This window comes from Ambystoma mexicanum, chromosome 2p (genome assembly GCF_040938575.1).
Source record: "Ambystoma mexicanum isolate Mex_15411 chromosome 2p, UKY_AmexF1_1, whole genome shotgun sequence".
In the NCBI taxonomy this organism is placed as follows: domain Eukaryota; kingdom Metazoa; phylum Chordata; class Amphibia; order Caudata; family Ambystomatidae; genus Ambystoma; species Ambystoma mexicanum.
In genome coordinates, this window is record NC_090923.1 from 543,390,580 (window position 1) to 544,544,012 (window position 1,153,433).

The 1,153,433-nt window shown below is 46.6% G+C and overlaps 2 protein-coding genes across 6 annotated transcripts; one reads left to right on the top strand and one right to left on the bottom strand.

The window, feature by feature from the left end:
* Positions 1-22,783: 22,783 nt before the first annotated feature.
* On the top strand, positions 22,784-868,345 carry LOC138566537 (calpain-1 catalytic subunit-like). Of its 5 annotated transcripts, XM_069643985.1 has the most exons (21): positions 22,784-23,171; positions 60,801-60,985; positions 116,839-116,908; positions 155,278-155,396; positions 277,170-277,342; positions 332,630-332,801; positions 337,447-337,518; positions 440,685-440,770; positions 440,856-440,933; positions 442,136-442,302; positions 534,455-534,615; positions 536,700-536,908; positions 537,251-537,287; positions 538,588-538,665; positions 608,563-608,623; positions 687,286-687,350; positions 689,954-690,022; positions 788,854-788,932; positions 802,750-802,866; positions 836,493-836,551; positions 865,837-868,345. In XM_069643985.1, exons 2-21 carry the CDS (start codon positions 60,809-60,811, stop codon positions 865,861-865,863), a joined length of 2,076 nt encoding a protein of 691 aa, XP_069500086.1. In that variant the 5' UTR covers positions 22,784-23,171; positions 60,801-60,808; the 3' UTR covers positions 865,864-868,345. The 5 variants fall into 5 exon arrangements, 4 of the variants coding, with proteins under 4 accessions (XP_069500086.1, XP_069500087.1, XP_069500089.1 ...); XM_069643986.1 differs by lacking the exon at positions 337,447-337,518; XM_069643988.1 differs by lacking the exon at positions 116,839-116,908.
* Positions 868,346-947,077: 78,732 nt separating this feature from the next.
* Positions 947,078-966,714, bottom strand: ZBTB11 (zinc finger and BTB domain containing 11). The gene is made up of 3 exons (XM_069643989.1): positions 965,484-966,714; positions 962,769-965,213; positions 947,078-947,212 (listed from the first exon to the last, which is right to left on the bottom strand). The coding sequence occupies exons 1-2, from the start codon at positions 966,496-966,498 to the stop codon at positions 962,800-962,802; spliced, it is 3,429 nt and encodes a 1,142-aa protein (XP_069500090.1). The 5' UTR covers positions 966,499-966,714; the 3' UTR covers positions 947,078-947,212; positions 962,769-962,799.
* Positions 966,715-1,153,433: the final 186,719 nt, after the last annotated feature.

Here is a 1,153,433-nt window from a genome sequence, read left to right on the forward strand (position 1 = left end):
TCATCGAATTTTACGACAAGAAATGCCTGGACTCAGTGTTTCTCCATCTTTCATCCTCAGTGGTTAAAAACATGTTGCTGGACTCAACAGAAAGCGTGTTGTTACTGGGATTCGACCTGTCATGTTGTACTAGCATTGATCAAACTCTGATTCCACGACAACAAAGTGCTATCGTTGCAAGGGGCAATTCTTAGAAGGGTAATGGAACACCAGACCCTAAACCTTTCCCTCTATTCCAGGATCCTTTGAATATCATCAGGGTCCCGTTAGGTCCTGAATTGAAGCTGAATGTGACATTCAAGCGAGACTCCCCTTCTCATCAAGTGGGTAGTATGCACCCTCAAAAACCTATTCAAATACCTAATCTGCCCACTTCTGATTGGTCTTGGTTGGCCAACACTTTGGTGTCTCAACCCTCTTCTTAGCAACCCAGCTTTACAATTAGACATCAAAGAAGAGATCTTCTGGCGGTTTCCTCTTCAGCCAATACCGCAGGGCTGAAACTTATATCCTGGAACACTAGGGGGTTTTCCTATCTTTCACGTCCCAGCAATTTAAACTTGGCTGAGTTTGACTTAATCAACCTCCAGGAGACGTGGTTGAGGAAGTCGCCAACATTGGATGGCTTCAAGTTGTCTATTGTCCCAGCTGTAAAGGGTGACTTTGGGCGTCCATCGGCAGGTTTACTTACAGCAGTGAAATTGGGCAGTACTTTGAAACTCTTGAAATCAGTATCATCAAATTTCCTTATACAAGAAAATGTGATCGCATGGGAACCTGACCCACCATTGTCAGGATGTGGCACTTGTTCTAATATCTCTATCATAAACGTCTATTGGAATCCTGCGCTGATCTTGGATGACTCATTCATTGCCTTAATTTCTTCCAGATTGGATGATTTTTATACAAACCAGGAGTCTACATATCTCATCATTTGCGGTGATCTCAACATCCCCGATCTTGTCCAAATGAAACAAGTCCATCTTTGGAATCATGACAACCCAAAATATGCCAGACGCTATAAGTGGAACATACTCATGAGTTCAAGAGCCATGCACCTCCTTAATGGCAACACTAGGGGGGGGGGTGTCCCCGCTCAGCCGACATGGAAAGGTAGGGGCTCTACTTCTAGCTTAGACTACATCTATGTGTCCACCAACTTCCTCTCTCTGGTGCATAGTTTTCAGGTAATTAGCACCCCTCAGAGCGATCACAACCTTCTTCTAGAATGGCGATCTCCTGGCCCTTCAGTTCGAGACTAAACACCCATCGTGGTCGACTCTTGCAACAAGGGACTTCGCTTAAGGATGTCGTCCGCAAAAGTTAGAGTGTTTTCCTCCACGTGTGCTAAAACTACATCCACGGTTGAATATTCCCTGCTGTTGGAAGAATTCAGCTTTAACCCTACACCTAAAGGGTTTGCCACAAAGTTAGGTCACCACACGTTCGACCCAGTCTTGGTGTCGAAAGAAGACTGGTTCGTAAATTGCTGCGGATCACAAAGAAAACTAAATCAATCAAGGCCCTTAGTGATGCAAGGTCGGCGGCACAGCTCAACCATAAAAACTGGCTCTGTTCATCTAAACATCTAAGGTACCAGAATAATGCTGAGGTAATGTTGAGAACTCTGGCGGGAAGAGATCCCTGAGCTTTTTGGTCGCTCATTAAATTGGACGAAACCTCCTCAAAAGCGGTCCAATCCAATCCTTTAGATGAGGAATCATGGACAAGCCATTATGTCAGGCTCTACACTTCGATCACGGCCAGAGGGGCTGCGGAGCCACTCCCTAAGAACTTGGGTCCATGGGTGACAAACCTTAACATCAACGAAATTATAGATCGTATTAAGAAATTAAACACCTCTCGTGCCCCGGGCCCTGACGGCCTACCGAACGTCATGCTTTGGGAGCACCCGGAAGACTGGGCTGCCTTTATAGTGTCCATATTTGGCTAGATCGCCACGAGTCATCAAGTACCCAGTTCATGGAGGAAGGCGATAGTGGTTCTGATCCACAAAAAAGGGGATCGGAAGGATCCAAAGAACTACTGCCCTATCGCTCTCCTCGATGTCATTGGCAAACTGATTGGTACGATTCTCCTGGACCATTTTCACGACTGGTGCAGGTCCACCGACAGCTACGATTGTTTCCAGTGTGGATTTGTGAAAGGCTTGGGCACAGCTGTCAACATCTTCCTGCTGCAGCTACTTAAAGAAACTGCCCGGTGACGAAAAACAAAAATCTACATGGTATTTGTGGACCTTGTTCAGGCATTCAACCAGGTAGACAGAGGTCTGCTCTGGTCTAAAATGGAGAAGAAGAACTGCCGTTAGCCATCTTGGAACCTATTCAGGCCATGCACTCTGACACCACCCTGAGAGTCAGATTAAATCAAGCAGGGCTCCTGTCTAAAGAAATGAAGACTTCGAGAGGGGTGAAACAGGGGTGCCCGATGGCGCCGGCCTCTTCAATTTTTATCTGGAGGATATGCCTGACGCTTTTCACACCATAAGATCATTGCCCCCAAAGGTGAGTGGTGTCCATCTCTCGCGATTGCTATATGCCGATGACGTAGTGCTCATCGATCAGACTCGGGTGGGCCTACAGAGGCAACTCAATGCCCTCCACAACTACATCACTTGGAACGCGCACAAGATCAACAAAGGCAAGACTAAAACCATGAGCTTTGGCACATCCATCAAAGCCAAAAACCGATCTTCTGGGCAGATTGGTGGTGAGAAGATCGAACACGTGGCTTCCTTCAAATATCTGGGGGTCTGGTTGAGCAATCTAAAATTGGAAACGCCGATGCTATCCCATCTGGTGGGGAAAATGAAAACACTAACCTGTCAGGCATGCGCAAACAATAGGAAATGGGGGCGCTTTTCCATTCTTCCTGTCATCCAATTTTACAAAGCCAAGGTTATTCCTACAGTAACTTATTGTGCTGACGCTATACTGTCCATTTCTGACCCTTTCTGGATTCGCCTTGAGGGGCTCTTTTGGAAGCAAGTTCTCCGGGTTCCAAAATCTACACCGATCGCCATCATCCGTCGAGAACTGGGTCTTTTTTCTTTGAGATGTTCAGTTACCTGGAACAGATTGGCTTTGTTTTATATGATATGATATGATATGATAGTTTATTTATATAGCCACTATACACAATGTGTTTCAAAGCGCTTCAAGGCAAGGGAGGGAACAAGGGAAAATACAATGGGCCTCATTACGAGTCCGGCGGTAACCGCAGCGGTAAAACCTCCTGGTTACCGCCGGACTCGTATTACCATTCCGCCTCCGTGATTCACGGAATTACCCGGGCATTACAACCCCGGTTTCCCGGGAATCACGGAGGCGGAATCGTGTTAATCCCCATTCCCATTGAGTCCTGTTGGACTCAATGGGAATGGGGATCATGGAAACACCGGCAGCATCTCGTAATGCTGCCGGTGTTTCCTCGTCCGCCTGCAGGCGGGCGGTGTTAAACCCGCCAGGTCAGACCTGGCGGGAACATCACCTCCCGCCTGCAGGAGTTGTGATCGCCCGGCATGGAAACAACGGTGGCGGCGGGTTTACCCCCACCGTTGTTTCCATACCGGCCGATTTGTAATTAGGCCGAATGACATTCTTACAGGCTATGAACAGTAAGGATGTGAAATTAACTATCATACTCGGCCTGATGACATTTCAGATAGTGCAAGAGCTAAAACATAGATAAGGAAGGGAGGGAGGGGGAGAGTGGGAAGGAAATGGAAACAGACAGGCGACTACCGTACTAGGCCTGACAACATTTCTGGTAGAGCTGGAGAAAAACAAAAGGTGAGGGAGAGGGGTGCAGAAAGGGAGGGGAGGAACAAAACAAGGGACTATCATACTAGGCCTGACGACATTTCAGATAGTGCTAGAGTGGTTTGGGGGGTGGTGAGGAAAAAAACAGTAATGGGAGGGTGGAGGAAACAGACCTGGTTGCTATCATATTAGGTCCAGGGACAATAGTGATAGAGTAGTGCATAGAAGAAAGTAAGGGGAGGAGATAGGAAAAGGGAGAAGGGAAAGGAGGAGAGAACAGAGAGTAAGAAGTCAAAAAGAGTGGAGAAGCAAGAGTGGAGAGTGAATACAGTTGCAGAAGTCAGTAGTAACACATAATGTTGCAAGCCAGGATACAAGATGAAGATGGGAACAGCATGATTCAGGGCCACCATGAGTACAAGATGAAAAGGAAGTCCAGCATGAGAGTTGAGAAAGAGTGATGCACATGAATGAATGAAGTCCATAAAAGTCAAATCCAGCATTGGCCACAAGACGGTGATGGTGAAACCAGAATGTATCAGGACAGACTCCTGCAGAAGTAGGCTGGAGGAGGTTGAGGGGGAGCAGGGTATAAGATGTTTTGCCACCTCAATCTGATCTATAATGAAAAAAAGCAACACAACAACCCATCTCTACAAGACTGGTCACAAGACATGACTAGCTGTTTGAATGTCATAGGCAGTCAACTTGAACAACTTGTGACAAACCCGAAGAGGGTGAAAGCAAAATTGAAAATTTTCGATTGAATCCAAACCCTGCAAGTGGCTGCTAAGTACCAACTGGTGATGCACCTGCCCTTGGATGGTTGGAAATTGAACAGTGTTTGCCCTTACTTGAAACAATTTCCAGATAATAAAGTATGGGACAAATTCCTCCAAGCCCAGCTGAACTTATATTCTGCAAACGAGATTCAGGCAATATGAGGTCTGTCGAAAGACAACAATTGTCGGTTTTGCAGAAGAAACACTGATGAGGCCGAAACATTGATTCACATTGTCACAGGATGCCCCGGGGCTGAGAGATCTTCGTACAACCTACTTTAGACATTCTTTCTCCGATTGTACAGCTTCTGATCCTTTGGTTTGGTGGACTTTGTTGATCGATGACTCGAAACCTAAATATGTAATAGCACTTGTTCAATTTCTTGAGAGAATATCCTTCGAGACTGATACAGTGAGCTGATTCGACTCAAATCTTTTTTTTCTTTTAGTCCTTTTTCCATATTTCTCCTTATTTTGGTTTTAGTAGAAATTTGGTTTACTGTTTTATTTGTCAATTGAGACGCATAGCTAAAACAATGTTTACAATTTAAATGCAATTAATAAATACAAAAATAAAAAAATATGTAGGTTGTAACCTGGCCATTCAAGAAGGGTGACTGCAGAATCCATTGTATGGCAAGAAGAATAGTTTTGGATGAGCTATGCCGGTATCCAGTGACCAAGTCAAACAGTATATAAAAGTGGCTGCTTAGCATTAGTCTGCAGGAGCCAGTCACCGAAGACAGAATGCCCGGTTCAGGGGGGGGCAGAGTCTTCAGCCACCCATCCTCATCTTTGTATAGATTAAAGTTTGTATCCTTGCAAGAAAGACACTTGGCCTTAATTCCCTAGAGGTGTGCATTCATTCTGGTGTGAGCATGATAGGGTTACCGCAATATATTTAAGGGGGTAGCACTGCAAGTTGGGCTACCTTTCACTGGAGTCCCCTGGCTGGTTTGTACTCAATGCATTCACTTTTTGGGCTCTGGTGTAGATTCTCAGCACTGCATCCTCTTACTTCCAAGAATAAGAATGAGGATCTATTACAAGATTCAGTCTATGTTTCTTCTCCCTCAAGCAAGTAGTCAGGGATTTGGGGATGCTATCAGCATTTACTCAAGCGATTTTCCCTGGTACAATTCATTAGTAGGTGATTCAACATCTAAAGACCAGTCATTGCAGAAAGAACTTTTCATATGCTCAATTGATTTAGCTGTCCTCAACTGTCAGGAGCCTTTGGCAGGTTTGCTTGCCTTGAAGAGCCTGGCAACAGGCAGAACCAATTGCTGTCTCCTCCTGACGATGGACAATGTTTCAGCAGTTAGATACATCAACAAGTTAAGGGGACAATATCAAAGGGTTTGGTATTTTTGTCTATCCAGAAATATTACTATACACACACAGGTAAACACAGTAGGAGCCTAGAATTCCAGCTATCTACAGGAAAGGAGCAATTAGATCCTGGACCTAGAAATATTTGCCTGGCTGCCAGTCTCTTTGGGGTCTTTTGGTGCCTGTCGCATGATCTGTTCCTGTAGGGGCACTTATCACTCAAGGCTTACAAGATTTCCACACTGTCTGATCCTACCGAGCCCTTCCATGAGACATGTACAAGGTCATCAGGGAATCCTGGGCAAAGTCCACCCATTCGTTATATTGTTCAGCTGGGCAAGGGGGTGAGCTGGTCTATGGATTGGCACGTTGATCTCATATAATCTGCTCCTCCAGTAGCGATAGTACATTTCCTGGTTTACCTTTTTAATGATGGAAAAGCTTATAGAATAATTAATGGTGGTAAAAAAAAAGATCTGTTTCATTAGATCAACCATTTTCAACCTTAGATCTGCTACAGAACAGGAGTTATAAGCAAATATTTAGAGGGTGGGCTAACCCGTTCCCAGCCTCCCTCAATTGAAAAATTGACAAAAATGTATGTCATTTGTTAGATATTGGTTAGATCTAGTATGATCAACCATTTTCAATGTTAGATCCTCTACAGAATAGAAGTTTTAACCAATAATTTAGCGGGAGGTTAACCTGTAGTGAGCTAGTCACCCACCCCCCCACAATACAAAAAGTACAAAAACTTATATTATTTGTTAGATATTCGTGAGATCCAGTTTGATCAACGCTTTTCAACATTAGATCCGCCAAAGAACAGGAGTTATAAAAAATTATGTAGAGGGGGGTCTAACCAGTAGTCAGCTAATTAGCCCCCCTCAATAACAAAAATGGACAAGAATGTATGTCACTTGTTAGATATTCGTTATAACCAGTATGATCAGGCATTTTTTTTGTTAGATCACTCTGAGGTGCTGAAATATATGGCTTCAAAGGAAGTGGGGCTGGCCACCTTCAGCAACACTTTTGGAAAAACATCATTAATTTCAATATATATTTGTTAGATCTGATTTGATCAACCATTTTTAACATTACATCCGCTGCCAAAAAGAAGGAGGGGCTAACCTGTAGCCATCCCCCAATCCCAACAATTTAGGAAAATCTATGTTGTGTCAGATTTGCCTGTTGTCGCCGCTAGAGGGAGCTGTAGGTTCAGGATAGTGTTCCTACTGTGTTAATGAAAACCTGCACTTTGGCCAATGTAGACAGGCCTGTACACTAGTGAGTTGTAAGCAATTATTTAGGGGGGAGGGTTTGAGGAATTTGATCATCCACATGGTGGGTGTGCACTCCCCTGGGCTTTTTTGACATTTTCAATTAAATTGAATGATGGTACATCAACCTCCTCAAAATGTGTGGCGTTAATCCGCACAAATTTTCCTATGATCACTACACAACATACACATAGACCTGTGAACTCTGGGTGGACACAGCCTACAGGCGCCATGCCCCATGTCATATTTAGTGAGAATGTGACATCCAAGAGTACATCAAAGCATCTCAAAAGGGGGAGGGTAAAACCTTCCTCCTGCCACAGCCAGCCTAATTAACTAACAAAGGCTCCGTGGATATGCCCTGTCCTTTTGTGTCAGCAATAAAGGTGGTGGCAGCAATTAACATAATTAACATACTAATAGAGTATTCTTCAAACAGACCCACATGGGGCCTGGCTGCAGAGTTTAACAAAAGACAGGAAAACCCCAACAACCTTTGATATGCACTGTGTCAACCTGAAGCCAGCTCCCGCCTCTCATTATCAAGGGCAGTGACCTGTCATGTCTGGGGCTATGTGTTTGCAGTAAGCAAACCCCTGCAGGGGGACACCATTCAGAAGGTACAGGTATGTGGATTGACGGAACAGAAAGTCTGTTCTCTCCACAGCTTCAAGGGAGACCTGTTGCTTTAATCAGGAACCACAGAGAGCTCAATTAACCAGAGAGACCCTTTGATCCACAACAGACAGGAAGATGGGTGGGTCTTAGTATTACATGTTTTCACCCCTTTACCTTTTCTGTTGCAAAGCACGCTGGTTATGACACCAGGCATACAGGAGATTATTGGTGAGCACCCCAGATTGGTTAATTAAGGAAGGCTTAGCTTACACCAATCACTATAAAACAATAATTCAAAGATTACAAAATAATGCCCTGAGAGCAGCACAAGGTATAAATAAAAGAACCCATATCTCCTCCGCTAGACGCCATCACAAATGGCTGACCACTGACAATAAAATACAACTCAAGATGCTATCTCTGACCCACAAAGCCCTTAACAACTCTGCCCCTAGATACTTGATTGACAAATTCCATAGGTGAACATCTATCAGACCGACCAGAGCTGTCAACGCCAACTGCTTGACAATACCTAACTTCAGACTCACCACGATCGGAGGAAATAGCTTCCCTGTAAAGGCTGCAAAAACCTGGAATTCACTGCCACAAGACTTAAGAGTGTATTTGCCCTACCTCTGTTTCAGAAAAAATGTTATTCAGCTCCTAACCTCTACTGACCTCAGCTGAACTGTCATCTACATCCCACTGTAATAATTTGCATCTATCTCCACTGTATATTTTATGCAATTCCAATTTTACCATTCCTTGTACATTGTATATTATGTAATTATTTGTGATTTCAGGCCATTATTGTAACCATGTAACCATGTAACCATGTAAGCTTCGCATTTTCTTATCGCTGCGCCCTGCTACCCCAGGGTCTGGCGCGCATAAAAGTGAATAAAACAAACAAACAAACAAACTGTGGCTCCTCTTTTGGGCAGATCATCTGAAGACTTCACTAGGAGTAACAAGAAGAACTCAGCATTGGACCCTGGCGGAAGGTACAGTCTGCCTTGAAGGAATGTCAGGATTTCCAAAGAGGGAAACAAGATCCCTCCCCTAAACATCTACCAGGGAACAGAAGGAGATACTGAATCCAGAGGACCCTCCAGCAGCTCCAGAAGTGGTGCCCAGCCAGCACACAGCATGCAGAGAGTCTCTGAACCAAACCAAGGACAAGGCAGTTGCCTGCAACACTCTCCTCAGCTTTGAGCCGTCTGCCTTAAAGGACGACACAAGCCCAGTGAAGAAGGTGGGAGGAGTGCATCGACAAGCATCAACCAGCGTCTGCCTTAAAGGATATTTTTGAGCGATTTGACTCCCTCGAGCTGCAACCAACTGCACCACTGACAGGTGTCATGCTGCAGTCGCTAATGTCATCTGAGAAGCCTCGACCAGTGATTCAGACCAGCCAACCAGCACTGAGACAACGATTCATGACCCTGAGTCGCTGTGTAGGCCAGCCTGCAGCCGTCCACCAGCCTCGCTCACCGAACTGCCTCCTGCCTGATACCCTCAACTGTCTCCCATCTTGAACTCTATCACAGGATTTGCAAAGCACCCTGAAACCGACTTGACCCTGTTGAGCACCAAGAACTTCTACAAATACAACATTTATTGTGGTTCTGTCCCCCTGGTCCTTCTCCGAAAGTCCCTAGTGACATTGTACGACCCATTGCTCCCTTTGTGCTGAAACCAAGTATCCTTGAATTATAGCAATGAATTACTTTACTGATTACCCGCCTGTCAGTATCCAAAGTGCATCCCTTTTTCTTCTTGAAACTGTCTGTCCTCTGCATTCCTTTACAGGGTGGGTTGTATTTTGTAGTGTGCTAGAACTGCCTGTTGAATAATAATAAAGTAGATATTTTATACAACCTTGACTGGACAGTCCCTTTTATCATTGGGTAATAATTGTATTTTTGCTGTGTTGCAACTAACCAACAATCCACAACAATTGCAGAGATAAGCCTGCTGTTCTGTCCACGTTACCAAAATTGGACAAGGAGGTTTATCATTTGTTTGTTTTTCCAATCTGTTTGCGTTCCCTCTGGTGTACTAGAGGGGTGGGGCTGATTGATGGTTTAGAAACCGATATTCATCCCTGGACCACTAGTGCCCCGGAAGTTGATTTGTCACAGAGGGGCAATCCCGTAGTCAGCTCATCACCACCCTCTATCAAAGTACAAAAATGTATGTCATTTGTTAACCATCTACAATGTTAGATCTGCTACAGAACAGGAGTTATAAGCAATTATTTAGAGTGGGGCTAGCCAGTAGTTAGCTATTCAGCCCCCTCAATTACAAAATGGACACAAATATATTGCATTTGTTAGATATTTATTAGATACAGTATGATCAGGCATTTTCTTTGCTAGATCGCACACAGGTGCTGAAATATTGGATGGCAAAGGAGGGGGGATGTCCACTGAAGAGGGATGGGGAATCCTGCCACCCCCCCCCCCTACTAAATTCCCGACAAGGAAGAAGGCCAGAAAACACTGCAATCACCCATTCTATTTCGGACGAATTTCTAATGGACCTATGATTGACAAGTACATCGAGAGGTATCCCGTCAGCCAGCCATACTGACCAAGGGACATACAGATCTATCATGCGTCGATGAAGAACCGCAGGCCATAATCAGAGACACCTGTATGGACAGCTTGGACTAAAACACCAAGAAGTCATGTTGCTGACTTCGTTAGAGACACCACGACATGGCAGTGTTAGACATGAAGCACACATATCATCTGCACTTCGGGACACAAACACGCACTAGAATACATGAAGAATGCAAGCGTATAGTTCTATAGTTCAAGGACAGATAACCATCAGTCAAATGCAGCAACGCAGAAACCACAAGGTGCAAGAGATCCTGATCAAAGCTTGCAGAGGCTTACACGCGAATAACTCTATAGAACTAGAGGAGCACCTGTGGGACCTGACAGAGGCAAGTGTGACTAACCTATGGAAATGTAGTATAGCATGGACATTGTAGAAACCGCATTATAAGGTTTAGGAAAATTACAGCAGGCCTCTGGCCTTTGAGTAAGAGACGATCTGAGCCGATTCAGGGTGGACAGAGAGCAAGACGTGTGAAACAGGACTGGCAGACAAGGTCAAGAGATACGAATGACATTCCAATCCCCAGACGACAAGGGGACCAGCTGCAGAAAATACAAATAAATCCTCATAATTCAGAGCTGCACAGCTCAAATTTGTGGTCTCTGAACACATGACACGGCCGAAGCAGACAATGGACAGCGATCGGCGGTGGGAAAGGAGAGCTGGTCCCAGGCTGACAGACACAGACCGCAACAAGTATGCAACAGTATGCAACAAGTGTTGCGCCAGACAAGGGAGTACTCTCATAAGGCAAAGGTGGTACACACATGTTACAATACAGACACCTAATCGTTCTCATCACCTTGAAGAGGTACACAGTGAGCTGAGAACCTTTGCAGATCCCAGGCTTTGGGATGTCAGCTCTAACTAATCACAGTTTAGTACCCCAGGGGTGGGTAACAACGGGCAAGAACCAATGGTAAATCCACTACACTGCAACAATGTTATAGTTAGTGATTTGGGGATGGAACAGGCCAGCCACCTGACTTATAGTTAGTGACTTGGGGATGGAACAGTCCAGCCCCCTGACATGCGAGGGCCACTAGAATAACATCTGTAATGTCCTACACAGGTAATAGAATACTCAATACCCAATCACTTGGCCTGATAGGTTTACTGGAGAGGAGCCCAAGTTGGGGAGTAAAACTCGCCTGTGAGCCGAGGAAGAGCGAGATGTGCATGAAAATGTTCTGTTCCTGTGCTGATTCCTGTTGGTTTTGTCTGTAATAAACTGCAGTTTGATTTGCCATTGACTGAGTCCTCGTGTATCCTGGGGGAGGGTGTTGGGCCCTACAAGTCCACGAACTTCCAGTGTCCCTCTGGCATAACTGGGGGTTCATCCCCCCACCCCCTCAACAAAATGTTTGAAACAGTGTCATTCATTTCAATAGATATTCATTAGATACAGTTTAATCTACAATTTTTAACTTTAGATCCGCTACAGACCAGGAGTTATAAGCAATTATTAAGAGGGGGCTAACCCGTAGCCCGCCTCCACACCCTCAATCAAAAAATTGACAAAATGTAGGTACTTTGTTAGATATTCATTAGATCCGGTATGATCAGCCATTTTCAATGTTAGATCTGCCATAGAACAGGAGTTATAACCAATTATTTAGAGGGGAGCTAACCAGTAGTCAGCTAGTTAGTCCCCCTCAATCAACAAATTGACAAGAATGTATGTATTTATTTTGTTAGATCACTCACATGTGATGGCACATATGGCTGCAAAGGAGGTAGGGCTGGCCACCCTCAACAAGATTTTGGAAAAAAAGGCATTCATGTTAATAGATATTCATTAGATCTCATTTGATAAATCATTTGTAACATAGATCCGCTACCGAACAGGAGTTATAAGCCACTATTTAGAGGCCGGCTACCCGTAGCCAGCCCCCCAATCCAAAAATGTACAATAATGTATGTCAATTGTTAGGTATTCATTAGATCCGAACATGAGTTATAAGCAATTATTTAGATGGGAGGGGCTAACCCGTTCGCAGCTAGACACACCCATCTAGCAAATAAAGTACAAAAATGTATGTCATTTGTTAGATATTCATTAGATTTGGTTTGATCAACCATTTTCAATGTTAGATCCGCTACAGAACATGAGTTATGCACAATTATTTAGAGGGAGTGGGCTAACCTGTAGTCAGCTAATCAGCCCTGCTTCTATCAACAAATGTACAAGAATCTATGTCATTTTTTAGATTTCATTAGATCCGGTATGATCAGGAATTTCTTTTGTTAGATCACAAACAGGTGCTGAAATTTATGGCTGCAAAGGAGGGCCATCCTAAACAACATTTTGGGGAAAAGTCATTAATTTCAATAGATATTCGATTGACCCTGTTTGATCAACCATTTTTAACATTAGATCCACAGCCGAAAATAAGTTATAAGCAATTAATTAAAGGGTGGGGGGCAAGCCTCTTACACAGCTTCCACTCAATAAAAAAAGGACCAACATGCATGTAATTTGTTAGATATTCATTATATCCAGTATGATCAGGGTTTGAGTGCTTCACAAATGTGAAAATAAATAAATTAATAAACCATTTTCAAAGTTACATACACTACAGAACAGGAGTTTTAAGCAATTATTTAGAAGGGAGGTGATAACCCGTCAGCTAGTCACCCCCCTACCAAAAACAGTACAAACATATATGTAATTTGTTAGATATATATTAGATCCAGTCTGATCAACCTTTTTCAATGTTAGAACAGGAATTATTAGCAATTGTTTAGAGGGGAGGAGCTAACCCGTAGTCAGCTAGTCACCCCCCTCTATCAAGAAAAGTATGAAAATGTATGTCATTTGGTAGATATTCATTAGATCCGGTTTGATCAACCATTTTAAAAATTAGATCCACTAGAGAACAGGAATTACAAGCAAATGTTCAGAAGGGAGGCTAACCCATAATCAGGTAAGTGGCCCCCCTCAATTGAAAAATGGAAAGAAAATTATGTAATTTGTTAGATCCGTATGATCAACCATTTTCAACATTTATATCTGCTACAGAACATGAGTTATAAGCAGTTTCTTAGAGGCGAGGAGCTAACCCATAGTCAGGTTCTTAGACCCCCCTTCAATCAAAAAATGGACACAAATCTATGTAATTAGTAAGATATTCTTGATGTCCGACGATCAGGCATTTATCTTTGTTGGATCACACAAAGGTGCTGAAATATATGGCTGCAAAGGGGTGCACTGGCCCTGATCAACAAAATTTGGGGAACAAGTAATTAATTTAAATAAATATTCATTAGATCGAGTTTGATCAAACATGTTCAATGTTAGACCAGCTACAGACTAGGAGTTATACGCAATTATTTAGAGAAGGGGCTAAGCCATAGCCAGCCCTCCTCAATCAAAAGATTGACACAAATGTATGTCATTTGTTAGACATTCGTTAGATCCAGTATGGTGAGGCATTTTTATTTTTGCTAGCTCGCACACAGGTGCAGAAATATTTGGCAGCAAAGGAGGGTGGACAGTCCCCCCTCCCCTCTTCCCAACAAAATGTTTGAAAAAAAAAGTCCTTAATTTCAATAGATATTTGTTAGATGCCATTTGATCAACCATTTTCAACATTTGCTTCATCATTCTGGTCACTTGGTTGTCACTGTGTGAATCAGAGGTAAGGGAATTCGAAAAGTGAATGCCTAAATAATAGAAATGTTTCATACACATTATGGGGTTGCCATTTATCCACATTGTTGGAATTATTTTTCTTGCCATGCAAGCAAGCCATTAGTGCAGATTTGACTGAATTCAGATGTAGATCTAGGCTGTTCATGTGGTGTACTTGAAGGGCTCTTGGTGTGCGTGTGATTAAGACGGTGTTGTCAGCATATGCTAATACTGGTAAAGGTCTTTCACCTATTTTGGGACATTGGTTTTACATTCTAGTAATACTTTTCGGAGATTATTAAAGTATATTGAAAATAGCAATGAGGCCAAAATGCATCCTTGTCTAACACCAGAGCATATCGGGAACCTGGGGATGCAATGGCTTTATATGCTACTTCTCACGCAAGCCTTGTTAGTTGTGTCAATTACCTTTAGTATGTCTATCAATGATTTAGGGCAATAATAGGACCTAAGCACATGCCAGAGTTTGTCTTTGTTAACTTTATCAATGGCTGTGCTTAGGTCCATGAACGCCAGATATACTGGATCCTTTTTGATAAATAAAGAATGGGTGGCCACTAAGCATAGAATTAGATTTTGTTCCATCGTCCCTAATGAGGGGCGGAAACCACATTTTAATGGTGATAATATTGAATTATCTGTGTCCCAGTCCCTGCCCCTTGGCACCCCTGGATGCTGTTGACTGAGTGTACTGGGGGTCCAAAGCGTTTACATAGAAAAAATTAAAGTGTTCAAAACACGGCCGATCGCCTGAATACTTCAGCTAGGAATAATGGAATAGGACTCCAGTTCTATTTTTTTGGTTATCGGAACTGGGGTCATGATTAAAAGGGACAGCCGGGGGCTTTTGTATTGTGCCGCTAGAGGTGAAATTCTTGGACCGGCGCAAGTTGAACCAAAGCGAAAGCATTTGACATGAATGTTTCCATTAATCAAGAACAAAAGTCGGAGGTTCGACGACGATCAGATACCATCGTATTTCCTACCGTAAACAATGCCGACTAGCGATATTGTGGCGTTATTTCTGTGACCCGCCAAGCAGCATCTGGGAAACCAAAGTCTTTGGGTTCGGGTGGGGCGGGGAGTGTGGTTGCAAAGCTGAATCTTTAAGGAATTGATGGAAGGGCACCACCAGGAGTGGAGCCTGCGACTTAATTTGACTCAACACAGGAAACGCCACCCGACCCGGACAGGGAGAGGTTTGACAGATTGATAGCTCTTTCTTGATTCTGTGAGTGATGGTGCATGGCCATTCTTAGATGGTGCAGTGATTTGTCTGGTTAATTCCGATAACGAATGAGACTCCTCCATGTTAAATAGTTGTGTAACCCTGAGCGGTCGACAAGTGGCATTCAGCCACACGAGATTGAGAAATAACATGTCTGTGATGCCCTTAGATGTCCAGGGCTGCACACGTGCTACACTGAACGTATCAAAGTATGACTATCCTTCACTGACAAGGGCGGGTAACCTGCTGAACCCCGTTTGGGATGGGTCATTGCAATAATTTCCCATGAACGAGGAATTTACAGTAAGTGCGGGTCATAAGCTTGCGTTGATTAAGCCCCTGCCCTTTGTAGACACCGACCGTTACTACTACTGATTGGATGGTTTAGTGAGTGAGGTCTTTGGATTGGCCACGCTGGGGTCAGCAAAAGCCCTAGTGGAGTGCCGAGAAGACGAACAACCTTGACTATTTAGAGGATGTAAAAGTTGTGACAAGGTTTTCAGCAGGCAAATCTGCAGAAGGATCATTAACGGTGGAGTAGCCTGAGGGAGAGTTGCGGGCCCGATCTTGGTTGCATCCCAGACGTGCACATCCACAGGCCACGGCTCCCTTCATGCTACTATCTGGCCCGCAGAGTTGTCCACGGCCCGGACACATGGGGACCAGGTGCCAGGGAGCAGGATCCCTTCCACAGGAGGGGTGTGTGACCCAGCAGACGCACAGGGATGTCCAGCAGGGTTGGGTTAACCTGCCTGAACATCCTAAACCACACACTGGAGAGGGAGCCCTGAGTGCCCCACCCTCTCAGAGCCGGCCCCTGAGTCGCCATGCCAGCAAGTGCACTCCTCTCTCTGAACCTCCAGCAGGCGGGTGTTGACAGGGACACCCCAGTCGGAAAGGATGTCCTGAGTGGGGGCAGCCGTGAGCCAAGGTAAACCTGGCTGTTCTTGAAGGATGCCTTCTCAGGTGGACGGGGTCCCAGCATGACGGGCAAGCTCTGAGCTATGGCGCAGTCAGGCCTTCTGCACGGGTAGGCATCAAGGTTCCGGCCAGCCATCGGCACAGCGGCTTAGGGGCCAGCTCGGAGAGAAGGGGGACAGCCGCTCAGGGCTCCATTTACGGTGTGAATTGGGGATGCCCCGGCAGGTTAACCCAACTGTGCCAGATCTCTCCATCTGTCTGCTGGGTCGTGGACCCCTCCAGTGGAAGGGTTCCCACTCCCCGGTGTCTGGTCCCCTGCAAACTCTGTCCCCTGAACACCCTGGCGCACCACTGGATGGACCATCGTCCGAGGGGTGGCCTGGGCTGTGGGTGTGCATGCCTGGGATACAATCAAGGTCAGGCCTGCGGCTCTCCCTTTGGCTGCTCTGGCATTAATGATCCTTCCACATGTTCACCTAGAGAAACCTTGTCACGGCTGAATAGTCAAGTTTGATCGTCTTCTCAGCACTCCACCGAGGCCGTTGCAGACCCCGGCAGGGCCGGTCTGAGGACCTCACTAAACCATCCGATAGTAGTGATGAGTGGTGTGTACAATGGGCAGGGACTTAATCAATGAGAGCTTCTGATCGGCACTTAATGGGAATTCCTCGTTCATAGAAAATAATTGCACTCCCCACTCCCTATCACAAACTGGGTTCAGCAGGTTACCCACACCTATCGGCAAAGGGTAGACATACGCTGATCCATTCAGTGTAGCGTGCATGCATAACTGACCTGTATTTATAGGCATAACAGAGCTGTTATTGCTCGATCTCATGTAGCTGAATGTCACTTAGCCCTCTAAGAATTTGGGGGTCGCGTAACTAGTTAGCATCAAGGAGTCTCATTTGTCATCAGAATTAACCAGACAAATCGCTCCACCAACTAAGAACAGCCATGCACCCCCACCGCAAATGCAAGAAAGAGATATCAATCTATCAATCCTTTTCCGCGTCTGGGCCAGGTGAGGTTTCCCATGTCGAGTCAAATTAAGCCGCAGCCTCCACTCCTGCTGGTGCCCTTCCATCAATTCCTTTAAGTTTCAGATTTGTAACCATACTGCCCCTGGAACCGAAAGATGTTGGTTTCCCGGAAGCTTCTCCACGGGTCATGGGAATAACACAGCCGGATTGCTACTTGGCATCGCTTATGGTCAGAACTACGAAAATATCTGATCGTCTTCGAACCTCTGACTTTTGTTCTTGAGTAATGAAAACATTCTTGGCAAATGCTTTCGCTTTGGTTCATCTTACGCCGGTCCATGAATTTCACCTCTAGTGGCACAATACAAATGTCCCCGGCCATCCCTCTTAATCATGACCCCAGTTCCAGAAAACAAAAAAATGTAGCCAGAGTCCTATTCTAATATTCCTAGCTGAAGTATTCAGGAGACCGGCCTGCTTTGAATACTCTAATTATTTCAAAGTAAACGCTTCAGACACCCAGGACACTCAGTTAAGAGCATTAAGAGGCTACAGAGAGGCAGGGACTGGGACACAGATAATTCAATATTATCACCAATACAAATGGGTGCCTGCCCCTTATTAGGGATGATTGAACAAGGTCTAAATCTCTGCTTAGTGGTCACCCATTCTTTATTTGTCAAAAAGGAAACAGTATATCTGGTGTCCATGGATCTAAGCACAGCCTTTGATAAAGTTAACATAGACAAACTCTGGCATGTGCTTAGGTTCGATAATTGTTCTTAATCACTGGTAGACATACTAAAGGTAATTGACACAACTAACGAGACTTGCGTGAGAAGTAGCATAGAAGGCCATTGCACCCCATGGTTCCTGATATGCTCGGGGGTTAGACAAGGGTGCATTTTGGGCCATCGTTATTTTCAATATACATTAACAATCTCCAAGAAGTATTACTACAATGCAAAGCTGATGTCCCAAAATAGGTGAAAGACCAGTACAAGTATTACCGTATGTTGAAGACACCATCTTAATCACCTGCACACCAAAAACCCTTCAAATCTTAATTAACAAATGCACCCAATATATGAACAGCCTAAATCTACATCTGATTTCAGTCAAATCTGCAATAATGGCTATGATATGATAGGGCATTTGTAACGTGCCTATACACAAGAGTTTCAAGGCGCAACGAGGCAAGGAAGGGGTAACAGAGAGAGGACAGAGACAACGATCATACTAGGCCAAGTGACATTGAGATAGCGCAAGTGCAGGGTAGGCGGGAGGGGAAACGTGCCAGGGGCAAGGAGAGGGGGCAGTGCTGTACATGGGATCAAAACAATAACAAGAGGTGTGGCCAGCAGGTGGCAGGTGCAAGGGTAAGTGCAGACAGCAGGTGTCAAAAGTGAAGGTACGGGGGAGGGTAGGGTTACAGATACGGACCCAAGTGCAAGGGTTGCCAGGAGGCAGTGCGGGTGTGCAACTCGTATGGCAAGAAGAAAATAAAAAATCCAACAATGTGGAGCAATGGCAACTCCATGCGGTGTATGAAACATTTGGATTATTTAGGCATTCACTTTTTGAATTCCCTTACCGCCGATTCACATGGTGAAAAACAAGTGACGAGAATGAGGCAAGCTTTGAAAATGGTTGATAAAACCGGATCTAAAGAATATCTATCGAAATAAATGACTTTTTTCCTAAATGTTTTTGATGGGGGCTTGGCGCCCTCCCCTTTCCAGCCAAATATTTAAGCACCTGTGTCTGACAAATGCCTGATCATATTGGGTCTAACGAATATCTTACAAATGACATCCATTTTTGTCAATTGTTTGATGAGCGGGGGCTGGCTATGGGTTAGCCCCCGTCTAAATAATTGCTAATAATTCCTGATCTGTAGCAGATCTAACATTAAAAATGGTTTATCAAACTGGATCTAACAATATCTATTGCAATTAATAACTTTTTTCAAAAATGTTGTTGATGGGGGCAGCCCCCCTCCTTTGCAGCCAAATATTTCAGTGCCTGTGTGTAATCTAACAAGAAAATGCTTGATCATACCAGATCTTGTGAATATTTAACAAATGGCATACAGTAGTGTACATGTTTTCATTGAGGGGGGCTAACTAGCTGACTATGGGTTTGCCCCCTCTATATAAGTGCTTATAACGTTTGCTTTGTAGCAAATCTAATGTTGAAAATGGTTGATCAAACCAGAACTAACGAATATCTAACAAATGACATACATTTTTAACTTTTTTTGATAGAGGTGTGGATGACAGGCTGTCTACGGGTTAGCCCCCCTCTCTAAATAATTGCTTATAACTCATGTTCTGTAGCGGGTCTAATGTTGAAAATGGTTGATCATACCGGATCTAATGACTATAAAGCAAATAACATAGATTTTTGTCAATTGTTTGATCGAAGGGGTGCTGGCTACGGGTTATCCCCATCTAAGTAATTGATTATAACGCATGTTCTGTAGCGGATCTAATGTTGAAAATGGTTCATCATACCAGATCTAACAAATATCTAACAAATGACATATGTTTTTGTAAATGTTTTCCTTGAGGGGGCGCTAACTAGCTGACTAGGGGTTACTCCTCCCTCTAAATAATTGCTTATAACTTCTGCTCTGTAGCAGATCTAACATTGAAAATGGTGGATCATACTGGATATAACGAATATCTAACAAATTACATACTTTTTTGGTTGAGGAGGGCTAACTAGCTGACTACGGGTTAGTCCCGCTCTAAATAATTGGTTATAACTTTTGTTCTGTAGGGAATCTACTGTTGAAAATGGTTGATCAAACCAGATCTAACGAATATCTAACAAAGGACATACATTTTTGTTCATTGTTTGATTGTGTGGGGGCTGGCTACGGGTTAGCCCCTCCTCTAAATAATTGCTTATGACTCCTGTTTTGTAGCAGATCTAACGTTAAAAATGGTTGATCAAACTTAATCTAACTAATATCTTTTGAAATTAATAACTTTTCTCCCAAAATGTTGTTCAGGGCAGCCCTGCGCTCCTTTGCAGACAAATATTTCAGCACCATTGTGTGATCTAACAATAAAAATGCCTGATCAACCCGTATCTGATGCATATATAACAAATGACATACATATTTTGGTTGAGGGGGTCTAACTAGCTGACGGTGTCCGGACATTTCATCGACAACAATTGGTCGACAGGACATTTGGTTGACGTAATTTTGTCGAAAACCAAATGGTCGATTTTTTTTTCATTTATATATTTATTTTTAAGGTTGTAGTTTAGGGAAAAAAAGGGTTTTTTAGAAAAAAAGGGGGTTAGGGGGGACCCCCCCCCAAAAAAAAGGTAAAAATACTAAAAATAAAAAATTCGACCATTTGGTTTTCGACGAAATTGGTTCGACCATTTGTCCAGTCGACCAATTTTTTTCGATGAAATGTCTGGTAACCCTAGCTGACTACGGGTTAGCCCCCTCTAAATAATGGTTATAACTCCTGTTCTGTATTGAATCTAATGTTGAAAATGGTTGATCAAACTGGATCTAATTAATATCTTTTGAAATTAATGACTTTTTCCCCAACATTTGGTTGAGGGCAGGTCCCCCTCCGTTGCTGCCAAATATTTCACTCCTGTGTCAGATCTAACACAAAAAATGCCTGATCAGATAAATTTCTAACAAATGATATACTTTTCTTGCTGGAGGGGGTCTAACTAGCTGACTATGGGTTAGCCCTCGCACAATAATTGCTTATAACTCCTATTATGTGGCAGATCTAACTTTGAAAATGGTTGTTCAAACTAGATCTAACAGAGATCTAACGACATAGATCATTTTTCATAAGAGATCATGAAAAGGGTGGGCTGGTGAAGAGGGAACCAGTGGAAAAAAAATCTGGATAAGAAAGATATGCGGTCAATCCGCATTAAGATTTCTCAGAAATCCACTTTCAACTGTTTCAATATTGGCCTGAGAATGAGTCTTTGTCCCTTCAAGTTGTGTTCTAAACTCACTACGTTTTTATGTTTTGTTACTGGTAAAATATTGTTGGATGCAAAGGCTTTGGCTGTAGATAATAAGGTTTATTCTTGTGACGGTGTCAGCCTTTTTTTTACATGAAAAATAACATGTAGGACTACTTCGGTTTGTCATACTTCCTTTCAAAAGGATGAGAATCTTTGTGCAGTTCTATATTATGAACGTATGATATGCATCATTTGAACCCCAGCTAACCCTGAATTCCTCATCTAATTTAGGAAGCTTCACATGGCAGTCTCATCTGAAACCTTGGCTCATTGGGTGCCCTGAGTGATGAAGAAGGTAGGCATTGACTTGCCCGTTGTTAAGGGCCATTCCACCCGGTGGGCTATGGAATCAAAATCAGTTTTCCTGGGGGGTAGATGAGAAGAAATTCTGCAAGCGGCCAATTGGTCCAGGAAATCCACATTCAAATAATGTTAGTGTAAGTGAATTATGCACGTACGTGGCTCATAATGTTTTGCAGGGACTTTGAACATGCATAATAAGAAGCCTCTGGTTGTGAAATAGAATGGTTAATCCCCCTCACTAAAGTGAGTGGGGGTTTACATTCTATTGAGAGACACAGTGATGAATATTATTGCTCCCCCCTTTGTGTTTCTCCCATAGCTCTCAACCATTTGTGTGGCAAAGGCGGGTGAAAACACCCGATTTTGTTTTTGGCGGGTGAGATGCCCATTGGAATGAATGGGCGTGCAGGAGGCTTGGCGGGTGAGTCAGCTGTTTACAAGGCGGGTGACACCCGCCAAAAGCGTGTGAGTTGAGAGCTATGGTTTCTCCTATTCTTTGCAGTGGTGGTCTAGAAAGAGTGAGGAAGAACATCTTGACTCCGTTGCAGTAGTGGAGGAGCTCAGGAGAGTTTGCCCTTCTCCTTGATGAGGGGAATCGCCATTTTGGTATGCGGTGGCTTTCTGGAGAATTGTTGCAGATATAGAAGAGAAGGAATCATTTAGCACTGGATGGTTGGAGGCTGTGGGTCTGCTGTTGATTGGACATTCTGAAGCCATGCCACTGGCCCCCATTTTGGGTTGAAAAGTGTGGCCTGCTCTCTGTTGACAAAAAGGTTCAATGTTAACAAAAGTTGCTGATTGTTCATCATAACACATAATACTCGTCTATGTGTCCCTTGATGGAATCCAAACCCCCACCCTCGTTAAAGAGGGGGATGAGAAGACATCCGTAGCAACAGTGCCAATTTGGGAGATGAGGCCAAACGAACATGTTTTTTTCAAATTAGCAGTATTATATAATTAACATTGATGAGATGGGCGAGTTAAAACAAATGGCAACGTTTGGTGAAAACCAGTTACTGTAGTTAAACAATCTTGACAATTGGCGCCAGTGAACGGCTGCTCTTAAATTCCATCTGCCTTAAAGACTCGCTTTAATGAGATTCTGTTGCTCGCTTTGTACCATTCATTGGACTCCTGACCAGGAAGTAATCCTTATGCTGTGCTGCCGGCCCAAAGGCAGTGGGTGTGTGCAGCCCAGTGCATGTAAAGGGGTTGGGCATTCTAAATAAAGACGTGTAGGGATCTATCAGCCCTTGAAAAAGCAGGGTGGTGCGCATAGCTCTTTCTCACGCGGAAGCCTGCCAAAACATGCCTCCTGTACGTAGGTGCTGCCTCGCGCGCCTGCTTTCTTCGTAACCACAAACAAGTGCAAAGGGCTGTACAATCTGCTTAGTCTAAGCCTTAGAGGGAAGGCATTCATCACATCCGGGATCACGCAGCTACACAAGAAAACTCAGTGCACGCTGTTTAAACCTCTAATCGGATGTATATTTAAATGTTTTGGGTAAATTACTTAAATATGGATGAATGGCTGGCCGGACGTGAACATTAATATCTGCAATTTTGAAATCGCCATGCTTCTGCTACAGATCTCAGGAAAGTGGAAAGGCTGAGCGACAACTCGCAGGTAATCAGTGCAACATGCGACTGTAATCCTGGGGAGAATAGTGCTATTTCAAAATTGTCCTTAATGCCATTATTACTTACCAGTAATTTTCATTACTCCTGGTACTTCTCTTCCTCGTCTCAGTAGTACCCTCTGTTTTTCCTTTCTCAGAGGTGTAATCCCTCCTGCTTGCCCACAATCCCCCCCCCCAATCCCACAATCACCAATTTCTTAATCTGGATCATAGGACCGGCTACACCCAGGGTTGGAGGTGAGGGTCGTCAGTACTGTGATGAAGAAGAGTAGGACTTGGAGTAATGAAGAATACCAAGTAATTAATGCATTACCTCTTCATCCATCTTTCTTGTCCCAGTACTTACCTTTGAGATGTACCCAAGCAGTAGTCTGTTTAAAGTCCCCAGTGAGACACATCATGACAATAAATGCTGCTGCCACCCAACGCCAACTTTATTACCACACAAAATCAATCAAACCTTGCCAACAGAAAGCACACTAACCCCAAATCTACGTCCAATCTATAATGCAAATGTTCGTGTCCTAATCAGTCCAAGTGACTGCCCCACAAATCTCTTGTAGAGAAACCCCTTAATCATCTGCTCGGGAGTCAGTGGTTCCTCTAGTGGAGCAACCCTGCAGAAGTTCAGAAATGGGCAATTCCGGCGGCCACATAGGCCATAGAAATCACAGTCTGGATCCAGCGACTGATGAACACCATTAAGGCCTTCCTGCGTGTCACTGCTGTTTTCCTAAAACCTTCATTTTTAGAAAGGTACTCCAGGGCAAAGTAATTTCTTGATCTTTCAAACGTCCTGAGGTTGAAAATCCAGAAGAGAAGGGCACTGCCCCCTCCGAGGCCAATAGGGAACAATTAGAATTACTGTTAACATGCTTTGTCTGATCTTCTGTATTACCCTGGGAATCAGAGGTTTGGGAGGAAAAGCATGAAGCAGCTCCATAGGCCAATCCAGATTGAGGGCATCCACCCCCAGGCACTCACTGTCTGGAATCTAGAGCAGACACTGTGGACTGTTGCTGATGAAGAGGAGCCAACGGATCTAATATTGGGGACCCACACATGCAACAGATCTCAGAGAAGGCTCTGTCTGACAGGACTAATTCTGAGAGCTGGGAAATCTCCTGCGTAGCCGGTCCGTCTCGAGATTTCCCACCCCTCTGATGTGTACATCCTCCTGAGAGTGCATGTGACTATGCTCATGACCCTATCTTCCATTCCATGGCATTCAGAGATCTGGACCCTGATCATCTTGGGGGTTCACATGTGCCGGTGTTGTCTGTCCTCACCAGCACAGCCCGGCCTTTGATCTACCAAGACAATCTTCTCAGAGCCATGTATATGGACGACCGCACTCACCAATTTGGGGATATGCAAAATCCCCCCACCATGCCCCCCTGATTCCATATCTCCTATGTTGCCCCCTCCGCACCCCCCCAGACCACTGGCATCGGTGGTAAGGATGGTTTTCATGGGGTGTTCCAAGCCAATTACACTTCTCAGTTTTATGTTGCACAACCACCATTGGAGATCCTTCCATAAAGCCTGTGACACCTGGATTCGTACGAATGGGAAGCAGGGATCCAGTGACCCAGGAGATGTATAACCAGGGGTCTGAGAGGGAGATGAGCCCAAGGGACCAGGAAGGCGCACACACCCATATGACTCTGAACCATCAGGAGCTCGCATACAGAAACCCATTCTTTACTGGGGGTGTGGTCCGCATGATCTGTATACGAAGCACTCTTTCCTGAGAGAGAAAACCGTGCCTGGTACAAAATTGAGCCCTTATGAAGAACGGGTCCTTAAAGAGACAAGCTGCCATTGTTTGCCAAATCATTTGAAACCCTCAGTCCTGATGGGCCTAATAGACCAGTAGAAGATGGGCCCGAACTGTCTCCCAGATATCTGCCCTGAGTTGCCAATTGTTGAGATATGGAAAAATATTAATCACTTTCCGTTGAAGGTATGCCACTGAAGGAGCTACCAACTTCATAAAGAACCATGGCCATCTTTAACCGAAATGGAAGAACCATGAATTGAATATGATTGCCCCCACTCCAAATCTGAGACATTTTCACCGAGCAGGGTGTATGGCCACATGGCAGTATGGTCTTGCCTATAAAATAACACCAACCAATCCCCCTTCATGATTAGGGGAAATATTATTTGAAGGATTTCAATTCTTAATCATTCTCCCTTCGAATATGTCTTCAATGCTTTGAAATCTAAGATCAGTCTGAATTTTCCTGAGGGTTTGAGGACCAGGAACACTCGAGAATAGAACCCCTCATCCAATTGGACCTGAGGAACCCTTGATACTGCCCTCGTTACCAGTAACTCCCAGATGGCTCTAGATATGGCTTTCCTCTTGATCTGCTTTTTTGGAATAGGGGTTATGGTCCTGAGCAACTGAACAGGTGGAGCTAAAATCTCCATGAGATAGCTTCATTGGACTGTCTGGAGAGCCCAGTCATCTAATGACCACTTGTCCCAAACTGGAAAAAGGGGCCCGAGTCTTCCACCCACTGGCTTGCTGTGGTCACCTATAAACCTTGGATCTGTTCCCAGAAGAATCTACCTGGGATTTTAAATTGGATGAAAAGTGGCTGGATGTTGAGCAGGAGGCCTTAATTCTAAGTTTGTCAGCAGGTTTATCCACTCGAAAACCCTTACAGACTCTGTCCTATAAGGAGTCTTAAAAAAAGGCGTTTTCCCTTCAAAAGAAATCCTTATGGCTGTAGATTTTTGCGACCCTTCGGTTTTCCACTCTTATATGAATATGGCATCTAGCTGAGATATGGCCATTCCCAGACACAAGCATAAGATCATTCCAAAAGAAGGTCCCTCTGCTTCTGCATTTCTGTCAGTATCAGTGCACAGTCGGATTCTTCTACCAAGACGTTGTGTAACTTCTGAAAACCTCCCAGAACAGTTTCAGCTCTGCAGGTCCCATAGATATTGGCCATAAGGCCCAGATGTGCCCCTACGTAGCCCTTTTTAAGAGCTTTATCTTCCTTCCAGTTCACTGGGGACCGGACCACTGCAACTTCGACTGCCATAGATCTCACCATAAGACTGGCCAGGATGTCTTCAATCTCTATTGTCTCTGGGAGAAAGTATTGCATGCCTTTCTGTGGTTTCAACGTTGTCATGAAATGAGGCATCAAGAGGTGCTCCGATCCTTAAACTCCTTCAGAATCTTGTGTTTTATGTTGGAAATCAAAGGCCCCATTCATTGCTGTCATTTCTATTCACCCACAGACAAATCTCAATGTTTTCCCCCAGCCAAACAATCATAGGTCTGCACTTTCTATTCTTGCGTTCTGTCCTAAGCTCACCAGGCATAGATTAATAAGTTATTTGCTTCAAAAAATTAATGCCACATAATATTAGGTTCCAACTTAAAAATATAGTATACCTCTGAAAATTAAAATGTAATGTAGCTCAGCATCTGGGCATTTTATGAATTGATTCTGTTGCCTCCAAAATCTGCCCCTGGAGCATACTATTTCTCCCCACCGACCACCTACCCGAGGTGCAGTGCTCGCTTGAGCACAAAACGGACACGGCCTCAGTGGCTGTGCCCAAGATGTGATGTGACGCAGACTGAGCTCATAAGATTAGAGTATTTCTCCATAAAGCTTGCAGTTTGGGTGCTGGTAGGGCTTTGCCTGACGGGTATACCTCCTTTGTCTTTCTTAGTAACGTAGCCCAGAGCAGGCTCTACTCTCAGGAGTTGTGCTAATTGATCACAGTAACAACCCAAACAGCGATAGTGCAAACCTCCAAAATAAAAAACACCCAAGGTTCTATGAAAAAATATATTCTTTAATTAAACACTCAAAAATGCAAATAACCTGGAAAACAAAAACCCACCTTTTGTAAGAGAAAACAGAAAATTCAGAACCTGTATAGAATAGCATTCCGTGTACACGATCAGGGGTGATTATGGAAGCAATTGTAGCAATGCCCTTTAAAGGAAATGTCTCTGTAAGGAAATATGAAAAAGGGGTTTACCAGTCTCTAGGGTTCCAGAAAGTGGACCCGGGGCACATGGCCTCTTTACATTGCCTTCTTCTTGATTGTGGATGCTTCGGCAGCATTGAACTAGGCTTCTACGTTCTGTCCTTGCTGTGGAATTGGGCTCCGGGTGCGGTACGTAGTGTTAATCCAAGAGGTGTCGAGTAGACTTCGGGACTGTTCTCTGTGGTTCAATGTGGCGTTTGAAGCAATGCGGTTGGAAGGGTCTGACAGGCTCAGGTTGGCAGTCGAGTCAGTTTGAGACAATGTTGTCAATGCATGGCGCAATGGCTTCCAGTGGTTCGAGGCGAGATCCTGTTGGTTCATTGTGGTTCTTGAGGAACTGGTGAGTTGAAGACTTCAGCAGCAGTGAGCTGGTGTTCGAACAGAGTAAGCGTTGATCTTTGCTGCTGCAATGTAGTATTAAGCTAGTTCAAAGAAGCAGTTGAGCAGTTCGAAGTTGTTGAGTGCCAAAAGCAGCACTGCAAGTCCTGTTGGCCCGAAGGGTATCGAACACGTTTCGAAGTTATTCAAACGGGATTCCAACTGCTGTTTGGCTTCTGGTTTCTGGGAGGTCCAATTCAGGGGTTCAGGACAAAGCAAATCCATCTTTCTCTACATTTATCTTTCCACAGATATAAGCTGGCACCTGCAGGGGTTCCTTTACCTCCACTGTGGAGCCTGCTTCCAGTGCTACTGGCAGAGTGGCATGCCTTGGTCCACAGCAGTTCACCCCCAATGTATCCTGTGGATCGTTAAGAAGCAAAGCTTTCCCCTGACTCAGATAGCACCTGTCTTCACCTCTGTGGCAGAGGACTTTAGAATAGACTGCACACCCAACAGGAATCTAAAGATGTATTCCTCTTGGTGCCCAGGAAATATTCAAGGAACAGGCAAATTGCTACAGGGGATAAAACAAATGCAAGCCTGCAGTAAGGTTCCAATCCCCATCACTGTAAATAGTGACCCTTGCCTTCTTCCTCATCTCTTCAACTCTTCCTAACCAAATACTCCCCTTCTAGACACCTGTGTTCCTCTGGTACAAACCCCTTGCGTGTGAAGTGATTTGCTAAACAGAAAGCTGGTGGTTAATCGTTTTCCTCGGCGGAATAGCATCCCTACCCCGTGGCATCTTGAACAGGACCTCCTTAAGTTCCCGAAAAAGCCTCCACACCTTTCTCTTTACATCTTCCTTCTCTCCTCCCCTTTTCCCTGCTAATCCTACAGTAGCATGACTGATGTGCAGGGCCCTTATGTATACTCAGGTCCCAGACCCCCCAACATCTCTTATGCCAGCCGCTGTCTATTTACTGCACTTGCTTTGGCTCACCCTCCTCACTGGAGGTTGCACTTACATTTTTCTATTCTTGGCAATTCACCCCTGAGCACTTCTCCATGAACACCACAGCACCTATCCCTTACCCCCCTCCGCTCTGCACTTGCATGTTCTGAACACCCACAAGGCATTGTAGGTTTGTCTCCCCTCCCTATTATTCTTCTGATTTGTTGTACTGTCAATTCAATTATTTATTTTTGTTGTAATTCATTGTCTCCCTTCCTTGTCCCCACCCTGTTCCCCTGTGGGTGCTTTGAAACAGTATTGCTAATTGTATAAGTGCCTAACGAGTGACCAATGAATAAATCCCATTGTGCCTTGTTCCGCTGTAAATGGAGGGGACAGGAAGGAAAGGGAGCCCCACAGAAAATAACGATGGTGAATCAATTTCTCAAGTTCTCTTTTCCCTCTCTGGCTACTCCAACTCCACCCCTTTTACATGCCTGCAACACCCAAGGCATGTAGGTGTGCAGCAACCTGCTGTGAGGCTGGCCTTTGTTACATGAGTTCCACTTTGAAGCAGGGTTCCCATGGGATCACCTGGTGGGAGCTCCAGTGGCACAGGCAGAGGCGTTACCGTTCCTCCCAGGGAATCAAAGGTAGACAGCATCCTGGCTATTATTTCACTGGGAGCAGTGCAGATAGCCAGATTGCCATGAACGTATTTCACCCTCATATAACTGGTCTGGGCTTACATGACTGGCACTTGTATGATATCAGATTGGTGCAGATTTAATAATTGTGTGCTCTTATCAGTCATCATACCAAAACCATGTATGGCTTATTTATATAGATTAACCTGCCACCAAACAAATAAGGCCACAATTAATACATTTTGAATCATAGATTCAGAAGTTAAAATGTTTTGGCTCCCAGCAGCTGTTAGGAATGCTCATGTGACATTTGAACCTGCCCTGTGCCACTAACTGTACCAACCTAAGCAAACGTTATATACTTGGGCCGCTTATTGTAACCCTCAAGCAAGCCTTCTTAAGTAGCCTTGATAGCGCCTCTATGCCCGTGGGCTGCAGTGCGCTTTACAAATGCAAAATAAATAAATAAATAAAGAGCCTGTGCTGCAGTTGTCAAACTGGAGTAGCAAGGGCACATGTACGCATTATTTTGGAACATTATGAAAGGGGGGGGGTCATTATTTAATACAACATTTAAAAAGCCAGTGCGTTCAACACCCTTGCCAGAGGGAATTGTGTCACAACACCATGCAAGAAAGTTACTTCTCTTTTATTCTTTCTAGCCACACCAGGAGTGCTTCCATTTCTGTGGCCCCTCACCTTTTGAAAACTAAATAGACACATTGTATAGATCGAACTACACTGCCTCCCAAAAGAAGGGTCCTTTCCTCACTGCCAGAGGAGCAGGTGGACAGAGGCTTTTCATGTTCCCTTTAGAATAAACAATCTCTTGTAAGAAATGTAAACCCCAGTTGGTCAGAAAACGGAATATATTAGTCCATTGAAGATTTTGTGATTAATATGAGAGAATTAGGCATGAACCCAATGTGCCCTCTGAGCTGTGGGCATGTGTGCTTGCCTACCTTCCTTTTAGATGCCACTCAGAAGAGTTTTAGCAGCGCACACAGACAATTCCCACCTTCTCAGGAATTAATAGGGTACAAGCCATAGCAGTTACCTGACATTTGGTTTCTCTTGTAATAAAGCTAAATCATACTAACTAGTCTTGATAATCTGGTTTAGCCTATTGACATCACCCTACTTTGCATGCATGACGTTCAAAACCCCAAATCCCTAAAAACAGAATACAACCTTAAAAACGAATAGGAAAAAGTGGCTCCATGAACAGAAGATCTAAGATATGCCAGAACACATTAACTAAATGATCTTCTCTCCCACCCATTACTCCTACACTTGACTCAATCACACTTCTACCTTATGACTAACCTCATTTGGAGATTACTGGACAAACTTGACTCTGCCTACTATGGCTTTGTGAAAGGTTTCCAGACTTTACCTGCATCCACTTGTTTTATGTTTGCTGTAAATATGAATAACGTTCAAGCTCCAGAAAGTATGTTGCTCATGGTGCCTAGCAATAGTGTAACCCACACTATGTAAACCAACTGTCATCTCAAATATCAGACACTGACTGTAGGTAAGCAGGCTACTTTGGTGAGTTACCTCATCCCATGCTTCCTATTATTTGTACATATGTCACACAAGTTCTTTGAAGTGGTACCCTGGAACGTTCACACATTATACCTATAAGTGGAGAGCAACATTGAAATAGTCTGCAAGGGATAATGGGTATGGACTATGTCTGGCATTACTTGTACATCGTATTAGGGCAATGTACAGTCAGACCGCTACAATGCTTTTTATACAATCTGCATCCTTTCCAAGTTTTCAGAGTTTCATTGGACATAGACTTTAGGAAATTATTTGGTAACTATCTAATATACAAACTAGGGGTGTCACGGTATTAGTTTTATGACGGTACAATAACCTTCTTGCCAAATGACGGTATATCATTGTTATCGCGGTATAGCAGGTGGAGTTAACTAATCTTAACAAATATTTTCTAAAAGGTCATAAATTGTCAGATTTATCATCACAAACAAAACCAGGCACCCAGGGCCAGAATTGGGCTTTTCAACATACTTTCCACTGAAATGCCACCCCTTGCTTCCACCAAACACAAACACACGTGTGGAGAGGAGGAGGGGCGGGGGGAGCCCTGCTGCGCCTGGCAAAGCAAACTGAATAGCTTTTCTTAAATGGTCATTTCAGCTTTTAGCCCCCCCACTGGCTACTGGTGAAGATGAACATGTTGCCATCTTGATAACCTGCATGCCACAGATCAATACACACACACGCACACACGCACTCTCTCTTTACGTTACAGCCTTTAGTTTACTTGAGGGCCAAAAGGTGTTCAGTAATCACGGACATGTTACACTTTGGTATGGCAGCAGGGAATACCCACAGAGATGAGTAAATTTCGCACTGACTTATTATATGTAAATTCAATGATGGAACCAGGGAAATCCCCCATTGTCATATGTTTAGAAAATATTATCCATTATAAATATATAAACCCCAAACCGCCAACCCAAAGTAAACCCTTTTCCTTCTTGGCACTGTATTTATTCTTCCTATTGCTAACATATTGATTTTGTGTCAGGCATGTGTGGTTTATGGAATGGCATTAAAAACTGCTCCAACTGAAACTACTTGGCAGACGGCATATCCAACAGTGCAAGACCAAGACTGCGCAGCACTTGCTTACTACAGCCTTTCCAAATCAGATTGAAAAGCACACTTACCGGTATGAACGGTATACCGGTATAAACAATGTGACGGTTATTATTGTTCAATTAAGTGGTTCACGGTATCTTTAACGGTATACCGTAATACCGTTACATCCCTAATACAAACACGGTTTCAATCAGCACTTGTATAATACAACTCAACAATATTATGCGGGCATATGTTGCAAACAATCTTGTATGTAGGGGTGGGTGAAATTACAGCTGGTGAAACGGAATGAGTGAAATTCGCCAAAAAGTCTGGTCCGCCAACTTCCCGGTTTTCTACCTTTTCAGCCAAATCCTGTGGCAGTCATGTTTTCATGTTGACATTTCTTTTTCCCCTAAATTTCAGGGGGGTTTTTCAGGAAAAAATGAAGTGGACAAAACACCCGACATTTTGCTTTTCAAATACAACATTTTCAAAAACGAAACCTTCGGGTGGGGAAAGGCTAACTGCCAACTCCGTCAATTTTGGCTGTGGTGCGGATCAGGCACATTTTGCCTGGAATTTTGCCTTGTCCTACCGAACAATGTTGCAGCATTTCGGCCACCCCTACTTGTATGCGCTGCAAAATAATTGTAAACATGCAGATTTTCTTAAACTGGCCATAATATCATGGTGAGGCTTTAAATATGTTTTGATTGCAAATGATTGTTGGTATGAATATACCAGTGAGTGTTTTACTGCTGCAGTCAATCACCTTTACAGAGCCCTGTTGACTAGTTTACAAGACTAACACAGGCATGGTACTGTCGTCATTTGGGTCCCAAGTGAACTAAGGGTCCTTCTTCTTTATAGATCAGCCAGAGAAGACTAAAACTAGGACTCCATGGCAAGCCAGTAGAGCAAAAGTATGTAATGGGCTGGAATGCCGCCAGGTACTCAGTAGCTGTAAACAAAAGAGGAAAGCGTTAGTGCTAAAACCCACTCGAATACAAGGATTACCTCCCCCACCCCCAGCCCCAAACGCTGGTTACCTGTGGAGCACTTGCAGGGAAGGCAGGCCAAAAGATCGAAGATGAAGGAGGGTAAATCTAATAGGAGAAGGGGACTAAGCCTGGTCTGAATGAGAACGCAACTAGAGGGAAGGTACTCCTGAGTGGCACGAGGGTGCAACTAAAGGAAGAGGAGGCAAGATAATCATGGTTCAAGATCAGGGATTCCAAAACCATGTAGTATATCTGTACACAGTTCCAGAGGTCCAAAGCCAAAGTCTGAATCCAAGTTAACAGAATATCCAAGTCCAAAGTCACCATATCCAACCGGGGGAATCTAATAGCAATCCAGTAATAAAAAAGGGTGTCAGGAGATATTCAGAAGAGACAGGAAAACAAAATCAAGATTTTCCTCTCACAAAAATCAGCAGAGAATTAGGGAGTCGTAGTGCTGAAACCCTTAAATAGGCTGGTGTAGAGTGCTTCAATTGCTTGTCACCACACATCAGGTGACCCGTTGGCGTGTCACTTGATCACGGGCACGCATGCAGCGCCGACGTCGCAGTAGTTGTGCTTACTGTGGTTTGTCAGTAAGACACTAAGGAAGCTACCATAGATGCTGCGGTGCCTGGGAATTTCACGGCACTGATAGATACTGGGACACGCCTCAGCCCTTGTAGGTGAACGGAGGGTGCCCAGGTGCCCCGGCAGGGTGCGTGACCGATACAGATGGAAGGGAACAGGAGAACACTCCCTGGGGGTGAAGAACAAATCAGCAACTTTCAAAAACAAAGTCAGATGTTTCGGCAGTACAGTGAAGGAAACGTTTTGTTTGCAAATGGATAGAAAACTGTACTAAAAGCCTAGGAACCTGTACCTTCTGTTCTTTCTATGCTCAGCTGCTGAGGGCTTTTCAATATAATCATGTGTTCTGTGTTAAGTGCCTTTAGCATTCCCATGCATCTTGTGGAACTTATAGCAGTGCATTGTTGCAGGATAAGGTTCTTGATCTGTTGTACCTCTAGGCATTGCTGCTATTAACTTAAAAGGCAAATATATGTGATGTTTTTCAAAGGGGCTACCCACGAAACATCAGTAAGAATCTTGTGGAATTTTGTCTAGGGTGTGGTGAGGAATTTGGGCAAATCTATAGGCTACATTATGTGCCCTATCATTTCACTTTCTATGTCAGGGATACAAGCAGAGCTCTGATAAGATTGCATACTCTACTTGGAATCAAATGATTTACCAGGGAGTCAAAACGTAATTACCTTTGCCAATAGGAATATTTCATGCTTATTAAAAGACGTTATTTCCCCTTCATATTACTGCCCATTCTCAAGAGGAATGTTATTAGATCTCCTTTCTATACCACTGACTCGAAAATATCATTGGAGTTTTGTGGTTAAAAGGGTGGGCAATTGACAGCAAGGGATCTACAAGTAACCAAGGGAGGTGACAGTGGCGAGCAGATCACCAAGTCCCAGGTGGGGTGGGGAGTGCAGGGTGTGTGTGGACCTAGTTGTTGGGGAAGGGTCATTCCTTGAGGAGGAAGGTCTTGAGCCTTTTTCTGAACTGTAGAAGCAATGGGGCAGATGTTGATGGGGAGGAGGATCCAGAGTCTTGGAGCATAGACAAAGAAGGCCTGACTTCTGGTTCTTTCCTTCCTGCACTGTCTGAGTTCAAGTCTGCATGTTTCCTACTGGTGGATTGCAGGCCTCCAGAGATGCTGACTTTCTCAGTGAGGCAGCTTGCGAGTTTCAGGGTGAAAGCCTTGCAGATGATGCAACAGGATTTGAAAATTATACAGGCTTGCAACGGGTGCCAGTGCGGTTAGATGAGGGTCGTGGTGATGTCGAATTTGAAGAGTCCGTTAGTGAGTCTTGCTGCAGCATGCAGGACACATCTCAGGGGTGCCAGGGTAGTTGCCAGAATGCCTTTCAGAAGGGTATTGCCACCATCCAGGTGGGAGAGGACCAAGGCTTGGACAACATATCTGAAGTTGTTTTCTGGGATGTAGACCTTGGTTTTCCACAGGGGAAAAAGTTGATACCAAGCTATTTGTCTGTTCATTGCTATGTGCTGTCTGGACGTAAGGTGTCTGTAGATGTTGAACCGAAGGGACTTGGCACAGGTGGCCAGCTGGGGTGTGTAGTCCTTGAGGTTAATTGCAAAGTGCCAGGTCTAGATGTCGGGGGTGTTTTGTGTTATTGGTCAGCAGTAGGAATTCAGTCTTAGAGGGTTTGAGCTTCAGTTAAGCACTGGACATTCAGGACTGGGTCAATGTGAGGCAGGTCTTGAGCCTGGGCTTTTCTTTGGTGGAGGATATCTTGAGATAGATCTGCATGTCATCTGTGTATTGGTGGATGTGGAGACCACCACATTCCGTGACTGCTTGCCGGAGCTGCTGTGCCCAACAGGTCTGACCCTGCCGGGCACAGCGTCCATGGTAGGCAGACCGGTCACGGAAGCACCGGCACCATTGTTAATTAACAACGGTGCCCGTGCTTCAGTGTCCCCACTCCCATAGAGTCCATAGAACTCTATGGGAATGGAGACTTACCGGGCTGCCGGGGTTGTAATCTCCACTGGCAGGGTTTCCGCCGGATCCGTAACGAGGGCCATAGTGTTTTTTCCAATGGCCTAAAACGCTTGCTGCATTGCCTCTGAGGAGTGTCGACAAATGAACAGCCACAACTAAACCTTTTTGTTTCTTCTGACAATACAATGTTTTTTGTGCATGTATGCATTTTTTCTCTGCAGAGGAGTACCTTTGCTAGTTACTGTGGCAAATGTGAAGTCTTGGACTGGTTGATGAGCTCTCTTTTTAATCACATATAAAATATTTGTTTTGTTTTAGCCTACAGCTTTGGAAAAATTGCTTTAAGATGCAACTTTTGCACTGATTTGTAAATGATTACATTGTTTGGGAAGGGGACATTCCCTTTCCCTTTCAAACTCTCTTCAGAGATGATAGCTCACTAACTGCGCATGCTCCAGGGATCAAAATTCGGATTTATTGACCAGGAGCAAAAAACAGCTCCTGGTTATCAGTCATAACCCATTTGGCAGGAGCCACCCCTGGGGAACCAGGAGTTAGAACATAGCACACAGCAAATTTAATTTATCCGCAGCAGCAATTTATCTCTAAATTTTGTCTATTCTAGATTATTCAGTATGCTATAAATGTCCCATAGGTTTGTCCATCTCTTTTCTACACATTCCCAAACCTACACAGTTAATATTACATTGCCATGTTTGTGTGACACCACTTGCCTAGGGAGTCACACGTAGCTCGTGGTAGCTGCTGGTTCCAAGGTAACCAGGCTTCTCTTGGCTATAACCAGGAGCGAAATAGCTCCCTGCTCTTGCCAATTTTGAACCCCAATACAAACAAAGTGGCTTACCTCGTTAGTCAGTTGTACTCATGTAAAATAATGTGAGCACGAAAGACAAACATTTCCGTACTTAAAGAAAAATAATTAGAGGGAACATTGGCCAGCACATGCTTTTTCATAGACCTTAGTGACCAACTCGAGACCAACTAACTCTCCGCTAGAGATCCCAGTCGCTGAGAATGACCTCAGTTGAAACCAATGAAATTGCAAAAGGGGTAAAACAGATCTACATGAAAGAGATATAGAAGTCTGAGTCTTAAAAAGATATGTGCACAGTAATCAAAAGAACTGACTATTGCAAGAAGAGGAGGGTAAGCCTGAGAGGTAGAAGGTAGAAGCCCAAAGGTGATGCACGAAAAAGGGAAGGGCAAATACACTTTCTTTACTGGCGGGGTAGCCAGACGCTTTTAGCCAAAACAGATAAAAGACTGCATAATGAGAGAGGGGGACTGCACCCCCAGAACAAAAAACAAAGAAGGACACTTAAAAAAGTATGCCATGATAAAACAGCCTGGTTAACTCCATATCCCTTTTCCTCGTACAGAACTCTTTCCAAAATGTTGTTTTCTTTTAGTCCATCCCCCTCATAGCCCACGGTATAACAAACTTGACACCCTCCCATAATCCTGTTGTTTTGCCTTCTGTTTCTCTTGTTTTCCAAAAGTTTGTCCTCCGCTGCTGGGCTTTGTGTGACTAAGAATTATTTTTGATTGTTTCTCTCTCAGTCCCTGCTGGACTTGGACAACTTCAGGAGGGCAGGGGAGGGCAGCCGCAGGCCTGTTCAGTATGGGGCACACCTTGAGCCTCTGCTGGGATTAGGTGCCAGGCTTGTGGTGGTTGTCTTGAACCTGCTGTTGGGATTTGTGGGTCTAAGCATGCTGTTTTATTATTTCACCCCCAGGCCTGGTGAGTATGGGGCACCCTGGGAATCTCAGCTGGGCTAAGCTCCAGGTGTGCCCATGCTTATGGGTGGCTGTTGATGGCTATCCCTGGGCCTGCATAGCCTAAGACACTGCAATTGAGCAACAGGATTCCACAGAATTGGGTGTCTTGGAGGCCCACGCTTTGGCCATGATTTGAGGGAGCACTGCATGAGGATGTGTGAATCACAGATGCCCATAATCAGAAGACTTGAGTTCATGCCGATTAGATGATAATTTGATTGTATTCACAGTATTCTTTTCCCTTATATCATGTGTGTTGCCATTATTATTTGTATGGGGTCTGGTGGCTCACAACCAACAGTGCCTCTTTAAGGGAATCCTCACAGTGCAGTAGACAGGCTCCCGGTACTGCCGCGAAATTCTTGGCTCCTGCCCGCCTCCAAAATTAAAGGATTGAGGGAGCATTGCATGGGGATGTGTGGATTGCAAATACCCCTCTTAGAAACCCTGGGGTCACAGTGAGTAGGGGAGAATAGGACTGTGGTCTCTGTTATTCGCTATATCTCGTGTATGATGCTGCTATTCTGTGCATGGGGTATGGCTGTCTCTCCCCGACCCCCATCTCAGGTTTGCAAACGACATGTTGGTTCTGCTGGGTTTACCAGTCTCTTGTAAAGGGCTCTGTGCTGTGCCTTGTTTGTGCAAACTACAGCATGAGCTGACATAGTGGGAGCGTGACATGTCTGATGTAAGTCCTTGGATAGACTGCTGCTGCTAGCCTACCTCCTGCTGCACCCCCTTCATTATTTGAGTGTGGATTTTCAATCCTGCCTCAAAGAAAGGACTTTGAGGAATACTGACCTGAATTATTTTCCTGTGCCCTACCTTGCGTCTCCTGTTGCTGTGTCTGTATTTCTTTACAACTGGTCACAGCTGCATCGAGTGTAGGCTCTCTTCGATGCCCAATGCATGTCCCTAGCATGCATTGGGCATCGCAAATAAAACTTTTATTTTATTTAGCAAATAAAACTCAGAACAAAGTGTAGGGGGACCAAGCCTATTTTTGTGTTTCCGTTTTCTTCTTGCAGAAATCTATTTCAACACTGATACTGTGGGTACCACACTAGGAAGGTTTTTGAAGGTAAACGTTTATGTGGATATAAGCATGAATGTGGAATACAGGTCTTTTTCTTGTGAAAACATTTGCACAGGTACATTGTATTCGAATTAAATGTGTGCGTCAATAACAATGCCACGCATTGGTGTTTTATTTTTTTAACTCGGTCGAAAGCCCAAGAAATATTCAAAAATGAACATATAGTACCGTACCCTCTTCTCCTGAATGGCCTGATTCTGCAAAAGGTTAATTACAAAGCAATTATGGGCAGTATACAGGCCTAGCCAAAAGCCAGACTGGAATTTATCGGCTATACCCGTCCTTTCTGCGCATACACGTAGGTTGTCCAAAATTATAGCCCCAAAGATTTTACTACAGGCCTCACAGAGATAGGTTGGACGATAATTTGATGGGTTGTATCTGTCTCCCTTCTTATAAATCACTACGATATTTGCTTTTTTCCAAGAGGCTGGTAAATTATTCGCCTGCACAATTTTGCAAAATACCACATACAGAATGGAAGCCCAGAGGTTTGGATTCAACTTTAATGTAGCATTTGCCAAACTATCTGGACCCAGAGAGTTTGAGGCTTTACTTTTTTTGATAATCTCTTTTTTTAACTGAAGGTCAATTTCAACCTGGTCAGACCAACATCCATTATAAGTGAGAGGCCCATCCACCCCCTCATTTTCTCGATAGAGGGAGGAGAAATGAGTCTCCCACACACCCGAGGCAACAGGTTGGCATTTGAGAGAGCATTGCTGTAAATGATCTTCAATCAATCTTCCAAAAGATGAAGAGTTTTTACCTACAATAGAGTGAAGCATTGATTTCACATCTTTAATGAACTGCAGGAACCGATGGCCCTTGATCCAGTTTTTATAATGGAGTGTCAAGATTTTTGCCTTTGCTTCATAATCAGTTGGAGATTTTCTCAGTTGCCTCAAAGCTTTATAAAACTCCCTCTTTTTTTCTGCAAGAAGGATATCCTATTTATGCCTATAGCTCTGGTTCTTGTCCGACTTCTTCCCAATCCCTACTTTAGGGAAGTATAAACTACCCAGAGCCCTTTGTATAGCCTTGTCGTGGGTATCTGGATTTAGAAGTTCACCTTCTTCATTTGACCCCCATATACAAAATACATTTGTTGAAGCAAAAAGATAGTGCTGGCTTCCAGGTCACTGTTAGATTTTGCAGATTTACTTTCACAACCACCAAGCAGCCAGCACTTTGTTGATAAACCCGTTTACACTTCAAGGTTGGTACTAGCATATGGTGGTCACTGGAATAAGAATTTAGATAGAAATACGTAGATCTCAGCAGACCATTTGCCCAGGTAATGTCAGGAGGAATATCATGCATGAGCTTACCATTGGCCAGGATCAAATCCCAGCTTTTAGTTCTGATTTATTCTCTTTTTCTTTCATAGTACCATTTAGGGTCCAAACATTCGCTGTTAAAATCCCCCAAAAATGATAATTTCAACATCCTCATTTTCTAAAACATATGAGATGAGCAGAAAGGGCTTTCAAAAATGTTTCGATCTCCCCATATTTGGGATTAAAATACACATTGCAAACATAGCAATAGACGTAGACTGAGTTCTCACAGCCACCAACCACTAAACATTAAACATTGGAAGGCCAATACCATTTTTGAGGGCACATAGTAGACCCCCCCACCAACAGTCTGACCTCCCCCCATGCAACCTGCATCGCTTCCACTGTTAAGACAACGTAACCATCTATTATATGACTAGAAGTCAGCCACAATTCCTGAAAGCATAGTGATGAATATTGCGGCGAAGAGGTAAGATCTGATTCTAAAAACGTATGGACTCTACAATTCCACAAAGCCAAACAAAGTTGATCTAGGTGTGGGTGTATGGTGTGGACTACCAGTGGTGTCTTCAGTGATTTCCGGCCATTGTTGGATGCTGGCACTGTATTCGGTGAGAATGATGTGTTGAGTTCTCCTAAGCCCCTTCTCTCTCCAGAAGGGGCTCAGGAGAACTCAAGAAGAAGAAGGAAGATTTTCACCCTCGTTTTCCTGCCGTCTGCCTCCTGAAGGCATGTGGCATGTTCTTTGCAATGTTGAAGTGTGTCATGTTTAGAACATTGCTAGATAGTTGAGAGGGATCTCCATGTCAGTCTTCCAACACTATTCTGTTGGTTGTGATGGAGAGGCTGATCTCACTGTTGGTATGCTGTAGGATTGTATCCTGCCTGGGTTCGGTAGCTTAGGGTTGTCACTTCACCAAAGTCGTTTCTCTACAAAACTTGAGTCTGTTTGGACGTGCTGGCCTCCTGGTTAGGACATTCTCAGAGAAGCCTCCTCAGACCATTGTTCCCTTGGTAGGGGTCAGGGTTTTAGGAATCCCAGCCTCATGTTCTAGCTTCTTTGAAGGGGTGTCTGACCTGGTGCTTAGTCTGCACCCCAGTACCCTGGCAGCATTTGTAAACACCTTTTGGTTCCCCCGTTCAAAACGTTGAAATAACTGTGAGGGATCATACATGTGAGACGGACACATAGGTGGATTTTTCTCACAAGTCGCAATTTTATTTTTTATTTTATTTATTTATTTATTTATTTATATAGCGCTAAAGCCCACCGGCATCAGAGTGCTTCCAATAAGACATATTCAGACATGAGACGGGACAACAAAAATCACAATTATAAATCGGTTCAGAGTAGAACCGGAGAGAGTGGTCTGATAAGATACTTATTTGAATAACAGGGTCTTTAGTTTCTTTCTAAATTGTGTGTAATTTGTTTCCAATTTTAGGGCCGTAGATAGTTCATTCCATTTAAGAATGCTTCTGCCTGAAAAGGCCTTACCGAGACCGTTCCGCTTTTTGGCTGGTAAGGTTTGGAGGAGGCCCTTGTCAGATGATCATAGGTTTCTGGTTGGTTCATGCCAAATGAATTGTTTTTTACATTTATTAAATAATAAAGGGTGAGAAAAATGCCTATCTTTCCCTAACCTTCCACAGAGTTCCCTCCCTAACAAACTAAGGCTAAAGGTAAGTGACCTAATGCCCCCCGCATCCCTCACACTAATACATACAACAAAATCATAAAGGAATTATTTGGCTGGTTTAACTTCAAAAAATAAAATGTGAATTCAATAATTATAAACAGAAATCCTTGTGATCAGGGTTGGATCCCCTTCCCCTGGATCAATTCAGGATATTTCAAACCAAAGTTCAATTTCCGGAAAGTTCCTTTCACTAGCCAATTTCCAGTCCCGGTAGAATACACAGTCCATTTCATCCAATATGTCCTTCACTTGGGAAAGTGACTATCTCAGTTTTAAAAGGTTTCTCACTCTTAAGACAATTGTAACGTTTTCACAACCTTCTGCTTGGCAAACCAAAAATATTCTCTCTTCATGCATCGAGTCAATAAGTCACTGTAAAAGTTATTTTCTCAGAAGACTGATCACTTTTTATCACATCGCATTCTTTTTCGTAAGTAACACTTTAGTGATGATGGTTCAGTCAGAAAGTTATATTTTAGTCAGGATGGTTACGCAACAGTTCATCAAAGCACAGTAGTGGAATTGGCACTTCTTTTCTATCAGAACCCTCCACCACATTCACAGTACTACAAATCCTTTTTCCTGGTCCACTCGCCTGCCAGATCTAACCACTACTTGTCCCTTTCATGATGTACTTGCATGCCAGGTTAAAACTCCTATTACTACAATTTATACTCTGTGGTGTGGTGAGGCCTGTTCCAAACTTTACACATTTACATCCTCAATGGGGAAAATTGAATCAACAACTCTTCCACAACCATGTGTTAGGAAAGATTCTCTTTACTGCACCTTTCCATCCATCTTTATGGAACACCCAAACTTTTTGCTTTTATTTTTGATCCTAACCTGTACTTTTTGCAGTACAGTGAAGCCTTAAATTCACTCCACTGGCCTTTGCTCATATGTCATGGGGAAACTGATATGTCCTTCTGGCCATCAGTACTGGGAAACAGTGTTTCCCTTAGTCGTGTTCCTATGTTGCAACTTGTGGTTACTTTTGTATCATTTGGTGGTAACTTTTTATCATTGCACAAAGCAGCTTACACTGCAGTGCAATGGGGTGCATTTTTTTTTTGTTTTTTTTAATTTAAAATGTTTGCACAATCTTTTTACAAATATTCTTACATCACGTCATTTTAAACGTCCCTGAAAGAGAGAGCAAAGATGTACTTATTAACATCAACATCGATTGACGATAAGCCATTTGGTTTTTCAAAGCAACTCCGATTGGTTCTAGGCTTTCGTAAGGTCAATGTTCTGCAGAAATTGGGTCACTGCGATGGTTTCAGTAATTCTTTCTCCTTCCATTAGGCGGTTCGACCACGTCTCTTCATCATAATAAGATAGATCTTTAAACGGGTGCATCATATGATCGTTCTCTCTTTGTCGAGACCTTTACAATTCAATAGCAGGTGTCTGATAGTTTCCTTTTGGTCCGTCATCTCACAAAAACGGCATAGGTTTGTGGTTGATGTCCCTCTAATGGCTCTCATTTCGTTTGTTATAATGGTGTTCAAACAAGCTCTCATAAAGGTTTGTTGGGACTGTCTGTTTGGAAATTTCCTCAAATAAGATCTCGTATCGTTCCGTTTTCTGCTTACTGGCAAAATATGAGCTGCTGATTTATACGTGGCTGCAGTATCGCGTTTTTATCCAATCCCACATTTCTAATTTTGTTATCACTTTTGTTGGATTATTTACAAGTTCAGTTTCCGTTGATCCTATGTCAGTTAAGGTGTACGTGATTTTCTGTACCCATGGTTTTAAGAGTCTTTTTTTTTTTTAATTTATTTTATTGATTTTATGCAAACAAAACGACAAAAACCAAACAAGCATCATAATCATAATAGTTCCATTACACATCAAATTATCTTAATCACTGCTCCCACTACTCCACCCTCCCCCCATGAGCCTATTTGTCAATCTCGTTCAATGTTTGGCACATGCTGCTGGGTTTCGTTCTCTTCGGAGTCAGTTGGATCTGATATTACTCTAAACAATTCTGCTATTAGCGTTTTCCAAGCCAACAGGGTGCCCGCCTCCCCCTCATCAGCCCGGCTACTCGCTTCTTGCCATGCCACCGTTTCAGCCTCCGCCCATTTCTGCAAGTCCTTCCACCATACATCCACCCTGGGTTTGTGGCATTTCTTCCACCCCATGGCGATCCTACATTTCGCAAGCACGTACGCCAGATTTCTCAGTTTCTCAATATGCTTAAGTTTCTGTGGCCTAGGAACCCCACCCAGTAAGCAGGCCCAGGCCGTATCTGTGACAAGAGTAACCCCTTTATCAGCCAGTTTCTGCGCCACTTCTTCCCAGAAACACCTAATGATCGGGCACGACCAAAACATATGTGTCATGTCAGCGTTCTCCAGGTTACATTTAGGACACACTTGTCTTCCAGCGTTTCGGAACTTAGATACCCTCAAGGGGGTCATGTATGCCCTATGCGTAACATACAGCTGTATTTGTTTTAATCTGGCATTTCTAGGCACTTTTTTGTGGTAGCCCAGATCAAGCTCCCACACCCCATCCTCTATCGGGGCCCCCACTTCCGCCTCCCAGTCCAGTCTCAGATGTGTCAAATCTTTCCCCGCCTTAGCCATCACCATCTCATACAGTCTCGAGATCTCATGCCCTCCTTCGGATATATCATATATTGCTCCCAAAACTGGTTCTTCTATCAAAACTGTCTCTGGCCAGGTGTTCTTAATCATCCGCACCAACCTAATGTACGTGACATATTGGCCCGTGTGTAGCCCCGCCTCTTCGTTGAGTTCTATGAACTCCTTAATGTGTCCTCTTGCCAAACATCGCCTAGCGTTGCTAGCCCCGCCGATTCCCAGTATGTTCTAACAATCACCCTCAGTTGATTATCCCCTCCTATCAAAGCAACCAGCGGTATCTGCGGGAGGCACGGGCATGGGACTTCCATCAAGCGACAAGCCCTACGCCAAATTTTCCATCGAAGCCTCAACATCACAGGACGCGTCCTCATTTCGGTTTCAGACAGCCAAATCATCTCTTTCAAATAAAACGTGGCACAGTCCTGTCCAAGCACCCTGTGCTCAGGGGTCACTTCATCAGAAAGCCACTTAGCCACATATTGTAACTGTCCCGTTAAATACTAAACCTCAAAATGAGGCAGTCCAATACCTCCTTTTTCATAAAAGTTCTACAGTTTCCAAAACGCCACTCTATTTCGGGTACCGTGCCACAGGAACTCCCTACACATGCTGTTCAATTTACTGAAAAACTTCTTGGGTATCATGTATGGAATATTACTAAAGTAATGCAGGAGCCTGGGCAGAACTACCATCTTAAGCATAGCCCCCCGCCCCATCATCGCCAAGGGAAATCTTGCCCAGAACTGCATGCTGTTCCTAATTTTCTCGACGGCTACTTCCGTGTTATGTCTATGTTCTTCCTCCACCGTGTGATATACCTCTACGCCCAAGTAACGAAAAGAGCTTGTTGCCCATGGTACCTGTAGCACCGGTAGTCTATTTACGGGGGTCCCCTTATAGCTACATAGCGGGAATATGACAGACTTTTGGGGATTCATCGATATGCCCGACAACTCTGCATACCTTTCCATCACTTCAAGTATGTATAAGAGATTTTCTTCTGGGTATTGCAAGTACAGTAACAAATCATCTGCGTACAAGGATATCAAGTGTCGTTCCCCTCCTACCTCTATGCCTATCGCATCATACTGTGCCCTAAGCCATATTGCCAGAGGCTCCAGGGCTAAGATGTAAAGCATCGGGGACCAGGGGCACCCTTGTCTGGTGCCTCTACCAAGCTGCCATCTCTCGGATATCACCGTTCCAGTTCGGACCCTGGCAAGTGGCTCACTATATAACATCCTAGCCCACCTGATATAGCCCAGCCCCATTCCATACCCTTCCAAAGCAGCCAATAGCCATGACCACTTGACCGAATCAAAAGCTTTAACTGCATCTAGAGACACTATCGCCATCTCACCCTCGTTCTTACTACCCCATTCGACCACTCGGTGAAGTCGCCTATGGTTGTGTGTTATATTCCTGTTCGGGACATAACCCGTTTGATCAGGATGTATGAGTCTACCAATCACTTTCTGCAATCGATTTGCTAGGACAGCCGTGAGAATCTTGCTGTCCTGATTTAGCATCAACAAAGGCCTGTAGGAACCACATCTATGCTTCGGCTTATTGGGCTTGGGCAGCGGTATTATGATCGCCTCTCTGAGTGACTCAGGCAACCGTCCTATCTCGAACGCTTCATTAAGCATGTCTAGCATTGGGGGAAGGATTTCCTCTCTGTATACTTTATAGAATTCGCTGGGGAACCCATCTGCTCCCGGGGTCTTACAGGTAGGCAACTGCTTCACAACCTCCTCTAACTCCTCCAACGTGATTGGCTCATCTAACTCCTCCCTCTCTTCTTCACTTATCTTGGGCAGCCCTATGTCTTCTAACGTTTCAATTATCTTGCGTTGGTCACCCATCTCATCATCTCCGTACAGCACTCTGTAATATTCCACTAATTCTTTGTTAACCCCCTCTTGCATGGCCACCTCATCCCCGTCCTCCCTAATGATGGTCCTAATCGGAGGCCTAGGGGTCTCGCTTTTGTATAGCCAGGCCAAAAGGCGGCCTGTCTTATCTCCCCCCGTGTGCTGCCTCTCAACATATTTCCTATAATTGAGATTGCAGAGTCTTTCCCAATGCCCTGCACATTGTTGCTGTAGTTGGAGTACCAGCTCCGTGTCTACGTCACCGCTCTTCAATGCTGTTTCTAGCTCGGTTTCCGTCCTCTGCAGGTCAGCCAAGACCCCACCCTGTAACCCTCTTGACTTAGCAATGGCCGCCCCCCGCATCACCACTTCAAAAGCTTCCCATAACGTGCCAGCGAAATCAACACTCCCAGTATTCGCCTCAAAGAAATTAGTAATCTCTTCCCTTATATCTTCTCTAAAGACCGGATCTTTAAGCGCCTCCGCTCGGAGGCGCCATGTAGGGATCTTCGCTCTCGGGGGGCAATATTGCCTTCCGAAGATCAGGGGCGAGTGATCCGAGAGGACTCTAGCCTTATATTCGATTTGGGTAATCTCAGACATCACATCTGCTGTAGCAAAGACGTAATCGAGCCTAGTGTGCAATTGATGCGGGGCTGAATAGTGCGAATATTGCCTCTCAGTGGGATGTTTCATCCTCCACGCATCTGTAAAGCCAAAATCAGTTAGCAGTGTCTGCAACGCTCTCGCCGCTGGGCTAGGCTTACCCACCCCGCCATCTGTCCACCACAGGATCCAACACACAATTAAAGTCCACACCCCAGATCACTGCGCTCCCTATACACATACTGAGATTGTACACAGGGCTCTGAAGTATGCTGCTGTGTTTTGGTTGGGGGCATACGTATTTACTATGCATACCTCCCTGCTATCCACCAGCCCTCGCAATATAGCCATCCTTCCATCAGTTTCAACTACCTCTTGTGTCGATTTGAACGGGACATGCGGTGCCACCCAGATTAACACACCCCGGGCGTATGCAGAGTATGGCGAGCCCACTACAGTCCCTCTCCACTTTCTCTTAACCAGATCCAACTTCTCTCGCGTCATGTACGTCTCCTGTAGTAGTGCGATATCAATTTTCTGCCTTTTCAGATACATCATGATTTTGTTTCTTTTCAGATAACTGTTAAGGCCCCTGACGTTCCACGTTATTATCCTGAGGTCCCCCATAGGCCGTTAGTAAGCACTCTCCCGATCCTCCGCCACAAGTACAACATGCTGATTCCTTCAAATAGGCACGAAACAAAACTCAAACTCCCCAAAACCACACACACACTCAACTTCCCGTCTCCCCACCTTCTTCCCACCCACCCCTCCCCCAACAATGCCCTCCCCAACCATTGCCCAGCTCCATTCCTGGATCTCAGGCACCCCCACATCTAGCCCTGCCTAGCACAAGCTTCTACTCAGGGCTCAGTAGGGTTAAGCCGCCCTAATGGCCGCTGAAACTAATAATCTATTGGGGTAGGTCGTCCACGTTTTGTTGCTCCTTTCAAAAAACATTACGCATACAGATGCCAAACAGTTACCAATTACAGTTACACTCACTATATTCCAGTCCAAGTCGAGCACCAGGCTCAGATTATGTTCAAAGTTCAGCCAGTTACAGTTTCTCTGTACAATCAGGGTCCACCTCCTGCTCACCCTCACAATGTCCGTATTACAAAATCTTCATTTGGTATGATCCTGCCGATCACGATCCGCTTCTTGTTCCGGGCAGCCCTGCAGGTCCAGCCATGTGACAACATCTTCCGGGGTATCAAAAAATAGCGCTTTGTTCTTGTGTAGCACCTTCAATCATGCCGGCTACAGCAGCATATATTTGACTCCCGCCGCCCTCAGCCTTCTTTTGACGGCGACGTAACTATACCTCTGCCTTTGCACCAGTATCGTATAGTCCGGGTATGCTGTGATGTTGGTGGATGCTCTCTCTATCGTACCGCCCTTTACGAAAATATTCGAGGATCTTCTCTCTGTCCCTGTAATTCAGGATCCTTGCGATGATCGGTCTTGGCGGGGCCCCCGGCCGGGGTTTCCTCATTAGAGCGCGGTGCGCCCTCTCCACTGTAAATCCTTGCGAAAGATTCCCCGCTCCGATCCCTTGCAGGATCATGTTTTCCACATAGTTTGTGGGGTCTTGGCCTTCTTCCCCCTCCGTAAGACCAACCACGCGAATGTTGTTCCTCCTCGCCCTTCCTTCCGCCTCTTCCACACGATTTTCCAGGTTGGCAACCTGTTGTTTTAAGACATGAATCTCTTTCGCATTGCTCGTGCTAACATCGGTGTTTATCTTCAGCCCACTTTCCAGACCACTGGTCCTTTCTGCAAGCGCCCTGACATCTTGACGTAGCAGGGTGAGTTCCGTACCCACAGCAACAATCTTATTCTCTAGAGCTGTGCGTAGGTCCGCCATTGCCAAGTCCCATTTAGCACTCAGGCCCGTTATAGCCTCCAGGATCTGGTGCTTGTCTCCTTCGGGGCCGTCTTCCGCAGGGGTCACGACCATGCTTTGCGCCGATGTTGAGGGGGTCCGCTGCATTTTCGTGAAAGCCTCCATCGTGGGTTGCTTAGTCTTGACTCTCAACCCTTTCGCCGACATGGCGCTGCCCTCCACTCCTGTGCGACTCCACCTTAGTGCAGCTGTTGCACTGTCCTTGGCCTGACAATGGTCTGTCTCCCAGGTCTCCTGACTCACATTCAAGATGGCACTTCGAATTGTCTTACGGGTGGGCTATAGCCTCACACTCCTCGTTCAACTACCGTAGGCCTTGTCGCCCAAGCATCCAATGTTATCTCCTCCTGTGGTCAGATTGCTGAGGTTCCATTAGCGTTTGCCAGGCCAGGCGCTCTCTTGGTGCTAGTTTCGAACACCCTGCCATATTTCCCTATCGTACTATTCCTCCAGGCAATTTTCGCAGCCATGTCCCGCAGTTCCGGGGAATCAGTTTCGTTTCTCCTCGGAGGCCTCTCCTTTGTTAGCCGCCATCTTGGTGCCGAAGCGGCCACATAGCCGTACCAACAAAAACATGTATATCTCGCGATTCCCCGGGACTATGAACTTCTCCAACGAACTTCACCTGGTGTGCGGCTTCCGACGTCTGATCCCCAAAGTTCTAGGCGCTCGTTGCAGTTTCAACGGGTAGCTTTGGCAAAATTAAAGTCGGATCATCAGGAGCTCCTCACGCAGCACGTCCTATTCCATGGCCAGATAGCCACGCCCCCCGGTTTTAAGAGTCTTGAGTTCGACTCATACAGTTCGTCATGGATAATATTGAAGATAGTTGGTCGTTTGGTAATGATCACCTTTCTAAAGAGCATTAATCAATTTCTTTCTAGAATGGCGGTTAATGAGGAGATACACAATTCCCTTCTTATTAGGGCCATAGGTGTTGATGGTGGTAAATTCATCAGGTGCCTGCAGAAGAAGTTTTTGAGTTTCTTCCATAGGTCATCTGGAAGGTTTAGGAAGGCTTCTGCTCCATAAACAATTGTTGGTACAACCTGCATTCGATAGAACTGAATAATCGGTTGCAGTGAGAATTTGCTAAATTTTCTTTTGATTTTCTTTGCTTGAGCAGTCAGTCTTTTCGTCTTATCCCACAAATTTTGTTGCATGTTCTTTTCTGTGGGATTGTTACTGTCATGATCTCTGCTTCCAAAAGGTCAGGGTTTTCCCAACTCCCTTGGAAGCAGATCCATAACCCAGGTTCCGAGTGCCAGCCAGTCCCAATTGGGACCTTTTGCACCCAGTCCTGGCGCCAGTGGCACCAGGCTCATAAATATGCCCAGTCCCAGCGCTGGAAGCGCCGGGCTCATAATGCTTGGGTGGACTTACCTTCAGCAGACCATGCTGCTTACTTGCCTGCCAGTTGAGCCTCTGATCCTCTTCTGTTTGGAACTACTTTTCCTGTTGGGTGGGGCTGGAGCCACTCCCTAGATTCAGAACACTGGAACTCTTCTGGAAGGCAGGAACTCTTTTCTTACCAGGAACTCTTTTCTTACTTAGGCGTGGCTGTGGAAGGAGACACCTAAGCACTACAGGAGGCTATTTAAACCACACCCGGTGGATGAATCTTGCTTTGCGTTATTCTGCAACCTCTGCAGCAGAACGCTCATCGTGTCTTCTGCATCCGGTCCTGGGCCTAAGGAAAAAGGCTTACCATCCTGAATCCAGTCTTCAGCAACACCTATAAAGACAAGAAAGAACAGGTTAGCATTCCGGCATCTGAAAGGCAAAGGCTTACCATCCTGAATCCAGTCTTCAGCAACACCTATAAAGACAAGAAAGAACAGGTTAGCATTCCGGCATCTGAAAGGCAAAGGCTTACCTACTCTTCATGCGCTCCGGAGGTCTTCACACTGCATTCCGGCATCTGAAAGACAAAAGTTTACCAACTCTTCGCACGCTCCGGAGGCCTTCGGCGCTGCATCCCGCATCTGAAAGACAAAACAAGGTGCGTTTAAAGACATTGGGGAACTTTAATACTCACGTGCCATTACTCCTTTCCACATCTAATCCAGTGGGTATTCCGGCACCCTGCAGCCGCTCCGAACTCGTACCTGCAAAATAAAAAGACAGTTAGAGCGCATAGTGAAGCAGGCAACAAGCGCTTACTTACGTGCTTCCAGGCGCTTCTATTCATCACACGGGCTCCATCTTCAACTCACTTCAGCCCGTCATCCGCCATCGCCGGAACCCTGCAAAACAAGAGACATCATTACTAAAGACTTTAAAGACATTTGAATGACTCGAAACTTACCTTTCGTGCAGTAAACGACGGACAGCAGTCCTCTGAAGTCAAGAGGCCTGCGCTACCTATCCAGTGAAGAAACTGGTTACAGCACCCTGCCCCGAGGCAGATGGAGAGCTCGGCATTCACTTACCTAAGACATCTTACTCTACACGTCAGGCATACAGTGCACAGAGGTCCAGCCCAAAGAGCCAACCGGGTGCTGCACATCACCTTTGAAGATACGGTAGTCGCCCAGTCAAGACCGGCGCCTCTGCGAGAATCAGGTGAGCGTTACAGTTACTTATCATGACACCCAAGTATTTGGATTCTGCAACCGTCTGAATTTTTTCTCCCTCCAGAAGCCATGTAAAATCGCCATTTGATTTCAATGGTTTTTGAAATGTCATTATCTGTGTTTTGGTCGTATTGATTTCCAAGTTATTTTTTCTTATATACGCACTCAAGTTATCTAGCTGCTTTTGCAGGCCTATAGGTGTTTGATCTAAGATGATTAGATCATCAGCGGATAATAGACGATCCCACCCAGTTTCGGCGGGGAAGATCTTACCAGCGATTTGTGTCTCTAAAGTCCCATAGATAGGCGTTGAACGGGGTAGGCGCCAATGGGCATCCCTGCTTAACTCTTCTCGACATTTGAATGGGTTTAGAGATGGTTCCCAGTTGGTTTAATCGCACAGATATTGAGGTTTCAGTATGAAGAGCTTGAATTTGTTCCAGTATGTTGTCTGGACACTCATTATTTTTCAGCTTCTTCCACAGAAGCTCCCTGTTGACCTGGTCAAAAGCCTGGACCAGGTCAACGAAGGCCATGTAGATCGGAGGTCCACCTTCCTTGGTTTTCCCTTTTAAGATGTTGATTAGGAAAATGTTCGCCAAGGTTCCGCCGTTTTTAACATACCCTGATTGAAATGGGTCTATAACCTTTGTGTCGTCAGCCCAGTTTTGAAAAAGGTTTAATAAGGTTGAACCTTAAAGCTTACCAATAATGTCAAGCAGCAGTATTGGTCTATAGTTCTTAGGATTGTCTCTCAGGCCGGTCTTATATATTGGAACTATAGTCGCTTTCTTCCAAGATAAGGGTATTGTTTTTGTTCTTGTGATTGTATCGAAGACAGCTCTAGTAAACGAGGGCCATTCCCCCTGAGCTTGTTTCAAGTGGGCGTTTGTTAAATCGTCCGGCCCCGGTGCCCTGTAATTCTTCAGTTTTCGAATTTTCCCTTCAATAGATACTACGTCAATGGGGAGTGTCCATTACACTTCCTTCTTGCTCTGAGTTTGAAAATTCCCTGTATTTGGATTTTTGAAAATTTCTGTGGAGTGGTTTATCCACTTCTGTTCACCCACATGATTGTGAAGTCGATTAGCTATGCCATTTGTCGATGTTTTTATGGCTAGCCAGAATTCCCTCGAGTTGCGTCTGTTTGTCAATCGTAAAAATGTTTCTGCATCTGCTTGGTACATTGATGCTTTATGCGTTCTTAGCCAGTTGTTGTAAGACCTCTTCGCTAAAACTATTGATTGTGTATCCTTTATATACTTGGTTTTCTTTGACAAGCGGATTGCTTTCCTCAGTTTTTTTCCTCTCTTCGACCAAATCTTTATCGTAGGTATGAGTGTTACCATTCAGGTTTGTTTTTGAATTCTTAACCGTATGTCGGTACGTATTTAGATGTTGTTCAAAGTGAAAGGTAATTTGGGTCTTGTTTATGTCTACCTTAGTGTAAGTTTCAATCAGGTTTCCCACGTCTCCTGCGTTAACTTTAAGTTTTATTCTTCCACCAAATTCTTCAATTGGCAGTTGCATCTGTCTTCTTATCTCCTGAAATGATGTCCACGTGAATTCTAGCATGTTGTGATCACTGTTTTCAGTAGGTATGATTTGAAATTTAGTAATGTGGGAAAGAAGTTCGCATGTGACAAAATATGATCTAATATAGCTGTAGCATCACCCTTTTCCCAGGTTGGGACATACATTTCGTTCTTTCCTCTTAAAAAGTGGAGGTTGTGCAGGTCATATACTTTCATTATTTTTGCCCATTTTACTCCTCTTTTAATTGCCAATGTTTTAGGGGTACAGATGATGTTTCCTCGTATAACGTCCGGATAGATTAGATTTAAGTCTACACATATTATCAGGTAAGACAGATCTTATTCAGATGAAATTTTCTGAAAAATGAGGTTTGCTTTGTTTAGAAACTGTTCATCACTTTGAGCCAAAGGGTTCCAATAGGAGTTAATTATTATTATCTCCTCGTCACTAGGACGGTTGGAATGATGATTCTATCACCTTTATTACTCGCAATTCGTTATACGACCTGACCAAGGTCAGAAGACCTGAAAAAGGGCGGCCAAAAAGCCCCTTTGCCCCTGGTGCAAGGTATGTTTCAAATCAATCCATATACGGTTGGTCTCTTAACCAGGTCTCTTGGAGACATAGTATGTCATAGTCTCCCAGTCGAACATCCGAGGGTCTCAATAAGTGTACAAAACCTCTTGTGTTCCATGATCCGAACTTTAGATGAGTCCCCTTCATTCGAGCGGTCCTCGTTTGATCCTCTATAGGTGATCTTTCCTGGGGTTGCTAACTTCGTTTTCCCGACTTTAGAGCTCTTGAAATCCAAGTCCATTGTTTCACTTCTGTGATTTGACCTTGTTCTGTCTCTCTGTTTTGTTTAGCGTTTGCTCCAGTTCTTACTACTTCTGGTGCGAATGTTATCCTCAGTTTCGGGAGCTGGCCTTTAGGTATTCGACCCACGTTCAAGGGGTCCAGATACGATATGATATTTTCTGTTTCCGATGATGTTTGAGGTCCATTTAATGTTTTATCATGTAAAGGTTGATCTCCTTCCTGATTTGTTCCAGGGTTTTCTTCATCTTTTTTCCCTGCATGCACGAGATCCCGAATAGAATTCTCTTTGCATTTTGTTTTCTTAGAACAAGCACATGTCATTGTTTGTGGTTTAAAGACTGGTTTGCGTAGTTTATCTGTATACGTTTTGGAAGTATGGTTCATATCCGATATCTGAGCGTTTGTGCCGCATTCTGTTAGGCCATAACCTAATATTATGAAGCTTTCAACCGCTTGTAATATTAATAAACGTACCACCAAAGAGGGAACGTGTAGATAAATGGTATCCAGTTTACCTTTTACTCCAAACTCCACCATTTTATGTCCTCTGTTCTAATTACTCTTAGGGAAGGGATGCAGTGGAACAAGGTCATAATATTTCTCCTATTTAAAATTGCTGCATCTGATTTTTCAATTGCTTTAAGGAGCAAGTTTCTTTCACTTTTTATTTTTTCCCTATAAGTGAGCGTTTCCCCTTTTTTTTGTTCTCTCTCTTGACTTTGATCTTCTGCGATCTTGCAAACCTCTCCTTTTTTCGTTTTCGTTGTAATTTTTGGAGTCATAATTCGATCTCCCGTCTCTTTCTTTCCCTAGAGGCTGATAGACTATGTTTCTTTTCCCCCCGGAAATCTGAGTGATGGTTGAAGGTTGGCATATTTGATGATATATTAGGATCTTCAAAGTTTCTTGACTCCGTAAGACCCGGTTTCTTCTCACGGATCGCAATAGTTGGCCTCCCTTGATGAATCATTTCCACCTTTTCCCTCCTTTCGGCCAATGACATAAATGGAGGAGAGAAATGTATTTTTTTTAATCTCGTTGTTTGTCTTTTGAGATTGTCGATTTTTCCTCCCCCAGACAGTAAAAGTTGGGCTCTGATTCCTCTTTTGAGTGCACTGATAAGCCCATAAGGTCAACAAAGGTGTTCCCTAACTGATCGATCACTATGCGATTTGATGTAGAAACAGTATAAGAGTCGGTGGACAATGGTTTTAGGGTTGGTTCCACTATCGTTTTTTTGTATTTCCTGTTTGTGCTAGGAATGAAAGAGCCCTCTTGTCTTCGCTTTCGTCGATCAAGTCAGTGTTCTGTGTGTGTTGCACCGGCTTCTCTTCAAAGGTGACACTCCTTGTTCCTGTCCCTTTGGCATTCATTGATGGCAAGAATACCGGGTATATATCTTCTTTAACCATTTTTGTGTTTTGTATTTGATTAGGCAATACTTCTTCTATTACTCGGTTGTTTTTAGTCCCTTTCAGCACCAGTACTGCACACCCATTTGGGGTTGGTTTTTTTAGGCTGACTTCGAAGGTCTTATGTCTTTTTCTTCCGGATTTGGTTTCCAAAGCCTGGGAAAGTTCATTGCCGTTGAATGGCGCCTTTATTAACGCTCTTCTCTTTAGATTTGTGCAGTAAAGACACTTCTTCTGTTTGGTTGTCATGAGGTATTTTCAGTTGTTTCAATTCTACCTCTTTCATCAGTGGAGTTTGGGTACTTGATGATAATAGAGTCATGTTCTCTGTTTCTGTCCTTTGATCCTTCGTTTGGGGTTTAACAATGTATTAATATATAGGGTTGTCTTAACTACAGGTTCTTTCAATTTTTCACACGCCATAATATAGCTTTCCAAATAAGTCATTTTCGTATGTGTCATAGCGATTAGTGTAGAATGATCCTTAAGTGCATCGTTGATTCCCTCATACAGTTTTGAAAATGGCGCCAAGGCAATTGTGAATGTACACATCAAATCCGTTTTTTTAGATGGTGTATCCTTTTCTATAAGTTCCGAAAGCTAGATGATGGTCTCCTTCTTGATGACAGGTGTGTAGATATGTTTGCTGATTCTAAATTTCTACTGACTCTTGGAGTGGAGTCCTTAAATTGGTTGACAGGAAGTATATGTATGTCCTTGGGCACTTGAGGTTGCAAAGGGGCGGACTCTGGAATAGAGGTTGCGGTTCTTAGATCAATCGATAGCTCTTTCAATGATGGTTTATCCGTAGATATCAATGATGTCGTTAAATCACCCACGTCGATTTGATCAGCCGTAGGTTCCTTTTTAGTATCTTGTTTTGTGGGAGGGTTGGTGGTTTCAACGCACAAAAGTTTGCGACTAGAAACTCTCTCATACACTTTTTGGATTCCCACAGAGGCTTCCTGTGTATTAATTCCCGAGTCCGTCTCTGGGCCTCTATCCCCCTTATTCTGAGAATTATAGGGGGTTTGTTTACATCTGTTAACCTATGGGCAAGGCTCCTGTTCGTTAGTCCGTCCCGGTGTTTGTGGAGGGTACGATTGCCCATTCATGGGTTCTTGCTGAGTGTTCTTTTCTGTTTCTATCCCTGCCAACGTGATGATTTGTGGGTCGGTGGGTGCCAAGTTGGAGTTAGGTCCGCTCCTTGTAATATTTCAACGTCAGATAATTCACCCAATGCATGCTGTTCTTCATGTTTTTTTTAAATAAAAAACTGCAAAAGTGCAGATTCTTCTGGCGCAATGTTCTTTTTCTTTGAATTATTATTTTTTGTATGTTCTTTTTGATTTGTCATCGTTGTCTTTGGGTCTTTGTAATAGCTCCTTTTTCTTTAAAATTGCTGGGAGTGTTGCACGCATCGTTCCGTTCTTATTCGTTGGTTTTCTAGTCTTCTTTTCTTTTGGATTATGTTTCTTTAAAGCCAATGTTTTTTGTATTTTTCTTGTTATTATTGTTTCATTTTGATTATTTTGCTGATTATCTATGTCCGTTGAATTTAAGCGTTTTTCTGGATCTATTATTGCTTCCAGAAGTTCGCTGTGTTCAAACACCGTGCTTAAAGTATCTGATGTCTCTTTGATAAGTTTGGAATGATTGAGAAAATCTGCATTTTGTATTTCGTCTTTAGATGATCGTGGAGAGATGCTCCAAATGTCTTTTGTATTAGGTATGGGGTGAATATCAATTATGACTTGAGTTTTGTTTATTCCTTGTGGTACATTTTCGGAATCTGAATCCAAGTCCAAAGTCAATTGAGGCCCCCCACGAAATTCAGCAGGTATAGTTTTGGTTGTGTTAATGGGGAGCGCCTCCACACGCAGCATGTCTCCTAATGCCACCGAGTTTCCGATGGACTTTACAAGGTCTCCTGCTAACAATTCAATGTCACTTGTTTCCGTGGGCCGGACGGCCATTTTCAGGTCGGGACGGGGAGTCCTCACCAGTAACTCCATGTCTATAGTTGTTGCAGGTGCAGACGTCCGGGGCACTAGGAGTTGAGCTGGGGATCCACCGGCGGCCTGACTCCTACCTCCTGCCCCGCCACCTCTCTCCTAGGTATGGACGCTTTCACAAGCCATGGACAAATGGATTTGAGGGTTGCACTGTTGGGGGACCCGTTCGGTTCCCAAGTGCTCCCTTGGATTTGCTCCTTGCGGGGAGCTTGTAGGAGACAGTAAGGGGGGGGAGAAGAGGCGAGGGGATGACAGACTGTTATGTGGCAGGAAGGGTCTGGGTTTTCCATAGATGAATGCATCAATATGCTTTGCAACAGAATGTTCGTATATGAAGTGTTTTCCTCGGATTTGTCAATTGTGGTCTCACCTCCGATAGGAACGGGGTGATCAGGTTTCGAAGGGCTTCTATGCTCCAAACCGTTGTTGACTTCCCCTCTGTGGCGTGACTTCTAAGACTCCTCCCCTCATCTTCTGTAATCCGTCCCATTGCCGTTGCGTGCCAGAGACTGCCATGTACTGCCAAACTCCGCGGCTGCTCTGCGGCGGCAGACAGTTTAAGTAGGTTGGCTCCTCCTCACACATGCATGGGCAGTGAAAAAAGATTTCAGCAGGGAAAGTAAAGCAGGGTTTGCTGCCGTGGACTGCCAACTCTGTTTTGCCCTAGACTAACACTCAAAGGATTTTTGGTTACTCTAGAGGTGCTTAAAATATGGGCTGGTGGCAGCAGTGACTTTTCCCCACTTTTTGGAGAATTTCGTTTTAGCTTTACCGCGTTTTGCTACTAATTGTGGCTACTGGTCAAAGATGGCTGTGCCACGAGATTTACGCCTATTCTTTTTGCCATCTTGTTGTTTAGCCTTCTTCCTGGCCTCAGAGTCCAGGAAGATCCTTATAAGTTCTTCCAGTGCCCGGGAAAGCAGCAGCGTTTTGCGGGCTACTGGAGGGCTATGTGTGTTTGCAGGCAGGATGTGGGTTGGGTCAATCTGACCCTAATCCACATCCTGGTTTCTGTGTGTCTGAGTGGTATGCATAAGTGTTCCCGCCAGTGGTCCCGATTGGACCACTGTGGGGTGTGTGTGTGGGCTAGTTCTGCTATTGGCTAGTTGGAATTTCAGCTCCTATCTGGCTTTTAGGGTATGAAGAGGACCCCTGCATGCATTCTTCAGAGATCCTCGAGAAACCTGAAGGAGCCAAGTATCCTGTCCAGCTCAGAGACCAGCGAAGAAACCCAAAACCTGACTGAAGGAGGCCTGGCAACCAACTTCTGCTGCAGCTCTGGTGGAGCCCTGTCTGACTCGAGATCTTTAGTAGCCCTGCAAAGGTGCTACGACCCTTGGAGTGGAGGGACCATCCATTCCTGACGTCTGCTCAGAGCCCAGCACAAAAACCACCTTCGGAAGTGCCCGGGAATCGTCCTGTGGCTGACCAGCTTTGTTTTTGGGCTACCATGCTAACTTCGTTGCCGTTCTGAGTTTCCGTCTGAAACTTGGCAAGCCCTCCGCTGCCACTGTAACGACACCCTCTGCGAAATTGGGGCATCCTAGCACCAAAGCGACCCGAGAAAGGCTGGAAAGTCTAACGGGGGCTACGGAGTCCTGTTGCATCGCTGTGCGTAGCGTGCACTTTCCGAAACCTGCTTTTCTGACATGAGTCCAGTCCCGGGAAGGGTGCTGCATTGTTTGTTTTTGCATTACTTCACCGAGAGTCTTTGCACCAGCAAAAGATCCCAACCGGAGAGAAGCTCGAACCTGCAACCCCTGAAAATCGAGGACCGCAGATTTCAGTGGGAAAAGCAAACCAGGACAACCTTCCTTTGTTCTAGAAAGACTGGGGAAGATTTGGAGTAAGGGGGGTAAATTACAGAGCTTTTAACCTACCCCTACACTCTCATTATAGGTCAATGGGTTTATAATAATCCTATTTCTAACATTATTGGCTTTGCCATTACTTGCCTTGGCAAGACTTCTTACTGTTGGGGATAATTTTGGGCACTTGTCTACATTGAACCTTAACTCTAAGAATCCATCACTGGACCCCAGAGGCCCTACCTGCATTTGTTCTTGCATGTTAAATTCTGTGGAACTGTATACTGAACAATAGGGAACAAGGCCTCAGACATCTTAGGACTGGACAATTTTAGCTAGGGACCCTCTTTGTGGACCTTTTGGTGTACAACACTTACCCATATATTCCTTTGCAGGAGTATTTGATTTGTATTGTGCATTATAACCTGGTGAATGTATATATGTATTTAGTTTGATAGTATTGTGTGATAAGTCTACCTGCTGGTAGTCATTTTCTTATATTGTGTTTTGGCCATAAATAAATAACTGTATTTTTATACATCCTGTCTAAGTGCAATTTCTGACTCCCATTGTGTAACCTCATTGTGGACCCTTTACAAGCTCACCCCTCTGAAGAACTTAGCCTAGACCTCCTGGAACTGCTACCTAAACTGGTTTGACTACAGCTTCCCAGAGTTGTCCCCGTCACAATGTAGGTTGGCCTTCTGTACATCTGTCCTCCAGGCCAGAGTATAGAAAATCAGTCCTAACACCATGCTGTGCAAAAGGACAAGTGTCTACATCTTTTTCACAACTGCCCAAATGCTTAATGTCATTCAGGAGGTGCTCATCTATACTTTCTGGCTTTGTCTTAACATTCTGAGGCTTGTAGTTGAGCATTTATTTTCTGTGCAGGTCTACAAGTCCCACAAAACCAAGAATGAACCTGGTATGGATAAGCCTCTCCAAGATAACATTGGGCCTGTTGGCATGTATGCTCTTGCAATCCACCAGCAGTAGTACATGTGCTTAAGAAACCATACAAAGCAAGGTAGGCCGCTTTTACAATGTGCTTGTTGGTTTTCGTTGTAATAGTTCCTTTACAAAGTTCCTCTGAATGCTAAGGCCATGCTAGGAGGTTAACATTTGCCATGTTTGACAATTGGTTTAAGCAGGAACAAACATGATGGCTTTATGTACAATTTGTGAGTCTTTTCTTTTTTTAGCCCGGAGTAAAAAACTGTAAATGAAGCATTAATCCTTTTTATTTTTATTTTATTACATGTTTTACTCGCCTAGACCCTGCGGTATCACGGTGAGGTGATCCTTGTCACTGCTTTGACCAACTGCTAAGCAGTTAACCTGTTTTCTTTGCATAGGCTGCTACCCACTTGTTTACAACATATCAGCTATCAAATCAGCTGAAATGTTTTAGTTCGCCCACCCCAAAATGTTTAGAAGGTCGACTTGTGGAAATCTCAGAAATTCAAGAGAGACAAATTCGACTTCAATCAGTTTGCCCATGACTACTCATATCCCTACTTTTAGACTGTTCGGAGCTGGCAATATGGGATTTTCACAGCAATGAGGGAGGGATAACATGGAGAAAAGGGCAATCAGTTGGTGACCGGGGCTACACCCGAAGCTTAGGCGGGGAGCATCTTGGACAGCAAATCTGCCCCCATGATAGATGAACACCAGACAAGGGATGGATGGCATCATTAGCGTAAAAACCTAATTAATTACAAGGAACACTGCTACCTCAAATTCCTTCTGTAAAATATACCATTCTGCCTAAATCCATCCGCCTGCCTCTCACTGCACAGTGCATTAATGCCTGCCTTGCAGAGTCAAGGAACCATTCCTCTTTTAAGTAGGCGGTGATCCACATATATGTTCCTTTTATGGAACATATATCCGCATTCGTTTTCAGGCAAGCATCTAATCACTCTTCATTCCCTTGTTTTTCTATGTCTGTGGATTGGCTGCACTGTGTTTATACAGTAGCATGAGCTGTCAATGGCCTTTCCCCTTTTGGCTTCCATCTACATTCATTCCAAATGGTATCCAGCTGCTCTGTAGTTGGGCTCTGCCTGATCGCAGATTTACAGAAGTAAGATGATCCTGTGCTATTTAAGAACAGTTGCTGTTCGGCTATATAGCTGTGATTATTATCTATGCTAAGCTGCTGGTTACACTGGTTGAGCAGACGCGTTGGCATAGTTCTGTAATACTAGCATCGTTGGTTATATAATAATTGGGTCCCTTTGGCATCCCATGCGTTTTCATATCCATTCAGTTTGATATTCTGGTTTATTTGTTTTTTTTAAATTTATGATCATGTTGCCGAATGATGAATAATTTCTCTTGCTTATTTGCACATTTTTTAAATATCCTTGGCTCATCCAATTCTCCCAAATGTCATCATATGCCAGGGCCTGGAATGGAATCTCCCGCACGCAAGAGAGCCCGCAGCATGGATGGGCTGTGCCCCATGGCAGAACAAGCCCCTCTAAATGCAGACGATCAGAAGAGCCAGGCGCTATTTGTGGACGCCACCTTTCCAGTTGATTCGGTGCTTCAGGGGGATGGAGGAAACGTTGTTTGGAAACGACCACCGGTATGTATGTTAGTTCTATCATGTGTCTTTTGGGATAATCATGAACTGATATAAACCCACTGAAATACGTTTGGCATATGCCAGTATGACCCGAAAAGCACAGTTATGTTTACATTTGTTGCCTCGCTGAGAAGTGAGAAACTGTTGTATTATTTGCCAGGCTCTAGGGAAGCCTGGATACTGGTGGAGTGTGACACAGGGGACTTTGTACAACTCCTTTTGTTAGCAGCAATGAGCAGATACTTGGCAGTTATTACATGGCCACGGTAGTGGCCATGTAGTTATGGTTAAGTTGCTGTTTCCATAGGAAGAGCACTTTTTGGGTGGCTTATAACTTCCCTCTCCCTGGACGGATCCTCACCAAACTTTGCAAAAAAAGTAGTTGGGTCACTCTGAATTTTTTTGCAAAGTTTGGTGAGGATTCGTTCAGGGGGGGGCAAAGTTATAGGGGGGGTCCCAAAACTTTTTTTTCCCATAGACATAATGGGAAAAAACTTTGCTCACGCCTACAGCCCAAACTGCTGGACGGATTTACACCAAATTAGCGGCAGGAGCGGCGGCTTGGTCCCGAAAGCGTGCTTTGCTTTATTTGGTGTAAATCCGTCCAGTAGTTTTTAAAAAAATGACAAAAATGTAAGTGAAAAAAATTAGTGATATCTGTGTTCACTTTGCGGACACACTTCCCTGTTCGCTCCGCGGACAGGACGGTGATTGGGCCAGCAGCTTGCGTGATGTCCGCGGACATCTGACGTGCTCTCTCATTGGATGCGTGGAAGCGTGCAGTGCGTCTGGCTTCAGAGACGGCCGCCATCTTTGTTCCTCGCATGAGAGGCTTTGTATCCCGCCTGCACAGTAAGTCCCCCACCCCCGCTCTTGCCCGTGTCTGTCTCCTGTTCCTCCCACCTCTTGCCCCGTGTGTCTTTCTCCCTTACGCCCACCCCCCGCTCATGTCCGTGTTGTCTCTCCCCACCCGCCGCCCGCTCATGTCCGTGTTGTCTCTCCCCACCCGCCGCCCGCTCATGTCCTTGTTGTCTCTCCCCACCCGCCGCCCGCTCATGTCCGTGTTGTCTCTCGCCGCCCGCTCATGTCCGTGTTGTCTCTCCCCACCCGCCGCCCGCTCATGTCCGTGTTGTCTCTCCCCACCCGCCGCCCGCTCATGTCCGTGTTGTCTCTCCCCACCCGCCGCCCATCCCCGCTCATGTCCGTATGTCTCTCCCCACCCGCCGCCCGCTCATGTCCGTGTGTCTCTCCCCCTCCCGCCCACCCCCCGCTCATGCCCCGTGTGTCTCTCCCCCTCCCGCCCACCCCCCGCTCATGCCTCGTGTGTCTCTCCCCCTCCCGCCCACCCCCCGCTCATGCCTCGTGTGTCTCTCCCCCTCCCGCCCACCCCCGCTCATGCCTCATGTGTCGGTCTCCCTCCCCCCACCCCCGCTCTTGCCCGTGTGTCTGTCTCCCTCCCCTTCACCCCCGCTCTTGCCCCGTGTGTCTTTCCCCCTCCCGCCCACCCCCGCTCTTGCCCCGTGTGTCTTTCCCCCTCCCGCCCACCCCCGCTCTTGCCCCGTGTGTCTTTCCCCCTCCCGCCCACCCCTGCTCTTGCACCGTGTGTCTTTTACCCTCCCGCCCACCCCCGCTCTTGCCCCGTGTGTCTTTCCCCCTCCTGCCCACCCCCGCTCTTGCCCCGTGTGTCTTTCCCCCTCCTGCCCACCCCCGCTCTTGCCCCGTGTGTCTTTACCGCTCTTGCCCCGTGTGTCTTTCCCGCTCTTGCCCCATGTGTCTTTCCCGCTCTTGCCCCGTGTGTCTTTCCCCCTCCCGCCCACCCCCGCTCTTGCCTCCTCCCGCTCTTGCCCCCTGTGTCTTTCCCCCTCCTGCCCATCCCCCGCTCTTGCCCCGTGTGTCTTTCCCCCTCCCGCCCACCCCCCGCTCTTGCCCCGTGTGTCTTTCCCCCTCCCGCCCAGCCCCCGCTCTTGCCCCGTGTGTCTTTCCCCCTCCCGCCCACCCCCGCTCATGCCCCGTGTCTGTCTCCTGTTGCCCCCCACCTCCCGCTCATGCCCCGTGTCTCTCTGTTGTTCCCCCCACCCCCTGCTCATGCGCCGTGTCTCTCTCCTGTTGCCCCCCACGGCCCGCTCATGCCCCGTGACTGTCTCCTGTTACCCCCCACCCCCCGCTCATGCCCCGTGTCTGTCTCCTGTTGCCCTCCATCCCCGCGTCTCTCTGTTGTTCCCCCCACCCCCCGCTCCTGCCCCGTGTCTGTCTCCTGTTGCCCCCCACCCCCCGCTCCTGCCCCGTGTCTCTCTGTTGTTCCCCCCACCCCCCGCTCATGCCCTGTGTCTGTCCCCTGTTCCCCACACCCCCCGCTCATGCCCCGTGTCTGTCTCCTGTTGCCCTCCACCCCCCCGCTCCTGCCCCGTGTCTGTCTCCTGTTGCCCCCCACCCCCCTCTCATGCCCCGTGTCTGTCTCCTGTTCTCCCCACCCCCCCGCTCATGCCCCGTGTCTGTCTCCTGTTCTCCCCACCCCCCGCTCATGCCCCGTGTCTGTCTCCTGTTGCCCTCACCCCCGCTCATGCCCCGTGTCTGTCTCCTGTTGCCCCCCACCCCCCGCTCCTGCCCCGTGTCTCTCTCCTGTTGCCCCCCACCCCCCGCTCATGCCCCGTGTCTCTCTCCTGTTGCCCCCCACCCCCCGCTCATGCCCTGTGTCTGTCTCTTTTGTTCCCCCCCACCCCCCGCTCATGCCCCGTGTCTGTCTCCTGTACCCCCCCGCTCATGCTCGTGTCTGTCTCCTGTAGCCCCCACCCCCCCGCACATGCCCCGTGTCTGTCTCCTGTTGCCCCCCCTGCTCATGCCCCGTGTCTGTCTCCTGTTGCCCCCCCTGCTCATGCCCCGTGTCTGTCTCCTGTTCCCCCCACCCGCTCATGTCCCGTGTCTCTCTCCTGTTGCCCCCACCCCCTGCTCATGCCCCGTGTCTGTCTCCTGTACCCCCCCACCCCCCTGCTCATGCCCCGTGTCTCTCTTCTGTTGCCCCCCACCCCCTGCTCATGCCCCGTGTCTGTCTCCTGTACCCCCTCCCACCCCCCGCTCATGCCCCATGTCTCTCTCCTGTTGCCCCCCACTACCCCGCTCATGCCCCGTGTCTGTCTTCTGTACCCCCCACCCCCTGCTCATGACCCGTGTCTGTCTCCTGTTCCCCCCAGCCCCCGCTCATGCCCCATGTCTGTCTCCTCTTGCTCCCACCCATGCCCCGTGTCTGTCTCCTGTACCCCCACTCCCCAATCATGCCCGTGTCTGTCTCCTGTTGCCCCCCACACCCCCGCTCATGCCCCGTGTCTGTCTCCTGCTGCCCCCCACCCCCTCGCTCATGCCCCGTGTCTGTCTCCTGTTCTCCCCACCCCCCACTCATGCCCCGTGTCTGTCTCCTGTTCCTCCCACCCCCGCTCATGCCCTGTGTCTGTCTCTTGTTGCCCCCCACCCCCCGCTCATGCCCCGTGTCTCTCCTGTTCTCCCCACCCCCTGCTCATGCCCCGGGTCTGTCTCCTGTTGCCTCCCACCCCCTGCTCATGCCCCGTGTCTGTCTCCTGTTGCCCCCCACCCCCCGCTCATGCCCCGTGTCTGTCTCCTGTTGCCCCCCACCCCCCGCTCATGCCCCGTGTCTGTCTCCTGTTGCCCCCCACCCCCTGCTCATGCCCCGTGTCTGTCTCTGTTGTTCCCCCCACCCCCCGCTCATGCCCCGTGTCTGTCTCCTGTTGCCCCCACCCCCCGCTCATGCCCCGTGTCTCTCTCCTGTTGCCCCCCACCCCCCGCTCATGCCCCGTGTCTGTCTCCTGTACCCCCCCACCCCCGCTCTTGGCCCGTGTGTCTGTCTCCCTCCCGCCCACCCCCGCTCTTGGCCCGTGTGTCTGTCTCCCTCCCGCCCACCCCCGCTCTTGGCCCCTTGTGTCTTCCACCCTCCCGCCCACCTCTCATGCCCCATGTCTCTCTCCCTACCACCCACCCCCCTCATGCCCCGTGTCTGTCTCCTGTTTCCCTCCACACCCCGCTCATGCCCCGTGTCTGTGTCCTGTTCCCCCCACCCCCCGCTCATGCCCCGTGTCTATCTCCTGTTGCCCCCCACCCTCCCGCTCATGCCCCGTGTCTGTCTCCTGTTCCCCCCACACGCTCATGCCCCGTGTCTCTCTCTTGTTGCCCCCCACCCCTCCTGCTCATGCCCTGTGTCTTTTTCCTGTTCCTCCCACCCCCGCTCATGCCCCGTGTCTGTTCTCCCCACCCCCCGCTCATGCCCCATGTCTGTCTCCTGTTCCCACACCCCTCGCTCATGCCCCGTGTCTGTCTCCTTTTCCCCCCACCCCCCGCTCATGCCCTCTGTCTGTCTCCTGTTCCCCCCACCCCCCGCTCATGCCCTGTGTCTGTCTCCTGTTGCCCCTCACCCCCGCTCATGCCCCGTGTCTGTCTCCTGTTGCCCCCACCCCCTGCTCATGCCCCGTGTCTGTCTCCTGTTGCCCCCCACCCCCCGCTCATGCCCCATGTCTGTCTCCTGTTGCCCCCCACCCCCCGCTCATGCCCCATGTCTCTCCTGTTGCCCCCACCCCCCGCTCATGCCCCGTGTCTGTCTCCTGCTGCCCCCCACCCCCGCTCATGCATGCCCCGTGTCTGTCTCCTGTTGCCCCCCACCCCCCGCTCATGCCCCGTGTCTGTCTCCTGTTGCCCCCACCCCCCGCTCATGCCCCGTGTCTGTCTCCTGTTGCCCCCCACCCCCTGCTCATGCACAGTGTCTGTCTCCTGTTGCCCCCCACCCCCCGCTCATGCCCCATGTCTGTCTCCTGTTGCCCCCCACCCCCCGCTCATGCCCCGTGTCTGTCTCCGGTTCCCCCACCCCGCTCATGTCCCGTGTCTCTCTCCTGTTGCCCCCCACCCCCCGCTCATGCCCCGTGTCTGTCTCCTGTTGCCCCCCACCCCCCTCTCATGCCCCGTGTCTGTCTCCTGTTCTCCCCACCCCCCGCTCATGCTCCGTGTCTGTCTCCTGTCCCCCCCATCCCCTGCTCATGCCCCGTGTCTGTCTCCTGTTGCCCTCACCCCCCTCTCATGCCCCATGTCTGTCTCCTGTTGCCCCCCACCCCCCGCTCCTGCCCTGTGTCTCTCTCCTGTTGCCCCCCACCCCCCGCTCATGCCCTGTGTCTGTCTCCTGTTCCCCCCACCCCCCCGCTCATGCCCCGTTCTCTCTCCTGTTCCCCCCCACCTCCCGCTCATGCCCCGTGTCTCTCTCCTGTTCCCCCCCACCCCCCGCTCATGCCCCGTGTCTCTCTCCTGTTGCCCCCCACCCTCTGCTCATGCCCTGTGTCTCTCTCCTGTTCCCCCCCACCCCCCGCTCATGCCCCGTGTCTCTCTCCTGTTGCCCCCCACCCCCTGCTCATGCCCTGTGTCTGTCTCCTGTACCCCCCCACCCCCCGCTCATGCTCGTGTCTGTCTCCTGTACCCCCCACCCCCCGCTCATGCCCCATGTCCCTCTCCTGTTGCCCCCCACTACCCCACTCATGCCCCGTGTCTGTCTTTTGTACCCCCCACCCCCCCGCTCATGCCCCGTGTCTGTCTCCTGTTGCCCCCCACCCCCCGCTCATGCCCCGTGTCTGTCTCCTGTACCCCCCACCCCCCCGCTCATGCCCCATGTCCCTCTCCGTTGCCCCCCACTACCCCGCTCATGCCCCGTGTCTGTCTTCTGTACCCCCCACCCCCCCGCTCATGCCCCGTGTCTGTCTCCTGTTCCCCCCACCCCCCGCTCATGCCCTGTGTCTGTCTCCTGTTGCTCCCACCCATGCCCCGTGTCTGTCTCCTGTTGCCCCCCACCCCCTGCTCATGCCCTGTGTCTGTCTCCTGTTGCCCCCCACCCCCGCTAATGCCCCGTGTTTCCCTCCTGTTACCCCCCACCCCCCGCTCATGCTCCGTGTCTCCCTCGTGTTCCCCCCCACCCCCTGCTCATGCCCCTTGTCTCTCTCCTTTCCTCCCCACCCCGCTCATGTCCCGTATGTGCCCTGTACCCCCCCGCTCATGCCCTGTGTCTCCCTCGTGTTCCTCCCCACCCCCTGCTCATACCCCGTGTCTCCCTCATGTTCCTCCCCACCCGCTGCTCATGCCCCGTGTCTCTCTCGTGTTCCCCCCACCACCGCTCATGCCCTGTGTTTCCTTCCTTTTCCGCCCTGCTCATGCCCCGTTTGTACCCTGTTCCCTCTCACCCCCCGCTCATGCCCATGTGTCTCCCCTGTGCCCCCCCCAACCCCGCTCATGCGCCGTTGTGTTCTTTATACACCCCGCCTTCCCTTTCCATGGTGGCCATCTTGGTAAAAGATTTTCCTTCCTACACCGAGACGCCGCAGGCGTCCCGGCGTAGGAAAGAAAATCTTTTTGTTTTTTTTACCACCCGGCATTCCCACTTTGAGGACATAAGATGTTAGTGGTCTTCATCTATTGAAAAGGATGTTATGGTCACGTTGTACTAATAAAAACCTTTAAAATTTAGTAAAAAAAAAATGTTACAGGGACGTTGTGGTTAAGTTGCGCTACTAAAAACCTATGAAATTCAGGGAAAAAACTTTGTTAAAGTGACGTTATGGTAAAGTTGCGCTACTAAAAACCTATAAAATTCAGTGAAAAAACTTTGTCAAAGGAACTTTATGGTTCCAAGTAAAACCGAAAAACCCTTGAAATTCACCAGTTATGGTAAGCTAAGCAACCATAACTCGCGCCACACCGTGCACTGCTAAGACTAACACCCAGGACATCAAAGATGACATCACATATGTCATTGATGACATCACTGATGACATCACATGTCTGGCCCACTCTTTTTTCTTTTGCTGACATATCTAGGCCACATGGTTTTCTTCAGTAACAGTCAGAAACTAAACATTTTATTTTATTTGTAGATGTGTCCTTCAAGTAGGTTCTTACAGTAATTCCCTTAACGTCCAGTCACATCATATGAAACATACATACGGGAAGACACAAGCTTGAAAGACAGCAATCCTTTTTGTGCATAAAGATAATCAATAGACTTATGAGCACTTTCTGATAGTTCTGTTGTTTTTTTTTATGGCTGTACTTTCCCTGTGGGTCCAATCACATCAAGTGATACATATACACAGGGTGAATAGCAGCTTTGATACAGAGCAATCATTTATTTGCATGAAAATAATCAGTTAAGTTATGAATTGTTTCTGCTACTACTTGTGCTTTTTTGCTAACTTCACTTTCCCTGTATATACCCATATTGGTATGTGTTCTTGTGTCTTTGTGTTTTGTCTATAGTAATGTTTTATTAGCTACGTATTACATATTTCACAATACACAAAAATCTATTAAGAAAACAATTATCATTTCATTATTCAACATATTAACATTACGAATATTATACCTTCATCTTGTACACTGCACACCATGTTATGTTTCTGTATCAGTAGCTTAGTATACTAGATAGAACTCCATAATAGAATGCTATTTATATCAATGCATCGTTCAATGCACTAATTAGGGTATGATATTTATTGCAATGATCCTTGACACTTGTTTCGCAACATTATAATAAGAATCCCTTGTACACAAAGGAGCACAGCTTCTGACATTATTAAAGGATAGTTCCGGGACTTTTTTTTATTGTCCCTACGGTTCGGCCATGTGTTTTTAAGCATAAATCGGTAGATCGTAGAAAACTTTCCTATGGACCATACCCGACTTTTCGTCCATTAACGCACTCGAAATCAGCCGCCATTTTCTGATAATCCTCTCACTTGCCGCATCGCACTGGCTCACCTGCTTTTGCGGCACTAAATCAAATCCCCCGCCCCTGAGCCTGACATCAGCAGACGCGTACCGTCCATTTCCCAACGCCAAAGCACGTTTCGTGTCAACAATCGCTGCGCCTCAGCTAATGACGTGTCGCCATGGAAATGGCAGGACGCCTCTTTCCTCAATAAGTATAAACACACCGTTTCACAACACACAGCAGCAGATTTTCGATTCCATTACTCTCTCTGTGTTACTTTGAGTATTCTGTGACTCGTTTCTGTGCTCTGGTCAGCTACCTTCGCCACTTCTAGGCCTTGTGAACACCTGTACCATCTCTGTAAATTATTTTACTTTCTTTACCACACAATGGCTACAATAATGCCGTATATGTACGAGCCCGAGTACACCGAGCAAGAACTACTGGAAAGGCAAGCACGCGGAAACGATGGGGATTCGGACGGCAGTTGGGAGGACCAGTCAACGGATGAAGAGCCTGGACCATGTCGCATGGACGGCGTCTCCACCTGGTGCACGTGCAATCGGTGCGAGCTAATGCCAACTGAGGAGGAGAACTGCTGCTGCCGTGAAAATTCCGGGTGCTTGGCCTACATTTCGGAAGGCGAGCCAAGTCCGCAATGCATCACCGAGCTGCCAGAGTTCAGGGAAGCCTGCCTCTCACGGACCGTGTTGAGGATGATGATGGTGCTTATGCACGAACTTCGCGGCACTGTTCGTCCGCGTAATCCGAGTAACGAGTAAGTATACTCTGGTTTTGATGTCAGTGATGCCACTACTATGTCATGGTCGTCTCCCACATATAAAATTACATCTACATATCATTCGAATGCATGTAAATTGGGTCCATATTGTGCATTTTCTAGATAGAATTTTTTTCAAAGCAGAATGATAAGAAAGTTTTGTCATTTTAATACAGTTTGCATCTTTCATTTTCACAGGTGGTACAGGCTGGTGGCCTATCGTTGCTTCACTTGGTGGCTTCACGGGAGGCTCGGACACCGCGTTCGGAGAGTAATACCTGCCTGTGCGGTACTTGCCATTAGACAACATTTCCCAAGCGACAGTGGACAATACCGCGGATTTTCCTTGGATGTGCTGCAACCGGAACTTTACAATGTGTAATGTTTATTATTTATGTTCAATTGAAATTAAGATCTAAAATAAAACCCAACATATATTTTAACAATGGTTGTTTTCATTTTTTAAATGAATCTAGTGTGTCTCCATTGAAAGGTGCCAAAGACCATGTACACTTCAAAGTGGTCTATAGAGCATGGGTTGTTGTTCCCATGTCTACCTCCAGACCTGTGTCTCCTGCCAAGCATCCCCCCTCACGCTGGACGGCCCCCTGCAATCCACATAAGTGTGTCTCCATTCACGAGTCTTCGTGTGTCTTGTCTGCACGACCAGCGCCCCAATCCACCCCCCCACCCTATCAAAGGCAGTTCGCACCGGGGTACTTGTGCTGGCAAGTGGAGCTGTCAGGGAGCGATAAAGGCCAAGAGGTGCCAAAGACCATGTACACTTCAAAGTGGTCTATAGAGCATGGGTTGTTGTTCCCATGTCTACCTCCAGACCCCGTGTCTCCTGCCAAGCATCCCCCCTCACGCTGGACGGCCCCCTGCAATCCACATAAGTGTGTCTCCATTCACGAGTCTTCGTGTGTCTTGTCTGCACGACCAGCGCCCCAATCCACCCCCCCGCCCTATCAAAGGCAGTTCGCACCGGGGTACTTGTGCTGGCAAGTGGAGCTGTCAGGGAGCGATAAAGGCCAAGAGGTGCCAAAGACCATGTACACTTCAAAGTGGTCTGTAGAGCATGGGTTGTTGCTCCCATGTCTACCTCCAGACCCCGTGTCTCCTGCCAAGCATCCCCCCTCACGCTGGACGGCCCCCTGCAATCCACATAAGTGTGTCTCCATTCACGAGTCTTCGTGTGTCTTGTCTGCACGACCAGCGCCCCAATCCACCCCCCGCCCTATCAAAGGCAGTTCGCACCGGGGTACTTGTGCTGGCAAGTGGAGCTGTCAGGGAGCGATAAAGGCCAAGAGGTGCCAAAGACCATGTACACTTCAAAGTGGTCTATAGAGCATGGGTTGTTGTTCCCATGTCTACCTCCAGACCCCGTGTCTCCTGCCAAGCATCCCCCCTCACGCTGGACGGCCCCCTGCAATCCGCATAATGCCACGACATATAGACGTCATTCATTCACAAACACACCCCTGTTTCGAATTCTTTATAACCCACTTCATATTTCTAGTGAGCACTTCTTTGCGCTTTGCTAGTCAACCCGTGAAGGTGCTGGTTATCTGCTCTTCGTCTCTGTGAACTTCCGTGACCACTCCGAGGAAACTCCTCAGTTTGCAACCGGTGAACTGCTCCCTGTTGTACGACAAGAAAGTACTCTGATCCCTGCATCTAACTGTTTGTTCGTCAAGGTAAGGCCATGTACCATAATCATTTTGCGTCCAATTTCTTTTTGTTCAAGACAGTACATGCAAGGAACTAGTCACATGTTCTGAGTTTACATTGGTATTCATAGAGAATTGTTGATCTTTACTTTTCAGAACTTTCCACAATGCCTGCCTGTTCCATTGGCGGTTGCCCTTCGAAGACCCATAATAAATCTGAAGGTACTATAATGCATGTTTTCCCTAAGACAATAGATCAGATAAGAGAATGGGTCCGATATTGCGGATATCCACCGTCTGAGCTTGAAAGTAGAGTCCTAGAAGTCTTTGTGGACAAGAGGGGTGATCGATACTGCATCTGCAGCAGGCACTTTAGCTCAGACATGTACTCCACATCATTGCTAATAAAGAAGAACACACCGCGAGCGAGGCGAAAATTGCTCTCAAACGCTATTCCCACTCTATTCGTCCACATCCCTCCACTGGTGAGTCAAGTTTACGTATTTATCTCTCGGCCTTGCGGTAGTGTGTAGCATTAGCTAACAATAATTTCCCCATTTATGTATCCACTCAATATGAAGGCGGAAGATTCTCTATCCGTGTCGTTATTGCAGTCATCAGCCACTTCAAGCGCCTATCGGGTAATCTTACTTGGCTATTCTGCCACTGACTTGTTTTAGGCATGTAAATCAATAGTTTTAATTTATCGTGTAATTATTTTACCTAATGGTACACCCTCGTACTCGTCCTCTAGTCTTTGTTTTCAGTTATAATTATTGTTATCCAAAATAATGCAAGTACTGTCTTTCAGGGAGATGCTGAGGAGTCCAACGTATTGACGACTACCGTTGATGTCACTCAGATGCTCGAGGTACGTTTCAGGACAGTTCCATCGATGGAGATCATCAGATCTTGCATTCTTGTAGCGTGATTGTTACACACAATGTTTCTTTCGTTTTTAGCCATTGATATGTCCTTCTGTCGTCGCCCTCCTATGTGGCTTCTTTTTTCAATATTGTGTTCATTACTAATGAAAGTCCTATGTTTCAGGTAGTCGATGGAGCATTAGTCCAAGAAGAAGGGGGAGCATGCAGTTACGGGTCGGCGCAACAGCTTGCAGAAGTGTGCACCACAGTTACATCGTCCCTTGATGTTCTTATGCATTTCGAGGTATGGATACTGACAGTTCGATCAAGCGAAATCATATGACGTGATTACATCTGCTATACTTCCTTCTTTATTAACGCAAGTACTATGTTTCAGGGAGATGACGGAGCTTCTTCTACAAGAACATCACCCCTAGTAGTTGATGCAGATCTCTGGGTGGTGACACTTCCAACGATCGAGCAAATCGAATCATATTTACATATCCATTATTTATTTTAGACAACTGATCATTTGTGCAGGTCTATTTAGATGAGCCGTTCACGCCTGCACAAAGTTTCTGTTCTTTTTATCAAAATAGAAAACCATACTAATGCAATTACTGTGTTTCAGGGAGTCACTGAAGCATCATCTTCAATAATATCATCAATGGAAGTCTATGAGGAGCCCGAGGTATGGATCTTGACAGTTCCATCTAACTAGATCAACAATGCGTGAATAATTGTCGTTTGAATGTTCTACACAAAGCGTTCATTCGTGTTTTGCTATTGAGATGTACGTGGGTATTGGTCCCCAAGTACATTTTGTGTTTTCGATATGATTATACATACTAATGAAAGTTCTATGTTTTAGGGAGTCGATGGAGCGTCAGTGCGTGATGGATGTGCTTATCATGAAAATATAGTCGTTGCAGCGCAAGAGGAAGTGGAGACATGCACACACGAGTCGGAGCAACAGCGTCCTGATGTTGAAGTTCGAGGCAAGAAAGTTTCAAAGAAAAGAAAGCAAAAGAAGGTTAGTGTCCTGGTCACTATATTATGTTGTTTTTCACTGTTAATAGTTCAATACTGTAAGTTGTGTTTAAACTGAACATCCCTTTTCCAATCTGTCCTCTAGTTGCGAGTGGGTGTACGAACTAGATCTACACAGACAGTGAAGCGAACGAGAGATGTTGCTTGTCAAACCTTTTGGCAGGGACTTGAGACTGGAGATGCATCGTGCCAATGGGAAGAATATGAAGTGATTGACAACGGAGCTATACCACATCCAGCCATTGATAGTGAATGTCCTCCTGGTAGTTCGGATGCAGTCGGAGATAAATTCACAGAATCCACACCCGCAAAAACTATGACCGCGAGAAAGTTGAAGAAATTGTCCTATTCACCCATTGCCGGAGAAGGAACAGATGTTGCAATGGAAGAGAATGAAGTGGACTACAATGAAACACCTTCAATATCACTGAACATTGCGGAAGACGATATCAGAGATTCTACCTTTCATGTGAGTGACATGTCCTCAACGTTACAGGCCGAACCAGCTGGGATGCAGACTGACAGTGTAAGGAAAGAGGCCAAATTCTTTGTATTCGATAGTTGTTTGATTGATATTATTATTCGGTTGAAATGTGGGCATTCGGTAGGTGGGGAAGTATGTGGGGAGCCATTGATTAATGTGACTCGTGCAATTCGAGGCACTAACCTTAAAATACATGCCACCTGTACAAAATATCATCCTTTCTCATGGTCTGCACAACCCATGCTGGGACAACTGCTAGCAGGCAATCTACTTTGTGCAGCGGCTGCACTTTTTAGTGGTTCAAGTTTTAAAAAATTAGAGTCTTTCTTTCAGTTTGTGGGAATCCATTTCATTGCGAAAACTCAGTTCTACAAATACCAAACCGATTATCTATTTCCAGCCATTAGCGAAGCTTGGAGAATGGAAAAAATGTCTATTGATAGTACATTCGCGGGCAAACGGTTCAGGCTAGCCGGTGATGGACAGTGCGACAGCCCAGGATTTTCAGCCAAGTACTGCACCTACCACTTTCAGGACATGGAAAGTAAGAAAATTGTGAGTTCGGTGGTCGTGCAGGTGTCACAAAGTACATCCTCAGTGGCCATGGAGAAAGTTGGCTTTGTAGCATCATTGCAAGAACTACAATCGCGGGGAATGGTGATCGACCTGATAGCCACGGACAGACACGTTTCAATTGCCAAGACAATGAGAGAAGAGTACAAAAATATAAATCACCAATTTGACGTTTGGCATCTTGCAAAAACAATCAATAAAAAATTGTCGGCTGTAGGTAAAAAAAAAGATATGCAAGGTATTTCACAGTGGTCCAAGTCAATCAGCAACCATCTTTGGTGGAGCTCAAAAACATGTGGAGGGTCGTTGGAAATTCTACTGGAAAAATGGCGGTCAGTAATGCTACACTGTACAAACGTTCACCGCTGGAACACGAACCAACATTTCCACAATTGTGAACATGGCCATTTGTCCACAGAGGAGGCACGGAAGAAGAAGTGGTTGATTCCTTCATCACCCACTCACAAAGCCATTGAAAAGATTGTATTTGATAAAACTATAACAAAAGCTTTGAGGGGACTCACGGAATTCTGCCACACAGGAGATTCGGAGGTGTTCCACAATATGTGCCTAAAGTACAGGCCAAAACGATTGCATTTTGGCATGGAGGGCATGATAAATCGGACTCTTTTAGCGGTCTTGGCACATAACCATAATGTTGGCCGTCAACAAAGTAGGACGACCGGAACTTTAGGGACGCTTCGCTACAATAAGGCCTTCACTAAAAGAAGTAAACAATGGGTGATCAAACCAGTGTTTGAGGATATGCAATATGAGTTTATTGAGAGACTTATTGTTGACGTCCTAGATAGGCACATAAATGGAGTTGTGAACGAACCTGTGCAGGGGACAACTGCATTGCCACCCAACATTGCCTCTGTTCCATGTCCACCTAAAGAAGAGCTCATTGAGAAATACACATCACGGTTTAAATGATTGTAATTTGATTGTCTGTTCTCTCGAGTCTCCTCATGTCGCAGGCCCATTGAATATGTTTATCTATCCAACCTTGTTCATTTGCGCATTAAATTAAACCAAACAGTAATATAAATCATTTTCCAAAAAATATAGAATGTCTCCGTATTTATGGTTCTGTGGGGCTGCAAAGCACACAGACAAAATGCAAAGATGGAGTGTAAATTTCAAGTCCTGTGAGATGGCCTTACACTGAATGTAGCTAACTAGGAATGTGTGTTCGTTCAAAGTGAAGGTCAGCTGCTTTGATTTTTTCTCGGGTGCCAGAATGGCCCACGACTCAGTATAAGGTTCTATTGTTATTTGACCTTGACAGGCCGGGACCACGTAAGAAACGATAATGAATATAATTTCAGAAACGAAAGCCATTTCATGTTCGTTCATTAGAAGAAATAACGTCGGCATAGAAGGAGTGGTATTTCGGGGCTGCCCTACGCACAGACACAATGGAAAATGCAAATATAATGTAAGTAACTCTTTAGATGAGTTTATACCGCAATTTAATTGCTATACAGTAGCTTTAAAGACGGGTTAAGTTGTACTTGTTTGTTCTATGTGGCATATTGTTTTGTACCGCGCACTATCTTGTGGAGAACCGTCTCCTTTTACGGAAGCACCTCAAAACCTTCCTCTTTGCTTCTGCTTTCTCTCTCCCTCTCCCCTGCTACAACTGGTCCACTGTCTGCGACCTCGGTCCTGGGCCCTTCCACTCTCCACCTGCACTCCCTGTCAACCCCTGCACTGGGGGACTGTCTCAGTATCCTACAGCCCCCCCTTGACGTATAAAACCCAGTTGCAATGTCCTAGCTATGAAATAATTTCCAGACCTAATATATAAAATGAACAATTTTAATAAAGATCTGATGGTGAGACTAATTTCATTTTTTATGTTTTTCAAATAGGTACATCATCCATTATTGTCTGTGTCACGAGTACCAGACACCGGCGGATGGCTTCTATAATCGCCAATTGCTTCTCCGCGTGAACAACGTTAGCACCCTGACCATTTTGTGGGACGATCGCCAAGTACAAGTATGCCCTTACGCGGTACTAACGGCTAGATGCAACATACAGACTGTTGTGGTGGCCTAGTGCCTCGTTGTTGGAACAGCCATGCGATTATCAGTGCGACCGAAGAGCTTATTTTATCGTAAACCAACACCCTGTGTACTGCACACGAACATCGCTTGCCTCAAGACGAAATATTTTGGATCGAGAGCAAATAAAAATTCATTGATCTAAGACCCTGTGTACAACAAAGGAACATCGTGTGCCTCGAAACGAACTTTTTGGAACGTGAGCAAATAAAAATGCAAATCGCTGAATATTCTCAAAACATTTGATGTCCAATAAATGTACTTTGCCAAATGTACAATCTTGCCGTTTGCTTTTAAACCACAGTTTCATATTCCGAATTGTGGCGCTGTATTGTGAGATGATCTAAGACCCTGTGTACAGCAAAGGAACATCGTGTGCCTCGAAACGAACTTTTTGGAACGTGAGCAAATAAAAATGCAAATCGCTGAATATTCTCAAAACATTTGATGTCAAATAAATGTACTTTACCAAATTTACAATCTTGCGGTTTAATTTAAAAGTACAGTTTCATATTCCCAATTGTGGCGCGCTGTGTTGTGTGAGCTCTTCTGTGTTGATTTCCTGGTTCTGTGTGGAGTCGCGTAGAAGACGCCTGGGCGCGTTTGCCTACGCAGCACAGTCACGTCACGGATAGAGGCGGGGAATATGAATGTTTTGATCAAGTCTGTTTCAGGGGCGGGGGATTTGATTTAGTGCCGCAAAAGCAGGTGAGCCAGGGCGATGGGGGGAAATGATAGGATTATCATAAAATGGCGGATGTTTTCGAGTGCGTTAATGGATGAAAAGTCGGGTAAGGTCCATAGGAAAGTTTTCTACGATCTACCGATTTATGCTTAAAAACACATGGCCGAACCATAGGAACAATAAAAAAAAAGTCCCGGAACTATCCTTTAACTTGAACATTGACAATATAGCCTTTTAGAGCGAGAGTTTATTATTGTTGGGTAATAGTTGGGAAAGAGTCATTCATTCCAGAGATTATGACCCTCCACAGGGGCTATAAGTACCTATTTCTAGAAATAATGGTTTTGAAGTTGTGGGGTGAAGTCAAATATGGAAGTTTAATAATGAGGAAGGGACAGAAAATGTCTTAGTAAATTCAATCTGTTAACATTTTAATAATTAACTAGGTTTTCTTTATACGGTTAGCATTTTAATTGTGAACTGCAACAATTTTAGCATGAGCTTGCTTTAGATACAATGTTAAAGTGAAGCCCTACAAAATTGAAAGCATTGTCCCCTGTTTTCTCTTTCACTTTGTTATGTTAAACTAGGGTGGAGTGTCTTTCTCCAAAAAACCTCGCTGGGGATATTTAATTGCTGCTTCTTGAAAGCAGAGAAATGCTTTGTTTCCTTGGCTGATTCAGAATGTCTGAAAAGCAGTCAATAACAGTGATCATTGACTGAATTCTGCACATTCTGATTGGCTACAGGGAGGTCAATAATCACTTCCATGTGTTACTAAGTGTTATTGTTAACCATCATAACTGGTTTATCGTAATATTTCCATTTAAAAGTCACAACCCCTGCAGAACCTTCAGTTAAACACCAGGTGCATATTTTGTCGACAGGGCTATCATGGTGACTTGTCAGTTACTTTTGTTGTCTGACATCATACATTGAAAGTAAGTTGGTAAAACAGAAAAGATGTTAGACATTTCATGTTGGCCTGTGTCAGATGTAAAATTGTTATTCACTGAGTACTGGCATTTTTGTCTCCTCCCTTTTCATTCTGGAATGTGTAGTCTTGCATGTCTGATGGGAAATAAAACTGCCAGTTCCTTACAGGAATACAAAATGACATGAGGTAGAAATGCGGGGCTTGCAAAACATCTTTTAATAGCTATATGTGTGCATATTTCTGAGAAATTAGTGTGGATTAGGAAGTGGTTGTCGTTGATGTAAGTGGTTTTTGATGTAAGAGCATTTAGAATACTTACCAACCTCAACTTACTTTATATGCCAGTAACTGCTGAACCCATATGCATGCATTAGTAATGGCCGAACCCCGAACCCTCATCCGTAATGATAGGCGGGATCCGTAATGTCCCGGGAGGATAGCTCAGCGGCAGCGTGCGCGTCTTGGAAGCAGGACGACACGAAGCAACAACAGGTTCGATCCCCGGGTCCGCGCTTAAAAACCTCTGGGTGTTTAAGCGTGTTATAAATACGCAACTAAGAGAAAAAAAAAAAAAACAATTACGCAACTAAGAAAAAACAAACAATCCCTGTAACAGCGCCTCGATGCCTGCGGGCTGTGTGAGCGCTTTATAAATGTTAAATAAATAAATAAATAAATAAAGGCTCACAACTTGTTACAAGTGTTGGCAATAAAAAGGCCGTAGGATTTTATTCTACAGATATGAGTTATGACAACAACAATATCACATATCATGATGGTATCATACTTTTGGGCACCGGGTCCTGAGGTTACCCCCTCAGACCCGTGCCGCCTTCTTGTGTCCCACGACTTGTTGTGGGCACCGTACAGTGCCTTGTACTTCTTTTTGTTCTTCTCCCCTTTTGTAGGGTGGTTGGGTTCTGTGGTAAAGAAGCAAGAAGATTTGGAAGACACTGAGTAAACAGTAAACCTCCTGTTTGCTTGGGTCCCCGTTCAAGGTCCACAAACGGATTGTGTTTACTCTGAGCATGCTGCTCTCATTTATAGGACCCCGGGAGGCCCTGGGTCTTTGTTGTGTATGTGGTGGGGGCCGCTGTTATCACAGCCCCGGCCGGATAGCCGACTTTCTGACCCCCCGGTGGGGGCAGATCTTTGAACCAGGGCCCTGCCTGATGGTTGTTTCCTTATGGCGCTTAGCACCTTGCTGTTTGGAGGAAGGGTGCGATGACTGTTTGCACCTTACCCTTCCGTGGCTTTTGTGCCGCCAAGACTGCGTGTCTCCGTAGTTGGGGGGGGGAGAGAGGCAGGCGCGGGGGATTGAGGCTGCCCCTCTCCCAGCTGCCGATGGTAACAGCAGTTACCCTGCATCGCTTGTGGGATGCCCATGCAGCATTGCCCATAACTGCTGAACCCATATGCATGCATTAGTAATGGCCGAACCCCGAACCCTCACCCGTAATGATAGTCTCACAACTTGTTACCGGTTGGTAAGGCCGTAGGATTGTATTGTACAGATATGGGTTATGACAATAATAATATCACATATCATGATGGTATCATACTTTTGGGCACCGGGTCCTGAGGTTACCCCCTCGGACCTGTGCCGCCACACACGGGCAGGTTCCCGGCTGGCCGTGTTCCCCCAAGAGTATGCTCTATTGACAGTCCCTGTGAGCAAGAGTTGTATTGATTTCCCAAAGAAATGCTCCATGCCCTGGCTAGACAGATGGGTGCCGTCGTCGAGAAAAAGGTCTGGGTTGCCTAGTGTAATTGCTGGGTGTTTTATGAAACCCAGTCCTCTAGTCATACAGAATCTCTCTATAGTCCTGTTCAGTTTTCTTCTGGATATGTCTATAGATTTGTAGCAGTTGGCCCCTAGCCATTTCTTTCTTGGTAAGATGGCTGAGAAATATATTTCGGTACCCCTCCAGTTGTGCGAAATGCCTGCTAGGGAGGAGCACATTTCTTTGCATAGGGTGCGTCTAGCTGTGTTGACTAGGTCGTTGCCCCCGAGATGTATGATCAGGAATTCTGGTGGGTCCCTGTATGCCACCAGTTCCGCTAATGTTTCGTGGATGTCCGCCCAACGTAGGCCTCTGTATCCCCACCATGACGTAATGGTGTTTCTGAAAGGTGGCCCATCTTTAGTCTCTTCTGCCCATCTGCCTGTCCTGAAAACGAATGAGTGGCCAACTATCCATGCTGATCGGAGAGTGGTCCTCCCTTTGCCTGTTGTTTCTGTGGTGGTGGGAGGGAGGGAAAAGCAAGACCATATTATTAGGGCGGATGGCTATATCGGTTGCGGTCTGATATATCTTTTATAACAGTCTGACTTCCATCCCCCTATGTTTTTTAGTAGTTGCGGTGCTAAACCTCCTTGCCATTCAGCAGTGGCGGCACCTATCCTGAAGGAATGAGTGCTGAAATGTTTGGGATCCAACTCTGCTCTGCTGATTGCTTTCATCAGCACTCCTTTAAATTGGTAGCGGCTTAGGGCCGAGGCATCCTTGTGGATTAAAAAACTCCCCCCCCCCACTTTAGGTCGTTGTGCGTAATAGAGGTTGGTGATGCACGCCGGGCAGTTTGTTGCCTTCGCGATGCAACAAATATTGATGGTTCTTTATGCACCCGTTTTCGACTGCTGCATTTCTACATTAACACTCTCCTGTCTCACCCTGATTTCCATGACGCCCAGGCCGTTTGTGGGCTTGGTGCTGGAAGCGATGAGTTCTCCTACCCGGAAAGCCCCGAAGTAGGCTAGGAAAAAGGCTGTTTTAAATAACATTATCTCGCAAGGGTGCCAACATATGGCTTCCAAATGGCTTGCTATCTGTACCAGTTTGGTGAAATCAAGGGGTCGGTGGGTGTCCACTTGCGGCCTCTCCAATCTGCCCCATCCCTTCATTGCATAAGAAATGAGTGTGTTCTGGGTGGGGTCTGAATCGCCCCGAATTTTCGTAAAGTATGAGATTGACACCAGGTGTCTTTTGGCCCAATCCCTTTTGAAACCTTGTTCCCGGGCCCATTTTAAGAATACTTCTATATCTTTAATCGTTATTAGTTCTATGTGGTTTAAACCTGTGGCTTTGAATACTGTTTGCAAACACTTACTGTACTGTGTTGCTGTGGTGCTTGCCACCGCCCTCTCTGCCATCTCTGTTAGGAAGCCCGTGAGGTTGTTGGCACCCGTTGTTGTTGTGCCTGATTCTTGTTGGGCATCCCGGCCTGGGCTCTCTGGCGCTGGCGTTGATGTCAATGTGTTTGCTGGCACCCCTTTTAGAGGTGCCTGCTTTGTATTGGTCATCCTGGCCTGCACTCTCTGGTGCTGGCGTTGATGCCAATGTGTTGTTGGCACCCATTTTAGAGGTGCCTGGTTTTCGTTGGGCATCCCGGCCTGTGCTCTCTGGCGTTGATGCTGCTATTCTTGTCTACCCATTATTGCCCAGCATTCTGCTGGTATTGGCGTCATCTGTTCTTGGGCGTGCGGCGCTAGCTCTCGGAATATTGTCCACTGGAAGCGAGATAAGGCATCAGCAATGTTATTATCTGCCCCTGAAATGTGCTTCGCTTTGAGCACAACGTTTACTTGTAGTGTTACTGTTGTAATGGCTCGTAATACTTTTAGTACTAAAGGGCATTTCGTAGACCTTCTGTTTATGGAGCCCACTACAGCCATGTTGTCGCACGAAATCAAAAATTCTGTATTCGCAAGCTGCCTGCCCCAGATGTGTAATGTTAGCCAGATGGGGAATATTTCTAGTAAGGTGATGTTTCTTGTCCACCCTGCTGTTTGCCATGAATTGGGCCAGTGTCCTGCCACCCATGCGGAGTCTAGTATGGCTCCAAACCCCTTGCTCCCAGCTGCGTCGGTGTATAGGACCCTGTTAGATCGGGTGTTTAAAGGCGTTCGCCAAAGTAAAGACCCGTTGAAATCTCTGAGGAATTTTTCCCAAGTTTCCAGGTCCTGTTTCACCTCTCTGCCTAGCCAGATATGCCAGTGTGGCTTGGTGAGTGATTTGATTTTGAACTCCAGGCTTCTGGAAAATATCCTCCCTTGAGGTATTATTTTGGATGCGAAATTGAGGCTGCCTGCTAAGGATTGTATTTCCTTTACAGTCCCCTTATCTCTCATTATCAGGTTTTGTATTTTAGCCCGGAGTGCTGTTATTTTTGTTTTTGGGATTCTGCAGAGCCCCTTTGCTGAGTCTATTTCGATGCCCAGGAAGATTGTTTGTGTCTGGTTTGCTGGTTTTTTCCCTCGCTAGGGGAATTCCCCACTGTGCGGCCGTGTGCTGCAGGTTTGCTAAAGCCTGGCCGCATTCCTCAGAGTTTGGTGGCCCCATGACCATGAAATCGTCTAGGTAATGTACTATTTTTGTCCCTGGTCTCTGCTTTAGGAAAGCCCATTGAAAAAAAGGAACTGAATTACTCAAATAGTGCACAGGATAATGCGCACCCCATGGGAAGGTATCTATCTACGTAGAATGTGTTGTTAAGAGTGAAACCTAGCCACTGCTGTGACTCTGGGTGGACTGGCAAAAGTCTGAAAGCAGATTCGATGTCCAGCTTCGCCATCAAGGCGTTTCTGCCGCACTCTTGTATGAGCCTTACCGCCTCTTGGAAATGCGTGTACGTTACAGCGGATTCTGTGTGTGGGATGCCATCATTTAAAGACTGGCCTTTGGGGTAGGATAGGTGATGGATTAGTCTCATTTTTCCGGGTTCTTTTTTGGGAACCAGACCTAGTGGAGATATTAAATAGTCCTTTAGAGGCATGGCATCCCAAGGACCTGCTACCCTGCCCAGACTTTAGATTCATCGGGATGTATTGTGACCCAGAGCCCTTAAATGGGATAAAAAACCCTTTGGTGAAACCCTGCGATATTATCCTGCTGGTTTCTGTGTCTGGGTAGCTGTTTAGGGTGTCCCTAAAATTGCCCGGGTTGATGGGCGTTCGTCCTGGTTCTAAAATTGGGCTATCATTCTGTCTTGGCTGGGAGTCTGGTGCAGTTGCTTGTTGCATGGTCGCCGTTGCAGTTTGTGCAGGCGTGTTTGTACCAGCATTCTTTGCCCCATGTACACTGGTTTTTCCCAACATTTCTGCATGGGATGTTGGATTTGCCAGCCTGCTGTTTGTTCTGTCTGTGGGCATTATTTTTCGCCGCCCAAGGCTGGTTCCTCCGAAAGGGCTGCTCCCCTTTTTTGGATTCATCATTGTCATGGGATTTGCTTACTTGCGAATCTTTGCTATTTTTGGAAGAAGAATGCATGGTATCTTCTTCCTGGGAAGGTTCGGCATTGAGGGTGTATAAATCGTTCTGGACTTCATCCCACTCAATGGCCGGTCTTTCTGACATGCTCCTCCTAAATCTGATGCCGTATGCAAGCCATGTCTTCCCCTTCTGTGTTAATTTTACTTCCCTTATTTTATCAACATATGCCCAGATCTTCCTACCAGCCATGGGAAATTCTTCTTCATATATTGTTGCTAGTATGGCAAAGGCCTGTAACCAGTTGTCCCAGTTTTGCTCGACCTGGGTGTTCCTGGCAATGGCTTTCTCTTCTATTTTTTTGGGATCTCTAAAAGCGTTTTCCCTTTGCGCTGTGCTTCTATTAGGGAAAAGATTTCTATAAACTCTTTGGCCCAAATGGCTTCTTTGATTGTGGTATCAATGTTCCATGCCAGGCATCTTTTGTATCTATTTAATATCTCTGTTTGGAAAGATTTCATTTTTTGTTCTACTTGCGCATTACAGATTGATATAATGTCAGTTGTATTGCTGCCGGGTGTCCCTGTCGCGCCTGGGCTGTCTGCGCTTGGCGTTGTCCATGCTTTTAGGGCACCTGTTGGATCAGTTGCTGGAGTTGTGGAGGCTGTTGCATTTAGAGCTGTGGCCGCTATTGGCAACTGCTGTACTTGTTGTGGCGGAGTTGCTATAGGTGGTGTTACTGGTGGATTGACAACCGTTATAGTAGGTTCTATTGTGATGGGGGGGTTTGAGGCCCCAGGTTCCCTTGCGGGCGGCGTCTGTTTCTCCCTTATTTCTACCATTAGTTGCTGCAATTCCGCCATATTCTCGCATAATTTTGACAATTTTTTGGTACCTTTTCTGGCGTCTTTGGATATTTTTCTCTTTTTCAATGGTGCAGGAACCTCCTCCTGGCTGGGTGGGCTGGTAATTCCTTCCCTGGGTAGGCCGTACATGTTTTCTCTAACCCCTGCCCATCCGTAGTGCTCTGCCACTTCAATGGCTGCTAGCAATTGTGGTGATTTGGGCTTCTGCGCCGGTGTTGGGGGTGCCCGTGTTTTCCGTTTGGGGCCCATGTTTTTCTATGCCTGCTATAGGAAAAAGAAAAAGGGTTTTATCACAGAGTTAAAACCGTTGTTATCGGCGAGTTCTTTGCGCTTGTTCTATTTGTTGCCCGTGCTGGGTAACTGTTGACTGTGCCTTCTTGCCCGGGTTTCCGAAAATTGGCCAGCCCCCAGGCTTGATTTACTGGATTTAAATAATTGGTTTCGCTGTGAGATCGCCCTGCAATATTACAGAAATTATTTTAAATCTGCAGTCTTTGGGCCCGCCGAGCTTGGCAATGCGTTTGCCAGCTCTGTGTGGCTGTCAAGCAAAGATGAGCTCCCAAGCTGGTTTGTGACTCTGCCAAGTTTAAAATTGGCTTGCGTTATCCTGCCCCGTCTGCCTTAAAACGCGGGGGTTCCGGTCCACTGTAAATACAATGTATCTCTTCTGGACATAAATGTCTATTTTTCCTCCCTCGTAGCCCCAGCGCGGTGGCTCACCTGTAAAATGTTGAATCGGAAAACCGTCCGCGCCGTGCTGTTCGAGTGCCGCTTCTCCTTCGTTCGCACTGGTTTTGTGGATGATTCCGCAGCACGCGTCTTTGTTTGCTGTGGATTGGACACGCTTGTCGCTCGCTTTTCGATCTATGCCGAAAATGTTGAAGCTGACAGCGTCCGCGCTGGCAGTTCGGTTGCCGTTTCTTCTTTCGTTAAAACTGCATTGCAATTGGTTTGAACAGTACAATGTTCAGGAAGGAAAAAGACACTGCGATGTACAGCGAACTTCAAGAATTGCTAAAGAAGCAAGAAGATTTGGAAGACACTGAGTAAACAGTGAACCTCCTGTTTGCTTGGGTCCCCGTTCAGGGTCCACAAGTAGATTGTGTTTACTCTGAGCATGCTGCTCTCATTTATAGGACCCCGGGAGGCCCTGGGTCTTTGTTGTGTATGTGGTGGGGGCTGCTGTTGTCGCAGCCCCCCGCCGGATAGCCGACTGTCTGACCCCCCGGTGGGGGCAGATCTTTGAACCTGGGCCCTGCTTGATGGTTGTTTCTTATGGCGCTTAGCACATTGCTGTTTGGAGGAAGGGTGCGATGACTGTTCGCACCTTACCCTTACGTGGCTTTTGTGCCGCTGAGACTGCGTGTCTCTGTAGCTGGGGGGGAAGCAGAGGGGCAGGCGCGGGGGGTTGAGGCTGCCCCTCTCCCAGCTGCCGATGGTAAAAGCAGTTACCCTGCCTCGCTTGTGGGATGCCAATGCAGCATTGCCCATAACTGAGAAAAGAGAAGCATGCTCTTTTGATGGATATATGCGGATCTCAGGCACACTGTGGCGGTCTGGATCTGGAGAAAGCTGTACATACGTGTTTTCACTCCACTAGGGCTGACTGAGTTTGTTATCCGCCTGAGGTCAATAAATAATTTTAACAACTGTTCTTTCTAGTGTAATTGGGGCTTGTTGCAGTCAGTTGTGTTTCGTTGTTTAACTTAAACCATGCTGGGCATTTCATGGTTCCTGTGGGTACTGGGCTCCATACATTATTTCCGGTTGGTCCCCCATGGACAGTCTTTTTGATGAGAAGTTGATTGGCTGGGGTACCAGGCACGGTCAGTGGGAGCTATAAATGGTTGGCTTTTGAAGACATGCAGTTCAATTTAGACAGAAAACATTTTCTAAAACCCTTACTTTCACTAATATGCAACACTAAAAGGACATCAACATATATCTAGCAGTGGGAATTGGGAAAATGCATTTAATTGTATTGCCAATGGAATCTCTTGTTGTCCTTGAACAGATTTCTTTGCATTCTAGTACTTTTTGGTGTGCATGTATAATATAGAGAACAAAATACACGCACCAGAATGAAAAGAAAGGAAAAGGGTGATGGCATAAACTAGTCCAACCTAACCTGGATCAAGGTCCGATATCTGACTGTTGGGCAGAGAGACTATTGATTGAGTGAGTGCAAATGGTCCCAGAAAAAATACTCTTGAGGAGAGTACAATAGCAAATATATAACAGACATTATACATCTTTTTTTTTTTTAAAGCTACCTATAAAATATTGCATAGATGAGCGCATTCCTCCTCACACGGCAGTAGGCGGAAGTTCCACAGGTAAAACGCTGGCCTGAGATATGTGAGCGTCCTGCCCGTAACCCGAATAGCATTAAATCCGGTACTAATGGCACCCAATATTACAGCACTTAGAAGTACGACGCCATACAGCACTATTTAAAAGGCTGCATTATGTTTGGTAAGATGCAAAGCCTTTGACATGTTAATTTTGTGGCACCTACGTTGGCTGAGCAACCCGTCATGCACAAGCAGCCTCAAGCGCTTGACATTGCGTTGCAGCCTCTCGCGCTAAAATGGCTTTAATGTGCTGGTCAAGGTGCGCCTGTGCAGAAGAAGCACATTGATCCTTCCATTAGGCTGTACAAGGCAGGGCTTCACTTCTGGATATAGCCATGGGCACTTTATGGCACATCAAGGCAGTATTCTAGTTAATACTTGGCTCTTAACAGAAATATTCTTTTTACTACTAGAAACATTCGATATTTTATTAAATTATAGACACGTTGGGCGTTTTACAGCAGTGATGTCATCAAGGTCAAACGTTACGTTGCAGCACTTCCTGTGATTAATTGCGATCAGCAGTGATGCAGTGTCCCTTCTTGTGATATTGTTGTATGAAGATGCTGCTTCCACTACCTCTTGGTGAAATGACTACCCTAACTCGAGTGATTGTAAAAGAAACAAGCATCGGCAAAGCCAATAGTTCTGGCGTTTGTAGTTTATGAAATTTTACATTGAGCACGGTGGGAAGGAAAGAGGAATGATGGAACATAGAGGAAGAAATGACAGTATAGGAGGGAATGAAGGGCAGCGCTGTTGGGTGAGAGAAACACTTTGGGGGAGGAATAAGAAAAAAATGGAAACACGAGGAAGAATAAAACCATCCAATAGATGTAAGGTAGCCCAGCAACAGTACACAGGGGAATTGTACAACATTTGAAGAAAGGAGTCACAGGGCAAATGGTGGGAACGAGTGACGGGAACAGGGGGAGGCAAAACAACAGCATAAAGGGGGGCAGACCAGCAGCATAAAGGTTGGTGGAGTGACCGCGCTTGAGGGGGAAGGGATGACAGCGCAATGGTGTATCAGGGAAAGTGCAAGTGGTAGGGGGGGCGGCGACAGCACAAGGAGGAAGGCAGGACCATGTAAGGGGGATGGAAGGACAGCTCAAGGGGGGATGGAAGGACAGCTCAAGGGGGGGGTGGAAGGACAGCTCGAGGGGGGAAAGGGACAGCTCAAGGGGGGAGGAGGGACAGCTCAAGGGGGGAGGAGGGACAGCGCAAGGGGGTGCGCCGAGATAGCTCAAGGGAGTGAGGAGGGACAGTACAAGGGAGGAGGGAGGGGGCAACAGAGCAAAACAGCATGGAGGAACAGTGCAAAGGGGAAAGGAAGGACCGCACAAGGAGCGGGAGGACAGCACAGGCGGGAAAGGAGCAACAGCACAAGTGGGGAGGGGCATCTGTTGGTTGCATGCATAATTGCAGCCTTTGATCATAGTTGTCCTATATTGAAGTTTTGATCTCAATGGGATTTCTTGCAGGGATGTTTGTATGTTATCTGGCCTTGAAAAGAGAATCACTAGCCATCCCAGCTGTGAAAGTGACACATGGTGCAGAGCTACTGATTGGGAGAAAATGTGTTAAACCACTATTTGGTTAGATCGGTGTAATGGAATAAGAAATAACATTTAGGGCCTAATTCACAGACTCGTTTTATAATGTCAAAATCCCATTGGAAAGCATTCTGTGAATTAGGCCCCTAGTCTGTCAACTGATTTGTGCCACAGCATGTTCATTTGTTGTACCAACCACAAAGCTAGTTTCCCAGCTCCCCTTGACTCTCTCTTCTCTGTAGTAATGGTGTTGGTGGCTCTGCCACCGAAATGCACAAAAACCAAAAAGCAAGACTGGAAATGGCTTGCCCATGTGACATTAACCATTTTGCTCGTCCATCCTTTATTCCTAACTTTCATTCTCGCTCTCCGTTTCTCTTTCCATGTCTCCCTTTGATGTTCCTGCTCTCCCTTTCTCTCTTGCTCGCTCCCAACCTCCCTCTCTCTCCCTCATCTATCTGTCCCATCTTCCCTCTTTCTTGCCTACACCCTGTCCTCTCTCTCGCCTTCCAGGTCCCCCACTAAACATCCTGTAATGTATGTTTTAGCAAACCGGACTTCCATGCATCCCGTGATAATTTGCCTTCAATCGAAATATGCTTCTTAAACACCTGAGCAAAGCATCTTATCCACATTTGTTTTATGAAGGAAAATGGATATACTCTAATAAACACATATTTTAATTCACAAACTATAAAATCTTAAAACAGGGAACACCATAGAATGTGTGAGGTGCTGATGAGGCAAGGGTGTGTTACAGGATTAAATTGTTACCTGATAGACTAAATAGTCTACTATGGAAAAGGATGCCGGTGGCAGTAGTTCTCTTTCCACAGTTCTGTCATTTTTGACACACCAATGGCAGAGAAGCCTGTAAAGCTGTATGTAGAGGCACCAGCTGGAGCACTTGGCCATATTCCACAAAGCATGTGAGTTCCAGAGTAAAAGTTTACCTTCGATAATGCATAGTAGCATGAACCTTAGAGCAAAATAAATCCGTACGAATGGACGTTTTACTGTCATCGGGAAAGTAGATAGAGGGACTCTCTCCTGTAATGACCTTCTTGCGCCTCCCCTTTCTTCTCGGTGTTAAAGTCTGGGGGGCACGTCCTGCTATGAGCATCAACGCACTGCTTGAAAGGGGGAAACATAACTCTGGGGCGGGAAAGGGGCGGACAGCTGACAAACTTGTAAAATGTGTAAAAACACAGCACTAAAATAGAGTTAACTAGAAATGTGCAGAAATCACATTATTAAACCAACCTGACAGTACAGTTGAGGAAAAAGAGAAGGATTCTCGCTTTATTTTCATCTTCCTGAATGGAAGACTACAACTACCAGCATGCAGATTAAGGTAAGCCTAAAGAAAGTCTTTACGTGGAAACTCACAGAGTGAGAAAAAGGAACTATGTTTAGGGTTCCATGTAATTAATTCGTGGTCATTTACTTTGTGGTATTATTCAAATTTTTTCATCTAAATATTTTTTGGGGCCCCGCCCCGTAGCACCATTTCCCCATTCATTACCACCCCTACCTCTTTTACCGCTTAACCCACAAATACATATACACATTCTTCGTAAAACAAAGGGGTGCAGTTTGTAGTCATTGGGTCACACAGCTTGCTACTTTATGCAACCCGCACCATGTTGCATCACCCATCATTTGAACACCAATCAAGACACAGTAATCTGTCCAGCCGGTCCTGGTCGTTCATTGTTTCTGCGTCTGCAGCCATCTGACCTTTACTCCACTTGTATGTGCTTAAGTCCAAATCCAATCAAACGAAAACAAAAGACCAGCCAGATCGCATCTCTTTTCAGCTCGTAATATCTCGGACCACAGAGAAGAAGTGATTGCTGCGGGTGCTGTGTTTTAAGGTGCCTCGGTAAAGGGCATGGGGCCATGGGCTGTTTGTTTGCTAAGATTTAAGATATATGTAGGCATCGTTTTCTGAATTCTGGGAAAATCCGGTGCAGTACTAGCACTGCATCAGAGTAGTCATGAGTGGGGAAAAAGGGATGAACTCCACGCCGGAGCTTAAACTGGCCTATGCTGCATCCCATTCCATTGATGAGGCAGGGATGGTGGGAGAGGGATGGAGTAGAACATGCACAGCAATGGTTACTGTGTATGCTTATTTGTGACCCTAATGGGGGGGAGACGCCTCCTTTTAGCAGAGTGCAGAGTTCCTGAGTAATCATTTGAAAACCTTTCACTCACTTGCCCCCTCCCCCTCAAATACATTTGAAGTGACCATATCGCCTCGCCATGTGTTTATAGATACGTTAATACTTTTCACTAAACATTGAACACACGATTCTGATTTTCTTTAAAAAAAAGAGTTTTGATTTTTAATCAAGGGAAACAAATGTATATAATACATAATTATTCAACAAGAACATAAACCGCAAGAAGTAACAGCAAAGCAACATCACCTTAAAGAGAGAGAGAGCGAAAGGGAAGAGAGAGGAAAATAAAATAAGAGGAGAGGGGGAGGAACACATGATCAAACATACAATCGGACGATTCTGATTTTCATACTTGTTTTAGAATCAGAAAAGCCTTTCCCTGGTCCCATCTTATCTCTCTTCCACACCCCTCCCACCCTCTCTCATGATATGTTAATGTTAAAGGACATTTGTACCAGGCACTATCACCACCCAAGTGGTCCCCTGGTGCTGTGGCGGCTCTGAAAAGGGTGACACTCTTGCTTTGGTGCATCCCTCGGCACACACAAAAAAGTGTGAGCCAGACATATCGCGGCAAATATGAGTTATTCTAAATGACATCAATAAAAGGCAATATCTGTCATCATTTTGCCACCACTTTAAGAAGTATATTCACATTATTTAAAATGTATGATTGTGCGCCCCTCTAAGCACTGTGATATTAGTTGTCCGCTAGCAATCATTGTAGCATGGTGCAACTCCTGCAAATAAAGCACTCAACAGTTTAACTATGCTTGCAGGTGCCAAAATATTAGGCGGGTGTCTTGTACATTCGGAGGAAGCAGCTCTGCAAATATTCTTTGTCATCATCCCAAGAATCCCCTATCACACAACTTAAACCATTTTGAGGGGACCCTGCCCCAACCTAAATGTAATTGATTCAGAAATATCTAGGGGATTGTTGATATGAAAAATTGCTTATATAAGTGAGATACCTATTACCTAAATGCCCATTGCTGAACTCAGGGAATGGGGCACTGTAGGCCAAAGAAAGTCACTCGCTCTGTGATGCTGACCACAGAGGAGTTACATGGAAGATCTCCCAGGACCTCAGCTCATGACGTCTATCATCATGTTACGCCTGTCGTCCCAGAAACCTTTAATTCCGAAAACTGAAGGTTCACCTGAAATCGTGGGCTTAGTCCCACTCCTGAGCACCAAATAAAATATGTGTGTGTCTGCGAGCCACAATGTGGATACAATCGCAACCTTACCAGTACCTCATAGTCTCAGATCAGATGGTCGAAATCCTGATCACCCACTCAAATCCTGAATTGGCCCATAGAGCTGCGCACCAAGCCCAAGTCATTCAGACACAAGGATCTACACATGGATGAGAGGAGGGGCCTAGAGCAAGTGGCCAACAAAAAACCTTGTAGATGTCTCGACTGACACCCCTATGATCCTAATCAACAAAAGACCGAGAGCATGAATGCGGGCGTGGGGGAGACAGATAGCGGAATTCTGAAGTTGAGTATGAAGTGTGGAAGATTGAGAAGAGTGAGTCAGAGAGAGAGAGAGAGAGAAGATGAAGGTGATGGGAAAGGGGTCCTGAAAGTGAGGTTGGAGGAAAACATTAGGAAGTAAAGTCATCTGGGGCAGAAGGTTATGCAAGTTCAAGGACACTTGTTGCAGTGGACAGTGATATCCAGAGCAGGAAACCTGCATTGGCCAATGCAAGAGGTCCAAAAACATAAGGGAAGCAGAGAGGTTAAACATAACCATAATGAGAGGTTAAAAGTGAGGCCAAGAAGCCAGAGCAGGGCAGCAGTTGGGATAGCCAGGTGAGTAGGGTTGAAACCTTTAGGACCTGGGCACTGAAACTGGCTGAGCCAAAAACGAAGGACCTGTTCTGGTAGCGGGTGTTACCACCAAGGACGTCATTTGGGGGTAGCCAGGGTTCCAGCCGCGACCCCTGTGGTATCTCTTGCTACTCCTGTATTTAAAAAAATATATATAGTTATTTTTTTAATCTGAAGCGCCTAGGCACTAGAGTAGCAGGGGCCTCTGCAGCCTCTGCAGTGTGGGAGGCCCTGCTAAACCAGGTTTGGGGGGCCAGCCCAGTCCTCACCTATCAGGGTGAAGGCTGTGCCAGGGCTTGAAGCGCTCAGTAGGGGTTGGAGCTGACCATGAAAAGTGTTGCATGCCACTTTCAGCTCCAACCCCTTCTCCTCTGGCTTCCTCACGGCTTAAATAAAGGAACCAGGAAGCTTTCCCCAGCTTCCTGGTTCCCGTTTGTGGGCAGCACAGAAGAGCCAAGAGTGGCCTGGAGTGACGGAACAGGTAATAAGGCTTTTTTAACGTGGTGTGTATTTTGCATGTGTGAAGTCCGTGTCAGATGTATGTATTTGCTATGGGTCAGTGAGTGGTGGGTGAATGAGAAGAAATGTGATGGTGTGTGTGTTTGCATTTTCTGGGTGGGTGTGTGCCTGTGTGGAGAATGCAGTGAAAGTGGATGTAAGAGAAGGTGTACGAGTGAGTGACTGGTGGGTTAATGAGTATGCATGTGATAGTGTTTCAATGTTCTGGATGGGTACGTGTCTTGTGTGGAGAATGCAATGTGAGTGGACGCGAGAGAAGGTGTATGGGTCAGTGAGTGGTGGGTGAATGAGTAGGAATGTGATAGTGTGTGTTTGAATGTTCTGGGTGGATGTGTGCGTTCCTGTGTGGAGAATGCAGTGCAGATCGACTTGAGAGGTTTAAGGGTGAGTGAATGATGTGTGTGTGTGTGTCTGTCTCTGTCTGTCCTTGGGAGACTTGGGATCACTAGAGCTTTATTGACTTTGCATGTTTTACTGGTATTTTCGGGCAAAGCCAAGTTCATGTGTGTCATTACCTGGCTAGACTGGCATTTTGGTGCAGCCGGTCTTGCCATTGCTTACTGTGGCATGACATTTATTACTTGGCATCTTTGATAAAGCAAGCATTAAAAGTAGTATTACCTCGCTAGACTGATGTTTTGGTGTAGAGGCCTGTATATTTCTTACTGTAGCATGACTTGTTATTAATTTAGCATCTATGAGGAAGCAAGGATGAGAAGTGTTATTATGGGTCTATACTGGCTACCCGTTTGGACATGTTTTCTTATTGTGACATGTCCCTTTTAATGGGAAAACCAACAGGAGTATTTTCTTACATAAGAGTACTGGCATATATTGGCAGAGCCCGCTATGTGCCTAGTGTCAATAATGATACTATAAATAACATCTCAAAGTGAACATGCGTATGTTGTTATATGGGAATACTAGCATATGTTGGTGGAGCCAGCATGGAAATGTATGGGCACAGCCAGCATGAAAATGTTTTTTATACTGGCATAAATTGCAGGGACCGACAAGATAATGACTTGAATCTATTGTGCTTTTTTGCATGAGTTCCCCTACACCCTATGAAACCGATTGTTAACCGTCTGGCCTTTTACCCACATTTTCACAGAACAAACATTTTCTCATGGGAGGAGGGAAAAATCCCCCCCACCCCCAAACCCGTTTTTTGTTAGTTCAGACCCCCTCGCTATGCTTGGTCGCTATCGCATACCTGTGGCAAATATTTACACCCTCCAATAAAACAAATCACCAGCCACCACTGGTATATTTGGCGACCAGGCATCGCCCCGCTCTTTCTACCGAGGTGAAACATTTAAGTTTTGATTAAAAAACATATTTACTTCTTTCACTGGAGTAGTGCATGCCCTTGCAATGGCATACTCTTCATGGACATTTCTCACACGTGGTGGTCCGGACTGGCTCGGGGTGTGGCCTGCCCTGTGCTTCAAGGAACTTGGGGGAGGAGGGGACCTCAGCATGGCTTGCAGGAAGGCCCCAAATGTTGTGCTATGCCACTGATTGGGCTCTGCTCACGTTGAACGCATTCATGTGTGATGTGAATGGTTGAGGGGGGACGCAAACTCGACCAGGACCCTGCTCTGGTGTAACGCTGTGTGAGAAAATAAGCGCTGGAGACAGTCTCAGAAGTGAGAGAGCCATTGAGTGACCCAACCCTCCCCTCCCCACTCAAACTTCCTTTTGGAAAGGGCTTTGTGGAAGCTTTATTCACAGGCTGGTCCTGGTGGGTAATTGAATAACGCACATAGAGCTCTGAAAATCTTAGATGCGTTGAGCCCCACTCGTGAGTTAAGTGCAGCCTCCCTGTCCCCACACCTGACCCTGTTAAAAAAGATTGAAGAAGAATCATGTATGAAAGCCTAGGACATTAAAGTGTTCTGGTCGGCTCTGGGTTGTGGGGGACAACATGTGGCTGCTTATCTCACAACTTAAAGATAAATGCACACTGAGACAGATGGCCTCAGTTTACACCCGCAAAATAGGTTTCTTCTATCGTAGTGGTAGCTGACTCATAGATACATTTATAGCCAGGGAATTTTGTTGATACTAAATCCTGGTCAATTATTTAATTTTCAGGCCTTGCTCGCGCAGCATTAGGCTCCTGGGTAAACTGACCGTGCACTACTCCCCAGGTCAGTGCTTTTTTTTTGTCTTGTTTAACACATCAATGCCACAGATAACGAGTACTTCTGTGTCCTTTGATCTATAGCTGTTTCATACACTAGCTGCATTAGAGATTTCGGTTACCCTGTTACAAGTAGGCCCCACGTTGAATCTGGAAAATGACATTCTCCAAATGTGTGACCGTGGACAAATCGCGCCCCCCCGCCCCCCTCTGTGCCTCAGTTCTTCTATCTGGCTGGAGTGAGCGCGCCTGGAAACACAGCTGTTAGACGCATCTCAAGGCCGTGTACCAACACTTCCCATGATGTCACTTGGGGGTGGGGTCAAATGACATCCCTTCCTGTGATGTCATCAGAAGTCAAGGGGCATGTGATGTTAGTTCCACTATCCCTCGCATTTCAGTGTAATGATGTCACTGGTTACCACAACCACCACCAATATTGCCTTGATTGGGGGCGGGGAGTCTACCTTGATTGCTGCATGACAATCGTCCAGAGAGAGACTGGGAAGAAATCAACTGCCATCTGATAGCCACTGCCCAGGAAGGGAAACATGTGACAGTGGTAGATACAGGGAGCTTCAGGAACCACATACCTCAGCAAATGTGAGGGTGGGCGCCCTGAAACTAAATGTTGTACATGGGTACTTTTAACTGAAGACAAAGTTCTTTAATAGAGAAGGGCTGAGACAACCTTGCCACCAGTTCTAGATTGCACTCCACCTTCTTCCACCACTGTAAAGGAATAATACAAAAATGTTGCCTCCAAAAATTGCCAGATGTTGATTACTGCGCCTTTGTGCAGAAATAACATGCCGACCCCAACTACACCAACTAATGGGAGCAGGGGTTACAGGGGTGTCCCACCGCTCCCCTTTGTTGGTGTAGTGGGGGACAGGTGTTGCGGGGGATGAGATGGTAGCAGGGGACAATAAAGAAGAAAAAAAAGTTTTAAAAAAGGACCCTGCAACAGCAGTTCAGATGCACGTTAGTGGCCGAGAACTGACGCTGCGTGGTTGGAGGAGAGACGGGTAGGGGAGGGGCAGTTATGGGGATCAGGGAACAGTGATCTATGTGATCACTGTGCCGCGCCATAATAGGAGTCAGCAATTTGATTGTCGACATTATGGGTGGCGCATTGATCACATATATTCAACATAAACCCTCACTTCTTTGTAACCGCTTTGCTGTTGCCATCTGTTTATTCCTTCTTTTTAAATTTACCAGTGTTCTAATTTCATATCATATCCCCCAAAACAGCACCTAATCATATCTTACCAAAAGTTGAGCAGTCTCTATCCATAACCCGGATCATTTATTCCTGTCATTGTTAGGATGCTGTCATGCCCTGGGCTGAGCAAAAGCAGTTATCATTTTACGCTAGTTTACAGGAGCTTCAATGGTTTTGGAAGTCACTATTTCCTGTGATTAGCACCTTGTTTGGGTGTCTCCTTCGATCAACTCAGGCTTTATCCTTTGATATAAGCCCGCGTTCCAAGTGGGCCAACAGGACAGAGGTTGTAAGCACCTTAAGCACAAAGAATGGGGGAGCAGAGTTCCAGTGTCTGGTGCTTTAGTAGTACAGAGCAAAGAGTGGCCTGCCAGTCTGGCTTACAAAGTTCAAGAGTTTGTCTGGTTCGGAGGTGCGCTTCATAGGTGGTCTGTTCTTTGTGGCGCAGGCCATATGTGTCGCGAGTGATTGAGAAGCAGAGCATATAGGTAGAGGCTCTATAGGTTTAGAAGGACAGAAAGTCTATCTGGAGGTGTTTGTGCTTCATGAAATAGGAAGTAAGACCTTCACTCGTACAAGGTTTGGCAAAATGAGCCCATATTGAGTAATGAGAACTTTCAGTGCAGTTTGGAATAGAGAATAGGGATTCTTGTAGAGAAAAAAACATGTGGAATTAAAGCACCACATTCAGGGCATTTTGAAAGGATATTGATCAGTGTGAACAGGGGAACTAAAAATGTATGCAACCATGCTCTTCTGTCTACCTCGGAGTTCTATATTGTCACCTACGTTTTTATTTTATTTGTGAAACCACTGGGGTTCCAGCTTTTAGAGCCGTGTATCTTTGTACATCAGTCTGGAGGTTACCAACAACTGTGTGTGTGTGTGTGTGAGTCCCATCCATTCAATATCGAGCAACCGAGGCACTGCCTTGAAACCATCTAATATTGGATGTCCTACATGACCTGAAGTTGCATCTTGCAGAAAGCAGCTTTTTATTATTTTCCTGCAAGTCTTGCCCTCTCGATTGAGGAACATGTGAGGGATAGGGAGGGAAGTTGGGATGTTCAGGCCAAGTCTTTAGATTTCGTTTAAAATGCTGCTCTGAAATTAGATTGGCAAATTTAAGGCATAATACATTCTGCCAACTTCCATCTTTTTTTTTTTTTTTTAGAACCTATGTTCAAGCCATGGTGTAATGAAGGTGAGACCAGGTAATCCTTTTTTTAAGGGTTCCTCAAGTTCCCATTATCTCCCCTTAGCGCAGTGCTCCTTACAACAGCTCATCTCGTCACTGGAGCAAGTTGGTTGGATCAGGTCCCCCTAATCCTTGAGACCCTGCACTCTCCCCCTTTGCAACGGCAAATTAGATGTAAAATTGTGTGTCTGTGTGTTGCTGGAAATGCTTTGGATGGACAGGGCCTCCTCGTCCTTGTCCCACTACTTCCCTGTTGGTGTTTTCTGTGTGTTTTTCTGCCACAGGAGTCCAACCTGGACTTCTGGCAGTGCAGCTCTTCTTTTTTGTTATCTGTAAGCAAGACCCATGGGATACCCATATGGCACCCAACGGTAGGGGTACACCTTGGTACCCATAGTGTATTTTTGTTTTGGGCACCAGTGTTTTACCCACAGAGTAGTGTAGGGTATGGGCTGGTGTTAGCTACATGCTGACTCTGCAGTGTCTCTGGGGCTCCTCCATTCTTGGATACACATGCCCTGCCATAGGAATCAATGTATTCCTGAACATAGGCAAGATGACCACTAAAGGTATCATGGCTTCCTGCCTTTCCCTCCTGCGAAGCCCTGACTCTGTCTCACTTCCCCTGATTGGATGTTGGGTGGAAGTGACACATATTGCTCTGGGGTTGCCCCTGCTAGACTTGTAGGAGCCTTCCTAGGGACTGCTTGATTTGGGTACACCCTAGGGGTGTACCCAAAATGAATGAATGTAAAAGGGAGTCAAATTGCATTGTGTATTGTGGGTGTTTGGTTCTGGTTCTGTTGCAATGCGCCTGTGATCCCCCTGAGCTAGCACTGCATTGTGTGCTCTGAAAGGCTGGGAGTTGCCCCTAATACACATCCACTGTTTTGAGTGTCTGGTCTTGGGTGAATGGCCTAAATGCCTGTGAGCCTGATTGGGTGCTGCATGCTGAATGCACTAGTGTGTTATTGGCTGACTGAGCCTAGTTTAGCCTGAGTGAATGGGGGGATTTGTGTATAACAGAAGACCCCTCACTTACCTTTGTGTCAGAAGCCTGAAGCCGGAAGCTTTATCCTGAATCCAGCTGGAGGAAGAAGTCTGTACCTGAAACACTTCAAGAAATCCAAAGGATGCTGTGTTGATTGAAGGACGGCTCTTGAGAGGACCTGGACAGGCATCCTCTTCCCGTAGCTACGAGGGGACATCGTGCAACTACTGCTCTTCAACCAAAGTGTCCTGGAAGCCAGTCCTGATTGCCTGCTGTCCTGCAGAGGTATCTTCGTGGGTCCAGAAACAGAGTGGCTGGACATCTTGAGCCCAGGACGTCCACCAGCATCGTCCTGTTTCCAGAGGCTGTCCGTGACCAGAAGAAAGCCAGACTGCTGTGTATTGCTCGGTTTAGCGGGTACCTTGAGATAGTGTTGCTCGACGCCCGGAGCTTGCCAATATCCAACCGACTGAAAAAATCTTCAAATGGCACTGCAGCCACAACACCTGTCCACTTTTCCACGGCTGAGGAAGTCAAGTGTTACTGCCTGCAGAGAAGTGCCTGCCATTCCGAACCGAAGAACGAGTCCCGATGGTCCACACTTGGTGGCGGCCCACAGAAAAGTCCAGTTCTTGAGTCCAAGTCATCTGTGCTGCAGGTGTAGCATCAAAGAACCGAACAGCGGCCAACCGTGAAATACCGAAACTGACACCTACTTATGTCACTGCACCTGTCGCCACTGAAGGCTTGTCAACAAAAAACAAATGCCTCGTCTTCGCTTCCCAAGTCTTGTTGAGGTCCACAGTGAATTTCAGCTTCATGGAACATCCACAGCTGGCGTAGCATCCCGACCTCTGGAGACCACTGCAACAGAACTTCATTGCTGCCTTTTCGACATTGCTTGGTTCCCTTCTCCTGCTCTACAACAACAACCCAGGGATGACTTCTACCAGAGGTGCCATCCTCGAGGGGTATCGTCGAGTAAAGCTGAGATACTCCACCACTTTGCCTTTCAAGGCACCCAGATACAGTGACGAGGAAGAGGGGCCTCCTCCATCAGGGTCCATCCAGGGGTCTCAGATTCATCTTGGGCCCGGCTATCCTGTTGCTTCGCAGTTACTTTGCATTGGTGGGGTCTGTAGAAAAGAAATCAGACCATTAATGAACACACAAGGATTGGACATTAACACAAACGCAAAGTATAATTAGCTTTGATTGCTGGTTGCCCAAGTTGGAGATCTCCACACAGAATTGAAATTTTTCTCTGAAATGTATTCTGCCAGGGTTTTAATGTATTACCTGCATTTCTACATTTATGTCTGTGGGGTTAAACAGTGTTTAGTAATTGTAATGCTTTTTAATAACTTGTACCAGTTGGTGCATTATTGCTGCACTAAGAATATATGTGGTACCTGTAAGGGTGAAGAGGTAGGGGACAGACACAGAGGTAGCATGTATTGGCTACAGACTTTTATTGGTGAGAAAATAAACAAGAAAACCTTGCCATACTATAATTCAAAGAGGGGTTTCCCTGCCTCAAATAAATACTGAGTAATCTGTCAGTCTGAAGCCAAGAGTCCACCGTCCTGTGTCCACCATCCTGTGTCCGAAAACCTATTTCTAACCCTTACAATATAAACTCAACTAAGGAAAAGGGGTGATCTTCTTGGCCCAGAAGAATGGCTTCCTTCTCCTGGATGATAGCCAAAAGTTCACAGCTGGGTGATGCAAATGTAATTTTCTTCTCAAAGGATACAAATCAAAACGTTTCTTTGAATTGAGGTTAAAGTAAGTCACATAGAACAAAAAGTCTTATATCTTAACAATGTTAGGGGGATGCGTCCCTGCACCCCCAACCTTTCTTAGGTTTCTCAGTTGTTTTCCCAATGCCAGGACAAGTCAGACTCTTATCAGACTCTTAACAATGCCAAGAGAGTGACTTTGTCTTCTTGGCTCCTTTCACAATGTTCCCATACACCAGGGGGTATGTCTCCCTTCACCTGGCTTTTCTTACAATGCTTGCCCTATTCACAGCTCACCTGGTTCACTATCCTGCCAGGTACTGTGACTATGATGATGCTTTTGGAGACAGTTTGTTATTGGTTGTGGATCCCAATCCCTTCTTAGCTTTTCTTGATTCTTAATATTTGTACCCAGTTCCCTCCTGCCAGGTATGCTTTTTTGTTGGGTCCGAGACCCCTTTGGTATTAGTTTCTTTGTCTCGGATCCCAGACCCCTTTGGTTTCCTCCTTTCAGTTCTCAGACCCCTTTGTTTTTTTTCTCTTGGTTTCTCTTGGTTTCTTTCTCTCGCTCGTGGTCTAGGCAGCCCTGGTATCCCAGTCTGCCTGGGACTGCCACAACGAAGATGACTTTGGCCGCCACTCCTTATTGTATGTGGGTCCCAGACCCATGTCCCACTGTCGTATGGTCTCTCTGGGTTCCCAGCAAGCCTCCCAGTCTCCCAATCCTCCTCTGGTTGCTCATTGGTCTCGCTCTGCTGCTTCTGGGTCTCTCACCCCCATTCGGATACCACCTCCTCTGTCCTCTGTCTGATGTGAGAAACTTGAGGGCATTCTCACAAATAATCCCTCAGGAACCTTTTTTCAGGTGGCCAAGGGAGGGCCATCGCTCTTGGATCCCAACTCTGGGGGCGGACAAGCGAGGGAGGATCACCTGGGCACTGGGTCCTTGGGGACTCAGGGAAGAGCGCCTGAAGGCGAGACATGACATTTCCCCATTCCATGCCCCAATCCATCCTACCCTCCCTCTACTTTCATGGGATGTTGTCATCCAGACCCCATTTTACCCCATGACTTTCCCTCAAGAGGAAGGAATTTCAGGAAACCCAGATCTAAAGGTAAACTAAACCTTTTTCCAAAACATGGCATTAAACTTTTCTCTCTTCCCTCAAACCTGGAGGGTATTCTGTAACCCACCTTTCTCCTTCCTGGTTATCTTCCTCTAATAAGACTCTAATACTAGGGACACTGGAACAAACACAAATTCATTACAACTACCCCAATACGCCCAATTAGAAAAATTAGAAACGGCACTCCTTCAATATCACACACATCACTATAATCGTGAGATAAGAAAGGGTAGATTAGAGGTGTCACACGTTTATTGTCAGAAACACAACTCTCCCTCCCGATTCCCAACAAGTACTGGTTTGAGGAAGAGGCGACCGAGAATAATGACCATCCATAGCAACAACACAGGGATACAAAGGGAGGCCTACCATCTAACACATTTGAATTGTTCCACTAATAGAGTCAGGCAAGGCCAGGCACTTTTCTCCAACTGTACACACTCAAATTGACTCTCACCTGCATTATATAAAGGGTAATTCTGCCAGGGTCATTGAGAGAGCTGGATTTGCTGGATAGAACCATGAGGCCAAAGAGCAGAAGGCTTCAAGGAGAGGAGCCCAGAAAGACTGGTGGAGTGTGGAATGCCGAGATGGGGGGGGGGGTGGTGTGTGTGTGTTTAGGCCAGTGCTCGTTCCCTGGGAGGTGAAAGTAGGGCGAAGCTCCGTAGCACTGTGAACAGAAGAGCCCGATGAGCGAAAGCGGGAAGAAAGCAACGCAGAGCAAAAAAAAGGCAATGCAGGAAAGCGGAAATGTCCGAAAAGGTGCGCTAGAAGCGCAGAAGTAAAGAAAGACAGAGCAAGTGAGCTGGCGGTGCGAAAACAGCTAAGAGGTGAGTGACCTAAAAATAAGGCGAGGGGCACATGTGACCCGAAACTAAGAGGGACAACAAAGAGACAGTGAGCAGAAAAATGGACAATGAAGAGAGGGTGAAAGTAACCCGAATATGAGAAAAAGGTGTAAGCAACCCACAGGAAACACAGAGGGTGCAAGAGAGCACTGTGAAAAGTAAAGAGAAGTGAGCAGGAAGCACTGGAAGGTGGAAAGAAGGTGCAAGTGTGTACCACAGGAAAAGAAGGTGTGCAGGGCGCACAATAAAGTAAAGGAAGGACAGAGTGAAAAAGGTGCCAGAGAATAAGGTGAGTGGTTAGAGTTCAGAGTGGTCGCCCCTTGGAGGAGCAACAAACCCAGCGTTCTCAAAAGTCTCTGATACTACCCCCATGAAATAACTGTACAGTGAAAAGAGCATAAGAGTAACATTTTGTTTGTTTGAGACCAGAGGGGCCTAGGCTTGGCTAAGGGAACCCTAAGAGGCTCATCGTAAACATTGGTGAACTTCGTAAGAAATGGGCTACGCTTGGCGAAGGGAACCCTGGGAGGCCTGAATGGAACTGTGAATCAACAGTTGAGTTGTAAAGTAAGAAACTGTTCATCTTTTGACCCAGAGGGGCCTAACTAAACACATTGTTGAACTCTGAGACGAGAAGCCTAGCCTTGGGGAAGGGAACCCTGAGAGGCCTAACAGGAACAATGTCTTTTGTTTGTTTGGAACTGTAAGGATCGAAGTTTGGGAAAGGGAACCCTAAGAGACCCTAAGACGTGAACTTTATTGATTTGCTGCAAGAGCCCTACGTGGAAGGTTCCAAGGACAACCCTTTTTGAGTTCAGCTATTTTGAACTGGTAGAACTACACCTATTGGTAAGACTACCCTAAACCAACTGTGGTTTACATTTTCTTTTGAATCAGTATTTTTCCTGTAAGAAGACCCCCTATCACATTTGATTTAAGAGTGAGGGCAAGCATAGGTTGGGACACAGACAAACTTTGGTTTTGGATTTACGGACATCGACGGTCCTTAGAAAAATCAGTTGAGGGAACAACCGTCTTAGAGTTAGGGCCAGATAGGCATTACAGCAACCCCATAAAGTTTGATAATAAAGGTTTTCAAACTATTACTTTCGAGTCTGTGTCTCTCTTGATACCATGCCTGTCCCGTACAGAGCTCTATGGTGGCTCTGCAGTGGATTCCTGCTTTCAGGCACCACGTTGCAGGCAGACCACTCTCTCCAGCTCTTTTGACCAGCTGGTGATTCATCCTCCTGATTCCAGACACAGCCTCTCCACGGCAGAGCTCTCTGCTACGTCTCTGCCGACGGGTAAGTGTTCCACCCTTGACTGCTTTGTTCGGCTCATGACCGCGGGCTCTGCAGCTCCCGGTTCCTCCAGCGAGAATCTCTCTTTGTGTTTTAAATTTGCCTCTTCTATTTCAGCTGTGCCTTGGCCAATAGGAATTCTATAAAGACTAGACAGCTCAAAATGGTTTATAGAGGTGCTCTTTATGCTTCCGCACTTCTTCCTTGTCCGATTATTGATCTTGAGGACTCCCAGTGAGCCAGTTGGTCTCTTCCTCGTTTCAGTACATAGGTCCCTTGAGGAGCCGACACTCTTCCTCGTCCCAGTACTTCCTACCTTACAGGTTTTAAGGAAACCAATAAGAACCTAGTTGCTTGGTGCACCTCCAGTGCCAAACAGGTCCCAGGCTCCCCCTCCAGCCCTACACTTTCCTCTGGGCCTCTGCACTCTGCCTTGCACCTCTGCACTCGGAATACGTTCCGTGTGAGAGGCAACATCTTCTGCACTTCACCCAGGTCCCTGATGGACTGGGCGCACTTTCTCCCCCCTCCCCTCCCTTGCACTTCCTGTCTGCGCACTTGCACGACCTTGAATGCACTAGGCCTTGCAAGATTGTTGGTCCCGTCCTGCCCTATCTTCCCACCCTAGCTTGGTTGTGACTGAAACACTTGTGCATAGGCGCATTATTGATGATGACCTATCATCATACAATATGAATGTCACCAGGCCTAGCATGGTAGTTTATTGTTCTGTATGTCACCCCCCACCCCCATCCTCCCTCCTCCACTCCACACTCCTGGTCATGCACTTGTACTATCTGGCAATTCGTAAGCCTAGCACGGCAGCTTATTGTTTTTTTGCTCTTCCCTTCTCTCCTTCCCTCTTGTCAGGCACTTGCACTAGTAGAAATGCCACTGACCTAGGAAACTAGATAATTTTGTTTGAAACCTCAAGGCCTAGAAATGACTACTGTTTTCGCTTGTTCCCTTCCCACCTTGAAGCGCTTTGAAGCACTTCACTTGTGTATAAGCGCTTTACAAATTTACAATTACAACACTAGGGAAGGTGTTACAGGGAGTTAGCTGAGGAAGGTGGTTTGAGAAACCTGATGGTACTCTCCCACCTACTCCTTCGGGACCCTCCATTCAGGTGGCCATCGCTTTAGGATCCTGACCCTGGGGGTGGACAAGCAAGGGAGGATCACCTGAGTGGAGGGTCACAGGTGTTTGGGAGGATGAATCCCAAGTGTGAAACATGGTATTCCCAATAATACCCCACCTACACTCCTTCAGCCTTCATGTGGTATTTCCAAACTCACCCCATCTCCCCCTCCCCATTTCCAGCAAATACTGAGACGAGGAGGGTGCAACTAGGATCAGTGAAGATTACCCTTAGAAACAACATGGGGAAAGTAAGGGAAATCTACTATAGAAAGAACACTAGTTGTCCCACTAATAGTGTCAGGCATTTGATAATGGCTCCACTTGACTGATTGTTCAACTATAAGAGGTGTGGTTTTTCACAGAGGTACGAGCGAGCTGGGGATATTGTCCAGCCTGCGTGGCCAATGAGCAAAGAACAGCAGGACTTGTAGCATGGAGGAGAACGGCATGCCGAGAGGCTGGCCCAGTGTTGGTGAGGGGCTGCAGCATAGCTAGGGTGTCGTGCCTCCAAGGAACTGGAGCGAGGCAGCCTGCATCTTGCTGTCGGTGTCTGGCGAAATGCTCATTCCCTTGGGACTGGTGCCTGTCTCAAGGGTTTCTGAGGGGCAGGTGGTGAGACCCTGACCTCAACACTGTGTATCCAGAGAAACCGCTCATTGATGCCACGCTGCCCGGTGAGTTTCATGTGAGTGAAAGAGAAACTTGGGAACGTGTGGTTGATTGGAGCGGAGCGAGAAAAAGACACAGTTTGTAGAGCGGCACGGAGGAAGCCTAGAAAAAAGCTGTTTAAGGAAAGCAGAAAGAAGGAAAAGGCGCTAGCGGCGCAGAGGGAAAGTAAAGACATTTAAAGAATGTACAAATGTGCAGAGGCACGGAAGAGAACAAACAGATGCAAGTGTGCACGTTAAAGAAAGGAAAGTGTCGACAGCGTGCTAGAGGCACCATACGGATAGAACAAAGCATAGGAAGGTGCAAGAGTGCACGAGAAAGTAAAATAATCAAAGGAAAGCAAGAAAGGGGTGTACGAAGTACCAGAAGGTGAGAGGTTAAAAAGAAAGCGCAAGGAATAAAGAGAGGGGATACCGATCAGAGTTGTGACGCCTAGGAGAAGCAAAGAACCTGGCTATTTTGAAAGTCTCTGATTGTACCACACACGTGAAATGTGTATGAAAGAACTGAAAGGAAAGATGCATCCTGACAACTGAACTTGTGTTTGAATCGAAGAGATGCCTGAGCTTGGGGAAGGGCAACCCTGAGAGGCCTAACAAAGTGGAATACTTCTTATTTTGTGACAGCTGAACTTGTGTTTGAGTCCAAGATAAGTGGAGTACTTATTGGTTTTGATGCTAAAGGAGTTAAAGCTTGGGGAAGGGAAGCCTGAGAATCGTGGAGAGGAACTGTGTATATTTCTTTTGATTGTGTTCTGGAACTTGGAAGAGCCAAAGCTTGGGGAAGGGAATCCCAAGTAACCTAAGACATTTTAAAGTGTAAGACTGCTTGAACAACAGTTCGCAGGGGCTCCCCTCTCTCACCTCCCCTTTCTACCACGGGAAGTTAGGAGCTCCCAGAGGCCCCTTCTCCCAACTACGAGCGCTACGCTCCGGTGCTGGGATAGACAGACAGCTCTAAGAAGACTCGCCCTGGGGTGTGGGCCCAATAACCCCGATTACACAGAACCCACTATTCACTCCAGGGCTTCAACCTAATGCATACCTCAACTGGCCAGGCACGGAGACCCTAAGATTACAGGAACTATATGCTGATAATGATCCATTAACTTTCATTCAGTGCAAAGAAAAATTCAACCTCCCGGAAACTGAGAGATTTCGATACATTCAACTCAGACATTGGGTCACTAACCCGACTGTGAAAAAGGTGGCCACCAGACATCCCACAGGGCCTAGAACTAACTATTGCAGAGGGACAACGCTTGCATAAAGTAGCGACCTGCTACCTCCTGCTAGAAAACGCCCCAGAGGAGGAAAAACTGTCATACATGTCAGCATGGGAGAAAGAACTGGGGAGGGAGGTAGCTCTGGAATCATGGTGGAGAATTTGGGACAGAGCACACAGGTCCTCTAGATGTACAACCATCAAGGAGTGCGCACTTAAATATGTTATCAATGGTACTTCACGCCGCAGAGGTTGCATGTGATGAATGCAGACTACTCGGATGAGTGCTGGCATGGTTGTGGAGCTAAGGGGGATCTGGGGCACATGTGGTGGTATTGTCCGATTATTCAATCCTTTTGGTTAGAGATCAGATCTAGAATCAAGGACATATGTGGTACTCTCCTCCCCCTGTACCCACTCATAATGGTGTTGGGTGACACCCCGGACGATGGATCCTACCCACAATCAGGCCCCAGAGCGTGGCTAATCACACATCTACTAATGGCAGCCCGCCTCACACGTGCTCGCTTCTGGAAAGAGCAGGAGGGCCCTCACATTGCTCACTGGTGGATCAAAGTCTGGGAAATGTTGGGAATGGAGAAATTAACGGCTGCTTTAGAAAACCGAACGGACAAATTTCAGAACATCTGGGGTCCATTTCTAGATCATGTGGAGGAAAAGGAACACATGTTTTTCCAACCCAGACTGACTAAATTCCTCCTTCAACCCTGAACTACTAGAGAATAAGTATATGGATTGAAAGCAAAGAAAGGGGATTCAGAGAGAGTCTGAGGATAATACTTGGAACTAAAGATGAAATTGACGAAAAGTGTAATCTTAATCGAATCCAATTGAACCCAACAATGACCTTGGTGAAGAAAACAACTAAAATGAATGTATTTTTCTTTTTTTCTTTCTTTCTCTTCCTCCCTCCCCCCTCCTTTCTTTTCCCGTCTTTCCTCTAGACAAGCACGCTATGGATCACAAAACGGTGAGATTAAATCCCAAGGGTACTTAAGAAACACAATTGTTAACAAGAACCATAAAGTTGATAAAATAGAATGTTAATGCATTGACATGGATGAAATGGAATTGAATGTACAGTGACAAATGTCGATCTTTATGAACACTATGAGTTGCAACAAGTGATTTTAGGGACAGGCGCCAGAGGGCGACTGACCGAGGCATTCTTTTAACTGACTAGCATTGTTACTGTCTTGTTTTATTATTGAATTCAGTGTTTTTGACCTATCAATAAAAAATATTTTGACAAAAATAAATAAAGTGCAAGACTGCAGCACGCACTGTGGAGAAGGTCTGAGAAACAGACCTTTGTTGATTGAACTCATTTTTGTGAAGCTGACCACCCCACACCTGGTGGGAAAATCCCCTGAAACCAACCTTGGTTTCCAATTTTCTGTTGAACCACTATTGTTTCCTTTTTGAAGACTTCCTAACAAACGTTTGAACAGAGTGAGGGCAAGCATAGATTTAGACACAGACGGACTACTGTTTTGGACTCTTAGACATAGACGCCCTTAAAAACATCAGTGAAGGGAACCATCCCTTTAGAGTTAGGGCCAGCCAGGCATTACACCAACTCAAGAACCTTAGTAAAAAAAGGTTTTGAAACTAACATCTTTGAGTCTGTGTCTCTCTTGATACCATGCCTTTCTCACAGTGGGTTAAGGTAAGGTGGGTCAAGGCGGTTGTCTCTAATCTCTTAAGGGGCTTCCCTCCCCATGAGATCCACCTGCTGAGTACCACCCCCAAGGGGACTATCAGGTAGCAGCCTCACTTCTCTGGCCTCATCGAAAGGGGCTCCCTCTAGGGGAGAAGTGACGACATCCAGGGATTCGTCACATACTACACAGTACTGGATATATTGTGTTAACTATTTGAGTAGAATTTCGTAGTACAAAGTGAGTCTTATTCATTTGTATACATCCACCTAACATTTATATCCTTTAATAAAAGAACTGTGTTAGCACATAACATAGTGTGTATACATTCCTTTGTGGGGGCCTGGGGTGTCACTGTACCTAAGAACTGGCCTGCTTCACCTCGCTTTAGTCTCCGTCTTTGTTGCTCGTCCAGTGCTACCAATTGAGAGCTTGGCTCTGGTACCTCTGTGCCTCTACCCCATCCATATAGAGGAAAGTATCACAGACACCATCTTCAGTCTTTACACTGGTGCCATAGGAGTGGGATCACTGGTTTTAGGACTCAGTGTTTATCCTTGCTACCTATAAAATATCTACACCTTTTTATAGTGCTTTATGGTTTAGTGGTATATACTGAAAATACATCACTACAAACAATGGAACCTATTGCTAATGGTAGACTGACCAGGATGAGCTTGGAAGCTCTACAAGATGCTTATGAAGTGAGAGATCAACAGTTTGAAGATAAGTCTATGGCATAACTGATAGTTGCCCTTGTGGATTACCAGGCAGATCTGATACACCTGTGGGGAGGGTTCTAGGGGGGATCCTGCCCCTGAGGATACTACAGATTCTACCATTCGGATGCCATCTCTCCTGCCACTTCTATTAAAAACCCCAGCACTGCTCTTCAGGGGGATGCCCTGAGACTTGAATTACTGAAGTTTGAATTGCAAAGGGAAATATTAGCATTTCAGTATAAGATGTTAGAAACGGAAGCTGAGTTGAAGAAGGAGGAATTGGCACAAGTGATGCTTAAACACAAAGACACTGAGAGTCAACGTTTCCAACTGGAGAAAGCTAAAGTAGAAGCTACAGCTAGTCCAGTTGAAAGTGTCAGGTCTTTTGATGGCAAATTAATGAAAAATTTGGTGTGTGTGTGTGGAGGGTTCTGATATTCTCCAATGGATTAAGGCATTTGAGATGGCTTGTGATATCTATGATGTTGACCAAAAGTGTTTGCTGAGTAAAGTACCTCAGGCTGATTATGACTGTATTCTGAAACTGAGTGCGGAGGAAAGAGGCCAGTTTGAGTGTATGAAAGCTGCTCTGATTGCTAAATTTGGTAAGACACCCTACCCAGTACCTTAACAGGTTCAGGGAACTTAAGAAGAGAGAATGTCTTGGGTTGATTGGGTGAGTGCTGCACATACGACCATGATGGGGTAGATTGATGGGGACAGTGTGAAAACTTGTGTTGATTTGTCTCTCCTTGTTTTTTGAAAATTATTCTGAGACTTCATTGCCAGAGCTGCGCCAGTACATTCCGAACAGAACATTTTAGACCATTTTAAATTAGCTAGGTTGGATGATAAATGGGTCTCCCACTCGGTGTCCCCGAAGCATCCCAGTGGGAAGGATATGGACAAGGAGAAAATTACTTCTCAGAAACCTGAAGAATCCAAAAAGCAGCCACATTCAAATACACCGAAACATCCCTCCTCTAAGGTCCATATGTCTAGTGGGGATAGTTCTCATGGGGTGGGAATATGAGTAGTGCCCTCCTGCTGTAAAGCAGACTCCCAGTAGTCCTAGTCCAGTTCCTCCCATCCCTGGTACTTGTTGGGAGTGTGAGGGCCCCAGGATCACAGGAAGGGTGACCCCAAGTGTAAAGGTAAGGCACTTGGTATCCAGGATGTCAGCCTGGCCTACCCTTGCTCTATGCCTGAGGTGTAGGCCACTGTCCTCCCCTTGTCTCCAGGAATCACTTGTTGTGCTCCTGTAGAGATCTCCTTAGTTTCTCTTGGAGTCTGGGACCAGTACTGAAAAGTACTGGATACTATCTCACTGAACACCCAAAATTATTTGTGAAGTGTTCTCATTAATGGCCAACCTTCCACTGGCTTCAGAGACACTGGGGCTAGCACGATAGTGATGGATAGGACACTGCTCAAGCTGGAGGACTATGCAGGGGCTCCTCTGAGAACCACTAGATTAGCTGGCGGGCCTCCCAAACATGCCCTTGTAACCCTAGTCACCATCCAAGTGGATAACAAGACAGCAAAGATTCCTGTTATCATAAAAGATCATGTGCCTGCCCAGGTGCTGTTGGATAATGACTTAGCTGAGTTGGGGTTGGTTTGTGATGGGCCAACCCTGACTGCTGCTGAAATCACTAGTTTGAAGGCCAAAAAGGGTCTGAGTTATAGTCAGTTACCCAAGCCAAAGGGGAAACCCAAAAAGCAAAAAGGAAGAGCAGGAGGACCACCTATGTGAAGGGGGCCCTTATCTACCTGCCCTACCCACTGTGAGCCAAGCTCCTGAGGGACTTTGCCCAGTGGTGATGCTAGACTGAACTGCTGCGAGAGAAGAGCCAGAGGACCCTCCTCAGGGAGAGGTACTTACCCCAGAGAATCACCATGACATTCAATGCCTGTTGGCTGAAGATGGGCCCTCTCAGGTGGATTTTTGTAAGGGTCAGAGAGAGTGCCACTCTCTTGAGGGTCTGAGGAGACAGGAGCAGGTGAAGGCACAAGATCTATTGGGAGAGTGGGCTCCTTTATAGTGAGCCCACTGAGCCAGAACCCTGTACAGTTAAAAGGTTGGTTGTTCCCAATGTCTACAGGCCCTTCCTTCTGCAGTTGGCACATGAGGTGCCCCTAGATGGTCATCTTGGCACTAAGAAGACAGCACAAAGTCTTTCCGCCCACATTTACTGGCCCAGGATGGGGGTAGAAGTGGAAGCCTACTGCACGACCTGCCCCACTTGACTGGAGGCAGTGGTGTTGCCCCACTACAGCCGTTGCCAGTGGTTGGCACACCATTTGAGAGGGTTGGCTTTGAAATTGTTGGTCCCTTCGATGCTCCCACATTAGGTGGACACAGGTTCATCCTGGTTCTGGTTGATCATGCCCCTAGGTACCCTGAGGCTATAATTCTTCTGGCTCACTGCCAAGGTGGTTGACCAGGTCACTCCTGGGCATCTTCACCAAAGTGGGTTTCCCTAAAGAGGTAGTCACTGACCGGGGAAACCAATTTTTGTCTAGAAATATCCAGGCAATGTGGAAGGAATGTGGAGTGTCCTACAGGTTCTCTATATCCTACCAACCCCAGACCAATGGTCCGGTTGAGAGATTTTATAAAACTCCCAAAGGCATGCTAGGCACTTTGGAAGAGCCCCTGAGGAATATGTGGGACTTCCTACTACCATGCCTGATGTTTGCAGGCATATAGCGGTGCCTCAGGAGGGTGTTGGATTCAACTATTTTGAGCTCCTCTTTGGACATCCAGTGAGGGGGCCCTTTGCCTTAGTCAGAGAAGGCTTGCAAGCCACCCCTCCAGGTGCTATGTTTTAGGCCTCAGGAGGAGGATGGAACAGATGGGCCAGGTATCAGCAAATCATAAGGCCAGCCAGGAGCTGAACAAGTACTGGAAAAGCCTCACAGATGGACTGGACTCCTCCTGGCCAGGGGATCCTTGTTATGGAGTCAAGAAAGCCCAAAGCTTTGCCAGACAAGTGGACTGGTTCCTTCAGGATAATATCCAAGATGAATGAAGCCAACTACCTGGTTGAAAGGGGTGCCCCTGGGGTAGCACCTCTGGTCTTCCATATCAACAGGCTCAAGCCTTACCACAGAAGAGAGGAAGTCTTGTGTCTTCTGCTAGCTTCAGGATAAGAGGAGGATGAAAGTGAGCCCCTTCCATGCTACATAGCAACCCCCAGGATGGCTCATTGGAGGGATTGTATCTCTCTCCAGATCTGACATCAGAGCAGCAGAGGGCCTGCAGGAATTTGCTCCAGCAGTGTGCCCCTCTGTTTTCACTGACACCAGCACTCACCCCATGGTGCAGGCATGACAAAGACACTGGTGACAGTGTACCTGCTAAGAGCAGATGCTACACGATATCAGGATATCAGACACTGTAAAGAACCACGTCTAGGCAGAGGTCTCCAAGATGTTGGACTTGGGTGTCATTGAACCCTCAACCAGTCCACGGTCCAGCCCAGTGGTCCTTGTTCGCAAGACCAGTTTCCAGGCAGGTACCAAAGATTGAAGGTTCTGTGTGGACTACAGAGGAGGCAATGCAGTCACCAAGACTGAGGCACACCTATTGCCCAGGGCTGATTAGCTTGTGGACAAGATAGGTGCTGCCAAGTTTGTGAGCACCTTCGACTTCACATCAGGCTATTGGCAAATAGCCCTGACTCACCAGGCCAAGGAGAAAACAACTTTCTCAACCCACGATGGGCACTTCCAATTTAGCGTCATGCCTTTTGGGTTGAAGAATGCCCCTGCCACCTTCCAAAGGTTGGTCAATCATGCTCTCTGTGGACTGGAGGCCTTCTGTGTGACCTACCCGAATGACATTGCTGTCTACAGTTCCACTTGTGAAGATCATTTGACTCACTTGGATCAGCTGTTGCAAGCCATGAAAAGGGCTGACTTCACTATCAAGGCCTCCAAGTCGCAGATAGCCTAGGGCAAGGTCACTTACCGTGATCATGAGGTAGGAGGGGGTCAAATCCAACCTCTTCCTAGCAAGGTACAAGCTGTACAGGACTAGGAGACCCCCACTAATCAAACCCATGTGCAAGCTTTTTTGGGCCTCACTGGGTACTACAGAAACTTCATGGAAGACTATGGCACCATAGCTGCCCCTCAGACAGATCTGACGTCCCCCAAGCAGCCCAGGAAGAGTCATTGGACTGAAGACTATCATAGGGCTTTTGATGGCCTGAAGGAAAGTCTTTGTAGGGCACCTGATGTTGTGTGTCCCTGATTACAGTAGACCCTTTATTGTACAAACCGATGCCACTGACCCAGGAATTGGTGCTGTCCTGTTCCATTTGGATGTCAAAGGGAGAGTGCATCCCATAATCTTCATCAGTAGGCAACTGAAAGGTAGAGAACCTAGGTGGACCACTGTTGAAAAGGAGTGCTTTAGCATAGTTTGTAGTGTTAAGCGGTTTAGACCTTAACTTTCTGGGTCAGCCTTTAAGATCCAAACTGTCCATAATCCCTTAAAGTGGCTTATGCAGATGAAGGGTGAAAACCACCAACTGCTCGGGTGGTCCGTTAACCTGCAAGGGCTAGAGTTCACCATTGAGCATAGACCAGGGAAGAGTCATGATAATTACAGATGGCCCTTTCAGAAGGTATATTGACCATCTGGATGAGGGTGACACCCATGTGGGAGATTAGTCCACCCTAACTTGAGTCTGGGGGGTGAATGTGATCCTGGAAATGCTTGGAGAGACAGGGCCTCCTCGTCCTTGTCCTACTACTTCCCTGTGGGTTTTTTCTTTTGTGTGTCTTTCTTCCACAGGAGTCCAGTTTGGACCTCTGGCAGTGCAGCTCTTCATTTGTATTATTGGTGAGCAAGACCCATGGGACACCCATGGGTAGGGGTACAACTTGGTACCCTAGTACATGTTTTTGGGCACTGGTGTGTTGCCCACAGAGCAAGGGTTGGGCCGCCATAGGAATCGATGGATTCCTGAGCAAAGGCAAGATGGCCACTAAAGGCCTCATGGCTTCCTGCCTGTCATTCCTGTTTCTCAAAGTCCTGAGAATCCCTGACTATGTCTTCCTTCCCCTGATTGGATGTTTGGTGGAAGGACCATATATGGCTCTGGGGTTGCCCCTGCTAGACTATTAGGAGCCTTCCCATGGGCTGCATCTTTTGGGTACACCCTAGGCGTGGGACATGAATGAACGGAATGGGGAGTCAAATCACATTCTGTGTTGTGGGTGTCTGGTTTTGGTTGTGTGTCACAATGCCTGTGGTCTTCCTGACTCAGCCCTGTCTGAAACTGGAGTGAATGTAGTGTGTGCTCTGAAAGGCTGGGAGTATCCCCTAATAGACATCCACTGTTTTGAGTGTCTGGTTTGGGGTGAATGGCCTGAATGCCTGTGAGCCTGATTGGGTGCTGCATGATGAATGCACTAGTGTGAGATTGGGTGACTGAGCCTAACTTAGCCTCAGTGAATGGGGGATTTGTGTATAACAGACAACCACTCACTTCTGTGTCAGAAGCCAGAAGTCGGAAGCTTGTATCCTGAATCCAGCTGGAGGAAGAAGTCTGCGGCTGCAACTCTTCTAGAAATCCAAAGGCTTTTTTCGCAGAGTCAAGGATTGATCAAGTGAGGACCTGGACAGGCAACCTCTTCCCGTAGCTACGAGGGGACACCGTGCAACTGCTGCTCTTCATCCAAAGTGTCCTGGGAGCCAGTCCTGAGTGCTTGCTGTCCTGCAGAGGTATCTTTGTGGGTCCAGAACTAAAGTGACAGAACACCTTGGGCCCAAGAAGTCCACCAGTGTTGTCCTGTATCCAGAGGCTGTCCGTGACCAGATGAAAGCCATACTTCTGTGTATCGACAGGAAGAGGGGGGTACCCTGGCATAGTGCTGCCCGACTCCCAGAGCTTGCCAAGTTCCAACTGACTGGAGAAATCTTCAAGTGGCACGGCAGCCATGACATCTTCCACTTTTCCACGGATGTGGAAGTGCAGAGTTTCCACCTGCAGAGAAGTGTCAGCTGGTGGGTTTCTTGTCCCCCTGAACCGAAGAACAAGTCCTGAGGATCCAAACTTGGTGGTGGCCTGGCCTGCAGAGAGGTCCACTGCTCAAGTCCAAGTCACCAGAAGCCATCCTGTCATCCATGCTGGAGCACCAAAGAACCGACCGGCGGCCAACTGTGAAATACCGAAACCCAACACCTACTTCTGTCACTAGACACGTCTCAACCGAAGGCCATCGACAAAAACCATAGGACTTATCTTCATCACCCAAGCCTTGTTGAGGTCCACAGTGAGTTTCAGGTTCATGGGACAGCCACAGCCGGCGTAGAAACCCAACAAATGATACCACCGCAACAGTCAACACTGCTTGGTTCCCTTCTGCTGACCACGACCAGCCAGGGATGACTTCTTCCACAGGGGGTCCATCCTCGAAGGGCATCCTCGAGTAAATCAGAGGGACTCCACCACTTCACCTTCTAAGGCACCCAAAGTACTTTGAGAAGGAAGAGGGGCCTTCTCTCTCGTGGTACATGCATGGGTCTCAGATTAGTCTTAGGCCTGTTAATTCCCAGGTACTTTGGGGTTGTGGGATCTGTAGAAACAAAAGCAGACAATTAATGAGCACGCAATGACTGGGCATTAACACAAAAGCAAAGTATAACTTGCCTTTTATTGCAAGTTGCCCAGGTGGGGGAGGGAGGGCGATCAGAATTGCATTTTTATCCAGAAAAGTATTCTGCGGGTGTTCTAAAGTATTACCTGCATTCCTACAATTATGTCTGTTGGGCAAAACAGTGTTTAGGAAATGTAATGCTTTTTAATAACTGTTACCAGTTGGTGCATTATTGTTGAACTAAGAATAACTGTGGAACCACATAGTACTGTATATATTGTGTTGCACTCAATTTGTTCTTTGTGCAGCATTTACATTCTGCTGCCAGAGCACAAGGTAAGAGACATTAGTCTTCCGAGCTTCTACTTGTTTTTGCTGCTTCTGGTCTAATGTTAACATCTTGCTGCTTTGCAGCGCGAAGTTGGAAGGCTTCCCTTTGAGCCATCTTCCTGTTGTTCTCCCTGCTCCCTCCCCCAGCTCGGCCCTGACCCCTGATTGGGCACAAGGCTATAGTTAACTGAAGCACTCGGGGCAGCCCCACTGCCTGTTGCGGCCCCTGCAGTGAAGGGCCCCAAGGCAAAGGGCAGCTCCTGCATTGCAGCTCCAGGTTGTGTTTGCCAGTGTTTGCCGGTGGAGCCTGCAGCGCAGCGACTGACATAGTAAGCAAGGTGTGGGCAAGGAAATAGCCATTACTGCTCCCTATTAATCTGTCCCACCTCTCTCCTTACTCCTATTGAAAAAAGGCTTTTAGTCTGCTGCACGTCGCCCACAGTTGTTATGTTGTTCATATCTGGCGTTTAGGCCATTGTCTTAGTTAATCATTTCTGGCATTTAGGCCTCTATCTAGGAATCCCAAATGTAGGTGTCTTTGGATTTGCTCTTGTGTTTTGAAATGTAGTATTTTTTCCCCTATAGCTAGGAAACTCGAATCTAGGTGCTTTGCATTTGATGTGTGTTTGTTGTTCAGGCATTCTTCCCCCTTTCCAAAATTTTCGACACCCTCCATTCCATCCAGCACCGTGCTCTCAGCTCTAGGTGCTCCACCACGAGGGCTGACAAGGGGTCAAGTCTCTTGAACTCTTTGTCTAGCTCGCCCTCTGCCTGCTGCAGGACTCTCTTCACTGGTCTGGACTTCCTTTCTCGTGTAACCGATCCATCAGTGCCTGGCAGGCTGCTAGGCTCCCTGATGTGTTCATCGTGCATTGTGCAGTTTCTCCCTTCCTCCCTTTCTCCCCCTTCCATCTCTCTAGTCTCTCTACTCTCTCCCTCCATGGTGCTCTCCATCTCCCCTCTCTTCTCTAACTGCTAGTGTATCACCTATCCTATCTCTTTCGAAGTCTGGAAGGAAAAGGTTCCAGAAAGATCTCCTCATAACTCAATTCTATGAGCCAAAACCACCAACATTTCAACATAAGCCATCACTATTTACTTCCTAGAAAAAACTGAAATCATCTTATTCACATCCTAAATGACATTTTAATGTTACTGCTTGGGTTGTTTCAAAATGTAATGGTTGTAACATTCGTACGTGGTTTCTGTTCTTTTCTTGTAAAAAAAGAAAATTTAAAAAAAAGCTTAGCCTAAGTTATCATATCTAGTTTGGCTTAGAAACAGATTTGTGAATGTTACATTTAGATAACAAATGATGAAATTCTGCAAATAACATTCATATTGCCTAAGTCACTCCCTCTATAATACATGCTCCATTGAAATGGGATGATGGTCCCCAATTCTGATCATCCCTCAGGAGGTAGGCCACTACTTTTTTTGTGATCGTTTACACTCCTAATTATGGATTTCTAATTTCTTTGCAGGAAATGTGTGATGATCCACAATTCATTATTGATGGGGTCACAAGAATGGACATTTGCCAAGGAAGCCTGAGTAAGTGCTCCATGGGAGGCCAGCAAAGTTATGTGTGTGGAATGAGGCAGAATGTGATGAAGTGATCTCTGCCTGGGACACCTGCTCTTTAGAGCCCATGTAAAGTAGTCTGTCTCTTTTAGGGATTTCAAGTGAAAACAGGAATGCTCCATGGGACCTTTTGCATTGGGGAATTAACTCAAGATCTCCAAAGGGAATTCTTCGTTTATCTATTCACTCAGGTTCTGTATGAGACAGTTCTGCCAGCTAGTTCATTACACAGTTCCATGAAGATTATTCATTGTTCTCTTTGGGTTGACACATGCATATAGACTAAGTAGGTGTAGCATCATTGTGTCTCTCTGTTGATGTGCAGCTTAGAAAACTCGTCACTCCCTTTTAAATTTTGATATTTTTGTTGCGATTGTCTTTGTTAGCATTATTTCTGTGTATCATATATATATATATATATATATATATTTCTGAGGCTTGTGGAATCAGCTTAGATCACATGCTGTGGGCGTCGACACAGAGCGTGCCAGTAATACTATCCCTAGTGTGACGTCCACTGTACCCATGATCCCTCACGTGTGTAGGACCCTCAGATTGTTTTTTTCCGCCATACTTGTCGGAAGCATTGTGCGGAGTTGCCTGGCTTTAAGCCATTTTGCTAAAAATCAATATTCATTTCCCCGTTCTTTCACTCCCACGTCGAAGACATCGAACATCGATGCCGGTCCAAAGAACAAACAACCGTCGAGAGCTGCACGATGGACTTTGGGCCTCGGAAGGCCTCTGGCCTCGGCCCGGGCCTCGGAAGGTCTCTGGCCTCGGCCTGGGCCTCGGAAGGCCTCTGGCATCGAACTGCATCGAACTGCTAGAGCGCCCCCGCAACCACCCTCCTCGACAAAAGATACATTCACTGGACCACCAGAAGATTCTCCTCGAGGAAATTGTCAATCTTCTCGCAAAGGACGCGATAGAACTCGTCCCGGGCAACCAGGTAAACAAGGGTATCTATTCAACTTACTTCCTTGTTCCAAAAAAGATTTGACTATGTGCCCAGTATTAGACTTACGCCATGCAAACAAGTATGTCAAGCCCCAAAAAAAGTAATCCCCCTTCTAAAAAGGGGGGATTACATGGCAACATTGGACATGAAAGATGCCTATTTTCATATTTCCATGTTCCAAGCACACTGAAGATTCTTGCGCTTCAAGGTGGACAGTCAGCACTACCAGTTCAAGGTGCTGCCCTTCGGTATAGCCTCGGCTCCAAGGGTATTCACCAAGGTACTGGCGGTGGCAGCGGCACACCTACGCAGGGAGGCAATCCCAGTGTACCCTTACCTGGACGACTGGCTCATTACGGGGGAAACCCCAGTAATTTGCAGATCAAACATCCAAAGAACGATCAACCTCCTCTTCGAATTGGGTTTCTCCATCAACGAGAAAAAATCAAGCCTGGTGCCAAGCACCTCCAAGCAGTTCCTAGCAGCTGTACTAAACACTCTAGAGGGGTTGGCCTTTCCATCAGAGGAAAGAATTCGGAATCTACTACTGCAAATTCCTCTCTATCAGCCCGGTCGCCAGATAAGGGTGCGCAAAGCAATGCGTTTGCTAGGCATGATGGCGTCATGTATTTACCTGGTCCCCCACGCGCGCCTGCGCATGCGACCCATGCAAGAATGGTTGGCGAAACAGTGGTCTCGGGCAAGTGGTCAGTGGGACGATCTAGTGGTCGTTTCGCCAACACTTGTACAAAGTCTTCACTGCTGGACAAGAGAGAACCTGTCAAAGGGGAAACCCTTTTACGATCCGGTGATACGAGCTGTAGTCACTACAGACGCGTCCCTGTCAGGGTGGGGAGCACACCTCCTCCACCACACAGCTCAGGGTCTCTGGCCTCACACAGTGGCCAAGAATCATATCAATCTGCTAGAACTCCTGGCAGTCTTCAGAGTGCTTCGAGCGTTCGAACCCCACCTGTTGAACCTGTCAGTACAGATCCTAACAGACAGTATGACAGCAATGTTTTACATAAACAAACAGGGAGGGACTCGTTCGCAAAATCTGTCCAGGCTTGCCCAGAAAATTTGGACATGGGTACTCGGATAGAACAATTACCTGTCATCTCAACATGTTCCAGGGGATCTCAATTCTCTAGCAGACGCTTTAAGCAGACATCCCCTCCCAGAAGAACACGAATGGTGTCTACACAGAGAAGTCATAGAAAACATCTTCTCACAGTGGGGTTTCCCCACTATAGACCTATTCGCCACAAGCGAAAACAGGCAATGCCCAGGATTCGCATCCAGGTTCCCTCATCCAGACTCCAAGGGGAAAGCCCTGTGGATGAACTGGTCAGGGATGGTTGCCTACGCTTTTCCACCAACCCCTCTCATGAGGAAGGTGGTCAACAAGATGCACAGGGAATCGATAACTCTCATCCTAGTTGCTCCCATGTGGGCGAGGCAATCGTGGTTCCCACACCTACGCAGACTAGCAGTGTGCAAACCCATCAGACTCCCGTGCTGGCACAACCTACTATCCCAGCACCAAGGTCAAACAGTGCATCCTCAACCCAGCTCAATGAACTTGGCAGCATGGCTCCTGAAGTCATAGAGTTTGGGCATCTCAACTTACCACAGAGGTGCATGGACATCCTAAAAGAATCTAGGAAACCAAACACGAGGCACTGTTATTTTGATAAATGGAAGAGATTCGTTATCTGGTGCCAGAATAAGCAGATCAACCCGGTTGATTGCACTCCTTCCAATATTGTCACCTACATGCTCCACCTACTGGATGCAGGATTGGTATTTAACTCACTCAAGGTACACCTGGTGGAGCTGTCGGCCTATAACACCTCCCATAACAAGGTTTTGTGGTGGAAAGTACCAGTGGTTAAAGCCTTCATGGAAGGGGTAAAGAGGTTCCACCTTCCAATTTCTGACCCACCACAGGATGGGACCTTAATGTGGTGCTTGCTAAACTCATGGGCCCACCCTCTGAACCCATGCATAAAGCCAGTCTCAAACACCTGACCTATAAAACTGCCTTCTTAGTAGCCATTACATCCATAAGAAGGGCCAGTGAAATTCAGGCTCTGTCAGTGCAGGATCCTTTCTTTACTGTTCATAAGGATAAACTGGTTCTACAAACACACCCTAGGTTCTCACCTAAGTTCATTTCTAAATTCCACGTTAACCAGTTCATTGAGCTTCCGGCGTTCTTCCAAGAACCCAAAAGCTCTGCTGAGGTGAAACTACACACTCTAGATGTGCGAAGAGCCGTCCTCTACTATGTAGACAAGTACAGGCCGCTAAGGAAAACAGACCAACTATTTGTCTCCGTAGCTACAGGCAGAGAGGGAGATCGCGTCTCTAAAGGTGCCATCTCCAAGTGGATAGTCAATTGTACCCAGCTATGTTACTCCCTTTCTGAAAGAACTCTGCCTTTTACGCCAAGAGCCCACTCTACAAGAGGCACCGGGGCCACTCTGGCTTTCATTGCAAATGTACCCCTTGACACCATTTGCAAAGCAGCTACTTGGAGCTCTATTCACACTTTTACTCAGCACCACTGCAATGACACTCATTTCAAGACAGATACTCAAGTGGGAAAAGCAGTTCTAAGACACCTGTTTGCTCATGACTCTTCTCAAATCCCACCTCCTTCTTCTAACACTGCTCGTTAATCTATGCACAGCATGTGATCTAAGCAGATTCCACAAGCCTCAGAAGGGATACATTACTCACCGTAATCGTATTTCTGATGCTTGTATCTACTTAGATTCACATGCGCCCGCCCTTCCTCCCCTCTGAGAGAAGGCGCATGGAGGCTTGTAGTCTTATCTATCTATGTATCTGCTTGGATAATCTGTACTCGCGCTACTCCTCATGCTACCTCATGTCAGAAATAATACAATCTGAGGGTCCTACACGCGTGAGGGTTCATGGGTACAGTGGACGTCACACTAGGGATAGAATTACTGCCACGTCCTGTGTCGACGCCCATTTTCAAGTTTCGAAAAACAAACTGTAATACTCTGCAGCTTCCACTAGATGTCGGCCTATGCACAGCATTTGAATCTAAGCAGATACAAGCATCAGAAATACGATTACGGTGAGTAATGTATCATATATATATTTCTGAGGCTTGTGGAATCTGCTTAGATCACATGCTGTGCATAGGCCGACATCTAGTGGAAGCTGCGGAGTATTACAGTTTGTTTTTCGAAACTCGAAAATGGGCGTCGACACAGGCGTGCCAGTAATACTATCCCTAGTGTGACGTCCACTGTACCCAAGATCCCTCACGCGTCTAGGATCCTCAGATCGTTTTTTTCCGCCATATTGGTCGGAAGCATCTTGCGGAGTCCCCTGGCTTAGCCATACTTTTGCTAATAATTAAAAATTATAATTCTTTATTGACATCCTTCCCCACCCCAACGTCGACCCTCGACACTCGACGACGGCTGGAGAAGACATCGACCGTCGGCTGCCGCACGACGGATCTGGGCCTCGGAAGGCCGCTGGCCTCGGCCCGGGCCTGGTAGGCCGCTGGCCTCGGCCCTGCAAGTAGGGAGAGTGGGGGGTGGTACATACTCTTCACTCTTGGTATATAAGTACACCTTATCTTATATATTTCATACACTTACCAGCCCGCTGCCTTTAGGTGCGTATGGAGGGTACCCCTTTCCAATTCTGCCCCAAGTGCAACCGCAAATACCCTTGGGTCGACAGGCACGCCACGTGCAATCTCTGCTTGCCGAGGGACCACCCCGAAGCGAACTGCAGAGCGTGTAGTAGGTTTAAACCTAAGACACTTAAGGACGGTCCGACTAAGCGTTGGGCCCACCACGCCAGGCAGGCGGCCATGGCAGCGGAGGGCGCCTTCAGCGATGGCAGCAACGCCGTACTTTCGGACGGCGAGGGCATTACGGCGTCGAAAGACAGCCGAGCGCAGGTCCCCGACCTCGGAAGGTCGTCCGGCAGGGCGGCTATGGGGAAGACCCCCGGCGACGCAAGCGCTACACACCCTACACACACTAAGCACACTAAGTCCAACCGAACCTCGACGACGTCGACTTCTCGGAAAGAGGCACAGATAGAACGGTCCGACTCGGTGTCCTCTGGGCGCTCTCGATCGAGATCGCCTCATGACGCAAGGCAATCATCCACTCTTGCCAAGAGTGCCTCGCTCCCTAGACTAACGGAAGTTCGATCGTCGGAGGACGAAGACGACTTCCACCCCCAGGCCGCGCTCCAAGAGACGGAGCCCGTAGTTAACACCAGCGAGGCCCCACGCTCGAAAAACACAGATACCTCTCCCAATCCTCGACGCCAGGCGTCGAAAGTCTCCGGGGCCTCCAAGGGACAGGGAAAACATTTTTCCACGCACTGGGAGGGGGGGAAACAGCGGAAAGCACATTCTTCCACTCCTGTACGACCTTCCTTCCCCCTAAGCAAACAGTTAAATACAAGTCTACTGAGAGATCAACATCCAGCAAGGGTACCCTTGATAAGTCCCCTAAATTGCCTACTAAAGTCATACCCTGTTCCGAAGAATGGTCCAGTGAAGACATAGACAGGGTCATGTCAAGGATGTCTTCCTTGGCTGATTTCTACGACAAGAATCCAGAGCATTTCCTCTCGTATGACCCTCACGGGGCCACACCCTCAGGTTCCACTGATCCTATCCCCCTAAGTAAAAAGGCCCGGTTCGAAAGACCTGAACCCTTCGAGGTGCAGCCTTACTCTACTCCATTCCCTGAGGGGGACCAGGAGTTTGAAATTATGGAGGAACAAGCCGAGACGGAATACTATGCGGATGATGAGGATCAGGAGGAGGGAGAAGATGAGCAGGAAATTTACAGAGTAGATTCCCCGGTAGAGAACGAAGCCCCAGTTACCGACTCGCCAGTCGATAACCAGCCCCTCCTTAATGAGGTTCTCGCTCGCGCGGCAGAACATTTTCACATCGACACCCACGGTGTACAGGAGGAAAGGGACTTCGCAGAAGAGTTGGTGGGAGAGAGGAGGCCGGTCGCTCAGACCATCCCTATCCTTAAATCCATCCAACGAAGAATAGATCCGTCCCTGGTGAACCCAAACCTCACCAGAGCAGTCAACCCCAGGGTCGAAAAGCTTTTCCGGGCAGCCCAGTCTGACCCTCTCTATATAAGAGGACATCTTAAACCAGACTCCCTAGTTGTTACCAACACTCGGAAGAGGGCTGGAACACCCTTATCTTCATCAGAAGCTCCTCCCGACAAGGAGAGCAAGAAACTTTACGGGTTTGGCAGGAAGGTAGCCTCAACGTCCGCCTTCCAAGCAAGGATTGCTAACTCCACCACCCTGTTGGCCAGCTACAACTGCCATCAATGGGAAGAGGTCGCGGCGCTCATAGCCTCTGCTCCTGAACTGTTAAAGGGCCAATTGGCTCGGATCTCGGCAGAAGGGAGAGCCGTGTCTGGTTGCATATTAAAAGCAACTTTCGACGCCGCGGACAACGCAGGAAGATTGATAGCAGAAGGTACTGTTATCAAAAGACATGCGTGGTTACGGCAGTCGGGGTTCAAAACAGAAACTCAGGCTTCATTAATAGACAAGCCGGTGGAACCCGATCTATTGTTTGGGAAAGCGGTCGAAGACGCACTTAAAAACGCCAAGGACGAATACGAGACACTGAGATCCCTTGGCCAACTAACCAAAAAACCCCCTAACCAGAGGGGGAATAGTAATTTTCGTCGCCCACGCGGCCAAAATTCACAAAGAGGCAACTATGCCCAGGTACAGGGTACACAGTGGAACAACAGCCAGCAGTCTACCCAAAGTTACGGCAGGGGTAACAAGAGAGGGCATGGAAGAGGCAGAGGCAGCCCCAACAAGGGAGGTGGCACGCCCCCACCAAAGCAGTGACGCTCAGTTCAGGGTCCCTTCTCACGCAACCCCAGTAGGGGGACGCATTTCCAACTTCACCCAGGCTTGGGAAGGGATCACCTCAGACAGATGGGTGCTGTCAACAGTGTCCACAGGATATTGTATAGAATTACTGCAGCGTCCCCGGAACCATCCTCCACGACAAAGAGTACACTCCTTAGAACATCAGAAGATCCTTCTCGAGGAGATTGCCATTCTGCTAGAAAAGGACGCGATAGAACTCGTCCCAGGACACCAGGTAAACAAGGGTATCTATTCAACTTACTTCCTTGTGCCAAAGAAAGATTTGACAATGCGCCCAGTACTGGACTTACGGCCTGCCAACAAGTATGTCGAGCCCCAAAAATTCCGTATGACCACGCTACAAGAGGTAATCCCCCTCCTAAAAAAGGGGGATTACATGGCAACCTTGGATATGAAAGATGCTTATTTTCATATTTCCATGCTCCCGGCGCACAGAAAGTACTTGCGCTTCAAGGTGGACAGTCGCCACTACCAATTCAAGGTACTGCCCTTCGGGATAGCTTCAGCACCCAGGGTATTCACCAAGGTACTGGCGGTGGCAGCTGCACACCTACGCAGGGAGGCAATCCCAGTGTACCCTTATCTGGACGACTGGCTCATAACGGGGGAAACCCCAGGAATTTGCAGGACAAACATTCAAAGGACTATCGACCTCCTCCACGAATTAGGCTTCTCAATCAACGAGAAGAAGTCAAGCCTAGTGCCAAGCACCTCAAAACAGTTCCTGGGAGCAATCCTAGATACTCAGAAAGGGTTGACCTTCCCTTCGGAAGAGAGAATTCGGAATATACTACTGCAAATTCCACATTATCAGTCCGGTCAACAAATAACGGTACGCAAAGCAATGCGGTTACTGGGCATGATGGCGTCATGCATTTACCTGGTCCCCCACGCGCGACTGCGCATGCGTCCTATGCAGGAATGGTTGGCGAAACAGTGGTCTCAGGCAAGTGGTCAGTGGGACGATCTAGTGGTCGTTTCGCCAACACTTGTACAGAACCTACACTGGTGGACAAGAGAGAATCTCGCAAGGGGAAAACCCTTTTACGATCCCGAAGTGCAGGCAGTGGTGACTACAGATGCATGCCTGACTGGGTGGGGAGCTCACCATCTCCACCACACAGCTCAGGGTCTCTGGTCTCACTCAGTAGCCAAGAACCACATCAACCTGCTAGAGCTTCTGGCAGTATTCAGAGCGCTTCGGGGGTTCGAGCCCCATCTAATAAACTTGTCGGTGCAGATCCGGACAGACAGCACGACAGCCATGTTCTATCTGAACAAGCAAGGAGGGACTCGTTCGCCAAATCTGTCCAAGCTTGCCCAGAAAATCTGGATATGGGCACTCAGACGGAACATCTTCCTGTCATCGCAACATGTTCCAGGGGAGCTCAATTCCCTAGCGGATGCTCTAAGCAGAGACTCCCTCCCAGAAGAACACGAATGGGTCCTTCACAGAGAGATCGTAGAAGATCTCTTCTCTCAGTGGGGTTTCCCCACTATAGACTTATTCGCCACAAGCGAAAACAAACAATGCCCAGGATTTGCATCCAGGTTCCCCCAGCCAGACTCCCAAGGGAACGCCCTGTGGATGAACTGGTCAGGGATGTTTGCGTACGCTTTTCCACCAACTCCTCTCATCAGGAAGGTAGTGTACAAGATGAACAAGGAATCGATGACGCTCATCCTAGTTGCTCCCATGTGGGCGAGACAACCATGGTTTCCACACCTACGCAGGATGGCGGTGTGCGAGCCCATCAAACTCCCAGCCTGGTACAACCTACTGTCCCAGCAACAAGGTCAAACAGTGCACCAGCAACCCAATTCAATGAACCTGGCAGCATGGCTCCTGAGGTCATAGAGTTTGGACACCTCAATTTACCACAGAGGTGTATGGCCATCCTAAAAGAATCCAGGAAACCAAACACTAGGCACTGTTACTTTGACAAGTGGAAGAGATTTGTTATTTGGTGCCAGAATAAACAAATCAACCCGGTTGATTGCACTCCTTCCAACATTGTGACATACATGCTCCACCTGCTGGATGCAGGATTGGTTTTTAACTCTCTGAAAGTACACCTGGCTGCCCTCTCGGCTTACACCACATCCCATAACAAGGTGTCGTGGTGGAAAGTACCAGTAGTTAAAGCCTTCATGGAAGGAGTAAAGAGACTTCACCCTCCTATTTCTAACCCACCGCCAGGATGGGACCTTAATGTGGTGCTAGCTAAGCTCATGGGCCCCCCTTTCGAACCCATGCATAAAAGTAGTCTCAAACACCTGACTTATAAAACTGCCTTCTTAGTAGCCATTACCTCTATAAGAAGGGTCAGTGAAATTCAGGCTCTGTCAGTGCAGGATCCTTTCTTTACTATCCACAAAGACAAACTGGTTTTACGCACACACCCTAGGTTCTCACCTAAATTTATATCTAAATTCCATGTAAACCAGTCCATCGAGCTTCCGGCTTTCTTCCAGAACCCGCAAAGCTCGGCTGAGGTGAAACTACACACCCTAGATGTGCGTAGGGCGGTCCTCTACTATGTAAACAAAACCAGACCGCTAAGGAAAACAGATCAACTGTTTGTCTCCGTAGCTACAGGCAGAGAGGGAGATCGCGTCTCTAAAGGCGCTATCTCGAAGTGGATTATCAACTGTATACAGCTGTGTTACTCTCTTTCTGAAAAAACTCTGCCTTTTACGCCAGGAGCCCACTCTACTAGAGGCATTGGGGCCACTCTGGCATTCATTGCAAATGTTCCCCTCGACACCATTTGCAAAGCAGCTACTTGGAGCTCTATTCACACTTTTACTCAGCATTACTGCATTGACACTCATTCCAAGACAGATACACAAGTGGGACAAGCGGTTCTGAGACACCTGTTTGCTCATGACTCTTCTCACATCCCACCTCCTTCTTCTGGTACTGCTCGCTAATCTATGCACAGCATGTGATCTAAGCAGATTCCACAAGCCTCAGAAGGGATACATTACTCACCGTAATCGTATTTCTGATGCTTGTATCTGCTTAGATTCACATGCGACCCACCCTTCCTCCCCTCCGAGAGAAGGCGCATGATTGCTGGTAGTCTTACCTTTCTGTCTATCTGCTTGGATTATCTGTACTCACGCTACTCCTCATGCTTCCTCATGTCAGAAAAAATACAATCTGAGGATCCTAGACGCGTGAGGGATATTGGGTACAGTGGACGTCACACTAAGGATAGTATTACTGGCACGCCTGTGTCGACGCCCATTTTCGAGCTTCGAAAAACAAACTGTAATACTCCGCAGCTTCCACTAGATGTCGGCCTATGCACAGCATGTGAATCTAAGCAGATACAAGCATCAGAAATACGATTACGGTGAGTAATGTATCCCATATATAAATATATATATATTTCAGGCTGCAAATTCCACATTACCCACTCGGCTTTGGCGAGGAAGTATTTCATTGGGGTGAGTAGGCAATTATGAGCAGGTGTACAGCTGACCTCCACATTCACCCTACAGTTTATCAGTGCCTTTGTGTTTGCTTATCTTTACATTCAATCTTTCCCCTTTACCTTTCTGTCAAAGTGAAAAGAACATTTGTATAGAAAATAAAGCAGGAGATACAGCCCCTCAATGCTGTGCTTGTAGCACTAATCATCCCGTGTTTCTACGGATTAATAGAGGCTCCCTGCAGTTTGTGTTGTGCCTCTAATTATGGACGGAGGACATTACATTAGTAAATGCACAAGGGCTGTACAATTTCAGCACGAAAATGGCAATCGTATGCAAAGTAAATATCTTCCTGATCACATTTGAAATTAATCCTCATTAATGCAACAAACCTAGCCAATAATGGTGCAATTCGAGCACAACTGAAATAATGTCCAGAATATTACTTTTTGATTGTGTATCTACAGCATGTACAATGTAGTGAAAACCCCTTATTAAAGATGAACATGTTAACAGTTATATCTCACTATTGTGCATCTTTCAATCAAAGTTGCTTCTATTGGTATACAATGACAATACACAATTATTGATTAAGTGTCTGAGTAGTGGGATGGAAAAGATAACTAAGTAACTACACCTAGCTGAAAACGGAAAGCTACTACAAAAATAAGGCAAATCGACATTGTGATTTGCCCAGGATCACATAGTTTTGTCAGGTGGGAAAGCTGAGATTTGACTGAAAGATTCCCATGTTCATCTGTGTGCAATAAAAGCAGCTCGCACTGGGCATAATACACTGGAAAAGATGTTTAGCAATTGTATATATTACTTAGTGGTGACTGTTTTATGCTCTCCCTATTTTGGTACATAAGGAGACCGAGGTACCAAAGAGTGAAGGCGACTTGACCAGGATCAAAAGACATTAGTGAGGCGACAAAGCTAGAATTGTTATACATGTCTCTTCCTTGTTCCAAATTCTAATGTTATGGTATGTTAAATCCATGTGTATAGCGCACCTACACCATCAAGAGCATCATGGTGCTGAAAAAGGTTAGAACTAAACAAGAGCCCTGCGGTACAAAACATGAACAAGGGTCAGACTGTAAACAGATAAGTCTTCAGAGCCCGACTGAAGGATAGATGATCCACCATCTCACAAAGAGACTGTGGCGTGGAGTTCCATAACTGGGATGCCGCTACAGAAAACGCTTTGCCACCCACACTAGACTATTTGAAGTGGGGCACAACAATCCACAGAGAGGTGGAGCAACGCAAGTGTTGAGAGGGGACGTAATGACTAAATTTGGCTTGCAGGTATTTCGACCCTTTCCCATAGAAGGCCTGGTGGACCGTGGATAAGCCCTTAAACTTAACTCTCTAGGCCACAAGCAACCAATGCAAGGTCTTCAAAATCAGAGAGGCGAAGCAATAACAAGAGGCCCCAACGGCCTACCTGGCAGCCGAATTTTGTAATACTTGCAACCGATGGAGAAAAAAAGCTGGTTGAGCAAGAAACTTGCAGTAGTCCAACAATCCAGAAGTTAAGGAGGAAACCACCAAGGGGCGAAAGAGGAGGGGGGAGATAGGGTAAAACCTTACTAAAAATGTGCAGTTTAAAATGAACTGACTGACAAACTGCGCTAACCTGGTCCTGTGTTGACAATGAGGCAGAGAGTTTTACGTCCAGGTTTTGTAGCGACTGGGGAAGGCGAAGCTAATGGGCCAAACTCAGAAGGCCAGAAGGCTACGAATCACCCAGAAGATTCAGGCGTAGAGCCATCTATAAGCACCTCAGTTTTTTTCTCCGTTCACTCGGAGCCCATTTTTAACCCAACCAATGATGGACGGCCGAGAGACCGGAGCGGCACCGCTCCGCAGACGCTAGCAAGGAAAGGTCGAACTGCACCAGAATCTGTGTGTCATCGGCATAAGAAAAACACCTAAAACCAAAAGAGTGAATCAGTTTAACCAGTGGTTGAATATGCAGATTGAACAAAAGAATGGAGAGAGTGGAATCTTTGGGAACACCACAAGTGAAAGACTGAGCAGCCACAATAAAAAGGGAAAGAGAGAGAGACTGAGAACCACTGGACAGGAAAGGCCCAAACCAATCTAGAACCCAGCCCGAGATACCAGCAGCTGACAACCTCTTCTTAAGGATACTGTGGCCAACAGTGTCAAAGGCAGTGGAGAGGTCCAGCAGGATCAGGGCCCCAGTACCACCCGGATTCACAATCTGGGCTAAATCGTCTGCTACAGACACCAGGACTGATTTGGTTCCCCGGTCGGGCTGGAACCCGGACTTAAAAGGGTTGAGCAGCCCGAGTGCTCCAGAAAGAAGCAAAGAAGGGGGGTGACTAAGGCTTGTCAGTATGGCTTCTTTGGAGAAGAGAAATGGGTCATAAATGCGAAGGAATGCAAGAGTGCAAGGTAGGGTTTTTTAAGAGAGGAATAATCGGGGCATACTTGAGTGTTGCCGGAATGTGCGCCTTGGAGAAAGATAGGTTGAGTAAATAAGGGTGAAATACTGGGAACAATGGCTTTAAGAATGCTGAGCGGAAAGAGAACGGCTGGAGAGGCCAATTTCAAACTAGCAGTAGCTTAAATAACATGGAGAGGCTGGCTCAGGCATGAGATGTCCGAGAGCGGTGTCAATGGGGCAGCAGTAGCAGTGAATTTCTGTCAAATTATAACAATTTTGTCATCAAAGTAAGTAGACGGGGAATCGCAAAGCCTTTGCGATGGAACTGCCAAATTTGTAGAAAGGGGAGGACAGGGAATGAACAAATTCAAATATTTCCTTGTGGGAGTTGACAGCAACTTTCACATGGGCAGCAAAATACGAGCACTTGGCTGGCACAGTGGCCTGTTGATTTGTAGCAGTGGGTTTGGGTTTGCGGAGGGCTAGGCCAGCCATAGGACGGTAAGCAATGCACCACTTGCACTCAGATTGCCTACGGCAAGACACAGCTTACCGAAGTCGGCAGAGAACCAAGGCTCAGAGGCGTGTCAGCCAGGCCTAGCGGCTTTAGGTAGCTCTACAGAATTGACACTCAGGGCGGACGAGAGAGCCCGAAAATCACAGGGGGCACCCATGGGCTGAAAATGGGTGATGGCCAAGGAGATGACTGAATGCTTCATCTTAACCCAGTGCCACATAAGGGGATGATGGGGCAATGCCGGAAACTGGGGAGTAGGGGAAATATTTACAGGAAAAGGGATGACTGCATGGTCAGACCAAATAACAGGTAAGCAAGCAAAAAACGTAACTAGAGGGGGTGGGGCAAAGATAAAATCAACAGTATTGACCAACCATTGAGTAGGGCCTGCAACTAACTGAGGCAAACCAATCTCTAAGAAAGTGGAGATAAGATGGCCTGTCTGCACATTAGTAGGGTCATTATGGTGGAAGTTAAGTCTGCAAGGACTATTAGAGTCTCATAGCAAAGTCTAAGGTCTGCCACCATCTCTGATATGGCAATGCAGAAACCTGGGTCAGAGCCGGGTGGCAGATAGACCATTCGAAAATGGAGAGTAAAAGAGGAGGAAATCACAGCATGGAGCAAAAAGGCCTCCATGCTAATCACATGTAGGGGAGTCACTGAAGAACACTCAGAATGGTATAACGGTGCAATCCTCCCCACCCCAAGTGTGGGGGGGAGATCCCCTATCCAGACTGAGTATACAATACTCTGGGGTTAGGGTGTAGAGCAGTAGAGCAGAAGTGGAGACGTGGTGGCTTTGAGCCAAGTCTCAGTAACTAACACTAGTTCTGGGGAATGACCATGCAGGAGAGCATAACAGTCAGTGGATTGGGCCGGCAGTGAGCGTGCATTGAATAACAAACATTTCACCTGACCATGTGGCGAGGCAGAGATAGGCACCTCGACTTTAGTGCTAAGCAAACAGCCAGGGCGAAACTCCGTGTCCAAAGAAGCCATACTGACCAGGCTGCTACGTGTGAGAGAAGGCAGCGTTTTACATGAAGTACTGGTCCACAGCGTGTCTGCAGCGTGGATGAGCGAACATGGGCCTGACTTTGGCCAGACTTCTGCTGGGATGAGGCGCTTCTGCTGCGCCCCGACAGGGGGGCAGGCTATTATTACACATTCTGTTGGCAGGAGCCCATCAGCCTGCCGGACCGAGTGGCAATGAAGAAAGCCTCAGCACAATGCTTGTGTGTCGGATAGAAAAAAGACAGACTTGCATCAGCAATGTGCCTCATGGAAGCCAGGGAGTGGTGGCCCGCTTCGGGGTCATCAGAAGGGGCCACACTGATGTCAGGATCACCCGACCAGTACCCTTGGGGCTGCCTTCATGCAGCTAATGGATCACAGGGATCACCAGAGACAAACACGTGTGCTGGGGCACCCAGCTCACTGAAGCCCCAGCTCTGGGGGCACCCAGGCCGGGGTTTCACAGCCAGCCATGGTCACATGGCCAGGACACTCAAGGGGAACGGTTTATTTGTTTGTTTGTTTATTTATTTGTATAGCGCTCCTGACCCAGAGGTATATGGGCGCTTAAACATCAGGTTACAGGCATAGGTAAGAACATTTGTACATATGTGCAGTATAAGTATAGTTACAAAAGCAGTTATGAAAGCAGTTATAGTGGGATTAGTAACATCGTAGCGGATACATACATACAGTGTTAGTTATTTGTTGAGTAACCAGGTGATGATCTTAGTTCTGAAAGGTTGAAATATAGGGGTAGATTTGATGTCCAATGGAATAGTGTTCCATAATTGTGAGGCTAGAACTGGGAAGCTGGAACCACCGGCTCTTTTTAGGGAGTATTTGGGCACTGTCAGTTGTAGTGTATTAGAGGATCTGGTGGCTCTAACGGTGTTGCCCAGCAGGGGCACCGTCCCCGTGCAGGGCCTGTCCTTGGGCCTCCTGCACCAGTGTGACACCAGCATGGTGCCTGGAAGAAGGACACTGGAGTCAGCTTCTGATCGACTGAAGAGCCCGAAACGGCTCGTCCTTTTTATTGACTAGATCACATGGTGCAGATCCTGTGAGCTACCATGTCCCCCAGGAGGGGTGACATGCAACAAAGGGGGCCAGGCAACATTGTGCTGACTGTCACGTCAGTACAAAGAAACAAAATAAAATCAAATTAAAATAACAAGGAATTGAAGTAAAGTAAATTAAAAGGGAAATGCAGATTGCAAAAAACAAATGGAGATTAAAGCGCCCAGTCAGGCGCCAGCGGCCCGATTTTGATGTCTGAGCCAATTTAAAGGAACGTAATAAAATAGAAGTAATTTAAAATAACATAAAAACTGAAGCCAAGTAGCAGTGCCACTCATGCAATTGAAAACCAAAACTAATTTTTCACCTACATCAGTTTTGTACATACTTATGTTGCTACAACCAAGCAAGCAGACTTAATACGAGCACTCACAAAAAAAGTATTTCGTGTACATTAGATAAAAATGGATTGACAATATTTTCTTTGCTTAACCATAGAGAAATTGTTCCGTTTATTAGTAGATTGTGATTTAAAATGCATACAAATAATGGATTGTGTTAGACTGCATAAGCAAGTACACTTTTGTTGAAGCACGGTGCACGTTCGGTCGCATAATGCACTGCCTTCATTCACAGATGGGGGCAAGTGACCTTTGTGTGTGGCTAGTAACTTTCAACATGAACTTTTGCATCTTGTATATATAATTATCTTAGGATGTCTGTGCATAGGGATGTAGCATTTGCACAGTCTTCCTTACCTTTGAGACCTAAAACTCACTGCCATTCTTATTTATTTATTTATTGGGTATTTATAATACGCCTATACAGCAAAAAGTGTTTCAAGGCACATCAAGAGAAGGGAGGGGGAGGAAGGGGATAGAAAACCAAAAAAAAAACGTTCTTACTAGGTCTTGAGACATTTGGATCATGCAAGTGCAGTAACAGAAATATGGGTAGTAGGGAGGAGGGGAAGTGAAAGTTGGGATGAAAAGGGAAGACAAAACATGTCGTTCCTTCTAGATCGTGATACGATTCAGAGCATGCAAGTGCAGTAACAGAAATGAAGGGAGAGGGGAGAGGAGGGAAGGTGAAGGTTGGGGGGCACAGGGAAGAAGACAAACAATAACGTTCCTACTAGGTTGTGAGACGATTCAGAGCTTGCAAGTGCAGTAACAGAAAGAGGGGGAAGGGGGAGGAGGGAAGGTGAATGTTGGGTGGGCACAGGGAAGAAGACCAACAATAACGTTCCTACTAGGTCATCATATGATTTGGAGCGTGCAAGTGCAGTAACAGAAAGAGGGGGAGGAGGGAATGTGAAGGTTGTGGGGGGGCACAGAGGAGAAGACAAACAATAACATTCCAACTAGGTTGTGAGACAATCCGGAGCTTGCAAGTGCAGTAACAGAAATGATGGGAGAGGGGGAGGAGGAGGAGTAGGAGTGCAGGATGGGGAGGAAGAGGAATGGTGGGAGGGAGGAGAAGGGAGCAATAAGTGCTGGAGAACAGGTTTGCTTGCACTTTGAGGAGAGGGTGCACAAGGGAGTGCTAGAGGATCAGCAGGAGTGAGACTGTGACAAGGAACGACTGCAGAATCACCCAGATATGACTTTCCTAGAGAGTGGGAGAAAAGCCTAAATTTCAAACACCACAAATGCAAAACACCCAGAATTGACTTTCCTAGAGAGAGGGAGAAAACCTCAAATTGTAAACGTACCACAATTCCAAAACTGCCATATTCGACTTTCCTAGAGATTGGGAGAAAAGCCAATGTGACTAAGACAAACGCCTACTCGAACCAGAAATTGATAACCTACAACTGTAAGTGATGCGCAGCAGACTGCAAGACTTGCTAATAGGAGTAATAAGAGAGGAGGGGCAGTTAAATAGGGAACAGTAATGGTTGTTCCCTCTACCCGCACCTTCCTTACCGTGTCAGTCGCTGCTGGTTGACGCTGTTGGAGCATGCAGCAGAGCTGAACATAGGCAAACACAGTCTGGAGCTGCAACTGTAGGAACTGCTCTTTGCCTCTGGGCCCTTCACCACAGGGGCTGCAATGGGCAGTGAGGCTGCCCATGGGGGGTGTACTAATGAGAAAATTCGATGGGGGCAGGAGGATGGGCCATGGGGATGGAGAACACGCACAAGGAAAGCGGGCAGAAAGGTGGGAGAAACGAGCACAGGAGCGTAGGAAGGAATATACAAAAAACATCAGCAGAGGCTGAAAGGGGGACCGAAGGAGAAAAGGGTCTCCACCCACCTGCACTCCAGGATGGAAATGGAGTGCAGGTGGGCCTGCATAAGCCAAACACTTGCAGTAGTGAGGTCGGTGGACAATGCGGGTGGGGGCAGGGCTATATGGAGTGGAGAAAGCACACAAAGAAAGCAGGTAGAAAAGGGAGAGAAATGAGCGCAGGAGCGCAAGAAGGCAAAAAGAGAAATCAGACGAGGCTGAAAGAGGGGGAAGGGAGACACGAGGAGAAAGGCGTCTCCGCTCACCTGCCACTTACTAAGGCACCCAAAGACAGTATATATGGCTTAATTTAAAAAAATGTACATGTTAAGGTGAGTTTTGTCAAAAATAAAATGAGCTCCTGTCTCAATGTGCATTATATTCTTAGGAGCTCATGTTGGATTTGGGTTTAATGTAAATGGAAGGCATAGTTTTCCATTCACGCCATGCCCCATTTTTGTCAATTTGTATGGTGGAGAGGAGGGGTGGAACGCAACTTGCGTTTCCACGGCTCCCTTCCTTTCCGCCACACAAATGCTCCAACATTTGCACCAGCATGTATTTTTATGTCGGCTCAAATGCTGGAGATCCTTATGGAGTCTGCCGTCTTTATGTACCAGCATAAATCAGGCAGACCGGACAGAGATCCATTGTATACGCTGCCTGCAATGTTCGCATGTCGGGTAGCATTTCATTGTAATTGTACACGCTCCCTGCTATGCTTGCATGCCAGTTAGCGTTTACTCGCTTTGCAAAGATACACGTGTATGCCGCCTTTTGCCTTGCCCATACGCGCGTTGCTGTGCAAATGATGAAAACCTGGTGGCAGTGACCTGAGTGCAAATATATCAGATCCCTGCCATCAAACTATTGCTTTTCCAAAAAACACAACCCCCATTCACAGAAGGTATTTTATTTTTTCTCTATCTTCACAGCTGTCAGCAACGCCTGGGTTGCTCTAGCAAATGTGTACCTAACAGTGTGACTCTCTCCCACAAAGACTGAGTAAGAGACAAAGATAATGCCGAGTGAGAGAGCGAGAGCTACATCGGCACATGTTCATCCATGTACAGCTGTTTATTTATATATATCTGGCGACGTCCCTTTTTCGAGTTTTGAAAACAACAACTGTAATACTCTGCAGCTTCCACTAGATGTCGGCTTATGCACAGCATGTGAATCTAAGCATATACAAGCATACTAAACCAGACTTTAATCCTTCCTACTTTATTCTTATTCCTCATATATTTTGATTTTTTTCTCCATTGGTAGCCTGCTCATGTGGGATGTATTTTTCAGGCACCCCTTTTATTGTACATACATGATTTAGAAAGTTCACACAAAGACTCCAACTGGCTCTTCTCAATGTTCATCTGACCCGGGTAAAGATGTGAGGTGTGTGACAGGGTTCCTGGACGTGGTGTCCTAATCATTTTATGGTTTGAAATAGAGATGTGGTGGGTGTGTGAAGGTCCAAATATTGGCTTTCTAGAAAAGGTACCCTGGCTCCTTAAGGTCTTACAAGTGCGCCATGATAGATTACCTCTGGAGGGATGCAGCGCCCGTTGCACTGTAAATAATGGGATTTTATATCATGTAGGGTTCTGAGTAGAAGATGCACATTTTGAATTTATCTTCATAGAGATTGTTAATTAGTGGAGGGACTGGTGAGAATTGGTGACATTGGGCCTCATTACAAGTTTGGTGGTATTTTGGTGCAGTAGTACGGCGGCAACGGAGTTACCGCTCCATTGCCGCCATTCTTTACAGCACCACAGTACTTGTAATGAGGTCCATTATCACAGTTTTGATTGGAAAGAGTAGGCGTATCACTGGAGGCCTTTGCCTTTTGCAGAAGAGGTGTGGGAGGCCTGGAGAAGTCAAGTTGACATAATGAAGACTTAATTTGAGCATTAAATGGATCACAATATGGCAGAGTATATGGATTGAAAGGAATAATGGCCTTAAATAACTGAAGATGAAAACTATGGCTTTGGTTAAAGCTTTTATATGGGTATTACGCTAAGTTTCGAGTAGAAAATAAAGTTTGGGCTGAGCATGAGGACACAATTCGGCATGGACTTGGGGGTGGTAAAATGGCACGGATTGCATGTGAATAGATCACGGATAAAGAAAGCTGTCTTGATCCAATTGAGCTGGATGAACCTAGCCACCCACTGGCCATTAATGGCAGCTAAACATCACTCTACATGTTAGTATGAGTCTGGAACCCCAATATGTTGTGTATACAGTTTGTTGGTGTTGAAATGATACTTAGCCATGAACGGTGTAATGAGGGTGAACTTCAGGGATAAATGCTGAACGGAAGAGCTGAAGGGGAAATGTACAGATGCACATGCTTTGATCGGGTTGACAGAGCAGAAAGTACCAGTATCACAGACACTATGACATAGAAGGGAAAATCACAGTATCCTGTAATTGACTGTGTTCATGTTTATTGAAAGAATTAGCAGACCAAAAGAAAGGAGGCCACTGTGATGAGGGTCCAACTCTAGAGCTCAAGAAGGAGGCCACAATCACATGGTACCCAGTGAAACTCTGCAACTAGGTTCTGATTTTTGGCATCAGTCTCGTGGGTAATGTTTGATTAGCTGAAGGTCACTAACTGCATAGCCCCAAAAGGTAAGGTGTTATTTTTTTGAAGATTAAAAATAACCTGAGTTAAGGAAGCCAGAACCTGGAGGGCTGATGTATAATTCGAATGCTCTTGGCTGGCACAGTGGTAGACAATTTTATGATTAAGGTACAATTGTGATTTTGGGAGGACATAAGTGGTTTGGCGATGGGCTTTTTAATGTTCTGAAATGGCATGGAATTGGAATCATGTATTGAGCACATCAGCAAGGTGTCAATGCAAGGTGATTATCAAGGTTTTCTACTGCTTGAACATTTCCTACAGCAGCTACCTATTAAATGTTTGGATTGTGCCCACTATAAGAGTCGCAGGTACAGGCTGACGTGGGCATTGGGCTGAGGCAAACCGTTTCTCATATGTGCTGATATGAAAGTTTAACTTACTAGTGAAGCAATGTTGTTTTGCATTTTAAGCTTTTACTCTGGGGACTATTTTTGGTTTTATCAAATATACAGTTCTGAAGGCTTTAATATGTATTTATGTATTGTCCAACAGGGAGGAGCAATGCTATTTTGATTATAATAGACAAGAAATCAGATTTGGTGGCAAGCAGTGAGATGTTATCCTAGGTTTGAGGTACCAGAGAGTACCAAAAGTGACATGCAGAACCATTTTACAAAAAAACTGATTCAAGAGCTATGCAAAATGCTGACTATACAACAGAAGCTCTAATGTCCATACCACTTACAATCAGCATGGTTAGTGGAACTCTGGAATGGGGTTATCAAAGGAAAACTAGCTAGGATATGTGTAGAATAACAAGACTCAGGGCCTCATTACAAGTTTGCCGGTCCGGGAACTACGGTACCGGTAAGCTTGCTGGTACCGTAGTTCCCGGACCGGCAAACTAGGAGTTGTGCTTGCGGGTGCCTTTCTGCCTGCCAGGTCTGACCTGAAAAACAAATACCAGCGGCAGCCGTGCCTGTATCACAGGCATGCATAGGCCAGCCTCGTAATGAGGCTCTAAATCCTTACAAGATACTGGGGTATCGATTGTACTGTCGCCCAGAGAACCCCATTCATATTAAATGTGTGGAGAAGGTAAAGACTGGCCATATAATGGCTATTGAAGCAATAATGTGCTGAGAAGGACATCAAAGAGGTTTGATTCTAAATAGTATCTGTATGCCCCTTTTGAATGGCAGTTGCATGCACCCCAAAGATAATATCAAACATGATCTAAGAGTCTCCCTCTGCAGTGCTGCTTGCTGGTGGACTATTCCGCGTTTGGTGAGGCTGCAAGATTACACTTACTACATCTCTCCTCACTGCTTTCTAATAGGATATTGCCTGACTTTTCAGAAGACCCTGTCTTGTTTTGCTGTTTCCTTATTGGGTGTGCTGAACCCCGCCTACTTTCCCCAAGAAGTCCTATAAAATCTCAGACCCGCGCGTACTCACGGAGTGCACACTGAGTGCTGTTTGCGGTGAGGTGGGGAAGGAGGGTGAGTTCACCAGTCTTTGGTTCTCGGTTTTTAATATTTTTGGGTGTTTTAATGTTTTACAGTTACACCTTGAAATCTAGAATGCCTAAGGGAGTGGGTCTGCCTAAACCTTTGACGCCCCAAGCTGGGAAATCTAATAAACTGTCATCTCTGACTTTGCCACTGGTCACTAATCTGCCCTCTCAGGCCATGGACATACAAGCTTGCTTGTCAATTCCAAAAGTAACTTATGGGTTGGTTGAGCCTTTGCATGTAGATGGGCTCTTGCCTTTGGTGGTGGCAAGTCCCCCAATACTAGATAGGGTGGAGCCGTTGATTCTATTTGATGACATTATGAATTCGGCTTTGCTGGAGGAAGCTTCTACAAAGGAACGTGGAATGTTAACTCTACAAGTGGCGGGTAGAGCGGGGACCTGGAGCAGTTATCAGAAACCCTGCAGAAATCAGGCAAGTCCATGTCAATTCTATTGGAAATAGAGAACGGGTTTGCTCCCTCAATGGAATCATTAGTAATTCGATCACAGGCTCTTTTACTGAATGGGGAACTGGTATCCTCAGGTATCCAAGATAACCATCTCTCTTTTGGAAGCCCCATTCAGGGTCATTACCACAGAATGAAGGAACCAAGGGGCTAGCACCATCTTGAGTGATATTATTCTGGATTACATTCAGGTGCCTGCAGAATCTCCATTGAGGCCCATAGAGGCAGACATATTTAAAGAGTCTTTTATCAATGGTTTGTCTATGGTTCAGGATTTGAATCGTTCCAGATCCCCTGTTTTATATGTAGATTCTCCAGACTCTTCATCGATTTCTTTGTAATCTTATGAGCATCCGACCCTGCGTAGATCAATTGGTCTACCGACTGTATCCTCACCTACGATGGAGATGATGCTTGCGGCTGTGAACACCACGTTGTTCATTTTAGTAAAACCTTATGATTCTTTGAATAGTTTGTGGATCAAGTCTCCCTGCTGACTTCTCTTACTACAAAAGCTGCATATATTGAAGGGTATCTGACGTCAGTGGAACACTGCAGGGCAAGGCGATTTGAGCCCTCGGTCTCAGTCACTGTGGCCATGTCAGCAGGGTCTCTCTCGGCAGTAGAGCCCCCTTTAGTTGCAAATCACTCAGTGAAGCCACAGGATGAAGAATCCCCTGTTTTGACTCTTGAACTTATTGAGTGTGTCCCCCCCCTCGATAGAGCTGTCGGAAGTCATAGTGGATGAGGTGGTGTCTCGGGAATTAATCTTGGTGGATGAGCCCTCCCAACAAGTCTTTACGATTTTTGTAATAATAGGGGGAGGACCAAAAGGGCTCCAAAAAGGAAAAAAATCATAAGGCAGTTAAAGGTGTTACATCTTCTATCTCAAGGGAATTTATTTGTACCCTTTCCAGGATGTTAAGATGAAGGGAAAAAAGTAAAAGACTGTTCAAAAGAAATATGTTGTAAAAGTAGTAACTGCTGGCATGAATGACTGTTGATAGGAGGTTGTTGTTGTGCCCGTTGACTTAATTCATGACTCAATTGATAACAAAGAACTGTTAAATGTCTCTAAATATACAGAGGGTTTCCAGTATGACCATTCGATTGAAACAGGGGGGCTGTTGGAGGAAATTACCACCCCGACTGTAGGGGGGCCATTGAAGACAGCCCAACTAGTTTCAAGAGATTATGGTTTAAAGAGAACAATCATTCTGGATAAAGTCAAAGATCAACAGGGTTCTGAATTTAAGACCCTTGAGCAGAGGAGATTACTATGCAGTAAACCCCAGTTTCTGATGAATATTCATCGATCAGTTCTTGCAATACATGGCCCTGAAAAAGATTCAGTTCTCAAGGGGTGGAGATCACATGGCAAGGGGTCACAAAAAACGAACCTCTATGGTCTCCCAGGGTTTGCAAGGAGAAGGGGTAGATCGCATTTTACATCTAAATTGGCTAACCCGCCTGTGGGGACTATTAGAAATTATTCGGGGTCAGCACGTGCCATGTCACATTTAAGTTGAATTGATCAAACGTATTGAGGCTTTTTGATTCGATTCAAACTTTAAGGGCTATACCCTAGGGGCATTGCCCAAGTTGAGTTCCCAACTCTAAGGCCACTGGATAGAGTGGAACTATATATTCCATCTAATTTAGTTACTCAAGTATTGTTAACAGCAAGGGACCAATTAGGGTCACTGGGTTATTCGTTGAGAGATGTCTGTATAATCCATAATATTTTGCTGGGCAGATCATTTGTACCCCTTTTCCCTTTAAAGGACAGGTGGGTCACCTCTCGGCATTTAAGAGTGACTTGTTCACAGTTGACTGCTGAAAAGGCTCGTAACATTGAAGTAATGACAACAACATTCCAGTTGGATTCATGGGGCGATTGGGCCTGGTTGCCTGGGCGCTACTGTCTAGATCTATTTATCAATAGCCGTTTGTCACCCATGCAATCGCACATTTCACAATAAGCTCTTGGAATACTGGGTTTAAGCACCTTATGGTTAGGAATAATAATCCTTTATGGGCTCTTGATATAGTGCTTCTCCAGGAGACCTGGTTGAGCGAAACTCCCTGTTGGGATGGCTATTCACTAATTCTTAATCCTGCATTAAAGGGGATTTCTGGCTGGCCATTTAGGGTCTGCTGACAGCATGCTGGACCGGTAGAGGTTTTAGCCTGTGTTTTTTGGTGGCATTGAACCCTTTCCTTCAACTATCAAAACTGTCTCGCTTGAACAAACGGGGTATGCCCTTAGAGTCCTATGCACTGCTAAATGTTTACTGGAATCCTTTGGGTATTCAGGATGATCGCTTTTATGATGCAGTTATATAACTGTTGAATCTATGCACTGCGGATACAGAAATTGTGCCAGTGATTATAGCAGGGGACCTTAATGTAAGATGTATTTTGGATGAGCCTTGCAAGTTACATCCAAGAGCTTAGAGGCGGTTGGTCTTAATGGATGACAGGGGCTTCTGTAGGTTGAATGGAAACATCAAGGGAGATATCCCAGTGCACCTTGAATGGCAGGCTGCAGGCTCTTCCGTAATTGATTATTTTTTTGTCTCACAGGGGTTTTTCACAAGGCTTGAAGAATTTCCTATAAGCCCGCAGATATGCAGTGACCATAATCTGGTAATGGTAAAATAGGCAGATTTGGCCCCTATCCACACAAGGGATTTTTATCGGCAGGACCTGCTAGTCTCGTGGGGGAAGAATCGTTTTAAGTGGAATTCAGAGGTCATTGTCTGCCTTGCACTCTTTGATGATTAATTAGTATGAAAGTGTGCAAGGGGGTTAATTGATGATGTGATAGATTATGCTACCTGTCTTAACCTGTTTTCTGAACCTGTTTGATGTGAAGAATGTTCCCTTCTCTCAAAAGGTATGTTCTTGTAAGCCTGATTTTGATGTGGAATTTCAGTCTAAGAAGATTGAGAGCTGATATGAGCGGTTTGCTGGCTGGAAACAGCCATTCGATTTCATCAGAACTTAGAGCATTAATGCAGAAATACAAGAATTGGTTTAGAGGACATCAAACCAATCTGTTACTTTGGGATGCACAGCAAATGCTGCAGGCTATAAGCTCTAAAGAGAATGCAGAAATTTGGGCTATCTTGAACGCAAATAAGATTGGTCAGCAATTGCCCCTGCAAATGAACCCGATTGATGAAGAAGGCTGGGTCTCTTACATTTCCAATAACTTTGGCACTGTGACATCTGTGGAGGTAGCCAGCTCATGGCCAGTTCTAACTGGTTGGAGTTAGCTGTTGATCGGGATGATCTGCTGCTTATTATTAAGAAGTCCAGTAATTCCAGAGCTCCTGGCCAGATGGGCTATCTAACATAATGTTTAAGTCCCATCCTGAGGCCTGGGTGGAAATACTGATGACTGTTTTCTAAGATACTTGAAACTAACTCAGTAACTCTTTCTTGGAAAAGATCGATAATTGTTAAAATGTTCAAGAAGGGGTCGCAGAGAGGATCTGCAGAGTTATCGGCCTATAGCCCTCCTTGACGCCCTGGGTGAGATCTTTGCTAGATTAGTTGAGACCTGCTCAGGTGGGTCAAGGAGGCTACATGTTTCAATTCTCATCATTCAGGTTTTGTGGCAGGCATAGGGACATCTAGTAATCCGATGGCTCTTTCTTTGATAAAGAAAAGAGTTTTGAATTCAGCTCAACCGGTCTATTTAGCACGTATAGACTTTAAATTGGCCTTTGACTCAGTAGACGAGCACTGTTGTTTAGTGCTGTACTTAAAACCTTTTAGCCGTAATATGATCACTGTATATGGAAACCTCAATTCAGATGAGGCTGAGCCAGCAAGGTCTTTCAACAAGATCCATTCCTAGATATAGAGGATTAAAGTAGGGGTGCACTTTGTCCCCTGCTTTATTTAACCACTTCATTGCTGACTTCGGTGATTACCTGAATTCTGTGCGGTCTTTCCCTCCTAGATTGGGTGGTCTTCCACTGTGTGGCTTTTATATGCTGATGATTTAATTTTATTGGATCAGATCCCAGTGGGACTTCAACTCCAACATACAAGGTTAGAATTCTACACAGTTAAAAATGGGCTTAAAATAAATGTAAATAAAATCGAATATCATGATTTTATCCACAAAAAAAGTCAGGGGAAAAAGCATTCATTTACTTGGTTTTTGAATAAGGCTTCTTTGCAACTGATACAAGAGTATATATATTTGGGGGTCTGTACCAATGACAATGTTAGGGAAGTGCCTTATTGGGAGGACTTCAAAGAGAAGGCAAGGACAGCAGTTGCGCAGGTTCAAATCATACATGGGAGATACGAAACCTGGTTATTATTTATTACAAACAAAAAGTAGTTCCGATGCTGATATACAGTGCAGAAACTAAATGAATGCTGTCAATTGGAACTGACTAGAAGGTATATATTGGAAGAAGGTGCTTGCCCTAACTCAAGGCGTCCCAGTTCAGATCATTCGATACAAGCTGGGTCTCCTCTCATTAGCAACGTTTGTAAGATGGCGAGCCTTGACTCTTCTGAGCAAATGTTTACTGGGACATACCAACGGGATTTTGTCAACTTTGAGGGTCCTTTTTAGGGCGGAGACAGATTGATTGGCACATAAATAGAGGGATGACTGTTATAAGGTGATGGAGGCCGTGGGTATCTCTAGGGATACTCTTGTATCAGCACCAGACAGAGCAAAAGGTAAATTATGGCAATATGATTGGATTCAGACATTATATGTAAAGAATATAAGATTTAAAAAATGTTTTTATTGGAAGAGTAAGACACTTTACTCTGTTCCCAACTACTTAATGAAATTCCCCTGCCACAGATGTCGGAATTGGTTCCTGAGACTTAGTTTTAATCTATGGCAAACACAGGAGTTGTTGGGTTCGGGAGCTAATTGACCTATCTCTCAAAGGAATTATCATTTTCGTAACAGTCTGAGTGAGGTGCGGCCGACTATTTTTAGCGGTCAACAATTAACTCTAATCTAAGATGTTAATAGATTTTTACTCAATGTTCACATTTTACTGAAATGGGTGTTTTCTGCTGACGTACAGTTAAAAAATGGAGAGCTAGTTTTAAGGGTCTGATGAGGCCCAGGAAGAGTTTTGAAGAGGGACACAAAGTGCAGAATAAAAGCTACATTTTGAAAATGTGTGGGAATAAGCATATATTGAAATATAAATTGACATGTGTGCTTCAAGGCACAGAATGTGTGTATGTGGAAGCGGGTGGCATTTGACTTTAGGTCTGTGGATTAACATGAGCCTCAGACAGTGTAACATGGCAGCCCTCATTTTGGCAAGGACATAGAGACAAGGACAAGCCTCAGCCATACTAGGGGAACTGATAGTGATTGGTTGGTAAAATGCACAAGTGCCCACACACACAAGTGCTATGTAAATATGTGTAAAAATGTATAGTGTATCTATTTGCTGTAACGTTTAACCGCCTCTTTAAACATGCACCCAGATGCCCCGGGGCAAGGTGCGCACTATAAATAAACAAAATACAAATACAAAATACAAATGATGAGGATGAAATAAGCCACCATCTGAGGCATAGGAACCCCTACCTGCAAGTCCCACATTATATCAAGAAGGTGAGTCTAGCTACCTGAGAACAGGAATGGCTGTCCCACAAATGCTGGATCCACAGTTTTAGTACTATTAGATGTGATATTAAGCTCCAGAATAGCAGGTAGTCATTGTCACATGGACGGGCTGAAAAATATTGCATCAAGCACAGATAGTCCCATAAAGCCTGAACCCAGGATATCCTGTTATGAAGTCCATTGTTAATTTAACAAACTAAATTTATCTTACTCACTTTTCTGAATGATGTTCATTGTGTAAAACTGTATAACACCATGAGGTGTCTGTGCTCAGGGCCAATGTGCTTGGGGTGGGGATACTGTGCTGGTTTGTAAACAAATGAACGCACAACTGTATGGAAATAAATCTTGTTTAACGTTGCTTACTGTCTCCCAGTTGGAATACGTGATGTGCAGTGGGTTTCTGCACTGTCATCCATCCTGGACTTCACCCGTACTAGTCGCACACCCGCCTCTGTCTCTTATTCATCCTAGTCCCCAGTCTTAGGGCCTCCTCATGAGTTGGGCGGTATTCCCAGCGTAATATCCACTGAGCGCTATTTGCGTTAATGCCGCGATGTGTGGCGTAAACAACGCCAGATCAGGAGTTGGCATGCACGCGCGCACGGCCTTGACATTAACGCAAATAGCGTCCAGTGGAAAAGGTGGCTGCGAACTCGAAAATACAGCATTTATTGAGCTACCATTGAGCTACCGCGCTAATAGCGCCACGGGAAAGGCGTCACCACCGGAACGGAAAATAAAGCAGCGGCCATTTTGGAAATCACAATCCACCGAAAATCACAGCCCCTGTAAGCCATCCACGCTTCAAAATCCTGAAACATGTCCCAGGAATGTACCCAAGTTTTCTGATCAAGAACTTGCTATACTTGTGGAGGAGGTCATGGGCCATCAAGAAGAGCTGTATGGCCCACAACAGCGTAAGATGAGTGCACAGCAGCGAAAACAGATCTGGAGACAAGTGAGCTAGAAGGTGTCAGCTGTGGGCCGTGTGCCCAGTGACGGGGAGGACTGCCGGAAGCGGGTGAACGACTTGCGGGTCTGTGTCCATGGGCACCTGGCCCAGCACAGGAGCGAGAGCATGGGGACTGGAGGAGGGCCCCCACCACCGGAGCTCACACATTGGGAGGAGCAGATGACCATCCTAATAGACATGGGCACAATTGAGGGAGTCGGAGGAGCAGAGGCTGGCACCAGTACCCAGGAGACTGCAGCTGAGAAACGTCCCCCACCCCCTTTGATCTACAATGTATCAATGTTGGCCCCAAGGGAAACAGATCCATGGCCAGGCCACAACTACGTGATGTGTGCGTGCGTATCAAATTCCCCCCCCCCCCCACCTCACGTACAGCGCCATGGGAGCTGTGCATGCACAACAGGCATCTGAAGATGATACACCAACATGTCAGAGCAGTGTCCCTCCCTGTAGCACGTTCCAGCAATCACAACATAGCGAATAACAAATATGTAATGGCCAAGCATGATAAAAAATGTTCCCTAACCCACTGTAAAGCATGAAATGCATGGTACAAATGTAAGCTGCCCTAAACTCATACCACACCCAATGTACCCTGCAGGCATGCAGCGATCAGGGAAATGTTGATGCGGGAGAAGCCGGCACATCCAGCCGCATGCCCAGATACGCATCAACCAGCACCGCCACCCTGCAAAGGGACCGGCCTGAGAAGGCTAGGCGCAGGACACATCCCAGGTCACCCCACCGCAGCTCAGTCAGACCGACTCAATGTTCAAAAAGCTGCAGGGTGTCACTGCCTCAAAAGCTGGAAGCCTCCAGGGGTTTGTAGGATGTGGAGGTAGCCACCAGTGGAACAAACACGGATGAGGACCACACATCCACTGAGGAACAACACGCTGCACTGGTGTTCTCACCCAGCCCGAGTGGCACTCAGGAGATGGGCATACCCCAAGGGCCCCCAGAGCAGGTTTCAGTGGAAACACACACTTCCCATGTCCCTGCACGTGTATGCCGTGCCCGCACACCATTGCACGATGTGGACACCCCTTCTTATGGCTCCCCTGAAGACAGCCTCTCCAACCGCGGCAGCCCCACCAGACCGGCCGCCATGTCCACCGTCTGCTCCCCTACCACTCCTCGCAGACCTTTCAGGCCTATCAACACCACACCTGACAGACCCAGAATCATGGGAGCTGCTGTAATGGGACGGCTGGATGTAATAGAGGAACGCCAGCGGGAAATTGAGGCCATGGTGGCTGACCACAACCACCACATTAAGGCAATAAACTGTGCCATTCGTAATGCAGCCAAGACCGTGGCGCTTAACAATGCCTGTACCCGTAGAGTGATTGAGGGCTGTACAGCGGCACTGACTAGATTTGACAGAGAGTCTGTGAGCTGTGTGAGGGCCAGTCTGCTCATGCAGAGAAGATGCGGGAGGCGAACCGTCTGCTCCGCCAGCAGCTGCAGTTTGTAGGAGCAATCCCATCAACCTCCACGACACCCACAGAGGGATCCCTGAAGGGTTTGCCCATGCGACGTTCCTTGTGCATTCTCCCACGTCACTCACCAGAGGGATCAGGACGTGGCAAGCGTCCACAAGCATCATAGATGGACATATCACAGTTGGGTCTAGGACTGGGCACATGAACCCACCTGCACTTTTTTGGGGTGTTTCGGGGGGGATGGGAGGGGTTGTGTGCTGGCATTTTTCATGGGGGGAGGTGGAGATTGTGTGCTGGGGTGTTTCAGGAGGAGGGGGGATTGTGTCCTGTAGTGAATCAGGGGGGAGGGGAGTTTGTTCCACAAAAAATAAATCCGGGTCGCAATGCATAGAAAGCACAGACATTCCTGATTGCGTTAAAGTGCTCTTTATTTTACAAGTGATATTTGTGACCTGTACCCATCCACCAGCTCAAAAATAATTGCCACTCAACGCCTGTCTGGCCAACCTCCCCTCACTCAGACCATCCCTGTGTGCATTTGTCCTGGCTACGGGCACATGCTCATCGTCCCTCCCATCCCCAGGTGGTTGGCCATCAGCATCCAGGGCAGTGGCACATGCCTGCGGTAACAGATGTGCATCATGGCACAGGTGAAGATGATTTTGTCCACTTTCACTGGTAGATACATACTGCCCCTCCCATACAGTCTAAGCACTGGAAACGTGCCTTCAGCAATCCAGATGCCATTTCCACACAGATGCTTGTAAGTCTATGGGCAATGTTATATGAAAGCTCTGCTGGAGTTTGTGAATTACTCAGAGGGGTCATAGGCCATGTGTACTGCAGATATCCAGATTCACCTACAGGGGACACAACGTGTACATTAGGCCTAGGTTGGTTATGTGGATGTGCAAGGGTTACACTTCAATTCAATGAGCACTATGTCCATGTATGTGTGCAACGGGTACATGCTATCTAATTGAAATATTGGTATGCATCCATTATCTTTAGGGACATGCATGTGGTAACCTATACTTGCAGTCTGTGTAAATGAGTAAGGTGTTATGTGGCAGGTTGGATTTACATGCACTAGGTGTCAATGTACATGCAGCAGTGTATCAAAGACTATGTTAATGAATATGTGTGTGACACTCCTGCAGAACAAGTACGGTCATGTGTACATTTTGCATTTCAATATGGTGTCTTCATGTGCACTGTGTGTGGTCTGCAATGTGCGCCATGTGCCTTATATGTAACTCACTGCATGCACCACCCCCTGAGTCTCACTGCCACAATGGTGCATCCCTTACTTCGGGGTGCGGGTCCCGTCTTATCTGCCTCTTCACGTACAATATTGTTGGGTGATGGGTTGTGGCTGTCCCTATTGCTGGTGTCGCGTTTGCTACTTTGCACATTAATCAACATTTGGCCAGGCATGTAAATGGCCATTCAGGGGTCACTATCTCAGGGATGTTCATGCTTGTGACTTCACCTGCCCATCTACAGTGGTTCTGTGGCTGTGTTTTCCATTGGACTCACTTGGCACTCCTCTGTGGTGCGCATGGTGAGATTGTTCTTGGATGTCAGGGTGAGTAGCAGCACTGCAACACAGACAAGATGCATTGTGGTTGTTGTGTTTACATATGTGAATTCACAAGTGTGTGACTTTCACCTTCTGTGTGTTCTGCTGTGTGGAACGTGTGAAGGGGTCCTTGTGTGACACACATACATGGAAGTGGTGCTGTGCTAGTGCTGGCTGTGTCTCCTAGTGGCATGCAAGGATTACTGTGTGTTTGCCCCCCACCCCAATCCGGTGAACGTTGGCATGCATTTTATGCATGAATTATACTCACCCAACATCCATGTGCATTGGCCTCTCCATGTAGGCTGGCAGGGTATTGCAGCGCAGCACCATGGAGTCGTGGGTAGGACCTGGGTAGCAGGCGCCGCAGTGGATGAGTCAGGTCAGGGCTACAGGTCATCTGCACGTTGAGGGAATGGAAACTCTTCCGGTTCCTGTAGGCTGCCTCATGGTCCGGGGTGCTACAAGGGCAACATGTATGCAGTCTAGGGATGCAATGATGTTCGGTACTTGGGCAATGGCATGGAACTGTGCCTTGACTTGGTTGGCCTGTGTGGCTGGCAATGCAATGTGCTCATTGACATGGAGCAGGAGAGCATCCAGCACCTGTCCCAGCAAGGCACTGAAGGTGGACTGGGCCATACCATGCATCATGGCAACTGTGTGTTGAAAGCTGCCAGTCCTGAGGCACTGTGGGATGGACACAAACTTCACAAGTGGGGGCACAGTGGTACTGATGGATATCCGGCTAGCTAGCTCACCCTGGATTGTGTCCAGTAACTGGGTGATGGTTGCCCTGTCCAAGCTGTTCTCAAGACACCAACTGCCCATCAGTCAGGGCCCAGGGTGTTGGCCTGACCATGGGAGTGGCTGGTTGCCTTTCTGGTGCTGGTCTCCTATTCCCCACCGCCCCCTGTGCCCCCAGGGCACTGGGCTGGTTTTCAGGCCTCTTTTGTACATTTCCACAGCAAGGCTCCCGACTCCAAATGAACATGTGGTGTTGGGGATGGTGTGTGGGCCATGGGTGGCTCTTGTGTAGGCCTCTTGTGTGCATTGTTTCCACCTGGGCCCTTACTGCTATCTCCTCCCTGTTCCTAATGGCTAAATGGTGTTGGTAAATGGTGTTGGGGAGGGTATGTGGGCCATGGGTGGCTCTTGTGTAAGCCTCTTGTGTGCATTGTTTCCACCTGGGCCCTTATTGCTGTCTCATGTGTTTTTTTACTTCCAGAAATTGGCTGGGGGTATTTTCAGTGGTATTTGGGCTGGTTTTTCGGCGGTAAGTGCGCCAACGCTGTACTTGTGATAGGTCGCTAATAGCGCGTTTGGTTGCTGGCACTATTACAGTCGGCGCTATCACAGCTTCCTGTTTTTTCAACCGGCTGTAATATCACGGACAGGTTTTTGCATTTGTGATCCAGCGGAGCAGTTTTGCCGGCACTAATACAGTTTCCGCTGGATTTAATGGCTACCGCCCAACTCGTGATGAGGCCCTTAGTGTCTCGGCATCTGAGTTCCTTGCCCTAGTCCTTCGTATCAATCTCTAATCCTGGTCTCTCATCCAGTCCTTCATCTGTGTAACTAGTCATCATCTCTCATCCTAGCCCAAGTGTTCTGCCCTAGTGCCTCATACCAGTCTGTAGTCATAGTCCTAGTTTCTTATCATATTCTCTTGTCCTTGTCTCTGATCCTAGTCCCTACTCTGAACCTTTGTCCTAGTCCCTTGCCCTAGTTTGTAATATCTAGCATGTCTGAAAGCAAGAACGAGTAATCAATTGAAAATTGCAGCACACACTCCAGGTAAAGTCCTAATTCTGTTCCTTGTCACAGTCCTCGTCACAGTGCTAGTTACAGTTAATCAGTCCTAACCCATTTACACTCTAGTCCTTATCACAGTTTGTGTTCTCATCCCTAAACTAGCCCTGGCCCAGTCCTAGTCCTAGTTCTCATCATAGTCCTAGTTCTCGTCACAGCCCTTGTTCTTGTCAGTCATTTTCTAGTCCTTGTCAAAGTGTTGATCCTTGTCACAGTCCTCTTCAGTCATCACCCTAGTCCTCATCACATTCCTAGTTCTTGACTTCCTTGAGTGCTTGTCACAGTCTAAATCCTTGTCCTAGACCCCATTCTAGTCCTCATCACAGTCGTAGCCTGCATCTTCATCACTGACCTCTGTGCAGCTCCAGTCTTCAATGCATTGTTAGTTATTTGTCTCAGTCCTAGTCAGTGTTGCAGTCAAAGTCCTTATCCTTTTCACATCCCTAGTCCTTGTCACAGCATTGGCACTTGTTACTGTCATAGATTCTGTCCTAGTCCTCATCACAGTCCTAGTCCACATCCCTGTGAGTGTTCATCTTCATCAGTGTCTTACTCCATGTCACAGCCCTTGTCTTCGTCATCATCCTAACCGTTGTCCGAGACCTAATCAACATCCCAGCTCCAGACCTCCTCATAGTCCGAGTCAGTCCTAGTCATTGTCACAGTCCATGGTCTCATCACATTTCTATCAATCAACAATTATAGTGCTCAGCCCTAGTCCCCGTCAATGCCCTATTTCTCGTGATTGGCATAGTTGTGGACAATTCCCTGTTTTCATCAGTCCTCATCCTTGTCACAGTGCTAGTCCTCAACAACTTATAGTATTCGCCCCTAGTCCTTGTAACAATTCTTGTGCTAGTCCCCATTATTCTACTCTTCATCACAGTTCTAGTCCTCATCAGAATGCTAGTCTTCATTGCAGTCCTGCTCTATTAATCCTTTTTGTGTCATTAGTCCTCATCGCAGTCCTAAACCTCATCAGTCATAGGCTCATCACAGTCCTATTCCTCCGCAAAGTGTGAGTTTCCATCCTCATCAACATCTTAGTCCTTGTAATGGTCCTAGTCCCATTGCCAGTGCGTATCAGGCATAGTGCTCCTCACAGCGTTTCCCCAGTCCTTTTCCTAGTCCTTGTCCTAGTCTGAGTGTTGGACTCAGTTTCTGACTTATCATTCTGTCTTTCTGCCGCCATCTTTCTCTATCTCTCTCTCCATCTACATCGCTGTCTTTTCCTTTTCCCCCTTCATTCTTTTTCTCTTGCCTTCTCTCGCTTTTTCTTTTCCTTCCTCTCACTGGGGAGTGTGGTGCTGGCTAGAGTGGAAATATCACAAGAGAAGGCAACAAAATAAATAAAGGATGCATGAAGAGTTCATAAGGGGGTTTTATGATGAATGCAGAAAATGTGGTGCAATCGTCAAGATTTGTGGTCTTTTATGCATCTCATCCCCAAAGTTTGCTTGTGGATCTATGTGTGGTATTTCTACATTTCACAACTGAAGAACTTTGAGGTATGCATATAACGTAAGCTCTGTTATTAAGCATGAAACCTGCAGGACACACTGAGTAGAGCAGCTACTCCACTTGCTTTAGTGGGCAATGGTAAAGAGTGAATGCTTATTAAATGTTTCTCAGCCAGAAACTATGCTATGACCTTGATGTTATCAGTCCCTGTAATGTCTGCTTTAATTAGTATGTTTACATGAATGTTGAATGCCCTCTATGCATTGGCAGGGCTACTAAACTGATACTGGGTCTTGGTATAGAACAACGTCTTCATCTGATTGAAAATAGTAATTCTAAAGCAGCACATGCACTCTTATGCATTTTATTTTATGCCTAGTGTGCATCACATTGTATAGTCACATCACATGTTGTATGCCCAGTAAGCATCACACCTAGACATAATTGCAAGGCCAGCAATGCCAATTAACCAATCCACTAACAATTTCAACCTTCTGCATACACCTCTCAAACTCTAACCAATCGCAACCACAAGCCTACAACACAACAATCCACACAAACTTCACTACACTGCAACAATAAAACAAACCACACAAAGACTCGCACAACAGCACACGACTACCAAGCGTAAAACACCCTAATCGCAGCCAACGGACCCACCTGCCTGAGGCTACCAACAGCACATCACTGCTCTCTTGCACTTTTCCAGCTTATTCCCAGTTTATTCCCAGTAAATCTCCCACCCCATCCCTTTTTCAGAGCTGCCAGAGCACCAGGGGACCACTCCAGTGGTGATAGTGCATGGTATAAATATCTTTTAACATTAACATGTCTATAATCTATTTCAAAGTGGTATGTTATTTTTTTTTGCCCTGTAGCAAATAGATTGTCACTCAGTCTCTAAGCCTATATTGCTGAGGGCAAATGACCAACATGTTTAGGGGCTACTTACTGCAAGATGACATTGGAAGCGTAGACTGGGTTTGGTGTCATAGAGGGAAATTGAGAAGGGAGAAGGCTGGCATTGCAGTCTGCCCTGTCAGAGTGCCATTTGTCTAGTTAAGTTGCAAGGCGAGGAGTATTTTGTATTATGGCCTTTGTGTGTGGGGTGATGTTGTAAAAATACCATTACACTGACCTTTTAAATGGCACAACAGGCAGAGCTATTCTTAAGAAGAATGGAGTTGAGACTGTGGCCAGGGGGTCTAAATACACAGGTCATATTAATATATGTACAATGGCATATGAACAAACAAAAATAGGCAATACCATCTTTAAAAAAATATAATTATAAAGTGGCAAAGCTCGCAAGCATCAGGGGGCTACAAATACACAAGGGGCTTGCAAGATAGGACAGAACATATACCTCCAGAAAAGATTAATAACCAATCAACTAGTGATCAAAAGATTGGTCAATCGAATAAGTGTGTTTTTAAGTGCTTTCGGAACACTAATTAGCGCGTTTCCAAATGTAGTGCTAAGGGTACAATGTTCCAAGCCTGGGTGGTAAGGACAGAACAAGATCGACCAAGGCCTCAGAATTCTTTGGTCCTGGGAACAGTCAACAGACCACTCAAGCTCGAAGGAAGTCACCTAGAGAGAACATAAAGTTTAGTTTGTTCCTTTTAAGTAAGCAGGGGCATTGCTGTGAATGCATCTGTGGGTCAAAGAAAAGGCCTTGAAATGTATTCTTGCCGACACAGTCAGCCAATGAAGTTTCTTCCTGGCATATGAAACATACCCTCTCTTAGGGATATTGTAAATGTTGCGCACAACTTAGTTTTGTAGTACCTGCAGTCTCCTTACACTGCTGTTACTTTCACCAACCAAGAGGGCATTGCAGGAATATAGGCAGGGCATAATGATTGCCCTAACCAACATTATCTGTTTTTTGAGAGACAGAGCAGTTTTGCATGCCTCAACACCTCCAGGTGATACTGTGTACTTCCAACTACACCACCAGCATGCGTATCGGAGCTCACAGAGGCATTCATATGCACACCCAGCATTTTTACTTTATCCTTAATATGGGAACAATTGTTTTCAATGCTCATATGAGAGTATTCAGAGCATAATTTGGCCCTGGAGTTGAGCATTGTCCACGTAATTGGTGAAGTGGATGTCCAAGGTGGTGAGAAGGTCACAAAGGGGCTTAATGTACAGATTGAACAATGTTGGAGATAGGCATGCTACCTGTGGAATGCCACCACGTATTTGCTCAGTATCTGAAGAAGTGTCATCCCAACACACCCGTGATTTCCTATTGCTTAGTAAAGAGCTAATCCAATTTGTCGCTTCTCTGGAACATTCACAAAAGGTAGATAGAAAGTCCAGTAGGCACTTGTGATCTAACAAATCAAACGCAGCAGCCCAATCTAAAAGTATTAAGAGCCCTGATTTGCTATCATCCATGATGCTTAGCATGTGTGTCTGCAGATCTAGTAGCGCACTTTCTGTGCCATGGAGTGTACAGAAGCTAGATTGATTTCGATGGAAGATATTTGTGTTTTCCAGATGTTGTTGGAGCAGTAACTTTTTCCGATTTTATCAATGATTTTCAGAAGGAAGAACATGTTGGTAATAGGGCACAAATTGGCCGGATCATTTGGTCTGCGCCCGTGTGTTTTTAGCAGGTGGGTAACCACTACATGTTTGATAATGTCTGGGGCATTTTCATGACTAAAGGAAGAATTTACAAAGCATACTAGAAACGGGACAAATATGTTGGGATTTCGTAAGATGAATTTAAGTGGAAGGACCTCCTCTAAAAAAGATGTAGGGCACATTGATTTAAGAATCTTTTGCAACACTTCTTCCAATACGTGTGAGAAAGAGAAATCCGGGTTCTGAGGGAATTTGCTTTGGGAAGTCAGAGGCAAATCATTTCTATCTTGCTTCAAGGAGTCAGAAATCTTGGAGCGACCCAATGTGATTTTATTAGCAAAGGCTTACTGCTGGTTTCTCAAGACTTCTATAGATTTCAAATAATGTCCTCGAGTTGTTCTCTGCTGACTCAATTTCATTACAGTAAAAGTTACTGTAAAAAACCACACATCTTGTTCAGCATTTTGGCCCTTTTCACGTAGTTTCCTTTTCTGCTTATCCTGAGCGCTTCCTCCTGCAGGTTGCCTTGCTTCTTAGTCTTTTTTATTTAATATGATTACTATTTTGCGTATGGAGCTGAGCCAGCCCTTGATTTAGCCTTTGGTGTTCTCTGTTTATGTGAGTACTGTTGCCCTCAGACGTGTAATGGTCTCTGTAACGTTTACCTTCCTATTGTAGGTAATTGCTGGTTTGTGTCTGCGGTCGCTTCTCTAGCATTGCATCCGGAATTCATGGAGCAAGTGGTGCCTCCAAACCAGAGTTTTCGAGAAGGTTACAATGGCTGCTTTCACTTTAAGGTAAGAGCTTTGGTACATTCATTAACAATGGAAAATAATGGACAAACATATTTTGCTCAGAAATACTCTCCAGAACCGAGAATTAAATATAGATCCTCATTTAACATTTCTTTTCATAAACCAAAGAAAACCCATGTGTTTCATGCAACGTCTTAACTGGAGAAAGAAGCTTTTAATTTGAGGCAGTTGTCTGGATAGAAAGCTTAATGACTCCCCCAGTAGACCATTGTTATTGTTGACTATTTTGTCGAGACCTGCGAAAGTCACTCCCTGCTGAACGATTCAATATCCCCAGTGGACATGAAGCTTCTCTCTGCACCTCTATGGGAGCAGGCTCATAAATATTTAGTCTGCTCTGAGTGGATCTCTCAGCGAGTTAAGTGGTCGCCTCATACATGGAGCCAGCCAGCTCTTCGGAAGTTCAAATACTGGCAGGGAGGACCTTCCCTCTAAGGTCCATAATTTGAGAACCATCAAATTGGGACATAGTCACACCTATTATTACAGCTCTTCAAAACATGGTAAATCCACCATGAAGCACTACATAGCGTGTGATTATTATTATTCAACTATCCGGATCGATCCTGGCCTGCAATATTGGCCCCAGCGTGTGCCAATCCTCCATATAGCACCATCCGGTGCATGAATACGGCGGGCATACTCATGTGAAGAAAGAACGTTGCAGGAGTGCTGCTTGCAGAGATACAAGCAAGCAAAAAAGACATCCGGACCAGCAAGGTGACAAAAAAATGTCGGTGGCCGGACACAACTAAGGCTCTGCAGAACAAAGTAGAAACAGAAGAGGCATACAATAGCCAATTCCCAGAGAACGGCTGTGTGGGAGCAGTTCTGCAGAGAGGTTCGATTACCATATAACAATTATGAGTGGCGGACAATATCAGCGGAGTATAAGGACGCTCAGCGTGGTGCCGAGGGAGGCGAACCAGGAGCGAGGAGAGACGCTGTCTGTATCATTTAAAGTCCTGAAGACTTTTGGAGACGACGAGGGCAGCATGATGATTATCCAAGGGCGTATGGAGCAAACAGAGTTCTGCATTATTAATACATATGCACCGAACAATGATACTGTAGCCAATTTCCTCTCGTTCTACCTCCAGATCGGTAAATTCAGGGACAGTACATCAATATGATCTGATATGATAGTAAAGACACCGAGAAATTATCCCCAATGTGGGTAGGTGCGCAGACCCTCGTACTGGTTAAATATTGGTACTATGGTGTAGAGAGGTTTGCAGCAGTGGCAAGGCGTAGAAGGGTAAATTCTCGGTACCCCTTCTGAATAAAGGAATAGACAAAGTGAGTAGGGCCTGCCAGTCTACGCTCCTTCAGATAAAGTCATTCAATTCAAGGTTTAACTTGGTTAAGTAATTAGTCCATTACAATGTAAGTAGAGATGTAAATACAAGTATTTATTCACAAAAGTGGACACTGCACGCCAACACGTGTTTCAGCCCTCTCCGGGCCGTCCTCAGGGCGTATTCGCATTGAGATGGTAAGTAACTGTTAAGAAACATTTATCATCCATGCCCATTTACATTTAAACAATGGGTAGCCACATTGTTATGTTTTGCAAAGTAATAAAATAAAATAAATCCGTCAAAATTTGAATATAAACATAAGCCAGGTAAAATATACAATGCAAAGGAGAAGTGGAGAAAGAAGCAAACAAGGGAGAAGGGTCGGGGGAGAGAGGAGATAAAATAATATTTTCAAATTAGATGTGAGTTGGTATTATACAATTGCTAGTTACTAGATTTCAAATTACTGATTGTTAAAACAGTCTGTAAAGCTAGTTATTAACAAAGCCAGGTTTTTACACCTTATAGAGAGAGTGGCCAGTCCATTAATATGGCGTACCTGATAATTGTAAATTGAGAGAGTAATAGCATCAGTCAATCTCCAATGAGTATATTTTCTGGTACCTGTAAAAATACATAAGTGCATGTTGTAGCCTTATGGGTACTCTAAGTTCTGAGATTTAATTGCAACTGCGAGATTCTCAAGTGACAGTCTATGCAATACAATGGTGTTTGCTCTCTTACCTAAGGTTCGGTTACTTGATTATAACTCTGTGAGAAGTAGTTTGCTGGATAGTCCTAGCGTCTTGAGTGTGCGAGCGAAATCTGTTTTAACAGAAGAGATACATGGAGGAATGTTATGAGATGTGCTGGGTAGCACTTAATAATATTAGGAAAGTAACTGTTCACAGGAGCGCTCGTAGCGCTTACCTTTAAACGCCTGAATGCGTGTGCAGCACAGTGATTTCTGCTGGCTGCCTGCAACTCCCTGGAAGGAATGTGGGTGCGGCTGGGCTAGCCTGTAGCTGCTCAGCCAGGCTGTTTAGTAGTCCCGGTCATGTGTCCGTCCAGTTGCAGTTGCCTAGCAACTTAGTAGGTGTCAGAGGAGTGCTCGGGTTTGCAAGTACATATAGCGAAATTGCTTTAAACGTGATTAATGCAGGTACTCCTTTACTTGTGAAAGCTGGGAGACAGGAGTACATGTTGGCAAGGTTCAGCAGAACTAATTACATTCTTACACTTGCACCGCTTTGTTAGCGTTGTATGGGATTAAAGAATACGTTCCCATTTGAATAGTAAAGAACCCCGACAATCTGGTGTTTGGGGGGCCATTGGATAAGATTAGCTGGTACAACATTGTACTGAAAGTGATTTTCAAAAAAGGGGGACCGGATCTTAGTGGTTGGTGTTGTAGGCACATCGGATATGTGTAGCCTGATAATATTAATTATATTGTAATCAGATTATTCCATATTCAAAGCAATATTGGTCAGATGACCAGATTTGCGCCTTAGTAGCGTATATAGGTGAAAACTAGTGAAGTAGAGCTAGTGCTGCATGTAAATTATTTAGCAAAAAGAATATATGAAAATTCAAATTAAAAGAATATATGCAAATTAATATGCGGACTGGGACCCAAAGATTAGTTTTAAGACATACTGAATGGGTTCTAAAGGGTGATATTATTGTTGTCTGGTCATATTATTCAAAATTATGCAAACTATCTGCATTGGTGTAAAAGCAGGGTGAGTTACGGAAACCAGTGTTAAATATTGAGAGAGTTATCGGTCAGGTGGCCAAATTCGCAAGTTGGTTGGCTATGAAAGCGATAGTAATGAGATATAGTTAATATTTCATGTTCAAATAAACCTGGATGATACAAGTTGTTACCAAGGTAATTGCTCAAGTAGCATAAGGTTTAGTGTTTGATAGGGTATAATGAATCTAATTTCTATGCTGGTAGCATGTGTAAAGTATATGTTGGAGAGGGATTTTAGCATTAACCCCCTAATCTACGAGGTTGACATGAGAAGAGCAAGATGCGGTTAATGAAAATGATGACCCGATTGGTAATGTGTCATGATTCCAGTCCAAAAGGATTGTCCACCCCTCTGTGGATGTAACACCTGCCTCACAGAGTATCCTTAAATATGAACATTGTGTCGAGATTAGACATATTATATCAAAGAAAAACATTCAGTTCATGCTCTTGATTGAGTCCAAGTTGAACACATCTTAGTTTGCATATCCTCCGGGCTTCCGCTTGTCGTAGATACAGTTGTCGATCACCTCCTCTAGCATGTGGTTTGATGTGTTGCAGACCTACAAATCTGATTTCCTTTCTGTGTGCCATCTGGTGTTCTTTTTGCCAGTGCACTGCAAATGGTAATTTGATGTCTTGACTGTTGAGGTTTGCTAGGTGTTCTCTGATTCTTACCCTCAGTTCCCTGATGGTACTGCCAACGTAAACCTTCTTACAGATACAAATGATTCCATAGATAATATATTTGGAGCGACAATTAATGAAATCCGTAATTTTGGTAGTCAAATTACCATGACAGGTAAATACTTTGGTAGGTGATAAGGCAAATTGACAAAAATTACAGGTCCCACACTTGTGGAATCCGCTGGGTTTAATGCTCTGTGTAAGCCAATTAGTCTGTCTGTCGGAACCAGGTTTCATAAACGAGGGACACAGTAAGTTTCTAAGTGTAGGAGCTCTAGAAAAGATTATTATTGGTTTTTCTGTAATGTAGGTCTCCAAGTCTGGATCCAAATGTAAGATATTCCAATGTTTGTGGAGAATGTGATAGATAAATTTAGAATCACTTCAGTACTTCGTTAAGAAGTTCACATGGTGTGGAAATTCAGCAAGTTGTTTGTTCTTGGACTGGGTAAGTAGAGAAGATCGTGTGCTGTTTTCACGTTCCTTAGAGCATGATTTATGTTGGTTTTCGTGCATCCTCTTTCTTGGAATCTGGTTCCTATAGACTTACATTCTGAAAGAAAAGTCATGTCTTCACTGCAATTTCTCCTAGCTCTAAAGAATTCTCATCGAGGGATATTGTTAATCACATTTCTTCTGTGGCTGCTTTTTGCATGCAAAATGGAGTTGACTGCAGTTGTTTTTTGAAAGGTACAAGTTTGCAAGGTTTGGTTGACTACATAAATTCTAAGAGCTAAAAACTCAATTTCAGTAGCATCAATATGGCCTGTGAATTGTATCCCAAATTGGTTGTGGTTAAGAAACTGCATAAAGTCCTTGAACTGATCAGGTGTGCCTGCCCATATTGAGAAAACATCATCAATATATCTTCTCCAGACTGGAATAAACTTGATGTATGGATTGTTGTGAAACACATGTGAGTCCTCAAAGAAAGCCATGAAGAGGTTTGCCAAGGCGGGAGCATACTTAGCTCCCATGGCAATCCCCTTGGTTTTGGGTGTAGTACTCATCATTAAAGATAAACTGATTGTGGTTTAGAGTAAAATCAACAAGGTTCTTGAGCATTTGTACATGTGCTGCATGTGATGCTGAGTGTAGTCTGAAGGCGTAGTCCAATGTTTTAATAGCTAATGTGTGGTCAATTGAGGTGTACAGGGCAGTAACATCAAGGGTGACCAAATGGTAATGAGATTTCCATACGGTATTATTCAGAATCTGTAAGACATGAGTTGTGTCTTTCAGGAAAGCTGGTATTTTTGGAACTAAATCCTTAATGCATGAGTCAATGTAGGTTGCTAAGTTCTCTGTGACCCCCCCTTGCCCGCTCATTATAGGTCTCACTAGTGGGAGGTTGTCAAACGGTTTGTGTATCTTGGGTAATAGATACAAAGTAGGCATAAATGGTGTGATAATGGTGAGAAAGAGTTTCTCCTCGTCCGTTAGCATCCCTTTTTGGTGCCATTTAAGAATCAAACTTTTTAGTTCTTGCACTGTCTGAGTCGTCGCGTTATTGGTAAGTTTTCAGTAACATCCAGGGGTGTCTAGGTGTTCTTGTGTCATTCTAATATTATCTGTTTTGTTGAGGATGACAATGTTCCCCCCTTTGTCCGCCTCCTTAATCACTATAGTGTTGTCACCCGAAAGTTCATGAAGTGCCACTTGTTCAGTTTTAGAGAGATTAAGTTTTTTACTGAAGAAGTCCTTGCATTGGCCATCAATATATTGGTGAATTTCCCTGGTGATAGACCTATAGAAGACATCTATAATGTTATCACCCGAAATTGGTGGCATAAATTTAGATCTGTTCTTATGTTCAGCAATATCCATATTGCATTGATGTATCCCCAAGTCTCTTTGGATATCACTGATTGATTGAGCATTGTCAGTTGTAAGGTTCACCAGAAGGTGTACATTTTCAATCTCTTGTATACTTTTACTGCTAATCGGTGGTAGTGTTGCCTGTTGTTCAAAGAATACCGGTTTGTTATGAAAATACTTTTTCAATTTCAATTTTCTAGTGAATTTATAGAGGTCTATTTGAACCTGAGTCATATCGGCTTTGGAGCTGGGTGCAAAGGAGAGACCATAATTGAGAACATTGATCTGTTGTGGTGATAGTTGTTTGGTAGCGAGATTGATGACTAGATTTTGAGAATTGGCCTTAGTTTGGATGTTTTGAGACTTGATCTGGTAAATCTTTTCCTTATGTCTCCGGTTCCCTCTCCTCTTGGCTCCTCTTCCTCTTCCTCCTCTGAGGTTGTTGGGTTGGTTGGTATATTTGGGCCTAAAGGGAGTATTTTCTGAAAATGTACATTCTTGTAATTGGTATTGGGATTCTGAGCGTTGCCCTTTTTGTATCTTTTAATTTCTGCCAAAAAAACTCTTCTTTTGTGACGTTTTTCCTCAAACGTTTGTTCCTCATCTATGTTTTGAATCCCTACTGCACTCGTTGTTGCTGGTTCCTGATCTGAATCAAGATCTGATGTGACTGGTGAAACATTTGGAGTCTTGATATGTGTTTGGTCTCCATCATATTTAGCCTGGAATGTGTAAACTCTGTCATTGGTGTAGTCTCGTTCGTCTCGATAGAATTTCCTAAATTTCCTTATTTTTATGTCATCTTGGTAATCTAGATAGTGTGCATTTTCTCATAGATTTTGTCTTTAGAAGCTGCAGGGTTGGGCATTTCTGTAATTTCTGTTTGGACCTGGGCAATTTCAGTAGTTACTCTAGCGTGTTCCCTCTCAGCGTGTTGTACAAGGATTTTCATCATATTCTCAGAACTGACAGTGAGGTTGGCTTCCCAGTCTGAGGCAACGATCTTGGTCATCATGATGATTGAAATCTGGGAATATGAGTATTCGTAAGCCCCTGGGAATGATTTCTTGCTTGAGGTAGTTTTTCAGTGATACTTGTTCCCAGTATTTATTCATTTCTTTTTTACTTAAACATTCTAATTTAATGAATTTTTGAACCAGTGTTTCGGTTTTTTGCAAGCGATTTTTGAAGGGGTTACTATCTGTGCCACGTGGGGCAAAAAGGGCAGCGCTATCCTCATCACGATTTTGTAGGTATTTAGCCATATTGGGAGTTTTGGTTATAACAACTATGTGGGTATTGTGCTGCACTCCCAGGGGAAAGGTAACAATAGTAGAGACACCGAGAAATTATCCCCAATGTGGGTAGGTGCGCACACCCTCGTACTGGTTAAATATTGGTACTATGGTGTAGAGAGGTTTGCAGCAGTGGCAAGGCGTAGGGTAAATTCACGGTACACCTTCTGTATAAAGGTTTAGACAAAGTGAGTAGGGCCTGCCAGTCTACGCTCCCTCAGATAAAGTAATTCAATTCAAGGTTTAACTTGGTTAAGTAATTAGTCCATTACAATGTAAGTAGAGATGTAAATACAAGTATTTATTCACAAAAGTGGACACTGCACGCCAACGCGTGTTTCAGCCCTCTCCGGGCCGTCCTCAGGGCGTATTCGCATTGAGATGGTAAGTAACTGTTAAGAAACATTTATCATCCATGCCCATTTACATTTAAACAATGGGTAGCCACATTGTTATGTTTTGCAAAGTAATACAATAAAATAAAATAAATCCGTCAAAATTTGAATATAAACATAAGTCAGGTAAAATATACAATGCAAAGGAGGAGTGGAGAAAGAAGCAAACAAGGGAGAAGGGTCGGGGGAGAGAGGAGAGAAAATAATATTTTCAAATTAGATGTGAGTTGGCATTATACAATTGCTAGTTACTAGATTCCAAATTACTGATTGTTAAAACAGTCTGTAAAGCTTGTTATTAACAAAGCCAGGTTGTTACACCTTATAGAGAGAGTGGACAGTCCATTAATATGGCGTACCTGATAATTGTAAATTGAGAGAGTAATAGCATCAGTCAATCTCCAATGAGTATATTTCCTGGTACCTGTAAATCTCCAATGAGTATATTTTCTGGTACCTGTAAAAATATATAAGTGCATGTTGTAGCCTTATGGGTACTCTAAGTTCTGAGATATAATTGCAACTGCGAGATTCTCAAGTGACAGTCTATGCAATAGAATGGTGTTTGCTTGCTTACCTAAGGTTAGGTTACTTGATTATAACTCTGTGAGAAGTAGTTTGCTGGATAGTCCTAGCGACTTGAGTGTGCGAGCGAAATCTGTTTTAACAGAAGAGATACATGGAGGAATGTTGTGCGATGTGCTGGGTAGCACTTAATAATATTAGGAAAGTAACTGTTCACAGGAGCGCTCGTAGCGCTTACCTTTAAACGCTTGAATGCGTGTGCAGCACAGTGATTTCTGATATGATATGGCATTTATAACGTTCCTTTACACAAGTGTTTCACGGCTCGACGAGGCAAGGGAGGGGAGCAAAGGGCTGGACACGGGTGTACTGCCGGCATCGCTGAAAGAGTCTATTATAGTTCCGCTATTAAAGCCCAATAAGCCCGAAACCGACTGTGGGTCATATAGACCCCTCTCGTTGCTCAATCGGGATGGCAAAATCCTTGCAGCCTTAATGGCCAACAGGCTTAAGCCAGTAATATCTAAAGTTATAAACGCAGACCAGACGTGATATGTGCCAGGCAGGGAAATTACATGTAACCCGAGGAGACAGCACCATGTCATAGATAATACCCACAGAAGCACACATCAATATGCAATAGCCTTGCTGGATGCGGTCGAAGCGTTTAATTCAGTTAGATGGCCATGGTTAACAGCAGTACTGCGCAGGTTCGGCATGGGGCCAATTTACATAAAATGGGTAGGGCTGCTCTATAGCAACCCACTGGCGAGTGTCAGGACAGGATCCCACATTTCAGATCAGTGGCAGTTGGAGAAAGGCACCAGACAGGGATGCTTGTGGTTTTCTATGCTGTTCATACTGGCCTTGGAACCGCTAGCAGTGTGCCTTCTAAAGGAATATCATGAAGCAGGCATAGTTATACAGGTCAATGTTAATTTAATTTCTCCATATGCAGATGACATGCTTTTGTACTTACAACACCCAGAAACCAACTTACAGTATACTTTGGACATGTTTGAACGCTACGCAGACCTATCCGGCATTACGATTAATGCACAGAAATCATGCTTGTTCCCACTGGCAACATACAAGGGAACTCCACCCAGTTCACCTGGGAGTAGATATCTTTCGCGGCCCTAAGACAGAATATTTGCAGAACACACTAAAGGCAGTGGAGAAAGTGGAAAAGTCCATGGCTTTCTGGGTCAGATTGCCGCTCTCATTGATGGGGAGAGCACCATTACTAAAAATGGTAGTGCTCCCCAGGCTCCTCCATTTCTTTACTTATATTCTGTACAACATCCCTAAAGGGTTGATTTAATAAGCTTGACGGTGTATGCAGAGGCTTCCTATGCCACAACACAAGGTGCATAGTAGCACTAGCTAAATTACAGAAACCGTACGAGCAAGGTGGCATTAAGGTGCCCAATTTCGAGGTATATTTTGTGGCGTGCCAGCTGCACTTCATTATGAACTGGCTATCGGATGAGCAGTCCCAATACACCTGATGCTGCAGCCGTTATGTGCCCCATTTTACTTGAAGGAGGTGATATGTATGGTGGCACCGTGCACCCAGAGGTTCCCTCTGCTGCTGAAGCTGGGTAGGACGATTTTGCTTAGGGCTTGTTGTTTTTTAGAGAAACAGTCACCTTATTCCCCCATGTCCCATAAGTGACTCTGAAGGCTGAGGACCCACAACTTAAACTAAATGTGAGGAAGTACTGGTAACCCATGGGAGTGGTGACGGTAGGAGGCTTAGGAGGAAGACCGATGGACATTAGCGTACTCTCCTCAGAAACATGCATACATGAAGGACAACACATGACGCACGCTGCACTCCTCTCTAGATTAAAGCTGAAATGTATGGGTACGGAAGGGGTGGTGCATGACGATGACACTATAGAAACACTGTATGATATTTCGGAGGTGCATATGCAGTGTCTAGGATATGAGTTACTAATTCCACGGAGTGGGGACATTGTGAGGCAGACCAGGTGCAGCTGGGAGGCAGATTTGCAAGAGCAACTAACAGACGCAGTCTGGCGTAGAGCACTTGCCTATCATAAAAAGGTGGCTAGAAATGTGAAGCTCCAATTAATACAGTTGTATATAACTCATAGGCCTTGCCTAGCCCCAAAGAGGATTGCCAATTTCAGCAAGACAACTGAACAAACCTTACCGAAATGTGAGTTGATTAATGCGGACCTGGTGCACATGTTTTGGGCTTGTTTGGAGATCCGACAAACTGTGAAGAAATAGTGCAGGCCTTGGCCAAGGCAGGTATAACATTGGACACGAGTATGCTGGTGGCCTGCATGCTTGACATTTTTGCGTGATCAAAACAGGCGAGACATGTCAGTAAGCTGAAAGACTTAGCATACATCCTGGCAAAATGGAGAATAGCAATGGGGTGGAAAGCGCACAGGAGACCAGAAGTGCACCTATGGTGGAGCGACCTCCAGAAATTGATGCTTGCAGAAGTATGGCAGGAAGCAGCCTGCTGAGGCCAAGAAGAACAAAGTATTGACCACGACTCCTGGTAACATATGGTGCAGGAATTGATGGCCCTAACATTTAGCGATACTTGAAGAGTAACGTCTATCCCACACATTCAGTAGCAATTGCGAATGCATATATCTAAAGTTGATGCAAGATGTTAACACAATGTTAGTGGAATAGGCTGGGATGAGGGTGGCGGGGACATGGGGTGTAAAACATACAGACACAATTGACTGGACAATGTATGCAATGTACAAGAGAGTCTGTAAGTTATGTTTGGTTAAAAATCAATAAAAAACCTTTACAAAAAAATACTCCTATTCGAAACCTTACCCTTTCCCACTATTGTTTATATGGCATATTCATTAATATGAACCTGGTAGTCCATGAATATCTAAATCATGTATGCTGTATTTCTTATTGTCTGATGCAGTGTCAAGAGCTATAACTCAAAATGCGCTGTTTCACTTAATAGGAAATCATTTGCTTTAATAAGAAGTTTCGAACCACAGGCTTATTCTATTTTTAAAAATAAGCTATGGTATACTACCATTCGTTGTTTGGAAAAATCAATTTTAATGCTTTCCATTTATTGAAAATCCTGCCTTGATGGTCTCCCGCTTTAGACTATGACCATAATCTGGTAGGGGGTGCATAACCTCTTGTGCCATAAATTCGGAATATTGCCTTTTGAGCAAGTATGGGTTAAAATTACTGAATGCCAGTGGTGTTTTGTCTGGGTAGCAAAATATGCTGGGTGAATATGGCAAGTGAAGAACAAAAATGCTCAGTGATTCCCTTTCTATACTGTACTGTACATACATCTGATTTTTTTTCTTCATTTCTTTATGATTGTATATGTTTAGATTATGACATACTGTTGGGTATGCATAGAATATGTATGTCTAGTAATGAGTGAATTTATACATTGTTGTACTTGATGTATCATTGTTCGTTAGGCTTGTGCTAATTCTGAGGGAGCAATTTAGGGATATTTGCATTAACTGCTAGAACACTTAGTTCAATGCAGTTCCGTTAATGATAGTTTAGTATAGTTAAGTAAACCGACTGTAAAATAAATGTGGATTGTATTATGATGAATTTTTTAGACTGCTTTTCGCTACGCAAAGCATTGAAATTAAAGTATTCTAGCTTTCCAATAACCTTCTAGTGGACCAGTGGCAAGCAGATGTCTAGGAGGGGTCGAACTGAAGTGTGGTTAGCAGCATAGCTCGAGCTATGTGGATCATGGCGGTACCCTGTTTGGTTCATCAGTCGAGGATCGCCAGTGGTCGAACTGGAGATGAGATGCACAGGTTAGTCGGTTCGATGCAAGAGCTTGAAGGATGCAGTTCAGAGAGAACACCACGGTCGGTTTGATAGTTGAAGGGAGTGGCGATGAAGAAGACGGGTGGTTCGAACAGCAGTATGAGCAATGCAAGTGCAGCAATGCTTCTTTGTTCGAGCCGGCCACAACAATGCGCTTCAGCTTGCACGGTGCCGCAGCAAATTGGTTTGAATGGGCAGAACTGCAGTTTGAATGTCGTAGAGTGCCAAAGACAGCTTTGGAGGGTCTGACTGTTTCAAACTGGGTCAAACACTCTTGAATCATGACTTGAAGCGGTTTGATGGCGAAATTGCAGGAATTCTGCCCATCTTAGCTCTCAGAGTTGTTGGTCCCACCCCAGGATCTCAAGAACAATATGGGTCCTTTTCTCCGTCTCCCAAACATGGGGAGCTTGGCACACACCGGCAGAGGCCATTAAGCACAATGAGGTCCTGGGCAAAAGTGTGGCTGGCAGTGATGCAGGTATTGATCCAGCAGGAGATTCACCTCCAGTGATCTTTGTGGATGGTTAGGGGACAGAGCTTGCCTCTGCCTTGGAACACCTGCCTTCACCTCACAATTGGAGGACTTTTGAAAGGACTTGTCTCCCAACAGGGTCCAGTGGAATTATCTTCCAGAGATGGCTCAAAGAAGTGGTGGGAAGCCTTCGGACTTTGGCGCCTTACAAATAAAATAACATTAAAAAAAAAGGCAAAAGTCTACATGTGATTGGTCACAAGCTACCCCGCTTTAAGGGTCCTAACCCTGCCCTTGGAACAAGTGTTCTTTACCTTCTGATATGACACACAAAGTGTTTTGCGCTACAGGAACTAGAGGTGACAGGAATGAAAGATAGAAGCTAAGAGTAACAAGATGGTGGAACCTTTCTCCAGCTTTAATATGCGTCTTCTTTCTTCTGTTGTGACGCTACCCCTTTTGTGAATGGGTGTTCCTTTTAGTTCCTGTTACCAAGACAGCTTCATGTGGAGTGGCTGTCTTTCTGGGGAAATGTTTACCTGCCCTCTCAAAGGAACAAAGAGAGGCAACCCCCAACACTACAGTCTTGCTGGCGGCAGCAAGGGCATCCTGGCTGGGGGGAATACACATAACCCTTCTCCTGAACTGAGCTCACAGGGCTTATGCTTGTGTCATATAAAATTATGAGAGTTGCTGTCCACCATGCCCTAAACTCCGGTATGGATTATATTTACAGTTTTATCTGCCACCAGGACCGTCTTCTCAGTTATGTTATGTTAAAGGTACTTATATAGCACACCGTCACCAACAGAATTGGTCCCCAGGTGCTCTGGCGGATCTGTAAACAGGAAGGAGGGAGGGTAGGGTTAGTCGGGAGGAGGGGAGTAGGAGAGTTGGAGAGGTGGTGTGCTGTTGGCAGCTTCAGCTCGGTATACACTGGGTGCTGGGCTTTGGTGCAAGTATCGGATCGGACGAGGCCTTGTGTGCTGTAGGTGCTGTCTATGTGTTGGTGTGGTGTGGTAAAGTGCGTGCGGATTGCTGGGAGAGAAATGGTTGTGTGAGTTTCGTGTGGGTTGAGTATGCAGAGAATTGAGGGTTGGGTTAGTGGGGTCTGTATCCTTGTTGAGGTACTTCTAGTTCCGTTTGAGCTGTATCCCTGTGGGGGGTGTTGTTGCTGGTTCCTTATGGGCTGTCTCGCTGTGGTGGTGCTGCGCGTATCCAGCTGTGTCATAGTGAGTCTTGTATGGGGTGGTGGGTGTGTCTGAACCATTTCTTCAGGTGTGGAACTGGGTTGGTAAATTATCTTGTTATCTAATGTGACACTGGTCAGTTGAAGCTTTGACTGTTAAGTGTCAGAATGCTGTTGATGAGGCATCCTAGTGCGTCCGTCTTGATCAGCCTGTGTATTCCGTCATTAGGTTCCTCCTCTCATGACTATCTTTCAGTTAGTTCTTTGGTTTTCGTGGGCTGACTTCCTTAGGGCTATTGTTTAGTTCAAGTTTGTGTGTGATGGCGCATTGTGCTTCCCGCTGTATCTTGATGAGCACTGTGTAAAGTTGGTGCTTATTCTGTATCTCACCCTCTGGATTGGACTAATGGTAAGGGGATTCTTGTTCCCTAGCTGTCTGTTGTGATTAGGTCTGTTGGGTATGGCTATAATTTAGGTTAAGGGTCCTATTGAGGAGTTGTCCTGATGTTTCTATTTTCGTCTTGCTATGTATTCCGTCTTTGGTCCTAATACTGCTGTCTCTCGATTAGTCGTTTGGTATGTCGTGGGATTTTCCGTAGGGTTTTTCTGTAGATTGCTTGGTGTGGATCAGGGTCTGTCTCTTTGTTCATCGATGTTTTAGTTGTGGGTGTGCCCCTGTAGCCGGTCTTTCTAGTTATGATGTGAAGAGCCAAGTTTTGAGTAATTTTGGTTTCTTGTATTACATATGTGCTTTGGAAGGTCGTTCCAGGTTTTTAGCGCTTGGTGAGAGAAGGAAGATCCTCCAAGTTTTCTTTTGTTGTAGGGTTTCAGTTCCAGGCGGATGTCAATGCTTGATCTGAGCGTTCTTGTTGGTTGATGTAGATGCTGTTTGTCTCTCAAGAACTCAGCGCCTTGGTTTTGTACTGCTCTATGTGTGATGCACATGGTTTTGAATGTTATTTGTTGTTTTATTTGTAGCCAATGTAGTGTTTTCAGTGCTGAGGTAGTGTGTTCTCTTCGGGGTATTTTCAGAAGCAGTTTGGCTGCCTCATTTTGTATGCGTTGTAGTTGTAGTTTTTTTTTAAGTCGTTCAGGCATACCTAAATATAGGTTGTTGGCGTAGTCTACTCTGGACATGACAAAGGCGATGATGATGGTTGGTTTATTGGTGAATGATAGGAACGGTAGGATCCTCTTTGCTCCTCGCAGGCGGAGAAGCATTTCTTGAGAAGAGCGGTTACTTGTGGCTCTAGCGTCAGATTGTTGTCCATCAGGACCCCCAGGTTTTTTACAATTGGTGAGGGTGCTGGGGTTGTCCCAAGTTCCCTTGGCCAAAGGATGAAGTGGTTTTCTCCTCCATTTTTTGACAGTCATTATTTCTGTTTTGCCTGGGTTGATTTTGAGGCAGTTGGAGTTCAGCCAGATGAATACATCGCGGAGGCAGTTTTCTAGCATTGAGTTTATTTCCAGGTTGTCTTGTATTTTGAAGATTTACTTGTGTATCATTGACGTAGTTGTAGCAGGTGAGGCTGTGACTTTTGATGATTCTGATAAGTAGTAGATGTTGAATAGAATCGGGGAGAAGGATGATCCTTTTATTTGTTTTTTATTTTTTTCTCATTCAGTTTATTACAAACATTTGAAAACAGAAACTCCATACTATTACAAATCAATATTATTTACAAGTCTACTGAATAGCTGGAATCGCTGCTCCATTTCCTATTACTGTGACGAGTCCTGGTATTTCAATTCAGTCATTTTTGTTTTCCAGTATTGTCCACTCTGCTTCTTTCATCTCCTTTTGCATCTGTTCAAGAAACAAGGTGAGTGCCAGTGTCCATCTTTTTCGATTGCTGCTATGCATCCTCCTCCACCAGTTTTCTGCACTGTTGGACGTGCCGTAGCTCAGCTCCTTTCCTCAATAGTTTGTTCGTAGAGGTCTTAGGTACGGACAGAAGAGGACCAGATGTTTTAAGGTTTCCTCTTCCTCATGGCAAAATCGGCATTTCAAATCTTCGACACCTATTTTCTGTCTTTGCTTTTGAATTTTCTTTAGTTTCGAACAAGTTCAGTATGAATTTCAAAAATATCTTTTTAGACGTTCATACAGGAATATTTCCATGTAGTTTTGTATGCAATTAAGGCTCTTAGCTTCTATAGGGGAGTTTTTCATGCATTTATGCATAGCTCTCTTCACTATTGTTTCGATCCAATCTAGTTGGAACAGTTTTTTTTTTTACAGCATTCGGATTATTTCTCAAGATTTTTTCATCCATGTCAAGTTGTTTCAAGGTGTCTTTGCATTTTTGTCTCCAATTTTGGAGTAGTGTCTCGTTCTCCTGCTTTCTGTGCTCAATCATTACTTCGAATTGGGGCAGGTCGGCATCCTCCATAGTCTTACTATATAGAGTCAGCATATTCCACGTTATTTTGCCGCTCAGCGTGTTCAGACCCATTTTATACTGTACACATGCAGTAGGAAAACTTTGCGGTAATTGTAGAATTCTTTTCCAAAAGGTGCTTTTGCACCTGGACCAAATCTGGCTTGAACATCCGAACATATTCTCTGCTCCGAAGACTAAAGATGGCACCACATTGCTCTTATAAAAGTTTATGATGGGTTTTTATGAAAATTTCCCATACTTTCTTTGAATGATGGTCCCTTGAGCTGTCAGTTGTTTGTACTTACTTGCAATTCTTTTTGCCATCGGATCATCATTTATACTTGAGTTTATCAGGGTTCCGAGGTGTTGACTGCATGGGACCTCTTTCAGTTGGACCCCTCCCAGTGACCATTTGTAGTTCAGATTTTTGGCTCGCTGTCCTTTTCGATTTTCTAGTACCAATATTTCAAACTTGGTCGCGTTTATCTCCAATCCAATGTCCTCGATGTAAGTGTTCAGAGTGTTCAACTTTCGTTGTAGTCCAATAGGTGTTAAGTCTAAAAGGACCATATCGTCGGCGTATAGGATCCAACTGATGGGGTTCCCATTCATTTTTGGGGGAAATGATGATCCTTTTGATAATCCACAGGTGGAGTTTCTCGGGCTGGATTTGAAGGGTTTCTTCCATACTGTTTTCTTTGTGTTAGGAAAGATTTGATCCATAGTAGGGCAGTGTCTGTTATTCCAAGTCCTTCTAATCTCGTTATGATGGTGTCGTGAGTAACTGTGTCAAATGCGGCTGATAGGTCTAGGAGTATCAAGGCTGTGCTGTTGTCCGAGTCTGCGTTAATTTTTAGGTCGTCCCATATTGAGAGTTGGGCTGATTCCATTCCTCTCATTGGTCTGAAGCCAACTTGTGCCTGGTCTAGTAGGCCATGTGCGTCTATGAAATCTTGGGTCGTTTTGTACATGTACGTTTCGAGCAGTTGGAAAGGTGCTCTATGGTTCCCACTGTGTCTTTGAGTAGTGGCCTGATGTATGCAGATTTGAGGGCTTGTGGCACTTTCCCCGTTGCGATTGAAGGGTTGAGGGCGTTCCTGTGATATTCTGTGGGCGTTCCTTGTTTAAGAATCGATTTGTATATGTCTGACGGGCAGGGTCTTCAGAGACCCTGAGTTATTGCTTTCATTCACCAGTTTGACAAATGTCTCCACTGATATTTCTGGGAAGCTTTGCAGTTTGTTCGGGTGTTCCTCTTGAGTGTAGGTGGGGGTCGTAGTCAGATCGGGTGGTCTGCTTTGTATGGTTTGTTGGATGGTGGTGATTTTTTCGAAGTGGTCTGCAAGGTCATTGCATGGTTTTGTTAATGGCGTTGGTGTGTTATTGCATCCCGGAGGTTTTTTTATTTCATTTATGATTTTGAAGAGTTCTTTTTGGGTGTTTGGTGCTTCAAAGATTCGGTTGTCGTACTGTCTCCTCTTCGCTTTTTGTATTTCCTTTTTGTATGCGTGGTTGTGTTGTAGGAATTTCAGCTTATTCGCAGTGTTGTGTTTTCTCCAATCAAGTTCTAGTCTTCGGTTTTTCCTTTTCATGGTGCTGAGTAGAGGGGTGAACCATTTTTCCATTGCCCGTTTATGAGAAGGAGTGAAAGGTTTTTCTTTGGCGACGTTGTCTATAGTTGTTAAAATCCAGGAGTGCAGCAGGGCTACTTTTTTGTCTAGGTCCTCTTCTTCCATAAATGCTGGGTGTGCTTTGCTGAGCTCCAGGAGTTCAATAAGGTTGGAGTTTTTGATGGTTCTCCAGTTTCTTTTCATGGTAATCGGTGGATTGTCCGGTTGATTGTCTACTGGAGTGGTCATTTTGATTACAAAGGGGATGATGAGGTGGTCGCTCCAGAGTATTTGAATTGGGAGTGCCGTGGTAAGGAGTTGTTTGTTCTCGAAGATTGCGTCAAGTGAATGCCTTACCAAGTGGGTTGATCCTTTGACTAGTTGTTGTAGAATCATTGTCGTTATGCAGTTTTGGGAACAGAAGTGCATATCTTAAATGCAGCCCCTGTGGTTTAGTGACATTGGCTGTGACCCCTGAAGCTGCTCTGTACCACTGGAGAGCAGCATGACGAATCTGAGGTTGTCGTCCCTGCTTCCCTATGGGGAGACCTTTCCCATGCAACCAGGGAGGTGCATCTACAGTACAATAGTGCACCTGGGGTGGTGTACTGAGGGAGGATCACATGGGGAAGGAGTCCCCCTATGGGATTGGGGCCGATCATCACCAGAGAACATGGTATCAACCCACTTTTCCACCTCTAGCCCCATTTCCAAGTCCTCCTACCCCCTCCTGGGATGCAGCTAATATATGTTGCTGTCAAGTTAGCCAAACTAACCTACCTGACAACACTGAAAAACCAGATAATGTAAAGTATTTGCGTCTAGCTGAAAGGATGATACTGGGACGAAGAAGATGGCCAGGAGTACACGGATCACTCATGAGCAACCGAGGGAGCGGTCTAGTTTCCAAAAGCTAGTGAATGGCTCTAAGGAGTACATCAGTCTGCCGCAGGAATTCCAATAAAGTTCAAGGGAAGGCTAGCACCAGAGAACTGTGAGAGAGGGAGAGCCGTCCCCCTAAGAGGAATAGTGTGATCCATACACGCAACCTGAGAGAAGACTCAGCCTGCAGGGATGCTGCAGACCCCGCTGGATGCTCGAATGTTGCCAGAGGCTCCAGGAACGATACAGCTGCCTGGGAACCACTGATCCCACCAGGAAGGAAACAAACTGGTATGCAGGTTGCCCGAGAGCTATTAGATGTCCGAGGAAGCGTCTGGTGGAGCTAATGAGTTGGAGAAAGAGGGTTTTGGACCCAAAATCAAACAAGAGACAGTTGTACGCTTGCCAGGAGAGTGAACCAAGCGGATACAACACAACAGAGCAAGTCTTTTCCCCACACCCAAGAGAAAGAGGGTCTGTAAGCCTGAAGTGAATAAGAGACAGTTGTATATTTGGCAGGAGAAGGAACCAAATGGATACTGTGCAAATTTGGGACCCACACACAAAAACAAAAGGGTCTGCGACCCTGATGAAAAAGAGGGCCTGAGACCCAGAAGCAAATGAGAGAGAGTTGCATACTTGGCATCAGAGTGAACCAAGTGGATACAACACAACAATGCGAATCTGGGACTCGCGCACACACATGTGGAGCCAAAGTTTAAGGCCAAGAGGGTCTGGGACTCTGAAAGCAGAGAAAACACTTTTTTGACAAGGGAACAAATCAAGCCATATAGTATTGCGAGGCAAGAAGAAGTCTAGGGGAAAGGTGCACAGTCCTAGCATTTTGGAACCTTGTATTTTGGAACATTATTCTGCATCACTTTGTACAACTACTGTTGGTTGAAAGCAGAACAGGCACGTTTTACTTTGAGAAGAGACCATCCTAGCACAGTTAACTTAGATTATTTTTCCATTTTTTATTATTATTTTTTTATTGAAATAGCTGAAAAATATCAACTTTACAACATTAAAACATAAGAAAAAGAAAGCATCTAAAAATTACAAAGACAAAAGAAATCACAGATGGAAAACTCGATGGATTTCAAATAGGAGTCAATGGTTCACTTAAACCCCTTAGTGCTTGGCCCTCCAGGGGTAATGGAGCGAGTGACAAGTGAACTGTTTTGCTCGAATTATCAAATAAGCTTGGAAACTGATATAAGATGTTATCATGGGCACCTATCAAGGAAGATGAAGCAATTATTGAGATGTCACCGATACATACGCTGCGATGGTCTAGACATTTTGCTGGAATGAGGGTAGATGCAGATGTAGAGACATTTGCACTAGCGTTGTGCACTGAAATATCCAAACCACTGCCAAGCTTTGACACAGAGATGATGGCAGGGATACTAGCACCGTCTACCTCATTTGCAGATCGCAGCTCCTTGGGTGACGCTGATTCTGAGTGACTTGGCAAAAACGGAACCGGCAGTGCTTCTACCTCCAGTAATTGCGTATCAGTAATCGACATACTTTTGGAGACTGTTGCGGGGGACCCCTCAAGGGGTATTATACAGTTCACATCTGCTTCTTTCACATCAAAGAAAGTCAGACACATGGGTTGGCAGAAGTCGCGTATATTCTCAGCACAAGGTTTCTTTTCCCAAAGTCAGGAGTAGAATCCACCATCTTGCATTTAAGGGCACTCACCGACGAGCGACGTACTGGGGTGGACTCTAAGGTAAGTGACGTGCTTGTTGTTCTCAATGTCGGAGTCATGTTAGATTTTAATGTGTAAATATTGTAAACCATTTACACTTTGTGTGCCCCTTGAAGTAGACAATAGTTGAACGAGTATAGCCCCACATACGCAACCGTTTTGTCGCAGTCAAGCACCAGGAAAAGCAGTGAACAAAAGCAGCAGCACGCTTATCTCAGAATGCAGAGCCTTGCCCTTCAATGCATATAGCGGCTCACCTTTTGTTACGGTCACCTGGTATCTACGGGGGCGTCACATGATACCGGATAGAGGTCTAAGCGCTATCCCGGACCCCTCTCTCCTTGATTATGTGCCAGACGTTGGGTAGCGCCTTAGGTTTTTGTGCGTTGAACTCTCCGTCCTGCATCTCTGTGCAGTGGCGCGTGGTGGGTGCGGGTGTTCCGTGGACCTAGTTGCTTCACTGTGCTTGCTGTCGTCCAGGTGAGTTGTAATGTCTTTTCCGTCTTCATTCTGTCTCTTTCTTTCCCTCTGTTTTCTCTGTCTTCTCAGTGTCTTACTCCACTATGCTGTTCCCTAACAATGTCCCTTTTTTGTTTTCACAGGGATGGTTGCGATCTCGGAGTTGCTGCGCCGATGGCGAAGACCACGGTGAGTTATTGATGCAGAGCGCTGCAGTGTTTATTAATGTTAATTGCTAACCTGTGTTCTCTTCTCTTCTTTGTACACGTTGCGGTGATGTTCCGGAGTGATGAGCGATCGAAGCGCTGCTGGCCAAGGTAAGTGCTTTGTTAATGCTGACCTTGTTCCTTCTCCCTTGCAGGTTGTGGTGAAACCCAGAGATGGGCGAGGTAAGAGAAGCGCAGGGTGCTGCCAGGACTCGCTGCTTGCCCAGGTAAGAATTGTTATTAATGGTGTTCTTGTTTCTTTACCTTTGCAGGTTGCAGCGAACTCCGGAGATGGGCGAGTTAAGCGAAGTGCAGGATGGATTCAAGGCTGGTTACTTCACAGGTAAGTGTTCTTGCTTGCTAATGCTGTTCTTGTTCTTCCAGGTTATTATGGAATCCAGATACTAGGGCTTCAGGATCGGGCCACCGGAGAAGCAGATGAGCAGGAGCTGGGCACAGTGAATGTTACGCTGCACGAGTGCAGAATAACTAGAAGTGTGGTCTGCTGTTTGGGTGTGGTTTAAATAGTCCAGGTAAAGTAGTTCCAGGCCAAGTAGTTCCAAGCCCAGCCACACCCAAAACACTTCACCACATGGCTTGGTTCTTAAGAACTGAGCTGTGTAATAGGCCTCCATGTTGGATTAAGGTCCAAAAGTGGTATTGCTTTATTCCTGATAATGAGCCTGGCGCCAAAGGCACCAGGACTAACTCCATGTATGTTTCTGATGGAGTTTTAAGGCCCTTGTGGCCAGTGTGAAGGGCTTTAGCCCCATTGCTGCCTGGGGGCCGTTAGTAGGATCATCAGTGGATTAGGAGCTATGGCCTTGCCTCGCCTCTCGCCCCGAGCCACCGGACCCCAGACACACGCTGCTAGCACACCGCGCGAAGGGGATTCCCTCCCACAGTCTCAATCTAATTCCACAGGCTATAGATACAGTAGATAGTTTGGCTTTCCTTACCTATGTGTAGAAGCCAACCCCTGCAGGATTCCGTTTGTCAAAGATTTACAGCCGTGGAGCCCTTGCACGCAGCACAAACAGCAAAAACAGTGTTGTAGATTCAGCGCCCTTGACTCCGCTATCGGGCTTCACGCCGCAAGGGCGAGCAGCTCTGAATTTATTCTGATTACTTCCTGGTGGGCGTGTCCAGCACTATGGACAACCTTAAAGTCACTGTGCTGTACGGGCCAGAACTCAGGCAGGCAGGGAAAGCGTGTTGTAGTCCAGGCACCAATTCCTCATTCAGCAGCAAAAACAGTGTTGTAGATTCCGCACCCTTGTCTCCGCTATCGGGCTAGCTTAGATTATTATTTTTGTTAGGGACAGAAGAAGGTAGGTTTTGGGACACAACAGTGGCAGTCTTTTTAGTTTTGGACTATTTGATCATTTCATTAGTTTCCTTTGAATTAGGGAACCACCTCTTAGCTTTAGGGATAGCGGGACATTTTTCCAACCCTCTTTTATTAAGTCTACATCCAAAAACATGCCACCATTGTGTCTGAGCTTTAATTCAGCACCCTTATATATGGTGTCAGAGTGAGATCTGACCTGGTTGATACAAACTGTGGGACCCTCGCCATTACCAAACATTGTGAGTGGGCTAGTTCTCCGACATTAGCCACTAAGGAGTTTATTGGATTTGATTTTTCTAGTAGTAGGTAAGAAATCCTAGAACCTGGTGAAAGACAATTAATACCAACAGATTTAGTACTCACTCCCCCCTCCTGGGACTTACGTGAAGTCCGGCCTGGCACAGAAGTTTGGCCTAGATGTAATGACGGGTGTAATTGACTCAGACTTTAGAGGGCACGTCAAAATACTACTACAAAACAATGGCAAACAAACCTATCTTGTTAAACCTAGGGGCAAGATAGTTCAAGCTATCTTAGAAAAGGCCCTGTTCCCCCTGAATAGTATAGACAGCTGAAATAGGTGATTCTGAGAGAAGTAGTAGAGGTTTTGTAGAGGCAGAAAAGGAAGCCAGAGTTGATCCTGAGGTGAAAAGTGTCCCCCCCCCCTGCTGAAGATGACACCAAAATCCTTCCTGATTTAGCCTTCCCCCAGTAGAAGGATCCAGTGTTAGCAGATGCCCTCCTCAAGGTTATTCCTGATTACCTAATTATCCTATACCTACTGGAATCCAGCATAATTGTATAACTGGTATTTCTCCAGCATGGGGTCTGGCATGGATTCACATGCTCATGAATATTCCCCGTCGTCAGGCTGGGAATCCTTGGTAAAGAAAAAATCAGTTTCAGTTTTGTTTCTGAACTGTCTTTCTACTAATAACCAATCACTGGTCTCTGGGTCATACTGCCCCCAGCCAATGACCGCCCTCTACCTAAGACCCTCCTCTAGCAACCATCTTTAGATGTTTACCACACGTTGGGAGTCCTCGTGCTTTAGCTTGCGAGCTTTTACTGCGTTTTGCGTTTTTTCGAAGAGTTTACTCTTATATTTTCGGTCAATCGAGCCTCGACTCTACTTCTGATCAACGGGGACTCGTTTTTGGAATTTTCTATGCCCCTCAAGGGCACTTTTTCATCGTGTTTTCCACTTCTCGGAGGATTCCAGAAGATCTTTGAGGCCTACCCCGCGTGCACATGGCCCAGGATAAGAGAAGCATGACGCCTGTTGGATCCAAGCTGTTCAGGAGCTGCCAGGATGCGGACTTCAGAACGTCTTTAAGGAGGATGAGCACTCTTGGTGCCTCTACTGCCTTCACAACGACAAATCGGACGTGGAGAAGGACTGTGCGTTTTGTAAGAACATGTCAGAACGGACCGTGAGGGATCGTCCTACTCGACTCGCCAACTGGCTGGAGGGGAAGAGCCCAGAGAAGAGGAAGAAGTCTGAGCGGTCTTCTAAGACCTTTGAGGGTGCTCCGGCGACAGGGGCCCAACAAAGGGCAAAGCACTTTGAGTCTGGGGCACCGGGAGCGCCGATCGGTCGGGCTCCTCGGGTGCCAGGCAGGGCGCTTTATCACCGATGCCATCAACCACGAGCCAACGCTCTGGCTCAGGGAAGAGGAGACCGGAGAACCTGGGTAAGCTTCGGGAGAAGTCCTGGTCAATCCCAATGGAGACAGCCGAGGGGGAGCGAGGCGGTGACCCTCCCCCCAATGTGAAGGCCTGAGGCGCGCCCAAAGTCGCAAACGCCCTGACTCACCTGGCTAAGGCCTCTATAGAGGGAGTCATGGCGGCCCTGGCAAAGACTGCGGAGGCTATCCCAGTGGAGACGACCTCTGGGCCTAGAGTTTCCCTGCCACCGCGGAGGGAATCCTCTTTTCAGCCTATCGATAAGACCCCAGTGCCCTTACCCCCTGCGGATGATCCAGTGGAGCCTGGACCGTCGGGAAGCCCACCTAACAAGCGGAGGAGAACTCATCCCCCTCCTCCTTTCCAGCCTGTACAGCCTTCACCTCCTTCCCCTCCTCCAAGGGATGAGACAGGAACGGAGACGGCGACGACAGGGACGGATGACGACAGTGGCGATGACGGAATGGACCTTCCATCACCACCCACTCGGACTTCCCCTCCCGACGAAATTGGCTCCTTCCACGCCATGATCGCCAGGGTATCTAAGCTCTTCCAGCTCTGCCCCGAAGAACAGAAGAAGGAAGGTTTCCTCTACCAACAGCGGGAGGCCAAGAGGAAGACTGTCCTGTCGGTCCCGTTACTGGACGACATCTGGGATGAGGGACTGGTGCTCCTGAAGAACCCGTCCACGGCTCTGGCTAAGAGAGAACGGTATGTGAAGAAATACCGGGTCCCGGATTCCGCCCCCATGTGCCTCATGGCGCAGCTGTCCCTGGATTCAGTGGTCTCCACGGCGGCCAAGAAGAAAGCAGCGGGGGCGACGGCTCCAACTTCCCCTCCGGACGCCGAGGGAAAGAAACTGGACACCATGGGACGACGGGTAATTTCATCGGCGGCGACGACTATTAAAGCAGCCAACGCACTCGCGATTGTGGCTCGCTACGACAGGGAGCTTTGGTTTAAGATCGCTCCCTTGCTGGACTTCCTCCCGGACGACAAGAGGGCTGAGGCTCTGGAAATCCTACAGGAAGGAGAAGTGGCGTCAGACCATGCCATTATGGTGGCCACGGACATCGCCGACACTGGCTTTCGTCAGATGGGCAACAGCGTTTGCCTTCACTGACGCGGTTGGCTCAAGGCCACCGACTTCCGCCAGGACTTGCTGACCAGAGTTCTGGACATGCCATTCGACGGGAACAACCTGCTCTGCAAGACAGTGGACGAGTCACTGCAGTCCATCAAGGCGGACACCGATATGGCTCGGGCCTTGGGGGTTCTTCAACAACGACGGCCGTCCTCCAAAGGATTCGGTGGCGGTTCCTCGTCGTACCACCAAGCGGCCCGCTCCTCGCCTCAGGATGCCGACAGAGGATGTGGCAAGGCAGTAGGATCCTGTCGTTGTCGCCAAGGAGTCCAAGGCGGCAAGGCTGTGACGAAGCAGGATTAAACCGGCTGTAGCGTCGGGCCCCCACCTGAGCACCCCAGTGGGAGGCCGGCTGGCGAAATTCGTCAACGTGTGGGCGTCCATCTCCACCGACTGTTGGGTGCTGGATGCCCTGGCCTGCGGGCACACTCTGGAATTTCTAAAGAGGTGTCCCCGTATTCCACCCATGGCCTGGAAGGAAAACCACATCCCAAAGAGGCTCCGGGGCTCCGGAGTGTACTCCCGCTACTTCCTCGTCCGGAAGAAGACCGGCGGTTGGCAACCCATCCTGGACCTTCATCGTCTAAACAAATACATCAAGTCCCAGAAGTTCCGGATGGTCACCCTCCAGCACGTGCTGGGACAGCTGGAGGAGGTCAACTTCCTATTGTCACTGGACCTGGAGGATGCCTACTTTCACATCCCCATTCTAAAAGGACATCGAAAATTCCTGCGATTTGTGGTCCAAGGGCAACACTATCAGTTCAAGGCCCTTCCCTTCGGATGGAAGTCGGCTCCCAGGGTGTTCACAAAGTGCCTCGCACCAGTGGCGGCGCGGCTGCGCCTGCACAGGATCCACGTCCAACCCTACCTGGACGATTGGCTCATCCGAGCAAAGTCAAGAAAACTCGCCGTCAATCACGCAGCGAAGACCGTCCAACTGCTCACGGATCTGGGATTGTCGATTAACTTTGTGAAATCCCACTTGGTACCGTCGCAAGTAGCCCTGTTCCTGGGAGCCAGGCTCAACACAGTGGCGCGATTGGCTTCTCCGTCGGAGGAAAGGACGAAGGCCATCCTGGGCAAGGTACAACAGCTGTTGACCATGGACGAGGCCAGGGTGAGGTCCATCAAGTCCCTGCTCGGCATGATGTCCTTGTGCATCTACCCCGTGTGCCTGTGCAGACTGCGAATGCGACCGCTACAGGAGTTCCTCGACGCCCGTTGGATGCAAGTGGCGGGCAGCTTCAAAGACAGAATCTCACTCAACAAGACTTTCCGCCAAGCGATCTGGTGGTGGGGCACCCGCGTGCTTCTGGCGGCGGGCCTGGACTTCCAGACCCCGGCACATCAGGAAACAGTGACGACCCACACCTCCCTGGATGGATGGTGAGCGCACACCGGGGATCTCCACGCAAGAGGCCTTTGGCTCCAGGAGGAGAGGTCACTACACATCAATGTCTTGGAGCTCCGAGCCGTGTTCTGGGCCCTCAGGTCATTCCTTCCGTCCCTCAAGGGCAAGGTGGTAAGGGTCTTCACCGACAACACCACCACGATGTTCTACATCCGGAAGCAGGGAGGCACCAGATCCCCAGCCCTATCCAAGGAAGCCCAGGATCTGTGGCACTGGGCCAGCACCCAAGGGATGTTTCTGGTACCCTTCCATCTGGCAGGAATAAAGAACACCATCGCCGACTCACTCAGCAGGTAGCTGCGCTCGTGCCGCGAGTGGGAGCTGCAGCAGGATCAAGTGGTTCTCCTATTCCGACAATGGGGCAATCCCCAGATCGACCTGTTCGTGACGGCGTCCAACACCAAGTGCCAGAGGTTCGCCAGCAGGTTTCCCCAGCCGGGGAGCATGGGCGATGCCTTCTCATTCCCCTGGGAGTGCCTGTTCCTGTATGCGTTCCCACTGTTGCCCGTTGCTGCTGCGACTCATCAGTCAACTCAGACGGTCCTGGTGCAGGATGATCCTCGTCGCACCGGTGTGGCCGAGGCAGATCTGGTACCTGGACCTTCTGGACATGTCAGCGACCCCCCCAGTCAAACTGCCGACAGACGCAGACCTTCTCGCCAGGGAAGGAGGCGCCATCCTCCATCATGACCCGGGGTCGCTGAACTTGCAGGCCTGGCTCCTGCAGCACTAGAGTTCCGAGGGTACGATATCCCGGCAGACTGCAAGGAGGTGCTTGCAAAGGCCAGGGCGTCCTCGACTCTCAAGTGCTATGGACACAAATGGAAGAGGTTCTCTGTCTGGTGCCGTGCACAGAAGATTAACCCTCTGCGGATTACGGCCCCTCAAGTGCTGCCGTACTTGCTATCGCTGGCCAAGGCGGGGCTGGCGCATGCCTCCATCAAGATCCATCTGGCAGCTATCTCCCGCTACACCAGAACTCCGGGGCGCTCGTCGCTATGGTCCCATCGCCTGATGAAGGAGTTCATGAAAGGACTGTTCCGATCGTTCCCGCCCGTGAAGTCTCCGACCCCAGCGTGGGAGCTCAATGTGGTGCTGACCAGGCTCATGGGGCCGCCATTCGAGCCTCTGCATTCAGCACCGTTCAAGTTCCTGTTGTGGAAGACACCGTTTCTTGTGGGCATCACCTGCGCACGACAAGTGGGAGAGATCCAGGCCCTTTCCTGTAAACCTCCATACCTGACTTTTCACGAGATGAGGGGGGTACTGAGGACGCACCCCTCCTTCACGCCCAAGGTGCCGTCGGACTTCCATCTTAATGAGCCCTTGGTGTTACCTGTTTTTTTCCCGTCGCCTTCGTCGCCGGCTGAGAGGACTTTGCACTCGCTGGATGTAGCGAGAGCGCTGAAGTTCTACGCGGACCACACAAAGCACCTTTGGAAGACATCACAACTGTTTGTGAACTTTGGACCTGTGAACCAAGGGAAAGCTCCCTCGAAGGCTTCCATTTCCAGATGGCTCTCTGGCTGCACCATGCACTGTCACCGGTTGGCAAACCAACCGTTGCCTGGCCGTCCGAGAGCCCATTCGACCAGAGCAATCGCTGCTACCACGGCGTTCTTGTCTGGTGTGTCCCTGCTGGACATCTGCAGGGCTGCTACATGCAGGTCGGTGCACACCTTCACGAGATTCTACTGCGTCGACCGGGATTCCAGGGAGGAGTCCAGGGTCGGCCAGGCAGTGCTGTGCAACCTGTTCGCTTGAAGGTGGGCCTGGTGAGGAGGTAAGAGATGCTTAATGTTGAGTTGATGAAATGCCTAATGTTGAGCCTTGCCACCTCCCGTGGTTGTGCATGTGTGTACTGCTGTGTATTCTTATATTCATGAGCATGTGAATCCATGCCAGACCCCTTGCTGGAGAAGGAACAAGTTACTTACCTGTAACTGTTGTTCTCCAGCATGTGTCTGGCATGGAGTCACATGCGAACCCTCTCTCCTACCCCTCTGCGGCTCTTCTCTTGGTACTACTGCCACTTTACGTGCTACCAAATCTGAAGATGGCTGCCAGAGGAAGGGTTTACGTAGAGGGCAGTCATTGGCTGGGGGCAGTATGTCTCAGAGACCAGTGATTGATTACTAGTAGAAAGACAGTTCAGAAACAAAACTGAAACAGATTTTTTCTTTACCGAGGATTCCCAGCGTGACGACGGGGAATATTCATGAGCATGTGAATCCATGCCAGACCCATGCAGTAGAACAACAGTTGCAGGTAAGTAACTTGTTCCTTCATTACTCCTTCAAAGCAGAATATTTTTCATTACATTGTTGAATCTAAGTTAGTTTAAATCTAGGTGCATTATCCTACTACTATGAATTTTAAATCTAGGTGCCTCTTCCCACTGCTGTGTATTTAAATCTAGGTACATGTTTCCCACTACTGTGAGCCCTAAACATAGGTGCATTTCCCCACTGCTGTATGTTTTGAATCTAGGTAAATATTTCCCACTGCTGTGTGTCTTGAACCTGGGTGCATTCACCCACTGCTGGGTGTACTGAATCTGAGTACAGTTTTCACAACTGCTGTGTGATCGGAATCCAGATACATATTTCCCACTACTGTGAGTTTTAAATCTAGGTGCATCTTCCCACTACTGTGTGTTTGAAATCTAGGTGCATTTTCCCACTACCGTGAGTTTTTAATCTGGGTGCATCTTTCCCAACTCTACACAACATGCCTCACACCGCCCAGATCAGATCGGCACGCTGGCACTCCTTACCCATCCAACCTCTCCCCTCTTTCACGACTAACCCGCCCCTCTTCCCCCAACCATACTTGCACCCCCTTCTACCTTCTTCACCACACCCAGTTAAATGCTCCTCTACCCCTCAAAGATCAACCACCCCAATACCCAGATGCAGATCTCGATCCTTCTCCCATCAGGGCTGCACGCTGGCGAGCTAGAAATGAAAACATCGACCCCTCCAGCCCCCCTCCCATCTCTCCTCTGCAGCCCCTCCCTCCCAAGCACTCCCCACACACACCCCCCAACCATTTTCCAACATCTACCTCTTCCCACATTTCCCTCACCCTATCAACTCACACTTCCCATCGCTAAGTGCCGCCCTGGCCAGCACACCAATCTCACCAGCCACCCCCACTCTAACCGACACCCCTCTGACTGGGAAAACTCCATAAAAGGGCTATAGTCTCAGCCACCATCGGGACCCCCTGTCTTCTTCCCTGCTCCATCCTAGATCCCAATCCTAGCCCTCTCTACTCTACCCAATTCTCCCCGCCCAACCCTATCCTGGCTCTATACCAAAAACCCACAAATCCAACATGCCCACCTACTGCTCCCATGCACTCATCTGACCACCCCATCCATTCCTCTGCCAACCCCCTACTCTTCGCACCCCCCTGTCCTGCAATAACACACCCTGCATGCAAAGCTCGGTCAGGCCCTCCCACTCACCATTCTTCTACAGCAACACACACATCAACCCCTACTTTGACCCATAATACACTCCCTCCCCCAGCCCCGGAATACAAACCTGGTCTCTTCCATACTTATCAACCCCAGGTCCTTCACCAAAAACAAATGTAAAATCTTTGACTTTATCTCAGACGAAAAAACCAGACATCCTCCTCTTCACAGAGACCTGGTTTGCAGACAATTACAAACCTATTGCACACAAGGCCTTCCCCCCCTGGGTAAACCCTGAGTGTTCAGACCAGACCCAGAAGAGGAGGCGGGCTGACCATCCTACACAAACACCAAATCCCAGTCCTTCTTAAGGCACTGATTGTGAATCATTGCTTTTAAAATTCCAACTCTCCCCTGCTATGTCCAACAGCGTTCTACTCGTATACAGACCCCCCGGCTACAACAGGAATTTCACCGACTCACTGAGTGATGCACTATTGACCACCGTAAATCAGCATCCTTCTCTCGCCATACTTGGAGACTTCAACATCTGGTTTGACACTCTCTCAAACCCCATGGGCTGCGCTCTCATGATATCCTAGAAGCCCTCAACTTGACACAACTCATATCCCTCCCCACCCACCCTTGATACAGTATTCAGCGCCACAAACTTTATATCCACGCCCCCCAAATCTGGACAGATCACTTTGCAGTCTTCTTCTCTGTCCTGCCCTCTCCTCCCTCCTCTCTCAGCTCACCAGCCTGCCCTCTCCAACCACTCCCTCACACACCCCTCTGGAATAAAGTCGCCATTAACCCAGATCTAGCCAATTCCCTCCTCCACTCACTCACAGCACTCTCACTCCAGAAAGGTCCTACCCTTGGTGAACTCTTGTGGGGTGCTCTAACCCAGTAATCTATGCCCTGCAACCTCACTGCGCGATGCTTGCATCAAAACAACAGAATGGCTGCCAAAAAGCCTTATGTGCGCTAGAAATCGCTGAGAAGGGTGCAGGAAACTTGAAAAATAGGCTGCCAATTCATTTTGCCTATGTCAGTGGTAAAACAGGAGACCACTGCCAAAACCTGGCATTGGGCTGCCCACAGAGTAAAATGAAACTACTTGAAAGAGCAGTGCTGCATTGCAAGGGAAACCCAGAACTGCTTTAAAAATCTGTTTTCCTTGGCGGTTAAATTTGCAAAATAATGATTCTCAAACAGCACAAAAGATCCAACATCCTTGTTGGGTGTTAAACATCACTCTATTTAAAGAATCCACTTAAGCACAAATGTCAGCAGAAGCACATTTTATCAGAAGAAAATCCACATTCAAAGGTGCTTGCTTGGAAAAATGTCAGAAATGGGCGCAGTACCGCTGCTCGCCTGTGTCGGAAGCTGGCATTTACTTAACCTGTCATTTAAACTTGTACATTAAAATCAAAGTATGGAAAAGAAGAGACTTCCTATCAAAATCAATATAGGTTGTACAACTCAATCTCTATTTTTTGGAAAGGCTGGAATTAAGAGATTTGTGGCTATATTTGTAAAAATGTAATTTGTATTTTAGAAAAAGACTATTTTAAACATTGTTTCAAAAATGAGCTAAAGCCAGCCACACTGGACTTCAAAGACATTCCACAACTTCTCCCAAACAAAGGAATCTTTCCCCCTGCTCTCTGCTGAGGAACTGGCAGGGAGGTGTTAATGGAGGTGTGAGGGGGACTTTGGCCTGTTGCTCTGACAAGAGACAAAAGACTCCCTTGACTGAAAGGAAATGCAAATTTGGGCATCAACAGAAACCAGCTGTTAGCAGGAAGAGGCCCAGGTTGCTCCGGCCCAGCCAAAACCTTGGGGGCGGGGCTAGACTGAAATGTGTATCTGGAGCAGTAGAACATATATTTTTGATAAAAAGACTTATAGAAAACTGTGCCAACCTGGTAAAAATCTGAAATGTATAGGTTGTTAAAATGAAAATGTTGCTCAAAAGTAGAAACTACTCTGGAATTTGTGCGATGTTCAGAGACTGAACCACGAAAATGTTGATATTGTAGCAATTGTGATAAAGTTAGGAATATGAAAATTTACAGGAGTATGCCCAGATGTTAGGCGCATATATGTGGAAAGAATTGTACAGATCTGACACTGGGTAACCAACCAAAAGTGCGAAAAACTGTCAATTGTGCACCAAAACTCTTAAGAAGATGGGACTTGGACAGATACATGCGTTATATAATTTGGGATGTAAATATGTATTATTAGCAAGTTGATGATATTGTAAATATGCTTTAGATGAAAAATAGATTTTCTGTGTAAAAACAAAGGGGATATGTTTTCCTTGGATCATAAACACAGCATCATCATGACACATCATGACACTCTGTTTCCTTCTCAAATCAGGAGAGAGGGAATATTTTGAGCAATCAGTTTCCTAGAGGGTGGGCATAGTATAATCAGCCTATCCACCCCCTTGGGAAATATATACATAGGGACTGTTGAGGACCTAGAGAGACACACATTCACCCATCAACTGATTTACTGGTGAAGCGCTTTGCAGAAAGAACCCAGATCAAGACTCCAGAACTCTGAAAGCAGAAGGCCCAAATCCAAAGCTGAACCTTTCTCAGCTGGCCTTTAAAATCTTGGAACCTGATTTTAACCCCAAACTTCCAAGGGGCACAACAAATTCAACAGACGGGCTGTGCTATTTCTGGTTCTTGCCAAGAACTCTTTCCAGAACCCAGAGATCCAAACCAGTAGAGCAGAGCTGTAACCCAGAACCAACCCGTCAGATCAGTCCAAGAGGCCGTGTAGAGACCAGAGTGCCTTGCTGAGTGCAGAACCAAGCGCCTGAATCCTGTCCAGTGGCTAGCAGATTCCAGTCCAAAACCCTTTGACCAGATCCTGACGGGCCTATTCCAAAACCGTAGTTGTGAGTATTTAGCATAGAACTGCCCATAGACAATCTCTTATCCTTGAGTAATCCCATCCAAACCATTCAACATATCCAGAACTACATTTTAGAACCTCTTGTCTGTCCTGAATCTTTCTCTCATCCATATAGTCCTGTGATAATTGTAGTGATAATCATCTTTGCGCTAATATATATTTGCTGAAGAAAGGCAAGTGTTGCAGCGGGCGAAGATCAGACAGTGGCACCTCTGGACTGGTGGCTGTTCCGTTGGTATCTCGCAGCTTCATAGCCCCTTAGTGTAAAGCCAATCTTGTTTGTAATCTTCAAAAGCGCATCTTTCATTTGAAATCTTGACTCTTTTTGAGAAAAATCGGCCTTTACTAAGACCTTCATAACTTTTGAACCCTACATGCTAGAAATGAAATTCAAGTGTCAGATTGAAGCTAACATCCTCAGCTGTCAAACGAATCAAAAACCGCACTCCTTATAGTTTTTCTGTAATCGCGTTTAACGTGCGCAGAAAAGTTTGCCGCGATTCTGCATTTGGCTCAATTTCATCACATATGAAATAACTATTTCTTTGCATTCAACCTCTGAATTCAGTTTCCTATCTGCTAGCCATTCAATCATCATTGCTAGTGTTCACCTAAACCTATCCAAAGCGGCTTCCACTAGTTTTGAATCCAATTTAGCGAATTAAAGTAATTTCAGTGTTTTTCCCATTCATTACAAGCCACATTCAAAAGTATCTGACCTGTTTTAAAATCATTCCCGTTTCTCTCTAAGCTTGCTGGGGGAATTGGGCTGGAAACTGCATTTGTTGAGTGTGTATATTCCTGAAACCTGTTTTCTCTCCTTCCATCTCTATATTGCATATTAGGCGGGATTGAGTAGTATCAGGGGGAAAGAGTGATTACATTGCATTTGATTGAATTCATATCAAGTATTATTTCTGTGCTGCATTAGTCTCATATCATTGCATTTCATTGAACCCACACAAAGTTTTATTCTATGCTACATTATTCTTCTCATTCATACTCCTATTAATTAAAGAGATTGTTGACTGTAATATAACCCCATGCTGATCATTGCATAAATATTAATAGTGCGATATCTGGATACTGTTCAAATTCATAAAAGTGTGATATATATGTTGTTCAAATCCATAAAATAAATCTTTTAACTTTGCAAAACAACCTACTTCTTGGTTCATTGAGGCCGGGGGGATTCAAAGAGAGGGGCATGATATAAGGGTACATCATTCAGAAATAAAAGAACTTTAGACATAAAAATATATAATTAAGGGTTCCAGCTGGGCATCTCACGCTAGGCATTGACTTAGGTGGAGTGCTGGGTTGAAACCACTCTCACTCTTCGATCACTGGCTCTCCAACGCCCTCATCCCCTTCACTCCAACAAAATATACCTCTCAGAGACCCGGCCCCACCCACAAATGGTTCACAACAGACCTCAAATCTATCAAAACTCTCAAGCACTGTTTGGAGCGAACTTGGAGAACTAATCTCACTCCTCACAACTAATCCTCTCTTACAAGACTGACAAGGGCCTACCGGTCAGAAATTCGGAAAGCCAAAAAAAAGGCGAGAGCTTTCTCAGCATTAGACAACAGTTCCAGCTCCAGCTATCGGGACCTTTGGTGGTTAAGTGTCCTTTCTGAAAAAGTCAAGGACCTGATATGCTCCAAAAAAAAACCAAACAAAGTTCCTTTCAGGTTACACTTGAGGTGATATTTATTCTTCACACTTGGGTCCCCCTCTTCTGGGCTTAGACCCTTCTCGATTGCTTGCCTCCCTCCGTTGGGTTCACTACGGCATTTCACAAAACAATTTCTCTTTCGGCACTCACAAATCTTAAGGTCTTTTTAAACAGTTCACAATGAAAATCCCTCTACCGGGTTCACTTTTGTGTCCCTTTTTCAATTGCTCTATTTTCGCCTGAAACCGGCTAATTTGCACTTTTAGATCATTCGTTTTAATTTTTTCAACATTGTGCTTTGAAATCCTTTCAACCTGGAACTTTATGCAATTTTTGAATTTTGTAGCTTTATCGCTGCGTTATTGTTTTAAAGTACATATTTTACTGCATGTTCTCTGTTTCAAGCAATTGCTGCCTCCTACGTTACTCTAGCACTTTCTGAACTACAACACCCAAGAGTATTGTAGTCGGTGTGCCTTAAATTTGCTGGACGGCAAGTGACAACTAGCCGGTCTGTGGTGACCCGTGTCGCGTCCAGAAGGGCAGAGCCTTGCCTTACCAACTTGTAAGTTCTGTTTGCCCTTCTTGTGTAACTTATTGCGTATTAGTCTAGTATGCATCCTCTAGATGACTTCACTAATGCCAGAAATAAACTTACAATGTAGCCTAATCTGCATTCATCACTGAAAGCCCATGACCGTAACATTAAGCTCCTGAATCCTCCCAATGCCACGATAGAGCCGGGCATATCACATTATACTAATGTGCAAACGTCTATTCCTCCCACTAATTTTGTATTTGTATTTATTTGGGTTTTATATAGCGCCTTAAGCCAAGGCATGTACAGAGAATCAAAGCAGTACAATAGAAATGAATCTCAATAACAATAAAAGCAATCTGTCATATCAGCCAGGGTGAAGAAAATGGGACTTCAATGACTTGCGAAATAAAGAAAAAAACAGAAATAGAGCGAAGATAATAAGGAGGAGTATTCCAGTGTAGGGAAGCCAAGAGGGTTAAGGACTGAAAGCGCGATTGAGCACAAGGAGTGGAGCTACAAGAAGATATTGAGAAGAGCAACTGAGAGATTGTGGGGAGTGTAGAATGAGACTAAAGATGAGGTCGTCTGGTGCAAAACCATAAAGAGACTTGAAAACAAGACATAAGCCCTCATTCCGAGGTTGGTGCTAGTCATGGCACTATTAGCGCCATGACTAGCACCAATACCGGTACTGCCCCCGACTAGGTGGTATGAGGATTTACCGGTCCAGTCCGACCTTGGCGGGACCGGTAAGTCCCCATTTGAAAAGCCATTCCCCATTCCCATTTGAGCCCCCATAGGGATCAATGGGAAGGGGGAAGGCGTCAATAATGGTACCGTAAATTGCGGTACCGTTATTGACCCTGGTATCCCTTTGCGGATCCCGTCCTTAACGCCTGGTAAAACCAGGCATTAAGGGAGGGACCTGCAAAGGGACCTCGGAATAGGGCGCAAAGGGATTACCGGCACCGGTGTCATTACCGGTGCCCGGTATCACTTTGCGCCCAGGTCATAATGACCCCCATAGTAACATTTAAGTTGAGATTGGAAAGATAGCCAGCCAAGAGTTGAAAGGGAAGAAGAAATAGAGTCACGAGAAGAGAGAAGACAAAGAAGACGGATAGAAGCATTAGAAACAGATTTCTTGGGAGCAAGTTAGGTAAGCGGAAGTCCAAAGAGAGCAGTAGAACAATAGAAAAGTCATCAAAAAATTAAAGAAGATATCAACATTTTAGTGACTTCAAAAGTCAGAAAGGGACAAGCTTTCTGAATATTGTAAAAATAAAAGCGACAGGCATCCGGTGACGGAGAAATAGGGTGGTTAAAGCATAATCAAAATAGAACCCCAAGTTCCGAGCAGTGGAAGAAATAGAAAGCTGAGATGGGGGAAACAAAAGGGGGAGGTATAGGAGAAGAACAATGTCAGCAGGAAAGAAAAGAACCTCAGTTTTGGCAACATTAACTGTAAGATAATGAGTCGACATCCAAGATTTAATAGCTAATAGACGAGCGTAAAATCTGTGGTGAACATCAGAAGAGGAAGAATACAAAGACAGGAAAAGCTGAGCATCGTCAGTATTAAAATGGAGTGATAGACCAAATGAAGAAATAACCGCGGTCAGTATAAAAGGAAAACAAGAAAGGACTCAGAACAGACCGTTGAGGAACACCATGGGCAAGCGAGAAAGTGTCAGATGATATTCCGGCCTGAGAAACAGAAAAGGTTCTTTGGGACGGGTATGACCGGAACCAGGAGAGAACAGGACCAGTAAAGCCAAAGGTTGAGAGAGAGGCCAGTAGAAGAGTGATCAACAGTATCAAATGCAGCCGAAAGATCTAACAAAATAAGAAGAGATGAATATTTAGAATAACTTTCAGTGAGTAAAGAATTCAGAACTGAAAGAAGAGCAGTTTCAGTAGAATGACAGGGATGAATAGAGGAATTAGATACAAAAGTAGAGACTTGCGAATACACCAGCCGTTCAAGTAGTCTAGAGAGATAAGGCAATAAAGAAATAGGTCGAACATTAGAGACAAACAAAGGGTCAGCAGTAGGTTTCTTTAGAGTTGAATAATCGAAGCAGTTTTTGAATTTTGTAGCTTTATCGCTGCGTTATTGTTTTAAAATGTATCTTCAATATACACTCCCTCACCGCTAACATCCTGGATTACTGTGAATACTGGTCTATAAAGCTCCAGATTGACTGTAATACTTCCATTCATATTTTTACTATCGCCCACCATCTGCCACACCTACTTTTGAAGAACAGCTCCTCACTTTGATTGTAGACCTTGATTGAGTATTTATACCATGCCTATACACAATCAATCTTGGTAAGCCCTCCTCACCTGTTATTGTCTTGGGTGACTTCAACCTTTGGGACAACAACCGTAGGGACCATATTGCAGCCTCTATGCACTCCTTTCTCCAGCCCATTGGTTTTAATCAAATTATTACTGAGCCCACTCACGATGCAGGCCATATACTTCACTGGATACTGATTCACCATTTGGAAACTTCCACTCCCAAAATCTCGTTATGTCCTTGGTCTAATCACCATCCCATAACTTTTGAATTACTACCACCTGTTCCCTACCAAAAGGTTAACAGTAATCAAAGACAAAAAATGAGATCTAGAAATGTACGTAGAGTTACTCCTGAGGCTTTTGAAGTTGTTACCCCAATGTTAACCAATCTTATCCAAACCAATGACACATGCACTCTTACTCGCAATTGTATGCATATTCATGCTATGACTATTGATAAACTTGCCCCAGTGGTAGTTAAAATTAGGGGTGTACCGAATTGTTAATTTACTGTTCGGCTGAATACCGAATAGTAGGTCTAGCTATTCGGTCGGAGACGAATATAGAGCCAACTAGTTGTTTTTCTAGCTAAACAGGTTCTTGGGCATAATGAACAACATTTCAATTAATAAACTAAGGAGGCATTCTTTTGCATGGGTAGTCGTGCCTATTAATTGGACACATATCTCTGTAAGTTTATTAAAAAGACATAATATAGTAGTCTTTATCAGGCATACGTGCCAAGTGGTGACCTACCACCTCAAGCTTCCCCTGAATAGTACCACCCCTTAGTACTCACCAGATTTGTAGGCACTAGGCAGTGATTTGCATCAAGGTGGAATGGTAAGCCGGTCTCGGAGATGAGCTTCCTTGGTTGGTGCTGCGTCTTTTCAGGGCAGTTGTATGACTACAAGTAAAGGATTATGTATGTGTGAGCGGCTCAGAGCAGGGTACACCAATGCTTACCAACAAATACTTCACACAGAGGGTTCATCAGCACCTGCCCATATACTACTATTCCAGACCCAATCCCCCAGCACAGCAAGCCCCCAGCACTGACCAGAGGCCAATGCTGTCCTATGTCACAGCCCCAGCCCACCTTGCAAATCACTTCCTTTTGGCACGAAAGGCCTAACGCCCTCTGGCTGCTGCAATATTATAATAATAATTTTATTGTGAATTAGTCCAAAATCTGGATTTTACACAATCAAATCAATTCAATACACGATTACATAAATTAATGAATTAATAGAATAGAATTAAGTACAATAGCTAAATGAGAAAGTAAACATCATACTTAATAAAAATACAATACATGTCGGCACAATAACTAACAGAACACTTATTCCATCTAAAATCCTTTACATGTATCCTGTGTAGGATTCACAGTGAGTAACACATATGCTAAAAAATACCCCAAGCAATCCACCATGTTGCAGGCACCAACATGTAATTTAGACTTGGAGAGAAAAGGTCACATATGTCATTCCTTTCATAGCGTAGTACATATTTATGGGGACACGTCATAACCTGCCCCTCCCCCCCAGGCTATATATTTATGGTGCAGAGAAGAACATCCTGGGCATTAATGCCAAGCTCAAAATGCTGAGTAGACCACCCCCAAACGGGATGCAAACTGGATCTCAAGTGGGTGTCTAATCCGGCAATAGATTCCTGCCATGGGATCATACCCTAAATAGTGCCAGCTGGGTTGCAATAGTGTCTGAGATAAGACAGTAATCCCAGAAGGTCTCCCCGCTGATGGATGCATAACTGTGCACCAACCTACCCAGCATGCACATATACAGCGGTCCCAATCTGGGGCACTGTTTTAGGACATGTCTGGTTGTCTCCATGTGGCCCATTGTCTTACAGATGCAGCAGATCCTATCTTCTGACACAACCCCCAAACGTGGGTCCACAACAGCAAGGGCCTGTAATTGGTTAGTACGCAGCCTTAGCATAAATTGTCGAACCTCGGGGTCCGGGCAGTGTACCAAATAGGGTTGTATCTTCCTATATCTGTTGATTATATGAGTTACTGCCTCATACCTTTTCAGAGTAGCCAATTGGGTGTAATTCTCACACCAATCCCATCTATTTATTTTGTTTACAAACGATTTTTTCAGATTGGCATATGGCATGTTTCTCTTCTTGGAATAGGACCAATCACTTCCCAAGAATAGAGATTCATTTAGTTGTTTATAGTTATGACCACGGGATACCTTTTCAGAGTCAAAATTACTGCCCACTAGGGTAAGTAATTTGCAGACCGGTGATGCACATGCTTTCAAATAAAATTCTTATCAGGCGCGCAATGCCATTCCCCTCAAGGAGGTTAGACCAAGTTCTAACCGTAGGTATTGCATAGGGCAAGAAGGTCTCATGCCCAGTACTGCACGCCAATACTGGCCCTCTAAGATATTTAGCCAATTCAGGTCCTGCATTGCCAATGCCTCAAGGCCATAAGGGATGGCCGGGACAAAACATTTCTGGTAAAGTTTTACAATCCCACCCATACTATAGCCCATGGTTCTCTTGGCAAATTTACAGGCCTGGAGCGTGAGGAGTTTAGCTCGCCTCTTTTTTTGGGTGATTATCAAGCTGTAATTAGGCTGGGCATCGAATTCCAGGCCTAAATGGGGATAAGACTGAGTAAGATTGATCATGCCCAGACTCGTGTCAATCCCAGTGTGACGGGGTCCCTTTCTGGCAATCGCCTCTATCTTTGTCTTCCTCAAATAAATTTGTTAAGCCCAACTGCAATGCGTAGAGAGACAACTCCTCTAACACGTTCTTTATACCCAATATTGTTCGATCGAACAGTATTAAGTCGTCTGTTTTAGGCAGAAACCTGTGCATTTCCCTAGGGACCACTGTAAAAGATTTAAGACTACAGGTGTTGGCAGTAAACCCACTTGGTAGCAGTCTGTACCACCCAGATTTACCTAGTAGCTGTGGCTGAGCAGTCAGACTTCCCTCAAGAAGAGTTAGGCAATATGCAAAGTATACACAATAGGCACTCAGACATAAGAATACAAGCAAACACTGACCAGAGCGTTGGTATCAAAGTATATAATTATTTATTTAAAAACACACAGTTTGAAACACTCCAGCACTCTTATTGTAAAATTTTCTAAACACAGTTACTATTGTAATAGATACACCCCTTTTTCCTTATCAGATAAGTCACAGTAAAACACCACTTATTTTCATACAGAGGTGAGCACTTAACTAGATTGCACTCCAATAGGTTTGTGAGAAAGGGAGGGAAAAAAAGACAGAATATGAAAAGGTATACCACTCTAAGATTCAGGAACACTATTAGCAAGGCAGAAGAGCAAAAAGTCACTGGTGAGCCAAAGTCCAAAGGCTGGGCCCCCTCTTAGAGAGAGCAGAGCACAAATGCGCCCAAGATCACACAGTTACACTAGGCTTAGAAAGTCTTGCAGAGGGTTCAAAAAAGAGTTTATAGAGGCTTAGGAAAGTTTAGCCAGGGTGTCCCAGGCTAACCCAGGTTCGAAAGGCGGGGGCTAAATCTACCCCATACAGTCGGTAGCAAAGGAAGCCAGGCGGGACACGGTACCTTAAGTGGGAAAGATCCTCCAGCGGTGGCAGTTGTTCCTGGTAGTGGGTGCAAGTTGCGTCGTCATCCAGGGGAAGAGAAGATCTCGACTTGGAGGAAAGATGAAGGTCGTTGCACTACCAGGGAAGAAACCAGCCGTGGAGTATTCCGGTTAAAGGTGGTACCTTTGTTTCGCGGTCGTGGTAAAATGTGGTATCCCGGTTGCCGGGGTGCTTGGCACAGGCAAGGCGGCCACGAGGTACGTCGGGAAGGCGAAAAGACCGTGAAACTGGTTATCCCCACCAGTCAAAGGAAGAAGACTCTCCGGCGGGAGATCTTCTCTGTCGTTGGGAAAAGTGGTGAGGCAGTCCAGCAGGGCTCCACCGGTGGTGGTGTCGTGGCAGGTCGGCTCAGCTTCTCCCTCGTCGGATTCTTAGGTCCTGTGGTGACTTCTGAAGTTCCAGTCCCCAAAGCCCTGCTTTTATGCAGCAAACCCCCATTCACTCAGCCTAGCTGTCACTCAAACATGCTAAGTGGTGAGCCGGCCGGCTCACCACTTGGGCCAATCAGGATGGAGTGTGACTTGAGTTGCCTAGGCAACTCAGTCCAGGGTGCCTAAATTCCCCTCCACCCCTCCTAAGTACCCCAGACAGAGTGGCACCACTTTGGAGGGCTTCTGTGGAGAAGCCCGCCAAAAAGTGGAACAAAGGGCTCAACTTGGGTTGGAGTCACAGAAGAGAACACAAACGCCATTTTAGAATCAAGTTTTGGCAAAAAATACCAACCGGAGAATTAATATTAATTAAATAAACCGGCGGTATGTTCGAGGCTACAGTAAATAATTAAATAAAGATGGTAGCCTAAAACAATGGGAAATCCCATAGGAAAATATTTGCGGTTGAATATAAAAAGTAGTATCCACTGCCACCAGCCAAAACTCGATCAGGGGGGACGGAGACGTGCCCCCTCAACTAACAGACCATGGGGCAATCGAATTGCCCCAGCCAGTACGTCCACAATATGATGGCTTGTACTGGTTCTGTTCAGAATTTAAGACTAGTAAAGCCAATGGTGACTTTACATGCCCTGGGAGACAGTAGTCAGTCCCAGGGTATGGAGTCTATACTGGGGGGTCACTATGACACCCCTGTGTCACTGCACTGAGGGTGCTGTGTAACACACATCACAAAAACACATGAAGCCCTATGGAGTAAAAGACCCCATAGCCCATTAAACACATCTAGATTCAAAGAAACACACTCAAATCATGCCCAAGAGTGAGGGTAAAAGAGTCTCACTCTTGGCAGGAGAAAAAAATAAACCCCAAAAAATCCAGCAAAGCTGCTGGGGGACTCACTAGGTTAGGAAATTCAGCCTAAACAGACAATTCTCCCTAACACTCTGCATACCGCATACATACTATAGGTCAATCTCCTAGCTTGGGTGGACAGTTAGATTTGGTGGCCATACGAGGGAGAAGGTCAGCAATAAAGAGATTATATAACAAAACTACATACAAATTGGCCTCCTGATTACTCAGCGTAGTATTGACTAACTTGTCCAGGACTCTGATATTATGTGATGTCCCGGAACGTGGTCTGAAACAAGTTTGCGCATAGCTGAAGACTTTGTTTGACACCACCCAAGTCTCTAGTTCTCCGAGGGCAAGTTCCATGAAACAGCGTTGAGAGAAGATGGTATTTGGCCACATTATTCCAGTCTCCCTTCTTATGTACCGGAATAAGCACTGACTTCCTCCACGTTGGAGGGACAAAATAAGATCAACAAAATCGTGCAAAAAGAGTCAGGAGCACCTGAGCCCAATTGTTCAGGTCCTTTTTTAGAATGGAATTTGCTAAGCCATACGGCCCCGGGGCATTTGACATTTGAGATCTAAAATAGCCTGTAACTTAGAGGAAATGGCCAACCTTCAGTTCGTGTCAGTTCAGTGGGGGCATGTACAGGGACCTTATAGAACTTGTTCTTAATGTGAAAGAGGGAGGGTTTTTCCTACACACTAGTTGCGCCACAGAAAAAGCTTTCATTACGGACTTATTTGAATCAAATGACCATGGGTCAAACCTAAATGTTGTTAAATTCTTTATTTTGTTGGCCCTTTCGGGACACCCCAGTGGCCACACTGTGTGTTGAAGCAGGGGGTGGAGGACTTTAGGAATTTCGAGGCACCAGGTGGGACAAAGTGCCCCGGTGGCCTTGTGAGTCTGGGGGGCTGCACCCAGAGAGTGGTGCGGTTCCCTAATTCTAAAATGAAGATCGGGCCACAGGCTTTGCACCGGTGGCCCGATGCAAATATTGCTGCCCATTTCATTGAGGTCACGGGGTCAGGACACCCCAGCGGCCTCACCGTGTGTTGAACGGGGGGACTTACCTTGGCAGAGTACTTTCTGGCAGTGCTGCGTTCTGCTGGTCTATTGGCATAGAAAGCAAGGGAAGGAAAGAACTGTTCCCTTCTCTCACTTCCTATTTAAACGTGCAGAGGCTGCTTCCTTTGTAGTCAGGCTGTGGTAGCCAATAAGCAAACAGCTAATTTTGCTCCTGCAGCCTAGACACTGCCATACTTTCTATGATTGGCTGTCATCTCCCAAACAGGGAGAAGGCAGCTAATCATAGAAAGTGCACTTCGGCTTTGAGTCACTATGGCAGAAACGACTGCCGAAACTGAATAGCTGTTTTTCAACCGAAGTTTGGCCAAATAGTGACCCGAAGCCGAATTTCTACACCCCTAGTTAAAACACTCAAAACTGAAGCCTGGTACAAGTCCTGGTTCTCATTAAGTATCATAAATTGTAGAAAAAACAAGAGGATGCAGGAGGAAAAGTCCCTGCCCCTCCACCCATGCCAAATATTTATCTGATGCCTTGGATTATAAACGGCCCATCTTGTCTGCTAAAAAGGATAGTTTTAATTCCAGAATATTTGAGGCAAAATCTGACGAGAAATAACTTTTTCTAATTCTTAAAGAATTGGAGGGAAAACAACTCAGTATGCTGCAATGCAATTTAGTGATACTTGATGTAAGAGAATCCAAGATGGCTTCTCTACCGAGATCAAATCCCACCAGGATATTATTAATATTCAGTGTCAAGATCTTGCCAACCACAAAGCATCTACCTCTGCTGTTCATGACGTGCCTACCCTTGACTCCCTCAAGGTGCCTGTCTCTGTTCCTATCTTTTCACTCCACCCGTTACTAATGATGTTCACCTTGACGTCCTATCTGGGTTGAAACATACCGTCTGTACAAACGAGAACTGCCAGGACATCAAATTCAAGGACTGTATTCAGTGCCTCGCTGCTTTAGTCTTGAACATTATTAATTCTTCCTGTTTACACGCTTTGATTCCTCAATGCCACAAGGCGGTCGGGATCACTCCTGTTAAGAAGATAACACTTGACCCTGAGGTTATAGGGAATTACCGTCCTATTACGACCGTTCCCTTTTTTTAAAAGTCCTTGACAGGTCTATGTATCTAGTGTTAGGTATCTTAAAATACAAAAGCACATTAATTAACGATAACAATTTATTGGGAACACATCAGTCTGGCTTTTGTGCCATGCATGGTACGGAGCCTGCAACGTTAAATCTTAGAGACAACCTGGTTGAAACCTCTGAAAAGGGCAAAAACGCCCTATCTATGTTACTTGATCTTTCAGTGACTTTCGATCTGGTGGATCACTCCTTGCTCTTGGAGAGGTTGGGCAGTCTCACTAATTGCTCCAAGCAGACCATAGCATGTATGTCATCTTTTCTCAGTCAATGATCAGCTAGAGTTGCCAGTTGGGGGTTTCAATCGCAGCCGGAGACATGAGCATGAGCATGTGGCATTCCACAAGGCCATGTCTCTCGCCTACTCTTTTTAACATCTATCCACGTCCTGTGTTTGACATGCATGGCGCTATAGATGTGAAATACACAGACTAACTATGCTGATGATACTCAGCTTGTTTGAGCTCTCTGTCAACTATGATCTTAACACTTCCAAGGTGAACAGAGTCTATGACCTCATCCAAAATTGAATAGCCATCAACTCCCTTGCTTTAAATAATGAAAAAAACAAGCTTATGCTTGTTGGCTCAGCCATTAGGTTAAAAAGGATGGACACAAGATATAGCCACCTAAGAATCACCAACTGCACCATACAAATTTGCTCTCAAGTTAAGACAGTTGGGGTTCTTTTGTATTCTGGGATCAACATGCAGAAACACATATACTTCAGGTGAAAACCTCATGCGCCCACGTAAGTAAACTGTTGAGTCAAATCAAACCATATCTCACTACTCCTAACCTTGCATCAGTTGCTTCTGTTCTAGTGAATATCTGCATGGACTATTTCAATAGCTTGCTGATCGGTGCATCCAAAGGCAACATCAGGTCCCTCCAGGTTGCTCAGAATGAGGCCGTTAGAGCCATTCTTGGAAAAAACAGTAGAGATCATATAACCGAAGCCGGAAGATCCTTGCACTGGCTACCGGTCTGTCACCCCATTAAACACAAAGTCCTCCCTCTGACTCACTAGTGTATTTCAGCTAAGGCTCCCTTATACCTTAAACACATACACAAGGCACCTGAACTAAGAAATGTAATTCAATTGGTACTAACAAGCTTGCCATTTCTAGACCTAATTAAAACATTTTAGAGGCACAAGCTTCAACGTGTGTGCCCCTTTGCTTTGGAACTCTATTCCTCAAAGCATTAGCAAAATATCCTGTCTCTCTAATTGTAAAATGGTAGTTAAAATGCATCGCTTCAATTTCAAAAGATTAATAGGAGTCTCTTCGCCTGCATTTCTCCCTCTTTTTCACCTGGCCTGTCTTGTTTGTTTGTTTTGTTATTTAAATGTTCTTCATGCGCACTGAGACCTCCGGGCATGTTGCGCTCTACAAGAAACATAATAATGAGAAGATGCATAGGAGTGAACATTGTTGGCCCTCTGGAACCTTCCAAACTAGGGAACCAATATATTTTAGTGACAGTAGATTAGGCCATCAGATACCCAGAAGACTTCCCAATGAGATACTATACAACAAATGTTAAAACAGCGGTTTTCCTTCTCGGTCTGAGTTTTCCTAAAGAAATCCTAACTGACCAGGGAACCACTTTTATAAGCCAGCTTGTGACAGAGGTAAAAGAAGTTCTGCAGATCAAGACCCTTAGAACGTCGGTTTATTATCCACAAACCGATGAGCTGGTAGAACAATTTAATAAAACCTTGAAAACTGGGCTTAAAAGCTGGTTGAAGCAGATGGAAAAAATTGGTATTATATGTTAACCTGGGCCCTATATGCTATTTGAAAGACCCCACAAGCCTCTCAGGGATTCTCCCCATTCGAGCTTCTTTATGAGCAAAACCCCAGGATGTTCTCGATATGCTTAGAGAAATAAGTGAAGAACGGGAAGAGGCCACGTTACCCTTATCCTAGACCACCCAACGTCTAAAAGAACATAAGGCCATAGTTAGATCTGTGTTCCACTCCCAACTCAATTAATCCCAAGAACATTAAAAGGCCAATTATGACAGAACCCCATTGCTTGTTCCTTTTGTAAAGGTCAAAAAGTATTGGTACTCCTTCCACCTAAGAACAAAAAATGGGTTTGCGTTGGCATGGTCACTAGGAAGTTTTGGAACAAACAGGACCCTGTAATTATAAAGTATTACAACCTGATAGATGAGCCAAAACACAGAGTTCTCTTATCAGTCTGTTGTCATGAACCGCCGTCTGCGTCCCTTCTGGACTTGGTGGTCCCTGACACATAGGGGATTGAACTCAGTAATCCTTCCAACATGGCCGCTTGATGCGGAACGCTGCTTACCAGTCTTTGCGTTACACGTTCTACAAAACAAACGCCCCGCGGCTCTGCGCGTCTCAACGCTATGCTCGCCGTAGCTGGACGTGTGCTGCTGGAGTTCGCTCGGGGCTGTTTTCCTGATCTCTATTCCCGGTTCCTTGTTTTCCTCCTCCTTTTCCTTTCATTCCACAACTTACCCAAAACGTTTCTGGATTTTCGCCCGCGCTCGAGCCACGAGTTCCGTGCCTCCTTGCGCGGACATTGTTCCTTCCTGGACAATCTGAACGAAGCACGCTGGAACCCGAAGACCCGCGCGCAGGCTTATACAAATCCTGGACCAAAAAATCGATACGGATACAGGGATGGAAGCTGCGGTTCAAGACCTCATGAGAGGCATGCAGGAACTCACCACAGAAGTTCAAAACCTTAAGGCTGAGAACGCTGCCTTAAAGCATCTGGTATTGTCTTGTGATTCTGCTACCAAAGAAAGTGTTTTATTGGGAGGAGTGAAGGACAAATATGATGGTTCTCCAAAGACCCTTCGTGCCTTCCTTGACTCTTGCTTGGTGCATTTCACCTTCAAGCCCTACTACTTTTCTATCTCTAGAGCAAAAGTGGGGTTTATGATATCACACCTCACTGGCAACGCATTAACCTGGGCAACTCCCCTAGTTAATTCGGGCGACGCCCTCCTGGATGATTACAATGGATTTATGGAAGCCCTAAAGGCCATGTTTGATCGTCCTGAGCAGGTTTATAGCGCTCAGGAACGTCTACTTGATTTTCGACAAGGGTCCCAGAGTATGCTTACCTATGTCACCCGTTTCAAACAACTTATGAAGGAAGCTGATTGGTCCCCAGAATCTAGCTTCACTCTCTTTCGCAGAGGCTTGAACGAAGAAATAAAGGACGAGCTAGCCAGGGTACCTCACCCTAATTCCTTCCAGGCCCTCTTGGACCTTTCCTTGCAAATAGATTTTCAAATCCAGGAAAGAAAGGCAGAGAAAAAGAAGTCGAAATGATCATTCCAAAAAGCTGTCACAAACCATCCTTCTAGCCCAGAACCTGCAGTTTCTCTGACCTCGGATCCAGGACCCATGCAACTGGGGGCATTCCGTGGACCCATTACCCCACAAGAAAGGATGTGCCGTATTCACACTGGACTCTGCATGTATTGCGCATCCGATAAACATCTTGTTAGAGAGTGCCCTATTTCTCCTCCACAGCGTTCGGGAAATGCCAGCTCCAAATCCTAGATGGGGCACAGTTTCGGGAGAATGATGTCTGCTCCACATCAATTCCTTCCTTGAACTCTCCTGAACCAAACAAGCTTGTGATTCTTCAGGCCTTTCTATCGCCTTCCAAGAAAGAATCTTACCCCATTCTGGCATTAGTGGGTTGCGCAGCCATGGGTATATTCATAGATCATGATTGGGTCACTACTCACAAAATTCCACATGAAACTCGAGAGACGATGCAACCAGTAGAGGCAATTAACAGAAGACCCCTATCTTCAGGACCCATAACCCTTCAAACCAAAGAGATCCTACTCTCTGTAAATCACCATCGAGAGAGGATCAAATTTGACATCATAAAATCTGCCCACTATCCGATGGTTCTAGGCATGCCCTGGTTACAGAAGCATAACCCTTACATCAATTGGGCAGCAGGCTCCTTGTTTCTTGGTTCTGAACACTGTATGTCCCACTGCTTATTCCTAGATCCCGTACCAAAGTCCTCTGAAAACTTGCAAGAAATCCAACAGAGTCCAGTCACTGTCTCTAACATCATCCAAATTCCCAGGCCTATCAGGCTTACACAGATGTTTTTTCGACTGCCATAGTTCAAGCTCTTCCTCCTCACAGACCTGAGGATTGTGCCATCAATACTGAGCCTTCAGCAGTGATCCCTTTCGGAAGAATGTTTATTTTATCAGAACCTGAAAAAAGGGCCTTCCGGGAATACCTGGATACTAACTTGGAAAATGGCACCATAGGACCATCCAAGTCCCCGGCGGGCGCTTCGTTATTTTTTGTTCCCAAGAAAGATACCAAGGAGCTGATTCCATGTCTAGATTACCATGGCCTTAACCAGTGTACTCTCAAGGACCGCTACCCATTGCCTCTCATTTCGGATATCCTGGAAGCAGTAAGAGGTGCAGTAGTATTCACAAAATTAGATCTCAGGGGTGCCTACCATCTAATTCGTATGAAGGAAGGTGACGAATGGAAAACAGCCTTTAGAACACCTTTTGGCCATTTTGAATACCTGGTTATGCCCTTCGGACTTGCTAATGCCCCAGCGGTCTTCCAACATTTTATGGACCGAGTGTTTTCTGACATGCTGTTCCTCTTCGTCATCGTATATCTGGACGACTTACTGATTTACTCCAAGGACCATCTGAAACATGAAGAACACGTAAAGGCAGTTTTACAACGTCTACGTGAACATAAGCTCCTGGCTAAACCCGAGAAGTGTCTTTTCCATGTATCAACTGTTCACTATCTCGGATTTGTTCTTAGCCCTAAGGGGATTGGAATGGAACCCTCAAAGGTAGATTCCATTCTATCCTGGCCCGTTCCAACTACTGTAAAACAAATGCAATCCTTCCTGGGGCTTGAACTTCTATCAGAAATTTATACCAACCTTTTCGGAGATTGTACATCCTATTGTTACATTGCTAAAGAAGGATACCCCCTTTCAGTGGACCTCAGCCCAAGATACGGCTTTCCAACGCTTGAAGTCAGAGTTTACACAAGCTCCCATCTTAGCTCAACCTGACATTGATCGTCCTTTTCTTGTGGAAACTGATGGCTTCCAACTACGCCATCGGGGCAGTCCTAAAACATGAACTTGATGATAAATTAGAACACCCCATCGCCTATCTTTCTCGCACCTTGAATCCCAGTGAAACTCATTATTCCGTCCTGGAAAAGGAACTGCTAGCCATCCGCCAGGCTTTCACTGATTGGCGTCATTTTCTCCTGGGAGCCAAACACCCGGGTACAGGTCCGCACAGACCATTGGAATCTTCAAGTCCTGTAATCCCTAGAATGCAGAAACAGTCGTCAAGCCCGTTGGGCCTTCTTTTTTGCCCAATATCAGTTTTAAATCCATCATGTCCCTGGAACACACAACATAATAGCCGATGCCTTATCCAGACGTCCTGATTACGAAACCCTTGAAGATTTGACTTTTCCTAAAATGTTTCCCCACACAATATTTGTTGCCCAAGCAATCACACTCCTGGAGGATATTTGAATTCAAACTCAGTCCTCTGAAACCTGGAAGGAGTTTAAGAGAAACAATCGATGGAAACTCAAGACAAGGGACGGATATCTGTTCAAGGACAATCGCTTGGTCATCCCCACTCCTGGACTGTGGTAAAAGATCACAAGCCTATGTCATGATACTTTTCATTCAGGACACCGTGGCATCACCAACACCCTCCGTTCAATACAAAGACAATTTTGGTGGCCGAGGATAAAAGAGGATGTCCGGATTTATATCCAGGCATGTGCAGTCTGCAATATGAACAAACATGATAATAAGAAACAGGCAGGTCTACTGCTTCAACTAGAACTACCATCTTCCAGGGGATACACAACTATCATGGTTACCATTGATTTGTTCACTCATATGGCTCATTTTACACCTTTATACAAACTGCCATCCTCATCTGAACTCGCCGGAATCTTCCTGGAACACATATTCTGGCTTCATGGGCTACCCTCCAAGATCATTTCTGACCGAGGACCCCAATACATATCCCAGTTCTGGAAACAATTATTTCGTATACTGGGAATCCAACGTGCCTTGTCCTCAGGTTATCACCCACAGACCAATGGACCCACTGAACGAGTAAACCAAACTCTGCAACAATATCTTCGTTGCTTCGCCACAAAGGTCCAGGATGACCGGTTACTCTTAATACCTATGGCCGAATTCATCTACAACAATTCGGATCATTCAGCTATCAACACCAGTCCCTTATTCTGTAGTCAAGGATTTCATCCGTCAGTTCTACCTTCCATTCTCCCACACCCTACCCCAGTTCCTACGGTTGATTCCTGGATTCAAACCCTTATCAATGTACACAAAGAAGCAAAGGAACACTTAGAAAATGCCCGAAAAGATGTTAAACATCATGCCGACTCCAAAAGAAGACCTGGGCCTTCTTACTCAGTAGGCGATAAAGTCTGGTTATCCTCGAAACTCCTTCCTCGACATCTGCGACCAAATAAACTGGCTCCCAGGTATTACGGCTCCTTTTCTATAAAAGAAATCATCAACCCAGTGGCCTTTCGACTTTGGCTACCAGAATCATGGAAAAGGATCCATCCTGTCTTCCACACGTCTCTATTGAAACCATATGTTCAACTCTCTCGAACTGCTCCAAGATCAACCCCAGTGATTATCAATGACCAACTTGAATATGAAGTTTCCAGAATCTGTGACTCTAGATACCGACGTGGTCAACTACAATATTTGGTCGAATGGAAAGCGTACCCTCCCAGTGAGCGCACCTGGGAACCCGTGTCTAACATGAATGCTCCCAGGCTGATTCAAAGATACCATCTTATACATCCGGGCAAACCCGGAGGAGCTGGACTTCAGAGGAGGCATACTGTCGTGAACCGCCGTCTGCGTCCCTTCTGGACTTCGTGGTCCCTGACACATAGGGGATTGAACTCATTAATCCTTCCAACATGGCCGCTTAATGCGGTACGCTGCTTACCAGTTTTTGCGTTACACGCTCTACGTTCTACAAAACAGACGCCCCCGCGGCTCTGCACGTCTCAACGCTACTGCTCGCCGTAGCTGGACGTGTGCTGCCGGAGTTCGCTCAGGGCTGTTTTCCCGATTCCTTGTTTTCCTCCTCCTTTTCCTTTCATCGCACAATTTACCCAAAACTTTCCTGGATTTTCGCCCGCGCTCGAGCCACGGGTTCCGTGCCTCCGCGCGCGGACATTGTTCCTTCCTGGATAATCTGAACGAAGCATGCTGGAACCCGAAGACCCGCGCGCAGGCTTATACAAATCCCGGACCGTGCGGAAGAAGTCACAAAAGAAGATCGCAAGCAAACAGGAAAGACAGGTGAGAAGGGGAGAGACTTGACATCTGTTGAAGGAGTGGAGGGAGGATCCAGTTGAAACAAATTCTGTAATGATAGCTAGCCTCCTGGGCGACAAAGTAGATGGAATTAATTTAGTCCCTACTGATCTACAACCTAGTAGTAAACAAGACGTACACACACTGATAGACTAGTTCCGAGATGTCTTTGTCAGTGAACCAGGAAGAGTTCAACGTTTTTTTCATTATATCCGTACTCCTCCTGATAAAGTTGTCAATCCAAAACCCTATCGATACCGCAGGCCCGTAGAGAAAAACTCCAACAGGAATTCGAGAAAATGCTGGTTTCCGATTTAACGAAACCATCTTAAAGTCCCTTGTGCTCGCCAATAGTCTCAGTGGGAAAACCGGATCAGTCGTGGTGATTCTGTATTAACTTTAGAAAGTTAAATGCACTATCCCAGTTAGACAACTATCCTATTCTTGGGATAGATTACCTCATTGACCGACTGGGATCTGCAAATTTCCTCTCCATGATTGATCTAACTAAGGACTATTGCAAGTACCAGACAGGGAAAAGACAGCCTTCTCCACTCTTGTGGGACTCTTCCAGTTTCAGGTTCTGCCATATGGTCTCCACGGGACACCCACAACCTTTCAGAGATTAATGGATCAGATCCTATGACTATTCTTTGGGTTTTGCGGGGCCTACATGAATGACATAGTTATTCACAGTAGCACTTGGGAAGAATACTTAAGGCATCTCTATTTTTACCAGATTTCTGGGAAAAGGTGGTTTTACTGCCAACCCAAAAAAATGCCATTTGGCACAATCCACTGTTAAGTATTGTTTTTTTTTTGTGTCTGCAATGGACTCCTCCAACCCCAAACCTTACTCCGCTTAGTGGGGGATTATCGATGGTTCATACAGACTATTCTTCCATCACTGCTTGCCTTACGAACAAATTAAGGAATGCAGAACTCCCAAACCTTAAATGTGATAAAACCGTCCAGGCCTGTTTCAACATGTTAAAATCTATCGTTTGTAGTGCTACGGGTATTGAAAGTACCCAACTTTACCAAAGAATTTATTCTTCAAACCGACACCTCAAAGATTGGCCTAGGAGCAGTTTTATCCCAGGAATATGAGGGAATAGAACATCCATTATTGTACATAAGCAAGAAGCTCTTGTCTAGGGAGAAGAATTATGCAACAATCGCACAGGAGACTCTAGCCATAAAGTGGGCTGTGGGGTATTTGAAGTATTATCTCACTGGTAGGAAATTCTGGCTAATAACTGACAACTCACCCCTCATTTGGATGAGTCGTCACAAAGATATGAACCCCAGAGTTATGTTTTCTTGATCTCCAACCTTATTGCTTTCATGTGGAACACAGGAAAGGTAAGGAACAGGGCAATGTAGACTTTGTTTGTCCCATTTTCCGGTTAGAGATGTGAAAAACCAGTGGCATAAGGGAAAAGGTATGTGACGAATCTGAGGATGTCATCCCTTCTTCCCTAGGGGAGACCTTTACCATGAGGCCAGGGCAGTGCGGCCACAGTAGAATAGTCCCACTGGGGGTGGTGCAACGAGAAGGGAAGGAATCCCCCATGGGATTGGGAACGATCATCACTTGAGAACGTGGTATCACCCAGATTTACCACCTCCAGCCCCATTTCCAAGTCAGTTCCTCCTGGTCCCTCCCTGGATACAGCTAATATATATTGCTGTCAAGTTAGCCGAACTAACCTCCCTGGCAACACTGAAAAACCAGATAATGTAAAGTATTCTACAAGTAGCTTTAAGGATGGTCTGGGACGAAGAAGGTGGCCAGGAGTAAAAGGATCACTTGCGAGCAAACCAGCGTCCGGTCTAGTTTCCAAAGGCCAGAGATTGACTCTAAGGAATGCATCAGTCCGACACAGGTGTACCAACAGAGCTCAAGCTCAGGGTCAAATGAAAGTGCTGCAGACACGTGAGAGAGCCATCACCCGAAGAGGAATAGCGGGAGTTATCCAGGGATGCGAGGTGAAGCGCGAAGACAGAACGCAGAACCGGAGAGAAGGCTCCGCCTGCAGGGACGCTGCAGACCCCACTGGATGCCCAAACACTGCCAGAGCCGCTGGAAGGATACAGCTGCCCTGGAACCACTGATACCGTCAAGAAGTAAGCAAAGAGGTACGCAGGTTACCCAGGAGCTGTGAGAGCTCTGAAGAAGCATCGGGGTGAGCTAAGGAGTTGGAGAAAGAGGGTCTGGGACCCAAAATCAAACAAGAGACAGTTGTATACTTGGCAGGAGAGTGACCCAAGAGGATACAACGTAACGGTGTGAAGCTGAGCCCTGCACCCAAGAAAAGGATTATCTGGAACCCTAATAAAAGAGGGGGTCTGGGACTCTGAAGTGAATAATGAAAGACAGTTGTATATTTGGCAGAAATGTGAACCAAACGGATACAACGCAAGCGTGCGAGTCTGGGACCTGCACCCAAATGTGATGCCAGAATTTAAGGCCAAGAGATTCTACGGCCCTGAGAGAGGAGACGAAATAAGACAAGAGAAAACACTTGTTTGACAAGGGATCAAATCAATCCGTATAAAGTATTTTGAGTCTGGGACCCTCACCCACATAAGAGGTTAAAGATGAGAAGGTCTAGAACCCTAGGACCAAGAAAAAGGAATCCTAAGCTTGGTAGCGGAGCATACCAAGCTGGTAGGATACAAGAACTGTGAAAACAAACAACAGTTCCTCGTAAGTTGTTCAGAGACTTAAGACGAGGAGACATCTAAGGGAAAGGAGGACAATCCTAGCATTTTGGAATCTTGCATGTTGGAACATTATTTTGTTTCGCTTTTTTCTACCAGAGAAACTGGGAACTTTTCTGTTGGTCGAAAGCACAGTGGAGGCTTTTTACTTTGAGAAGAGACCATCCTTGCACAGTTATCTTACATTATTAATGTTAGGAATCTCAGAACGGACACTGGCTTCTTTCCTAACGGCCTGCTCCTCCCATGTCATCCTAGGCTCCTCCCATGACATCCTGGGCACCTTCTCCTCTCCCACTTCCTTATCCACCTGTGGTGTCCTCCAGGGATCTATCTTCTCCCTGGCTCTTTAGTATCTACCTTGCTCAACTGGCACGCCTCATCTGCTCCATTTTCCTCAACTTCCAGTATTATGCAGACGACACTCGACTCTTTTTCAGACTTCCTTCTGACTCTCACGCACCTTCCTTCATCCCTGACTGCCAGTCTCCCATCCAGGCTTTGTGCTTTTCCAATAATCTCTGCCTTAATGCCAGTAAAACTGAGATCCTTCCAATTGGGACCCCTGCTCCCTCCTTCTTCCGTTCTCTCTTGCCACCCTTCCTGGGCTCTCCCCCTCCTCCTTCATCTGAATCGAGAAACCATGGAGTCATCTTTGACTCCTCTTCATCCTTCCTCCCTCACATGCAGAACATTGCAAGGAAGTCCGACTTCAAACTCTTCCTTCTCAGAGGAATTTGCCAATGTCCCACTTTCCCCCAGAAGCTCAATGTTTTCTCAGCCCTGGTTCTTTCTAGGCTTGACTATTGCAACAGCCTCCTCCTCAATCTACAATCTTCCACTCTGTGTCCTCTCCAGCTTATCCGGAATAGAGCAGCAAGACCTATCCTTGGCTTTAAGCCCAGGGACCGCATCTCTCCTGCCCAAAAAACCCTCCACTGGCTCCCGGTTGGTGCACGGATCAAATTCAAATCCCTCTGCATCATCCACAAGGCTGTGTGGGGCCAGGGACCACTCTATATGCAACTGTCTCTTTCCAAATACTCTCCTTCTAGACTTCTACGCTCCTCTGGCACCAACTCTCGGTGTAAATCGTTTTGCTAAACAGAGAGCAGGAGGCTGCTCGCTTTCCCCTTCTGGCTCCCTCCTCTGGAATAGCCTCCCACTCCTTCTCCATCTTGAGCAGGACTTTCCGAAGTTCTGAAAACACCTCAAGACTCTCATCTTCTCCTCCTCCATCCCCTGCTAATCACACAGCTGCTGTGATTGGTGTCTTGGACCCTTATGCATCCACTGGGCATCTGACCATCTCCAGCATCTGTCTTCCTTCAGCACTTGTCTTGGCTCACCTTCTGCACTGGAGATTGGCACTTTACACCCACCGCGGCTCCTGGCACATAGCACTTATTATACCTTGCACTTTATCTGTTGCTCACGCTCAAGCACGGACACCTCAGCACCTACCCCACTGCCCTCTTCCTTCCTGCACTTGAACATTCTGAATGCACAGGCATAGTAGATTCAGCCATCCTTCCCCCCTCTGTATTTATTGTATTCTAATTTTTCAATTTCATTGTACTGCTACCCCATGTCCCCTCCCTGCTGCCCTATGGGCGCTTTGAAACAGAAATGTATTTCCCGTATAAGTGCCTAACAAGCAAACAATAAATACAATAAATTGGGAACAGAATTATGTTTTTGGGACATGGCAGTGACAGACCTTTTAGTTTCGGACTTCCTGACAATTTCATTAGTTCCCTTTGAGGTAGGGAAACCCCTCTTAACTGTAGGGATAGCGAGGCATTTTTCCACCCATCTTTTTATTAATAAATGTCTATATCCAAAAACATGCCACCATTGTGTCCGAGCCTTACTTCTGCACCCTTACTTCAGATGAGGTTACTGACTCAGCATGGCACAGGCATACACTATCCTTTTGACATCTTATGAAAGGGAAATCTGATCAGCAGAATTCCCTGCCTGAAATGCAATTACCCACATCATTTTATTAACTGATGAAAATTAAAATAAAAAACAGGGCCAGCTAGCAATTCTTCACAACGTCTCCCTCGGTTATCCTGATGGGTGTGAGTGGAAGTGCATTACTAAATCTGTTATCATTTATACTTGATAAATATTGGGCCTGGCAGCACTCACTGCTCCCGGGTTCTCCTCTGGTTGCCTGCTTGTGGCCTCCTGTGTGCCTCCTTCTGTGTAAACCCTCCCCTCTGTTACCTCATGTGATGCTCGGCTTTGGCTGTGCTTCTTTCCTCCCTCACGCGTCCTTCGTGCCTCCTTGCGCCCTCTATGGTGCTCTCAATCGCTCCCATCTTCTCAAACTACCACTCTATCTCCTATCCTATCCCTCTCACTATGTCTGGTAGTAAAATGTTCAAGAGGGATATCCTGGTCTCCAACCCTGGCCTCCTTAACACTGATACCCATGTAAGTGCTTCCACCAGACAGAACCTAACAAACATCCTCTTTGTCGTTGCCTCTCCAGAACTATAGACCCCTCATATGGTCTCGGGTCTCCTATCTCTTCTTTGCCCATTAATGGTGGCACTCAGGTGGAGGTCCTCTTGGCCTCCTTCCACTCCTCCAAGACCATCAGTAATGTCTATCTGAATGGCACCTTCTTGCTCCAGGGCCTCAGCCCAATCTCCTCATGTTTGATAGGTGTCTCCCGCGTTTTATCAACTTCCTTCCTTCTCTTGGTACTCCTAATAGCCCCTCTCTGGCTCCTGCCACCTCCTTCTTCCGCTGCCTCTCTTGCACTTTCCTCCTCCTCTCTGGCTACTATGCCACCTCCTGCTACCACCTCCTGCTACCACCTCTACCCACTCTCGGGCCCCTATACCACCTCTGCTGGGTGTACCTTAAGCCTGTACCCTACCTGGAAGACTTTCAAATGTGGCAACATGCTCCACATTGCTACTCTAAACTCTTACTCTACTGTCACACTCCTCTGACATTTGCCACATCCTCAGAGAACTTGACCTGGATGTCCTCGCCCTCACTGATACATGGTTACACAGCCAGCTCTGCCACGAGCTGTGAAACTCTCCGCCTTGATGGCTACAAGATCCTCTCCGAGCCCAGAACCAACCGACCCAGAGGTGGAGTAGCTCTGATCTTTCCGGAGTGGGACCCTGCTTTTGTCATTCATACACAGGCTTACTCCTCCTTTTGAATGCCTGGTCTGCAGCCTCTCTGTCTTTCCTGCCCTCTCTCTGACTGTGGCCATCATCTACAGGCCACTTGGCCAGATTGTCCTCTTCTTCTCAGAATGGGCCGACCTCTCCACTTCTTTCCTTGATTCTACGTCTCAACTTCTCCTCAGAGAACATCCACCTGGATGCTTCTAATCCCTCCTCTGGGCTCTTCCACAACCTCTGCGACACACGGGGCCTCATTACGACCCTGGCGTTAAGGGTTTAACGGCGCCGTAAAAGGTGTCGGCGCCGTTAAACCTTTAATGCCTCATTACGAGTTCCCCTTGCGGGACCCGACCTTAACGCCTGCTTTTATCAGGCGTTAAAGTAGAGTGCCGCAAAGGGACCTTGGTGCTAAGTACGGTGTCGCAATTTGCGGCACCGTACTTAGCGCCTTCCCCATTCCCATTGAGCCCTATGGGGCAAAAATGGGAATGGGGAAGGGCCCATGGTGAATGGGGAATTACCGCCCCGCCAACCTTGGAATGGGGTGGTAATTCCGCCATTCACCATGGCGGACCCCGGCATGGACCATGGTGCTAATAGCACCATGGTTTAGCGCCGGGGTCGTAATGAGGCCCACTCTCTCTCGCTCTGTTTTCTACCCTCTGGACCGACACATTCTGCCGGACACTCATTAGATTTTCTCATCTCCTCAGACATGACCCTCTCTAATACTTTTACCACTCCTCTCTCTTGGACTGACCACTTTCTGCTTTCTTTTCACCTAAAACTATCTATCCCTCGGGCAAAGCCCACCCCAGCACTACCACCTTCCTTCTCGGTCATACGGCCCATGAAGCGCGTGTCAGTGGGTGCCTTTGCCTCTACTTTCTCTGCTCCTCCTACTCGTGTGACATCCCTCTCTAACCTGCATCTTTCTATCTCCAAACGTCTGGACATCCTTGCCCCTGTCATGAGAATCCGCCTGAAGCCTACCTCCAAGTGAAACTCTTGGTATGACTCCGACCTCGCCACCCTGAAGCTCAAGTGCAGGGTGGCCGAGAGGAAGTGGAGGGCTTCAGGCGCATCCTTGAACAAACTGGCCTGCCGCCTGCTCCAAAGGCAATACAGACTCTCCGTCATGTCCAAGAAGAGAGTCCACATCCAAGCCTGTATCTCTGCAGCCTCTAACAACACGGCCAAACTCTTTTACATCTTCAAAGAGCTGGCCAATCCTTCTGCAGTCTTCACCTCTCTGCTTCCCTCCCTGGCCTTCTGTACGGCTCTGGCTTCTCAATTCACCACTAAAACTCAGGACATCCAGTCTTCGCTCTCCTCTTCCTCTCCCTCTACCTTTATCTGCCCTCCCCCCCCCGCCTCTCTGGCAGCCTCTCCCTCTCCTCCTCCTTTCTCCTCTTTCTCTCTGACAACACCTGATTATTTTTCTAGACCAGTCCGATCTATGAATGTTTCGTCCCAACAGGTGCTCCCCTGCTTCTACAGAGGTGCTCCCCTGCTCCTTCAGAACCATCAAGGACCACATTGACACCCTTGCTCCAGGCATGGCCAATTTCTGCAATCACTCTTTCGCCACTGGATCCTTTCTCTCTCCCCTCAAGCACTCCCTTGTGCACCCTCTCCTTAAAAAGCCTTTGACCGATCCTACCTTTCCTTTCCTGGGCAATATCATGGAAAATCTGTCCATCTCCCAGCTTGCTCTCCACACTGAATCTGTTGGTTGTCTCCATGATCATCAGTCTGGCTTCAGAGCAGCCAGAGGCATGGAAACTGCTCTCCTGAACACCTGTGAAGATCTGCTCTCTAATCTTGACTCCAGCCATCCTTCTGTCCTCATCCTCCTTGACCGTTCCTCTGCTTTTGACATGGTCAATCACGGCATCTTGATCAATCGACTCAGTGAGAACCTGGGCATCACTGATCAGGCCCGGGAGTGGTTGACCTTCCTCCTGGACCACTCCTCTCAGGTCCAACTTGGGTCCATTCTCTCCACCACCTCTCTCTCCACATGTGGTGTTCCCCAGTGCTCTATCCTCTTACCCTGGCTCTTCAATGTCTACTTGGCCCCTTTGGCCCACCTTATCTCTACCTTCTCTAATTCTCAGTGTTATGCGGATGACACTCGCTCTCTTTCGGGCTCCCCTCAGCCTCCTCTCCACTCTAGCTCATTCCTGACTGTCTATCCGCGATTCAGGATTGGTGTACCTCCAGCGATCCCTGCCTTAATGCCAGTAAGACGGAGATCCTTCTCATTGGGACCCCTGCTCCAGCGTTCCATCTCTCACTCTGGCCGCCCTCCTTGGGCTCTCTTCCTTTGCCTTCCTGTGAGGCAAAAAACCTTGGTGTCATCTTTGACTCCACTCTCTCCTACTCTCCTCACATCACAGGCCTTGCCAAGAAGGCCCACTACCAGCTGCACCTCCTCAGAGGTATTCTCCCTTTTCTCATTTTCCCCCAGAGGCTCACAGTCTCCAGAGCACTGGTTCTCTCTAGGCAGAACTACTGCAACAGCCTCTTTCTCAATCTGCCTTCCTCTACTCTCCGCCCTCTGCAACTAATCCCGAATAGGACTGCAAGCCTTATCCATGGCCTCAAGCCCAGGGGCTGTATCTCTCCAGCCCTGAAATCTCGCCTCCTTCTCCGGGTGGCTGCAAGGATCAAGTACAAGACCCTCTGCATCACCCACAAGGCTTTCTGGGGCCGGAGCCACACTACTTCCAAAATACCTTCAGTCTCAAGCCCGTCACTCAGCTACCTCCAACTCTGAGGGTCAGATGCTTCTCCAAGCAGAGAGTGAGGGGTAGATCTCTCTCATCTGCAAGTGCCTCTCTCTGGAATGGCCTCCCTGCCCCTCTCAAACTTGAGCCGGACCACCTGAAGTTCCAGAAGCAGCTTAAGACCTTCCTTTTCTCCTGTACTTTCCCTCTATGCCTCCCTGTTGACCTTCCTGACTGCTGCTGCAACTGGTTACTTGGTACCCTCAGAGCCTCACTGGGTACCAGGCTCCTCCATGATCAGTCTCCCCTGCACTGCCTCCGGGACTACCGCGCACTTAGGGGCTGTAACTGTAACCTCTACAGTCCCCTGCCTCCTTGCCCTTACCCAAAGCTGTGACGCCCCGGCTGCACTTACTCAGAGCAATCCTACCCTGTTTGCACTTCCCCCTCCCTCTCCCTGGTACTCCCCCCCCCTCTCCATTCCCCCTGCACTTTACGTTGTCGCACTTGCACAATCTTAATGACATATGGCCTAGTAAGATCATTTGTCTTGTCCTCCATCTGTCTTCCCTCCCTTATCTTGTCGCGCCTACAAACACTTGTGTGCAGGTGCGTTATAAATGGTATATCATAGCAAAAAGTGAGGATAATGTGGTTATTCAGCAAGGGTTTTGTCTCTGGCATGACTTAACACAAATGCCAGGAAATTATAGTGAATTCAAGCCCCCCTTGTCTAGGATGACAGTTCTGAATTGTAACATAGTATACAATGTATTTTAATATGATCATGATTTTCTCAATGCATGTGCGTGTATCATACAAGCAGCTATAAGAACCATTAGGGCAAAACAAGCAGTCAGTCCGAACAGCAGGAAGATTAGATAAAATGTGGTCATTGTGGGTAATGGAACTAAAAGGATTTCTAGGTTAAATGCGTACAATTTTAAATGCACATATTTTTCCACTCTCAGCCCTATGCATCGCATCCAGGCTAAATACAGCGAAGCAAGAGTCATTTTTGCTCACAGTAAAACAACAAAGCCCAAGGAAAACCATTTCCTCTCTATTGGCTTAGATCTTTCCTGATCCTTATTACCTCTGCCCAGTCCCCAGCTCTCAACACACGCCCTGCGAATAAAAACTGCTGAGCGTGGTCTCTCTAGGTCTGGCTTATATGTTTAATCTCACTGGCAAAATGGCGTCTAATGAGATTGACTTCTTAACAAAGATTGGAATTTTTTCAAACAGGCACATTTTGATCTCTGGAAATTTGAAGATTGGATTTTCAAGCCTTCATTTTTTCAACTCTTAGCTTATGCGGGTTGGGAAAGTCTGTTATGCAGGAAATGCAGAATTCTGTTTCCCTCTCAGCTACAGGAAGCCGTTTTTCTGTCACATCCTCCATGTGTAGCCATACATTGAATTTTCTTTACTTTATAGAACTTTGACTGAACATGGAACAAGTTCATTGTAGGCATTGTGCTCATAGCAGTTCTCCATACAAGATACAACATACATTCCTAGTTTGTCACAGCAGTCTCAACCCATAGATTTGAGTTGACTTCTGACTTACGTGTGTGTGGATCATAAGGGCAGGCATCATGTCAGCGCTCCAGAGGTCTCAGCAGTAATAATATTTATCTTGGTCAAGCAAATATGATCCTGATACATGCCTACTACATGGCATACATCTTAGATTGTACCCCTCTTTCAGAAAGGAAATACATTTGATCCCGTAACTAACTATGGTACACTTCTAGACCTGAGTAGCAAGATCTTTGCACCTTTTGTTTTGCAAAAACTAGAGACCTAACTAGGCAATTAACAGTGGAAGGTTACAAAAATTCCGAACAGGCTTTCTTAAGAAAACGGGGTCTTCCGGAAATTGGCTACTTTTATCCTTTTTGCAAAGGCAGACATGTCAGAAAGGCTCCTTACCAGTCTGTCACAAGCATTACCCTTTCAGCTGCATTAGACTATGTGAATCGATTGCGTTTGTGGAAGCTGGCCACATGGAGGTTAGAGGAGTTTTGATTAATCTGCAATTCAAATTAGATTTGACGGTCAGGGAGCATGCCCTCCAGGATCGAGACTCATCGAGGACTCCTAGAGAGATGCATTTTCTCTCCCTGTTTGTTCAATCTGTATGACTCGGACCTAGGCAAAGTGTTGGCTAAAGCTCGAACCTTAGTACCTAGGCCATCTGAGTCTGCAATGGCTTGCCTATGCAGACAACCTCATGCTTTTTTGACTCTACCCCTGTTGCAGCACAGTATCGATACATTTCAGTATTGTATAAGGGATAAATGACCTCGATAGTAACATGTCTTTTATATACTGGTCGCCCAACATCTATTGTATTTTGGTTTTCCGGTCTTCAAGAAATCAAGTAATGAGGGAGTATTGTTCAGGCTATGACCAAATATCATCTTAGTCTCACCCCAAATGAAAAGACTTAATAACAGGTATGGTAGATTCTCCCTTTTGCCTTCAATTAATTATTGTTAGTCATGCCTGGTATAATGCATGAGCTGGACATTTTTTAGCTAACCAAGCTTGAACGTCTATTATGAAAACATATTTTGTCACAGCCCATTTGTGTGCCGACGTCTATTATTCGATATGAACGAGGGCTACTATGATTGCAAGCATTCTCTAAATGGGGAATGCTTTTACTCTTTTCCAATTCTCTCGATCCATCTAGCTAATTATTATATATAGATCTTCGGCGCCCAACAAATAGGAAATTAAAAATAATCAATGATTGAGCAAATACATGTGAGACCATGTTGAAACACTTGGGTTTCCCTAGTACTAGCCACTGTAAGATTTGTTTATTGCAAATTTCCATATGGAAAAAGACCAGTATTAACAGATGCTGCACGTTTGATTGATGTGGGACATGTTGTGGTCTCGAAGCGTATTTTTACTTTTTATCATCCACATTTATTTGATAGCTAAATGTGATGTTTTGTATGTTATATTGTGCATTTGTTAAGGTATATGTCAGAGTAAAGGTTTATTTTAAACCATCACACAATAAAACAAACTATGTAGTAGACTATACTTCCATGCCAGTCACCGTTTACATCCTTAATGTGAAGTGATGGGCAGCCTTCAGGTTATACCTTGGCACCTTGACTAAAGTCCTGCAGATCTGCTGCATCTCAGACGACACTTCTTCTGGAGGATGCCTTGTCTACTGTGCCCTCCCTTGATAGGAATCCCTTGGGAGGAGTGACTTTACCCCTAAAGGATTAGGTTAATGAAAAATATAGATGTTTAGGGGTACAGTTTTTGGTTGGTGGGATTTGAGCCGCATGTATCCTCTCCCTAAAGCTCCCTAAACATTGTACCGGGGCATGAAGGTGTTTGAGTACGAGCAGGGCAACATGATATAGTTGGTTTTCCAAACTGCACTTATCCGCCATTTTAGCCTTTACATGATTCATCCCAATCTCTGTAAAGACCTGTGGTGCTGCCCTACATCGAACGCTGCTGCTTCCTTCACAACCTGATCCAGATCAAGGGAACTCAGTTGCAATACCAAGACACTTAGAGCCACATACCACACACCTCGAAATGAAAATCAACTTCACACACTGCCAAACGATTGTGTTATGGCGTACAAGGTGAATCACTCTGAGGTTGGATATGTATCGAATGATATGGCTGTTGAAAGTGTAGGGGTACCAGGCAACTGACGTTAGCCAGCCTTATTTGGAGTTGTATGTTCTACATGTTGTATATTGTATGATTTTCCATCATTTATGACCTAAAACTCACTGTTTGAGAAGTGCTGTGAAGAGGGCTGGTAGTTAGCCAGTTATTGTCCCAATTTTCAGTGTGTTAGAAATAAGAAAAGACCATAAATTGACAGCTGCATCAATCACTATGACATATATTATCATTAACCAACAGTTAAATATGTGGGACCTGGTTCTCAAAGGTTGTGCATTTCCTTTGCATGCACTTGTCAGAGTTTTCCAAATCTGTAGCTTGCAGCAGTTGGTTTTTTTTGCAATTATGTATTGAACAATGGTGCGACAAAATATGTTCTGTGCATAATTTTCTCCTCCCCGTTCTCTACCAAATGCTCGTCCAGTCTACTTCTTTGATCACTATCTTCTTTCCTTCTCTATCATTTCTGCTCTCGCAGTCTTCCTTTTCTTCTGCTTCCTCTTCTGCTCATACCCTTTATCGTCATAACCTCTGTGCCTCTGATGCCCCTTCTTTTTTTTCAAAACTGTATTTCTTCTCTCCCTTCAAGATTGGCTTATGTGTTTCAGTTCACGATGCTGCCTCTTCCCCTCTCTTCTTCATTAACTGAGACTCCGGACTTCCTGTACCCTGTCTCTCCTTTCTCACCTACTCTAATACCTCCCCAACCATGGTTGACTCTGGAGCCTCACTCCCTGCGACATACTCTCTGTTGCGCTGAATGCTGCTGGCATAAGTCCCACACCCTTGCTGACTCCTCTGTATTCTCCTCTCATCACATCACCTTTGATCCTGCCCTCCTCATGGCTGAACAGTCTTACTATTATGATCTTCCTCATTCTTACTCCTCTCATCCTCGTCATGTTTGCCAAATCTTATCTCGTATTTTATTCCCCTAATCTCCAGACCCTGCTCTTCATTTTTTTGCGCAGTTGGCTTGGCTTCATAGTTCTCTTACACAGTCACTCTTCTCTGATCTGCTTTCACACCCTCTATGTCTCCTCTGCCTTCTCTTCACTATCTTCTCCTCCAGCCTGCTTGTCCTCCTTCCTTCTTTCTGAGTCTGATAGCGCTGCATTATTGGCTAAGGGGCATCCCACCTCTGCCCCCTTTGGTCCTCTTCCCTCATTCTTAGTCTATACCCTTCTTCTTCTCTTACCTTACTTCATTTTTCAATATTTCTCTATTCTGTCTGTCCTTCCCCTTTCAAACATACTAATGTTCTTCCTATTCTTAAACAACCCTCTCGGGATTTCTCTCTTCCCTGTAATTTTAGGCCTATATCTCTTCTTCCTTACCTCTCCAAGCCTTTGGATGCATAATGTATTCTCAAATGTCCTCATTCGTTGACTCTAACTCTATCCTTCCTCGTTAACAATCTGGCTGCTTTCTCTCTTATCACTCTACTGAGACTGCTTTACTTTTGGTGTGAGATTTTCTCCTCTGTGCTCGCTGCGCTAAGCACTCCTCCCTCTAATCCTTCTTGACTTGTCGGCAGCTTTCGATACTGTCGGCTATTCTCTTCTTGTTTCTGCTCGCTCCTCTCTTGGATTCTCTGGATCTTTTCTCATATGGTTTAAATCTTACTTCTCTAATCGTACTTACTTTGTTTCCTGGGTGGGGAACGCCTCTCCCACCTTTCCTCTCCATCACAGTATCTCCCAAGGCTCGGTCCTGGGTTCCCGTCTTTTCTCTTTCTATACACGTCCTCTTGCATCTATCATCGCCTCGGGATGGGCCATCATTTCTATGCTGATGATACTCGGCTACTTCCTTCTCCTCTATGATTCATGCTACCCTAACCTCCTGCCTCTCGGTCCTTCAATCATGAATGGCTGACCATCATTTCGTCTTAAACTAAAAACGAATGTTCTTTTCTTTCCTGCTTCCACCGTCCTTCTCCTCCTTCAACCTGCCTTTATCTCCTTGCCCCGCTTTTTCTCTACGCATCTCACCAACTGCCCAAAAGCTTGGAGTCTACCTGGATTCTTCTATTTCTTTTTCACCCCTCACATTTCCTCTTGTTATCGTTCATGCAGCGCCCATCTTTTCGTTATTTGCAAAGCTATGCCTTTTCTCTCATTTCATGCATTCAAGCTTTTGGAAATCCCTCTAATTTTCTTGTTTCTTTTTTACTGTTCTTGTCTCTTCTTTGGACTTCCTGTCTCATGTCGAAGTCCTCTTCGGTCTGTTTATAACTCATCTATTCAGCTTCTATTCTCCCTCTCTCACCCCGCAACTCCATCTCTACTGCTCTTTCATCCCTCTGCTGGCTCTACTTTCACTCCCGTTTAAGATTCATTTTCCTTTGCTTAGTCTTTGTCTCTTCACAACCTTTCCCCTTTTCATCTGTCCTCTTTTGTGTCTTTCTATTCTCCTGCTCGTTCTCTCCACTCTCAATCTCTGTTTCTCTTGGCTGTGCCTCGTCCCCTTTGTGCCCAGTCCCGCTTTCGCTCTTTTTCCCCCTTGGCGCTATTACATTGGAATTCGCTACTGCTTATTCTTCGTCCTATTTCCTCTTACCCTCTATTTCGTACTAGTCTTCAAGACTATCTTCTCCTCTCTGGCACTGGATTATTTTGTTGTTCTCAAATGATGTAGCATTTTTATTGTGTCCAGCGCTTTGGCATGAAGTGCTATATGAATTCAAATAAAATACAAATATGCACTGTTGCGCCCATGCTACTTGACTGGTGGGAACAAGACATTAAGGAAGGGGAAATATTGGAGGGATTCAATTGTGAATCGGAGTGCATATATTCCTCAGAAAAATAGGCCCTTCTAATGTGCCCAATAGAATTCTCTCACTAATGAGACCTGCCCAGAGCTGCCATCATTGCAATATTACAGGCTGACCCTTGAGGCAAGAACACATGCTGGGGACTACATGTTGGCTTTTGGTAGACATTTATCAGGCGCTACACGTGCCAAAATGTGGACCTAAAAATGCAGCATCCTGTCAGAGTATCGTTATAGAGGTGATCCCTCCCTATCCCAGATAAATGTGTTATGAAGATCTGTAATGTATACCACTTGTTGGAGGGGAATACATAGTGGCAGATTCGAAATTCACTACCATGACCTCTTTGTCCTGGAAGGTTCAGGTGGGCAGCAAAGGTGTTGTGCAACTCTGGCCTTCGTATCCCAAGTATTAGCATTGACTTCCAGCCGCACTTTGGGTGGAAGGTCCAGTTCTGGTGTGGTGTTAGCAAGCCACTTTTACCCCAGGCTCATTGGTGTTGGAACATTATCGCAGGGAACAGGCAATAAAGGGCCCATTTTAGAGAAGGCATGTTTTACATTGATACACTTAATTAAGTCGTAGGTGTATTACAATATTTATGCTGTGACTGTCCCAGCAAAGATGGAAGAGGGTCCTAAATAATGTATCTGCAGTACATTGCCCCTGCACGTGACAAGCACATAGCCAGACGAGGGGGGGGGGGAGATTTCATCAGGGGGTATGGAAATGTGAGGGCTTCAAATAAAAACAGCACGAAAAGGGCATGGGGGTATGGGGAGACAGCTCTGGCACAGATCTACCCATAATTCTGAGGCACTTGACTTGACTGGCTTGTCTAGGGCAAAACACAAGCCGAGCTGGCAAGGCTCCAAAACCGGCGTTCTGCCTCGGTGCACCTCACAAAAGTAGACCAATACCTGACGCTCTGCCTGTTTATCCCGGACATGGGCCCTTCCCCAACAAAAAACATATCTCGTATCCCAATTTTGGCAGACATGGCACAGTGATGTGAAATGAGTTGCCAGGGTTCACATACTCTAGTTAGGATTTGAAGTTGGGTGGCTGTAGTGTCGGCGCAACACCCCATATCATCGCAACTCGAGCTGATACACATATGTGTTAATAGATGGCAATTACTTAAACAGGGCCCAAAACACACCACAAACCAACTGAACAAGTATATATAAAACCTATTGTGAAGGTCAGATTATCGCTTTGTTTTCCGCTTCTTTAATTGAAGTCAAAAAGCATCTTAAACCCTGTCTGCTTATTTGCCGGGCCCTTTTTGTTTGTACATTAATGATGCAGCAAATGCCATTTTTTGCCACAATACATGGTGTTCCTTACCTTACAGGCAATCCAGTGCCCATGCTTTTTATACACAGATTATTCAGTTTATTGGTCAGGACCACCAAAATACTTAAGGCACAATTTGAGACGTTGTACATTTGTAAAATTAAAGTTCTGGTAATAACAAAGCCAAAACTGAAATCCTAGTCCTGACCTGAAGTTGAAGTTGAAGCAAGAAGGCCAACTGTAAATTTAGGCTGCAAGGAAAATGTATCAATCAGGGATATTCATTTTCCCTTTGACAATGTCTGTTCCCCCACACACATGTCCAATTGGCTATACAAAACCCGGGGGCTGTTTGCTTCCCCTGCCTTACATGGCCCATTGGGGATGCAGACACATCGGAGCGCTGTCAATGCAGGAACCAGGAAGTGCACAACCAACATGGACATGTTTTCTTTTAATATCATTACTGACATTAAGCGCAAAGCAAACATTATTAGGTTCTTATATGGTAATACCTGTATGTATAGGTGCAGCCAGCATGGAAATGTATGGGCACAGCCAGCGTGGAAACCTTTTTATACTGGCATATATTGTGCACAAAGACATCATGAAAATGTGTTGGGAAATGCTCCTGTGCACTGCTAATGACTTGCATCTATTGGTTTGTTCATGATTTACTCCACCAAACCAACTGCAAACTTTCTGTTCTCATGGGGGAGGACTTCCCTCCTCCCCCCAGAACGGTGCTTGGTTGGTTCGGCCTTCCTCACTACGCTTCTTTGCTATGGCATATTTGTGGGAAAAGTTCACGTTGCTCCAATTAAATAATTCACCAACTGCCACTGAACCTGAGCTATCGGGGCTTTCAGATACAAATGCACCCATTCAGTTCTTATTACCCAACAGTTATATTTGGGAACTGTGCTGTAAACGGCGATTTATTCCGACTGTGACATGGAGAGGTGTTACTTGTTGTGATACCCTGCTCTGTGCGACTTCTCATGGGGCAAGTGAGGGCAGCTAAGATTGCGAGGCTAGCAGCAGAGAGGCTTTTCACTTGGCGTTGGGACATGCACGTATTTATTTGTGTGTCACGGCTCCGGTTTTTTAGGGACCATGGCTCAAAAATCACATCCGTCCAACCAATTGGCCCTAGCCACCGCAAGCCCCTCCTGGCTCACCCGCCACTCGCTAGTATGTAGAGCCCAATTTCTTTTTCGATTGCTGAAGCTACGAGCTCAAAGTATCCTGAGAAGTTTTACTCAAAGGGCTCATTCTGAGTCTGGCGGTAAACCTGCTGGTGCTACCGGCGGTTTGCAGCCAGATTCAGAATAATTTCCCGGTGCCTGACCTCCCGGTGCCATCAGCTCATTCATTACAAGTCCGGCGGGCTGGACGTCAGGCGCCAGTATATTTGTTAATCCCCATTCCCATAGAGTCCTAGGAGTGGGGGCACGAGAGCAACAGTGCTGGTGCTTCCGTGAAGAGTCAGCCTACCGTGGCCGCTGCGCCCAGCAGGGTCACACCTATCGGGCACAGCGGCCACGGCCGGCAGACTCGCAGTTTGCTGTTCCGTAAACCAAGGTACAGGTGAGCTTACCGGTCCCCTTGTTTCCAGACCGGCAAACTTATAATGAGGCCCAAAGTCTTTCAGGGGGTGTAGCTGGGACTTCTGCAGTGTGCCTAATTAGGTCCTGGAGTCAGACCTGTTTCTTGGCCCGGGTCAAAGAGGGCGGCTTCCTTGGGGGTTTGATTGCCCTGTGGGGCATGGGGGAGGGTCACGATTGCCCTGGGGTGGATAACGGCCGCAGGTGCTGTCTCTACCTCTTCTGACCAGCGTAACGTTAGTGAGTCCGAGACTATCTGAACCGGCCCATCATTTTTGGAAGTTACGCGCATAACATTTTGGAACGTTTGATTAGTGCTTTGTGTGATGAAACAGCTGTTCATGTGAATCTGCTGGAAGCATCCTGCGATTTAATTACACTGATTTAGGGAATGTTATTATGCTATGCAGAGAACCCAGTCACAGAATAAACGTGCAATTCTGGGTTACTCGGATGGGGAATTAGCACATATTGGAAAATAATCCCAGTTAAGGGTCCTGAGCACATTCTTAACAACAAGAGTGTGGCAGTGTGGCACATTTTAGCACAAGAAAAGTGCATAACCTGCAGTGCTTTAAGTGGGCCAGGGCCAGCTGGGCCCAGGCCCGGCAGTCTCCAAAAAGTGGGGCTAAGCCGGGGCCCTGCTGGGGCCCCCAGTCCTGCCACAACATTGGCGGGGCACATCCTGCTGCGGCCGCAGCTGCGACGGGCGATATGCCCCACCATTTTCGAGTCAGGCAGTGTGACTGACAGAAATGCCATCCAGCCGCAGCTATGGCTGGCTGGCACTTCTCTTAGCCAGTGTAACTTCCTCCTGTGACCCCTCGCGCAAGGTCACAGAAGTTACTGTCCTTTTATTTCCTCCTCCCCTGGTCACTGAGGCGTTTTTGACCCTCGGCGAACCTGGGGACTCTGTGCCATATTTCTGTGTTTATAAAGGATGGCTTGAAAAGTACACAGTTCAAGCCATCTTTTATAAAGCTTTGCCGACGGACAGAGGCGCCTCAGACTTTGTCCGTCGTCAAAGCTTTATAAAAGATTAATTGCATTGTGTATTTTTCAAGCCCTCTTTTATAAACATAGAATTAAAAAAGATGGCTTGAAAAGTACGCAAACCATAAGGTATGCACACAAATATACATAAATTATATGGTTTGTGTACTTTTCAAGCCATCTTTAAGTACACAAACCATAGTAAGGCACTCAAGCACATGTATACATCTAAGCACTTAGATATTTATGTGCGTACCTTACTATGGTTTGTGTACTTTTCAAGCACTCTTTTATAAGCATAGGAATATGCATGTAAACATATTTCTTTTCTTTTTTTTTCTTTATTTGGTTGGTTGATAAAATTAACCTTTCAAATAACGTATAATCAAAATAAATTTAAGATTGACAACTGTTCGCATATAATATTATGTGTCTTAAAACAATTCATAGGATTTACAATTTCTTAAAATCAGTCACCAAATCAATAAAATACTCATTATCTAACGATGCAACATTATGAAAAAATATTTTGAACAGTGTCTCAATTAGTATTCCAGTATACACTTCATTAGTTTGTCAGACATTCACCACAATCAATTGCGGCAATACAACTAGTTGTCCTTGTTTGCTTACATTCTAATATTGCAAAGACTGACACCAAATAATGGACTATTGCCACTCTGACCGCTAGTTTTGCACTGGTAAAAATACGTTGCCAAACTTGATTGGAATCCAGCGGGCAATATAAATCCATTACATTTTTGAAAAATCTTTGGCGTATCTGATTCACTTCTGGGCGTTCCACAACGATGTGCTGGAGAGTTTCTTTCGAGAGTATTTACACAGAATCGACAGTGGTTTTGATCTGGAGGATTTTGTTTTCTCCTCGCCAGCACATTGTTAGTGAGCCCCATATTGAGTCTAAAACGTAGGTAGTGTTTACGGATATAGGGTAAGGGATTTGATCAAGTAGTCAGCCATCATCCGATATTTTATGAACCCAAATAAATGTACATCAAAATCTTTATAAGTCCTACAGCTAGTCTGATTACAGATCCAGTCATACTGGTACATTTTGGTTTTGGATCTTGCTGGAATATGCAGGAGTAGTTTTTAGGGATCAAGTGATTGGAGACCAGTAAATAGTTGTCTACAACACCCAGAATACTGGGCATAGAGAGGCCCATTAGACACTTTCTTAACAAAGTGCACATTTTCCACAGAACTTGGGAGTATAGAGACAGCGTTCCAAGTTCAAATCGTATGATGGGTAAAGGTGTGCGATTCGGGATTGTAATACTTGTTTCCAAAAGCGAGATTCGAGCCTAACCCAACATTTACGATCTCTGGGAAGCTTTGTCGCAGAACCATAGAGGAGTATTGGTATGACCTTTTGTTGATAAAATATGGCAATATGTTTGTATGAGTATTTGCCATATTTGTATATCAAGATTTTTGCTTGTGATGTGAGTGTATGTAACTTACTTTTTAATTCTTGTTCATACACGTCATTAGTCATAGTATTGGTTATTGTTACTCCTAAATATTTGTATTGCGGAACCAAGACAAGTTCTGTTTTTTGTCATTTCCACTTATATGGGATCTTTTTCAGCCTGGCACTCTTTCTGCAGACTACGATTTGTGCTTTGTCAGTGTTTATCATGAGATTATTATTTTCCGCATAAAGGGTCAATAAGGTTTGGTCAACAAGTTTTGTAGGCCAACAGAAGTCTGTGATAGCAGGACAAGATCGTCTGCATATAAGAGGTATCTGATTTTCTGATTACCCAGTTTTGGCAGATCTCCTATTGTGTCTTCAAACGTCTAACCCATATCCAATATAAACATGTTAAAAAGAGTGGAGGCCAGAATGCACCCCTGTTTAAGGCCTCTTTCTGTATTGAATGTGGCTAACAGTCATCCATCTAGTGTCAGCCTAACCTGCATAGTTGTATTTGAGTGGAGATGCATAATTAAAACAAGAAGGGAGGTTGGACATTTGTAATGCATTAGTTTTCTGCAAAGCAAAATGTGATCAATAGAATCAAAAGCCACCAGGAAATCAACGAATGCTAAATATAGCGGTTGGTTCCGGGCAGCATAACTAGATTTGATCATGTTGAGGCTGATAATATTGGCTGCAGTACCAAGTCCTGCCAAGAAACCTGATTGAAATGGATCTCTCAATTGTGCTTTCAATGTCCACTCGTTTAGTTCTCTCAACAGAATCCCGGAGAATATCTTGCCTGGAGCATCAAGAAGTGCGATTGGTCTGTAGTTTGCTGGAAGCTCTCGATCTCCCTTTTTATACAAGATAGTTGCCCAAAGTTCTGGATATTGCTTTAGTGTGTAATCTGATAGACCATCAGGTCCATGGGCTCTGGAGCGACTTGCTTTCTTTATGTAATATAGTATGTCCGCTAGATCGAATTTAAGAGAAAACATTCTGGGGACATCTAATGACTCAAGACTTACACACCCTGTTGGAACAGAATAGAGTTATGCAAAGTGGGTTATCCAGTTTTGTTCGGTGACACTATTGGACTGTATGGCTGTTGGAGAGCCATGTGACACTTGATTTAGGGTAGCCCAGATCTTTGCTATATTCTTGGTCTATAGAATGCTCAACATATGCGCCCCATCTCTCTGACACAATTCTGATTTGCGAGATCGCAGCCAATTCTTGTATTTTGTTTTAATTCGAGATAAATGAATGTTTCTAGTGGGGTTGGAAAATGTTAGTGCCTCACGCCTTTGTGATCTGAATAATGCTTTTCTCATTTTGACATCATAGTTATAGACATGTTACTTATGTGTTTTTTTAACATGCCCAGAAGAGTCTTTTTGAAAAAAGCTACATCATATCACTATATATAATGTCATACGAAGGCTTACCTAAACTTTCTTTATGTATCTCTGGGGCTAGATGTTTTTTGAATGGTCGCAACAACTCTTCGAACCATCATAGTCTGTTTTGCCTGGAATTTAAGGTCAAAAAAGTTTGCTGGTATGTTTTTTTTGTCATTCAAACACAAGTTATTTACTGACCATTTGGCGACCAACCTAGGATGATCACTTGTATTCGATTCTATCACACAGAATTGTGACACAAAAGAGCATCGTTCACATAGATGTAATCAATTGTAGCAACACTTGAACCCCTGCGCCAAGTTGGATGCAGGGGAGTATCAGATTTGAAAGTTCCATTAAGCATATGCATATTATGAGTTTATGAAATAAGACCAACGAGTTAGTCTGTCCTTGCATACGGGCATGTCTTTTCGTATGCAATTAAGATTAAGGTCACCCGCTATAAGTATCTAGGAGACCAATGGATCAAGAACAATCGGGTCCATCATATCATTTAAATCTTTGAAGAAGCTTATATATGATATTCCCACCGGATTCCAGTATAGATTGATCAAAGCACAAGTGGTTGTTTATGTATGCACTTTACTAATTGCATATATGCATTTGGGGCAGCCCACATTTCAGATTTAAGTCCTGCTTCTGTTTTAATGGCATTTAGCTGGCCAGACGTTGGCCTCTCTCGTGATGCTTTGTTAGCAGGGTTCAGATAAATATCATGATTGTCTCACACAGGTGAAGTGAGCCATGTCTCTTGCAGCAACAGTATATCAAAGTCGCCAACACAATTTTCATTGTTGTTGAGGAGATGCTTAAAACCCCTCGTGTTCTATGTTTTCTATGTTTAGAAAAGGTAGCTTGCATAGTACACAAACCATAGTAAGGTACGCATGCAAATATATAAATGCTTACATGCATTTAAATATGTGTTTGCGTTCCTTACTATGGTTTGTGTGCTTTTTAGGCACACACTTCCTGCAAGCCATCTCCCCAAATTGCCCCTGCCCCCCTCGATTTCTTACCTCCCTTTAAGCCATGATCTTGAGCATTGGTAGCAGCCAGGACCAGCCTTAGAGACAGCAGCCCCCTGGCCGAATTGGCACCCCCCACCCTCCCTGCGTGCCTCTGGTCGACAGGGGGAGAGAGGTGGGGCAGAGGGAAGGAGCGCCACATTTGTTTTGTCCCTCCCTGCTCCGGTGTCTCGCAGGGGGTTAATCACTGGACTAGGACGCTCATGCAAGCTAATGCATGAGCACCCTATTCCAATGAAAACCTCCTGGCTCCAGCGTCAGAGCTCTGTATCAGCACCCTACTGTTATTAAATGCGCCACACCTGCCGCAGCTTTTTTCACTAAGCCAACTCGGGGGGGAGCCCTTAAAAGACTCTCCTGACCTGGCGTGGGTGATGACTAGACACTCGGAAAAAAAAGGAGAGACTGGGCCATCCAGCCCTCCTACTGTTTCAAGTGCATAGACACTAGCAGCAGGCAGACCTTTCATTCAAGGAGCCCGTGGTTAAAGTGGGCTCCTTGAATGAAAGGACTGCCTGCCAGCTGGAGCACACTGGTATCACACCTTTTGGTGCGCCCAGCCCCTTATTTTGTTTAAAAGGAGGGGCTGGGTGCATCAAAGGTAATGATGCCAGTGTGCCCCAACTCCACCTCTTTTACCAGGCGCCCCCTTGTCCTTAATCGAGGGGGGGGTCTCTGTAGGGGGCGTGTCCTTAGGCCACACCCCCAACTAGTGCCCCCCCCTATTTCCAATCCCACTTAAAGCACTGCTCGGGAGGATAGCTCAGGGGCAACGTGCTCCCCTTGGAAGCAAGACAACACAGAGAAACACAAGTTCGATCCCCGGGTCCGCGCTTAGAAACCTCTGGTTATTAAGCGTGTTATAAATAACCTATCATATCGTACTGGTGTTTCGCCCTGGGCACCAAGTTGGTTAGAAAATGCCCTGTGTGGAGTAGTACAAAATGGATGGAATCCATGCCATGTTATTGCGAATATCGGCTCTTTTCATGCTAGCTCGAATGTGTACCTCTGTGGTGTGTCGGACCTCGATGTTATATCCGCCCTACGTCCCGCAGCGCGGTGACGTAGGGCAGCTTAATAAAAGCCCCGCCCCCTGGAGAGGGAGGCAGTTCCGGGCGAATGCATGCCAGCGTGTGTGTGTCATTTCTTAGCACTCCTGCCTAGGCCGCGTTCCAGGCCACGCGGCCTCCTGGACCGGAGCCAGCTCCTCGTGCTGGGCCTCCGGAAAGCCTGCATCTAACAATGGCGACGAGGAAGTGAGCGAGCATCCACGCGCTCCACCACCATTTTCGCACGCGGATGCCACACGGACGCTCCGTGTTAATTTTTGGACACCCGGTGGGGGCCCCCACGATCACGTGACCCCCACTCCCAAAAAAAAAAAAAAAAAAAAAAAAAATTTCTTTCTTTTCCATTCCCCTCCCACACATCATCTTCAAGGGGGTGAAAAAAGTTTTTTTTCTCTCGTCTCGTGTCATCACGGTCATCACCTGCACGACGCCCCTCGCATGGCACAAGGGTCACGAAGCGCCAATCCATCGGAGCACAAGTGCCGGTAGGACACTGCCTCACCACAGGGCGCGCACGAACCCAGAGGGCGGAGTATCATTGACCAAGCGCACGCTACACCATGGCGACTGGGTCATCTACCCCTGGACCCTCAACACCGTCCAGGATGGCGGCAAACCTGTCTATGGCGTCACCGCCGCCTCGCACGCAGGGGAGTTCGTCGACGTTGATCCAACCATTCGACCCATTCACAGACCCATCGTCCAGTGGGCCCAGATGGCAGCTATGGCTACAGAAGTTTGAGATGGCCATGGAATGTAAGGACGTCACGTCTTCCAGAAAGATGAAAGCTCATCTACTCCTCAGTGTGGGCGACGAGGTGCTGCGCATCTTCAACTCCCTGGATGTCGATGACGGCCAAGACGCATACCGGAGTGCGAAGGACGCGCTAACAGCACATTTTCTCCCGCAACTAAATCCAGACTATGAAACCTTTATCTTTTGCACGACCATCCAGGCCACCGATGAGACTCTCGACGCCTACCACACGAGGCTGAGGAAGCTGGCCATGTTGTGTGAGTTTACGAACACTGAAAGGGAGATAAGGAGGCAAATCATAAATGGAATTCACTCGGAGAAGCTGAGGCATCTCGTGCTCAGTGAAAAGGGCATCCCCCTACAACGCATCCTGGAACTGGGTCGACAGAGGGAGCTCGCCCACTCCAGGGCCGCCAACATGGAAGTGACCCTACAAAAACTTCAGCCGTCACTTTCTACAGCGATGGTTGCTCAAATCTCAGACAGACAATCTACGAGAAGTGAAAGTGGCAGCGGTTATACCCAGAACAGGTGGCAGCCTCGAGCACCAGGACCAGCTGAATGTGGATGGTGTGGTGGTCAAAGGCACGGAAGGCGAAACTGCCCGGCGCAAGGCACCACATGCAGAGCATGTGGCAGGAAGGATCACTACGCGAAAGTGTGCAGATCAGTGAACACGCCACTACAGCCTCCACAAGGATCCCAGGAAAAAGGGTCATCGAAAAAAAAGAAACAAGCCAGCGCGAGGAGGGTAGCGGTAGTCAACTCCTCGACGGAAGAAGAGGGAGATGACCTCTCAGCCCTACGACAAACAGCAGGAACGGAGAACGAAGGAAAGGGCCGAAAGGTGTACTTAGTATCGACACTAAACCAAGGGCCAGCCCCGTCGAAAAGAACCGCCAGGCGACGAAAATGCATGGTCAACATACAAGGCCAGGACATACAGATGACCATTGACACGGGGGCCTCGGTAAACGTCATGCCAACCACCGTTTTCCAAACTCTCGCACCACGACCTGAGCTAAAATCCACAGACACTCGGCTATTTGCCTACGGCAGTCGGAAACCTCTACCAGTCATCGGGAGGTTCCGCACCACTCTTGAGCATGGCGAACAGAAGTTGTGGTCGAAGATCTATGTTGTCAAGGCGGGAATTGAAAGGCTGCTGAGCGGAGACGCGGCTGAAGACCTGGGCGTGGTCAAATTCATATGCCACGTTGACGACACATCCGAGGTCGAGAACTTCCTCAGGCAACACCCCAAGCTACAGAGGGGGATAGGCTGTCTCAAAGGAAAGACCATCAAACTGCATATTGATCAATCAGTGCAACCACGTGCGGTAAGACACCGAAGGACACCCTTCCACATGAGGGAACAAGTTGAGAAGGAGTTAAGGTCACTCGAAGCCGCTGGTATTATTGAAGAAGTCACTGGACCAACACCGTGGGTTTCCCCGATGGTGGTCACCCGGAAGCCCAAACAACCAGGAAAAGTTCGGATCTGCATTGACATGCGCCTGCCCAATGCAGCCATAAAAAGAGAGCGACACATAACACCCACGATTGATGAAATCATCACTGACCTCACTGGATCGTGTGTGTTCTCAAAGGTAGACCTAAAGGCGGGGTACCACCAGCTGAAGCTAGACAGAGAGTCGCGCTATATCACCACGTTCTCAACCCACCTAGGTCTGAGGAGGTACAAGCGCCTGAGTTTCGGCATATCATCGGCCGCGGAGGTTTTTCAACAGACCATCCAGGAGGTCATCAGAGGCATACCAGGGGTATTGAACGTGAGCGATGACATCCTAATACATGCACCGGACACCAAGGAACACATCGTGAGACTCAAGGCACTACTGGGCAGGCTGGAAAGCGCCGGACTCACAATCCATCGAGAAAAGTGCGAATTCCTAAAACCAGAAATAACTTTTTTTGGATACAGGTCCGACCGCACCGGCATATCACCTGATCCCCAGAAAGTGGCGGACATACAAGCTGCCAGCCCCCCCACGACTCCCACCGAGGTGCGCAGTTTCCTGGGAATGGCCACCTACTGTGGCAGATTCATTCGGAACTTAGCTCCCGCAGCGGTTCGGATAGGGTTGCTAACAAAGGCCAGCACCAAATGGGACTGGAGGCCCGAATGCCAGGAAGCATTTGAGAGCATAAAAGACTCCCTGTCAACTGATACCAAGATGGCCTACTATGACACGGACCTCCCGACAGAACTATTTGTGGATGCCAGCCCAGTCGGACTTGGAGCAATCCTGATGCAGGTCACGAAAGAGGGCACAAAAAGGTTGATTGCATATGCATCCAGGGCGCTCACAGCAACGGAACAAAGGTACTCCCATATAGAAAAGGAGGCAATCGCCGTTCTATGGGGGTGTCGACACTTCCACATGTACCTATATGGGCGCAAGTTCACGGCGATCACCGACCACAAGCCCCTACTACCAATCTTCATTGGGTCATCGGCACACCCACCAGCCAGAATCACCAAGTGGCTGCTACACCTCCAGCAATATGATTTCGAACTTGTCTACCAACCGGGCAGCGGCAACCCCGCGGACTTCCTGTCGAGACACCCACGACCAGCCACCCAGCAGGAAGTGTTAGTCGCCGAAGAAACGGAGGAGCACATTTGTCAAGTGGTCCACACCATGAGGCCCAAAGCGATAAACATTGAGGACATTGCAACAGAAACCCAGAATGACCCCTGTTGCGATCTGGTAAAAGACGCCATTATGTCAGGCAACTGGAAAGACTTCATGTCGCACACACGCAACAGAACCGAGGGGGCCAAGGAGTTCCTAGCGGGCATGTTCACGGTTCGACAAGACCTCTCAATCACTGAGGGAGGGCTCCTGCTAAGGGGTGACCGCATCATCATACCCCCAAGGCTGCAAGACAGGATAGTTGACTTAGCACATGAAGGACACCAAGGGCTTGCAAGAACAAAGGCACGGGTCAGACACCGGGTATGGTTCCCTCACATCGACGATCGTGTTGAGGACCTAGTGAACACATGTCTACCCTGCCAAATAACGAGTGGACCACCAGACCCAGAACCAATCCTATCGGCCGAGCGTGGCCGGGCACGATGGGAAGCGATCAGCATTGACTTTTGCAAAATCAGAGAGGGTCTACATCTACTGGTGGCAATCGATGATCACTCACGCTATCCAGAGGTCGAGATACTGGAGTCCACCGCTGCGGAAGTGGTCATCCCGGTGATAGAAAAGATGTTTGCCACCCATGGTCTGCCCACGACCATTAAGAGCGACAATGGACCCCCATTCACAGGGGAGGAATTTAGGTCATACATACAAGAACTGGGCATCAAATACCACCACATCATGCCAAGGTGGCCACAGGCTAATGGGGACGTCGAGCGATTCATGAGGACCATCAACAAGGTACTCCGAGTATCAAAAGCAAACGGCAGCCCGTGGAGGATCGACCTATTCCGGTTCCTAAGGAACTATCGGGTCACCCCCCACAGCACCACAGGCATACCACCTGCGGACCTCATGTTCGGTACTATCATCAACTCGTCGATTCCCCATCATCCAAGCAGAACCCCTGACGACGTCGACCATGCACGCGTGGAAGCGAGGAGAACACGGGCCAATGCTCACATGAGCGCCAAGAGAAGAGCAAGGCCCTCAAACCACAGAGTGGGCGACCAAGTCATCATGTTGCGAAATCCCACGAAATCCAAGTTAGACACCAGGTATGAGGAACTGCCATGGACTATCAGCAACCGGCGTGGGACCATGATAACCGTCACACGGGGAGGTCGGGAAGTAACAAGGAACGCCTCCTGGTTCAAGCCCGTGCCCCAGCACCTCTGGACGGATTGCGAGGGGCCTCACGACGACAACGAGCAACAAAGCAGCGACGTGCCGGCGCAAGACCCAGAGGAGGAATCCGCGGGGGATCGCAGCTGGCAATCACCGAGACTGCCCAGCAGTGAGGACACATGCAGCGAAGGTGAGCAGACTTACGAACCGAGCGGGGACAGCCCCCAAGCGAAGCGGTACAGTCTGAGAGAGACCACGAGACCGCCTGCGAGGCTGAATGACTATGTATGCTAAGCCAACAGCAGTGGCAGGAGTTTATAGTTGAGCATGATTGTTTATGTTTGTTTTGTTAGGCTATTTTGAAATAAAGGAGGGATGTTATATCCGCCCTACGTCCCGCAGCGCGGTGACGTAGGACAGCTTAATAAAAGCCCCGCCCCCTGGAGAGGGAGGCAGTTCCGGGCGAATGCATGCCAGCGTGTGTGTGTCATTTCTTAGCGCTCCTGCCTAGGCCGCGTTCCAGGCCACGCGGCCTCCTGGACCGGAGCCAGCTCCTCGTGCTGGGCCTCCGGAAAGCCTGCATCTAACACTCATGATCTAGTGTGAGATGCACTGGATCGCCTGCTGCCATGACCTTGCGTGGGCACTCTGACTATAACTACGGTGCCATCTAAGGACAAATCATGCCCCGTCGCGTTGCAATATGCTCATAGGGCAGTTACTTCTGCATGACCCTCCTTATGGTGCTGCTGAACACAGCGATAATACAGGCGCAGAGCATGGTATCCAGTCATATTAACCTTGTTTAAAGCACTGAATTGAAAAGTACAGAGGAAAACATTATAAATGTATTGGATTTCGTCTGGGTAAATAAATTGTGGTAAAGGTTCGAGATACAACTGTTATTTATAAACAGAAGGGGCTGAGTCTGAGTGGGGCTTCAAGGCAGGGGGACGGGCTCAGGAGAGGGTTCTGTGTCTCCTCTCCCGTAAAAAGGCCCTCCTCCCCTGTAAAACGGTATTTGCTAGTAAGTACATGATTGATCTTCTGTTAGGGAAACTAATTATTTAGAAAGCAGAACACGTGTTTTTTACTGTATGCAAACTCTGCAAAGATCCAGTAGATGGCACTCCGAGACAAGAGAGCAAAGAAACAGATACCAGAGCTAGTATGTTGGCGATGAATGTGTCTAGATGAGTTAGGTGAAAAAGCTTAATCAAGAGTAAACCTTCTTTTTGGGTGCGAAATGTGTTTTCCGGACTTTAATTGAAAGGAAACTGTATTTTTGCAGCGGTATAAAGGCGTATAACTGCTTGACAGTGTCAATGTTCTGCTAACACATTGTCGAGGTCAAGAAGGCAGACGTTCTGGCGAGGTGGATTTGGCACGGGCCTTTTCGGCGCAGCTCAAGAACTGCGCCGATATATTACTGTTTACAGTGCAATGCCAGCCCTGGCAGCTCTGTTGGCCGCGGCAAACAGGACGCGCCTGAATGGGAGCTGTGCCAAAGGGGCAGCGCGGAAACGGCCGGCGCCTAATCGGCTGCATCAAAACGCGGCGTACTGTTTAACGCAACGTGTTCTGCCTACAGTGGCCACATAACACACGGTTGGCATTTGATGCCCCGAGGGCCAGTCAACTATGCGGGCTACAGGCCCTTTTTTGTCACCCTAAAATTGAAGGTGCATGGCAAAAAATACATAGTGTTGCCCCCTTGTGCATGCAGTAACCAGACTTGTAGATTTACAGGCCGATTCATGGAATCAACGTGCGCTGAAAAAACGGCGCACGCGTGCGAAAACGTGCGATACGCAGTGAAATAGCGAAAATCGCAGTGCAAGTGCGATTATCGCAGTGCAAGTGCGATTATCGCACAGAAAACATCGCACATCTATTCATGGAAGTCCGTGCACGCGCGAAATGTGGGATGTGCGCTGAAAAAGTGCGCGGCGCACGCTGGCGCACAGCTCATCGAACGCCATGCGATAAGGCCACAGCGAATTCGCACATAGCGCGGCGCACATAACAAAAGTAGGCGTAACACGGGGCGTCACACGCAGAATGGGGAACAACTCATGAAAATGTGGGCGTCACGGGGGAAGTACAGCAGGCAAGTGCGCAGAACGCCCACACGCTCGCCTACAACACGTATTCATGGAATCGAATAGGGAAAAACAGCGCACGGCCAAAGACGCGCACAGGCCCATACATGTCCGCCACACGAAAGCAGGCGGTAGCGTCCCTGCGCAGGAAAAAAATGTGCGCCAAAGTCCTACACGCGCGAGAAGGCCCACATGCGATCGGGCCTGGGGGAGCGTGTGCGTGTATTTCAGGGGTGCGTGTGAAGTTCCACATGCGATTGGCCTGGGCGCGTGTATTTCAGGGGCTCGCGGGTGTTTTCACACGCGATCGGGCCTGGGGGAGCGGGGTATGCATATTCCAGGGGCTCGCAGATGTTTACACACGCGATCGGGCCTGGGGGAGCGTGTGCGTGTATTTCAGGGGTGCGTGTGAAGTTCCACATGCGATTGGCCTGGGCGCGTGTATTTCAGGGGTGCGCGAGAAGTTTCTCACACGCGATTGGCATGGGCGCGTGTATTTCAGGGGCTTGCGGGTGTTTTCACACGCGATTGGGCCTGGGGGAGCGGGGTACGTGTATTCCAGGGGCTCGCGGGTGTTTTTACACGCGATCGGGCCTGGGGGAGCGGGGTACGTGTATTTCAGGGGCTCGCGGGTGTTTACACACGCGATCGGGCCTGGGGGAGCGTGTGCGTGTATTTCAGGGGTGCGCGCAAAGTTTTACACGCGATCTGGCCTGGGGGAGCGTGTGCGTGTATTTCAGGGGTGCGCGTGAAGTTCCACACGCGATTGGCCTGGGTGCGTGTATTTCAGGGGTGCGCGAGAAGCTTCTCACACGCGATTGGCCTGGGCGCGTGTATTTCAGGGGCTCGCGGGTGTTTTCACACGCGATCGGGCCTGGGGGAGCGGGGTACGTGTATTCCAGGGGCTCGCGGGTGTTTTTACACGCGATCGGGCCTGGGGGAGCGGGGTACGTGTATTCCAGGGGCTCGCGGGTGTTTTCACACGCGATCGGGCCTGGGGGAGCGTGTGCGTGTATTCCAGGGGTTCGCGTGAAGTTTTTCACGCGATCGGGCCTGGGGGGGAGCGGGGTACCACTCACCGTCTGCCTTGCGTGTAGAAGAACGCGTAGCCAACACCCGCTGTGAAGTAATAGCGTGTGAACCCCAACGCCTGCAAGACACACGCACCGCACCCCACGAAAAGCAACGCCCGTGCGCGATACGTCACAGACACGCATACGCGCTAAGGGCCTTTGGTCCAATGGAATCGCGTATGCGTGTTGACGCGCTTATGCGCTAAGGGCCTTTCCTCGATTCACATGCTGACGTGCAGAATTTTCACGTGCCAAATCACTCCGTATCAAGCTGGCCACGCGTAAGCACATGGAAGACCACGCTCCTGCCCAGAAGGCCGAACTACTGCCCCCCCAGAGCCCCGAGCACGCTCCCACCTGCCATCTGCTGCTGCCTGACTGCCTGCTGCCCACGTGCCCTGCCATTTGCTGCCTGCACATCAGCCAGGGGTGCTGTTGCTGTGACCACCCCTGCTGGAACCGAAGACTCCCGACTGGGATTCCATCGCTCCACAGCCCAGCCCCAGGACCCAGTTGCCCACCCACTCCTGCCTCTGGGGTTGTCATGTCGGGGCAAACACCATCTGAGACCACTGACAACCCCCGGCCAGAGAGGCAGAGGGGCACCAGCTTCAGTGCCACCGAAGTTGGTGTCCTGTTGGAGCAAGTCCTGGGGCAGTATGATGCCCTCTTCGGAAGTTCCCGCGCCGACAAGGAAGGACGGACTCGGATCTGGACTGACATCGTGACTGCCATCAACGCGGAGGGGCTGGCAGTCCGCGACTTACAACATGTCAAGAAGCGCTGGGAGGACTTCAGGTCCAGGACCCTGAACAAGGCCCGGCGCCTCCTGAAGGCAGCGGATGCCAAGGGGCGCCGGGGCCACTTGTCGGAAGAACAGATGAGGGTCCTGGAACGCATATCCCCAGCGCTCCACGTCCAGGTCCTTGAGAGGCAGACCCGTCTGGAGTCGAGCGGTGAGTGTACATGCATCCTGATTGTGAGCAGTGCGTGTGGTGATTATTCAGTAGTGGGCAGGTTGCACATCTGTTTGTATGGGGTCGAGTATGGGTGGGGGTGTACAGGGCCGTGGGGCTGACACATGCGAGGGCTGGAATGTGTGAGACATGGATGGTGCTTGTGTGTGTAGGCTTGCATGCCAAATGCAGTTGTGTGGGCACACATGTTTGGATGAATGTGTATGTAAGTAGACATGTCCGTGATGCCACGCATGTATGTTGTTTTTGGCTGCATGTATCGGCACTGTGTATATGTGAATGTGTGTGTATTTGACAAGGGTGCAACAGTGATGCAACATGGATGCATGTGACAGCGGTATGTGGAAGCCTGGTTGGCAGATGTGACATGGATGCCCGTCTGTACACTGCGACACTTGGCAGAGGTGTACACATGCATGCAAGTGTGGTGGTGTGTGTACATGTGTGGTGCACTTCCTGTGTTGCATGTGATGTCTGGCTCACCTTTGGCTGATCATGCTGTTGTATGTGTATGGATGGTGGTGGCAGTTGCGATATGGCTGTGGTATGGCTCATGTGTGCGAGTTATAATGACATGTGTTTGGGGATTATGATGACATGTCTGAGGTTTGCCAATGCCACTCATGTACAACTGTCATGTGTGTATGTGTCCATTGTACAGTGCCCTGATACCTGTGTTATGTTTCTCCCTGTCTGCAGCGTCAACTGATGAAGAGGGCGGAGAAGGTGCTGTGGAGCACAGCGGCAGGGATCCCACTGCCAGCCGGAGACGCAAGGCCCGGCTGCCCTCCCATGTTGTGATCTCGTCGGGGAGTGAGGAGTCCGGTGCCGCGTCCCAGGCCGCAGCTGCCGGGGGGAGGTCCAAGAGGCGGAGGTTGGAGTTGGACTCCTCGGCAGCAGAAGGGGCAGCTGGGACCCCACAGGGCCCAACAGGGGAAGATGGCACGGAGTCATCCAGGTTGGTGGGGGGTTTGGTGGAGGAGGTGGCCGTGCAAGCACCAGAGACGGGGTCTGGAGGTGGGGATCCCACTGGTGCTAGTGGTGCAGTGCAGGACCAGGGACAGGAGGCAGCACAGGCCGCCGCGGAGGTGCCTGTGTGCAATCCTGTCCCTGATCCTGTCCCTGCATCATCTTGCACCAGCAGGGATGCCTACGTCTAGACCCGTTTTCAGGCAGGGGATGAGCTCACGTCAACTGGCCTTCCTCTGCCTGCGGATGTGGCTATCCGGGTCCAGGTTGAGCCTGTCCTGGCTGGTGTGGCGTTGCGTCAACGGGCCAAGCGAGGTGACCTGCAGCCTTTTCATGAAGAGACTGCACGTCATCTCGAATGGCTCGTTGACCAAGTCAGCCTGCTGGGACAGGTCACCCAGGCCGGATTCCTCCGTCTGATGGGGCTTGCTACGACCCCCTCCTCAACTGGACCCCCTACGCGCCAGTCGTCCTCTGTGCCATCTTCCCACCCATCAGTCACCTGGGTGCCCTGTGGAGCTGCCTCTGACGGTGCGGCCAGGCTGGTGGAGGAGGCATCCCTGCCACAGTGAGTCGGACGTCCAGCAGGGGTGGCCACATCTACGACTGCACCCCAGCCGGCGGAGGATGTGCAGGCAGCAGGAGGCAGTGCACGGGCAGAGGCACAGCAGCAGCAGCAACGTGGTGGGAGCCATGAAGGCTCGGGGCCTTCAACATCGGAGGGGCAGGCATCGGCCGGAGGGCAGGAGGACCCAGGACAGAGAGTGTCTTCCGTGTGGCAGCGGTTGGGCCACGCAATAGATGCGGAGCGGCAGCGGGCGGAAGAGGCACGGCTCACAATGGTCAGGGCGGAGAACTACATGCGGAGTGCCGTGAGGCGGGCCGAGTGCCTCGAAGCAATCCGCAGGGGTTTGGAGGTGGAGACGTCGACGGCCCTGCGGACCCTCGGGGACATGGAGGAGGACCGCCTCCGGGACATTGAGGAGGAGTTCGATGATGCCCTGGCCCGGGACATCCACAAGTGAGCCGTGAAACTAGCCCGCTGCCCTTGTACATAGTTATGTAGGTAGTGTTAGGTTTCATTTTTGTTTTGATTTTATTTGGACCTTTCGGACATTGGCCACATTTTTGTATATAGTTTATTTTATTAGTTAGTGTAGTTAGATAGGTTTCCTTTCTTTTGTTGGGATAATGGACCCTGGCTTGTTCCCATGTACATAGTTCACTGTTGGATTGTATTTTTTTTTCACTTTTTAACCATGGAGCAATGGATTTCTTTTTTATTTCCCATTGGATTTTGTTTTGTGGACATTGACATTGGACAACATTACTTTGGAATTTTATTTTTGGTTTTGCTTTTTTTCACGGACATGCTTCTTTTAATTTGTGTACATTCACATTTCTGTTTCTTCATTTTTTATTCTATTTATGTTTCCTTTAATACATATTTTTTTTGGTGAACTTCAATGTGTGGTATCTCATTGGTTTCATGCATTTCATGATATGTGTTTTGAGATTCACTGACACCCATTGGGTGTATGTGAGGGAGATGTGTTTGTTTCGGAACTTGCAATTGGTGTTCTGTGATGTAATTATGAGTGGGTGGATGCAATACTCGGGTGGGTGTTTTGCATTTGGAGGCTGACCATAGGGACCAGGGATCTAGATTGTGATGACATGTTGGCTGGGGAACATGAGTTGCACATGGGTGAGGGCCTGCTGGCAGGTGCCCCACAGTGCTGGGGGTGGGGGTGGTGGGGAACATGAGTTGGACATGGGTGGGGGCCTGCTGGCAGGTGCCCCACAGTGCTGGGGGGTGGGGGTGGTGGGAGACATGGGTGGGGGCCTGGTGGAGGGTGCCCCTGCACTGCTGGGGGGTGGGGGTGGTGGGGAACATGAGTTGGACATGGGTGGGGGCCTGCTGGCAGGTGCCCCACAGTGCTGGGGGGTGGGGGTGCTGGGGAACATGAGTTGGACATGGGTGGGGGCCTGGTGGTGGGTGCCCCACAGTGCTGGGGGGTGGGGGTGCTGGGGAACATGAGTTGGACATGGGTGGGGGCCTGCTGGTGGGTGCCCCACAGTGCTGGGGGGTGGGGGTGGTGGGAGACATGGGTGGGGGCCTGGTGGAGGGTGCCCCTGCACTGCTGGGGGGTGGGGGGGTGGGGAACATGAGTTGGACATGGGTGGGGGCCTGCTGGCAGGTGCCCCGCAATTCTGGGGGTGGGGGTGCAAGGGGACATGAGTTGGTGATCATTAGTGCAAGGAGACATGTGCCTTTGCTGGGGGGCATGCCCATGTTGGGTGGGCTGCCTGCGGGACATGACCAGGGATGCAGGGTAGTCCCCTGTGGTGTGGGCTGCCTGCAGGGGCCGTGGAGGGTGTACAGGGAACACCTGGGAGGACCCACACTGGCAAATCACATGTAGGACTCCCCGGCACCCCTGAAATACACGTACCCTGCTGAAATCGCATGTAAAACTTTCCGCGCACCCCTGGTATACACGCACACGCTCCCCCAGGCCAGATCGCGTGTAAAACTACCTGCGAGCCCCTGTAATACACGCGCCCAGGCCAATCGCGTGTGGAACTTCTCGCGCACCCCTGAAATACACGCACGCAGCCCAATCGCGTGTGAAACTTCCCGCGCACCCCTGAAATACACGCACGCAGCCCAATCGCGTGTGGAACTTCCCGCGCACCCCTGAAATACACGCACGCAGCCCAATCGCGTGTGGAACTTCCCGCGCACCCCTGAAATACACGCGCCCAGGCCAATCACGTGTGGAACTTCCCGCGCACCCCTGAAATACACACGCCCAGGCCAATCGCGTGTGGAACTTCCCGCGCACCCCTGAAATACACGCGCCCAGGGCAATCGCGTGTGGAACTTCCCTCGCACCCCTGAAATACACGCACCCAGGCCATTCGCGTGTAGAACTTCCCGCGCACCCCTGAAATACACGCACGCAGTCCAATCGCGTGTGGAACTTCCCGCGCACCCCTGAAATACACGCGCCCAGGGCAATCGCGTGTGGAACTTCCCGCGCACCCCTGAAATACACGCGCCCAGGCCAATCGCGTGTGGAACTTCCCGCGCACCCCTGAAATACACGCGCCCAGGGCAATCGCGTGTGGAACTTCCCGCGCACCCCTGAAATACATGCACCCAGGCCATTCGCGTGTAGAACTTCTCGCGCACCCCTGGAATACACGCACCCAGGCCATTCGCGTGTAGGACTTCTCGCGCACCCCTGGAATACACGCACCCAGGACATTCGCGTGTAGGACTTCTCGCGCACCCATGGAATACACGCACCCAGGCCATTCGCGTGTAGGACTTCTCGCGCACCCCTGAAATACACGCACACGCTCCCCCTGGCCCGATCGCGTGTGAATCTTCTCGCGCACGCGTGTTCCCGACACCCGTAATACGCGTTCCCCGCTTTTGCCAGTCCGGTAAACTGGTACAGTGTTGGCGCAGCCCTTTGCGATGGTTTTGCGATCTTGATGGCTTTTCCTTGCGCGAGGGCGTTCTTGGGGGCGTAACTGGCGCTGCTGCAGGGTCGCTGCGCCACTCTGCGCCACGTCTGCTTTTGGAGGCGAGAATCCATGAATACGCTGTGCGCGGGAATCGGTTTTATCGCACGCGGCTGGCGCAGACATTCGCACGGGCACGCTGTGCGCCAGCCGCGTGCGACACTTTTGAGGGGAATTACATGAATTGGCCTGTAAGTTTTTTAAACGTGCTTATAACCCCTTTGACAGCCTATCCCTTCCCCAGTGGCTAAGGCACGCACCCCCGGCATTGCACTATGGTTCTGTCACTTTAGCCTAACCCTACTCTGGGTCCACAGAAGCAAAATGGCCAACAAATCCACAATTTTGAACGTGGCAGTGACCAGATCCCTAGATCTTCATTTGAATTTGGCTTCGTAGGATAAGGACCTAACAGAGATAATAGCGGTAAATTCTTTTTGAATGTTTTTGCGATTTTTAAAGAAACTGCTGGATGGATTCTCACCGAACCAAAATTTTTTTTTACCTGGACCATTGCCATGGGTGGATTGTCTGGACTATGATATGATATTTTATTTATTGCGCGCCTATGTGTTTCAAGGCGCGACGAGGCATGGGAATGGAACAGAGGGTGTGGGGGGACAAGAGAGCAATCTTATTAGGCCCAGTGATAATTGAGATCGCCCAAGTGCAGGGAGAGGAAAGAAGTGCCATGGGAAGGGGAGGGGGAGAAGTACTGGACATAGGCTCAATGAAACACAAAAAAACAATAAAAGGAAGTGCGGCCAGCAGGTGGCGGTGCAAGGGTTAAGTGCAGGCAGCAGGTGAATGGGAGTGCAGGTAAGGTGACTGTAGGATTACAGATTTTGTATTTGTATTTTGTTTATTTGTGTAGCGCACAAGGCCCGAGGGCAACCAGGCGCATTATTTAGTTACAGGCAGGTTACATGCATACACAATATTTAACTTAAAATATACAAAATATACATGGTTACAGACACAGTATTTACCTTGAGAATATACAGAATATACATGATACATAACGGGGGTGTACAGGATGCACAGTCTGAGCAAAATATAAGGTCAAAATATAATGCAAAAGCGGCCTAAGATGCTGAGATGAAGGTTCCTGTCAAGGTCAAGCCTAGTTAAGGGTGGACAGCCAAGCTTTAGCCTTACGCTTGAAGGCAGGGAACGAAGGTTCAGTCCTAACAATAGTCCTAATTGCAGGGTTGCCAGGCGGCGGTGCAGATGTGTAGCTGGGGGTCAGGGACCTGGGCCCGTGGTTCAGAGGGTAGCCAGGTAACCAGTTCAGTGACAGACAGGAGATCAGCAGGGAAGAGGAAGAGAGCAGGCAGAAGCCAAGAAGAAAGTCTTGAGCATCTTCTGGAACCAGAGATGGTTCTGCTCAAGTTTCAGAGAGGCAGGGAGGTTAGGCTGTTCCAGAGGGAGGCCCCAGCAGAAGAAAGAGATCTACCACCAACTTGATGTTTGGAAAAGCGACTGATCTTGGTGGAGTTGGAGGTGGAGGAGCAAAGAGCTCAAGTAGGAAGGTATTTGGAGGTATTGAGGACACAGGCCCCATAAGGCCTTGTCGACAACGCAGAGGGTCTTGAACTCAATCCTTGCAGCTACTGGGAGCCAATGCAGAGATTTAAGTGCTGGAGAGATACCATCCCTGGGCCTGAGGCCAAGGACAAGTCTCACAGTCCTGTTCTGGATGAGTTGCAGAGGGCAGAGAGTAGAAGCAGGCAGATTTAGAAAGAGGCTGTTGCAGTAGTCCAGCCTAGAGAGAACCAGAGCTCTGGAGACAGTGAGCTTCTGGGGGAAGGAGAGGAAGGCAGAATACCTCTGAGGAGGTGCAGTTGGTAGTTTGACTTCTTAGAGACGTCAGAGATGTGAGGAGAAAAGGAGAGTGTGGAGTCAAAGATGACCCAGAGGTTATTAGCCTCACAGGTGGGAGAAGGAAGAAGGCCCAGGGAGGCAGGCCAGAGAGTGACATGAAATAAGCAGGCAGGTGTGCCAATGAGGAGAATCTCTGTCTTACTGGCATTAAGGCAGAGATCATTGGCAGCACACCACTCCTGAATAGCAGAAAGACGAAGATGAGAGAGGAGGTGGCAGAGGGAAGCCTGAAAACGAGCTGAGTGTCATCCGCATAGCGCTGAAAGCTGGAACAGCGAGCAGCAATGCGTTGGATGAGAGTTGCCAGGTATTGGTTGAACAGCCAGGGAGAGAGGCTAGGCACCTGGGGAACACCACAGGTAGAGAGTGAAATAGAGGAAAGGAAGGGCCCAAGTTGGGAGGGTTGAACAGAAAGGAAAGAGGTCAGGCAGGCCAGGGCCTGATCGGTGATACCCAGGTTATCACAGAGACGATTGAGCAGGATGGCATGGTTGACCGTGTGAAAGGCAGAAGATGAGAACAGAGGGGAGATTAGAATTGAGGTTAGAGAGCAGGTCTTAATGGATGTTCAGGAGAGCAGTGTCCGTGCTTCTGGCTGCTCTGAAGCCAGACTGATGGCCATGGAGACAACCAACAGATGCAGTGTGAAGATTAAGCTGGGAGATGGCCACCTTTTCCAGGAGTTTTCCCAGGAAAGGTGTGATGGGGACCGGGCGATAGTTAGCCGGGCGCGAGGGCTCAGCAGAGAGTTTCTTGAGAAGAGGGTGCTCAAGGGAGTGCTTCAGGGGGGAAGGGAAGGCTCCAGTGGTGAAGGAGTGGTTGCAGAAGTCAGCCAGGGCAGGAGCAAGGGTGTCAATGTGGTCCTTGATGATTTTGGAAGAGCAGGGAAGAACCTGTTTTGACGAGACTTTCATAGATCAGACTTGTCTTGAAACCTCATGAGGGGAGAACAGAGGAAAGGCAGAGAAGTGAAGGGGGGAGGCCGCAAGGGGGCCAGAAGAAGGGGAGAGGCAGGAGAAGCTGAGAGGGTGGACAGGATGTCCTGGGCTTTAGAGATGAGTTCGGCCGAGTTGTTAGATGCCATAGAGAAGTGGGCTTGTATGTGAGCTCTCTTCTTAGTGAGGACAGTGAGTCGGTATTGCCTTTGGATCAGGCGGCAGGCCAGTTTGTCAGAGGATGTACAAGATGCCAACCATTTCCTCTCGGTCACCCTACACTTGCGTTTGATGAGATCTGAGTTGTACCAGGAGTAGCACTTGGCTTTAAGCTTCATGTGGATCCTCATGACAGGGGCAATTGCATCGAGAGTATCAGAGATAGCAAAGTGCAACATGGAGAGGGCTGTGTCAGGGTGTGAGTCAGCTAGAGGCGCAGAGGGGGGAGAGAAAGAGGCAGCGAAAGCCTCAACTGACACACGTTTCATGGGTCAAATGACTGAGAAGGTGGGTGGTAGTGTGGGGGTAGGCTTGACCTGAGGGGAGGAGAGAGAGAGAGAGAGAGAAAGAGAGATGAGAGATGAGAGGAGGAAGTGGTCACTCCAGGAGAAAGGAGTGGTGAGAGGGCTAGAGAAGGGGAGGTCTGAGGAGATCAGAACATCAAGAGTGTGCCCTGCAGAGTGAGTTGGGCCAGGGGGAGGAATAGAGAGGGAGAGAGAGTCCCGAAAGATTTCCGTGGAGGGATCGGAAGCATTCAAGTAGTCTCCAAGAAGGAGGAGTTGAGTGTTTGAGGCCAAGAGGGAGGAAGCGAGGTCCGCCCACTCGAAGAGGAAGGGGGATACCTGACCAGGTGGCTGGTAGATAGTAGCCACTCTGAGAGTGGCCAGGAGAAAGAAAAAGTCTACAGACCAGGCATTAAAAGGAGAAGTAGGATGGCATAGGAATGATAGAGGCAGGAATCTACTCTGGGAAGATCAGGGCTACACCATCACTGGAACAGTTAGATCTGGGAGCAGAGAGGATCTCGTAGCCATCAGGAAGGAGAGTGTCAAAGCTTGTGACAGAGCTGGCCGTGAACCATATCTCGGTCAGACCAAGGACATCAAGGTCGATTTCTTCCAGGAGATGGTAGATGTCGGGGGAGTGTTTGACGGCTGAGCAAGAGTTTAAAGTGGCGAGGTGGAGAAGGTTGCCATCCTTGAAAGACTACCGGGGAGGGGTACAAATCAGAGGTACTCCCTGTGAAGGTGTAGAAGGGGCCCGAGGTTGGAGGAGAGGGCAAGGAAGCAGAGGAGGAGGAAGAGTGTGCCAGAATAGTGGCAGAGGAAGGAGTCAAGGAAGCAGTCGAAGGGAGAAAAGAGATAGCGGTAGAGTAAAGGAAATTGCTAAGGCATGGGATACGTCTGTCAAAATGGAGGACGTTAGCCTGAGGGCCTTGGACCAAGACGGTGCAGTTGAGGTAAATATTGATGATGACCTTAGAGGAGTGGAAGGAAGCCAAGAGGGCCTCCCACCGGGTGCCACTATTAATGGGAGAGGAAGAGTAAAGAGAGAGCACAGAGACCATATGAAGAGTCCATAGGTCTGGAAAAGGAATGACAAAGAGGATGTCATTGAGGGTCTGTCTGGAGGAAGCGCTAGTGTAGGTATCAGCGATAGGGAGGCCTGGGTTAGAGACCAGAATATCCTTTTTGAAATTCTTCCTGCCAGACTTAGTGAGAAGAGTAGGATAGTCAATAGAGAAACAGTTGGCTGATACAGGAGAAATGGAGAGCACCATAGGTGATGTGGGAGAGGGGAAAGAGAAGAGAAAGGGGGGTGGGTGTGGAATGCAGGAAGAGTGGAAGGGGGCGTGGGGACACTAGGGGAGAACACAGGGGGGGTGAAAGCAGAAAAGACGGAACAACACAGGAGCAGCAGGACAGATGAAAACACAATGCAGGCACTAGGCACAAACAAATTCGAAATAAGCAGGGCAGCTGGAATAACACACTGAGCCACTAGGCACAAGCAAATTCGAAATAAGCAGGGCAGCTGGAAAACACAGGAAGTCACAAGGCATAAGCACATTCGAACTTAGCAAGGCACCTGGAAAACACAGTGAACCACAAGGCACAAGCAAGTTCGAAATAAGCAGGGCAGCTGATACTATAGTGAAAACAAATTTGTAATAGGAACACCCTTCCCATTTGGGTTTTAAAATCAACAATTTGACACCCTTTTGTAAAGAAATATTGCAGAACAACTATGCTCAAGCCCCTCTTGGAAAGGAAATTGCATACTGGCTGTTCTTCTGTCTGCACATGCGCTGGTGTGTGCTTTCATAAGGAAATAATCGACCGCATTACAAGTTTGGCAGTATTTCGGTGGCAAATCTGCTAAAATACCACCAAATGGAAATACCGTTACCACCATTTGGTCACACAGATTTACTGCAGGATTACAAGTGGTGGTAGGCGCTGTTAGACTTTAGTTTTTGGAGTCCAGAGGACCACATGGCTATTGGCAGAATTGCTGCAGGCAGTAATTCCGCCGATTTTGCTTGTTTTTTGGCAGTAAGGTGGTGTATTTTCCTGCAGCATTTTGCTGGAGGTAAATTCTCCACTCGCCCGCCAAAGTTGTAGTCCTGCAGTGTGGTAATGCAGTCACGGTTTTCCCCACACCGCCGTACTCGTAATGAGGCCCATTGTCTCTACCCCAAAGTGCTCATTTGAATGACATTAACCCAACAAGAAACTGAGAAAGATTTTGTCCTTGTCCCAAACATTGATTTCAGGTACTAATCGTCTTTAGGAATATTAGGTACATTTTTATTTTACTGTCCATGTCTGGTTGCTTTTTATAATTGAGCACGTGACTTTTATGGCTTTATCATGATGGTGGGGGGTGGCCTTAGTGCAATATGCTCAAAGATGGATGTGAGCGTCGAGGGTGCGCTCTGGCAAGAGTTTGACAGTCACGGTATTATAAGGGTTTGAAGGCAGTTAGATCTGCTGCTGCTCCAGCACAGGAATTAAGCAAATAAATGCCTCATTTTCGGTGCATCAATCTGGATAGCGGAATAAAGCAATTGGAGCTGGGGGGGTCCTCTTTTTTAGGGGGCTGTGGGGCTAAGGACCAGGTATAAACATGTATATAGAAACATGCCACTGAAAACAGCTACCCGCCTACACACGCACTAGGTGTGTCTAGTTGCAATAAGTGCTATCAGTCATGTAAGTCAATAGATCCAAACATGAAAAATAGAGATAAACATATTTTAATTTATAAGTATAAAAACACTCAAAATATTTCTAAAAAAGAGACAAAAATGCATTTTGTTAACACAGAACATCACATAAAATGACAAATTGTGAAAGTCAATATCTTCAACAAGCTAAACCAAACAAAATCACTGGATTAGAACAATGTTGTGAGGTTAGTAAACAAGTGAGGTAGACATGTTGCTATTTCATATGTCCTCAATTAATCATTCATTTGTCCTTGAAATGAATGATTAATTGAGGACATATGTCTACCTCACTTTTTTACTACTTTTATACATTCAAAAGGACAATTAATATTATCTCTCTGTAGAGAGAGAATGCGAATTCTAGATATTTTTTGTCTGGAGTGAACCACTATCTTTAAAATACTGGAAGTGCATCCGCATTCTCTCTCTACAGAGATTGTATTTGTAAAAACGCAAACCGAATGCTTTTTGATATTATTAATTGTCCTTTTGAATGTATAACTTTTATCTAAATAATGGAACTGTTGTTGCACTTGTCTTACATTTCCATAAAAAAATCTAAATGTATTATTTTTAGAGTTGCATTAGTTGAATGAATGTATGAATGTTTGCGATATAGGATGTTTTTTATAAAAATGAATTAATTAAAAGATGTTCAAGATGATATTTTATCACAATTTATAATAAAAGAAATTGATGATTTGATGTAATACCTCTTGCCTTGTCCTTCAGTTGCTCTCTCGTTTTCTGGCACCATTACCTGTTTCATATGTATTGCTTTACCTCAAGGTGTCGTATTTTGGAGGGTCCCACCATTGTTTGTTGATAATATTAATCTGCCATTATATTTTGGTTTTAGGTGAGGTACAGTCCTGTTCTTCACTCTGGCGGATAGGAAAAAGGAAGCTAGTAACCCGCAGCAGCATTTGAAGATACTCCATTTTGACTGCTTGCTCCATCTTTAGTTCATTTTGCTCATCCCTAGTGGCAAAGAGTGCACAGCTATTGACTTTATCCAAGTCTTGTTTGTGGATTAGCCTTGGTTGAAGCACTTGAGGATTTAGGGCCTGATCTGGACTAATTACTATCGTTTCCCAGCCTTGCATAACATGATGTGTGCATGGAGATCTGTGGGCATGTTACAGCATGTGAAAGATAAGGCTACACAATGAAGTGCTAATGCTATGGGTTAGCCTGGCCAAGTGTTAAAGACATGGGAGATGAAAAAGAATCCGGAAATAAAAAAAAAATAACACGGCGCACAATATTTTATTGAATGCTTAAACCTGTTTAAAGATTAGATCATATGGGGGTATTTACTATCTGGGTGATAGTAAAAAGTGCTGTTTTTCATGGATTAGATTTAAAGTACAGCATAGATTGTGGGGACTAATGTCCCTCTATCCTTGGAATGCCTCTGCGACGGTGAACTCTCCTGAGTGTTTCGTTATTGTAGTAATAAAGGGAAGTTCGTTTTTTTCTGCTAGAAAGGGGGATTTGTGCTAAACAGACATACTTTCTACAAGCACTTTCTACGTGCACTCATTGCTTAAAAAGCGATGTCCGTGGCTGCACCTGAGCTGCCTTCTGGGTTAGGGAGTGAGTAACATAATCCCTGGCATCCATCTAGTTCAGGGGTCTGCAACCTTTGGCACTCCAGGTGTTTTGGACTACAGCTACCATCAGCCCTGCCCAGCATAGTGAATGTTGGAGCATCATAGGAGCCATCGTACAAAATATCTGGACAGCTGCTGGTTACAGACCCACATGATCTGGTGCATACATTTGCACAAAGGTGCACAGTCTAAATGCACACCAGTAGCTGAATGTTGAATAGGCAACATTGCAGATATGAAAGTAACTTGCAGCTTCAAATGTCCATAAGAATCTTTTAGCTGTTTTTCATCGCCTATTTCTTTAAAAGCCCAAAGGACACTTGGGAGGTGTATTAATATTATACAGCTGTCGATTGGCAGCTCTCACTTTATCAGTACTAATAGACAGAAAGTATAACATTATTCCTGGCAAGAATGGACATTAATTCCAATTTATAAGACCTCAAAGCCTGATATTTCTAGCTTTCAATCAACCCTGCTAGCAGTACTAGTGCCCTATATCTAGAATGCCAGGCAACATTCTGTGAAAGTGCAATGCTGTGTTATTATTAGAAAGAATGTTATAGTCAAACCAGTTTTTAAGAGGGATAACGTTACTATGGGTATCTTGTACTCATTGGTTCTCAAGGTGAAAAGGCCAGTTGCTGGGAAAGCATTCCCTTTGCAGAGCGGATACTCTGGTTTTCAGCCTAGCCCAGAACTCCCTTTAAAAATACCCAGGACACAGTTATGGGAGCCCTGGATTCAGCTCAGCACACGGGATGGACCCAGTCCATGTGCCCGTGGTTGCCCCGCACACTTCTTGGTCCTGTAAACTAGGGTAGCCAGATTTCCAAGATGAAAAACCTGGACGGCCAACAACATACAAGAAGGACTACCTTCGCAACCCACCCATTGTCTCTCCTCACCCCAACATGCCCACACAACCCTATTTCCAGCATTGCTCCTCTATATAAATCTCTAAAATAGAATGTAAATTGTGCAGTTTTGTCAGTGAATCTTAGTATGTTGATTAAAAACGAGCTTTTGCTCTGATTGATATTACAGGGTTTGCTGTTCATTCACTTCTAAGCCAGTCTCTGTGGCACAATCAGTTAGTGGTGTGGCTCTTACCAGAAAAGTTGGGGTTTGAGCCCATCCAACATTCTGAAAGTGTTGTGCTATTAATTAATTTTATAATTGTTGTCACCTGTCTTTTGGCCAAAACCGGGACATGCTTTTTAAATTAAAAAAATTCTCGAGACGGGGCCAGAGGGCCCAATTCCGGGACCGTCCTGGCAAAACCGGGACGTCTGGGCACCCAACCATAAACCCATGTGGCAACTGTACATCACTATCGAGGGACATGTATGGGTGGCACCTGTCGAATTAGGGGGCAGTGTGTCCGTGAAACAATAGTCAATAGCCGCCCCTCTGCGAGAACGAGCATGGCTAAATGACCTGTTCTTTGGGAAGGTACCCACCCAAGAGGCCGCAGCCACACTTTAGCTCACTGTTCCTTTCACAGAAGGGAAATATCCATTTGCATATCAGTCTTTGTCCCGCCCACATAGGCAGTCCAGCACCGAAATGCTATGGCAGTTCTCCCCTGAACAAGAGTACCAACAGCAACCCCATACAAGTATTTCAGCCGTGTTTGTTCTTGCAGAGGGGCACCTATTGACTATAGTTTCATTGTTTAAGGGACTTAGGCTTAGTCACCTTAAGTTACCAGGGTAATCCAGACGTGGACCCCTTGCTCACTGTGCTTAGAGAGGCACAGCTCCACCTCACTGATGAGGCCTGACTAGGCCGAAACACGTATCTGGGTTTGCTGTTGGTACTCTTTGTTATTCCACTGTATATATCAGTAATTAAAGCTGTTGTAGTACAAATTTAGGTAAGAATCCACAAACAGCTCACCTTGGCAATCGATGACTCCAACTGGGAGAACCAAAGCAGATGGGAAGATTTCCCAGTGACAGCCCTGGCCACTCAGCCCAGGGTAAAGTGACCCAGGTGAGAGGGCAGGACTCCCAGGGAAACCCTCAATGGGAAGAAAACCCAGGACGAAATCCCGCTCGTGAAGATCAGGCTGATGGTAGAAAGTTGGATGTCTCCGACAGGAACCCCCGGGAATCACATAAGACACCTTGTCTGCAGTTATGAGAAGGGAAGAAATAGGGAGCAGGTTAGAGGAGAGCCCAAGGACAGAAAAGGAAAGCGAGATCAATGGAAATCCTCTTACCCGAAAAGGACTGAGGGAAGAGGACGAGAGTTCTAAACTGGAACCTGGCTGAGTAGGAAAGCTTCGGGAGAATCTGGAAGGATAACAGGAGATGAGAACCAGGTAGAAATACACAAGGGAACCCTAGAGGATGGGAACTTACTCAGATGGGAGACTGGCCAGAACGGGAAACGAATGAGATTGATCCGCGAAGCTGACTGAGAACGAAGCTAGCGAAAGCTGAGGGAAGGATCTGAAGAGGGAAAGTAACCACAGGGTAAGTCGGAACCGCAAGCACAGAGGGAAATGCAAGCATGGAGAGAGAGGAGGATTCAGAAGCGAACTCACAGAGCGTCAAAGGCAGAAGCGACGCGAAGCACGGGCCGCTTCGTTTCCAGATAAAGGATCACGTGATCGATCGGCCGCACGTCAAAGGAGCTTGCAACAACTAGACCACTACCAGCCGGTCGGGGCGAATCACAAGCTTCCAACTTGGAGGTGTTAGGAATCAAAGCGCTGCACAAGCGGGTCCGTGCCCATAGAGACCACTTGCGGCGATGTGTAACAGTATGCCCCCTCCTCCGGGAGGGCGCCCCGGGTTTACCCGGATGAAGCAGGAAAAAACGCTGCACAAGACGAGGTGCGTGAACCCCAGAAGCTGGCTTCAAAGTTCTTTCAGCAGCAGAATAACCCTTCCAATCAATCAGAAACTGCAATCGACCACGACGGAATCGTGAGTCACAGATAGCGGCCACCTCAAATTCAGGACCATTGTTGTGAGAACCGGAGGCGGTAGAGAATCCCCATCGTGATGAAAACGATCCCGCACCACAGGCTTAATCTGGGACAGGTGGAAAACCGGGTGAATCCGAGACCAGGAAGCAGGTAAGGCAATTCGGACAGCGGCAGTCCCAATCTTGGAGAGAGCTAGAAAGGGACCAAAGTACCTGGGAGATAGCTTAGATGGGACCAAATGACGAGGAAGAAATCTGGAAGCCAACCAGACTGAATCCCCGATGGTCAGTTCCTTAAAGTCTCGACGACGAAGATCAGCGTACTTCTTCGCTCGATCCTGAGCTTTCTGTAACGAGTGCTTAGCAAGTGTCTGTCCCTCATGGATATCTGCAATCAGAGAATCCACACCCGGACAACCAGAATCGGAGGGAGACACATTCGGAGCAAAGGAAGGGTGATAACGATAGGTACAAAAGAAGGGGGTGGACTGGAGAGCAGAATGCAAAGAGTTATTGTACGCAAATTCTGCAAATGGAAGCAGTTCCACCCAATTGTCTTGAGCTGCAGAAATAAAGCACCGTAAGTATCCCTCGAGGGTTTGGTTCAATCGCTCTGTTTGACCGTTCGTCTGGGGATGGTATCCAGAAGAGAGGGCACATCTAATACCCAGAATGCGACATACCTGTTGCCAAAAGAGAGAGGTGTACTGGGGACCTCTATCCGACACAATAGTGTCTGGTAGACCATGGCGAGAAAAAACTTCAGAGAGACAAATTTTGGCCATGAAAGGAGCACTGGGTAGTCTTCGCAAAGGAGTAAAGTGTGCTAACTTGGTGAAATAATCGATTGTTACCATGATAGTAGTCATATTCGCTGATGGCGGTAGATCAGATACGAAATCAGTGGAAATGATCTGCCAAGGACGGTCTGGGATGAGCATTCTTGCTAATAACCCTAACGGTGGTGAACGAGGAGACTTGGCACGAGCGCAAATCTTACAGGCGGCAACATAGTCCCGGACGTCCGATTTCATGGAAGGCCACCAGAAATGTCATTGGATGAGTTCCAATGTGGGAAGTACGCCCCTATGTCCTGCAGCTCGTGAGTAATGACAAATCTTTAATACCTCCAGTTGTAATGAAGGAACGGGAATCAAAACTTGAGTACCATGAAAGTAGTATTCAGTTTTCTAGGAGAGGTGATAAGTAGATGCCAGGTCTTCACAGAAAGTTTTATTAAGAGTGGTGGCTCTTCGTACCTCTTGAAGGAAATCGGTAAGTACTGCAATGAACCGAGCATTGGGAAACATCTTTTCCGGGCAAAAGTTGGAGAATCTTTGCGGGATAAAGCATCTGCTCTTAGATTATGTCTGCCAGGCCAGTAAATAAATTCTATCTGAAAGGGTAAGAAGAAGTAAGCCCAACGTGCTTGTCTACTATTGGTGGTGTAAGCGTTTTGAAGAACCTTGAGATTTTGGTGATCCATACGCACCAAGACAGGAAAGGGGGAACCCAAAAGCAAATGCCTCCATTCCTCGAAGGCGTGCTTGATAGCCATCAGTTCCTTCTCGAGTACAAAATAATTTACCTCGGCAGAATTAAATGTCTTGGATAAGTATGCCACCGGTCTTTCTTCACCTTGCTCAGATGACTGTAACAACACAGCTCCTAAAGCATTCTGGGAAGCATCCGTCTCAACAATGAATTGCTTGGATTGGTCAGGGTTGATCAAAATGGTTGCGGAAGTAAACATTTCCTTCAAAATGTCTAATGCCTTCTGAGCTGATTCATTCCAAACAAATGAGACACCTTTCTTGAGAAGTCTAGTCAAGGGAAGTATGATATCTGAGAAGGAAGGAATACATTTACAGTAAAAATGTGCGAACCCCAAAAACCTCTGTATGTCTTTTATCCCTGTTGGAATAGGCCAATCCACCACTGCAGACATCTTTTTGGGGTCCATGGAAATACCCTGGGAAGATAGGACAAAGCCTAGATAGGTAACCTGTTTCTGATGGAATTCACACTTAGATGCTTTACAGTAGAGATGGTTGGATTGAAGGCGTTCTAGCACGGTATTAACATGATGAATGTGCTCTTCTTGGTTGTTGGAATAAACAAGGATTTTGTCGAGATAGATGATAACGAACCGGAACAATATGTCAGCAAATAGGTGGTCCATGAATCTGAAATATCGCAGGAGCATTCACTAAACCAAATGGCATTACATGATATTCATAATGTCCAAAGGGAGTGCGGAATGCGGTCTTCCATTCGTCTCCGGGTGCAATACAAATGAGATGGTATGCACCACGAAGATCCAACTTGGGATACCAAGAAGCCCCTCGAACAGCTTCAACAACGTCAGTGATGAGAGGCATAGGATACTTGTCAGCGGTAGTTATCTTGTTGAGACCACGATAATCAATACAGGGACGGAGCTCATCTGAGTCCTTTTTGGGAATAAAGAATAATGAAGCCCCTGCAGGAGACACCGACTCAGAAAGGAGACCATTCTGTAAATGGGTTTGAAGGTATTCTTTTAATACCGACTTTTCTCTTTGAGAAAGAACGTACATGCGGCCAAAGGGAATGGGTTGATCGGGAAGCAGATCTATGTGAGAGTCATCTCTTCGATGAGGAAGCAGAGTAGGAAATTCAGGATTTTCAAACACTAATCGGTAAGGCACATGACAGTCAGGAATCTCAAGTTGGCTGATGGAAGATACAGCTGGTTTGAGAGTCTCATCTGAAGGTATTCGGATCCCCACTGATTCTTGAGAAAGACAATGATGGACGCAATACTCTGACCCTAGAAAAAGGGTTCCAGCAGCCCAGTTTATGAACGGGTTATGCAGTCTCAGCCAAGGGAGCCCTAGAATGATTGGGTAATGGGCAGTCCTGATAACATCAAAAACCAGGGTTTCCTTATGACTCGATATCATACAAGTGAGCGGAATGGTTTGTTCTTTAATGGGACGCGAACTCAGTGGGGTACCATCTACTCCCTTAATAGGAGTAACCAAAGTCTTTGGTACCTGAGAGATACCGTGTCATTTCGCCCACTCCACATCCACAAAATTACCAGCCGCACCACAGTCTATTAAAGCTGGACTACTTGGGATGACCCTTTCTGGTAACCGGATGGAAAGAGAAACTACCACCATGGACTGGTTGAGAGAGATATCAAGTGACATACTGGTCTGATACGGGGAAGAATGTTGCTGGGCACTTACCGTTCTTCCCCTAACGGTAAGGCTTTGGAGTTTCCCGACTTAGGAATAGGAGAGCGACGAGGAGGAACCAAGTGACAGTCTTTCAAAACATGAGCAGAGGACCCACAGTACATACATAGTTTCAAAGTCCTTCTCCTCTCCCTTTCAGTAGCCGAAATCGATCCTCGAACGGTCCCAATTTGCATGGGTTCTTCAGTAGAAGATAGAGTTTTCTGAATGGTAGGGGAATACTCCAACTGTGGTCGTGTTCCTTTCCCCTTTTTCTTTTCATATGTCCTTTCATGCATACGGTAATCAATTTGCATGGTTAAGGTGATCATATCCGCTAGATTAGCGGGACGAGGGACTTTAGAGACCTCATCTTTGAGTTCATCTGTGAGACCTCTCTGAAAAATAGTGAGGAGACCTTCATCTGGCCAGCCTAGTTCAGAGGATAGTTGCTTGAACTGAGTTATATATCAAAGTAAGTCTTTGTTTCCTTGTTTTAGATCGAGAAGCCGCTCTTGTGTGGCAACCGAAATCTCCTTTCTTCCAAACATGGTTTTGAGGCTGTTAGAGAAGGCGGTGTAAGAATCGAGAATCACATTGTTGGAGGTAACTAAAGGGGTCGCTCAAGCTAAAGCTGACCCAGAAAGATGTGAAATAACATAGCCTACCTTATCTTTATCGGTAGGAAAAAAGCGAGATTTGAAAGTGAATTGGATGGTACAACTGTCAAGGAATTCCTTTAATCTGTAGGGGTCACCGTCGTACATAATGGAATGTAAGGACGACGGGGGAGTGTCGGAAAAGGCTCTAGCTACTTGATGTCATAGCTGAGCATTATCCTGTTTCAAGGATTGTACCTCTAATGACATGGCCTGCATGGCCGCCATTAGCTGCTGCATTTGTTGTTCCATTTGGAATTACGATTGCCAATATTCTTTCGGGCGTCGCTTACTGTTACTCCACTGTATATATCAGTAATTAAAGCTGTTGTAGTACAAATTTAGGTTAGAATCCACAAACAGCTCACCTTGGCAATCGATGACTCCAACTGGGAGAACCAAAGCAGATGGGAAGATTTCCCAGTGACAGCCCTGGCCACTCAGCCCAGGGTAAAGTCACCCAGGTGAGAGGGCAGGACTCCCAGGGAAACCCACAATGGGAAGAAAACCCTGGACGAAATCCTACTCGTGCCGATCAGGCTGATGGTAGAAAGTTGGATGTCTCTGACAGGAACCCCCGGGAATCACATAAAACACCTTGTATGCAGTTATGAGAAGGGAAGAAATAGGGAGCAGGTTAGAGGAGAGCCCAAGGACAGAAAAGGAAAGAGAGATCAATGGAAATCCTCTTACCCGAAAAGGACTGAGGGAAGAGGACGAGAGTTCGAAACTGGAACCTGGCTGAGTAGGAAAGCTTCGGCAGAATCTGGAAGGATAACCGGAGATGAGAACCAGGTAGAAATACACAAGGGAACCCTAGAGGATGGGAACTTACTCAGATGGGAGACTGGCCAGAACGGGAAACGAATGAGATTGATCCGCGAAGCTGACTGAGAACGAAGCTAGCGAAAGCTGAGGGAAGGATCTGAAGAGGGAAAGTAACCACAGGGTAAGTCGGAACCGCAAGCACAGAGGGAAATGCAAGCATGGAGAGAGAGGAGGATTCAGAAGCGAACTCACAGAGCGTCAAAGGCAGAAGCGACGCGAAGCACGGGCCGCTTCGTTTCCAGATAAAGGATCACGTGATCGATCGGCCGCACGTCAAAGGAGCGTGCAACAACTAGACCGCTACCAGCCGGTCGGGGCGAATCACAAGCTTCCAACTTGGAGGTGTTAGGAATCAAAGCGCTGCACAAGCGGGTCCGTGCCCATAGAGACCACTTGCGGCGATGTGTAACACTCTTGTTCAGAGGAGAATTGACTACCATTTTGGTGCTTGACGTGGGACAAAGACTGATATGTGTATGGAAATTTCTCCTCTGTGAAAAGCATAGTGAGCCAAAGCGTGGTTGTGATCCTACCGGGGGCCATTCATGCAAGAACAGGTCAATGGGCCGTGTTCGTACCGGAAGAGGGTTTCCCAGACCTCTTTATGGCAATGTGTCAGGTTAGTGTAGCTTTGGAAATCCACTACCGGTTTGCACTACAAAACCCACAATGAATCATTTGCCTACACGGTTTGTTAACTCGTGGCCCTCTTGCACAAATAAAAGGCCACAACACACTGAGGACCTGTCCTGAGTTTTATTGATCGGAATGCTTACGGCATTGTTAAAGCCCAGAAGAAGTACTTAACCCGGCAGTGCAAAATCCAGCCCCTGCCACACCGTCACAAAAGCTGCCATTTCCTCTGCAGAAAAACATGGGAAGTAATACAAGAAGACATCATCAGAAAGGTACAAGCAGTGCAGCACGCATGGAGAGCATAAACATTAGTAGAATGGCGCTATTGTTACCATTTTGGCTACTAAAAGCATGAATATGTGTGACTACATTTGGCACAGTAGAGACTATGGGTTTCATCACGAGTTGGGCGGTAGCCCTTGAATGTGGCGATAACGCTATTACCGCCGCATTTAAGGGTGGGCACAATCACGAGTTTGGCCCTGCCAAGTTGTATTGACCTCCAGTTCTGAGCTGGAGGTGAATATGCCGGCAGAGAGAGCATTTTCGGCGCTAATAGCACAGGCGCAATTTGCGCCGCAGCTAATGGCGCCCACAGCCCCATTGGGTTTCGTGGACCCAATGGAGTATGGGGATTTACCACCTTACTGCTATTCGTGATCCGGCACTAATAGCGCCGGACCGAGTAGCAGTAATGCTATTTGCGTTGGCAGTATGCCAGCGCAATTACCGGCCCAAAGAATTTTAATGCTTGGAACCCAAAATCATTATTTTCAGTATTTTAGAGACTAACCTGGAAGATCACTTGGAATATATATGCAATTCTGAAGCCTATGTAGATGGACTTCATAAACAAACAGTGGAGTGAACTGTGGTTTGGCTTCTTCCGACGGCCAGACACAAGCTCTCTAATGCTCACTAGCAGGTACCCATCTGTCTTACAGAGGTCCTTGGGACCCAAATCACAAGTATTATTTTTTCTCAGTACAGATACCAGCCTCTATGCAAGGACAATCCAAGCACAACCCCCCGCACAGAGCCTCCAACCTATCTCTACACACTGTTGAGTCAATTCTCACTCTGTGCACACCCTAGAGGGGACTGAAACACAAGAAGATAACTAACGGCTTCACCACACACAAGAGAAGCCAGCAGGAATAAGGTAAGCATGTGAGGTCGAAGGCTTCTGAAGACTTCTATGGTAGGGGCGCTGTTGCACAGAAAATGGCATAGACTTACTTCGAGGTTACTTTGCCCCAATACCAGGTTGAAACACAAATAAAGTGCACTCTTTGCACTGATCGACTCTACCAAGGGAGTGGAGAAGCCTGAGAGTCCGTAGACGCAATTTCAGGACAAGGCCGCCCCAGGAAATGGTTGAAGCGGCGAAGAACTTGCAGCCCGTATCGAAGTGCTGGCAAGATGGCACTCCCAGCCAAACAACACTGAGGCAGGCCAAAGCTTTGGAGACCACCAAGAGGAACGGACACCAGATGATCCAGCGTTGAGGGAAGGAACGACCCGAAGACGGGGGTGAATTGCAGATAGGGGGCCATGTGGATTGCTGCAGGCCTCGGTGCCCATGTCACGGTTCCCTCTCCCCCTCTCCAGTGAAGGAGCTGGTTCCACTGGGCCAGAGCGTGCCTCAGAGAACAGAGGTTGCGCTGGGCACAGGAGCAGGAAGTAGATGTTGCAAGTCCCTCAGCAACCAAGGGGGCCTGGAGAGGTGCCAGGGGCTAACAGCAGCATACCTAGGAAGGTGAGCAGTAGGGGCTGTGTGAAAAATCCTACAGATCCCTCACTGAAACCCTGCCTGAAGTCTCCTCCCAGGTTGCCAAGGGAAAGCAGGCACTTCCTAACCACAACTCTGGGGGTGGTGTACTGCGGGAGGATCACCTGAAGGAGACTGGGCCCAGGGTGGTGAAGAGATTCAGTGGGATGAGACACAGTATTTTTACTCTATCGGGAAGCTCGTTACCACTGTAGCTAAAGAGGCTATGCTTCTTGTCATTTTAATGTCTCTCAAACTCAGATTAGATCTAAGGTTGTGAACCGGAAGGTTATAAAATTAGAACAAACTAGTTTGGGATACCACAAAGGGTCTTTCTTTCGGTATAAATAATTTCCTCAATCCCAAAGGTACAATGTAAAGGATTATGGAAAGGGCTTCACTAAACCATCTTCGGGTATGATAGCTAATTTGTATAGCCCTCTGTTAAAAGCCTTAAGGCAATTAAATCTACCCTTATACATAATGGAGAAGTTGAAAAACCTAACTTTGTTAAAAGAAACTACAAGTCCCAGAATCCTAGAGGTACTGGGATGAGGAAGAGGGCTCGAGAGGCATGTAGATGTAGTAGTCAGGCAATTAAGCCAAGTAGCCATTGCAGTAGTTTGGCAATTAAGGCTAATAGCCCACATCTGAAGACAATTGTTGAACCTATGAGGCATGAAGGCCCTTTCAGGAAAGGAGGAGTAAAAGGAGCTTGATGATCCATGTCCTAGTAGATTGGATATCCCAATCAAAGATGTAGCATGGTGTTCATCAATTCACAAAGCCCTGTTAGGGAGGTTAGACAAGATCAAGCATAACATTGAGGACAAGAAAAAAACACTAGGACGATTGGAGCTGACGTCAAACAGTTCAAGAGGCAGCCAGAGCTCCAGTTCAATTTACAACCTGTTACAGAAGCTGAAATGCTGGCCATTATCAGCACTCTCAAACCAACAAATTGCAAAGGGGATACCTACCCTCCAAGAACTATTAAAGCATGCACTCCCACCCTGATAGGGATTCTATCCAAATGTGTTAAATGCTTCCTTCGCAGAAAGCCATGTACCTGATGAGATTAAGAGTGCCTGGAACACTCCTTTGCTAAAAAAGAAAAAATGACAGTCCCTTGAAACCAACTAATTACAGGCCTATCACCAATACTCCCATTTTATGAAAAATGTTAGAACGTGTGGCTTATATGCAGATTTTAGAACATCTTTCTAATCGTAATATTTTAAATAAAAAGCAGCCTGGTTTTAGGCAGAGGCAGGGCACTGAAACTGCACTATTGAATTTGAAGTCTAGACTTCTACATGTAATGGGCACTGGACAAACAGCTCTTCTTATGTTGCTGGATTTTTCTGCGGCTTTCGACCTGGTGGACCATTCTTTAGAAGTTGCTGCCTTCTCAGATAAAGCGGCTGAGTGGATATGGTCCTTCCTCAGCAACAGACTTTGTAGGGTGTGTGGTGAGGTAGCTGATGCAGTACTGGTACTGTTGCATTTTGGGATTCCCCAAGGGGCATGCCTCTCTCCCTCCCTTTATAAAATGTTTACAGTCCCCCTTTTTAACTTGTTGGAGGAGAAAGGCATTGGGTTCACAAACTATGCTGATGACCAGCTATGAGGAGGATGTCAAACAGGCTAAGGATGTCTACGATCTAGTCCATGTTTGGATGGTCGGAAATGTCCTCTCATTGAATAAAGAAAAAACTGAACTTATGGTCATAGGAACCTCAAATAAAATCATAAAGTTAGGAGCATATTACAGGATATTTCAAGTGGCCAGCTGTGAGATGGAGACAAAAAAGAAAGTAAAAAGATTGGGGATTCATTTAGACCAAAACTTGAATATGAATGCCCAAGTGAACCGCTTGGTCTCCACATCTGCGTATTATATTAAATTGCTTTTTCAAATACGTCCTTGCATTTCCAAGGCTAATTGTGATACAGTGGCGAGAGTGATTGTCTAAAATTGACTATTGCAGTAGCCTGTTAGTAGGAATGAATAAATCAGAGTACGCCAGACAACAGGTGATACAGAATAGTGCTGTTGGGGTCATTGCCGGCCTGAGATGGAGAGACATTGTAACTGAGGCAAGACGTGAACCCCACTGGTTACCAATTGAGGCCAGGATTGATTTTCGTCTGCTAGTAATTACTCATAAATACGTAGTCAGAGGGAGCCCAGCGTTCCTGACTGAGGCACTACTGAATAAATCTAACATAAGAACTCTCAGATCTAACACAAATCAGTTGAAGGAGCCTAGATGTGCTCTCACACAGGCCAATAAGTGCACCTTATTTGCTGCAGCTCCCAAAGCCTGGAATGCTATTGCACGAGACTAAGAGAAAAGAAAACCACAGCATTGGTCAGGAAGAAGCTGAAGACACTGCTTTTCAGATAGGACTTCTCCATACCTCCAATCATTGTACCACGGATCAGATGATTTTTTTGGACTCCTCCTTTAGGACCTCTCCTGATCTTTGTTGTTTGTTTTGCGCCCGTGAGCCTCCGGGTCACTTGGTGCACGGTATAAATTAATAAAGTAAAGTAAAGCTGGAACGAGAGATGAAAGGCTGGCTGTAGTAGCAGTATCAGAGCAGAAGCACGGGGCTGGAAAATCACAAGAACGTGGAAGAGCAGAAGGGACGACGGAACGTGGAGAGAGCAGATTTCACCTGGAAGTTCTGAGAGTCCTGTTCTCCCAAACTCTTAAGTGCAGAGGCTTCACAACAGAAGATGTGCAGGAGGCTACGTTTTCCACCTGTGAGCCCGATTGCCCTGATTGCAGAGCTGTGGAAGTGCAGGAGACTAAGGCCAGAAGCAGAAGGCAAGCCGAGGGTCTGGGGAGAAAAAAGAACTCCTAAATTAAGTGGCCGGACCGAAGACGCCCGTCCTGGAATAGGGTGTAGGTCCCCAGCGAGCCATAAGTAGTAGAAGAGACAGAGGAAGTCGGGAAAGCAGTGTGACCCGCAAAATCAGTGTCTATGAAGCCGGTGAGTGAGGCACAGCATTCAAATACACTGCACGAGCCTTACCGGTAACTGTAGCCAGCTCCTAAGTGACTTGCATATTGCTTAATGCGAGTGAAAGCTGTTCTGTATACCCGAAGTCTGGTTAACAATGGAATTGTAATACTCGGGCATATCATAAGAGATCCATACTCACGTGAGAAGCTAAAGTGCTTGAAAACCATTTTTTGAGGTATCTAAAGACTGTTCTTGTGTAACAGAGTGGTCGTGTGTCCCCAATTAACAAAAGGGAACGCTCCCTAAACCATTACGGAATACCTAACATTATCTATATACGAGTTACAAATTACAAAGTGTGAAAACTACATCAAAAGGAGGTCAGATGTCCCTAATTGTAATTCCCAAAAGAAGTTAGAACCTTCTCCTTTGTTACATAGGAATACAATCCTCTATTCAAATTTAAAATTTAAATCCTACTTGAAAGAGAGGTTGCGTGTGCCCAATATACATTTTCACTTAAAAGACTGAATCCTATTCTATCAAGGCATAGTGTCGCGTAGCAATTTGCTATGCAAATCTGTAGGTTTGCTAATGACATTGACACTTGTGTAGCAAAGATAGCTATTTAAGTTACCTGTTCAATGAAAGCACAGCTCACCCTGCATTTTTCTCTTTCTCTTAGTATTCGCTCCACCCTCCTTTCTCTGTTCACTGCAAGTTCAAAGTGGCTAATGGAGAGACAGTGCAGCAGTAATAATCTCCTTCACTCTCAAGAGCCAAAGGCCTCTGCAGAAGTGCTAGGCAAGAATTTCTTTTTTCTTTTTTAAATAAATGAAAACCAGAAGTAAATCAGGATGATACTTTTAATAAGCTAACTGTATCCTGTCTGGAAAAGTATGTGTTAACTTTATTTAGTTTTAAAATAGTCATTCCTAAAAGTTGTTACATAATTACAGTATTGCTACTGTAAAACAGTGCATTGTTTTGCTTAAAAGTAAAGTTTAGGTTAGTGTATCTAAATCTCATAGTGTAAACTATATTTCATTTTGTTGGGGAAGATCCATCACATTCACGAGTGAACACCTTTGAAAATGTACATGATCAGACAACCAAATGTTTTTCATGGCAATTTAATACCGTGACCTGCTGGTTGCATATATATGTGCCATTGGTGCTCATCCGATGAGCTGATCCCATACTCCTTTGTTTTATATTATCACCCTGTTGCTTTATAACAGCTACCCTGAAAGTGAGATGATGGCAAACTTCAATATTCCATATCTAGTTCTCTGCTTGCTACACCATACACTCTGCTTAGTCTCTTAGTTCCTCTTGCATAATGAATAGACAAAGCTAACTAGATGTTGACGTGAAGCAGTAATCAATAGTTCCATCCAGTCTGTACATCTACAGATCCTGCTGCTGTACCATACCCTTCAGAGCTCACTTTGCTCTATGATTATGGCTGCATTATATATTGGCACCTGCGGGTGAGAGCAGGCCCACATTTTTTTGTCACAGCCTTTTTTAATCATATCTATCTGTGTCCATTAGTGTGTGGGAGTAGAGTAGGGAATGGACATGCTCACCTAGGGTGTAGGTGTCTCTTGAGTAGAGAATATGGAGAAGGCCTGTAGCCTCCGGCTGAGGTTCACTTCCTGGTTAGGTACATCTGTGAGGAGGAAATGATATTGGTTGGATAGACGTGGTGCATAAGTAGTGCCTTTAGAGTGGTGGTGTTAGAGTAGGAGGGTTGTGTAATGCCCTGGCTGCTGGAGTTGTCTGCCAGGAGCTATAGTGTCAGCCTGCGTAGGACCTGGGGCCGTGGAAATAGAGAAAGGGTGGTTGCATGGGAAGTTTAACAGCGTGCTTACGCCAAAGGGATGAGCGTTAAAAGTAGTATGTCCAAGTGCCTGGTATCACTAAATTGTCAAGTGCTGGTCCTGGTTAAGTGACCAGTCACGCGTGTGATTTGGAATCCGTCACAGTAAAGATAATCATGGTGAGAGGAAAAATGGGTGCTACTACTCACACTTCATAAATATTGCAGGTGTTCACAAAGGTGACTAACCAGTACCGGTTGGCGAGTCGCAAGTGTGGTCATCCCGCTGGTGCTGTCATACTAGGGAGTTGGAAGTGGGATTGGTGCTGGTGCACAAGCATGGTATAAGGACAGGTGTGCAAGGATGGTAATCCCGCGTGGGAGAGTGAAAGCGTCTAATAAAATAAAGGGCGCAGATGCCGGGGACCCCACACCCCCGCTAATGCTTCTGTGCATACGAGTTGCGGAAGGGCCAATGGAATTGGGAGCCTAGTGTCTCCCGTGGTTGTGGCAGAGACGGGGGGGGGTCCAGGGTTAGGATGGCATCCTGCTTAACTATTTCCTGCGGTGCTTGTTACCACGGTGGTATGGTCTGCCGTTCATTCAGTTGGACCAGACTTCCTGGTTGGAATAATATAAAGAGCTCACTCATAGGCTACATCAGGTGGTCATGGATAGGCCAAGGTGTCCTGACCAGTGGTTGGTCAGATCTGCCACGTGGTCTGTCTGCGTCTGGAAGTGAAGGTGACGCTGAAACGCTAGTTTTAAAGCTGGGGTGATAACTGTCATCTAGAGACGGCCGAGGTGATATAACCAGTTGATCAGTGTTTATTAAAAATAATAAACATAAGGTCTGGTTTTTCAGCTGCTCACGTTCAGCTTGGTGGGGATACGTTTTTAGACATATGATCGTAAAGTGGTGTGCGAGCTTTGTGGGTTCTGCAGGTTGGCACCATAGACCACTTAGCATCGGTGAATTAGCTTGCTGTGGAGCGTGAAAACTATAGTCTGTAAACTGTCAGTCTGGTACCGGCTGTCTGTTGGATGTGTCTGCAAAGGGCTCACTGACAAGTTATCCATGGGGGCAGGTGCCCATTGTTAAGATTGAAGTCAACACGGCTTGACCAAAGTTATATTGAGTGGTGCGGATGTGGAGGAATGGTGTGGCCAAGGGCTGTGCAGCAATACGTCCTCACATGATAGTAGCGCAAGAGGGGTTGGCCCTGAGTGGGTAATTGTTGGGCTGTGAAATGAAAATGAAAATGTTCAGTCGGGGTGCTCTATTTCATAGTCCCCCAAATTCTCGGTTACTGCTAGATACAGTCCCATTGGGAGGGAACAATTACAGTCGGCCAGGATCAAACAAAACGTGTGCCTAAACAGAGTAATTTCATCTTAAAAATACATTTAACTCATGTTCTTTGTTGAGGCCATGTTCAGTTTTTCTTGTCCTGCAGATTAGTCTTGCTTCATTCTGGCGAAGTCTCAGGGCCCGGTTTTCTCCTCTTGTGTCGCTTTTGATCATTTCCAATCCGATGATTTGGATCCCTTTCCGGTTATCCATTTGATGTCGTTCTTGCCATGTATGGATAATGGATACCTTGCTTCTGCTGTTTTTAACGAGTTGAGGTGTTCCCTGATCCTTGGTCGCAATTCCTGTATAGTGCTCCCTATGTATTTCAGACCACATATGATTACGTAGATTACATATTTTGACCAGCAGTTAATGAACTGCTCAATACTCTTTCATGGATCATGCCAAATTGTACAGTCTTGGTGGTCAGTGCATGTGGACACATTGAGCATGTGCCATATTTATGGAATCCAGGGTTGATTTGCCCTTTTAGCCAATTTGTTTTTTCGGTTGCATGTGGTTCCATAAATGACAGACTCAGCATGCTTTTCAAGGTGGGTGCTCTGCAATAGAATATTTTGGGTTCGTCAGAAACCTAGTCCTGTATGTCTTTGTCCACTCCAAGAATGTGCCAGTGTTTTTAAGAATTCTTGGAAACTTATAACTGTCTGCGTTGTATTCCGTCAGAAATCTAATGTTGCTTTCTAAATGGGATCTGTCATTCTTGGACTTGGGTTTAAGAGGCTTGTCCCTGGGGATCGTGCTGGCCTTGCTGATTGCAGTTTTGATATTGGATCGCTTGTATCCTCTCTCCAAAAATCTGTCCTGTAGTCTGTTGCATTCTTCTTGGTATGTTTCAATCGTGCTACAGTTCCTACGTGCCCTGATGAATTCTATGGCAGCTTGTGGAAAAGAGGACCGAGTTAACCTCTCTGGGCTTCCTGTAGGTCCTGGTTTCTATGCCATCTGGAGTGACCAAGAGTCTAATATACAAAAAGTAAATTGTGTTCTCATTCTCTGTTCCAGTCAGCTCTATCCCAAAGCTGTTGGTGTTTAGGTATGCTTTATACCTAAGCAGTTCATCTTTGCCACCGGTCCAAATCAGTAGACTATCGTCAATGAATCGATACCATTTGTGTGTATGTCTGTTGTAGTTATCGCTGAAAGCATGGATCTGTTCGTATCTGTTCATAAACATATTAGCAATTGCTGGAGCATATGTTGCTCCCATTGCAATTCCTTTCTATTGTTTATAAAATGTACCATCAAAAAGAAATATACTGCTGGAGAGTGAGAATTCCAGGACCTCTTTGGTCATGGTCAGGTGCGAATAGTTTGATGCTGATGCTTGTGAAAATGCATAGTCTATTTCATCTAGTACCTGTGTGTGCTCAATCACTGTGTAAAGAGCCTTAAAATCTAATGTCACCAGTAGGTAACCAGGTTCCCATTTCACATCTTGCAGGACTGCCAGTGTGCGCCTGGTATCCTGCAAGTATGTTGGGATTTTAGGGACTTCCTTTTCTATGACACCATTGACATATTTCACCATTGGTTCATTGATCCATCCAATTGCACTAACAATCGGTCTTCCTTCCGGTATTTTGATGTATGGTTTATGTACCTTGTGTAGGAAGTAAATAGTCGGAATCTTGGGATGGTCTGTCTTGAGGTATTTCGCCTCATCCGTCAATTGTCCTCTGTTATGCCATTTGTTGATGAGGGTGTCTGCTTGTTCTTTGATAATGGTGGCAGGGTTAGTTGTTATGATTTCATAGCATCCTGGTGTTTGGAGGTGCGTCAGGGCCATTTGGATGTAGTGTTACCTGTTCATGATAACCATGTTTCCCCCCCCTTGTCTGCTTCTTTGATGATCAGGTCTGGATTACTTCTCAAGCATTTTAGTGCCCGAGTTCTTGGTTGTTCAGGTTAGTATGCCCTCTCTTGGTCCTGTTCCGGTTGCAGTCTTCCATTTTCTCCAGGTCTCTGGCAAAAGTTTTAGAAAAAATGTTGATGGCATTGTCCCGCTGTAAATTAGGGGTAAATGTTGATTTCCTCTTGAGCTCTTTGGTCTTCAGAGTGCCTTCTTCAATGCATTAAGAATCTCTTTGTTTGTTCTTCCTCTGAAGTCATGCATGGTAGATTAACCAGTAAATGTGTTTGTTCAAGAATGTCCATCGGCACATCACTGATTGTCGGTTTGGTTGCTCGTTTAGGTCTCCAGACCACCTTTTTAGAAAATAATGTTTTCAGTTTAAGTTTTCTAGCAAGCTTGAAAAGATCAATGTGGTATAGTTCAAGCTGTTGGTGCAAATGATAAACCTCTGTTGAGCATAGTGGTCTTGGCATTCGTTAGTGTATGACGGGATAGGTTCATTACCAGATTCATCGTCCCTGGTCCCTTTGTTGTAGTTGTGTCCTCGATCTGGTGAGTCTCAGTATACCTTGGTTTTCGGCTGTGCGGCTTCTTGATTCCGCCTCTTTTGCCTCTGTGTTTGGTCTTGCCGTTGTCGTATTTGCTTCTATTGGGTCCAGAAACTGTACATGCTTGGTGTTCGTGGGTTTGTTCCCTTTTTTGTATTTTTTTATCATATCATATCCTATTTGTTTGTTGGCTGACATTGTGGCTGATTCATCGGTTGTCACGCTGTTAATCTTCCCATGCAACCACCCTTTCTCTATTTTCACATCCCCAGGTCCTACGCAGGCTGACACTCTATAGCTCCTGGCACACAAGCTCAGCAGCCAGGGAGTTACACAACCCTCCTACTCTAACACCACCACTCTAAAGGCACTACTTATGCGCCACTTCTATCCAACCAATATAATTTCCTCCTCACAGGTGTACCTAACCAGGAAGTGAACTTCAGCCCGAGGCTACACGCCTTCTCCATATTCTCTACTCAAGAGACACCTAAACCCTAGGTGAGCATGTCCACTTCTTACTCTACTCCCACACACTAATGTACCTACAGCATGTAGTTCATAACCCAGCTAACCTACTCTCCTCTACCTCTTTCTTTCCTTGTGCCTCATTCTCTCCTCACATGAACACAATTGTAATGTACATACCAAATTCCTTCTGGCACTAATACAATTACTATGTATGTTGTTACCATTTCGTACCTACTCTACTTTCAATGACAAAAATCCTGTTACATCATGTGGATATATGTGTCCTAATATTCAAATTGGGCTAACCCTCTGCTCTGATCAAATATTTCCATCAAGTCTTTTAAAAAATGTTATTTCTTCACGCAGTGCACTGAATCACTAATGACACTGCACATGTCACCTTGTTTTGAAAAATGAAACCCTATAAACCTGTCAACAACTGTAGCCTTGATAAAGACCCGATAATGGTCGAAACACGTGTCGGCACTTTTGGTGAATAACACATGTTCAATAAATCACAATGGGGTCCAAAGCAGAACGTGTGGACTATACCTACTACGCATTTCAGTGAATGTAGCAAATACATATAACTAAATGCACCAGCACCATACGAGTAGAAACACTAACTAAATTGTTAACGAAATATATATGTTAATTTATGACTTGTAGAAGTATGTTGTCAGGCTGCTGGCTACATAAAGGAACTTTTGTATATGATTTTGTTAACTTAATTGTCAAAGTTGACAATATTGGTTTGAATAACCTGTTGTTTTAAATATATATATATATATATATATATATATATATATATATATATATATATATATATATGTATATATATATATATATATATTTACATGTATGATTTGCAGCCAGCAATAATATGGTTGCTGGCTGTCAAAATGTATTCATGTTTATGAAATGTATAATCATTTTGTGAAAAAAGTTAACTGAAAGATTGTAGCTTAATTGTTTGTATTTCAATACAACTATAATTTGTAAACAAGACTTCTGTCTTACATTCTTAATCAAGGCCAACATATGGATAGTGCAGAGCACTAGTCAAACTCTAATACCTGTTTATACGTATTATGTCAATGGTAGGACCTATATTAACTAGCCCTGTAATTTACCGACACCGTCAATTAATCCAAACAAGGTACAAAAATTAGAGCCCAACCACACTCAATATCGGATTACCATAACTATAGTATTTTGAGTGAAGTAAGTACACAAAAAACACATATTAAGATCTCCTCTGCATTTGATGTAATATTTAACATGGGTTATTTCAGGATATCCTTATATAACACATGCCAATTTGAGACCAGCGGCATAGAGAGCTGGCCATTGGATTGCACCATTTCAGATTTCCCTTGTAAGCAAACCAAACGCAAAACCTCCAGCTTACCTCATGCAACCAAATATCATAAGAGCAATGTCAAAGCTAATCGTTTTGGCTTCTACAAAGACATTTAGCCGACATTGCCTTCATATGCACAAGTATTCACCCGTTTGCTAGCAATATCCCCATATGGCCGACACTACAATCTTGATACAGGAATTGCCATCAAATGCAGATTGCACAACACGTATTGCTGTCATACACTGGACATTACCATCAAAAACCCAGTTGCCTACACCGTTGTTACCAGCGCACCAGGAGTAGCAGGTCGCTTCTGGGAATGGGGCTACAATGCTATCAGAGATCTGAGTCACCTGCTCTGACCATGCAAAGGTGGGACCTAAATTAATTTTGTATTTGTTTATTGTGAGAGTTTAAATAAAACCATACACAAACCTCTTCAAAAATCATCATAAACATTCATAAAAACAAGTTCCATTTTTAGCACATAATTATTCAGGATTTAAAAGTTGCACAATTCTGTCACAATAATAGTAGTAATCTGATTCCCTAACTCCAATTCATTATGAAACAGGGCCTGACTTAAGCACTTTGCAGCAGGTGGGGCTGGTATAACTAGTCTATCCCCCCATGTGATTGCATCTGCGCTGTGAATGGTCGAGTTGTCTGTAAGTAGCTCATACGTGTCTGTCGTAACTTCACTGATATAGGCACACGAGACAGATATCACCGGAGGTGTGATTAGCATGGCCTGCACATATTTTCTTGTGAATGGAATGAACATGATATTGTCATGGCAAATGGTATTGGGGGTATGTACCTCACTCTTCAGTGCATTGTAGTATGGCACATATGAGTAGTTTGTGTGCGCGGTTCTGATCCACGACATGAATGCTCATTGCATGGACAGAACAAGAAGACATTGGTTTGTCTTGCTACTGTGCCTCGCCCTTGAACACCATACTAATGAGTAGTTGATATAGTGTCGCCCCCTAATAGGCTAGAGTTCGGATCTAGGTTATCCCTTTTGAGTGCCAGAGACCTCTAAGCTCTTACCTTAGTCCAACAGGTACCCACCCAGCAATGATCAAAAGATGAACCGCTTGCATTTGCGGTAGTACACTGGGTAGTCGTATGTGCCTCTTATAGCTGAGGAGCTCATGCAGTGTTCTGGGTTGGGGAATGGGTATTTAGTAATTCAGACTATATAGCAGGGAAGCAAAGAGTTGTAACATGTAGTTTGCAATGTTCAGTCATTGTAATGTTAATCTGTTTTTATACAGGGCCAAATCACCACCATAGTATTATCAACGCACCTAGGCTTGTCCAAGCAGTGGCGTACTGGGCTCCCGCCAGGAGTACACAGACCCTGGTCTGTTGCAGGAGAGAAAATGAGCGTGGATAAGAGGCTGGGAAATCGGGAAAATTATAGTACAAACGGAGGGAGAGATTCAGCAGATGAATAATGTTTTGTCATAGGCTGGGTGCATGTCAGTCCATAACATAGTTCTGCAAAAAGGAGGAGGCGGATACCTCCTAAAGCGTTATAATAATTGTGTTGTGTTTACAAGGCAGATTTGTAACTTACTACGCAATGGGCCTCATTATGAGTATGCCGGTCCAGTAACAACGGTGTCGGTAAGTTACTGGCATACTCCGAGTTCTGCGAGTGAGTGCCTTTCCGCCCACCAGGTCTGACCTGGCTGGCGGAATGGCACCCGCTCGCAGACCTTGACGGTAGCACTGCACCATCATAAAATGTGCCGGTGCTGCCGTCCTCCCCATTCCCATTCCCATTGAGTCCTATGGGAATGGGGAGTAATTCTTCCCGGCACCCGGCAATGGGAAATTATCGGGACCGCCCGGGCTGTAATGCCCTGGTAAGTCCCCATTGCCGGGCGCCGGAAAAAAAATTACAATGGCGGCAGCCGCACCGTTTTTACCGGCACAGCTACCACTGGAGTCATAATGAGGACCAATGTAATGATGGCTGCATGAGGGCTAGATTGTGTGCTTGGGCAATCCTGGAAACTTGGTGGCTTATTTGTCCGGGCATATCCATACATTGTACCTCGGGTCCAACTCCAGAATGCTAATTCTGTGACTGCCAATCCTGAGAGAAGTGTGGCATAGTTCAGAATATATTGTGTATAAAAGCGAATGCTGTTGGTAACAGAAGGTGCAGGAATGGAGTTATCAAACTAGTATGAAAAATGGAAAAGCCTGTCACCTTGATGTCAAAAATGTTATTATTAAGAGTGTTTGTGCAATTTCCTGCTAGACTTTCATTTAGTTCAGTGTGAGAGGTGGTGGTGCCTAACTTGGGAGTAGGCTATCCGACTATAGTAATTAATAGACATCTATACAGGGACGTCATTTATCATAGACATCTATACAGGGACGTCATTTAGGGGTCGCCAGGCGTCACAACTGCGACCGCTGAGGTCTCCCTTGCTACCCCAGTGGTCTGCCTTGCTACACCTAAAAATAAAAAATAAATGACACATTTATTTTTTAAATTCAACCTCCTGGGCTGTGGCCAGCACCATGTGGCTCTTTGCTTCTTGAGTGGCTGGCTTCCTTGATCAGACCTCTTACATTTTTTTTTTTTTAAAACGGGTTCCACAAGTATAACACTTTCTGCAGTGACCCTAAATAAGAAAGAATAGGAATAACAAATAATTTGTCTTTCTGGAATTCTATACAATAATTGCTAAACTCATTAAAGGTTTACTTCAGGCACACTTCAGGGGGTAAGTTACTGATTTAGTCTGTTTTTAAACACCTCAACTCAGCCTTTAATTCTTCTGAAGTTGATAATGAGTACCAACACAGGTTGGGTGATATTGTATGTATATTTTTTCTATATCAAGCGCTTAAGCATAAGTGCTGTATAATAACACATCATTATCATTGGGCCATGGACGTCTGCTTGCATTCACAGTAATTTGGTAATATGGGCCTATACACACTGATCTTAACGATACATATGGTGATCCATTCTTGTATGAAATGTATATTCCATTATAGTGATATCGTAACCATATTTTTCGTATAATACTATGTGATGCAACTTCCTGTTTTGTCAAGGGGTGAACGGTCGTGTTCCATCGCTTCCCGTGATATCACTTTGGGGTGGGTTCAAATGATATCCCTTCCTGTGATGTCAGAGGCCAAGGGTCGTTTGATGTCACTTCCGCTACCCCTGGCATTTTGGTGAAATGACGTCCCTGCATCTATAGTAAGCAAATATATCCTAAGCACCCTATGCAGGCTGCATTGATTATTCTGTGTGAAAGTCGCCGGTGGATAGGTGACAAACAGGGAAGGTATGAAGAGAGGAGCAGATGTCTGTCCTTCTGTTTGCAAAGACAGTCTGGTACCTGTCGCAAAGCAGATCCTTGGTCTTGTGTGCTCGGTTGTATATGCAACATTATACCAACTCCAGATGATAAGATTGTATGTTGCCCATATAGCTGTCCTAGACTGCTGATTGCGGCAAAACTGCCTTAGTCTCCTCGAAAGAAGTCATACTTACGTGCTGGACCGGAGTGATGCTTTTGCCAGGTCGCATGTGGTTTGCCACGTGACCATAGTTACCTCGTTCTCCAAATAAGCTCGTGTATGGGTATAGACTGGAGAGAGGGACAAAATGTAATTTTTGTGGCTTAAGAACTGAAAGAAGATGCCGCCATGGCAATATTCTTTTAGGATAAGATTTTTCATTAACAATAAAGGGCATCCTGTTCTGTACACCTCCCCCACTCCACCTGTCATCTGCCACATCTATAATCCCAACTAACAGTCTGTTTTCCCTACAATGTTTCAGCAGTCACCCGCTAACACTATCCCTCAGCAGTCTCTTTACAGCGTGATCCCTAGGGCATCTGTATAAAGTCTGGTGCTAGTCTCTTTGCTTTGTCAGAAAAGCACCATGCTTGTATATAGTGGCCTTATACATACATCTGGCATTTAGTAGGTGGTATGTGTTACCAGCATTCTAGGATCAAGCGGTTATTGGTGCCCAGTATTCAGTGGTCAAGTACATTGCACCCCACCTTTATGATAACTAGCTAGCATTTAATGTTAAGTGCAAGTGGTTCTCGTGATTTTGCTTACAAGAGCAATTGTGGAAAAAATATTAGTTTACGGCATCTCCCTCTCTGTGAGTGGTTCTAAGAAAACAGTCCACCGTCATCGGGTATTACAAAATAGTGTGACCTGGATCGTGAGACATGCTCCCTTTGCTCATGTGTCACCTATTTGGGTTTTAATTAAACTGGTCACCTGTTCGATCAATGATCATCTTTAAAGTGCTCAATCTGGCACCAAATAGCCTATTTTACAAGCTCCCAACTACCTAGTCTTGTTCTACTTCAAAAAAGCCTGAAAGGGCACCGCGCTCTACATCCAGCCCTCTGCTGGGGACTACTACATCCAATGTTGATTCTTGGGTGGCAAGGTGTTTCTGTTCAGGGTGTTTGGATGTGGAATGAGCTATCAATTCAGCTGAGGATACAGTCAAATGCAGTGAAATAGAAAATTAAGGTTTAACGAGGTCCCAGCAAGGATGGTGGCCTCCAGTGGCTATGAGCGATCGTGCAACGCTTCTAATGCCTTCAGATCTTCAGCACTGTACAATTATATTAGGATTGATAAACACTTATCCATATCTGCAGTACCATATGTTTGTATCCCTCCTTGGTTTTATGGGCTCCCTCCTTTCTCTCCCATGTAATGCAAGGCTGTATTCTGTCAATTGTAAACTTTTGCATCTACTTTGGTAGAAGTCGCAACCAAGTCTCCGCCTGAGAGGGGCTTTAGGGGAATATGTAAAATGTATTGTAACGGGAAGATTACTTCTTGTGAAAAAGTTGCCAATAATGTTCTTGTTCTTGTCTTGCCTTCCCCCCCTTCCCAGTTTTGGCAGTACGGGACATGGATTGAGGTGGCAGTGGATGATCTTCTGCCAACTGTGCGTATCGAAGCGATGGACCAGTGTGGAAATATCACTGTCACTTATGAATTGCTTTTCCTCCGTTCCAATGACAATAAAGAGTTCTGGAGCTCCTTGCTGGAGAAAGCATATGCAAAGTAAGAGAGCACGTATTTTATGTGAGGCTGTGTGGCATTTGTAAAGCACTGATCGTTGTGGGATGTCTCAGTGAGCAGCACTGCACAGTTCTTGGTTTCCAGTAGACCATAGATTTCTGAAAATTACAAATGGAATTCAGATAGCAGTATATAGAATTATTGATTAACATTGTATCCTCTTGTAGATCTATGGATTAACCAGAAGCCAAGAGCATATAATGCTGTGGATTTCAGGAATCGAAATAAAGACTTGATGAGCAGGAGGCAAAGTGTATCAGGCATCACTCAGTACACAGGAGCTTTTTAGACAATGACGAGTTTGTTTATATGAGATGCAAAGTTTACCTTTTTATTGATAATATATTATCTATGGTAATTTAAATGTTTTCAGATGCTCCTCTATATGCATTCCGAAGCACACATAGTTAATGTCACACAGATATATTTGTTTGGCACCAGATGGCCTGGCAGTTAAGTCGCTCCTTGGAGCTATTAGTGTGAAGTTAACAGGCCCTTCTATGCTACAAGCAGGAGTTGCATATCTCCAAGCAATCATGAACCATGGGGTTACCATGTGCAGGGTTGCACAGTGGTGTGAGTTGCAGTATATTGGCTGCTAATATTACCCGCCTAACTGGACACACTGTTTCGTGTCCACTAAACTTGAGGTTGTGAGATTGCAGGACATTTCCGGATATGGGGCTAGGTTTAGAATTCTAAGTAAATAACGGGAGTGTTGATGGAAAGACTGGGTTCTTCTGGAGAGCATGGGGGGGGATGCGAGTTGAAGAACACATTGTTAGGTCATCCCCATACAGGGGAGAGGAAGGGTTCATGAGAATGTTTCATATTAGCTGGCCAGCTTCTGTTGGGTCCATTTTCCTCGTGAATAATAGAGCACATCCCCCAGTGATTTCAACAGTGAACAAGGTCCATATACACAAAAGAGAACAAAGATAGTTGTGGGCGACGTTGTCTGTGTTTCACCGCTGCCAGGACTCTGGTCGGTGTCCCAGGACCCAGAATCTAGGCTCCGCCTACAAAAAATGATTGGGGAAGAGGAGAGGATAAAACCTCACGTGCATCCTTGCGGCATGAGCCCGCCGATTTTGAGGGCAATGCAGTCTATGCTGCCCCGCTGCCAGGACTCTTGCCGGTCTCCCAGGACCCAGAATCTAGGCTTCGCCTACAAACAACGTTTGGGGAAGAGGAAGGGTTAAATCCCCCCCCAGCTCCCTATGCGCCCTTGCGGCATGAGCCCACCGGCGTTGAGAGCGATGCTGTCTGTGCTGTCCCACTGCCAGGACTCTTGCCAGTGTTCCAGGACCCAGAATCTAGGCTCTGCCTCCAAGCAACGGTTGGAGAAGAAGGGGGGTTAAAACCACCCCCTGTGCAGCTTTGCAGCGTGAGTCAACCGACATTGAGTGCGATGCTGTCTGTGCTGTCCCTGCCTGGTTGTGACGTGACCGCAAGGTAAGCGCATCAACGCTGCAATACTGTGAGAGCACAAGAGTACATAAGTATCATACTACATCAACCACACTGTGCCTCTCACTCAAAGGGATTTAATCTCATGGTCTGGCCACGATTGTCCTGAAATCGGATTTTTTGCGCGTGTGTGCCGCGGCAATGCACTGCTCACCCTGTGCTTCATAATTGGAAAAGCATTCACTCATGTATGTCAGGGTAGGGCAGGGGGGAGAGACAGACTATAGCAGCTCCCCAAGCTGTCGGGTGTTCCCTGTCTCCCGGCTGCTATTGATGGTTTAAACTGATCTATGTTTTGAGTTAAAGCCGACCCAAGTGATAGTGCAAGGGAAGCTGCGAAGCGGAGTATTCTATTTGGTGGTTCCTTTCGTGCCATTTCGCTGACCCAGATTGCCAAACTACCTTTTGGTTTATCCCGCTACCGGGGGTGTCGCTGACCCAGATTGCCAAACTACCTTTTGGTTTATCCCGCTACCGGGGGCCCCTGAGGGCTGCGAGCGTGCTTTCCCTCACGGTGGCCTGTGTTCGGGTGGCGGCCAGAAGGCCATTGTGACACTGGGGCGGACTGTGGCAATTTTTCGTGGACTTGGATTCTTTGGTGTCCTTCTGCCTGTATTTACACAGAGGAATTGTACTCTGCTGCCGTGAAGGGTCCACCCAGTTTACATGAACCCAAGGTGGTTAACTGATATGAATGTCCTGTGAGCCAATCACAGGACGCTTCCTTGTTTTAACTTTTACATCTATTTTCTCTGATTTTATTCGAACATCATCATCTTTTAACTTTTTCTTACATACCAACTAGTTTAATCCGGATTTAAAGCATATTTGTATCTTATTATTAACATTACTTATTACCCTTTGGCAAACTAAGGCCATTCCGGGTGGGACAGCGGAGAGTAACTATGTGTGTATGGTCTAAGGGGGCGTTAATCATGGTGAAACGTGAAGCAACCACAAGCCTCCTGGCTACCCAGGGCCCGAAAAAAGTTAGAAAGGTCAAGGATAAGGAAAAATCCCCTCTGCTGGAGAATATGTTGGCTCTAGCAGAGGGTGTACCTGGGGTGTTGCAGGGTTCTAAAGGGAAGGGGGGTCTTGGATTCCCATCTGCAAAATGTTATACGATGAGCAGATCTGGGTGGCTGAGCTGGCAATCACCTCCGCCGAGAGACGGGCCACCTTGTGCAAATGTTCCCCAGCAGGCATCCAAGAGTCAACCAGTCCAGTACCTGGGGCGAGGGATGGTCCATGTTCTATGGTGGTCCCTTGCCCGACATCTGGGCTGGACGCTGTACCTTTAGTCTCACCATTGTCCCCTGCAACGGGTATCCAGGACCAGGCTGACCCGCACAGTGTTCTTCACGAGGGCTTGAAGGTTTCTTCCTCTGCAGTAACTGAACCAGATTGCATGCCAGGAGGTCCAAACAATGATTTATTTATTTTTTATTACATTTATAATGCGCAACCATAAACGCATGGGTGTGAGGGTGCAGACAAGACAAAAAAAAGACTTGAAGAAACCGGGGGATCCGTAGGAATGGTACCAAAAGGTTCGAAGGCTACTATTTGAAAAGGAAAGTTTTAAGGCCCTTCTTGACGTTACTCAGTGCTGCCGAGTTTCTCAATTGATCTGACAGGGTGTTCCAGAGAGCCGGCGCCGCGAAAGCAAAGGCGTCCCATTGTGCTTTCTTACTTTTCACTTTAGGCTGGTGAAGCAGGTTCTGATTATTGTAGCAAAGATTTCTAAGACAGGGTTTTATTCCTATGTACCTTTGTAGGTAGGTGGGCATATTGCCCTTGAGACATTTAAAGGTAATGACCATGAGTCTGAAGGATATTCGTGAATCCACAGGCAGCCAATGCAATGCTCGCTGTGCCTCAGATACATGTGCCCTGAATGCAAGTCCAGAAGCCACTCTAACCGCTCCATTTTGAACCACCTGGAGACAGTTAATGTTTTTTATACTAGAACCTGCAGCAGTAATCCAGTTTTGATACTATTATAGCACGAGCGATGAACTCTGCATTAGGCTGAGAAATAAATGGTCGCAGGTGGGACAGCAGTTTAATGTAGTAGGTGGCAGAAGACACAGTACTGGCCACATAAGACTTCATGTTGAGCGATTGGTCCAGAACCACACCCAGAATCTTTACCGTGGGGAGAGTGGGGATTAAAGTGTCTCTCAGCTGAGACCGTTTGTAGGCTGGATCTAATTTGGCTATAATGCTGTCAGATCCCACAACCATAAGTTCTGTCTTTCCACGGTTAAGTGCGAGATTATTCAGCATCATCCATTGTTCAATAATGGTGAATATACGGTTGAGTTCTCTTTGGTCCTGATCATGCTGGCCCATAAGAGGGATGACACATTGAGTGTCATCTGCATAATTAGAAAAAAGTATGCCCTCCTGGGCAAGGTGGGCAAAGAAAGGAGTCATGAAGATATTATAAATGCATGACGACAAGCTGGCTCCTTGTGGCACTCCAAAAGTATCTGGATTGCTGGTGCTTTAGCATTGTTAGCGCATACCCTACTGGATCTATTAGATAGAAAAGAGAGCAACCAATTGGTAGCGGCCTGCGAACAATTGGCTACAGACATGAGCCTATCTGCGAGTATGGCATGGTCGACCAGGTCGAACGCTGCTGATTGGTCCAGAGAGATAAGGAGAGAGACCTTCTGGGTATCCATTCTTTGGAGCAGTTGTGACTTGAGATCCAATAATGAGGTCTCGGTGCCAAAGCCTTGTCTGAACCCTGACTGGAAAGGATTAAGGATGGGGTGGGAGTTAAGATGTTGAGCTATTTGAGTATAGGCGACCCGGTCCAATTAATGCTACCGATAATGAACTTCTTGATGAGTTTCAAAACGGGTATCTGGAACACCTTGCCGATCTCAGACGACCAGGTAAGGTCTTTAAAAAAGAGGTTGAGGTGCTGGGCATACAGATCAGGCAAAGTTTTGCCTGTTTCCCATCAAGGAGGGGGGCTGATCAGGGAGTAGTAAATTCACCCGTTGGCCAGTCTGTTGCACGAGAAAGCAGTTTAGTGGAAAGTGGGGAACAGGTCATGAGCCAAGAAATAGTGGTTCCCGTGGACATACCTGCCACATCAGGCATCCTCCTGGAATGTGGCTGTAATTAGAACAAGGCTCGCCTGTATAGAGACACAGAGGACATTTGGCTCTGACAACTCTGATGACATATGTATTGGCGGTTAAAATTCTTAGACCGGGCCAGTTGGGCATCCTAGTAGTGAATTTATTTTTATAATAGTCCCCACAAACAATATGAAAAAAACTGTCTGGGTGTTTTGGCTCTCGCACGGAGGAACTCTCTGTAAGGTTCCCTATGGGCAATGTGTGTTTGATACTGGTGGTGATTTCAATTTGAAATTGGGGGGTGGGCCAGAAGATAACCTATACGACAACACAGAAGATGCCATGGCAGAGATATCTTATCCCATTAAGATGGACAGCAGACTCTGTGTGAAAGGGTCACGTCTCTGGCACTACCTTTATGAGTGGTGATTGTGATCAACAAATGGACGATTGGGTGGGGACATTCCCGGCAGAGTTACATTCTCTCTAGGTCAATGATAGACTATTTTTGTGTGCCGGTTGTGCACTGGGACCTCATAAAAGCGTTTGAGGTATTGGATAATATTTGCAGTGACCACTTTCCCTTTAAACTCAAGATTAAGACAGCCGCAAGGGAAGATAGGCTGAGCCGAGTATACCCCCCTGAAGTATTCCTAGATACCTCCCGTCGTAGGCTTAAATGGAAGGAGGATAAGAAGGACGAATTACTAAAAAAGGCAGTATTATCAAGCTCGCAAGAACTTTAGAATCTGTTGTGGGGGAACCTGGAGAGTGAAAGCATACTGCAGGAGTTTGGAAGTATGCTGACTCAGCTCTTCCAGATGTTTCCCTGTGCCCCAGGCGAACGAGAAGGAAAGAGAAGGGGGGGCTGGTTTGATTCTGATTGTACCAGAGCTAGGAAGAACTTATTACTTGCTCTGGGCAGTATTTGTACCCCCAAAACAGCCATTATAAGGGCTAGATCCACTATAAGAAAACCCTGGCCATTAGAAAAAGAGCAATAGAGGAAGGAGCATGGGAAGTCTGGGTGGTAGCCACTAGGTTTTAATGACTCAAAATTATTTTGGGAGATTGCCCATAAGGGCCCATATTACAAATTTGACATGGACAACCCGATTAACAATGTTTCAGATAAGGCCTGGTTGGACCATTTCTCATCCCTGTACAGTGCGGGGGGTAGGGCCGACAAAGATGCACAAGTAAACAGGGACAGTCTGGAACGTAGTAACGGGTTGGGCACTGAAGCATGTATTGTGTTCTCAGTGGATGAAATAAAAAAAGGCTATTGGTTGCCAGCGATGTAACTGCGCCCCGGGCCCGGATAATGTTCCGGCAGATCTATTATTCATGGCACCACATCTCTGGGCACCAGTACTCACACAAGGGTTCAACGCAATATGTGCGGGTGGGGCTATCCCACCCTCCATGGTCCATGGCAGTCATCCATATATAATAAGGGATCCCTGGCGTCCCCTGCTTCGTACAGACCCATATCACTCCTGGATTCTCTGTTCATGATACTGGATTGTGCCATCTTGGCCCGACTGGAGGACTGGGTAGTGAGTAGTGGAGTTCTTTGCCAGGTCAAGCTAGGATTCAGGGCTGGGCACAGCCAAGCAGGTACTTAATCTTTATCTGGTAATGGCACATTCACTTTACCTGAAGGAGGAGCCCATCTATTTGGCATTCATGGACCTGAGCACAGCATTTGACAAGGTCAAATGTGCCAAGTTGTGGGATATGCTCAGGTCCATGAATTTCCCGGGGACCCTGGTGAACCTTTTGGCCAGGCTGCATAGCACCACGCAAGCATGTTTGGAGTGGGACCAATGGGCATAGATTGAGTTCTTTCCAAGTCCAATTGGGGGTACGCCAGGGATGTGTGTTGGCGCCCCTACCTTTCTGCTTATATATTAATGGTCTTCACCAGCACCTCCTAAAATTTTCTCCTGATGTCCCAAAATTGGGTGGCCGGGCCCTACCGGTCCTAGTGTATGCGGATGATTCCGTCCTGATGGCTCGTAGACTAAGGGCTCTGCAGGCCCTTATTTCAGAATATGCTGCTTTTATGGAGGGGATGGACCTGGTGGTAAATGCAGCAAAGTTGGCGGTGATGGACTGTTGGAAAGGGAGACAGGATTAATCTCAGGGCCATGCACTGCAGGAATAGTGTTATCCTCAGGGTTGACTTTTTTCGACTATATGGGGGTCAGATTTTCAACCAATGTTGGTGCCATGGCACATGTAACCAAACAGGCACGGCAGTTCAAGCAGGCTTTGGGTGGTGTTTCCAAGGCCATGTCCATGTTTAAAGCCAAGCTAATTGCCCCTTTAGTACAGTTGTGTAAGGGAAAAGCGGCCTTGGTTGCCAAATTTGGGATGTAGCGCTGGGGCCATTCCAATGTTAAGGCGATCCAGACCCTGGAGAACCAGCTTTGGCTCCTAATTTCGGAGAACATATGGAACTGGGATAAACACCAATTAGCTATACGATCTCACTGCAACCAGTATTGCACTGGTTCAGGCTATGGTGTAACCGTAGGACACCACTGGCCCATGAATTGAGCACATTCCTAATAGTTAAGGATCCAGGAGACAAGATCCAATGGCCGCTCACATTAGGAAACAGCTGAGGGTGATCAATAGTACACATTTGTACCCACCCAGTAGCATGCTTTCTCGGGGGAAAAATAAATCGATGGACTGCATGTCTATATGAGTCTGTGCACATGGACAGAGAAAGTAGAGAAATCGTGCAGCCAAAGAAGCGTGGGTTGATGACAATCATGTCCCCGGGTGTCCAACGTTATTTACTATGGGTGGGGTGACACACGGATCATGTCCTCGCATCCAGGGCAAGGTTTAACTGTATCCACCTACGGGCTGTGGTAGCATCGTGGTCAGGGGGGGGGGTGCTGATCGATCTTGCCCGGTATGCGAACCTCCATACGAGGACCTAGCGCATTTGATTTTCTTTTGCCCTGCGTATGCACAGGCGAGAAAACGTCTTGTACGACCCTTACTGATGGAATTGTGCTTTGCACAATATAGGCCTGCCTTAACATATTTGCTGTGGGCGCATTCACCGTGTGTGTGCTGGTTGTATTTTCATATTTGAAAATTACACTTTAGCTTAGGAAACAACTGTTAAGTATACTGCCCTGACAGTGAGTTGTTGTTACACACTATTCAACGACTCGCAATCCTTTTTTAGTTGCTATCTTTTTGTGAGGTTTTATTATTGTGTGATTTTATTGTGTTATAATTGCTATATATTTTTGCATTTTGTAATGTTTTTATGGATTGTTCTTTATGCAAATCTGAAATAAACTTGATGATGATGTATACAAATATTTGTACTGGATGGAAAGAAGGGAAAGTACGTTTGTAATTGTGTTTGTCTGTTTGGTAAGCGTCATGAACAGATATGCTAAACAGATTGTACTTCAAAAGAGGGAGCTTGGACCTTTTTCCACTGCTTGGTATGACATTGTGGAAGGCAGAGGTTTTGAGGATACATTAGAGTTGGAGCGATTTTTGAAGGGGCCTCTTGATAGGTGCTGAGGGGGAATCGGATCTCAGATGAGTAGTCTGGTTGTCGTATATGGTGTGAAGGTCTGAGCAAGGTCATAAAACACATTGTTCTCATTATTGTGGCCCTCAGAATCAATGGTAGCCTGGAAGCAGTATAACTTGGGTTCACGGCCACATACACTTCCGACCTATAGGGGCGGCTAGGACTGAGGACCCAAACTTTTGTGGTGGACACTTCCTTTCTGTTAGTGGCTGTCAGCTCCAAGGAGCATGCGTCATAACGTGCTCTTCATCTTCATATGTGGTGGCCACTGAGGTTTTTTTCTCAAGGAAGGGTATTTCAGTAAGACGGGGCATGTCTGGGAGCTCTTGGCAGGATAGGCATATGCAGACAGCTGAAAATGAAGAGCATGTTAGCTAATGGGTACTACGCCAAGTCTGTAACCTGCCATTATGACTGGTTATGAAGATGAGGCTGGAATATATATAGACTCTTCAGCAATGCAAAACATCACTTGTGCGAACAGGAAGATTCAATCCGTTTTTTTGCATCAGGATAGACCCGCCACATTAGGTACTGATGATGATGAAAGTGCAGCACCTTTTGAGCTGGACAGTGCACCAAAATATGAATTTCGACAAATTGTATTTCTTGACCATTGTACCAGTGAATAAATTCATTGGGTGGTAGTAAGAATCAGATGACGACTGTTAGTTGTATTATCTAATTCGGACATTTCTAAAGTTGAGTTGACGAATGGAAGCATGAGTGAAATTAAGCTTGGATTGAAATATATATCACATAAGAATATATATTTTCTTTTATGAGTACACGTTGGCATTTTTGTATACATGGTGCTACTGCATAACTAGCACATTGTTTGTTTTATTGTACATATGAAAATACATTATATTCAGGTAATATGCACATTTCTTTGTGACGATCTTTCTTTGCATGGTTCAATATACCATATTAGGATTTAATAATTATGAATTTTGGTACCAGGGTAACTGGGGCATAAAATTGGCTCGGGCACCAATGAAAAACTACCCCACACTTTTGAATGGCAATTAATTCCTTTCTTTTTGACAGACTGCAGCTGGTGTATTTTGGTAAAATACGTTGCAAATGATGCATTTTGAAGACTATTTATTCACTAACACTGGTGGCAATTAACAGCTGCAAAGTGATTTAACTCACCAAACCAGCCCACTTTATGCCAAAAACGGGCCCACTTTGACCAAAAGAACTGGCCTGCACATTAGCATATTGGGCCTACACTTTGGACATTGCCCTACAGGCCAGTCCAAGCCTCGTTGAAACATTTCCTGGCAGGATCCTTGCAGTCAAATGTATACTGCCCTCACTTCCTTTTAAGGTCTAGCGTGTGCCTTATTTTGATACCATATTTCTCAAATATTGCATGTGAAGAAGGGTGTTATCACCATAAGGGCAGTGAAATCCTATTCTATGCAGGCACACCACATATCATATTCTGTAACAGTCATTACCACATGCTCTGTTCCTGTGCTGAATAGTGCTCATCCCCCAACAACTCTGAGTCTAAAGATGACAGTGTTCCTGATGTGGACCCCCAAAAACTTCCTGACGCCGAATGCTTTTCAATGGGAAGTTTAACTTGACCCAGCGTTTTAATGTTAAATGGCCCTCAATGCAAATTTGAAAGTAAAAAATGTATGTTATGTGAGAAACCTGAGGGTGTCCTCACATCTACTACCCTTGGATCCTCTTTTCAGGTGGCCTGGGAAAGGCCATCGCTTTTGGATCCTGACCCTGAGGGTGTTGAAGCGAGAGAGGATCACCTGGGTAGAGGGTCCTTGACGATTGGGTCCCAGATGTCCTCAGGTGAGACGCAGTATTCCGCATTTCCCTTTCATGAAGAGTCCTTTATTCCAGAGGCAGTCATAGGGTATTGTTATACCTGTCCCATTGACCAAGAAAATGACAGGATATATTACCAGTCCAGAAGCATCAGAAGGATGGTGAAGAGGAGAGGGGTTAAGGGTGAGGTAGACAAGACATGGTATCCCCCTTTCCCTAGTGAAGACCAACCTAAGCCTCCACCAGTCTTTATAGACTACTGCAAGACAGCTCCCCTCATTTCCCCACATTTGACCTCTGACAGCACTCAGATGGGGAAGAAGCGACTAAGATTAATGAACACTAAACCTCATTTCACCATGTGGTACTGGGGTGAGGAAGATGCCTGTGGAGTGTTTTGAAAGTCAGGCATGTCCCTTTAACTATGGTCAGGAAAGCTCAATTGAAAATCCACACCTGCAAATTGTCAAGTGGTTTCAGGTGCATACAGGGAGACCAGTGGAGCAGCAAGGAGAGCTACAGGGAGGCCTGTGTGGGAGAGACCAGCATGGGACACGTATCATGAGAAGTCAACCATGGTGGGACATTGAGAGGAAGCCAATATGCCAGCCGAGGTCCCAGAGGACCTGTGGAGCCCAAGGCGAATCGGGCTGTTAGGCTGCCACAGTTGTGGGAGCCTCCGTTGTCGAGAGAAAGCAGCTGGAGCTGCGAGCAAGGCAGAAGGAAGAAAGGATGCTGTCTGCATCTGTGGAGGATAGCAGAGTTACCAGTGTGTGCCTGGAAACAACCAGAATGCGAGTGGGGCTCACAGAGACCAGCAAGCTCGCCTGTGAAGCCGAATCAAAGCGGCGTAGCCACCTGAGGAGGAATGCTGAGAAGCAGAGAGTGGAAGGAGATGTCACTCAAAGCCGGAGGCGCTCCTAGGCGATATGCACTGATACAAAAATGCTATATGACCTATATTCAATCCCGAACTGAATGAAAATTCGAAGCAAAGTTAAAGCATACACATTGAATACGGAACTGAATGAAAATTCGAAGCAAAGTTAAAGCATACACATTGATTACTGAACTTAATGAAAACTTGAAACAAAGCGAAACTACATATATTGAATATCGAATTGAATGAAACTTTAGGGGCAAAGCAAAAGGGGAAAATACCCATCTGAAAGCAACCTATGGAAAAGAGCGAAAGGGTGAAAGAGTGCGACAGAAAGGTGGGAAATATATAAGACCACCGCAAAGTGAGCTTTATGAATGGATGCAGTGTGGCAAGGCCAAAGACTGACAAGAGATGTGTGACACATTATGGCAAAGCCAAGAGGCTAAGCAACAGAAGCCAGGAGAGTGTGGAGTTACACATAAAGCCAAGAGGCTGACAGGGAGAAGCAAAGTGAATGTGAATCTATACACAGGAGCAGATACAGTAAAGACTTTGTGGGCTGAAGAGCCTAGGGTCCCTAGTTGCACGACCTGTGATGGGTGGACCGTGTGGTCTGACAATTGTGCCTAGACCAAAGAGCAATGTGCCCTCTAATTATTTTTCTCTGTGCGGAACTGGTTGGCTGTTGTGCACACATTTGTTTCCATGTGCGCAACTGACTGAGTTTAATCCACTTTTGTGAGCATGTGTATTTAGTGAACTACCGTCGCGAAGAGAGTTTGAAAAGGAATTTCCTCTTCCCAGCAACTGCAATTCTTGACAAATCTTGCAACACATTTTCCAAACACACAAGCTAAAATAAAATATGGCATATGTGATTATACAGACAACTCATCAACCAGTCCAAGACTTCAACATCTGCCACAGTACCTTGCAAACATTTTATGCCACTACAAAACACACATATCTCTTGTCATAACTGATGTGGCTCTCAAGAAATTCCGACAGAACACAACATTTGCAGATCGATTAATGGCAATTGAAAGAAATGTGTCAAACTTGCTGATAGGAGTTAAAGTGCCACTTTAATGAAGCACTTCAATGGCCAGGAGAACATGCTTCTAATAATTTGTGTACGGATGAAAATTACATCAGAATAACTGCACCTCAGAATATGATAAAACATTCCTGTGCCTCTGCTTACTATCCACAGTACGTTCTTCTGCGGGTAGTTATAACACCAGCCTACAGCTAAGAGACAAATGCACCATCAAGTTTTACCCCCTAAAAAAATGAAAACGTGCTTAACAAAAACGAGAAACAATGAACATATCGTTGATTCAACCCACAAAGCTCCACTGATATTTTTTCGAATTAGTGACAAGTAAAGCACTGGCATAGGAAGGAACTCTAATATTAATGCCTGATTTCAAGAGGAATTTTAAGGCGAAGAACATCTTTTGCTAAACAGAAAGTATCCCTAATGGTAAAGCTAATTACTTTTTTACTCCCTGAAAAATCATTTGACGTCAAGCAGGGAGCAAAATCTGATTAGACCCCTGACATAGGAACTGAAATGACAGAGCACATAATAAAGTCTATAGTTTTGCCGACCCTTCCGCACCACAGCCTAGACAAAATTAAACAAGAGCTTTACTGATGTTTATTATGGAGCCCTGCTGAAGAAAATAACATACATAGGCCTTTGAAGTTCATAGCATCAATTCATCCGAGGTCCAACTGATTGAGTGTCTTCTTCATTAACTATGGATCCCTTTTCTGTAATTCTTTGTTATCAGTTAAATAAGATGGAAGGGGATACTAGAGACGATACACACAGAACACATGGTTATATTGAAAAGCCCTCAGCAGCTGAGCATAGAAAGAAAAAGGTGCTGTTGTCTAGACAGGTACTAGAATTTCCTATCCTTTAATAAACAAGCAACACATTTTCTTCAGTGTACTGCCAAAACGTATGACTTGGTTTTAAAATGTGCTGCTTTGTTCATCACCCACAAGGAGTGATGGCCTGTGCTCTTCCAACCATACCCTTCACCGGCCCCTGTGCTAGCCTCCAATACTAGTTGCTAGAGCTCTGTAAACGATGAGGGATTGTAGCAGTAAACACTCGCTTGGATATTTGCAGACCCACAATACTTAGTATGCAAGGCATCTTTAATGCCTCAACATATTATGTACATTTCTAAGAATGTCATGACTCTGCATGTACACAATTATTATGCAGTGCATACAAGATTGTTTGCAGCATACCCCACCCATATATCATTGCGTAGGATTATGCAGTGCTCAGTGAAACCATATTTGTATGGCAGCGAGTTACCATATAATGTGTGAAGGTCTATTCCCAAAGGAACTCTGAACACTTGGAAACGATGCAGATTGTGTTAAAAGCATTCTCATGTCTGAATATCATGTGCCTTCATACTATGGACGAGTAATCCCAGGCATAGTCCATACCCCTTTTCCATTGTAGGCAAAGTAAATTATATTGCTATGTTGCTCTCCACTTATGTTAGTGATGCTAAAGTAGGAGACGCTGAGCATGACATTTGTCTTCTCAAAATCCCTAGAGGGCACATATGTACAAAGAAGAGGAGGTATGGGATAACATTACACATCCAAGTAGCCTTCTTACTTACAGTCATTATTCGATATTTGAGCTAGTAGTTCGGTTGTATAGTGTGGGTGCCGCTTTTGGTAAGACACAATGAGTAACGGAAATTCTGGCGCGTCAACATTATTCATATTACAACATAAACCAGGTGGATGTAGGTACACGTCTGCTAACCTTTCGCAGAGCCAGGAGAGCAAGAGTCAAGGTTGTCTGGTAATATCTTAATGTGTTCTGGGGCAGATGTTAGAGTCATAAGGTAAAAGTGTGGTAGAGTCAAGTTTAGGAATCATGGGTGGCGAGGGAACATTATTTGGTTAATGTGTGCAGGCATATCTTGGTTAGATTCTTCTGTTCATGGAGCCAGTTTTTCATATCGTTTTTTACTTCTTGTTTGTGTATTTTGCTGTTCGGGATTTTAGGTGTTTACGGTCACCCTTGCATAGTACTGTAATGCAAATGAGCAGAATATCAAGACTTGTTGCTTATTTTAAGAGAAAGAACATTTCAGGTAATTACTGTGGCTTGTGCCTTATTAAATGTTTTTGAATAGGTGAGAATTGTCTGTGTGCGCTGCTAAAAATCTTCTGAGCGACACCCAGAAGGAAGCTGGGCAAGCGCACATGTGCACAGCTTAGAGGGAACATTGCCAGAGAGTCCTAAATTGCGAAAGCCAAACACTTTGTGAAATAAACCAACAAGGAGCACTGTAAGTGAGCTGGTGATGCATAACAGAAGGAGGGTCAAGTTGGCCTGGAACTGTATTAAACATTGAACGACTGAGAACAAATATCAGTTGTTACGTCAAAGTCTTGGGGAAGGGAACCCTGAGACTTGATGAACTGCAAATACTGTCTTGAGGATGGAGCCCCAAGACTCCTTTTCTTTTGTAACTGTGTTACTTTGAACCTGGTAAAGGGAGCCCCAAGGATTTGCGGAACTGTTTTAAACTTGAGAAAGGTAATCTTGAGGCTTTTGCAGAACTTTCTTGAACTTGGGGAAGGGGTGGTGAAGACGAAGCTTGCAGCTGGACAAAGCTCAGAACTTTGTGTTGATGACCATTTCTTTTATTATTGACATCCCTACACATTGTTTAGCTTTAGTTGTGAGGGCAAGAATAGGTTTTGGACACAGACAGACCTTTCAGTTGAACTCTTTGACTCCGACTTTCTTTAGTTTCATTCAGGTCGAGAAATCCCAGCTTGGCATATGGCAAGTTAGGCCTTCTACCATCCTGACCTTTGAATTAATAAAACTTTCTATGTTGAACGTTGAATCGGTTGTCTGTGTCTTGCTTCATGATTTCTTGACAGTACTTAAATGCAGATTTTGTGAATATTGTGAATTGATTAACTGCAAAACCTAGATTTTGCATGTTCTGGATTTTGAGCCGTTGGGGGCCATCATCGCAACAAGTAGCAGCATTAGCAATTATATAGGGACAGGGAAATTCACCTCCCACCGATCCCTGCTTCACTCGATCAGGGCCCATAGTGCATGCTTCGGCATGCAGATGTCAATGGGTGGGGTCCGAACACAGTAGGGGACTAAGAAAGGCTCCTCTCAGGAGTCTTGTTACTTGAATATTTGAATAGCATTCATTAGCATATGAAATGAACAGAATATGATACAATGTGAGATCCCTGGGCAGTAAGCACATTGGGCCTCATTACACGGTAGGCGGTAAACCATGGTGCTATTACCACCATGGTTGCCGCCGGTACCATACCGGTACCACCATGGAGGAAATGGGAATTACCACCCCATTCCAAGGTTGGCGGGGTGGTAATTCCCCCTTCCTCCATGGCCCTTCCCCATTCCCATTATGCCCCATAGGGCCCCATAGGGCATAATGGGAATGGGGAAGGAGCTAATTACGGTACCGCAAATTGCGGTACCGTAATTAGCACCAAGGTCCCTTTGCGGGTCCCAACTTTAACGGCTGGTCTACACCAGCCGTTAAGGTCGGGTCCCGCAAAGGGACCTCGTAGTAAGGTGGTAAGGGTTTACCGGTACCGGTGCCCTTACTGGTACCGGTAAACCCTTACCACCTACCGTGCAATGAGGCCCATTGTGTTGACTACATCTTCAAGTAGTTCTGCTGCATGCAGCCCTTAGTCACAAAGCAGTAAGGCTGAACTAAGCAGTGACAAAGCAGTAAGGCTGAACTAAGGGGGAAGTGGGCAGTGTTGTGTAGTACAGGTAACATTTAGAAGAACAGGTAAGTGAAAGACCCACACAAGTAAGTTATAAAAATAACAATCGTTTATTACATTACACAATGGCATACTTTAGATATTTAAGGTAAGTAAAAAATACTTTAAAACATAGTAGTAGTAATTAGGGAGCAAGTGGTGATCTCACAGGTAAACTCAGCACCATATATTAACTTTGAAAGTCTGTCCTATTCTACCTCAGGTCTCTAAGACTTTTAGGTGTCTCAAATGGTTCCTAATGATGGAGGTAAGTAGCAAGGAGGGCACGCTCAGTTAGTGCAAGTAAAGTGCCAAAGTTCATTTAGTGTAGAGCAATTACAGCAATGCAAAGTGGAGGACCTAAGGGATTTATGTCCAGTTCCAGTGCGAAAAGGAGCAACTATCACCCTGGTGTTCTTCAGGAGGATCCCCAGATGTACTCACCCAGACACAACCGCCCTGGATCAGCACCGGAGAGGGCTAAGGTAAGCAGGACTTTGCATTCAATGCAAACGCTATGGGGAGGAGGGCAAGTAAACAGATATAAGGGATCTCAGCTCCTGAGTCTCGTAGAAGGTTAGGAATGGCCCCAAACGACAATGAATTGCTGGGGGAAGCAAGGCTTACAATTGTTGCCTCCGTACTGAGTCGTCTGGTTGCGAGTTTTGGAGACCTCAGATTGTAGGGAAAATGCACAGTCTCTACAGTGAAGAAGGGATCCTCACAGAGATCTTCACAGATTAAATTTTTGCATTGATTCCGAACAGGGTCAGAAGGCACTGGGCAATCTGGCGGTTGAGGCTGAACCTCAGCCATCCTGCATGCACCTCTCCTGGCAGAGGGCAGCACAGCAGATTTCCTGAGTCCCAGGAGAGCCTTGAAGGGGCCCATGATTAGTTTCAGCCGTTAGGCCATCCTGCAGTCCTTGCAATGGCAGATGTCTGGTATTGGGCCTTGAAGAGCAAATGTAGCGGTGCATGCTCCAGTGACGAAAAACGGGCAACAAAGCTTAAGCGAAACAGGTGACTGGTTGGTCCCACCAATCTTAGGGAAGAAGACTCTGGGAGGTCTTGCATGTTGAATAAAAGGTCGAGGTGAGTGACACAGTGGTTCTTACTGGGCCAGTGATGGTCACTGCAGCAGTCCTCCGGCATCCATCGGCCATCTTCTTCTTGGGATCTCTTTGATTCCAGTGGTCGACTTGGTTCCTGGGTCCAGCTCTTATCCTTATATCTAGAAAAGGGGCTGGGGCAACCCTATCCCACCAATAAGGACCCTCTGCAACATTCAAACCTGCAGGTGGTTGTCCACTTGGTGACAGCTAGCCTACCAGAATCCTCCAGCAACTTTGAAGTCCCAGGAGGAATGTGGATTTGGGCAGACAGACCCCTCCCTAGCCAGCCAACATGCACAAAGGGGAGCCTGTTCTAGCTTTCTGCGAGAAACCCACGAGGTGTATGAAGGAAGAGAGCCCTTGCCCCCCTGGAAAGGAAGAAGGATGGCTAACAAAGGACAGGACTTCTTGAACAGGGATTAAATGAGTAAGGGGCGCCATATTGAATATATGGTCCCGTTAAGTGCATCATTGCAGCTGTAGCCTTGGGTGACCCACTCAAAAATTATAGTAGAAAGTATTGACTGCCAACATAGGGTACTTGAAAGGTAGCACAACTGCCACTTAGAAAGAAGTTAATAGGATACAAAGTGTCCCCGTGGCATTTCATTCAAGGTGGCGTGTGCTGCAATTGGCAAAATGCAACAGTCACAAACATGAGGTGTATACTCCTGTACTGGGGATTCCAGCGACTCACCAGTGAACCTAAAACGACATTGCACAAGGGAGCCTGGGTGTCCCTGGTAGCATACCAAATGGTGCTGGGTGCTACAATAGGACAGCACGAGGTACAAACTAAGAGGAGAGGTCTCCCCTCCACTGGAACACTGTAAGAAACTAAAACTAAAGAGCATGCAGGAGGTGGGTGAGATGAAAAGGTCTGACTCACCTGAGATAAAATCCCAGACAATCCAGCGGTAGTGCTGAGAGGCTAGGACAGAGAGGGTAAGATTTTCAAAAAGGAAAATCTCCCTAACTGTATCCATCAAAGATACACTTGTGCACCCCCTTTCTGAGGCACTCACTTGGCATTATTCTCTCAAATTACATTAAAAAAGGAGTAATGTTTTTTCTTTCCCTAGTGTTGGCTCATTTTATTCTGTGAAACTGCATGGGTGCCCCAGCGGTGACCACAATTTGTAGATATATGTGGATGCAGTACAATGGTACCAGATTTCCTGAACCAGCTTAAATCCCTTAATTTCAGACATTGGAGCCAAGATTCTGCGCATGTCGATGTGCATATATATGCTTAGCCTTATTTTACCTAGTGATCTCTCGTTGCTGGAGATTCATATCTTGCCACAATTTGGGTCAAAACACTATATTATCTGTAAATATTCACTGTAAAATAATTTTCAAAGACCTTAGCCCTGACATCATCAATGGCTGTTGGATTAGCCTCTCGGCTAGCTAGCACTCACTGTGTGCAGTGCCTTGCCTGCTTGCACAAAATGGTCAACTCTGCAGTCAATTCAGCTTCCCCACTAAGAAAAAGTAGGCCAGCCAACACACCAATCACCTTACTTTTATTGTGACCTTTCTTAGTTACATGTCATTGTAGATAGGCAGTGAGATGGGAGAGGGACCATATCTACTCTTTAAAAAAAACGGTATATATCCTTTTAGAACATTTATTAACAAGCCATTTGGGGCAGTAAGCAGAGGCCGTGACACAAGGTTATCCTAAAGAGCAGGGACCCTCCTTGTAAGTTATTGCAATCATGCACATAGTTCAATCTGATTCATTTAATTTCTGCCAGAAGCTTGCTTATTCCTTCCAAAAGAAAATGATCCTCATACTAGATGGCAGCAAAGTCACTGATAAGCATACTTCTTCCACCAATTTCTTGTCCCTCATGACTGGTTTAAATCTATTGCTACCTTTCTGTTCTCCAATTTACAGTTTCCTTCATTTGAATCACAATTTAGCACATTAAAACCCACAGAATCCTTTGTAAACATTTTTAACAGTGCACCTCATTAGGCGTTTAAGCAAATGGAATCTTGCTTTTATGCCTCTCCATGGCACAGTGATTGAAATCCAAAAGGTATAGGGCAATCTCCTGGCTATCACAATGAAGAAAGCTGTCTGTGATGATGCCATAGTATCTGTTAGCAATGTCCTACTAGCCCTATCATCCCTGGGATCTCTCGGCTTTCATAGCATGCTCTCTCTGCTACCTGTTACACTGGCCTCATTACCCTTATCCATGAGATACATTGCGTACTCCAAGTTTCCACCATGGCTCTCAAATGGTCAAACTCCTTCCTGCCTGACAGTAAACGGAGCATTAGGCTATGAGATGTGACCTCACAGCTGGCTATTGTGGAATTTGGAGACCCCACCCCTAGTAACGCCCCAGTTGCTGCTTCTTTCTAGCATCTACTTTTAACCCCAAATCTACAATTCCATTCATATGCATACAGCACACAAATATGCCCGTGTATCACCTAGATCCATGAAGACCAGTTTAACAAGGTAACACATCTCAAACTAAATGGATCTAAAATGGAAATCCTAATCCTCTGGTCCACATACACCATCTCAAAAAATGCCCCACTCTTCCCCCACCTTGTTTAGAGAAATTCGACCTTACAAATGTAAGTTATGAAACCTGGGATTTATCTGGGATGCAGACCTCAGCATGAACTCACAAGTCAGTGCAGTAGGTAAAGCAGCATTTTCCTCAATCCGGCTGCTAAAAACACCTTTCCACTAATTACTCGGTCGAATTCTCAATGTTAGTGCCCTACAACCCCAGGCTGGACTAGTACAAATCTCTATATGGGCGCCTCCCCACTTAAAAGATATAATGACTGCAAAATGTCCACAATATTGCAGATATGCATTTTAGGAGTCTGATAATGTTACTTGATCACTTGCCACCTCAGAAACATCCCCATACTCACAGAGAATGCCAGGAATTGCCTCTGCATACTGATTCTTGCATAAAGCTCCTGGGCAAAACGTCCCCTTCTTATCACTAAGAAATAGTCAAACCCCACTTCCAAAAAGGAAGCCTACAATCTAAGACAGCCAACTAACTGTCCCCAAATCTAGATGTGAATGAAGGTGAGATAGACGTTTCATTGCCAGAGCTCGCAGCCTGTGGAACAACCTCGCAGGTAGACCTGGACACACAAACCACCTCATGAAACCTTGCAACACAATTAGGTTTTTCAGAGTGTGTGATTGTAACATTCTTCAAATGTGGAATGCACATGTAGAACTTAGAATGAGAATCTGTGGGGAAGCTCTGTTATCTCCAGAGCTCCAGGTCAGTTGAAAGGAGCCTTTGATAAGACCAGCGGGTTGTACATATGATCTTCTTCTATTACAAATAAAGAAGTATTAAACCTGTTGCAGTGTGGAGGATCATTTCACTGGCGACAAGGATACTCCACAGCGACCCCACCAAGAAGCTGTGGTGCTGGACCCAAGTGCTGCTGAAGTGCCAACACTAAAAGGTCAGAGTGCTCTCCCCCGCGTTGCTCAAAATATTAGTAACCCGCGATGAAATCAATGGGAGCAAGTGGGAACCTGCGTTGGCCACTCTGTAATTAGTGAAGCCCTCCGGCAACAGTGCCCAAACCCAGTGCGAAAGCTCTGCGCAACTAATCCTGAGAACAGCCAGCTCGCAACGAAGCTCGTGAGCAGCCGCTGCCAGCCAGACCCCAGTGCGAACGTTGCCAAGTTTCCTCGACAACCTCCTCACAAAGGGAAACAACTAGCGACGCCGGACTACGCAGCGCATTGTGTTAGAGACGAGCACCGGACAATGTCGTTCTATGCCGCTCAATGATTGGTTACCAGGGCAACCAACACAACAAACAGAAACAGCGATTCCGTGTCTATTACATAAAACAGTAAAAAGCGCTCCTGCTATGAAGGTGTTTCGCACGCCTATCGACATTGATCGATTATACAATGTAAAAGACACAATCCATTGCATGCGATGCGATATCGCATAACAATTAAAGCTTTTCCAAGGCTCGTAATCCAATCATTCTCATGCACGCATAAGTGTAACTACGATGATGAAAGTATAACAAAGTGTTTCCAGAGGTCGTAAGCTTGATACTCAGATGCACGTATAGCAGCATTGCTATGACGATTAAAGCATTCTCTGGACACAGTGAAATACTACATCAATCATATCACACTAAGTTTGAAAGAAATTACTGTGCAATACCATTGCAGTAATAAAGAGAAACCGTCACAACGAACTTACCAGACTTAAATCAGCAGTCATTATTTTCCTGCGGGTAATTGTAATCCAACCATCTCAACTGATCTCACCTCATTGCAAACAAACAAAATAAATAAATATCTCTTCCACCATTACAAAATGGCCATGCAAAGAGTACTGCCACCAAATTACTTTTTGGAAGTGCAAGGAGAACCAGCATACCCTGGAAGAAGTGGAAAAAGAGATTCAACCACTGTGTTAGCCATATATGGTGTAAATTCTTCAGGAGATAAAAAAATAAATACTTACTTATGCACGGTCTTGGTAATTATGGGCAGGAACAATTTGAGAATCTATCGCCACTAACCGAAGAAGAGCCTACCTGACTGTCCGAATATGAGAAATGCAGTAAGATGCTGTATATTCATTATGGGAAGTGCATAAGCATAATTCTAGAGGGATATCATTTGGGAAAAAGGAAACAATCAAAAGATGAATATGTGGAACAGTGTATCACGGCGTTGAGAGGACTAGCAGCATCATGCGAATTTGGAGGTACGTTAAATAATAGACTAAGAGATCAATTTATACTTAAGTGCAGCAATAAAAAAGTGAGAGCGGCATTATGGGCCAGAAGTAATCCCACCATTAATGAAGTCATAAGAGTAGCAAAGGAAGTGGAACGCACTCACAAATGTGTCAAGGGGGGGGGTGTGCTGATCGATCTTGCCCGGTATGCGAACCTCCATACGAGGACCTAGCGCATTTGATTTTCTTTTGCCCTGCGTATGCACAGGCGAGAAAACGTCTTGTACGACCCTTACTGATGGAATTGTGCTTTGCACAATATAGGCCTGCCTTAACATATTTGCTGTGGGCGCATTCACTGTGTGTGTGCTGGTTGTATTTTCATATTTGCAAATTGCACTTTATCTTAGGAAACAACTGTTAAGTATACTGCCCTGACAGTGAGTTGTTGTTACACACTATTCAACGACTCGCAATCCTTTTTTAGTTGCTATCTTATTGTGAGGTTTTATGATTGTGTGATTTTATTGTGTTATAATTGCTATATATTTTTGCATTTTGTAATGTTTTTATGGATTGTTCTTTATGCAAATCTGAAATAAACTTGATGATGATGTATACAAATATTTGTACTGGATGGAAAGAAGGGAAAGTACGTTTGTAATTGTGTTTGTCTGTTTGGTAAGCGTCATGAACAGATATGCTAAACAGATTGTACTTCAAAAGAGGGAGCTTGGACCTTTTTCTACTGCTTGGTATGACATTGTGGAAGGCAGAGGTTTTGAGGATACATTAGAGTTGGAGCGATTTTTGAAGGGGCCTCTTGATAGGTGCTGAGGGGGAATCTGATCTCAGATGAGTAGTCTGGTTGTCGTATATGGTGTGAAGGTCTGAGCAAGGTCATAAAACACATTGTTCTCATTATTGTAGCCCTCAGAATCAATGGTAGCCTGGAAGCAGTATAACTTGGGTTCATGGCCACATACACTTCCGGCCTATAGGGGCGGCTAGGACTGAGGACCCAAACCTTTGTGGTGGGCACTTCCTTTCTGTCAGTGGCTGTCGGCTCCAAGGAGCATGCGTCATAACGTGCTCTTCATCTTCATATTTGGTGGCCACTGAGGTTTGTTCTCAAGGAAGGGTATTTCAGTAAGACGGGGCATGTCTGGGAGCTCTTGGCAGGATAGGCATATGCAGACAGCTGAAAATGAAGAGCATGTTAGCTAATGGGTACTACGCCAAGTCTGTAACCTGCCATTATGACTGGTTATGAAGATGAGGCTGGAATATATATAGACTCTTCAGCAATGCAAAACATCACTTGTGCGAACAGGAAGATTTAATCCGTTTTTTTGCATCAGGATAGACCCGCCACATTAGGTACTGGTGATGATGAAAGTGCAGCACCTTTTGAGCTGAACAGTGCACCAAAATATGAATTTCGACAAATTGTATTTCTTGACCATTGTACCAGTGAATAAATTCATTGGGTGGTAGTAAGAATCAGATGACGACTATTAGTTGCATTATCTAATTCGGACATTTCTAAAGTTGAGTTGACGAATGGAAGCATGAGTGAAATTAAGCTTGGATTGAAATATATATCACATAAGAATATATATTTTTTTATGAGTACACGTTGGCATTTTTGTATACATGGTGCTACTACATAACTAGCACATTGTTTGTTTTATTGTACATATGAAAAAACATTATTTTCAGGTAATATGCACATTTCTTTGTGACGATCTTTCTTTGCATGGTTCAATATACCATATTAGGATTTAATAATTATGAATTTTGGTACCAGGGTACCTGGGGCATAAAATTGGCTCGGGCACCAATGAAAAACTACCCCACACTTTTGAATGGCAATTAATTCCTTTCTTTTTGACAGACTGTAGCTGGTGTATTTTGGTAAAATATGTTGCAAATGATGCATTTTGAAGACTATTTATTCACTAACACTGGTTGCAATTAACAGCTGCACAGTGATTTAACTCACCAAACCAGCCCACTTTATGCCAAAAACGGGCCCACTTTGACCAAAAGAACTGGCCTGCACATTGGCATATTGAGCCTACACTTTGGACATTGCCCTACAGGCCAGTCCAAGCCTCGTTGAAACATTTCCTGGCAGGATCCTTGCAGTCAAATGTATACTGCCCTCACTTCCTTTTAAGGTCTAGGGTGTGCCTTATTTTGATACCATATTTCTGAAATATTGCATGTGAAGAATGGTGTTATCACCATAAGGGCAGTGAAATCCTATTCTATGCAGGCACACAACATATCATATTCTGTAACAGTCATTACCACATGCTCTGTTCCTGTGCTGAATAGTGCTCATCCCCCAACAACTCTGAGTCTAAAGATGACAGTGTTCCTCATGTGGACCCCCAAAAACTTCCTGACACCGAATGCTTTTCAATGGGAAGTTTAACTTGACCCAGCGTTTTAATGTTAAATGGCCCTCAATGCAAATTTGAAAGTAAACAATGTATGTTATGTGCGAAACCTGAGGGTGTCCTCACATCTACTACCCTTGGATCCTCTTTTCAGGTGGCCTGGGAAAGGCCATCGCTTTTGGATCCTGACCTTGAGGGTGTTGAAGCGAGAGAGGATCACCTGGGTAGAGGGTCCTTGACGATTGGGTCCCAGATGTCCTCAGGTAAGACGCAGTATTCCGCATTTCCCTTTCATGAAGAGTCCTTTATTCCAGAGGCAGTCATGGGGTATTGTTATACCTGTCCCATTGACCAAGAAAATGACAGGATATATTACCAGTCCAAAAGCATCAGAAGGATGGTGAAGAGGAGAGGGGTTAAGGGTGAGGTAGACAAGACATGGTATCCCCCTTTCCCTAGTGAAGACCAACCTAAGCCTCCACCAGTCTTTATAGACTACTGCAAGACAGCTCCCCTCATTTCCCCACATTTGACCTCTGACAGCACTCAGATGGGGAAGAAGCGACTAAGAGTAATGAACACTAAACCTCATTTCACCACTGTGGTACTGGGGTGAGGAAGATGCCTGTAGAGTGTTTTGAAAGTCAGGCATGACCCTTTAACTATGGTCAGGAAAGCTCAATTGAAAATCCACACCTGCAAATTGTCAAGTGGTTTCAGGTGCATACAGGGAGACCAGTGGAGCAGCAAGGAGAGCTACAGGGAGGCCTGTGTGGGAGAGACCAGCAGGGGACATGTATCATGAGAAGTCAACCATGGTGGGACCTGAGAGGAAGCCAAGATGCCAGCCGAGGTCCCAGAGGACCTGTGGAGCCCAAGGCGAATCGGGCTGTTAGGCTGCCACAGTTGTCGAAGCCTCTGTTGTCGAGAGAAAGCAGCTGGAGCTGCGAGCAAGGCAGAGGAAGAAAGGATGCTGTCTGCATCTGTGGAGGAGAGCAGAGTTACCAGTGTGTGCCTGGAAACAACCGGAATGCGAGTGGGGCTCACAGAGACCAGCAAGCTCGCCTGTGAAGCTGAATCAAAGCAGCGTAGCCACCGGAGGAGGAATGCTGAGAAGCAGAGAGTGGAAGGAGATGTCACTCAAAGGCGGAGGCGCTCCGAGGCGATACGCACTGATACAAAAATGCTATATGACCTATATTGAATCCCGAACTGAATGAAAATTCGAAGCAAAGTTAAAGCATACACATTGAATACGGAACTGAATGAAAATTCGAAGCAAAGTTAAAGCATACCCATTGATTACTGAACTTAATGAAAACTTGAAACAAAGCGAAACTACATATATTGAATATCGAATTGAATGAAACTTTAGGGGCAAAGCAAAAGGGGAAAATACCCATCTGAAAGCAACCTACGGAAAAGAGCGAAAGGGTGAAAGAGTGCGACAGAAAGGTGGGAAATATATAAGACCACCGCAAAGTGAGCTTTATGAATGGATACAGTGTGGCAAGGCCAAAGACTGACAAGAGATGTGTGACACATTATGGCAAAGCCAAGAGGCTAAGCAACAGAAGCCAGGAGAGTGTGGAGTTACACATAAAGCCAAGAGGCTGACAAGGAGAAGCAAAGTGAATGTGAATCTATACACAGGGGCAGTTACAGTAAAGACTTTGTGGGATGAAGAGCCTAGGGTCCCTAGTTGCACGACCTGTGATGGGTGGACCGTGTGGCCTGACAATTGTGCCTAGACCAGAGAGCAATGTGCCCTCTAATTATTTTTCTCTGTGCGGAACTGGTTGGCTGTTGTGCGCACATTTTTTTCCATGTGCGCAACTGACTGAGTTTAATCCACTTTTGTGAGCATGTGTATTTAGTGAACTACCGTCGCGAAGAGAGTTTGAAAAGGAATTTCCTCTTCCCAGCAACTGCAATTCTTGACAAATCTTGCAACACATTTTCCAAACACAGGCTAAAATAAAATATGGTATATGTGATTATACAGACAACTCATCAACCAGTCCAAGACTTCAACATCTGCCACAGTACCTTGCAAACATTTTATGCCACTACAAAACGCACATATCTCTTGTCATAACTGATGAGGCTGTCAAGAAATTCCGACAGAACACAACATTTGCAGATCGATTAATGGCAATTGAAAGAAATGTGTCAAACTTGCTGATAGGAGATAAAGTGCCACTTTAATGAAGCACTTCAAGGGCCAGGAGAACATGCTTCTAATAATTTGTGTACGGATGAAAATTACATCAGAATAACTGCACCTCAGAATATGACAAAACATTCCTGTGCCTCTGCTTACTATCCACATTACGTTCTTCTGCGGGTAGTTATAACACCAGCCTACAGCTAAGAGACAAATGCACCATCAAGTTTTACCCCCTAAAAAAATGAAAATGTGCTTAACAAAAACGAGAAACAATGAACATATCGTTGATTCAACCCACAAAGCTCCACTGATATTTTTTCGAATTAGTGACAAGTAAAGCACTGGCCTAGGAAGGAACTCTAATATTAATGCCTGATTTCAAGAGGAATTTTAAGGCGAAGAACATCTTTTGATAAACAGCAAGTATCCCTAATGGTAAAGCTAATTACTTTTTTACTCCCTGAAAAACCATTTGACTCCAAGTAGGGAGCAAAATCTGATTAGACCCCTGACATAGGAACTGAAATGACAGAGCACATAATAAAGTCTATAGTTTTGCCGACACTTCCGCACCACAGCCTAGACAAAATTAAACAAGAGCTTTACTGAGGTTTATTATGGAGCCCTGCTGAAGAAAATAACATACATAGGCCTTTGAAGTTCATAGCATCAATTCATCCGAGGTCCAACTGATTGAGTGTCTTCTTCAGTAACTATGGATCCCTTTTCTGTAATTCTTTGTTATCAGTTAAATAAGATGGAAGGGGATACTAGAGACGATACACACAGAACACATGGTTATATTGAAAAGCCCTCAGCAGCTGAGCATAGAAAGAAAAAGGTGCTGTTGTCTAGACGGCTACTAGAATTTCCTATCCTTTAGCAAACAAGCAACACATTTTCTTCAGTGTACTGCCGAAACGTATGACTTGGTTTTAAAATGTGCTGCTTTGTTCATCACCCACAAGGAGTGATGGCCTGTGCTCTTCCAACCATACCCTTCACCGGCCCCTGTGCTAGCCTCCAATACTAGTTGCTAGAGCTCTGTAAACGGTGACGGATTGTAGCAGTAAACACTCGCTTGGATATTTGCAGACCCACAATACTTAGTATGCAAGGCATCTTTAATGCCTCAACATATTATGTACATTTCTAAGAATGTCATGACTCTGCATGTACACAATTATTATGCAGTGCATACAAGATTGTTTGCAGCATACCCCACCCATATATCATTGCGTAGGATTATGCAGTGCTCAGTGAAACCATATTTGTATGGCAGCGAGTTACCATATAATGTGTGAAGGTCTATTCCCAAAGGAACTCTGAACACTTGGAAACGATGCAGATTGTGTGAAACGCATTCTCATGTCTGAATATTCTGTGCCGTGATACTATGGACGAGTAATCCCAGGCATAGTCCATACCCCTTATCCATTGTAGGCAAAGTAAATGATATTGCTATGTTGCTCTCCACTTATGTTAGTGATGCTAAAGTAGGAGACGCTGAGCATCACATTTGTCTTCTCAAAATCCTTAGAGGGCACATATGTACAAAGAAGAGGAGGTATGTGATAACATTACACATCCAAGTAGCCTTCTTACTTACAGTCATTATTCGATATTTGAGCTAGTAGTTCGGTTGTATAGTGTGGGTGCCGCTTTTGGTAAGACACAATGAGTAACAGAAATTCTGGCACGTGAACATTATTCATATTACAACATAAACCAGGTGGATGTAGGTACACGTCTGCTAACCTTTCGCAGAGCCAGGAGAGCAAGAGTAAAGGTTGTCTGGTAGTATCTTAATGTGTTCTGGGGCAGATGTTAGAGTCATACGGTAAAAGTGTGGTAGAGTCAAGTTTAGGAATCCTGGGTGGCGAGGGAACATTATTTGGTTAATGTGTGCAGGCATATCTTGGTTAGATTCTTCTGTTCATGGAGCCAGTTTTTCATATCGTTTTTTACTTCTTGTTTGTGTATTTTGCTGTTCGGGATTTTAGGTGTTTACGGTCACCCTTGCATAGTAGTGTAATGCAAATGAGCAGAATATCAAGACTTGTTGCTTATTTTAAGAGAAAGAACATTTCGGGTAATTACTGTGGCTTGTGCCTTATTAAATCTTTTTGAATAGGTGAGAATTGTCTGTGTGCGCTGCTAAAAATCTTCTGAGCGACACCCAGAAGGAAGCTGGGCAAGCGCACATGTGCACAGCTTAGAGGGAACATTGCCAGAGATTCCTAAATTGTGAAAGCCAAACACTTTGTGAAATAAACCAACAAGGAGCACTGTAAGTGAGCTGGTGATGCATACCAGAAGGAGGGTCAAGTTGGCCTGGAACTGTATTAAACTTTGAACGACTGTGAACAAATATCAGTTGTTACGTCAAAGTCTTGGGGAAGGGAACCCTGAGACTTGATGAACTGCAAATGCTGTCTTGAGGATGGAGCCCCAAGACTCCTTTTCTTTTGTAACTGTGTTACTTTGAGCCTGGTAAAGGGAGCCCCAAGGATTTGTGGAACTGTTTTAAACTTGAGAAAGGTAATCTTGAGGCTTTTGCAGAATTTTCTTGAACTTGGGGAAGGGGAGTTGAAGACGAAGCTTGCAGCTGGACAAAGCGCAGAACTTTGTGTTGATGACCATTTCTTTTATTATTGACATCCCTACACAATACTTTAGCTTTAGTTGTGAGGGCAAGAATAGGTTTTGGACACAGACAGACCTTTCAGTTGAACTCTTTGACTCCGACTTTCTTTAGTTTCATTCAGGTCGAGAAATCCCAGCTTGGCATATGGCAAGTTAGGCCTTCTACCATCCTGACCTTTGAATTAATAAACATTTCTATGTTGAACGTTGAATCGGTTGTCTGTGTCTTGCTTCATGATTTCTTGACAGTACTTAAATGCAGATTTTGTGAATATTGTGAATTGATTAACTGCAAAACCTAGATTTTGCATGTTCTGGATTTTGAGCCGTTGGGGGCCCATCATCGCAACAAGTAGCAGCCTTAGCAATTATATAGGGACAGGGAAATTCACCTCCCACCGATCCCTGCTTCACTCGATCAGGGCCCATAGTGCATGCTTCGGCATGCAGATGTCAATGGGTGGGGTCCGAACACAGTAGGGGACTAAGAAAGGCTCCTCTCAGGAGTCTTGTTACTTGAATATTTGAATAGCATTCATTAGCATATGAAATTAACAGAATATGATACAATGTGAGATCCCTGGGCAGTATGCACATTGGGCCTCATTACACGGTAGGCGGTAAACCATGGTGCTATTACCACCATGGTTGCCGCCGGTACCATACCGGTACCACCATGGAGGAAAGGGGAATTACCACCCCATTCCAAGGTTGGCGGGGTGGTAATTCCCCCTTCCTCCATGGCCCTTCCCCATTCCCATTATGCCCGATAATGTTAACCCTTAACGCCTGAGTTGTAATGAGGCCCACAGTCTCTGCTCTACAGTGAAGAAGGGATCCTCACAGAGATCTTCAAAGATTACATTTTTGCATTGATTCCGAACAGGGTCAGGAGTCACTGGGCAATCTGGCGGTTGAGGCTGAACCTCCGCCATCCTGCATGCACCTCTCCTGGCAGAGGGCAGCACAGCAGATTTCCTGAGTCCCAGGAGAGCCTTGAAGGTGCCCATGATTAGTTTCAGCCGTTAGGCCATCCTGCAGTCCTTGCAATGGCAGATGTCTGGTATTGGGCCTTGAAGAACAAATGTAGCGGTGCATGCTCCAGTGACGAAAAACGGGCAACAAAGCTTAAGCGAAACAGGTGACTGGTTGGTCCCACCAATCTTAGGGAAGAAGACTCTGGGAGGTCTTGCATGTTGAATAAAAGGTCGAGGTGAGTGACACAGTGGTTCTTACTGGGCCAGTGATGGTCACTGCAGCAGTCCTCCGGCATCCATCGGCCATCTTCTTCTTGGTATCTCTTTGATTCCAGTGGTCGACTTGGTTCCTGGGTCCAGCTCTTATCCTTATATCTAGAAAAGGGGCTGGGGCAACCCTATCCCACCAATAAGGACCTTCTGCAACATTCAAACCTGCAGGTGGTTGTCCACTTGGTGACAGCTAGCCTCCCAGAATCCTCCAGCAACTTTGAAGTCCCAGGAGGAATGTGGATTTGGGCAGACAGACCCCTCCCTAGCCAGCTAACATGCACAAAGGGGAGCCTGTTCTAGCTTTCTGCAAGAAACCCACGAGGTGTATGAAGGAAGAGAGCCCTTGCCCGCCTGGAAAGGAAGAAGGATGGCTAACAAAGGACAGGACTTCTTGAATAGGGATTAAATGAGTAAGGGGTGCCATATTGAATATATAGTCCCGTTAAGTGCATCATTGCAGCTGTTGCCCTGGGTGACCCACTCAAAAATTATAGTAGAAAGTATTGACTGCTAACAGAGGATACTTGAAAGGTAGCACAACTGCCACTTAGAAAGAAGTTAATAGGATACAAAGTGTCCCTGTGGCATTTCATTCAAGGTGGCTTGTGCTGCAATTGGCAAAATGCAACAGTCACAAACATGAGGTGTATACTCCTGTCGCTGGAATCCCCAGTACTCACCAGTGAACCTAAAACGACATTGCACAAGGGAGCCTGGGTGTCCCTGGTAGCATACCAAATGGTGCTGGGTGCTACCATAGGACAGCACGAGGTACAAACTAAGAGGAGAGGTCTCCCCTCCACTGGAACACTGTAAGAATGGGTCCAGTGGCCCCAGAACTAAAGAGCATGCAGGAGGTGGGTGAGATGAAAAGGTCTGACTCACCTCAGAAAAAATCCCAGACAATCCAGCGGTAGTGCTGGGAGGCTAGGACAGAGAGGGTAAGATTTTCAAAAAGGAAAATCTCCCTAACTGTATCCATCAAAGATACGCTTGCGCACCCCCTTTCTGAGGCACTCACTTGGCATTATTCTCTCAAATTACATTAAAAAAGGAGTAATGTTTTTTCTTTCCATAGCGTTGGCTCATTTTATTCTGTGAAACTGTATGGGTGCCCCAGTGGTGACCACAATTTGTGCATATATGTGGATGCAGTACAATGGTACCAGATTTCCTGAACCAGCTTAAATCCCATAATTTCAGACATTGGAGCCAAGATCCTGCGCATGTCGATGTGCATATATATGCTCAGCCTTATTTTACCTGGTGATCTCTCATTGCTGGAGATTCATATCTTGCCACAATTTGGGTCAAAACACTATATTATCTTGTTTCACATAGCAGCTTCCCAGATTACTCGTTGTACACTACCTTTCCCCAAGGTTCACTGTAAAATAAATTTCAAAGACCTTAGCCCTGACATCATCAATGGCTATTGGACTAGCCTCTCGGCTAGCTAACACTCACTACGTGCAGGGCCTTACCTGCTTGCACAAAATGGTCAACTCGGCAGTCAATTCAGTTTACACACTAAGAAAAAGTAGGCCAGCCAACACACCAATCACCTTACTTTTATTATGACCTTTCTTAGTTACATGTCATTGTAGATAGGCAGTGCGATGGGAGAGGGAACATATCTACTCTTTAAAAAAACGGTATCTATCCTTTTAGAACATTTATTAACAAGCCATTTGGGGCAGTAAGCAGAGGCCTTGGCACAAGGTCATCCTAAAGAGCAGGGACCCTCCTTGTAAGTTATTGCAATCATGCACATAGTTCAATCTGATTCATTTAATTTCTGCCAGAAGCTTGCTTATTCCTTCCAAAAGAAAATGATCCTCATACTAGATGGCAGCAAAGTCATTGATAAGCATACTTCTTCCACCAATTTTTTGTCCCTCATGACTAGGTTTAAATTTATTGCTACCTTTCTGTTCTCCAATTTACAGATTCCTTCATTTGAATCACAATTTAGCACATTAAAACCCACAGAATACTTTGTAAACATTTTTAACAGTGCGCCTCATTAGGCATTTAAGCAAATGGAATCTTGCTTTTATGCCTCTCCATGGCACAGTGTTTGACCTCCAAAAGGTATAGGGAAATCTCCTGGCTATCACAATGAAGAAAGCTGTCTGTGATGATGCCATAGTATCTGTTAGCAATGTCCTACTAGGCCTATCATCCCTGGGATTGCTCGGCTTTCATAGCATGCTCTCTCTGCTACCTGTGACACTGTAGGCCTCATCTTTACCCTTATCCATGAGATACACTGCGTACTCCAAGTTTCCACCATGGCTCTCAAATGGTCAAACTCCTTCCTGCCTGACAGTAAACAGAGCATTAGGCTATGAGATGTGACCTCACAGCTGGCTATTGTGGAATTTGGAGACCCCACCCCTAGTAACGCCCCAGTTGCTGCTTTTTTTAGCATCTACTTTTAACCCCAGATCTACAATTCCATTCATATGCAGACAGCACACACATATGCCCGTGTATCACCTAGATCCACTAAGACCAGTTTAACAAGGTAACATATCAAACTAAATGGATCTAAAATGGAAATCTTAATCCTCTGGTCCACATACGCCATCTCAAAAAATGCCCCACTCTTCCCCCACCTTGTTTAGAGAAATTCGACCTTACAAATGTAAGTTATGAAACCTGGGAGTTATCTTGGATGCAGACCTCAGCATGAACTCACAAGTCAGTGCAGTAGGTAAAGCAGCATTTTCCTCAATCCGGCTGCTAAAAACACCTTTCCACTAATTACTCGGTCGAATTCTCAATGTTAGTGCCCTACAACCCCAGGCTGGACTAGTACAAATCTGTATATGGGCGCCTCCCCACTTAAAAGATATAATGACTGCAAAATGTCCACAATATTGCAGATATGCATTTTAGGAGTCTGATAATGTTACTTGATCACTTGCCACCTCAGAAACATCCACATAATCACAGAGAATGTCAGGAATTGCCTCTGCATACTGATTCTTGCATAAAGCTCCTGGGCAAAACATCCTCTTCTTATCACTAAGAAATAGTCAAACCCCACTTCCAAAAAGGAAGCCTACAATCTAAGACAGCCAACTAACTGTCCCCAAACCTAGATGTGAAGGAAGGTGAGATAGACGTTTCATTGGCAGAGCTCACAGCCTGTGGAACAACCTCGCAGGTACACCTGGATACACAAACCACCTCATGAAACCTTGCAGCAGACAAGTTCTAAACACAATTAGGTTTTTCAGAGTGTGTGATTGTAACATTCTTCAAATGTGGAATGCACATGTAGAACTTAGAATGAGAATCTGTGGGAAAGCTCTGTTATCTCCAGAGCTCCAGGTCAGTTGAAAGGAGCCTTTGATAAGACCAGCGGGTTGTACATATGATCTTCTTCTATTACAAATAAAGAAGTATTAAACCTGTTGCAGTGTGGAGGATCATTTCACTGGCGACAAGGATACTCCACAGCGACCCCACCAAGTAGCTGTGGTGCTGGACCCAAGTGCTGCTGAAGTGCCAACACTAAAAGGTCATAGTGCTCTCCTCCGCGTTGCTCAAAATATTAGTAACCCGCGCTGAAATCAATGGGAGCAAGTGGGAACCTGCGTTGGCACTCTGTAATTAGTGAGGCCCTCCAGCAACAGTGCCCAAACCCAGTGCGAAAGCTCTTCGCAACTAATCCTGTGAACAGCCAGGTCGCAACGAAGCTCGTGAGCAGCCGCTGCCAGCCAGGCCCCAGCGCGAATGCTGCCAAGTTTCCTCGACAACCTCCTCACAAAGGGAAACAACTAGCGACGCCGGACTACGCAGCGCTAATATAAGCATTGTGTTAGAGAAGAGCACCGGACAATATCGGTCTATGCCGCCCAGGGCAACCAACACAACAAACAGAAACAGCGATTCCGTGTCTATTACATAAAACAGTAGAAAGCGCTCCTGCTACGAAGGTGTTTCGCACGCCTATCGACATTGATCCATTATACAATATAAAAGACACACTCGATTGCATGCGATGCAATATCGCTTAACAATTAAAGCTTTTCCAAGGCTCGTAATCCAATCATTCTAATGCACGCATAAGTGTAACTACGATGATGAAAGCATAACAATTAAAGTGTTTCCAGAGCTTGTAAACCAGATACTCAAATGCACGTATAGCAGCATTGCTATGACGATTAAAGCATTCTCTGGACACAGTGAAATACTACATCAATCATATCACACTACGTTGGAAAGAGATTACTGTGCAATACCTTTGCAGTAATAAGGAGAAACCGTCACAACGAAATTACCAGACTTAAATCAGCAGTCATTATTTTCCTGCGGGTAATTGTGCCATCTCCAACCATCTCAACTGATCTCGCCTCATTGCAAACAAACAAAAGAAATAAATATCTCTTCCACAATTACAAAATGGCCATGCAAGGAGTACTGCCACCAAATTACTTTTTGGAAGTGCAAGGAGAACCAGCATACCCTGGAAGAAGTGGAAAAAGAGATTTGACCACTATGTGTTAGCCATATATGGCGTAAATTCTTCGGGAGATAAAAATAAATGCTTACTTATGCACTGTCTTGGTAATTATGGGCAGGAACAATTTGAGAATCTACCGCCACTAACCGAAGAAGAGCCTACCTGACTGTCCGAATATGAGAAATGCATTAAGATGCTGGATAATCATTATGGGAAGTGCATAAGCATAATTCTAGAGGGATATCATTTGGGAAAAAGGAAACAATCAAAAGATGAATATGTGGAACAGTGTATCACAGCGTTGAGAGGACTAGCAGCATCATGCGAATTTGGAGGTACGTTAAATAAGATACTAAGAGATCAATTTATACTTAAGTGCAGCAATGAAAAAGTGAGAGCGGCATTATGGGCCAGAAGTAATCCCACCATTGATGAAGTCATAAGAGTAGCAAAGGAAGTGGAACACACTCACAAATGTGTCAAAGAATTGGAGAAAAAAATCCAATAAGAAAGAAAGTGGGAAGAAGTATGTAAGGTACAAAGATAAGAAAAGAAAAACCTGAGAAGAAAAGGTGTTTGCGTTGCGACAGCCCCAACCATTTTGCAAGCAGTGACAAGTGCTCAGCAGTCAAAGCCTTGTGCAAAAGATGCAATATACGTGGGCATCTCACTTCATGTTGTAGAACCAAGATTGAAAACATAGCTTCTGTTGACAAATTATGTGAATACATGGAAGACTGCACTTGTCTCACTGACTTTACCTCTGACGATGTCACCACTGTTCAGGATGAAGATGCAGACACTGAGAAACCCATGTCCATTATCGAGATTGAAGGGATGAAACTTTGCATGGTGATAGACTCAGGGACGAAGTACACATTATTGCCTAAACATTTTCGGGAGCAAACTACAAAAGACTGTTTCTCTTAATGTGGTCGACATAAGACTAGTTGCATATAGGGGAAAGAGAATTGGTTTAGAGGGATTGTTCTGGGTTTGGTGCTGGAAATGCATTGGAGGGACAGGTCCTCTATGTCCTTGTCCTGTACTCCTTTTTCATGTATGTTCCGCATTGTTTTCTTCACAGGTGTCCATGTGGGACTCTTGGCAGTGCAGCTCTTCCTCTTTTTGGTTTGGTGAACAGACCCTTGGGATACCCTTATGGCACCCATGGGTGGGGGTACAACCCTGTGCCGCTAGTGTATGTTTTTGGGCACCTGTGTGTGGCCCACAGAGCAGGTTATGGGCTGGTGGCAGCTCCATGCTGAATTTGACAGGTGCTCTGAGTATCCTCCATTTTGGGATTCCCAGGCCCTGCAATATGAATCAGTGGATTCCTGATGGGAGTCAAGATGGCTCCTGTGGCCTCTTGATTTCCATCACCTGTTTTCCCGAAGCCCCGGGAAGCCCTGACTCTGTCCCGTCCCCTGACTGGCTGTTGGGTGGAAGTTCCATATATGGTGTTGTGGGGAAATCCAGGCCAGACTGGCTGGATCCTTCCCAATGACTGTATGTTGTGGGTATGCCCATGGGGTGGGACCTGGGTGAATGGAGTGTGTGACGAATACTCATTTCATGATTTGGGTGTCGGGTATCTGTGTGAGTGACACAAAGAATGAGACAGCCCTCTCCGAAATTGGTATGAATGCAGTGTGGAGTGGTGAATGGCTGGGTGCTTGTTCCAATCCACATTCCATGTTGTGAGTGTCTGGATGGAGAAGAATGGCCTGAATGCACTGTGAGCCGGATTGGCTGCCTGCCTGCCTGCCCTTCTGAGTGATTGGTTGCCTGAGTCTGACCCAGCAGAGTGAATGAGAGACCAACAGTATATCTGGGGACCGCTCACTGATGGAAATTGTCCAGAAGCTGAAGTCGAAACGTGATGCTTAACCTTGAAGCCCGCTGGAAGAAGAATTGCTGCTGCTGTCCTTTGCTAATCTGAAAGCTGTGTGTCTGTCAAGGAACTGATCCAAGAGAGGACCTGGCTAGGAGACCTCTTCCCGAGCTACGAAGGACCATCGTGCACCAGATAATCTTCACCAAGGCTCCCTGGAAGTCAGACCCTCAAAAGGCTGCTGACCGGAGAAGGAGACCGCTGAGGACTCTGAAGTGAAGCGCCCGGACATTGAAGTCCATCGCCGTCGACCGAGGTTCAGAGGTAAAGCTGTAATCTCGTCGACCGGAGCCGCAACGCTCCATTGCCTAAGACGCTTTGAATCAAGGACTCCCTTGCTCATCACCGTCGACTGCTTTGTCGCGCCGGAGAAAGTCAAGGTCGCCGACGACCGAGGAGAATCCGCCGGTGGGTTTCCCACCACCCAAACACCTCAAAGACGCCAACGAAGATCTGGAAGGCAGTGTGGTCAACTCCTGATCGCCAATGCAAGACACTGATGACCCAATGCCCTTGCTGGGCCTACAGTTTTTCGCTGTTTTCTCTTTGCGGCAATGAACACTCGTCATCGAGGTGCATTGCACGCCTAATCTTTACAAGACTTTTTCGACGATCATCATTGAGCACCACAAGGACCGAAGCTGCTGCCTTAACGACACTGTTCACCTTTTCCTCGTGGAATCTCGATGATCTGTGGCTCCTGCCTTAAAGGGAGTCCACTCAACATGGATCTGTTGATGACTCATCGAAGAACTCTGCTCAACCAGGTACATTGGAGGTAGTAGAACAATTGTAGAAGGAAATAAGACTCTGCTATACAATATGGGGACTGGACTTGTTAGTATATCTTATTTACAGGTTGCCCAGGTGTGGGGGATCCTCACACAGAACTGTGTCCTGCGGTAGGGACCCAGTATTCTGCTTACTGTTTAACTACTTGTTTCCCTCCTCTGTCTGGCGTGGGTTCACCTTGCTATTAGACTTCTATGTTATCGCAACTGTTGCCAGTTCGTAAATTGTAACGGGGGCGGTAATTCCCCATTCATCATGGCCCTTCCCCATTCCCGTTTGAACCCCCATAGGGCTCAATGGGAATGGGGAAGGAGCATATAACGGTACCGCTACTAGCGGTACCGTTATTTGCTCTGAAGTCCCTCAGTGGGTCCCTTCCTTAATGTGTGGTCTGGCCACACGTTAAGGACAGGACCCGCTGAGGGACCTCGTAGTATGGCGCTAAGGGATTACCGGCACCGGTGCCCTTACCGGTGCCGGTAATCCCTTAGCGCCATCCGTGTAATGAGGCCCATTGTGTATATATTTATCATTATAGAATTGCCTGAGTACAAGGTGTGTTATTGTGTGTGTATTTAACTTGAACCTTATTTATATAAAGAGCTGTGTTATCACTAACATAGAGTGTGGACATTCCTTTGTGGGTCCTCGGGGACTACACTGTACTTAAGAACCAGCCCGCATCACCTCCTGAGAGCTTAAGCCTTGATTGCTTGCCCGCGTTTACCTTATAGAGAATCTCGGCTGGGGTGCTCTGTGCTTCTACTCTGCCATATAGAGGGCAGGAGTACAGAAACCCCCCTCCAGTCTTTACACTGGGCCATTATGAAATTCAGATATCGGGCTCCTAAAGGTAAAGTGTATGTCCCGAAGAAAGGGAGCAACCCACTGTTAAGTTGGTCACACCAAAAAAGGCTCAAGAAAAAGCTGGATCCTAATGCTGAAGAAAGTGTATATGCCATAGAAAGTATGACCAATTTGACACATCATGCTGTATTTCGGGATGAACTAGGTAGTCTCAAGAAATTCATGCACAAAATAATAATAAAACCAGATTCAACTCCGGTTGTGCAAAAACTAAGGAGTGTACCATTAGCCATTACGGCTGCAGTAAAGGAAGAATTGTTAACAATGGAAAAACAGGAAGTAAGTCAAAGAATAGAAGCAGCTGAGTGGGTTTCTCTTTTAGTTGTGCTGCATAAGACAAATGGTAAACTAAGGTTGTGTATTGACTTAAGATCTGTCAATCGGTGCATAATACCAGACAGACATCCCTTGTCCAATATTACCGAGATGTTAGGAACCATTAAAGAAGCCAAAGTCATGAGCACCTTGGATTTAAAATCTGCTTATCACCAGATTGTACTTCATCCGTCTTCGAGAAATATAACTGCATTCATTACACCAAAGGATTATTTCAATGAAAACGCATGCCTTTTGGTCTAATATCAGCTGCTGCGGTTTTCCAACGCATCAATTATAAGCTATTTCATGACATGGAGGGTGTTTTGTGCTTCCAAGACGATGTGTTAGTGTATGGCAGAGATCATGAAGAGCATGATAAAAGATTCAGAGAATTATTGGATATTTTTATGAAAGCAGGTTTAACACCAAGTAAAGACAAATGGCAATTTAGTAAAACCTCTATTCAATATTTGGGCCATACCATATGCGAACAAGGTATTGAACCAAAAGATGATTTAGTAAACAATATTGTGAGTTTCCCCGTCCCTCAGACAAAGAGAAAATCGTGTCCTTCCTTGGTATAGCTGAATACCTTTCTAAATTCGTGCCAGGTCTAGCAAGCAAATCCATTCATATGAGAAACCTGGTCAAAAAGGGAGTGAGATTCCATTAGAGTGAACAGTGTGAGGAGGAATTCCAAAAGATTAAATCAGCTTTGACAAAAGCTCCCACTTTAACCAATTGTGACTCTAGAAGAAACACCATAATAACCACTGATGCCAGCAACCATGGCTTAGGTGCTGTTTCATCACAAAAGGGTGAGAGAGAAGAATATACAGTTGCGTTCCTGTCTAGGGTTTTAGGAACTGCAGCGAAGAATTACTCTGCAATAGAGAAAGAGTTACAAGCTATCAAATGGGCGATAGAGAAGATTCAACCTTTTCTGTAGGGTGTTAAGTTTACTATTAGATCTGATCATAAACCTTTGAGAGAGATTCTCACAACAAAAGGATTAGATAAAGTGTCATCTAGGATCCGGAAGTGGGTAGCCAGTCTACAAGACTACGACTGGGGAATTGAATATCTGCCAGGGATTAAGAATAAGGCAGCAGATTGCCTTTCCAGGTTGACTATTGTGATAGAGGATGATGTTGATGGTAAGGACAATGATGAACACATTCTTAATATAAACCAGGAGGTAGTAACAGAGAATGAGTGGCATGAAGCTATGCTTGAAGATTCTGTTCTCATTGATGTCAAAGAAAGTAGAGTGTGGGATGAAAGGTACTGAAATTAGGAGAGACATCATGCCTGATCCCATTAAGAATGTCTTTGACGAACTCCTGATAAAAGATGGCATGATTTCGATGGGTGACAAAGTATTTCCTCCAACAGGAGTAAGGAAAAGGATTCTTGAAGGTCACATGAAGGTCACCAAGGAATGACCAAAATGAAGCAATTGGTTAGGCAAGATTATTGGTGGCTGGGAATGGATTTAGAGATAGAAAGAATCATCGGAGAGTGTGCCATAAGCGAAAATGCCGCCAAAGGGTGTGTCACAAGAGTAGAGCCAATGAACCTTATGTCTATTCCATTCCTTCCCTGGGAAAGAGTAGGACTTGACATAGTAGGGATCTGTAGATGTGGGATCTGATATGATATGGCATGCCATTTATAACGCGCCTATACACATGTGGGATAGTTTTGGTAGACATGCTTTCGCATTGGATGTAATTGTCATGGGTTAAAAATGTGTGTGCCAAAGACGTAATTCGATTTCTTGATGAAATTTGTGAGAGGGAAGGATATCCCTCCTTCATCATAACAGACAATGGCGTACAATTTGTTGCTGATGAAATGAAAGACTATTTAAGAGTTAGTGCAATTGAACATAAGACCAGTGCCATCTATCACCCAGAAACCAATGTGATAGTTGAAAGATTTAATAGAGTGATAAAAGACAGTGGGCCTCATTACAAATCGCCCGGTATGGAAACAACGGTGGCGGTAAACCCGCCGCCACCGTTGTTTCTGTGCCGGGCGATCACAACTCCTGCAGGCGGAGGCGTCAAACCTGCCAGGTCTGACCTGGCGGGTTTAACACCACCCGCCTGTAGACGGACGTGGAAACACCAGCACCATCACGAGATGGTGCCGGTGTTTCCATGATCCCCGTTCCCATTGAGTCCTATGGGACTCAATGGGAATGGGGATTAACACCATTCCGCCTCCGGAATTCCCGGGACACCAGGGTTTTAATGCCCTGGGAGTCCGGGAGTCACGGAGGTGGAATGGTAATACGAGTCCTTTGGTAACCAGGCGGTTTTACCGCCTCGGTTACCACCGGACTCGTAATGAGGCCCAGTGTAAGGGTTGTCATTTCATAAGGAGGTGATTGGAAGAAGGATGCAGAAGATACATTAGTAGCCTACAGATTCACTCATCGTGTGACTACAGGTATATCTCCATTTGAAATGTTAAGAGAAGAGGAAAGAAGACCAATACTAGAGTTTGCCCAGGGTGGTTGGGTAGAGCATGTCAGAAAAACATTGATATAGATACTGTCAAGGAGAAGATTAACAATAGACAGACGGGCAGCCAAACCAATTTTGACATAAGGAAAGCGACCAAACATTGCATGGCCAAGGAAGGAGATTGTGTCACGATCCATGCCCCTGACCCCCTCAGGTATAACAGCCCCCTGGCAGCAGTGGGGCTAAAGCATTTCACACTGGCCGCAAGGGCCTTAAATCTCCATCAGAAACACACATGGAGTCAGTCCTGGCGCCTTTGGCGCCAGGCTCATTATCAGGAATTAAGCAATACCAGTTTTGGACCTTAATCCAATATGGAGGCCTATTACACAGCTCAGTTATTTAGAACCAAGCCATGCGGTCTAGTGTTTTGGGTGTGGCTGGGCCTGGAACTACTTTACCTGGGCTATTTAAAGCACACCCAAACAACAGAACACGCTTCGCGTTATTCTGCACTCCTGCAGCGTAACACTCACCGTGTCCAGCTCCTGCTCATCTGCTTCCCCGGCGGCCCGATCCTGAAGCCCTAGTTCTGGATTCCATTAATAACCTGGAAGAACAAGAACAGCATTAGCGAGCAAGAACACTTACCTGTGAAGTAACCAGTCTTAAATCAATCCTGCGCTTCGCTTACCTCGCCCATCTCCGGAGTTCGCCGCAACCTGCAAAGGTAAAGAAACAAGGACAGCATTAATAACAATTCTTACCTGGGCAAGCAGCGAGTCCTGGCAGCACCCTGCGCTTCTCTTACCTCGCCCATCTGTGGATTTCACTGCAACCTGCAAGGGAGAAGGAACAAGGTCTTAACCAGGCAAGCAGCGCTTCGATCGCTCATCACCCCGGAACATCACCGCAACCTGTACAAAGAAGGGAAGAGAACACAGGTTAACAATTAACACCAATAAACAGTGCAGGGCTCCGCGCATCAATAACTCACTGTGGTCATCGCCATCGGCGCGGCAACTCTGAGATCGCAACCATCCGAGTGAAAACAAAAAGAGACATTGTTAGGGAACAGCGTAGTGGAGCAAGACGCCGAGAAGACAGAGAAAACAGAGGGAAAGAAAGAGACATGATAAAGACGGAAAAGACATTATAACTCACCTGGAAGACAGCAAGCGGAGTCGGAGTCACAGCCTGTCTGGACCCGACATAAGGGCACACGGACCAGTGAAGCAACTAGGTCCACGGAAGGCCCACACCAACCACGCACCCCTGCACAGAGACGCATGACGGAGAGTTCAACGCACAAAAAAGGTGAGCAATAACCCCAAGGGAGGGCATTTGACCAGAGGGAGGTGGGAGGTCACCCATCACAGAACCAGTATCTTAACCCTCCATTCTCTTGTTATAGGCGCTACCCAACGTCTGGCACATAACCAAGCAGAGAGGGGTCCGGGATAGCGCTTAGACCTCCATCCAGTATCGTGTGGCACCCCGTGGATACCAGGGGAGCGTAACAGATTTGGTGCATATAATGTTTCCCAGCAACAGGGTGGAAGGAGGCTTAAAGTGGTCACAACCCATGAAGGTCATTAAAAGGTTACATGTCATCCGTGATGCAGTGATTTTACATCTAGTTCTTAGAGTATGTTTTACATCTATTACTCAAATGTTACTTCAATTTAATGTTTTTGTATTGTAATGTCTTACCAACTTACCCAGATCTTTGCTCCAATAAATGAGCGTCTCGCCTTGTGGAGAAAAGGGAGATGTGTAGCATTCTTCATATGTGGAATGCACATGTAGAACTTAGAATGAGAATGTGTGGGAAAGCTCTGTTATCTCCAGGTCAGTTGGAAGGAGCCTTTGATAAGACTGGTGGGGTGTACATATGATCTTCTTCTATTACAAATAAAGAAGTATTAAACCTGTTCCAGTGTGGTGGATCATTTCAGTGATACAAATTAAACCAATATAAATATGCTCTTTGACTTATCTGCTGTAGTTTATAATAAAGATTCAGCTATTCTCATCACTTGGTTGACTACTGTCATGAAGACAGGCCCAGGAGCATTAAATTGGTTTCAATCTTTTTTTTTACAAGGCAGGACCTTGGCTGTCTGCCTGGTGGGGCAAATGTCTTCCTGGAGGTTTAGTACCTGTGTGATTCTACGGCCGCCACCCATGTCCCATGTGTGAATGAACATTTATATGCCCTTGCTCCTTCACCTGAGTTCATCATCAGGTCTAGCCTGTCATTCAACCCAGGCAAAATCCCGATTTATCGGACTTTGGATAGAAGGCTGGAATAATTTACACCCAGATACTCATTCCCATTTCTGGTGATTATCTTGCTGACACCAAGGCCCTCAATGACGTCTACTTGGTCATCCAAGCCTGGATGGCCCAGCACCAGCTATGTCTGAACGACGATAAGACGGAGCTACTTATCCTGGGTACTTCACAACGCCTTAGCAAACTTGAGCCATCCTATCAGTCATTCATCATAGACGGCAACTCCATACAAGTCTCGAAAGACACAAAAACACTAGGCTTTTACCTAGATTCCACCTTATCCTTGTCAAGACAAACTAATGCAGTCAGGTCCACCTCCGCCTACACGTGCAAACTCATTTCAGCCTGTAGACCTTTCCTCACCACCCACAATAGCGTCACACTAGCGAGAACACTTATCATGGCAAAAATAGATTACTGCAGTGCTCTATATTTAGGCACTAGCCAAGAAAACCTATCCAAACTCCAAACCACCCAGAACAATGCAATTCGAGCAGCCCTGAACATCCCTCGTAACCACCACATCTCAGAAGCCAGAACTAGCCTTAAGTGGTTACCCGTGAAGCAGAGAATTTCCCTAAAAACGCTTGCCCTCACGCACAAATGCCTAGCCAACAAGGCTCCGATCTATCTCTGCAGTCGGCTTTCGCGCCACTCCACTGCCCGTCCACCAAGAACTGCCCAGACTAACTGCCTTACTATCCCCAGGTTTAAGCTCCAAAAAGCCGGAGGCACCAGCTTCCCTGTCCTAGCCTCCAAACTTTGGAATACCCTCCCCGCTGCCATCAGAGCTGAAGACTCCTTCAACACCTTCAAGAATAAAACCAAATCCTGGCTCTTTGACCAGCAATAGTTGTGTCAGACATTTGTCCTACTTACCCAGCCCGCCTGTTCCCTTACATGATTTCCGGGCTGCTACCCTCCCAACTACCTCAGGGATACTTCCTCTGCTGAGCCTAGGGATACTGTACCCTGTGTAATATTTGTAATTATTAAGTTTGTTTTTTGCTGTCTTGACACACTTTTATTGTAATTTATATCCCTGTATGTTCTTTTCTTGCAACCTTGTACAAATTGCGCCCTGATGCCCCTGGGCCTGTGGGTTTGCGCGTTATAAATAAACAAATACAAATACAAATACAAATACCTAGATCCTAAGATGTTATAACGCAATGAATAAAGGGTAATTGTTTGAAGCTTAATTCCAGGAAAACAGACCATATTTTTATTGAGGACCCATGGTCTTACAGAGACTCGAGGTCATGGCTTCCTGAATTCTTCCTCTTGAATTTCCAAGTGAAAGATAAGACCAATAACCCAAGCCTTCTGTTTGATACCAAGATGAGGATAATCTCCAATGTTCAAGCAACCTTTGAGGCATATGTTTTTCAGCTGCATCACCTGAAAAATATCTTGTACGTCATTCCCTGTGCTGAGAGGGCCCAAGTAGTTTGTGTGTTAAGTAATTCCAACGTGGAATAATGTTGCACTCTCTGCACAGGGATTCCATCCAGTCTATTACATCATTTGGAGATCCTGCAAAATATTGTGTTCAGACTGCTGTGAGGTATATGCTGTGGCAACCAGGTGTCTGTGTTGATCCCTACATCAGGCAGTTGTGAAAGCAAGCAATGACTTCAAGCAGGAGTTCCTGGTGAACAATGCCTTTATGGAAATACCCTCAATCTGCCATAAGGTAACAGTAAATCATTACATTCCTATGTGCTTGCATAACTATAGGGCCCAAGGTGTAGTCAATGTGGCAGCCTTTCAGAAAGTCAGGCTGGGACTAAGAAGCTACCTCTTTCAGTGCCTATGACCATGAAACAATCTTACTTGATCTCTGCAGCTTGAATCTAATATGATATCGTTTAGGAAGAGCTGGAAACACGATTTATTCTATTCATGCCTGGCAGTCTGTTGGCAAGGCAGTTGCTTGCTCTTTCACTGAGACCAGTTCAATCGTACACAGAGGCACAGTGTTTGTGAGTGTAGGGTGTTTTGCCCTGTGTTTTTTGAAAGAAAGGTGAGCAGCAACCTCTAGGAGACCTGAGTATGGGATAGTAAAACCTTACTGCACACAGGTGCAAATGAGAACCCCAGAGGGAGGATTTAGTGCACCTCATGCAATGGCCTAATGGCAGGTCAGCCCTGAAGACTGACCGAATACTGGTGCACCTGGTCAGACACAGCCTTACTTAAGTGTGATAAGCCTGGACAGCTTTTGTTTATATATTTGAATTTGTAAAAACCATTCCTCGGTATACACAAATACTACACCACTACAGGTAACTGACAGACATAAACACGTAAAGGCCATCCTGCCATTACATTTGGCATGAAATGATTACACTTTTGAGAATTAAATAGTTAAGGTCATCAATTGCATCACCTGGGCGTAGATGCATTTACCTTTGTTAAATAAATAATAAATTAGCATCAGGGCTCCCACGGAGCGTAAATACATTCACCTTTGGTAAACAATATAAGTAATTGGCATCAAGTGTGTCACACAGGGCGTAAATACATTTACCTTTGGTAAATAAATATGTAACTGACATCAGGGCTCCCATGGAGCATAAATACGATCGCCTTTGGTAAATAAAACAATTAATTGGCATCAGGCTCACACCCGAATTCCTTTGCTCCTGTTATCTGCAGACTACCCCCTGCACGCACGACTCCTATAGCATAGAATCGCCCCTCAGTCTGACACACCCTTGGACATATTCATCCACTGTCTGACACCAGGCAAGCCCAGGACACGTCATACGCGGAATCCCCACTTTCCAAGCGAGCCTCCTATGTGCTAGGATCCGAAATGGGTAGAATACTGTCCCCCGGCTGATCAATGCAGCTAGCTAACTACCTCTAGCATAACCAACACGGCCAAGCCGTGCCTCTGCAAAATGACGGAACTTCTCAACGGGTTAAGTAGCCCCTGATGTATACCAACGTTACCACACACTGGATCCCCTGACTGGCACCCACCACTTGTCAGCGATACAGTCACTCAACCCCTCAAGAGGTGGAGCTAGCTTGAAAAATAAGGCCTCTCCAGTTCACTCTGACAGAATACGGGTGGATCCGAACTTCAGGCCTGGCTGTCAAATCCATGTGTTTGCCCTGTAAGCGGCACACTCGGTATGCAGTGCCCTTTTTTCTCCCTCTTTCCCACTTCTACCTGGTCGCTAACACGCAGCGTGCTGTAATCGGCTCTGCTCTGTACCTCACACATGGTGCCGGGGCTTAGCACAGCAACCGTAAACTTGCTCCTTTAGTTTCCGCATCCAGCACACTCTCTCAACCCTGGGCAGGGGAGAGATAACTGCCGGTGGGGAAGGGGACGGCGTCAGGGGACGTCCCAGACACAATAGAGGGCCTGACTGCCCTCCGGGAAGACTCTGGAGCGTTCTCACGCTCGGCTCTCCCTCGTCTCTCTCGTCTCTCATCTCGGATCCCCTCAGGGCTGTATGCTCCCCGGGGACCTTACACCTAGGTCTCCCGGCAAGGGAGCTCTCACCTACTGTGAGGTGGAATCACCTCACACCTACGCTTGCCCCCCCCCTGCGTGTTAGAGCATACCATGTGTCCCTCAGGCGAATCTCGCACCGGTGGTGCGAAGAAAGGAAACCTGCTGCCCGTCAAAACGAACTGGAGCCCACTAGCAAAACCCACATGCTCATGCAGGTTTTCACACACAAATGGGCACCCCCAGAACACAATGCTCAGAACTAAATGCCCTGGCCTCTAATATACTTTAGCACTGTACTAATGCTGGCAGCCCAACGTGAAAATGACAAACCTTGTGTAAACATGGGTTTACATATACTCCCGCACTGTACTAATGCTGGCAGCCCAATGTGTATCTGACAAACCTTAAGTTTCAACACGGGTTTACATGTACATGCAAGAGATGCCATTTAACCTTTTGCTTCCTCTCAATGGAATGGTATCCCCAAAAAGAAGAGTAAACCCAGTCCATAAAGGAAAAACGCCCCTTCCACCTTTGCTCACAGCCAATTTCAAATAATTTAAGAGCACATTTTCTGGTTCTATCTGTTACTATGCAGGCACTGTATTGTGGCATTCTATCCAGTTGCCTACAGTGTGATGTTATGAGACTTCACCTAATTTCCTTTTTACAATGCTGTCTTTTTATATCAAAGATCTTCCTTATCCATGGAGGTTTAAGTGCCTAATTCTGTGTTGCATAGTTGGTGATAGTGTAAATATACTGGTGGCTAATGATTTAGGTGCTTGTTACTTCAAATTTTTTTCCAAATCCCCAAATTATCAAATTCTAATCTGTAAATCTGATTGTTAAGCATCATAGGCATTCGGATAGATCAAACATGGTGGAGTTTTTAAAGCACTAAGAGAAACTCAGTGGCCAAATGACGGGCAACCCATGTGTGTTGCTATATGGCGAACTGAACTATCAAATAGGGGAAGGCCCTTCTGAATCACTGGTGAATGATTCAGAAGATAGAAATGTTGGGTTTCCCAGGCCTTCAATTGTGGTTTAACACATGTACTACTAAGGGTGCACACAGCTTATGATCGATTTGGGTCTGAGGTCATTGAATGGTCGTCTCACATCTGATATACCAGGCAAATCGACGTTTAGTGGCGTATGAGGCATATAGACTTTATTTGTTTGTGTGAGCCCAGGGAATCTCATCAAAGATGTTGAAGTACTGAATAGAAGTGGTAGTGTCTAATAGTAAGAATATCAAATGGGAAATGGCCAACCATGAAAAGACAAACGACAAAGTATTTTTAGTGCACCTGGAAAATATGAGTGTTTGTCTAAACCAGAAAGCTGATGTGGCTAATATTTTTGAACATTTTAAAAAAATGGTCAAATTTAACCCGAGAATTGTATCCTAGTAAAGCATCCCACATTTCGACATGGTTCAATGAACTCTGCAAACTAGCAAATGTAGCTCTACTTACAGCTCTCAAATTTGGTAAGAGGGACCCAGTATGATAGCACAAGCAAAGGTACTCTACTTTGAGAGGCTAAAACAGTGAAAAGAGGAAGTGGCTTGGAGAAGTTTATAATTGCAGGAGAAGCAATTCATTTCTGCAAATGTTGGATATTAATAATGGATGGCCATGGGCATACCCTAGAAAAGGAATGGAGACAAATATGCCAGCAGAAGAATTTGTGTTACACCTTCTCCTATATTATGCTCATTTAGTAACTGGGTATGACCCAGTTGAACAATTAGGAGGACCACCCTTTTTTAGCAAGTAGAGCCCTCTATTTTAGAAGTTAAAATAGCAACTACAACATTAAAGGCAGATACCAAGAATAGGGTGTGTTCCAGTAGAGCTTTTTAAAGGTCCCTTAGAGTTATGGTCCCCATTGTTGTGTAATGTTTTTCAGGGTATGATACCTCTGAATAGCCTTACTGAATGTTGGAACATGGCTGTTTAATAACATGTTTTTTTTTTAAAGTGACATTGAATCTTTCCTGTTATAGGCCTTCTGAGAAACTTGAAGGTGTCTCACTTGCTAGTCCCTGGGGATCTGTCATCCAGGTGAACAGGACAAGGCCATCGCTTTTGGACCCAGTTTCTGGGGGTGGACCAGTGCGGGAGGATCACCTGAATTAGGGGTCTTCAGGGAGTGGAAGTGGGACATTGGGTGGTGAGGCGCGGTATCCCCTTCCCTGTAACACCTTTTCCCCATCCTACCAGGTAGGATACCTAGGAACTCAACCCCACATCCCCTTTCCTGACACAAACGCTTTCTCACAGACAACTCACCATGAGCGACAACAGACTAACACCAGAGCCGTATACCTGACATGTCCCAATATAGGTGGTCAGGCAATTACTGATCATTACACATACACTTGACTTCCCTCACACTACCCCATGCAGATAAAAGGCGGAGCACGAAAACACACTCTTGAGCAAGGCAAAGCACACAAGCACACAGCAGTTCCAAGATGGCAGTTTAATATGAGGAGAAAGACGGCAAGACCAGAGAGGGTTGCAGGGAGGGACGTGCCTTGACCTTTTCAGACAATTACTTCCGTGAACCTTGGAAAGTAAGAAACCTAGGAACGGAAACTAAAGCTCCACAAACATACACTGTGCATCGAAGGTACCTGGGGCTCTCCTGCATCGATAACGAAGGAAGGGAGGCGCAATTACCGATGTGTTACTGTCCTTGGTTCCTACAACAAAGCAGCATCAGTAAAGACAGCACCACCTGTGAGTCGGAGAGACTGATACCAAACCAGCTTGTGTTTGAACCAAGGTTGCAAGCAGCACCATCGTATGAAGAAATCCAAAGAGGACAGTATGTGAGACATATGGGATGAGTGACGCGAATATAATAGGAAACCATGAGAGTGACTGAACTTTGGGAGGCCAAGGAAGATACCGTAGACAGAGTGGTCCGGCGCCACGTGGGTGCTCATTCGAAAGTCTCTGTTTGGTATCCAACTGATGCTAAGTATTCAAAAGCGAATCTCGAAATTGAAGTAATCCCACAGTGGGTCAAGCTAAACCCTGTGCACATTCGAAAGTCTTCGATAGTTTAACGTGAGCTGCAATTGGTCTGAGCCCGGCTCAGGGATACAAATGTGATAAGAGGAAGGATCGGATCCCACAGGGGGATCCGTGGGTGTACCGTGAGTCATCTTAGAAAAAATATTCTCTAAACATTGTAAAAAGGGTATCTGAGCCTGGAAGAGGGGGATCCACTGTAATGATCGTGGTAGAAAAGGGATCTGAGCCCGGCTGAGGGGGATCCAGGGTGAATCACCCGAAGTAAAAGTAAAATAAAACCCTATGATAAACTACTGAGGTTCGTGCTATTGAATACACGTTCCCTAGTTAAGCACTGCCATGAGGTGGCAGACTTTATCGTGCAAACACAAGTGGATATATGTGCCCTGACTGAAACCTGGATTCACAAGGCTGCTTGTCACTCCCTTCAAATGGCCACCCCGCCTGGATATTTGTTTTTTTACTCAAATAAGCAGGAAAAACAGGGCGGAGTTGCTCTAATATATAGATCCACCCTTAAACTACATGAGTCACACAAACCTGTACTCGATCAATGTAGGTGTTTTTTCTTAAACTCAGCCTTGATACAGTATCATCCCTAAACTTGCTGCTTCTCTACAGACCCCCCATTCAAACACCTCTTTTTGAAGAACAACTACTGACGTTGGTAGGTAACTCTTGTAAGCCACATTCTCCCATTGTTATTTTAGGGGATCTCAATCATTGGGCTAATGATCTATCTGATGGAACCTCTATCTCTCTTACTGAGTCTCTCTCATCACTCTTCTTTGTTCAGCACATTAAGGTCCCCACTCACATAGTTGGTAATACCCTCGATTGGGTTCTCTCAAAAATATTTTCTATCATAAACATTAAGGTAGATAAATGTATCTGGTCAGATCACCATCTAGTATGTTTTGAGATGAATCTCTACCATATTACCCCTATTGATAAGCAATGGACCATACCCTGCATGACTAGGAATATGCAGAGAACTACGGAGGATGCTTTTCACGCGGTGGTTCTCCCACTGCTACCATCACTTGAAGAATCTATGCCCCTTGGAGCTTTTGTAGCTAACATAAGGTCTGCAGTTGATGAAGCATTCGAGGTACTTGCTCCCCTTAAATCTTCTATAAAAAAAGGAACTAATTCATCTTATAACCCTTTTACACCTGAGATAATTGAAGCCTGCGCTAAAAAACACCAACTGGAATGACTATGGCGTAAACAGCCCTCTGGGGCGAATCTTACCTCTTATAGGGTAGCTGTCAGATGCTACAAAGCCTGTATCTACCATAATAAAGAATCACATCTTAACTCTAGGATTTATAAAGCAAAATCTAGCTCAAAGGAGCTTTTTACTATCCTTCAGGAACTGAAGGGATGCACCGCAGCTTCAGTATCTCCCGCTGACAGTTCATGGTGTTAGAATATTCACAATAGTTTTATTAATGGAACTTTTACTCACACTACTGTCTTACTCACCAAAATGATATCAATGCCCAGGTCAAATTAATTTCTAATCACACAACCTCTACAATAGGTTGCACAGAGTGCACCAGGGATTCCCTTGTTTTTGCTTTTAGTGCAGTCTCCATAGAGGAGGTCACTGATATACTCTCTAAGCTTAACACCACCACTTGTAAAGGGGATGTAGTTCCTGCAACATTATTCAAAGAGTATATTTCAACTCTTGCTCCATGGGTGACTACTTTCATCAATCAATCCTTTAATGAGTCATATGTCCCTGAAAGTATAAAGGAAGCCTGGGTTACACCTTTGTTGAAGAAGGAAAACCTAGACCCTGCAGAGGCTGGGAACTATCGTCCAATCACAAATGTTCCTTTTATTGTCAAAATCTTGGACAAAATTGCCTACTGTCAATATCAAACCTTTGTTGAAGAACCGGATAAGCTGCCCAGCAGTCTGGTTTTCGGCCAAATCACGAGACTGAGACCGCACTGCTAGATTTGAAATCTTACATTGCCGGTATCATTGATGAGGGTAACACAGCTCTGTTGTTGCTTTTGGCAAATGTACTAAAGAAGCAGCTGCCTGGTTCAAATCCTTCCCAGGTCCTCAAAACATGAGAGTAACTAAGGACAATGTTTTTCTGTTGTCTCTACATTACTCTGTGGTGTCCCCCAGGGGTCATGTCTTTCGCCCCTTCTCTTTAACATCTATTCACGCCACCTTTGTGGTCTTCTGTCGGCTATGGGCATATATTTTGCCAATTAAGCCGACGTTCCTCAGATTGTCATCAAACTCACTGTTGAGTATCATAAGGATCTAGAGCGTATTAACCATATCTTTGCAGAAATTCAAAACTGGATTGCCCTAAACTCTTTGGCTACCAAAACCGAGTTGCTTGTTTTGGGCACTCAGAAGCGGCTGAAGAAGCTGGATGCGAATTATGAGAATTTTTTTATTTTGTTTTTGTACATCAGGCCCTCTGAATCAAGAGACTTTTAAGAAGAAAAGCGACTTGTGCACATCTATTATTGCAGTAGGCCAAGGTGCAAAACAATATTCATATTTTATTTTTAAAACCAAGGAAAAAGTAATCTTGAGAGTCAAATCCTATGATTATTTCAGAGTGACTTTCTGACAGGGATACATTGCCTGGGATAAATTGCCATTAGGAATGTCTCAAGCCTGAGGAAGTATATTGGTTTTTGTGAAAACCATAAAGCACAAGCAGGCAAATTAATGTAGAGTATATATGAAGCTAAGGCAGTGACAGTCACACCATACAGATCTGAAGCTCTGTGCTTTGCAAACATTACAAAACTACACTAGCTATTAGACTATACATTGTGTTGCAGGGTTCTAGGGCTTTCATCTTCTGTCCAGGCATATGCCACACATACTTTGCTGGGAGTGGATTATCTGGAAAGACATCTAAAAATGCAACCAATATTGATGCGTAAAATAATGATAAGCCAGAAGGCAACCATGTCCCATTTAATAATGAAAGCCAAATGGCACCATCCAACTTCTAGAAACATCCCCTGGATCAGATCTGTTGCAAGGGATTTTCTGAAGGTCTCAGCTCTGCACATATTCAACGATATGAAATCACAGTTTAAAGACTTAGTCAAAGAGCGTATGTATAGCTTATGAAAGCAATATCACAGTTCCAGTTAACTGAGGAAAATAAGGCTACAGTTCACCCCAAAATAGGGCAATATCCTCAATTTCAACCACAAATAACTGGCACTAGTGTTTAGATTAGTTTCCCCGTCTTAAACATTTCATGTTAATTACTAGGGCATGCTTTAAGTTTTAATTCTTAGAATCACCACAGTGGCAGACCATTGGGAAGGGCAACCTACTGCTACAATAACTTGCTGATTTTCGCCTTGGGAGTGTGGATTCTACTATGCCTATCCTTTTCTTTTGTCTGCCATAAAAAGTCATCCATGAAAATAGATTATATCCGTTTTGAAACCCTTGCAATTTATGTACTGTAGACCGGCATTTTTGTTTTTGCTTAATGCTAATGAGTTATGTAGCACATGGGCACTTACACACTACACTTTCTTGGTGTAGCACTCTATCAGTGGGAATGTCTTTTGTTAAATGGAATATAAATTGAGTAGTACATAATTTGTTGTTTACTGGGGGAATGTTTTTTTAAAAATTGGCTCATGAGACTGCTGTATCTGTCATGTATATATTTGTATTCATTTTACTTTAATGGGATTTTAATTCCAAATAAAATTAAACAATAAAATCAATAAGTAGCTAATCATTGTTCAGGAGTAAGTGCGACCCCTATTCATGTAATTAAAGGACTAATTTCCTATCAGCCAGTAGAAAGCCCAACATTAGACTTGCAAGCACCAGGGTGAGGGTGTGAAATGTCTTTTTCCAGACATAAAATACAATGGTAGGATCCATTCTTCAGTCATTTGGTAGTCCAGAACAACAGATTATTTTAATCATAAAGCAAATGCGGCTGGCTAGTCACTATGTCCAGACCTGGTTCCTCTTCCTGGTCTGGTGATATTGTTGGTGTTCAAACCAAGACCTAATTAAACGATGGCCAATTGCTCATTGATCCTCTGCTGAGCCAGTCATCGTGGTGGCCTATCAGGATCGTGGCATCCTGCGTGTTAGTGGTTCCACTTTTGAGGCTTCGGTTGTTTTACGATTAAGATCAGGGGAGCCAACTATGGATGTATGCCATGGTATGACTACTATAGGAACCCCTCTGTTGGTCCTGGACAATACATTTAAAGTTCTTCCTTTGGTTTTCCCTCTGTCACCTTGGCTCCTCAAAGCTTTAAATATGCTTGCAGTTGTAAAACTACACAAATAATGATACTCATATAATGCTTCTGTCATTAGCATCAAAGTGGCTACCGTTTGCACCCCAGCTCATACATGCACGAACATTTTCCATAGCATATTTTTCATGTTAAAAAATATCAGTAGCTTTCTCTGTGTGGACTCTAGTTTGTGGAAAAATCTGGCGGTGCAACACAATAATTGTGCTTTGTCATTGGTTTCTTGGCAAAAAGCGGGCATTTGGAGGATTGGGCAGGTTGATGTTGGTCAGAACAAGCTTGATTTTGAATTCCTATGTTTGAAATATAAGCTAATGGCAGAAGAGATTCATCGTTATAATGCTAACATTCTATCGCCATTAAATGCTACAATGCACGCCTCACCTGTGATCCTGCACTTATCTAAAACCATGCCACTATCAGCTTACGCATTATACAAACTTAGAACGCCTCAAGAGTTTACACTAGCATCAGAGTTTACACTAGCATCACAATGTGGTAGAACTAATTGAAATGTAGATTTGTGCTGTTTGTTGTCAGACTTTGGAACCGCATTTGTGCAGGACCAGCTAAATATAAGGTTAATTTAGAACTACGATATACGCAGCAGAGGATTAACCACTACTTGTACTGGTCTCCGTGGAAGATGTGGTCATGCAAATTATGCTGTGTAGATGTTTGCCGGAACTGCAGAAGTGATGTTGGCACCACCCTCCATATGTTGTGGTTATGTAGGAAAAATCTATTGTTTTGGGATGGTGTTTTCCAGAGAATTGATTTGGACTTAGGCCTATATCTTCCAAGTAACCCGCTTGTTGGCGTATTGGGCTTACTTCCTTCTGATATTGTATTTTCCAGCGGTAAACCTTTCTGGGCATTATTGGTTGCCAAAAAACACATCCTGAAATTCTGTAAAAGTGATACTGCCCCTTGTGTTGATGATTGGCTGCTGAGTTTATCGCTTCTCTCCAAAAGGGAGAACGTGACTTTTCATGGTAAAGATCAACATCATAAATATTAAAACATCTGGGGAGTGTTTAATGACCTTTATGCTCAACTGTCTCCAAATGTGCCGTAAGGTTTACTTAATTTGACCCCACATTAACATTTGTGTGTTGTAGATGGATTTAGTTTCCCCCCTTTTTTTGCCCTCTTTTACGTTATGACTATGACGGCTGAGTTAAGTTTGTAACTGTTCTATACTGTGTACAAAGAAACTACTGTTCTATATTATTTGTTCATGTATCTTTAAAACAATAAAGAATATTTTGAAAAAAAGAAAATATATATTACAATAGATGTATGCGGCATCAGCCCATGGTTTTCACTCTCCTCCGAACGTGTTGTCTCTTGTAGGTTAAAAGGCGGCTATGGTGCTCTTCAGTTGGGTTATCCTAGTGAAGCCATGGAAGATATGACTGGTGGAGTGGCGGACGGCTGTCAGTTGAATGTCCTCCCTTCTGAGCTGTGGAGTTCTCTGTCCAGGCTTCTGGAGAAAGGAGCTCTAGTTTGCTGCAGTAACATAGTGGTGAGCTATTTCCTATTTGTTTACACATTGGCCTGCTCAATCGTAATAGTAGTACATCTTTCTCCCTTTTAGGTTTTCTGAAATATTAGTACAGCTGACAGTGCTGTGATACTGGCAAAAATGAACAATAAAACGTTTGAACACAAGCCTTTCGAGCACTTTAGAATAGTGCGGAAGGAGAGACATAGAGCGAAACTAGATGGAGCAGTCAAAGAGGTTGCACTCAAAACCATATAAAAGCGAAGGAGCCACCTTTTGCATACACGCTTTAATGGTGGGGATTACATAATCATATTGGGCCTCATTACGACCTTGGCGGAGGACCATGGCGCTATTAGCACCATGGTCCATGCCGCTAAGTTCCCAACTCCGCCATGGTGGATGGCGGACTTACCGCCCCATTCCGACCTTGGCGGGGCGGTAAGTCCCCAATCCCCATTTACCCTTCCCCATTCCCATTTTTGCCCCATAGGGCATAATGGGAGTGGGGAAGGCGTTAATTACGCCACCGTAAATTACGGTGGCGTAATTAACTCCATGGTCCCTTAGCGCCATGGATTTTAACACCTGCTAAAAGCAGGTGTTAAAAGCTCCATGGCGCTAAGGGACCTCGTACTCAGGCGGTAAGGGTCGGCGCTGTTTACGCTGCCGTAAACCCCTTACCGCCTGGGTCGTAATGAGGCCCATTATATTTAAGTTACCCAGCACCCAATGTGTAGGGTGTCATTACTCTGCAAAAGCATTGGAAATGCCAGTAATTTTTAACATGGGTCAGTAGAAATGAAAATAAGACCCCATTGTTTTCAAGACAATAGTAGCAATAGGTAGAGAAGTGCCAAGAACACCTCCATACTATGAATCTCCAATCCTAGGGCTCAAGATTTAACAGGAAATATGGCTACAATTTTTCAATGTAGACATTTGAAGCTGCATTTAACCTTTTTGCAGGAAAGTGGGCTTATTTGCTTTTCAGCGCATGGTGGGTCTTTGAACTGTGCATAGCAGAAGTTTACATGTATCGACCACATGAATGGCATACGTTATGTTACACACTTGCTTTGTACGCATAGCACACGCCGAAAAAGTGGGTCTTTTCAGCAGAACACTCTCATGAAGTGAATCCTCTTCAATTTCTCCACACAAATGAAAAACGGGCAGGGTAATACACCCTCACAGATGTTAAGTGTCGCAGCCAGATTTGGGCACTAAACCTGCTGTGCAAGTGCCAAGCTGCACTGCACTGATGATAAATGATTAAGATGAAACATGTCTGGCGTTTCCTATGGTCTTGTGGTTTTGGCTGGACTGTTCCTTTTGAGATGGGACCAAGCATGCTTTCCCATTCTGTAATAGTACAGCAGACTGGAAAACAATGTCATGTAAGACTCCCCAGAACAACTGACAAATGTTTGATTAATTCAAAGCTTATCTAGCTATTGCTCTTTAGACTATAGCACCATTGCCACGAGGAAGACTGAGTTCACCGTACTACGAGGAGGTAAAACTGTGCATTATATAATATAGTATTTCTTAATGGAATGCAGGACAATGGGGCTCTGTGCAGGCAAACATCTGGGTTACTCACTCAGGCAGCTCTCTCCCCTCTATCTGGAAATCAACATGGTGACCAGCTATCCCCATTAAATAAATCCACCTGTAAGGCATTGTGGTTTTGCTTCAAAGTGCTGAATTTCTTAGTTTTTTGTGACATCTGATGGGGCCTCTCTCATGTGGCTTCTGTTTCCCTATTTCATATCTGCCCCTTTCACTCTCCTGACTACCCTTAACCACACCCCTTATTAAATGTTGTGATGCAGGGCATTTTCAGTGGTTCAGTAATAGTATTGGGTTCTCTTAAATCTTGAGCGAGCCACCCCTACCACCTAATTTGCTAAGATTGCAGGAACCTGTTGATGTGGGGTATTCCGTTTCCTAGAACACCCCTCTGCCTGCTTTCCTTGAGAGTGACATCACTGGAATGATAGTTTTAAAAAAATGTAATGCTTAAACCATGCTTTTTAATCACTTCAAAAACTGAAACATAGTAAGTAACATTTGATGTATGTGAATGAGTTTTCCAGTCATCTGAATTACATTCTTGTAGAATGAACACAACCAGCACTAAGAATGTGTTTGTAATATGTCAAAACTTGCTGGAATCACTAAAAAATGTATATGTTCTGAAAGTGTGAATTGTGCGGATTTGATACATATTAGCAATATCGTTATAGCATGTATCTCCCAAAATGCATGTATGTTTGACATTGCTAATTGCAAACATATAAAGTGTTGCGTTTTCATTTTTCTTCAGATGCCAGTTAACATTCACTGTGCACAGGATCAGGTCTGTTTTTGGATATCACACAATTAGGTTCCATCTTAGAATAATGCAAGACATCCAAGCACTTTTGCACTCCTCCGTGCAAATGACCAAAATTCGGCAGCCGGGACCCACTTATACGTATGTCTACATGTAACGGCAGCCCTCTGCCAAATTACGGGCTCATACAAAATTAGCCCCTCTGTGATTTAGTCCAGCAATTCCTAATGATTAATGTAGCACATACAATTTGTTTTTAAATTAAATATTTTAGGTGCATATTGTTTGTGTACAAAAGTTATTCTGACCTCTAACTATGTAGAGGAATCAAAACATTATTTTGGGTCATACCTTACGCTGTACACTAAAGAAGAAGTAAGGCATACATTACTAAATTGAAAATCTTATCATAAACAGGCCCTTAAAACAAATGACTTCTCTCTCAATGGCTCAGGATACATGATAGCACCAAGATGTTTTGAAGACTTGGTTTAGGAGGCAAGAGCAATGAATGATAAACTAACCCAGAGCTACTACTTGGTGAAGTCCTTAAAGAATCTGAAGAATGCACCCAATTCAAACCAAAACCTGAGCCTCAATCAGCAGGGCAACTTTTGTCTTAGCACACAGTTTTAACTGCGTTAATCACAGAACTATCATTTAAAAATAAAGGACAATTATAATATGTAACAACATTATTAAGTCTGATATAATTTTGCACCGATACACTTTTTAAAAGTTACTGCACCTGTACATCTGATTATGTAATATATTAAATACATTGCTCTTTTGGTAAATTGTATGTAGAAGGAAAGTGAAGAACGGTTAAATAAACAATTATGGAATACAAATCAATAATTTGTCTAAACAACACAGGCTAAACATCGCAAAGAAGCTAGCGACTCAATAAAATGAACTGAAATTCATGTCAATTGATAAGGTATGCAAACGCCAAAGAGGGTGGGACAGAAAAATCACTAAAAAGAAAAGTACAATGGATCTACAGACTATTTTGTTTATGTTCCCATGGGATAAATGAAACACTTTGCTTTCCTTTTCTTTAATTGAATAGTGTGATCATATCTGGAGTGCCCCAATGTATTGTGGATGTTAATACGCTTTATTCTTGTTATAATTAGTACGACTTTGAGCTACACATTGTACTATCAATAATACTCTCCAAGATGCAAATCTGCAAGATGAAAAGAGCAAATAAAACAGCAGTGATTTGCAACCATTTTTCAGCAGCATGCACAGAAGTAATTACATTTTAAAGATATGTGAAATAGTACACGCAATAAAATTACATACTTCAGAACATCTTCAAGGCTCAAACATGAGCAATACAAGGGGCCTTATTACGAGGTCGGAAGTAGCCATGGAGCTATTAGCTCCATGGCTGCCTCCAAAACCCTAACGACTCCGCCCTGGTGAATGGAACAATTACCGCGCCATTCCGAGGTCGGAGGGACCGGTAATTCCCCATTCACCAGGGCCATTCCCCATTCCCATTTGAGCCCCCATAGGGCTCAATGGGAATGGGGAAGGCGCTAATAACGGCACCGCAAATTGGTACCGTTATTAGCTCTAGAGTCCCTTTGCGGGTCCCGTCCTTAACGCCTGCAAAAACCAGGCGTTAAGGATGGACCCGCAAAGGGAACTCGTAGTAGGGAGGTAAGGGATTACCGGCACCGGTACCCTTACCGGTGCCGGTAATCCCTTACCTCCCACCTCGTAATGAGACCCTTCGACACATTCTGTATTATATAGTAGAATTTACAAGATGTAAAGAGCAAACAGTGCAATCATGATTTACAAACATTGTTCAGCAGCAGGTGTGTAAGCCAACACATACTGAAATGAAAAGGAGCACAAGAAAGCACATAAGAGACTCCACATGCTTTGGGAATATACACAAGGAATGAAACAACCATGATGTTGGTACTTCTCCCATAAATTAATGCAATGGGGTTTACTGTTGTGCTTTCTGAGAGTAGGTTTTTTGGCCGATATGGCAATTATCTAAGGTTTTTGCCATGCATTTTATAAATGTTTTAACACCAAGCACAAGCCAGTAACAAAATCTGCGTAGCCTAACAGGTTTGTCACATTCTCCTAGCTTACCCACACTACTTGTATTCCAGGAACTGATGAGTCATTCATGCCATAAGCATGACCAGTGTACCCCAAATAATGGGTTTCCATGCACTGGCAACACCATAAAACAAAGCCAGGTTTTCTCGCTTCTGTGTTCAGAGCCAGGATTAAATTACTTTAAGTTTAGTATCGATGCCTTCTAAATTAAAAATATGATTCTATTTCCAGGGTGAATTGGATGAGAAAAATGAGCAAGGCATCCTAAGTAAGCATGCATATTCTGTGACTGGCATGAGTCAGGTGAGACAATCTTCAGAGACACATTTGTATAAGTGAATTACCTTTGGTGTACTTGCTGGGGCTGCAAGTGGTGATGTATCACACGTTTTATGAACATACCCGGTTTATCTTAACTAGTGGGATTGCAGGCCGTGGTGTACTTGAGTGTGAACTCCAAATCCATGGTATTCCAGCCAGGTCCCTTAACCTGTTCTGCCTACTAGTCTCCTCAAATATTTTTGGAGAGAACCTTAAATACTCTGAAATGGTAAAGAATCTGGGTGGTTCAGTGGAAACATCATGATGTTTTGGAAATGTATTTAGTTTTGCTCCTGATGATGATTGAAAAATGCATTTAGTATTGCTCTATGCGTATTGGGCTCTATAAGCTGAACGTGTATTCGCAATATGAATTGGATGTTGATTTATTGAATTGTTCATATGTTTTATCTATATGATTTGTTCAAACTGAAAATATTAGTAAAACAAGGGAGCATTGGCTCCCTTGTTTTATGTGTGTGGGCCCCATTCATGATGGTGCCAGCTCAAGGAACACGTGACTATTAGTAGGTGAGTCGTTTGATGGCTGATTAAATACTAACATTTACAATTAGCAGCTGAGATATAAAGGTTGCATCTCGCATAGTCTGCTCAAAGACCCATAAAATGCTTTTGAAATCTGCACCATCCAGCATGGCATGATCAATGTTAAATGACACCTTTTGAGTCCCAATTGGCCAGGGTGTAAAGGATTCATAACAGGATATTTAACGGAACAGTGTACCCCCCTAGCAATCTGTGTACTACACGGCCAAAAAGTTGAAGTGTAACATTATAAAACAGAATACAGGTAATCATTGTGAGATCATTTATAGGAAGGCATGTAGTCTACATCAAGATGAGAATATATAGCTGTACCGAAAGCCAGCACTAGATTACCAGTTGTACCAATGCAAACAGGCCATCAAATTCATGTAACCATGCTAATTATAACTGATGAAAAGAAGAGCTGATAGTATGAAGGCAATATGCCAATTTCCGGCAGATTAATCATTGTAGCTGCATTCATAATTACCATTTGCCTCTGGATCAACAGAAGCAGCTGCTATACTCAGTCCTTTTCTGCGTGTGAAAAAAACACTCATATGTATTACAAATAGCACTTGTCTTAACTGATGTGGCTGTCAGAAAATGCATACAGTATACAATATTTGCAAAAAGAATAACGCAACTAAAAGGAATATGTCAGAAAACATGCCAATAGGAGTTCATGTGCCAATAAGTAATTCAAAGGTCAGGAGAACATGCCTCTCATGATAAGGAGGATAACTAAGTCCGAAAACCTGCACAAGAGAGTATTAGAATCAGAATTCCTTGTTCCTCCGCTACCCATCAACATTATATTGTCCTGTGAACAGAGCTGTGACAACACTTACTCAAAACGAGCCTTGCAGCTAAGATGCATGTACATCATCCCTTTCTGCTCCATAAAAACAAAACAGGAAAATGTGCCCAACAAAAATGCAAAACAATGAACATAAAGGAGTCTACCACCTGCTTCTACCCACAGAGCTTGCCGTATATTTTCTAATCAGTGAGCAGCATAGCTGTTGCATAGAAAGGAACTGTAATAATATTACTGCCCAATCACAAGAGGTATTTTAAAGGCAAAGAACATCTTTCAAGAAGCATAATGTATCCATATTGGCAAAGCTAATAACTTTTTTACTCCCTTAAAAATTATTTGATTCCAAGTAGGGAGTAAAATGTTCTCTGAGCTCTGTTTGTAACCCTGACATAGGAAGTGAAAGGACAGGGCACATAATACAGCCCACTCTTCCTTACCACATCCTCGACAACATTTAACAAGAACCTTACTTAGGGTTCTCATGGGGCCCTGTTGAAGAAAATCACTTATATTTTCAGTGTATGTTAATAGCAGCAATGCTTGGAGGTACAACAGATTGAGTATCTTCATCTGCAATTGACTGTTCCCGGTTAAACAAGATGTATGCGAATGCTATAGGCATTAAATACAGAACACATGATTATATTGGAAAGTCCTCAACATCTGGGCACAGAAAGAAACAGAAGGTGCAGTTTCCTCAACGGTTACTAGAGTTGCCTTTCCTTTAACAGACAAACACATTTCCTTCACTGTACTATACTGCTGCAACGCCCAATTTACAGGGTAATTCATAGAATTTCGCAGAAAAGTGTCGCAAGCGGCTGGCGCAGAGTGTCCGCGTGCGATTGTCTGCGCCAGGCACGTGCGCTAAAACCGATTTCCGCGCACAGCGTATTCATGGATTTTAGGCTCCCAAACCAGCCGTGGCGCAGAGTATCGCAGCGACCCTGCAGCAGCGCCAGTAACGCCCCCAAGAACGCCCTCGCGCAAGGAAAAGCCATCAAAATCGCTAAATCATCGCAAAGGGCTGCGCTAACCCTGGACCAGTTTACAGGGCTGCCAAACAAGGAACGCAAAGCGGGTAACGTGCATATCAGGGGTAGGCGTGAAGTAATACACGCGATTAGGCAGGGTACGTGTATTACAGGGGTACGCGGGAAGTTTAACACGCGATTGGCCAGGGTACGTGTATTACAGGGGTAGGCGTGAAGTTTTACACGCGATTAGCCAGGGCACGTGTATCACAGGGGTACGCGGGAATGATCACACGGGATTTGGCTGGGTACGGGTATTACAGGGGTACACGGGAAGTTTTACACGCGATTTGGCTGTGTACGTGTATTACAGGGGTGCGTGGGAATCATCACACGCGATTTGGCTGGGTACGTGTATTACAGGGGTGCGTGGGAATCATCACACGCGATTTGGCTGGGTACGTGTATTACAGGGGTGCGTGGGAATAATCACACGCGATTTGGCTGGGTACGTGTATTACAGGGGTGCGTGGGAAGTCACACACGCGATTAGGCTGGGTGGGTCCTCACAGGTGTTCCCTGTACACCCTCCACGGCCCCTGCAGGCAGCCTACAAAACAGGGGACTACCCTGCACACCTGCTCATGTCCCCCTGCACCCCCACCCCCCAGCAGTGCAGGGGCAGCCTCCACCAGGCCCCCACTCATGTCCCCAATCACCCCCACCCCCCAGCAGTGCAGGGGCACCCACTACCAGGCCCCCACCCATGTCTCCCACCACCCCCACCCCCCAGCAGTGCAGGGGCAGCCTCCACCAGGCCCCCACTCATATCTCCCACCACCCCCACCCCCCTCGCCACCAGGGGCAGCCTCCACAAGGCCCCCACCCATGTCTCTCACCACCCCCACCCCCCCGCCACCAGGGGCAGCCTCCACCAGGCCCCCACCCATGTCTCCCACCACCCCCACCCCCCAGCAGTGCAGGGGCACCCACTACCAGGCCCCCACCCATGTCTCCCACCACCCCCACCCCCCCGCCACCAGGGGCAGCCTCCACCAGGCCCCCACTCATGTCCCCTATCACACCCACCCCCCAGCAGTGCAGGGGCACCCTCCACCAGGCCCCCACCCATGTCTCCCACCACCCCACCCCCCCGCCACCAGGGGCAGCCTCCACCAGGCCCCCACCCATGTCTCTCACCGCCCCCACCCTCCCGCCACCAGGGGCAGCCTCCACCAGGCCCCCACTCATGTCCCCAATCACCCCCAGCCCCCAGCAGTGCAGGGGCAGCCTCCACCAGGCCCCCACTCATGTCCCCAATCACCCCCAGCAGTGCAGGGGCACCCTCCACCAGGCCCCCACCCATGTCTCCCACCACCCCCACCCTCCCGCCACCAGGGGTACCCTCCACCAGGCCCCCACCCATGTCTCCCACCACCCCCACCCCCCAGCAGTGCAGGGGCACCCACTACCAGGCCCCCACCCATGTCTCCCACCACCCCCACCCCCCGGCAGTGCAGGGGCAGCCTCCACCAGGCCCCCACTCATGTCCCCAATCACCCCCACCCCCCAGCAGTGCAGGGGCAGCCTCCACCAGGCCCCCACTCATGTCCCCAATCACCCCCACCCCCCAGCAGTGCAGGGGCACCCTCCACCAGGCCCCCACCCATGTCTCCCACCACCCCCACCCCCCAGCAGTGCAGGGGCACCCACTACCAGGCCCCCACCCATGTCTCCCACCACCCCCACCCCCCAGCAGTGCAGGGGCAGCCTCCACCAGGCCCCCACTCATGTCTCCCACCACCCCCACCCCCCCGCCACCAGGGGCAGCCTCCACCAGGCCCCCACCCATGTCTCCCACCACCCCCACCCTCCCGCCACCAGGGGCAGCCTCCACCAGGCCCCCACCAATGTCTCCCACCACTCCCACCCTCCCGCCACCAGGGGCAGCCTCCACCAGGCCCCCACTCATGTCCCCAATCACCCTCACCCCCCAGCAGTGCAGGGGCAGCCTCCACCAGGCCCCCACCCATGTCTCCCACCACCCCCACCCCCCAGCAGTGCAGGGGCAGCCTCCACCAGGCCCCCACCCATGTCTCCCACCACCCCCACCCCCCCACCACCAGGGGCAGCCTCCACCAGGCCCCCACCCATGTCTCCCACGGCCCCCACCCGCCAGTCAATAGGGGCTGCCTCGACTACAAGGCCCCCACTCATGTCCCCAATCACCCCCACCCCCCAGCAGTGCAGGGGCAGCCTCCACCAGGCCCCCACCCATGTCTCCCCCCACCCCCAACCCCCAGCACTGTGGGGAATCTGCCAGCAGGCCCCCACCCATGTCCAACCCATGTCTCCCACCACCCCCACCCCCCAGCAGTGCAGGGGCAGCCTCCACCAGGCCCCCACTCATGTCCCCAATCACCCCCACCCCCCAGCAGTGCAGGGGCAGCCTCCACCAGGCCCCCACTCATGTCCCCAATCACCCCCACCCCCCAGCAGTGCAGGGGCACCCTCCACCAGGCCCCCACCCATGTCTCCAACCACCCCCACCCTCCCGCCACCAGGGGTACCCTCCACCAGGCCCCACCCATGTCTCCCACCACCCCCAACCCCCAGCAGTGCAGGGGCACCCACTACCAGGCCCCCACCCATGTCTCCCACCACCCCCACCCCCCAGCAGTGCAGGGGCAGCCTCCACCAGGCCCCCACTCATGTCTCCCACCACCCCCACGCCCCCCCGCCACCAGGGGCAGCCTCCACCAGGCCCCCACCCATGTCTCCCACCACCCCCACCCCCCAGCAGTGCAGGGGCACCCACTACCAGGCCCCCACCCATGTCTCTCACCACCCCCACCCTCCCGCCACCAGAGGCAGCCTCCACCAGGCCCCCACCCATGTCTCCCACCACCCCCACCCCCCCACCACCAGGGGCAGCCTCCACCAGGCCCCCACCCATGTCTCCCACCACCCCCACCCTCCCGCCACCAGGGGCAGCCTCCACCAGGCCCCCACTCATGTCCCCAATCACCCCCACCCCCCAGCAGTGCAGGGGCAGCCTCCACCAGGCCCCCACCCATGTCTCCCACCACCCCCAACCCCCAGCACTGTGGGGAACCTGCCAGCAGGCCCCCACCCATGTCCAACCCATGTCTCCCACCACCCCCACCCCCCAGCAGTGCAGGGGCAGCCTCCACCAGGCGCCCACTCATGTCCCCAATCACCCCCACCCCCCAGCAGTGCAGGGGCAGCCTCCACCAGGCCCCCACTCATGTCCCCAATCACCCCCACCCCCCAGCAGTGCAGGGGCACCCTCCACCAGGCCCCCACCCATGTCTCCCACCACCCCCACCCTCCCGCCACCAGGGGTACCCTCCACCAGGCCCCCACCCATGTCTCCCACCACCCCCACCCCCAGCAGTGCAGGGGCACCCACTACCAGGCCCCCACCCATGTCTCCCACCACCCCCACCCCCCAGCAGTGCAGGGGCAGCCTCCACCAGGCCCCCACTCATGTCCCCAATCACCCCCACCCCCCAGCAGTGCAGGGGCAGCCTCCACCAGGCCCCCACTCATGTCCCCAATCACCCCCACCCCCCAGCAGTGCAGGGGCACCCTCCACCAGGCCCCCACCCATGTCTCCCACCACCCCCACCCCCCAGCAGTGCAGGGGCACCCACTACCAGGCCCCCACCCATGTCTCCCACCACCCCCACCCCCCAGCAGTGCAGGGGCAGCCTCCACCAGGCCCCCACTCATGTCTCCCACCACCCCCACCCCCCCGCCACCAGGGGCAGCCTCCACCAGGCCCCCACCCATGTCTCCCACCACCCCCACCCTCCCGCCACCAGGGGCAGCCTCCACCAGGCCCCCACCCATGTCTCCCACCACCCCCACCCTCCCGCCACCAGGGGCAGCCTCCACCAGGCCCCCACTCATGTCCCCAATCACCCCCACCCCCCAGCAGTGCAGGGGCAGCCTCCACCAGGCCCCCACCCATATCTCCCACCACCCCCACCCCCCAGCAGTGCAGGGGCAGCCTCCACCAGGCCCCCACCCATGTCTCCCACCACCCCCACCCCCCCACCACCAGGGGCAGCCTCCACCAGGCCCCCACCCATGTCTCCCACCACCCCCACCCTCCCGCCACCAGGGGCAGCCTCCACCAGGCCCCCACTCATGTCCCCAATCACCCCCACCCCCCAGCAGTGCAGGGGCAGCCTCCACCAGGCCCCCACCCATGTCTCCCACCACCCCCAACCCCCAGCACTGTGGGGAACCTGCCAGCAGCCCCCACCCATGTCCAACCCATGTCTCCCACCACCCCCACCCCCCAGCAGTGCAGGGGCAGCCTCCACCAGGCCCCCACTCATGTCCCCAATCACCCCCACCCCCCAGCAGTGCAGGGGCAGCCTCCACCAGGCCCCCACTCATGTCCCCAATCACCCCCACCCCCCAGCAGTGCAGGGGCACCCTCCACCAGGCCCCCACCCATGTCTCCCACCACCCCCACCCTCCCGCCACCAGGGGTACCCTCCACCAGGCCCCCACCCATGTCTCCCACCACCCCCACCCCCAGCAGTGCAGGGGCACCCACTACCAGGCCCCCACCCATGTCTCCCACCACCCCCACCCCACAGCAGTGCAGGGGCAGCCTCCACCAGGCCCCCACTCATGTCTCCCACCACCCCCACCCCCCGCCACCAGGGGCAGCCTCCACCAGGCCCCCACCCATGTCTCCCACCACCCCCACCCCCCCGCCACCAGGGGCAGCCTCCACCAGGCCCCCACCCATGTCTCCCACCACCCCCACCCCCCAGCAGTGCAGGGGCACCCACTACCAGGCCCCCACCCATGTCTCCCACCACCCCCACCCTCCCGCCACCAGGGGCAGCCTCCACCAGGCCCCCACTCATGTCCCCTATCACCCCCACCCCCCAGCAGTGCAGGGGCACCCTCCACCAGGCCCCCACCCATGTCTCCCACCACCCCCACCCCCCCGCCACCAGGGGCAGCCTCCACCAGGCCCCCACCCATGTCTCCCACCACCCCCATCCTCCCGCCACCAGGGGCAGCCTCCACCAGGCCCCCACTCATGTCCCCAATCACCCCCACCCCCCAGCAGTGCAGGGGCAGCCTCCACCAGGCCCCCACCCATGTCTCCCACCACCCCCACCCCCCAGCAGTGCAGGGGCAGCCTCCACCAGGCCCTCACCCATGTCTCCCACCATCCCCACCCCCCCACCACCAGGGGCAGCCTCCACCAGGCCCCCACCCATGTCTCCCACCACCCCCACCCTCCCGCCACCAGGGGCAGCCTCCACCAGGCCCCCACTCATGTCCCCAATCACCCCCACCCCCCAGCAGTGCAGGGGCAGCCTCCCCCAGGCCCCCACCCATGTCTCCCACCACCCCCAACCCCCAGCACTGTGGGGAACCTGCCAGCAGGCCCCCACCCATGTCCAACCCATGTCTCCCACCACCCCCACTCTCCAGCAGTGAAGGGGCAGCCTCCACCAAGCCCCCACTCATGTCCCCAATCACCCCCACCCCCCAGCAGTGCAGGGGCAGCCTCCACCAGGCCCCCACTCATGTCCCCAATCACCCCCACCCCCCAGCAGTGCAGGGGCACCCTCCACCAGGCCCCCACCCATGTCTCCCACCACCCCCACCCTCCCGCCACCAGGGGTACCCTCCACCAGGCCCCCACCCATGTCTCCCACCACCCCCACCCCCCAGCAGTGCAGGGGCACCCACTACCAGGCCCCCACCCATGTCTCCCACCACCCCCACCCCCCAGCAGTGCAGGGGCAGCCTCCACCAGGCCCCCACTCATGTCCCCAATCACCCCCACCCCCCAGCAGTGCAGGGGCAGTCTCCACCAGGCCCCCACTCATGTCCCCAATCACCCCAACCCCCCAGCAGTGCAGGGGCACCCTCCACCAGGCCCCCACCCATGTCTCCCACCACCCCCACCCCCCAGCAGTGCAGGGGCACCCACTACCAGGCCCCCACCCATGTCTCCCACCACCCCCACCCCCCAGCAGTGCAGGGGCAGCCTCCACCAGGCCCCCACTCATGTCTCCCACCACCCCCACCCCCCCCCGCCACCAGGGGCAGCCTCCACCAGGCCCCCACCCATGTCTCCCACCACCCCCACCCTCCCGCCACCAGGGGCAGCCTCCACCAGGCCCCCACCCATGTCTCCCACCACCCCCACCCTCCCGCCACCAGGGGCAGCCTCCACCAGGCCCCCACTCATGTCCCCAATCACCCCCACCCCCCAGCAGTGCAGGGGCAGCCTCCACCAGGCCCCCACCCATGTCTCCCACCACCCCCACCCCCCAGCAGTGCAGGGGCAGCCTCCACCAGGCCCCCACCCATGTCTCCCACCACCCCCACCCCCCCACCACCAGGGGCAGCCTCCACCAGGCCCCCACCCATGTCTCCCACCACCCCCACCCTCCCGCCACCAGGGGCAGCCTCCACCAGGCCCCCACTCATGTCCCCAATCACCCCCACCCCCCAGCAGTGCAGGGGCAGCCTCCACCAGGCCCCCACCCATGTCTCCCACCACCCCCAACCCCCAGCACTGTGGGGAACCTGCCAGCAGGCCCCCACCCATGTCCAACCCATGTCTCCCACCACCCCCACCCCCCAGCAGTGCAGGGGCAGCCTCCACCAGGCCCCCACTCATGTCCCCAATCACCCCCACCCCCCAGCAGTGCAGGGGCAGCCTCCACCAGGCCCCCACTCATGTCCCCAATCACCCCCACCCCCCAGCAGTGCAGGGGCACCCTCCACCAGGCCCCCACCCATGTCTCCCACCACCCCCACCCTCCCGCCACCAGGGGTACCCTCCACCAGGCCCCCACCCATGTCTCCCACCACCCCCACCCCCCAGCAGTGCAGGGGCACCCACTACCAGGCCCCCACCCATGTCTCCCACCACCCCCACCCCCCAGCAGTGCAGGGGCAGCCTCCACCAGGCCCCCACTCATGTCTCCCACCACCCCCACCCCCCCCGCCACCAGGGGCAGCCTCCACCAGGCCCCCACCCATGTCTCCCACCACCCCCACCCCCCCGCCACCAGGGGCAGCCTCCACCAGGCCCCCACCCATGTCTCCCACCACCCCCACCCCCCAGCAGTGCAGGGGCACCCACTACCAGGCCCCCACCCATGTCTCCCACCACCCCCACCCTCCCGCCACCAGGGGCAGCCTCCACCAGGCCCCCACTCATGTCCCCTATCACCCCCACCCCCCAGCAGTGCAGGGGCACCCTCCACCAGGCCCCCACCCATGTCTCCCACCACCCCCACCCCCCCGCCACCAGGGGCAGCCTCCACCAGGCCCCCACCCATGTCTCCCACCACCCCCACCCTCCCGCCACCAGGGGCAGCCTCCACCAGGCCCCCACTCATGTCCCCAATCACCCCCACCCCCCAGCAGTGCAGGGGCAGCCTCCACCAGGCCCCCACCCATGTCTCCCACCACCCCCAACCCCCAGCAGTGCAGGGGCAGCCTCCACCAGGCCCCCACCCATGTCTCCCACCACCCCCACCACCAGGGGCAGCCTCCACCAGGCCCCCACCCATGTCTCCCACCACCCCCACCCTCCCGCCACCAGGGGCAGCCTCCACCAGGCCCCCACTCATGTCCCCAATCACCCCCACCCCCCAGCAGTGCAGGGGCAGCCTCCACCAGGCCCCCACCCATGTCTCCCACCACCCCCAACCCCCAGTACTGTGGGGAACCTGCCAGCAGGCCCCCACCCATGTCCAACCCATGTCTCCCACCACCCCCACCCCCCAGCAGTGCAGGGGCAGCCTCCACCAGGCCCCCACTCATGTCCCCAATCACCCCCACCCCCCAGCAGTGCAGGGGCAGCCTCCACCAGGCCCCCACTCATGTCCCCAATCACCCCCACCCCCCAGCAGTGCAGGGGCACCCTCCACCAGGCCCCCACCCATGTCTCCCACCACCCCCACCCCCCCGCCACCAGGGGCAGCCTCCACCAGGCCCCCACCCATGTCTCCCACCACCCCCACCCTCCCGCCACCAGGGGCAGCCTCCACCAGGCCCCCACTCATGTCCCCAATCACCCCCACCCCCCAGCAGTGCAGGGGCAGCCTCCACCAGGCCCCCACTCATGTCCCCAATCACCCCCACCCCCCAGCAGTGCAGGGGCAGCCTCCACCAGGCCCCCACCCATGTCTCCCACCACCCCCAACCCCCAGCAGTGCAGGGGCAGCCTCCACCAGGCCCCCACCCATGTCTCCCACCACCCCCACACCCCACCACCAGGGGCAGCCTCCACCAGGCCCCCACCCATGTCTCCCACCACCCCCACCCTCCCGCCACCAGGGGCAGCCTCCACCAGGCCCCCACCCATGTCTCCCACCACCCCCACCCTCCCGCCACCAGGGGCAGCCTCCACCAGGCCCCCACTCATGTCCCCAATCACCCCCACCCCCCAGCAGTGCAGGGGCACCCTCCACCAGGCCCCCACCCATGTCTCCCACCACCCCCACCCATCAGCACTGTGGGGCACGTGGCCAGCAGGCAGTCAGGCAGCCGCAGATGGCAGGTGGGAGCGTGCTCAGGGCTCTGGGGGGCAGTAATTTGGCCTCCTGTCCAGGAGCGTGGTCTTTCGTGTGTGAACGCGTGGACAGCCTGATAGGGAGTGATTCTGCACGTGAAAATCCCACACGTCAGCGTGTGAATCGAGGAAAGGCCCTTAGCGCGTAAACCCGTCACCAGCATATGCGCGCCTATAGTCACCTGCACGTGCAGGAAAATGTTGCGTGACACGTCCCAGTGTCAAAGCGTGTGATTGGTGAAAATGGATCTACACGCAGAAGTGACAAAGCGTGTGATTGGCGAAAATGGATCTACACGCAGAAGTGACAAAGCATGTGATTGGAGAAAATGGATCTACACGCAGAAGTGACAAAGCGTGTGATTGGTGAAAATGGATCTACACGCAGGAGTGACAAAGCGTGTGATTGGTGAACGTACACGCCGCGTAAGTGACGCTGTACGTGTGGGCCTGTATATAAGGTACGTGTAGAACACCATTTCCTTGTACGTGCTTTTCGTGGAGAGCGAGTGGGTGAATTCTGTACTTCTTGTCGTTTCACACGCGATTTACTTCACGGCGTTTCCAGTTCGTACTCCCTGTTACCTCTGACAGCTTTTTCTCTTTTTTCTCTTGTACTGGTTTACCTGGGCCTGTTCCCTCAAACAGTGTCCCCTTCTACTGTTGTCCTGTCTTCTCAGACAGCGTACACATCTTCTTTTGGCGGGGGTATTGCCAACCAAACGCGCTCATTTTTCACGCTCTTTTACCTGGCAGACGGTGAGTCACGCACGTATCTAACTTCTGTGCTTGCCCCGTGTGTAGCCTACCCCTTCAGAGGTCATTCTAGGCTGCGTGTGACACGCATACGTTCATTCTTGTGTTACTGGGTGCCACAGCGTAGTGCAGGTTTTTATTTCTGCACACGTGGTCTAGGAGGGGTTGCATGCACGTCATCTCCCTTTTTTGGGCCTCCTGTGCGTTGCGTGACCCGTCATCTTTCCCCAGGGGTTACAATCAGCCGTGCTAGAGCACTAGGGTACAATTACCATCTGGTACCCAACCCCTTTGACCCCCAATTGCCCAGGACAATTGTCTACAGCCACTCCCATACGCACATTAATATCAGTGCCATGGCTGGGAGGCGAGGATTCCGTAAGGGTGGCAAAGGTGGAAGAGCCACAAGTGGTGGCCGTGGTGGATCCGGTAGGGGACGTGGTCGTAACTTGCAGGGTGAGCCTGTCCCCACATGTGTGGAGGACCAGTCAAGGGCACCCATCATCCCCCCCCTCCCCCCCTCCCCCCCTCCCGTTGAGGCTGAAGTGGCTGACACCATCCATGCTCAGCCCTTGTTGGACCAGCCCATTGTGGCACCAGACCTGGCTGACTCCATGGCTGACTTCCAGGTCAGCAGGGCTACGACACGTGCGCTGGTGCACGTTGATGCTATCATGCCACGTGGATCTGGGGCAGCAAGGTCATCTGCTGCCCCAAGTAGGCAGGGCGGAGAGGCTGCAGGGGCAGCTGCGGCTCCATCCACCCCAGCTCTCACACACCCAGCCAGGACAGTGTCCGTCCTAGTCCATTCTGCTGACATTCCCCATGACACCATTACACTTGAGCCAATGCCTGCACCAACTCCCATGCTGAGTGTGCAATCCCACACACCTGATACAGAGCCCACCAGGCGCAGGACACTCAGGATCACCACCACCTTCCAAGCGGAAGAGGAAGAGTGCTCGTCCGGCACAGGCTGATGCCCCAGACACGGCTACACAGTCCGGTCCGTCGAGGAAGCCCAGCTTCACGGATGACGAACTGAATGCACTTGTCCAGTATGTGTCCGGACATGATAACGAGATGATAACGAGATGGTCATTGTTGCAGGATCCAAGACCACACCTGCACAACGCCAGGCACACTGGCAGACCGTTGCGGACATCGTAAGTGCCCTTGGAATCGTGAGGCGCACAGCCAATGATTGCTACAAGCGCTGGAATGACCTAAAGCGCAGGGCAAAGAAGAAGCTGGCCTCAAGTCATGCCGCAACTCTAGTGACTGGAGGTGGGTCTCCAGTAGAAGACATGGAACTCACTCCACATGAGTCAGTCGCTGGGACCTACGTCACGGAGGAACAGATCCAAGGCGTGGGAGATCTGCCTGATTACGAGGCATTGTCCGGTGAGTGCACATGCATGTGTGTGTCATCCATGTGCATGGTGTGTGTGTGAGGGCATCTGTTTGTGTGCCAGGTGAGAGTGTGTGCGCCTGAGTCGAATGGGTCAGCCATGTGCTTCATGCAATACATCCTGCGCAGCTGCATTTTGCCATTGCAGTATCCCTTCTGCCAACAGTAGACATCTAGGCCAACAGCACCCAAGTTGGCCTTGAAGTGTCACCTTGCCACAACATTGTTGCTTATTTTCCTATGTTCAATCAGACAGATTGTATGCATTCCACCACTTATACTAGGCATTCCTCAGTCCTCTAGTCACATGTATGGCATGGCCATGGTAAAGTGGAGTTACTTTGTTACCTGGATATCATATGTTCACACATGTCCCTGTGCAATTGGACCATATTGGACTGCCAGCTCCAGGTGATAAAGCAGACCTGTTTGAATTAGAAAAGCTATTGCATGTGGGAACTGGACAGAATGAATAAGTGCTGCCCTCCTCTCCATCTACACTCAATAGCAATGGCACATGCCATCTGTGTGATGGCATGTGTGTGTCACCTGGCAATCACAGGGCAATGTGTGATGCCACTGCCAGGCAGCATGCATGAAATGTGTTCAACTTCCATCTTTGTGTAATGAGTGTGTGCCATTTGCCTGCCCTTCATACGCAGTGAGGGTGCATGCATGGGAGGGTCTTAGTCATGTGGGACATGTGTCAATCAAGTACTGGTTCTCTTGCTTCTCAGCCCTCATTGTGTGCCATGGTGCTAATGCGGGTTTCCATTTCTTTGTCATTATGTCATTGCAGGGGAAGACGCACCTGATACTGCTGGGGATGTGGAGATGGTGCAGACCCAGGAGGGTTCCGAGGGCCGACCAACCACCAGTGAGGGACGTGGTGTGCTGGTGGGTGAAAACCCACAAGTGCTGCAGGTCGTGCTCTCAAGGGGTGTCTCTGGCTGCACCTCCCCCGAGCTGTACTCAGCTGTTGACTCGGATGATGAGACCTACGTGCCGTCGCAGGTGAGTGTTCCAGGGAGGGAATCTGTTCTGTCCCACCCACCTGCACCAGGGTCAGAACCCTCAATGGGGATGTCAGTGTTGGCAGCTAGGCCTTTGGTGGTTACGGATGCAGGGTCACACTCCGCGACATCTGATCCTGTTCCTGGGCCAGCAGATCAGAGGGGGAATGCAGTCCTGCAGCCTCAGGCAGTGCCGGCACAGCAAGGCGCAGTCCGCCTTGCCCCAGACAGGTGTGGTGCCCGCCGACGTGGTGGCCGTACGCCACCTGGCAATACCGCATGGGAGCAATCCATTTACGGTATGGCTACCCAACAGGCAGCATCATCCGAGATGATGGCTCAGGCCATGGATAGGGTGGCCACTTCCATTGTCCCCCCTGAAAGGCTGATGGAGCGACTAGAGCAGGCAACCGACTCCATCTGCCAGTCACACAGGGAGGACATGTTGGCGTCCAACAGGGACAGGCGGGCGGCACTGGCGACTCTGCAGGAGGCCATCTCCATAGAGTCCCAGGGCCACAGGGAAGCCCTGAGGCAGGAGCTACATCAACTCAGGACGACTCTTGTTGAGCTAGAGGCTTCAACACACCAAAGGACAAACAGCAGCTGGAGCGTCTCACCCGTACGCTCTCAGCTGAGATGCAAGCAACGAGGGCGGAGGTCCGGGCATCCCGTGAGTTGTTGCATGGGGACCTCCGCACACTCATCCTCCAGAACGAGACCTACCACACCCGCATGCTTGCAGCCATGGAGGAACAGAGTAGGGCCTTGCGTGGGCTGCCTCCCATAGTGCAACCACCTCCGGATGCAGCTGCACAGGGTGACAATAGCGACAGCAGTGATACTCCCACAATAGGGTAGCCGTGTGGGCCATGAGCCCATGGAGGTGTTTTTTTTTCCCAGGATCCACACAGGTGGTTTCTGGTGTGCACCCTGACCTCGGACCTCCTGGGTGGCCTCCCCAACCCCCCCGGGCCCTTTAATGGCCATTTTTTTTTTTTAAATTTTTTTTTTTAATTTTTATTTTTATATTTTTCCCAAATTTTTTTGGGACAATTTGTTGGCTTCCGTGGTTCCTGTGGGCATACGCTGCATTGTGGCTGGGCACATGCAGGCTTGTCATGTATTAGGTTCAGATGCCTGGGTTTGAGTCACACACACCCCTCCTGCTTCCCGTTTCCATGGGCTTGCAAAGGGTGTGCCCAAGTGACATTGAAGTACATGGTGACATTGGACTCCCACTACATGTGTGGGTAGTCTAGTCAATACTGTGTATACATTCCTAGTGCATATTGCTGTTGTGTTGTACACTGCATGTTGCATTGATGTGTAACTCATCATCTGTGTCTGCCTCCCAATTTGCAGGTCCCTTCCTCATGTCTACACAAGGCCCTCTAGTCTGGAGATGGGGTCCTTGTTGGCAGCAGTGCACCTACAACTCTACATGGCACCAACACTGTTCAGTTGGAAGTGGTGGGAGTGCAGGCATATCCAGGTGGTGAGACAACTGATCTATTACATTACTGAAGTCATCTTAATGGTAGTACGTGCTCAAGTTTGTTGTTTGTCCTGCATTACAGTGAGCATTTCAGGTGTAGGAAGTTTCAATTGGGGACACTGTACATCGCAACACTTGTCATGTTGTGGGGATTACTTTGTTTACCTGCACATAGCATGACATGGCACGGTGTGTTGTGTGGCGGTGCTGGGGATGGGTTGGGTGACATGGCACTGTCCTCTTGTTGCATTTAGCCAGTGGGTATTCATTTTGGCTGCTTGAATGTGTTTCTTCACAAAACTGCATTGGTGTTGTGTGTGGGTAGGGATGCACACATTGTAACACTTCCAGGTGAACAATCTCAGGCTGATATGCTTTTCACGGTTGAATCTCCAGACATCCAGGATCAGTGTCAGGTTGAGTCATCATTGATTGTCATATGGAATGTGCCAGGCCAGTGTGCACTCCACAGGGGAGTGTATACTATGTGAAGTAATTAGCCACTAGCTGTGTACGGGTTGCCTCCCCTCGTGCCCTTTCCCCTCCCATGCGCAGCGGCTGTGCATGTGGTTGGGGATGTGGGGCCACCACCATGTCCACGGGCAGGCCCCGGCGTGTTGCAACGTTGTGCAGGACACATGCTGCCACTATGATCCTGCACACTACTGGGGGAGCGTATAACAGCTGCCCGCCAGAACGGTCAAGGGAGCGAAAGCGTGACTTTAGCACTCCGAATGTGCGCTCCACTATGCCCCGGGTTGTAATGTGGGCTGTGTTATATCTTACCTCGGGTGGCGTGGTGGGGTTCCGAATTGGCGTCATCATGTGGGGGCTGAGAGGGTAGGCACTGTCCCCTGTGGAGGTGGTGATTGGTATCATTGGTGGGGTTGTGACCTTGCTCAGTATCCAACATGCATGCATGTGCAGTGGCATACATACTCACCAAGAAGCCATGTATCGCCATGCCGCCCAGCATCTATGTCCCGGCATAGGGTGGACATTCGGTAAATGAAGCTGTCGTGGGTGGACCCAGGATAGTTGGCATATACTGAGGTGATGATTCCCTTGGCATTACATACTACCTGCACGTTGATGGAATGCCAGTGCTTGCGGTTCCTATAGATGTGCTCAGATGCCCTGGGGGGACGTAGAGCCACATGGGTGCAGTCGATGGCACCTAGCACTTTGGGGAATCGTGCCACACCGTAAAAATCCAGGGCGGCAGCATGCCTTTCAGCAGGTGTTCTGGGCAGGTATATGTGCCTGCGGACTGATGGGCGTGCAGTGATGATGTCCAAGACCTGGTGTAGGCAGCGTGACTGGGTGGCCTGTGACACCCCACCCACTATGGCACTTGTCCGCTGAAATGATCCAGTGGCTAAGAAGTGCAGTACATTGAGGACCTTCTCCAGGGGGCTGAGTGCTTGGGAGCACAGGGTGGGTGATGTGAGGTCATCCTCCCACTCACTCACCAGGTCCAGTATTATGTGTGGTGGAAACCTGTACCTTCCATACACCTGGTCATCAGGCATCCCGAAAAGGCTGGTTCTGGGTGTGAATATTCTGGCCCTGACTCTCCTCCTCCTCCTCCTTTGGTAGCCCACTGCCACTGCTGCTAGGAACGGTATGTTCATCCTGGCATCTGGCTTGTTATTTGAAAAGTGCGCAAATTAATGCTTTGCGCGTGTTCTAGGCGAGCGTGTGACCCGCGCACCCCTGGAATCTAGTTCCCAGTCCAATAGCGTGTGGAAATTCCCACGCAGCACGGGATCAAGTGCGCTGACGTACTTGCGTGTGTAAGTGCCTGCGCACCCCTGAAATACACGTACATAGGCCAATCGCGTGTACGCGCACTTTTGTCCAATTACACGCGATGACGCACCCCTGAAATACACGTACATAGGCCAATCGCGTGTACGCGCACTTTTGTCCAATTACACGCGATGACGCACCCCTGAAATACACGTACATAGGCCAATCGCGTGTACGCGCACTTTTGTCCAATTACACGCGATGACACTCTGACGTGCAGTATTTCCACGTGTGCTCCGTCATCACGTGCTGAGTGGGGAACACCCGTGCGGGTCACGTCAGACGCGCTTACGCGCTGAGGGACTCTGGTCCAATAGAATCGCGTATGCGTGCTGACGCGCTTACGCGCTAAGGGCCTTTCCTCGGATTTCACGCTGACGTGCAGGAATTTCACGTGCCAAATCACTCCGTATCAAGCTGGCCACCCGAAAACACACGGAAGACCACGCTCCTGCCCAGAAGGCCGAGTTACTGCCCCCCAGTGCCCCGAGCAGCCTCCCACGTGCCATCTGCTGCTGCCTGCCTGCCTGCTGCCACCGTGCCCTGCCATTTGGTGCCTGCACATCAGCCATCTGCAGGGATCCAGTTGCTGTGTCCACCCCTGCTGGAACTGAAGACTCCCGACTGGGATTACATCGCTCCACAGCCCAGCCCCAGGACCCAGTTGCCCACCCACACCTGCCTCTGGGGTTGCCATGTCGGGCACTTCCACATCTGGCACCAGTGGCAACCCCAGGCCAGAGGGGCAGAGGGGCACCAGCTTCACTGCCACCGAAGTTGGTGTCCTGGTGGAGCATGTCCTGGGGCAGTATGATGCCCTCTTTGGATCGTCCCGCGCCAGCAAGGAAGGACGGGAGAGGATCTGGGCCGACTGTGTGGTTGCCATCAACGCGGAGGGGGTGGCAACCCGCAACGTCCAGAAGATCAAGAAGCGCTGGGAGGACTTGAGGTCCAGGACCCTTGTGAAGGCCCGGCGCCTCGTCTGGAGTTGTGCGGTAAGTGTCCAAGCATTCCTGTGTGAGACAGGGCATGTTGCGGTGTGCTGGTTCTATGATACTTGCCTGTATGTGTGCCATGGGCCATGTATGCATGTATGTGTGCAGGGACATCATGGTAATGCATGTGCGACCAGTGATGTGTGACCCACATGGTTGTTGCATGTGTTGAAATGCGGCATGGGGAGCCCTATGCAGATTTTGGACATGAGAGCATGCCAGTCTCTGTACCTGGACATGGATGGGGGTGAAGGATGGGTGCTGATGCCAGGTACATATATGGTAGCCATGTCTGTGTGCCTGACCTGTGTGTCTGTGACTTGTGCATGCCATTGATGCATGACACATGTGTGTGACAATGCACAGATTCAGTGACGCACCCAACTTACCCTTGTTTCCCCTGTGTTTGGTGTGTTTGGGGCCAGATGGATGTGACTGAGGTGAAGTGTGTGCATGTGATATGCATGAGCCATGATGCATGTGAGTTACATATCATTGAATGTTTCAATAGTCCATTGGACATGCATGGAAATGTCCATGTCATGCACCATGCCTGTTACTGTGTGTGTTTTGCCTGGACTGACCCATGTGTTGTGGAGGGACATGATGGAAGTGTACTTTGACAGTGGTGCTCATCTGCTATTGCTTCCTGTCTAGGGGACCATTGTACAGTAGCCTGATGCTTGTGTCCTTTGTCTCCCTCTACGCAGCGGCTAGTGAAGAAGAGGGCGGAGACGGCGCTGTGGAGCAAGGCGGCGGGGATGCCCCCACGGCTGCAGCGGAAGGGGTGGGTGAGCCCCCACAGGGGCCTGCTACGGCGGGAGACGGTGAGGAGCCATCCAGGTTGGTGGTTTGCACAGAGGAGGAGGAGGCCGACACTGGTGCACACATGGGGCCTGGTGGGAGCATCCCTGCTGGTGCAAGTGTTGCAGTCCAGGGCCAGGGCCAGGAGGCAGCACAGGTCACCGTGGAGGGGCCTGTGCATGTCGCTGTCCCTGACCCTGTGAGTGCACCACCATGCACCAGCAGGGATGCCCCGTCCCAGGCCCGTCCGCAGGTAGAGGGGATGTCCATGTCACCTGACTCCCCTCCACCTGCGGACGTGGGAACCCCTGGCCGCGTGGAGAAGGTCCTGATTGGGGTCGCGATGCGCACGGCTGTGATTCGTGATGCCGTGCGTGCTTCCCGGGAGGAGCACGCACGTCATCACGAAGTGCACCGTGCCGACGTGGCCCAATTGGGATCGGCCATGTTCGGGGGTTTCCTGCATGTGTTGGCCAATCTGACGGCCCTCTCCTCCTCTGTGCAGGCTATCCACCGGTCGTTCTCCTTGCCGTCTTCCGGCCCAGATCCCACCAGGGCCCCCTGTGGACCTGCCCCAACCAATGCAGCCAGCTCGGTGGGGATCCCATCCCTGCCACAGTTGGGAGTCGGAGGTCCAGCAGGGGTGGACAACACAGCAAGTGGACCCCAGCAGATGGAAGATGTGACGGCATCATCGGGCAGGGCACGTGCACAACGGCGTCGGTGGTTTCCATCAGCCTGGATGCCGTCGTGCTGGCAGAGGCAGTGGCGTCGGAGGCAGCAGCGGGCTCGACGTGGGAGGCATCATGGCTCGGGGCCATCAAGAGCAGAGGGGCAGGCATCGGCCGGAGGGCAGGGCAACCCTGGGATGGTGGTGTCTTCCGTGTGGGAGGAGTTTGGCCAGCGGATAGGTGCGGAGCGGCAGCGGGCAGAAGAGGAGCGGCTCGCCATGGTCAGGGCGGAGTTCTCCATGCGTCGGGCATTGAGGCGGGCTGAGTGCCTCGAGGAAGCTCGCAGGGAGTTTGAGGTGGACATGGGGTTGTCCCTGCGAGACCTCGGGGCCAGGACAGAGTCCCGCCTCCAGGACATCGACATGGAGTTCGATGATGCCCTGGCCAGCAACATCACCAAGTGAGCCGCAGGACTTGCCCGCTGCCTTTGTATATAGTTATTTAGTTAGTTAGTGCTAGGTTTCCTTTATTTTTTTTTATTATTTTGGACCGCTCGGACAATGGCCACTTTTTTGTACATATATTTTTCATTAGTTAGTAGTAGGTTTCATTTATGTTGTTGGGCTCATGGACCCTGGTACATTCCTGTATATAGTTTGTTTTTTTGGGAGATACATTTTTTAAATTTCTTATTGTTTTCACCATGACGTAATGGTTTTTCTTTAATTTCCTACTACATGATATTGCTTTGGACAATTATTTTTTTTTTTTCATTCCTTTGTTTTCTTGTTTATCACTTTTGTTCTCGGACATGGACCATTTCTTTACTTAGCCACATAGTTGTATGTTTGAAAAGTTAACTTATTTTTGTTATTTAATACATTTTTTATATTTTCTTACACTTGTGTTATTTTCTCATTGGTTTCTTACATGTCATGATATGGATTTTGACATTCACTTGCACCCTTTGTGTATGTGTGTGTGACGGACATGTGTTCTTTTGCATACTTGCCATTGGGGTTGTGTCATGTGATTGCATTCACTATGTGGGTGGATGCAATCCTTGCCTGGGTGTTTGTGCTGGGTATGCTGGCCATTACTGCCATGATTGTGTATCGTCAGGACCTGGGGCCAGGGGGACATGTGTGGGGGCCTGCTGGCAGGTTCCCCACAGTGCTGGGGGTTGGGGGTGGTGGGAGACATGGGTGGGGGCCTGGTGGAGGCTGCCCCTGGTGGCGGGAGGGTGGGGGTGGTGGGAGACATGGGTGGGGGCCTGGTAGTGGGTGCCCCTGCACTGCTGGGGGGTGGGGGTGGTGGGAGACATGGGTGGGGGCCTGGTGGAGGCTGCCCCTGGTGGCGGGGGGGTGGGGGTGGTGGGAGACATGGGTGGGGGCCTGGTGGAGGCTGCCCCTGGTGGCGGGGGGGTGGGGGTGGTGGGAGACATGAGTGGGGGCCTGGTGGAGGCTGCCCCTGCACTGCTGGGGGGTGGGGGTGATAGGGGGCATGAGTGGGGGCCTGGTGGAGGCTGCCCCTGCACTGCTGGGGGGTGGGGGTGGTGGGAGACATGGGTTGGACATGGGTGGGGGCCTGCTGGCAGGTTCCCCACAGTGCTGGGGGTTGGGGGTGGTGGGAGACATGGGTGGGGGCCGGGTGGAGGCTGCCCCTGGTGGCGGGGGGGTGGGGGTGGTGGGAGACATGGGTGGGGGCCTGGTGGAGGCTGCCCCTGGTGGCGGGGGGGTGGGGGTGGTGGGAGACATGGGTGGGGGCCTGGTGGAGGGTACCCCTGGTGGCGGGAGGGTGGGGGTGGTGGGAGACATGGGTGGGGGCCTGGTAGTGGGTGCCCCTGCACTGCTGGGGGGTGGGGGTGGTGGGAGACATGGGTGGGGGCCTGGTGGAGGCTGCCCCTGGTGGCGGGGGGGTGGGGGTGGTGGGAGACATGGGTGGGGGCCTGGTGGAGGCTGCCCCTGGTGGCGGGGGGTGGGGGTGGTGGGAGACATGGGTGGGGGCCTGGTGGAGGGTACCCCTGGTGGCGGGAGGGTGGGGGTGGTGGGAGACAAGGGTGGGGGCCTGGTAGTGGGTGCCCCTGCACTGCTGGGGGGTGGGGGTGGTGGGAGACATGGGTGGGGGCCTGGTGGAGGCTGCCCCTGGTGGCGGGGGGGTGGGGGTGGTGGGAGACATGAGTGGGGGCCTGGTGGAGGGTGCCCCTGCACTGCTGGGGGGTGGGGGTGGTGGGAGACATGGGTGGGGGCCTGGTGGAGGGTACCCCTGGTGGCGGGAGGGTGGGGGTGGTGGGAGACATGGGTGGGGGCCTGGTAGTGGGTGCCCCTGCACTGCTGGGTGGTGGGGGTGGTGGGAGACATGGGTGGGGGCCTGGTGGAGGCTGCCCCTGGTGGCGGGGGGGTGGGGGTGGTGGGAGACATGAGTGGGGGCCTGGTGGAGGGTGCCCCTGCACTGCTGGGGGGTGGGGGTGGTGGGAGACATGGGTGGGGGCCTGGTGGAGGGTACCCCTGGTGGCGGGAGGGTGGGGGTGGTGGGAGACATGGGTGGGGGCCTGGTGGAGGGTGCCCCTGCACTGCTGGGGGTTGGGGGTGGTGGGAGACATGGGTGGGGGCCGGGTGGAGGGTACCCCTGGTGGCGGGAGGGTGGGGGTGGTGGGAGACATGGGTGGGGGCCTGGTAGTGGGTGCCCCTGCACTGCTGGGGGGTGGGGGTGGTGGGAGACATGGGTGGGGGCCTGGTGGAGGCTGCCCCTGGTGGCGGGGGGGTGGGGGTGGTGGGAGACATGAGTGGGGGCCTGGTGGAGGGTGCCTCTGCACTGCTGGGGGGTGGGGGTGGTGGGAGACATGGGTGGGGGCCTGGTGGAGGGTACCCCTGGTGGCGGGAGGGTGGGGGTGGTGGGAGACATGGGTGGGGGCCTGGTGGAGGGTGCCCCTGCACTGCTGGGGGGTGGGGGTGGTGGGAGACATGAGCAGGTGTGCAGGGTAGTCCCCTGTGGTGTGTGCTGCCTGCAGGGGCCGTGGAGGGTGTACAGGTAATGCCTGGGAGCACACAGCCAAATCGCGTGTGGAACTTCCCGCGCACCCCTGCAATCCACGTACCCTGACTAATCGCGTGTGGAACTTCCCGCGCACCCCTGATATCCACGTACCCGGCCATATCGCGTGTGGAACTTCCCGCGCACCCCTGAAATCCACGTACCCGGCCATATCGCGTGTGGAACTTCCCGCGCACCACTGCAATCCACGTACCCTGACTAATCGCGTGTGGAACTTCCCGCGCACCCCTGATATCCACGTACCCGGCCATATCGCGTGTGGAACTTCCCGCGCAACCCTGAAATCCACGTACCCGGCCATACCGCGTGTGGAACTTCCCGCGCAACCCTGAAATCCACGTACACGGCCATATCACGTGTGGAACTTCCCGCGCAACCCTGAAATCCACGTACCCGGCCATATCGCGTGTGGAACTTCCCGCGCAACCCTGAAATCCACGTACACGGCCATATCGCGTGTGGAACTTCCCGCGCACCCCTGAAATCCACGTACCCTGCCTAATCGCGTGTGGAACTTCCCGCGCACCCCTGAAATCCACGTACCCTGCCTAATCGCGTGTGGAACTTCCCGCGCACCCCTGAAATCCACGTACCCTGCCTAATCGCGTGTGGAACTTCCCGCGCACCCCTGAAATCCACGTACCCTGCCTAAACGCGTGTGGAACTTCCCGCGCACCCCTGAAATCCACGTACACTGCCTAATCGCGTGTGGAACTTCCCGCGCACCCCTGAAATCCACGTACACGGCCATGTCGCGTGTGGAACTTCCCGCGCAGCCCAGAAATCCACGTACACGGCCATATCGCGTGTGTAACTTCCCGCGCAACCCTGCAATCCACGTACCCTGCCTAATCGCGTGTGGGACTTCCCGCGCACCCCTGAAATCCACGTACCCTGACTAATCGCGTGTGGTACTTCCCGCGCACCCCTGAAATCCACGTACCCGGCCATATCGCGTGTGGAACTTCCCGCGCAACCCTGCAATCCACGTACCCTGCCTAATCGCGTGTGGGACTTCCCGCACACCCCTGAAATCCACGTACCCTGACTAATCGCGTGTGGTACTTCCCGCGCACCCCTGAAATCCACGTACCCGGCCATATCGCGTGTGGAACTTCCTGCGCACCCCTGAAATCCACGTACCCGGCCATATCGCGTGTGCAACTTCCCGCGCACCCCGGTATACACGCACACGTTTATTTTTTCTCTCAGCGCGTGTCTGTGTTTGTGGGTACCCCTTTGTACGTCATTTATCCTGGAGGGCCACAGTATTGGACATTCATCATGGCTGTATATAGGTGCTATTTGTTGGCGCACCTTTTAGCGCACATTTCTTCCAGGCGCAGAGACGCTACCGCCTGCTTTCTTGTGGCGGTCGTGTTTGTGCCTGTGCGCTGGTTTGAGCGTGCGCTTTTTTGCCCTATTCTATTCCATGAATACGTGTTGTAGGCGAGCGTGTGGGCGTTCCGCGCACTTTTACCCTGTGCTTCCCCCGTGACGCCCACATTTTTGCAAGTTGTTCCCCATTCCGAGTGTTACGCCCCGTGTTCCGCCTACTTTTGTTGCGTGCGCCGCGCTATGTGCGATTTTCGCTGTGGACTGTGCGATTTTCGCTGTGGCCTGGCGCACGCCGTTAGATGGCCTGTGCGCCAACGTGCGCCGCGCACTTTCTTATCGCACGTCCGATGGTTTTCTCGCGCACGGCCTTCCATGAATCGATGTGCGCTGCTTTTCGTGCGATTTTCGCTATTCCACTGCGATTTTCGCTATTCCACTGCGATTCGCACGTTTTTGGCCACTTGCGCCGCGCTAATTATTCCATGAATCGGCTTGTTAGTTTTTGCAAATTGCTGATTTCTTCTTCAGCCTCCTGTGCCCTCCCTCTCAATCCCTCCCCCACCACCGCCCGTACATCACCCTGGCTCCTGGTTGACAAGGCTCTGTAAACAATGAGGAATTGTAGCAGTAGAACACTCACATACCCACAATACTTTGCAAGCAAAACATGTTTAAAACCTCACCATGGTATTAGGTGCAGGTTAACAAAATGTTACAATGCTGCATGTACACAATTATGTTGCAGTGCAAGATTCATTACAACATAACCTACCCTAACATTGTTCGGTAGGATTATTTATTGGATATTATAAAGTGCTTTTGTATAGCAGTGAGTTACCATATCATTTGTTATGGTCTTCTTCCCAATGCAATTCTGAAAACATGGAAAGGATACAGATTGTGGAAAAAGCATTCTAGCTGTCTGACTGCTCTAATACCATGTACGAGTAATGCCAGGCCTAGTCGATACCGATTATCCCTTGCAGGCCAAGTAAATGATAATGCAATCTTGCTCTCCACCTATAGGGCAATATTCTCTGCCATAAATCAACACTAAAAATTGCCAAAGTCTTGGACTGAAGCAATTACAGTTCCTATTTATAAAAAGGGCAATCGCCAAATACCTATGAGCTATCGTCCAATCTCACTATTGGACGCTCCTGGTAAAGTATTTTGTAGAATTATACTTAAAGAGCTCAATAAGTGGGTGGATGAAAGACGACTAAAGGACCCACAGTCTGGATTTGTAAAAGGCATGGGCACTATTCCAAACATCATGGCCCTGTCAATGATTCAATCTGAACAAGTCGATGGTGGATTCCCGTTATACCTAGGTTTTATTGACTTCAAATCCGTCTTCTATTCAATAGATAGATCAATGCTCGTAGTCAAACTTAGGCGACATCAATGTCCCCCATCACTAACAAATTTGGTGATGTTATTGCACTCGAATACATCTATGCGAGTGAAATTGAATTTGGAAGGCAAATTGTCACCGCCAATTCTCACACATAGAGGGGTGAAGCAGGGCTGTGCCCTTGCGTCTTTTCTGTTTAATTTTTTCATTCTCGATCTGGGCCCTGCTCTAATGAACTGCATTGCTGATGCACCTCGCATTGGCCGCCAAAAGATTGCATATCTATTATATGCGGAGGATTTGGTCCTGCTGTCTTAAACACCTATTGGCCTGCAAAATATGTTGAAACAATTAGGAACCTATGGTAATATATATTGGTAAATAATTTGATTATCAATACCACCAAATCGCAAATTTTAATTTGCAATAATAACATCTCTAAAAAACATCATCCAAGATGGTTTCTTCAACAGTGTGAACTTTCCGTGGTTTTGAAATATAAGTACCTTGGAGTCTATATCGAACATAAGAAAACATTAAGCATGCTGACTTGTGAAATTAAATCTAAGTTGAGTGCTTTCATATCACAATCGAAGATACTCCTGAGAAAATTCGGGAAGTTTTCACTGAAACACATTGTATCTTTTTATAAGTCAAAGGTAATACCGATTCTTCTGAATGGAGTAGAGGCCTTCGTTTCACAGGGCCGTAGTTTTTGGGACAGTTTAGAAGCAAAATATTGGAAAGCAGTCCTATCACTATCGCCTGGAACTCCTTTGGCGATCTTGCGGTTTGAATTGGGCTTAGTATCCCTGTACTCTCAAGTGTTATGGAAGTAGTGTGCCCTCTTGTGAAAATTGTTGGAAGGATTGGAGAAACCCACCTTCCTGAAAGTTTTAGCCCAAAATCTGTTTTCATCTAAAAACGTCATGTCGAGAAAGTGGCGAAATCATACCTTAAATGCGGCACTTGACACTTGAAACTGAAAAGTGTGAACAGTGTCTCGGTAGGAAAGATATCTTATTACTTATCTATGATAATTGTCGAATTGTCAAATATTTTGTTATGTTTTATGCTCTGTTTCTTTGGAATTTGTAGTTTGTATTAATGTATTATATGCAAGTATACCATTGAATATTTGAAAAGTTGGTTTACCAACTGTAACTAATAAAAAAAAAAGGGCAATGATAGCAATGCTAAACTAGGAGACACTGAGCATGACACTTGCCTACTCAAAATCCTTAAAAGGCAAATTAGTATCTGAGTTTTATATTGTGCAAAGGTACCGCTTCAAAACGCTTTTGTAACAAATGTACAAAAGGGTAGGAAGCATGGGATGAGGTTGCACATCCGTGGAGCCTGCTTGCATTTAGTAAGTATTCGATATTTGAGCTGGCATTTTATTTACATGCTATGGATGATGGTTTTGCTAAGGACAATGAGTAATTGAAATTCTGATGCTTGAATGTTATTCATATTACAACAAACCTAAGACAGGTGGATGTAGGTACAATTCTGGTAACCTTTCGTAGATCCAAGGTAGGCAGATTCAAGATTGTCCAGTAATATTTATATGTGGACATGGGTGGAAGTTAGCCATAACATACAAGTGTGGTAGAGTGAAGTATAGTAGTCATGGGTGGGGAGGGAAGATTATTTCATTAATCTGTGCAGGGATATTTTAGTAAAATGTTATTTTTAAGGAGCCACTTTTTCATACTTGTTTGAGGGTGTATTTTCTTTTTTAGGTTTTTAAGCTCACGCTTGCATAGTAGAGTAATGTAAATAGGCTACCCCAGAATATCAACACTAGTTAGTACAATCTAGCTTGTTTTGCGGGAAAGCAAATGTCAGGTAACTGCTATGGCTTGTACCGTGTTAATAATTGAGAAGGTTGGAATTGTCCGTGTGCGCTGCTAAAATTCTTCTGAGTGGCACCCAGAAGGAAGCTGGGCAAGCGCACATGCATACAGCTTAGATGGAACATTGCATAGCACTATTAAAATGGGTAAACATATAGTGGGCGGGAGACACCTTTGGGAGATCTTCTGCCTGTTTCTATTGTTCTCTGACCGTTTCTGTCACTCAATTTAAAGCTCTGCCAGTTTCCAATTGCCCGTTGCCCTGTCTGTATCATTCACTCCACTCCTTTGCGGTCGTGAGAAGGGAGGTTGATTGATAACTGGAGACTCGGTGGAGGGGTCTTGATAGGGTTATGGGGCACTCAACCTGCAGACATTAGTCTGTCCCTATTTAATCATGCTTCAGTATTTCAAATACAAGTTACCTTTTTTATGGTTCATTCATCTAAACCAGGCGACACAAATACAGATAATATGGAGAGGTTTCCTACAGATACTTTTTCTTTCCAGAACGTGAATGCATTCCAGACGAAACATCAGACATATATCAAAAACAGCGTAACTAGTTCATCAGTCCCAGTATTTTACCACATCTATTCCAGGGCAGAAATAATAACCAATCACTAGAACCATCACTATGAAAGGGGTAGAAACAATAAGCAACACAACTTGCCCAACCTAGAATCTCCATCCCATTTCTGCATATCCCCTTTTGCCCAGCCATCTCTTTAATAAAAAAAAGAAACCCGGTTCTCCTGTGTGCCTCTGCATGCATGTGCATCAACCTTACGTCGTCTCCTTGAAAACCCCTGTGGAATTTTCATCAGGGACCTTATTGTCAAGGCATGTGATGGAACTTCAGCAGGAGGCGCCTCAACGTCCGATGCTATACTGCATTGCGCAACTGGTCCAAGTCCTATCTATGGACATAATGAAAAAGCAGCTATATTAACACTCAGAGGGGGCAAAGTTTATTAGCATCACATTCTTACAAGAAAAACGATTAGCATCCCATCCTAACCCCAGCAGACCCAACTAACCTGATCACCCCCCAGTCCAGCTGCCCTTATGCCTCAAAAAAGATGCTCAACCCCATATTTTTGAAGTGTCATATGTAGGCCTTCCGGCATGCACCTCTTGCCTCCGACATAGCAGTGGAAGCCTTTGCACTGCCACATGAATCCATCCCCCATTTCCGTGATCCCAGGATATCATTTGGTAATTTATTTCTGGGGCATGATGACCGATGTTTACAATGTCTGGTTTCATCCTCCTCCGGTGAGGGACGTAGGTCCTCCACCCCCTGAGGCAATTCCTGGCCCCTATGTGAAGCTCATTGTTTTTACCAGCTGAAACTGGTTTGATCCACAAAATGGCAGGCAGTTGCCCTGCACTAGAAAATCCTTACTCAGCATTTTCCCAGGGGCGCATACCCAGTTCATAAAGTAACTCACAAGTATAACCCTCAACAAAGTCCATTATGATTGAAAGAACCATTATAAACCCTGGGGCGGAATATATATGGGTGTGGGTAGTGAATCAGAAAAGGGGACCTCCATACATGAAAAAACTCATAAACACTTCACACTTCCCATCTTCTTCATCCGCCTCTCCCACACCCAGCCATCTATCCACAATGACATAATTCTACTTCCTTAAAGTTTCTAAGGTGGGAGACTGCCCATTCGCAGAGACCGGGGCTATCCTGAGCGTAGTGTCTTGTGAGGCCTACATCATGGAGAGGCTGGTAGTACCTGGACACCATGGTTACCCCACTCCTGAAAAACAGCCCCTACATGTGACGTGGTCACAACGGATTCATAAATGCATCTTTTTGGTATAATAGTTTTGGATTCACACAATTTCCATAATTTAATTCTGATAATTCATCTCTATGTTGCGTCTATATGTCTATAGACCATTTTGTATGGATTTTATATGGTGCAAAATTACCACTGTAGGCGTTGGAGTGCCTGGTTTGTCTGGAAAATGGTGTGCATTTCTCCTCTCTTACGGTATCCCGACCATAGTCTGTGGAAGGAAAAGGAAGAATAGGGCACAATAAAAGGGTGGGAAAGAAGCTGAACAATGACTGATTGTTGGTGATGAACTGGCATCAAGGGTAGGAGAATAATTGTAATCATATGGATGCATGTGAATCCATGTGGTTGGATGCTGTGTGAGTTCTGAATCAGATATTATGTATGATTTAATTCAGACTAAATTACCTTTGTGAGGCAGATTCAAGGGATAATGGTTATTTAATGATCTTACAGTATTTGGTTGCGCGATAGGCTCAAGAAGTTCTTGAACCCCATAGATAGACTGACAGAAGCTTTCAACCAGGTTTCTTGTCAATATATGATCGTTTTTAAGAAGGTCTGCACTAGTACTTGCAGGACAACTGCCAGGCCTGGACCTTAACTTGGTCAAGACGAGACTATGTGGATTTTTGAATGCGGTTGGAGAGTTGGAGGGGAGGAAGGAGCTTTGCTGGTATGTCAATAGCCTGGTGATATGATGAGAGGGACAGGTTGATTGTGAAATGAAAAGGTCATGTTTGATGGCTGTGGTTCATTATCAGGGCATCAATTATGGGTGGAGGTATGTAATAGGAATAAGTGAGATAAAAGGGGAGTACATTGTATTACTGTCTCGTTAAGTGGGAATAATGTGGCAATAAGACCCGAGGTGGCGGCCCAATACCGCCCCAGGTAATGCCCGGGGCCGTAGTTATAGGCCCGAGCGTAACAAAGCCCCCGGGCATTACCTGCGGCGGTATTGGCCCGCCGCCGAGGGTCTTATTGCCATTACCACCCCAGCCCGTTGGATCGGGGTGCTAATGGCATGTTATTTTCTGTTTCGCCGTGTTTCGAAAGAGAAAAAATAAAAAAATAATAAAAAATGAAAAAAAAATGGTCACCGGGAAAGGGAAAACGGAGTCCGTGGCGGCCATCGGGAGCGCACGCGCTGGGAACACAAGTGTTCCCAGCGCGTCCCGATACCCGAAAAAAAAAAAAGAAGCAGAAGGTAAGTGGGGTTGGGAAGGTGAAAGGGAGGGAGGGGAAGGAAAAAAAAACGTACCTGCATCCCCGCTGGGGGACGATGGAAGCCTCCAGCCGTGTGGAGGCACGGAGCGGGGATGGCCCGCTCCGAGTCTCCACACTGCTGGAGCCTGCTATCGTTGCCCAGCGGGGATGCAGAAGCAAAAAGGTAAGTGGGGTAGGGAGGAGGGAGGGAGGGAAGGAAAAAGAAAAAGCTTACCCGAGTTCCCGGTGGGGGGCGAAGGCAGCTTCTCAGTCGTGGGGAGGCTCGGAGCAGGGATGGCCCCGCTTCGAGCCTCCTCATTGGCTGAGGGGCTGCCACGCCCCTGCCGAGGACAAGGCGGCTGGAATCCCGGCCGAGAATCGAAGTATTCTCGGCCGGGTAATGACCCGGCGAGAGACAATCAGAATGCTTGTTGCATTCTGATTGTCTCTTGCCGGGTACTAATGTAAGATTATCCCCTATGCTATCATTCAGGTTGATCCTTAATGGTACTAACCAACTGAATAATAACGTCCTATTTATACAATGCGAAATTGAAGAATCTCATAAGATGGCAAATGCAGGAAAACAGAACTTTTAGATCTCATAGTTTTATTTTGGTCTGGACCGACCAAGCCTACATCTGTGTTCTTACAATGAGTCTTGCATACCTGTCTGTGTCTGAGGTCCTACTTAGTTATTCTGGTGAGCAGTCCAATGTTCCACCTGTAATTTGTATGTATATGAACACATGGCTGGTTCATCTCAGCCTATAAACCATTAAAGTAGACATTTACTGGTTATCACAAGTTCAGCTTTGTGCAAAATGTTTAAGCACATGAGCACTGTATTTGGCTCAGCAGTGGTCAGCCATTTATGCCTTCCTCAGTGCCAGTGTGTCATTGTGAGCATAGGCATGTTGAAACCATGACTAAAAACACCGGGACAAAGGCCTTCTTCTTAGTTCCATAGGCCCGAGACGACCATGGAAGGCCAGGTTTTATAGACTAGAAAGCTGGACCGAACTATGGCCATTTTTAAGTGAGGGTGGGTTGTGAACTCTGCCTTCTCTGGACTTGGTGTATTGGGGGTTCTTGCAGCCTGTTAGGTACGTTATAAGGCTGGGTCTAGTGGTGTGTGTGGCAGGGCTGCTCATAGGCTGAGGCTGGGGCCATCTGGGAGTTAATCTGCAGAAGCCAGTCTTGCCCAGGCTTCTCGACATGGGATGCAGTTACCTTGATCTGTTAATAGAGGGCAGCATGCACGCCTAGATACCAACTTACGGTCTACTTCAGGCATCCAGTCCCTTTTCATTAACTGAGTCCTGCTAAAACAAGAGTGCTGCAAATGGAATAAAAGCAAAAGGACTATGTAAATCGAACGCATACATTGAAGGTAACATTTATTTAGATTTGGTAATGCAACAAAGATCCTAATAGACAAATATTGCGAAGCAGAACACTGTGCAGCATACCAAAGCCTAAGAGAGCATAGCATGGGAAAGCAGAGCAGAGCTATGACTTGACTTAACAAATAATAATACTGTAACCCCACACTAAAAGCACTGCAAAGGTAAGACATTGGAGTGGACAGTCCCCTCTTTCCTGTCTCCACACACAGACCTATACAATAACAACATTCAGGAGGAGTTGTATGTCTCAAATGCATATTTATCCTTTTTGGAAATCCCTGTAAATTAGGAAAAGGTTCTTTTTTTATTTTGGTTGCCCTGTTATGTTACAAGGAAGGTGCACATCAAAAACATACTTTCAAGTTACCATGCATTTAAATTTGCAATCAAAACACAGAAATCCTAACAGACAAACATTGCATAACAGAACACAGTGTAGCAGACCAAAAACCTAAGAGAGCATAGCATTTGAAAGATAGAATAATGCAACCCAGCAAAACAGTACCACAAAGGTAGCATGTCAAACACACATCTGCTCAAAACTCACAGCTTTTAGATTTGAAACCTACTGCTACCCTGGGGATTCAATGATAATTTATGGTTTGTCAAAACGTGTTTCAACGAGACCCTCAGGTTAGTGGGTTTTATTCTGTAAAATGATCCCTCTTCCTCGTCTCCTACATGACATTTCTTTTCTTCTGTTTATAGTTCTTTTATGGTTTTCGTGTTTGGTTAAAAAAAAAAGTCCAGGTCTTTGGTGTCCAATATAAATTCTATTTGTGTCAATTTCCTTAGGTTTTAGTAATCATTTTTGACTATTATGATTATTAACATACAGATTGCACACTGCTGTCTGAAAGTACCTCATGCACTTTTGATGCATTATTGTGTAATGTTGATTTAATGCTGATATCAGTATGAGATCCCCTCAATCTCCCTCATCAATTAATTACATTGTAAATGAATGTCATAGATGTATGTTGTATTTTGCAGGTTTCTTGTTCCCATACTGCAACATTGTTGTGTATTCTTTCCGGTTATTATTTCTTCTTATATTTATTCTTCCCGTCCATCTGCTTCCCACTCTATATTATTCATAAATACCTGCTACAAATGATTAGGACCAATTGTCTCCATAAAGTTGTCCCCCTTACTTTTAGTGACTTGCTGAAGAAGATTTTGGAATTTTCAGAACTCTGCCAAGTTGTTTTATATCTATCTATAAAATTGTGGTTCCCGTTTGTTCGCCTGTTTTTAGTTCTGCTCTTTAGTCCAGCTCTGAATGTTTATACTAAATATGCATTCATATTGAGGGTTATTCTCAGATATACTCAACATGTTTGTAAGGAACAGCAGGCTTGCCATCCCACATGTCCCTATCCATTTCTTATTTAGTTTGTGTAATTACTTCCTGTAAGAAATGTGGTTCTGCTGCGGTGTCTGTTTACTCACCATCTGTAAATTGGAGAGGGTGTTTCCTTGCACTTACTAATTTATAACATCTTCCATTTATAATAGGCCTCCCATTTGCAAAGCATCCACTTTGTTTGTGGGTCCTATGGATATATTAATCAGATTGACACTTAGCCTACACACAACTTCTTGTGATCTCCCAATTCATATTATATAATATGATAATTATGGTCTTGGGGTTTCTACTCACCTTGCTGGTTTTTCCACATAGCTGCAATTTTATTTATCCCACGATGTTAAAGTGTTTTAACAAGGCAAGAACTTGGTGACTTTCTTCAGCACCAAGAGTTATGGCAGCATAGACGTCCATCTTTTGTTTGGGGAGTTTATCCTTACCCTTGTTCTCTACAATGTTTGCTTGCTTATACCCCTTTTATACTGTCTAACCTTCCTACATAAATGTTTTCCAAACATTTTACGTTCAATATCATTTTCAGTATGCCATCGTTCTGAGTCTTTAAAAGTTATCCAATAGCTCCTTTGTAATTTAGACTGCTCTAGGTCGCCCCTTCTTCTGGATGCCTGACATTTCTCCATAATTCTCCATCTGAAGCTCATGTTCCATATTACCAACATGTTGCATTAATAAAATGGGGTTATTCTCAGACGTTTTTCTTGATTGGCTGCCTTTGAATATTGCATGTCCAATCATTGTGCAGAGTACAAGGGCTCTATTTGGCAGTGTAATCATGCGTTCCCTTGAATTCCGTTCCCCCTCTCGCTGTTTCTGTCTGCACCCGCTCCTAGCCCCTTTACATGCTTTCCACATGTACTTTCTCATGTCCGCTTGTATGGCCCCGTCCATCAGTCTCCTAGTCTGACACGTGTCTCTCTGTACAGCATCTTGTGCACTCATCCTTGTGTCCTCACTCACAGGCCTCTTCAATGATCCCTCTGTAACCCATTGTTGTCTCCACTACTGTGCACGCTTGCTTTATCTGGATTTTCGTATCTTCTGTATGGCATGACAGACGATACGTCAGGTGTGGGTCATTACCGTGGTTGGCTGGACTTTAACAACCCTAGTTGATCTTCTACAAAGAATCTGAATTTGTCTTTATTCTAGACCATGAAGCTATCGTAGTCCAAACTGTTGCCCTGATCAGCTATTATATGGCTGTGATGAAGTTTAATAAACAGTATGAACATCAAGCAGGTAATTCATAGAATTCAGTGTGCTCATGCGGCAGTCTGCGCCAGCCGTGTGCGCCAAAATCCATTTCCGCGCACAGCGTTTTCATGGATTTTAACATCCATAACCAGCCGTGGCGCAGAGTGGCAGTTACGCCCCAACCCCTCCCCGTGCGCCATGAACAGTGCACAAATCCCATACATGGCGCACAGGCCAGTGGACCAGCATACAGCCCCCCAACCACAAAAACGTCTGTAAAACTCCCTGCGCACCCCTCCGAATACACGTATTTCGGGGGTGCGCAGGAAGTTTCACACGCAATTGGCCTTGTGCGAGTGGGGTACGTGTCTTCCGGGGGTGGCGGGAAGTTTCACACGCGATTGGCCTTGTGCGAGCGAGGTACGTGTATTCCGGGGGTGCGCGGGAAGATTCACACGCGATTGGCCCTGTGCGAGCGGTGTATGTGTATTTCGGGGGTGCCCCAACGAATTGCCAGTGTGTGTCCTCCCAGGTGTGCCCTCTCCCCCCTCCTCAGGGCCTGCAGGCAGCCCACAACACAGGGGAACACACTGCACCCCTGGCCATGCCCCACAGGCAGCCCATCCACCCTGTCGAAGCCCCCCCAGCCAGCCCACATGTCACCACGCACAAGTGAGCACTGACGCATGTCCCCCTGCACCCACACCCACCCAGAATTGCAGGGCACCGGCCAGCAGGCCCCGACGCATGTCCCCCAGCACCCCTACCCACCCAGCATTGCCGGGCACCTGCCAGCAGGCCCCGACTCATGTCCCCCAGAACCCTCACCCACCCAGCATTGCCGGGCACCTGCCAGCAGGCCCCGACTCATGTCCCCCAGCACCCCCGCCCACCCAGCATTGCCGGGCACCTGCCAGCAGGCCCCGACTCATGTCCCCCAGCACCCCCACCCACCCAGCATTGAGGCTCAGGCCCAACTCATGTCCCCCAGCACCCCCACCCACCCAGCATTGAGGGTCAGCCCCGACTCGTGTCCCCCAGCACCCCCACCCACCCACCATTGAGGGTCAGGCCCCGACTCATGTCCCCCAGCACCGCCATCCACCCAGCATTGACGGGCACCTCCCAGCAGGTCCCGACTCATGTCCCGGAGCACCCCCACCCACCCAGCATTCACGGGCACCTGCCAGCAGGCTCCGACTCAGGTCCCCACCCAACATGTCATAAAGATGCACATTCATCGGCCTCCTGTCCAACAAAATCCCACTGCACGCCACCCCAGTCTTCAGACACAACCAAGTTTCCCATCCACCCCACACTGAAAGGCCTATTACTTGTCACTAACCAAAAGTCAAATATGCACATCAACACATGTCCGTCACACACTGGGTGCGAGTGATTGTCTAAACCCACATTGTGACATGCAGTAAACCAAAGAGCAAATACCACACATGGAAGTAAGAAATCAAAATGTATTGTGCACAAAAATATCAAAACACTTTCAAAGCATGTAAATAATCAGAAACAAGAAAAAAAGGCATGTCCCAAAAAAAAATAATAATGATGACACAATCCAAATGAATCTAAAATAAAGTTTGTCAAAAATCCTTGTCCAACAAAGTAAATCCAAAGGAAATCAAAATTCAAAAATCCATTGATCCATGGTGAGGGTAAATGATGTTTGTAAAAAAATCCACTGTCCAACTATGTACAAATATTGCAACAAGGGTCCATGAGCCCAACAAATGAAATGAAACCTATATAAAAAACCCTACCTAATTTACAACTATATACAAAAACGTAGGGCATTGTCCAAGCGTCCCAAAAGGAAAAAATAAAGAAAGGAAACCTATCACTAACTAACTATATACAATGGCGGCGGGCAAGTCTTGCGGCTCACTCTGTGAGCCAGGGCATCATCGAACTCCATGTCTATCTCCTGGAGGCGGGCCTCTGCCCTGGCCCCGAGGTCTAGTAGGGATGCATCCATGGCCTGTTCCAACTACCTGCGAGCTGCCTCAAGGCACTCAGCCCACCTCAATGCCCGATGCATGGAGAACTCCGCCCTGACCATGGTGAGCCGCGCCTCTTCCGACCGCCGTGCTCCGCATCTATCCGCTGGCCCAACCGCAGCCACACGGAAGACACTCACATTCCAGGGTCCTCCTGCCCTCTGGCCGATGCCTGCCCCTCTGATGTTGATGGCCCCGAGCCATCATTGCTCCCACCTAGAGCCTGCTGCTGCTGCTGTCCATGTGCCCTGTCCGATGATGCCTGCACATCCTCCATCTGCTGGTCTCCAGTTGTTGGGGTGTCCACCCCTGCTGGACCGCCGACTCCCGACTGTGGCAGGGATGGGATCTCCACCAAGCTGGCTGTGTTGGTCAGGCCAGGTCCACAGGGGGTCCTGGTGGAATCTGGGCCGGAAGACGGCATGGAGAACGACTGGTGCATAGTCTCCACAGAGGAGGAGAGGTCAGCCAGAGTGCGCAACACATGTAGGAACCCACCGAACATGGCCCCTCTCAACTGTGCCACATTGCCACGCAGCTCTTCGTGATGGCGTGCGTACTCCCCCCCCCAGGAAGCACGCACGTCATCACGAATAACACGCGTGCGCAACGCGACACCAATCAGGACAGAGCTCATACGGGCATGGGACTCCTCGTCCGCAGGTAGTGGAGAGGCAGATGACGTGAGCCTCCCCCCTACCTGCGGACGGGCCTGGGCATCTCTGCTGGTGCATGGTGGTGCAGTCACAAGGTCAGCGACATGCACAGGCCCCTCCGCGGCGACCTTTACTGCCTCCTGACCCTGGCCCTAGACTGCACCACTCGCACCAGTGGTACTATCCCCACCAGGCCCCATGTGCGGCTCAGTAGCGGGCTCCTCCTCTGTGGAGACCACCAACCTGGATGTCTCTGCACAGTCTTCCGCCATTGCAAGCCCCTTTGGGGGCTCACCCGGCCCTTCCGCTACAGCTGTAGTGGCAGACGCGGCACCAGTCCCCTCTCTCCCGGATGATGGCAATTCCTGGGAGGGTGGCTGGGCCTTACGTTGCCGCTCGGTGGAGGCATCCCCGCCACTTAGCTCCACAGCGCCCTCTCCGCCCTCTTCTTCACTCGACGCTGCATAGAAGGAGACCTAGAACATAAGCATCATGGTACTGAACAATAGTCCCCTAGACAGGAAGCAATAACACATGAATAGCACTGTCAAACGTCACTTCCATCCTGTCCCTCCACAACGCATGGGTGAATGCACGCAACACACATGCAGAAACAGGCACGACGCATGCAATCAACATCAGCATCCATGTACAAGGGCCTCAGTTAACAAAAATGTTGCCTTAAAACTCACATGCATCATGGCTCATACTGATCCCATGCACACACATCACTGGAGGGTCATACATCATGGCTTGTACACCACAGGCACAGTGGATACAATGGTGACCGCACTGCATGAGTGAATCTACACATCGTCACCGACATGTGTCATGCATCCATGGCGTTTCAAAGTCACACACACACTTCTCAGACACACAGACATGCACACCATACATGTACATGAGAGCAGCACTCATCCCTCACCTCCCATCCATGTCCAAGAACAGGGACTGGCATGCATTCATGTGTGCATTCCGCATGCATCTCCCCATGTCTCATTGGAACACATGCACCATCCATGTGGTTCACGCATTACTGTTCTCACATGCATTACCATGATGTCCCGGCGCACACACATCCATACATGGCCTATGTTACACATACAGGCAAGTAGCTGACTACCAGGACACTGCAACATGCCCTGTTTCACACAGCAATGCATGGCCACTTACTGCTCGACTCCGGACGGGTCTTCCTCCGAAGGATCTGGCCGTGGACGCTGGGTTTATGCGTTCCAGGACCCTCATCTGGATGTTGCTCAGGTGGACCCGGCACCCCTCTGCATCCTCTGCCTTCACGAGGCGCTGGGCCTTGTTGAGGGTCCTGGACCTTAAGTCCTCCCAGCGCTTCCTGTCGTGCTTGATGTCGCGGGTTGCCACCACTCTGCGTTGATGGCAACCACAATGTCCTCCCAGATCCTCTCCCGTCCTTCCTTGTCGGCGCGCGATGGTGTGAAGAGGGCATCATAATGCCCCAGGACATGCTCTACCAGGACACCAACTTCCTTCTCACTGAAGCTGGTGGCCCTCTGCCTCGCTGGCTGGGGGTCACCAGTGGTCTTGGATGGTGTTTGCCCCGACATGGCGACCCCCGAGGCAGGTGTGGGTGGGCAACTGGGTCCTGGGGCTGGGCTGTGGAGTGATGGTATCCCAGTCAGGAGTCTTCTGTTCCAGCAGGGGTAGACACAGCAACTGGACCCCTGCAGATCACTGACGTGCAGGCACCAAATAGCAGGGCACGTGGGCAGCAGGCAGGCAGCAGCAGATGGCAGGCGGGAGCGTGCTTGGGGCTCTTGGGGGCAGGAAAATGGCCTTTTGGGCAGGAGCGTGGTCTTCTGTGTGTTTTCGCGTGGCCAGCTTGATACGGAGTGATTTGGCACGTGAAAAAAGTGCATGTCAGCGTGTAATTCGAGGAAAGGCCCTTAGCGCGTAAGTGGCATTACACGCGCGGGCGTTCCCCTCAACACGGGTGCATAGTGAATCAGCACGTGAGAAAACTGCATGTCACTGTGCTATTGGAGGAAAGGGCCTAAGCGCGTAAGTGACGTTGCACGTGTGGGCTGGCTTAAAAGGTACGTTCTTTTTCAAGGCAGACGGTGAGTTGTGCACGTATTTTCCAACTGTGGTTGCCCCCGTGTGTCGCGTACCCCTTCAGTGGTCATTGTAGGCTGCGGGTAACATGCGTATGCTTATTTATGTGTTTCTGGGTGCCACAGCGTAGTGCGGGTTCATTTTGCCATGTACGTGGTCTACCAGGGGTTGCGTGCAAGTGTACCTTTGTTTTTGGGGTGACTGTGCGTTGCGTGACCCGTCATCTTCCCCCAGGGGTCACAGACAGCCTTGCTAGAGCACTAGGGTACGAATTCCATCTAGTACCCTACCCCTTTCACCCCAATTGCCCAGGACAATTGTTTACTGCAACTCCCATATGCACAACAACATCAGTGCCATGGTTGGGAGGCGGGCAAGCAGTAAGGGAGGCAAAGGTGGCCGAACACACAGAGGTTGGCGTGGTGGACGCGGTAGGGGACATGGCCAGGATTTGCAGGGTGGCCCTAGAGCCCAGTGTGTGGAGGACCAATCGGGGCCACCTATGCCCCCCCAATGGTTGTGGGAAATGTAGCTGACACCATCCCAGCTCAGCCCTTGTTGAACCAGCCCATTTTGTCAACTGAACCGGCACAGGATGACTCCAAGGCTGACTTCCAGGTCACCAAGTCTAAGCCACATGTGGCAGTGAAAGTTCCTGTCACCAGGCCACGTGGATCTGGGGCAGCAATGTCATCTGTTGCCCCAAGTAGCCAGGGTGAGGAGGCTGCAGGGGCAGCTGCAGCTCAATCCACCCCAGCTCCGAGTCTCCCAGCCGGGACAGTATCGGTCCAGGTCCATCACACCGATGTTGGCACTGCCAACATCACCCTGCAGCCAATGCCTGCACCAAGACCTTTGGTCATTGTGCCTTTACGGGCTTCAAGTACCCAGTCCACCTGTGCTTCTGCCCCTACTGACCAGAGCGGCGTAAGCCACTCAGGATCCGCACCACCTTCCAAGAAGAAGAAGAAGGGTGCTCTTGCACTACAGGCTGAGACCCCAGACAGGGCTACACACTCTGGCACGTCAAGGAAGCCTAGCTTCAATGACGCCGAACTTCATGCACTTGTGGCCTATGTGTTGGCACATAGCCGCGAAATGATGGTGACTGCAGGCTGCAAGACTACGCCTGCTCAACGTAGGGCCCACTGGCAGACCATCGCGGACCACATTTGTGCCCTTGGATTTGTGAGGCGCACAGCTGATGATTGCTACAAGCGGTGGAATGACCTGAAACGCAGAGCAACGAACAAGCTGGCTTCCAATCATGCCTCTACTCTGGTGACTGGTGACTGGCGGTGGGTCTCCACCAGAGGACGACCAACTCACTGAACATGAGTCTGTTGCTGGAAACTTCGTCACAAAGGAACAGATCCAAGGCCTGGGAGACCTACCCGATTATGAAGCATTGTCCGGTTAGTATCCATGTGTATGTTGCTTGGGTGATGTGTTCTGATTGAGTGCCAGGTGAGGGTGTGTACTCCTGAGTGGTATGGGTCACCCATGTGCTTGCTCCAAATCATTCACTGACCTTGGATTTGGGTATGACAGTAGGCCTTCTGACCAAATTAGCCAATTAGCACCACATTACTGCAGTTGCCCTTGAACTGTCATCTTGCAACAACATTGTTCAAATTGTTCAGTGTTCATTCAGCCTGATTGTTTCAATCCTCCCATTTTTGCAACACATTTTTCTGCCCTAATGCCACATATGTGACATGCTTCTGTCATAGATTACACCCACAATGGCCCACATTTATTACCTTGTTATGGGAATGATTTGACCATTCAGGCTGATTGAGTAAGGGCCTGCTCACAATAATTATTGGGGCCTGTTGGAATGTGGAACATGACTGTTGTTTCCTGTCATGTTGAAGTGACCAACCATTGATGTATCCATCTGCCTGCATTCACTGTATAATTGTACACTGGATGTGTTGCAGTGTGTGGCACATGCGTATTTTGTCACACTATTTTGCATTTTTCATCTCATCATGACCATCTCACATGGATGGGTGAGAGAACTAATTCACTAACATATGGCTGTACTTGTCAAACGTACCATGGCTATGCTATGTGCCATCTGTGTGCTGGCATGTGTCATGTATGTGTATTGGACATGCCACTCACAGGCTAATGTGTGATGCCAGTGCTATCCAGCATGCAGCAAATGTGTTGCTTTTCCATCTTGGAGTCCTCAGTGTCTGCTTTTTGCCTCCCCTTCCAACTCATTGACAGTGCATGCATGCCAGCGTTATAGTCATGTGGGACATGTGTAATTCATGTACTGGATCTCTGGCTTGTCAGGCCTATGTGTGTGCTATGGTTCTCATGCCTGTTTCCATTTGTTGTCTTTCATGTTTTTGCAGGTGATGACACACTTGATGCTGTTGAGGTAGAGGAGATGGTGCAGACCCAGGAGGAATCTCAGCCACAACTGGGCACCAGTGGAGGACGTGGGGTGGTGGTGGGTGAAAACCCAATCCTCCTGCAGACCATACTGTCCACGGGTGTCTCTTGGTGCACCTCCCAGACCTCTGATTCAGGTGCTGAATCGGACAGTGAGGCATATGTGCCGTTGCAGGTGAGTGTTTCTGGCAGGGATGCTGTTCTGTCCAACCCACTTGCACTGCGGGTAGGCCCCTCTATGGGGATGTCAATGTTGGTAACTCCGCCTTTGGCGGTTACGGTTGCAGGATCACACTCAACAACATTTGATCCTGTTCCTGGGCCAGCAGATCAAAGGGGGAATGCAGTCCTGCAGCCTCAGGCAGTGCCAGCACAGCAAGGTGCAGATCGCCTTGCCCCAAACAGGTGTGGTGCCCGCCGACGAGGTGGCCGTGCACCACCAGGCAATACTGTATAGGAAAACTCCATGTACAGTATAGCAGCACAACAGGGAGCATCGTGTGAAATGATGGCTCAGGCAATGGATAGGGTGGCCACTTCCATTCTCCCCCCTGAAAGGCAGATGGAGCTCCAACATCAGGCAACAGACTCCATTTGCCAATCACACAGGGAGGACATGTTGGTGTCCAACAGGGACCAATGGGCGGCACTGGAGACTCTGCGCGAAGCCATATCTGTAGAGTCACAGGGCCACAGGGAAGCCCTGAGGTTAGAACACCATTTCCTCAGGGAGACTCTGGGTGAACTTGAGGCTTCCCGAAATTTTAGGTCAGAACAGCAGCTGGAGCAGCTCACACGTTCACTCTCAGCAGAGCTCCAGGCAATCCGTGCGGAGATCCAGGCATCACGCGAGGCCATGCAAGTAGAAATGCGGGCTACCCGTGAGGTGCTGCATGGGGATCTCCGCACCTTCATCCTCCAGAACGAAACCTTCCACGCCCGCATGCTTGCTGCCATGGAGGACCACACCAGGGCTTTGCGTGGGCTGCCCTCCATAGCACGGCCACCTCCTGATGTAGCAGCAGAGGTTGAAGAGAGAAGACAGCAGTTCTCCCACAGTAGCGTAGCCGTGCAGGCCATGAGCCCATGGAGGTATTTTTTTTCTCAACATCCACGCAGGTGGGTGTTGGGGTGCACCCTGTCCTTGAACCTCCTGGGTGGCCACCCCCCCCCCCATTCCACACATGGCCATTTTTGATTTTAGTATTTTTTCTTTTTTTTACAGTGTGTTGCCTTGTGTGGCTCCTGTGGGCATCCACTGTGTATTTCAGCTGGGCACATGCAGGCTTGTCCTGTCTTTGGGTTAGATGTTTGGGTTCCTGACACACACACACACCCCTCCTGCTTCCCCTTTCCATGGGCTTGCAAAGGGTGTGACCAAGTGACAGTAACTTACACAGTGACATTGGGCTCCCATGAGCTGTGTGGGCAGTCTGTAGTCAAAACTGTGTGTACATCCCTAGTGGGGATTGTCGTTGGATTGAACACTGCATGGTGTATTGATATGTGCTTGTGCATCCATGTTTTCTCCTTATTCAATGTACCTTCTTCATGTCTTCACAAGGCCGTCTCCTTTGCAGATGCAGTTCATGTTGTATGCAGTATACTGACACATTTGCCTGACAGCAACACTCTGCAGTTGGAAGGGGTCGATGTGCTGCCTTAGTCAGGTTGTGAGACTTGCATTACTTTGATTTTGTACTGTCATATTTTGACACTGTTTCATGCTGTGTTGCTGTTCTGTGTTGCTGGTAAGTATTGGTTCATGTGTGCTGTTTCTTATTGATTACTGGGAGCATATTGTCTGTGGCCTGTCTACATTTGGGACAGTGCACTTTGTGACACTTATGTCATGTGTTGTGCATTCATTTTGTTGCTTTCACATTGCATGGCATGCCATGGTGTGTTGGGTAGCTGAGATGGGGAGGGGTTGGGTGACATGGCACTATTTTCATGTTGTATTTTTCAAGGGGGTAGTCATTCATGCAGCATGAATGTGTGTCGTTTTGTCACACAGCATTGGTTGTCTTTAAGTAGGTAGGGATGCACAAAATGTAACACTTCCAGGTGACCAATCTCAGGCTGGTATGTTTGTGACAGTTGACTGTCCCTTATGTCATCATCATTGATTGTCAGCTGGTATGTGCCAGGGCTGTGTGCACTCCACAGAGGTAGGATTTTAGGTGAAGTAATTAGCCACCAGCTGTGTACGGGCTGCCTCACCACGTGCCCTTTCACCTCCCATGCGCAGCAGCCGTGCATGTGGTTGGGGATGTGGGGGCACCACCATGTCCACCCGCAGGCCCTGGCGGGTTGCAACGTTGTGCAGGACACATGCTGCCACTATGATCCTGCACACTACTGGGGGCGCGTAGAGCAGCTGCCCACCAGAGCGATCAAGGGAGCAAAAGCGAGACTTGAGCACTCCGAATGTGCATGCCACTATGCACCGGGATGCAATATGGGCTGTGTTGTATCTTACCTCAGGTGGTGTGTTGAGGTTCCGAATTGGCGTCATCATGTGGGTGCTCAGAGGGTAGGCACTGTCCCCTGTGGAGGTGATGATGGGTATCATTAGTGGAGTTGTCACATTATTCAGTATCTGACATGCATGCATGTGCAGAGGCATTTATAATCACCAAGCAGCCTTGTATCGCCATGCCGCCCAGCTTCTAGGTCCCGGCTTAGGGGTGACATTCTGAAAATGAAACTATCATGGGTGGACCCTGGATAGTTGGCATATACTGAGGTGATGATTCCCTTGGCATCACATACTACCTGCACGTTGATGGAATGCCAGTGCTTGCGGTTTCTATAGATGTGCTCAGTTGCCCTGGGAGGACGTAGAGCCACATGGGTGCAATCAATGGCACCTAGCACTTTGGGGAAGTGTGCCTCCCCGTAAAAGTCCTGGACGGCAGCCTGCCTTTCTGCAGGTGTTCTGGGCATGCATATGTGCCTGCGGACTGAGGTGCGTGCAGTCATGATGGCCAACACCTGGTGTAGGTAGCGTGACTGCGTGGCCTCTGACCCCCCCCCCCCACTATGGCACTTGTCCGCTGAAATGAACCAGTGGCCAATAAGTGCAGTACATTGAGCACCTTTTCCAAGGGGCTCAGTGCTTGGGAGCACAGGGTGGGTGATGTGAGGTCATCCTCCCACTCACTCACAAGGTCGAGTATTATGTGTGGTGGAAACCTGTACCTCCCATACACCTGGTCATCAGGCATCCCAAAAAGGCTGGTCCTGGGTGTAAAAATTCAGGGCCTGGCTATCCTCCTCCTCCTGCGGTGTCCCACCACCATTGCTGCGAGGTACGGTATATTCATCATAGCATCTGAGCTTGTTTGTTGTTTGCGCACACTTTTATGCTGCGCGGGGCCACCTACGCCTGCTTCCTGCTGGCGTACGTGTTTCCGGATTAGCGCATCTTTTTTGGCACACGCGTTTCCCCTGTTCGATTCCATGAATACGTGTTGTAGGCGCCCATGTGGGCGTTGCAAGCATTTACCTCCTGTACTTCCCCCGTAACGCCCACATTTTCACGCTTTGTTCCCCATTCCGCGTGTTACGCCCTGTGTTCCGCCCACTTTTGCTGTGTGCGCTGCTCTATGTGCGCTTTCGTTGTGCGCGTAGAGCACGCCGTTTGACGTGTGCGCCCGCATGCGCCACCCAAGATTTTAGCGCACATCCCAGGATTTACACGCGCACTGACTTCCATGAATCGATGTGCGCGGCTTTGGCACGCTTGCGGTGCGATTTTCACACTTGCGGTGCGATTTTCACGCTTGCGCTGCCATTTTCGGCGCACATTAATTCCATGAATCGGCCTGTATATCGATATATATATATCATGACTAAGGTTGCCGGTTTTATGGTATTTCTTTTTCCAACATTTCAGTCTGTACTTATCCATTTTAATTTTTTTGTCATTTTATCTGTATTTATCCACATTTATATTTGCTATGTAAAAGAATAATTTGCAGCTAGCGCTTTTCTGCATCAGTTCAAATTAAAAATGCAGTGCGTTGATGTCTGTAATCGGAACCTCATAGAGTTGGCTTCTTGCACATCAAGTCAAGATCCCTTTTCACCTTAAAATAAACAGTTGCTACTTCTGCTGATGTGGTAAACTTCTTTGTAGCCCTTTAAAAAATATCAACGAGAAATAAATAATTTTGTAAGAATCTCTCTTGAGTTACTTTGCACAGCCATTGGCCTGCAACGCATTATTGACAACCTGAAGAGCTAATCAAGACACATACATTTCCACATTTCTGTTTTTTTAAAAAGAAACACAGAAAATCAGTTAAATAAAATGTGAGCCCTAAACATGACCAATAGATTTTGTATATTCTTAAAGAGGTTAGACCTGGTAAGTTTTTGTTGGTCAGTTTATATTTCCGCTGGAGTCTTTGAAAAATTGTTCTGTTTGTATTCCAGTAAAACTTGTGCAAATAACGTTTGTCTCTGTGTTAGTCCACTTGAAATGAAAATTACAAAGATTTTGGTTTTGAAACCTTTTCATGGACTAATTGAAAATATTATGCTGTGATAACTTTTGAAGTCGCAATGATTTTCTTTATTGATGGTAAAAAGATAAAATGAGGGGAGAGAAACAGCTCTGGGAGTTTTAAATCCATGGCTAACAACAGATAATGAATGCAGTGCTGTGCTCGTCTTATCTGACAGTTGTTACACTAAAGAATGGTTATCTTGGAGTCAGAGTTGTTATAAATGTTACAATGTGGGATTAAGCACCCGTTCCAGGTGCTGGAATCAGTGTTAACGGCGCAGCCCAAGTTTAACGAGGGACCTGGGACTGTAACACCCGTTCCAGCCCCTGGAACGGGTGCTTAACGCCATTAGCATCCCCGGTTGCCAAAGCAGTAACACGAGGGTGACAAAAAGAAAAGTATTTCATTCATTGAACGGGACGCGCAACATTAAATAAATTAAATCCTTTTCCAAGATGGCCAACATGGAGAGGAAGGCGGGGCTCTTCGGAGCTCCTGTTCCCTTTCTATGGTGGCTGGAGAAGTGGGGAAGCAGCTGCGGCAGCAGCCTGCGCCGCCACAACAAACAGGTAAGTGGGGGTGGGAAAAGGGCAAATATTTTTTTTAATAACGGAGGGCGGGTGGGGGGAAGATGGCGGCAGGGGCAACCGACCTTCAGGCTGCATGGCACGCAGGCTTTCACCGGCGGTCGTAGCCACCTGATTGGCTGGCTCCCCCGCTAGCGTGCTAATGTTTAAAAAAGAGTGCTTGCATTTACATTGTTAAGACAGTCCAGTATATTCTACAAAAGGGTGTCTAGTGAATTTGATTTAAAAAAAATATTTCTGTGATGAACATTTCTCAGAAATCAGGATTCAAGGAAGCATGTGTTATAGTTTATTCATTTCTGAAAACATCTGCACCAAAAATGAACATTTGTAAACCCTGGCTGCTCTTTCTGAAGGCACAATGCGGATTGACCACACTGGTATTAACCCTTAATAATCGTTTATAAAACACACTTTGCACTGTCAGTTTGAAGACATGAAGCTTCCTGTGTTAGTGTATTCTTTCTGCAGGACACAACCCGTTCCATCAGGAAGAATCGAGCACTAGGGTGTGTACCACCTAATGCACTCCTGGCAGTGTTCAATGTCAGCTCACTTTATTCAAGCCTTCAACATGGTGGTGGACTAGGTGCTTGTCAGAAATTCCTGAAAAGGGACCAATAAGATAGATTCCAGAATCAGAGTGATCGTAGGCCTCATAAGATTCGTACCTGCATGGGACCAGTTTCCATTTGGGCCACATAAATAGCTTGGTCATCTACAGCCGGTTGCCAATTTGCTCCTCACTGCCCTCCACACATCCTTTCTGCAAAAGGCATACCCAGCCAGACTAATTGACAGGGAGTTTGAGCGTGCATTTAAAATTACAATAGAGATCTTGCAGCAATACATAGAAAGCAGACCCATGTCGGGTTGGTCAGGGAGGGTCCCCATTATTACGAGGGATTCATGTTGCGCACACCATATTGATGACGGGGGGGATGGCAGCGAACTGGGGCAAAGTTGCAAATCTATATGTATCGAGTGGAGTCAATTAGAGATAGTATATGTTACATTTAGTGTCACAATTGTTTAGAATGTATTTACTTATTTTTCATTTATAGAGCGCACAAAACCCAAGGGCATCGGGGCACTGTTACAGATACCAGTTACATGTGTATGGATGGCAAATGGCAATTGACAGTTACATGCTAGAAACAATTCACAGATTAAGACAAGCAAGAAGCAATTCACAGATTATGAGAAGAGCCAGGTTTTGAGTGAACGCTTCCTCCTCCTGCTTTCATACGTTTGATTTTAGGCTGGGCCATTCAGTGGGAGTAAGGTGTCCTTGTGGGCCTTGATGAGTGCAACATAGGGATTTTCTGGGACAAGTATGGCGGGGCAGCCCTAGAAATGCATCTGTGTGTGATGGAGACTGTTTTGAACATGAATCGTTCACGGTCAGTGTGCCAGTGCACAGCTTTTCTAGCAGCTGAGATGTGATCCATTTTAGGAATGTTCAGGGCCGCCCAAAGAGAATTATTTTGGATGGTCTGTAATTTCTTTATGTTCAGGGCTGAGGTGCCTGCAAATAGTACATTGCAGTAGTTTAGTTTGGCGTCAACCACTGCGCCTGCGATAGTTAGGCAGCCGTCTGTGGAGAGCAAGGGTCTGGTTGCATTTATCAGTCTAGTTGTGTATGATGCCACTGAGGAGATAGCATTGACTTGGCGAGTGTTTTCACTGCAGGGGAAACTAGGATCTGGGTGCCAACAACGTTAATGGCTGCGTAGTTGGGATCACGTTTTTTAGCACCATTGCAGGTCCTACAAGGAGGATCTCAGTCTTTTCGTTGTTAAGACACAGACCATGTGTTGCCATCCAGGCTTGAACAGCTGCATCTGTAGTACACAGTGTGTCCGCATCGTTGGAGTGGTCTCCAGCGAGGGGCAGGAGAATTTTTCTATCATCGGCATAGTTTGTGTTGGCTATGCTGTGGGAATCCAGGCGGTCGAAGAGGGGCTTGGTAAATATATTATAGAGGGTAGGTGAGACGCAGAAACCTTGAGCTACTCCACATTTAATTGGCATCGGCAGAGTGCTGGCGTTTTCAGCGAACACTCTCATTGCTCTATCTTCAAGGAAGGAGGCAATCCAAGTCATTGCTTCTGGTGATAAATAAGCTAAAGGCGTAAGGTGATGGCAGAGAATGTGATCATCTGCGGACTGATCTAGAAGGAGAAGCAGGGCAGGTTTCCCTTCATCTCTGATCTTGTCAGTTTGGTTTTTAAAGTCTGGGAGATCTGACTCTGTGCCATGGCTTGGATGGAAGCCCGACTGTCGAACTCCTAGTATGTGGTTTACTTCCAGATGTTGCTGAATTTGGACATGGGTTGCTCTCTCCAGAATTTTTAGCAGGAAGGGAACGGTGGTGATTGGCTAGTAGTTATTGGGCAGGGTCGGGTTGAGGCACGGTTGTTTTAGTAACGGGAGAACCCATGCTTCGTTGAGGCTGCATGGTACTGTGCCTGCCGCGAAGGAGGCATTTATGAAGGTTGTGATGAAGGGTGTCAGTGCTTTGGAACATTCTTTGAAAAGAGAGGCAGGGGAGACATTGCCTCTGCATCTCAAGGGTTTTAGGCTCTTCAGGATGTTTAAGGTTTCAAGTTCTGTGATTTCATGGAAGTGGAACAGTGGGAGGTCCCTGCTGTTTGGCCTGGGAGGGGAGATGTCAGTGGATAGTGGACTGGTGGATTTCAAGGTTACTCATTTGGAGAGTATTTATTTGTGTAGAGTATCAATTTTCAGAAACATGGCATTCTGTATATTAGTACAACATGCTTTATCTTTAAGGAGGGTGGAAGGAGGTGTGGTAGGGGATTCCAATTCCCGGAGGATGTTGAATAGTTCTCTAGTGTTGGATTTGGCGTGAGTTATTCTGCCATTGAAGGAGGAGGCTTTGGCACGAGTGATAGCTTGTTTGTAGTATTTAGAGAACCTCATGAAGGCCGATCTTAGGGTGTCAGAGGGTGTTTTCTTCCAGTGTGTTTCTGCAAGATGTTTTTTAGCTTTCAGTTCCAAATGGTCAGGGGGGAACCAGGAGTTCATGTGCCATGTAGGTTTTGCTTTTTAGGGCACTTGAGGGGCTACAGAGTATACTGCAGCATTTAAGGTTGTGGCGAAAAGGTCAGCTAATGTATTTGGATCTTTTGATCTGAGTTGTTCATGTTTCAGGGCTACGAGGTGGGGAAGGATACAGTCCTTGGTTAATTTGTGAGAACTCTGTGCCAGGGATGGTAGTAACGGCATAGTTGTGAGTTTTACCTAGTGGCCAGGTGAGATGGAGAAGGCAATAATGTTGTGGTCAGTCCCTGGGCAGGGGGAATCGGATCTGATAGTGATGCAGCAGTTCAAGTCTGCAATCCAATCCAGAATGCAACCTTTGGAATGGGTCGGGGAGCTGATGGCTAAGGCCCAAGGCTCTCAGGAAGTTAGCCTGGGAGCTGAATGAAGGTTAGTAGGGTCGTGAAGGTCCAAGTACAGGACACCAAGAATGATCACTTTAGAGGTAGGTTTAATATTATGTCTAATTGTTCGGAGAAGGTCGTCTTCGAAGGTGAGGATGGGACCTGGGTGGCGGTAGATAGCATGGGCTGTGATTGTGCTGGTAGGGGAAGTAGATTGCTTCACTGATAGAATGTTGCATTTGTTGATAGAGGTTTCAAATGGCCTTGTACAGAGTGCTTCTTTGGCTATGTGGGCTACTCCTCCGCCTCTGGCATCAAGTCTATCCTTCCTGAGAATGGTGTATCCTGTTGGGATCGCTAATGATGGGGCTGGGCCAGAGGCTGCATGCAGCCAAATTTCAGTGATGACAAGGGTGTCAAAATTATCGGTAGTGAGGAGGTCATGAATGTCAAGTGCGTGGGCTGGTAGGGAGTGAGAATTAATAAGGGCGAAGTTGAGTGCGAGCCCTGTAGACTTTGTCATTTACGTTGTGGCTGTGGGGGGCATTTAGACTGTAATGTAGATTCACAGCCGTGTTTTGGGTTGACAGGCAGTGAGCTATTCTTTCATGGCCATGGGCAGCACATGAAGGGGCTGACGCATTGGTATTAGTGATCACAGGGTAGGCACTAACATTTGCAGCAGTGTTCATGGGAACAGGGCAGGCACTTCTATATGTGACAGCATTGCTCATGGAGACACAAGTAGAGTATATCACAGTGTTCGTATTGTGTGGGCCTGTAGCGTAGTGCTCATGTGGCATGTACAAAGAGTGTTCCTGAGATGCACTGGCTTAGTATGTTTGGGATTTGTACATACACTGCAAGGGCTGACTGACGTCGTACATTGTAGCAGATTTGTGAGGACAAAGACGGTGCGAGGTGCATGAAGGGGAAGGCAAGCCAGCGGCTTGTCTGCATAGTTTTTTGTGGCCATGTCAATGCAGGGCTCTGGACTTGTAGTGCACGAGAATAGAAACAGACGTCTGTCTTTGAGAGGGTGTTGCCGTGTATCGATCAGATGGGAGCACGTTTGGCTCTGGAGAGGGGCATTTCTATTGGCAACGGGGCAGGACGTTAGCAGAGTTTGAAGGAGCGTTGCTCCTAAGTGACGAGCTTTGTTGTGGTTTCACTTCGGGGGAGTAAAGACTTTGATAGAGCTTGCATCCGACGTGCAGCATTTGTGGGCATCAATGAGCAGTTGTACATATTAGATCTTCACGCAGGTAGAAAAATACAATGTTAATACTGCAAATGCAACACAAACACAACCCACATAATGGGGTACTTCGCTCTGTGGTTAGCTGCTGCACAAGAATTTTAAGTAGCATTCTTGATGGAAAGAAGAATGAGCTTTCTATTAAGAAGGTAAGAATACGAACAGGACAAGGTTTACAGTCCCCAAGGGAAAAGATCTTATGTAACTCTTTGTATTGAAAGAGGTTAGTCATTTGTTTGGTGATAATAAACATGAGGCCCGAGGCCAGGCTATCCAGTGGTTTAATGTTTTTACAGGTCATCAAAGGCTGTATGTGGTCGCATAAATTAGTATGTATTTTAGAGGCACCAGGAGTCTGGGGAATTGAGATCGCAATCAGTAGTTCAAAGAAGATCCTGTTGTTTGTCAGACCTTCCTCTATTTGCTAAAATATGTGAGTGGGCCATGTGCTTTAGGCCAGTTATTGCTAGCAATGAATTATATTTTCAATACCAAGGTTTAACCATGTACTGACATCATTGCCTACTATGGACGAATCCCAACAAGAGTTGTGTTTTGAATATATTATCTGAAGATAATAATCAAGATAAGACTGGCCAATGAAAATGGAAGAATTGGTAAAAGATTGGTTTACTTTGAAGAGTGTTTGTCCATTCATATTTGGGGGATGGATTGTAGCATAAAGTATATAAGATGCCAACTGATGTTGTATTGTTGAAACGTGGGTTAGTTTGGTCCTTCACCATCTAACCGCTCCCCAGAGCTTAGTACAATAAACTTGCTTTATGTACAACCGTGTTCTTGCTTCTGAAGTGGTTGGGCTGTTTTGGGTTAAGGTGATTAAAGGCCCATCCCCACATTTGGTGAGCCAAGTAGGAGCCCAGGCATTCCGAGACTTTGGGGGCCTTCTGTCCACACCTCTCAGCTATGGCACTTCACGATGGGGACCAGTCTTCCGTGTACAATGAAAAAGAGGTCTGCGGATGCCATGTCGGGGTGGTTATCCCGGGGTCAGCTGAGCCGTCCGCGGACCTCCGGGCTGGGAGGCCCCAACTCCTCCCGTGTTCCCCAAAAATGAGTATGAGACACACACAAGAAGCAAGGCGGTTCTGCTGTTTATTAAAACAATGGCTGGGATGGGTCTAGGATCGTACGTGTCCGTCCAGACTCTCAAAATTCGTGGGGCTCGCAGGCACTTTTTGCCGCAGTATGACGCGCTACTTGCGTCACCTGGGAAAGTCAGCGAAAAACCTATTGCCACTCCGGATTGGTTGCCCGAGTGGTCGTATAGTATTCATATAGAGAGCAATATTAGTGGTTGAGGATGAGTCAGGTGGTATACTTGGGTTGTCCCTTCTATTAGATAGTTGAAATTTGTTACACGAAGACCCCTAATGATTGGCTAATGTTATTGGCGTCAATGATGAGTGCCCCCATGTTCTGATTGGTCCTCCCGCGAGCCCCCCAGTCTGGGACCATCGTTGTTCCCAGCTCGCGGTGTACCTGTCACTAGCAACAATGTGTAACTATGTGTTTGTGCAGACAATGTGCGGGTTTGCTCATAGGCCTGAGAGCAGGCCATTCCCTTTGCTGTAGGTGTCCATCTAGTCATTTCACTGTTGCAACCTGTGTCCCAGACGTGGGATCCAGGTGACTTCTTCCTTGTGGGTCTGGCACTTTGTCAGGTCGGCTTGGTCACGTGTGGAGACACCGTAGCTGGGGCGGAATTTTGCACATTTAAAGTTGTATTTTGCTTCTGTGTGCTTGGCTTTGCTTATAGGTGTGACCTTGGCGCCGGCTGGTAGCATACAAGTTGCAACATCGCCCCCTTTGGCTGTGAGCTCTCGCTGGGCTCGTTCTGCGTGATCAGCACTTGTACTCTCGCTCATACAGTGTTCATGGCGGTTCTTGCTTGCGGCCTACTTGGGCCTGGTTCACGGGTGGGGATGTGTAATGCACGGCACCTGTGTGCGGTTTGACATGGCTTCATAAGCAGTATTACGTCTTCTTTATATTCTCATCACGATGCGAGGGGTGGGAGAAGCGTCAGCAAGCGTATACGCGAGTGCTTTATGCGTCTTGCGGTTCTGCATTACTAAAAAACCTATGTGAAAAATAATAACGATGCGCGTCAGTGAGTGTATCCGTCACCTACGTCATAGCACTGAATATATTCTTCGTGTAGGTTGGTGCGTGAGTGACCAGTGTGCATGGTGGCACATGTGTTCTTGGCAGTTGGCTAGGTCGTTATGGCATCTCTAACGATGTGGGCGCTTGTTGTTAAGGTCTTAGTCGAGTTCATCCATGCCGCAGGTGTCGGCTTGAGTCGGACAGGCTGGTGGGCATATCCTTATGTTCTTCAACCAGGGTATTTGGTCGTCTGGTAGATAGACAAATTCATCTCGTGGTGGGTGTCTGGGCCACGATCCTCTAGGCCATGGTCGCGAGGAGATTGGGGGGAGCTTTTTCTCCCATTCTCCCACTTCAGTCCCCCCTCTGGTCGACTTGTCGACCACAAACATATCCTTTTCTTTATCTCCTCTTACTCTCCATATTTTAGTTACTCCTCCCAGGTGTCCATAGTGGTTGACATGGTCTTCAAATGACCAGTACATATAGACACAGCTCCCTCCCGGTTTTGCAGTATACCCATCTTCCAATATAGCTCCTCGGGTTTCTTGGGTTCTCAAGCTTTACAGATGGTGGGTCTAAGTGATTGGTGATCATCTGTTTGCGCAGTCTCTCTCTTTCCTTTATTATCACGTCGGTGTGCTGGTCATCATCAGTTGGCATCAGGGGGTGCATGCCAACCATTTCGTTCATTTCGTCTGTAGTGAGTGCCTTCCTGGCCTTCCAGAACCTTATTACAATCAATACAGCTGCAGCCAGTATTATGCATCCAACTATTACCTTCAGCCCGTCTGACAGCCATGATGGCATCCATGACCATAATAATGAAAACCAGCTATTATCCTTCTTTACTCCTTTACTTTCTTCCATCATCTTGGAGTGCATCTGGGCCAGTTGTGATACTGCTTCAGTAAGTGTACCATTATCTGCATCGTTACCAGGAATAAATGTGCAGCATGATTGTCCTATTTTTGCACAAACTCCTCCTTCCATTGCTGTGAGAAGATCCAATACATATCTGTTCTGTAGTGCTACCACTCTTACCGCTCGCAGTTCCTCTTTTATGGCATTGAATCCGTTTACTGTTGAATTAATTGTCATCATTAGTTCCCATCGGGTGATCTAGAGCCATTTAGCGTTTGCATAAGCTTGTAGTCCTGGGTGTATTATGGACGAGAAGAACATTGCAGCCCTGCTGAATAATATATGTTCTGGTGGAATAGAAGTGAGTGCTGTTTCTGACCTTCCCCACAGGTAGTTAGTTTCCTGTCAGGGGTTCTCCTTGTCTCTTTATCCTTGTTAGGACGTTATTGTTGTTGTTGTTCTCTCCCTCCTGTGATTGTACGGATCTCCTCTTCCTCTTGTTTCCTTCATTCATTTTGGGGAAATTGGCCATGTTCACATGTTTTTGGGGCACCACTAGTGATGGTACGTTGATGTGTACCATTGTGCATATACCATTCCACAACGGAGGCAAGGTGTGAAATGCCTTATCTCCGCAGGCCCAATAGTGATCCATTATCACTGCTGTTCCAGCAACCCCCTCTGGTAGTTCTAACTGTTAGGAAAGATTTCGTAATTGTAGGTAATTTTCCTTCCATGTGGCAACCCCTAAACTTTTTGCTGTTGTTTTTCACCTTGTTCTCGACTTTACCAGAGAAGTGCAGCCTTCTGCCGCACTCCTCTGGGCTTTCGCTCCTTTCTTACGGGGAAACTGACATGCCCTTAAGACAGTCAGTACCGGGGAACGCTGTTTCCCGTAGTTTCTTTTATCATGTTGCGGCTTTCGTGCAACATGACACAAGAGGGCACTGTAAGCTAAGTTACAGCTCTCTTGGGTCTCTAGCCTTCTACAGGCCCTAGATACTCGTTTAGGATTGTATCTGATCGGTGCAAGTGATTCAGGAACAGGAATGGTGGCAGCGATCTTTTCTTGTGTTTTGAGCTCCTTTTGGCGTTCTAAGCGCGTTTCTCGCGCTTAACCCAAAATGGTGGCCTGGCTCCCAAAATGGCCAGACCACGAGGCTCCTTTGTCCTGTCCGCTGACCGTCTTGCTCCCTTCACCTTCCCCAGGTCGAGCGGACCCGGGGCCTTCCTTATTTGGGCATGTACTTTCCCGCGAAACACGGATGCTTTCACAGGCTTCTACATACCTTGTGTGTGCCTCCAGGATGTGGGCTGGGATGTCTGGTCCCAATACACATCCTGGGTGCCAGAGAGTCTAGGGTGGTGTGAATGCCTGGGACCACCGTGGTCCGTGATTGGTCCACGAATGGTGTGAGTGTTGATGAGCGGATCTCCCATTGGGTCCCTTCCGTTTTGGCGCGAAGGGAACCGTGGATAAGAGGGGGCTGGAAACACCACTACCATGTCGATCTCCTGAGTTCTCACGAACAAAGGAATACAGGAGCCAAGTATCCTGCAACCAAGAGGCTGGACCGAGGAATCGCTGGTGACCCGCTGAAGGACTTCTCCTCTGCACTGCTGTCGCCTTGTGAAACCCTTTTCACCTTTGATCGAACCAGAAGGCCTGTACTGGTACTTCGACCCTTGGAATAGCGGGAACAGCTATTCTCGGCATCTTCACAATCTCCTGCCAGTAAGCCTTCGGAAGTGTCTCTGGGCCATCCAGTTGACTGACCAGCTTACACAGGAGTCTTGCTCTGTAACCGCCGCCAGGTTGTGTAGTATTTCGAGTCCTTGTCACTCTCACACGCTTCGTACACTTGGCGTTCCCAGGTCTGAAGTGAGTAGTGTACATTTGGCTCAGATACACACGGCCGCTCCGTTGCCCTGCTGTGGTAACAAACTGTGCGGGTTTCTTCGATTGGGATGTCTTTTTACTCAACACGACGATGAGGCGTTCCCTGCTCTTCTGAACCTGCCAGCTGCTGAAACTGACGCGGAGAAGCCTGGGTCTGCTTGCATCGGGGACCGGTGAGTAGCATAGCTAGGAACTGGTCGCCCTCCTGCAGGAGCCTATTGCTTTTCCCCGCTGTGTCAAACAGCACCCTTTTCCGTACTCGCGCTCTGCTTCTGCCCACTGTGGAGGCTGTGCTTGAGTCGCAGAACTTGTACTTCTTCTTTTGTGCACTAAACTGAACTGCCTGAATCCCCTCGAAGAGCTTCTCCTTTTGCCCGTTGGCACCAGCGCATGCAGGTACTTTTGAGCACAAGGCTCCACTCTTCGCAGGGCTCGGACTTCCATCTAGTTTGGTGCCTCTGAAGGCGAACTGGGTCTAAGCATTATTTCGCACTGCCTGTCTTCCTCCCTTTTAGGTGGACTACCCATTTCGTGCATCTAACGCTTGAGACTGTCGTATTTGTATATATATTGTGTTGATATGGTATGTGTTGGTTTACTATCGTTATATTGTGATTTTCTCGCTACGGTCATTGTTTTAAAGGCCTTGAAATAAATGTGTATATATTTTTAATATAACAACTGTTTGGAGTAGTTTGTAAGTGATCTTGCTTTGTGTGCTCATTGCGGGCTTTCAGTCACCCTCACCCCTCTTGAGACCTAGTCTTGACCGCCGCGATCGCTACCTTGATTTGCCTGGCTCGTCCAGAGGTTACCCTGTTCCAAGTAATTAGGTTGGCCTTCTGAACTTCTGCGCCACCAGGACAGAGTTCAGAAATCCGTCTTAACAAATTGGTGTACAGCGGTGGGATACGACTGAAGGTATCCAGTGTTGCGCACGAACTAGGGCATTTCAGGTTATTCCAACCAGGACACGTAGTGAATTGTTATAGTATAACTTTAAAAAGGCCATAGTCCTATCTAACAGTATGGAAACAAATACCTTGTTAACTTTAAATGCTTCCAAATCAGAAACATTGAAAAAGATGTGTGCGGAGAGAGGTGTTTCCTCTCAAGGCACGAAATTGGAAATGATCCAAAGAATCGTGGCGTGGCAAGAAGCGCAGCTTGACGCTATAACTTCTGAGGACAGTGCGGAAGGAGGTGGGGCTGCTCTCACTGGTAGAACCGACGGTTCTGCCGCTGCACTGATCCATCGCGACCACGAGGACAGGGAGGACGAGATGTCTAATGTTTCCTCTGCCAGTGCTGATGGGGAGGCTATGCTTCAATTCAAGAAGCAAGAGCTGCGGTTTAGGCAGCAGGAGCTTGAATTCAGCATAGCCAAACTAAAAATCGAACAGGCAGAAAAACAAAAAGACAGGGATCACCAGTTGGAACTGGCCAAGCTTCAGTTTGCAAATGGGTCCAAGGGTCCTGGACATGGGTCTGGGGCCTCCTCTCATCCACGGTTTCCGAAAGATCTGCTCAGTGTATATGAGGAAAGGAATGACATTATGGACTGGCTGAATGCGTTTGAGTATGCATGCGAAGTTCAACAAGTTGACAATGCTGATAAGATTGCCTGGTTACTCAGCAGACTGCCCCATTCTGGCTGTAGTGCCATTATGGAAATGTCGAAGGCTGAGCGAGCTGATTTCGCAATGTTAAAGCAAACTCTCATTTTAAAGTTTGGGAAGAATCCGGCCCAATATTTGAAACGTTTCAGAGAGTATAAGAAAAAGGAAGGTGGTACTTGGGTATCTTATGTCACTGAATCCTTGAAAAACTTAACTGGCTGGGTCGAAGGTTATAAGGTTTCTACTTTCGAAGGCATGATAAATCTTGTCATGCTGGAACACATTTTTGCATCTTCTTCCCCGGAGCTTAAGCAGCATTTGGCCGATTCTAAGGAGATAGATCCTAAGAAGCTGGCCATTGCAGCCGACTTATGGGTGTCACATCGAGTGTCCCATAAGGACAAAACTCATCCTGGTAAGCAGGAGGAAGGGAAAAAGTCCAAAGATATGGAGGGTGGAGAATCTGATAAATCTTCTTCTCATAAGGGCCACAAAAAGAAAAATAAGGGTAAGACACAAGAGAACTCACAGGGTAGTGGAGGTCAGCCTCCGAGACAAAACTCTGGTTACAATAAGCCTCCCTATGTAAACAGACCCAATGGATCTTGTTTTGCTTGTGGAGCAACTGACCACGTGAAGGGGGATCCCCGGTGTAAGGTTAGACCTTTGGGGGTCCACTCCGCTAATCTGGCCTTCTCCTCCTACGAGGAAGAAGAGATTACAGGAGCATCCTTCTCCTCAGACTCATTTCCCAGCGGGATAGAGGCTGAGGTAGTTTTAGTGTCCCTGGGTTCCTGGGAGCCTAAAGTCGCAGAGGCTTATGCTAGGATTCCGGATAATACCAAGCACTACTTTAAAGACAGTGTGCTGATCAATGGGGTAGATACTCCAGCTCTTAGGGATAGTGGGTGCAGTCGCACTGTAGTGGATTCTACCTTGGTAGACTCAGAGGAAGTTGCCAGAGCTACTCTGATGCCCACTAAGTTGGCTGACGGCCCACTCCGTATGTTCCCAGTAATACCTGTAAATCTTACTTTAAATGGTACAGCAGTCAGGATTCCAGTGAGCATTCAGAGAAACGTCCCGGGAAAGGTCTTGTTAGGTAATGATCTCAGAGCTTTAGGGCTCGTAGGAGACACCGCCGAAAGACCCTACACACGGTCTCAAGCACGGGCAGCATTGGCCAAGACCAATACGCTGCCCCAGCCGAAGGGGAAACCCAAGGCGAAAGGAGTCGACAAGTCAAGACGAGGGAAAGAGAATATTCCCCCGAGCTCGCCTACCACTGCGATGGAGGAAGTTGGTCAATCGCCCGGGCCTGACGAGGAGGTGGCGATGCCTGAAGTATTTGACCCCAACGATCATCCTGAACTAAAAGACTTGTTAGTTGAAGGAGGTCCTGATAGGGACGAATTCAGTAAAGGCCAACGTGAGTGCCCATCTCTGGAAGGCCTAAGGAGACAGGCCTGCTCCCAGCTTGAGGGTGAACCTCCTGGGACGCATAGGATTTATTGGGAAGGTGGACTCCTGTATAGTGAGCCCACAGAGTCTACAGAAGGAGACCATAGGAGGTTGGTGGTTCCCCTTGCTGTTAGGCCCTTCCTCCTGCAGTTGGCGCATGAAGTTCCCCTTGCTGGTCACCTTGGTATGAAGAGGACCAAGCAAAGGTTATCCATGCACTTCTACTGGCCCAAGATGGGGGTGCAAGTAGAAAGTCACTGCAGGAGTTGTGCCTCCTGCCAGTTGTCTGGTAAGGTTGGCGCGACAATCCAAGCTCCGTTGGTACCGCTCCCAGTTGTGGGGGTACCATTTGAAAGGGTAGGGATCGACATTGTTGGTCCCCTTGACCTGCAAACATCCTCGGGCAATAGGTTTATCCTGGTGCTGGTCGACCATGCAACCAGGTATCCTGAGGCCATCCCATTGAAAACTGTAACTGCCAAGTCAGTTGCAAAAGCTTTACTTGGCATATTTACTAGGGTTGGCTTCCCTAAAGAAGTTGTGTCGGATCGTGGCAGCAACTTTATGTCAAAGTATATGCAGGCTATGTGGAAAGAATGTGGGGTCACCTACAAGTTCTCTTCTGCATACCACCCCCAGACCAATGGTCTGGTGGAACATTTCAACAGAACGTTAAAGAGCATGATTGGGGCTCTGGAGGAACCTCAGAGAATAAAATGGGATCTTCTTTTACCAAGCTTACTGTTTGCCTACCGAGAGGTACCACAGGAGGGTGTTGGCTTCAGCCCCTTCGAACTTCTGTTCGGTCATCCCGTACGGGGACCCTTAGCCATCGTCAAAGAGGGATGGGAGATGCCCACTCCCCCTGTTACTACCAACGTAGTTGATTATGTGCTAGGGCTCAGGAAACGGATGGTACTTCTGATGGGCTTGGCTAGTGATAAATTGAAGGCAGGACAAGCGCTGGTGAAACATTGGTACGACCAGAAGGCTTCCCTCATCAACTTTACACCTGGTCAGCAAGTCCTGATCATGAATCCCATAAGGCCTCGAGCTTTACAGGACAAATGGTCAGGCCCTTACACAGTGGTGGAGCCCCTGGGTGAGGTTAACTATTTAGTGGACCTTGGAAGGCCTGGACAGGCTCCAAAAGTGTTTCACGTGAATAGGCTGAAGGCTTTCGCCCCAAGAGTCGAAATCGCAGCACTGCTACTGGCTTCAGATGTTGAGGAAGAGGAGTCTGAACCTCTCCCCGACCTGTTCCAAAGAGGTCCTTCAGATAGCTCCTTTGAGGGTGTCCGAGTGGCCCCTCACCTGACTTCTGATCAGCAGGCTGAGGTGAAAAGTTTGCTTAGGCAGTTTTCCCCCCTGTTTTCACAGTCGCCTGGTTTGACACCTTGGTGCAAACATAACATTGACACAGGAGACAGTACCTACCAAAAGTAGGGGATACATGATGTCAGACAAAGTACGGTCTTATATTAAGACCGAGGTCAACAAGATGTTAGACCTTGGGGTGATTGAACCCTCTAGTAGTCCTTGGTCCAGCCCTGTGGTTTTGGTTCCAAAGGCAGGCACTTCTGAATTGAGGTTCTGCGTGGATTACAGGGCTCTGAATGCTGTCACCAAGACAGATGCACACCCCTTGCCTCGAACAGATGAGCTGGTGGATACTTTGGGTGCCTCCAAGTACCTCAGCACGTTTGACCTCACTGCTGGCTATTGGCAAATAGCTTTAGCAGAACATGCCAAGGAGAAGACAGCATTTTCTACTCCAGACGGCCTTTACCAATTCCGGGTAATGCCGTTCGGGTTGAAGAATGCACCTGCCACTTTCCAGAGGCTTGTGAATCATGTGTTGAATGGGTTGGACGAATTCTGTCTTGCATATCTGGACGATATAGCAGTTTTCAGTGCCACCTTGGAAGACCATGTGAAACACCTCGGGATTGTGCTCCAGGCTCTTCAGAAAGCACACCTGACCATAAAGGCTAGTAAATGCCAGATTGGACAAGGCTCAGTGGTTTACCTTGGACATGAAGTAGGTGGAGGGAGGATACAGCCTCTTCCCAGTAAAGTACAAGCAGTACAAGACTGGCCTACCCCCACTACGCAAACCCAAGTGAGAGCCTTCTTAGGACTCACGGGGTATTACCGCAATTTTGTGGCAGACTATGGCACCATAGCTGCCCCTCTGACTGCCCTCACAACTCCGAAGAAACCCAAGAAGGTAACTTGGACCGACGAGTGTGAGAAGGCCTTCGATGGCTTAAAAGACTCATTGTGCCAGGCCCCTGTCCTCAGGGCCCCTGATTATCAAAGACCTTTTATCGTGCAGACGGACGCCTCTGACACTGGGAAAGGAGCTGTACTATCACGAGTAGATGAGAAGGGTAAGGAACACCCTATTGGTTTTATTAGCCGCCAGCTTAAGGACAGAGAGCTCAGATGGTCCACGGTAGAGAAAGAATGTTTCTCTGTTGTGTGGGCCCTAAGGAAGCTGAGGCCCTACCTCTATGGGACCCACTTCACTGTGCAAACTGACCATAAGCCCTTAAAGTGGCTAATGAACATGAAGGGGGAGAATCCAAAGTTGCTTAGGTGGTCCATAAGTCTACAAGGCTTCGACTTCACTATTGAGCATAGGCCAGGTGTCCAACATAGCAATGCTGATGGGTTGTCCAGAATGTTTAACCGACCTGAACAAGAGACTCATCCAGGGGTGGATTAGTTCCCCCTGTCCATAGTCTGGGAGGGGCGCGTGTTAGGAAAGATTTCGTAATTGTAGGTAATTTTCCTTCCCTGTGGTAACCCCTAAACTTTTTGCTGTTGTTTTTCACCTTGTTCTCGACTTTACCAGAGAAGTGCAGCCTTCTGCCGCACTCCTCTGGGCTTTCGCTCCTTTCTTACGGGGAAACTGACATGCCCTTAAGACAGTCAGTACCGGGGAACGCTGTTTCCTGTAGTTTCTTTTATCATGTTGCGGCTTTCGTGCAACATGACACAAGAGGGCACTGTAAGCTAAGTTACAGCTCTCTTGGGTCTCTAGCCTTCTACAGGCCCTAGATACTCGTTTAGGATTGTATCTGATCGGTGCAAGTGATTCAGGGACAGGAATGGTGGCAGCGATCGTTTCTTGTGTTTTGAGCTCCTTTTGGCGTTCTAAGCGCGTTTCTCGCGCTTAACCCAAAATGGTGGCCTGGCTCCCAAAATGGCCAGACCACCAGGCTCCTTTGTCCTGTCCGCTGACCGTCTTGCTCCCTTCACCTTCCCCAGGTCGAGCCGACCCGGGGCCTTCCTTATTTGGGCATGTACTTTCCCGCGAAACACGGATGCTTTCGCTGGCTTCTACATACCTTGTGTGTGCCTCCAGGATGTGGGCTGGGATGTCTGGTCCCAATACACATCCTGGGTGCCAGAGAGTCTAGGGTGGTGTGAATGCCTGGGACCACCGTGGTCCGTGATTGGTCCACGAATGGTGTGAGTGTTGATGAGCGGATCTCCCATTGGGTCCCCTCCGTTTTGGCGCGAAGGGAACCGTGGATAAGAGGGGGCTGGAAACACCACTACCATGTCGATCTCCTGAGTTCTCACGAACGAAGGAATACAGGAGCCAAGTATCCTGCAATCAAGAGGCTGGACCGGGGAATCGCTGGTGACCCGCTGAAGGACTTCTCCTCTGCACTGCTGTCGCCTTGTGAAACCCTTTTCACCTTTGATCGAACCAGAAGGCCTGTACTGGTACTTCGACCCTTGGAATAGCGGGAACAGCTATTCTCGGCATCTTCACCATCTCCTGCCAGTAAGCCTTCGGAAGCGTCTCTGGGCCATCCAGTTGACTGACCAGCTTACACGGGAGTCTTGCTCTGTAACCGCCGCCAGGTTGTGTAGTATTTCGAGTCCTTGTCACTCTCACACGCTTCGTACACTTGGCGTTCCCAGGTCTGAAGTGAGTAGTGTACATTTGGCTCAGATACACACGGCCGCTCCGTTGCCCTGCTGTGGTAACAAACTGTGCGGGTTTCTTCGATTGGGACGTCTTTTTACTCAACACGACGACGAGGCGTTCCCTGCTCTTCTGAACCTGCCAGCTGCTGAAACTGACGCGGAGAAGCCTGGGTCTGCTTGCATCGGGGACCGGTGAGTAGCATAGCTAGGAACTAGTTGCCCTCCTGCAGGAGCCCATTGCTTTTCCCCGCTGTGTCAAACAGCACCCTTTTCCGTACTCGCGCTCTGCTTCTGCCCACTGTGGAGGCTGTGCTTGAGTCGCGGAACTTGTACTTCTTCTTTTGTGCACTAAACTGAACTGCCTGAATCCCCTCGAAGAGCTTCTCCTTTTGCCCGTTGGCACCAGCGCGTGCAGGTACTTTTGAGCACAAGGCTCCACTCTTCGCAGGGCTCGGACTTCCATCTAGTTAGGTGCCTCTGAAGGCGAACTGGGTCTAAGCATTATTTCGCACTGCCTGTCTTCCTTCCCTTTTAGGTGGACTACCCATTTCGTGCATCTAACGCTTGAGACTGTCGTATTTGTATATATATTGTGTTGATATGGTATGTGTTGGTTTACTATCGTTATATTGTGATTTTCTCGCTACGGTCATTGTTTTAAAGGCCTTGAAATAAATGTGTATATATTTTTAATATAACAACTGTTTGGAGTAGTTTGTAAGTGATCTTGCTTTGTGTGCTCATTGCGGGCTTTCAGTCACCCTCACCCCTCTTGAGACCTAGTCTTGACCGCCGCGATCGCTACCTTGATTGGTCTGGCTCGTCCAGAGGTTACCCTGTTCCAAGTAATTAGGTTGGCCTTCTGAACTTCTGCGCCACCAGGACAGAGTTCAGAAATCCATCTTAACTCTAACACGCTTCCACAGTTGGTGTTATATCCCACCTCCACATCTCCTCTGTGTTAGTAGCATAACTTGGGCGCGGTCAGCGGTAGTATGCTTATTGGGTCTTCATCCTTCTCCATCCATGTCAGCATGGGTACGTATTTGCCCCATGTCGTCCAACATCTGTCGTTGTGTTCCTTTATGGTGGTAATATTTTCTCTTGTTATCATGTTGCTACCGACCACACCTATTTCCCATTCATTGTTCATGTATACCTTCCCTGTTATTGTTATCAGTGGCCTTTCCCAACATCCTTGTGTACCAGGAACTTCAGTGGCGTACCAATCACATGGTAGGTATTGTAATGTTATCTTTTTCGTTTCTCCCTTTTCAGGGCCACTCGTCATGTATCTGAATGCTTCAGCGTGTAAGCTGCTCTTATGGTAACTCAAATATGACTTGAGGAAATTGTTTTCGTATGGGTATGTGTCTCTTGTTTCCCACTGCATTCTCACCACCGTTCCTTGAAATCAAATCGTGCTCTCGTTTGAAATAGTGCCAGATATACTATACATCGCGCCGTCTTTTCCTGTATTTCTGTGGCGACGAATGTTCGTGAAGCGCTCATGGCGTATGGGATCAATGAGCACACATAACAGATATCTTCTGTTGTCTGCTTACCAATTTGGGTCATGTGCTGATACCACATGTTGTTTGAGACGTGTGCTGAATCTGTTATGTAATTATCAATACCTTTGTTATCAGTATATGTGCTGCGTTTAACTCTACTTCTCTTATCCGTAGGGTTGCTAGTACCACCTGACGTCATACCTGTTGCAGCCGTGGGAGGGGGCATGTTAGTTTTGGGTGCAGCCATAATATTGATAGCATAACTTTTCTGCCATGCAGAGGCAGCCAGCAGACCAGTGATGACCAATATTCCTATCATTTTTATTACAAGAGCTAGTCTCACCGGCATTTTGCTCTTACCTTGCTGCAGTCCGGCAGCTTATTCTTGCGATGTTAAAGGTGCCCGCCTGAAAATCCTCAATAAGCTTGTTATTATTGTTAGTCGTTGTTATTAAGCTCTCCCTATCAAGTAATCGTTCAGTGCGCAGGCGAAGAGCTGTTCCCACGCTAATCTTAGTGATCTATCTCTTAGAGCAGGTAAGTGCTCGTGAAGATGGGGAAATGATTGTTCTATGGCCAAAACAAATGCGGTGTAATATACGCGTACCCTTCGTCTTTTTAGGTACTTTGGTCTTCTTATATGATATACAAATTGGTGTGATAGGGCTTCAGGGGTGTTATCATCCGTGGGCAGCATCTACCCCTGGGCAGAGCACACTGTTAGTTACTTATTTTCTTAACAATACAATTATACATGGTACCTGCATGTGCGAGAGAAAAAATAGAGAAAACATACAAGTGTTTTATATGTGTGTGCAATACCCAAGTTTGTTATACAACGTCCTTCAATCGGGGGTGACCTTAGAGGGGAGGGGGCTGGGGCTCAATTGGGCAGAAGTTGTTTACTTTGTGATCTCGTGACCATGGGATGGGCTGTGGGCAAGCGTCCAATGTCTATAGCAGTAGTTGCCTCTGGGGAATCTGGGGGGTGATCATGTGTAGTGAAACTATTGTCATCAGCTGTGGTCGATGTCTCCTTCTCTGTAGCCGATGCTGTTGATGTCGTTATTCTTCCAATGGCCCTGTCGTTAACGCTAGGGCGGGTCTGGAGTTTGTAGATCTTTACATCGTGTAGGTGATTCCAGGCACGCTTATCCTGCAATTTCACCGCTCTGGTAACCTCTTCTACCAAATGAGGACCAGTAAAGCGTGGGCCGTTCCACTTTCTATTAAAGTTGCGGAGTAGCACATGGTCACCTTTAGCAATAGTGCATAGTCCTTCCTTTCCCAGTTCCTTGTTGGTGTCTTCTTGTTGGGAACTCTTCGACCCGCCCCACGTGCGCTCGAGCTGTTGAGATACAAACGCCACACTAGTAATCAAAGAAGACACATATTGATACATTTCGTCACCAAGAACAGTTGCAGTGTTTTCATGGTCCGTGAATGCTCTTGATGTAGGCGTTAAAGGAAGGCGCATTTGACGTCCTGTCACCAGCTCGTGGGGAGTGAGGTGGTGGTCAGACCCTGGCCTATTCCTTAGCTCAAATAGAGCCAGCGGAAGACAGTACAACCAGCTCTTCTTGGTTGTCTGCTGAATTTTTGCGATTTCTTCTTTCAATAGGCCATTCAGGCGTTCACATAGACCGTTGGCCTGCGGGTGGTATGCACATGCAAATTTATGTTTAATACCCAGCAAGGACGTGATGTGCTGAAACATTTCATTAGCCAAGTGTGGGCCGTTATCTGACTGCAGCACTTCGCACACACCCCACCTGGGGAAGACCTCTCTCACTAAAAATGTAGCTGCTCTGAACGCATCTGCGTGTGAGCAGGGTCCGGCCTCAAAATGGTATGAATGGACATACCACTACAATCATATACCTATGTCCTTGACATACATTGATCATATCAACGTAGTCAATATGAATGTGTAGGAAGGGTCCCTCTGGCTGGGGTATAGTACCTTTTATCACTTGCAGCATGTGACCGGCCGTAAACTGTTGGCATGTGAGGCAATTGCTGATGAAATTTGTTACATGAGAATTTAACTCGGGGCAGAACCAATCTTCCCTAATTCGTGCTGCAGTTACTTCCTTTCCTGTATGTGCTGGATGATGGAGCTGGGCCACGGTGGTGTTCAACAGTGCCAATGGCATGACCACCTTTCCGGTGTTATTTTGACGCCACAGTGCGTCAGTTGGGGACATCGTACATCCTCTTTTTACCCATAGTTCTTTTTCTGTCATTGGCGCGGCTGCCTGTAATTCCATTATCTGTGTTGCTGGAGATGGGTGTACCCTTCTTTCATCATCATCTGTTTTGCCATTCCCCCCCTCCCTCTCTCTGACTCTGGGGGGTTCCATATTTCACCAAAGTATGCCGCATGCTTGGCATGTGCGTCTGCTGTTTCATTCCCTTTCGAGATATGGTCGTCTCCATAAGTGTGTGCCGGGCATTTAACCAAAGCTATCTCTTGGGGATCATTAATTACTTCAATTAATTCTGCTAACAAAAGAGCATGTTGCACTGGGGTGCCATCAGCTCTCCTAAACCCTCTTCTCTGCCATTTTATCAGCCCCGAGTGGACGGTTGACGTGACATATGCGCTATCAGAATATATAGTAACTCTTTTGTCAACGCTTTCCTTCAACGCCAAGATCAGTGCAACCAATTCCGCTGCTTGAGCCGAATAATGCTGTGGTAACTGCACGCATTTCACCGGGACATATATCAAATCTTCTGTCATTTTTACAACTGCTGCCCCAGTTCTCCTTATCCCATCACTTTGGTCTGTTGTTGATGACCCATCAATGTACAAAATCTCTCCACCCTTAAGTGCATCCTCTTCAACTTTTCTAGTGCATGAGTACGTTTCGATAGTCTGTGTACAATCGTGAGCATAATCACCTTCCTCAATAACTTCCGCTATAAATCTGGCTGGGTTAACTGTACTGCATCTGACAATTGACAATTTGGGTCTAGACAAGATGATCTCATAACCTGACGCCCTCTGTGTGGTTAGTGTGGACTTAGGCTTATTCAATATTGCAAATAGCGCATGCTCCACAAATAGTGTGGTGGGGCACCCCATTGTAATCGATGATGATTTCTCCACCGCAAATGCAGCTGCGGCGAGACTCTGTTCGCAAGGGAAATGTCCTCACATGACAGGGTCCAAGTGACCGCTGTAGAACGCTATTGGCTTGTGTCCCATGCTGGTTTTCTGAGTCAACACTGCTTTCATTACTGCTGAGTCGCAATGCGAAAAGATAAAGAACTGTCGTTCATAATCTGGGGTGGCTAGTACCAGAGCAGTGGATATGGCGTGTTTCAACTCGTCAAATGCCTCCTTCATTTCCCTTGTCCATCCCAATGTTTTGTCCCCTTTGTGTGCTTCTCTCAATGCCTCAAGTAGGGGTCCTATGTATGAGCTGTAGTCAAAAACCCATGCTCTACAGTAGTTGCATAATCCCAGGAACTGCTGCAGTTCCTTCACCGTTTGTGGTTGTGGCGTGTTGGATATAGCTTGTGCTCTTTGTGGTGCAATCTTTCTTCCGTGCTGGGATATTAGTTGGCCAATGTATAGTACTTGTTCCTGACAGTACTGTAACTTTTCTTTGTCTACCTTGTAACCCTTTTCAGCCAACACGGTCAGCATTTTCATTGAGTCCTCCCTGCACCTTTTCTCGGTTGTACTGCAAATTATTATATCATCAACATATTGCAGCATCGTACTTTCTAATTCAATGTTTCCCAAGTCCATCTGTATTACTCTGTTGAAAATTGAGGGTGACTCGCAGTACCCTTGTGGTAACCTGGTGTGTTTCCATTTTGTGTTCCTGTATGTGAAGCTTGTCAAGTCTTGTGAATCTGGGTGCAAGGGTATTGAGAAAAAGGCATTTTTTAGGTCAATCACGGTGAACCGTGAGGCCTCTGCCGGAATTCCACATAATATTGTGGCTGGGTTTGCTGCTATGGGGTATTCTGCCTCTACAATGTTATTCAAGGGTCTGAGGTCCTGGATAAAACGCCAAGACCCTCCTTTAGCTTTGCGCACTGGGTACACGGCCGTGTTACATGGTGATTCTGATGGTACCAATATGCCATTATTTATCAGGGCCGTTATGGTGTTGTATATGCCCTCATCTGCCTCTTTTGATAGTGGGTATTGTTTCACTCTAGGTAGTATTGCACCCTTTTTCAGCTTTATTCTTACTCCTCCGATACTTTTTATGCAGCCCACGTCATAGGGACTGGTGGTCCACAGTGATGCTGGAACCTTACCCATATCTTCCTCATAGAATGGAACTGGGGTAGATGCGGGTGCCTCGAGTGCCATGGCCATTTTCTGTGCCACTTGCTTATACGTCACTCTTAGCCATATATCTACACTCATCATAAATACCATCTCACCTTCTTCCCTTCTTCTGAAAAGAGCTCTTCATCGGACACCTGCGTGAGCCTGCATCCCTCAGCCAGGGCTATCACTGCCCTCCATGCTCTCCCTTCCCGGTCTTGGGCATGTACTGCGATATAATCAGCAATTGCTATAATACTCTCGATGCTCACCGAAATCACTTTCCCTTCTGGTTCATTGGCTGGTGTCTCAGGCCTGAACAAAAATATGCTGCTGGCCTCCTTCAGATCTTTCCTTCTATTCCTGGCATCCAGGCAAATGCCATGTCTGTTCCGTACTGGAACAGTTCGCCATCCACCGGCTCAGCTCGAGCTACTGTCTGGCCACAGTACGCTTGCAGTATTTATCGTGCAGTAAGCATGTTTATTCCTGGTGTGGAGCAAATTATGCCATTCTCCGTGAAGGAGATGGTCATATTTAATCTGCTCATTATGTCCCTCCCAAGTATGTTCACTGGCGACTCCCTTGAATACAGGAGCGGGACAGACATGTCATAATCTCCAATAGATAAGGAGATGTTATCAGTAAAGGGAACCAACCCCCTAGCCCCAGAAAATCCTTGGGTGTTCATGTCCTCACCTGACATTTTAAACCTACCCTCCCTTATGCAAGACCTGGTTGCCCCAGTGTCAACAAGGAATGATAATTTTTTGTCACCTATCGTTACCTCAATGCGTGGTTCCTCCGCACTATTAGGTGTTATCGACAGGATGGGACACACCAAGGACGTCTGTGGGCTGTCCTACTGTGGGTATAATGACTGACCGCTTCCTGTGTAAGGGTTGTGTCCCAGGATAGTCACCCTTCCCAACTGTGTTTGTTGTAGCTGTGTATCGGTGGGGGTTAACTTATGGTCCTGTATTTGAGTGAGCTGTTGCACTGGCTGCACTTGGTGTTGTTGTGTTATTGCCACCTGTTGTTGCGGTAGTGAATATGTCTGCAGCTGTTGTTGTGTTGCTAATTGCTGCTGTGTGCTGCTCTGTTGTAGTCCCTGTGGTTGTTGGTAACCCTGCTGCTCCCTCATAGGTCCTTGTTGTCCTTGTTCCCCCCATGCTGGTGGGGAGGGTCTCATTCTACACGTACGCGACATGTGTCCTAACATCCCACAAACCCAACATACAGGTGGTTCCCTGGTCTGCCATGGGAAACTTCCTGCATTATCTTGGTACCCTGGTTGCCCATTGGGGTAGAAACTTCGAAATCCTCCCCCTTGCTGTTGTGCAGGTTGGCCATACCCCCTCCCCCTCATCATTCCTCCCCTTCCCCTGATGTTGTTATAATATCAATTTCCTGGTAGCATATACCCTCCTCCTATGTTAGCCGTGTATTTATATTTTCCTTATCGGCATGCTTCCAAGGGACGTATTGTGGTCTAACCCCCCACCCCCTCCAATAGCGGCATTAGATTGTGCCCCATCTGTCCCCCCAGTTGTCACGGTGTGGAGTCTGTATACCCCTCCTCTTCTTCTGTGTCAACTAGATCATCTGTCATGTCCATATTACCGCTGCTTGTTATAGCTTCCCCTTCATTTCTCCCCCTTCTCTTATCATTTTCTTTATTTAATGCAGGTGTGTGTGTCCGTTCTTCCTGCCTACGTCTGGGGAGATCTCTAAGCCTGCTGGCGTAGGGGGTGTGTTCAGGAGCGGGTGTGTTTGTATGTGTTTGCCCTCCTGCCACTTCTCGTTCTTTCTCCTCACTTCCCTCCACTTCTTCCTTCTTTCTGCATGCCCATGGTGATTCCCGGTTGGTGCGGGTGATGTACAATTTGTCTAAGCTTTTCCTACCGCCGCTTCTTCCTTCTCCCCCCATTCCTTCTTCTTCTTCGTTGCAGAATTCATCCAGGAGCGACAACCCCCAATCTGTCCTTTTCCCCCTAATCGTCACCGTTTTTAAGCCTATTAAATCCGTTCCTTCCTCTTTTCCTTTCCCAATTGCTCTCCTTTGCGCTGATGTGGTGGCTACTTCTGCATCCCGATGTACATATGTCCTTACCCCACTCCCCCCCTTTCCTCTCTCTTCTTTCCTCTTCCCTCTTCTCCACTATTTCACCACCTATTTCCTCTCTCTTCTTTTTCAATTCCTCCATCACCTCATTACTTACCTTCTCTAATATCCTTTCTTCCTTTCTCCTCCTTTCCCATCTCTCTCTCTCCCTTTCTAATATGCTTTCTATTACTTTACCCAACTCGTATTTCCTGGTGCTCTCAGAGTATTTTCTACCTTCCATATTTCCATTTCCTTTTCTTTCTCTTCTTCCTCTCTATTCCTGTCACGCTGTGCTGCTCGAGATACCCTTTCTGCTATTGCCTTAATTCTCTCAGCTTCCCTCTTCCGTTCTTCAGTTCGTTCCCTCATTCTCTCTAACTCATCCTTACTTTCCTTCCTTTCCCGCCTTCTTCCTCGTTCCTCTTTCTCGAGCTGTTTGATCAGTGCATTTTGCTCATTCCTTAATTCTGCCAATCGTTCCTCCAACATCTCCTCCTCTTCTCGTGACAGCTCCCCTTCTCTCCTTTTAGCTTCCTCCCCTCTTATTTCACTGCTACCCTCATCGTCCTTGTTCATTCTCCATACTACCTCCTTTTCTTCTCCCGTTAGTGTCCCTCGCAATTTTAACAGCACCTGCGCTGCTACCCACTCGTCGTGTCCTATGTTTGGGATGGGTTCTTCACTGTTCTTCCCTTCCTTTGCGTGCACCTTCGTAGAAGTCGGGCCTACCGTACTTATCACCTCCTCCCCCCCTGTGTAGCTACCTGTAGCTGTATATGGTGGTGGGCTGTACGCGGGGTTCGAATATTCCTCAGCTGCCGTTAGTTGTTGCCTTACTGCTTCTTGTAGTTCCGTCACATGATATAACCCCCCTTCTTCCTTCTTCACTACTTTCGCTAGGGGCATGTCGTCGGTCCTTTCCTTCTTTACTTCCATTTCATTTATGATGCTAAGCTTTTCGTCCCCCTCTCGGTCTCCTCCCGCGCACTGTGCGCTGTCAACCTCCTTTTTCCCCGTTTCCCTCTTCCTCCTTAATCTTCTTCCCCTCCTTCGTTTCCTTCACAGTGAACATCCCGGTTGGTCCTGGTCGGGACCCCTGGAACATCCTCCATAAGTTAAACACCTCCACGTGATGCGCCAACTTCTTCCCCTTGTATGTGTTATGTATGTGTGTCAGTAGTGGGTGTTGGACGTACGGGTCGAAACTGCCGTTAGGCGGCCATGGTGTCGTCATTTTGTTGTCTGTCCCTTGTGTCCATTCTATGCTGTATTTGATCAGTTTTTCCCTATGGGGCGATAGTGTTTTACACATATGCTGGAGTGGGGTAGTGAGGGTATTCCCCCACCCTCCCGATTCTAACCCGTATGACATGGTTACACTGTGTTTTTAGCTCCCTTCATTATAGTTGTCGTTACCTGGCCCCGTAGTTTGGGGACTTGCGACCGCCCGCTAAAAGAAAACAGTCAAATATAACAATTGCAAATATGCTGTCTTTTCCTGTGTTTGTTTTTCTTCCTTACTACCGTTACGGCCCCCTGCGCCCACGGCACACGAAGCCCCCTGCGGCTGCGTGCCCTGTGTGACGTGCTTATACAGCCGTCGCACTTTTCTCCTCCTCCCCTCCTCCTTCTACCTCACTCGGCGTGGCCGGCGTTCTCCGTGCGCGGGCCCTTCCTCCTCTCCACCTGTCCCGTATTTGGGGTGGCCGACAACCTCCGTGCGCACCCCTTGCCCTCTATTCACTTCCCTACGACCCTTCAACAATGCTGTGTGGTCAAGGTATCCTATGAAAGCCCTACGGGTGACGTCACCGACCTCTTCCAACAACTACCGGTAAGATCTTTTACACTTCAAGAGAGCTTGCAATACGTTTTAACTGTTTGTCCCCGTTATCCCCACAGCTGTCCTCTTGTTACGCCTGGAACAAGGTAACCAACAATACACTCGTATAATCGGACTGCACACGCTGCGTTGCCTCGCGTGTGATACGCCCCTCAACGGGAGGGCTTAACCAGCCAATTATCTTCCGTACTAGGCAACAAGTTAGCTACCACCTACAGGAAAACTTCATCTATTTATCAAGCTTCATTGCTCGATCAATAGGGATCCTCATCTACTCATTGATCAACAACCGCCAATTCGTAGGAAAGCCACACACACGCACCCCCCTTACAGGTGGCCACGACCTAGGCCAATCAGTGTCTACGAACAACCGCACGTGGTGCTTTCTTGCTCCACCCACCCTTTTCCGTGACGTTGTAGCGGACGGCTCTCGCGCCTGTCCTGCTACCACTCACTTCACCGTCAACACTAATTTATCAAATCTTCGCCGCACACCTTAGTAACACCTCCCGCCGCCCTTATTACAACTCCTCCCCCCTCCCTCACAATCTCACATTGCTTGTTGGGTGCGACATACTCACCAAGTTCTCTTGATGCGGGGCCGCTCGACTGCGTGCTCCCCACCTCCCCTCGTCTGGACCACGTCTGGACACTCGCCAACCGCGGGCGGGATACTTCTCAACCGGCTCCCGAGGGCCAATATCCGGATTGCGCTGTCTGGTCTTCTCGCAGTTCCGCGATGGTCCTGTACTCCTCAAAAGGGGGCAGCGGCAGAGGGGGCCCGCGCCGCCGGGCCTCCTCGCAACGAGAGGCCTTGGAAAAATAAAAAGAATCAAAGGGTAGATCGTAAACAGATCTCAGCAGTGCCTCCAACTTGTCGGGGTGGTTATCCCGGGGTCAGCTGAGCCGTCCGCGGACCTCCGAGCTGGGAGGCCCCAACTCCTCCCGTGTTCCCCAAAAATGAGTATGAGACACACAGAAGAAGCAAGGCGGTTCTGCTGTTTATTAAAACAATGGCAGGGATGGGTCTAGGATCGTACGCGTCCGTCCAGACTCTCAAAATTCGTGGGGCTCGCAGGCCCTTTTTGCCACAGTATGACGCGCTACTTGCATCACCTGGGAAAGTTAGCGAAAAACCTATTGCCACTCTGGATTGGTTCCTAGAATGGTAGGGTTAGTATAGTATACATATAGAGAGCAATATTAGTGGTTGAGGATGAGTCAGGTGGTATACTTGGGTTGTCCCTTCTATTAGATAGTTGAAAATTGTTACACGAAGACCCCTAATGATTGGCTAATGTTAGTGGCGTCAGTGATGAGTGCCCCCATGTTCTGATTGGTCCTCCCGTGAACCCCCCAGTCTGGGACCATCGTTGTTCCCAGCTCGCGGTGTACCTGTCACTAGCAACAATGTGTAACTATGTGTTTGTGCAGACAATGTGCGGGTTTGCTCATAGGCCCGAGAGCAGGCCATTCCCATCGCTGTAGGTGTCCATCTAGTCATTTCACTGTTGCAACCTGTGTCCCAGACGTGGGATCCAGGTGACTTCTTCCTCGTGGGTCTGGCACTTTGTCAGGTCGGCTTGGTCACGTGTGGAGAGACCGTAGCCGGGGCGGAATTCTGCACATTTAAAGTTGTATTGTGCTTCTGTGTGCTTGGCTTTGCTTACAGGTGTGACCTTGGCGCCGGCTGGTAGCATACAAGTTGCAACATCGCCCCCTTTGGCTGTGAGCTCTCGCTGGGCTCGTTCTGTGTGATCAACACTTGTACTCTCGCTCATACAGTGTTCATGGCGGTTCTTGCTTGCGGCCTTCTTGGGCCTAGTTCATGGGTGGGGATGTGTAATGCACGGCACCTGTGTTGCGGTTTGACATGGCTTCATAAGCAGTATTACGTCTTCTTTATATTCTCATCACGATGCGAGGGGTGGGAGAAGCGTCAGCAAGCGTATACGCGAGTGCTTTATGCGTCTTGCGGTTCTGCATTACTAAAAAACCTATGTGAAAAATAATAAAGATGCGCATCAGTGAGTGTATCCGTCACCTACGTCATAGCACTGAATATATTCTTCGTGTAGGTTGGTGCGCGAGTGACCAGTGTGCATGGTGGCACGTGTGTTCTTGGCAGTTGGCTAGGTCGTTATGGTATCTCTAATGATGTGGGTGCTTGTTGTTAAGGTCTTAGTCGAGTTCATCCATGCCGCAGGTGTCGGCTTGAGTAGGACAGGCTGGTGGGCATATCCTTATGTTCTTGAACCAGGGTATTTGGTCGTCTGGTAGATAGACAAATTCATCTTGTGGTGGGTGTCTGGGCTGCGATCCTCTAGGCCATGGTCGCGAGGAGATTGGGGGGAGCTTTTTCTCCGATTCTCCCACTTCAGCCATATGGGTTAAAGGTCCGTCTGCTTTCCAGAGACGTGGTGCTGCGGCACATCAGAGCACCTTGGGTTCACATGAGTACACCTTTGGGGGTAATAGGGGTAAAAAAAGGGGCTGTTTCTTTGTTTCAACGTTCCTTTTTATTTTTACTTTCTTTGAGGTAAGAGTAGATTTAAATTAGTTGAGGTTGCAGGTTTTTGAAAAGTGAATGTTTTTTGATAGTGGTTGAACTGTTGCTGTAAGTCCTTTGTATATATTTGTTACCTAGTTTGTTATTTTAGAGGTGTAAGGGGGTACTTTACCCAGCACGCCTAATGTGAATCTTGTCCTGATACCCTTTAGTTTGCCTGTCTGGTTGGCTGGAGCCCTCACCTGAAGGTGGAGTGGTATGTTAGGTTAAGTCCAACCGTAGATACCTTTCTGAAGTAGGCCTTGACATGTTTTTCTGTGCGGGCGCAGCCCCTCACTTCGATTTTCTTGGTTAGTTGAAGTAGTATTGTATTGTTTTGTTTATTTATTTATAGAGCGCGCCTGGCCGTTAAGCAACTGGGCGCTTGCAGAGAAATAAATCTTGGGTTACAGGTACATGAATACGTTACATTTCTTAGGTTACAGGATCATATATTACAGTTACAATACATTTCTTAGGTTACAGGATCATATATTACAGGCTCATATATCGAGCATTGCTTACAAGGCATTTTTACTTACAAGAGAGATATGTTACATTTATCAGAATCTTTTGTGTAGCAATGTCGGATGACTTACCGTATAGATGAGTTACAGTTACAGTGTTTGCAATGAATATACAGAATATTTGGTATAGTTGGGGCATTTAGCGGTCGTTATTTTTAAGCCAGAGTTTAGCGTTGGCTTTGAACACATGGAAGGAGGGGGTGGCTCTAAGTGCATCTGGGATGGAGTTCCAGAGCTGCGCTGCTCGAACCGGTAAACTAGACCCACCAGTTCTTTTCAGTTTAAAGTTAGGGACTTTGATGCTATTTGAGAGGGCCTTTCTGATGGGGCGTTCAGAAATGTGCTTTGTGAATTTTTCTGACAGGTAAGCAGGACTTTGTTGTTCAGACAGTTATGTGTAATGTTCAGAGTTTTGAGTTTGATACCGTCATTGATGGCCAGCCAGTTGACGGCTCTTCTGTGGGTAGGTATGTGTTGTCCTTTGGGTATGCCTAGGGCTGTTCTGAGGGCATTGTTCTGCAGGGTTTGGAGTTTGTTAGTGTTATGTTTACTGGTACCTAGGTACAGTGCATTGCAGTAGTCTAATTTGGAGAGGATGAGGGCTCGCGCAATTGTGGTGCAACTATCTATGGAAAGGTATGGTTTGCAGGCATGGATGCGTTTGCAGGTGTAGCTGGTTGCTGCGGCTGTGGCATTTACTTGCTTGTCGAGGGTGAGAGCTGAGTCTAGGTAGAAGCCTAAGGTTTTAACTTCCTTAGCTACCTTTATTTTGATGTCGTCGATCGTGGTGGAATTGTAAAGCTGCGGTAGTTTGTTCAGTTTATTGGTAGAACCAATGATTAAGAGCTTGGTCTTATCGTCGTTAAGAGATAGGCCATGAGTGGCCATCCAAGTTTGGATGATTTGGTAAATTTTGTTTGAGTCTGGTGTCTTTTTCATAGTCACCTTGGATTGGGATAAGGATCTGGGTATCATCGGCGTAATTGGTAAATGAGACCCCTAGCTTGTCCAATATATCAAAGAGAGGCTTTGTAAAAATATTGTATAGCGTGGGGGAAACACATGACCCTTGAGGGACTCCGCAGTTGATGGGGACTGGATCCGCTGCTGATGGAGAGAAGACTCTTATGGTTCTCTGGTCCAGGAATGAATTTATCCATGCCGTGGCTTTTGTGGAGAAGTTGGCTGCCGATTTGAGGTGATTGCACAGTACCTTGTCATCTACCAGGTCGAAAGCAGCTGATAGGTCTAGGAGTAGGAGAATAGACACATCTCCTCTGTCTTAACGCTCGTCTAGCTTGTTTTTAAGATCAAGGAGAGCCGTTTCGGTTCCATGTCTAGGCCTAAATCCAGATTGCCTTGACCCTAGTAGAGTGTTGCTCTCCAGATAATCTTGGATCTGAAGGTATGCGGCTTTATCTAAGATTTTAAGGAGGAACGGGACAGTTGTTGTTGGCCTATAGTTTGTTGGGACGTTGGGGTCCAGGTTAACTTTTTTTAGTAGAGGTAGTATCCATGCTTCTTTAAGGTATGTAGGCACAGCGCATGATTTAAATGCGGAGTTAATGAATGATGTGACGAAGGGGGCTAGTTCATGTGCAGCCTCTTTAATAATTGGGGCTGGACAGGTGTCCCCGAGGCATCGGGTCGGTTTCAAGGACAAGATGATGTTCTTAGTTTCTGCAGTAGAGATGGCTCTAAAGCTAAATTGGTTAGGGGGTTTAGTTAGGTTAGTGGCAAGTTCCTGGAGGATGGTTTCTTGCGTAGAGAGGGCGATGTTGTGGAGGGCGGATTTTTTAGCTCGTATTTTGTCTTGTAGCATTGTGATTTTGTTGCATAGGGCTTTTTGAATGTTAGTGCACCAGACTTTGTCTTTGGTGCAAGAGTCTATGGGTGAAATTGGGGATTCTAATTCTCTCAGAATGGAGAAGATTTCCCTGGTGTTCGAATTAGCTTTTTTGATTCTGTCATTGAAGGTCTCTTTTTTAGCCTGAATGATTTGTTTTTTGTAGTTGTTAGTGAGGGCAGTGAGAAGGTCTTTGTTGTGGGAGGAGGGTTTTTTTCTCCAGCAGGCTTCTGCATGTCGTTTCTCTTTGCGTAAGGCTTTTAGCGCAGGGGTGAACCAAGTGTTCAGATGGGCCATAGGTTTTGAGTTAGTGGGTTTCAGCGGCGCAATGGCGTCGATCGCCGAGTTGATGGTGTTATTGTACAGGTCGACTAGATCGTTAGGGTTAGAGAACTGGCTGGAGTGATTAGTGATAGGTTGGAGCAGGGGGAGAAGATTAGCGAGTGTTATATTTGTTTTGCAACGGGTGAGGGCAGGTGGAGCATGAAGTTTGGTAGATTTAGGTTGTGGGAGGTCCGAGATAGTCAATGAGATCAGATGGTGATCTGTCCAAATACAGGGTTCAATTGCCGTTATGAGGGAAATGCAATTGATGTCTGCGACCCAGTCCAATGTGCGGCCTTTAGAATGAGTTGGGCCGTTATTTCGAATAGTGAGGCCTGCTTCCTCAATAGTGTTAGCTATAGTGGAGGCATTAGAGTCTTTTGGGTCTTTGTAGCCTAAGTTGAAATCGCCTAATAGGATGATTTGTGTTCCCGGTTTGGCATTAGTATTTAGTAGGGTGGTTAAGTCCTCTTCAAAGGTGCCTAGTGGACCAGGGGGTCTGTAGATCAGGTGTATTGTGATAGTACGTGTGGCAGAGATTTCTAGTTTAAGGGAGAGTAGTTCAGCTGACGGCATAGTGAGGCTGTCTATTTCTTTGATAGTGAGATTGGCTCTGCAAATAAAAGCTATGCCTCCTCCTTTGGAAGTTTCCCTGTCTTTTCTGAAGATGGTGAAGTTAGAGGGTATGGCTATCATGAGGGCAGGGCCAGCGGCTTTGTGAAGCCATGTTTCGGTAACTGCTAGGAAGTCAAGTTGGTTACAGGTGGTGATGTCAGCAATTTCCGAGGCGTGAGCTATTAGGGATCTAGCGTTGATGAGACCACCCTTGAGGTTTTGAGTTATTTGCGTGTTATTGCTAGTGTGGACCTTGTTGGGCAGAGTTTCAGAGGAATTGGTGCAAAGGGTTAGATTGCAGCTGGGTTTCCTTGTGGGCCTGTTTTGGCTGGTGTGTTTGAGCTCCTTCTTAGCGTGGCTGAGGGGTATGTGAATGCTAGGTGGTTTGGGAAGTCTGTAGCCTAGTCTGAGGTTCCGTAGTTCGGTAGGGTAGGCTTGACTCTGTAGGGTCTGGGTGAAGGGCACAGACTGTTTAGGTAGTCTGGTGCCTAGTCTAGAGTTCCTTAGTGCGACACGATCCGCCTAACTCAGTTGGGTCTGGGATAGGGGGGCAGGCTGTTTGGGTAGTCTAGTACCTAGTCTAGAGTTCCTTAGTCCGGTGGGACAAACCTGATTCAGCTGGGTCCAGGTCAGGGGGGCAGTCTGTTTAGGTGGTGGCTGTGTGTACATCTTTCTGATAGGTTGCCTTTCTGTAGTCAGAATGTGGCGAGGGGCTATTGTAAAAGCTAAGGCAGAAAGTGTAGAGAGTATGGCTAGGTAGCCAATGGATGTGTTGGGCATGAAGGATTTCATAACAGTGTTTGTTTGCCGGTTATCTTGTGATAGTCCGGTGTTTTAGTATTCTAAAAGTCTAAGTGTGTAGAGTACAGATAGGTTCGCCTAGATTCAAAATTCACTATAATGATTAAAATACATGACTTGCAAGTTGTTAACAACTGGCATGCGACCAGGAGGTCTAGAATGGGTAACAGGGTGACCTATTAGCGACCATAAGGCACAACATAGATCAAATGTGGTCCATTAGCGACCATAAGGCACAACATAAATCAAATGTGGTCTATTAGCGACCATAAGGCACAACATAGATCAAATGTGGTCCATTAGCGACCATAAGTCACAACATAGATCAAATGTGGTCCATTAGCGACCATAAGGCACAACATAAATCAAATGTGGTCCATTAGCGACCATAAGGCACAACATAGATCAAATGTGGTCTATTAGCGACCATAAGGTGCAACATAAATCAGATGCAGTCTATTAGCGACCATGAGGCACAACATAGATCAAATGTGGTCCATTAGCGACCATAAGGCACAACATAAATCAAATGTGGTCCATTAGCGACCTTAAGGCACAACATAAATCAAATGCGGTCCATTAGCGACCATAAGGCACAACATAGATCAAATGTGGTCTATTAGCGACCATAAGGTGCAACATAAATCAGATGCAGTCTATTAGCGACCATGAGGCACAACATAGATCAAATGTGGTCCATTAGCGACCATAAAGGCACAACATAGATCAAAAGTGGTCCATTAGCGACCATAGGCCAGCATATAATGCAGCGGGGTAGCATCTAAGTTCAGAGTGATACATCAGCTGAGATGCAGTTATGCGACACATGGATTCAGGTAGGACACATTAGGATAATGATATAATGCAGTGGGGCCACAACTGGGTACAGAGTCGTACCTAAAACTACAATACTACAGGGTCTTGTAGCGGGCCGGCTACCTTAAGGCGGTGGGGGGAGGGAGGTGGCTGCTCCAGTAGTGAGAGGCTGGTGCAAAGTTAGTACAGTACCTTATGGACAAAGTCTTCATAGATCACGATCAGGATTCCGAGCAGGGGGCACGTTGGCCGGCTGGTGATAGGCTGCTTACTAGGTCAGAGCGGCCAATGAAGGTGCTGCTGGTAGCCTGTGAGCACCCAGATCAATGGAAGTAGGATTGGCCATGGCGGGCGGCCATCTTGGAGAGGCAGCCCAGTAGCCAACAAAGGGGGGGCGCGCTGGTTTCTGGCGGGATGCTGCCGTGAAATGGCACTTTCATGCAGATTGCAGCAGAAATCGGGGGTCAGGGTTAAAAAAAATGCAGAGTTGGCGCGTAATTTCTGCGGGAATGCACAAACTTTAAATATGTACTAGCAAGCCCAGGGGGCCTACCTTGATATGTGCGGGAAGCTCCTGCTTCACTCCGCGACGACACACTGCTCCTGCAGTGGAGGCGAGGCTCCTGTTCTTCCGGTGTCTTGGAGCGTGGTGGCGACCAGGCGCCCAACGGCGAACAAGGGCAAACAAGGCCTTTTTCAATGGCTTTATTCGGGTGGCCGGCTTCCTTCCGCCTGCCGGCGGATGTGGACAAGGGAAAAAGAGGCCAGTTGCCTAGCAACTGAAAACAGCCTCGTTATGGGGCAGTGTTACGCCGGCCATTTTGGAGCCAGGCACGGCTTCTGCAAACAGCTGATCTCAGGGCGCGAAGCGGATGAAGAGGTGCTTTTCAGGCAGACAAATGCAATTTGAAATAAAAGCTGGTTACAGCTTGCTCACCAGAGCATTTTACTGCAAGTAGGGATAAGTGGGCTCAATCAGGACGCTGTAGATCGATCAGCTCTCTCTGAAGGCATGTGGTTGTGCATCGATCTGCAGGCTGGCAATGCTGAGGTAGAAGGGGAGAAGGGCTCCTGCCCGCTCCATCTCTGAGGGGTGCTGCAAGTGGAATGCACAAGGGCAAACAAGGCCTTTTTCAATGGCCTTCTTCGGGTGGCCGGCTTCCTTCCGCCTGCCGGCGCATGTGGACAAGGGAAAAAGAGGCCAGTTGCCTAGCAACTGAAAACAGCCTCGTTATGGGGCTGTGTTGCGCCGGCCATTTTGGAGCCAGGCACGGCTTCTGCAAACAGCTCATCTCAGGGCGCGAAGCGGATGCAGAGGTGCTTTTCAGGCAGACAAATGCAATTTGAAATAAAAGCTGGTTACAGCTTGCTCACCAGAGCATTTTACTGCAAGTAGGGATAAGTGGGCTCAATCAGGACGCTGTAGATCGATCAGCTCTCTCTGAAGGCACGTGGTTGTGCATCGATCTGCAGGCTAGCAATGCTGAGGTAGAAGGGGAGAAGGGCTCCTGCCCGCTCCATCTCCGAGGGGTGCTGCAAGTGGAATGCACAAGGGCAAACAAGGCCTTTTTCAATGGCCTACTTCGGGTGGCAGGCTTCCTTCCGCCTGCCGGCGGATGTGGACAAGGGAAAAAGAGGCCAGTTGCCTAGCAACTGAAAACAGCCTCGTTATGGGGCCGTGTTGCGCCGGTCATTTTGGAGCCAGGCACGGCTTCTGCAAACAGCTGATCTCGGTGCGCGAAGCGGATGCAGAGGTGCTTTTAGGGCAGACAAATGCAATTTGAAATAAAAGCTGGTTACAGCTTGCTCACCAGAGCATTTTACTGCAAGTAGGGATAAGTGGGCTCAATCAGGACGCTGTAGATCGATCAGCTCTCTCTGAAGGCACGTGGTTGTGCATCGATCTGCAGGCTGGCAATGCTGAGGTAGAAGGGGAGAAGGGCTCCTGCCCGCTCCATCTCCGAGGGGTGCTGCAAGTGAAGGGAAACTTCCTGTATTCAGGAAAAGACATTTTTGTAGTAGAGAAAGTCATACTAGCGACGAAGAGAGCGAGAGCAGCAGTGCTTTAGTGGAAAGCATTGCGCCCCTCCTATGCTCGAGTGGTGGGAATGTCTCGGAAATATTGTCCGGAAAGTGTGTTTCATAAGATGCTGTCTTCTGTGTATGAGTGAGTAGTATAATTGGAGTAAATGGTGAAGTGAGGTAATTGTGCTATAGGTATATGAGTGTATAAGTGCGACTAAGGAATTGGCTAAGGGTAAAAAGGGAACTCTTGGGTGAACATTTGTTCATGCCACAGGTTTGGCTCGGTCTCAGATTTCTGTGAAACTTTTTTATTCATAACTTGAGTTGGAGTATGGCGACTCTGTTGAATCATTTGTCATGTGTTGCCCAGCTATAAGACGAACATTTAAATATATCATAGGAGAATAAGAGGAAAATTATAAATTCTTGGCCTATTGAGGGATCCTATGATACAGGGATATTGGACAACCTGCATATGTTTTTAACTACAAAGCATAAGGGCTCAAAGTTCGAAAAGCAGTTAAACATCTTGGAATTATGGAGGATGTATGAAAAAAGCATTGCTGTATGCAATGCTGGGGTGAGTCCTGTATTATTTAGTTTTCCTGCTGTGGAAAATAATAGCATCAAGCCTATAGAGATTACACCTGTAGTAGGGAAATTGGTAGTGGATACTAAGAGTATGCTCCCTACCCAATGCCCTTTGAATATTGTTCTGCTTAATAACTGCCCCCTTGTTAAAAATGGCACAGAAACAGCTGGTATTATTGTGAACCAGGATCTTGACATTATCTTCCTTACAGAAACTGCTTCCGTCACTACCAATCATGCTGCTTTTCTGGCCTTACCTTCAGGCTTTAGAATGTTTAGGACCGACCGCCAACATGTAAAAGGGGGGGCACTGCCATTATTCTTAAAGATACCTTTGATGCATTTACTCGAACTACATCAACCTTGGATGAATGTCAGTATAGGTTCATCAAAATAAAGGTTAACTGTAACAATACGATTGAAATACTTCCCTTATACAAACCTCCTATGTCCAAGCCTCTATTTGAAAAACAGCTTTTTTCGCTTATTGGAGGTTTCTTGAAGTTCTCCTCTCACCATCCAATACTTGGTGATTTTAACCATTGGGCTTACCCAATGGATTAAAGCTCCTCCTCATAAGGAAGGACGCATCTTAGACTGGGTTTTTACTTTCTAACCTGAATATTACTTCACTGCATGTTTCGTTATGTATTTGGTCTAACCATTCTGTGATCACCTTTTCACTTGTACCTCCTGATAAGCTAGCTAAAACTAATACCATTCGGAGGATTTCTACTAAACTTAGAAATATCTATAAGATCTCCTCTGAAACCTTCACTAATACCGCCCACCCCTTGATTAATAATCTTATTTACTTGCATGAGGTTTGCTCGCTCACCAACCAATTCTTGGACATCACAACTCGAGCTATTGACACCTTGGCTCCAGTTGTGGCAAAATGCAGTAAACCTGAAACTTTAGGTAAAACCTGGTCCACTGATAATATCCCTGAATTGAGATAAACCAAAAGGTGAGCTGTAAGAGCTTGCCAGCCGACTCTCTCAGCATACCGTACGGCGGCCATTAATTATAAGAACTCTTTTGTATCTGCTGAAAAGGATGACTTTGAAGAAAGAATTAGCTCTGCCAAATCTCGTCAGAAAGAACTCTTCTCCATTCTTACGGGGTTTGAGGGTAAAATCAGTACATATCCTGCTGTTAAAAAAGTGACACCTGGTGTCTGGAAATCCAACAAGGTTTAGCTTTCAAACTTAATTCACACCGAGCTACGATCATGGCTCATGGTTCTGATCCGACTGTAACGGTTCTGGATAATAGAAATCTTGAGAGTTATTCCTTAGCTATGTCCTTTAAGTCTGATGAGGTCTACTACAGTGAAATCTCTGAAAAAGACCTTATAAAGGTGGTTTGTGATCTCAAACAGTCTTGTAGCCCTGGTGATGTCTGTCCGGCCAGCATCATAAAAGATGCCATCTATTGTCTGGCTCCTTTCATCACCAAGATTGTTAATCTTTAATTCTCTTCATCAGTGGTACCAGCCGCTCTAAAAAAATTATGGATCACCCCAATTTAAAAAAAAGAAACATTAAATCTGAGTATTGTGAATAATTTTCACCCCAATACAAAAGTCCCTTTCCTACAAAAAATCTTAGATAGGGTGGCATATCTGCTGTTCCATAACTATGTGGAGGAATCTAACCTCTTGGGTCCCCTATAGTCAGGAATTTGTGCCAAACATGGTAAGGAGCGACTGCCATGCTGGACCTCAGAGCAAATCTAACCCATATTGTGGATTCAAGATGGGTAGCTCTACTTATGCTGCTTGATCTCTCATCGGCTTTTGATCATGTTGATCGCGGCCTGCTTCTTGAGAGATTAGAGTAAATAGCAAATTGCTCAAAACCTGCTCTTTCTTGACTGGCTTACTTTTTAGGACCTAGATCAGCAAGAGTGGCTATGGGAGGATTCAAGTTTCCACCAGAGATACTTTCTTGTGGTGTTCCTCGGGGAGCCTGTCTCTCGCCTACCCTTCTTAACTTATGCACCCGCCATCTCTTCGACCTCCTGGATGATTGTGGCATTAAATAAACACATTTAATGCGGAAGATACCCAAGTGGTCCTAGAATTGACTGGTAATTATGAAAGGGACTCTCGTGTTGTTGATCAAACTTATGATATCATAAAACGGTGGATGAATGTAAACTGCCTTGCCTTAAACTGGAACAAAATAGAGCTCATGTTAGTGGGCTCTAGTATATGCTTAGATAAACTTGATGCTAAATACGATCAATTAATTATCTCGGATTGTGTCATTAAAACAAGTTTGTGGGTGAAAAAACTGGGCGTCGTTCTTGATGCCAACCTCAATATGAAAAAGCAGGTTTCTCATAATAAGGCCACTTGCGCATATACCACTAAGCTCATAAAACAGATCAAACCATACTTGTCTAATACTAATGTTGCCACACTGGCTACAGCTCTTTTCAATTCTAAAATTGACTATTCCAACAGCCTGTTGGTTGGTACTTCCAAAAACAATGTTAAGACATTGCAGGTTGTTCAAACAAACGCAGCTAGAGCTGTCTGTGGCATTGTGAGAGCAGAACATATATCTCAAGCTCACAGATCTTTGCGCTGGCCCTCGGTTAAATGCTGAATTACCCACAAAACTTTATCTCTGACTTGAAAAAAAGGCTGTCTAATCAAGCTCTTGGGTACTTGGTAAGTAGAATCTAGAAGGCTCCGGCTACTCAGGCCCTTTGTTCTAATGTCCTGGAAAAGCTCTCTCAACCACATTATAAATTACAGAACTTTGACTGTACTAGCATTGATGTTTGTTCCCCGCTTATTTGGAAGTCCATTCCACTTGACCTTAGAAATATTTCTGACCTTTGTCACTTTAAGAAAGCCATCAAAATGTTCTTTGAAATTCTAAGGACTAAACCGTTGTAGGTCTCTGCTTTTTGCTTTCCCGGTTTGACCTTTTTCTTTCTATGATTACTTTTTCTGTGCGCACTGAGGCCTTTTGGCATGTTGCGCCTTATAAAAAATGCATTCATTCAAGGGCCGTAATGAAAAAATTGTTGGTGGATAACCGAAAAAAAGGAGGGTGCAGGAATTTCTTCTGCACCACCCCCATATGGGTGCTATCGTTTATTGCCTGTACAGAGGGGTACATAGAGCCTGAGTTCCTACCACCATTTCCCAGCAGCTACTCCAGTGGTTATAAGACAGACACAGGTAACGCCTCCATCATTTACGATTTCTAAGAACTGGGATTTTGAGGTAAGGGGAAGGGTAACTCCTTCAGTGGTTAGGGCTACAGAGAGGTTAAAAACGTAGAGCGGGGAGGGGATAACTCCCATGTCTACTAGGTTAGCAGATAGAGGAAGAGTGGAGGAGCAAGAAAGAGCAAGGTCGATGATTAGAAGAGCGGAGGAAGGATTGAAAATGAGAGAGAAAGAAGAAGTTAGGCCTCTTCCTGCGAGGATAGTAAATAGGCTGCAAAGAGTGGTAGATGCGCAAGAACAGGAAAAAAATGAAGGAAGCACTATGGCTAGCGGAGGAAGAGGTAGTGCTATTACAGCAGCAGAGAGATGAAGAGTGGGAGGAAGTGAGAAGACAGGAAGGTGGAGACATGGGCAGGTTCTTGTTAGATTGGACAACTCGGTTATCAAAACAGTTGAGGTGGACATGGGGAACAGGGATGCTGCCATGGGATCAGAGGTTGATTAAGGAGGATGGGAGATGACACCCTATGGTAGTGCTGATTATGCTTCTGGACCTGTAGTATGGATAGGGGATGTAGAAGCCGGAGTAGACGATGGAGAGGAATGGGATGTTGAGTAAGGAGAGCAGGGTGTAGGCAACCTACCTCCCGTTCCAGTAGCAGTGATAGAAAGCAGACCATGGAGCCATAGGACACACCATAGTGGTAGGGGAGAGATGGGTAAGCCTCAGTTAAAAACAGGTATAACTCTGTTTCCGTTGCTCCATAACGGTCTGGGAAGGGCGTATATTATGTCCTGTGGTCACACATGGACTGGAATAATTTGATGAAAACACTCCCTTCGCTCACTAGAGGGGCAGGGAAGTGGATTTATTCATTGGAGAAGCATACTGCCGGTGTCATGTTGTCCATAGGGGACATGGAGAGCTTATTCACGGGCCCAAAGCTAAGATAATTAAATTGGATGAAGATCCAGCCGCACACATCCAGTAAATTCTTGAGATGTGGGGGCAGAAATGGGAGAAGCATGGGACAAGAATGTGGTGATTTTTTTTACCACATGCTGAAGAAGGGGCTTCCGAAATAAGTCCAGCATGATAGTAGGGATGGATGCCAAGAGTTGGCCAGAAATTCAGACACACATTGTGCATTTTTGCAAGAGAGGACTGGAAGAAGAGAGGGAGAATGTTGAGCAGGTACAAAGAGCAGAGGTTAAGCTCGTTCAGAAGAAATAGGCAAAGATAGAAAGGGCGGTCATTACAAATTCTATGGAGGGGGCAGCAGGGTCAACTTGAACAACAGGGACCCAATGAATCGGGTGTGACGCAGAGTTGGGTGGACAGGTATGTTCCAAGTTGAAGGCCAATGAGAGGGTTTCTAAGGGGCAGAGGAGAAATGGGTCCCTGGTTTAATGGGCCAGCAGGAAATATTTATGGAGGATTTTATGGAATCCAGTATTGGTCGTGTGGAAGGTTGGGACACATGTAATGGCATTGTTGTGAACAGCCACATTACTTTAACATGGGAGCTCAACAGATGCAGTTCCGACCCTGCCATATGCCCCAGGATCTGTGCAATTGCAGCAGGCACGGGTTGAACAGAACCCATTGACTGGGGCTGCACAGACCTTTGGTATCCCACCGACCATGCCAGCACAAGCATTAGTGGGACATAGGATAAGAATCCTTTATCCCAAGGAACAATTGCGCACTACACTGGAGCAAGTGTTCAGGGGGAATCCTTTTTCTCTCCCAGGTGCTAATATGTACCAATAGTAGGAAAGCCCACAGGGATCTCTGATGTGTCCAGTCCTGTTTTACCACCAATCCGGAAGAGGAACCCTGGGTAGGTGTGCAGGTAGGTGACCAAATGTTTTCATTCATGGCTGACACAGGAGCTACCAAGCCTTGTATTAAGGAAGGTGAGTTCCCCTTGTCAGGCAAAACGATTGACACACAGGGATTCTCTAGGGCTGTCCTGTCGGTTCCTTATACTAAAGATCTTTGTATCAAGGTGGGTATTCATAATTTATCAGCCCCTTTGTTGTATTGTATGGATACCCCAGCAAATCCTTTGTGGAGGGACATGCTGAGCAAGTTGCAAAATGTCGATTGCCTTCATGGAGGAAGGTATTGTATGCTCGACCCCAGGGTTATATCTGGTAAGGAATCAGTGTGTTGTCAGACCTATTGTAGCAACAGTGGGAGTAGGGGGGTTTCCATGCATTCAGAATTGTTTCTCTATAGGGTCATGGTTTTGTTGTGTTTGGTCCAGAGGATTTGAAATTGGGCCTGGCTAATACCATTTCAGTATTTATTGTGGCCTGATGTGCCACAGGAAGTAACTGCAGGCATCATTGAATGGGTAGTATAGCTCAGTGGCACCGCGCTCATCTTGTAAGTAAGACAACTCAGAGCAACACATGTTCGAATACCGTGTCCGCCCTTAGAAACCTCTTCGGTATTAGGCGCGTTATAAAAAAACAATTATAAAACCAATTATAATTCTCTTAGAGGCCGTAGTGATTAAGAAGAACTGGGTGGTTCCCTTGGACACAGATGAGGAAGGCAGAGTGACGCACAGTTCTGTGCATCGATCCAACCGTATCGCTAAGGGAATTGTCTGACAAGCAATTGTTCAAAGACACTGAAGAAACCGGAGAAGAGGGCCTTTGAAATTGGGGTGCCTTGCCAGATAACGATAGAGCAAAGGCAAGTATCACAGACCATGCTCATTGTTAAGAATACATCACCGTTTTGGAAGGAGGATTTGGAAAAGTGCTGGAATATTTGTTGTGGACCAGCAATCCTCATGATGTTGGGCTGCTAAAGAGTGTTGGAGCAGTGAGGATAAAATTCAAACCTGGTGCGATATTACCACGGGTTAAGTAGTACCCATGTCCAAGGATGTGGTCAAAGGCATTTATGAGACCATTATTGCACTGTTAAAACAAGACATAATACAACCCTCTGTGTCCCCATGCAATACGGCTATCTATCCTGTGAAGAAGGCAAAGGGGTCCAGTTGGAGGATGGTCCAGGATTTGCACCCCCTCAATAATATTGTTGAGGCGGAATTTCCAGTGGTACCAAATCCTGCCATCATTCTCTGGAAAATCCCTACTGGGTCGACCCACTTCAAGGTAATTGATTTGAAAAATGCATTTGTTTCTGTTCTCTTACAACATGATTCTCAGTTCCTCACAGCGTTTACGTATCGTGATCAGAGATTCGAACACACAAGGGGTACTGCGAATCTCTGAATATTTTTAAGAGGGTGGATTTGGGGAATTTATATGTGTCCAGTACCAGTATTCATTATGTGTATGATTTATTAGTCTGCAGCACTTCAGAGGAGCAGTGCTAATGAGACTCAATAACAGAGATGGGTCTAGTGAAGTGTGCTGCCCATACTAATCGCGCTAATTCAATAGCTCTCGGAAATGATGCCACAGACAAGGCAGCAAAAGAAGCAACATATTTTCTTTTCACAGATTCCCGGAAAAGAGAAACCGTGTCCCAACAGATACAGTTCCCAGCCTCGTACACCGCAGTCCTGGTGCTCGAGATAATAGAAATACAAGGGAAAGCTCCTAGAGAAGAACAGGAGATCTGGAAAAAGAGAAGATGTGTTCTCACACCCACAGATTTGTTTTGTAGACAGGAAGTGTGACGGGGAAGGTAGTATTGCCTGTAGAGCTGTTTCTTTTGACCCTAGAGCAACTACATTACCGGTCACATACTTCTCGATGACAAATCGCAGCAGAGCTCCAGCAGGATTGATTTATCCCTATCTTACAAGAACAGGTAAGTAGATTTGTATGGAATTGTGTAGGGTGCAAGGTATTCAATCCTTGAAATGCCATGAGGTTGGCGAGGGGATCTTGCCCAGGCCCTCTGGTCCATTCAAGGAGCTCCACATCGATTTTGTGAAAATGATAACGAGGTGAGGTAATTTAGATATCTTGATGTGGTGGCTTGTCCATTTTCCCGGTGGCTTGAGGTTGGTCCCTGCATACATCCTGGAGCTAAATCGGTAGCGAGATTTCTGGTGAGAGCTATTTCCAAGGTGGGTAATTTGTGAAATTCTAAAATCCGACAACAGGGTCTACTTCTTTAATGCCTTGTTCGCAGAAATCACATTGCTGCTAGGAATAAAACATTGGTTGTGCTCAGTGTACCACCCACAGGCCAGCGGGATTGTGTAGAGGCTTAATGGGGGTGGGGAGTCCTTAAGGCCTGGTTAGCCAAATTGTGTGCAGAGTTAAATAAATCCTGTTTCGTTTGCCTCCCACTGGCTTTATTTTACATACAAAACCAACCAGGGAAAGACCACCATTTGAGCCCTCACAAAACCATGACTGGGCGTACGCTGCATGCAGCTCTCTCACCTACATGTATGATATCAGATGCACACAAGAACGGAGCGGTCTTGGGAGAGGAGTTTAAGGAATATCTTTACAGCATTAATGAAAAGTGTTAACATTATATCATCACAGGGTGTGTCGTCTCACCAACAGACAACAGGAGAATGAGACGATACTACCGACTATCAGCACAAAACACAGCTTCTCCCCAGGAACAGTCTATATCTGCACCTTTGTGCATCGCTTGAACAAGCAGCTTTTCCATGGGCTGTATACAGTGGCCTACGCGACTCTGACTGCCGTGAATGTGGAGGGCAATAAGAGTTGGATCCACCTGAAAGACACTCAGAGGGATACTGGCAGTCCTCCACCTGCACAGGAGCATGAGCATAAGCAGGCATAGAAGTAACTTGCACCCTAAGGATTCACAGTTCCTTACAGTGCAAAGGGGGGGGGGTGTGAATGTAGATCTGGCGTTTTAAATAATTTTTGTATAAGAAAAGGAATGTTTAAGATTGTAAATTGTGTAACAATGAACGTTTTTGTGGGGGTTTTTTTGGTCCTTGGTTCATCATGTCTGAAGATGACAAATTGGCTAATTTTATGAATTCTGAGGAGAAAATGTTAAGAGGAAGTAGAAATGTTGATAACAACATTTTTGATAATGATAATAAGTTACATTTCATAATGAATGCACATGGTTTTGCAGCTGACAACGTATGGTATAGCCATATGAGGAAGGTGGGGAGGGAGAGAGATCCATAGGATATTGCTGCATCTGCTCTCTCATCCTCCAGTGGTTCCTAGCGTGTTTATACTGACTGAGGTAGAGGTGGCAGATGCGCTATATCTAGTGCACTTAGCCCTGTGCAGGGTTCGAGGGTCGTTTAAAGGGCAGTCAATTACAGAATCAATCATACCGAGTGACGATAATTGTTCAATGGTCGAGCGGGCACAACACACAAATATTAGGTGTACTCAAAGAGTTCAATTGATCTTGGAAGGAGCTATTTTTTCTAAAATGTGATGGGAGCAAGGGGTGAAGAGTTGCAGAGCTGGAGGAATGAGGGGATTCTCAGAAGAAGGGGGGCAAAAATAAACAAAGATTGTGGGACATTATAGAGAAATGATTTGCACATCTGACATGGCTGAAAGAGCCTGACAAACCTGTTAAGATACAGACACGTACCCATTTTTCTCTGTTTTCAGGGTGATGGCACAGTGCCAGTTGGCAGAAATGGAAACTGCAGTAAAATGCTAGGCATTGCAGATTTGGCTGGAGGTACGGCTGCCCTTCCAGACAACTTTTGGATCTGTGGACAGAATGCATACAGGCAGTTGCCTCCAGCCTGCCGAGGTGTGCGCAGTCTCTCTACCCTTCATGTGCCCGTCCTTGTGATCCCTGAAGAGAACTTAATTATGGCCCGTCTAAAGCCCAAATTTACATCTGTGCCCCTTGCGTCCCCTTCACCAACGTACATGGAGAAATCAGAGACAATGTTTGATTGCGAAAATCCTGGACAATTACAATGAAGGAAAATGTCCAACTACCTCTCAGCAGCATCATCACATGCCTTAGCAGACATTCCTGATTGATGTCAGCTGTTTAGCCACACCAAGACTTTTTCACCTCCCTCCTGGCACCTGGCGTCCAACCAGCAGACAATGCCAAATGGCTCCAGGTGACCAGGTATGAACTCTAGCTCTTCGTGAACACTTCGGAGTCCGCGTTTAGTGCCATTAATGGAGAACTACGGGCACTGAGGCTCATAACTTTGCAAAATCGGTACATACTCTGCCTCTTGACAGCAGTATGCTGGAAAATCGGGAGCACCTGCTGCACATTTGTGCCTCCCAATGACACAGAAAATGGCATGCTCACAGAACTATTGCTGCCCTGCATAAACAGAAAGTGATCATGGAAACTGAGGCTGAGATCACCAACGACTCATGGATTACTACTTTATTCTCATGGGAACCTCCATGGTTGAGGCTTGGTGTGAAGATTCTGATGCCTATTTTTGTCTTTTTACTTCTCTTTTTGTTCCTGCTAACTAATCCTACGTTGTTGTTCTGCCCAGGTATGAACAGTTGCTGCCATGGTGACCACAACCATGTCCAAGGATGGGGCTACCACTACTTCATCCCATACGGGTACTCAAACTGAAGCTGTTTTGTTTCCTCCACCAAATTGGCATGCTTGTGTGGAGCAGCGGGTAGATTGCAGAAATGGTGGAGGTACGAGTTGGGTTGATTCAGCAGAGGAGTATGCCCATATTGAGACTGGGGTGAGAGATGGTTGTAGGGATGTTCCCCAAGAAGATGATTAGGATTTGTTAGCTAAAGTATTAACTAAAGGGGAGAATGCTGGGGTGGTAAAGGATGGTCCCCATTATTACGAGGGATTCATGTTGCGCACACCATATTGATGACAGGGGGATGGAAGCGTATTGCAAATCCATATGTATTGAGTGGAGTCTATTATGGATGGAATATGTTTTAGTGTTACAATTGTTTAGAAATTATACATATTAGATCTTCACGCACGTAGAAAGGTACAATAGTAAATCTGCAAATGCAACACAAACACAATCCACACAATAGGGTGCTGCTGCACATTAATTTTAGGTAGCAGAGACACTCATGACGGAAAGAAGAATGATTTACTTAGCAAGAAGGTCAGAGTACGAACAGGACAAGGTTTACAGTCCCACAAGGGAACATATGTAATCTCGCTCATTAGAGGGGGATAGTCATTTCTTTGGTGGTAATAAACATGAGGCCGGGGGCAATGGTATCCAGCAGTCACGTGTTTTTACAGGTCATCAGAGGCTGTATGTGGCTGCATAAATTAGTCAGTCTTTTAGAAGCGCCAGGAGTCTGGGGAATTGAGATTGCAATCAGTAGTTCAGAGATGATCCTGTTTATTCAGACCTTCCATTATTTGCTAAAATACGTAAGTGGACCATGTGCAATCACACTGAAAGTTAAAGGCCTTACCATGTACTGATGTTATGGCCTATTACGGAAGAATCCCAAGAAGAGGTGTGTTTTGAATATGGTCTGAAGATAATAATTGAGATAAGACTGTCCAATGAAAATGGAAGAATTGGGAAAAAGATGGGATTTCTTTGAAGAGGTTTTGTCCAATCGTATTTGGGGGATAGATTGTAATAAAGTATCTGGGAGTTTTTTAATTATTGCAAAAAGTGTATAAGAGGCCAAATGATGTTGTATTCTTGAGACTTGGGTTAGTTTGGTCCTCCAACACCATCTTAACCGCTCCCTAGAGCTTTGTACAATAAACTTGCTTTATGTATAACTGTGTACTCACTTCCTAAGTGGTGGGCCTGTTTTGGGTTAAGGTGATTAAAGGCCCATCCCCACATCCACAGAATGAGTAGCCCGAGTTATCTTTTATCAACCAGCATAAACAAAACACAATGTTACCCACGCTCCCCTTGTGTAAGCAGTGCAAATTGCCATATAATTGTCTCTATTTTGCTACTGTTCTGAACTCTGGTTCCTAGTTGATGCTAACTAGAACCCATCTAGCACAATGCTTAGCCACATTTCCAATGGACCAGGAACGAGTTAGACCTGGAACATGCCCATTCAATATGAGGAGAAGCTAACATAGCAACACATCTGCTTAGACGACACTGCATACCTCATCCTATGCAAGATATGCCCACACATAAAGTACAGAGTAAACCTGCCAGGAACTGTACAAAAGAATGAACCTAAGCAGAAATACCCTTTCGAACCATAAAACGGGAACACCAGTAGGGGACACCACTTCACGCAGGGTGGTTACACAGTAAAGGATGTGACGGTTTTGATGATGATTTATGAAACAAGACACAAAAGAATATTGGAACTCAAGGTTTTGAGAATACTTTACTCAAAGTACATGGTTTGAACAGAGTTTAATGTCTTGCTATGATAGGTGAACTTTGAAGGCTTGCCCATCAGGCAACATACCATATATAAGGGAAAAACAGAATCTGAATCTGAATGTATATTGCAAGTTATTGTAAATGAGAAAGGTATTAGAGCAGAGCACTAAGCCCAAAATTAGACAACATGGAAACCATGTTTGCTAGTGAACGTTTAACATGAGAAACAACTCAGAAAGAAAATTAACATATTACTTTCTTTGTTTATATTTTTGCTATGCCAGCAAATTAGTTTAAGAAAATGCTTACACCTCCAGAATAATCTTGAGCTCATAATTATTATTTCTTGCCTTTCTATCCAACTTTGAGATATTTACCTGGCAGTCTCTCAAACTGTCTAGTATCCACAACACATTCTATTAAACGATCCATGGGCTGGTTACTTCCTAAATATGTCATAGTAAAATTCCACTCTTTGTAGTTATGTCTACGCAAGCACAAGGATATAAAACGTGATGTGTATCCAGGGTGCACGGGGAACAGCTGCTATGCAGTACAGGTGGTCTCTGTGTTGGTGTTGTCTCGTGTGCTTCTCATTCTGCGGCACTATGTACTAAAAATAAATGTTAATCACTGTAGTGACTAGAGTACTCAAAGCTCCCTTTCATCCATTCTTGTGGCCGCCCCCCGTCACGGGGACGGTAGCAGAACCTTTTGGCAGCGGAAAATTGAGCTTCCCCTTTAAATTTTGTATAGTATGTGGGGGCGTGGCTCTGGATGTAGGAAGGCCCACTAGCACCGCCCTCTGGCGCCTCACCTCAGTCCCCTTTTGGCACATCGGACGCTCGTAAACCTGGCTATACTGTTATTACAGCTCCTGGCATACCAGTGGAGGATGGTGGGTGGGATATATGCAGTAAAGAGGACTTAGGACTTTGGGTACTCTAGTCACTACACTGAGTAACTTTTATTACTCATACGTCATATGTCCCATACCCTTTTCTACATCCTTGCAGATTTTTCCACCAGAAACACTGAACTGGGTGGGGAGTGAAAGCCTAACTGGAGGCAAATAGGTTCCTGAGAACTGCCTGTCCAAAATCTGCATCCCTCCTAGAACTGGTGTCCAAGGAGTACTGCCTGCAGAAAGCCGAAGTTGTGGCTCAAGTTGCTGCCTTGCTGATAAACTCCCAGGAGGTGTGTCTCTGAAATGCTACAGCCGAAGCCTTGTCCCGCTCTGCATGCGCGTAAATACCCGCCGGCACCCTCTTGCACATGGCTGTGTAAGCTTGCAATATGGCCATAACCATCCACCGAGCGATAGAGCCGTTGGGCGCCTGACTACCTGAGGTGGAGCCACCATGAAAAACAGCACCTCTGATTTCCTGAAATGTTTTGACCGGGAGAGGTAAAACCTGAGCACCCTTCGCTGATCCAAGGAATGCAGGTGTCTTCCTGCTTCTGATTAAGGATTAGGGAAGAAAACTGGCAAACATAACTTCTGATTCAGATGAAAGGGGGAAACCACCTTGGGTAAGAACTTGGGGTGAGTCAAAAGGATCACCTTGTCATTCTGGAAAACATTGAAAGGCTTGCACGCCAATAGGGCCTGAAGCTCACTAATCCTATGCGCCGAGGTTAGAGCCAACAGCAGAACAATCTTTTGAGTTACCCATCTGATATCAACTGATGCCAATAGAACCACATTCAAGCATAACATTGGCAGTTGTCCGAACATAGCTGGAACATAACCGCCAAAGAGCCTGCCCCACCTATGATGCAAATAGGCGGCATTTGTAATTCTCCTGTGATGCAAAGAGGTTGATCTCCTTGCTGCCCCACGTCTGGAAGAGCAGAGACAGGGAGCTGCTGTGCAAATGTGCAAGTGTTGGAGCCCAACCTACTCAGCCTGTCTGCTTCTGTATTGCTGTCTCCGGTAGATGAACAGCTTTGATCCAGCTCTCCTGTGACGGAGCCCATTCCCAGATTGTGACCGCCTCCATGCAGAGCACCGTCAAACTGGTCCCACCTTGTTTGTTCAGGTAGAACATTGTAGTTGAATTGTCGGTTCTGACCGAGACAGTCTTGTCCCTGGTTACTAGGATAACGGCCCTGAGTGCTAAGCCCACAGCCCTGAGTTCCAAAAGAGTTATGTGGGAACTGGCCTCCACCTTGGGCCACGAACCGTGAATCGTATTTGCGTTCAGGGCCACCCCCAACCCTGGAGGGACGAATCTGTTTTCACCACCAGCGAGGGCTCTGGAAAGGTGAACAGAGCACCCACTGACACATTGCTGTTGACGAGCCACCACTGTAAATCTGGATGAAGTGGAAGTGGAATGGAAAGGCTGTCTAATCTCGACCCCCATCTACTGGTCCTACTATGACACTAGAACAAGCTGAATAGCTGATTGCCTCTCATTTTGAGACTGGCATGCTGGACAGTCAGTACGCAAGAGGATATGTGCCCCAGCAAGTGCTGAAACCACCACGCTTAAGTAGAGTTGGTCAGGAAATCTCGAATCGCCGTCCAGATAGACTTCAAACTTGCGACCGTAGGGAAGACTCTCTATGCCACTCTGTCCCACCTGACCCCCAGAAATAGGAGATCTTGGTAGGGCCGAAGCTGTGAATTCTGGTTGAGGGCAAAGCATAGCTGGTGAAGGATGTCTGCCAACCTTTGGCAAGAGTGAAGGACCTCCTCCGATGAGCTGAATCTCACAAGCCAATCGTCTAGATATGGATACAGATGGTGGCCCTCCAATCTGAGAAGGCCAGCCACTGCATTCATAAGTTTGGTGAACACACAGGGGGAAAAGTTAAGGCCAAACACCAGAACCTTGTATTGGAAATGGTGCATCATAATGTGAACCACAGCCATTTCCTGTGTGGCTGAGGATGGGGCAATGCGGATATGCATCTTTTAGTTCTAAGGAACACATACAGTCTCATGCGCACAGTGACTCCGCTATCTGGGCTGGCATAATCATCTTGAAGCGTTCGTGAGGGAGTGAGAGATTGAGGAAAGAAAGATCCAGAACTACTCTAAGGCCCGCCTGGTTGTTCTTAAGTACTGAAAAAATTCTGGAATAATTACCAGATCCACTGTCCAGAGGAGGCACAGGCTCCACCGTCTACATGTTCCAGTTGTAAGGCTGCACCCCATCGACACCACCAAAAGGTTACAGGGATTCAAGGAAAACAAATTCCACAGCCAACTGACCCACAACAGGAGGGATGTGATCCCAATCCTGACCCTCATTGTTTTTTTGTTGTCAGAGGGCAGTGTGTTGGAGGGGGAGCAGAAAAAACCCTTGTGGTGTGTTGCTAGACTGGCCTTCCTATCCTGGAAGCCCGTGAACCCGCCAAATGTTCTTGGTTTATTTTTCGGATCTGCCACGGCTTTGAGAGAAGGGCTTGGGCACAGGTTTGGTAAGAACAGCCAGCGACTTGGCCTTTTGGGTGGATGTCTTCTTCTTTGTTAGCTCATCATCCGTTGATGAATGAAACAACTCCGAACTGCACGTTGGAAGAGAACCTGGCTGCATGCATCCAAGCGGTCCTTCGCATTTCTGCTCCTCTCCCCGTAAATGCCCCTGCTCGCAGTATCTATGTGGGAGACTGTGGACTCAATGTGGTCCTGCACAACCGTTCTAGCCTCAGCCAAGCTTGCTTTAAGTGCTGCCTGCTTCTCGAGAGGCAAGTCTGGGAGGAAATCACAGCTTTTGATTAGCCAAGGCGAGCTGAGCAGCAGCGTTGGCTTGTTTTAGATGAAGCTCTGCATTGAGGTAAACCTTCTTCCTGAAGGATTCCAGCAGCTTGTCTTCTTTTGCCAAACAGCTGGTTGCGGACGTAACCACTGAGAAGCCAGAAGGCTTGGAATATAAATAAGCAGCCACCACCACTGAGAGTGTGGGTGAGAATGAGCTGCAAGCAGAACCTGATAGCTCTCCAGCTGCCTAAAATGGTCATCCAGCCTTTTATTAAGTTGGGAATTGGCACCTGGTTTTTCCCAGACCTTCTTTGCAAGTTTAAGAATGTCCTTGTGGAGAGGGATGCTCGATCTGCTTGCTGATCTGAGAGCTAACCCCTCCGCCAGTACTTCTGGTTCCTGCTATCCCTGCTCTGATTGTGGCACTCCAAGAAACTCGGGCCTTGAAGACGGTCATGAAAAGCCTTGACCGAGGAAGATGGCTCGTCCTCATCATTGCTATCGTCAGCGTCATCCTGCGACTGGCGTGGAGTAACCGGGGTGCCAGGTAGCATACCCGGAATTTCTCCCTGCTGATCAGCGCCCTGGGAGGCTGGCACCAGGGTTGGTTGCACCAGCATTGGCAGAGGAAATGAAGGCGGTATACGGAGGTGTGGCAGAGGCAATGGGACCTGCATGGGGAGTGGAGGTGGGGCCGCTGAGAGCGGAGGAACCAGAACCCTTGGTGGTTGCAGTAGTGGCCCAAGAGGAGGTGGCCAGGGAGGTAGCATTTGCGGGAGAACATCCTTCATGAGATCCTTTATGTACCCCGCCATTTGCTGCAACCTCATGAGGGCCAGTAAAAGATTGAAGAACCTTTCTTTGCAAGCTGATTGGTTGGGTTGAAGTGGAGGGGGGTCCCCAACCTTCCGAGGCACTGGGCCCTCTGGCTAGCTCATTGTACTTAGGGACCTGTGTTGGGTATCCCAAACCACTCAGAAGGAGAGGGTGCAGCATGCTACCTCAACTCTGGGCCTGCTTCCTGCCACGTCAGCACTGCCATGTACTTGGCTGCCATTTTGAGGCCTGACACTATATCTTGAGGAGGAATGCGCAGGGTCCAACCACCAGTGCCACTGTAGACTTTTTATGACTGGGTACTGAAGATTTTGCACCGACCTTGAAAGAGACTCTGGGAGACGTCAGGCTCTCAGTCGAGTGACTGGTAGTCTACTTCTCGCGCCTGGAACTGAACTCGGAGAGAGCTCCGGAAGGCCCCCTGCCCTCAGATATACTGGTAGTCAGAGCGTTCCCCGGCGGCACCTCAGGCTAATGCCCAGACACAGAGCCCGAAGGCCCCTAGCACCCTGGGCGGTACAGAGCTAGTTAGCCCCTTGGAAGTAGGCCCAGAGGGGTCCATGGGTCCCTCAGCATGCACACCGGTAGCTTTGACCGCCTACTCCAAGTGTTAGAGCCTGAGTTACCCCTCCCAGCCGGCAACCCCGGGAAGAAATCGCCATGCAGGGGTGCGTTAGTAAACAATGGGCTTACCTTATCGTGTCAAGAAGATTTGGACACGTCTTTAAGATGAGCCAGAGGCGATGTATTAAAGATCTCCCACCAGCGGACTAAGCGATTCTTCAATGACTGCGGAGCAAGCGTGCTGCACTCTGCACACACATCTCAATGATGATCGGGCCCCTGGCACTCTAAGCAAAGTGCATGGGGATCTGATGCAGGGAAGGAACGGTCGCATGAGATGCACCTGGTAAAGCCTCCCGTGACTGACATGCACCGGGGGAGCCTAGGTACCGAAGGGTGGTGAATAAGATCGAAAAAGAAAAACACGGAAGCACGAACAATGATGCCCACGCAAGTTGCCAGGTACGTTAACATCCGAGCGGAAAATGGGATTGAGGTGAGGCACCGGATGGCGGGGCTTGTAGGCGTTCCTACGCCCAGGGCCGCGCTCCCGCACGCTATACAAAATTTAAAGGGGAAGCTCAATTTTTCACTACCAAAAGGTTCCAGTACCATCCCCCTGTCGGGGGACACCCACAAGGATGGATGAAAGGGGACAGGATGTATGAGTAGATTTTTGAAGATCTGCCTTACCCTGGACTGATGCCAGTGTTCCATTTACCGGACACATAAATACCAGTAATGTTCCCATCAGTTTAAAAAAGGTGCTAGTGATTATATTGCTTTTCTGAGGCATAAAAGTCACACAGCGTTTGCACATACCTATGAAAACATACAGATCACTATGCATAGATAACAGTGTAAAGCAGTGAAAATTGCAGTAAAGCAGTCAGTATTGGGCCTTCAGATTAAGCAGCCAGGATTTGAAAATATAATTTTTTGATGCAGGAGTTTTCAGAAGTGCATTTATACCTAAGAAATAAACATGCTTTACTACTTTCTCGCTATGCCTTTTAACTGCAAATATTTTAAAGTTGTCTCTCTGTATCTTCAGGGTTCTATATGTAAATGTACAACTGTTAGATAAGCTGATCACAGTACTGCATTTCTTGCATGCCAGCCTTGGATGTAGAACTCGCAGAACAATTTTTCTTCCCTCACTTTTCCTATTTACCATTTGATGATCTTTGTGGCTTTGATAGCTAATACATAAATCCCTCAAAACATAATATCTTCGGTTAGTTGAGTAAAAGGTATCAGAAGTTGAGATGTTGTGACTGTATGTACTGTTGTGAGTCAGAAGGACGCAGACTCTGATAATCCATTTCACTGAAGTATTTATTTGAAGAAAAAGGAAAATGCCTATCTTTCTCTATGAAATGAGACATCCCTACCTAACAGAACTAAGGTGCGTGTCAGTTGTCAGTGAATATCTTAACAGAATTGGTCCACTGTCCGTAATAACCTTTTCTATCCCTACCACTAACTTAATAACTAAAGACAAACTTCAGTTCAATACTTTATTTTCACGTAGTCTCCGGTGACTGTTTTTTATCAATTTGTATAATTCTTTCAGTACTTCATGGGACTTTGATTCCTGCTTCCTTTGATAATGGATGTCTGTTACTTTCTTGTCTTCCTTTTGGTTTTCTTTATCATTAATCGCTCTTCTCTTTCCCCATGGTAAAATTATCCAATACTTATGATTCTCTACTTCGTCACTCTTTTCCTTTTTATAGAGTTCACAATCTCTGGTCTCTCTCTGAGACTTGTCCTTGAACCTATTGTCTGTTCCAACTTTGTCTTCAGACTTTTTTTTTATATCTGGACTCTCTTCTTTAACTAGCCACCCTTTGCTTTGACTGATATCAATATTATCATTCCAAGAATTATTCTCAGTCACGCTTCTGTGTATTGCTCTGATAAGCTTTTCTCTTTGACTGGGACGAGTATGATTGTTCTCACAATGATTCTCGTTGGTTTCCCTGGACTTTAATAATTTAGCCTCTTTATTTTGGCCTGGATGAGAATGAGCATGCAAATAATGATTCTCTGTCCCCGGCCCGGTCTCCCATTTTCCCTTGTATCTGTTGCTGTCCCAAAAGCCCGAATTTTTGTTTTTCTTTTTTCCCATTTGTCTGCATATATATATATATGCAGGGGTAGACGCATGCAGTCTCCCCCAACCCCGACCTCGCCCACCTTACCCCTATATTTTTTTATTAACTTTACTCCCCCCATATATATATATATATATATGCAGACAAATGGGGACGGGCTTTTGGGCTTCAGTCTTTTTGCCCTCAGTCATTTTGGGTGTTTCCGGTATTGTTGGAAGATTCTGTAGGGAGTTTCTCACAGGAACACGAGTGACTGTCCCCAAATGGGAGTCTCTCCCAGTGAAGTCACACTTGCCCCGACTGCTATGGAGGTTGTTGCGGGGCAGGCTAGTCTCACAAGGGGGGGCTCCCCTGTGGGTAGAAGGGAAGAATTCCAGCGATTCGTCACAGCACCTAAAGGTAATCTAAAATATTTAATCTAGCTGAGGCTACCAAACTAAAACCTTGAAATCCATCTGGACAAATCTCTGCTGTTAGAGCAGAGTAAACGCTGTTAATGTCCTGTGGCCCAAATTCCTTATTGCGCATAGGGCTCCATCAACAAGTTGTCCTCTCCCCCGACTAGGGGATTTATAGCTATTAGCACCCCATCAGATTGTACAGGTGCTAATAGCTTTGTTTTTTAAATTTGTGAAATGGTGTGGTAGGTGTTTCACAGGTTTAAGAAAACTGCAAAACCAAATGGCCACCATGTAATAAATAGAGAAGGGAACTACAAGTTCCTTCTCCCTTTCCATGGTTGCCATTGGGGAAGGGATGGGGCGGAATGGTAGGGGAGGTGGCTATGTGGGAAAAAGTAAGTCCGGGGAGTAGCGGTGGCCGGGATGCAAGAGCACTGGGCAGTGGCAGCCAGAGGAAGAGCAAAGGGGGTTATTTTATTATAAAGCGAGGGGACACACGAGTTTAGGGCGCTGAGGGAGGAGGGGGCTTGTGAGAGAAATTGGCAGTGGCTGTGGCATCCGGCAGATCTAAGTCTTGAAAAGCGGTCAGTTACAAGGCCCCTGAATGGCGGGGACGCCATGTGACATTAGGAGCCAGGCACTAGTGGGAATTAGTCTGGGGCGGCTCTAGGCTACTAAGTCATGTTGTTCTTTCCATTTAGATAACGCATGCTTTTGTGTTGGATCTAGCTAAGGAGTAATTCAGGACTAACTAATTGATTGTAAATAGCAAATACACTTTTTTTTTAACCTGGTGTTTTTTTACAGGTTACTACTGAGGATGGTCCTGTTCAGCTACTCCGAATCCGCAATCCATGGGGACATACTGAGTGGACTGGCCCGTGGAGTGATGGGTAAGTGGAGCAACACTGGAAAATGACCTACATAGGTCTTTTTGAAAAAGACGCTTTTTAATTGAGGCGTGATTTTCTTTTTCAGGGCCACTGAATGGCATAAACTGGATGTAAATGAAAAAAGGACGATGAATGTTGTATCTATGGAAGATGGAGAGTTTTGGTAAATTTACATTTCCTATCAAAACTGGGGAAACTAATATATTGTTGGCATGCTTCTGGACACACATCAACATCAAGCTGTAGCATATTTAAAAGAGAACACCATACATGAAGGACCAGACTAAGCGTCCATCATAGATCCATTTTCATGTTATTTTATTTTGCAAATCTTAATACGGTACACTTAATCCTCTCTTTGTTTGACTGACTAGTAAGTTAATATCTGTATTTTGGAGTAGAATTCCATAAAAGGCTCTGCATAAAATTCCTATTACATTACCGAATGAAGACATACTTATTAATATAATCATAACTCCATACATACTACACAATTAAATACAAAAACTGTAACAATCACTAAAATTCATCAAGAATAAATGTGCACACCAAGTACATCATATTACGTTAAAACTCACCTGAATTTAGGTGAAATATAGTCCATAATGAATTCGACCAAGGACTGTCTGAACTACCTCATCCTTATTGAAGCCAGGATACAATTCTCTAGTAACCAACAGACTCTTAGGCCTGGATTCACAGAACGTTTTCCTATGGTATTGCACCATTAAAAAACACTTCCATGAATGAGGCCCTTATTGTCCTCAACCCGCTCTTGGCGCCTATCCACCAAGACCTTCCCCAGTTTTTTTAGTGACACATCACAGTTACCTTTTTTAAACCATTGGACAATATTCGACATTGACCAAGTTGTGGGTAGTCGTCTAGTAGTATAAATAGCCTGAAATAAATGAAAGAGTAGAGGAGCCCAGGTAAACCAATCAGATGTTCATCCTTGGATTTGCTAATAAACAAATTGAATTTAACTCAAGACTCTGATTAAAAATTCTTGCCTCAGCAAGATTAGTCTCATAAAATTAGATTCCTTGAATGTGGCATTGTGTACATTGACCAGGTTCCATTCCCCATGGGTAAACATCATAGTTAATAGCAAAGGAGAATGATAGCTTTCCACCCTTAACATAACCTCAAAATCCTTGATACGCCACCAATTTTTGTGCCAGATCAGAAAATAATTATTTGGATCATTCAACGATCTTACAAAAGTATTTTTTGCTGCAGGGTCTGAGATGGTGCGCCCATTCACTATTCAAAGGAAATAGTCCACTAGTAAATGTACTATTCTACATTTCTGACTTCAAACAATATCGCTCATGGTTTCTCTTTTTCATGTTCCTCTATTAGGATGTCGGTGGAAGACTTCCAAAAGAATTTTCAGATGATGGACGTCTGCCACTTGAACCCACAGAGTCTTCCAGGTGCAGGGGCTATCCTGAAGCCGTGGCAGTGTGCAATGTATGAAGGTCGCTGGGTGAGAGGCATGTCATCTGGTGGAAGCATTGAGCAAAAAGGTAATAGTTCACTCACCTTAGCGCTTCAAGACATTGGCTGAAATAAAGCCTCATGGTTAAATACATTTGCCACACCGAGTCTCTGGAATGCTTCTTCCTGCTACTAACAGTCTAGTTTTTAGTGAATTACAGAACCGCATCTGCTAACATTAATGTGTGCAGTTTTCTTGTAATTTGCTTTACTTTTCTGGTCCCATGTGTTTTGTGCAGTTGTCTTTGCTCCACTTCTTCTGGATCGGTGGGGCTCTATGCCCAATGAATGCCGAGCTTTGAAGCCAGTCTAACCCTTCGCCACTCCCTTCTTTTCCCCTCCCTCACTGATGCCACGATCCGTTTTGTGCTCTTCTACCTCACCAGCAAGAGACAGGGGGGGGTCACCTCTTCACCCCATCAAGCCTGGTGCTCATCCCCCAATCCCAACTCCCAATTCCAGCTCTGTTACGTGCTGGTCCCTGATTGTTACGTGTGTGGCCCTACAGAATTGGGATTAAGACACTAATCACTTTCTGTTGAGTGGGTGATTGACAGTTTGTGTTTATTCCTTTTGTTAAGTGTTGTGATGAACTGCTCTGAGTGATGCCATCGCTCACCTTGTGATGTGGCTGAATAATGAAGTCTTTGCGATGCTATGTTTCACCATTGCATGGTGAATACATTATGGATGGTTTGCAAAATCGTCACTCGAATTTTGTTTTGACCATGTGTATTTTTGATGCCATTTTATGCCACTTGCGTTCAACGATTTAACGTTTGTGATCGGCATTGCTTGCTTGGTGTTAGGATTAGACATTGGGTGGTTGGTGTGGTCGTCATTTGATTTCTGCTCAAAATTGGAGGTCCATTTCCTGGGTTGTAAGGTTAACAGTTGCCAAATCCGAGTCTACAGCTCATATACATTCGCCCTTGCATCAAAAATGAAAATCTCTGAATTTTCAAATGTGATGGAAAATTCCATAAATATCACTAAAAACGTAAACACTGTGTATTATATTCAACAGCTCTTTAACTTCATTTAGAAAGACCGTCAAATGGAGGTTAGTTTTGACAAACCCATAAGTTAGATGAAACACTATTGCTTTCATTCAGAAGATTACAACACGGATATTGGTGTTGGAATGCTGTAAAACATGTTTTGCTACGTGCACTTTGTTAATGTAAACAAATTGCAACATTTCTCATTCCTGCAGCACATCCTGGTGGGGTTATAATCCATGCATACATCGGAAGATGTGTAAATTGTAGTTTTAAAAAATACTTTGATATTCTAAAGGTTGAATTGGCACAAATGTATGATTTGTGGACTGCAATGCAAACGACAAGGATTCAACCGGAGTTGTAGAGAAGATGGTCTGGCAGATTTTACAGAAATTTGAAAGGGAGTCCGTGTATTTTTTTTAAAAAAGCAACAAAAGCCATCTCTGTACTTTTCTAAGGCACTTACCGTCCTGCTGGTTCTGGGTCACTGATAGACTGGCAGTAAAGCAGAACAGCCTTGTGGGGGGCGGAGGGGTTTAAATGGAATGGAATGTATTTACAAAAAGCCTTATCACCCTTTAGTTGTGATCTTTTCGTTTTGCAGCCCAACATATAAAATTCTGCAGTCTCACATGTTGCCACCACATGCTATTTAAATCGATAGATCGGTGTTCTAGTTAAGATTTTAAATCTAAGAGTTGCCATTTCAAGAGTTCCTAGCCTAAGACAGTGACGGCTCATCGCCTTTGGTCTGTGCTTGGTTAATTCCTGGTGCCCATGCGGCAGAATACATTTTTGCCTACCAGTTTATCCTTCAAAGCTGAAATGCATTTGCTTGACGTTATACAAGATATTATAAAAGTTGAATTGGAACAAATGTATGTGTGGTCTAAAACACCAGTGACAAGGCTTGAACCCTTGCAGAGAAAATGGTGGGTTGTGGGTTTGAAGGCAAATTATGCAGAATACAGAATTAGTTACTTTGAAAAGCAGTCCATAATAATTATGCAAACATGTATTTTATGTGTACACAGTAAACTATTGCAAGGGAATTGCGCACAGGCACAGCTGAAATTCTAGCACGGAAAGCAAACAAAGCAGAACACAATCGGGGACTACTATGTCTGTCTGCAGTCTGTCTAAAACAAAATATATTTACAGGTATTAAGAGAAACAGAACTGAGGGATAGAGCTAGCCAGCAGGTGAGCTGATTGAACCTGCCACCGACTCCTGTTCTGAGATCCACTAGCATGCTGCAGTGCTCAGCAGTGAATTCATGCAGGTTCAGCTTAAGTAGAATGATGGCAGGTGTCATGGATGTGATAGGGATCAAGAAACCAGGTGGCAGACAGAAGTGTCTTAAACAAGGGGAATTTTATTCCGGGGAGCAATGAAGGGAAAGAATGTTGGGTAATTTAGGATTCAGGGGAGTCTTCACCGCTATTGCAAAAATGAATAAACCACAAAGTTCAGTCTTAAATGGAAATTCCCACGTCCTCAGTAGCCTTTCTACACACAGGGGGCCTCATTACACGGATGGCGGTGAACCATGGCGCTATAAATACCGGCACCGCCTTGGTGGAAAGGGGAATTACCGCCCCATTCCAAGGTTGGTGGGGCGGTAATTCCCCCTTCCACCATTGCCCTTCCCCATTCCCATTTTTGCTCCATAGAGCTCTATGGGAATGGGGAAGGCGCTAATTACGGTACCGCAAATTGCGGTACCGTAATTAGCTCCACTGGTCCCTTTGCGGGTTGGTTTTTAACGCCTGCAAAAAGCAGGCGTTAAATTCCCCAACCCGCAAAGGGACCTCATAGTAAAGCGGTAAGGGTTTACCGGTACCGGTGCCCTTACCGGTACGGTTAACCTTTACCGCACTACGTGTAATGAGGCCCAGTGTCTTTTAAGGTCTCAACTCAGGCTCATGGGTTTCCCATGCCCTTTCATAGTCTCTCTCTGGTCTTTTCTGGACTTAATGGCTATTTACTTACTGCTTCTTATGGATGTTTCTCCAACTTCCACCTCTTACCATTATTAGACCTCCTCCAGATGTTTTCACCTCCTCCACTTCATAGTTTCCTCCGACCTCCATCTAATCCTTATCCAACCCTCTCCAGATCTGATCTTCCCCCACCAACATCCTTGCTGTACATTTCTTTCTCCTCCTACCACCTCCAAATTGTCTTACTCCAATCACGTCAAAACTTGTCTTTCTCCAAGCACCTTCTCCAAACTGTCTCTTCCTCAAGCCCCCTCTGAACTCCAGCTCTCTTCAATCTTCCTGCAAACCCTGCTCTTCGTAGCTCCTGCACCAAACACCCATCCTGAGATAATGTAGCCTTGTAACCCCCGCCTCTGTGCTGTACTCCCTGTGAGCGTCTGCAACTGGCATCTAGTTGAGGGACAGGGATTAGTGGGGCTGAACAAGCTCAACTGGAATCACTGGATGGTTTTATGAATGGACAAAACTCGTGTTTGGGTGATTCTCGATTTTGTTTTTTAAATCCTCTCTGAAGGTACTGTTGACTTTGTTCTGCCTTTCTCCTGGATCTCATTGTGCATTGTGAGCCCATGTTACTTTTAAGTGGGGAAAGAGTACTTCTGCAGCTGCAGGGCTCTGTACCTGCAAACTCTCAAAGTTAATAATGCGTCTGTGTAAAAAGACTGAGTGTGCTTTTTAAAGCTACATGGCCTCCTTGAGCAGGTTGCGTAGAGAGGTTCACTTTGCGTGTTGGTCTAGGTGAGATTTTCATGGGGCTTACGGGGAAATTCTGATCGTACCTCTGAGTCCGCTAGCATCATCAGAGAAAGATGGCTTGCACGCTGCCTGGTGAGGTCACTGGAAATTGTTCTAGAAGATTGGCATGCTATTGCCAATTATCTTCTTACTGAGCTTGGACAGTGCAACACGAATGGTTACAGTAGATATCCTTGAAGGGTTCACCAACAGCACAGCAATTAGATACAACTCTTTTGGTGGAGATTTTCATTACCCAGATATTTGAGCAGTACTTGCAATATTTTGTGAATGGCATAACGTTTTGCTGTCTATAGTTTGTTTTTTATGTAATGATTTTGGGAATGATGCTACTCGGTAGTTCATTTCTTTGACTTGTGTGAGTTGAACCCATGCTTTTTTCAAGATTTGATTCCACTTCAAATTTGGTTCCTGTGTCTAATATTTGTCGTATGAATTTGAGTAGATCTGGGGTATGGTTTTTCAGAATTTCAAAAGAATTCCAAAAAGTATTGCTGGTACTTCTTAGAGAGTAACTCCATCTTATGTTATGGGAGATAATGTTTTGATTGTCTTTTTTGGTAGACAGGTAAAAGTAATACTGTGGTACTGCATATGCATTTAAATACAACATGAAAAATATTATCATTTTGTATTTCTATCAGGGTAATCCTGGGAACAAGGGGAAGTGCAGCGTTTAGTTCACTGGAAAGATTATCCTGTTAACAATAGTTGTTGAAAACAGGTTCTCATGTAAAAGCAAAGAGTTAGAACTACTTCACGGTTTTCAGTCCAACATTTTATTCTGTCCTTAAAGAGACAAATAGTGCCTGTTAAACTCGAAAGAATATGCTGCTCTCTACAAAGAAATCAAACAACAAATCTATTTTTAGTTGGAAACCTTGGCACTGATGGGTCCCAATTCATGTTGAATTATTTTCCTATGAATAAGTGGTCTGAAAACGATGTAAATTCTTCAATTAAGTCATCATATGATTCAAAGATATGTAAGCTTTACCACCCCTCTGGCCCCTCTGCCACCACCGACGGATGTACCACATTCATGGACAGCTCCTCAGAAGACCTTCAAAAGTAGCAAACCAACTCCACTTGGCTAACCTCATCTCTCGCTCTGCCGTCCAACACTACTCTGACATCTGCCACTCCTTGACGATCTCGACCTCTATGTACTCACTGTCACTGAGATGTGGTTCATGGCCAACTCTGCCACGAGTTTTGACACTCTCCTCCCAGAGGGCGACAAGATCCTCTCTAAGCCCAGCCCTAACTGGTGTGGGGGCAGAGAGGCCCTGATCTTCCCTGAATGGGTCCCTGCTAATATGTTATCCACTCAGTCCTACTCCTCCTTCAAATGCCTCGTCTGCCGGCTTGCTGTCTCGCCAATCCGATCGCGCACTCTGGCCACCATCTGCAGGCCCCTGGTCCGGTCTCCCTCTTCCTCTCAGAGTGGTCTGACCTCACCTCTTCTCTCCTGGCTTCCACCTCCAAGCTTCTCCTCAGAGACTTCAATATTCACCTTGACTCCCCTGATACGGCCACTGGATTCTTCCGCAACCTCCGTGATTCTCTTTCCCTCTCCCTTCTGCCCTCCGTTCCGACGCACTCCCCTTGAATGCTCTCATCTCAGCAGACATCCCCATCTCCAACCCTCTCACTACACCTCTCTCCTGGTCTGATCATGCTCTCCTTTCCTCTCACCTGGACCTACTTGGTCCCCCGTCTAAGTCCCCGCCTGCACTGACAGTCTCCTTCTCTGTCATTTGACCAATGAAGCAAGTGCCAGATGCTGGTTTTACTGCCACCTGTATTTCCCCTCCCGCCACTGACTCTCACACTGACACAGCCATTGCCATCTCCAACACTCTTGACATCCTTGCCCCTGCCATGAGGATCCGCATGAAGCCTGCCTCCAAGTGCAACACCTGGTATGACTCTGACCTGGCCTCTCTGAAACGCAAGTGGAGAGCTGCTGAGCGGAAGTGGCAAGCTTCAGCACATCCTCTGACAGACTAGCCTGCTGTCTGCTCCAAAGGTCATGTTATGTTAAAAATACTTATAGAGCGCATGTACACCCGAAGGTTTCATGGCTCTAAGACACTAAGGCAGCAGCAACAGCCACGCTTTGAAAAGGAGCATGTTTAGATGCCAGCAAAATTGCAGGTGGTTTTCTGTGCTCCGAAGAGTGACTGGGAGGTCATTCCATAGAGCTCCTGCCACCACCGAGAAAGCACGGCCCCCAACATGGGTTTGTCGATATTTAGGGATGACCACCAGATTGGCCGCCCTTGATCGCAGCAAACGACCTGGATTGTAGGGCAGGAATTTATCCTGCAGATACTCAGCACCTTGGTGATATAATGCCAAGTGCACCAAGCATAGGGCCTTAAACTTGATCTGTTTGTCCACTGGTAATCAGTCCACTGGTTTGCCCTATCAGTCCAGTCACTCACCCATACATCTTCTCTCACATTCATTCACACTGCATTCTCCACAAAGGAAACCACCCACCATGAACATTCATAAACACAGTCACATTCCTACTCAATCACCCATCATTCACTCACCCATAAACCTTCTCTCACATCTACTCACACTGCATTCTCCACACAGGCACGCACCCACCCAGAACATTCAAACACACATTGTCACATTCACGCCCATTCATTCACCAGTCACTCACTCTTCTCTCACATCCACTCACACTGCATTCTCCACACAGGAACGCACCCACCCACCCAGCACATTCAAACACACACACGGTCACATTCCTACTCATTCACCTACCATTCACTCACCTGTAAACCTTCCCTCACACCCACTCTCACTGCATTCTCCACACAGGAAGACACCCACCATTTTTTTAAAAAGCCTTCTTACCTGTTTTTCCTGCTTGAGCTTCTGTCTGTCATTCCAGGCTCCTGACTCATCCATGCTGCTCACAGATAGGAACCAGGAAGCTGGTAGAGCTTCCCATTTCCTGTATGTGATGGCGCAAGGAAGCCGGAGGAGAAGGGGTAGGAGCTGAATGTGGCATGTGACACGTGCCACATGTCACACCCTTAAGCTCTGACCCCTACTGAGCACCTCCTACCCCTTACTCCCTAGACCTGGTGTGGTGGGGTCCCCACACGGCCAAAGCTGCAGGGGCACCTGCTACACAGTGTTGGCAGTGTGAAACCACATGTCAGTCTCTCAGCGCCATCTCAGACAGCATTTTTGCTTAGGCTGAAATGTACCTACTGGAGCTCAAGCCAACATAACTTCCAGGCAAGATGACCCAGAGGGCGAACCAACTGAGCAGGGGTGGATGGCTGCTTTGGTCAAAGGTTTTCCAACTCGTCGTGGAGCAATGGGGTCTGCCAGCAATTGATCTTTTTGCTTTAGAAGAAAACCTGCTGCTGCTCTTGTGTGCAGCTTTCCAGCAAGGACCCCAAATTTGAATGTTAGAGTCACTATCACCTCAGAGATCTTCTTTATGCCTTCCCACCAATCCCGCTTCTCCATCGAGTGCTCAGGAATCTGATTGCTTGATTCTGATTGCTCCCAGTTGAATCATGTTGTCTTGGCTTCTACTTCTTCAATCATTGAGTTCAGTGCGACCCATTAACCTCACAATACAACCACCCATCGCTCTTACTCGCGGCTCCCTCTATCATTATTGCAACAGCTCCAGTTGATGGCTTGTAAAGTTAACTGAAAGAACTTCCAGGATGGACATATAGAGGGAAATAGTGCTATAGATAAAGAAGTTGTGAAAACCTTCCCTGATAGAGGCATACTGACATCATTGGTCATCCTTCAGTAATTGATGTTTCAAATGGCTGGTCTGAAGGGTCCTCAACTTCATCACAGAACGATTCAAAATGGGATTGTGTGACAAAATTCCATCTGAGGAGGGTAGGGTAGCCTGAGTGTTTTTGATCTTTATTATTCTTAACCGATGAGGGCAATTCTGTCTTCCAATCAGACCCCTTTTCGACCGAGTGCCAGCTCAGCACTGTGGAAGCATCCGACTTGCCGCACTTCAAGCATCCCGTTGATCGAACAGAACTTTGATTCGACTTGACTCAACTGCTGACTTAAACTGTTCGAAGCCACTGTGTCACTCGCTGTCTGGCCAACCACTGATTAAAACCTGTAGGAACCCATATGACCACACCGTCTTGAGCACTGACTCGATCCATGCAGAGCCCGTCTCGACATCAGCTTGACACTGACTCACCGCTGGATCAACATGATTCAACCTATCTCACCACTGGCTCAAATGTAGAAATGCACCTAGAAGCCTGGCTCGACTCTGTCAAACACTCAAGACCAAGACATAAGGCACTATGAAGAGACCCAGTTCCCCTCGTCCACTTTTGGGGCCAAAGTGACTTTTAAGACCCCCTCTCTCATAACACATTTCTGACATTGTAGGGGGCGTGGCTTGATGCGTTCAGAGCGGATGTAGCCCCGGGTGCTCCGTCTGTATGTCCTGCTAACATCCCAATATATCCTGCGGTGGATCGCACAGAAGTCAATTGATTTATGTGAGGCATTGGGGAATCGCAGTTCAGTGAGCACATGCTTCGTTTCACTGGGAAAATGGTGGAGCAGCCAATAAGGCAGGGCAGACACTATCTTGAACATGCCTTGCTGGAGCGCCTTCCACAGTGCCTGAGGATGAAAGAGTTTCCAGAACGAGCGTGACGGATCGGGGGACTGGCCCACTCTGGTGTGACAATCCTAAAGGTGAGGGGAACAAAAATGTGGACCAGCTCCTGCGTAGAGGGCCCTGTGTGCACAGCACACTCACTCCTACCAGAGACCGGGCGAGGGAGCGTGTCGGGTACCACGGATACTGTTTTGCGCCCCTCGGGAGGGGACACCTAAAGGAAGACCGTGCCATTGTGGCACTGATCTGATGGTGCAGGCTGTTGTTGCTGGTGGATGTAATTCCTGACCCTAGCGGGGAGTGTTTCTATTTGCTTGCACCCTCAGATTCGACTTTTGGGAAAGTCGAATCTGTGTGTGTTGTATTGTGCTGTGCTCAAATAATTATCCAACAACTTGGCCGTGTGCACTCCCTCGCATCGTAGGTCCCCACATCCTGTTCCGTTCCCTCTCCTGTGTTCCTCTTCCTTCCTCTCGCATCTTAGCCCTTCCCTCTTCGATCTGTTGTGTACTATTCTGACACTATCTCGTGCTCCACTGTTTTTCTGAAATTACCTTGCATTGCCTGCATTCTTCTTCTAGGTTCCTGTTGTGTTCTGTGCCTTGTTGACTGTATTGTTGATTGTATTGACTTGGTGTTTGCTCTCTACGGTTCTTGATATTGGACCTCATTACGACCCAGGCGGAGGACCATGGTGCTAATAGCACCATGGTCCATGCCGGTGTCCGCCATGGTGGAATGGGGAATTACCACCCCATTCCGAGGTTGGCGGGGCAGTAATTCCCCATAACGCCATGGCCCTTCCCCGTTCCCATTTTTGCCCCATAGGGCTCAATGGGAATGGGGGAGGCGCTAATTACGGTACCGCTATTAGCGGTACCGTAATTATCGCCAAGGTCCCTTTGCGGCACCCTACTTTAACGGCTGGTCAAACCAGCCGTTAAGGTCAGGTCCCGCAAAGGGACCTCGTAATTAGGCGCTAACAGGTTAACGGCGCCGCAGCCTTTTATGGCACCGTTAACCCATTAGCGCCTGGGTCGTAATGAGGCCCATTGTGTTGCTATCCACGGTTTGTGGCATCAGATTGCAATTGCCTGCATTCTTCACTTCTAGGTTCCCTGCTGACCTCTGCGTTTTTCTTTTGGTCCTGTATTGCATCTGATTGCTTTACTTCCAGGTTCCGTGTTCTGATTTGTGCTTTACCTTGATCTGTACTACATCTGCATTCTCGACTTCTAGGTTCCCAATTGTGCTCTTTTCTTTCTGATGGTTCTGTACTGCATCTGATTTGTAGGTCCGTTGTTCTTGTTCTTTGTTGTGCCCCCTCACTTCTGTGTCGCCCCGGTACCTCCCTCCTGTCTGGGCCCCCTGTGTGAACTCCCATTTCCCCTCCCCTGCCTGGGCTCCCCTCTCCCTACTCCCATACCCCTGTTTCCTCCCAGCACTCCCTATGGTGCTCTCTGTCTCACCTATCTTTCCAAACTGCTTTTCTATCGACTATCCTATCCCTCTCACTAAGTCTGGCAGGAAGTTCAAAAGGGACATCCTGTTCTCCAACCCAGGCCTCCCTATCACTGATACTATACCAGTGCTTCCTCCAGACACACCCTTACCGACATACTTTTTGTCGTTCCCTCTCCAGGCCTATGGAACCCCCATATGGTCTCTGCTCTCTCTCCTTTTTCCTCTTCTCCCATTAATGGTGGCACCCGGTGGGAGGCCCTCCTTGCCCCCTTCTATTCCTCTAAGACTATTAATGTCTACTTAAATGGCACAGTCTTGGTCCAGGGCCCTCAGGCCAATTTCTTCCTCTTTGATCGACGCTTCCCACGCCTTATCAACTTCCTTTCCTCTCCTGCTATCCCTTCTTACCCCTTTCTGTCTCCTCTGCCGCCTCCTTCCCCTGACACCTCTTCGGTACCCCCTGATGCTTCTCTGGCCACCCTGCTGCCACCCTCCTCTGCCAACCCTCTGGCACTCTCTTCTGCCTCTCTGGCTGCCCTGCCTTCTCTTCCTTCCTCCTCTGCTCATCCTCGGGCACCTCCAACACTCACGCAGGGTGTACCTCCTGCCTGTACCCCTCCCCGGAAGTCCTTCAAATGTGGAAACCTGCTCCACATTGTTGGGCAGAATCATATGCAGTACCCTTTGGGAACACCACACACAATTAAGACTACAAGTGCAAGTACAAAATCACCTTTGGTACAAGTCCGTACTACACAGTATTTGGTAGCGGTGGCTGAGCAGCTGAGAGTAAAGTTGAGCAGTACAAGAGATTACACAAAGGACAACAATTACTATGGTTCAAACAAACACTGATTCAAGGTTTCTGAGTACAAGAATATACATTTATTTACACCATCATTTCTAAAACAGTTCACTATCATAAAGCAGCAGAAAATCAGTCTTAATATACTACAACACCACCCAATCAATTCTGGACAAGTAAAGTTCAAAATGAAGTGTGAGCAAAATGGCACTCCAGCAATTTAAAAGGGAGGAAAGACAAGGTTATCCAAAATCAATAGCACTAACAAGTTATAGGCAGGGCAATCTAGAAAAGGCTACTACAACTAGGATTCAAGTCAATAGGTCTGGGCCAATGTTAATGGTTCAGAGTCTTTGCAGAGGATCACACAGTTCAAAGTAGTTCGCGGTTAAGTCTTTGCCAAGAGTTCAAAACGAAGTTGGTCGGAGGAAAAGTTACTTAAAGGAGAAGAGAAGGACAAGCCTTCGGAGAGGTAAAAGATTTCCTGCGGTTTCACCGCGGTTGGGCGTAATGAACGGCCGAATTTGCACAGTACCTTTAAAGAAGAAGAATGCTGTAGCTGAAGCAGTTGTTCCTGGCAGTTCCTGCAGGTTCGCAGTTCCTGAAGCTTCCGTTGTGGTGTTAAGGAGGACGGCTGGAGGGCCCTGCACTGCCCACGGAAGAAGCCAGCAGCAGAGCAAAACAACTAATAAATGGTGCGCTCCTTAAAACCCAAACTGGTTCTCTTCCCACTGGCTATCCGATCTACTGCAGCAATGCACAGTAAATTCGACCAAGATGAGGACCTGGTGTTTGGCGAGCTAGTTGTTCCCACCAAGCTCAAGGGAAGAAGATTCCTTGCAGATTTCCTCTGTCGTTGAAGTTTCAGGCGATTCGGACCTGCAGCAGGGCTCCACCGGGTGTCCAGTAGTTGCAGCAGTCGTCTTCCTTCAGCTTCTCTTTGGTTCTCTCGTTCCAGTGTTGACTCTGCCTTCCAGTCCCAGAGACAGGCTTTTTATGCACCAAATCCCCCATTCACGCACCCAGCAAGGTTGCTGTCATGGCAGGGCAGCCACCTAGCCAATCAAACAAGAGTGTGACTTGGGTCTCCAAGGAGACCCTGTGCAGGGGGCCTCAAACCCCTCCCGCACATCCTGTCCACCCAGACACTCAGGCAACTAAGGAGGGCTTCTGTGCAGAAGCCCACCAAAGGACGGCGAACAATGAAACCAAACCTGGTAAACACTATAAAGACATTTACAAAAAGATATGGCAAAAAAACTCAACCGGAACCAAGTTAAAAATAAAATTGGATTACCGGGTTTGAGTTCGAGGCTACCACCATAGCCTCAAATGGTACCAAAGGCTATTTTTAATAAAAATGGTAGATACCACTGCCACCAGCTAAATCTTAGAGAAAGGGGAACATACTAATGTTCCATGAGAATCAGACAAAAGGGGATAACTATTAACCCCTCCAGTACTCTATTGGAAGATGGGGTGTACTGAGCCTGTAAATTTAAAAAGACTAGTAAAGTCAATGGTAACTTTACAGGTTCTTGGAGACAGTAGTCAGTACCATAAAATTGAGTTTTAAGTGGGAAGTCTGAAAAGACAACCCTGTGTCACTGCACTAAAGGTGCTGGGGGCCACACAGTAAAAAGATGATGCCTATGGGGTGGGTGAGACGCCATAGTCCATGAGCAGAAAAAATGTACAACACACAGCAAAACACATGTAAGAGTGGGAAAAAAGGCTCACACTCTTACCAGGTAAACAAATTAAACCATAGAAATCCAGCAAAGCTGCTGAGGGACTCGAAGGGTAAGGGAAATTAGCCATTCTGCAGAATTCTCCCTAACACACATTGCTACTCTCAACTCGCATTCAGCTGTCAAACACTCTTCTGGCATCTGCCATCTCCTGGAAGAGATGATTTGGATGTACTTGGTCTCACTGAGACATGGTTCACGGCCACCTCTGTCACGAGTTTCAACACTCTCCTTCCCAACAGCTACAAGATCCTCTCCGAACTCGGAACCAACCGTCCTGGTAGGGGTGTAGCCTTGATATTCCCAGAGCGGATCCCTGCTTCTATCATTCCTATGCAGCACTACTCCTCCTTTGAATGCCTGGTCTGCAGGCTCTCCATCTCTCCTGGCCTCTCTCTCACTGTGGGCACGATCTACAGGCTGCTTAGCCAGGTTGCCCTCTTACTCTCTAAGGGGGCTGACCTCTCCTCCTCGCTCCTTGCTTCTACCTCCCAACTTCTCCTCGGAGACTTGAACATCCACCTGGATGCTACCAGCCCTTCTTCTGTACTCTTTGCGCAACTTCTGCAATTCTCTCTCTCTCTATTCTTCCCTCAGACCTGACTCTTCTAAGACCTCCCCTTTTCTAACTCTCTCACCACTCCTCTCTCGTGGAGTGATCACTTTCTCCTTTCTTCCTACCTCTCTCTCTCTTTCCCGCAGGTCAAGCCGACTCCAGCACTGACACCTACCTTCTCGGTCATCTGACCCATGAAGCGTGTGTCAGTTGAGGCTTTTGCTGCTACTTTCTCTCCTCCTCCTGCACCTTTGGCTGACTCACACCCTTACCCAGCCCTCTCTAACCTTCATCTCTCTATCTCAAACACTCTGGATGTCTTTGCCCCTGTCATGATGATCCGCTTGAAGCCCAAATCCAAATCCAAGTCCAACTCTTGGTGCGATTCCGACCTCACCACCCTCAAACGCAAGTGTAGGGTGGCGGAGAGGAAGTGGAGGGCCTCGGGCGCACCCCCTGACAAACTGGCCTGCCTCCTGCTCCAAAGGCAGTACAGACTCTCTAAGAAGAGAGTCTACATCCAAGGCTGCATCTCTGCGGCATCTAACAACCTGGCCGTTTCAAAATCTGCAAGGAGCTGGCCAATCCTGCTGCAGCCTCTACCTCTCCTGTTCCCTCCCAGGCCCTTCTGCACAGCATTGGCCTCTCATTTCACTACTAAAACTCAGGACATCCTGTCCACCCTCTCTTCCTCTACCACCTTGTCCTCCTCCTCTACCACTCCTGGCCCGTCTGAGGCTGTCTCTCCTCCTCCTTTCTTTTCTTTTCCCCTGTTCACCCCTGACGATGTTTCTAGACAAGTTTGATCTATGAAAGTCTCATCGAATCAGGTTCTACCCTGCTCATCCAGAACTATCAAGGACCACATCGACACCCTTGCTCCAGCCTCCTTTGCCACTGGAACTTTCCCCTCCCTCCTTAAGCACTCTCTTGTGCACACCCTTCTAAAGAAGCCCTCGGCCGATCCTTCCTCTCTGGCTAACTATCGCCCGATCTCCATCACTTCTTTCCTGGCCAAACTCTTGGAAAAGCTGGCCATCTCCCAGCTTAAACTACACACTGAATCTGTTGGTTGCCTCCATGACCACCAGTCTGGCTTCAGAGCTGCCAGAAGCATGGAAACTGCTCTCCTGAATACCTGCGAAGACTTGCTCTCCAATCTTGACTCGAATCCCCCTTCTGTCTTCATTCTCCTTGATCTATCCTCTGCTTTTCATACTGTCAACCATGCCATCATGCTCAATTGTCTGAGACAACCTTGGTATTACTGATCAGGCCCTGGCCTGGTTGACCTCCTTTCTCACTGACCGACTCTCTCAGGTCCAACTGGGATCTTTCCTCTCTTCTATCTCTCTCTCTACTTGTGGTATTCCCCAGGGGTCTAACCTCTATCCCTGGCTTCTCAACCACTACCTGGCACCTCTGCCCACCGCATCGCTACCTTCTGCTCCAATTTTCAATGTTATGTGGATGACACTCAGCTCTCTTTCAGGCTCCCCTCAGCCACCTCTGCTTCTTCTCTCATACCAGATTGTCTGGCCGCAATTCAGGAATGGTGTGCAGCCAGTGATCTTTGCCTTAATTCCAGTAAGACTGAGATCCTCCTCATTGGGACACCCGCTCCCTCCTTTCCTCTCTCTCTCTGGCCGCCCACTCTGGGCCCTTTACCTGCTCCTTCCTGTGAGGCTAAGAACCTTGGTGTCATCTTTGACTCCACCCTCTCCTTCTCTCCTCACATCTCTGACATCTCTAAGAAGTTAAACTATCAGCTGCACCTCCTCAGAGGTATTCTTCCTTTTTTCACTTTCCCCAAGAAGAACACTGTCTCCAGAGCTCCGGTCCTCTCTAGGCTGGCCTATTGCAACAGCCTCTTTCTAAATCGTCCTGCCTCTACTCTTTGATCTTTACAACTTATCCAGAACAGGACAGCTGGACTAGTCCTTGGCTTCAAGCCCAGCAATCGTATCTCTCCAGCTCTGAAATCTCTTCACTGGCTCCCGTGGCTGCAAAGATCAACTTTAAGACCCTCTGCATTGTCCACAAGACTTTCTGGGGGTGGCACTCCTCGACCTCCAACTTTCTCTTCCAAAACATCTTCCTTCTCGAGCTCTCCGCTCATCCACCTCCAACTCTCTGAAGGTCAGACGCTTCTCCAAGCAGAGAGTTGGGGGCAGATCTATCTCCTCGGCTAGGGCCTCCCTCTGGAAGAGCCTCCCTGCCTCCCGGCCTCTCTCAAACTGGAGCACAGCCACCTCTGTTTCCATAAGCAACTCAAGTCTTCCTTTTCTTTTGCGCATTCTCTCTACCTCTCCCCTGCTGATGCTCCTGACTTCTCCGTGCACTGGTCACCTCGTCACCCTCTGAATTCGGGCCCGGGCTCCTGCATGTCCATTTGCCCTGGCACTGCCTCCGGGCTCCCCAGCACTTAAGGGTCTGTACCTGCAACCCTACAGTCCCTTCTTTCTGCACTTATGAGCCACCCACTGGCTGCACTTGTGAGTTAACTGCACTTCCCTTTCCCCTCCTACCTGGAACTTCTCCCCTTCCCTGCACTTGCACGATCTGAATAACACAAGGCCTAGTAAGATCGTTATTTTGTCCTCCCTTTTTTCCCCTTCCCTGCCTTGTCGTGCCTAGAAACACTTGTGTACAGGCGTGTTATAAATGCCACATCAAATCATATCATAAGTGACGATGATTGCGCTGTGTTGAACATTTCTCTTGCAATGGGGAAGGTTGCAGCGATTGTCCCTCAGTAACTAGGGCCGGACCTGCTACGCTCCACTTGCTGATAGCGTGTTCATCACTGGGAGCACCCCTCCCTGTGAGATTGGGATCTGCTGACTGCTACACCTACACTTCGGGTGAGTAACATTGCCAGGGATACCTGGATTGTCAAGTGGTGTGTGTTGTGGAACTGTGTCAGGCATCTAAGATGGTGAAGGGTCACCACCAGCAGCAGAAGCTGGATCACTTCATGAGCAGCAGGGGGGAGCAAGCTAAACTACCTCTGCAACCTTTCCCAGTCACTGCAAGAGCAACCACAGAGCCGGCTGCTGATGCATTGGATCAGCTCATGGAGGCTGTTAAAAACTCTCGATCTTCCCTGGAAAACAAGGTAAAGTCTGTGGGCGTGGTGGTTGCGCTGATCAGAGCGGATTTAAAGAAGGTGAATGAGGGGGTTACTGATGTTAAGCAGAGGGCCAGGGGATCGCAGCCCTACGAACCAGAATGAATGCACTTGCAGCGGCAACACACTCCCTGGAGGAGAGAGCGGAGGACGTGTATTGCTGCTCCAGAAGATGCAATGTAAGGATCCTGTGTATTGGCTTAAGGAGAGGAGGGGCACAGCATGGAATTGCACCTTGTGAAACTCATTGTTGCTACATTATGTATTAGGGCTGTCCTTCAAGCTCGAATTGCCAAATTCCTTAACTTTCGGGACAGGGATGCTGTACTACAAGATGCTAGACAGCGCTCTGTCTATTCTGTTGGTAGCTACAGAATACTCATATTCCCAGATTTCACTCAAGAAGTACAGAGGCAACGGAAGTCGTATGACCAGGGGCGTTGCTAGGGGGGGCTAAGGGGGCTATAGCCCCTGATCTTTTGGTTGTAACCCCAGGTAGAATCTCAGGAGCTACAGCCAAAAGACTAGCTAGCCCCCAGTCCCCTGCGTATGACCCTGTGAAAAGGAAACAGAGAGCTGGATAGTAAGTACATGATGTTCTATCCAGCCAAGTTGAAGATACTAGTGCAGGATAAATCCTTCTTTTTCTACAGACCGGAGGAGATTTGGGATTAGATTGAGGAACTGGGTCCTTCTGAAACTGATCATGGATGAGGAGGCGAAAATCGACAAATCACTGGGGGAGCAAACTCACTGAGCACCCACCAATGCAACCAGAATGGTGCAGACTGTTAGAGTGCTTGTGAACCTGGATGGTACTTTGGCACTGGAGGAGACGTCTTCTGGCCCGCTTTGCAGGACACGTCTCTGGTTGATGTGGCAGAATGATCCTCAGAAGTGCTTGTGATCCCGATACTCTGGGGTGGGGGTGATGTTGGTCTGGTGGATATTCATACATAGGCGGGAGTGTTGTATTATCTTTGCGCTGTCCTTGATGAACATCTTGATCTGTGGGGATGTAAGAGGATGACAGATGTGATCTGTTTATGGGGCGTGCGGGTGCGAGTTGACCTTGTGCACTGGGACTTCACCTTTAAACTTCATTTCTCGGTCTTGAGCTTACCCCTTTTCGGTGGGTTTTGATTCCCTGCTCTTTGGCGGTTCACTTTGAAGGACTGCCCGTGTTATGCAGAGGAACCTATTTGAATTGGAACATATTGGGCCTATTGCCTGCCTTTTTGGGATTGGAGATTTGCATCTGTGGATTGAGGCAACAGATTTAGGGTTGGAAAACCTAATTTAGTTCTTCGGGAGGTACAGAGTTTTTTTGCTGTGCTCAGTTAGGGGAACTACCCTGAAGCTTGGGGAGCCTTGGTTGATTCACTTGAGATCAGTTAATGACAATGTTGAACATCCTTAGCTGGAACGTACGTTGAATTGAAAATGTGGTTTAATGAAGCAAGATATATCCTTGCATGATTAGGAATAATGTGGATACAGCTGTACTGCACGAGACTCACCTTGAGGGTGCTGAAGTGGATAAACTAAGGTCTAGATGGAAAGGTCAGGTAGTTGGCACATCTTTATCTTCTGATGCCCGGGCTGTACTCTTATTTGGGTTCAGCAATCTGTCTCCTTGTCTTTTCGGCATCCGCTGATTGAGCAGGACGGTAGATATGTTGGTATTGGATGCAGACCACAGTTACATCATACTCTATTGATGGGTACATGCACACCAGATTTGGAGCAGATTGATTTGTTTATTACAGTGAGTGACTTAGTGGCACAGCACAAGGGTGACTGGATATTGTGGCTATGGGATTTTAATTCAGTATTTGTTAGGGTCCTGGACCTCGTAGCTGTAGTACCAGGCCGTTGAGCCGGGCATTTAAAACTCAGGCTAGGGTAATTGCAGACATGCTCCTATATGATGTGTGAAGCATTGCTGCTCCAGGGTACATGGTTCATTCTTGCGGATTGACTATGCATTTTTGGAGGAAGAGGTGGCTGTGTTGGTCAGATAGGTTGAATTCATTGACAGGACATTGTCGGACCACGCTCCACGGCTGGTTGAAGTTTTGAGGCATTCCCGGGTTTCTCCAATCCCTATTTGGAAGTTTGACATGTTAGAAGATGGGGCCTTTAAGTCATCTATGCAGACTATATCTGTTTCTTGAGCACAACTGAGGTTTTACTGCACATATGCACGCTAAATGGGAAGCACTAAAGGTGCTTCTCAGAGGATTTTGTATATCAGCTAAAGCTGGGTTACAGAGAGTATTGATTGACACAGTTCTATGCCTTGAAGAGGAGAAGGTTGTGTTGGAACGATGGGAGAGTAGGGGTGAGGATGTACAGGCCTTAGAGAAGGTTACGGACAAGGGGCCTCATTACACGGTATGCGGTAACCATGGGGCTATTAGCGCCATGGTTGCCGCCGGTATTTTACCGTGTCCGCCTTGGTGGATGGCGGAATTACCGGCCTACTCCAAGGTGAGCGGGGCTGGTAATTCCCCATTCACCAAGGCACTTCCCCATTCCCATTTTTGCCCCCATAGGGCTCAATGGGAATGGGGAAGGAGGTAATTACGGTACCGCAAATTGCGGTACCGTAATTAGCACCAAGGTCCCTTTGCGGGTCCGTTCCTTAACGGCTGGTAAAACCAGCCGTTGAGGTCGGATCCGGCAAAGGGACCTCGTAGTAAGGCAGTAAGGGTTTACTGGTACCGGTGCCCCTACCGGTACCGGTAAACTCTTAACGCATACCGTGTAATGAGGCCCAAGGACTTGGAGGAGGCTTTTAACTATTTGTCTGTGTTTGTTTCATTACACTGGATATATGACTGCAGCATTCGGAGTGGGACAAGACGGGTAAACTTCTTGCCTGATTGGTGAGAAAGGAGGGGAGTAAGCAGTAATGTGAAGGTGTACGTGATGCTAAGGGTAGTCTGGTAACAGATCAAGATGGAACTTGTGAGGTGTTTTGGAAATTCTACAGTGAGTTATAAGGCAGCTTTTGAGCACCAATAGCACCAATAACAGCGCCTCCAGCCACCCTCTGTCCCTGACACCAGCTCATAGCCTGTACCGGCTGAAAAGAGAGACCATTGCAGAGGTGCTGACCATGATCCACGACAACATCCAGAGCAGGATCAATTACAGGACAACCCTTCCGCTGCTGCTAACATTTTCTGGCCAGTGGCACCTTCAGCTCACTGTGGTCATGCTGCATGGCATGTCCCATCCCACTTTTCCACTAGTGCTGGAGCAGGTGCTGGAGGCATTCCTGTGCCATGCCCCCCGGCACATCTCCTTGCCCACCACCCTGGCACAGATAAATACCACAAAGGCACTTTTCGACGCAGCAGCCCACATGTCAAAACGTAATTGCTGTGCTTGACTGCACCCATGTAGTGTAGTTTGCCTGCAGGCATCTGAGGAGGCATACCACAAAAGGAAGCTGCTTCCCTGGACCCACCCACAATGCCTTGGTCCTCCATAACAACACCCTGTCTGCGTACATTGATAGCCACAGAGGGCAACAAACATGGATGCTGGGTGTGTACACGTGCCATGTGAAGGGGTGGGGGGTGGCAGATTGCTACTACTGATCAATGCATGCCCTATCAAGGCCCTGTAGTGGCAGGACCTGCCCTCTCACACTGCATATGACAACCCAACCACTAACCCAAATGACTATGCAGTAGTATGATAGCAATGAATAATGCCCCAACAAGTAACTCTTGCATAAACAGATGACTACAGGAACCACAATGCATTGGGCACACATACCTATACAGCCAATGCAACAGTTCAACACTGCACAATGACAATGCAACACTGCCAGACACTTTTGGCATGTACACTGCCAACTATATATGTGAATCCATTGTGGCAGGAATGCACGTACAACCAACATGCACAAGAACAACACATTACCCAGCACACCACAGGCCCAACACAGACAACATGCACATGTAAAATCCTATCACAGGCCATTTCTGGCACAACTTTCTTGTGAGCTGCATGCACAGTGTAACTATGCACATGTACCCCATAGTATATCACACATTATTTAATAACTGGGAATGAAGCCATGTAGTACAAATGTAACATAACTGCATAAAGTGTCGATCAACAAGATATGTAACATGATAAGCATCCTCAGTACACTGAGATCTATGTACAGTGCTCTTGCAGGTGACTGGTTACCCCCAGCTTCCATGGCTGGTAACACCTGTGCAAAATCCACGAATGCCACAGGAGGTGGCCTACAATGAGGCACACGTCAGAACCAGACTCTGCATTGAGCAAACGTTTTGCATGCTGAAGGCACGTTTCCCGTGCCTAGACCATACCGGAGGAGCCCTGATCTACAGCCCAGATGCGGTTCACTAGATATTTGTTGCTTGTGCCATGCTGTACATCCGTCTCAGGCAAAATGTCCCCTGTATCCTGATCTCGACATGCCTCCCCCAGCAGAGAAGGATGCACTGTAAGCAGATGCAGTGCTGCCACAGATGGAGCGTGTGAACGCCAGGGACGGACGTCTGGTGTGGCAAGAACTAATACAAAAAACTAATACAAAATATTTTTAGGACACATTACTTTTCACATGCATCACACTTTTGTATATAACCACATTTTGAATATATCACTTTCACTCAAAAAGTATTGTCCTTGCATTTCTTTTAGTGAACAATTTTATTTTATTAACAGCTGTGGTGAGCACCAATCCCCAACATCCCTTCACTAACCCACCTCCCCAATCCCCAACAGCCCATCCCACCCACCTCGCTTGTGCCCAGTTAAATGGTGTATTATCTCATCATGTCACTTTCGTGGCATCTTGCCCTTGCCAGCCTGCCCGGCACTGTATGGGCCATATTGCACAATGAGCACTGCTGTGGTGTCCCAGGCAATGACCCCCTCTGTGGGGGTGGTGGAGGTGGAAGGCTCCGATTCCTGGCCCCTTATGTATTGCATAGTGATGCGCATGCTTGTATGCATAGATTCGGCAAAGGTCGACATGCCCTTGATGTGCTCCCTCATTCTCTGCCCTACAGATGTGATGGCAGCAGTCACCAGTATGGTGGAAAATGACCACTTAAGATTCAGGTGGATTGACAAACACTTTATTAGTAAAGCAATAGCAGACATACAACCAACGGCAACACAGGACTTTAGCACAGGTGAACTCCCTCCGTCCCGTGGCCCTGTCTATTATACCCACATCAATACATGAGTTTCACCGGCAGGGGGGTGGACCCAACCTGGCAAGGTCACACCTTGCAACTTTATTGCTGACAGAGAGCAAAACCCTCATAATACGGCCTTTGATGCAGGCTGCACTCTGCCTTGCTTGTTAGTGTTATCAGTGAGGACAGCATAATATAATACATGTCTCCAAGTTGAATATATTCCCTAAAGCTTCGCACCTGCTCTGAGGCAGATGAAAGTCCTTGTAATTTGATGAATTCCACCAGCTAGACCCGCCTTTCAGCAGTAAAGCGAGAGCATAGAACAAGCTTAGCTACGCCAAAAGGGATATATACTTCAGAAGCGTGAACAGTGAAGGTGCGCATTCTTTCGGGATGGGCAAAGTGCATTCCTAACTATGTCATGCGCTGTACAGTCTACAAGCCTGCTTTCTGCAGGCTAGAGACCTTGGTTTAAAACATGGTGATTGGCAAACAGAATATAATGGTGCACAGTTGCATTATGACAGTGGGTGCATAAATGAGTACGCCTTGTGTGAGACATGCAAGGTATCAAGAGAGAGACAGATTAATAAAAAATAAGTTTAAAACCTTTATTGTCAAACCAGGTGGGGTTAGTGTAATACCTATCTGGCCTGTCAGGGGGTTATTCCCTCAACTGACCCTTCTAATGGTTGTCGATGTACATAAATCCAAAACCAAATTTAGTCTGTCAAAACCTATGCTTGCCCTCACTGTCAAACCAAATGTGATAGAGGTTCTTCTTACAGGAAAAAGGGTGGCTCAAAAAAAGAAGAAATGTAAACCTTAGCTGGTTTCAGGTAGTCTTACCAAAAGGTGTAGTTCTGGCAGTTTCAAAAATAGTTCAACTCAAAAGGGTTCCACGTAGAGCTCTTGTAGTAAGTCAATAAAGTTCACAATGTCTCTAAGTCTCTTGGGGTTCCCTTCCCCAAGCTTCGATCCTTTCAGTTTCAAACAAAAAGACACAGTTCCTGTTAGGTCTCTCGGGGTTCCCTTCCGCAAGTCTAGGCCTCTCCTGTAAAGTTCACAATGTCCTTGTGGGCCTCTCAGGGTTCCCTTCCCCAAGCTTAGGCATCTGTGGTCTTTAAACAAAAAGTTCTCCATGTCAGGATGTACCTTTCAATGTACAGTTCTTTCAATGGGGTAGTATCAGAGACTTTTGAAAACACTGGGCTCTTTGCTCCTCCCAGGCACGACCACTCTGACTTCTTGTCCACTCCTTATTCTCTGCACCTTTCTTCTGACAACGTTTCCCTCTGTGCCTCTTTCACTCTGTCCTTTTCCACCTGACCTACTTTTCTGTCGTGCGCACTTGCACCCTCTTTATACCTTGTTGTGCCTCTTACACACTTCTTACTGTTTCATGCACTCTTGCACCTTCCTTTTTCATTACCGTGCCTTTGCACATTCCTTTCTTGTTTTCAGGTTGCTCGCACCCTTCTCCCCATTTTCAGGTTGCTCGCACCCTCTTTGGTTTCCGTTCTGTTCCTTTATTTTTCCTCTGTTTAGGGTCGCTCGCACCTGCTTTTCACTTTCTTCCTGCTTTCTTTTATTTCTTCTGTCTCCATGCCGCTAGTGCACTTTATCTTGCTCTTCCTGTCTTTTCGGGTTTCCACGCTGCTAGCGCCCCGTTATCTTGCTTCGCTTTGCTTTGATTTTCTTCTCTTGCTTCGCTTTGCTTTGCCTTACTTTTCTGCTTTTAAATCGTCGAGCCGATTGCCCGCTACCACTGCTTCTGCTCGCGCTCCAGCCAGGCCCATGCTGCTGCATTTCTCTCTCTAATCCATGAAACTCACCTAAGTAGCGCAGCGCTGGCGAGTAGTTCCTCTGGGTCTTGGATTGAGGTCAGGGTCCCACCACCTGCCCCTAAGACACGCCTGGGAACGGTACACATCCCAGGAGAATGAGCACGGGCCTGTACACGGCCAATAGCCTGCTGTTCGTCCCACTCCATGCCCCTGGCGACATGGCTCGCTCGCCACGTTGCAACCCTTTTGACACACAGGATCAGTGTCTCGGGATCCTGTTCTCCGTCGTAACATCTGGGCTCCTCTTGCTGAAGCTTTCGGCCCTCTGGCCTCCACGTTCCACCCAGCAACCCCAGCATGCTCACTGCTACTGGCAAAACCACACCTTGTATAATGCAGGTGAGAGTCAAGTGGAGTCATGTGTGCACATTTGGAGTAAAGTGCCTGACCTTGCCTGACTGTTAGTGGGACAGCTCAATGGTGCTATGTAGTAGGCCTCCCCTTGCACCCCCATGCTATTCTTATGGGTAATCCTCATTGCTCCCGATTGCCTCTTCCTCATCCCAGTACTTATTGGAAGTGGAGAGGGAGAGATGAAGTGTGATTGGAAATACCCCATAAAAGCTGAGGGGGGGAGTGGGTTAGTGCACAATTGGGAAAGGGGGTATACCATGTCTTGCCCTTTGGGCATTCTCCTCCCAAATCCCTGCGACCCCCCACTTAGGTGATCCTCCCTCGCTTGCCAACCCCAGTGTCTGGATCCAAAAGCGTTGGCCCTTACCTGGCCACCAGAATGGATGATCATGGGGGAGTAGGTGGGAGAGTACAGTCAGGTTTCTCGCGCGCGTTACTTATTTTCTTCCAAAGTCCCCTCCTATGAGATATTCACTCCATCCTCATTACACACACTTTTAATAGAGCACACCTCACATCAAGGGATATCATAGCAAATTGTGTCCTCAGTAACCTGGCAATACATTACATGGGCAGTTTGGGAAACATCCGAACGCGAGCTGATTGCATGTTGACAGGCATTTACAGACCATTGACAGACAGGAGAAACCTAGCATTACAACCACAGCTATGAGCTGTATCTGACCAATGGTCCTAGTAACCCTACAATCGAGGACCCAAACGACCAGGACGTCTTGGTGCCACTGTGTAGAAGCGATATGGTATGTCAAATTTGGGTAACGATGCTGGTGATATTGCTGGTGTAATTCGGTACAGTGCAGCACTCCCTTTTTACGACTGCACAGATGCCCCCTTGTGAAGCTAGAATGATATCCAGAGCCATACGGTTCTGGAGTACCATAGTTCAGGTTGCCAACTGTTTGCGGGACAGCAAGGGCAAAAAGGCAGCGGTAGCATTGGCAATGTCCTCAACTAGCCGAGACAATTGAATACAATCGGTCTCTGTTTATTTTGACTCCAAGGGCTGGTATCGGGTATCTTACTTCTACAACCAAGTTTTCCAAATCGGTGCTCTGCCTGGGGCGCGGTTGAGTGGGAAAATTGGGGTTGTGTTGCACTACTGGCAGAATATATCCCATGTAACAACTCCCACTTCCAGAATAAGTGGCGTACCTGGATTAGGAGAATGAAAATCTGCGGTCAAAAGTGACATTATTAATCACTACACTAGAGTTTGTGTGCATGTAATATAGGCATTTACAAGTTCCCATGTATAGGGACCCTTGGTTGGCATATCATAGGAGGCCATTCATCATGGAAGACGGGTGAAGAGTGGCTGGTTTGACCTGCACCTGGTCTGGAGAAATTTGGGGGCCCAGTGAAACCCATATGCGAATGAGCATCCCGACAGGGTCCAGGGCCAACAGACTGGGTCACCAACCCAAGATCCAGACAGATTCCTCCCCACTGGAACGGAATGGGTGCGATGGTAAACCGGGAAAACAGATTATGGGTCAGGTGAGCACACACCCAGCAATCAGTTATGTTGAAAATGCAGGCATACTGCCACGAGAGGTGCAAATAGATGTTTGCACTGTGAACCCATGGGTGTGCAGCAGAGCCCTCATTCCTATGGCATGTCGTGCGGAAAGTGTCAGAAACAAGTAAATAGGAGAAAATCATATGTTTCGTTATGACTACATTAACATAAATCTAACAAGACATGGTGCTTTCTGTGAGGCTCTCCTTGAACTTCGCTGGTTCTGAAGTTCTTTGTGACTTTCTCAGGGTAATAGTTTGTGTTATACGGACAATGTTCACCTCAGTTGGTCAGAACCGGTGGGATGCAGGATGCAGTTGGCAAAGCATGACTACGGGCAGTCCTTTCATCCATGGTATCAGAGATTATAGAAAGGCCACTGAATACAGAGCAAAGTTCCAGTGTTTCAAAGTTCAACCGTTCCAAAGTTCCAGACTCCTACTACCGATATATGCACTACAACAACTGCAAGTACCAGAACCAGATGAATACGAGGGTCATGGTTACAAAAAGGAAAACCAACAAGTGATGGCAGCAGGTGCACCAACTCATAGATGCTGGGGACAAAGCAGCAGTGGTACCTACTCTTGGTTCGAGAACTGCCCGATCGGTGGATTCATCATTGCTGATAAGTTAGATTCAATGGAGAGTAACTTGACAAGTCTCCACTCTGTTTCAAACTCTTGCACCTCTGGTATTCTTCCTCAGGATCGCAGAGCGTACCTCTGGCTGGTTGCGTTGTGAGATTCATGGTTGATAGACTCTGCAGGTGGCGTGTGTGACGATTCACCAGGTCTCCTCACTTTTCCCTGCAGGGAAGCCCTTTATTACGAGGCTACGGAGGTGAGGCTGCTACCCAATAGTCCCCATAGAGGAGGTAATATGTGGGAGGACCCAATAGTGAGGGACTCGCCTCCTGGGGAAAAGTCTGCCTAAAATCCTGTCACATAACCCCTTACCCTCATTGTCACCCTTTTCTCCCACCATTGATAGTGGAACCATGTGTTATTGTAAATCCATGACGGTGGCAAATGTAAAACATACTGAGACAAAGAAGAATGTTAGCAGCATATGGAGGAACCATATGCAAAGTCAGTCAAGTACTGTAATGAGGTGGCTCACTGCAGGCATGAAGAGTGCCAAAGTGCATCAGGAGTCATCTCCCTCATCACAGTGGTCAACCCAATACCACTGCCCAGGCTGTGTGCATCACAAGTCATCTCCCTCGTCTCAGTGGTCAGTCAAATACCACTGCCAAAGCAGAGTGCATTCAGAGTCCTCACTCTTGCCACAGTGGTTCACCCAATACCACTGATCAAGCAGACTGTGTCAGGAGTCACCTCCCTCGTTGCAGTGGTCCACCCAATGCCACTGCCCAAGCAGAGTGAAACTGGAGCTCTCTCTCATGCCAGTGACTCGCCAAATCCCCCTGTAAACACCATTGGAAAACCAGAGAGTTTGGGAAACAATTCCCTCATTACGCTATATGAACCAACAGAGATATTTACAAGAGGCATATGGAGAACCCTGGAAAAGATATCCATCATCAGAGTGTTAAATGGGAGCCAAGTAGGGCTGAGTTTTCTACTTCCTGGAAGGTGTTAAAGAGACTTGGGTTTTCTGCAAGAGTGCTTAAGGACCCTTGAGGACAACGTTTATAGAAGGACCAGGAGAAGGGAGTCATTCCTCTGGTACCTTGTGATGTGACACTGTTGGAGTTACTTCTACTTGAAGACTGAAGCTTCCAGGAGAAGGGAGTCCTTCTCCTGGTGAAAGAGAAACAGACTTCACTTTAGTTAAAGACTTACGTTTATAGTGTTAGGGTGAGATTAGTTGTTTTCTGACAGAGGACAGCAAACATTTAATTTTGACTGACATTCTGATGGTCACTAAAGCTTTCCTAGGTTGAGGCTCAGCAAGTCCCTTAAAAGTAGGTGGAGAGAGGTTTTCTTAAGTTACACAATACAAGTCTACATCCACAACATAACCCCTCCTTGTCAGTTTCCGTCTTCTACACTCTAGCATGAGTCAACGGGAAGTTGAATCGGGGTAGTTCCCTCTGGTGCTGTGACCTCCTGCTGAAGGAGCTTTAGCAATAGCTCTTGCAGGGCCTCACAGTGGTGAAAAGACTCAAACATTGCGGGTTCCGTCTCAGCACGTGAACGTATTGGCTGATCAAGGGACAGGCCCTTGCTCTTTGATACAAGTTGTTCTGCTCCAGAAGCAGGGTGACTCTGACACTGGCACAGGGCCAGAGGCGTCCCGTAGGGAGGTGTTAGTGGTTTTGGAAGATTTGGTGCTAGTCCAAGGAAGATCAGTGGAGATGTCATCTGTTGGAGTGGGGACGTTGCGTCAGTGCAATGTTTGGATCCACGCTGGGAACCTTTCACATTTAACAGCCGTGCTCTTAGTGAGCAGTACCTGGAACGGCCTACGCCATCTTGGCTGAATCACAGACTTCTGCTGATGGATCTTCACCAGGACCCAGTGTCCTGGCTGCAGAGGGTGGCACAGTCCCATGGCTGGTTCAGGCAGGGCCTCGCAGACCTGTGCAGGGAGAGATCGGACAGTTTTAATCAACGTGTGACAGTACTGAATCAATGTGTCATCTTCTAGCGCTAAACCCTGGGAGCAGTTCCCATTTTCATTGGGCGTCATGTGAGGATTTTGTGAGCAGATGTTTTGCTTTTCACACAGTGCACAGCTATATCTCTATCTTTCTCCCCAGTACACTGAATGAAAAACTTTGTATGTTGAAGGGAAAATATATATATATATATATGCATATATATATATATATATATATATATATATATATGTATATTCAGTGAAAAAACTTTGTCAAAGGGATGTTATGGTTCCAAGTAAACCAAGTAAAACCGAAAAACCCTTGAAATTCGCCAGTTATGGTAAGCTAAGCAATCATAACTCGCGCCACCACCCTGCACTGCTAAGACTAACACCCAGGACATCAAAGAAGACATCACAAATGTCATTGATGACATCACTGATGACATCACATGTGTATGTACTTTTCATGAAATATGTGTACAAGGGATTCTTATAATGTTGTGAAACAAGTGTCAAGGATCATTGCAATAAATATCATACCCTAATTAGTGCATTGAACAATGCATTGATATAAATAGCATTCTATTATGGGGATCTATCTAGTATACTAAGCTACTCATACAGAAACATAACATTGTGTGCAGCGTACAAGATGAAGGTATAATATTTGTAATGTTAATATGTTGAATAATGAAATGATAATTGTTTTCTTAATATATTTTTGTGTACTGTGAAATATGTAATAAGTAGCTAATAAAACACATGTATTACATAATTGCATTACTATAGACAAAACACAAAGATACAAGAACACATACCAATATGGGTATATACAGGGAAAGTGAAGTTAGCAAAAAAGCACAAGTAGTAGCAGAAACAATTCATAATTTAACTGATTATTTTCATGCAAATAAATGATTGCTCTGTTTCAAAGCTGCTATTTACCCTATGTATATGTATCACTTGATGTGATTGGACCCTAAGGAAAGTAGTGTGAGTACAATGTATACAAATATGACCATATACAGGGAAAGTACAGCCATAAAAAAAAAACAGAACTATCAGAAAGTGCTCATAAGTCTATTGATTATCTTTATGCACAAAAAGGATTGCTGTCTTTCAAGCTTGTGTCTTCCCATATGTATATGTTTCATATGATGTGACTGGACTCTAAGGGAATTACTGTAAGAACCTACTTGAAGGATACGTCTACAAATAAAATAAAATGTTTAGTTTCTGACTGTTACTGAAGAAAACCATGTGGCTTAGATATGTCAGCAAAAGAAAAAAGAGTGAGGCAGACATGTGATGTCATCAGTGATGTCATCAATGACATTTGTGATGTCATCTTTGATGTCCTGGGTGTTAGTCTTAGCAGTGCACGGTGGTGGCGCGAGTTATGGTTGCTTAGCTTACCATAACTGGCGATTTTCAAGGGTTTTTCGGTTTTACTTGGAACCATAACGTCCCTTTGACAAAGTTTTTTCACTGAATTTCATAGGTTTTTAGTAGCGCAACTTAACCATAACGTCCCTGTAACACATTTTATTTTTACTGAATTTTATAGGTTTTTATTAGTGCAATGTCACCATAACATCCTTTTCAATAGATGAAGACCACTAGCATCTTAGGTCCTCAAAGTGGGAACCCCGGGTGGTAAAAAAAAAAAAGATTTTCCTTCCTCGGCGTCCCGGCGGAGGAAGGAAAATCTTTTACCAAGATGGCCACCATGGAAAGGGAAGGCGGGGTGTATAAAGAGAACCCAACAGGGCATGGGCGGGGGGGAACAGGGGAGACACATGGGCATGAGCGGGGGGTGAGAGGGAACAGGGCACAAACGGGGCATGAGCAGGGGGTGGGGGGGAGGAAGGAAACACGGGGCATGAGCGGGGGTGGGGAGAAAACGAGAGAGACACGGGGCATGAGCAGCGGGTGGGGGGGACAGGGGAGACACGGGTCATGAGCGGGGGATGGGGGAACATGAGGGAGACACGGGGCATGAGCGGGGGGTGGGGAGGAACATGAGGGAGACACGGGGCATGAGCGGGGGGTGGGGGGAACAGGGGAGACACGGGGCATGAGCGGGGGTGGGGGAAACAGGGCACACACGGGGCATGAGCAGGGGTGGGGGAACAGGGCACACACGGGGCAGCATGAGCAGGGGGTGGGGCAACAGTAGACACGCGGGGGTGAGGGGGTACACAAGGGAGACACAGGGCATGGGTGGGGGGAACACGAGGGAGACACAGGGCATGAGCGGGGTGGAGGGAACAGGGCACACATGGGGCATGAGCGGGGGTGGGGTGGAACAGGGCGCACACGGGGCATGAGCAGGGGGTGGGGGCAACAGGAGAGACACAGGGGGTGAGGGGGTACACGATGGAGACACAGGGCATGAGCAGGTGGTGGGGGGAACACGAGGGAGACACGGGGCATGAGAGGGGGTGGGGGGAACAGGGCGCACACGGGGCATGAGCGGGGGTGGGGGAAACAGGGCGAACATGGGGCATGAGCGGGGGTGGGGGAACAGGGCACACATGGGGCATGAGTGGGGGTGGGGGAACAGGGCACACACGGGGCATGAGCGGGGTGGGAGAAAGGAGAGAGACACGGGGCATGAGCGGGTGGTGGGGGTAACACGAGGGGGACACGGGGCATGAGCGGAAGGGGGTGGGGGGTAAAACGAGGGAAACACGAGGCATGAGCTGGGGTGGAGGGAACACGAGGGAGACACGGGGCATGAGCGGGGGGTGGGGGCAACAGGATACACGGGGCATGAGCGGGGTGTGGGGGAACACGAGGGAGACATGGGGCATGAGCGGGGGTGGGGGGTAACACGGGGCATGAGCAGGGGGTGTGGGGAACACGAGGGAAACACGGGGCATGAGCGGGGGGTGGGGGTACAGGAGGGAGACACGGACATGAGCGGGGGGTGGGGTGGTAACACAAGGGAGATACGGGGCATGAGCTGGGGGTGGGGGGAACAGGGGAGACACACGGGGCATGAGCGGGGGGTGGGGGGGAAGGGGAGAGACACATGGGGCATGAGCGGGGGTGGGGGAAAGGAGGGAGACACACGGGGCATGAGCGGGGGGTGGGGGGAAGGGGAGAGACACACGGGACATGAGCGGGGGGTGGGGGAAGGGGAGAGACACACGGGGCATGAGCGGGGGGTGGGGGGAAGGGTAGAGAGACACGGGGCATGAGCGGGGGGTGGGGGGGAAGGGGAGAGAGACACGGGGCATGAGCGGGGGGTGGGGTGGAAGGGGAGAGACACATGGGGCATGAGCGTGGGGTGGGGGGGAACAGTAGGGAGACACGGGGTATGAGCGGGGGGTGAGGGGGAAGGGGAGAGACACACAGGGCATGAGCAGGGGGGTGGGGGGAAGGGGTGAGACACACGGGGCATGAGCGGGGGGTGGGGGGAACAGTAGAGAGACACGGGGCATGAGCGGGGGGTGGGGGGAAGGGGAGAGACACACGGGGCATGAGCGGGGGGAGGGGGGGAAGGGGAGAGACACATGGGGCATGAGCGTGGGGTGGGGGGAACACTAGGGAGACACGGGGTATGAGCGGGGGGTGGGGGGGAGGGGTGAGACACACGGGGCATGAGCGGGGGAGGAGGGGTAGGGGAGAGACACACGGGGCATGAGTGGGGGGGAAGGGGAGAGACACTCAGGGCATGAGCTGCGGGTGGGGGGAAGGGGAGAGACACTTGGGGCATGAGCTGCGGGTGGGGGGAAGGGGAGAGACACACGGGGTATGAGCGGGGGTGGGGGGAAGGGTAGAGCACACGAGGCATGAGCGGGGGGTGGGGGAACAGTAGGGAGACACGGGGTATGAGTGAGGGGTGGGGGGAAGGGAAGAGCAAACGGGGCATGAGCGGGGGGAACAGTAGGGAGACACGGGGTATGAGCGAGGGGTGGGGAGGAAGGGGAGAGACACACGGGGCATGAGCGGGGGTGGGAGGAAGGGGAGAGGCACACGGGTCATGAGCGGGTGGTGGGAGGAAGGGGGAAGGGGAGAGAGCCACGGGGCATGAGCGGGGGGTGGGGAGGAAGGGGAGAGACACACGGGGCATGAGCGGGGGGTGGGGGGAACAGTAGGGAAACACGGGGCATGAGTGGGGGGTGGGGGGGAAGGAGGGAAACACGGGACAAGAGCGGGGGAACGGGAAAGAGAAACGGAGCATGAGTGGGGGGTGGGAGGAACACACAGAGAATCAGCGAGGGGGGGACATGGGAGACACCGGCCATGAGCGGGGGGTGGGGGGAACAAGAGAGAGACACGAGGGCCTGTGCCTCACCGCCTTTTCGTGGCTGATGCAGAGCCGACCCAGCCCACATCTACACTGTGCAGGCAGCCGCAGCAGCAGATCCCGCTCCGATAAACAAAGATGGCGGGCGTCTCTGAAAATAGACGCACTGCACGCTTCACGGCAGCCAATAGAAAAGCACGTCAGATGTCCACAGACATCACGCAAGCTGCTTGCCCAATCACCGTCCTATCCGCAGAGCGAACAGGGAAGTGTGTCCGCGAAGCGAACACAGATATCACTAATTTTTTCTGACCTACTTTTTGGACATTTAAAAAAAAACTACTGGACGGATTTTCACCAAATTTGCAAAAGCACGCTTTCGGGACCAAGCCGCTGCTCCTGGTCCAAATTTGGTGAAAATCCGTCTAGCGGTTTGGGCTGTAGGCGCGAGCAAAGCCGCCCAAAAAGTGCTCTTCCTATGGAAACGCCAACTTAACCATAACTACGTGGCCATGTAATATATATATATATATATATATATATATATATATATATATATATATATATATATATATATATATATATATATATATATATTCAGTGAAAAAACTTTTTTTCCAGAGAGAACCCCGTAATAGAATGCTATTTATATCAATGCATCGTTCAATGCACTAATTAGGGTATGATATTTATTGCAATGATCCTTGACACTTGTTTCGCAACATTATAATAAGAATCCCTTGTACACATATTTCATGAAAAGTACATACACATGTGATGTCATCAGTGATGTCATCAATGACATTTGTGATGTCATCTTTGATGTCCTGGGTGTTAGTCTTAGCAGTGCACGGTGGTGGCGCGAGTTATGGTTGCTTAGCTTACCATAACTGGCGAATTTCAAAGGTTTTTCGGTTTTACTTGGAACCATAACGTCCCTTTGACAAAGTTTTTTCACTGAATTTCATAGGTTTTTAGTAGCGCAACTTAATCATAACGTCCCTTTAACAAAGTTTTTTCACTGAATTTCATAGGTTTTTAGTAGCGCAACTTAACCATAACGTCCCTTTAACAAAGTTTTTTCATTGAATTTCGTAGGTTTTTAGTAGTGCAACTTAACAATAATGACTTTCACTTTATATACATATCATATGGAACTGACTGAATCTCTTCTACTGTACTTGATGTCTGCGAACTCATTTAATGTTCACGGACATGTTCGAAGAACAGTACCACTACCTAAAAAACTCTGGGGGGGTATGTTTGATTGTTATATCATAACATAGGAACATTTAACAAATTCAAAAAAAAGCACACAAACACATTATATGTACTAAAACATAAGAAATGTAACCCATATATACAACACACTAACCATTCATTTAAATGCACTATGTTCTAAAATGGAATATACCACAAGAAAATAAATTGGCTTCCAACATAATTACCTCACAAACACAACAGAACTGAGAACAAGAGCAGACCCACTGAGTACATAGGACATATCTTACCTGAAATAGTAAGTGTACTTAATTGTATTCATATTTTTATAAACTTTCTGTAATAGATAAAAAAATATATTATCTTTTTTTAATTTTTTTAAAGAAATGTCTAGTACTCTGGAATGGCTAGAGGAACATTTCCCACATGAAGAAATGTCACAAGATAGTGAAACTAATGGTAAACACTTTATAATATAAACCATTTAATTATTATTATTTTGTATACATTTAACATATATATATATATTTTTTGTACAGAGCATAACAAAATAGAAACTACCTCTGAAGAAGCTGTTATGGAAAACACGCTTGACAGCATAAAAGAAAAAATTGATTTATTGTTGACCAATTTTAATAATTTAAAAACTTTTGTTGAAGATCATTTTAAAACAAAAACGTCATACCATTGCCCCACATGTACTTGTCCCCCCTCACCATATCCCAGTCAATTATCCCCAAACCCTCTCCATAACCCAAAACATTTTGATGAGACTTCCATCCCTTCTTCACCTAATAACAATCATGATGAAACCCCTAATTCTCCTGTTTTTGTTTCTGTTTCTGCCTCACCTTCTCTGTCATAAGTTATTAATATATGTTAAATAAAGTTTAATTTTTATATTGTGTTGTAAATAGTTTTAAAAAAAAAAAACAATGTAGGTGTCTGCGGACAGTGCAGGTGTTCTAAAATGTTCGTAAACAAACGAAAATGGAGGTGTCCTGAAGAACACTAAACCTGTGCGTACTGTTCGCTCACAAGATGAAACTATTCTAAGAACACACGCGGTGTCCTGAAATGTACGTAAAAAAAAATAATTAAAGTGTCCTAAAGAACACTATATCTGTCCGTAGTGTTCGCTAGCAAGTTCAAACTGTTCTAAGAACACACGCGGTGTCCTGAATTGTTCGTAATTAAACGAAAATGGAGGTGTCTTAAAGAACACTATACCTGTCCGTACTGTTTCCTAGCAACTTGAAAATGTTCTAAGAACACAATTGGTGTCCTGAAATGTTCGTACATAAACAAAATGAACGTGTCCTGAAGAACAGTATATCTGTCCTTACTGTTCGCTAGCAAATTTAAACTGTTCTAAGAACACACGCAGTGTCCTGAAATGTTCGTTTCACGTGTGACGTAATTTTAATTAGTTCAGGACCCGAACAGTGTCAGTAGAACATCAACGCGCATGCGCTAGCCAATCTCCGTGCATTTGGTGTCCTGCGGACATGCGCTTCCTTCGCGGACTTGTTTGCAAACGGATCATATGACCGCGCCCACGCTGATCGCGTGTTCTGAATGAGGACACTGTTCGGGTCCCCGAACAAATTAAAAGTACATTTTCAATTAATCCATAATATTTTTCAATAAAATCTCACCATGGCACAAGTCCCACATAGTAATCCTGGGTTTCTACATACCTTTTTGAAACTTTTCAAACTTTTTTTTGTGTTCGATCTGTCCGCGGACAGCGCGCATATCCGAGAACTGCGCACAAGCACCCCAATAAAAGACCACGCCCTAGAGCTTATTCTCATTGTGTTTCTGGCTATTCTTCAGAGCACAGCTATTTCTCCAGCAACTTGCTGATTACACCATCGAGATGGCATCCCTGGCTGCAGAACTGCCACCTGGTGCTGCACCTGCTTCAGCACCACCCCCGCCCCCTCCACCACCACCACCTCCCCAAGGGCCTGAAGAGGGGAACAGGAGTGAGGATGCGGAGGAGGAAGAAGAGGTTGATGAGAATGAGGTAGAGGAAAACCCTACTACCCGCACTAGGCGTGAGTCTTGGGTGTGGCGGTTATTTACCATTCATGGTAATGTTCCTAAGGCTCGTGCGAACCATGTTACCTGCAATGAGTGCAAAATGATACTCAGTCGTGGGAAGCACGGTAAGTACAGCTTAGGGGCCACTACTATGAAGTGACACCTGAGGTCATTTCACTCTGGGGCTATTCGCAGGGTTGTACCTTGCGAAGAACGTAGCAGGTTGATTTCCTCTACTTCATCCTCTGTTTCTGATCCTGTCACCACAAGGACCACCTCTGTGGGACAGCGTCTTCCTCAAGCTGCCTCACAGGCCATACAGAATGCTGATGACCTTTACCTTTCGAGGGTCACAGTTGTATGTATGTACTCTGCAGGGGGGAGCGACTTCGTAGTGCTTTTGAGACTATCGTCTCAGAGCACGAGAAGATCTGCTCACTACCCAAATAAAACCCACTCTACATCTTCCTCTCTCAGCTCGCCCTTTCTTATCCCTGTGGTTGGTGTCCCCCCCTTTACCTTCCTTTCCCCTCCTCTCCTAGTGTGTCGTGTATAAAAAACCAACAAAAAATACAAAATATCAAAAATTCAGAGCCGCCTTTCACAGTTAAAAAATAGAAGTGAAAATAAATGAAGCAGGGCCCTTTGTATTTTTTAGAAGTCCGCGGACAGTTCGCGAACATTTAAAAAATTGGGTTGCTACCCCATCACAAACATTGCAATTTTCTCTGGGAAGAAGTGGTGGCTCTGAAAAGAGCCTTTGGGTGGTATTTGTAAGTCAAAAATTATAAATGCTTAACACCTACTTCAAAATGGTTGCTGTAATTCCAAAAAAGGTTGCAATGCATTTTGTACATTTCTCAGAAAAATCTGATTGCCAGCATAAGTAAGATGGACTCCATCTCTGCGAAAAATGTATGTACTACGAAACATAATATTTTCATTGTGAAAAGAGGACATGCCAAAATCTCTTAGAAAGGCACAAACAGCCTTATTAACATTGCGCCTTGCTTTTTCCATTTGTGGACCAAATGAAGAAGAACGAAGCCACATTTGTCTCTGCGCAATCCGTGAAAATATCACTTGAGAATTAGGAAACATGTCCATAACCTTCCCAAGTCCTTCTTTCATAGCAAATTGCAAAAAAAAATTCCAGTCACATGTCCTAAACTGTTCCCTCCACAATGAATTACAATTATGTCTGGATGTTGCTCTGTATCCAAAGTAGCACAGAGAGGTAGCAAGTCCAACCACTTCATTCCACGTACTCCATGCCAGTGTAGTTCCACATGTGGGAATCCCAGATCTACAGCTACTCCACAGCTTTCTGCATGCACCTTCAACCAATGTATCCACGAATCTCCCAAAATCCAAACAATCTGTTTTCTGAAACACACAGCCATAGCTATATTTTGTTCTCTCAGCAAAACGAGTATCTGAGAAACTCTCTCCTGGCACAACACACCCACTAAACTTTCCTGACCAATCCCTTTCAGTGCTTATTCTCATTTGCATGACTTCTGAACCCAAAAATCCCCGGATGTAACTCCCGATGTCCGCGAACTACCGCCATGTCCGCGGACATATCGTAACATGAACATCCCTTCTACCATTTCCTCTCTCTGCCACTCCCTCATTGGATGCAGCTAAAAAATCACATGGCCATGCACCATTCACATTCAAGACCTCTAGATCTAACTGCATCATCATAGATCAGCACTGCAAATGTACCGTGAATCTCTCTGAGTACAAGTGTCATATCATTGGCAAGCACCATCTACCAGAAATACTGTACAAGTCTCCAAGATTTCTACTTGCAGCTCCATGCATATTCATATGCATGAACACAAACTTCAGGTATGCATATTTTCTGTACAGTAGATGAACACATTTTCAAACAGACTTTTAGCTTGTGTAACCTGTAAAATGAATTTACTGTATTTTTTTCAATATCCTAAAATCAACTATCACTTATAAACCTTTATACTATTTACTTTCTTTATACACACACTCAAATCATGTTAAACTAACACTTTTTAAATGAAATATATAGACTACATATATTCAAACAAAATTGCATGCAAGCACAATCTATGTTTAAATCTTTAAAAAAATACTTATACAATTTCATATTTTTTTGTTTTTATTTATTTATTTACTTAATTACTTTAATTTAGACATGACATTGAGGCGCTATTACCTAGAACAGCTTACTTACAGAAATAGTAGTATTCACTGGTATATTATAAATTTCACAAGACATAGTAAAGATATTTGTTTTTGCTACAGTTAGTCATTCAATACAATTTGTTCATTAAGAACATATCATATGTACTGAACTGATGCAATGTATCTTATGTAAATAAATTAGTTTAATGGTTTTAAAGAAGGCACTGAGGATTTCAATTAAAAAAATCAATATCTAAATTAAAAACAGCGCTATATACAAACAAAGTTACTAATTTGAAGCTTTTACAATTGCAGTGAAGACCAGTCTACTGAAAAGAAGCAGCCGAATTCGAAGAACAAAGAAGAACTAAGAAGTTACCTGTTAATTTAAGAAAAAAAGTAAGTAGAATATCACCATAATATTTGTATTATTAATCAAACATACTATAACATTAATACAAGCTATTTTGGTGCCTAAAAATAGAGATTGTGTACCATTTTGTCCAAAAACCTCCATGTCTTGAACAGCGATTTACAGCCAGAATGGCCCACAAATTCCTATTTTTGGACACACAAATTACCCAACTGAACCGCTACAATTTTCATATTATAGAACAAACAACTGTTTTAATTGTATATATTAGATTTACATCTGAACCCCAGTATAGTAACACGTAAATTCAAGAATACCTATACCTACTAGTTGTAGTTCCCAATGCACAATCACACACCATTACACACATCTTTATCATCTTACTCAAACACTCATGCACACAGTACACATACATTCTAGAACACCCCAACCCATATCTTCTTTATTTTTTTCAACAGACCCTAAAGAATGCCTACCAAAAGTCAAGTCCGTAGAAAGCAACGCAAAAGTACAGCAAATGAAAATAAAAGTGTCCAACATAAGCATCCATCTCTATCAGAATTTTTTTAAAAAAGTTGAAACAAAACAGCTAATACAGTCATTTAGTGAAACACAAGAAGTTTCAAGTACAAAAACGTTGCCTCCTCTATCAAAATGTAAAACAAACCAAAAAACAATTAACAGAAAATCAGCTATCACTACAGATAAAACTACTTCTTCAAATTTTAATATAGTGCAAAGTAAGCATACCAAGAAAAGTATTTTAGCCAAAATGTACAGTCACAAAGTCCTTCAAAATCTTATAGAACCAGGAGAGAAATCAGGTTCAATGCTTAAAACCTATGGTAGGAAATTAATCTTAGAAGCGTTGATGGACAGTGCAATTCTTCTGAAAAGAAATGTATTTATTTTACTGTTAAACAAAATGAAACCACTACCAAAACTAATAAATAAATTACAAAAAAGACTTCTCAATAAGCGAAATGTCAACAGAAAGAACTTCTTAAGTATCTGCCGAGGTGAATGGAATCACACTACAAGCACAGAACCATATTTTAATGAAGAAGCGTACAAACAAAAGCAAACAAATACAATTGCCATACATAGCAGTGGTCGAGGTTATGAAAAAGTGAATAATACCATAATGGAACAAGAAGTACTCCTTACAAAAATATGCCCTGAAAACTTAGAGTAACCCCTCCATTCAACTGAATCAGAACGTCTAGTGTACAAATGGCCATGCACGTCAATGTGTAACATTCCCAAACAATGTTTCAAATCTTTACGCCAATTCCTCAATAAATATGTAAAAAGCAAAGACGGGGGGCGTGGCCTGGAGCGCCACTGATGAGGCTGCTCCGTTAATGGCCTCCGTAGGGACCCGCGGCCTCATCTAAGATTTAGCCGGCTCCAGCAACGCCGCTACTGTCCCTCTGGCGGGAGAAGCTGGCGGAACCACTCTCGCTTCCACCACTCCAATTTTGAAACCAAACGCTGCAGGAACTCCGAAAACGCGGCTGAAGAACTTGGCGCGGGTGCCTCACTACAGCGAGCCAAGATGGCGGCCGTGACCCAGGCCCCTCATCTCCTCCGACACCCAGCGGCGAGACACCTATAGTACCTCCTGCTCTCTTCCTCCGCTCCGATCCTGAGCCTCGCTGTCGGGGACCGCTGGGGAGACAGCCGCTCCGGTCCCCGGGGCCCTCCTGCCTGGGGCCTGGGCGCGGGTCTGGGTGTACCTCCAACCAGCCCCTCCCCCGCCGGAGTCCGCTGGAGCAGAGTCCGGGGTCGGTGTCAGCCCCCTCCTTCCTTCGGAGGGCCCCGCCAGCATCTTGACCCCCTGCGGAGCCACCCAGGCCGGCCGACTCTCCGGCCCACCGGACCCGACGAGCGGACTTCAGAGAGAGGCCCTCCTGGAGGAGAGCCTCCGGAGCTCCCCGACCCTCTCCTGTTCGGCGGCCCGGCTCTCTGGAGAGACGACCGAGCCCCCGGAGCCCTCCGGCTTCTGGACCAGGTGCGGGGGAGAGGGCCCTTCATCCGCCTCCCCCACCTCCTTCACCGGCAACTATCAGCTCAGAGAGTTGGCGAGACGGCAGCCTCCTTCTGCCTCCCAGGACTTCACATCGGCCCGCAGCCCAGCGCCCCGGAGGTGATGTTGGGGGCCTGACCGGGTAGGTGTCCACCCCCCCCTTTCTACGCTCTCCACGATACCAGACCCGGCCCGGCTTCCCGCCTGCCCTGGCATGCGGCCTCCCCGGCCCTCGGCGGCCCAGCCCTCCTTGGGTGGACCCCTAACGCTCTGCTGACTAAATTCCTGAGAGCCCCCCCCCACAGTCTCCCCGGCACCGGATCCAGAGCCTCCTTCCAGCTTCCTGGGGCGCCCCTGCCCACCAGATACCTCGCCGGCTGAGGAAAGTGGCCACGTATCGCTCCTCCCCCCCCCCTATCCTCACAACATCTTTCCTCGACCTCCTTCTGAAGGCACCCCCACGTCTCCTGCCGCCATAATATCCTGGGGCGCTCCTGCCCACTTCACCCGCCAAACCTATCATCCTGGATAGCTGCAGCCCCCTGGCAGGGTGGGCATCTACCTCAAGCTGAACCGACCCGCCCACTACATCCAAGAGTGGCAATACCTAGATATAACCACTACAACTCTGACAACAAATACGGCTGGCGGATCACTCACCCTCCCAGAGGGCCCCGTCGACAGCAGATTCCGCCGAAACCAACCATCCCCCCCAAAGTGCCCCCCCAGGTGCTCCCAGCCAGATGAGGATCCCCAGAGTCCCAGCCCCAGCAAAATGTCGAGACTCACCAAACCAGCCAAAACGGCGGACATTTCCACCATGCTCCTAGCAACAGACAAGACAAGAAAACCGGACCCCCTGCCTAAACTCACCCCGCAAAAGCCCCCAGAAGAACAAGGTAACCTCGCCACCAGAGATGACTTGATGGCCTTCATGCGGGACATTAAAGCCGAGATCCGGTCCTGCATGACCGAGCTCACCACACGACTAGAACAGACGGATCAACGACTCACGGAAGCGGAACAGAGAATAGGAGAGGTCGAAGACTTGACCCAGAACCACGATGCAGCAATAATAGAAATGCGACGTGAGATCCGAGCGCTTCAGTCCAGTAATGAGATCCTCGCATACAAGCAAGAGGACTTAGAAAACAGGGCCCGACGAAATAATCTGCGCATCCGTGGGGTCCCAGCAACGATCCAAGATAAAGAGCTCCCGGAATATATAGGCAACTTCTTCCAGGCTCTCCTCCCGCTTATGGACAAAGCCCCAACTCGTCCTGGACTGAACCCACAGACTACGCCCAAGACGAGGAGCAGATTCAGATGGCCCTCCGGATGTGATCACTAGAGTACACTTCTACGCTACCAAAGAGGCCATCTCGGCGATAAGCCGCACCAAAGATGAACTGTCATTCATGAGCACCTCCCTGCAGATATACCAAGATCTCTCCCCGATCACCATACAGAAAAGGAGAGCTCTCAAGCCCTTGACCCTGTTCCTCCAGAGCCAGCAGATTCGCTACCGTTGGCTCTTCCCCGCTACGTTACAATTCTCGTACCAGGGAACACTGCGTAAAATTAGCCACCTGGAGGACGCGAAATCGATTTTACACCCGAGCTCTCCAGAGACCTCAACCACCCCCAGTCCACTCCTCCCTCCGGAGGAACCAGATCAATCACCCCAAAGACAGCAACAACCCTGGTCTAAAGCACAAAGACGCCGAAAGATGAAATGATTCAGAGGTCTGCGCCCATGGTGCTAAGACCGACCCTGGAGCCAAAACGAAGCATGGCAACGTCGCGGGCCCCGAACGGCCCAGTCCCCTCTCCAAGGAGTATGTCACCTACCCACCCTTGGAGCCGAGCCGATCTCAATGGTTCGACCCTCTCCCCGTTGGCGAGGAAAACTGTTTGGGCCCCGTTGGCCGTGGTGGTGGCCGCGCAGAAAACCCCGGTCCCCCACACAGTCGGGAGTTCTCCCACCCGTTTAAGTTCGCCCACCCGTTGGTTGGCCCACTCAGATAAAAAGCTACCCTCCCATTGGAGGATACAGAAAACCCGGCTGCAGGAGGACCTAGCTAACTCGGAATCACGAAATGAAGACTGAATACCCCCAGCCCACCCACGAGGAACAGTATCCCACCCCAGAAGGCACCCAAATGGCCCCCCCGCCGATCCAGAAACTAAGGTTCCTAACGTTGAACGTTAGAGGCCTCAACGCCCCACAGAAGCGGAAAGCGATTCTAAAACGCATCCAGAATGACAAAGCCTCTGTTGTCTTCCTACAGGAGACACACCTGATCCCAGCGGACTTCACAAGGCTCAGAGATCGGCAATTCCCAACGCAGTTCCTAGCTTCGAATGGAGCAAAGAAGGGTGGCACAGCTATCTTAATCGCCAAAGATTTGAAGCCGCAAATCCTGGACTCGAAGCGGGACCCCGATGGCCGCTTCGTGACGGTGAAATGCCGAATTCTTGGCCAACTATATACGTTGATCTCAGTATATGCCCCGAATCAAGAACAAGAAGCATTCTACTCGGCCCTGGAAAACACCCTTCTACCGTTTGTTGAGGGTCAGACCATCATTGGGGGAGATTTCAACGGAGTCCCCAGCCCATTAGTAGATAGATCACACCCCCCCGCCCGCGGAGACTTTGGCTTGGCGATTGCTCTGCTTAAATTGTTCCGAACCTTCGAAGTGGTGGATACCTGGAGGATCCTCCACCCAGAGGAGCGAGACTACTCATGCTACTCTTATGTGCATAGAACTTATTCACGCATCGACCTCCTGCTGGCATCTCCGCAGATCCTGTCATACACAGACGATGTCCTCATAGGCCCCATGATCCATTCAGACCATGCACCCATAATGCTAACGCTAAGAGCCTATAACCCGGACCCGCCCCCAAGACGCAGATGGTCTCTTTATGACCCCATCCTAAGTGACATGGCCACGAGAGACGTAGTAGCTAAAACTATCAAACAGTACTTCGAAGACAATAAAAACCAAGATACCTCCCCAGCGACTACATGGGACGCAATGAAGGCCATAGTGCGAGGGGTGCTGATCTCCCGGGGAGCGGCCTACCATAAACAAAAGCAACAGATCCGCCCCGTCCTAGAAGACAAGGTCCTTGAGGCAGAGACGGCATGTAAAGCTAGAAACTGGTCCCCGAGAACCTACCGAGCCTTGCAGGCGGCCCGGAAGAAACTAGAGGCCCATTACGCGGAGGACACAGCCCAGCTGCTAACCAAAACGAAGCAGAGCTACTACACCAGGGGAAACAAAGCAAATACATTCCTGGTGGAAAAACTGGCAAGAATCAAGAGAAGGAACACTATACTAAGCCTCCGAGACCCTCAGGGTGCAGTACAATTCGCAGATCGGGATAAGCTGAGAATTGCATTAGCTCACGTAACCGAAACTATGTCAGCTACCCAAAAACCCCATTAAGAGCAGCAGTGCTACCTGCGGGAAGCCGCCTTGCCCAAGCTCTCAACTACGAGTAGGGAAGAGTTGGAGGCCCCGATCACCAGCGAGGAGATCGACGAGGCCGTTAAAAGCTTAAGAACTAGAGCCCCGGGCCCGGATGGTTTCTCGTCCCGATTCTACAAACTCTTTCGGCCCCAGCTACTAACCCCAATGACGACCCTCTTCAACTCCTTCGCCATTTCTGGATCAACAACACACTCAATGAAAGAGTCAATAACAGTATTAGCGCTGAAACCAGGAAAAGACCCCAGCGATATAGCAGCTTATCGACCCATCTCCTTATTAAACCTGGATGCGAATATCTACTCGAAGGTCTTGGCAAACCGATTAGCGAAGCTTCTTCCGGACATCATAGACCCAGACCAGACGGGATTTATTTTAAACAGAGCCACCACAGATAATACACGCAGAGTCCTCAACTTGATCGAGATAGCCAGACAAGGCTCGAAGAAACTCGCCCTGCTAGCCTTAGACGCGACCAAGGCTTTCGACAAAGTGGACTGGTCGTTCCTCCGCCTCACTCTGGAATCGTTCGGCTTTGGGCCCACCTTCTTAAAGCTCACCTTAGCGAACTACCAATCCCCAACCACCCTGCTCCGAGTGAACGGCCTCCTAACTAACCCGATCTCCCTAACATGCGGCACCAGACAGGGCTGCCCCCTCTCCCCTCTACTGTTCGCTATGGTTATGGAATCGTTGGCCCAGCGGATCCGCCTCAACTCCAGAATCAAAGGCCTCCAAGTGGGCTCTACCCAGCACAAGATAGCGCTCTATGCTGATGACGTGATGCTAACCATCACAGACACCTCGCAATCCTTAAGAGCCGCCGTAGCGGAAATCCACAGATTCGGGAAGGTGTCCGGATTTGCCATTAATTTGATGAAATCGACAGCGCTGGGGATAGGATTAGATCAGAGAGACAAGACATCCTTCAGCGCCCAGTGCGCGGTCCCGCTAAATGACACATCCATCCCCTACCTCGGGGTGCAGATCCCCGCTAACCCGGGAGACACCTATCGGATAAACTTCCCGCCCCTGATGAAAACTTTGGAAAAAGACCTAGACTCCTGGCTCAAGCAGGAAATATCCCTAATAGGTCGTATCACGGCCTGTAAGATGAATCTGTTGCCACGATTCCTATACACCTGCCCAGCTCTTCCCATCATAGTCCCTCGCCCCCAACTACAGAGACTTCAAAGGAAGATATTTGGATTCATATGGAGGAGGAAGAAGGCCCGCATTCCACAGAAGACCATGCTATGTGCTCCGGACCAGGGAGGCCTAGGGGTCCCTGACCTCCAAAAATACCAAATGGCGGCGCAGATAGCGCACACCCGGGCTTGGACTATAGCGTCAGGGCGCCCCAAATGGATGGACATAGAGCAATCCCGATTACCCCTCCCACTGCGCTTTCTTTTACACCTGCCAACCGCGCTGCGCCGGACGTGGCCAGCTATTCTATCCTCAACCAAGCAAACTTTGAAGGCATGGGATTGGGCCCGCAAATCCAGAGGTATCCCGAGAGCCCTGGGCCCCTCAGCCCCAGTCTTCCACAATCCAGCGTTCTCTCCGGGAGCTCACCCCTCGAACTTTAAGTACTGGATCGCCAGAGGCCTCAGCTCCCTAGGCCAACTATTTGAGGGAACACAGCCGCTGACATTCGCCCAATGCAGAAGTGCGTTTAACCTAGCAGAGTCAGACAGGTTTTCATACTGCCAAATCAGACACTGGTGCACACACCCCCAGACGCGAGAGGCGGCCACCCGGACCCTGGATGCCTTGGAATTAACGGTAGCAGACCCTCCATTCCGAGGGCGGATTTCGACGCTGCATCGATTATTCCAGGGGAACCTCCTGTCAAATAGAGCGACATATATAGCGCAGTGGGAAAAGGACCTAGGGCATCCAATCCAGGATCAAGACTAGACCGATATCTGGTCCCGCACACACTCATCGTCTTTTTGCATCACCAACCGAGAATGTGCACATAAACTGCTCATGAGATGGTATTTCCCACCGCTGCAACTACACCACTTCAATCAGTCGCTAGACCCACAGTGCTGGCGTCGGTGCGGCTCGCCAGGCTCCTATATACACATGTGGTGGTCATGCCCGGTGGTGAAGGTCTTCTGGTCCCAATGTATAGCTACCATCACAGACATAACCCAGATCTCGCTGCCACTGGAACCGGAGCCGCTACTGCTGGGGACCCCGATCCCAGACACCTACCCGAAATCGGGCGCATCCGCGGCCCTCATTACACAATTACTCCTGGCCGCCAAAATCACAATAGCCCGGACATGGAAGGCTCCGGAAGGTCCTCTAACGGTGTTGTGGTGGTGGAAAATCTGGGACATCTTCATCGCTGAGAAAATTATGGCAGCAAACAGAGGCCGCCTCCATCGTTTCACAAACATTTGGTCGCAGGTGATAGACTATGACCTACGCTTCCCGGCCCTGACATACAAACCCGCCTAGTGCAACAGGCCCAGTGGGCGGCGGACAGGGAACAGACTCAGTCGATGGAGGAGCAGGCCCCGGAGGATAGCCAGATCCAGGATTTGAGGACGTAAGCCGGGAGAAGAGGGAGGAAGGCGAATCGAGGTTGGAGGAGACAGGAGCGAATGAGTCAGGAATCGGACCTTATAGGAAAAGAGACAGTCCACTGTAGACTGCCGAGACTAAGAAGTGGGTTTGGGTGTCGGGGCATAAATAAGTGTATATTAATGCTGAGATAAAGTGTTGAACTGACATGCTAATGCGTTCTCCTGTATGCCAATCGAAAATAAACAAGTTTAAAAAAAAAAAGCAAAGACAAAATCAAAATTAAATTACTGCAAAATGTGGATACCTGTCCAGTGCGCAAGTACACAGGACTTCAAGGACATTCATTGGCCTGCATTACAGGACCTACTTGTAAAACCACTTTCCATGATATCAAAAGGATATCAACACATCATTCAACTATAAGAAATCTAGTCTATAAACTGTACTATGCTAAAAGTCCTGCTTTAGCACTAGCAAAGTTAAATAACATCCTTCTTTATGGTACAGCAAAAGACCTACTTGAAGAAATTCACTATATCCAGAAAAAATATTTTGGAAGTGAAAGCCATTTACAGAATGAAATAGCTTTAAACCAATTAAGCAACAATTCTACACATGGCAACTTTTTGCTAAACACATACAAAAAAGAAATACTAAAATTTAAAAGTACATCAGCTGAAGTACCAAACCATGTATGTGTATGTTGCCGTAGAACTTTTTATAAAAGTAACACAAAAACTGTAGACCTATCATACAAAATAGAAGACAATGAAGATTCTAAATGGTTTGAATTAGCTCTCTACCTTGTAGCAGAAAACAAATACGAAATAACTGACCCCTTAATACTTTGCAGTTACTGCACTACAAAACTTGACAACAACCAAACTCCTTCACGTGCTATCACAAATAATTTGGAATTATACCCAGTACCAAAACCCCTACAACAACTGAATTTATATGAGAGCTTCATAATTCAAACAGTACACCCATTTCAAGCAATAATACGCCTTCAACCAAAAACAGCAAAATTACCTCCTTCTGAATTGGTAAAAGGCATTCGTGGAAAAGTAGTTTATTTACCATTAGATCTAAAAGAAAATGTGCATACTCTAGGAGTGCAACGTCCAATGCAGCAATCTTTAATTATCTTAGTAAATGGAGTACCTACAAAAGACAAAAAATATGGCAACAGCTGGTAGATTTATATAAAGTTAGACAAGCCTTCCAATATCTTAGAGAGAATAATGAATATTACAAAGAAATTAATATTGAAGAAAACTTGAAAGATACAACTGAAATAATTCAAGAAACACAAGAAGCTGGTCAATTTGAGCTACTAGATCCTGCTACAATATAAAATACTTTAGACCATTATACAATTCATCCTTTGCACTGTAATGACACCGTAGAAGATGCACTGGAAACTTACCAAATGCGTCAAAAAAAGGATCGCCAATCAGAATATGGGAAAAAGGTATAGAAGCACGTGCTTTTCCTCTACTCTTTCCTACTGGCAAAGGAGGAAGGTATGATGATAGACCTATTCAAATATCAGCTTCAGAATACCGCTCATTACGGATGTATTGTGAAGATCCCAGATTTAGACAAAATGTGGAATACATATTGTAATGATGAATGCAGATCACACCATCGATGTATTATGTCGGCTTTATTATCTTAGTAATAAGCAAACGTGAGAGACCCCCAGCACAGGCAGTGTCCAGGGTCCAACTGCTCACAGTTGAAGCACAACATTCTGATGCACAGCTAATGACATAGATGAGGTTCCAACCTCGAATGATACCAGCCTAGCGCAAGCCGATGTACTGACATAATACATCTAGTTTCTGCATATAAACACTTCAATAACACAACCTATATACAACACACCTCCCTCCCCTAAAAAAAAAAAAACTTCTTTTATTACACATTAATGTTTTCAATCTTAACATTTCCAGATCAAACTTATTGGGGAAATTACAACATTTATGTTATGAGCCAAAAAAAAAAATTTTCTCTTTAAGATTACATACTCATCTTTTTACCTTCGCAATTCTGGATAAGCTCCAGACTTGTCCACCTTCCACACATACCGCATTCTTGTAAATCTTTGTCACTCTAACAGGTTCTGAATATAAAGGTTCCCCTTTCTTAGAAACCACAGCCCTTCTTACCCGCACAGAATCTCCAGCAACAACCACAGTCTTCCTCTTTGGATATTTCTTATTAACCCTCTTCACCCACCTTTCCTTGTCGGCATCCATCTTTTTCCTCACCTCATTAACCACTGTATTCGTTTCTCTCGCCTTACCCAACCAGGCGGGAGATACACAGGTATTAGCTTTCCGTCCTCTCATCAATTCAAATGCGCTGACTCCTGTCTCAATCCTCGGAGCCATCCTTAACGCATACAATCTATCTCTCACAGCTACCTTCCTGTCAAGTCCACTTACATTCGCTCCCCGAATAGCATCCATAATGGATCTGTTAACCCTCTCAACCATTCCATTCGCTTGTGGGCAATACAAGGGTGTCTTTTTGTGTTCGATACCACATTTACTAAGGTACTCTAAAAACATTTTTCCCACAAATTGTGGGCCATTATCTGTAAGTACACTACTGGGTAAACCCTCTCTTTCAAAAACATCTTCCAGAAATTCTATTATCCGCATACAGGTAACTTCCCTCACAATCCTAAATTCAGTCCATCTAGAAAATGTATCAACAAGTACTATGGCGAACCTTCCTTTACCTGCTCCCATATCTAATGGACCTAAAATATCCATAGCTAAATCCTGCCACACACCCACTGGGGTCCTAGTTTTTTCCATTGGTTGCGACTTAGCAAGTAAACTTTTCCCCGACTTGATGCAATCAGCGCAAGCACCTACAACTTTCTCAATTTCATGATCCATCCCTGGCCACCAGTAATCATCTTTAATTACTTCTTTGGTTTTACACATCCCTATGTGACCTTGGTGTGCCCGACTTATTAGTTTACTTCTCAAACATCCCGGAACAACCAATTTGTCCCACCTATATAATAACTCTCCCTTCAATGATAATTCATTTCTCACCTCCCACATTGACCTTTCTTCACTCGATAATAATCTTTTCTCTGGCCATTCACTTTCTACAAAAGCCATAATCCGTCTCCATATCTCACTGGATCTCAACGCTTGAATCCATTCATGTTTCTGTATTATGCCCTCCAATGTAGCAAACACCATCTCATTTTCACCATAAAGATTTTTATCACTGTCAGTCCCAGCATTTTCAACTTTCACTCTTGAGGCATGATCGGCCTTGACATTTTCTTTACCCGCAACCACCTCAATTATGAACTTATGGCACTGTAGTCTTGTCACCCATCCAGCCACTCTCCTTGATACCTTATCCAGTCCCTTATTTTCAAAAATTGATTTGAGAGGTCTATGATCTGTTCTTAGAACAAATTCCTGTCCCCATACAAAATTCTTCATTTTCTCAATTCCCCAGTGACATGCCAGGGCTTCTTTTTCCAACACTGAGTAATTTAATTCTGCACCCTTCAGCATGCGGGATGCATGCATCACCACCATCTCTTTTTCGTCGAAACCTGGTTGTAACATAACTACTCCTATGCCAGTGTCACTGGCATCTACCGATAAAATTGTTTTCTTCCTGGTGTCAAACATCGATAGGGGTTTTGCCATATCTATTTTCTTCTTTACCTCCTCAAATTCCTTCTCACATTCCTTGTGCCATACAAATTCTACGCCTTTCCTTAGCAATGACCTCAAATTTCTTATGCAATCCGTGTAATTCTCTACGAAACGATGATAGAATTCAAGGGTACCTAAAAATGACCTTAATTCACTTTTGTTCTTTGGTGGCAGAGTCCTCATAATCGACTCTACTAAACTCTTTTTCGGCCTGAGACCCTGTTCAGATATTTCATGGCCTAAATACTCGACCACCTGAGTCATGAAAACACATTTCTTGCTCCTCAAAGTTATTCCCCTCGACTTGAATATTCTTAGAACCATATCGAGTCTAAATCTCAGTTCTTCTTCATCTTTACCACAGATCAGGACATCATCTTGAAAACACCATACCCCATTTACTTCCTTTAGTAACTTATCCATCACCTTCTGGAATACTGAGGAAGCCGATACCAATCCAAATGGCATGCGTTTGAATTGATATATGCCCTCATATGTAATAAAAGCAGTTAACTTGCGGGATTCATTATCCAAACCAATTTGATGATAAGCACTCGCCATGTCAAGTTTTGCAAAGCACTTCGCATCCCCAATCCTACTTAAAAGCTCACCCATATTGGGTAATGGGTGGCGGTCTGCCACAACACATCTATTAAGTTCCCTCAAATCAATGCACACCCTCAAATCTCCACTTCCCTTCTTTACGACCACCACCGGGGATATCCACTCTACAGCCTTGGCTGGCTCAATAATTCCTTCCCTCTCAAGCTTTACTAATTCATTCCGTACTGCTTCCCGCATCGACAACGGTAACGGCCTAAGTTTTGATGCAATGGGTTTACTTCCTTCCCTTATGACAATCTTATGAACCATACCCCTAAGACATCCTACCTTTTCCTGAAATACTTCGGGATATTTCATTATCATTTCGCATTTGGCAATTTTATCATTGGACTCAGAAGGGTAGCCCACATTGAAAACTTGTTCCTCACCATTGGGATCTAACTTGATTTTTAACGCTCTTTGTTCCCTCCAACCTAACAATGTTTCTCCTCTCTTTGTGACATATATCCTTCCTTGCGCTACTCTCCCTTTGAATTTTAATTCAGCTTCACAACATCCTAATATCTCTATTTTATCACCATTATATCCCCCTGGGGTTTTATCAGACGGGCACAGCTGTTCAATGGCACCTCCAACCACATTCTCAAAAACCATCTTGGACATCAACGTGATTTTAGAACAAGAGTCAGCAAGCATTTTCACATAATGACCATTAACTTCTATCCATGCTGAAGGATGCTCACTTTCGTCAGTTTCTAAACATTTTACCATATGGACCGTGACAATCTCATTTTCAGAAATATCCGCTTCCTCTGAGGAAAGACCATCATATTCTTCGACAATGAGTGTTCCTTTACCATCTGTTCCTATTCGATAATTTTTACAACAATTTTCGAAATGACCCCATCTTTTACATATATTGCATTTGGCACGCCTCCCTGGACATATAGGAGATGTTGATAGGTGGCGTGCACTCCCACAACGGAAACATAACCTATCTTCCCTCTTTACATTGGACTGTGAGCTATCCCTCTGGGCATATTTATTTGTCTGTTCAGCTCCCCCACCCTTCATTTGGTTACCATCATAACGCCTATTTGGTCTGATTTTCTGTTTCTTCTTTTCTTTTGGGCAAGTTCCCCTTTTATCATTCACTCTTAACACTTCAGTTCCTACTGTTGACTTATTTTCTTTGGCAGCCAACTTTGCCACACATTGTAGGGTGTGTTCAATTTTCTTCGCAATGCTAATAACTTCATCTAAATTTGGATCATCTTTTAACCAGATTTCTTCACGAATCTTATCATTTGCACAATGTAACATAAACTGATCCCTTATGTGTTCGTCTAAGCCACTCCCAAATTTACAATGCAGAGACAGATGTCTTAAAGCAGTTACGTAATCTTCAACAGATTCTCCCTCATGTTGGCATCTCGTACCAAAATGATATCTTTCCAATACTGTACTAGTCTTAGTTTCAAAATGTTTATCAAGTTTAATCAGAGCAAGATCAAAGTCATTTACACCTTCTTCCACATCCAATTCCGAAACTTCAGGCAAGGTGTCATATATCCTCTGCCCTTCATAGCCCAGAAAATGCAACAACATTGCTACTTTGCGCTCAACAGACATGCCATTTCCGCATGTAGCCTTAACATAGTGAAGAAAACCCTTTTTCCAAGGCACCCATTTAATTCTTGGGGGACCTGGTGAGGGCATGAATACCTGTGGACCCGGAACTCCAGACAATGCCATAATTTCCGTCAATGGCAGAGAACTGTAGGCACACAGATAATGTGTCGATTCTCACCTGTGATCCAAGCCTGATTTGCCTTCCCGCAAGGGCCCAGGGCAAATTTTAAAAACAAACTCTGCTTTTCCCAAAGTGTGGCAACCACGTTAAACTCAAGGGTTGCACTGGGAGATCGCACTTCCTTGTTCCCTGCGTTGAAAACCCCGTGACTCTGAGACGTAGTGAGCTTCGATACTGGGCCAATCAGCAACCTTCTCTCTGAGGGACTTGCATTCACGTTGCGTTACGCCGCTTCCGTGTGATGAACGAAACGTACCTTTTTGGGGTCGACAAATAACTCGCCTCTGTCGTTGCCGGCAAGTTTCGCTGGGCACGCACCTTCGCACCAAAAGCTCGCCTCTGCCGCCGCCGGCGGATTTCGCTGCACACGTACCTTTGCGGAATAGCGATTCGGAAGATCTCCTGTGAGGCGGTTTGGTCCGCGTAGTGCAGGGTTGCTTCCTGGTTCCTTCAGGACTTCCTTCTGCGGAACGGTCAGCGCCGTCGCCCGCCTGTGCTGGTGAGCTGACGCATTTCACTCTTTAGAGACACACCAAAGCCAAATACTCGACAGCCCCTGAACTGCAGCCTCTTAAACAGGCGTTCTCCCTTCCCTTGGTTCCTCTGGTGCTACGGCCAAACTTATGGTCCTGCAGGCTGGGGGTCTCTGTTGCGATAGGTGTCGTTACGTTAGGGAATGTCATCCCATCCTCGTCGCCATTGTAATGATGAATGCAGATCACACCATCGATGTATTATGTCGGCTTTATTATCTTAGTAATAAGCAAACGTGAGAGACCCCCAGCACAGGCAGTGTCCAGGGTCCAACTGCTCACAGTTGAAGCACAACATTCTGATGCACAGCTAATGACATAGATGAGGTTCCAACCTCGAATGATACCAGCCTAGCGCAAGCCGATGTACTGACATAATACATCTAGTTTCTGCATATAAACACTTCAATAACACAACCTATATACAACACATATTCCACCTACTCTTTGAAAGTGAACTAGCAACTTTATGTTACGGAGTTGCACACATATTAAAATCAGGATCACACTTTCAAAATATGACAGCTACACAATTATTAGAAAAAGTGCAACAAAAGGATGAGGTTTTACAATCAAATATTACAAATCTATTAGCAAATATGCGTGGTACTAAAGAGTACTGGTTTCGACGTCATGGAGATGTACGTTGTATGATCAGAAACCTTGGTCCACCCACTTGGTTTGTTACATTAAGTTGTGCAGAATATGCATGGGAAGATTTACATGATTTCCTACGCATATCAAATAAAAACAAAACAAACATAGATATACTAACACCTGGAGAACTTTGTTCTTTGGATCCTGTTAATGTTTCAAGATATTTTCACCATCGCTTCATTGCTATGCTACATTTTATTTGTAATAAAACTGTTCCTCCCCGTGGAGAAGTGCAACACTTCTTTTGGAGAAAAGAATACCAAGCCAGAGGAGCACCACATATCCACATGCTTTTATGGATTAAATATGCTCCTAAATTTGGTCAAGACAGTGATGCCACTGTTTTACAGTTTATTGAAAAATATGTCACTTGTGAAATTCCATCAGAAGCCACAAATAGTGATCTTCATGCACAAATTTTACAATTTCAAAGACACAAATGTGGAAAATATTGTCGTCGCAAATACAAAAACAAAGGGAAATACTACACCAAATGCCGATTTGGTTTCCCTAGACCAGTTACAAATGCAGGTCAAGTGAACAACCTCATGTCTTCAGTTAGACATATTGTTAAAGGTAAGTCACCTAGAAATACATATCACATAAAAAGAAAAGAAGAAGAAAAATATATCAATGATTATAATGCAATCATTGCCCACTTATGGATTGCAAACATAGATGTGCAGTACATTGCAGACAATTCTACTGCAGTTGCACGATATGTCACAGCATACTTAACTAAAGCAGAAAAGACAGAGCTCCAAGACCTCTGGAATGACCTGTCATCAGATAAAACAGTATCTCAGAAATTATACAGCTTGGGCATAAAAATGCTCACCCATAGAGAATGTGGATCATATGAAGCAGCTGATCGTTTAACTGGTACTGCACTGTATGGTAAATCTGAAAATATAGTATGGCTAAGTCTTGGTCCAGCTAAATCTAGAAAAAGAGTTCTAAAATCATATGAAGATATAGAAACAATAGCCAAACATGATCCCAACAGCCAAGACATTTTAAAAAACAATTTATTGGACACATACTACCCAAACAGAAGTAATACTTTGGAAAACATGTGTCTATACCACATAGCCCAAAACTACACATACAAAAATAATATGAAACCTGATGAAAAAAAAGGTAAATATAGAGTAACAAACTGAAGGCAGCTTAGTTAAACTCACTAAACCAAATTTAATTAATCATATCAAATTGTCATTAAAGACTCCTCAACACAAAGAAGTATATTACATGTCCCTGCTACAACTCTTCAAACTATGGAGAAAAGAAGAACAATTACTAGATAACTATGACTCATATGAGGATGCTTTCAAAGCAAATGAAAGCACTATAACTGATGTAAACTTTACACAGTACAAAACAATGTTGCACAATGAACAGCAACACGAAGAAGAACTCCAAGCCCAACTAGATAAGGACACTCCTGACAGTAGTCAACCTTCTGTAACAGGAAGCCAAGAACCACTGGGAGAACCACTAATAATAAATGAGTTAGAATTAGCTATGATAGTAGAAATCACCATGTCTCAGTATGAAGATAAGGAAGACTTAACTATACTACAATCAAAACTAAAGAATGAGCAAAGTAGCATTTTTCAAGAAGTAACAAAACAATTTGCACATGGTGTAAAACATGAAAATAAAGAATGTTCCTGCCATAATTATAAACCTATACTATTGTACGTCAGTGGTGAAGCTGGTTCGGGCAAAACATTCCTAATCAAAATCATTAGTAAGTTCCTTCAACAATTGACAAACAACAAACTGTCAGCTGTTGTCACTGCCCCCACAGATTTAGCTGCCTACAACATAGGTGGTGTTACATTACACCGATTACTACTATTACCAGTAGAACACCAGAACAAATTAGACTATTACAAACTTTCTGCAGAAGCTGCAATGGAACTACGCAGAGTATTGAAACAAATGAAAATGCTACTAATAGATGAAGTGAGCATGGTCTCCAACCTGATGTTAGCTTTGATTCACCTCAGATTACTAGAAGTAGTCAAAACAGTCTATGAAGAGCTCTTTGCAGGAAAACACATTATTGTTTTTGGAGATCTGCTTCAATTAACACCAGTAAAAGGTGAGCCTATTTTTAAAACATTAGGACACAAACTCTGCCGTAAAACTGTTGGCAGCATTGGAAATGTCAACCTTTGGCAACATTTCCAATACAGAGAATTAACAGAAAACATGTGGCAATCTGCAGATCTCACTTATGCCAACATTTTAAAAAGTATCAGAGTTGGTATACTTTCTAAAGAAGCAGAAGGAATATTGAAAACCCGGCACATTAATGCACTTTATGGCGATAATGCATGTGCTACAGATGTTATGGAACAATTAGCCCACAAAAATGTCAATTGTATGGCCTTAATGCCAACTCTTGCAAGCTGTTTCAAATTCAATGAAATCATGCTAAGTAAAGAAATGCAACCAATCATGGAAATTAGCGCCACAGACAAACTAGATGCACATGGTATGACACTACCCATGTGTGACCAAGCCACAACAAGACTAAATAGTTTAGAAAAATCAATCTCAAACACAGCAGGCTTAGAAAAGATATTAAAATTATCCTTAAATTGCAGAGTAATGCTTAAATGTAACCTTGACGTGGACCAAGGACTAGTTAATGGAGCACTGGGTACAGTTGTTGGCTTTCAAACATACCCACGCGACAACAAAATTCAGTTTGTCCATATACTCTTTGACAAACTTTCAGAAGTAAAAAGGATAGGACGCTCAACAGCTAGATTCCTTCTCTTCAAAGATATGTATGAAAGTTTGAAAGTTTGTCAAAGAGTATATGGACAAACTGAATTTTGTTGTCGCGTGGGTATGTATGTACGCAGAGAACAATTTTCTATATAAGCTGCCCCGATCCTCAAGACAGACGCTTTGCGTTATTCTGCACTTAAAAGCAGTGTAACGCTCACCGTCGCCTGAAGTCAGACTTACCTTTGAATATCCTGCTTCCTGCACATCCTGCTTCCTGCCAGCATAATTACCAACTGGGGGAAGCTGTTCTTACCTGTACATCTCTTTGGCGAACCAAGTATTTATCTTTACACTTACCGGAATGCCGAAATCTTCATCCTGGCACCGCAGCACGACACGCTCCATTGTCGACAGCAGTGTCTGCAAGGAAAAACAGAAGACAAGGTTAGACATCAAAAAACAGTCGGTTTAAGGTTGCGCTTCGCCATACTTCGTGCTTTTCCTTAAACCATCACTTACCTACTGTCGCACATTGCGGTAGCATCCATCTTCCATCCGGCAGCGTCTCGCGTCTCACAGCTGCATTGAGGCCGCATTTCCATCTAAGGGAAGACAACGGAAGAGAGACATTATTGCGGGCATAAATAGGAGCAACATATAAAGACATTAAACAGAACGAACAGCATCACAAGAGCTCAAGAAAGACTTACCAATCATAAGGAGAAGCATAGTCGCAGCTGTACTGGACTAATCCTTATCAGGGATCCGTCAAGGAACTAGATCCCATTCGACGCGCCCCTTCCAGAAGTAGCAGGACGGAGAGCTTATCTTCCATAATTCACAGGAGCAGTATCACCACGTACCACCGATCACAGCTTTTCTACTGAGGGAGAGGCCGGAAGGGTGATTCAAGTTCAGGGAGGGCTGCAACCGTGCCCCAACACCTCCGCAGAGACCAGGTGAGCGTAACACAACTAGGTATAGCCTAACCCCTATCCTACGCCAACATCACCAGCCCTCTCCTACCTCAGTAACCCTTTCATTAACACTTATCCAAAATAATTAACCTATTAGCCCTGGCCTTGCCTTACCATAACCACTACCTTAACCCTAAAGCAGGCAATCACAAACCCACTAAACTCTACTAGCACTGCATTGTTGTCTATTTTTGCAGCTACATTTTTTTACCTACTTTTTGCTTGGCAACTTTTTCCCTCCAGAGGAATTATCACCACAATTGTTTCACTGACTACATTTTTGTTGCCAACATTTTTACTGGATACCCTTTCCCTCCTGTTACCCCAGTCAGTTTCCATGCTTCAGATCCAGTTTGACAATACAATACATGACATCAGAAAACATTGATGGAGGTACCTGTGTTCACCAATCCACGATTTTTGCAATTGGCACTTGCTTCGGTGTCTGCTCCGTCCACCCTCCCCTGGTCTCTGGGCACTCCAACCATCTTCTCCCTCCCCCCACCCTCTGATGAAATAATCTTTTTGGGCCCAAGAGAATTACCGGGAAGTGCACCCGGCGGCCCCACGTCCGGCTGCAGAACAGCGGGAATCCGAGTCATGGCACCAAATTGTGGTGGAAAAATTACCACCCATTATTCCGGTGGATTGATTAACACTTTATTAGTAAAGCAATAGCAGACACACGCAAACGGCAACACAAGACTTTCGCGCAAGTGAAGCCCGTGACCCAGTCTCTTATACACACATGCATACACGAGTTTCAAAGGCAGGGGGGTTGGTCCCAACCTGGCAAGGTCACACCTTGCAACATTATTGCTGACAAAGAACAAAACCCTCATTATACGGCCTTTGATGCAAGCTGCACTCTGCCATGCTTGTTAGTGTTATCAGTGAGGACAGCATAGCATAATACATTTCTTCAAGGTGAATATACTGTCTTAAGCTTCACACCCACTCTGCGGCAGGCGAGAGTCCTTGCATTATGATGACTTCTGCCCGCTAAAGCCGCCTTTCAGCAGGAAAGTGAGAGCATAGCACACACTTAGCTATGCCAAAGGGATATACATCAGAAGCATGAACAGTGAATGCAAGCATTCTTTTGGGATGCGCAAAGTGCGTTCCTAACTATGCAATGCACAGTGCAGTCTACCATCCCACTTTCTGCAGGCTAGAGGCAATGGTTTAAACACAGCGAGTGGCAAACGGGTTAGTTATTATGATGCACAGTGACATTATGACAGGGCGGTACGTAAATGAGTATGGCCTGTTACTTATTTTCCTCCAGACCATCGACAACTGTTGGCACTGGTGGTCTAATGACCTAGCAATCCTCCTTGAGAATCCCTGTGCACTGTCCTGAATCGCCTGCAGATGCTGAACCTGCATCTCTGACAGGTTTTGTATAGTAACCTGACACTGTTCCATGATGTCCAACCTACCCCAGATTGCAGCCAGTGGAAGCTGGGGCACTGGCTGACTGGCTATAGGGCCAGCGCTGTAGCAGGGGGACCTGAAGCCAGTATCGTCCTACTCATCTATATGAACTTTGCTTATTACCTCCTGCTCCCTGATGCAGTTCATTCTGCCAGGATGAGTGGTATAAATAGTTCAACAATTCAAATTCATCTTTATGACTGCCATTTGTGCCTGTGTCCAGCTCAGCCTGGTGATGGAAATGGCTGCCTGAGGTGACGAGGGGATATCAGGGATCAGATGGGAAGCACAAGGTATTGTGTCTTGTATCACACTGGCACCATGTTGCTTCCCGGGGATCAACAAAGTGGCCGGCTGTGGTGTGGCAGTCACAGCTGCTGGGGGCGCTGCACATGCAGATGCATGTGCAGTTTCATCTGTGCCATTTGAAGTTCTGGTGGAGGGGCCACTGGGCACACTTGGCATTGCTGACATGGGTCTGCTGTAATGTGGCCTTGGTGCCTCCCTCTTGCTCTTCCGCCCACTACTTCAATGGCTGGTCTGTGCAGGGGTGGAGGTAGGTGCGCTTCCAGCGGTGGAGGTCTCCTGGCCAGTGGAGGGCCCTGCATCCTCAGCCTGAGTCGACTGTGACCTGTTGGTTGGATAATGATATGCTGTCAGTCATCATGCATAATAGTTAGTGGGCTAACGAGACAGTCATGCAACATGAAGAATGGTCATCCTACACACATTTTGTCCGATGGGCATGGTCGGTTGCAGGCCAATGAGTACGGCTAATGCAAGGTAGGAGTGGTGTCTGCTGAGTGTGTACAGAACACATGCATGGGCACATTGCCTGTTGGCCTGCCAATATGACTTGTTATTGTGGTGACACAAAGGATTCACTTTGCTACATGGACTTTCACAGCACACATGGGTGCTTCTCATGGTTTCATGGCTTTATATGCACATTTCCCCTATGGTGCATGTGTATTACAACAGTATCCCACCTTCCTTTGCACATGCATGTAGTCTGTGTATTGTGGGGATTGCCATGTGGTTGCCCAATCCCGACTGACCATTGGGTTCATCTATACTGGGGGAACACATGCTTTTGGCCAGTTCATTCACACAGGAGTGGGAAGGTAAAAACTCACTGGCATCTCCTTGGCTGCTTGCTCCCACTTCGGCTCTGCCAATCCCTTCTATCCCTTTCATGTGGAGGATTGAGCTGGCATTTTCCTCCTATGGAGTCGGGGTGAGTGGTTCTACAGTGCACCTACTGTGGCGGATGTCTCACTCCTGTGCTTGGCGATGAGGCTGCGTACCCTGGCCTTCAGGTCGTTCCACCTTTTGCGTCAGTCTTCCTTGTCCCGTGGGACAATGCACACTGCCACAAACTTGGCCGTATGCTCATCCAGATGCAGCCTTCATTTGGCCAGAGGTCCTCCGCTATCTGGTTACAAACAACTCATCTGCATGAGTGACAACCTCATCGACCAGCACCCCCTCACTAAATGTATGCTTTCACAGCCTCATGTCGGGCACCTTGCCTTTCCCCTTTTCCTAGGACATGTTCCTCACGACTGTTGTCTTTGAATGGAACCAGGAATTGGGAGATTCAGGGCGGATTGGATTTTTAAAGATGGGCACCGGCTGGCTTCCCGTTATAGCGATGACGCTATTTCCGCCAGCGGTAATTCTGATGGAAGAATTAGCACCAAGTTGTGGGGCGGTAACAGTAATTACGCCAATCCCGGACAGAATGACCATCTGAAACTCATTTACAGCAGTATGGTAACTAGGCCAGACACCACAACGGTAACAGCAATTCAGCCCAGCAGAATTACTGCTGTATTACCACCCAACTCGTAATGAGTCCCTTTGTAAGATACTGGCGAGGCAGCCGTAGTGAAGGACTTAGTGCATCCAGATGAAACTGGTTTTATCCCGTTGCGGAGCACCATGCATAATCTAAGAAGGCTTTTCCTACTCCTTGACAATTTCAGGAATGGAAAAACTGTTATTGCTGTGGTCAGCATCGATTCTTGTAAAGCTTTTGACTCTGAGGATTGGGGCTTGAGAAGATGGTAATGTGGGCCAGGTTCATTACATAGGTACGTCTCTTGTATGTGGGTTGTACTTCCAGTGTAAATGTTAATAAGATTGTGTCTAACTCCTTTCAGGTGAGTAAAGGCACGGAGCAGGGTTCTCTGCTCTCGCCATTGCTCTTTGCCCTTGTGGTGGAGACGTTAGCAGGGGTGGTGCGCAGGATGCATAAAATGGTTTGGCTGCACATGAGAGGACAGATATAGTGCATATCATTATATGCAGATGACTTTTTATGTTATGTCAATGAGCTTTTACAGAACTTGAAGCAAGCCCATGACTAAATTAGAGAATTTGGGGTCTTGTCTGGTTTGGTCGTTAACCGTTAGAAATCTATTCTGTATACATTGTCTGAGGTGGTGGCTAGAGACTTGAGGTACCTGGGTATGAACACTCCTGATGGCGGATTTAGATACCTCGGCAGTGAAGTAAGTGCAAATTGGGAAGGGGTATACCAACAAAATGTGCAACACAGTCTGGTTGTGTTTGACAAATCTGCTGAACTCTGGGTGAAATTTCCTCAGTCCGCATTGGGTCGAGTGGCGCTTGTGAAAATGATAGCACTACCACGGCAGTTATACTTCTTTCAGGTGATGCCGATGCTTATATCTAATGAGTATTTCCACAAATTACACATGATATTGGTTAGACTGATTTGGACAGGAGAAAGCTGTGATGAATCCTGCAGAGTCCTCACAAAAAAACCCTACCTAAAGTCTCATTGCAGGTGGTACAAAGCGGTTGAAGAGGACTAATAAGAACATGGGGAACAAACAAGAATGGTATCATTATACGGGTAAAGGCCAGATGGATTGCCTAAGTCGAAAGAGGGCAATATCGAGGCAAGTTTTTAAAGGCCAACATTGCCAAAGCCAAGAGAGGGCAAGTAAGAAACCAAAACAAAGTTGTAGGTTACTGTGGGGGATTCCTACTGCTACAAGGGTCAGTGAGTTAGATCTGAGCTGATGATGCTGGTAATAGATTGTTCTGTTACATTGCGTGAAGCCAAAGAGTGCTCCCACTGCCCTCTTATTCACAAAACATTATTCAATGCCACCACACAGGTTGAGCCTGTTTGGAATATTTTATTCATAATTAGCCGTTGCTGCGACACGTGTTTCGGCCTTTGGCCTTCTTCAAAGCCGGACATGTACCAATTAGTAGGTAATATGAAGTATCTTCAAAGTTTCTCATACTGCCAGTAATTAGGTATAATCCCTGTGCCTATATCCATGGAGTAAAGAACTTAACTCCAAGGATAAAATAATAAATTATTCCTAACTTGCTCAACCTGTGTGGTAGCAATGAATAACAATTAAGAAACCAGCTGGTTGTAAACCATATGGTCAAAGCGAGCAAGAAGCAAGTTTTGTGAAAAACCTAAACAAGCATTGTCCAAGCCAAGGAGGAGAGTGTTGGAGAAAAAGTCACTGTCAGCAGTTTGTTGAAATAAGAGTGGGGAAAACAAGAGTGGCAGGAGAGCTACATTCTTTATAGAAATTATTCAGGAAGAGAGGAACAAAACCTGCATTGCATGTGGCAATCACAAGTGTGGAACAAACGGCACTGATGTGATTCATGTCTTCCCAGAAGAAGTAGTCATAACTGATGTTGTGGAAAGTCAAGAGACTATGTTAAGTTGTTTTAAGTAAACCTTTACCACAGAAGCACTTGTAGTAGTGTTAGAAGTTTTCATTGGTCCTGACAGGCGAACATACCAGGGCAGGGACTTTGTAGTGGTAGACCTGGCAGGTGAGTGGACCAGGTCGAAGTCATTGAAGTGCTGTGTTGTGGTTAAAGACTGCGTAGAAGAAGTGGAAAGTCCATTAAAAGATATTGTGAACTGTTGCGGAATCATCCTGACAAAATGCTTTTTTTTTATACAGATGAACTGTGGAAATGTTCTTGTTGGTTAAGAAGAGGTTATGTTGACCTCTCTGCTACAAGTGGAGAGATAAAGACTTGCTTAATATTTAACTGTTGGTCAAGGTCCAAAGGAGAGATTTGTTGAACCAAGAAGAACCTTTATCATTAGAACTTTGTTAGGAACGTTCCTATTTTGAACTTTTATTGAAAATCCTGTTTGAATCTGGGGAAGGGGGATTCACCCAGGTTACAAGGAGGAGCAGTTATCAGAGTTTTGAACCTAACTGTTATTTCTGTTGTATTTGAATTGCCATGCATTACCTTGTTAAGTTTATTTTATGTACAAGTGTGAAGGACAGATTCCTATTGCTAGAGTATTTCCTTTAGTTATTTTGATAGGTAGGGAAACGGTTGTTAGGGTAAGGATGGTGAGGCGTTTGTTAAACCTTTTTGAGTCAATAAAATGGCATCTTATGAAAAACCTTCATTCAGTTGTCCGCCCACATTTCTGATCCCTCACAGAGCCCAAGAATTTGCTTATCAACGCTGCAACTACCTGCTAGGCAGAGGGTATAGGCACCCCAAATTTAAAATCCTATGACTGGGCTGCCACGTTTCAGCATCTAGCGGATTGGCTTGCACATCCACATGTAGATACCATCATTGAGTTGATTGTGAATGTGTGCAAGCCACTTTGGTTGCTTGAGTTGCTGGGTGCTTTATCTCGAGAACACTTTGGGTTAATTCACTATTCGGTAGCCATGCAGATACATGTATGGCAGCGGGTGACAAGACTCCTGGGCCAGAGGTTACCCTTCCTCCCTAAAATGAGTTTGTTTAGCAGTAACCAAAGGTTACGGCCATCCGTGGGAAAGAGAATGCAACTGTCTTTCAGATGGGTCAGGGTGGTCAGGTGGGCGATGTATATACTGATGTTCTTCTCTCATATCGATAGTTTCAAGCTCGACATACCAGCATTCATACAAGACAGAATCTCTGTATCCTTTGGAGATGCAACCATTAGGGTAACACACCTACTACTGTCACACAAAGCCAAGGGATCAGATCTGCAATCATTACCTCATATGAGGAAGTAGCAAGAACACTGTCTAAAATTATCCAAGGTTTCTCAATTAGAGGCATGGCTACCACCTTTCCAGAGGTACAAGGGTTATCTATTAGAGGCATTTGCAACATGGCCACTGCCCAACATTTTCGTTCAACACTACAAGCTGGTGATTCGAGATTCACTGTCTCTGGGAACCAGTTCTGTTGGATCTATGTGATCACTGGACCGCCCATAATGTTGACTTTCAAAATGCAGACTTCCATTATGGCACTGCTCAGTGATCACATAGATCACGGCGCCCCCATCCTCCTACCAGCATCCACCCCACCCACTTACCTTTTCAGCAGCACACCGAGAAGTGTGCCGCCGTCTCTCCTCTATCCCTGCAGCGTCAGTTCTCTCCCACTAATGTGGGTCTGAACTGGCGCTGCAGGGTCCTTTTTTCTTTATTTAAACTTTTTTTTTCTTTATTGTCCCCCACAACCATCTAATTCCCATGCCCTCTGGTGGGAGTATGTGAAAATCTTTTGCATACCCTTCATGGACCACCTCTTGTTACCAGGAGTTCCGGGCATTGTCAAATGTATGAAGACATCCCCTGATTGACAATTGTGTCTTCAACTGATAGTCATGTCTTGGAGTGGCTAGACTAAAGGGAGGCGGAGCCGTTGAAAGACATTTTCTTTTTTTAAATTTAAACTTTATTGGTTTTCAACATGTTACAAAAAACGAATTACAGCCAGCACATATGCATATCTCTCAAATAGTGTCCCAACTAGAGGCAAATACACTTCGTGCTTCAGCATTTCCTCCCCCTCCCTCTCGCTCCCTCCTGCGTTCCCCCGCAACAACAGGAAATGTGCCAGATACGGGAGACCAACACAATCTCCATGAATGCATTCCAATCCGAACAGCACTAAGAGTGGTGTCGGCGTTCGGGATATTCCGTCAAGATCTTTAATCCACCCAAGCACTTCATCCCAGAACATCCGGACCTTCACACTTCCCCACCACATATGCCAATAGACCGGCCTGGCTCCGCACTCATGCCAACAAAGAGAGCTCACGTCCGGGAACATTTTGGAAAGGCGGACCGGGTCATACTGCCACCGGTGGAGCAGTTTAATGGCATACATTTATATTGGGCCGAAATGGAGATCTTATATGCTTTTCGACACATTTTACCCCAAAGTGACTCATCCACCTCTGTACCCAGGTCCCTTTGCCATTTCTTCCGTAGCCCCTGTGTGCTCCCCCTTCTCGCATCCACGAGTCTGCCATAGAGAGAGAGGAGATCAGCCCCTTCATTTCCACTTGTGAGTCTCCAGAATCTTCTCCACTGGTGTGAGGCCCTTCTGTATTCTATCCTTCCAAACCTCCTGTGTAAATACTCACTTTAATTGTAGGTAAGAGAACACGGAGAGACCCCGCACCCAGAAGGCTTCCTCCAACTCCACAATTGTAATAAAGTCACCCTGCCTCCAGAGTTGCCAGATGCATGTTAGGCCTGCCTCAAACCAGCTTGGGAACCTATCAAGGTTCGGAATGTGGTCCCTCACCCCTGGGGCCCATAGATGACTCAACAGAGCTGGCCATGACGTTACCCCCACCATTTCCGGGCACGCTCGCCAAATCTCCCAGATGACCCCCGAAATGGGATGCTCTCTAATCCTCGTCTGGATCCGGTTCCTCTGGGCTCAGAACCATTCCCCACTGTGGCCGGTTGAAGATGGAAATTATCAAGTGTTACCCATTGGCGGTCCCCCTGTTCTCTGAGGTGCGGGATTCAATTTCTGTGCTGAGCAGCTCTATAATAAAGTTGCAGGTCAGGAAAACCTTACCCCGGCTTTCCTTAGGCAGGACCACATATGCCACTCTGGCCTTCTTTCCCTGCCACAGAAACTTAAGAAGACACCCCTTCATCTCCCAAAATGTTGACTCTGGGACTGTAGTAGGGAGCATCTGGAACAAATATAAAATTCTCGGGAGAAAGTTCACTTTGATAGCGTTAAGCCGCACAATCATGAGATAGTCAGCTTTCCCCATTTTTCCATATCTGAATACAGTTTTCGGATCAGGGGCAGGAAGCTTGCCTCGTATAGCCCCGGAGGTCCCGGGCGAACAATATTCCCAGATATTGTAGTTGATCATCCTCGATCACCATCCCCAAAGATGCCAACTGTTGTCGTCCCCGCTCCTCCATCAGCTTCAAAGGGAACAGTATGGACTTAACCTTATTAATCTTATGGGGGCGTGGCTACGAGAGCCATGTAGGAGGACGCGTTCCAGCGGAGCTCCCGAGATCCTGAACAGATCCGGGCAAATCAGTGCAGTACAACTGCTTATTGAACACCGACGATATGCATGCCAGCGTGTGAAGGTGCTACCGAAGTACTGTGAACTTTTGGAGGTCATAGTAGCTACGACGGCTGAGATCGGAGAAGAAAAGTCGAGAGACGCTGAGAACAAAGGGCGACTCAAAATGGCCGACATAGACCTGAGACGGGATTGAAAAGAGTTGCTGGAAGACCTAACCAGGTCAGCGTGCAGTGCGCCCACTCATCATTCGGTAGACCTGCACATCCTCAGAACCATGTCCAGTAAGGCAGTGCGACCTAAGGCGAAACAGCCCACGCTGGATGACTTCACCAAAACGTCCCCGGGCTCGGACGCCACCAAGAATAAGGATGCACCGGCCGTGGGTAGCGCGACGACTTCGAGCTCTAACCAAGAAATCCTAGCAGCGATTGCGGACCTGAGAGCAGCCTGGGAGTCGAAATTAGAACTGGCTGTCTCTGAATTAAAAACGGCATTGGACCTCAAAGTTGGGGAGGTCCAGGAAGACGTCAATCTACTGAGACAAGACGTTAGGGTTCTGGCGGAGCGCACAGAGTCCCTAGAAAAAGAAGTTGGCCCGAATACGGCGGACTGTGCCATCCACAAGGCAAAACTGCACGCCCTAATCCAAAGGGTAGGCAACCTGGAAAGTAGAGCGGAGGAGGCGGAAGGACGGGCCCGTCGCAACAATATCCGCATTGTGGGCCTACCGGAGGGGACGGAGGGCCGTGACCCTACTGACTTCGTTGAGACCATGTTGCTACAAGAGATATCCGGAGGGACCTTATCCCAAGGCTTCGCAGTGGAGAGAGCACATAGAGCCCTAACGAGGAGGCCGCCTCCTGGAAACCCGCCCAGACCCATCATTGCCAAAATTCTTAACTATCGTGATCGGGAAAGAATATTAGAACATTTTCGAAAAGGAGGCACGATCAAGAGAGGAGCAGCAAACATCACGGCGTATCCGGATTACACCCTAGCTGTGCAGCGGAGCCGCATGAACTTTGGGACGGTGAAACGGAGGCTGAGGGAGGCAGGTTACAAATATATGTTGCTTTACCCTGCAAAACTGAAGGTCATACAGGCGCATAAAACTTTATTTTTCGAGACCCCAGAGGACGCCATGGAGTGGCTCGACGCACAAGGGTGCCCTCAAGAATCGGCGGACCGGCCCCAGAAGGACTTGGAGGAGCTGCGGAAGACGTAAAATGGCGTCGCAAGATGGCGCGACTCATGGACCCTAAGACTTGATTATAGTCGGTTCGGAACCTTCGGTATGGAAGGTCAGTTGGTTGTACTGTTTGTCACAAACATTGCGATTATCATTGAACGGGAGCCCCATGGAGCGATACTCTCTCCCCACAATAGCTTAGGTTAGGTGGCCATTAGGGCGACCTCACCCTACTGGGCTCCGTGCACGGACCGGTGTTTGCGGAACCAGATGTGGGGGTGCCTGAGCTCTTTTGTTGAAGCTGGGCAACAGTTGGGGTGTGTGGTGTTGGGGGGAGGGTGGGAGAGGGAGGGGAAAGGGGGTTGGAGTTTGGTTGTGTGTGTGGTTAGTTTGGGAATGAGCTTATTCGCGGAGTGGCTGCAGTGGGACGCCTTCTGTGTCATGAGAACTGCTGGAGGTTCCCGCAAGTGGGGTGGGAAGACACATAGCTGCCATGGGTGACCTCAAGATTGCCACCTGGAACGTCCGAGGCCTCAATAATTACCTGAAAAGAAATAAAGTCATGTTGTATCTTAAACGACAGAAGATCGACATTGCCCTGCTACAAGAAACGCACCTGGCCCAACATAAACTAGACCTTGTTAAGAAAAAATGGGGAGGTACAGTGGTGGGCTCCCCGTACTCGGCCTATGCCAGAGGTGTGCTGACCTGGGTGGCCCCGCATGTCCCACTCAGAATTGTACGAGAGGAGGTAGACACGGAGGGTAGGCTGGTAATACTGAGGGTACTGATTGAGAACAGAGGACTGAGTATTATTAATTCATATGCCCCCAATCAGAATACTGCTGTATACTTCAGAACTCTATGTACACGCCTGGGCCCGTGCGCAGGGGAACCGATCATCTGGGGGGGGGACTTTAACTGTGTTCTTGACCCCAAGATAGATAGGTCCGACAGGAAAGTAGACAGGCCCACCCCAGCGGCCAGGGCTCTACGGGTACTATTAGACGACTATGGACTAGAAGATGTCTGGAGATTGAAACACCCCACGGCCTTGCAATACTCTCATTATTCGGCCCCTCAACAGTTGCACACGAGACTAGATTACTTCTTTGCTACGCCAGAAGTGACGATAACAACTACACAGGTTGAATACAGAGCGAGGGTCCTGTCGGACCATTCGCCCTTGGTGATGGCCTGGCAATATGGCCGCCCCAGAGGGCGGATTCCAACATGGCGCCTTCGGGCGGAGGCGCTCAGAGACCCGGTCTTCAGAGAAGATATTAGAGAGACGATTACAAGGTATTTTGAGGAGAACACGGGCAGTGTGGATTCGGCTGGTACACTTTGGGAGGCCTTCAAGGTGGTAGTGAGGGGCGACGCTATCTCTAAATCAAAGGGCCTTCAGGGGGGGGTTTTAGCTGAGCTGGAGAAAGTGGAGAAAGAACTGGAGCGTGAATGTACCAGAGGGGGAGGGGACACAGACCTAGTACTCGAATTACAACAACGATGCTCAGAGCTTTGGGAGCGGCTTTGTGACCTCAATTACAGGAAATATGTGGAGAGGCAACATGCAGGAGGTGACAAAACTGGTCGCCTACTGGCATGGCTTTATAAGAGGGAAACCCCCAGGGCCCCGGTCATGATGATAGAAAGGGAAGACGGAGAGGAGGCTCACACTCAGGAAGAGGTTAACGCTGCTTTCTTAGAATATTATAAAGCGCTGTATGAGGACAAAGGGGAAGACAATCTGGATAAAATCAGGGACACACTGGAAGATATAGAACTGCCCAGGATTAGTGCAGAGGAAAGGGAGGAGTTAGATGGCCCCATTACGCTAGATGAACTGGAAGAGGTGGTGAAACGGCTGCCTACTTGTAAGACCCCGGGCACTGATGGACTCCCGAGTGAGTTCTACAAAACGTATAGCGCAGAGATACTCCCCCCTATGCTGGAGATGTACAACGAATCATTCGAGGGAGGCCGATTGCCAGACACGCTCAGAGAAGCGCTGATCGTACCACTGCCCAAGCCTAACAAACAGAGACAATACTGTGGATCGTACAGACCGCTGTCGATGTTAAACCAAGACAGTAAGATCCTGACAGCGGTCTTGGCGGACAGGCTGCGCAAGGTCATCGGCAGGCTGATACACTCGGATCAGACAGGTTATGTCCCTGGCAGGAATATAACTCATAATCACAGGCGGCTCCACCGAGTGATAGAAGAAGGGAACAGAAGAGATGAGGAAATGGCAGTGATCTCCCTAGACGCAGTTAAGGCGTTTGATTCGGTGAGGTGGCCATGGCTGTTTGCGGTCCTGAGGGAATATGGGTTTGGGCCAGGCTATATCAGATGGGCGAGACTACTGTATAGCCAGCCTACGGCTAGGGTGCGTACGGGATCAGTGATATCCGATAAGTGGCACCTAAGTAGGGGTACTAGGCAGGGATGTCCTTGGTCCCCGATGTTATACATATTGGCCTTGGAACCCTTAGCGGTATATCTCAGACAGCAATATGACCTGGTGAGCATCGAGGTGGGAGGAAAGAGCCATTTGATATCCTTATATGCCGATGACTTGCTGCTGTACCTAAAGTATCCGGAAGAGAACCTCCAGTATGTTTTGGAGGTCATGCAGAAGTATGCCGAATTGTCCGGCATAGCGGTTAATCCTGACAAGTCGAGCATGTTCCCCCTAGGGTACTATTCGAGGGTCCCCACGGAACGCTTACCGGTATTGCCCGTGCCTTGGGCAGCCGAGTCCTTCCGATACCTCGGAATAGACATATATCACACTGTGGGAAACGAACATCTGCATAACACTGAGGTTGCTGTGGATAAAATCCGTGCGTCTATGCGATTTTGGGAAAAGCTGCCGCTAGCGATGATAGGGCGAGGGGCGTTGCTTAAAATGGTTGTCTTGCCTAGACTGCTGCATTTCTTCAACAACATACCATACTTAATAGCTAGGAAGTTCTTTACCAAACTCGATAGTATGTGCAGGGACTTCCTATGGCACGGCACTCGCAACCGAGTGGCGCTGTGGAAGCTACAAAACTTTTACGATAAAGGAGGGATTAAATTACCACATTTTGAGGCCTATTATGTAGCGAGCCAATTGCAATATGTTACACAGTGGCTCTCTGATGAGGAATCTCCCGAGTCCAGGTTGGTTGGGACAGATTGCACCCCGTTTTATTTGAAGGAGATCATCTGGGTCCCTAGACAAGACTTAAATCTTTGCCCTGGTATGCTGTTACTTGGGTGGAAAATGTGGCGTAGAGCATGCCGGCTACTGGAAAGCCCGGATCCGTGTTCGCCGCAGGTGCCACTGGTTGCCTTGACTGCGGGGGATGGTCAACTTAGAAAATTGATCAGAATGTACTGGGAACCGGTTGGGTTGGCCACGTTAGGAGATATATGGCAAGATGGGGCCATCAAGGATTTTGCAGACTTAGAAGAAGAAGCTGGGTTACATGGGGGCCAATATGTTACATACCTCAGGTTGGTACAGATTATCCGAAAATCTTGGCCTGAGACGGTGTTAGCGGAGGATCCGGACGCCCTGATTGATACAATATATGACATATCGGAGGGCGGACACGAGATCTCCAGATTGTATGAGGTGGTGATGTCCCGAGTGGGAAAGGACTTGACAGACTTGAGACTAGAATGGGAAATGGAGGTGGGGGTTCAGATGACTGATGGGATGTGGGAACGGGCTCTGGGATATCATAAAAAAGTGTCCAGAAATGCTAGATTACAGCAAATCCAACTATATATCACACACAGAGCGTATTTGACCCCCAAGAGAATAGCTAAGTTTGCGAACTCGGGCAGGCAAGCATGCCCGAAGTGTAACGAGGAGAACGCAGACATGACGCATATGTTCTGGTCCTGCCCAGTAATTGAAGTCTTCTGGGGAGAAGTGTCACAGAAGTTGGCTGACAAAGGGGTCCCGATAAGCATTGACACGACCTGGGCTTGCCTTCTAGGGGGGTTCTCCAGACCAAAGAACACCAGACATCTGGGGAAACTGAGAGACCTAGCGTATATACTCGCTAAGAGGAGGATAGCTATGAACTGGAAGCAATGCTACAAACCTAGGATAGAGATGTGGTGGAGGGATCTCCAAAAATGGGCGGAAGCCGAAACCATGGTCTGGCAAGAGGCATGCAGTAAATGCGGGGAGGAGGATGTGGGCAACCTAGTAGCCTGGAGGTCATTGGTCACTGGTCTGTTTGGGGCACGAGGAGAACCTACTGCCTCGGAGGAGGAAGTCACCCGGCCACACCAGGTCGATACGGAACTACCCTGTGGATGAGCTCTTGGGGGGGAGGGGGGGGGGTGTAGTGTTGTGTTTTGTTAAGTGTTTATTGGCTTATTGTGTATAATGTCACAAGTTTGTTTATACTGTTTTCACTTAAAATAAAATAAAAATATTTAAAAAAAAAACCTTATTAATCTTATAACCCAAGAATGACCCATAACCTTTAACAAACTCCACTGCCACCGGGATAGATACAGCAGGATTTTGCAGGTGAAGCAGTATATCATCTGCGTATAATCCAACCTTATATTCCACTGTACCCACTGTGATTCCCATCACCCGCGGGTTGTCCCGCAACCTCTGGGCCAGTGATTCCATGGATAGGGCAAACAAAAGTAGTGATAGAGGGCAGCCCTGTCGTGCCCCCGTCCCAGCATGAACCACCTAGACAGCCATCCATTCGCCATCACCCGCGCTTCTGGACCCAAGTATAGTGCCAAACTTGCACAAGAGCGCTCTAAGAAATGTACAGTCAACCCTGTGGAACACCTTCTCCGGGGCAACCGCCAACAGTGTGGGATTCCCATCTTTCCCTCGGGCCTGATCAATGAGGTGCAGGTTTTTCCTCATCATATCTACTCCCTGCCGTTCTCGTATAAACCCCAGCTGGTCCGGGTGAACCAGTTGTGCCATAAATCCATCCAGTCTTGAAGCCTGCACCCTTGTGAAGATTTTCACATCCACATTGAGGAGCGAGATCGGTCGATAGGTTCCACATCACTGATATAAGGGCCGTTCCAAATGAGTTTGGTGCCCGGCTGGTCTCTAGGATGTGGTTAAAAAGCTTCACCATGTGTGGGACCAGTAGATTCGCAAATGTTTTGTAAAAGCCTGGGGTGTACCCATCTTCCCCCAGGTCCTTACCCTTCCAAAGACCTCCCGATTACATCCAAAATCTCCTCCCTGGTAATGGGGCCGTCCATCCCTGTGGCCTCCTGAGTCATTAACATCGTAAGGGAAACCCTCCCCCCAAGGTGTCCCCTTAAGCAGGCCGTCAGCAGTGCGTCTGCCTTATCCCCTTTCTGATAATATTTCTGCTTCACGAACTGGAGCTTGCAGACTATCTTCCCCTCCTCCAACAGTCGCAACTCCTCCAAGTTGTATATTCGCCTTTCGAGAGCCCCTAGCTCTGCACCTACTCCCATGAAGTCCCCCTCCTTTCCTCACTTCAGCAGCTACCAGTAGGATCCATCTGTGGCGTCTGCATCTCAACTCGGGACTCTCTCTGGAGGTTATCCGCCTACCCTCCCACTCTGCAACCACCACTGTGGTGTTACTCTGCCTAAATCTCCTCAATGCCACCTGTCTGGCCTGCTTCCTCACTCCCCCCTGCTACAATCTCCTGCCAGCACCTTTCCTGCCTATCCTGTCTGGTCCCACTAGGCCCAGATTCCCAACTCATCCACACTCTCCCTACTCCCCCCTCTGCGCACTAACCCCTAAAGTCTCTCTTACGCACTCCAGTGTCCATGCTGCAAGTGCCACCTCACTTCTCTGTCTAGCCCAAGCTTCCACCCTGCCAACACAGCATCCAAACCCCTGCTCTTCTACTACGCCTCCACCTGCTCTTATTGCTCCTTCATGCATGCGCGACCCCAACTCCCACCTCCCTCCACTTTCTCATCCCACTCCCCACTCCACTTCCTGGCCTTTCCTCAAAACCCTCTGCCTCATCATTATGACCATCTCCACACTCAGCCTCCCCTCCCGACCCCTGATCGACCCAACACCCATCTACCCTAACTCGCCGCCCCAACCTCATCTATCCCCCAATCGTTGAACCCTCCAGCATCATCGAAATCGCCCTATGGAATGCAAGATCTCTCTGTAACAAGACTGCTGCTGTTCTGGACCTGTTTCTACTGCTAAATCTTCATTTCCTATGCATCACTGGAACCTGGATCCCCCCCTTCAACTCAACAGTACCTGCTTCTCTCACTTCCTCCTCCTCCTTTACTCATGTCTCCCGCTCTTCTGGCCATGGAGGCCGCATCAGTCTTCTCTTTCACCCCAAAAGCCTGTCTACCTCCTGTCCAACTCCTCTCCCTGTCTTTCCCTCTTTTGAATACTTGTACAAAACCTTCACCTCCCCCCACGCTATATCCTTTCTCATCATTTACCTCCCACCTGGCCACCTCGCCTCCTTCAATGATGACATTGACCACCTCCTCTCACTTATCTCCCCCACCCCCAAACCCCTAACTGTACTTGGCGACTTTAACTTCCATCTCTCCACCTCCTACCCAACCTCTCCCCTCTTATCTATACTCGACTCCTATCTTCTTACCCCCCTCCATACTTCACCTACACACTCTTCTGGTTCCACTCTCGATCTTATTTTTATCTCTTCCTTCTACTCTCCTTCTCCCTCACCGCCCCCTGTTGCCCTTCTCCCTCACCCCTCTTCCTCTTTCTCTTGACGGGACCTCTGTAACTTTAACCCCTCTTCTATGATACCTGCGCCTCCTCCCTCCCCCGCTCACTCACTTTTCTTCTCTCTCCGCAAATGACGCTTTATCCACTCTATCCTCCTCCCTCTCCTCCAGTCTTGACCAACTATACCTTCTCTCCCCCTTCTGTCCCTCCCACAAACCCACCCAACCCTGGCTTTCCCCTCACCTTCTGTCAATACGCCGCCTTCTCCAACGCCTTGAAAGTCCCTGGCTTAAACACTGCTCACCAGCCAACCAAGCCTCCTACTTCTCTTACCACTCCCTTTATGACACCAGCATCAGCTCAGCCAAACGATCCTACTTATCTAACCTTCTCCACTCCCAATCTTCCCACCCCCGACAAATCTTTCAAACCCTAACTCGTCTTCTTTGCCCTCCTACCCCTGACGACTCTACCGCCTCTCCTCTTTCACCCTCTGACTTCGCGGACTTCCTCTCCTCTAAGATACTTACCTTATGCCAAAACATTCCACGCTCCCCCTCTTACTCTCCGCCTTCCCCTTCTCCCACCACCCCATCCTCCTGCCTGTCTAATTTCACCCCTGTCTCTCACTCTGATGTTTCCCTCCTCTTGTCTGAAACCCACCCCAGTGTAACCCCCTCTTATCCTCTACCTACCCCTCAGATTCCTAAAATCTACCCTCGTCTCATACCTTACCTCAACTCTTTCTTCAACATCTGTCTCAATACCTCTATCTTTCCATCAGCCTTCAAACATGCTACTATCATCCCCATCCTGAAAAAACCTTGGCTAAACCCCCACGCCCCCCCGGCTTCCAACTTTCGTCCCATCTCTCTTTTACCATTCCTCTCTAAGCTCCTTGAACACCTAGTCTACTACCAACTCTCAGCATTTGTCTCCAACCTCTCTCTCCTCCACCATTCTCAATCTGGATTTCAATCTGAAACTGCTCTCACCTCCATTCTTAACTCCCTCCTCACTGCTCGCTACTCCAAACACTCTTCCGTTCTCATACTCCTCAACCTCTCTGCCGCCTTTGACACCGTCGATCACCCCTTACTCCTCGACACTCTTTCCTCCTTCGGTCTCAAAGGCTCAGTCCTCAACTGGTTTTCCTCCTTCCTTTCCAATCGCTTCTTTCCCGTCTCTTGGGGCGGCCGCTCCTCCCCAAACCACTCCCTCGACTTTGGTGTTCCCTAAGGTTCCGTGCTTGGCACTTTCCTCTTCTCACTTTACACCTCCTTTCTAGCCCCAATCATCTCTTCCTTTGGTATCTCTCCCCACTTCTACACCGATGAAACCCAGCTCTTACTTTCCTTCTCTTCCTTCACTCCTGACATCCCCCTCAAACTCTCTTCCTGTCTCACTGCTATCAAAGCCTGGATGTCCTCCCACTTTCTCACCCAAAACACTGACAAAACTGAAGTATTATTCGTTCCTGCCAACACACTTCCTCCCCGATACCCCCTCCTTCATCCTCTTTCCCCCTGCTCAACTCCCCATCTCTGCCCGCAATCTCGGCCTCCATTCCAACTCTAACCTCTCCTTTACTCACCATATCTCTCTTGCCTCCCGTGCTTGTCGCTACCATCTCTTCAATGTTCGCAAAATCCGATCCTCCCTCACCTTCCACGCCACCAAACTCTAATTTCTTCACTTATTTTTTCTGGTCCCTTCTACTGTTCAGCTCTCCTCTTTGGCCTCCCCACCTCTCATCTTGCCCCCTCAAATCCCTCTACCATTCTGCAATCTGCACTCTCTGCTCTCGCTCTCCTCATGACTCCATCTCCTCTCCGCTTTCCTCACTTGGTTGGCTTTCCTTTCACTCTCAACTCAAATTCAACTTCCTCTATCTTGTCTTTAAATCTCTTCATGATCTTGCCCCTCCCTACCTTTCCGCCCTCCTCTTTCTACTCTCCCTGTCGCCCCCTCCGTTCTGCTGACCACTTCCTACTCACTGTCCCACCTGCACCTTGTGCCCCTTCCCGCTTCTGATCCTTCCAGCTCCTTGCCCCACTACACTGGAACTCTTTACCTCTCTGTATCCACTCCTTCTCCTCATACTCTTCTTTCCGCTCCTCCTTAAAATCCCACCTTCTTCAATCTCCCTCCTGACAGCTCTCTACTACTTCCTCCCCTGACTCTCCCCTACTCAGGTTTTTAATCTAATGATCTCTGGAAATTGTTCTGCATACTGTTCTTGGTTTTTTGACTCATGACTTGTATCATATTGCTTCTAATGTATTCATGTTTTATGTAAAGTGCTTTGGCTTAAATCGCTATATAAAATTTTATAAATACAAACAATGCAAATACAACCCTGCCAGAAAACACACACATCTCTCCAGTAGCCCGCCAAAAGCCTCTGCTTTCCCGAGCACTGGAAGTCCATATAAGGATTTTCCTGGCCTTACAGGCCCAGAAGAAGGCTAAAGAAGATGTCCAAAGGACAAGCGAAAAACCATGTGGCACGGCTATGTTTGGACACTAGCCACAGTTAGTAGCCAAATGCGGTAAACGCAGTAAGGCTAAAACGAAAAGCACCAAAGAATTGTGAGAAGTCACTGCTGCCACCAGTTTGTCCATTTAGCACGCAGAGTAACCAGAAGTCCTTTGAGTGTTAATCTAGGGTAAAACAAAAACTGTACCCCATTGTACTGCATTGTAAGATGATAAAAAGTTACCACAAGTGATAGAAAGTTACTAAAAGTAGTGACAAAGTTGCAAGACTAATGGAAACACTGTTTCCCAGTGCTGACAGCCTGAAGGACATGTCAGTTTCCCCATAACAGATGAGCAAAAGAGCAAAAATAAAAGCAAAAAGTTTGGGGGTCGATAAAAATGGAAGGAAAGGTGCGGTAAAGAGAAATCTTTCCTAACAACCAGCCAATCGCGTTAGACCTAGTAAAACGACATTGAAGAATAACTCAATCCGAGTTTAAGGTATGCATGATATGATTGGTATGATATTATTGGTTATTTATAACGCGCTTAATGCCCAGAGTTTTCTAAGCGCGGACCCGGGGATCGAACCTGTGTTGCTCCATGTTGTCTTGCTTCCAAGGCGAGTACGTTGCCCCTGAGCTATCCTCCCGAGACAAACCACATCTCGGGAGGATACCTTGCATCACCCACAGCCACGGCCACCCATCCATGCACTATAGAATGCAGTAATGGCTATGCACACCCGGTCTAGCAGCTCGCATAGCCATCCAGACTGAAACCCCTGATGTACCTGAACACCTCTGCCATTCGTATACAGTGGCAACCTACACAATATTTTGGTCTAGCTGAGCACATATCGAGTATCTGGCAGTAGCACACTAGCCTAAACCACCAACAGCCCATGTGCCTGACCTCGGGCTGCTTACTGGTGTCTAGCCAGCCCACCTAAGTTCTAACCTAGCAAAATGCACACACGCATCTTAAAAATTAATTCGTAGACTCTCCCACACATGGACTTCGGGCCCTGAGGGAGTTCCAACCACAAAGCGCATTGAGGCCATACAAATGGGGAGAAGGCACTATATAAATGACGAATACAATAAAGCAATTTAAGAGCTATACTTGAGTGTCTGAGAAGGCTTCCATCCTCCTCCTTTCCTTTTTAATGGCCAAATACTATTTGCCATTCTTGCAAACCTTGTATGGCTGTTTATAGAGGTGGAAAGTTGAAGTCTTTCCACTTTCAGTGTGAAATATGAAAGTAGATTAAGCCATTTGATAAAAGTCACACACAGCACAGCACCACCCACTAGCCCTCACTGGAAGAGTTAATGGCGTCCAACTAATTTTCAAAGATAAACAATAGTTAAGAATTATAAATCAAAATCTTATCAGTTACAGGACCTACGTATTCCAACCGGTGAGGCATAAACTGGACACACCACCATACCAAAAAAACTCCTTTTTAAAGTACTAGGTTGTGAAGCTTTGTTGGTTCATTTGATCTAGGAGTGTAGTTTGGTAGCTAGCTTTTGAGCAGATGTGACACACCTGTTGAAAAAGGTGACAGGGTAGTCAAATTTAGGCTTGGCTCTCACCTGTACCACCTACCAGGCCTCCAAAATACACCACTCAATAGCATCACCTCACCCTCCTGTCGCCACACTATGTCTGACATAGGCATACTGAATCCTGCTGCGAATAAACCCACTCTGTCTCTCCTGACGAGATTGACATCTCCTAACCTACTGAGTCAACCATGTGCCACATCAGTCAGAAACCAAACATTAGCATCCAGATGTCACCACTGGTCTTATCATATGAACAACCTCAGTATGGAAAAAATACCCAACCCCAACAAGAAAAACGCCATTGCCCATGTGGCTCCGATAATTGACGAGGCCCCCACAGCCAATAATTCCAACATCGCAACCAAACTCAAAGGTGCACTTATTAACGCACGGTCTGTCCTTGCACACGCTTTAGACATTGCTGATTTCATTGTGGCAGAAAACCTTGACTTTCTTGCAATCACAGAAACTTGGCTGCATGCGGCCTCTGGTCCTGCCCTGACCCTAGCCATCCCCGATAACTACTCCATCATCAGGTGCGACAGGGACACTAATCAAACTAAGGGGGTGGGGATTAGCATTCATATTTAAGAGTTCGCTTAATCTTAGAGTTGCCAACACCCTACAGCTGCCATCAGCTGAATTACTTTCAATTAAACTACCGATCTCACCCAATCACACCGCCTCAGTGCATCTCATCTATAGGCCACCTGGCCCTACCTCCACATTTGTGAAGGATATCTCATCCATCCTAGCCTCTAGCACCAAGCCCAAATCTCAAATCATCGTACTTGCCGATCTCAACCTGGGATACCAGGACACGAATGATGCCAAAGCACGTAGCCAGTGTTCTGGCTGACTTCGGCCTCACCCAACATGTAAGTGAACCTACCCATATCAAGGGTCGTACCCTTGGCTGGGTCTCAGACATGAACTGTGCACTAAATGTAACCTCTGTGTCACCATGTGCGTGGTCTGATCATCATAAAATAATAATCTTCCATTAACTCTAGTCCACCTACAGTCAAACCCAACCTTGTCCCGGCCACCTATACATGCAACAAGAAGGATATTACGGCTGAGAAACTACTCCCACTTATCCTCCCTTTACTGAACACGGCCTCATCCACTTGCTCGGACCCTACTGTCCTAGTTGATACCTACAACCGCGCCATGTTAAAAGCTCTCAACACAATTGCCCCACTCAAACTGCGCAAACAAAAACCCTGCAACCACCTCAATTCGTGGTTCACCCCACACTTATGTGAACTTCGTAAAGAAAAAAGAAAAGCTGAGTCACACTGGAAATGTTCACCTACTCTAGTCAATAGAAATAACCTTACAACCGCCTCCCTCACTTACAAAGAAGCTATCCTAGCGGCCAAAAAAGAAGTGTACAACAATAGGATCACACAAGCACAATCTAACACCAAAGAACTCTTTAAGATCCTTAAGGAACTAGAGTCTCCAGTCGCCCCTCTTGATACGTGCACACCTGACGCTAAATGGCGTTCCAATATACAAAAAGCACTATTAAAAAAAAATTGCCTTGCTCCAAGCCAAAATTAACATTAAAAAAAGTCATCTCTCGGACTCAGCGGGTAACCACCAGTCCTACAATACCCCCTCTCCTAAGCACTCCTTCAAACCTTTCAGCTTCTCACCCTTACCATTAAGGAAGTTGAAAACATCATCATGAAGCTTAAGCCTTCCAACTGCCAAGGTGATGCATGCCCTGCACCGGTCGTAAAGGAAGCGGCGCATGATCTCGCACCATCCATTACCTCCTTTATCAATTCCTCATTCAAATCAGGCACAGTACCCGATAACCTCAAGGATGAGTGGGTCATCCCTCTAATTAAAAAACCTAATCTCGACCCTAGCAATCCCACCAACTACAGATCCATCACCACAGTGCCTTACCTACTCAAAATTCTGGATCGTGCAGCTTATCTCCAAATCCGGGATTACCTTGATACCAACAACCTATTAGGGCTCAGACAATCTGGCTTCTGTCCAAGACACGGCACGGAGACAGCCCTGATCGATTTGAAAAACCAAATCGTGGACATGAAAGATAAGGGCAAACAAGCGCTCCTGCTCCTCCTCAACCTCTCGCTGCATTCGATTTGGTCGATCACCAAATCCTCTGCCATCACCTTAAGATTGCCGCTCACTTCTCTGACGCAGCTACTTCCTGGATCAGCTCTTTCCTTGCAAATAGATCCATGAGGGTCTTCTCTCCCTTAGCCGCCGCTGACCCAGCACATGTCCCCTGCGGAGTCCCACAAGGCTCTTGTGTATCGCCCACACTTTACAACGTGTTTACTAAACCGCTCTTTCATATTCTTGAGTATCTGGGTGTCTCCTACACTAATTATGCAGATGACACCCAGATACTCATCCCTATCACTAGCTCTCAATGCAGTCTACACTGTCATCCAGGCCTGGATGGCACACCATGGGCTCTGCCTTAATGATGAGAAAACAGAGCTACTCATCTTAGGCTCTCAGTCCAAACTCACGAAACTTGATCCCAAATACAATTCCTTCATTATTGATGGAAACGTTATCAAAGTCACCAACGTCACAAAAACATTCGGAATTTACCTAGACTCCACTCTCTCTCTCAATAGACAAACAAATTCAGTAGTCTCAGCATCATCGTATACGTGTAAACTCATCACAGCTTTTCGCCCCTTCTTGAAACTGACAACTGCTTGATCCTCGCCAGAACCCTCATCATGTCCAAAATTGACTATTGCAACGCCCTTTACTTGGGGACTAGTCAAAGAAACCTTGATAAACTTCAGGTCACCCAGAACAATGCCATTAGGGCAGCTCTCAACGTTCCCCGGCACTCCCACATTTCCTCTACCAGGCGCAACTTACATTGGCTACCCATTACACTTCGCGTCTCCCTCAAAACACTTGTTCTAACCCACAAGGCACAGAATAATGCTGCACCTGCCTACTTGTCCACGCGCTTTACACAACATACAGCATCCAGACCCTTGAGATCTGCTCAGGTGCACAAACTAACCATTCCCAGCTTCAAGCTTCAGACAGCCAGAGGCTCGTGCTTCCCAGTCCTTGCAGCTAAGCTCTGGAACTCCCTACCCAATGCTCTTAGGAATGTTCCATCCATCCAATCCTTCAAAAATAAAACTAAACGGTGGCTTCATGAACAGTATGCCCTGGCCACCTCACTGTAATTCATGCAGCTAATACCCACAAACAGGCTACTCACTGTATATACTGTATATGTAGGTCAATTGGCCATTCTGTGTAATGTTTCTTATTCATTCTCTTATTCTTGCTGTAAATATGTTTATATAATGTAACTTGTACCTATCTATGTAACACATATCTGTAACTATCTTTTTCAAACATGCGCCCTGATTCCCTCGAGCAGGGTGCGCAATACAAATAAACAAAATACAAATACAAATGTATGTTTAGATTAAATATATAAATAATGAATACTTGGATATACATTTGTATTGCCCTGGGTTGCCTCTTGGTTAAGTGCGTCATACCTTTGCAGTAGTTATGACCAAATACTCCAGTGGCCTGGGCCAGGCACATGCCTGGCTCGGCAACCATTGAATACCTTTTCTTATTGATGCAGACGCAGGGAAGGGAAGCAGAAGAATTCAAATGGCAAACTATATTGAGTGGATTGTGGTCCCCCTTGTAGATGGGAAATTCTGGCCAGTAGTGATTGGGTGCATTCATGGGGACCAGATGTGTAGTTCCAGGTCAATAGCGGCATCCTGAATTATTGTGTGCATGGTAAAGCGTGGCGCTTTTTACTGACCATGACATTTTTGCAGTTTACGAAAATATGCTGCATAGTAATGCCATGCAAACTATACTGAAACCGTAAGAATGAAATTTAAAATAAAAACAATTCGGGGGGCTCTGTTGTGCGCCGAACAAGATGGCCGCCTAAGCTGTGAGCTCTGTGGCTGACAACGTCCTCGCTACTGTCGAGTGCCCAATAATCACGTTCTTGCTGCTGAAGACTCCGGGACCACTCGGTCCAAATCGGGGGCGAAATCGGAGCCTGGAGCCCAGAGAATGAAAGCCTACACTGCCGCAAACCTTCCCCAACGGCTGAGACGCTGCCCGCCAAATCCAATCCTAGACTGGCACCATTGCGCTGGGCAGAGGAGGGAGTGTGCCAGACCGGACCGCGATTGGAGGACCAGCCTGTAAACACCTTGGAAGATCCCCACACCGGCACATCCTGGGGTCCGGACCCTGGTGGCGGGCACACGAGCGCCGGGGACCCGGACTGTGGGTGAACTGCAGTGTGGCCCGCGGGGACGCAGAGACCATGGCGGGTCCCCCCTCGTGGCCCGGGCCAGCATCCGCACGGGTGGGCGAGACAGCCCCCCACCGCGGCGGACCGACCCCCCATAAGCATCCACAGAGAGACACTGCCTGCACGAGAGGGCTGGATCGTGGTGCGCCCCCTGCCCCACCACCAGCGAGACTGCAATGCATGGGGTAGAGATGCGGCGCAGTAAAGAGATCGTGGCGCCGCGCTCTCCCGACAGCGAAGGGCACAGCAAGCCAGACCCAGCATCAACAAGGTACGTGCAGGGGAGGTTGGCCCCCCATAAAGCCACGTACAACCATACAACCAACAGGGCGACCTGCAAAGCAAACACTGCCCACCCCCCTGAAAAAGACTGAGGGACAGAGGGACAGCGCCAGACAACACCAACCTTGGGGGGACGCTTGCCGTGCTGCCGGGATGGGTGGTCTGCTGAGCGGGATTCCCGGTGCTCCATATACCACCAAGTACGCCTCTGAGCACCAGACCCCCAGAACCCCACTAAGAGGGCCTGGGAAAACACCCTAACCTACCGAGCGGGACAGCCTGCAAAAGACTTCCAAAAAAGAAAAAAAAAAAAAAATACATATAAGCAAGCCATTTCCAAAGATCCCCTACACTGCGCTCCATATCATCCCCCATCGCGGTGGTACAGGAAAGAACCAGAGGTTTAACATACAGGATTGATGGCAGGAGCAAAGAACAAAAAGCGAGGCCCCATGGATGCATTTGGCAGCTTTATTCAAAACATGATCAAATGCTGATCATGAGTACATACAAAGGATAGGTACCTTTGTCCACAAGAAAGTTTGATTCAGTATTTCAAACATTGATTTTAATTGTGCATTTTGTTTGCTTTAATATGAAAGTATTTTTTTCCTTTGTTTCTTTACCCTTTACTGCATTTATATCTTGAATTATCCTGTTTGTAAACATTTTCAAGTGGTCACTCTTTTGTTTTCCCTTTGTTTAAGTTTTTGTCTGAATATTTTATGTGTACATTTTCATGGCACTGTTCAGAACCATTACTCTTTACTTAAATTCAATGTATAATGAAAACATTTTAAACTTCCCTTTTTTTGTTTACATTAATAAACAATATGTATGACTAAATATATACATGTAGTTTGCCCTAATTGTTTATTCTGGAAGTTTCGTATTTTTTTCTGACTTCTCAAGAAGCAGAACATTCATTGTTTGGGAAAATTAATATATTAACCTAGACCATAAATTGTTTGGTCTTATGATAGTGAGAGTTACAACCCCGTGTTTATTTTTTTTGTGTTGCCCCGAACTCTCACTGAACACGCAGGGGGCTTCCCCTTTTTTGTAAAATGCATTTGCGAATACCACCACGCCAGTCTTGGAACCTGACCCGACACCCATCCAAAGAGGCTCCACATTGGACCCCTCAGAGCAAAACATGACCCCCTATATGGCATCAATGGAGAAAGGTTTCTTGGCGATCAACTCCAAACTGGATATATGTGAGAACATCACGTCCATTCGAGCAGATACTAGGAAAGTAAACACCAGAGTCGCAGAAGCCGAAGAAAGAGTGTCAACCCTCGAAGACACATCCGCCATACAAAACAAAACCATAGAACAGATTCAAAAAGACATCAAAACTATCCAAAACAAATGTGAAGACTTAGAATCCCGCTCACGCCGAAATAACATAATGGTGGTTGGGGTGGCAGAGCACAAACTCAACACTCCCATGGAGCACTTTCTCAAGGACATGCTTCACTCTCTGTTCCCAGAGGCACAGTTCTCGAAACAATTCTTTGTCGAAAGGGCACACAGAACCCTCGCCCCTCCACCTAAACCAGGCGCACCACCCCGAACAATTATAGCAAGAATACTTAACTACCGGGACCGAGATCTCATCCTCAGAATGGCACGTGAACAAGCACCCCTATCCTACGACTCCAACTAAATTTACCCAGACTTCTCATCAGGGGTCCAGGCGTCGAGGTGCTCCTTTGACTCAGTAAAAAAGGCACTCAAAGAAAGGAAAATAGTATATGCAATGCTATTCCCGGCCAAGCTATGCATACAACACAATGGCAAGACACAATTCTTTGAGACACCTGAGGAGGCCAGGACATACATGGAACAACACATCCCGGCAGTACAGAATGGAACCTGAGGTCACAAACCCGTACGACCATATGCAGAAACAAATATTGAACGACAAAGCACCAACACAAAAGCTAAATCCAGCCACGACTCCAGAGAAGAAAGTGGGCAATACAGCCCCCCGCACTTTGCAATGTTGCATTCGGTTCAAAGGGATATACCGCCCGATTGGGGGGATGGTGAGGGAGGGGGGTGGGAGACCCTACAGGCATGTTGCCTAGTTGAGACTGGTTCTCTGTTGCTACACATACTCGCACCAAGGAATGCAAATAAAAGTTCCAGTCCAGGAGTTGGGTTCGCAGTTAAAAAATGTTGTTACAGAGCAGAAAAATCAAGTTTATTTCACGTAAATTGTAAAAACCTGACAAGGCAAAATCTGAAAGACGATGAACACATTTCAAAGAGCAGAATGAATGGCAATTCAAGATAAGACGAAGAGCACTAGGCTTATGTCCTGGAACATACGAGGCCTGTCCAACCCAATTAAAACTAGGAAAATCATGGTTTATGCCACTAGACACCATATTGACATCCTCTTTCTGCAAGAAACTCACGCAACGGAAAAGGTAGTAACATCCCTTAGCCGTGTCTGGGGTCAGCAGGTGACTACTACTGACTATTCTTCACAATCCAGAGGATAATTATCCACCGAAGGATAGGCTTCGTGATAACCAAAACCAAATCCCGAAGGCAGATATGTGATTATATGATTATATGTGATTATATGGGGAACACTTCACGGACAAGATATGATACCCCTCAACACCTATGGCCCCAACGTGGACAATCTGGAATTCTACCACCAGATACTGGCGTTGATATTGCCTGTGGGAGAGGAGAAAGTGATCTGGGGTGGGGACTTCAACACCATCCTAGACCCCGAGAATGACAGAACTACCACTAGTAATAGGAAAGAGACGAAGGCAGCGGCAACCATCAAGCACGCCATGCGCCTACTGCCACTATCTGATACTTGGAGGGAACTCCACCCACACAAACGGGAGTTCACATTCCACTCATACGTGCATGGGTCGAGCTCCCGGAATAGACTACTGGGTCTGCTCCACGGACTGTCTCCAAGAGACTAAGGAATGCACTATACTGCCCCGCACCCTCTCAGACCATTCCCCGGTCATCCTAGATATTTTACTTGGCTCCACACCTCGAACCCCTCGAATGTGGAGGATGCCACCACAAATCCTACGAGACGAAGAACTGGTGGAAACACTCCGCATAGAAATAACAGATGTTTTTGAGCGCAATGAGGGGCCGTATCATCATACACCACAATATGGGAAACATTCAAGGCATGGCTGAGGGGGCTACTGATCGCCACAGTGCATGGTAAACTGCAAGAGATCTGCTCAAACTTAACTCAAACCGAAACCCGCATAAAGGAGGCAGAAGAAGCATACACCAGAGCTCTGGGGCAAAACACACTGGCCCCCCCTACAAGAAGCCACCGAAACGTTCAATACACTAGCAGACCAAGAGGTACATTACATGATACGCCCAGTTAGAGCCAAGATATATGGAGTGAGAAACAAATCAGGAAAACTCCTGGCCAACCTTGTCAGGTCGGAAATAGACCAAGGGCAAATAACCAGCATCACAGACGAGCATGGAAAAACCCTCACGCATCAGAAAGAGATGAATGAAGTATTTCTCCGGTACTATACTGAACTATACCGAAACAGAGACCAGAAGACACCAGAGGAACTGCAGCAACACCTGGACTCTTACTCACTCCCGCGACTTACGGAAGAAGACAAGATAATCCTAGACACACCGCTCACCGAAGAGGACATAACACAAGCTATCAAAGACCTAGAGATGGGCAAAGCACCAGGAGCAGACGGCATCATGACAGACCTATACAAAGCATTCATCACTGAACTAGCACCACGACTCATGAAAGTATGGGAAGAGTCGCTGGAGAAGGGAACACTGCCACCGACGCTACGTGAGGCCATAATCTCTGTTCTGTTGAAACCACACAAGCCACCTCACGACCCCTCCTCCTACAGCCCCCTATCTCTCATTGACGTGGATGCGAAGATCATAGCCAAAGCCATTGCCAACAAACTAAACCCGTATATGAACAAATTGATTCACCCGGACCAGTCTGGCTTCATTCCATCCCGCTCCACAGCCCTGAATCTTTCTGTGCATTCTTTGCAATTTCATCACAAATGGATCAGAAAAAGAAAACTATTGTAGTCATATTAGATGCCGAAAAGGCGTTTGATTCCATCTCCTGGAGATTTATGTATGCCATCCTCCAAAAAATGGGATTCGGCCCGGGATTCATCAGATGCATACAGACACTATATTGTAATCCCACAGCCAGAGTCAGAACTAACGCGACCATCTCCGACAGCTTCAGACTGCAGAGAGGAACAAGGCAGGGATGCCCCCTGTCCCTGGTAATATTTGCACTCACAATAGAGGGAATGGCAGCATTCCTACGGACCAAGCACGCCTGGAGAGGGATACTCATCATGGGGAGACCTCAATTCATCTCACTGTACGCAGATGACACCATGCTATACATCAGAGACCCAGAAACACATCTTCCCCCGATCATGCAAGACATTGCGGAATTTACGAAGTACTCCGGATATAAGATTAACCAACTCAAATCCGAAATAATACCTTTAACCAAAGCCGCCTCACAATCAGAATCTACTGCCCAGTTACACTAGTCACCTACCACAGCCAGATATCTGGGAATTATTATGGCAACGGATAAAAACACACTATATTCCAATAACTATGGACTGCTATTGACACAAATAGAAACCAAGCTCAACCTCTGGGCGAAACTTCCGATATCCATGTACGGCCGGATATCACTACTAAAGATGGTGATCGTCCCCAAATTGTTATCTCTTCAGTGGAATACCCATATGACCAGGTTGTAAATTCTTCGAGAACTTACAGAGGAGTAGCACACACTTTGTATGGGGAGGAAACACACCCAGGGCCAGTTGGACCAAAATGTGAGAACATTATGATACAGGGGGCCTGGCAGCGCCGGATTACCTGCTCTACTATTATGCGGCACAAGCCCAGTTTGCCAGATACTGGTTCCAAGACACTGAACAATATGCTCATATACAAGCTGAAGAGTTTGCAGCGGCCTCGAATGACCTACGAGGTATGCTATTCACCAGAGTCCAGGTAGAGAGGGCAGGGGCGGACCCAGTGTCGACCACAGTGCGAGCATGGATGCAGATCCTAAAAAGAGTCCAATGCGACACACCCTACTGGTCGCACACCCCGTTATGGGCATACTCAGACCTTGAATCAACCGAAGACCGCACCTTGCAGAACCGCTGGGATCCAGAACGTGGAGCCAGACTGGGGGACCTTTTCCCCAAAGGACGCTTCATCACTATGGTCGAACTACAGGAGAGAACAGGCAAAGGCCTGATCCCGACATTACAGTACCATCATCTAAAGGCGTCATGCAAAGCAATCTGGCCATCATTCCCTGCAGAACCCCTGGTACACAAGTTCCTCGCAGATATTCTCACACCGGAAGGGTGCAAAAGCGGTATCTCCGAAATATACAAGAAAGTACAAACGCACACCCCCTCAGCCAACGCAATGCGAACTAAGTGGGAAGAAGACCTTAACATTCAAATCAGCAAACAACAATGGACAAATTACTTCAGATATACTAAAACCATCTCTATCAACACCAATTTCCGCCTAATTCAATACAAAATCCTAAACCAACAGCACATCACCCCAAAGAAAGTTGCCAAATTCAACCCCACCAAACAACCAGGGTGCCCTAAATGCGAAGCAATTGAACCGGACGCGATACACATGTATTGGAACTGCCCACCGGTTCACCAGTTCTGGAAAGATGTAGCAGAAAAGATAAGCGACATACTGAATATCCATATACAGGCAGCCCCGCAGAAATACCTATTCGGAGACATTGGAAAGGCTTCAACTAAGAACCACAGACTGTTCGCGTTGGCGGGACCGGTAGCCAAGAGGCAAATATTCCTGAAATGGAAGTCTAGCTCATCCCCCAAGGTCCAAACATGGCTTAGACATCTGGCTCTCACGCAGGAAAGCGAGATGTATGTGCAAGGGATACAACCCCACTCCAAACCCAAAGACATATGGGCCCCATTGAGAACATTGTGAGTACAAGGAAGCGAAGTGTGACACACCCTGCTAGACGGTTGCTCACTCTTTAGTCCCTCTGCTAGAGGTTACTGTATTTGGTTAGGAAGAAAATATATATCTCTCCATTTGTAACAATATTTGCTGCTTGTCAAAAAATGATTATGTATCCATTATTAGGTAGTCTATCTCTATCTATTAATTGGTAACTCTTGTATGGAAGATAATAGACCACCACATCGGGCTCATGTTGAACAGAGGGGAAGCATTTTTATTATAGCCAATGCCTTTCGGAGAATATCGCTCTCCTTCATCAGGGCGATGCCCCCTATACACAAATCATAGTATTTACATATTACACAGCAAGGAATACATGTGCATGTATATAATTTAGATTTTAAAACCAATGTTCCAATTGTATTAATCAGGATGTTTCAAAAACAAAAAATAGAACAAACAAAAATTAGAGATCAACCAAATGTGCTTCAAGCACCAGGAAGACACATCCATGTATGTCCTTATATTATTATTTCAATTCATAACATGCTTGTTATACATATGAGCTCAAAAATAATTACCTCAATTTTCTATCTCTTGTCGAATCAAATGAACCATGTGCAGTTCAGAAACCAAATCCTCCCTAAAATGGGAGATACACGTAATCAGTAGTGTTGCCAACCTGACTAAGGGCCTCATTACACGGTAGGCGGTAAGGGTTTACCGGTACCGGTATTTTACCGGTACCGGTAAACCCTTACCACCTTACTACGAGGTCCCTTTGCGGGTTGGGGAATTTAACGCCTGCTTTTTGCAGGTGTTAAAAACCAACCTGCAAAGGGACCAGGGAGCTAATTACGGTACCGCAATTTGCGGTGCCGTAATTAGCACCTTCCCCATTCCCATTATGCCCTATGGGGCAAAAATGGGAATGGGGAAGGGCAATGGGGGAAGGGGGAATTACCGCCCCACCAACCTTGGAATAGGGCGGTAATTCCCCTTTCCACCAAGGCGGTGCCGGTATTTTACAGGCATGGACCAAGGTGCTAATAGCACCTTGGTCCACCACCGTCCGTGTAATGAGGCCCTAAGTCTTTACTGCCAGTAATATTGACTTGAAAAACTGAGTAGAAAATAAAACCTAGCTTACTTGCACAACGGTGCATCCCGTTAATTCGTGATATCGTGACAGTAGTGTAGTCTATCCGTGCCTTTAAACAGAGGTACAAATGTGCAGATTTAAGTACAGAGGCCCCAATATAAGTTAAATGCCCTCTACACGATCAACAGAATCACTGGGGAGCAAGATTTCAGTTTACCTTCACGTTCGTGCTGAGGAGAACGTGCACGTGTCCTCCCAACACTTGTTTTTATACGTTGCCATGGTTGCAGACCAAGATGACCGAGCCTGACACACCAGTGGGTGTGTCATGACTCAGCCGTCTCGTGCTTCAATCAAGCAGCATCTGCAGGGGCTGGGACATGCTGCAAACCGGCTGGATCCGCTGTGGATCGCTACTTCTCATCTTATTGAACCGGTTTTACAAGTTAATAGGTGGATAGTACAAAGAATCATACAGCGTATGCATGAGTGTATCAAACTCCTAAGATGTTGCGTCCTCGTAACCTTCGTGCTTACATGTAACCAAGGTAGTAGCATAAGACGCCTGAATCGGACGCTCCCGTGGGTGTGTCATGATTCAGACGTCTTGCACCCCAGCCCAGCAGAATCAGCAGGGGCCGGGACGAGCTGCAAAACGTTGTGATCCTAAAATCATTACCAAACCTATATGTAAGTTACGCGCACTGCGCTGACCCAAGTTCAGCATATTTCTCATCACATACCGTGAATCGCTACTTCTGAGTTTGCCAAGCTGCGCTATAAACTTGATACATCTAAATCTGTTACAGGGGGAGGTAATCCAAGGGTCATGAAATAGTGCTTACTATTTTAAACGTTTGTAGCGAAAAGGCTATCGGAGTAGCACCAATCAACTGTTGACATTACGTAACCTAAATGTTTTTACTGGTCCCGTATTATCAATGAAAGAAGCTTAAATGGGGCTCAAGGGCCAAGTTATATTGCATAGTTATGTGGCCAGTAGCATCTCTCACTGCAGGTGGATATTCTCAGTAGCTTAAACAATACTTTTCATCTTTAGACACAATTAGGAAAAATGAGAATAAAAGAACAGATAGAAAAAATAAATAAAAATAAAGGCCGGAAAAATAAGTCATCACATCAAGTCAAAAATTAGGAATTCTCTCTATAGATAACATTGGTAATTAATCTCATCATTCATCCGACGGGTTTAGGCATCCCAGTTTGTCGATCCAAAAAGTCTCTCCCTGGTCTAATTTGGTGTTCATGTTTTCATGTGGGTTTCTTGTTCTCACTACTTCCAAGATCTGGAATCTGATCTGTGACACATGATATTTGTTATCTAGCCAGTGTCTTGCTAACCCATGTTGGCATTCCTTATGCATGAGCGATGCTCATTCCAACGTGTTTTAGCTATTCTTTTTGTTTTGCCCACGTAGTGCAAGCCACATGGGCATTTGATTAAATAGATAATGTTCGTACTATTGCATGTAGCATAGTCCTTCAGTTTGATCGTTTGTCCTGTTCATGAGTAGCTGACCGTGTCACCTTTTGTAACAAAGTTACAGTTTGTGCAGTGTAAAGATGCAAAGGTGCCTTTCCTATCAGTACAGGGCTTCTTCACAGGGGGTCTGGTGGATATAAGTTCATCTCTTAAATTTCTGCTTCTTTGGTGTGCAAATATTGGGGGTTCTTTAAACAAATGTTGCACTCTGGTGTCACAAGTTAATATTGGCCAATTTTTCTTAATAATGTTCTTGATCTTTTTACTTTGGATTGAACATTTCCATACATATACAAGATTAGGAGGATCTTTAATCGTATCTCGAGTCTCCAGCAGGAAATCTCTATTCATAGATTCTGCTCTCTCTGAGGCTCGACAAATATCTGTCTCTGTATATACTCGTGCTTGAAATTTTTTACACATGTCAGCATGTTCTTGTTCATATTCAGACGGGTCACTGATTATTCTTTTGATGCGTAACATCTGGCTGAATGGTAGGTTCTGAAGTAGGCTCAGTTGATGTAAGCTTAAACTATGAAGTAAATTGTTCCTATCTGTTGCTTTTCAGTACAGAGATGTTTTGAATCCTGTGTCTCTTTTGCTGACCAATATGTTGAGAAAGTGAATCTGTGTGTTGGAACATTCGTGGGTAAACTGTATCCGTTGGTCTATAGTATTTAGATATCCAAAGAATTGAGTTCATCTCTTGTTCCTGACCAGATTCCAAAGACATCATCTTTGAATCTGGTCCATTTATGTATCTGTTCTTTCCATCTCGGATGCATGAGTACATGGTCAGTTTCGAATTTGAATATAAAACAATTTGCATATGAAGGAGCCATTGTGGCTCCCATTGCTGTGCCAGAAACTTGAGAACATACCGACAAATGCAGGCATCAAGCTCAGATGAAGATGACAACTAGAAAGACTTAATTAGTGATAAACTGTGTAATTTCCAATTAACAAAGCCGCTCAAGTTATTCACCCAAATGTTTGACTACATTATGTCTGTTTATTGCCAAAATTCCATGTCAGAATTAAATAAAGGTTTTTTAAAAATAAAAACAATTCAAAAATTTAACCATAGGAGCCATGAGCATATTTTAATAGATGTAATAGATTCTAATTACAAGACTTCCACGAATGGTAAATAAAAATAAAAGCCCAAAGAACAGTGAGGTACACATTTTAACCTCCTGGGAGACACCAGGTGTTTTCAGGATTGCCTGCAGGGTGCGGACACTGACCCTCCAGCACTAGATAACTCATAACCTACGCAGTTATAATGTTGACCTCTTGTAAAGCACCCTGTAAAGGTGTCCTCATGTACAGCGTATCTAATGAAAGTGCATGCCCTCGCTTTCTGTAAATGCAAGAAAACAAATGCAAGTGCATCTGTAATTGTCTTTTTGTTCTGCTTCCTGCTTGCTGCAGACCAGTACTGGCTGAACCCGCAGTTTACACTCGATCTCCTGGAGCAGGACGATGATCCTGAAGAGCCCAGCCTGGCGTGCAGCTTCATCATTGCGCTCACTCAGAAACACCAGCGCCTGCGCAAGGCCGCCAATATGCGGATAGGCCTGCACGTTTTCACGGTAAGCTTCTGTACATGAACACGCATGCCTGCAGCTCACTTGATTGTTCAAGGACACAGTAGACGGTTATCTAGGAGATCAATGGCGCTTGCTAGCAGGAACCAAAACCTGGTGGTGAAGGGTGGCAGTATATTACAATCAGTCATATTATGAAGAGTGTTCTTTGAGTTGATTGGAATGCCTCTGATCAGCGAATCAGTGGGACGGGTCTCCAGAGAGCAACTGTGATGGCGGTTATGCTGAGATGGTTTGATATGATGCCAGAGGGAGGCCTTGAACTAGAGACAGTGGGCCTCATTACACGGAAGGCGGTAATGGTTAACGGCCACCATTAATGGTAACGGTGGCCGTTAACCATTACCGCCTTACTACGAGGTCCCTTAGCGGGTTGGTGCTTTAACGCCTGCTTTTTGCAGGCGTTAAAAACCAACCCGCTAAGGGACCTTGGAGCTAATTACGGCACTGCAAAATTGCGGTGCCGTAATTAGCGCCTTCCCCATTCCCATAGAGCCCTATGGGGCAGAAATGGGAATGGGGAAGGGCAATGGCGGAAGGGGGATTTACCGCCCCTCCAACCTTGGAATGGGGCGGTAAATCCCCTTTCCGCCAAGGCGGTGCCGGTATTTTACCGGCATGAGCCATGGCGCTAATAGCGCCATGGCTCACCGCCTTCCGTGTAATGAGGCCCAGTGTTTTTAGAGCTGATTTAAAGGACTTGACATTTTAGCCGAAATGGTGCTAGAGAACAGAGGAAGGATGGAATCTGGAAGGGCAATAGGGGACTGTTAGTAGTGAGGCAATGCTGCGATTGTGTGGAGCAGCTGCATGGGGATATTGGTGGAGGTGGTCTGAGTGAGAGGGGGAGGAGGGGCAAAGTCTTGCATTGGCTTGAATACCAGGGTGAGGAATTTGAAGAGTGACATATTGTGCAGCATGAGCCATTCGGTTTGGTACCAACATGGGGGGAAAGGGGTGGTTCGAGGGAGAGATTTAGGTTTTGGATTGTGAATTTTGGTTGTAAGTTCAGGAATATTTTGGCGGCCTAGGAAATATTTTGGCAGCCTAGGAGGGAACTATTACACTAATTGTGCCGTCTGAGTACAGGTGTGCTGGTGGCTGATTGTAATATTGAACAATAGCATGCCTTGATCTTGTCGAGCAGGGCATATCTGCCAGGAAAAGTGAGCGGTAGTGTGATAAGTGAGTGGTCAGGTAAGGGTCTTTATGGTGATTTTCCATTTAGAAAGTGCAAGTGATTAAGGCAAGTAGGTCGAAGGGGTTATTCAATGAAAGTCTTGTGATAAGTAAGTAGTTAAAGCTGAAGGGCATGCCTTTGGGATTAGAACACGGTTTGGATTTCAAACACTTTCCCAGGATCTATTGCACCTTAAATCGGCCCATTTTCCCCTAACAGCATTCTGCCTTTACTCTGCCCTGTGAGTAGAGACTTTGCTTTGATCATGAACTGTTTCTCAACTCCAGCGACACCATCACTTCCGTCCTGGCAGACGTCCCCTGCTGGACAAGAGCAAGAAGGCATGCTCCTGTTCACTATTACAATCAGCCAAACCTTCATCACCACACCTGTACCCAGCCGACGTAATTATTGTAATAGTTCCCTCCTAGGCCGCCCCAATATTCCTGCACAAATAACCCAAATTCACAATCTGAAACCTAAATCTCTCTCTCGAACCACCCCTTCCCCCCATGTTGGTACCAAACTGAATGGGTCATGCTGCACAATATGTCACTCACCCTGGTATTCAAGTGAGTTTGGAACACCTGGTAATAGAACTGCCTTGTTGGAGATTGTCCTGGGGTGCTGGGGGCAGTATGAGGGGGTGGCATAGCCCTCAATGCCCCTCCTGCCAAGTGGTCTAATGAAAACATGCTTTGTGCAGAGAAATTGGTTAATTAGATGGATGTTGAAGAGATGAGTAGAAGTGACATTCTGCGCTTTATCTTTAGTTTGAGATTGAAATTATCATCTGTACATTGTCCTGGGCTTTCCATACGAGGAGGCATCAGCACGCTGTGAATCTCTAACACGTTTGAGATCTAGTACCTCTTTCCCCCTTTTCTAGAGTGATAAAGAGAAAGCGTTCCTTGATGCAATTGATTTACATGCGGCAGCGCCTTTGCTCTGCACAGATGGTTACAGAAACCGGCAAGAGGTGGTGATCTATTCCCGCCTCCCTCCAGGCCATTACATCATCATTGCATCCTCTGACCAAAGTTACAATGAAGGTGAATTCCTGCTACGAGTGTTCACAGAGAAAGGAAACTCTGCCAGGTAAGACTTCTGTACTCATGACCTGTCTTTCTTTGGGCCTTCATCAGTTCCATTGCACTAGTCTCGGCTGTCCTGTTCTGATAGCTCAGGGGCCACGCGCTCGCCTTGGAAGCAAGAGGATGCAGAGCAACACAGGTTCAATCACCGGGTCCGCACTAGAAACCTCTAGGTATTAAGGCGTTATAAATAACCAATTAAAAATAAAATAATGCTCCATCTCTTCAATCTGTGCTTGCCAGTACCCCTATCGCTTCAGCCTGTGTTATTCTTGTCTTCTCTTATGCTGTTAATGCCCATCCTGGAAGTGGCTACTGGAAGGAACATTTATCTTTCTTTTTGCAGCCCTGTGGACAGATCGTCTATGCATGCGAAGATACCTGTAAGTAAAAATGCTTTGGAGAGATTCTCGTTCACAGTGACCTGTCATGCTCGTGCAAAACAAATTGAGAGTCCATTATGCATGGGCTTCTACTCTTATGCAATATCATCTAGACCCATTGTAGCAATACTTATCATTATTGTTGCTTCTACCAGTAAAATGGTGTCAAAGGAGTTAGTTGCACATAAGCTGATGGCTCTGGAGTCTTTTTGAGAAAAAAATAACAATTTTGAGAATGGTGGCGACTTAGGAAAGAGATAATAAGCTATACCCAGAAGCAGTCTTTCTACTTCCTCTCCACCTGACCATGGTCACATTCATTAATATGGATATAGAGCACACTTGTGTGAATGGGTTTAGATTACAGAATAGCTCGTATAAACTAAAATGTTGAACCCTCAGAAATGGTACCCATCCTAAGTCAGCACAAATAATCAAGTACTTTGCAGCGTTCATTCGCTAGCTTTCTGTTTCATTTGGGTGGGTTGCTACCCGGTCATTATCGTGCAGTTTTCTGGAACCTCACAGTATTTACCCCTTTGATCAAATTTGGTGCAGGTGGGTGAAACGCTGTGGAATTGTATAAGGAACAAAGCTTCGCCAAGCCACAAACAAATGTTGCTTTTGCTGAAATCTGGGGCAAAGGGCGGGGTGTCCAAATGTCATGTAGCCAGTAATGTCCGGAGGGTCCTAACGGGTGACTGTGCACAATTTGGTTAAGATTAGTGAAATGGTGTGGAATTGTATAGGAACATACACAAAGCCACAAACCCAAACCTAAATGTTCACTTCTGCTGACATATAGGGAAAGGTGTGGGGTGTCCAGATGTCATGCAGCAAGTAATGTCCGGAGGGTCCTAACAGGTGACTGTGCAAAATATGGTGCAGATTGGTGAAACGGTGTGAAATTGTATAGGGAACATATGCTTTGCCACACATCCACACATCCACACATTTTCACTTATATATACGTGCATAGTGGTATCCAGTCAAAATATCTGAAACATAACAGAGTGTTACATTTCAGAGTGGACCTAAATAAATAAAGGGTAGTGGGATAAAGGGGTTAAAATGAATCGGGGTGGAGGGTTGGGGTGGCATTTTAAGGTTTAAAAAAACAGGGATGTGGGTGGGACCCTCCAAATTTAAAAAACAAAGAAAAATCAGTGTTTTTCTGTATTGTTTCCATGGTAAAATATACCACTCTGTAATTCTGATCGGTAAGATCACATATAACCATATATAGTGTGCATTTACCAAGAGGGCATTTATATTTCCTTTAATCTGTTTTCTTTTTCAGGCTGATCCTTCATTTGTGCCTACTTCTCTTCCATCGATGGACTGTGGTAGAAATGTCTTTCTTCAGTTTGCCGATGCAGTGAGTGTTTAATTAATAAGGGTTCTGAAAAGTGGGTGATTATCCTGAGGCAGCACGGGGTGGGGGTGGGAGGTGGTATAGCCCTCCATGCCCCCCCCCCCTGCTAAGTGGTGTAATGAAAGCATGCTTAGTTCAGAGACATGGGTTAATTAGATGGATTTTTAAGAGACAAGTAGAAGTGACATCCCACTAACATCTTGACAGGGTAACGTGCTGAAGTATGCGCCTATACTCTTGTGTACAGGCGCGTTATAGGCGCGTTATCAATGCCATATCATATCAAGTAATTTACAAGAAGGGTTAGACTCATAGCATAGAAGGTGGCTCAAAAATTACCTAGAGATTCTAGGCCTGTGGCTATGTTTTAGTGGTGTGTTAGAAGTTGAAAACCTTCTAAGTAAGAACCTGTTCTGTTCAACTTTGTTTCTCAAGTTGGGGTTTCCTTCTAGTGTCGTCAATGCTGATATTCAGCAAGCGGTACCTTGTGAAGCCCTGTTCTCAAAAAGAGTGTCTGCCAAGTTCAAGGGCATTCATCTTCTGTGGAACGTCCTAGAATGCCATGAAAAGTATACATGCTGTAGGAAATACAGAATAGAAGTCCTTGCGAATGCCTGTTGGGATAACACACAGGGCATGGACCATAGGCATTTCAGAGGAGAGTCCAACGGGAAGAGCAAAGAGAATGCTACTGCTGTAGATAGATAGGCTGCAAGCGTGTAGTTTTGGAGGGTTTCATCCTGGCAGTGAGGGGAGGCAATAAGGCATGAATGATTGAAGGGTCGAAGAGTAGCTGGGGTATTTTGGATGAGTACAGTCAAGTTTTGACATGGAAGGATAAAACGTATTGCAAGAAATGCCCTTGAAAGCAGAACGTAATGCTTTTTGTGACGGGTAAACAATCGCAAGAATGCACTTCCTTTAGCCAGCACCTATGTGTGTAATGCTTCTGACAAAACACACCATGTGTATTATTCAAATACTTGAATTTCCCTGCATCAGTGAAAAGAAGGTGAACCCCTTACCATGTTTATGAAGAAGTCTTTGGGGATGAAAGGTCATGGATTACCAAACTGTGTCGGTGAGTATATCTTTGCCAGACTCTTAACCACGCATCCCCCGAGTATTTCTCCTAGTGCCAATCTAATATTGGGCCTGTGATTAGAGATTGGTATAAACAGCCACCCGCAGTAGCGTGACAAATAACACTTGGGACTATGCAGGTTAGCGTAGAACTGAAAAATGGATTGGTGTCTACGCTGACTTATGGCAGCGGCAGACAAACCAGACCTGAGATCAGGCATTTGATTAGGGGAGCCCAATGCCTACGATGAAAAATGTTGAGGCATGGCCATGACAGCCATCATCACAGGAAGCTAGCAGAGTCTAGCAAACAACACACGCAGGAAGAAAGTGGCTGGGCTTATGCATGGCACCCATCAATGCTTTTGAGTAACATGGGGAGATCCTATGTGATGCCTTATCCTGCTAAGAGATCCAAGAGTTTTGCAATGCCAGGGCAACAGAGGAAAGCAAACAAATGCAATACACTAATGTCTGGCCCATGAGAGGTGGTTATGAGACCGCTCTACCAAATTCCAAAATTCTTTGGGTACTTTGGTACAAATATGCAGAAAAACCTGACCACTATAATTTACGTGTTTGCCTTCAAGCAAAAAGAAAAACAGAGACAGAAATGATTTAAGAAAATAACCTAGCTAGTAGTAATGAGTTGGCCCTCGGCCAAGGAAGAGAAAATCAACTTGAAAAGAGAAGTTTAACAAGTGCCTGCATGATTAGCTTCCGACCACCCTGGTTAATCCTTGCTACGCTATGTCCCAAAGACTAAGTACAGTGACAGAAATGTACTATTCATTGTTGCAAGTAGTAGATGGATAGGCAAGAACTTATTAAATACATGGGGTATTTATTCATTTACTGTACTTTATATTGCACCAAACATGTTAGATTGATAGATATATAGACTGACTTAATTATGAAACATATGGGCATGGGTAATTGGTGGTTTCATTGACGTCTGTTTTTTTGTGGTATGTTAGCTCGACCTACGTTTGTTAGTTCGGAATTAAAAACATGTGGGAGCATTGAGAGTTGGGGCAGGGCATGGGGAAAGGGAGCATTGGGGGACCCCCTGATTAAAGAAAAAAAGTTTAAACTAACAAATGTAGGTATAACTAAATAACCACGAAAAGACAGAGGTTGGCGAAACCACATGTAACCTTGGGCATGGTAGAGGTTTACTAGGTAGAGCTTGTGCCATGTTTGAAACTAAGGCAGCAGGGAGGGAAACTGCTTCTTGAGAAGGACAGACTTGTGTCCCTGTAAATTTCCCTATTTCGAAATGGGCAGCTGGTAGGAGAAAGATGTTGAGGAAGGTTGAACACGATTCTGGATGTTCTTCCTGAACAGGTAATGTTTCAAGAGTGGTTAGAAAAGCTGTGGCACAGCTGTACTCACTTTGATTACCTTGCAAATAGAACATCCTTCCCCATACATTTGCATTTTGGTTAGTGAGTTATTGGATGAGAGTTGCTCGATGGTACCTTTATGTCTGAGGCATTTTGAAGGACCGAGCTCTACTGCGATCTTTTGGCCCTTGTTCCAGAAAGCCTTGACCTCCATGGGAAGCCAATTAGGGGTTTTTGGATTTGTTTGTTTGTGCTTTTGTGTTTTTAATCTTAAGGGTCAGACTTGCTCTTCGGTTATATCCTAGTTGAAGCCAGTCAATGAGATTTTTTTAAATAATCCAGTCATGCCATGACACGGACTCAAAGGAAATGTACTTGTTGATTAGTTTGCGGTAATGGTATGATTCCAGGGGCAAGCATAGGTGGAAATTGATCCTTCTGGTTGCTTTGTTTATCACACTATTCATTGATTAGTTGAGCAATATGCACTTATTGCAAGCTCTGGGCTGTTACTCGCCAGTAAAGCCCATCTTCCAAGGTATATATAGCTATTAGAAAACTGGTTATGTGATCTGTGTGCTAATGGCCTTGTCTTTAAGGGGCTTTGGCTTTGCGTGGCTCATTCTTGCTTAATACCCTTAGAAAACCCTACAAACAAAGATGGTCCCCATGGATATAGCAACGCAGTCTTTTCTATGTCCATGGAGACTGCAGTGATGAAGGATGGTCAGCTAGGGACAAGAAAGTGAGGTCAGGTACATTTGAGCTGGGTTGTAGAGGGTGCTGAGGAGATGGGCACTATAGTGGTGCGGGTTGAGGGGAGTGTGTGTGGGGCAGATGTGGTGGTCAGGAAACAGTGAAGGAGCCGGAGCAGGCTACAAGAAGTGGCAGCCTGGGAGAGAGGTGCAAACGGCCTGGATGGAACACAGGCTATAACATATAGTAAAACCTCTATTCTTAATTTGTAGTAATAATAAGATTTCAGGGGTAGATTATTTTCTCTTACATTGTGCTTAAGTTGTGAAGGAAGTAGAGATGAGGTTAAGGTCAAAGATTTTGCCAATATCTTTTATTTATGGGTCAGGGCTGAGCACAGGGTTTTGCACAGCTGCATGGCATAGCCTTACCTTGATTTTAGTCAGTGCCAGAACCCTTGATCTGGTGCAAATAAAGATAACTGTTTCCCTTCCCATTAGCAATAATTGACATAGTGCAGACCTGCATATTTTCTGGTTGTTTTTTGTTTATGAATTTGTATGAATTATGTTGACACATAAATAGATTCAAACCAAGATCTTGGCTTTTTGCCATATACATGTCCAGTTGCATCTGCCTGTGGATCGTATGGATGTTTGACATCACAGCTAAAAAGATTAACCCTGGAGTATGTCATATGTCATACGCTATCTGCTGCCAACAATTCTGGAGGAATGATTTGATCCACCATCAAGCAGTTCTTCAGAGCCCATGATATAGATAGAATTTGCACACCAGGGTGGTATACAATTAACAGTAACCCTGTATAATTAAGCTCACTGAATGCAGGTCAGGATTATTGGTATGCCCTTTGTAGATAGTCTGGCAGGTGTATTTCGCTCCTGATTTGTTGAGGTGATTGGAACTGATGGTATTGAATTCTGGATCATAGCTGAGAACTCATGTGGCTATGCCCTGTTCAACACTCCTTGCAGTATTTCTTTTGAACAGTTCTATGTTCATGGTGTGAGGATCCAGGAATGAGACATGGAAACAGAAGGCTTAGGATTGGAGTCTTACAATTTTATTTAAAATAATAAAGGGGCTAGAAAATGCCTCACTATCCCTAATCTAGGAGGTATTTTCCTACCTCAACCAAAACTAATGGGTCCGTCATTCGTCAAGATGTCCAAAGCAAAAATACATCCAAAATCCTATTCTGGCCCTTGCACTCTAAAATTATCTCTAAGGTGCAAATGATATTGTTTCTGGATTTCAAGGTGCACAAATATTCAAAATTCAAAACAAAGATGTAAATCCAACCAGAAAGTTCCAAGTGGACAAAAGTTCACAGTTCCAGGGAATGGCTCCCTTCCCCAGATTCCACAACAACCAAGGTTCCAACAAAGAATAATGTAGTTCCTTCTCCATTCTTGGGAATTGCTCACTTCCCCATGTTTTCTGTTCAGGTTTCAGCTAGTGTAAAATCCTAAGGGCATGTCACTAAATAAGGATTCTTTTTTTTACTGTATTAGAATTTGGGTGTGGGTCTGACTCGCAGGTTGCCCGATAACTCTCCTGTCAGGCTCTTCTTCATTCTTACAGTACTTCGTAATCTCAAAGGCATGTGTCTTTGAGATTCACTTTCCTTCTGTACACACTTCACACTTTAGCCTTTACACACACTTGATTCTGCCTGGTATACTGCCAGGACTTTCACAAAGTTACTTGTTAACACGTATCTTCACCTGGTATTGTAAGAAAATGTTTATTGCCACCTCTTTGTTGCTACACTTTTATTCTCGGTTCCTTGTTAAATATCAACAAAGCTGGGTACCATACCACACAACAAATCTGCAAAGCTTGGTATCAAACCAATGGTAAACAAACACTCTCGTACCTTTTTCAGAAAGCAAAATAAATTTAGAGACAATGACAACCACGGCACTCTTTCGCAGTTTTTTTTGTTATATTATGTTTCATCAAAAGCTGACAACACGTAAGAACTACTTATCACACATGGGCACATATGCAGAAGAACATTTAAAAAAGGGAAAAAACATATGAACACAGCTTTGTAGAAACACAGCTTTCAAAATTCATCATTACATTTATATTAATTCATCGGCATGCTTTTCAACTCCTTTGACAGCCCCCACCCAAGAACATATAAGGGGCTTTTGCCCCTTTACCAAGTCCATTTCCATTTATTTGACTTTCTTTCTCATGTCTGTCTCTTTTGGGATATGGGCTCAGCAACCCGTTCCTGGCACGGCTTACAGGTCTGTTAACCTCTTCACATTGTTTCTGTATTGCTTCTATGAAGTACTGCACACTTTTAGGCAACCCAGTAACCCTTCAGAGTTCCCTGGGCTTACTGGGTACTTGTCCTTCGCGCTTCTCTGCTTTGGTTCCCTCTGTGTTGCTGGCTCAGCGTGCATCCCGTTAACCACTTTGCTGTGTCCTTCTCTGCTATTGTCATGGCCACAGGCCCCAGAACACACAAACCACACCATCTAGTGATGGGGGCAATGGGTCACTTGACTCACATATGTCTCTTTGGGACCCATAAACACAGGGTCCCTGGCTGGACTCAGTCCTGGCACCTTTCGCGCCAGGCTCATGTAGAGATGTAAGCAGGAACACTTTATTTCAGTGCAGGAGTGCTTTTATTTTACAAGAACTTTCCAGGAGCTGAAAGACGTTATTCCAGAGAACATCCTCATGTGCTGACTCATCGGGTGTGGCTCCCTAGGACTGGTCTTCATGAGCTGACTAATCGGGTGTGGCAGGGTGTGGCAGGCAGGCTGAACCTGGTGGGCGTGGCTTCCGAAGCTCAGCTATATAAACTGCTCCAATCTTAAGGCCGGTGCTTTGCGTTACTGTGCACTCGCGTGCAACGTGACGCTCACTGCTGCTTGGGCCAGTTTACTTACCTTTGAAACCAGGCGTTATCCTGCATACTCACCTCCAGGAAACCAGTGCTTCATTGCTTCATCTGCAGACTCATCTCCTGACATCCAGTGATCTTGATCCCGACGCCGCAGCACCGCACTCCGCATCCACGAACTCGGACCCTGTGAAGAAGAAGAAAGACAAGGTTAGAACATCTGTCCTAGGGCCGTGCTGCATTTGAACCCTGAGCGCGCCCTAGTTAACAATTTACCAGCTACTGTACCCCTGCAGCTTCGTTCCTCATTCCCTCCGGCTGCTGCCTCGAGCTCCACAGCTTCTGCCGTGCCGACAACATCACCTGCAAGGGAAGAAAGCAAAAGAGCAAACATCAAAAGTGGAATAGACAGCAATACAAGACAACGAACTTTACAATACAACAAAAACAGACGAGGTAAGACAAAGGCAAACAGGAACACTTACCTGAAGTATAGTGGCTTAGTCGCAACAGGACTGGACTACCACGTGCAAGGGACCAGTGAAGGAACTCTTCCAGATCATACAAGCACCCCTTCCAGAAGCAGCAGGACGGAGTGCTCGCCAAAACTAATCAACAGGAGCAGTCCCGAGCAGCATCACCTATAACCAGTCACTACATAAGCTTAGAGGGCGAAGTCGGACCCGAGCGACCTCACCGTCGGGAGGGCTGCAATCATGCCCCAACGCCTCCGCATAGACCAGGTGAGAGTAACAGAACGCAAAGCCTCTTCGAATCTCTGCCTGGGCGTTATGGAAACTTCTGAAACTGACCAGTTGGCCCGATTACTGGGAGAGTTACGGGCTGAAGTTCATGCCTCAAGACAGGAAACCAATGCCCTAAGGAGGGATCTAATTGTGAACCGGGAGCGGACAGATGAACTAGCAAGGCAAATGCTCCAGGCCAGGTCCCACTGTCGGGGTATGCCCCTCCTGCCGCGCCTCCACAGCCCACGCCAGTACAGGTGGTTCTTCCAGGGGAGGTTCCCCTGGCCCCACCAGAACGCTTCACAGGTGATCCGAATAAGTACGCCATCTTTATGAATCAATGTCACCTACATTTCTTGTGCAGACCTGGGGCATTCCCCAACGATCAAGCAAGAGTGGCATTTGTACTCTCATATTTGGAAGGTAGTGCAGCGGACTGGTCAGTAACCTTGGTAAACCAGGATGATCCTTTGCTTCGAGACTTTGTGGTTTCCAGCGTGAAATGGAGAAACGATTTACACTGCATACTTAAGGGCAGGCTCTGGACAATGAACTGCTATCACTACGACAGGGTATTGTAGCCTTAATAACATATCACTTCCTTCAATCGTCTGATAGCACATACTAACTGGCCAGAGGAGAAAAGAACTACGCTCTTTTACTGAGGCTTGCGAGGGGAACTTTAGGACGTATTAGCCCAAGTAGTAAATCCCCTGGAAAGATGGGCTGAATACATTGACCTGACAGTGCAGCTCGATCACAGATTGCAGGATGAGAAGATGGATCGGGCCAAGGCTGAGGGACGGTCATTCTACATGCGACCCCGTGAGAATCAAACCAAATCACACGATCAGTCCAAGCCAATGCAAATCGGAGGCTTGCAGAGCCCACTCACCAAGGCAGAAAGGGAGAAATGGAGACAGCAGCAACTTTGTTTGTACTGTGGTAAGGCAGGTCACTATCTCCGAGAATGCCCGGTTAAACCACCTAGGAAAGCAGTTGGAGCAACTGACAAGGGTGAAGAAGAAGAACAGGACTCTGGAAACTCCAACGCCCGGCAAGCGTAGGGGTCCACTTGTCGAGCAGTGAAAAGGAACCTATACAGAACTTACATCTAGTCATCCCTGTGCTTCTGGTAAACCACAAGCAACCGTCGAAAATACATGCCTTGGAGGCATACATTGACAGTGGGGCTGTGGGAAATTACATGGACCAGGATCTGGCTACCCGGCTAGGCCTTCACCTCCGACCGAAGCAGGTTTCAGAAAACGTCACAGCAGTTGATGGATCTCAGCTATCATCCGGCCCAGTGACGCATTACACTGAGAAGGTCACGCTTCTGTGTCAGGACAGTCACCAAGAGGACATCACCTTCGATCTCATCAGCGCTCCTCAGTTCCAGATGATATTGGGAATGCCCTGGCTGGAGACCCACAATCCCAGGATTGACTGGCATAAACAAGTTGTGACCTTTCCCCAAGACTGTGCTGACACGTGTTATAGCAAGGGATTCTCATTAAAAGGTCTTACCAACCCATGGTTCCTCGAAGAAAGAAACCATACTGGACCTCACCAGTTCACTACCACCTGAATACCTGGATTACCAAGATGTCTTTCAAAAAGAGCAAGCAAACACCCTACCTCCTCACAGACCTATGACTGCCAAATTGATCTGGTACCTGGAGCTCAAGTTCCCTGCAGCCTGATTTACGCCCTAACAGAACAAGAAAACCAGCATCTAAAAACCTACCCCGATCAGTATCTGCAAATTGCTTCATTCGTCCGTCCAAGTCCCCTGCATCCTCGCCCCTCTTTTTTGTGCCTAAAAAGGAGGGAGACCTGAGACTACAAGGCACTTAACCAGATCACGGTAAAAAAACAGCACCCGTTACCGCTCGTCCTGAGCTCTTGGATCAAGTCAAAAACGCTCAGATATATACAAAACTAGATTTACGAGGGGCCTACCATCTAGTAAGAGTCAAAAAAGGAGACGAGCGGAAGACGGCATTTCCCACAAAATATGGCCTTTATGAATATCAGGTTATGCCCTTTAGACTATGTAATGCCCCTGGCGGCGTTCCAATTTTTCATTAATGACGTGCTCTGCGAACTGTTGGACGTCTGCGCTATTGTCTATATTGATGACATTCTTATCTATTCGACCACCAAGGAGGACCACGTCAACCATGTCCGGCCAGTTTTGGAGAAACTGCTGCAACACCGGCTATATGCCAAATTGGAGAAATGCTTCGTTCATGAGGTAGAATTCCTCAGCTTTATTCTCACACCACGGGGCGTAAGCATGGACACGCGCAAGGTAGACGCTATCCTTAACTGGCCCTCACCAACATCCATAAAGGGAGTACAGAGTGTACTCGAGTTCGCCAACTTTTATTGCCGGTTCATTCCCGGGTTCTCCCAGATCGTACACCCAATCACCTCTTTAATACGAAAAAATAAACAATGTAATTGGTCCGCCGAGGCAGAGAAAGCCTTCCAGGTGCTAAAACGAGCATTTACCACAGCACCAATTCTATGGCATCCTCGACCAGAACTACCATACGTAGTCGAAACTGATGCTTCCAACATAGCAATGGGAGCAGTCCTGTCACAACGATACCCCGAAACAGGTCAGTTGCATCCCGTGGCATTCTGGTCTCGCACGTTTTCAGCCCCTGAATTGAATTATTCAATCACTGATAAAGAACTGCTAGCAATTAAGGCAGCGTTGAAAGCCTGGAGACATTGGGCCTCATTACATGGACGGCGGTAAGGGTTAACGGTCACCGTTAATGGCAACGGTGACCGTTAACCCTTTACCGCCGTACTACGAGGTCCCTTTGCGGGTTGGAGGATTTAACGCCTGCTTCTTGCAGGCGTTAAAATCCAACCCGCTAAGGGACCTCGGAGCTAATTACGGCACCGCAAAATTGCGGTGGCGTAATTAGCGCCTTCCCCATTTCCATAGAGCCCTATGGGGCAGAAATGGGAATGGGGAAGGGCAATGGCGGAAAGGGGATTTACCGCCCCTCCAACCTTGGAATGGGGCGGTAAATCCCCTTTCCGCCAAGGCGGTGCCGGTATTTTACCGGCATGAGCCATGGCGCTAATAGCGCCATGGCTCACCGCCTACCGTGTAATGAGGCCCATTATCTTCTTGGAGCTAGACATACAGTCACCGTTGTAACGGATCATCGCAATCTACAATATCTGAAGACCGCTAAATAGCAATCATCACGCCAACTCCGCTGGGCTCTCTTCTTTGCAGAATACGACTTCGTCATCACCTATAGACCTGGGGTACGCAATGGAAAAGCGGACGCCGTGTCTCGCATGAGTGAAGGAGAAGAGGCATTCACTACACCAGATCCAGTGGCCATCATCCCTGAAGGACGAAATCAAGGCATGATTGCCGCTAACCAGCACTCTAGACAACTTAAAATCTGACCTGCAACACTTGATGAGTCCACCAGCGCAACAGGAATGGCTAGGGATCATGGACAACTTACCATACTACCAAGGACGATTGTACATCCCGGATAAGAAATTACAGAATCAAATCATCGCAAACGATCACGATTCATTAGTAGAAGGGCATCCGGGAATTGCCAAAACCCAAGCTAAAATAAAAAAAAAATACTGGTGGCCAATTTGGCAAAGAGACATTGTCCAGTCCATCACAACTTGTGGGACCTGTGCATAACACAAGTCCCAAAAACAAAGTCCCGCAGGTCTGCTACGTCCTTTAGAAGTACCCCCAGCACCTTGGCATACGCCATCAATGGATTTTATTACAGACCTTCCCTCCTGTAACAGATACAATACCATCTTAGTCGTCATAGATCTGTTTTCCAAAATGGCCCACTTTATTCCCCTTAAAGGTCTCCCAGCTGCTTCTACTCTGGCTACCGTGTTTTTGGATCAGATCGTCCGGCTACACGGGTTGCCATCAATATTGATATCAGACCAAGGAACTCCGTTTGTCTCTGCATTCTGAAAAAGGTGTTGTAAAATTGCCAAAATCGACCTCTGCTTATCTACATGCCATCACCCCCAAACCGAAGGGACTAACCAGGCCCTCAAGCAATACAGAGGTGTATACTGCAACAAACTGAGGATACCTGGAAGGACATACTTTGGTTAGCAGAATACGCATATAACAACTCCATTCACACCAGTAGGGGACAAAGCCCATTCTACATAGTGTACAGTCGACATCCACGGACATCCGTTTTCGACCCACTCGAATCATTAGAAATGCCTGCTGTAATGACCTTACACAAAAACATCACCCAGGTTTTTAAGGAAGCAGCAGAGCATCTTGCCAGAGCCTGGGAAGGGCATTGATTAATTCAGGAAAACTATATATATGTAATGCATAGGGTGTGGTTTAACCATTGGATAACCATATATGGTGGCTCTTCCTAGAACCACCTCCAAATGTAGCAAATACAAAGTTACAGGTTATCAGGAAGGTTATTGGCAACTGCAACATAATATTCTTAACGTGGAAGGTAGCTAAGGATTGGACAGAACAGGTCTTCCCAGCCTTGGGACCGTGGACAGCTACCAGGCTGATTGAAACTCTTCAGGGCAATGGGAAAGATCCCGAAGGTGCTGTGGGTTCCCAGCAAGTTGCCATCTCTGATCGCTTAAGCCCTGAGACAGAACATTCAGCATTGAACCTGTATAGTAATTGTATCTTTCCACCTCTGGTTCAATGGGACCAGCTTTTCTCCCATCTACTTTGAATGAATAGGCTCTGTCCTGTTCCTTCAGATCACGTGTGTCGGGACCACAAAATGGAGCTCTTCTGTCTGTAATTATGAGGATTTTAGCTTGTATTCTCCCAGGTGCTTTTTTGTCTTGGTAAACTGGAAACTTTCCGTCTCTGCTTGTCTTTGGCAAGGCTGTGCACAGTCTCTGCACTGGAAGCTCTGTTGTCTGCCCCTTTCTACATTCTAAAGTTCGCCTTGCTTTCCCCATTCACTTCAATGCACCTATGGCTTCCATCTTGGTTCTTATGGCCGTTCACGTTAGTCTCAATTTAAGCATGAACAAGGTGTTGTACGTATTGTTGGCGTCTTGCTGTTCTCCACATAGCTAAAGATTTAGTGGTGTAAGTGTGTCGGTCCTCTAACTGTTATGGGTCACAAGCATTTGTTTTGTGTCTATCAGCAATAAACTAAAGTGTTTGTGTAGCTTTGTGCATGAATGCCTATATGCTTCATCAATGTCATGATTTCAGTGATGACCGTGATGATGCCATCAGATCTGTTGAGTCTGTAGTCAGTCAACTTGCTCGATCGATGACAATTGCACCTGTTCCATGTCATGGATTGGGTACGGTTTGAATGGCTGTCTGAGAGAGTAACGTTTCTCACATCTGCGATATGACGATGATGATGATGAAGGGCCCAGGAGTGATGTGCATCTCTCATTTCTCTGTCTTCAGGCGGCAAGTCGGGTGGGGCTCCTGAGGGCCACACTTGGGTTTCCCTCTTCAATCCCCCCTCTGCTCGACAAGTCGACCACACTCCCTAGACGACCCTCCCGATTTGTGTATGTTTTCGGGACCTAGAACTTTGTTACTCCTCCCAGGTGTAATGTGTACAAATTCCCACAACACAGCTTCCTTCCTTTCCGTCCTATGTTAGTGCTGGAGCACCCCCTGACATTCTTATCTCCACCACTTTAACATAATTTTAGGCAGAGCACCATGGATTCTCAAAAATATACATATTTTAATATTTATAAAAAAAACACATTTAAAAGTACTGTACATTTGCTTAAAAAGCAACAACATGTTCACAATTCATTCTTTCAGACATTAATGTTATACACATCTGCATTAATCAATGGAACTAAAATTTGACAAAGGAGAAACGAACCTGTGTTGGTTTTTCCTTGGTCTGAAAAGCAAGCTGCTAAATGGCTCTACTTGTTCCCTACCCAGTGACACCTCCTTGGTTCAGGAGGACAAAACAATGTGCCAACACTTAACATGTGTTTCTAGTACCAATTTTCTTCACTTTTATCAATGCAATTGAACTAATACAAATCACATTCCTTATTGGTGCTGTCTTCAGGGCACTTATTCTTGTGTCACGTGTTCTTCTTTAACGTGTGGTCTTACAGAGAATGGTAAAATTCCAAACAATCTACAATACAAACAAACAAATAGGACCTTATTAAAACCATATTAACTCTATTTTGTCATGTCAGGTATATATAGGCGCCCCTTTCACCTTAACATTTTTAATTTTAAAAGGAAGGATTGATATTATGACATTAACCACCCAACTAAGCCCATGGACACAGTTCCATTTAGGTTTTGCCGGTGTAGCCTATTTGATGATTTCATGGGTCTACTTAATGCTGACCACTTAACACAGTGTACTCATTATATTTAGTACCTATGTAATCTTTAATTACCCTTCATTGCTGTCATTGCGAATGTAGGGGTATTCCCATACGTTGTGTGCTTCGGAATGACCTGGTCTACACAAGGCTGTTTTTCATTGTAGACCCAATATTTTCTGCTGAAAAATAATCGGACAAGATCTCAGGAATCCCTGTGTTAGAACTTGCCTACTTATCACTAAAGTAAATCTCTCTTTGTTACTTAAATGTCGTGCAGCATAAATAGTTTACCAGCTATGGCTGATCTTGTTAGAGCAGTGAAATCAAGCACTTTTTTCCAATTCCCGTGCAGTCACTTTATGTGCGTATTCCCGTACTTGTGAGACGCCAAATACTCCACAGACATAACTCGCACTCTGTCAACAAAAGATGCCCCGCGTTAGTTCTCTTCTCTTTCAGATATCGTTCGCCCTTGCGATAACGCCATCTCACCTCTGTTTGTTATGTTTCCTTCCAACGGATAGGATCCTTCCACCACGTCCTGCCTGACTTCCGGAACAAGACAGTGGGCCTCATTACGACCCAGGCGTTAAGGGTTAACGCCGTCGTTAACCCTTAACGCCTGATTCTGATTTTAACAGCTGCTTTTAGCAGCCGTTAAATTTCATGGCGCTAACCTGCCATGATGCTAATTACGCCACCGTAATTTACGGTGGCGTAATTAGCGCCTTCCCCACTCCCATTATGCCCTATGGGGCAAAAATGGGAATGGGGAACGGAAAATGGGAAATGGGGATTTACCGCCCCACTCACCTTGGAATGGGGCAGTAAATCCGCCATCCACCATGGTGTAAACATAGTTTACACCATGGTGGTAAAGTTGGCGCAATTAGCGCCTGGGTCGTAATGACCCCCAGTGACTGGCGGTCGTACGCTATGTTGAATAGCTACGGCCGTAATGACATGTGTGCCACGTTTTTGGAAACGTATCCCGTTCCACCAATGTAAACACTCCCTGACGTGCCCTCCAGCATGGAGGCGGAGTGCCCGTGTGTGTGGAGACAGATTACTGCAAAATGTACGATCCTAGCATGAAAAGCTTGTCCCGCCTACATCTTTTACCGTGTGTGATCACAAAATGTATTTGTGGTGAATGAACAGCCCCCACTCAATGGAAATATTAAGACCTCTTTGACCGTATTTAAAGAATAGATCCATTTTTGTTTAGTTTTTCTTAGTGTGAGATCTCTATTACCCCCTCTGGGGTGGGGTTCAATTGTTTCAATGATGAACCAATAAATGTCATCTTGGTTATGTTTGGCTAGTTTAAAATGTGCCACCAATGGTTTATCCACAACACTATTTTTTACACACAACCTGTGTTCGCAGATCCTTTGACGGATCGGTCTCTTGGTCTTTCCGATGTATAATAACCCACATGGGCATTTGATGGCATATATTGCCCATTTCGTGTTGCAATTGGTGAAACCTTTTAGTGTCCATGTTTTAACCTTCAAATCAACATCTTTTATATTGGCCATTAGAGCACACACTGAACGTTTACCGCATTTGAAGTGGCCCACCACTGGAGGTAAATTCCAAAGAGTGGATTGAGTATGGATGATTTTATCCCTTGGTACTCCTATACGTGTGGACCAATTTGTCCCTTAAATTGAGCATACGTCTAAAAGCAAATTGATTCAGTCTTTTCAGAATGAATTGTGAACATGTTGTTGCTCTTAAAGCAAATGCCCCGTACTTTTAAATGTGTTTTTTATAATTATTAAAATATGTATATTTTTGAGAATCCATGGTGCTCTGCCTAAAGTTATGTTAAAGTGGTGGAGATAAGAATGTCAGGGGGTGCTCCAGCGCTAACATAGGACGGAAAGGAAGGAAGCTGTCTTGTGGGAATTTGTACACATTATATTTACTTGTCCTCACCCACACAGCCCCTACAAAGAGGACACCAGAGCTCTAGTTAGCTGATGACTTCTCAGATGTCCATGATATTTCACGTGGTCATCCAAACTCCAGGTCATATAGCTGCAATCTCTTCCAGGGTTGCACCACACCCATTTTCCCGAATAGTCACATGAGTTGGCAGGAAACGCGAACACTGTGCCTGGCAGAAACAGAGTACACTGCTTCCGCTGGGATTTTAGCACATTAAGGGCCTCATTACGACCAGGGGCGGTAAGGGATTACTGGTACCGGTAAGGGTACTGGTGCCAATAATCCCTTACCGCCCAATTACGAGGTCGCTTTGCGGGTCCCTACCATAACGGCTGGTTTTACCAGCCATTAAGGAAGGGACCCTCAAAGGGACCTTGGAAGTAATTACGGTACCGCAATTTGCGGTGCCGTAATTACCGCCTTCCCCATTCCCATTGAGCCCTATGGGAGCAAGAATGGGAATGGGGAAGGGCCAATGGTGAATAGGGAATTACCGCCCTGCCAACCTTGGAATGGGGCGGTAATTCCGCCATTCACCATGGCGGAATCCGGCGTCAACCATGGCGCTAATAGCACCATGGTTAATGCCTGGGTCGTAATGAGGCCCTAAGTGTCTTTGTTTCTTCATATTCTTCCTTCTCTAAGTCTAGTTACACCTTCATCCCTATAGTCTTTTCAGTAGTTTTCCTGCATTGCGGTATTGCTACTCTGATGACACAAAAGGGGAACAACACTAGTATCAATGCTGCTATCAGTGCTTTCAGTCCGTTGGCCATCCATAAGGGTATCCAGGAAAAGGTGCATGATAACCAATTGTCGTCTGGCCCTGTAGCATTAGTACCTGCCTCCATTTTAGCATGCAGTTCTGATAGTCGAGTGTTAGCTGTTAGGGTCCCATTTTCTTCATCATGGGCGGGTATACATATGTAAAGCAAGAAGGCTCGATCTTGGCGCAAACACCTCCTTCCATAGCAGTGAGAAGGTCTAGAACGTATCGGTTCTGCAGGGCCATTAACCTCACAGCTCTTAATTCTTCTTTGATGGCGTTGAACCCCTTAACAGTTGAGTTTAATGTCTGCATCAGCTCCCACCATGTGATCTGTAGCCACTTGGCATTCACATTAGCTTGAATCGCTGGAACGATGGACGCAAAGAACATCTTGGTCCTGCTGAACGGTCTTATCTTCTGGTGGTATTGTGTCTAGTGCATCTTCCATCTTTGATGAAGCATAGTTCCGTCTCTTTACTCTTGTCAGTTCTACAGATCTCTTCTTTCTCTGATGAGCATCCATTTTAAGGAACCCATATACTTGTATGTCCTTCCGAGGTACTACTAATGCTGGTGTATTCAGCTGTACAAGAGAACATATTCCTCCCCAATTTTGCAGCAATTGCATGTATTCCTTGGACCCGCATGCCCAGAAGTGGTCCATCAATACCCCAGTAGCAACCTTTATGCATGGTATCTTTGATATTCGCTTGCATCCTTTATTCTCTCCAACCTTCACAGGACCATCATTCTGGTTTCGTAATGAAGCACTCTCAAGCGGTAGAAATGGCTTAGGACCTGCTTCATTCTCCACCCAGGTGAGCAGCTGTGTACTTGCTTCCCATTCCTTGAGGAACATATCATTTTCCTGCTGTACCTCTTCTACTGGAACTGTTAAGAGCGCATTTGCTTTGCTCCCAACCATCCCTTCTTTCCATCCTTCAGTTGTATAAACTTGTCCATATAAAAGAAACTGAGGTCTTTCCCAGCATCCTGGCATTCCTCCAATCTCAGTTTGTCCTGTCTTGGGGCATTGTAATTCCTTTTGCATCACTACTCTAGCTTCTCCTTTGTGTGGACCATCTGGAATGCACTCTATTGTTTTGTCAGTGCTCCAATAATCATCTATCATTTCTTGAGTCTTGATATAATGGTCTTAATACGGGAATGTCGGACATCCATCTGAAGGTGGCCCACTTCCCTTGAAATCGTCCCCTGGTTGTGCAGAGTGACAAGTGCATGAGGCATTGTGCTCTGGCAGTTGCAATTTCAGTTGCTACGAATGTTCTGGATGTACTCATGGAGCAGCTCTGCTTCGTAGTTTCATTCCCCACCTTGGTCATGTGCTTGTACCACATGTTGTTGGATACATGGGCCGAATCAGTTAAATACAAATGTACCTGTTCGAAGTCTACATCTGCACTACGTTTAGAACTTTTGACCTCTTTGGCATGTTAGTCATCTGCCCAGATATGGCTTCTGTAAGAGCATGGATAGGGGTTGCATTAGTGGGAACCAAAGCATGTGCATGCGAAAATAAAATCTCGTGTAATGCAAAGAGGTAGAGACAGCAAAAGGCACAAAACATTAACACAACAGTTTGAATAACAGTTCTCATGTTTTGTAGTGCTGAATTTCCTTTATTGTCCAGGAAGTCCATAAAATCGCCTGAAAAGCCTCAAAACCGTGTTATTGTTTTTTTTAGTGTGTTAGTTATGCTCTCCTTCTATAATATTGGGCAAGTGCCGCAGAAAACAATTGTTCCCACACTATGTGGATTTTAGCGCTGTTTAACAAGGTTCTGATGGATGGATTTCCGTGGGTCAAGAGTGGTTATGTTTGTGCTACATAAAGAAGAAAGGTGTAAAAGAACAGTCTAGGTGGTATCATCCGTTCGGTCTTGATTATAAATCTAAGAAAGTGCCTCTCAAAAGGTGTGTGCAGGTATGAAACCATGGGCCTCATTACGAGTCTGGCGGTAACCCGCTGATGCTACCGGCGGGTTGCCGCCGGAGTCCTAAACACTGTTTCTGCCACCTGAGGCCCCGGTGCCACCATGACATTACAAGACCCGGCAACCCCGGGTTATCAGGCGGCGGAAAGTGTAAGTCCGCATTCCCATGGAGTCCCACAGGACTCCATGGGAATGGGGACACATAAGGAACAACACCATTGCTAACAGTGCATGTGCTTCCATGACAACTTTGCCTACCGGGGCTGTTGCGCCCAGCAGGTCAGACCGGCCGGGCGCAACTGGCCAGGAAGGCAGAGTTGTAGTGTGGCGGTCCCAAAAGGGTACCGGTAGGGTGCAATAGGCACACTTATTTCCGGACCGCCACACTTGTAATGAAGCCCAATGTATTTAAAGCAGTCCTTTACTTTCACGATAAATAGATAGTGTGAGGAAAAGATAGTGTACCTACTCTAGCTATGCATTTTGTTCTTCCCTAACTCAGGTCATATATCTAGTCAGTCTTCACTGTGGTGCTTCTCCTGCTTCTTGTCCTTCTAGCTTCAAATCGGCTTTGTGCTGGCGAGAGGAGGTCTCACCTCGGCAGGGTTTGACGTCTCTGATGTAATTCCAGAGTTTTCTTTCCGTCGAGTTTTACAGCCCTATCAGTAGCCTACTCTACAGGAAAAGGTTTCTAAAATCTAGGCTTGAACCAAGGCCTAAAAATGTCTGCAAAAACACAGCGCCTCCTGGATAAAGTGGTGGTTGCTTTAATAGCTCAGAGTTTGTTTCCGGTGTGTTATCTTCCTCAACCTTCCTCGACCTCTTCCGCCGGTACTGCAGCTGTCGAGAGATAAGAGGCACTAGCCATCATCAAAGCAAGGTAATCCTGCATTTCGTCTCCTAGGATAACAGCCAAGCTATGGACATCTATCAGCGCTCTAGTGGTAGGAGCAAGTGTTGGATCCGGGCTGATTACGCAGTGCGGATAAGGCTAAGGGCAGGCCGTTTAGGTGCTCACATAGTCCATTCGCATGTGTGAGATAAGTGCAGGAAAACTTATGGTTAATCGCTAATAGAGTTGTAATGCGCTCACAAGTCTAATTTACAAAGTGAGATCCATTGTCAGACCGCAAGACTTCGCACACCCCACCCCTCCCCCATTGTGGGAACACCTCTCTAACAAGGAATTTGGCTTGTGAGCAGCTTCGATCCAGCGGGAAAAAGGGCACACAACTTCTATCATGTATCGGTAGCGTTGGCAGACCTGAATCACGTCCACATAATAAGCGTGGATGTGTTGCAAAGGACCAATTAGGTGGGGTATTGCTCCTCGCACTTCTTGCAACGTATGAACTGCGTTATATTTTCGGTACACAGTACAATTTTCCATGAATGCGGCTATGTTCTCTGCCATATTTGATTAGAACCACTCTTCCCCAATGTGTGTAGCAAGTACATCCCTACTTAATTGAGTGAGATGTTGCAACTGCATGAGTGCAACTTGCAACAATGCTACTGGAATCACTAGCTTGCCTGTGTTCTCCTGTCACCACAATGCATATGTAGGAGATATTGAACAACCTCTCCTGACCTATAGTTCTTTTTCCTCTAAGTGTGCCTTCCCCTGAAATTCCATTATGTGTGTGGCAGGTAGTGAACTATACTCTTCTTTCAAGATCATATTGCTCACGCGTATACTTGTGTTAGATGGAGTGTTGAATTCATTCATTTCTGTAACATATGCTGCGCTCTTCGCTTCTGCGTCTGCGTTGCCATGGGAGACTTAAGTACTCCCCCTTCGTGTGTGCTTACCACTTTACGAATGCTATGGCTGATGGGAGTTGTAGTGGGTCTATGAGTCTGCCCAATAGGGGTGTGTGCTGCACCAGTGCGCCGTCGGCACGTTGGAAGCCCCTTCTCTGCCACCGTGACAGTCCAGCATGTACTGCAGACGCCCCATAGGCTGAATCGAAATATACTGTAATCTCCTTGTCTTTACGTGCTTCTAATGCCATTATGAGAGCCACTAATTCAGATGCCTCTGCTGAATAATGTGAGGGCAATCTCACGCTTGCTACTACTTCAACTGTCCCGTTCAATTTTGTCTTTACTACTGCTGCCCCAGTATGTCTTTCTCCTGTTGCCTGGTCTATCGTTGACAAGCCATCAATGAAATGTATTGCCCCTCCTTCGAGGGCATTCTCCCCCAGTTTAGGAATGTCATCATAGTGCTCCATATGTGTAGTACAGTCATGCACATAATCCCCCTCCTCCACTGGTTCAGCTATGAATGTCGCTGGGTTTACAACTCTGCATCTCACTACTTTTATCGCTGGATTTTGAAATGATCACTCTGTATCCTGATGCTCTCTGGGTAGTCAGTGTGCTTTTTGGCTTCTCGAGTATCGCAAAGAGTGCATGCTCCATGTAAAGTGTGGCACTGCACCCCATTGTGATACTCGCCGTATCGAAGTAAGACAGACACAAGTGACCACAGTTCAGGGGTGTTTATTGAGATTTCACAAGGAGTTGAAAACACCTATCTAAACCTAAATCTACAGATGGGAACAAGCTACAACCATCAAATAATAATAATGCAGTCCTAGTGGAGTCTTGTCAAAATAAAAGGGCCTATACTAAAAAAAAGCTATTGCAAATCCTTACAGTTAATTTACAAATAGTGTGGGGTAATGTTCATGAAAAAGAAAGAGATGTTCACAAAATGATAAACCGGGATGCTCGGGCCATTGGCCTCTCTTCCCCACGTTTTCAGCATGGGGCTAGGTGGTTCACTCAAGCCAAGCACACGCTCTGCCTTCTCCGACACAAGGATACAGTTCTATTTCCAGCATCAGGGCCGTCTGTGCCCAAGACTCTCTTCCCATCAAAGTCTCTTGATTCACAGAGCCTGATGTACAAAAGAAAAATAGAAAGTATTTTTTTTTATTGAAAAAAAACTTCAGTTTAAAACACAAGAATTAAACTTTTGTTTCATACATTCAATTCAATGTTCTTCTTTCTCACAGATTTCATCACTTTAGTTTGAAAACCGTCTCCCGCTAAAAAAAAAACTAAAAAAAAGTAGAGACAATAGAAATTTCGCTTCACCATCAAATTAATTATGTGCATCGCAAAAAAGACACTTTGAGTTAATAGCCTCGCAGCTCAGAAATGTTTCATGTTGGTTCAATTGCTAAAATAGCATCCATATAATTGACCAATGCACAGGTAAGTTTTATGTTGTATCCCGAGAGTACATGAAACCATCAGTCATCGTCCAAAGGGCCAAAGGTCCCAAGATGTGTGGTTCGTTGATCACAAGTGCCTGTACAACGAATTAATAGATGTTCAGAAGATTCAATTTCTAGTCTGCAAAAATGACAAAGATTATCCACCACATCTTTGTCTTGTCGTCTCCATTTTGTTTCTTTTGTTTTCAAGGCATTTCATTTGAATCTTAGAAATTGATTGCAATGATATTGCGACGGACAGAGTGATAGATACCTTGATGGACTATTCAGTTTATTGCTGACTGTATCTAAATAAAGTGCAGACTGAAGATTGTTACGCTGTTCTAGATTGACTATCCAGGACCATGTTTCTAGTTTTTTCTTTGCAATTTGTGGGCGCTTCAACAAGTCTGAAAACCTAATGTCTGCAGCGGACATGATGTTAGATAGCCGGCTGTTCCATTAATGTAGAAGACCAAACTGCAGCTGGTCGCCTCCACCAGTAAAGATCTTGAAGGCTCGGTTTGGAGGACACAATAGCTTTTTGCGCAAGGCTGCAAGCGATTTCCACAAGACCTTGGAGTACAAGGAATTAAATGCTAATTCATGCCTTATCATGATCATTGAGGTGGAGCGTGGAAGATTTAATACTCGGCGCCAGAAGCGCCCTTCAAGTTGTTGCCAGATACAAGGTTCGATGTTCCAGTCTGCTTCAGCACCAAAAATGATCGAAGGAAAAACTGTTTGCAAGTAAATGTCAAAACCGGAGCAATGGTAAATTTTGCATGATCTTTTAAAATCTTTGCCCCCTGTAAAGCAAACTGTGTCATCCGTTGCTGGAGGTCGAAAATCAACAGTTTTTCACAAATCGAGTTGTTAAATTGGTTACCCAAATACCTTTTCGGTGTAACCACACTCAGAGATTGACTAGCAATCGACCATCTAAATGCTTTGTCTTTTTTATTACCTGGGCCTCCAATAGTCAAGATTTTTGTTTTTGTTGTATTAATTTCAAGATCACTGGCAGAAAGATATTTATACAGTTTTGTAAGTAAACGCTGCAGACCAATCTGAGAACAGTCCATCAAGACTAAATCGTCAGCATAGGTTATACACCTAATAGGGACTTAGTTGATATTAGGAGGAAAACAGTGAACTTGTTCGAGATGAAGCGGCAAGTCCGCCAGAAATAATTTAAACAACTCGGCTGCGAGAGGGCAACCTTGTTTGACCCCTTTCTCTGTGTTTATTTGATTAGAAAGTTTGCCGCTGTTGTTTAGACGGACTCGGATAGAGGTATTCAAGTGAAGCGCAATAACTGGTTCGAGGATGTTACCTGGGCACTTCCAAGCAAGTAGCTTTGTCCATAGTTTGCCTCTATTAAGGCTATCAAAAGCCTGTTTCATATCAATGAATGCAAGAAACAGTTTTCTTTGGGGTTTCATTGCTTCCAATTTTAGTATTGTCAGAATCAACAAGTTTGCCTCCACACCTACTCCTTTGGGGAAACCAGTTTGTCATGGATCAAGGATCTGCACGGACTCTGCCCAGCGAGCCAATTCGCATCTGAGAAACGAGCCATAGATCTTACCAATAGTATCAAGAAGGGCAATCGGACGATAATTCATAGGATCAAACCGATTGCCCCTCTTGTAGATGGGTATGATTACCGCTCGTAACCAGGAGTCGGGGATCCTTTTGGTCTCTAATATTCGAATGAATAGCTTTTTAATGAAGATAGCCCAAGGAGCAATGTGTTTTTTCAGCATTACATTTGTTATTGCATCAGGACCAGCTGCACGTGACAAAGTTCTTTTCTTCTTACAGTTTTCTGGTTCGGGTGTCTCAACCTGGATCCCCTCAGCAGGGCTGAGTTCACTTTCAAAAACAAAAAGTTCAACTTTGCATCCCCTCCTTTGCTCTGGTGATTCACGGTTCACCCCGGATGCCCCTCTGTCTCCCTCAGCTGGGCTCAGACCAATTGCAGTTCACTTTACACTTATCAAAGACTTTCGAATGTGCACAGGGTTTAACTTGACCCCGTCGCAGGACCACTTCGATATAAAGTTCCCTTTTCACCATATAGTTGCCATTCATTTGGATGCTTAACAGAGACCTTCGAATGGGCGCCCACGTGGCGCCAGACCACTCTGTACATGGTATCATTTTTATGGCTTTCAAAGTACATTCACTCATTTGGTTTCCACTTATTCGTGCCATTCATCACATGCACTTCAAACACTGTTCTTTGTGGATTTCTTCACACAATGTTGCTGCTTGCAACCTTGGTTCAAACATAAGCTGCTTTTGTATCAGCCTTTCTGATTCACCGGCTGTGCTGCTTTTACTGGTGTGGCTTTGTTGTAGGAGCCAAGGACAGTACCACAGTGGCAATAGCTCCTCCCTACCTGGGTTATCAACATGAGAGTGCCCTGGATACCTTCGATGCGCAGTGTAGGTTTGTTCAGCTTCAGTTCCCGGTCTTAGGCTTCTCACTATCCAAGGTTTGTGAAAGTAATGGTTTGTAGAGGTCAAGAGCTCTTCCCTCCTTGCAACCCTCTCCGGTCTTGCTGCCTTTCTTGTTGTGTTAAACTGCCATCTTGGAACTGATGCTGCCTTGTGTGCTTTTCCTCGCTCAGAGTGTGCTTTCGTGCCCTTGCCTTTTATCTGTGTGGGGAAATGTGATGGGAGTCAGGTGTGTGTAATGATCAGTGATTGACTGACATTGCCTGGCCATGTTCTTGGGATGTGTCAGGTATTGTCATGATTCCTGCTCCTCATGTCCCCAACCCTCCAAGATGTCAGGCTGGAGCCAGGCCACGATCACCTACATGGCCCTCAAAGGCCTCTCCATCCCTCCAAAGACCCACTTGGATTCAGACATGGCGCTTGTGGCACCAGACTCACTCACTCCCATAGGATAACATTGGGGATTGGACTTGTAGTACTTTGATGGGGACAAGATGGATGCCCCCACATATTTCGGTTCCCAGAACTGCATGTGCAGTCTAGTTTTTTGGGTGTGGTTCAGCCCAGAGACACCTGGGATATTCAGAGACTATTTAAGCCACGCCCAGGCTGAGAAACATGCTTTGTGTTTTCTGCACCTGCAGCGTGACACTCACTGTGTTCGGATCGGTCTCCAGTAGGCCTGCATCTTTCTTTTGCGCTCAGCTCCTGCAAGAACAAGAACACCGTTAGGAACAGCATTACCTTGCAGCACTTCTGCCCATCATTCATCGCTTCTTCTGTTCTGCGGGCATCTTCGGCGGTGTCATTCCCATCCCGGCACACCGCTTCCTAAGGAAAAGGGAAAAGAAAAGAAAAAAGGCATTAGTAAGCATTCAGCAAATCTTTGCTTATTTATAAAGACTGTACGAGCTTCAAACGCTTACCTGAATCCCAGCTGCTCTGGGGGAACTCTGTCTCTGGAACTTCTCATCCATCTGCAAGAGGGAAAGACACTCGAGGTTAGCGTGGAAACATCTAGAGGCGCCGCATACCGCGCTTACTCAGCGCATTTCTTCTTCATAACCGGCATCCACGCTGAAAATGTCGCAGCACCTAAAAGACACAGAAAAAGAACTCAGTTCAATACAAATACGAAAGGGTCGCATTGCGCATCGCGCTCACACTCACCTTCAGCGCTACTCATCTCAGCACGTCGGCATCCCCGGACGCCGGCCATCATCTAAGGAAGGAAAGGAACAAAGTTAGAGAACTGTTCAAAAGACTCATTATACTTACTGTCGGACTCTTGCCAATGAAGTAACTAGGCAGCAACGAGTCTGCATCAATCAACGCGCCCCTGCGCTTAAAGCAGGACGGAGAGCACACTTTCCAAGAAAACAAGGTGAGCTGTGGATCAAAGGGAAGGGTTGGACCCCGGGGAAGAAGGGGTTCAAGCACACAGAGACAATAGGGAGTTAAACTCTACCAATCCTGTGTTTCAGGCCCAGTCTCCAGTCAAGTAGACTCCAGGGAAGGGTTTGAGGTCGTAAGAGGTCAGAACAGGCTGAGTGACGTCCCCGTGGATACCAGGTGAGCGTTACACAACACAAAGCCTCACATTAAAATCCACCTGGGCGTCATGGAAATGTCAGAAACCGACCAGTTAGGGGGCGCTGTTGCGCACAGCTAAGATGGCCGCCTAGGTGAAGAGCTCCGGCTCGACTGAAATCCTTTTAAATATAAATCCTTCCAGAGTTGGGTTGACTGGCGTAAAATTGCAGAATTCTCTGTGGGTAGGTTCGAGGAAGGCACCCTGTGAAGGCGGAGCGCATGGACCCCGGGACGGCGGAGATATCCGAAGCTACAGCTGCAGCGTCTGAAGAGCTGCGGCGCGGCCGCCTGCGGGCTCCGGGCGATTTCCACTTGAGTCTGTGGCGTGCAGTGGCAGGTCGGCCAGGTGGGTTGGCAGCTCGCCAACACATCAACGCTGCCCCGGGCAGCGACGCTCTGTTTATTCTTCCCCCCGCCTGTGCGAAGACAAGCGTCCAGACCTTCCCACACCAGGCACCGAGCCGGAAGAAATTCCTTTGAGGATACGCCGCGACGGCAACGTGCGCTCCTTTGGATCCTGTTCCCCCCCGCGGCTAAGTCCAGCTGGGACATGGCTGGTGCAGTAAGTGAGCCGGTCGGGGGGGGGGCGCCGGGGGCCGGTGCCGCTATACGCGATGCACCTGTGATGGGCGTGTGTGGGCGAACGCTGCAGAACTCTGAGTGAAGCCCAGATACAGAGGGGCTCGCACCCACGGCGCCGGCGAAGGAGTGGGGGGCGCTGCGAGAGGGAGAGCGGCCTGGCACCAGGATCGCTTCTGGGTGGCGGCGAGAGTGTGCGCCTTGAGTGAACAGTAATTACCCCCGCGCCTGCACTGCGGTGCACCCCGGGCCTGGTTGCAGGACGTGGACTGTGCTGCCAACATACAGCGCAACGGCTGCAATCCGACATCGGATACCAATAGGCATACATAACATATGTGGGAGAGCACGGTCCATCTCAAAACAACGACGCCGCCTAATGGGCCGCACAGAGAAGAAAGCGGCAGGGGGAAGAAAGACTGGTCCAATGGATTCTTTTACCAACTCCCAGCCACAGATGGCATCTGAAGGGGCATCACAAACACTTGAAAACCGAGACACAGATACCCTGGATCGCCTGGCAACAATCATACAAAATGGGTTCCTGGCTGTCAACGTGAAACTAGATGATATTGTGGCAACGATTGGCTCTCTGAAAGCGCGAGTGGAAAAGGAAAGCGCACGTATCTCGGAAGCAGAAAACAGGATAGGGGTAAATGAATATGTGCTTGCACAACATGGACGTGATATAGCCCAGCTTCAGACGGAGCTCCGTAACACTCAGAAGAAGTGCGAGGATCTCGAATCCAGATCCCGCAGGAATAATATCCGTATTGTTGGGGTGGCGGAGTCGTCTGGCAAAGGCACCATGGAGAAGAGGGTGGAAGAACTACTGAAATCTGTATTGGGGGAAGACTCCCTGTCAAACCACTTCCTCGTTGAAAGAGCCCACCGCACCCTTGCACCAACTGCCAAACCGGGCGCTCCACCCCAAACCATTATTGCACGACTCCTGAATTACAGGGATAGAGATACGATCCTCTGGCTGGCAAGAGAAAAGGGGACACTGCACTATGAAGATAGCAGGATACATATATACCCGGATTTTTCTGCGAACATACAAGCACAACGTAGATCCTACGAGATGGTCAAGAAGCAGTTACGACTCCGTAACACACCATATGCCTTAATATTCCCTGCGAAAATGAGAATTCAACACGGGGGCAGGGCCCATTTCTTTGAGAACCCAGCAGAGGCAATGGCATACGTCGAGGCCTCTATACCACTGCCCCCCAGAGATCGCATAAGAGACCCAAATGCAAGACCCGGCCCGGGTGAAGGCAGAGGAGATCCGGTAGAAGGCTGAATCGTACCTCCCCTACAGTGGGGACATGCTCTTTTTCTGTACAGTCGGTGCAACTAGCCTGGACCAAGATCCGATGTCAACGGGCCGTAGAGTCTCCCACATGGGCGGCCAGACGGCTGGTCATAGGCTTGCGACGAAGCACCCTCAGGAACGTTCCAATCAGTTATTTGGGTCCATCGTCAAGTTAGGGCAGATGATGTGGGAGGGGGGTGGGAAAGAGCGAATGGTGAAGTTTCCTTGTTGGGATAACTACCCGGACGAGGTTAGGTCTGGGAGGAAACTTTGTACAGTTGAAGGTTGTTGGTTTTTTGGAAAAAGGTCTCACAGATGCTGGTACCGCCTCAGTTCTGGCTACACACGCAGCTATGGTTGTCACAATGCAATGCAATGTATACACGTAGAAAATGGGTGATGGGCTGAAGGTTAAGCTAATGACATGGAATGTTCGAGGCCTAAACAATCCAATGAAGGCCAGGAAGGTTGGTAATTATGTGACCAGACACGGGCCCCACATTTTGATGCTGCAGGAAACGCATGCGCAGGGATTGGTGAATGAGAAGTTACTGGCGAGATGGGGTAGGCAGCGTTACTACACGAATTACTCCTCCCAGTCCAGAGGGGTAAGCATCCTTATACACAAATCTTTAGGATTCATTGACAAAGATCATCTTGTGGACCCAATGGGCAGATATGTGCTGGTTTGGGGGGAAATTGCGGGGAAACACATGACCCTGGTGAACACCTATGGCCCCAACATAGAAGACCCAGACTTCTATCTACATATACTTGAGATTCTTCTTAAACATGAAGTAGCAACCATACTATGGGGAGGAGACTTCAATGTGGTGCTTGACCAGACTCTGGATAGTTCCGCCATGGCACTCAGGTCGCCGTCCAGGACGGCGCTGGCGTTGAGGCGGATCATCCAGCAGCTGTCCATGTTAGATGCCTGGAGGGTGCTTCACCCAACTACCAGGCGTTACACGTTCTATTCCTCTGTACATGATAGCGAGTCACGAATAGACTACTGGTTCGTCCCCGCTAGAACAACACACGCCCTACAGAGTTGTGAAATACTCCCCCGCACAATGTCTGATCATTCCCCGGTGGTATTGGAAATTACTCTTAGAGACGCCCCAAGGCCGGCTAGGAGATGGAGGATGCCCAGTGATATACTAAAAGACCCAAACGTGGCGGAAAGCTTACATACGGAAATTGCCAATTTCTTTGCAGACAACATCGGGTCTGTTGACTGCATCTCGTCAGTATGGGAAACGTTCAAGGTGTGGGCGATGGGGGCCCTGATATCTAAGACCATGGGGCTGCTAGGGGAAGTACGCCGGGACCTGGAGAGGGTGGAGAGGGAACTGAACGTACTAGAGAAGGTATACGGCCGGACACACGGTGGAGACACCCTGGCTGAAATAAATAAATCTCTCAGGGAATTTGACAGACTGGCGGTGCGGGAAGTACATTATATGGCAGCCCCTACCAGGGCTCGCAGATACGGGGAGGGTAATAAAGCAGGAAAAATGCTTGCCAACCTGGTTAGGCAGGAAAAACATGTGGCCCCGATTGCATCAATCCACACGGCACAAAACGTGACAAGAAGGAGCGAACAGGGAATAAACGATGAATTCACAGAGTTTTACAAAACACTGTACGCGAATAAAGATAGGAAATCCCGTGACGAGATCAAAATTTATCTTGATACACTGGACCTCCCTAAACTCACAGAAGAAAATAGGCTAATGTTGGAGCAACCTGTCACGGCAGAGGAGCTCACCGAGGCAATTAAGAGGCTCGCGTCAGGCAAGGCGCCGGGTTCAGACGGCCTGGGAGTGGAATTTTATAAGGAATTCCGGGAAGAACTGGTTCCCGTATTGTTGGAGGTGTGGGGGTAGGCTCTGGGTGAACAAACCCTGCCACAGTCTATGCGCGAGGCCATAATCACAGTGCTGCCTAAACCCCGACGCCCGCCACAAGATATGTCCTCCTATAGACCCTTGTCCCTGATAAATGTGGACGCAAAGATTTTTGCGAAAGTGCTGGCGAACCGTATGCTACCCGTAACGCCAATATTAGTACATACAGATCAAAGCAGGTTTATTCCCCAAAGGTCTACTGCCTTAAACTTGCGCAGGCTATTCGGCATAATGTCACAGATCAACCCGAACAAACAAGCAGTGGCGATATCCCTGGACGCCGAGAAAGCGTTTGACTCGGTCTCCTGGGAGTATCTTTTTCTGGTATTGGAGGCATTCGGGGTGGGCCCATATTTCATTCAATATGTCCAACTGCTTTATACAGCTCCAAGCGCGAAAGTACACACGAATAGAACTATGTCTAAATTGTTTAAGCTGGGCAGGGGCACCAGGCAGGGATGCCCCTTCTCCCCTATCCTTTTTGCCCTGACAATTGAACCCATGGCGGCGGCGATACGGCTGAGGCACGGCAACAGGGGCATAACTCTGAAAGGAGCCACCCAAATAATATCATTGTACGCGGATGAGACGCTACTATATGCCCGCGAACCCGATATAAACATTGTTCCCATTATGACAGATATCAACGAATTTGCAGAATACTCGGGGTATACGGTAAATAGCGCCAAATCAGAAGTGTTCCCGCTCACCCTCTCCACAAAATGCCCAGCTCAAATGTGTGGTCTCAAATGGTCCGCACACCACATCAGATACCTTGGGGTTCTAGTCTCTAGTACTAAACAAACCTTATACACTGAGAATCACGACCAGGCTCTACAAACGCTTAATACTAAACTACAGATTTGGCGGCGACTCCCGATCTCATTACACGGCAGAATCGCCATACTTAAAATGACAGTACTTCCCAAGCTACTATACCTATTTGTAAATATCCCCATATGGCCAGGGAGGGAGTTCTTCTCTAGGATACGATCCATGGTGGTGTCTTTTCTTTGGAACGGGAAGACGGCAAGAATCAGCTGGGAGAGAATGACAGAACCATACGAAAAGGGGGGGATAGCTGCACCAGACTTTGAGCTCTATTATACGGTGGCACAGGCACAATTCGCAAAGTACTGGTACGATGAATTTGACAACTCCCCGCATACGCGAATAGAAGAATACACCACTGTGCCCACCAACATCAGGTCGGTGATCTTCAACACTAAACATAAGGACTCTTGCGAATTCGGCCCTGTGAGCTGCTCGGCAAAAGCCTAGGGAGCTATATATAGAAACCTGAAAATAGAGATCCCATACAACCCCGATATCCCCCTCTGGAAGTGCCCCGACCTCCCCCCCACATTTGATACTGGCATACAAGAAAACTGGGGCCCCGACACAGAGATGAAAGTAGGAGACATGTACATAGAGGGGAAGTTTGTGATCTTCGAGGTGTTTACGAGGAGTATGGGAGGTGGGCAGCTCAAGACACTGCAATATTACTGAATGAGGTCTGCATACCAAACACGCTGGCCTTCATTTCCCGAAGAACCCCCTACCCACCCATGCGTACAGCTGGTCACAACACAGGAGCGGGCTGGGAATCTCCAGACTTTACAAGATAATACAGACACACTCCGATATGGTAAGCCAGGTGAAGGAGAAATGGGAAGCAGACATGAAAATGCCAATACCAGAAGACAAGTGGGCAAGATACTGCGCGCTCACGAAAAGGGTGTCCCTTAATGCAGGGCTGCGTCAAATACAGTTCAAAATCCTGAATAGACTGCACTACACCCCTTCCAGGATAGCTACATTTGTGCGTAATGACCCAGGCAAGTGCCCAAATGCGGGACCCCGGGGCCCTATCATATGTACTGGGAGTGCCCGGCCGTTGCACGATTCTGGGAGGGGGTTGCAGGTATGCTGACGGAAATCACACAGATCCCCCCACATTTGACCCCACAAAAATATCTGTTTGGTGATATTGGCAAATGCTCTGAAAAACTCAGAAGGTTGTTCAATCTGTCATGTGTTATTGCTAAGAGATGTATATTGAAAGCATGGAAGAGCCCGACTGCCCCCACCATGGACACTTTCCTGCGTGAGTTAACCTACATAAACGAATGTGAGGAGCAGTATGTAATGACCCAACCGAGCATGAGTAGGCCAAAGGACATTTGGGGCCCATTCAGGGCATACCTTTGTGATATGCTTTCAGACACTGATACACCCACTTGAATGACAACTGTTAATTATTTAACAAAGGTATAACTGTATATGCAATTGTAAGCCGAGTTCACTGTGTGCCAATGTAACTGTTGAGACCATCAATAAAAATATGTTTTAAAAAAAAAAGAAACCGACCAGTTAGCCCACATGTTGGGGCAGCTATGTTCCAAAGTACATGCAGCCAGGCAGGAGACCAACACCCTGAGGAGAGAGCTGATAGTAGCCAAAGAACGCATTGATGATTTAAGCCTGCAACTTCTCCAGTCACAAGCAGGGCATGCACCATTGCCGGGAAGCGTGCCCTCGATGCCAGCACCATCAGCCAATCCCGTTCAGATAACCCTTCCGGGCTTCCGGGGGCAGTTCCCTTGGCCCCGCCCAAACGATTTACGGGGGATCCCAAGAGGTTTGCAACGTTCATGAACCAGTGCCGCCTGCACTTCCTTTGTAGACCAGGGGCCTTTCCGAATGACCAATCACGGGTCGCTTTTGTGCTATCCTACCTGAGTGGTAGCACTGTGGACTGGTATGTACCCTTTGTGGCCCAAGACGATCCTTTGCTGCATGATTTCAGGGGCTTTCAGCAGGAGATGGAAAAGCTGTTCGCCCGTCGTACTCATGGGCAGGCATTAGACAACGAACTTCTGTCCCTACGCCAAGGGAATCAAGACCTATTAACATACATAGCCACATTCAATAGACTCGTAGTTGAAGCAGAATGGCCAGTGGGGAAGAGAACCACGTTATTTCATCAGGGGTTGCGGGGGGAGGTCAAGGATGTTCTCGCACAAGTAGCGAACCCCCCAAAAGATTGCTCAGAATTCATTGACCTTGTTGTTCAACTGGATCATAGGTTGCAGGACCGAAGAGCAGATCGAACCAGACCGGACCCTCGCCCTATGTATGTGCGTTCAAAGGACAATATTGCCCGCATAACGGAAGGTTCAGGAGAACCAATGCAAATCGGGGGGGTCAGATCCCCCTTGACTAAAGCAGAAAGGGATATAAGGAGACAGCAGCAGTTATGTCTGTACTGTGGAAGGTCAGGTCATTTCCTTAAAGAGTGCCCTGTGAAGCCACTGAGGAGGACGGTAGGGGCCACGGACAAGGAAGATACCATCAAGGAATCGGAAAACTCCCCAGCCCGGCAAGTGTAGGGGCCCACTTGTCGAGCGAAGAAAGTGAACTACAGACCTCCCATTTTGAACTATCTGTGGTCTTGGATCAATCACCAACAACCATCTCGGATGCACGCAGTAAGAGCGTACATTGACAGTGGAGCCGATGGGAATTACATCGACCAGGATCTTGCAGCAAAGATGGGGCTTCCGTTACGCCCTAAATCAACCACCGACACTGTTACCACTGTCGACGGCACAGAAATAGCCTCTGGTCCAGTATCACAATGCACTGCAGCTTTAACCCTTCAGTGCCAGGATGGACACCAAGAATCTATCGTTTTCGACCTCATTAAGGCCCCACAGTTCCGGTTGATTTTGATAATGCCATGGTTGGTAGCTCACAATCCTCGAATCGATTGGCGAGCAAAGGAATTGGCCTTTCCCGAGAGTTGCGCCCACACATGTTATCGCCAAGAGAAACAACCAATAGACACCAGAACCTCCACGCTTGCGACTGTGGCAATCGGCACCCTACCAAGTGAATACCAAGACTTTCAAGATGTCTTTCAAAAAGAACAGGCTAATACCCTGCCACTGCACTGCACTGCCACTGCATAGACCATATGATTGCCAAATCAACCTGATACCCGGCGCACAAATCCCTTGTGGGCGAATTTACGCACTCACGGAACCAGAAAACCAGCACATGAAGGCCTATCTTGACCAATACCTGGCCAACGGGTTCATCCGTCCCTCGAAGTCTCCAGCAGCCAGTCGCCTATTCTTCGTACCGAAAAAGGAGGGGGACTTGAGAACCTGCACGACTATCGTGCACTGAACCAGATTACTGTAAAAAACCGCTACCCCCTGCCACTGATCCCTGAATTGCTCTATGCCAAGTGTGAAATGTGCTCATTCCATGTCTCCGAGGTGGAATTCTTGGGCTTTATTATCAGCCCGAATGGAATCCGAATGGAGGTACACAAGGTAGATGCTATTCTGAACTGGCCATCCCCAAATTGAAATTCAAGGGGGTTCAAAGTATGCTGGGTTTTGCAAACTTCTACCGCCGGTTCATCCCAGGATTTTCGCAAATCGTGCATCCCATCACGTCATTGCTAAGGAAAAGCAACAAAAAGTTCCAGTGGACAACAGAAGCCGAGGAAGCTTTCCAGGAACTCAAAGCAAGATTCACATCTGCCCCAATCTTACGCCACCCTCGCCCTGATCTCCCATACCTGGTGGAAACGTACCCCTCAAGTATGGCTATGGGAGCCGTCCTCTCACAAAAGGACCCCGAAACGGGCCAGTTACACCCTGTTGCCTTCTGGTCGTGTAAATTCACACCCCCTGAACTCAATTACACTATCACAGACAAAGAACTCCTGGCCATTAAGTCAGCCTTTAAGGCATGGCGGCACTACCTCTTGGGCGCCAGACACACAATCACTGTAATAACTGAGCACCAGAACCTCCAGTACCTAAAAACGGCAAAGGCCCAATCCTCACGACAACTACGTTGGGCTCTTTTTTTTGCTTAATATGACTACGTGATTACATTTCGACCAGGGGTGAAAAACGGGAAGGCCGATGCCCTTTCCCATATGGGGTGGAAGAGCAAGGGTATCGGACCCCTGACCCAATAGCAATCATCCCAAGTGACAAGCTCCTAGGAATCAGAGCAACCATAACTCAGAAAGAATTACATGAAGAATTCCAAAACCTGATGAGTCCGGAGCAATTACAAGCGTGGAGTGCACAAGGAGAACATTACATGATAAAAGATCAGTTGCCCTCCTTCAGGAATCGTTTATTCTTACCAAACCAAGACTACGAGAACAAGTCATGTCCGGTTATCATGATTCCCTGATCGAGGGCCACCCTAGAATTGCTAAAACCCTAGCCAAGATAAAACGAAATTATTGGTGGCCCACGTGGCGTAAAGACATTAACCAATTCATCCTATCTTGTGGAGTGTTTGCTCAAAACAAGTCATCCAAGCAGAAACCGGCTGGGCTATTACAACCATTGGAAATCCCACCAGCACCCTGGCACACGTTGTCCCTCGATTGTATTACTGACTTACCACTCAGTCAAGGGTTTAACACTATTCTTGTGGTCGTGGACCTATTTTCAAAAATGGCACATTTCATTCCTTTTAAGGGGCTCCCAAATGCTTCCACTCTGGCAAAGGTATTTCTTGAAGGTATCGTACGGCTCCATGGGTTTCCTTCAGTTTTAATCTCAGACCGAGGTACTCAATTCGTATCTAACTTCTAGAGAAAATTCTGCTCTATGGCCCAGATCGACATCCGGCTATCCACCAGTCACCATCCCCAAACGGATGGTCAAAATGAGAGGACAAATCAGACGCTCGAGCAGTATCTGCGTTGCATGTTACACCAAGCTGAAGGAAGCTGGTTCGACCTATTATGGATAGCTGAATATGCTTATAATAATTCCCTACACACCAGCACTGGGCAGACACCCTTTTATACCATGCATGGCAGGCACCCACGTACTTCTGAGTTGGACGTTCCTACAACCCTGGAAATGCCAACAGTCAAAACCTTGCACACGACCATTTCTCAAACCTTTAAAAGGGCAGCTGAACACCTACTTCAAGCTAAGAATCGCCAAAAGAAGTTTGCTGATCCACACCGAGCAAAGGCCCCCAACTACCAAGTGGGAGACAAAGTCTGGCTGGCTTCTATACACGTGTCCATTAAAGGAACCCGAACTTTCGGTCCAACATACCTGGGTCCATTCACCGTCACCTCCGTGATAAATCCTGTGGCGGTCAGACTAGCTTTGCCGTCAAACATGCAGATTCATCCTGTGTTCCACGTGTCTCTCCTTAAACCTGTTCAACCTGGGACCCGGGTAGCAACGCCACCGCAGCCAGTAGTAGTCCCCGGGGAGCCAGAATTCGAAGTCAAGGACGAGTATGTCAGATCCAAATTATACTACTTAGTAGACTGGAAGGGGTATGGTCCACAAGCCAGGAAATGGGAGCCTTGTGAGTACATCCATGCACCTCGCTTGCTTAGACGATTTCATCAAAACCATCCAACCAAACCAGGACCAGACAGAAGAGCCACCTTGAGAGGGGCCTTGGGGGGGAGTGCTGTCATGATTCCTGCCCCTCATGTCCCCAGCCCTCCAAGATGTCAGTCTGGAGCCAGGCCTTGATCACCTACATGGCCCTCAAGGGCCTCTCCATCCCTCCAAAGACCCACTTGGAGTCAGACTTGGTGCTTGTGGCACCAGACTCACTCACTCCCATAGGATATCATTGGGGATTGGACTTGTAGTGCATTGATGGGGACAAGATGGATGCCCCCACATATTTCGGTTCCCAGAACTGCATGTGCAGTCTAGTCTTTTGGGTGTGGTTCAGCCCAGAGACACCTGGTATATTCAGAGACTATTTAAGCCACGCCCAGGCTGAGAAACATGGTTTGTGTTTTCTGCACCTGCAGCGTGACACTCACCGTGTTCGGATCGGTCTCCAGTAGGCCTGCATCTTTCTTCTGCACTCAGCTCCTGCAAGAACAAGAACACCGTTAGGAACAGCCTTACCTTGCGGCGCTTCTGCACATCATTCATCGCTTCTTCTGTTCTGTGGGTATCTTCGGTGGTGTCATTCCCATTCCGGCACGCCGCTTCCTAAGGAAAAGGGAAAAGAATAGAAAAAAGGCATTAGTAAGCATTCAGCAAATCTTTGCTTATTTTTAAACACTGTACGAGCTTCAAACGCTTACCTGAATTCCAGCCGCTCTGGGGGAACTCTGTCTCCGGAACTTCTCATCCATCTGCAAGAGGGAAAAGACACTCCAGGTTAGCGTGGAAACATCTAGAGGCACCGCATATCGCGCTTAATCACCTCATTTCTTCTTCATAACCGGCATCCACGCTGAAAATGTTGCAGCACCTAAAAGACACAGAAAAAGAACTCAGTTCAATACAAATACGAAAGGGTCGCATCACGCATCGCGCTCTCACTCACCTTCAGCGCTACTCATCTCAGCAGCACGTCGCCATCCCCGGACGCCGCCCATCATCTAAGGAAGTAAACGAACGAAGTTAGAGAACTGTTCAAAAGACTCATTATACTTACCTGTCGGACTCTTGCCAGTGAAGTAACTAGGCAGCCACGAGCCTGCATCAATCAACGTGCCCCTGCGCTGAAAGCAGGACGGAGAGCACACTTTCCAAGAAAACAAGGTGAGCTGTGGATCAAAGGAAAGGGTTGGACCCCGGGAAAGAAGGGGTTCAAGCACACAGAGACAATAGGGAGTTAAATTCTACCAATCCTGTGTTTCAAGCCCAGTCTCCAGTCGAGTAGACTCCAGGGCAGGGTTTGAGGTCGTAAGAGATCAGAACAGGCTGAGTGACGTCCCCGTGGATACCAGGTGAGCGTTACAGGTATACAGCTCTGGTGTAAGTCTGATGTCGCTCACAGAGAACTGTACGCGAGAAGGTGTTCGAGTCGGGAAAAGAGGGGGGTTGAGCTTCTAGGTATCCTACCTGGTAGGATGCGGAAAAGGTGTTACAAGGAAGGGGATACCATGTCTCACCCTCCGGTGTCCCATTTTCACTCCCCGAAGACCCCTCATCCAGGTGATCCTCCCACACTGGTCCACAACCAGGCACTGGATTCAAAAGCGATGGCTGTATCCTGGCCACCTGGATAACATATCCCCTGGGACTTGCAGGTGAGTCACCTTTAGGTTTCTCACAGAATGCAGCAGCAGCAGCCAAATCCTGTTTGCAAGGGTAGTGTCCTCTCATCACTGGGTCTAAGCGTCTGCCATAGTACGCCGTTGATTTGTGCCCTAAGGTTGTCTTCTCTGTGAGTACCACGATCATCACCACGCCGCTGGAGTGTGAGAACAAGTAAAATGTGTCACTCTAATTGGGAATCCTTAGCACTGGGTCTGTGTATGCATATTGCCTTTTTCAATTCCTCAAATGCCTCAGTCATTTTGTCTTTCCATAACAGATCACCGTCCCCACTCTGGCCTCACAAGAGTCTGCTTGATAGGGGTCTCGTGTATGTGCTGTAATTTGATACCCAGGCACTGCAGTAATTGCAGAGGTCCAAGAATTGCTGCATCTCTCTCACTGTCCGTGGTGGCAGCGTTCTAAAGATCGCGTCTGCACTTTCCGAGGTTACCCTTCTGCCTTCTTGTGATACTGTCCAATGTACAACACTTCTTCCTGGCAATATTGTAATTTTGCCTTATCTACCTTATAATCCTTTTTTGCTAGTACTGTCAACAAGTGCACTGATATGATATGTTATTATATTTGTATCGCGCTCATCGAGACAAGGGAGGGGAAAAAGGGAGGACAAAAAAACGATCTTACTAGGCCCAGTGACATTGAGAACGTGCAAGTGCAGGGGAGAAGGAAGGGGGGAAGTGCAAGGGAGAGGGGAGAGGTGGAAAGTGCTGATCAAGGGATAAAAACAACAACAACTGGTAGTGCAGCCAGCAGCGTGGCAAATGCAAGGTTTAAAGCGCAGACAAGGGGTGTCTGATAAGTGCTGGTAAGAGGAATGTAGGGTTAAAGATACAAGTGCAAGGGTTGCCAGCAGGCAGTGCGAGTGTGTGGCTGGTTGGGAAGGGACCTGGGACTACTGCAACAGCCTGTTTCTCAATCTGCCTTCCTCTACTCTCCACCCTCTGCAACTAATCCAGAACAGGACTGCAAGACTTATCCTTGGCCTCAAGCCCAGGGACCTTCTCTTCAGCCCTGAAATCTCTCCACTGACTCCAAGTTGCTGCAAGGATCAAGTTCAACACCCTTTACATTGGCCGCAAGGCTTTCTGGGCCTGGGGCCCACACTACATCCAACACTCTCTTCCAAAATATTTTCCTTCTCAAACCCTTCGCTCAGCTACCTACAACTCTCTAAGGGTTAGACATTTCTCCAGGCAGAGAGTGGGGGTAGATATCTTTCCTCTGCAGGTGCCTCCCTCTGGAATAGCCTCCCTGCCCCTCTCAAACTTGAGCTGTACCACCTGAAGTTCTGGAAGCAGCTCAAAACTTTCCTCTTCTCCTCTGCTTTCTCTCTCTCCCTCCCCTGTTGGCCTACCTGACCTACCTGTCTGCTGTACTGACTGGTTGCTTGGCTACCCTCAGAGTCTCACTGAGTCCAGACTCTTTCTTGATCAGTCACCCTTGCACTGCCTCCGGGCAAACGACGCACTTAGGTGCTGTAACTGAAACCCTACAGTCCCTTGTTCTCCTTGCACTACCAAGAGCCGTGCTGCCCTGGCTGCACTTAATCAGAGCATTGCTGTCCTGTTTTTCCCTCTCTCTCCCTTGCACTTCCTCCCTCCCTTTCCCCTTACACTTCACGTCCTCGCACTTGCACGATCTGAATGACACAAGGCTTAGTAAGGTCGTTTGTCTTGTCCTCCCTCTATCTTCCCTCCCTTGTCTTTTCACTCCTAGAAACACTTGTGTACCGGCGCTTTATAAATGACTTATATATCATTTGATCGCAGATGCCCAGAAAAATATACAATGCCGCAGTAAGAAACAGCTAGACTGGCAGCACCCAAATGGCAGTCTAGCCAGGTAATGCACTTAGCAGGACTGCTTTATCAGAAATGCCCAGTTAAAAAAAAGTCATACCAAACTGAGGAATGACTAGACTGGCTGCACCAACATGCCTCTCTAGCCACTAATACCACATATCATGCCTGCTTAACCTGGACATGGGCAACATTATGATTTGTTGCACAATCCTGCCACCCTGCACATCCGCTCGCCCTACCACCCCTACCCCAACCTCCAAAATCAGCTCCTTGGCCCAAAAATTTCCTCCATGTCACTCTTCCTTGTCCCAGAGCTTACGTATGAGGCTCTTTGCCTCATAGGTAAGTACTGGGATGAGGAAGAATGGGACTAGGAGTAATGAAGAGTACAGGTAGCTAAGTCAGGCATTACCTCCATGTACCTCTACCTCATCCCAGTACTTTTGTCTGAGGCAGAGTGTCTTATAGACAAGTACTTTCTCATACACACTGGGACGAGGAAGAATAGGGCTAGGAGTAATGAGTAATCAAGGCATTAAACACAAGTATTTGTGCAACACCATTGAGTTGACTGGGATTCAGCACTCCCCCGCCTCCTGAAACTTTGGGCTATGTTTGTTGACTCGACCTGGGTGATCTTTAGCGCAGTTGCCAGACAGAACAGGGCACAGATGTTAAATGGCACCTGGGTTTCGCTGTTAACAAGAGCCCAGCAAATACTAACATAAAGCATTTCACTGTTAGTACCTGCTTTCAAATGCCAAATGTTTTATGCAATTAAAATTGTGATGTAGGTTTAATACATGCATGCCAGGGGAGTGATTGGAAGGGTAGAGAGGGAACAGGAGACCACTCATTCTCACAGCAGTCCATAAGTGGGTGCTTTCAGGAGAGAGTTAACTGCTTGTACCATTGAAGCTGCACTAGAATAGTCTCATTAAAATGAGTAAAGAAATGAGATGCCCCCCAAACAAATAGGTTTGCCCCTCCCCCACCGCCCATTAAGTTAGCACCATCCCAACATTTGAAGGGTTAGACCCCGAAATGTGGGTTTTGTTGCGCCCCTGAACGCAAGCACACACACCAATCACCATATACACACACGCACACCCAGCCATCCCTACATTTAAGTGTGCATTATTTCACCAATACAGGCACACCCAGGCAGCCATCCATACATTTAAGTGTGCACCCTTTCACCATACATTCACACCCAAGCAGCCACCCGTACATTTAAGTGTGCACCCTTTCACCATACACTCACACAGGCTTCCACCTATACTTTTAAGTGTGCACCCTTTCACCATACAGGAACACCTAGGCAGCCACCTATACATTTAAGTATGCACCTGTTCACCAGACACTCACACACGCACACATCATGGGGTAAAGGGGAGCCCTAATTCTTGTGAAATTGGGCCTCCTACAAATATGCTGGTCCGGAAACAACAGTGCCGGTAAGTTTACCGGCACTGTTGTTTCTGGAGCGGCATATTACAGCTCTGCGGGCGGTTGCCATCCCATCCGGCAGGTGAGACCTGCTGGGCAGAATGGCACCCACCCGCAGAGTTTTCATGGAAGCACCGGCACCGTTATTAACGCCGGTGCTTCCGTGGTCCCCTTTCCCATAGAGTCCAATAGGACTCTATGGAAATTGGGACTTCCCGGACCGCCGGGGTTGTAATCCCCTGGTGTTACCGGGTAGTTGGGCACCAGTAAATCATTACGGGTCTGGCGGCAACCTGCCGGTAGCACCGGCACGGTTACCGCCAAACCCGTAATGAGGCCCATTGTTTCTTCTTGAAGTCCCTCTGACTTCATAAAGAAATTATTTTCGTTAAAGACCAAACCATAACTGAAATAATTTCTTTGTGAAGGCAGAGTGACTTAAAAAATAAACTATTTCTTTTTGAAGTCATAGGGCTCCCCCGCCCATTACATGGAGGCCTCAAGCCTAGCGTCTTCCATGCCATGGGGAGGGCGGAGCCCTCGGGCTTCAAAAAGAAATTTTCTTTTTGTAGTCACTCTGCCTTCATAAAGAAATTATTTCTGTTACAGAAATAATTTCTTTATGAATGAAAACTGAATTAAAAAAGAAAACAAATATTTCCAAAAAATGTTTTTTCTCCAGAGTGGCCCCCAGGACATGTGCTGGTGGGGCTCCCCGCACTGTGGGGGCTGTGAGGGCCCCTGTTACGCCAGTGATTGGCAGGGGCAACAATTCAGATTTTCAACAGTTACATTCCAGAAAATCTTCATTCTTATACACGGAGGTGAAGGATTATGCCTTTCTCACAGCTTTATTTCTCGAGCAGCCATCAAAACACCAATAATATAACAGCAACAAAGCAAAAAACTTGAAGTCCTGTTGTGACTAAAGCACAGTGAGTGCTGTCAGGTGCTGGTGCTTTAGTGACCACAACACGTCACTAGAAAGGACGGCTATGGTCACTTGTAGTAGGATAAAAACGATGCGTGCGGTATCCCACTCGCCAGTTGCTTCCACTCCAATGCTGGCTCCAGTGTATTATTGTATGTGTGTGCTAGAGCAGGGCCCGGCCTCCCCGGAGCCCTTAACAACTGGCAGCGAGGGGTCTTGAAGAGCTTGCTTGTGTGTTGGCCTCCCCGACACACACCATTGCCTAGGTCCCTCTAGTGGAGCTCCCGGCAGTAGGAGTATCTTGCGGCGCAGCCCGTCCTCTCGGCGCATCAGATGTGCCTCCTTGTAGAGGTTATTTTTATCCCTGTGTGAGGGTTTGTAAAAAAACAAAAGAAAGAACAAGGCGCGTGTGGTGTGCGAGTAGACCACCATCTGGCCAGGTAGCCCGTGAGCTGGCAACCGATGCCTGTGTCGTACCTGTCCGCGCTCCCGCCTGAAGGTTCCCCTCTGCGGTGGAGCACAGGCAGAGGGTGGGAAGAAAGTAGAATTCCGGCGGGTGTAACGAAAGGAGCTGTTCCCTGCGCTCCTGCCTCTGCAGTCACCTCGGCGGTGGAGTGCAGGGCCCAGAAAAAAAAGGAAAAGGAAGCCTCCGAGACCACAGATGCAATGGCAGTGCAGCGCAGCCTGTCCTCAGGCCCATGCCAACTGTTATGTCCGTAATGCAGGTGCGCATGCGCGAGCCTCGTTATGGCCGTGCATGCGCGTAAAGAATAGAAAAGTGGGGCAGATGCCGCCGGGACCCTGGAAAGATCAGACGTGCGTGTGCGAGTATGCATATGCTAGTACAGGGCGGCCTGAGGCACGGGAAGCCCCACAACACTGGCGACGAGGTGGGATACGGGGAGAGAAACGCTCGGCACGTACAAACGTGTCGTTATGGGCATTTCATCTCACGTATGTTACGATCCTCACACGAGTGACGGCAGCCATTTTGTCTATGGTGTTTAAGGCGGTTGCGGCCCGCGAGGGTGCTCGTGCGCTATCTAAACACCGAGGTAGACAATCCCTCAATTCTCCAGCATGGGGTCTGGCATGGATTCACATGCTCATGAATATTCCCCGTCGTCAGGCCGGGAATCCTCGGTATAGAAAAAATCAGTATCAGTTTCGTTTCTGATCTGTCTTTCTCAGTAGTAACCAATCACTGGTCTCTGGGTCATACTGCCCCCAGCCAATGACTGCCCTCTCCCTAAGCCCCGCCCCTGGCAGCCATCCTCAGATTTTTACCGCACGTTCAAGTGTTGGGAGTCCTCGTGCTTAGCTCTCGAGCTTTTACTGCGTTTTTCGCGCTTTTTTCAGGAGATATTCTCATTTTTTCGGTTAAATAGAGCCTCAAGCTCCACCGTTTCTACTTCCGATCAACGGGGATCCGTTTCGGAGTTTCTACGCCCCTCAAGGGTGAAGATTTCGTCGAGTTACGCTTTCGGAGGATTCCAGAAGTTCCGAGGCCTACCCCGGACATGGCCTAGGATAAAGGGAGCTCGACGCCCGTGAAGCTTTTCAGGACTTGCCCTGGATGCCAGCTTCAGAACGTTTTCAAGGAGGACGAGCATTCGTTATGCCTCTACTGTCTCCATGAGGACAAGACGCACAAGGAAAAGGACTGCGCGTTTTGTGGGAACATGTCGGAGCGGACCATGAAGGATCGCCACCTCCGTTTCGCCAACTGGCAGGAAGGTAAGAGCCCGCCAGGCGAGAAGAAGAAAAAGAAGTCCGAGCGGTCTTCTAAGTCCTGTGAGGGTGCTCCGGCGACGGGGGCCCAACAAAAGGCTAAGCACCGCGAGTCCGCGGGCACCGGGAGAGCCGAACGGTCGGGCTCCTTGGCTGCCAGGCAGGGTGCATCCTCCCCGGCGCCATCGACCACGAGCCAACGCTCTGGCTCGGGTAAGAGGAAGTCCGAGAACCCGGCGAAGCTTCTGGAGAGGCCCCGGTCGATCTCGAAGATTCCGGCAGAGGGGGAGCGAGGCTCGGACCCTCCCCCCAAGGTGAAGGCCCCAGGCGTACAGAAGGTGACGTTGGCCTTAATTCACCCTGCTAAGACCTCGATTGAGGATGTCGCCGCAGCCCTGGCTCAGCCTGTGGAGGCTACACCAGTGGAGGCGCCCTCAGGTACCAGAGTCTCCCTGCCACCGCGGAGGGAGTCGTCTTTCAAGCCCATCGAGAAGACCTCCACGAAGTCCTCATTGGAAAGGGTGGGGGAGGGGTTGGTGGCCGTCGTGGATACGGACACGACCTCTGAAGAGGAGCTTATCCAAGTCGTGGAGGAGGCCCAGCCCATCGGGAGGGATCCGGACGAGGGTGACAAAGAGGGCGACAGTGACGCAGACGAGGCTCCTCAAGAGCCCTCGCTCCCGTTATTTCCGGTGCCGCAGGACACCTTGGCGGCCATTTTGTCAGCCATCCAGTCCTTATGCTCGGAGATAAGGACTAGGTTGCCCCTTCCCCCGACGGAGGAACCGGAGCCAGGACCTTCGGAGAGCCCACCACTTAAGAGGAGGAGGACGCATCCTAGGCCTCCTCTCCCGCCTCTCCGGCCTTCTCTGCCTTCCCCCCGGTCCACTATCCACGGGGATGATACAGGCATGGACACGACTATGACGGGTACGGATGACGACGGAGGCGACGACGGGACATGTCCCCCGTCGCCCCCTGCCCGGGCGTCCCCGCCCGACGAGATTGGATCCTTCCATGCTATGATTTCCAGGGCATCCAAGCTCTTCCAGCTCTGCCCCGAAGAAAAGAAGAAGGAGGGGTCTTTACCAACGGCGCAAGGCTAAAAGGAAGACGGTCCTCGCCGTACCACTTCTTGATGACATCTGGGATGAGGGGCTCGCCCTCCTCAAGAACCCTGCCACGGCTCCTGCGAAGAGGGACCGGTACGAGAAGAAGTACCGGGTCCCCGACGCTGCCCCCTTGTGCCTTAGGGCGCAACCTACCCCGAACTCAGTCGTTTCGGCTGCGGCCAAGAAGAAAGCGGGGGGGGGGGCATCGGCCTCGACTTCAATCTCCCCTTCGGACGGCGAGGGTAGGAAGCTGGATGAGATGGGACGACAGGTCATCTCATCTGCAGCGACGACCATCAAGGCGGCCAATGCCCTGACCATCGTAGCCCGCTACGATAGGGAGTTGTGGTTCAAGATCGCCCCTCTGTTGGACCTCCTTCCGGATGCCAAGAGGGCAGAGGCCCTGGAAATCTTACAGGAAGGTGAGATTGCCTAGGACCACACCATTACAGTGGCTACGGACATCGCCGACACCGGTTTCCGTCAGTTGGGCAACTGCGTTTGCCTGAGACGACGAGGATGGCTCAAGGCGACAGATTTCCGCCTGGACGTTCAGACCAAGGTTTTGGACATGCCTTTCAATGGGAACAACCTTTTTGGCAATGCAGTTGATGAATCCCTTCAGGCGATCAAGATGGACACGGAGACGGCCCGTGCACTGGGTGTGCTCCAACAGCGACGGCTGTCCTTTCGGAGCTCCGGAGGCAGACAGGGTGCCTCCAAGGGAGCCGGCAGCAGCTCCTCTACGTACCGTCAAGCGGCAAGGTCTTCGTCGCAGGAGGCCTACAGGGGACGCGGCAAGTCAGGTGGATCCCGCCGTCGTCGCCAAGGCGGTCAAGGAGGCAAAGCGGCCTCCAAGCAAGATTGAACCGACCGTCGGGTCGGGCCCCCGCCGAAGCACCCCGGTGGGAGGCCGGCTGGCGAGGTTTATCAGCGTGTGGGAGTCCATCTCCACCGACCGTTGGGTGCTGGACGCCCTGGCCCGGGGGCACGCCCTCGAGTTCCAGAAGAGGTGTCCCCGCATTCCTCCAGTGGCCAGGAAGGAAAATCACATCCCTCAACTGCTGTTGGAAGTAAGGGCGATGCTCAGGAAAGGTGCCATCGAGCTCGTCCCGAAGAGGCTTTGGGGCTCCGGAGTTTACTCAAGATACTTCCTTGTGAAGAAGAAGACAGGAGGATGGCGTCCCATCCTGGACCTGCGACGACTAAACAAATACATCAAGGCACAGAAGTTCCGGATGGTCACCCTCCAGCACGTGCTGGGACAGCTGGAGGAGGGCGATTTCCTGTCGTCGTTGGACTTGGAGGATGCTTACTTCCACATCCCTATTCTAAAGAGACACTGAAAGTTCCTCAGGTTCGTGGTCAAAGGGTGGCACTACCAGTTCAAGGCCCTCCTTTTCGGATTAAAATCGGCGCCCAGGGTGTTCACCAAGTGCCTAGCACCGGTGGCGGCGCGGCTGCGCCTGCAGGGGATCCACATCTACCCCTACCTGGACGACTCGCTCATACGGGCAAGGACAAGGGAGCTCGCCGTGGAACACACTGCGAAGACCGTCCAGCTGCTCACGGGCCTAGGGTTCTCCATCAACTTTCCAAAATCCCACCTGGTCCCGTCGCAAGTCGCCCTGTTTCTGGGAGCACAGCTCGACACAGTGGCGCGGCGGGCCTCACCGTCAGAGGAAAGGATAAGGACCATCCTATGAAAGGTGCAACGTCTGCTGGCCATGGACGTGGCCAGAGTGAGGTCTATCAAGTCCCTCCTCGGAATGATGTCCTCCTGCATTTATCTGGTGCGCCACTGCAGACTTCAGATGCGGCCCTTGCAAGAATTCCTCGACGCCCACTGGATCCAGACAACGGGCAGCTTTGAGGACAGGATCCTGCTCGACGAAGCGTTCCGTCAGGCGATACAATGGTGGGGTGTCGGCGCTCATCTGACAGCGGGAACAGGTTTCCTAGCCACGGCCCACCAGGTGACGATGACGACGGATGCCTCCCTGGAAGGTTGGGGAGCACACACCGGGGGTTTCCACACGAGAGGCCTTTGGCTCCCGGAGGAGAAGACTCTCCACATCAACATCTTTGAGCTCCGTGCAGTGTTCTGGGTCTTCAGGTCCTTCCTTCCGTCCCTCAAGGGCAAGGTGGTGAGGATCTTCACCGACAACACCACCACGATGTTTTACATTCGGAAGCAGGGCGGAACCAGATCCCCTGCCCTATCCAAGGAAGCCCAGGATCTGTGGCATTGGGCCGTCGCCCAAGGGATGTTTCTGGTACCTTTTCATCTGGCAGGGATAAAAAACACCATCGGCGACTCACTCAGCAGAGAGCTGCGCTCGTGCCACGAGTGGGAACTGCGCCAGGATCAAGTGGACCGACTCTTCCGACGATGGGGCAAACCCCAGATCGATCTCTTCGCGACAGTGGCGAACTCCAAGTGCCGGAGGTTCGCCAGCAGGTTTCCCCAACCGAGGAGCATGGGCGATGCTTTCTCGTTCCCCTGGGACAGCCTGTTCCTTTATGCATTCCCGCCGTTGCCATTGCTACTCCGGCTCGTCAACCAGCTCAAGAGGTCCCGGTGCAGGATGATCCTCGTCGCACCGGCGTGGCCGAGGCAGATCTGGTTCCCGGACCTTCTGGACTTGTCAGCGTCCACACCAGTCAAGCTGCCAACGGACGCGGATCTTCTCTCCAGAGAAGGAGGCGCCATTCTTCATTACAAACCAGAGTCGCTGAACTTGCAGGCCTGGCTCCTGCAGCACTAGAGTTTGGAGGATACGACATCCCGGCCGACTGCAAAGAGGTTCTTGCAAAGGCCAGGGCATCCTCAACTCTCAAGTGCTACGGACATAAATGGAAGAGGTTCTCTGTCTGGTGCCGTGCACAGAAGATTAACCCTCTGCGAATTACGGCCCCTCAAGTATTGCCGTACCTACTGTCTTTGGCCAAGGCTGGCCTATCTCACGCTTCCATCAAGGTACATCTGGCTGCCGTCTCACGTTACACCAGAACTACAGGACGGGCGTTCTTGTGGTCTCATCGTCTGGTGAAGGAATTTATGAAAGGACTGTTGCGATCATTCCCGCCGGTGAAGGCCCCTGCCCAGGCGTGGGAGCTCAACGTGATGCTAACTAGGCTCATGGGGGCCCCATTCGAGCCTATGCATTCAGTGCCGTTGAAGTTTCTGTCGTGGAAGACAGCATTCCTCGTGGCCATCACCTCTGCACAACGAGTGGGAGAGATCCAGGCCCTGTCTTGCAAGCCTCCATACTTGACTTTTCACGACACGAGGGTGGTGCTGAGGACGCACCCCTCCTTCATGCCCAAGGTGCCGTCGGACTTCCACCTCAACGAGCCCTTGGTGTTGCCAGTTTTCTTCCCGTCGCCTTCGTCGCCGGCTGAGAGGACTCTGCACTCGCTGGATGTAGCTAGAGCACTGAAGTTCTAGGTGGACCGCACAAAGAGTTTTCAGAAGACATCACAGCTGTTTGTGAACTTTGGACCTGAGAATAAAGGGAAGGCTCTCTCGAAGACTTCCATTTCCAGATGGTTCTCCGGCTGCATCATGCACTGTCACCGGTTGGCAAACCGACCGTTGCCAGGCCGTCCGAGGGCCCATTCGACCAGAGCGATCGCTGCTACTACGGCGTTCCTGTCTGGTGTGCCCCTGCTCGACATCTGCAGGGCTGCTACGTGGAGGTTGACGCACACCTTCATGAGATTCTACTGCGTCGACCGGGATTCCAGGGAGGAGTCCAGAGTCGGCCAGGCAGTGCTGCACAACCTGTTCGCCTAAGGTGAGCCTGGTGAGGAGGTAAGAAGTGCTTAATGTTGAGTTGTTGTATTGCTTGATATTGAGCCTTTTCCCGTGGTTGTGCATGTGTATACTGCTATGTATTCTTATATTCATGAGCATGTGAATCCATGCCAGACCCCATGCTGGAGAAGGAACAAGTTACTTACCTGTAACTGTTGTTCTCCAGCATGGGTCTGGCATGGATTCACATGCGAACCCTCCCCCCTACCCCTCTGCGGCTCTTCACTTGGTCATACTGCCACTTCACGTGCTACCAAATCTGAGGATGGCTGCCAGGGGTGGGGCTTAGGGAGAGGGCAGTCATTGGCTGGGGGCAGTATGACCCAGAGACCAGTGATTGGTTACTACTGAGAAAGACAGATCAGAAACGAAACTGATACTGATTTTTTCTATACCGAGGATTCCCGGCCTGACGCGGGGAATATTCATGAGCATGTGAATCCATGCCAGACCCATGCTGGAGAACAACAGTTACAGGTAAGTAACTTGTTCCTTTTTGGACATTCTGCAGTCTTCCTAGGAAGGAAGACTGCCCTTTTAGCCTGAGCGAACAGGCGATGTGGGGAAAAGAGACACCTCACGTCATCCCAGTATCTCTGCCCAAGAAGTCAGGTACGTCGGACACGTATGTAGCCAGGTTTGCGGCCTCTAACACGGTTTGAGGTGCCTGTGCGACCTGTGAACATGACGGACAGCGACGGAGAGACCTCTGAGGCGGTGAGGGTGGCCAGAAGGCAGCATGGCTCATTACAACCAATGCAAGAATTTGACACCTCGGGTCCCCCCTCAAAACTGGGCCCGAGATGGCTTCTCTGGATAAAAAAACTTGACATGTTTTTCGCCGCCACCGGAGAAACAGATGATGATGATGCCAAAGTGGCGACGCTGTTGTACTCGGCGGGTACAGAGGTACTGCGCATTTATTAATCTCTCACCTTACCTGTGGTAAACTACGATACGGTCAAAACCGCACTAAAGGATCATTTTATCCCCTTATCCAACGTGGACTTTGACAGGTATGTCATGTGTGGAGAAAAGCAGCACGAAGACGAGTCATTAGATCAATTCTGTGCACGTTTGAGACAGCTAGCCACCACGTGCAGATGGACGGATGCTGAGTTAATGGTCTGCCACCAACTGATCCAAGGGTGCAGCTCAGGGAAGCTGCAGAGGCATGTCTTGAGAGAGCCAGGTATGTCGCTGGCACAGATTTTGGACAGCGGAAGGGTATACAAACTTGCCGAGAGTAGAGGAGCTAAGATGGACGCTGCTGCACACCCAGGCAAGCTTGAGGAAGCTTTTGCTGTTGGGAGACAGTCCCAGACAAGGTCGAGGTGGAGCCAGAAGAGGCAGGAACCTACATCACCACAAGGCAATGTGGTCATTTGTCAGTATTGTGGGTACGATTTGCTGCATTCGGAGGACTGTCCAGCCAAATCGAGGACCTGCGGAAGATGCAACACGCCAGAGCACTATGCTAGAATGTGCAGAACTGCTGCCCCAGTTGCCACACAGCGGGGACCCGCGAGGTTAAGCGGCGGATATAGAAAACAACGCAGTGTCGCTACAGTGGAACAGGATGTCCAAAGACTCAACATAGCAGAGGAGGGGGAAGAGGATGAAGAGGTCTTTTTCATCTCAAACTTTGCTACCGGGGCGAGGAAACGCAGACAACCGATGTGTGTTGTTAACATTCAAGGGGTCCCTACGCAGGTACTAATAGACACTGGCGCCTCAGTTTGTGTGTTAGCCACCGAACATTACGAAGCCATCCCAGGCCCCCCTCCATTGGACCAATCGAGGGCGAAGATCTTCACGTTTGGGGGTGACACTCCCCTACCAATCAAAGGGGTGTTTGGAGCTCCTGTAGCCCGAGAAGGAAAGATGATTCAGGCAAGGTTTTTCGTCACGGATGTGAGCCCGCGGTCCCTGTTGAGTTGTGCGGCCTCGGAAGCATTGGTCCACTTTGCGTTTGCAGTTTACCATGGACTCACTTTTGGAGAGATTTGAGAGTACGTTTCATGGGATTGGCCGACTGAAAGCAGAACCAGTGCGGCTGCACATAGATGAGACGATCCGCCCAACGGCGTTGAAACACCGACGGATTCCGTTCCATCTTCGGTCTCAGGTTGAGGAGGAACTCAAAGCACTGATCAGTATGGATATCATCGAAAGGGTGGAAGGGCCGACTCCATGGGTCTCGCCAATCGTGGTGGCACCTAAGCCCAAACAACCGGGCAAGGTTTGCATCTGCGTGGACATGCGGTTGCCCAATGCTGCTATTAAGAGAGAACACCACTTAACTCCCACTATAGATGATATCATCAATGAACTGCAGGGTGCCAAGATAATCTTGAAATTAGATTTAAGCGCGGGATATCACCAGCTGGAGTTGCATGCGGACTCAAGGTACATTACCACTTTTATAACGCACAAGGGTCTGTACCAGTTTAAGCGCCTCAGCTTCGGGATATCCTCAGCTGCGGAGGTTTTTCAGAATGCCATCAGGGGTGCTTTGGCAGGTCTAAGGGGAGTAATAAATATGAGTGACGATATTTTGGTCTTTGCCACTACACTGCCGAGCACATGAAGCATCTAGAAGCAACCCTACAGAGACTGAAAGATCTTGGACTCACCTTACATCGTGAGAAATGTGAATTCTTCAGGGATCGCATTGGGTTTTTTGGCTTTGTGTTTCATGGCAACGGTGTATCCCTGGATCCGGAAAAGGTCAGAGACATCCGCGAGGCTGTACCCCCCCCCAATCGCCGATCGAAGTGCACAGTTTTCTGGGGATGGTGAATTACTGCAGATGCTTCATCAAGGGGCTGGCGTTCCTCTCTGAACCCCTCCGGGCTCTCACGAAAAATGACGCTGTTTGGGTCTGGGGTACCAAAGAACAAGATGCGTTCGATGAGATCAAGAAGGCTTTGTCAGATCAGGACGTGGTGGCATATTTTGATCCCGCAGCCGAATCTGAGGTGGTTGTGGATGCAAGTCCGGTGGGTCTAGGACCTGTGTTGATGCAGAGGGATGCGAGAGGTGAAATGTGACCTATCGCATATGCGAGCAAAGCCCTCACGGAGACTGAACGTCGGTACTCTCAGATAGAGAGAGAGGCCCTGGCAATCTTATGGGGCTGCAGTCATTTCAGGTTATACATTCTTGGGAAACCGGTAACTGTCATCACGGATCACAAACCGCTTCTTCCAATCCTAGCGGGTGTATCCTCGAAACCTCCTCCCAGGATAGAGCGGTGGATGCTCGCCCTCATTGAATACGGGGTCAAATTGGTGTACCGGCCAGGGACGAACAATCCGGCGGACTACTTGTCCCGTCATCCCAATATGGAAAGGGAAGGTGATCAGGGAGATGTGGCAGAGTGCAAAGAGTTCATACACAATGTTGTGGCAGGTGCCATGCCGGTGGCGTTGGACAGAAGTCGGATGGCACAAGAGTCGGCAGACGACGAGGTGTTTAAAATCATCAGAGCTGCAATTCAGAATGGCGATTGGAGAAGTATTCTGCAGAAAAACACAAGGAGGCAGGACAGAGCCCCGAGAGATCTTCAGGCACTATGGAAAATCCGCGATGAACTCTCCACTTCGGAGGATGCTACTAAGAGGTCGGCAGATAGTTGTACCTCGGTCGCTAAGAGCCCGAGTCATGGAACTGGCTCACACCGGACACCAGGGAGTGGTGAAGACGAAGGCGAGGATGCGCACAAAAGTTTGATTCCCAGATCTGGAGTCCCTCGTTGAGTTGCATGTGAAAGGATGTTTGTCGTGCCAGGCTGCCAGCACCATAGAAAGAGCACCCCCGAACAATTCTATGGAATGGAGCGAGAAGCCGTGGGGCACAGTCCACACAGACTTTGGGTCAACTGGAAGGGGCATGTACTTTTTAGTAGGAGTAGACCAATGGTCGAGGTATACGGAGGTGGAACTAGTTGGCTCACATGCCACAGATCATACGATCCTTGCGTTGGAAAAGATGTTTGCCAGGCATGGACTCCCTGAAATCCTCTGCTCGGACAATGGGCCGCCATTCACTGGGAACCAATTCGCACAATATCTGAGAGAAAGGGGCATACAACATCGGAAGGTGTCGCCACTGTGGCACAGGGCGAATGGAGAGGCCGAAAGGCTCATGAGGACACTTAACAAGGTATTCCGCATAGCGGCCAACAGTGGGGTGGAACTAAAGAGGACCCTATTTCAGTTTCTTCGAGAATATAGGTTGACACTGCATCAATCCACCGGTGTGGCTCCGGCCGAAGCTCTGTTTGGGAGATGCCTGAGGGGACTCCTCCCAGAGGTGGAAGGTCATGAGCCGGGGATCATAGACAATGACCGGGTGAGAAGGGAACGAGAAGCCCACAATGCCAAGGAGAACAAAAGGAGAGGACTGCGAGGCAAGGAGATAGCGGTTGGAGACTCGATACTGGTACGCAACCGCAGGCCAGAGGGAAAACTGTCACTGCCATATGAACCCCAACCGTGGGTCGTCACCCATGTCAAAGGATCTATGATTACAGCAGCGAATGCAAGGGGAACCATTACCCGCAATCAATCCTTTTTCAAAAAATGTGACAGCCGGCCACCAGACGCTGATCCGACGAGGCCTACGCAGCAGGAGGAAGATGCAGAGGTTCCAGAAGATGACCCATCGTGGATCCACCACTGACAGTCGGGACCCCACCGCTCAGCACGCAGGCGGAACGGCGGTACCCGCCGCGACAAGGCCGCGCCATACCTGTTCGGGTCAAGGACTACACTCTAGACTCAGGAGACTGAACAGGTGACTGTCCCTGGTCAATGATTCACTGTTCCGAAATGTAATGCTGGTAACGTTCATGTTTGACATATGAGTATGTTTCAGTTGTAATTTGTTGTTTCTTTTGTTTAAAGAAAAAAAGGGATGTTATGTCCGTAATGCATGTGCGCATGCGCAAGCCTCGTTATGGCCGCGCATGCCCGTAAAGAATAAAGACGGTCCGTGGGGCCCTGGAACGATCAGACATGCTTGTGCGAGTCTTATTGTGTGCGTATGCTTTGATGCTAGTACAGGGCAGCCCGAGGCACGGGAAGCCCCACAACACCAGCCAACAGTCCCCGCTCTGCTCCCGCTCCGAGTGCTCGTGCGGTGGGGGAGGGGAGAGAGAAGTCTGCAGCAGTCCCCCTGCACTCCCGCCTCGGTGTGCATTTCAGCAGTGGAGCTAGGAACATAAAGAAAAAGAAAGAAAAAACCAAAGGAGCGACGGCCCGGTTTCCTGTGCTCCCACCAGCCATCCAGCCTGTAACCAGCGGAGGGGCCCAGTACCTGTGCCCCCACCAGCCATCAAATCTGACATTAGCAGAGGGGCTCAGCACCACTGCCCACCAGCCATCCAGCCTGGCACCAGCAGACGGGCCCAGCAGCAGTGCCTGCAAGCCATCCAGCCGGCAGCAGCAAGGTGAGAGGGGACTGGCACCAGTGCCCACCAGCTATCTGCGTCGAGAGGCGCAGCACCATTGTCCCTCGGGTTGGGGTGGCACCCAAGCACAGTGACCTTTTCTGTCGCAGCACATACGAGGGTTATCGCGCGGCAAAGACAAGGGGTCTGAAGGAGTGCACCTGCACAGCAGTAAGATCAGCAGGGGCCCATCATGATACAGGGCTAATGTTTGGCAGCAGGGGTGCAGATGCACAGGGGGTGGGGCTGTCATGATGCCTACCCCCGGGGACCCAGACCAAGTCCAGCAACCCCGGAAGCAGGCATCAAGTTACCCCAAGCAAGCCCAACAACCCCTGCTAGGGGCTATTTGGGTGCAGTCCTGGTGCCTACGGCGCCAGGCTCATATGGAGAGTCAGTCCTGGCGCCGTAGGTGCCAGGCTCATAGATTAAAACTCACCTGATGCAGACCATGCTGCAAGAGCTCCAAGCCAAACGAGGCTTGGAAGGGACTATTTTACCTAGGGACTATTTTTTTACTCGGGTGAGGCTGGGGAGGAATACTTACCTGGGACTACTTTGGAGGCTATTTAAACCACGCCCGAAGAGCAACACACGCTTTGCGTTATTCTGCATCCAGCAGCGTAACGCTCACCGTGCCTGCAAGTCTGCATCCAGTCTTCTGCCACGCCCGCCTCGAGTTTGGAGCTCCTAGAAAAAGGGAGAAAGGAGGAGAAAAGGTTAGAACAAGAGCAATACCTTTGATCCTTACCTGAATTCCCGATCCATCGCGCCTTCGAGCTGGAAGAAAGAAGGTATTTTATGCGCGTCGCCTCGCCTGCTGCAGCGCTGCACTGAACTCACCGCCTTCGCAGCATCTTCACATTTCACTGCATCCTCCTGCATGTTCCCGCCGCACTCCGGCACCTAAGGAGAAGACAAGAACAGCAAGGTGAGCCAAGGGAATACACAGAGGAATATCCCCCTAGACTTACCTGATTTTACCACCGGGGTACTATTCTTCACGGGTCGGCGCAGCTTCCACTGCATCCTAGCCGAACCCCGGCCCCTAAGGGGAAACAAAAGGACAGCAAGGTGAAACAAGGAACTAACAAGGGGAACCCTCCTCACCACAAAAGACTTACCTGATTTTACCACCAGAGGTATTATTCCCCGAGACTTCATACTTTCTCTCAGCGCCTGAATAAGGGAAAAAGCAACAGGTTACATATGGACATTATTTTATCGAACTGTGTTGGATAATACAAATCCTTACCAGAACATTACCGGTTGCCACGAGGAACTCTTCAGTAGGGTCAAGCTGCAACCTGCAAGGAATCGGACAAGAGTGAAAGTCAGGCATTTTAACTCCTACGAACTACATACTTACGGCGTCTTGCCGGGAATATCGGAGTCAATATTGTCCTGGAAATCACCAATTCCTTGGAGCCAGTGAAGCAACTGGTTATCTACGCGCCCCTGCGCTCAATGCAGGATGGAGAGCTCATCTTTTCAAATCATCAGGTGAGACGAGGGGACATCCAAGGTGATCAGTGGGGAGAACAGCGGGGTGAGGGATTTACGCTCAACTCCACGGGTGGTTAATTCCCTTTCTCCATTTGCAGAAGAATATTCCTACGGGCAAAGCAAATGAAGCTAAGTGGGCCAGTCTAGTCCGTCATCTCAACCCTACGCATCACATTGGTTGAGACCGCAGCAGTCCAGTCCAGAGTGACATCTCTGTGGGAGCCAGGTGAGCGTAACAGTGGCTCACCACACCAGGACACCCCAACATCCTACACCATGCCCAAGGGGCACTGCACTGCCAGCAGTCACGTCTTTCCACAGCCACCTGCTGCCAGAGTTCGTCATGAAGGCCAACCCTGCGACCCTAGGCCCAAGCTGGATGCATTGGCTGGAGCGGCTAGACAGGTTTTTTGAAGTGGCCGAAATAGACGATGTCAAAAGGAACACACTCTACTGTTCTACGCAGGGAGCAAGGTCTATAAACTGTATAGGGTGCTGCCCCCAGGTGATGGGTTGTAAAGGGGCGGGGAGGGTGCTGCCCAACTATTTTGCCCCAGTGGTCAACATTGACTATGAACGATTCTTGCTCCGACAGGCTGCTCAGGGGCACATTGATGTGTTCTAGACCCAGCTACGCCAGCTGGCAGCGACATGCGCATTTGTGGACGAAGGAGAGCTGCAGGACCAGAAAATCCCAAAATGCTGGTCCAACAATTAGCGCACCCAGGTCCTGAAGGAGCCAGGTATCTGGTGTGAATCCTAGAACTAGCAGGAGCCCAATAGCTGGCTAAGGTGCGGTCGACCAAGATGGAGGTGGCAACGAAAGGGGTGCAAGTGAAAGAGGTGCACGCCATCAGGACACAGATCAAGAAGACTGCTCTGGTGGCAGGGGCCAGAATGAAGTTGGGCCACGCCTAGGAAGAGCAAGGAAGAGGCGCCCCAGAGACTGAGTTCTGTGGAGGAGGATTGCTGCATGCAGGGCCATGTCCAGAAGTGGGGCGACAGTGTGGGCAGTGCCACAAGGCTGGAAACTGCAACTCCTACAAGGCTTTGTGGGCATCAATTACCGGGACCAGCGAGCCCGAGCCGTGGAGAAACAGGCGGGCCAAAATAGCAGCCACCATGGCGTTCATTGTGAAAGAGGCCAACCGGCAGGAGGAGGAGGCCGGAGAATGCACCAACAAGAATGAAGTGGTCGCCCTGGTTGACTACGTCTAAGATGTGGAGGATATATTCTTCCTGTCAGAGCAAGAGCCAATGCCACTTGCAAGTGACCTGTGGGCAGCGAGTGGAAGAGGCAGAAGAAGAGGGCAAAGGAGGCCTGAGACCGCCAGGGCAGAAGTGCGAGGGGCCAGGGCTAGGTGTGCAGATGAACTCTGGATCTGAATAATGCTGTTGTTAATAAAGTTGACGTTAATGTTCATGGTCCCACCGTTGCCATGGGATGTTGTGACTAAACCACGGTGTGCTGTCACATGTTGGTGTTTCAGTGACCACAGCATGTCCCTAGAAAGGATGGCTGTGGTCATGTGTTGTAGGCTAATAAAAGAGGTGTGCGGTCTCCCACGCCAGTTACTCCAACGCTGGCTCCAGTGTATTATTGTATGTGTGTGCTGGAGCAGGGCACGGCCTTCCCGGTTCCCTTAATGTGTTTATATGGACCAAAATATTATTGGTCCATATAAACACATGATCAAACTAAACCAATCAGCAGCCATACAGTTCCATAAACATTGGAACCATCTTGAACATTCCTCTTTCTTTTGCTGGTCCAACTCCAGTGTCCCAACCGGTAAACGCGAACTTCCATGTAACTCTTCTGATTCTCAGTTCTCAGGCATTTGTTGTCCGCATTGTTTTCAATACAGTAGCATATTGGATCATTATGATATCACAAAACATTATGCAATGGTGGGATAATACTTTGCCTCTGTGTCTTTAATAGAATTTTGACTTTTTGGAACGTAAGTGTTGAAAATCTGAATTCTATGTCAAGATACAGAGGCTTGGATTATGCTTGTTCAAAGCTTACTTGCCTCCAACGTTGCCATTGTCTCGATTGGTTGAAAATGAAAAGTCTTAAAAGTTGACTCGCTTGACCAATCTGCCGCTTTCATGATGTCTTCTAGCCAAGCTCTTACATTATAAGCCTAGGAGGCCATCGCGCTCCTCAACGAGTGAGCGCCACAACTCTCTACATTGAAACCAGCTTGCTGCATCACCCATCCTAACCACCTTGCTAACGTCGCAGAGGGTTACATCCCTGTAGGGTCTACGCATGAGTAACTGCGTCGCACCCGCAGGTCTTAAATCTCTTGTGACATTCTTGTATTCTGTTAAACACATAACTGGCCAGAGCTTGTGGTGGTCTGAGAATGCGTCATAGGACACAGACCTCAAATCTGTTTTCGTCCTTGTAGCGACCTGGAACATCACTCCAGTAGTGGAAAATGTTTTTTGGTCACCTTCAATGCTCTCACATAGGAGCATTGTCAATTTAGCAGACAGAGCCTTCCTAGTTATATCTGGGTTATCAGGCCAAAGTGCAAATAACTTCAAAACTCTGTCCACATCCCACATGTGAGAGTATTTTTCTTTGGGTGGACTAGTCAACATTATACTCCTAAGCAGCCTGTATATTAATGGAATCCGTAGAAATGTTCTATTAAAAAAAAACTAATGAGAGATTTGTTTGAACAAACCTCCCATTCATTGTCATTATAGTGAACAAAGTGCGGTTCACTATAATGGCTTCGGGGGTTGTAGGGGTGTCCTCCGCCCCCGAGAGGATAAAGATTTAGAAAAAAAAGGACACTGCAGCGCCGGTTCCCATGCACATAATTGAAGGGAACCGGCGACGCAGAGGGATGGAGGTGTCTGCGGCTCAGAGCGAGGTGTGTCGCCAACAGGTAAGTAAGGAGGTGGGGGGGAGCGTGTTGCCAAAAAATGTGAACTGGCGGGGAAAAAAAAGAAGTAATTTTTGTTGAAATAACTTCATTTTTTTATTCCGCAGACATTTCTCATTCAACCATTTCATGGACAACCCATATTAATGGGTGTTCCCCTACCGCTATACCCTCGATCTGAGGGTGGCCAGCCGAGATTGCTGAGCGAGCCGTCTTAATGGTCCTACATGTCTTGCCTTTAGTTGCCATGTGGGCTAAGAAATTAGCTACATGCATTACATCCGCTCTATCGGGCAGCAATTTCCTTTCCATACCGTACCATTTCGCCCACGCCGATATGTATGCTCTTTGTGTCCCTGGGGCTCAGGATTCTTCAATAATGCACTCAGCTTAGCCCGATGACCCTGGTCTAGCCCAAGATCCCCTGAAATTGCCCAAGAAATCGGCACAAGTGGGTGGCTGTTTCCTCTCGGATCCCGACCCATGAACTCCGCCAAGGCTATCGGGTTGTCATGAGCCAGCTCCAGAAGACTGGGGATTCAAGCCTGACCATTCTAATCTGGAGTGATAAAAATCAGAGAGGCCTTCTGCCTCCTCACCTTGGCCAACATCCTCGCAATCATTAAGAACGGTGGGAACGCGTAAACCATGTCCGGACCCCATGATTGGAGGAAAGCGTCTGTCACTTCCGCTTCCAGATCCGTTCTCCAACTGAAAAACCAAGTTAACTGATAATTCAGCCTCAATGCAAACAGGTGATCTGGCACGGTACCCATTGTGCCAATAGCGCCAGACACACTTCCTGTCCAGCTTCCAATCGCTGGCATCCCTGAGGAATCTGGAGTTCCACGAGGCTACTTTGTTCTATTGACGTGGAAGATATTCTGCTGTCTCCAATACCTTTGGTGACATGCTCCCCAGTTTGTTGATATATCTGACTTCAGACACATTGTCCATCTTGAGAAGCATGCAGCATTGTGCTCTCTCCTGGGTCCAGCATCTCACCGCAAATGAGCCTGCTAGTAATTCCAGACAGTTTATGTACAGACTCGCCTCCTGTTCCAACCTCCAGCCTCCCCGTTGATAGATCCCTGCAGCATGCTCCCTAACCCATCTGCTGATGTCTGATTCTATTACCTGGTCGGGGATGGGACAAATATAGCTCTCAACGTTCAAAGCGTCCATGTGTTGAAGCCACCACTCCAGCTCTGCCTTTGCTTCCTGAGAAATTGGGACGCTTTTGTCGTAGGATATGCCCCGGCCGAGGTGCTGAATCTTTAGCCTCTGCAAGGCCCTGTAGTATAATGAACCTGGCAAGATGCCCTGCATTGATGAAGCTAGACACCCCACCAGTCTGGTAATCTCCCTCAACGACATCCTTTCTTTCCCCAGGGTCCTCCTGATCTGGATCTGTATCTGTATCTCGTTCACTTTGGACAGTGGTAGACTGTGATCCCTGGGTCGAGTTAATTATAAAACCTAGTTGTTGTAGTAATTCTATTGTGGTGTTCACTTGAACCTTGAGTACATTTTTGCTCTGATACATTATGACACATTATGCATTATGCATATGTCGTCCAAATATATTATTTGTCGTATGCCCTGTTCTCTCAAGTGTGTCACTACGGGTTTCATCAGCTTGGTGAAGCACCATGGTTCTGTCGCCAAGCCGAATGGTAGCAAGAGAATGGCCATGTCTTGTCCCCCAGAGGAACCTCAGATATCTCTGATGTTCTGCTGCAATGGGGACCGTCCAGTATGCGTCTTTGAGGTCAGTGCTTATAAAGCTTGCCGAGGTGGCTGTCACCTGTACAGTGGCTGCCTTTTGCTCTAAACTTCTTAATTCTGTTTCTAGTAACTGTTAATCTTCTACACTTGCTAGTTGATTTGGAAGTGCTCCCTGTCTTGGTATCGTGTAAAAATCTATGTGAAACCCTTGGACTATGTCCAAAACCCAGGCATCTTTGGATATTGTCTGCCAGGATATATTATTTATTTTTTTTGTACCCCTCCCACCCACTGCGGGATTCCCTGCGTATATTGCGTGGGTTGACTTGCTCGCTCTCACCTGCTTTAACTTGTTAGCGCTCCCCCTGTTGCCTGCCTCTACCCCTTCCTCTACTTCGGGAGGGGAAAAGGTGTTCGGTTTCCTGGCGTATGAATATCGGCTGCCAGAGCGGCTCCTGCCTCTGCCAGCCAGCCAGAAAACCTGCCTGCCAAAAACCCTTTTCAGGGAGGCTTTAGCCTTGTACAGGGCAGCATAAGAGTTGTCAATTCCTTTTATGAATGGGTCCTCAAATAGCTTTCCTTTTGCGGCCGTTTCTGAGGTTGCCAGCTCGCTAAGCTTCGGGTCTATTTTTACTAAAAGCAACCTCCTCCTTTCAGCTTTGATTGCCCTGTTGGCATTCCCCAACATGCAGATGGCTCTCTGCGCCCATCTGGTTAAGACCACTGGATCTACAGCCTCTTTCTTCTCACATGCTTCCTCTACCATCTGTAGGATCTTTGTGAGTGGCCCCACAATGTTGAACATCTTTTCCTGGCAAGAACGCTAGGACCTATCAAGACCTTTCCTTACTTACTTGCCCATAAATGTGACCATTTTATCCTTGATCTCTGGGGTGTCTGCGATCCCTTCAGGGAAGTGAGGTCTAGTGAGGTCTAGGGCACTCTGCCCTTTGTCTATTTCTGACTTCCTTTGCTAGTGCTGCCATAAGGCATTTTTTGAGGTATGCCGCATTTTTCTTCAGCCACTTCCGTTCTGATGAACGAGGGCCTCTGGGTCAAAATCGTCACCCTCTACCTCGTCCCCCTAAGCGACCTTTATTTTCTTTGAAGCTTTCTTGTGCGATTTGCTTGAGGATGATATTGATACCACCTCATCCTCTGTGTAATCATCTTGCCAATCATCATCCCCTTGCTCACCCGAGCTGCTGGATGATCTCTCTTGCCACCTGCTTGCTCTTACTTTGGGTCTCACTGTCTTTTTCTTGCCACTCTTCTTTTTCTGTGGCATGCCCGGGAGGGTGGTCTAGGCTCTGTGTGCCCTGCGGGCTAACTTTCTACCCCCTTTCTCTCTCCCATGTTCTCTTATTCGCCTGAGCTCTTCCTTACCTTGGGAGAATTTCAGTCAATCCTCCATCAGCGATATCTGTTGGGATCTATGCCCCAAAGTGGCTCCTAAAGCCTTCTGCAACACCTGCCCCATTTTGGGTTGGATTCTCTTTTGGTTTATCTGTGCCTTCCCCTAATCACTGGAGCTACTCATGGTCATTGGCTTTATGGGAGGGTCTGTAATAAAGAATAGTTGCAGGGGTCATGGTCCTGTTCCCGTCAGCTTATTAATATCTGTGTCTCCACAGACTATTTAAAGATGCAGTGAGATTAGCAGCTGGTATTCCAGCCAAAAGGTTTTACTGGGGACTGTGCCCATCACTTGCAGTGAGCTGCCGAAGCTCTAATGGGCAGCAGGGGTGCTGTGCGTTCACTGTGTTCACAGTGCACGTCTCAATTCGCTCCGATTTCGTATGATATATAATTTGCTTGTTTTCTCGAGCACCACCGATAATAATTCTGATGATCCGATCGCTGTCACCAGCTGCCGGCGTTCCGCGACAGTCACAGAAGTGTGATCTGGAGTGCTGTAACTGAAAACATGTGTTGCGCCTCAATCACACTCTATGATCATTGTGCCCACTGGCAGCCGGTCTCTGATATTGCGGTCGCCAGCACGGAGCCAGGAGACCAAAAATATCCCCTGATTATGCGGATATGCTCCGTCACGCAATCCCTGCACAGCACTTGCGCAAATCTATCTAAATCAATGCGGGCGCGGCTAAGTAAACAAATACCATGCGCCCATTCTGAAGCAGAAATAAACATATACTTATCTCGCTGCTCGAGTAGCAAAGAAAGAGGAAGGATGAAGATGGTTCCAGCGTTTATGGGACTGTATGGCTGGTGATTGGTCTAGTTAGATCACGTGTTTATATGGACCAATATTATTATGGACTACCAAAGATTTAAGTGGGACTCGTATTTTTTTGCTTTTTTATTTACTGCTATATTATTGGTGTTTTGATGGTTGCTCGGGAAGTAAAGTTGTGAGAAAAGCATAATCCGAGCCTCTGTGTCTTGACATAGAATGTACAGTCATCAAACCTTAGCTCAACCTCATATTTTGGAACCGTGTTTCTTTCTTGCTGAGCTGACACACGCAAGTGTAGGTTCATCTCAGGAAGACATTAACAGAAAGTAAAGGTTTAATATGCTGGAAGAAAGGGCAAAATCGGCCCATACAATAGGCTGTAATAATCGGCCCTAGTAGGTCTAAATTGATTTCGGCAAATGGCCGAATTCCCAATGGAAAATCCGATGCTGAATGTGCCCTGCGTGCCTGCCTGCCCGCCCATGTCGGCTCCATTTTCACCACCCCGATGCTAAACCAAACGCTGCTGCAGACCTGTAGCGCCTGGCCTGGGATGATTATACCCTTGCCAAACAGACAGGATCACCCCAGGCAGGCAGCAAGGGAGGAAGGGCTCTGTCGGCACACTTGCTGCTCGCACAGTACACAAGCACACATTGTTCTTAGCGCCGACACCCTCAGTGGGGGCACGACTCCATCCGCTGCTCACACACTCACCCCAGTTGCTTGCCCCCTTCATTAACCGCTACCCTCCACTCTTGGAGCCCAACCCCCCCCCCCACAGCCGCCCCAATGAGAGGCAAGACCAGTTGTCTGAGTGGGACAAAAATTGCCACAGCAAACTTTATTACATACATAAAGTCAGGAGTTAGCTTACAGGTGTTCCGTTTTATACTCAGGATTCTGCGCTGAGAGCAATGCAACTTGTCCCCCCCGCCCCTACGGGCGCCCCGTCCCTCCCTAGCAGTCCCTCTCTGCCCTTTGGCCATTTCTTTCTTTTGCAATTTTTTCTTTTTCATTTTCTTTCCCCATCTCTATTTAAGTGCAATTTTCTTTTCATGTATTACTTTCGTTTCATTCTCCATTGCCTGCTTTGGGCTCCTTTCTTTGAGGATGCAATTAGGTCTCCTTTTCCCCCCCTCTTGTTTCCCTTTACCCCTGGATTCCCTCATCCCCTTTCCCCTAGTAGGCTCTCTATCCCTAGCCAAATTATTTCTCTCCCCCAAAAGATCTTCCCCCATCCCCCCCATTCCACCGGGGGTTGTCCCATCCCTTCCGGCCCCTCCCTCCCCTTCGCACCCTCCTGTCCTCAAGAGCCCCCACCAGAGCTCCCTTCACCCCCGAGCAGCCCAACAGCTTTAATATCCCCATCCTATTCCCCTGTCTTGCGCTCAAGTGGGGTCCTCCCCAACTATCCCCCCTGCTCCTCTTGGCCCCTACCCACTGCATTCCAGGGACTCCCCCTCCCAAGTGTTTCCTGGACTCTCCTAGAGCTGACAATTACAAATGCCCCACTTCTCTTACCACCCCCCTCACCAACCCCTAATCCCACATGAACCCCCTCCCCCCCAGTTTCCAACCTACTTGCCAGAGCCCCGTTTACTGTACAATCTTTCATTCCACCCCCCCCATGCTGACTTCATTGTTGCTCTCCAATTTTTTGTTTCCAACGTTGCACTTCCCATTTCCCCCACCCACTTTTGGAGTTGGAAGGTCTTCCAAGCCCCCTAACCCTCCCCTTTAACATGGGCCTCCCCTGAGTCTAATACTCCTGGGCGCCGTTCATACTAAATTTATGGCTGTGCAGTTCCCCTTGTGGTATCCGCCAGTACTTTCTAACGGGAACACCATGTAACATCCGCTGGGCTTGTCTGCAAGAAAAAACAGGACAATAAGTAACACACAATAAAAGGGCAGGTGGGTGGTCAACAACAGCAGGAGTCGGCGGAGAATGAGGCTGCATTCATGTGCAGGCCCCTTTTTTATAGGGTCTCCGGCTGGGGCGCGTTTCCTTGCGTCGCTCGCCAATGAGGTCACCCACCCCCCTTCTGGGCGGTGACCTGCGTGGCCCCCTCCCCCCTTGATTCTAACATACCGCCGTGCCCAATGAGAGCGTCGGCACTAAGGGGGGCCCCCGCCAAGAAGCCATTCTTTGAATGGCGCGGAAGCCCGTCGTAGCGCCGACACTCTCAGTGGGGGCACGACTCCATCCGCTGCTCACACACTCACCCCAGTTGCTTGCCCCCTTCATTAACCGCTACCCTCCACTCTTGGAGCCCAACCCCCCCCCCCCCCACAGCCGCCCCAATGAGAGGCAAGACCAGTTGTCTGAGTGGGACAAAAATTGCCACAGCAAACTTTATTACATACATAAAGTCAGGAGTTAGCTTACAGGTGTTCCGTTTTATACTCCGGATTCTGCGCTGAGAGCAATGCAACTTGTCCCCCCCCCACCCCTACGGGTCCCTGGGGGACCCATCGCAGGTGCCCCGTCCCTCCCTACCCTTTGGCCATTTCTTTCTTTTGCAATTTTTTCTTTTTCATTTTCTTTCCCCATCTCTATTTAAGTGCAATTTTCTTTTCATGTCTTACTTTCGTTTCATTCTCCATTGCCCGCTTTGGGCTCCTTTCTTTAAGGATGCAATTAGGTCTCCTTTCGCCCCCCTCTTGTTTCCCTTTACCCCTGGATTCCCTCGTCCCCTTTCCCCTAGTAGGCTCTCTATCCCTAGCCAAATTATTTCTCTCCCCCAAAAGATCTTCCCCTTAGCCCATCATGACCGGGATCCCCCCCATTCCACCGAGGGTTGTCCCATCCCTTTCCGGCCCCTCCCTCCCCTTCGCACCCTCCTGTCCTCCAGAGCTCCCTTCACCCCCGAGCAGCCCAACAGCTTTAATATCCCCATCCTCTTCCCCTGTCTTGCGCTCAAGTGGGGTCCTCCCCAACTATCCCCCCTGCTCCTCTTGGCCCCTACCCACTGCATTCCAGGGACCCCCCCTCCCAAGTGTTTCTTGGACTCTCCTAGAGCTGACAATTGCAAATGCCCCACTTCTCTTACCACCCCCTCACCAACCCCTAATCCCACATGAACCCCCTTCCCCCCAGTTTCCAACCTACTTGCCAGAGCCCCGTTTACTGTACAATCTTTCATTCCACCCCCCCTTGCTGACTTCATTGTTGCTCTCCAATTTTTTGTTTCCAACGTTGCACTTCTCATTTCCGCCACCCACTTTTGGAGTTGGAAGGTATTCCAAGCCCCCTAACCCTCCCCTTTAACATGGGCCTCCCCTGAGTCTAATACTCCTGGGTGCCGTTCATACTAAATTTATGGCTGTGCAGTTCCCCTTGTGGTATCCGCCAGTACTTTCTAACGGGAACACCATGTAACATCCGCTGGGCTTGTCTGTCCGAAACCCATCACTGCGACCAGTGCCACCGCCGCGACTCACTACCGGCAACCGGCGGCAGTGAGTTCCCCGAGTCGGCGGAGAATGAGGCTGCATTCATGTGCAGGCCCCTTTTTTATAGGGTCTCCGGCTGGGTCGCGTTTCCTTGCGTCGCTCGCCGGTGTGGTCACCCACCCCCCTTCTGGGCGGTGACCTGCGTGGCCCCCTCCCCCCTTGATTCTAACATACCGCCGTGCCCAATGAGAGCGTCGGCACTAAGGGGGGCCCCCGCCAAGAAGCCATTCTTTGAATGGCGCGGGAGCCCGTCGTTCTTTTTTTTTTTTGCATTTGTTTTTTTTTTTTTTACATTGCTTACTTCATGGGGGACACTCTGAGTCTGAGTGGAGCACCGCCAGCCCAGCGGAAGCCTGGAGGGGCATTCCAGGTTGGAACCATGGGGGTCGCAAGCGGCCCCTCTGATCCCCTTTGGCTCTCCCACTGTCCCTAGGAAGCTCCAGTCATCCCTCAGGTTCTCCCTCGTCTCTTCCCATGTTTTCCCCTTCTCCTCACAATATATCTCTGTCAGGGCTTATTTCACTGGAGTATCAGCGAGGCCGCATCTTGTCATCGTCACTTTCCTGTCGCTCTTAGTCTGACCCCAAGGTCCCAATACTGTCGTCACTGTCCTCCTCAAACCTAAGCCTTCTCGACATCACCTTACCTCGCCGTTTTCCATTTGCTTTGTCCACAAAATCGCGTTCCCCCATCAATGGAGACCCTGCTGTACTCCTTCTTGTCTTCGGGGCAGCTGCACTACTTCTCCTGCTCCTATAAAGTTCCCCTATCCTTCTCCGTGTCCCCTCTCCCTCATCATCATTCAAATGTGTCAATTCTGTCATAATGTCCGCTGCTTTCTTGGAATAGGTCTCTTTACTTTAATCTCCCTCCCGCTCACGTCTCCTATCCTCCTCTGCATCGGCACTCCTTAAGGAGTCGCTCGACCTCCAACCTTCTCTTTGTCCTCTTCAGTTGCAACTGTCTCTCCTTCTCTTCCTCAGCCTTTATCATCGCCATTTCCTCTAACTGCCTTTGCCTTTTCTTCTCTTTTCCCTTTCCCTCTCTTCTGTACATTCTCATTCCCTTCTCAACCTGTTATATTCCTCCTTCTCTTCTCTTTCTAATCCCTGCACTTCCGCCATTACCTCTGCCCACTCTTTATCTTCTTTCCTATATCTTTACGAGTCGTAGCTTCCTATGTCCTCTCTTGTTTGTTGTCTTCCCGTCCAGTTTAAGCAATATCTGTCTGCCTACCCATTTATTTGTCTGAACTGTCGTCTCATGATCCCCACCAGGACCTGTTTGTCCCTTCTCAGTTTCGCTTGCAAGTCGCTGCTTTCCTTATGTTCGCCATTAATAACTTCTGCTTTTTTATTTGCCTGCTTCGCACCACTAAATGTGTCCTTGCTGTTATACGCGGTGGTGAAAAAATGGGGTTGGTGTATCCTGCCGCAGCTTTCAATTCCCTTAAGGGGTAAAATCCCTGGCTTTAAGGTGTTGGGTCTGTGTCTGCAGTTTGAGAAGGAGGAGGAGGCGGCGTCTGTTCTTCTGCTCTCGTATTGCGTTTGCTCGGCATCCATTGCTTCTGGGACGGGTCCCCTACCTCGTCCTGAAACATTTTCCATAGCTCTAATACAGCCAACAGTTACTTAATTTCGTCCCCTTATAGGCGGCATGTAGATACGTGGTCATGTGTTGCTGCACATATTTGGAAAAGCTGTCATCTTTGTGCCATGACTTTGTCATTTTGCCTTCTCTGTCACAAGTCCATTCCTCACTATACTTGAATGGGTGTATCCCTCATTGTGACATGTTACTTTTCAATCGTCAATACTTACATTTCACATAATCAACATCACTTTTTGATAAAACTCTCAAAAACCATACAAATTCTAACAGCCTCTCTGGCTCACCACCATCAACAAGAGCGTGCGCCTCACACTGCCCACACTGCGTTTTCCGACCTTAAGGCCAAACCGTAACTTCCCTCATATGCTCTTCGAGCTCAGCCCAAACACTTTTCACCAATTTAGCAACAGTTCAACAAATGAAATCCATGACCTTCTAAACACCTCAAGTCCTATTGAACAACCTCACATGTGGCGTCACAAACCCTCTAGAGAGAACCCAAATTCTTCAAAATATACTCCCACTTTTCAAATCACAAAACACAAGAACAAACAAAACATAACACACGGCTCTCTTCCTGACTCACCGAGATACAGGGTATCCAAAAATCACGTGTTCCTTGTTCTACACCGCCAGATATAGGAATACATCTCAAATAGATAAATTAAGAAATAACCTTCCGTAACCTAAGTTAGCACTTCTTGCCAATACCTAAACACAGGGAACCATGCATAATATCTTCCATGATCTAGGTTATCCTGCCTAGAGCATAGGTATCCTTTTCATCAGTTTTTTAATATTTTCGATCCATAAAACAAGCCAACGCCCAGATCACAGGTAACCTTTTTATAGTATTTTTTATATTTTTCATCCATAGACTAAGCTGACCACCTAAGCTGACAGCCTAACAACATGTAACCATCACAAGCAAAACACAAAAAACAACACTAAACAAAACTTTCCTCTCCCAATATTTGCCGTATAGTTAAGTCTATACTCTCACTCCATGATCCGCTGAAACCCCTTGGACACCGACTCTCCCAGAATCTGCCACTCTGCCGTCCGCTCTGCTTGACCTCCCATGGGGAGCGTACAGGAATTTCTCCAAGGTGGCCCCTGATTACCTCTTCAATGATTCCCACATGTGGCTTTGTGGTCCATTCCTCGCTGGTCGCTGCACAGCCCTTCAAGCATGCAGCGGGACAAGGCGGTTTAAGTGCCGAAATGTCTTAGCAACCATCCCTCTGCTACCACTGTGGCAGGGGCACTCTTGGCAGTTACTCCAATTACCCGCAAGAGGCTACTTGGTCCCCAACAAACCTTGCTGCAACACGGAGACTCAAACCATAGGGCAAAGTTTACTGTCTTAATATCAATCAAAATGACAGGGATCTCAACGGAGCAGCATAGCATTTTACAAAGGTTCTCGTCCTCCAAACGTGTGTTACACCGTTTTAACTCTTAATGATGCCACAAAAACAGGTTGCATTAAAAAAAATATATCGGGGAAGGGAATTGGTTAGTTCGGGAAAACCATACATGTAAAGCTTAGGGGTTAGTATAACCATTGGATAGCCATATATAAGGTGGCTCCTCCTAGAACCACCTCTAAATGTAACAAATACAAAGTTACAGGTTAGCAGGAAAGTTATTGGCCACTGCAACATAATATGCTTAATGTGGACGGTAGCTAAGGATTGGACAGAACAGGTCTCCCCAGTCTTGGGACCCTGCACAGCTACCAGGCTGAGCTAAACTGTTCAAGACAATGGGAACGATCATGAAGGGGCTGTGTGTTCCCAGCAAGTTGCCATCTCTGATTGCCTAAGCCCTGAGACAGAACATTCAGCTTTGAACCTGTATAGTATTTGTATCTTTCTGCTTCTGGTTTGATGGGAACAGCTCTTCTCCCATATACCTCAAATTAATAGGCTCTGTCCTACTCCTTCACATCACATGTGTAGGGACCACGAAATGGAACTGTCCTGTCTGTAATTATGAGGGTTCTACCTTATATTCTCCCCGGTGCTTTATTGTCTTGGTAAACTGGAAACTTTCCATCTCTGCCTGTCCTTGGTGAGGCTGTGCACAGTGTCTGCACTGGAAGCTCTGTCTGTCTGTCTGCCCTTTCTGCATTCTGAAGTTCACTTGCTTTGCCCATTCACTTCATTGCACCTATGGCTTCCATCTTGGTTCTTATGGGCGTTTATTTTAGTCGCAATTTAAGCATGAGCAAGCTAGTTGTACGTATTCTTGGCATCTTGCTTTTCTTTGCATAGCTAAAGATTTACTTGTGTAAGTGTGTCGGTCCGCGAACTATTATGGGTCATAAGCATTTGTTTTGTGTCTATCAGCAATAAAGTGTTCATGTAGCTTCATGCATAGATGCCTATATGCTTCATGTCTAATGCATCTATGTCATGTCAGTGATGACTGTGATGACGTCATCAGCTCTGTCGAGTCTGTAGTCAGTCAACTTGCACGATTGATGACCACTGCATCTCTTCCATGTCGGGTACGGTTTGAATGGCTGTCTGAGAGTGTAACGTTTCTCACATCTGCGATAGATCAATGATGGCGATGAAGGGCCCTGGAGTGATACTCATCTCTCATTTCTCTGTCTTCGGGCTGCAAGTCGGGTGGGGGTCACGAGGGCCACACTTGAGTCTCCCTCTTCAGAACTGAGCAGGCAGGTGCTGCTGGCTCTGCAATACTGCCACTCCTAGATTCCCTTAAAGGAGCAGGAGCAGCTACGGTAACTACAGAATTGGCAGCTTAGGTGGACGCAAAACCTCTGTGTTGGGGTTTGGGGACAGCCTGGCATTTCTGATCCCATGTGGTTTCTGCTTCACATGTGTAGGGAGGTGCCCCTGAAAAAGTCCCTCCCTAGTGGGTGCCATGAGACTGCCCCCATCCCTGAGATGAGGACTAAGTGTGGCTGACCAAGGGATCATCCCCATACCGTCTGTGGGCCCATTATCTGCTGGCTTGTTGAGGCACCTGCCACTTTGCATATCTCACTGGAGGTCCCCAGAGGGAGGCAGGTGTTTTTCATTGAGAACAGTCACACTTATGCTCAAGCTTGCAATCGCATTGGGACACATGGTATACTCATTTTGAAACCCATGGTAAAACTGTACTTTGTTTTTTCACCTTACTGACATTTTCTTATTTTTAAAGGATGAAATGATGAATGCTTTTGAATTAAATCAGCTATTAAAGGAGCTCACAAAAGAGTTAGGTGAGTACAGTCACGACTTGTATGAAGTTATCAGGCACTTGAGTGCTGTAACGTAATTTCATTTTTTGTTTGGAGAAATGCTGCAGGTAGCAGGTACTCATGCAGGGCTCTCAGCACTTCAGCCTTCTGAAGTTGATAAATTGAGTACCTTTTCATTTGAATAGTAACACCTATTTTGTGAGGGTTTACAGTATTAAAAAGTGATAATGTATTATTATTATGAATGTTATGGCTAGTGCTCATGAGAACATGCAGCAGCAGTTAAGTTTACCTGGGAGAGGTACAGTATGGAGGTGGCGCTCCCTGGTTGGAGTAATACTGTTAGGCATGATTTTTCCATACCAAAAGTGGCTGCCGGTGAAGCTGTGACAAAGGAGCACTATTTCATTATGAAGAAACAATGTGAGCTTTTGTGCGTTGTTGGCGAACAGCTTTGCCGTTCAGTGGTAATTATCATCTTGCTTTATTTCTTGTGGTCATTCGTGCCACTATGCTCTGTGATATTGTTTTGTACATTTGGGGGTGGGGAGGCTGGAATATTAGTCTAGGTTATTCTTGAGGAATTACATTACTTGTAAAAAAGAGCCTGCCACAAGCATAAAGTTGGTTTATTAGCATTAAGTCTACTATATTTTTTGTTCCCCATCGTGGAAATGTCATCCTCCTTCATAACCTCTTGTAGATGGAACCTTTTTCACCAGAAAAAATCATCTTCCCCTTTAAATTTAGATGCCCATGGGGGCGTGGCTCTGGGAGCATGCGCTCCCCTGACTCCACCCACCGAAGCCACTCCCCAGTCCTCGTTTCCAAGTCGCCGGGAACGGACCGCTTTCATCAGTGCTCCTGAGTTAGGCCTCGGCCTCCACGCGCTCTTCCCCAGAGAAGTACTTTTGTCTTCCTTTTCTTATTTTTCAATCAGGGAGTCGCCCCCAGAGGACCCAAAGCATTCGTTAAGCAGAAAACCAGGCCTAAGGTAGGTGCACTGTTCTCCTCTGTGTTAGGTAGAAACCTGTGCAGTTCCCTTAAGGACCACTGCAAAAGGCTTAAGACTACAGGTGTTGGCAGTAAACCCAATTGGTAGCAGTCTGTACCACCCAGATTTACCTGGTAGCTGTGGCTGAGCAGCCAGACTTCTCTCAAGAAGAGGTAGACAGTATATAGAGTATACAAGATAGGTACTAAAATACAGTAGCACAAGCAAACACTGACCAGAGCTTGGGTATAAAAGTATATAATTATTTATTTAAAAACACACTTTGTAAAATACACTAACACTAATATGGCAAGCAAGTTCAAACAGTCACTTATAATATAGATACATCCCTGATTACTTATTGAACAAGTCTTAGTTAAAACACCACTCATTTACAGACAGAGGTGAGCGCTTAACCTAAGATGGCACTCCAATAAGTTAGTTAAAAAGGGAAGGAAAAAGGCAGAATTAGGAAAATACACAATACCAACACTTTGAGAACCAGAGCAAGTCAGAAAAGGCAGAGTCTACTGAGGAGCAAGAAAGTCATAGGCCAGGCCCACTCTTGGAGAGAGCAAGGCGGAATGTGTCCAAGATCGCACAGTTGAATAGTACTTTAAAGAGTCGTTGCAGGTAGTTCGAAAAGGGTTGGATCAGTTCAGAAAAAGTTAGTTAGTAGGTCCCAAGTCACCCCAGGATAGAATGTCAAGGATTTACGGGACACCTTGAACAGTCTGTTGCAAGGGAGACCAGGCGGGACACAGTACCTGAAATGGTGAGAAAGCTCCAGCGGGGGCAGTTGTTCCTGGCAGCGGGTGCAAGTCGGTGCTTCGTCCAGGGGAAGAGAAGATCACGGCGTGGAGGAAAGCTGGAGGTCGTTGCACTGCCAGGGAAGAAACCAGCCGCGTAGTTTCCTGGTTAAAAGGTACTACCCTTTTATTCGCGGTAGTGGTGAAGCGTGGCTATCCGGCCGCCGGGGTGCTTGGCACCGGCGATTCGACCACGAGGCGATCCAGGAAGGAGAAAGAGGGCAAACTGGTTATCCCCACCAGTTCAGAGGAAGAAGACTCTCCGGGATGAAGATCTTCTCTGTCGTTGGAAAGTGGTGAGACGGTTCAGCAGTCAGAAAAGGCAGTGTCTACTGAGGAGCAAGAAAGTCATAGGCGATTCGACCACGAGGTGATCCAGGAAGGAGAAAGAGGGCAAACTGGTTATCCCCACCAGTTCAGAGGAACAAGACTCTCCGGGATGAAGATCTTCTCTGTCGTTGGGAAGTGGTGAGACGGTTCAGCAGGGCTCCACCGGTGGTGTCGTTGTTGCAGGTCAGCTCAGCTTCTCCCTCTCCCTCTTCGGATTCTTTGGTCCTGTGGCGACTTCTGAAGTTCCAGTCCCCAAAGTCTTGCTTTTATGCAGAAAACCCCCATTCATCAGTCCTAGCTGTCACTCAAACATGCTAAGTGGTGAGCCGGGTGGCTCACCACTGGGCCAATCACACAAGAGTGCGACTTGAGTTGCCGAGGCAACTCAGTCCAGGGTGCCTAAACGCCCCTCCCACTCATCCTGTAGACCCAGACAGAGTGGCACCACTTTTGGTGGCTTCTTTGCAGAAGCCCACCAAAAAGTGGAACAAAGGGCTCGACTTGGGTTGGAGTTACAGAGGCGAACACAAATGCCATTTTAAAACTGAGTCCTGGCAAAAAGACCCAACCGGGGAATAAATATTAAATAAATAACCTGGCGGTATCTTTAACATTCGCGCCCAAGGTAAGACCCCCTTTGTCCCGCGATCCATTTTAAGCCACCTTGTCCAAATGTATCCCCCCCAGGCCCCGTGTGCAGCGCTTCTCTTCCCCGCTCCTCTTCCTGGTACACGTTCCCGCCCCCTGCCCTGATTGGCTATCCCTCCCTCGCAAGGATACTGGCGACCCGCTCCCCCTGCCGCCTCCTCATTTCCCATCTCTGCCCAAGGTAAGACCCCCATTGTCCCGCGACCCATTTTGGGCCACCCTTGTCCAAATGTATCCCCCCCAGGCCCCGTGTGCAGCGCTTCTCTTCCCCGCTCCTCTTCCTGGTACACGTTCCCGCCCCCCGCCCTGATTGGCTATCCCTCCCTCGCAAGGATACTGGCGACCCGCTTTCCCTGCCGCCTCCTCATTTCCCATCTCTGCCCAAGGTAAGACCCCCATTGTCCCGCGACCCATTTTGGGCCACCCTTGTCCAAATGTATCCCCCCAGGCCCCGTGTGCAGCGTTTCTCTTCCCCGCTCCTCTTCCTGGTACACGTTCCCGCCCCCTGCCCTGATTGGCTATCCCTCCCTCGCAAGGATACTGGCGACCCGCTTCCCCTGCCGCCTCCGCATTTCCCATTCGCGCCCAAGGTAAGACCCCCATTGTCCCGCGACCCATTTTGGGCCACCCTTGTCCAAATGTATCCCCCCAGGCCCCGTGTGCAGCGTTTCTCTTCCCCGCTCCTCTTCCTGGTACACGTTCCCGCCCCCTGCCCTGATTGGCTATCCCTCCCTCGCAAGGATACTGGCGACCCGCTTCCCCTGCCGCCTCCGAATTTCCCATTCGCGCCCAAGGTAAGACCCCCATTGTCCCGCGACCCATTTTAGGCCACCTTGTCCAAATGTATCCCCCCCAGGCCCCGTGTGCAGTGCTTCTCTTCCCCGCTCCTCTTCCTGGTACACGTTCCCGCCCCCTGCCCCCTGCCCTGATTTCACCCAAGGAGCAGGTGAGTGTGCCTACCCATCCGCGCTCCTTTCCCTTGTAATTACTAAAATATCGTGTGCCCAGGCCCCGCGTTGCCCCGTGTCTCCCGGCCTCCCCTTCCTGGTTCTCCCTCACCCGCCCACCCGCCTCCCACCCCTTCCTGGTCCCACCCCTCCTGCCTCCCAACCCGCCCATCCCACCCTTCATCACTGCTCCTCCCAGGGCAGCCCTCTGCCCGGCAGCCCCCAGCGGCGAAGGGCCCCAAGGCCAAGGGCGGCTCCATTATTGGCGGCTCCAAGATGTGTCTGCAGGTGTCCGCAGGGGACGCCAAGGAAGCCAGCAGCTAACAGACACCACCAAAACCGTGAGTGTGGGATGGGTAGGGAGTAGAGCAATCACTCCACTCCAGAAAGCCCATGCCACTCTATCTTACCCCCAAATAACATAGACTGCCATAATATTAGCATGTCCGCACCTAGTTGGAATTGTGAATGTTAGCATGTCCACTCTTAGATGGAATTGTGAAATATTAGCATGTCCGCACCTAGTTGGAATTGTGAATGTTAGCATGTCCACTCTTAGATGGAATTGTGAAATATTAGCATGTCCACTCTTAGATGGAATTGTGAATGTTAGCATGTCCACTCTTAGATGGAATTGTGAAATATTAGCATGTCCACTCTTAGATGGAAGTGTGAAAGTTAGCATGTCCGCACCTAGATGGAATTGTGAAATATTAGCATGTCCACTCTTAGATGGAAGTGTGAAAGTTAGCATGTCCGCACCTAGATGGAATTGTGAAAGTTAGCATGTCCACTCTTAGATGGAATTGTGAATGTTAGCATGTCCGCACCTAGATGGAATTGAGAAATGTTAGCATGTCCACTCTTAGATGGAATTGTGAAAGTTAGCATGTCCACTCTTAGATGGAATTGTGAAAGTTAGCATGTCCGCACCTAGATGGAATTGTGAAAGTTAGCATGTCCACTCCTAGATGGAATTGTGAATATTGGCTTGCGCCGCATCTAGATGGAATTGTGAATGTTAGCATGTGAAAGTTGCATTTAGAAAGTGTGCCCTATAGCCTCTCCTTGAATTTTAGAAATGTGCCCAATAGCCTCTCTGGTAAATGGAATTTAGAAGTATGCCCAAGATCCTCTGTGAAAGTTGCATTTAGAAGTGTGCCCAATAGCCACTCTGTGAAAGTTGCATTTAGAAGTGTGCCCAATACTCACTCTGTGAAACTGCATTAAGAAGTGTGCCCAATAGACACTCTGGAAAGTTGCATTTAGAAATGTGCCCAATAGACACTCTGGAAAGTTGCATTTTGAAGTATGCCCAATAAGCTCGCTGTGAATTTAATAGTGTCCCCAATAACCACTCTGTGAAAGTTGCACTTAGAAGGGTGCCCAATACCCCCTCTGTGAAATTTAGAAGTGTACCCAATTACCCAATAACCTCTGTGAGAGTTACATTTAGAAGTGTGCCCAATAGCCCCTCTGGTAAATTGAATTTAGAAATGTTCCCAATAGCCTCGCTGGAAAATTGATTTTAATAGTGCGCCCAATAGCCTCTCTGTGGAAAATTGAATTTAGATATGGGCCCAATAACCTCTGTGAAAGCTGCATTTAGAAGTATGCCCAATAGCCACACTTTGAAAGTTGTATTTAGAAGTACTACCAATAGCATCTGTGAAAGTTGATTATAGAAGTGTATCCAATAGACACTCTGGAAAGTTGCATTTAGAAGTTTGCCCAATAGCCTCTCTGGAAACTTAAATTTAGAAGTGTGCCCAGTAGATGCTCTGCGAAAATTGCATTTAGAAGTGTACCCAATAGCCTCTGTGAGAGTTACATTTAGAAGTGTGCCAAATAGCCTCTCTGATAAATTGAATTTAGAAGTGTACCCAATAGCCTCTGTGTGGAAAATTGTACTTAGAAGTTTCGCCCAGTAGCCTCTCTGGGAAAGTTGCATTTAGAAGTTTGCACATTGAAAAAGCATATAACCCATCATATCACACCACCACGCTTACTCTCTCCTTTACATTACCACTCAACTAGAACGCAGTGATACTATGACACCATTCGGTATAACTGTTCTCATACGAACATCCGCCGCTTACTCCACATCATTCTATGTAAACACTGCTGGTCTCACACCCCCAGCCAGGCGTTTTCCTCAGGCCTAACGCAGCCACATCCGTTCCGGATAAATCCTGCCAGAACTAACACATTCTCCTGATCTCTCAACCACCACACCTACCGATAAGAAGCAGCTATTACACAAGTGCCGCACGAGCTGCACACATATCCGGTGCTCACACGCACCTTTTTGACTCTCCCTACTCTCTCTACTGATCTGAACTGCGGTTCCCAAGGGCGTTCAACCTACCAGCGCCTTCAGACCATACCAATGGTATATAAGGCGCTATATAAGTGCAAAATAACATAACATAACATAACATGTGTAGCTTGTTCAGTGATTAGTAAGGATTCCAGCTACAATGGTGGTGCTTCTGGATCTCCTGTCAGACATTGACTGTGCACCATGTAATAATATGTACATGGGATTCCTGTGGTAACAGTTACTTGTATTACCCTTTTTAATGGTACTCATTTTATCAACCTCATGCGTATTAGGTGCTTAGTTGGTCCTGCTTAGTACATCTGTAGTGAGAATGCCTTTTCTTGTCTTTAGTCTGCTTCTTTGTGTATTATATCTCTGCCTTTGTGATGGAAGCAACATTCTTTGTGGTTTTTTGTGTGCTCTGGGAGACTCCTACTGAGGTTCACTGTCCTGTGATCTGAATTGTAAATAGACAGTCCCTCAGTTCCCTTGAGTCTTTGTACTCATTTTAATTTTGTGTAGGTTTGAACTAAAACATACATGTATAGTATAGCAACGTCGATTGACGGGTCTGCTGTATGTTTAATCATCAAGAAAACTTTGCAATGAGGCCCACGGTATTCAGTCCATTGCCCGTTCTGCATCTACAGTGGTTTCCCGAAGAATGACACAAACACACTAGAGTGGAGGGCAGAAACAAGTTTATCAGGTTGTGTTCCTGGGAGCAGGGTAAATCGTTCGAGCCAGAATGCTCTCCCAAACCTTATGACCAACACCCTTACATTCACAAGAGGCAGGCTGCCCTAATCCTTTCCGACAATCAATTAGGTGTCTACCTTGTCGCAAGTCCCTAGGTGCAGTGTGTTGGACCTGGTGCTTGTTGTGCATTTGAGTTGGTGGGTTAGATGATGAGACCCACTAGGCCACTTGCCTGATAAACGTTTGCTAGCATGTGGGGTTGGTTTGAACTTCCGACAGGCAAGAAGAAATCTATGATTATGAGGCTGACATCATTTCTGGGTGGACTTGAGCTAAAGGCATAGTGGGAAAGGTTTACCTTTACATCTATGCAACATTTTAGGATGTCTCCTTTTTATCTTTGGTGTTGTGCGAGGGTGATCAGAGGGTTGTATCTGGGACATGTAGAATTTGGCCTCTGAAATGTTTATATAACCTGAAAAGGTGGCTTATTCTGTTGAGCGCTTGCCCCAGACATCTTCGTTCAGCCTGCAGGGCATAGGGAAGAATCCCAGCAGGGCTGACTCATTAATTCATCTTTCTGTGTCCCATGGCCCATTACATGGAACCCATTAATGTGGGTAATTACATCTTTTGTGACAGCACTTAGACGCAGTAGAAATCCAGCCTGTGACACTATTTAAGCAAAAACCTGTGAAATCATTATTATATTTTGTTGAGCCAATGGCAAGAAGATTTGTGGATGATGCTCACAGGTGATAGACTGGCTAGTATGAGTGAAAGAATTTGGAAATGTAGGAGGAAGTGTGGCATTAAAGGCCCAATATACAAGACACAGGGCCTCATTATGACCCAGGCGGTAAGGGGTTTACGGCAGCGTAAACAGCGCCGACCCTTACCGCCTGATTCCGAGGTCCCTTAGCGCCATGGAGGATTTAACACCTGCTTTTAGCAGGTGTTAAAATCCATGGCGCTAAGGGACCTTGTTGTTAATTACGCCACCGTAATTTACGGTGGCGTAATTAACGCCTTCTCCACTCCCATTATGCCCTATGGGGCAAAAATGGGAATGGGGAAGGGTAAATGGGGATTGGGGACTTACCGCCCCGCCAACCTCGGAATGGGGCGGTAAGTCCGCCAACCACCATGGCGTAAACATAGTTTACGCCATGGTGGTAAAGGTACGACCCAGGCGGTAACTTACCGCCTGGGTCGAGTGTCTGGAATTGCTTTAGCTCCTTGATCCATAGTCTGCAAAGTGCCTTCAGTGCCAATCAGATGTGATCAGTGCATTGAAGCTCTGAAGTTAGTGGAGTGGTATGGTTCCAGGCTTTTTATAGCTAAGTAAGAGCATTAAATGCAAACTGGGGATTGGATAGTGTTACGATACCTTTAGCGGGATATGACTACTGCAATGATCAGTGTGTTTTATGGGATAGGTACTGTACCAATGGACCCAACATGGAAGGCTGAGAAGCACTGTACATCATTAATGCTTTATGTAGACCATTGCAAACATTTATTTTTCTCAACGATACCGTCTACGGTCAAGGTGGATGGATCTCAGCCCAAAAGATCTATTGTTTGCTGTGTCCTAATTGGCCTTAATGACGCTTGTCTACACATGGAATCACTACACAGTTCTGGACACAGCTGCTTCACATTTTCCTCATTGGATGGGTACATTTTCACCCACTCGCTGTAGGTGTCTATCAATCTATAGACTCTTTGAAGGTCTTCCACTTTTGTTTCCTGATCTATGATAGCCTTGAGAACTGGTCCTCACTATCACAGGTTTAAGATCTAACAGTATGTATCTCTGATCTCTCTTTATCAGCTTAGTGCAAGGGAAATATCCTAAATACTGATTTGCAGGTTATTAGCGGTGTACAAACATTCTTAACTCATCTATACAAAAATATTATTTATTAGGAATGAATGCAAAAATAATGTTTGTTAAGACCATAAAGATACGTAAGATTTAAATGAGACAAATACTGCTACTGCTACTGCCACCAAATATAACGTACAACAAAGTGTAGGGAATGCTCATAAATGATACAGCAAATTTCTACATATAATTTACAAATATAGAGGCAAGCCCTACGATAGATTACTAAGTGTAAGGTATCACATGTATGAGAACACTCCTAAATGTTTCTTTTCTTTCATATAAACACAGATATCCATCAGGGAAAAGAGAAGCGGCTGCGTTAGGCAGTGCGGCTTGATCGTTTTAGGTGCCTGAGGCAACAGGAGAGGGGTGGGGTATATTTAACAACCACAGGAACAACTCCAATTTAAACTCTAGATACAAGGGTTGCGATGGTTCTATGTCATTCCTCAAGAAAAATTCTTTCAACCACTTTTTATTAGTATTATACATTAAAAGTCAAAACACAAATACATGGCTACAATTCAATTAAAAAATATATAATAAATGTTAATCCATTATAAATGTAAATAGGGTGGTTCAAAACACAAAGCCAAATCACACAGAGTTTTAAAAAGCTGTGTATCTCACACTAAATTCACACCACTTAACACACATACTAATCAATTAATCTATACCAATTCTGCTCAATCACCCAACATGTTTCTTTCCATTTGTTCAATTTGAAAACAATTTTCTGGAAATTCTTCAGGGGGGGAGCAATGTGTAAAAACCACACACTCCTATTTGACAATTCTACTTATACATTATTTTCATCATATTCTACAAATAGCTAATCATCAAATGAACACCACTTCCTGGTTCTTCTTAATGCCACCAGTGTCAATTCATCTGTAAGAGTGACCTGTGGAATGAAATATAGAGAGGGTCTTAATTCCTCAAAGTTAAATCTAGTTTTTACTTCTTCTGTGATTATTGAAGTATAATCACACATTAGACACCTTAAATGTGCCTAGCCTAGGCAACCCAATTACCCAGAATACTAAACACAAGACTGTTGTACATTGCATACTCGCCCATCACAATACTGTTCCCTGTGGCTTCAGGTCCCCAAAGCTGAGTTGCTAACTGGTCTCCTCTCTTTTGAATTAGTTTATATACCTCAATAAATGGGAACTGCTGTGCGGAACGTGCTTCCAAATCGTCTAAATTCCTATTTTCCTATGCAAACAATGATAACACATTGCATAACAATCACGATCCTCATCCTTCTAGGATAGCACAATCGCAAGGCTTGATACTCAAATCTGGCGTCTGTTTGTCCGCCCTATACAAATCTGGTTCAAGCTCTCTGCTCTGTTCACGGCTTCATTCACTACTGTGATTTAATAGGGGATCAGAATTTTAAAAAAAAACTATATTTAGAAGAATGTCAGAGGCACACCTCTACATCATGTGTGCTTTTTCTAAAAAAGGGCCCTGCCACTTAGCGGCACACCATTTTCCATTATTACCTCAGAACGCTAACTTACGCCATCGCACCGTGACTGCTACACTTCCTGTCTGCTGGTTGTTGGTTGGGGGGTGACTGTTAGATGGAGACTGGTCTGGAGACTAATGATCGGAGAGCTCGGTGTGTGAGCCTTGGTAGTGATTTCTGTGACTCCAGTTAGTGATTGTGGAGCACTAGGGTACATGAGTACTAGTGGAGAGCAGAGGGTGAGGTGAATTGTAGATTGAGGGTCATATCATATCGGGCCCTTTTGTAGGTTTGGCTGCAGTTTCACAACTGTAGTTGCACTGTGGCTAGTTACTGGTTAATGTTGTATACTACTTCATTGTTTTAGGCCACCTGCTCCTGGTTTGACTTGGTCTAGCCTTTCCTCCTCCCACGTTTGTCAAGCTCTACTTCACCTTGACCTTTACACATGATTGGGTGCTAAATTACACATGAAAGGTGGGCGGCAAGGGCAGTCTAAAGCACCAGCAGAGATGCCTGAGGACCAGGAGGAACCCAACGTTTGGCAGCAGCACTGTGAACCCTACCAAATAGCACCCGCAGCACAAAGCACCAGAGCGAAAGGGTGGATGGCAACTGCAGTTTGAGGCTTTCACCGGCATAGGCCCCGGGAAGGACTGGGTAATTTGCTAGCTTGCCTGTCTGCCTGTTTGTCACTCGAGACCTGTTACTGCACACAGACAAGAGCCTCTGCGGAACAACACACTTAACCGTGCACTAGAGGACAAGGGAATTCTCTGGCTGGTCTGTGTGCCACCCTATACTTTCTATTGCGCAAGTACAGTGGCAAGGTCAAGGGTGTCTGCGGACAGACCACACTTAACCGTAAGCCCAGTTGAGGACTATACTGCTATCTGGACCTGGATCCGGAAAGCCCTACTAAGAGAGGTCCAAGATGTGTAAGGGCAGCGGCAAGAGTAGTTTCCAGGCACCACCAGTGAGTTCCCAGTGTAACTTTTATGAACCCCATTTATATTTGGACCTTTATTTCACATGATTCATATAACTCAGTCTTGTTCTTAACCAAGTTTTAACTTTATTGGACCACCATATTTTTAAATTAGATTTCAGCTGCTTGATTCTGGCCTTTTATTTTGGATTTGATAAAGCACCATTGAGAGTGACCTACAGTTGAACTGTTATATTGTGTACATTAATTCATTTCTGAATAATATATAATCAATGGGGAAGAGACAGGCAAACACCAAATTCATGCCCAAACTAGCTCCAAAAAGATATAATAATGGCACCCATTCAAGCGGTAACTACTTGAATTATGGAAATTGAAAACCTGCTTGAAAGCTTGAACAAAGATGAGGGCTCATTAAATAAGAGGACTATTTTGGAAGGTGACATTCCAATTGACCTCATTGCTTCTTTAGATAAGGTATGTAAAAGTAATAATGATGATAAGAAAGGTGAAAGTAAAAAACTGAAGATGACAAAGACGATAATAAGCATTTAAAAACAATCATAATTACTGTTTTTACCAGTTGGAGCACCTACTTTTTTCAATTTTAAATACTAATCAGTCAGTTAGTGCATCAAGAGAAGACCAAGATATAATAATAGCTGAGAACTCATCGCTATTATGTTATGTTATTTGAGATTTGTATAGTGCATTTTACCATTGTTATGATTCCAAAGCGCTGTGGTTTGAACGCCCTCGGGGACCACAGTCCAGATCAGTGGAGAGAGTAGTATAGTGGCTGTGTAAGGCAGTAGAATGTGTGCAGTTAGACCAATGGGAATGGCATCTGCATTCTGGCAGCGCTGGTGCTTGAGGGTGACCTTATGTGTGCAGCTAGGCTGAATTCGAGGGCTATGGCTGCGTTCTAAAGGCTGTTGGGGTGAATGTGGTGGTTGTTAGGCAGAATCCAGTGCAGTTCCCTTAGGGAGCACTACACCAGATTAGGACGACAGGTGAGAGCAATAAATCCCCTTTGGTATCAGTCTGTACCACAAAGATTTAGTTGGTAGCTGTGGCTGAGCATTCAGACCTATCCAAAGAGGGAGATGAGCAGTGTTCAGGGTTTACACAATAGGTATTACAGCACTATGGCACAAGGAAACACTGACCAAAGCTTTGTATCAAAAAGAGAATATATTTATTCTATACACATCTAGTTCAACACATAGATCACAGTTGATAAAGTAACTTAAGTTTAGTCAAGGAAAAGTATATGCAACTCCCTATTCAATTGTAGACAAGTTTGCGGTAGAGTGAAAAGTGAGCAAAATGGCACAGTGAAAACCAACTACAAATGTCCCTCTATCAATTTAACAAAAGGGAGGGAAAGCACAAGTTAAACCGAAATATCTTCAGACACCCCCTAGCAACCCTTGCCTGAAGTTTTGTGAACAAGTAATGCACAGTGACACTTTAGCAGAAAGAAGTGAATGAAAACTGAGCAAAATGGCACTCCACGAGTTAAAACGGTAGGAAGGAAGAGGGGTTTAGAAGATTCAGGTGCATCAACACATTTCTTATTGAAACAATCTAGATCTAGTGAGAGCAGATCTAACAAATCAGCCAGAGTCAATAGGCCTGAGCTAGAGTCAGTGGTACAGGACCAAGAGCTTAGGAGCAAAAATGTTCTTGTAGCTGCAGTCAAGTCTTTGGTAAACGAATATTGAAAAGGTAGATGCGAGGCGAAAGACAACGTTAAGAGAGAGGGCGGCCAACCCAACAAGTAGATAAAGGATTTAAAACACCTTTAGGGCTACCACAGACAAAGGGAGGCCTGGCGGAACAATGTACCTTAAAAGTGAAGAAGTGGCTCCTGCGGTGGCGGTTGTTCCTGGTAGTTCCTGCAGTTCGAGGGGTCCAGCAGAGCAAGAGAGGCTCTCGTCGTGGAGGAAGGTTCGAGTCACTGCACTACCCAGGGATGAAACCAGCCGCGGTGCTGCCAAACAAAGTTTAAAAGGTACGCTCCTTTTAATCGCGGTCCGGGTCGATAGCTGCCTGGCTATCCGGTCTCCAAGTGCTGAGCACTGTCGATTCGACCAAGGCAGGTCCGGACAAGCGATTGGTGAACTGGTTGTTCCACCCAGCTCAAGGGAAGAAGGCTCTTTTGATGAAGATCTCCTCTCGTCGTGTGGAAGAAAAGTGGTGAGATGATCCAGCAGGGCTTCACCGGTGGTGTAGATGCTGAAGATGTCTTTGGCTTCTCTTCCCTTCGGTTCTGGAATTCCAGTGGCGACGTCTTGCTCTTCCAGTCCTCAGGACCCTGCTTTTATGCAGAAAGAGACCCATTCATACAGCCTAGATGTCACTCACACAGTGGAGTGGTCTTCTTGGCGGGAGACCCTCCAGCCTATCAGGTTAGAGTGCGACCTGAGTTGCTGCGGCAACTCTGTCCAGGGGTTCTACTCCCCCTCCCAAACAACAGCCCCACCCCAGACTCAGAGGCGCCGAAAGGAGGGCTTCTTGGCAGAAGCCCGCCAAAAGAGCGAACAAAGGATCCCCGACCTGGGTTAGGAGTTTAGAGTAAGACACGAGAAAGAAGTTATATTAAAGTTCTGGCAAATAAACCCTACCGTAGTAAAGTTAATAATAAAATAAACCGGCGGTATGTTAGAGGCTGTCAGTAAAAGTGTTAGCCTCGAACAATGGGAAAATCCCATAGGAAAATATTTGCGGTTGAATATTTTTGGTAGTAACCACTGCCACCAGCCAGAAACTTTAGAGAGCAGGACTTTAAGGTACTTCCTCGAAAATGAACCCATGGGAAAAACTATTAACCCTTTCCAGTACCTCCATAGTAAGATGGGTTGGACTGGTTAAGTTCAGAAGATTTGACTAGTAAAGTCAATGAGGACTTTACATACTCTGGGAGACAGTAGTCCGGCCCAGGGTATGGAGTCTATATTTGGGGGTCGCTACGACGCCCCTGTGTCACTGCACTGAGGGTGCTGTGTAACACATGTGCATAAAGATGGTTCCTATGGGTGAGAGAAATCCCATAGGCATTAAACACAAAAATAGCCTAGAACACGCATAGCAAAAATGCCTAAGAATGGGAAAAGGAGTCTTACTCTAAGCAGGTAAAAAGAAACAAATCCTTCAAATCCCGCAAAGCTGCAGGGGGACTCTGTAGGTAAGGGAAATTAGCCATAGAATGAGAATTCTCCCTAACAGTGGTGTGTAGGTATGTGTGCAGCTAGGCCGTATTATTCGAGGGGTGTAGCTGCGTTCTAATTGTTTGTTGGTGCAGAGGCAAGAGTTGGCATATTGGTGTGTTTGAGTGTCTGTGTATTTTCCAGGGGAACCTTGTTTCTGTTCATCTTCCAGTCCATGTGAAGGGCGTGGAATTGTCCTGTAACTTGGTTGATCACATTGTTTGGTGAAGAATGGTGGGTGGAGACAGGGAGGTCAGTCCCATATACTCATTTCTTATTGCATATCTGCTAGTGCTATCCTTGGTCAGCAATTTGTTAAATTGGATCCATGGCAGGTGTTGCTACTTGGATATACCCGGAGAGTTGGGATTAGCAACAAATAAGTGCAGTTGCTGGTCAGCGATTAAGTTCATAAGTGCTGATTAGCGCATGGGTTTCTAGTTCTGCTAGATAGAATTACTGGTCAGTAGTTCTCCCACTGAATGTATATAACAGGAGTGATTAGCAGCTTAACCTTTGGACGGCCCCTCCCGAGATCTAGTTCTGGTCTGGGATTCCAGTGGTGTAGTGTTAGCAGGCGGGTGCCTTCTAGGGTTGATTGCGTGGTGCATAATTGCATGGCCTTGATCAAGCTCAAGAGTGTTGGTGCCTGGGTTACGAGTCTTGAACAATTGCCCATGATTGCTGGTGATAGCTGGCTTTAGGCCTTAGCGTGTGCCGTGTTCCTGCGGATGAGGTGATGAATACATTCTGTCAGGTGCAGAGTTCTGTCAAGGTGCCTCTACGATTTGGAATTCACGTCTGGACAGATGCCCTAGGTGGTGGGGTTGGAGATAGTCAGGCCTGACGGTCTATGGTAGGGTCCGTATTCAGCGGTGTACCACGCTAGGTGTTGGTCTAGGTGATAGGTCAGGCGGTTAGGTGAAGAGCCATGTTTTGAGTGCCTTCCGGAACGCTTTGTAGGGTGTCCAGTCAATTGGTCGAAAAAAAACTGGTCGACTGCAATTTGGTCGACGCAATTTGGTCGAAAACCAAATGGTCGAATTTTTTTTTTTATTTATATATTTATTTTTCGGGTTTTCGTTTAGTAAAAAAAGGGGTTTTTAGAGAAAAAATGGGGTTTGTGGGGGGGACCCCCCCAAAAAAATTAAAAAAAAGGGTTAAAATAATTAAAAAAAAAATTCGACCATTTGGTTTTCGACCAAATTGGTTCGACCATTTGTCTGGTCGACCAATTTTTTTCGACCAAATGTCTGGCAACCGCTTTGTAGTCTTTGCTGTTTCTAATGCGAGGATGCAGTGAATTTCACAAGGTTGGTGCCAGTGTTGAGTAGGCTGAGCCTTTGATCCTGGTCTAATTGGAGGTGTGGACCACTAGGAGGAGGGCAGTGCTTAACCTGAGGGTGAGATAGGATGTGATCTTTCTTGTAGGAATTTGGGGCATGCTTTGTGCACTGCTCGGTGGGTAATATAGAGGAATTTGAAGGTGGCCCTGCATCCATTTGGGAGCCAGTTTAGGGTGAGGAGGGCCGCTGAGATGTGGTCCCTTTTCCCCAATGCGAGAAGCAGTCTGGCGGCCAAGTTCTGTACTCTTTGGATTTTGCTTAACTGATAGGCCGGTGCAGCCAGGTAGAGGGAGTTCACATAGTCAAGTCTGGACATGATAATGGACATAATTGCACCCAGTCTGTTTGGGTAGATAAGGTAGGCAAAGATACACTTCAGGAGCCTGAGGTGCAAATGGCAGGCTTGGATGTATAGTTGATGTGGTGAGATAGTTTGGACCAAATTCATTGTGCCGCCAATATTTTTTACTGTGTTGGTGGTCATGGAGGGGAAGGCCGAGTGAGGGTGGCCAGGGAGTCGGAAGGGGGGAAAAGGGCAGATTTTCCACATACCATGATCTCTGTTTTACCTGGGTTCAGACGAAGGTGATTAGTCATCCTCCCGCGGTCAATGTCTGAGAGACATGCTGCTAGATCAGGGCTGGGGTCTAAGGTTGATTTGGGAATTCTCATGATGATTTGTGTGTCATCCACATAGTTGTAGCAAGTGAGGTTGTGTGAGCGGGTGATCTTGGGTGGGGAGGTCAGGTAGAGGTTGAAGAGGAGGGAGGGGGGGCAGGCACCTTGGGGTACTCGGTGTATACTGGCCGTGCAGCGGGGAGGAAAGGGGGGGGAGGGTGATTTGCTGTCTGTTAGAGAGGAATGAGGCGATCCAGGAGAGAGCTGAATCACGTATTCCTAAGGAATGGAGTCTGTCAAGCAGGATTATATGGTTGATGGTGTCAAATGCTGCAGAGAAGTTGAGAAGAATAAGAGCTGCACATCCTTCTGAGTCTGCTGTCCCTTTGAGATCATCCCAGATAAAGATCAGCGTGGTTTCTGTTCCATGGCGTGGACAGAATCCTAATTGCGCAGGGTCTTCGAGGTTGCTGGATTCCACAAAAGCATTTAGCTGTGAGAAAGCAGTGCGATCGATGAGCTTTGCCTGAATCTGGTGTTGGAGATGGCCTGTAAGTTGAATGGTAGTAGAGGGATGCTTTTTTAAGCAGAGGTTTTACAAATGCAGTTTTGAATGCCTGGGAAGTTGCCAAAGGTGAGGGAGTCTTTGAGGATGGATCTCGCCAGTTCTCCTGCACAGGCGGAGGTGAAGATTTCTTTGAGGAGAGAGGCGGGACAAGATTCAAGCGGTGAGCCGAAGGGTTGGCTGGCTGATGGTAGTTTTGTGAACTCCATGCTCGAGGTGGGGTTGAAGGAGCAGAAAGAAGGGTTCTCCGGGGTGAGGGTGGGTGGGTGGTCCAGGTATAGCAGATGGTAGAGCTGGTGGACAAGAGTGTGAGTTTGGCTTTGATGGTGGCTGTCCTGTCTAGGTCTGTTTTGTGTAAGTGTTCAGACAAGGAATTCCACAGTGTTTGTGTGGAGGCAATTGGGGGGGTGCAGGGCGGGTTCAGGAATCTGGTGATGACCCTGCGGAGCTCTCTGCTGCCACTCTGACAGTTCAGGATCCTTTTTTGGCCTTTTGGATCTCTGGTTTGTAGTTTCTGTGGTGGTGGGTGAGTACTAATTTGCTTTGCGGTGTTCTGGAACCTTGCCATTTGTGCTCAAGAGAGCGGTTATGTGTTTTCAGAGTCTTCAGGAAGGGGGTGAACCATTGGGTGTGGGTTTTTTGCAGGAGGGAGCAGACTTGGAAGGGGTTATGGGAATGAGGGAGTCGTTTAGCCAGGAGTCGAAAAGTTCTATGGGTAGCAGTCTAGTTGTGGTCGGGATTGATGGGGGGGCGATTAGTAGTGCCTCGCCCAGGTCCATAGCAACCCTGTGCTTGTTCCAGCACTTGACCTGCGATATAGGGGTGGAGGATGGTTTGGTGGGTGGCGGTGCTCTGAGGATGGAGAAAGAAATGGCGGAGTGGTCTATCCAGATGAGGGGTCGGGGGTAGACGTGGAGACGAGGCCAGAGGAGCTGAAAATGGCATTGATGGCAGTATGTGTTGGTCCTCTGATATGCTGGGTGAGGTTGAGTGCCCCCAGGCTGTCGACCAGTGGGAGAGTCATGGAGTTGTTGGGGAGGTTGACTAGAAGGGCTGCCAGAGAGTCGCATAGGCTGTTGGCGAAAGTGTCTGTCATAGCCCGGGGTCTGTAGACCAGTAGGAAGCTGTGTGAGGGAGTAGGCAGGAGAGAGGGTTTGACTAGGAGGGAATCGCATTTAGCTGTGCTGGGTTGTGTTTCAGTAGAGGTGATAGAGATGTGAGGTTTGCACAGGATGGCTATACCGCCTCCTTTGGAATGTCTGTTGTCGCTGATGAGTGAGTAGACAGGTGGGAATGCTTCATGAGTGATAAGCTTGTCCGAGAAGCAGGTTTCGGTGATGAAGATAAGATAGGGGTTCTCGGAAGTTAGGATGATGGGGTTGGGACCCTCACGTATGGAAACAAGGCACAATCACCACACACGAACTGATACGCCAGACACAAGGTTCAATTCCCAAAATCTAGGGTTTATTGCAAAGCAAATAGTCTCAGTCAGCCGACGGGGTCTCACGTCCCGCAACGTGTGTCACCCAGGCCTCGTGGGACGCAAGAGAGCGAGCATTCTACATCAGTTACATATATACAAAATGATCATCTTATTATCAGTATTGACATATTCAAAACCGCCCATAATGTATCTTTCTTTGCAATGGTTTCGATGATTGACAATTATGACGAATACGACACCCTTCAGACATTTATTCAGCAACAGTTTGCAATTTGCGAAGTCGCAGACATGGTTCTTTGTTTTAGGGAACATAATGCTCTTGTTCTTGCAAGCAAGCTGCGTGCAGAGGAGAGACACATTCCAGGCCTCACTATCTTCTAGTTTCTATTTGTGTGCTAGAGGTCAGCTCGATCTACAGGGGCTCAGTGAAGGGGGCAGCAAAAGAGAGCATAATTCAAGCCATTAACTGTTCCTTTCTACCGTTTCTGCCGCACCAGCGAGACTAGCTGGCACCTGCGTAGTGATTAAATGCCTTGTTGCTTACTTACAAGGTCTTGTGAGGGAAGAGACTGGGCATTGCTGTCTGGGTTGCCTGGGCTGCGTTTCAACAAGTAACTTGTGGCCTTGCTCTATGGATAAGCAATAATGGAATAGAATTCACTTACAACAAAGCAGTTTGAACAGAAAGCAAAAAGTGAAAATTAGTCAAAATGGCGAATTCTATCCCTACAAAATGGACACTCTCTGGTCATGCTCATGAGTCTGTACTAAAAAGCTGAACATATGATGCGGTTGGTTTTCAGCCAACGAAATAGATCGCCTATGTCATGGGAGGGTAATAGGTGATCAAAATGTTCTTTCGATGTAGGGCTGAACACTGCAATGTCATCCGAGTATGCCATGCAGAAGTCCTCCATCCCATTCAAAACTTGATTGACCATCCTCTGAAATGTAGCAGGTGCATTCTTTAGTTCAAAAGGCATTACCTTAAACTGGTAGAGGCCAGCTGGGGTGGAGAATGCAGTTTTCTCTTTGGCATGGTCTGTCAGGGCTATTTGCCAATAGCCTGACATTAGGTCAAATGTGCTGAGGTACTTGGCTGCACCAATTTTATCCACTAGCTCATCTGTCCTAGATAAAGGATGGGCATCAGTCTTTGTGACTGCATTTAGAGCTCTATAGTCCACGCAGAATCTCAACTCTTTGGATCCTGCCTTTGGTAAAAGCACAACTGGGCTAGACCATGGGCTAGTAGAGGGTTCTATAACCCAGAGATCAAGCATCTTGTTGACCTCATTTCTTATGTGGGTTCTGACATTGTCTGACATTCTGTACCCCCTGCTTTTTACAGGCAAACAGTGTCACCAGTGAGGATATCATGCTGGCCCCAAGGGGCCAGGCCAGGTGAAAATGAGAACAGGGAGGCAAACTGATTTAACAGTAATTTGCACTCATCCTGCTGGTCAGATGTGAGACTGGAAGAGAGATTGACTCCTTCCACTTTGTCATCTAAAGGTAGGCCTCTGATGAGGTCAGGTAGAGGTTCACTCTCCTCCTCCTCTTGAGCTGAAGCTAGAAGCAAAGCTCCTATCTCAGGTCTAGAGACATAGGCCTTTAAACGGCTGGTGTGAAAGACTCCGGGAGCCTCCTAAGGATTGCCTAAGTCCACCAGATAGTTCACCTCTCCAAGTTTACCCACCACTTTTTAGGGTCCTATCCATTTGTCCTGTAAGGCCCTCTGCCTTGTAGGTACCATAACAAGAAAAAGCTGGTCTTGAGTAAACTGAACCATTTTAGCCTTCTGGTCATGCCAATGTTTGACCAGAGCTTGACCAGCCCTCAGGTTGTCACTTGCTTCTGCCATCATGTGTGACATTCTCCTCTGGAGACCTATCACATAGTCAGTCACTCTGACCGGCTTGGGGGAAGTAGCACTCTCCAACCCCTCCTTAATCAGGGCCAATCGACCTCTGACTGGATGGCAATAGAGAAGTTCAAAGGGACTGTAACCTACTCCCTCCTTAGGGACTTCTCTATATGCAAAGAGAAGGCATGGCAGTAGAAGGTCCCACTTTCTTTTAAGGGATTCTTCTAAAGCACATATCATGCTCTTCATAGTTCTGTTAAACCTCTCTACCAACCCATTGGTTTGTGGGTGGTAGGCAGTAGAGAACTTGTAAGTGACTCCACAGGTTTTCCACATGGCTTGCATGTAATGGGACATAAAATGTGATCCCCTGTCAGATATCACTTCCTTAGTAAAACCTACTCTGGTAAAAGTACCAAGTAGGGCCTTAGCCACAGCCTGAACCGTAACAGTTCTCATAGGTATTGCTTCAGGATACCTAGTAGCATGGTCTACTACAACCAGGGTAAACCTGTTACCTGAAGATGTGGGAGGGTCAAGAGGACCAACAATGTCAATCCCGACCCTCTCAAAAGGGACTCCCACCACTGCGCGAGGCACCAACGGTGCCACTTTCTTGGCTCCACTCTTGCCAGAGGTTTGGCAAGTGTGTCAGCTCCTACAAAACTTGTCTACTTCTGAACCCATTTTAGGCCAGTAGAAGTAAAGAGAGAGCCTTTCCTTGGTCTTTTTAAAACTTAAGTGACCAGCCAAAGGTATCTCGTGGGCTAACTGTAGGAACTGGAGTCGGTTCACTAGGGGTACTACAAGTCTTTTGCCGTCCCCAGGGGTTGACTCAGTCGGTTCACTGTGGAAGGGGCCATCTTCCCAGTACAACCTATACTTCCCAGGCTCTTCCCCATTGAGCTGAGAAGCTGCATGTAGGCAAAGACCTTCAAGAGTAGGACACTCTCTTTGTCCTCTGCTGAAGTCTGCCCTGTTGGGTCCACCTTCTGCCAGTAAAGCCTCTAGCTCAGGATGTTCAACAGGGTCAAGATCTCCAACCAGATCGGAGTCCTCAGTATCTGGTGTAACCATACAGGGTTGAACCTCACACTCAGCCTCAGCTGGTGGAGGAGTCACAGGTGTGAATTTGGACAGTCTAGGTGATGTCCTTGTAGGCACAGGGGTGCTTGCTGTTTTCTTGCTGGTAGACTTGGGTTTCCCCTTTGTCTCTTTTTGTCTTGCAATAGCAGTAAGTAAGTCCTGTGTACTTGGGGTGATAGTTTCTTCTATCAAGTCCCCAGGAGAGCCTCTCAAGGTTCTCTCCCTAGCAGACCTTGTGAGCTCCTGCTTCCTTTTACTGGGAGGCCTGGGGGTACAAGACACAACTCCAACAATTTTAAGGTCATTACCCAACAGGACTCTCCTAGGCACGTCACATTGCACACTTACAGGTATTCTGACAGTCATGTCATTGCACTGGATGAGAGCTGGTAACTGGGGAACCATTTGCACAAGGCCTCCAGCTAACTTGGTTAGGTGTTTGGGTGCCTTAGCAACATCCTCTACCTTGAAAAAACATTAATCAACCACAGTTATGCTGGCTCAAGTGTCTCTGATGGCAGGGGTCTCCTGACCATTCACAAGAACACTATCTTCATAATACTCTTTAGTATTATCTGGGATTGAGTTATAGATATCTAAGTTCTGTTGTTCCCAAAGACCAAAGGACACTAAAGAAACACTAGCTGAGACTCTCATGGGTTCATCAACCAGTAATTGAAAGTTACCACTTGTCATAGGTACTTCTTCCAACTGGGAGAAGGCCAAGGAGACAGTGTGGAACCCTTAGCACCAGATGGTACACTAGCCTGATTCGGTTTCCCTTGTGGCTTACCCTGGTTCTGTTTGGGGCCCTCTTTTGGATTGGAAATATTGGAATTCTCCTTGTTATCCTTCTTTGGCTGCTTTCCCTCATCCTTCTTCTGAGTTGCCCCAGAATCCTTGTGAGTAGCCCTGTTGGCAACCCACAAGTCAGCAGCCTTAGCTAATTTCTTAGGATCTATCTTCTGTGAATCAAAGTGCTGTCTAAGCTCAGGAGAGCAGGCATCATAAATTGACTCCAACATAACAAGATTCCTCAAACCTTCATAAGTGTTCACTTTGTAACCCTTAACCCAACCATCTAAGTTTTTCAAACAGTCACACACCCAGGTAGCCCAAGGGGTACCATCATGCTTTTTGAGGGTGCTAAACCTCTCAAGGTACTGGGAAGGGGTCTTCACAAATCTAGCTATTAAAGCTAGCTTCACACACTCATAATCCTGCTTATCCACCTCCCCCAATTCCATGACAGCATCACTTGCAACAGGGGGAGCCTTCAGAAAAGCCAAGGAATCAACTGATTCTCTGAGATACCCTGAATCCCATGATTGTACTCAAACATTGCTAACCAATACAAAATATCAAGTTTAGTCTCATACATACCAATCATTTCCTTTGGCAGACCTAGACTGGAAGACCTAGAAGGTCCTGGGAGAGAAGCATTTTCTACAGACAATGGGCCTCATCACGGGTTGGGCGGTAACGCTGGCGCTAAAAGCACTGGCGTTATCTGTCCTACCGCCAAACCCACCGGCGCTATTAGCGCCGGATCACGGGTTTGGCGAATTTGGAAATCCCCATTCCCCATTGAGCCCATTAGGGAATGCCCCATTCCCCATTGGGCTCAATGGGGAAATTTCGCGCTCATACCGCCGGCGGGAAATCCGCCGGCGGTATGAGCGCGAATTTTCGGCGGATTTCCCCCCAGCTCAGAGCTGGGGGGAAATCCGCCGAAGCCCTGATTTGGCGGACCCTTAAATCCAGCGGTAACAGCGCATCTGCCGGATTTAAGGGTTACCGCCAAACTCGTGATGAGGCCCAATGTCTTCATCTCTAAAGCATGAGCCATCTCCTTTTCTCTGAGCCTTAATTCTTGATGTTTCATGGGAGTTTGTGCATCAATACGTTTCACTTGCAATTCAAGTCTCACTTTCTCAAGTGCAATAAATTCTGGAGTGAGTGTAGGCCCTGTTAGGGTCCATGTGTACAGAGGTTGTGCTTTCTGAGCAGGCAATGGAGTTGTAGGGTTTCCTAACAAGGACTCATCTACTTCTTCTAATCCAACACTCTCAGAATCAGAAACATCAGTATCCATATTTGCTGGCGGGGTAGGCCCTTCTGACTCACTCCCCAGACTTTGTTTTCCCAATAACTTAGCAACTAGTTCAGATTTTTTTCCTTTACCAGAGAGGCTCCTCTCTCTATACATGGTTCTCAGAACCTCAGCAGTATAGTTTAAGAGACTCTCTTCACTGTAGTTTTCAATTTTTTTTAATCAACTTTATTTAATAATTATACAAAACATAATACAACTGAGTAACAACAGAATGGGAACAAGCAAAAGATTACTCCATATACATCAGTGCAACAAAATGCAAATTACTACTAAAGTAACAGTTATTCAAAACGAAATCTGAAAACATCCCCACCCTCCTATCTCATGGCAAGACGTGATAACACAAAACACAAAAAAAAAAGGACAAAACATACACCCCTACCAATCCCCAACCTCAATATCCACAAAATAAACCAAAGCCTACACCTCATCCAAATAAATCCCTTAATGGCCCCCATCTCTCCTCGTACTCAGTTTCCCGATGTTGTCGAACTGCCTGAGTCTTCTCATACCAAGAGAGCGTCCGCATATCCGATTCCCAGTTCTCGCAATGTGGCTTCTTCCTGGATTTCCACACCTTCATTATTTGTTTTATGGCCATCAACAATGCTCTATCAATCCATTCCGAACAATCCCACATCTCCACACTTCGACTATCAGTTGAAAGGAAAATCACTGACAGAAAAGTACGAGGCAGTGTCATACTAGTTACCATATCAATGCAATCCAAAACTTCTCTCCAAAAGTCCAGCACTCTACTACACTCCCAGAGCATATGTAGATAGGTCCCTCTCGAGCCCCCACTCCCCCAGCACAGATCTACATCAGCCAAGCCTCTCTCCTTCATTTTCACTGGTGTCCAATAAATACGGCCTAGTTTTCCATATTTGACATGATTTTTTATAGTCAACAGAATTAGTGGTGTTTAGCCTTCTGGTTAGTTGACCCAAGGTAATAGCAGAACTCTAAGTGTAAACACTATACTTAAAAATCTCATTGCTGTACACCAGTGTTAGGCAGAATCCGGCGCAGTGCCCTTAGGGACCACTACACAAGATTAAGACTACAGGTGGTAGCACAATTTCACCTTTGGTACAAGCCTGTACTACACAGTTAGAGTGGTAGCAGTAGCGGAGCAGCCAGACTTATCTCAAGAGCAAATGAGCAGTAGTAGAGATTACACAAAGGACTACAATTACTGTGACTCAAGCAAACACTGACTCAAGGTTTTTGGTTAAAAAGTAAAAGTACATTTATTTTTAGACCATCTGTTCACAAAACACTTCACTTCTATTAAATTAAAACCACATTTCAAATACACTACATACAACCAATTCCCCTTGTGCAGAACAATTCAAGGTAAGTACCTTTGGATTTGACAGACCGGTGTTGTGAAACAAAGATGTTACCAGGGGTTGCTACGCGATCACTTTTTGACAGTAATTACAGTTCGGTTTTACGAAAGAGAAGCGTACCCGCGATAAGAAAAGTTACCATAGTCAAACACCCTTAGCACATGAATTAACACAAGAGAGTTGGGGACAAAAATCATAGGCAATACTTTTGTCAAGGCAGATAGAATCAAGAGACACTTTCTAAAACGTAGATAAAAGTCAATAGGCCTGCGCCAGTGTCAATGGGACAGGGGTCCTGTTGTCGAGGATCACAAGGTTAGAACAGTTCACGATTCGAGATTGCCAGGAGTGCTTAGATATTGTCAAAAGGGAAGCAAAAGTCAAAAGGGAAGCAAAAGTTATAAGAGGGAAGGAAGATGAGGACAAGCCTTTGGTGAGGAGAAAAGGGTTCACCCTAGTTCCTCGAAGTCGGACACAGTACCTTATTCGTATGAAGAAGAGCTGGTGAGACAGCATTTCTTCCTGGTAGTTCCTGCAGACTCACAGTTCCTGAAGCTTCAGTCGTGGGGACAAGGAGGACGTCTGGAGCGATCTGCACTACCCAGGGATGAAGCCAGCAGCAGCAAAGCAATGGTGAATAAAAGGTGTGCTCCTTTAAAACAGGAGAGGCTCTTCAGATCCGGACCACTACAGCTGTGTGCAGCGATTTCGACCAAGAAGATGATCCTCTGCCTGTGGAAGGTGAGCTGGTTGATCCCACCAGGCTCAAGGGAAGAAGACTCCGGACTGGATCTTCTCTTGTCGTTGAAGGGTAGATAGCTCAGGACTGCAGCTGGCCTCACCGGGACTCTGGAGTTGCAGTAGCCGTCTTCTTCTCCGCTTTTCTTCAGTTCTTTGCGGTTCCAGTAGCAACTCTGACTTCCAGCTCAAGAGTCCTGCCTTTTATGCCAAAATCCCCCATTCACACAGCCTGGCTGTCAATCACTCAGCAGGGGGGTTGTCCGGCCCGGACAACCACCTCAGCCAATCAATACAAAGTGTGACTTGGGTCTCCAAGGAGACCCTGTGCAGGGGGTGACTTAACCCCTCCCTCACATTCAGCCCACCTAGACACCCAGACGCCAAAGGAGGGCTTCTGTACAGAAGCCCGCCAAAGGTCGGCGAACAAAGTAAAACACAAGAAGGACTTTAACAAAAAGAAATGGCGATAAAACCCAACCGGAGCCGAAATGAAAAGTATTTGGTCAAGCGGGTTTAAGTTCAAGGCTAATATAGTTGTCACGACTTGGGGAAGTTGGCGACTCTGGAACCGATGGAAACGTCGTCCACCATTGATGTTTCCATCAGGTTCCTTACAGCGCCATGTGCAGGTCTAGTTGTTCTGTTGCTGCACGTCCGAGGCCGGTTGTTTTTTTCCCCCCACTTCCGGCATTCGGGCGAGTTGCAACGTCCTGTGTTCTGGCCATCTGTTGTTGCCTTCGCTCTCTCTCTCTCTCTCTCTCTCTCTCTCTCTCTCTGTCTCTCTCTGTCTCTCTCTCTCTCTCTCTGTTCCTCCCATCCTCCTCTCTACCCTTGCTCCCGTTCCTTCCGTTCCTCCCGTTGTTATTCCTCTGTTTCCTCCTTTGCTCGCCTCCCTTCCCGTTACCCTTACCTTCCTCCCGCTGCTGTTGAATTTGATTTCCTGTGTACCGACTCCTGGCCTGCCATTGGATTGCTCTGACCTCTCCCTTTGTCTTCACCGTCTCTCTTGTTTACCAGAGCCTGTCCCCGGACTGCTTCCTCTTTCCTCCAGCTCTGTATTCTGTTCAAGTTGCCACTCTATTCAGCTGTCCACAGCCACTGCGTAACACTCACGTGGAATCCATCATCCTCCAGTTTCTTGCCCGCTGACAGTCTTGACCATGAGTCTTCCCACGTGGGATATTCTACAAAGTCCTACCGGATCCCTGCTGCTTCATATTTCTCTGTGGAGACTGCTTTGGGGTTTTTGTGCCTCTGGCTTTTTCCCCGGCATTTGGCTACCGCGGAGGATTGTCACAGTTTACCTATAAGGTGACACTGTGGCGTCCTTCCACGGCTGCCCCTATCTACATAAAAAAAAGGAGAGACCCAGACCGAAAGGAAAAAAGAAGCCGGCACTCAGGTGGAAGAGTAGAGGTGAGTAGGAAGGGGAGGTGGGAGAGGCAGAGTCCTCAGTGGAAGAAGAAGATATTACTGACCAGCCTGACAGTTTGCAACGCCCACAACCCGACATGGGTACACCACAGCAAGTCCAAGAGCTGGTGGCAGCTGTCCAGAACCTGAACTTGGAGGTCCAGAATCTCAAGAGTGCCAATGCCACCCTACAACAACGGATGACTGAAAGGGAACAGCCTTCGACAGATTTACCTCCACTTCCCTTGGTCTCTGGGAAATTTGATGGCGCGCCTAAGAAGGTGAAGGAGTTCTTAGACGCCTGTAACTTACATTTCTCATTCCGTACACATGCATATTCTTCTGACCATGCCAAAGTTGGCTTTATGATTACACACATGACCGGGAACGCCCTGGCCTGGGCCACCCCATTGGTCAACCAAACCGATCCTATACTACAGGACTATAGTGCCTTCAAGACTCTTATCCAACAGACCTTCTTGCGAACTGAAAGTACCTACTTAGCATCTGAAGACCTCTTGGACATTAAACAAGGGAATACCGACTTACTGTCATACATTACTTCATTCAAACAAATAGCGGCGGAGGCTGGATGGCAAGAACAAGCCTAGTATGCCATTTTACAGAGAGATTTAAGAGAAGACCTAAAAGACAAGTTGGCACGCATTGCTCGACCTCTCACATTTGCTGAATTGGTTACTGCTACACTCCGCATCGACTTTCGCTTGTCAGAACGTCAAGCTGAACGTAAGAAGGCCAAAGGTTATGGATTTTCTCCCTTGGAAACCCTTCCTCTGCAACAACCTCCTACCTCACACTCATCCCGTGAGGAGCCTATGCAGATCGGAACCACCCGTGCCCCTCTTACGCCCGAAGAACGCAAAAGGCGTCGAGAAGGAAGTTTGTGCATGTACTGTGGCTCATCTACTCATTTACTCCGGGATTGTCCTGATGTGCACCCAGACGTCCGGGAAATGAGCGCCCTAGGTGAATTTTTTGGGACTCACTACTGAGGGGCTGTTTCTAGTCCTTATGCCACCCTCTCAGTCACTTCCTCTGACAGGACGGAAGATGCTCGTCTTATGGTAGTGGCGGTGACTTTGCTTGTTGGGAAGTCCACGATACAGTCCCAGGCCCCGCTCGATTGTGGAGCTGCTGGGAACTTCATTGATACCCAATGGGTAGAACAAGAGGGTTTAAACCGCATTGCCAAGACAGAAGACCAGAAGGTAGAGGGGGTCGATGGTGAACCCCTGAGCTCGGGCCTTATCACCCACACCACTGAGGAGCTCACGATGTCTATCCAACAGCATTCTGAACGCATCACCTTTGACATAATTCGAGCTGCACACTTCCCTCTCATCCTTGGTATTCGTTGGCTACGCAAGCATAACCCCACCATAAACTGGTCCAAGAATCTACTAAGTTTTCATTCATCGTTTTGCAAGACGGATTGTCTACCTGAACCAACATTTGAAAGTGTTCACACTGTATGTGGTACTGAGTCCAAGATGGTCCATTGTCTGCCCAATCATCTTAAGGATTACGCAGGGGTGGTAGCAGAAAAGGTACCCTTAGAACTACCACCACATAGACCAGAAGATTGTTGTATCGATCTCCATCCAGGAGCCCTGGTACCTTTTTGCCGCATATTTCCCTTATTGGTACAAGAAAGACTGTATCTCTGGGAATACTTAGACAAAAACCTTGCTAATGAATTAATCCGACCTTCCAAGTCTCCGGCAGGAGCCTCATTATTTTTCATCCCTAAGAGAGGGACTAAGGAACTACGTCCATGCATCGACTACAGGGGCTTAAACAAGGTGACCATAAAGGACCGATATCCTATGCCACTGATCACAGAGATTATTCACGCGGTACAAGGAGCCACCATCTTCACCAAACTAGACTTACGCAATGCTTACCATCTGCTCTGCATACAGTCCGGTGATGAATGGAAGTCCGCCTTTAGGACCCCTTTCGGTCTTTATGTGTATCAAGTGATGCCTTTTGGATTAGTCAGTGCTCCTTCCATTTTTCAGCGCTTTATGGATCGTCTTTTTTTCTGATCTTCTGGGTCACACTACCATCGTATACCTTGACGATATCTTGATATTTTCACACACCCAAGAAGAACATGACCGGCATGTCAAAGATGTTTACCAAAGATTACAGGGTAATCATCTTTCCGTAAAGCTCAATAAATGTGTCTTTTCGGCTTACACCATTTCCTACTTGGGATTCATCCTTTCCCCAGAAGGTATCGCCATGGATCCCCAGAAGGTCAGCTCCATCCTAGACTGGCCATCACCCAAGTCCGTAAAGGATGTCCAGAGATTCCTCGGTTTGGCAAACTTTTACCGAAAGTTTATACCTAACTTTTCACAACAGGTATTGCCGATCACTACACTCCTTAAGAAATCGTCTACGCCGTTTATTTGGTCCCAGGATGCTGAAGAAAGCTTTCTACAGCTTAAAGGAATGGTTCGGTCAAAATGTTTTATTGCCCCTAAGGGTCGACCATGTGTTTTTAAGCCTAAGTCGCTCGATTTTGGAAAAGTTTCCTATGGACCTTACCCGAGTTTTCGTCCATTAAACGCACGCGAAAACAGGCATCAGGGAGCAGCCATTTTGTGATAATCCTATCATTTCCCCCATCGCCCTGGCTGACTTGCTTTTGCGGCACTAAATCATATCCCCCGCCCCTGAGCCTATCATCAGCAGACGCGTACCGCCCATTTCACAACGCCAAAGCACGTCTCGTGTCAACATTCGCTGCGCTTCAGCTAATGACGTGTCGCCATGGAAATGGCAGGACTCCTCTTTCCTCAATAAGTATAAACAGACCGTTTCACAACTCACAGCAGCAGATTTTCGATTCCATTCCTCTCTCTGTGTTACTTTGAGTATTCTGTGACTCGTTTCTGTGCTCTGGTCAGCTACCTCCGTTGCTTGTAGCCCGTGTGAACAGATACCAGTACCACCGCTATAAATTATTTTAGTTTGTTTAACACACAATGGCTACAATAATGCCCTACATGTACGAGCCCGAGTATACCGAGGAGGAACTACTGGAAAGGGAAACACACGAAAACGATGGGTCTTCAGACGGCAGTTGGGAGGACGATTCAACAGCTGAAGAGCCTGGACCTAGTCGCATGGATGGTGTTTCCACCTGGTGCACATGCAATCGGTGCGAGCTAATGCCAACCGAGGACGAGAACTGCTGCTGCTGTGAAAACTCGGGGTGTGTGGCCTACATTTCGGAAGGCGAGCCACGACAGCAATGCATCACCAAGCTGCCAGACTTCAGGGCAGCCTGCCTCACACGGTTCGTGTTTAGGATAATGATGGTGCTTATGCATGAATTTCGCGCAACTGTTCGTCCTCGAAATCCGAGTAACGAGTAAGTATACTCTGCTTGTCATGCCACTCCTATTTCATGGTCTTCTACTATATCCGAAATTACATATACATATCATTGTAACGCATGAAAGTCGTTCAATAGTGTGCAGTGTCTAGATAGCATTTGTCCGAGCAGAATGCCATTAGTTACAAGAATTGTCATTGACAACAAACGTTTATTAAACTTATCTTGGTCATTTATAAACAGTTTGTTTCATTCCGTTTCACAGGTGGTACAGGCTGGTGGCCTATCGTTCCTTTGCATGGTGGCTTCACGGGAGGCTTGGACACCGCGTTTGAAGAGTGATACCCGCCTGTGCCGTTCGTGCCATAAGAGAAACGTTCCCGAGTGACAGCGGTCAGTACAGGGGATTTTCTCTCGCTGTGCTGCAACCTGACCTGTACAATGTTTAAAGTCTTGTATTTTTGTGTCATCAAATAAGATACAAAATAAAACACCACATATATTTTAACAACGGTTGTTTCGATTTTTTAAATGAATCAAGTGTGTCTCCATTCAAGGATGGACGTCAGACATCTGCTCCGAATGGGTGAAGGTCAGGTCGCTGTGAAGCAGGGTGGTCACTATCTAAGCTAACATAATATATTCTTAATAATGCATGTACTAAATAACACTTGTTCAAAGTCTTTCAGTCGGTTATGTCTCTATAAAAGTCACACATATATCTATACTATCAATTAACATTGGATTATACAGGCCTTAGGTTAAGGGTCTTGACCACTATAATACACTGTTTGAAGTGTGGGTCTGTGCTCACAAGAATCTCCGGTATGTGGCATTTATTATTGATAGGCAACGATATACTGCAGTAGGGGTCTAATGTTAGTTGGGGATCTGCTAGGAGGGCATCATGGCGTGGTCAGTGGTCTGGCACATGAAGAGAATACCTTGCAGGGACACAGGGTCAGAATGGCAGTAAGTTTCCACTGGCGAGGGTGCGTGGGCAAGGAAACGTTTGTGGAGATGAACGAGCTATGTGCTTAGTTCAGGCTGGTTCACATGCAGGACCGTGATCTCAGAGAAAGAGTGATGTGTTACATTTATTAGCTGTTGCAAATACCTCTGGAGTTTTCCAGTCAGAGTGGGAACGAGGGTGGGGGCCATGTGCTCTGCGTAGTGAGGCCTGGTCACCAAGATGGAGTGGAAAGGGGGTACAAAAATGGATGCCCCGTGTCCTGCTCAGTGGTCCCATCTACGCGAATGTCATCCAAAGTTAACATCACATAAGGGCAAGGGGCGAACCCACTACTGGAGGCACTTGGTACGGGTTTCTACTGAGAAGTAAAGGATGAGAGGGGCCTGATGGCCCCTCGCTCCCACACACTTGCCTGCACGCCCCCAGGCCCATCCATCCCACCCCCTCTATCAAAGGCGGTTCGCACCCGGGGATGAGCACTGGCATGGGGGGCTGTCACGGGCGCAAACGGCCAAGGTGCCAAACAGCATGTACACTTCAAAAGGTATCCCACGCCCAGGGGCCATCGCTCACATGGCCTCCTCAGACCCCGTGTCTCCAGGCAGGCCTCCCCTGAGGCAGGCCGCCCCCCTGCAATCCACATACGTGTGTCTCCATTCAGCAGTCTTCCTGTGCCTTATCTGCACGCCCCAGGCCCATCCATCCCACCCCCTCTATCAAAGGCGGTTCGCACCCGGGGATGAGCGCTGGCATGGGGGGCTGTCACGGGCGCAAACGGTCAAGGTGCCAAACAGCATGTACACTTCAAAAGGTATCCCACGCCCGGGGGCCATCGCTCACATGGCTTCCTCAGACCCCGTGTCTCCAGGCAGGCCTCCCCTGAGGCAGGCCGCCCCCCTGCAATCCACATAAGTGTGTCTCCATTCAGCAGTCTTCCTGTGCCTTATCTGCATGCCCCAGGCCCATCCATCCCACCCCCTCTATCAAAGGCAGTTTGCACCCGGGGATGAGCGGTGGCATGGGGGGCTGTCACGGGCGCAAACGGCCAAGGTGCCAAAAAGCATGTACACTTCAAAAGGTATCCCACGCCCAGGGGCCATCGCTCACATGGCCTCCTCAGACCCCGTGTCTCCAGGCAGGCCTCCCCTGAGGCAGGCCGCCCCCCTGCAAACCACATAATACCACGACATACACACGTCATTCATTCACAAACACACCCCTGTTTCTAATACTTTATAAACCATTTGATATGTCTCATGAGAACATCTTTGTGCTTTGCAAGTCAACTCCTGATCCTTCTACCTGAGAAGCACTAAGATCTATGCTAATCTGCTCGTCGTCGTGCTATCTGTGACTGCTTCGAGCAAACTCGTCAGTGTGCTACCTGTGGCCATCTACCTGTTCTCCTGCAACATACTGCTCGGCCTGCTGAATCCAACTGTTTGTTGGTCAAGGTAAGGCCATGTATCCTAGTCATATTTCGGTCATTTTTACATTTCTATCTATTTGCGATTACAGTACCCAATAGAGCTATGGTCATTGTTCTCATTGCTATTGACTTGAGTTTCAATTGTTATGCATAAATAGATCTATTTATTTTCATGTGTCAATTGTCATCGAATTGCATCCTTCGGGGGTCCAGTCTATAATGTAAGCATGTTTCCTTTTCATGCAAGACAGAACATCCAAGGGACGAGTCACATGTTCAGAGTTTAGTCACATAATTTAAAGAATTTCTGTAACTTATGCAAATACTAAGCCGCACATGATGAACTGGTATAGTTCCGGCGACCAAAACAAACCTTGCATTGAGCATGGTATGGTTCATTTACTTTTTTATGACATTTTTATTAATCAAGGTTTTATAATAATCTTGATATTTACTTTTCAGAATTTTCAACAATGCCTGCCTGTTCGATTAGCGGTTGCCATTCGAAGACCCATGCTAAATATGAAGGCACTACAATGCATGTATTCCCGAAAACTGTTGATCGAATAAGAGAATGGGTCAGACATTGCGGATATCCACTGGATGAGCTGGAAAGTAGAGTCCAACAAGTCTTGAAAAGAGGGGTGATCGATACCGCATCTGCAGCCGGCACTTTCCCTCGAACATGTACACCACATCTTGGGTAACAAAGAAGAATAAACAGCGATCGACACGAAAATTGCTCGCAAATGCTATTCCCACTCTAGTCGTCCACATTCCGCCACTGGTGAGTCAAGTGTCCGTTTTTAGCTTTAGGCCTTGCAGTAGTGTGTAGGTAGCCGAATGGATTCATTGATATTTTATGTGGTGTTTCCAATTTGTAATACTTTCGACATTGATATGAGTGTATAGCTTTTTGAATAATGACATTTATCAATATATTATTTTTAGATTTCATAACCCACAAACGAAATCTATATATGGGCACAGGGAATTGTGCTATATTGCGCATTACTCAAGTATTCTGTCTCCTTACATGGCAATTTTAAATATTGGCATTTCATTATCAAACAATAATTTACCTTTACAACTTCTTGACTATCCCTTGAATCTGAAGCAAGAACATTCTACTTCAGTGACGTGCTCGCAGTTATCAACCACTTCTAGCGCGTATCAGGTAATCATACTTGGCTATTCCTCTACAGACTTGTTTTATGCATGTCAAGTAATAGTTTTTATGTATCGTGTGATTATTTTACCAATTGTTTGGTTAGTGCTTTCCAATTGATATACACCTTAGTTGTCATTCCCTGGTGTTTGTTTTCAGTTATAATTAGTGTTATCCATACTAATGCAAGTACTGTCTTTCAGGGAGATGCTGAAGCATCCACCACATTGACAACAGCCCTAGATGTTCTTCAGCAGCATGAGGTATGGATACTGACAGCTCCATCGACCGTGATCATCAGGACTGGAACACTTGTCGTTTGATTGTTCTACACCATGTTTAATTCGTGGTTAGCCATTGGTATGTACCTGTGCGGTCGACCCCAAGTGTGTGTTATGTTTTCAATATTGTAATCCTTACTAATGCAAATACTATGTTTCAGACAGTTGTTGAAGCATCAACCCCCGCACTTGATGCAGTGCCTGACATTGAAGTAATTCCAGGCGAAGTGGAAGCGGGACCATGCGGATACGAATCGGCGCAACAGCTTTTGGAAGTGCCTACTACAGTTACAACATCCCTAGATATTCTTCAGCAGCACGAGGTATGGATACTGACAGCTCCATCGAGCGTGATCATATAACGTGATTCCATTTGCTATACTTTCTTCCCTATTAACGCAAGTACTGTGTTTCAGGGAGACGATGGAGCTTCTGCTACAATCACAAGATCCCATTTAGATGATGCAGATGTAAAGAAATCGGAGAAATAAGTCGATTAAATCTGATCATATTTAAATATTCCTTGATTCTTTTAGACAATGCAACATTTGTGGTTATCTCTTTATATGTACCTGTGCCATCGACCCCAACTGTGTGTTATGTTTACAATATTGAAAACCATACTAACGCAAGTACTGTGTTTCAGGGAGTTGCTGATGCCTCCTCTTCAATACAATCATTCATGGCAGTCCATGCAGAGCCAGAGGTAAGGATACTGACAGCTCCATCGAACTAGATCATCAGAGCTCGAATACTTGTCGTTTGATTGTTCCACACAATGTTTAAATCGTGTTTGGCTATTGAGATGTACATGTGTGTTCGTCCTCACGTGTGTTTTATGCTAACAATATTTCGATACACAGTAATAAAAATACTATGTTTCAGGCAGTCGATGGAGCCTCATTCCATGCTGTCTATCCGGATACATAAAATATAGTCGTTGCAGCGCAAGAGGAAGGGGAGACATGCGGATACGAATCGGAGCAACAGCGTGCATATGTTGAAGGTCGAGTCAAAAAAGTTGCAAAGAAAAGAAACAAAAATAAGGTTAGTTACAAACAGTTCATAACTTTAGAATTTGTTTTGTGCTGGGGACTATTTTATGTTTTTTTCCAGTCAATTGTACTATACTTTATCTTGTGTTTAAACTGAGCATCCCTTTTCCAATCTGTCCTCTAGTTACCCATGAGTCTACGAACTATACATACACAGACAGTGAAGCGAATGAGAGATGTTGCTTGCCAGACCATTTGCACTATGGAGGAACTATTAATTCAGACGCGGCGTGTTGAGACTCGGGATGCTCATGTACAATGGCCAGAACATGAAATTAATGTGTCCGGAGAATCCGGCAAAGTTTTATTGGACCATTGCTACAGTACGACCGCACCACCGCACCAACATGATACTGGATGTATTGAAGATAGCTCTGAAGTAGTCGCAGATCAATTCACACAATCTACACCCGCCAAATAATTGCCTCCAAAAAAGCTGTCAACATTGTTGTGTTCTCCCATCAATGTTGAGGTAGCAGATGTTGAAATGACAGAGAATGAACCAGCAGCAGCATTCACCGACGCATCAGAACTTGATAGCAGCAATATTTCTTTCAAATGTGGTGATATGTCCTCAACGTCACAGGCCGAAACAACTTTGACGCAGGATGACAGTCTAATGAAAGAAGGCAAATACATAGTATTCGACAGTTGTTTGATGGATATTATAAGTATGCTGAAATGTGGGCATTCCATCAGAGGGAAAGTATGTGGGAAGCCATTGATTCATTTGACTCGTCAAAAACAAGGCAGTAGCATCACAATACATGCCGCCTGTAGATTACATCATGCGTTCTCATGAAACTGCCAGCAGGCAATCTACTGTGTGCAGCTGCATCACTTCTTAGTGGCTCCAGTTTTAGAAAGTTAAAGTCTTTCATTCAGTTTGTGGGACTCCATTTCATTTAAAAAACGCAGTACTACAAATACCAACATGATTATCTGTTTCTGGCCATTAGTGATGCTTGGAAAATTGAACAATTGTCTCTAGCAAGTACATTCGAAGGCAAGTGATTCAGGCTAGCCGGCGATGGACAGTGCGACAGCCCTGGATTTTCTGCCAAGTACTGCACCTACCACTTTCAGGACATGGATAGTAAGAAAATTGTGAGTTTGGTGGTCGTGCAGGTAACACAATGTACATCCTCAGTAGCCATGGAGAAACTAGGATTTATAAAATCAGTGGAATATCTACAATCGAGGGGAATGCACATCGACCTCATAGCCACGGACAGACACGTTTCAATTGCCAAGACAATGAGAGAGCAGTTCCCACATATTAAACACCAATTTGACGTATGGCATCTTGCTAAATCAATCAATAATAAAATCTCGGCTGCAGGGAAAAAAAAAGGTTTGGAAAGTATTTCAGAGTGGTCCCAGTCTATCAGCAACCATCTTTGGTGGAGCTCCAAAACTTGTGAAGGGTCAGTGGAAATACTACTTGAAAAATGGCGGTCACTGATGCACCACTGTACAAACCTGTGCCGCTGGTCAGAAAACCTACATTTCCACCAATGTGAACATGGCCCTTTGTCCCCATTGGAGGCACGGAAGAAGAAGTGGTTGAATCCATCTTCACCGAAACACAAAGCCATTGAGAAGATTGTTTTGATAAAAATCTATCAAGAGATTTGAGGGGACTGACAGAATTCTGTCACACAGGAGGTTTGGAGGTGTTCCACAATATGTGCCTAAAGTACAGGCCAAAGCGCTTGCATTTCAGCATACAGGGCATGAGGCATAGGACTCTACTTGCCGTCTTGGCCCATAACGAGAATCTCGGCCGTGGACAATCTAGGACTACGGGTAATGTAAGGATGCCTCGCTACACTAAGGCCTTTTCAAAAAGAAGTAAGCAATTAGTGATCAAACCAGTCTATGAGGAAATGGAGTTAGACTTTGGCAAAAGCCTTATTGTTGCTGTATTAGAGAAGCACAGATATGGAATTTTTAACGTTTCTGTGCAGAGCACTGATCCATTGCCACCCAACATTGCCACTGTGCCATGTCCACCCAAAGGAGAGCTGGTTGTGAAGTACAAATCCCGGTTTAAATAATTGTAATACGATTGTCTTTTTGTAAATAAATGTTATTGTACAGTGTGCATACAAAGTACGCTAACCCTAACCCCTACCTTCACCATCCTGGGTGCCGAACAACCTGGGTGTCATCTTTGAATTCTCTCTCTATTCACCTCATATTGCTGACCTTGGCTATATGTGTATGTATATATTTTTGTTGTTTTAACTAATTTTCTCAATTTTTTGTAAATGCTGCGCACTGTTAACCGAGGGCAGGCTTGCGTATTGCAAATAATAAAACAAACAAACAATAAATCTCACTTTCAACTCAACTCCTCGGGTACTTTATACTTTCCCTGATCTTCCCCAAAAAATTTAAAGTCTCAATAGTTATGGTTCTTTGGGGCTTCAAAGCTCGCAGACAACGAGGCCAAAATTGGGGGCCTTAGAACGCGCCAAGCGAGCCGTTGCAGATGGGAGAGAAGCCAGTTTGCATTTGCATATTGAGGCGCAGTACATAGATGGATTCGAAACTTCAAGTTCTCACAGATGGCTTTACTACGGGATGTTGCAAAGAAAGAATGTATGCTCATTTCTAGTGAAGGTCAGCGGCTTTGATTTTCAGCTCGCTCCCTGAAGAGGCCCACAACTCGCACTGGCAGTATAAGGTTCTATTGTTATTGACCTTGAGAGACAGGGACCATGCCGAAAGAACTTCATTTGAAGGGGGGGGTGCAATAACCTAAGAGACGATAAGGCAGAAAATTCTGAAACTAGACCGAGTTTCATGTTAGTTCAGTATACGAAAAATCGTTGTCAAGAGCACAGTGGGATTTACGGACTGCATTACGCAGAGACACAATGGAAATTGCAAATATAATGTAAGTTACTCTTTAGACCCTTTTATACCGGAATGAAGAATTAATGAATGGATGCACGAATAAATGAATGAATGAAGAGCTTAGAAAACGTTTGTGGGATCGTCCTTGTAGCGGGCACATGGGCATGCAGGTCCACATTCCACACGCATGTAGACAAAAAGTCATTTCTCATTGTGTACTAACCTCGATTTATTTTGTTACTTTTCGCATTGATTTTAGAGCCGAACATACTCCATTGCACTATCCTTGAAAGCAAATAGTTTCAGCTCGGCCATAATAAATAAAATGAATAATATTAATAAAGATCGGCTGGCAAGACTAATTATACATTTTATGTTTTCAAAACAGGTATATCCTTCCCTTTTGCTACTGCCACCAGTTTCAGACACCGGCAGATGGTTTTTTCAACCGCCAGCTGCAGCTTAATGTAAACAACTGCACAATTTTGATGATTTTATAGGACGATTGCCAAGGGCCCATATGCCCTTACGCAGTACTAGCGGCTAGACGCAACATATCAACCTTTACGCTGGCCTAGTGCCTACTTGATGGAACAGCCTTGCGGTTCAACGTGCGACCAAAGTGCTTCTTTTTTTTTTTTTTTAACTTTGTTTTATTGGCATTTTCATAATATAACAAAAGGCGCAAAACATTTTCACAAATTGTGCAAGTAACAGGCCCAAAAGTCCCATCCCCCACTCACCCACCCCTAACGCACCCACCCCCCCCCCAAAAAAACAAAAAAAAACCAAAAACTTAGTCCCCATAGAAACACTTTGCTGGGGAGCCGCTATGAAAGCTCCGAAAGTCTGGAGCTCCAGGAAGAGCGAGAGCTTTGACTACTTGAATGGCTGATGAACTACCATCGTCCCCCGGGCCGTGGGCCCTGTCCACTCCTTGTCCCCCCTGAGGATCAATGCACATCCCAGCGCCATGTCTGCTGTACCCCGTACCAGTTTGCTTGGAAAGAGCCCAAGTCATTGTTCATCATTGCCGTCAGTTTGTCCATCAGGAACATGTTTTTTACCTTTTTTAGCCAGTCCTCCTTCGAAGGGGTCTCCAGGCTCTTCCATTTCTGGGCCAGTGCAACCCTTCCCGCCCTCAACATTGTCTCCCACATTCTATGGTATCGGGGTATGTCCGTGTCCTCCGGGGGGAGGCCCAGCAGCATTGTCAGGGGGTTCTGGGGGAGAAGCTCTTCAAAGACTTCGGCGATCCAGCCCCTCACCTTCTCCCAGTATGCCTCAGCTTGCGGGCAGTGCCACCACATGTGCCCTCTCGTACCGACCTGGTCACATCCCCTTGGGCATGCGGGGGACACTCCCGTGTACATTTTAGCCAACTTCACTGGTTCTCTGTGCCATCCCTGTAGGATCTTGAAGTTGTGTTTCATGTCCGCCGTGAATAAGTTCCCATGGAAGGCTATTTTAAATATTCTCAACCAGGCGTCCTCCGAGATCTCATCCCCCGCTAAGTCATTCCAGAACGTGCGGAACCCCCTTCTCTCCCCTAGGTTAACCATGTTCAGTAGCTTGTACATCCCTGATACCGCACCCTTCCTGGAGGTTGCCGAGTCCAGGAGTTTCTCGAAGGGGGTCAGCTGTCTTTTCAGGTTCTGGCCCCAGGCCTGGTCACATAGGATTCCCTTCAGGCGGATGTATTCAAATATGGAGAGGGACCCCTGACCGAGGGCGTCCCTCAGTTCCTCATATGGCCGGAATTCTCCTTCCCTAAACATCTGCCCCGCCCACTCCATTCCCAGGTCGGACCACGACTGGGCATTGCGGAACCCCCTGCTTCCCAGTTTGGGGGGTGACCCCAGAGGGAGGACATCGGTGACGGCCACGATGTTAGGTGTGCCGTCTGGGGGCTTTCCCTCCAGATCGTCCAGAGGACTCCCAGGGTTGGGTGGGATTTGAGTCTATTCGGAATAAACTTGCTAGGGGCCCACAGGAGGTCTCGAATCTTTAGTGGGTGAGCGTCCATGTCCTCCAGATATGACCAGTAAGTGCCCATCCCCTCTTTCATGTGTTCTAGGAGGACGCGCAGCTGGGCGGCCCGGAAATAGAGTTGAAAGTCTGGCAACCCAAACCCTCCCTCCTCCCTCTGTAAGGTCAAGACCCTATTGGCAGTTCTCGGGGTCTTGCCCTGCCATATGAACTCCCGCACCGCATTCTGAAGGACTCTGAAGGTCCGGTCAGGGACTACAGATGGGAGGGCGGTGAAAAGATATAGTAGTCGCGGGAGAATGTTAATTTTCACAGCCGTCATGCGGTCGTACCAAGACAGGATCATTGACCTCCACCTCCTTAAATCTGCAGTGATTCCTGACACAACGGGCAAAGTGCTTCTTTTAACGAAAACCAACACCCTGTGTACCATAAAGGAAAAGCATGTGACTCACGATAAACTTTTACGGATTTGCGGATAGAGATAAAAGAAAATAAATGGCATTCGGAGTTCATATGGCAATTGCTGAATATTCTATAAACATTTAATGTCAAATAAATGTACTTTACCAAATGTACCATGTTGCTGTTTGATTTTAAAGTACAGTTTCATATTCCGAATTGTGGCGCGCTGTGTTGTGAGTTGATCTGTGTTGGTTTCCGGGTTCTGTGTGAAGTCGCGTAGAAGACGACTGGGTGCGTTTGCCTACGCAGCACAGAAACGTCACAGAGAGAGGCGGGGAATATGAATGTTTTGATAATGTCAGGCTCAGGGGCGGTGGATATGATTTAGTGCCGCAAAAGCAGGTCAGCCATGGCGATGGGGGAAATGATAGGATTATCACAAAATGGCTGCTCCCTCATGCCTGTTTTCGCGTGCGTTTAATGGATGAAAACTCGGGTAAGGTCCATAGGAAATTTTTCTAAAATCGAGCGACTTAGGCTTAAAAACACATGGCCGACCCGTAGGGGCAATAACATTTTTTGACCGAACCATTCCTTTAAGGAGTCCTTCTGCTCTGCACCCATTCTCCGACAGCCAGATCAACATCTTCCTTTCATTGTAGAATCAGATGCTTCGGCAGTGGCTGTAGGGGCAGTACTGCTGCAAAGGCATAAGGATAAAGAACACCCAGTATCCTACTTCTCGAAGACACTCAACAGCAGTCAAAAGAACTATTCTGTGATAGAACGTGAACTGCTAGCCATGAAACTGGCCTGTCTAGAATGGCACCATCTACTACAGGCTGGTGAACACCCCTTCACTATCCAGACCGACCACAAAAACCTACAAGTCTTACGTCAGTCTGAATGTTATAACACCTGACAGGCAAGATGGGTTCACTTCTTTGCCCAGTTCAACTTTGACATCACATACATCCCAGGCGAACAGAATTTGGTTGCCGATGCCCTTTCCAGATGCAGTGACTACTCCGCGGAAACGGAACAAGCTAAGGAGTTAATGTTCCCGAAGACCAAGAAAATCAGAGTCCTATCCACCTTCCTGCAACAAGTAAAGGAGGGGTCCGGTGGACAATTTGAGGTTGAAGGGCATCACAAGAATATTGAATATGTCATCCAGGATGGCCTGTACTTTGTGAAAGATAAATTATACCTACCTTCACAGTCTTTGAGGAAGACCGCCTTATTCTGGTGTCATGACTCGAAGATCGCTGGACATTGTGATCGTGGTAGTAAGCTCACTCTCGCCTTGCTGCAAAGACACTTCTACTGGCCAGATATGAGAGAAGAAACCAACCAATATGTACAGTGTTGCCCTACCTGTCTCCGCAACAAAGCATCTACGCAGAGGCCTTTGGGATTGTTGGAGCCATGTGCCATACCTACTAGCCCCTGGAGCACCAAATCGACAGATTTCATTGTCGAGTTACCAAAATCCCAAGGATGTACCTGCATAATGGTTGTAGTAGATTCTTTCGCCAAGTTGGCTAATTTCCCGCCCCTGCCCAGAGTTCCTTCAGCTACTGAGATGGCGGAAGTCTTCCTAAAGGATGTTTTCAAGCTGCATGGCATACCAACCAAGATTATCTTACATCGGGGGAGCCAGTACACCTCCCATTTTTGGAAGGCCTTCCGCGAGAGATTGGGGATTGAAAGAGCATTGACTTCTGGGTTCCATCCCCAATCTAATGGACAGACTGAACGTCTCAACGGCACTCTTGAACAGTACCTCCGATGCTTTGTTAATCAGCAACCAGACAATTGGGTCCAACTCCTTCCTACCGCAGAATTCTCTTACAACAACTCCTTCCATTCCATGCTAGGTATGAGTCCCTGTTTCTGTACTTACGGGTACCACCCACGCTCTGTTCTACCCCTAGCGGGCCTCGTCTCCAATGTCCCCACCATTGACACCTCTTTATCGCTCATTCAGGAAGCCCACGAGAAGGCCAAACTAAGTCTCCAGGAGGCTCAAGCTCGTAACAAGACCCAGGCTAATAGACACCGGAGACCTGTTCCGAGTTGGGAGGTCGGATCTAGGGTATTACTTTCTACCAAATTTCTGCCACGATGGGTACGCCCTTCCAAGTTGTCCCCTAAATTCATTGGTCCTTATAAGATCACCCACAAAATAAACCCTGTGGGATTCCGCCTTCAACTCCCCACGAGTCTACGTCAGGTCCACCCGGTTTTTCACACCTCCCAGTTAAAACCATTTCTTGTGGACAAGTGGGCTCATGGTTCCAGAAACGCCCCTTTGCCCCCAGATTCTTCCAATGAAGAATACGAGGTGGCACAAATATGTGACTCCAGGGATCATAAGGGTCATTTAGAATATCTTGTACATTGGAAGGGATACCCTTGGTCAGAGAATTTGTGGGAACCTAGGTCTCATATAAATGCCCCTATACTGTTGCGGAAGTTCCACCAACATCACCCGGGTAAACCGGGGGGGTATGCCTTGGGAGGGGGCATACTGTCACGACTTGGGGAAGTTGGCGATTCTGGAACCGATGGAAACGTCGTCCACCCTTGATGTTTCCATTACGTTCCTTACAGCGCCGTGCGCAGGTCTAGTTATTCTGTTGCTGCACGTCCGACGCCGGTTGCTTTCTTTCCCCCACTTCCGGCATTCAGGCGCGTTGCAACGTCCTGTGTTTTGGCCGTCTGCTGTTGCCTGCGCTCTCTGCTTTTGCTACTTGTCTTCCCCGTATTCGTCCCTCATCCTTTTCTGGTCCTCTCTCTCTCTCTCTCTCGCTCTTTCTCTCTCTCACTCTGTTCCTCGCATCCTCCTCTCTACCCTCGCTCACGCTCCCGTTCCTTCCGTTCCTCCCGTCTCCCGTAGTTATTCTGCTCGCCTCCCTTCCCGTTACCCTTACCATCCTCCAGCTGCTGTTGAATTTGATTTCCTTTGTACCGACTCCTGGCCTGCCATTGGATTGCTCAGCCCTCTCCCTTTGTCTTCGCCGTTCTCTCTTGTTTACCAGAACAGCGCCTGTCCCCGGACTGCTTCCTCTTTCCTCCGGCTCTGTATTCTGTTCAAGTTTACACACTATTCAGCTGTCTACAGCAACTGCGGAACACTCACGTGGAATCCACCATCCTCCAGTTTCTTGCCCGCTGACAGTCTTGACCACAAGTCTTCCCACGTGGGATATTCTACAAAGTCCTACCAGATCCCTGCTGCTTCATATTTCTCTGTGGCGACTCCTTAGGGTTTTTTTGTGCCTCTGGCTTTTTCCCCGGAATTTGGCTACCGCAGAGGATTGTCACAGTTTACCTAAAAGGTGACACTGTGGCATCCTTCCACGGCCACCCCTATCTACATAAAAAAAGGAGAGACCCGGACCGAAAGGAAAAAATAAGCCGACACTCAGGTGGAAGAGTAGAGGTGAGGAGGAAGGGGAGGTGGGAGAGGCGGAGTCCTCAGTGTAAGAAGAGGATATTACTGACCACCCTGACAATAGTAGCCTAAAACAGTACCACTTTCATATAGTATAATCGCGGTAGAAAAGATAGGGTAGATACCACTCCACCAGCCAAGTCTTAGTGTTAAGGGAGCAGAATAAAGCTAAGAGAGGCACAGACAAAAAGGGGTAGGAATTAACCCTTTCCAGTACTTCATGTAAGATGGGGTGTACTGGGTCTGCAGTTTAAAGTGACTACATCAAGTGAATGGCAACTTTACATGTTTCTGGGGACGGTAGCCAGCCCCAGAAAAATGGAGTGGGGGAAGTCTCAAAGACGACCCTGTGTTACTGCACTGAAGGTGCTGTGTAACACACACAAAAAGTGGGACTCATGGAGTGGTGTAGCTCCAGAGCCCAAGATCACAAAAAAAGTAGAAATACACATGGCAAAACACAGATAAGAGTGGGATTAAGAAAAGGTCACACTCTTACCAGGTGGAACAAATAAACCCCAGAAATCCAGCAAAGCTGCTGAGGGACTCACTAGGTGAGGGAAATTAGCCATAAATGAGAATTCTCCCTAACATATAATAGCTAGTAACCGCTACTAATAGTGGATTATCAGGAGGTGGCTGGCTATCATAGTATGGCAAGAGTTTAGAAATGGCCTACTAACAATCTATCTAGTTGTGAGGAATGGCTAGCACAATCTATCTAGGTGTAAGATATGGCTGACTAACCCAAAATGGCAAGCGTATGGATACGGCGGACTAACACAATCTAACTAGATGTGAGATATGGCTGACTAACACAATATGGCAAGAATACTTGTACGAAAATGGCTGACTTACACAGTCAGGCTATCTGGCACAATCAGTCTATCTGGTACAATCAGGCTATCTGGTACAATCAGGCTAAATGCGAAATATGGCTATCTGGCACAATCAGGCAAAGTGTGAGATTAGGTTATTTTAAAGACTCTTGGCTTTACACATTGGACCCAATGCTATTTGTGAATAGAAAAGGAAGGATTGGCTTGGTCATTTTAGTGGGGAGCAGTAAAGGCTGCACCCTCTGCCCGCTGTCGCACTTACTCTGTCAGTTGCAGCTTGTTGATGGCTGCGGGCCCACAGGCTAACACGGGCCAATATGGTCTGGAGCTGCTTCTGCTGGAGCTGCCTTTTGCCTCGGGATCCGCAGGGGGCTGAAACGGCCAGTGGGGCTGCCCTGGGAGGGCGTATGAAGAGGATGACTCTGGCCAATCAGGGGGCTGGAGGGAGCGGGAGCTGCTTGGGTCAGGAAGTGGCTGAGCCTCGGGTAGAGGTGAGCGCTGAAGTGCAAGAAAATGCTTTTTTTTAAATAAAAAATGCTCCGGATGGGCCATGAACCAGGGGCTTAAACTCACCTGCCGAGATGGTGCTGGGAAAGTCTTGGTCAGCAGTGCGGGGCCTATTCCCTCGCTGTGATACAATGAGAGTTTGGATGGTGACTCAAACGGGCAGGTAGACGGAGGGCTAGGGGACGGGACCTGCTTCGGTCAGGAAGGGTTTGAGCCTCGGGCAGATGATGTTTTTATTGTTGACCATTTATAATTGATTTAAAGCCAATTCTTTTATTTTAAGTAATGCTTCTCAGTTGTGTGCTGAAAACCAATGCTTCTCCACTGCAACACATAAACCATAAATGTGTGTAACTATGGTTAGGAAGGCACAGAAAACAGAAGAATGGTCAATATTCTAAAAAGTAAATTAATCCCTTGATCATTTATCATAGTAATGGGCCAGGAAATAAATGCAAATAAAATCACTCACCACGCATCAATCTGCAGGTGAAAAGACACTGTAAAGCCTAGAATGGAAAAATGATTGCAAATTAACCCATGGTCTTTGCTATTGTAATAAAAAAAGGGATTAGATTGTGAGGTTAATTATTTGCCTCACTTGTAAGGACAAATCATGTTCAAGTGAGGACTGTGTGATCAGCTCCAATTCCACAAAACTCACAGAAGGATTTAATTAATTCTCCAACAGAGAGTATTTTGGAAGTCTTCAATTAAAACCAAAGAAGGGCTGTGTACATATTTACTTTTTAGAGACATTATTATAAAATAAGAGAATAGAATTATTTGCTTCCATTGCTTACCTATTTACAGACTGTGTTGCGGAACGGGTGCACTGAAAGGTAAACAACAACGTGCAATGTCCGCTGCATTTTGTGAGGCTGTTTTAATAGTACGTAACGATTCATGTAATGTCAACGTGTAAATAATTGTGGCTCGATGATGCCAACTTATTACATTGCAGCCGTCTTTGGTACATCTACTATGTAAATGGGAATGTATCTGTGCCACACTAAGCAACTACCTAACCATTATCCATTGTATGGCATGGCACGAGATGCACAGTAATTGGCAAAGAATAGTAAGTAAACTAGCGCCAATAGTTCACAATAAAGGGAATATCTCCTGACACCAAAGGAAATATGTTGTGTTGCTCAATCATGTTTGTCCACTGCTGGGTCACTTTGTGTCACTCAGCATTCTCATTGAACCCCTAAATATGGCTTTGTGTGAGAAAAACTAATGTTTATTCCTGACTCCTCAAATTTTTTTCCATAATAGATTCATTTGGACCTTTCACTGTGAAAATCACTGCCCAATAGAAGTCATCAAATCTGTGTTATACTTCCAACATTTATTTCACCAAAGTGGCTTTAAAAATGTTCTATACAGCTTACATGTTCAATCATGCAGGTTTTCACTTTGCGCCCAGTTTTTTCAAAATATTGTAAGCTGCACAGACATTGTATCATATAAAGGATATTATTTGTCACACAATTTAGAGATTCCTGTTGAAGCAACTGATTAACAAGGCCTATTTCTACTTCAATTCGTTTTTTGGTGCGTGCACAGACTGAGCATTTACTAGAAGGATAATTACTCTTCTCTGGGTCTAAATCCAACATTTCTGTTAGTATTAGTTTGAATCATCTTATCTCTGATATATTGTTTTTCATAACTATGTTACCAATAATCTTGCTTTTTTGGAAAGGAGAAATTGGAATTCGTGGTCTGTTTTCTTTTTTTATAGCAGCTCTTACAATTTTTCCAGATAATCTCTTTGATTTTGTATGGCAAATTGGTAAACGTAGTTACGCATACAATTTGATCATCATACTTTTTGGTGCCTCCCTGTCATAATAGTATGCCCTTATTGCAGAATTCTTCACCAATCTTTAGGAGTACCCTCTTATTTACCAACTTGTGGGTAAGGATATCCGTGTAGCTCAAGATGCCTGTACTGTTATGAATAACTCTCAGAAATTGCCCAAATTGTAGATTTTATTTGCTATACCATGTGTGATGGTTATAATAATGCAACAAAGTGTTTTGGTTAATCGGTTTATAATCAGCCTTCACTTCAAGACATGGACTTATGAAAAGCAGGTGTCCCTACTCTCCAGACTCATGGAACAAAGTAGTATCAACTGAAAAAGAAGAGTCTAGAGAAATGTAATCAAACAAATTGAATAATTTGAATAACTACACAAAATTATGCAATTATTTGTGAATGAATCACCACTATAGTGTTTAACAATACAAAAGGAACAATGTAGAAAGGCAAAGGAAACCGTTCACATTCATAGAATCAATCAAATATACCACATCACATAACTCCACACATACACTCCTCACACACATATAACAACACTAGCATCTAACAATGACGCACAACTGTGACAAATATTCAATTACAAATGTGCAATAAATTCATAATTCAAAACATGTGGGCCAAAAATTGAAATGGTGAATCAATGCATGTTTCCATCTTTGGGCCGCTGTGAAAACCACTGACCGGTTTCAACGTTATAAATCATTTATCAAAGTCTTCATCAGGGAAACAAAGGTACCTAAGAAAACAGGTACACATCAAATTAAAATAAAATAAAACCACCACCAACACAATTTTCATACAAATAAAGTGAAATAACTGAAGACATATTCACAAGCAAAGAACGGCCAGAAGCAAATTGATGGCCTGTAAAAAAAAAAAAAAATTAAGAAAACCATAAAAATTGAGGAATTCTGGCATAATCTACTATGAAGGAAGGCATACTAAGTCCGTATTAAGTATTGATTGCTGACAGCATACAAGTTTGGACATATGAAATCAGAAGGCAGTTTCAGCTCCTGATTCCATTTAAACATGTGCAGAGGATCGTGTGTCTGTTGGTCCCTGAGGAAGGTCTCGGAACTTGGTTGAGTTGTTTTTGTTTGAACGAAACATTTTGGGTTTAATAACACTGGACTGAAGAGTATTGTTTCTAAACACATATTGAGTTGTCTTAAAACCTTTTCTTTTCAAAAGGATTCACCAATTTATGTTTAAATAGGAAAGTATTAGGAGTCCATTACTAAGAGTGGCCCCCCTAGTTGTTTTTCAACCAACCTACACATTTATTTAAATTGTGCACTTTAGACCTCTGTCAATAGGTTGCCAGCCCTCAGAGCTGCAGATGTAATTTTGTATTTTTTTTTATTGTTGTAATGTCTACTAATTGTATTAAGTGTTTTTATTGTATAATGTAACTGTGATGAAATGTGATAATGATCTTTTATCTTTTATGTGGTTATTATTAAGATGTATTTTACTGTTGTTTCGTTTGAATAATAAAATTGAATTTATTTCTATATGAACAGGTTGATTCAGTTTCTATTTGTTAAAAGAACTGTTAAGGTACAGTCCTAGATTAGAGGCAGGAAACAGAGACACAATGGTTCTGGAGTCTTAGAGTGTCCTTCACTTTGTTGGGGTTGGACCCTTGTGCAGTTAAACTACCCCGTCGCTATATTTTGTGTCTGGTTATAACATGTGTGAACCAAATGACTCATCGTTTTGATTATTCACTATCTAATGTTATCACAATTGAATCTGCTTAGACTCAGCCCTAATTTGAAACAGGCTTCTTTGAGCCAAAACACTTGTCATCAGCAGGGGCATTACGTGATATGACAACAATAATAAATTGTGTAACCTAAAAAGTACTGGCGCAGAACTCCAGGAGTGTTTTAATCCTCAATACTTCTCCTTAATAGAATACCTCAACAATCCCCAAACAGGACAGGATTTCACTGTGTGACACAATGGGAACACCACACTATGGGCCTCATTACGGGGTTACCGGTAAAACCCGCCGGTATGTGCCAGGTTACCAGCAACCCCGTAACACCGTTTCCGCCACCTGACTTCCCAGTGGCACGGGATATTACAGTAGTCGGCGGAAACGGTAAATCCCAATTTCCGTGGAGTCCTATCCCGTGGAGTCCCATAGAACTCCACGGGAATGGGGTCACTGAAGCACCAGCACTGCTGCTAACGGTGCTGGTGCCTCAGTGAAAACACTGCTGGTAGGGGCCTGAACTCCCGGCAGGTCAGGCATGCCGGAAGTTCCGTTCCCCTTCTGGCAGACTCTTAGTTTGGTGGCCTGGAAAGGATGCCAGTACGTTGCTATTGGCACCCTTATTTTCGGACCACCAAACTCGTAATGAGGCCTTATGTGAGCACTATAAGAAGTGTGAAGAATTACCTGCCTACCCAACAGATTGAAAATCTGGAAAAAGTTGGTTACAGTCAACAGTGGAACCATAGCCTAAGTGAAGATATCAAATGATCAAAACTGAATCAAGGCCCGACTAATGAAGCTCAAGCCAACCATATTAAAGAAACAATAAAAACATAGAAGTCACTTACAAGTTGGTAAAGTAGTGTAGCCTAATATGCGCTGCTAGTCCACGACAGCCTGAATGCTGTTCCAGCAAATCGGCACATTAATGTGTACGCAATATTCGGCTGGCACATAGTACCCGACTTAACACTAGTGCCTGCTGGCATCTGGGGAGCAAACAATCGTGGAAGCGTCTCTGTAGCACGGAAGAAATACTCAATGTAGCCGAATGCTTGGAAAGCAAATGCTAATCAAAATAATTGAAGGCATCAGATTGGTAGTTAAATCAACCCATAAGGCCTAGCTAGCAATGAAGATGGCAAAGGGACAATCCCCTGGCTGGCTGCCTAGAATAGTAAATGCAGCGGACATCCTGGAACTAGCAAAATGTGATATGTCAGTGGACAATATAAGAACAGTAGAAAGCCTGGAAAGTTATCCTGGTGGACACAGTAGTCTAACCATGCATCAGTATTTGAGGTCTGCGTAGACTATGAATACCTCTGTCCCCAAGTACCAGTCAGGAAGAATAGAAATATACTTGCTGATCGGTTATTGGGGCCACAGGTGACTGGAACAAGGGCACCGGGTTCCCAGATGGCTGCAGAGGAAAACAGGCAATGTATGGGTTAAACAAGTGTGCTATAGTGAAGCAGACATGCAGTGGTGGGTTCAGTAATAAAGCACCTACCCGTGTCTTGTGTGGGAGACGTATACCTGGGAGGGTAGATGAGTGGGTCTCCCCCTCCTGTGGTGCAAGGCTTGTCCCCAGAATGTAGGGTTTGTCACCATAAGGGATCCGATGGCGATGTGTCCCTTAGGGCATCAAGTGTTTGGATCCCCCTATGTGTGCTTTCAGCTGGATGGCCCAGAGATTGTAGGAAGGCTCCTTGTGATACCACAGGGAGTGTGGTGATGGGCTAAAAGCACAAAGGTTCCCAAAGATTAATGCAGACCGTGTAACGATGCAGGGAGTAAAAAGAAGTTCGAGGAATTAGGTAGAACAAATCCCGTGGCCAGGGGTGTAACAGGGGTGTCCATATAACGTAGCAGAGGTCGAAGCAGTGTGGGTTATCCAGTAGAAAGAACGCCGTGGCCAGGGGTTAAGCAAGAAGGCAGTCCGTATAGCGTGGCCGAGGTCAAAAACAGTTCAAGTTGTTCATGGTAAAGGGAAGCGCCGTAGCCAAGGTTATCACAAGGAGGAAGTCTGTAACGAAGATACCAAAAGTCAAAGTCCAGAAGTACAGAGATCAAGAAGTGCCGCTCGTCTGGAGGAAATCACAGCTGATAAGCATGGTGTTCAGTTGCTGGTGTCCTTTTACCTTGTTGTCATGGCAGCACGTCAACGTGGGCGGGCCCGCACTGAAGTCGGTGGACCACGTGAGCGGAGTCGCGTTGCGTGAGAGCCGCTTCATAGCTGGAGCTTGACGTGCCGTTTCCAAGGCAACAGCTATCGCGACCAGAGTGGCCAGGGTAAGCGGGGCTGTTTCTTGGGAGTAAAGGGTAAATAAAGGGGTAGACCTGCACTCAAGTCCCTGATCCTTTAGGTATACTATACAAATATCCAAAATTGGATCAGTAGAATGGGATGACACTAACTAAATTTCAATACATATCAAATTTCATTCAGTAAATTCATCACGGGAAAAATTCATCTTAATATCAAAAAAACGATAAAAGAACAATCAATTCGTACCATCAATCATAACCACATACAGGACTCATTCAGACATTCAAATCTAAAAACACCCAAGTGTTTAATACATCAATAAGCATTAGAAATATTGTTACACCAAATTTTTTCAATTATCACATCAGACAGTGACCCAGTCCATAATATCAGGTGTCGTTGTGTATCTGGTGCCAAATTTGACCAGATATCTCTCACAGAAAAACGTTGACACGTGTTTCAGTCGGAGACCTTCTTCAGGACGTAGGGCTTGGAGTAAATGCTCCGCCCTGTTCTCAACGTATATGGGCCCGTAGTAAATCTAAAAAAGTAATGATAAAAACCATAGTGTCATCTTTATTTCTTAGAGTCGGTGACTAATAATGTCACAATGTGTTCAAATTTAATAAACACATAGCCCCCTACACACCACCAAATTCCAATTTAAGAGAAAGTGAACGGGACAGCGGAAATTAATCCTCCACTGGCATCAGTGTGTATGCTGTACCTGTGGAACCAACAAACACCACTCAGCATTCTTTGAAAACTGAGTACTCAGTGTGCATATCTATGGCCATCCATAATATACATTAAAAATAGGGCTTAGACCACTTACAAGCTCCAATAGTGCAGCTTGGAGATCTTTCAAAGGATGCGACCACCAAAGGATCCTCCCAGGACCCGCGTATTGTTAGCGGATCTTCCCAATATCAATTGGTCATTAGGCCATTCACGAGGCTACAAAAGAAACACACAATGACAACTGTGTGAGGATTTATCACCTCGTGTAACAATTACAGCATATATATGGCGATTGAAAAACACACGCGACCACTAAAGCCGTGTGTGCAAATGCATTCGCATTAGAAAATGTACACCTGTAAAACTAATCAGGTAATGCAAAATCTCGCCATAGCCAACTCCTCACCAAGTAAACACCCATAATGTGTATGACAAATATAAAACCAGTGATACCGAAGGCACCACTCACATGATACCCCCTACACCATATACGCAGGTAACGTAGATATGCGCGTATGATAAACGGCCTCTTTATCCATGTATCGTGCCGCATTAGAGAAAATAGTAATAAGTGTAACAAAATAAATTAAAAACAAAAATAAATTAAAAACAAACAGAACGCCGCTAAATAATATGCGGCGCTTCTCAGAGCAATCCTAATGCCACAAAAACCTCTAGCGTGTCTGAGTCACGCTCTCACAGGGGGGAACGCTTACCTTGAATGGAAAACATGCAGCCTCTTTCGTGGAAAAGTTGCACAGCCGGTACCGTGTTCACTCGCTCATCACCAGCACAAACATAGCAAAAAGTCAATGCGGGCTAAACATAGTCAAAGGACTATCTTTTAAAAGTTGCTGGAAACACCAAAAAAGGACTAACAACTAGAGCATAGGAATCATCAAACACCACAGTGTCTTAAAGGCACACGGCGAAACAAACACCCGTGCGTCGCTCATATAGAATAAAATAACATGAGCCGGAGCTTGGGACATGAATTAAATCGTAAAACATACTGAGGGAGCCAGAGAGATGAATAGATGGAAGAAGGACCAAAAACACAATCGCTTGTCAAAAAGCTGCATAAACGGCGATTCCACAGATGAAATGCCTGCACGTGTTAGGCCACTAACACGTGCAGGCATTATTAGACATTATTAGTCACCGACTCTAAGAAATAAAGATGACACTATGGTTTTTATCATTACTTTTTTAGATTTACTGCGGGCCCATATACGTTGAGAACAGGGCGGAGCATTTACTCCAAGCCCTACGTCCTGAAGAAGGTCTCCGACCGAAACACGTGTCAACGTTTTTCTGTGAGAGATATCTGGTCAAATTTGGCACCAGATACACAACGGCACCTGATATTATGGACTGGGTCACTTTCTGATGTGATAATTGAAAAGATTTGGTGTAACAATATTTCCAATGCTTATTGATGTATTAAACACTTGGGTGTTTTTAGATTTGAATGTCTGAATGAGTCCTGTATGTGGTTATGATTGATGGTACGAATTGATTGTTCTTTTATCGTTTTTTATGATATTAAGATGAATTTTTCCCGTGATGAATTTACTGAATAAAATTTGATATGTATTGAAATTTAGTTAGTGTCATCCCATTCTACTGATCCAATTTTGGATATTTGTTTCATGGGAGTGCAATGAGCTTTCCAAACACCAGTAGGGCACACCTCAGCCTTATGAGTGGAATCGGATGGCATGTGCAGCTGTGGTGCATGTGATGGTGTGTGCCTGTTAGTCGTGTGCGTGACACCATGTAACTGAATTGATCAGACAGCCAGCCAGCCGGTGTCCCAGACTATGGGCCTCATCACGACTTTGGCTAAATGTGGCAGATTATCCGCCGGACCTAATTAGCGCTAACGCCAAGGCCCCCGGCGGATAATACGCCAGATCACGATTTATCGTGCACGCGCCCCGGTCCATGGCGTTAGCGCGAATAGCGCAAACCTTTAAATCCGGCTCACCGTGCGCTACCGTCATGTCACGCTCATAGCGCGCGGGAAACGCGTCACCGCAGGAACGGGAAATAAAGAGGCGGCCATCTTGGAAATCACAATCCGTCGGATATCACAGCTTCTGGAAGCCATCCACACGATCCAAGGCCAAAACATGTCTCAGCAGCGCACTAGGGGCAAGTCTGCCCTGGACAGGGTGAGGAAGCCCAAATTCAGTGACCAGGAGCTAGCAGTACTGGTCGAGGAGGCACAGATACACCACGAGGAGCTGCAGCAGCGAAAAACTAGTGGCCAGCGCAGAGCCCAAATATGGAGAACCATCAGCCAAAGGGTCAGTGCTGTGGGGCGCGTGCCCCGGGATGGGGAGGAATGCCGCAAGCGCCTGAATGACCTGCGCGTGCGAGTCCGTGGCATCCTGTCACAGCACAGGAGTGCAGGCAGGGCCACTGGAGGAGGCCCACCCCCACCCAAACTCACACCTTGGGAGGAGAAAATGACAGCCCTGATAGACGTTGGAACCATCGAGGGCATTGGTGGAGCAGAGGCAGGGACTGTCATCGACCCAACGGCAGGTGAGTCCCATCCCCAAATACATGCAGCTGAAAGTACCACACATGCAGACCCTTAGTGAATGAAAGCGAAGACATGTGTCTGAGGTACTGCATACACCCATAAGTGAGGCCTACATCCCTAGAACGGTAGTGCTGCCTAGACGACCCCGTACGTGCAGTGCATGAATGACAGGGGCAGGGGATAGACTTCCATAGCCATAGGACAGCTACGTAGAGTTGGAATGTGCATGAACACACCCCCAAAACCCAGAGCGCAGTGCACCCCAACCACGCATTCCCATGCAGTGTACCTCCATACACATTCACAACAAGCACCACATGGCGACTGAACAGAATGCAAGTTGAATGCTTCATTGTTACTGTCTTCAATCACACTTGTTGGCATGACCTGCATCGCACAAATATATGTAGCATTGAACTCAAACCACACCTTATGTACCCCACAGGCACACGTCGATCCGAATGGGACGAAGATGATGGGGAGGAGGCCACACCAACACAGCGCCCACAGCACCGCGCCTCCACCAGCACCAGCCCCCCACAAAGAGGCCGCACCGAAGGGAGACGACCCAGGCCAACACCCACCTCACCCCAACGCAGCCCCGCCAGACAGCAGCGGCAGCCACATGGCTGCAGGGAGGCGACCGCCAGCTCACCCCAAGCCACCATTCACAGCCCCGATGCTGAGGGAGAGAGGTCTGCATCGGAGCCCGACGGGGGAGCAACACCTCCACGTGGCCATCATGCCTTAGGACAACACTCTCCCGGAAGTAGTGAGGCTGAAGGGATTATCACACCCCAGGGAAGCCCAAGCCCAGGCACACAGCATGCAGGGAGTCGACATGTGCCTGTGCGTCGTGTCCGCACACCACAGCCCGACGTGGACACGCCATTTTATGGGAGCCCAGAAGACTGGCACTCTGAGCCAGGCAGCCCAGTCCAGGCTGGCGCCATGTCGCCATATAGTCCCCCCGCCGACAGCACACAAGTCGTAGGCCACCACGTGACGCACCAGGGGAGCCCTTCGTCACTGGGGCAGCAGTGATGGGCCGACTCGACATCATTGAGGCCAAACAGGCCAGGGTGGAATCGATGGTGAAGGTGCAGAGCAGGCACATCAAGGCAGACAATCAATAAGGCATGGGTGCAAGTACATAGCGCGGGACAATGCGCGTACACGCCGAGTTGTTGAACAATGTACCGCTGCCCTGACAGGCTTTGGCCAACGAGTGAGGGAGTTGACAGAGGCAGTCTCAGCACTTGCTGAAAAGACACGCGAGGCAAACAACCTCATGCAACAGCACGTGATGGCCACCGCTTCAGTCCCCTCGACATCGACCACACCCATGGAGGGATCCCTAGAGCCATCTCCTAGGCGCCGGTCCATGCGCCTCCTAAGGGCACGCACACCGGAGGGGCGCAGAAAAGGGAAGCGCCCGCGACCATCCTAGTGGTGCATGGCATCGTTGTTGTTGCCCTGATGAGACACATGTGCCTATCTACACAATTGGGGGTAGTCTACTGGGGGTAGGGGGGATAGTGTGCTGGGTGTTTACTGGGGGAGGGGGGATAGTGTGCTGGGTGTTTACTGGCGGGAGGAGGGATAGTGTGCTGGGTGTTCACTGGGGTGAGGGGCGATTGTTGGATGTTAAATAAATCACGTTAGAAAATTCACAAAGCATGGACAGTAGTGATTGTCACTGATGCAATTCAATGTTGAAGTGACATATTTCCGATCTACCCATTACCCATTTCTAAAATAATCCATCCATCAATCCCTGTCTGGCCAACCTCCCCTCCCTCAGCCCAATCCTTTGTGCATGTGCAACACATTCTGGCACTTCATCACCCTCACTACCATCCTCAGGTGGATGCACATGAGCATCAGGGGGCAGTGGCACATTTCTGCGACAGCAGATGTTGTGCAGCATGCCACATGTCAGTACAATTTAGCCTACTTATTCTGGTGCATACATCATTGTCCCTCCCGTGCGGTCGAGGCACCGGAAGCGTGCCTTCGCCAGTCCAAATGCCCTCTCCACGCAGATCCGTGTACGGGCATGGGCAAGGTTGTATGCCCGCTCCACCGCCGTGTGTGGGTGACGCACAGGGGTCATGTGCCACGTGTCTTGGGGATATGCAGATTCACCTGCAGGGGAGAGGAAGATGGTATGGGGACAAGGTAAGTCCAGTGGGTGTACAGGGCTCTGTCATCAGTGTCATTTTGCCTTTTATATCATTTGGCCTATAACATTGTGGAGTGTGCTGTCCTACGGGCACGATTGAATCAATGGGGTACTCTCCACTTGGTACGCCTATGTATCTGTATGTAACAGTACTCATTCAGTTGTCGCAGGATAAGGAGGCACTTCCATCTACTTCTGCATGACAGAAGTGGCTGCCTCATGTGTCATTGCAAATCCATTTGGCTACAGTTTCATTTGCTGGTTGTCACTGCTCTGTACTGTTCTCCATGCATTTCCCTGGCCATTTTGGGGACATTGTTCGTGGGATGAACATTGTCATTTCTCACCCTACTTATGTGGGGTGCGTCTGTGGTTGTGCCAGTTTATGGTTTGAAAATGAATTATTGTCGGGTGGGCAGCGTGGGAATTCTGTACTGTGTCAGTGTTGGGAGCCATGGTGCTACGCACACAGGAGGCTTTATTGTGGTGGGGTTTCCATATGTCATTGTGCCGCCACATGGCGTACATCCTGCATGGGTGTGTTCTGCTGTGGTGCACATGTCTGAGGTTTATCGTGCAAGGTGCTTGAATGTGTATGCTGCAGTAATGCTGCTGCCTATTGTGAATGATGGATTCTGTGACAGGCACCATCTGTTGTGGATTGACATGCTTTATGGTATACATGTGTACTCACCCAGTAGCCATGTGTTTTGCCCTCAATGCCTTTTCATGTACGCCGGCAGGGTACTGTTGCGCAGGACCATGGAGTCGTGGGTGGATCCTGGGTAGCGGGCAGAGAAGTGGATGAAGGTGTGGTCGGGACCACATTTCATCTGCACGTTGAGGGAATGGTACTGTTTCCGGTTTCTGTAGGCAGCCTCATGTGCCTGGGGTGGTACAAGTGCCACATGTGTGCAGTCCAGGGCTGCTATTACATTTGTGACTTGGGCAATGGCATAGTATTGACACTTCAGCTGGTGCAGCTGTCCCTGTGTGGCTGGCAATGCAATGTGTTCGCTCACATGATTGAACAGTGCATCAACACCTGTCCCAGCATGGCACTGAATGTGGACTGGCACATTCCATGCATCATGGCAACGGTATGTTGGTAGCTGCCAGTCCCAAGAAATTGAAGCACAGACACAAGCTTCACTAGGGGAGGTACTGCCGTGCTGGTGGCTATGCAGCTGCCAATGTCACTCTGGATTGTGTCCAGCTATTGGCTGATGGTCGCCCTGTCCAGCCGATAATCTGTCACCAACTGACCATCAGTCAGTGCCCAGGGTGTTGGCCTGACCCTGGGGATGGCTGGCTGCCTTGCTGGTGCTACTCTCCAACTCCTTTTCCTCCTCCCCACTGAACCCTGCACTCCCAGGGCCCTGGCCTGGTTGGCTGGCCTCTGTAGCTCCAGACGCAGCAGCTAGAAGTCAACATCAAGGCTCCCAGCTCCAAATGGCAGCGTGGTGTTGGGGAGGGTGTGTGGTGCATGGGTGGGTCCTTTGTAGGCCTCTGATTTGCAGTGGTTCCACCTGAGTCCTTATTGCTGTCTCCTCCCTGCTCCTGCTGGTGGAATGGTGTTTGGGAGGGTGTGTTGTGCATGGGTGGGTCCTTTGTAGGCCTCTGATTTGCAGTGGTTCCACCTGGGTCCTTATTGCTGTGGCCAGTGTTCTGTTACCTCTAGCTTTTTGCTGGAGGTATTTTCAGCGGATTGTCCACCGCTTTTATGGCGCTAATAGCGCCAACGCCGGACTCGTGATTGCTGATGTTTTAGCGCGAATGGTTCCTGTTTTCGCTGTTATGGCCGGCGCTTGTACAGCCGGCTGTACTTGTGCCGGCTGTAATGGTGCCGGCGGTATTTGGACTCGTGATCCGACAGACCCTTAAAATCGGTGCTAATAGCGTTACCGCCGATTTTAAGGGTTACCGCCAAAGTCGTGATGAGGCCCTATGAATGGGCAATCCGACTTGGACACATTTTTTTTATTACGAATTGAAAAACAAATCGCAATACAGAGGGGCAGATGGAAAAAACAGTAGTTTAAACGCAAAATTCCCATTCTTCCTTTGAATTTAAACAGTGTTCAATGATTTTGAGGTTAAAAATCCCTAGTTGTTCCTTATACGTTAGTTTTCTGACTTCCTGGTCGGTATTGATTCACAAATTCTTTCCACACAAAACCAAACAAAGTCTTCCACTTTAAGTCTAAATTCCACATAGTGAGCTACTAACGGGACATAAAAGGGTGTCCGAATGCGGATATTTGAACGGTGTTCATTAATCCGAAAATTCACTGTTCAGGAGGTTTTGCCAATATACATTTTTTGGCATGGGCAACAGATGGCATATCCCACATTCTTAGTTAGACAGGTGGTAAAGGAACACAAATGCAAAGATTTCATGTCGCTTTGAAAAGATTGCACCTTTTTGGAAAATTGGCATAACACAAAAGTGGTACAAGGATAGTGGCCTACTACCAGATTCTTAAAACTGTCAAAAGTACTGGATGGAACCACAGAATTCCTGCTAGCCTTTGTTTTTGTTTAAGGCTTTGCCTTTTTTAAATGCAAATATCGGTTTCTCCAGTCTCACCGCCATGACATTAAATACCCCCCATTTTTTCACAGTGGCACTACGGATAGCTTCACTATATTGGCAGTACCTGGTGGCACACACTACCCTATTCCTTGGCCACATAAATGCTGAGATCGAAATGATTTTATTTTTCTACTCATTTTTGTGAACTTGAGGTAACGATTCTGCTGTTTATCCATTAAATAAATTGATTGGCTGTAGAAACATTATCTAACCAAATAATGATAGTCATCAATAAAACATTGCTATTTATGTATGCAGTTCAAAAAAGGATTATTGTTGGCATATATCTCCTTTGCTGCAAACATTTCCACACACAAATTGGATAAGGTATGGGCCACAAGTGCCCCCATAGCTGTTCCTTCAATTTGTTTATAATATCTACCCAAGTATTGCAACCAGTTATTTGTCAGGGCTGTGGAGATACACCACGTTTAAAGAAGTTAGGAACTGGCAGAGAATCCTTTCTTTCATGTAATTGATCTTCTGCTACCTCAAATGTAGCTTGCTACTGTATTCAAAATGATACAATATCCAGGCATATCAAAATGTTGTTTGTACTATGAAATTGAAAACTCTCTAACTTCTGGATAACACTCTTAGGGGCTCATCATCGGTATGGCAGTGCAGGAAAGAATTGGCGTAACAGAATAACCGCCACTTTTCCCGCTCCACCATACTACAAGTATGGCCCTGAAGTGAAGGATTTACCTCCAGCACCAGACTTTTAGCTGAAAATTGGCAGAATTGCTGTGGCAGTAATCCCTCCAGAAAAGCCCCATAGAGTCCAATTTACTCTTAGTAAATGGGGATTAACTTCACCACCACTTGTTATACGGCGGTAATTCCGCCGGATCAAGAGGCAGTAACAGTAATTCTGTTGTACGGTATTCGGGTGGATTTACCACCCAACTCATAATGAGGCCCTTAGAGTATTTCAAATGGGATTTCATTTTTTGAACAGGAGTGTTCCAGAAGTAGTCTAAATATTTAGGTAGAGGTTCTAAAACAGATGAGATGTCTGATACAATTGTGTTTCCAAGAGGGTCAATCCCAAGGTCTTATGAATTCTAGGTAACACATAGAAAGTGGGAACAGGTTTCTCATTCACCAGAAATGATGCTTCCTGTTTAGTGACCCAGCCTTCATCAACTGCTTTTGATACTTTCAGAAGTCAAGGGAGATATTTCTGCAATGGGACCATGGTTTAGTTTCAGGTAGCTAAATTAATCTGCCAAAATACAGAAACATTCTCTAATGTAATCTAATTTATTAAGAATGACGATTGCTCTTCCTTATATCAGCTTTAGATATGATTATGTTGCACGAGAGGGTGGCGGTGCTCCTCACAAAACGGCACCGCTTCCACAGTGCCCAGGTGAGCCCAGTTCACGAGTACAAGTCGTTGCTGGGGGTGCATTCCTCTAATCGCTCACTGCAAGCTGCACATGCTGCCGGTGCAGGAATTCCTGAACACACGATGGATTCAGAAATCAGGGTCCTGGGAGGATCACATAATTCTGACACAGGACTTCAGGCAGAGCCTTCGCTGTGGTCAGTAAGGGCCCGTTTAGTGGAGGGTACCCCATTCAGGCTAGCAGACCACCTGGCCACCGCCACGACGGATGCCTCATTAGAAGGATGGGGAGCCCACTGTCAGGAGCAACACACGAGAAGCCTCTGGTCCACAGAAGAGAAGGGTCTGCACATCAATCAAGTTGCTGGTGATTTTCTGGGCCCTAGAGTCTTTCCTACCCCTCCTGGCAGGGAAGGTGGTGTGAGTCTACACTGACAACACAACATCCGTTCTATGTCCGCAAACAAGGGGGGGTCCAGGTCCCTGCAGCTGTCCCCGATTCCCCTCCATCTACTAGGGATTCAGAATACCATAGCAAACTCCCTCAGCAGGGAGTTGTGCTCTTGCCACGAGTGGAAGCTGCACGAGGACCAACTTCACCTGTTGTTCCAGACTTGGGGGACACCAGAGATCGACCTTTTCACCACCTACGGCAACAGTTGGTGCAAGTGTTTTGCCAGCCGATTCCCCCACCCGGAGAGCTTGGGGGATGCCTTTGCGTTTCCATGGGAGTCAGGGGGGGTTCCTTTATGCATTCCCTCAGATGCCGATGGTGGTGCGGGTCATCAACACATTCAGACTATATCTGTGCAAACTTATATTAATGCCCCTGCATGGTCGAGAAACCTCTGGTACTTTGACCTTCTCATCAGCTGCCCCTCTCAAGTTGAATCCACACCAGGCTCTCCTGTCCAAGAACCAAGGGGCGGGCTGCACCACAATCCGACCTCACTCAATCTGACGGCCTGGCTCCTGTGTTCTTAGAGTTCGGGTCCTTGTCTCTTCCTCAAGACTGCCAATGGGTTCTGGCCCGGGCTAGACCACCATCCACTTTGGTTTGTTACAAGAGCAAATGGAGATGCTTCCACGTGTGGTGCAGAAGTCACCAGTTGCAGCTTTATGCCATCCGGCCACAAGGCATTTTGCCTTATATGTTATCCTCGGCTCGGGCGGGGTTGGCACACTTTTCAATCAAGGTGCACTTAGCTGCCATTTCCAGTTACAACCGTTCGGCAGGTGGCCATCCCTGTGCTCCCACCGGCTGGTGAAGGAGTTCTTGCAGGGACTGATCAGGTCCTTCCTGCCCGTTCAACGTCCAGCTCCTGCATGGGAATTGAATGTTCTGCTGTCCAGGCTCATGAAGAATCCCTTTGAACCCCTGCACAGGGCATACATCAAGCATCTGAAATACTGTTTTCTTGGTGGCCATAACAGCGGCCAGGCGAGAATGTGAAATTCAGGAAATTTTTTGCAAACCGCCTTATTTGACATTTCACAAGGAGAATATAATACTACGCATTAACATGACATTTATGCCTAAAGTGCCATCCTCCTTCCATCTGATCAACCAGTGGTGTTGCCAGTGTTTTTTGGCACAGAGACATCTCTGGCTTAGCGAGCATTGCATTCCCTGGATGTGGTGTGTGCCCCAAAGTACTATGTTGTACGTACTAATTCATTCTGTCTCATGGACCAATTATTTGTGTCTTGTGGCCCGACGGGACCAGTAAAAAGCTTCATCGAAGTCTTGCATATCGAGGTGGATTGCGGCCTGCATTTCCTTCTGCCATCAACGGGCTGGCAGGCCCCTTCCGGGCAGGCCCTGGCTCACTCCACCAGAACGGTGGCTGCTACCACTGCCTTCCTCTTCGGTATCCCGCTGCCCGACATCTGCCATACAGCTACTTGGAGATAGGTGCACACAGTTACCAAGTTCTACTATTTCGACAGGGATTCGGCAGAAGATTCTAGAGTTGGCCAGTCAGTTCTGGGGAACCTTTTTGCGTGAGGTTAGTAAGTCTCCAGTGGTAAGTTGTGCTGGGAGCTTGCCTCCGCCCATATGTATTGTTTATTAATACTGCTTTGTAATCTATTCACAGCATGTCAATCTATGAACGATCCAATGCTGGAGAAGGAATACGTTACTTACCTGTAGCTCAGGTTCTTCAGCATTGGTATCTTTCATAGATTCATATGTGACACTCCCACCTACCCCTCATGGCTCATCTTTTGGCTGTTACTGCCACTCACAGGCGCTTGAAAAATCTAAAGATGGCCAACAGGGGAGGAGCTAAGGGGATGCTCCTATTGGCTGTGGGTAGTATGACCCTAAAATGACTGTACTACTGCACAAAAGCGACTGAAAGTTTCAGTTTAAGTTTAAACTGCTCTATGTTACAGAGGATTCCCAGCGTGACGACCGGGAATATTCACAGCATGTGAATCTATGAAAGATACCAATGCTGGAGAACCGGAGTTATGGGTAAGTAATGTATGCCTTATCAGAGATTGGTGTATTGATGTCGAAGAACTGGTTGAGATTGAATGGGAAGAAAACAGATTTTGGTGGTTGGTTCTTCAAATTCTTACTCTTCTTGCCACTCAAACCTTAGGCCAGATTCTTTGGGACCCTGCCCAGCTTCTAGTACATCTCTCAAAAGTCTAGGGATTAAGAGTCTTCCTTCTGGATTTAGAGAAGCACAGACTGCATCAGTTTGCAACTCTGGCTTCTTTAAACTCAAACTTTTAAAGAAGATTCTCACTTTTATTCCACTACAACTTTGTTTCACAGTAGTTACTGCCTCTATCATAGGCTATTTGTACTATTGTAATGGCATTTATGTTGGACAACCAGATTTCTTAGTCCAAAGGCTTCAGATTTTGCAGCACGTTAGGCTCTCAATGTACCTAGGTTTTCTCACGCTTAGGGACTGTTGGATGAGCTTGATTGGCTCACTGTGAGAAGCCACATTAAATGTACGGTCCTTTGTATTGTACACCAAGCTATTCATCTAGCTCGGCATTCCTTTCTGCAATCTAAATTCATTTGCTATGCTCCTTTGTGAATTTTGCGATCGGCTTCTCAAAATCTTCTGAGAGTACCAAGATTCCGTAAGGCACGGGCTAGAGGGCGATCTTTTTCAGTCCTGGACCCGGCATTGTGGAACTCTCTCCCGGTCATCTACGAGAGATTTCTGATCATTTTCGTTTCCAAAAAACTCTCCCAACTTTTCTGTTCTGATATGTGATGCTACTAAGGTGATTTAATTTGTTGCTGTCAGTGCCTAGATGCCTTTGGATCTTGGTTTTACGCTTAATAAAACAGTTACATATACCCCACACCCCTTCCACACGGCCCGAATGAAATTATACATACCCTCCAACTGGGAGTAGGCCTGTCTCCTAAGGTCTTCCAGAGATGGACAATCTCTCTGGCCCTGACTAAATTCTTCTTGAGAGGGTCCCCCTTCTGCAAGTAAACTTTGCAGTTCTGGGTGATCATGGGGATTGAAGCCTTCATACAACCCTTCTTCCTCATCAGGTTCAAGGGTTTGGTTAAGGGGAGGAACTCTAGGAACCTTTGACTCCTTAGCCTAGGATTTCGCCCTTGGGCTAAGACTTCCCATTAGGATTGGCTTAGCTAGCGTTCCTTGTTTGAGACCTTGTATGTGGTCGTTTGCTGTATCACATAGTCCTAAGACCTTTGGGTCATTTCCCAGCAGAACTACCTGGAAATGTCCTCTGAGCATGTACAGGATTCCTTACCACTCCTCCAGTTACTGATAGTGGCATGTATTACAGGGAAGCCTAGAGAAGGGCCAATTAGCCAACTCGGTGGGCCTCAGAGGAGCTCAGGCCAGGGCCTCTGAGTGTATCAGTGTGAAATCCACCACAGTCATGCTGGCCCCAGCGTCCCTGATAGTAAGAGGTGTCTTCACGATCTACCAGCACACTATCCTTAAAATAAGACTTGCTTTTGTCAGGAATGGAAGCATAGGCTTCAGCAACTCTAGGTTCCCAGTATCCCAGAGGCACTCAAACTACTTCTGATCCAATGCTACAGGGCAAGGAGCCAGAAGAAAAGGATGCTCCTCTGAGTAGCTCTCTCTCTTCATAAGGGAATGCCCCATTCACAGAATGGACCCCCAGGGTCTTACCCTTACATCAGGGGTCCCCTTTTATTTTTATTTATTGAGCATTTGTTAGGTGCCCTTACAACAAAATGGTGTTTCCAGGCGCCACAAGGCAACGTGGGGCGGAAGCAGGGTTAAATAACAATGGCACAAACAGTAAATATACAATAGTGGTCCTATTAGGCCACATGACATTCGGACGTGCAAGTGTAGTGCAGAGAAGTGCTGGAGATAGGGAAGGGAAGGGAAGGAAAAGGCGGGGAGGGAGAGGGAGCAAGGTATGGGCAAGTGTTAGTGGGAGCCCAGGAGGGAAGTGCCACGGGGTGCCATGGGCGGACGAATCCCATGGGTGGGGACGCACAGCTGCCATGCAGGGGCCCAAAAGGGCAGTGCTGGGGTGTTTAGGGGTTGGGCTGGATTCGACTGGGTAGAGGGCCTGGTAGCCTGCGACATTTATGAAGGACCAGGCCACCAGTTTCAGGGGCAGTGGGGTGATTACCAGGGAAGGGAAAGAGGTAGAGAAAAGCAGAGTGTTGAGGGGTTTCCAGAACTTAAAGAGGTCCGGCTGAAGTCTGAGAGGGGCAGGGAGGCTGTTCCAAAGAGAGGCACCAGCCGAAGAGAGACCTGGCCCCCACTATCTGTTTGGAGAAGCGTTTGACATGCAGAGAGTTCGAGTTAGAGGAGCGGAGGGCTCTAGCAGGACAGTATTTAGGGAGAGAAAGTTGGAGATAGCGTGGTCCCTGACATTAAGAAAGAGATAGTTAGCCGCACACGAAGCCTGGATGGCGGTAAGACAGTCGAAGATGAGAGAGGAGGAAGAGGAGGTAGTGGAGGGAAGTTTGAAGGAAAGCTGTGTCTCATCAGAGTAACACTTGAAATAGAGAGAAGGAGATCATGTGAGCCAGAGGGGCAAGATAGATATTGAATAGCTACGGCGAGAGGATAGATCCCTGGGGGATGCTGCAGGTAGAGAGTGAGGTGGCGGAGAAGAAAGTGCCCAGCTGCAACTGGGAAGGGTGGTTTGCATTGTCACTTGCTCCTACAAAGGTTACACAAGATCCTGAGGTCCTTTGTATGTAGGGAGGCTTACTTTGGCCAATGTCTGTATGTAGGGAGGGCTACTTTGGCTAATGTCTTCCTTGCGATGGTATGTCCCACTACCCCTTACATGCTCTCCATGTGGCTTATTTCCCTTATGAAACATTTTGTGGGCCTTATGGGATGCACATTTTTTCAATAGACCCACCCTCTTTCTCTTTCTGCATTTTCCCCTCCTCATGCTTACCAGAAGCTCTCTTGTCCTTATGGGACACTCTCTGGGGCACCCATAGATCAGCAGCAAGCTGACAATGCAGGAGCAGATGCCTTGTTACACAAGTTGAAGATCCTCCAAGTTCCAGGGATGCATTCAAAACAGCAATGGCTGCAGTGAGGTAGTCCAGGAGAGAGCTGGTCAGTACTCCGGTTGATCCAGGGACACCTCCAAAGGCTCTGAAGGTGCGGTTCTTTGAGCAGGGGTCACGACTGATTGAAACACAATGGTACCGGGGTTGCAAAGCACCAGCATGGGTCTTCTTGAGATGAGGCAGAGGAGCAGGGCTTCACTGGGACTTCACTGGAATTGGTGCTGATCAGCTTTGGGGGACATCAACAGTCTGCTATTCTTTGTGGAGGACTTGGCTCAACAATGATCTGTCGAATGGCTGCAGGAGCCCTCCTTTTATCCAAGATTTGTTCTAGGAGCTTACCCAGTGCCTCCAATGTTAAGGATCTGCACCATTCAAACAGGCAGTGACTATCCAATAATGGATAGCCACTGGCCACAACATCTGCTCAGCAACAGACATTCAGTCACCACGGTGTGTACTGAGACCAGACAGTCCCAGCCCCCACATCCGGGCTCACACACAAAATGCCACTTTGCCCTCAAAAAGAGCAGCTTTCCCTAGGAAACGGGATTCCATGTATGGCATTTCCTAACCTGAGAAGGCAGGAATAAGGCCAAAGAAGAATATGGCCAAAGCCCAAACCTTGTGACACTGTCGTCTTACGGTGCTTGCCACCCTTAGTAGCAATTTGCAGTAAATGCAAAAGTGCACAAGTAAAATGTTACAAAAATGGTCGAAGAAATACCTCTGCCACCAGCTCGTCCTGGGTACATTGTAAAAGTAATCAAAAAGTAATTACAGAGAAAGTTATAAGGATACCAAGTATCCTAACCACACCTCACTTTGATGTGATGTGTGCAATTGTAACAATACAAGAAATTCACAAAGAGAGACATAGGGGCTCATTACAAGTTGGACGGTAATATGACAGTAATTCCACCTCAGCAGAATTACTGTTACGCTGTGGTGTCAGGCGGAATCACCACTGTATTACGACTTTGCGGGAGCGCAGACTCACAAATTGACGGTAATGGTAATTCCGTCCGGTGGAATTAGCGTTGAAACTGGCTTCACAACGATAATTCCCCCCATATTCAGTGGAATTACCGTTACCGCCATACATTCGATGGTGATTCCGCCAATGGAATTACTGTTGGTGGAAATAGCATCGTCGCCTGAACGGGAAGCATGGCTGTAGACATTTTGAAAAACTCAATCCGGTCTGAATCCAACACTCCCTGTAGCCATCCAGACCCACAGGAGAGTGAAAATATGTCTCAGGACAAGTCAAAGGGAAAGGTGCCTGACCACAGGCTCAGGAAACAAAAGTTCGGCAAGGATTAGCTGCAGGTCCTCGTTGATGAGGTGGTGGGCCATTCTCTGTATGGCTTCCGCCACTGCAAAACATTGGTGCAGCAGAAGGCTGCCATCTGGGCAGCTATCAGTGACAAGGTCACAGCTGTGGGCAGAGTCCCACAGGATGGTGAAGACTGCAAAGGTTGGAATGAGCTGAAGGCCACGGTGCACCTCCTGTCCAGACATCGGCAGGAGTTATTGGCCACAGGAGGCGCACCGTGGACCCTCTAGTGGTGACCCCATGGGAGAAGAAGACCAGCTCCATCATCCAAATGGAGGGGATCGAGGATGTTTGGAGGGCAGAGGCCAAAGGCAGCCGGCAAGTTGGATATGGTGAGTTTGAATGCCCCCTGCCCCTGATAATGCACTGGCCAAATGACCATCAGAGGGTGACCATGATTGAAAGTCATGTGGCTCACCCTACTTCAGCCCCAGCCCTCCCATAGCCCTCAACCCATAATCCATGCATCACAGGGTGCTGTTTGGAGAAAGCTGGATGACATGGAGCAGCTCCAGGTGCACTTGTAGATACCTGTGGACGCGCAGGTCCAACACCTTGAAGACATCCATGACTGTCTACAGGACGTCTCATGGAGGATAGTGAGGGCCATGGAGCGGGATTCATGGCACTTAGCTACATCTGCCATCCTGACTGTTGATGGACAGAGGGTGAGGCAGATGACCGAGAGCATCTCAGCCTTTGCTGAGGCCGCAGGAGGTGGCCTACAGCGAGGCAAACGTCGGACCAGGCTCTGCATTGAGAGGACCTTTGGGCTGTTAAAGGCTTGTTTCCTGTGCCTACACCCTACTGGGGGGGCATTGATGTACAGGCCAGAAACGGTTGGTCAAATTGTGCTTGCCTGTGCCATGCTGCACAACATATGCCTCAGGTGTAATGTCCCCGCAACCCCTGATGTGGACATGCCACCCCCACAAGAGGATGACTCAATGTCTGTGGGTGATGTACTGGCAGAAAGATGGCAGGGATGGACGGATGGTTCAGCAAGAATCAATGGGCCTCATTACGAGGTGGGTGATAAGGGATTACTGGCACCAGTAAGGGCACCAGTGCCGGTAATCACTACTGCCCTACTACGAGGTCCCTTAGGGGGTCCCTTCCTTAACGCCTGGTTTTCAGAGCTAATAACGGTACCGCAAATTGCGGTACCGTTATTAGCACCTTCCCCCTTCCCATTTAGCCCTATGGGGGCTGAAATGGGAATAGGGAATGGCTTTTGCAATGGGGACTTACCGGTCCCGCAAAGATCGGAATAGACCGGTAAGTCCCCATTGAACGGGACCGGACACGGTACCGGTATTTACCTCCAACCTCGTAATGAGACCCAATGTCTCCAGAGCTCTGGTCCTCTCTATGCTGGACTACTGCAATAGACTCTTCCTCAATCTGCCTAAATCCTCCCTTCTCCCCCTTCTACTAATCCAGAAAAGGACTGCAAGACTTATCCTTGGCCTCAAGCACAGGGACCACATCTCTCCAGCCCTAAAATCTCTCCACTGGCTCCCGGTTGTTGCGAGGATCAAGTTCAAGACCCTCTGCGTCATCCACAAGGCTTTCTGGGGTCTGGGACCCCACTACATCCAACTCTCTCCCCCTAAGTACCTCCCTGCTAGAGCACTTTGGTCTACTAGCTCCAACTCTCAGCAGATCAAATGCTTTTTCAAACAGGGAGTGGGGGGTAGATCTGCTCTCTTCCTCAGGAGCCTCCCTCTGGAATGGCCTCCCTGCCCCTCTCAGAGTTGAGCTGGGCCTCCCTAAGCTCCAGAAGCTTCTCAAGACCCTCCTTTTCTCTTCTTTCTTCCCTCTTCCCCTCCCCTGCTAATGTCCCCCTCTGCCGTGTTTTGACTGGCTGCCTGGTTCCTTCTGACTCTTACATGGCACCAGTCCCTACTCGCCCTGTCTACCCCGGCACCTCGGTCTCCCCTGCTCCCCCCTCCCAACCTACACTAGCCTGGCTGGGCCTGCACCCTTATTGAGCCCATCCAGCCCTAGCACTTGTCCACCTGGCCTCCCCTTAGCACTCCCCTAGCCAGGGAGCCCTCTTGCCCCCCTCCTACTCCCCCTTGCACTTGTGCGCTCTCCACTCTGACCTGCACTTCCTTTCCCTCCTTAGCGCATTCCTCTCTGACTGACACTTCTTGTTACTGCACTTGCACGATCCGAATGTCACATGACCTACTAAGACTGTTTGTTATTCTTCACCCCCCCCCCCGCCCTCTTCTGTCTTGTTGCGCCTTGATACACCATTTTTCTGTATAGGTGCATTATAAATACCCAATCAAAAAAAAAAATATATATATATATATATTTATATATATATACCTGAGTACATGGAATTACTACCACCACTGTTCAGTTCCTTTGGTGCAGTGTTGTACGTTGTGGTTCAATGAATAGGGATGGGTAATGATGCATTGTGGTACCTGTAGTCCTGTGTGTTGGTAGCCTGTTGGGGCAATGTGCATTGGTGACTTCATGCAGCATTGTCCATCATGTCCAAGTTCTGTGGACAGAGGCGTTGCTAGCGGGCGGGGGGTAGGGCGCTATAGCCCCTGGTCTTTTGGTTGTAGCCACGGATAGAATCTCAGGGACTACAACCAAAAGGCTATAGCTAGCCCCAAATCCCGCCAGTCCCGACATTAGCTTAGCCCATGTTCTTTTCCAGACCTAGCAACACCCCAGCCTGTGGATTGTAGGCTGTAATGTGTGCACTGAGAGGGCAGATCCTGCATGTACAGGGCTTTGACAGGGCATGCATTGTTTAATTGTGGCTATGCACCCTCTCCCCTACCCCTTCAGAATGCATTTCTGTAGTGCTGCGAGATAAATTTGTGTAATGGCACTTGTACTCCCCCAATATCCATGTCTGTTGCCCTCTGTGCCTCTCCATATAACCAGGCTTTGTGCCGTTGGCAGGACCATGGCATTGTGGGTGGAACCAGGGAAGCGGACACAGCAATTTGTGATCAAGAGGTTAGGATCGCAGGTGACATGAACATTACAGAAGTGAGGCTGTTTGCTCTTGCGGTATACCTCTTTTCCAATGCCTGGGGGTCCACCAACACCACATGGGGTGCAGTCCAGGGCAGCAATGATATTGGGAATGTGGGCTACTGCATAAAAACGTGCCTTTATGGCATGCTCCTTTTGCCCGGCAGGGAGATGTGCTGGGACACATGGCACAAGAGGGATTCCCGCACCTGTACAAATACATTGGAAAAGGTGGTCTGGGACATTCTGAGCAGCATGGCCACGGAGTGCTAGAAGGTGCCAGTTGCCAGGAATTGCAAGACAGACACCAGCTTCAGCAGCTTCAGCAGCAACAGCTATTCTCATGTAAATCCTACTCTCTGTCATCCTGGATTAGGGTGTGCATATCAGCTATGGTCTCTCTGTTCAGCGTGTACAGGGTGACCAGCTGGTTGTCAGTCAAGGTCCAGCGTGAGGGCCTGACCCGTGGTATGAGCGATTGACTTCACATGGCATGTCTTCCTCAGGGTCAGACTGGGACAAGAAATAGGCCCAGTCACCCAAAAAAAAGTGGCCCATCCCTCGCCTCAAAAAGGTGGCTCAGCCCTCGCTTCACGGCCCTTGATCTTTGATGACATCACAGGAAGTGATGTCATTTGACCCCACCCCAAAGATTCCCTTTGAGGTCTCGCGCACGCACCGGCCGTGGAAGGAGAATATTACGAGGAAATGAGATCTGATGTACCATCGTGTTAAATAAATTTGGACGCGATAATCACGTGGTGTTTGGCGGAAGTGATAAGCGCTTGGCCGATAACGCGGATCTACTAGCCTCGCCACAATATACTAAATCCGTGGATATGAGACCAGCTTGTTTACAGCTCTTTTAAGCCGTGAATTGGTCAGGCTCAGTGATGTTAGTGTCAACACCGGAAATAACAATCTGTCTTCACTAAGAGGGACTCGTGTAAAAAAGCTCTAGTGCTACCAAGACATTGTACTTGTTTGACAACGGGGATTTGGGAAAGAAGTTTGATCTTCTAAAAAGAAATTTGTCTGTCCTGAAGAAGGCCTTGATTTGATTGTTTATAGGGACACTAGGGATAGTGTCCCATATATGTAGATGGCTGAAACATGTCGACACATGACGATAGACTAACCTAAATAGATAGTCTAATATCTGAAAAACCACCTTAAATAATAGAGTGGTCACGACTAACCTGTTGAACCCCATATTAAATGAATTGTACTTGTTCTATTTTATACAAGTGAGAAGAATCTCAAAAATGTGCAATATAGATTGTAATATATGCGTATCACACTATGTTTATCTGTTTTTATCGTTGGTGATTGTTTTTGATTGTGAATAAATTAATATTATACATGATAGTTTGTGAATATACTTTAGCTCTTACATAAGATGGTTCCTTGTTCTGATACTCTGGTCTATGGTGCAATTCTTATTATGTGTATGAACTGGAAAGTGACTTACTTGGCTTATTAGTATGCTGTAAGTTTGTTCAGCCTGTTTTGGTAGCACCGAGAGAGGGGTAGCCAGTTCTTATTTTTTCTATAGTACCCACCCCAAAAGTGACATCACGGGAAGCGATGAAACACGACCTTTCACCCCTTGACAAAACAGGAAGTGGCATCAAATAGCATTGTTCCTAAGTACACTACGAATAATATGGTTATTGTTTCACTAATGTGATATTCATTTCATACAAGAATGGATCACCATATGTATCATTAATATCTGTGTATAGATCCATATTGTCAAATTTACTGTGAATCCAAGCAGACGTCCAAGGCCAAATGATAATATGTTATTGTATAGCACTTATGCTTAAGCTCTTTTTTCTAGAACAAATATGCATACAATATCACCCAACCTGTGTTGGTACTCATTTATCGCCCCAAGAAGGATGAAAGGCTTTTTTTCTCCAAACCAGACCAGGCCTGGCCAGAAACTGGCACCCACTCCCCAAGGACGATTTCGGCCCGGCCATGGGCCGAAAGGCCAATCCGACCCTGGTCCTCCTCTTCTTCTCTACACTCAGTGCTGTTCTTCCTGGCTCTGTAGGTCTATGTAGAGCAGGAGCAGCTGCATGTCACAGGCCGTAATGGCAGCATGGTGTTCGAAAGTGTGTTTGGGGCTTAAGTACTCCTCTTTAGTGGATTGGGTGTGCCTGTGGCTTAATTTCCAGCATCTGTATGTAACTGTGCTGTGTTTTTGATGGAATTACTGCCCATTTTTGGCTGTATTTCTACTTGTAATATGCCGGAAATACCATTTCGGATCTGAGCGGTAATTCTGCCTTTGGAATTAGCACCGGGGTCGACTCCACCATGTGTGTGCAGTAATTCCACCGGGGCTAATACCCGGGCGCGGAATGAATTTGACGGTATGGTAATAGTGGTGGTAATTCTGTTACCGCCACTTTTACCATATACCGCCCGACTCGTAATGAACCCCATAGTCTCTCAGCACTGATAGTCTTATGGACTAATCAGTTTCTCCATAAGAATGAGCAAAAGAGCAGTGGAAGTACAGGATAAGGCTTTACTTGCCTCCAAAAAGTCAGGGCAGGGGACCAAACAAAGCAAAAAGAAAAGTTGTCCCATAGAAGTCTATGGGAGGAAAGCAGCAAAAATAACCTTTCCTTGGACCGCCTGGATTCCCGTGTCTGTGAACAGTCCATGCAGACCAAGAAAGTAATCCTCTAATGGGAATGCATGCATTTGTTCTAAATAATTCGTGGCAAATCCATATATCCCGTGATTAAATTTTTTTTTACTTTTTTAAGAACTTTTCCACCTTGTTTTACCCTTGTTTTAACAGAGGGAGCCCACGAACCCCAAAATCCCACCATGCATTGTAATTGTATATTTGTAAAGCGCTTATACACAAGAGAAGTGCTTCAAAGCACGTTTGAAAGTAATTATTGCCACTCCTTTCATTCTACTGCCACTTTTCTTTTTAAACTAAAATTAATTTTCTGTTTCAAGGTGTTTTGCCCAATTTCGTGGTCTTTCTGAGCTTTACACATAAATCCACCTGGAACCTGTGGCAGGAAATTGTTGTAATTTTCACATTAATTGGCTAATGTTTTATCAGTGGAGGTACATCAACTGATCATAGAAACCCGCTGCAGACAAACATTGAAAAGGCTTAAGAAGTACACATTATTATATATAACAAAGAAAATGGATTCATCTTTTCATTAGGAATACCGAAAGCATACACGGCGAGCTTATATATAGCATTGTAAAACCGTGTTAGTCACCACCATTAAATTATTAATATGTGTTCTGTACTATCCTTCACGGTAGTCCTCTCTGACTCTGCCTATCGATTGCTTTGTGTGAGCTGACGTGTTCTGCATGTGCTGAGTTTGTTGCATTATTCACTTGCACGCGGGGGAGTTATACGTGTTCTGGTAACCTGGCCCCTGCACATTTAATGAGCAGTTTCAGGTTATATTGAGTCAACATTAGCAGACAATAGTCTTCATTTACCAAGTTCAGCTTGAGCACACAGGTGATGTCAATTCCAATATTTGTACAGTGGGAAATGGGACTGTATTAAATATCGTGGTCTGCCTTTTAAAGTTCTAAATGAACCAGTACCTGTTCAGTTGAAGACAGCTATTATTTACCTTTGTTTAAAAAAGCCTTATTTAAATGCTATTGATTTGAGTAATTACAGACCGGTGGCAGGACTTGCGTCGCTTGTCTAAATACTAGAACAGGTGGTGTCTTCCCAGTTGCAGGATTTTGTGATAACTCATTTTATTCTAAACCCTCTGCAATCAGCCTTCCGCCTTAGATATGGAACAGCATCAGATGGATCATCTATTTGGGACGACGGACCTAGACAGGCAGTTGATGGTGGTTTTCCCCTTATTGGTTATGTTGGATGCACTGGCCGCTTTCGACATAGTGGACCATGACATCCTGATCCACCATTTAGAGAGACATGTTATGATCTCAGCAGCCAGATGGTTTAAATGCTTCTTAGCTGCTAGGACACAACAGGTTCAACTTGGCCCTTATCTGTCCACTAAACAATGTACATCATGCAGAGTCCCTTAGGGCTCTCCACTGTTTCCGTTGCTGGTTACCATTTATGTGAGACCACTTTATTATAGTTTTGAAAAATACAAATAGGTTTTCACGCATACACAGTAGATGCTCATATTCATCTGAAACTTTCTGGCTGTAATTTGGTGGAACGCCTGGATGCTAGACAATGCTCTACAACTCAACCCCAATAAAACCAATTATTCTTCTATGGCCCAAGTCTAAATTTCACACTCCTGATAATTTGCCATCAGCTCCTGCGTCTATGCAGAACAGCACCATTCATTCACTCCGAGCATCGGCCTAGTGTAGTAGGGGTTCTGATTAACTCTAAAATCAACTATTGTAATGCTTTGTATATGTGAAGTTCTGCTCGGCTCATCAGATCAATCGATTACAAATAATTCAAAACACAGCAATCAGTTTGATTTTTAACTTGTCACGCCATGATACTACTGCTGCCTTGTGTCTACCTCTTCGTTAGCTTCCACTGGATAGACTGATTTTAAATGTCTACATAATTTGGCCTCCATGTATCTGTAGACCAAATTTAACAGATATATTTCATAACAAGCTTTACGTTCAACAGATAGGAGGATTTTCTTGGTCAACCCTACCTCTAATTTTGTGCATAGAGGAGACTGTCAATTTGTGGTTATTTTCCCTAGATTATGGAATACTCTACCGTTAAGGATCCGTAAATAGGACAGTTCTCTGCAATTCCAGAAGACCATTAAGGCCTGGCTGCCCTGCTAGTACGATACATTGGTGCATGGGGTCTATATATGAAGCTGGCATTGGAATGTAGTGTATTTTGTTTGCACTTTGATGCAATGTAGTTTGTTTGTGCCACATTATAAATCCCCATCACAAATTACCACCCTAATTTCTGTGAAGAAGGTTGTCTGTTGTTGCGTACTGTAGTTAAAAGAGCATATTTTAGCAAACTGATGGAGCAGTCTTTCAACAGAAAGTCAAAGAAAATCTCAATTTTTATACAATTTATTGGTCAAATGCCCAATATGTAAGATGTGAAAGATGTAAGTATGTGTTTTGAGAAGCCATTAAAACCTTCTCTTAGCATAGAAACACAAAGGCTGTGCCTGGCTCTTGAATCCTGACACACAAATGTACCAGCTAACTCTGTGCGTGGCCAGTAATATTATGTACAGCAATGATACTGCAAGAAAACATGTTCATGTTCATGCTGGTTCTGCCAGTATATGCCAGTATCCCCAGGTAGAACATTCTCTTGATGGCTTTGCCCCTAATGCCAGTAAAAATCTACTGCTGCAGAAAGAAAACATGTTATTGATGCTGCACAAATGGTTACCCAACACCCGCACCACCATGTAAGAATACGCCAGTAAAACATGCTATTCTACAGTAAGGAACGCTTTCCTTGTTTCGCTGCAGAAATGTCTCCACCCATGACCCACCATGCAAGAACACTCATCATGTTGATTTTGCCACCAACCTCAGTAAAACATGCAATACAACAGTAAGAAAACATGTACTTGCTGACTGCACAAGTGCTCCCACCAGCCACCTCATGTAAGAACACACATCATATTGGCTTTGCCCCTTATGTGAGTATAAAAATGCCATTCTGGCCACGTAATAACACTTATCACAGTTACTTGATCATAGATACCCAGAAACAAATGGCATGCCACTGTAAGAAATAACTAGACTGGCTGTGTTAAAATGCCAGTCTAGCTACACAATAACACATATCATGCTTGCTGTATCATAGATGCACAGTAAAAAATGCCATGTCACAGGAAGAAAGTGGTAGACTGGCTTCACCCAAATACCATTCTAGCCAGTTAATAACACCTATCATGCTTGCCTTTTAATAGATGCCCATTACAAAATATCATGCCACAGTAAGAAATGGCTAGATTGGCTGCATCAAAATGCCATTCTAGCCACGTAATAACACTTATCATGTTGCTTTATTATAAATGCCCAGTAAAAAATGTCTTGCCGCAAAAAGAAATGGTTAAGCTGGCTGCCCCAAAATGCAAGTGTAGCCACGTAATAACATATTTCATGCTTACTTTATCATGGAGATAAAATGCTATAGTAGCCAGAGAGAACCCTCCCCCAGCTCCTCTCTCTCCCTCTGCCCCCACCAGCCTTTCATACCACCCCCTGCCCCTTGGCGGCTGGCCCAGCACAAACACACAGGCACTCACATCTAGACACATTTACTCACACCACTCACTCGCTCATTCACACGTGCACCCATACAGCATACAATCGCTCATTCACACGTGCACCCATGCAGCATACACTCGCTCACACGTGCACCCATACAGCATACACTCGCTCATTCACACGTGCACCCATGCAGCATACACTCGCTCATTCACACGTGCACCCATGCAGCATACACTCGCTCATTCACATGCACCCAGCCATCCATCCATTCATCATACTCACTCATTCACAAGCACACATTACATAATGCACCCTTGCATGCATGCATGAACACCACATACATACAAACATACATCATGAACATCCAACACCCACACTTACAAAAAATATTTTATTGGTTTTATCTGCTGTCCAAATCTGTCTTCCCCGAGAAACTCCAGGCCTCTGACTCTCGTGCTCCACCAGGCAAGACAGAAACCATGAAGCAGGGAGAGCTTCCTGATCCATGACTTGCACAGCACCAGAGCTGGAACATTCCTTTCTGAAGTTGGAGTGCACTCTGACTTTAGAAAGAAATAAGATTTATTTTAGGTAATATCTTTTTATTTATTTTATTACAAGAAAAACAGTGGTGAGCAGAGGTATAGCGAATTTCCAACTGGTCATGCATGTACAACAGCCTATTACTAAATGTGAATGTCACAAAGCTGTTCTGCTAGTAGCAGTCAGACATTCCTGTCATTGTTTAAACCCACGCTCGCTTATAAACACCACTGAAATCTTGTCAGTATACGTGTTGTGGCTAGGATTATAACAGCCTCCCCCATTACTCTTATATGCTGTGTACCCTCCCTTTGTACTCCCTTCTGCCATCTGGCCAGGCTATCCAATCCCTAATTCCAGCCTAGACCAATAAGGTGGGTTCAGATCTGGGGTTTCATTTAATAGGTCGTATGATTCATGCCACACGCTATAATTGCCTGTGTCGTCGTCATCTGTTCACGGAGCATTATCTCGGGAGTAAATCTCTGCTCTGATCCACTTTTTGATATCGATCAGCGACATCACATATTTCAGCCCTCAGTCGATGTCATGCTATGTGCCTCTTAGTTCACACCAATCACAGAGCACATAGCTTGCTTGCTGCACCCTCTCTTTTCCTGGTGGGCAGCAATCCTAATAAACAATGTTTAATTGTCAGATGTATAGCCTTTCCTGAGAGTCTACCAAGCGTTTTCACCACGGGTTCCAAATAAGGCGCTGCCGTACCACATTCCAACCACATATGTAAATATGTACCCCCCGAAGCCCACATCAGAACCGATTTTTTTAAGTAAGCGCACACACTCCATCTTCAGAAAGAATTGCTTAAGAACGTATTTCTTTCTGAAGGCGGAGTGCATGCAATCCAACACACAAAATCAATATTTTCTTTCTGAAGCTGGATGGGCAGGGGCCACGCATCCGGAAATGGTGTGGCAGATCCCCCCCACCTCCCACACCACAGGGGCAGCTGCGGTGGCCCCCTCTACACCCGTGGACCATAGTCCCAGGAAGATACTAATATTTTATTTGTAAACAACATATACTTGTTTTCAAACTGTGTATCTTTGAATCTTACTGTTTGGATTTTTTCTACAATACCACCAATGTCTTTTTCATACTGGGTCACAGCTTTTAAGTGTTTAGACACATTACATGCAAGACCTTGAGTAAATAACATGGCCCTGCTTAAAATGTAATTTCTCCATACTGGGTTTGAGAACTGTTTTCCAATGGGTGCAAGTATTTGTCTGCTTTCTATCCCAAATGCATTGCTCTGTTGATAAAGGGACCATCTGAGGAATACATTATTTGCATATTGTTTCCTGAAGCCAATGCAGTTTATCCTGTGACCACCACCTGGTTAAGAAGTCTGTGGAGCTTCCAAAGCACATGCATTTTACCATCTCAGCATATTTTCAGTTAATCCAGTAAAAAGGTATCAAAAACGCACATTATAATAGTAACAAAAACTAGGAAATGCTTGTTTTCAAGCTCGTCTGTCTGTCCAATGTGCCTTAGTGGGAGGAATGTGGCATCTCTGGTGACATCCTTGGTTGACTGGCTGTTTTCTTTTTCAGGTCCACTTCAGAGCTCAGAGGGGTTTGACTTAGAGAGCTGCAGGAGCCTCGTGTCTTTAATGGATGTATCCTTCCTTCTCTAGCCAAATCGGCTCCGTGATACAAATGCCGTCACAGGACTGCCTCTGTACTGGCTGACCTCATGCCTCTCTGAACGACCTTCTCAGGTTCAACTGGGCCCTTTTCTCTCCTCCATCTCACTCTCCACCTGTGGTGTCCCACAGGGGTCTATTCTCTCACATTGGATTTTCAACATCTACCATGCCACCCTAGCCCATCTGATCACAGCCTTCTCTCCTAACTTACAGTGTTATGCGGACAGCACTCAATTCTCCTTCAAGCTTCCATCCTATGCCTCCTCCTCTTCCTCTCTCATACCAGACTGTCTGTCTGCTATTCAGGCATGGTGCACTGCTAACAATCTCTGCCTTAATGCCAGTAAGATCGAGATCCTTCTTATTGGGACTCCTGCTCCCTGCTTTGTTCCTACACTCTGGCAGCCCTTCATGGGTGCCCTCCCTCCATCCTCCTTTGAGGCAGAAAGCCTAGGTGTCCTCTTCAACTCCTCTCTCTCCTTCTCTCCTCACATCACGGACCTTGCCAAGAAAGCTCACTTTCAGCTTCACCTCATCAGAGGCATTCTTCCTTTCCTCCCCTTCCCCCAGAAACTCTCCAGAGGTCGGGTTCTCTCCAGGCTGGACTACTGTAACAGCCTCTTCCTCAACCTACCTAATTCCTCCATTCGCCCCTTCAACTAATCCAGAATAGGACTGCAAAACGTATCCTTGGCCTCAAACCCAGACACTGCATCTGTCCAGCCCTAAAATATCTACACTGGCGCTCGATTGCTGCTAGGATCAAGTTTAAAACCCTCCGCATCATCCACAAGACTTTCTGTGGCCTGGGACCCCGCTACATCCAATTCTGTCTCCCTAAATATCTCCATGCTAGAGCCCTTCTGTCTAGCGCCAACTCTCTGCAGATCAGACACTTCTCCAAGCAGAAAATGGAGTGTAGATCTCTCTCTCCGTGGTGCCTCCTTCTGGAAGGGCCTCCCTGCTCCTTTCAGATTTGAACAGGATCTCCTTAAGTTCTGGAGGCTTCTCAAGACCTTCCTTTTCCGTTCCTGATTCCCTCTTCCCCTCCCCTGCTAATCCATCCCCCTCTGCACTTGACTGACTGCCTGGTTCCTTCAGATTCTCACAGGACACCAGGCCCTCCCCTGCTAGTCTATCCCTGCACTTGGTCTCCCCTGACCCTCCGCCCCCAAACCTGCACTTGTCCTTCTGGGCTCACTCACCCTGCATTTGCCTGGCTGGCCCTGCACCCCATTAGCCCTTCGAGCCCATTCCTCACACCTAGCACGTGGATCTTCTGGCCCTGTACTTTCTTCTTCCTGGGCTCGTTCCACCTGGCCACTGGCTTTACCTTTCCGGCACTTCGCCCTGTTCCCTCCCCCTGCACTTCTGTTACTGCACTTGCACAAGCCAAATGTCAAAAGGCCTAGTAGGAGCGTTCTTTTTTGTCATCCCTGTCCCCCCTCTTGTCTTGTTGCGCCTTGAAACACATTGTGTAATATAAAAACCCAATAAATAAAATAAATATCCCAACTACTCTTGGGCTTTTCAGAACCGCACTCATTGTATTAGGGAATCAGCGCATGGAGCTCTTCCGATTGGCTTTCCTTTTTCTTTCCTTTGTTCCCTGTCCACCATTCCATATCATTTAGTTGCTGTAAATCCTGTTAGCTTCAGTCTCTCTTCAATTTTGCTTCATGCCCTGGCGTCTAAATTATCATGCTCTCATACATTCTTTAACATGTCCCCCCCAACTCTCTATGGTTCCAACATTTTCACCCATTTTCTTTCCCCTTCAAAATGTCTGTTGTGTTTGCTCAAACATGGAAATAAGAGCAAATAGAAGACTTTCAATGGCACATTTTCAGCAGAGTAACACAACCATAGTTCTGTTCTCTTATACAAGTGTGTTCATTTTGAATACAAGGAAGGATCTCCCTAATTCCATACCGTCATTCAAAAGTGTATAGCGTAGCACAGTTTTAACTTTTAATTGCACTTTTACATTGAGATTATTAAAGGGTTTGAATGCATTTTGGAACGTCCAGCCCAGAGTTCTTTGGAACAACCTGTTTTGAAAGTGGCGTTAATTCGTTCTTTTTAATGTTAATTTGTTAAAAACAATTCAATGCATCAAATAGGAATATAAAAAGTAGCACAGTTTTAACTTTTAATTGCACTTTTACATTGAGATTATTAAAGGGTTTGAATGCATTTTGGAACGTCCAGCCCAGAGTTCTTTGGAACAACCTGTTTTGAAAGTGGCGTTAATTCGTTCTTTTTAATGTTAATTTGTTAAAAACAATTCAATGCATCAAATAGGAATATAAAAAGTAGGATTCAAACTGTTAGATTAGTGATGTCAATGTTATAAAAAAAAGAATTAACGTAATTTACATATATTCAATACCATAGTAATAAATAGAAAATGCAAACATTTTCCTAGCTAAATGCATAAATGTACCAACATAAACACGGGGAAAGGCAAAACAGTGTGTATGGGAATACATCTAGACGTAGGGGAATAAAACCGTTGAGCTGTTCGTTCTCAACGTGATAATGCGTTGGCAAACCTTAACCTCACATCACAGAGCTGTGGCTTTGGTAAGCTGGGCTGGGAAGATTTTCAGACGCTCTGGAGTAAATTCTGCAGTGGAACGGTGAGTAGCAGGAGTGCAGACTACATTTTTCAACAGTGTACTAGAGACACTTCTCCCCTCCCTCTTGAACGCCGGTCTTCTCTCCCACCCTTACCCCCCCCCCCCTCTGACTTTCATGTGTTTTTTACTGGTAACTTACTACCCCATCTATGCCCAGCCTCTGCCTGCTTCATGTCTCATTAACAGGTAGCATGGCAGCCGAATCCCACATGTCCATTCCAACAACACGTGGGGCAAGATCTTAAAACAGCTGAATAACACCTACCTGTTTCTTTCCCATCATTAAACTCTTTCACATTAGTCAAAAAATGTTTGACTGAAAGGACTGTAAAGTACTTGGCGGAATGTTAATAATCATTCATAATGAAGAACATATGTTTAAAAAAACTTTAATTCCATCTTGCTCAATAGTGTAAAGTACCTCGACAACAGTGGCAGTGCAATTCTTTCCTTGCTTCGTACAAGCAAGGTTACTTATTTGTAGTTAGCTATTGTAAAGTTGGGTCCCTTTGTAGTGTATTAGCAGGATGGTGCCCTTGTGCCTCCATGTATAACAGTGATAGTAAAGAAGACGAGTACATCCTCATGTGTTGTTGTATCTACCTATATTGTTTCCATTGGGGATTGGGGTGGCCATCCAAGCAATGAGAGACGGAGACCAGCACAAACCAGTACGGAACCTTCAATCCCCTGCAGCTAAGGGACACACACACACACGCACGCATTTATTTACCCTAGACACCTTGCAGTGATGTCGTCCTTGATTCCACAATAAGCTAATTGGGATGTTCGCTCGTCACTGCTGTGCTCTACCAGCCTGGCGATTTCCCTGATCCCACACCCATGACATCCCTGCTGAATATTACACAACCCCTAACTGCGCTTGTTTGCTGACACCACTGAATCTGGTGCCTTTCTCGGTCACTTCCTTGCCCTTCCACTGAACCTTCACCATACATGGTGATTGAAACAGGTATAATTGTCTCATCTTTGGGTTGTCCTCAATGGTCAAGATGGTCCAGAACACCATGTGAAAAATACAGGCAATTTTGCACGTATTGCAAAAAGCCATCTGTAAAGTGTTACTCAAAAGCAGCAAAACACTAAACAAAGAAAATGAAAAAACAAGGTATGTGTCCGCTCCTTGCAATTGTTTTTCTGATAAATGTTACCTATGCGAGTGTCCCTAGACCCAGCAGAATTGGTGAACGTGAACGCCTCACTACCCTCTCCTAATTTACACATTGTGCATTCTCTGGTGAACACTGTACACACTCCAAAATATGGCCCCCTTGTACATGACTAGTTGTTTTTCTCTAGTGTATTTGGGTTTTGCATCTCAATGAATAAAACCTCTGTGACCCAAGGGTTCCCTGAAGCTTACGCCATACTTATTGAATTGCTCTAATCCCAGTAGATTGTACAAGAGTATCAAACATTTTCTTTTTATACACTTTGTTTACTCTGCCCCAACCCAAACTATAGTAATGGCGAACAGACAACCCCGGTGCAATGGCGAACAGACACCCCCGGTGCTTCTAGGCATCATTTTAGCTCAGTAGTGAATTTTGTATCCCTTTTTAGAATTTCAAATAGAGGTGTGTGCTTTTTAACATCCATGCACCCTTTTTGCATTGCATTTTGTGTCCCTTTTTGGGATTCAAATCTAGGTGTGAGCTTTAACATCCTTGCACCCTTTTTGAAATTATGATATGCGTGACAAGAGAAGGAAGGGGTGACAGGAGGAGGACAAAACAACGATCTTACTTGGTCGTCTGTCATTCAGATCCTGCAAGTGCATGGGGGGGGGAGTGCCAGAGGGCTCGGGGGAGGGAGAGTGGAGGTAACTGGTAAGTGCTCCGGTTGGTGGCTCATAAGTACAGAGATTCAGGGGACTGTAGGGTTGCAGATAGAGTCCCTTAAGTGGTTGGGAGGCCCGGAGGCAGTGCAAGGGAAACTGGTCGTGCATGACCCTGGTCCCGTACATTCAGTGGGTGGCCAGGTTACCAGAGTGCGCAGCAGACAGGGACATCAGCAAGGGAGAGTGAGAGAGAAAGCGGAAGCGAAACGTAAGCTCTTGAGTTGCTTCCGGAACCTTAGCTAGTCCCTCAGAGAGTTGGAGGTGGATGAGTGGAGGGCTCGAGAAGAAAGATGTTTAGGAAGAGAAAGTTGGATGTAGTGTGCTCCCACCCCAGTAAGCCTTGTGGACCATGCAGAGGGTCTTGAACGTGATCCTTGCAGCCACATGGAGCCATCAGAGAGATTTCAGGGCTGGAGAGGTACGATCCCTGGACTTGAGGCCAAGGAGAAGTCTTGCAGTCCTGTTCTAAATAAGCTGTAAAGGGTTAGGAGTAAAGGCACGCAGATTTAAAAAAAGGCTGTTGCAGATGTCCAGCCTAGAGAGGGCCAGGGCTCTAGAGACAGTGAGCATCTGGGGGAAAGTGAGAAAAGGAAGAATACCTCTGAGGAGGTGCACCTTATAGTGTGACTTCTAAGATACATGCGAGATGTGAGGTGAGAAGGAGAAGGTGGAATCGAAGATGACCGCAAGGTTCGTAGCCTCACAGTAAGGAGCAGGTAGCGGGCCTAGGGTGGGTGGCCAGAGTGAGAGAGGGAAGGCAGGAGCACGTGTCCCAATGAGGAGGATCTCAGTCTTATTGGCATTAAGGCAGAGACCATTGGAGGCACGCCATTCCTGAAATGCAGACAAACAGTCTGGTATGAGAGAAGAAGCAGACGAGGCTGAGGGGAGCCTGAAGGAGAGCTGGGTATCATCTGCATAACACTGAAGGTTAGAGCAGAAGGTAGAGATGCAGTAGGCCAGAGGTGCTAGATAGTGGTTAAAGAATCAGGGTGAGAGGTTAGACCCATGCTGAATACCACAAGTAGAGAGAGAGATAGAAGAGAGGAAAGACCCAAGTTGGACCTGGGAGGGTCGATCAGTGAGAAAGGAGGTCAACTAGGCGAGGGCCTGAAAAGGAGATGCCTAGGTTGCCACAGAGACGATAAAGCAGGAGGACACAAGGAAGGTTAGAGTCAAGATTGGAGAGCAAGTCTTCACGGGTGTTCAGGAGAGCAGACTTCCATGCTTCGGGCTGCTCTGAAGTCAGACTGGTGGTCATGGAGAGAACCAACAGATTCAGTATGCAGTTTGCTAATGGCACACCACAATTTGCGCCAGTGTAAGACTGAATTTATTGTTAGTATAAGTAGTGTCCGTTGGCGACACATGTTTCGGCCGTTGGCCTTTTTCACAGCCGGACATGTATTACGAGTTAGAGATTACTGTTTGTTTCTTTCCATATTTCTTAAGTTAGCCAATCAATTGGTGCATTCCCTGAACCACGTCCTTAGAGTTCCGTTCTCACTAATGTATTCAATCCCCTCAGTATGTAAGTTAAGCTTGGAGATGGCCGGCTTTTCCAGGAGTTTGCCCAAGAAAGGAGTAATGGAGATCGGGCGATAGTTTTCTGGGAAGGAAGGGTCTGCAGAGGGCTTCTTAAGAAGGGGGTGTACAAGGGAGTGCTTAAGGCAGGAGGGGAAGTTTCCAGTGGCAAGCATGATTGCAGAAATAAGGCTGGATCAAGGGTGCCGATGTGGACTTTTATAGATCCGACTTGTCTAGAAACATCGTCAAGGCTGAAAAGGTGGAAAGAGGAGAAAGTCAGAGGAGCGGCCGGAGAGGGGCCTGGAATTGTAGAGGGAGAGGAAGCGGAGGAGGAGGAAGAGGAGGTAGAGGAAGCAAGGGTGGACAGGATGTCCTGAGTTCTAGTGGTGAAATGAGATGCCAAGGTCATGCAGAGGGCCTGAGAGGGAACAGGAGAGGTAGACTGCAGCAGGATAGTCAGCTCCTTGCATATTTTAAAAAGTTTGCCGAATTGTTAGATGCCGCAGAGACGCAGGCTTGAATGTAGGCTCTCTTCTTGGAGAGGAAAGAGAGTTTGTATTGCCTTTGGAGCAGGTGGCAGGCCAGTTTGTCAGGTGGATGCTCTTGATACCCTCCACTTCCTCTCGGCCACCCTACACTTGTGCTTAAGGGTGGCAAGGTCAGAATCGTACCAAGAGTTGCACTTGGATGCAGGCTTCAAACAGATCCTCATGACAGGGACATAAGAGTGTTAGATATAGAGAGATGAAGGATGGAGAGGGCTGTGTCAGAGTGTGAGTCAGCTAAAGGTGTAGGAGGAGAAGAGAAAGTAGCGGCGAAAGCCTCCACTGACACATGCTACATGGGCCGGATGACCGAGAAGGTGGGTAGCAGTGCTGGGTCGGCTTAACCTGAGGGTCAGAGAGCGACATGTGAGAGGAGAGAAGAAAGTGGGCAGTCCAAGAGAGAGGAGTGGTGAGAGGGCTGGTGAGGGGGAGGTCTGATGAGATCCAAACATCCAGGGTGGGCCCTGCAGAGTGAGTCGGCCACAGGGTAGAATAGAGAGAGAGTCACACAGGTTGCGAAAGAGCCCAGAGGAGGGGCTAGTAGCATCCACTTGGATATTCAGGTCTCCGAGGAGGAGAAGTTGAGAGGTAACGGCAAGGAGAGAGGAGGAGAGACAAGTCCACTGTGAGAAACCAGAAGGTGTGTCACCCACTAGTCCCAGGGGATCTGTCATCCAGGTGGCCAGTTCCTCGGGGTTGACCAGTGCAGGAGGGTCACCTTGGTGAGAAGTCTTAGGGGAGTAGGTTTGGGACATCCTACCAGGATATTTAGGAACTCTACCCTCCCCCCCTTACAACACAAACACTTTCTCACGGACAGCCCGTTATGAGAGAATACAGACTAACACCCAAGCAGTATACCTGACGTGTCCCACTACAATGGTCAGGCGAGGCCAGGCAATTACGGACCATCACACACACCTTACTTCTATTACACTTCCCCACATGGATAAAAGGCGGAGCACGAGAGCACACTCTGAGCGAGGCAAAGCACACGAGGAAACAGCAGTTTCAAGGCAGCAGCTGACTGGCAGAGGAAAGACAGCAAAACCGAAGGGAATCGCAAGGAGGGAAATTCCCTTGACATTTTCGACAAGGAAACGTTCCTTTCCAGAGACCTCGAGAATAGAAAGCGTAAGACCAGGAAACCTGATGAAAGAATCCACCATTGGTTGTCTGAGAAACCCGGGCCCTCCCGCGTCAATAATCAAGGCAGGGAGAATCGGCAGCGTGGTGGTACCGTCCTTGGCTCCAAGAACAAAGCCGCTTCAGTGAAAACAACACAGCCAGAGAGTTGGGGAGACTGATACAAGACCGGTCTGTGTTGAAGCCACGGTTGCAAGCAGCAACATTGTTAAAAGGCGTGTGGTAAGAGATGGAAGGGAAGTTGAACTGCCGATGACTGATTGAATTTTAAAGCAAGCTACAATACCCATTCGATTGAGCACCCACGTGGTCCGGCACCATGTGGGTGCTCAATCGAAGGTCTCTGTAAGGTATCTTGCTGAGAAGTGACAAAAGTAGATGCATTTGGTCTGATCCTAGCAGAGGGAGACCAATTGAAAGAGAATAAATAAATGTGAATAAAAGTGGTCCTGCGACGGGTTAAGCAAAATCCTCTGAACAATCAAGTCTTCGAATCTGATGAAATAGAAAAAGTTTGGAAAATTACATGAATTTGGTCCGAGCCCGGCAGAGGGAGACCAATTGAAGGTTTTGTGTTAAATTGGGTCTGGCCCGGCGCAGTGGGACCCAGGGTGAACAGTATATCACCTGAGAAGTTGCATACGTGAATATCCTGAGAGGAAAGGAACTTGTATGTTTTGTCATGTTGCATCAGGGCCTCTGAAATAAGAGACTTTGAATGGCAAAGAGACTTTTGCACAGTAGGCCATGATGTTGAAGTCTTGAACTGCTTCCTTGTGATACAGAAGCCAGAGAGTATGCTAAGGTCGAGTGTGCCGACTTGTCCCGTGCTGAAAACGTGGGGGAAGGGAAGTCAACGGCTTCAATATCCTGACGTATCATTTCGTGAACACTTTTCTTTTGCACAACATTGTTTCCCACACTATTTGTATTGAGAGGTAAGGATTGGCAATATGTTCTTTGTTGGTCCTAGCTTGCTCCGATCTTTAGATTTAGGATTAGATAGGCGTTTTTCAAACCCAATTGAAGTTCAATAATCACCCTTGAACTGTGATCACTTTGTCTGTCTTACTATTTGATGCCATGCCTTCCTTACACCACTCAGAGAGGAAGAGGGCGACCTGGCCAGGCAGCCTGTAAATGGTGGCCACAGTGAGAGAGGCCAGAAGAGAAAGCGAGCCTACAGACCAGGAATTCAAAGGAGTAGTAGGCCTGCGTAGGAATGACAGAAGCAGGCATCTACTCTAGGAAGATCAGGGTTACTCCCCCACAAGGCCGGTTGGTTCTGGGTTCGGAGGGGATCTTGTAGCCATCAGCGAGGAGGGTGTCAAAACTTGTGACAAAGCTGGCCATGAACCAAATCTCGGTGAGACCGAGTACATCCAAATCAAGCTCTTCCAGGAGACGGCAGATTTCTGAGTAGTGTTTGACAGCAGAGCAAGAGTAAATAGTAGCAACGTGGAACAGATTGCCACCATTGCGAGACTTGGAGGGGTACAAGCATTAGATAAGCCCTGCGGAAGTGTTGAGGTGCCTGAGAATGGGCAGAGGAGGAAGGAGGGGATTGTAGGGTAGTCGGAGAGGAAGAAGAGAGTGCCGGAGAGGTGGCAGAGGGAGGAGACGGCAGAGTGGCAAGAGAAGCAGCAGAGGGTGCCAGAGAGGTGGCAGAGGAATAAGGCGACAGAGCAGCCAAAGAAGCAGCGGGGGAAGCCAGAGGTGTGGTGGACAAAGGAGGTGCCAGAGAGGGGAAGATAGGAGTAGCAGGGGAGGAAAGGAAGTTGATAGGATGCGGGAAGCATCTATTGAAAAGGAGGAGCCCTGGACCAAGACGGCACCATTTAAGTAGACATTAATGATGGTCTTGGAAGAGTGGAAGGGGGCAAGGAGGGCCTCCCATCGGGAGCCACCATTAATGGGAGAGGAGGAAAAAGGAGAGATATCAGAGACCATATTTGGGGGGGGGGAGTCCATTGGCCTAGAGAGGGAACGACAAAGAGGATGTCGGTGAGGGTCTGTCTGGAGGAAGCACTGATGTAGGTGTCAGCGATAGGGAGGCCTGGGTTGGAGATTTCAAATCTAGGTGTGTGCTTTTTAACATCCTTGTCCCCTTTTTGCATTGCATGTTGTTTCCCTTTTGGAATTCAAATCTAGGTGTGTGCTTTTTAACATCCTTGCACCTTTTTGCATTGCATTTTGTACCCCTTTTTAAAATTTCAGATCTAGGTGTGTGTTTTGTGACATCCTTGCACCCTTTTTGCATTGCATTTTGTGTCCCTCTTTGTAACTACTAGGCTGCCCGGTGAGTGCGGGCTAGGATTGTGCTGTGCAGCCACTCCTCCTTCGTCAACTACCTCTGCCGCCCCTATGGCACTCATCATCTCCCCGATCATGAGGATCCACCTGAAACCTGCCTTTAAGCATAACACTTGGTACAAACCTGAACTTGCAGACTTGAAATGCAAGTGCATAGCTGCGGAACGGAAATGGCAGTCTTCTTGTGCACCCTCTGACGAACTGGCCTGTTGCCTGCTCCAAAGACAATACAGACTTTCCATCCGTGCTAAGAAAAAAGCCCACATCCAGGCGCGTGTCTCTGGTGCATCCAACAACACGGCTGAACTCTTTAAAATCTGCAGGGAACTAGCCAACCCGTCCGCAGTCTCCTCACCTCTCTCCTCCCAAGCCCTCTGCAACGCATTCGCCACAGAATTTACTACCAAACCTCATGATATCCTGAGCACCCTTGAGTCTCTCTCCCTCCACCCCTATTTGCCTCCTATGGCCTCCCACCCTCTTTCTCCCCCATCACAACTGAATAGGTCACCAGAGTTTTCCACTCCATGACGGTCTACTCCAATCATGTTTCCCCCTGCTCCTCCAGAACCAATAAGGACAATATTGTCTGTCCTGCCCCTGCACTTGCTGATTTCTGCAACCACATTTTTGCCACTGGATGCCCTCCTCCCTCAAGCACTCCATTGTTCGCCCCTCCTGAAAAAACCTTCAGCGGACCCCACCTGTCTAGCCAACTCCCACCCCATATTCATCACCCCCTTCCTTGGGAAACTCCTGGCGAAGCTGGCCCTCCCCCAACTTACCTCACACACTGAACCTGTGGGCTGCCTCCATAATCATCAATCTGGATTCTGGGCATCCAGAGGCACGGAAACTGCTCTTCTAAACACCCATGAGGAATTGCTTGCATCTCTCGATTCCAACTCTCCAGGTGTCCTCATTCTACTTGAGATCTCCTCTGCTTTTGACAGGGTCAACCACTTCATCCTCATATAATGGCTCCATGATACTCTGGATATCTCAGAGTGGGCACTGGACTGGCTGACTTCCTTCCTCAGAGATCGTCCATCCCAGGTCATTCTGGGCACTTTCTCCTCCCCTGCCTCCTCTCCCAGAGGTCCAACCTCTCCCCCTGGCTCTTTAATACCTACCTTGCTCCACTGGCATATCTCATCTCCTCCTTCATCCCTACACTTCCAGTGCCACGCAAACGACACACAACTCTTCAAATTTCCCTCTGACCTGGTGTACTTCCGAGGATCTCTGCCTCAATTCCAGCAAGACTGAGATACTTCCTATTGAGACTCCTGCTCCCTCTTTCTTCCTTTATGGGCTCTCACCCATCAACTTCATCCTCTCTCCTTCCTCCCTCACATTCAGGACCTTTCCACTTTCAACTCTACCTTCTCAAAGGAATTATCCCTTTTCTCATTTTTCCCCAGAAGCTCAATGTCTGCAGAGCTCTGGTTCTCTCTAGCCTACACTACTGCAATAGCCTCTTCCTGAATCTACCCTCCTCTTCTCTATGACCTCTCCAGCTAATCCAGAAATAGGGCAGCAAGACTTAACATTGGCCTCAAGCCCAGGGTTCGCATCTCTTCAGCCCTAAAAACTCTTCACTGGCATCCGCATGGTGCAAGGATCAAATTGAAATCCCTTTGCATCATCCATAAGGCTGTCTGGGGCTGGCGACCACACTATCTACAACTTGCTCTTACTAAATACCCTCCCTCAAGATCTCTCTCCTCCTATGGAACAGCCTCCCCCTTCCTCTTGAGCCGGATCACCTCAAATTCTAGAAACTCCTAAAGACTTCCTTCTGCACCTCCTCCTTCTCCTCCTCCCTTCTCTGTTAATCCACAGTTGCTGAGATTGGTAACCTGGCCTCCCACACCCAGATTACCTTCAGCCTTCGCCCTCTCCAGCACTTACCTGGCACCCACTGGCCTATGCCAGTGTGTGCCTGCACTTACTACATATTGTCCTGCACTTAGCTATTTTCTGGCAGAAGACTCCAGCACTTCCGCCACTGGGCACTTACATGTGCTGGTCACTCTAAAGCACGGGCACTCCAGCATGGGGTCTGGCATGGACCCACATGCTCATGAATATTCCCCATCGTCGACCTGGGAATCCTCTGTAAAAGAAAAAACAGTTTCACTTTCACTCTAAAACTGTATTTCTCCTCTAAACCAATCACTGTCCTCTGGGTCATACTGCCCCCATCCAATGACTGTCCTCTCCCTAAGCCCTGCCTCTGGCAGCCTTCTTCAGATTTTTGCTTCATGCTTCAGTGTTGGGAGTCCTCGAGTTACTCTCCAAGCTATTTTGTACTTTTTCCCATGTTTTTCGCGGCAAAGTTCCATTTTTGTTCCATCGGAGCCTGTGTGCTCCCATCTTCATCGGCCTGTAATGGGAATCTGTTGTCGGTGAAGTTGCGCGCCCCTCAAGGACGATTGTTTGTCAAAGTTTCTGGAAGGCCGTCTTGGGCCTACTTCGCACCCTCCAACCATGGCGGAGGAGAAAAAGGAGGGAAGGACACTTTTTAGGCCCTGCACCCAATGCGGGCTAAGGAACGTCTTTGTGGAGGACAAACATCTAAAGTGTCTATACTGCCTGCACCCGTACCAAAACGAGGATGGGTGCAAGATATATCTGGGCTTCTCAAAGAAGAAGATGACGAAAGACAGGTATAGCAGGCTGGCGGCATGGCTCAAGTCGAACAAGTCCTCTGAACCGTGCTCTGAGCAGGGTCAAGCCTCACCCAGGACCAGTCGGTCCGAGCAGTGGTCTCCCTCCGGTAGGCGGTCGAAGTCCTTTGAGGATGCCCCATCCGTGGGGGTCCAAGACAAGGTCAAGAACTGCAAGACCGATTCCGCCGGGTTCGCTGCTGAAGCAGGTCACAGGTCGGATAGACCACGATTGCTGTCGCCGTCTGCCTCCTTAGCCAGCCTGCAATCGGGTTCCTCCTCAAAGAGGAAGTCCTCCACCCCGGGCATATTACGGGAGAAATCAGAGAAACAAAGGCCGGAGGAAGAGAAGAAGGCCTCACAGGCTCATCAGGTGCAGCCGAAGACGCTGGCGACCGCTTCGTCGACATCCTCTGGGGCGACTGCTGCAGCGAGTGGTAACGACTCGGCGAGGGTGGTCCCTACAGCGCAGAGAGTGACTCTGCCTCCCAGGTGTGAAAAGACCCTGAGAAGCAGGGAACGCTTCGGGCACTCCTGTGGGGTGGTGCTACCGGTCCCGGTACATGCCCCTAAGGAGGGAAAAGGGGGGGTGAGAAGACCCCAGAACAGACCTCCAAAGTTACCATTCAGCCAATGGACAACTCCTCCACAGACAGCAGCGACCAAACGTCCCTCCATACAGTCCACGCGGAGGAGGGCGGTGCAGGGCCTAGCACTCTATCATTCCCTCTTCAGCCGAGGGACAGATCCATGGACATCCTGTCAACTCTCCACACTCTAGTGATGGAGATACAGCAGAGGTTGCCTCCAGCACTGGCACCTGTTGTTCCGCAGGCCCCTGACCAGCCACCATGCAAGAAGAGGAAGCGTCACTTGACACCGCCACATCAGCCTCCTCCACAACGTCAGAACCCGACTCCACCAGACCCAGAAACACACACGGACACTGGCACAGAGACAGCCATGGAAACCGACGAGGATGTGGACTTCGTCCCGGAAGACGGCTGTGAGAAATCTGAAAGTGTCTCACCTGCAAGTACCTGGAGATTTGTCATCGAAGTGGCCAGGATTCAGTTCCTGGGGGTGGACCAGTGGGGGAGGATCACCTGGATGAGGGGTCTTCGGGGAGTGGAAGTGGGATACTGAAGGTTGAGAAGCAGTACCCCTTCCGTGTAACACCTTTCCCCATCTTACCCTGTAGGATATTTAGAAGCCCCCCCCCCCTTTTCCGACATGAACACTCTCACACGGTGACAGACAACGGACTAATACAAGAGCCATTTACCTGACCTGTCCCAACACAAGGGTCAGGCAGTGTCAGACCGTTGACAATCACACACACCTGACAGGCCTTTACCTTCCCCACAGGGATAAAAGACAGAGCACGAGAGCACACTACGAGCAAGGCCAACCGCAGGAGGAAGCAGCTATTCCAGGACGGCAGTTCAAACAGAGAAGAAAGGCTGCGAAAGGTAAAAGAATGATGAGGGAAGTGCCCTTGCCCTTTTCAACCCAGACCCGCAAAGCCTCAGAAAAAGGAAACATAAGACCGGGATTTACAGCTGACTTGCGGATTAATAGATGTCAATGGTGCACGGGGTCCTCCTACATTGATAGCAAAGGCAGGGAGGCACGCTGGCTACCGTGGTACCATCCTTGACTTCAGGAGCAAGACAAGCCAATGAGTTCAGCACAGCCGGTGAGTCGGAGAAAGCTGATAGCAAACCGAACTGTGTGGAGCCCAATGTTGCAATCAGCAACATTATATGAACGCAAGAAACTTGTGAACAAATAACTTGTGTATGTTTGAACTTTTGGGAAAGCCCAGAGAAGGGCCAGCTGCAGAGTGGTCAGGCGCCAGAACTGTGCTCATTCGAAGGACTCTCGCTGGCCCCTTTTTTGGGTTGAAACTGCAAGTCCTAGAAGGCCCTAGGAAAGGCCGCCATGAGGTGTCAGAGTGGTCCTACAAGGGTCACGTCAAATCCCTTGTAAAATCGAAGGTCTCTGACCCATTGCCAAGAGAAAGCTAGGAGAAGGGAAACCACGCTTTCTGATGAAATGAAGCAAAACATAGACTGTATTAAGGATGGCTATGTAAACCCGACAGAGGGATGCCAAGAAAAAATCTAAGAGAAGTAAATCCTGCATCATGATAGTATTGATATTCAGAGTGAAAGGCCACAGTGAACCCAACAGAGGGAGGCCCACGTTTTAAGAAGCACTGTGTTTGTTTGTTAATCAGAATCCGAGCACGGCAGAGAGAGATCCAAGGGGCGAAAAAGCAATCGCCCAATGTGCAAGATCCCTGAAGGAAATTTTGTTTTGTTTGTTGTTGTTTTTTATCCAGCAGGCCTTCTAAGGCAAGAGACTTTGTAGAAAAGAGACTTGGCCCCTGAAGATTCTGGTATCCTTGAATGGAATTGTGAACCTCCTGCTGGAGAGGCCCAGGAGTGTGCTGTGCTCAGGAGGCCCGTGCTTAAGACATGGGGAAGGGAGGCCTAGCCATACCATCCTGACTTATTGTTTTGTCAACACTTCTTTCTTTTTTGGTGAACAGTATCGCACACTATTTTGTAACTTAGCGGTAAGGATTGGCAATAGTTTTATTTTAATATAGGCCCTTTTTATTTGACAAGACGTTGCTAGGACTGCATTATTATTATTGGATGGTCGTAGCTTGCTCCCATCTTAGATTTAGGTTTAGAATAGGCATTTTCCTCACCCATTATACATTTTAATAAACACCCTTTTGAACTGTGATCACTTGTATCTGTCTTTACTGTTTCCACCATGAGTTCCTTACACAGCCAATTGCCGCACCTGGACGCCCCTCATAGAGGCTCTCCACCAGACGAGGTGGGATCATTCCACTCGATCTCCAAAGCCTCTGAGCTGTTCCAGTTTGTGCCTGTGGAAACCAAAAATGAGGGCTTCCTAGATCAGCGACGGGAGTCCAAGAGGAAGACTATCATGGCTGTACCCTTTTTGGACGACATTTGGGAGGAAGACCTGGCCCTTATGAAGAACATATGCACGGCTGCAACCAAACTGGACCGGTTGGAGAAGAAATACAGGGTACCAGACTCCGCAACAAGTGTTTGAGGTCACAACCATCGGCAGAGAAAATGTTCAGCCAACCCTGCATCCGCATCATCAGCTCCTCCGGACGAGGGGAAGAAGATAGACGTCATGGGGAAGAGAGTCCTTTACACTGCTGCTTCCACGGTCAAAGTGGCTAATTCTCTGGCTATCTCGTCCTGATAAAACCGGGAGCTTTGGTACAAGCTGGGCCCTATCCTGGAATTCCCGACGACAAGAAAACCGAGGCTCTCCTCTTCTAGGAAGGGGAGGTGGCGTTGGACCATGTCCTTATAGTGGCACTAGACATCGCTGACTCGGGCTTCTGGCAGATGGGAAACAGTGTTTCCTTCGTCGGCAGGGATGGTTGAAGGCCACTAATTTTTGCCAAGACATTCATGCAAAGGTGCTGGACATGCCGTTCAACAGTGAAAATCTGTTTGGGAAGGCAGTAGATGAATCCCTTCAAGCCATAAAGACTGACACGGAGACGGCGTGTTCCCTTGGCACTTTGCAGCAGCATTGCTAATCTTTTCGCTCCTCCAGGGGGAAATCGAGCAGGTCATCCAAGGGATACTCCACGTTGTACAGACAAACTCCCTGGTCCTCCATACAGGAAGCCTACAGGGGGTGCTTGGAGGCCTACGGTAATGGAGGTGAGCGTCGCCCAAGCAAGCCAGAACTAGCCAAGAGATCGGGCCCTCACTCGTGCACCCCGATTGGAGGCCGGCTGCCGGGGTTCGTCAGTGAGTGGAAGAAGATCACCATGGACAGATGGGTGCTGGATGCTCTCGCCCAGGGACACACCTTGGAGTTCCAACACAGGTTCTCTCATATTCCACTGGTTCCCCATCAGGAGCAATACATCCCTCAGCTCTTGGAAGAAGTGCGAGCCATGTTACGAAAAGGGGCGATAGAGCTCGTTCCCCAGCGGCTCTGGGCCCTATTCCAGATACTTTCTGGTCAGAAAGAAGACGGGGGGGGGTTGCCATCCTAGATCTACACTGTCTGAACAAGTTCCTGAAATCCCAAAAATTCAGGATGGTCACGTTTCAGCATTTGCTCGGCAAACTGGAGGAAGGGGATTTCTTGACGTTGTTGGATCTCGAGCAGGCTTGTCCAACCTTTTCGAATGTGGGGCCGAAGCATTAACGTTTTGTCACCCGGTGGGCCGGCGACCCAAAACTCAACACCCTCACCCAAAGCAGTATATTCAAAAGCGATGGTGTGTGACCTTTGACACAATAGCATCACAGGCATAGCCATGCAGTCCCAAAGATAGCTTTTGGTGTCAGGGGCAGTGATCAAAGGTTAGCTTCTTGTGATTTGTTCCAGTGTGTATGTGTTGATATTTCTCTGTAATAGTGGGGGCGACTGAGCGTAGCGAGGGAGCTATAACGATCTAGGGAGGGTTTGGGGGGGTCCTCTCCTGCCCCAAGATTGATTTTCCAAATATTGGGCTGAAATTGTGCATTGTACAACAGGAAAAGTGACCAAAAAGCCATAAGTTTACAATCAGTTTTAAAAGGGAACATGTACATTCCACTTCACCCACAGCAGACAAGAACATTGTAGAACACAACACATTTTAATGATCAATGTGTCCACAGTGTAAGACAGCACTGTCACTGATGTAACACATTGGCATGCTGGTTGTGCCCAAAATATGCCTCTGTAGCAACATGTCTATGCTGGCTTTCCCAATTTAGGCCAGCATTGTCCTCTACAAAGCATGATTGATGCTGCCTGAGCATGTGCAGTGTGCCCAATACATATGCCAGTTTATCTCTGTAATACACATTCATTACTTCTGTGATAATGAAAGACGCATAATCCAATTCCAGGGGGCACCCGAGGCAGTAAAAGTCCTCCGCCACGGCCTGGTTTATTGGTCGGACCAAACATTGCAAAAATAAATAAATTAATCGTGTCCACGGACCCGACAAACATTGAACAAATAAATAAACTGGGCAGGGGAGCCGACTTATGAATTTCCCGGGGGGTGCCCAAATATAGGAAGTGACATCACCAGCAGTTATATGACCACATTTGCACGTAGTCGCCAACTTGGTGCGAGGGGTTTGGGGGGCGCAGAACAGTGGAAACATTGGCTAGTATGTACTGCATATACTAGTCAAGTAAGAAGGAGGTTTAAGCCTTCCAGTTGCATTCCAGTAGGCCAAAACTGCTGCTACCCCACCCCTCTATAATCATCCAGGTTGTAGTAGCCCTCAAAAGGCAGAGCAACACAACTAGGATGGGAGAACGAAATGCCATCCCATCCTGTGAGTGTGTCAAACCTCAGAGCAAAGACTGTGCGTGTGCCTCCTACCTTGGAGCACAATCTCACTAATTTGGTGCAAATCTCACAAGTGGGTGCATGGGAATCCCATGCATGTGTGTGGGCTGCAGACCCGGATCACTTGCTCACTTCTTCAGTGTGAAACTCTGGCCAAGGCAGTACTGTCCCAGCGGTGAGAAGTGTAACTATGCTTAAGCACTTTGGGTTATTGAATAGTGCTGCTACATTCTGTGTAATTCCATCCCTTTAAATATATTATCTCTTGTATAACCACAACAGTGTTGAGCTATTCTGATGATGATGAAGATGTTAGGCTTGCTCAATAGTTCTGGTTCTGTATCCTTAAATGTACTTCAGATCTTCAGAGTCTCGGGAGGATAGCTCAGGGGCAACATGCTCGCCTTGGAAGCAAGACGACATGGAGCAACACAGGTTCGATCCCTCTGGGTATATTATGTGCATTATAAATAACCAATTAAAATAAATAAATCTACTGAGAAGTGCTAGGGCCTTGTCAATAAGAGTGTAGCAGCTCAACTGAGAAGTGCTGATGTTGTCCCATCAAAAGTATAGCAGCCCCACTAAGATGAACTAACATTGCCTCAACAAAAGCATAGTATTACAATGATAGAAGCCCTGTTTAGCGAGCTAACTGAGGAGTACCAGGATTGCCCCATTTCAAATATGGCAGCTGTAGTAGAAAATAGATTACACAGCCCTGCTGAGAAGTGCTGTTTCTGTCTCTTTAAAAATATAGAAGCACATTCGCTCTGCACCATTAGGCCCTGAAAGTACTATCCCATTGAATGCTATTACACTGAACAAGGTCAACAGTATGGCAAGGTCCATACTGGGTTCTATGTGATAATTCTGCATTTTGAAGAACACATACAAAAAAGACCAATTTATTTTGGCCGATTTGTGTGGTCTAAGGCCTAAGGCCGAATTATCACATTCCGCTGCTCACCCGCCCCTGCTAAACCCCCCAAGAAGGTGATCCCACCTCACGCCACACTCCCACCCTCTCCCACGCTGTTACCTTCCTTAGAATTCAGGGGAGTTACCTCCCTCAACGCCTCTGTTCCCCTGCCATAGCATAGCATTTACCCTCACCACGTACACACTCAAAGACATGCAAACAGTCTCATTTGCTCTCTCCCTGCCACCTCCCTCCGCAGATGCAATGCAAGAGGGGTGCACACATGTACAAATACATCCAGCCCAAAAAGATTTTTAGAAATTGAGGGACAGACTTGCTTTGCATTGAAGAACACATACAAAAAAGACCAATTTATTTTGGCCGATTTGTGTGGTCTAAGGCCTAAGGCCGAATTATCACATTCCGCTGCTCACCCGCCCCTGCTAAACCCCCCAAGAAGGTGATCCCACCTCACGCCACACTCCCACCCTCTCCCACGCTGTTACCTTCCTTAGAATTCAGGGGAGTTACCTCCCTCAACGCCTCTGTTCCCCGCCCATAGCATAGCATTTACCCTCACCACGTACACACTCAAAGACATGCAAACAGTCTCATTTGCTCTCTCCCTGCCACCTCCCTCCGCAGATGCAATGCAAGAGGGGTGCACACATATACAAATACATCCAGCCCAAAAAGATTTTTAGAAATTGAGGGACAGACTTGCTTTGCATCTGTGCCTCGATTTCTAAAAATCGTTTTGGGTTGGGTGTACTTCTACATCCGTGCACCCGGATGCAGAAGTATACCCAAACCAAACGATTTTTAGAAATTGAGGGACAGATGCAAAACAAGAGCATCTTGCTTTGCAGCCATCCCTCAATTCTTAAACATTGTTTTTTACCCGGCTTTCACCCGGGCCACCAGAGAGAGACACAGTATGGATGGCACAAAGGGCCATCCATATTGCGTCTCTTATCTGCGGCCCGAGGGGGGTGGGGCCTCAGCACCGACTCCATTCTGCCGGCGGGTGCCCGGGCCCCAGAGCACCTGCGTACTCGGCACCCCGTGGCCTGTAACTGCCTCTGGTGCCGGGGTCGGACCCAACATTGCAGAAATAAATACATTAATCGGGTCCACGGACCGAACAAACATTGAACAAATAAATAAATAAACCGGGCTGTTACTTCCAGGGGGCACCAGTGGCAGTCACAGTCCTCCGCCACGGCTCGGTTTATTTATTTATTTGTTCAATGTTTGTCGGGTCCGAGGACCCGATTAATTAATTTATTTCTGCAATGTTGGTTCGACCACCATTGCAGAAATAAATAAATTAGACAAACATTGGGCAAATAAATAAATAAACAGGGCCGTGGCATGTTACTGCCTCTGGTGCCTGCTTTCAGCTGCCTCTGGTGCCTGCTTTCAGGGGGCACCAGAGGCAGTAACAGTCCTCCGCCACGGCCCGGTTTATTTATTTATTTTTGTTCAATGTTTTCTGTTCAGCCTCGCTGGCCACATGAAATGGCTTGGAGGGCTACATTGTGGTCCGCGGCCATATGTTGGACAACGTTGATCTAGAGGATGCGTACTCCCATGTCCCCATCCACAGGAAACATCCTAAGTTCCTACGGTTCGTGGTCCAAGTCCAACGCTACCAGTTCAAGGCCCTACCATTTGGCTTTAAAGTCAGCCCCAATAGTGTTCACAGAATGCTTGGCCCCGGTGGCGTCCCACCTGTGTCTGCATGGCATACACGTATACGCGTACTTGGACGATTGGCTGATATGTGCCAGGGAGCTGGCCGACAAGCACACCAAGGAAACCGTCCAGCTACTGACGGATCTGGGGTTCTCCGTAAACTATCCAAAGTGCTGCTTAATGCCATTGCAAAACGCGGTGTTCCTCTGTGCCAGACTCAACACAGTGGCCTGCCTGGCGTCGCCCTCGGAGGAGAGGCTAACAGCCATTCTAGGGAAGATGCAGCGACTGTCATCGGCAAAGACGGCCACGGTTCGAGCCATCAAGTCGTTGCTGCGCATGATGTCATCCTGCATCTACCTCATCGATCTCTGCAAGTTGCAGGTGCGACCCCTACAAGAATTCTTGGATGCACGTTGGATACAAGTGTTCGCTAGTTTTGCGGACAAAATCCCCTCAACAAGGAGTTCTGGCGGGCGATAGAGTGGTGGGGTGAGTACTCCCACATCGGCCAGGGGACGGGATTTCAAACCCTGCCATACCAGGAGACAGTCACCACAGACGCCTCTTTGGAAGGTTGGGGGGCTCAAACCAGACCTCTCCACGCCAGAGGTCTGTGGCTTCTGGAAGAGAAGGATCTGCACATCAACATCCGGGAGCTACGGGCAGTGTTCTGGGCCCTCAAGTCTTTCCTACCATCTCTGAAGGTCAAGGTGGCAAGGATCTTCAAGAACACCATCACCATGTTCTACATCGGGAAGCAAGAGGGCACTCAATCCCCAGCGCTCTACAATGACTGGGCCATTGGACAGGGGATGTTCCTCGTCCCTCTCCACTTGGCAGGCATCAAGAACACCATCGCAGACTCACTCAGCAGGGAACAGCACTCCCCCCACGAGTAGGAACTTTGTCAGGATCAGGTGGACAGTCTGTCAAATGTGGCAGACCCCTGATCGATCTATTTGCCACGGCGACGAACTCCAAATTCCAGAAGTATGCCAGCAGGTACCACCAACCGAGGAGCTTGGGGGACGCGTTCTCCTTCCCATGGGAGGGTCTGTTTCTGTACGCCTTTCCCACGTTTCCTCTACTGCTACATGTGATCAACACACTCGGACAGTGTCAGTGCAGGATGATAACTCATCGCCCCAGCATGCCTGAGGCAGATTTGGTATCCGGACCTACTCAGCCTGTCAGAGTTGCCTCCAGTCAAGTTGCCTGTACTTCCAGATCTGCTAAACAGAGAGGGAGGCGTAATCCTTCATCACAACCCAGGATCCCTGAACCTGAAGGCATGGCTCCTGCAGCCTTAGAGTATGAGGGTTATGAGCTGACAGCGGACTGCAGGAAGGTCCTCACCAAAGCCGGGGCGTCGTCGACACTAAAGTGCTGTTGCCATAATTGGAAGCTTTTTTCTACATGGTGCCTATCGCAGAAGATTTACCCCTCTGAGGGTCACGGCCCCACAGATTCTTCTGTATTGCTTTCCTTTGCAAAAGATGGTCTGGCTCACACGTCCCTCGAGGTACACCTGGCGGCCATCTCACGCTACACCAGATCCCCAGGAAGTTCCTTGTTGTGGTCCCACAGACTCATAAAGGAGTTTCTCAAGGGGCTTTTTCGATCTTTCCCGCCAGAGAAGGCACCCGCCCCGGCTTGGGAACTCAACATAGTCCTGACAAGACTGTTAGGGAGAATTCTCTTCAACGGATACTTTCCCTTACCTATAGAGTCCCCCAGCAGCTTTGCTGGACTTGAAGGGTTTATTTTTTTCTCCTGCTAAGAGTGAGACCCTTTTTTCCAACTCTTAAACAGATTGCTAGTGTGTGTTTTAGGCTATCTTGTGTGTTTCTGGTCCATGGGGTTTCTCACCCTCATAGGAATCATCTTTTTAACATGTGTGGTACACAGCACCCTCCGTGCCGTACCACAGGGGTGTCGTAGCGACCCCCAAACATAGACTTCATACCCTGGGATTGACTACTGTCTCCCAGGGCATGTAAAGTCCCCATTGACTTTACTAGTCAATTCTTATGAACTAAACCAGTACAACCCATTTTACCATGGAAGTACTGTGAAGGGTTAATAGTTTTTCCCTAATGTTCATTTTTCGAGGGGGTACCGTGCAGTCCCTCTCTCAAAGGTTTCTGGCTGGTGGCAGTGGTTACTACCATAAATATTCGACCGCGAATATGCCCCTATGGGATTTTCCCATTGTTCGAGGCTACCACTTTTACTGACAGCCTCTAACATACCGCTGGTTTATTTTTATATTAACTTTACTCCGGTAGGTTTTTATTGCCAGTACTTTAATCATATTTCTTTCTCGTGTCTTTCTCTTTAATCCTAACCCAGGTCGGGGATCCTTTGTTTGTCCTTTTGGTGGGCTTCTGCACAGAAGCCCTCCTCTCTGCGCCACTGAGTCTGGGGTAGACGGGATGTGTGGGAGGGGGAATAGGCACCCTGGACAGGGTTGCCTACGCAATCCAAGTCGCACTCTGCCCTGATAGGCTGGGGGGTTCTCCAGCCAGGAGTGCCACCCCACTGTGTGAGTGACAGCTAGGCTGTATGAATGGGGGTCTTGCTGCATAAAAGCAGGGTCCTGAGTACTGGAGGACAAGACGTTGCCACTGGAACTAAGAAACCGAAGAGGAGAGAAGCTGAAGGCATCTGCAACGACTGAACCACCGGTGAAGCACTGCTGCAGATCCTCACCACTTTTCTCCAACGACTTGAGAAGTTCTTCCCCGGAAAGAGTCTTCTTCCCTTGAGCTGGTGGGGCCAACCAGTTCGCCAATCGCCTTCCTGGACCTGCTTTGGTCAAATCGCCACTAGGAGACCGGATAGCCAGGCACGCGTCCACACGGACCCCGATTTAAAGGAGCATACCTTTTATTTGTTGGGCAGCACTGCCGCTGGTTTCATCCCTGGGCAGTGCAGTGACTCAAACCTTCCTCCACGACAAGAGCCTCTCTTCCTCTGCTGGATCTCCCGAAATGCAGGAACTGCCAGTAACTACTGCCACCGCAGGAGCCTCTTCTACTTTAAAGGTACATTGTACGCTAGGCCTCCCGTTTCGTTGGGTATCGTTAAAGGTGTTTTAAATCCTTTACTTACCTACTGGGCTGGCCGCCCCTATCATCTAACATTGTCTTTCACCCTCTGCAACCACCTTTTTGAATCGTTAAACAAAGACTTGACTGCAGCTACTAGAACATTTTGATCCTGGGCACATTGCCTTGTACCATTGACACTGGCACAGGCCTATTGACTCTGGCTAAATCTGTTACAACTGCCTTCTCTAGATTGATTTTCACCTAGAAATGTGTTGGTGCACCCAACATTTATAACCACCTTTTCCTTCCCTCTTTTTAAAGATGTGAAGAGCCATTTTACTCGGTTTTCACCTCAGTATTGCATATGCTAAAGTACTGTCTTGCCTAACTTGTTCACATTCTATTTGGGAAGTGTTGCTGGTGTGTTAAAGAGTCTAAACCTGTATAACTTGTCTTTTCCCTCCCTTTTGAGAAATTGTTAGAGTGCCATTTCTGCTTGGTTTTCACTGTGCCGTTTTGCTCAGTTTTCACTCATGCTCAAACTTGTGTACAATTTAAATAGGGAGTTGTGCATACTTTTCTTGACTGATTTAACTTGCTTTAATAATAGTGACTTGTGTGTGAACATCAGAGTGTATAAAATAAATATATATATTCTTTTTGGTACCAGCTTTGGTCAGTGTTTCCTTGTTCCATAGTACTGTAGTCCTAATGTGTAAACCCTGAATACTGCTCATCTCCCTCTTGAGATAAGTCTGACTGCTTAGCCACAGCCACCAACTAAATCTTTGTGGTACAGACTGATACCAAAGGGGATTTTCTTGCATATACCTGTAGTCTTAATCTTCTGTAGTGTTCCCTAAGGGAACTGAACAGGATTCTGCCTAACAAAGACTTATGGGGGAACCCTTCGAAACTATGCAACAAGCCCCACTCATGTTTCTCTCTTGGAAGACGGCATTCCTTGTGGTAATCACCTCAGCCAGATGAGTGGGTGAGATCCAGGCCCTAGCCTGCAAACAGCCGTATCTGACTTTCCAAAAATCAATGGTGGTGCTACAAACGCATCCCTCTTTCATGCCAAAGGTTCCATCGGAATTCCACCTCAACGATCCTTTGGTGTTGCCTGTTTTCTTCCCAAAACCTACATAGCCGGCAGAGAGAACCTTGCATTCGATTGATGGTTCTCATGCCTTGAAGTTCTACGTGGCACATTGGAAGACCTATCAGCTGTTTGTGAAGTTTGGACCTGTGAATAATGGGAAGGCCTTGTCCAAGGCTTCCATCTCAAGATGGCTCTCTGGCTGCATCATGCACTGTCATCGGCTGACTAACCAGCCTCTGCCAGGCCACCCGATAGCCCACTCCACCAGAGCGATCTCTGCGACGACGGCATTCCTTTCTGGTGTACCCCTGTCCAACATCTGAATGGTTGCGACGTGGAGGTCCATGCATACCTTCACGAAGTTCTACTGCGTCGACAGGGATTTCAGGGAGGAGTCCAGAGTCGGCAAGACAGTGCTACGGAACCTGTTAGCTTGAGGTGAGTCTGTTCCAGGGGTAAGTGTTGATTACTTCTGTTGAGCCTTGCCACCTCCCGTGGTTGTGTAATGTGTACTGCTGTGTATTCGTTATTCATGAGCAAACAAATCCATGCCAGACCCCATGCTGGAGAAGGTTTAAGTTACTTACCTGTAACTATTGTTCTCCAGCATGGGTCTGGCATGGATTGACATGCAAACCCTCCCTACGGCCCCTATGCGGCTCTTCTTGGTCATACTGCCACTGTAGGTGCTTACCAAATCTGAAGATGGCTGCCAGAGGCGGGGCTTAGGGAGAGGTCTCTCATTGGATTGGGGCAGTATGACCCAGAGGAGAGTGATTGGTTTAGAGGAGAAATACAGTTTTAGAGTGAAAGTGAAACTGTTTTTTCTTTTACCAAGGATTCCCAGCCTGACGACGGGGATGTGAATCCATGCCAGACCCATGTTGGAGAACAATAGTTACAGGTTAGTAACTTAAACCTTACTTGCTGTATAAGCACCTTACAAATGCACAATAAAATAAATAAGATTTCATTTGTATAATTATGATCGACTGATTTTGCTCCATCACAGTAAGCCTAGGTTGAATGTGTTGAACCCTCTGTTATGATCTTGATGGTTGTGCAGATTAATAATGCCTCCGTCCCCAAGTACCACACAGACAATTGGTATAGAATGCCTGTGCAGTCTTTGAGGCCACAGGTTTTTGTTTGTGAGCCATCAGGTCTGGAACCGGGAACTGCCAGAAGGACCCCTTGAGCGCTGTAAGGCAATGAGTGGTTATCAGATAATGTGCGATTGTTACAAGGTATACCCAGCAGTGAGATAAAGTACCTCTTACCTAGAAATACGGAAGGTGACACCCTGATGGAAGAGGCAGTGAAACCCGGGACAGTGGGCTTGGTGGGCTTCTCGGTGTGGAATGTGGGTGGTATCCAAACCCTGGATGGCGGCACACACGTGGCTTGTGGTACTGTAGTCAGGCAAACGCCTAGCAGAAGGCCAATGGCCAAAATCACTGAATCCAAAAACGAAATCCGAAGACAGTCCAATTCCAAAAAACCTAGGTCGGTAAACAAATGCCAGGAGTTGACAGAACAATCCAGTAAACAGAGTCCGAGGTCTGGTAACGTGTAAGAAGCAAGAAGTAGACAAAGCAATCCGGTAGACAAAGCAATCCAGTAGACAGTATCGGAGGTCGTAGTAAACGAGATTCAAGCATGCGAACAAACGCCGTAAAGTCCTGAAGGTAAACAGCTGTGAAGCAACGCTATCGATTTCAGGAGGCCTTTTAAGCCAATAGGGAAGGTCACCTGATGCTGGAATGATCATAGACGTGCGTCAGGTGATGCAGTCACGTGAGATGTTGTCATCACGTGACGTTTGGCCCGATCACGTGACGTGTAGAACTTCGTTGACAACGTGTAACGTTGTGGGCCAGCAGATGTTTCCATTGTAGACGCCAGCGATGCGAAGGCCGGTAAACACCTGATCCAAATGACCATGTCCTGGCATAACGGGTGAGAGGCCGCAACTGTCAGACTTCCTTCTTCTGGACGCAGAGGCAGCACAAACGCAGCTAGAACGCCTCCCTCCCCGTCGGGTCTTGGTACATGGGAGCAAGTAACACAGGCCGCCTTAACCCTTGGGGGAAAGAGGGTTAGGGTCCGATGGTTAGATGGGTAGAGGTTGTTCGGGAACACCGGTAAGAGGGAAAGGGAGAGGTTATGGATGGGGATGGGGAAGAACAGGGTAACATGCTCCTCAGCTCCGGCTCCTGTATCTGGAGTTCTCCGCCCTGGCACTTTTGCATTCACTAGCAATCCTGCTAATGCCAGATGAAATGGGCCTTTGTACTGGAGCCCCAGACCAGTTACTATGTTCTATTCACATTCAATAATGCACTCGTATGCCAGATGAAGTTAGGCCTTTGTACTGGAGCCCTCAACCAGTTACTTAATGTTCTACCACTCCACCCATTACTTCATGGAGTAAAACTGTGTCTGCATTACACCATACAGAATGAACACCGTCTGTATTTACATCATACAGAGAAACATTCACGTGCCCCACACTAACAATGGAAAATACACTTAGCTTCGGCACTGCAGTGTAGTCTTCTGGTCTCTTCGTGCTGTTAGACCCCTATGACGTCCTGTACCTCACATGCACTGCAAGAGGCAAGAAATAAGTCAGAATGCAAGCGCATGTATATATGCGGAGTCGCTGTTTAGGGATTAGTAGTTCTGAATTAGCAAGCCTGCTCTGCAGTCTTTCCGATCTAAACACAAATAGGAAGCATGCTTCCTCTAGGAACACAATCGCGTGTTAATGGTGTCTCATGCTGGTTATTGGACGGAGCGCCATGCATCCCTAAACCGCTTCGGGCGCGGTCCCAGTTCGGACATCCAAGCGCGACTTCCTCTCTAAATGAACTGTCTCAGGAATGCTGCCGGAAACGTGTGCGCTTTGCTCTGCACTTATCTTTTCAGTCACGCGGGGCCTGGGGTGGCTAACAGGCGGCGGGGTGCCCCGCGTAGGCTTGCCGTCAGGAGCTCTGGCTCTACACGTCCTTCCTCTCTGCTGGCCGGAATCGCAAGCGTGGGGCTTCGGGCGCGGCTCGCGCATGCGCATTCGCGCGGGCGTGGCTGACTCCATCCCAGCAGGCCTGTGCCACGCTCGGCCTGCTGGGAAACGTAGTTCCTGGGCTGTCCTTCGTCCCGGAAGCCGCTTCCTGAAACAGGGATGAAGGACACGCCTGGGAAACGATGTAGGATGAATCCTACGCCTCATTAGGGCTCCTACCACACTGCTAGAGCCCCCACCAGCCTCAATCCTGACAGTACTCCCCCTCCCTCCAGCAGGCCCAGGCTTAGATGGATTTGACAAATGAAAAAGGCGAAGGAGCCGAGGAGCATGGATGTTTTCAGCGGGCTCCCAGGACCTATCCTCTGGGCCATACCCTTTCCAATCCACTAAGTAAAAGAGTTTATGCCGGGTATAACGGGAATTAAGGATTTTGCGGACCTCAAACTCGGGTTGATCATTGAATAGGATAGGAGGAGGTTTCTTGGTTTTGGAAGTGGCCGGGGCTGGTTTGAGTAAAGCTATATGGAACACTGAATGTATTTTCATGTGTGCTGGTAAAACCAACCGTACAGCCACTGGTCCCACCAAAGATTGTACAGGGAACCGGCCGATAAACTGGGGCATGAACTTTCGTGATCCCTGTAGCCGGAGATGACGAGTGGATAGCCACACCCTATCCCCTACCTGGTATTGTGGACCTGGTCGCCTTCCTTTATCTGCTTGGTGTTTATAAGCCTTTTTCGCTGCTTTCAAGTTATCCTGCACCGAACGCCATATTTCTTCAAGATGTTTTTTCTTCTCGGCTGCCGCTGGTACTTCTGGTATGTGTCCTAAAAGGGCTGGTTGAAAACGGGGATGATACCCATAGTTACTGTAGAAAGGAGTCGTCTTGGTTGAAGTATGTATTACATTATTGTAGGCTATTTCAGCTAACCAAATAACGTCCGCCCAATTATCTTCTTTACCAAGAGTAAGACACCGGAGGAATTGTTCGAGAGTCTGGTTCAGCCTCTCCGTCTGCCCGTCGGTTTCTGGGTGATAAGCGGTGGAGAGTCGTATGTCCATACCCACAGATCTACAGAAGGCCTGCCAAAACCTTGACGTGAATTGTGGTCCACGATCAGAGATAACAATGTGCGGTAAGCCATGCTGGCGGACGACATGCTGCAAAAACAAGTCTGCCAGAGTATTAGCTGACGGGGTACCAGTGCATGGTATAAAGTGAGCCATTTTGGTGAGATAATCCACAATTACATAAATCGTGTTAAATCCTCGGCTTAGCGGTAGATCCACAATTAGGTCCATGGACACGGAGTGCCAAGGAGCGGGAGGCGTTGGTAAGGGTTGTAGAGTTCCTGCTGGTCGTTGATGATCCGATTTGTTTCTGAGACAGGTTTCGCACTGGGTCACATGTATTCGAACATCCTTAGGTATGGATGGCCACCAAAAGTGGCGTTTTATTAATTCAATTGTTTTAGCTTTTCCGGAGTGACCTACGAATTTTGAGTCATGACACCATTTAATGGCTTGTTGTTGCAGGGGTGTCGTGGGTAAATACAAGGCTGATTTAAAAAAAGGTAATCCTTCCTTAATAGTTTGGTTTTTGTTCTGGCTAGCCCATTGGACTAATTGCTGTGCTGACATCGCCTTTCTCACAGTATCGAAGACTGCTTCCGCAGCTACACTCCCGATTACACGACTGGGATCGACCATTGGCTTGGGCTCTTCTAGTCTTGTGGTGGATTGATCAGGATCTGGTTCCGGATTCCTCGATAGAATGTCTGCTTTTCGATTATCAACTCCTGGGCGATAAGTGATGACAAAGTCGTATTCGGAGAACTGCATGGCCCATCTGAGCTGTCTGGGACTGAGAGCCTTTGCAGATTTCAAGAACTGCAAGTTTCGGTGGTCAGTAAAAATGGTTACAGTATGTCGAGCCCCCATTAGATAATGTCGCCATTCGTCGAATGCTGTCTTTATCGCCAACATTTCCTTTTCAGCTATGGCGTAGTTTTGTTCTGCGGGTAATAACATCTGGGAGTAGTAGGCAACTGGGTGTAATTGTCCGTTTTCAGTTCGTTGCGAAAGAATGGCCCCCACAGCATAACTGGAGGCGTCCGTCTCGACAATGTATGGTTTGGTTGGATCAGGATGCATTAGCACCGGGGCAGTAACGAAAGCCTTTTTTAGGGCCTGGAAGCCTGCCTCAGCCGCTTCGTCCCAGGAAAAGGTTACCCCCTTCCGTAACAGTCTAGTCATGGGCTGTACCTTCTTGGCGAATCCTTCTATGAAGCGACGATAGAAATTGGCGAAGCCAAGGACTGTTTGAATGTCTTTTACTGATTTCGGTGAGGGCCAATCCAGAATGGATTGTACTTTTTTCTTGTCCATGGTGACTCCTTGAGGTGACAGAATGAACCCTAGAAACTCCACAGTGGATTGATGGAACTCACACTTCTCGAGTTTTGCATATAGTTGATGTTCCCGAAGCCTCTGTAGAACTGCCCGGACGTGTTTTTGGTGATCCTCCAAGTTCTGGGAATAAATCAAGATGTCATCGATGTAGACCACCGCGAACACGTCCAGGTACCCGCGGAGCACTTCATCCAGAAAATGCTGGAAAGCTGCTGGGGCATTGCATAGGCCGAACGGCATAACCTGATGCTCATACAGGCCGAATTTCGTCCGGAATGCCGTTTTCCACTCATCACCGTTGCGTACCCTTACCAGGTGATAGGCCCCACGAAGGTCCAGTTTGGTGTAAATTGTCGACCCACGCACCTGATCCAACAACACCGGTATCAAAGGCAAAGGATAGCGGTTCTTGATGGTAATTTTGTTGATCGCCCTGTAGTCTATACATGTTCTGAGGTCTCCAGTCTTTTTGGGCACGAAGAATAAGGGGGAGGAGACGGGAGACGTGGAGTGTCGGATAAACCCGTTGGCCAGATTTGTTTCAATATAATCTTTCAGATACTGGTTTTCTGCTTCTGTGAGAGCATATATCCTACTGCAAGGAAGTACTGCTCCTGCTTCCAAATCAATCCGGCAGTCAAACGGCCGATGTGGTGGTAGGGTTTCGGCGGCGGCCTTGCTGAAAACATCCTGAAAATCTTGATATGCCTGAGGTAGGTCTGGGAGTGCACTTCCTGCGACGAACTGTGGGACGGATACCGAACAATGTTCTTGACAGAAGACGGAATTAAAAGTAACTGAACCGGCCTTCCAGCCCACCTGTGGGTTGTGATGTCGCAGCCAAGTCAATCCCAGGATAAACCCGAATTAAGGGGCCGCTATGACATCGAAGACAATTATTTCCTGGTGTGTGGCACCTATTTTCAAATGCAACGGTTCTGTTTGCTGTGTCACTGGCCCTGAGACTAATGGGGACCCGTCTACGGACTTCACTTCTTCGGGTGGAGACTTAGCACGTAACGGAAGGCCCATTTTCCGAGCTAATTGGACATCCACGAAATTTCCTGTGGCGCCCAAATCCACCATCAAAGTAACGGGTACCCATTCCTCTTGCCAGTGCAAATGCCCGATCACTGTGATATGGGCTTCCTGGGTAGTATGCACATTAGCCAAAATCGGTGGGGTGTTTTCTGCTCCGCTCACTCCTACCACCCTCATGGGCGAGCTTTCTCGTTTCCCGAAGGCCCTCCTTTAACGGGCTTGGTAGGACATTCCCGCACAAAGTGCCCTGCTTTCCCACAGTATAGACATAACTTGTCTCTGCGCCTCTTTTCTTTCTCCTCCTTGCTCAGTGGACCCCGCACCGAGCCGATTTGCATGGGTTCCTCAGTTCCCTTCTCCACTGCTCTGGTTAGTTTTTGCTGGTCCAACCTCCCTATTGGCTTATTGTCCCATCTTCGCCTGTCCTGCCGCCGCTCACTCTGTCTTTGATCCAGCCTGAGTGCTAGGTCGATCATAGTGGAGCATTCATCTGGCTGGGGATCTACCTGAGCCACGAGATCCTTTAAGTCCTCACGTAGCCCCTGGTAGAACAGAGCCATTCTTTTTTCCTGTGGCCAGTCGGTTTCCATAGCCAACCGGTTAAACGCAGTTACATACGAAACCAAATCTCTGCTCCCTTGTCTTAGAGTCAATAGTTCCCTATCCTTGATTAAGGTTGCAGCCCGTCTATTAAAGATTTTGCCGAACTCCTCTAGGAAGGTATCCCAACTATAAAGCAGAGCGTCATCTTTTCGAACCAAGGGTGTAGCCCAAGAAGCTGCATCTCCACTCAAATATGAAATCACGAAGGCTGTACGGGACTGTGCTGTACGGAACACTGCTGGCTTGGACAGGAAATGCAATTGACATTGCATAATGAACTGGTTAAAGGCTTGAGGGTCTCCATGGTACTTTTCGGGCGCTGCTAGAGGCAGTTGGGGTTCCGTAGCGACCTGCACCTGAACCGGGATTGGCGGAGGGGCCCTTGGCAGAGGCGTGGCTTGGGCTTGTTGTTGGATAGTAAGGGTGTGCACCTGACCCGCCAAATTCTGATAATCCTGCCTAGTTGCTATCAACTCAGTCTTGAGTTCTTGGAGTAATGCTACTACGTCTGCCATGGTTGTGCTGCCCAGGCGTCTGATGAACACTTGGGCTTGCGATTCTGTCAGACTTCCTTCTTCTGGACGCAGAGGCAGCACAAACGTGGCTAGAACGCCTCCCTCCCCGTCGGGTCTTGGTACCTGGGAGCAAGTAACACAGGCCGCCTTAACCCTTGGGGGAAAGAGGGTTAGGGTCCGATGGTTGGATGGGTAGAGGTTGTTCGGGAACACCGGTAAGAGGGAAAGGGAGAGGTTATGGATGGGGATGGGGAAGAACAGGGTAACATGCTCCTCAGCTCCGGCTCCTGTATCTGGAGTTCTCCGCCCTGGCACTTTTGCATTCACTAGCAATCCTGCTAATGCCAGATGAAATGGGCCTTTGTACTGGAGCCCCAGACCAGTTACTATGTTCTAGTCACATTCAATAATGCACTCGTATGCCAGATGAAGTTAGGCCTTTGTACTGGAGCCCTCAACCAGTTACTTAATGTTCTACCACTCCACCCATTACTTCATGGAGGAAAACTGTGTCTGCATTACACCATACAGAATGAACACCGTCTGTATTTACATCATACAGAGAAACATTCACGTGCCCCACACTAACAATGGAAAATACACTTAGCTTGGGCACTGCAGTGTAGTCTTCTGGTCTCTTCGTGCTGTTAGACCCCTATGACGTCCTGTACCTCACATGCACTGCAAGAGGCAAGAAATAAGTCAGAATGCAAGCGCATGTATATATGCGGAGTCGCTGTTTAGGGATTAGTAGTTCTGAATTAGCAAGCCTGCTCTGCAGTCTTTCCGATCTAAACACAAATAGGAAGCATGCTTCGTCTAGGAACACAATCGCGTGTTAATGGTGTCTCATGCTGGTTATTGGACGGAGCGCCATGCATCCCTAAACCGCTTCGGGCACGGTCCCAGTTCGGACATCCAAGCGCGACTTCCTCTCTAAATGAACTGTCTCAGGAATGCTGCCGGAAACGTGCGCGCTTTGCTCTGCACTTATCTTTTCAGTCACGCGGGGCCTGGGGTGGCTAACAGGCGGCGGGGTGCCCCGCGTAGGCTTGCCGTCAGGAGCTCTGGCTCTACACGTCCTTCCTCTCTGCTGGCCGGAATCGCAAGCGTGGGGCTTCGGGCGCGGCTCGCACATGCGCATTCGCGCGGGCGTGGCTGACTCCATCCCAGCAGGCCTGTGCCACGCTCGGCCTGCTGGGAAACGTAGTTCCTGGGCTGTCCTTCGTCCCGGAAGCCGCTTCCTGAAACAGGGATGAAGGACACGCCTGGGAAACAATGTAGGATGAATCCTACGCCTCATTAGGGCTCCTGCCACACTGCTAGAGCCCCCACCAGCCTCAATCCTGACAGCAGCCTCCGTAAGCCAGAATGTGTGTGTGGGATACCCTTGTTTTGAAGTGTAGTAGAGGGGTTAGTACGTATGGGGTTAGCACGTGTGCCTGTGGGTTGTCTGGCAGGAACAGGGCATGTCGTGGGAAACGTAACAGTGTCCCCCCTCAAAGGCCTACGACCCCGTGGGCTGGAAGGGTTATCCCTATGAAAACGGGCAACAAGAACCAGAGCGTGTACATCACGGGAAAGGATCCAAGAGCGGTCCTCAGGGCCATAACCCACCCAGTCCACAAGATACTGAAGATGACCCCTGAAGAGATGAGAACCCAAAATGGCCCTGACCTCATACCCATCGGGAGAGGAGACAGAAACAGAGGCAGGAGGGGCATTGAGTCGGGTAGGGGCAGGACAGGGTTTGAGGAGCGAGGCATGGAACACAGGGTGGATCCGCCAAGCGGGTGGAATGGAAAGGCGAAAAGCCACAGGATTCAGGATCTTAGAAATTCTGTAGGGGCCGACAAAACGCGGCAGCAGTTTGCGACATCCAGGAATGTGCAAATGGCGAGTCGAGAGCCACACCCGGTCCCCCACACGGTACTCAGGGGCTGCTACCCGCTTCCTGTCCGCTTTGGCTTTCATTACCACCTGAGCCTCGCGTAAATGGATAAGAGTTTGGGCATGGACTGTGGCCAAATTGCGGGCGCAGGCATCAGCAGCAGGAGTGGTGGAGGGCAAATCAGGAAGGGGAAGGGTACGAGGATGTTGGCCATACAAAGAGTAAAAGGGGGAAAAGCCAGTAGACGAGTGCCATGAGTTGTTATATGCGAATTCAGCTAAATGGAGTAGGTCAAGCCAAGAATCCTGGTACTGGAGAGTAACACAGTGTAAATACTGTTCCAGGGCCTGATTCACCCTCTCAGTTTGCCCGTCAGTTTCAGGATGGTAGGCAGAGGAGAATCGAGAATCAATACCCAGTAGTCCAGTAAGGGCCCGCCAGAAACAAGACGTGAACTGGGAACCCCGATCTGAAACAACCTGTGGGAGACCAAAGAGACAGAAAACGGACTGGAAAAACAGACGGGCCAATGTGGGGGCAGAAGGTATTCCTGTGCAAGGTATAAAGCGGGCCATCTTTGTATAGGAATCAACGATCACCCAGATTGTGTTGTAACCCCGTCTGCGGGGAAGATCAGTGATAAGGTCCATAGAGATTGTGTGCCAAGGCTTGGGTGGGACCGGTAGCGGCTGAAGCAATCCCAGAGGTCGGCCTCTAGATGGTTTGCATTGGGCGCAGATCGAACAAGTGTTAACGTAATTCTTAACATCTCTTCTCATTGAAGGCCACCAGCACCACCGCTGTAGCAACTCTATGGTACGCTTTTGCCCCGGGTGACCGTTGATTGCAGCGTCATGAGACCAGGCGAGTGCCTGATTGCGAACCTCACTAGTGGGGAGGAAAAGTTTACCTTGAATAAATGGCAACCCCTCCTGAAGTAGAACGTCCCATTCTGTCAAGGCATGAGGGTGTTGGGAGACCCCGTGTTTGATAGTGGTAAGAATGGGAGGGGATGGCGTGCATACACAGATGATGTGACCTTTTTCTAACACTGCATCAGGAAATAGAGGCAAAGAATCCCCCACAGGGGAACGAGAAAGTGCATCCGCCTTACCATGGGAGAGGCCAGGCCTATGTTTCTCGATGAAATCGAAAGCGGAAAAAAATAAATGCCAACGCACATGCCTACTGTTTGTGCACTTTAACGTGGCTAGGTCTTGCAGGTTCTTATGGTCAGTATATATCACAGTCTGATGTTTTGCCCTCGAGGAGATGATGACGCCATGTCTGGAGGGCATCTTTTATGGCTAGCAACTCCTTTTCGGTCACTGCATAATGGGATTCGGCTGATGTGAACTTCCGGGAATGATAAGAGACTGGATGTAAATGGCCGGTGGATGGACAAGGTTGTGAAAGAACTGCCCCTAATGCGAAAGAGGAGGCGTCGGCTTCTAGGATAAACGGGAGTTCTGGGTCTGGGTGTTGTAACACCGGAGCCGTGGTAAACCTAGACTTGAGGGTATCAAACGCCTTCTGATGGTCGGGTGTCCAAGAAAACGGAACAAGAGGGCTGGTTAAGATCGTGAGTGGGGTAACAATGGCAGAAAAACCGGCGATAAAACGCCGGTAAAAATTAGCAAAACCAAGGAAGGATTGGAGTTGTTTTATGGTGGTCGGGGCAGGCCATTCTACAACGGCTCTGACTTTTGATGAATTCATGGAAAGACCGCCGGGCGTAATATGAAATCCCAAGAAGTCCACCTCCTTTGAGTGAAACAAACACTTCTCCGGTTTGGCAAATAAGGCGTTGTCTTGGAGGCGATATAGGACCTCTCTGACATGCATGACGTGTTCTTCCAGGGAGAATGAATATATCAGTATGTCATCAAGATACACCACGACATATATGTCAAGGATGTCAGAAAAGACTTTGTTAATGAAGCGCTGAAAAGTGGCCGGAGCGTTGCATAACCCGAAGGGCATTACCGTATATTCATACAACCCTTGTCGGGAGCAAAACGCTGTCTTCCATTCGTCTCCTTGGCGCATACGGATTAGATTATACACCCCCCTTAGATCTAATTTAGTGAAAATAGAAGCACGCGTCAGCCTATCTAGCAGGGTGGATATAAGCGGAATAGAGTACCTATTCTTTATAGTGATGGCATTCAAGCGCCTATAGTCTATGCATGGACGTAGGTCGCCTTCCTTTTTGGGCACAAAAAAGATAGGGCTGGCAGCGGGAGAACAAGAAGGACGGATATGGCCTAACTGTAAGGCTTGTTGGATATAATCTTTCAAAGCCGTTTCTTCAGAAGGAGATAAAGAATATATCCTGCCCTTTGGTATAGGTGCGCCAGGAATCAAATCAATGGGGCAATCGTAAGGCCTATGTGGGGGTAGACCCTCCGCCTTAGCTTTGTCAAAAACTAGTATGTAGTCGTGATATTCAACAGGAATGCTAGTCAACACAGCTCCCACGGTATGTGCTGGGGTGCACGGCTCTACGTCTTCCAGTCGGGAAGAGGCCATGGCCCCAAGAATAGCGGAGGGAGAGGTTAGTGAGTCGGGTTCTGTTAAGCAGAAGTGTTGACATATGTCTGATTCAAACGTTACCTGCCCAGTTCCCCAATTGATCAAAGGATTATGTTGTCTTAACCAGGGAATACCGAGTATAATGCCGAATTGGGGTGTGGTGATAAGGTCGAAAGACATGATTTCTTTGTGGGTATTCTGAATCACCACTTCCAAAGGAGCAGTCTGGTATCTGATCGGGCCAGAAGACAAGGAGGTGCCGTCAACTGCTTGTACATGCTCAGGATGTTCTTTCTGAACCAGGGGCAGATTGAGATGACGAGCTAGTGTGATGTCTATAAAACAGCCAGTGGCCCCTGAGTCAATCACGATGCGTACATCATGCTCAATGTCCCTAGTGGGTTTCAACAATGCATGGACCACTATGGGCCTGATGGAACCGAACATGGGTTCAGTGGGGGTCAATGATGGGCTCGCCGGTACCCCCGCTCTCAAGGGCGAGCCTTTGGAAAATCCGGAGTCTTGTTTTTAGGTCGACGGGGACATTCTTTTACATAATGCCCACTTATACCACAGTAAAAACAGGCGTTACTGGTTCTCCTGCGTTCTCGCTCAGCTGGAGTTATGGGACTTCGAATGCCACCGATTTGCATGGGTTCAGCGCCAGTGGCAGACGAACCTGGAGGAGGCAGGTTAGAAAAGGACGTCTCTGTTTTACGCTCGGTTCTACGAGCGTCTAGCTGTAGGGTGAGATCGACCAGGTCAGAAAAAACGGAAGGAAGGGATGGAACCACGGCGAGTGCATCTTTCATGGTATTGAATAACCCTCTGTAAAAAACAATGGCCGTTTTCTGTTCTGGCCAGGATGTCTCCGCAGCGAGTTGGTTAAACCGAGTGATGTACTCAATTAGGGAATGTTTACCCTGTGACAATTCTAAGAGTTCCAGGTCTCGTGATTGTGCCCTATAACGAGTATCGAACACCTTCGCCATTTCAGTCACTAGAAGTTGAAAATCGTATAAAACAGGATGATCGTTCTCCAAGAATGGATTTGCCCATGTGGCTGCCACGCCAGATAGATGGGATAAAAGGAAGGCGGCCTTGGTAACAGAGTCAGGAAAGGGCTGGGGTCTACATAAGAAGTGAAGTTTACATTGATTGATGAAGGTACGGTATTTACGTGGGTCGCCTTGATAGCGTTCTGGGGCAGCCAGCGGAAAAGAGGTCGGGAGTAACACAGGAGTGGGAGCAGGAGATGGAGTAGGGGCAGGCTGGACAGGAGGGTTGGAATCCCCAAACTCAGCGTCAGCGGGCAATGGTTGGTGTGTGCTTTGTAAGGCGTCAAGACGATGGTGGATAGCAGAGGTGGCGGCGGCCATGTCTGTCCTAAGGGCCGCGACAGCCTGCATTAAAGCGGTCACAGGGTCCCCGGCGGAGGCTTCCATAATCAGCACGACCAGAAGGCTTCACCGACTGTTATGATCTTGATGGTCGTGCAGATTAATAATGCCTCCGTCCCCAAGTACCACACAGACAATTGGTATAGAATGCCTGTGCAGTCTTTGAGGCCACAGGTTTTTGTTTGTGAGCCGTCAGGTCTGGAACCGGGAACTGCCAGAAGGACCCCTTGAGCGCTGTAAGGCAATGAGTGGTTATCAGATAATGTGCGATTGTTACAAGGTATACCCAGCAGTGAGATAAAGTACCTCTTACCTAGAAATACGGAAGGTGACACCCTGATGGAAGAGGCAGTGAAACCCGGGACAGTGGGCTTGGTGGGCTTCTCGGTGTGGAATGTGGGTGGTATCCAAACCCTGGATGGCGGCACACACGTGGCTTGTGGTACTGTAGTCAGGCAAACGCCTAGCAGAAGGCCAATGGCCAAAGTCACTGAATCCAAAAACGAAATCCGAAGACAGTCCAATTCCAAAAAACCTAGGTCGGTTAACAAATGCCAGGAGTTGACAGAACACTCCAGTAAACAGAGTCCGAGGTCTGGCAACGTGTAAGAAGCAAGAAGTAGACAAAGCAATCCGGTAGACAAGGCAATCCAGTAGACAGTATCCGAGGTCGTAGTAAACGAGATTCAAGCATGCAAACAAACGCCGTAAAGTCCTGAAGGTAAACAGCTGTGAAGCAACGCTATCGATTTCAGGAGGCCTTTTAAGCCAATAGGGAAGGTCACCTGATGCAGGAATGATCATAGACGTGCGTCAGGTGATGCAGTCACGTGAGATGTTGTCGTCACGTGACGTTTGGCCCGATCACGTGACGTGTAGATCTTCGTTGACAACGTGTAACGTTGCGGGCCAGCAGATGTTTCCATTGTAGACGCCAGCGATGCGAAGGCCAGTAAACACCTGAACCAAATGACCATGTCCTGGCATAACGGGTGAGAGGCTGCAACCTCTGTAAGCCAGAATGTGTGCGTGGGATACCCTTGTTTTGAAGTGTAGTAGAGGGGTTAGTACGTATGGGGTTAGCACGTGTGCCTGTGGGATGTCTGGCAGGAACAGGGCATGTCGTGGGAAACGTAACACCCTCATTTACTCTTCATCCCCAGCTTGATGTAGTAGAAATCCATTAGATTAACTTACTCATACAACCTCAGTTATGGGGTTGGGAATGGCTTCCTCAGAGTGTGATGATTTACTTTTTCTCAAGACTCCATGATTTCCTTGTCCTTATTTACCATTAACAGCAGCATATGACCATTCTCGTGTTCTTAATAGTTTTTTTTATAGTGGCCTTACAAGTTCTTATAAGACTGTTTTAAGATGTGTTTTCTATTTAAATATGCATTTAACAATATATTGATATATAACTTGTAAAAGATGGCATGTTACCTGTCTTGAGTATCCTCCTCTAATTAGCTATTAGAGTGCCATAAACTTTACTGTGGATTATATTCTGGACTGGAATATGCTTGTCTGTTTTCGTTTAATGTCCTCTTTATCATCTGTTTAATGCTCATCATAAACTTAATTGGATCGGCAAACTCTTAAAATTCCAAATTTCTATCTAAAAAAAATCTCTACTTTCTCATTTATGCTAGCAATGTTTTTACTGGACCACTTAAATCTATTATGACCTGTACTGATGTTAACCTTACCTTACCTTAACTTTGTACATTCGTTTTTTTATGTTATTGTTTTTTAGGTATACATCATACCATTCACAATACAATAATAAAACACTGATTAAAATGAGTTTATACACATCCATATTCCAATTCAAAATACAAAACCCCACTAAAAAAGGCCATTTCATATTTATCACAAAACCCCAATCGAGAGGAAAAATCCCCAGTAAAAAGACATTGGGCCTCATTAAAAGTGTGCCGGTCTGGTAACAACAGTGCCGGTAAGCCTACCAGCACAGTTGTTGCCGGACCACCACACTACGAGTCTGCCTGCCGGAGTTGCTGTACCCGGCAGGTCTGACCCTGCCGGGCACAGCGGCCATGGTAGGCAGACTTTCACAGAAGCACTTGCACCATTGTTAACGGTGCCAGTGCTTCTGTGTTCCCCACTCCCATACAGTCCTATGGGACTCTATTGTAATGGAGAACAACATTTTACCGGCGCCTGACTTCCCGGACCGCCGGGGTTGTAATGCCCCGGTGTTTCCGGTAAGCCAGGCGCATGTAAAATGTACAAGTCCGGTGGCAACCTGCCGGTTTTACCAGCACAGTTACCGCTGGACTTGTTATGGGGCCCTTTGTTTCATATTTATCACAAAACCCCAATAGAAAAAAGAGGACATCCTTTAGAGGACATCATTTAATACTTGTCACACTAATTACCACAAATATTATTTAAAATCTTATTGTCTTGTTCTACAATCAGCTTTATTTCATTAAAATTACCATTAAAAACCTTACCAGGGCCAGAATTAAAAAGACTTGTGTATCGTTCATTAGTCTTTCCCATACGCACTGGGATATGACAGCAGAAGTAGAAAACACAAGGAATTTTATCCTGTGTGATACCAACACAGGGAAGTCCATGACCACATGAGACAGTCTCAGTACACACCCTATTGCACATTCTACAGGTTCTTAAATCCCTGCGAATATTAAATCTCACACCAATCACCTCCAGAGTTGGTAGGCACTCGAAACAAAATCTCATATACCTCGTTCTGTAGAACTGTGATGGAAGCTTCTTTAGGTATGTGTTGATTTCTACTTAGGCTACATACCAAGACGACCCTCCACTATACAATTTTAGTCTCAATAGGTCGTCACTATCTGTAATTTTTTTCCAGTTTCTGATCTTCCGTTTATGGCCCAGTGTGTGTTGTTGTCAGTATGATCAACCATTTGCAAATATCCAGTACACCTTTTCCTGAAATTTCGTAAATACACATTGGATTCACGTTGCATAATCTCGCCGAAGATGTACCCTAAACTGGGATCCTCCATGTTTATAATTTTCTTATACAATGTATTGCATTTATGGATGTGCTGGGACCACCAGGATTGAAGACCTAACTACAACCATATTTACTAATTGGGACCGGTTTGGACATACTGAGAACTTGAGGAGAGGTCCAGACTTGCCACATACAAAACTCTCCAGCCTGAGCTATACAAAGAGGTAAGTGCCAATCCGCTCATCACTGTCCCAATCCCTTTCCTATATCCTGTTTGTGAAGGACTGTATCTCTGGGTTCCTTCAGCCCACTGATTAAGATAGTTCAAGAATGTGTTGGCTACAATTTTAGTGGAACAGTCGATAAGGGAAATGGGACAATAGCTTGTCGGCAACTCCCTAATTCCTTTTTTAAAAATAGGTACTACATTTGCATGATTCCAGGAGACAGGGAATCGTATTTGGGTGAATAGGTTATATGGGATGTCAGTCCATAGCTCTAAGTTATTTTTAAAGAGGTTAATTGATGTTCCATCTGGGCCACACAATCTTGAATTCGTCGACCTTTCGATGACTAACCTAATGTCGTCACTGTCGAACGTATATTTCCATCTTTCACCCACTATTTTAGAAGGGTTTTCCAAAGCCAAATCATTTCCATTATTCGTGAAAAAGGTGGAGAGGTGGTTTTCCCATTCCTCCTCCACCACACATGATGATTGCAATTTCGATTGGATATTGTCCCTGTTGTTTATTTTCCACCAGTTTGCCCTAGCATCTCGCTGGGCTAAATCTTTCAAAAACTCTTGGTTATGTTTTATATAATTCTGGATTTTGAAGGTCTTAAGACAGTTTTTGTGTTTCTGTTTAATCGAAAGCATCTTTCTTTTCTCCTCATTCCAATGAGTATTAACACATTTCTTACCCCTTTTTATCTCAGCACTCCACTTTCGATTGTGTGCATTTATAGTGGTATTAAAGGGCTTTCCTTTTCCATCAGCAAATATGTTTTGCTTCCACTTGACTACAGTCTTGAGTCTCCCTTTAAAAACACCAAGAGTATTGGTAAATTCTTCATGGGAACCGTGAAAGTTCTTATTTCATCAGTTAAATTATGCCACCATTTACCCAGGTCTCTATTGACTCTTGCAGTATTCCTGCTAAACTGAAGTGACCCGATTTCCTGCAGGGTTTATTATATTAGTGCATGCTCGGCTAACGTTAGCTGCCTCAATTGATCTTAGGAAACTCGCGGTCAGCGTAGCATGATCACTAAACCTAATTTTTTATTATTTCAAATGTTCGTTCATTTTTTGATTCAACATTTTGACAAGAATATGTAATATATTACTGATGAGGAGGATATGCCAAACCATGTTGGTTTCGGACCAGATTTCAAAAAAAGGTGTGTATTTCCTTTTTAATTGCAAACTAAGGGTTGCATGGTCACTACTGGGGTTGTTTATTTATTACCAAAGAATTGTTACATTTAAAACCATTGAAAATAATAGTCAATAATAATAGTCAATCAACATCTTAGAGACGTGGGGAGATGCCTCATTCCAGTCAGATCTCCTTTTACTCTACCATTAACCAAAACACATCTAGTTTGAGAGCAAAGCCTACCTAATCAATCACGCTCATCTTGTTTTAAATTGACCTCTGGGATGTTATAGTTAAAGAACTGATCTGTATCTTTCATTAAAGGTATCAAATGAAATTTGGTATTAGTATCCCCTGCTAATAAAAGCAGGTCAGGGGAGTTTATTCATAGCCCAGTCTTCGAGTAATTTCACTACAAACATTAATAATTTGATTGCATTTTGATGTGCCTGGGGTCATAGACCTATATCGGCAAGATCTCATCTTTTATTCCCCCCCCTTAATAATTAACTCGACTGTCAAACAGTTTTCAAAATAGTTAGTACTAGACATTTGCATTAATGTTCACTCATGGCAAAGATCAATAACCCATCTTTAGGTCTTCCACTAGGTGCTTTTTTGCTGGTTCCAGAAGTACAGAAGAATATCGCCAGTCAGCAACGGATCTTTAAAGGCACTCTCTGTTAGCAAATGTTTATGGCCCCTGATATTCACAATTTGCATACAGCATCCTGAGTGTTAGGAAGACTCTTTATCTAACTAAACCTTGCAATATACTAGGAAGCCACAAGCAATCATATTCTTTAACATGGCAACCCGACTGAAGTTGATGATTTAGAACAGTTGCCTTTCTGTCTGTTGTTCCCTTTGGGTTATGCTTGATCCATAAAGTATCTCTACACCATTGTGCCACCGACTCAGGATCTTTGCGACCAAATACGCTTGGTTTCACAAGTCTGCCCACTGCATTCCTCATGTAGTTCTCATGAGCAGGAATACAGTTCTGATACACATCAAAAATCATCATGTGAAATTTCTCCGAATGTTTCAAGATCTACTCTGTTGTTGATAAATTCTTACAGTGGATTTTCATAATGCGGAGGTTGTTCATATCAGCAAACTCCACCTGCAACAAGCCTAGAGAAGATATCACCGTGAGTTGTGGGATTTCTTATAGTAAGTCCAGTAACCTTCCTGGATTTAAATGAGGTGTTCTCTGATCAACAAATAACTCCTCTGATATATAAACTAGGGGTTTAATCCAAGGATTTAAAGCCGATATCTCCCTTTTGTTCCTTGAATTACTTGTTCCTTTAACAGAGAGGTCCATATTTTTTATACTCTTTATTCAAGACTTTTGTAGCATCCTCTGTTAGTGGACAGCTTTATTGGTGATTGACACTGTTAACGTGTTCAGTTTCCAACTATTTATTTGTGTTGGGATCTCTGTATATTCAAATACACTCACAGTGAGATCCATGTTAAAAAATGCGTTTCTCTCGCAGCCACTGCCACTTTTATGCCATCATTTGCCCACAACACATGAAGATATTTAGATCTTATTGGTTTGATTCTTTTCCCTCATTTGCCGGATTCACTCATAGCTTCCCTTGCAACTTGTGTCTCTTTTCTCTATTAATGTCTCAATTTCATCTTGTTCTGGTGTTAAATCTTTCATCTGCAGTTTCAACCAATGTCACACTATTATTACTGCAGCTCATTCTTTTTTAGGAAGATTCTAGCAATGGTTTTAACTTTCTGTATTTCCCTTTCTTATTTTCCAGTAGCCTTTTGTAGTTGGTATCATGACCTTAGCAGAGACCTTTTTTTTTTTTTACACATCCCTTCCTACTGACAAGTGCCCTGTTACCAGATGTTTCATCATAAACCATATGTTCAGACCCAGGGAGGGCAGGCGGTACATCAACCGCCACATGGATACTGACTTACGACATACCCCCAGACTTAACACATGCATCCAGACTTCTGCCCATATTCGTGTGTTCCTTTGGTACATTTGAGACGTTGGGCCTCATTATGAGTCTGCCAGTAAAATGGCAGAAATACCGGTGTGCTGGTATTTCCGTTACTGGTGGGGTGATCGCCGGAAATACTGGTGAATCACGAGTTGCCGGGCACACGCCCCCCTGCCAGAAATTGTAATAACGGCATGCTGATATTGCCAGTGTCAGCAGCCATCCACTGGTATTACCAGCGGATTTGCAGTGGTACTACCGATACCGGCCCAAAACTGCCAAAATTACCAGTGACGGGATTACCGGCACTGGAATTAGCATCACCAACAGAATGGGAAATTCGCCGGTCGCCATCTTTAAAACCCAATTCTCCCATTTCCTGCTGCTCTACATGGCAAAACAAGGTACCATCACCATGAGTAACAGCAAAAAGACATGGGTGACTGACGTCTGGCTACGGAAACCAAAATTCAATGAGGCAGAGTTAACTGCACTAGCGGAGGCAGTGGCGCAGCACTCTGAGGCACTCTTTGGGGCCAGACACATTAAGACCAGCCTGCAGAGGAAATCTGCCATTTGGCAGGAGGTCATGACGAGGGTCACGGCCATGGGGACTGTTCCCCACACAATCGGGGGAATGCTGGAAGCGGTGGTACGATCTGAGGCTGAGGATTCTGAGCCTCATCTTGGAACACAGAAGGAAGAGCGCTGCCACAGGAGGATGGACGGTGGCACCCCTCCGCCTCATGCACTGGGAGGAGACATGTAGCACCATCCTACACATGAACGACATTGAGGGAGTCATGACAGCAGAGGCTGGAGCAGGGACCCAAGGAGATGGTGGTAAGTACAACAAACCCCATGTAAATGCAAATGTTGTGTCCAAATTCATGCATCACCCAATGTGCAAGGGAAGTGGTCCAACACATGTCAGTCACAGCAAATGGCCAGATCACACACACATGCCAGGGGATGCAGGTAGATGTAGCCATGCACAAGCACTGTAGCCAAAATGTACAGTCCCACACATGGACACATTATAAGCGCCTTTTTGTGCCAAGGGAGTCCATGACATGAATTGTTGGCCCACCACACACAACACCAGGGCATCTTGGCAGGCCATCAGGCAATGTGCACTCCCACCACCGACATGTAGGTGCACAAATCGAGACAACACACCAAAGAAGCCACATGAAAAGAGCAGGACACACAGTATGTTGCATGAGTGTAAAGCAAACCTGCAGGCGTGACCCCAAGATGACTACCAGCATGCTCATCTAGTCCACGGAGAGCAACAGGGCTCGCCCCCCAACAGCTGGGACAGCAGCCAGACTTGCAAAGGCCACACCCCTTGCCAGCAAGCCCAGACAGCAGGGCAGGGCTACCAGTCCTACACAGCCACAATCAACCCCTCTACCATCAGCCACAGCAGTACCTCCACCTTAGGCTGCCGCTGCCCTTCCGCCATCATCCACAGCAGCCCCTCCACCATCAAATGCAGCCCCTTCACCATCATCCATTGCAGCCCCTGCACCATCATCCACAGTAGCCCCTCCACCATCAGCCTCAACAGTCCCTCCACCATCAGCCTCAACAGTCCCTCCACCATCAGCTGCAGCAGTCCCTCCACCATCACTGCCCACCGCTGCAAGTGGTGCTGGTGGGGACCAGAACGTTGCCATCTTAAGTTCTGATAAAGCTAACTCTCCTTTGATTCCAAAACAATCCTTGAGTCCTTTTAAAATTCCTCCTGAAAACGTAGTCAGTAATGGAAGTGAAGTAAGAACATGTAAAAGCAATTTCATCAAGAAAAAGGTAATTTGAACATTGGGCATTGTGGGACTTGAAGTCCACAAAGTACTGGGATGAGGAAGAGAGACATCTATCCGGTCATAGAGTTGTATAAGGCTCTCTGAGACATAGTTGCAGGAGTAGGTGTAAAACAGAAGTGGTCATCACTTTTGACTGTGTGCTGCTTGTTTAAATTAACAGTTTTTGCCGTGTTCAAGATAGGCGAAAGAGCCTTATCTTTGTTCACTTCCTTTTGGTTCTTCTTGTTACCTGTTCAACTTGATATTCAGGCTCTCAAATAAGTCTGGCCTTGACAGTTTCTATTTCAGCTTCCAAGCTAGCACATGTTCTCACAAGATATCCATCCACTCCTGGGATAATATCCCTTCTCACTGGAGAAATCAACTTTTCCTCAGTTAATCCCAAGTTACCATTTTCATGATTGATAGTTCACACAATCTACTTTGGCCGCCCAGCTGCCTTATGTGTTAGAGATATATGGTTGAATTACGGACATGTATAATGAGGCTGACTGCAGTGTGGTGGGCTACTTATAAGGTGGCAGGTGTGTGGCTGGAAGGCCAGTGAGGAGGGCGTTTCCCCCTTCGATGTGTCAGATCGCAAGGCTAGAACCACTATGCGTAAGTCTTGTGAGGGGATGAGGGGTTTGTGACCTTATTTTCAGGCTACTGCAGAAAAGGATATTTTCAGGGACTTTCTTAGCCTAGTTTAGCTGGTCATTTGCAGCAGTGCTTGGTATTTTAGGGCAGCATGTACAAAGGTATACCTTACATGTAGCGCCTTATCAGGCATGTATGGTTAGTGGTAGTTTTTTTTTTTACCAACTTTATTTTCTTCTCATGGACTCAAGTTACAAACATATATGTGAGAAACAGTATACAAAATTATTATCATTGTTCTTCTTTTCAGTTCTCATTTCAATCCTGCAAGAAGCCCATGAGTTTTAACATTTAAAACTCCCCCCGCATCATTTGTCTACAGTAGAGTGAGTAACATTTATCCCCTTTCATCCCTCCCTCCCCTCAACTGGGCTGGTTCCGTTTTCTACACCATTAGCCAGTGCAAATGCAGTTCGGGTGTTGTCTGCCTGTTTTAGCGATTGCTGTGGGCCCATTCGAGCTTCCGTCTTTACAGGGAGTTTTAGTTCAGAATCGTTCTCATCAAGTTTGGTCTGTGGAAGTAGGCTTCCCTATCTGCAACAAATCCTATGAATGGGTCCCACACTTCCCTGAATTTCAAAAATCTGTTGTCTTTTATGGCCCCTACCTTTTCCATTGCCAGTATGTGCCATATTTTAACCCACCAGCACGCGACCACTGGGCTCTCAGGGTTTTTCCATCCTTGGGCCAGTGTTATTTTTGCTGTGTTTAGTAGCTGCATGATCAGGATTGCCTTATTGTCTGTCTCTGCGTACACCTCTTCAACTGCAGTTCCCAACAATATTACCTTTCGGTCGTGTGGGAGTTGTCGCCCTGTGATTTCTCTTATATGTCCCAATATTTCCTTCCAGTATATTTCAGCTTTAGGGTGAAAGCAAGCGTCCCCAAACAGCACGATCCTCCCCGCAATGAGAGACAATGAAGGACTCTCCCAAAATGGGAATAAGGCCAAGACAGAGTGCGGGTGAGCGTAAATGGGAGTTTATCAATCAGAATAGGGCATGCAAAGAACTCTGCAAACTCCGAGAGCGCTCTGTCTGACAATAGCAAAGACAGGCGTATATATTTACAAAAAACGTCATAAGAACCTACATACTATAGGGGGCACAAGTTCATGGGGATTGGGTGGCGACGACTAACTATAGGTGCTGCTGTGATGTGGTTGGCTTTGGCTGGAAGACGTCACTGGGCAGCCTCGTGGGTTGGGCTGGGCCTGGCAGGGTGGCGGAGTTCATCCAGGCGGTGTTGTGGGGCCATCGCGATCAGTGGCAGAGATGAATGTCTTCTCCTGACTTATTAGCCCTAGGCCATGCACACCGCAGTCATTCAAACATTTTTTTTGGTATTATCTTCTTTAGTAAATCTTACAATAGGTTATACAACAGGTTGATGCAACACAGGAGGAATGCACCTTGTGAGGGGTCTGGAGGTAATACGTCAGGGCATGGTTACCAGTGTCCTGTTGACCGGGGCCATAGGTCGAGGGGCTAAGCTTCAGGGCCTGGGACGGGCGGTACATGTCTTTCTGCCTTGTTAGAAGTTGTTATGGATGTTCCGGAGTGTGTTGTCAAAGTGTTGGGTGTCTTGATTGCACAGGGCCATAAGTCTAAGATGGTCCGGTGGGTTGTGAGGTTTACGAGGGGGCGCGTGTGGTCAGGCAGAGGTTTACTGCTGTGCTGTAAATAATGCATGTGGCAGGTGGTGGCCTTGAGTGCTACAGAGGGGGTTACAAATCTTTGAAGTGACTCCAGTCTGGCTGGGGGAGGTAGCGCAGCGCGGCGCGGTCTCTGCTCTCATGCCTTGGCAGCCTTCGCAGGGTGGGAGTAGGAATGGCCTTGCACGTATTTCACAAAGGTATCTCCCTCGTGTGTTGCCGATTTAGGTAGAGACATCACAAACATTTGAACACTTTATAATACCTATTCAAAACATTACAAAACATGCATTTAAACTTTGCTGGATGTGTCTTGATTATACCCAGTCTGAGTACCTTGTTCACACATTATGTTTTAACAAGTGCAGTATTTAGTTATATGCATATATATATTTGCAGTAAGTGAGGTAGGGTTAGGGTTGGTGGAGAACATAGAAAGTAACCCGCCATTTGTTTGTGACGGTGGTGGCGCATGTGGGGCCTGGACATGCACACATGCCATGCGCCTTCCCATGCATTCTTCACATGGGCCCTTTGTATGGTTACATTCGTTTTCTTGTGTCCTCTAGCAGCATTAGTTCAGTTATGGCACGAGCCCATGGGGTGTAAGTTTTCCAGTCACACACGTAACAAACAGATTCCTGGTGCGTGCCGTTATTATTAGTACTCAACTGCAATGGTATATGCTCACCATCGCTTATATCATGGGGGCATGATCTCTTGTAATTATACATCTTACAGGCTTTTGTAATATAAGGGATTTTATGAGAGAAAAGCATCCTTTGCAAGTAGTCTCAACATTAATATACAAAGATTGTCTGGCATGTAACGATCATTTTACTGTTCTTTTCATTTGCCTAGGCCTGTTGGCCGGGTCATGCTGGGAGCGATGATTCATTGCGGTAGGTGAACTGTTACAATGTTAGTGTATTACACTAGCTCATGTCCGTCTTGTTCGTGGGAACGTGCTCGCAGCGGATCTGCCAGGGTGCTGCGGCAACAAGGGTGACTGAAGCCCTCCAAGGGTGGGGGCCGCGCTACAGTGCGCGGAGCTCACACCATCTTTATCAGACAAAATGGTTTCTAGGCCTGGCTAAATTTTAATACATGTGGGCAATTAATACGTGCGGGCAATGTCTCCAGTGGGTGAACCCTCCACCACCTGGGCCCGGGTGGCATGAGTGACGCCCAACAGAGCCATAGTCTCACCTGGGGAGAAAGTGTAGGCGAGGGGGGGTCTTCTTGGACCAGTCCTCCCCTACATTTCCCCCCTTTCGTTACTTAAAGTAACTAATTCTTCAAATCTTCTATCCTCCTACACTCTGCCTCGTTCATCACCGCCTCATCCCATGCAGGAGTTCCTTTTATGGGCATCCATGCTCTGCACACCCCCCTTAAGCTTTCACCTCTCCGGGCGTATTCATCTGGGGTACACATTAGATATATGCACCCACCATCTCCTTCCAAATCTACCCAAACTTCCTCATACCATTCTAGTATACGGGGCTCTTTGATGGTGGTGTGCCACAACTTATCTACAATATCTTTATCGTGGTATATAGGCACCAGTTGGTACTTGGGCGCGTTATCTATCCCTGTTTGCACTTGTGCTTCTTGCATCGTTTTTATTGTACCGTGTGAGTTGCCCATTGTCACCATCATCATTGCACCATTTGGTACTGCGTTAGCACAAACTCGAAGACCCACCTGGCACAGGCAAAAAAGTAGAAGGAGGAACACAACAGCTGGTATTAAAAATTTCACAGTTGTTCCAAGCCATGAGGGAACCCAGGAGAAGATGTTGTCGAACCATGTACTCGCTTCTGCTCCGCCTTCCATTTTCATTTTTTCTCCTAGGTTGTGGACTGCTTCAATCACATGGGACAGGGAGCCATTTTCTGCGTCTTCAGAAGGTACGAAAGTGCAGCAGGCACTTCCTATTTTTCGGCAAACACCACCGTCCATCGCCGTCAACAGGTCCAGAACATACCTGTTTTGCATGGTCATTAGTCGTAAAGCTCTTAGTTCCACTTTGATAATATTGAATCCTTCTTCAGTGTCGTTCGCCAGCTGAATCAATTCCCAGCGTGTTATCTGGAGCCATTTTGCGTTTGCCCTTGCTTGGACACTTGAGACGAGTGAGGCAAAAAATGTTTCTGCTGAGCTGAATAATCGATATTTGTCTGGGATCTGAGCCAATAGTTCTGATGATGCCTTTGATATGTAATTTGATGCTCGCCTGTTACGGGTCAGCACTTCTTCCTTGTTTCCAGAAGACAGTTGGTTGAGCCACACTCTGCATGCGTTCCTGTGTCCCATCGATGTGGCTTTCTGGTATCACCATTAGGGCTGAGTGCAGAGTGGCCATTGAGCAGCTGCCACTCCATGACTGGGGGAGGTGTAGGTATGCCTGTTTGCCGCACACTCAGTACGTGTCCATCAGGGCCGCTGTCCCTTTCCTTAGGTCTGGGATGGTGAGGGTCTTGTTGCAGTTCTTGTTTGTTCCCATGGGGGTTCTCCCTTCTCCTTTAAAGCACAGTTTATAGTCCATTTCGCTCTGCAGTTTGAACAACGGCTTTTCAATGGCAGTTACCCAAGTTAGCTTTGAAATGTGTTCTCTCCATACTGGTGTGCATGTTTTCCTCTATCCACTGCAATTTATCCGGCGCCACACCTCTTAGTGCTTCCGCTTTGCACAGTACTTCTTCATCCTTCCGCTTGTTGTCAGAAAAAAGTGTCCCTTTTATCACAAAAAATGGTTCTTTCAAAAATACTACTCCTGCCGTTTTTGGGTAACACGTTTTCTCGTTCTGCAGCATTTGAAAAGTCACTTCGTGTGCCTGGAAGGTGTTCTTAATCCTGCACAGCGTGAGATGAAGGAGACATTGGGCATCCACAATAGGCAACTCTTTAGGTAACAACACTTTTGGTGTACCTGATGCATGGGGGATGAGGGAACAGACATAACAGCTCTCGTTTGTTGTCTGTTTAGCTGTGGCACTCATGTCTGCATACCACTTATTTGTTTGATGGGGGTGTCGTGGGTCTTCCATCTCATCTAGACCTAGCCCATAGTACTCATCGTACTTTCTCCTCCCTGCTTCTCTCTTTCGTCTGTTGTTCTTGTTACTCATGTACTTCCCACCCCCCTGGGCAGTGGACAAACTAGACCCCCCTTTCTCATTCCCGCCCCCCTTGACCCATTCATCATATAATATTTCGTGCACTTCTAGTAGTTTTTCGTTTTCTTTCCTGACATTAACTGGTAGATTATTTTCTGGGATGGGGGCAAGCTGGCTGGTGGGGGTGTTATACAACCAAGATATGGCAGACGGGTTTCGGTCATTGAGACTGTGGGCATTGTAAGTGGATACCCCTGGTGGAGATACTGTGTTGCTCTGTCTTCCACCTTGTGGCTTTTCTCTTTGTGAGGCCACAACACTGGATGGTGTGGTATGATACCCCCACACAAGTTTAGTTCCGTCCCATATCAAAAAATCACCTTCCCTGGTGTTGACACTTGCAGTTGTATTGGGCCCGGTGGTACTGTTAATTGGTCCAGTAGTGTTGTTACTCCCTCCCCCCTCGTACATCTCGATAGAGATGAACGCTATAAACCAATATGTAACCAAGCCAAACATTATCATAAAAAACAATGTGATGCATACTGATAATCCACACTCATACGAATATCTACATCTCTCATATACTAATTCTCTCATTCTACTAATTCTATCCGTTGCAGGCTGCCCGTTAGATGCCATGGAAGCTCCTGTTTGAGATATAAAAGTGCATTAAGTACATGCATGTATACGTTTTGTTGGCACCATCTGTGCCAATACATTTGACGGGGAATGGAAGCGGGTGGGGATGCGGGGGAGGGGTATTCACAGACAAGGGTATATACAAGCTATAATATTATTATTTCATTAATTATATACCACTCAATAAGATAAAAAAGAAGAAATCCCACACACACTTTTTTTTTTTTTTTTTCGTAGTATCCTTGTCAGTCATTATTTCATTCAATTCCAGTGTTGACATTATTCCATTCAGGTCCAGTGCTGACACACACACTCACGCAAGTCGATATTTAGACATCCTACTCATTTGCATCGTTTGCTGTTGTCTGTGCCTCCTCATCTATCTCCTCGTGTACATTGCTGTATGCTTTTCGTACGTCGGTCAAGTGCACCCAGTACCGCAAGCCCTTTACCTTCACTGCTGTGGGCGTGCAAAATATTGCCTCGTATGGACCATGGAATCGTGGTGCATTCCACCGACGTACAAAGCTTCTGACATAAATTGAGTCCCCTGGCATCAGCTGTAGCTGTTGCTCTGGTTCTGTGACAGGTCCTGTTATGTTTCCCTCTTCTCTAGTGAAGGGTGGGGAGAGTTGCTTTGATATTGCGCGCGCTGCCCTTGTTAATTTTCTTAGATAGTCTGTGAACTCCTCTCCCAATATTGCGGCGCTTCTGTGAGCATCTGAGTGTTCGCGCAGTGGAGAGTGTGCTGTGTTCATTCGTCTCCCAGTCACGATCTCGTGCGGGGACAAATGGTGGTCTTTGCTTGGCTGATTTCTTAGTTCAAATAGCGCCAGGGGTAGACAGTAAATCCAATTTTTCTTCAATGAGAAGCATAGTTTTGATAACCTGCCCTTTAACAGGCCGTTCATCTTTTCCACTACGCCATTACTTTGGGGATGATAAATCAAACATAATTTATGTTTTATACCCAGTAATGTGGTCACTTCCTTGAAGAGTTCATTCACAAAGTGAGAGCCGTTGTCTGAGCGAATCACGTCACAAATTCCCCAGCGCGGGAACACCTCCCTTACTAGGAACTTGGCGGCGCTTTTGGCATCAGGTCGCGCACATGGTCCCGCTTCCACCCACCTTGAAAATGGGCACACCACCACGATCATGTACCGCGAGCCATTACACCTTTCTCCCATGTCTGCATAATCTATATGCAGTTCTCTGAAGGGGCCAATGGGTTTTGGAATTGTTCCCCGGAGTGTGCGTAATGTCATTCCTGAGTTGTATATTTGGCATGTTGTACATTCCATTGCCAATCGAGACACATGCTCCTGGAGACAGGGCACAAACCATTCTTCCTGTATTTCTGCTGCGATGTGCTGTTTAGTGTTATGTGCTGGGAAGTGCAGCTGTTGAAATGCAACTTCTAGTAACTGCAGTGGCATTACTACTTTCCCTGAGTTATTTTGCCACCATAGTAGGTCTGTTCCTGATTGGCTGCATCCCCGTTTTGTCCACGTCAATTTCTCTTCTGCACTCGCTCCTTGCTGTAATTCTAGTATTTGTGATAAGGACATCATGTTGTACCCTTCTGACAGTTCTTCGGTTGTTGTGGTCTTGATCATAAACTCACCTGTGTCGTATTTCTGAAAATAGGAAGCCTCCTTGGCGGCAGCGTCCGCTGCCGCGTTCCCTAAAGACACAACGTCTGTGTTGGCTGTATGGGCCTGGCACTTCACTATTGCTACAGCAGTAGGGTTTTGTAGGGCCTCAATTAATTCTTTTAACAATTCTGCATGCTGCACTGCTGTTCCGTCTGCCCGTCTGAATCCCCTACGGCCCCATCTTGCTAGACCTCCATGTACTGTCGTCGTCATGTAAGCTGAGTCTGTGTATATTGTTACTGCACAGCCTTTTGCTGCATGTAGTGCTTCTATGAGTGCAATCAGTTCTGCTGCCTGTGCAGAGTAATGCGACGGGAGGCGGTACTGTACTAATGTTTCAAACTCACCTTCCTCTAATCTCACTACCGCCATGCCAACGTGTTTTTCTCCCGTGTTCATATCAATTGATGCGGACCCATCCACAAAGTACACTTCCCCCTCGCTGAGAGCGTTTTCACACGCCACTGTGTCCTCCCCTCCTTCTCCTGTGTGGGTTGCGCAGTCGTGATTTTGCTGAATCCCCTAATGTGCACGCTTCTGTAATGAATGTGGCGGGGTTCACTGTTTTACATCTCACTATGTGGATGTTGGCGCTGGACAATATGATCTCGTATGCTGTTGCCCGCTGTGTGGTCAGTGTGCTTTTCGATCTTTCAAGTATTGCAAATAATGAATGTTCCACAAACAATGTCACAGGGCAACCCATTACTATTGTGGCACTTTTCTCAATCGCGAATGCGGCTGCTGCGAGCGATTGTTCGCACGCGAAATGACCCTGCATCACGGCATCCAAAGTACCACTATAGTACGCCAGGGGCTTGTGTCCTAAGGATGTTTTTTGTGTTAGTACTGCTGTCATAAGTGTTCCTTTGCAATGGGAGAATAGGTAAAATTCGTGTCCATAATCAGGGTTTGCTAGTACTGGAGCGCTTGAAATTAGCTCTTTCAGTGATTGAAACGATATGCTCATTTCTTCTGACCATTTTATTTTTCCATTCTCCTGTTGTGCTTCTTTGAGTGCTTGTAGGAGGGGCCTGGTGTATGCTGCATAGTCTAGTATCCATGCTCGGCAATAATTGCACATCCCCAAGAATTTCTGCATGTCTTTCACCGTCGTGGGCTCTCCTACTGACCTTATTGCCTCCACCCTGTCAGGAATTATTCTCTTTCCATCTTTTGATATGAGCTGGCCCAGGTATAGGACCTCAGTCAAGCAATACTGTAGCTTCTCCTTGTCTACCTTGTATCCTTTGTTGGCTAGTAAAGTCAGGAGCGTTGTTGAATCTTTTCTACATGTTGCTTCGTCTTGTGCACACACTAATAAATCATCTACGTACTGAATAATCGTACTCTCTACTGATAGGTTTCCCAAGTCTTCATGCAATATGCGGTTGAATATGCTCGGGCTCTCACAGTATCCCTGTGGTAGTCTGCAGTGTTCATATCTCTTACCCCCCAGTGTGAAGGCTGTAAGGTACCTACTCTCCTCAGCCAGGGGTATTGAGAAAAATGCATTTTTCAAGTCCACTACTGTGAAATGTGATGCCGCTTTTGGGATGCTGCATAGTATTGATGCAGGGTTCGGGACTAGAGGGAACTCTTTCTGTATTACATCATTGAGGGGGCGTAAGTCCTGTATCATCCTCCAAGACCCCCCTTTCGCTTTTTTGATTGGATAAATACATGTGTTACATGGTGAGTTTGAAGGCACTATTATCCCTTGTACTAGTAGTGCATTTATCGTTTCTTTTATCCCTTCTTCAGCCTCACGGGACAATGGATACTGTTTGACTCGGGGCAAGATAGCTCCTTGTTTTAATTTTATTATCACAGGTTGTACTCCATGCAACAGCCCTACATCATGGGGGCCTGTTGTCCATAAATTGTTTGGTACTAACCTCATGTCGTCATCAAAAAATGACAGTGGTGTTCCTACCACTGCCATCAATTGGACGGGGATCTCTCTGGCTTGGATCGAAATGTCACAGGGCATCGCTATTTCCATTACTATCTCACCATCTGCTTCTGTGTCTGAAAAGAGATCCTCATCTGTTACCTCGCGTAGGGCGAGGTTGGTGTTTGTACACAGCACTGTGCGCCACTCACATCCTTCTCTGTCCATTCCAATCACAGCGATCCGTTTCGTTGATACCTGCACAGCGTGCAAATCCAACGACACCACTGATCCTGGTGCTGCGTTTGGACACACTATGGGGCGGAAGAGGAACTCTGCTGGAATCCTCCAATTCATGCTTTTTAGTTCGGGAACTATAAGGGCCAAAGTCTTTAGCCCTTCAACAAACATCTCTTCATTCTATGGCAGCCCTCGTATTTCCTGTGTGGTTGTGTAGGCTTGCACTACCAACATTGCACGCAAGGGGCATATCCCGGGTGTAGAACACACTATTCCTCCTTCGGTAAATGATATGGTCATGTTAAGTTTACTCATAAGGTCCCTTCCCAGCAAATTTATAGGGGACTGTTCATAATACAGTAAGGGTGCCTTTACAGTCTTGCCTCCTACGGTTACATCTAAAACTTCTGTGTAAGGAACTTCAATTACAGCCCCAGAGAACCCCTGCGTCTCTAACTTCCTGTTAGATAACGGGAACCGGCCCTCCCTGACACATGATTTCTCCGCTCCCGAATCAACCATGAATACAAATTGCCTGTCTCCTATCTGCGCCCCTACCAATGGTTCCTCTGCTGCACTGTGGGTGGTAGATAGAACTGGACACGCAAGTGTTCTCTGTGGGCTGTCCTATGCGGGGTGTCTCATCGCCCCCCCTTCATTGAATACGTTACCTGAGACCACTGACATGCCGTTGTAAGGTGCTGGTGCGGGGGCCCCGTTTGCTGCTGTCGCGAAAGGGTTGCCTGGTGTATATTGCATACTGTCGTTGTTTTGCATGTTTTGTGGGTGGTTCCGTGTTCTATATTGGGGTCCCTGTTGTTGGCCGGCATTACCTTGGCTTGGGTTTCTTAGTTGTTGTTGTCCCATTGGGAGGCCATATGGGCTTCCCGGGTGGGGATGGCCATATTGTTCTACCTCTTGGAACCCGTTATTGGGTCTGCTTCTGCACTCTCTAGAATAGTGCCCCCATCGCCCGCAGTTCCAGCAACTTCCTTGTGCACCTCTAGGGCCCTGCCATCCATTTCCTCCCATTCCCCCATACCCCGTTCCGCCTCCTCTTCGGCCCCTGTACCCACCTCGTCCCCCTCGAGGGGTCCACTCTTGCCACTGCGGACCTCCACCTTGCTCTTGCTCATTCCACTGCCGCTGTCCTGCTCCCGCCCAATTAGCTGCCATCCTTCCTTGTATTGCTATCAGCCCCTCCTCCTCATCGTCTCCCTCCCTGCTGTGTGGGAGTGCAGCTACTGCTGCTGCGACCTTCACCAATTTTGTCTGTACTAACTTTGCTTCGTCCGCCAACCTTTTCTGTGCCACCTCCTTCTCCCTCTCCTTTATTCTTTTACAATGGTGTATTATTATGCTTTGGATTTCTGGCCATCCCTTCGCTTCAACGCCTGCAATCTTGTCGAGCGCTTTCTGCACTTCCTTGGGGAGCCCTCTTTTTATAATGAAGTAAAATAAAGATGTCGATTGATACCAGGGCGTGCCCGTCTCCGCTCTCCACATCTCTTGAACCCGAAAAATGTAATCCATAGCCTCCTCCCCCTCATTCATGGTACATTGCATCACCGACTGCAAGTCCGGTGTATCTGGGAATGTTTCGCGCAAGGCGTCCCACACCCTAGCCCGCACTGTGTTGAAGGAGGCCCCATCATGGCGGTCACAATCTAACGTAACTCCTGGGAAACCGGCCTTAACCCATACTCTTTCAGCCTGATCGCCCACCGCTGATACGAGCAGACTTTTTACATCTCCTATAGCTAGGGGTACCCCAGCAGTATGTTTTTCAAAGGCGTATATCCACTTACTTGCCCCTCCTGATAACGGGGGCAATAGCTTTAATAAGTTGGCTTTGTCCATTTGTGCCCATGGGATATAGTTAGGTCTCCCTCCTCCTCTGTGTATCAACGGGAGCTGTAGCTTCCCTTTCTTTATGGCAACCGGACCCGATGTGGGTGCTGATGCTTCTAGTGATGCCATTTTCCCCACTCTGTTCCTTAGCCGTCCCGACCACTCATCGTCCAGTGTTCTCACTGAACATGTGCCATCCCCCCCTTCGCTTCCCTCTCCCATAGCCATGCTCAATCTGTCACTTTCTTCTAATTCGTCCCTTATATCGCATAGTAATTCCTCTCTATCCCCCATAGGCCTTTCATCATTGTCAGGATCTCTCTCACGTGTCTCTATTTCAATTATTCGGGTTGGTTCTTCCTCAATTCTGAACAGTATCTCACCTTTCTTCCACCCTTCTTCAGCTCTTCTTGTCTCGCCTGGCGCTCTAGACGTGCGCCCGGATCTAGTCGCATTAAGTGCTGTTTTTCCGCACATGTCTTTTATTCTTGAGAGCTCATCTTTTGCTATTGAGAGTCTTGACTGTAAATCATCTGTGAGTTTCTCTATATCCACCCTTTGTGTATTCGCCTGGCCTCGCTCCCTTGTGCTTTCATATGGTGGGGGTGCAGTGGGCCGGTGGGGTGTAGTAGTTGTCGGGGGAGGTACATACGTTGGATCACTGTATCCTTCTGCGGGTACAGGTTTCTTTAATATCGGATATAAACTTATTACCTCTACTGGTGGCGCTACACCTGGCACTTCTTTGATATCTTTATGTATCATCAGTGGATTGTCTGTAGTGGATGGGAGATCAGGATTTGGTGCTGGCGCTTTAGGCGGTGGCACCTCTTCAAATAACCGCCAAAGATCTAATATTTCCCTCCTATTCTGCAGCTGCTTCCCTCGGTACTTCAAGAAAATGCATGTCATCACCATATCCAGAACGCTTTTGTCAAATGACCCTCCCTCTGGCCATATCTGGGGTAGCCCCTCTCCCTTCAACTCAGTTACCCATTGGTCGTGATATTTCTTAATCCGCTCCGCGTACCCTGGAAGACTTTTACAAATATGTGATAAGGGTGTTTCAGCCCCCATTTCTGTGTGCCCTCCTAGTGCTTATGTGTCTCTGTGTGTCTGCAACTCCAAAGTGAATGTAGTATCAATATTATTTTTCGTGTTCTACTTCACATTCAATATTATGCTCGGTTGGGCTTTCCCTCCCTTGGCTGCACAATACAAAACTGACTGTACACAATTTCTACTTTGTTTTCTTTGGGGGACACATACAAGAGCAACCCATCATTTATTTTGACAATAGCAACCCGGAAATCAAAAGGTACCCACTCACGTCACTGTATCACCGTTGCCTTCAAAAAAAGTTTCATCCGGTCACACTTACCATGACCATTTGACAACTATACATTTATAGCCGTTTTACACATTCGCAACCTCAAATCGTCCCCTGACACATACGAGGTGCACACACCTCTTGGTAACACTCAGTACACCATTCACGCTGCCCTCCCTTTCCTCCCTGCCGGCTGTCCCTGTCTACCTTACTTAGATAGATGAATGCGCATATGCATATATTTATACGTTTTAACCTGCTCTCCCCCTTCTAGTAGGCCCCCTTTTCTCTTATTTCTTCCCAAGTTCGTGCTAATCTTGGTTTTTATTCTCCCCCTACCCTTAAAGAAAAAGAAAAGAAAGAAGTAATAGCGATCACTAATATATTCTCAGTGCCCCCTTTTGCTGAACACTTTTGTCTCATATTTCACTTCGTCATATATTCCCAGCACTAGTCAATATAGCACTATGCGGCGCCGCCTTCCACCCCCTTTCGGAGCTAGGTTCCCGTCACTTCTATCTCTTATTTACCTCGTAATCCTAATGGCCATATGCAAAGAAAAAGAAAGGAAATTTTATAATAATCTTTAGTGTCTCTTCGTATCCCCTTTTCGTTCCCTGTCCTACACTTCTCTCCCCGATCCCTTTACAATCGCTCACACTCAGTACTCACGTGCCCGTCTTGAACCGATAGTCTCTGAAACTGGGTCCGTCCAGGCAGTGTCGCCGTCAGCTCAACAGTCAGCCCCGGCTCCGGCGAGCGGTACTCAAAGGGGATTTTTCAACCGGGATCCCGTACCCTCTCTCTCTTGAGTGCGCACTTCTTAGTGTACCGGTCGCCGTTGGCGGGCAGCCTCCCGGAGCCGGCTCACCGTGCGTATCCCTTTTCGACCGGAGATTCTCGTGCCAAAAGGGACGGTTATAATGAGTTAGGAAGAATTAAAATGACGCTATATGGGTCACCACTGAAAGCAAGCGTCCCCAAACAGCACGATCCTCCCCGCAATGAGAGACAATGAAGGACTCTCCCAAAATGGGAATAAGGCCAAGACAGAGTGCGGGTGAGCGTAAATGGGAGTTTATCAATCAGAATAGGGCATGCAAAGAACTCTGCAAACTCCGAGAGCGCTCTGTCTGACAATAGCAAAGACAGGCGTATATATTTACAAAAAACGTCATAAGAACCTACATACTATAGGGGGCACAAGTTCATGGGGATTGGGTGGCGACGACTAACTATAGGTGCTGCTGTGATGTGGTTGGCTTTGGCTGGAAGACGTCACTGGGCAGCCTCGTGGGTTGGGCTGGGCCTGGCAGGGTGGCGGAGTTCATCCAGGCGGTGTTGTGGGGCCATCGCGGCCAGTGGCAGAGATGAATGTCTTCTCCTGACTTATTAGCCCTAGGCCATGCACACCGCAGTCATTCAAACATTTTTTTGGGTATTATCTTCTTTAGTAAATCTTACAATAGGTTATACAACAGGTTAATGCAACACAGGAGGAATGCACCTTGTGAGGGGTCTGGAGGTAATACGTCAGGGCATGGTTACCAGTGTCCTGTTGACCGGGGCCATAGGTCGAGGGGCTAAGCTTCAGGGCCTGGGACGGGCGGTACATGTCTTTCTGCCTTGTTAGAAGTTGTTATGGATGTTCCGCTGTGTGTTGTCAAAGTGTTGGGTGTCTTGATTGCACAGGGCCATAAGTCTAAGATGGTCCGGTGGGTTGTGAGGTTTACGAGGGGGCGCGTGTGGTCAGGCAGAGGTTTACTGCTGTGCTGTAAATAATGCATGTGGCAGGTGGTGGCCTTGAGTGCTACAGAGGGGGTTACAAATCTTTGAAGTGACTCCAGTCTGGCTGGGGGAGGTAACGCAGCGCGGCGCGGTCTCTGCTCTCATGCCTTGGCAGCCTTCGCAGGGTGGGAGTAGGAATGGCCTTGCACGTATTTCACAAAGGTATCTCCCTCGTGTGTTGCCGATTTAGGTAGAGACATCACAAACATTTGAACACTTTATAATACCTATTCAAAACATTACAAAACATGCATTTAAACTTTGCTGGATGTGTCTTGATTATACCCAGTCTGAGTACCTTGTTCACACATTATGTTTTAACAAGTGCAGTATTTAGTTATATGCATATATATATTTGCAGTAAGTGAGGTAGAGTTAGGGTTGGTGGAGAACATAGAAAGTAACCCGCCATTTGTTCGTGACGGTGGTGGCGCATGTGGGGCCTGGACATGCACACATGCCATGCGCCTTCCCATGCATTCTTCACATGGGCCCTTTGTATGGTTACATTCGTTTTCTTGTGTCCTCTAGCAGCATTAGTTCAGTTATGGCACGAGCCCATGGGGTGTAAGTTTTCCAGTCACACACGTAACAAACAGATTCCTGGTGCGTGCCGTTATTATTAGTACTCAACTGCAATGGTATATGCTCACCATCGCTTATATCATGGGGGCATGATCTCTTGTAATTATACATTTTACAGGCTTTTGTAATATAAGAGATTTTATGAGAGAAAAGCATCCTTTGCACGTAGTCTCAACATTAATATACAAAGATTGTCTGGCATGTAACGACCATTTTACTGTTCTTTTCATTTGCCTAGGCCTGTTGGCCGGGTCATGCTGGGAGCGATGATACATTGCGGTAGGTGAACTGTTACAATGTTAGTGTATTACACTAGCTCATGTCCGTCTTGTTCGTGGGAACGTGCTCGCAGCGGATCTGCCAGGGTGCTGCGGCAACAAGGGTGACTGAAGCCCTCCAAGGGTGGGGGCCGCGCTACAGTGCGCGGAGCTCACACCATCTTTATCAGACAAAATGGTTTCTAGGCCTGGCTAAATTTTAATACATGTGGGCAATTAATACGTGCGGGCAATGTCTCCAGTGGGTGAACCCTCCACCACCTGGGCCCGGGTGGCATGAGGGGACGCCCAAGAGAGCCATAGTCCTCACCTGGGGAGAAAGTGTAGGCGAGGGGGGGTCTTCTTGGACCAGTCCTCCCCTACAAGGGCAGGTCCACCACATGTGGTATAGGTCCCCTCTGATACCACATTGTCTCCAGCAGTTGGGGGGGGGGGTATGCGGGGTTCATTTTGTTTAATCTGTGTGGGGTTAGGTACCATCTTGTGTATAGCTTATATGAGGTCTCTCTAATTGTAGTGCATTTGGATGCCTTCTGAGCCCTCCTCCAGATGTGTCCCCATTCCTCCTCCGTGATAGAGGCTCCCAGGTCCTTCTCCAAATTGCTTCTATATGACATTTGATCCTCAATTTGTGAGTTGTCTAGCAGCTTATATATTCTTGTTATTGCTTTGTGGGTCTGGCCTTCCTGTAGGATGAGTTCCAATCCTATGGAAGTCCTGGTGGCTGCCTTTTTCTCCAGCATGGGGTCTGGCATGGATTCACATGCTCATGAATATTCCCTGTCGTCATGCCGGGAATCCTCGGTAAAGAAAAAATCAGTATCAGTTTCGTTTCTGAACTGTCTTTCTCAGTAGTAACCAGTCACTGGTCTCTGGGTCATACTGTCCCCAGCCAATGACTGCCCTCTCCCTAAGCCCCGCCTCTGCAAGCCATCCTCAGATTTTTACCGCACGCTCAAGTGTCGGGAGTCGTGTTTAGCTCTTGAGCTTTTGCTGCGTTTTCGCGCTTTTTTCAAAGAGAATTTCTCATTTTTCGGTCAAATAGAGCCTCAAGCTCCACCGTCTATACATCCGATTAACAGGGATCCGTGTCGGATTTTTCTACGCCCCTCAAGGGTGAAGATTTCGTCGAGTTAAGCTTCTTTCAGGAGTCCAGGAGTTTCTGCGGCCTACCCGAACATGGCCCAGGAGAAAGGAAGCTCGACGCCCGGAAAGCTGTTCAGGGTTTGCCCTGGATGCCAGCTGCAGAATGTGTTCAAGGAGGACGAGCACTCGAAATGTCTCTACTGCCTTCATGAGGACAAAACACACGTGGAGAAGGACTGTACGTTTTGCAGGAACATGTCGGAACAGACCATCAGGGACCGACACCTTCGTCTCTCCAACTGGCTGGAAGGGAAGAGCCCGTCAGGTGAGAAGAAGAAGAAGAGGTCCGAGCGGTCTTCTAAGTCCTGTGAGGGCGCCCCGGCGACGGGGGCCCAACAGAAGGCAAAGCACTGCGAGTCCACAGGCACCGGGAGCGCCGAACGGTCGGGCTCCTCGGCTGCCAGGCAGGGCGCATCCTCTCCAGCGCCATCAACCACGAGCCAACGCTCTGGCTCAGGGAAGAGGAAGGCCGAGAACCCGGCGAAGCTTCTGGAGAGGCCCCGGTTGAGCTCGAAGGATCCGGCCGAGGTGGAGCGAGGCGGTGACCCTCCCCCCAAGGTGAAGGCCACAGGCCCACATAAGGTGGTAAAGGCCTTGATTCACCCGGCAAAGGCCTCTATCGAGGAAGTAACGGCGGCCCTGGCGCAGCCTGTGGAGGCTACACCTGTGGAGGCGACCTCAGGGCCCAGAGTCTCCCTGCCTCCGCGGAGGGAAGCCTCTTTCAGACCCATCGAAAAGACCCCCGTGAAGACCCAGGCGGAAAAAGAGGGGGGGGGGCGGTGGCCATTGTGGACACAGACACAGCATCCGAGGAGGAGCTGATAGAAGTCCTAGAGGGCCTCGACGAGGGTGTTGAAGAGGCTCATTCCCACGGGAGGGATCCCGACAAAGGTGACGACGAGAGCGACAGCGGCACCGGCAAGGGTCCTAGTCACCCGTCGCTTCCGGAGCCGCAGGACAACTCGGCGGCCATTTTGTTGGCAATACAATCCTTATGTTCGGAGATAAGGACGAGATTGCCCTTACCACCGATGCAGGAACCGGAACGAGGCTCGACGGAGGAGCCAGAGCCAGGCCCGGCGGGAAGCCCCCCAAACAAGAGAAGATGGATCCATCCAGCCCCGCCTTTTCAGCCCTCGCGGCCTACTCAAACTTTGCCCACGTCCCCGTCCTTGGGGATGACACGGGAACGGACATGGCCATGACGGGTACCGATGACGACGGCGGTGACGATGGGACAGAGCTCCAGTCGCCCCCAGCCCAGGCCTCCCCACCCGACGAGATCGGATCTTTCCATGCGATGATCGCTAGGGCATCCAAGCTTTTTCAGCTCTGCCCCGAAGAGAAGAAGAAGGAAGGTTTCCTTTACGAACGGCGCGAGGCCAAGAGGAAAACAGTCCTCACCGTGCCTCTGCTGGATAACATCTGGGACGAGGGTCTCCCCCTCCTCAAGAACCCGTCTACGACGCCTGCCAAGAGGGATCGGTACGAAGGGAAGTACCGGGTCCCCGACGTGGCCCCTTTGTGCCTTAGGGCACAACCGACCCCTGACTCGGTCGTCTCAGCGGCGGCCAAGAAGAAAGCAGGAGGGGCATCGGCCTCAACGTCAAATTCCCCGTCGGACGGCGAAGGAAAGAAGCTGGATACAATGGGACAACGAGTTATCTCGTCGGCGGCAACAACGAGTAAGGCGGCAACGCCCTCGCGATCGTGGCCCGCTACGACAGGGAGTTATGGTACAAGATCGCCCCCCTGTTGGACTTCCTATCGGACGACAAGAGGGCCGAGGCCCTGGAGATCTTGCAAGAAGGCGAAGTGACTTTGGACCACGCCATTACGGTGGCAACGGACATTGCCGACACCGGTTTCCACCAACTAGGCAACGGCGTTTGCCTTAGACGACGAGGGTGGCTCAAGGCGACGGATTTCCGCCAGGACGTACAAGCCAAGGTTTTGGACATGCCGTTCGACGGGAACAATCTGTTTGGGAAAACAGTGGATGAGTCCCTCCAAGCCATCAAGGTGGACACGAAGACAGCTAAGGTCCTAGGCGTTCTCCGGCAACAAAGGCTGTCCTTTCGGAACACAGGAGGCAAGCAGGGTGCCTCCAAGGGATTCAGCGGTGGCTCCTCTACATACCGCCAAGCGGCCCGCTCCTCGTCGCAGGAAGCCTATAGAGGACGAGGCAAGTCGGGTGGACCCGCCGTCGTCGCCAGGGAGGCCAAGGCGGCAAGGCAGCCTCCAAGCAAGATTGAACCGACCGTGGTGCTGGGCCCCCACCGAAGCACCCCGGTGGGAGGCCGGCTGGCTAAGTTCATCAGCGTGTGGGAGTCCATCTCCACTGACCGTTGGGTGCTGGACGCCCTGGCCCAGGGGCACGCCCTCGAATTTCTAAAAAAGTGCCCCCGCTTTCCACCCATGGCCAGGAAGGAAAATAACGTCCCTCAACTGCTATTGGAGGTAAGGGCGATGCTCAAAAAAGGTGCCATCGAGCTCGTCCCGAAGAGGCTCCGGGGCTCCGGAGTATACTCAAGGTACTTCCTCGTGAAAAAGAAGACAGGAGGATGGCGACCCATCCTGGACCTGCGACGACTCAACAAGTACATCAAGGCACAGATGTTCCGGATGGTCACCCTCCAGCACGTGCTGGGACAGCTGGAGGAGGGCGATTTCCTGTCGTTGTTGGATTTGGAGGATGCATACTTTCACATCCCCATTTTAAAAGGACACCGAAAGTTCCTCAGGTTCGTGGTCCAAGGGCGGCACTACCAGTTCAAGGCCCTCCCGTTCGGACTGAAATCGGTACCCAGGGTTTTCACCAAGTGCCTCGCCCCAGTGGCGGCACGGCTGTGCCTACCGGGGATCCACGTCTACCCGTAACTGGACGATTGGCTCATCTGCGCAAGGACAAGGGAGCTGGCCGTGGAACACACAGCGAAGACCGTCCAGCTACTCACGGACCTGGGGTTCTCCATCAACTTCCCCAAGTCCCAACTGGTCCCCTCACAAGTCGCACTGTTTCTGGGTGCCAAGCTCGACACAGTGGCGCGTCTGACCTCTCTGTTGGAGGAAAGAATAAAGGCCATCCTGGGCAAGGTGCAGCGTCTGCTGGCCACGGACGTGGCCAAGGTGAGGTCCATGAAGTCCCTCTTCGAGATGATGTCCTCTTGCATATATCTCGTGCGCCTCTGCAGGCTTCATATGCGCCCTCTACAGGAGTTCCTCGACGCCCGCTGGATACAAGCGACGGGCAGCTTCGAAGACAGGATCCCTCTCAACGAGACCTTCCGTCGAGAGATCCGGCATTGGGACACCTGCACTCATCTGGCGGCAGGAACAGATTTTCAGACCCCCGCCCACCAGGTGACGGTGACGACGGATGCCTCACTGGAGGGGTGGGGAGCGCACACCGGAGATCTTCACGCGAGAGGCCTTTGGCTCCCGCAGGAGAAGCCGCTCCACATCAACATCCTGGAGCTCTGGCCAGTGTTCTGGGCCCTCGGGTCCTTTCTCCCGTCCCTCAAGGGCAAGGTTGTGAGGATCCTCACCGACAACACCACCAATATGTTTTACATCCGGAAGCAGGGCAGAACCAGGTCCCCAGCCCTATCCAAGGAAGCCCAGAATCTGTGGCATTGGGCCGCTGGTCAAGGGATATTTCTCGTACCGTTTCATCTGGCAGGGATAAAAAAACACCATCGCCGACTCACTCAGCAGAGAGCTGCGCTCGTGCCACGAGTGGGAACTACGCCAGGACCAAGTGGACCGACTCTTCCAGGGATGGGGCAAACCCCAGATCGAACTGTTCGCGACGGCGACGAACTCCAAGTGCCAGAGGTTCGCCAGCAGGTTTCCCCAACCGAGGAGCATGGGCGATGCTTTCTCTTTCCCCTGGGACGGCCTGTTCCTATATGCGTTCCCACTGTTGCCGTTGCTGCTCCGACTCCTCAACCAGCTCAAGAAGTCCCGGTGCAGGATGATCCTCGTCGTACCGGCGTGGCCGAGACACATCTGGTTCCTGGACCTTCTGGACTTGTCAGCGTCCCCACCAGTCAAGCTGTCGGTGGACGCAGATATTCTCTCCAGAGAAGGAGGCGCCATTCTTCATCACCACCCAGAGTCGATGAACTTGCAGGCCTGGCTCCTGCAGCACTAGAGTTTGGAGGGTACGATATCCCGGCCGACTGCAGAGAGGTTCTTGCGAAGGCCAGGGCGTCCTCAACCCTCAAGTGCTACGGACACATAAGTGGAAGAAGTTCTCTATCTGGTGCCGGGCACAGAAGATTAACCCTCTGCGGATTACGGCCCCTCAAGTATTGACGTACCTACTGTCGCTAGCCAAAGCTGGACTATCTCACGCTTCAATCAAGATACACCTGGCAGCGATTTCCCGATACACCAGGACTACAGGTCGGTCATCCCTGTGGTCTTATCGCCTGGTTAAGGAATTTATGAAAGGACTGTTTGGATCATTCCCGCCGGTGAAGGCACCAGCCCCAGCGTGGGAGCTCAACGTGGTGCTGACCAGGCTCAAATGGTCCGCCATTCAAGCTGTTGCATTCAACCCCGTTGACGTTTCTGGTGGCCATCACCTCTGCACGACACGTGGGAGAGATCCAGGCGCTATCCTGCAAGCCTCCATACCTGACCTTTCACGATACGAGGGTAGTGCTGAGGACGAACCCCTCCTTCATGCCCAAGGTGCCGTCGGACTTCCATCTCAACGAGCCCTTGGTGTTACCAGTTTTTTTCCCCGTCGCCTTCGTCACCAGCCGAGAGGACTTTGCACTCGCTGGATGTAGCTAGAGCGCTGAAATTCTACATGGACCGAACGAGCTGTTTGTGAACTTTGGACCTGTGAACCAAAGGAAGGCTCTCTCGAAGTCTTCCATTTCCAGCTGGCTCTCCGGCTGCATCATGCACTGTCATCAGTTGGCAAACCGACCGTTGCCCGGCCGTCCGAGAGCCCATTCGACCAGAGCAATCGCTGCTACCACGGCGTTCTTGTCTGGTGTGCCCCTGCTGGACATCTGCAGGGCTGCTACGTGGAGGTCGATGCCCACCTTCATGAGATTCTACTGCGTCGACTGGGATTCCAGGGAGGAGTCCAGGGTCGGCCAAGCAGTGCTGCGCAACCTGTTCGCCTAAGGTGAGCCTGGTGAGGAGGTAAGAAATGCTTAATGTTGAGTTTTGATGTAATGCTTAGTGTTGAGCCTTTGCCACCTCCCATGGTTGTGCATGTGTGTACTGCTATGTATTATTATATTCATGAGCATGTGAATCCATGCCAGACCCCATGCTGGAGAAGGAACAAGTTACTTACCTGTAACTGTTGTTCTCCAGCATGGGTCTGGCATGGATTCACATGCAAACCCTCCCTCCTACCCCTCTGCGGCTCTTCACTTGGTCATACTGCCACTTCACATGCTACCAAATCTGAGGATGGCTGCCAGAGGCGGGGCTTAGGGAGAGGGCAGTCATTGGCTGGGGGCAGTATGAACCAGAGACCAGTGATTGGTTACTACTGAGAAAGACAGATCAGAAACGAAACTGATGCAGATTTATTCTTTACCGAGGATTCCCGGCATGACGACAGGGAATATTCATGAGCATGTGAATCCATTCCAGACCCATGCTGGAGAACAACAGTTACAGGTAAGTAACTTGTTCCTTAACCCCTTCCTGGGAAATACAGTGCCTGATTTGTATATACGTGTACGTATCCCTTTCCCCTATATCGAATTTCTGCTTGCATTCCTCGAATTGTAGTGGGGTTCCTTCTTGGTAGAATTCTTTCAGGTGAATCGGGTGTGGTCGTCCACAGTTTGCCCAAAATCTGTCCCGTTTACCCGGGGTTAAATCCTGATTGTGTGCCATTGGTGTAAAGGGGCCCAGTCCAGGAGCTATGTGATGTTTTCTGAGTGCTGTGTCCCATGCTTTTAGTGAGGTGCGGGTGGATTCCAGTAGATGTCCCTCCACCCCTCTGGCCCCTGCCCGTAGGGAATGCAAAGTCCCTAGTGGAATTCTGGTTTCTCCCTGTCCTATTCCCATCCATACCTTGTGTACATTTCCTCCCATCCATTTCAGCATAGGAGATATCTGGGCTGCCAGTGCGTATCTTTCCACGTCGTGGAGTCCCAGTCCCCCCAATAAGACTGGCCTGGTTAAGATTCCTTTTTGAATTCTGGGTTTCTTCCCATCCCATTCGAAGGTTACCAAATCCTTTTGTAGTTTTCTGCCTCATTTTAGGGGGGATCTCTATCGGGAGGGAGCTAATTACATATATGAGGCGGGGTAAAAGGGTCATTTTGAGTGCGGTTATACGTGCGAACCATGAAAGTTCCTGGGCATCCCATCTCAAGAGGTCCTCCTTTAATTTTTTCCACAGGGGCACTATGTTCTCCCCATATAGGTGTCTATATTCCCGTGTCAGTTGGACGCCTAGGTAGTCTATGGCCTTGGGTTCCCAGGTTAGTGGGTGTTGTGCCGCCATTTCTTTGGGTAGCTCCTCCTCTTCAGTTATGTTTAGGGCTTTTGATTTTGCACAGTTAATCGTGAACCCCGATACCTTAGCAAATTCCCGTAATCTTTCTAGGGTTTTGGGTAGTGACATGGCGGTGTCTCTCAAGAATAATAGGATATCGTCCGAGTATAATGCTTTTCTATGCTCTATCCCTCCTGCTAACACCCCCTTTATTTCTAGGTCCTGTTTTATGGTTTGTGCCACTGGTTCCATTGCCATTGCAAATATAAGGGGAGATAGCGGGTAGCCCTGCCGCGTGCCTCTCCGAATTTGTATTGTTGTAGTGGGTCTGCCATTGATTATGAATGTTGTTGAGTGGAGTTTGTAGTTTGCCAAGACCATCCTTATGAAGGTGGGGTCGCAGCCGTATTTCTTCAGGGTTAGCTTCAGGTAGGCCCAGTCTAAGCTGTCGGAAGCTCTACGTGCGTCCAAGGCCGCTATGGAGAATTTTTGTTTTGTTTTGTTCCCTATTTCTATAATGTCTACCGCCCGCCTGATGTTGTCCTGTGTGTGCCTCCCTACAATAAATCCCGCTTGATCTTCATGGATTATTTGGCGTAAGACCTTCGCCAACCTGTTTGCCAGGATCTTTGCATATAACTTGGCGTCGCTGTGAAGTAATGATATTGGCCTGTAACTTGCGCAATCTGTGGGGTCTTTCCCTGGTTGAAGGATTAGGACTGTGGTCGATTTCCCCATGTCTGGCGTGACTGCCCCAGTTTCTCTGATGTGATTGAAAAGCTTTGTTAGTGGGCCCAGTAGCTGGTTCCTGAAGGTTTTGTAGTACCCGTTCCCAAACCCGTTCAGCCCAGGTGTCTTATTGTGCGGGAGGTGTGTTATGGCATTGCTTATTTCTTGGGCCGTTATGGGGGCTTGAAGGTTCAGGTCATCTTCTTCCGTTATCTGGGGGAGAGCTATTTTGGCCATGTAATCTAGTTGGAGTTGTGGGGATAGTTCCTCTCTTTCGAGGAGGTCTGGGTGGAACTTTTCCATAATGTCTAATTCTTCATCCTCAGATGTCCTTATCCCCCCTTTTGGGTTCTTAAGACTCACTATCTAGTTACAGGTTTTTTGTTTGTTGAGTTTAGCTGCTAGGAACTTGTTAGCTTTACCTCTGTGTGCATAATAGTCCTGTTTAGTGCATAGTAAGGATTGTGCAGTGTGATCTGCCATGTGGGTTTCTAGTTGGGCTCTCACTTTTCGAAGGTTTCTTACTGTTTTGGGTGTTTGTTTAGTCTTATGTTGTGTCTCTGCTTCCTTCAGTTCCAGCTCAAGTTTCTGTTTGAGTAGCTTTCTCTCCCGTGTGTATGCTGTGGTTTGTGATATAAATTCGCCCCGTATTACTGCTTTCCCTGCGTCCCATATTACCCCCCAGTTTGTTTCTCCGTTGGCGTTATCATGAAAATAATTGTTCAGCGCTGTTTCCATGTGGGCTCTAAGGGCGACATCTCTGAGTATGATCTCGTTCAGTTTCCAGGTTCTATTAGTGCAGGGTGTCTCTTTTATGGGGATCATTTTTAGTATGACTGGGGCATGGTCGGTGAGGTATTGTACTCCTATTTGTAAGTCTATGATTTGTGGGATGAGGGTGGATGAGGTCAGGATCATATTTATCCTCGAATAACCCCTGTGTACAGACGAGTAATGGGTCAATTCCTTTTCTGTACCATGAAAGAATCTCCACGTCTCAATTACTCCTAGGTCCCTTAAAAGTTTGCCTAGTGCTTGTCTGACCCTGCCGTCTGCCATGGTAGGGGGGAGGGTCTTATCTAGAGTAGGGTCCATTACACAGTTAAAGTCTGCCCCTATTATAATTTGTCCATCGCACCGACTACCCAGGTTCCGCAAGATTTCTCCCAGGAAGATGTCTGGTCTGTCATTCGGGGCATATAGTGCTATTAGAGTATATGTTTGTTCGTGCAGGATCCCCTTAAGTAGCAGGAACCTACCCTCTGTGTCTCTATATACGGCCTTTTTTCTTGAATGGTAAATTAGCATTTAGTAGGATTGCGACTCCTCTAGTTTCCCCCCCTACTCTCTGGAGGCAAAGTATTAGGGCAGGCCTTATGGGTCATCCGTTTCTCGTCTATCGTGAGCAGGTGTGTTTCTTGTAGGAACACTATTGCGGCTTGAAGTTCTGTCAAGCGTGTTAGTATACTGCATCGTTTCACTGGCGAGTTTAGGCCCTGTACATTCAGGGTCATGACAGTTAACTCGGGCATAAGTCTTGTGTGGAGGATTCCTCATCTGTGTGCCCTCTTTCAGCAAGAAATGGTGTACAGTGTGTAGTTGCAGACAATGCCTCGAACAAATCCCAACATAACATAACCAAACCAAAATAATTATAAACTTCCAAACTGGCTTCACCCTCATAGTGGTGGGCCCAAGGAGTCTTTGCGCCTCCTCCGGGTTCCGCCCGGAGCATTGGGTCCCTTGATTCCCCCAGCGTCCCATTTGACAGGGCATATCTGGGCTTGGTCGTGGGTTCCAAGATTTCCCCTCCCTCTCCGCCCAGGCTTATTTCAATCTTCTCTCTGATTTCCCTTTTCGTTATGTCCTTTATGCGGTCGTCGGTTTCTCTTCCTTTCCGTTTCCAGGTCCTTTGGTGTTTTGCTCATTGTTATTTTGCAAAGTCTGTTCCCTTAGGATTTATCACAGTTTGGAAACCTTTGGTGCGGGTTCTCTTTCTTGGCGTCGCCTAGTGTCGGGGGACCATTCCCATTGTGTGGATCCCCCCACCTTTCTCAATTGGCGTGTTTCCATATTTTTCTGGGGTTCCTCTTCTAGCTGCAGCAAACTTATCCCTTCTTCGCATGTGGAGATCCGCTGTGGTTTGCCCTCCCACGTAAATTGTAATCCAAGGGATATGCCCATCTGTATATAATGTTTTTAACTTTCAGTGCTCTTGTGACTGGTTGCATCAGTCTTCTTTTATGCAGCGTGGATAGGGCTAAATCCTGAAAGAGTTGGATCTGGCTGCCATTGATGGTGACTGTCTGTTGCGTGCGGGCTGCTCGTGATATTTCCTCCTTCGTGAAATATGAGGTCATTGCCATGAGCACGTCTCTTGGCCTGGCTCCCGGGTCATTTCGCTTGGTCCCCACTCTATGTATTCTGTCAATGGATATGTTGTCTGGTGGAGTATCATTGAGCATGCTGCTGAAGCACAGCTGGATTGTGTCTTTAAGGTCTTTGTCCCCAATCATCTCGTCCAGGCCTTTGACTCGTATGTTGAACCTTTGTGAGCGGTTCTCGAGGTCCTCCGCTTGCAATTCTAAGTTGTGTGCGGCTCTGGAGATCTGTTCTAGGAGGATGCTATTCTGTTTGACGTCTTCTGTTGTCTCTGAGAGGCCCTTCTCCGTGATATCCACTCTGTCCCCCAGCTCCACGATGTCTTTCCTCACCTCCTACAGGGAGGATTTTAGTTCTTCTCAGATTGTGCCCAGTTGGCTCTGGAGGCATTTCTGTAGGTCCTCCTTATTTAGCGCCATGGGGTCGGTATGCGCTATGTCCGTTTCAGTGCTTGAGTCTTTTCTGTATTACTCCTGTGTTGTTTCCCCTCCTTGGGTTGCTTCCAGTATAGCTCCAGCTGTCCGTTTCGCCCCTTTAGTGTGGATCTGGTTCTTGCCGGGGTGTTCTTTGATTTGGTGCCTGACATCTGTGTCGTGCGTCTGTTGTGTGGGTGGCAGTGTGGCTCCTTATAGTCACCAGATGTTTGTGGCCAGTGTGTGTGATCTTGGCTTTATGGCATCCCGGAGTGTCACTCCTCACAGGTTATCCCTTCCGTTGGACGTTATTAGCTTGGAATCAGGTAGGTTCTGACCCTGCTTTCAGGTCTTTCCAGGGCTCTTGTTCTTGTTCACTTCGCCCACACCCGCAGTGGTCGCGGTCGTGTTGGTGGGGCCTCTCCCCCTCCCGGGCCCGAGTCTCAGCGATGGCGGGGGGGGGGCGAGAAAGGTTCCTCTGGTCCAGCTCGGCACGGTTTCCACCCACCTCCCCTGGGGGTGGGCCTCTACTTGGACGGAGGCCAGGATCGATCTCCTCTCCCCGAGTGTAGCGGTCAGTGCGGAGGTTCAGCTAGCTAGTTCAGTCTCTGCCTCGGAGCGTTCTGGGTGCAGTGTGTGTCCATTGACTTCTGTGTGACACGGGCTTTAGGTGTGCCGTCAGTGTTGACAGCGTCCAAATCCTTTGCAGAGTGCTGGAGTTCCCCCGGGTCTGCCCGGGCAAATCTCTCTGCTTTTCTCTTCACTCTTGTGCGGGGACATCACGAGTCAGGGACCCCCGTCAGGTGTTTATAGGCCTACCGTTCGGCGCTTTCATGGGGTTGCGGGCCGGGCTCCAGTATGGCGTAACAGAGGGGGACCACGCTGCTTTCCCCTGACTTATTTGCCTTATTTGCTCCCCTGCGCGCCGGTTCACGTACCTTCCGGGGGTGAGCTGTGCTCAGTGTGTCCGCTTTTCTCCGGTTCGGTGTTCCCAGTTGCTGGATTGCTTCCGAGCCTCGGTCGGGTTCTTCTCCTCTTCTGCGCTCCTCCGCACTCAAGGAGAGGGTCTCCAGGGGGGGGCTTTCACCCTCCATTGGGGGTTGCGGACCTGCTAAGTTTTCCCCCCGCTGTTCGTAGCAGTTGTGCCGCCCTGGCATAAGCGCCAGATCCTTCAACGCTGTCGGTTGACGTGGACTCCTGGCACCGCTTGGGGTTTTACCGCGTTGATAGTCTGGTGAATTGTGGAGGACGGGATGCGTCCGGATTTGTGCTTTCGGCGTGTTTTGGCGATTGAGGTATCTGGATATCGCTGTTGTCACGGAGTATGTGGCTGTATTCTGCGAGTTTTCACCTTTATTGTTCCCCGTTCGGGCAATGGAGCAGAGATGTGCGTCCTCACAGGGTGGCGGCCACCTTAGAATGTTAGTGGTAGTTTGTAAAGTGCCAACGACCCACCAGGAATCTAGGCCCTTGGACACAGAAGGAGAAAGGCTGAAAAGGAGGGTATACTGAAATAGGAAAATTTTGTTTTATGCAGAAGGCAAGAGCTTGTTGATCTTTCGGATCGCAAAGGTTCCACATTATAGCGACCTGAATCTAAAGTGTTTTATAATGGTGCAATCCCATAGGAAAACGTTGCATGAATCAGGCCCAATGTTTTTTCGCGGACTGAAGGATTCATTTGATTTTTTCTTTAAGATAGGCCGGAAAGAGGCCATATAGGGCTGTATGGACTAATGTTAGTCCCGTAAACTTTTGTTTCGTTATAATCCCTGCATGGCTTAAAATTGACCTTGGCCTGCACAAGCAGCCCTTGAAGCCTTCTAAGAAAAGTCAAAATGTAAGGGCACTGTATGGTATTGCCCACAATTTTTGCCACAGTATAAAAGAGAGCACATTACTTTTTTCTTCCTTAAAGATGTGGATGCTAATATAAACAAGGATTGTTACGATTAGCAAAATATAAAGAACACTAACTACATCACGATATACACTTTAGCTATATACTAAACCCATTTATTCTTAACATTCCCAGATGTAGAAGAACATGAGCACATTAAAAGACGGCCACGTTAAAGTATGGTTATTTATTTATTTATTTAATTAATGTGATTTAGTCAGAGAAAACTCAAACTTTACACATATTATAAAAAAATATAAATTATATATAGAATAACTCACACAATTATACAATGTATATATAGCAGTAATTCCATAATTACAATTTCAATAAGTCAATAAATCACTTTAAGAAAACATACAGCTTAAAATGAGGAGTAATAGAGCCAACAAACAAAACAAGAAGTCCGAACTCTACTAGCTTATCACTTACTTACTCATCCTACCTCCGATCATAATTCCCATCACCTCTCAAACTTTATAACTCAATCGACTCTCATCTTCGATTCTATTCAGGTTCAGCTCCTGCTCGCCAATATCTCTTTTAACCAATTCAATCTTGGTTTCAGCCTTAAGCCATACATTATAAAGGGCAATTAGTAGACTCATATTCCCTGAGTTAATACAATAGCACCAGAAGGATAGCTCTTTCAGAGAATCCAGATTATGCACATATTTACCCAGCAACAAATGGATCATATTGTTCATTTCATGACAATCCGTTAATAGATGTCTGGCTGTTTCTAGTTTGTCCATTTGTTTGCAAAGCCGGCAAATACGATCTTGGATAGGCATCTTAGATCTACTCCCAAGTTTCATCATGGTTGGTAATTGTTCCATTCTCAGTAGGATGATAAAGTTTTTTAGCTGGGCAGAGGTTCAAATAGTTCTGTGGCTGCATAAAAGTATACATTCTGTTTTGGACAAAATTATAATTTTTCAATGTACTTAAGTGAGCAAAATTCTCGAGCCAGTCCCACAAATCAACTTTCTTATTCAATGCATTAATAGCAGATTTTGTAATGCTAGTTCCTGTATGATTCCAACCTATGTCCGCTAGATATTTCATCATGGGTACATATAATCTATCCCTAATGTATTTTTTATTTAATTCCTGGTGCACAGCAGATAAAAGGGTATTGGAGGTAGTATTCATCATTTTTAAAAAGAACACCGCTCTCTTTTTTAACACCACAGCTTTTAGGGAGGTGAGTCCTAGTTCCAGTCTTATAATGACCATAGGCACTCCAGGGGGCAGCCCCAAGATCCTTCTCCAAAATTTGCCTTCAATGATTTGTAGCCAGTTTAAATCAGAAGTTAACAACGCCTCCAGGCCATAGGTAATCGTAGGGATAAATACTTGGATGTACAGTTGACGTGTTGCCCATACCGTAAATCCACCCTGTTTACGAGTGAAATTGGCCATTAAAGCTGTAATTAGGGCTGCTCTGATGGTACGTATTTGTCTACAAGATTTGTAATCCCCGTGGGGTTCGAATTCTACCCCTAAATAGCGATAAGACGGTGCATAGAGAATGGTAGTGTTACCCACCACCAGGTTAACCCGGGATACTTTTTTATGAGTGTATCTTAACACTTTCGTTTTCTCTAAATTAATGGTCAAGCCATTATTACTGACATACTCCCATAAGGCTATGGCCGACCTTCGTAATCCACTTATGGTATTATCTAATATTACCAGGACGTCTGCATAAGCAAGGACCACACAAGGGGATTCTCCTACTTTAGGGGGACAATTATCCACAGCAGCTAATGGTTATTTAACAATGATGATGGCAACAGTGTAACCCTGCGTAGCGTAAAAACGTCATGATGTTACAAACGTCATTTAGGTAATGCAGATACGAGTTTCAAAACAAGCACAAAAATTCGATAGAGCTGAATGCGTGGAAGGGGACATTGCAAAAGTCGATTTTTGCAGAATTAAGGCATGTGCAATAGCTGCACAATTGGCTTTGGAACGAAATGGACAGATGAAGCATAAAATAATAATTGGATGAGCTTGTAGTTGTATGAGCTTGTAGTTGGAACAGGATAAAGGAACTGTTTAGGAGTGGTGTGACCAAGTTCTTTCTTTTAAAATGTCGGGAATGCATCCTTCCTCAAAAACAAGGCTAAAAGTGTTTGCAATTTGCGAAGCCAAGACATCTGAGTAGATCTTGATCACAACACAAGGACCTGGGTCTCCCGAGGCAGGTTATCACTCAGCAAATGTAACTCACTGGTGGGTGAATGGTGATACGCCCTCTTGGGGCCAGATGAGGGATGTAACATGTTAGTGGACCTAGATGTTATGGAGCTACATATCGGGCCTCATTACGAGTTTGGAGGTAGCCATGGTGCTATTAGCGCCATGGCTGCCTCCAAACTCGGGTCCGGGTAGTTGGAATGGGGACTTACCGGGTCATTCCATCCTTGGAGGACCTGGTAAGTCCCCATTCTGAAAACCATTCCCCATTCCCATTCGAGCCCCTATAGGGCCCCTATAGGGCTCGAATGGGAATGGGGAAGGAGATAATAACGGGCCCGCAAATAGCGGGCCCGTTATTAGCTCCCTAGTCCCTTAACAGCTCCCGCTAATGGCGGCTGGTAAAACCAGCCGGCCTAGTGGGACCCGCTAAGGGACCTCGGAATGCGGCGGTAGGGGGTTAACGGCACCACCATCCTTACCGGTGCCATTAACCCCCTACCGTACTCGTAATGAGGCCCATTTTCTCAATCATATTCACAAAGAACAATTGTAGATCATCATACAAGAGAATGGATGGCAAAGGACCTCCTGGTGTATAGGCTGGTTTACTGACGTGAATGAGAATTTTGAATAATGCCATTATCAAAATATCTACAGCAACTCTTTAGGCATCATAATATGTATATTTGCCTCAAAGAAGGAATCTTGTGATCTTTGTGAAGAGATTTCAACAACCACTTTTATGATAGTCAGGTTTTTTTTCTCCACTTCCTCTCTGTGTCCCTAACATTAGCTCTGGGCATGCGCAGATCTGTAGAGTGCCAGTTCGTACTCTTCTTAGTTCTCGTAATACGTTTTGTTTTAACAGGGTCTACTGTGTCGACGGCTGAGGCTAGGAATACATTGTAAAGATTAACTAGTTCGGAGAGCTGAAAATTGTCACTGGTCTTAAATGTAGTACAAAATGTAGATAGTGCCCTGTCCCCTGTCAGAATACAGGTCCCATTTGTTTCGATGGCTAATGAACTTGGATGCAAAAATGCCCTTGAGACTAAATAAAATGTCATAATGATCCAATTAATCCAGTTGTTGATGGTGAATATATCTAAGAATGACTGTGCACATTAAAATCCAGTCTACAATATGTCCCTTTGTGTCAGGAAGGATATGGCGTACTCAAAGTCTCTTTCTTTAAGAGAAGTCCAAAAAACTAAAGTATGTGTGTTCTGCGGATTGTTAAAACCCAAGTTAAAGTCCCCAAGGAGAGCAATTCTGTCATTTGTCTTTTACAGTGATATTATACCATTATAGGGGCATTTGAAGCTACATTTGGCCTGTAGGAACCACCAGCAAGCGTTTACCTTGCATATGTCATGCAACTTAAGGTTTTTATACTACTCAAATTACCACTGTAGTGCTTATACAGCACTGGTATCTTGTCTGAAAAAATAGCGTATTTTGCAGTTATCAGACCGTAGTCTGTGGAGTAAGAAGAAACGAAAACAAGTCAAAAGGTGAGGGCAGAAAAATCAGGAATAGGATAGGAACACACAGAACTAACTTGCAAAGATATAATGGGATATGTTAGAGGGAATTTGAGTAGGGGTGCATGTGTAATGGTAGGTAGTGGATCTGTCGGAATGCTGATTCAGAACTAGGGAAAATATGAAGACATTTCCAGTGCTTCTGTTTTTTTGGTATGGACGAAGTACTGGAAGTAGCAGAAGCATGGTGGTGCGATGTCCATGGGATTACTCGGGAAGCCCTGGAAGTGTGTAGCTCAGAATTGTCAAGTAGAATTTTCAGAGCTTGCAAGTCTACTGACAGAAGTGACCTGTGTAAAAAAAAAAAACTTTAAAAAAAGCGTGCCTGCAGAGAGTGGGAGAGAGGGGAACCACCCTATAAGAGCCATATATGCATGGCTTCTCCATCAGGGTGATTCACTAATGCGAGCTGTGGAGCAGATGAGCTGGTATAATTTAACCACTGTCCAAATTCAATATCACTACCATAGGCACAATGCTTGATGCAAGCGAGTATGCCACATATAAATGATGCTATACTAACAGACGTCCAAGGGCAGAGCCATGCAATAGTCACCAAAGTACAAATAAGTCATGAAACAAATAAAAAGAATATGAACAAGGTTATGCAATGTAAAGATATCTGTCGGCATTGCATGAACATATGAGCTGCCATGAGAATCGTTGACGCCCGAATTTGGCAGATATGTTAATTCAAAGGTGCTCCAATAAAATAATAAGCATTAAGACTTATAAGAGGGTGCAATTGTAAATACAAAAAGTTGACAGTGCATTTTGAGAACTTGGTAAGGGATATGTAAATCTATGTGATTGTATGTATTAACATCATTTAGATCACATGAGCTGATATGAAAATGGTTTATATTTTCAGACTTACCATCACATTCTCTATAAGAAATCACTTTTCTGAACCCTTTAGAAGAAGTTGAGTATGCTTTTTTATGCTTCCCCAGGGGTTGTAATGCCCCGGTGTTTCCGTCAAGCCAGGCGTTGGTAAAATGTACAAGTCCGGTGGCAACCTGCCAATTTTACCAGCACAGTTACTGCCGGACTTGTTATGGGGCCCATTGTTTCATATTTATCACAAAACCCCAATAGAAAGAAGAGGACATCCTTTGATACTTGTCACACTAATTACTGAGAATATTATTTAAAATCGTATTGTCTTGTTCTACAATCAGCTTTATTGCATTAAAATTGCCATTAGAAACCTTACCAGGGCCTGAATTAGAGACTTGTGTACCATTCATTAGTCTTTCCCATAGGCACTGGGATATGACAGCAGAAGTAGAAAACACAAGGAATTTTATCCTGTGTGATACCAACGCGGGTCAGTCCATGACCACATGAGACAAAGTCTCAGTACACACCCTATTGCACATTCTATAGGTTATTAAATCCCTGCGAATATTAAATCTCGCACCAATCACCTCCAGAGTTGGTAGGCAATTGAAACAAAATCTCATATACTACGTTCTGTAGAACTGTGATGGAAGCTTCTGTAGGTATGTGTTGATTTCTACTTTGGCTACATACCAAGAAGACCGTCCACTATACAAGTTTAGTCTCAATAAGTTGTCGCTGTCCGTAATTTTATTCCAGTTTCAGATCTTCTGTTTTATGGCCCAGTGTGTGTTGTTGTCAGTATGATCAACCATTTGCAAATATCCAGTACACCTTTTTCTGAAATTGCGTAAATACACATTGGATTCACGTTGCATTGTCTCGCCGAAGATGTACCCTAAAATGGGTTCCTCCATGTATATAATTTTCTTTTACAATGCATTGCATTTATGGATGTGCTGGGACCACCAGGATTGAAGCCCTAACTTCAACCATATTTACTAATTGGGACCGGTTTGGGCATACTAAGAACTGCTTTCCAAATCCGACCTTCTAAGATGTCGAAATATTTCCTATTTGGAAAGAATTGTATTTTGGTTCGATATAGCTCCATTGTAGTGATCTTCATGCGAGAAAATTCAATTAGTGGATGCAACAAATAGGCACATAGCCTGTTTTGTATGGATTTCATCAGAGAGAGGCATGCTCTCATTTTACTGACCATCTTTCCTTTTTGTGTTTTAAAACATTTTTCATTGAAAAAGTGTAACCTAAATTACAAAATGATTCTACTTCTTTTATGGGTACATCATTTATGAACCAGCGATACTGCTTTCTCCACCTCTTACCACTAATAGTCATAATTACTGATTTTACAGGGCTTATCATTTATTTCCATGCAAGTAGGAGGCATCCCCATTAACTGAATGTTTCAGACCTGCCGATGTAAAATTCAATAACCGTAAGTCCTCCGCATATGCAATACAATTGATTCTGTGTCCATTAAATTTCAGAGGGTACGATTCCCATTTTAGACTATCTTCCCATAGATCGCTTATATATAAATTGTAAAGTGGCCGTGCAATTACACATCCCTGACGGACTACTTTGTTTATATAGTACAGGAGAGATCACCCTCAACGTTAAATCTTACATTGACCTCATTTTTAATACAAAACAATTTTGGAATGTGCAGCAAGCCTGGATCTACTCCCCACCTACCCAATTCTCCCCCAGTATTGATCTATCTACATTATCATAGGTTGAGGAGAGGTCCAGGCTTGCCACATACAAAACTCTCCAGCCTGAGCTATACAAATAGGTAAGTGCCAAACCACTCATCACCATCCCAATCCCTTTCCTATATCTTGTTTGTGAAGGACTGTATCTCAGAACTCAGTGGGGGACTCTCAGAACTTACTGGAGGAACTCCCGGTTTTATGCCCGGACAAACCTCCTCCTCACCTATATTAAGGACCTCCGAAGAATCCTCTGAAGATATGGTCCTCCTTTCTCTCCAAGCAGTTTCTGGCTTTTTTATGATGGTCTTATGACAAACTCGACTGGAGGCCACCTTGCCAGAAAGCTGCCAGCTTACCAGTGGGACCCCCAGGGAGCAAGCCCCAATACCAGGGAAAAGCCACGCTAAAAAACCTTGGTGATGCGCTGAATTACTGTACCCACTGGTTGGATGACTTCAGTAGCGAACGGGAGCTTCAGGTATCTGGAAGCTGACGTGATACTTGAGCGCAACGTAAAGAAACTGCTCTGTGGATGCAGGGACTGCCAGATAGTGTAGCAGAAGCAGCCGGAGGAATGAGGCTGACAATGACTTGAGTAGCGAACGGGAGCTTCAGATATCCGGAAGCTGCCGTGATGCTTGAGCGCAATGTAAACAAACTGCTCCGTGGAGGCTGGAACTGCCAGAAAGTATAGCAGCAGGGGGAAGCACAAGGAGAGCAAGAAGGAAAGCAGCCAAGGCAGAGTCACTGGCTAAACAGCGGAAGGCACACAGGACAGGACGTAGCAAAAGGAAAGAAAGCACGGATGGACGGGATGCAGGATCGAGGGAAAGTCGCAGAAAGCACCGGTAGACAAGAGCGTGGACACAGCGTGTAAACCCAAAGCGGACAAGGGTTGCAACGCATTGTCGCGCCGCGGTGGGCGTGTACTTGTACTGCCGGGCGCGACGAGGAACAACAAAAAAGAAAACTAGACCACTGCTTCAGCTTCCCGCGGCAGCTGTTTAGCCCCTTTTCCATGTCGTCCACAGCCTCCATGGTACACGCGTCATGACAGTATGGCCCCTTCTCAAAGCGGCTTCCCGGGTGGTTACGGTGAAACTGTCGTAAAAGCCTGGGTGCGTTGAGATTCTTTATTGGCTCCCAATACCTTTCCGTCCAAGGGAACCCTTTCCAGAGGATGAGTAATTGAAGCACTCCATGCTTGTATCGGGAGTCTAAAATTCGGGAGACTTCATACTCCTGAGAATTGTCCATTAGGGGTGTCTCCATTTTTTTCCGTCTGTTGTATGGATCTGGTTGATATTTCTTAAAAAGGGAGACATGAAATACTGGATGTATCTTTCGAAGAGAATCCGGCAAGACCAACCGGAAAGCCACCTGATTTATCTGTTGACTGATAGTAAAAGGGCTGATGTACCTAAGTGCAAATTTCCCCATATGTACCCGCTTGGGTAGGTACTTGGTCGACAGCCATACTCTGTCCCCTACTTGCCAATTTGGACAGTTCCTTCTCTTGTTATCTGCCCACTTCTTATATTCTTGACGGCTTTTGGATAGGGTATCTTGGGCTTGCTTATGTACCTGCTTCAGGGTCTCCAACAGGAGATCAATGGTGGGTATATAGGTAGACTGCCTTGTAGATAGAGGTATGTGTCTTGGGTCGTACCCATAAGTACATCGAAAAGGACTCATCCCAATAGCTGTATGAATGGTGTTGTTATATGAGAATTCGGCCACCGGTATGAGTGGATGCCAATCGTCTTGTGCCCGATTACAGAAACATCTGATGTATTGTTCAAGCGTATCATTTAACCTTTCTGTTTGGCCATTGCTCTCAGGATGGAAACCAGAGGATAAGGCCCTATGGATCTGTAGCTGCTTGCATAAAACGGACCAAAACTTGGAGGTAAATTGCGTGCCTCGGTCAGAAACTATGGTGTGTGGAAGTCCGTGGAGTCGGACGACATCTCTGAGGAACACCTCTGCTGTCAAAGAGGCTGATGGAATGCCCTTCAAAGGGGAAAAGTGTGCCAGTTTGCTGAAAGTATCGACACCCACCATTATTGTGGCAATAAGACCCGAGGTGGCGGGCCAATACCGCCCCAGGTAATGCCCGGGGCCGTAGTTATAGTTTAACGAAGCCCCGGGGCATTACCTGCTGCGGTATTGGCCCGCCGCCGAGGGTCTTATTGCCATTAGCACCCCGGGCCATTGGATCGGGGTGCTAATGGCATTTTTTGTTCTGTTTCGCCACGTTTCGAAACAGAAAAAAAATAAATGGCCGCCGGGAAAGGGTTTTCCCTTTCCATGGCGGCCATTGGGAGCGGACATGCTGGGAACACAAGTGTTCCCAGCGCGTCCGCTCCCTGAAAAAAAAAGAAGCAGAAGGTAAGTGGGGTTGGAAGGGTGGAAGGGAGGGAGGAGAAGAAAAAAAAACGTACCTGCGTCCCAACTGGGGGACGATGGAAGCCTCCAGCCGTGTGGAGGCACGGAGCGGGGATGGCCCGCTCCGAGTCTCCACACTGCTGGAGCCTGCTATCGTTGCCCAGCGGGGACGCAGGAGCAAAAAGGTAAGTGGGGTAGGGAGGAGGGAGGGGGGGAAGGAAAAAAAAAAGCTTACCCGAGTCCGCGGCGGGGGGGCGAAGGCAGCTTCTCATTCGTGGGGAGGCTCAGAGCGGGGATGGCCCCGCTTCGAGCCTCCTCATTGGCTGAGGGGCTGCCACGCCCCCGCCAAGGACAAGGCGGCTGGAATCCCGGCCGAGAATCGAAAGATTCTCGGCCGGGTAATGACCCGGCGAGAGCCAATCAGAATGCTTGTTGCATTCTGATTGTCTCTCGCCGGGTACTAATGTTGTATACCCTTCTGATGCAGGTAGTTCCACTATGAAATCCATCGAGATATGTTGCCAAGTTTCTGCGGGAATGTCTTCTTGTTGAAGAAATCCCAGAGGCTTGGAGGTGCTGTATTTGTTTTGAGCACACACAGGACATGAAGAAACATATTCATGAGTGTCTCTTGCCATGGTTGGCCACCAGAAATGTCTTCTCATTAACTCCAGCGTGGCGGCCCTTCCTTTATGTCCAGCCGTGGATATGTCATGGCCCCATTGTAGTGCTTGCGACTGAAGTGTTCGGGTTGGTAAGTATAATGAGTTTCCTTGAAACCAGTATTTCCCTTTCTGGACTAGCGATGGTATAGGTATGTCAGAAGCCTCCTTCTGTGCCTCTAATACTTGTTGAAGTTAAGTATTAATGGTGTTAACAAAGCGTTTCCCTTTTAGTAGGAACTCATGTCCTGTATATTTCCCAGTTTCCTCTCCCGAGCTTCGTGAGAGAGCATCCGCTAAACAATTGTCCTTCCCGGGTAGGTAGATGAGCTCGAAATCAAACTGGGAGAAGAAATATGCCCATCTGGCATGACGAGAATTTCTACATTCCATCTGTTGTAATGCGCTAAGGTTCCAGTGGTCTGTTCGAACCTGGAAGGGGTGTATGGGTCCCTGCAGCAGATGTCTCCATTCTTCACAGGCTTGACGGATGGCCAATAGCTCTTTTTCGATAACAGAATAGTTTTTCTTGCTGGTGGTAAGGGTTCTTGAATAATAAGCGATGGGGTGTTCCAGTTGGTCTTCCTTCCTTTGTAATAGTGCTGCTCCAATAGCACCATAAGAGGCATCTGTGACTATTATAAAGGGCAAAGACTGGTCTGGCTGCCTGAGGATAGGAGCGCTGGTAAAGGCCTCCTTCAGTTGTTTGAATGCGAGATCTGCTTCATGATTCCATTCAAACTTCCTCTCTTTCTTCAACAGAGCGGTGATGGGTTGTACTAAATTGGGAAAATTGGAAATGAATTTTCGGTAAAAGTTGGCTAAACCTAAAAACCTTTGTATATCTTTCACTGAGTTAGGGGTAGGCCAGTTTGTGATGGCGCTGGTCTTGGTAGAGTCCATTTCCACCTTGTCCTCTGATAGTATAAAACCCAAATAGGGAACTGAAGAGACCTCAAACATGCATTCTTCGGGCTTGGCCAGAAGGTTATGGTATTTGAGTCGTCGGAGTACTTCCTTTAACTGTTGTCGATGTTGCTCTAGAGATGAGGAAAAGACCAAGATGTCATCTAGGTAAACTACTACTGATGAAAAGAGTAGGTCACTAAAGATCTTATCCATGAATCTCTGAAATTGGGCTGGTACGTTTACCAACCCAAAGAGCATCACCTTGTATTTATAATGTCCCGAAGGTGTACGAAAGGCCATTTTCCACTCGTCTCCTTTCCTTTTTCGTAGAAGGTGATAGGCTCCTCTAAGGTCCAACTAGGTAAACCACCTTGCCCCTTGGACTGCCTCCAGGATGTCCCTTATTAAAGGCATGGGATACCTATCCCTGATGGTTTGTCTATTAAGCCCACGATAGTCGATACAGGGCCTAAGTTCCTTTGTGCCCTTCTTTGGGATGAAGAACAGAGATGCCCCGGCTGAAGAAGTGGATTCTTGAATCAGGCCATTCTGAAGGTTCATTGCTAAGTATTCCCTTAAGGTGTCTTTTTCAGGGAGGGATAATGGGAACATCCTCCCAAACGGCACTCCTGCCTCAGGTACAAGGTCTATCTTGCAGTCTTCCGATCGGTGTGGTGGTAAGGGACGGGGCTGTGTGTCAGCAAAAATGTCTGCAAATTCCTGATATACCAGCGGTATGGTGTTTATACTCCTTGCTGGTATTGACATTCCTTGATTGATTTGATCCCTGTTCTGAATCAGGCAGGATCGAAAACATAATTCGGAGTGGAATTCCACCCTGTTGGTACTCCAGTCTATGTGGGGATTATGTTTTCTCAGCCAGGGAATTCCCAGGATTATGGGAAAATGAGCGGCCTTGATCAGGTCAAAGACTATCTTCTCCTGATGTGTCTGCATCGCCACAGGAACCTCCTGTGTTTCCTGTGTAATTAAACCTGAAGAAAGCGGAGAGCCATCCACGCCTTCCACCGGTATGGGTTGCGGTTTATTTCTTCAGGGAACAGCATGATCTTCTGCCCAGCGGTCATCCATAAAGTATCCTGCCGCACCACAGTCCAACATAGCCAAGCACTCAACCTGGTGGTCTTTCGCCACCTCAATTACCACCTTAAAGACCATCAACTGGAGGGAAGGATCTGGGATAACTGATGGATTGGTCACACAGGGATTAGCCAATGAAACCCCTTCCTTGTCCCTGTTCAAGGTCGAGGTCTGTCGTTTCCCCCCTTTCAGAGAGGCACTTCGGGACAGTCTCTTAGGAGATGTTTCTCAGAGCCACAATACATGCATAGACATAAATCCTTTTGTCTCTTTCTTTCAGTTGCTGTCAATGGACCCCGGGCCATCCCAATCTGCATAGGCTCCTCCCCTTGAGAAGAGGTCTTTTCAGGGGCAACAGGTTGGTAGGAGGCAGGAGTGGGAGTATAAGACTTGGGTCTTTTTCTTTCAGCCCAACGTTCTGAGAGTCGGTACTCGATCTAGAGGGCCAAAGCTACCAATTCTTGAAAGGATGCTGGTCTGGACACCTGGGATAATTCATCTTTTATCTCCTCGTGTAAACCTCTTCTAAAGAGTGTTTGTTTCGCTGAGTCGGGCCAACCCGTTTCCTCAGCAATGTGTTGAAAATGGGTTACGAAGGTTTGGACATCGAGGGCGCCTTGTTTAGTGTCCAACAGATTCTCATAACAGGAATACAGTACTTCTGGTCTTTCGAATCTCTCGCGCAATCTCTGCACAAAAGTTCCATAGTTGTTTAAAGCTGGGTCTGAGTTGGTTACCATTGGGGTTGCCCACGCCAGGGCATTACCCACCAGGTTTGAAATTAGAAAGCCCACTTTGGCCCTATCCAATTCAAATGTCTTAGGGCGGAAATTATAATTTATCAGACATGCATCAAGGAATTATTTTATTCTTTTTGGATTTCCATCGAACCTACCACACGGTAAAGGCATTGGCAGAAGATCGCCGCGGTTTTCCTCTCTTTGTGTGATCTGCTGTCTCAGGCCAGCATTATCCGCCCTGAGAGCATTATTCTCAGCCTTCATCGACTGTAGTTCTGTGGTTATGCCCTGAATAGCTTTGACCAGCTCTTTGTACTGTTCTAAGCTAGCCATTCTTTGGCGTTGCGAACCCTCAGAACTCAGTGGGGGACTCTCAGAACTTACTGGAGGAACTCCCTGTTTTATGTCCGGACAAACCTCCTCCTCCTCCTCCTGACCTGTATTAAGGTCCTCCGAAGAATCCTCTGAAGATATGGTCCTCCTTTCTCTCCAAGCAGTTTCTGACTTTTTTATGACGGTCTTAGGATGAGCTCGACTGGAGGCCACCTTGCCAAAAAGTTGACAGCTTAGCAGTGGGACCCCCAGGGAGCAAGCCCCAATACCAGGGAAAAGCCACACTAAAAAACCCTGGTTATGCGCTGAATTACTGTACCCACTGGTTGGATGACTTGAGTAGCGAACGGGAGCTTCGAGTATCTGGAAGCTGACGTGATCCTTGAGCGCATCGTAAACAAACTGCTCCGTGGATGCAGGGACTGCCACTGCCAGATAGTGTAGCAGAAGCAGCCGGAGGAATGAGGCTGGCAATGACTTGAGTAGCGAACGGGAGCTTCAGATATCCGGAAGCTGCCGTGATGCTTGAGCGCAATGTAAACAAACTGCTCCGTGGAGGCTGGAACTGCCAGAAAGTATAGCAGCAGGGGGAAGCACAAGGAGAGCAAGAAGGAAAGCAGCCAAGGCAGAGTCACTGGCTAAACAGCGGAAGGCACACAGGACAGGACGTAGCAAAGGGAAAGAAAGAACGGATGGACGGGATGCAGGATCGAGGGAAAGTCGCAGAAAGCACCGGTAGGCAAGAGCGGGAACACAGCGTGTAAACCCAAAGCGGACAAGGGTTGCAACGCGTCGTCGCGCCACGGTGGGCGTGTACTTGTACTGCCGGGCGCGACGAGGAACAACAAAAAAGAAAACTATACCGCTGCTTCAGCTTCACGCGGCGGCCGTTTAGCCCCTTTTCCATGTCGTCCACAGCCTCCATGGTACATGCGTCATGACACTGTATCTCTGGATTCCATCAGCCCACTGATTATGATATTTCAAGACTATGTTGGCTCCAGTTTTAGTGAAACAGTTGATAAGGGAAATGGGACAATAGCTTTTCCGAAAATCCCTAATTCCTTTTTTTAAAATAGGTACTACATTTGCATGATTCCATGAGAATCCGTGTGAGTAGGTTAAATGGGATTTCAGTCCATAGCTCTACGTTATTTTTAAAGAGGTTAATTGATGTTCCATCTGGTCCACACAATCTTGAATTTGTCGACCTTTCGTTGACTAACTTAATGATGTCACTGTCGAACGTATATTTCCATCTTTCACCCACTATTTTAGAAGGGTTTTCCAAAGCCAAATCATTTCCATTATTCGTGAAAAAGGTGGAGAGGTGGTTTTCCCATTCCTCCTCCACCTCACATGATGATTGGAATTTCGATTGGATCTTGTCCCTGTTGTATATTTTCCACTAGTTTGCCCTAGCGTCTCGCTGGGCTAAATCTTTCAAAAACTCTTGGTTATGTTTTATATGATTCTGGATTTTAAAGGTTTTAAGACAGTTTTTGTGTTTCTGTTTAAGATAATGCATCTTTCTTTTCTTCTCATCCCAATAAATATTAACACATTTCTTACCCCTTTTTATCTCAGCACACAACTTTCGATTGTGTGCATTTATAGTGGTATTAAAGGGCTTTCCTTTTCCATCAGCAAATATGTTTTGCTTCCACTTGACTACAGTCTCGAGTCTCCCTTTAAAAACACCAAGAGTATTGGTAAACTCTTCATGGGAACCGTGAAAGTTCTTATTGTCATCAGTTAAATTATGCCACCATTTACCCAGGTCTCTATTGACTCTTGCAGTATTCCTGCTAAACTGAAGTGACCCAATTTCCTGCAGGGTTTATTACATTAGTGCATGCTTGACTAACGTCGCGAGTTACCTCAATTGATCTTAGGAAACTCGCGGTCAGCATAGCATGATCACTAGACCTGATTTTTATGATTTCAAATGTTCGTTCATTTTTTGATTCAACATTTGACAAGAATATATAATATATTACTGATGAGGAGGATATACCAAACCATGTTGGTTTCGGACCGGATTTCGAACAAAGGTGTGTATTTCCTTTTTAATTGCAAACTAAGGGTTGCATGGTCACTACTGGGGTTGTTTTGTATTACCAAAGAATTGCCACATTTAAAACCATAATCAACCAAATAATAGTTAATCAACATCTTAGAGATGTGGAGAGATGCCTCATTCCTTGGAAAATTCCCAGTCGGATCTCCTTTTACTCTACCATTAACCAAACCACTTCTAGTTTGAGACCAAAGCCTACCTAATCAATCACGCTCATCTTGTTTTAAATTGACCTCTGGGATGTTATAGTTAAAGAACTGATCTGTATCTTTCATTAAAGGTATCAAATGAAATTTGGCATTAGTATCCCCTGTTATTAAAAGCAAGTCAGGGGAGTTATTCATAGCCCAGTCTTCACGTAATTTCACTACAAACATTAATAATTTGATTGCATTTTGATGTGCCTGAGGTCATAGACCTATATTGGCAAGATCTCATCTTTTATTCCTCTCCCCCTCAATAATTAACTTGACTGCCAAACAGTTTTCAAAATAGTTAGTACTAGACATTTGCATTAATGTTCCCTCTTGGCAAAGATCAATAATCCACCTATAGGTCTTCCACTAGGTGCCTTTTTTGCTGGTTCCAGAAGTACAGAAGAATATCGTCAGTCAGCAACGGATTTCTAAAGGCACCCTCTGTTAGCAAATGTTTATGGCCCCTGATATTCCGTGACACAATTTGTATGCAGCATCTTGAGTGTTAGGAAGACTCTTTAACTAAGCCTTGCAATATACCAGGAAGCCACAAGCAATCATATTCTTTAACATGGCAACCCGACTGAAGTTGATGATTTAGAACAGTCGCCTTTCTGTCTGTTGTTCCCTTTGGGTTAGGCTTGATCCCTAGAGTATGTCTACACCATTGTGCCACCGACTCAGGATCTTTGCGACCAAATACGTTTGGTTTCACAAGTCTGCCCACTGCATTCCTCATGTAGTTCTCACGAGCAGGAATACAGTTCTGATACACATCAAACATCATCATGTGAAATTCCTCTGCGTGTTTCAAGATCTGCTCTGTTGTTGATAAATTCTTACAGTGGATTTTCATAATGCCCAATTTGTTCATATGAGCAAACTCCACCTGCAACAACCCTAGAGAAGATATCACCGTGAGCTGTGGGATTTCTTATAGTAAGTTCAGTAACATTCCTGGATTTAAATGAGGTGTTCTCTGATCAACAAATAACTCGTCTGTTATATAAACTAGGGGTTTAATCCAAGGATTTAAAGCTGGTATCTCCTTTTTGTTCCTTGAATTACTTGTTCCTTTACCAGAGAGGTTCATATTTTTTATACGTCTTGACTCTTTATTCAAAACTTTTGTAGCATCCTCTGTTAGTGGACAGCTTTATTGGTGATTGACACTGTTAACGTGTTCAGTTTCCAACTATTTATTTGTGTTGGGATCTCTGTATATTCAAATACACTCACAGTGAGATCCATGTTAAAAAATGCGTTTCTCTCGCAGCCACTGCCACTTTTATGCCATCATTTGCCCACAACACATGAAGATATTTAGATCTTATTGGTTTGATTCTTTTCCCTCATTTGCCGGATTCACTCATAGCTTCCCTTGCAACTTGTATGTCTCTTTTCTCTATTAATGTCTCAATTTCATCTTGTTCTGGTGTTAAATCTTTCATATGCAGTTTCAACCAATGTCACACTCTTATTACTGCAGCTCATTCTTTTTTAGGAAGATTCTAGCAATGGTTTTAACTTTCTGTATTTCCCTTTCTTATTTTCCAGTAGCCTTTTGTAGTTGGTATCATGACCTTAGCAGAGACCTTTTTTTTTTTTTACACATCCCTTCCTACTGACAAGTGCCCTGTTACCAGATGTTTCATCATAAACCATATGTTCAGACCCAGGGAGGGCAGGCGGTACATCAACCGCCACATGGATACTGACTTACGACATACCCCCAGACTTAACACTTGCATCCAGACTTCTTCCCATATTCGTGTGTTCCTTTGGTACATTTGAGATGTTGGGCCTCATTATGAGTCTGCCAGTAAAATGGCAGAAATACCGGTGTGCTGGTATTTCCGTTACTGGTGGGGTGATCGCCGGAAATACTGGTGAATCACGAGTTGCCGGGCACACGCCCCCCTGCCAGAAATTGTAATAACGGCATGCTGATATTGCCAGTGTCAGCAGCCATCCACTGGTATTACCAGCGGATTTGCAGTGGTAATACCGATACCGGCCCAAAACTGCCAAAATTACCAGTGACGGGATTACCGGCACTGGAATTAGCATCACCAACAGAATGGGAAGTTCGCCGGTCGCCATCTTTAAAACCCAATTCTCCCATTTCCTGCTGCTCTACATGGCAAAACAAGGTACCATCACCATGAGTAACAGCAAAAAGACATGGGTGACTGACGTCTGGCTACGGAAACCAAAATTCAATGAGGCAGAGTTAACTGCACTAGCGGAGGCAGTGGCGCAGCACTCTGAGGCACTCTTTGGGGCCAGACACATTAAGACCAGCCTGCAGAGGAAATCTGCCATTTGGCAGGAGGTCATGACGAGGGTCACGGCCATGGGGACTGTTCCCCACACAATCGGGGGAATGCTGGAAGCGGTGGTACGATCTGAGGCTGAGGGTTCTGAGCCTCATCTTGGAACACAGAAGGAAGAGCGCTGCCACAGGAGGATGGACGGTGGCACCCCTCCGCCTCATGCACTGGGAGGAGACATGTAGCACCATCTTACACATGAACAGCATTGAGGGAGTCGGGACAGCAGAGGCTGCAGCAGGGACCCAAGGAGATGGTGGTAAGTACAACAAACATGTAAATGCAAATTTTGTATCCAAATTCATGCATCACCAAGTCGAGAACCACCTAATGTGCAAGGGAAGCGGTCCAACACATGTCAGTCACAGCAAATGGCCAGATCACACACACATGCCAGGGGATGCAGGTAGATGTAGCCATGCACAAGCACTGTAGCCAAAATGTACAGTCCCACACATGGACACATAAGCGCCCGTGTGTGCCAAGGGAATCCATGACATGAATTGTTCGCCCACCACATACACAACAGCAGGGCACCTTGGCAGGCCATCAGGCAATGTGCACTCCCACCACCGACATGTAGGTGTACAAATCGAGCCAACACACCAAAGAAGCCACATGAAAAGAGCAGGACACACAGTATGTTGCATGAGTGTAAAGCAAGCCTGCAGGCATGACCCCCAGATGACTACCAGCATGCTCATCTCTTCCCAACAGGCCCACAGTCCACGGAGAGCGACAGGGCTTGTCCCTCAACAGCTGGGACAGCAGCCAGACCTGCAAAGGCCACACCCCTTGCCAGCAAGCACAGACAGCATGGCAGGGCTACCAGTCCTTCACAGCCACAATCAACCCCTCTACCATCAGCCACAGCAGCCCCTCCACCTTCGGCTGCAGCAGCCCTTCCACCATCATCCACAGCAGCCTCTCCACCATCACCGCCCACTGCTGCAAATGGTGCTGGTGGGGAACAGAACATTGCCATCTTAAGTTCTGATAAAGCTAACTCTCCTTTGATTCCAAAACAATCATTGAGTCCTTTTAAAATTCCTCCTGAAAACGTAGTCAGTAATGGAAGTGAAGTAAGAACATGTAAAAGCAATTTCAGCAAGAAAAAGGTAATTTGAACGTTGGGCATTGTGGGACTTGAAGTCCACAAAGTACTAAGACGAGGAAGAGGGACATCTATCCAGTCATAGAGTTGTATAAGGCTCTCTGAGACATAGTTGCAGGAGTAGATGTAAAACGGAAGTGGTCATCACTTTTGACTGTGTGTTGCTTGTTTAAATGAACAGGCTTTGCAGTGTTCAAGATAAGCGAAAGAGCCTTATCTTCACTTCCTTTTGGTTCTTCTTGTTACCTGTTCAACTTGACATTCAGGCTCTCAAATAAGTCTAGCCTTGACAGTTTCTATTTTAGCTTCCAAGCTAGCACATGTTCTCACAAGATATCCATCCACTCCTGGGATAATATCCCTTCTCACTGGAGAAATCAACTTTTCCTCAGTTAATCCCGGGTTACCAGTTTCGTGATTGTTGACAGAATCTGCTTTGGCCGCCCAGCTGCCTTATGTGTTGGAGAGATATGGTTGAATTGCGGACGCCTATAATGAGGCGGGCTGCAGTGTGGTGGGCTACCTGTACCAGGGCAGGTGTGTGGCTGGAAGGCCAGTGAGGAGGGCGTTTCCCCCTTCGATGTGTCAGATCGCAAGGCTTGAACTACTATGAGGAAGTCTTGTGAGGGGATGAGGGGTTTGTGACATTCTTTTCAGGCTACTGCAGAGGAGGGTCTTTCAGGGACTTTCTTACCCTGGTTGAGCTGGTCATTTGCAGCTTTGCTTGGCATTTGAGGGCAGCATGTACAACGATACACCTTACATGTTGTGCCTTATCAGGCATGTATGGTTAGTGGTAGTTTGTAAAGTGCTAAAGTGCCAACGACCCAGCAGGAATCTAGGCCCTTGGTCACAGAAGGAGAAAGTCAGAAAAGGAGGGTATACTGAAATAAGAACATTTTGTTTTTTGCAGAAGGCAAGTGCTTGTCGATCTTTTGGATCGCAAAGGTTCCACATTATAGCGACCTGAATTTAAAAAGAAGAGCCCATAGCTTTTTTCTGTTTAAACCAAGGGACTAAGACACAATGGGCCTGATTCATGGAAGTGTTTTATAATGGTGCAATCCCATAGGAAAACGTTGCATGAATCAGGCCCAATGTTTTTTCGCGGACTGAAGGATTAATTTGATTTTTTCTTTAAGATAGGCCGGAAAGAGGCCATATAGGGCTGTATGGATTAATGTTAGTCCCGTAAACTTTGTTTCGTTATAATCACTGGATGGCTTAAAATTGACCTTGGCCTGCACAAGCAGCCCTTGAAGCCTTCTAAGAAAAGTCAAAATGTAAGGGCACTGTGTGGTATTTCTCACAATTTTTGCCACAGTATAAAAGAGAGCACATGACATGTTTTTATTCCTTAAACATTTGGATGCTAATATAAAGCATGATTGTTACGATTAGCAAAATATAAAGAACACTAACAGCACGATATACACTTTAGCTATATACTAAACCCATTTATTTTTAACATTCCCAGATGTGGAAGAACATGAGCACATTTTAAGATGGCCACGTTAAAGTATGGTTATTTAACAATGATGATGGCAACAGTGTAACCCTGCGTAGCGTAAAAACGTCATGATGTTACACACGTCATTTAGGTAATGGAGATACGAGTTTCAAACAAGCACAACAATTCGATAGAGCTGAATACGTGGAAGGGGACATTGTAAAAGTACATTTTTGCAGAATTAAGGCATGTGCAATAGCTGCACAATTGGCTTTGGAACGAAATGGACGGATGAAGCATAAAATAATAATTGGATGAGCTTGTAGTTGGAACAGGATAAAGGAATTGTTTAGGAGTGGTGTGACCTAGTTCTTTCTTTTAAAATGTCGGGAATGCATCCTTCCTCAAAAACAAGGTTAACAGTTTTTGCAATGAGCGAAGCCAAGACATCTGAGTAGATCTTGATCACAACAGAAGGGCATGGGTCTCCCGAGGCAGGTTATCACTGAGCAGATGTAACTCACTGGTGGGTGAATGGTGATCCGCCCTCTTGGGGCCAGATGAGCGATGTAACATGTTAATGGACCTAGATGTTATGGAGCTACATATTGTCTCAATCATATTCACAAAGAAAAATGGTAGATAATAATACAAGAGAATGTATGGCAAAGGACCTCCTGGTGTATAGGCTGGTTGTGTCGTGCAGAGATCTGTTTTTGAAATGGGGGGAGGGGCTGCTTACTATGTATGCAAAGCATGGGGGCAATACCCTGGGGGCAGATGGGTGATCATCTGCCCCCATGGAAGGGAGGCAAACAAAACAAAAAAGATTTTTTTTTAAACGTAGTTTTGGGTGGGGTGGTTGTGAGTAGGACCACTAGACAACAGGGATTTTTGCAAGTTGGGTGGCCCTCTTTCCCCCTCACCCTAAGTGGATAGGGGGCACCTTATGTAGCCCTCCCTAGGGGCATATTTCTGCCCCTAGGAAGGGTACATGAGATGCCCTCCATCCATTTGGGATGGGGGGGAGAGGCCACTGCAAATATTAGCAGAGCCACCCCTCCCACGCCTGGGGCAGTACGTTTTGACACCCCCCCCCCCCCCCGGGGGCAGATGACCACACACATGTGCCCATCTGCTCCTTGGAAAGGGGCAAAACAAAAATAAAACAAATTATAACTTGTTTTGGGTGGGTGTGGGAGGCCACTGAACCACCATAGATGTTTTTAGTGGAAATGGGGGTGGCCCTCTCCACACCACCCCAAATGGATGGGGGCATCTCATGTAGCCCTCCCTGGGGGCAGATTGCTAGCACAATCTGCCCCTAGGAAAGAGGCAAAAAAAAAAATAACTTGTTTTGAGTGGGTGTGGGGGTCACTAAACCACCATGGATGTTTTTAGTGGAAAGGGGGGTGCCCGCGGGTTTCTTCTTTTCGGAAATGCATGGGGTTCTCTGTTTTCCTTGGTGGCTTCGACACCCTAGGCCCAAATCTGTAGGTTGTCCACATGAGCAAAATTCCTGAAAATCTGCTCTGCCGAAAGGCTTGGGGTTAAAAGTGGGTTAGCCTTTTCTCTTTGCGCCGAGGTAGGTGCATCCACACATGTGAAGTACCGTTTTCGTCGGGACACCTGTGGAAACGCGGGAAGGTAGGACATCTGTTGTTGGCGGCGTGTTTCGGTGGGTGGGCAGACAGAAATGTCTCTGAAATTTGGTGGAAAAAAAATACAATTTTCAGACATTTCACTCTGGCCACCCATTGAAACACACCGCCAACAACACATGTCCTACCATCCTGCGTTCCCACATGTGTCCCGATGAAAACAGTACCTCACATGTGTGGGTGCACCTAACTGGGCGCAAAGGGAAAAGGCTAACCCACTGGTAAACCCAAGCCTTTCGGCAGAGCAGATTTTTCTCATGTGGACAACATACAGATTTGGGCCTAGGGTATCGAAGCCACAAAGGAAAACAGGGAACCCCATGCATTTCCAAAAAGAGGACACCCGTGGGAATCCACAGAGGTCTGACTTGTGCGAATCGCCCCAGAATGTATTACCCACAATCCCCGGCAAAATCTGAAATTTAGTGAAAAAACTACAATTTTCAGACATTTCCCTCTTGCCACCCACCGAAACACGCTGCCAACTCCACATGTCCTATCTTCCCACGTTCCCACCAGTGTCCCAACATAAACGGTACCTCACATGTGGGGGTGCACCTACCTGGGCGCAAAGGGAAAAGGCTAAATCACTGGTAACCCCCAAAGGGTTTGGGTAGACAACCTACAGAGGTATTTCAAATGGCCAATTTCTTTGGGTGACATTGTCAAAGTTGGAGAATGTTGCCCAGCATGTGCCACTTTCTCTGCAGAGTGAATTGTGCCCACCCCGAGGAAGAAGTTTGAAAAACCCACAAGAGCTCTGTGCCCTGCTCTTTCTGCGTGCGTCTTCCCCACGGGGTGACAGATGCCGACTCAGACATGGGTAAGTCTCAGGTGGCAAGCCTGTACCCTAGGTGATGTGGCAAAGGATTCCAGACTTCTGAGGCTGATAACATTAGTAGCACTGAGTTACATGCCACCTGACAGGTATGTGTGATAAAGTTGCAAAGCAGAGCTGTTAGTGCGCTAAAGCAGGAGGCAATGTCTGCCCACCCTCAAAGGGTACGTACAACCAAAAGTAATAGGCCCCTCACCCCATCATGGCTGCAGGGGCCAGGCTCCAAACCAGGGCAAGAATGCCCTCAAATCATCCATGCCCACGAGTAGGGTACCCCTCGTGCTCCAGGAACCCTGTTGAGCAACCTCTGTGCTTTCCAGGTGATACTAACGTTATTTAAAGCCAGAAGTCCAAAAGGTAATCACTTAATTTCAGCTGGAAATTAGCTCCTGGTGTGATCAAAATGCCTTAACCAAGTGTGACATCATCCCCTTCATTTATAAGCAATATGTGTGTTATTGCGTTTCTTCATCCACTGAATTACTGTTAGAAACAAAGGCAAGAGTTGTCTCTTGTGTAGGCATTAGGAAGGCAGTTGCCAGCCTCTGGCATAATGTACCCATGTTCTTCCAATATTGGCTAGCTGTTGCCCTCTTATGGCCAGGTAGAACCATCACGGCAGTGACTGGCAAATGCCTTTCCCCTGCAGACAGAAAAGCGGAAATAAGAGGCCAATTCAAGATACAGAACCAATAGAAGTTAAGACAGACGCAGCTGCCATTGCTGTGTTAGGGAGAATATGGTGAGTTTTCAAGCTAGGAGGTATGTATTAAGCAAGCATGCAGTGAGACAAGGGAGGGGCAAAGAAAGGCCAGAGGAGCTCTTTGAATGATGTAGCAGGGCAGAGGACCCATGCTCTGCCGTCCTAGTAACATATGAGAGAATCAAATAGATCAGGCTTTGCAGCAAATGTTAAACGAGAAAGGAACTGAGTCCAGCTCTGCATTCAGAACAAAGGCAAAGAAAGGCTAGGCTCTGAAGCCAGCATGAGATGGAATAAGAGGGACCAGACTCATCGTGAGAGGCTGGTGTGGCCCTCGCAGGGGCGCTAGACGGGCAGCCCACATAGCGGGCTGCCCCTCTGGCCACCCCCCTGGGTCCACATACACCCCACCTACTAGGCATCCCCTGGGTGTGACACATCTGGCTGCGGACCTCGGGAGTGCTTATAAGGGGGTGGGCTTGTGATCGCTCATCCTCCTTGTTTGCTGTACCCCCCGCCCCAAGAGGACTGTCAAAGCAGCAACATCACACACCTGGTCCCTCTACTCCCATAACAGGGCTTACTGAGAGGTACAAGCAAGATTTCCTCTTTCTTTGAAACCCCCATCCTTCCATTCCAAGAGACACACACGTCTCCTTGGCCCACACAAAAAAAGTAGCAACTTGCAGTTGGTAGTAAAGGCTGCAACTCCTTTATTTGGCAGGAGTCAACTTACAGGTGATCTGCCTCTTAATGAGCTGGCGTCCTAGCTGCGGCCCACTGGAAGTAATTGTTATTTCTTCTCGCTTACCATGAGCTCATCGTCAGATGATGAATCCACAAATGCAACATACAAAGACATGTTCTTTGCTGCTGCATCCTTTTAATTTTCTTCTGTTTTCTTTTCTTCTTTTCTCTTGTTTTATACAGTGATATTTGTAATTTAATACGTACTGCTATTTTAATTCTAATTTTGTGAAAAGTCGAGTTCTTTGACTAAAACACAATAAATAAATAAATAAATAAAGCAAGGTGCCCAAGATGTCCCTTGTCCCCCCAGATTTTATGTGTCTCGTACGCCCCTGCTGACGTGTACGAGAATTTTGAATAATGCTATTATCAAAATATCTGCAGCAACTCTTTGGGCATCATAATATGTATATTTGCCTCAAAGGAGGAATCTTGTAATCTTTGTGAAGAGATTTAAACAACCACTTTTATGATAGTCGGGTTTTTTTTCTCCACTTCCTCTCTGTGTCCCTAACATTAGCTCTGGGGATGCGCAGATCTGTAGCGTGCCAGTTCGTACTCTTCTTAGTTCTCGTAATACGTTTTGTTTTAACAGGGTCTACCGTGTCGACGGCTGAGGCTAGGAATACATTGTAAAGATTAACTAGTTCGGAGAGCTGTAAATTGTCAATGGTCTTAAATGTAGTACAAAGTGTAGATAATGCCCTGTCAGAATACAGGTCTCATTTGTTTCGATGGCTAATGAACTTGGATGCATAAATGCCCTTGAGACTAAATAAAATGTCATAATGATCCAATTAATCCAGTTGGTGATGGTGAATATATCTAAGAATGACTGTGCACATTACAATCCAGTCTACAGTATGTCCCTTTGTGTCAGGAAGGATATGGCTTACTCGAAGTCTATTTCTTTAAGAGAAGTGAAAAAAACTAAAGTATATGTGCTCTGGGGATTGTTAAACCCCAAGTTAAAGTCCCCAAGTAGAGAAATTCTGTCATTTGTCTTTTACAGTGATATTATACCATTATAGGAGCATTTGAAGCTACATTTGGCCTGTTGGAACTAGCAGCAAGCGTTTACCTTGCATATGTCATGCAACTTAAGGTGTTTATACTACTCAAATTACCGCTGTAGTGGTCATACAGCACTGGTATCTTGTCTGAAAAAATAGCGTATTTTGCAGTTATCAGACCATAGTCTGTGGAGTAAGAGGAAACGAAAACAAGGCAAAAGGTGAGGGCAGAAAAATCAGGAATAGGATAGGAACACACAGAACTAACTTGCAGAGATATAATGGGATATGTTAGAGGGAATTTGAGTAGGGGTGCATGTGTAATGGTAGGTAGTGGATCTGTCGGAATGCTGATTTAGAAATAGGGAAAATATGAAGACATTTCCAGTGCTTCTGTTTTTTGGTATGGACGAAGTACTGGAAGTAGCAGAAGCATGGTGGTGCGATGTCCATGGGATTGCCCGGGAAGCCCTGGAAGTGTGTAGCTCAGAATTGTCAGGTAGAATTTTCAGAACTTGTAAGTCTACTGACAGCAGAAGTGACCTGTGTAAAAAAAAAAAATGTTTTTTAAAAAACGGTGCATGCAAAGAGTGGGAGAGAGGGGAACCACCCTATAAGAGCTATATATGCATGGCTTCTCCATCATGGTGATTCACTAATGCGAGCTGCGGAGCAGATGAGCTGGTATAATTTAACCACTGTCCAAATTCAATATCACTACCATAGGCACAATGCTTGATGCAAGCGAGTATGCCACATATAAATGATGCTATACTAACAGACGTCCAAGGGCAGAGCCATGCAATAGTCACCAAAGTACAAATAAGTCATGAAACAAATAAAAAGAATATGAACAAGGTTATGCAATGTAAAGATATCTGTCGGCATTGCATGAACATATGAGCTGCCATGAGAATCGTTGACCCCCGAATTTGGCAGATATGTTAATTCAAAGGTGCTCCCATAAAATAATAAGCATTAAGACTTATAAGAGGGTGCAATTGTAAATACAAAATGTTGACAGTGTAGAGTGCATTTTGAGAACTTGGTAATGGATATGTAAATCTATGCGATTGGATGTATTAACATCATTTAGATCACATGAGCTGATATGAAAATGGTTTATATTTTCAGACTTACCATCAAATTCTCTATAAGAAATCACTTTTCTGAACCCTTTAGAAGAAGTTGAGTATGCTTTTTTAAATATCTCTGCCACCTTATAAATTATATGAATTTCACACTTCACCAAATCAGATCTATTGGGTAACATTCCTCATCGGTATACTCCGCTGAGAGGGCAAAGCTACTTTTGCACTTTTAAAATGTAATCTGATAAAGTTGTATGTGCTATTTGTTATGTTGTGGTATGTTGATTAGCTTCTATTGTGAATTTAGAACTTCACTGACTCCCACTGCTAAGGTGTCCTTCCACTTCATTGTACACTGCCAATAGTGAGGGGCTGTCTTCCAAGAGAGAGTTACATGCTGTTCAAGTTATGTTATTTTACTCTGCTTTTAATGTAGCTTATGGTGACTATACCAGGCTTATGATGGCACTACTGAAGAATTTGAGGCTGAAATTCCCAATATCATCTAAAACCTATTGGCTTTGTCAAAAATTGTTCTGTATTGGCTATATGATATCATGTTTTGTTCCCCCTTAGTTAATTTTCTGCCAATTTCATCAGAATGGATCTGGGTCAATTGACTGTCATCAGTTGGTTCCTGCGCTGCAAATGGCAGGTGAGAATGACAGAATGGGTGATAGGGATACAATGATTGTAGACATTATTGGGTTGGAAGGGTAGCATAAGAACTGGATACCGAGAAAAAAATAATAGAACGTACAGAAATGCGGCCTCAGCCTCTGTCCAAAAGGTAATGTTCTTGACTTCAATAAGCCTAATCTTTTCTTATTGGATCAACATATGTTCCTTACCCAGACATCTCCATGGTCAGCACCACAGCTACAAATGTAGGTCAACATTATCTCTGCCTATTGACAAATTATCTATGCGTTATGTGGGTGTCTCGGCTCCATTAGCTCCCCAGTGAGAAACACCATATTGTAGGTTTTCATTGTGGATGTGTGCTGTAGACTGATGCATCTCAAATGGTCAATATAATTTTGGAAAGGCTTGACCTTCTTGAATGTGGTCTTAACTACACTCCTTTTTTTGGCAAACCTGTGTCTTCAGTGTCATGCCCTATAGCGGTTAGATGTCTCCTCAGCTTGTCTCTAGTTCTTTGCCATTCATCTGTCTCCCTCCATTGTGTTTGCTGTCAGGCTATCTCTAGCTTTGCCCCATCTACATTTCTCCCTCTGTGCATTCGGGATGTTTGTGCTGGCCAGAACTGGGAAAAGAGCTTAATTTCTTTTTTTATGTGTATGGATTTGTAGCTGGATACAGCACTGGGTCGGTGGTGGGTCTAACCTTGTTTCCTAACATGTTCTGTTGTCATTGTGTCTTTACCTGTAAATTGCTATTTTCTTCTTAAACATATATTGCTTATTTTCCACTTTATACTTCTACATCCCATCCCCTTTCCTCCATACTTTTGGAATGACTGTTTAAGGGCATAGGACCAAAGCCTTTTGCAAAGCAAAACCCCCAAGCAAGAATTCTTCTCAGCAGACATATGCATGCCTAGCAGCACTGCACCACTGTTAGCCATGTTCTCAGGCAATTCAACAGTATTTTCCTTTGATTGCCGGTGGAGTAGGGTGTCTTGCTCTTCTGTGGAAGGTTTTTTTCTTTATACACCTCTTGTAGATGTTTACTGATGGGAACACACTCAGGTCTAGCAAGCTTCCTTCACTCTATTCATCCCAGGGGTGCTTGTAGTGCAAACACAAGATCCCAGCCGCATGCCATCATGCTCTTTGTTTAGAGCATTTAGGCCTGGATATTTCATGGGACCTTTGTTCGCTGTGCATCAGGTGCATGGTTCATACACTGAAGAAGAGACTCAAGCACATGGAGAGGATTTTGAACCGCCCTATTCCTTCATTCCAGGAAATCATGTAAAGGAAATAGGAAAAGACAAGTTAACAGCCTCTCTTTCCACAGCAACCCACCCCAGGGACTCCTTTCAAGGCATCACTTGCCCCGAGAGGGATCCATTTGGTTTTGGGACAGTTGCCACTATCATACAGGGGGCAGCCCAGAAGCTCCTCTCACTAATGTGAATACCAGGGCAACTCAGAGGATCCCCATGCCGGAGCTGGTACCGGAAACAAAGGCCTTTCAGGGCCTAATAGTGCACACACACCTCAGATGTGACTCATCATCCTATAACCAATTTAGGGGCTAATACCAGGACTGTCCATCCTTAGGGCTCATGCATTCCACCCGGCTCAATCAAGAGGATCCCAAAATAATCATTAGAATTCATTACTAAGGGAACAAGAAAGCCTATCCCTTTTTTTGTCATGACTAGCCTGTCGCCACATTACAGCTGCACATAAGGGCAATATGTAGAATGACTCCCCATGTGTTTGATCCTGAGGGAGGGTATGCCATTTCAAGTCCCTTCTTTGCCATCTCTTATACTTTTTTCAAAAGGGAGAAGGGCGGGCTGCTCTATTTTAGGGCAGCTGTTGAGCTCCCACATGGAATCAAAAGTTTTGACTACTACCCCTCAGGATATATACAAATGGGGCTCCCTTCTCTTATAGTAACGAGATTGGATTCCATTCACATAATTTTGGATGTCCACACTTATTCCAAAGTCCCTTTATTTTTACTACTGAGTGTTGGGCTTTGGCTACTAAAGGTTCATAGTACCTACCCCAGCCTAGTACTTTCTGTAGTCTTGCAATCAGCACAACCTTCAGTAGAAGAAGGTTCTTTTTGAAAGTCCAAAAGCAAAGGACTTCACAGCCCATGACCTTTGACAAAGAGGTCCACGCTTCCGTGCCTGTGCCTAACGACTTCCTCTACACTATCAGAGGCCCTGCTCCAGGAGATATTACCAACACCAGTTCCCAGATCAGCTGGTTCTCCTCTTACGGTTCCTCGAGGGCCCTGCCTCCTCATCCTTGTGCTCTGGCGTCTCTGCCTGCTTTAGTCCCTTCCAACTCCAGCCACTATCAGGGAATGTGTGTGACGAGTATTCACAAAGCCAACCGGTATGAGAATGGCATTAGTAGAACACAATAAGGATGACAAGGTAACCTGGACACTTACTGCTTAGGAGAGTTCTGGAATTTTGAGAAATGAACGGCACAAGAATGGAAAAGAAAACGAGGAACGCAGGGCCTTCCGGGCAGCATCAGGGCACAACTAAACATGGAGGCACACAGGTGGAATTCTTTAGAAATCTCCTAACCCACCAAAGATTCAAAAGGGATTGCACCTCATATTCCGGGGACCCTTGTACTGAGAGTGGAAGGAGGCCTTTCGACAAGCAGGTGTGTTCCTAGGTTGTTACAGGAGCACTGCATGGTAGACGGGGGTTATAATATTGGTAATAGCATAGGGCCCTGGGGGTTCCAACCACCAGATGTCTGCATATGTATTTGTTCTTTGTTGTGCTAGGATCAATTGGGCTTATACTTGTATGTGGGATGATAGGTTTGTTGATGGTAGGCAGAGGACAGCCAATTGTCTATACCCAATTGTCTAGTAAGGGCTTTCCAAAACCAAACAGTAAATTGGGTACCTGGGTCAGTCACAATGGTGGTAGGCAATCCATGAAGCCAAAGTACCTGATGAAAAAATAGTGATGCTAGGGATAGGGCAAAAAACAGTACTCGAGCTATGAAATGTCCCATCTTAATGAAGCTATCAACTAACACCATGATAGTCTTCTGGCCCCAAACAGGCAGAAAAACAGTGATAAAATTCATGGTAATTGTCATGATCACCTCCAGGGTTGTAGGGTTGGGATCAGGTATTCAGACCAGAAAGGGCTCTTTGTGCAGATCTTTGGGGGCTAGATAGGTGAATTACAGTGGGCTCCCATAGAGATCCAATCATTAACAATTTCCCTTAAGATGGCCGCCCTACGGGTCACAGACTAGGTAGTAATTGAGAACCAGTAGTTGGGCATGGAGGACTATAAAAGCCCTGTCTCCGCAGTAACACGTGCTCTCATTAGTTCCGCTGACAGCAGTGTAACGCTACCGACGCTTTGGTCACAGACCTGAAAAGACAATAGAAAAGTCACGTTATGAACTTATCGAGTTAACAGAAAATCCACAGATCTAAGATTTCAACGTACCTGACAAGAATCTCCGTAGCAGCAGTCCTCCGACAGGTGACTTCTTCCTGCAAAGTTCTGCGGTTCAGTCAGCACCTTTCTTCCTCAGCCGCGGCTTCACTGTGAAATCCTCCAACCTCTGAAAACCTGCAGGAAAAAGGTACAATAGTTAAAGAAAGAACATTTACAGACATTTGTAGCAAGTGAAATAAAACTACACGCTTAAGTACCTGAAGCTCCTACGAACTCTTCCAAGGCTTGCCCTCAAAGAACGAGTACCATAGCTTGGTAACGAAGGCACGTAGCGCAGCACGTCTGACCAAATTACACGCGCATTCTTACCTCAAGGGAAGACTTCATGTTTTTTTATCGACTACGCCCGTGTTTCCCTAAGTGAAAACTCTCTCTTCAACGAATCTGCAAAAGAAAGAGAGTTGTTAGATTACCTCGAGAGGGCTCTCTCCTCACAACTTTTACTCTTCTTGTGCCTCATCACCCCTGCACGAAAGCAGGATGGAGAGCTCTCTAACATAAAAACACAGGTGAGGAGGAGAACGGGGCACATAGATATTATAGGGCACTGTGCAGGGTGGGAAAAAGGTGAGCCAGAGTTTAGTGACCACAGTATATAAATTCCAATTCCCCTCCTATTTTTCTCTCTTTTGATGACAGGTGAAATTCCTTTTTAATCAGTATTGGCAAATCACGAGGGTGCCCAGACCATTACGCTCCTGCGGGGACAAGGTAAGCGTTACAGTAATGGTATTCCATGGGTATGGCAGTATCGGTAAAGGACAGAGCAACCCCTTGGGCTTTCCTTGTTGTCTCTGACACTTATTTCTTCGTGTCTGCTCAGATGGAGGACCACCAGCACTGAATGACTGGCCAGAGAGATGGTGTGGCACCACTGGAGAGCAAGCCGTTGCCTACCCTTTGTGGATATGTAAAACCGCTCATCATGGTACAGTAGTACATTCAAGACTTGTAGGAGCAGTCACGTATGGGTTGCGGCATATGAACTGACCTGCCATGCGAAAGGGATGAAGGGGTATCACAGATACATAGGACATGTCCATATGGCAGGATCGAGGCATGAGGTCCTGGTCATGTTTCCTGTCTTGCATTCGGGAAGAGTGTCTGCTTTTTCATTGGCCCGGCCTGAACGATAAGTCAAGATAAAGTCGTAGGAAGAGAAAAACAGATGCCATTGTACTTGGCGTGGGTTGGTGCATTTTGCTGAACGAAGAGCAGTGTGGTTGCGATGGTCTGTGTATACCAGTGTTGGTGATGCTACTCTTTGAATGCTGCAACAGTAGCCAGTAGTTCTTTGTTATGGTATAGTTCTGCATGGCTGTAGTGAGTTTGCGTGAGTAAAACACGACAGGATGTTGCACCTGGGTCTGAAGACAAAGTTGGGAAAGTACGGTCCCAATAGCCGCATCTGAGATGTCAGCTTCCACTATGTCCAGAACTCAGGCATAGGATGTTGCAGGCCTGGGACAGTGGTAAAGGCAAGTTTCATCTGTCAAAAGCCATCTGTGCTTCCTGAAACCAAAGATACCAAGAAGTCTAGCGTGCTAGAGACATCAATGGTACGCTATGCCAGAGAACCCCCTAATGAATCAGCGGTAGAAATTGGAGAAATCAAGGAATGCCTGTATGATTTTCAGGTTTTTCAGATCAGCCATTGTAGTACAGCTCGAACTTTGCCTTTGTCCATTTGTATCCCCTGGGATGAAAACACATATCCAAGGAATTAAACCGAACTTACATGGAACTCACACTTCTTGGCCTTAGCAAACAGGTGATTCTCTCATACCCTTTGTAAAACTGCACACGTGCGTAAGATGTTGAGGGAAAGATGGCGAAAAGATCAGGATATAGTCTAGATACACGATAGCAAAGTGGTCTAGCATGTCCCGGAATATCTCATTCATGAAAAGTTAGAACATGGCAGGTGCATTACATAGCCCGAAGGGCATCATTTGATATTGGTACAACATATAAGAAATACGAAACGCCATCTTCCACTCGTCTCTGGAGCGCATTAATATGAAATGGTAGGCTGCCCTGAGGTCCAACTCAGTGGAGATATTTGCCATCTTCAACTGGTCCAGGAGTTCCCCAATAAGTGGTAGGGGGTTTCGATTCTTTATTGTTATACCACTGACAGCGCGATAATGAATGCAAGTCTGTAACTCTGTTCCATTTTTGTGCACGAAGAACAGAGCAGATGCCACAGGAGACTTGGAATGTCATGTGAACTCTGGCTTGAGGTTCTCAGCCAACTACTGGCACAGATGCTGATCAGCTGCTTCAGTAAGATGATATATCTTGCCATAAGGCACCAGAGCCCCAGTGTGACTGTCTATGGGGCAATCAAACTGACGATGCTGTGGTAAAATGTCTGCCCCCTTGCGATCAAACGCATCAGCATAATCCACATAGAAATCCGGAACCCCAGAAACAACAATGGCGATATCTATGACAGCTGCTAATGCAAGGCAAGGTCCAAATACGACTTATTCATCACCATAGCCCAAACAGGTAGGAGATTAAACAAACAATAAGGGGAGGTGAAACACAAGGTACCTGTTTCCCAGTCAATGAAGGGATTGTGTAGCCTTAGCCATAGGGCCACCTGGATGACACAGAAGTGAGGGGTGTCGATGAGATCAAAGGAGACATCTTCCCGATGACCTGCGCACACTAGGGTTAGATTGGGTGTGTTGGCAGTTATCGGACCTGATGATAGTTCATGTCCATCGACCGCACATACTTGTTTGGGTGTCCCTTGAGCAAACTGGTAATCCCCAGAAACTCAGCGAGACGTATAGCCATGTAGAGCACTGTGGCTCCTGAGTCAAACACTGCCAAGGTATCCACCAGTTCTTTTCCTTCCCAGGCTAGACGTACGGGTACTCGGAACATCATCAAGCTTGGCTGCATGCCAATCAGGGATACATGTGAAAAAGAGCTCATTCCTGCAACCCCCTTCCGGAACGAGCCATCAGGTTTCCTGACTGCTTGGCTGCGTGGCTAGGACAATTCAGCAGCATATGGCCCGGTTGGCTGCAATAAATATAGAGATTGGCCTTCCGGCGACTGTGCTTTTCTGCTTGACTTAAAGGGCCTCTTACAACACCAATTTGAATGGTTACTTCTGTGGATACAGTGGTACGTTAGGAACAGCCCCAGTGCATGTCTCTAAACGTGACACAGGCCTAGGTAGGGTCGTACACCTCTCTGCTTGACTTGCATCAATTTGTAGAACCAGATCCATTAATGCTGGATATTAAGTGGGTAGCACCGGAATGACAGGCAGAGCATCTTATAAGTCATCACCCAAGCTGCGGTAGAATACTGCTGCTGTTTCTGCTACAGGCCAATGGGGTTCGGCTGTCTGTTGGTTGAACCTGGCAATGTATCAGAGCAAATCTGTGCCCTTTTACTCCCGGGTCCGGAGCGCTATATAAATAAAATAAACAAACAAAACAAACAAACAAATCCTTGCATCCTTGATTTAATTCCAAGAGCTCAAGATAGGGTGTCTGTCACTTGTCTGGTGTCAAAGACATGGCTCATCTCCTGAGTCAAGGCATCAAAATCATACAACAGCACCAACAATGGGTTCACCCACGTGGCAGCCCCACCACTCAATTATGACAAAACAAAGGGCGTTTTTGAGCTTGAGTTTGGAAAAGCTGACTGTCTGCAGAAAAGGTTCAATTTACACCAGTTAAGAAAAGTCTGGTATGTGAGCCGGTCTCCCGTAAACCTCTCCGGAGGAGCTAAGTGAATAGTCATGGTGATCACGGTAGGTACTGCCATGAGTCTGGGTAGCACAGGAGCCGCTGCTGCACACAGCAAATTCGCCAGCCCCCTTTGCCAAGGGATGAACGGTAGCTTGAATGGTGTCTGTGCTTGGAGATAGGCATGAGCAGTGGACATCTCCATTTTCAGTGCAGCCACTGCTTGCATCAGGGCAGCCAGAGGGTCAGCGGAAGCCTCCATGGAGCTGGGTGAATATTTTGGCTCGACAATCTGTCAGAGAATGTGTGTGACGAGTATTCACAGGGCCAACCGGTATGAGAATGGCATAGGTAGAACACAATAAGTATGAAATGGTAACCTGAAGACTTACCATTTCGGACTGTTCCAGAATCTTGAGAAATGAGAAAAAGGGGTGACCATCCTGAACGGCACATGGACGCAAAAGAAAACCAAGAATGCCAGGGCCTTGCGGGCGTCATGGGGGCACAACTAAAAATGGAGGCTCACAGGTGGAGTTCTATATAAATCAGTCCACACAGGCAAACGTACAATAGGGAATCCATGAGCAGGCCAGGAAGCAGGCAGGGTCTGTTAATAAAGTGGCATGCAGAACAGGAGGCAGACGCCAAGGAAAACAACGAGACCAGGAACGGTCAGGGACAGGGAGCATGGAAGGACAGGGAAAGCAAGGCTAGAGGAGCGTAACAAGCACTCAGTGAAGAGTCTGTCGAGTGCTTGTTTCCATGGACTGTCTTTTATTCTCTGCTGAAGCTGCGCGACGCAGGCATGTTACGCGCGTCGTGCTAGGGACACTGGCAGCCTCCAGTCCTGGCCCTATCTCCCTTGTGGCAGGGACATCCGACAGCCAAAACGTAGGTCTAACAGGACATCACCCAGAGTCCCCTCATATTCCTGGGAGACAATAGGGATGAAATCACTAATTCAGCATAAGCCTTTCATGAGAGGATGTTGAGCATCATAGACTATGTATGCATTACAATTCCAAAAAATCCCTCAAAGGACGAAGGTGTATTTTTCATCAGTGTTGTCACATAGAAAGGAAAACAGACCTGGCATACTTCTGCAAAAGCCTCTCTTGCAGGAAGCAATGAAATTCTGAGAAAGCATCATACCACTTCTCCAATTAGCAAGTGCATTGATCCTCCTAACCATATCTCTGCATCTGAAAATATGTGACTTTCTACTCGCGCACAAGACCAGTCCTCAGTAGTGGCAGCAGGTAGGTTGTGGGGGCAGTGGTTCAAAAACATCAAATTCCTCTTCTGTGCCTTTGCCTTTTTGATGAAAAGCTCATGATGTTCTATTGGCAGAAAACGTTTATAAGAATTTGGCCCTTCATTTGAGGCAAGCCATTTTGGATGCACTTATGGTTTTTTGCTATCAACCGTTAAGGAAATGGATTTCAGAATAAGAGAAGCATCTTCTTCATCAGAGATATGCCTCTTTTCATGCAAGCCTTATCAAAGATAGGCAGGTGGCAGCTGAAATTGCAGAATCATCAGTTTACCACATAGACACCAACACAAGACATGTGTGTTGTAGCTGACATGCGCGTCAAGCCTGATGAAAGCGTTCAACTTTCAGCCAGATATTCAGAACAAGATTCTAGCTCTTTCCTTTAATGGATAGATCTCTTGAATCTGTCTACTGATGAGGAATGGACAAAAATGAAGACCTCTATTTAACCAGCAAAGTTTCTATTTGTCTTAAAAAAAACAAGCAAACAAATACTTTAAAACCATAAGTCAGCGCCAGGACAGAACAAGGTCTCTGGGTGGATTCTGGGCTTTCAGAACAGGTGATGTCACCAACAAGACAGGCCGCTCACTGCTCAGCAATGCAAAAAACAGCACACAACATCAAAATAGTGTTTTCTCTCTGCCTTCCACCAGTGATACAAAAACACCAGTAGCGACTGCTGCTGCCCATCTCACTTCACACAGCTGGGGGTGCATTCAAGATCAATATCTGGCATGAATGCACATTTTAACCAATCCCTGGGCTTTGTCAGAGGTGGTTAAGGGCTGTTGACGCTAATTCTCTCTCAATTCCCCTCTCTTGGAATTGGGCTTGTTAACCCAGTTCGAGGCGGTCCACAAGTTGATGGCCAATTGTGCGGTGGAAGAAGTCCTAAAAGGGATTAGGGCTACTGCTCCAAGTTTTTTGTGGTGCTCAAGAGGGATCAATCAGGCAAGCCTGACTGCCGTTGTGGACTTCTCTTCCTTCAATATTTTTCTAAACCAGGAACGGTTCAGGAAGATCCCCTTGGTGCAGATCCATTCAGTCCCCTCCTTCAGGGGTATCGGCTATGTAGGACACACATATTAATTAACCGCCTCATTAGCCTCCTCATTGGCACCAGTTACTTCGCTTTTTGATGGGTACCAGACCATTTCAGTACAGGGTTCTTCCATTTAGCCTGAGCTCAGCACCAGACTTATATACAAAGCTGATGTCAGCCATAGCTTCTTACCTACGAACTCTGTGCATCCAAATTCCTACTTAGTTGAATGACTTGCTGCTGGAACTTTTCTCGCTGGAGCTATACATGAAAGAGAAAAAGCAAGAACCATCTCTGAGAAAGAGGTTGACCTTAATTGGTTACATTTGGGATTCCAGAATGGTGTGTGTTTTTTGTCCTCCCTGGGAGGGAGTGCAATCCATTACACTGCCATTCATGTATTGGCACAAATGTCTATCATAGAATGGTGGTTTCAGATGTTGTTGGGCTTTGTGGCATAATGTGTCCCTTGTGAACAGGGGCGTTGCTAAGGGGGGGCTAAGGAGGCTATAGCCCCTGATCTTTTGGTTGTAGCCCCGGATAGAATCTCAGGAGCTACAGCCAAAACACTAGCTAGCCCCCAGTCCCAACAGTCCCGACATCAGCTTAGCCCCGGGTCCTTTCCAGACCTAGCAACTCCCCTGCTTGTGAAGATGCAGACCGAGGAGAGTGCAGCTCCACCTGAAATCTTCTTGGAGCCAGAAATTATAAAGTCAATACTCAGTTCCTATCATTCCCATCTTTCTACATGAGGATCTCAGAAGGTGAGCCCATTCGCACAACCTCTTGATGGGGGCTCTTTGTGCAAATGACCCCTTCTGTCACTGGCACCATCAACTACGTACTTAGGCTAGAGACCACTCTATCCAATATCTAAGTCCACGATATGCAGCATAGTCGGCGCAGAACCGGAAGCAGTACACCAATGGCACTCAAGGCATTCCTACCAGCAACCAAGAGAAACTATCAAACTATTTTCATTGTTTATACAATTTACTGTATGTGCTATAAATTCTATGTTGGCAGTTCAATTGGGCCTCTCAATACATGCAGTAAAGAACACCTTAGGATTAGGAACATGTAAGAATTATTATATGTGTTATCCTTTCACTTTTTACTGGAAGGAAGAGCGCCATGGCCGAAATCCAGAACACGTACGATTTGTTGGCATTCATCATGTCACCCAGACGGAGCAACCAAACTCTGCTACAAATCCACATTTGCACAGCACATTGGTTATTGGAAATTGTTAGAACTGAGAATGATCTATTTGCTTGAAATACTAATTCATGTTGTGTGCTCAATGCTGCTCTAGCTTGCAGCACTCTCCCCTTCTTTTTGATAAATCATAGTTATACCAAACACCATCTCTGCATCCAATTGAACAAAAACATTTTCATAAACGAAGCACGTTAATTAAGTGGTATACATATTTTATCCACTAACATAGTTAAAATACTCTTAGCTACACCATGCCAGTTCCAGTCATATCTGGTCTTTCCCATTCAGACATTTAATAAAGATCACCCCTTTGTTTAAGTTGAAAATGCTGCATTTACATACAAATTACTAAATAGTCTGATATAATATTTAGTGTTTCCCTTTCACACACTTAATTTAATTTCCCCTTCAGACATCTTATTTAATTAACGTATACCATCACTTTTTATGATCATCAGGACACTGAGCACCACCATTTTAGGTAAAATCAAAAGTACCGATGTAGTAGTATGGGAAGTCCAATTCGCTACTCCCACTATGACGCTCATGTAGGGCAGAATTTCTTTACAACAACATGGATACTGAGCACTGCCATGCAAGCATGAATGAGGCTACTATTGTTCTCGCAATTGGAGAACGCCACCAATGTCTCCATGAAGTGTCAGCGTCCAATGTTGAGGCGCCATCCCGACTCTCTTTAAGCTCGCATGTGTCTCCTACATTCTTTCATTTACCTACATTTTGGGCCGCATCGTCCCCACATATGATGCCTAAATATAGCTTATGTCTAATTGCAGGCCCATTTGGAGACTTTGTTCACTAGTGTGTGTACCATGTGATGGTTAATGTACATAGATGATGTACGTTTTCCCCTTTTCACTAAAGCCTAATCCCTGAAGGTTGTGGCCCTTTTCATTATTGAGGCCGCACTTGCTTGTGCTGTGTGAACTTGCTCAACATCTCAATGGTAGGCCACTCAGACATCAGCGTTGGTTCTGGGTTCCTTTTTAAAAATGTAGTGATGGGGTATGGTCCTCACTCTCTACATGGGATATGAGCTTCTTTTAACTCACTTTCTTGCTCCTAAGTTTTCATCTTTTCTATAATTTTTGTATTTCTTTTAACCTAAGATACTAATAAACATGTTTATTAAGACCCTTTGGAATCCATAAAACTGAATTCAAGCATTTGTTTAAATCGAAATTAAATGTAGTTAAATTCACTTATGTCAATCAGCTGAAATGTATATTCCACAGAGGCCTGATGATTGCTGAAGTGTAAAAGTGTGAAACACAAGTCGGTTCTGCTCGGAATGCACAGCTCTAAGAGTACAGTAATTTCATCTTTAGAGCTGAACGGACTAGTGTGTTTCATTTAGTTGTTTGACTTGCTGCACGTGTCTATTCTCTCTGTTAACAGGGACATGGATCTGTTGATTATCTTGACAACAAAGCAGCCATGTATTATTTGAACGGGTAGGGAGACACAATATCACCTCCATTGTGCCAGCTAGAAATTAAACTGTGGGATGACCCATCAAAGAGATATACAAGCACATCTCCTATTGGGGGGTCGAGAACGAGGAAGCGGACTCTTTGAGAAGACTCAGAGAAATGATCCATGGCAAGGAGGTAGAGCTTGCTCTATTTCAGGTTGGGTATTTCCTCTAGTTGATCCGTTTACCACCAATCTCAATGCCAAGTGCCTTTAGTTTGTATTGTGGAGAATTTGGTGCCTGAAAACCCTTTCTGCTGTATAATGGGCCTTGTAAATGTTCAATAAATAAATTAAAAGACTGCACCCTTTGGGCAATGCTCTTTCCTTATCCTGAGATAGAATGATGGTTTATGCCTTCTAGAATTATATTATCTCTCAGCAAGAGGGTTAAGTTCTACATCCATCCCCCATCACTGAGCTTTGCAGCGTTGTTCCTGAAAAGCTGACTCATAGCTGTCAAGGCTTATCTGAAGGAAGCCTTCATATTATTCAGGTGGCTAGGAAGGGTTCCACACAATCTCTTAGCTATCGCAAATCCACCTCAGTTTGGTTACAATCTGGTTTCGGCATTTGTTTCTTCCAGTGAGGAATTAAATGTTCTACACCCTTTGTCTCACAAGCCTTTTGAGCCTTTGACTACAGTTCATCTCAAGTTTGTTTCCTGACACTTTGTACTACAGTTACTGCTGCTTTTTGCACAAACTCTCTGAGATTTCTGCATCAGAGCCTTTTATGAATTTTCTTAAGGACAAGGTAGTGCTTCATATTCATCTCCCATTCCTTCCGAAGTTTGTATCAAATTTTCACTAAAACCAGGCACTATGCTTACCCACTTTTTTCCCAAATCCCTTTTCCATCGTAGAGAGTGTGGACCGGAAAAAGGTTCACAGAGCTTCAGACAGGATTTTGGAAAGTCACTTCCAGCCAGGCAAGTTATCAACACTCCCCTAGCCTATTGAATAGTGTTACACACCCTAGTATTTATGATCATGCAGTTTCTGTTAAAGCTGCTTCTGTAATCGGTTAGAGGCAAGTGCCAATTGATATAATTGCAAAGCGACTTCATGGTCTTCCACATCTTCTTTCTGCAGCCATTACTGTATGGACACAAGCTCATGGTCAGATAGCGTTTAGTTATACCCTCTGATGTGATTGGCTTTTTCAGAATGCTTTGGGAAATTTCCAAAAGTATGAAGGAAAGGGGATGGTACTTGGGAGTAGGTCAATATTTTTATCATAGTGAACATCGTATGGCTAACCCATAGACCCATTCCTCCATCTCCGCTAAAACTCAGCTATATGTAAAGAATGGCTGGCTAGATGAAAAACGACTGACAAGCTGTCAGAAGGTATGACCTGCACATTGCCGCCCAAATGTGTGTTGCCACTAAAGGGTAGACAAATTGTTTGATGGTTATGCTATGCAAAAGGTTGTAGTTAAATCCTCTTTAGGACGGCTATCACAAAATATTGGAGGAAATTGAATTTTGCACTAGGAGTACAGTAATCACTATTATGAGTAACACTTACAAGTGTGTTGGATTCCATTGCTTCTTTGTAGGTCTCTACGTGGATGAGTTCCTGGTGCAACTGGTGGGACTGAGATACTGCCAGCCTGATCGGACAGTCTCTTATTCAAGTTTCATCTGCTGTTTGCTAAAGTTGGACACCATGTCAAGTAAGTATAAGCGTAACATGAATAGTTGATACTACACATTGGTGTGTGCGACATAGAAGTTTGATGCAAAGACTTATAAAGAAACAGTCTAGCATTTTTTCAGACTGTCTCCAAGTATGTCTTGTTGTATCAATGATGCAATCAATTTTTTACATCTTTAAAATCATTGACATGTGTTTAAGGTACAATGTCATTAGCAAAAACCTATTTCGACTTTTTCTGGTTATTACTTACTGCATCCATTGAGCATTTTCTTTTCCGATGGCAATTATGTTGAGAATTCTAATTGTGAGACCCTGGCAGCCCAAGATTACATGCTTAATTTAAGATTTCATAGAGCAAACACTGCAAGTCTACATGCAAGCTGGAAATGCAATGATTTTTAGAGAGCTAGCCCAAGTTTTCCCTTAACGCACACTTTCACCTTCAACCCCATTCCTCTTATGTATTGGATGTCTCTTTCAGCTAGCTGAGGAGACTAGGCACCCCTACTATAGTGTTGAAAAACAACAGTCATCCATACCCAAGTCTGTTGCAATTAAGTCCAGCTTGGCTGCCGCTCATGAGTCATTTTGTTCTAAGGAAAAGCTCAGTAGAATTGCAGAACACTTTAGGCATGCACACAAGGAACAGCAAAGCTATTTTTTCTTTTTATCTGGGAGTTCGCAGTAGAGGGCCAGCTTCTCCTCAAGGCATCTGGTATCCAAACGCCTCTATTGTCAGGTTTAAGGAGAGGTGAACAGAAAAGGGTGAAGGATGTGAAGAAGTGGAGTGAGAGAGAAATGAAGCGAGACGTCGAGAGAGAGGAAAGGCGAAAATGTGTGTGGCATAGAGGAAACAGAGTGGGAAGAGGGGAGAAGAAGCAAGAGACAATGAAGTATGAGCTTGGGAAGTGCCTTTAGGTGTAGGGGTAGTGTAAGACAGAGAGGAAGACAACACAAACATATCTGTTATCCGGGAGGAGGGCGAGCATGTGATCGAATGTTGAGGATGTTTGACACCAGCCAGGAGCAGTGACAGTTCCCCAGGCATGAGTGATTGTCAGTCCAGTGAGGAGGATTGTAGGACATGATTGGGTAATAGGTTCCTAAAACAGGACAGTGAGCCAGAATCCCACTCAGCACCTGAAAACCCTCTTGACCCACTTCACCTCAGGGGGACTATGAGGTCCTATTTGCTAAACAAAATACAGGAAATGTTGCCTCGACTATATTTCCTGTGATGTAGAAGCATTAGTGAAAGTATTTCGATACCTTCTTTTGTCTGCACAAAAGGGGTATACAGTTGTATCTGGTGCATCAATGTAAATCATAGTCTAGTGTCTGTACTTTCTGGTTCCCATCTCTCCTTTGGTAATCCTTGTCCTTTGATCAGCAATATACAATCACTTTGTCAGGATCCAATTCCACCAGTCAGAATCATTGGTGGCTCTGATTTAGTAAGTATGGGTCAGAATCTGGGTCGATTCCGGTCCACTACCAGGTTCACAGGAAGCTCCATATCAATATATGAGAAGGCCATCTTCTAGCACAAATCTTAACAGACAACAGCATGGAGGTGTGGCGAAGATGGCTGCAACTAAGTAACCGTTCAAGATCTCTGCTCCTCTGCAAACATCCTGACATAATCCTGTATTGGCACTGTGAGAAACCTGAAGGTGTCTCACCCGCTAGTCTCCAGGGTTGTGTCATCCAGGTGGCAAGGACACAGCCATTGCTTTTGGATCCAGTTCCTGGGGGTGGACCAGTGCGGAAGGATCACCTGGGTGAGGGGTCTTCGGGGACTGGAAGTAGGACACTGGATGGTGAGACGTGGTATCCCCTTCCCTGTAACACCTTTACCCCATCCTACCAGGTAGGATACTTGGGAGCTCAAATCCCTCACCCCCCTTTTCCAACACAAACACTTTGTCACGGACAGCTCACTGTGAGAGAAAACCAACTAACACCCGAGCCGTATACCTGACGTGTCCCAATACAATGGTTAGACAGTGTCGGGCAATTACTGATCATTACACACACACCTGACTTCCATCACATTTTCCCACATGGATAAAGGCCGAAGCACGAAAGCACACTCTGAGCAAGGCAAAGCACACGAGGAAGCAGCAGTTACAAGATGGAAGTTTAATACAAGGCGAATGACGGCAAGACCGAAGAGGATTACCAGGAAGAAAGTACCCTTGACCTTTTAAACGAAAGACCGTTACTTTCGTCAACCTTCAAGAATAGGAAACGCAAGACCAAGAATAAAGGCTGAAGAATCCTGTATTGTGTGTCAGAGGTACCCAGGGCTCTCTCGTATCGATAGTCAAGGCCTAGAGAATCGTTTGCTGCTGTGGTACTGTCCTTGGCTCCTACAACAAAGCAACGCCAGGGAAGTCAGCACAGCCGGTGAGTTGGGGAGACTGATACTAGGCCGATCTGTGTTGAAGCCAATGACAACATTGTTTAGAGAAAACTGAAGGAAACAGTGTCTGAAGCTATGTGGCAAGCGACGCGAATATAATTAAAACAGAAGATGAGTGACTGAACTTAGAAGTCAAGATACGATACCGTAGACAGAGTGGTCTGGCACCACATGGGTGCTCATACGAAAGTCTCTGTTAGGTATCCAACTTAAAGGTGGCAAATGTTAAAAGGAAAGCAATTGTGAAATTGAAGTGGTACTGCAATGGGTCAAGCCAAACCCTGAGCACATTTGAAAGTCTTTGTTAGTTTATGCTAATTGAAATAGGTCTGAGCCCGACTGAGGGAGACTAATTGTGTTAAAAGGGATATGCGCCCTGCTAAGGGGGATCCCGGGTGAATAGTAAATCACCTAAATTGAGTACTTGTGAAAATCTGAAAGAGGAAAATAACTTATGGTTTGTTTTTGCAGCATAAGGCCCTCTGAACGAATAGACTTTGATAGACAAAGAGACTTGGGCACAGGTCCTGATGCTAATGATTGAACTGTATCCTTGTGCTAAGGAAGCCAGAGACTGTGCTACGCTCGAGTGAACCACCTTGTCCCATGCTGAAAACGTGGCCAAGGGAGACCAGTGGCCTGAAGACCCAGATATATCCTTTTGTGAACACTTCTTTCTTTTTGGAGCACTGTTTCCCACACTATTTGTATTTAAAGGTAAGGATTGGCAATGTTTATTAGTATAGGCCCTTTTATTTTGACAAGACACCACTAGGATTGCGTTATTATTATTTGATGGTCATAGCTTGCTCCCATCTGTAGATTTAGGATTAGATGGGCATTTTCAAAATCCTTTTTAAAGTTCAATAAACAGCCTTGAGCTGTGGTCACTTGTGTGTGTCTTACTGTTGATATCATGACTTCCTTACAGCACCTATCTATAGTGTTACACCTGGCTGGACCTGGAGGGCCTTTCTGGTCCTTTTGATGCTCCAGCAGCGCAGGTCTGTCTTTGCTTATTGTCACTCTCCCGCAGGTGTTCTTTCAGAACACACACATGAATGTTGTATCAGTTGAGAGATGACAATCTGCTGGCTCCACGCTTGTGGGGTCCTTCCCAATTAAACCTATATTGTACTTAATTTACCCACGCTGGTGTCACATCACTACTTTTGGTGACGAGCGGAAGGAAAGACCCCACTGTGATGATGAGGTGTCCCAGCCATTGGAGATCGGGCATCCAGTCCAGAGTGCAGGCAGACACCATGAGTAAAGGCTGATAAGGAACTGACGACAAGCAACGCCACCTCGCTGCTGCTAGGGAAGAAGCAATGGTAAGTGGCACCGGCTGCGACTTCCCAGCACAATTTGGCAAGAGAGCGCATACGCAGCATTGGGCAAGCGGCAGCAGTGTGTACACCACCCCAGTAAATAAGCCATGAACAGAGGGAAATCCAGTGAGGGGCTGAACCGGGCACCGGTGCGCGCACACCCAAATCATTACTGCAACATTTGTAGAAGCATCTTTTGACATGCCTGTAAATAAATAAGGGGACATACAAGTCATAAACCTAAGAGGAGCCTTTAAAGACTCGGTGTGTGACCCCAGCACTTGGAGAAAGGAAGGGAAACAGAACAATATATATATACATATATATATATATATATAATGTAAGGGTGCAGAAGAAGGAGACTGACACAAAGGTGACATGTTTGGGGCTAAAGACCTTTATTAAAGAAGAAAGCAAGTGAAAACCTATCTATCCCTCTTCCTAAGAGGGGGTGTTTCCCTGTCTCAACTAAAGATAAGGTGTCTGTCATGATATCTTCTCAACGCATAGTGTCCACCATCCTGTGTCAAGAAAACACTTTCTAGGGCGTGGCCAACGGGCGTGCGATGAAGACGTGATCCTCCGTCGCTCCCGAGCCGCCAGCCTAATCCTGCATTCATTCTGATTAAATACTACTTTGAAGATATCCAAAATACACTCCAGCGACGTGCGAAACACTGCTGCAACAGAACGCGGTACAGCGGAACCTAATCGGAGTGTATTCTCAGAGTTACAGGGTTGGAGTTCAGACAAACAAACTGCGAGTGAAGACATCCAAGATGGCCGCCGGAGATACGAGGCGAGCGGAGAGCACGGTGACCCAGTGAAGAAGCCAGCCTAGCAAGAGCGCCCACCATCTCCGGCTGCACAGACATCGAGGAGGCGGAAGTCGGAGGGCACATCGGCCCCATCTGGCGACTCCCAAAGGCTTAGTGGATCGGCACGCCTGTGAGGCGCGAGGAAAACGAACCCCCTCCCCCCCTGCATGAGGCGAAGTGAGGGGACAGAGCCCGGAACATCTGAGGCATGAAGGCGGACCCTGCGAACCGGGAGGAGTGCCTGCATAACCTGCCCTGTCCCCCCCACCCGGCTGATAAGACCTGCGACACGGACACGGGTGCTCCGCTTGATGCAGAGCGTCTGCTACCCTTCCCCCAGCGCCGCAGCACTGTGTCCTGGAGCTGTAACACGACACGGAGTGGCGGTAAGGAGTGGGAAGAGCGGGTGACGAAGGGCAAGAGGGACAGGACGCTGAAAGCGGCAGAAACACACATATCAGCACCACAACAACGAATACGGCTGAATATCTGTGAACTACAGTTACTCCCGCCTAAAGTGGTAACTCATGATATATAGCCAGCGAGCACCCAAGGCATGAGGTGACAGAAAACTCCAGAGCACCAGAGCTCCTCCACGGGCTGAACCCTCACACGCACAGGTGAATACTGCACCCCGATTGCAGATCAAGTCATACGAAGCTCCGAGATACTTTTCTGGTGTGTCGGTGACGCAGATCCCTTGTGGAAACTACACTTACACGTATAGACCTCATATTCGACTGTGGTCCGGACGAACTCAAAGCAATCCCAGCATTTGTAGCCCGTAAAAACGCTTGGACAACGAAATCGCCCCCAGGAGGCCCTGGTGATCATCGATACGCACGTTACAACCCTGGACACAGCGGGCAAGACCCGTAATACGGTCGCGGGTGCTCCGCTCTGCATAGAGCGCGTGCCGACTCTCCTTCATAGCAGCGAAGGTGGCTCTGAGGACCCAGATACCAGGGCAAAGGTAAGGAGTGGGGGAAGAGGGTAACAATAAGGGCAATTGACCATCGCAGTCCCCGGCCCACCCTCTTGGACTTCAAGAGCTCGCGATCTACGGGCCCTCCCCCCACGAACCGGAGGAAAGCCCAGTAACACAACAGCGGCAAGGCAATATGGGGAAAGATAAAGCCAGGAGAACCACCACACAGAGCAGGATAGACCAATACGCCACCACACCACTCTCTCGCTCACCAGAACGGCCGGCATCAATTGAACCTGACAATATGGAGGATGATATCTCCCTCAGAGATGTCATAAGTGCCATTGCCAGCTCCAGAACATCAATGGAGAAGAAGATGGACAGCATTGGTGCGGACGTATCCCTACTGAGACACGACCTCCATAAGCTGACCTCACGCACTGGTGAGGCCGAGGCACGCATCTCTCAAACTGAGGATGGCCTTCGTGGAGTCAATCGAGGCATGTCTGGAATGCTAAACCGTATCAAAATCCTGGAAGCAAGAGTGGATGAGAGTGAAGGAAGATCCAGGCGCAATAACATCCGTATACTCGGCCTCCCTGAGAAGGCGGAGGGAGCAAGTATGGAACTTTTTCTTGAGGAGTGGCTCATGGACATATATGACGCAAAATCCTTCTCCAAATTCTTCTCCATAGAGCGGGCGCACCGCATTCCAACGGGTAGGATTACAACAGGAGCACCACCACGCACGGTCATCGCGAGATTTCTAAATTATAAGGACAGAGATGCTGTGCGGCAAGGGCGAGAGGAACTGTCACTTATAATGGATCTAAAATAGCCTTCTTCCCTGATTTCACCAAAGAAGTGCAAAAAGCGCACCAATCCTTCGATCCACTCAAAAAACAACTGCAGGCTATGGGTACGAAATATGGCCTAATCTTCCCCGCCCAGCTTAAAATCTTTCACAATGGCACGACAGTATATTTTACGGACCCAAAAAAAGCGTGGAACTGGGCGGAAAACCACATAGAAGGCGACTGGACCGCCAGAAAGAAAACAGGAGGCGAACGTAACAGACCACATCCTGAGAGGCCACCGGATATCAGACCCCAACAACAACAGGACGCCATCCCGCCACAAGGAAACGAATATCAATGTACGCAACGTTTGAAAATAGCACAACCACTGTGAATTGGAGCATAATGGATCCTCTGCTTCAACGGAAGCAAGTATCAAAGGGCGCAAAACGGCTGGCGGCCAAAGTAGAGCTGCCCCCCAACGAGGAAGCGACTATATATCAGCGTGCAAGAGTACTGGGCTCCCAAGCTTCAGTGTATACACACAAACTGTGAGTCTCAAACAGTACGGAGCTGATCTACGTTAGAAAGTGTATGCTTTAGTTTAAGCGCAAGTTAGGTTTTACTTATGTTTGGGTGTTGGGGTCGAGTTTGGGTTGGGGGAAAAGGGCAGTTCAGGTTGTTTTTGTATTGTTTTTAAATTATGGTGCATTCATGGATTCACTGAGCCACTTCGACCAACACATGTTGCCAAGTGCTACCCCCAAGCGGCAGCACACTCTCCCCGTGTCCTGCTGCCGCGTAATGCCCCTATGCAACAGCTCTCAAGAACCTGTGAACCCGACCCTAGAAGTTGTGAATGCCACCTACAATCACCCACTCACCACTCCATGAGCGGCCCAAATCCCTCAAATTGATCACATAGAACGTGAATGGGCTAGGCTCCTGAATTAAGAGACGTCTTGTGATGCAATTCCTGAACAGACACTCCCCAGACATCGCCCTACTTAATGAAACACACTTAGCCGGTACCAATTGCACTTTCTTTCGAAGAACTAATTACCGTGTGGCACTACATGCGGGATACACCATGGGATCCAGAGGGACACTCATACTGGTTCATAAACGCCTCCCAATCGAAGTACTGACAGTAGAACGGGATCCCAGAAGTCGTTATGTGGTAGCAATTGGAACACTAGGGGGAGAAACCTTGGCCATAGCATCAGTGTACTCTCCGCCAGGGCTCGGAGAGGAGTTATTAAAAGACCTTGTTATCCTCATGGCAACACACCAACCCGACATGTGGGTGTTGGGGGGCGATTTTAATTATGCCGTATGCAACAGTAGGGACCGCACTCACATTAGAGACCGCAGCCTGACCGCCACCACTAATCTGGCCAAATTTCTCTCAGCTCTGGGCCTCTGAGATGTGTGGCGACACCTTCACCCTGACACCAAGGCATACTCGTTCCACTCGGGTGCACATGGCTCCATTTCTAGATTGGATTACTTTCTCCTCCCGAACACCGACATACACAGGGCGACGGCCGCGGCCATGCTCCCCCGTGGCATCTCAGATCACTCACCCCTGACAATGGTGTTGGGGATGCAAGGCAGTGCCCCTCCCAAGTCATGGAGATTGAACAGTTACTATCTGGGCTTCCTCGACTTTGTCGACCGGGCCACCGAAACAACGAATGAATACTTTGAAAACAATACCACCACAGTGGATGACCCCATTATCATCTGGGAGGCATACAAAACAGTGCTGAGGGGGGAGATAATCTCCTGGACAGCAAACAAAAAGAGGGAACGGCTCCGGGAACTAGCAAAAGCAGAAACCGAAATGAGTGACTGGGAGACCAAGTATGTTCTCGACCCATGCTCTGAGACCCTTAGATCCTTCAAGGGCACTAGAGAAAGGCTTCGGAACATCGAACTAGACAACGCTAAACAGGCCCATCGGGAGTCCAGAGCGAGGGTCTATGAACATGGTGACAGGGCGGGGAAAATGTTGGCTTGGCTTGAAAGGAGAGATGAGGTTCAACGCCATGTCAGAGAAATTATAACTCCGCAAGGTGAGAGATGCCATGCAGACCGCGAAATAGCAAAGGCATTTGCGGACTTCTATGCCGCACTGTACGGCTCCCCGGTATCTCCATTGAACCCTTCTCTCCTTGAGGACATTGCACTGCCCCAGTTGTCGGAACAGCAAAAGGAGCAATTAGACGCGGCTCTGACCGAAACAGAGATAGCTGGGGCCATGGCCCAATTACAGTCTGGGAAAACACCGGGCCCCAACGGATTCCCGGTTGAAACTTGGAAGAAACTGGGCGGGGAGAAACTAGCACCATACCTCCACGGAATGTTCCTCGGGGTTCGGGAGCAGGGTACCCTCCCGCCAGACCTGTGCAAAGCCACAATCGCTGTCATTCCCAAGCCGGGCAAACCACCGGAGCAGTGCGCCTCTTATAGGCCCATCTCACTACTTAACTGAAACCAAAATCCTTGCCAAACTCCTAGCTAACCGGCTACAATAAGCCATTACCTCCCTGGTCCATCCGGACCAATGTGGGTTCATGCCACACAAATCAACGCGGATGAACATACGACGTCTTCACCTATTATTGGAAAGAGCCCCAGTCATAGACGGACCGTTGGCATCACTGGCCATAGATTTTGAAAAGGCGTTGGATTCGGTTCGCTGGGACAGCCTCTGGGAAACCATGTGGAGAATGGGGTTTGGAAACAACTTCCTGAGCTGGGTACAACTCCTTTATACAGACCCACATGCAGAGGTGAAGGTTAACGGGTGGCCCTCGGAGTCCTTTCCCCTCGGTAAAGGCACGCGACAGGGTTGCCCCCTGTCCACCCTCCTCTTCGCTCTGGCAATAGAGACACTCGCTTTATGGCTCCGCCAAATCGAGGAGTGGACCGGATTTAGATGGCCAGAGGGACATGAGGATAGGGCGTCTCTTTATGCTGATGACCTTTTGATCTACCTGGGGGACCCGATACAAACCTGCCCCATAGTGACGCAGATGCTTGTTCGCTTCGGCGAATTTAGTGGGTTGAAAATTAACTGGAGCAAGTCAGTCCTCTTCCCGGTGAAGGCTGGTACATAAGCCATTCCCCAGGACTGCCCGTACAAAGTAGAATCAGCCGGATTCCGATATCTGGGGATTTGGGTATCAGAGGACTTGACTCGTTACACATCCCATAATCTCCAACCAATCATGGACCGTTTTAGAGACGATGTCCGCCACTGGAAACTCCTCCCGTTGACACTTATGGGCAGAGCCGCCCTCTTTAAAATGATTACCCTGCCCAGATTTCTTTATGTGTTACAGAATGCCCCGCTTGAAATCCAAGACTCCGAATTCAACCGCCTCGACAATCTCCTTAGAGAACTCATATGGGGAGGAGGTCAACCCCGCATTGCATTAGCCACACTGCAGAGATCAATCTGGGAGGCAGGAATCAGCGTGCCCCGCCCCCGAGTATACTACTGGGCCTCGCAGCTAGCTGTGGTCAATGACCTACTGCACGGGGACCGGGAGCTACCACATATAAAGGCCGAAATAGCAGCCCTGCACGATACAGACCCACTTCACTTGCTCTATCAGCCTCTGGGACGACCCTCCCCACAAACAATGGCGGCGTATGTTGCCATGGTTTGGAGACGGGCACATGCTTTTGTAGGTTGGAAAGACAAGATCACTACTGCACAACCTCTGTGGTACAACAGCAACCTGAAAGAGCTGGGTAAACTTAAACCATGGTCCAAATGGGAGAAGGCCGGTATCACCAAGATCGGGGACGTCCTAGAGGGTGGGGAAATTGCCTCATTCGACACTCTGCAACTAAAGTTCCAGATCCCAGCGACTGAACAATATCACTATACTCAGTTGGCCCACGCTCTATGAACACATATTCAGTCGAACTCGAAAGCACACCCATAGATCGCAACATACTCCCGGCATACATCCCCACCAAATGCACCTCTATATTGTATAACGCCATGGCCTCATTTGCCACCCCGGAACTCCCTCACCTTAAGTTCAAATGGGAGGAAGACGTGGGAGGCATAGACCCGGAGGACTGGATCCAAGTCCTAATGCACCCCAGGGAAATTGCTATCTCTTCCAGGCTCCGCTTGGTGCAGCTGAAAATCTTACGTAGAATATATTACCCTAGAACCATAATCTACAGATGGGGGCAGGCCCCAAACCCGAACTGCCTCCGATGTGGGACAGAAACTGGAACATTCATACACATCCTTTGGGAATGCCCCCGAATCCAAACTTTCTGGGGTGAATGCTGTGGGGATCTGTCCAGAGCACTGGGTTGAAGCATCGCACTAGACCCCAACATTTTATTGTTAGGTACGCCCGATGAAAACATTGCAAATAAATGGGAGGTACTGCTCCTGGCAACAGCTGCAGGACTGATGAAACGCAACATCGCACAGAAATGGGGCGCTCCGGACTCCCCGACACTGGATCAGTGGGCAGACAACATGGATACTTGTTCAATGTTGGAACATAGAATCTACAAGGCACGGGGATGCCACACCAAAGCTTCCAAAATCTGGAGGAAGTGGGAGAAGCGCGACTCCAGGTAGCTTCCACCAGTCGGCAGAAACGTGCACTGGGAACACATGAAGCTGGCTAAAAAGGGGACTCGTCGGACTCTGACCATACTTAATTATTGATATAACCTTCAAATGCACAAGTTTTGTTTTCTGGTTTTTTTGTTTATTTTTATGATCTTGTCTCTTGGCTTGTATGCTAACTGTGTTTGTTGAAGAAATCAATAAAATATATTATTTTTTAAAAAAGGAAACACTACTTCTGTCCCTTGCACTCAAAACTAAAGAATAAGGCAGTTCTGTTCTGGCTCCAGCAGAATGACTCCCTTCTCCTGGGTTATGGTTTCTGGTTAGTTGAAAAATTCCCAAACCTTAGAACAATTGCAAATTATATGTAGCAGAAGAAGGGTCACCTGTGGTAGGATGGGAGGAACAGGCACAGGCAGCACTCAAGATAAAACTACACCCGGGAGAAAGCTGTCCCAAACCTCTATGTCTCAGATGATTACGAGTGTTACAAAACAGATCTACAGGCAGAATACCTCAACGTATTCAATGTCAAGATTGGAACACTTAAGGGATTCAGACATCAGATACAATTGAAACAAGGCGCGAAGCCCATTCTCCCCAAGGTTAAGAATATCCCAATAGGTAGTAAGGAAGGCTTGATAAATGAGCTCAACAAGCTAAATAAGGAACTCATCAAATCTTCTGAATGGCTGGTGCCAATTGTAGTAGTGAGGACACTAAACAATACAATTTGTATGTGTGTCGACCTCAGAGATCTAAATGCAAACATATGGGTTGATCAACATCCGCTTCCTAACAGAAGTCGGATGCTCGCCACAATGAAACCAGTTAAATGCTTCAGTAAACTAGATTTATCTTTAGCGTACCACCAAATTGAGTTGGAGGTGTGCTCAAAGGCACTTAATTTGTTTGTCTAACCAATGATCGCCTTCAGATTTAAATACCTGCCATTCGGTTTGGCGTCTGTTGCTGCTGCTATATTCCAGAGGCTAATGGAAAATCTATTTGGAGGGCTTGAAGGTATTTATTCTTTCCGGGATGACATCGTCATTACGGGTCAAGATGAAAGTAAGCAGGATTCGAGATTAATTGGAATATTGTATTAAAGAACAAAGGCCTCACACTCAAATCAGAGAAATGCAAGAAAAAGGTCAGTGAGGTTGAATACCTGGGACACACCATCAGTGGAGAAGACACCAGACCAAAGAAGAACTTAGTAGACACAACATGCTCAAGATATCTCCTCAAGGCAATAAAGAAAAAATGTAGGTCCTTCTGTGGATTATCAGAATTCTACTCAACATGTGTAAAGAAATATGCTGATAGAACTAGCAACATGAGATAAATTTAGAAAAAGTACAGTAAGTTTGAGTGGGCAGACGGGTGTCAGGAAGAGTTCAAGAACATAAAACGTGATATAAATAAAGCTCCTACTTTACAGGTGATCCTACAGCCAAAACAATAGTAACAGTAGATGACAGCAACGAAGGCATAAGGGCAGTCTTAGCACAAATACAGGACAAAGGGGAAATTGCTATAGCATTTGCATCTAGAACACTTAGAGGAGCTGAAAAAGGGTATTCCATGATTGAAAAAGAAGCCATGGGAGTAATTTGGGTATTATGACATTTCAAAACATTGATTTGAGGTCTACCCATCATGGTCAGAATGGACCACAAACCTCTCGTGCATGTGTTTAACACCAAAAACATTGCCTCAATGTCACTGTGAATATGAAGATGGATGTTAGACATAATGCAATACAATATAAGAGTCACATATACACAGAACTACACTGCAGATAGTTTATCACATTTACCTTTGTTGGTATGGGACGACAGAGAAGATATTTTTGTGGGGAGAAGTAGAGATGAACAGGAAGCAGTCATAGCAGCAATACAATCAGGTATCACTGCAGAAGAGTGGAAAACAATTGGTAAAAGAGGAATAAATCAAATTACTACAGAAAGGCATAGAGTAAGATTGGAAAACCATCAATTGGGATGCACTAGACTACTCTATGTATGTCAAGAAATAACTGAAGATGAAGGCAACCTGTACTGGGGAGACAGACTCATTCCACCTCAATCCATTAGACAAGTTTTTCTTAGCTCATGAAGATATTTAGGAAGGGTCATGACTAAGCGTAGGATTCGTGAAAGGTATTGGTGGCACAAAATGTTGCAAGAAGTAGAAGATCTAGTAAAAGAATGCCAACAGTTTGAACATAGCAACAAAACAAAGAAGACAGATGTTGTGCCACTACATCCTATAGAAGTACCTAACCTGGTATGGAACAAGCTACCTATGGGCAATGTAGGCCCATTCGAAACCCTAGAACAACAAAGTGTACATATTTTGTACTCATGGATTACACGTCGAAATGGGTAGAGTGGTGTGTCATGGTAGAAAATGTTACAACAAAGAAAATAGTGAGCCTGTGCAAGAGCACATTTCAGAGGGAAATAGTGCCAGAAGAAATAATCACAGAGAATGGTATTCATTTAGTTTCAGAAGAAATGCAAAATGTTCTAAAGGAAAAGGGAATCAGACACTTAGGCACAGCTACCAATGGCCATGCTGGCATTTCTATGTAGCCAGTCTCTCAATTTCTTTCTTTGGCATGACATTTTTCACTGGGCATCTATGATAAAGCAAGCATGATAAGCATTATTACATGGCTAAACTGGCATTTTGGTGCATGTTATTGTGGTATGGCATTTTTACTGGTCATCATAAGTGTTTACGTGGCTGGACTTGTCTGCAGTGGAGCAGCCAGTTAGAACATGTTTTCTTATTGTGGTATAGCATTTAATTGTTTTAACAAGTATATTTTAAACCAGCAGCACAGCAGAAGACAGTACAAGTAATCTCGACATTTGATACGACTAAATGTCATTGCTAATAACGGCTGTGTGTCCATAATCTCAAAGCCTCATAATCTCCCTCCCTCCCCCTCATCCCTCTCAGTCCCCCGATCAGGACCCCTCCTGGCGTGATGAGGAAAGTTCGTCCCTGGGCAATGTCTGGCCCAAACGCAGGGCCAGTAGGGCTAGACATAGTTTATGGGTCAGTGCCAGGAAGTGCATGTCAAAGTCTATCAGCGGGCCCCAAATGTTTTGAAACCAGTGGAGGAGACCCGCCTTGGCTGCCGTTACCTTCTGTGCCACTAGGATATCCCATAGTTTAATCCACCACAGAATCATGTCTTTCATGTGCGGGCAATTGTAATCTTTTCCACCAGTAGGAGTTTAGTTGGGAGTTCCGCTGTCCTCCCCAATCTTGAGTAGATTTCCGGGGCAGGTGCACCTAACAGGATGATTTCCAGCTCTCTGGGAATAGTCACGTGAGTAATATCTTTTACGGCTGCTAGGCACTGGTTCCAGAAAGTTTGCACAATAGGGCAGGTCCACCACATATGGAAATAGGAGCCGGGCGGCAACACTTACGCCAGCATTGAGGGTCAAGGGATGATTGAACCTATGCAAACAAGTCGGGGTGTAATACCATCACAGGAGAAGTTTATGAGCACATTCCTGGTTGGTGATACAGAAAGAGGAGGAGTGGGTTCTAGTCCATATGTCGACCAAGGATTGATCCTCCAGGGGATGACACAGGTCTGCCTCCCACTTAGCCATGTAGGTAGGCATAGAGCTAAGAACATTGTCCTGTAGTAGCTTGTAGAGCGTGGAGATCCTACCTCTGTGTGGCAATCCCTGTAGTGTAAGTTCCAGGTGGCTGGGGGCCCACGTGGCTGCTTGTCGGACCTTAGACTGAGAGCTCCAGTGCTGCAGTTGGAAGTAGGAGAACCTGTCCTTCTCTGTTAGCTGAAAAGTCGTTTTCCATTGTTCAAAGGATCGGGGTTCACCGTTCTCATACAGTTGCCTCTGGGATTCAAGGCCCCCTGCCATCCAGTTCTTGAAGTGTCCCGGGACCAACCCGGGTGAGAAGGCAATATTGTGAAATATCGGGGAGGAGGGGCTCATGCCCCGTGGGAGCCCCTTGTGTTTCCATGCCCAATCCCATTCGCTGAGGGTGTGCTTTGTGGAGGCCAGGGTCCCCGTCCAGGTGTTTTGCAGCGGGGGTGGAATATGTGAGAGGAGACGGAGAGGGAGCGCAAGGCGGGACTGCTCCAGTTCCATCCATTTCAGGGTTTCTGTAGTTCCATCCCAGGCTTGGGCTTGCGCCAGTTGAGAGGCTACATAGTATCTATGCAAGTTGTGGACCCCCAAGCACCCCAATCGGGCGCTGCTCGTCATGGCCTTTTGGGAGATTCTCACCTTCTGCCCCCTCCATATAAACCCCAACATCTCCCTCTGCATGCACCGAAGGGAGGGGAGCTGGACAGAAGTCGGGAGGGAAGAGCATGCATAAAGGAATCGAGGGAGAAGGTTCATCTTGCAGTGTTGGTGACTTGCATTTATTGAATTATTTCATGAATTACCCTACAAAATTGATTGCAAACTGTCTAGCTTTTTACCCAATTTGTTCACAGAAAGTGTGCGGTCTAATGCACCATTTTAACTAATTACTCAAAACATTTTCTCGGAAAACTCCACTCCCCTCCCCCCAAACTCCTCTTGCTTGATTCGGCCTTGCTCACTAGGCCATTCTCGTATATTTGTGCCCAATATTTATGCCTTTCCAATTAAAAATTCACCAGCCGCCACTGAATCTGATCACAAACTGGGTGAGAGATTCTAGAGCTAGCCTTTGATGTGCACCATACAAGCTGGCAGATCTTCAGTGGTGTAAGTCTGTACATGGCACAGGTGGCAGGAAGGCTCTTTAGGTTTAGCTTTAAAGGCAGATATCCTGGATTTAGAGCAGACTAAGCATAGGTTAGAGGTTTGCCACTCGGGCTGGCTGGCTATGGAATTGATGAAAGAATTCCTGATGAAATGGAGGGACTGAGGTAGTACTGTTGTACAAAATGCATGGGTAGGAGGAACAATGTCATACATTCAACAGAACTGCAACTAGCATTTGGACGCCCAACTGTCCCTGACATGGTGGGAGGCGAGGGAGGATTTGAGAAGCAGTGCAGGTGCTTTCTTTTGTGTCCTGTTGTTAAGATGGATTTCTAGAACCTGGCCTGATGGGCAGATTTTTGGAGCCACCCTAGTTTTGGTGAACCGGGAGCTCTGAGAGTTTATCCAAACCCCAATCAAGGTAGCAATGTAGGGAAGTCAAGGCTTAGTCTCCGGAGAGTTGTGAGCATTGTCAGGCATCCTCGATGAGTCCATACAGGATATTACACAATAATTAAGTTTAGAGAGTCAGTTATAAAAATACAGTTACTTATTTAGGCCTTTGGAACACACTGAAACATTAAATTAGCAGGTAGTATTATCACACAATACTCTAAATACAAATATATACAATCACCAGTAGGCTCATAATTCACTATACATCATTAAATAACTCTCCATGTAAAATATATAAGTAAGGTAATGCAGATACAGTTCAAATGATGAGAACCAGCCACAAGTTCAAGTCCCTATACTTTAGAAGTCCAAACACTAAGATGTATGGGGCCTAGTGATCAAAAGTCATAGGTTGCAACACAAGATTTCTCACCGGTATGGGCTCTCTAACAGGATGCAATGGACATGTAGTGGTGAGTCAGAATACTTTCCAACTATTTACCTGAAGACAGATAGGTTTTCCTCTCTCCTCCAGACCCAAGGCTAAAACAGCAGTATATCCGACCCAGGTTTGACGGCCAAACGTGAGTAAGAAGCAGACAGGAGACAAATTGAAATGTTCCCACTGTTATCCCAATTAGGACAAGGGGGTGATGCACAGTGATGCTTTCTTACCCCCTTGACTCTGATTATCCCAGGGATCAGGATGAGTAATTTGGGGGTCACTGGGACTGCGTTCTTCTGTCCTTTGTTCCAATGAGATGTGCCCAGGGGTTACAGGTTTGAGGATTCTTCTGATCGGATGCAACTGCAAGATGCAATCCCTGTTTATGAAGAAATGCGGATTCCAATGATGCAGTCCTCTTCATGATACTTCACGGGATGGAGGACGGTGAGTTCCATCGACAATCACTATTTGCTGGCGACGGCCGGTGTCCTTCCGGTCACAGTCAAAGAAGCTGCTTGAGGACAGGTTCTCTTGAAAATAGCAAGCTAGAATTTGGCAAGAAGGTTTGAATGCAGAACAGGGACAGTTCTGGCGAGGTAGCCCATGAGCGAGCTGCTCAGTCCATCGAGCAGTCCAGGGACAATTCTGAAGGCTCTGAGGGTCTTTATCCTCAAGAAGGTGTCTATACTAGTTGGCTTCACTGGGCCAGTCACTGGAGAGGATGCTCGGCCACTGCAGAAGTCTTCCTCGGGTCATCAACAAGCTGCTCTTCTTCAAAGGATTCTTGGCTCCAATGTAGATCTGAAGAATGGCTGCAGGAGTCCGCCTCTTATTCAAAATCCGAGCTGGAATGAACTGGCAAGAAAAAGGTCGAACTATAATATGGCCAAAAAACAGGCGAACATCTTGTAGCGCGGCCATGTAGCTGCTGCCACCAGCTTGTTTTTAGGCACATATGAAAACAACCAAAAATCCCATGTGTAAAAGATAGATAGGGTGAGGGTACAATATATTAGAGCATGGAAGTCCTCTTTTTTAGTGAAGGGGGGCTTTGTTGATGAGGACAGGGAATTCAACCAACATACAAGTTCCACAAAAAGCTACCCCGCTTTTACATACTCTGGCCGTGGGCGCTCAATGGTCAAACTATAAGGAACTGCTTTGCATTGCTCTAGCAGGATAACAGGGTCAGTGAAAGTATTACCATATTTTATTCAAAACACATAGGTAAAAACACTTATACGAAACATACAAATCTACACAATTTGACTGTCGTATCCAAAAATATACATGTCAACCGATTTACAAAACACAAATATGATGTTGTCTGTCTTTTACTATTTGAAGGCAGCTTTTTACTTCATATGAGGTTAGTAACACACGTGAGAGGCTTATTTGCAGTAATGCACATACAATGGCTCTCTCTATTTAGTGCCTACACATTTTTGTGTTTCCAGATACAAAAAGAACACATCTATGGACCAGTCTTATTTCTGTTCTCCTTTGGATCCGTCTTCAGGACACAAGATGTTAATTGGAGGTGTAAATATTGCACGTTTCTTCCAGTGCATGTGTCCATGCACATTGGACACTAGAGAAAAAATCACAAAACATTTTTTTTAAACTGACCTTAACTATTGATATTATACTGACATGAGCTATGCCCAAATTAAACTAACCTTCAATTTCTTAGCCATGTGTAAAACTGATTAAGGGACGTGTCTTTGAATGAGGCTATCCGGTTTGTTCGTCTTATTCCAAACTGAAATAGAAGGAGGAATTCATTTCATTCTTCTACCTTGGCATCGCGGCTTATAATTAGCTTGCAACTACCTGAGCAATCATCTGTTAATTGGTGTTCATCCTTGTGCAATTAATTCAAGGTGCCCCAACCGTAGCTGCTTTTCATTTCACCAGCTGTAATGCTACAGAATGTTTTGAGGTTGGTAGTGTTCTCAACCTACACATAAGGTAAACACCATTTATTATTTTGTGTTACCTTATTCTTGGACAGGCTCAGACTTTAGCGTATATCCGCTCGATTAATTACCTTAGGCGGTATACTTCTGCTAGCTATTCTTAGTGCCCTGAGGCCCGGAGTGTCGCTGTTGTTCAGTGCCCATCCGCATTTTAAAGATCCAGTTCGGACGTGTATAGCATGGATTACCCACGGGGAATAACTCTGCAAGTCAAGCATACACAGGGAAGAGGTTGATATACATCCCATCTGTTAACCTAGTGCACACACCAGTTACGTGCACCTTGGTATCACGTGTTTAAAACTGTGTTACCTTGTTCCCAGACAAGCTCAAACTTTAGAGTGCATCCGCTACATTAGTTACCTTAAGCAGTATAATTCTGTCGGCTGTTCTTAATGCCGTTGTTGTTCATGGCACGTCCGCGTTTTAAATACACTGTTCGGACGTATATAGCATGGTTTATCCACAAGGAAATGCTCTGAAAGCCAAGCATAAACGGGGAAAAGGTTGATATATATGCTATCTGTTAGCCTTGTGCATATACCAATTACGTGCACCTTGGTTTTGCGTGTTTAAGTATGGTCTGCAATCATTTATTTAGATAATTGCTGCCTGAGACGTCAATTCTGTCTTCCGTCGCCACCGAATAGAGGTTCTGTGGCGATCATCTGCTATTCACACGTCATGTGATTTATAGCAGTCTGTGTGGGGCTTGGCTGCTACTGCTGATTATCTCTGCGCCGATGTTGGGCGCCATGTTGGAAATCCAGTCTTTTACATGTACAGGCCTCTTGTATAATCCGAATACGATTCTGATTACTGCCTTATTTTGAATGATTATCAGATTGTGTTCGAAATATGAGTGATTCTAGCCCAGTTGTTTCTTTGATAGGTTTCAGCTGTTCCCAAAATGCTAACAGAGAGACAGAAATTACCCCCGTTGATCCTGGGAGAACAATTACAATATACTACCAAGGTCAAGAACCTTGGATGTGTGTGGCAATCGAAAATCAGCAGTGAGGCCCAGGTGGGGCGAAGGTTAAAGCAGTTTTCTACGCAATTCGGGTGCTGTGTAACATACTCCTTTTCATCCCGGAGAAGACCATGCAGTAGTGGTGGGTGCCGTGGCTAGCTCCCACCTGGACTACTGCAATAGTCTGTTGGCAGGAGTTCCAGCCAAGCAGCTAGCCTGACTACAGAGAGCCCAGAATGCAGCAGTTAGGTTAGTCGGACAGCTGAATAGAAGGGATCATGTATCTGCTTCCAGAGATCCCTACACTAGCTTAAGGTAAAGGACAGAATCAAATTTAAAATGGCATGCCTTGTATATAAATGTTTGAATGGACTTGCCCCGGGATAGCTTGCCGATAAGATCATTCACTACTGTCCCATTAGAGATCTCCGGTCTAGAGATCAGCTCTTGATGTCGGTGCCAAGGTCTAACCTGATCGCTGGGTGAGACAGAAGATTCAGTGTGTTTGGTCCGAAATTGTGGAACCAACTCCCATTAGAGATTAGATCCTCTGAATCCTAATACTTTTTAGGAAGAGCCTGAAAACTTTTCTTTTCAGATAGGCTGCTTTCACTATACAAAGTGCATATTGAACTGATACTCTGAAAGTCCACCCATTAGTTTACATCAGTGCCCGTATATAGTTGATTCTGTTTGGTGCACATTTGAAATTCTCAAATCAAATAAAAAACCATGTAACAGACTACTTCACTTCTGTATCATTTATGAATCACATCGTACCTAGCACTAACAGCAGACTTCAGCTCTCTTATTGACTTTCTTTAAACCGCATAAGAGCATTTACTCTACATGTAGTTGGCAACAGAGCATTTTTTCAGGTCATATACTGATCTGCACTCTTTCCCCTACGGTATAATTTCCCATAGTCAACTGAAAAATGCTAATGTTTGCATTTTGGATGGATAGGTGCACATTGAACTAGTGGATAAAGAGATTCCACTCAATGGAGGCATTAAGACCATTCTTGACAGTGTAAAAAATCAATTTTTGTTCTAACTTTCTTAGGGACAGATCACTGTCTCCTCCACAGCAATTACTCTATTGCAATTACCCCCGGTTATAGGCCCCTTTAAATGTGGTAATTATTCAGTGTTCATCCTGAAAAAAGATATAAAAGAAATCGATCTCAATGGCCTGATGTGGCAGTTTTTTTTTAATTTATTTTTTTTAAGTTGTTTTATTAGTTTGATTAACAAACTTTTTACAACATCATAAAAAAAATATTCAGGATCATTAACATTCATTAAACATAACATTAAAAGTATTTACATTTGTACTTTGGATTACACAAAAGTTCAAATAATATTTGAAGAAGAAATGCATTTTTTTTCGTACTATATTTGTTAGATGCATAATTCATTATTCCAGGATAATGTTTAATTCCTTCTTAGCTAATTCCTCAACCAATCTCTCAAGAAACATGCACAATGAAACAATTATTTTGAATGAATATCCCCACATAAATTTCATGCAGCACCATTCTCTGGCTTCTTGTGTCATTCCTAAAACATTAGGACCAATGAGAGAATATCTCGGAGCTTCAAAATGAGGACAATAGATGGTTAGATGTTTTAAATTTTCCACCCAGATATTTCCCTCACAAAATCTACACCATGGGATCTGACTGGTTGGCAATAGCTTGTTCCAAGAAATTGTTTTTTCGAAGGTATGTAATTGGTTGAGCTTAAATCTCAAATATAAATCGCGATGGAATTTAGCCGGGAATTTTAACAAATAGGCTCTACGAGGCATTCTAAGAGTTGCAAATTTTGCTGCTTCAGAGTAAAATATTTTGGAATGCATATCGTTCAGTGTGATTAGCCAATCATGTTCATATAGTCGTTTCTTCACATAAGCCGAGCGATATTCGAGATCCACTGGTTTTAAGCCACATTCATCGAATTTATTGATCATGAGATTTGAAAAGGTGACCAACGAAATAGGCGCTCGATTCTTGATCATAATTAAGAATTCCTCATAGAGCGAATGGTGAGGTGGAAATAACATTTCTCCATAATTCGTTAACTGTCGCCAATGGAATTTTACTGATAAAGATGAGATACCTAGCTCATGTCGCAATATACAATTTGGTAGGGAACTTGATAATCTCAGTGTAGACTTCCAAAGTTGGCCTTGAATTTGGTCAAGGATTGCATCAATGTTGCACAAACATAAGTCAAGCCCATATAATAAAATGGCTTCCACTTTGAGCATATAAAATTGCAAGAGTGGTGCTATTGAGAATTTACAATATTTCATGAATACCATCCGCATCTGTGTTATCAAAACAGCTTTTTTCGCATTTAAGTTTAGTAGCCAGTTTTTTATTGAGGGAGAATCTATCACATCGTATCCCAATTTTCTCATATTCAAATTAATAGGCATTGGAATAGAGTTTATGGACTATTTCATTGTAGAGATTCTCTTTTTCATGTTTTTTAAAATGAAGATACTTGATTTCTCCACATTACATGTTAAGTTATGTGTATACAATATTCTGCAAATATTGCGAGCTTTTTTTGTAAGCCATATGGTGTGCGATCAAAGATTAACACATCATCCGCAAATGTAATCCATTGAATCCGCAAATGTCCCAATCTTGCAGGATAGGTGATTGCAGCTTTCCATATTTGCTCAATATCAGAGAGGTAGAGATTAAACAGGGTAGCAGCCAGGTTGCAACCTTGTTTAACCCCCACCTCAGTTGGAATAGGAGTTGTTGTTGAACCCGATTCATTGGTACGCACCAAATATGATGTACCCGGATGTTATTTAGCCAACATCGCAATTAGGGAATGTGGTATCCCCTTTGCATCAAGTTTTTCCCAAAGTAAATTCCTAATCACGCAGTCAAATGCTGCGGATAAATCAACGGATGCCATGTATAGGGCACCCGCATTTGGAATTTGCGTTTGGGCAATTAAGTGTGCTAAAACAGTTGCGTTCAGTACAGTTCCCATTCTGGCACGAAAGCCGATCTGAAATGGTGAGAGAATAGCAAGACGATTTACAGTCTCTTTTAATTGCTGTAGTAGTAAAACAGCAAAGGTCTTTGCACTCGCATCAATCAATGCAATCGGACGAAAATTGCCAGGGTTAGTTCTAACACCTTTCTTGTGAATGGGAACTATAACCGATTGCAACCATGATGGTGGAATACAGGATGATCGGATAATTTCATCAAATTGAAGTTTCAGCACCGGGGCCCATAATTGCACATTTTCTTTAAGGACACATGGAGGAATACAGTCCGGGCCAGGAGCTCTTGATTTATTTAGCTTGCCAAGGGCCCATGTAATATCCTTTAGAGACCAACCCTTAAATTCCCTTAAATTCCTTTGCTGAATAGTGGTTAGATTTGGCGGAAGATTCCCAGAATCTTTCAGGTAACACAAATTTATCCTTGTAGAAATGAGTCCATGTTTCTGCACTAATATTAGAGGATTGCTCGAGGATTGCTCAACCTTTCTTGAGTATTCATTACCCCTTTTAAATCATTTATCTAATTGCCTCACAAAATGGGCTATATAGGGGATTAAATGCCTGTGTGGGCTCCTATATATAGGAAAAACAAAATGACCCATATGCCAGAGAATCTGCGAGCACTGTTCGTGTGAAATAAATTGGATAGTGGACAAACCACTAGTAGTAGTTTTACATTTTTTGCTTTGTAATTCAAACCATTAAACATCACCCCTGTGCAGGAGACAGTGATCTGTCCCTAAGAAAGGTAGAACAAAAATTGATTTTTAATCTTGGCACTGTCAAGAAAGGTGTAAATGTCTCCATTGAGTGGAATCTCTTTATCCTGCACACCTATCCATGAAAAATGCAAACATTAGCATTTTTCAGTTGAATATGCGAAATTATACCATAGGGGAAAGAGTGCAGATCAGTATACACTCTGAAAAAATGCTCTGTTGCCAAATACACGTAGAGTAAATGCTCTTATGAGGTTTAAAGAAAATCAATAAGCAGAGCTGAAGTCTGCCATTAGTGCTAGCTACGATGTGATTCGTAAATGACACAAGTGCGGTAGTCTGTTATATGGGAACAGCTGAAGCCTATAAAAGAAACAACTGAGCTAGCATCACTCATATTTCGAACACAATATGATAATCATGTGAAATAAGGCAGTAATCACAATCAGATTCGGATGATCTGAAATGCCTGTACATGTAAAAGACTGGATTTCCAACATGGCGCCCAACATTGGCACAGAGATAATCAGCAGGAGCAGCCAAGCGCCACACAGACTGCTATAAATCACATGATGTGTGAATAGCAGATGATCGCCACAGAACTTCTATTTAGCGGCGACTGAAGACAGAATTGAAGTCTCAGGCAACGATTATCTAAGTAAGTGAATGCAGACCATACTTAAACACGCGAAACCAAGGTGCATGTAATTGGTGTGTGCACGAGGCTAACTGATGGGATATATATCAACCTTTTCCCTGTTTATGCTTGGCTTTCAGAGAGTTTCCTCGTGGTAATCCACGCTATGCATGTCCAAACGGGGTATTTAAAACACGGACGTGCCCTGAACAACAACGGCATTAAGACCAGCCGACAGCAGTATATTGCTTAAGGTAACTAATCTAGCGGATGTACGCTAAAGTTTGAGCTTGTCTGGGAACAAGTTAACACAGTTTTAAACACGTAATACCAAGGTGCACGTAATTGGTGTGTGCACTAGGTTAACAGGTGGGATGTATATCAACCTCTTCCCCCGTGTAGACTTGCAGAGTTATTCCCCGTGGGTAAACCATGCTATACACATCGAAACTGGATCTTTAGAATGCGGGTGGGCCCTGAACAACAGCGACACTCCAGGCCACACGGCACTAAGAATAGCCAGCAGGAGTATACCGCCTAAGGCAATTAATATAGGTGATGTACGCTAAAGTCTGAGCCTGTCTAAGAATAAGGTAACACAAAATAATAAATGCTGTTTACCTTATCTGTAGATTGAAAACACTACCGACCTCAAATAATTCTGTAGCATTACAGCTGTTGAAATGAAAAGCCGCTATGGTTGGGGCACCTTGAATTAATTGCACAATGATGAACACCGATTAACAGATGATTGCTCAGGTAATAGTCATTCAGTCACAAGCTAATTATAAGCCGCGATGCCAAGGTAGAGGAATGAAATGAATTCCTCCTTCTATTTCAGTTTGGAATAAGACGAACAAACCGGATAGTCTAATTCAACGATGCGTGCCTTAATCAGCTTTACACACAGCTAAGAAATTGACATAGCTCATGTCAGTATAATATCAATAGTTATGGCCAGTTTTAAAAAAAATGTTATGTGATTTTTTCTGTAGTGTTCAATGTGCATGGTCACATGCACTGGAAGAAACGTGCAATATTTACACGTTCAATTAACATCTTGTGTCCTGAAGATGGATCCAAAGCAGCACAGAAATAAGACTGGTCCATAGATGTGTTCTTTTTGTATCTAGAAGCACAAAAATGTGTAGGCACTAAATAGAGAGAGCCATTGTATATGCACTACTTCGAATAAGCCCCTCACGTGTCTTACTAACTAGAAGACCGATAACATCATATTTGTATTTTGGAAATCGGTAGGCATGTATATTTTTTTGGCTACAAAGTCAATTTGTGTATATTTTTTTTTAAACCAAGTTTATTTTTGGATCAAAGGCATACAGGTAAATACAACATAACATTTGCCCTCAATTATTAATTAAGTCCTGTATCTATCTTGTGTTTGTACCCTGCAGTTCGTAGAAGTTCCCTTAGTCTTCGAAGATTTTCAATTTCCCCCCTCTCCCTTTCCCTGCTTTCCCCCTCCCCTTACTTACCCCTCTAGCCCACAACTTTAACCACTACTTTACACTATAGAGTTCAGCAGATTTAAGATCTTTTCCTGACGTTTGGGTCCCGGCATCTTTACGTCTGGTAGGTCTCAGATGATATGCGTGTTCCGGAGTAGGCGGGGTTTGAAGAATTGGGCTTCTCTGTCACGTACCAGTTCATGGAATGGGTTCCAGATATTTAAGAATTTTAGATATTTTCCTGTACTGAGTGCACATATCTTCTCCATAGCCATTACTCCCCAGACCTTCATTCACCACCATGCTTAGGTCAGGCCCTCTTCGTATTTCTAGTTTTGTGCAAGGGTAATTCTTGCTGCTGATAACAGGTGAGTAATGAGAATGGCTGTCGTTCCTGACATTGCATATTTACCTTATATGGGGACTCCTAAGAGAATTGTTTTCGGAGATCTCGGCAGTTCAACCCCACAGATGCCTTTTACATGGCTTAGTATTTCCTTCCAATAGGTCACGGCTTAGGGGCATGTCAACCAGATATGAAATAGGTCTCTCTTCTCATTGCAGTTCCTCCAGCAGTTTGGTGAGTATGACTTTGTGATTTTATTAATGCGGTTCGGGGACATATACCATCTGAGGCATAGTTTGTAAGCATATTCCTTAATCGTGGTGCTTCTGGAGGTGCCGTGTGCACGTGCCCATATGTGGTTCCATTCCTCATCTGTTAACGACTCTTGCATGTCTCTTTCCCAGTTCCGTTTGTATGTGAGATTGTCAGGCGATTGATCATTGGAGAGCAGTTTGTAGAGTCTGGTGTCCCCCTTCACCGTGTTGCCTTCCTGCAGAGACAGTTCTAGGCCTGATGGCGTTCTTGTGCCCGCTCTCTTTACCGTTGAGTGGGTTATCCAGTGCCTTATTTGTGCATATCTATAGCGCTCGTTTTCTCCTATGTTGAATTCCTGCTGACAGTCTGTGAAGAGTAATGGAGAGCCGTCTTTGTACATGTCTCTCAGGTACATAGCCTCAGCGCCAGACCATCCCGCCTAATACTTTAGTTGGAGACCCGGTGTGAAATCTGGGTTGTGCATCAGCGGCGTATATGGGCTCATTCTGCTCGGGATGCGTTTCTTTTTCCGGGCTTTGTCCCAGCTTTGCAGTGACCATTTCGTCATTTCCAATAGCGCGCCCCTGCTTTCTCCGTTTTCTTCTCTCGGGCTCAACAGGGTCATTAGGGGGGCTAATGAGGCTGATTGTTCGATTCTACACCATGCTTTGTGGTTCTCTGGATTTGCCCACCTCAACATTGGTGCTAGTTGTGCTGCTAAGATGTGTCTGTCCCAGACTTTAAGTGGGGAAAGAAATTGAGGGAGGGCCTCATTTGCTGGCGTGGCTTGCCTAATGGGCGTCGCCTAAAATCTGAAGGTGTGGCCTAAAGAAGAGCATATAAAGATTAACAGGGGTGGTCTCATCTACATACTGCAACACTACTGGCACAACCAAAACGTGTGTTCCTGTGCAGATCACTTAATTGCACTGTTGAGGGTGAGGCTTTTTAAAAAGAGAGAAAGTTGACTGCTTTTAATATGAAATACAAGCAGTCCTTGCATTCGGGGAGGGGGGCCTACCAACAACTTTTTTCTCAGGGGGCTCGACATAAAAAAGTTTGTATACCACTGCCATTGCCCAATGCGGCCAGGGCATGGTTGCAGAGATTTGCCCCTGAACGTGGGTGTGCTTCTGACAGGGTAAGATTTTGGCTAGGAAAGTAGACTAACAGGGGCTCTCATATCCCCCCCACCTCAACAACCAAACAGAAAAATTTACAATTGGTTCTGTCTTTAAATACACTGGAGTGAAGGCCGCAATGCCTGCTCGCAGGGGATGTTGTGTAAGAAATAAGAGACTGTCATGACCGTGTGAGGAAGAGAGTGTGTGAGCAGGGCACGAGCGGGGCAGAGGCAGTGTGTGTGTCTGGGTTCCCTCATAAGGCCTCCTGCCCCTCCTGCATTCCCTCATAAGTCCCCCCTCATTCCCTCATAAGGCCAAAAGCGTCCCACCCGCCGCATTCCCTCACCTGTCCCTCCTGACTGTACTTATTCTGACATCTGTCTCTGTCACTGCCCCACCCTGCCCCAGCATTGTGTCCCTCTCCTGCCGAGCGCTGCTGCCCCCTGGTTGTCCCGCTTCCCCTGGAGTTCCGTCATGGGGTTAATTGGTCAAACAGTAACACCCTTTTGTCTCCACTTCTGTTGTACCTGTTACTCTCAGCCCTACGCTGTAAATGGCACAACAGGAAGTGGAGACAAAGGGGTGTTAATGGTGGGTGGGGACGCTGAGCTGTGACTAACAGGTGCCAGCCAGCCCCAGCTTTGTGCAAACTCGTTTGAGAGAAGCTGTGACTGCCCTGCACTTCTGTCAGTCACAGCTGCCTGCCTTGATGATGGCGGGGATCCTCTCCCTTCGCGGCTTCGGCCGTGGCAGGACAATGACCCGCCGTCAAGTGGTGGGACCGGCTCACTCTCCCTTTTTGGAGACTGCCGGGGCCCAGCCCTGGCAGGCCCCGCCCCACTAAAGCACTGATCTGTCCATTACTGGAACACCCAGGCCGACCAGGAGGGGCCGGCGCATTAAGATTTGTTTCTGGATCCTGGGTTTCTTACTGTGCCATATCAATTTAAATATTGTGTTTTGCAACTCTCGCATCTTGGCTTGTGGTATGGGCACCGGTAGTGAACTTATTACATAGAGGAGACGAGGGAGGATAGTCATTTTGACAGCTGTGATACGGGCGAACCATAACAGCTCCTGAGATTCCCATCCCGTCTTCCTGTAGCTGTTTCCACAGCTGAACTATGTTTGCCTGATATATCTTGTGTGGTTCTCTAGTAAGGTGGATCCCTAAGTATTCCAGTGTTTCCCCCACCAATTTGTGTATATTTTTATGTTTCATTTAAGTGTTTTTACCTATGTCTTTTGAATAAAATATGGTAATGCTTTCACTGACCCTGTTATCCTGCTAGAGCAATGCAAAGCAGTTCCTTAGACCATTGAGCGCCCACAGCCAGAGTATGTAAAAGCGTGCTAGCTTTTTGTGGAACTTGTATGTTGGTTGAAATGATAGGGTGATACAAGTGTATCCCCATTGTACGCATTGTACGCTGCTGTGTGCAATGTGAAAATACAAAAATTCACAAGTGAAACTAAGTTTTACTGTACTGATGGTCTGAAAGACTGACCAGTTTCCCAATGAAAAATGAGCAACAGGTAAGAGAAAGGAAGCTGAAGGTTTCACTTTGCTTCAAAAAGTTGGGACAGGATCAAAACAGAGCAAAACGAATGGGATTCCATACAAAACTATCGAGGGAAAGCTGCAAAAAGAAAATCTTTCCTAATACCTGAAGTAAACAGAATGGATCCTGGGATGCTTCTGGCTTTAGTAGGCATCATTCCATTCTGGATAGGAACACACTGCCGGAGATGGCAGCAGGCTGCGGAATGAGCTTTGCAACACGTTATTCTATTGTTTGGCACAATTAAAGGGTTGTCACAAGAATCATCCTATCGCTTGTAATTGTTCCACACAGTCTGCTTCCTCAACAAACACCCCTCCTTTCTCTGGGCAAAGGCAGATAAGCTTTTAGACAATTTCTAATTTTAGATTTAAATTTTCTAAAAGGGTCTAGGGTATTTCGCTTAGCTTGTACAGAAGATTCTGCAGATTTGAAAGTCCATCCGCCGCTAAAACTGCATTGGGCTAATTCTGGAAAGATCTATTAATGGACGAGACACAATGTGGCCGAAGGAGCAGGCTAGTTCGGTACACCATGAACAAAGACGAGTCTCTCGATCAGAGCCCTCAGTCAATCGATCATTATGTTGCCCAAAACCAGTGACTTTGTAAAGCGCCGAGATGGGACTGTTCCATTTGTCGTAGGCCCTTTGTATAGAGCAAATAACTTTTCATTTTCAATAAATAAATGCAAAAATAAAATAGATGGGGTGCGTGAGTCGGGGGGTGTAGCCCCTCGTGCATTCTTTTGTCACCCCTTATGTGGACAGCATTGTATGCAGCAGTAAAAGAGAGATGATGGCCATGTGGCAGAGCAGCCCAGGTATAACTCTGGGGAGGTGGAGTGGGGTGGATCACAGGTACGGTATACACTTTTCATTGATGCTAAGTAGGATAAGAGATATTGCCTCTACTATCTCAGCTTGTGTGCCAGCTGAATAAAGGTCACTCTAGATGCCTGAACAAATGAAACGTTGTGAAACTTAGAGAATGATGTGTTAAAAGGGAACACTTGCATCTTGTATAGCAATACTTTTCAAGGTAAACAAATCTTTTTGCACACCTGATGTTTAACTCTTTATGTGTAATTCAGTACTTTGTGTAGGCAGTAGATTCAATCAAAATAGCATACAAAACCTTGCCCAGTTCTTACCTGAAAACCTGGTAACATACCACTGTATAGCTAGTATAATATAATACACAAAAGACATTTTCTTTAATAAATTTTCATAGTTGGACCTCCAGTTCATTAAACATGCTTTCTTACAAATCCTCATCACAAGCTGACCTATATCTGCTTGCAAGTAGTAATTAGTCTGATTAAAGTTGATGTGTTGTAGGAAAGTTTCACACAGAGTTATAAAATTAGACAACAAACCAGTTTGCTTACGTTCTGTTACTCTGCTTTTATACTGCACCAAATCACCACTGTCGTAATTTCAGAGCGGCTGATTTTTGTCCGTGGCGTTGCTCCAGACATTATAGCCAATCATCTCATTATTAAGAGAGAGTATTTTTCATTGCAAACTCTCTTTAGCATAGCTGATATGCACAGAGAAACTAGACCTAATTCGACTCTAATCCCCTGCATCGGCAGACAAGGAGATAAGTTTAGAAAAGCCCACCAAACTAGACGTATTCAAGTTAACCACCATTTGTGAACTTTTTCTGAGACATAAAGAACAATAGGGGCAGTTTGCTTATGAAACACAACAAAAGAAAGCATAGAAAAGCCTTTGTGTTCATCATCAAATTGCTTAATCTTAGCAGCCAGGGGTATTATTTTACTATTAATTTTGTTTATCTGGCTTTATCAGAAAATCTTATTAATATAGAATCCTAAACACAGTACCACAGACTTCACTTTCAAAGGACTACCATTCAGATTTCATGAAACCTGTTTTGGTAGCACCGTTCGTAGGTAAACACATCAGAGAAGATTTTGATGGCTTCAACTTCAAGTGATTAGATGCGGAGTAGCCCCAGGTCACCTTTAAACTTCACCGGAGACCCACCTGTTCAAAGATCGTCCAGTCATTTGCATATGTTAGCCAGGTTATTTTGTCCTTCCCAAGTTTAGGTGGAAGGTTGTTGACCAGCTGGAGTACTCCCTATATATGTAAGTGTAGATTGAATAACTAAGGGTCCAAAATGTGGGGATGACGCACATGTTTTGGGCATGTCCAGAAATTGGGAAATTCTAGGAAGAATTAGCCCACCGGCTAGATGAAAAGGGGATTAAAATAAACATAGAATCAGCGTGGGCATGTTTAGTAGGAGGATTCCCTAGGCCGCGGCACCTAAAGCATGTAAGCAAATTAAAAGGTCTGGCATACATACTTGCCAAGCATAGAATTGCCATGGGGTGGAAGGCATGCAATAGGCATAGGATAGAAGTCTGGTGGAAAGACCTCCAAAAATGGGCCGAAGCCGAAACAGCAGTATGGCAGGAAGCGAGAAACAGAGGAGGAGATGAAGAAGCAGAATCCCTGACGGCCTGGAAGCATTTAGTAGCCACATTATACGGTCCCACCCAGGACTGGTCGAGTGACCAGGACTCAGATGAGGATATTGGAATAGGAACCCCTGAAAGGAGAAAAGAGACAAATCAAGAAGCGAAGTAGGCTGGGATGGGAGGGAGGGCGGGGGGCAGGCAGCAGACATGGAAGCATAAAAGCACATTTCTGATGATATAACGTTAAGCATTGTAAGTGTGCTGTATGTTGTTTAGGTTGTAAAATTAATAAAAATTGTTTTAAAAAAAAAAAACTAAGGGTCCAAAACGCATCCCTGTCCCAGACCAATGGAAGTAGAGGTACGCTGAGAATAATGTCCCTCGCTATTCAACCTCACAAATAGTACCTTGTCTGTATAGAGTAAAATCAAAAACTTCAGCAGGTCTGAAGTTATACACCATTAAATCCACAGGAGGCTGTGGTCGACTGTGTCAAATGCAGCACAGTGATCCAGGTATGCCACCCACATGGGGTTACCTTTAGAGCTCAGCAACTAACATTTCAGCGCATTTATTTATTGTCATTTTTATATAACCTCCAATTTCCAACCCCATTTAAGAATATTGTTATTCTCGTTTCAAGTCATAAGCTCTTTTAAAAGAAGAGAAGCAAACATGTTCCTTGTTATGTCTAAAATGGCAATTGGCCAGTAATTGGTATTAAGTTAAATGGTCTTTTTCATTTTTCCGAAAATGAAAAAGACAGATTTATAAAGACCGCTCTGAGAACACTCACAGCGATCTTTCTAAATATTAACCGTGACAGCCCTGCCACACACCAGTGCGTTCAGAGGCTGACAAGTTGACCGGGGCGGGCAAGGAAATACGGGATAAAGGTAAGTGTTTGTGTGCTTGTGTGTATGATGGGGGACAGCGTTTGTAGTGGGAAGGGGGCCGGGGAGAAGGAGTGTGTCTGCATGTGCGTGGTGTGTATTTGTAAGTGACGTGGGGGCTGGGGAAAGGTGTGTGTCTGAGTGTGAGTATGAGTATTTGTATGGGAGGTGGAGTTGGGGCGGGGGCAAGAGTTGACGGGGGTGATACCCCCGATTTCAAGGAAGGGGCAGATTGATGCATTTCCAATATTAAAGTCCGCACCAAATCGGCAGAAAAATATCGGCCATTTTTGTGTGCGGCCTTTAATATTCTAGATGATCACATAGAACCCTGTAACTGTGAGGAACGAAACGAAGGTCGAGACCCCTTTGTGTAAATGGGGTCACAAAGCGGTCCAAGTAGAAGGTAAAATGTCCTCCTTAAGGATATTCCGATAGACAGTACACAGAATCTGCACCCAGCAGAGAATTTAAGCTGAACATTTTTAATATGGGCATCTGCTCCGCCATGTGTAACATCAAGGACGGTACACCGTTTGCCTGAAACTTAAACGGTTTTGAATCTCCTTGCTCACACATGGCATCCTTTTACCAATTTTTCCGCATTTCAGTGCTGTTGCTTTAACACCTTGTCATGTATTTTGCAGGGCTGGATAAATCTACAATGCTTTCAGATTAGCCAGAGGTTTGCCAGATGTCTACCACCTGCGTGCTCTGCACCCTCCGGTTCCAAGCTGAAAATATAATAAATAAAACCATTTTCTTAAAGCTTAAAAGTCCCAGTGTATCAGTAGGCAGTGTGGAACGGAATCCTTGCCTAAAGGTTAACAAAATTAACACACACACACAAATCCTCCTTCCTACTATCCTAACTTCCATTTATCTATCCACAAACTAACCAATCATCCCCTCACACAAACTATCCACGCATCAGAAATCCTGATGCCCCATCCATCTACACACACTTTACCATCCCGCCATTCACCAGCGCACACACACAATCAGCATCTATCAATCCATTCATGTTACGTCTTGCCAGTCACACACACAAACTTACCATTCTTTCATGGTTCTGTCCACATATACAGATGCGTACCAACCAATTGATCCACAGAAGCTCACCAACAACCCAGACAAACGCCCTCCACCCATGTATCCCCAGTTTCTTTTAATTTGTGGCCAAACACAGAAACTTTCCAGCCATGCTGAACACCCATCACCGTGAACTCACCAGCTGTCCATCTACACACCAACTTCCCTTTTAAATACACTCTTCGTATCTAATAATCAATTCACAGACTCAATTTATATACAAACTCCCTTTCAGCCATACAAATTTCCCATCCACTAGTCTACCCACACAACTGAATAAACTCTCCAGCCGCATTTGTATACATTTGCACGCTCACCATTCATACAGAAACTGTCTTTTGATACACATTCTCTGTCAATGCATTAAGCAGCTGTCCCAGAAACGAAAAGAAACACACCAAAACCCTATGCATTCATCTATGCACCTACCAAGATACACACCCGACTCACTGTATCCCCCAATGAAGACCATTATTTACATATTTCTTTTAAAGTATAGCTTTAGGCATTATTTGTTGCCACTCAGTCCTCATACTTGTTTTATAAAATCACTTTAAACAAGCATTCCTTATGTCTTTTCAGGAATATTTCATGAATCTGCCTGTGTCGGCTCTGGAACAGTGACTCTCAATTATAAGCAGGTAACTCTTCATACAATTTCTAAATATGTATATAATACTTCTCAAAATCTGAATTGAAGATATAATGCTTCTGTTCACCATGCATCACACTATGAAAATGTGACCCTTCATATGCAAATTGTCACTCTTTGAAAGTTTTGAAATTTGTAATAGTTTTTCACCTTCATGGTTATGGCGGCCAGTATTCTACATCTTTGTATACAGTAGTTGTATTTCTCACAATGTTCCATGGTCCTCCAGTGTCTACCCCAAGATTACAAGAATCTTGCTCACCCGTTTTTCTGGACATATTGGCCTTAGTCACTCCTCCAACTCTACTATTGCATTGTAGCATGAATATCCATCTAATCCACGTGTCCCCGGCATTTCCTCTCTCCCACTACAGCATACGTGCTCCTTTGTGCACCTTGTTAACCCTTATATGATCCAGCATAGAGTACACGTCCTCTAAAGTGGATCTTAACAACTCATAATTTCCAATATAAAGTAATGATGTCATCTCAAATGCCCATGGTATCCTCTTCCTGTGTAGACAGCAGTGATCTGTACCTTTGTAGTATACTGGGCCTCCCCTCATAGTGTCTTCCAGTACAGATTACCATTTTCTCTACCAGTTGTCCTGCATTTTCCCATTATGAAATACAGGTAGTGCCATGCTGAGGTTCATGTTATAAAATGACCTACCTAACCGTGTCTCTTCCAGTATAGAACACAAAGTATGTATTGTGCCACTGGTCATCCCCTCTGCCAATTACAGCGCATGTGTATCCTCTCTCCTAAGTTATATCTGAAATATATAGTTCTATTCCATACTGCTCCCAGTCTGTGATGTTTTCAAGCAAAGTGTAGTTATATCCCACATTCTTCCCCATCTCCTAGTACAATTTGAGCATATCCCTCTACAGTGCCACCATCTTTGTATCTCTGTAAACTAACCGGTGCATTGTTGGGAAGGTGCTAGTGCCTTCCTTCATTCCCTAGTGCTTTAGAATTAGGCAAGTCTTCTTTTGACTGTTTCTAGGCACTACAAATAGACCAGGGGGGAGGAGGGGCACTGAGAAAAGCTTTCTTCATGCAAATATAATCACACACGCAGACATGGGCAGGAACTGAACGAAGGCAGTTATTATTTAAATATAAGGTGAAAATAACTATTAGCTGAATACATTTGTAAATGTCAAATTCTATACAGGTCTAAGAATCTCAAAGCACACAATAGAAGCAGGCTCTCTGCCAAAGGAATGTGGCCTGTGATAAAGATAGGACTACAGGCATTGCTGTGGTGTTTGTGCTAGCACAAGCACACTGACCAGCTGTTTACTGTCTGTCAAAAGCCCATGCAGACTAAGAATAGGGGACCTTACATGCTTGATGCACAATATGCATAAATAGGAAAATCAGGCTTAAAAGAAATTACAGGATCACATACAAATATGAGTACAATGAGTGGAGTATGAATGAAAATTCTAGAAAGGTTTAGTTTTTCCTGGGGTTTGGCCTCAAAGTTTGTAAAAGTCTGCAGGGCTGCAGTGTGTGTCTATGTAAGGTGACAATATGTTAAGTAGCATGGCTGACAGAAATCGCTGATGAAGAAAGGAAGACTTTGCAGCACCCCTTATATGGCAGAAGGACCATTTTGGATGGAGCCATGCCCAGATCCAGTGACCAAGCTAAGTGTATATAAACTCCTGCCTGGCACTAGTTTGGAGGAGCCAGGAACGGAAAAGGGACAGAAGGTCATTTAGGGAGCAGAGTTCTTTGCCCCATCCTCATTTCTGTAAAGATTAAGGGGGTAATTCATAGAATTCGGCGCACAAGTGGCGCACGCGGCTGGCGCACAGAGAAACCCATTTCGGCGCATATCGTATTCATGGATTTATACATCCATAAGCAGCCGTCACGCAGAATGGCGCAGCGACCTTGCAGCAGTGCCGGTTACGCCCCCAACCAGTCCCCCTGCGCCAAAAACATTGCACAAATCCAGTACATGGCGCAAAGGCCAGTGGACCAGCATACAGCCCCCCAACCAAGAAAACATGTGTAAAACAACCCACGCACTCCTCGGAATACACGTACCCCGCTCACGCCAGTCCAATCACGTGTAAAACTCCCCACGCACCCATCAGAATACACGTACCCCGCTCACGCCAGGTAAATTGCGTGGAAAAAGTCCCCCCTGTGGTGTGGGCTGCCTGTAGGGTATGCCCAGGGTGGATGGGCTGCCTGTGGGGTATGGGGAGGGTCAATGGGATGCCTGCGTGGCATGGGGAGGGTGGATGGGCTGCCTGCACGTATTCCAGGGGTGCGCGGGGAGTTTTACATGCGATTGGCCTGGCGCGAGCCGGTTACGTGTATTTGGGGGGGGTGGGCGTTTTATACGCGATTTGGCATTGTGGAGCCTCCTGGCTGTGCCCTTTCCCCCTTCCCCATGCCCTGCAGGCAGCCCACACCACAGGGGACAACCCACATCCCTGACCATGCCCTGTAGGCAGCCCACATGGCACCATGCACCTGTGAGCCCCGACTCATGTCCTGATGCCCACCCACCATTGACGGGCACCTGCCAGCAGTCCCCGACTCATGTCCCCCACCCACCATTGACGGGCACCTGCCAGCAGGCCCCGAATCATGTCCCCCACCCACCCACCATTGAGGGGCACCTGCCAGCAGGCCCCGCCTCATGTCCCCCACCCACCATTGACGGGCACCTGCCAGCAGACCCCGACTCATGTCCCCCACCCACCCACCATTGATGGGCACCTGCCAGCAGGGCCCGACTCATGTCCCCCACCCACCATTGACGGGCTCCTGCCAGCAGGCCCCGACTCATGTCCCCCACCCACCATTGACGGGCATCTGCCAGCAGGCCCCGACTCATGTCCCCTACCCACCCACCATTGACGGGCACCTGCCAGCAGGCCCCAACTCATGTCCCCCATACAACCACCCACCATTGACAGGCACCTGCCAGCAGGCCCCGACTCATGACCCCACCCACCCACCATTGACGGGCACCTGCCAGCAGGCCCGACTCATGTCCCCCACCCACCATTGACAGGCACCTGCCAGCAGGCCCCGACTCATGTCGCGATCCACCCACCCACCATTGACGGGCACCTGCCAGCAGGCCCCGACTCATGTTCCCCCACCCACCCACCATTGACGGGCACCTGCCAGCAGGCCCGATTCATGTTCCCCACCCACCATTGACGGGCACCTGCCAGCAGGCCCCGATTCATGTCCCCCACCCACCATTGACAGGCACCTGCCAGCAGGCCCCGACTCATGCCCCCCACCCACCATTGAAGGGCACCTGCCAGCAGGCCCCGACGCATGTCCCCCACCAACCGACCATTGACAGGCACCTGCCAACAGGCCCGACTCATGTCCCCCCACCCAACATGTCATCATACTCCAGACCCATGGCCCTTATGGCCACCCAAATCCTACACCACGCCACCCCAGTCCAAACACCCAACCAAGCATTCCATCCACTCCACATTGAATTCCCATGTCATGATACAAAATAAATAACCAGCATGCCCATGAATACATGTCCCTCAGACCCACACAATGGCGACACGACTGTGAAAAACCACATTGTGACATGCACAAACCAAATGAGAGATGACCACACAAGTAAAGTATAGAAAAAAGTGTATTGATGAATAAACCAAATGAATAAACTAAAATCACAAAATAATTAAAAAAAAATATTCCAAGTCCGGAAGTCCAAAAATGAAAAAACAAATGAATGCTGTAACCAATAAAATCCAAAGTAAAATGGCTCCAATGGGTCCGTTCATCCAAAAAAATCAGTGTTTAAAAAAAGAAAAGTATTCCACCATGGGTCCAAAAAAATGAAATCCAGGTCCAAAACTATTTGCAAATGAATATCCAAGGGTCCATGAGCCCAACAATCCAAAGGAAACCTAACCTAAATCCTACCTAATAATTAACTATATACAAAAAGGCGGGGCAGAGTCCATGCGCACCAAAGGAAAAAAAATTGAAAGGAAACTTACACCTACAGAACTATTTACAAAGGCGCCGGGCAAGTGCAACGGCTCACTTGTTGATGTTCCGGGCCAGGGCATCATCGAACTCCTCTTCAACGTCGCAGAGGCGGGCCTCTTCGCTGGCCCCGAGGTCTTGCAGGGATGCAGCCATGGCCTCCTCCAACTCCCTGCAAGTTGCCTCGAGGCACTCAGCCTGCCTCAACGCCCTGTGCATGGAGTTCTCCACCCTGACCATAGTGAGCCTTGCCTCTTCTGCCCGCCGCCGCTCCGCATCTATTTGCCGGCCCAACCACTGCCACACGGAAGACACTCCCAATCCAGGGTCCTCCTGCCCTCCGGCCGATGCCTGCCCCTCTGATGTTGATGGCCCCGAGCCATCATCGCACCCCCTTGAGCCTGCTGCTGCCATGCATGTGCCCTGCCTGTTGATGCCTGCACGTCCTCCTCCTGGTGGGGTCCAGTTGTTGTGGTGGCTACCCCTGCTGGACCTCCGACTCCCGACTGTGGCAGGGATGTGTCCTCCACCAGCCTGGCCGCTGGGTCAGGGGCAGCTCCACAGGGTGCCCAGGTGATACTTGGGCAGGAAGATGGCACAGAGGACGACTGGCGCATAGGGGGTTCACTTGAGGAGGGGGTCGGTAGAAGGTCCAGCACACGGAGGAACCCAGCACTGGTGGCCCGTCCTAGTAGGTCGACACGGTCAACGAGGCATCCGAAATAACATGCAGTGTCCTCACGAGAATGCTGCACGTCATCCCGAATGCCACTTTGACGCAATGCCACCCCAGCCAGGACAGGCTACAGGCTCAACACGGTCCTGAATTACCATGTCCGCATGGAGATGAAGGGCAGTTGTGTGCGCATCCCCTCCTTGAAAACGGGTCTGGATGAAGGCATCCATGCTGGTGCGGGATGATGCAGTCACAGGATCGGGGACAGGATTACACACAGGCACCTCTGCGGCCACCTGTGCTGCCTCCTGTCCCTGCCCCTGGACTGCACTACTAGCACCAGTGGAATCCCCCCCTCCAGAACCCGTGCGTGGCCTTCCACAGCCTCCTCCTCAACCAAACCCCCCACCAACCTGGATGACTCTGTGTCATCTTCCTCCATAGGCTCCTGTGGGGTCTCAGCTGCCCCTTCTGCTGCCGAGGAGTCCACTTCCGACCTCTGCCTCTTGGACCTACCCATTGCAGCTGTAACAGCGGGCGCGACACCAGACTCCTCACTCCCCGACGAGATGACAACATGGGAGGGGAGCTGGGCCTTGCATCTCTGGCTGGCGGTGGGATCCCTGCCACTGTGCTCCACAGCACCATCTCCACCCTCTACATCAGTTGACGCTGCAGACAGGGAGAGACAGAACACAGGCATCAAGGCACTGTACAATGGTCTTATACACACATGACAGTTGCACATGAGTGGCAGTCTCAAACTTCACACATGGCATCACACTCCCCAACACACATATCATTTGAACCCACACACATGCGCAAATTAACAGGAATGTTGCAGCAGACAGCACCATCCATACACATACAACAGCATGAGCAACCGAAGGTTAGCCTGACGTCACATGCAACACGGGGAGTGCCAAACTCATGCACACACGCCAGACATACATGCATCTGTACATCTCCACCACCTGTCGCAGTGAAATCATCGGCATCCATTTCACATCTGCCAATCAGCCTCCTACATGTCGGTGTCACATGCATCCATGGTGTATCACAGTGGCACACATGTCAAATACATACACACGTACATTGTGCACATACATGAAGGTGGAACCAGCATCCATGTTTCACACCACAACCGTGCACAGTACATACACAGAAATGTAAACATGTGTGTGCCCACACATGCATTTGGGCATCATGCATTTGAACACATACACCATTGATGTGCCTCACACATGACTGGACTCACATGAGGCAGGTTCATGTCCCTGTACATACACATCCATACATGGGCCTTTCAAGACATATGTCCAACCTGCACACTCCTGGCACACTTCGACATGCACTGCGTCCAATCAGTACGCATGGACACTTACCGCTCGACGCCAGACGGGTCTGCCTCTGAAGGACCTGGAGGTGGAGCGCTGGGTGTATGTGTTCCAGGACCCTCATCTGGATGTCGGTAAGGCGGACCCGGCACCCCTCTGTATGCGCTGCCTTCAAGAGGCGCCGGGCCTTGCTAAGGGTCCTGGACCTGAAGTCCTCCCAGTGCTTCCGGACGTGGTGCATGTTGCGGGCTGCCGGCAGCCACAATGTCCTTCCAGACCCTCTTCTGTCCTTCATTGTCAGTGCGTGAACCTCCGAAGAGGGCATCATAATGCACCAGGACTTGCTCCACCAGGATACCAACTTCTGCGGCACTGAAGCTGGTAGCCCTCTGCCTCTCTGGCTGGGGTTTGCCAGTGGTCTCCGATGTGTTCCCCCGACATGGCAACCCCCAAGGCAGGTGTGGGTGGGCAACTGGGTCCTGGTGCTGGGCTGTGGAGCGATGGAACTTCAGTCGGGAGTCTTCTGTTCCAGCAGAATTGGTCACAGCAACTGGACCCCTGCAGATGGCTGACATGCAGGCACCAAATAGCAGGGCACATGGACAGCAGACAGGCAGCAGCAGATGGCAGGTGGGAGTGTGCTTGGGGCTCTGGGCGGCAGGAAAATGACCTTCTGGGCAGGAGCGTGGTCTTCCAGGTGTTGTCACATTGCCAGCTTGATACGGAGTGAATTGTCACGTGAAAAAATAGCACATCAGCGTGTAATTCGAGGAAAGGCCCTTAGTGCGACAGCGCATCTGTGACGTAACGCGCGTGGGCATTTCTCTCATGATGGGTGCATAGGGAATCAGCACGTGAAAAAACAACATGTCCGCGTGTCAATGCGTGTAATTCAAGGAAAGGGCCTAAGCGCATAAGTGAAGTGATGCGCACGGGTGTATCCCTCAGCATGGGTTAAAGGTGAGCGGGGCCAGCAGTTCGCTGTATGTGCCTTTCGTGGAGACCGACGTGTGTGTTGCTACTTTGTGTTTTTTCGCACGCCATCACAACTTCACAGTGGATCAAGGACGTATCTCTTCTTTTGGAGGCGGTATTGGCTACGCGTGTTTTTCATTATCACGCTAGTCTGACGGTGAGTCGCGCACGCTATTTTTCTCACTGCGGGTGCCACTGTGTATCGCGTACCCGTTTTCGAGGTCATAGTAGCCTGCGTGTGTCCCATGTGTATGTGTTTTTCGTGTCCCTGGGTGCCACCACGTACTGCAGGAGGTCAATTCCACACACGTGGGCTACCTGGGGTTGCGTGCACTGTTTTACTGCAGTTTTGGGGTGCCTGAGCATTGCGTGACCTGTCACTTTATCACTGGGGTCATATACAGCCTTGCAGGTGCACAGGGGTGCTGTTAACATCTTGTATCCCACCCCCTTCAACCCAATTGCCCAGGACAATTGTTGTGTACACCTCCCATTGGCACTACTCCATCTGTGCCGGCACTACTCCATCTGTGCCATGGCTTGGAGGCCACAAAAGGTGAGGGGCGCCTCTGTTTCATCGACTGCCATTGGCCCAAGGGTAGTGGTAGGTGCAGCTGTGGACACCACCACCAAGGCTCGGGGTGGGCCAGCGCATGCTGCGTTGGCACCAGAAGAGTCCCTGGATGATTTCCAGGAGTTCAGGAGGCACAGGGTATGTTCATGCAGGGCTGCCCTGACCGAGGCACATGTCCCTGGGGCAGTATTGTCATCTGCTGCGCCCGAGCACCACCACCCCGGCTGTGAGTCTACCATCCAGGACAGTCCTGGTCAATGACCTTAGCACAACAGATGTTTCTGCGCAGGGTCAAGTCAGGGGCACCCAACAGTCACCGATGGAAGTCAGGGCTTCCATCATTGTTCCACCTGCCACTCCCTTGGTTCAATCCACCAGCGCCACTGCCCATACTGATCAAGGCAGCATTTGCCAGTCAGCGTCCAGACCACTGTCCAAGAGGAGGAACGTTGCACCTGCAGTAGAGGCTGGGACCCCAGACACAGCTCCGGCCTCCGGCACGTCGAGGAAGAAGCCTTTCTGCGTGCAGGAACTGGACTTCCTTGGGGACAACATGCGGGACCACAACCGTGATATGCTAGTAGGGCCGAATTGTCACACTACGGCTGCCCATCGTATGTCCCACTGGAAGAAAGTTGCGGATTATGTGAGTGCATTCGGACATCAGGTGCGCACAGCTCAAGAGTGCAAAAAGCGTTGGGATGACCTCCGACGCAGTACTAAGGCGAAGCGTGCCTCCAATTATGCCGTGAATGGGTTGACTGGCGGTGGGTCACCAGCTCAGGAGGAAGACCTCACTTTGCACGAGTCAGTCGTTGCGGATTTCATACCGGTAGAATTGGTCGAAGGAGTGGGAGAGATGCAGGACTTAGATGCCCCATCCAGTGACTGTTGTCGCGTGTTTGTCCAGACCATGTGTGTTTTGCTTGTGTGATGTGTTGTGCTTGACTGCCACTGCATGTCATGTGTACATGGTTCACATGTGCAAGTCATGCAATGCTTCACTGATGCGTGGCTGCTGTGCAGCATGCTTGACATATAGAGCAGACGGGACTGTCCTCATCACCACACTTGCACCCTACTCACATGCTAGTCACCCGGCTGCCCCTCTGGTCCATGTTCCAGATCACTGGCCCTTCTGCATGTAGCCTGGCGTGTCTTTCCTCTCAGCACTGGGACTGTGTCATTGCATGACTGACGTGCATGTGTGTTCTGCCTGCATGCAGCTACTCCACGTAGGCATGCTCCCTCCACCCTCCTGCACCACAATTTCATCATGACACTGGTGTGTATCATGTTGGAGTACTGCAATGGCCTGTTCAAGGCTCCTGTGTACATGCACACTTCCCCCAGCCAACCTGCCAGACACATACAGTGGGGTACATCCTTTGTCCTTGATGCAGGGTGTATCACTTGGACTGTGAAGATGGCAGATGCTCCGCAGGGACATGAGTGACCATTCATGCTCCATGTACATTCCATGCATGCCCCTATGTGTCCTTGACTGGATGGTCATTGTAGTACGTGTCCAGGATGACGTACATTTCATGGCATTTGATCATCCATTCCATGCCCACTCTGGCTCAGTCCTGCATTACGCACATGTTTAGGGTGTCAGTCTGTGTGGGGCACAGTCCTCCCCCTGTTTCAGGCCCCCTGACTCTGTTCAACTGGTGTAGTGGCTTCTGCACACATGGGTGTACTACTGAAGGTTCATCATGTGTCCTGCTTACTGTCCCATTATCATCTGCTGTGTTCTCAGTTGACTCAGATGATGCAATTGATGCTAGTCAACACTGTCTGCCAATACACAGGTCTCTGGTCACCCTTTCACTGCCATGCAATGGCTCCCTGCATTTTCACTTGGAGGGTTGGGGGGAGGGAGTGGGGTTGCTTGTAGCTATGCAACCCATTGCATGCACATTGCACGTGATGCCTCAACTTGCCCTCACACTGCCTTCACGTTTATTAATAGACATCATAATGTACTAGTTCATGTAGATAATGGGTAATGTACACATGTTCTGCACTGCATCAACCCACTTCTGAGCCGTGTTACACCGTTCTGCATGCCTACTCACTGCTGCAATGTCAATGTGACCTGGCATGTATGGTCAGATTTTCATCCCTTCTCTGTCTTGAATGCCACGGGCACAGGTGCATCCTGTGACACATGTACTCAGTATTGGAACTCCCTAGTGGTTGTTTAGCAAAGTTGGTTGGTCAATCTGTGGCTTATTCCAACTGGCATAGGGCGCAGATTGAATTTAGCCTGCCAATTGGGTTGTAATGACTGTGTAGCTAACTTCACGTGTTTGTGTACACTTTCACATACATCAAAGCAAGCAGCGTTGTAGCTGCTTGCTTTGCGGTATTGGATGCTGTTCATGTTCACAATACAGGTGTATGGGGAAAGGGGTGTTTTTGAAAACTTTCACATGTACATATGCAAGCAGCTTCAACGTTGTGTAGTGCAACATTGCGACTACTCACTTATGTGTTTGTGAAAGTGTTCATTTACACATGTGTCTTCCACAGCTTTTATGTTGACTGACTAATATGTAGTTGATTGACGTTAATGCTGGTGAGATTTATGCATTGCGCACGTTATGTTGAACTGGCATGATCCTGAAGGTGCACTGTTGTGCAGTATGTGTATGCCCAGGCCCACTTAGCAAATATAGTTGGGCCTAGGCGTGGAGATTTTATACAAGGAATGATGGAATAGGGCACATTCATAGCCCAATGAGTCAATCAGGCCCTCAGGGGTGTTGTGGAGGCCTCATGTCCTGCAGCTCGGACCGTACTGGGCGTTATGGTCCCTCATGCCTGGTTGCAGGCCCTTGCTTTGCTTGGGACATTCACTATATCTACATGGCCCATGCCACCCGGTACGGGCCGTGCTGCAGATGGATGGAGCTGGAGATGTAAGCCCTGTGGAGAAAGTGCTTGGAGCTGCTGTTGTGCTGTGGCGAGTCAACACACAAGACAAGTGAGGTGCATGTGCCTTTAAGGTCTAACTGCTGTGGGACTGATCAGCTGACCATAAAAGGCCGCCTCATTCACTCGTGTGGCGTAAGCCCTGTGGAGAAAGGGCTTGGAGCTGCTGTTGTGCTGTGGCGAGTCAACACACAAGACAAGTGAGGTGCATGTGCCTTTAAGATCTAACTGCTGTGGGACTGATCAGCAGCTGACCATAAAAGGCTGCCTCATTCACCCGTGTGGCATAAGCCCTGTGGAGAAAGGGCTTGGAGCTGCTGTTGTGCTGTGGCGAGTTGGCGTATTCGTATTTGCGTTGTGCTCTGAACTCCCAAAGCCATCCTCAAGGACCTGCTGACAGCGCGCACCTTGCCTGAATGGCAAACACCCCGTTAAGAACACACGCTCAAAGCAAACAAGAAGGTTTGACGGAAGTTCCCGAAGCGAGGGACTGCCGGAAAAAAGCAGTAAGTTGTTATTGTTCATGTTCATCTGATTCACTGGAGTGGGCGGGGTGCGCACCACTAACTCTAAATCAGGTGTCTGCAGCCTCTCTTGTGGCATCAATCCATCTCACAGAATTAATGTCGGAGGCAGTTATGGAGACTGGTGTCAATGTCGGCAATGTTCGAATCGAGTCAGGAGACTCAGTAGACCCTTCCGCTGTCTGTCTGTCAGGCCACACCCGGGGCCCTCCTCTATGTACGTCACTCTTACAGATTAGGTAGTATCTGCTGAAAGCTTAACATCTGAGTTACATGCACGCACGTTTGCAGTAATTGCACCGGCCGACCTCAGTGAGGGTGGTGGTGGATTGGGCGACAGTACTGGCATTGATAGGTGCAATTCAATCGATGTAGTCAACAATGTGTTGCAAAATTTGGTACTCATAAATAAAGAACGGACGTTAAAACACCAACAGTTTTTTAACTTTGAAGATGCTGATCAGCAGAAAGCATATTTTAAGAGGAACAATTATCTGTCGGACACAAGTGAAGACATGTGGGAGAGCGTGGGATATAAACGACGCAGGTTGGAGGATGAAACGTGCAGAAATAAGTACGAATATGTTCTTCCCGGTCAAATACCAACATCACAAAAAAGAATTATTGACCACTCAAGAGGCGTAAGAAAAGAGCGTCTTGGATCCGAAGATAGGTTGCCAACTCTAGATAATGAAGTCTGTAATTCTGATGGCTCCTCATTATCAGATTCCTCCTTGATGGAGAGACCCTTTCCTAAGATTAGGAGAGACAAAGCCGCTAAGGCAAAGGGCCAGCGGGTGCCAAGAGATCAACCATGTAACAAGGAGGTTCATACCCTACCCATGGAAAAGGGCTGCATGAGCGATTTGCAATCGGTTCTAATCTCTTCCATAGCAGTATCATTAACCCCGTTCACCAAATTATATGAACAGATCAATGAGACCATGAAAGACCATTCTACACTAATGGCCTTAATGAACTCAAAATTAGTGTACTTGGAGGAGCGTCTTAGTCGGCATAACAACAAATATGAAGAATCAATTAAATGGGTTGAGTCAACCATGGCCACGCTGTTGGTTCAAAGGGGTAACGATAACTTGGACAAAATAGTATTGGCGGAAGTGGCAAAAGAGGCTTTATCGTTATTTAAAAACATAACGCCGGACCTAGGATATGGGTTACAACATTGCCACGGTTCAGCCAATCAAGTGCCAATAAATAATTTGATGATAAATCGGTGTGTGTGAGATGATCCCATTGTAGTAAACACATGTCCTGAGGCTACAGACGAACAAAGTAACTCGACCTCAACAGGTGGTGTATCAATCAGTCAGTCAAGGAACACGAGACAGACAGGAAGTCCATCGCAAATTGGCCATAATATTGGCCAGTCTCCTGTGTGTACAGCCGCCGAGGGAGATCCTTTGTCTGTCCCTGAGAATGTTGAAACAACGTCTGAAGCATCTGCAGAGCTTAACGTGACTGAGGTTTCCTTTAACAGGCCGTTCGAACAGGCCCGAGATGTTCAGACGGCAATGTCCTCTTGCCATCACGGTGACATTTTAAACAAGGGAGATGAGGAGCAGCGGATCACAATCCCTGCTATCAATGCAGTTGATGTATTCCCAATTTGCAAAAGAAGTGTGCCGCTCGCAGAGAAGACAATGTTGAACAACCACCGAAAAATAAACTAAAGAAATTGAAAAATCTACCTGGACCCAAAAACTCTAAACTGACTGGCTCAAGAAAGTTCTTGAGGAATATCAGATTGGTTCATATAATGGCAAATCAAATGGGACTAAATTTGGCCCCAATGTCCAAAGGGAAGGTCTCTTGGTTGCCCGCAGCAATCGATGTGGGATAGATTATTGATTCCTCCACTGAGTTCCCTGATGAACTGATTAATATGTCAACCCATGATGACATTGAAGACCATAATTCAAGTGCACATGTGGAACTCCCTGGGCATGAGGTTGCAATGTGTGCGAAACTGCCTGCAGACGTACAGCATGATGGGAATTGTATTAGTACAACAGAGAAAGAAGATGTTTTGACGCTTGGCGAGGTGCAGGAGCGCCTGTCGCATGACGTAGGGGACAGTTCCTCAACTGGAAAGAAAGTCATTGTCGGTCGATCATGTGCGATTATTTGTAATACAGACTCCGGTAGTGTAGCGAACAGGTGCAGTAGGAGCCCTACGTTTCTCACATTACAGGAGAGACGGGAGAAGTTATGTGAAAAACTAAGCAATGAATCCAGCGGTCTGTTGACTGTGAATCATCAATCAATATATAGTTGGAAGTGAAAGGGGTTCTTCTGGAATGCTACAATCAATCCCAAAATCAGTCCACTTACCGGTCTGTGATGCAGTCACTTCGGATAAACATTCCCTGAGAACCTCGCAAATTACAACAAATCAAAGAGATGGAAGGGGGCCAAAGGGCAAGTCGCCTGTATTCAAACTTGGGATTGAGCGTGTGGATTCAGGACAGAGTGATTTTGAACAAGCTTAATGTTATAAAACTACTGCATCATGTCCTACTCTTAATTGAGTCAATTTATGTAAAGATTGTCGAATTCCCTGAAGAAGAACGGACTGACAAGGTAGTGTTGCATTTGACATCAAATGTTATCCTAGCAGCAATTTTGGATGCTTGTGATGCATTCTTATCATTGGGTTTTGACGTCTATAAACATCAAGACGCCTTAACATATGGGCCGGCAATTGAGTGCAGTGACAACTTAGCCTCTTCAATGTCGAACAAGGCAGTACGGTGCCATTTAGAGGACAGAAATAGCGAGTGCCATATTGGGAGTGTGAGGCAAGAAAGACACTTGCCACGAAAAAACAATAGAAAGGGGTTTTCAAATGCCGCCTTTAACACTGATAAGGGCGTGCTCGTGGGAAACAGAGCAGATCCCAATGAAGGCAAGAAGGACGTTATTCAAATAACTATCCGAGGTGTAACAACTGGCGACCGCCCGAATATCATTGATAATAAAACTTCCCCTAAGGCAACTCAAGATGAAGGATGGCAATGGTTGGCAACCTCTTTGAATTCAAATAAACATAAATAATGCCAGAAGGAGCTTTTGGATACCGCGTGTGTGATGGTATCCTAGAACTCACGAGGTTTTAGTCATTTGTTCACATCAAATTGGCTGGAAGATATAGGCATTGCGTGCTTACAGGAAACTTAGATGTGTGAAACTCCATTGGTGGCAGAATTCGAACTTGCCTGTAATCCAGCAATAAAATCTGAGAAAGGACGGCCAAAGGCAGGCCTAATAACAATGGTTCGAAGATCTACAGAGTATCGCATCATAAAGTCCACAAATCTCTCTCCGTTTATCCAAGTGACAACGATTGGAAATTCTAAAGTGTCGAGCAATCTTGGATCTCAAATAAAGATTGTGAATGTATACTGGAACCATGAAAGAGCTGGTAAACAAATGTTCATAGACCAAATATGAACCATATTAGATAATGTGTTGGAAGAGGGTACTGTGAAAACATAATTCTTTGTGGAGACTTGAATATTGACTTTTTTAAGAACATACAATCAGATAAAAAGTCCTTGGCTCATGATTGGTTGGAAGAAATGGACGCTAGGAAGATCTACATGTTGAATGGTTGTATAAGTACAAGCGGCACCAACATGGCGGCGGATGGACCGATTTTCAACGATAGACTACATGTTCGTCTCTGACATGCTTCACTCCCTAGTGAAATCGATGAAAGTAATAAAAAGTTCAGCGACCATGACATGTTGCAAGTAGAGCTATTAGTAGCAAAGTCCAAGCCAAAAGATCTCTGGCCCCATACGTGTTGGTCCAAGCCAATAGAGTCTGCCTTAGGCTTGACTCAGCAGATATTTCACAGATTTCTTCACAGTTCAGTATGAGGTCCAAGTCCGTAGAATATGAAGATCTGCTATTCCGATTTAAGATGAAGGATATAGGCCTAAAACATCCAAACTTTAAGCATTCATATGCCTTCAGTATGGAAATATTGAAACGGAAACGTACAATGAGAGCAGAACCACGCCAGAATCGTAACCTTGAGCAGCAAACAAGACCGCTGAGAAATCGCACAGCTAAACAAAAGTACAAGAACTGGATGCAGTCCCATAGATATCAAATGCTCCAGAATGATGCCGAGAAAATGCTGAAGAGCCTTAGTAATAAAAACACAAGAGATTTTTGGAGCCTTATCAATAATACACAAGCACCCCAACGTGCTTTAAAAACTTGCCTAGTGTCTGAAGAGGCATGGATCTCACATTTTACAGAATTATATAAACCAGATAAGGAACCATCTGAGCCCGTGAAACAAAAGATCAATGGTTGGGCGCTCTCCTTTGTAAAAGAAGACATTGAGAAAATCGAGAAGATCATTTGGAAAGCAAATAATTCCAGAGCACCAGGACCGGATGGTCTAACCAACTTCACCATCAAGCAACATCCAGAAATTTGGGCAGAGGTTTGTCTGGTTTTATTTGACAGAATAAAATTACAACATCAAATTACAAATTAGTCGAGTGGGCTTCAAAATTCCGACAAGAGGCAATCAGGTTTTGTGAAAAATGTTGGATGTTCACTGAACCTGATGATTGTAAATATAATCAAAATGGAGGCCCTAAGAACGCATACTCAAGTCTGCTTGGCATTCATCGACTTGTCTTATGCATTTGACACCATCAACCGCGAGATGTTATGGAAAATGTTAGAGGGGTGGGGCTGTCCTGAAGACTTGACGGCAACTATTCGTGAGCTCCACACTAGAGCCTCGATTTGGATTTGGCTAGATCAGTCCAGGTCTTTGTCTGCAGAGATTAAAACCTTCAAAGGTGTAGAGCAGGGCTTCCCTTTAGCTTCAGCAATTATCAGATATCGGAACTAGTATTGATGCAGTGAAATCATTTTCACCTAAAACACATAATTCATATCTCGGTTGTTGCAGATGATTTGATCTTGATGGATGTAACACCAATTGGATTACAACGCAAACTCGATGCTGTACAGGAATACGTGAACTTGAATCATCTGAAGATCAATATAAAGAAATGTGAGATTCTTTTGTTTAAAAACTTGAAATCCACAAAAACAGCGATTGCCAAAAAGCAGTTCACTTGGTATTTGGCACACAAACCCTTGAACAAATTGAGTTGTGTAAAATACTTGGGAATGGTAATAAGTGCAAGTATCTATGATGGTCCCTGGATTTTAGAAATCAAAAGGAAATGTAAAGAACTTGCTTGCCAGGCGCGGGTGTTAAATAGAAAGTTTGGTAAATTTTCTTTAAAACCAGCGTTGACTTTCTATCAACAGAAGGTATTACCGGTACTAACATATGGCGCAGAGAATGCGTTGGGATGCTCCCATGATTTGTGGCCAACCCTGGAGAACATCTATTGGTCGAAAGTCCTGGGATTGCCAAAAGGGATCTCGACTGCATGTATGAGATATGAATTATCTTTGATATCAGTGCATGCAGGAATCATATGGAAGTTATTGTCCTTATTCCGAAAAACCAGAGAGAGAGAACAAATTCCTCAATTTCAACTTTTCCACAATGTAACATCAAATGGTCATGACATCGCCCTGTGGGTAAAACGTTGTGAAAGCTTGTTAATTGAATATGACATCACTACAGATCAACTACATGACAATCCAATGGCGGCAAAGTTCAAGATCTGGTGAGCCGATTGGAACTTGACGTCAACACTGAGAGCTGCCTCAAAAGCGATGGTTGACGTGAGAGACTTCAACAGCATTCCACGATACATTGTCCGTTTACCCAACTCGAATGTAATGAGGCTCTTCATGTAGTTTCGGATGAATGCATTCAAGACTAAAGAACGTCTCTGCTTATGGGCTGAGAATGCACACAAAGACTGTTTGTGCAGATTATGTGCAAGGAAAATGAGACAATTAAACACTTGGTGCTGTTCTGTAGTTCATTGAGAGAGGTGAGGACAGTACATGTGGGACCCTGGTCGACAAATCACCCTTCTCTGTGTGCTGATGACTGGTGGCAGAGAATGTATAGTGGAATGGACATGAAATTAGTAATTCCATTAACTTGTCTGCTATCTGAAATAGAAAAATGGCTTATGATGGAACCTGTTTAAGTTATTTAGGAATGTATCAGGGTGGAGACAATGATTCAAAGGCTGGAATTTGCAGAGTCAGGAGAACCTGTGCAGTACGGTGATGTATGTTGTGTTGTATTGTTTTGTGTTTTGTTATTTTAAAGGTTTTTTTCATGTGAAAGAAAAACTAATAATAAAATTATTTAAAAAAAATATTGCTGATGATGCTTTAGTGATGCATGTCTACATGCATATTACGTGTGTCATTGTGTGTTTGGATTCACTTGCAGCAGTGGTCAATTTGCAGTTCAGACATGCTTATGGTGTGTTCCATCTCTTTGTTGCCATCTGTCTTTTCTGCTTGTGACATGTGCCTGACAGAGGTGGTGTCTGTTGGAGTTCATATACTAAATTTTGTACTTGTGTAGGCTTTGCTATTTAGCCACATCCATTTCATCTTTAGGGATGTGTTTGCATATCAAGGCCATTGGATGCATGCCAGGTTCTCATTTGTGTGTGACATGTCTGCTTCATGTGTTGGCTGTCAATGTGATGTCTATGTGTGTATGGGTTATGTGCTTCTGACATGTGTACTCATGTTTTTTTTCTTCCAGTTTTCAGATGATGACGCAATGGAGCCAGAGGATGGTGTTGTCATGCCAGGCACAGGGTTGCTATCACACCAGCAACCCAGCACAAGTGGGGGTTGTGGGGTGGTAGACCACGAGAACCCACTTGTGTTCCAGACCATCGTGTCTAGGGCTGACAATGAGTCTAGCCCGGATGATCACTCTGACGACAATGTCGAGTTGGATGTGCGTCGGGTCCATTCGTCAACAGTGAGTGATTCTGATGTGGACGCTCCTCTGTCCGTGACACCTGCACTGAGGGGCCAGACGGTGGTGGGACCTCTGCCTGTGGTGGATCGGGACGCAGGGTCACGCTCCACACCAGTTACTGATGTGCCTGGGGCATCACGTCAACGGAGGAATGTAGTCCTGCAGCTGTGGGCGGTGCCAACCCAACAAGGACGGCGGCTCCTTGGGCCCTGCAGGTGTCAAGCCCAGCAACTCAGTGGCCGCGCACCACTGGGGTATACTGACTGGGAGCAAGCCATGGTTGCCAATTCAGAACACCAGGGGGTAGCAATTGATAACATCGCTGAGAGCATGGAACGTGTGGCCCGATCCGTGCTCCACCCTGCTACGAAGGCCGAACTCCAGCAGCGGGCGGACCAGTCCACGGCCGCTCGCTCAGGCTGGGCATGGCAGCCTCAGGCAGGGCACATCGGGCTGAAATGGTGTCTTTGCGTCAAGCAATTGCTGCTCACACAGAGGCACACATGGAGGCCATGAGGGTTGACTATGAATCCCTCAGATCTACTCTGGGTGTGCTCTTGATGTCCCAGAGGCAGCGGTCAGAGGAGAGGTTGGAGCAGCTTAAGAATACCATCTCGGCTGAGCTATGTGCTTGCCCGGAGGTGTACCAGTTGTCCAGCCAGGCCATGCAGGAAGAACTCTGTGTTACACATGTTACCTGGCAAGAGGAAGCACGCGTATCACGCGAGGTTCTGCATGCTGACCTACGTGTCATCGCCGCACAGAACCAGGCTCACCCGTCCCGAAGACTTGCTGCCGACGAGGGGCAAGCTGCGCATAGGAGTGGTCTGGGTACTGTGCCACATCATCCTTTTCAGCCAGAGGGTGATGAGGATGAAGACTTATCTCCCACACAGGTCGGGCTGTGCAGGTGTTGAGCCCATGGAGGTTTTTTTTTTCTCTCAACATCATCGCATGTGGGTGTTGAGGTGTACCCTGTACCTCCCCCCTCCTGGGTGCCTCCCCCCCAGGACGTATGTGGCCATTTTTGATTTTTATAGTTAGTTTAATTAGTTAATATAGTTTTTGATAGTTAGTTTAATTATTTAATATAGCTTTTTATAGTTAGTTTAATTAGTTAATATAGTTTAAAATTGCTTGTCTATTGTGCATTCATGTGACGGTGTGGTGCTTTGTGGCTTTTGAAAGCATGCACTGTCTGTTCCAGCTGGGCCCTTCAAGCTTGTCTCGTGTATGTGTTTGCAGCTTGGGCTCCTGACTCACATATGCCACTCTTGCTTCCCCTATCCATGGGCTTGCAAGGATGGTTCGGTGTTACAACCATTTACACAAGGGCATTGGACTTTCGTCATATCTGTGGCCTGTCTGCTGCTGTACTGCTTGTGTTAACACCCTTAGTGGGGACTAAGTGGGTTTTCTCCACGGCATGTTTGCAATCAATTTTGGTGAGTACATGATTGATATGTCCATTTATTGATGTTGATTGTGATGTATGTTCTTTTCTTGTCTATATATGTGCTTGCTGCACTTCATGCTGTAGACAGTAACCTGTACCCATTGGCTGTCAAAGTCACACTGATGGTGGGAGGAGTTTGGATGTAGGTCTCAAACATGGCCCAGTGACAACCAGCATGAAGACACACACACAGGGAACTTTCCAGCCTTATTAATATCTTTTATACCCTTTCTGCAGGAATATGAGCCCCCAGACTACCTTTCCTAGCAGACACAGGGCCAAGAACTACTGAAACCTGGCCACGTTGGGTGGCACACACGTGCGCATGTGTGCGCAAGCAGAAGCAAAGGGCTTGTGCTCAGACGTCCGACAGAAGCAGACTTGTTTCCGGGAGCTCCAAGCAAGGTGCGCAGCACAAGGGACCACACCCCAGCCAACCTTCCACCAGGCCCTTTGCACATGCATGCTAAGTAGCGCCAGTGCGGGGGAGCTTGCCCAGGCATTGGGGAAGAAGCGCACAGTACAGCCAAGACGCATTGAGGAACAAATGCCAAGTAGCTTTACAAGTTGTCAGGGGCACACGCAGGGGCCGTAGCCCATATCCCCGAGTCCCCCCTGCTCCATAGAAGCTGAGTTATTAGTGCAGTAGCGTTCCTAGCCAGAAACGAATACAGCATACGGGGGTACCCAGCGAGGCACAGACTCAAGTGCAGTGCATATCATTTGCATGTGCAAATTGCCACATGCACTACCTATTGAAATCCATGGCTGCCAGTCGCACCTCGCCATACGCGTCTTGCAGCTCACCCAGGGACCATTCTATCATGTGTGATTCTTGACACATTGGTTTTCCATTTACCGCGCGGCCACGTGCTCCTGCCTTACTGCATTGACAGTGTATGAACCATCACAGGGGCAAGCTAACGTATACAAACAAAGCAGCAGACAAGAGTGTTTGTTTGTGGAGAAGTCACTTAGTTTGAGGCATGTATGGTGTGTGTGTGTGTGTGTGTGTGTTGAAAACACACACAGATTAGTAACTCACGCTCTCTTTGCAGCATTGAACTGCTCCTGTTACAGGACCTGAGAGTGCACAGGCAGGAGGCCAGCACTCACCCGAGAGATAAGTCTCTCTTTGGCTTGCATTTGACTCACTTTGTACAATGTGCATGAATAACATGGTTTCTCTAATTGAGTATGTGTTATTTTCAATAGTTGTATTTTATATTTTGCCTACTTTCCCTTGCCAATCCAACTCCCCTCTCCTGCCCCTCTTTCCAGTTATCCTGAATAACAATGCCTGTCCAAACAACGGATCCCTGACCCTCTTTCCCCGCCGGGGTCTTGGAGGCCTGTGTAAGTTTTACCTTGAAGGCGCCCAGACCACAGAGGGGGTGGTTGGTTCGTGCCACTCCTGCGCCTGGAGACCAGAGCTGTGACACTACCCATCATTTGTTGCATCCTCATTGTATATTGTGTACTGAAAATGGTAACCATCCTGTTGAACCATTGTTGAACTGTGCTACCTTGGTTGTTCTCTCATTCTGATTGGACATGTGCTTGGACCCTTTTCTGCAACTTCAAGTCATCTACTGGAGATTCTTCCAGGGTTTTCTGGTGGCTACAGGCTTTTTCCCTGATTTGGGGGTTTGGCTCCTTGGAGTTCTCTGCAATTTGGTATTTTTACTAGTCAAGGTGGCCTCTGAGGGGGCTGGACCCTATTTACACGCAAGGTGGAACATGGAGACCAAGGGGCAGGGGGATCCTGTAGCCAGGTAGACTAGAAGGAAGAAGGCTACATACCCCAGACACAGTTGTTCAGAAGGTCATGGTGATGTGTAAATGAGGGAGTACCTTTTGTTGTTGGACAGTAAGCTTGGGCTACAGTGTTTGGGCACCCTCTGTCATTGTCATTGTACGGTACTATGTACATGATGTGTTCTGCTGGTCAATGGCTGTTCCTGTGTTGTGTTTACTTTTCGGGTGTCAGGGGATTGTTGTGGTTTGACATGCTGGGGTGTACATATAGGCAATGTTCGCATGTGATGCGTACAGGACACTGAGGGTCACTTGATTTCACATACATATATTGAATGCATGTCCCTACTGACACACAATGTTACACAATGCTCCACCACACGTACAACCACCCTTCCATGCCCACATGTGCACACAGATTGCCTTCTCTGGCACGCTGTGTCCCTGCAGCGCATGATCATTTACCATTTGCAGATCGTGTACATGTGTCAATAGGTTATTTTTTGTTGTTGTCCTTTTTATGTGATGCTCAAGGTGTATCCCCAACACAATGGCTGCTCACTGTGGTGTGTGCTGAGTAGTGTGTTGCAGGAGACACACACAGCACACGGGTTAGGGAGTAGCGAATTTGGCTTGCCCAATGTGCATGTGAACAGGCATTCAGTCTTTTGGTGATGCTATCACTGGTGGCAAGCATTTGTGTATGACTTGGTATGTGTGGGAGGTTGTTGGTCAGTCATTTCATCTGATTCCATGTCAGGCGTCATTGTCTCAGGCCACTTTCCATTTATCGCATGTCACTTCGTATGTAATTGGTCATGTGTTGGGCTTTTGCTGTTACATGCCATGTCATGGTGTGGCAGACAAGGGTGATGTGGGTTGGGAGGGTTTGGGTGACATACCAGTGATTTTCATGGCCTGTTTTGCAGGGGGTGGTGTGATACACACCTTGCATGTCTTCTTTTTGGCCACACAGGATTGGTTATATTTAAGTAGCTAGGAAGGCACACAATGTAGCACTTCTGTGGCAACATTCTCAGGGTGGTAAGGTTGTGACAGTTGACTGTTTGTTTGGCATCATCAATTGCCACCTGGTATGTGCCAGGCCTGTGTGCACTCCGCAGGGGTGGGAGTTTAGGTGAAAAATGTGGCCACAAGCTGGGTCTGGGCTGCCTCGCCACGTGCCCTTTCCCCTCCCATGGGCAGCGCCTGTGCATGTGGTTGGGGATGTGGGGGCACCACCATGTCCACCGGTACGTCCCGCCGTGTTGCAACATTGTGCAGGACACATGCTGCCACAATGATCCTGCACACTACTGGGGGTGCATATAGTAGTTGGCCGCCAGAGCAGTCAAGGGAGCGGAAGCGTGACTTGAGCACTCCGAATGTGCGCTCCACTATGCCCCTGGTTGCAATGTGGGCAGCGTTGTATCTTACCTGGGGTGGTGTGGTGGGGTTCCGGATTAGCGTCATCATGTGGTTGCTCAGAGGGTAGGCACTGTCCACTGGGGAGGTGATAATGGTTGTGATTAGTTGAGTTTGTGTATTTGTTTCTGTGTGACATGCATGCATGTGCACAGGCATTTGTACTCACCTAGGAGCCATGTGTCGCCATGCTTCCCAGCTTCCAGGGCCCGGCTCAGGGCGGACATTCTGTATATGAAACTGTCATGGGTAGAGCCAGGGTAGTTTGCATAGACAGAGGTGATGATTCCCTTGGCATCTCATACAACCTGCACTTTGATGGAATTCCAGTGCTTGCGGTTTCGATAGATGTGCTCAGTGGCCCTAGGTGGACGTAGGGCCACATGGGTGCAATCTATGCTACCGAGCACTTTGGGGAAGTGTGCCACCCTGTAAAAGTCCTGGACCACGGCCTGCCTTTCTGCGGGTGTTCTGGGCATGTATATGTGCCTGCATACTGAGGGGCAGGCGCACTGTCATGATTGTCAACACCTGGTGTAGGTAGCGTGACTGCGTGGCCTGTGAGACCCCCCCCACTATGGCAGTTGTCTGCTGAAATTACCCAGTGTCCAAAAAATGCAGGACATTGAGCACCTTCTCCAAGGGGCTCAATGCTTGGGAGAACAGGGTGGGTGATGTAAGGTCATCTTCCCACTCCCTGACCAGGTCTAGGATGATACGAGGTGGAACCCTATACCTGCCATAGACCTGGTCATCAGACCTCCCAAAAAAGCTGGTCCGGGGCAAAAAAATGCGGGGCCTGGCTATTCTCCTCCCCGTACGGTGTCCCACGATCAGTGCTGCGACAAATGGGGTATTCATCATAGCTGTATATACGCATTTGTTGTTTGCGTGCACTTTTTTACTGAGCGCAGGGACGCTTCCACCTGCCTTCATGTGGCAGACGTGTTGACGCCTGTGCGCGTCTTTTAGCGTGGCGGGTTTCCCGTATTCGATTCCATGAATACGTGTTGTTCGCGTGCGTGTGGGCGTTCTGTGTATTTCCCTGCTGTACTTCCCCAGTTACGCCTTCTTTTTCAGGCTTTGTTCCCCATTCCGCGTGTTCTGCCCCGTGTTCCGGCCCCTTTATGGTGTGTGCTACGATGTTGTGCGCTATCGCTGTGCGCGTCGTGCATGGTGTTCGGGATGTTGCTGTTACGTGTGCGCCCGTGCGCGCCGCGCTCAGATTTTTCACACATCCCACCTTAACATGCACAGGCCCTTCCATGAATCACACGCGTGTGCGTGCGCTTGCTTTTTCACGCATGTGCCAGCTTGCGCCAAGGTTTTCAGTGCACATTTGTTCCATGAATCGGCCCCAAAGTCTCAGAGGACAGAAGACGAAAAATTGTAAATTGGAATGGACTGAAGAAATGATTAGACAATTTGAGCTCTTGAAAGAAGCTATTTGCACGGCCCCCTGTTTTAGCAACTCTGGATTATACATGGGAGTTTTATTTATTTTCCAACTGTAATGGACGGCTCATGACAGCAGTATTGACCCAAAAGAGCACAATGGGCCACAAGCCATTGGCCTATTATAGTGGGATGCTTGATTCAGTTATGCAGTGACAGTTTGCTTGCGAACAAGCAATGGCAGCAGCTGCATTTGCAATAGAGAAACGTTTCACGATTGTCATGGGGTGCTGTTTTACCTTGTTTGTGGAACATTCACTATCTGCCATTTTGGAAAGATCTAAATCGACCTTGACAACTCTGAGATCCTCTGCATATGAGATTATATTATCAAAACCTCATATTCATATAGTCAGGTGTAGGACGGTGAATCCTGCCATATTTTTGACAAAAGCATCCACTGATGATGACCTGAAAATGCATGACTTTGCAACATACAAGGGTGACGAGGAGGGTAAATCCAAAGCTAGAGACCGTGCATTGACCGAAGGAGAGACACTATATGTTGATGGGTAATCAACAATTGACCAGGAAACGGAACAGAGACACACAGGGGTGGCAGTGGTGTGCGGTAAAGGGGGGAGAGCATGAAGTTCTGATCATGAAAAAAATGACCTGTGCATTATTCAGCTCAGGCAGCGTAACTTTTCGCTCTCATTGAGGCATTGAGAGCCTCTCAAGGGCTGTGTGTCACCATCTACTCAGACTCAGCATATGTCATGACAACAGTGCCTGCAGGTCTGTCTCTGTGGAAGAGGAGAGGGTTTTGGAGGCAAGATGGCTCTCCAGTGCAGCATGCAAGGCTGTTGGAAGAACTGATTGAAGCCTTATCATGGCCCTCTACTGTGGCAGTGGTCAAATGCACTGCCCATACTAATACCACAAATGGAATTTCGAAGGGCAACACAGCTGCGGACAAGGCAGACAAATAGGCAGCCAAATTGTCAGCCTATCTCCCAGATACAATGTTAACAGAGTGTACAATGACCACCCTTGTAGAGAGTGAGACCACAGTTCCATACACAGCATTGCCTATATCACAGATTATACAGTTGCAAGGGAAATTGCCTGAGGAGGAAAAGGAGCTAGGGTTGCAGAGGGGATGCAAACAGTCTCCCACTGATCTACTGTGGAGACACAAGAGCTCTGGGGAGGTGGTGATGCCTGAAGAACTACTCTCTCTGGCATTTGAGCAACTCCATTTCCCCTCCCACAGCTCCAAACAACATACTGTGGCAGATATTCAGGCAGACCCAATCCCAATATATAATAACTTTTTGATTTTGGGATATAAAAACAACTAATTCATTTGTTTTATTACAATTGTACAACAATAAGGGGCATTTGTTTTCCTTATGATCAACTACTAAGAACACAGTTTACCAGTAACACAATTGTCTTTTCAATTCTATACCTTCACTTGTTAAGACTTTATTTGTAATCCAAAAGTGACGAAGAACAAATTTATGTCAATGGTCCCCCACTAAGTGTTCTCATTTTGTTAATGAATCTACACCAAATAATTGTATGTACCATTTATATCACTGATTTTATATGTTTGTACATGTTAGACCTCACCATGTATGTTATTCTTGTTTTTTTTTTTACATAAAGCTTTTACTTTGCATTTTCCATAATGCTTATGTCTCATTTGTGAAGGAATGACTTCTACTTTTTACCGCATGTAATATGTATAAATTACACTAGTTATACAGGATTTGGACCAGATAAACAATTCTAATTCATTTATACCCTATATGGGCCAACCTTCTGGTACACCAGGACCTTGTTTTGTTGTAACCTGCAGATATTCAGGAGGACTGGTTTGTGCCAAACCTCTTGGAGAGCATTTAAAAAAAACAACACATTGTCTGACATGCCAAAGTTTCACCACAGGGATGACAATGCGGACATTAAGAGGTACATTACCTCGCTCTATAGGGCCATTCCGTGAACTGCATATAGATTATGCAGATATTGGGGAAAAGTGCAACGGATATAGGTACCTTATTGTGGTGGTTTGCCCCTTTTCAAGGTGGGTGGAGGCAGGACCATGTGCACACCCAGATGCAAAGTGGGCGCCACGATTCCTGGTCAGAGATGTGTTTCCATGATGGGGCGTGTGCGAAGTATTGAGATCAGATAATGGCACACATTTCTTTAATGTGCTATTTGAGCATGTTGCAGAACTATTGGGCATAAAACATTGAATGTGCTCAATTTACCACCCTCAGGCTAATGATGTTGTGGAGAGGATCAATGGGCTTTTGAAGAGTAAACTGTCAAAATTGTGTTCCACTTTGAAGAAAAACTGGGTGCACTGTTTATCCATGGCCCTCTTCAGTTTATGCACACAGCCTAGTAAGGTCCACCATTTGACAACACATGAGATAGTCACAGGCAGGCGTATGCAGACTGCATATCCCCTGTAAGGAAAGCTTTGGATGCACATCAAGCAGCAACAGTAATAGGAGAGGAATTTAGGGAATATTTAACAGCATTAATGTGCTATCAAAAATATATCTCGACAGATTGCGCCACCCAGGAGCTAAGGACAGAACACACTGGAAGGGACTGCAACCGCAAACATATATGCCACACATGGACTCTTATTACCTGTGGAACTTATCTACGCGGAAAATGCTGTGCGCAGATGGATCAATCTAAGATTCTGTACTCCTCTTGCCATCCGTGTGAAGGAGTGAAAATATTGGGTGCATCTCTCAGATGTCTGAAGAGCACCTGATACAAGGCAAAGCTCAATAAGGACCTAGCAAAAGAAGACATAAAAAAAAGGATCCATGCCAGGGTGGTGTGCAGTGGCACACGCCTGATTTTTCTTTCTTTTCTTTTTTCATTTTTAATTGTTCTTTAACTATTTATCTTTTTTTTTATTTTTTAATTTTTGAAGGACCAGAAGCTGGTCAGCCCTGGTGGGAAAAGGGTCTTTCTCCCCTGCACCCCCTCCCTCTCTTTATCTCTCTCTCTCTCTCTCTCTTTCTTTCTATCTCTCCTCTCTCTCTCTCTCTCTCTTTCTCTCTCCCTTTCTCTTTTTCTAGATAACATTTTTTCTCCTCTCTAGAAATAATCAAGGATGCCTGACCGACATGTTCAAACCTCTCTGTTATGTAGGGATAAAGTTAAGATAAAATGAATTTGTTCTACAAATTATGCAGTATATCTTCTTAGTATTATATTGTTGTGTATGACACTGATCGTGGTTGTTGGAGGGGATTAAGGTATGCCTGTTATATGGGGTGGCCATACAAAAGGGTGGTGGATAGTTGGAAAATAATGCTAGTATGAATATGTCTATGAAACAAAATCACAATCACAAAATATCTCACTTTTTGCCAAGCACCTCCTACAACTTTTCTTAGACTAATGAAATGGGAAGTACGAATGACGTATGATTTATACAAGTAGTTGGGCGTTGATGCCATTTCTAATATCGAATACCCAGAATTCTCCAATAGCTGGTACTCCGATATGCACACTGCAGGAAGGAATATGATAAATGAAAGCGGTTACGTTTGTGCACTTATCTTGCACGCATCAGGGGCTCCTAAGGTTTTAGTTCCACATCCAGTCCCAATTAGAGGGACAATGCCTGGTACATCTTGCACTATGTAGAATAAAGGGCACATTCCAGGCATACAGCGTGCAGTTGAGGAGAATTGATCTGGACCGAGCATTATACAGTGGCAACACGAAATACCGCCAGTGTCTACAAGTACCGTATTTTTCCTTGGGAGGTTACTCGCATGTCAGTGGCAAATGGCAGGGCACCACAGTGACGTGCCCGGCAGATGGGCTTATCTAGTACAGCGGAGAAGCAATAGCCCAAGTAGAGAATGTGTGCGCAAATATGGTCCCAATACATCACAAGGCTGACATGGATTGCAACAATGGAGAAGCCAGTGTGAATACGTAGAGGCATAGACTATGAACTTTGTTTTAGCAATGCAGAAACAGTTCTGTTGGCACAAACACACAGGGCAACCATACTCTTGTGATCTCTGATATGACTAAAGGTACGGCAGCGGTGATGGATTACTACTGGGTTTGTGGCCGACATGCCTACTGGCACCTCCCACCATCCTGAAGGGGCAAGTGTTCATTGACCACCCTGCACTCAGTGCTACTAGTAATCCTGGAAGAACACCTGAAGGGAGATTAAATGCCTTTCAAGGTGCCAACACCCACTCCAGCACCTAAAGAAGTCGAAAGAAACTTCCAGATCACACCAAAATTTGGTATGCTGCCAGAAAAAGGAGGATTTCAACAGCAGAGAAGAAAAAAGAGTTCAAACTATGTCTCCAAAGACTCTTCCGCACTGCTCAGAGGAATACCTGATGAGTATGGACTTTTAAGCTCAGCAGAGACTTTCTTTTCATCTTTTTGGCTCCTGAGGTACAAGCAGCTGCTAACACCATGTGGGTGCAGATCGTCCAATGGGATCTATGGGTAACCGTTTATTATGGAGCCATGCTCATATCCAGTGACCAAGCTAAGAGTATATAAGAGTATATAAGCTTCTGCCTGGCACTATTTTGGAGGAGACAGAAACGGAAGAGGGCCGTTCAGCAAGATATACTCTTGGCCTTACTTCCCTTGAGGGGTGCATGTACTCTGGTGTCAGCATGATTAGGGGTACCCGTATAATTGGGGTTAACCCTGTAATTAGGGCCAACCTTATAGCATGCACCCGTCCTTAACACAGGGGAACTGTTCCTTTTTATTAGGGTCACTCTGCCTTTGTAATGAAACCAGTTCACTTTTGGAAATCCTCTTCTGTGCTCAAATGCATGGCACACCATATGACTCCAATGGATACATCTCCCAAGCCGTCACTTTAGTATAATGCTGTTCTGCCCTCACAATATGGCAGGGGTCTGCATCCTTTAAGTAGCCAGATGCTTTGGATTACATATACCACCAGTCCTAGCCAAGGGTGATGGATCATGAGAGAAGCAGTCAAAAACATATGGCAATCCGGAGGTTGCAGATCCATGCCATGGGGGGTCCAGTAACTCTTGAGATGCTAGAAATATCTTTTGGATATTCTTGCGTGTGCATACCACATGGTGTGCTATCAAATCCACAATGACTATTTCTCCCAAGCACACTTGTCAAATTCATTGTTTTAATCAAGAATACTTAAAAGCAGTGTGTCACACAATAAATAATAATCCTGTTTTTGTTGTTCTTCCACAGTGGCTACGTATGACCATGTACAACTAACGTCATTGCAGCTGTCACCTGTCTACAAATACCAAACGTTCATTACAGGAGATCATTTGTATAATCAGTTTCTGGCTAATTATATGAAGGAAGCATCTTCCAGGACTTAACATTGGAAACCTCTGCCAGGACGAGTGAGTGACACTATTTTATGTGGGCTATAAAAAAGCCCTTTGCGAGGGATCCTCTGTCATTCTGTTCGAAAGGAGTCTATATCAGAGTGTTCTTGGTAGCAGCTTTCAGAGGAAGGTACCATTGAAGCCTATTAGAATGTGCCAAAGAGCCCTGACCAGGATGTAACATCAGTAAGCAAGGCTAGAGTATCCAGTGGCACAACTCTGCTGAACATATCACAAGAGAACCTCTCCTTGAAGTGCCCCGGAAAACACCAGCAGAAGTGGCTGCATCTTGTGCAATGCAAGAAATCCGATATGTGATTGCCTCTGCCTACTAGCCTGCAAAATCAGCAACACCAGTCCGAACTTGTCATGCTGCACCTTTTCACAGGAACACCACCACTAATTCTACAATCAGCACATTACCATGGATTAGGTTAGCTGAGAGGCACCATGTGAATCCTGAGTGCACGTGGTCCACCAGCCACCCTTGCCATGCTCACTCATAGTTTGATCAACACTGTTTAAACATTTTCCGATTCTTTTATCCTTTTCCGAACACCCTCTTCAGGCTCACTTTTTCCCCACCCTGGTTGCTCTCTTCATCCTACTTTATATTCCCTATTCTCTCCTTGCTGGAAAGAACTGCCCAGCTCCCACTCCATTCACCTGCCAGCCACCAGCTTCCTGCCTCCTCACTGGTCAAACACTGGAACCCTATCCAAGAAGTTCAATACACACATTCAGACCGACATCAAAGTGGTAAGTGAATTACCTTACTGGACCATGTGTGTGCCTATATAACATCCACTAACATATTGCTTGCAGTCTAAGGACTATAAATCAAGTTTCCCTCAGTAATAGTTCCCTTTATAAAGACAGCAGTCAGTCTGGACATTTCACATTACTTCGGCGTCACATTGGGGGGTCATTATAAGTTTGCCGGTCCAGGAAAAATGCTGGTAAAAGTGGCAGCATTTCCATGATCTGCACTTTTCCTGAACTAGCAAAGTACAAGTTTGGCGGTGGGGGTTACCCGATTTACCGTCAGCCAAGAGGTGGAAGTAAATCAAGCCACCATCATCAAAAACAATCTTATGGAACTGCATGGAATGGGGAATGACCACCGTTGCCAGAACCTGGAATATCCCAGAATATCAGGTACCGATAACAGTAGGTCAGTTTCCCGGTGTCCCGCCCAAATTCCGGGAAACTTATGAGGGCCATTGTCTTTTGTAGAGAATATCCAACTCAAAATGATTTCGCTACATGGCAATACAGGTTATCTTGATGTGTAACAAACATTGGCCCTCATTAGGACCCTGGCGGAGAGGGTTTTACGCCGGCGTAGTGCATGGCGTACCTCTCCGCCAGACTACGAGTTCCCGTAGCGCCATGGATGATTTTTACGCCTGCTTTTTGCAGGCGGAGAAATCCATGGCGCTACGGGATCTTGATGTTAATTACGCCACCGTAATTTACGGTGGCGTAATTAACGCCTTCCCCACTCCCATTATACCCTATGGGGCAAGAATGGGAATGGGGAAGGGTAAAATGGGGATTGGGGACTTACCGCCCCGCCAATGTCGGCATGGGGCGGTAAGTCCGCCAAGCACCTTGGCGGAGTTGGCAGCTTTGCGCCATGGACCATGGTGCAAATAGCACCATGGTCCTCGGCCAAGGTCCTAATGAGGGCCATTGAGTTTAAGATAATGACATGTGGCAATCTGTAATATGTACTGCCACATGCCATTATCTTAAACCTAATGTTTGTTGTACATGAAGATAACCGGTATTGCCATGTACCAAAATCATTTTGAGTTGGATATTCTCTACAAAAGACGATGGCAGTCAACCTAAAAAAATAATCAAACCGTCCGAGAGGGAGGTGCTAGTACAGCTCACAAGATCTTTGTCTTTATTCAAGTACTTTCATAATAATTTGTCAGATATATTTTTTTTTATAAATGTGTTGTACTTTTGAAACTGTATTCCATGAGTGTGTAGTTTGTGAAATGTCTCGATTTATGAAACTGAACTTGAAAAGCATGCATATTAGAGTAAAACACTTTGGCCAGCAATATATGTAAAAAGTTAATACAACATAGGCAATCTCTGTGACAATTCTAAGTGTTTCACATGGGCAAAGGGGCTAGATTGGTGATCATTAATCAACACTGTGGTGCAGCCATGCGATGTGTGGATTTCCTCATTTTCTCATGTGGATTGTCCTTCAGCTGGTGAAAACATATTTTATTTTTAAATGCCATTTAGTGCATGCAGAAAGAGGTTCCAAAATGAATGGCCTAATACATGCAAATCAGTTGCTAGAAGATTAAAGTATGAACCCTTACTGAATCAAACAAGGAGTTGTATCTGTAGACAAAAGAAGTACATTTGCTCGGAGATACCATATAGAACTTTTTGTTGTCATCGGGATCCCCTCCGGAGAAGCATGAAGCAGTTTGCTGGTCAATGCCTACTTGCCACTCCAAGGAATTTCTAGAAAAAAGGCCCTTCAGGAGTGTTTCTAGTAAATGCCACTAGGAGGCCTTTTGAAGGGGCCTTAGGTGGGCATGTTGCAAAGTAACCACAATACACCCGACTGATCACTGAAACTCCAAGGCAACAGCTGCTATTGCAAAAAAATCAATAATTAACTAAATTATAGGACACATTTTTCAGCTCCGAAATGCAATACTGTACCAACCTAGATGCTTCTTGCGTGGCCCTATAAGAAAGAAAAAGGGGAGGGTGTGGACAGGTTGTTAGTAGGGCAGATGCAAATCTTGAGGTGTTGATTCATGCAGGCTAAAAGTACCAAAGAGACCATGTAAAGTAGCATGTGGTAGTGACACAGGAGTCTGCGTTTGGGAGGTAAGGGCGTCGGTTGTTTCGTCCATAAGGGAGAGCCGCAGATTAATCCAGTGGAAGTCAGCACTGGAGTAGGACACTGTCACCAGGAGGTGATAGCAACTATTGTCCTTCGAAATTCTACTTCTCACAACTCTAGTTATGTGTTTGGGGGTTGACTGAATAGTGTTAGATGGTAAGACATGGACAGGAATAGGCTGGCATGGGACCCCATCCTAATTCATGAGTAGTCTGCTACTTTACAATATTTTGACCCTCTAATCATTGGCTTTTTTTAGTCCTTCGTTCCTTTTCCTGCTTTTATTTGGTCTTTCCTTCCCTTCATGCATTTTTCTCTTTCATCAGTCCAATCTTCCCCTTATGTCCCTTCCCATTTTTTATACCTTTCTTTCTTAAAATACATTGTTTATTACATAAACAAATAAAACAACAAACACCACATTCAGACCACAGGACACATCGGGTATGGGCTTCTGGTGTATTTATTAAGATTCTTCGTAGTGACCCTCAGCACATCCTCCACTCTCAGGCTCCTATTCTCAACTGCTCTCTGCAGAGCCCTCCTACAGCTTTGCACTTAAACATTCTATGCTTTGTTTCTGAAGATTACATCGCAACATATCTTCTTTCCCTAATTACAGCACACCCTCCTCACAACCAGATTCATATTCCACACCTGTCCCCCCTTTACCGCACCATCAAACACTCTCTCCACCTGTACGGGCTTAGAATACAGCGGTTCTCCTTTCTTCCTTACTACACCTTTCTTGATCCTCACCCAGTCACCACACTGCACCTCCACCTTCCTTCCTCTTCTCTTTTCATTCTCCTTCACAATCCATTCATCCTTCTTCTTGTCCAACTTCCCTCGCAATGCCTCAACATAGGGAGAGTAGTGGAGTAGGACTGGGTGGGAGGGGGAAGGGTGAGGAGGAGTAGGAGGATGGAAAGGGAAAAGGCGAGAGTGGGGAGGTAGGGGAGGGCAGGGAGATAATCAAGGGGAAAGATAAAGGATGGAGGGGAGGCAGGAAGGGGGTTCAAGGAGGAGAGTGCAGAAGGAGAGATTTGAGGGAGGTGCGGAATTTGGAGAAGGTGGATAATGCATCTATTTGTACTTTCCGGATGATACAGCGCTGTCTTATCATTTAGTATACCAGACCTCTTTATATATGCCTGAAAATATACAACCTGTGTCTCATTATCTATACGTTTGGGCAAACCTTCCCTTGCAAAAACCTCTTGCACAGATTCCACCACAGTTTCACCTGTAGCTTCTCTAACAACTTTATATTCTGTCCACCTGGACAACAAATCCTGTAAAACAATAATAACCTTTGGATCCAAACATTAAAAGATATACGATCGGGGTCTTATCCCCTCTAATCCCCTACAAAAGGTTGATCATAAACTGGGTTTTCTGAGTAATTATCTGACAAAGTTTCCGGATTGGAGAATCGGGAATAAATTCCTGAGATTAAGGTTGAATGTCATCCACACAGGTGAAGTACTGGCAAAGAGAGGGCTGGGGGAATCTGCCATAAAATTGTGCCAAATCTGTAAACATCCAGAAGCCCAGACTATTAAACATCTCTTGATGGCCTGTGAGGGCACTGTGCAGGCAAGACGAATTTTCTTCAGCAAATTCATCTTAGAATCAACACATTACATGCAAGAATCATTTTGGGAAAATCTGATTAATGGTCACTCACAGCGGAGGACAATAGCTGTGATCCAAATGCTTGAAAGGTGTAATATAGTGTTGTAAACACTAAAGTGTGGGCTCCTGATAGCAATATAAGGGATAGTCTCACCTAGCCCATCCTGTCAGGAGGGTGGGTACAGGAGGGAGAGGGGAAAAACAGGAAAGGATGGATTTTGCATTGGGTTTCAAGTTCATTATGGAAGAGAATGGACTTCTGAAGGAAATGTAGGCAAGGGTCTTTTAGTTTGGAATTGATTGTTGAAATGATGAGATTTATTTTTATATAGGTTTTAAACTTTATTTAGGTTATTAGCTTAATTAACAGTTTTTCCTTTTTTTGGTGGAATTATTTTTTCTATGGACTTACTTGAAATGAAATAATTTTGTATGATTGTATAAGGTTAAGTTAACCAAATACAATAAAAGAAAAAAATAATAACCTTTACACATCCTCCTCCCATTTCAACTGGCCCTAGCACATCCATTGCTAAATCCTCCCATACCTTCCGAGGCATCTCTGTTTTCACCAGGGGCTGCACACCGGTACACTTCCCTTTACCCATTTGTCCTTCAGTCTCCTCTCCACATCCCCATCCCCATCCAACTCAGACCACCAATACTCACTCCTTAAAATACCTTTGGTACAAGACACACCAATATGGCCCTCATGCACCAGATCAACAACCTTATCGGGAACAGCCACCCACTCCCAATGATGCAACAATCCACCCACCAAACACAAGTCCTCACAAACCTCCCAAAAGGCTTTCATCTTGTGTCAAACTCCTCTTGCCAGGCCAAACTGTCTCCACATATTTCATAACACGGACCATTACTTCGTTAGTCACCACCTCCAGCCATTCCACTCTCCCTACAATTCCATCATGATTAACAAAAACCATATAAAAATGTCTTCAAATCCTTCCTCTTCTTTTTGACCTGGCAAATGATCAGTCAACACATTTGCGCGACCAGAAATAACTTCCATTGAAAGCGTATGACTTTGCATCCTGGTGGCCCGACTAATCACTCAGTGTGACACTTTACTCAAACCCTTTGATTCAAAAATATTCTTTAGAGACTTATAACTAATTTCACACTCCACACAAACTGTGAACATTTCTCAACTGTCTAATGACAGGCCTCCTTCTCCACTACTGAATAGTTTTTCTCAGGTCCTCTTAACACTGAAGGCATGTGCCACCATTTCTTCACCGCCCACCTCATTAATTTACATCATAACAACCCCAATCCCATTATCGCTCGCATCAACGTTAATAACACTTTTCCTCCTTGTGTCAAAACCTTTTAACGCTCTTGCCATGTCAATTGCCTCCTTTATCTTCACAAGTTCCTTATCACACACCACATTCCAAACAAATTCCTCTCCCCTTTTAAGTAGCATCCTCATTTCTTTTACCTTATCGACAAAATCATACACAGACTTTTTTACGAAAAACTCAACCATACCTAAAAATATTAAAAAGTTTCCCCTTTAAACTTAGGTACTCGCACCTTCTTTATCGCATCTACCATTTTATTTCCACCTTCTTTATCGCATCCACCATTTCATTCTTTGGTCTCACACTTGACCCTGAGATCTCATGGCCTAAATATTCCCCCTTCTCCTTTCCTGGCATACACTTCTCTTTTCTCAACGCAATGCCCTTCCTTTGCAATATCTCTAGAAATCGCTCAAGTAGTGCATCATCTTCCATTTCATTTCTCCCACATATCAAAACATCATCTTGGAAGCAGAATACTCCATTCATCTCCTTAAAATCCTGTCATTTTTGGGAATACTGATGAAGCTGATACCAGGCCAAAAGGCATCCTCCTAACCTGGAAAATCCCTTCATGTGTTATGAATGCTGTACATTTTCTACTCTCCAGCTCTAACTGGTGATACGCTGAGGCCATATCCAGTTTCGAGGAACCTCTTCCATCGCAAGTCATATCCAGTATCTCATTAATATTAGGTAAGGGGTGTCTTTTTAATTATCGCAAATCCACACACAACGAAGCTCGCCTGATGACTTCTTCACCACCACCACCAATGGAGAAATCCACTGCACACCACCAGCTCTCAATCACACCTATAGTATGCAATTATTCTATCTCCTTTTCACACCTTCCCTCAATGCTAAAGGGGCTGGCTGCAACTTGGCCGCCACAGGTGTACATCCTTTTCTCAAAATTATTTTGTGTTCCATACCTTTGACTTTCCCCACACCATCTTTGAACACTTTCCTATAGCGTCACAAACAGATCCTTTCACCTGCATAACTTGTGCTCTGCTACATTGGGTCCAATCTCATACCAAACTTCTTTTGCTCATGCCACCCTAACAATGCAACTCCTTTCTTTGTCACATATACCTTTCCTTGAGCAATCCTACCCTTAAAATCAAATATGGCATTAAAGTACTTTAACAATTTGATTGTATCAAGGTTGTATCCACCCGGGTTTACATCAGGGCACAAGAACTTACTTTATCCCCCATAACTTGTTTGTATGCATTTCTATACATTAAAGAAATCTTTGCCTCAGTATCTGCCATCATTGACACCAGTTTTCCATTCACTTGGACCAAGGCATGCAGACTCTCACACTCCTCCACATCCACGCCATGTATTGCATTTACAGTGATAGTCTCAACATGGCAGTCAGCATCCTCATCAGATGACACCTGTTGCGCCTCAGTTATATACAACACTTTCCTTTGAACATTCTTGCAATAGCTAGCAAGATGCCCCCGCTTCTTGCACTTTGGGAACACGGCCTTCCGTCCAGGACAAACTGAAGATGCAGCAAAATGAGATTCGCTAGCCCATCAAAAGCATAGGCATTCATCACCTCCTTGGTACTTCCCTCGCAGACCTTTGCTTTCTCCTCCTCCAAGTTTTAATTGTGTTTGCCACCAGCTGTCCCTGTCCAGGTGCTGAGCCAAAACATCTTGGAGCATGCGGGCATCTTCCCACGAAGTGTGTTCCATCTCCACAATATAAACGGAGATTCTCCTTGCGCCTCCTCTCCTTCTCCTCCTTAGTCAGAGGCGGTCTAAACTGACCCTCTCTCCCAGAACTCTTAACCTTGCTCCGGACTGATTCTGTCTTTTGTCGCTCACTTCCTACCCAAGTCCTACTACCGGGGATTACCATTCTCATCTCTGATATTCTTTCTGACAACCTAGCATAGGTGTATCCACAAGGCATCCTTTAGCTCCTCCCATAAACCCCTGTAAAAATGAGACACTCTTTTCCTCAGGCCAACCATTTTCCAAGACCAAGGCCCTAAATTGTGTAATGTATGACACTAACTCTCTACGACCCTGTCTCAATTCTAGCAATTCTCTGTCTACAACCTGGGATAAGGTGCATCAGTGAAACATTTTACTCAACTCTACTTTGAACTGAGCCCATTCATGCAACTCCATCGATCCTCTACTCAATAGCGGTATAGACCAAGCCGCTGCCTCACCTACTCAGTAGGAAATTAGAAAATCTACTCTTGAAGTTTCAGAGGGAAATGATTCCGGACGACTCATAAAATGTAGCTCACACTGCATCAGAAAGGACTTACATTTTCGTGAATCTACACCAAATCGTAGTTACTAATGAAATGCCTCGTGTCAAATGTACTCTACTGCCCTCTACTGGATCCTTTTTCACATATCTACTACTGGGCTCTGGGTGCAAAACTGGTGGTTCTTCGTCTAGATCCCCTTCTCAAAAACGCTGGCCCTTCAGCCTCAACCGGTCCATGCACTCTAACACTCAACTCCTTCATCTTAGCCCCCAAGGAAAGTTTTTCACTGCCGTTATCTCATCCCTTATTTCCTTCAACATCCTTCCCAGGGAATTCAAAGTCAACTCAGTCTCTGGCTCCATCCTCTCCCAGGCAGTATTAAGAGCGTGGGCCTTTCATTCTGTAAGGTCCCAGTTCTTACGTCCTGCAGGAGCTGACGATGGCCCCACAGACCCTCCCACTCTGCAATACTCAAATCAAAGAATTGCAGGGCTGACAACCATAAGGGGAAAGGAGAAGTGGATAAAATAACAAACCAGGTCCTGTTGCCGCCATTGAATTTTGGAACTGGCTTTGACGACTCTCTGACATGTAGAAAAATATACAGAATAATTAACTTTAACCTGCCATTGATTTCTCAACACTTCTGAGAATACCCCCACCGAAGCAACCTTATTGTACCTGATAGCCTCTGCTTTCTGCTGAAAGGCTGTAGGAAATCTTCTGTACTGAATGTCTTTCCTCAACAAAGGGTCAAAGCCAGACTGACACTGCTTTATTTCCACTCAAGATTCTGTGATCCTTTTCTCTGATCTTCACATGTGCTTTAAATGTGTATTCCTTTTTAACCAAGTTCTGTTATAACCAAAGTCTCGCTTCTGCCACAACGCCTTGAATATTCAAATTCCCAACTTCTTATCCTGACTAACTTAGAAGAAACCCTAGACTTCTTTGAACTTTTTAAAATATCTTAACTGTATTCAACTCTGGGAATTGCTTACTTATTTCTGTCGTTTCTGCTGTCTCAAATGATTGCCTTGCGCTCTCCTAAGGTGCCAAGCTGATCTTCCTAACACACTGTGCCACTCTCAGAACTTGTGCCAGGAGATCGCAGTAACTCGTGAGGAGAAACTTCACCCGATGCACTGTCCCAACAGAGTTTACATTGAAGAGAGTCGTGCGTGCGCACGCAATTATGGAACAATGGGGGCTTTCCTCTAAAGTGTGTTGAATGCACAATCTTAGCTGAGGCTGACTGCGAAGGAGGCAGCTAGAGCGTGCGCACTGCAATAATAGGTGCAATGCAGTAGGTTATTATATTAATTATTAAATGGATTTCCGCCTCGCGCTCGCAAAGTTAGTATTACATGCGCAGTTAGTATTACATGCTCCCAGTTAGTCACAAAAACGAAAATTCTATAAGGCAACTGTTTCAGGCATTGGTTGCAACCTAACATATATACAAGAAAGTAATAAACACACTCTTTTCTTTTTAAAAGGCAAATAAAGCTGCACTTAGCTTCCAGTTGCTGCAGTAGTCAGTACATCTTCAGTTACTTGGTATTTCTTCAGCTTGACCTTTTCTTGAATGTCTTGTCTTTTACCCTTCAAGAATTTCCTTGAGATATTTTTCTGGAGCTTTGAAAAACGGTGACCTTCTTTACCAAGTCTCTGAATGAAAGGCAGTTTAGAATTGTAGGAGAGATTCCAAACTACCTCACAGAAGCCAAGGGACTAATCAATACTAAGAACTACTTCCTCCATCTTTAACAGGGATGACTCCTGTAGTGTTAGGGTTAAGGAAACTTTGATTTTTACTTTCAATAAATAAAACAAAACAGCAATTATGAATCTGTATGACGCAACTCCCTACTGTGCACCTTACTCCTTCTCTAAACTGCAAAGGACCCTTCCTGGCTTTAAAACTAATGGGAAACCTTACAGCCATTTTTTCTGCTTGCCATCATAAATCTTCAACACTTCCGGCTTCATCTGCTTTGCTCTCAGTTTTGCCACACAGGCCATCGAGTGCTTGACTCGCTTGGCAATTTCCAATGCCTCGTCCAGGCCTGGTTCATCCTTTAGCCAAAGTTCTTCCCTTATTCTGTTATTTCTACAGTGGATCATGAACTAATCACAAATATGCTCATCCAATACATTTCCAAATGTACACATCAGCGCAAGGTGGCGTAAAGATTTAACATAATCCACTACAGACTCCCCACTCTCCTGAATGCGGGCCACAAAATTGTACCACTGTAGGATAGTGTTCGTTTTAGGATTAAAATGCATATCCAATTACGCAAAGCCATGTCCAACTCATTTGCGACAGCACTACTACTCACAGTGTCCAATTCAGGAAGAGTCTCAAATATACGTTGACCCTCCTGGCCCAAAAAGTGCATCGGTAATGACACTTTCCTATCATTGTAATAGGACGGGCCACAAGCAGCCCGAATATAGTGGAGGAAGCCGTTTTTCCACATTAACAGGGCCAGGTGATGTAGCCATAATTCCAATATTGGGGTACCAAACATCAAAGACAATTTACCCTGGCACACACTCCCGTGCAACCAGGTCTGTCAGACACCCAATGTAAAACTTGCAGATTAGTACAGCTGGCGTTTGTGGCCAGCCAGTAACAACCTTCACATCCCAAGATGCAGCATAGAATCAGAAAAAGAAAATGTTGGCAGCTGGATTCACTGCGACGAAGAAGCTCCTTCCTCCATGTTACCAGCTCACTTGTTTATCATTGCTACGGCAACCAAGATGGCCACAGATAACGGCACATTCAGACGTCCTTTCCTCAGCACTCTCAGCACAACTGTTTATGGTTGCTACAGCAACCAGGATGGCCAAGTGTAGCCCAACGTTGTTAGGTTTTTTTCCTTGCGCTCACTCACACAATAAAAACTATTATGGTCCAGCCCTCCGTCCTCAATGTGGGTTATTCCCAACCCAAATGCCCTTCTTATGGCACACACAGGACCATTCTCCTCACAGCAGTTCACGCATTCCCAACCGGAACAGATCCACGAGGAGAAGGCGGGTCCCAAACACTGAAAAAGCCGTTTTATGCAGCCAAGGCAAGAGGAGCACACACGGGCAGCCACCAAGGATTGGAACAGACAGTGCACTGCCCCAGAGTAGCATGCAGTCCTCAGGAGAACGCAGCTCTCAGTGGAGAACATACACAGCTGACTGGGGGTCACAACAATCCCATCCTCGTCGCCATTGATGTAAATACCACAGGACACATCAGGTAAGGTATTCTGGTGTATTTTTTAAGATTCTTCGTAGAGACCTCCAGCACATCCTCAACAATCAGGCTCCTATTCTCAACTGCTTTTTCCAGAATCCTCCTGCAGCTTTGCACTTAAACATTCTATGCTTGGGTTCTTAAGATTACATCACAACATATAAAAAATATAGCATGCACAGGTGGCTTGAATATTACGCTCTCATGGGAATACTGATGTGAGTCCTATACTGTGTATCCGGCTGAAGAATTTGAGGCAGGAGAAAAGTAAGGTTTTAAGATGTTTTAGAAAGGAGGCTATGGAATTCAAGTTGTGAAGAGAAAGAGGGTGGTTGTTCCAAAACGTTGGACCAAGCAATGTAAAGCATGCATTGCCTCTGGTAGAGCAACAACTTGTTGGGACAGCACAGAGATGTGCATTTCAGGATCAGAGGATTGGTACAATTGAGCACATTGGGCAAGAAAAGAGAGGCTTTGGAGCAAATCCATCAGGGAGTTGCGGGGGGGGGGGTGACAAGCAGGCCGAGCCGTGCTAGTAGTCCGCGAAGGCCTAACTCCGTTGTCTGCCCAAAAGAACACAAGTTCCACACAAGTAGCAAGGTGCAGCTGATGTTTCTTACAGCCAACAAAACAACAGGGATTACATGTGAGGAGGAGAGTCTAGGCACATCTCGTCTTACTCAGGCTCGCAGGCCAGTTTTGATGACGTATGACATCATAATTTGCATCACATTCTAGGCCTTCTCCAAAATCTAACCCTACTCCGGATAGGTTGCTGAGTGGTAGTTCCTATATAGGAGCCTATATAGCTGTTGTGTTATTTAACAGGGCAACGTCAGGTGTTAGGCTTGGACCATCCCTGAAAACTGATACTATTTGTTACAGTATGTGGACCCTGTGATTGGTCAGTCACCCTTTCTACCCACCCCTGGGGCCATGATTTAAAATTGGCTGAGCCACGGGCACCCACCTGGTACAACCTTAGTTCCCAGCCCGCTAGACACCTGTTCATGGTGCATGTTCAGTTATGTGTTGGTGATGTGCAACAATGTGTCTGCAGCATAACTGTGTGCGAACTATAACGGACATGAGAGCGCTCCGTTGCCCCAACACAGAACTGTAGCTTAAGTATAGCGACTTTGTTGCGACCATTGTATGATCCGTGAGATGGTGGGCTCTTCTCAGCCACCAATTCTTGGCTCCTCGTCAGCTACGCCGGATCACGTGTTTGGAGACCACGTTTGTGAGCACAGGAGCTCTGAATTATTATGTGTTTGTTGGAGAGCATGCCTCTCCTGCAGCCGGTGTGACTTTGGTTCAGGGTGAGGAATGTCATTTGCAACATTGGCAGTGGCTTCGTTCCCGCCACAGTGGTTCTGTTTGCACAGCAGTCTGTGAGGCTTGAGGTTTCTCTAAGACGATCGTGGCCAACTATATTTTCCTACGCCATGGTCTGGCTTCTACTGTATGCGTCTTCCATAGTGTCCATAGGTTAGTGCGTCATGGCTGTCAGGTCCCTCAAGTGCTCCTGCCATACTGTGCGGTTATTTGCATGTAAGCATCTGCAAGCCTTTACACAAGCTCTTCTTTGCTTCTTGCGTTGCTGTGGCAAGCCTAATGGCAAAATAATAAACGTGCAGACAGTATGTATATGTCACTGTCCTTTAACTCATAGAACTGTATACCTGTATTCTTAATGTAGTTGGATGTGTGAGTATCCCGACTGTGTGGATGGCACGTGTGCTTCATGTCTAATGTAGCTATGTCATTGTGATGTCTCCAACGACTTGAGGCATGGCTTCTTGGTGTTTTAGTGAATTCTGTCCATGTAGCAGTTTCCAGCTCCTTCTTCTGTGTCTTCGTCCACTCTGGGTAGAGTTTGTACTACTGCAGGGTTGTAGGGCCTGCTGAGAGGGTATCTTTCGTGGTAGTTGTCCATTGTAGGTGCAGTGGGAATTGATGTTAGCACATATGATCGGCAGCCATATCGCCTTTGGTGCTTCTTCTGGTTGGGGGGTTTTTCGGGACGGAAGGCATATTCTGATCTTCCATCTTCAGTGCCCCCTTTGGTAGACTTGTCGACCACACCACCATTGTTTCTTCCAAAGTCTATCAAACGCCACACCTTCATTATCCCGGCCAGGTGTCTATAGTAGTTGATATGATCTTCAAATGACCAGTACATGTAGACGCATCCACCCTCGGGTTCGCAGTACACCCCATTCCCTATGTACTTGTTTGGGTTACGTGGGTTTTCTATCTTCATTCCTGGTGGGAATGTGTCAGATTCTGCTATCCTGTCTTAGTCTTTCTCTTTCCTTTATGATGTCATCAATTGCCTCTCCCTTCTCCAACTCCATTAGTAGCTGCATTTCAACTACCTCTTCTGCTGTTTTCTGGCATCTTGCAATGCATATCTTTATTCCACACAACAATGCTGCTCCCAGTATCAGTCCTCCAGCCAGTACTTTCTGGCCGTCAGCCAGCCAGGAAGGCATCTATGATCAGAGATAGGCAAAGCAGCTCTTGTCTTTTCCCATCCCCCTCGCTTCTTCTTCCATTTTTGCATGCATGTGAGCCAACTGGGCAACTGCTTCTGACAGTGTTCCATTATCTTCATAGTTGGCAGGTATGAATGTGCAAGAGGAACTCCCTCTTTTTGCACAAACATCACCTTCCATAACTGTGAGGAGTTCTAGAACGTATCTACTTTCGAGCACCACTAACCTTATCGCTCTGAGCTCTTCTTTTATTATGTAGAATCCGTTTACCGTCGAGTTTATGGTGACCATCGGCTCCCATCTATTGATTTGTAACCATTTGGCATTTGCATACACCTGTACTCCAGGAAATAGTGATGCAAAGAACATCTGTGTCCTGCTGAACAATCTGTGAGAAGCTGGTACTTCGTCCAGTGCTGCCTCTGATCTTCCCCATAAGCAGTTGCCCTCCCTCTTCACCCTGCTGAGTGCTTTGTGCTGGTCGGCACTTTTTGGTTGGACAGTTACGGAAGTGTTGAGCGTTCTTTTCTTCCTTTTGTTGAGCTGCATTTTTGGGAAGTCGTCGAGCTGAAGGTCCTTCCTTGGTAATACTAGAGAGGGCATGTTGGCGTGTGCTAAGGAGCACACTCCTCCCCAGTTTGGTGGAAGCTTGTCATGTGCCTTGGTTCCACAAGTCCAATAATGGTCCATTAGTACAATTGTTCCTGCCCCCATCTCTGGTATCGTTTCTATTCTCTTGCACCCAACATTTTCTCTTACTTCTTCTTCACCATTGTGTTGGTAACACAGTGCTAGTGTGGTAAGGGGAACTATCTGCATAGGTCCAGCTTCGTTGTCCACCCATGTAACTAGTTTTGCGCTCTTGTCCCACTCCTTGAGGCACTTATCATTTTCTTCTTGCACCTTGTTCACTGCTGCTTTTGCCAATTCTACTGATTTGCTTCCTACCACTCCATCTACCCAGCCATCATCTGTGTATACTTGTCCATAGATCAATATTTGTGGTCTTTCCCAGCACCCCGGCTCTCCCCCCATTTCTCTCACTCTCCACTTGCATGGTATTGCAATGTTATTGTCTGTGTTTCTCCTTTCTCAGGTCCTTCTGTTATGTACTGCAGCCCCTCAGCGAGTTGCCAGTTATTGTCCATCAGAGATAACGTCTTAATGTAATTGTCCTCATATGGGAAGGTTGTCTTGCACATCCATCTCAAGGTGGCTGTTCTCCCTTGGAATCTTCCTCGTGTTTGGAACATTACTAAATTCATCAGGCAGTGTGCTGTTGCTGTGGGTATTTCTGTTTCTATGAAGGTTCTGGAATCACTCATGGCATAAGGGATCAATCAGCAGACATAGCAGCTCTCCCCGATTGTGCTCCTACCAATTTTGGACATGTGCTTATACAACATGTTGTTTGTTACGTGTGCAGTGTTTGTCAGATACGTGTAAACTCCCTTTATGTCTGTGCTAACACTGCGCATACCTCTTCTTACCTTATCAGCAGTGTCTTCTGTACCACCTGACACAGTAATCCGTGCAGCTGGGTTTGGGAAGTGTTAGTGTGGGATACAGCAGCAACATGCAAAGCAAGATATAGCTGCCAGAGGGCAGTGGCTAAGAGTCCAGTAGATAGCAGTAACCACACAACAGACATAACAGTGTTTAGTACATTTGGCCTAATTACTTACGCTGCTATTGAGCAGCTGATGAGATGATAAAGTTTGCCATCTGGAAATCTCGATAAAAAGCGTTATGTTAGTATTTGTGAGCACGTTCAAGCTCTGCGCAACTAAATAAGCACTAAGTGCCCATGCAAATATCTCTTCCCAAATCTTCTGTATGGATGGGTGTTGGAATGTGGGCAGGACAGGGTATGTACTTTGTTCAAGTTGTGGGCATGCCTGGGCCAGGTATTCTATAAATACTAGGAAGTAAATGTCAGGTGATTTTGCTCTAAAATGCCTGGGTCGTCTTATATCATTGACAAATTGGTTTCTAGAAAGCTTCAGGGCGGTCAACAGGAGGCAACATCAAGGAATTTTCATAACACTTTCCTACCACTGTACATCAACAGTTGCAGAACCCTGCATGTGCAAGTAAGGAGAAATGTTAAAATAGTGTTACTGCTGTAGTCGGTAGTACGAAGTACGTGTGTGCAATGGGCATGTTAACTTGCATTACTGCAATGCGATTGTCAGAATTGTTCCATTTCATTGGAGGGAGTTTGGGCAGGCTAACTTTCAAATTTCAATTACTAAATATCTTAGGGACAGGGGCAATGTTCCTCATTGGTAAATTTGCACCAATGTTGCTGTGGGAATTTCAGGGGCTTGGGAGCGCCTGACCATGGGGTGGCCAGTAGTCCAGTAGTTTGTGTTTGAGACGTTTCAGCTTCCCCCTTGATCGTTGGTTGATGCAGCGTTGGCCCTGACGATTTCAGCAGTCGCGTGTTGGGGGTGAGGCCGATGCTTTGTAGGGCTTGACGTCCTGCAAATGATCCCAGAGTGTCTTGCCTTGAAGGTTTACTGCTTGTTCGGTGACTGCCTGAACAAGGTGGGGGCCAGTGAAGCAAGGCTCATTCCAGCGCCTGGTAATGTTTTTCAGGAGGAAGAAGTCCCCAATTTGTACAGGTTGCTCTTTGTGTACTTCCTGATCGTTGATGTCTTCTTGTGTGTTGTCTTTCGGCCCCCACTGTGTCTGCTGTATCTAGCGAGAGATAAAAGAGGTGCTACAAATAAGTGAAGGTACATAGTCAAACATTTCTTGTCCAAGTACTTCAGCTACATTCTCACAGTCCCTCAGTGCCTCAGTGCCTGTTAGGGAGAATTCTCTGTAAAGGCTAATTTCCCAAACCTAGTGAGTCCCCCAGCAGCTTTGCTGGATTTTTGGGGTTTATTTTTTTCTCCTGCTAAGAGTGAGACTCTTTTTCTCCCACACTTAGACATGATTTGAGGTGTTCCTTTGACTTTGTATGTGTTTTATGGGCTATGGGGTCCTTTACCCCATAGGGCTTCATGTGTTTTTGGTATGTGGGTTACACAGTACCCTCCGTGCAGTAGCCCAGGGGTGTCGTAGCGACCCCCAAACATAGACTCCATACCCTGGGACTGACTACTGTCTCCCAGGGCATGTAAAGTCACCATTGGCTTTACCAGTCTTAAATTGTGAACAGAACCAGTACAGACCATCATATTGTGGGCGTACTGGTCGGGGCAATTTGATTGCCCCGGGGTCTGTTGTTCGAGGGGGCACTGTCCAGTCCCCCACGACTGAGTTTTGGCTGGTGGCAGTGGATACTACTTTTCATATTCAACCGCGAATATATTCCTATGGGATTTTCCAATTGTTCGAGGCTACCACTTTTTAATATAGCCTCGAACATACCGCCGGTTTATTAAATTAATATAAATTCACCGGTTGGTATTTTTTGCCGAAACTCGGTTCCAAAATGGCGTTTGTGTTCGCTTCTGTGACTCCAACCCAAGTCGAGCCCTTTGTTCCACTTTTTGTTGGGCTTCTCCACAGAAGCCTCCAAAAGTGGTGCCACTCTGTCTGGGTACCACAGGGGGTGTGGGAGGGGGTTTAGGCACCCTGGACTGAGTTGCCTTGGCAACTCAAGTCGCACTCTGGTGTGATTGGCCCAGTAGTGAGCCACCTGGCTCACCACTTAGCATGTTTGAGTGACAGCTAGGACTGATGAATGGGGGTTTTCTGCATAAAAGCAGGGCTTTGGGGACTGGAACTTCAGAAGTCGCCACAGGACCTAAAGAATCTGAGGAGGGAGAAGCTGAGCCGACCTGCAACGACGACCCCACCGGTGGAGCCCTGCTGAACCGTCTCACCACTTTTCCCGACGACAGAGGAGATCTCCAGTCCGGAGAGTCTTCTTCCTTTGACTGGTGGGGATAACCAGTTTGCCCGTCTTTTCGCCTTCCTGGATCATCTCATGGCCGCCTTGCCTGTGCCAAGCACCCCGGCAACCGGAATACCACGGTTTACCACTACCGCGAAGAAAAGGGTAGTACCTTGTAACCGAAAAACTCCAAGCTGGTTTCCTCCCTGGCAGTGCAATGACCTTCATCTTTCCTCCACGTCGAGACCTCCTCTTCCTCTGGACGAAACACCAACTTGCACCCGCTGCCAGGAACAACTGCCCCCGCTGGAGCGTTCTTCCCACTTCAGGTACTGTGTCCCGCCTGGCTTCCCTTGCGACAGATCGTTCGGGGTGACAGTAAATCCTTGACTTTCTAACCTGGGTTAGCCTGGCGCCTGTTAACTAACTTTTCCTGACTTGATCTCATCTTTTTGAACTATCTACAAAGACTCTTTGGGCATAACCCCACTGTGTGATCCTGGACACATTTCGCTTGCTCTCTCTAAGAGTGGGCCTGGCATTTGAACTTCCTTGCTCTCCAGTAGACTTTGCCTAACCTGCCTCACTGTGGTTCTTTTAAAAGTATTGAAATTGTGTGCTTTCATAATTCTGCCTTTTCCCTCCCTTTTTTTTATAACTTATTAGAGTGCCATCTCAGGTTAAGCGCTCACCTCTGTCTGAAAATAAGTGGTGTTTCTCACTAAGACTTGTCTAATAAGTAATCAGGGTTGTATATATATATATATATATAGTGACTGTGTGTTGAATTTACTTACCTCTTTTTGTGCTAGTGTAATTTACAAGTGTGTCTTTAAATAAATAATTATATACTTTTACACCAAAGCTCTGGTCAGTGTTTGCTTGTGCTACTGTATCTCTGTACCTATTGTGTATACTCTATATACTGCCTAACTCATCTTGAGAGAAGTCTGACTGCTCAGCCACAGCTACCTGGTAAATCTGGGTGGTACAGACTGATACCAAATGGGTTTACCGCCAAACACCTGTAGTCTTAAGCCTTTTGCAGTGGTCCCTAAGGGAACTGCACAGGTTTCTGCCTAACAGTGCCCTTGTGTGTGGAGCCAACGGGAGGTGCATGCACCGTCCTGTCACCACCTCGTGGAGCTTTAAATAGTGGTCGGACCCCTGGTTTATTGCGCAGTTCGAACGAGGTTAAGGATAGGCAGTGGAGCCAATTATTCTTGGTGCTTTGCTGGGTTTTCGCTATGCTCATTTTCAGGGGCCATTGAGGCGTTGCCACATCCCGTTTGTTTGCAGGTGGTATGCACATGCAAATTTGTGTTTTATTCCTTGCAGGGCAGTGATGTGTTGGAACATTTCAGTGGCGAAGTGAGGGCCATTGTCAGACTGCAGGACCTCACAAATGCCCCATCTGGGGAATACTTACCGGACCAGAAATGTTGCAGCTCGGAGGGCATCGGCATGAGAACATGGTCCAGTCTATCCATCTCGAGAAAGGACAAATCACCACAATCATGCAGCTGTGTCCTTGACATACTTGGACCATGTCCACGTAGTCAATATGGAGGTGCAGAAACGGGCCCTCAGGTCTAGGTATAGTTCTCTCACAACTCTCAGGGTGTGCCCAGCAGTGAACTGCTGGCATGACAAAAAGTTGCTCATAAAGTATACTACATGGGCATTTAGGAAGGGACAGAACCATGATTCTCCAATGTGTGCTGCAATGACCTCTTTTCCTGTGTGCGTGGGATGGTGCAATTGTGTTAGTGCTGTTTTCAGCAACACAAGTGGCATGACCTCTTTTCCTGTGTTATTTTGCCACGATAGGAGACATTGAACATCCTCTATTTGCCCAAAGTTCTTTCTCATCTTTTGGTGCAGCTGCCTGCAGCTCCATTATCTGAGTTTCTGGTAGGTGATTGCATCCATCCTTCCATAGCACCGGTCTCACCCCTCCCTTTTGCTTTTGCCTCTCATTCCAGTCACACATTTCTCCGAAATATGATGCACATTTTGCATCATAGTCTGCAGCTTCATTACCACTCGAGTTGGCATCTTCCCCATTGGTGTGTGCTTGGCACTTCACCATTGCTAGTTCTTGTAGGTATGTTATTATTTCGATTAGTTCTAACAGCAAGGCATGCTGTACTGGAGTCCCATCAGCCCTCCTGAGCCACCTTGCCAGTCCTGAATGTACTGTTGAGGTGACGTAAGCACTGACTAAATTGTCACCTTCTTCCCTTCACATTTTTGTAATGCCAATATTAGTGCCACTAATTTGGCTGCTTGTAATGAGGAGGTAAGTGAGCACTCTCAACTACCTCACTTGTCCCAGCTTCCTTCAATCTCACTACAGCAGCTCCAGTTCTCATCCCATCACGTTGATCGATAGTTGAAGACCCATCAATGTACAGTCAGTGAAGAACTAAATGTTTTTTGTGCAGTCATGAGCCCATTCTCCTGGTTTGTAGACATCTGCCATGAATAGTGCTGGTTTTACATTTTGTATCTCACTATCTTCAATTTTGGTTTTGCTAGGATAATCTTGTAACCTGATGCTCTGTGTTGCCAGTGAGCTCTTTGGTTTATGCAGTATCGCATGGAGGGTTGTTGTACAACCCATTGTTATTGATGAAGCCCTTTCTACTGCGAATGCTGCGAAGCCAAGTGTTGTTCGCATGGAAAATGTCCTTTACTGGGTCAAGTTGTCCGCTGTAATAAGCTTTTGGCTTATGGCCCATGCTTGTTTTTTGGGTCAGTACTGCTTTCATAACTACACTGTCGGCGTGTGAAAACAGGGCAAATTCCTTTTTATAGTCTGGGGTCCCTAACACTGGAGCTGTGCATATTGCTTCATTCAGCTAATTGAATGCCTCTGTCATTTCTCTTGTCCAACCCAGTGGTTTTGCTCCCTTTTGGGTTTCCCTAAAGGCAGTTAGAAGTGGACATGTGTAAGTGCTGTAGTCAAAAACTCAAGCTCTGCAGTAAATACACAAGCCAAGGAATTGTTGCAGCTCCCTCTCTGTTTTGGGTTGTGGTGTGTTCTATATTGCCTGAGCTCTCTTTGGGGCAATGTGCCTACCGTTTATGGATATTAACTGCCCAATATATAGCACTTCTTTTTCAAAGTACTGGAGTTTGGCCTGGTCTACCTTGTATCCTTTTTCTTCTAGTACTGTGAGCATGTGTCCTTTCTGCATTCCTCCTCTGTTTCGCTACAGATGAGTATGTCATCTACATACTGCAAAACCGTGCTCTCAGCCCGGACATTTCCTAGGTCCATCTGGATCACTCTGTTAAAGATAGATGGTGACTCACAGTACCCTTAGGCAACCTAGTGTGTTTCCATTTCTGGTTGCGGTACATAAAGCTGGTCAAATCGTGTGAGTCTGGGTGTAATGGTACTGTGAAAAAGGCATTTTTTAGGTCAATAACAATAAAGCAGGTTGCTTCTGCTGGGATGCCACATAGGATCGTTGCAGGGTTAACTACTACAGGATATTCAGCTTCTACAATGTGGTTAAGAGGGCATAAATCTTGAATAAAATGCCATGACCTCCACCCCTCCCCCCCATTCGCCTTGTGCCTTGTGTACAGGGTACACTGCAGTGTTGCATGGAGATTCTGATGGTACCACAATGCCTCTTTCAATGAGGGCATTGATTGTTTCATAGATGCCCTCATATGCCTCTTTCTTCAGGGGGTATTGTTTTACCCGTGGTAGTATTGCACCAGGTTTTAGTGTTATCTTCACTCCCCCTATGCTTTTTATGCACCCCACATCATAGGGACTTGTGGTCCATAGGTTGTCAGGTATCTTGGCCAGATCCTCCTCCAAATATGGCGGCGGCACTGCCAGTGCCATTTTCTGTGCAACCTCTCTGCATGTGATGTGTAACTAGAAGCACACACTCATTTCCAACATCATTTCTGCCTCCTCTCTGTCTTCTGAAAAGAGCCCTTCACCTGTCACGTGTCCGTCTGCATTCTTCTGCAACTACAATTATTGCCATCCATGCTTTCCCTTGGTCATATGCTGCATGTACTGCAACTCAATCCTCTCTTGCCACAACCCCTTTGATGTCTATAGATCCAACTGTCTCATCTGATGGTGGCTCTGGTCTGAATAACTACTCACCTGGTCTCCTCCATACCTTCCCTGCAATTCCTGGCAAACATGCAATGGCCATGCCTATCCCATACTGAAACAGCTCTGGATCAGTTGGCTTCCCCCCTCTGTACTGTGTTTCCACAATATGCCGGAACAATTTGTCTTACAGTGAGCATGTGTATTCCGGGTGTGGAACATACTATCCCCTGTTTGTGAATGAGATGGTCATGTTTATCTGCTCATTATGTCGCTTCCCAATATGTTTACAGGTGCTTGCTTGGAGTAAAGTAAGGGTAAAGATAAGTTGTGACCTCCTACAGATAGGGAGATGTTATCAATAAAGGGAACCACTTCTCGAGCCCCAGAGAATCCTTGAGTGTTCATGTCATCGCCTGAAAACGCAAATGTCCCTTCCTGGATACATGACCTAGTCGCCCCAGTGTCAACAAGAAAGGAAAAAGTTCTATCACCTATCGTCACTCTTATGCGAGGTTCCTCCGCAGGATCGGTGTGACCAACAGGATGGGACACAGCAAGTTTTCTGTGGGCTGTCCTGTTGAGGGAACAGAGATAACCCATTCCTCGTGTAAGGGTCGTTCCCCACTATGGTAACTCCTCCCATCCTTCGTACTGATACCGTTGCCATCGTGTCCATGTGTTCTGGGGAATTGTCCTGTAGTTGTGTTAGCTGTTGTGCTGCCAGTAAGTGGTGGGGCAGTGGCGCTGGCATTTGAGGTACAATCATTTGTGGTGGCGCTGTAGTGGGTGGTGCCTGCTGGTGATGTGTCTGGGGGGGCAGCGATATCTGTTGCTGTGTGTTCTGTGCCCGCCCTTGTTGTGGCATCACTGGAGTATAGTAGTCATTCTGCCCTCCCTGGTACCCCTGCCCCCCCTTGTTGCACCCTCCTTTATCAGCATGCACAGGAAATGTGTCCTAGCTATTCGCAGGTCCAGCACTGGGGTGGCTCCCTCACTTGCCATGGGAATCCTCCTCCTCCTCCTCCTCCTCCTCCTCCTCCTCCTCCTCCTCCTCCTCCTCCTCCTCCTCCTCCTCCTCCTCCTCCTCCCTCAGCTGGTCCCTGTGACATTTGCTGTGGGTATCCCCGACACCCCTCTGTGTGTTGGTGCGATAGTGGTCCAAACACCTGCCCCCTTTGAAAACCTCCCCTCCCTCGGAAATTCTGTTGGTAACTGCCCCTCCCCATGTATCCTCCTCCCATGGGTGGTGCATATTGTTGCATGGAGCTGTATTGCTGCTGTGGTTGGTACTGATGCTGTGGTTGAGAAGTCACTAGCTGTGTCTGTGGGCCAGGGCTTGTTATTAACGCTCCTTCTAGAGCGTACTTTGACAATTTCCTTTGAACTCAATTTGCTTCGTCTGCCTTCCTCTCTGCTGCCTTCTGTTTTACCTTTTCTTGCAATGATGCACTATATTTCCGCCCATGCCTTTGCCTCCATCCCTACCAGTTTTTTCAAATTCCTCTGTACTGGTAATCCTTGTATCAACATATGGTAAAAGATTGCTATCGTTTTGTCCCATGGCTCTTGAGTTTCGAGGCGCCAAAGCTCTTGAATCTCTTGGATGTAATTAACGGGATCCCTGTCATCACGCATCGTGCATGACGTAATTGCTCCTAGGCCTGACGTATCAAGGCATTGTGTCTGCAGTGCATGACATACTGCGGCTCTGCAAGTTGCAAAGGGTGACCCATTGTGTGCTGCATTTTGGGTGGTTACCCCCAGGAACCCCGCCCTCTTCCAGATGCCATCAGCTTCATCGCCCAGTATGGAGACCAGCAAGCCCTTGACGTCACCCACTGCCAACCTGTGCCTTTTCCTTTTCTGTGTGCTTCCAGGGTACATACTGTGGGCTGGTCCTTCCCCTTTCTAGTAACGACATCTGTGAGTATGCAGCCCTTTCCTCCGGTGTCTGTCTGTACTTCTGGATGGGCCCCTTCTCGTCATCTATATCTGCACATATGTCTATTGGCTCTATTGCATGTGTGCGCTGTTGTGTCGAGTCCTGTGCCCCTGATGGTCGCCCCCTCGAACAGGAATGTCCCCTGGACTGTGCGATCTATGTCTCGTCCCTCCTGCGCCCTGGGAGATCTTAGTCTGTTGCTGTATGGTGTTTGTGGGCTACCCCTTCTGCTGAGGCTTGGGTTGGTTTGTTGGTGTGGTGCCCTCCACCCCTCTGTTCCTGTGACCTGCACTCCCACGAAGTCCCTTCACATGTCCTGGTTAGGTTGTTTGCTGGGCCCCTCCCTCTCCTCGTCACTATAGTTATTGTCCTGGTTGAACTCTTCATCCATGTAGCCTCAGAACCCATCTGATAAGTTTAGTTTCCGTGTGATTAGGTTGGGGTTGTGGGTGCATTAAGATCAATGTCTGTTAATTTGCGTGCGTTCTCCTCCTCTCGCATACCCAGGTGTGACGTGCCATGTCCTACTGATCCTCCCTTACATACATCTGCACTTTCCCTTTCTCTTGGTTTCTCCTCATCACGTCTTTTCCCTTCTGACTCTACTTTAATTGCATCCCTTACCCGTTCCAATGCCCTCACCTCTTCACCTTCCCTATATCGTTCCCATGTCCAGCTTTCCAACTTCAACCGCTTCTCCTCAAACTTACGTGTTGGCTGCAATAATATTTTCTTCCTCCATAACGCCATCACTCTCCTCTTCTCCCATCTTCTATTTCCTCCCTCTTCTTCTCCATCTCTTCCCTCAGTTCCTTTCTAACATGTGTTAGGGAGAATTCTTAGGAATGTGCTAATTCCCTTCTACCTTAGAGACCCCTAGCTCTTTTGCTGGACTTTAGGACTTTTAATTTCTAACCTGGAGAGAGTGAACCCCTTTTCTCAACCTCTCCTGTATTTTTATTGTGATTTATTTGTTTCTTTTAACTTTGGAGTCTGACTAACTCCATAGGCATCATCTTTACATTGTGACACAGAGCACCTTCAGCGCAGTGACACAGGTAAGTCTCTTAGATTTCCCAAATGTTTAAATACTTTCTCTTGGTGAAATTACTGTTGAGAAGAGCAGTAAAGTGAAATTGACTTTACTTACATTTTGTAGCTTTCTAGACCCAGCACACACCATCTTACCATAGGGTGCTGGAGGGGTCGCTTAGTATCCCCTTTGTCTAGTTTCTCATGTAACCTGTTTATTACGCTTTCTACAATTAATGGCTGGTGGCAGTGGTTTACTTTTTACTACCATTGTGCGTTTTTTCCACAGGCTGCGTTCGCAGCTGCAGTAAGGTACCAATGGGTACTCATTTTGTCAAAATGGCCCTGGTCTTTTTTTTCGCCATTTGTTGTTGGAAAGGTCCTTTTTGAGATTTACTCTGCGTGCCAAACCAGGTTTGGTCTTGTTTTGCCTTTGGCAGGATTCACAAGTGAAGCCCACCTCTGGCTCCCGTATGTCTGGCAGGGGGAGGAAGTGAGGGAGGTGCCTGAAACGCCCTGTGCTTAATCCCCTTAGTTACAGGAATGCACCCAAAGGTGATTGGCCGGCTGACTGTCCGGCAAGGACAGCCACTCTGCTGTGGGATTGGCTGGAATGAATGGGAGAAACCTGCATAAAAGGCAATGCTTTTTGGCTTGGAAAGCAGAGTCAACCACTGGACAAAGGAATCCGAAGAAGAACTTGGAAGAGACACCTGCTGCAACTCCTAGACTGTTGGTTTGCCTGGTGAAGCCCTGCTGGTGTGCTGAATCTCCGGTTTTGCCTCAACTAGATAAGCCCTCCAAGGATGACTTCTCCCTTTCAGTTGGTGGGACCAATCAACTCGAAAGTAAGCCTGTCTGGACATCCTCTCGGAGCTGACTGTATTTCCAGTGCTGCTGCTACTGGAACCGAAGTGCCAGGGAGAGGAACACCACATTGTGTGTGTTGCTTTTAAGTTGGACCCGATCACTAGGAAGATCCTCCGGACTTCCCTGATGCAGGACTGACCAAGCCTGAGCCACCTCCACGTAGTGCTGGACGCCAGAAGCAAGGAAAGTCCAGAGTGGCATCCGAGAGGCGCTGTGTTACTATTTGCTGTCAGACGCGAGGAGCTGAAATACCAATACCAAAGAACTGCTGAATTGAAGTTTTCCCATTGCTGCTGCTGACCTTTCCATTGCAGAGCAGGAGTCCCCAGGTGTCCTCCCTCTTGTCCTCACGACTGAGGCTCAGGAACAACAGGATCTGCAGAGTTGTACAGGAACAAAAGCCAGCTGGAACAATTTCTTCTAACCAGAGGTACTGTACAGTCTAAGAGAACTTACCTCTTGTTGTGTAGCCTTACTTGCTCTCAGTTGAGACCTGTCTTGGTTACCTTGCAGAGTTGCTAAAGCTTTGCCCCTCATAAGCCTCCCAGCTTGTAGACCTTCAGGTGCTCTATTTTTCTACAAACATTTCTAAAACATTGTGCAAAACTTTTTAGCTACCTACAAAGAAGATCTTCAGCTCCCCTAGACATTGTGCAATTTACATTGGCTGTCCTGGCTCCCTGAGAGACTTCGCTTTACCTCTGAATTTGTGCTTTGGCCTTTCCCGCAGGAAAGGGTTAATCTACTCTTCATTGGAAGGTTTCAAAAAGTACTTACCTGTTTATGAATTATATGTTAGCCTTTGTTTTATTCCTCTATTCTATCTTTTACACCAAACTCAGTATTGCTCTAAATGTACCAGTGATAAATCAATGTCCACGATGTCCTAGCTATTTAAGTCACCTGAGGGTGTAGGAAGTGTCTGTGTGCCATCCCCAATGGGTATCATCTGATTTAGAGAAACAGTATGTTTTGAAGTGTATTATAAGATTTACATATATTGCTCCCTTTTGAAGGCTTATATAACTGACTGTGAAAAATTAATAATTGTTTTATCAAGAAACCTTGAGTATAAGTGTTTATTTGAATAACTGTATTGTGAAACTCTGTCACAACATTACTGCTCGCATAGACCCCTCGAGACAAGCTTGGTTGCTAAGCCACACTACCAACCTGTGTAGTTCAGACTAATACCAAAGGTTGGGTCCCTATTGCCAGGAGGTCAAGGTTATTGTAGTGCACCCATAGGGTACTGCATACAATCTTGCCTAACACATGGCCAGGTGCTCTCAGTGTCCCTGCTCCTGTAGCTCTAGTTCTTTTGCTAATTCTCGCATCTGTTCCTTGTCCCCTTGAGATTGCTCCTCCCCCTCTACCTGTGCTGCCCTTCCACGACATCCTTGTCCCAACTCCAAGCCTTCTATTGCCTTTGTTGCACCTTCTGCTGCCCCCGTTGTTGCCCCCTTTCATTTCAGTAGTATCTGTGCAGCTATCCATTCTTCTGGTCCTATTCCTGCAAACTCTGTTTTCACGTGCTGCAGCCCCTCCTCATCTAGTTCGGTGCTGCTGGCCACTTGCCCTATGCCTTGCTGTTATTCTCTTTTGGTGTATGAGGGTGGTTTATATGTAAGGTTTGAGTATCCCTCTGCTGCTTTTAGTTCTCTTAATGGGTATATGCCCTGCTCTTCCTCTGCGTCATTGGATATTATGCTGAGCGGTGCAGAAGTATCCGCTCCCTCCTCCTGCTGGCTCATCATCCATAGCCTGTCCTCCTGGAACATAAGCCACAGTTAAAATATTTCCATGCGGTTAGTTAATTTCTTTCCCTTGTATGTGCTCGGTAAGGGGATTAATAGTGATTGCAGCACATCTTTGGAGAAACTGCCGTTAGGTCTTGCTATTTTCCCTTCTATGCCTTTGGACCACTGTATATTTCACTATTTTATCTTTATACGGGGATAGGGCCTTACAAAGGTGTTGTATGGGTGTTACTGCCCCGCTATACATGGTCCCTGTCCCACTGTACGAATACATAGTCGAGGTTTTTGATACCCCGCTGTCAAGGGAGAAAAGGTTATAATGCAATATTTATCACTTTAATTAACTATGAGCCTCAGCGGCTCTGCACCTTACATGGCGTGCTCTGCATACAGCTCCGCCTTCACCAGCGCTGCCGGTGTCCGGCACACCACCTCAATCGTGTAGAGGCGCCTTCCACGCACCACCGGCCTATGTATCGACATATGGGTGACGTCACCAAGCTAAAGTTCAAACAAATGAATAGATAGAGAGGGCGCTAGAGGGCCATCCAAGATGGCTGCTTTGGTCTAAGCTCCCACGCAGCCCCGCATCAATCCTGAGAAATCCTGCGGTTCCCGATGACTCTGTAAACCATACTCCTGATTCCTGAATTGCTGGTCTCCCCTGCTACAATCCCACGAAAGCTGGAGAAAAAACGGCTCTCCCCTGCCAAAAATCGGCCCACGCGGCCCTGACACCAAGCGCCGCATAGCAGGCCTGCGGGGCGCCAACGCTCCCAAGACCGGCCACTTCCCCAGAGGAATCCTGAACTCCCCTTGCGCCGTGACTCGGAGCAGGCGCCCTGTGTGTCGGCGGGGAATCGGCTGTGGTGCGGAAGGCGTCTGCCGACCATCGGCGAACCAGCGGAGGACCCAGACCTCCTCCCCCCGTTTGGAGCCGGCGACAGAGAAGGGGCAGCAGCTGCATGGCATCCCGGCGGACAACACCATCATCAGCGGGGACAGCTCACTCAAGGACGGGCTGTCTCTCCCCCCCACCCCGCGCCTCAGCCCGCGTCCACCGCGCCTGCTCCGGCATCCAGCGTCCCGGCTGTGGGCCGTAGAGCGAGAGGCGTCCACCGAACGTCAGCAGGCCGGCGGGGGACTCAGACTCACACCCCCCCCTGCTCAGAGACAGCGATCGAGAGGGGGAAACAACAGCACGGCAACCGGGCGGGCGGCACCACTGTCTCCGCCCGCGTCCACCGTGCCCGCCCTAGAAGTCTGCGTCCCAGCTGCAGGACCAGAGGCGGGATCTCCCCACAGGACTCGAGAGAGCCCAGAGCAGCCCCTGCCCCGAGGAGGAGAATTAGAAGTGCACCACGCGCGGAGGTGAGGGAGGGAGGGAGGGAGGGACGCCACGGTGTTCCCCGAACGGAGCCGGCCCTGCCATCGGCCACCCCCCCTCCCCCGCGCGTGCATATACCAGCAGTGGACTCAGCTGCAGTGAAGGCCCACCAGCACACAGGCGGCACGGAGCTCCCAGACAGCTCAATACGAACTACCCCCCGCTGAGCCTGGAACATAGCGGCAGCCACGCGCACAGAGCGCTCTGTAACTCCCCTCACTACTCTGGACAACATCATCCTTAAATGTGGGGAAGCCAGCCACATCTTGAAGGGAAACCCCCCTCCCTTGATGACCACATGACCCTACCCCACTGCACACAATTATTAACCGAAGGCCTTCAACCCTTCTCCTTCACAAATAGCCACCAGCGGACAACAACACTAAGCAGCCTCAACATCTGCCAAAAACTTCCCACTGAAGACACCCCCTCATCCCTAAAGGACTGAGAAGGCAGCAGCCCTTTACCCATGCCAGTCACGTTCTGAAACGCACTTCAAGGGCTGATATTAATAAAGAGTCCACACCTCACGTTTGCGACTGCCCCCCTTCCTACACAACCTCAAGTACATCAACCACACCGTGCAGCAACCAGTCCAGCCCAGAGGAAGGTCCCTGGAGTGCCCGGAGCGTATCCAGCCCATCCGCAGCCCGCAATAGACGTACCCATTCCCGCAGTCACGATGGGGAAAAATGATAAATCCCAGAGGAAGTTGAACTTTGAAAGTGGCTTGACCCCTAAAGCACCCCTCCACCAGGAGGACCAGGCTTCATCGTCTGTCTGTCCTTACCAGGAAGATGCCTTCGATAACCCTTCTGAAATCAAAGAAATCGTCCTAGACTTGAAGGCTGGCATTGGCAGCCTGAACAATAAAATGGATGGTCTAGCATCTAAAGTCGACCTCCTGCAACACCGTATGGACTCCCACGCCGAACGCATGAACGACGTGGAGCAGAAAGTGTCTAATCTTGATGACAGTCAAACAACCCTAACCAACAAAGTCTCACAACTGGAATCTCAAAAGAAAACAACCATTGCCAAGTGCGAGGATTTAGAAGGCCGTTCAAGAAGGAATAATCTACGGATAGTGGGAGTGAGAGAGCACCAAACGCAGGAGAAAATGGAGGACTTCATGGAGTCCCTTTGCATCAACCTATTTGGCCGCGACGCACTGTCCCACCTTTTCATTATAGAGAGGGCTCATAGGGTCCCCTCGTCTAGACCTGCTGCAGGCTCGCCACCCAGGCCAATAATAGCGAGGCTACTGAACTATAGAGATCGGGACGCCATTCTCCGGATGGCCAGAGACAAAATACACTTCTTCCCCGATTTCTCCCCAACAGTGCAGTCACAACGGAAAACATTTGCCAGCGTCAAGCAGAGAATCAGAAATAGTCAACTGACCTACTCAATGCTCTATCCGGCGCATCTTAGAGTACAGCACGAAGGGAGAGTCCATTTCTTTCAAACCCCGGACGAAGCAAGCATTTTCTTAGACCAATTGGGATGCCCAGAACTGAACCAGGCCCGCCCAAGACCTCAAAGGGATAGAAACCCCAGGAATCCACCATAAACAGTAAAGCTGAGCGGCTAGTCAGTAGCTTACCCACTTCACAGAGCAAGTCGGAACATCCACATTGAGCGTAAGACGGGGCTGTGACACTTGGGAGGCCCCAAGTGCCCCTAGCACAGCTACTGTTAAGTTCATAAATTGAGTTTCTTCTTTTTTTTTCTTCGGGGTGGAGGTTCGCCCTTTGGCATGGTAACGCCATGGTCCGTCTTTGTTTTTTGTTGGTTAACGAGGGACCTCTCGGTGGGCCAGTTGGGGGTTGCCCGCCCTATGGAGAGTAACGTCACGGGCCTGTTGGAGGTTGCCCGAGGACTGTACCCTCAGAATGCATCAGGAAAGTTCAGCACCGCCAGATCCCGACCATCCTGCTGTCCCCCTGTTCCCTGCCCACCGTCATCACCGTCGCCTCAGCCAGGCACCCTACCTCTGCGCTTTGACCCTGGCACTGGGCCAAGCATAACCACACCATCGCTGTCCATTGTAAAAGAAAAGTGGTCCAACATAAAGACTAACTCGCCCCATTCAATGTCTTGACGTGGAATATAAGAGGAGGCAACATCCCAGCCAAAACCAGAAAAATCCTCCAATACCTCAGGCGCCACTAAGTGGACGTGGCCATGATCCAAGAGACTCTCCTACTCCCAGGGAAAGATCACCTGTGGGCCAAGAGTTGGGGATGCCACAGAGACTTCTCATCCTACACTAGAGGAGTCGCCATCCTCATACACAGGAGGATTAGCTTCCGTCTACTCCGCACAGTGAAGGACACCGAGGGGAGAGCGATCCTAGTGTGCGGCATCATCGCAGGCCAGAAAATAACTTTCATCAACTCCTATGCGCCAAACGTGGACGGCCCCGACAATTTTGGATGGGTGCTAACCCAGCTTTCCACTCACGACTCAGCAACCATAATCTGGGGAGGGGACATGAACACAGTATTAGATCCTATAAGAGACAGATCAAAGGCCACTCCACAGCCTCTTTCTAAAGCTTGCCTCCAAATAAAGGAAATATGTAAAGCGTTTGATCTTCAAGACGCATGGAGAGTTGCTACTGGGGAGTTACGCGAATTCACCTTTCACTCTGCGGTTCACAACACGAGCTCTCGAATCGACTACCTCTTCACCTCAGCAAAGGGCCCCTTGACATGTGGCCGGTGTTGTATCCATCCGAGAACGCTCTCTGACCACTCCCCACTACTCCTAAATCTCAAACCTTCCAACCCTACAGCGCCACTACTGCGGTGGCGCTTTAAGACGGGCTTGTTACGAGATGAAGTTTTTGCCTCTGAGTTAAGGGAGGAGATTGACGTGTTTCTCGAAGCCAACTTAGGTTCGGTCCCCTCCGCGGGCACAGTCTGGGAGTCTCTAAAATGTTTTATCAGAGGAATCTGCCATGCCAAAGAAAACGGCATCCTCAAGCTCATCAGGAGCGAGCTTACAACCAGTGAAGAGAAATTAAAACACCTTGAACTCCTAAACGCAAACACAACAGATCCAAATGTAGCAGTAGCTCTGAAAAAAGAACTGCAAAAATTCAATGCCACAGCAGACCGGGAGATCAAATTTCTGAATCGCAACAGTCTAGTTCGACATTACGGTGAGGGCCAAAAACCAGGTGCCCTTCTGGCGAACCTTATCAGAGCTGACAACAAACAGTCCCAAATTGAATGGATTCGAACCAAGCAGGGCGAGACGATCCATACCGACGAAAAGATTGCAGAGGAATTCAGCTTCTTCTACCAAGACCTCTACAGTGCTAAGCTTAAAAAAGATTTGAACGCCCCACTGGAATACCTGGAGGATACAGAGCTCGATTGGGTCGAACAACACCTGCATGAACCTCTAAATGAGATGATCTCACAGGAGGAGATTATAGAAGACATAAAGACTCTACCCTCTTCCAAAGCACCGGGCCCGGATGGCCTAACAGGAGAATTTTACAAGGCTTTTGCATGCACCCTAGCTCCCCTTCTGGCGGCGGTATACGAGGAGGCTTTGGAAAAAGGGAATCTCCCACACTCCTCCTGTGAAGCCAATGTCATCCTTTTACACAAACCCGGCAAACCACCAGAAGACTGCGCATCTTATCGCCCTATCTCTTTGCTTAACCTTGACAATAAAATACTCGCCAAGGTACTAGCCAAAAGGTCGATGCCACTGATGCCCGCCCTTGTACTGGCAGACCAAGCCGGCTTCATACCAGGCCGCAATACGACCTTCGGAATTAGGAGAATGTTCGGTATCATCGAGGCTCTAGACCCCTCAAAACAGGCAATCGCGGTTCTTCTCGACGCCAAAAAAGCATTCGATTTGGTGGAATGGCCGTTTATGTTCATGGTGCTCACCAGGATGGGACTGGGTGCCCGTTTCATCAAGCTTGTCTCTCTCTTGTACACCAAGCCACAAGCTAATATTATTGTAGGCACAGCAAAATCAGCCTCAATAGAATTGCAACGAGGTACGAGACAGGGCTGCCCACTATCGGCATTAATCATCGCATTGGTAATGGAACCATTAGCCTCCAACCTTCGTGAACAACGTCAGCAAAGGGGACTCATTATAGGCCCACACAAGCTCATTGTTTCCCTCTATGCCAATGACGTGGCACTATACATACGAGACCCTGAAGACAACCTGAACCCGGTCCTGAGGGAAGTCATCAAATTCGGTGCGGCCTCTGGATTAAAAATCTATCAATCAAAATCCATCATTTTCCCTCTGACCCTTGCCACCAAGCAGTTTGCAGACGACTTCCAACTCACATGGAAAACTGCCAAGGTCTGGTACCTGGGGATACAAATGTCTCTGAACCAGCAGGAGGTGTTTCGAGATTATTAGGAGGAGGTGGTCAAGACCCTGCATGACAAGGTATCACGCTGGAAGACGCTTCCACTAACACTTTGGGGCAGGGCCTCCCTGGTCAAGATGGTGATCCTGCCTAAACTACTGTACCTTTTCAACAATATTCCTCTGCTGCTACCACAATCCTTTTTGAAAAGACTGTAAAGCTTGGTCCTTGAGCTACCTTGGGCGGGCAAGCCAGCCAGAGTGGCGCACGCAACATTGACACTCCCGGTGGCCAGCGTGGGGCTAGCCCTGCCAGACCTGGAAAAATACTTTTGGGCGGCTGAGGCACAGTACCTCAGCCATTGGTATGCCACTCAAGTAATCCAACCTCATGTACAAGTGGAACGAGCCCTGGCAACACCCAATTTTTTGACGGCAGTAGTCTTTAGCCAGATTCCTGTCCCCAGCCCCACGATGAATGTGATGCTCACGACGTACAAAGTCTGGAAGACTCTGGCCCAAAGGCTCGGGGTACAAACACGGTACTCCCCTCTTTTGCCCGTCAAGTTCATTCCTGGAATCCCACTGACTTCAGAGATAAACTGCACATACAAACCCTAGGGGATCTTTTCACAGAGGCTGGCTTCCTAACCCCAGATCAAGCAAAAATGAAAGGGGACAGTACTACACTAGACGTATTCCTCTACTTCAGGACTCGTTACACCATGCAGACCCTTCTGCCAGATTTACCGTGTCAACCACCAACCTGGCAACTGCTGCACGATGTCATTCAGGCACAGGGAGAAGGTAGGCTAGTGTTGCAAATTTACAAATCCATAATCTCCAGTACGACCCCCGCCATCACTTGTGCAAAAGACAGATAGGAAAGATCACTGCACATAGTCATTTCAGAAGAGGATTGCAGCTACATCCTGACACAGACTCAAAAAATCGCCCTCAATTCATGTCTTAAACTTATCCACTTCAACTTCCTCCATCAAACCTATTACATGCCAGAAAAAACCAACAAACATCACCCCGACGCTCAGGCTGAATGCAAGAAATGTGGAACCCTCTCAGCAAACTTTGTCCATTTAGCTTGGGAGTGCCCCGAACTAGCCCCTTTCTGGAATCAAGTGCTGGAGACGACAGCAGCAATCGTGGGAGAAGCAATACACCCGAGACAAACAGCTGCTTTACTGGGCATGACTAGGCTGCTCTCCGCTCCAACAAGGAAATTGGCTGGGGTTCTGTTGACACTAGCTCGTAGGAGAGTGGCTATGGCCTGGGGCCTGGGTCCCCCACCAACATTCGCCGCCTGGCGAAAGGACATACTCTACTACCAGGATGTAGAAACTGACTACATTAAACTTCTACCCTTACATGCTCGCCCGCCAGACATATGGGGCCCTCTGATAATGTTCTTGACGAGTGAAGCAAAAGCCCCCTCAACAGGCAACTCGGAGACCGGGGGTACACCTTGACGAAGGCATGGACCAGGCACCACCAATTCCTCAAGACGAGAGTTAGGAGGGGGGCGATACTTACCATTGGAGACACGGTTCTAAGGAGAAGGGAGGGGTCGGGGTGTGGGATCTGGGCTATGGCGCAAAGTTAAGGTCCACCCTAATGTGGGTGTGAAGTTGTACTGTGTGGTAAATACCAAAAATAAAGTTATTAAAAATAAAATGAATAGATAAAATACGCGTGCACAGAACAATTACCCGTTGCTTCTACTCCACACCGATAACCTACAAACCCAAACACCAAAGCTGTCTTCCCACCTCTCTGGGGTGGAGTACACTCTTTACTTCTCGTTATTAACTGCACCCACCGGGTCGCCAGATGTGTCAAAAGCCTCTCTCTAGGAGACTTAACCAGATAACACCTTCCGCAATCTAGGATATCTCCAGCTAACCCTTATGGGGGGGCCGTCATCTATGTTTTGAACTAAAACGTCCAACTCATAGGAATACCACATATATATTTATATTCACAGTCCAGGCCTATCGATTCCATAGGCCCTGCTTATCATTGGAACCCTTTGCCTTGCAGCCTGAATGCTCCCTAAACATAGAAAAGGGACTTCTACTTCCGCTCAGGTCCCTAACACCATGCACGTGCTACCACAACTGCACTACCAATATTGATCACACCGCCCTCTTCCCGCATGCATTGAACCCACCCACATGGCACGTTGCTTTTTAGGTGGACCACTACTTATGTTCTCGGCCCCTGGCGCCCTGTCAACCGCTTGTCTCGGGACTACGTGGACTCCTTGCTAACTGCGGGTGGGATATATTCTCAGGCCATCGGGAGCCGTCTTATCTCCTGTTGCGCTGTCTGGTTGTCTCGCAATTCCTGCAAGGGTCCTGCAGCTTTCCCGGCCCGATGGCTAAGGAGGCAGCTTCTGGCCAGGCTGCCGTCACAAACGATCTCAGCAGTGCCTCCAACTTGTTGGGGAGGGGAGGCAGGCTGAGCCGTGCTAGCAGTCCACAGATGTCTAACGCAGAGAAGGTCTAACTCCTTCCTCTGCCCAAAAGAATGCAAGGTCCACACAAGTAGCAAGGTGCAGTTGAGGTTTATTACAGCCAACAAAACCACAGAGATTACATTGTGGAATTGTATAAAATTAGGAGCCTGTGATTGTTATCATTAGAAGAATCATAAGACCCATTTGTACCTTCTGGTAGAGAACCATTGTTTAGTATTATCCCCTTTAGGAATCCAGTTATTATCCATTATTGCAGCCTGCCTAGTAGTACATTGCTGAAATAGACACTATCCACATTATTAGACTGCCACTTTTGCCATTTGCAATAGAATGACACTTGCACATATTTGAAGTGCCATGGTAGTGTTTTAGAGACAAGGTATATTTGCACCATGATTTGCTATGCATTTATGTTTGCATTAGAAATAGCGCTTAGGCTGAGAGAAACATATTGTTTGCACTAGAGCAGAACGAATTAGGCCTGGAATGACACACACAGTGCATAATTGAAAATTACATGAAGAGCCATTTAGTACACGTTATGCTTTGTAGAGACACATTTAGAGATATGATTGACACACATGTATGTATGTATGTTGAGTATGTATTTAGAATGAGTTGCATTATGTTAGTGCTTGCATTGCGAGAATAGTGTAAACGCTAGGAAGCATTTAGCACGAGGCCTAAGGATCATGAAAGCCATTTCCTGATGGAGAAACACAGAGAAGTTGGGTTTGCACTGGGCTCAGTGCGAAGAAATGTTATGGTACACTGTGATAGAAAGTATTCGTAAACATTGGCAGAGAGACATAGATAACATGAACCTTGTCCAAGTAGAGACGGCCTAGGCTAATCAGCTTGGGCTCCGAGCTTCGCGGAGACAACACGAGGGTGGGGGCTGCGCCAGGGAGCGACATGGACACATGGAGGGAGTGCTTTTGCATGAGAGAGAGACTGGACAGAGAGAGCATTTTGTGATGCCAACAGTGGAGTGCATGGAGAAATATAGGGAATAGATGGTGTTTTTTGCACCAGACACAGAATGGCCATGAAAGAAAGATATGATGTTCAAATGTCACGCTGACAGCACACGAAGTGACAGGACATGCTGTGCAAGGAACACGTCTGGCAGGCATTGTTAAATGCTGACATGAAAGGAGGAGACATTCTTAGCTTAGGGAATGTATGTAACCATGGAGAGAGTTGTGCGTCATTGGAGACTATAACCAGAAGGGCTGGACAGAAAGGAGTTAGCTAGTTCGAGGGAGATCGGGAGAGCCAGAGAGTTGGAGAGAAGTTGGTTGCTGAAGGGGAGTTGGCTGGAGTTTGTTGCTGAGAGAGATGGTGCAAGACGAGATGCGATGAGAGAGAGGTGTCTTGGTGCAGCAGACTAATAAGGCCTTGATGAGATCGATCTGGCAGAGAGAGAGCTTGGCAGTTGGAAGTTACCAGATCTTGAGGCCTGCCACTGACAGAGGAGAGGCCTGGCAAAGACAGAGCTGGAAACACATGCAGAATGGGAAGTATGGTTTTGGCCTACACTAAATTGATTGATTAGGACAGACACTCACCTAAGGGGAGAAGGGGAAACCAGACAGGGATTGTGTAGAGTGAGAGTGGGAAGGATGGTGTGGATTGGTGGTGTGGATTTATCCATGAAGGAGATGGATGCTGACGCTTGCATTTAGACTACATTAGACATTATAGGCTTGCATTAGAAACCTGAAAGGCTTATAGTTATTGTATGGTAGCTTTGCACCCGAAGCATAACAGGTGCAAATTAGACATAGCATTAGGATTGCCTGCATTGTTATGCTTTGCATTCTGTGTGATCATAAATAAATGTATTTCGTTATTATAATTGTTATTATAATTGAATCGATTCATGTTATTATTTTGTGTCTTGTGATTATAGAAGTAAGATAGGTGTATGTTTTAGGTGTAATCTAGGAGTAACACAGTGCACATAGGGCCTCTGATACGAATGCAGGGGGGTGCATAGTGATCCATAACCCCAATAGGAGATTGTCTGAGACCGGAGCAGGCTTGCCCGGGGGGAGGGGGGGCAAGGCGATGGTTAGGGATTTGGTTTTTTCAGACTGACAACATGCGTGGAGGGAAGTCCAGGCACGTCTTACTCAGGCTTGCAGGCCAGTTTTGATGACGTGCGACGTCCTAATGTGCATCACATTCTAGGACCTTCTCCAAAACCTAACCCTACTCTTGATTGGTTGCCAAGTGGTAGTTCCCATATAGGCGCCTATATAGCTGTTGTGTTATTGGACATAGGCTTGGACTATCCCCAAAAACTGATATTATTTGTTACAGTATGCGGACCCTGTCATTGGTCAGTGAGCCCACCCCTAGGACCATGATTTCTAATTGGCTGAGCCACATGCCCTCAAGCCCGGACAACCTTAGTTCCCAGCCCGCTAGACACCTGTTCATGGTGCATGTGCAGCTATGTGTTGGTGAAGTACAACAATGTATCTGCAGCGTAACTCTGTGCAAACCATAACGGACATGAGAGTGCTCTGTTCCCCAACACAGAACTGTAGCGACTTTGTTGCGACCATTGTATGATCCGTGAGATGGTTGGCTCTTCCCAGACACTAATTCTTGGCTCCTCCGGATCACGTGTTTGTGAGCACAGTAGTTCTGAGTTATTCTGTATTTGTCAGAGAGTGCGCCTCTCCTGCTGCCGGTGTCACTTTGGTTCAGTGCGAGTAATGTCATTTGCAACATTGTGACCTTGGCAGTGGCTTCGTTCCTGCCGCGGTGGTTCTGCTTGCACAGCAGTCTGTGAGGCTTGAGGTTTCTCGAAGACGAGCATGACCTACCAGATTTTCCTACGCCATGGTCTGGCTTCTACTGTATGCATATTCCATAGTGTCCATAGGTACGTGAGTCATGGCGGTCAAGTCCTTCAAATGCTCCTGCCATACAATGGGGTTATTTGCATGTAAGCATCTGCAACAATTTAAACAAGCTATTCTTGCGTTGCTGTGGCAAGCCTAATGGCAGAATAATACATTTGCAGACAGTATGTATATGTCATTGTACTCCAACTTATAGAACTGTATACCTGTATTCTTCATGTAGTTTGGTGTGGGTGGGTGTCTTGACTGTGCGGATGGCACGTTTGCTTCAAGTCTAATGTAGCTATGTCATTGAGATGTCTTTAACGACTTGAGGCATGGCTTCTTGGTGCTTTTGTCGATTTAGTCCATATAGCAGTTTCCAGCTCCTTCTTGGGTGTCTTTGTCCACTCTGGGTAGAGTTCATACTCACACATATTCGTGGTAGCTGTCCATTGTAGGAGCAGTGGCAATTGATGTGTGCTCATATGATCGGCGGCCATATTGCCTGTGTGCTTCTTCTGGTTGGGGGCAGAGGGCGGTCTTTCAAGACAGAAGGCATATTCTGATATTCCCTCTTCAACATGTAGGAATATAGCAGGTACAGGTGGCTTGAATATTACGCTCTCATGGGAATACTGAAGCAAGTCCTATACTGCATATCCGGCTGAAGGGTTTGAGGCAGGAGAAAAAGATGTTTCCAAAAGGAGGCTATGGAATTCAAGTTGTGAAGAGAAAGAGGGCGGTTGTTCCAAAACGTTGGACCAAGCAATGAAAAGCACGTATTGCCTCTGGTAGAGCAACAACTTGTTGGGACAGACAGACAGAGATGGGCATTTCAGGATCCGCGGATTGATACAATTAATTATATGGTGGACCACTTTGGGTAGGCCTGCATGAAGGGCATTTGCATAAACAAGCCTGGAGTTGGCCAGTTCTACAACCACCAGTGCATGGCTGGTATGGGAGGACATGTCTATGAAGTTGAATACTCAAGGCACACCCAACACTTGTTCAGTGACATTTCAGATTCGAGAATGACCTTGAGATTTGTGAACTTAAGGTGATCGTGGGAGATCAAACATCAAAGGTGTTCAGGGCCCAAATACATTAGCCCTGTTTTTGATGGATTGAGCTGTAGATTATTCCTAGCTAGCCAAGAGTTCATTTGGGTGGGAAACAACTCAAGTTGACTAAAGGTGTTCGTTCTTGTGTCCTGACATTTTGATAGAGTTGGATATGTCTGCAAAAGAGACAAACTGAACGTTCAAATGATGGAAGTATATAGATGTTAATAATGGGGGGGGGGGGCTGAGGGCCACAGCAAGTGATAGGGGCTAGGAATGAAGCAAAATGAGCTGAATTTGACAATCTGTGTTCTCCCAGAGAGGAAGCTGTGAAACCACTGTGGTGCTGCTCCTCCCTGAATTCCAAAAGCTGTAGGAGTCTGGATTTAAGAAAAGTGGTCTCCATGTCAAAGGCAGCAGACCAGACGAGCATAACCATTAAAGACAGGTGGCCTTGATAGGAGTGATGGAACCAGTCATCCAAAAGGCAACCAAGGCAGTTGCCATGTCTGGGATGAAAACTGGATTGGAGAGCATTATTAAGGCTGTGATTGCCCTCTAAGTGTGCTGGTTACAACCTTCTCAATGTGCTTAGCCATCCATGGCAGGCCCACTACTGGGCAACAAGTTGTTGTTTTCTAGGGGTCCAGTGGATTAAAGGCTCCTTTATGGTCATGAGGGAGGACCCCTTTCCCTGCAGGATAGGTTTGTGAGTTTGGTGACAAAATTAACAGGACACAAGTCATAGCTTGAGCCACCCATGCCAGAAATGTATCAATTTGAAAGCAGGTGGGTTTGAGCCTAATGAGCAATCGGAGGACGTCATCATCAAAAACGCCTTTAAATACAAAAGAGGAAACCGGTAGGGTGATGATGGAACAATCAGTGGATCTGCCTGACAATACCTCTTTTATAGATCAATGAAATGGATTTTGTTATGGAAGAATAAATACATTGGCCATCACCGCAGAAGATAATTGCTGACCAGAACAAGGGGAAAGAGAAAGGTCTGGCAGGGCGGTTAAGAGCAGAGTTAACAAGAATGAGAAGGACAATCCCATTTGGTATAGCGTTCTTTCATCAACAGTTGTAAATTCGATTTTTTTAAACAAGTATTTTTTACCAAAAAAACTCAATATATAGAGAGGGGTTGTGAAAGTGTATAAGAGGTGGGGGGGGTCAGGAATAGTTTTTTAAAAAAAAACAATAGGGGAAAAGGTGATTGGAGTGTTCCCCAAAAATAAATCAATTCAAATGTTTTTTCAGTAAGAAATACGCTTTAAAAACCCATCAAAATTACAACCTTCAAAATGGCATAAAACTCACATTTTGCCTTCAAGATCGCTTTTTGTATAAAATGCAAGAGTATTTTGCAGATGAAGAGCCTCTGGTTTTACACCACAATACCATAAAGTAAGGTTGGCATTATTATTTTGAAACTAGGTACATTAGATTTTCAAATGCATCCAATAGATATTTCACCAATTGGAAGACAAACCGGAGTGGAGTTATCAGTTTAAATTACATAAGTGACATAAAGAAGTTGGGAGAAAAGATTGATTGACTGAATAAAATATGGCGTTACTATGGCCCGGCCGCCCAAGTTATCAGCCTGAGTGAAGTGAGGGCACGTAACAAGCGCTCTGGCCCGTCAGTTCCTTTGCCTCCCCTCCCCCCTCTGTTGCAGCCCTTGGAACGGGGGATTAAGGCTATTAGCACCCCAGGTTGGCAAAGCAGTAACCCGAGGAGCTAAAAAAATAAATAAAAAAAAACAAGTATTGTCCTTCGTTCAACTGGACGCCGTGCAAGTCCCCTTGAACGAAGGAAAATAATTTGCCAAGATGGCTGTCGTAGAAAGGAAAGGCAGGGGTCCATCCAGAGCCCCTCTTCCCTTTCCACGGCAGCCCGCAAGAGACGTGGAGAAGGGGCAGCTGCAGTGGCAGCACTCAGCGCTGCAGAAATAAGGTAAGTGGGGATGGAAAAAGGGGGACCGCTGGGAGGGCAGCCATCCATCAGGGGGGGGCATTGAATGCAGGCTTTCACCAGCTGTTCATGCTCACGTTCCTAGCCACCAGACTGGCTGGCTCCCCCTGCCAGGGTGCTAATACAAAGTAATAAAATAACGAGAGAACTGATGAATAGATGGAAGGACAGGAAAAAATGGTTTAGGAAAGAACACACTGTTGTAGGAGAAACAGATCTCACAAAGGGAAGAAAATTAATGCGCAATGGGTAGACAAAACGGGAGGATAGGTCAATATCATTGCAAACTTGCATTAAAAATTTCAGAATTGTATCATTGGACTTGAAGTAAAATAAATGCTCTTGCCGTTAGTCCATTTTTGGTACCTTGCCTCTCCAAAGCTGTAAAATATGTCCTGTAAGAAGCAACTACTATCATTGACATTTTAAACAATAGTTTGCGTTTACTGATGTTCATTGCATGTTGAATGTATAGGTAACATGGTGCAAGGAGGAGCGTGCAAAGTTTTAAAGGAGGATGTGATAAGGGGCGCAGGCATGGAAGAGAAGGAATGCTAATAGAGAAATGATTGAGAGGGTGCCATCAATGGTGAGCAAGGGGAAATATAAGTGAGAAAGGTTGAGAGTGAGGTTAAGAAATAAAGCAAGTGTGTGAGGAAGGATGAGAGGGGGTAAGGTTGAAGAGTGGGCTGTAGAGAGTTGGGTAGGTGAGGGTAGAGTGTGGAAAATGTTGGGTGGAGGCAGGGCATGAAGAGAAAGGTAGGGTAGAAAGTGGAGGTAGGGTGGGTGAGGGTAGAGAGACTAGGGGTACGGTGGGTGGGATAGAGCGTGACGATAAGGGTGCAGTTTGAGGGGAGTTTACCTAAGGTCCACTGTGAGGTAAGACTTTATATAACTATCCCAATGGTTTTTAGATCCCCAACTCTTAGTATCAGTCTGTACTACTCATGGAACCTTGGTAGAATGGCAGAGCAGTCAGGTTTATCATACGAGGAAGATGTGAGCTGTAGACAAGTACACTGAACCTAGTTATTAATGCAATTCAAAGAAACACTTACACATAGATTAAAATATATAAATTATATTTACAGAAGCTACGTTTTAAAATACTTAGTACATTTAACCAAAACACATAGAACTACTTGTAGATACTTTTCAAAAGCCAGTTTGGAGTTGCTCCTAGTTACAATTGTTTTGACACTAATGACAGTTCTACCGTATTGTCGGTTATACCGCACACAAGACAAAGGGAATACGGTTATTACGTTTGGTTAGCAAAACCGCATAAGATATAGTCCTTTTCGAAGGAAAACAGTTGGTTAGGTAAATACTAGCAAAGCTTAAGAGTATATGGGCAGCAGTCAAACAAGCAACCCTATCTAAAAGGCAGTTCGGAGCACCTCAAAATCTATTTTTTAAGATGCAGAAAGATTAAACCAACATTGAAGACCATGTTAAAGGACTTGCTAAATTGACACAAGCAGCAGCTTGGGTCAGAGGTGGGGGGGGGGGGGATTTGTTACCCTGGACACCTATGTGTACTCCACGCTTTGGAGCAACTTCTCGGATCAAGCTAAACAATACCACCCCAACCCAACCCACCCCTCCCCCCCCCCCCACACAGTAACTTGGGTTTAAAGAAATGTTTGTGGCTGGATTCTCCTCGATGTGGCAGCGCTGGACCCAACCTTTGAATTCCTTGGTCTGGTGATGAAAGGCAGGACAATGGACAGGATCTCTCAGGAGCAATCTCAAGACAAGACTTCGGGCACGGATTTGTTCAGCTCAGTCTGCAGTTTTGGCACCTTTTCCTACTTTTGTGGGTTTGCGGGTACTCTCGGGGACTGTTAGGGAGAATTCTCTGTTTAGGCTGAATTTCCTAACCTAGTGAGTCCCCCAGCAGCTTTGCTGGATTTCTTGGGTTTATTTTTTCCTCCTGCCAAGAGTGAGACTCTTTTACCCTCACTCCTGGACATGATATGAGTGTATTTCTTTGACTCTAGAGGTGTTTAACGGGCTATGGGGTCTTTTACTCCATAGGGCTTCATGTGTTTTTGTGATGTGTTACACAGCACCCTCAGTGCCGTAACACAGGGGTGTCATCGTGGCCCCCAAACATAGACTCCATACCCTGGGACTGACTATTGTCTCCCAGGGCATGTAAAGTCACCATTGACTTTACTAGTCTTAAATTCAGAACAGAACCAGTACAAACCATCTTATTGTGGATGTACTGGTTGGGGCAATTCGATTGCCCCGGGGTCTGTTGTTCGAGGGGGCACGTCTCTGTCCCCCCTGATCGAGTTTTGGCTGGTGGCAGTGGATACTACTGGTTATATTCGACCGCAAATATTTCTCTATGGGATTTTCCCATTGTTCGAGGCTAATACTTTTTACCATAGCCTCGAACATACCGCCGGTTTATTTAATTAATATTAATTCTCCGGTTGGTAGTTTTTGCCGAAACTCGAAATGGCGTATGTGTTCGCTTCTGTGACTCTAATCCAAAGTTGAGCCCTTTGTTCCACTTTTGGCGGGCTTCTACACAGAAGCCCTCCAAAGTGGTGCCATTCTGTCTGGGTACCAGAGGGGGTGTGGGAGGGGGTTTAGGCACCCTGGACTGAGTTGCCTTGCCAACTCATGTCGCACTCTGGTGTGATTGGCCCAAGTGGTGAGCCGCCCCGCTCACCACTTAGCATGTTTGAGTGACAGCTAGGCTGAATGAAAGGGGTTTGTTGCATAAAAGCAGGACTTTGGGGACTGGTTCTTCAGAAGTCGCCACAGGACCTAAGAATCCGACGAGGGAGCTGCTGAGCCGACCTGCAACGACGACACCACCGGTGGAGCCCTGCTGAACCGACTCTTCACTCCCAACGACAGAGGAGATCTCCAATCCGGAGAGTCTTCTTCCTTTGACTGGTGGGGATAACCAGTTTGTCTTCCTTTTTTTTTTTAACTTCCTGGAACCTCTCGTGGCCGCCCTACCTGTGCCAAGCACTTTGGTAGCCGGAAGACCACGATTCTACCGCAACCGCGAACAAAGGGTTGTACCCTGTGGCTGGGTAACTCCACGGCTGGCCTCATCCCTGGCAGTGCAACGACCTTCATCTCTCCTCTTCGTCGAGACCTCCTCTTCCTCGAGACAACGCTGCGACTTGCACCCACTGCCAGGAACATCTGCCCCCGCTGGAGGATCCTTTCCACTTAAGGTACTGTGTTCTGCCCGGCTTCCCTTGCAACCGATTGTACGAGGTAGTTTTAGTCCTCGGCTTTCGATCCTGGTTAGCCTGGGACACCCTAACTAATCTTTTCTAAAGTTCACTTCTTTCTTTTGAACACTATTTGCAAGACTTTTCGTCTCTGTCTAAACCGTGTGATCCTGAACACATTTGTGCCAACTGTCTCTAAGAGCGGGCCCGGCCTATGGACTTTGGCCCACCGATAAACTGACTTTTCTTACCTTGCTAATACGCTCTAAAGCCTGTGTGTTGTGTGCTTTCCCAAATCTCTGCCTTTTCCCTCCCAATTCGTTAACCTATCAGAGTGCCATCTTTAGTTAAGCGTTCTGTCTGGAAATAAGTGTTGTTAACTAAGACTTGTCTGATAGGGAATTTGTGGAGTACATAGTAATAGTAACAGTGTTTTTGAAGTGGTTTACAATAATTAGTGCTGGAGTGTGTCTATAAGTGTGTCTTTTTAAATAAATAATTATATACCTTTTGATACCAAAGCTCTTGTCCGTGTTTGCTTGTGCTATTGTATCTGAGTGCCTATTGTGTATAATTTACATACTGCCTAACTCTTCTTGAGGGAAGTCTGACTGCTCAGCCACAGCTACCAACAGTGAATCTGTGTGGTACAGACTGCTACCAAGTGGGTTTACTGCCAATACCTGCAGTCCTAAATCTTTTGCAGCGTTCCCAAAGGGAACTGCACAGGTTTCTGCCTCAATGGTGTACAGCGGTGGGATTTGTATTGAGTATACATTTTATTGTGCTGTAGGATACCTTAGTGCAACTAACCACAAAGCTTAGCACTGAAAAAGTAATCTTCTAACCTGTTAACTATGGAAAGTTATAGTCAGGAGTCCCTTGCTACAAAAACTGCTGATTGTTTAAGAGTTTTCTGTAAGCATAAGAATCTCCTGACTAAGGGCACAAAAATGGAGTTAATAGGAAGGTTGTTAGCTAACAAAAGTCTGGATGGTGGTTCAGAGGAATCTACCACCTCAGCAAATGTAAATCACAGTGAAGAAATTGATATTGACCAAAGTATTGATAATCTTGAATCAGAACCAGAAGGGGAGGAGGATAATGAAACTATCTCTCCTGATCCTCTATCTGCTCTACCTACTGTAACTACTGGGTCTTTGCCAGGTCCTACACTTAGTCCTCAATACTTTGAGCTGGAAAAAATGAAACTAGAATTGGATTATAAAAGGATTAATGCTCAAACAGAACAGAGGCAACAAGAACTAAGGCTAAGGGAAATGGAGCTCAAGCATGAGCTAGAAATGAAGAAACTGTCGAAAATTCTTCTCTCTCTGGCTCCTCTAGAAGTTCCAGTCCTAAAAGACCCCGGATGCCAAAGGAGTTGATTGGTATGTATGATCCTAAGTTGGATGTGTTGGATTGGTTGTCTCAGTTTGAATACATTCATGGGCTCCAGCACATCACAGGCAATGCTTTACTTATCTGGTTGTTCTCTAGGCTTCCCCCTGTTGCAACTGATGTGGTAATGGAATTGGGGGAGGAGGATAAGCAAGAGTATGAAAGTGTGAAACTAGCTTTAATAGCGAGGTTTGGGAAGACCCCTTCCCAGTATCTTAAGAGGTTTAGAACCCTCAAAAAGCATGATGGTACCCCTTGGGCTACCTCGGTGAGTGAAGGGTTGAAAAACTTAGAGGGATGGATTAAGGGTTACAAAGTGAACACTTATGAGGGTATGAGAAATCTGTTTATGTTAGAGTCAATTTATGATGCCTGCTCTCCTGAGCTCAGACAGCACTTAGCTGATTCAAAGGAACTGGATTCCAGAAAGCTAGCTAAGGCGGCTGACTTGTGGGTTGCCAACAGGGCTACTCACAAGGATTCTGGGGTAACTCAGAAAAAGGATGGGGAGACACAGCCTAAAAAGGACTCCAAAGAGAATTCTAATACTGCAAATTCCAAAGAGGACCCCAAACAAAACCATAACGGTAAGCCACAGAGAAAACCGAATCAGGCTAGTGTACCTCCTGGTCCAAGACCAGAAGGCGGTCAGAACAAGCCTCCATTCCAGCGAGCCTTTGGATCATGCTATGTTTGTAAGGCCACTGACCATGTGAAAGGAGATCCCAGATGTAAGGGTAAACCTTCAGGGATCCAACTTGTCTCCTTAGCCTTCGCTCCAGAAGAGGAAGTCCAAATGGCAAGTGGAAACTTTCTATTACTGGCTGATGAACCCATTGGAGTCTCAGCCAGTGTTTCTTTAGTCCCCCTGGGGTTGTGGGAAAAACAGAATTTAGATGTGTATAATTCTATCCCAGATAATACTAAAGAGTATTATAAGGACAGTGTCCAGGTGAATGATCAGGAGACTCCTGCCATTAGAGACACTGGGGCCAGCATAACTGTGGTGGATGAATCATTTTTCAAGGCAGAGGATGTTGCTAAGGCACCCAAATGCCTCACCAAGTTAGCTGGTGGGCCTGTGCAGATGTGTCCCCAGTTACCAGTTCTCGTCCAGTGCAATGATATGACTGTCAAAATACCTGTCAGTGCACAATGTGAAGTGCCAGGGAAGGTACAGTTGGGTAATGACTTGAAAGCTCTTGGAGTTGTGTCACATACTCCCAGACCCCCTAGTAAATGGTTAAGGGAGCTAACTCAGACTGCAAGGGAGAAAACCTTGAGAGGTTGTGCTGTGGAGATGAAGATAGATATCACTCCTTCTCCACTGGAGAAAACTACTGCAGTCGTAACCAGATCAGGAGCCAAGGGGCAACCCAAGACTCCAAGGAAACAGCCAGCAGCAAGCACTCCAGTGCTTCCAACCAGGACTTCCCCAAGGTTGTCCACAGTTACACCAGTAACTCCCCCTCCAGCTGAGGCTGAGAGGGTGGTCCAACCCTGTGTGGCTGAACTAGACTCTGAAGAGGAGCTAGTAGGAGGCCCAGACCTTATTGGAGATTTGGATCCAGCTGACCATCCTGAGCTGCAGTCTTTAGTAGCAGAAGGTGGGCCCAGCAGATCAGCTTTTCGTAAGGGGCAAAGAGAATGTCCAACTCTGGAGGGTCTCCGCCACCAGGCAGCTTCTCAGGCTGATGGGCAAGAGCCTGGGAAGTACCGGTTGCACTGGGAAGATGGCCCCTTCTACAGTGAACCAACTGAGTCTGAACCTGGAGACTACAAGCGCCTTGTAGTACCTCAAGAAAACAGACAACAGTTCTTACAACTAGCCCATGAGATACCTTTGGCTGGTCACTTAAGTTTTAAGAAGACCAAGGAAAGGCTCTCTCTCTACTTTTATTGGCCAAAGATGGGGGCTGAAGTAGATAAGTATTGTAAGAGCTGGCATACCTGCCGGACTTCTGGTAAGGTTGGGTCCAAGAATGTGGCACCTTTAGTGCCTCTCCCAGTTGTGAGAGTCCCATTTGAGAGGGTAGGGATTGACATTGTTGGTCCCCTTGATCCCCCAACTTCCTCAGGCAACAGGTTTATACTTGTTGTAGTAGACCATGCTACTAGGTACCCTGAGGCAATTCCTATGAGGACTATCACAGCTCTGGCTGTGACTAAGGCCTTCCTTGGTATTTTTACCAGGGTTGGGTTTCCTAAGGAAGTAATCTCCGACAGAGGATCTAACTTTGTGTCCAACTACATGAAAGCCATGTGGAAAACCTGTGGAGTTACTTATAAGTTCTCGACCGCTTACCACCCTCAAACCAATGGGTTCGTTGAAAGGTTCAACAGAACTGGTTCAACAGAACTATGAAGAGCATGATAGGTGCTTTAGAGGAACCCCTTAAAAGAAAGTAGGACCTTCTACTGCCATGCCTTCTCTTTGCTTATAGAGAAGTCCCTCAGAAGGGAGTAGGTTATTCTTCCTTCGAACTTCTCTATGGTCATCCGGTCAGAGGTCCATTAGCCCTGATCAAGGAGGGGTTGGAGAGTGCTCCTTCCCCCAAGCCAGTCAGAGTGACTGACTATGTGATAGGTCTCCGGAGGAGAATGTCACACATGATGGCAGAAGCAAGTGACAACTTGAAAGCTGGGCAAGCCCTGGTCAAACATTGGCATGATCAGAAGGCTAACATGGTTCAGTTTACTCAGGACCAGCTAGTTCTAGTTTTGCTTCCAACAAGGCAGAGGGCCTTGCAAGATAAATGGATGGGACCCTTCAAGGTTGTGGGAAAACTTGGAGAGGTCAACTATCTGGTGGATCTGGGCAAACCCAGGGAAGCTCCCAGAGTCTTCCACACCAACCGCCTCAAAGCCTATGTCTCTAGACCTGAAGTAGGAGCCTTGCTTCTAGCTTCATTGGAAGAGGAGGAGGAGGAGAGTGAAGCTCTACCTGACCTCCTTAGAGGCTTACCTTTGGACGAGGAGGTTGAAGGAGTTAATCTCTCTTCAGATCTGACCCCTGAGCAACAAGAAGAGTGCAAATCCATGTTAAATCAGTTTGCCTCCCTGTTCTTACTTTCACCAGGCTTGACCCCTTGGGGACAGCATGATATTCTCACTGGTGACTGTCTGCCAGTCAAAAGCAGAGGGTACAGGATGTCAGAACATGTCAGAACCCACATCAAAGGTGAGGTCAAGAAGATGCTTGATCTCGGGGTAATAGAGCCCTCTACTAGTCCATGGTCTAGCCCAGTGGTGTTTGGATCCTGCCTTTGGTACTAAGAGTTGAGATTCTGTGTGGACTATAGAGCTCTTAATGCAGTCATCAAGACTGATGCCCACCCTTTGCCAAGGACAGATGAGCTGGTGGATAGTTTTGGCTCAGCCAAGTACCTCAGCGCATTTGACCTTACGTCAGGCTACTGGCAAATAGCCCTGACAGACCATGCCAAGGAGAAAACTGCATTTTCTACCCCGGTTGGCTTATACCAATTCAAGGTTATGCCTTTTGGACTAAAACATGCACCTGCTACATTTCAGAGGATGGTGAACCAAGTTCTAGCTGGGATGGAGGACTTCTGCATGGCATACTTGGATGACATTGCAGTCTTCAGCCACTCCTGGGAGGAACATGTGAACCACCTTGGACACAGTTTGCAGGCTCTTGAGCAGGCCCATCTGACCATAAAGGCTAGTAAATGCCAGATTGGACAGAGTAAAGTTGTCTACCTTGGGCAAGAGGTAGGAGGTGGAGAAATAAGGCCTCTGCTCAGCAAGATAGAAGCTGTGCAGAACTGGACAACACCTACTACTCAAACTCAGGTGAGAGCCTTCCTAGGCCTCACTGGGTACTATAGAAATTTCACAGAGAACTATGAGACCATAGCTTCTCCACTGAATGTCATCTCCTCTCCTAAATTCCCCAAAAAGGTAAAGTGGAATGAGGAGTGCAATCAGGCATTTGAAAACCTAAAGAAAGCTCTGTGCGCCAGTACTGAGGGTTCCTGACTATCACCAAACTTTCATTGTACAAACTGATGCTTCCAATGTAGGTATAGGTGCAGTCCTTAGCCAACTTGATGAGAAAGGTAGGGAGCACCCCATTTGCTTCATCAGCAGAAAGCTGAAGGATCCTGAGACAAGGTGGGCAACAATCGAAAGAGAATGCTTTGCTATTGTGTGGGCTCTGAAGAAGTTTAGGCCATACTTGTATGGTTCTACGTTTGTAATTCAGACCGACCACCAACCCTTGAGATGGTTAATGCAAATGAAAGGGGAAAATCCAAAACTATTCAGATGGTCAATCTGCCTACAAGGGTTTGATTTTACCATTGAGCACAGGTCAGGGTGTCGCCACCAAAATGCTGATGGTCTCTCTAGGATGTATGTCATCGACTAGAGGTATGAGATTCATCCAGGAGTGGATTAAATCCTCCTGTCCCTTAGTCGGGGGGGAAGCGAGTGTTAGGGAGAATTCTCTGTTTAGGCTGAATTTCCTAACCTAGTGAGTCCCCCAGCAGCTTTGCTGGATTTCTTGGGTTTGTTTTTTTCTCCTGCCAAGAGTGAGACTCTTTTACCCTCACTCGTGGACATGATTTGAGTGTGTTTCTTTGACTCTAGAGGTGTTTAATGGGCTATGGGGTCTTTTACTCCATAGGGCTTCATGTGTTTTTGTGATGTGTGTTACACAGCACCCACAGTGCCGTAACACAGGGGTGTCATCGTGGCCCCCAAACATAGACTCCTTACCCTGGGACTGACTACTGTCTCCCAGGGCATGTAAAGTCACCATTGACTTTACTAGTCTTAAATTCAGAACAGAACCAGTACAAACCATCTTATTGTGGACGTACTGGTCGGGGCAATTTGATTGCCCCGGGGTCTGTTGTTCGAGGGGGCACGTCTCCGTCCCCCCTGATCGAGTTTTGGCTGGTGGCAGTGTATACTACTTGTTATATTCGACTGCGAATATTTCTCTATGGGATTTTCCCATTGTTCGAGGCTAATACTTTTTACCATAGCCTCGAACATACTGCCGGTTTATTTAATTAATATTAATTCTCCGGTTGGTAGTTTTTGCCGAAACTCGGTTCTAAAATGGCGTATGTGTTCGCTTGTGTGACTCTAACCCAAAGTTGAGCCCTTTGTTCCACTTTTAGCGGGCTTCTACACAGAAGCCCTCCAAAGTGGTGCCATTCTGTCTGGGTACAACAGGGGGTGTGGGAGGGGGTTTAGGCACCCTGGACTGAGTTGCCTTGCCAACTCATGTCGCACTCTGGTGTGATTGGCCCAAGTGGTGAGCCGCCCCGCTCACCACTTAGCACGTTTGAGTGACAGCTACGCTGAATGAATGGGGGTTTGCTGCATAAAAGCAGGGTCTTTGGGACTGGTTCTTCAGAAGTCGCTACAGGACCTAAGTATCCGACGAGGGAGCTGCTGAGCCGACCTGCAAAGACAACACCACCGGTGGAGCCCTGCTGAACCGACTCTTCACTCCCAATGACAGAGGAGATCTCCAATCCGGAGAGTCTTCTTCCTTTGACTGGTGGGGATAACCAGTTTGTCTTCCTTTTTTTTCGCTTCCTGGAACCTTTCGTGGCCGCCCTACCTGTGCCAAGCACTTTGGTAGCCGGAAGACCACGATTCAACCGCAAACAAAGGGTTGTACCCTGTGGCTGGGTAACTCCACGGCTGGCCTCATCCCTGGCAGTGCAACGACCTTAATCTCTCCTCTTTGTCGAGATCTCCTCTTCCTCGAGACGACGCTGCGACTTGCACCCACTGCCAGGAACATCTGCCCCCACTGGAGGATCCTTTCCACTTAAGGTACTGTGTTCCGCCCGGCTTCCCTTGCAACCGATTGTACAAGGTAGTTTTAGTCCTCGGCTTTCGATCCTGGTTAGCCTGGGACACCCTAACTAATCTTTTCTAAAGTTCACTTCTTTCTTTTGAACACTATTTGCAAGACTTTGACTCTGTCTAAACCGTGTGATCCTGAACACATTTGTGCCAACTCTCTCTAAGAGCGGGCCCGGCCTATGGACTTTGGCCCACCGATAGACTCCGAGACTCTGACTTTTCTTACCTTGCTAATATGTTCTAAAGCCTGTGTGTTGTGTGCTTTCCCAAATCTCTGCCTTTTCCCTCCCAATTCGTTAACCTATCAGAGAGCCATCTTTAGTTAAGCGCTCACCTCTGTCTAGAAATAAGTGGTGTTAACTAAGACTTGTCTGATAGGGAATTTGTGGAGTACATAGTAATAGTAACAGTGTTTTTGAAGTGGTTTACAATAATTAGTGCTGGAGTGTGTCTTTAAGTGGGTCTTTTTAAATAAATAATTATATACCTTTTGATACCAAAGCTCTTGTCCGTGTTTGCTTGTGCTATTGTATCCGAGTGCCTATTGTGTATACTTGACACACTGCCTAACTCTTCTTGAGGGAAGTCTGACTGCTCAGCCACAGCTACCAACAGTGAATTTGTGTGGTACAGACTGCTACCAAGTGGGTTTACTGCCAATACCTGTAGTCCTAAATCTTTTGCAGTGTTCCCAAAGGGAACTGCACAGGTTTCTACCTAACAGGGGCTACCTTTCAACCTGAGTGGGTTGGTTCAATTCACTTCCTATATTGGGCTTCTACTTTGTGATGCACCTACTCGCTATACTTACCTGTTGTACTGACACCCTATGCATTATTTACAACTTTTTTGTGCTTCATATTTTACCGAGCACGTGATTTAGCTTGTAGCCACCCTCTGACTCCCCTTTTTTTTTTTTACCAACTCAAGGTCTGGTGGCTCCCCACCCTCATTCGTTATACTCTGGAGGTGTTATTAAGGCTCGTTGATTATCTTCTGGGGATTTTTTCATTCTCTACGCAAGCGCTTGATCATTCCAATATGGCCACCAGTGGACGCCTTCCTCTTCACCCTACCTACGGACGACTAGACATGGAAAACAGACTCAGCCGTTTCCATGCCCGTTGCTTTCTTCTGTAGGACTCTCCACTTGAAGACGCTGCGCACCCTCGCTTGACACAGCACTTTTTGCACCCTCGCTTGACACAGCACTTTTTCCTGAGAACGATCTGCAGTATTCAGGTTTGCTTGTCCCGTTGTGTGGATTTAGCTGTGTGTCATTCTGGTATTTACTGACTGACAGTTTATTTCTTTCTTTCTTGTAGCTACCGAACCTGATCGCTACTCTGTTTACATTTCTGTAAATCAGTAACGCAAGGATGCCGCCTGCAGTTCAGGCGGCTATATAGCCCTTTTCTGTGCCCATTTAAGTCGATACAGAGGTATGTTCTGGGTGCAATATTTTTTTTTTTTAAACTTTTCTTTATTGGCATAGAAAGAGTACAGACTACAAACACAGTGTGTATCTCAGCTGGTAATGCAGTTTCATATATGACACTTCACATCTTGCGAATATTAAACAGGGAGCTGAGCTCTCATGCATACAGTACAGAGTATTCAATAGGTAGCAGGGGTTAACTCATCAGGTAGAGGTGATGATGCACGTTCAGTGTCCTTCTTGTTGTTCAGGTAGCTACAGAACTCTGACCATACGTTTTTTGGGCGGGAAGACAATGGGAGGGTATTAATGTAGTCCTCCTCGCACACTTGAGTCCAGGTAAGGGCCTTTAGCCACATCTCGAATGATGGGGGAGAGCGGCGCTTCCAGCATTGTAGGATACATTTTTTAGCTACCATGGTAGCAACATTCAGAAATTTAGCCATCTTCCTAACCTCAGGTTCGTCCCACACACCGAACAGAACAGCAAGTGGTGCAGGAGAGATTTGGGTCATTGTTATTTCAGATAACGCTGCAATAATGGCCTCGCAATACGGGCCCAGGGCCACACAGGACCAAAACATATGTATGTGATCAGCAGCAGTGGATTTGCATCTAGGGCACGACTGAGCCTGGCCAGGTGTGAACCGTCCCACCCTGTGCGGCGTGTAGTATAGGCGGTTTAGGAGTTTATATTGCATACATCTATATCTGGCGTTGAGGGAGGTTTTACGTGTGTGCAAACACATCTTGTTCCACAATACATCTGAGAGGGGGACGCCCAGCTCATCACTCCACAAGTCACGCGCCGGTTGCAATGCCTCATCAATGCTAGCCATTTGTAATTTATATAACGATGAAGTTATGCCTCTAGCCCCAGCCGAGTTAGCTATATATTGGATTTCGGGGGAGTCTGGGGGCTCCTCTGGATAGGAGGGCCACCAAGCCCTAATTGCTGCTCTTAACCTGAAGTACTGCAGCATTTCGAGTGCCGAGCCGGAGTGACCAGGTCTCCATGTCTGCGGGGTAATGAACTTCCCATCAGGGAAAAGGTCGGTCAATGCTCGGTAGCCGAAGCTGTCCCAGTGTTCAATTAGGAGTTTATCATGAGTGGGGCTGAGACCCGGGAACTGCCAGATGGGCAGCCATTTGTAGTATGGGTGGTGGCCGGTGTTTGCCTGCAGTAATCGCTTCCAAGCCAAGACTGTGGCCGCTACGGGGTCGGCAGGGGCATCAGCTCGGAATGTGTGGTGTAGAATGAGGGATAGGGGGTTGATTTCCTCACATGCCAGTGTCTCTAGTTTCACATGTGGGGGAGGGTCCGTAAATGTATACCAGTGTGAGGCATGTTGTGCTTGTGCGGCGATCCAGTACTTTGTGAAGTCCGGGGCGGTGAAGCCCCCCTTCTCATAAGGGAGAGTCATATGCTGCCACTTTTTCCTCACCGCTCCCGCATGCCACAGAAAGCGGGCGCAGGCCGCGTGGAGGTCCCTGAAATATCGCCTTCCGGGCCAGATCGGCACATTCGCGAAGATGTAAAGCAGCTTAGGGACAATAATCATTTTAACCAGAGAAAGCCTGCCCGACAGGGACAGCGGCAGGCCACGCCATTTCGACAACCGGGACTCCATTAGGTGCGCCGTAGCTGTATAATTGTCAGCTATCAATGACGGCTTACCAAAGGAAACCCGCACTCCAAGGTACCCGATGCCCTCAGGCGACCAACGAAGGGGGAACTCACAATCCGGTCGGGGGGTCGCCGCCGTGAGTGGGAAGATGTCGGACTTAGTGTAGTTGATTGTGAAACCTGAGAATATACCTATTTTAATTATATCTCGGAGAATGGGGTCTAAGTGAGCAGCTGGGTCTCTGATGTATAGGAGTACATCATCTGCATACAATGAGATGATCTCCGGGGTGTCTCGCATACGTATGCCTTTCCGAGCATGTTTGTCCCGGACACTGTCGGCCATAGGTTCGATAGCAAGTGCGAAGAAAAGTATTGGGGAGAACGGGCAACCCTGGCGAGTGCCTCTATACAGCGCGAAGGGAGGGGGGGACTTTAGAGTTGATAAGAACTCTGGCCACCGGGTCTGTGTATAACAGCTTAATGTATGATATCATTCGCGGGCCAATTCCCATTTTGTGGAGAACTGCCCACATGTATTGCCATGACACCATATCGAATGCCTTTTGGCCGTCAAGAGTAACTGCCACAGCATGGGCATCGGGGTCGATTCTGGACATGACATTGAACAGTCGGCGAATGTTAAGGGACGTGGATCTGCCGGGAACAAATCCGCTCTGATCCGGGTGGACCAGATAGGACATTATCGGGAGGAACCTGCTCGCAATGATTTTGGCAAATATTTTGGTGTCTGTGTTTATTAAGGAAAGGGGTCTATAAGACCCGCATTCATCTGGTGGCTTGCCCGGCCTGGGGAGTACGGTTATAACAGCCTCACGTAAAGAATGGGGCAGAGTACCTAGTTCGAGCGATTCGTTCCAGACCTCAAGGAGTCTGGGTGCCAGGATGGCTACGTGTTCCTGGTAAAACTCCGAGGTGAGACCGTCAGGGCCAGGTGCTTTGCCTTTGGGGCAGCTCGATATGGCAGTGGTTATCTCATCAAGAGTGAATGGGACCTCTAGCTGATTCCTCGTGTCGTGGGAGATGAGGGTCATGGGGATTTGATCAAGAAGGAGGTCAGTGTCCTGCAGACTGTGTTCTTGTCGGGGGCCGTATAGGGCTGTGTAGAATGCGGTGAAGGTTTCTAGGATGTGTTGGTCAGACCAGCCCAGAGCTCCGGAAGCATCATGGACACAGTCTATGCGTGTTCTGCCACTCTCTGCACGGGCCAGTCTGGCAAGTGTCCTCCCGGGTCTGTCCCCCTCGCCATACTTCCGGGCAGCCATCGGGCGGGTATGGTACTGTAGTTCCCTTCGGGCATGGGCCTCAAATGTTTCAAGTTCCGACCTGATTTGTGCCAGTATGATCGGGGAAGGGGCGGAGGCATATTGCTTTTCGAGGTCCTTAAGCTTCCCCTCCGACCGATGCAAGCTGTTTCTAATGGCTTTGAGGACCCCCGCCTCCCTGGAAATACACATCCCCCTAATGAAGACCTTAAAGGCCTCCCAGCGCACAGAAGTGTCATGTCTGTTATTACATTCAAAAAAGGTGCTGATGTCGGCCAAAATTTCGGCTCTGAAGACTATATCTTGGAGGGCCTCAGATTTGAATCGCCACGTTGAGCGGGAGGGTTGGTCACGCTCCAGTGTGATTCGCAACGTTACTGGGGAGTGGTCCGAGAGTGTGCGCGGGAGTATCTGTGTATTTGCGGCCTTGCCTACCAATTCGCTCGATATGAGGAACAGGTCTATCCTCGATAGACTGTCGTGCACCGAGGAATAAAAGGTATCCTCTCTCGACTGTGGGTGGAGGACTCTCCATGCATCTCTGAGTCCTAGTGCATCCATATGTGTGCGCAGTCTAATGGCCGCGCGCGTGACAGCCCTACGAGCATTCCCAGATCTGTCCAGGACGGTGTCTAGTATCAGATTCATGTCCCCCCCCCCATATGATAGGGAACCCTGCATATTTCAATAGAACGGAGGTGATTGCGTCAAAAAAATCTGGCGCATCAAAGTTAGGGGCATATGTGTTTACCAAAAGGCATTCCCTATTTGCAAGTAGACAGTGGAGTATTACATACCTGCCTTCAGGGTCAATGTGACTAGTACGCAGCAGGAACTGGACTGATTTATGAACCAAAGTGAGTACTCCTCTAGACTGAGTGGAGTATTTTGTATAGTATCTGGCAGGACCCCAGCTAGGGGCAAGACAAGCAGCTAACCGCCCTAAAGCATGTGTTTCCTGCAAAAGGAGTACCTTAATTCCATGTCTCTGGGCATATGCAGTAATTCTACGTGCCTTGGTAAAGTTGCTCAGCCCCCGAACATTCCATGTCATAATGTTAACAGACATAGGGCGGTGTTATGGAACATCCCAGCTGCGATAGGCTCCTATGTGCAGGGTAACAGAGCCCACTGCCTCAAACACACAGTGCTGCAATCATGCACCCCTCTTCCATGCCTTTTCCATTAACATAATCGCCTATTTTTGTGCCCCCCTCCCTCACTGCCCCCCCCCAATTTGCAGTGTAGACCCCCCCCTTCCCAAACACAAGTGCCATCAGTTCCCCTCGTCCAGGCGTCTCCAGCGGAGCCAGAGGCCGCATCCAGACAGCAGTCGGCGGGCAGCACCCAACGGGGGTGTGTCCCCACCGTGGCCCAACGGGGGCCCAAAAACAGTGGCAGCAAGGTGAAAACAAAAAATAACATTGCAACTGCAGAGAGGTGCGCCGTTGCCGTGTAGTCGGCGTCGTGAACTGTGAAAGTGGACAGAATACTGCCCAAGGTGGGTTTCTGCGGTGGTCGGATCCAGTACATGATCCCTGAAGTCTGTGTGCCAATCCAAGTGAATAGAGCATGGAAGCAGTTGTGGTTAGGGCAGACAGCCGAGCAATTGCCAGGAGGACAAGTGACAGTGTGTGTTTAAGGCACTGGGGCAAGGGCCAGCAGCCCGGTCATTGGCAACAGGGATCAACATTTGCTGATTGAAGAGCGAGGTTGCCATCGTCACGTTGGGTAGATAGGATCCCCAGATAGGGTTCAGCGTAGACAGGTACATCGGGATATGCTTATGCATTATTGGGGCGGGCCCCTACTGGATTGGGAAGTGGGATCTGCGCCTCGATGAATCTCGTTGCCTCGTCAGGGACAGTGAAAAAAAACATTTTTCCGTTGTGAGTGATCTTGAGTCTCGCGGGGAACAGGATGGCATAGGGAACATTGCGCTCTCTAAGCAGTTTCTTGATGCCTAAGAATTGCCTCCTTTCTTGCTGCACACCGACAGAGAAATCCGGGAAGATTCTGATCGTATGGGCTTCCCAACGCAGGTCACCTTTCTCTCTCGCCAGGCGCAGGATAAGGTCTCTGTCTCGATAATTAAGGATCCTGGCAATGATGGGTCTGGGAATATCACTGGGTCTGGGGCGCGGGAACAAGGCCCGGTGCGCTCGCTCAACTGTAAAATATGGTGACAAGGAGGGGTTCCCCAGGAGATCTTTGAGTAGACATTCGACTGCGTCTTCCATGCGTCCCTTAAGGGCATTTTCAGGGACCCCGATAATGCGCAGGTTGTTCCTGCGGGAGCGCGACTCCAAATCCTAGCACTTCGCTTTCACATTTTTCATGTCGCGGGTCAGAGATGCAACCGTATCCTGTAGTACATGTATGTTATCCTCATTAGACGATATCCTAGCTTCAGCCTCCGTGATTCTAGTTCCGGCCTGGTCCACTCGTGCCCGGAGCGAGGCGACGTTGGCGTTGATGTCGTCTAACTTCTCATGAAAGGCGGCAAAGTTTTTGGCCATTGATTCCATCAATGTGGTGAGGTTTGGCAACTGGGGAGCAAGGTGAGGGGCGATCTCAGGCTCTTCGTGTTCGGGCGACACCCGGTCAGTCTCAGCCCTCGGGACAGACTTAGCAAACTTGTCCATGGCTCCCCCCTTGTTACCCCCCCTTGGTTCTGCTCGACATTGTATGCTTAGGCTGATGATGCAGGAGGTCTGTGGGTGATGATCCACAATGAGGGGACCCAGGAAGGGCCACAGGTACTGGACCGGACACCACCCGTCCTGTATACGGGTAGGGTCCGCAGTCAGCTACGTGGAGGCCAGGCGGACAGGATGCAGCTGGAGGAGGCAGTGGAGGGATGGTCGCAACCCCGGCAGAGCAGATAGCCTCATAGATTGGTAATATTGGATGGGGGTTCAGTGGAGGCAAGTGATCGCTGCTAGGCAGATGTGCAAAGTAGTGCTGATGGGGCCGCAATACCCAGATGGACCATGCCAGCGCTTCATGTCCCGTATTGACATATGTGTGGTTAGCAAGTAATGTAGTGCCGAGCGCTAATCGTAGGATGATGGGAGCGGGATCACCCCCAGGCGGGCACAGTGCAGGTAGGTACCGTCAATGGTGTCAGCCCCGCGGCAGGCCCCCCAGTATGTAGCCACGGCCGCAGCCGCCAGGAGCAAAGAGCACAGCCCCCACCTCCTCACCTGGCTCAGCGGGGAGCAGTCAGACACCGCCTCGGAGGCAGCCGGGACACAGCAGCAGCGGAAGCTCCGTCGCAGTTAGTAGATGAAAGGGGGGGGGGTACGGCCGGCGCACCAACACAGGGCGAGCCGCCGTCCCTCGGCACAGCGGCCCAGACGATGTCGCCGTAGGGAACCCTCCACCGGCGCGCAGGGCCGAAGGGACGCCGCCCTCAGATGGCCGGGCCACAGCCTCGCGATCCCGGAGGAGGCGGGAGCTCGATTGAATGTGGTAGAGGAGGGGAGGGCGGGGGGAGGACCGCTCCAGCACAGGCACCAGCCGCCGTCCCCCAGCACCGCAGCCCAGCCGGCACCGACGGGGGCAGCACACACAAGTCCGCAGGACCCCTCGGCGCCCACCGCAGGGCCTCAGGCGAGGATCGCCGGTCCTCAGCCGCCGCCGCGTCGCAGGCAGCAGTCACAGGGGGCCGGGCCGACCCAGCGGCCGGCAGCCACACGATGCACAGAGCCACCCGATGTATAGAGCTGGCCCAAACTCACAGGGCGCAGGGCAGGGATGACAAGCAGCAGCTGGACCAAGTTATGGGCGACAGGATCTCCTAAATCCGCAGATGCAAACGGATGGAAGCCGACGTTCCACGGAGCCAAAGAGCTAAGCAGCCATCTTGGGCTGCTCAACAGCGCCACCCCCCCTGGGTGCAATACTTAATACTTTACATTAGATGCACCTTGCATTATTATAATTGGTGCAGTTTGCACTCAGGCTTTTCGGACTCATCTGGAACCACAGTTGAATCTGTAGGTGTGATTTTGGGCCACCTGCATGGGGTTGATTGTTTGCTAGCTCACGATGGTGACTTCGGGAGCACTGGAACATGGGTTAGAGTACTTTTTAGCCTCGGTTTTCTTTGCACTGTCACTAGCTGCCTGATCTCGATTGTGCTCACCATTTTTGGATCTACCCAGTAATTTATTTTTTTTTTTACTATCGGGTTAGCGATTGTCTTGTGGTACACACTGTGGTGCTAGTAGGTTTGTCTCCTTCTTCGGTCTACAGAATTGACATGGCTGTGCCTGTGGTATTTTGCCACGGACTCACTAGCATTGCTTGCTTGTTTTTAGGAACCCGACGGTTTTTTGTAAGGAGGATTCCTTTCCTGTATAGCAATTCATCTGCGGAGTACTGTGGATACCCAGCCCGTACCTTTCGACCCTGAGAACCTGTCTCCTTATGACCTCAGCAGGTCTGTGTTCTTTCATGACATACCAGAGTGTTCATCTTCCACTGAATGTTTTGTTTATCGTTCATTTCTTGCATTGTGAGCAAAGATATTGCTTTTTTAGTTAAGCTTACTGAGTGGCTTTTCCCATATTCATTACTCTGTAGGACCGATTCTCCCTCCTACTTCCAACTGATCTATATTGAAGTTGCGAGCCCCCACGAGCACTCCTTAAGGTAATCTATTTGTCTTTTGGTCCTCTAGTTCATCAATTTTTTAGCTTTACACAGCCAACTAGCTACTAATCAGCTTACACTGTGTTTTTATGTATTTTAATTCTACAGGTGCTATGAAATTGACTGAGATCAAGTCTGTGACTCTCTAAGAAATAGGTTTTTTCGCTGAAATCACTTCCTCCTGATGAATGTTCGTGACTTGCATTTATGAACAGAAACATGTTGAGACATCCCTCTGTATTAAAAACAGAGTTGTGAAATAATGGCATAATAATCCAAATGGATACTGATACATGAACAAGTATTTTGAAGTGTATAAAGTTTGTGTAATTTCCTGTAATTGTTCTAGCTAGCATTTGTTCGCCTTCTACGTATTCCTATGTTTCTTTTGCTAAGTATTGTGATTTGTGTGGACCGCTGAATTTAATTATGTTTTAACTTGCTGCTTGATTCTTATTAAAATGTGTTTGGTAATTTTTTATATGCGTTGGGTCCAATTCTTAGGTCTGACTTAGTGTGACCAGTACCTGTTCCCTTAGTTCTGTCTCTTATTTATAATTGTTACCTTTTCATCAGCACCAGCTAAGGACATGATTCACCCAGTCAACCTTCTTCTATTACTGGAGTCCAGCACTCTGCCGAGGGGAATAGACGAGTCGGATTGAGTCTCTAGAGGTTCACCTGGAGCTCAGCAGAGACTTGGGACAGATTTAGTCTTTCAAAGACTAGCCACTTCTATTGGGTCAGAGGTCTCGGGGTACCGCAGCTCCCGAGAGCCACAGTACCTCGGGAGATGGCTCAGATTGGAATTAGTCTAGGGACTGGTTGTTCCCACCAGTCAAAGGGAACGATTTGTCTTCTTTGGAATTCCTGTCACACAAAAAAAAGGGTCTGGAAAATAGTGGGCACTTCAGTGTTTCAAGCCTACAGGCCTCTATGGCAGTCTTCCTCCGTTCAGTTTCCAGTGGTCGACTTGCCTTTCACCTCAGGAACCTCACCTTTTTATACAGTTTCAGAGCACACTCCACTGCAATCTCTCAGCAGTTTACAGAAAGGGGCAGTTGGCTGTCCAACCATGACATCCAGACCCCTAGTGGGAGCTGATTCCATTCAGGCACTCAGGCAGACAAAGGGGAGTGAATAACTCCTCCCCCACTTCCTGCCGGCCCAGACACACTGAAGCCTAGTCAGGGACACCCAAGGGTTCCCGCCAAAGACAAAACACTCACACAGGAAGGGCCAGCAAAGGACAACCACGCTAGAAATGGCGAAAAGAGAAAGGAGCCACTAAGTTAGAACTTATGTAGTCCTATTGTGCACAACCAGGCTATGAACATAGCCATGTCCACTGCCACCACCAAGAACTAGAAGGTTGTCTATGTGACTAAAATGTCACAGGAGCAGAGAGGACAGGTATACTAGGTATCCCCCTTGGCACGTCACATAAAGTGGTGTGTGCCAGTCTCTCAGAATATATATAAATTCTCTCTATCATTAGCCAGCAACACTGCCAATAAGGAGCTGTGTGCTGCAAAAGTAAAATACAGATACCTTAAGAGATATGTCACTGATGGTCGGTGAGGTGTGTTCACAAAGTGGGCAGAGCGATTGCACATGTAGGGGGGCATTCCTAGGCTCTAATCATGGTACTTGGTTGTAGGATTCACATGTGTGAAAAGCACCTCGTACTTCCCAGTATCCTGAGATTTTAACAGAAAAGATATTCAGAGAATGATTTTATAACGAATCAATTATAACAAATAATCTCAATTATGCAACAAATATGTGGGGTGAAAGCATAGAAAAACGGGGCTTGGGGCAACACACCTAATAAAATAGATATTTTTCATTACAATTGTTTCGTTATAAAATCATTGTCTGAAAAGGATCGTAAAATAACATAGAACTGTACTTCCCGCGCTGCCAGTCCTACATTCTCAAATTCCTGCTTCATCCCCTCGAAATCACTCACAGCAACTATTCATCTTTCTACACAGTGTCCTAAGGCAGTTTTATTTTATTGTTTTGCTGATTTAGGGACACACAATATAGTTAAAAATCCACGCTCCTTTTTCACCTATTTTACAGTTTCATTTAGTGACCCCTGCTAAAAAAAAATCCAACATCGCCTCACCCCAGTTTATATTATTCTAGCACCGGATTACTCTCTGCACACACGTTGAACCTCATATTGTCCTCCTTGGTGTCAGGGGTTCTGCAACATGAGGGTCTGACAGCTGAAGCTATTCTCAAAGGCAGTCTCCCAAAGGCTGCTGCTGCACCAAAGACCAAGAACAACTCCACGTTCAAGACAGATCCCAACCACTGCACGCACACACACACACACATTCAGCAGAAAGGCAGCCAGCCGGTTTAAAGGATCAACATCAGCAAGCCATGCTTCTTTCTAACCAGTTTTGTTAACTAACCAATCAGCGCAGCAGAGTGGACAAGATAAGCACATTCTTTGTTCTGGCAATTAGAATAAAGTCTGCGTTATTTAGCAAAAGCATTATTTTTGAACCTTTACCTAAATACAAAGTCTCAATTCAGCATTTTAAAGGCCATTTCGTGTTTCCTAACAGAGTGTGACAAATCTCTGCTGAATCCGTCCGTGCTTATGAACATGGTGGAGTAGGTTCCCTAAAGTTTCATGGGCACCACTAGAGGACGACTGCCTTCCACATGGCTGGCCTCTCACTAAATGATAAAGGAGATCTCTGAACCCCGTAAGAGCCCCCCCCCCTCCTTCAATAGCGAATATACCTCTTTAGCAGTCCTCGGTTCACCTTCCTCTACATTTGAACAAGAGGGCGGCCTGCATCACAGAGCTATCACTCCGCGGCTCAAGCAAAGAAAGTCACATGGCATGTGACGTACTCCTGATTGGGAGAAAATACGTTAAACAAGCCACTATTGTACCTGCACAGTACAACATGAATTAAGACTTAGTGCGTTGGAAATTGTATGGCACATAATTTTCAGTTGTCATGCCAACCACGAAGACTGCTCCTTAAAGCCCCTTTCTTCTTGAAGCAACGGTTTGGAGAAATGTGGTGTCTAAAGCAACCAAAGAAAATAAAACCAAAAGGAGATATGGCTTCTTTTGAAGCCAGTAGGAAAGATGGCAGTCTCCAATATCAAACAGGATGGCTCGTGTTATTTTTTTTTAACAAATGTGTTGGTGCTCTGCAAGATGCCAATGGTGGGATTTATATGCTTTAAAAAAAAAAGAATAAAATTAAAAAAAATGAATAAAAAAAATAAATAAAAAAAAAAAAAAGATTCAGAACCATGCCCTTGAAAATCTTCTGGGGAGCAACTACCCACAGAAACCAATTTGGGTTTAGCAAAATGTATTTGGAACTGAAGGACCTTTCATTCCACACCCTCCTGCCTCTATCCTGAGGCTAAAACAGGTTGAAAAAATGAAACCAGTAGTAGATGGTCCTGAAATATTGGCTTTATTGCCTATAGTTTTTAGAAAGAAATACCCAACAAAAGAAAAACACCTCAAACACCCACAAAAGCCAGATTGCTATAGGAAGGGTCCTAAACTCCACATGTGAAGGTCTGCATGCCAAGTTGCGTAAAGTTTAGTAATGCAATACATTGAAATATTCAATTGCCTTTACTTCATTCTAGTCCTGGTAACCAGAAACATATTAAAAAATATCTCTACACTAAAACTGATTAACATGTGGAAAAATTGCATAGTATCTTTATCATCAGAAAGGAAGGCCACATTATTTTCCAAACCAGACTTCGGGGCACTGCTAGTAAAGTGGGTGAAGTGCATTAACCCGCCTGTGCTAATATTGCAGCCCCGATCACATAAGAATTTTCACCAAATATTCTTGGAGGATTTAACATTGCAATCACTTATTAGGAATATCTACTTGCCACTAGGGTGGAATTTTCAGATTAAGGAATAGCTACTTTACTCAATCCAACTATTTTCTTAGCAGGGTAGAGTCGTCACAAATGGAATAAAATGAGACTTCTACATACAGCGAGAGAATGAAATGAAGTGAAACAAAGTAGGTGAAGAAAAGAAAGACAGCTAGCTCTCGTTTAGCATGTGTCCTCAGCAGTGTTAAAGACACACATGGCGTAGGTGGGTTTATAAACAACAAAATAGTGGTAAGGAGAAAATCTTGTTTAAGTACTTAGGAGAATGGTTTTAGTCGGGCAAAGGCATTTTTGATGGCCAGAGCTAAAACAAGATACGAAATGTAATCTGTAAAGTCGAACCCAACGCTGCAAATCCCGAACCCAATGCTGAAAATCTCGAAAAAGTCATGGGCGTCTTGATTTTTTTTCACAAATAAATGCGGGGGGTTTAGAGGGGAGGAATCGCCCCCCTTTCAATCTCCGTTCCCAATAAATGCCACTAACCCACTTACCATCTATATTTGTGCAATACAAATTTTTGGATTCACAGTAATGGGATTCGACATTTTCATCCTATCCCCTTAAAAGTAGTGAGAGCACAATAGCATTTAGCCAAACGCTGGAGAAAAACCAGACAAAAAATCAGGCCAGATGCAACCAGAAAAGTAGGCAAGACGGCAAAACAAAACCAGCTCCAGGCATGTGTACGCTGGGCCAGCGATGTCACAAGTCCACACAACAGGCAGTTGCCAATCACATAAAAACCAAAATGGTAAGGCAGACCAGAGCCAATTGACAAGATCTCAAATAGGAGTGAAAAAAGGGTGCCCAAAACTTGCCAAGCAGCCCAACACCCAACTTGAAGGCTCACTGTATTACTCAAGACTGTTAGGTTGGGACACCTATGAACAGTTCATACCACCTTCTACATATTACATCACCTGTTCTTACAGGTATGCAGAAAGTACACTGGCTGTCTGAATGCCTTCCTAAGAACCTCAAAAGAATGAATCCGCAGGGGCTGATTGAGAAGAATAGCAGCCTATAATGGACCTTGAACGAAAGTGTACATACGCGTGTGAATTTTCTTCCTGCCCTCCCAAGCACAATCACATCTTTTAAACAATGCCACAATCTCCCTTTCCCACTTGCTAGTCTTTTCCCATACAATAAACGGACCAACTGCAATTTGTAGACACCATTTTACAAGCACAATAGTTTAAGGACTTGGCATGTTACTCCTCTATCATTCCTAATCCCGTATTTGTGGATCTACTTTCCCGATTTGCGGTGTAGATGTGTGAGTGACAAATCCTACAGAAAATAAAGTTTTCCACAGAGCATAGGAGTACTCGGACTGCCTCCCAACGAGAATTTAATAGGCTGGAAATGGTAAGCCAGGAGCCAAGACTCCACAGTAATAGAATCCTTGGGTTCTCTGCAGGTATTGAAAATGGGCTGGCCATACTTTCAATCACACGGCGGTCAGCCCATTTCCCATAGGACTCACGATTGCACTTCAACAATTCAACAGCATATTTCAAAAGACCACGTAATGAACAAATGGCACCTTAAGAATACAAAACGGAAGAAAAAAAATACAAACACTTCCGTTTAAAGACTTTTAGAAAAACGACAGAGTAGTATTTGCATACAACATATGAGGTTATATTATAAATCAAGTTTGTCATTTAATAGTTCAGTAGTACAGCACATGCCCAGTGCAAATATCGGTTGCTTTTCTTCTCTTCCCGGGTACAGGTTTGCCAAATGTGATCTATGATTATTAACCATTGCTAATTTAGGTATTGACCAGCATGGCATACTACTATATTCCCAAAAAATGTTTTCCTTTGTGCAGGCGATCAGTTGTGCTAGAATAGTATAAAGAAAACTGAGGAGTCATAATCAAATATAAGAACCATCAAGGTGGCTCACTAGCCAGGTTGTTTGCAAAGAACGCCACTTTGTTTAGTTTTGGGGACAAGAGCGGAGAACACTTTAAGAGCTACACAGTTTTAAAATCAGTTTCCTGCCCTAGTCCATGATGAAAAGCAATCATTGGAGATATTACCATGGCTGGATCTTGTAACCGCTCCTTCAATAGCTTCTATCGATGCAGACCATACGAAAGTGCTAATCTGGGAGTATGCAAAGCGCATAACAATTCCATAACTGTCCCGGGCTAGTCCAAACTAATGAAGTTTCTTACCCATACACAGAATGCTAGCTGAATGAATGAGCTGTGTGGACATCCTCCAAAATGCAGATTTAGCTGTGAGGACTTAAAACTGAACACTAACCATTGTCAAAGCAGGCAGTTTACAATGCAGACAACTGTCTCTTGGGGCCTGGGTGCTGGGTAAGCGCCCCATGGAAAGGTGCATCCTCGGGCAAGTTATGAACATGGAAACGGTAAGTGCTGGGGGTGTAGAGAAGGAATCTGCCTTGCCATACAAGTTGTGGTTGCCTTGCCATACAAGTTGTAGTTTCCTATGTCCAAAATACGACTCCTCCAGACTCGCACAAATCTAATGAATGAATCGCCAAGTTGGTTCCCACAACTTCAATGGTCCTTTCTGTCCAAGTTAGCGCAACTACTGCATACGTTGGTGATGGGTGTATACTGGCATGGAGATGGAGTTTAGGAAACATGAAAAGTGGCCACTACAGGGATCAAATGTGCAGTTAAAAACACAAGTCTCATGGGGCACATACAATTTACTTGGCCACAGAAAGAAAATGGAAGCAATATGACACTACAGAAACACACTGTGGCAGACTAAGCCTTAAACCGGCCTAGAACTTTTTCTCAAAAAGCTCATTCAGAAAGTGGGTGGTCACTGTCCTAGTTTCCCTTTTCCTCATCCACAGTAGTCATGTTAGAAGCAGGAACAGTAGATTCATGGGTGCTGCTGGCTCCATCAGGAACTTTCGTTGTGTCTTCCAGTTGTACACTTGATTCTGTTGTAGTGGTCACTGAAATATACAATCAGAAGGAGAGGACAGAAATCAATAAGTGTATGGTATGATCCAGTCAATGTCATGGTATTTGTAGAAAGTAAACTAAGAGGCCAGGTAAGTTTAAATATATTTATTTATAAAAAAGGAAAGGTAGAGCAGGGGAGAGAGGTAGCCAATAATCACTGTTGGACCCCACAACCATCATCTGCAGAACGCTGGATGGCTCACAGGGGTCTCAGGCAGAGAACCAGCACGAGCCACAGATGCAACATATCTTCCTCTTTTACATTAACAGCATCAATGAACACAATTTTAGTACATAGACTGACCCCTTAACACGCTTGCAGCCATCTCTTTGTACTTTTTCCTCCTCAATTACAGGAATATTCTTCTATTCGTTCTCCCTTTGTCCATCCACCAACCACTCATTCCATCCTCACTTGCACTTCTACCCACAGGACATGGTGCAATCCTAGTCATGTTCCATCTATTGCGATTTTCCAAATGCTCGCAAGTTCCTCTGCAATCTTTTTGGATTTGAAAATCTTAATCCCTTCACTGTGCAGGTAATTTCACTCTGACCCAATCACCTCTTTAAATACCAAGCATTTCCTCATTTTGTCACCGATTTGTTTATTTTGTATTCTGTCATGCAACTCGCTCTGCATCTCCTCATTCCACTTACGTCTGCCTTCTCCCCTGACTCAACCTATGGCATGGCAAATCAACCTCCCTCGTATAACTGACGAGGCATCACCTGTGCTACACGATGGGGAGTAGTTGGTACAAAACAATAAATTTAACCAACTCTTAACTTCCAATTATTTTGTATGCACATCTGAACCAGGCCTTGCAATCTTTTATTAAATCTTTCAACCATGCCATTAGCTTGTGGGTGGTCTAAGTAAGTACAAACATGTTCCACACCATGATCACTTAAAAAATCAACCATCTCTTGATTTGAATTTTACTCCTTTGTCAAACATCAATTTCTCAGGTGCTCCCTCATTAGCAAATATCTTCTCTAATAGAAACTTCACATTCATAGTATTCACCTTACTCGAGGCACTGGCCCCATAAAATAGGCCACCACACTCACCAAATATATGCAGTCATCTGGTAACACTTGGAATGGTCCCGCTATGTGTATGGCAATTTTTTTCCATGGGCCTACTGGCAAAATCCACAGGAGTCAGGGGACCCGTTCTTGTATTTAGCACCTATTCTGACACGGGCACAACTTCACCACACTTTCTATTTCTGAATCCATATTCAGCCACCAAAGGTCAGCTCAAATTCTTCTCGCCATACCCAATATACCCAAAGTGTCCTTCATGTGCAACTTTAATTACTCTCACCCTCAAGGACCTAGGAGGAATAAACATTCTCCTTGAACAAAAATCTAATTAGTGATTTTCTTCATTGAACGCAATTTCCCTTTTAATTCTCTTGACAGCCAACCCTTGATGCAGCACTCCTTTACTCAAGTTAATACCTCATGCTTGCACGCCTCTTTACACCACTCATCTCTTGAAATTGCTTTTTCCCCTACTAGCCATCCAATTTCTGTACCAATTTGCTCTTCACTTTCAGAATCCACTAGATAAGGGGTGCACAACTGATTTTGACAGAGGGCCGAAAGTACCTTACATGAGGGCTATAGTGGGCCGAAAAAAAAAAGTGGGCGGGGCGGCAGGCAGGACATGTCAGGAGGCTTTTCAACCCCCAATTTGTATTAAACACATGGAAAAAGAATATGTTTTTGAGGGTTAACGATTTTTATTGCATTTCAAACTTACATTTTGTACTACACATTTTCCATTGTTATTTATTTCAATGTAGTTATTGTATATCGTCTGTTTAATTAAATTACATATATTTTATTGACCCTTTATTGGACATTCAGTTATTTTGGACTGCTATAGTTTTCTGTTTGGGTTGCCCAAGAGGAGTATGGCCTTCGTTGAGTCAGGTTTCCCCAAAAAAGCAAAGGATGTACATCCCGTAACTGTGCCTGTTTTAGCTTTATTATTGAGTTCACTCTTGGAGTGCAACACCATGCCCCATGGCTCCCACCGCCAACCAAACACTATGCACCATGGCCCCCTCACCCCCCCCCCCCCCAAGCAAACACTATGCCCCCTCACCCCCAAGCAAACACTATGCCCCATGGCCCTCTCACCCCCAACCAAACACTATGCCCCATGGCTCCCACCCCCAACCTAACACTATGCCCCATGGCTCCCACCCCCAACCTAACACTATGCCCCATGCCTCAAGCAAACACTATGCCCCCTGTCCCTCACCCCCCCAAGCAAACACTATGCCCCCTGTCCCTCACCCCCCCCAAGCAAACACTATGCCCCATGGCCCCCTCACCCCCAACCAAACACTATGCCCCATGGCCCCCTCACCCCCAACCAAACACTATGCCCCATGGCCCCCTCACCCCCCCCCCCAACCAGGCACTATGCCCCATGGCCCCCCTCACCCCCAACTAAACACTATGCCCATGGCCCCCACTCCCCAACTCAGCACACACACTCAAACATGCACCCATACAGACCAGAACCCCCTACCAAACACTATGCCCCATGGCCCCCTCACCCCCAACCAAACACTATGCCCCATGGCTCCCACCCCCAACCAAACACTATGCCCCATAGCCCCCTGTTAAGACGGATTTCTGAACTCTGTCCTGGTGGCGCAGAAGTTCAGAAGGCCAACCCAATTACTTGGAACAGGGTAACCTCTGGACGAGCCAGACCAATCAAGGTAGCGATCGCGGCGGTCAAGACTAGGTCTCAAGAGGGGTGAGGGTGACTGAAAGCCCGCAATGAGCACACAAAGCAAGATCACTTACAAACTACTCCAAACAGGTGTTATATTAAAAAATATATACACATTTATTTTAAGGCCTTTAAAACAATGACCGCAGCGAGAAAATCACAATATTAAACCAACACATACCATATCAACACAATATATATACAAATACGACAGTCGCAAGCGTTATATGCACGAAATGTGTAGTCCACCTGCAAGGGAAGGAAAACAGGCAGTGCGATACAATGCTTTAGACTCAGCTCGCCTTCAGAGGCACCTAACTAGATGGAAGTCCGAGCCCTGCGAAGAGTGGAGCCTTGTGCTCAAAGTACCTGCACGCGCTGGTGCCAACGGGCAAAAGGAGAAGCTCTTCGAAGGAAGTCAGGCAGTTCAGTTTAGTACTTACAGAAGAAGAACAAGTTCCGCGACTCAAGCGCAGCCTCCACAGTGGGCAGAAGCAGAGCGCGAGTACGGCAAAAGGGTGCTGTTTTACACAGCGGGGAAAAGCAATGGGCTCCTGCAGGAGGGCGACCAGATCCTAGCTAAGCTACTCACCGGTCCCCGATGCAAGCAGACCCAGGCTTCTCCGTGTCAGTTTCAGCAGCTGGCAGGTTCAGAAGAGCAGGGAACGCCTCGTCGTCGTGTTGAGTAAAAAGACGTCCCAATCGAAGAAACCCGCACAGTTTGTTACCACAGCAGGGCAACGGAGCGGCCGTGTGTATCTGAGCCAAATGTACACTACTCACTTCCGACCTGGGAACGCAGTGTACGAAGCGTGTGAGAGTGACAAGGACTCGAAATACTACACAACCTGGCGGCGGTTACAGAGCAAGACTCCCGTGTAAGCTGGTCAGTCAGCTGGATGGCCCAGAGACGCTTCCGAAGGCTTACTGGCAGGAGATGGTGAAGGAGATGGTGAAGATGCCGAGAATAGCTGTTCCCGCTATTCCAAAGGGTCGAAGTACCAGTACAGTTCCCGCTATTCCAAAGGGTCGAAGTACCAGTACAGGCCTTCTGGTTCGATCAAAGGTGAAAAGGGTTTCACAAGGCGACAGCAGTGCAGAGGAGTCGTCCTTCAGCGGGTCACCAGCGATTCCTCGGTCCAGCCTCTTGGTTGCAGGATACTTGGCTCCTGTATTCCTTCGTTCGTGAGAACTCAGGAGATCGACATGGTAGTGGCGTTTCCAGCCCCCTCTTATCCACGGTTCCCTTCGCGCCAAAACGGAGGGGACCCAATGGGAGATCCGCTCATCAACACACACACCATACGTGGACCAATCACGGACCACGGTGGTCCCAGGCATTCACACCACCCTAGACTCTCTGGCACCCAGGATGTGTATTGGGACCAGACATCCCAGCCCACATCCTGGAGGCACACACAAGACATGTAGAAGCCCGCGAAAGCATCCGTGTTTCGCGGGAAAGTACATGTCCAAATAAGGAAGGCCCCGGGTCGGCTCGACCTGGGGAAGGTGAAGGGAGCAAGACGGTCAGCGGACAGGACAAAGGAGCCTCATGGTCTGGCCATTTTGGGAGCCAGGCCACCATTTTGGGTTAAGCGCAGAAAACGCGCTTAGAACGCCAAAAGGAGCTCAAAACACAAAGAAACGATCGCTGCCACCATTCCTGTCCCTGAATTACTTGCACCGATCAGATACAATCCTAAACGAGTATCTAGGGCCCGTAAAAGGCTAGAGACCCAAGAGAGCTGTAACTTAGCTTACAGTGCCCTCTTGTGTCATGTTGCACTAAAGCCGCAACATGATAAAAGAAACTACGGGAAACAGTGTTCCCCGGTACTGACTGTCTTAAGGGCATGTCAGTTTCCCCGTAAGAAAGGAGCGAAAGCCCAGAGGAGTTCGGCAGAAGGCTGCACTTCTCTGGCAAAGTCAAGAACAAGGTGAAAAACAACAGCAAAAAGTTTAGGGGTTGCCACATGGAAGGAAAATTACCTACAATTATGAAATCTTTCCTAACACCCCCTCACCCCCAAGCAAACACTATGCCCCATGGCCCCCTCACCCCCCCAAGCAAACACTATGCCCCATGGCCCCCTCACCCCCAACCAAACACAATGCACCATGGCTCCCACACCCGCAACCAAACAATGCACCATGGCTCCCTCCCTCAACCCCAACCAAACACAATGCCCCATGGCTCCCTCACCCACAACCAAACAATGCCCCATGGCTCCCACCCACAACCAAACACTATGCCCCATGGCTCCCACCCCCAAGCAAACACTATGCCCCATGGCCCCCTCACCCCCCAAGCAAACACTATGCCCCATGGCCCCCTGACCCCCAACCAAACACTATGCCCCCATGGCTCCCTCACCCGCAACCAAACAATGCACCAAACCCCAACCAAACACAATGCCCCATGGCTCCCTCACCCACAACCAAACACAATGCCCCATGGCTCCCACCCCCAAGCAAACACTATGCCCCATGGCCCCCTCACCCCCCAAGCAAACACTATGCCCCATGGCCCCCTCACCCCCCAAGCAAACACTATGCCCCATGGCCCCCTCACCCCCAACCAAACACTATGCCCCATGGCTCCCTCACCCACAACCAAACACAATGCACCATGGCTCCCTCACCCGCAACCAAACAATGCACCATGGCTCCCTTCCTCAACCCCAACCAAACACAATGCCCCATGGCTCCCTCACCCACAACCAAACAATGCCCCATGGCCCCCTCACCCCCAACCAAACACTATGCCCCAAACACACTCAAGCACGCACCCATGCAGACCCAAACCCCCCCCCCAAATCACCACACACACTCTCAAACATGCACCCATACAGACCCAAACCCCCCCAACTCAGCACACAAAACTCTGAAGCATGCACCCATACATGCATCTCAACATACACAACACAAACATACAAAAACAAACGTTCATGCACACCCGAACCCCCCAGCACCCCAACTCAGCACACTCTCAAGCATACACCATGCACCCATACAGACCCAAACCCCCCAGCCCCCCAACTCAGCACACCCACTCTCAAGCATATACCATGCACCCATACAGACCCGAACCCCCCTAACTCAGCACACACACTCTCAAACATGCACCCATACAGACCCGAACCCCCCCCACCTCAGCACACACACTCTCAAACATGCACCCATACAGACCCGAACCCCCCTCAGCCCCCCCCAACTCAGCACACACTCTCAAGCATGCACCCATACATGCATCTCAACATACACAACCATTCAAAAACAAACATTCATGCACATCCGACAACCCCACCACCCCATCTTAACATACACACTCAAAAACAAACATTCATATACATCCGACACGCCCCCCCACCTCCATCTCAACATACACAACACAAACACACAGACCACTTACCGGAGACGTGCTGGAAGGCAGGTAAGCTGGAACGCTGGCGAGGTAAGTGGAATCGTACTACGGCTGGCGTGGCCAGCAAGGCTGAAATGCCTTCCGGCATCAAGCCTTACTGGCCACGCCAGCCGCAGTGCTGGCACTCCATTAGTGCAGCACACACGCGCTACGTGGCTCGTAGGAGTGACATGGTGTGTGTGTGTGTGCTGAGCCAATGACGGCCAGTGTTTTGTCCGGGCCGGAAGACAACAAAGACTTTGCTAATGGAGGGCGGCCGATGCTGCTTGCGGGCCACCTTCCATTAGGAAAGTCATTGTGCCTCACGGGCCGGCCAGAAAAAACAGCATGGCGGGCCACAACTGGGCCGTATGTTGTGCACCCATGCACTAGATCATTAGCTATGTCCATTGATAGCCTTGATAATCTGATAAACAATCAGCTTGTACATCATCTCTACCTGGTATGTATTCTACCTTGAACTTGTATCCTTGTAGTTTCAACAATAGTTTCTGCAATATACCACTTGGAAAACATGCCTGCACCTGGAGCCAAGACATGTAATAATGACTTGCGGTCCGTTTAAATTCTGAACATTTTCCACTGCCCAGGTACAGGCAATGGTCTTTTTTTTTCCTATTACTGAATACTTCTATTCACTTTGTTAGATGCATGTAAACAACTTGTAGCCAACCATGATCCTTTTGCGATAATGTGACACCCAAGCACCTTTTCTCATCCTTAAATGTTTTATGTGGTAATGCCACTTTAATATCTCCTTAAAACGTTTAATCTTCAGACCACTCAAACTCAGTTCCCTTCCTGAGTAATTTCTTTAAAGGTTCCGCGTTGTGTGCAAATAGCTCCACAAATCTTGAATAAGACTCCATTAGTCCTAGAAAGGAACAGTCCACATTCACCAGAGCTGTACGGCATCAATGTGATTCTGTTCAGGTGTGATACCTTCATCCGAAATGCTGTTTCCTAAATACTCCAGCTCCTCTACCCCAAATTTGCATTGTTCTGCTTTTGTCATATGATTCTTTTCCAAAATTGTCAAGACTTCCTTCAGAATTGGGTTATGTTCCAGCTCATTCTTGCAATAGATCAATAATCCTGAAATGCCAAAACTCCACTAAACCCCTTGAATGAAACACGCATGAGTCTCTGGAACAATGGAGAGGCGCTCACTAAACCAAACAGCATTCTATCAAATTGACACAAACCATAAGGTGTTATGAATTCTCAAATTCTTATGTAATTTCACTTGATGATATGCACTGGTCATATCTAAGGTGCTGAACATTTTGGTCTCAACCAATAGTGCTAACATTTCTTGCAAAGGATGACAATCAGCTACCAAGCACTATTCACTTTCCTTAAATCAACACACATACTCAGCCTTATTCCAGACACTGCCCCTGCTTTCAATTTTATCTCATGCTCAAATCTTTCATGAATAACGTGGGAGATCCTATACACAACACCTGTTCCTCTTCCCCTCGTTGCAACTTTATTTCTAATTCGCCCTGGTGAATCCAACCGAGTATGGGAGCACCTGAAATTACCATATACACTGTAGCTCGTGTTTTCCTTCCATTATATTCAATGTCACTGAACCCATATCCCAAAATGTCCATCGTTCCTCCCCCATAGCCACATCAGACAACACTTTGCACTCCCCACAAACAACCTTAAAGTCCCAAAATGGCATACTTGGAACACGAATCTGCCATTACTCTTTATGTGTCCATCAAATGAAATAAACACCATCGTCCTGATCTGGTACTCAATTTACCATCAGAACATAATCCCCTACTTCATCTTCTCTGCTGACCACGTTGCCCTCAATATAGTGTGCCTTGTTCTTATGACTCACATAACACATCATTGAAAAATTGACTCTCAGTCACAGTTTAACAACGCTTGACAGTCCTTGCTGTTTGCAAGATGGCCTTCCTTGCCACACCTAAAACAAGGGCTCCTGGGACTCCTAGGTTGATGCACGCAAGCTCTGTAAATCCCTTCTCCCTCTTTGCATTTCCTTTCTTACTGCCTCAATAACATACACGTGTTCTTTCTTCTCTCCTTCAAGCAGATGAATGCTCAACTCAGACATTTTAATACTCCTAGCAATCCATAGTACAATGCATATCAGGATTAGCTCCTTTGCATAGTAGTTCTCTAATTTTCTTGTTGAAAGCATTCCCCAAACACTATACACGCCCACTGGGCTAGCCAACCTATATATATATATATATACATATATACACACACACACACACACACACACACGTTTCCCATGGTGCTGGACCTATCCTCATTCTTCCCTCACTAACCAACCCAATCTTCTTTCTTGCAGAGCCACATGAGCACCTGGAGACTGCCCTTGGGTGGCATCAGTGTGTGGTATAAATCAACATAACATTAGTTTTCTCTGTGAACCGTTCTTCCAATCTTGACATCCATCCTAACAGCTTCAACTCCTATTGCAGTCTTCAACAATGACAATTTCTTTGATTGTTGCAGTTAAATATGCCTCACAGTTGTTCCTGGACCTCACAGGATTCATTTATTCCCAAAAATTTAACTTTCAGTTAAGAAGGCAGAGTTTTAACACACCGGAGGGCAGAGCAACGCAAAACAAACAGCTCAGTTACCGGCATGCTCTTCAATACCATCAGTCATCGCCACTTGTAGAAAGTAGTAAGTAATCTAAGAGGTCAGGTCTTATTTATTTATAAAGAAAAGTTGGAGCAGGGAGAGAAGGTCGATAAATCGCTGTTGGACCTCACTGCCCCCAACTGTCTCCGCTGGAATGTTAAGATGGCTCAGGCGGAGCAACAGATTCAACAGCGTTTCTACTTTTCTTTTAGCAGCACTGCTTTACTGTCCAAGCCTTCAACCCTTTTAATGTTCAGGTGGCCACCCATCTATCTTTCTTCGATCCCCGAGAAAATTATAGCATTCACTGTATTTTTCCCTGTCTCGTTCTTTCTTGATAGTGAGAATTATGTGCTTATACAGCCTCCACTCCTTCGTATTTTAAGAACAAACAAATGTAAATTAGAAAGTGCCTGTGGTAAAATGATAGAATGTAGTCAAGGAAGATTTGTAGGTCCGTTTCGTATTTAAAAACCTTGCAAGTGTATCCAGCTACCAACACTTCTTGTAATACCCTGCAAGTTCGCACCCCTACAATTCTAGGATGGCACAGTTACCTTGCTAATGACAATGTTCGATTCTGCAGCCACTAGACCAATGCATATACCCTTTTTCAATACACAACTACATACATATATGGGTGGATGCTAATGCATGACAGTCTTTCAAGTAGTCCAGGGCCCTCCTCAACAAACCGGTCACATCTAGTTGTAGCTCATAGCCATTTCCCCAGGGGCAATGGAGTCCATCTGGTGACTGACTATTCGAGTAGGAAATATACCTGCCACCACCCCTAGCTCCACTCCCTAAACCCTGCATAGGTTATCTCTGGGCAACTCTCGGGACCTACACACGGCTTGTGACAGACGACTTTGTTACCCACACCTTAGTTCAGAGGTTTCCCCTTCCTATGCCCTATAGGGTTTGTTGGTACACAGATTATACTCGCATTGCATACTATATTGCACTTCCATACAATATCGAGCTCAACTCGTCAGCCTTGTCTAAAGAGTATTGTAAAAATAAATGGTATTTAGATGGGACTTATGGCAAACCCTGGCCTTCTGAAGCATCACTCTTAGTCTGCTGCCAGTGAGGTTGCCTACTTCAGCTCCTGAAAACCTGCGCTTCTACTGCTTCCCTGTCTACTTTTACCTCTGTTCCTAATTGAGTCTGCGAAGGAAGACACAAGTGCCTTCTTTATGCACCCACAGCACGATACCAACAGTACAGTGACCCGATACCACTCATAGCTACTCAAAAAGTACAAACTACATTATCTAGAAGATCATTGCATTAGGGTGGTAATGTACAGGAAACAGGGAGGATAAAAGGTCAAACTGGACCAAATGCCTACTGGCCCAACCTCCCGACACACTGTACACCTGGTGTGCTTCACACATGAGTTTTAGCTTAAAAAATATCTTGCTACGTGGCACAGCATGTACCTCTGCAGCCACTCACAGATTCAACAAGCAGCTGCAAACTTTCTTTGCATGGAATTTACGGGCTTTATCCTGCAAATATAGGATGCTAAGTGCATGCAGTGAAAATCCTGTCCTCAAGGTTCCTTTTGGAATTAGGTGCATTTGTAAAGTCTCCTCGCCCCTGCCCTCACACTACTGCTGAAACAAAGAGCAGTGGTTTAGCTGGCAAGGCTCTATTTATTTTCAGCATTTTTCGAATTTCTGACATACCTCTCCTAACATGCATGAACAATGCGGAGGAGGTTTCACCTGCAAGTGTATCAGTATTTCAGGCATTTCTGCCATTGTGCATTACTATGCATACTGCAGACATGGTTTTCTAGGGTTAGAAACTTCCAAATACACGTGTTTGCCATTTCTACTGGGGTGCGAGTGTATGTTTGTAGTTTTGTGATGTCTTCCTTAATGACTATACTTCCTCTATGACCAAGGTCCATGCTCCTCTCAGGATTACACCGACAGTCAAGGGAAACCCTCAAACTAATTTCTTGAACTATACCATCACTACGTGTGTGAAGAAAGATTTGGGGTGGTCTCTTGCCCGTGCGTCACCAAGTTCCCTCTACCCATTGCAGCTACCGTTGTGTTACCACCCCCACCTGTAATCCCCCTGGATGTGCCTCACACGCACAACTCTCCATTGCTTCCCACCTAGGTTTGCACTTAATAAATCCAATACATACCCAACTTGACTTACTTTGTTGCATATGTCCTTGCTTTTGTCTGGTCGCAAATGTCAGTTTGGAATCTCAGTTTTGTTAATGGGGGAGGTGTGCAATCATGGCCATATTATGAATTGGTTACTTCCTAGAGTGGGACTTGGAACTACTCAGACATCCAAGTAACCGCACCAGAGAACGTAGTGTATGTTATCACATCACACTGAAGGACAGAGTTGGAGCAACATTTGTGGCCAGGTCAATAACAGCTGGCATCATTTTAATCTATGACTGTACCGGCTGCCGTCTTTCCCGGTGTTCATCTGATCACAGGACATCAATGCACGAATGTTTAGCAAATGCTTTGTGTAAATTCCAGCACGCGCTGTACGGGTACCTGCAATTGTGGCCACTTTGGCCCTAGTAGAGTATGTATTAAAGGACAGTGAATAGCTTCCAACATCAACTTTACAAAAGGATGCTCTAGGAAAGCTTTCGAAGTTCTAGTGTGCCAATTTAACAACTGCAGATATTGCACTATCCATCTCGCTAATCTTGCCTTACCGATAGCAGCTTTTCCTTCATGTTTACAGGGGACTACAAAGTAAGGATCCGTTTTCATAGATTCTTTAGTTCTATGTCATACTCGTACGTACTGTCCCCCCTTTCCGCACCTTGGTGTTATTATAGTCCCACTATGGTAATAGGACCAGAGCATGCTATGAAGCAGCCCACAAGGAAAAATCATAAAAACACAACGGCCAGGTATGGATGTGGCCAAGCCTACATCTACCCTTCATACATTCTACCGGGTCCACACACCAGTCCCTTTCTCTGCACAGCCAGGACAGAACCATAAGCCATTGGATGCACGGTTTTCCTCCGTTCCTTTAGAACACCTCGTATAAATATCTATGGATGTAGATGTTGCTTCTTCTACCACAGTTAGTTTGCCGTTTCAAATCAGCATGCTCTGTGTCATGAGCCTAGGGACGGACCATTTTTGACAAGAATGCACATTCTGCGACAACCTTTTTCAGAGCATCCTTAGCTTATCTACACCATGAGGAATTGGAAGGTAAGTTTCTATTCTCGCAAGTGCTCAGGAGAGGAGAATCATTCCCTACAATCACTGTGGGAGGGGGGGGGGGGGAGAAGGGGGCATTCCCTCGAACCCTAAACCACACCTGAAGCGCAAGGCATACCAGCACCTTCACAAAGGGTCTCATAAGGCCTAAAACAAGGAGGCACTCCACAGCTGGTCCTACTGCCTTCCATGTTTCAGCCACACTGTCAACTTTAAGGTTGGTTTGTCACAGTGTGTATATATATATATATATATATATATATATATATATATATATATATATATATATATATATATATATATATATATATATATAGAAACGAGGTAATCAAATGTATAAGTGTTGACTTTAACCTTCTTGGCGTCCAACTTTGGTTTCCGACTAGTCCCTTCTTATAATTTGGGCTGACGGGCCAATGCTGAATTCAGTTACAGTTACCTCAAGACAAACCCTGCTTTCTCTCGATAAGGGTGAGTCTTCTCGTAATCTACCTTCCCTCCTGAAGGAAGGATCACTGAGCAATAGCAAGGAGACGAAGACCTTGGACTGAACGGCAGCCTTTGCGCGCGCGCGCACACACACACACACACGTCAAGAAATTGTCTGACAGTGTTGGTCATGTGCAAACAGGATGCACCCATCTGGCACCTCTGCAGGAGACTACTTTTTTTGTTATTCTGTGTTTAACAATGAATTTGTCTCTTATTTTGGATGTAATATTTTAAAGTTATATAATGTACCATAAAAAAAAAATCACTTAAAAAATACATTCCTATTGGCCCTTCTTCCTACAGAGTCCCTCCTTCACTGCATAGCACGTCTAGGTTAAACATTGTCAAAGCCAGCCTAATACCAGGGTAACGAATACCCTCTAAGAATCCTGGCTAAAATGCAGCATTATTTTTCCCCCCACAAACAGTGATGTTGCCCAATAAAACTGGAGCCCAAATGCACTGAAAATAAAACACTAAAGAGAAAATAATATTACCATGGCTGTGAAGCGTGTTTTGGGTGAGACTGCATGCTCTCCTTCACAACACCCTTGGGTTTGTTTTGTATTACATCTCATGATCCAAGTTAATCGTTTTGATTAGGTTTACCTTCAGGATTTTGGCAGAAATATCTTCCACAGCTGGATTTGCAGCACTTGAGAGAACCATCGCAAGAAGAATCTGATAAGCAGGGGCTTTCATCAGCACAGGGCTCTCCATCCTTCTCTTCAACCACAGGGCACTTACCAGGTTTTCCTGTAATGGAAAGAATTAACACTATCAATACAGGTTATTTCAGGATTATACAAATGATACTCATCCTCACAGCTGTAGAAATAACGTTTTAACAAGGTCCTTTATCTTCGTACACCAGTTTCATTTTGCTCTCTATAGAAGACTTAACTTCTTACACTTTGCATAGGCTCGTGGGTGTTACACTGCAACAAATACTCTGCCTAAAATGTTAGCTCCAACCCAAGAAATTAAACACCAAGTAAACTTCGACTACTCATGTTCAGCATGGTAATCAATTAGGGTTTACATCTGCCTACGTTTGGGAGTATCTTTTGAAGTCAATGGTAGCACTTTCCTCATTGGGACTTCAGGATACATATTTGACTCACTCTAGAGGCCTAGGTAATGGTATTTTGCTGTGCTTACATATACTCGGATACCACTTATGAACACACAAGATGCTTCAAAACAATAAGAGAAATAATGGGGGTCAGAAGCGGAGCACAAGTGGCTACCTCAGCGCACTGAAGACACCATGTTCTACAGGTGGACCAGCAGTCACCCTGGCGACATTATGGTGAGGCTGGCCTTCAGATTACAGATCTGTCGAATGCAATGGCCTGATTTTGTGACAGCCCCAACCTGTTCCGGTTTCAGCAACGTCTGGGTACTTCTTGACCACTTTTAAGCCAGTCCTACATTCCTGCAGAAAATAATTGGTTTATATATTGCCCCTTTCCAACCTGCATACTTTAGGTGTGCACCTAAAATATATAGGAGAGTAGTTTATTGAAGGTATGTTTGCGAGTTTTACAGAGGAAATTCTCTTCATACAGCACTCTGCTAGGCAGACAATTAGGTTGCAGGACTGCCAATGAGTTGTCAGTGCACTGGATTTGAAACCATGTAAGAATCTGACCATGGGGCACATCTGCATCACTCATTCAAAAACGTATGCGCGGGTGGGTGCTGGAGATTTACTGGACACGGCCCTGAAACGCTATCGAGAAAGATACCTACTCTATTTTCGTGTGCGCGAAATGGGCCAGTACAGTCAGAACCAAATAAGGAATGCACTGAAACATTTCATGGCAACATCTGGAAATAACCACCACCTGCACCCAGACAGACCAATTTTATAGCTACTTTCTAGCAGGCTGAATCGGGCTGGACCTTTGGGGAGAGAGAAGGCATAAGTAAAAAAGAAACAAACCTCAACATCCAGCACTTCTTCCACCAGAGTACGATCACGGTTTTCACTTGATGGTGCTGTAAACGTTTTAAAGAACATTTACAAGCCGCACAGTCAAATAGGAGGACAACCACCACAGATGTGCATTACTGTCTCCTCAAAGATTTCAGTTTGAATACATTGGATGGTTTAAATTATGCTAGGTTTACTTTTGTATAATCTGAACTGCCCAGAAACTGTTCCAAAACTATGTGGAGGGGGAAGGGGCGGGAACGGAAATAGTAGAGGGAGAACAAACATTAAGTTGGTTATTTGACCCCTTTCCTGCATTGAGACTTCATAAAGCAGAGAGGGGTAGGAGAAAGAGGAAGGCGAAAGAGGAAGGCGGAAGAGAGGGGTGGGGGGGGACAATGTTCTGTTGGCTGCCTGGTAAGTAAACTTGCACCACCCCGTAAGGCCGATTTAGATAGATGAAAGCCAATATGTTGTGATGGCTGCTGATATAGCATGTCAATTCTTCCTACACTTACTTCAAAACACTGAATAAGAGATTAGGGCCGCTCGAGCTCTTTACATAGTGCGTTCTAGTCTGCAAAAATTTCGAACACTGTTTGGATACGGATTTAAAAGCAGGTGAACATCAAATCCCGAACTTTCTAGAGCCAATGTATTCCACAGGGGTGTATGCAATTGCTGCCACAACTTACAGATGAGGGCATTTTAAAATGCAATTTCTTCAGAGTCCAGCCACGTATGGAATAAATGAAACATGATAACAGCGGCTGTAGGGTTCAGGACAAGTTAATACATCCTTTTGTGCATAGCCTTATACGCTTTAAAAAGAGACAGCACGCGCTGCTTGTCTGAAAAGGATAGGATTGTGTTAAGTTATGGACTCTGAACACATTCAGAACTCCATAGAGATCTCTACAAATAATAACACTCTAAGAATACTCATGACTTAAGTGGAACACTGAATGGAAAACATGAACAGAACATTGTGAATGGTCAATTCCACACTCAGAACTATATTGCCTTGTTAATACTTGTTCAATACATGTTTACCTAATAACACATATGTATGTAAACACAACAGATTGATCGTGTTTTTTTCATATGCTCAACACCCAAATGTATCGGCCAATACCAAGCTGCCTGGTCTGGAAAACCAACACAAAGAAAACGAACAAAGTCGGAGCATCACAATAAATACTTGCCTCACGGTTCCCAAAAACTCAGGAGGCAGAAGAGAGTGTATGCTAATAGGACTCGAACAGCAGGTGCTTTGACAATGCCAAAGCACAGTATACTTGCATAAAGCGTATTAACTAGCAGAACCTCATCTCTGATCAGGTCAGTGACGACAAAGAAAAGACTCAGGATCAATATTATGAAAATGACAGATGGGAGTCATTAAGCAGATAGGTACGGGGATATAATGCATGCAGCAAAATCCCAGGGTTTCAGGACTGCAAGATCTACCGTTTCTATTCGATAGAACGAGATGTTAAGTTGCTGGATGCGCTTTTCAGTCCATGTGTGGACTAAAGGGTTCAGTTTACGTTTATAGGAGAAGTTACCATTTCTGAGATCACTTGCCCGGCTACCTGCAATAACACTAGAAACATCACTTGTCCATTCGAAATTTGTGTAAGAGGAGCACATTTTCCTGCAATAGCATTCGCTATAAAACCGTACAGGATACGGATTAAAGGTATAACATATTGAGGAGCGATATGGTTGGACAATAAAATCCTTAATTAATGACCAGGGGCCAAACAAATGCTCCTACTGCAGGTAGGAGCAGTACTGTTCGCCAGAAGGCTCATCCCACCATGTCCTTACTAGGAGCATCAAGCAAATAGGTTTCTCCCTTATGCTCACAGGTCAGCCTTTAATGGGAGAACGAAGGGCACATTTTGAAAGGATTAAACAAACCCAGAAGCTATTTCCTACAGTACATTTTTTTAATAGTAGAAAACACCTACGCCCCTTTTTAAACTAGAATACATGTATTTTCTATTGTTTCACCCATACAGGAAAGCCACACCCTCACATACCAGATTGCCTGAGGGAGGGGCTCCAAGTGATCATAGGGCTAAAATGTGTGTGGGGTAAGCACAAATTAGGACAATCAAATCTGCGCTTGACGAACTCAAGACAATACACAGCATTTTTCAAGGACAGATTTTCATGGTTATGTTTCTTCCGTTGTAACACAGACAATTGTCATATGCATATAATATATTTTTAGTAGGGGTAAGTCGGTATAAGGACAAATACGAGCATTGAGAAATCAATAAACATAGGGGATATAAATTAATGTTGTAAAGAAATATTCTAAAGCAGTGAAGCGTGACAAAAAAAAAAAAAGACACCAAACGGATGTTATAGAGAAAAGTAAAGGGAAAAACAGCAGCATTCTGCAATACCGGCGATAGAAGGTTTTGCCTAAGGCTAGGTGTGTTTAATCATGATCATCATCATCGAGGAAAGAATAGGTATATGGGCAAGGCAGAAGCCAACAATGTGAAACGTGGGAAGGTGGTGAAAACCAGTTTGAGAGAATAGACATTCGGATAGTATGATGACACAGGCAATTTTTCACCAAAAGAAATGTGGTTGACATTGCAGTACTGTACATGGGGCTTAGACAGTGCCTACTAGCACTGCTGCCTCTAATAAATCCCAAGGCCGTTATAAACACCAAGGCCTGTTAGTCAAACATGAACCTCTAATACATAGATTAGAAATAAGGATTGGATTAGCAGGAGTTAAAGCAGCTCCTGGTTATCCAGCGTCACCCAGTAAGCAGGTGCTACCTCTGGAAACCAGGAGCTATTCTACAGCATGCCGTATATTTGCCTAAACATGAGATGCAAACTATATTTTGTTAACTATATATAACCCATTGTGCTAGGTCTTCTGGCTGTGTCCCCAATTCTCATTTATACACATTCCTAAATCCACAATGTCATATGGATGTTTGTATGCCACCAATTGGCCTGTGGAGATAAATGTAGCTGTTGGGGTTGATGGCTCCCAGCAATTTCGAACCCTGTAATAGGATCAACTTTTGACTCCTGATGACCAAAAGTACAGCATTACACCTCTGTTGGCCATTTGGGAGTTAGGATCTGTGATGAATCTTGCAGAGTCCTCACAAAAAACGACCAAAAAAGTCTCCTCCCATGTGGCCAGGGAAGGCAGCCACTACCTGATCCTGACCGTGGAGGTGGTATTCGCCAGGAGAATCACATGGGAGGGGAAGGGACTGAGGGGGAACAGGAGGACTCAGTTGGGTGAGACGTGTTAAGTCTTTGACTATGCCAGAATATGTAATAGCTTGTTGTCAAAGTGAGATTGCTCGTCTGAAAGCTATTCACCCTGGGAGTTGCGAAAACTGTTAAATATTAAGTATAAATTTCCCCCCTAAAAAAAAGGTGCTAGTAAGAACTATTGTAGTCAACAAGAGAATGTTAAAAGTTGCCATCTTAAGTTCTGCTAAAGTGAACTTTCCTTGATTCCGAAACAATCCTGGACTCCTTTTAAAATTCCTTCTGAAAACGTAGTCAATAATGAAAATAAAGTAAGGACATGTAAAAACAATTTCACACAAGAAAAAGATAATTTGAACATTGGGGACTTGAAGTCCACAAATACTAGGACGGGGAAGAGGTATTTGGAGGCACTAGACTGCAAGATAAAGTCTTGCGATTCTAATGACCCACACCTGAGAGGGTTTAGTGAGTATAAAGGGCCCCCTCAGGTGCAGGCTAGTGGGAGCAGTAGTAATGGTCGAGACTCCACATTGCAGTGGCAGCAGAAGTTGATGGGAAGGTATTGTACAAAAAGACCGGTATCTAAACGGTCACATGAACAATGCTACCACCAAAGGTTCGAACACCAAAAGTTCGTACCTTTGGTGGTAGAATTTCAGTTAAGTTAAAAAAAGATTTTTTTTAAAAAGACTGCGTGGGCGTCCCCCCGCAACACACCACTCACTATACTTTACAATATAGTGAGCGGGGAAACCCCCGCAGCCCCCATAAAAGAAAAAAGGAGCCTGCGGCACCAGTTCCCGATCATAAAAGTGAAAGGGAACTGGCGCCGCAGGGACTCAGCGTGAAGAAAAAGGTAAGTGGGGTTTGTTTATGTTGGGGGTGTGTCATGTGTGTATTGTGGGTATGTAGGCGTGTTCGCATGAGAAAGGTGCAAACATTTGGTGGTTCGCACCTTTCTCATGCAAACTTTCCAGCCGCTGTCGGATCACATAGATCCAATGGGAAGCCGAGATACCAGAGCCGCCTCTAGTTGTGAAGCGGATGCCAGCTTAGTGAGGGCCTCAACCCTTAGGGATCCGGTATGCAGAGGTTGCACAGCAGAAAGCATGGTTCCAGAAAACGTTCCCCTTGGTGAACTGTTATGCAAAGGTTGCAAGGAGGGAAGTGTTAATCCAAGAAGCTTTCCCCACAGTAATTTGTACTCCAGTGACAGACGAGCACCAGAGTGCCCTTGGAGCGCGCTCCTCTCCCAACTAGCGTGGGCCACAGGAAGCAGAAACAGCTTACCTTTCAGCAGGAAGTAGAGCAAGCGTATGCAGTATCCAGCAAGTTCACTGGTGTTGTGTGACCCCGGAACACTCCGTAATCGCCTGCTGGACAATATTGAACACCAAACTAATGTGGGGAGACTAAAGTGGCAGACTAAGCTATACCAATCTGATATTATGCCACTATTCGTTTTATAAGAACCTTGAGCAGCATCTAAGCCAAAGAAAAACAAGCGTTGTAAAAAGCCATTATCAGCAGTTGGTTGATGCAAGATTGGGAAAATGAGAGGCAGAAGCTGCCCTCCTAACAAAAGGAGGCCTGTGGCATAAACAGCAGCAATATGTTTCATGTCTTTTAGGAAGAAGTATTCATTACTAAGTTGTTTGAAGTGAACTGTACCACAGAAGTACTAGTAGCCGAGCAAGAAGCTGTGTGTCCTGGCAGGCGAGTATGCCAGCCCAGGGAACTTTGTAGTAGTAGTAGACTTGGAAGGCGAGTGGGCCAGGTATTGATGAAGTATGGTGTTATGGTTAAAGAGGCAAAGACCACCATCTTTTTTTGTGAAATCATCCTGACAAAAATTGGAAGTGCTTTTGTTTCCAAAGAAGAAGCAGTGTTGAGCTCTTTCTAAAGAAGTTGTTTTGAGCTCTTTTGCTACAAGAGTGGTTATTTCTTTTGAACTGTTCGAACATCCAAGAGAGACTTTTGGAGCAAGAATAATCTTGTCAGAACTTTGATGTATACTGGAATTTACATAATCTGGAGCCATCAATACAAATCCCTGCTTTGATCTGGGAAAGAGAACATTATCCAGGTTACAAGGAGAAACAGTTATTGAGTTTATGCTGGACATTATTTGAATCGCCACATATTTCCTTCATTTGTTTGTTCCAAGTGTGAGGGGATTCCTTTTGTGCAATCCATCGTACTACATGGCCTTTGATTTAGCTGTGCATACATTTCTGCTTAGCAAACAGTAAAAGCTTTGGCTGTCTGTAACCTGAACACTATTATACAGCACCCCCACCCCCACTGCTGTTCATAAGGAAACGCCAGATAAAGTTGACGCTTGCAACCGCTATCCCACATGGCACAATGCCGAATGATCGAGCACAAGGCCAGGAAGCCTTTTTTATTCTGCCTTTTTCTCCCCCTTTCCTGGCTCTATAGCATGCAGATAACTAATTTGGTTATCCAGAACCACTGGGTTCCCATTGTGGATAATCAAGCTTCTATTGCAGAACTTGAACAGTACTATCAATAGGAGTCAGATTATTTGAGGGCCATTGACTTTTCATATGCATACAATAAAAGAAAAAGTTACTTTGGGCACATCTAATGTGGGAGCTGTGGAATACCATCTACTAGCTTCTTCCTCCCCGATCACCAAAAGTGGGCACCAGCTCCACGACTGATGTCCTATTGCAAAGTATTTTTTAAAGCTTCTGCTCATCCAATATTTACAATGATGCCGGAAACTGGGTCAGGGAGCTTAAGAAAAAAGCCCCAATCCCTAGTTTCCCAATATCACTCAATTTATCTGGGCTAATGAATATTTGAGTTTAATAAATTATACAAACTAGACCACCATTTGGCACCTAACCCTACCCATTACAACATGGGGTCTCGTTTTTCATCCTCGTCCGTTCTTCAACCATTACAATAACATCATTGTGGTCCGTCCATTTCCTGTGTTGTGTGCATTCGCCAGAGTGCACCTTGGTTAAGAAAGCTCTGAACGGGTCTCTTAATTGAACATATGTAACCTAGAACTACTTTCCTTAACACCTAGAGACGAGAAATAAATAATTCCAGTTGTTCACAATGCAATCATACCTTTCATTTAAACTAAAATACCGGACATTATCTCACCACAGTTTTCTTACTAACAAACTTCCTACATTATCACTTATGTAAATAATTATTTCAGAGCTGTATCAGACAAGCACTACTTTCATTCTGCCAACACCCTGAAAAAATGTTAATATGAGCCTTGCAAAAACACTGTTCTAACATTAAACACGAAACACTTATCTGCTTCTTAACTGTACAAAAGTACATAGTGCTGAATGAAACACGTGTAAATACATTTGCGATATTGAAGTCATTGCAAATAAAAAAAGTGTACATATCTCGCCAATTTCCTAAAAGCAGGATACCCAGCACAAACTGCAATCACTCAGCTCTATTTATTATACATTTCGAAAAATAATCAAAGCTTATATAAATGCGCAGTTTACATTCTATAGCCTATTCCACACAAACCAGTCTACTCAAAATTTCAAGCACAAACTAAAGTCAATTGAATGCCAAAAATGGTCTAATTTAGGTATGACAAATTCAAAAACCCATACTCATTGTATCCATCACCGTGGAAACGCATGGTCTTATTTACCAACTGCCCAATCTGTTGTGATCACCTCCAGTCTATCCAACACAAAGCTGGCTGAATCAGTGCCAGAACAAACGGCATCTCAAACTTTAGACATATCTAATCTCTACAAGGGACTACCTTCTGTGTTTCGCAAACGAGTTTATCAAATTTACCAAACGACTTTTTCAGCTTCACTTGTCTTTACCCGTGCCATGTGTGTGTGGGGATTTCAGGCTCTATTGTTTTACGTTCTCCAGTCCGTGATCACAAAAGCTTAAGTCCACGACTATATAAATGCATAAAGAGGACGGTGCTGTGTGTACTGGCCCAGTAATTATACGCATTAATAGTTCACAAATGAATGTACATCCAAGCAGGGGAGCCGACTTATGAAATTCCCGGGGGGTGGGGGGGTGCCCAAATATAGGAAGTGACATCACCAGCGGTTATATGACCGCATTTGCACGTTGTTGCCAACTTGTTGCGAGGGGGCGGGGGCGCTGAACAGGGGAAGACATTGGCTAGCATGTACTGCATATTCTAAAGTAAGAAGGAGGTTTAAACCATCCAGTTGCATTCCAGTAGGCACACAGTGCCCCTACTCCACCCCTCTATAATCATCCAGGTTGTAGTAGCCCTCAAAAAGGCAGAGCAACACAACTAGAATGGGAGAACGAAATGCCATCCCATCCTGCGAGTGTGTCATACCTCAGAGCGAAGAATATGCGTGTGCCTCCTACCCTGGAGCTCAATCTCACTAATTTGGTGAAAATCTCGCAAGTGGGTGCATGGGAATCCCATGCGTGTGTGTGTGTGGGCTGCAGACCCTAGATCACATGCTTACTTCTTCAGTGAGCAACTCTGGCCAAGGCTCTTTGGGCAAGCATTCAGGATGGGTCTCACACCTTTAAACAGCGATATATATTGAGTGGGCACCTCACTCCTTGGAGCATAGTATACCAGTTGCTGTTAATCTCACAACTGAACGTACAGTTTCACTCTTGGTCATCTCAGTGACCCCATGTATATTAATGGAGACAGTCTCCCATCTGGGAAGACAATTATATTTCTGTTAAAACACTCTGAATTCTCACTCCAGTTTTCTCGATCTATAGATCCATACCATATTCATTCATTGTGTACAGGGGTGATAACTTGTGTCTGAGAGAGATCATTCTTTCATTAAGGAGAGATAAAGGGGGCAACAACCCCCTGTATGTGGGATCAGGCTCATTTTGCCCCTTGGACCCTCACTCCAGAATGAGTGAACAGGTTTTTAGACCCTGCTGATTCTGCTATCCTACAGGCTCGAGCCTTCTATCCCTTGCCCCATCACGACTTCGAACATTCCGAGCAGCAGTTTATGTACAGCAGGAAGCTCGGGACATGCCTGTTGCCAATTGAATGTAGCCAGATATACTATTTAGACACTGGGAGAGTGCCATGAACCCACATTGGTGGTGAAGAAGCACTCAACATACAGAACACAATGGTATAGTGTTGCAGTCCTGCTGGGAAATGACAATTTGGTCTGTTTAAACGTAAAGCAGAGTGGCTAAGAAGTACACACACTGTGCCATTAAAAATAAAGCAGCTGTGGTGGGTGGAAGTGCTGCTTCGGTGGCATCAAGAGTATGCAATTCCCTGCGGGGTAGTGTTGGTCATTTTCTATTGAAGTATAGTAGCCCTATTGAGAAGTGCCATTAAAAGTGAAGCTGTCCAGTAGGCTGGATCAGTGCTGCCCCATAAAGGTGTAGAAGCCTCTGTGAGAAGTGGCAGTACTGTCCCAACGGTGAGAAGTGTAGTATTTTCACATTAACTATGCTAAAGCACTTTGGGTTATTGAATAGTGCTGCTACATTCTGAGTAATTCCATCCCTTTAAATATATTAGCTCTTGTATAACCACGAAGTTTGAGTTATTCTGATAATGATGAAGAGGATATCAGACTTGCTCAATAGTTCTGGTTCTCTATCATTAAAGTACTTCAGATCTTCAGAGTCTCTGGAGGATAGCTCAGGGGCAACATGCTCGCCTTGGAAGCAAGACGACATGGAGCAACACAGGTTCGATCACTTGGTCTGTGCTTAGAAACCTCTCGGTATTACGCGCATTATTAATAACCAATAAAAATAAATAAGTGTGCTGAGAAGTGCTGGGGCCTTGTCAATAAGAGTGTAGCAGCTCAACTGAGAAGTGCTGATGTTGTCCCATCAAAAGTATAGCACACCCCACTAAGATGAACTAACATTGCCTCAACAAAAGCATAGCATTATAATTATAGAAGCCTTGTTGCCAAGAGGGGTGCACAGATGTACAAATACATCCAACCCAAAACGATTTTTAGAAATTGAGGGACAGGCTTGCTTTGCATCTGTGCCTCCATTTCTAAAAATCGTTTTGGGTTGGGTGTACCTCTACATCCGTGCACCTGGGTGCACAGATGTAGAAGTATACCCAACCCAAAACGATATACCCAACCCAAATTCTCCTCTGAACAAGAGTACCAACAGCAACCCCAGACACGTGTTTTGGACTGGTTGAACCTAATCAGTATGGTGTAGCTGTGCCTCTAAGAATAGTGAGCAAGGGGTCCACGTCTGGATTCCCCTAGTAACTTAGGGTGAGACCCAAAGTTACTTGAAATATGCAAACAAGGGGGGTCCTGGGAGACTCTGCCAGACATGAGTCCTATGGATAACGTTACACAAGCACGTTTGCCCACTCTCTCCTAAGATGGCAGCCAAGTACTTTTAAAGTGCCCTGAATCACCACAAAGAGGCTTGTCCTAGCTGATTGGGTGCCCACCCAATATCTGCAAATTGAGCGCACCAGCAGGCGAAAGCCGGCAACCTCCAAAGGCCCAACAACAAAGGTTCCTGTTGGAGCCGGGAGGAACACTAAAGTACTCCTCTTCCTGGCCAGTCTAATATGCGTAAAAGCCACTCTTAAAGCCAGTATCTGTAAACCCATGCTTACTGTCCACAGGGAAACCCAACGCATGACCTTAACATACAACACGCAAATTTCCCATACGATGTACTGTAACACTGCTTCATTGCTGCACTCATTCCACGGTGCCATCCTAATGCTCAATCTTGTAAATGCTAAGTGTTCGCTAAAACAGTTTAAATATGCGAAACTGTAGTTTGGTGGTGCGCTGTACCGCCCACACGACCTACCCTTTTGCTTGCATTAGTACCCAAATTACTCCTATACGATATTCCTAATGCTCGTTACAATGGCTTAAATATTGTAGTGCATGCTCTATTATAGTCCCTAGTCACGCTGACTGCCCCCTACGTGTCATTCTTAGTGCTCTGCAAAACTGCCTCGCGTATTTGCTCATTTTCAAACCCGAAGTCAATGTTTCCCTCCTATGAAATACTGTTAATGCCTCCAAAATAGCGAAACCTGCCAACTTCCTATCTAGAACATAGCCTAGACCACTGCTGAGAGAGACTAACCATCACCTAAAACAACTTATAAGTTGTAAGCACTATTACGCTTTGTTCAACAATTCGCTAAGCGATGCTGGAATCCTTCCACTAGAGACTGGCCCTAGATTGGCCAAACATTATGTCAAATTTAGACTATTCAAGGTAGACAGAAATAACTCCAACATTAGGCCAAACCAGCCACACTAGGATACAAGATATGGCAGCCACACGAGCTACCAATACTGCCTCCCCAATTAAACATCACAACTATACAACCTCTGCAATGGCTCAGACTAGGATCATACTAGGGCGATTCCTATCCACACCTCACCACCTTCATCCAGCCAAACTTGCGTCCTCCAACCAGCTTATAAATACGATTGGCTAAGGAGCTATCGCATAGACAGCCACCTATACAAATGGAATTCAGAAGCCTCCTTTAGTCAAAGCCGCCCATACCCTCTTACTGCGGGAAACAATAAGTTAGCTTCTAGAACCAAGCTCAAAAAGGGACACAATCAGCACCACTGACCTAGCCATCGTTAGAATGATTAAAGTAACTTCTAAAAAAAATACCACTACTAATTCCAAAAACAAGCCTGACTTACCGTCTAATACTCCTGGTCCCGCTCCTATATTCAACACTGACCCAACCAGAGTACGTGCACTTAATCAGAGCATCACACCCTCAGTGACATTTCACATGATGAAATGTGTACCCAATTATAACATCCAGGTGGCCCTTATCAACGCCAGGTCTCTACCAGCCCACGCACTAGGTACTGCAGACATCATCACATAACCTTGACTTCCTAGCGATCACAGAAGTGTGGCTCCATGCAGCAGCAGGCCCAGCCATTGCCCTAGCTGTACCAAACGACTACTCAATTTGCAGAATGGATAGCTGCCAAGGGGGAGGTGTAGCCATTACAGCTAGAAATACCCTCAATAAGAGAAACCTCTAATGCACCTATCACTTCAGGGGAACTACCATCAGTAAAAATGGCTTTGACCCCAACCACTACTCTGAATATCCACTCGATATACAGACCACCAGGGCCTGTACCGTCCTTCGAAAATGACGTACCCCAGCTCCTTTCATCCAATTCTGAACCAAAATCCCAAATTATTATCATGGGCAATTTCAATTTAGGTCTTCACGACCCACTTGACAAAAATGCACTATCCCTTGCTACTATGGTATCAGCACTAGGCTTCACACGCCGCATCCAGAACCCTACGCATGTTAAAGGACGCATCCTAGATTGGACAGCAGACCTGAACGGTAACTCCGTCATCACGTTGAATTCGGCCTGTCCATGGTCGGACCACGACCTTCTAACTTTTAACATCGATACTAATCAAGCCCAATTACTTTCCACAATTGGCACCCCCGCCCAAACAAGAAATAAACGGATCAAAGCTGATAGCATACTACCTCTTTTGCTACCAATAATATCGCCTGTAAAATGGTGGGGAAAAAAATGACCCTACTTCAATGATAATAAGGAAACGGTACTCACAGCAATAGACAAGCTAGCTCCTCTGTCCACATGCAAAGCTAAACAATTGGCACACTTCAGGTGGTTCACCCCTACCTTAAAAAAAAGAAAAAAAAATATGAAAGGCTAAGAGAAGAGCGGAATTGTATTGGTGCTCCAATATCCATAATGCTCTTTTAGATAAAATTACACTACTTCAATCTTGCAGACAAAAAAATTAAAAATAAACTTTTACAAAAAATAGTCTGTCCAACAGCACCAACTATCAAGCTCCTGAACGTCACAGCCAACAATGGACTGCCTCAATTCGAATTTATTGGAGGTCACAAACCCAGAAGTCCTGCATTTTATCTCAAGCCTTAATCAAGAAGCCAAGGCGACCCATGCCCGGCGAAAGTCAAAGACTATGCAACACAATTAACTCCCTTCATCACAAGCCTCATCAATACATTCTTCAGAAACACCCTCAGAGCCGCACTCAACATCCCTAGAACTACACACATCTCTTCAACTAGACAGAATGGCCTCTGGCTACCAGTACAAGAACATGTCTCCACCAGTCGGCCGCATTATACTTGTCAGACAACATTTCTAAACCTCCTTGCGATAGACCCACAAGAACAGCTTACATGCACCTACTTGCCACGACGAGATTTAGCCTCTAGAAAGCAGGTGGCAGTAGCTTTCCCATCAAAGCCAGTAAACAATGGATCACGTTGCCAGTCAACCTTGGGGCCCAAGACACCTTCTGGACCTTAAAACACACCTCTTCACCCAATGTCTGAATAACTGAACTATCCACACTAATAGATATATATATCTATCTCACGGTCACAAGTACCATGGGGGATGCCCTCAATCAACTATGTAAATAGCATATATAATTAATTTAAACAATACTGTAAATGACTAACGTACCGTGTACATACACAACCATGTTAACTGTAGAAACTTCCAATGTAAGAAAAGTGCCCAGATGCCTTCAGGTTAGGCGCGCTATATAAATAAAATAAATTATGTATAATGCAGCAGCTTGGGGCAGGTGTGCTGGAAGTTTCATTTATTTTTACAAAACATGTCCACAAAGGTATTAGCAGCCTCTAGAACAGTAGCTCTATATTTTTTGTTTCAATGAATGCCATTAGAAACTATTTAGAAAGACTATGCCTCAAGTTCACCACGTCTCCACTCACCCTCCCATGCGCTTAACACCACTACGTCCGCTCACTCATTGACAATTAAAGAAACTCACTCATCTAGCGTGGTGGAGCAGGCTCCAAAGGGTGCCTCTGTGCAACAAAAATTGGTACGGCAATACTAACTCCAGATCTCAACTTCAGAGAACATATACCCTACAACAATGAAAGATCTCTCAAAAGCCAGCACTGTGAAGGCTTATTTCTAGATGAACACGTCAAGATCAGCATGGCTCATTGCATCTACAGCAATTATACCTTTATTGAGGTTCACAGATTTGAACATACCAGGTACCCGAGAAACCTCAATTTAAGGCAGGTCTTGACCTCTCGGGGACATTTGATATTGTGGGACATCAAGTGTGGTTGAGACGTGCAAGAGTATACTAGGTTCATAACTAGATATAGTGCTTTTTGCCAAATCGTGTACAAAAGATTTACAGATTGCCTTGCTTTTAAAAGCCTGTGCCTCCGAGGTTTCTCATAGGTTAAAGATACCTCTCCTTTTTAATATCTGCATCTGCCCTCGTCAAGGTAACAGAATGTTGCTAGCTATTACAAAGGTACCAAAGGCGATCGCAGCGGTCTACCACTCTAGGGCAACAGCCAACACCTAACATGGAAAGTTTGAATTTGGGAGTAAGCATGACCCAGAACATTTCAGGGAGAGCACAAGTCAATCCTGCACAGAAAACATGCAACTTGCATCTACATCTTTCGACCCTGAAAACTTCGAACTACAAACAGGTGGCCCCCAAAACCCTGCAACTTGCCATTCACGACTTTGCAATAGCTTTCAACGTCAAGCAAAGCCGAGTTTAAGATAAACTGTCGTATCCATCGCCCCAGAGTACCTTAAAGTTAAGATCAGAGGGGAAGGGAAAAAATTAATCTTTTTTTTTAAAACGAAAAAAAAGCCAACTAACCACAGATCATGTCCACCACCACTGACACCAAGTTAATCATGAATCAGTGCCGTTCTGGAATAGGAACACTACGTGCTCCTAAGCAGCAGAAACACACTTAAAAACGCGTTCTATCAGGTGTCATTATTAGCAAACTGCCCTCCTGTTCAATCCAATGGTCTTACTGCCTGTTAAATATGGGCCCATCCCCCCCTCCCCCAACAGTGTGCACAGCATTTACAATACCTAGTGAAACGTTTGCACGAACATAGAAAGCACATAATTACATAACCAATTATACAGCTGACGTGAAGCAGAAGAATGACGTTTAAACAACATGTTAGTTCTTCAAACATAGGGCCCATCAGTGGCATATATTGATACGACAAGAAACAATAGAAAACAAGGCTTTTACCGCAAAGCTCAAACATCCAGCTAACGTTAAGCTACTGTTCAACATTCGGTTCCACCCTTCGTTCTGTATCCGAAACCTGGACCGCATCCGCTTCTACGGTTTCAATTGTTTCAGACACCTCCACTCTCTGCCCCTGCTGCTGTGCCAAAACATAATTCACCACTTGCATGATGCTTTGGTCTGAAAGTGTGGATACTGCTGTGCACTCCTCGGCCTCAGCAGCAACTGCTTCGATCGCTTCAAGCGTCTCTCCCCCTGTAACCAATACGGTTTCAATATCTTCAGCAACCATTTCGGATTCCTGTTCTTGCATGTCTGCTGATAGGATGCTGACGGCATGCTCTACTTGGGTCCCTTGGTTGTGAAATTGAAGGGTGTCTTTTTCTAGCATAATTTTACAAGGCACATAGTCACCGTGGTACTTTGTCATGTGTTTGCGCAATGTTCTAGCGTCAATGTAGGCATCATTGCACACTGGACAAACGTACGGTCGTTCTCCAGTATGAGTCCTGACATGGCGTTTCAAAGAGCGTGCATCCGCCCATGCTACACCGCAGGTGAGGCATTCGAAAGGTTTCACGCCTTCGTGATTGTTCATGTGCCGCCTGTACTCTCGGAGTTGGGTAAATTTCCTGCCACAGTGTTCACAAACACGCTGTAGGTTTTGTTTGGCCCTCCCCTTCTTCCCATGTGTCGCTTTTTTCACATGTCTTCTGAAAAGAGCTTTTTCGAAGAACTGCTTGCCACAAACATTACACGTGTAGGGGTCCGTTACAGAATGCGACTTAACATGGGAGTACCAATCTTTCTTCCAGCTGTAGCACTTGCCACAGAACTGGCATTGAAACGGCCTCACCCCAAGGTGCTTGTTCATGTGCTGGCGAAGATCGCGAGCTTCGAAGAAAGTTTTGTCACACTGAGTGCACTGAAACCTACGCGTTTCAGGTTTGGGTTGGTGTTTCTTCGCATGCTTGCTGAGCCCGGAAGCTCTATGAAAAGACTTCCCACAGATGGAGCAAAGGTATTTTGATTCACCAGTGTGAAGGCTTGTGTGCTCATTAAGGCTCCGCTTTGTAACAAAAGATTTGTCACACAATTCGCATTTGAACTGTTTATTTATTTCATGTAGTATCCTGTGCATCTTTAGCCCATGTTTGTAGGTAAATGTCTTGCCACAGGCCTTGCATGCATGCGGCTTGACGCCGGTGTGTTTCAGCATATGTATCCGCAGAGAGTAAAGCTTTGGAAGAGTTCTTCCACAGATGTCACATATAAACTTGCGCTTAGTCCGACTTTTTTTGGGGTCTGTTGAAGGCTCATCCGGTATGGGAGGGGGTGACGCTGGCTCTTCGCTTCTCTGGGTATGCCGGATGAGATGAGCGCGCAGAGAAGCACTATACTGGAACTCTTTTTTGCACAGGGAACACTTGAAGTCTCTCGTTTGTTCGTGTTTCAGCGCGTGCATGATGAGTGCATAACGCCTCTGAAAAACCAGTCCACACTCGCTGCACCTGTGATCTCCTTGCACTTCAATCCGCTCTCTCTTTGGCATCTTCAACTTTCTCCCTCTTTGTACGAGTTTCATGGCAACCTGCTGCACAGCCGATTTAGGGTTTATCTTTCTGTTTGGCAACTTCTTCTCCAAACCCTGGTGCAAATGGATATACCCCCCTTCACCAACGGAGCGTTGACGAAGCCGATTTTTATAGACATCGTGTACCGTCTCCCCAGCTATCTCAGGGGGAGAATCTGCAGTGTCAATGGGGTCAACCATGGATAGGTCTTCCGATAATCTGCCACACTTTTGCCTGGCCGACCCCTGGACACCCAACACTTCATTACTCACATTTGGTAGGGTGTGGAGGATTTCTGGTGAATTGGTAGTGTCCATATCAGAAGACCCTGGAAAATCTGCAGCATTGGCGAATGAGGTTTCTTTTACCGAATTGACATTGGGCACCATTAGGTCTAAATGTCCATGCACACATTCTGGAATGCCTGTATGCTCTTCAGACATACTTAAATCTGTCGAGATGGCCTCACTTGATGCTACATCTGAATGCACTACATATGCTTCTATTTCTGCAGGGCTGTTCGTGATCGGCTGCAATTCTGTAATCACATGAGAAATAATAATATTTGTAGATTCGGGCACGACAGACCGCACATCAGTCTGCTCGCTAGAAATACACCCTTCGACTGAGGTAGTCACGCACGGAAGTACATCTGGATGCAGACTACAAACGATTTCCGTCGGGCTGGAAACAGCCTGTTGTAAATCAGGAGTCAAAGTAGAAACATTTGATTTTGTGGGTCTAGTCATATTCTGCTCCGAAACAGTTTGCGTTGAAAGCACATTACCTTCTACTTGCAGATTTGAATCCGCAGTGTACACAACATTTACAGGGTGTATTACGTTTGAATGTAAACCTGGGGAAACATTCACTGCAGGAGAACGGAGTACATTTGGAAGCGCATCTGGATGCGCACACACCTCTGAAGAACAGTCAATAGGTGTGGAGTGACACTCATTTGTCTCTACACAGCCTACTGTGGGCTGTGCACGCCCGTCAAGAATGGACAATGGGTTGACCTCCGATTCAAACGGTGGCACGTGTTGACTTTCAAGTTCATTATGCTTTGTTTCCCCATTCACAACTGCCTGTGAACAAGTATGCGCCTCGCCATCAGGCAAAAAGCCTGGCATCGGAGTACCATTCTCATCCAGAAGGCTCTTTGAACACTCCACGGTCTGAACGTCCCCCTTTTGGTATACGGTAAGCTGCTTCGACTCCATCTGTTTATGCACATGTTCGCAAATTTCCAAGACTTCAGACATGAACAAGTGCCTGGCCAGCATCGCGACTTCTGCCATGCTACAGAAGTCAAATGTCAGTACAGACGTGTAAGCAAACTCAAGTAAAGGAAGGAAGCTGGACCTGCAGAAACCCGAAAGATCGACGACGGCCTCGTGGCTGGACAGGGCTCCCTTTTCAATGAACAGCTCCCTGAAGTACTCACTGCTGGCAGCCAAGACGGACTTGTGGGCTTTGTACTCTTCGCCTTCGATCAGTAGGGTGACATCGCAGAACTGGTTTGCCAGCCGCTGCTGGTTCAGCTGGCATAATACTTCCTGGCTGTGCTTCAAGGAGACCTGCTTGACCGATCCTTTACTGTCCACGAATACCAGCTCATGCTTGGCAACAAGTCGTCTTTTCGTGTTTTTTGATGCTTGAGGTAGGTCAGGGGGTGGAGTGATCGACTCGTCATCCGTGTCATTAGAATCCTCGCACGCCTGGACTTCAAGCCCCAGCTCTTCCAGCACGCTGGTGGGGTCAGACAGTGTTCGGGAACGATCGTTCCTCTCCTGGCACTCATCGCACCCCTTGATATAATCTTTAACCTCCTTTAAGACCCCTCTCCACCAGTAGCGCTGAGAAAGCTGCTGCCAGGTTTGCAGGCGAGTGCGGTGAGGGGCCCCGGGCAAGGGCTGGTGGGAGGCACGGATCAACTCATTGCGCCGGGCGGGCGGCAGCACCACCTCCAACTCACAGAAGCGCTGGCGGCCGCGCTGCCGCCGCTGGTAATAGAGGGTGCCCCCTCGGGCAACGTAGCAGGCCGCCGCCTTGCGAATCTTGCGTTTGGCGTTGCTCGGAGTGCCGGGTGCATACGGCTGCCGCTGGTCTGTCAGGTAGCGAAGGATGGCCAGGTAACTCTCCTCGCTCGACATCCTTGTCGGCTATTTTCAGTTCCCCGGCCAGGGGTCTGACAGCAGGGGGAACCGCAGATGCAGGGTGCCAGCTTTGGGGAGACAAAATGGCTGCTGCACCAGCGGAAGTAACGTCCTAAGAATGGGAAGAGGGCGTTTTTTTTACTGCCGGTCTTTCAGGTCAAAACGACAAAGTGGACGCGCCTTTTCCGGTGTTTGCCCCTCCTTTGTGGGACTCCGTCCCTGCTTCGTTCCAGTCAGAAAATCACGTGGACCTTTGGCTCCGCATATGCTGTCCGCGTCAGTGTTCAAGGTCTGAAACATAAAAACAAGCACAACAACCCTTCAAAAGAAGCTCATAACATGCAAATACATTAAAAAAGAACCAAAAACTAGCTCGGCCTTTCCATTGTTGAAACGGATAACAAAACAAACGCATTGCGTTCAAAATTAAGTATATAACACTGGTGGAAATGGAAAATATTTATTGGGGGAACCGTCACTTCTGAGGAGGGGCGAGGCTTTGGTACGGAGATGGCGGGGCCAATGGGCGTAACTCTCCCAGGTTGCACAACATAGGCTCCACTGTAACTCTCTCTGTTTGTTTATTTTATTTATATAGCGCGCCTGACCCAGAAGTATCCGGGCGCTTGCGTGAAGAACAGTTACAGAGTACATTAATATATACACATGCATAGCTCTCAACTCACCCGCCTTGAAAGCAGATGAATCACCCGCCAATTCCCTCATACGCCCATTCACTTCTCTGGGCCTCTCACCCGCCAAAAAGAAAATCGGGTGTTTTCACCCGCCTTGCTGACAAAAAAGGTTGAGAGCTATGCACATAGCTCTCAACCATTTGGGTCGCGAAGGCGGGTGAAAACACCCTATTTTAGTTTAGGTGGGTGAGACGCCCATTGAAATGAATGGGCGTGCTGGAGGCTTGGCGGGTGAGTCATCTGTTTACAAGGCTGTGGATACTGTTGTGGATTAATCGGGATATTACCAATCACCCCATCCAACTGAGCTGTGGACGCTGGCAGGTGCACTGCCCACTTAAGTGGGTAGGGAGGACAGATGGGGTTGTGAGGGAGGCTGGTGGAGGTGGGAGCGAGATATGGAAAGGACATTGAATGCCGGACGGGCCCAGATAGCGACAGAGACACGGGCGCCACTATCCCATCTGGTGAGATTACGCTAGCCCAACAGGCCAATTCATAATAGAGATGCCAACTAACCAATTCCACTAACAATTTCCCCCCTCTGCATACACCTCTCAAACTCCAAACCAAACACAACCACAAATCTACCTCGATGGCTATGGCGATTTATGATTTGTCTAATGAGTTACTGGCAGGATGGTTACAGGAAGCAATACAAGCCCAACCTTGTGCTTTGTATGGTGTATGAAGGGACTTGCCATAACTCACTTCCAAGTGAACCACAGTGGGTTTCGTAAGGTGACAGACGCCACAGGGGGTCTCTTTGGGTGGCATCAGCCAAACTTTCACTGCTGCAGGTTGAAGTGCTGCTGATTGTGGGGACATACATGGCCACTGAGATGACGCATTTCCGTATTGATATGTATTTATAAAATAGCATATCTATATAAAACACGAAACGAAGGATATGTTAAAAATTACACGGTTTACGCATGCATTTCATTCACTTTATGACAAAAAGGTTCCCAGCATGACAAACTGGAGGATTTTAGACATGCCATGATTATAGCGCCCATTTTCGGGTGATTCGGGAATGCATCCAATGCTGGTAGATGTGCATGTGGAGAGTTTAAAAGGACACTTGCCTTTGTCCTCTTGGTGGGAGGGGGAATAGGTTACAAAACATAAGTTCTGATGTCTGAGGTTGCTTCTGTTACTCAAGTTTTGGGTAATTAGTGAAGTTTAGTTTCCAATTTCCTTGAATCCAATATAAAAATTAGATCTGTCGCAACATTTAAAGTGTGGGTTAGCTTGGATTGGTGGTGTACTATACATGGAGCGAAATATTTACGTCCATGCACACTCATATTTACTCCTGCATGCACTACAATCAAATGTATGCATGTGCTTGACGTCCCGAGTGTGACGTTGCTTGGCATGTCTGACCTGGAAGTAGGCCCTGGGCTCAACAGATAATCTTCGCTTATTTTTCTTTTCCTGAATCCGATCAATTTTTTCACATCCCTTTTGCTTGGCAAACCCGTTGTGTTCTCAGCTAGGATGAGACGGCAGACGCCCACCTAGCGCGTGACACGAGCCAGACTCTGCCTTGCCTGGGGTGCCAACATGATGAGCTTCGGCTTGGTGGCAGCTCTTTCCAGGCTGTCAGGCAACGATAATGTCTTGCCTGGTATCACATACACGGATCTGAGGGTGAAAAGGTGCATTAATTTGGGTAGGGTTTTCCGGCAATTGCAAACCAGCTATTTGGTGCTGGTTCTGTGCAGTCCGAATAATAGTACACACCAATGGTTGTAAAAAAATTACTTGAAGTACCACACATGCCTGTGCAGCATCAGCCTTTGGCTCTGGGGGCATACAAAGGATGTACAACAATGTCTTTTGTCACACCGGCTGGGGTTTTTACTACCAGTACTTTCCCACTATTTCTCCCTTTATCGTCCATTGGCTTGCTAATTATCACCCGCCAGAGATGTATGTGTGTATCGGGTAATATTATCCCCACCAAAAATTATGTGTTTTTGTTTTGCATATGATTCTCTACTGGTTCATTGCCACTGTGAGTAGGGATTGGTTTAGTGCATCCTCTCTAATTTTGGGTGCTCGGGTACCTTTACTGAGGGACCAGGTGTGCTTTGCTAGTAAGATAGAAAAGCAGGTTTGGCACTGGCATTTGCCAATCGCAGTTTGTTGGTATTGTCACCCAAATGGAAAACATGTCTTTCATCCCGTTTGCAAGGTGGAACGTAATTAACTATTTGAAAAGTGGCCATGGCTTTGTAGAGGAGCAGCTGAATGCCTCTGCAGGAAATCCCACCCCTATTCTGCCTATATGTTGGAAACTGGAAATTGCAACATGTGCAACTCCAGTAATGGTGCCTATTACACAAAGAGCCTTCAAAGCAAGGTATCCACTGAGAAAGCCCTATATGATCTATCCCTAAAGAGATAACAGTCTCCTGAGGGAGAAACCTGAAGAAGTGTTAAGATGTGAAAAGGAGAAACTGGTGACGTCACAAGAAATGAGCGTGATGCACTGAAAAGGATGACCGAAGAAGAAAAGGTCTAGATCTTATGGAATCTGATGGCGAAGTAAAGAATTAAGAAGATGTTCATGTGCGGAATGAATATTGCACATGCGAGAAGCACTGCAGAAAATGCAAGTCGTCGTATAAACTGTACAGATGATGTAACACAAGTAGACTATGTAATGTAATCGTAAAGGCTGCCTATACGTAGTCAATAGACTGCCGGCGGTGCTGCCAATATATATATATATATGGAATCTGGATATTCGATGTCCCAACTTTAGTAAGCTCAACCCGTGGAGAAAGGAGGATTGACAGCTGTGTGTGTGTGTCGCAGCAAAGAAATAAGTCGAAACTTGAAGATGGTCCAAAGGAAAACTGCTTGGCCTGGTGTCAAAGGCTAAGGCAGCCAAAACTGGTTATCAGTCCTTGAAGAACAGTGAATGTGAGAACGCGGAGGCATCCCTTGTTAAGTTGCAAAGAGAGAACGTCATGAGTGCCAAGTTTCTTTATTCAAGACAATCACATGCTATAAAATGGGTCAATTCATGGTCTCTGATCACGTGAGTTCCCAAAGAAAATAGAAGTGTGCATGCAGACCTGAACATTGATAAGAACATGCTCACACTCCCTTATATTCCCAGAGACGAGAAGCAACTACAAGGCCAAGTTCAAAGACAATCTAAATGGTAGACGGCATGAGTGATGAGATAGATGGGGCTTATTGGGTGGGAAGGTCAAGTTCACCCACCAGCACCTGGGGTACCAGCTTACGTGCTGCTAGAGAATCAAATGTTCCAGAAGGGTTCAAGCATGTCAACTAATTGTAGAAGGACACATAACAAAGGGCCTTATAGTTTGAGAGCCCTTGTTTGCAGATCACCGCACTCAGGTGGGGGTCAAAGGCCCTTGTCATGCAGTTGCATAAATTAGACATTTCTGGGCAACAGACTGTGAATCGCACAGTTGCATTAAGTAAGTCCGCCTGACAAAGTATCTGTGTGTGCCCTGTGTTGTGGTAGCTTGACCATTCTCACAGCGCCACTCCAGAGGACCTGCCACACAACGGGTTGATGTAGTGCTTCTTGAGTTTTAACAAGTTCACATGCCCACCATATATTCAGATCTTTCCAAAGAAAGGTTTGGTGCTGTGACACAGGATGGGAGGGGTCTGAGCAGGGCCACCAGCCCAGAGAACAAGGCAATGAAAGCAGAAGTTATCTTTCACCCCCCATCAATTGGGTTGGTGAGGTGGTAGGAACAAAAGGTTAATAGACGGAAAAATGATTGACCCACTTAAGGGTTCATCATCACCGACAGGGCCAACAGTGTATAATTGTTGTGCATACTTGTGGTGTCAATACTAACTGATTTGTGTTCATGTGTTGTCATAGGAGATGTAGATATATGAGGACGACGAGGACCGCCTCAGGCTGGTTTTAGGAGTATGGCCATGAGCACAGTAGAAGTTTCCTGAATTTTGGTAAGGTTTGCGACACTCCCATAGGGTACTGGCTCAGCGGTAACGTTGGATGGACAAGCTTACATGCATTGACAATTTAAAATGTATGCAAACATGGAAGGCATGCACATTGTGACCAGGTGTTCGGTTGAAAGGCAGGCTTTCACTAGTACTGATACTATGGATGCTTGGGCCACTTGCCGGATATTATGTCCTGTTTCAGCGCTAGCGCAAATTCTTTCTAAAATCTAACTAATGACTGTGTAAAACTACACTACTGAGCCAGCGCAAAAGTCCACCCTTTATCATAGGGTGCACCAACAGAGTATTTGGTGGGATAGACAGAGCAGCCCTCAATTATCTTAGGAGGGAGAGACGGCCATACAAGGTACAAAGAACTAATGAGGTTACAAGGGTCAAAATGGCAACACTTACAACCCGTAGTTTGGGAAAGAGACATGATTGGGTGGTACACGTCATCAGCGGCGCCTTGTAGTACAAGATACACAGATGCTTGGGCCACGTGTGGGGTAATTTGGCATTTTCAGCTACCATCCCCCCTGCTGTGTGATCGGAGCAGTAAGCAGGTTATGGCCCAACGGGTGGAACACCAGCTAACATGGTGTGCCACTGCCCCCTTTAGTTCCCCAGTGCCGGCCCGGCACAGTTGTAGCTAGCAGGGTATTTATTGTGAAAGGGAAACCGGGGTACAGCGGCCAGTTTTGAGAATAATGCTCAGTATTTAAGGATGCTTGAAGGCCCAGAGGCTAGTGAGCAAGGTCGGCATCAGCTTAACAAGCTTTGCCAGGGGGCATGCCATAACATGCCAAGGGAAGATATCAAAAGCACACTAACGTACGGTTCCTTTAAATATCGGGATGGTTGCAAAGACAGCTCCAAATGTTAACTGCTGGTCTAGAGCGTAAATAGCTCATTGGGTTGAGCGCTCACTACAGCAATGTGGGTGATGCAGCTGCAGGTTGATATCCTGGCACGGACCATTGAGCCCTCCAATTTCCTGAGATGGAGAGAGCTGACTAAATTGGGATGGTAAGAACAGATGAATATGGGCTATGTACAACACTTTGGCAGAAAGTGATACCCCTGGGTGCCCTATTATGCTGGAATACCAATAAAAGTGACTTGGTACTACCCGGACTGGGGTTTTGGCTAAGTCTTAAAGACCGACTTGGAGGTGCAGACTCTGGGCCAGGGTGTGTTTCCTGCACATTAAGGAAGTAAACCAGTGAGTTAAAGAAAATAATTGCAAGACTGCTATGACTGACCTGGCAGTCAGATACCATAGGTGGACCGTTCCCCCAAGAACAGTAACAGGAGTGACCCACACAAAGGTTAAGGGAAGTGGCTGACTTGTTAGTCGATTACCAGGGTCGGCCATTCTTGCTGGCGCAGAATCTGAGGAGGTCCTTACCACAGTTATGGACGTGCTGACCTGGTAGCCAGATACCGGGGGCTCTCAAGGCAGGAATTGGTGTTAACATACGGTGAGAGGTTTTTCCTTGCGGTGTGGTTCAAAGCTCTAAAATGGCTGTGATTATGTTTTTGACCCATTTCTGTTGTATTCAACAGATGACGCAGTATGGATAATTGGTCATTCATTTGTAGTGCAGGCCGAAAAGAAGGCACAGCAGTGGAGAGTAGCACCCAATTTAGGATTTCGGGAATTTAAGGTGGTCTGGCTGGGCACATCAGCAATGAGGTGGCACTCTTAGTTGACCCCAGTGCACTGGCAGCTGCCCCAAGATTTTTGGTCTTACACCTAGGAGGGAATTACCTTGCCATATTGGGGAGGGGTCGCTTACTGGCTCATATACAGGTGGCATTAAGGATATTAGCTCAAGAGTTGCCTGGCATAGAGATATTCTGGTCCGAGATTATGCCCAGGCAGCTCTGGCATGGAGCCTCCTCTCTTGTGGGGATGGACAAATCTAGGCAGTGCTTGAAAAGAAGTTTAGAGAAATTTATTAGAGCAGAAGTACTTGGATTCATTGGACATTGTTGCCTACATTTGCTCCCGTCCCATTTTGCGGCTGATTGGATGCATTTATCCGGCAAGAGAACAGATGTCTTCCTCACAGCCATTCAGGTGTCATTGAAAAGGGCTGGTTGCAGTTAATGACGTGGTGAGTATGTCCTAAGAGTATCGGGGTACTGGGTGGTGTGGGGGGGGGCACACCCAAAGCATGGCGGAGTGGTAGGGCGGTCCTAGCTGGAGAGGAGAACTTTGACGATGGGATTTCGCCTTGAGTCACATCTAGAGACTGCCACATTGGGATAGAAATGTGAATAATAGCCTGCGTCACACTCAGAGAGAGTTTCTTTTAATATTGCCTTGAGTCACATCTAGATACTGCCACATTTGCATAGAACTGTGAATATTAGCCTGCGTCGCACTCAGAAAGAGTTTTTTAATATTGCCTTGAGTGTCATCTAAAGAGTACCACATTGCGATAGGACTGTGTATACTAGCCTGTGCCACATTGAGATAGGACTGTGAATACTAGGCTGTGCCACATTGCGATAGGACTTTGAATACTAGCCTGCGTCGCACTCAGAGAGAGTTTTTTAATATTGCCTTGAGTCACATCTAAAGAGTGCCACATTGTGATAGGACTGTGAATACTAGCCTGCGTCGCACTCAGAGAGAGTTTTCTTTAATATTGCCTTGAGTCACATCTAGAGAGTGCCACATTGGGATAGAATGGTGAATATTAGCCTGCATCGCACTCAGAGAGAGTTTTTCAATATTGCCTCGAGTCACATCTAGAGACTGGCACATTGGGGTAGAACGGTGAATGTTAGCCTGCGTCGCACTCAGAGAGAGTTTCTCTAATATTGCCTCAAGTCACATATAGAGACTGCCACATTGGGATAGAATTGTGAACATTAGCCGGTGTCGCACTGAGAGAGAGTTTATTTTAGTGTTGCCTTGAGTCACATTTAGAGACTGCCACATTGGGATAGAACTGTGAATATTAGCCTGCGTTGCACTCAAGAGAAAGTTTTTAAAAAAAATATTGCCTCGAGTCACATCTAGATACTGCCACATTGGGATAGAACTGTACATTTTAGCCTGCGTCGCACCCAGAGAGAGTTTTTGAATATTGCCTTGAGTCACATCTAGAGACTGCCACACTGGGATAGAACTGTGAATATTGCCCTGCGTCACACTCAGAGAGAATTGTTTATATTGCCGTGAGCCACATCTAGAGAGTGCCACATTTAGATAGGTCGGTGAATATTAGACGGCGTCACAGAGAATTGTTAATGTTGCCTTGAGTCACATCCAGAGAGTTGCCACACTTGGGTAGGACTGTGAATATTAGCCTGCGTCACACTCATAGAGAATCGGTAATATTGCCGTAAGTCACATCTAGAGAGTGCCAAATTGAGATAAAACTGTGACTAATAGCCTGTACAAAATTGATATAGGATTGTGAATACTAGCCTCAGCATAAATTGGATAAGAACTGTGAATATTAGCCTGCGTCACAATCAGAGGAAATTGTTAATGCTGCCTTGATTCACATCTAGAGAGCGCCTGATTGAGATAGGACTGTGAATATTGCGCTGCGCTGCACTTAGAGAGAACTGTGAATATCGCCCTGAGTTACATCTAGTGAGAACATTGACCATTGGCCTTGGCCGCATCAAGATAGAACTGTGAATACTAGCCTGTGATACACTGAGAGATTCCTGTGAATATTAGCCTGCGCCACATTGACAAACCCGAAAGCTTGTATTGCATAAACCCGGCTCACTCCAGACTAACCCTACGAGACAGTCAGACTAAGCACAATAGACTGACTCTGCGCGATGACCGCACCACGCCCACAATTGTACACGCAAGGAGGCAAAGAACCAACCGAAACCAATCAGGAAAAGCACGTACAATTGTACAATCAGAACAAAAAACCGAGCCAACATGCGAAAGCACTGCACGTGGGCTAGTGCCCCTGCAACCGCAACCTCAACCCCGAAGACAACCCCAAAGGCACCTCAAAGGAAACATAAACCAACTAATTTAAAAGGACCCCAACAACCCAAACAAAAACCGAAAGTGAGAAACACTCCAACCTCAACCCCACAACCGACTACCAAATAACACAAAATGCCACGAAAATTAATAGGACCACGAGAAAGACAAATGGGACAGAGAACAAACTCAACTGAACGCCACCACAGATCCACAAATGCGGAACACAACCCCACCGACAAGATCGATAACAGAACTACCTGTTATGAATCACCAGCGTCGATGGTCTGTGTGGCATCGCTGGCACCGTGTGCGATCCATTCAACACTGTTCTACCAAGATGGCTGTGGATCCTGGGGAAGTTACGGTCCTGTCTTTTCACGGACTGCTGTGGGGCTGACTCCGCCCCTTTAGGAAGTCTCAGTATTTCCGAACGCCAGTTCGGTTCAACAGCGAGTTGCTACTCATACAGTTGCCACGCTAAGTGAGTATCGGGACATCCATAGGATTCTACTGTTCTTACAAACTTACCTGTGCCTCTGCTTTCATCTTTTTTCTGTTGCTTCTTTCCCGCTCGCAGATTCGAAGACTGCCGTACCACCGCACTGGCAATTTCACCTTAACAACTCTCTCCCTCTGTTTACACAACCTTCTGCCTCGTGGTACGTTGCTATGTTCATTCCCTTTCGTTCCCAGTTAACATTGTGCTAAGGATTCTAATCGTTTTTGTCCTCTGATATCACAGAAGCTTCCTTGAGGGGCGTACAGGAACTACCATTCCCATAATTCCTTGCAGCAGAACAACAGATCCTTTCTTTCTATCAACCTTTAAATGCAGATTTTTTTCAAATGATTGGTAGGCACTCCCATGTCTGAATTCACATCTCCACTTTATAATCTTTCTCTGTCTTCTCTATTAATATTCTCACTTCATTCATTAGTGTTACGACAGCTCCCAACAAGACTACTACCAGGACCCATCCCCATGGGCTACTGCTTCAAACTACTTACACTTTAAAGGGTAATCTCTATTCCCATACGATTCAATCTAGTTTCTAGGGATTCACGCTTAACCTCTTTCCTTTCTTTTGTAGCTACATGACCGAAGTGACGGAACCTCCATTTTCGGAGAAAGGTTTGAGGCAAGACCGAAGGCGTTCCGGGAAATAATCTCCACCATCCATTCTCGGTTTTCTTCCCCAAGAGGGTTTCCCTGGTCGCCTCACATTACCCTGGCTTTGACCGGGGTCGTGAGGGGAGATTAGGAGAATTCTCAACTCTTCGAATCCAAGCCTCAGGAACAGGTTAGTGAATCATTTGTTACTGTGATTGTGTGATCCTCAGTGATTGTATAAAAGACCTCTTAGGTCTTACACTACCGCTGACAGAAGAGAAAAGTCCCTATACCTAACACCATACCTCGAAAACAACCACTCACCGGAACGAACCAACCCAACGAACGAATCAAGAATGACCAACAACAGAACACAGCCATGCAGAAGAACATAAAAAAGTTAGAGGGAACAAGAACATGATCAATGCTCTAACCCCATATATCACCAAAACTAGAGGACCCACCCTTCAACAGCCACAAAAGTTAGAAGACAAACATGAGGAAAACAAAAACATGAGACTTAACCTAGAAGAGCTGTTGACGATGACACAAACACAACTGTGCCACAACCACAAGCAAAGACCTACAAAGAAGAAAACCAAAACAGTCAGAAGACAACACCAATAGTAAAGCACAAACCAAAGTATACTATATAAAATCCACTGCAACATAATCAACGCAAGATCAGTGTCAAAACACTCAACAGAGATCTTCGAATTGCTGAAACATGGCATGACAACAACTACAAAATCACACTCCAAAGCTTCACCCATCAACTTCAAATGCCTACAGTTAAACAGGAATGGAAAAAAAGGAGGAGGTCTCGCAATAGCATTCAAAGAACACCTGAAAATAAAAACAGACGAACCTCTAAAGATCGAGAACTGTGAATCCATGTTCAGCAAATCCAAAAATAAACATTGAATTCATACTGGTTTACAGACCATCGACATACGATGCAACCTTCGTCAACAACTTCATAGAAGCCATCACCAACATAGCCATCCAACATTAGCATCTGATAGTCCTAGGGGACTTCAACATATGGTTCGAAGAAACACAAGCCAACTCACAAAGCTCACTAATCAGGCAACTAGCAACCATGAAACTACAGCAACTGGTCAAAGGAGAAACACGCTCAGCAGGGCACACACCTGATTGACAATTTTCACCAAAAGAAAACTTATCACCACCGCCAATACAGATACTCTGAAGCAACCATCTCATCATCACATTTGTGATCCCGCTACCAACTAAAGCTACCAACCAGCCGCTCAAACTTCCAACCACCACAACAAGAAACTGGAAAGCCGTCAAAGCAATCAACCTAATAGAACAATTAGAGCTGACAAAACCATCCGTGACCGAAATGGATTGCCGATACAATCGAGAACATCACCCCAGAAAAACCATTTACCCCCACAAGAAAAAGAGCACTGGTAAAATGGTTCACCCCACTAGTAAGCACCATGAAAAAGAACGAGAAGAAGATGGAACTAGAATGGAGGAAAGAATATGACCAAGATAAAAACACTCAGTTCCAGAGACAAATCCGATCATACAAGAAGGAAGTTCAAAAACCAAAGAAAAGCCACTATGACGACAGAATCACCAAAGCCACCAACACACAAAATGAAATGTTCAACATCATAAACGAAATGAGAAACCCACCAGGTTGCGACAACACACCAATGCCTTCACCGAAACTATGCAACAACCTACCAGACCATTTCAAAAGTAAAATAAACAACATCCGACTAACCATACAAAACAGACCAACCAATCCTAACACACAACCAACTGGATCCAACGTGGAGCCAGGGCACAAACTCCAATACTTCCCGCAAATGTCAGTGGAGACATTCGTCAAGCTGGTAAAACATAGCAAGAAATCAGGCTCGCCCATGGATCCCTGCCCCCCAGACATCTACAAATCAATCCTCACACAAGGAACACCTCCAGAATATTACAGAAGTCTCTTGAATCTGTCGCTTGCCACAGGAACCATACTAATATTCTTCAAATCAGCGTATACTAAACCACTACTTAAGAACACAAGTGGCGATGTGGAAGACCTCTCCAACTACAGACCTATTGCAAACATCCCTTACCCAGCAAAACTCCTAGAAACATACGTATACAAACTAACCCAAGAGCACGTAGAAAAACACCAGTTGCCGGATCAAGCAAAAGTCTACTTCAGACCTCTTAAGAAGAACAGAATTGGCACTCCTATCCATCTGGGATGACCTAAAGACAAATGCCGACTCCAACACATCCTCGGCCCTGATTCTGCTCGACCTCTCAGCAGCATTCGACACAGTAAGCCATGACACCCTCATCAAGAGATTAGAAGATATAGGTATTACTGATTTAGCACTACTCTGGATAAAATCATTCCTAGCATATAGAACAGAAACTATCTGGATAAAGCCATTCAAATCTGCTCCACGAGTTAACGACTGCAGAGTACCACAAGGATCCTCCCTATCACCACTGTACTTCAACATCTACCAGATTCCGCTCATGGAGATCTTGAAAAAATACAATCTTACGTGCTACAACTACGTGGAGGACACTCAAATCATCTACAAAATCTAAGATACACAACAAGTACACTCAACTCTAGGAGAAAGTTTCAAGGAAATCTATCAATGGATGAACGGCAACAACCTAAAAATCAACCCAGGAAAGACGGAAATCATGATTATACCCAAAAACCAAGAGAACACCTACATACCGTGGCCGATTGAACTGGAAACCACGCTCACACCATCAAGTGCAGTGAAAAAACTGGGAGTCCTAATGGACAACGCACTAACATTAGAACCACAAGTAAACACAATAATTAAGAAATGCTTCTTCCTCCTTCACTCAACAAAAAGAATCCTTCCATTCCTGTCCTTCACCCACAAAACACTGACAATCGTCACCCTCAACATGTCAAGAATCAACTACGCCAACAGCCTCTACCTCGGAATGCTGGAACACATGCTGAAGAAACTACAACGCATCCAAAACGCTGTGGCTAGACTCCTCCTTAAACTATCTAGAAGAGATCACATTACACCAGGGCTAAAAATGACACATTGCCTTCCAATCAAACAATGTATCATGTTCATAACAATGTGCATAACAGACAGGGCAATCAGCGGCCAGGGAGCAGAATTCCTACAAAAGAAAATAACCATCTACAAGCCAACAAGACTCCAGAGATCAAGCAATGAGACCCGCCTGGAACCTAAGCCATACATCAGGAAAAAACCTGTGGGCTCCTCTTTCTCCCACCAGGTGGCAAAAACCTGGAACAACCTCCCAAAAGAAATAAACACCAAAGACCACCTGAAATTCAGAAAACAACTAAAAACCTGGCTCTTCAACAGCTCGCAAACAGACTGAAACAACTGAAATAATAAAACCAAAAATGCAAAGAGAACCAGTTGACAGTAGCCCTGACAACACAGATAACACCTAAGACTGACAGAGAGGGGGGCCACCTGCAAGAACAAAAGAGACAATGCTATACGGAACGACCACGAGCAACAACCCAACCAGGACAGAACAATAGCTAACATGGTTGACACAACAGGCACAACCATCAGCCTCACCCACTACCAAGACTTGACTACATGAACCTTGTGTAAACCCCAACCCAATTGTGCATCCACACGATCAATCTACTACCTCACGCTCACAAGAAATCCTTCCTCAAAATAACCCTCCTTTTAAGCCAACCCGCCAGCCAAATGAGACCACTATCACCACAATAAGAAACCGACACCCAAGCTAGCAAGCAGAAGACGGAATGCACTAGACTGACATACACAATACCCTACCAGCATTCCTGGAGATGTACTGACTTCGTAACGATTAACCCAACACACACAACATAATCATCTGAGACATAGGTATGATGATTCACTCGCGTCAATCCAGACATGCTGGTAAGGACTGAACTGTGCCGCTGCGCACTCACACAGAGCCATGGGAATGGGCATAGGCCACAACTAGTTAGATCTGTGGGAACCAGCTGGCGTCAGGAACAGACTGGGATGTAGAGGCTGGCCTGAGTAAGAACAAAGACAGAATTGTAGAGACTAACTAACGCAACATATAGACAGAGAGATGAAAGATAGTCTTGTCATGCTGAAACTAGATCACTGTAAGGAAGAAATCTTGTCTCAATCTCGAAAGACACACAATATGAGTGTGCATTTCTCCAGACAACAATGCTAATAACCAACCCTACTAAAACCTCACCCTCGTCACACATCTCTCAAACCCTAACTAAACACAACCATACCTCTTAAACCACTGCAGCCCGCACGCACTACACCACACTGCAACAACAGACACACCACACAGAGCCTTACACAGCAGCACATGACGGACTCCGACCGGATACCACACCAAAAAGCTCATTGAACGGTGTTAACGGATCTGAAGCTGCCAACAGCACATCACAGCTCCCTTGCTCATTCTCCAGACTTTGTCCTACTAACACACCCTAACCTACCCACCTTTCTTTCAGATCCACCAGATTGCCAGGGGACCACTACGGTGGTGATAGTGCGCAGTATAAATATCCTTTAACATTAACATTAACAAGTGGCTCCGGAATGGCCACACTCGAGCCAAAGCCGGTCGACGGGCACTGACTCCCCTCATGGACAGATGAGACTCTGTCATCTGAAGTCAGTGGTCCCGAGATATACTGACTGGCAGTTCTGAAAACCGGAAGCGGACGGCCGCTCTTTGCAAATGGCAAATGGGGAGTGGCATGGGTCACCCCTTGGATTATAATCTGCTTTACTTATGTGGCTGGGACGGCCCCGATTTCTGTGCTCTAATAAACTGCGATTTTTGTGTTTCCAAACTTTGCAACTGTTTCTGTGTTGGTTATTACGAGTATTGATTGGACCCTGTTCTCATTGCTTTTATCATAACGTGTGGGGGGGGCACAGTGGGGGATCGCCCCGCTATGTTTGCAGACTCCAGTACTGCATTTTTTGAATGCTCATTGAAGAATGGGTTGTGCAGCGGGAGCAGCCTGCGCTACAACAAGCAGACTGCTTTCAGAAGACTCGTCACGAACGCCAAGTCTTCTGAAAGCTGTCTGCTCGATGGCACAGGATAAGAATGGGTTGTGCAGCGGGAGCAGCCTGCACTACAATGAGGAGATTGCTTTCAGAAGACTCGACACGAAAGCAGTCTGCTCGATGAGGCACAGGATTTGCAAGAGTCATCTCTGGGATTCCCAGGGTCTGGAGGACAGAGCGGGGCTCTGGCAAGACATTTTTTGCCAGAGCACCACGTCTTGTTCCGGCTAATTTTCTGCACTGCTATATACCATTTACAAAATGTAAATACATTGTGCTTAAAATAAAGTGGTATCTGTCATGAATCATAGCAGCAGCTGCAGGTAAGACTCAATCAGGACTCTGCAGGATACAAGAGGTAAGTCTTTATTGTAGTTGCAGGACGTATACAGGCAGTTACGATTGGTCTCAATGAATGGTGCCTACATTCCCAGACCTGCCAAGTGCAGACATGCCAACATTCTGGAGCCCCTGAAAGAGAGATTTCAACACAGAAATCGTAAGAATGCAATTTCCCACAGTATTGCATTGGGGATATAGTTATTTTAGGCAGAAGACAGTAGAAAATAGCACTGTTTTTTATTAAGAAAATTGGGAGTCTCCCGTCTAAATCGGGAGGGTTGGCATGTATGCAAGTGTCACACATCTAGTGTGACACTCACAAATTTGTATGCACTCTGTTGCATTCCAGAAAGCCAAGGAAGATGCCACCCACACAAGAGGTGTCAGAGCAGAGGAAATAATATATAGCTGATACATAGGTTATTATCAAGATCTCTTAGCTCAACATCAATCTTTCCTGCATGGAGCCCTTTCATAGGTCTTACCTACAATCCAGTGGTCTCCTTGCTCTCTACCCCAACACCCAGAAAACCGGATGCCCTCTCCAATTCAACTCATTGACTAGAGCTATGGGTCCAGGTTTCTTGGGCACAAGCACCTTCATGTGCCACCCAATCTCACGCCAAAAACACAGATGGCACAATAAGCCCATTGCATACATGGCATTGTCATAAACACACATGCTGAACACCTGGCAGCTCTACCACACCATTACATGGCTGCCAGTTACCCCACACTGCTTACTTGGAGAATTCACTTTTTCTATATTTCCCAGGAATTTCATTGGTTCGTGGACATCACCTCCTCGAAGTTTACATTGATTAGTGAAGCGTAAATGAAGCAAACAGTTTAACAGTTTCCTACTACAATGTCTCCCCATGTGATACCACATTTATTCACACCCCACCCGAGGACAACTTGTTATTACTGAAGTAACATTTGTGCTGACCTCCACAACATTAATGCACTGTCATTGGTCACACTGGTACACAGCCAGCCTCCCTGCTGCTTTGCAGGGTGGCTAGTTTGGCTGACCGCCTTGTTATTACATCCCTTGTTCTAGTTATGTTGTTTTTCTCATGATGAGTGCTTAAGCCCCACCCCCTTTGCAGAACCCAGTCGTATTGGTCACGTGTTTCGATCAAGGTTTCACAGATGCAACTTGCATGAGGGATTTCCCACTACGTGTGTTTATTATGGTGCTATTTGTGTCCTTCCCCTTCTTTAACTAATCATAAGCCAGTATATTGGACTGTGAGTACACCCAATGTCTCATTTCCCATACCGTTCCCAACAAAGCCCTTTGCATGGGGTGTCTGTGGCTTAGAATACCTGTGTCATTTCCCGTGTAGCTGCCCCCACCATCCCCTTTCTTTACTCTCGCAATTGGTAGCTGCGTCCCCCTGTCTGGCACTGAATTAGCACATTTTATACATTCCCCCCTTCGATCAATCTTTCCATCAACATTTCTGTCTCAACCCTTCTCCTATTTCCTTGCGCACCCACACCTTTGTTACCCTCATCATGTCCCCTTTCTGCTCATATCCATCCACATCTTCCCCAAAAATCAGTATCTTCGTTCCATCAGGTGAACACTCTCCCCATAATGCTTCGTAATTTTCCAAATCTGATGTGGCTGGTGTGAAAATAATTTCTACTTCATTCTCTCTATCATTCATACTGGGGTGATCCTCACCTAATACCTCCTCAACCTTAATTGTCTCTAATTCCATTATGTAACTGCTGCTGTTTGGATGATCAGACGATGGATGCAGGTGGTGATGAGGATCGCGACGAGCACAGGGACAGTTATCTTAAATACTGCTAAAAGCCAGTTGGGTGCCCATGTGAATAATTAAACCAGCTAGCTTGCCGATGAAATGTCCTGCATTTCTTTTACCATTCTCTCGTCTATTGTTCTTATTTCGTGTACTGTGTCTGTGATTGTTCCATTTGTGGCATCATTAGCAGGAATTGCAGAACAGCACGTGCTCCCTATATTATGGCACACCCCTCCCTCCATCGCCGTCATAAGAGCTAAAATGAAACGATTTTGGAGGGTCATTAATCATAGGGCCTGAAGCTCCGCATTGAGTCCCTTTTCGGTAGCATTTGCCAGTTGAAGCAGTTCGTAACACGTGATCTGCAACCACTTTGCATTGGCTGCCACTTGTACCCCAGGAAGCAGGAGAGAGGTAAAGAAGACAGATGCTGAGCTGAACATTTTCAGATGGGGTGGAATGTTCTCTAGGCTCTTGGTGGATACCGCTGAGATGTAGTTGCTGCTGGACCTTTTCTTCCTTGTTACGATGTGTTTGTTTGTATTTCTGCTGCCATTTTCTCTTTGTATGCAAACAACGCATTGAGCAGTATTAAGTCTGCGTGGGGCACAACTAAGGTACAATTATGAGGGTTACCAGTGCGCACACACCCTTTCCAGTCTGGTGGAAGCTGGGCGTTTTGTCTCGTTCTATACACCCACCAGGTGTCCATCACAGCTGCAGTCCCCTTTTGCAATGCTGTAATATCCATCGTCCTCCTGCAATTGGTATTCATCCCCAGCATTCTTGTTCCATTTGCTCTGAAACTCAAAGACTACTGTGTGTGCCACATTATGTTTTCTGGACATGAGTTTTCGTTTATCCATGTTAAAGTATGTACATAACTCTTCCAAATTTTCTTACATCCTGCATTTATTTTCTTAACCGCCCTTTCTTTAAAGCCCACCAGTCCTTCTGCACGGCACTGCGCCATTCCCCTTTCCCATTTTCCATTGTGCAGCACTGAATCCTGGATTTTCATCAAGGGTCTGGTGTGGCACCATGGCATATCATACCCTGTGGAGTTCTTACAGTATATTCTTTTATGGACAGTGGGCAGCTGATTTCCCTATTGTGCCACCTCTGTTACATATTTCAGAACCAGGTGCTTATTTGTCCCCCTGGGCCATACTTTCTAGCTGTAGGAAGCTGTCCTTATACACCTCCTCCCCCTCATCAATCCACTTTACTTCCACTGTATGCTCCTAGAACATACCCATAGTCCTGCACAAAGCCATATGTACCAGACATCCTCCCACTTCTGCTGTCACCTCTTGTGGGAAGAATTGCATCGGCGTTCATGTGAGATGAGTGAGCACACATAGCATGTACCATTGGTGCTCCCATGCTCCACCTTCATTTCCCCATACCCTACATTTCCTGAGGCCATGTCCTCCCCGACAATTCTGTAGAATTCTTTTAGGCTAGTTATACTTCGCTTAGTGTGTGTCTCCCTATCTCCAACAGCTGCTGGGCCCAAGTTAGTCTTATGTGCTAAATGCCAGAAAAGAAGAAGGAGACAGAAAACAAAGATGCAGATCAATACAACACTTTTTACATTTACCCCACTCTTCTCTTTAATCCCACCCCCTCTTCTTTTCCCTCGTCCATCCTCTATATCTGTTGCAGGTCTTCTGTAACACCTTAATATAGCACAAATGTTGGTGTAATTTGGCTGATACTCACCATCAAGTGATTTCTCCTCTTCCCGATGTGCTACTGGTATCGAGACAAACCTCTGAGTGGTGAATCCATGCATGTTCTTTTATTTTCTCTGCCGTGGGTGTTGAGAAGACCACTTCAAAAGGACCACAAAACCGAGGCTCCTTCCACTTACTGACTGTATTTCGAATAAGTACTTTGTCCTCTGGATAAAGAGGCTGTGTTTGTGGAAATACTTGGCATTCTGGTACACACTCTTCGATGTTGGTTCGCTCACTTGTAGACTGCTGGACCTGGCGGTAGATGTAGCAAAGCACATTTTTCATCGCAATTAATAGTCATTCATTTCATTGCCAAGGCTGTTTGAGCTAGGGTTAGCATCTGAAATTGAACGTGCAGGAGGGACTGGCACATGACTTCTCCATCCTGTTACAATTTCATGCAGAGTAAGATGGTTGTTAGGAAGAATTCTCATAAATGTGCCAGTTCCTCCCACCTTAGAGCACTCCAGCTCTTTTGTTAAACCTTAGGACTTTGAACTTTTAATTCTGTGTGTTTTACTCTTGTGTTTTCTTTGGTTATGGACTTTTAGACAACTTCATAGGCATCATCTTTTCATTTGTGTCACACAGCACCCTCAGTTCAGTGGCACAGGGAAACCTTTTCAGGCTTTCCCAAGGTTTAAATACCTTCTCTGGGATAAACTACTGTTTCCCAGAGTAAGTAAAGTGAAATTGACTTTACTAGTCTTTCTAAATTCCTAGACCCAGCACACCCTATCTTACAATAGAGTGCTGGAGGGGTTACCTAGTATCCCCTGTGTCTAGATACTCATGTAGCAGTCAAATGCTACCCTTTCCTCGTGAAATGGCTGGTGGCAGTGGTTTTACAACGAACTACCATGTTTTTTCCCGACCGCGAACACCGGTAGCATAAATCGCGGGAGCCATGTATTTCAAGATGGCGTCAGAGCCTCCTTTGTTTAAACAGGCCCCAGTCTTCTTTTTTCACCATTTCTTTTTGGAAAGGTCCTTCTAGAGTTTGTCTCTGCGCGCCAAACCAGGTTTGGTCCCTTTGTTCCTATGCCTTTGGCGGGCTTCAGGACTGAAGACCGCCTCTGGCGCCTAAGTGTATGGGGTGGGCAGGAAGTGAGGGAGGTGCCCGAAATGCACAGTGCTTAGTCTCCCACGAGACCCAAATGCACACTGGTGTGATTAGCTGGCTGACTGTCTGGCAAGGACAGCCACCCTGCTGGGTGAGTGGCAGCTAGGCTGGAATGAATGGAAGGAAACTGGATAAAAGGCAAGTCCCTTGGCTTGGAAGGCAGAGTCGACCACTGGAACGAAAGAAGCGAAGACAAGCTTGAAGAGGACGGCTGCTGCAACTCCTGGACCGTTGGTTTGCCTGGTGAGGCCCTGCTGCAGGTCTGAATCACCTAGTTCATCTCAACAGAGAAGTCCTTTAAGGATGACTTCTCCCTTTGAGTTGGTGGGACTAATCAACTCGTAAGCCACCTGGATACCATTCTCGGAGCTGATTGTATTTCAGTGCTGCAGGAAACCGAAAAGCCATGGAGAGGGAGAATAGTTTGTGTGCTTGTCTACAGCTACCGGAATTGAAGATTTGCCTTTGCCAGCTTTTTGACCAGTCCCTGTGCAGTGCAGGAGTCGCTCGACGTCCTCCCTCTTGTCCCCACGACTAAGGCCAGGAACAGCGAGATCTGCAGGAACTGCCAGGAACAAACGTCTTCAGCTGCATCTTTTTCTTCATTGTAAGATACTGTGAAAACCCACCTGAGAGAATTTACCTCTCACTGCGAAAGTGCTTGAAACTTTGGCAACTTGCAGGCCAAGTCAGCTTCTGACCCAACATATGAATCTTTCTTTTACAAACTACTTCTGAAAACTTTGGCAAATACTTTTCCGTTTAACTACCAGAACTGCCTATCCGATACAAGACTTTAGCCCATTGACTTTGGCCTAACCTATTGCATTGAATTGACTCCTTTGGTGAACTCAAACTATTTGCACTGTTTAAGAATAACTGTAATATTCTCTTTATTAACCTATGCCATTTTGCTCCTACTTCAAATGCTCTGAATGCCATTTTGCTCCTCCTTCAAAGTAGTTTAAATGCCTCAGAACCTGACATTGTGAAGTATTGAAGGATATTTTTGTGTGATATAGATTGTCCCCTTCTAGTGAATGTTTTATAACTGACTGTGAAATAAATTAATAAGTGTTTTACCAAGAAACCTTGAGTGTAAGAGTTAGTTTGAATACTTGTAATTCTAGACCTCTGTGTAACATCCTTACAGCTCACATTCCCCTCTTGAGATAAGCCTGGGTGCTCAGCAACGCTACCACAAAACTGTGTAGTACAGATTTATACCAAAGGTTGGTTTTGCTTACACCTGTAGTCGTAGTTGTGTGTAGTGGTCCCAAAGGGTACTGCATACAAACTTTGCCTAACAATGGTGCTCCGCAGAAGGTGAGTTTTGAAGGGCGAAAAGTGCAAGATGGAGGTAAAAAAGCATAGGCAAGTAATTTTTTTAGTAATCCAATAATTCGCTCCACAATTCTGTTCGCCTGCAGCTGGTAAACTCTGCAAAGTTTGTGTTTGATCCCTAAGAGATATCTCCTCAAAGAGATTGTTGGCAAAGTGTTGGCCATTATCTGACCTTATCTCCTCGCATATAGCCCATCTTGGGAATACTTCCCTCACTAGGAACTTCGCAGCAGGTTTTGCATCATTCTTTGCACATGGCACCGCCTTGAGCCAGCGCGAAAATGGACAGACCAATATGATTAGGTTCCTGTAGAAGGCACATCTTTCTTGCATGTCCACATAATCGATATGCAAGTGCCGGAAGGGCCTTTCCGACTGTGGTATTGTTCCCTGCAAAGTTTTTAAAGTATGGCCAGACAGAAACTGTATGCACACCATACAATTTCCCATAAACTCATTCACACTCTCATGCATGTTTGGAACGTACCATCCCTCATTCAGTTTTGCAGTTATACTTTCTTCCTTTGGATGCATGGGTGGGGAAATATAGCTACGTTAAATACATTTCTGGGCATTACAGGCTTCCCTGTGCTATTATGCTGCCAAATCAGGTCCGTTGGTGACAGTGAACATCCTCTTTTATCCACAGTTCTTTTGGTACCTCTCATTGTAATTCTATTATGTGTACTATGGGGATCGTGTTAACATTTTCACCCTTTCTTCCTCCCCACTCGAGGGGTACCTCTGAACTCCACCTCCCTCTGGTAAATATGCTGCTGCTTTCGCCACTCTGCTGGCCATTTCATTCCCCATTGATATCCTGTCTTGTTTTCCTGTGCATTTTATTATCGCCATCTCTACTGGAACTTTTAGGGCCCCAATTAATTCCTTTAGTAGTTCTGCATGTTGTACGAGGACCCGTCACTTCTTTTGAATCCCCTTCTTTCTCACTGTGCCAGTTATGAATGGATAGTTGACATGACATAGGCAGAGTCGGAAAAGATGTTGTCTGCATGCCACCCATTTTTAGTACTCTTATCATCGTCACCAATTCTGCGGCCTGTGCTGAATAATGCAAAGGTAGTTGCTGCTGAGATGCTATTACATATTCCCCGTTTATGCAGCACACTTCTGCCGCATCAGTATGTCTCCTTCCTGTCTCTGGGTCAACACTTGATGACCCATCAATAATAACCATGGGCCTCACTACGAGGTTGGCGGTAACCCACCGGTGTGACCGGTGGGTTGCCACCAACCCTGGAACACCGAATTCGGTGCCTGACTTCCCAGTGCCACTAGGACATTACAAGTCCCGGCGGCGTGGGAAGTTAGGCACCTTTTTTTGTAAGTCCCCATTCCCATAGAGTCCATAGGGACTCTATGGGAGTGGGGAGACAGAAGCACCCTTGCTAGCGGTACCAGTGCTTCCGTGATGATTCAGCCTAATGGGGCCGATGCGCCCGGCAGAGTGAGACCAGTCGGGTGCGGCAGCCCCGGCAGGAAGACACGTAAGTGTGGCAGTCTGGAAACAAGGGTGCCGGAGGTTGTCGGTAAGCTTACTGGCACCCTTGTTTCCGCACTGCCACACCTGTAATGAGGCCCCCTGCCTGCTCCTGCTATTTCCTCCTCCTTTAGCTGTACATTCCCTTCCTTCATGTCCATGTGTGCTGTACAAGCATGTATTTAATCCTCTTACTGTATTGGTTCTGTTAGATAAATTGCTGAGTTTACACTTTGGCACCTTACTACCTCTATGGCTGGGTTGGTTAATATGACCTCATATCCCGATACTCTTTGGGTAGTTAGTGTACTTTTTGATTTCTCAAGAATGGCGAATAATGAGTGTTCCACGTACAATACTATGGGACACCCCATGATAATTGTTGATGCCTTGTCAATTGCAAGCACTGCAGCCGCAAACGATTATTCTATTTTCCACTGTAGTAAGCTATTGGTTGATGTCCCTGTGGCTTCTTTTGTGTGAGGACAGCCTCATTGTTGGGCCATCTGAATGTGAGAACAAATAGAGTATTTCGGGGTTGCTAACACTGGTGCATGTGCCAGTGCATCTTTTTGTTCTGTGAAACTTTCATTCATTTCAGATGTCCATTTTATATCCCTCTTCTCTATTTGTGCTTCCTTAAGGCCCTGCAGTAGGGGTTTAGTAAATGTGGCATAATCAAATACCCATGCTCTGCAACAATTGCACAGACCTTGTAACTTTAGCATCTCTTTCACGGTTTGTAGGCGTGTGTGGAATGAATGGCCTGTGTCCTTTCGGGTGTTATTCTATGCCCTTCAATGGATATTATTTTCCCCAGGTACACATTGGGCCTCATTACGAGTCCGGCGTTAACCGCGGTGGTAAAACTGCCTGGTTACCGCCGGACTCGTATTACCATTCCGCCTCCGTGATTCCCGGATTTACCGCGGCATTACAACCCCGGTTTTCCAGGAATCATGGAGGCGGAATGGTGTTAATCCCCATTCCCATTGAGTCCTATGGGACTCAATGGGAATGGGGATCATGGAAAACCCGGAAGCATCTCGTAATGCTGCCGGTGTTTCCTCGTCCGCCTGCAGGCGGGCGGTGTTAAACCCGCCAGGTCAGACCTGGCGGGAACATCACCTCCCGCCTGCAGGAGTCGGGATCATGCGGTCCGGAAACAACGGTGGCTGCGGGTTTACCGCCACCGTTATTTCCGGACCGCCTGACCTGTAATGAGGCCCATTCTCTTCTAGGTAATACTTTAATTTTGCCTCATGCACCTGGTACTCTTTTTCTGCAAAACATGTGCCAAGTTTGTTGTACTCTCTTCTTCTGTCTCACTGCATATTAGCAGATCATCAACATATTGAATCTTATTGCTGGATGTGTGCACATTGCTTAGATCCATTTGTATTATTCTATTGAAAATACTGGGTGTTTCGCAGTATCCCTGGGGCAAACGTGTGTGTTCGAATCTAGTTTCGCGATACAGGAAGACGGTCAGATATGTTGAGTCTGGGTGCAAGGGTATAGAGAAGAAGGCATTTTTCAAGTCAATGGCCATGAAGTACTTTGCCTTTGCTGGGATATTGCACAATATGGTGGCAGGGTTAGGAACTACAGGGAATTTGCTTCCACCACTTCATTTGGGAAGCGCAAATCCTGGATGAAATGCCATGACAGCCATTTGATTTTTTTATCGGATAGATCGCTGTGTTACAAGTTGATGTTGATGTCTGAATTTTGCCTTGCTGCCATAATGCGTGCAAAGTGGAGTATATCCCTTCATCTGCTTCTCTGGTTAATGGGTATTGTTTTGCCTGTGCTAGCAGGGCCACTTCTTTCAGTGTTATTTTTCCTGCCCCAATCCCTTTCTGTTGTCCCACATTGTGAGGTCCCTTGTTCCACAACTCATCCGGCACCCTTTTGAGACTTCCCTCTGTGTGTTTATTTTCCCTGTTCACTAATAGTGTCAGAATGGGTACCATTTTTTCCAATATCTGAACTAGACAAGGTATCTGTATCTGGAACACCATCTCCCCTTCCTCCTCCTCATCGGCAAACAACTGTACATCCAATACTTCTGTAATTGGTGGGGTCAATGCACAGCATGTTTTCATTGTCTGTGCCACACAGAATCACCATGCCTTTGCGTATTACTGCTTTTTCCAGCTCCAACACCATTGCTTTCCCCTTTAAGTCATCTTTCTGGCACTGTGGTCTGAAAAGGACTTCCGAAGCCAGTCAGAACACCTTCCCCTGTATTCCCAGGACCCATCCTAGCAGAACTTCGACCCTGTACAGGAACATGAAGTGGTATAGTGGCTGTGCTCACAAGGTGGTTTGTGTGTGAGCTGCCAAGGGAAGAGCTGCTACCCGGGCGTAGTAAATGCTGGGTGTGGATCAAACCATCCCTTTCTCTGTGAATGATATGGTTGCATTCAGCATGTACCCTCCTTGTTGTGGTGTTTGTCCTCCAGGAAACCCTCTGTGTGATGATGGCAGCATGGTGGCAGTGCCTGGCACTAACCGTGCTCCTTTCATAGTGTATTTGGTCGGTTTCTTTTGTACTAATTGGTTTACTGCCTTTGCAGCATTCTCAACTGCCTGCCTCTCTTTCCTGCTTCCTCTTACAGTAATCTACTATTGTTGATTGTATTTTGGGCCAGCCCTTAGCTTCTATACCCACTACGTTGTCCAGGGAAGCCTGTAATTCTGTTGGCAGTTCTTTTACTAGTATGTGATAGAACAATCGTATGTATTCGTCCCAGGACTTTCGCGTCTCTTGGGTCCAAAAATTCGGACACTTGCTTTATATATTCAGCTGGGTCACTGTCACCTTTAATTTTGTAAGCCATCACTGGCCTCAGGTCATAATTGTCTGGATACATGCTCCTTAAAACTTCCCAGACATGTGCTCGACAATTGTTAAATGGAGCTCTGTCATGAGCATTGGTTTTCAATTTCACTCCTTTATATCCAGCCTGATTCCAAACTTTGTCTACCTGTTCTCCTATAATTGTGGCAAACACACTTTTCACACCCCCTATGGCCAGAGTCACCCCCGCTGTATTTTTCCCGAGTATCTGTATCCATTTATTGACCCTGGCTATGAGGGAGGGCATGCTACATATTAGGTTGTCCCGGTCCATTGTTTGCCAGGGCACATAATGGGCTCCCCCTCATCCGTTCTGTAGTAACGGCATTACCCATATTTTAGGTCCCGTTCGTCCCTCTCTGATAGCTTGTGTTAACCCCATTTTTACCTTCCCTGTCCTACTACGGAAGTGAACCAGTCGCTGTCACAACATTCACTATCCTGTCGTTTCCACTCTTTTCTTTCCCTTCTCCTAAATTTGTCAGGTGTCCATTCGTCACTGTCCCTGTCACTCCATTTGTCTCCTAATAAGCCTTCACCTGAGGCTGCGTCTTCCTCATCCCCTTCATCGTTCTTTTCCTTTCTTCCTCTTTGTCCTCTCCATCTGATTTGAATTGTATTCTTCCTGTTAACCATTCTCCCTTAGCCCCTTTGCTCTTCCTCCTCACTTCCTCCTCTATCACCCGTTTCGGCTCACTAAATTACGCATCCACCTGTTGGCGTGTATTTTTTTTAATGTCTGCTCAATATTTTCTTACACCCCACATGTGCATCTCCTCTTTTTGTGCTTCTTTCTATTTTTTCCCCCATCGCTTTCCTCTCATCTCCCTTTGAGGTTTCCTGCCGAGGGTTAGTATACCCTGCGGCTGGACACAAGGTGGGATATAACCCATAAGGTGGTGGTGGTGAGCTCGGTCCACCCACTCCCTCTGTCTTTTCTTCTTTCGTCTTCAATTTTTTCCCTTTGGTCTCCTTGTATAATTTCCAGAAACCCAGTATATTTTGCCTGCTTTTGAGCTTAGAGTCTTTATATTTCATTAATAGGTATGAGAACATATTTTGTATTATCTTACTGTGAAATGTGCCTTCTCCTGGCCACACATAGAAACTCTGCCCTGTAGTCTCCCCGGCCCACTGAAAATTGTATTTTAATAGCTTATCGCAATACTTATCGCAATACTGGGGCAATTTGCGGCACATCTGTTCTAGGGGGCTGTCCACATACGCCATTATGTCCTTTCTTTTTAATCTGCTACCCTGTGTTCCCCCGAACTCTTCCCCTTTTTTATTCCCAACCACTCCTCCCAACGTTCCCTCTGGCCCTCTCCACAGGACCTACCATACACTCCACTCGATCGCAACGGCCCTCTCCACAGGCCTAACCACTCACTCAATGTTAGTACTTCTCAGCCCTCTCCACGGGCTCACCATTCCCTATGTTAGCGCAAGAATGTCCAGTGTCTAATCATGCATCACCGGCACACCCCTGCTGTTGAAATGCAAAAGCCTGCTGTTTTACACAAGATACCTCTTGGTGCTGACTTGTCCACCACAAGCCCTCACCACTGAATGACTCTAACTGCCACACGCGTGTCCCTTTCTACAAAAGAACCCAACCCACTTGAACCCCAATGATGCAACTATGCAAATGCCTGCACTACGCGCCACTCCTGTCTAACAGAGTTTACCACACACTATGCACCTCTCCAGCTCTACCGCAGGCAGGCCCACACCAGTGCCCACTCCCTATCGGGTGGTACACCCTAATATCTGTGATATAAACAGTTCTTTGCAAATTTATTTCTTCAATAATTTACAATGTACACTTATTAGTGAGTGAAAGTTCTCTTGGTTTTAATTTATTAGTTACAGTGTATTCATTTACATATTTTACAGCAGGTTTGCACCTAGATCATAGGTTATGCCTAGAGTGGTGCAAAAAACTGTTCATATCATAGCCCATAGGCCAAACATAGATTCCCAAACTCATACCATTTAAACCCATAGACCGAGCAGTGAATATCGGTCTCTATGTAGCCATGCAGCCACTGACTTCCATATAGCTTGGAACAATCAGAAACCGATATAATTAAGAAAAACAAAGAAGGGGATAGAGTGCACCGACTAATATTATTTACCAACTTCAAATAAAAGCCCTAATAGCTACACTACTATGGCCGATTGTCTTCCCTTCTCTGAGGATACGTCCTATACACCGTAAAAAGAATCTATCCCTCCCCCTCTGTAGGCATGCACTATTGTGCAGCATCTTCTTGCACGGTTATACTCACGTCCCGGATACTCTCGAGTCCCCTCGGCACTGAGCCTCCACCGCATGCTCACCCTTACGCTGAGCAGGGGACGGCGCTCGTGACCTGGCACCCCTTTGCAAACTCGGTGTCTACAGAGCCTCCTCAGTGATGCACAGTGAACAGGTCTGCGGTCGCCACACATGCGCCCCCAGGAAGGCAGCCTGTATACCCTCAGTGTCCCAGTGAAGACTGAGATATATCGGTGGGGCCTTCAAAAATGTAGTCAGGGGTCCACCAATTCGAGAATAGTAAAAACCACATACTCAAAAAGTAGAGCAAACACCGGGCAAGATGCAACACAGTTTATTACAGCTGGGTGAGTACAGATCAAACAGAACAGTGGATAGGCTCTGATCGAGAGGCTGTTATCTGAATGGAATATGAACAGTAGTTTTATACCGAGAAATACAATGGTCAGAAATCCATCAAAACACTTGCAAGTTGAGGAATTTACTTTATCTAAGTTTCCTAGGGATTTCATTGGTTCGTGGACTCGTGGACATCACCTCCTTGAAGTTTACCTTGATTAGTCCCACCCCGGAAAAATTTGCTATTACTGAAGTAACATTTGTGCTGACCGCCGGAACTTGAATACACTTTCATTGGTCAGCATCATTGAGAACTGAACACGAGACACCCTACAGCTGGTGGGAAAGTGGACATTCACACGATACCTGTTGGATGATGAACTTCACAAACTCTGTGGTAGTGACTTTGCAGGCTGGCCACCTCCTCAGAGCACAAGAACGTACTCTCTGATTGGTTCTCCCAGGAACGCCACTCCAACCCCTGTCCCTCTCTCACAGCTGCCTGCAGATGGGCATCAGCAGTTATGTGACCGGCACACTGGTACAGAGCCAGTCTCTGTGCTGCCGTGAAAGGCAGCTAGTTTGGCTGACCACCCTGTAATTACATCACCTTGTTCCCGTTAAGTAGTTTTTCTCGTGGTGAGTGGCTTAAGCCCTACCGCCCTTTGCAGAACCCATTCGTATTGGTCAAGTGTTTCAGATCGAGGTTTCCCAGGTCCAACCCACCCTGGGGGATTTAACACGAGATGTGTTTATGATGGCGCTATTCTTGTACTTCCCCCTTCTTTAACTAATCATAAGCCGGTATCTTGAACTGTGAGTACACCCAATGCACCATTACCCCCTATCATTGCCGGTGAACTTGCTAATTGCTACACATCTAAACTGACACTCATATATTTAATGCACTATGCTGCATTCCAGCAAACACATAGGAGAGGTGTCAGAGTAGGGGTAATACAATACCTTGAGGTTATGCTTAAAGTCAGGGTACCTGCTGCTCATCAGTAACCTTTCCTTCTCCATTGCCCCTTTTTGCAACCTCTGTATCTCCTTGCTCACATTTACTGCCACAATCCTGGAAACAGCTGCTCTTTGCTGTGTGGCACATTGTTTTAGCAGTCATCGGCCTCAGGGTGCTTCTGGCTAAGCCTCTTTAAATCTCACTCAAAATGTCACACAAAAATCTGGAAATGTTCACACCTGAGTACTGCGAGGAACCTGAGGGTGTCCTCACTTCTTGGGCAACCCTGGCGTACGCCTTTATTGGTCCAAAACTCACTAACAGGCCTATCTCTATTATGGCCAATGACAGAAGCCCTAGTGTTAGAATATTTGTATTTGTATTTGTTTTATTTGTAACGCGCACCATCGAGCCCGGAGGCATCAGGGCGCAACTTGTGCAGAGTTACATACAGAGCATATATGCAAACAGAATTTTGAGCATGGGGCAAATGTACATACATAATAATCAAGGGTATATCAATATACATAATTTACAAAGCAAACATTTTACATGAGGCATAGAGACAAAAATGTGCAGCAGGCAAGAAAAGTAGGCCGATGCTAGTAGGGCTGTGGTGTGCAGAGCATGTTTCAGTGCTGTTTGAAGAGCCATGATTTCGTTTTCGACTTGAATGCGTTAAAATAATTTTCAGATCTGATGGAGATGGGGAGGGCATTCCACAGCTTGGAGGCAAGGACAGGGAAGCTTGTGCCCCCTGCTTTTTGAAGATTGAACCTAGGGATCAATAAACAGTAGGTCTGGGCGGTTCTTTGAGGTCGGATAGGCGCATGGCGGGCTAGACGACTGCAGAGGTACGGGGGGGCCTTGTTGGCCAAGCATTTGTGCGTGAGGGCGAGTGATTTCAGTGTAATTCTCTGTTTGACGGGTAGCCACTGTAGATTGGTTCTGGGTTCAGAGATGTGGTGGTTTCGAGGGATGTTTAAGGCCACTCTGATAGCATTGTTGTGGGTGATTTGTAGTTTATTCAGGTTCTCTTGGCTAGTACCTAAGTAGAGGGCGCTACCATAGTCAATTTTAGACATAATGAGGGTTCTGGCTAGTGTGACACTATTCGGAGTAGTCAGAAATGGCCTGCAGGCTGCGATGAGTTTGCAGGTGTATGCAGAGGCTGATCTGACTGAATTTGTTTGTCGAGATAAGGATAGAGAAGCGTCAAGGTAAAAGCCTAAGGTTTTTGTGTCTTTCGAAACTTGGATGGTATTGCCATCAATGATAAACGACTGGTAGGATGGCTCAAGTTTGCTAAGGCGTTGCGAAGTGCCCAGGATGAGGAGCTCCGTCTTGTCGTCATTGAGGCATAGCTGGTGTTGGGCCATCCAGGCTTGGATGACCAGGTAGAAATCATTCAGGGCCTTGGTGTCAACTAAGTAGTCTCCAGTAATGGGAATGAGTATTTGGGTGTCGTCGGCGTAGTTTGTATAGGAGACACCCAGATAGTCAAGTACATCAAAGAGAGGTTTAGTAAAGACATTATAGAGTGTGGGTGGCACGCAAGAACCCTGAGGGACGCCACAGTGAATTGGGGAGGGATCTGCAGCTGCAGACTGAGAAAAGACCCGCATAGATCTTTTACTCAGAAAGGATTTGATCCAGGCCGTGGCTGACGGAGAGAAGTGGGCAGCAGAGTGGAGGTGCCTGCATAAGATTTGGTGATTGACCAGGTCGAATGCCGCAGAGAGGTCGAGGAGAAGTAGCATGGCTAGTTTGCCCTTCAAGACTTCTATTTGTGTTTTGAGATCTATTAGAGCCGTCTCGGTCCCATGTCTGGGGTGGAATTCAGATTGTCTAAGGCCTAGAAGATTATTGGATTCCAAGTGCTCTTGGATCTGCAGGTATGCTGCACGGTCTAAGATTTTGAGCAGGAACGGGACGGTGGTTATGGGTCTGAAGTTGGTGGGTATGCTTGGGTCTAAGGAGGGTTTTTTAAGCAATGGGATCACCCATGCGTCCTTAAGGTTGTCAGGGACAATACCTGTTTTAAAGGAGGAGTTGATAAAGGACGTAATGAATGGGGCCAAGTCGTGGGCAGATTCCTTAACAATGGGAGCGGGGCACGGATCACCTTGGCAGTTGGAAGGTTTGATCCTCAAGATGATGTTTTCCACCTCAGCAATAGTGAGCGGTGAGAAGGCAAAAGGTTTAAAATTAGGTGAGTCAGGAGAGAGGGCCCATGTAGGGGTGAGAGGGCGATTGTCCGGTTTCAGACTATCTTGTTTGTCTTTAAATTTGGATTGTAGCATAGAGATTTTATTCAGTAGGGCTGACTGAATGTTGGCACACCATTTACTATCTTTAATGCAGGTGTCGGGGGGGGGGGGTGGCTGGAGTTTCAAGCTCTTTTAGGATTTTAAAGAGTTCCTTAGTGTTCGAGTCAGCTTGCAGGATCCGGTTATTAAGGGAGTCTTTTTTTGCAGCGATAATGGCCTCTTTGTAGGTGAGCGATGCAAGGAAGAAGCTGTCTTTATGCACATCAGAAGGGGGACTTTTCCAGCGATTTTCAGCACAGCGTTTAGCTTTGCGGAGCACTCTTAACTGTGGTGTGACCCAGGAGTTAAGGTGTGCACGTGGTTTAGCCTTCCTGAGTTTGATGGGGGCGATAGAGTCTATAGCCGTGAGCATACTACGGTTGTAGATGTCTTCAAGGGCGGTGGGATCATTACAGGAGTCAGTGGCAACATTAAGAGATGGGAGTAGCAGAGGGAGGAGTTTCTTCTTGGTTATGTCCCTTTTATTTCTAGTGGGGAGGGCTGGAGCTATCAGAGTCGGGACACGGGGGGTGGCTTCAATATTAAAGGTGATGATGTGGTGGTCGGACCATAAGCAGGGGGTATTGGCAAGGACATTAATATTGCAGTTGGAGCCGGCTTAGCAGTCAAGGGTCCTGCCTTTAGCCAAACAATCTGTTGCAGAAGTGGAATTGGGACAACCAATCTGGAAATGTCACATCTGAGTACTGTGAGTAACCTGAGGGGGTCATCACTTCTTTTTCCCCAGGATCCTCCTCTCAAGTGGCCAGGGAAAGGCCATTGCTTTTGGATCCCAACCCTAGGGGTGCATATGCAAGGGAGGATCACCTCGGTGGAGGGAACTTGGGGAGTGGGGAGAGGATGTCCTTAGGTGAGACATGGTATCCCCCTTTCCATTTTCACACTAAACCCTCTATCCCTAAACCCTTTGTAGGCTACTGCCAGCCTATTCCCTTTTCCTCCTTCTGAACTGTTCCTCCGGAAACACCACCTTAGTAGGTGTCCCTGAGGGACGAGGAAGAGACCCACTGGTAGGACACATCCTCATTTGACTGATACATGCACATATCAGAGACAAAACAGAGTTATACAGGCTCCTTTTATTACATCAGCCTGTTCCAAACACCACTTTGGTACTAAGACGAAGAAGAGGGCTATGGAGGCCTACCGGTGTAACATCCAGGCATGTCCAACTAATGGTGTTCTCCATAGTCGGGCAATTGAACTCAATAACCTACACCTGGTAAATACTTTATTTCAGTTGCTCACCATTTACAAACAGAATAAAATACAATGCAAAATACACTATTAAAACATACTTAAAAACAATCATGTTAAAATATACAATACAAAATATTATGATCAAAACTGATAAAAATGAAGTTGACATTTTCTTTCCGTATGCTTCAGAGACGGTGATGTACTTGCATAAATCATTAACAAAGCATACATCAAGACAAGACAAAATTAATTGCATCAAGAACGGGCCTAATATTATTACCAATAAAATGTTTTCGCAACCATTTCCGTCTCAAATCTAAAAGTCTTGTGCAGAATAATAAAAAATGAGTTAAATCCTCTACAGCCCCGCCCGCAAGTACAAAGCTTGGTATAATATTGCCACAGCATCCGAGCCCTTTGTGGTAAAATGTTCAATCTCACCATAGCCATGAAGCATCAATGAACTGGGGAGCGAATAGTGCTCACTGAAACATTCTCATAGTGGAATACAACATCGCAACCATTAGGTGTCCCAATGAACGTAGATTTTTCATGCTATTTATAACAAGATCAAATTCTGTCTTTCTTGCTTTCATTTTCAGCTGTTGTTTAGTCATCAAATCCCCCACTCAACTTGTCAAAATCTATTTCCTGCTTTCTACACAAGAGGGAGCTTTTCTTGTACCAAGGGTAAGATAGCACAGTGAGTAGAGCGCTGGTTTTGACATCCATGAAGACCCTGCCGTCCTTCCGAGGTCGATAAATGAGCACCACAAACCGTGGATAATAATAAGCAGTGCTCAGATGCCTGAGGTATTAAATGTGAATTGTTATTAGTGTTATTATTTTTATATAACATAGGTGTCGGCTTTTGCTAGCTCTTCCATTACATTTATGATGTTCGGGTTCAACGAAGGGCTCGAGTGTAATTTCCGAAAAAACTCAAGAAAACTAAGTTCAGCCCGAACACCAATATTTAAAATCCCAGCTTCAAAGGCAAGAGAAAGCGATGGGGTGCTAGAACAAAAAACCCAACAGCTTCTTGAAATGGATATGCAAAACGCAATTCAGGGCCGTACAACTCGTACTGCCCCAAATTTCACTGTCAAGCAAAACAGAAGAATAAACTTTTGCTTCCAATACCTGGATACATTTATCAAAGCAGAAACCACCATACTTATGATACAATCTTTTTAAGCCACCCAGGCTTGTCCGTAGGCGATTTTCTAACAGCTCTAAATGAGCAGACCAGGAGCACTTACTCAAAAGCAAAACACCTAAATAGCAATACGATTCAACCACGTTAATATTAACATTATTTATAGACCAGTAGTACTTCCTTTTATTAGTGCCGAAAACCACTATCTTTATTTTCTTTAAATTCACTTATAAGCCATTAGCTTCAAAATAGCCAGCTGCACAGCTCAAACTATTGGCTAAACCCTTTGGCGTCAAAGCCAATAGAATGGCATTGTCTGCATATAAAAGGGTAGGGCATAGCTCAGGGGCAACGTGCTCGCCTTGTAAGCAAGACGACACGAAGCAAGCGCTTAGAAACCTCTGGGTATTAAGCACGTTTTAAATAACCTATCATATCATATGATATGGCCCTCATTAAGGCGTGGGGGAATTAAACCTGACTGGAGTGAGCCTGATATGAAATCTGCTAGAAAGATAATAAACAGCAAAGGAGCCGATGGGCAACCCTGGCGTACGCCTTTATTGGTCCAAAACTCACTAGTAGGCCTATCTCTACTATGGCCAATGACAGAAGCCCTAGTGTTAGAATATAGGCAAACAATCTGTTGCAGAAGGGGAATTGGGACACCTAATCTGGAAATGTCACACTGAGTACTGTGAATAACCTGAGGGAGTCCTCACTTCTTTTTCCCCAGTATCCTCCTCTCAGGTGGCCAGGGAAAGGGCATCACATTTGTATCCCGAACCTTGGGGCGGATATGAGAGGGAGGATCACCTGGCTGGAGGGAATTTGGGGAGTGGGGAGAGGACATCCTTAGGTCAGATATGGGGCCTCATTATAAGTTTGCTGGTCCAGGAACTATGGTACCACTAAGCTTGCCGGTACCGTAGTTCCCGGACCGGCAAACTACGAGTTGTGCTCGCGGGTGCCTTTCTGCCGATCAGGTTGGACCTGGCGGCCAGAAAGGCACCCGCGAGCACAGCATGTCGGATGTAGAGGCACCGTTATAATCAATGCCTGTGCATCCGACCTCCCCATTCCCATTCGGCCCTATGGCCCTATGGGGCCGAATGGGAATGGGGAGCATCTATTTTCTGGCGCTCGCGAATGGGCAATTACTGGGTCTGGTGGGGGCGGAATGCCCCAGTAATTGCCCATTCATGGGCGCTGGAAAATATCGCAAGTTTGGCGGCAGCCTGCTGGTTTTAGCGGCAAGGCTACCGCCAGACTTGTAATGAGGCCCATGGTATTTAAAAAAAAAATAATGTTTATTTGGTATAGCTGAAAGCCAGCCTTTCAAATATACAAAACAAAATATATATACAATGTATTTGAACTATTATTTGATTTCCATTGCATCATATTTTGGTATCAAATGTAAAATTCACAATGTAAAATTCATAAAACAAGGGTACTGCTCCAATTATAAAAACAACAAATAACTCATGCAATAATGACAAAAAATCCAGTTATGATTAAAGTACAGAAATAGCACAGGCAATATTAACAGAAATTCTAAAAAGGAAACGTGGAATTACAAAATATGATGTTCCAGTACAAAAGAAGTCAAACGCATAAAGTTCACAATGACAATATTACATTTCGCCTAAAAGGCCTAGCCTACTAAGGACTGCCAGTTTAAGGTTTCATTCACAAATTAACTGCCAAATGATACATCTAACAAAGCAACACCTAAGGTTCGCAGCAGCAGTACAGGATTCCCAAAGCAGCCTAGAGCTCACATAAGTGTGTGTGGTTGCAAAGTTTGTAATAAAGCATGATAATTGACATCTCACAAGATTATATGATTTTGGCACTAACAATAGATTCAGCGACTGCAGAAATGTGACCATCACCATATTTATTCTTGGGCTCTGGCTATCATAAAGAGTTCTCCACAATAGATTAGAATCTAATATTTGATATCCTACAAACATATGCTGGAACAAAGTCTTTCTGAGGGAGAGTAATGCTGGATATTCAGCGATCGAATCCCTTATTGTCTCAACTTGTGAACTATTAGAACACAAGCTGCAGCAATTGTCTTGACTAAGGTTTCGTCTAGATTCATCCTCAACCTCAAGTATAATGATCTACGTTTAGGATCAGAACATTTTAATAGATAGGATTCTATTGTGTGTACTTTTCTAATACTAAAGACTTGCTCCCTAAACAGCCGCAAAGAGCAACACTTCTCTCTTGTATTGATGGAATCAGTTAGCCAAAGTATTTGTTTGGCCCTACACGGATTATTGATCAAAATACTCACTGATAACCCTATAGAATCTAAGAGGGTCTCTGCTCTTACTTTCCAAGCCTGGATCTTTCCTAGCTTGGACGTTAATACACATCTGGCTAATACTGTCATAACACAGGTGGGTATTTCTGCCATCAAATATTTTCTATAAAGAGAGAGGAGCTCCCAACAATACACCACATACAGGGATACCAGACCCATTTCATGTCGAAGTAAACATAAGGAAGCTGACTGGGGTAAACCCAAAAAACATGGTGAGGCATGGTATCCCCTTTCCCTTTTCACACTAAACTCTCTATCCCTAAAGCCTTTGTAGGCTACTGTGAGCCATTTCCCTTTTCTTCCTTCTGAACTGTCCCTCAGAAACACCACTTTAGTACTGGGATGAGGAAAAGACCAACTGGTCTTTTGACCGATACACACACATATACCAGAGAAAGACAAAACAGAGTAACACAGGTTCCTTTTATGCAATCAGCCAGTTCCAAACACCACTCTGGTGCTGAGACGAAAAAGAGGGCTATGGAACTATCGCATCCAAGGGGTGGCGCTTGGTTCATTTGTTTTTAATACTGAGACTATAATTAAATGCAATACACTGTACCTTATTTTCAGATGTCTCCATCAGGTAGTGTACCTTATCACTGAGAAACAAAACATCATAAAAGCTAGAACAGTCACAGAAGAGCTGAGACTAAGCCTACATTGTATTTGAGTTTGCATGTCTTTGGGTATGATTAAAGAAAGTGAGAGGGTATAGTACCAGTTGGGGGAGGGGTGATGGGCCGCTGTGTTCATGACAGCTCATTTTGAGCAAGATAATTTGAAGGGGTGGTGGGCAAAGAAAGGTGTTGTTTCCCAGCAGATAAGTCTTTAATAAAAAATGTGGGATGCATGCAGTGCATTTTCCATTCACCTTTTAGTAAGGGGATTTTGGGCCTCATTACGAGTTTGGAGGCAGCCATGCCCTTAATAAGGGCATGGCTGCCTCCAAACTCGGGTCCAGGTTCCCTGAATGGGGAAATACCGGGCCATTCCGACCTTGCAGGGCACGGTATTTCCCCATTCAGGGAACCCGGACCCGGGCCATCCCCATTCCCATTTGAGCCCCCATAGAGCTCAATGGGAATGGGGAGCATGCTAACAACGGGCCCGTTAATGACGGGCCCGTTGTTAGCATGCTGGGCCACTCGCAGGACCCCCTAAGGACGTCTGGTGAAACCAGGGATCCAGAGCGGGTCCCGTGAGCGGACCTCGTAATAGGGCGGTAAGGGATTAACGACTCTCGTACCTTTACCGGCGCCGTTAACCCCTTACCGTCCACCTCGTAAAGAGGCCCTTAGTGTTTCTAAATCCACTACACACAGCATAGTGTGCTATCAAAATACATTATGAACAGCCACTGCCATGGAGTGAGAACTCCAGTCCTCTTTAGCTATGAGTTTCCTATACCCAGTGGTTTTGTTTGCCTGTGATGAATAGCTGGATTTTTGGATATATCATGTTTCATGTGTCACCATGTTTCCAGTGTAAAAAAATAAAATGTGCTTGCAGCTTGCTGATATTTCCTGACTTGTTTTGATATTAAAAAATCTAAGCTGTATTAGTTCTCACTGTTATGAAAATGAATGTGGACAGTATAGTAATGTTTTGTCAGGTGTGCATTGTTTTTTTCAGTAAAAAGTAAATAGCCATATAGTTTGTGGGACGAGTGCATTTCTCTAAGGTCGAGTAGATAATCTAAGTAACTAGACTTGCAGGTCTAGAAGGTTTTTTTAAAGATTTCTCGAGGCCTGGGTAATACCATTGTATCTGGGTTGTATTACCTCTAGATGACTATTATCAGTGGTAATAACACTGGACGGTATTACCGTTATGACCAGTGGTGTGGGTGCGCACCCATCAAGTCATGATACAACGGTTATTCCACTGGTCATCACAGCGGTAACAATGATACTGCCGGGATGGAATTACCACCATATTTGCATCAAACTCTTCATGAAGGTCATATGGTAATGTGGTATCTCCCTGAAATCAGACAGTTATATGGAGAAGGTATACCCATGGAAGTATGGGGAACTTGCTGGAAAATTCATGGAAAGAGAAAAAGAGTACATGCATGGGAGGTAAGGGTACCTCACAAGTAAGTACTGTTATGAGGACGAGTAGGTCTAATTGTATGAAGATTACCAGTAAAGAATCCAAGCATTGCATAACATGTTTTAGGGAACAACTGCTTCATCGAGTGCTTTCAGATAAAATAAAACAAAAAAACATTTATTTATAAAGCAACCGCTAACAATCTACGTGAAAAGGAAGCATTCAAAAAGCAAAGAAAAAAGCTTAACACTCACCACAAACTACAAAAAAGCGCCCCCGCCCAAAACATCTTTACTTTGAAGCCCCCTAAGGTTAATGTTTCCTTAGCACATCACCTACTTTATATATATATATATTACACGGCCCATGGTAGTGGCCGTGTAGTTATGGTTAAGTTGCTAAACCCATAGAAAGAGCACTTTTTCGGTGGCTCATAACTTCGCTCCCTCTGGACGAATCTTCACCAAACTTTGCAAAACAAGTATATGGCCCACACAGTTTGGTGAGGTTTGGTTAAGGGGGGGCAACGTTATAGGGGGGGGTCAGACCATTTCATTTTTTCCCATAGACATAATGGGATAATGGGAAAACATTTCTGTCACGCCTAGAGCCCAAACCGCTGGACAGATTTTCACCACATTTGTGGCAGTAGCAGCAGCTTTATCCCGAAACCATGCTTTTGTTAATTTGGTGTAAATCCGTCCAGTAGTTTTCTTTTAAACAAACATAACATAAGACAAAAAAATGTGTGATATCTATCTCTGCTCTGCGGACACACTTCCGTGTTTGCTCCGCGGACAGGACACCGATTGGATAATCGGCTTGCGTCATGTCCGCGGACATGCAACGTGTTGTCTGATTGACTGGGATGAGGCGTGAGCTACGTCAAATTGTTTCGATGCGCCCGCCATATTGGATGCGCGGACATGCACTGGAAGTGAGCATAAATCCAATTTTGGGGAGTGTGTCGGTGTGTATGAGTGCTTGGAGAGGGTGGGGGAGTAAGAGATGAGTCAAATGCTGTATTTGTTTAGGTGGGAGAAGTCCGCGATGTGTTCACGATGTCCGCAGTCACCATGGTTGTCCGCTGAAATACTAACACTCAGACATACTAACACTGGGCGCACTACTGGCTATTTTACTTTAGTAAGATGTTGGTTTTGGGTCGTTAGAAGAGCATTGGGGGAAGAGGGTATGTATTGAAGAGTTTGTATTTTGGTTGTAATTATTTTTTAGAATGTTAATTGAAGTGGATAGTTTTGAGGTGGATGTATTATGTTTTTGGGTTGTGGTCATTTGGTAGGTGTTTGTTTCTATGGGTGTGTTATGCTGCAGTGGTTGTGGCCAGGGCCTAGAGTCTTGGGAGCATGACAGAAGGCCGTAGGCTGTAGGCCATGCACCCAAGACTCTAGGCCCAGGCCACAACCACTGCATCATAACTCTACAATACTACCAAACATTTTGATTGTGGTATGTGGGCTGCTTAGGGGATATGTTTTCAAAAATGTGAGTACTGATTTCTGTGGTGCTTGGAGATGGGAGAGTCCGAAATAAAGTAAGGGTTGCAAGGAAGGACCTGGTGCTTGTGTTGCAGACTGAAGGGAAGGGGGGTGTTGTATGTCTTGCTTTACTGACTGAACCTGTGCATAGTTGAATGCTGTTGTGAAATCTAGAACGGAATGGGCAACCTGCTGGAATGAGAGAGCTGTCTAGATTGGAAGAACAGTTGTAGAGGCAGTGGTGTTGTTTCAGCTGGGAGCCTTTGAAATGATATTGGCTGTCTGTCTGCATAAATAAAGATGCATGTACTCATCTTGGCTGTGCGTAATTTTATAACACACTAGAAAGCCTTTTTCCATAATTATACTGTTATTTCTCCCATATTTCAACATGAAATGACACTTTGTTATAAAGCTGTGTGTGTTGTATCTGATTACTAATATTTTAGATTTTTAATAGATTTTTCAGAGGAAATGTCCCTTCCAGGTGGGTCGGAATGTTGGCATGTATGATGTACTGTTGAAAAAGTATTCATACCTGTACATTGTGTTCATGCATGTGGATGTGCATGAATCTGCAAATAGAAGTGTTGGAGAGTTTACTAGTAGTTGATGTAGGTGCTTTGCAGTTACAGGGCAATTGTACCCAGAGTGATCAACAGTACATCTAAAGGGCTGAATTGTGATGATGGAGTTAGATGTAGAGGTCTTGGATGTGATTGGTGGATGGTTGTGTGACTGCTTAACAGTAGCCAATGAGGGAATGGTGCAGAGAGTGAAGTGGAAAGGGTAGAAGGGCTGCCCCATATTACTTACGCGCTCCGCGGACAGCGCGGCTGTTCGCAGACAGGACATGCACATCCGGGGCTTCCGAGCACAAAATGGGAGTGCATTTTGAGGATTAGCCAATCAGGTGTTGAGGTTCTGCTTCGTATTGAGAGAGGCTGCGTGTAGTGAAGATGGCGGTGGTGGAGAAAGTCAGGGTGGTGGTGCTTGGAGATATGTTTGTGAATGGTTTGGAGCAGTATGCTAAATCTAGGAATGTGGCTAACCATTTTGACACAAAAGGAATGGAAGTGGTGTGGTGCACTGTTCCTGGTTTTAATTTGCAGGCAATGCTAGAAGTTTGTCAGGATATGACTAGGTATTATAGTCCACATGTGGTTGTTCGGCACTGTGGTGCTTTGCATTTGGGCTATGTCAGGGCCCCTACTTTGTTGCAAGATCTGCAAAACTTGGTTCAGGCAGTCGTGAAAGTGCTTCCAAATGCAAAGGTTATTTTTTCTGCTTTGGTACCTAGGGCATTATGGGACAATAGATCTGTTTTGTGTCCTCAGCAAAATGTTGATAGGTGCTTAATCAACCGAGGCATGATTTTTTTTTATGACTAGAGCTGGCATGTTCTTTTGCAACAATGAGAACATTGACTCTGTTAATGTTGATTACTTTAAAGAAGATGGCATGTCTTTACCTTTTATGGGAAATGCCATGCTGTTTTGGAACATAAGGGTTGCTTTGGAGAAGCTAATGTGAAGATTTTTGAAGAAAAAAAACAAACAAATACAAAATAAAAGGTGTTTCTGAAGCATCTGCAAAAAAAAAGGTTCTTTTCAGATCCAACCTCAAAGGGGAATTGGGGCACACTTAGTTACATTTTTATTCCCCACGCTCAGATTTTTCGATTTGTCTGCGGACACCGTATATTACATGCAGGGTTTTTGAGGTTGAGAGGGATGCAAATGAGACGTAGCACAGCACGGGATTGGTCAATAGGGTTTACTGGGTGTGATGTGTGATGTCATCTTTGATGTCCTGGGTGTTACTGTTAGCAGTGCACGGTGGCGTGAGTTATGGTTGCTTATCTTACCATAACTGCCGAATTTCAGGGGTTTTTCGGTTTTACTTTGAACCATAACGTCCCTTTAACAAAGTTTTTTCACTGAATTTCATAGGTTTTTAGTAGCGAAACTTAACCATAATGCCCCTTTAACAAAGTTTTTTTACTGAATTTCATAGGTTTTTAGTAGCACAACTTAACCATAATATCCCTGACTTTAAATACATGTAACATAGAAAATACTGAAGCCCTAGCTAGTGATTTAGATGTCCGCGGACTACCGCCATGTCCGCGGACATATCGAAAATCTGAGCGTGGTGAATGTAAATTTAAATAGTGTGCCCCATTTCCCCTTTGAGGTTGGCTCTGAAAAGAGCTGTTTTTTTTTGGTTTTTTTGCAGATGCTTGACAGACACCTATTATTTTGTATTTTTTTTTCTTCTTTTTTTCTTACTTTACTCCTAAAATCTTCACATAACCTTCTCCAAAGCAACCCTTACATTCCAAAACAGCATGGCATTTCCCATAAAAGATAAGGAAATGCCATCTTCTTTAAAATAAACAGCATTACTGGAATCAATATTCTCATTATTACAGAAGAACATACCAGCTCTAAGCATGAAGGCACACATGCCTCTGTTGATTACACACCTAGCATTGTTTTGCTGAGGACAAAAAAACAGAACTATTGTCCCATATTGCCCTAGGTAGTAATCCAGAAAAAATTACTTTGGCATTTGGAAGGATGTTCATTACTGCTTGAACCAAGTGTTCCAAATCTGCCAACAAAGTAGGGGCACTGACATAGCCCAAACGGAAAGCACCATAGTGCAAAACTACCACATGGGGACTGTTGATCCTGCCCATATCTTCACAAACTTGTACAATTCCCTGTACATTGCAATCAGGCACAGTGCTCCACACGACCTCCACTCATTTAACATCAAAATTCTTTGCAACATGCCTGCATTGAGCATACTGTTGTAAACCATGCACAAACATATCTCCGAGAACCAACACCCTGACTTTCTCCACTTCTGCCATCTTCACTACAAACAGTCTCTTTCAACACAAATCCACAACCTCAACATCTGATTGGCTGATCCCTACAGTCTTCTTTCCATGCTGGATTTGCTGGAAAACTCCGGATGTAGCACGCCCTGTCCATGGACAGCTTCGGTGTCCGCGGACCGCGTAACTCTTGGACAACCCTTCTACCATTTCCACTTCACTATCTGTGCCATTCCCTCATTGCATACAGCTAAGCAGTCACACAATAAGGAGAACATCCTCAGAACACCCCCATTTTGTTTATTTTCGAACATTTCAGGACACCGTGAGTGTTCTTATAACACATGCAACTTGCCAGCGAACAATACGGACAACGTCCTCAGAACACCCCCATTTTCTTTATGTACGAACATTTCAGGACACCGAGAGTGTTCTTCTGGCTCACTCTTTTTTCTTTTGCTGACACATCTAGGCCACATGGTTTTCTTCAGTAATAGTCAGAAACTAAAAATTGTATTTTATTTGTAGACGTATCCTACAAGTAGGTTCTTATAGTAATTCCCTTAGAGTCCAGTCACATCATATGAAACATATACATAGGGGAAGACACAAGCTTTAAAGACAACATTATTTTCATCAAGCAAATAAATGATGATTTCTCTGTTTCAAAGCTGCTATTTACCTTATGTATATGTATATTGGTATGTGTTCTTGTCTCTTTCTGTTTTCTCTATAGTAATGCAATTATGTAATACATGGGTTTTATTAGCTACTTATTACATATTTCACAGTACACAAAAATCTATTAAGAAAACAATTATCATTTCATTATTTAACATATTAACATTACAAATATTATACCTTCATCTTGTACGCTGCACACAATGCTATGTTTCTGCATTAGTAGCTTAGTATACTAGACAGAACCCCATAATAGAATGCTATTTATATCAATGCATCGTTCAAAGCACTAATTAGGGTATGATATTTATTGCAATGATCATTGACACTTTTTTGCAACATTATAATAAGAATCCCTTGTACACATATTTCATGAAAAGCACATACACATATGATGTCATCAGTGATGTCCTGGGTGTTAGTCTTAGCAGTGCACGGGGGTGGCATGAGTTATGGTTGCTTAGATTACCATAACTGGCGAATTTCAGGGGGTTTTCAGTTTTACTTGGAACCATAACGTCCCTTTAATAAAGTTTTTTTATTAGCACGCAAACAATATACAAAGATGGAGTGTAAAAAGCAATTTCTCAGAGATGGCTGTGCACAGAATGTTGCAAACTAAGAATTTATGGTCGTTTACAGTGAAGGTCAGCTGCTGCCATTTTTTGCTTGCGTGCCGGAGAGGCCCACGACTCGCACTATAAGGTTCTATTGTTTTTTTACCTTGACAGACAGGGATCGTGCTAAAAGACTTCTTTTGAAGGAGTGTTGCAAAAACGTAAGACACGATAAGGATGACATTTCTGAAACGAAACCACTTTTATATATTATATCACTATGAGAAAGATCGTTGGTACAGACGGAGTCATATTTTGGGACTCCACTACCCTTAGACAATGGAAAATGCCAATATAATGTAAGTAATCTTTAGATTATTTTATACCGGAATATAATAACAATAGCGTGGCGTTAAAGCCCGGTTAAGATGTACTTGTTCGTTCAATGTGGCATAGTGTTTTCTACCGCGCACTATCACCGCCAAATTGGTCCCCTGTCGCTTAGAGGGCTCTGAAAAAGGCAGAGGACAGAGGGTGGATTAATGGAAATAAGTTAACATACTCCGTTGCACTATCCTCGCTAGCAAATAGTTTCACGCCTTAATAAATAAAATGAATATTTTTAATGAAGATCGGCTGGTGAGACTAATTTATGTTTTTTAAAACAGGTATGTCCTTCCGTACTGTCAATGCCACGATTTTCAGACCCCGGCCGACGGATTTTTTAACTGCCAGGTGCAGCTACTTCTAAACAACTTCATGACCCTCACTATTTTATGGGACAATCGCCAAGGACCAATATGCCCTTACGCGGTACTAGCGGTTAGAAGCAACATACCAACCATTATGGTGGTCTAATGCCTCGCTGTTGGAACAGCTTTCCGATTATCAGTGCGACCATAGTGCTTCTTTTATCATAAACCAACACCCTGTGTACCGCCAAGGAACAGCGCGTGACTCAAGATGAACTTTTGCGGATCGACAGCAAAGACAAATGCAAATTGCTGAATATTCTCTAAACATTTGATGTCAAATAAAAGTACTTTACAAAATGTACAATCTTGCTGTTTGCTTTTAAATCACAGTTTCATATTCCGAATTGTGGCGCGCTGTGTTGTGAGATGATCTGTGTTGTTTTCCGGGTTCTGTGTAAAGTCGCGTAGGACTGGAGACGACTGGGCCTTACGCGGTACTAGCGGCTAGAAGCAACATACCAACCATTATGGTGGTCTAATGCCTCGTTGTTGGAACAGCTTTCCGATTATCAGTGCGACCATAGTGCTTCTTTTATCATAAACCAACACCCTGTGTACCGCCAAGGAACAGCGCGTGACTCAAGATGAACTTTTGCGGATCGACAGCAAAGACAAATGCAAATTGCTGAATATTCTCTAAACATTTGATGTCAAATAAAAGGACTTTACGAAATGTACAATCTTGCTGTTTGCTTTTAAATCACAGTTTCATATTCCGAATTGTGGCGCGCTGTGTTGTGAGATGATCTGTGTTGTTTTCCGGGTTCTGTGTAAAGTCGCTTAGGACGGAGACGACTGGGCCTTACACGGTACTAGCGGCTAGAAGCAACATACCAACCATTATGGTGGTCTAATGCCTCGTTGTTGGAACAGCCTTCCGATTATCAGTGCGACCATAGTGCTTCTTTTATCATGAACCAACACCCTGTGTACCGCAAAGGAACAGCGCGTGACTCAAGATGAACTTTTGCAGATCGACAGCAAAGACAAATGCAAATCGCTGAATATTCTCTAAACATTTGATGTCAAATAAAAGTACTTTACGAAATGTACAATCTTGCTGTTTGCTTTTAAATCACAGTTTCATATTCCGAATTGTTGCGCGTTGTGTTGTGAGATGATCTGTGTTGTTTTCCGGGTTCTGTGTAAAGTCGCGTAGGACTGGAGACGACTGGGCGCGTTTGGCTACGCACCCTGTACCGTCACGGAGAGAGACGGGGAATATGAATGCTTTGATAATGTCAGGCTTAGGGGCGGGAGATATGATTTAGTGTCGCAAAAGCAGGTCAGCCAGGTCGATGGGGCAAGTGATAGGATTATCACATAATGTCGACGCACAGCTGCCTGATTTATCGTTTGTTTAGTGGACAAACAGTCGGGTAAGGGCCATAGGAAATTGTAATGTCAACGGACATAAGGAGGGTTCTTAGAACACTTTCAACCTGACAACGAACAATACGAACAGCGTTCTCAGAACACCCCCATTTTGTTTAATTGCGAACATTACCTCCACGTCCGCTCTTCCTCGTCCCAGTACTTACTTCATGAGGCCCCTGCCTCCGACACAGGACCTTCTTCTATTTCTTTAAATTCCTATAACTCCTCCCCCACATCCACATCACTCAGTTTCATATTACCAAGCCGGAGCATGGGACCTTCCCCACAGGGAGGGTGAGGAGGGTTGTCAGTACTGTGACGAGGAAGAATAGGACTAGGAATAATGAAGATTACCAGTAAGTAATCAGAGCATTTCAGGACACCGCGAGTGTTCTTAGAACACATTCAACTTGCCAGAGTACAATACGGACAGCGTCCTCAGGACACCCCCATTTTGTTTATGTACGAACATTTAAGGACACCGCGAGTGTTCTTAGCTCAATTTTAGCTTGCTTGCGAACAAAACGGACACGTACTCTGTCCTCAGAACACCCCACCATTTAGTTTATATAGAACATTTCAGAACAGCCGTGTTGTCCGCAGACAAATCGAACACAACAAAAGTGTCTAGCATATAAAAAAAACAGAACATTGAACCTATCTCACACTCCCCCACCCTCCCCAAACACTCTTACACACCAACACACTCCACTAAATACAATTTTTAATCCAAGTTTCACCGCGCTGTCCGTGGTCGTCTGCGAATGCAAGATGGCGGGCGCCACAGAAAATCTGATGCGCTTCACGCACCACGCCGTCCAATCAGCGAACACGTTGCATGTCCGCGGACATCACGCAAGCCGCTCGGCCAATCAGGGCACTGTCCGTGGAGCGAACCGGGAAGTCCGTCCGCGGAGCGAACGGAGATATCACTAATTTTTTTGCATAACATTTTGGTCATTTTAAAAAAAACTACTGGACGGATTTACACCAAATTTGCAAAAGCACGCTTTCGGGACCAAGCCCCCGCTCCTGCCACAAATTTGGTGTAAATCCGTCCAGCGGTTTGGGCTGTAGACGTGCGCAAAGTTTTTTCCCATTATGTCTATGGGAAAAAACAATTTTTGGGACCCCCCCTATAACTTTGCCCCCCCTGGACCAAACCTCTCCAAAAAAATTCAGAGTGGGCCATATACTTTTATTGCAAAGTTTGGTGAGGATTCGTCCAGGGGGAGCAAAGTTATAAGCCACCCAATAAATGCTCTTCCTATGGAAACACCAACTTAACCATAACTATATATATATACATATATATATATATATATATATGTATATATATATATATATGTTGAAGCAAACAACGAACCGCGAAGCAGCGGCTCACAGCGGCACTCCTCCATCCAGCGTTCCTCCAAACAAAGTACGCCTCTCACGCATATTCCATTTGTAAAAAATGTCCTTTATTTTTGGTATGGACTACAAAGAGCACACCCGTGAAAAATTACAATAACGCGTTTCACCCCAAACTGGGCTTCGTCAGATATATACATTTTCTATTTGTTTTTCTTTTGCTCCTGTTGTATGTCCTACAATTTTGAGAACCTCAAAAACTGGCTCATTACTTGTTTTCATCTTTGTGCTATTATACAGGCACCCTTCTTGGGAATGCTTGGGCAATCGGTAAATGTGCTATTGTAAGTCATTTCTGATCGAAATTGACATCCCTGTTCTTCATTTAAATTCAAAATACAAATACATGCTCACTCGAGACAGGATGTTCTCAAAAACGTAGCTAAGCACCCCATTTTAAAAGCCAGATCATCCCCTTTCTGTTAGATGATCATCAAACATACAAAATACTGTCACATCAGTATTACCCAAATCACATACCTCCCTTGATAGACATAACCAAACTGATACCAAAAAAAGTTGTTTTAAACATTAATGAGATCATTTTATAAACATTAGTACCTGTTGGCACTCTCATTGAGTCCGGTTTCGGAGTTCAAAGCATGAACGCTAAAGTTCTCATGATAATAGTTTGCAAACGTCGGTTGCCTTTTTGGATGGGGCGGTATTGTTTCCAATACTTGTTGTCCTCGCCATTGAGAAACTGAGTGTAGCGAGAAGCGAGCATCATTTCTACTTAAGAAGGTGTATTACAGATTCAGTGAGACTAATGCATATTGAGGACTTTTTACCCATGGTCGGGTGATGGAATCAAACATTTCCTTTGATATATGCACACACGTTGCAGACAAGGAATGTTGCTTTCTTTTGAGGCAGTAGATGGCGCTATTGTTCTACTGGAATTAGTATATCAGCTATCGTTAGTAAATCATATAGATTATTCTGTTTTTTTGTGTGCAAATCTAAGTATGAATGCTCTATCGGGCTTCCTCACAGGGAACTAAGGCAATACCCGAAGGCAGAGGCGTTGCTAGGAGTGGGGCGGAGGGGGCTGAGGGAGATATAGCCCCGGGTCTTTTGGTTGTAGCCCTTGATAGAATCTCAAGGACTACAACCAAAATGCTATCTAGCCCCGAGTCCCGACACTCCCATCATTAGCGTAGCGTATCTTTTCCTGACGAAGCATCACCCCTGACGGAAGTGCCAGCCGGCTAGTGTGTGGCAGTCTTCAGTTCGATACGTTTCTGCACTGTGCATCGACCACTGATACTCGCCAAGTGCGTTTTAAAAATGCACTATGTTCAACAAATAATACCAAAAACTTCGTCTTGGGTAATACTCAAATAGTTGGTCAGGAAATTAAAAAAGGCCATTTGTAATTATGTGTTACTGGGCCTCATTACGAGTTTGCAGGTTGCCATGCCGTCATTATCGCCATGGCAACCTCCAAACTCGGGTCCGGGTCCCAAAAAAAGGGAATTACCGGGCCATTCCGACTTTTGCGGGCCCGGTAATTCCCATTTTCGGGACCCGGACCCGGTACGTTCCCATTCCCATTTGAGCCCCCATAGGGCTCAATGGGAATGTGGAGGATGCTAACAACAGACCCGTTAATGACGGGTCCGTTGTTAGCGTCCTGGACTGCTCGCGGGTGCCGGTATGCACGTCTGGCAGACCAGACGTGCATACCGCCACCCGCGAGCAAACTTGTAATGTGGCGGCCCGGTATGAACGGTGCCGGTACCTTACCGGCACCGTTCATACCGCGGCCACCAGGGTCATTATGAGGCCCACTTTCTTTTTTTGTGCACAGGCCTATTTTCTCAGTCCGACCCTGCATCTGTCTCCTGTGCTAAGACCCCACAGTCGCTGAGATTGGTGGCCTGGGACCTTATGTGTCCTTCTGGGTGCCGGCCTTCACCCAATCGCCCCATCTTCCACCCCATCTCAGCACTTGCCTTCAGGCAGCCACGGCTTGTGTTCTCACAGGCCTGCACTTATTATTGGCAGGTGATCACTCTGTACTAGGCGATCTCTGCCAGGCACTTAGGGCCTAATTACGAGTTAAGCAGAAAATTGGTGGTAAATCCTCCAAAAAATAGCCATGAGGAATTACTGTTACCGCCACTTGGTCAGGCAGAATTTTCACCTGATTACAAGTGGTGGAGGTGTAATTCCCCATTTATTTTCGCTCCATTGGACCCAATGGGGCTTTTTTGTTGAATTACCACAGCAGAATTACTGCTGCAGTAATTCCGCCAATTCTGACGATTTTTGTCGTTGGATGGGAAAATTTACATCCAGGGTTTTGCTGGTGGTAAATCCTCCACTTAAAACACAAACTCATAATTTGGCGTAGTGGTAAGATTGGTGTAACTCAGTGACCGCCAATTTGACCACTTACTGCCTAACTGGTAATGAGGCTGTTATTGTTGATCGCAACTGAATGCTTGACACTTTCCTCTGTTGAACTCCTAACACTGACACTCTTCCCCTGTTCCTTCTCTCTCCCTGCACTTGCACGTTCTGAATGCTCACAAGGCCTAGAAGGACTGCCCCTTTTCTGTTCATCAATTTAATCTATTTTCCTTTGTTCCCATGTTCCCTAACCTTTGCCCTATGGGCGCTTTGAAACCCAATTTCTTGATGTATAAGCACCTTACAAATGCACAATAAATAAATAAAGGGCAGTGATTTTTTGTTGTTGTTGTAATGATGTGTTTGATCTACTGTGTTAGTGCACCAACCATGCTTTAAAATGCAGATAATGTTATATTGGCTACTTGTCTGTTCACTAGCCTTAAATGAGTGTTGCAGTGATACTACTGTTACCTTATTATGGGGCTGATCACGAGTTGGACGTTATCCCAGTTGGGGTTACTCCCCACTGTGTCCGGGGAATTCTTGGCCCAATTACAGTGCGTTAATACAGCCACCAGTAATTGTGCTGAAAACTGGCATTTTTCCAGCATGTTTACCCTCAGCTCTGAGCTGGGGGTAAACACGCCAGACTTGAGATTGGGCAGACCCTTAAATGCAGTGGTAACACTGTTACTGCCGCATTTAAGGGCTACCACCCAACTCGTGATCAGGCCCTATGTGCTGATATTATCACTGCGTTTTTGTATCCTGTGGGGTTGAGAGGTGATATAATTTGTTTAGCTGGAATCACCAACTCATTCTCATCTGTAAGAACTCGTTTGATGCAAATAAGTTCAGTTCAAAGGGACTGATCCTGCTACTAGGAGGCATTAAGGGCTGATTCTGAGCTCGTGATCAAAGGAGTGAAGAAAGCTGACATTCTCCCCGTTAGGTTCCAGCACCACCATTCTGAGGTGGGTGAACGAATTGGACGTGAGATGTCGTGCTTTTCTGCTGCAAAAGCGGCAAAAATCTATTGTTTTGCTAAAAATGAGTGCATCAGTGGCATTGCTAGCATTTCTTAAAAGACTAAGGGCCTCATTACGAGTCCGGCGGTAACCGAGGCGGTAAAACTGCCTGGTTACCGCCGGACTCGTATTACCATTCCGCCTCTGTGATTACCGGACTTACCGGGGCATTACAACCCCGGTTTCCCGGGAATCACGGAGGCGGAATGGTGTTAATCCCCATTCCCATTGAGTCCTATGGGACTCAATGGGAATGGGGATCATGGAAACACCGGCAGCATCTCGTAATGCTGCCGGTGTTTCCTCGTCCGCCTGCAGGCGGGCGGTGTTAAACCCGCCAGGTCAAACCTGGCAGGCACATCACCTCTCGCCTGCAGGAGTTGGGATCAGGCGGTCCGGAAACAACGGTGGCGGCGGGTTTACCGCCACCGTTATTTCCGGACCGCCTGATTTGTAATGAGGCCCTAAGACTTTTCTAATTCAAGAAAGCTTTCTTAAATTTTGAGTAAACTAGAAAAGTGGTGCTTTAGTCTTGGTAATGCTATTTTGTATAAAGGGAAAACGCATGCGGTAGAGTTCAATGGCACTTCACAGGTGCTGTATTTTAACTCATTTTTCTGATTTGCAAAACCAGGACTTTTGGAAGGAGAATCCCTTTGTAGGGCCTGCGCTGCATTCCTGATGGTTGCTAGGACTGTTGTGAACCTGTATACAAGACACAAGTAAAGGTTGAGGTTTTGATGCCAGCCCGCCACATTTTAACTTTTGGAAAGTTTTAACTTAAGGAAAGTGTTCTTCCTTTGTGGAAGAACACTTTCCTATTTTTTAATGCACCTCAGAATCGGGTCCTAAGTCGGCGAGTAGAACACTATTAGGATCACCAGATTTCTGGTATAAAGAGAAAAAGTGACATTGAAATTGATGGCAACCATTGCATCCAAATAATGAACACTTTTATGCCAATAAAATGTATAGGATCATGCATATAATCATGCATATAATTTAAATCATCAAATAAATTAAGCAATTTCTCCATGGGAGACTCCTCTCCTTAGAGTCTACCATCCGCTGGTGGCAACTACAGACACAAGTTAAAGGGGGTGGGGTACAACGTTGGGGACTTGTTCTGCCCAATGTGCCTGGATAAATACCCACTCCAAGGAGGTCCTTCAAACTGCAGGGACCTATCGATATGCTCATCGTAGTCTGAGCTTTATGACCTCAGCTGCAGGGACATGCAATTCTGAGCCGCACCTTCAATCTAGTGATAGGATTATATGGCGACAGTATAGGGGGCACGTAGTGACAGTCTGAATTTGGTTGCTCACAGCCCTTTGAGATGGGCATACAGGACATTCCTGTCAATATGAATTCCAGGAGTGGTGCATGGAGGTTCTCAGCAGGGTAATCCTATCACCAGAGGACTTCATCTTGACTTCAAGTTTTTTGGGCACAGATTTGTGTGAAGTTCAGCTGTCCCACCCGTGATGATTCACAACTTAAGGTGTCGTCACTTCTCCCCAAGGGCGAGCCCTTTTCCATGAGGCTAGAGAGGTGCCGCCGCTACCCCCCTGCTGACAAAGACGGTCACTTTGGGTACAGCCCATTGAATATTGTCACTCCCCAACATTCCCTAGCCCTCCCCACTGTTCAGAACCATTTTATTGAAAGTAAACCTATGTATTGTTGTAAACAGTGGATAAAGATAACACCAAACGTACTAGGACGAAGAAGAGTACAGGAGACATGAAGGCCTTTGACTGTGCTAGCACTGGTTCAGGGTGGCCCTGAGGAGACATGAGGATTAAGATATCAAGAGAAATAAAGGACTTATACAATGTTGCCAGTGACATCCTTACGGTTTGTCAAAGTATAGATGATACATTAAATAACCTGTCAGACCCAGCCGGGAGAGTCAACAGGTGCGGAAACCAATAGGGGTTTCGAAAGCTGTGGGCAGACCAGAGCTGGAGAAGAGCAGAGGACACCAGCAAAGCATGGAAGCATGAAAGGAGTTCTCTGTGGGTTCAGCAGACGCAGATCCGAATGTGAAGCAGGAGAGAAGAGTTGAACAACAGGAGCAAGGAACCATTGCAGTGCTGTGGAAACCAGAGAGAGAAGCCTGGTGCATCGGAGGGAAGAACCCCAGCCACAGGAAGTCCTGGTGGCATGCCGGAATCCCTCAGAAGGTAACGGGGGTGGAAAATAGATGGGTAATAGATGGGTCAGGACCCTTACACTTGTATGCCCAGAATCCGAGGAGAGTTTCCTCGTTGCAATGGCGACAATAAGCCCACTGACCCCCAGAGATGGGTCAGAGACTCTAACCAATACAAACAAAGCATCCAAGGCGAGCTTCCTCATCGCCAGGAGCGGCTCATCCATAATGGGCGAGGGGGCATCGACCAACCAGGTCTTGGCCCCCTCTCGCCCATTATGGAGAAGCCAGGCCAATGAAACACCGAGCACTCTCTGAGCTGTTTCTTTCAGCTGAGGGAGCACTCTGAACTGTCAAAGAGAAACGTTGTTTCCCTTTGACAGTTACAGTTCCCCAGTCGTGCAAGCTCAATGATCCATGCAAGGCTGGGGGTGTTTTGCTTCCCCAGTCTTGCATAGCTCAATGGAAATGCTGGCAGGGGAATTGCATGTCTGTATGTGCACAGGGGTGCAATCCTGTGCCTCCTCACACATACTAACAGAGCAGGCTCAAGTGGGGGGTCTGCCACCCATGCTCAGGCCCCTGCACACATGTGTAGGAATGAGGAAGCTAGCAGGGGCTGGAGAATAAACTTCAGGACCCGCAGCAGAAGGTATGTTTGTTTATGTTAATGTCTTTCTTAATTTAAAGGCCCCTCTCAAGGGTGGTTCTCCTTCCGGTCCTGGTTTGGTGGGATTATTGCGATGGAATTGTCTGATTAAACACGGAGCATGGACGTGTTCACTGGGTTCCCAAGTTTGGTCTTGAGGTTCGTAACCTTTCCAGTCAATTAGGTAATACAATTTTGATCGAACCACCTTGGAGTCCAGGATGGATTTGACTTCATATTCTGTTTCTCCATCTATTACTTCGGGCTCTGGCAGAGAACTAAGCCGTGTATTGGATTTCATTGGTTTGAGGTGAGAGACATGAAATACGGGGTGAATTTTCATGTGAGATGGTAACTCCAATTTCATGGTGACAGGATTGATTATGGACTTTATAGTATAGGGGCCCAGGTATCTTGGGCAGGAAGCTCTTGGCCCCTACAGGGGAATATATTTGAATGCTAACCACACCTTTTCTCCAATCTGGTAGGCGGGGGCTTCCTTCCGATGTCGATCAGCAAACAGTTTTTGTCATTCCTTAGCCTTGGTCAGATGCTCCGTCGCCTCTTTAAGAACCTGAGTGATGGTTTTATGCAAGTTTTATATGGCTGGCATTTCCAGGGTATCGGGTGGATCAAATGCTGATGTCCTCGGATGTCTTCCATGCACAGTATAGAACAGAGTTTTCCCTGTGCTTGTGTGAACTGAGTTGTTGTATGCATACTCAACTATCCAGAGTATATTTTTCCAGGAATCCTCGGACTGTTGCAACATACACCTGAGATATTGCTCTAAAGTTTGGTTGGTTCGTTCAGTTTGCCCATCAGTTTGAGGGTGATGGCTTGTGGAAAACCAGAGATCGATTTTGGTAATCGTACAACACTTTCTCCAAAAGGCAGAAACAAATTGAGTTCCGCGATCAGATACTAATATTGATGGAAATCCATGCAACCGAACAATTTCCTTTAGGAACACAGAAGCGAGAGTTTGTCACAGTTGGGAGTCCCTTCAGAGGGATGAAATGGGCCATTTTGCAGAATAAATCCACAACAACTAATATGGCGTTGTATCCATTGCAGGGTGGAAGATCTGTGATGAAGTCCATCGACAGGGTATACCAAGGTGCTGGCGGTACTGTTAGGGGATGTAGTAAGCCAGCTGGGTTCTGTTTCTGAGACTTGTGTTGTGCACAGACACCGCAGGTTTCAATAAAATGGGCGATGTCTTTTCGCCAGGTTGGCCACCAGTAGTTTTGTTTTACCTTAGCCTGGGTTTTGGCTATTCGTGGGTGTCCTTCCACTAATGAATCGTGGTAACTTGTGATGATTTGCTTTTGCAGTTCTTGGTCTTGGCCATATAATCGTCCTTGGAAATACGGTAGATTGACTTTGATGGTGTACTGGCCACCTTTTAACACCCATTCCTGTTGTATTGATTGATCCATCAGGGATTGCAAACTGGTTCTTTGGTCATCCACACATGTGGTGGCAGCTATTCTGGTTTGAATCCTTTCCTCGGGAATTATGGCCACGGGGTCGGATGCTGTAAAAGCCTCTTTTTCTTCACTCATGCGTGATAGAGCGTCTGCTTTCCCATTGCGTACTCCACGTCTATAAGTGATAATAAAATCGTATTCTGCGAAAAAGAGAGCCCAACGAAGTTGATGCAAGGATTGTGCTTTGGCGGTTTTCAAGTATTGCAAGTTACGTTGGTCCGTGATGACAGTGACCGTATGTCTCGCCCCAAGAAGGTAATGTCTCCAGTCCTTGAATGCTGCTTTAATCGCCAGTAATTCCTTATCTGTGATTGCATAGTTAAACTCGGGGGCTGAAAACTTGCGGGACCAGAATGCGATGGGGTGTAGTTGCCCTGTTTCATGTTCTTGTTGTGACAATACTGCTCCCATGGCTATTTTTGAAGCATCTGTCTCAACTATGTAAGGTAGGTCTGGTCGTGGGTGTCGAAGGACTGGTGCTGAAGTGAATGCTCGTTTCAACTTCTGGAAGACTTCTTCAGCTTCTATCGACCAATGGAACTTTTGATTTTTCTTTAACAAGGAGGTAATTGGATGCACAATTTGTGAAAACCCAGGTATAAGCCGACGGTAAAAGTTGGCGAATCCGAGCACGCTTTGAACTCCTTTAATGGATGTTGGTGAGGGCCATTGGAGATTGCATCCACCTTTCATGTATCCATATGTACGCCTTGTGGTGTGAGCATGAAACCGAGAAACTCGACCTCGGTTACATGGAAAAAATATTTTTCCAACTTGGCATACAATTGGTGTTGTCGAAAGCTTCTCTAAGACTACCCGGACCTGGCCTACATGTTCTTCCATGGAATTTGAGTAGATAAGAAAGTCGTCAATGTAAACATGAGTGCAAACGTCCAGTAGTTCACGGAGTCAGTGACGTCTTTATGGGAGGGCAAAAGGGGCACTTGCCCTGGGCCCCCACCTTGGAGGGGGCCCTCACAAGGGTGACTAATCTAAAGAAGTTAGTGACCACTGTTTACAAAACTTAAATAGAACAAGCAAAGATACTGTATGGCGTGTTGCTGAGGCTCTGCCTGTTGCAACAAATACTTTCTGCTGTGATCAATTCATCCTGTAATGCTTTCTGTGTTCACTGTCCCACACATAGTTTGTGTGTTCACTACAACTCCTGTAGCAGTCTCACCTTTCTATGGGAATAATATTTATCATGTGCAATAGCCAAGGTTGAAATGCATACTGATAGATGTGAGTTCTGTGTCAGTTCAGGCTATAGCGCAGTGTGTTAAGCACTAATTGCAGAGATTTGTGTTCATATGCAAGATTATAATACTGAATTCCAGCAAGGCCAACTAAGCCTTTCCTATGTTTGAAGTTGATAAATCTGCAGGTATGTGTACTTTGTATTGTAGTGCAACCAGTGTTATTTTCAGCAGTGTACCTACTGCGGTTGCTATAAAAAAAGCCATGGCGCAATTTAAGCCATGGCTGCCTCCAATACCGGGTCCGGCACCCGTCTTGTGCAATGGGGACTTACCTGTGCATTCTGACCCTGGAGGGACCGGTAAATCCCCACTGAACAAACCATTCCCCATTCCCATTTCAGCCCCCACAGGGCTCAATGGGAATGGGGAGGGCGCTAATAACAGGCTCGCGAGGAGCAGACACGTTATTATCGCCCTGGTCCCTTAGCGGAACCTGTAAAGGACATGTGGTCAGACCACACGTCCTTTACGGTTCCCACTAAGGGACCTCGGAATTGGGCGGTAAGGGATTGCCGGCACCGGTCTCCTTACCGTGCCGGTAATCCCTTACCGCCCAACTCATAATGACCCCCTTAGTCAGAGAAGTGATTAGGTATGCAAATTCAAGACTGTGGAACCAAAGCGTTCATGCTTCTTTCCTGGCTTCCCCAGCAGACGATACATTGATCCTGGACAAATCAACTTATTTCACTGACATTACAGTAATGTCTTCCTTGAAATGTTTGCCTTCTCACATGTTGGGGGTATTGTTTTTACCTGATCTGACTTTTTATGTTGGTCCTTTCAGCGGAAGTGGTCTTAGACGAGAGCGGATTAGATATTGCAGGCCTGTGGCAAGCATATTTTAAGGTCTGCTCATTTGGCACAAAAAACTGTTTCTTTTTTTGTACAACCGAAAGGTTTTTGTGTATGTTTATAAATAACAATTTCACAAGCCTGTGTTTTGGGCCAATTTAAAGCATTAAATACAAAAGTGAAACCCAGATGTAATCTTTTAGGATCACATCAAATAGTATGTTGGCACCTATATACTTCCCTTGATGATCCAGACAATGAAGCTAGGATCATTCCCATTTTGCCTAATGAGCTTCTATAACATTTTGTTTTTAAAATTGTCATCTTAAATTATGTGATTGGTCTACTAAGTCAAATCTCTAAAATGGGATTATTTTAGTTCATGGTACGTACTAGGAAAGCAAGTGGTAAAGTGCAGAAATTGCAGAGTGATTGCAAAATCCTAGCTCCACCTTTTAACCAACGTCATCTCATTTAATCTTGCACTGCCTAACATGTCACAATTGTCAGTCCCTAAACCATTCACAATTGTCACCCTTCTGAGTGATACTCAGGGTATGAGCTTCACAACAGCTTCACACATGGTTTAACTGGTTATAGGGCCTCATTACAAATCGCCCGGTATGGAAACAACGGTGGCGGTAAACCCACCGCCACCGTTGTTTCCATCTCAACTCCTGCAGGCGGGAGGTGATGTTCCCGCCAGGTCTGACCTGGCGGGTTTAACACCGCCCGCCTGCAGGCGGACGAGGAAATACCGGCAGCATTACAAGATGCTGCCAGTGTTTCCATGATCCCCATTCCCATCGAGTCCCATAGGACTTAATGGGACTGGGGATTAACACCATTCCGCCTCCGTGATTCCCGGAAAACCGGGGTTGTAATGCCCCGGTAATTCCAGGAATCACGGAGGCGGAATGTTAATACGAGTCCGGCGGTAACCAGGCAGTTTTACCGCCGCGGTTACCGCCAGACTCGTAATGAGGCCCATAGTGTTGCTTCCTCTATACTAATAGTGAGCTTTGATATATTGCACACCACAGCTAGTTGTTCTTTGCTCCGTAATGGCAACCCTACTTGAAAACCATGTCCCTTTTCTAATCTCAATCTGTCTGGATGCGTGTACCTTCCTGGTAGCTTCTAATCTTCATCCACTACCTATTCTATGGTAGGTGTATCTTTCTCCTTGCTTCCTTGGTCTCCTGTATCCATGCTTGAGCATTGTTGCATTCTGTGAGGGAGCTGTCTATTCTGGACTATGTGTGCCTTTTACATACGATTTGTGTCCTGAATCATGTATACTATGACTGGTGTGCCTTCCTCGTTACCGCTAATGATGAAAAATGTCCTGTATCTATGCTAGAATGCAAGTAGCCTTGTCGTGGACTGCTGATGTTGGCCTTGCTACTTCTTTATCATTTTTATCATTCTTATTGCAGCAAGAACGAAGAGGGTAACGGGACTGAAAGGGAATACCATTGGCTATTTTAATAGTTGCGAGGTAACATGCCAAGCTATGTGTTGTGATCGCGATGATGGGGGCACGACCAGATATTCTGGATACCCTCATTTATTTGGCTTGATGGAGTGGGCCCCCAAAGGTGTTCGTGCCCCAAAGTGCTTAAGATGGTCCTGCACGGAGGCACGGAGTACATCATTCATAAAGAATTGGAACGCCGCAGGGGCATTGCATAGCCCAAAGGGCAGGACCTGGTATTCAAAGAGGCCGTACTTCATGCAGAAGGCTGTTTTCAACTCGTCTCCCTCTTTTACTCTTACAAGATGGCATGCTCCTCTTAAATCCAGTTTTGTGTAGATTTGAGCATGTTTCACTTGGTCCAGGTCCTGTGCGGGGGCAGAACGTTGGCTTGCTCTTTTTTGAAGACATCCTGGTAATCTTGGTATTCAAGCGGTAAGGAGCTGATGAGGCCCAACACAATTCCTTTCTTCGGTTTCAGATTAGTGTCTTCTTTTTTGTAACATGTGTCGGCATAATCATGAGGAAATGTCAGAACTCGTTTTCGCCAGTCGGTCCTAGGATTGTGGGTCTCCAGCCAGGGTATTCCCAATATCATCTGGAACTGAGGAGCACTGATGAGATCGAAAGTAATGTCCTCTTGATGCCCGTCCTGACACAGAAGCTTGACTTTCTTGGTGTATTGTGTCACAGGGCCGGATGATAGCTGAGAACCATCCACAGCAGTGACATTTTCCGATTTCTGCTTCTGTCGGAGAGGAAGGCCTATCCGGAGAGCCAAATCTTGGTCAATGTAGTTACCCACAGCTCCACAATCAATATATGCCTGTATTTTTGATGGTTTCTTGTGATTCACCAAAAGCACTGGAAGGACTAGATATGAACTCTGTACGGATTCCTTTTTCATGCTCGACAAGCGGACCCCTACACTTGCCGGGCATTGGCATTTCCCGAGTTCTGTTCTTTTTCATCAGTTTTGTCTGTTGCCCCAACCGTTTTCTTTGGTGGTTTTACCGGGAAACCACGGAGGAAGTGACCTGCTTGTCCACAATATAAGCAAAGCTGTTGTTGTCTTCTTTTTTCCCTTTCTGCTTTGGTAAGGGGACTTTCGTAATCCACCAATTTGCATTGGCTCAGACTGTTCATGTGGTTTAGTCTGATTCTCACAAGGTCGTACGTAAATTGACTGTCCCTCTGATCTAGCTCGATCCATTTTCCGATTCTACAACCTATGATCGAGTTGCACCGTCAGGTCTATGCAGTCCGCTCACCTCTCAGGAGGATTCACCACTTGCGCCAACACATCCTTAAGTTCTCCACGTAACCCTCAGTAAAAGAGTCTAGCCCTCTTCTCTTCTGGCCAGTTGGTCTGGGCTATGAGACGATTGATGGTTGCAATATAGGTTAATAGATCTTGACTTCCTTGTCTGAGTGACAACAACTCATTGTCCAGAGCTTGTCCTTGAGTATGACCGGCAAACAATTTCTCCATCTCATGTTGGAAATTCCCAAAGTTCCGGAGTAATGGGTCATCTTGATTTACCAAAGGTAAAGGTAAGGACCAGTCCGCCGCACTACCTCTACCTACAAACGCCACTTTGGCTTGGTCATTAGGAAAGGCTCCTGGTCTGCACAAGAAATGAAGGCGACATTGGTTCATAAATACAGCGAACTTGATTGGGCCGCTGATGAAGCGTTCGGGAGGGGCTAGAGGCACTGCTCTTGAAAGAACCACCTGAACCGGTGTTGATTGTTGTGGTGTGGAAGAATGAGAAGAATGGGTCACTCCAGGCAGTGGAACCTGTCCTGCTTGTGCTTGTAGCATTTGTCTTGCCAATTTGTTAGTTCTTTCTCGAGTTACAATAAGATCCCGCCGTAATGCATTGGTTTCCTGTCTTGAAGCATGTACTTCAGCCCGTAATTCCCCTAGTAAGAGGGCTAACTGATCTGTTTCTGAAGTTTCCACAACGCCCAGGCAGAGAGTATTAGAGGCTTCGCGCTCTGTTATACTCACATGGTCTCTGCGGAGGTGTTGGGGCACAGTTGCAGCCTTCCCTGAACTTGAATCACCCACTTCAGGCCTTTCCGCAGTAAAAAAGCTGTGAGCGGTGGTACGTGGTGATACTGCTCCTGCGTGGAGATAAGAGCGTGTGAGTGCGCCAATCTGTGATTGTTGTACCTCTTGAACCCTTCACCCCAAAGTACTGTTTCTGTGAGCACACGCCGGCCCATAAAGCTCACCTGTGAATTATGGAAGATAAGCTCTCCGTCCTGCTACTTCTGGCTGGGCCGCGTCAAATGGGATCCAGTTCCTTCACTGATCCCTGATAAGGATTAATCCAGTCCAGCTGCGACTATGCTTCTCCTTATGATTGGTAAGTCTTGTGATGCTGTTCGTTCAGTTTAATGTCTTTATATTTTGCTCCTATTTATGCCCGCAATAATATCTCTCTTCTGTTTTCTTCCCTTAAATGAAAATTTGGCCTCAATGCAGCTGTGAGACGCGGCCGAATGGAAGATGGATGCTACCGCAATGTTCGACAGCAGGAAAGTGATGGTTTAAGGAAAAGCACGAAGTATGGCGAAGCGCAACCTTAAACTGCCTGCTTTTTTCGATGTCTAACCTTGTCTTCTGTTTTTCCTTGCAGGCGCTGCTGTCGACTATGGAGCGTGTCATGCTGCGGTGCCAAGATGAAGATTTCGGCGTTCCAGAAAGGGTAAAGATGAATACTTGGTTCGCCGAAGAGATGTACAGGTAAGAACAGCTTCCCCCAGTTGGTAAGTATGCTGGCAGGAAGCGGGATGTCCAGGAAGCAGGATCTGCAAAGTTAAGTCTGACCTCAGGCGACGGTGAGCGTTACGCTGCTTGCAAGTGCAGAATAATGCAAAGCGTCTGTCTTGAGGATCGGGGCAGCTTATATAGCTGAGATTGTGGGCACACCCATTAGGGGCGTCTTACCAGCCACACCCTGCCACTCCTAGAGTGTGAGCATGTGCGAATGCAATCCATTAGCAGCCACACCCAAGAATACACTTGGGGCTGCTTAATGGATGGAATGTTCAAGGCTAATGCATCCTGCTTAATGGATGGAATGTTCAAGGTTAATGCATCTGAAGTGCTATGTCCATAATAAAAGCTTTTTGGTGTTAAATGGATGTTCTTGTTTACTTTTGTTCATGAGCCTGGTGCCAAAGGCACCAGGACAGTGTCCACCCAGGTCTCCTGTGCATGCGACTCCTGCATGCCTGTGCCCCTGACTTCATGACCATGACACACGCAGAGGGCTGTGGTCCTGGTCACTCCCCCAGGAGATCCTGTCAGACGAGGTGGTGGTGGATCGACTGAAGGACAAGATAGAGTAATACTTTATAGATAACGATAGCCAGGATACGACACAAGAAGGGATCTTGGAGGCATTTAAAGAAGTAATGAGGGGGGAGATTATAGCCATTCAAGCCCAAAAGTAGAAACTAAGGACAGCTATGGATATCGACCTAGAATCCCAGATAAAAGAAACTAAGCTGACCCTAAGCAAGAAAAAGTGTAAAGCTACGTATACAAAATTGAAGGAAATCAAGAGCCAATTAGAATGGCTCCAATCACGCAGGGCAGAACGATCCCTGCTAAACACAAGACAATGATACAAAATAAGCATGAATAGGGCTAATAGATTCTTAGCTAGACATAGCTAGACAACTAAGATGGGCCGAAGCGAGCTGCACCATAACAACTGTGAAACAGCCGGGTGGGTCATTAGTCAAAGATACCGAAACGATTATGAGCTCCTTCAAAGAATTTTATGGAGTATTATATAAATCTGATAAACCAGAGCAACAAGAAATACAGGAATATGTAAGGAGCACCCGATTGCGCAAGCTGGGGACCTCTGACAGAGGAAGATTAGAGGAAGAAATCACAGGGGATGAAGAGGCATCCTTAGCGTGACCCGCAAGCAGACCAGGGTGCTAACAACGGCCCGTTATTAACGGGCCGTTGTTAGCACCCTCCCCATTCCCATTAGAGCCCTATGGGGGCTTGAATGGGAATGGGGATGGGTTCTTTGCATGAGGAATTACCGGGCCCTCCAAGGTTGGAATGGCCCGGTAATTTCTCATTCAAGGAACCCGGACCCGGTATCCGGTAAGCGGGTAGCCATGCCGCTAGTAGCGGCATGGTTACCTCCATACTCGGAATGACCCCCAATGAGTCTGAGAGGTGCAGTGACCCAATCCATGTCGGAAGCGAAGGTGGTGATACTTAGCAAACCAAACAAAGACCCGACAATATGCGGGTCCTACCGCCCCAGTGCACTTCTAAATTTGGATGCAAAAATATATACAGGTCCTGGCAGCCAGACTGTCGCCCCTCCTGCTGGAACTAGTAGGAACTGACCAAGCGGGATTTATAAAAGGGAGACAAACATGGGACAACACCAGGAGGCTGGCCCATCTACTAGAGAAGGTGGAACGCTGTAGGGTTCCAGAGTACTGATATCACTTGATGCCGAGAAGGCCTTTGACCAAGTCGAATGGCCTTTTCTGTTTGCGACAAAGGAGCAAATGGGGATGGGTCCTTTTTTCACAAACATGGTCAAAGCTAATTATAACTCCCCCATGATGCGCCTCTCAATTAACTCTCGTCTGTCAGATGAGGTACAAATCTCACGAGGGACACGACAGGGATGCCATTTGTCCCCACTATTCTACGCAATCTTTCTCGAACCACTCCTAACACCTATTAGGCAAAATCCAGCTATAACAGGGATAAAGTTGGGGTGGAGGAACATAAAATAGCGGCCTTTGCAGATGACATGATGATGTCCTTAACTGACCCAGAAAATGCTATACTGGTATTACTTAAAGAGCTCTGTGAGATGGAGAAGGCCGCAGGACTAAAGAACGATATGGCAAAATCTGAGCTACTGAGCCTAGGGCTTAGTCGACATCGGGCTGAATCTCTGCCTAAATCCTCCCCGTTCAAACTGGCTAAGGGGAAAATTGTATCTAGGAGTGAAACTAACAGAATCTTTCTCAGGATTGTACGGGGCGTATTACCCAGAGCTGCTCTCCAAAATCAAAGCAGACCTAACTAGATGGTCTCCGATACATATATGTTGGTTGGGGAGAAAAGCTACATTAAAAATAAACAAGCTTCCTAAACTACTGTATCCTTTTCACGCTCTCCCCGTTAATGTCCTGCAAATCTTTTTCAAATCAGTCAACAAACTTGTGGCACAATTTGTATGGCAAGGCAAACATCCTAGAATAGCGCTGGATAATTTGATGGCTCAGAAGGTGAAGTGAGGGTTAGGACTGCCGAATTTCACCACATATTATGCGGCCCAACTACGAGTCCTTCGAGAATGGCTTTCAACAGTAAGTCAAAACCAGGGGTTAGGATGGATCAGGCTGTGGCAGGGACTCCCTTTGAGGGGCTTCTATGGCTAAAAAGGTTGGGCAAACCCCGTAATGTAGGGATGAGTCAGATATTAATGGTTGTATGGAACCTTTGGGACCGCCTTCTTAATCGGGGCCAACTAAAAACGCTCCCATTTCCGTTTACCTCTCTATTTGGGAACCAACAGATCTCCCGGGGGATGTGCCAGGGCTCATTTGTAAGATGGTGGGAAGCGTGATGTACAAAAATCAGAGACATGATGGAAGCGGGAGAAGCCAGGACATTCAAAGAGTGTAAACAGCAACTCGGGCTAACAGAGAAAGATAGGTTTCAGTACTATCAACTGAGACACTGGCTGAAGCAACCAGATATCACAAAAGGCAGCGCTGAGGGGTTTGACCACATTTGAGAAATTCATCACAATGCATAGAGGGGATAAACACCTAGTTTCCAAATTATATGGAATCCTACAAGGAGAGGGCCCTGAATGCACCTGGACATACATGACACGCTGGCAGAAGACACTCAGGGAAGAGATACCTCTAAAGCACTGGGAGAATTTATGGGGACAAATACCGAAACAAACTAGATCCATACAAACCAGGGAGGCATGGTACAAAGTCATGGTACAGTGGCATCTGACACCAGAAAGATTGCACTCGATGTACCCAGGGGTTACGCAGGAATGCTGGAGGGGATGCTCAAGGAGAGGGGACTGGAGACTCATATCGTGGGACTGCCTGATACTGATGAGATTCTGGGAAGAAATTAAGGACCAGATACAACTAATGGTAGGTGGCCCCCCATTATACGCACCCAAGGAATGGATGTGCAGTCTTTTTTACACTGAATTTCTAATTCTGACGAAACCCCAGCGAAAAGCTTTTATGATCCTGTTGATATCGGCCTGGTTAGTATTAGCTAGGAATTGGGAACAAAAAATGCCCCCCACAAATATTGAATGGCTGCATAAAGTATGGGACATTCTGGCTATGGAGTGGGTGACCTATGGGATAGAAGGGGAGAGAGACACATTTCGCAAAGATTGGGGAATGATACTAGACTTCCTGAGGGGAGATTATATGCAGCAATGGTGTCCCCAAAATTTGAAAATGCTGGACATAATGTAGACATTAAGCTGAGATTGGATGGGACAACTACAAAAAGACCTACTGGAGTAGAATTCAGGCACGGGGAGGGAGGGAAGGAGGTTGAGAAAGGGGGTGGGATGCCAATAAAGACAAATCCATTCATAAACAACAATTCATTGTATCCTAAAATACATGTTATATACAATTTACATTCACAATCCATCACTATCATTAAAACATTTCAGTCTGTACCCATGATAAAACCTGCCCAGCGTGCTTATTAGATCCTAGGAAACCCTTGCCTACTGTCCCAATTCTCTATTCAAAGAGTCAAAAGGTATTTTACAGCTTCTTTGTACACATAGTACCCAGCCCGTTATAGCCAAAGATGTTGCGCCGTATAGAGTACTCCAGAACTGTTTCCATTCGATGTTCCTAATATCAGTTACAAAAGCAGCCAAAGCCCTTTCATATTGGATCTCCAACCGCAGGCATTGTGTCAATATGTGTTGGTTAGTTTCAATAAAATGTAGACACAATCTACACCTTTGATCTTCCTGAGGGACACATATCCAGCTACCCCTGTATTCATACACAGGGAGAATGTTTAAAGGAAGGAAATAATAAACTCCCTCATTCTCCCATTATAAGGTTTAAGCAAATAGGAACCAGGACCATCAACAGCAAAACCCTGTTGGGTATATTCTAAACAGCGTCTTTTTTGACTAAGTATGGACATCCATTCACCTCTATCGCATGCCCAGTTCTTCCTCTTGAGCTTCTTAAAAGGTCCTCTAACTTATATTTTTAAAATGGTCATGGACCTCCCTTTGCAAAGGTCCCAAAAAGGGTTTTAGGGGAACGGTTTGCAATCTAGTTGCTACCAGTTGCATAAGTGTATTTTCCTCTGCTGGTCTAAGTAACAGGGACCAACCCTTTAAGAGCCAATGTGCCAGAAGGAAACAAAGGCCCAGCCCGCAGAACAAGCCTTCTACCGGACCCCCTTTGGAACAGAAAGCATGGACCTAAGGATTTTACCTTCCAATTTGTCCAGAAATTGTACGTGTCTCCCTGAAAGAGGTTCCAATCCATGCAATAAAGCAGGTATAATAGTGCTTTGGTATATTTTTATAGCACCTTCTACATTGCTGCCGCCTGTAATAACAATGTAGCGTTTCAATACGTACCATTTCTTTAGGAAACGCAGAAAGGAATAGTCACCATGGTATGAATTTATTGGTGCCACACTGATTGGGATTCCTAGATATACGTATTGATCCTTCACTTTAAGGTTAATACCTTTTAATTTCTATATAAAGGATCTTGATTTTTTTTAGCTCTATTACCTATCACCATTATTTTAGTTTTCGAGGAGTTAATAGACAAAGTGTTCCTACTCGCATGACTAGGGCATCAATGCTATGCTGAGGTCCGATGGGTGTGTGGTCTATGGGTATCATGTCATTCGCGTATATTAGCCACGGAATTATCTCACTACCAATCCGAGGAGGGAAATTCCTCACTTCTGGCAGGCACTGACCAAAGTCCAAAGCATACAAGTTATAAAGCAGGTTTACCAAAACGCCTCCCTGCTTTTATCAGATATTAGTCCGAAACTGGCTCGTTAATTCCCCATCTTGTGACATCTGTAACGATATCACTGTGTCACTCTACAAGGCTGTAATAAAATGAAGTAATTCAGGATCCATTCCCCAAGTCATAAGTTTATTCCAGAGTTTCTGGTGTGAGACTGTGTCAAACGCCTTCGTGTACTCGACATAGCACATATAGAGAGTTCTTTTATGCTGTTTGGCATCTGCAATTAAATATTACAGTGCACAATTATTGTGTATTGTGCTATCCGATTTATGAAAGCCAGTTTCAATAACAGTGTGGCAAAGACCTTGGCACTCGTGTCATGCATCGCCAGAAGTCTATAATTGGTATGCTTAGTTTGACCACCCTATTTATAAACCGGTACTAGAATGGACTCCCTCACACCCCATGCCAAGAACCTGCCAAACCATTTGACCAAGATCAGCGCCGAGCAGGATGGATTAGCTTTGCATACTATGTTGGGCACAGCGTCTGGGCCAGGTGCCCCAGATGCTTTTAGCCTTTTAATTATTACTTCAATATAAGCGGCTTCAAAACCTTGTAGTGTTTCCCTTTTCCCTGAATCCATAGCCAATGGTAAACACTCCCTCAACGGATCATAGTATGGGGCTCCCAGATATGATGCCCATATTGTTTCTGCCGTGGGATTGAGCTCTAGAGCTCCTAGATTACCTGCCAAGAAAGACCTAAAGAAATACCTAAATATTTTGGTGTCATTGGTGTGGAGAAGATTAAACATAATTTTCCAATTTGCACTGCAGAGGGACCTCCGATGCTGCCTAACCCAATTTTTATATCTGGTGGCCAATATTTCAGCTTCTTTACCTTTGCTTGATCTTTCCCCAGTTCACTCTTTTAAAGAAAAATATTACCATGTCAAATGGGCTATGCGTTAGCCTATTAATCCCCTTGGTGGTGCCATAAAGCTTTGGACTATCGGGAAGACATGACCCCATATCATATCCCCATCACATTTGTTCAATCTAATCATAAACAGGGTGAAATCTTTGCAGAAATAGGAAATAAGTTTCGCTTTATTTCTGTCTGTCCAGCAAATACAGTTCCCTTGTGTTAACTGCAACCCCCACCCAATATTTATGAGGTATTGTCTTGCACTTCCTCTCTAAAGTATAATCCCAGGACAGTGCCAGATGGTCAATATTTATTAATTGTATTTATTTATTGTGCATTTGTAAGGCACTTGTACATCAAGTAAATTGTGTTTCAAAGCACCCACAGGGCAACAGGGAGGGAACATGGGAATGAAAGGCAAATATAACTATGAAAGAGAGAGACAGTCCTACTAGGCCTTGTGAGCATTCAAAGTGTGCAAGTGCAGCGAGAGAGAGAGGGTGGGGGGTTAGTGCTAGGAGTAACAAGGAGGGAAGTGCTGGGGAGTACGTTGCAAACTGTTAAGTGACCAGCTGAGATCACTTGCTGGGAGTGGTCAACTGTCAATAAGTGCAGGCCTGTGATAGCACAGGCCAGAGGGTGTATAAGGGAAGTGCTGGGAGTGGGCGCAGGCTGAAGGCGATTGGGGGGTGGGAGGCCAGGACCCTAGTGGACACATAAGGGCCCTGGTCACTAATCCCAGTGACTGTGGGGTTTAGCAAAGGAGGGAGCAGGGGAAGCAGGAGGTGAAAAGGAAAGTCTTGAATAGCTTCTGCAATTTGAGGAGACCCGGCTCAAGACGAAGAGGAAGGGGGAGGCTGTTCCATAGGAATGAGCCAGCTAAGAAAAGAGATCGTCCACCAGCTCACTGTTTAGTGAAACTCTTGACACGCAGAGAGTTGGCACCGGAGGAATGTAAACATCTGGAGGGAGTGTATTTAGCGAGAGCCAGTTGTAGATAGCGTGGTCCCTGGCCCCAGACAGATTTATGTATGATGCAGAGGGATTTGATTTTAATACTTGCAGCAACCGGGAGCCAGTGGAGAGTTTTTAGGGCTGGAGAGATGCAGTCCCTCGGTTTGAGGCCAAGGATTAGTCTTGCAGCCCTATTCCGGAATCGCTGTAGTTGACATATAGATGAAGAGGGTAAATGAAGGAATTTGCTATTGCTGTTGTCAAGCCTAGAGAGTACCAGAGATCTAGCGACATTGAATTTCTGGGGAAAAGTGAGGAAAGAAAGTATTTCTTTAAGGAGGTGGAGTTGAAAGTGGGCCTTCTTGGCAAGGACCTGGATGTGAGGGAGGAAGGAAAGAGAGGAGTCGAAGATGACTCCAAGGTTTTTGGCTTCAGATGAAGGAGAGGGGGAGAACCCCTAGTGGGTGGCCAGAGTGAGGGAAACAAAGAGGGAGCAGGAGTCCCAATGGGAAGGATCTCAGTATTGCTGGCATTGAGGCAGAGATCATTGGAGGCACACCAGGACTGGATGGCAGATGGGCAGTCAGGAATGATGGAGAAGCTACGGAGAGGATCGGAGGGAATTTCGAAGAAGAGTTGTGTGTCATCTGCATAACACTGGAAGTGAGGGGAGTAGGTGGAAATGAGGTGTGCAGGTGGGGAAAGATGATGTTAAAGTGCCAGGGAGAAAGGCTGGAGCCCTGGGGAATGCCACAGGTGGAGATAGAGGTGGGAGAGGAGAAAGAGCCCAGGATAACCTGTGAGGGTTGGTCATTGAGGAAGGAGGTCAGCAAGTCCAGTGCCCGCTCCGAGATACCTAGGGTATTGTGTAGCCATTTGATGAGAATGGAGTGGTATACACCCTGTCAAATGCAGAGGAGAGTTCAAGGAGAACGGCAGGAGAGTTAGAATCAAGAGATGTGAGCAGTTATTCACAGGTGTTCAGAAGAGCAGTTTCTGTGCATCTGGATGCTTGGAATCTAGATTGATGGACGAGTAGGCAACCAACAAGCTCATTATGCTGGGTCAGTTGGGGGAAGACCAGCTTCTCCAAGCGTTTCCAAAGGAAGGTAGTGATAGAGATGGGGCGGTAGTTAAGTGGACAGGATGGGTCTGCAGAAGGTTTTTTTCAGGAGGGGGTGCACAAGAGAGTGCTTGAGGGAAGAGGGAAAAGACCAAGTAGCAAAAGGGTGATTTAGCAAGTTAGAAATCAGCAAGTGCAGGGGCAAGAGAGTAAATATTGTCCTTAATAGTTCTGGAAGAACAGGGGAGGCCTGTTTGGAGGAGGCCTTCATAGAGTGGATGACTATAGTGGCCTTGTCAGATGTGATAGAAGAGAAGGAGTTGAGAAAGACAGAGGGGGATGGGACCCTATAAGTGTCAGGAGAGGTTGAAGGGGAGATGACAAGAGAAGTGAGGGTGCTCAGGGTGTCCTGAGATTTTGCAGTGAAGTGTGTGGCCAGTGCATTGCAGAGGGCCTGGGAGAAAAGAAGTGAGGTGGAGACTGTGGAAAGGTTGGCTAGTTCCTCGCAGATTTTAAATAGTTCAGCTGTGTTGATGGATGCACCAGAGACACACGCCTGGTTGTTGGCCCCTTTCTTGGAGTGCATGGAGAGTCTGTATTGCCTTTGGAGCAGGCGATAGGCTAGTTTGTTAGAGGGTGAGTCTGAGGTCTGCCATTTCCGTTACAAAGCTCTGCACTTGCGTTTCAGGGCTGCAGGTTCAGAGTCGTACCAGGTGTTATGCTTGGAGACATGTTTCAGGCGGATCCTCATGACTGGGGCAAGAATGTCAAGAGTGTTAGTGATAGCAAGATGGAGGTTGCTGAGAGCGGAGTCAGAGGTAGAGTTTGCAGTGGGGGAGAAGGGGATGAGGGTAGGTGCAAAGGCAGCAGCTGACCCTCGTTTCATCGGATGGATGTTCATGAGTGAGGTTGGCGCGCTGGTGGAGGTGCAGTCAGACAGCCGAGCGGGCCCAGATGAGAGGAGAAGAGAGAATGGTCTGAACAGAAGTGTGGCATGGTGAGTGGGGAGGAGAGCAAGAAATCAGTATGGATGATGGCCTTGAGAGTGGGTCCAGCCGAGTGGGTAGGACAGAGGGGAGAATGGAGACGGAGAACATGGTGCAGAGGTCACGGAAGAGAGTCAATGCCATGATTGAGGAGTCATGGTGGATGTTGAAGGCACCCAGGAGAAGGCGTTTAGGGGTAGATGAGAGGAGAGACGACGAGAAGTCAGCCCATTCAGAGAGGAAAAGGGTGGTAGCGCCAGGTGGCCTGTAGATAGTGGCAATAGTCAGGGGGGAATTTGGAGAGATGACCAGTTTGCAAACCGGGCTCTCAAAGGAAGAGTAAGGCTGCATGGTTATGAGGGAAGAAGGGACCACTCAGGCAAGATCTGGGCAATGCCACCGCCAGCGCAGTTAGGGCGTGGCATGGAGATGATCTTATAGCCATCAGGAGGAAGCGAGTCAAAAGCAGTGACTGAGCTGGTATTGAACCATGTCTCGGTAAGAGCGAGGATATCAAGGTCAAGGTCTGCAAGGAGGAGGCAGATGTCAGCAGAGTGCTTGATAGCAGAGCAAGCAATAAGTGTGACTAGATGCAAGAGGTCACTGCCTTTGAAGGTTTTCCGAGGAGGGGTACAGGAGCATGGCACACCAGTCGAAGGAGGGGGGCAGAGAGAGTGGAAGAAGGAGTAGCAGGATTGGGAAGGAAGTTGACGAGGGACGGCAAGCACCAGTCCAAGAGGAAGAAGCTGGGTTGAGGACCCTGAGCCATTGTGATAGACATTAATGATACACCTGGATGATGAGAAGCCCACCAAGAGTACTTTCCATCTAGTCCCACCAACCATTAATGGGTGAAAATGTGAAAGGAGAGAGAGTAGAGATACAGTGAGGAGTCCATAGATCTGTAGCCCATTCAGAGAGGAAAAGGGTGGTAGCGCCAGGTGGCCTGTAGATAGTGGCAATAGTCAGGGGGGAATTTGGAGAGATGACCAGTTTGCAAACCGGGCTCTCAAAGGAAGAGTAAGGCTGCATGGTTATGAGGGAAGAAGGGACCACTCAGGCAAGATCTGGGCAATGCCACCGCCAGCGCAGTTAGGGCGTGGCATGGAGATGATCTTATAGCCATCAGGAGGAAGCGAGTCAAAAGCAGTGACTGAGCTGGTATTGAACCATGTCTCGGTAAGAGCGAGGATATCAAAGTCAAGGTCTGCAAGGAGGAGGCAGATGTCAGCAGAGTGCTTGATAGCAGAGCAAGCAATAAGTGTGACTAGATGCAAGAGGTCACTGCCTTTGAAGGTTTTCCGAGGAGGGGTACAGGAGCATGGCACACCAGTCGAAGGAGGGGGGCAGAGAGAGTGGAAGAAGGAGTAGCAGGATTGGGAAGGAAGTTGACGAGGGACGGCAAGCACCAGTCCAAGAGGAAGAAGCTGGGTTGAGGACCCTGAGCCATTGTGATAGACATTAATGATACACCTGGATGATGAGAAGCCCACCAAGAGTACTTTCCATCTAGTCCCACCAACCATTAATGGGTGAAAATGTGAAAGGAGAGAGAGTAGAGATACAGTGAGGAGTCCATAGATCTGTAGAGGGGACAGAAAAGAGGATATCAGTGAAAATCTGTCTGGAAGTGACACTGACATAGGTGTCTGCGATAGGTAGGCCAGGGGTAGTGGTCAAGGTGTCTTTTGTAAGCTTTTTCCTTCCAGACTTCCTGAGAGAGGGAGGATAGGTGGTAGTATAGCAGTTAGAAAAGCGGCAGAGGATAGGCGGAAGATAGAGGAGGGGCTGCACAGCACAGTACAAGCAAAAACTCACCAGGTGGCCTAGTAGCCAACGGAAACAGGAAAACAGATGCAAAGGGTGCACTTTAGTACCGAAAATGGGGTGCCGAGATGTTAAAGAACACACCAGGATGCAAATTACACCAGAAACATAGTATGCAATGCAAAATGGGGTGCAGAGATGTTAAAAAACATACCAGGATGCAAACTACACCAGAAACTCAGAATGCAGTGCAAAATGGGGTGCAGAGATGTTATAAAAACACGCCAGGATTCCAATGACACCAGAAGCACAGAATGCAATACAAAATGGGGTGCAGAGATGTTAAAAAAACATACCAGGATTCGGATTGCACCATAAACACAGAATGCAATGCAAAATGGGGTGCAGCGATGTTAAAAAACATACCAGGATGCAAATTACACCAGAAACTCAGAATGTAGTGCGGAATGGGGTGCAGAGATGTTAAAAAACATGCCAGGATTCGAATTACACCAGAAGCACAGCAATGCATTAAAAAAAGGACTAAGTAAGGCAGGGAAGGCAGAGTGGCATAGGTACACCTTGGTTCAACAGATGTTTACGTTAGGGGACAAAAGCGATAACAGTGTCAAGCCATGACACAAAGTTCCAGAGGCCCAGGTTCGTGGAGTAACGGGCTGCATGCTTGGTGGTTGTTTCATGATGCGATGTGGGGGTACAACAAAGAGGGGGCCCTCTGAGTCCTCCAAGGCCCGGACAGGCACAGACAGGGGCCTTACTGAGAGGCTCTGAATGAGGGGGTCGGCTTCTGCCTCCCAGTGCCTGGGATTGGATCTTCAGTGCAAGGGCTACCCAATCAGGGAGGCAGCTGGCTAGGCAAAGGGTGGAATCCTCAACACGAGGATGCGGCGGCCATTTTTAAAGAGAATCTCAAAAATCAGATATAATTAGCCAAGTGCCTTCAGCAAAGGTTGTACACCTTTGTAAAGCATGCCCCACATTTGCGCATCAAGGTAAACTGGTAGGACATCTTCAAGCAAAAATTAGCGAGTTTGGAGCGCTCGCATCATGCTTTTTGTAAATTCAGCGTTATAAAAATCCATCAGGCTGACCTTCAATCTGGTAATGGAATTGCTGCTCCTGCAGCGTCCAACTGTGTTTAGGGGATGTTGCAGCCCACGAGGCTTCTGTCCTGCCTTCAGGAGAATCATTAATGACAGTCTACAATTCAGTTATGAGAGCCAAGTATGCACTCTATTTGATAGTTGTTATCCAAACATCTGAAGGAAAAATGGGCATTCCTAGGGCTAGACCTAGAAAACCCCTGTACAGTTAGTATATCGTTTAGCGATTTATAATCTGTGGACATTGTAACAGGCCTCCCCCAAATATATTTTCGAAAACTCTACATCCCAAATTCACACCAATAGCTCCCTTTCCAGTTCTGGTGTCATGGCATAGGAATCTATTATACCTACCTGGGACAACACTGCGCCCAAACCTCTGCTGAGGGCATCTACCTTCATACTAGAGTGAGCCTGTGTGGAAAACCTGCAGGGGCTAGGTGCAATACAAATTCCATTCGTAACCGATTCACTGACATGCTCACACCCTTCATTAGCCTCAACTCTGGTACTCTGAACTTTCTCAATTTTATTGCCTTTTCACTAATATGCTTGTGTACTTTGTGGAGCCAGGAATCATGCTCCTGCCTGTCCTTAATATAAATTAAAATATCATCCTGGCAGACATTGACCCCACATGTCTCCATCAACATTGTTGGGTGTTTGCTGTCTTCCATCAGGGGAATCGGACGGTAAGCTGTGGACAGTTTGAGTGAGGATAAGAGGTTGGCCCCAAATACACAATGGAGCATCTCTGATATACCGGGCATGGGAAATTTGCCTTCAACAATATTTTTAAGTCTTGCAAGTCCACAAAAACTCACAACTCCCCATTCTTCTTCTGTGCTTCCACAATGGACAACACCATTTGGCGTATTCAATGGGTTTGATTATGCCCTGGTTCACCAAAAGGTGCAGTTCCTCGCCTACCTTACCTGTGATTGATAAAGGGATACCCATCAGTTTGTGGCTAATGGGAGAGGCCCCTTGTCTGAGACATTTTGTGTGTGTACCCCTTGAGTTTTCTAATATTTACACAGAACACTTCCAGTAATTTGTCTTGCTCGCTTACAGCCAAATGGGTGACTCCTGGGGCCTGTGCTGGGCTGTTAGGTTCGAACTGCATTCTCCTGGTTAGGGGCACCTTAACTTGTACACACCTGACCATAAATTCAACCAAAACAAGGTGGAAGCACCTGACCTTTATCTTTGAGCCCTCAAAGCCACCAGGCTTTCTATTATCTAACTTCTTGAGCTTCCCTACCCACCCCTTGCTTTGCAACTCTTCCCACTTTTCATGTGTTATGATGGAGTATGGAGAGCAGCTGTCTACCATCATGTTGATCCAATATCCATCCATGAGTATATCTTAGGTAGTTGAAGGAGGAGGAGGTAGGTCTTTCAGGCTCCATACTTGTTCTGCATCTGAGCTTTTTCTTTTGACAGCACAATGTTACAAGGTTTCCCTTAAAACCACAGTTCGCACACTTCTGATTGGTGGTGGGCCATACACGAGAATTTGCATAATGCCTTGATATGCCACAGCAGAAACATGTAATCTTCTCCATCTCATAGGATTTCTTCTTCAATTCTATTTATATTTCTTTCCTATCGCCCAATGCCCTTCTGGTGTCCTTTTCTCTTTCGTCCACCTTGTCGGCTGCTTGCCTGATGGTATTGACTGACTGAGAATTGTTTTCTTTTGAAGACACCTTCTTCTTCTCCTTGACTGTTTTCACACATCATTCAGAATTGTCCACCTTTTTGGCAAGAGCCATTTGGTCCTCATTCGGGTGGTCTGGTAAAAAAGTGCTGGTATTCTTGGATATCAGCACTTTACCAGTACACCTGACTAAGGGTTTGACAGTGGAGCACCTGGCTTACCTCCAGCTGGAGGTAAGCCAGGTGCCCTACCGGCAATAAAAGCCTCCTTACCGGCACCAGCATTGGCGGTGCCAGCAATTAGGGCAAATGCCCTGGGGATTTACACCGTTATTCCGGCACTCTGAAGGCGCCGGACCGAGTGCCGGAAACGGTAACTACATTTGCCGATATCCTGGCAGCTCTGCCGACAGGATACCGGTGAACTCAGAATGAGGCCCATTGTTTCTTTCAGAGTGGGATCACTGCACATCCAAAATCACTCGTGCACTGTGGCATTGTTGATGTGAAATATTATTTGTGCCCTTATGAGTTCATCCAGACCAATTCCTGTGCCAAACATGCAAGATAGGCGCAAAGTGCGTCCACCCCGTGTCTTCTTGAGTAGAAACTGAATCTATTAATGGTGACTGGCTTTAGTTGGGTAGTAGTTATCAAGCTGCGTTATCGCAACGACACGTGTTCATATCGCCAGAGCGCAGGACAGCTGCATTGAGGGGATGGACCTCACAGAAATGTATTTGGTCCTTGGGACCCAAATCACGCCACATCAAGGGTTTCCTCTGTCCAAGTTCAATGGCATCATAGGCAACTGCATTTCAATAATTCTTCCAATGATCTCAGCACACTGCCAAAGGAAGGACTGGCTCCCTAGGAGCCGACTGGTCCCCTGCACTGGCAAAAGGGAAGACAGCAGGGGACTGTGCAGAGGGGGCAGTAAAGGACGTCCACTCCCAGCATTACACCCAAGCTCCACACAGCCCTCGCTGTGCCTGCTCAAGTCTAAGGTAGCCGCAAAACACATTATGGCTCACACGTGGTCTACAGGACTAGGAGCGTGGAAATTGGGAAAGGGGAGCCCCAACGACAAGGAGATACGGCGAGGCATGTCTTTCATGTTGCCGCCGCTGCCCACTTACATTTAAAATCCTGACAGGAGATGCAGAATATATAGAAGATTTGCCTGCAGCAGCCCAGTGCCCGGGTAGCAAACTGCAGGGATGAGGGTGCAGGGAAAGGATACCAAGAAAGTGCAGGTGGGAGATGTGGTAGTGGGGAGTGGAGCACAGAGAACTAGCAGGAGCTGCAACGGGAAATGCAAGGCGAAAAGGTGGTTACAGGAAAATAGGATTTTTGCTTCAGTTTCCATATTGTTGATGTGTGGCATTTCATGATGGAGCCTGCCATAGTCCGGCTCTATGGAGGCCAAATGCAACGTGTTTCTTGTTTGAAGCTGGTAGACAAATAGCACATTTGGACAGTGCTAGTTTTTTCAGCTAAAATGGCAGCCAGGAGCAGCTCACGAAGCCCCGCAGTGTACAGATTTTTTCTGCATTGACGAAGGGTGCGGTTGCGCACTGAATAGTCGGCAAAGTCCAGATTTTCCCCGCAAAGTACTCCATGAATCAGCCCCAAAGTGTTTGCATTAGTGCTGGATGTGACTCTTCAAGTACTGACAAATACTACACTTGATTTTTTTTTTTAACTAAATCACATTGGCCTCATTAGGAGTTTTGTGGTAAATTGGCTGTTAATCTGCCAATTTACCACCTAAATATCCATTACCTTTGCTGCCATTCAGTCTACTCGGGAGTACGAGTGGTGGCAGTGGTATTAGTCCCCATTTTTGGCATCCAGAGGACTTCATGGGGAATGACCCAGAAGGACTGTGAGCCATAATCTGATGCAGTCATTCTGATGATTTTTGCAGTAGGGTAGAGGTACATCTTCCACCTTACTGCCCAAACTAGTAGTATGGTTGTGCGAGTGTGTGGCTGTGAAGTAGCAGTAACAGAATGACCACAAATTTACCTTCACTTTTTGCTTCACCCACCGTACTTGTATTGAGGCACATTGTCTGCTCAAATGCAGCGAGTTGTCCGGAATCACACATCGCCCACTCCCCCCCTCACAGTTCCCACAACCCATGGGTCTGATACCCATTCTGCACTTATTGATTTATCTTCCATTCTTGTTAAGCGATGCATGTCACTGGTGGCCTCAGAGAGCAAAGACAGTCCCCCAGTACAAGAGACAGGATTCAGAGCTGATGATTTACATTCGGAAAATGTAGGTTTTAAAGTCCTTTCTGAAACTAACAAGGTAAGTTCAGGTGCATTGTGAGATGGGGAAGACAGTTCCACAGTTTAGCGCCAAGAAAAGGCTTTTACACACAAGGGGCTGATTATGACTTCCCCGGTATGCTGCCTGTAAATTTCAGTGGGATACCGTGGAATTACTGTATCGTCTCTGCCACTTGATATCCCGGTGTTACTGAGATATTACGGATAGCAGAGACGCCGGTAACTCCCCATTCCACAATGGACTCCATGGGATGGTGTTTGCCCGGTATTAATGTTATTAACGGTGCCGGTGATTCAGGCATTTATCTGCCGTTAAGGGCCTGATGTGGCCTGCCGGTAGATCAGAGCCCCTACCGGTAAACTTGTAGTGGGCCGGTCCGGAAAAGGTGCTGCTACGTTGTTACCGGCACCTTATTTCCGGACCAACCGACTCGTAATGAGGTTCTTGGTTTTTGGAATGCTAAGAAATCCAGGGTCAGTGAATCTGTGACCCAAGCTTGAATTGCACGGCTTTACAGCTAAACCAATCACCATTTGCACTGGTCTACCTTTTTAGTCTCCCTCCAGAAATGTGCCTGGTTATTTCAGATACTTTAATGATAAATCAGTGCCCTGATTTATGTCAACAGCAGCTCTATGCTTCGAGGTTATGGGTTCTCTATTCAATGTATTCACACATTTATTAAATAAGCTAGGTTGCTGTCTTCACTGTGCAGGCACTGCACTTGTAATGTGCCCCAATCTGAAGTTAGTCCATTTATAGTTAACCACTTGTGATTAAATATGTAAGAATGTACATGTATCCATATACTGGGGGCCCACATTGGCAATGTAATTTATGAGCTTGTAATATGATATGGTTTCAAATACTGCACGAATGTCAACATATACTAGGTCATAGAAAATCTGATTTGAGCTGGCCATTTCAGCTAACTGGGACATGAGAAAAGTGAGAAGTCAGCAGCTACTGTTCCTGTAAGGGGCTGGTGTTTGCCATTACAAGGACTTCCCATTCAGGATCTCAGAAGCTGGGGCTTCTCATTGAGCTGTAGAAGGATTGTACACCTGTAGGGTGACATTTTTTCTTTTAACTACTTTAGATTTCCTAAAAAGAGTAGGTTACTCTATAGACTTAGGTTTCTCAATGGGTAAAAGGTTCGATTACAGAATAGAACATCCTGGAATCGATTTCAGCATGCATAGAGACTGCACCAGATAACCGGCTGGTGGAATTGTTTGTCTTTAGTCCCAAGTGTGGTATTATATCTACAGAGCACCTACTGTCAGCACAAGGCAAGTTCAAGAGATTACCAAGTGGTAAAGTAAGAAATAAGAAACATTCTCCAAAGCCTGTGACTTGGCTGCTGGGTTTGAATGTGAGAGGCTTGGGTCCGAATGCTGTGCTTTAATCACTAAACAACACTCTATGTCTGTGTCCTTTTGATATACACTGGTCCCACGTAAGGTGGACTATAATTGTACTGTGTCTGTTGGGAGTGCATATGCTGCGCAGCTTCATCTGGGGGAATTCTATTACCGTTGGGATATTTGCAGGACAGTCCGTTGCAGCCTGTTTTGCAGCACTTCTTGCCTTCAGGGCAGTCCGTGTCAAAGGTGCAGAACTCGGAGCAGAGCTCCAACATCATGTTAACGGGCTTCGGACATTCCCCGGGCCTCTCTAAAAAAGAAACGGAGGGACACATGTTAAAATGCAGGCGAATAACAGCAATGGGGCATTATCATGTATTCACCATTTTTATCACTTGCATTTGTAAGGGTCTTCCTGATTTGCAGCACAATTGTATTTTGTGGTTGTATACCATTTGATTTCTATATCAATTTCGGCAAAGCGCTGAACAATTATTTCTCAAAAATGGTACAATCAAACACCACTATACATTGAATGATCAGCAGGCAATGGAGGGAGAATACAATCAGTTGTGGTAGAGAACAGATAGCAGAGAAGTTTTGAAGGTTGCTTGGAAAATGCGTAAAGAAGGTGAAGAACAGATAGAGAGCGGAAGAGAATTCTATCAAGTAAAGCAAAGGAACAGAAACATGAGGAGGAGCAGAGAGGATGAGGGACAGAGAATAGAAACTGGTTTTGGTGAGCACAACGAGCAGGGGGAGAGTAGAGTAATATTAGTGAGGAAAGATAGAGAAGAGCGAGACCATGGATACCTTTAAAGACAATTGAGAGAAAGTGAAAAAGAATACGAGAGTCAAATGGCATAAGAGATATAGAAAGCGGGGAAGAAGAGGCGGAGGAGCAGGGTGAAGATAGAATAGGAGACAAATAGATGAGTTATAAACAGAACAGAGGAGAGCAAGATGAGAGGCAGGAAGACCGAGGAGAAGGACTGAGCAGTAGTCTATGTGGGAGAAGACAAGTGTGGTAATGAGAAGTTCAGAGGCGTAAAAAGAAAGGGGAACGCGCCGCGCATATCGAATAAGGCATAACGGCAAGATCGCACACCGAGGTTACGGGCAGATGGAGAGAACGGAAGAGACGAGGGGCTGGGGGAGAGGGAGGGCGAAGGGACGGGAGGAGGAATAGAACACACAGGAAAGAAAAGAACCTTGGTGTTAGAGGGTTTAAGGTGGAGGAAGTGAGGGGACCTCCACTTCCTCCATATGAATTCAGGTATCCCCCTGGACCGTACCTGACTATATGCAGCATTTGCTATCATGTTTATGTGCCATATTTCTACCTGTGTTCTTTATCAGCGATGTGATGTGATACTTACGGGTTTGGGCGCTGTAAACAAATGCAATAAATAAATAAATGGATGGTACAGCAGAGAGGCAGTTAGAACCCATTGAATGAAGTGAGTCAGAAAGGGAGGAAAAGGAGAACAAGATTTGAGTATCATCAGCGTAAAGGTGGAGCGAAAAATTGTGAGGAGATGAGGGACGAGAGGAGAAAGCAGGGGTGAGCCAAGGCTGAGGGGGTCTACGAGATGGAGGTGAAGGAGTGGGACGGATCAATAGAATCGAGAGTGGGCAGAAGGGAAGTGTGAAAAGAGGTTACTGCGTGATCACGAGAGAGGAGCAAAAAAGGAAGGGAGGAATGAAGGGAGGAGAAAAAAGAAGGAGAATTAAAGGATCAAAGATGACAGCGATTGTAGGTAGCGGTTAATGGAGGGGTAAAAGAGGACGAAGGAAAAGAAAAAAGATTGAAGGGAGAAAGCGGTCCAATTAATTAATATGGTAAGCAGTGATGATTGCAGAAGAGGAGAGAGAGCAAAAGATTAGATTAAGGCATGATCCAGATCGGTGAGAAAGGGGGAAAGAGAGACAGTTTAGATGATAAGACTCAAAGAGAGATAAAAGAGGAGATTGAGAAGAGGCCTTAAGAAGAGCGAGGTTAATGTTGCAAGATGAAGAATGGTGGTAGAGGAGGGAAGAAGAAAAGATAGTAGAGAGTCAAGATGGTCAAGCACGTCAGCGGATGGTCCAGGTGGTCTGTGGATAATCAAAAAGGAGACAGGGAAAGTTTTAGAAAAAGAAGAGAAATAAAACTCAGCTGACGGGAAAAGAGGGAAGGCTAGAAGGAGGATGAGGAGAGGTCCAGGCAGAATGGTAGAGGATTCCAGTACCACCACCCCAACATTTGAGTCAATTTTATAAAATCCTTTTAAAGAAATGGTCCAAAATGTTTGCAGCATACATATTGAGAGTTATAATCTCAAGGAAGTAGAGTGCACTGGCATTAAGAAGAACAGTAAATACAATGAAATTTGCAGTTGTCCCCATTGTACAGAAACATTTAAGCTGAAAATACAATGCCACGTGCTTTTAGATGCATTAAAGTAATGGAAATATATATTGTGTGCCATTACAGATCCAAACTGGAAAGCCTCCTGCTAATTCAATGTCATCATAAAAGAAGAGAGATCCAATGACACTGAAAATCAGAATATTTATTAGAAATCACAACATATCTGTTGAAAGACCAACATATTTGTTGATTGCTATTAGCACTAAAATGGCTTAAACGGAATATTTTCCTTTTACTTGTGACATAATGTACCTATCATGTGAACTTTAAATGAAACAACATGTGCATGTCCTACAAAACAACAATTAGTTAAGCTATTTATAAAGGAAGACGCTCGAGGACCGATTAACATACCACTTACATCAATACATCAATTTAAGTAGAGCAGATGTCCTTACCGAAGCTCGGAAAAACAACATCCCCTGTTATTCCCCTTATCACCCCCGTGTGATATCCAACAGACTAACATACAGGGTGAAATTAGTTCTTCCAGTGGTGGTGTACAAACAGCCCAACTTATACGTTCTTCCAGAATCAGTGAATACTTTCACACTCAGGAATCAGGTCCTTCACACCTGCCCCTGCTAGTAATGCTACTGCTGTCCATGCTGAACTTCGTTCCAGAATCAGTGAATACTTTCACACTCAGGAATCAGGTCCTTCACACCTGCCCCTGCTAGTAATGCTACTGCTGTCCATGCTGAACTTCGTTCCAGAATCAGTGAATACTTTCACACTCAGGAATCAGGTCCTTCACACCTGCCCCTACTAGTAATGCTACTGCTGTCCATGCTGAACTTCGTTCCAGAATCAGTGAATACTTTCACACTCAGGAATCAGCTCCTTCACACCTGCCCCTACTAGTAATGCTACTGCTGTCCATGCTGAACTTCATGCATTAACAATCTGCTCCTCTACAGAGTTTATGAGTGATTATTCTTTAGCATTCTCCACTCCCTCATTGCTGAACCCTGGTCCCATTAGCTTGTGAGTCCCTCTCCCATACACCCTCTGATATTCTCAGAGCATTTAACTTTTGGTTTAAACAAATAAAATATTTACCCCTGGTAATGTTCTTTCTACTAGATGTTCCTCTTCTTTGATACATCTATATCCCGCTTTTCAGTCTCGAGTATTCTTTTTGACAGCAGAGGGCGCTGTGCGACATTGAATCGATGTCCCTCGACGGTTAGAATTCCTGCACCCGTGGGTGACGTCGTTGAGAATATAATTGGCATGCGCTGAGGCCGTTGCTTCAGTTCTAGTTTTTCCCTCTTTCTGTAGAACCGACTTGAGGATTAATAACCTGCATGGGCGTTGAAAGTGTATCCTGTGGTTTCCACTCAGCAAATTACTTCGATGTAATTTACTTTGTGGAATTACTACGAAATCAATTCGAAATGTACATATGTTTGTGGGGTAAGGGGAAAAAGTGGGGTGGGGAGGGGTTTGGTGTGGGGGCGGAAGTGGAGGGGAAGAGGGACCCCCAAACAAAAATTCAAAGGGTTTTTTCGAAGTAATTTCAATGAAGTAAACTGCATCAAAGTAATTTACTTCGTTGAAATGACATGGAACCGTTGAATGAGAGAAGTGTATTAAACATTCACCCACAGTCAGAGAAGTAGGCTGGGAAGGTGATGAGGAATCCATGGGGGGAACATCCAGTAGAAAGATCATCACATGGGGTAAGTAATTTGTTCTGCTAATAGATTGTGTCCTCCCACGGATTCCTCATCCTTGATAGACTCCCATAGCAGTTTTGTAGATGGATGAGGGACAATTGGAATTTTGTTTAATGTTCTGATTATAGATTGATTTTGTTCAGAACCACGATTTCCAAATCGAGCATCCTGTCCCGAAAGAGCGTCCAAGCAGTAATGCTTCGAGAAAGTGTATAGTGAGGACCAAGTTGTGGCATTACAAATGTCCTGCACTGGTACACCTCTTTGAACAGCCGAAGTGGTTGCCACTCCTCTGGTGGAATGGGCTCTTAGGATGTCAGGGACATCTTTCCTAGCATCGGAGTAGCACTCTGAAATGCAGATGATGTATCACAATACAGGAAGAAAAGCAAGCACTGACCTGATCATCATCAGACTTAAAATCGCAGAAAGTGCTGTAGCCAAAAAAACATCCGGACGCCTGATTAAATTACAGGGTCCATGCAGCCAGCGGGTTTAGCAAAGGGAAACCCTCTGGGGCATAAAACCCTTTGTGGGGTTTTGAACAGAACGACAATGGTCTTGACTGGCGAGACGATGGAGAGGCACAGCGGCAAGCTGGAATGGTGAGAGAAAGAGGAATAGCTGGTAGACACAGCAAACAGGAATGATCTCATCAGACATGGAGAAGAGTCAGGGCAGAAAACGGAGCAATCGGCAGGCACAGGTAGATAAGTAAAGAAAAAAAGATGAGGGAGTAAGCAGCAGGAAACAAGGTAACAAGGGGAAAGGACAGAATAAAGCATCCCAGGAAAACACAAGCATCAGTACCTTCATTGAGAGAGAGAGAAGAGACACAAAGTCCTCATCGTGCTGCAGGTTTAAATCGGTTTACTAAGCCCATTGTAACCCATTGTCCTCGATGTCCTGCAGTCTTAAAGTCATGACACATGCGCAACACCTCTTGTCGCAATGCAGGAGTAGGTATGTACAACTGGATTCCATGAAACAGAAGATGCTGCTCGCTTTGTAATTCATATTTTTTTAGATCCTCCTGTCTGGAGGGAAGGTCAATCACACTGTGATGTCGGACCGATTACAAAAGATCTGTGATAGAAAAGAGAAATGTTGCCTTTGGAAGCATCTTTTCAGCTTCAATGTCCTTTCCTGTCCCTGGTCGCGAAAGAGTGTCAGCCAAGTGGTTGCAATTACCTGGGAGAAAAGTGAAACTAATGTCATCTGAGGAAAAGAAATAAGCCCATCGGGCCTGACGGCTCTGTTGGCATTCAATCTGTTGCAGTACTGTTAGATTGCGATGATCAATGCACACTTTAATCTGATGCTTGGATCCCAAAAAGAGGTGATGCCATTCTTGGCAGGCTCTTTTTATGGCCAACAATAATTCTTCCAGTACAGTATAGTTTCATTCAGAAATGGTTAAGGTTTTGGACATGTAAACTATGGGGTGCTCGAATGCGTCCTCACATCTTTGCTTTAACACATCACCTATTGCTGCATTAGAGGCATCAGTTTCTAAAATAAACGGGCGTCCTTGGTCAGGCATCTTTAGTATGAGCGCAGCGGTAAATGCTTCTTTAAGGGCTTGAAAAGCCATGTCAGCGACCTCGGTCCACTCAAATTTCCTCCCCTTCTTGAGTTGTTCAGTCAGGGGCTGTATCAGCAAAGAGAATTGGAGAATGAATTGCTGATAGAAATTCGAGAAACCAGGGAATCTCTGTATTTCCTTTACAGAGGTGGGGGATTTCCATTGTAAGACAGCAGAAACTTTAGCGGGATCCATAGATGTTCCTTCAGTTGACAGAACAAAGCCTAAATACGTGTTCTTGGTCTGATGAAAGGCACACTTTTCATATTGGGCAAAAAGGTGGCTTTCCTTCAAACGTCTCAAAACCTCTGAAACATAGAGATGATGATGGTCCATGGTATATGAAAAACACAAATTATCATCCAGATATACTACTACTGAATGAAGAAATATATCAGAGAATACATGGTCCATCACACAGTATTCGTAGTGGCCCAAAGGAGTTTGGGATGATGTCTTCCATTCATCACCACTACTAATCCGGATCAGATGGTGAGCTCCCACAAATCCAATTTTGTGGTAACTCTGGCTCCCCTGACTTCCAAAATATCAAGCATCAAGGGAAGGGGACATTTGTCTTTGAACATTATTTTATTGAGTCCTATGTGACCAATCCAGGGCCGGAGTTCTTTAGTGTAATTTTTTGGAATAAAAAACAAAGAGGATCCCGCTGATGACTTTGACTCAAGTATTAATCCATCGGGCAGTTTGGTCTCTAGGAACTCCCTTAAGGCCTCCTTCTCCGGCTCTGATAATGTGTACATTCTGCCGAACGGAACCAGGGTGTCTGATATTAGGTGAATGGCACAGTCATCTCCTATATGAGGGGGCAGGTGATTGTAATCATTGATGGAAAAACCTTCAGAGTACTCCCATTAGAGTTCTGGTACAAGATGTACCATCTCAATATCACTGGTATTGGCAGTACCAGTCGTAACAGTAGAAGGAGTATGGAGTCCAATGGAACCATGGGTGAGACAGTTTAAAAGACAATGGGCTTCATTACAAGGTTGGCGGTCCGGTAATAACGATACCGTTAAGGGAATACCGGCATCGCTAACAGGACCGGTGCATTCCGACCCGCAATGCCGGTGCTGCCGGCATCTGCAGGGACCTGTTGTGACCAGGTAGCACCTACCCGGAATGGGCACAGGCATGCAGCAGCCGTTTCAGTAACACCGGCATGCCGTAAGTAAGTGCATATTATGAGGATCACAGACATGCACTTACCGGCATCCAGATGCCGGTAAGAATGGGTACCATGATGCCGTTAACACCGGCATCGCGGGGCAGCTGTTAATAGCAATCTGTTGTGTTGAAACCTGCCACAGGTGCACACAATCAGCACAGGTGGAGGCAATGGAGTCTGGCACAGCACAAAAGGAGCACACCGACACACCACACCCCTTCCAAAGACAAAATGCTACCATAAGCAGTTGCAATACTGGGGCTGGAGGACATGCCTCCACTGCTACTACTCCAGCAGGCATTGAACCAGGGAATGCAGTGGAGTCGCAGGAGGAGAAGGAGGGTGAGACAGGGCTAGCACATATCACCAGGACAGGCAGTTGTACCCCGCAGGCAGCCACCAATACCTCGCCTAAGGGCCAGTCAAATTTGACCTAACCCCTGCACAGATCCACACCCTGTACCGTCTGGACAGGGACACCATATGCACAATAGTGGACCTCATCCATGACCTGGTAAGCCTCATCAACATCTGGACAGGCATCCCCCCTTTGCTGAAGGTAGTGTCTGTGCTGCACTTCCTTGCCACAGGCACCTACCAGCACACTGTGGGGCAGCTGCATGGCATCTCACAACCATGTTTCTCCCATGTGCTCAACAGGGTGCTAGATGCCCTCCTGAAACACGGAAGGGACCACATATATTTACCACGGACTGTGGAGGAGGTGAAGGATACCAAAATAGCATTCTATGCACTGGCAGGCATGCCTAACGTAATTGGTGCCATCGACTGCACCCATGTGGAGATGGTAGTCCAGCATGCTGAGGAGGTAGTGTACCGCAACAGGAAGCTCTACCATTCCCTGAATGTCCAGATGGTGTGTGATGCAAGGCAATTAATCACGCATTGCTGTGCAAGATTCCCGGGATCCACAGATGATGCCATGGTGCTGCACAACTCCACGCTTCCCTGCTACATGGAGCGACGTGCTGCACAATGTACCTGGCTGCTGGGTAAGTCCAACAACAGGGCAATGAGGGGCGTTGCCTGGGGCAAGGGCACAAGCATAGGCAACCTGTCTGCTGGCTGGGGTATGAAGGGCGTTGCCTGGGGGGGACACAAGCATATGCAACCTGTCTGCTGGCTGGGGTATGAGGGGTGTTGCCTGGGGGGGATACAAGCATAGGCAACCTGTCTGCTGGCTGGGGTATGAGGGGTGTTGCCAGGGGGGAGACACAAGCATAGACAACCTGTCTGCTGGTTGGGGTATGAGGGGTATTGCTGGGGGGGGAACACAAGCATAGGCAACCTGTCTGCTGGCTGGGGTATGAGGGGTGTTGCTGGGGGGGCGGGGCGGACACAGCGACCTGGGTGGCAAAACTGTGACCCCAATCACCTCGATAGAATGTTCGACACGGCCAATGGATGCAGATGTCGCATGCCTACACAGCTGTACGTAAATGCAAGCAAGAAACACAGCGCCCACCCCAGCACATGCACCTTGCACAACATCGGACATGATGAACCACGGGTACCACGATGCACCAACCTGCAGGCACAATGCCTGGAATACATGAGCGCCGCAAAGTCCAGCACGGGACATGCAGCCATGCCTGGGGCAAATACAACTACCACACATGGAAATCTCTGTCACTGCACCCACCCCATAGGTACACCGCAGACCAGTATACCGGCCGAGGCATCTCTAAGGAACACTTACAATTGCAATGGTGCAAGCAAGGAAACCTATGTAATCACCGATCAGTTACCACCACTAACATATGAGTGAGTGGCACAGGACCCATCCACAGTACCTCTGCTCCACCATGCCAGTACACACCCAGCCTCCTCACAGAAATGTTTGCCATCACTGGCGGACCATACCACCATTGCCATTGCCCTTGGTCATATGGGGAAAGGCAGTGATGGACAAGTACATGGTGACATCAAGTAGCCGTGAACATGATTAGCAAACCACAGTGTATCATGAGGCGCAACAGGCAAACATGTCATGATGCATTCCACATGTATAGTACAAATTTCAAATGTATCACACCCATCAGATGTCGGCAGATGATGGTCATTATCAACTCATTTGTGTGAGTGCCTCACCTGATGGAAAGGTCCCTTAGACGTGAATGGCACACATACCCCCCAAGCATGGGTCATCCCTAAGTACACTTACCTGGGTATCACTATGAGGAAATGTCAAGTGCAGTCATGATGAATATGTGGCATGTGACCATGAACACTGTACAGGCATTGCACACACGGAATGACAACAATGTTCACAAATACACTTTCCATTGCTCCTGTGCAGGTGATGCTGGGTATCACCTGAAGCCGTGGCTCCTGACCCCCATCAGGCAACCAGTCAACAGGCATGAAGAGGACTACAACAGTGCACATGCACGCACTCGTGTTAAGATTGAGCAGACTTTTGGCCTGTTGAAGGCCTGTTTCCGCTGCCTCAGCAGGTCGGGTGGGGCACTCATATAAAAGGCTGAGAAGGTGGGCAAGATAGTGTTGGCATGTGCCATGCTGCACAACATGTGCATCCGGCGCAACGTACCCCTGCCCCCTGACATGGACCAGATTCCACCAGAAGAAGAGGAGGATGATGGTGGAGAAGATGCATATCGACCACAGCACAATGTGAATGAAGGACGTGTAGTACGCCAAACTTTGATTGCACATTTGATGGACTGGGTTAGACAAGGCACTTGGAATGGGGGACAGTGAGCACTGGGCACTGTTAAGAAATAAATTGACACACACTCAAGAAACAATGGCCAGTCATGTATTTTTCGTATGCACACCAGGTGTATTAAATGATTCATAACTATGTACAGTGAACAGGTGTTAGGCAGAATCCAGGGCAGTTCCCTTAGGGAGCACTACACCAGATTAGGACTACAGGTTAGAGCAATAAATCCTCTTTGGTATCAGTCTGTACCACAAAGATTTAGTTGGTAGCTGTGGCTGAGCAGTCAGACTTATCTCAAGAGGGAGATGAGCAGTATTCAGAGTTTACACAATAGGTAGTACAGTACTATGGAGCAAGGAAACACTGACCAAAGTTTTGTATTAAAAAGAGAATATATATTTATTTGTATACACTTCCACACATGATCACAATTGGTAAAGTAAGTAAAAATTCAGTCAAGGAAAAGTAAAAACAACTCCCTATTCAATTGTAGACAAGTTTGCGGTAGAGTGAAAACTGAGCGAAACGGCACAGTGAAAACCAACTACAAATGGCACTCTATCAATTCAACGAAAGGGGGGGGAAAGCACAAGTCAAACTGAAAAACCAATCTAGTGAGAGCAGATCTAACAAATCAGCCAGAGTCAATAGGCCTGAGCCAGAGTCCGTGGTACAGGACCAAGAGCTTAGGAGCAAAAATGTTCTTGTAGCTGCAGTCAAGTCTTTAGTAGAAAAATATTGAAGAGGTAGATACGAGCGAAAGACAATTTTAAGAGAGAGGGCGGCCGACCCCACAAGTAGTTAAAGGATTTAAAACACCTTTAGGGCTACCACGAAAAAAGGGCGGCCTGGCGGAACAATGTACCTTAAACGTGAAGTGGCTCATGCGGTGGCGGTTGTTCCTGGTAGATCCTGCAGGTCGTGGGATCCAACAGAGGAAGAGAGGCTCTCGTCGTGGAGGAAGGTTCGAGTCGCTGCACTACCCAGGGATGAAACCAGCCGCGGTGTTGCCAAGCAAAGTTTAAAAGGTACGCTCCTTTTAATCGCAGTCCGGGTCGATAGCTGCCTGGCTATCCGGTCTCCAAGTGCTGGGCACTGTCGATTCGACCAAGGCAGGTCCGAGGAAGCGATAGGTGAACTGGTTGACCCCACCAGTAAGGGAAGGAGGCTCTTTCGCTGAAGATCTCCTCTCGTCGTGTGGAAGAAAAGTGGTGAGACGATCCGGCAGGGCTTCACCAGTGATGTAGATGCTGAAGATGTCTATGGCTTCTCTCCGCTTCGGTTCCGTAGTTCCAGTGGCGACGTCTTGCTCTTCCAGTCCTCAGGACCCTGCTTTTATGCAGAAAGAGACCCATTCATACAGCCTAGCTGTCACTCACACAGTGGAGTGGTCTTCTTGGCGGGAGACCCTCCAGCCTATCAGGTTAGTGTGCGACCTGAGTTGCTGTGGCAACTCTGTCCAGGGGTTCTACTCCCCCCTCCCAAACAACAGACCCACCCCAGGCTCAGATGCGCCAAAAGGAGGGCTTCTTGGCAGAAGCCCGCCAAAGAACGAACAAAGGATCCCTGACCTGGGTTAGGAGTTTAGAGTAAGACACGAGAAAGAAATTATATCAAAGTTCTGGCAAATAAAACCTACCGGAGTAAAGTTAATAATAAAATAAACCGGCGGTATGTTAGAGGCTGTCAGTAAAAGTATTAGCCTCGAACAATGGGAAAATCTCATAGGAAAATATTTGCGGTCGAATATAAAAGGTAGTAACCACTGCCACCAGCCAGAAACTTTGTAGAGGGGGACTTTAAGGTACCCTCTCGAAAATGAACATAGGGGAAAAACTATTAACCCCTTCCAGTACTTCCATTTTAAGATGGGGTGTACTGGTTTAGTTCATAGAGATTTACTAGTAAAGTCAATGGGGACTTTACATGCCCTGGGAGACAGTAGTCAGCCCCAGGTTATGGAGTCTATGTTTGGGGGTCGCTACGACCCCCCTGTGTCACTGCACAGAGGGTGCTGTATAACTCATGTGCATAACGATGGTTCCTATGGGTGATAGAAAAGATCCCATAGGCATTAAACACAAGAATGGCCTAGAACACACATAGCAAAGATGCCTAAGAGTGGGAAAAAGAGTCTCACTCTTAGCAGGTAAAACGAAATAAACCCTTCAAATCCAGCAAAGCTGCTGGGGGACTCTATAGGTAAGGGAAATTAGCCATAAGTGAGAATTCTCCCTAACAACAAGAACACCTCAATGTGCAACAAACAACCCCCCAACCGCCTCCCCCAACATCCCCACACACCCATGCCCCCCACGCCCCTCCCCCCAACATCCCCACACACCCATTCCCCCACCCCCCTCCCCTCAACATCCCCACACACCCAAGCCCCCACCTCCCTCCACCCAACATCCCCACACACCCACACCCCCCCACCCCTCCCCCCAACATCCCCACACACCAACCCCTCTCCCCAACATCCCCATACACCCCCACCCCCATCCCCTCAACATCCCCCATGCCCCCACCCCCTGCACCCATTTGAAGTTCAACTGTGTCAGGCTACTGACGCCCCCTTTTGGGTGGAGGGGTTGTCCGTCTGGCCGGCGCAGATTGCGCATTGACCTGTGCACCGGGCTCATCTGGGTGGAACTCGCCGGTGTTGAGCTGGTTGAGGGGGTGGGGTAGTGGGTCGACCGGTGCAGCATGATGTTGTGCCATGGTGGCGACCAACTGGTTGACAGCATGCGTCATTGCTGCCATGCCTTCAAGCACCCGCCTGGCCACACGGTAGACTGCACGGGTAACTGTCTGGGTGTTCTCATGCATGGCCCGGTGTGTGACTTCCACCTCTGCAAGGTATTGCTTAACCATGTCGTGCATGGACTGCGGGCGCTCCTCCATGCGGCTCAGCTGCCCCTCAAGGTCCTGTATGGCTGGTCCAGCTGCTGGTTACATGGGAGGTGGTGGCTGACTTCTTCCAGGGCTGATCTCATTTACGGTCATCTCATCCGCAGAACTGCGTCCACCAGATCCATGTCTCATAGAGTACTGTGGTGTGTGCAGCATAGTCGGTGCGTGTTGCATGTCCTCCGACATGCAGTAGCCGGCTGTGTCTGCCTCATCCTGTTCCTCGTCCTCTTCCGTGCTATGTTGGGCGGATTGTGCTGCCTCACCTAAGTCAGTCGTGGCCGTTGACTGCGGCCCTTCGACATCACTGGCCACTGGTGATGCATCCTCCTCCACATGAGGTGTCTGCTGGGGGGCCAGAGTTTTCCTGGCTGTGACCATTGTGGCCAGTGTGCCTTTTGGCATGCGTGCCTTGATGGCACCAATGTGTAGGGGCTGGGGCTCCTGACTTGGTCTTCGGCCTGTGCGCCCTGTTGGCTGGTGGGCTGTGGTTTGGGAGCAGTGGTTTTCCTTGGGCAAGCCCTTGACGTCGACAGCCTGATGGCGTCATCGTCCCCTCTGCTCATGCGTGCAGGTGTTTTTTTGGCAGTTGCGGTGTGTTCCGCATCGCTGTCTGATTCCGTGCCTGTGGGGGACGGAGAGACAGGGCATCAGTCATGGGTGAACGTACATCCTACATACATCGATGTTAGTACATTTTGAGTCATGTGCATTGTCGTGTGCATCTTGGAGGGGCAGCCCTGGTGCTTACAGGAGTTGGGGGGGTGTATTGTTTGGACATCCTTCTGGTACAGCCATGATGTCATGGTGTCTGTTTGGTGGCCTACAGGTGTGTTGTGGCTTGCGTGCTATAGCCATGCCTCAGGGCTGCATGCCATGTGCTGTTTGGTTGTGTCTCAAATGTGCAATCGGTAGTGTAGATCTGTGCACCATGCATTGAGATGGCACAGTGGTGAGGCCTGCATCTCGACGGTGATGTATATGTGTGTGTGCATGCACATCAAAGGGCCGGCTTCTAAGGCTGATCAGCTGCAGCATCAGCTCATTCCCCATTTGACGCCGACCAGGAAGGAGGGCAGGAGCCCCCCTCCCCACATCCAGACACAGATTGCTGTACAACGCAGCTGAAATCATCTCTCAACCCACGAAGGTAAGGCATATGAGATGAGCCCCCCATCCAATCTGTGCAGATTGCACTTTCTAACGACCTTCACGACTTTTACTAGCCGTGTCATCTATAAACGCATTATTCTGCCACCTGATCCTAACGTGGCTGTCCACGAGGCCTACTAAGATGGCCGCCTCGCTTGTTGCTCACCCGTTGCCTAGTAACAAGGCCAACACGCTCCCACAACAGATGCAGCAACCCCATTGGCCACCCAAGCCAACATTCCGTCTCCGGAAGGACCGGAAGGTGAGAGCTGCCAGGCCCGCCCATCAAAGGCCCGGCTTCTAAGGCTGATCGGCTGTCTGCGGCTGTCCGCGGAGGGACGCAGCAAGACACGCAATTATGCCCACTCATTGGGGCCCAATACTTATTTGACACCACCCACCACGATCTGCAACAATCACCCTACACAGAGCACCATTGCATGACCAGCCGTCAGCGCCATACTCCACTTCAGGAACTTTACAAACTCGAGATGGCAATTGACATTTTACCAGCTAAGGTAACAATCTAATCAATCAATAGTCAAACCTATGTCCTGTTTAGCTGAAACTTGCCCAATCCACCTAACTAAACGACCCTGGGCATTCTTGATCAGGTCTACCTGTATCTACTATGTGTTAGACCCCTTCTGTATCTTGAACCAGCCCATTTTACTGTAATGGCTCAGTATTCGATGCAGTATTCACCGCGCCTATGAGGCAGCCCACTCCAGCATAATGCCAGCTTTCAGTGGCAGCATTTGAACTTACACGTCAACCCTGTGTTTGAATTAGCCTAATTGTGACCAGCATTGGAACTCACTAATTACATTTGCTTTTGAATTAGCCTAATTGTGACCAGCATTTGAACTCACTCGTTACGTCTGCTTTTGAATCAGCCTAATTGTGACCAGCATTTGAACTTTTACGTTAACGTTCTTTGTGCTCGAATTAGCCTACTCCATTAGAAGGCCTTTAAATTTCAATGCAGCCTACTCAGCCTACACTATACCTTAACTGTTCTTCACGCAATGCACACTTGCTTCGAATATCCTTGTTATCCTTATTGTAATACTGTAATTGTTTACTGCTTTATTGTTGGATCAGCATTAGACACACTACTGTCAATATACTTGCACTAATGCATCACTCCGGACCACACCTGCCAGCACCTCCACCGCAATGCACCACACTCCACCTCACCCTCCTCTCTATCACGCTCACCACACTCGCACTCTGGCCAATTAGCGGCATGTCTCTCACGCACACAGAACTTTCACCATCACCAGACCTCAGACAAGCCACCTCTACCCCTAGACAAAACACCCAGCCCAGCCTTCACAGCACCAACCTCAAGGACCAGACCTTGCTCCACCCCAGGCTCCTCAGACTCAGAGCTTGCACTAAATCGCATACTACTCACTGCAGCACTCCACCTACTACGTACCTCAGAAACCTCAGACTCAGCTCTCGGACTCCACTCCATCTATGCACTCATTTCATTCTACCCACCAGTTTCCCAACTCCCATCCACACATCCATTAGACTGCGCACAGCCCTAGACCCAGCCGACCACCCACCACATACCCCGGCCCAAACTCCAGCACTGACGCCCATCGACCTCCAACAAAGCTCTACATTGAACTCAAATGCGCACTCATTAACGTCCGCTCCCTCCCAGCACATGCACTGGAGATCAATGACCTCATCACCACTCACAATCTTGACCTACTAGCCATCTCTGAAACATGGCTCCATGAAGCATCAGGCCCATCCATCTCCCTTGCTCTCCCTCAAGGTTACACTATCCTGAGAAAGGACCGAAAGACATCCAAAGGTGGTGGCGTAGCCCTCATCTCCAAGGATACCCTTTCCATTAGACTCTGCTAACAACGCTGATCTCCTCACTGCCAAATTGACACCCTCCCCCAACTGCACCATTAACATCTTTATCACCTACAGGCCACCAGGTTCTCCACCAAACTTCCAAAAGCACCTCCTCCAAACCATAGGGAATAACCTAAAAAGCTCAACCAAAACAATCCTGTTAGGTGACTTTAACCTAGGCCTGCATGACCCAAAGGAAAAAGCAGCCACCTCACCAGCCAAGGAACTATCTAACATTGGGTTTGACCATAAAATCACTACAGCTACTCACTGCAAATGCAAATCCATTGACTGGATCGCAGACCACAACTGCTCCTCCTCCATTACTAATATTTCAGCCCTCCCATGGACAGACCACCACTGTATTAATTTCTCTATTCCCACCATCCCTACTCGCAAGGTGCTCTCATATGTCCCAACGGCCAAAGTCAGAAACTCAAAAAAACACACCAAAATCAACCTCACGCCTCTCCTCGACATCCCTGAACTTAAACATCCATTTACCAACGATCCCATTTCTTTGGCCAACACCTATGCCCACGCCCTCACCCAATCCATTAAGTCCATAGCACCCCTAGAAGAAAAAAAAGAAAAAAAATCAATGCACTCTAATGCATGGTTTACAGAAGAACTATCTATGTTACGCTCTAGTAAACGCCGAGCTCTAGCAAAACGGCAATCCACGTTTGATAAATCCTCTCTAAAAGAATTCAGAGGAATCCCATCTTCGTATAAAAAAGCCATATTCTTAGCTAAATCAGAATCATTCAACCACAGGATCTCCAAAGCCAGCTCCAAATCTAGAGAAATATTCTCGATTTTCAAAGATCTCATCACTCCTGCCTCCTGCCCTGATGAAATCATCAAAGACGAAACCTGGTGTTCCAACATTCAGGTCGCTCTAATAAACAAAGTCAAGATGCTCCAAGAAAAAATATTAGCACAACGCAAAACCCTTCTCAATCAAGGCACCTCACACCCACCCTCCCCACCTAACCCTATCGATCAAACCCCTCTCTTCCTATTCAGGAACGTCACTGAGACGGAAGTCACAGACCTCCTCAAACACATCAAACCCTCCACATGTAAAGGAGACATCTGTCCCCCGACCATCATTAAAGAATGCGCAGACTCACTGGTCCCCATCATTACAGCATTCATTAATGCCTCATTCTCCTCTGGGATTGTACACGCCTGCCCCAACAATTACCGCCCGATTACAACCTTCCCCTTTCTCCTTAAAATTCTTGACAAAGCTGCCCACAGCATCCAAATCCAACACTATTTGGAATCCAATGCCATCCTAGGCAGAAGACAATCAAGCATCCGCAAAGGACATGGCACAGAAACTGCACTCCTAGATTTAAAGAACCAAATCACAAAAATAATGGATAAAGGCAACCCCGCCCTCCTACTCCTCCTCGATCTCTCCGCCGCGTTTGATCTTGTCGACCACGCCATCCTCACATCCCATCTATCAAACGCAGCCCACTTCTCGAATAAAGCCTCCTCCTGGATATCCTCCTTCTTAGAAGGAAGTGCCATGAAGGTGTACTCGGAACATACCAATGCAGCCCCACCACCATTAACTGTGGAGTCCCCCAGGGATCATGTACTGCACATACACTCTACAACCTGTTCACCAAACCTCTCTTTGACATGCTGGATGCGCTCGGCATAGTTTACACAAACTATGCCGACGACACCCAAGTCCTCCTCCCCCTGACTGGTGATTATGACAAAGATGCAGAAGCCCTCTTCCAGATATATGCCACCATCCAACCATGGATGGCAATCAATGGTCTCTGCCTTAACGGGGACAAAACCGAGATCATCATCTTAGGCCCCAAGGAAACCCTCTCCAAACTTAACCAAAAATAATCCCAGTTCACCATCGACAACACAAACATATCAGTCTCCACATCAGTAAAGACCCTTGGAGTCTACCTAGACTCTACACTCTCAATGACAAGACAGGTCAGCGCCATCTCCTCTGCCTCTGCCCTCACCACCAAACTGATATATGCTATAAAACCCTTTCTAACCACCCAAAACTGCCTCTCCATCGCCAGAGTCACCATAGGAGCAAGACTTAACTACTGCAATGCCCTTCCTGCAGGCACCTCTACAAAAAGCATCAACAGACTACAAATAGTACAAAACAATGCGCTCCGCGCCGCCCTACACATCCCCAAAAATGACCACATACCACAGGCCAGACGAGACACCCACTGGCTCCCAGTTAAAGAAAGGATCAACTTCAAAATCCTCACCCTCACACACAAATGCATCAATCTCTCTGCTCCATCCTATCAGAAACCATATCCAGGAACATCTCTGCCCGCCCTAAAAGGAGCCACCACGCCAACCAACTCCGCGTACCCCCCGTTCCCCTACATAGCGCCCAAACTCTGGAAAGCCCTACCCAACGCACTCAGAGCTGAACCTTCTCTACTTTCCTTTCGCAAATCCCTCAAAACCATGCTATTCACATAGCCTAACTCTACACCCTAGACACCAAAGCTACACACTGCCTACGAAATTTTATTCCAAACAGAAAATGCAATTTCTATGTATATACTATAAGTAAGAACAAAATGTATAATCTTATGTAGCTTTCTTCCCTATGTAACAGTAATGAATATCTGTAAAAGCGCCACGATGCCTAAGGGCTGATGTGTGGTTTAAAAATAAAAAATAAAATAAATAAATAAATATGTTGCTTGTGTTTGCAATTGTGGACTCCTGTGGTTTGTGTCAGTGGGGTTTGTAGTGTGTTTTCGTGGCAGAGATGTAGGGTTTGAGTTAGGGCTGACTTTAGTGGGAGGTGATGGGCCATGTATTTTCTCTCATCTACTTGCCAATTGGACTGCAACATTATACTTGGCATATTAGGTGTGTGTGGTGACTTTTGTATTACGCTAAGGGTCACTTCACCGTCATTGTCTGATGATGGGACTCCCTTCTCCGAATGCCCGACTCTCTCTATGGCCTCCATGTCAATTACAGAGCTGCAGGTTTCCTCCCACCGTGCAAGCTTTATGGGTGATGTTGCTCCACCACCTGTTGCCTTGGCCTGGCTGCAGTTTGCTGACAAGATGTTTTGAACACGCCGCCGCAGACCGTCCCACCGTTTTCTGGAGTCTTTCACACTGCGTGGGGTTGACCCCACCGCAGAGACCTTCTGGGCCACCTCCTCCCAGATGTTTTTCTTCCTTATTTGGGCGGCACGGCGCAGGTCTGGACAGGACACGAGATCCGCATGCTGGAACAGGGTGTCAGAAACACAGCTTCTTGCTGGCAGGGTACAGTTTGCAAATCCAGGTCCTGTAGGCAAAGGATTGCAATGGATTGTGTTTTTCAAGATGGCCGCCGGCGCATTTCCCGTTCTGGCACGATGACGTTGCTTCCGGTACCGCCTCTTCCGGTGCCGGCATTTACAATGTTGGAATCAACGGTACCGTTCTTTAAAGCATCTAGGATGCCAGTGCCTGTGCCTGCGGCATGGATGATGCCACTATCAGGGGTTTGGAGGGCCTTACCGGCATGCCAGTGCAACTGTTACAGGCATGCTGGTATGTGAGTGCCCGCTTACTCAGAATCAACCGTTGATTCCGGCAGCAGTGCAACACGACAAGGTTGCACCGGCATGCCGGTAATTTGGTATTTTTACCAGCCAACTCATAATGAGGCCCAATGTTCGGATCCTAAAAACAAAGTCCCGGCTGACCAATTTATAAAAGGATTGTGCAAGCAAAGTCATAGCAATCCCAAGATAAGAGGGTAATGGGCAGCCTTGATAAGATCAAAAGTTAGTTTTTCCATATGGGAAGAAATGGCCATGTTCACATCGACCATTTGCTCTTCAATAGGACCTGATGATAGGGGGTACCATCAACACCTTTGACGGGCACCAACATTGGCTTAGAGATCCTGTGAATATCCAGTTGTCTGGCCCAGTCGTCATCCATGAACAGACCTGCTACACCCGCAATCAAGCAGAGCTGGTATTCTGGTTATGGGCCTCATTTCACGGTAAGCGGTAAGGGTTTACCGGTACCGGTATTTTACCGGTACCGGTAAATCCTCACCGCCTTACTACGAGGTCCCTTTGCGGGTTGGGGAATTTAACGCCTGCTTTTTGCAGGCGTTAAAAACCAACCCGCAAAGGGACCAGTGGAGCTAATTACGGTACCGCAATTTGTGGTACCGTAATTAGCACCTTCCCCATTCCCATAGAGCCCTATGGGGCAAAAATGGGAATGGGGAAGGGCAATGGTGGAAGGGGGAATTACCGGCCCGCAACCTTGGAATGGGGCAGTAATTCCCCTTTCCACCAAGGCAGTGCCGGTATTTTACCGGCATGAACCATGGCGCTTATAGCGCCATGGTTCACCGCCTACCATGTAATGAGGCCCTATATATTTATCTTGAATGCAGAGTGAGACCTGTAACACCACCATATCATTTTGGGAACCTGCAGAGCTATCCCGAATCATGGCTCCCTTTACGATTCAGATGAGACGTTTCCAGAATGCTTAGGTGAAGCTACCAGATAATCCCTAACCATATGATCTTTAGAGGCACAGTACATGCAAAGACGCTGAGATCTTCAGTGGTTTCTTTCTTCAGTTGACAATGGCCCTCGGCCTGCTTCGACCTGCATAGGTTCCTCCTTTGCAGTAGGTTTGGGCCCTTTTTTGCTACTTTCCACAGAACACCTTAAAGGCAGGAATTTTTTCCGCTAAGGATGACGTTCTTGGATCTGATATTCTAACCGTAATACTAATGTGATCATTTCTGTTAAATTGGCAGCATGTGGAACTCAGGAGATCACATCTTTAGTTTGTCCATAAGTCCTCTCCTAAAGATAGTCATTAAGGCATAATCGGGCCAAGCAGTATCAGTTGCCATTTGTTTGAATTGTGTTATGCAAGTCAAAGTGTTCATCAACCCTTGCTTAAAATCCAGGAGATTTTCCTCAGCAGAGACAGTGGGCTTCATTACAAGCATGCCGGTCTGGAAACAACGTTGCTGGTAAGCTTACCGGCACCGTTGTTTCCGGACTAGCATACTACAGGTCTGCTTGCTGGAGCAGCGGTGCCTGGCAGGTCTGACCCTGTGGGCACAGCGGCAACAGTAAGCAGACCGCCACGGAAGCACCGGCACAGTGCACCGGCACTGTGCCTCTGTGGTCCCCATTCCCATTGCCGGCGCCTGACTTCCCGGACCACCTGGATTGTAATCCCCTGGTGTTACCGGGAAGTCAGGCACCAGTAATTATTTACGAATCCGGCAGAAACCCGCCGGTATCACCAGCAGGGTTATCGCCGGTCCAGTAATGAGGCCCAGTGAGTTCTAAGCACCCAAATATTGCACAAAGATCAGTTATTCAGGCGGAGGCCTCTGACAAAGAGGTCAGGGAGTGGAAAGTCAGTAGGGAATGTATTGATAGGTGCTGGGTTGACAGAGCAAGCAGTGACTGGAGATGGGAATCGTCCAATAAGTAGATTACATTGATGGTGTTCCAAGTTCATGGCCCGTCTCATGGCATGTCAACTCTACCGTATGGAGCAATGATATGATATGATATGATAAGTCATTTATAACGTGCCTTTACACAAGCGTTTTTAGGTGCGACAAGACAAGGGGGTACAAAACAAAACAAACGATTTTACTAGGCATTTTGTCATTATGATCATGCAAGTGTGATAACGCAAAGTGCAGGTGGGAGGGAGAAGGCAGAAGTGCCAGGGAGAGGGAAAGGGGAAATGCAATCAGGGCAGAATTCTCTGTGTAAGTGCAGCCAGGGCAGCGCGGCTCTGGGTAAGTGCAAGGAGGCAGGGGATTGCAGGGTTACAGTAACAGCCCCTAATTGCACGGTAAACCCAGAGGCAATGCAGGTTCAATTGGTCATGGAGGAGTCTGGGACCCAGTGAGACTCTGAGGGTAGCCAGGTCACCAGTCAGTGCAGCAGAAAGGTAGGTCAGCAGCGGAGAGAGAGAGAGAAAGCAGAGGCGAAAAAGGAAGGCCTTGAGCTGCTTCCAGAATTTAAGGTGGTCCGGCTTAAGTTTGATAGGGGCAGTGAGGCCATTCAAGAGGGAAGCACCTGCAGAGGAGAGAGATCTACCCCCCACTCTCTGCCTGGGGAAGTGTCTGAAACTCAGACAGTTAGAGGTAGCTGAGCGAAGGGCTTAAGAAGGAAGGTGTTTTGGACGAGAGAGAGCGAGGGCTCCCGCCCCAGAAAGCCATGTGGACGATGCAGAAGGTCTTGAACTTGATCCTTGCAGCCACTGGGAACCAGTGGAGGGATTCCAGGGCTGGAGATATACAGGTCCCTGGGCTTTAGGCCAAGGACAAGTCTTGCAGTCCTGTTCTGGATTAGTTGCAGGGGGCAAAGAGGAGAGGAAGGAAGATTGAGAAAGAGGCTGTTGCAGTAGTCCAGCCTGGAGAGAACCAGACCTCTGGAGACATTGAGCCTCTGGGGGAAAGTGAGGAAAGGAAGGATTACTTTGAGGAGGTGGAGTTGAAGGTGGGCCATCTTGGCAAGGTCCTGGATTTGAGGGAGGAAGGAAATAGAGGAGTCGAAGATGACTGCAATGTTTCTGGCTTCAGATGAAGGAGAAGGGGGAGAGCCCATTGAGGGTGGACAGAGTGAAGGGAAGAAAGAGGGAGCAGGAGTCCCAATGGGAAGCATCTCAGTCTTGCTGGCATTGAGGCAGAGATCATTGGAGGTACACCAGGACTGGACGGCAGAAAGGCAGTCAGGAATGATGGAGGAAGTAAGGAGAGGACAGAAGGAAGTTTGAAGAAGAGTTGTGTGTCATCTGTATAACACTAGAAGTAAGGCGAGAAAGTGGAAATTAGGTGTGCAAGCGGAGCAAGATAGATGTTAATGAGCCAGGGGGAAACGTTGGAGCCCTGGGGAATGCAAAAGATGGAGATAGAGGTTGGAGAGGAGAAAGAGCCCAGGATAACTTGGAAGGCACTGTCAGTGAGGAAGGAGGTCAGCCAGTCCACTGCCCGGTACTAGGAATATTGAAAACCGATGGACAATGGAGACTATGTACAGACTTAAGAGAATTGCATAAGAGGGTACACATGTCACTGTGTCCTCTTCCTTATGTTGATCAGGGCCTTGCACAGAGCGAGGGTTCGAAAGTATATACTGCCCTTGATTTAACTAATGGATATTTGACTGTCTCGGTATTCCTTAAAAACCAATATAAACTTGCCTTTGGAGGATAGCAGTATGCATGGCCCAGAACTTCCTTTGGGTATATTAATAGTGAAATTAGTTCAATATATTCCTACACAAAGCCATGCCTGACCTTTAGAAAGAGAGTATGTAGCTTATTTGGATGACCTATTAATCAAAAGTAAAACTGTTGATGAACATCTGGAAGAGATGCGCCTTGTGTTGACCCACTAAGAAATGCAGGAGTGAAGTTATCTCTACAGAAAGCACAGTGATTTAGAATTAATGTGAAAGGTTTAGGCCTTGCATTCACAGCAGATGGTCTTAATCCTCAGAAGAAGAAGGTTGAGGCTCTACTGAAATGAAGAACCCCACAGATTTATGTGAATTACATAGCCTCTTAGGATTGACTAACTATAGCTGTAAATTCATAGAGGAGTGCGTAGAAATTCTGTAGTAAAACATCTGTCGAGATATTTGAGCCCTTTTAAAACATCAGGCAGGATAGATGTCAGATAACCAGAAGGTGACATGTGTGTTGAAATAAAAAAAATAGTTTCAAATCTCATCAAAATTGTTTTTATTGGATCAATATTTTCAAGCAGTTGCCCTTGATAAATTGTATACCTTTTAGAATTTTAAAGTACTCCGCAAAAAGCTACATGATTTATTAATCCAACGAAAGTAAAGGGTAGAGGCCTAGTTGTTTAGATATACTGTGTCAGACATTGCAGTTTGGATTGGAACGTTAAGTTAACATGGTGTCATTTGCGAGTAAGGATGAGAAAGCAAAGACAGAGCCATGTTGTCATTAGAAATAAAGTTTTGCATTGAACGCATTTTCACATGGCTCCCTTCAAGTGATGTGGAAGATGGGAATGCTACAAAAAAAACGAGAGTGTGCAACAAAAAAACATTACCTTGATGATTCAACAAGGAAGTGAGGTGGGAGTTTGACATTTTATTGAATTCATATTATCCAGGTTCTGTTTAAAGACCAGAGGCAAGCACTATGCTTAACCTCTTTATTGCAAACTTTACAGCAACCATGTAAAAACATTTTTGAACAACTTTAACCAACATTGAACCTGAAAACACTCGAAGAGGATTGGAAACTTCAACTGCCAAGTAGGCTCTCCTCTTGAGTAGTTTTCCTCAACTTCTTTTTCCACCAATCATGTCTCCAACCTCCCACATGTTACTTCCTGTCCGAGACACCTCCTCTTCTTTTTCTGCTCTTCAGCAACATAAGCTCCATGTTCTGTTCTCTCGAGGTAGTGTGTATATATGGAGTGTTTAAGCAATGGGGATAATTGTGTGTAGCAGGATTTATAAAAGCAGCAAATCGGATAAGTTAAGCGCTATAATTAAGGTGCAAGAGTCAGACAGAAAAACCTTTTGGGTTCATCGCAGCATGTTCATCACTGGCTTTCGGCTTTGCAATGGAGCGAGAGCAGTGGTGTTCGGTATGGGCCTGTAAGGTGAACTTCGCCTACTCCATGGCACCGGCCCACACATCAAGGTGCTCACCATGTATGGACGTGATTGGTGCTGCTACAGACCACAGGTGGGGCCCACCCACTGGAAACACATCACAGGAGACGTCACATTGTGATACACAGGCAGAGCCAAGAAGATTAACGCTGGCGAGCGCAGTAACTGAGGCAAGCCGACCAGTTGTCAGTGTAGGATGGAAGCGAATGGAAGCGAGGAACACACTCTTGAGAAACACTTTGTATAAACGTCACCTCTCACTCAGAACTGAACATAGAAAAAGCCTAAGCGGATGTACAGAGCAGCCGGTGAGGTTCAGTCTTGGGGCAGGAATAGAAATAAATATATATTACAATGGAGGAGTTGGACTATGAGGATTGAAGTGAGGAGGACAGCCAGGATGGCTATGATGCAGTGGCCCAAGGTGTGAAACCCTTACAACATACGCTGGAGGTCCTGAAAGCCATTCTGGAGGAAAATTCTAAAGGTAAAACCTCCAGGGAAGAGAAGCCCCAATAAGACAGAGCACCTAGTCCAGGAGAATGCATATCATCCAGACACCTTCTGCAGGAGGTTGAACCAAGGAGGAATAATGAAACCCGGAAGAGGAAAGTTTTTCTACGCTCCTCCCATCCACGGATCATAGAGCAGAGGGGAAGAGACCACCCCCTGATGCATGTGATGCATTAGACAAGCTAAAACAAACTTTCTTGCAACAGTCAGTAGTGCCCAGCCTCGTATCCTCTTGCCCAGGCGTGAATAATTCAGGGGTAACTGAGGTCTCGTCAGAGGAGTGAGAGTCAAGATACCCATCAGAAAAGGAGTCGGAAGACAATCTTGCCACAGAAGAGGGGTATAAGAACAGTAAGAGGAGAAGAGTAGAGGGCAAAGAGGACCAAAAAGAAGGTACTTTTGGGGAGATTGAAGGTATGTTCAACCCAGAAGACATTAGGCACCCTGGTCGTCCAACTGAGTTCCCTCGACCAGGGTAGCCCAGTACATGGTCGAGAGACTACACACACCCTTGCAAAAGGCCAGGACCTGAGCTATCTGGTAAGGTGGCCAAAATGCCAAAACTAGATCCGAGGATCATCACTTTCATAACAAAAGCAACCAAAGATGTTCGAAAAGGTGATGGCAGGGCCTGGAATGGTTGTCAAGATAAGGTTTTGGATCTCACCAGGCCTCTTACGAAGATAATGGACTTAGCAGAGAGGGCAAGAGACACAGGAGAACCGGTCGATGTTCAAACCTGCAAATTAGGCACAGAGGGCCTTGCGTCTCTTGGGCAACACCAACTGTGTGCTATCCTTAGAGAGGAGGAGAAGTCTACTCTTGAAAATCGACAGCAAACTAGGAGGCTTAAGTGCAGGCTTTGCTATCCAGGGAAGCATTCACCAAAGCGATGAACACATTTGTGGGTACATTGGCTGCTTTGGACAAGACCCAATCATCCATCAGGACAATATTCCCCAGCAGAGATTTTGGCGGGCCGGCTGAGGAAGGGGTCAATCAGTCAGTCGGTACACAGCCCTAGAGAAAACCTCAGAACAGAAGGCTCAATATTGTGAGAGCAGACAACCCTCTTCAAGTGAGTGGGATACTAGGGGCCACAGAGGCTCCTTCAGGTGGCAGAACCTTGTCTCAGATGTGGAAAGAAGGGAGTTACTATCCCTCTGTGGGGGCAGGACAGCTTTGTTTTAGCAAATGGGCAGAAGGCATGAGGGGATGCCTGGGTGTTACAGACGGCATCATGGTTCCACTTGGAGTTTACAAGTACTCCAGCTCAGGCCACGGTACCGGCACATATGAGATAATCACAAGAAGATAAGGCATTATTAGATTTAGAGATCCATCAGCTGAATCTCAAGGGAGCAATACAGCCAAGGGGCTCAAAGGCTCTGGGATTTGTCAGCAACGTATTTCTAGTACACAGAAAGGGCAAGGTCAATTCCAGTAGAAAAAGCGAATTCGGCAATTCAGGAGCCTGCATTTTAGGCTATCTTCAGCACCTTGGGTGTTTAAATGATAAATTGTAACATTTACCAAACCCTAACGACCAGTGGCAGTGACCATAGGAGAAAAAGGAGTGAGGGTCATAAAATACCCAGACATGTTTATTATGGCACAAGAAAGAGAGCTGCTCCAGAAACAAGTGGAATGGGGGAGCACATTAATCACTCCTCAGGTTCCTGATCATCAGAGAGAAGTCGAATTTGCGGCTGAGCAGGTGCGTGCAGTTCATGGGGTTCATGATTGATGCAAACAAGACGATGGTGGAGCTTCCATCTCAGAAGATGAGAGTGATAAAGAAGGAGCCAAAACTGACTCTCAGGAAAGAGAAGATATCACTCTAGAATATGGCCAGGATAGTGGGCTGGTACAACGTTGTTACATTGCCAGTCTATTTTTCAGTGGGTATTTGCCGATCCTTTTTCAATTAAAAAACTCATTTGAAAATATAGGGGGATGGGTAAGGGAATGTAAAGTAAAGGGGGTGGGTAATATTCGAAATTGAAAAATGATTTGAGTAAAAAACGAATTGAAAATATAACTGCTGATGTAACAAAATAGAACCTGTGGGCATCCATTCAGGCCGTATTCCCAGGTCCCCTCATTACAGAAGATGAAAATCAGGCATTTGCAAGGAGGTTTAATGTACTACCAGATAGGGCCTCTAGAGGAGGAAGGGAAAATGGAGATAGGGTTGATTTTACAGAACATGTAAGCATGGAAAGGACAAGCTATGCAAATATAGAGTCGGATGCAAGCATATCAAGCTGGGGAGTCAGGTAAGGTCTGCTGATGATGAGAGGAAGATGGTCCCAGCAGGAACTATCATTTAACATCAACTGCTTATAATTGTTAGAAGGGTCGTTCGCAGTTAAGGCGGTAGGTGAATTGCTGTATTCTTCTCAGGATGGACAACATTTCCAGAGGTACATCAACCACATGCAGGGACGAGATAAAAAATGCTGGTCAATTTGGCGAAGGACTTTAGGCACCAATTCCTGGGAAAAAAGATTTCAGTCAAGGCGGAGTATATCCCAGGAGTGGACAATGCAGTGGTGGATTGGAACTAGTGGTACCTTCGGGACTCCAGCAAATGGAAGTTGAGCAAGGAAGGGTTTGAGAACATACAGAAGGTATGGGAACCATTGGACATAGACCTTTTTGCCTCCAGATTGAATGCACAAATACCCAAGTTCTATAGGTGGAGGTTAGATCCGGAAGCGTTGTGGACAGGCGTATTTCTACTTCTGTGGAGCAGGGCAGCAAAGTACGCTTTCTCCCCATTCACTATGATAGCGAGAACTTTGCTGAAAATCTGCAGGGTTGGAGCTAGAGTTCTGATCATGGTGCTGGCCTGGACCTCGCAGGCATGGTTTCCAGTTCTGATGGGATTTTCCTCTGATTTTCCTCACGTGTTCCTGAGCCGACCATATCTACTGACAAATCCAGCAGGGAAAGTTCACCCTCTAGTAAAGGCAGGGGATCTCCTGTTGCTAGCTTGCAAGGTTTCGGGCAGCGATGGGGACTGCTAGGCATTTCAGGGCAGGCTGCTAAGCTCATCAGAGAATCATGGGCTCCTACAACAGCCATGGACTATAGTGTATTGTGGCAGAGATGGGAGGCTTGGTGTGCACAGGGAGGTTTTCATCCCATTTCTACCCCTGTAGTGTAAATTCTAGACATCGTGACAGCTCTGTCGGAGGAAGGCAGAGCATTTAGGACCATAGGAGTTCATTTATCGGCCATTTTAGCAGGACATGAGCAAGTGGGAGGGTCGCCAGTGGGAGAACACCCAGCAGTTGCACAGCTTGTGAACGGCATCAAGATATGCAAGCCATGGACGCTGTGTTAGTCTTCATTATGGGATGTTAAACAGGTGCTGGGTTTTCTTGTCAGGCACCCTGAGAATTAGTTTTTGTCATGGAAACAACTATCCAGGAATCTAGCTGTACTGTTGTGTTTGGTATCATGCAGGAGAGTATCAGATGTCAGTTCTTTGGAAATCATCAGGAAGATTCTTCCCCCACAAGGTGCATCATTTAATATTGTGATACATACCAAATAACATTCAAGGGTCATGTTCTATTCATACTTCCCGTGGAAGAGAATGCTTTGCTTGAGAAGTGCATTAAAGATTAGAGAGGGCAACGAAGGAGTTCGGTCCACAGGATATAAAGCAGTTGCTCATTGCGTATAAGAAGCCTTTTAGAGCAGTTTCTTCCCCTGCAATAGCGAGGTGATGGAGCAAGTAGGGATAGGCATGTCTTGTACAACGGCTTCTAAAGCTTTTTCAGTGGGGGCTAGGTTGGAGGACATCTTGAAATTGGCAGATTGGGCAAGCAACCCTGCCTGTAAAATGTTTTACTTTAAGCTGATTTCAACAGTAGCAGCTGCAGTAATGTGAGGCTTTGAGCACGCATAATGCTCAGCTCCGGTTTTGACATAGAATAAAGAATACCCAAGCTTATAGTGCAGAGTCTAGATTCTATCAAAAGCACAGAGGCAAGCATTATCCCGCCATGGTGATGTAAGTAGTGGGCAATGAGTAAGGCTCACGGGTAGCATGATAGCAATGTCAGATGCAGAAAATGTTATTGCTTGCTTACATCCCACCCTCAACAGAGGTTTTTTGTTGTTTACGAGGGAAGAGCAAAGAAGCGGATGAGATGGACACATCAGTCCAACACCATAAGGGTGCGAAAGGGGAAAGACCCATGTGACATTGCAGTTTCATCAGAGATTAGGTTCTGATCATGGGTCGCCAGCGCCTGGGAAAGTTCTGCTGCTTGGACAGAGAATTCATGGGTGATGAGGTGAACATGTCAGTAAGATCACCAAAAGAACAGGAGGTGTTATGGACAGGAAGTGACATGTGGGAGGTTGGAGACTTGAATTGGTGGAAATATAAGATAAGGAAAACTACTCAAGAAGAGAGCCTACTTGAGAGTTGCAGTTTCCAGACCTTTTGAAGACTTTTTCAGTTACATATTGGTAAACGTTGTTCAAAAATGGTTCTACATGCCTGCTGAAGGGTTTGCAATAAAGACGTTAGGCATAATGCCCACCTCCCTGTCTTTATTAGAATCCAGACTCCCTTTGCTGTATGCCTAGGAAATATATATATATTTTTTTTACTGTTGTGAAATCTTTATTGCATCAAACAGAGGAAGAGCAACTGCTGCAAGTTCCATAGGTATAAGACAAGAGTGAAAACGGGGAATGAACAAGAACAGATTAAAAAATCATGAAAACTGATTTATATCGAGTCACATAATTTAATGTAAAAGGATAAAATGTTGTGAATAGAAAGTACTAATTGATAATCAATTAGCCGGTGGTAGATCTTAATGTTTACATTTTGTGATTTGTATTGCACAATGAAGGAATAAGTATTCCGTGAGGAAGACACGCCAGAATGAGTATTCTTCGAAACTAGCGATTTGGAATTTTTGCTGGCACAATGATAGAATGAAAGAGACAGGAGGTACCAATGAAAATGCTAGAAACTCATACCATTTTAAAGTTGTGACAAGTAGGAACAGATGCCAGTTAAAAGCTGCGATGCATGGAAGAATGAAGTCGAATAAGCTGAGCCATATAGCTAACTCAACATTAGCACTTTAGTAAAGTCTAGAAGTAGATATCATACTATCTGAAATGTTAGACCTAACTGATATATGTTACAGCAAATATGATTAAGGTCACACAATGTATTAGCACTTTATAGTGTGTTCCAGTAGAAACACCCAGTTCGATTGTGTGTTTATTTGTTTATGCATTGAGTGTATTTTTATGTGTGTGAATACTATCATGCATTGAATTATATCAATTCTTATTGTTACATGGGAATAATTATTAATGATGTGTCTGAATTGAGGTATTGGTTGTTGCTTACGTACGTCTATAATTAATGCATAAACAATTGTATTCTGAATAGATATTTTATATTATATGCAATCAGTTTTGTACAGACAATACAGGATTAATCCATAAACGTTCCATACAAAACTGTTGTTCATAAAGAATTTGAAAAGGTTTGGTTATTTGATCCTGACCTAAATAAAGTGTGTTTTCATACCTGGTGTGCCTTCAAAGCAGCACATCCAGAGCTGAGAGTTGGTTTCCCTACCTCCCTCACCTTCCTTAATCAGGTTGAGTGCTGGGTTGCATGTTTTATGATTAAACTAGCAGAAGTAACCGTTCTCCTAACGGGTTCTGTAGACAGACATGATTACACTGATCCTGTAGTCTCTCTTCTGATTCGCCTATCACTTGATGTACTTTGCACCCTGAAGTGACCTACACTGAGAATGGGCGCGTGTGGCTGGCTAACATGCCACGGAGCAGATGTTGGGGAAAGGCGAGAGTTGGTGTGCTGCTGCATACGGGGGCCTTCTGTGCTTTCTCCCCACCTATCGCCTCGCCCTGGCGTGGTGCAGTTCGTTACGGCGCATTGCAATGGAAATATCTCAGAAACCATGCATCCTAGGGCCTTGAAATGTAGATTTTGAGGTCCGTTGGACCTCAGGTTTTGTTCCTCGTGTCGGGACTTGTCAAGAAAAATATTTTGTTTCCCTTCCCGGTGAACGTGGTTTATGACTTTGTTGGCAGGCACCATCTCGCAAAAATCCTCTGGAAAAGAAATTTTACCTGATACGGCAAGAATTTTGAAACTTCTGGAATGCTCCTTGCCTTCACCTTCTCCTCTGATCTCCATTCGCTTCTCATACATTTTTTGTTTCCCTTCCTTGTGAACATGGTTTACAGCTTCGTCGGCAGGCCACAAACCCACAAATTGTAACTTTTGCTGAAATCCAAAGAAAGGGGTGGGGTGTCCAAATGTCATGTAGCCAGTAAAGTCCGAAGTGTCCTAACAGGTAACTATGAAGAATTTGGTGTAGATTGGTGAAACGGTGTGGAATTGTATAAGGAACAACGCTTCACAAGCCACAAACCCACAAATTACGCCACAGACCCACAGACACATTTTGACTTGTATTTATATGTATATATAAACAAAGCTCTGATATCATCATTGGTGTCTATTGTAATTTGGGTTCCTGTGTTCAGAGAATTTCCATTACCATCTTCCAGTCCCCCCATCTAGAATACTACAGTGACGACGACAAGTGGGCGTCACCGCCCAGCAGCCAGCATCCAGCCACGCAGACATGCGCGTCTAACTTGGCATTGCTGCACACCAGGTTAAAAAGGGTTTGTGTATAATATTAACAAAGCCTTGATGACGAAACACGTTAGTTGACTCACATGAGTCCTTTTTATGTCGTTTCACTGGTGTTTCATATTTTTGTATTTTGTGAGCTTGTTAATTAAAGAAGAAACATGACCAGTACATGGTCTGACGGTTTCCTTTCATTCCTTGCTGTGGAATGAGACTCTTGAATGAATGAGCGAAGAGAAATCTGTGAGTGCGGAGGCAAAACGGGCAGTCGTCCTGTGTGTTTGAGATATATATATATATATATATATATATATATTCAGTGAAAAAAACTTTGTTAAAGGGACGTTATGGTTCCAAGTAAAACCGAAAAACCCTCGAAATGTCGCCAGTTATGGCAAGCTAAGCAACCATAACTCGAGCCAACATGGTGCACTGCTAAGACTAACACCCAGGACATCAAAGATGACATCACAAATGTCATTGATGACATCACATCTGTGGCTCTCTCTTTCTTCCTTTACTGACATATCTAGGCCAGTAACAGTCAGAAACTATATTTGTAGACTTCAAATATGTCCTTACAGTAATTCACTTGGGGTTCACTCACAGCATATGAAACATATACATAGGGGAAAACACAGATTTGGAAGACAGCAATGCTTTCTGTGTATGAAGATGATCAGTAAAGTTATCAACACTTTCTTATAGTTCTTCTTTTTTTTATTGCTTTACTTTCCCTGGATATGCTCATATTTGTATTCATTGTATTCATCCTAATTTCCTTAGGGTCCAGTCACATTATATGATAGTTATACATAGGGTAGCAGTAGCTTTGAAGCAGAGCAATCATTTCTGTGCATGAAGATAATCAGTTAGGGTATGAAGATTGGCTGGTAATACTGCTATTTTTTGTTTACTTCATTTCCCCTGTATATGCTCATATTTGTATGTGTTGTTGTCTGTTTTTGTTTTGCTTCCAATAATGTAATTATGTAGTAATTGGGTTTTATTAGCTACTTATTAAATGTTTCACAGTAGTCAAAACTGTAATAAGAAAGCAATTATCATTTTACTATTCAACATGGCAAGATTATTGATATTGCACCTCCATCATGTATGTTGCACACAATGCCTATGTTTCTACATGACTAGCTTAGTATACTGGAAATAACCTGATAAGAGAATGGTATTTGTATCAATGCATTACTTAATGCACTATGTACCTCATGATATTTATTCCAATAATCCTTGACACTTTTTAATTAACATTACAATAGGAATTGCTTGTACAGACTTTTCATAAAAAGTAAATGCACATGTGATGTCATCAATGACATTTGTGATGTCACCTTTGATGTCCTAGGTGTTAGTCTTAGCAGTGCACCATGGTGGCACGAGTTATGGTTGCTTAACCTAACCATAACATCCCTTTAACAAAGTTTTTGTTCACTGAATATAAATATAGATGATAGACTCCCTTACCTTACATTTATATAACATAGAAAATACTAAACCCCCTGTCCTGCTAGTGATTTGATGTCCGCGGACCGTGCACATGTCCGCGGGCGGACGCGGTCACTATCAGCACTATCCAAAAACTCAGGGGGTATCTTACATTATTGTATCATACAACAATAACACCAAACATGTTCAAAAAGCACCTTATAAATACATTACATTTAATAATAAATAAGAAGTGGAAACTGTATATGTAAGACACCAACCATCCACTGAAGTAGCATTTGCAATATAATGGAATATACCAAAACAGAATAAATATGTCTCCAACTGAATTACCTCACAGAAACGGCACAGCAAGAAGCAAGAGCATACTTACACAGCAGTAACAACAAAAGTTTCTAAAAAAATAGTAAGTACACTACATTTATTTCATATACTTATACGTTTTCTGTATTAGGTACAATAAAACTAATATATATATTTTTTTTACACATAAATGTCCAGTACTTTGTAATGGCTGGAAGAAAATTTCCCACAAGATGAAATGAGTGAAGAGAGTGATAATAGTGGTAGACAAAACATTTCGCTATATAAGCCAATTAATAACCATTACTTTATATGTACTTAACAACAAATTTTTAACAGACAAGCAACCAATCAATATAATATACCAAAAGAGATAATAGAAGATCCTCTGAAACTAATGGAACTAAAAATGGATTTGTTAATGCAACACTTGTGTTGTGGACCACATTAAAGACAAGATTAAATACCACTGTCCCACATGTACCTGTTCCCCCGCTCCATGTCCCAGCCAACTATCCCCAAACTCTCCCCAGCAAGAAAAATGTTACGATGAGACTTCCATCCCTTCCTCCCATCCCATACATCATGTCCAAACCCCTAATTCCCCTGTATTTGTTTCAGTTTATGCTTCCCTCTCTCTTTCCTAATTTTTATACTGTTAAACAATAGTACAATTTCAAGTGCGTTCTTAGTATGTACCTGTGTCTTATTTTATTTTTTTAAAGGCAGTTAGGGTGTCCGCGGACAGCGCGACTTTCCGGGATGTCCTCAGTTAACCAAAATGGGGGTGTCCTAAGGACACTGTACCTGCCCGTACTGTCCGTAATTAAAATGGAGGTGTCCGTATAACACACAAGATGTCCGCCTGTCCGTAATTAACAAAAATGGGGGTGTCCTAAGGACAATAAAACTGTTCGTAATGTCCGTAATTGAAATGGCGATGTCCTCAGAACACACAAGATGTCCGCCTGTCCGTAATTAACCAAAATGTGGGGTGTCCTAAGGACAATAAAACTGTTCATACTGTTCGTAATTAAAATGGAGGTGTCCTTAGAACACACAAGATGTCCGCCTGTCCGCAATCACCCAAAATGGGGGTGTCCTAAGAACACCCCTGCTGTTCGTAATGTCCGCAACCAAAATGAATATATCCTTAGAACACATATCCCGTCCACCTCTCCACAAAGTTTTGACTCTTGTTTATTTTATTCTGGGACTTCAACACTGTTCGTAGAGCACCAGCGCACATGCGCATCACACACTTGGGTCCTACGGACATCGCGCCTCTCTGCAACTGTCTCCCGCACGTGTGTCGCACTTTTAATTAGTTCGAGGACCCGAACACTGTCTGTAGAACACCTGCGCGCATGCGCACAACCGTCCCTGCGCATTTGGTGTCCAGCGGACAGCCGTCCCATTTGCGAACGTGTCTGTGATGTCATCATGTGACCGCACCCACGCTGAGCGTGTGTCCTTATTTGCGGACACTGTCCGGGCCCCCGAACATTTAAAAAGTGCTTTTTTGAGCAATCCAAGGTATTTTACAGTAAAAGTTCACCATTGCACATGTCCCAGACAAGGTCCCTGCCGATCTACATACTTTTTGGAACTTTTTGAGCCCTTTCTTGGTGTTGGAAGTGTTCGGGGACGGCGTGGCTGTCCGCGAAGTGCGCCGCAGCACCCCTATAAAAGGCCCCACCCCAAAGCTGATCCTCATTCTGCTTTTGGATTTCCAAGAATTAGAACAGGACAATTGTGCAGGTTGCTGTTCTTGGTTCCCAATGGCATCCCAAATTGCTTCTGCTGGTACTGCCTCCGCATCAGAACCCCCACCCCCTCCAACACCACCACATCCCCAAGGGCCTGCAGAGGAGAACAGGCATGAGGATGCAGAGGAGATGGATGAAGAGGATGAAGAGGATAAGGTAGTGGAAGTACCTACTACTAGCACTCATCGTGAGTCTTGGGTGTGGCGGTTATTTCCCACTGTTGATGGAAAGTCAAAAGCTCATGCGAACAAGATGATCTGCACTCAGTGCCGCATGGTGCTGAGTCGTGGCAAGCCTGGATCATATAGCTTTGATACTACATCAATGAAGCGACACCTAAAGTAATTCCACGGTGGGGCTATTCGTAAGGTTGTACCTTGCAATAAACGTAGTAGGTTGAGTTCCTCTGCAGCATCCTCTGTTTCCGCTCCTGTCACCACAAAAGGCACTCCTCTGGGACAGTGCATCCCTCCAGCTGCATCACAGACCATTCATGATGCTGTTGACCCTTACCGTTCAAGGGTCACAATATTGTGCATGTACTGCAACGCAGTACTCTGCAGGGGGGAGAACCTTCGGACTGCTTTCGAGACTGCGGTCAAAGAGCATGAGAAGGTCTGCAACCTACCTGAATAAGGCCCACCCTACATCTTCCTCTCTTCACCTGCCCTTTCTTATCACCGTGGTTGGTGTCCCTTCCTTACCCTCCTTTCCCCTCCTTTCCTTGTGTGTTGTGTTTATAAAACCAAAAGAAAACATAAAACAACAAAAAACAAAAAATGTTTCTTTTCAGAGCCGCCTTTCACAGTTTAAAAATAGAAGTGACAAATAAATAGTGCATGGCCCTATACATTTTTTAGAAGTCCGCGGACATCTAAAACTTTGGGGCGCTGCCCTATCAGAACAATTGCACTTTTCTATAGGAGGAAGTGGTGGCTCTGGAAAGAGCCTTTTTGTGGGTTTTTTTGTGTTTCAAAAACTTGAAATGGTCAACACCTACTGCAAAATGGATTGCTGTAATTCCAAAAAAGGTTGCAATGCATTTTGTGTATTTCGCAGAAAAATCTGATTGCTGGCATAAGTAAGATGTACTCCATCTCTTCGAAAAAATGTGTGTGCTACAAAACATAATGTTTTCATTCTGAAAAGAGGACATACCAACATCTCTCAAAAAGGCACAAACAGCCTTGTTAACATTGCGCCTTATTTTCTCCATTTGTGGACCAAATGAAAAAGAACGCAACTACATTTGTCTCTGCGCAATACAGGAAAAAATTACTCTGGAGTTTGGATACATGTCCATGACTTTCCCAAGTCCTTCTTTCATTGCAAATTGCAAAGATATTCCAGACACATGTCTTAAACTGTTCCCTCTACAATTAATAATAATAATGTCTGGATGACGCTGTGTCACCAAAGAAGCACAGAGAGGTACCAAATCCAACCACTTCATTCACGCACTCCATGTCAGTGCACTACCACATCCAAGAGAATCCAAGATGTGCAGCCATTCCACAGCGATCTGCATGCACCTCCAACCAATTTATTCATGAATCTCCCAAAATCCAAACAATCTGCTTTCTGAAACACACAGCCATAGCTATCTGCTCTTCTCTCAGGAAAAAGACCTACTGACAAACTCTCTCCTTACACAACACGCCCAGTAAACCTTGTTGACCAATCCCTTGCTCTGCCCAGTCTCATTTGCATGCCTCTCAACCCCAAAATCCCTGCATGTAATAGGCGCTGCCCGTGAACAACCAGGCTGTCCGCGGACAAATCAAAAAATCTGAGGGTGGGGAATGAAAATTTAAATAGTGTGCCCCATTTCCCCTTTGAGGTTAGCTCTGAAAAGAGCCTTTTTTGGGAATTTTTTTACAGATGCTTCAGAAACACCTTTTATTTTGTATTTTTTGTTTTTTTCCTTATTTTCCTCCAAAAATCTTCACATTAGCTTCTCCAAAGCAACCCTTATGTTCCAAAACAGCATGGAATTTCCCATAAAATATAAAGAAATGCCATCTTCTTTAAAATAAACAACATTACCAGAATCAATGTTCTCATTATTACAAAAGAACATACCAGCTCTAAGCATGAAAGCAAACATGCCTCGGTTGATTGCACACCTAGCAATATTTTGCTGAGGACAAAAAACAGAACTATTGTCCCATACTGCTATAGGTAACAAAGCAGAAAAAATAACCTTGGCATTTGGAAGGACTTTCATGATTGCCTGAACCAAGTTTTGCAGATCTTGCAACAAAGTAGGGGCACTGACATAGCCCAAATGCACAGCACCACTGTGTAGGACAACTACATATGGACTATGAAACCTAGTCATATCCTGACAAACTACTAGATTTGCCTGCAAATTTAAATCAGTCACAGTGCTCCACACCACATCCACTCCTTTTGTGTCAAAATGGTTAGCAACATTCCTAGATTTAGCATACTGCTCCAAACCATTCACAAACATATCTCCAACCACCAACACCCTGACTTTCTGCACCTCCGCCATCTTCACTACACACAGCCTCTCTCAATACGAAGCAGAACCTCAACACCTGATTGGCTAATCCTCAAAATACACTCCCACTTCATGCTCCGAAACCCCGGATGTGGCATGTCCTGTCTGCGAACAGCCGTGCTGTCTGCAGAGTGCGTAAGTAACAGTGGGGCAGCCCTTCTACCGTTTCCACTGCAATCTCTGCACCATTTCCTCATTGGCTACTGTTAAGCAGTCACACAATCATCCACCAATCACATCCAAGAACTCTACATCTAACTCTGTCATCACAGATCAGCACTTTAGATGTACTATTGATCACTCACAGTACAATTCGGCTGTGACGGCAAAGGACCTACAGCAACAACTACTATAAATCTCCCCAAGATTTCTACTTGCAGATTCATGCACATTCACATGCATGAACACAAACTACAGGTATCAATATTTTCTACACAGTACATGTACACCTCTTCTAGGAATACAATACATCCCGGGAGCATAGCTCAGCGTCAACGTGCGCACCTTGGAAACAAGACGATACGAAGCAAAACAGGTTAGAAACCTCTGGGTGTTTAAGCGCGTTATAAATACGCAACTAAGACAAAATAATTACGCAACTAATAAACAAATAATTCCTGTAATAGCGCCTCGATGCCCGCAGGCTGTGTAAGTGTTTTAAAAATGTAAAATAAAATAAATAAAAATATGAACAGAGTAACTGCCACTTACCCTGTATAAACTGTAAAATTAACTTACTGTCATTTCTCCCATCTGCTATGATGAAGTGTCAATTGCAAACCTTTTAGCTCTCCAAATTTTTGTTTACACACACACCTATCTAAAAATATATTGTTTCATATTATAAGATGAGAGAAATAACAGTATAATTATTGTATAATTATTGCAAATTGCGGTACCGTTATTAGCTCTAGAGTCCCTTTGCAGGTCCTGTCCTTAACGCCTACAAAAACCTGGCGTTAAGGAAGGACCCGCAAAGGGAACTCGTAGTAGGGAGGTAAGGGATTTCCGGCACCGGTGCCCTTACTGGTGCTGGTAATCCCTTACCTCCCTCTTCGTAATGAGACCCAATATCATTAGAAAGGCTCCCAGATCAAACAACACCACTGCCTCTATATGAAACCCTTCTGCTTTATTTCCCACACCTTCACAAAGGCATGCATTGCATGCATTTATGTACAATCTCAGCCATTTACCGTGTAAAAATAGCAAAAAATGCATATGATTATTTCTTCTATCTCTTAACATGCATTAACATAACATTAAAAAAGACAAGTGTGCTCTATACGTTTACTATTATACTCACTTGTAAAACATATTCAACTAACAGATTCTAAATAAAATATACAGGATACACATAGGAAAAGGAAAGTGCATGTGCATACTATGCTCAGTTGTAAGAAAACACTACTACTACTACAAAAAATCACTGTCCACATTAACAAAAGTGCTATAAACACACATATTCACTAACTTTTTTCTTTTACAATTGCAGCGAAGACCACTCTCCTGAAAAGCAGCAGCGTCTGAAGTACAAACAAGGACTAAGAAGAAACCTACTCTTTCCATACAAAAAGGTAAGTACAAAACTAACATAATGTTCTAACTGTTACTCAAAGACACTAGCATTTTAGTATTTTAGAAGAAACAAGTATTTTAACCCTTTACCATTAGATGTAGTATTAGTGCTTCCCCTTACCAGTTGCATACTTTATATTGTCATCTGAAGCCCAGTATAGTAACACACAAATACAAGAATAGCCTTTCCAACTTGATGTAGCTGCCCATTGCACAATCACACACACAATCATAATTACGATCATACTCAGACACTCATGCAGAAAGCACGCATCCACTGCACAACAGCCCAACCCACACTTTCTTTTTTTCCTCCAACAGACCCCAACAAATGCCTACCAAAAAGCAACTCATTAGAAAGCAACGCAGAAGTAGAGCAAATCAAAATAAAAGTGTCCAAAATAACTATGCATCTCTAGCATATTTTGTACAAAAAGTTCAAACAAAACAGCTAATACATTCATTAACCGAAACAAAACAAGCTTCCACTACAGAAACTTTCCCTCCTCTATCAAAATGTAAAACGAAACAGAAAGTGATTAACAAGACTTCAGCTACCACTACTGCTAACGCTGCACCTTTAAATCTTGATGTAGTGGCAAGTAAGCATACCAAAAAAAATATTTTACAAAACATGTTCCGCCACCGAGTCCTTCAGAACCTTTTAAAAACAGGAGACAAATCATGCACAACCCTTAAAACCTATCGTAGAAAATTAATCCTAGAAGCTCTCATAGACAGTGATATCCTTCTCAAAATGAAGTTCTTTATTTTAGTTCTAAACAGAATGAAACCACTAACAAAACTAACTACTAAACCACAAAAAAGACTTCTCAATAAACGGAATATCAACAAAAATAGCTTCTTAAATATCTGTGTAGGTGAATGGAGTCATACCACGACCACGACCAACAGATTTTAATGAAGAAGCATATAAACAAAAGCAAACAAACCCAATTGCCATACATAGCAGTAGATGAGGGTATGAAAAACTTAGTAACACCATTATGGAACAAGACACTATGCTCACAAAAATATCCCCAGAAAACTCAGTATCACCTCCCCATTCTACTGACCCAAAACATTCAGTCTACAAATGGCCGTGCACATCAATGTGTAACATTGCTCAAAAATCTTTCAAATCTTTACGCCAGTTCCTCAATCAGTATGTAAAAAGCAAAGGCAAACTAAAAATGAAACTACTACAAAATATGGATGCCTGTCCTGTGCGCAAATACACAGGACTACAAAGACATTCATTAGCCTGCATTTCTGGACATATTTAAAAAAGCACCTTCCATCATATCAAAATGATATCAACACATCATTCAACTATAAGAAATCTGGTCCAAAAACTCTACAATGCGAAAAGTCTTTCTTTAGAACTAGCCATTTTAAATAACAATCTTCTACATGGTACAGCCAAACAACTACTCGAAGAAATAGAGCATATCCAGAGAAAATATTTTGGAATTGAAAGCCACTTACAAAATGCAATAGATGTACAACAAACTAGCAACTACTGTACAAATAACCTTCTATTAAACACATACAAAAATGAAATACTAAAGTTTAAAAGTACCTGAGCTGAATTACCAAACCATGTGTGTGTGTTGCCGCAGGACTTCTTATAAAAGTACCACAAAAACTGTAGACATAACGTACAAAATAGAAGACAATGAAGATTCCAAATGGATCCAATTAGCTCTCTATCTTATAGCAGAAAACAAATACGACATTACTGACCCCTTAATACTTTGCAATTACTGCACTACAAAACTTGACAACAACCAAACACCTTCACGTGCTATCGCAAATAACTGGGAATTATTCCCACTACCAAAACCACTGCAATAACTTAATTTATATGAGTGCACCATAATTCAATCAGTGCACCCATTTCAAGCAATAATACACCTCCAACCAAAAACAGCAACATTACCTTCCTCTGAATTACACAGGCCCTCATTAGGACCCTGGCGGATTTTTACCGCCATCCACGGACTTTCCGGCCATGGCGCAAAGTCCCTTTACGCCATGGCGGATGGCGGACTTACCGCCCCATTCCGAGGTCGGCGGGGCGGTAAGTCCCCATTGTCCCATTTACCCTTCCCCATTCCCATTTCGGCCCCATAGGGCTCAATGGGAGTGGGGAAGGAGTTAATTACGCCACCGTAAAATACGGTGGCGTAATTAACACCAAGGTCCCAGAGCGCCATGGATTTTTCCGCCCGCAAAAAGCGGGCGGAAAAGTGTCCATGGCGCTCTGGAAACTCGTAGTTGGCGGTAAGGGGTCGGCGCAGCTAACGCTGGCGCAAACCCCTTACCGCCAGGGTCCTAATGAGGCCCACACTCTAGGAGTGCAACGGCCAATAGATCAATCTTTAATTGTCTTAGTAAATGGCGTACCTACAAAAGACAACAAAATGTGTCAACAACTCATGGACTTACATAAAGTTACACAAGCCCTGCAATATCTAAAAAACAACAATGAATACTACAAAAAAATTAATATTGAAGAAAACCTGAGAGAAACTATTGAAATAATTCAAGAGTCACCAGAAACTGGTCAATTTCAACTTCTAAATCCTGCTACAGAATCCAATATTTTAGACCATTATACAATTCATCCTTTACTCTCTAAAGACACTATAGATGATGCGCTGGAAATGTACCAAATGCGACAAGCCAAAGGACCTCCAATCAGCATATGGGAAAAAAGTATAGACGCACAGGCCTTTCCTCTAATCTTTCTTACTGGAAAAGGAGGAAGGTACGATGATAGACCCACACAGATAACAGCATCAGAATATCACTCTCTACAAATGTATTCTGACAAGCCCAGATTCAGACAAAACGTGGAATGCATACTCCACCTTTTCTTTGAAAGTGAACTGGCAACTCTATGCTACGGAGTTGAACACACATTAAAATCAGGTACCCATTTTCAAAATATGTCAGCTATGCAATTATTACAAAAAGTGCAAGAAAAAGAGGTTTTACAGTCAAGTATTACAAATCTTTTAGCAAACATGCGTGGTACAAAAGAATACTGGTTCCGACGTCATGGAGATGTACGCTGTATGATAAGGAACCTTGGCCCACCCACTTGGTTTGTTTTCATTAAGTTGTGCAGAATATGCATGGGAAGATTTACACAATTTCCTACGCATAGCAAACAAAAATAAAACAAACATAGATATAAAACACGAAGAGAACTCTGCTCTCTAGATCCTGTAAATGTATCAAGATATTTCCATAATCGCTTCATTGCTATGCTACACCTTATTTGTAATAAGACTGTTCCACCACTCGGAGAAGTTCAACACTTCTTTTGGAGAAAAGAATACCAAGCCAGAGGACCACCACACATCCACATGCTATAGTTAGAACTATACCTAACCATTGTTTTGCCTATACCTAGCCATTGTGTTGCCTATATCCAGCCACTGTGTTGCCCGCTCTTAGCCATTGTGTTGCCTATATCTAGCCACTGTGTTGCCCACTCCTAGCCAATGTGTTGCCTATACCTAGCCATTGTGTTGCCTATACCTAGCCATTGTGTTGCCTATATCTAGCCACTGTGTTGCCCGCTCTTAGCCATTGTGTTGCCTATACCTAGCCATTGTGTTGCCTATATCTAGCCACTGTGTTGCCCGCTCTTAGCCATTGTGTTGCCTATATCTAGCCACTGTGTTGCCCACTCTTAGCCACTGTGTTGCCTATATCTAGCCATTGTGTTGCCCACTCCTAGCCATTGTGTTGCCTATACCTAGCCATTGTGTTGCCTATATCTAGCCACTGTGTTGCCCACTCTTAGCCATTGTGTTGCCTATATCTAGCCATTGTGTTGTATACACCTAGCCAAAGTTGACTGATAGCTGATCGCTGCCCTGCACTCACCCATCATGCCCAACATCACACCCCCACCGTATGCACTCATCCCCCCCACACCCTTCCTTCCATCCTTCTTCACTAAACCCACAGATCACAAACCAAGCACACCCTCGACGCGCCCCAGAGCTACTAACTCTAGAAATCAAATACTAGGCCTCCGCTCCAGATCCTCACCGCAAACCCAACCAGATAAAACTGTAAACAAACCAACTACAGAATACCACAAAAGGGCCACCACCAAGAAGGCAGCCACTGGACAGAATACCACCCCACCTCCACTGCCACGCCCAGATTTACAATGTGCATTAATTAATGCCAGATCCCTCCCTGCCCACGCTACTGAAATTCATGACCTTCTAACCAACCTCGACCTTGACATTCTCGCAATCACCGAAACCTGGCTCCACAATGCCGCCGGCCCGGCTATCTCCCTAGCCATCCCATCGGGATACTCCATCCTTAGACAGGACAGAACACTATCCACAGGGGGGGGTAGCCCTCATAGTCAAAGATCACCTAGAAATAAGACAACTCTGCTCCAAATTAGGGGAGAACGTAGACGTCCTATCTGCCAAGATCGCACTTTCTCCCAATACCACCATCACCCGCAATCTAGTATACCGCCCACCAGGCCCAATACTGGACTTTCAGGACAACCTCTCACATCTACTAGGGGAAACCCTTAAAACTACAACCAAAACTATCCTTTTAGGAGACCTTAACCTGGGACTCCACGACCAGAAAGATAGACCCTCCACTACACTAGCACAGGTTCTCCAGGAACTGGGCTTTGAACATAAAGTACTCCATCCTACCCATAACAAAGGACGTACTCTTGACTGGATAGTTGACCACAACTGTGGCATCGACATCAGCTCCATCACACCTACCCCATGGTCCGACCACTTTCTCATTCACTTCCTCATCCCCATTCCTAACAACTCGGGAAAAAAACTCAAACCAGCACCTCCAGCCCTGGCCAGAAGCGCCAAGAACATCACTAAAGAAAATATCCTACCTTACCTAGACACCCTCACTTCTAACCTCCCTGCCGCATCAGACCCAGCTGCACTGGCGGATATCTAAAAATCCACCATTAGCACTGCCATAGATACCATCGCCCCTCTACAAAAGAAAAAATCTAAAAATACCAAACACTCAAATACCTGGTTCTCAGCAGAACTAAAAGAATTACGAACCAAAAAACGCAAAGCCCTAAACCTATGGCAAAGCACGCCCAACGCATCCTCGCTATCCTCCTACAAATCACTGGCCACCCAATACAAAAAAAGTATCATAGCAGCCAAATCCGCGTCCTACAATGAAAGAATCTCCAACGCCTCCTCTGAATCCAAAGAGCTTTTTCGCCATATTCAAGGAACTATCCACACCGGCTACTAAGTCGCAAGAGATTGTTAAGGACCAATCTTGGTGTAACACCATACAGTCCGCCCTCATAAACAAAATTGAACTCCTCCAAGCAAAAATCATAGACCACCACAAAAATCTCACTCAGCACAACCTATCAGCATCCCACACGGAAACTGTGACTGAGAACACAAAGACTAAGCTCTTTACTCCTTTCAAATTTAGAGAAGTTTCAGAAAAAGAGGTAGTAGACATCGTCAACAGAATCAAACCTTCTAATTGTAAAGGCGATGCCTTCCCCGCTAAACTAGTTAAAGACTGCGTAGAAACACTAGCACCATTTCTTAAAACCTTCATCAATGCGTCCTTCAACTCAAACTCAGTCCCAACCAGCCTAAAAGAAGCCTGGGTGCGCCCTCTTCTCAAAAAACCCACTCTAGATCCCGAAAACGCCAACAACTATAGACCCATCACAACCGTTCCCTTCCTGCTCAAGATCCTCGACAAAGTTGCCTATACACAAATACAGGAATACCTGGAAGAAAACCGCATCTTAGGAAAAAGACAATCGGGATTCCGCCCGGGGCATGGGACCGAATCAGCCCTATTAGACCTCAAAATCCAACTAAATGACATCATGGACAAAGGCAAACCGGCACTCTTGCTCCTGCTAGACTTATCTGCCGCCTTTGACCTGGTCAATCACGATATTCTAGGCACGCAACTCAAAAATGAAGCCCACTTCTCGCCAGGAGCCATCTCTTGGGTCAAATCATTCCTCGAGGGACGACTTATGAAAGTCTTTTCAGACTCTGCAAGCGCTACCCCCACCACCATCCACTGTGGCGTCCCACAAGGGTCCTGCACTGCACCCACCCTATACAACCTCTTCACCCTCCCACTGTTCAATGACTTTGACCGTCGCCACATAGCATACACCAATTATGCTGACGACACGCAAGTCCTACTCCCTCTCACAGGGGTCTATGAACAAGACGCAGCAGCACTAACCAAGATCTATACAGCCATCCAAATCTGGATGGCAGCCAACGGCCTCTGCCTAAACGGGGACAAAACAGAAATCCTACTAGTTGGCACCAAAGAAACACTAAACAAACTCCCACCGAAGTACAAATCCTTTAACATAGATAACTCCACCATCACAGTCTCCACTGCAGTATAAACGCTAGGAGTATACCTTGACTCCACTCTCTCCATGACACGGCAAGTCAATGCCATAGCCTCCTCTGCCGCACTCACCACGAAGATAATCAACGCTGTTAAACCCTTCCTATCCACTAAAAACTGCCTGGCCGTAGCTAGAGCCACAGTAGGTACCAAATTGGACTATTGCAATGCTCTCTTCCTGGGCACGTCTGCACAAAACCTAAAAAAAATGCCAAGTCACACAAAACAATGCTCTAAGAGCAGCCCTAAGCATCCCTAAAAGGGAGCACATATCCCAAGCCAGGAAAGAAGCCCACTGGCTACCAATAAAAGAACGGATACTATTTAAATCCATGGCCATCACCCACAGATGCCTCTCAGCCAAGGCTCCGCCCTATCTTTCTGAAAGAATCACCCTTAACACATCCACTAGACCCACAAGGTCACACATGACCAACCAGACCTACGTACCGACATTCAAAAGAAGCAAAGCCGGGGGGTCTAGCTTCCAACACTTAGCACCCAAAAACTGGAACGCTCTCCCCACAGCGCTTAGGAACGAAAACTCTTACCATGTCTTCCGCAGACTACTCAAAACCACGCTGTTTAACTAACTCCACCCCACCGTCCTAACTGTTTTTTCACAACTGTATATAAATAAGCACAACTGTATATAAACATGCATATATGTTCAGCAATGTATCTATATCCATACCATGTTTGCCTGTAACAAGTAAGAATGCTTTCAGCGCCACGATGCCCCTGGGCAGATGTGCGCTATACAAATCCAAATAAATAAATAAATAAATAAATTATGGATTAAAGATGCTCCTAAATTTCGTCAGGACAGTGATGCCACTGTTTTGCAGTTCATCCAAAAATATGTCACTTGTGAAATCCCTTCGCAAACAACACATAGTGACCTTCATGCACACATTTTACAATTTCAAAGACACAAATGTGGGAAATATTGTCGTCGCACATTTTTAAAAAAAGGGAAATATTACACCAAATGCCGCTTTGGTTTCCCTAGACCAGTTTCAGCAACAGGTCAAGTAAACAACTTGTAGGCCGATTCATGGAATTAATGTGCGCTATAAATTCCTGCACAAGCGTGCAAAAGTGTGCGAATCACAGCGCAAGTGCGAAAATCGCAGTGAAACCCGCGCACAGCGATTCATGGAAGTCCGTGTGCGTGTCAATCCCTGGATGTGCGCTAAAATCCTGCGTGGGGCACGCTGGCGCACACGTCTCCAAACAGTGTGCGCTACGTGCACAGCGAAAGTGCACATAGCGCAGCGCACACAACTAAAGTAAGCGGAACAGGGGGCGTAACACGCGGAATGGTGCTGCCTGGTGCAATGTTGCTGTGGAAATGCTCATGTGTGTGAGTTGAAATGACATGTGTGTTGTGGAGTGTGATGCCATGTCTGAAGTTTGAGACTGCCACTCATGTGCAACTGTCATGTGTGTAGCAGTCCATTGTACAGTGCCCTGATGTCTGTGTTTTATCTCTCCCTGTCTGCAGCGTCAACTGATGAAGAGGGCGGAGAGGGTGCTGTGGAGCACAGCGGCAGGGATCGCACCACCACCCGGAGACGCAAGGCCCGGCTCCCCTCCCAGATTGTCATCTCGTCAGGGAGTGAGGAGTCTGGTGCCGCGTCCCAGGCCGCAGCTGCCGAGGGTAGGTCCAAGAGGCGGAGGTCGGAGGTGGACTCCTCGGCAGCAAAAGGGGCAACTGAGACCCCACAGGGTCCAACGGAGGAAGATGGCACAGAGTCATCCAGGTTGGTGAGGGGTTTGGTGGAGGAGGAGGCCGCGGAAGGGACACACACAGTGTCTGGAGGTGGGGATTCCACTGGTGCTACTGGTGCAGTGCAGGGGCAGGGACAGGAGGCAGCACAGGCCGCCGCGGAGGTGCCTGTGTGCAATCCTGTCCCTGATCCTGTCACTGCATCATCTGGCACCAGCAGGGATGCCTACGTCCAGACCCGTTTCCAGGGAGGGGATGAGCACACAACAACTGGCCTTCCTCTCCCTGCAGACATGGCTATCCGGGACCGTGTTGAGCCTGTCCTGGCCGGGATAGCGTTGCGTCAACGGGGAATGCGAGGTGACCTGCGGTCTTTTCGTGAAGAGACTGCACGTCATCTCGGATGCCCCTTTGACCACGTTGACCTGCTGGGACGGGTCACCGGTGCTAGATTCCTCCGTGTGCTGGACCTTCTTGTGACCCCCTCCTCACCTGAACCCTCTACGTGCCAGTCGTCCTCCATGCCATCTTCCCACCCATGTATCACCTGGTTACCCTGCGGAGCTGCCTCTGACCCAGTAGCCAGGCTGGTGGAGGACACCTCCCTGCCACAGTCGGGAGTCAGACGTCCAGCAGGGGTGGCCACCACGACAACTGTACCCCAGCCGGAGGAGGACGTGCAGGCAGCAAGAGCCAGGGCGCAGGCACAGGCACAGCAGCAGCAGCAACATGGTGGGAGCAATGATGGCTCGGGGCCTTCAACATCGGAGGAGCAGGCATCGGCCAGAGGGCAGGAGGACCCAGGATTTCAAGTGTCTTCCGTGTGGCAGCGGTTGGGCCATGCCATAGATGTGGAGCGGCAGCGGGTGGAAGAGGCAAGGCTCACAATGGTCAGGGCGGAGAACTCCATGCAGAGGGCACTGAGGCGGGCCGAGTGCCTCGAGGCAATTCGCAGGGAGTTGGAGGTGAACATGTCGTCGTCCCTGCGAACCCTCGGGGCCATGGAAGAGGACCGCCTCCAGGACATTGAGCGGGAGTTCGATGATGCCCTGGCCTGGGACATCAAAAAGTGAGCCGTCGGACTAGCCCGCTGCCATTGTAAATAGTTTTTAGAGTTAGGTTTCCTTTTCCTTTTTCTTTGATTTGTGGTGAATGGACTATGCCACACACTTTTGTATATAGTTTTTTTATTAAGTAGGTTTCATTTCTTTTGTTGGGCTCATGGACCCTTGACAATGGATTGTACATAGTTGGACAATGGATTATTTTGACCTTTTTCATTTGATTTCACCATGGATCAATGGATTTTTCTTTTTACGTTTCCTTTGGATTTGCGTTGTTGGAGGGAGAGTTTGGACTATTTTTCTTTCGGATTTGTTGGGATTGGTTATACTTTTAATTTACTCATCTTTTGCACATGCTTTTCATTTCATGTTTGCTGTTTTTTGATGCTTTCATGTCATTGATTTATTTTTGTACATAATACATTTTCATATTTTAGTTCCATGTGTGGGATTCGCTCATTGGGTTGATGCATGTGAAAATGTGGGTTTACACAATCAATGCCAACCAGTGTGTGTGTGTGACGGACATGTGTTGATGTACATAGTTGACTATTGGTTTGTGTCTTGAGATAGGCATGTCAGTGTGGGGTGGATTGGGAAATCATTGCGTCTCAAGAATGGGGTGGCATGCTGTGGTATTTTGGTGTAGAAGTGGGACATGATTGTGCAATTGTATTTCGTGTAGGGGGGACATGAGTGGGGGCCTGCTGGCAGGTGCCCCTGACTGCTGGGGTGGTGGGGGTGCTGTGGGACATGAGTGGGGGCCTGCTGGCAGGTGCCCCTGACTGCTGGGGGGTGTGGGTGCTGGGGGACATGAGTGGGGGCCTGCTGGCAGGAGCCCCTGACTGCTGGGGGGTGGGGGTGCTGTGGGACATGCGTGCGGGCCTGCTGGCAGGTGCCCCTGACTCCTGGGGGGTGGGGGTACTGGGGGACATGGTGGGGGCCTGCTGGCATGTGCCCCTGACTGCTGGGGGGTGGGGGTGCTGAGGGACATGAGTGGGGCATGAGTGGGGGCCTGCTGGCAGGTGCCCTTGACTGCTGGGGGGTGGGGGTGCTGGGAGACATGAGTGGGACATGAGTGGGGGCCTGCTGGCAGGTGCCCCTGACTGCTGGGGGGTAGGGGTGCTGGGGGACATGAGTGGGGGCCTGCTGGCAGGTGCCACCGACTGCTGGGGGGTGGGGGTGCTGGGGGACATGAGTGGGACATGAGTGGGGGCCTGCTGGCATGTGCCCCTGACTGCTGGGGGGTGGGGGTGCTGGGGGACATGAGTGGGGGCCTGCCGGCAGGTGCCCCTGACTGCTGGGGGGTGGGGGTGCTGGGGGACATGAGTGGGGGCCTGCTGGCAGGTGCCCCTGACTGCTGGGGGGTGGGGTTGCTGGGGGACATGAGTGGGGGCCTGCTGGCAGGTGCCCCTGACTGCTGGGGGGTGGGGGTGCTGGGGGACATGAGTGGGTCCTGCTGGCAGGTGCCCCTGACTGCTGGGGGGTAGGGGTGCTGGAGGACATGAGTGGGACATGAGTGGGGGCCTGCTGGCAGGTGCCCCTGACTGCTGGGGGGTGGGGGTCCTGGGAGACATCAGTGGGGGCTTGCTGGCAGGTGCCCCTGACTGCTGGGGGGTGGGGGTGCTGTGGGACATGAGTGGGACATGAGTGGGGGCCTGCTGGCAGGTGCCCCTGATTGCTGGGGGGTGGGGGTTCTGGGGGACATGAGTGGGGGCCTGCTGGCAGGTGCCCCTGACTGCTGGGGGTGGGGGTGATGGGGGACATGAGTGGGGGCCTGCTGGCCCCTGACTGCTGGGGGGTGGGGGTGCTGTGGGACATGAGTGGGGGCCTGCTGGCAGGTGCCCCTGACTGCTGTGGAGTGGGGGTGCTGGGGGACATGAGTGGGACATGAGTGGGGGCCTGCTGGCAGGTGCCCCTGACTGCTGGGGGGTGGGGGTGCTGGGGGACATGAGTGAGGGCCTGATGGCAGGTGACCCTGACTGCTGGGGGGTGGGGGAGCTGGGGGACATGAGTGGGACATGAGTGGGGGCCTGCTGGCAGGTGCCCCTGACTGCTGGGGGGTGGGGGTGCTGGGGGACATGAGTGGGGGCCTGCTGGCAGGTGTCCCTGACTGCTGGGGGGCGGGGGTGCTGTGGGACATGAGTGGGGGCCTGCTGGCAGGTGCCCCTGACTGCTGGGGTGTGGGGGTGCTGGGGGACATGAGTTGGTGATCACTAGTTCAAGGTGACATGTGCCCTGGCTTGGCGGCATGCCCATGGTGGATGGACTGGCTGCGGCACATGACCAGCGGTGCAGGGTAGTCCCCTGTGGTGTGGGCTGCCTGCAGGGGCCGTGGAGGGGGTACAGGGGACACCTGGGAGGATCTACAGTGCTAATTCATGTGTGGGACTCCACGCGCACCCCACTGGATACACGTGCCCCGCTCTGACAGTGTAATCGCTTGTGAAACTTCCCGCGCACCCCCGTAATACACGTACCCCGCTCGCACTGGGCCTATCGCGTGTGAAAGTTCCCGCACACCCCCAAAATACACGTGCCCTGCTCCAATAGCATGTGAAAGTTCCTGTGCACCCCAGTAATACACGTCCCCCAGTCGAACACTGCCTATTGTGTGTGAAACTTCCCGCGAACCCCAGTAATACACGTACCCTGCTCCAATCGCGTGTGAAACTTCCTGCGAACCCCAGTTATACACGTACCCCGCTCCAATCGCATGTGAAACTTCCAGCGCACCCACGAAATACACGTAGCCCGCTCCAATCGCGTGTGAAACTTCCCACGAAGCCCATTTAAATACACGTACCCCACTGGCACAGGGCCTATCGCGTGTGAAAGTTCCCGAGCACCCCAGTAATGCACGTACCCCACTCGCACAGGGCCTATCGCGTGTGAAACTTCCCGCGCACCCCCGAAATACACATACACCACTCCAATCGCGTGTGAAACTTCCTGCGAACCCCAGTTATACACGTACCCCGCTCCAATCGCGTGTGAAACTTCCAGGGCACCCACGAAATACACGTACCAAGCTCCAATCGCGTGTGAAACTTCCTGCAAACCCCAATTATACACGTACCCCGCTCCAATCGCGTGTGAGACCCCCCGTGCAGCAGGGTACGTGTATTCGGAGGGGTGCGTGGGGAGTTTTACAGGCGTTTTCATGGTTGGGGGCCTGTGCGCCATGTACGGGATTTGTGCGCTGTGCATGGCGCACAGGGAGGGGTTGGGGGCACAACTAGCGCTGCTGCAGGGTCGCTGCGCCACTCTGCGCCACGGCTGGTTTTGGAAGCTATAATCCACGAATACGCTGTGCGCAAAAATGGATTTTAGCGCACGCAGCTGGTAACAAAGTCGCACGCGCACACTGTGCGCCACTTGTGCACTGAATTCTATGAATTACCCTGTTGATGTCTTCAGTCAGACATAGGGCCTCATTAGGACCCTGGCGGAGTGGGTTTCCGCCAGCGCTAATCGCGGCGGACCCGTCCGCCGTACTACGAGTTCCCTTAGCGCCATGGAGGTTTTCTCCGCTTGGTTTTACCGGGCGGAGAAAACCATGGCGCTAAGGGACCTCGTTGTTAATTACGCCGCCGTACTTTACGGCGGCGTAATTAACTCCTTCCCCACTCCCATTATACCCTATGGGGCAAGAATGGGAATGGGGAAGGGTAAAATGGGGATTGGGGATTTACCGCTCCGCCAAGGTCGGCATGGGGTGGTAAATCCGCCAACCCCCATGGCGCTATCGGCGGCTTTCCGCCATGCTCCGCGGTGCATTTAGCACCGCGGATTCCGCCAGGGTCGTAATGAGGGCCATAGTGTCAAAGGTAAATCACCTAAGAACACATATTACATAAAAAGAACAGAAGAATCAAAATACATCAATGATTACAATGCAATAAATGCCCTTGTATGGAATGCAAACATAGATGTGTAGTACATTGCAGACAATTCCACTGCAGTTACACGATATGTCACAGCCTACTTAACCAAAGCAGAGAAAACAGAGCTTCAGGACCTCTGGGATGACATGTCATCTGACAAAACACTATCACAGAAATTGTACAGTTTAGGATTAAAAATGCTCTCTTGTAGAGAATGTGGCTGCTATGAAGCTGCAGACTGTTTAACCGGTACAGCCTTGTATGGAAAATCTGACAATATAGTATGGCTAAGTCTTGGTCCTGCTAAATCTAAAACAAGAGTTCTCAAATCATATGAGGAATAGAAACAATAGCCAAAAATGATCCCAACAGCCAAGACATTTTGAAAAACAATTTACTGGACACATACTACCCAAACAGGAGTACCACTTTGGAAACATGTGTCTCTACCACATAACCCAAAACTACACATACAAAAATAATGTTAAAACAGATCAAATGAAAGGTAGATACAGAGTTGTAAATTGTGAAGGCAGCTTAGTGAAATTACCAAAAGCAGCTTAATTAATCATATCAAATTGTCATTAAAAACTCCTCAACATAAAGAACTGTATTACGTGTCCCTGCTACAACATTTTAAACCATGGAGAAAAGAAGAAGTGTTACTAGATACATATAACTCCTATGAAGAAGCTTTCAAGGCAAATGAAAGCACTATAACTGTTACGCTCACCTGGTCTCTGCGGAGGCGTTGGGGCACAGTTGCAGCCCTCCCTGGAATTAGATCACCCTCTTCAGGTTTTGTCCACTGTGAATCAGCTGTGGGCGGTGACAATCGGTGGCACTGCTCCTGTGTGGATATGGGGAAACGTGAGTGCACTGATAGGTGACTATGGTATCTCCCTAACCCTTCGACCCAAGGTGCGATTTCAGTGGGCACGTACCAGCACATAAGGCTCACCTGGTAAATGTGAATGATGAGCTCTCCATCCTGCTGTTTCAGGCAGGGGCGCTTGTTAATGGAATCGAGTTCCTCCTGAGTATTAGTCCAGTCCTGCTGCGACTAAGCTCCTCTTTCTGCTTTCTTGCAATGTCTCTTGTCTTTTCCCCTTTTTCTGCTTTCTCTCAATGTCTCTTGATGGTTTTTGCTCTTAACGTTGTTGTTTTCCACTGAATAACGTTCCTCTCTGTTTTCTACCAAACGGAAACGTGGCTGAGTGGAAGATGGATGCGACCGCAATGTCCGGCAGCAGGTGAGTGATGGCTTTTGTAAGGCGCGAGATAAAATGGGAGCGCACCTTTAACGAATGTCTGTTATGTGTCTAACATTGTCTTTTGCCTTTCTGTTGCAGATGCTCCGAGTTCGGATGATGCGCGTCGTGCCGCGGTGCCCAGATGATGCTGTCTGTGTTCCGAAATGCTTACAGGTGATCCACGGTGCCAGGAAGAAGATGACTGTGCTCCAAGATGTTTGTAGGTGAGCCGCGGTGCCAGGAAGAAGATGACTGTGCTTCAAGATGTTTGCGGGTGGGCCGCAGTGCCAGAAGGAAGCATTCAGGTGAGAGCAGAATCCGCCAGATGGTGAGTTTGATTGTGGATGGCTGGATCTCTTCAGGTAAGTTGAATCCCAGGCGACGGTGAGCGTCACGCTGCACGGAGGTGCAGAATAACGCAAAGCGTTTGCTTGTGAGATTGGTGGGTTTATATAGTCTTGTTCCTAGACATGCCCAGTAGCTCTGGCCTGCCTGCTGCCACGCCCTGCCAGACCCGATGAGTCAGCACCTGCAAAGGCAATCCATTAGCAGCCACACCCAAGAATACAGTGGGGGCTGCTTAATGGATGGAATGTTCAAGGTTAATGCATCCTGCCTAATGGATGGAATGTTCAAGGTTAATGCATCTGAAGTGCATCTGAAGTGCTATGTCCATAATAAAAGCTTCTTGGTGTTAAATAGATGTTCTTGTTTACTTTTGTTCATGAGCCTGGTGCCAAAGGTGCCAGGACAGTGTCCACCCAGGTCTCCTGTGCATGCGACCCCTGCATGCCTCTGCCCCTGACTTCATGACCATGACAGCACTCCCCTTCAAGGCCCCCCTCAAGGGTGGTTCTCCTCCCGTTCCTGGTTTGGTGGGATTATTGCGATGGAATTGCCTGACCAATCGTGGGGCATGAACATATTCGCTGGGTTCCCAGGTTCGATCTTGGGGTCCGTATTCTTTCCAGTCTATTAGGTAATACAGTTTGGCTTGACCCACCTTAGAATCCAAGATAGACCTAACTTCATATTTGGGTTCCCCATTTAGTAATTCCGGCTCTGGCGGAGAATCAATTAGTGTATTTGGTTTCATGGGTTTAAGGAGCGAGACATGAAATACCAGATGGATTTTCATGTGCGATGGTAATTCCAATTTCATGGTGGCAGGGTTGATTATGGCCTTGACAGTATAGGGTCCCAGATATCTGGGGCGGAAGGCTCATGGTACTTTCAAAGGTATGTGCCTAGACGCTAACCAAACTGTATCTCCAATCTGGTAATTGGGAGCTTCTTTTCCATGCTGGTCAGCAAATAGTTTTTGTCTTTCTTTGGCCTTGTTCAAGTGCCCTGTTGCTTCTTTAAGAACTTGAGTGATGGATTTATGCAGAGGTTTTTTGCCGGCATTTCCAAAGTATCGGGTGGATCAAACACTGAAGTCTGTGGGTGTCTTCCGTGTAGGGTATACAATGGAGTTTGTCCAGTGCTTGTATAAACCGAATTGTTATATGCATATTCGGCTACCCAAAGTATGTTCTTTCAGGAGTCTTCGGAGTGTTGAAGCATACATCTTAAATACTGTTCTAGCATCTGAGTGGTCCGTTCGGTGTGTCCATCGGTTTGAGGGTGGTGGCTAGTGGACAACCGGAGGTCAATTTTGGCAATTGCACAATCCGATTTCAAGATGGATGGAAATCCATGTAATCGGACAATTTGTTCCAAAAATACAGTGACAAGAGTCGATGCCATTGGAAGTCCTTTCAGAAGGATAAAATGGGCCATTTTGGAGAATAAGTCCACAATCACTAAGATGGTGTTGTAACCATTGCAGGGGGGAAGATCCGTGATGAAGTCCATTGATAGTGTATGCCAAGGTGCTGGTGGAACCATTAACGGATGTAGTAACCCAGCAGGATTTTGCTTCTGAGTTGTGCTGAGCACAGATGCCACAGGTTGTAACAATTGGCAATGTCTTTCCTCCAAGTGGGCCACCAATAGTTTTGTTTTACCTTAGCCTATGTCTTGGCTATACCAGGATGTCCTTCTACTAACAAATCATAGTAGTTTGCGATGATTTGGGTTTGCAGTTTCTTGTCCGGGATATATAACCGTCCTTGGAAATATGGTAGGTTGTTCTCGATGGTGTACTGGTCTCCATTTAAAAGCCATTCCTGTTGTTTTCCCTGATCCATCTGGGACTGTAAGCTGATTTTTAAGTCATCTAAACACATGGTAGCAGCAATCATGGTCTGGATTTGTTCTTTCAGAATGATGGCCACGGGATCGGATGCTGTAAAGGCGTCTTTTTCCTCACTCATGCGTAATAATGCATCTGCTTTTCCATTCCGCACTCCAGGTATGTATGTAATAATAAAGTCGTATTCGGCGAAAAAGAGTGCCCAACGAAGTTGGCGTGAGGATTGCGCTTTGGCGGTCATTAAATACTGTAAGTTACAATGATCTGTGATAATGGTGACCGTGTGTCGTGCCCCAAGAAGGTAATGTCTCCATGCCTTAAATGCCCCCTTAATTGCCAGTAGTTCCTTGTCTGTGATTGCGTAGTTTAGTTCGGGGGCAGAGAATTTGCGGGACCAGAAAGCGACGGGATGTAGCTGTCCTGTTTCCGGGTCTCTTTTAGATAGCACCGCTCCCATGGCTATGTTTGAAGTGTCTGTCTCCACTACATATGGTAGGGCTGGACGGACATGTCGAAGAACCTGTGCTGTGGTAAATGCTAACTTTAGTTTCTGGAAGGCTTCTTCCTCTTCTGTGGACCAATGGAATTTTTTTGTTCTTCCTGAGCAAAGAAGTGATTGGATGAACAATTTGTGAGAATCCAGGAATGAATCGACGGTAGAAATTAGCGAAGCCGAGCACACTTTGTACTCCTTTTGTGGAGGTTGGTGAGGGCCACTAGAGGATCTCGTAAATTTTCCATGTGTCCATATGCACCCCCTGCGGTATGAGCATGAAACCGAGGAATTTGACTTCGGTCACATGGAATAACATTTTTTCCAGATTGGCATATAATTGGTGTTGTCTCAGTTTTTCCAAAACTGCTCGGACATGACCGACATGTTCTTCCTTGGAATTAGAGTAGATGAGAATGTCATCTATGTAGACAAGTGCACAAATGTCCAGCAGCTCATGGAGTACATCGTTCATAAAGAACTGAGATGCAGCGGTGGCGTTACATAACCCAAAAGGCATGACTTGGTATTCGAAGAGGCCATACTTCGTGCGAAATGCCGTCTTCCATTCGTCTCCCTTTTTTACTATCACAAGGTGGTAGGCCCCTCGCAAATCCAACTTGGTGTAAATATGGGGTGTTTCACTTGGTCCAGAAGCTCGGGTATAAGTGGCAAAGGGTATCATTTTTTTACCGTAATCTGGTTGATCGCTCTGTAGTCAATACAGGTCCTCAAGTCCCCCTCCTTCTTAGGTACGAAGAAGAGGGGCGAGGAGGCAGGAGACTTCGATGGGCGGATTAAACCATTTGCCAGATATTGATCCAAGTAAGTTTTATGATGTTGGTTTTCTTGCTCCGTTAGGGCGTAAATCCGGCTGCAGGGTATTTGGGCTCCGGGCACAAGGACTATTTGGCAATCATAGGGTCTATGCGGGGGCAAAACGTTAACTTGTTCCTTTTGGAAGACATCCTGGTAACAGTGATATTCAGGTGGTAAAGTGACAGTGAGGCCCAGCACAATACTTTTCTTGGGTATTTGGCTTATAATGTCTTTGTTGTAACAAGTGTTGGCGCAGTCTTGAGAGAAGGTCAGAACCCGTTTTCGCCAGTCGAATTTAGGATTATGGGCCTCAAGCCAGGGCATTCCCAATATCATCTGGAACTGAGGAGCACCAATGAGATCAAAGGTGATGTCTTCTTGATGCCCATCCTGCAACAGAAGCTTGACTTTCTCGGTACATTGTGCCACCGGGCTGGATGATAACTGTGATCCATCCACTGCAGTGACATTTTCCGATTTCTGCTTTCGTTGAAGAGGAAGGCCTATTCGTGTTGCCAGATCTTGGTCAATGTAGTTTCCTACTGCCCCACTGTCAAGGTATGCCTCCAAGGCATGCATCTTTTCAACGGCTGCTTGTGATTCACCAAAAGTACCAGAAGGACTAGATGGGAGGTCTGGACGCATTCCTTTTTCTCGCTCGACAAGTGGACCCCTACGCTTGCCAGACATTGGTGTTTCCCGAGTCCGTTGCTTCTTCTTCTTCTTTATTGTTTTTATCTGTTGCCTCTACTATTTTCTTGAGAGGTTTCACTGGGCAGTCTCGGAGGAAATGGCCTGCTTTCCCACAGTATAGACAGAGTTGTTGTTTTCTTCTTTTTCTCTTTCTGCCTTGGTCAAAGGGCTCCGTAACCCACCGATTTGCATTGGTTCCGAGTGTTCATGTGGCTTGGTTTGGGTCTTGCAGGGTTGCACAAAAACTGTTGTACCTTCTGACCTGGCTCGATCCATTTTCCTATTCTGTTACCTTTGGTCGAGTTGTACTGTAAGGTCAATGTAGTCTGCACATCCCTCAGGTGGGTTCACAACTTGAGCCAACACATCCTTAAGTTCCCCACATAGCCCTCGATAGAAGAGTGTAGTCCTTTTCTCTTCTGGCCAGTTGGTTTGAGCTACGAGACGATTGAAAGCTGCAATGTAGGTTAATAGATCTTGATTTCCCTGTCTGAGTGACAGTAGCTCGTTGTCCAGGGCATGTCCCTGAGCATGTCGGGCAAACAATTTCTCCATCTCATGTTGAAAGCCCCAAAAGTTCCGAAACAAAGGATCATCTTGGGTTACCAATGGTATTGACCAGTCCGCCACATTACCCCCTAGGTATGAGAGTATAAAAGCCACTTTGGCTTGATCATTAGGAAAGGCTCCTGGTCTGCATAAGAAATGTAGGCGACACTGGTTCATGAATATGGCAAATTTGTTTGGGTCGCCATTGAAGCGTTGAGGCGGAGCTAAGGGCACTGCCCCTGGAAGGACTACTTGAACCGGTGTGGATGGTTGTGGTGGTGTTGCCTGGCTTATTCCAGGCAAGGGAACCTGTCCTGCTTGTGCCTGTAGCACCTGTCTGGCTAAATCATCAGTTCTTTCCCGAGTTACAATAAGATCCCGCCTTAATGCACTAGTCTCCTGTCGTGAGGCGTGTACTTCGGCCCATAACTCCCCTAGTAGTTGAGCCAACAGATCTGTCTCAAATGTTTCCATAATGCCCAGGCAGAGAATTGTTGAGGCTTTGCGTTCTGTTACACTCACCTGGTCTCTGCGGAGTCGTTGGGGCACAGTTGCAGCCCTCCCTGGAATTAGATCACCCTCTTCAGATTTCATCCCCTGCGAATCAGCTGTGGGCGGTGACAATCGGTGGCACTGCTCCTGTGTGGATATGGGGAAACGTGAGTGCACTGATAGGTGAGTATGGTATCTCCCTAACCATTCGACCCAAGGAGCGATTTCAGTGGGCACGTAAAGGCCCATAAGGCTCACCTGGTAAATGTGAATGCTGAGCTCTCCGTCCTGCTGCTTCTGGCAGGGGCGCTTGTTAATGGAATGGAGTTCCTTCACTGATTCCTGAGTATTAGTCCAGTCCTACTGCAACTAAGCTCCTCTTTCTTCTTTCTTGCAATGTCTCTTGTCTTTTCCCCTTTTTCTGCTTTCTCTCAATTTCTCTTCATGTTTTTTGCTCTTAACGTTGTTGTTTTCTGCTGAATAACGTTCCTCTCTGTTTTCTCCCAATAGATGGAAATGCAGCCTTACTGCGGCGGTGGAGGCATGGAACGTGGCTGAGTGGAAGATGGATGCGACCGCAATGTCCGGCAGCAGGTGAGTGATGGCTTTTGTAAGGCGCAAGATTAAATGGCAGTGCACCTTTAACGAATGTCTGTTATGTGTCTAACCTTGTCTTTTGCCTTTCTGTTGCAGATGCTCCGAGTTTGGATGATGCGCGTTGTGCCGCGGTGCCCAGATGATGCTGCCTACATTCCGAAATACTTACAGGTGAGCCACGGTGCCAGGAAGAAGATGACTGCACTCCAAGATGTTTACAGGTGAGCCGCAGTGCCAGGAAGAAGATGACTGTGCTCCAAGATGTTTGCAGGTGAGCCGCAGTGCCAGAAGGAAGCGTTCAGGTGAGAGCAGAATCCGTCGGCTGGTGAGTATGATTGTGGATGGCAGGATCTCCTCAGGCAAGTTGAATCCCAGGCGACGGTGAGCGTCACGCTGCACAGAGGTGCAGAATAACACAAAGTGTTTGCTTGTGGGATCGGTGGGTTTATATAGTCTTGTTCCTAGCCACGCCCAGTAGCTCTGGCCTGCCTGCTGCCACGTCCTGCCACACCCGATGAGTCAGCACATTCAAAGGCATTCCATTAGCAACCACACCCAAGCATACACTGGGGCAGGAATGTTCAGGGTTAATGCATCCTGCTTAATGCATGGAATGTTCAAAGTTAATGAATCTGAAGTGCATCTGAAGTGCTATGTCCATAATAAAAGCTTCTTGGTGTTAAATGGATGCTCTTGTTTACTTTTGTTCATAAGCCTGGTGCCAAAGGCGCCAGGACAGTGTCCTCCCAGGTCTCCTCTGCATGCAACCCCTGCATGCTTGTGCCCCTGACTTCATGACCATGACAATAGCAGACGTAAACTCTACACAGTACCAAACAATGTTGAACAATGAACAGCAACACGAAGAAGAACTCCAGGCCCAACTACAAGTGGACACTCCCGACAGTAGTCAACCTTCTGTAACAGGAAGCCAAGAACCACTTGGACAGCCACTAATAGCAAATGAGGCAGAATTAGCGATGATAGAAGTAGAAAACACCATGGGTCAGTATGAACAAGCTACAGAAGACTTTGTTGTCCTGAAATCACAACTGAACAATGAGCCGCGTAGAATTTTCCAAGAAATAACAAAGCAAATTGAACATGGTGTGGAACAAGAAAATAAAAACTGTACCTGCCAAGACTACAAACCTATACTGCTATACGTAAGTGGTGAGGCTGGCTCAGGCAAAACATTCTTAATCAAAATCATCAGCAAGTTCCTTCAACAATTGACAAACACAAAACTGTCAGCTGTTGTAACTGCCCCCACAGGTTTAGCTGCATAGGCAGTGTCACTTTACACCGATTACTACTCCTTCCAGTAGAACACCAAAACAAATTAGACTATTACAAACTTTCCACAGAAGCTGCAATAGAACTACGCAGAGTTTTCAAACAAATGAAAATGCTGCTAATAGATGAGGTGAGCATGGTCTCTTACCTAATGTTGCCTTTGATTCACCTCAGATTACAAGAGGTCCTCAAAACAGACTACAAACAGCTCTTTGGAGGAAAACACATTATTGTTTTCGGAGATCTTCTTCAATTGACACCATTGAAAGCTGAACCTATTTTTAAAACTTTAGGGCACAAACTGTGCCGTAAAACTCTACGCAGCATAGGAAATGTCAAACTTTCCAATACAGAGAATTAACAGAAAACATGCGCCAGTCTGCAGACCTCACATACGCCAACATTTTAAAAAGTATTAGAGTTGGTGTACTATCTCGAGAAGCACAAGCAACATTAAAAACCAGGCACATCCATGCACTCTATGGCCATAACTCATGTACTACTGATATCATGGAACAATTAGCACATACAAATGTCAATTGTATGCCCTTAATGACAACTCTTAAAAGCTGTTCAAAATTCAATGAAACTATGTTGAAAAAAGAAATGCAACCAATAATTGAAATTTGCTCCACAGATATACTGGACATACATGGTATGACACTACCCATGTGTCAACAAGCCACAACAAGACTGAATACCCTAGAAAACACAGCTGGTTTGGAGAAAATATTAAAATTATCTTTAAACTGTAGAGTAATGCTTAAACGTAACCTTGACATGGAGCAAGGACTACCCACATGAAAACAACATTCAATTTGTCAATATTCTCTTTGACAAACTATCAGAAGTTAAAAGGATAGGACACTCAACACCCCACTTCCTACTTTTCAAAGACATGTATGTACGCAGAGAACAATTTTCACTAACTCTAGCATACGCAGTTACCATTCACAAATCACAAGGTCTTACCCTAGATAAAGCATTACTAGATATTGGTAGCACAGTCTTTAAAGAAGGCATGAGCTATGTAGCACTATCACGCTTACGTACACTTGACGGGCTATTTCTAATCAACTTTGATGCAAGTAAAGTAAATGCAGATATTCCTTGCATTCTAGAATACAATAGGCTTCGTTCACTCCACACCCCCATCTAAAAACCTATCCTGTTCCACAAAAAGCAAAACGTTGTAAAAGAAAACTACTTCAAACTGAAATGATACAGGCTATCACTGCAATTGCTCCAAAGAAAAATAAAATAAACTAATACTTCATCAAGTACCACAACCAAAGAAGAATCTACTGGTCAAAGTAACTCAACTACGTCTTCAAAGAAGCAAAAAACACTTCGAACAAATGACTTTGACACAAAACTGTCAGGTTCATTCAAATGTTCAAATATAACTGCTGTAAATTGCTACGCAAATGTAGCAATACATATTCTATTCCAATTGCCACCAATTATTGAGAGCATTTACTTACACAGTACAGACCAATTGTGTTTGCAAATGTTAGTCCTTCATAGAAATGCAACCAACAATCCTGACAACACTTACAGTGTTCATGGAATAAGACAAGAATTGGACTACTGTGCTGGAATTGTCAGATTCACTATAAACTCACAAGAAGATCCACAGGAATTTCTAATGTACTTACTACAAGTACTGGAAAACTAAAACATACCTATAAATGAAATCTTCCAGATTTCATACATGTGGAAACATACATGCACTCTGTGCAACCATGTGGCACTGGAACAAGTCCCTAATGAACGCTTCGTGTATGTATCCATACCTAACTGTGAATCCATTCCATTTCAGCAACTTGTACAAAATGCAAACCATGGCAGATTATGTACTACCTGCAATTCAGATAATTGCCCCACCTTACAAATACAGACACATAGTAAATACGTAATAGTAATGCTTTTACGTTACAATGCAGATGGTATGTAACCTGACTGGATTCACCCATGGTCAAGTATCACTTGTTAAGAAAACCTTCACAACAATATGTATAATCTACCACGCAGGATCCACAACCAATGCAGGCCACTACACTGCATATATAAAAAAGAATTGTGGATGGTTCGAATATAAAGATAGTACCATTACTCTAAAGCAGAGATTGCCAGCAAATCTTGTAAACGCTTACTTAATATTCTTAAAATCAAAATTTAATACGTAATCTTTGTATGAACATAAGCAAACTTCAACTTCAAAACTGTGCACAGTTAGAGTACGCCAACATGTATCTAACTGCCCCAAGATTCTGCAACAAGCAAACAGATAAATAAATACCACTAAAATGTAACAAGAAATACACAGTTAGAATACGCCAACAGGTATCTAACTGCCCCAAAAAATCTGCAACAAGCAAACAGATAAATAAATACCACTAAAATCAAACAAGAAATATACAGTTAGAATACGCCAACAGGTATCTAACTGCCCCAAAAAATCTATAACAACCCAACAGATAGATGAACAGCATAAAAGTAGAAATAAACAATTAGAATACGCCAGTCGGTATCTAATTGCCCCAAAAATCTGCAACAAGCCAACAGATAGAAGATTAGCAAGAAACAAGAAATAAACAGTAAAACAATGAAAGAAATATATTGTACCACAACATAGAAGGTATTTTTTTAATGCAGCATGGATTTTATTTTTCCCACAGACCCAATGATTTAGAAAGCAAACACATAAACTGAGCAAATTGCGCAGTACACTGGTTTGAACTATAGTACTTATAAAGTACTAAATATGAGGGTAAAAAAAATACAGAAATGTCTATTAAGCAATGCAATAACTCATCATGAACTACCTACTCTAACATATGATCTTTTCTTTTATCACAGAGATCAAAAAGTATGTGTGGTCCAGTTACCCCTGTCAAGAAAAAACTGCATAGAACCACAAAAAACTCAACCAGTAAGTATAAAATAAATACACTAACAAACACGGCAGTCCTTGTTACAAACTCTACAATCTTAAGTGCATAGCCTAGCCAAAGCTCCACATACAAACTCTACAAATGAAACAGTACACATATTTGATGGGTGTTTGATTCTATGGGTGTGTTATGCTGCGGTGGTTGTGGCCAGGGCCTAGACTCTAGACCCTGGCCACAACCACTGCAGCATAACACACCTATACTATCAAACATTTTGACTGTGGTATGTGGGCTGCTTATAGAGGAATTTAATTACAATCAATCCTCTACTAACAATCCGAAACCAACATCATACTAAATTAAAATAGCTAGTAGTGCATTTATTATGACAGCGGACATGACAAACACATCAGGGGCACCTGCCACCTAAACAAATACAGTATTTGTCCCATATCTTACTCCCCAACCCTCCCCAAGCACTTCTGCACACCAACACACTCCCCAAAATTGCATTTTGCCTCTGTTCGCCGCTGCACTGTCAGTGGATCCAAGATGGTGGGCGCATCAAAACAATGTGATGCACCTCACGCCTCACTCCAGCCAATCGGTGGACACGTTGCGTGTCCGCAGACATGACGCAAGGCGATTAGCCAATCGCTGTTCTGTCCGCAGAGCGAACAGGGAAATGTGTCTGCGGAGTGAACATAGATATCACTAAAAAAATGTGCCTTACGTTTTGGCCATTTAAAAAAAAACTACTAGACGGATTTACACCAAATTAACAAAAGCACACTTTGGTGGAAATCCGTCCAGCGGTTTGAGCTGTAGGCGTGCGCAAAGTTTTTTCCCATTATGTCTATGGGAAAAAAATAAATTTTGATACTCCCCCTATAACTTTGCCCACCCTGGACCAAACCTCACCAAAATTTGCAAGAACATTCGAATTGGGCCATATACTTCTTTTGCAAAGTGTGGTGAGGATGCGTCGAGGGGGAGCGAAGTTATAAGCCGCCCAAAAAGTGCTCTTCCTATGGGATTAGCAACTTAACCATAACTACACAGCCACTACCGTGAGCTGTGTAATATACACACGCACATATATATATATATATATATATATATATATATATATATATATATATATATATATATATATATATATATATATATATATATATATTTAGTTGCAGGGATATAATGTGAGAAATTAACGCAAAAAAAACCCTGCAATTCAGCTAAAGCCACCATAACTTTGTGCCCCCTGTTGCGCAGCCTATGACCACAATCATGACATCACAGATCCCTTCCCCGATGACATCACCAATTACATTACGACAGTAACTGGCATTAGGCATGGCCTTCAGCCATGGTCAGTATGCATGGGCAAAAATATTTTAACACATGAATGGGTACTAGTCCTGGCCTTCAGTTACAGACACTGGTCGCAACCTTCACCCATGTGCACTGAATATTTTCAAACACTAACAGGCTACCAACGATAGATTTTGGAATGTACCAGTAGATACAGCTTTCAGCCATTTCCAATTTATATTATATACACTTACTAGGCACTAGCCATGAATGTTAGCACAATACTGGCCAGTGGCCACAATCTTTGGCTGTGCCCACTATATATTCTAACATATAAATGGGCCACTAGCCATGGCCTTTGACCTTGAGCAGTTTGTACATCTTTTGGCCATGTCCACTGTATATTTAAAAATAATAAAATGCAATAATCGAGGGCCTTGGGCCATGCCCACTGAGTATTATACAACACTAACCAGCCACTAGCTATGGCCTTCGCCCGTGCCCCCTGTATATTACCTACACTAACCAGCCCCTAGCCATTGTCTTCAACACAATACTAGCTAGTGGCCACGGCCTTTGGCTGTGCCAACTGGATATGCCAACATATTAATGGGCACTAGCTATGGTCTTTAGCCATGGCCACTGACTACAGCTTTCAATGTTGCCCACTGTATATTTTAAAACAGTGATGGGCTACTAGACATGGCTTTTAACCATGAACATGAAAACTAACGGAGAACTAGCTATAGCCATTGCTGCTGGCCAGTGACCCCAGCTTGTGCAATGGACAAGTCCACGGCCTAAATTGTTATTAAGGTAATCAAATCTTTTATGAGCTAACTTATAAATGATGTTACATCTAATTAAGTTATGTACAATGTAATTAGTGTTGTCACCAGTGATGGCATTAGTGATGTGATTTGTAATGTCATCAGTGTTCTTATACAACATGTAACTAGTGATGTCATCAGTGATGTGATCTGTGATGTCATCATTGTGGTCATAGGCTGCGCATCAGGGGGTGCAAAGTTAAGGTGGCTTTTGCTGAATTTCAGGGTTTTTTGCATTAGGTTCTCACCTTAACGCAACTGCAACTAAAGTTTTTTCCTTGAATTTCAAAGGTTTTGTTACAATGTATTGGTCACCTTAACGTCCTTGCAACTAAAGTTTTTTCCTTGAATTTGAAAGGTTTTCTTATTCCATAGATTTTTAGAACACTTCCAGACCACTAGCATGGTCTTCGGCTAAGCCTCCATTGTAAAACACTACTAGACAACTAGCCATGGCCTTTGCCCATGGCTGGTGGGCACGGCCGAACACTGCCAAACCACTAGCAATGGCCTTTGGCCATGGGTGGTGGGCACGGCCACTCTATATTTGAAAACACTTGCAACCCATCGCTCAAAGACTTTCATCAATCACAAACTGATTTTGTCCGGCTTTGACAGTGGTATTGTTATGTATAAAAGATTACAGGCTTTGAAAACACACAATGTTTTTAGGCAATGCACAGTGAGATCAAATTATTTGCCATGGAACACACACTTTAGCAGTGTGCTCCAAGCCCCTTGTTTTATTGCCGGTCTCCTGGTGGCTGTTGTGATACATTGCACAACCCCAACTAACCACATTTAAGCAGCACGGAAATGGGAAAAGAATGACTGGCTGCAAGAATAGCATATGCCCAGGTACTTTCTGCACCCATAACGAAAATCAAAAGCTGGCACCCATGAATATACGCACAGTAAGTGAACATATATCTTAAAGTGAAATATAAAAATGAAAGCACATTGGACTTTTTAATAAAGTAATGAATACCAGAAAAATAACCTGAGAGAGGAAACGATTCCAATAAATATGCTGGCAAAGTATAAAAGATGCTCACTTTTTAAACCCAGCAATCTGTCGTGAAATATTACTTGGTAAACAAAATCCCAATACGAAACAAGTGCTTGTGGTCTTGTGGGTAAGCGTCTGCATTGGGAACATGACAACCTGAGTACAATCCTGGTAGCCAAATACTTGAGCAAGCTTGCCAACCTAAAAAAAAACCATGTGCTGTGTCTACCCCCTTAACAAAATGTATGCTCTTCACCCACATGTGTCCTTTACTCTTGTGCTGAAAAGCAGCCACAATCAGGGGAGAATAACTCCTCCAGTTCCAGGATTGCAAACTCTCTTGCCACATTGTGGGCACATACTCATGAATTACTTGCCCTCTCATCATTCCCCCTCCCCACCCTTGTGTGTGGCTTTCAACAATATTCTTCTTTATAAAGATATCTTGAAAAGTACACAATCCATAGAGTCACTTAAATATATAAATCCTTATTGTACTATGTTAGGCAAAAAGTGTACAGCTGTGCCATTCCCCGCCCCCATGCCCCCCCGACAGGCAGACTACAAATACCAGAATGCAATTCAGCAAAAGCCAAAAAAATGGTCTCTGAGTCCAATATTTTCAAGGACTGACAGTACTACGTTTCATTTTTAAAAATGTGGATGCCATGTGTTTTCTTAGTGTGTTATGAGATATTTAAAACACACACAACACACAGCACTAAACTGTGGACTGTCTCCCATCCATGCATTAACTGGGAACAACCCAGCTTAGTTTTAAAGTGAGGAAGGGGCCGGCCCCCTCAGGCCATGTTTCTCTAAGTGGTCTTGTAAATTGACCTCGCTTATTAGACACCATGGCCTGGGGGGCTGGCCTTTTCCTCGCTTTGAAGCAAAGCAGGGTTGGCCCTACTTACTGCATAGACTGGAGACCCGGGTCACCACTGATTTTTCACTGCCAATGTCACTGTAGCTGAAAAAATATCTATAAAGGATTGCAGGCTTTGAGAACTGCCAATGTTTTTAGTAGTTAATGCCCTGTGCAGTGAAATTGTTTGCTGAGGATCACCCACTTTGGTTAAGCAGTGTGCTACAAGCCCCTTGTGTTTTGGCCAGTCTCTTAGTGAATGTTGTGATACATGACACAACCCCAACTAACCGCATTTAAGCAGCACGTTAAAGGGATAAAAATGTCCAGCTGCAAGAATAACATATGCCCAGGTACTTTTGCACCCATAGCGAAAATCAAAAGCTGGCACCCATGAATATATATCGGGTGGTGTTTTTTTAGGAATAAGAGACAAATCAATAGAAAAACGAGGAGAGGGGAAAGGGTCCAAACAAAAGAAAAAACAAATGACCGAAAACCTGGTGGTAAATATATCCAGTAAAAGTCTGACGAGTGGTCAACTGGATATGCTTAATCGTGGATTATCATTTGTACCTACAAGCAACACCAAACTCTTTGAGGAAAAAGTGTGTTTTTACAGATTATTGAGGAAATTAAGACTCATACTCTTTTTCAACACAGATATGGATAAGGAACAATCCTCCCCAGAAACTGACACCCTCGAATTTCGTCCTAAGAGCAATTTCGATCCCTACACACACAACTCTATCCTCAATTTATTTGAGAATATGGTGATGAAGGATTTAGAGAGGATCAACTATCAGAAGACTACACTTAGCAACGTAAAAAGATGCCAACTTGAACACATTGAAGCATTAGCTAAGGATGAAGAAATAACCATCAAAACGGACGATAAAGGAGGTGCAATCGTAATAATGGCTACAAATGATTACATAACCAAATGTCTCACCCGCCTCAATGACGATAACACCTACACCAAATTAGATGGAGACCCAATAAATAAAATTAAGGTACTGATTAAGAACACTATTGAAGAAGCAGTGGACCATAACTGGATCAATACTAAGACAGGTGAATTCCTATTCAATCAACATCCCATCACTCCGGTTTTCTACGGTCTCCCGAAGATCCACAAGAACCCTACCAACCCTCCGTTGAGAACCATAGTAGCTGGATCTGATAGCATCTTCGATCCACTAGCTATCTATGTGGACAGATCACTTTCCTAAACTGTATTCATGACATCACAGCTTTGAGTGCCGACTGTATAATCTTAAGCATGGATGTGTGTAGCTTATACACATCTATCCCCCATGATGAAGGCATAAGAGCAGTTCAATGGTTAATCTCCAATAACTCTAACAGCACAGGAAACAATAATTTGATCTTGAAACTTATGGATATTATACTTTTCAATAGCTACTTCAGATTTCAGGGTAAATTTTTTTCACAGATAACTGGCACTTCTATGGGCTCATCTATGGCCCCAGTTTACGCCAACACATTTATGTACAGACTGGAACACCAACATGTACTGGATCACCCTGAATGGTCATACAAGATCCTAATGTGGAAACGATACATTGATGACATTTTCGGCATCTGGTGCGGGACACGCAATGAACTGGACTCTTTCTTCAATTACATGAACACCATCCACGATAATATTAAATTCACCATGGAGATAGGTACACCACATCTACACTTTCTGGATGTGGACATGGAAATCAAAGAGAACCGCATTAGTACCACTGTGTACCTCAAACCCGACTGACGCAAACCACCTGTTACATTTCACAAGCCATCACCCGAAATCAGTGTGGAAAAGTCTACCATACAGTCACATTTTGAGATTGAAATGCATAATTTCAGATCCTGCAGGCCTGGACACAGAAAGCAGCAAACTATTTGAGAAATTTGAAGCAAGAGGATATCCAGATACAACCCTCGAGGAAGCCAAAGAAAGATCAGAACTCATTAGTAAAGAACAGCTCCTTGTCCCTAAAATTAAAACCAAGGAGACACCACTACTGCATATCACTAAATATTCTAGACAGAGTTTCCAAGTAGGTAAAACCATCAGAAAGCATTGGAACATTCTCCATAATGATCAGACACTTAAGGAGCTATTCCCCAAAGCACCCATGATTGCCTTCAGGCGTGGTAGAAACCTCAGAGATAAACTCGACAGAGCGGAAATACCACCTAAGGACAAACAAAAGGTTTTACAAACCAAAAAATTGGGAGCCTTCCCCTGCCTTTGCTGCTCACACTGCAACAATGTCACCAAAGGTGACAACATTATTCATCCATACACAGGCAAAAAGATTAAACTACGGCACTATGCCACCTGTAAGTCCACTGGAGTGATCTATGCAATCAATGCCCATGTGGCAAACTCTACGTAGGGCAAACAACAAGATCTGTTAAAGAAAGGCTTACAGAGCACAAATCGAACATCAGGTGAAAAAACATGAAATCACCCCTCTCGAGACACTTTATGGAGAACAACCACACTGTGGCTCAGATTAAATTTCAAGTCCTAGAAGTAGTTAAAAAACCCTATAGGGGTGGTGACTACCAGTCAATACTTTCCCGCAGAGAGAAATATTGGATTCATGCATTGAACACACTACTCCCTAGGGGTCTCAACGATGAATTTTCGTTGAAATGTTTCATCTGAAGAGGTTTTTATATCTAATCTCTGTCTTTCTTTCCAATCAGGCTCTGTACATGTATAGTCCATCTCTGCCCACTGCATATCAAAAGTATCTATATTTTAGTGTTGTTTATGAACTTCATTAGGTTATTATGTGTTCTATGTAATTATATAGACAGCAATCTCTTATTTGAACACAAGAATTGCATTACTCTGTGGACATTTTCTATATAACAGATATGGACCTGTTACATCAGCCAGATAATCTTTTTTGCACCTTTGCAAATTCAAAGCCACCCAACCAGAACCCTGATAGCTGAACCTTTTCAATTAGGTGATTCGAATTGCATTGACTTTACTTAACTTCATATTTACCCCAGCACCACTTACCAAGCATTTGCATGGGACACATATTTAAATATGGCCGCCGGCTTGCACAAGCACTTGTAAACTACACTCTTGACACAAGCTTTACCGCGAGTCCCTCATTTGTCTCGACGCACCACATACTATACGTACTGCCTAAGGCACGCAAGAGGGTCTTTTGCTTCACGGGAAGCGTCCCTCTCCTAGCAACAATCTCCATTCATGAACGCGTACTCACGATCGGGTTGCGTGACCCGCACTGGACATTAACTGCATGCCGGGTATATTTTGCCTGTTTTGGAGACCGCACTACGTTGTCCTCATAGTAAGTTCCATCACTCCCATATAGTTCACGACCAGCCTTGTTTTCTGTGCAAACGCGCTTACATACTAACCCACAGCGCTCTTTGGCTACCCACAGATCCTGTCACTGTGCTCCAGCCAGCACTCGATTAATGACTACACGCCGTTCACGGCACCCATCTGACAGGATTCTGACGCTCTTAGACGGATATTCAGCTCGCCAGGGTGAGTGATTGTCTTTTTAATTTATACCTACCTTGTTGTCACTTTGTGAAACCATGCTGACAATAGATTATCCGCATTATTTATTGCAGTTCACTGGGCACCCGCTTTACGCCGAATTATTTTAGGATTCACTGCCCGTTTGAACCCTCTGTTTATGCAGAGCCACCTCTAAACGTATCAGCACAAAGGACTTTTTTAGACATGGTGAGCATATTTCCATGCATTTTTTTCAGAATATTCATTCTCACTGAACCCTGCCATCTACTATCCCCCTGACATTTGACTATTTGGCCATCCTTTGTTTTGGTTGCTTGTGGCTTTGGATATAACTCAATCTAAAACTGTGTCATTTTACCCTAAATACGATTTTTGTTATCAATATAATTGTTGAGACACTGAACGTGTCATCCTACTGGTAGAATTTGACTGTATGATGATAAATACTAGATAGGTTGTGGAATTGATTTGGTAACAACAGTATCCTGATTGTTCTTTTCTTTATTTTCTCTACATTCTTTACATCTAGTTCTTGTACATGATCTCGGGCTCATGAAGAAGAGAATATACTTCTCGAAACGCGTCAGCCGTCCACAATGAACTGAATTTTCTCTGGCTTTTGCGTTTGGTATAAATAATACTTGTTTTCTACATTCAAAGAATGGATTGCATCATTAACTTCAGTTAAACCTGTTCTCTCATTGAAATGTGTGCAATGTGTACTAACACTATAATCTTCTTGAATTGATATCAAGGCGTCGCACTGACGCATCATTACGGTGTGCAGGGGACAGGAGGGTTCCAGTTTGGATCCTCTTTTCTCTCTCTCTTTGTATATCTAGGTAGCCCTGTGCCAGGGCCACTTTTCCTCCCCCGCACCCATGAGTTGTTGTTACTTTTTTTCTCAAAATCTGTAACCCCTAATTCATAAATCCGTGAGTGTGCACCTTCTATCCCTTTCTGCACCCATGAATATATGCACAGTAAGTGAACATATATGTTAAAGTGAAATATACAAATGTAGTTCAATAGACCTACGCCTTAGATGAAAGGGTGCAAGACAAAATAGCATTGGACTTTTTAAAAAAAGGTTATCAACACCAGAAAAAGTACCTGAGAGAGGATATGTTCCAATAAATATGCTGGCAAAGTATACAATGTGCTCACCTTTTAAACAAAGCAATCTGTCATGAAATATGACCTGGTAAACAAAACCCCAATACGAAACAAGTGCTTGTGGGTAAGCGTCTTCAATGGGAACAAGAAAGCCTGAGTAAAATCCTGGTAGCCAAATACTTCAGCAAGCTTGCCAACCTCAAATATCCCATGTGTTGCGTCCGCCCTCTGAAAAAAAGTACACTCTTCAACCACATGTGTCTTTTACTTGTGACCTGAAAAGCAGCCACAATCGGTAGGGGGCTGCACCAGTGTCCAGGATTGCAAACTCTCTTGCCACATCGTGGGCAAATACTAATGACTTACTTGTGCTCTCATCATTTCCCCTCCTCACCCCCATGCCTGGCTTTCAACAATACTCTGCTTTATAAAGCTAACTTGAAAAGTACACATACCATAGTGTCACTCAAATATATAAATCCTTATAGAACTAAGTTAGCCAAAAAGTGTACAGTTTGGCATCATTCCCCACATCTTGACTGTGAGACTACAAATACCAGAATGCAATTCGGCAAAAGGGTAAAAAATGGTGTCTGACGGTAGCATGGTTTAAAATAAAATGCGGATGCGTGTGTTATGAGATACTTAAAACTAAAAAAACACACAGCATTCGGGACTGTGGACTGCCTCCCATCCATGCAGTAACCGGGATCAGCCCTGCTTAGTTTCAAAGCAAGGAAAGGGCTGGCACGCTTCTCTAAGTGGTCTTGTAACATTGGCTGATTTATTGGGCAACATGGCCTGAGGAGACTGGTCCCGTCCTCATTTTGGAACTAAGCAGGGTCTGTTCTGGTTACTGCATGGATGGAAGACCTGGATGCAGTCATGTGACTGGGCGTGATTTTTCACCCACAACGTTGCTACAGCTGCAAAAATATCTTCAAAAAATTTAAACTTTATCCATTGGTACTAAACTACACATAACCTTGTTTAAGTTTAATTTCTAAAAACACCCAGTTTTGGGTAAATCCCTGAGATATGGCTATCTATTTTTTAGAAGGGGTACCGTCAAATATTTAAATAACTACTGCACGGAATAACCCCAAACCAAGGAAGGATTATGACTTAACCCTATGTCCCCAAGTTGTTTCGGACCTGGTCCAAGTCCGTCCAGCGGTTTGGGCTGTGCGATTTGGCAAAAACTAACCTTCTTTGTCTATGGGAAAATGAATGGGAAGTAGGCTGTAACAGGAAAAAAAAAGTTGTCTTCTTAATAACCTTTGTATTGTTTAATGTATGTTTACGAAACTTTGCAGTCTGGGCGGTTGGAGGGGGTGGGGCGAAGGGGGATTGAAATCCCTAATCACTTTCAAAGTTTCAGTCAAATCCGTTACTCAAATCAAAAGTTATTAACAACAGAATTTTAAGGGGTTCATTTGGGAGTCCGGCTCACCTTAACTATTAATATATGAAGAATAAATCATTTGAGCCAAGTCACACACATGCTACAGCGCTACCCAGAAGTCATCATTGGATATTCACTTCCAGTTCAGAGCCACATGAGCAAAGCATTGTGGGTATGCAAACTAGCTCAGATGCATGCCTTTTGCTCCGGAAAATGCGCTTTGTCTTACACAGCAGTACTATTTTATATATGCTTTATCAACCCAAACCAAAGCAGACATTTCTCAAAGCTCCAGACAACTGTTTACCTGGTTTCATCCTTACATATTGTCTGACAGCTTTGTGGTTGGAGTGGTGTGTGTGTGTGTGCGTGTGTGTACATACATAAATACACACAAACAAACAATTGTATTGCAGAACAATAGTTCAAGTAGTTAAATAAAATGCATCGAAACCGTTTTCATTTTGTGCTTTAAAATTAGCAATAAAAAGCATATTCTTGCTCATGTGTTAAATTCCAGAGGTGCACAAATTAAACGTTCTATCATAAAGAGCTCCTTGTCAATTAATGGCTGTAAAGTGACACAGAACTATTCTGCGAGCAAGGAATTTGAAAAGCTTTTCATGGTGATATTTAAGGCTGCAGTGACAGCTGTAACTCTCTGCTTTGCCCATAGTGGTGTGGTGAAGCTAAACGTGTGACCAGTCCGCAATTTACGGACTTGAAGTCATATTTCTCAGGTCTAGTTTATAGAACTGTGTTCAATGTATGCCTTTCACGCATACTCATTTTTGAAGAGATTACTTGAAAAGTATGCAAATCACAATACCAACATGACAAATATATAAACCACTATAGAAATATGTTACGCAAAGAGTATAATTGTAGCTTTCTTTTCTCCCATCTTGATTGGAAGACTACAACTACCAAAATCCAAAGCATTATGTGGCAGGTAACTTATTACAGTAACAGAGGCTGTGAAGTCAGGGTGATTACCCTGCTTAATATTTAAGACCCCCCCCCTTACATTTCATCCAATACTGGAACTTTTCTAATTCCCTAAATATGTATGACATTGAGAGGTAGGGTTTCAAGTCAAGGAACACAACACACATTAGCACCCTGAAAGGGAGCAGCTGGCCAATCAGGAGGCTCGGAACATTGGCTGTACAGTATGGTACAAACCCGTGATCTGAGCTGCCTGAGCAGCCAGTGCCCCCTTCACTTCCCCGCCCCTTCACCACTTATCACCAATGTAGTTTCCGACACGGGTGCTAATAGTGTCATTTTTTTATAGTACTGTTGTCAGCCAAGTCCGTTTTACACGCTGATGACGTCACAGTCATGGAATAGGGAGTTCCCTGACACTGCGCGGTGCCAAAACACACACAAAAAGTAAATTTCTTTTTTTAAAAAAAAACACGATTAGCACCTGTGTAGCGAACTACACAGGTGCTAATGGCGATATTACCAAGGCTGCGGGCCCACCATGTCGGTAATGGCACCGCCGCCCTCGTTAAGGGACCCTCATAACAGGCTCGGCCTGCTGCTTTGGTTAGTATAGCCTCATTAAAGCCTGTGCCAGCAAGATAACTCATTTAGATTAATGTTCTTGACAACACTGTGTAGGACACAGGTCCAAGTCCTGTTATGGGATCCATGCCAGTGGTTGAAGTGGGCGGGAGCAGTGCTGCTCTACTTTTTGAATTACATTTTACTGTTCAGATACTTCCATTTTAAAAACAACCCGATCCGGAATGGTTTCGTTTTAAAATAAAAGTGTAGGAAGCAGTAGAAACTTGCACTTTCAGTGCACTGCACTGAACGTTCCCTTAAACAGCAGGTGCATGTGTTTGAGGGTTTGTATGGAGCGTGGGAGGGGGCATGGCAATGGGGTTTGTGGGGGGCGGGAGCAGGCCAGCAGGGAACATAGTTCCACTACTCCTTTTTATTCTTCCACCCATGACCCTCTCCCCACTCAGCGATAAAGCACACCAGAAATCCCAGGTGTCTGCCTCTATTTCCCAGACAACCGGAGAAAAGCTTTTAAACCCCATAGTCTCCAGGCCACCTCTGCAGCCACCAGAACTGCTGCACATCATACAAGCCCCTCGAGGCATTCTAACAGGCAGGAGGTCACATTTGTAACATTTTCAGCACTTTTCCAAATCATGTAAACACTAGCTCCTCCACCATTCATTCTCTAGTCTCCAGATACCCCACCAGTTCTGTGGCCCTAGCAGCTGAATGCATAGGAGAATTACAGAAAGGCTTTAGATGGTGAAGACACAGGTCAAAGGAAGAGAGCTTTGTATTACAACATACTAGTCACAGAGGCTCAGTGCCTTTTCATGCTTATGGCTGCCACCAAAATGATGATGGTACTCCATTTTGTGACATCGATACATGACGCTCCAGCGATTCGAATCAGCAGGCGACAGTGGTCAAAATGGTGATCCTGTTGCTCCGAGGTGCGGTTCGGCAGTTCGGCAAAGTGGTAGTTTCGAGGGTGGGGTCGGGTAGAGACTTGGTGTAAGCCCTGTGTAACCCCCTTGCGAGTGGAAAAGAAACAAATAAGTAAAAGGATCCCCAGCGGGAGAGTCACGTGGGTATCCATTCCGATAATAAAGGGAAACAAATAAAGTAAAGGACACTTGCGCGTGTCCGCGCAAGGGTTCCTTTACTCCATTTTTTTTTTAAATAGTTGAGCCGGCACGAGCAGAGCAACATTATAATTATGTTTTCAACTCTCTCTCAGGTGGGTGTTGGGCAAGCCGCTCGGGGCCGGTTTCACTGCTGCTGCCCGGGCCTGTAGAGCGGTGCTCCCCTGACAGGCAGGGAATCACCCAACACCATCACTGCTCCCCAGATGGTACCCAGTCACTGCTGCAACCCCAGGCCATCTAATTTACTGGCACTCCCCACAGTGGGGTGAGCCCAGTTTTACAGCAATACAGAGCTGCATAAAGAAAATGAAAGGGGCTGCCCTGACAGGTGGTCCACCAGGACTCCCTGAGACATACCTGGCAGATGGGGCCCGGTTAAAGAGAGTTGTCAGACCCCCCACGCTGCATCTGCTTGCTGGGCTGTTTCTAGCATGCACAGGCCAGCCAAATAAAAGACTTTGGGGCCCCCACACACAGCTGCTGCCTGCCACTCTTAGAACTGCTTGCCTGCCAAAGATTCCACCATCCATCTCAAAGAACATCAAGAAAGACCAGGAACAAGGACCCTGAGACAGTCCTGGTAAGGCGGTCTCTGAAAGTAAGGTGTTTTATACATCGTTTTTATACAGTGCACTGGAGAGACTTTGTAAATATGTTTAAGGACTTTGTAAATATTTTTAAAGAACGGTTTTAAAACACATTATTTTTTTATTTTTGAAAGGTTTGTTTTACATGTGCAGGTTTAGGTAAATAGTGGCTCTATCCAGTGTCTTGTGTTTTCTGCTTTTTATATAAAAACATATTAAAAAGCCCTACTGGTGTACTGGAAGAATAAGTATAAGGTATTCAAACAATAACTTTTGTGGGGCAACTCATCTAAACTAATGTCTTTCTTCTTAGGGGTATTTGGGGCGAGTCCTGCCCTAACCTTTGACTTTGCATCTCTTCTCCACGTCACAGTGGGGCTCACCAGGGGAGATCCTGAACCAAGGTAAGCAGGGTTTGGAGACAGGTAAGAGGCTGGTTAAGTTGTAAGTTAAGGCATAAGATGTATGTTGTGTGCCCAACTACACCTGCCTATAAGGTACATAGTACAATCTCCCCACTACAACTGGTTAGAGCCGGCAAGTGACTCTCCAGCAGTTCAAGTCGGGTTGAATTGAGCGCGGCAGGTGACGGCCTCAGCGAGGGCACGATGCAGCGCTGAGCGGCTTATTACACAAGCAATTGTTCGAAAGGTACAGAAGAGTACCAGAAATTAGCGTTGATGGCAGTTCAGGGAGCCTTTCGCTGATCTGGTTCTCCAGATGCTTTCAAAGAGAAAGGTCCACAGGTGATTGGACTAAAGCTGGCCTGCCTTAGTGGTCCAATTCCTGTTCTTTGAAAGAAGTGAATTTTGCCCTTCTGACATCACACCCAATGTGCTTTGCTCTAGAGGAAATGGAGGGGACAGAAAGGAGAGAGAGGGGCAGAGAAAAATGGTACAGTGCTTTCCTGACTATTCTAACCTTGCCCCTTCCTTTCTCACTAGTATCAAAGGGTTTTAGAAATGCAACACCGTTTTGTGAGGCAACTCCCTTTGAATGGGTGTGCTCCTTTGATGCCTGGACCCAGAGCAACTGCCTGGTGGGTGGCTGTCTCGGGCGGAAATCGTCCCCTACCCTCACAAAGAGATCAGAGAAGGGGTGTGGACATCCAGGCTCCTGTCCTGTCATTTGGCAGGTTCAGCCTGTCTGACCAGAATATAAATAACCTTCCACAGCAGAGCTGACTCACAGAGGGTGACACATGTGTGATATCAAATTGGATGTGGCTGTAATAATTGTGAGAATACCATGCGCCATACCCAAACTCAGGTATGGCTTATATTTAAAGATCATTCTGCCATCAGGAGATAGACCTATAAATATATGGCTTTGGATCAGAGGTGCATTTCTTAAATGCAGTCCCTTTGCTGCAGAGACGTGGCTGTCATTGCAGCTGTCAAATGGGCGCGTGTGACATCTGAACCTGCTCTGTGCCACTTGTAGCGCAGGCACTGCAAATCTGGGCACGGGTGCAGCAGGACACAGGCACACAATATGCTTTTGCCATGGAGCTTATGAAAGGGGGAAGTGATCAGCAAATTTGCCTTACAGATACGGAATTACGTGCATCATTTTATTAATGCATTAAAAATCAAACAAGTCAGGGCTCCTACACCGTTGCCAAATGGCAATCTGTCACACTTGTGTGTATACTTTGAAGCTCACATCAAAGTAGAAAGGCGGTTCAGCAAAAAGGCTAGCATTGTGCACAAGAGGCACAAAAAAATGATTACCGCACTACAATTCGTAGCACATGACTATTGAAGAGGAACAGAACTGCAAAAAAACACTGTCCACCTACCAACAAAGGAACATGGAACACACGTGCGGGCTCCGCCCCCACAGTTCTACTCCCCCACCCCATGGTCTGGGGTGGGGACCAACTATCAAATAGTACATTGTAAAGCGCAATATATAGAAAAATGTAGGTTTCGTTGCGCCCCTGACCGCAGGGTTGTCTTAATTGCTCAGAAGAACATTCTAGCATGCATTACAGCAGAGTACACAGTGCATAGGGTCCTCAAGTGAGGTTTGCCATTTCGGGGCTATGTTTCTGACTCTCAAGTTACGGAATGAGTGGCCATGTCCCATGACGCTGAAATGTGCAACATTCACTACAGCATTGGTGTTTGTTTATTATGCTTTGCGCACTGCCAGTTCCACACGTTTTACATTTCTAATCAAAATATGCAGAGAAAACCGCCTTCTATTAAGCCCATATTAAATAGATTGAATTCCCATTTCCATTAAATCAAACACGTACACACGACAGTATGCACAGTTGTTACGCGACGCCAACGTGCCAAAGACGTGCAACCCGCACATACCTGCACCAGTGTGTCCCCGCGCGGAGTGCAACGCATTTCCCAGGAGGAGCAGAGCCACAAAAAGCGGTCCGTGTTTGCACGCCATCTGCACACTGCTGTCGGTATGTGCCTTTGTGCCCGACACCGGCTCTAGCACTGGGTTTTAAAGTCTCACGTTGGCGTAGTTGAAGCCAGAAGGGTGGGGCTGGCTGCCGGGCAAGCTGTCCAGTCCCCCCCAGGCCTCCTCCCCACTCTTTGCTCCGTTGCACAATCACCGGCTTTCAGGTGCCTCAGCCAAGCCTGAAGTGCACCAGGATATTGGATTTCACCTTTTGTCCTGAAGCCGTCGGCTGAATGACTGCCTGTGTTTGCATTTTTTCTGAATTGTTTCTGTATCTGTGATTAAGCAGTGCCAGATTCAATCAGTCACACATGATCTGTTGCATTCTTGGAAATGTACCATGAGTGGCAAGCAAATATGTTATTACGAAGCTTGGGCAGGTCCATCACGCTATTACAGCAATAGGGTAGTGGCAAAGGCCTGACTGACTTTCTCCGGCCCCATTTGCCTACGACGGGCATCACCAGAACCTCTGTGTAGTGTAGGTCTGCTCTTACTTTCTTCTTTCACTTGTTCTATTCACACAACTGTTTCTAACTGTCTCTCTCTTATCCAATCATGGATTGCCTGCCACTTTCTTCATCTTAACCCTGCTTAAACCGAGCTACTCTTCTTTCCTGCAAATACACAACACCTTCTCCCCCGACCCCCTTCACTCTCATGTAGCCCCTCATCTCTGCCATCCGCCTCCTGGGGGTTATCCTTGTGTCCTCTCTATCCGTCCCCTCGCCCATATCTAACCCTGCTCGCATCTGTCGCGTTTATCTCTCTAATATTTCAGCATGCTGTCTCCTTTTTCATCTTTCTCTGCCACTAAACACCTCATTATCTCTCATCTTTTCCCATCTTAAATATCGCCTTCCTATCTCTTACCTAATAGCTCTGCACTCTGTCTATAATTCTGCTATTCGCCCCCTCTTTTCTCTTTCTCCACACAGTGCCCTTACTCCCTGTCTTCTTTCTCTCTCCTTCCTTTTGACTCTGCTTTAAGTGGCCTACAAAATCAAGCAGGGTCCCTTTTTGGGCGTGGCCGAAAATGGGCATGGCCTGGCAGAGGGTCGGCGCTTCAATGAAGAGGCAACACTTGCCTCGCCTGAATGCCACCTGTTTTTTTATAGTACTGTTGTCGGCCAAGTCCGTTTTACATGCGGATGCCACACCCCATAAGAGCCCGGCCTTAATTTTGCAAAAGGGCCGTGGCCTACAGGTGGCATTCACATCAGGTAAGTGTTACCGCTTAATTGCGGCACCAGCCCCCTTCTAGGCACCACTTTACATCAATCATCACCCTTGCACCTGGGGCGCGAGGGTGATGATCCCTGCCTTTCTAATGCAAGGGGGGTCTGGCAGGGCAGATGGCAACACAATGAAAAGGCAGGCGAGTTATTTTTTCTAAAGCCTGAAGTTCTCCCTTATATGTGAGAGCGTCAGGATTTAGAATTAAAGCCTTTGCTTCTAGTGGTCTGGGGTCTTTAGGGAGTCCCAGTAGGGCCCCGTCTCAGACATTATTTTCAGAGCCTGCCAGGGATCTGCCCTGGTTAGCCCCGGCCCACTTAAAGCACTGCGGGTACCGTTCCACTTACTCTTGTCTACAAATGGATCCATCGCCTCGCTCCTCTCTATCCTCCCTCATTTCTCTATCCATTCCTTCTCGCCAGGGTCGGACTGGGAAAGACATTAGCATTGTCAGCTAAGAAAAAGGTGGTACACAACAAAAAAGTGGTCCACCCAAACAGTCACCTACATCTGCAAATACCAGTGGTTTGTAACATTTTGTAATACACTATTTGGGAAGATGACGGAGGGGTGGTGCTGCACACTTTTGTGTTAGTTCTGATGGGATGGCATTTTTTGTTTATTAGGCTGCTGCAACCTGCAGCAGAACAGCCAAGTGTAGCATAGCAGGTGTACTTCCCTGCCACAGAAACATACACTAAGCGCATTATTGTGTTTGATCGAGTTCTTCACACTACTGGTAGCTACCAAGAGAAGGTCTAGATCCAGCATCAAAACAGAAAAAATGCATGAATGCTGATCATCATGATATCTGTCAGATGAGCAGAGCAACAAAGGGTCTGCAAAAAGTGCAATAGTGATCAGAGCTGACATGCAAGTTGCTCACCCGTCCAATGGGGTACTGCCTTCTGTGCTACAGTACACCATGCATTGCTTTGAGCAAAGCTATGTGTCACATATTCGTGTTTAGGATATTCCACGAGCAGTACACTAACACTTTTGGGTGTGCAACTCTACGCATTGTTTCCTGCAATAATGTGAATCTCAGACCGAATGAAAGTTCCATGTTATGAGTAAATTATATAGTAGTTGAGTATATAATGTGCGCACGAGAGGATCCGAATCCCTTGAAATGTGAACTGCCATATCACACATATGCCATGACTATGTCTTAGACCAAATGGCATCCCAGATTGGAAGCACCCTTGAGTGCTCCTCTCTCTGGCTTGCTGTCTGCTGCTCCACCCTTGCAGGTTCTTTTTGCATTTGGAGTCCTTGTTCAGGCACTTTCACTTTGGTCAGTTTTACGCTTAGAAATCTTTTGCTGTACAAGCGATCATACACGTAAGTGAAGAGGCTTGTGCATAGCACAGCACTGAGATTTCAACCACCTCAAAACAAAAGGTGAAACGGAATAGTCCTGTTTTTAAGTATTTAATAAAGCAAATAGTAGTTACTGTTCTTGGCCCTCTCAATCTTGCCAAATAAGTGGACCCAAACACATAAGCATATTATGATTTGCTCAGGATGACACAACATTACTCGTGTTGCAGAGCCGGGATTGTAATCCAAGTTCCATGGCCCCAGATTCTGTACCTTATCAAAATTACAAGGGTACCTGTAACGATACTGGACCTGCAGGTAAGAATTAAGTAAACAAACAAAATTGGACCATAGCTGTGAGGTTGGAAAGAAAACATATTTACACAATTCTTACAAAAACATCACATTTATTACACAATGTCATGTTTGAAAACCATCCTACTGTATTCTCATAAAAAACAATACACATTTCTATTTGCACATAAATCACACATCACTCATTTCACTCCACCATACATTCACATTCGCTCATTAGCAACTAGCACCCACATACTGCATGGTTACGTAGCTTATAGACTCTATATAACCTTCAATGTTTGATATGACTATTCCATCACACCCTTCTTGATTACAAATGTGTCTCCTTGTTAAACAGCCCAATCAGCTTGTCAACTAGTAAGTAGTTGACAAGCTGATTGGGCTGTTTAACAAGGAGACATGTGAATGTATGGTGGAGTGAAATTAGTGATTTAAGTTCAAATAGAAATGTGTATTTTTTAAATGAGAATACAGTACGATGGTTTTCAAACCTGACATTGTGTAATACATTTGATGTTTGTGTAAGAATTGTGTTTTCTTTCCAACCTCACAGCTATGTCCAATTTTGTTTGTTTTCCCAGATTCGGTACCTCCATCTACAACATTTTGACACAAAACGGAATTGCCAGAGCAAGTGAACTCAATTACAGCAACCCCCTCTCCCACAGGAAGTGACACACATTTCTATTATTTATGCTTTCGGTTGTAGATTCAGACCACAGGGAACTCACCAAACATGATTTAAATAATATTAATACTATTTAATAAAATAACATTAAATAATAGTCAATTATTTATTAAAATTGTCTTTAAGAGGATCATGGCTCATCAGCACACGTGAAGTTGTAATGAGTGAGTTTAAAAGCATTTCAGCATGTGTTGTGATATCTATAACTAGTAATATTATGGAGAAACACTGCAATGTATTAAACTGAATGAGTGAGGCTGTTTATATAGTGGACATCTAACTAAAACCACCTCAAGATGCTCACAATTTTATCAGCTAGTGAAAACAAAACACGCTACTCACAGGGTCGTGTAGTAATTTAACCAGGATTACATCATTTGGTGAAGTTACGAAGCTGGGATTTGAGCCCTTTGCAGTTTCTCAGTAGATTACAACTCCTTCTATGTATCTTCTCATTTAAAGCAACATGCATGTTTGTCTTTTCAGGCCTTTTCTAGAAATTCGTGTTAAAAAAACTAATTTACAAAACAGTGTCAGCGACACAACATATAATAAATATCTATGGAAACGTGTAGTGCAAAACATGCATGATGCACACTGAATAGAGGAAGAACGCAAAAGAAAATGCATAAACATAAAATTAATAAAAGCCAATTCAGTAGAGTGTGTGGATTAAAAAAACAGTCTGTGCTGTGCTCCTTACTGCAATCCAATGTCAAATTTAAACAAGGGAGCCAACTTTGTGCATGTAACAATAATGAAGATAAAAACTGAGTTATCATAAATATTTTCGAAGCTAGGCAAATCTGATATTAATAAACCCCACTTAAACATATCAGCGATATGTTTATATCATTATAAAGTTGAAACAGCAACAAGAACACTTACGCAAATGATTACGCAGCTGCCGACTGCTTAGAATAATGATATCAGCAGTGCATGCCTTTCAGCAATACATAGGCGAGCAACAGTGGGAAGGCCTCAGACAATAAATGGGAGATTCATTTCTCTTCTAAGCACTATAAAAGGCTTAATTACCAAATTTAACACACTCATTTGATTAACTTTGGAAGCATCAAAGGCAGAGGCGAGCCCTGTCGGGATTGCAAACTATGACTTCAGGTCCTTATTACATAGATTTCCAAGGGGTGTGTTTAGTTAATGGGAGTTTATGTGACCTCAAAACAGTGTGTCCAAGAAAGTTCTACAGCTTTTCAGGACCCATTTAACTAGATGGTGTTTGATCATATAATGCACCTGTTTACCTGTCATTGGCCATTTCAACACCCCCATGATTAAGTGTGTTATGACTTATAAATCCAGGTAATAATCATGGGCACATTTAGGTTTGTGAGTTAGTTGCCCATCCAACCACGCAGTGCCACCAATGAGGTGGACTGGTCTATAGAGAAGTTGAAGGATCACTCAACAGACTAGAGGGGCAGAGCCCATCTCATGTCAAGCAACTCTCTTTTCCCCAGCCTGACACGCCTTTAAGGCCACTAGCATGTGAAGTAATCTCCCATTCTTCAGAGAGGCCTTTTTGTGAGCCTGCCAGCCTTGAAACAATGAGCACGTTGCAACCAATAGGAAGTTCATTGAAGTGGATTAGTGGTGCAAACACAGTATCCATCTCTTGCCTATGTGTACTTTCTACCTTTCAGTGCCGTAGCTCAGTGTGTTAATCACTCACTACTAAGCTCTGCATTCACTTTCAGGGTCACATGTAACCCTGCAGTACCAAACTAGCCTTTAATCCTTCTGAGGCTACGACATACACAGGTAAAATGTACTTCTCACTGCTCAGCGAAAAACTTCGCTCCGCAGACCATTTCCTCCTCACTGTTCCTCCTTCCCCCTGCGCTTCCTCCCGTTTCCGCTCATTCCAACTCCTTGCACCTATGCACTGGAACTTACTCCCTCTTACAATCCGCTCTACTACGACCTTTGCGTCATTTCGCACTTCCCTTAAATCCCTCCTCCTCCATTCTCCCCCTTGAAAACTTCCCCTATCACCTGATTCCTCTCTCCCGTTCCTACTCCTCTCCCTTCCTCTTCAACTTTCCCTCGCCATGTCCAACTCCCTCTCCTCCCCCACCTCTTCCCTCTCCCCTTTCTACCCCCCTCAGTTAATTGCTCTTTGCACTGTTTTGTTGAATGATTCAAGATGTAAATTGTGCTCCCATTGTTAAGTGTTATTGGTTTTTTGTAATCTGTTGTTTCATTGTACAGCGCCTTGGTGTAAAGCGCTCTATAAATAAATAAATCAATCAAATCAATTTGTGGGACTGATTACACAAACACAAAATACCCAGTCCTTACTATTAAATTCAGTAACAAAGCTGCCTGCTAGACATGTTTGCAGGAATGTTTATGCCACAGAAATGGAACCACGAGCAGAGCCTGCTGGTTCATAAATACACATCCATGCTCTCCTATTGGTAATGTGGTATCGATCGTTTCTTGGTGGAAAATTATGACATGGCACCATGTTAGTTATTTTTACTTAAGCAATATAACCCAAGCAAGGGGGGGGTGGCATTGCCGGTCAGGTAATGCTCTGGGTCATAAGTTATAACCCTGAGTGAAGCAAGGGCTTTAATGTTAGCCCTGGGGTAATCCCCCCTGCGAGGCATATATTGCTATGCGTACCACAGCACATTGTACTGGGGTACTAATAGTGTTTTTCTCAAGCTGAGAAACAGTGTGTTTGCCATTTCTCAACTTGAGTAAAAACTACAAATCAATATAGCCACCAACTACATGTAATCCCTTCTCCCTTTCCATTGTGGCCATTGCCATGACGGAGACCCTCTGGGGACACTACTGTTCCCGGCACCAGCGAGGGACAAGGCAATGACAGATAAGTGGGGTGGGGGGTTTGGAGATGTGGAAAAGTGAGTGGGGGCAAGGGGACACAGGGAGTGCACTTACCTGATTTACGGTGAAGGGAGCTGGCGGCTTCCCTCTCTGAGGAGGCTGGAAATGGGGCCTTTACTGCGTTGTAAAAACCCTGTTCTGTGTCTCCTCATTGTCCGGGAGGCCACCACACCTACTTTGCTGGGTATCACTCCCTAATACATCCCTAAAAAAAAAGAAACTTTGTGGGGAAAATCATGTGCGCTTAACTGTGCTTTAAGGGAAAGTGCAAGCCTCCTGTGTCCGGTTCCCCTGGGCACAGTGTTCCATGCACAGGCCTCTCAAATCAGTGACAGCACAGTCAAGGTGCACAGCAAAGTGGCACACAGTGGACCATCCACTATGGAATGATTTCAGCTTTGCTCAGTTGCCAGGTAACCTGCTGTGGCTGCAAAGAGGAAAGAGGTCACCTCTTTCTGACCTCTCTTAAGCACACACGCTCGCACTAACACGGAATTGTTTTTAATTAATAATGTGCTTTGAAACTGTAGTGATAAAAAAACAACCTGGTTAGAAACAGCCCATTTCTAAGGTGCTCAGACTGGCCCACTGTAACTTATTTTCCATTTTGCATCTGGCGGAATTGCCCGTATGGGCTGCCCAACTCTGCTTCTCGCTCACTTTATTCACAATCTTAATTCTTGCCCATCAGTCCCGTCTCTCCCTGTGCTCCCTCTCGCTTGCATTTAAACTTTCTCACTTCTATCTCCTAGAAAGGGAAATTCTCTCCCACTCCCTATCCGCTCTTCTCTTACTCTCCATCTCTCCATCTTTTCCGCACTCGTCTTAAATTTCACTTTATCTCTGCTCTTTCAAAACGGATTCTTGTTATTGTTGGACTGATTCATTTGCACCCTTTTACTTGATGTTGTACCATCCACTGGTGTAACGGGGGCCCCTGCACCTGCCGCCGTGCGAGAGCCCCCCCCAGCACATGTTCAAAAAAAGAATTTGTTTTTTTCTTTTTGATTTCCCTTTGCATTAACAGAAATAATGTCTTTATGAAGGCAGAGCGACTACAAAAAGAAACTTTCTTTTTGAAGTCTGAGGGATCCCCCCACCTCCATGTCGGGTGGTGGGGGAGCCCTATGACTTCAAAAAGAAACAGTGGGCCTCATTATGAGTTTGCCGGTCCGGAAACAACAGTACTGGGAAGCTTGCTGGTACCGTTGTTTCCGGACCGGCAAACTAAGAGTTCTGCGAGCAGAAGCCTCTCAGCCCGCCAGGTCTGACCTGGTCGGTGGAACGACACCGGACATTCGTGAATGGTGCCGGTGCATCTGGCCTGCCCATTCCCATTGAGTCCAATGGGACTCAAATGGGAATGGAGAGTAATATTTTCTGTCGCCCGGGAATGGGCAATTACCGGGTCCACCAGGGCTGTAATGCACCGGTAATTGCCCATTCCCGGGCACCGGAAAATTCATGTCTCCGGTGTTTACCGGCACGGCTACCGGCAGGGTCATAATGACCCCCAGTATCTTTATGAAGTCACTCTACATTCATAAAGAAATGATTTCCGTTATGGTTGAAGTCAACGTGACTTCAAAAAGAAACAATTTGTTTTTGAAGTAATAGGTCTCCCCTTAACCCCATCAGGGGTGCGTGTGTCCGTGTATGGTCAAAGGGTGGACACTTCAATGTATAGGTGGCTGCCTGTGTGAGTGTATGGTGAAAGGGTGCACACTTATATGTATGGGTGGCTGCCTGGGTGTGCCTGCATGGTGAAAGGGTGCACATCTAAATGTATAGGTGGCTGCCTGTGTGAGTGTATGGTGAAAGGGTGCACACTTAAATGTTTGGGTGGGTGCCTGGCTGTGTGTGCCTGTTTGGTGAAAGGGTGCATACTTAAATGTATGGGTGGCTGCCTGGGTGTGCCTGCATGGTGAAAGGGTGCACACTTACATGTATGGGGGGCTGCCTGGGTGTGCCTGTATGGTGAAAGAGTACACACTTAAATGTATGGATGGCTGGGTGTGCATGTGTGTATATGGTGAATGGAGTGTGTGCTTGTGTTCGGGGTGCAACAAAACCCACACTTTGGGGGGGGCAAACCCTTCAAATGTTGGGAGAGGAGCTAACTTCACAGGTGGTGGGGAGGGAAAAACGTATTTGTGTGGGGGAATCCAATTTCTTTACGCATTCTAGTGCAACTTCAATGTTAAAAGCAGTTAACTCTCTCCTTTAAGGTTTAAAGCTCCCACTTATGGACTGCTGCGAGAATTGAGTGGTCTCCTGTTCCCTCTCTACCCTTCCAAACACTCCATTGGAATGCAAGTACTAAACCTACATCACAATTTCAATTGGCTAAAGAATTTGGCATTTGAATGCAGTTACTAAAAGTGAAATGCTTTATGTTAGTATTTTCTGGGCTCTTGTCAACAGCAAAACCAAGGTGCTGTTTAACATCTTTGTTCTGTTCTATCTGGCAACTGCTCTGAAGGTCAGCCAGGTCTAGTCAACATAGCCCAAAATTAGGGGGGAGGAGTGCTGAATCCCAGTCAACTCAATGGTGTTGCACCACTACTTGGGTTTAATTCCTTGATCACTTATTGGTAATCTTCATTACTTCTAGCCCTATTCTTCCTTGCACTCTGCCTCATACACAAGTACTGGGATGACGTAGAGGTACATGGAGGTGATGCCTGACTTAGCTACCTGTAATCCTCATTACTCCTAGTCTCACTCTTCCTCATCCTGTGGAATCAGAAAAAATACAATATTACGGCTGTTACACCAAGCAAAGGAAAATACACCGACACAGGCTTGTAAAGATTCCCAGAATCTTTATTACAAAACTGAACAGTAGTCAACAAAGTACACAAATAGCTATTTGGCCGTCAATACATCACAGAGACCACCAGCAGGGTTCAATGTGAGTAGTGAGCAGAATTTGCTAGCTGGACATCAGCGTATTTATACAGTTTGTTATAATGATGTCCAGCCTCTTACAAGTTAATAATACATTGGGCTATGGTCGCGCCAGGTTCACTTTCCTAATTTACATATCTCGTGCATGCGGTTTACTTTTGAATACATTTACTAACACACTCTATTATTCTTTAATTTAATGTTACACTCTTTACATATTGTTTTAATACAGATCAAACAAATGTTTTGCATATCGTATCTGGATAGCATTACTGTTCTTGTATACTTATAGTTCAACATTTGCTCATTCAAGTAATTCCCTGATCCCGAGGTCAACAAAGGACAAGGTCTACATGACCCTAACATGTAGCCGGGAGGCAGGTTGGACATTAACCCTCCTACAGAGGTTGAAGAGGTTAAGGCAAGAACAAGAGCACACGAGACGGCCATTTTAGACTACAGGTTGACTTTGTATGAAAAACTAAAATGGCGGTTCTAACCTAAAATGGAGGCTCGATTTACTTGGGGTCATGACCTTGTAATACGGGTTTCCTCGCAAAGCGACTGGGCATAGGGCAACATATACGATGAGGACGAAACAATATTATATCATTTCTAACAAACCCTCCTTTTGGCCTATGCCAAGCGCTAAACTACCTTCAATCACTTTGCGACTAACTCCACATTTCAACGGCGTGGCATCCATATTGCCTATAGGAGCCATTTTGAAAGAGATTAAAGACTGAAAGGGACGAGACAATCTATCAGAGGGCCTAACAGAAGCAACGTTTGGCTTACTTCTATTTGCAAAAAGCGAGCAACCTAGGGGCATCAAAACATGCCTTTCAAAGTTATTTAAATTTGTACCATCATAGTTCCATGAGATGCTGTCATTCCATCGACCAAAAAATAGTGCTCTAAGAGAAGCGTAACAGGCAGTTGTCAAAGGTAAAGGATAAATATACCAACCTAGCTCCTTATCCCCATGTTGCGGTAAATGCAAACAGATCCAACAATTGGTCTTATTAAAAATTGCATGCGTGGCATTCATGATTAACAAAAGGGAATTATTCTGATAGTTCTGTCTATTCAAAGAATCTCTAGGCGACAAAGTATGCAATTGCACGGAAGGAGTGGGGATAACAGATACATTTTTCAATAGGTAAAAAGTCCTCTAACGGATATGCTTCCTCCAGATACCATAACCCAAAACCAACAGTTACTAAAAATCCAGTAATTATCACAAAAAGGCAACAATACACTTTGGGGGTCCCTTTACATGCTTGATCATTGTCTCTGCTAGTCACATGTTTATTTAAAAGTTTGGTACGAGCGGTAGCGGGTGCAGGCATTGTAGTCTTCAACCGAAAAAACACCAATTGTTCGTTTGCTGGCGACTCCAGTCGCACGTCTTCTTAATGTCTTTCCCACAACCCTTAGCCAACAGAACCTTCCCGTACAGTCGGGCCAAAAGGCAAGCGCTCAAATGATTTTCTCAATCGCACAGTCAGACCATGCTGTACGTTTACTTCCTTGGACGTAAATTATATTTTGCAGTTTCTGGTGAGGACAAAGTGTCGTCACTTCCTCCTGGAAGTGGCGAATGAACGGAAATGGGATCAGAAAAGGATTGATCCGGAAGTTCCACTGTTGGGGAGTGCGGAGACAAGATGGCCGTTTTGTCCGGCCTTGGGGATTCTGGAGTGGTCTCCGATTCTCCCTTGTTGGTTGTTGCTGTTTCAGGCACCCTAGTTACAGCAGTGGGAAGGGATTCTGTATCTTCTGTATCGTATGGCACGGGCTGTGTGATCCGTTTGGTGTGCGTCGCATGGATCCAGTTCTTACGACCCGCTACCCGCACAGCAGTCTGAGTGACTAGCAGGACTTGATAGGGACCCCTCCACCGAGGTGCAAGGCAAGATGACCTCTCAAAAACCTTCGTGAGGATCCAGTCCCCCGGTCGTAGACTGTGACCGGGACCCTCGTAGCGTACAGGTAATGCCTCTCGCACCTGGTGATAAATTGAAAACAGATTTTAGTCAACTGGTTACAGTAATCTGAAAGAAGCACATTTTCTATGTCCCGTAGTGAACGGCGTTTTGGCAAACCCCAAATATTAGTAGGTCTCCCCATTACCACCTCAAAGGGAGGGAGCCCAGTCTTAGTTTGAGGGGTTGTTCTCATCGACAGTAACACGATCGGTAAGGCGTCCGGCCATTTTAGCTTGGTGCCAGCACACGTCTTAGCGAGTTTGTTCTTTATAATGCCGTTATGCCTTTCCACTAATCCGGCACTTTTGGCATGTCTAGCTGAATGGAACCGTTTGTCAATCTGTAATCCTTTGCAAATTTGTAGGATTACAGTAGCGATAAAGTGTGGCCCAGTATCTGACCAGATGACTCTCGGCAGCCGGAACCTAGGAAAAAACTCTTTCAACAGAGTTTTTGCCGTGGTTATGGCCGTTGCATCTCTAACCGGGAAGGCCTCAACCCACATACTAAAGGCACAAATGACAACCAACACATATTTAAGATTGTTACAACGTTCCATTTCAATAAAGTCAAAGTGAATAACCTCAAACGGGACAGAGGGTGGAGCGAAACTTCCTCTAGGAGTCGAGGTACCTTTTCCTACATTGTGCTGCAAGCAGACCATGCAGCTTTGGACAAAACGCTCTGCAGTTTTGAAAATCTTATCATTGGCCCATACACTGTGTATCATTTTAGTCAATATACGCGCACAAACAAGTGTCGGACCATGAGCCATAATAACCATCATTGTAATGTAGGTGTCAGGGAGTAACCATTTCCCTTCAATATTGTCTACCCAACACCCATTGTCATCCAATCTCCCTGCACCCTCGATCCATCTCTTAGTTTCCTCTATGGTAGCATCTGCTTGAATATCTTTTATAGCATCGATACTTTCACCCAAAGTGCAAACGGTTACAATTTCTTTTACAGCATACATTTCTGAACTGAAATCAGTGGCACTTTGTTTAGCTATCTGATCAGCGAAAGCATTCCCTCTTTCTACATCATCTGTAACCTTTTGATGTGCTGAACATTTTATGATAGCTAACTGAACAGGGAGTGAGAGTGCTGAAAGTAATCGCACTATTAAAGTGCCGTGCTGGATTTTCATTCCGTGCGAGGTCAAGAAACCTCGTTCTTTCCAGAGTCTACCGAAATTGTGGGCCACCCCAAAAGCATACTGACTATAGGTATATATATTTACTGTAAGCCCTTCAGAAAGTTCACAAGCTCGAGTTAACGCTATAAATTCTGCAGCCTGCGCGGAGTTATGCATAATTCTTTTAGTTTCCACAATCATGCTTAAAGTAGTGACAGCATAAGCAGCCGTGGATGTACCGTCTGGAAGTTTAAAACAAGAGCCATCACAAAATAGCTCTCCTTGTGGGCTATTCAAAGGCGTGTCTTTCAGATCGATTCTGCCTTTAGTCTCCTGTTCTGTCATATAAAGGCAATCGTGTGACGTATCGTCACCATCAATAGTATCTTGCGAAACAGGTAAAAGTTCAGCCGGATTTAATACACAACACCTCTGAATTTGAATGTGGGGGGGCAAACAAGATTAGTTCATATCTTGTCAATCGTGCAGTAGTGAGGTGTTGCGTTTGAGTTCTATTCAATAAAATATCTACAGAGTGAGGTACCATTAGGGTTAACGCATGACCCAGGACCATTCCCTCACTCTGTTTTACAGACGCAGCAGCAGCAGCAACAGCACGCAAACATCTTGGCAAAGCGCATGCTACAGGATCAAGGGCGGAGGAATAGTAACCGCACGGCCTATTCTTCCCTCCATGCTCCTACCTTAATACAGCCAAAGCACATCCATCACGTTCATGCAGAAACAATACAAAGGCCTTGTCATAATTCGGAGTTCCTAAAACCGGCGCTGAACACAGCGTGGATTTGAGCAAATCAAATGCTGTCTGGTGTTCCAAAGTCCATGGCAATGGCAAAGAAATGCCCTTCTTTGTCAAAGCCAACATTGGTTTAATCGTTAACGAAAAGTTAGGGATCCACAATCTACAATAAGAAGCCATACCAATCAGGGCTCTACCTTCCTTTTGCGTATTTTGGACAGACATGCCAGAAATAGTCTTTATTCGTTCAGGTGTCAACCGTCTTCCCTCCTTTGACAGGAGGTAGCCTAAATAGGCGACCTCCTGACAACAATATTGGAATTTTTTAAGTGAAGCTTTGTGGCCATGTTTCGCTAGATGACAAAGCAACAACACAGTGCCTTCTTTACAGCCGCCGTCAGAATCAGCACCCAAGAGGAGGTCATCTACATACTGTAGTAACGTGCAAGTAGTAGGCAACTCGAGAGCATTGAGCTGCTCTTTCAATGCCCTACTATAAATACTTGGACTCTCAGTGTACCCTTGTGGTGCACGAGTGAATGTAAACGAGCGTCCACCTAGTGTAAACGCAAACAAATACCTGCTATCCTTGTGTATGGGAATACTGAAAAACGCGTTTTTAAGATCAACAACGCTAAAATGAGTGGCAGAAGCCGGAATCATGGTTAGTATCGTTGTAACATCAGGTACAATCGGAAATTGAGGAGCCACAATTTTGTTAATAGCACGTAAATCAATTATAAAACGAAAGGGAATTGCATTATCACCTTTTTTGTGTACTGGCAAAATGGGGCTGTTACATATGCTACCTGTAATCTCCTCAATTACTCCACAATGTACAAAATCAGAAACTAAACATTTCAAAGCCTGTTTGCCTTCAACTGAGATCTTATATTGCGGGATGCGAGGCAATTTTATTCCATGTTTCAAAATAATTTTAACAGGTTCAATTTGAAGAATGCCCACATCATTATCATCAATTGCCCATAAGCATTCTGGGACATTACTGAATTCTGGCGGTAAAGGTTGAGTCAAAAACTGAGAGGCGAGTGATTGCTGAGGTGAAATTGTTAACCGAACTCCGTCCGGAGAACAATGTATTACTGCATGCAATGCCTTCAAAAAATTTAGCCCCAGCAAGTTCTCCCCACAGTTTGTGGTAAGTAGAAATAGACACTGTTCCGTGAAGAGACCCAGTGTTATCGGACCGGCAAAGAGACCGGGCAAACTAAAGGTGTGCCTGAAAACCCTACGGAAACGTTGGACTGCCCTGACAGGGGAATATTTGGAACCCGTGATTGATCAATGGAACATTTCTGTGCTCCTATATCTACTAAAAATAGATGCTTCCTATTTCCCACCGCCATCTCAACGTAGGGGCCTTTCTGATGAACGGGAATAGGCGTAGGTTCCAAATCCTGCTTCGGGCAATCCTAGCGAAACAGAATATTATCAAAAGGAAGCTCTTCAGAGAGGTACACGGCAGAAGGGTGATCAAAAATGTTTCGATTATCCACATTCGAAACTTGCTTATCTTGTGAAGGAGGTTGCTGTAATTCTGGTACAAACTGACCTCTACCAGGGCCCCCTGCACCTGGGCGACCTCTGGATCGTCTACCCATGTTCCCAAATGACCTTTGCTGCAAGGTCGGACATTGTGCATGCCAGTGGCCTTCCTGCCGGCAATAGGCACACTGGTTAATGGTTACCGGAGCCAAGGGTGCACTTCCCTGTGGAATGTACTGACCTCTACATTGATTAGCCCCTCTAGGGCTTCTAACAATCTGTTGTAATAAAACTTTTGTTTTCAGGTCACCTTTTTTTTCTCAAGTTTGTCCTTTTCAGTATTTACACGATTTTCATAGTACTGAGCCATATACAGTACTTCTGATTGAGACTTCGCCTGCCAAGCGCTTTCAGAAGACATAATCTGTAACTGGATGACAGGCAGCAATCCACGTACAAATTTGTCGACAAACAGTCTTTTCCCTGACTCTGTGCCTAAGTCTTGTCCACTGAAATCTGAGAATACCTGCTCGAAGCGATTGAAGAAATCGGTAGCACTCTCAGACACAGGCCGTAAGTTTGTCCCAAATGATTCTTTTTTCAGGAACCATAGTTTTCAATTTTACTATAATTCTATCAGGCAAAGTTAATATCACTTGAGGCGGTCGTTCGGCAGCTGGTCTTTCTCTATCTAGCCTAACCATATTATCCCATGTATCTCCCAACCCAGGTATGTCATCTATAGTCCTAATCTGTTTCCACAAATCGACTCGTAGGAGTACGGGAAATAATAGGTCAATATCACTTAAGGTGAATACCGACGACTGTAAGACCGACTCTATTTCTTTATATAATCCAGTCGGATTATTTCTTATATCGGGAATAAATTGTTTTATGGTGTTCACTTCCTGTCTTGAAAACGGGACGTGAACAAACTGTGATACGTAATGTGCAGGAATTTCTCCGGCGACTATTCCTCGCCCAGCATCGGCCGCAATCTCAACTTTCGGGACAAATGTCGGAGGGACCTCTCTCATAGGCAGCTGGGAAGTAGGCAGCTCCAAACGCATACTAAGCAACAGAGCCAGATCAAGCGCTAGGGCAGTCAAAGAAGTATCAATCGAAAAAGCTATTTTATAAACGCTCAACAATTCTGCGGGACAACAAATCTTTCTTTTTACACTCATCCTGTAGGTACTCTACCATCACCTGTATCACTTTCTTCTGCATTTCTAACATATACTGACCATATGTGTCATATACTTCATCTGGAGTTATTGACATATCCGAAATCCATATTATCGCATCCTTTATACAAATTCACGGCGAGGAGAAAACCGTTTCTGTAAGTACATAATACCTAAACTATCACCATCTGTTTCCTCATTCTGTAACCCTTCCAACTCCTTCCTATACTCAAAAATCCTCTCAACATGCTCATATACCTTCTCCGCAGTATCCCTGGACAACGCTAAGGCGTTCAAATCCCGTAACCCCTGTGGGAAATCTTCATTGTTCAATCTATTCCACATTATACTCAAATGAGTCCCTAATCCTTCAATAAAAACATTTTTCTCAGGAATACCTTTTAAATTTTCGAGTGTGGAAAAAACATCGGCTTGTTCACCCTTCTCCATACAATGTTTTGCCCAAGCAATCAATTCATTCCTTTTTTCTGGGGGCACAGTATTACGAGTCACAACCCTTGGTCTCGCTCCCTGGTCTACTACAAGCGATGCAGAATCACTTGGAAGAAGAAGAGTAGGCACGTTCTGAATATCAACAGGTGGAGGCAAGGGGGCAGGCAAAGGAGCGACGGCTGGAAGAACAACAGGAAGAACAGCAGGGAGGACCAGAGGAACTGTAGGAGGGGGAACAACAACGGGAAGGGGCAAAGCGCCGGGAGGAGGGACGTACGGAGGTGGCGTGGATGGCATCGGGCCTTCGTTCATGCAAAAGTTTATTAATCAATTCATCTGACGTATGAAAATCTTTTGAAGGATAGATTTTCTGAATGCCTAATTGAAACGCCCTGTCCATGTTCCTGACTAACTCCAATTTTTTATTCTGGTCATATAACCGTGCTTTTTCGACACTTGTCATTTGCCTACGCATATGTTTTTCTCTACTCTTCTGTTGCTGCAAAGCTTCTGTTTTCCAACTATGTAACGCATCAAATGCTGCAGGTCTAGCCTTTTTCTTTACTAATACAGACTCTAAATATTCTATACGAGGGATTACAAAACTACCATTGGTTGGCCACCGAAGATTAGAATTATGTCTGGTCTGTCTGTGCCAAATGTCATTAAATGCTATACTACCAAAGCCTTTCTTACAGTACATTGTACATGCCGGCGACCCCTCCTGTGGTGCGGGACGGCTATCTTCCAAAGGTTGTCTGTCGCTGCGGAATAATGCCCTAAAGCAGGCAGACAATTTCCCAGGCATATCAAAGTTCTGGTGTTACCTGGTCAAATAATTGTGCTCGCGAGTACAATGCTCCAAATTCAAATTGTCAGGGTTAGATTAAGAATCGGGACACGATTCACCTGACCAAAGGACTGGGAGGCCCGATCGGGTTACTAAGGACAATGCTAAGGACCCACGTGTCTGGTGATTTTCGGCAAATTTACCCACCTCGAATGTATGGACCCTCGTCAAGACGTCGTCTCGGGCTACAGCTCACCATTCAGGGATCGGATCGTGCAGTTTCGTCAAGGAATTCGCTTCTCGTCTAGAGTGCCGTTTCTGTTGGCACGTCCGATCCCGGTCCGATAGCCGAGCCAACCTTCAACGAGACGAGGTCAATCTTGAGGGTCCCTATTCGGGCGCCATCTGTGGATTCAGAAAATTCCCAGAATATTTATTACAAAACTGAACAGTAGTCAACAAAGTACACAAATAGCTATTTGGCCGTCCATACATAACAGAGACCACCAGCAGGGTTCAATGTGAGTAGTGAGCAGAATTTGCTAGCTGGACATTGGTGTATTTATACAGTTTGTTATAATGATGTCCAGCCTCTTACAATACATTGGGCTAGGGTCGCGTCAGGTTCACTTTCCTAATTTACATATCTCGTGCATGCGGTTTACTTTTGAATACATTTACTAACACACTCTATTATTCTTTAATTTAACGTTACACTCTTTACATATTGTAAATACAGATCAAACAAATGTTTCACACATCATATCTGGATAGCATTACTGTTCTTGTATACTTATAGTTCAACATTTGCTCATTCAAGTAATTCCCTGATCCCGAGGTCAACAAAGGACAAGGTCTACATGACCCTAACATGTAGCCCGGAGGCAGGTTGGACATTAACCCTCCTACAGAGGTTGAAGAGGTTAAGGCAAGAACAAGAGCACACGAGACGGCCATTTTAGACTACAGGGTGACTTTGGACGAAAAACTAAAATGGCGGTTCTAACCTAAAATGGAGACTCGATTTACTTGGTGTCATGACCTTGTAATACGGGTTTCCTCGCAAAGTGACTGGGCATAGGCCAACATAAACGATGAGGACAAAACAATATTATATCAGTTCTAACAATCCCAGTACTTACCTATGACTGAAGGAGCCTCATATGTAAGCTCTGGGACAAGGATGAGGGATGTGGAGGTAAGTCTGGGGCAAGGAGCAGATTTTGGAGGTTGGGGTACGGGTGGGAGGGAGAGATGATGTTTGTGGAGTCCGGGGGTTGTGTGACAAATCATAATGGTTGTCCATGTCACGTCTAAGCAGGCATGATATGTGGTATTAGTGGCTAAACAGGCATTTTGGTGCAGCCAGTCCGGTCATTCCTCAGTTTGGTATGACTTTTTTTTATAACTGGGCATTTCTGATAAAGCAGTCCTGATAAGTGTAATTACCTGGCTAGACTGGCATTTCGGTGCTGCCAGACTAGTCGTTTCTTACTGGGGCATTGTATATTATTCTGGGAATCTGTGATAAAATGATATGGTATAAGCCATTTATAAGGCACCTGTACACAAGTGTTTCTAGGCGCGACAAGACATGGGAGGGAAGATAGAGGGAGGACAAGACAAACGGTCTTACTAGGCCTTGTGTCATTCAGATTGTGAAGGTGTGAGAGCGAGAAGTGCAAGGGGTTAAGGGAGGTGGGAAGTGCAAGGGAGAGAGGAGGGAAAAATAGGGAATCAATTCTCTGAGTAAGTGCAGCCAGGGAAGTGCAGCTCTGAGAGTAGTGCAAGGAGAACAAGGGACTGTAGAGTTACAGTTACAGCCCCTAAGTGCATAGTAGGCCAAGAGGCAGTGCAGTGGTGCCTGATCAAGAAAGTGTCTGGAAAAGACTCTGAGGGTAGCCCAGCAACCAGTCGGTACAGCAGACAGGTAGGTCAGGTAGGGCAGGAGGGGAGGGAGAGAGAGAAAGCAGAGGAGAAGAGGAAAGTTTTGAGCTGCTTCCGGATCTTGAGATGGTCCCGCTCAAGTTGGAGAGGGGCAGGGAGGACTTTCCAGAGCGAGGCACCTTCATGGGAGAGAGATCTACCCCCCCTCTCTCTGCCTGGGGAAGTGTCTAACCCTTAGAGAGTTGGAGGTAGCTGAGCGAAGGGCTTGAGAAGGAAGGTATTATGGAAGAGAGCGATAGATGTAATGTGGGCCCTGGCCCAGAAAGCTTTGTGGACAATGCAAAGGGTCTTGCACTTGATCCTTGCAACAACCGGGAGCCAGTGGAGAGATTTCAGGGCTGGAGAGGTATGATCCCTGGGCTTGAGGCCAAGGATACGTCTTTCAGTCCTATTCTGGAATAGTTGCAGAGGGCAGAGAGTAGAGGAAGGCAGGTTGAGAAAGAGGCTGTTCCAGTAGTCCAGCCTAGAGAGAACCAGGGCTCTGGAGACAGTGAGCTTCAGGGGGAAAGTGGGAAAGGGACGAGTCCCTTTGAGGAGGAGCAGCTGATAGTGGGACTTGTTTGCAATGTCCGAGATGTGAGGAGAGAAAGAGAGAGTGGAGTCAAAAAATGGCAACCACGTTTTTTGCCTCGCAGGAAGGTGAAAAAATAGGGCCCAAGGTGGGCAGAGAGAGTGCGAGAGGGAAAGCAGGGGCAGGGGTCCCAATGAGAAGGATCTCCATCTTACTGGCATTAAGTGAGTGATTGGTGGATGCACACCAATCCTGAATCGCAGATAGACAGTCAGGAATGAGAGAGAGAGGAGGGGAGTCTGAAGGAAAGCTGAGTGTCATCTGCATATGAGGAGAAGGTAGAGATCAGGTGGGTCAAAGGGGCCAAGAAGAGGTTGGTTGAAAAAGCAGGGTGAGAGGATGGAGCCCTGGGGAATGCCACAGGTATAGAGAGATGTGGTGGAGAGAAAGAGAACAAGGTGCACCTGGGAGGGGCAGTCCAAGAGGAAGGAGGTCAGCCAATGAAGGGCCTGATCCGTGATGCCCAGGTTCTCATGGAGTCGATTAATCAGGATGACGTGGTTGACCATGTAGAAAGCAAAGGAAATAACCAGAAGGATGGGGACAAAAGGAACGCAGGAATCAAGGTTAGAGAGCAGATCTTCACAGGTGTTCAGGAGAACAGTTTCCATGCCTCTGGCAGCTCTGAATCAAGACTGATGGTGATGGAGACAACCAACAGATTCAGTGTGGAGAGTAAGCTGACAGATGGGCAGTTTTTTTCCAACAGTTTGCCCAAGAAAGGGGTGATGGATATTGGGCGATAGTTTTCCAGGCAGGCAGGAAAGGCAGACGGGTTCTTGAGGAGTGGGTGCACAAGGGAGTGCTTAAGGGGAGAAAGGAACTTTCCAGTGGTGAAAAAGCGATTACAGAAATCAGCCAAGGCTGGAGCGAGGGTGTCAATATGGTCCTTGATGGTTCTAGAGGAGCAGGGGAGCACCTGTTTGGACAACACATTCAAAGATCGGACTTGTCTAGGAACCTCATCAGGTATTGTCAGAGAGAAAGAGGAGAAAGGAGGAAGAGAAGTAGAGCTGGCCAATGGGGGGCCAAGAGAGGAAGAGGGAGGGGAAGAGGAGATGGGGGACTGGATGTCCTGAGTTTTAGCAGAGAAGTGAGAGAACAGAGCCATACAGAGGGCCTGGGAGGGAGCAGGAGAGGTAAAGACTGCAACAGGATTGACCAGTTACTTATAGATTTTAAAGAGTTTGGCCATGTTGTTAGAGGCCACAGAGACACAGGCTTGAATGTGTGTTTTCTTCTTGATGAGTGTTATTGCTTCGACTGGCATTTTGGTGCAACCAGTATAGGTATGTCTAAATGTGGCCTGGCATGCTTTACTGTAATGTTATTACACTGGTCTACATTGTGCAGCCATTTGGACATGTTTTCATTGTGGTATGGCATTTTTAATAGCAAAGCATTAATGTTCCTGTGCACTGTTGGTGACTTGCATGTATTGGATTGGTGTTACCCTACAAAAAACATTGCAAACACTCTAAAACACGTATTTATATCTTTCTCCTAGTGCAGAGTGAGGCATACCCCGTCAACAGCACATTTGTGCATATTGCGCAAGCGCGATAATCTATGCCGTCCCAGAGTGTGGCGCGACCCGTGATTTGTTGCTGAGTTGGGGGGGGGGGGCCCTCAGCATGTCTCGCAGGGGGCCCCCCACATTTTGTGTTACGCCACTGGTACCATCTACTTATTATTGATGAAAGAGATATATGAATTCAGATGAATACAAATAGTTCTGTTTGAATGAAAAGGCAAACGGAACGTGGCTCATTTTCAAAGCCGCCGGAGCTTAAACTGTGGCGTAAATCTAAGGTGTTAACCGTTTACGCTTTGAATTCATGCACTGTCACATGCTGTTCCCACATGCAGTAAACGTAGGCATAACACCATATGCACAAAGTGTAAAAACCATGCATATTTTATGCAATGTAAGATAAGCCACGGTTTTAAACATGACAGTTACGATTTGAAACGACACGGATGGGATAATACTGAAACATTGCACTGGTTTTTACTCCATCATTCACACTCACAACAATACACATGACAGCAGGTGCAATTTGGCAGAGTAAAATTGGCCATGCAAACATCAGGTAGCAATCATCGTAATATTCCATGCAACACTCACAACAAGCCACACATGGAAGGAGCCACAAACTAAGGGGTGGGGAATGAATAAAAACAACAGAAAACAGCAGGCTCACTTTTAAAAGCACCATGAACCAAGAAGGACCATTGTTGCTACAAATCAGGCAGCCAAGCAGAATTATTTCCCTGGCACTGGTATGCCAGAAGCCGCCAGCACCACAGCCCCCAGCCGTAGCCACCCCAATGCAGCACAGCAGCAGCACTAGGAGGGGTAGTAGAGCCTGAAGAACCTACCTACAGAGAATTTAGCTGCCCAGAACCACCCTCCATCACCTCACAGTCCAGCAGGTCCTCACTACCCGCCTGCTGGACATAACCACCATCTGTGGCTACCTGGCAGAAATTGAGCAATACATTGAGCTGGACAGGGATACAGTCACCTCCATTCCTCCCCATTTAAGCTCCTTGCAGTGCTCCATTTCTGCGCCACAGACAATTTCCAACATACTGTTGCCGTGTCACATGGCATCACTCGGTCCTGCTTCTCATGCATCCTCTCACAGGTCACATCTGCAATGATGAGATGGATGCCCCACCACATAGCCTTCTCTACAGACCCTACGGTCCTCCCCCAGATCAAGGCCAGGTTTTATGAGATCGTGGGCCTCCACAGCGTGGTTGGAGTCCTGGATTGCACACACATGGCCCTCGTACCACCCACCCATGTCTACATCAGCAGACGCATACAGTATTAGATGGTCTGTGATACAGACATGTACTTTAGACACACACGTGTGCCAGATTCCCATAGACCCAATGCTCCATGATCCTAGCCCAGAGCAACCTATCAAGCATCATGGAGGACCTACACCAACGCCAAGCATTGCATCTGGGTATGTAGATGACAAAACACCACCACACCAGTGTATGCAAGCCCACTCCCTACTGTATGTGGCATGAGCACAACCCACCCTGCATGCATATTGGGCAAGCCATCTAGACAAGGGGGGCTACATAGGCCAGTCATGAGGGCTGACTGTGGACGTCAGCACACAAGCCGCTGGCCAGCACTGTAACCGTGCAAATATCAGAACAAAAGGACAATCCACAGCAATACTTCCCTGCCATCTGCCACCTTCTGTTGCCCATTACCGCCCCCTCCTTCAGTCGACACATACCACCAGCTACCAAACCACTGACTGCACAGGGTGACACCTGCCCAACCCCACCACAGAGGGTATATTGAAGACCCCCATGCCATTTAATGACTACACAGTTCCACCACAGCAGAATCTGTATGAGAAAACATTTCACATATGCACACCAAACATGGAATTCTGTACACCAAATTGGAATATGTGGCATTTGGGCCAGGAAGACTGTGTATTTCTTCACTGGGTAAGGCACATGGGCCCTCATTTGGACACAATGCAGAAGCATACATGCTCACATGCTTTATGTGTGGACCAGGGTTTGTGCACAAGTTGTGTGGACCAGGGATTGTGCACACGTTGTGTGGACCATGGTTTGTGCATGTGTCTCAAGGGCATCCTTTTTTCTTGTGGGGTTGCAGCCTGTGGGTCCTGTGACAGGATGCACATTGCTCCTACTCCATCTAATGGAAGAGGTACATGTCTTCAAGGTGCACTTACATGTCCATTCCAGGAAGCATCATTGGGCATGTAGTTATAAGTTACCCTATATGTGCATTATGTGCCAACTAGCGTGTCGAGACTTGGGGAGATACTTTGCTATTGTGAGTGAACCACAGCTGAAGGTGCTGTGCTTGTGTGAAGGGGCATCCTCAGGTGTGCACATGCTTGTGTTCCAACTCATGTGGCCACCATCTTCCCATGTATAGATGCAAAGTGGGAGTATGCGGACACAGGCACCACCAGGAAGACGTCTTGTGGTGCATTTGTGGTTGCCATGTCTCCCTACTGATGCTCTTAGAGTGGGGTGTCTTGGGGACATGTGTGGTCATTCTGGGTCGTAGATTGGAATTGAACTCTCACACACTTTACACGAGGCGTTGCATTAATAAGTCCCATGCATGCAGTTGACTCACCCTCATTCCCAGTCGCTACTCTTCTGATTCCGCCAAGGACACTGGCATTGAAAACAGCCAGCACCTCTACCTCCCATGTCTGCAGGTTCAGGGGTGGTGATGATCCTCCTCCATGGCCAGTCATTCCTTACAGTGTTTCACTACCAGCTTCTGCACACACCTCCTGAGGTCCTGCCAGCGCTTTTGGATCTGGTCACTTTGCAAGATGTTGTTGCTACGGCATTGACATTTTGCAAGATGGCCTTCCAGATATTGTTTTGCTGGCATTGTGGGATCTTTAGACATCCACGACCTACGAGGTGCTCAGCCTCCTTTGTGACATCCACCACCAGGACCTTCACCTCCTCATCGGTGAACTTGGTGCAGCGTTGCTGCGGCATTGGTCCTGCTGTGTGCCCAGTGGTGATGGGCTGGGTAGGTGGCACAGTGGTCAGGCAGGGAGTTGCCAAGTGGTGGTGGACCCAAAAGTAGGGAATGTGCCAATGGATTGTGGTTTGAGGGACAATGGGGCGTCTCTGGGCAAGGAAGGAAGGTTGTTAGTGACAGTGCATGGATGGTGGTGCCAAGAGTAGGAGCTGGGGGTGTGTGCTCGGATTTGGGGATGACAGATAAAAGGGGTCCAGGGGCAGGAGGGACAGGTGGTCCTGGGGGCAAAAGATAGGGGTCCCAGAACAACATATGTCAGGAGGTCCTGGGGTTAACAGATGTCTGGGGACTCGAGAGGCAGTCAGGGAGTCCTGGAGGCAACAGATGTCAGGGGTTCCTTGGGGCAGGGGGTTTAGTCGGTACTTGAGGTAACAGATGTCAGGGGTACTGGGAGCAGAAGGGGTCAGGTGGTCCTGGGGGAAATGGATGCCAGAGGCACCGGGGGTAGGGAGTGTCAGGGAGTTTTGGGAGCAGGATGGGTGGCTTTCTTCCTGGTCCCACAGTTGTTAGCCGTTGCCTGGGATTGGAGCTATGGGGCTGGGGAGGCATGAGGGGGCCTTGGGTGGGGGGCTCTGCTCTTCTGACTGTGCATGATATTTAGCGCTGCGTCCTTCCAATCCGCATGTACATAGCTATTTTTGCGGATCCCGATACTGATATGACATGCCATTGCCTACTCGCGAGGCGTATTCACCCCACTTTTACGCCTTACATGGCTTTCAAGGCGGTACTACCGTTACGTTATGGAAACCCACACATGGCTCAAAATAGCAATAATTAAACATATACGCCTCGATTTTACGATGGCGTAAGCGCAAACCTCATCTGTGGCGTAAAAAAAATACCACGGCGAACATGAGCTCCAATGTTACAGTCCCGTGGACTAAAACAAAGCACTGCTGTAGAACCAGTATCCTCTGCATACATCTTATAAAGTGCAATATAAATGTTTTGAAAAAGAAAAGTGCTCCCCAAGAAGCATTGCCCTAAGGGCACATTGCTGTGTGGGCCGTTGCAGGGCTGGTTGCTTTACAAACCTTTACAAAGTCATGATAGTGGTTAATACATTAAACAAGATGGTGGAGGGGGAGTGAGCTGGAAAAGAGACTTGAAATGCATCTTCATTAAAACCCGTAGATAATACTTGCAGAATAGTCTAAATGACAGGACTGCCTATTCCAAATAAGTAGTAGGCTGCATTTAGATACTACATCCCTAGGTAGTCATTGACAACACGCGTGTTCACTCTTTACACAAGGAAAGAAGAGTGTAAAATAAGGGCCTCACCAGGAGTTGGGCAAAGCAGGAAAAGGTGGTGGTAACGCTATTACCGCTGCATTTATGGTTCCCCCCAATCCCGAATATGGCCGTTGCTGACGCAGAGCTGGAGGTGAATACACCAACGGTATGGGCATTTTCTGCACTATTACCGCCAACAGTATTTGCCCTCGCTGTAATTGCGCCACCCATCCCCATTGGATCTAATGTACCCAATGGAAAATGGGGATTTACCGCCTTACCACTACTCGTTATCCAGTGCAAATTGCGCTGGACGGAGTAGCAGTAACGCTAATTGCGTTGGGGGGTATCCAAGCACAATTACTGCCGAGATACCACCCAGCTTGTGATGAGGCCTTAGTCTGTTCCAATAATTAATAGAATTATCATCCTGCTTGAAACCCTTGCCATCTTAAACTAGAGTCTAGTATGGTCAGAAAAAAATACAGATTTGCATCATACCTTAAACTCCTGATCCCATAAATGGAAATAGCCTCTTTAAGCTTTAAACTCCATGCCAATAATAGACCCGCGACATCTCTTCCCAGCCTCAATCCCATTCATTCCAGATTTTGGCTTCCTACCATGTTGATCCTGCCCTGATCTTCACAAGCGGAGCATCCCGCTGCATTTCCTCAGTGGCTTTCCCTTTGCATCACATCTGCAGGACATGATGTGGGTCACAACATTTGTTCCTTCAGTGGCGGGGTGCCAGAGCGGGGGAAGTGGTCGCTCATCAAATCACTAAGGCCCTGATTCATGGATTATTTGCGCCGAAAAAACAGGATTTGTGCGCCATTCTGCCCGCAAATCCCTGTTTAACAAATGGTGCGGTGTGATTGCCCTCATATGCCTCCCTTTAAATACCTTTAAATTCCACATAATGTATAGAGTGTCACTTTTGGGAAGCGTTTTCCACATCCCAGCAAGCCATATGCCCAGTGGAGTAACTGTGCTGAAAATGTTGGGGGGGACATCATGACAACTGAAGGAAAGGGGCAGGGTGGAGGAATGACGGAAGGTGGCTCTGAGGGATAACACTAAACTACTACACCACAAGAGTCAATTGCCGACGCTCTGTTATAACTTTCATAAGGCTGGTGGTGTATCTTTAAAATTCAATTCCAAAGACACGCCAGTCTTCTGAAACTTATAACACTACAGTTGATTTTTGGAATTCACTGCATTGACAACAGTGAAAAAGCCAGCGCCTCCTCTACCTAAAGAGGGCCTGCAAGCAGGTTGAAGGGAGCTGGTGTTTGATTATTGCCACCAAGGCAGTGACTCAAACAAGCATATAGACATAATACAAAATGGATGCCTGCAAGATTCTAAAAAAGCAGATTAGGTTGCTTATTCTGATTTCATGAATTATTTGCAACATTCTGGCTCATTAAAATTAAGGTATATTTTCCAGTTTCAAATGGCCCCAAGCACTACCGTATTGAGCGGGAGGCCAGACCGGGACATTTTTCAGTGGGATGCCACTCACATTCGGCACCTCAAAGAAGGTGCCAAAGGGGAAAGGTGTCCCACTGGCAGGGCAATGTGTGCCAAGCAATTCCTGCTCAACACGCTTATTGTCCTGGCAGCAGAACACCTTACCCTTTCCGAAACGGTAGAGGTGTTCCACTGCCAGGACAATGTCCCAAGGAGCTCCGGGAAGCAGAGGGTCCTCAAGTTTCTCTGTGTCAACAGAGAATTACACTGTGAGCCATTAGGCACTGATGGGAAGGAGGGAGCGACTATGAGCAGGGACTTTTGTCCCTTTACAAAAGTATATGGCAGGGAGTGATCAGAAGTGAGAAGGGTGCATAATGTTGCATGCTTTATGAAATAATGTCTATGGCTTTAAAACCCAAAGGGGATTTGTTAGGCTCATGTTAACCTGAATGATACTATTGTGACTTTGCATGCATGATGGGGAGAATAAAACTAAAGCCATACTCTCATTCCAGTCTTGGGTTGTGGTTGTGCATTGTTATTTATTATTTGAATGCAAAATAACAAAGTCGTGAAGCAAGAAAAACAGCCGACGTGCGTTTCAACCGAAGTCTTTTTCAAGGCTGTGTGGGGTGGGTGTTGGTGAGTGATCAGTGATGAGGGGGGTGAGCAGTGCAGTGGCATATTCCGTATAAAGAGTGGTGGTGGTGGCGAGAATCATGATACAGTCAGACACAGTAGGCCACAGTAAGGCACAGTAAGGCAACAGGCAAAACAGAAGTTGTACAGCATGGTATGCAATTTCAGATAGGTGGTGATAGGTGGGTGGTGGTGGTTGGTGAACAGTAAGGAGGCATGTTAATCACAATTGTCATCATAATTGATTCATATACAGGAAAGCAATATAGACATTTATGAAGTTTGTGAAGTTCAGGCAGGCAGGCAGGCAGTACCAAGGAGAGAAGAGCGGGGAAAAAAATGAAAAGGTTGAGAAAAAGAGTTAGTTGGAGGTTTGGTAACCTTAGAGTTACTGCAATGAAATAGCAGTTAAAAAGCCACGAAGGCTGGGGGCTTACCCAAAGAAGGTTAGTGGTCAGGCTCACGTAGGAGCGCGTAGCAGAGTGGCCCTGTATAGGGTCCTGGGAATGGGCTTAGTAACTCATCTGAAAGGAAGAAAACGGAGGAAGTGCAGTTAGGCAAATGCCAAGTTCGTCTGAGCTGGGTGGCATGTAGCAAGTGTGACAAGGGTGCTGGGGGGTGACCAGGACCAGCCATGCTAAAAGGCATGGAAAGATGGGTCGGTAAATATGGCCCCTGTGGGTAGGGGCGGTTGATATGGCCGGTCTGAGTAGGGGCGACTAGCAAAAAACTCAGGGCTGGTGTATGGCGTGAGGGAGTAGGTGGCCCGCCCAAGGGGAGTTTCAAGGGGGGGGATGTGGGTTGGCCAAGGTGGCTGGACTGTGCTGCTAGGTTGCATCCATGTAAGTATGGAAGACAACCCATGACCCCGGGAGGGTGAGGCATGACTGGATGCAGACCTGGCAGGCCCCCACGGGGTGTCCCAGTGATGAGGGATCGTCGACTGGAAGCAAATGGTAGTGCTGAGAGTTGGCAGTTGACCACACCCCTATGGTGTGGCGGTGGTCAGAGCGGAGGGTTGAAGATGGCTGGCCAGCAAGGAGGGCCTGGGCGGCGGCCGAAGTAGGGAAGGCGGCGTGTGAGCGCTGTTGGAGGGGGCTAGGTAGCTCGACCGTGGGTGCATGAAAATGCACTGGATGCACATACTTGAAAAGCCGGTGTGCGTGTGGGGGGGTTGGTGAGTGGTTGGCCGGGATGAGTGAGTCGGGGGGCCAATGGGGATGCGGCTGCAAGGGAGTCGTAACTCTCAGGGGGTCCCAAGAAGGGAGTCGAAAGCCCTG

What these genes read in the sequence shown, in the direction of transcription:
- LOC138566537 (XM_069643985.1), top strand. Translation starts at nt 60,809, where the DNA reads ATGGAATCTCCCGCACGCAAGAGAGCCCGCAGCATGGATGGGCTGTGC. An exon ending in TAGGCCTGCACGTTTTCACG is followed by an intron (nt 534,616 to 536,699) that starts GTAAGCTTCTGT and finishes CCCCTTTTCTAG; the next exon opens with AGTGATAAAGAGAAAGCGTT. An exon ending in GAGAAAGGAAACTCTGCCAG is followed by an intron (nt 536,909 to 537,250) that starts GTAAGACTTCTG and finishes TTCTTTTTGCAG; the next exon opens with CCCTGTGGACAGATCGTCTA.
- ZBTB11 (XM_069643989.1), bottom strand. Translation starts at nt 966,498, where the DNA reads ATGTCGAGCGAGGAGAGTTACCTGGCCATCCTTCGCTACCTGACAGAC. An exon ending in GAGCCTTCTGGATGAGAATG is followed by an intron (nt 965,214 to 965,483) that starts GTACTCCGATGC and finishes GTTCTCCTGCAG; the next exon opens with TGAATGTTTCCCCAGGTTTA.